General features: G+C 32.3%; 10 protein-coding genes and 2 long non-coding RNA genes across 21 annotated transcripts; 9 read left to right on the top strand and 3 right to left on the bottom strand.

Moving 5' to 3' along the window:
- The first annotated feature begins 43,751 nt into the window (after positions 1-43,751).
- Positions 43,752-83,602, top strand: LOC126882883 (uncharacterized). 3 transcript variants are annotated; one of them, XM_050647946.1, is made up of 7 exons: positions 43,753-43,857; positions 58,009-58,089; positions 61,034-61,165; positions 64,885-65,022; positions 71,256-71,372; positions 80,283-80,336; positions 83,308-83,602. In XM_050647946.1, the coding sequence occupies exons 1-7, from the start codon at positions 43,821-43,823 to the stop codon at positions 83,445-83,447; spliced, it is 699 nt and encodes a 232-aa protein (XP_050503903.1). In that variant the 5' UTR covers positions 43,753-43,820; the 3' UTR covers positions 83,448-83,602. The 3 variants fall into 3 exon arrangements, with proteins under 3 accessions (XP_050503904.1, XP_050503905.1, XP_050503903.1); XM_050647947.1 differs by lacking the exon at positions 80,283-80,336 and having other exon boundaries at positions 43,752-43,857; XM_050647948.1 differs by lacking the exons at positions 80,283-80,336; positions 83,308-83,602 and adding an exon at positions 76,932-77,118 and having other exon boundaries at positions 43,752-43,857.
- An 8,104-nt stretch (positions 83,603-91,706) lies between these two features.
- LOC126882884 (uncharacterized) lies at positions 91,707-96,888 on the bottom strand. The gene is made up of 3 exons (XR_007697418.1): positions 96,668-96,888; positions 96,248-96,395; positions 91,707-92,362 (listed from the first exon to the last, which is right to left on the bottom strand). It is a non-coding gene; the product is annotated as an uncharacterized LOC126882884 (long non-coding RNA).
- Positions 92,505-120,193, top strand: LOC126882880 (uncharacterized). 4 transcript variants are annotated; one of them, XM_050647940.1, is made up of 7 exons: positions 92,505-92,610; positions 96,850-96,912; positions 113,101-113,250; positions 113,522-113,668; positions 115,506-115,613; positions 119,518-119,571; positions 119,668-120,193. In XM_050647940.1, the coding sequence occupies exons 1-7, from the start codon at positions 92,580-92,582 to the stop codon at positions 120,150-120,152; spliced, it is 1,038 nt and encodes a 345-aa protein (XP_050503897.1). In that variant the 5' UTR covers positions 92,505-92,579; the 3' UTR covers positions 120,153-120,193. The 4 variants fall into 4 exon arrangements, with proteins under 4 accessions (XP_050503897.1, XP_050503896.1, XP_050503898.1 ...); XM_050647939.1 differs by lacking the exon at positions 92,505-92,610 and adding an exon at positions 94,354-94,418; XM_050647941.1 differs by lacking the exons at positions 92,505-92,610; positions 115,506-115,613 and adding an exon at positions 94,354-94,418.
- Positions 120,194-138,953: 18,760 nt separating this feature from the next.
- On the top strand, positions 138,954-154,352 carry LOC126882881 (uncharacterized). The gene is made up of 7 exons (XM_050647943.1): positions 138,954-139,083; positions 139,312-139,395; positions 143,464-143,601; positions 147,806-147,949; positions 151,695-151,802; positions 152,501-152,554; positions 153,639-154,352. The coding sequence occupies exons 1-7, from the start codon at positions 139,053-139,055 to the stop codon at positions 153,809-153,811; spliced, it is 732 nt and encodes a 243-aa protein (XP_050503900.1). The 5' UTR covers positions 138,954-139,052; the 3' UTR covers positions 153,812-154,352.
- Positions 154,353-160,899: 6,547 nt separating this feature from the next.
- On the top strand, positions 160,900-201,185 carry LOC126882882 (uncharacterized). Of its 2 annotated transcripts, XM_050647944.1 has the most exons (7): positions 160,901-161,041; positions 169,501-169,569; positions 186,052-186,201; positions 192,041-192,184; positions 193,268-193,375; positions 197,677-197,730; positions 200,945-201,185. In XM_050647944.1, exons 1-7 carry the CDS (start codon positions 160,996-160,998, stop codon positions 201,088-201,090), a joined length of 717 nt encoding a protein of 238 aa, XP_050503901.1. In that variant the 5' UTR covers positions 160,901-160,995; the 3' UTR covers positions 201,091-201,185. The 2 variants fall into 2 exon arrangements, with proteins under 2 accessions (XP_050503902.1, XP_050503901.1); XM_050647945.1 differs by lacking the exon at positions 197,677-197,730 and having other exon boundaries at positions 160,900-161,041.
- Positions 201,186-229,978: 28,793 nt separating this feature from the next.
- LOC126882879 (uncharacterized) lies at positions 229,979-303,014 on the top strand. Of its 2 annotated transcripts, XM_050647937.1 has the most exons (20): positions 229,979-230,159; positions 241,506-241,628; positions 242,199-242,219; positions 243,832-243,957; positions 247,626-247,766; positions 249,490-249,597; positions 250,682-250,729; positions 252,714-252,851; positions 257,515-257,610; positions 258,696-258,749; positions 263,709-263,729; positions 264,883-265,011; positions 268,128-268,259; positions 269,606-269,713; positions 271,516-271,563; positions 275,131-275,271; positions 288,771-288,842; positions 291,593-291,646; positions 299,936-299,989; positions 302,666-303,014. In XM_050647937.1, the coding sequence occupies exons 1-20, from the start codon at positions 230,120-230,122 to the stop codon at positions 302,953-302,955; spliced, it is 1,944 nt and encodes a 647-aa protein (XP_050503894.1). In that variant the 5' UTR covers positions 229,979-230,119; the 3' UTR covers positions 302,956-303,014. The 2 variants fall into 2 exon arrangements, with proteins under 2 accessions (XP_050503894.1, XP_050503895.1); XM_050647938.1 differs by lacking the exon at positions 299,936-299,989.
- Positions 303,015-330,437: 27,423 nt separating this feature from the next.
- Positions 330,438-554,458, top strand: LOC126882886 (uncharacterized). Of its 3 annotated transcripts, none has more exons than XR_007697420.1 (9): positions 330,438-330,556; positions 332,444-332,548; positions 340,880-340,900; positions 347,344-347,463; positions 350,601-350,741; positions 356,851-356,946; positions 357,001-357,054; positions 359,016-359,251; positions 554,402-554,458. XR_007697420.1 is itself a non-coding variant. In XM_050647950.1 (8 exons), the coding sequence occupies exons 1-8, from the start codon at positions 330,520-330,522 to the stop codon at positions 359,168-359,170; spliced, it is 729 nt and encodes a 242-aa protein (XP_050503907.1). In that variant the 5' UTR covers positions 330,438-330,519; the 3' UTR covers positions 359,171-359,884. The 3 variants fall into 3 exon arrangements, 1 of the variants encoding a protein (XP_050503907.1); XR_007697419.1 differs by lacking the exon at positions 554,402-554,458 and adding an exon at positions 359,289-359,884; XM_050647950.1 differs by lacking the exon at positions 554,402-554,458 and having other exon boundaries at positions 359,016-359,884.
- On the top strand, positions 398,580-855,817 carry LOC126882885 (gastrin/cholecystokinin type B receptor). The gene is made up of 7 exons (XM_050647949.1): positions 398,580-399,052; positions 529,546-529,725; positions 590,271-590,371; positions 667,753-667,911; positions 684,630-684,956; positions 844,580-844,780; positions 855,691-855,817. The coding sequence occupies exons 1-6, from the start codon at positions 398,657-398,659 to the stop codon at positions 844,758-844,760; spliced, it is 1,344 nt and encodes a 447-aa protein (XP_050503906.1). The 5' UTR covers positions 398,580-398,656; the 3' UTR covers positions 844,761-844,780; positions 855,691-855,817.
- A 10,254-nt stretch (positions 855,818-866,071) lies between these two features.
- LOC126882887 (uncharacterized) lies at positions 866,072-868,279 on the bottom strand. Its single transcript, XM_050647952.1, has 2 exons — positions 867,675-868,279; positions 866,072-866,641 (listed from the first exon to the last, which is right to left on the bottom strand). Exons 1-2 carry the CDS (start codon positions 868,005-868,007, stop codon positions 866,180-866,182), a joined length of 795 nt encoding a protein of 264 aa, XP_050503909.1. The 5' UTR covers positions 868,008-868,279; the 3' UTR covers positions 866,072-866,179.
- Positions 868,280-872,475: 4,196 nt separating this feature from the next.
- LOC126882888 (meiosis-specific nuclear structural protein 1-like) lies at positions 872,476-898,905 on the top strand. Its single transcript, XM_050647953.1, has 8 exons — positions 872,476-872,730; positions 878,605-878,876; positions 880,425-880,548; positions 882,137-882,531; positions 884,484-884,562; positions 890,153-890,356; positions 893,337-893,521; positions 898,605-898,905. The coding sequence occupies exons 1-8, from the start codon at positions 872,596-872,598 to the stop codon at positions 898,789-898,791; spliced, it is 1,581 nt and encodes a 526-aa protein (XP_050503910.1). The 5' UTR covers positions 872,476-872,595; the 3' UTR covers positions 898,792-898,905.
- Positions 898,906-1,018,207: 119,302 nt separating this feature from the next.
- LOC126882890 (uncharacterized) lies at positions 1,018,208-1,019,581 on the top strand. Its single transcript, XR_007697421.1, has 3 exons — positions 1,018,208-1,018,434; positions 1,018,653-1,018,761; positions 1,019,416-1,019,581. It is a non-coding gene; the product is annotated as an uncharacterized LOC126882890 (long non-coding RNA).
- Positions 1,019,582-1,065,415: 45,834 nt separating this feature from the next.
- Positions 1,065,416-1,066,865, bottom strand: LOC126882889 (uncharacterized). The gene is made up of 2 exons (XM_050647954.1): positions 1,066,621-1,066,865; positions 1,065,416-1,066,272 (listed from the first exon to the last, which is right to left on the bottom strand). The coding sequence occupies exon 2, from the start codon at positions 1,066,264-1,066,266 to the stop codon at positions 1,065,451-1,065,453; it is 816 nt and encodes a 271-aa protein (XP_050503911.1). The 5' UTR covers positions 1,066,267-1,066,272; positions 1,066,621-1,066,865; the 3' UTR covers positions 1,065,416-1,065,450.
- Positions 1,066,866-1,153,433: the final 86,568 nt, after the last annotated feature.

Consider the following 1,153,433-nt stretch of genomic DNA (forward strand, 5'->3'; position numbering starts at 1 on the left):
TAAGCTGGAGCTTAAGATCTGTTGGTGCAACCAGGCATTAATGGCTATAATAATTATTCAAATAAACAGCAATGTAATTTTCAATTTACTTTCATTATTCTTATTTTACACAGCAAAATATTCGTTGTCGAGATAATCCAAGAGGGTCGTATATTCGTGGAATAGGGTAATATACCCTGTTTGGGACAGTACCAGTGGCGACGCGTGACTTTTTCTAAAGTGTTACCAAAACTAGATGCAAAAAATCTTATTTAAAAAAAATGAAGATATGGCTAAATGTATATATAGCTTCAATAATATTATTTTGTATATCGCTTGAAACTCTCGAAAAAACAGTTGATGTTTATAGATGTTGTCAAAATTTTTGATCTTTTTTGGCAATTAATGTTAACAATTCCCTGTAATTGCCTGGATTGTCAGAGTCGTCGTCCTCAAAATGACCACGAAACGCTAATTCTTGTTTGGCCAAAAAACATACGGTATATATTATAAGTGTGCTAAGGATATACCTATCTATTTTTTTAACAAACTCATTATGTTTAGCAATATTTGCTTTAAAAGCTTGGTTAAGAGAACTTTCGATTCTTGTTTTGCCAAACTGAATCAAATTGGGTATACATCTTACATGTAGCCAACGGAGAAATTTCATGTCTCCTTTTTAAACTATTTAACTATTTAAATCGTGAACCTGGTCCACCCATTTTTCTGTAGACACCAGAAGACATGGCCAACAATAGTCTATTTTTCTTGCAACCACATAACCAAGGATTTTCACTGTACCAACTGCAGTAGAACATCAATAATACGAATTAATTGGGACCGGACCCATCCGGATTATCAAATTATCCGGATTATCGAAATTACCTCAAAAAAGGCCAGTATACACATTAAAGTACAACAAACGTATTAAAATTTTACGTTTTCTCTCGTACAGTAAAGTGTCTAGAGGTGAAATTTATCAAAACATATTTTTATGTTTAAACACTGTATTGTATTTACTTTATAATAGAACCATGTGTACAATAAAAATATCAGACTCTATTTGGGCTTTTAAAAAAATGTGTAAAATATTTTTGAACTGCGGTAGAGGTTCGTTTTTCGGAGCGAAGTTCTTCATTTATTTTAAAATAATCAGATATTTTTGCTAGATACAAATCCGGATTATTGACGGTCCGGATTTTTGACGTCCGTATTATCGACGTTCTACTGTAAATTTAAAATATCGAACTACTTTTTTTGATTCCTTTTTTAAATTGTTTAAAATAGGTCTTTCATTTTCAATAATCTCATTTTTTTTCTTCAAAATTATACAAGGAGAATTACTTTTCAAGTAGTTGATCGATTACGCAGCGACACTCATCCACGGTTAACTGCACGCACACTTTTTATAGGTACTGTAACCAAATTTAAATCTGGTAACAGGGCTACTGATATACACAGCTCGTTCACGCCGTCGCTCCTTCAAAATTTTCAGACACTAGCCGGTCCCGAGCGACAGCGAGGATATAACCATTGTAACCACAAATGAGACTGGTAACAGAGTATAATAAAGTGCAACTGAGTCACATAAACTCGCCAATATTTTCGTGTGTCTGCGAGTAGTTGGCTATTTACTGAATTAGGTACTATTAACCAGCGGCGGCTCGTGGGTCAATCTTCAGGGGGGTCATTTTGGTTTGAAAACTTCAAACTGTTGATTTTTTAAAGTATTTAAAAGATCTTTTAGCATTTATATTTTAGATAAAAAATACAGACTTAGATAAAACTCAATACTATTTACCCTAGTTTTCCGAAAATTAAATTTGTCTTTTTTTAGAGTAAATCTTTTAAAAAATATAGGAAAAATGGTATGAACAGGTTATTGACTGATATATAGATAGGAATATTTATAGTATAATAAATTGTAAATTTATTAAAACGAAACTTACTTTAAATATTTTTATATTTTAAGTCAATTCTTCTATCCTTTAGTTCTGCAAAATAGTCTATGACCTTCTCATTGAAATTTGGAATGCTCTTGACAAGCGTTTTCTCGATGCTCAGCATAGACAAGGCACTAAGTCTAGGTTGTCCCATCGTATTACGCAGGAATGTTTTTACTCTTTTTAAAGTAGAAAAACATCTCTCACTTTCCACGGTTGTCATAGGGAGTGTGCACAAAATATTTAATAACTTCACTGCTTCAGAAAATGTTTCAGACAAATTCATGTTAATAAAAAGCTGAAGTATGGCTACTGCACCAGCACTATTGCGAAAATCCTCACGACAATATAAGACTTCAAGTTCCGATTTTAGTTTGGAAATATTCACTGTGGGATAATTAGCCGTCACCATTTTTAAAATATTTTGCGGAAAGTTGGTAGTGTATGCTTCAAATTTCTCTATGTAGAATAACTGTGAAATCATGAGATGATCATTGAAACTAAACCTGTGATTTATTTCAGATATAATAATATCACAAATTTCAAGTGCAGTTCGTCGCTTTGGATCCTCTGCAGTAGTTTTTCTTTTTTTTGCTGTTGATGTGCTTGGTACTTCTGATTCCAAAATAGTATTTCTAATTATTTGGATATTGTTGTTAAAAGACAGGATACAATTTTTGACAGATATAACATCAATGTCTCGCATTTGCAATTGTTTAAACAATATATCAACATGGGGCATTATTTTATGGAAAAAATTTAACCAAAATAAAAAATGCTCATCTTCCAAATGTCTTTTTAAACCAGTTGCTTGATTTATATTGTTACCATCTTGCTCCTCATCAATAATTTCCTCTAAGCAAGATTTTAAATCATCTTTATAAGTGTATACAATTTCAACACATTTTGTATTGAAAGCCCATCGAGTAGGCGCAGCTTTAGGTAGCCTTACTTTAACCACTCTATCCAGAACCATCGTACGTTTTGGAGATCGGCCGAAAAAGGACGAAAATCCGTGTAAATTTGCAAAAAATATTTTTATCGGTTTGTGTTGACTCGCCGCTTTTTGGAGGATAAGATTAAATTGATGGGCATAGCAGTGAATGAAGTGTGCATTTGGGTATATTTCTTTAATTTTTGTTTGTACTCCTCCCAGTTTACCGCTCATGACTGATGCACCATCGTAACTTTGGGCAATCAATTTTTCAGGTGCTTCATTAATTTTTAATAATTGAAGTTCTTCCAATATTACATTAGTTAAATGTTGTGCTGTAGTACCTAGGGGGTTAACAAATTTCCAAAATCTTTCATGTACAATACCAGTTAATACATATCGCAATATGATAATCATCTGCGTTTTATTGGAGCTGTCTGTGGTCTCATCTACTTGAATGGCCACAAAATTTGTCTGGCCAATCTCCTTCATGATATGAGTATGCACAATGGCTAACATTGATTCTAAAATATCGTTCTGAATTGTTTTCGATGTTCCTTTAAATACTGTACTTTTTTCAATGTGTTCTTTAAACATTAAATCCAGTTCAGAAACAAAATCGATAAGGCCCAGAAAAATTCCACGATTATTGGAGCTGTCACTTTCGTCATGACCGCGCAATGCAATTTCGAAAACTCCACAAAATTTTACACAGTCGATTAGTTTGTTTAAAATATACCTATTTTTAGATACCAATTCATTAAAGTCATGCACAGATTTACGATATACACTATCAAGTTGCTGTCTTATGTTAACACGTCCTAAACTTGCGTAACTCATTGATGAATTTATATGAGTAGTTGAAGAGGCATGTTTTGTAATTTTCACTTTTAAATGCTTAATGTCAGTTACTCCATTTTTCGCCCATACAGCGTCATTCGAAAACAGTAAACACGGATAGCAAAAAAATGCATTTCTCACACTGCAGCCACAAATCCAATCACACAAATTGTACATTGATTCTTTAAAATATCTTTGAATGTCCTTACCCCTATCCTTTGTTGTTTGTTTTAAATTCATGTTTGGTTTTGGTCGACCACTTTCTTTTTTCTCAAGCCGCCGTTCATAATTTAGTGTTCCAGCAGATTTTAAGGCAATTATTTCGTCAACAACACTCATCTTGTTTTTGTTACAATCACAAAAAAATCCAACAAAACAAAATAAATTACGCAAATACGCCGCGATCGATATAGACCTGCCGTGAAGTGCGGTCAGCAGACGGTAACTAACTAAACGTGAGGCCGTCGACTCTACTAGAGGTATACGACGGAAAGGTCACTCCCACTCTCGCCCACGAAATTGCTATCTGCCGTCTCTTTTCTATTTTACATGCATTTGTCCATAAGCCATAAGAACTGTATATAGACAATTTAAAATACGGCCCAGCCACGGGCTTGTGTATAGCGCGAGGCGCGACGTTATTATATCTATTATATTTGTTTTGCCAATGCAGACTGCTGAGAGAGAATTTTATATTTCAGAGTGAAGTTTTAGATAAAAGATATTTTTAATAAAATTGGTATTTTTATGAGATTATTTTAGGGGGGTCATTGACCAATTGACCCTAAGGAGGAGCCGCGCTTGCTATTAACACATAATATAATAATATATTTCTATTGGTAACTGGAATTATTCATCGTCATAAAATATTTATTTACAAGATTTTTAAATGTTACCAGCGGTAACAGTGAACAGTACAGACCGGCCAGTACACACTTGTCATATAAAAAAATTGCAAAATAAGTTAGAAATTTCGGTTTTTTATTAATGTTAATAACTTTTTTACAAATCAACTTAGCACCTTCAGATTTGGATATATATTGAATCTTGTGGTGCTTAAAATATACTCAAAGTTTCAGAGTAATCAATGAAATAGTTTAAAGTTATTTTATTTATTTATCCCAAATTATTTTTTTTTCAACAATGTAACTCAGAAAACAGTAGAGTTGCGTACCGTAATTCCACAGGTAGATTATGAAAGAAGAGGGTATTTTCTATTATAATTGTAAAAACAAATAAAGGAAAACGATTTTAAATATTGCAAGACGATTTCACAAAAACAAGTTGATTTTTTGCTTATAAACACTTAGAATAACTTTTTAATCATTGCCTGCAGAAAAATTATTTTTTCATAATTGGAAAGCTTGCATTTTTTCATATTATTACTACAATATCCTTCAAAGGATAGAGATGGAAATATCATCACCAACAGAGATGAATTACTAAGAGTAGTAAAAGACTTCTATAATACTATACAGAACTATGCAACAGCCAACAAAACCATGATAAGCCACTAAAAGATTTAGGAAAAAGATTAGCCAAAGAAATATCGGAATTGCTGCCTGATATATCAATAGATGAAATAAACGCATTGAGGAAAATGAAAAGAAATAATACTCAAGGAGAAGACAATATTGTTATAGAAGCCGCAAAGATTGGAGGAGACAGACTTTCAAAGAACATAAAGGAACTGTTCAACTTATGTCTGCACCAAAGTGAAACACGTACAAGATGGCTCTCATTACACAAAAAGGACGATCCAACAGACGTCGAGAATTACCGGCTCAAAAGCCTATTAGACCACCTCTACAAGTTATTCACAAGAATAATAACAAATAGACTAGAAGCAAAATTAGATTTTTCTCAACTCAGAGAACAGACAGGTTTTAGGAAAAAATTTGGTACTAACCACCACCTTTACTGCATAAAAGGGATTATAGAAAAATCCATCGAATACAACCAATCACTGGTCCTAGCTTTCGTAAACTCTCGGAAAGCATTTGATACGATAGAAATTAACAGCATAATGAGGGCGTTGGAGGAAAGTCGTAAATATTATTGGTACTCCAAATTAGTCGCAAACGTAAACAATAATGCAACCAAGACCGTCCAACTACACAAAGATACCAAATCTATAAAAATCAAGAGAAGAATTAGACAGGGAGACACGTTATCTCCCAAACTCTTTACGGCAGTACTTGAACATGCTTTCAAACAATTGGATTGAGACGCCAAAGGAATAAAACTCGACGGCGAAAGGCTCTCCCACCTAGGTTTCGCAGACGACACAGTTCTTATAACAGACACCTTAAATGAGATTTGAACTATGCTTACTGAGTTAGATGCCGCCTGTAAAGTTGGTTTAAACATAAATTTTGGAAAGACATAATACATGATAAACCTGGTACCAAGCGAAAATCTAAAAGTCGACCTCAACGAAACACCATTGGTCCGTAAATATAATTACTTATGGCATGACATGCAAATTGCCAGGGACAATCAAACTGCCGATCTACAAAGAAGTATCGCCTTGGCATGGGCCGTACATGGCTCTATTAGACATCTTCAAGAGCAACATGTCAAATTATCTGAAAAAGAAGAAATTCGGCCAATGTGTGCTTCCAGTTATGACTTATGGCGCCGGAACATTATTGTTAACCCAGGCCACAGTAACCAAACTTAAAGTGGCCCAAAGAAGAATTAACTGTACAGGCGGGTTGACATTACTAGTGAATAACGAACGTTATTCACTATTGTTAGATATTTTATTATCTATTTTCAAACTCGAGAAGTACATGTGTATATATACAATGCATAGATACAAATGTACTGCTCAATGTTGTTCTGAAGCTATTTTCTTGTGGCATTTTTATAATCAAGTATATTCAAATGGGAAATAAGCCACAATTTTACCTAAAAATGATTTTATTAACGTTTCGACGCCCAAGTCGGGTGTCGTTGTCAAAATACAAAATAATATTAAATAAACAAAAATGTTGTTGCTTAGTAAAAAATTCTTCTAATAATTTATTTAATCTGCCTCATTTATATCGGCAATTCAGACACGTATTATACATTTTAAAGTAGACGACTTTAAAAATGATATTGCCAATATTGATGAGTTGCGTTCCTGGGACGACTTTACTAAAAGATAGTTCATTCGATTACATGAAATCAATCCCAACTCAAGAAGAGCCGCCACAAAAAATCATAGCATGTGGTCTGTCTTTAAAAAGACAACCAAATGCAACGGTGGTACTGAAATTCTCGCGTTAGAGATTCCATAGTAAATCACGAGGGAAAACCAGGAAAAATCTCGTGATACTATCCCGACATCGCAAGTATTTGGGTTTACATTTAGTTTACTCTCAAAACTAATACCAAATTCTGACTTGATATTTTAAATTTTAAATAATACTAAAATACTAAATATGTACTAACTCGATATGTTACTGATTTACTAATTGTGGTATTTTCTTTCTATTGACTTCCTTCTTTAGTATGGGTAACCACATCCTACTGCATTCTACCGAGGAATTTGCGACACAATTGGTTTCATTTAGCATAATTAGAGCCGCTTCTTTGATTTTTCTCTTTTTACTATCTGCTTCTTTTAGGACTATACTTGAATCTCTCCACTGAACTCTATGTTCATTATCCCATGCGTGTTGACATATTTGAGATCTATCAAATTCTCTATTTTTTATATAAGACTGATGTTCATTTACTCTAACGTCTAATGGTCTTGACGTTTCACCTATATAAAATTGTTCGCATTCACAAGGTATTTTATAAATACAATTCTTTGTTCTTTCTTGTTCACTGTTAGGTTTAGTTTTAGATAGAATAGATCTCAATGTGTTTGTTGTTTTGAATGTTGTTGATATGTTGAATTTATTCCCTATTGTTTTAAGTTTCTCGGATAGTCCTTTTACATATGGTATTGATATTTTCCTCGTATTATTTCTTGTGAATGTTGTAGGATCCCGTTCTAAGTTGTTCTGTTCCATTCGATCCAATCTTGACAATTCCTTATTTATAAACGATATGGGATAATCATTTTTTAATAAAACAGATGTTAACAATTGTTTTTCTTCTAAAAATGAATTTTCGTTAGAACAAGTAATTTTGGCTCTATCATATAAGGATTTAATGATTCCCTTTTTAACTAATTTAATAATTTTAAACTTTTTTTAATTAATAAAGTACAATATGAGGACAAAATTAGAGATCTAATTACAAATGGACCTTATACCAAATTAACGAAGGATCCAACGAAGACACTGGAAAACAAAATCTATAGAACTTTATTCAAATTTAAAAATGACGTAACGTACTATCAAAGAAAATTAATTAATGACACCTCATTACAGTAAGACACCACATTTTTATGGAGTACCGAAAATTCACAAAGCAAATATTCCACTTAGACCTATTTGTAGTACCATCAATTCTCCTTGTAGTGAACTATCAAAATTTTTATTAAATATTATAAAACCATTTGCAAATAATAATGACACATTTATAAAAAAATACACAACATTTTTAAAACAAATTATCAAATATAGAATTTAATCCAAATAATATTTTAGTAAGTTTTGACATAAACAGTTTATTTACAAATGTACCATTAGATAAAACTTTAAACATAATCAAAACGAAATTAGAAAATGATAATACATTAACAACTAGGACAAGACTAAATGTATCAGCTATAATGGAGTTATTGACATTATTTACTAATAATACCTATTTTCAACTAAATAATGAATTCTATAAACAAAATTTTGGTCTCGCAATGGGCTCTTCTTTATCTCCATTATTGGCTAATATATTTATGGAGGATTTCGAAACTAATATCATTTCTAAACAAAATTTAAAACCCACAGTATGGTGGAGATATGTAGATGATGTGTTTTCCATATGGCCTCATAGATCGGAATTGTTGGATACGTTCCTGAATATTATAAACGATCAAGAAGAGACAATAAAGTTTACAATGGAAAAGGAATACAATAACACCCTACCTTTCCTCGATGTTTTGGTCTCAAAGAAGTATACTGGATATGAGACTCAAGTGTATAGAAAACCAACACACACCAACAGATATCTCAATTACAAATCAAATCATAACATCAACGTTAAAAAGGGAATCATTAAATCCTTATATGATAGAGCCAAAATTACTTGTTCTAACGAAAATTCATTTTTAGAAGAAAAACAATTGTTAACATCTGTTTTATTAAAAAATGATTATCCCATATCGTTTATAAATAAGGAATTATCAAGATTGGATCGAATGGAACAGAACAACTTAGAACGGGATCCTACAACATTCACAAGAAATAATACGAGGAAAATATCAATACCATATATAAAAGGGCTATCTGAGAAACTTAAAACAATAGGAAATAAATTCAACATATCAACAACATTCAAAACAACAAACACATTGAGATCTATTCTATCTAAAACTAAACCTAACAGTGAACAAGAAAGGACAAAGAATTGTATTTATAAAATACCTTGTGAATGCGAACAATTTTATATAGGTGAAACGTCAAGACCATTAGACGTTAGAGTAAATGAACATCAGTCTTATATAAAAAATAGAGAATTTGATAGATCTCAAATATGTCAACACGCATGGGATAATGAACATAGAGTTCAGTGGAGAGATTCAAGTATAGTCCTAAAAGAAGCAGATAGTAAAAAGAGAAAAATCAAAGAAGCGGCTCTAATTATGCTAAATGAAACCAATTGTGTCGCAAATTCCTCGGTAGAATGCAGTAGGATGTGGTTACCCATACTAAAGGAGAAAGTCAATAGAAAGAAGATACCACAATTAGTAAATCAGTAACATATCGAGTTAGTACATATTTAGTATTTTAGTATTATTTAAAATTTAAAATATCAAGTCAGAATTTGGTATTAGTTTTGAGAGTAAACTAAATGTAAACCCAAATACTTGCGATGTCGGGATAGTATCACGAGATTTTTCCTGGTTTTCCTTCGTGATTTACTATGGAATCTCTAACGCGAGAATTTCAGTACCACCGTTGCATTTGGTTGTCTTTTTAAAGACAGATCACATGCTATGATTTTTTGTGGCGGCTATTCTTGAGTTGGGATTGATTTCATGTAATCGAATGAACTATCTTTTAGTAAAGTCGTCCCAGGAACGCAACTCATCAATATTGGCAATATCATTTTTAAAGTCGTCTACTTTAAAATGTATAATACGTGTCTGAATTGCCGATATAAATGAGGCAGATTAAATAAATTATTAGAAGAATTTTTTACTAAGCAACAACATTTTTGTTTATTTAATATTATTTTGTATTTTGACAACGACACCCGACTTGGGCGTCGAAACGTTAATAAAATCATTTTTAGGTAAAATTGTGGCTTATTTCCCATTTGAGTGTACTGCTCAAGTTTGAAAATAGATAATAAAATATCTAACAATAGCACGGGCAAAATACGTAAGCGTGAGCCACGTTCGTTATTCACTAGTAATGTCAACCCGCCTTACTACTTGGACTGACTCTCAGAGACAGGGTTAGAAACTTGGAAATCAGAAGGACAGGCGTCACATATGTCATAGAGCAACCCAGGCAACCAAACGACTTTTTATAAAGTAGATAACACGTCATAAAAATGACCAATTGCCGTGTTTCTATGACGTAGTACTGACGTTGAAAATCACGTGTATTTCTCTCATCGATTTAACGTCATAATTGTGACGATTTTAAAACGTCATCGTAACCACGTTTTTTTCATGTCGAGAGTGTGACGATTTTCAAACGTCAAAAATATGACGACTTGTATATGTCGGTAAAATTACGTCTTTAATACTTTTAAAAAGTGACCACGTTCAGATGTTTCTAAATATTAAAAAAATAGGAAACATGAAGCCTACGTCCCATGTGTCAAAGATAGAACTACCACTTGTTTAAGATCGCTTGTGCATTAGAAGCAATCTAACATTGATACTGCATGATTTTACCAGCCCTCACATTATAGAATTTTTTTAGAAGTTTACTGTGCCAAAACTGAAACAACATATTATAACCTAATAAATAATTTATTAACAAATTATCCAGCATACTGTTGAAGCAATCTTAGGCCCGGTCTTTTCACCTCCGGATAACTATAGTTATCGGGAAGTTTATCTGGCAGAATTGCATGTAATCTGTCAGATAAACTTCCCGATAGCTACCTAGTTATTCGGAGGTGAAAAGACCGGGCCTTAGAAGGCTAAAAATTAATTTAATTAAACTCGATAACACATAATTAGTTCATTAACAGAAAATAATTATCAAAACCAAATAAACATAACCTCAAATAGTTGTCAAGAAGAATTACTGCACTAACGTACTGAGCAAAAACTAATAAAAATCTGTTAATTAACACGTTTCTTCAACTAAAGATCTAAATCAAAAGTCTTATTTTATCACACAAGACACAAACCACGTAAACAATAAATGAGTTTCTTATGAACATTTAACCAAAGAATAACGTTAGAAACGAAATTGACTGCGTTCACCAGATGCAAACACATTCACAAATGTTTGCGCTTTGATTCTAAACTTGTTGACAGCGAACTGAACGGTTGGTTGTTTAGGTTAAAATTTGACATTTTGCTTGCTTGGTTTGAACGTAACCTAAAATAAATTTTCTCAATAAATACGTTTTTGAATTTATTTTTTTTATTAAAGGAAAAAGAAAATTTATTTAATAGATAATAACGTAGCAGAATGTCTTCAGTAGCCTTTATTTTATATATAAAACCCTTATCAATATATTTTACAATATATACAATTTAAATTCCCGCCATATTTCAACAGGTTTGCAAAGTTCAACTTAAATATCTTATGTTTGCAAAAATGGCGACCGCTTTCCAAACATGTTTGACGTTAGCAAGTCGTTCAGAACCATAAAGCGCAAACTGATTGCCAACGTTTGCATCTGGTGAACGCGCCCATTGTTTAAAGTCAATACAAACAAACTTTAAGCTCCTCCCAATTTTGTGACGTCAGACTTAGGCTGTCTGAAATGAAAACGTTTTTTAAACTTATTTTAACGTCATTAATCTTACGTATTTAAAATCACCTACAAAAGACGTCTATATGACGTAATGTTTAAACACGTGTATATATTCGACCAAAAATGACGTTTCCTCGACGTTATATGACGTCACTTGGTTGTTTGGGAAGTAGCATGGCTCAAGTGGAATTGGGGGGGCCATGTACTCAGAATGAAGGACGGGAGGTGGACCCAAAAAATTAGTGTGGAGACCACGAGCAGACAGAAGAAGTAGAGGTAGACCACCTACATGATGCATGATGGGCACACAACCTCAAAAGGGTTGCAGGGCAGTCGTTGCAGGAACCCCAATATATTTTACCGACAGAATTGAGAGAAATTAGGGGAGGCCTATGTTCAACTTTGGATGCTAATGATGATAGTTTATAAATGCTATTGAGGTTTTATATCATGTTAAAATATTAAATTTAGAAGAAAAACGGTAGGTATACTGTCAAGTAAAGCCGGCGTGAATGTGAATAAAATGTCCAGTTGATGAGATGGAGATTTCGATGAAGTGGCTGTATACGATTTGGGTGTTTATGAACTGTCTCTCGATAAATTGGGATTCCATGAGATGCACTACAACCCTTCATTCACTTTTAATGTATGGTTTTAACAGTAGATGTCACGAATAAGCTGGTAAAGAAAACTTCACTGAAAATATTTAACATGTTCAGAGATTGGCCATTAGTGTTTCCTGATTCCACTAGATGTCAGACGAATCAAAATTTTAAACTTTATTCTATGAAAGTCCGTGTTTCTTGCATTTCATGACGCCTACATATAGGCAACACCACATATAGTGTATACATTATGAGAAATTTGGGGGTAGGAGAGTTTGAAATGTTATCAATAAATATTGATCTAAAGTGGCCATTTAGAAAATAATTAAATATATTTCTTCTTCTGTTTATTACAGTTATTATTCCCAAATTTTAAGTACAGATAGGTTCATATTGGTTGTTTAAATGCATTCAAAAGGTAGTCTTACATGTAATCGTCTCATTTAACCCGTTTAGAAGTAGATATGTAGTACAGTTTTGAAAAATTTACATTGTTGAATATTGTATGTTTATAATTATTAAACATAACAATGTGAATTTTTTATAATTATTGTACTACAATTAAATAGTTTTTACATCATATATTTTGGTGGCTTAGCGTGTTATAATCCTGTAAGTATAGGTACTTACAGGATTCTACAGGTACTATTCTTACAGGTATACTAAAATAACTTTGTATTTATTTTTCAACCTTACTCAACATGTCAATTTAACTTCTGTATTCATTTCAATGGCTAGGTACACTTATTTCAGGTTTCAGCCCCAATGATGATCTTTTAAGATCGAAAACTTTTTGTGATTGTGATGACAATGTAGCCCTTTAAGTGACTTTTAATAAATATATACTTTCAGATCAGAATATACAGAGAGAGTCTGTAAAGTGGAATAAATTCAATATCTCAAATACTAATTGTTTTTTTGGAAAATGCTCAGACCCGTCGATTAGTATTTCAAATTGTCCTTTTTGACATTCAATAAAAATGTATACAGGGTGTCCCAATTTAGAGATATGACGTCATCGTCGATTTTCTTAAATGGCAACACTGTCATTTTGATAGCTAATTTGATAGGGTTTGTAAAGTTATACATAACTGCAAAATATCAAATTTTTATTCTCTACCATTTACAAGATAATAGAAAATAACAAAGTTATATCTGTAATTTGGAATATATTCAATAATTAAAATACTAACTGTTTTTTTGAAAAATGCTCAGACCCGTCGATTAGTATATCAAATTGTCATTTTTGACATATAATAATAATGTATACAGGGTGTCCCAATTTAGAGATATGACGTCATCGTTGATTTTCTTAAATGGCAACACTATCATTTTGATAGCTATTTTGATAGCGTGTGTAAAGTTATACACATCTGAAAAATTTCAAAATTTTATTCCCTACCATTTACAAGATAATAAAAAATAACAAAGTTATGAAGAACAAGAAGTAATCAAATAATAATTGAATTTATTTATTTCAATTAAGCAAATGCTCATAACGTTGCCCATTGACAATTTGACAATAATTGAGGGCAACATTATGAGTTTTTGCTTAATTTATTGAAATAATTAAATTCAATTATTGGTTGATTACTTCTTTTTCATAACTTTGTTATTTTTTATTATCATCTAAATGGTAGAGAATACAAATTTGAAATTTTGCAGTTGTGTATAACTTTACACACCCTATCAAAATAGGTATCAAAATGACAGTGTTGCCCTTTAAGAAAATCAACGATGACGTCATATCTCTAAATTGGGACACCCTGTATACATTATTATTATATGTCAAAAAGGACAATTTGATATACTAATCGACCGGTCTGAGCATTTTTCAAAAAAACAGTTAGTATTTTAATTATTGAATATATTCCAAATTACAGATATAACTTTGTTATTTTCTATTATCTTGTAAATGGTAGAGAATAAAAATTTGATATTTTGCAGTTATGTATAACTTTACAAACCCTATCAAATTAGCTATCAAAATGACAGTGTTGCCATTTAAGAAAATCGACGATGACGTCGTATCTCTAAATTGGGACACCCTGTATACATTATTATTGAATGTCAAAAAGGACAATTTGAAATACTAATCGACGGGTCTGAGCATTTTCCAAAAAAACAATTAGTATTTGAGATATTGAATTTATTCCACTTTACAGACTCTCTCTGTATAAAAATTCAGCGGAATTTTATCAAATTAAAAAAATGCATTTTAAGCTTACCTAAAAAATACACCTGTTTTGTAAAATCCTTAAATATGCGTATAATTTTTTTGAAATTTTTAAAATTCCATTAAAAAATGTCTAAATTCTTTAAAAACAAGTTTTTTGGATTTTTCAAGATAGTGCATCTTGCGGAAAAATCTGTAAAACATTAGGAATATAGTTTTTAATAAAATACACAAAATACAAAAAAAGTGGACCTGCAGCCGTCTAAAAAAGGTACGCATTAAAAAAAAAGAAAAATGAATTTTGAGGTTATGTACACTCACCCTACAGATCTATAAAATAAACATGTTTTGTAAAAGCCTCAACTATGCCTGTGAATTTTTTGAAATTTTTGAAATTAATTGCATAAGCAAGCATAGTGATTTAACCCAGCCTGAGAGACTTGCTCACCCCTAGAGAATGACATTCGGGTGATACAATTCATTGGGGCGAGGAGGATTAACTCCCGTAAGCAGGAATCACTCCACCTTGCTTCAATGCTCCAGACCATCCACTTACCCCCCGATAGCACTCTGATGCGCTATAGGGGCTCTCAATCAGCAAAGTGCTTATCATATGGGAGTCTTGGGTACACAGACTCCCATATGAAATCCTACCCCGATCAATGCAGGCCAGCGTGAGGCGCTCTATTCCCGCTATCTCTAGTGACTTATCTTCGATCTGTTTTGCTTGCTCGGGCGCCGAGTCCCCGCTCTGGGCTATGTCCAGTTCGGTGACTCGGCGCTCGAGGATGTGGGCCCCTCATGCCCGTTTTTTGGGTTTTGTTACTAATATTTTTTTGTTTCTTTCGCCTATTGTTAATATTTTATTGATTTGTTTAGTGGCTGAAGCCGTAAATTAATTGCATCCCACCTAAAAAGAAATAAAAACGAAAAGTGACGTATTAGGTGGTGGGGGAGGGGGTAGGGGAGGAGGGAAGAGGGCTGAACCTTATTTTTTTATCACATTAAAAATAAAAAAATGAATTCTCATAATAAGGGCATTTTGCCTATCTTAGCGGAGGGAAAGCTTGTCATACTGTTACGTACTTTTTGTATGGACTGTTCTTCTATTAAAAAGTCATGCTACGAGACTTGAAATATATGAAGAAGGGTTGTTGATGATATCAATATTGAATCAAGAAATAATTTCACATTTCCCTTATTCAAATGGACAAATACACAATAATTCAGTCAATTTGTACTCTACGAGCCCCTAGAAAGTTCGTGAGGGAACATTGAGTAAATCGCGAAAAAAGCGAAAAATTTCTACTAAGCGATCGCTTTTTTGCTTAAATTTCGAAAACTTTTAACTTTTAGTAAATGGTCTGTTAACAGAAATTAAAGTACTTAAAATTCTCTACAAATATCACCATTTGTTTTTTTAGACAAACCTTTCGGTCTACAGTACAAGTTAAAAATTGCCAATTTTTAACGGTCTCTGTAAAACCCACATTTCAAAACTTTATTTTTTATTAGAATGTTGTCATTTGATTTTCTCCTAGTTTTCTGCACCAATAATTAAAAAAAAGCTCGAAATTGTACCGGGTGTCCCAATAAGATGGCTCTCGGCCATATCTCAGGAACCATTTATAGTACAGCTTTGGGAAAAAATTTTTATAACTAAAGTTGCCTCGAGAAAAGCCTGGAAATTATTTTCATATTTGTAAGTCCACCGCTAGAGGGCGTAATTGAATATAAAAAATTTTAAAATTAAAATTTTACAAAATTTACATAATGAAAGGGCACTGAAAATCCGATCATCGTATTCTTCGCAAAATTGTGCGAATATTTAATTTCACAAGTGTAACTCTACCTTTGCAAATAAGAGGTGGGGGTGAGTGGGAACCTTGTTATGAAAAATGGCTGTAAGTCCGATTCTGCTTAATTGATTTTTGCAAACTTGGTCTCGTTAAAAACAGATCTTTTTCATTAATGTAAGAGTTATAATTACGAAACAGCCTAGTAAGTAATATGCCAGCTATGGGGCGCTATTTTATGTTTTTTAGAAATCTAGTTTTCTCTGGAAAATATTAAATACAAGTATGCACTTTTAACCCTCTATTACAAAATTAGACCAAATTATCAAGAAAATATCGAAAACCGCATGTCGATACCTTTTTTCTGTCTCGAGATATCTTAAGAAACGTATAAATTGTAAACAAACTGATAATGTCACCGGTAAACGAAGTTAAGGAAATCAAAGTGAAAACAAGTAGTTTGTTCTGGAATCAAATTAGAACGGGGCACTTGCGGAGTGCCGACAGAAGTGAATATTTCTCATAGATTCAATTATATTCGGTTCGATTCAATTCAATTCCATTTAATTGGATTTAATTTTATTTATTATAATTATGCTTATAATTTAATATATTTAAAATATATCCAATTTAATACATAATATAAATGGTTTGTCAAACGTAGGAAAGAGTTTGAAAATCTTACAATTGCCGAAATTTTTAAACTTTTTGCTACGTTTGACAAACTGTACTAGTGATTTTACCCATTAATTTTAGAATTAACAAACTTTCGAAAGAAGTTTTACTTCAAATTTGATAGTGAATTTTATTATTATTATATAAAATAAATAGGATATTTAAAAATACAATTTGAGGATAAGTAGATTGAAAGGAATAATGTAATCAACAAATTTAAAAAGGTCACTTTTGTATAGCGGCCTTTCCCTTTAATGAGAGTATCTAATAATAAATTAACTCTTCCATGCATTATTTACGATTAAAATTTACACCAAGTATTTACTATACTTCATCAGTAATTAAATTTTTAAATTAAAAAATATCTGTTACATTATTAAGAAAAATAATAATTTAAATCTTTATGTATCTTTATATCTTATTAATCCTAATTTTAACGGGTAAAATCACTAGTATGTAATATTATGTATTAAATTAGGTATATATTATATATTTATATTAAATTATAGACATAATATATATTAAATAAAATTAAATCTAATCGAATGGAATCTAATTGAATCAAACGAATATAATCGAATCTATAATAAGTATTCACTTCTGTCGGCGTTCCGCAAGTGTCACGCTTTAATTTTTTTCCACAGCACACTACTTGTTTCCAATTTGGTTTCCGTAACTTCGTTTACAGGAGACATCATCAGTTGTGTTTAAAAATTAACACGTTTCTTAAGATATCTCGAGATATAAAAAAGGTATCGACATGAGGTTTTCGATATTCTGTTGATAATTTGGTCTAATTTTGTAATACAGGGTTAAAAGTACATACTTGTATTTAATATTTTCCAAAGAAAACTAGAATTCTGAAAAACATAAAATAGCGCCCCCTAGCTGGCATATTACTTATTAGGCTGTTTCATAATTATAACTCTTACATTAACGAAAAAGATCTGTTTTCAACGAGACCAAGTTTGCAAAAATCGATTAAGCAGAACCGGACTTACAACCATTTTTCATAACAAGGTTCCCACTCACCCCCACCTCTTATTTGCAAAGGTAGAGTTACACTTGTGAAATCAAATATTCGCAGAATATTGCGAAGAATACGATGATCGAATCTATCTTCCGGGGACGTTATCACACAGTCCGCATGATGTGCAAATTGGGGAACAATGGAGGCCCGCCCTTCCTGCAATCACAATTGCGTTGGCAGCCCTTTTTACATTTACATGAACTATAACCCGTAGTAGTGAGTTTGGTGCAGGGTCCAAAGAGGTTGGCACTGGCACGAGACCACTAGTAGTTTTGTTCCAACTCCACTCACTTGGATCTTTTTGTTGCTCGTTAGGTGTGGCTTGATATAAAGGTAACCATTGTCGCACCTGATAGTAAACTCTAAGTGAATGTTCTCGTAGGGTAGATTCGGTAGGGGGTAGGGGGTAATGAATAAATTTTGGTCTTATTTTCTCTTTTTTTCTTCCATATAGAGCCATGAGAAACATGTTTCTTGCTGTGGCAATCTCATCCTGATGTGCATTAGGGTCTTTAAAAGCCTCTTTTAAATAGTCATATTTGTAGAGAATTTTAAGTACTTTAATTTCTATTGAGAGACCATTTACTAAAAGTTAATATTTTTCGAGATTTAAGCAAAAAAGCGGAAAAAAGCAGAAATTTTTCGCTTTTTTCGCGATTTACTCAATGTTCCGTGACGAAATTTTGTCTGCAAACCTTATATTCGGATTCAGTAGACCAAAATACATATATTATAATGACAGAAATCAGAACTACCCCAAAACTTTCCTAGTCAAAACACAATTTGATTGAATTACAAAGAAATAATATTGAAGTGAGCTGAAAGCTGCTTGTGTAGACTCAGGGACGTCATTTGATAGGGTTAGGGGGGGGGGGAATTTCCCCCCCCCTGACCCTGAAAATGACTGAAATTTACAAAAAATAGATCAATTCTGTATTATATTTGCATATAAATATATTGTATATTATAATGCTTGCCCCCTATCAAAATTTCAAATGACGCTCTTGAGTAGACTGTACGAATAAAATAATTACGAAGAGTGGATTTTAAGCTTAAAATTTTATTAATACCAGACTCTCTTTTAAAAATAAATTCATTTCATTAATAACATTACTTACATGGTTTTTGTTCACATTTTCCTATTATACTTTGGAAAATACCGTGAAGAATTCGTTGCCCTTTGGTTTTATACAAAACTAGTTAGAGCTTAACTTGATGTCTATCAAATCCCTTTCGTTACTTTGCTTATCTACATTCTAATCTGTTTAATCAAAAAAGATTAAAGTGTCATTACGGCTAACTCCATTAGATTACTTAAATCGCGTCTTTCCGTAGTCTTCGTTACTTTACACCAAAGGAATCCAAAGTAATGAGCCGGGTTCATAGATTATGTTAAATGATTAAAGTTTCGTAACTATCTAAAAGGGGATCTAGTAGATATTGCTAGTTATTAAAAAAATCAGTGTTTATTAGTGCTATTGTTTGACAATTTTTAGCCTTTTTTCTATTCGAATTGTCGAACAAAGGCCTCTCCCATTTCTTGCCATTCATCCCTGTTGTGTGTGAGGCGTTCCACCAGTGGCGTACTGATAGATAAGCGGGCCCTGGTTCCAGTTGGGACTCGGGCCCGCTCGCCCAATAAAAACACACATTGTATATCAAACGTTTTTAATAAACACTAAATATACAAATCATCATATATCATAATCATCATTGTAAATTATCATATATATTGTTATGATCTGCTTCTTATTAATTTTATATTAATTATTATTTATTTGATTAATTATTTAATTGTCGGAAATCATACATAAAAAAAGAATAAAAATCTCAGGGTGCCTTTTTATAATATTAAAAAAATGTCTAAATTATCTTACGTTATACTTATCTTCTCTCGTGGTTTCAGTATCTCTTAGTTGATCCTAATCGGGATAAAATAGGAAAAAGAAATAAAGCAAAAATACAAAATAAACATACAGAATTGTCTTTTATTTACCAAAATCAATACTCTAAAAATCTATCAAATCTAAAACCTGTAGACACAGATGTCCGAATGAAATTTTTACCACTTAAATTTATTCTAGTTAAAAAAAAACAATTTATCGGTTTGTTACCTTGGTACAACAAAATAAACAAAACCAAATTATGTATTCGCAAGATTAGCTATACTTCCTATTTACTTTTTGAAATATTGGAATTTTAATTCCTACGCTTTTTACTCAAAATTTTAGTTTCCGAACATAAAAATATCTTTCACATAAGTTGACTGACCTTTTGCTTCACTCACTCTGATGTCTTCTCGTGACCCAAAACAGCTCTCCCTCGTTGACTATGTTAAAGGCTACTCATCAAAGCCCTCTCCGTTCTCCAGCTTCAAAACTATCAGCATACCAGCACCCATTCTCCAACAAGCCAGGCCTCTTTTGACCAGTACTCGATTCAAACAGAACTCCAAAAATTCTCTGCTCTCCTTCTCACAATAATACAGAATCAAAGAGGTATTTCGTCTCAATTTGATCTGTCTCTCGTTCCACTTTTCAGCACTATTCTCCACTATCAAACAACCACTGGTACTTGCTAACTATCTATCCACGAAAACGTCGAACTGCTACTCAGCGATGCCAATAACATACTGCCTTCTTTTTCAAATTCACTCAACATTCCAACCACTTTTCCCCTTCCAAATTGCCAAGAATCAGAAACGTTTCTCTTTTCCATTCGACAAACAAACAGTCATTCTTTCAAAATTATTCCGACCATCTTAATTACTTTCGGGGAACTCTACAACATTTACTCGGGGTGAAACAAAGATATTAAAATTCCAAACTTTCTTTTAAACCATTTTTCTAGAAAATGATAATTACCTCTACCTGTAGATTCTATAGTTCCCATAATAAACAATCTTTTTCCATTTTAAAACTAAATACATCGTCCATTTCACTTTAATTATTCACAAAAGTCTTTAATGGTTCATCGGAAAGCTCATCAAAATAGAAATCCACTTACATCCAAACTAAATTCTAATAAATATTTACAGATCAATATACAGGGTGTATCAAATTTATGTGCCCGCGTTATTTAAAAAAAAATTAATTTAATTTTTATTTTGCCTTTTGATTGATAAATTGAAAACACAATAATATAAATATTATATATTTATAAAAACTCAAGCTAATTTATAGTCCATTTACTGACGGCTTTTGCTGTATATTTTAAAGAACCGTATGGATTGACATGAAATTTGGCATACACATAGCTACATGCAGAGCCTATTTTACTTCAAATTAGGCCAGAGGCACTACACAATTTTCGGGCCCCTAAATATGATTTACTAACAATAATAATAATAACTTTTTTTAAATGAATTAAGTATTTAATAGAAATATAGTTGGACCAGAAATTTAAATAAATAAAATTTATATTTAAAAAAAAATTATACATTGTTTGTGTTGCATTTAAGATGCAAATACAGTGTGTCGCATTTAAGATGAAGACAGCTCTATATTTCGGCTATCAAAATAAATACAGATTTGAAGTTTTGCACAGTCATACAGGTTGAAGGTTAACATTTTTTAAGATATCCAACTGAAATTTTAATTTTAATCGCAGCCTACTGCGAATCCACAAATAGGATAAATTTTCTATATTTTGCTTGGCGTTAGAGATATCGGAAAAAGATATTTGAAAAGGTACTTCCAAATCTTATTCTAAGCCCACATACCAAATTTCATGACAAAATTCAAACTTTTAGTTTTTTCAGTGTGTACTTATAGTCAGGACCCTAAAATTCAGCTCAGATGTCCCGAGATGCATCTCGGGCCAGTCAGTTTTAAGTTTTAGGGCCCACACTACAAATAATAAAAAATCTAAAAGTGCGAATTTTGTACTATTAGATTGAGAACTTAGTCTTTTGCTACCAGTTGTCGCTAGGGCATTCCTGCCATTTCGTTCGTTGCAATGCGTGACTGCACGTCAGGTTTGTCCTAGTTAGGACAGCATATGTGCCTCATGATGAGAGACTAATATTCATGAAATAAGAGCGTGCATCGGATCAATCAATCAGACAAATAGGTTAAACTTACAAAGAAGATCTTTATAATCTTTGATGAGAGTTTTATATACGAAAATACAGACAAAACTTAAATAATTAGAAGAATTACAAATTACGTAAATGCTCATAACAATTTTTTAACTCATAAAGCATCAAACAATGTCTGTATCATTAATTACACCTTTCTGAAACTTAGGAAAACATTTATTAACGTTCTAGCTTCCCGCCTAACTAAGTTTGAGTATTTACGATCACTCATTTACTTCAACTGCAGGTATCATTAAGCGTTAATAGCAGTTAGACCTAATTTAACTAAAATTTGCTTGTTTTCTATTCAAAATGCAATGAAAATTTGTTTATGCAAAGTGTATATGTTAGGGGCAATAACATAAATACGGCCAATAACGTTAATAACCGGCCAATATCAACAATGGCTTCTTGAATTAGTCATTGTCGACAATGACCGGATATTAACGTTATTGTCCATAGAAACTGGATATTGATGATAAGTTTAAATTCTTGATAAAATTTCCATCATTGTCCGGTCAATGTCGACAATGTCCGTTGTTAATCGGTCAATGTTGAAATTTAGACTAAAAGATAGGTTATGTTTATTATTTGCTTCATTTCTGTGTTCGTGCTGATATTACTCGTAGTAAATTTATGTAAAAAGTGATACAAAATGCCATGGTTCACTATCTTGTCAAAATAAAAATGATTTACCTTCAAAAGCTATCTTGTATAAAAAAATAATTGGACATCATACCTAATTTTATTTATTTATCAACATTGGCCATTTTCTTTTTTCCACTGTCGTTATTGACCGGTAGTGATGTTGATTATAGTTACTTTCGAGTTTTCGTTACTATGATTACTTTGATTACTTTGATTACTTTGATTACTTTTGTTATTTTTGTATTTGAGTACCGGTAATCATATCGAGAATCGCATTTCTCAGTATTTCGTATAAGTATAAGATCCGATATAACGACCTTCACCGACCAATGGATAGAAATTAAATGATAGGTAAATTGTTCTGTCATCAATTAAGTGCCAAAAATAAACCCTCGAAACTCTAGATGACGTAACTCAGCAGTAACCCTGGGCACCTAGGTGCTTCGGGGGTCGGTTCTGATTGCAAATTCGTGTTCAGTGACCCCAAATAAGCCGAAATAAGAAAATATGGCCCTTAATATACTGATTTTAGCATTTTTATGCATTTTTCGATGCGTTTTATACACTTTAAAATGTAATAATGCATTTCCACCTATTTTTTTATTGTAGACTTTTTTCCAGACGTCATCCTAATCCTAAATACAATGCAAGGGGTTTTAAGTCTCTATGTAACCTACTATATTTAAAAATAGATTTATTCCTGTGTTTTTAGTGTTAAATGCCCTGGTAGTCCTGTCGCCAGGGGGGGTACAACGGCATCCTGTATTCAGATGGACTTACCCAAGTTTTTTTTATATATTTTGACCCGTAGAATACGAATTTTTTGGGTAACAGTTGATCCGGATGTCGATAAGATTGTTATAAACCAAGAAGTTGAGGAATCACATAACAGCGATTTCTTGCAAAAGAAAACATTTTTTTGTATTTTTTGGGCCTTTCTAACCAAAAAATGTTCCTACAAATTTTTTCGTAGGATGCATAGTTTTCGAGATAAACGCGGTTGAACTTTCAAAAAATCGAAAAATTGCAATTTTTGAACCCGAATAACTTTTGATTAAAAAATAAAATAGCAATTCTGCTTACCGCATTTGCAAGTTCAAGTCAAATTATATCGGTTTTAATTATTTGTATTGCTAAAAATTTATTATTTTATTGTTAAAACAAAGCTATAAATACCTAGTGCTTGAGTGTTGTTTTCAATGATTTCTCATTTAAAATCGAATGAGTAGGTAGAGGAGGTAAAATTGCAAGCGGCGCTATTTCTACGTAGCATGCATTAAAACGCATGTATTAGGCACGGGAAACACTATGTGTTTATAGCTTTTTTTAACAATCAAAAAATAAATTTTTAGCAATGCAAATACTCAAAACAGATAAAATTTTACTTAAACTTTTAAAGGCGGTAAGCAGAATTGCTATTTTATTTTTTAATCAAAAGTTATTCGGGTTCAAAAATTGCAATTTTTCGATTTTTTGAAAGTTCAACCGCGTTTATCTCGAAAACTATGCATCCCAAGAAAAAATTTGTAGGAACATTTTTTGGTTAGAATGGCCCAAAAAATACAAAAAAATGTTTTGTTTTGCGAGAAATCGCTGTTATGTGATTCCTCAACTTCTTGGTTTATAACAATCTTATCGACATCCGGATCAACTGTTACCCAAAAAATTCGTGTTCTACAGGCCAAAATACATAAAAAAAACTTGGGTAAGTCCATCTGAATACAGGAGGCCGTTGTATCCCCCTTGGCGACAAGACTATGGCCTAGTAAAAGCAATGCAATACCTACATGTAAAATTAAAGTTAATGATCATAGTCTAGAAATATTATCAGTTCTACTTATTTTCCGGTCAATCTAAGCTATTTTTTTCTAGGCCTGATAAGAATAGTTTTTTTTATTATAGGTTATTCACTACATGCAATCAATAAATAAAAAAATTATAAGCATGTTAGTTGGTTTGTTCAAAGGGGTGTAAGTATAAATTTGGATTTGTTATCCAGTGATAACAAAGAATCCACAAGCTTCTTAAATTATTGAACTGTGCCCTGAAAGGGTAAGTAGTTCACTGCACTGCACTGCACGACACTTCACTTCACTGCTGCTTAGAACCTATGTGGTAGCTCCAGTGGTTTGTGCCTCCTCAGTCTCCGAGTCTGCTCACTATTATCCAGCAGGTTTAGCGCAAGATTATTAGAGTGGTTTTCTAATTTTACCAAATAGCGGCTGCTGTACTCACTCACTGTCTCCTTTACTGTGGCTACTTGAAGATCGTCTCTGATTTCTCTGTTAGGTATAAACCAAGGTGCATTCGTTATGGTCCGTAGTACCTTCGACTGAAAGCGTTCCAATATCTCTATGTTTGAGTTTGCAGCCGTACCCCATAGTTGTACACAAAGTGTACACAAGTGATAAGAATAGTGTGTATTTATTATTAAGATCTAATGTGTGGCATTTTTATTTTCAAAAGAACTAACATCTGTGAAATTGTGTGAATTATCTACCTCGACAAATCGTATAGACATCTGTTTCTGGGTGCATGCTTTGTTAAATAATATACCTCCCTCTGTTTCAGCTACTTTTCAGCGCCCTGTAATCCTGTAAAACTCTTCATAGCCTTCGCCCTTCATAGATCAAATTTTAGTTAACTGTACTGATACCGAACACTCTTGGAATACCGGTCCGACTCTGATATCAACTCGCTCTGATACGATTGGTACGAAGTAACGAAGTAATCAGAGTAATCAAAGTAATCAAAGTAACGATTTACCTCTCTGTATAGTAATCGTTACTTTCGGTATGCGTAAGTAACGAGTACTTTGTAACGAATAGTTACTGTTTCAACATCACTATTGACCGGTTATTGATGAAAACTCTAATTTTAGGTTATTTTTTTTACAACATTGGCCAACAGCTAATATTATTGTCGTTAATGGCCGGGCATTGTCGTTAATAACCAGGGGAAATGGACATTCACGACAATGCCCGGTCTTTAACGTCAACGGCCAATTTACATCATTGTCCGCAACATATACATACTTGGATTATTACGATCGAATTTCAGAAAGTCATAACGGCTAAAAAGACGATATTTATACTTAAAAGAGTAACTTCTTCTTCTTCTCTCAGTACCCTGTCCAATTATCGGACGTTGGCGATCATATTAGCAATAATAACTTGTTTAAGGCAGCTCTAAACAGATTAGCGGTGGTCTCTTGATAACGCTCCCGGAGATTTCGGAGACAGAATGCTCTTCTTCGGCCTGGGACCTTTCTTCCGGCGATCTTCCCTGTATTATGAGGTGTAGAAGGTTATGCCTCTCTGGATGTCTCATTACATGGCCCAAAATATTGTAACTTTCAAATTTTTATTGTTTTTGTTATTTTTGTGCTCTTATTCATTCGATTTAAAACAGTTTCCTTTCTTATTCGATCAACCCAACTGATCCGTAAGACCCGTCGATAGATCCACATCTCAAAGGCCTCCAATTTTTTCATTAGTGTCTCTGTAAGGGTCCAGCTATCCATGCCATACAGCAATATGGAGAATTAGGCTATTGATTAGGTACTATGGAAAGGAACTACAACGTTAACGGAGTTTTATTATTTCATATGGTCAATGAATCTCTATGTATGAAAAAACCGCGGAGTTCTACCATTTAAAAGGGTGCGTATTTGAGAAATGGGTGAATTAGTCCCTGGGCACAGGTTACATTAGGGTGAGTTCTATGTACTTTTGGTACCAACACGTCTGCATAAAAATTGTTCCTGGTTAAATTTCCTATCTAAATATAACTTTTTAAAGTGAAATATACTTTTTTTTACAAAAATATATTCAAAAGAAAAAGCACAAAGAAACCCAAAAGAAAGAAATTTTGTTTTTTGTCCCATAACTTTTGTCCACGGGGATATAGTTATAGATATTACTTCAGAGAAAAAAACTTACATATGTTCTCTTTAAAATGATGTTTGGCAGAGGTCATTAGGATTTACAGTTTTCGAAATATGATTTTTCAAAGTTCGCCACTCACAGTAATTTTGGGCAATTTTCCTTGTTATTTCGCAAATATTTTTCTATAACTTTTTTCTACGTAACTTTAGGCTTATGCCATGGTACATGTAAGAGGACTAGAAAATGTTCTACTGTACATATAATGTTGTACGACTTCTTTTAAATAGGTTATCTTTTTCAAGACTATACTTTTAACTAGTTTTTATATTTTTTACGATTATTTTTTAAATTTCCCATTATAACTTTTTTTTCTACATTTAGGTATATATTATATAATAAAAAAGAAAGCATATTCTGTTTACTTTAAAATGGTGTATTATAAAAAATTCTAGGATTATTTTTGAATAAGATATGCTTTTTCAAAATGTAATAATAAGTACTTGCAACGATTTTTGATTTTAGGATTATTTTTTAAATTCCTCATTATAATTTTTTTATGTGATTGTGTGTTATGATTGAATCTTATTTTTTATAGGTAATACTTTGGATCCACTTGACTCGGCCGAGCAAACTTCAAAATATGGATTAATTACAATATTTACTGTTAAAGATCCTGCACCACAAGCTTTGCTTGAAAAAAATAGCATGTAAATGTACCAAAGGATGTACAAAAAACTGCGGTTGTAGTTTTGTGGGTACTCTAAGATAACTGAGGTGTCAGAGGAAGATATTGAAGCTAATGCTAACGAAGAGATGGATTTTGATTTTGAAAATTTTTTAAATGTCAAAGTTTATATAATTTTAACTAAAGTGATGTTTTCTAAGACTAATGTTTATGTAATTTTTGTAAAAGAAATAATTTTAAATAATACAGGTAAAAAAAATCAAAGAATCACTCGGTTTCCATTACATATTTAAATATAGATTAAGCCCTCTTTATTGAGCAATATATAGTATATTCATGTACAAGAAAAAAAAGTTATAATGAGAAACTTCAAAAACAATCGTAAAAAATGTAAAACATAGTATTTTTTATATTAGGTATTATATAATATATAATATAATATTATATAATACATTATATAATAATATTATTTTATTTTTATATTATATTATAAAAAATCGTTAAAAGTATAAAAACTTGAAAAACCATAATCTTAAAAAAAGTCGCACAACGTTATACAGTAGACCATTTTAAAGGTAATTGATTTCTATTCCTATTACGTGTACCATTGCATATAATAGTATAAGAGCTGTGAGACATTTTTGAGTAGGTATTTTAGGCAACCTGAAAATTTTTCAGTTGACTTTTCCATGATATCCTCATACAAAAATGCCGGTCTGGCTGGAGGGTAGCGGTTATTTTCCCCAAAAATCCCCCCAAAGTTAAAAAAAAAGGTTAAAAATTGTTATTACAAAAAATATCATTGACGTGACTTTGAAGTAAATTTAAATATTCAAATATAAAAAAATAAACAGGCCAGGCGATTTGAGGGCGATTTTAACTCTGCAAGATACTTGCATGGGCGTCCCAGCATTATTTTCAAGGGATGCATCTGAACTTCAGAAGATTTCATCTGAATCTATACATACTATTAACGAGTATAAAATATACAACTATATATGCATAGCTATGTACATTCCTTCCGGACAGGGAGGTGCAATTGTTATTTTAACAGGGTATTTTTTAATATTAAAAATAAAAATTCTTAAAAACAGGTTTTTTTTTGGTGAAATTTTCCAACTGCCATGTGATCAAACAAATTACGCGTGCATTATAAATGAAAAGCGCTATAGGTAAGCACCAGTGTGAGAAAGAGCGTATACCGATAGCTGTTTGCGTCCTCTGTTGTAACTGAGCGAGTCCGTTCGCTCGAGAAAAATCACGTGACCTGGCGATACCCATGTTGTTGTAAGTAACTTTTTTTAATTAAAGGAAAATAATACGGACTATACAATAGATTTTGCAAATACTATAAAAAAAGACAAATTTATTATTATAAATATATAGGTAGAAAAGTATAAAACTATAAACTAAATTAATTCTGTGTCCGAATTTTGTACTTCTTCTTCAAACTCCTCATCTGAGCTTAAATATTCATTCACTTTTTCTTCGTCAGACTCCCCTCGAGACTCAGATTCCTCTTCTACCTGATCTGTAAATAGTTGTAATATGTATTTAGAGTTAAATAAAAATTAATTAGTGATTAATTAATTGAGTTGCTACGTATTCTTACTTATAATATAACCATTACTTAATACTTTTCCTTATATAACCAATCACATCAGGTTTTTTATTTCTTAGTATATGACCAAAATAGCGCATTTTTTTCCTTCATAGTGTTGAGTATTTCTTTTTCCTTTATCATCTTTCTTAATGTTTTCATGTTTGCTACATGTTGTGTCCATGATATTTTTTTACATTATTCGATAACACCACATCTCAACAATGGCAAGTCTTTCTTCAGATGCGCCCGTGATTGTGCAGGCTTCGACTGACGAGTCTGAGGAAGAAGAAGAGAATGAATATTTAAGCTCAGATGAGGAGTTTGAAGAAGAAGTACAAGATTCGGACACCGAATTTATTTAGCTTATGGTTTTATACTTTTTTACCTATATATTTATATTAATAAATTTGTCTTTTTCTATCATATTTGCAAAATCTATTGTATAGTACGTATTATTTTCTTTTAATTAAGAAAAAGTTACTTAAAAAACTGTAATATATAATAATTACTCTAACGTTTCGAGGCACAACAACATGGGTATCGCCAGGTCACGTGATTTTTCTCGAGCAAACGGACTCGCTCCGCTAGAACAGAGGACGCAAACAGCTATCGGTATACGCCCTCTCTCACAGTGCTGCTTACCTATAGCGCTTTTCATTTATATGCACGCGTAATTTGTTTGATGACAAGGCAGTTGGAAAATTTCACCAAAAAAACCTGTCTTTTTAGAATATTTATTTTTAATATTAAAAATTACCCTGTCAAAATAACAATTGCACCTCCCTCTCCGGAAGAAACATACATAGCTGTGTATGTATAGTTGTATATTTTATACTCGTTAATAGTATGTACAGATTCAGATGAAATCTTCTGAAGTTCAGATGCATCCCCTGAAAATAATCCTGGGACGCCCATGCAAGTATCTTGCAGAGTTAAAATCGCCCTCAAATCGCCTGGCTTGTTTATTTTCTTTATATTTGAATATTTAAATTTAGTTTAAAGTCACGTCACTGATATTTTTTGTAATAACAATTTTTACCCTTTTTTTTAACTTTGGGGGGATTTTTGGGGAAAATAACCGCTACCCTTCAGCCAGACCGGCATTTTTGTATTAGGCTATCATGGAAGAGTCCCCTGAAAAATTTTCAGGTTGCCTAAAATACCTACTCAAAAATGTCGCACAGCTCTTGGACCATAACTAAAGTTACGAAGAAAAAAGTTACAGAACAATATTTGCGAAATAACAAGGAAAATAGACCAAAATTGCTGTGAGTGGCGAAATTTAAAAAATCATATTTCGCAAACTATAAATCCAAATTACCTTTACTAAACAACATTTTAAAGAGAAAATATGTAAGTTTTTTTTTCTGTAAAGCAATGTTTATGCCTATATCCTCGTGGACAAAAGTTATGGGATAAAAAACAAAATTCTTTTGGGCTTCTTTGTGCTTTTTCTTTTGAATATATTTTGGTAAAAAAAGTATCATTGACTTTAAAAAGAGATATTTTGATACGAAATTTAACCAGGAACAATTTTTATGTAGATACGTTTGTACCAAAAGTGCATAGAACTCACCCTAATGTAAGCTGTGCCCAGGGACTAATTCACCCATTTCTCAAAAACGCACCCCTGTAAATGGTAGCACTCCGCGGTTTTTTTAATATATAGATGTCCATTGACCATATGAAATAATAAAGCCCCGTTAACGTTGTAGTTCCTTTTAGGTATCTTATTTTGAATACAATCAATAGCCTAAATATGTAGCAGCGTATTATGTAGTATGATTTTAAGGTTTAACGTGATATCTCTATCAATAAGAATTTTTTTTTAGTTTATAGAAGGCGGGTCTGGCTTTTTAAAAGCGTATTCTTATTTCTCTATTTATATCCCAGTTAGGGGCAAACCAGACGGGCCACTCTGCAGCGCTACTCTGTGGATCCACAGAGTGGCTGAAAACAGGCGATTTTCTAGCGCCGGCGACTACGCTGCGAAGTGGATGGTTTGGAAGGGTGCTGCGTTAAATGTAATGGGTGAGGAAAAACAGTAAGTTTAATCAAATGATTAAAAATTTGCCGGCTAATATTTTTTTTAAAAAGTGTGTTCGTCAAAATCAGTGTTTGTAATCTCCATAGTTTTAAATATTTTATAAAATTTCTACGCTTTTGAAAAAATATCAATAAACTCCATAAATAGAATTAAGAAGAACCAGACAAAACAGCTATATCACAGAAAGAACCACATAAAAAATCAACCAGTATATACATCTGCTATCCTACAGGCGTAAAATAGTTTGATACAACCTGGCAACTGAGGGAAAGTGAAAAACATGTTAGCTTGCAACTCCTTTTTAACTGATATCTTATTGTTTTGTTTTCAACAACAAACAATAAAACCTTTTTTGACCTAGGATAGGACCCCACTATTTAACATAAATAAACAAACAATATTGTAAGTACTTGTTTTGTTCAGTTCAAATGCATCCAGTGTATAATAAAATCTAAATATAAATAGAGAGAACATTGCTTATGGGATTTATTCTTTTCGGTAGAGCTACCTTCTGTAAAATTAGAAACAAATAATTCAAAGATGACGTCCCACTCTTTTGCTTTTAATGGCCTATAAATATGCCCTCGGGCTCTTGTATCACATATATCCGGTCTGTTTTGCATTTCAATCAAAAACCGTTCCAAATCGAAATTCCTTTTAGTTGCTCACCCTATAAATTCTCGTAAACATCTGCGGCATCTACAAAAGTGGTCCGTCTGAATGGCGTTTGCCACTAGTGTCGCTCGTCTGGGGTGTGATGTCCACTTCACATAAGAACCCACGGTAAATCATCGGAAGCTGCTTTGTGGATCCACAGAGTAGCGCTGCAGAGTGGCCCGTCTGGTTGGGGCTTTATCGTTAACGTTGGCGCCCAAATAGGTAGTATGTATTGTGGACTCTTTCTAACGTTATTCCATACGTCACGAAGAGTGACTTCAGTTGGTAATAATCCGATCATATACAAGAAAGTTACTGAGGCCTTGCTGCTCAGAATCAGGTGCTTTATTAGGGGGTTTCGGGATTTTTATCCAAAATCGCCCATTCATGAAAAAATTAATTTATTACAATTTTACGTGCCCTCTGTATAATGGAAAAATGTATACCCATTTCCTTTTTCTTTTTATTTAATTTCCACTTTATCGTGGAAAACTCTAAATTAAGTTGGGCGTTTGTTTACTTATACTCAGTTTCACACAGTATACTTGCCATTGTACTTAACGATACTTAAAATATCTTTGTTTTTGAAGGTTTTTGAAGTTTGAAGACACTTATTTACCTTTCAGAGCAAACACCGTCATAGCACTAAATGGTGAGAATAATCACGTTTATTGCATTTTGAACATTCAGCCAAACAAACAAACTGGCCTTGAAATCTAGCTAAAAATAGAAACCTCCCTTTTACAGGTAGCTGTTTCCGTCATGAAATTTTCTATAGGAAATTAGCCAAGAAAAAGCTTCAATTCAGTATTTTCTCCTATAGCCCAGTAGTAAATGAACGTGAAATTCGGCGATACCGTGTAATTTTCAGGGGCAACTCCGAATTGCATGAAAATTTGGATTTAGGTTCTACTTACCCTCCACTTCAAAGTTGAAATTGTGCCGTTGGTTGCTTTTACTTGGTGGGTGACAGTCACCCCTTCTCGGGGGTGAAAAAACATACCTTCAAGATAAGACCGGAAATGGATAAATTGACTGATTTTAAGCAACTTTTGTTCTATAGAGTTTTTTACGTAAGTCAATACTTTTCGAGTTATTTACCATTGAAAATGTTGATTTTTCGACAAAAAAACTACGTTTTCAGACGGTTTTTCGCAAATAACTGAAAAAGTAAATATTTTATCGAAAAAAATATCCTTAGCAAAAGTATAGTATATAAAAAACCCAAAAAAAAAATGGTGTATCAGTAAGGTCTACCTATCAATCAAGTATAAACAAAGTTGTAGCTCATGAAAAAGACGTTCTTAAGGATCCCCCAAACCAACGCGAAACTTTCGCAACCGCAACCTACGCGGAATCGCGGCGAATCGATAGGCACGGCGGATTATGAACGTGTTCAGACCACTTTGCGCGGAATCCGCAACGGTCGCGGCAGAACAGCGTTCCTTTCATGAAACGCTGCATGCACGGTTTTTTCCGCTACCGTTGTAGTTTCGCGTGTTTTAAAATGGTTGTTACAGTAAAACTCATTGAAATTGTTAAACAATATCCTATAATATATGATTTAACGGACGAAGATTATAAAAATATAAGAAAAAAGGATAAAGTCTGGAATAGTATAGGGTCAGAATTAGGAGAAAATGATAAGTTTTCATTATATATTATATTATTATTAATTTGCGTGCATAGAGATTGCGCCCACTTAAAAATTTGGTCATTTTTGATGTCTTGTATTTCCTAAACCTGTTGGCCGATTTAAAAATATAATTTGTTCACATTTGTATGGCGAATAGTCGCGTCGGCTTTCGCGTCAATATGGGGAACCCATGTTCGCTACCGCTCCGCCTGCGAATGTTCCGCTACGGAAAATTCGCGTCGCAAAACTTTCGCGTCGGTTTGGGGGATCCTTTATTCGTCTAATTCCAAATAAAATATTTCAAGGTGAAATCACCGAAAAATTAAGCACTTTTCGGGAAAAACCCATTTAAACTTTTTTAAACTGTTATAAGCGAGTTACGCTCAAAATGAAGTTGGCCCTCTTTTTTTTTGTAAAAAATCATGAAAATCTCGCCGTGTTTAGCTCCCCAAATAAAATTAATCGCTACCGCTTTACAAACAATTTACTTACCTATCTATTTTTTATATGATCTGTCAGTCTCACCGGTTTAAAGTGTTTATTTTTGAAAGGGTTATAATTGAGAAAGCTTGAATGGGTCACTAATCACGAGTGTATGCAAATTTTGAACAGCCATATCTTAATCAATTTTTGTCTTACGGAGAAATACTATGAAAGTAGCATATTTATAATAGCAAAACCTACATTTTTTTACTCTTTAAGATTTTTCTTAGCACTAATACTTTTTAAGTTATTTTGAAAAAATGAAATTTTTCAAAAATTTTTAGAATTTTTTTTTTAATATAAAACCAAATGTTTTCAAAAATAAGCACTTCAAACCAATCAAACTTACAGATAATATAAACAATACACATGCAGTTAAAATAGATGGTAAAGCCAGACGATTAATTTCATTTAGGGTGTTAAATAGGGGGAGGTTTTCACGATTTTTTTTTAAAAAAAGGGGCCAACTTTTTTTTCCAGTGTAATTCGTTTATTTTTGATGCTGTAAACTTTTGTAAAAAACAAATAATAAGGTTTTCCCGAAAAACTCTTCTTTCTTCGGTGATTTCGCATTGAATTATTCGGTTTGGAATTAGACGAATAAGAACGTATTTTTCATGAGCTACAACTTTGCTTCTACTCAATTTGTAGACTTTACTGGTACACCATTTTTTTCGTTTTTTTATAGGCTACACTTTTGCTAAAAACATTTTTTTCGATAAAATATTTACTTTTTGAGTTATTTGGGAAAAACGGTCTGAAAACGTAGTTTTTTTGTTGAAAAATCATCATTTTAAATCGCGAATAACTCGAAAAATATTGACTTACGTAAAGAAACTTTATAAAACAAAAGGTACGTAAATAAGCCAATTTATCCATTTCCGGCCTTATTTTAAACACGCGTTTTTCACCCCCCGAGAAGGGGTAAATGTCACTCCCCAAGTAAAAGCAACCAACGGCACAAATTCAACTTTGAAGTGGAGGGTAAGTAGGACGTAATTCCAAATTTTCATGCAATTCGGAGTTTCCCCTGGAAATTACACTCCAAAACGGTAATTTATTGAGCTACTAGCATCTTTACGACATTTCCGCCAAATATAAGTATTGTTGTATAATAATATAGATCTTGGACTCAACAGATAATTACCGATGATATTATGGAAAAATGATTTACAACGTATGCTGTACCAATTTAATATGTATAACCGGTATAAAATTTAACACGTTAATTTCCCCAAAAAAGACTAAATGCAGGGTTATAACAGCAAATCTAAAGAGAAAAACTCACGGAATGTGGCGCTACATTCTGAGCGAAATAGAAAAATGTAACAGAAAAAGATAAAAACTGAAGACGGGTTTCAATTCAACGTGAAATAGATTAAACGCAACGTGAAATACAGAAATTTCTCTAAAAATTTTGTGATTTACGATCCTTGAACAAATACAAATCCATTATTTATGGTTATTTATGGTAAGCGTGGAGTGGCTTGCCTTGTTCCATCGGTTGGCGGTACAATGACACACTTCAAAGACCCTTCAACTGGGCAATCGAGGGTACCATCTTATCACAAAGTAAATATTTACTAATTTTACAGTACTGTGGGGTTGAACTGTGCTCTCTGTCGTTTTCAATATTATATATACAGGGTGTCCCGAAAGGATTGGTCATAAATTATACCACATATTCTGGGGTTAAAAATAGTTCGATTGAACCTAACTTACCATAGTACAGATGTGCTCATAAAAAAAGTTACAGCCCTTTGCCGTTACAAAATGAAAATCGATTTTTTTCAATATATCGAAAACTATTAGAGATAATTTATTGAAAATGAACATGTGTCATCCTTATGACAGGAACATCTTAAAACAAAATTATAGTAAAATTAGTCCACCACATAATAATTTTATGGGGGTTTTGTTCCCTTAAACCCCCCCAAACTTTTGTGTACCCTCCAATTAATTTATTATTGTGGCACCATTAGGTGAACACAACGTTTTTAAACCTTTTTTGCCTCTTAGTATTTTTTTGATAAGCCAGTTTTTATCGAGTTGCGGCTTCTTTTTTAATATATTTACATAAAAATTTTATGAGGATTTTGTTCCTTTAAACCTCCAAATGTTTGTGTACGTTCCAATTAAGCTATTATTGTGGTACCATTAGTTAAATACAGTGTTTTTAAATCTTTTTTGCCTCTTAGTCTTTTTTTGATAAGTCACCTTTTATCGAGATGCGGCTTGTTTTTCAAAATATACCTAAAAATGTAAATTAAAAATAAATTTTCAGATTATTAACAGGTCTATAATAATCATACTTAACCATATACAAATATGTGGTGGGTTCGACAAATATTTAAAATATCTCGATAAACACTGGCTTATCGAAAAAGTACTAAGAGACAAAAAAGTTTTAAAAACATTGTGTTTAAATAATGGTGCCACAATAATAATTTAATTGGAACGTACACAGAAGTTTGGGGGGGTTGGAGGGAACAAAACCCCCATAAAATTTTTATGGGGTGCACAAATTTCACTTTAATTTTTTTTTAATATTTTGCTGCTATAACAATGCCACATGTCCATTTTCAATAAAAAATCTCTAAGAGTTTTCGATTTATGAAAAAAAATCGATTTTCATTTTGTAACTTCAAAGGGCTGTAACTTTTTTTGTGTGCACTATTGTTTATAAGTAAGTGAGGTTCAATCAGTCTATTTTTACCTCAGAATCTGTGATATAATTTATGACCAATCTTTTCAGGACACCCTGTATTATTATTTCCCTTTGCCGACGTTTAAATGTGCAACCTCTTGAAGCTCGCATCCACATGCGTTCAACCTCGTCGTGGGTTTTGACTTTTATAAGGTGTAAATTAGAGCTGGAAGGTCAGATAATAGAACAAGTCATGGAGTTTAAATATCTAGGCATCACACTATCACATATCACACTAGAAAAGCCCCTAAAACACCCCGATTAATAAATATTGACTGATTTTGAATGATTATAACATAAAACTCCAGGCGACGACTTTCACCCTGGGCATCATTTACCTCAGAGACCATCGCCGTCATGAAATTCGTGCTCAGCGACTCCCAAAACCCCCTGAGTAATGGTTATTAACTGATTTTAACATAAAACTCCAGGCGACGAGTTCCACCCTGGGAACCAGGTACCTTGGAGTCCATCACCTAGATGGAATTCGTATTCAACGACTTCCAGAACCCTCGAGTATAAAAATTGAACTAATTTCGAACTTCGTTGCTTCGCCTATAAACCTATCTTTTTATTTACTTGCCGAATGTAGATTTATAATCGATGTCAAATCCAATAAACTTGAATTTAAAAACGTGAGCTTTTATCTTTATCTGTTTATATGTACTTAAGGTGATACAGTAGCGATCAACAGGTAGCCAAAACGCGTTCCAATATTGCGGCTGCAATTTTGAATATTTTTTCGAAATATTTGGCACACGTATTCGTAATATAATAAGGAATGGCGGTACAGAGCCCAATTTGAAAAATATATTAATATGTGGAAATTACTCTGTAATTAAATACAATATTAAAAAAATGAGCCTGTACCGCCATTAAGAAGAACACAAAAATACACTTTCTTCAAATAAACTTTTTTATCCGATTTTGTGTCATTTTGGAACTACTAATGAAATAAAAAATTTTAGTAGTTCCAAAATGACACAAAATCTAGGTATCGGATAAAAAAGTTTATTTGAAGAAAGTGTATTTTTTTGTTCTTCTTAATGGCGGTACAGGCTCGTTTTTTTAATATTGTATTTAATTACAGAGTAATTTCCACATAATCATATATTTTTCAAATTGGGCTCTGTACCGCCATTCTTTATTATATTACGAATACGTGTGCCAAATATCTCGAAAAAATATTCAAAATTACAGCCGCAATCTTGGAACGCGTTTTGGCTACCTGTTGATCGCTACTGTTTCCTCTTAAACATTTTATACACTGGACATTTATAATGGGATTTAATGTCCTTACTGTCCTTTACCAAGTCTTTGGGCAGTTCGATCGAAACATCAAACGCATACGCAATAATTAGAAACTGGCATTTATTTACACTTTCTACCAATGTTCCGAGAGGGTTCTCGATAAATATTTAAAAGGATGTAGATCTGTATCGAACGAAGCGTTATCACAGATCGCATGGCCATAATAATAAACTTCGATGAAATAAGGGTGTAAGTTAGTTCAGTGTCCGTGAAATTGAGGAGATCGCATTTATAGGAGGCTTTTTTGGTGAAAGCTGGTGAGCTGATTGTAGCTATATTTAAAGGGATAACAAAGTTTTATGGTCAGACACAAATAGAGATACCTATAAAAAGGCTATAATATACTTGAATAAGGGACTTGCATAGTTAAACAAATAAAATATTCGCAGTTCGCAACAGACTGTGAAATATCCTAGCATTTATAAAATACTGAAATTAGAACCCAAATATAGCCTCAGGAAAGACGGAAAAACAATTAACCAAATAAATCATGTAGTAAGAGAGAAAACGGACATGAATTTTATATCAAAAATAAAAAGAATGAGAGGAGCAGAATGCAATTCAGACCACTACTTAGTAAGACTGATATGCGTGGGAAACTGGGGTGCGACAGGGAAGGGAAAAAGGAAAAGAACGGAAGGTAAGAGAAAATACAATTCGACCCTATTGAAAAGTGAAGAAGTAAAAAATAAATATAAAGAGAAAATAGAAATAGAACTGGCAACAGGCGCATAAGGCATGGAAATCGAAGAAAAATGGGAGAAAGTAAAAACATCAATAAGAAAGCCAAATGAGGCGGTTCTAAACAGTACAGTGAGAAAAGGAAAAGTAAATGATTGGTATGATGAAGAATATGAAAAAACAGGTGAAGCAGTGAGGAGAGCTATACAAATAATGCTATTAAAAGAAAATGAGAATAACAGAAATGTGTATAGGGACGCAAGGAGGTAAATAAAAAGACAATGTAGGAGAAAGAAGAGAATATCCAAAGAAGATAAGCTAAAGGAAATTGAAGAACAATTTCAAACTAAAGAAATAAGGTCATTTTACCAAGAGGTAAAAAGGAGGTTACAAGGAGGGTATTTTATCGAGAGGAGGTTAAAAGAATGGACAAAGGATACCAGAGCCGAAGCATCTTTATTAAGAATGAGGAAGGTTTACTGATTGTGAAGTGAAACAGCACAGGTGCTAGAAGAAAGATGGAACAATTATTTCGAACAGCTATTAAATAATGTTGAAGAATACTAGATACAGGACATGGAAGAAAACGATACAATAGTGGAGACGCCAACAAAACAAGAGGTTATGATTATAATCAGCCAAGTTAAAAACAACAAAAGCCCATGAGCGACAGAAATAACATCTGAAATGTTAAAGCCAGGAGGAGAACAACTGTACGAGCAACTATCTGGGCTGGTGAAAAAGATACGTGAAAAGGCCAAATAACTGGATGCTGGCTAGAATTTGCCCCATACATAAAAAAAAGAAGATAAACAAACATGTAAAAGTTATAGGGAAATAGTACTGCTAGAGACAGGGTATAAGATGCACAATGCATACTTAGAAGACTGAACTAATACATGGAGGATACTGTGGGAGAGTACCAGTCCGTCTTTCGATTAAACCAGACCAGCTAAAAGACCAGATTTTCACGCTAAAAGAATTACAAATTGCTATGAGTACAAAACGACCTTTTATGCGCTGTTCGTAGATTTGAAGCTGGCATATGATCATATAAATAGAAAAGAAATGTACCGTGTTCTGAAAAAATTAAAAAATCCCAAAAAATTTATTAGTTTGATTAAAATGACGTTAGCGAAAACAAAAAGTGAAGTAGTATGGAAAGACATCTCAGAGGACTTCGAAATCAAACAAGGACTTGTTCTTGAAGTAATAATGAGGAATTGCAGCATAAAAATGGAAAGAACCATATTAAAAACTGAACATTAATGTATAGCAAAAATGAATAACCATTTTCAATTTCGTTGCAATACGAAACTACAGGATTGCAACCAACGAAATGGCAGGGATGCCCTAGCGGCAACTGCTAGCAAAAGAATAAGTTTTCAATCTAATAGCACATAAAACAACACAAAAAAATGTTACTCTACATCCTATATATATATATATATATATATATATATATATATATATATATATATATATATATATATATATATATATATATATATATATATATATATATATATATATATATATATATATATATATATCAATCGGTTTTAAAACGTCTTGCGACGTTGTCCGATGCCTAATTTCCATGACACTCTATCATCCCATTGGCCCTCTCTAAGATCTCTTGCGCTCATCGCCTTCGTTATTCCCTCTCTCCAAGATTTCTTGGGTCTTCTTCTCTTTCTGCGGTTTGGTGGTACCCATTGCATAATTATTTTAGGGAGTCTTGAGTTATCCATCCTCTGGACGTGTCCGTACCATATCATCTGTTTTCTTTCTATGTCTGTTGTTAGAGAGCCGTCAACCCCCATTCGCTGTCTTATCTCATCATTACGTATTCTCTCTCTGCGTGACACTCCTACTGATCTTCTAAAAGCGTCCATTTCTACTGCCTCCAGTTTTCTTCTGTTGTTTTCGGTTATCCGCCAAGTTTCTGCACCGTACAATAGACTGCTTTTAATAAGAGATTCGTAGATATTGTGTTTTCTTCTTTTTCCTATTTCATGACTCCATAGTACGCTGTTTAGACAACCTATTGTTTTTCTGGATTGTGTTATTCTTCTCTTTATTTCTTCATCATCTTTCCCCGTTGTGTCAAAAACGATTCCTAGATATGTGTAATGGTCGCAGGGCATGATGATTTCATTATTTTCTAATGTGATGTTCGATAGTTCGGTACCTATTGGCAGGTATTTTTTTTCTGTATTAATTTCTAATCCCACTTTCTATATTCTTCTTGTAATTTCCTTGCCATGTACTCTACATCCTACCAGATTTAAAACAATGGGAAGATTCTCTGGTAACACCTTCGAGGCTTCTACAATTTGCAAGCCATAACGGAGGCTGAGACTAAGGAAGATGAGGGAATTTTACAATTTATAATTCACGTCCCATCTGCTCAGCGCTTTAAAGTTCCAACGAGAATGGTTCCCTTCGTACTCCAATCAGAGTAAACATGTAAATCAAAAATGAATAACCATTAATGTATAGTTTTCGCGAATGATCTAACAATATTAGTAAAATCAAAGACAGAATTGAAAAGATTTGTGAAAAAGATAGAAAAAGAAGCAAATAGGTTTGGCTTAAAGATAAATGAAAAGAAAACGAAATACAGGATATTGGGGGATATACAGCAAGACAATGAAGAGTTTATAAAAATATAAGGGGATCAAGATTATATATACAGTTTTGACAGAGTAGAAGAGTTTACCTTGGGGCGAAAGTAAGGAAAATGGACATGAAGATAAAGAAATAGAATCCAGAGTTACAAAAGGCAACCAGAAATACGGAATGCTGAGATCCCTAATGGAGCCTCAGTATGTTTTAAGAAAAACAATAGAAAGAATTTACAAGACAGTGATTAGAGCTACGGTTGTATATGGAGCTGAATTATGGGTTTTGAGAAAGGCAGATGAAGAAAGATTAGAAAGATGGGAGAGGAAAGTTCTCCGATTAATTTAATAAATACACAAAAATGTGATGGATGTGAAGGACAAACAAAGAGTTGGAAGAGCTTTATACGGAACGAAAAATCACCACAATAATAAAAGCGCATAGAATAACATGGCTGGGACATGTGCAAAGATTGGAAAACCATAGGATGGCCAGGATGATATTGAACAGGAAACCAGTCGGGAAAAAAAGGAAAGGAAGACCTCGTAAAAGATGGTTTGACAGCGTCCAAGCAGATTTACGTGAATTAAAAATAGATAACTGGAGAAACAAGGTATTAGACAGAAGAGAATGGAGGAGGAGTGGTAAGAAGAGCGCAAGAGAAATTGTAACACAAGAATGTTGAAAGTAACCATGAACTGTAAAATGATAGCTGTATATATTTATTTATACAGGGTGTCCAGAAACTCTACCGACAAACGAAGACAGGAGATATTTTAGATAATTTTAAGATAATTTAACCCAATTCACCTAGTCCGAAAATGCTTCCTAAGGAAGCTAGAGCTCCTTGAAGATGGCGTCATGTAATTAGTTTTTCTTAAATAACTCCAGAACGCTTCTATTTAGAAAAACGAAAATTGGTATGCTTATTTACTTTCCAGAACTGAATCCATTCCATCTATTGTGAATTTCTAGTACCGGTCATAGGCGTCCGTTTTGGGTAGGGCAACGGTTATTTTATCGCATAACTTTTTTGTCTTTAACTTTTAAGCATTTTTGTCACTGGATTATTAAATTATGAGGTATTCTAGTACTAAAAGGTACTCTTGCTTTAAGTCGGTAGGACACACCGTTTTCTAGAAAAATGGATTTGAAAGTTTTTCGTTTTGGGAATTTGAAAGAAATGGAAAACATTTTCAAAAAAGAACGATGTATTTTACTAACTTAAAGCAAGAGTAACTTTTAGTACTCGAATACCTCATAATTTAATAATCTAGTGTCAAAAATGCTTAAAAATTAAGGACAAAAAAGTTACGCTATAAAATAACTGTTGACCTACCCAAAACGGACGCCTATGACCGGTACTAGAAATTCGCAATTAATGAAATCGATTTATCTCTGGAATATTAATAAATGTACCAGTTTTCGTCTTTCTAAAAAGGTTTTTTTGGAAATTTTTTTTTGAAATTTAAAGAACGAAAAATTTTCAAATCGATTTTTCTAGAAAACGGTGTGTCCTACCGACTTAAAACAAGAGTACCTTTTAGCACTAGAATACATCACAATTTAATAATGCAGTGTCAAAAATGCTTAAAAATTTAGTACAAAAAAGTTATGCGATAAAATAACCGTTGCCCTGCCCAAAACGGCCGCCTATGATCGGTACTAAAAATTCGCAAAGGATGGAATAGATTTATCTCTGGAAGATAAATACGCGTACCAATTTTTGTTTTTCTAAATAGAAGCGTTCTGGAGGTATTTAAGAAAAACTCATTACAAGACGCCATCTTCAAAGAGCTCTAGCTCCCTTAGGAAGCATTTTCGGACTGTGAATAGGGTTAAATTGTCTTAGAATTATTTGAAGAATCTTCTGTCTTCGTTTGTCGGTAGAGTTTCTGGACACCCTGTATAATATATTTTTAATAGACAAATATTGTATATTGTATGTATAGTAAAAAAAATGTAATTGAGTATTTGACGCCCAGGGCCTACATGCCCTGTTGAGCAAAATAAATAAATAATAGCAACTGGTTTTCTTAACATTCTGTTTTTCTGGTTCATCCGCTTATGTTGGATAATAAAAAAATTTTGGTACTTTAACAACCATCCATGTTTTTCAAATAAAATAAAATTTATCATTTCATAATAAAAAATTAACAAATATTAAGCAAACTTGAGGCTATATTCGGGTTTTAATTTCAGTATTTTATAAATGCTAGAATATTCCACAGTTTCTTGCGAACTTTGATAAAAACATGATTTCCATATGTGATTCCAATTTGTCCTTGAGTAGGCTTGTAAATAACTTCATCGTAATATTTAAGAGAGTTATTCCACTGTAGTTCTATTCCTCTGTAGTTAGTAGAAATTCTAACACTTGCATGCCAGTCCTTTGGTAGTTGTGCCAATAATTTTGTTAAACAAATTATGTGAGGCATTTAAGGGTTTCTGGCCCCCATATTTCAACTGTTCGTTCGATATTTTTTATCAGTTCCTGGAGATGGTCTATTCATATTTTTTAATATTTTAAATGGTATTTACAATAAGTGATTTTTCAGACTGTATTATTTAACTATTATTTACTGCCGTCCAATGAACAACATTCTCTGTTAGTCATTTACCATAAATGTGATATTACTCACTTAACAATTAGGAATAATTTTCCATTTTTTAAAATGTATTATTATCATGCTATAAATGTTAAAAAGTTTTTTCGTTTAGTGTTGACTATCTCTAATTACAATGAAGTGGGAAACTTTTTTGGCTGTAGTTATACTTGGTAAGAAATAAAAAGTAATTCGTATTAAACGTCGCTTATGCATGTAACAGGATCATTTAATACGTAATTCATTAATAAAATATATATTTTATTATTGATAGATTTTCTTGATTGATACTTTGATCATTGAAGATTTATTCTAATAATCCCAGTGAAGTAGTTTCTCGAAACAGTGAATGTGAGTCCAAATCAGTCCCCCCCCCCCTCTCTCTCTCTCTCTCTCTCTTTCTTCAATCTTGACCTCCTAGAGGGAGTGTAGTGGTCGACGTCTTCTTCTTCTTAAAGTTCCATCTCCTAGCGGAGGTTGGATATCATAATGGCTATGGTCACTTTGTTGGCTGCTGCTCTGAACAGTTGTAATGAACTACAGTTAAACCATTCTCTAAGGTTCCTTAGCCAGGAGATGCGTCTTCTTCCTATGCTTCTTTTTCCTTGGATCCTTCCTTGCATAATAACTCTCAGCAGCTCATATTTCTCTCCGCTAGTAATGTGACCCAAATATTCTAGTTTTCTTGTTTTTATACTGTTCATAATTTCTAACTCCTTATTTAAACGTCGATGCACTTCAACATTGGTAATCCTTTGAACCCACTGAATTTTCAACATTCTTCTGTAACACCACATTTCGAACGCTACTATTTTTCTTATATGTTGCCTTTTCAATGTCCAAGCTTCCATTCCGTATAGTAAAATAGAAAATATGTAGCATCTTAGAGCCCTCAATCTGAGAGGCAACTGAAGATCTTTGTTTGTAAGCAGTGTCTTCATTTTTATAAATGCTTGCCTTGCAGTTTCAATTCGGACTTTAATTTCTTTGCTTTGGTCATTTTTGTCATCAACCCAGGTTCCCAGATATTTGTATGTCTTTACTTTTTCTATTTGGGTTTGCTCTAGTATTAACCTTTCATTTCCATGTTGTGTTTTTGAGACAATCATAAATTTAGTTTTTTTCTTGTTTATTTTGAGTCCATATCGAATGCAATAATCGTTAATTCTATTTAACAATTCTCGTCGACGTGATGCCGTGTAATATCCGTCTCCAAAGATCTCTGTCTCTGGTCATTTCTTGTAACTCATGCTCAGGTCTTTTGCACATTCCTGTCATTTGATCGATCCATCTTGTTGGGGATCTTCCTCGTGATCTTTGGCCTTCCACATTTCCTTGCATAATGAGTCTTTCCATGTGTTCTGTGTTTGCTCTCATAACATGTCCAAAGTATTTTAATTGCTGGAAATGAACTTAACTGGAGAGACGTTGGCTAACTTTTAGCTCTATCAAAATTGAATTATTTGTCCCACGGTGGGTCCAAGGAATTCGTAGCATTCGTCTCCAACAGAACATTTCACTGGCGTCTACCGTTCTTCTTTCCGATGGTCTCAGGGTCCAAGATTCGCATCCGTAGGTCAGCATTGGGAATATTAAGCAGTTGATCAATCTCATCTTTATCGCTCTTGAAATTTGACAGTCCTTCCATATTGTGGTCATTTTTGCTGTGGCTACTTTTGCTAGATCACATCTACGTTTTATTTCTTCCTTTAGTGACCCTGTGTTTGTGATCGATGATCCCAAACAAAAGTATGAGTTTACAACCTCAAACCGGTCAATTGTGGTTATATGTGGATGTTTGTTGTATAGTCTATCCACTATCATGATGTTTGTCTTTGATATTAGCCCAGTAAATGAACGGAAAATACGGCGATACCGTGTAATTTTCAGGGGCAACTCCGAATTGCATGAAAATTTGGATTTAGGTTCTACATACCCTCCACTTCAAAGTTGAAATTGTGCCGTTGGTTGCTTTTACTTGGGGGGTGACAGTCACCCCTTCTCGGGGGTGAAAAAATATACGTTCAAGATAGGACCGGAAATGGATAAATTGACTGATTTTAAGCAACTTTTGTTCTATAGGGATTTTTAAGTAAGTTAATACTTTTCGAGTTATTTGCGATTGAAAATGTTTATTTTTCGAAAAAAAAAAAAAACTACGTTTTCAGACGGTTTTTCGCAAATAACTCAAAAAGTAAATATTTGATCGAAATAAATATCCTTAGCAAAAGTGTAGCTTACAAAAAACTGAAAAAAATGGTGTATCAGTAAAGTCTATGAATCGAGTAAAAACAAAGTTGTAGCTCATGAAAAATACGTTCTTATTCGTCTAATTCCAAATCGAATATTTCAAGGTGAAATTACCAAAAAATTAAGCACTTTCTGGGAAAAACCTATTCAAACTTTTTTAAAGTGTTTATAAAAGGCTGTATTTTAATGGTTCATAAAAGTTTCTCGCATTAAGAATAAGCGAGTTACGCTCAAAATAAAGTTGGCCCTCTTTTTTTTGGTAAAAAAATCATGAAAATCTCCCCGTGTTTAGCTCCCCAAATGAAATTAATCGCTACGGCTTTACAAACAATTTACTTACTTATCTATTTTTATATGATCTGTTATTCTCACCGGTTTAAAGTGCTTATTTTTGAAAGGGTTATAGTTGAAAAAGCTTGAACGGGTCAATAATCACGAGTTTATGCAAATTTTGAACAGCCATAGCTTAACAAATTTTTGTCTTATGGAAAAACAAAATGAAACTAGCATATTTATAATAGCAAAACCTACATTTTTTACTCTTTAAGATTTTTCTTGGCACTAATACTTTTTAAGTTATTTTGAAAAAATGAAATTTTTGAAAAATTTTTAGAACATTTTTTTTACTATAAAATCAATTTTTTTCAAAAATAAGCACTTCAAACCAATCAAACTTACAGATCATATAAACAATACACATACAGTTAAAATAAATGGTAAAGCGGTAACGATTAATTTTATTTAGGTTGCTAAATAGAGGGAGGTTTTTACGATTTTTTTAACAAAAAAAGGGGCCAACTTTTTTCAGTGTAACTCGTTTATTTTTGTTGTTAGAAACTTTTGTAAAAAAACCAACATAAACCTTTTTTATATAGGTACTTTAACAATATTAATAAGCTTTTCCCGAAAAGTGCTTAATTTTTCGTTGATTTCGTGTTGAATTATTAGATTTGGAATTAGACGAATAACAACGTATTTTTAATGAGCTACAACTTTGCTTTTACTCCTTTTATAGATTTTACTGATAGACCATTTTTTTCGTTTTTTTTTTATAAGCTACACTTGTGCTAGCAATATTTTTTTCGATAAAATATTTACTGTTTGAATTATTTGCGAAAAAACGTCTGAAAACGTAGTTTTTTTTGTCGAAAAATCAACATTTTCAATCGCGAATAACTCGAAAAGTATTGACTAACATAAAAAACTTTATAGATCGAAAGTTGCTTATAATCAGTCAGTTTATCCATTTCTTATCTTGAACGTATGTTTTTTCACCCCCGAGAAGGGGTGACTGTCACCCCCCAAGTGAAAGCAACCAACGCCACAAATTCAACTAGAACCTAAATCCAAATTTTCATGCAATTCGGAGTTGCCCCTCAAAATTACACTCCAAAACGGTCATTTATTGGGCTATATGTTTAATTGCAGACCAAATATTTGACTTGCGTTTCGACCAGTTGTATAAGATCAATCAGCCCTGCTTGACTATTTGCAAGAAGGGCTGTGTCATCTGCTAAACTTAGGTTGTTTATATTATGACTATTTTTTGAGATTGCCTTTTCCCATCCTTCAAGTGCTGTTCTCATAATATGCTCCCCGTATATATTGAACAATAATTGTGGAGATAGTATAAATCCTTGTCTGAGACCCCGTTCTGGATGAAATTCGTTTGAACTTGTGTTGCGGTACGCAAAAAGCGAAATAAAGTGATTACGGTTTAAATGGTACGCTTACTTCTTTTAGTATTCGCCATAAGTGTCTCTACTTCACCCTGTCGAACGCTTTACGATAATCTATAGATAAGACTTGGTCGTCCGCAAAATGTAGAGTATACAATGTTGTATCGTCGTCAAGTTGGATACCCATCCCTGAACAAGATATTATCCAGTGTTTTAGTGCTTCCTAGAGGCAGCATCCTTATCGTAATCCTTTTGTTACTGGGAATTCTTCTGATAAGCTGTTGTACTTGAACTTGGTATTTAAGAATCATTAACCGATTATTAATTTCATTATTGCTTAGCGTATGGCCACTTGAAATTAAATTATTAGTCTTAGTCCTGTCGCCAGGGGGGGTACAACGGCCTCCTGTATTCAGATGGACTTACCCAAGTTTTTAATATGTATTTTGGCCCGTAGAACACGAATTTTTTGGGTAACAGTTGATCCGGATGTCGATAAGATTGTTATAAACAAAGAAGTTGAGGAATTACATAACAGCGATTTCTCGCAAAACAAAACATGTTTTTGTATTTTCTGGGCCATTCTAACCAAAAAATGTTCCTACAAGTTTTTTCGTAGGATGCATAGTTTTCGAGATAAACGCGGTTGAACTTTCAAATAATCGAAAAATTGCAATTTTTGAACCCGAATAACTTTTGATTAAAAAATAAAATAGCAATTCTGCTTACCGCATTTGAAAGTTCAAGTCAAATTCTATCGGTTTCGAATATATACATTGCTAAAAATTTATGTGTTTATTGCTAAAAAAAAGCTATAAACACATAGTGTTTCCCGTGCCTAATACATGCGTTTACAAGCATGCTACGTAGAAATAGCCTCGCTTGCACTTGTACCTACTCTACCTACTCGTTGGATTTTAAATGAGAAATCATTGAAAACATCACTCCAGCACTAGGTGTTTATACTTTTGTTTAACAATAAAATAATAACTTTTTAGCAATGCAAATAACTAAAACCGATATACTTTGACTTGAACTTTCAAATGCGGTAAGCAGAATTGCTATTTTATTTTTTAATCAAAAGTTATTCGGGTAAAAAAATTGCAATTTTTCGATTTTTTGAAAGTTCCACCGCGTTTATCTCGAAAACTATGCATCCTACGAAAAAATTTGTTGGAACACTTTTTGGTTAGAATGGTCCAAAAAATACAAAAACATGTTTTGTTTTGCGAGAAATCGCTGTTATGTAATTCCTCAACTTCTTTGTTTATAACAAACTTATCGACATCTGGATCAACTGTTACCCAAAAAATTCGTGTTCTATGGGTCGGGTCAAAATACATAAAAAAACTTGGGTAAGTCCATCTGAATACAGGAGGCCGTTGTACCCCCCCTGGCGACAGGACTATCTCTTTCAATACCAAATAAAGTATACTTAATATTTTATATTTGTGTTGATTCATTTACACCTTATACCTTTAAAAGGTGTTCATAAATGCGGCAAAACTTATTTTTCCACATAGATACGTTATCTAATAATGATGGAAACGCAACGTTGATCATAACCTTGAAATTATCAAACTAATTTTAGGACTGCCATTGGAGAATATACCGTATGGTAGCAATGGTAAACACAAAGCTTATTTTGCTTGATTGGAATTACAAAATCAAATGAGAAAAACAAGAGTTCTTAATTATATCCAACGTATAAAACGCGTCAAAAATGGAAATGAAAAATTGTGTGTTTATCATTTCTGATATTGAAAACACAGTTGCATTATAACATCCCGGAAGGTCAAATAATATTTTTCCAATCTGTAGATCCATTCTTGCATAGATGTTTCATACGTGGGAAGTTTTTATGCTCAATCATCTATAATCTATAGTAGCCTAATAAAATAAAAAAAAGTCAAAATGTAAATTCGTACAGGTTAAAACAAATTTTATATCAAAGTTTAGGTGGGTACAAAAGATATTTTCAAGAAAGTATCCAAATCATACAAGGGGATCATTGTTTAAATAATTAAAACAAGGTTGTAACGGTCACGTTACAAAATTAGCTCTTTAATTATTATTATAATTATTTTCCCTCGGTCTCTCATTTAAATTCTCTAATTTCTCGTAAAGGACTTCTGACGTGACGTCACACTTCGGTGATGGAACGTACTATGTACGCCACCTATCGAGCAATAGGATTTCGTGTTCTGAGGCCGTCCTTGTGACAGTCGGAAAGAAACTCAGCTGGGCTTTTCACTTTAAGTTGGGAATTGTTCAGAGTGGCATGGGACTAAATTTAGATCAAGTACCGGTTAATACCTAGTTAAAAAAAAGGGAAAATGTGAATTCCATTCCAACCCATTGAGGATTATTTGGGAGAAATAATTATTCTTCCAATGGGGTTTTCTATACAACATCATCGAGTCTCATGCCACTCCCTTGAAAACTTAGACCTCCCAGTACCATCGGAGAGGTAGGACAATTTCCAACCATAAGTCATTGGGAGTATGTCTATCTGGGAGCAAGCTATGGGAGCGTTCCAGCTCAATTTTCGTCTTGGCACCTGGGCCTACAGGAATCATGGGGTCGCACCATCCTGGTGCATCATTTTCTAGGATGCAACCGCAACCTCGTTTGGGAACATTTAGTGAGGTGTTTTAGTAACTATTGGTTTTTTTTTATATTTCAGACTATCTGTTAAATACACTATGTTTTTTTCCAGATTTAGGTTACCTCTGGTTTTTTTTTTGACATATTTGTATATTAGATTATTTGGTTCCCAAACTTTGTATCTATGGTAACTTCTTGTGCACAGGAATAAGCCTAGAGAAAATTAGGTTTTTAATACTTTATTATTGCTTTGATATTGGTTTATGTAATTCGGGTAAATTTATTTTTTTAATATTACTAGCTTGTTTCCCAAATATTTTACTGTTATTCGCTTTATTCCATTTGTTCGGTTAATTTAGGTCATCGTCGGTATTTATCTCAACTTCATTTCTACTTTAGTCAATTGTATATTTAATTTTATTTATTCATTATTGTACTTTCCCTTAGTGAGGCTTGGGCCTATTTATTTGTATTATTTTCATCTTTGTCGGTTTCAATTCAGTTGTACGTAGCAGGCGTACTATAACCATTTGGTAGAAGACTTATGTAATTTTGTACCCTATATATATGTAAGAGGTATTTAAGTTTGTAACAGATAACATTATTGTTGTTACCTTTAAAATATATATAGCTTTTTGTATAACTTATGTCATTTTAGAGTCACATGATATACACTTTGTGTAACTCAGAGATTGTCAAAAATCTAGTAGTTATTTTTAATAAATATTTATTTATTTTGTATATCAATTATTTTGTTATTCCTTTATGTTCATTATTACAGGTTTAATATATTTAATATTTGACAACAGTGTAAGATACCTGGGAAAATGATCGAAGATCATTTTCATGGCGCCCATGATTTGTTAGATTTATTTATCTTGTTGGTCTTTAGAATTTATTCATCTTGATTCCTTTTCAGTACCTTATTCTTATTTTATTATTTCACCTTTTAGTCATCATTACTATCTACTTAGAGCTACCGTTCTTCGACAGGCATGCAAACGAGCCGTATCCATCCTTGAGTGTCAAGTGGTTTTCTTGCATCTCTTGCTAGCCAACTCTATTCAGTTTGCCTCTGTCTCTTCCCACTTCTACTTATACCCCTTTTTATTCCCCTTTCTTCAGTACTACTGCAAAGTAGTATTTTTTCCTATTGCGGCTTCTCAACGTAGAAGCCACTTCACCCTTTTCTTTACACAGTCCCACTCTCTCTTCATTTTTATTACCTAGTCTTTTCATTTTTTTTTCCTTACTTCTGTTGGAGTATATCTTTCTTTTTACTTTCACTCCAACAGAAGTTTTCTCATATTTGTTACAGGGTCATTTTTGCAAAAAAAAAATACTTTTTTAACTGCTGAGGTAATTCACTTATTAATGAAGGTCAATGGGATTCTTTTCTGCAAAGTTGAAGGATAAATATTTCACATAAGACTTACTATATTAAATTTGACCCCCTATTTATTTAAATAATTGTATATAAAACTTTCAAAACAAATTTGCAAAAAAATATTTTTAGCGTTTTAGATAAGCACTATAAAATACCTTGTTTTACAGATTAAGTGGCACTATGTTACCAGTATTAAGTAAAAAAAAATTGGTCGGAAAATATTTAATATTTTTTGAGATATTGAATTTGTTTATTAAATGTTACTATATTTTCAATTGCAAAAACGCGGTTGTTGCCAAAGAAATATTCCCTGCTTAAGATCCCATTATTTTTATTTTTATGTATATTTTGGATAAATGTATTGATAAATTTAAATTTCAGTTAAACTCCCCCCTAAAATGGCATTTGAAAATTATTCAAATTTGTTTATAATTTGTTTTTTTAATAACGTCGCGGGGATTAAGTATTTTGAAATTCCGTTTCGATAATTGGGTTCCTGGGAATTTTTTACTAACTAACAAAATTTTTTTGTCGTTTTTTCTTCCTCTTTTTTTTTTCTTGTAGTTATATTATTACGGGCCCTTTAAGGGCTAAATTTTATTAAGAATATCGAATCTCTAAGTTGTAGATTGTAGAGCTAAAAATATTAAGATTTAACTAAAATATCTTAAATAAAATGTGGCTACTTACTGAGTTACAGGGTGTTTTATTTAAAAATTTAAAAATTATTGTTGCCAAGTACTTTAAAACTATTTGACGTATCCTTATCATACTTGGCAGAAAGTGTGGCTATTATACACCCTACTAAATTGTGATTAATAAACGTTTCTAGCTAGTTCCAGAGGCGTACGACAGGGGATAGTGAATGATTGACCCTTCCCAAATTCTACGCCACTGAGTGAATTACTATTTTAGCGAAATTTTTCGATTCTCCAATACTTTGTATGTAAGTAGCTTTATTAATATCGATAAAGTCATCAGTTTGAGAGATATTGGAAGTTTAAAATGAATGGATGAATGAATCAAAATAACTATGCCGTTTCATTTTTAACATCCAATATCTCGAAAACTAATGACTTAAGCGTTACCAGTAAAGAGTATATTATTTACTTAGAAAGTATTGGAGAATCGAAAAATTTCGCTAAAATAGTAATTACCTCAGTGGCGTAAAATTTGGGAAGGGTTAACCATTAACTATCCCATGTCGTACGCCTCTGGTAGTAGCTAGAAACTTTTATTTGTCACAGTTTAGTAGACTGTATAGTACCCACACTTTCTGCCAAGTATGATAAGGATACGTCAAATAGTTTGAAAGTACTTGGTAAAAATAATTTTTAAATTTTTAAATAAAACTTCCTGTAACTCAGTAAGTAGTCACATTTTATTTAAGTGATTTTAGACCAATCTTAATATTTTTAGGTATAGAATCTACAACTTAGAGATTCGACATTTTTAATGAAACTTAACTCTAAAAGGGCCCATAGTAAAATAATTCCAAGAAAAAAAAGAAGAGGAAAAAAAGACAAAAATATTTGTTAATTAGTGAAAAATTACTAGAAACCCAATTATCGAAACGGCATTTCAAAATATTTGACACCCGTGACGTTATTAAAAAAACAAATTATAAACAAATTTGAATAATTTTCAAATGCCATTTTAGGGGGAAGTTTAATTAAAATTTGAATTTATCAATACATTTATCGAAAATATACATAAGATTAAAAATAATAAGATTTAATACAGGTAAATATTTCTTTGGCAACAACCGCGTTTTTGCGATTGAAAATAGAGTATCATTTGATAAACAAATTCCATATCTTAAAAAATATTAAATATTTTTGGACCAATTTTTTTTTAGTAATACTGATAACATAGCACAACTTCTCCTGTAAAATCAGATATTTTATAGTGCTTATTTAAAACGCTAAAAATATTTTTTTGCAAATTTGTTTTTAAAGTTTTATGTATAATTATTTAAATAAATAGGGGGTCAAATTTAATTTGGTAAGTCTTATGTGACAGATTTAGCCTTCAGATTTGCAGAAAATAGTACTATAGACCTTCATTAGTAATTGAATGACCTCAGCAGTTGAAAAAGTAATTTTTTTGCAAAAATGACCCATTTTTAATTATTTAAACAATGATCCCCTTGTATGATTTGGATACTTTTTTGAAAATATCTTTTGAACCCACCTAAACTTTGATATAAAATGTGTTTCAACCTGTACGAATTTACATTTTGATTTACATGTAGTGTAATTTTATTTTACTGGACTATAGGTATATATTAGTTCATTTTACGTGACTTTTCGTTCATTTGGATACAAATATTATCCAGCATCCAGGATTTTTTACGTCAAATAATGTTTTTCTAAATTTTTCTGTAATAAAATTATAGATCAGCAGCATATTGATGTTTTACTGATACCTACTCTTAAACAAAATTTATAGCTCAAGCATATTAGGTACTCAAAGAACGGTTAACGTAGATCTTTATTTGTCTCCCTAAAAGAAAAACGCAAGAGAATGCGGCGACTACCGCACCATTAGCTTGATGTCCCATGTGCTAAAGTTGCTACTGAAAGTCATCCATAACCGAATATAATCATAAACTGGATTTATACCTTAATTCTACGCAGTTTGGGTTTCGCAAAGGCCTAGGAACACGCGAAGCTCTTTTTTCACTTAATATACTATTACAAAGATGCCTGGATGGCAATAAAGATATATATGCGTGTTTTATTGACTATAATAAAGCATTCGGCAAAGTACGACATGAATAATTATTCATTATCACGTAGCGCTACAACCCTGGGTGGGTCCTGGCTGACTGTACAACTTTCTTCCAATTTGTTCGGTCTTCCATCAACCTTGGTTCAAATGGGATTGGGAAAAAGTCCAAGTGGTCTTTTGCCTGTAGGAATCTCCTCCCATACCAGTTTTACAAGTCTTTCGTTATTAAGTCTGTGCACATCGCCTGCCCATCTTAGTCGCTGTTATTTAATTTCTTGGACAATATCGGTGTCATTGTAAAGTGCTTTTAATTCGATGTTGGCTCTGATCCTTTACTGGTTTGTGTTAATGTCGTGGTGAGGTCCGAAAATTTTTCTAAGTATTTTTCGTTCAAAACGTTTGAGCTTTTCTTCGTTTGATTTGGTCATGGTCCAAGTTTCGCATCCATATGTTAGTACTGGTCTGACGATGGATTTATAAATTTTGATCTTGGAAATTCTTGTAAGATTTTTTGATTTTATAAGCTTATCCAGTGCGAATTAGTCCGTTCTTTAACGGTAAAATATTGCAAAACCTCTAAATTTTAAAGAACCGCTTGGATTGACATGAAATTTGGCATACACATAGCTAACAAGTCAAAGAAAAAAAGTGATATTGTGCCGATATGTGCTTTTGCCCTGGGGGTGGTTTTCACCCCCTCTTGGGGGGTGAAAAAATATTCATCCAAAAAAAGTCAGGAAATGGATAAACTGGCTAATTTTAAGTAACGTTTGTTCGATAGAGTTTTTTCACTAAGTCAATACTTTTCGAGTTATTTGGCAGTGAATATGTTCATTTTTTCAACAAAATAACCACGCTTTTAGACGGTTTTTCGCAAATAACTCAAATAGTAAGTATTTTGTCGAAAAAATATTCTCGGCAAAAATATAGCCTGTAAAAAATTTAAAAAACGGTGTATATATCACGTCTCTACACCTAGTAGAAGCAGAGTTATAGCTAATGAAAAATAGGTTCATATTCGTCAAATTCCAATTGGAATACTTTAACGTGAAATAACCAAAAATGAAGCACATATCGGGGAAAACTCATTACAACTTATTTAAAGTGTTTAAAAATAGCCTCCTTTCTGTTTTATAAAAAAAATTTCCAGCATCAAAATTAAAAAAGTTACGCTCAAAATAAAGTTAGTTCCTTTTGGTTTTGGTAAAAAAATCGAGAAAAGCACCCCCTAATTAGTATTACTATGAACTTAATCGTTACGACTTCACAAGTTTCTTGACTCATGTATATATTGTTAATATGATCTGTAAGTTTCATCGGTTCAAAGTCCTTATTATTGAAAGGGCTGTAGTTAATAGGGGTTGAACGAGTCACTGATCACGAATGTATGCAAATTTAGAAACACCAAATCTTAATCAATTTTTGTCTAACAGAAAAACAAAAAATACATGATATTCAGAAAAGCAAATCTGACTTTCTTGTTTTTCAAGATTTTTGGTATCTCTAACAATTTTTAAGTTATTTTGAAAAAAGCATATTTTTCAAAATTTAAATTTTTTAAAATTTTACTTTGAAACCAAATTTTTTCAAAAATAAGCACTTTTAATCGATGAAACTTACAGATCATATAAACACAACATAAGTAAAATAATTTGTGGAGCGGTAACGATTAATTTATTTTAAATTACTAATTAGGGGGTGGTCTTCCCGATTTTTTTTTGCAACAACAAAAGGGACCAACTTTATTTTGAGCGTAACTTGCTTAAACTTAGTGCCAGAAACTTTTTGTAAAAGCATAAATAAAGCTTGTTTTAAACACTTTAAAAAAGTTATAATAGGTTTTCCCCAAAAAGTGCTTAAATTTTTGGATATTTCACGTCGAAATATTCTATTTGAAATTTGGTGAATATGAATCTATTTTTCATTGGCTATAACTCTGGTTCTGCGAGATCCAGAGACCTAACGCGTACACCATTTTTTTACTTTTTTATAGGCTATATTTTTACTAAGAACATTTTTTTCGACAAAATACTTACTTTTTGAGTTATTTGCGAAAAACCGTCTAAAAATGTGGTTATTTTGTTGAAAAATGAACATATTCACTTTCAAATAACTCGAAAAGTGTTGACTTGGCGAAAAATCTCTATAGAACAAAAGTTACTTAAAATTAGTCAGTTTACCCATTTCCGGACTTATTTTGGACATATATTTTTTCACCCCCAAGAGGGGGTGAAAGTCACCCCCAGGGCAAAAGCACACATCGGCACAATATCACTTTTTTTCTTTGACATGTAAGCTATACGTATGCCAAATTTCATGTCAATCCAAGCGGTTCTTTAAAATTTAGAGCAAAAACCGTGAAAGAATGGACTATATGACGTGTTTAGGAGTGAAATTCCTCTATAATTCGCGCATTTTGTTTTGTCCCCTTTTTTGTAGATGGGCACTATGATGTTTTCCTTCCATCTTGCTGGTATCCTTTCTTCTAACCATATTTGTGTTATTAAGTGGTGAATTTGGCGATGTAGTGCGTCTCCACCATATTTCAGAAGTTCTGCTGGTATCTCGTCCGTACCCGGCGGTTTGTGAATTTTCAGCTTATTTAACGCCTTTTGGGTTTCTTCAAAATAGGGATTTTCGACGGGCATGTCCGCTGTGATATAGATCTCGTCTTTGTGCTGTTCTTCCTGTATGATGTTTAGAAATTTATGAAAAAATCGAAAACTCAAAGAAATAAAGAGAATCTCTTCATAAACGGAACCAATGTCGAACGAGTAGACCAATATTCATATCTTGGAACAATGATTAACTTTACAGGTGATTACTTCACGGAAATCAAAATCAGAAAGGCTAAAGCAAATTTGAACAAAATGAGAAAATAATTGATGGATTCGACCGTTACTTGATGGAAGTTCATTTTATCTAACAATAAAACACTGAAAACGTTTGTTTTCTATACTTCCACAAAATTTATTACTACTATGTGACTACAGCTGTTTCGGCAGAGTGCCTTTCTCAAGTGATTTAGTTTACTATGTGTTTGCCTTTTTAAAGTCTTTAACTGAAGAGGTTGAGGAGTGGCAAACTATTTGTCTCGAGTTGGTCATTCGGAATTATATCTTTGCTTTTCAGTTTTTTGTTAGATAAAATGAGCAAAGTGCTCTGCACAAGAGGTTTGAAGTTGGAGCTAAGAGTTACTTTGGCTAGTTGCTACGTTTTTTCGACTCTGTTTTATGAAATGAAAGGTTGGACCTTGAATGCGGAATCAATGAAAAAACTAGAATTGTTCAAACCATGGGTATACTTACTGAAGAATTCTGAAGATATAAATAAAGAGATGGAAATTTTAAATACCATCAAAACAAGAAAATTAGAATATCTCGGACATATTACACGTGGAGAGAGATACAACTTGCTCCAGTGTTGATTATGCAAAGAAAAATTTAAGGAAAAAGAAGCATATGAGACGCAGAATATCGTTGCTGTGCAACCTGAGCTCGTCGAATAGTTTAGAATACATTTAACATATTATATAAACAAAATGCTACTTAATAATTTACAATTATTTCAGTAAATAGGATTTTTTTCAATTTTGCTAGTTTACCAGAACTAACTTATAATTTACTTTAATTTATAAATTTTTTTAATTTACCAACCTTTTTTTTTAGTTAGTAGCCTTAATTCTTGTAAGGCGCACAATAACACCGAAGCAGCTGTTTACCAAACTGGTCCATTGGGGATAATCAAAGGTAAGAGAAAGAAAGAGGGAAAGAGAGAGAGAGAGAGAGAGAGAGAGAGAGAGAGAGAGAGAGAGAGACTGACAGACATCCAGATTAGGAGGCGAGTCGTATCTCACCTAGCAGCCTTAAATGGTCCCTTCATAAAGAATTGTTAAGGAAAAAACTTTCTTCAGCTTACTATGCCGTTTAGAAAGAGATCAGTTTAGCATTTTTCAAAATAACATACATTTTGGGGTCTGATGCAGCAAAAAAATTACAAAAAAGGCAATAAGGTATCTGTTTGGCCTAAGAATAACAACACATTGCAGAAGCTACTTCAAAGATCACGAAGTTCTAACACTTCCTTCTTTATATATTTTATAAACTGTGTGCATCCAAACTATCGCATATAACATATAACAGAATGGGGAACAAAGAAATCCAAATATTATGTTATGCAGACGACGTCGCATTAATCGCCGAGACAGAAGACGATCTCCAAAGATTAACACACATCTTCAATATAACAGCCAAGAAATACAATAATATCAGCAGAAAAAAACAAATGTATGACAACATCTTAATACCCACTACGATGTAAAACCGAAATTAATGGGAAAATAATAAAGCAGGAAGCAAGGTATAGGATATTTGGGAATAGATATAACTAGTTACGGAGATGTTGAAGAAGAAGTAAAACAAAGCTAAAAAGCAAGTAAAGCGGCGGGATCTCTTAATGTCATAATCTGGAAGAACAAACACCTAAGACACGACACAAAAGCAAGAATCTATAAAGCAGCAATTAGACCTATATTGACATACACGGCAGAGACAAGACCTGACACATCTAAAACGAGACGATTACTAGAAACAACAGAGATGAAAATATTTCGACGAATATGGATGGGTGGCAAAACGGAAAGAGGAGTGGAACGAACACACTAGTGGAATGGCAGGGCTTAGGATCGTACGAATAGCACGAGATAAGTCACCAAATGGACGAAGAAGTATTGGCAGACCAAGAAAACGATGGTGCGATAATTTAAACAATTTAGTAGTCTAATATTGATTAAAGACTAGAGATTAAACAACATTGGTGAAAATATACAGCCCTGTCGAACTCCACGCTTGATTTTTACTTCCCAACTGATTCCCAACCCTAACACATGCAGCCTGGCCTCAATACTTTGGAATAATTCTAATGTCTCTACCGTCCAGAACGGAAATCTTGAGAATACAGTAGAACCTCGATTATCCGTTCTTGAGAATACAGTAAAACCTCGATTATCCGTCAGGGCACCGGACCAAGGGTATGACGGATAATCGAAAAGACGGTTAACAGAACATTAAAAAAAATTAAAAATTCATAGTACAACTCTCAAATTTCATTTGTATGGTTTGTTTGACAATATAAGAGGGATTCGTACAATCGAATCAATTTAAAATATTCTGAAATTTGTGTTTGTTTTACTGTTGCTTCATATTTTGCGACGGCTGAATTTCTTAATCGGCATAAGATCATGCAATCTACTTTATTGGCCTCTTCTTGTTGAGAATACCACTCGATGAATTATTGCATATGCGATGCTGCTTCTCTATCTTTGTCAGTTTGATGCTGCTTTCTCTATCTTCAAATCTTTGTCAGTTACAATAGGTCATCAACATAGCTACAGTCAACTTCCACGTCTGTGTCAGCTTCTGAATCTGTTTGGTCCGCCTTTGTTGCCATTTCAACGATTTCTTTATCTGTCAGCAATGGATAGCCGTTTCTGTCCTCATCACAAATCAAATTATTTGTTTTTTATTTTTTTACATTAACATTTTTGCTTATGTAGTCAATAAAACTTCTGTATGTACCCTGGCGGTTAACCCGGCACCTGCCACGTGGCTTTGCAAGGCGCCAACTGCCACGTGGGGTGCTCACAGCACCCATTAAAAATTTTCTGTGATCTACTTGTTTAAAAAACAAAATAATGTGTTGAGTAACACAAGAATATAAATAAACATGTTTTATTAACTTATTAGCCACTAATATGTTATAAAAGTTAAAAATAAAATGAAAAAGGTATTATATGCAAATTAGCAAGTACCAACCCATAATAAATGAAGTCAAGTAAAATATCTAAAAAAATTAAGATTTAGTGAGTATAGAGTCTATATTAATAATTTAAATCAATTATTTCAATAAAAAATGTAAATTTGACCTGTTTATCAATAATACAAAAAAAATTTAAAACTTAAAGTGCCAGATGATGACACTCCAATTCGACTTTAGAGCTGTAAGTTCAGAATGACACTAAATAACCACTTCAAACACTAACACATATATGCTATATAATATTATAGAAAGCTACTATGACGCACAGCTCGGTTACCAAACTTGAAATACCAAATATTTGATAAAAATGTGTTATGGGGTGCTGGTAGCACCCCACGTGGCAGGTGCCGGGTTAACAGAGGTGACGGTTAATGGAGAGACGGAAACCGAGGTTCCACTCTATGTAGCATTTTTTCATGGCGACCTTTATCAAAAGACTTTTCAAAATCAATCGCGCACATGTCTATAACCACAGTGTGTGGCGTAGGCGCAAAGTTTCGCACCAATGTGTTTTAAATGCATAATTTTTTTTCAATTCCAGAGAAAACTATTAAGTAGATTGGAAAAATTTAAACGCAGAATAAAAGATTACATTATTACCGAGAGCCGAAAGTCCCTTAGAATAACCAAAAAGTTTAAATTCAAAATCATATAAAATTTTTTCTTTTTTTCAAACCTGTAACTTATTAAAATAAAAATTTCAGAAGTTTTTAGGGATTTTCGGCCCTCGATAATAATCCAATCTTTCATTCTGCGTTTAAATTTTTCAAACATACTTATACATTTTCTCAGGATTCGAAAAAAATGAATGCATTTAAAACACATTGGCGCGAAATTTTGCTCATACACTCTTAATAACAAACTCCTTATTTACAGGTATTATCAATGGGTTTCATCAGGTGCAATCTTCATTAATGAAAGATATTGTACAGTTTGTAGAACGTATTGTAGACAAGTTTGATAATACATTTAATTTGACAAATATAAGATTATTTCCCTCTACAGAACGTAAGTAATACTTTTATTTCCCAAATTTATAATTTTAGAATTGATTTACCTTCTACCCTCTAAAATAGGAAACGTCAGAGTTGAAAATGTTGTTGGTGAGGTGATGCGATTTGTTGCGACGCTGGTATATTAGCTCAGGAGAACCCAATGAGCGAGAAGATACTATTTTGTTAAGAAGAAAAGTTCATTCTAAAACAGCCCTGATTGAGATCGTTCCATAATTGTGCTGGTGACCCACATTGCAGTAGAACCATTAATCCAAGAAGAGAAAGAGGACTTTCTGGTTATAAATCAGGCATTTAAAACTACCCGTTTTAGTTGTTGCACTAGCCATAAATTGCTTGCAAATTTGTGAATGCTTTGTGAAACTATTGGAAGAAGAAAAGTTGTAACACGTCTGAACTTAGCAACGTGATAAGGTGATCTCTAAGGTGACCTTTGATATAGTGTAAGTAAGAAATACAATAGCATGGTCAGATTTATAGGTTCTGGTAGTTCTGCATTAAGATATAGTGCAGCGGCTGGTCTTTCTGTATTTCTGTTAAGTATCCCATTGGCCATTCACTTTTATTCCAAAGTATTTGAATGTTTTCACTTGTTCGAGTGGAGCATTATCTACTTGCAGTTCTACTCTTAAACGGGCGCCCTTTCTTATTGCCATGCATTTAGTTTTTCAGCATTTATCTTAAAGCCATATGTTTTTCCTGCGGTATTTATTTTACTTGGAACCAACTGCATATCATTTACTTACTTGCACTCTAGAAATAAACTGCTCTCCAACTAAACGATTCGCACTTCACATAGAACGAATTCAAAGTCCGTAAGCATACAAGGTTAAACGTACCGCTCTTAAAGTGTTTCTATTACATTTGTTACTTACACTGTACCTAGATTACAGGTCGAGATAATTTTAAGACCATAAGAACATCGAACAATCTACCTAATGAGCCATATGTTGAAACTGTTTCTTAGAGTCATCCATGGAGGAATTTATAAGTAGTGCGAGGAACAAAAAATATCGGACAGACAGTTCGGGTTCATTAATGCAGTGAGTACCAGAGAGGCACTTTTCGGATTACAAGTGCTGATTCAAAGATGCAGAGACGTTAACTTCGACCTATATTCGTGCTTTATCGACTATAAAAAGGCGTTTGACGGAATTTATCACCAAAAGATGATTAACATTTTTAAAAGAAGCAGACTTGGATGACAAAGACCTCAGAAAAATTTCAGAACTCTTCGCATATATGAAAATTAACGGAGAAGAAACAGATCACATAAAAATACTACGTTGAGTTAGACAGGGATGTATACTATCTCCGTTGATATTTAATATGTACTCAGAGAGAATTTTTATGAGGCTCTATATGGGGTAGACGAAGGCATCCTTCTAAATGGAGAAAAAGTAAACAATATTAGAGATGTCGACGACACCATGGTGATAGCAGATAGTTTAGAGGGACTTCAGAAGCTAATGGACAGAATCAATGAGTACAGTCAACAGTACGAACTCAAAATTAATACCCAAAAAACGAAACAAATGATTATCAGCAAGGAGAATACTTATAAACGGGGCTCATCTATACATTATTGGGACGCAGATAGAGCGCGTAAAACAGTATTGCTACCTGGGAACTATGATAAATGACCAGTGGAGCAATGTACAGGAAATAAAGTGCCGCATAGGAAAGGCAAGAACGATATTCAACAAAATGAGCCAAATGAGCATCTTTAAAAGCCACAACATATCCCTAGATAAAAAATGAGACATTTGAGATGTTATGTTTTGTCTATATTATTGCATGGAACAGAGGCATGGACGCTTACAGACACCACTATTAAAAAACTTAAAGCATTTGAGATGTGGCTGTATAGAAGAATGCTAAGAATATCATGGACAGCAAGGAAGAATGAAGAAGGAACCGGAGATTGTGTTTACCATCAAACGCATAGAATTGCAGTATCTGGGATACTTTATGAGAAATTGAAGCACGACAAATTAAATAAATATAAAAATATACTTAGACAATAATGTTAGATCATAGGCTTGGCAAAATTCGTGCTACATAACTTTTTGTAATACCCCGGTAGCTACAGTCTCAGAGAATTGGGGCGTTGTTTTTGAAATAGTACTTGTTATAAAGAAAAGAAATTAATAATAATTGGGCGCCATCAACAAATCAAAATCTATTACCATATGCCTATACAAAAATTACAAAACAAAATACTCAAAATGGTATTCCTTTGAATAGAAAACGGTACTTACCATTGACGTCTGAGGTAGTCTGTATGTTCTATTACAATAAGGATCAGAGATAGATTGTGCAAAAATAATAAAAAGACATATAAGTTTGAAACATAATCATAGTTTATTTATATAGAAAAATTGTTAAAAAAAAATAAAACTGAACTGGTAAGAAGGAAATAAACATATTAAATTTTTCGCGTTTTCAAAAGTTCGAAAAAAGAATCAAACAGTTTGTTACATATACCTGATGACCTGCGGTGGGTGTACTGTGGGCTGCTGGACTGGTATAGCTCGCTGGAGTTCTGGTAAGGTGGTACGGCGAACTTCACTTACACTTTACAATTTCGGATCTAAAGTACTATTACACAACTTGTTCTTTTTTTTTATACGAAAGACGAAGTTCCATAGTCTTACGCATACTAAAAGGCATACTAAACGCCACTACTATGAACACTATTCCATTTATTTTAACGGAACAACACAAAAAAATATACCGGTATGGTACCTATGACAAACACATCGCACTTACGACTTACACTACAGAATCTCTCAAGATTCCATCTGACCCTGTCTTTGGCACAGACAACAAAAATTGGACTTCTTCACTGCATGTCCGCTGAAACTTAATTGACCTCCTGTCCTAATTCCGGACAAGAATTTCTTCTCTCTAGCAACAGAATTCACCTCCTATTCTGGCAACCATTGAATACTTTGTCCAATAATAATGACCCAAACACTTTTCGGCCAATAAGATAGCGAGAAAATGATAATCAGAACATCACAGATGCTATGACTCTTCTTCTTAACCAATAGAAAACCGCTACTTTTGCTGTAAGCAAATCTTCGGTTCCCATCGAAACTGCTGACTCTATTTTTAACAGTCACTTTTGAGAACTCAAGCACTCGAAAGTTTTATCAATATTACGGACATTATCTGTCGACATACCAGCTCTATTATATAAGCATTTCCCAGACTTCTTGACGCAAAAGGTTATTAAATTCCTTTGATAGTAAACCGAAACACAACACAACGCATTATTTCTGAGTATTTGGACGGCAAATGAAAAACATCATATCGTCACATACCGTGGCATATATTAAAAAGTTTTCGCTGTATAATGCTTACATCCAATTTACTCGTCACCACAGGGACGGACTGGTTCATTTATAAGGCGATGAATTTGAGACTGTTTCAAAATCAGCACCGTTATTTCCTGCTGCAGTCTATATTGCAAGGTACAGTCAAAGGTAAGCGAGGACCCGGTAGAAGGAGAATATCATGGCTGCGGAATTTGAGAACATGGTTTAAAAAAACCACAACAGAACTGTTTCGAGCCGCAGCGAGCAAGGTTATGATTTCCAATATGATTTCCAACGTCCACAACCGATAGAAACCAAAAGAAGAAGAAGACGTAATTTGCTAGCACTTATTTTACTCAGAGTATTTTAACATAAACTCTTTCCTTTACAGAGCTTCGAATAATTGGTAATACTTTAATAACACTAGAAGAAAATTATATCGTTTTCATGAACAATAGTATTAACGTTATAATAAAGAAGCTTCCAGAATTTCCTCCAGTATCTAAGTTTCCCGAATTTCCAAATGTTGGTAAGTAAAAAATTATTAACAATTATTAAATTGAAAATGGTTATTCATTTTTAAAAAATTATTCTTAAAAAAGTAAAATATGATTTTTGCTTGTTCTCGGTTCAGAGGGATGCACAAGGGGCTGGTTTTCGTTACAGATGTGTGCACGCTAGCTCTGCTGAGGAAGCCTGTAAGGTAGAAACAGCTGTGCAGGGATTGTGCATCCCTCTGCATCGAAAACAAGCAAAAACCATCTTTTACTTTTCTATCTCTACTCAGATTTGAGTATAACGAAGTTTCTTTCTGTCCGTTTCCTAGACGAATGAAATCGAAATGTGACTGCATATTTGTTTTCTATATTCGTCGTCTGCTGTCTTATAAATTGTAAAAGTCGCAGATTAAGGATGTACCAGAATAGTCCATTCTTTCACGGTTTTTGCCCTAAATTTTAAAGAACCGCTTGGATTGACATGAAATTTGGCATACATATAGCTTACATGTCAAAGAAAAAAAGTGATATTGTGCCGATGTGTGCTTTTGCCCTGGGGGTGACTTTCACCCCCTCTTGGGGGTGAAAAAATATATGTCCAAAATAAGTCAGGAAATGGGTAAACTGACTAATTTTAAGTAACTTTTGTTCTATAGAGCTTTTTCGCTAAGTCAACACTTTTCGAGTTATTTTCGAGTGAATATGTTCATTTTTAAACAAAATAACCACATTTTTAGACGGTTTTTCGCAAATAACTCAAAAAGTAAGTATTTTGTCGAAAAAAACGTTCTTAGCAAAAATATAGCCTATAAAAAAGTAAAAAAAGAATGGTGTACACGTTAGGTCTCTGGATCTCGTAGAACCAGAGTTATAGCCAATGAAAAATAGATTCATATTCACCAAATTTCAAATAGAATATTTCGACGTGAAATATCCAAAAAATTAAGCACTTTTTGGGAAAGACCCATTATAACTTTTTTAAAGTATTTAAAAAAGCTTTATTTTTGTTTTTACAAAAAGTTTCTAGCATTAAATTTAAGCAAGTTACGCTCAAAATAAAGTTGGTTCCTTTTTGTTTTTGCAAAAAAAAATCGGAAAGACCACCCCCTAATTAGCAACTTAAATGAAATTAATCGTTACTGCTCCACAAATTATTTTACTTATGTTGTGTTTATATTATCTGTAAGTTTCATCGATTTAAAGTGCTTATTTTTGAAAAAATTTGGTTTCAAAATAAAATTTTTAAAAATTAAAATTTTGAAAAATATGCTTTTTTTCAAAATAACTTAAAAATTGTTAGAGATACCAAAAATCTCGAAAAACAAAAAAAGTCAGATTTGCTTTTCTGAATATCATGTATTTTTTTGCTTTTCTGTTAGACAAAAATTTATTGAGATTTGGTGTTTCTAAATTTGCATACATTCGTGATCAGTGACTCGTTCAACCCCTTTTAACTACAGCCCTTTCAATAATAAGGACTTTGAACCGATGAAACTTACAGATCATATAAACAATATATACACGAGTCAAGAAACTTGTGAAGTCGTAACGATTAAGTTCATTTAAGATACTAATTAGGGGGTGATTTTCTCGATTTTTTTACCAAAACCAAAAGGGACTAACTTTATTTTGAGCGTAACTTGTTTAATTTTGATGCTAGAATTTCTTTTTAAAACAAAATGAAGCTTTTTTTTAAACACTTTAAATAAGTTGTAATGAGTTTTCCCCGAAATGTGCTTCATTTTTAGTTATTTCACGTTAAAGTATTCCATTTGGAATTTGACGAATATGAACCTATTTTTCATTAGCTATAACTCTGCTTCTACTAGGTGTGGAGACGTGACATATACACCATTTTTTTAAAATTTTTACAGGCTATATTTTTGCTAAGAATTTTTTTTCGACAAAATACTTACTATTTGAGTTATTTGCGAAAATCCGTCTGAAAGCGTGGTTGTTTTGTTGAAAAAATGAACATATTCACTGCCAAATAACTCGAAAAGTATTGACTTAGTGAAAAAACTGTATAGAACGAAAGTTACTTAAAATTAGCCAGTTTATCCATTTCCTGACCTTCTTTGGACGAATATTTTTTCACCCCCAAGAGGGGGTGAAAACCACCCCCAGGGCAAAAGCACGTATCGGCACAATATCACTTTTTTTCTTTGACATGTTAGCTATGTGTATGCCATATTTCATGTCAATCCAAGCGGTTCTTTAAAATTTAGAGGTTTTGCAATATTTTACCGTTAAAGAACGGACTAGAAAGAACTTCCAACAAGAAAAGTTTCAGATTTAAATAACTATTTATCATTTTAATTTTTATTATAATGGTAAGTTCTGAGACTTTTTAGTTGATGTAAAAAATTATTTAAAAAAAAATAATTAAATTCGTTTGTGAAAGGTATACACATTTATAAAAATCCCTAAAAAGGGTTACATCACAGACTAGAACGTTTTCGGAATACTAATTCCATCATCAGTGTTTCATCATCATCATCATGATCATCATCATCATCATCAATCAGCCCTTTGCAGCCACTACTGGATATAGGCCACCCCTATTTCTGTCCACTGTCTTCTCTCCTGGGCGCTTAGAATCCAGTGTTTAATTACAGGTTAATGTACAAGGTTATTCACTATATTTTGACACCCCTGTAAACTGCTTTATTTACAGAATTAGAAAAAAATGTAAAATACAAAAGTTATTCGATTTTTAAATTATGATTTTTTGACATATATATCTTACTAGTGACGTCATCCATTTGGGCGTGATGACGTAATCGACTATTTTTTAAAAATGGGAATAGGGGTCGGGTGCTAGCTCATTTGAAAAGTTATTCAATTCCCTATTCAGTATTAATATAAACATTAACATGATTAATTATACAGGGTGTCCAAAAACATTTTTTTTAATTAAATTAATTGACACAAAAAGAAGAATGTGTAATGTGTAGTTCTTCTAAGAACGACAGACTCAGTAAAACACAAGTTAAAAATAAATTAAATATATTAAAGGTAATTATATACAGTTCAAAACAAATAAAATAAAATATAATTCCATCTTCTGCAAAGGAAAAACAATATTAAATTTTATTACAGTCATCCGATCATAATAGCAACATTAACATAATACGATAAACCATATATACAATAACAATGTCGCTACGTTAAATCAACATAGCCCTATATTCCGATCCGGAGATCATTCCTCGCTACTACCGCCTACTGCGATAACGATCGTGGCAAGGCCCCACGTCACTACGGTGGCGTCTACCTAGGCATAGTTCCACCTCACAAACGGTGCATCTTTGCCAAGCCAGCTAAAGCTCGTTCAATACGCGAGCAGCAGCTGTTGAGTCATGGTTAGTTCAATACGCTACCCACGACTCTTCTTCTCATTCTCCTGGTTCGCCTTAAATATGCTCTCGCTGCCACTACTCCTTCGATTTCCCCCAGCGGTACTATGAAGAAGGAATGCGCAAACACTGACACTCCTTCGGTCGTCTATGGTATCGCAGCTCATCGCCTGCCGAGGTATCATATCGTTACAAATGTATGTAATTTATTTAATTCAAAATACATTCTACTGCTGTCAGAAAACAGAAATAAATGTTTATTGAATAAATAAACATTACTTTTCACTTAAATTCAATGTTCAAAGTGCAACCCATCTGCCTCTTGGTAGTTTGAACATTGAATTTTAGCAAAAATCAATGTTTATTTGTGCAATAAACTCTCATTTCTGTTTTCTAACAGCAGTAAAATGTATTTTAAATTAAATAAATTACATACATTCTTCCTTTTGTGTCAATTAATTTAATTCAAAAAAAATTTTTGGACACCCTGTATAAATAATTATCTTAATATCTTATCTTTGTCCAATAAGAGCCGAAAATCGCGATTCAGAGGACTGGACTGCGCTCCGTATTCTAATTGAAAAGTAAGATTGTTTTGCCTTCGCATTGCAACTGAATAAAAATGGTATACATTTTTATTTTATAGTCGTATTACTCCGTAGAGTAACCCGGTGCATTTTCCGTTGGAACTTTACCGAGTTGCAGACGGGGGATGTGAATTGCATAGTGTAGAATTCCTTCCCTTTGTCTTCACTGCAGCATCCATTTGGCTTGCAAATTGTAGAAGCCTTGGAGGTGTCACCAGGGAAATGTACCAATAAGTTTTCAATTTAAAAATCTTTTAGTAATATTTTTTAATATTTTCAATGTTATTAATTTTGCTATTAGGATTGAAAACTAACTTCATCTTTTAATTATCGTAATGTTTATATTACTGAATAGAGAATTGAATTACCTTTCAAATGAGCTAGCACACGACCCCTATTATCATTTAAAAAAAATAGTCGATTACGTCATCACGCCCAGATGGATGACGTCACTAGTATGATATATATGTCAAAAAATCATATTTTAAAAATCAAATAACTTTTATATTTCACATTTTTTCTAATTCTGTAAATAAAGCAGTTTACAGGGGGGTCAAAATATAGTGAATAACCCTGTACATTCCTGACCCACCGAAATATTTAGGTGAAATCCCTATAAATGTTATAAAGTTTTAAAATTTGTTACATTATGTGATTAAACAGATGTGATGTTAAAAATAGTCCTAAAGTTAACCTGAGGCATCACAGAACTCTCCCCACGCGTGTTGCAATGTCCAGAGGGTAGAACCTCACAAAACGGGCTCTAAATGGGAACTGAATTGCCACGTCTTCAGTACATTTGGCAATAGTATGTATCTTGATTTAGTTCAGGGGTATCTATGGTGTAAAAAATTATTTGTCCTTTTATTCAACCGCATTTGATATGATATAATACAATAAAAATAACCCAAGATTGGCCAGAATCAATGTGCATTGTACATTCCTCTACCAAAAAAGCAAAAAACCCACAGCACTGCAACGAATTCCGCCTAACAAGCCTTAAGAGTCATGCAATGTAAGTATGTAGGTACTGTTATAAGTCGTAAAAAACCAAGTCTATAAAAAACAAGAGGGAATAATAATTGTGAACGGTGAACTGATCAATAATTTGCGATATGCAGACGACATAGTAATTCTAGCTTCTACTCAAGAAAATCTGCAAACATTACTTGATAGTGTCGTTGAGAGTTGTAAAGAAGCAGGTCTGGATCTGAACATACGGAATACCAAAATACTCGTAATAAGTAAACAATAGAATAGAAAACCGTCTAATTTAAATAAAACCAAGATTACCTTGGACATAAATTAAATTGTAACGCAGAGACTCACGGCGAAACTAGATCTAGAATAGAGCAGGCCAGACCGGCTTTTAGAAGGATGTTCAAGGTATTATGTAACAGATACCTAAAATTGGCATTGAGGATCCGCCTACTTCGCTGCTACGTGTTCTCGGCCTTACTCTATGGTGTCGAGTCCTGGACTGTTAATAAAATCGATCTAAATCGCCTTTAGGCTTTCTAAATATGGTGCTATAAAATAATTTTAAAGTTTCTTGGGTGGAGAAGATTCGCAAATCCATAATGCTAGAACGTCTCAGCAAGACTACTGAGATTATAAAACTCATCAATAAGAGAAAGCTGGAGTATTTCGGACATGTAATGAGCGGTCACAAATATAGGTGACTACAAAATATTATGCAAGGGAAGATAGCAGGCAAACTCAATCCAAGACGAAGAAGAACCTCATGGTTGAACAACTTGCAAGACTGGTATGGGGTTGATACAAGCATACTATTTAAGGTGGCAGTGAATAAAACTAAAATAGCTATGATGGTAACCAACGTTCTGAAAGGACATGGTACATGAAGAAGAAGAAGAGTCCAATTAGTGAGGTTTACTTCTAGGTCCAGCAACCCACACCATTGGGAGTTCTACGTTGCCGTGATGTAAAGTCAAGGAAAAGTTCAAATATCACATAATATTTATTAAATACAAAATTGTAACTTTATAATAACTTTATACCATTTAAAGGCTTAAGACCCAGATATTTTAGTGGCTCAAGCATGTGATCTCGTACACAGCAATGACGATAGAATTGTCGTTCCGAATACGATCTGTGATTTTTACTAAAATTTTTGTGATTTATGGTATATAGCCGACTACAGTAAATTTTGAAAAAAAAAATTGTTAAATCTCTTAATTGTTGCTCAATACAAATGGTCTAAGTAGTGCTAAGTCGTTCACTCTAGTTTTAAGCGTTATAAACTTTACTGTTTTAATATTGATACAGTTTTAATTAAATTTTATTAAATTGTTTCAGAACAGATTTTCAATTTGATTGTCACGCTGGTGTCCCTATATTTTGATTTTCTTCAAACCTTAATTGAGAATATAATTATAAAGTTGCCAGCATTACCACCTTTTCCTAATATAGAAGGTTAGTATTATCTATTAGATTTATTTACTTTTAGACAGTGACTGCCGGTGATAATTTTGTTCAGGGGGCGCTGATTCGAGAATGCAAATAAATAAATAAGTACTTACTAAATCTCTACACGATAGATTAATATTACATTATTTTTGTACAGATATTATTTAAATAATATATTTTTTGGTAAAATCGGACATGGTTGAATACTCGATTATATAAATTTTATCGAAATAAAAGGCAGATATCTAGTACTGAATTTATTAAATGTTGCCCAAGTATATTTTCGCTCCTAGAGCATCTTCAGGGGTAATTCGTCAAATCAGGAAGGTATCCTTCGTACCTTGAATGTCGTAACATTTGTTTAAATTAAGTAATGACAGAAATTATCATATTGTGACATAAATATAACACACACTGGACAAAGGACAAACATATTCAAATTAAATGTCGGTACAACGTTAGGTACATAACTATTAGGCACCGCCATCTTCGATATTTACCAGGTATAGTACAGGTATTTAATTTTTTAATCTGTTTGTCCTTTGTCCAGTATGTGTTATACCATCATCATCTTAGTGCTACAGCCCTTAGAGGGCCTCGACCTTCTCAAGCTTTCTACGTCATTCTGTTCTGTCCCTTGCTTGCATTTTCCAGTTGCCGACTCCGAACTTCTCGGCATCTTGGGTTACTTCGTCCATCCACCTCAGTTTTGGTCTACCCCGTCTTCTCATTCCCACTGATTGCGCTGTTAGAATTATAGTGATAATATATTTTCCATCAAACGTATGCTTGTAGATATTCTGCAGTTCAAAGTTATATCTACGTCTCCATATTCCGTTCTCACAGACTGCTCCGAATATCTTACGTAGCACCTTTCTTTCATTAATCGATAGAGCGGATTCATCTGTTTTAGTTAGCGTCCATGCCTCTGATCCATATGTGAGCACGGGGACTATCAATGTTCTATACGGCCCTATGCGAGTTTTTTGAGACAGACGTTTGTTAGATAAGTACTTCGATAGACCATGATAACACCTGTTTGCAATTATTATTCGTCTTTTTATTTCCACTGATGTGATATTATTGGGGTTAACCGATGTCCCTAGATATAAATGAACTCTTTGACCGCCTCGAAGTTTTGGTCATTGATGATTAGATCTGCGTCAACATTTCCAGCTCTTGTGTTGGTGTTAGTCGCCATGAATTTGGTTTTATTTCGATTTATATGTAACCCCATTCGTTGTACTGCTGCTATTAGCTCGGTTAGGATTTCCGCAGTTCTCGCTCTGATTATTGTTATAATATCCACGTCGTCTGCATATGCTAGAATTTGGACTGATCTATTGAATATTGTTCCCCTGCTATCTAAATTAGCGTCTCGTGCGACTTTTTCTAATGCTACATTAAAAAGTTGACACGTCAGCGCTTCTCCCTTCTTTAACCCGCTATGTATTTCAAATGGGGTTGACAAATCGTTTTGAATTTTTATTGCTGATATCATCTTCGCCATTGTCACTTTTATCATACGTATCAGTTTTTTTGAAATTCCTAACTCATTCATAGCGTTGTAGAGACTTGGTCTTAAGACACCGTCATATGCAGCTTTAAAATCGACAAAAATATGGTACATATATATGTTAAACTCTTGCGCTTTTCCCAACATCTGACGTAGTGTAAAGATCTGGTTAATGGTTGAACGTCCACGCCTAAATCCTGCCTTATATTCTCCTAGAAACGTTTCGGTATAAATCTATCGTGCAAAATGTTTGACGTTTGAAAGTGTATGTTATAAGTTAATCTCTGAAATTACTTAATTTAAACAAATGTTACGGCATTCAAGGATACCTTCCTAATTTGACGAAACACTCCTCATGATGCTCTAGGAGCGTAAGTATACTTGGGCAAGATTTAATAAAGTAGGTGCTCGATATCTGCCTTTTATTTCCATAGAATTAATATCTTTTTATTTAGTTTTTATTTTAAACATGTTTAAATCAAAAAGGAATCACTAAATAATAAATTTTGTGTTCTTTGTACTTATTTAACTAAGTTTTCGCATTTGATTGCATGATTTTTTTTTTATTTTCAACACAGTTGCAATTTTTTTTCGTCTTATAAATTTTCTTATGCCGCAAAATTCGAAAAAATATTTTTAAAACACGGCTAATCAGGTGGATGGTTCGATAGACACAAAGTAGTAACTCGTTCGGTAGGTTCAGTCTTCTTCTTTCTTAGTTTGGTGACTATCCGTTTCGAATAATGGCAATCATTCTGGCTATAATTATTTTATTAACTGATGCTTTAAATAGATTAGTTGTTGTTGTGGAGAATCATTTCCTCAACTTTATTAACCATGATATTCTTCTTCTCCCAATTCCTCGCTTTTTGAATACTTTGCCTTGATAGATTATTTTCAGTAATCCGTATTTAATGCTGTTTCTCATTATGCGTCGGAGATATCCTACGTTTCTCCTTTTAACTGTATATACATCCCTTCTCCTTCTTTCCTCATTCTTCGTAGTACGGTCCATGACATCCTTAGAATTCGCCTTTATAGTCATATCTCGAAGGCTTCAAGTTTTTTCTCCATCGCTTCAGTAGGTGTCCAGGATTCAACTTCGTAGTATAATATTGAGAAGCTATAACATCGTAGGAGACTTATTTTTATCTCCAGATCGAGGTTGTGGCTTTTTAGTCCAGAGAAATAAGATTTTTCTCGTGACACATCCCCCTCCAGGACGAAACCAAATTTTTTGAGTAGTATGGACATCTACAGCGTGTCTACTTAAGTTGGAAGCATATGGGAAACTTTTTTGTTATTCATTTTACGAAAAAAAGTTATTCTTTATAAAAAGTTCTGCACGCTCTTAAACCTAAGATTTAATCACCAGATATCAAATTTTGTCAATATTATACGAGGTATGTCAAAAAATATAAACTTCGTTTAAGAGTAAAGTACCTTTATTTCTCTCAATATCGAAAATTCTTATTATGAAAAGTTGTTTGGAAATAAAAACTAAGATCAAATATGCAATTACATGCTTCTAATTGGAAAAAAATATTTTCCAAATTTTTCTCAAATTTATTGATACTAACTTCGTTTTTATTTATTACACATACGATAACTCTTTTATTATTACTTTTACGAAAAAAAGGTATTCTTTATAAAAAGCTCTATATGTCCTAAGACCGAAGATGCAACCATCAGATATCACATTTTATTAATTTTATACGAGGTATGTCAAAAAATATGAATTTCACTCAAGAATAAAGTACCTTTATTTTTCACAATATTGGAAAGCGTTATTAAAAAAGTTGTTTAGAATTAAAAACTATGTTTCAATATGCAATTACATCCTTCTAATTGAAATATTGTGAAATATAAAGGTACTATAATCTTGAGAGAATTTCATATTTTTTGACACACCTCGTATAAAATTAATAAAAGTTGATATATCATGGTTGTGTCTTAGGTTTTAGATCATGCAAAGCTTTTTATGAAGAATAACTTTTTTTCGTAAAATGAATAATAAACGAGTTATCATATTTGTAATATTTAAAAACGATGTTGGGTATCCATAAGTTCGAGAAAAATTTTTTATTTCAATTAGATGCATGTAATTGCATATTTGATCTTAGTTTTTAATTCCAAACAACTTTCTATCATAAGAATTTTCGATATTGAGAGAAATAAAGGTACTTTACCCTTGACCGAAATTAATATTTTTTGACATACCTCGTATAATATTGAGAAAACTTGATATCTTATGATTGAATCTTAGGTTTTGGGACATGCAGAACTTTTTATAAAGAATAACTTTTTTTCGTAAAATTAATAATAAAAAAGTTTCCCATATGTTTCCAACTTAAGTAGACACGCTGTATATTATTAACCTATATGTTTCCTGCAGCCGATTTTGATGATATACATAGTTATAAACAAATAAAGATCAAAAAACGCTAAATTTTCGCTTTTTTCGTCTATTACCAAAAAGTTAAGCACTTTAAACAAATTTGAGTGTAAGAAACTCATAAATCGTATAAAAAACTTCAATATGGCGTTCGCTGAATATGTCCATCCTTATTGGTTGCTTAGAAAATTGCAAAATAAATCATAAATTTTGAGTTTTTAAAAATATTCATAACTTATTTAAAAATTAACTTAGAACCTTCTTATTACACGGAATGCTGATACTTCTTGTACTTAAATTATATTTTAAATTTCAAAGCAATTGGTCAAATAGTTATTTAATTTGTTTATCCCAAATTCATTTTTTTTTTGCAACACTACAAGTCAGAAAATTATGAGGCTACAATCATACTTAGGACAGTTTTGTGAAAGAAGAACATTTATACTATTACCATTATTGAAAATAAATGACAAAAAATAATTTCAAACAGTGTAAAATTATTTTGAAAAAACATGTCGAATTTTTGCTTACTTATAATCAATGAGAATAACTTTTCAACCGTTACCTGTTGAAAAATTATTTTTTCATATTTAGAAAGACTGAATTTTTATACACATTTAGAAAGAAAAACAATTGTCCTAGGACAATTAGGGACAAAATTAGCCCCCCCATTTATTTAATTCACATGTTTTTGCAAAATAATTTTGCAATATTTTTAATTATTTTTTGTAATTTTTTTTAATTATATTAATACTGTAAATTTCCTTCTTCCATAAACTATCCAAAGTATTACTGTAGCTTCATCATTTTCTGACTTACAGTGTTGCAAAAAAATTAAATTTGGGATAAACAAATTAAATAACTTTTAAACTATTTGACCAATTTCTTCGAAATTTAGGGTATGAATTAAGCACCATAAGTCTCAGAATTCCGTGTAATAAGAAGGTTCTAAGTTAATTTTTACATAAGTTATAAATATTTATAAAAACTCAAAATGTATGATTTATTTTACAATTTTCTAAGCAACCAATAAGGATAAATATATTAAGCAAACGTCATATTGAAGTTTTTTTATACCGTTTATGAGTTTCTTACTCTCAAATTTGTTTAAAATGCCTATTTTCTTAGTAATAGACGAAAAACGCGAAAATTTACCGTTTTTTGATCTTCATTTGTTTATAACTATGTATATCATCAAAATCGGCTGCAGGAAATATATAGGTTATTATTATAGATGTCCATATTACTCAAAAAATTTGGTTTCGGCCTGGAGGGGGTTGTGTCACCAACAGGCTATTTTTTTTCCTTATTTCTCTGAACTATTTAAAGAGTTTGGCCATGTTGTTGAATGCACTCCTACCCTCTATTCTACATTCTACTTCTTGTGAGTGACACCATTGTTCGTTTACTATTGTTCCAAGATAGTTATACTGTTTTACTCGGTCCACTGGCATATTCTTGATAAGCAGTTGGACGTCCCTAATTTTTAGTAGGTTTAGTAGGTGTAACTTGTTAAAATGTAGTAAATGTTTAGTAATAATAATTAAATTAATTTTAATTATATTATTTAAAAAATCGGGCATATATGGATATCTTAAAATATTACTAATTTTTACAAGATATATTTTAACTAAATATATATTTTTAATTGTAGCTATTGTGCAATTTAAAACCATTTACGACATTTCTGCAGTTCATCTTCTGTAGGATGGTTATTCCAATATGATATATCGATGTCTGCTCCTTTGATGATCTTTTGAATCTAGTACGATATGAGCCGCTAAACTTGTTATTATTATTGTATTATTTATTATTAACAATAAACTGTTACTTAAATTGTTCTTCAGAAATTTTAAAACTTTTCCCAGCAACGCTACTATCTATTATAGCCCAAATAATATTAAAAATCAAATTGAATTTTATTATACAGGGTGTCCCGCAAAGATTGGTCATAAATTATACCATATATTCTGGAGTCAAAAATAGTTCGATTGAACCTAACTAACCTTAGTACAAATGTGCTCATAAAAAAGTTATAGCCCTTTGAAGTTACAAAATGAAAATCGATTTTTTTCAATATATCGAAAACCATTAAATATTTTTTATTGAACATGAACATGTATTATTCTTATGGCAGGATCATCTTAAAACAAAATTATAGTGAGACTTGTCCACCCCATAAAAATTTTATGGGGGTTTTGATACCTTAAACGCCCCCAAACTTTTGTGTACGTTCTAACTAATTCATTATTGTGGTACCATTAGTTAAACACAACGTTTTTAAAACACTTTTGTCGCTTAGTATTTTTTCGATAAGCGAGTTTTTATCGAGATGCGGCTTCTTTTTTAATATATTTACATAAAATTTTTATGGGAGTTTTGTTCCTTTAAATCCCCCAAATGTTTGTGTACGTTCCAATTAAACTATTATTGTGGTACCATTAGTTAAACACAGTGTTTTTAAAACTTTTTTGCCTCTTAGTCTTTTTTGATAAGTCACCTTTTATCGAGATGTGGCTTCTTTTTCAAAATATACCTAAAAATGTAAATTATAAATACATTTTCAGATTATTAACAGGTCTCTATAATCGTACTTAACCATATACAATATACAAATATGTGGTGGATTCGATAAATACTCCAAATATCTCGATAAACACTGGCTTATCGAAAAAGCCCAAGGAGGCAAAAATGTTTTAAAAACAGTGTGTTTAACTAATGGTGCCACAATAATAATTAAATTGGAACGTACACAAAACTTTGGGGGGTTTAAGGGAACAAAATCCCCATAAAATTTTTATGGGACACACAAATTTTACTTTAATTTTTATTTAAGATGCTGCTGCCATAAGAATGCCACATGTCCATTGTCAATGAAAAATCTCTAAGGATTTTCGATATATGAAAAAAAAAATTGATTTTCATTTTGTAACTTCAAAGGGCTGTAACTTTTTTTGTGTGCACTATTGTATATAGGTAAGTGAGGTTCAATCAACCTATTTTTGACCCCAGAATCTGTGGTATAATTTATGACCAATCTTTTCAGGACACCCTGTATATTGAATAATAAATCCACAGCCAATCAGGTACATATTAATACATACATATATCGTTTAAAAGTTATGATAACTTCGGGTAGTAATTTTCAGTTGAAGACAAGATTCTGCCAAAAATTATTGGCAGCCTAACGTGGTCCAAAGCGTACGCATAATACTGTTAAAGTAGAGTTCACATGTTTCTGGAAGCAATTCATTGTCATTGACTTCAAGTCGCATTATTTTCACATATTTATAATGCAGATTAAACAATTAATCCAACCACTGTTTAGTTTTGTGGCTATTTAGCAAGGACTCTGAGTTTACTGAGGATGCACTGATAAGTCCGAAAACGTTTTAAACAATTAATGTAATCTATTTGGATTTTTTCGAATTTTTAATTCCTAATTCAATTTTATACCAGTTACACAAAGCAGTTTTTACTTCACGTTAAGAGTTAGAAAACTGTATTATTTCGAATCAAAATGTCGATTTTTAGCTGCTATTTTCTACTCGCGTCTCACAATTTTTTCAAAATTTTAGGATCAACAAACTTTCAAAGAATTAAAAATTAAATTATTAAAATAATAAACGTCCGTCCTGCATGTAAACCAAGTAAATATAAAGTAACATAAAGCTTTAAATTATTTTTCTTCAAGTAGAAAATATTTGGAGTAAGGATATTTGAATCGTCAACGTAAAACACGTACTAAAATAGATGGAAGAGTCAATTCACCACCTTTAAAGGGGAGTCCGTTATAAAAACGTAAAACATTTCATTTATATTTTTTTTATTTGAAACTTGGAAATTTACACTCTACTCTCTACAAAGGAGCATTAAGTAAAACCGATAAGTTCACCTTATTCACCACTGTCTTCACTAACACAAGTGCCACTCACACAAGTCTTCTGGCCACTGTCTCTTGAGTCTCCGAAATGGTAATGGACGATTGGTAAGCGTGAAAATCAGCTCGTTGTTGTGATTGATACTTCTTTTTCTATGTTTGGTCGCCTGCAGTCCTATTACGTCTTTTACGAATGGTATTTTTAAGTCCTCATGTAATGTTTGGTTTGAAATATACCAGGGTGCATTTGCAATGATTCTTAAAGTTTTTGATTGGTATGTCTGCAGAATTTTGGTGTTTGATGGTTTCGTACATCCCCATATTTCAAACGTTCAAAATTTATAACTATAAAAACAATATATTTCTACTAACCTACTTAACGTTAGTTGTTAAGGGGAACGGAACAAAATGCAAAATTTTGACGCATGTCAAAATTTTCAATATGTTTTAAATGTATCCATTTTTTTAATCCTGAAAAAACTAATAAATATTTTTGAAAAATTTAAACGCAGAATGAAAGATTACATTATTACCGAGGGCCGAAATTCCCTGAAAACTTCTATAAATTTTATTTTAATAAGTTACAGGAGGAAAATAAAAGAGAAAATTTAGTGTGATTTTTAGTTGCAAATATTTCATTCAAAAGTAGTCTTTCATTCTGCGTTTAAATTTTTCAAAAATACTTATTGGTTTTCTCAGGATTCGAAAAAAATGAATACATTTAAAACACATTGAAAATTTTGACATGCGTCAAAATTTTGCATTTTGCTCCGTTCCCCTTAATAAATTCCTTTCAAGCTATACTCAGATATTAAATCTAAACATTATCAGATATCTAAACATCTTATTTATTCTAAATAATAATTAAATTTAAATGATACACCTTTATATTTTATTAATAATTTAATATAATTCAATAAATTATTATCCCCATCTTAGTGGGATTACGAGAGCCTACCTTTGGATTCAAGGGTTGTGAGTTCGAATCTCAGCTGGATGGTAAATTTTTCATTTTGTTAAATATGTATTAATAAATAAAAATAGTTTCTATCCTTTTGGGATCGGTACTCACCGGAAGGATTACATCATAACTGACACAAAATTGAGGTACCTTTTCTGTTTTAGATATCATAAAATATATGATTGACGCCATCTGTGAATGTTTTGGAAAAATACCAGGTAAGAATACTAATATTTCTTTGTTCAAGGAAAGAAGAAGAAAAGATTAAGACTTAATTTCACTTTGTGTTAAAGCTGTGTTTTGCAGCTTCTCAGATATTCTCAGATGTTTAAAATTAAGCCATGATTTTTTAAAGAGATTTTTATTTAACAGTTTAACTGTCAGCTGCAGAAACTTTGTCATATTTCGGTATTTCCAAAACACTTTACTTGTGCTGCTGTTGGATAGGTCGAATACCTTAACAACAGGGCAGACGGACCAGTCCTGAAAAGAAGAGGGTTGGAAAGCGAAGCCAGCAACCTGTCTTGCTAAAAGAGAAAACACTCTTTTCACAACAGCTCTAAAGAGTTCTTTTGAGCTGCAACCAAATGATTCTCTTAGATTCTCCAACCAATATATCCGAGTCAAAATAGGTAGCAACTAAAATAGGAACAGAGTGGTGAATTAGTCGACAAGGGAATCTATAATTGAATTCACGACTTGTCGTTCACCGTGATGATAATCTTTAGCGAACTAATTCTTTTTATACCCACAAAAGTGAATAAAAATAAACTAAAAGTTGTGTTTATAAATTTTTAATTTTAATATATATGTTAGATGAAAGATCTCCCTTAATAAAAAAATACTTACCCTTTAATGAATAATAGAGATTATTTCATACATAGAGATTCTGACCAATAGAAACCTACAAGAATAAAAATTAGAGCTATTATTTTTTATTATTTCATTCATAGGAGATTCTGACCAATAGAAAGCTACAGAAATAAAAATTAAACTGATTATTTTTTGACGATTTTAACTTCCAATCGTATAGTAAGATATTTGATCACGTGTTTAATTCGGTCCAATCAGATTAAAATTATACTGAGAATTATCTACTGTAGAAAATTACCGATAGAATTTTTTTTAAGTAGATTGTTTCTGTTTAATGGCAACCAGTTTCCTAGTTTTGACAACTGTCACATTTAAGAAAATATCCATAATATACGTATTAAAAAATAATCTTACGAATCTCACACGCCAGTAAGAATAAATAAGAAAATAATGCTTAATTTTTACTCAAATTTGTTGTCATTGGGCAATAGCCACTCAAGCACTGCGGGCTCTCGTGTCTATTGCAAGACAACAAATTTTCGAAAAACTGTCGCATTATTTTCAATTTATTCTCACTCTCTTGTGATATTATACCCGATAATTTTTGATAATATCCCGTCGTCAAGTATCGTCAGATGCCCTACGTTGCTACGAAAAAATACATTCAGTGACATTAATGACAATTAATGTTTTAAAAATTATAAAAGTGATGAATTTCAACCATCAAATATTTATAACAACTGTGTTTTTAATTGTATGTACTAATTTATACTACTTACATAAATAAATTACAATAAAATTTTGATTTTGAACAGTTTTATTCATGAAATAATCGCAACAAATTGCACTCGATCTCTAAAATTAATATAGAACTTTTGCCCTCGTGACACTTTGACATGATTTCACTCGCCTTCGGCTCGTGAATTTAAAACTGTCAAAGTGTCACTCGGGAAAAATTCAATAATTTTAGAGCTCTTGTGCAATTACTACTGATTATTTCATTCATAGAGATTCTGACCAATAGAAAGCTACAGAAATCTAAATTAAATCGATAATTTTTCATAATATCCCGTCGTCAATTATATTACGTCAGATGCCCTTCGTTGCTACGAAAAAATAGATTCAGTGACATTAATCACAATTAATGTTTTAAAAATTATAAAAGTGATGACTTTCAACCGTGAAATATTTATAACAACTGTGTGTTTAATTGTACTAACTTGTACTTACATAAATAAATTACAATAAAATTTTGGTTTTGAACAGTTTTATTCATGAAATAATCGCAACAAATTGCACTCGATCTCTAAAATTAATATAGAATTTTTGCCCTCGTGACACTTTGAAATAATTTCACTCGCCTTCAGCTCGTGAAATTAAAACTGTCAAAGTGACACTCGGGAAAAATTCAATAATTTTAGAGCTCTTGTGCAATTATTACTGATTATTTCATTCATAGGAGATTCTGACCAATAGAAAGCTACAGACATGCAAATTAACGTGATAATTTTTGATAATCTCCCGTCGTTAAGCATATTACGTCAGATGCCCTTCGTTGCTACGAAAAAATACATTCAGTGACATTAATAACAAATGTTTTAAAAATTATAAAAGTGATGACTTTCAACCGTCAAATACATATTTATAACAACTTTGTGTTTAATTTCACTAATTGGTACTTACATATATAAATTACAATAAAATTTTGGTTTTGAACAGTTCTATTCATGAAATAATCGAAACAAATTGCACTCGAACTCTAAAATCAATATAGAATTTTTGCCCTCGTGACACTTTGACATAAATTCACTCGCCTTCGGCTCGTGAAATTAAAACTGCCAAAGTGACACTCGGGAAAAATTCAATAATTTTAGAGCTCTTGTGCAATTACTACTGATAATTTCCCTTCGCCAAGTAGTTTACGTCAGATGCACTTCGTTGCTACGCAAAAATACATTCAGTGACATTAATGACAATTAATGTTTTACAACTTGTCACAGAGAACAACAAGAAATAAGTTTAGAAAATAGTCAGGCGAAGATATCAATAAAATATAATTTAAAATTATTTAAAAATACTGTTTTATTCATGAAATAATCGTACCGAATTACCCTCGAACTCGAATTTTGGATTTGTTTTGCCCTCGTGACACTTTGACATAATTTCACTCCCTCCGGGTCGTGCAATTAAAACTGCCAAAGTGTCACTCGGGATACAAATCGATAATTTTAAAGCTCTTGTGTAATTACTACTGATTATTTTTAAAAATAATAATAAATTATTAGATTATTTATAAGTACTATTATATTATATTGCATATTTTAGTATCTACTTAACACATTCGCTGCGCATGAGTTATATTAAATGTTTTTTCAGATGCAATCTCCAAGACGGTTGTCCAAATAGCTGGCCAATATAAAGACGTTATTAGCAACGTTATTACTGATATTATTAAAGGAGTTATCAGCGGTAGCATTAAAATTAGTCCAAATATTAAAATACCTTTCTTTGGATAAACAGTATTGGTCAATTTATATGTACCTAAGCTTTAATATTAATCAATTAAAGATATATGGAACCTGAAAATTTTTATATTTACTTCTATTCATGTATGTTTTAAAATTAGTGGCATGTTAAGAATGGTTATTATATTAAATGATAATGGTAGAAATTAATGGAGTTTTATTTGATGGTTTGCTGTAATTTATAGAACAAGTGCACTTTATTCGGAATTGGCGAGTCTAAAACCAACTGGGTATTCAGAAAATTATCAGAATTAAAAATATTATCAGAATTATTTCCCATTTAGAAGAGTTTATTACAAAGATGCCACGAGGAAATAGCTTCAGAACAACATTACAATCTATGTTTTTTATGTACAGAATTGCACCAACAGATCTTAAGCTTAAGTCGAGAATATCATAAGAATTAATATAATGTAATTATAATATATTACAATAAGAATATCATAATATAATAATAGATATAACTGATAATAAGGTAAGAATCTAAAATTATGGTGCAACGTAAGTGATACTCAAGGAGGCCCTATCTATAAGTAGAGCTTAGCTAAGCTGGTGCTTAAGATCTGTTGGTGCAACCAGGCATAAAAGACCCTCCGTCATCCACTTGTTTTTAAATGTTGTACTCCTCGTTTTAAATGTTGTTTTTAGATAATTTCACATAAGACGTGACGGCCGCCCTACTCCAGTCCTCACCGAGTCGTTTACCCTATAAAACTAAATATAATTTCGTAGAATAACGGCCGGTTTCACAAAGTAAAGTTAACTTGTGGTTAAGAGATAACCAGAGGTTCCCTCATTATAAAATATTGGGGTAACATTTGGTTATCTCTTAACTTTACTTTGTGAAACCGGCCGTAAAAGGTATAGTTATATTATACGGAGCGAAATCAAATTATAACGTTTTGGTTACTTTATCTTAGAAGAAAGAGAAATAAGAAGAACCCAATTTATTGGGTCCATTCTATGAACGCAAAAAGATACGATTTGTATATTTTCATATTCACACATATTGATGAAACACCCTCTACACTCAACGTTAACTGCAACTATGTAAAATAAAGTTTATTATAATATAATTAGCAGTTTTATATTACTATTGTTATCAGTAACATATAATTAATTTTGATGTACTTACCAAATGTGTTTTTTTCTTTATCACCTAATTCATCAAATTCACTGTTAAGTGCACTGCATACACCATTCTAAGCATTTCTCAAGTTTCTATCTTTATACATTTCTATTGTTTTGTCCCAAAGAACAGGTCTCGCTTCAATTAATGTTATTAATATTTCACTAGCAATCTGAGACATCATAATATCAAATATATGCACCTACTTCTTCTTCTTCTTCTTCTTCTTGCAGTATCGTCTCCTATTTGAGGTTGGCTACTATCACAGAAATCTTAACTTTGTTGGCTGCAGCTCTAAACAACTGTATTGAACTGCACCCGTACCACTCCCTTAAATTTCACAACCAGGAAATCCTCCTACGTCCCACATTTCCCTTTCCCGAGATCTTTCCTTGAATTGTGGGTCTTTTCTCCTCTCATTATGTGGCCTAGATACTCCAGTTTTTTCGTTCGTATGGTTTTTATGACTTCGCATTCCTTCCCCATCTTCAGAAAAACATCTTGATTTGTTATTCTTTCTGTCCATGGTTCTGTCCACCACATCTCGAATGCCTCAATGTTTTTGATGTTTATCTTTTTCAATGTCCAAGCTTCCATGCGGTACAGCAGAACGGAGAAAACATAGCACCTTAACATTCTCGTTCTTAAGTTTATATTTATGTCCCGGCTGCATAGGAACTTTTTCATTTTGACAAACGATTGTCTCGCTATCTCAATTCGCCTCTTGATTTCTCTTGTCTGGTCATTAGTATCAGTGAAACAAACCCCTAAATATTTGTAGGACGTAACTCTACAAACCCCTAAATATTTATAGGACGCACCTACTTCAAACATCCACAAAGTGTAAATGAAAATAATGTACCAAACAACCAAAGAAACTACCTTCGTGCGACAGAACGATAGTATCATATGAAAGGATGCATTAAGCCCCCTAGGCCCTATGCTACTGGGTGCGTAAAGACGGCACGGCTGCCGTCTGTTTTTGTAGCAAGGGACGACATAAACACGGCGACTTCATCGAACGTTCCAACCACCGTCTAGTGAGAAAGGCTCCATATGATTACATGCGCCACCATTGGAATGTCGTCGTGCGTTCTAATCCTCGTACGTTTAAATTCTTTTAATGTGAAACAGCGCGAATTCATCAGAACTACCGGTATTCTTTTCCTGTATCTGCTCTTCCTTAATAAAATAATGAAGTTTATAACAGCAAATCTAATAATATGTAAATTGGAGCTGGAGAATCAGATAATAGATCAAGTGATGGAGTTTAAATATCTAGGCAACACACTATCTTGCTGCGGAAAGCTCGGAACAGAAGTGGAAGATCAAGTGACTAGAGCAAATAGAGCCGCAGTTTGCCTGAATGAGACAATATTGAAAAATAAAAATATCAGAAAAGAAATGAAAGGCAGATTTTACACAACAGACATTAGACCAATAATGACATACGTGGCAGAAATACGATCTGACACAGAGAGGACAAAAATATTCCTTGAAACAGCAGAGGTGAAAACCTTTCGACAAACTGATGGCCAAAAATTATGGGACAGAGCTAGAAGTAAAGATATACGACGGAAATGCAAGATGGAGGACATTAATAACTGGCTATGAAGCAGAAGAGTAGAATGGAATGACCACATAAAACGAATGACAACAAATAGAGTAGTAAGGACGTCGAAAGACGGTTCTTCAACAGGAAGACGATCGGTGGGGAAACTATGAAAATTATGGAACGATATTTTACTGGAGACACATTGAAAAAAACAGACAGAGTCATGTCTATACAAAGAAGAAGACTGATATGAATTATAACTGCAGAGCTAAGTAATAAGCTGACGAAAAGTTAATTTTTTGCAAAAATTTTTACAAATACCAGTTGTGTCTCTTTCCATGGATTGTGCCTTCATGTTATATTGTTATTCCATCTTTTACGTGGTCCGCCCACACTTCTTTTTAGATAATTGCGATTTGTCTCGTGCTATGTTGGCTTCTAGGAGAAACTAGAGTGTGGGGAAGTGAATAAAGGAGGATCATGATGATCGCCGTGAGTGTATTGGGATGTTAAATTCTACCATCGCTTTATGTAGCGTGTTTATGTTAACACTGTCATAAGCACATCCAAAATCCACAAAAAATGGTGAGTATGAATTTCGCACTCATATGTTTTTTGAAAGTTTTTCTTAGAAGGAATATTTGATGGGTAGTAGACTTTTCTTTTCGAGAGCCACACTGGTATTTGCCTATTATGCATTCACACACCCAACGAAAAAGGTACGTAATATCAATAAAAATGTTAATTCAGACAACAAACGCAATACTTAAAATTTGTCCAATTCTTGGTTTTATTGGAACAACAAAGCGATGTTCATCAATTCATTATTTTCGTTAGTTGAGCCAATGTATTACGTTTATTGAATGGATGAACATTCATACTCATTGAAACAAAAACGTCGTTAATTGACCGACAAAGACTATTCGTTGTGTCAATAACAGTGTTATTTCTCCTAACGTATTTCGTTTATTTCTACAATTATTTCCGTTTATTCTTACAATTAATTCCGTTCATTCCCACAATAAATACGGTTATTCTTACAAGCAATTCTATTCATTCTTACAATCAGTTTCGTTCATTCCTAGTATGAACGTATTTTATATTAATAATTACTGAATGCATTAGCCCAATGTATGATATTGATTAAAAATAATTTTTTAAATCCCCCTTTTTTGTCCTAAACCTAATGGACTTACACCGTGTGATTTCTCATATGATTTCACTTATACAGTGCGCTGGAATAAGTGTTACATTCCCCCCACCCTTATTAACTTATTTATTTTTAGCACATAAGCAAAATGCTCGGACATATCGATTTTTTAAAATAATCAAAGTATAATCAAGTATATTCAATTGGGAAATAAGCTACAATTTTACCTAAAAATGATTTTATTAACGTTTCGACTTGATATTTTTATTAAAAAAAATATCAAGTCAGAATTCGGTATTAGTTTTGAGAGTAAACTAAATGTAAACCCAAATACTTACGATGTCGGGATAGTATCACGAGGTTTTTCCTGGTTTTCCCTCGTGATTTACTATGGAATCTCTAACGCGAGAATTTCAGTGCCACCGTTGCATTTGGTTGTCTTTTTAAAGACAGATCACATGCTATGATTTTTTGTGGCGGATATTCTTGAGTTGGGATTGATTTCATGTAATCGAATGAACTATCTTTTAGTAAAGTCGTCCCAGGAACGCAACTCAGCAATATTGGCAATATTATTTTAAAGTCGTCTACTTTAAAATGTATAATACGTGTCTGAATTGCCGATATAAATGAGTCAGATTAAATAAATTATTAGAAGAATTTTTTACTAAGCAACAACATTTTTGTTTATTTAGTATTATTTTGTATTTTGACAATGACACCCGACTTGGGCGTCGAAACGTTAATAAAATCATTTTTAGGTAAAATTGTGGCTTATTTCCCAATTGAATATACTTGATTATAAAAATGCCACAAGAAAATAGCTTCAGAACAAAATCAAAGTATATTATATGTAACATCAATATTTCGGACTTTACACAATCCCTTTTCAAGTGACAGGCATAACTTTGATTTTTTTAAATGGGAAAGTACATCATGTGACAGCTCATTTAAAAGCATTTGAAATAGTGATTCCAAAAATGTATAACACTTTAATCCTTTTTGAGAGGGCAGGTGCAAAATTTCGATCGAATTCTTTTTAAACGCATTCATTTTTTTTGAATCCTGAGAAAACTAATAAGTATTTTTGAAAAATTTAAACGCAGAATAAAAGATTACATTATTACCGAGGGCCGAAAGTCCCTTATAATAAACAAAAAGTTTCTTTGGAATGGTATGTTTGAAATTAAACATCATACTAAATTTTCTCTTTTTCACCCCTGTGACGTATTAAAATAATCATTATAAAAGTTCTCAGGGACTTCAGATCCTCGATTATACTGTAATATTTTATACTGCGTTTAAATTTTCAAACATACTAATTAGTTTCCTCAGGATTCGAAAAAAATAAATACATTTAAAAAGAATTCGACAGAAATTTCACGATAATAGACACACGAAAACTTCTTTCTACTACGGACTACACTTGGAAACGAAATGAAATTATAATTCGGCACTTCGGCAGAGGTAACAGCATGGTTCAACAAAGAATTCTTTTTTAAACAATGGTAACACAAAGAAGCTAGGGGTATCACGATAAGGAAAAGCCGTTACATTTCAAATGGTCAGGCAAAACATTTTTTGTCTCAACAACTACGTTTATTGTCGCCATGAACGCATTGACTGTGGTTACTTAACGCAGTACTAGATTGATTAATGCATTCGTTGTTACAACAATCAGTTTACATCTATACAATAATCTTATATTACTCTATATAAACAACATTTGTACATTGTTTTAATGAAATCTGTACGTTGTCACGATAAGCCAAGGTAACTGCGTAAGGTAATCTACGAAATCAAGAAAGTGAGTTGCTGCCAGAATTAGCATTATTTATTAAATATACGAAACTAAGTTATTGGCTGAATAAATTAAGTGTTATTGATTAATATACTATAGTTATTTTCACAATTATTATTCAATCATTGTGACAATAGCCAAATACATTCGTCAATGTCCAAAAGTTCGTTGAAACAACAAATTAAATTGTTGTTACAACGAAATACTATTCAATAATCACTGTTAATCAATATTACGAACTAAATTTTTTTGAGTGCAATATCCCGACAGTCGATTGTAAAGGATGTAGACCAGTATTTTGTAGGTCACATTTAGCAGGGTAATACCTCTGTAGTTATCACAAACTGTTTGGTCTCGTTTCTTGTAAATAGGTACCTACGTTCCAGTCTTCTGGTAGTTTCCCTGCTTCCAAATCAATTCTACTATCTACTCTGGACTAATTAGCAAAATTCATGGAAAAGTTATTTACCAGCAATTTTATTGCTGGAATCGAATTATAAGATCCTATATGTTAATAATATAGGTATGCAAAGTCCGCAGATAGTGTGCTACTTTTTTTATAAACAAAATGGCGCCGACAAATCGTATTTTTTTCAATTTTTGCTCTATAACTCCGAAGATTTTAACTTTACAACAAAAACACCCAAATAAAAATTAACCGCAATTAAATTCTGCATAGAGATATGTTTTTTACGATTTACTCCGACGAAAATTTTCCTCGGAAAATGCGGGTTTTCCTAACAAAAACTATAATTTTCAAATAAAGTTTTAGGTAAGTAATTATTAATCAATAATTAAATATCTTAGTGACATCAAAGCTTTCTTGGTATAGATTGTAATTCCAGAAGCCGGTGAAAATTAAACGAATATTTTAGCAACAATTCAATTGTTAATTAACAATTTACGATCGCAATAATAACCAAAATAATCATGATACATTGATCAAACTTATAAAGATTATAAAGATGAGATGCTTGTTTAATATTTTATTGACAAAATATAAATTTTTCTTTTTTTTTACATAATCTTTAAATTTTGAAAAAAAATAGTTATAATACGTTGGTCTAATTAGTAAAGTATAAAGAAAGGTTATTTACCAGCAATTTTATTGCTTTAATCGAATTATAAGATCTTATATATTATTAATATAGGTATGCAAAGTCCACAGAGAGTGTGCTACTTTTTTTATAAACAAAATGGCGCCGACAAGTCGTATTTTTTTCAATTATTGCTCTATAACTCCGAAGATTTTAACTTTACACCAAAAATACTCAAATAAAAATTCACCCCAATTTAATTCTACATAGAGGCATGTTTTTCCCGATTTGCTCCGACGAAAATTTTCCTCGGAAAATGTGGGTTTTCCCAACAAAATCTCGAATTTTCAAATAAATTTTTTGGGCCAGTAATTATTTATCAATAATTATGTAGCTTGGTGAAATAAAAGCTTTCTTGGTATAGATTATAAATTCAGAAGCCGGTTAAAATGAAACGAATATTTTAGTAACAATTCAATTGTTAATTAGCAATTTACAGTCGCAATAACAACCAAAATAATCATGAGACATTGATCAAACTTAGAAAGATTATAAAGGTGTGATGCCTATTTAATATTTTGTCGACAAAATATAAATTTTTAATTTTTTTGCATAATTTTTAAATGTTTAAAAAAATTGTTATAAACAAATTAACATTTCTTAGAAATTGTTTATTATATTCTAATTTTAAAAAATACTTAAAATGCGTATTTCATAGGTCTTGAAAATGAATGCTTTAAAAAAATTTCCAACCATTTGCAAAAAAGTTAGGAAACAGAAAATAAATATACGATATCTTCATTGTTTATAATTTGTTTTAATTGTTTCAAAGCTTAAAAGTGAGTCTATGGTACAATCTAACTACTCACAAAGAATGTCAAAAATTAGTGCAATGGTTATATTTTAATCAAAGATTAAAAATACTTTTTTTTTGTAATTTTTAGCGCGAAAGTAGGCTTGATACAGAGCCGGAGATAAAATGTTCACTCGAAGCGACTGACACGCTTAAACTCGCGCGAGTTGTGTATGTGGGCGGGTAACTACGGTACTGTATTATTCTACTTTCGCGCGTGTAAATTACAAAAAAATATATTTATAATCTTTATTTAAAATATAACCATTAATCTGATAATCGATATTGTTTTATAAATAATTAGCTTGTACTTTAAACTCACCTCTAGGCTTTGAAAGAATTAAAAAAAATTATTAACACCGTAGTAATAGTATGTTTACTTTGCTGTTTCATAACTTTTTTGCAAATGGTTGCAAAAAAGTTTAAAGCACTCATTTTAAAGATATTTGAAATGCGCATTTTAGCTATTTTTTAAAATTATAATATAATAAAAACTTTCTGAAAAACGTTAATTTGTTTATAACTATTTTTTTTAAACATTTAAAGATCATGCAAAAAAATTAAAAAATTATATTTTGTCGACAAAATGTTAAATAGGCATCTCATCTTTATAAGATTTCAAAGTTTGATCAGTGCATCATAATTATTTTGGTTATTATTGCGACCGTAAATTATTAATTAACAATTGAATTGTTGCTAAAATATTCGTTTAATTTTCACCAGCTTCTGGAACTATAATCTAAACCAAGAAGGCTTTTAAGTCACCAAATTATTTAATTATTGGTAAATAATTACTTATCTAAAACTTTATTTGAAAATTAAAGATTTTGTTGGGAAAACCCGCATTTTCCGAGGAAAATTTTCGTCAGAGCAGATCGGGAAAAACACGTCTCTATGTAGAATTTAATCACGGTGAATTTTTATTTGAGTGTTTTTGTTGTAAAGTTAAAATCTTCGGAGTTATAGAGCAATAATTGAAAAAAACACGATTTTCGGGCGCCATTTTGTTTATAAAAAAAGTAGCACACTATCTGAGGACTTTGCATACCTATAATATTAATATATAGGATCTTATAATTCGATTCCAGCAATAAAATTGCTGGTAAATAACTTTTCCCAAAAATGGCCTATTCTCCGATAATCAGCCCAGACTAATCCTACTTATACTACAGGTCAGATTTGTGCCGCTATGTTTTAAAAGTTCAGAAGGTATGCCATTTGATCCAGGAGCTTTGTTATCTTTAAATTTTTGTATTTCTTTGATGACTTCTTCCTCTGTTGGTAGGTTATCTTTCTCTCTTTCGTAGTCCATGCTTTCGAGCTGTATTTCAGCTTCTTGCAAAGTAGCATTGTCGTAGTAGTATATAAAAATCAATACGACCTAAAATGTGTCATTAACAAATATTCCGATTTTAATATATTATTTTTGATAAGAAAATTTCAACTTGAACTATATGATTAGAAAGTAATATTTTTACATAAACTCTAATTTATATGAAAAATTAGAATATGACTAAGCAGATAGTGACATATTTTACCATATCAGTGTATAAAACGAAGGTAGTAAATACAAAATACGACGCACTAGATATTGCCAAATGTTGCGCAAAATAATTTTAATATCTTTAGGTAAGTTTTTGTAAACTATTATAAAAACTTCTAAAAATCTTTCTCCGATTTTATAATCTATACATTTTAATAATCTAATTATAATCTCTACTTAGATTATAATCAGCTACCTGGATTTCTTTAAATATGCCTCAAACAAAATCTTAGAAACTGCTTAGGCTCTTAATAAATGGATTATTTAAGAGGAGCGTGTCGAATATTTAAACTTGATCACATTCCAAATGAAGAAATTAAAATAAGAACACAAAGGATTTACAATACCGTAGATACACTGAAAGATACACAGAAATTGCAATATCTCGGACATGTGATAAATTGCGAAAGATATAACATCCTGAGACTCATAACAGAATCACATAAGTCAGCCAGAGATACGGACTTTCACTAAACACTAAGAAAACAAAATGAATGATGATCTCTAAGAAGGAACAACAATTTGGACGATTCAGTGTGAACGGTCAACAAATAGAAAGAGTAAAAACATACACCTACCTTAATAAAAACGTTAATGAAAACTGGGACCATTCCATAGAAATTAAATGTAGGATAGAGAAAGCAAGATCTGCATTTCAAAAAATGGCTAAGTTATTCAAATGCCATAATTTATCATTGCCCATAAAAGTCAGGTTACTGCGATGTTATATCCTTCCTATACTGTTGTACGGAGTTGAGTCGTGGACTCTCACAGACGCCACCTGCAAGAAAATTGAGGCTTTTGAGATGTGGCTTTATCGTCGAATCCTGAAGGTATCTTACACCGACCACGTTACTAATGAGGGCGTTTTGCTGAGAATGCAAAAAGAAAAAGAGCTGTTAAAATCAGCCAAAATCGAATACCTCGGTCACATTATGAGAAACAGTGAAAGATATGCACTGCTGCAACTAATCTTGCAAGGAAAATTGGAGGGAAAACGAGGACCAGGAAGGCGAAGGATTTCCTGGCTGAAGAATCTACGCACATGGTTCAAACACAACAACAAGTCTTTTTAGAGCAGCAGTGTGCAAAGTACAGATTGCCATGATGGTCGCCAGCATCCGAAACGGATAGACTCTACAAGAAAAAGAAGAAGAAGAAGAAGAGACTCATAATTTAAGGAAAAATAGAGAGTAGGAGAGGCGTAGGAAGGAGACGCGTTTCCTGGTTGAAGAACCCAAGAGAATGGTTTGGTTGCAGCTCAAGGCAATTGGTTAGAGCAGCTGCCTTCAAGGTCAAAATAGCCATGATGATTGTTTACCTTCGTCGCAGAGATCGCACTCAAACAAGAAGAAGATACATTAGAATCCAACCAACTTTTATGATACGGGCATGTAATGCGAATGAAAGACGCCAAACAGACCATAAACTATATTCCATGAAATATAAGAAGGAGAGAAGGACCAGCATTAGGATGAAGAGAAAGAATGAGGACAATAATAAGAGATAGAGCCATAAATATGGAGGAATGGACCAACTGAAAAAGAACCATAATAAATTAAGCAATATCTACAGTTATCTTCTGTCTTATGAAAGCTAACATTAAATAAATAAATAAATATTAAATTTACAAAATCCAAAAATTTTAATTTTCAAATTTGATGTCAATTTACTTTGTTACTTAACTAAATGAAAATTGGTTTTCTGTATCGAACGAATATCTTTCTGACATGAAATGAATTTCAAAATAAATTATTAAACCATGTGTTTACTCAACCTTAACAAAATTAAAACATATTTGTTTTTAAACTAAAACCATTATATTATTTAATATTTTGTGTTAGAGTACTTTTCATGAGCATTTGTCAGTGCGTCACAAATGATAGAAAAAAAGGTAAGTCCGTGATAATACACATTTATAACATTTATTCTAACATGACATTTTAGTTAAATCTGACAGTTGTCACATTTTATTTGCAATTTGGCATAAAAACAAATCAATTGTGTTTATTGCATTTATAAATTGGTATTTTCTTTGATTTGTATCGTCTTATAAATTGTACATAATATGTATTGTTGTGATCTGCTTCTTATTAATTTTATATTAATTATTATTTATTTGATTAATTATTTAATTGTCGCAAATCATACATAAAAATGAATAAAAAATCTCAGGGTGCCTTTTTATGATATTAAAAAATGTCGAAACTATCCTACGTTATACTTATCTTCTCTCGTGGTTTCAGTATCTCTTAGTTGATCCTAATCGGGATAAAATAGGAAAAAGAAATAAAGCAAAATATAAAATAAACATACAGAATTGTCTTTTATTTATCAAAACCAATACTCTAAAAATCTATCAAATCTAAAACCTGTGGACACAGATGTCCGAATGAAATTTTTACCACTTAAATTTATTATAGTTAAAAAAAAACAATTTATCGGTTTGTTCCCGATGACTTTGGTAAAACAAACTAAACAAAACAAATTTATGTATTCGCAAGATTAGCTATACTTCCTATTTACTATTAGAAATGTTGGAATTTTAATTCATATGCTTTTTACTCAAAATTTTAGTTTCCGAACATAAAAATATCTTTCACATAAGTTGACTGACCTTTTTCTTCACTCACTCTGATGTCTTCTCGTGACCCAAAACAGCTCTCCCTCGTTGACTATGTTAAAGGCTACTCATCAAAGCCCTCTCCGTTCTCCAGCTTCAAAACTATCAGCATACCAGCACCAATTCTCCAACGAGCCAAAGCCTCTTTTGACCAGTACTCGATTCACACAAACTCCAAAAATTCTCTGCTCTCCTTCTCACAATAATACAGAACCAAAGAGGTATTTCGTCTCAATTTGATCTGTCTCTCGTTCCACCTTTCAGCACTATTCTCCACTATCAAACAACCACTGGTACTTGCTAACTACTTATCCACGAAAACGTCGAACTGCTCCTCAGCGATGCCAAAAACATAATAACTTCTTTTTCAAACTCACTCAACATTCAAACCACTTTTCCCCTTCCAACTTGCCAAGAATCAGAAACATTTCTCTTTTCCATTCGACAAACAAACAGTCATTTTCAAAATTATTCCGACCATCCTAATCACTTTCGGGGAACCCTACAATATTTACTCGAGTTTAAACAAAGATATTAAAATTCCAAACTTTCTTTTAAACCATTTTTCTAGAAAATGATAATTAACTCTACCTGTGGATTCTATAGTTCCCGTAATAAACAATCTTTTTCCATTTTAAATCTAAATACATTGTCCTTTTCACTTTAATTATTCACAAAAGTCTTTAATGGTTCATCGGAAAGCTCATTAAAAAAGAAATCCACGTACATCCAAACTAAATTCTAATAAATATTTACAGATCAATATACAGGGTGTATTAAATTTATGTGCCCTCGTTATTTAAAAAAATTTTAATTTAATTTTCATTTTGCCTTTGATTGATAAATTGAAAACACAATAGTATATTCGTAGATATTATATATTATAATTCGTAAATTTTTTTTCGATTATAGCGCCAGGGATAACACCATCTATCGACAACTAGAACAAATGATATAGATAAAATAAATGTCTGTAATCACAGAAGTGCCTTTTCTTCTGTCACATACAATTTAATGCTTTAGAAAGAAATCGAAAAAATGTGACGCACTGAAAAATGTTCATAAAAAAAACTCTAGTGTTAATAATTTGATGGGCTAACCTCCTGTTGTAAGTTTGTATTATTCTGTTTAAACAATGTCCTGTCATTTTAATTTCATTGTATTTACTGAAAAAAATTATTGAAGCACATCCTGATGAAGCAAATAAATTTTCCAAAAGCTTGATAGTAAGAGTTTCTCTTCCCTGCCCTAAAAATCAATGAGTACAACCTCAATATAAAACAAATTAATTTATAAATTAGTTAAATTTCAAATATATTCAGCAAGTGAATGAAAAGGTTTAATTGGTCATTTTAGTTGGTTAATTTAGTTGGTTAAAAAAAAAGAAGACACCTACATTGATTTAATGAATACGTTTGGCTAGTATAAATTTATAAATTTCAAAAACTTCATCTCAGCTCACTACAAATAAATGAAAAAGTTTATAAGAAAATATCTACAATAGTGTAATTTATACTTACAAAAAAAATTATAGTTTTTTTTCGGAAGATATAAAAACTGCAAAGTTACACAATATATAGAGTAAATATATTAACGATAATTAAATAACAACCACCGAACACTCACGTTCATTAATTTGACATCGTACTATCAAATTCAGTGAAACCATCCTTTATGTTGTTATTTGATAATATCTTTTTAGCTATAGCTGGATGTATGGCAGATAATCCAACAGTAGATACGGACATTATCGGAACTATAAGTAGTAAGTTGTTACAGTTATTTATATTTATTACCTATAATTAGAGACAGTAATATGAGTAATATGTTCAAAATTCAACTTTTTTGCGTATCTGATATTACTCTGGGCTAATTAGCAAAATACAGGGAAAAGTTATTTACCAGCAATTTTATTAGTGAAATCGAATCTTATGATTGTATATATTAATAATATAGGTATGCAAAGTCCGCAGATAGTGTGCTACTTTTTTATAAACAAAATGGCGCCCAAAAATCGTGTTTTTTTAAATTTTGCTCTATAACTCCAACGAATTTAGTTTTACACTAAAAACACCTAAGTAAAAATTTACCGTAATTAAATTCTGCAGAGAGACGTGTTTTAGGTCTGGATCCCGCGTATGAAAAAAAAGTTGATTAATAGCAAGCTGAAAATTTGTTAATAGCTTAAGGGTGTCTAGTCGGATAAACTTTGATATATGGGAACACTGGAACAAGGGCAGTTTTAATTGTTGAACAGGTTAAAAATTTGGAACGGTCACACCACGAAAACGGCACATTTATTTTGTCCGACAGAACAGACTTAAACTCTCCGAACAGAGATTAAACTCTCATGCAAAAATCAGACTGCTATTTATCACCAAATGGGCGTTTTAATGAGTGGAACATGTAGAATATGTCAAATGACAGGAATTATGACAGGTGATAAATAGCAGTCTGATTTTTACATGAGAGTTTAATCTCTGTTCGGAGAGTTTAAGTCTGTTCTGTCGGACAAAATAAATGTGCCGTTTTCGTGGTCTGTCCGTTCCAAATGTTTGACCTGTTCCACAATTAAAACTGCCCCTGTTCCAGTGTTCCCATATATCAAAGTTTATCCGACTAGACACCCTTAAGCTATTAACAAATTTTCAGCTTGCTATTAATCAACTTTTTTTTCATACGCGGGATCCAAACCTATTTTTCCCTATTTACTTTGACGAAAATTTTCCCCGGAAAATGCGGGTTTTTCCAACAAAATCTTTAATTTTCAACTAAAGTTTTAGATAAGTAATTGTTTATCACTATCACTAAAACTTGGTAATATAGAAGCTCTTTTCGTGTAGATTATAATTCCAGAAGCCCATGGAAATTGAATGAACAGTTTAGCAACAATTGAAAGTTAATTAAAAATTTACGGTCGCTATAATAACCACAATAATTAAGATACATAAGCATAACTATGATTTTTTATAAAAAGACACTGTACCTATCTAATGGACTTTACAGAATTGAAATTGGATTATAAGTGGTCTCAGCAATATTTTAAAATTATAAACAATTTTTTGGCTCATAAACAAATACAATATCTCGGTAAATATTAAACTAAATTAAATTATGAAAACGGTGTTAGAAAAATACCGGTAAAATGTTTCTTTTAAAAGAAAAAACGTTTATTTGTGATGAGTGGTTCCTGAGATACAACCGGACAAAGTTGACCGGCATTTACAGAAAAGATATAAACAATAGGACCATAATTTTTGAACGATCACCTTTTTGTTTTTGTCTTCTTTGTCCACACCAATTTTAATTTCTTTAAAGTACTCATAACATATATTAATTTAAAAAAAACTATCGATATTACGAGTGCAAATTGTCAAAAATAGCAAAATTCCAATCAAAAATTAGGTTGGAGAAAATGTAATCTCAAAGTTAAAAATCGGTATGCGTTAAAAAAATGCAGTTTCTCGGCTTCTCATTGAGGAATTTTCTTCATCTTAAGTAACTCTAGTAGAGCCATCTAACTAACGCATTATTAAATGTCAAACTTGCTTTTGTTTTGTTATAGATTAATTTATTTATAAGAGAAGGAAACTACATATTTTTTCCAGTTGTAGACTTTTTTTAGATAAACTTACAACAAGTGTACGTTTTAACGTTAAAAATACAAATATTCTCATTTGAAAGCTGTATAATTATTTAAACAATCCAAATTTAAACAAATTAAAATTTTTTGTTATAATAAATAAATTAATTTATTATAACAAAACAAAAGAAAGTTTGACATTTAATAATAATGCGTTAGTTAGATGGCTCTACTCGAGTTACTTGGGAACAAAAAAAGAATGAAGAAAATTGCTCAATGGGAAGCCGAGAAATAGCATTTTTTTAACGTATACCGATTTTGAACTTTGAGATTACATTTTCGCCAACCTAATTTTTGATTGGAATTTTGCTATTTTTGGCAATTTTCACTCGTAATATCGATAGTTTTTATTGTAATAATAATCTTATGAGTATTTTAAATATATGAAAATTAGTGTGGAGAAAGAGGACAAAAATAAAAAGGTGATGGTACGAAAATTATGATCCTATTGTTTATATCTTTGCCGTAAATGGCGGTCAAATTTGACCGGTTGTATCTCAGGAACCACTCATCATAATTAAACGTTTTTTCTTTTAAAACAAACGTCTTGCCGCTTTTTTTCCAATACCGTTATCACAATTTAATTTAATTTAATATTTCCCGAGATATTCTATTTGTTTTTAAGCCAAAAAATTGGTTATAATTTTACAATATTCCTGAGGCCGCTTAAATAGTCTAATTTTAATTCTGTAAGTACATTAGATAGGTACACTATTTTTATACAAAAATCATAGTTATTTTTATGTGTAATAATTATTGTGGTTATCATAGCCACCGTCAATTTTTAATTTTCAATGATTGCTCAACCATTCATTCAATTCTCATCAGCTTCTGGAATTATAATCTATACGAAAAGATCTTTTATATTACCAAGTTATTTAATTATTTATAAACAATTACTTATCTAAAATTTTAGTTGAAAATTAAAGATTTTGTTGAAAAAACCCGCATTTTCCGGGGAAAATGTTCGTCAAAGTAAATCGGTAAAAACACGTTTCTATGCAGAATTTAATTACGGTGAATTTTTATTGGGGTGTTTTTAGTGTAAAGCTAAAATCTTTGGTAGCACACTATTATTTACTCGTGTACTAGTCGGTTACTAACTTGATACTAACTTACTACAAATACGCAAGATTTGAAAAATTCTAACCAAGAGCGTTCGGATAGGCTGGCTTGCGATTCAATACTTACTAGGTAAATTATAAATGACATCCCTAGCCAAGTCCAAGGGGTTAAGGGGGGACAATTTCAAAATTTCTATAAGGTAGGTAAAAAACACATTTTAAATGTTTTCTACCAGGAGTTAACTGCTTACAAGTTTTCGGTGGGCAAGAACATCTTTTGAATACATTCTGCCAGCGATTTCGTTGGAATTTGCTGGAGAAAGTTAATCCGTAGGTTTTATAAAAGAACGATTTGCTATCATAGCGTAGCAACACTTAAATAAATCTCATACAGAAATTTATCCAACCGTTGCTCTGAAGCAACGAAGCAACGAAGCAATAGAACTGCATTTAAACCAGTCGCCTAAATTCTTCAACCATGACAGTCTCATCCTTCCTATACTCAATCCTCCTCTTATCTTTCCCTGTATTATCAGTTTTAGCATTTCATATCGCCAACCCCTCATTATCTCACCCAGATATTGTAACTTTCTTATTTTTATCAAATCCTTACCCCATTTCTCGCAATACTTCCGTGTAAGTTTTCTTTTGTGTCCACGCTATTCTAAGCATCCTCCTGTATTATCGCATTTAAAAGGACTCTAACTTATTTATGTATTCTTGCTTCAATGTCTAGCTTTCAAGTCCATATTTCAGTATCGAAAACACGTAGCATCTCAAAGCTCTTACTCTTAGTTCTAATCTAAGGTCTTTGTTGCAGATAATTGTTTTCAATTAAGTAAAAGACAGACGTACTCTCACTCATTTATGGTAGCTTCCGACGACCGGTTTTGCTCTCTAAAGTATGCAGAGCATCTTCAGGTCAACGGTTACAAGTCACTAAATGCTAGAGTTAAACCAGAGTTAGAACAATGTCTGGTTGTAAAAGATGCTAAAGATCCATAAGATCAAGCCAATATTGAACAACATACATAAAACTAGTTAAGGTAGAAGACAAATACATATGCATGTAAAACCGGGGGCTGTAACAAACGTCCCGAAGCTCACAAACACATACAGATGTATGCCGTCTATAATCATGCAATGATAACGTGTCGTACTTACATTCGGTTAAAAGGAGCTACTACCTCAGTGTTAATTAACATGATATTTCTCCTTAAGTTATGTTAACGGGATGTGGTGGAATAGACGGAGAATGTTGCAAAGGTAAACAAGTTTATGGAGTTCGGGAATTCTTGAGGGAGAATTGTTTTCATTTTTACAAACGGATTCCATGCTGTTTCTATCCTGACCCGTATTTATGCTGTTTGATTATTATTGTCCGAAATCCAGGTTCCTAGGTATTTGATTCTATTAACCCTTTCTATCGGTACTTTTTTCAAATGTATGTTTGTTTGTTTATTTGTTTTCTTTGCTATTATCATGTATTTGATTTTATTATATTCATTTTTAGTCCATATACTTCACAGAAACTGTTTTGTTTAGTAGTTATTGGAGGAAACTCATCATATAGGAAACTGGCTATAGTAAACTCAATATACACCGAATAGGCATTGCAATTGATTGAACTGGTTGTTTACTATGCGAATTATGTGTCCACGTTTATCTATGCATAAAATAGCTAAAGGCCAAAAATACACCGGACGCTACTTCCGAACGACCTCACGAATTTAATTCAAAAGCCAGTTAATGATTAAACTATATTGAAGCGAACTGGTAACTAGAAATCCGGAGTTCTATTACAAGAGTGAAACTAACTTCAAACAATAAATTTGCTGTTGCGGCTCATAGCCCAGTCGTCAGAGACTAAAATGACATTGAACCTGATGAAAATAGGTGGTTACTGTTACCCCTAGACTTCCCCTAAAACGACCCCTCGTAAGGTGGGGAAAACGGAAAATATCGAATGTTGAATGGGTTGCAAATGTGAATTCTTGGTAAATGAATAAAAAAGAGTGTGTGTACTTTGTACGCACGTAAGATTTTTTACTTCTATTTTTATGATTTCAACGAAACAAGTATATTTTAAACATTTTGATTGTATTTTTATTTAAATATTAAACTAATTTTATTACTAAAATAATACCAAAAATTAAAAATATCGTCAATACGTCATTGCTTATGAACTGGAGTGTTCCCGCAATTGCTTTTCTCGTGAGGAATCGTATAAACTCTAAAAATCGTCGTTTTTCGACAAAAAATTTATACTATAACTTTTTCATAAGCTATAAGCCTTTCGAGTTTCTGCTGTATTTTCGTCAAATTTTAAAATCATTAAAATTGGCAAATTCTCGAAAAATAATATCAATTCGTCATTTTCTGACGAACTGGAGCGTCCCAGCAATTGCTTTTCCCTTGAGTAATCGTAGAAAATCTAAAACGTGTCAGATTTTCTACACAATTTTAATAAAAGTATAACTTCTAACGTGCGTACAAAGTACACATATATTCTTTTTTTTTCCATTTTAGGAAGTCCAAAAATATAAATAAAAACTATTTAAAAAATCAGTACAACTTTAAACTCACTTTTGTCTCTGTTCTCTCAACTTTTAAAACACAACTTAACAACCATAACCATAATAATAAAAATGACGACACATTCTTTAACCACAGCCGCCATGTTGGATAATTTTTGACATGTCATTGGAATACCCAATCAGAGCAAACATATTACGTATCTGAATAGAGATTTTCGAATGGGACAAAAACTCATCTACCCCATTTCGTATATAGGTACTTTAATAGGACGTATAAAAAATCATTCCCTGAATATTCATCCCTTAGTTACAACCCATTATATATGATAAAACATTAATAACTGCATCCGAAGAAGAAATTCCAGCCTGCTGCAGCTAGTGGAAGCCGAAAGCAATAGATGTGGTCTCAAGATCAATAAACAAAAAACAAAAAATACGATTCAGACAACATTCAGACAACAGGAGCCTTAGACCAGTTTGAAGTGGTTAACGGGTTCAATTATCTAGGATCCTACATCAGTAATACAGGATCTTGTGAAACAGAAATACGTAGGAGAATAGGCATGGCCAAAAACGCTATGAGTCGATTATCGAAAATCTGGATAGATCGCTCCTTGTCGAAGAACACCAAAATAAGATTAGTACGTGCCTTAATTTTTCCCATATTTAATTACGGATCCGAAACATGGACAATGAAATCGGACGGCAGAAAAAGGATTGACGCCTTTGAAATGTGATGCTGGAGAAGAATGCTTCGGATCTCATGGACGGAACAAAGAACAAATCACTCAATCCTCCAAGAGCTTAATATTCAGACTCGACTTTCCTCTATTTGCCTCTCCACCGTCTTAAAATTTTTCGGCCATATTGCAAGAAGAAGTTATGATAATCTTGAGAGACTTATAATTTCAAGAAACGTTGAAGGGCGCAGGAGTAGAGGTCGCTCACCCACTCGATGGATGGATCAAGTACAGAAAGCCAGTGGAAAAACATTCTCTGAATCCATGAGAGAAGCTCAGGACATAAGCCGATGGAAAGAGATAGTTGCTCGTATTATAGGGAATCACGACACTCAGCAATGAGGAAACGACTGAGGAGGAGGAGGAGTTACAACCCCTAACTTATTTTTTTTAAATGATGAAAGGGTTGCCAATACAAGTCCATTATACAATTGGATATAGTAATTGAGTCAATACTCGCAATCTTTAGTTTGTATTTTTTATTAGTTGTTATATAATCATGGGGCAATCGGTTTCGAGTCTTACAATATATGACTCATCATCAGGCCCAGTACAAAAAAGTCTTCTCAATACAAACTACAAGCTAAAAAACGCAAAACGAGAGACATGTACACACATATATATATATATATATATATATATATATATATATATATATATATATATATATATATATATATATATATATATATATATATATATATATAAAACATGAAAAACAACTTTGTCTTGGTCTTAATCACATACAATAAAGCCAAGCAACTGTATTGAACTCAACAGTCTATATCATGTAAAAATGAGACATTATATCATTGGGAGCGACCAATCTGATGAAATATACAGGACAAAACATGTTTCGAAAGAATAAAATATGAATTTTTAGTAGGTGTATTAACTGTTAAAATTATAATTCCAAAAATTACAGTAATCTAAAAAAGTATTTTTTATAATACCACGGTTGTTTAGAATGGTATATATAATAATCAACTTATAAAATATGAATTTTAAGTATATCAACTTTTAATTATTTATTAAAAAAATTAAAAAAAGATAAGCAACAGCCATGTTCGAACTAGGTATGAAAAAAACTCTCGATCTGCAGTCTAATGCCACTGACCCACCATAAATTTGTACATATCGATTTATTAACGTACTTTAAAATATAATTGCATTAGTCACATTTTTAAAATAGTTTGAAATAAAAAAAATCGATTTATCCATACAGGGTGATTTATTAGTGAGGTAAAGCTCTGTAGATCCGTTATAGTAATAGATAGGAATAAAAGTTAATAACAAAAATTTTAGCCAACTTTGATTACAGATTGATAATCAGTAATCGTAAATTGTCAGTTTTAGATAATTTAGTCATGGCTTGCCTAATAGTTGGATAGATTTAGACCCGTAATTAATAATTTGCTCTGAAAAATGAAAATATCTCGAAAACTAATAAATTTAGACATAGGGAATGTTGTATAAAAATTAAAGTACGGTAATAGTACTTTTCGATAGTGATATAAAATACAGGGTGTTTCATTTAAAATTACTGAGAAAATAATGTACTTGAGTTTTCACTCACCCTGTATTCAATATAAAGAAAATTAGCAATATCGATCATTTACGAAAATTTTGTCAATAAACAAAAATCTGGCATCAATAAACGATTGCTGTTGTTCTTATTTTTATTTATACAGGGAGTTAAACTTGTTACGATTTTCATATAAAATTGGTTATACCTTTGTAAATACCCTGTATAATATACTAAACCTTTATATTTTTGCAATGGAGAAGTTAAGATGATTTCGAATTAGAATAAAATACAGGGTGTTCCATTAAAAGAAAACATAACTTTGATCTGCCACTATGTTATCAAACACCCTGTATCATTCTAACTAATTTTCTAATGTTAAGTTCAAAGTTAGCTACAATTTTTGTTATCAACTTTTATCGCTATCCATTACTATAATAACGGATCTACGGAGCTTTACGCTCCGTAGACCGTTTAAGCTTTATCAATGTCTTAAGTAGGTTATAGATAAATTATTTTATGATTTAAAAATGGACTAATTTATTTATTATATTGTTAATACATAAAAAACTAAAAGACTAAGTTTCCACTCTAATGGCATATAACATATCCCACCAGAACGAAAACAATGGGAACCTTCTCTGGTTACACCTCCGAGGCTTCTACAATTTGCAAGCCATACGGATGCTGAGACTAAGGAAGATGAGGGAATTCTACAATTTACAATTCACGTCACATCTGCTCAGCGCGGTAAAGTTCCCACGAGACTGGTTCCCTTCACACTCCACACAGAGTAAATGTAAATCAAAAATGAATAACCATTTTCAATTTCGTTGCAAAACGAAAATACAGCCGAACCATATTCCAGTCCAATCAGAGAGTGCCGCAAGCACCTCTACCGGTTTCGAAACTTATTAGTCTCTCATCAGGAGGCACATATGCTGCTCTCCCTGATCCAACCAAAACAAACCCCAGCGTGCAGTCCCGAATTGCAACGAACGAAATGGCATAGATACCCTAACGGCAACTGCTAGCAAAAGACTAAGTTTTCACTCTAATGGCATATAACATATCCCACCAGAATGAAAACAATGGGAACCTTCTCTGGTTACACCTCCGAGGCTTCTACAATTTGCAAGCCATACGGATGCTGAGACTAAGGAAGATGAGGGAATTCTACAATTTACAATTCACGTCACATCTGCTCAGCGCGGTAAAGTTCCAACGAGACTGGTTCCCTTCACACTCCACACAGAGTAAATGTAAATAAAAAATGAATAACCATTTTCACCGGTAGAGGTGCTTGCGGCACTCTCTGATTGGACTGGATTATGGTTCGGCTGTATTTTCGTTTTGCAACGAAATTGAAAATGGTTATTCATTTTTGACATAAAAAACTGTTTAAATCGAAAATGAACAATTATTAAAAACACAATTTTTATAACTAATATGAGATTTTCCAATGTCGTTCGTAACGTCTAATCAGTGAAAATAGGTTTTACCAGGGTACCTTAAGTTTTATCAGGGAAGAGACTGTTTTATCAAGAAAGAGGCTGTTTTATCAGTATTACACTCAATGATTGGCTAGAACGACGCGTGGTGATTGGCTGAAAAAGCAAAAACGTCAGAATTTGACAAGTGAAAAAAATAATCTGTATAAATTAAGGAAATATTTAATTTCGTGTGATTGAAATGATGTACGGAATTCAACTGATTTATTCTATTACAATGAGAATACGTACTTTTGGGCTCTATTACTCAACGATGGGATGTGTTAGACATAAACAAATATTAGAGTAGCATGTTTTGGGGTATTGTTTACAATATTCAAATAACAATTCTTTAGTTTTGAATATTATTTTTGTCCACCTAGCTAGGCTCATTGACACACTGTGTGACTGGACTAATCACAGTAAATTTAAATTGAATTAAATCAAACATTATTATTTTTATATGCAGTGCTGTTTGCTTTTAATGTACTTGTTTAAACACTGATACAGATTCCGTTTCCCTTGGCAAGTACACATCGCTTTAATTCTACGATATTAAATTACTGTGATGTAGGACTTACAATTATTTCAACAAGCGCTTTACGAGAAAAGGCTCTTAAACAAAGTGCTGCACTTAAACTATATCCTGGAAAACTTTTGTAAGCATTGGATATTTATATTACCTTAATCTTATTCTTGTACATTCTCCTTTCATTGGTTGTTAACAAATTTTTAACCTCGTCAGCCAATACACATTCATGATTTACTAATTCAAGATTACGGTTCTTCAGGAGATGATTCTGCATGATAAATAATGGCAGTTGGCTACATAAATGTATGTCAGCAAATACTTAGTTCTCGAGATATTTCTTCTTCTTCTTCTTGTGTCGTCTTCTAACTAAGGTTGGCGATCACTTTTTTAAACGCTTCCCTATCTTTGACAACGTGAAATATCTGTTCAACACTGAGGTGACACTGCTCAATCTCAGATATTCCTCAGACAAGATTTCTTCTTTCTTCCCAAACCTTCTCTTCCTTCCACGCTTCCTTGCATGATGATGACCTGTTACCCCAGGCTGTGGGTGAAAAAACGTGATATAATTCAGGAATTTTTAAAACCTATCAGGTGTTGTAAAGGACGATGCCGGGAATAACTTATACTAAAATGAAACCAAAAATTTTGTGCGGTTTTTATTTATGACGATTTTCATTTGTTAAATTTACAATTTTTAAAGATTTTTAATCTTGCAGCCTAGGATATTCATTTTAGAGAAAAAGTTTTAAATAGAAAATTGTAGTAAATTAAAAAACCTACAATCTGAACTATTTCAAGTTTAATTTCGTTAATACGTTATTGCAAAACAGCCTGCGAAAGGTCCAAAATGGCCGTTTTTTGCAATTGCCTTATTTATAATAAAAATATTTTTTATATATTTTTTAAGGCTTTAAAATGAAGTTCTTTTAATACTAAACATAAAAAAAATTGTAGTGCCCGATTTGTGAACTTGTCGCTTAGATATTATAATTTGTTTATCCCAAGAGGTCAAATGTCCAAGGCTATAACTTTTTGGAAAAAAATCGTACAGAGTTAATCCAAGATCCACTCTCCTTCTAAAGACTTATATTTTCATATCCCACCAGAATGAAAAGGTTACCCCACTTATATTTTCATATTATGATGTAAATAAATGCGTATAACATTTTTCAACCTCTTATTTCGGGTTTGAAAATAAGGGGGCAAATTTCGTTATAAACATTTAGAACTGAAGCCGCCCCTGTACATCCTATGAGTTTTTAACTTGCAGATTATTGTTGCTGAAGACAAAATAAAGATTCAAAACTAAATAAAAATTTTCTACGACCAACTGAAGTCGAGATATTTGTTTTTGTTTTCTTAAATCGTAGTGACTTTATTTATAACAATTAAGAAACTATTTCACAGTCATTGACTAAAGAAAGACTTATGTTATCTTAAAATAAAAATTATTTTAACCGAAAATTACACTGAATTATTAAAAATGATTTTTAAAATGTAATGGAGATTTATTTTTCGTTACGACTATGATTTATTGTGTCGGTTGCCCTTAGCAACGGCTAGCAACTTATAATACATTGAATCACGGTTTTCGCTTTAAATTTTAAAGCACTGCATAAATTGACATGAAATTAGGCAAACACATTTATGTTAAAGAATAAAAATGATATTGGACCTCTGTGTGCTTTTGTCCTGGGAGTGAGTTTCAACCCTTATGAGGGGTGAAAAAATATATGTTCAAAATAAGTTCGGAAATGGATAAAACATCTAATTATAAGCACTTTTCGTTCTATAGCATTTTTTCACCAAGTTAATACCTTTCGAGTTATTTTCGAGTAAACAGCTTAATTTTTCAACAACAAAAAAACACGTTTTTAGGCGGTTTTTGACAAATAACTCAAAAAATAAGTGTTTTATTGAAAAAATGGGTTTTAACAAAAATATAGAAAATTAAAAATTGAAAAAAATGATGTGTGCATGAAATCTCTAGACCCAGTATTAGTGCATATCCGTCAAATTTCAACGTGAATTATTTCAACGTGGAATACTCAAAAAATCATGCACATTTTGGAGAAAAATCATTTTTTAAGGTATTTAAAAAAATATGTATATCTGTTTTTAAAAAATGTTTATAGCATCAAAAGTAAGCAAGTTACTCTGAAAATAAATTTGATCTTTTTTTTGGTAAAAAAACTCGAAAGTCAACCCCCAATTAGCATCTTAAATCACATTAATCATTACCGCTTCACAAGTTACTTTGCTCATGTATTATTTATACGATCAGTAAGTATCCTCGGTTCAAAGGGCTTATTTAAAAAAAATTGGTTTTAAAGTAAATCTGTTTTAATTTTTAATAAAAAAAAATGTTTTTTTCTAAATAACTTAAAATTTATTAATGTGACCAAAAATCATAAAGAGTAAAAAAAAATAGTTTTTGCTGTTACGAATATTTTGGATTTTTTGCTTTTTTTGGAAGGCAAAAATTTGTTAAGATATGGCTGTTCTAAATTTGCATACACTCGTGATTATTGACTAGTTCAAGTCTTTTTAACTACTGCCCCTTCAAAAATAAGCACTTTGAACCGATGAAACTTACAGACATAAACGACACATACACGAGTACCACAACATTAAAGTAAAATTGATTAATTTCATTTTTTATGCTAATTAGGGGGTGACTTTCCCGAGTTTTTTGACCAAAAAAAAAAGAGATCAACTTTATTTTCAGCGTGACTTGCTTACTTTTGATGCTATAAACTTTTTTTAAAACAGATATACATATTTTTTTAAACATTTTAAAAAAGTTATAATGATTTTTCTCCAAAAAGTGCATGATTTTTCGGTTATTTCACGTTGAAATAATTCACTTTGAAATTTGACGGATATGAACCTCTTTTTCATTAGCTAGAACTTTGTTTTTATGGGGTCTAGAAATTTCACGCGTACACCGTTTTTTTCAAACGCGTACACCGTTTTTTTCAATTTTTAATTTGCTATATTTTTGTTAAAACTCTTTTTTTCAATAAAATACTTACTTTTTGAGTTATTTGTCAAAAACCGCCTAAAAACGTCTTTTTTTTTTGAAAAATGAAGGTATTTACTCGAAAATAACTCGAAAGGTGTTAAAAAATTGGTGAAAAAATGCTATAGAACAAAAGGTGCTTAGAATTAGACGTTTTATCTATTTCCGAACTTATTTTGAACATATATTTTTTTACCCTTTATAAGGGGTGAAACTCACCCCTAGGACAAAAGCACACAGAGACCCAATATAATTTTTATTCTATATCATATTATCTATGTGTTTGCCAAATTCCATGTCAATCCAAGAGGTGCTTTAAAATTTAAAGCGAAAACCGTGATTCAATGTATTAGAAGTTGCTAGCCGTTGCTAAGGGCAACCGACACTATAAATTACAGTCGAAACGAAAAATAAATCTCCACTACACTTTAAAAATCATTTTTAATAATTAAATGTAACTATCGGTCAAAATAATTTTTCGTACTTCCGGGCCTAAAGTGACAACTTCACTCCCTTGTGACAGGTACTAAAGTGTCACATTTAATCCCTCCGGGATTAAATATTGACGAAACTCCCGGAAGGATTAAATCACAAACAAACGAATTTAAGGGATATTTTATTGAAAAATATAATTAATTAGAATGGTAATTGACGTTAATATTCAAATTAATATTGTGACAGTTCGTCATATTGACCAGTCTTTCCTGGGTTAATGCAGCAGGTAACTGACGAGTAACAGATAGGTCCTTTTCATATTGAACTGGTGTTTGTTTCGAAGATCCTGCGGAAACAGGAAGCGAGAATGAGGACTGTGGCATAACTATAGTGGACGAATCGGCGACTTGACCAAATATTTTATCTGAAATTTTTTGTTTATTTTTAATAGACGATTCAATATATCCCTCGGCCACGTTGGAGGATTTCCATCCTCCATGTCTCTTCAGCACGTCTATTGTTGCTCCCGAATCAGCTAACAAAGACGCAGATGTGCGTCTAAAACAATGTCCCGTATAAGACGTCGCATTTTCTAATTTCAAGAAAGCTGCTATTTGCCGTGGAATTGTACCAAACATGTTTTTTCCTACTACTCGCGTAGTACATTCTTTGTTGATGTATTGAACAAAAAATTTTGAATGAGTTGTCCCTGTCTTTCGCAATGCCACATATTTCCGAAATATCGCCACAAAACTGATGGCACTGTTTTCTGAATTTTTGATCACAAAATTTCGGTCAATTTTATTTTTGGTGTTTCTAATCGCAATTAGGAAGGAATCGCCCAAATCTCTCACATCGTCGATTTCTAAATCAACCAACTCTTTTCCACGACAAGCTCCCGCAACGCCCAAAATAAGTGCAACCTACAAAAAAATTGATTTCTTAAAATTTCTGAATATAAACAAATTTCCAAATTTACCTTAAGCATTAAATATTTATCATCCGGAGCCTCCCGTAAGAACTGATCTACCTGCTCAGACGTGAGAATTCTTGACTTCTTTGGCTTAAATCCCTCATTTCTTCTCTTCAAAAAAGCTAATAATTTTGGAAATTTACTTATATCAATATCTTCTCTAATGTTAATAACCGATTTCAGCATTGAGTAATGTGCCCAGAGAGTTGAGGCACAAACCGCTTTTGATTTATCATCGAAGTAGACTAACAGCGCATTTTCAGTAGGTTGTCTCACATTTTTTAAGCGGCACCACTTTTTAAAAGCATCGTACTGCTGCTCGTATAGTTTTCTAGATTTCGGTGGTAACAATTCTTCACCTACTTCGGCTGCTCTTTTATCAATATCAGATACACCTTCTTCACTCATGATACCAATAATTATCAATAACAATGTTTCTTTACAATGACACTAGTAATGACAATGTTTCTAAATTATAACTGTCACAACGCAATGTTACTATGGTAACTTATTTTAAAGACAGTTTATTAAATGAGTTGAAGAGAGAAAAAACTGATTGAAATTATTGAAATAATTAATAAAATCATACCGGAAGTACGAAAAGTATCGTATATACCTTGCGACTGAAGTACATTTAATCCTTCAGGTAAATTATGGCCCTCCCTGCGGTCGGGCCATAAACTTTACCTTCAGGATTAAATGTACTACTTCAGTCCCGCGGTATATAATGTACTATTTATTATAAGATAATATCAGTCTTTATTTAGTCAATGACTGTGAAATAATTTTTTAATTGTTATAAATAAAGTCACTACGATTTAAGAAAACAAAAACAATTATCTCGGCTTCAGTTGGCCGTAGAATATTTTTATTTGGTTTTGAATCTTTATTTTGGCTTCAGCAACAATAATCTGCAAGTTAGAAACTCATAGGATGTACAGGAGCGGCTTCAGTTCTAAATGTTTATAACGAAATTTGCCCCCTTATTTTCACACCCGAAATAAGAGGTTGAAAAATGTTATACGCATTTATTTACATCAGAATATGAAAATATGAGTCTTTAGAAGGAGAGTGGATCTTGGATTAACTCCTAGCTTGGATTTTACAATAAATAAGGCAATTGCAAAAAAACGGCCATTTTGGACTTTTCGCAGGCTATTTTGCAATAACGTATTAACGAAATTAAACTTGCAATAGCTCAAATTGTTGGTTTTTTAATTTACTACAATTTTCTATTTAAAACTTTTTCTCTAAAATGAATATCCCAAGCTGCAAACTTAAAATTTTTAAAAATTGCAAATTTAACAAATGAAAATCGTCATAAATCGTTTAAACAATCTGTTGAATAACCGATGGAAGACCACATCCGAAACTCTAAAAAAATATACAGGGTGCTATTAAAAAAATTAAACTTAGGAGTTGTAACTAAGCCATAAATATTTAGGGGATGATTTTTTCTACGATATATTAAAGTGTATTACAAATGGAGTAGACCAGTTTTTGTCCTATTCGAAAATCTTGTATTCGTTTGTCCTATTCGTTTAAGAGATATAGTCTGGATAAATTAGTCTGTATATTTTTGATTTTTATACCAGAGATACAGGGTGTATTTTTACCTCCCCAGAATCCTTGAGGTAAACCTCTTTTAGGTGTGGGATTTGTCAAATATTGACATAATCACCAAGGGTACAGATCGATATGTTTTAAAATTTGCCATTAAGGTGTTTGTTTTTGGCTGTTAAACAATGCACCTGGCTTGCGTGTTTGTGAGTTTGTTTTCAGCTGTTCATTCTTGGCCGTATGCTGTTTGCAGCTGTCCACTGTGGATCAGTCGCTGCACGTGTTCTAATTTTGGTCCACCCCGGGTATTTTATTTCCCCGGCATCGCCCATATCTAGGAGACTATAATCTCACATAAAAAATTTTATTCATCAGATATAAATTATGACAGAACTGACAACCCAAAAGAGACTAACTTCTATTTTTTAGGAAATCTTTATCAAGCTCTAAATAATGTAGAAAGGTTTGCCGTGAATAACGCAAGAGTACTGCAGGATACAGCATCACCAGTGGTGAATATTTTTCCCCATCTACTACCATCTGTATTATCTAGCTCACCGGATATACGTCCAGCACCAGGTACAATTTACAAGGGCATGTAAAAATGTGTGTTATGTATTTTTACCACAAAAGCGATATTACGTAGGTCAAAATTTTTGACGTAAGAGAACTGTCAAAACATTAGAATGTGACTTTTCATTCTTGCCATGATTATAATAAACATGGCAATAATGAAAAGTCACATTTTAATGTTTTGACAGTTCTCTTACGTCAAAAATTTTGACCTACGTAATATCGCTTTTGTAGCAAAAATACTATACATAGTTAATATAAATTTTTTTCTTTACAGGCTTTGACGAAATTACAGCAAGCATTTTTCGATATTTTAAAGCCATTTTTACTTATCAAATGGAGCTAATACAAATGGCGCAAAGTATCAGTGAGCGCGTTCTATCCTTTCAAATTTTTCCTTCTATACCTGAAAATTTTGAATTAGGTATGTGCAATATTATAGAATGCATAATAATATATTATAATAATATTTTATTACCTGACTTTTTTATTACCTAAGAATTAATATACAGTGCGCTGGAATAAGTGTTACCTCCCCTTAATAACTTATTTATTTCTAGCACATAAGCAAAACGCTCGGACAGGTCGATTTTTAAAATAATCAAAGTATATTATAATATCAATCTTGGGGTGAAAGTTCCTTAGAATAAACAAAAATTTCTTTTGAATGCTATATTTGAAATTAAAAGTCCGACTAAATTTTTTTTCCCCTGTTACTTATTAAAATAATCATTATAAAATTTCTCAGGGACTTCTGACCCTCGATAATACTGTAATATTTCATTCTGCGTTTAAATTTTTCCAAAATACTTATTAGTTTTCTCAGGATTCAAAAAAAAATTAATACATTTCAAATAAATTCTACCGAAATTTTGCGCCTACGGTCTCAAAAAGGATTAAAGTATTATACATTTTTGTAATCAGTCTTTCAAAAGCTTTTAAATGAGTTGTCACATGATGTACTTTCCTATTTAAAAAAGGATGTGTACAAAGAAATAAATATACTTAACAGGTTATTTGTATTTTATTTAAATATTAAACTAACTTTCTTACCTACCACTTTTAAACATTTTTTATTAAAACGATACCAAAAATTAAAAAAGAAATATGAATCGTCCGGGATTTGATCCCGGGACCTCTTGATCTCCGGTCACACGCTCTACCAATGAGCTATACAATGAGCTTTTGCTTTGACAGGTTACAAGATTTCTCATACATACTGACAAATTTAATAGACCTAGTGAAGTATACAAAATACTTTAAATGTACTTACTATTATTATAAAATATCTTATTCCCGAGGAAGACAAATCCAAAGACAAAAAATTATAATAAATAATACATTTACTAAATACACTAATATATCCTTTTAATGACTTATTTGCGCTGACAGCGCTGATACATACATATCTTGAAAGAGTAGCAATGAACTACTTACTGTCTGTGTGCGCATGCGCCCGGTATTATAAAATTTTACTCTCGATAGTAAAGAAGTATAACTTCAACAATCAAAGTTATCACTGTCACCTGAAGGGAGACCGCGGAAAGTTCGAAACATTGATGCTTTAATATACTATGATTATTTTAAAAATCGACCTGCCCGAGCGTTTTGTTTATGTACTAAAAATAAATAAGTTAGTAAGGGTGAGTAACACTTATTCCGGCGCACTGTATAAAACAACACAAGTAGAAGAATATACCTGAGTTATGAAAACAGTAGACTCTACTTCTTCTTCTTTAAGCGCCATCTCCGCGACGAACTTTGGCAATCATCATGGCTATTTTAAGGCTGTTTCGAGGTTGCTGCTCTGAACAGCTGCCTTGAGCTACAACCAAACCATTCTCTCAGGTTCTTCAATCAAGAAACGCGTCTCTTTCCTACGCTTCTCCTACCCTCTATTTTTCTTTAAATTATGAGTCTAAAGATGTTATACACTATTTAGTATTCCAGTCACGATATCTTTCTTACTGTCAATAAATATTGTTAAACTAAATATAATAACAAATTGTTATTACATATATATTATCTATCTCATCTTTACTTTTTGAATTTTTTTCTTTATACTCTTTTACCGTTCAATTAGAAAATTCATACCTACACATCAAAATTCAAACGCTTGGTACCAAATAACTGGGGGGGGGGGGATTTTATACTGTATTAATTGCTTTATAGTTAGTAATAACTTGTAATTTTTTATATCTATTTGGATCCAGATGACGTACGTAATTTTTTTGTAATTTTCTGTATTTATATTGTTCCAGATGATGTACGTGACTCAATTTCTAAATGGATAACAAAAAACCGGTTCTTATTAGAAGATCTATTAAAAGATATTTTAGATTATATGCCAGCATTTCCTCAACTTCCAGGTATGATACCTAGTATTATAAGGTATTCATGTTTATTATCCCAGAGAATGGTAGTTTTCATCAGTATTGCATACCCCCCCCCCTACATGCGACACAATAAATCGAAATTTTCGGTTTTGTCAACCTGACTAAATTGAAAAATGGCCCAAATGCCTTCTTAAAGTTTTGGAAAAGACCAGCCAATCGATATGTCAACCATCCATTTTACTCCAAAGGTGTGGGTGTTACGGTCCTCGTTTGTCGAAAAACCCCTCTTTGGTTTTCCGAAAATTATTCAAAATTTCCACCTACCAATTGCGCCAATAACTTAATTTTTGTAGGAGGACTCCAGACACGTCTAACAGTGTATAACTTAAAAATGATAAAATTCGAATTTTTAAGTTATAAGCCTTATAAGTATGATCAAATCCATTTCAGATGGGAAAAGGATTCAAAGATTCAAAAATTTATTGACTACGTTTATAAAAAAAATTGAATTGTAGCAAGTCAATTTGATATATATAAAATTTATAAGATAATTTGTATATACAAATACAGTCGAACCCGCTTATTGGAATAGCCTTCGTGCCAATCAGAAGTATTCCTATAACCGGGATATTCTAATAACTGATCATTAGTCCATAGTAGAAACGTTTCGGGACCTCAAATGTATATTCCTTAAACCGGGGTATTCCTTTAAGAGGTATTCTAATAAGCGGGTTTGACTGTAACATATATTATAGAAATATAAATACATTCACTCACATTCACAAAACGAGACATCGGAAAACATAGTGAGTAATATTCATGTTCATCATAATGCTTTAAAATGATCAAAATATTCACTAACAGAGTAAAAAGCAAATCTCAGAAGATATTTTTTCAGAATGACTTTAAATTTATTGATTGTAAGGTTTTTAAAATCCGTAGGTAGGACATTATGTATGGCTTTTTCAAGCTCACTAAATCCTATAATATCTTCAGATATCATATTTGACCTTTGGTACATCCCATGTCAAACCCATGTTTAGTAATCAAAAACGGTTAATCCATTTAGTTATCGAGCTCCAAAGTATACTCCATTTAACCGTTATCACTAAAATGGTCTATAAGATTATAGTAGTTGCGACGCTAAACTTGATCAGGCAATCCGAGTTTATTTTCCAGCCATCCCCATTTTTTCCAATCTATTCCGAATGAATAGAAAAAAATCTAGTGTACATTCGATGGACAAAAAGAATTAAATTTAAAAAATAAATATTGAGATAGCTGGGATATGAACTTTATCACAAGTTCAGTATCATAACCCATAGCCCATTTGGGCGATAATGCGCAAAGGTATTTATAACGTTTAACGTGTAATCGAGAAACATTACATTCAAGTTCATAATATAACGTGGCGCAAAAATGTATTTTCATTTTAATGAAAAATAAAAAATCCTAGTTTTATTTTGAAATATGTTTCCCTAGTATTTGCCAAATTTGAAGTAAAACAAGAAGCCTCAAACTGCAAACTTTTATCAAACTCTTTTGTGGCGCGCTTATTATTATTTATTGGCGCTTATTATTTATAATTAATGGCGCTGTATTAATTATTATTTACTTGATCAATTATTTAATTAACGCAAATCATACATAAAAATTAAGAAAGAATCTCAGGGTGCATTTTTATAATATAAAAAATGTCTAAATTATCTTATGTTATACTTATCATCTTCTCTCGTGGTTTCAGTATCTCTTAGTTGATCCTTATCGGGATAAAATAGGAAAAGGAAATAAATAGAAAAATCATAAATAAAAACATACAATTACCTTTATTATCAAAAGCAATGCTCTGTAAATTTACCAATTAAATTCTGTGGGCATAACTGTCCAAAAGAAACTTTTACCATATAAATTATTCTAATTCAAGCAAATATTTATCGCTTTGTTCTTGATATCATTAATAAAACAAGCTAAACAAACAAATTTGGTATTCGAAAATTACTTATACTTCCTATTAAATTTTTGAAATGTTGGAATCTTAAATGCATATGCTTTTACGTAAAAAATTTAACTTCTGATTATAAAAAAAAATCTATCACATAGGTTATTGACTGATCTTTTTGATTCACACACAATTATGTCTCCTCTTGACCCAAACAGCTCCTCCTTGTTGATTATGTTAGGCTACCAATCAAAGCCCTCTCCGTTCTCAGCAAACAATCCAGCAGGATACTAGCAACTATTTCTCCCAAACACAAGCCAGGCATCTTTTTTGCCAGTACTCGTTCAATAAACTCCAAAACTCTCTCCTCTCTTTCTCTCTACAATAATCTCCTGAGACCCAAGTATCTATTTTACTTGGTGTCACAAATAATTTTTATAATGAAAATTCTTGTAACTTACTCTCTTGGACTGTACATAATCAAAGAGGTATTTCTTCTCGATTTGATTTGTCTCTCGTACCACTTTTCGGCTACTCCCACTATCAAAACAAAACACTAGTACTTGCTGCTGAACTACTCACGAAAACTTTTGACTGCCCCTTTCGGATGCCGGTAACATAATAAATTTCTCTTTCCAAAACTATCTCAACATTCAAACAAACTTTCCCCATTCCAAATTGCCAAGCCAATCAGAAACATTTCTCTCTCCACCTCCCTCTGTTTCAATCGAAAAACCCAGTCATTCTTTCAAACAATATTTCTACTCAAAACTAATGACTTTTCGGAAATTGTCTAAATATTCCTGTCATTAAACAAACATATTTAAAATACCAATTCTCTTTACCTCTATTTTTCTAAAAACTAATAATTACATCTACCTGTGGTTTTACATTTCCCGTAAACAATCTTTTTAAAATTATAATCCTAAATAACTTTCACTTCACTTTTATTTACAAATGTATTTTATTTTTCAGGGAAAAACTAATTAAGGAGAAACCACCTTGCGTGAAAGCTACTTCTAATAAATATTTACAGATCAATATACAGGGTGTATCAAATTTATGTGCCCGCGTTTAAAAAAAAATTAACTATCAATCTTTGATTGATAGATTGATACACAATAGTATATTTACATTTAACTATATATAAAATAATAATATAACTATACATAATATATTATAACATATTTAACACAATATAACTTCAAAAATTAACAGAATATTAGTTATACATTCCCATTAACATAAATAAAATGAGCTAATACCACTGTCACTAAAATAAATGATAAACGTCAAAATTTTTAGTAAACAAGATATTAAAAGTAAAAAATATACTGACATTGTTTTCTTTTGTAGCTGGAATATTGCGTGTGACACTTATTTTTACGGAGTTTAGGTGTTTTTATTCTTGGTTTAGTTTAAATGATGAAAAAAATATACAGGGTGAGATTTTAGTGCGACATTGGTCGATAATTCCATTACGGTAGAAAATATTCAGAATAAAAATAATTGTCTCCCGTTTTATAACGCTCACGTAACTTTGGGAGTATAGCAGGCTAGTCTGCTATATCTAGGGCCTACGGTATACAAGGAAGGTAACAGGGGCAGTGCTACGCTTCAACCGCCTATTATTACATCTGGTTTTACCCAGGGTACCCATTTTATTCAGGCCGAGTCGACCTGGGGCCTATAAACATTTTAAAAAGGTCTAGTTGTTCTTGCCGGCGTAGGATTTGAACTCCGGACCACCGGCACGCGAGCCAAGCACACTACCGCTTAGCTACGCCGGCCCTAATATTCAGAAAAAATTAATTTACAAAAAATTAGCAATCATATTCTCTAGGTTTGGGTAATTTACCGAATCCTACAGAGTGATTAATAACTAGGTGGTAAAGCAAACGTATAATATTCCAAATGGGACATCCTGTATATTTTCTCATATTTAGATTCTAATATTTAGATTAGACTTTGAGTTACTAAAATTTCTTTTTGTTTTAGATTTTATTGTCCCCATGGGGATAACCGTCAATGATTATATCAATAATTTACCAGGTACTTATTTTCCATTTATTTTTTTGTGTGCCAAAAAGTTGTTCATTAAAAACAATGAATATATATTTTCTAACCATCATAATTTATGATTTTTAGAATCAACCCGTGCTACTTTTGGCAATATCTTGGACTTTACTGTACCCCTTCTATCAATGGATACTTCTGATACTTTGGAAACATTACTTAAAGCATTACCGTTACAAATAAAAGCTGATATATCTGCTTCAACATCACCAAATATATCAGATTCAATATTACCCAATGTAGCAACTTCAACATCATCGGATATAGCAGTTTCAACATTACCCAACGTAGCTGTCACGACATCGCCCAATATAGCTGTTTCAACATTGACCAATTTAACTTCTTCAACTACGCAGAGTATAGCTGTTACAACACCACCTAATATAGATCTTCTATCATCTCTTACGACAGGCTTTCCAATGTCATCTTCGACAGCCAATCCAACATCGGCCACGACAGCGGTTCCAATATCGTCCAAAAAACGCTTTCCCAAATTCCCAAATATATTTAATTTAACATCACTCTTTTCTGTGCCTAAATTTAATTTTACTTTTTGATTGTGTTGTAAATAAAATATCAATAAAAACATTGCAAAAAATTTAAACATAACAGTTATTATTTATTGAGTGAGAAGTTTTGTACAGATTTGCCATTGCTGAATTTCCATTAATTTTCACTTATTTCTACAAAGAGGGCAATCAGTCCAACCCTCTTTTGTTTTCCTGGTTGCCTACTGTCGCGAAGTATTAAAGAGGTTCACTTTAAATTGGCGCAAAAAGTGAAGCCTTTGTGTTTTTTGAAATAAGCAAGAAGTTAGTTGCTCGAAAACGGCTAGCGAGTGTGCCGCAAAGATCTTATACACATAGATTTGGCCAGCTCCGGAAAATAGCGTAATGTGGAGCAGTTCGGGTCGGTGGTCTATCTATCTCTCTCTACCGGCGTTTAGCTTTCTCTCTCTAGCATATGATGGCTGCCTCCTCTGTGTCACTGTGGTTCCATTACTCCCACCTCTTAGTAGATACGCTCACACTCGTACGACAGACAAAGAGAACTAGACCACCGTACTTGATATTGACGTTACACCCCGATGCATTGAGTAGCATATCCCTAACCAAATCTATCCTTTTACAAGTCTCTGTTGTGTGGCGTTTAAAAATCTATCTTTTGAGGTTTTCTTGTTTATTGTCGACTTTACGTAATTGATGTTGATAAATGAAATCGAGGGCCCTCGGAAGTCTGGATGAAAGTACGACTATTAAACGGTAAGTGGACCTTTTTGTGAATCGATTATCTCCATTATTTTGTTCATCTCGCAAATTTAAATTTCTTAAAAATCCGGGTTGATTAAAGCTCTATGTAGAGATATTTCCTCCCGAAACGTACATACATCATTTTTGCATTTTTGTGTGCTTACCTAGACTAGTGACTTTTCTATTAATTTTGGATTTGCATCTCACCAAATCTATTAACTGCCCAGCTACAAGTACTCAATAATTAAGAATAGGAACTTTCTTCCTTTGTTTCTGAAGTTCTGAAAATATTATCTATGAATTGGATAAGTTTAGGCCAATATTTAGAATATTTTCTGTCATTCTGTTGCCAAAAAATTAAATTCAAAAAGTTATTCCTTCTGGGTCTACCACTTCTACTGTCACTAAATATACTTCTCTAAGAAATTAACGCACCATCTTAAAAATGAGTCATTTTTGCTGCCTCGAATTTCCTAAACGATTTAAGTGATTTTTTGTTGTTATAGCCTCATTTTTAAACGCTTTTATTTAGTTCAATAGTTTGCGTCAAATATTTAGACGTTAATTTGAGTGCCTTTTCTCCAATGCAAATGAATGAAAATTTGCAGATATATGCATTCGCGGGAACAGTACACGAATAATCAATAAAATTTTTTTTTTATGTTTAAGAATTGTTTAAATAAAAAAAAACGATTTTAATGGAAAATGCTTAAATTCTCTTGTTTTTTACAATGTAAAAACTTGAAACTTCTACGGATTGTAGCTAATGATATGAACTATACATAATTTCACTTTTTACGTTAATTGTTTACGTTATGCTTCATAAATAAACAACAAAGTTTCAAATTTTTTGCCGATTCCGACTACTTTTCATATTAGTACATTATAATGGGATTTATCTCATTATTAAGATTTTCTAAAAATCCTTAAATTAACTAAAGTATTCGTTAGATAAAATGCAGCAATTTCAAGCTGAAATTTTCTTTATGTTTATAGGAGATTTTCATGATATTTCAGGAGATTTTCATTATTAGGAGATTTCCATGATATTTTTTCTAACAAAATATGGTCTATTTTTATTAACACTTTTCTGTCGATATTTTTTTTTTCATAATTGAATGCTGAATTTTTTTTTATACCGACTTTTTTATTCAAATTTTTTTAATATCGGTCGAATTTTAGTATAAGTATTTTATAATAAAGTACAATTAAAGACAATTTAGACAATAAAAACCAACTCTTGTCAAGGAAAAGGTACAAAATGAAAATTAGGAGATATTAGCATACCCATTTCGTGTTTTGAAACTAACTGGATCTCATCTAGACTGAGTATATCAGATCAGACAGGAATTTAGGGATGCAAGATGTAGAAGACTTTTCAAGCGCACAACTATCCATTTTGTCTTTTTGGAACTAACCTTCTCACGACTAAGGACGTGCAAAAGGACCGGAAGCAAATTCAAGGGTATAAAGTTGCGAAAAACTACCCATCGAGTGGGTAAGGGTTATAAAATGAAGAATTTATGAAGTAAACGATAGATATAAATGAAGAATTATGAAAATAATACAAATATAGGAAGGAAGATATATATGAAATATAAAGTAAATTATAAATGATATAATGAAGAACTATGAAGAAGAAGAAGATTTATGTTTAATAGTACACTATGAAGAAAGTACTAAGGATAAAGAAAATGAAGAAATATGTAATTATTGTAAAGTACCAGACAAGAAGAAGAAAAAGAAGAAGAAAAAAAGAGATAATTTCTAATAGAAAATATGCAAAATTTGAGAACATCAAAAGATTTGTCTTAATGGTCTAGTAAAGAAGTAGAATTAACAAGTAAGTTCAAATGTAGGAGTTGTAATTTTTTTTAAACCTCTGAAATCAAGTAAAGTATAAAATACAATTTCTGAGTATAGATTTTCGCAAGTCATAAGAAAAGAATTAACTAAGAATAGACGATGTTTGATAATTAGTAAAATAAATTGTATATATATGTAAATTTTGTTTATATACTTTTTTTGTAAAAATTTGCATAAATCTATACATATAACGTAATCAGTTGATGATGATAGTAAGAAAATTTTCTTCTGTTCGGGGAGGAAAAAGGAAGCACGGTACATGGCTCAGAAAATTTTCTTTTCTAAGGGGGATGATATAATGGGATTTATCTCATTATTAAAATTTTCTAAAAATCCTTAAATTAACTAAAGTATTCGTTAGATATTTATTTATAAAACAATAAACATCACTTACATCACGCATATTTGTTATAATAATTGCAAAGTAGAACACCTTAGCTAAAGTCCACGTTTTGCTTAGATCAACAAGGTCGATTATTCATTTTGACACACTAACGAGAATATATACAAACATATTTACAAAACGAAGTATTTGATAAATATGGGAACATGATCATGATCAGATTTGAGTCATTAGTGGGTCAGTCGAATTAGTTAGTTAGGTTTGGGAGGTTGCTGCCGTTAGAGCAGAATAATGTTCTATCCTATCAACTGAATACATTTATATGGTATTAATTTAACCAAATAAAGGAGTTATGAGAATATAGTGTATTCCTGATAGTCAACCCCACCACCAGAGCAGTTTAAATCACCAGTTACCACCATAACATCATATGTTTTATACATATTTTAAGAAACATGACGATATATTTTAATGTTTGAAAAGTGTAAGACTAAAAGGTAAAAATAAAAAAATATGAAAAAAATTGTTAAGAAACGCTTTTCTTTAGTTACGAGTGACTAAAATTAAAAATATTATAAAAAAAATCAACTAAAAAGCAAAAAATAAATAAAATTGAAAAAATCTAACACATTTGTTAAAGAAAAGCGTGGGACGAAGACCGTTTTTAACAATGTAGCTGTAACCGTATTGTTGCTAGACAGGTATATTGTCATTGTATACCGGGTGTACCAATCCAACTGTGTTTTTTTCTCAAAGTTCACTACACCCTGTGGAATATTCTAGCATTTATAAAATACTGAAATTAAAACCCAACAATATGTTTTCTTAATATTCTGTTTTTTGATTAATTCGCTTAAGATGGATAATAAAAAAGTTAGGTACTTTAACAACTAGTATTGTTTTTCATCAATACAGGGTGCCTTTAAATAAGTATGGCAAACTTTAAGATGTAATTTTGTATGAAAAAATAATGACAGTTTGTTTTATAAACGTTTGTCCGTAAATGCTTCATTTCCGAATGCCGAGATAGGAGGTGTTGACATTTTTCTTCCAAACTGACATATTATTGATTGCTCCAAAATTTGGTTAATATATGCAAATGAAATTTGGTGGGTTTTAAGAGATAGTTATTGTGCATTTTTTGACATAAAATTAAGAATTTTATGTTTACCATTGGCCAACATATGTGTCATATTACCCGTATGTGCGCCAATGGTGAATATTAAATTTCTAACTGTATATCAGAAAATACACAATAACTACCTCTTAAAACCCCTCAAATTTCATTTGCATGTCTTAACCGGTTTTAGAGCAATAAATAAATCGTCAGTTTGTAAGAAAAATTTCAACACCTCGGAAACGAAGCATTTGCGTACATTTATCAAGCAAACTGTCATTATTTTTTCATGGAGTTTTTTTCCTCTTAAAGTTTGCCATACTAATTTAAGACTACGCTGTATTGACGAAAAACAAGGATAGTTGTTACAAGTACCTAACTTTTTTATCATCTAACAATGTTAAGAAAACCTGAGGCTATAGGTAGGTTTTAATTTCAGTATTTTATAAATGGTGAAATATTCTAAAGCGTGTGGTGAACTTTGAGAAAAAACACAGTTTGATTGGCACGCCCGGTATACAATGACAATTTACATATCTAGCAACAATATTATTACAGCGATATTGTTAAAGAATAAAGCTATAACAGATTTAAAAAAATAACTTAAATCGGACAACAGGTTTAGAAAATTCGATACATCAAAAATGACCCAATTTAATGGTAGTGCGTTAATTTATTGGAGAAGTGTGTAATAACTCAGGCGGCCATGCAGTTGCTACAACAAATACCGGTTATTGAGGTGAAGTTAGGTAATTCCATCGTTTTGTAATACCGACGTTACCGATTGGCGACATTAGATTATAAATTACTGAAATATCTCAGGTAAAAGCCGATTTATTTGTATCAATCAGTAAACATAAAGTAGCTGTCGGGAGCCAAAGTTCCCCACAGTCGTGAAAGGGATAATGGATCATCACATATATTTTATTATGGGGGATTCACCTCACCCACCCGCCATTTATACAAATTGCAAAACTTAGAAATTTCTAGAGGTCCTGCAACGGATTTTTGTGGCGTGTGTTTATAGTACAGTATTTCACGGTTTTTGTTCCAAATTTTAAAGAAATGATTGGTTTGACATGAAATTTGGCATACGCGTAGCTAACATGCCAAAAAAGTGATATTGTGCCGATGTGTGCTTTTGCCCTATAACCACGTAACAACTAACAACGACCACTGGACTTGCGCGATCTCCTCACCACCGCGGCCACAAAATCCCTCGTCAACAAGCCTGCTTCTAAAATATGGGAGAGTGGAGCAACTTTCTTTTGATACTTAGAATCCCTTACTTTATATTCCTTAAATTTTTGCATTTTAGAAAATTATAGACCAAAATCTAGTGATGAAGCTAATTTGTTTGTAAAAAATGAAGTACTTATTATTATTTTTACATTTAATAACTGAATTTTTAGAACTACATAAACGATATTATGATTCAAGTTTTCAAAAACCAAAGCCAGAAAACAAACCAAAATAACTCTACTCTTATAAAATATTAATAAAATTAATTAAAAGTCAGTCACTGGCAGAGAAGTTCCAAAAAAATTCTAAAGTGTTTCGATGAAAAAACAATTCCCGATCTCTACGCCAGTCAATGGGAGCAAAAATAGGATATTACCTCTGAATCAAAGTCTACCATATGGCGTTGTGTACTTTTATCTCGGTGGTGGTCCCCACCCCTTCTCGTTGTAGAAAATTTTTTGGTTAAAATAACCACGGAAGTGGCTAGAGAACTTAATTGTAAGCAAAAACTGTTCTATAATTTCTTCATGAAAACTCAGTATTTTTTGAGTTATTCGTTGAATTGAATTGAATTGAAAATTGGCCATTTTCATTGAAACATAACACCTTTTCGAACAGTTTTTTGCAAGTACCTGAAAACTATGCATCTAACTAAAAAAACTATATAAAATATTTTTATAGCTTATAAAAATCCAAAGAGACTAGTTCCTTCATAAATCTTCTAGTTATAATATAAAAAGAGGTATGGTAGGTGAAAATATTTTGTTTTTTTGATGCATGCTCAAATCGTTGCTTTCAACTTGAAACAACAGACAAACGGTCGATTTTGGGTGTATAATGGTACCAACACCTTTTGTATTGCTTAAAGAGATCTTTAAAATGGGCAATATTAAAGGTATATAATAAGGTATATAAGTTGAATTCACCGATTTCAGCATGCACCAAAAAAACAAACTCTTCTCACCTACCATATCTCTTTTTGTAATATAACTAAAAGATATATGAAGTAACGAATCTCTTTGTTTTTCTATGAGCTACAAAAATGTTGTGTATAGTTTTTTTCGTTAGATGCATAGATTTTAAGATAGTCGCAAAAAACCGCCCGAAAAGGTGTCATTTTTCAAAGAAAATGGCCAATTTTCAACAACGAATAACTCAAAAATTATCGAGTTTTCAAAAAAAAATTATTGAACAGTTTTGGCTTAAAATTAGGTTCTCTATCCACTTCCGTGGTTATTTTGACCAAAAAAATTTATATTCCGAGAAGGGGTGGGAATCACCCCTAAGATAAAAGCGCACATCGACATAGGTTAGAATTTGTTTCTTGAGCTATTCTCTACTCATTGTGAAAATAAGTAAATCGATGTCGTAGGATGGAATTTGGAGCCAAATAACCTCATTGACTGCCCTACTCGTTATTATGGTAGAAATGCTTTTTAGCACATACACTAAACAATTGTCTTTTACAATTTGTAAATTCGAAATTGTAAAGTATTATTTTGGCTTTTCAAATTTAAAAAATCAACTTAAATGCAAGTACAAACACTTACTAAAATTAAAACTGCAAGCACAGCGGTGCAGTTTCTGACTGTAGAGACGATGAGAACAAATATTCATTACAGTTCTTGCTAATTAAAACCTGCACTTATTAGATCGTACGTCGATACGTAAATAATACAAAATTATAGAAATAGACGAAATTGAAAATTTCAAAATTTGGTAAAAAGTATCATTTAATACTTTTTGGAACAGGACAATGATTGAATGAAATAATTTCGAAAATGTTTTAAAAAGTTTAAAAAAAGACTTGAAAGTTGAAATTTTTGATCGAATGTTTTTGATATCCTTTTAAAACGTTTGGTGGATGATTTTTTTGGGCAGTAATAAATTATAACAAAGAGTTACGTGTCGGTTTTTCGTTGTGTTGGAACAAAATCATTTTTAATTTTAAGTTATAACATTTTATTTATATGTAATAAAAAATAAATACTTTTAAAAATGTTAATAATATTAAATAATAATATTTAATATTGTAAATAATACTTTTAATATTAATAAATTTTCATTCCTTTATAAGAGTTTAAATTATAAATGTAACAATTTAATATATTAAAAATAAAAAAAAAGAATGTGTGTGTACTTTGTACGCACGTAAGAAGTTATACTTCTATTATATGATTTCAACGAAATTAATATACTTAAACAGTTTATTTATATTTTATTTGAATATTAAACTAATTTTAATACTTACTACTTCTCAAAATTTTTTATTAAAACAGTGCCAAAAATTAAAATAATAAAAGAATAAAACACACACAAACAAACACATTGAAAAATGCCACAAATGATTTCTGAACAATGTAGGAACATTTTTTAACTAAATACGTATTTTCTGAAAACAAAATTACATAATAAATTTACAATCATAAAATGTATAAAAAAATTAAAAGTTTTCATTGGGGTTCGAACCCGCTTATCAGCGCAGTTAGTATTGAAATTCATTCACCTTAAACTTTTACCCACGGACACCATGTGTCATCATGTGCGAAGATCAACAAACTAAACGGATTAAACTTTTGACGGTTCTGAATTTAACCAAATTATTTTGATTTTGAATTGAAATTATTTAGAATTGAAAGAAATATTAGAATACAACAAAACATAGAGTAAGAAAACAATATATTAGGTGAATATTGATAGAAATTTTGATGACTTTTTAAATTTTCCAAATATGTAGGTCCTACCTATAAAATTTTTTATTAGGATACTGAAACATTTATAATTATTACGTACTTGTCGCTTTTAAAAACTATTTAAAAAGTCACTACAATATTATAAACTTGCATTTTTCTCTGCCATCACAACAATAAAAACTAATATACACAACATTAATTTGTTTATCCAAAATCTCCATAATGAACAGATGATTGACAGATGATTTTAACACCCAATCAGATCCCGTATAACGTTTATACCATACTGTCTGTGTGCAGAATTATTTTTACTCTCAATCGCGCCTAAAGAAGTATAACTTCAAAAATTTAAAAAAAAAATTTAAGAAACGTTTTTTTTTAGTTACGAGTGACTAAAACTAAAAATATTATAAAAAAAATCAACTAAAAAGCAAAAAATAAAAGAAAAACTGAAAAATCTAACACATCCGTCAAAGAAATGCGTGCCGCGTGTTTATCGAATAAACGGTTTTCGCCCCACGCTCTTCTTTAACGAATGTGTTAGAATTTTTCATTTTTTTTTTGATTTTTGGTTGATTTTTTTATAATATTTTTAATTTTAGTCACTCGTATCTAAAGAAAAGCGTTTATTAAAAATTTTTGAAGTTATACTTCTTTACGGGCGTAATGACGGTGAAATTTTATATGGGAAAACCTAGCGACCGGGCGCATGCGCATTATAACTTTGTTCTGATTGGATGTTCAAATGACATGACAAAAATTATCCAATATGGCAGCTGTGGCACAGCTGTGGGACTGCGTTTGGTTATAATGTATGCTTGTTGCGTTTTAAAATTTGTAGGAAGAGAAACAACAAACAAAAAGTTAGTTAATGGTTATACTGCCTTTTTAAATAGTTTTCATATTATATTTTTGGACTTATTTACATAGAAGAGATGATTGTTTCATGCCAATGTGAAAGCTCATCAAACTGTGCCTAGTATGAGTGCCGCAGATCTCGCTTATTCAAAGCTAAAGAATCTTTCACTGGTAAGTGTTTTATAAATAGTTGATCAAATTTTGTTATGATATTTGAACATAGCCACTTTGCACGACGCAAGTGATTGCGAAATTTATTAGTCGTTATACGGGCTCCGATACCTATCTTGAACCTACCAAAATACATAAGTAGTATGTAATACTTTTATTTACATAATTTATATTTATATTTACATAATAATATATTGCCTTCTTACTCTATGTTTTGTTGTATTTTTTCAATTCTAAATCATTTCAATTCAAAATCAAAATAATTTAATTTACATAAGTTAAAAATGTCAAAAGGTTAATCTGTTTAGTTAGACGATCTTCGCACATAATGACAAGCTGTCTCTGTGGCGCAGTTTTAATGCGAGAGAATCCCAATACAACGCAAATACCAGCCGCGTGGTAAGTTGGTTCGAATCCCAATACAAACTTTTATTTTTTTATTTTTTTTTATACATTTTATGATTGTAAGTATATTTATTATATAATTTTATTTTCAGAAAATACGTATTTAGTTAAAAATTTTTCCGACAATTAATGTTCAGAAATCATTTGTGGCATTTTTAGTGTGTTTGTGTGTGTTTTATTTTTTTATTATTTTAATTTTTGGCACTGTTTTAATAAAAATGTTTGAGAAGTAGTAAGTATAAATTAATTTAATATTTAAATAAAATATAAATAAAAAGTATATTAATTTCGTTTATAATCATATAATCATATAATAGAAGTATAACTTCTTACGTGCGTACAAAGTACACACACATTCTTTTTTTTTTCATATTTTTTTATTTTTTACTTTTTAGTCTTGCACTTTTCAAACATTAAAATATATCATCATGTTTATTAAAATATGTATAAAACATATGATGTACTAATATGAAAAGTAGTCGGAATCCGCAAAAAATTTGAAACTTTATTGTTTATTAATGAAGCATAACGTAAACAATTAGCGTAAAAAGTGAAATTATGTATTAGTCCTGTCGCCAGGGGGGGTACAACGGCCTCGTTAATTCAGATGGACTTACCCAAGTTTTTTTTATGTATTTTGACCCGTAGAACACGAATTTTTTGGGTAACAGTTGATCCGGATGTCGATAAGATTGTTATAGACCAAGAACTTGAGGAATCAAATAACAGCGATTTTTGGCAAAACAAAACAATATTTTGTATTTTTTGGGTCATTTTAAGCAAAAAATATTTCTACAAGTTTTTTAGTAGGATGCACAGTTTTCGAGATAAACGCGGTTGAACTTTCAAAAAATCGAAAAACTGCAATTTTTAAACCCGAATAACTTTTGATTAAAAAATAAAATAGCAATTCTGCTTAGCGCCTTTGAAAGTTCAAGTCAAATTATGTCGGTTTTGATTATTTGCATTGCTAAAAATTTATTGTGTTATTGTTAAACAAAGCTACAAACAACTAGTGCGTGAGTGATGTTTCTATGATTTCTCATTTAAAATCGAACGAGTAGGTAGAATAGGTACTAGTGCAATCAAGACTATTTCTACGTTACATGCGTTAAAACACATGTAAAAGCACGGGAAACCCTACGTGTTTATAGCTTTGTTAAACAATAAAAAAATAAATCTTTACCAATGGAAATAATCAAAACCGATATAATTTGACTTAAACTTTTAAATGCGGTAAGCAGACTTGCTATTTTATTTTTTAATCAAAAGTTATTCGGGTTCAAAAATTGCAATTTTTCGATTTTTTTAAAGTTCAACCGCGTTTATCTCGAAAACTGTGCATCCTACGAAAAAACTTGTAGAAATATTTTTTACTTAAAATGGCCCAAAAAATACAAAATAGTGTTTTGTTTTGCCAAAAATCGCTGTTATTTGATTCCTCAAGTTCTTGGTCTATAACAATCTTATCGACATCCGGATCAACTGTTACCCAAAAAATTCGTGTTCTACGGGTCAAAATACATAAAAAAAACTTGAGTAAGTCCATCTGAATTAACGAGGCCGTTGTACCCCCCCTGGCGACAGGACTATATTGTTCATATCATTAGCTATACAATCCGTAAAAGTTTCAAGTTTTCACATCGTAAAAAACAAGAGAATTTAAGCGTTTTCCATTAAAATCGTTTTTTTTATTTAAACAATTAATAAACATGTAAAAAAAAATTTATTGACTACTCGTGTATTGTTCCTGCGAATGCATATGTCTGCAACTTTTCATTCATTTGCATTGGAGAAAAGGTAGTCAAATTAACGTCTAAAGATTTGACGCAAACTATTGAACTAAATAAAAGCGTTTAGTAAAGATTTTATTGTGAAAAACAGTTTGCAAACCAATCGCATCAAAATTTCATTTGATTTGGATGCAAAATTAAATTGCTCCGTTCGTATTTCTTTCCCACTCTCCCCCAATCCTAATAATAGTTTACGCTGTCGTGTTATTGGCTATAGTTTGACTTAGTTCAAGTTTATGTTGTCGTCCTCTACACGAGTATTTTGAAGTGACAAATAAACGTGACCATTTGTCCCATTTAAACGCTTCTTCTATTACCGTCTATATTCTTTGAGAATACGATAATAGATTACTCCAATAGAATACTATAATGCACGTAGTCCCAGATGCTGAAAATAGAAAGAAATTTTGCGAGTGGTATACTGCTTGCGCAGAAGACGACACACAATTTTATAAACAAATTCTTTGGAGTGATAAGTATTGACTGAGCAGATCAAACCCCTCATTGCATATGAGACAAATCTTTCCTGTAGTAACATTGTTCTTTTTTCTTTAGATGTTCTTTAGATGTTCTACATCTAGTGATGTAGTGAACATCTAAAGAATTACCAGAATATCAGGCTATCAACAATAAAGTTAAAAAGAGCATAAGGTCAGACTTGCGGGCTTATAAAACAAAACAAATATTGCAAACCATCGAAGACAATAGCAACATGAGAGTATTGAAATCAAATTTAACCAAAGGAAAATCGAAGATAACTAAAATCAAAAACCAACAAGGGAATACGGTGACAGAAAAAACTCAAATACTGAAGGAAATACAAACGTTCTACGAGAATCTTTATACATCCACTATACAGAACCCCGGAACAGACCATAGAACAATTCTAAACGTCGGCTCGGAAACTCTCCCTAAAATAACTTCTTCGGAAATTAGACATGCCTTACAGCAAATGAAGAATAAAAAAGCTCCTGGCGAGGATCATATAACGTCTGAAATGTTAAAAATGGGTGGCAACACCGTTGTAGAGGTTGCGGAAGTCTTGCTGAATAGGTGTCTGATAGAGAAAAGAATACCCAATCTGTGGGAAAATGCCGAAATAATACTTTTACACAAGAAAGGAGACAATACTAATATTGAAAACTACAGGCCTATAAGTTTGTTGTCACATTTATACAAATTGCTAACAAGAATAATAACCAACCGCATAACACAAAAACTTGATTTATATCAACCGGTTGAACAGGCGGGATTTCGAAAAGGGTTTGGTACTAACGATCACTTACAAACCGTCAGAACACTGGTAGAAAAAACCACAGAATATAATGTATATGGCATTTATTGACTTTCACAAGGCTTTCGATAGTATTGAAACCTGGTCCTTTTTGTCAGCCCTCAGGGATGCTCGAATAGACTCACGGTACACTACACTCATTAAAAACATTTATGAACAGGCCACATTTCACATCAAAATCAATGAAGACCAAAAAACCGAAAAAATACGCCTTGGTAAAGGTATTAGACAAGGTGATACTATTTCACCGAAACTGTTTACCTTAGCATTGGAAAATGTATTCAAACAGCTCGACTGGGAGGAAAAAGGTCTAAACATTGATGGTGTACATTTGAGTCATTTGAGGTTTGCGGAAGACATAGTATTATTCAGTACAGATATCAAGGAACTGGAGCAAATAATGAAGGAACTAAACCAGCAGTCAAATAAAATAGGTCTCAAAATGAATCTTCAGAAAACAAAAATAATGAGTAATGTACAAACTAATCTTGTTATTGACAACGTCAGTCTTGAAAATGTAGACCACTATATATATCTTGGACATACCATTAAAATCGGCAAAGAAAACCAAATAGCCGAAATAAAAAGACGCATACAATTGTCTTGGGTAGCTTTCGGCAAGTTAAGCTTTATCTTGAAGAATAGAGATATACCAATGTGTCTAAAACGAAGAGTTTATGACAAATGTATCTTGCCTGTAACTACATATGGACTGGAGACCATGGCCTTTACAATGAAAACCTTAGAGCAGCTCAGTACAACTCAAAGAGCGATGGAGAGGGCCATGCTAGGGATTAGTTTGAGAGACAAAATTCGAAATATCGATATTCGTGAAAGAACAAAGATTACTGATGTCGCAGAACGTATAACAAGGCTCAAGTGGCAATGGATCGGACATGTTGCTCGAGATAATCCCGAAAAATGGACACAGAGACTAACAAACTGGAGACCAAGAGAGAACAGGCGATTAGTAGGCAGACCGCAGAAGAGGTGGGCAGATGATATCAAACAAGTCGCGGGCAAGCAGTGGATGAGAATTGCCAAGAGTAGAAATCGATGGAAGCAACGAAGAGTGGAGTGGACGAACACAGGCTGAAGAAGAAGAAGAAGAAGAAGAAGAAGTAACATTGTGGGCTAAAATTCACACCGGTGGTCTAGTTGATCTGTATTTTTTTGAGGGCAGCGTCAATGCAGAAAACTATCTTGAACTGCTTATTTATTTAAAGGGTACTTTTGAAATAACCCAGAGTTTGCCGGTACTCGCCATTTTAAAACAAGACGGCGCTCCGCCGCACTTCGGACTTGCAGTTCTCGAATACCTGAATGCCGAGCTTAGTATATGTGTTATAGTCAAAGCCCGAATTTCAGGCACTCCTAGGTTTGACTAGGCAATCCTCAGGTCTGACTGACGGTCTTAGTCAAAGCCCGAAATAAATTGTAGTTTCGGCCTTTGACTAGTCAAACCTAGGAGAGACTAAGTTGGTAAGGCAAAGGTCGAAATTTAATTTTATGAAATCGGGGTTTGACTAATCAAACCCCTATCAGCTATTAAAAAATGTCGTAATTTGTTAGATTAGTTTTAATAACAAGTCATTTTTTAATTTTAATGTAACTATTTACAATAACTCTTCTTTTTTAATGAAAGAATGAGTTTATTTGAGCTGTTAACAGTGTCAAGTAGGACTTTTTGTGTTGTATGTTCCCTACTCTGAATCTGTCAAAATGAACCTCGGTTGAGCGAATTTACTTTATTTATATTTTTAACTAGTTAAGTCGGTTCGCTAATCCCAGACACAACTGTCTAGTAATTGTAGTAATTATCTTTTGGCGAAGACAGTTACATTTAAGTGAAAAAAAATTCCTTCAATTTCGATCGGAAAACTGTAACAATACCTATCCCAAGCTTTGATAGAGCAAAAGGAGAGGCTAGAAATATTTTGGGTATCATACAAGATAAAACAATTGACGGTTTCTATAGAGTTAGTACAAAGTACGGAGCAATAAATACACTTTTTTCAAGAAATCAAATAAGAGAATTCTTAATTTCGAAGATGTTCCAGACGTTAAGCTGTCTCTAAGAGAAAATAGTACAACAGATTCTAAATTTGGAGGACAAGGCCTTATAAAATGCTACTGCAATAAGAAATGCTTTTCAAAATTATGTAAGTGTAAAATAAGGTCTAACGTATTGTGCAACTCTAATGTCTGGTTACACCAACATATCTTTAGCTTAAGACGTGCCTTAAGCTCAGCTTATGAACCATACGCGTTGCACCATTATGTCTTAGATCAACTTTCAGCTTACTACAATGGATTGCCACGTCGATTGCTTAGATAAGAATAAAAAATTATGGTGTAATGTAAGTGAGACTTAAAGCGGCCCTATCTATAAGCTGAGCTGGGCTAAGCTGGAGCTTAAGATTTGTTGGTGCAACCAACGGGCATAAATGCCGTGATGCCTCAACATGTGAGAATAAACACAATTTTTTTTATTTTAATTACGACAATATAAAATTAAAAAATGACGTTTTATTAAACCTAATCTAACAAATTAAGACATTTTAATAGCTGATCGGGGTTTGAATAGTCAAACGCCGATTTCATAAAATTAAATTTCGACCTTTGCCTGACCAACTTTGTCTCTCCTACACCGAGAGAACAATTTATTTTCTCCTAAAACACCGATTTCTTTGAGCAATATTTCTTAAAAGTTAACATATCCTATTAAATTAAACATACCGGTTCACATATAACGAAACGAGTTTTTTAAACACAACTCAATAATTTCTTACAGATAATTTCTTCAAGACTAAGAAATGCATTAATGGTTACATTTAATTTTCTTATCCTAAAGTTTTTATTTCTTAAATTGAGAACTACAAATATTTTGCAGTATAAGAAATATAATGTTAAGTTAATCCATATTTATATTTGTGAACAAGAAATTTTTTGCAATCAAATAAATATTTTAAACCACAAGAAATAATTCTTCAGAAATACCCTCTGTAGTAACTGTGGTTATAAAATAAAAACTTTGTCATTAATGCCGAAATGTTACTTGCAAAGAGATTTTCTTTGACAAAAGAATTGCGCAGATTAACTATTTATGATTTAGTCGTCAGTGTTTGTCAAGATGGCGTGATATTTTCATGTTCATATAGATGGATTTTGGAGTTATTGGTGTTCTTTAAAAATTTACGGATATTTTGAAGGTACGTACTTATATAGGTATTAAATAAAAGTAAATTGAGTAATTTAAGATCTAATAATAATATTGTTGATTATCCGAATGGTTAAAAAAAAACATAATAGTATCTTTATATGCTTTTTAGGTATAATGATGGACGACTCTGAAATAAAGGAGCTTATTATTCTAACTGGGAAATATGCCACAATTTAAAGCTGGGACAGAATGATATAATATATAGCTTCAGAACAATATTAAGAAAGGAGTTATTAACCAACTGCGAGGCCTTCCAGAAATGGTAGAACTTCATACATGTAAGTACCTTTTTAAAAATATGTATATGTACTTATGTATCAACTATAATAGGTTTCTTGAATGTATCGTCTTCTATAAGAATATACAATACAACGCTATATCAAACATGGCGGGTGCAACGCTGAGGATGTTTTCTGTTAATTTATTTGAGATAAAGAAATCAGTTAGTCTAAAAGAAATATATGTTTATGGTTAAGAAATGTTATTGCCGAAAACCGTGAATTAGTTAATATGTATTAAATGACTTAGATGTAAACTAATAATACTTTCCCGTAATAAAATTTCTTAATGATTAGGTATGCTGTCTGCTTCAATGTTTTACATTGGTTGTATTTTCCCTCTTGTTTTAGCTAAACAATATTTATTGTGTGACTTAATACAGATAAATAATTAATATTTCATTAACAAAAAGAAAAAAATAAACAAATATGTGTAGGTTAAATAATGCCATGTTTGAACAAAATATGATTGATTATTATTAGTATTAATAGTTCTTATGTGGGGCCGTGTATTTCTTTTTTTTTGTATTTCCCAAATTTGTCAAAATAAATATCTATATCTTTAAAAAAAAAATTATTAAATAAGTTTACTCTTTCTACATAACGATTTTGTTTTAGTGAATTGCTGATATACAAAGTGCTATTAACAAAAGAAGGAAAATTTGAGGAAGTTGGATTTGCCTCTCCATCCTTTTATTGTTGTGTAGAAACCAGTGGTTTAAGAGTGGAGAAAATATTTGTATGTAATAATAATGTTTTATATCTTGTTTTATTAATAAATAATGATTTTACCTTAACACAATGATTTATTTCGCCGTATGTATATCACTTTATTTTCAAGAAATATTAACTTAACTCTAAATATACGTTTATCTCTGCGAAATATATTTATTAACATAAAATACATTAATTATTAATAGTAAAATAATAATATTCCTTACTAAGAAATATTATTGCTCAGAAAGAATAGTTTTGTAATGTGTAGAAAATATATTTTTATGACTAATAAAATTAATTAACATCAAGTGTAATTTCTTTCTGATAAATGGGTTTGAAGTTTGCCAGAAAGTGATAGTTCAATCATGTTTAAAATATATTTCTTTGGCTATAGTAGAATTTATTTGAAATATTTTAGAAAATTATATCTTACATACAAAGATATATTTCTTAGGCAATATGCCAAGTCGATCTTTCTTAAATATTAATAAAGTTTCTTTATGTCAAGAATTTTTTTCTCTCGGTGTAGGTTTGACTAGTCAAAGGCCAAAACTGTAATTTATTTCGGGCTTTGACTAGGACCGTCAGTCAGGCCTGAGGATTGCCTAGACCAGTGGTCGGAAAAGTGCAGCTCCAGAGTCGCACGTGGCTCTTTGGCTCCTTCAGTGCGGCTGTGGCACAAATATCCACGGAAAGCGCAACCATATTTTCATTTAAAAAAACTGGGTAGAAAAAAATTATATCTCATTCTGATAAATTAGCTTTAATCAAACTTTAGGATTTGTCAAAAATTCTCTTAATGCGTCGACACCTGAGTTGAAATCTTCTCCTTTTGAAATTGGTATTGGTAACTTCGAAATACAATTACTGGATTTAAAAAACAAGAAGGTATGGCATTCTAAATTCGAACGCTTTGTGTTGAATCGGAACTATGGAGAAGAAAAATTAGTTCACCACACAAGTGGACTTGTTTGAATGACCTTGAGAAGGAAGACATGATCATTTTTACGCTTGTAATAGTACTTGTGATTCGTATGATCAGCTGGAAAAGCTCACGCTTGCTGTTCTGTCCCTTTTCGGTTCTACATATCAAAACCGTGTTGTAGGAAATAAAATCCCTACAAAACGAAAGAAAATAGAAGTTTCTACGAATATTAGAGGCGAAGATATCGCCAAAAAACGAAAAAACACGTTTTAATTTTTTGGGGGGCTATGGGTGAGGCAAAAATTTGTTTGGTCGAGTACTTTTTGAGGTAGAACAATATGGTATTTTTATTTTAAGAATATCGCTGGGGACATTTTTCACTATCTTAACCGGCTAGAGGCTAGACCCTTTAGTTTTATTTAGTGTTATGTACTACATTTTAGTGTAATAAAGTCTACTGAACAAGCAGATTTGGCTCCTATTTTTTTAAACTCTTTGTAATGTTCATATTTGGCTCTTTGGCTAATTAGTTTGCCGACCATTGGCCTAGTCAAACCTATGAGTGCCTGAAATTCGGGCTTTGACTATAACATATGGATGGGAAGAAGAGGAAGAATTGAGTGGCCAGCACGGTCACCCGACCTAACGCCATGCGATTTTGCTTTGTGGAAATACTCAAAAACAAAGTTTTGGCCACCCCATTACGTGGTATTGAACATTTGAAAAAAGTATTCAAGAGGAATTCGACGCAATCCGCAACAACCCAAAATTTTTTGATGAAACCTGAAAAAGCGTGAGTAGGTGGTATCAGAGCTGCATTGAGAAAGGTAGTCTGCAGTTTTAACACAAACAGTAACTTTAAAACCCTAATTCCTTTTGTATATAAATAAGTAAAGAAATAAAGTAGTTTTCTGTATAGTTTTTTTTTGTTTGGTATGCAAATTGGTTAACTTAATTATGCTCACCCTGTATTAAAAAAAAAACGTTTTGTCTAATAACCGGAAATCATCAAAAATATTCCTGACGTACTTATTTCTCATTAAAACAGTTACTGTGGCACCACCTAACAAGACTATTTATACCAAAAAAATTTAAATTTTATTATCGCATGCATATTTTATAATTTTTTACCATACATAGAAAAAATAATTTCAAATATAAAGCAACAACATGCTTATAATACAATGATAAAAAACATGGTATTTAAATATTTTTAAGTAAAAATCATACATTTTTTTAATAGGTACTTAGTGTAAGTCGTACGCATACCTCACGATAGAAAATGCTCAAGAAAATTTTAGTTTTGTGTTTGGGTAAGCTTTATTTAATATCTATTGGATAAACTATTTTTTTGTAATTGGGATACTTGGGACATGCATATGTATAGTCCACCTTATGAGGCCGCTCCCTTCTAAAAAAAATTCTGATTCGGTTTCTTTACGGATTCCTGTTCAAAAATGTAGCAATGTTTTTATGTATATAGGTTTTTTATTTATAATTTGACAAAATTTTATCAACTATTATTCTAATTTATTTTCTAGTTTGCAATGCCTGTATGGCATACACAGCAACTATATCTCAAGCAGCTGTTAGCAATAATAACAACAATATAGGAACTATATCTGGTATGTAAGATTTGAAGTTATAGTTAATATAAAGTAATTGTAATTATTATAAACAGTTCTTGTTCACATAAATTTAGTTGGGTTACCTAAGGCTGGTAACCATATTGTGTACTTGCATTGCTTATGTCTACACCTGCACTCAGTAGAGATCATAGACGTATTAAGGATATACAAGGCATACTGAGCAAATAAGCGTAACGCGCTGGAAGTCGATCGGTGGTCTCTCTATCCCTTTTTACAAAGCAATCCCGCATATGTGACAGACAAAGATGGCTATACCACTCAAAGTTGGATAGTGGCGTTATACATCGATACACAGAGCGGCCCATACCTTACTTCATCCGTTCGTTATTATATCTATGGTAGAGATACACGCGGCATAATATTAAGTCTGTCTTTATTTTTATGTTTATTCAACTAGAATATTTTAGAGTACTTTGTAATTCTTCTAAGAAGAAAACACTTCGTCTATTAAAAAGCTGCAAATACCTCGTGGAAACAACCTTACTAACTCTTTACAGATCTTTATTACGAAATAAATTAGTTAAATTTTCGGTTCTTAGTAAATTTTGCAAAATATTTAGATGACGTATACTGAATATGTGGGACGGTACGTGTCCAAATTCATAATTTTGGAAAATGGACTAAAAGTCGACAATCTGAATCTCTGTAGCTCAGAAACAATAATCACAATAAACTCAGAAACAATAAACAGTCAATTATTGACTGCTGGCTCCTGGAGCATTGAGAAATTTTGATCAGCATAACCCAAGCAACCTCTCTGCAAAAGTTTCAGCCTATTTAACTGGAACCACTTTTACATAAGTAAATTAGAAGTACCTACACCAAAAAAAGTGCCGGGGTCCTTTGTCAAAATCTTTAATATCAATCTTACTGTACTGTTAAATAAATATTTGAATATAGTAAACTAATATAATCCCTGTACACAAATTTTGATTTTTCAGGGAGTTTATTTTTTGTTTGTTTGCTAGCATCTATTTGTTTACATGAAATCCTCCTCCTTCTCTATCTTTTCTCCTTCGTAAGGATGTGGTAGCGCCATGACCCACATTTATCATATATTCTTTTATGAATGATCTACACTCTGGACCAAAATTAACCGGCCACCTTAAAAATGAGTTATTTTTGATGTCTTATATCTCCTAAACCTTGATTTAAGTGATTTTTTTAATATGTTATAGCCTTATTTCTTGACAATATAGTTATAATAATATTGTTGCTAAACAGGTAAATTTTCATTGTATACCGGGTGTACGAATCAAATTGTGTATTTTTCTTTAAGTTTGCATCACCCTGTGGAAAATTTTAGCAATTTAGAATACTGAAATTAAAACTTAACTATAGCCTCATGCTTTCTCAACATTTTGTTGTTTGATTGATTCGCTTATGTTGGATAATGAAAAAGTTAGGTGCTTTAACAACTAGACATGTTTTTTATCAATACAGGGTCTTTTTAAAAAATTTTGGCAAAGTTTAACCTTTAACTACCCGCGCATCAAGTTATAACATAACTACACGCATGGAGTACTTTATACGCCACAAGAAAATACACTTAAAAACAGCGGATTTTTTTATTTTTTTTTTTGAAAAAATACAATTAGTTGTTTGTTATAAACCTTATTCGACATCAGTGAATACTTGGAGTTCCTTCTCAGTAAGCCAATTGAAATATATAACTGGAATCATGGAATAACTGGATTGCATGATAAATAAAATTACTAATAAAAAATTTTTTGAAATGTGATTTTTTACAGGAGAAAAAGTATTGTTTATAAAGAAAAATATATTTTGTGCCATAATGACTAAAAAACAATTGAAATATGTATTTATATTATATTATATGTATTTATATTATATATATTACTACTTATATTAATATAATCGTGGCGTATATTGTCCACCACCGGAAACAACAAATAATAACCTGGAAATTACAATATTCCCAGAAGGCCGATTAAAACGAAACTAAAACCAAATTGTAAAGCACATTCCAGTGATAGGTTAAAGGGATGAACAAGGTCAAAAATTAAATTTTTAAATATATTTGCAGTAGAATATATTTAAAAATATATTCAGTACAAAATACGCCAGCGCGTGTAGTTAAAGGTTAAGGGTTAATTCTGCATGAAAAAATAATGGCAGTTTTCTTTATAAAAACATGTCCGCAAATGCGTCGTTTCCGGGATATGGGGTGTTGAAATTTTTCTGACAAACTGACGATTTATTTATTACTTTAAAACCGGTTGAGACATGCACATAAAATTTGGTGGGTTTTAATACGTAGTGATTACACATTTTTTTGGCATACAATTAAGCAATTAATATTCACCATTAGCGCACATACGAGTAAATTGATGGCTCATATTACCCGTATGCGCGCCAATGGTGAATATTAAATTCTTATTCGTATGTCAAAAAATATGCAATAACTACGTCGTAAAACCCACCAAATTGCATTTGCACGTCTCAACCGGTTTTAAAGCAATAAATAAATCGTCAGTTTGTCAGAAACATTTCAACACCCGCTATCTCGGAAACGAATCATTTGCGGACATAAGTTTATAAAGCAAACTGTCATTATTTTTCATGCAGAATTACTCCTTAAACTTTGCCAAAATTTTTTAAAAACACTGGTATTGATAAAAAGTGTGTCTAGTTGTTAAAGCACCTAACTTTTTTATTATCCAACAAAAGCGAATCAATCAAACAACAAAATATTTAGAAAGCATGAGGCTATAGTCATGTTTTAATTTGAGTATTCTTCAAATGCTAGAATATTCCACAGGGTGATGCAAACTTTAAGAAAAAAACACGGTTTGATTCACACACCCGGTATACAATAAACATTTATCTCTTTAACAACAATATTATTATAACCAGATTTTCAAGGAACAAGGCTATAACATACTAAAAAATCACTTAAATCGGACAACAGGTTTAGGAGATATAAGACATCAAAAATGACCCATTTTTAAGGTGGCCGGTTAATTTTGGTCCAGAGTGTATGTCAACGCTTTAGTGATATGATTGATTAAGCTTATAAGTCGGTAGTCATCACAGAGCTGGGCATTTGGTTTCAAAGTAATCAGTCATGTCCTTTATTTGGTCCGACCATCGAGCTGGAGATCTTCCTCTGGATCTTTTGCCCTCTACCTTGCCTTAACTATCATTGGTTCTGTGTCTTCTCTTTTTCTAGTTATATGTCCAAAATATCTCAGTATATTTTAGTTGATAGTTATGGTGAGTCTAGTTTTTATGCTATGTTCTGCTAGTATTGAATTATCTGTGCGATGTGCGGTCCATGGTATGCGCAACATTCTACGGTAGACCCACATTTTAAATGTCATTATACTCTTAGAATCTGCTTTTTTGATGGTCCAAGTCTCTGAAGGGTAGGTGGCAATAGGGAATATTACTGCTCGAACAAGGAGTAATTTTACGTTTTTTGTAATGTCACTGTTCTTCTATCTTTTTGTGAGTAATTAATTTGTCTGCCATTTCGTAATACTGCCATGTTTCTTATTTCCATTTGGTTGTTTCTGATTCTATCGATGATCATTACTTTGGTTTTCCTTATATTTATTTTCAAACCATATTCCGTACTCACACTGTCTAGCCAAATTTCTTCCAGTTCTGCTGGTGAAGACGCCATGATATGACGCCTTCTGGTGAAGACGCGTGTATGAAGTATATAAATTCAATTTAGCTTATGTAATAATCATATTATAACAATGTTTTATAGTGTTTTATTGGTAGTAAATAGGCATTATTATTCTATTATTTGTCGCCTGTTTTACAGACACCCTTGTATTAGAATAGATAGAATAGAATATCATCAATAATATGTAAATGGTAGAGAATTTTGTGCTTTCATGCCATATGAATGATATAATGAACAATCTTAATAATTACAGTCGAGACAAAAACAAATTTGTAAAAAAATATGAAAATTTTCAAATGGATGTTTGAAATTTACAATTTACTGATCTAAATATTTATTGTACCTAGCACCTTCACCATTTTTAATAATTTTGAATTGTGTTTCAGCCATTTTGAAGGAAATACTTAAAATTACTGGCATAGTGACTGCAAATAATGCGTCCATTTTACAGAATGCAACAGTACACGTTGCCACGATATTTAGTAACGTACTTCCACCGTTACCGCCCGGTTTGCCACCATTAAGTAAGTAACCTTTCCTTATCAATCTAAAAGAAAAACTTCGTTTTTTAAATAAGAGGAGTAATTGAAATTTATCATGGCATAACGCTTGTGTGTAATTGGTCCAACCGCAGGCAAGTTTACTCCACTAAATTCTGAAATTTTAACACTATTGAAATTTATGAAATTTTGACACTATTGGCATTTAAAATTTCAAGGTTGATAAGTTATATCGACGATTTTTTGTGTTTTCTACGTTCTTTCTTTCATTTTTAGATTTTTAGCCTGCATTTATAAAATAAAAAAGCATTTATTTTTAGAACTCTTTAGCGACGTATTAGTAAAATATAATTTTTATGGATTACCGTCGAAGGCCGACATTACCAACCAAAATAGAAGATAAATCTGGTGATTTTTCTAGTGATATTTTTGGGTGTGAATCTGTCTTTTTAGTTTACTCCTCCTGGTTTAAAAAATGAGGTTATGGTTGTGCAATGCATGAACATTAAGCCCGCGATTACGCCACCAGAGTACAGTGATTTGAATCGTAATATGATTAATCGGTATTTTTATGTTTTTGCTGTATGGAAAATAAAAAAAGCTTTTTAGAGAGCTTTTAACAAACACAAAAAAGATACAATGCATTGTAATAAAAAAGGCCAACAGCGCCAAGAAAGCATAACAATACATGAAGAACAAGATAAAAAAGTTGAAAAATATCTGGGTACAATAATTAATGAAAATAATGAATGCACAGAACAGATTAAAGCAGGAATAGCACAGGCAAGAATTGCTTTGAATAAACTGAAAAAAGTATTCTGTGGCAGGGATATTACAGTTTGTTTAAAGATAAGACTTCTGAGCTGCTACGTGCTCTCCGTATTATTCTATAGATTAGAGGCTTGAAAATTAAAGAAAGATGTTTCGGATAGATTAGAAGCCATTAGATTTATGTGCCTACTTCTTCTTCTTCAAATGCAAATCCACTAATGGATGTTGGCGATCACATTTTCCAATAACTCTCTGTTTCTTGCAATGTGGATCAGTGATTGTATGTCGGTAATCCCTGTCCATTGCCTTATGTTTCGGAGCCAGGACATTTTCTTGCGTCCTATTCCTCTCTTGCCTTCAATTTTACCCTGGATTATAAGTTGAAGGAACTGGTATTTTTCGTTTCGCATGATGTGACCCAAATACGCCGTTTTTCTTTTCTTGATGTTTTCGAAAAGCTGACGTTCTTGGTTGATTCTTTTAAGGACATCCACATTTGTGACTTTCGCCGTCCATGGTATCTTTAGGATACGGCGATAAAGCCACATTTCGAAGGCTTCTAATCTGTTTATATCCCTCGTTTTGAGTGTCCAGCCCTCTATGCCATATAGCAGCACCGACCACACGTAGCATTTAGTAAACCTTAGTCTCAGTGTAAGGTCGAACTCTGAGCAGCTCAGTACCTTCCTGAATTTTACGAAAGCTTGTCGAGCTTGCTCAATGCGACATTTTACTTCCCTGTCCGATGCCCAGTCTTCAAAAAGCCACGTTCCTAGGTATTTGAATTTGCTCACTCTCTCAATGGACTTAAGTATTCAGTGTTATGGTGGAGTTTTCAAATGTATCCAAGTTTCTGGAGATGATCATGAATTTGGTCTTTTTGGTATTAATCTCTAATCCCATTCGCTTACTGTATTCTCCAATTATAGTGACAAGTTGTTGAAGATCTGCTATGTTGTCGCAAATTAAGACAGCATCATCAGCATATCGTATGTTGTTGATTAATACTCCATTCACTTTGATTCCCATCTCTGCATCTTCCAAAGACTCTTGAAATATGGCTTCCGAATAAATGTTAAATAAAAGAGGGGAAGCACACATCCCTGCCGAACACCCCTTCTTATATGTATGGATTTGGATATAGAATTGTCTATTTTTAATTGTGCTGCCTGATACCAGTAAAAGTTTTCAATGCATCTTATGTCTTTTTGGTCTATATCAAGCTTCTTGAGGATCTGCATTAACTTGTGATGTTGGACACGATCAAACGATTTCTCGTAGTCTAGAAAGCACAGGAATACGTCCTTCCTCTGATCGTAACAATTTTGGACCAACACCTGTGTTGCTACTATTGCTTCTCTTGTTCCCAAACCTTGCCTAAACCCAAACTGAGAATCACTGATGTCCCATTCACATTTTTTGTATAAATTTTTTGTATGGGCCTACAGAAGGACATTAAGAATAAGTGGTCGGGTATGGTCACGAATGTTGAGGTGTTGAGAAGAATGGGAAAAAAATTAAGGGAGGTTTTAAATACAATTAAAGTTAGGAAACTGCAATATCTGGTTCATGTCACGAGGGGCTAGTATTATAACTTGTTGCAGTTAATAATACAAGGAAGAATATAGGGTAGAGAAGCCGTGGAAGAAGACGCATCTCCTGGTTAAACAATTTAAGAGCTTGGTTTAACTGCACTTTTGCTGATATCTTTAGAGCAGCGGTATCGAAAGTGCGAATAGCCATGATGGTTGCCGACCTTACTAGAGGAGATGGCACATAAAGAAGAAGAAGATGATGTCTGAAGATCCAGTAGATGCAGAGTCGTAGCTCATGAAAAGTAGGTTCTTATTTTCGTTAAATTCCAAATCGAATATTTCAACTTGAATCAACCAAAAAATGAAGCAGTTTTCGGGAGAACTAATCAAAACTTATTTAAAGTCTTATTATCACCCCCTAATTAGCATATTCTTCTTAACGTGCCCTATCAAGTCCCCTTGACGTTGGCGATTAACATGGCGAAACTGTCTCTGTATCGAGCTATTCTAAATAGTTGTTCTGCTTTCTTTATACCTGTCCACTCCCTGATATTCTTCAACCAAGAGGCCTGTTTTCTACCAATTCCTCTGCGTCATTCGATTTTACCTATCATAATAAGTTAAAGAATATTATACCAGTCTCCCCTTACTACGTGTCCAAAATAGGCCATCTTTCTTCATTTGATATTATCAAGCAGCTCGCGAGTAGCATTTGCTCTCTTAAGGACTGTCATATTTGTCATTTTAATGTACGTCTGTGCAGCCACATTTCAAAGGCCTCCAAACGATTAATGGTGGATATTTTTAATGTCCATGCTTCGACACCGTATAAGAGGACTAAGCAAATGTAACATTTAATCCTACGCTTTCGAAGTTGAAGTTGCAAATTATCATTACAGAAGAATGACCTCATTTTTAAAAATGTCGGGGTGGCTATCTCTATCCCTAATTAGCATCTCTCTCTCTCTCTCTCACTCTCTCTCTCTCTCTCTCTCTCTCTCTCTCTCTCTTGTCGTTTCCCCATTACTGAGGATCGTGATTTTTTCCAATATTCCTAACAATGTTTCTCCATTGGTCTCTATATTCAGCTGCTCTAAGAGCTTCGCAGAATGAGTTTCCAGCTGAATGCTTTATTTGGTCAGACCATCTAGTTGGTGATCGTCCTCTTGATCTTCTCTCCGGAACGTTTTCAGAAACAATTAATGTCTCTAAACTGTCGTTACCTCTGCGAACCACGTGACCAAAGAATTGAAGAATTCGTTGCAGACATATTGTAGACAGCCTTTTTGTTAATATTGGGTTGGTTTAGAATGGAAACGTTTGTCCTATGAGCTGTCCAAGGTATGCGCAGCATTCTTCTCCAGCACCACATCTCAAAGGCATCAATTTTTTTGCGCTCGCATGCGTGAAGAATCCAAGTTTCTGCTCCGTATAGAAATATTGAGAATACAAGGGCATTCACCAGCCTCATCTTGATATTTTGGGAGATAGATCTGTCTTTACAAACTTTAGTTAGGCGACTCATCGCATTTTTTGCCATACCAATACGTTTTTGAACTTCTGCTTTACAGTAACCAACGTTAGTTATACTAGACCCGAGATAGACAAAGGTGTTTACCATCTGGTATTCTTGTAACATGTTACTCAGTTGAATAGTGTCGAATCTGTCGACCACCATTATTTTTGTCTTAGCTTTATTGATTTTCTTTATTGATATCTATGCTAATTAGCACACAAAATAAAATTAATCGTTACCTGTTGACAATTTATTTTACTTATGTATTGTTTATATGATCTGTGAGTTTCGCTGGTTTAAAACGGTTATTTTAACATTTTGGAATAATTTTTAATCCTTTTCACGATCATACTCCGGAAGTTTTTAATTAATTATTTTAGTAGTTTTAATTATTTTTTTCTTTTAGACCTAGATGAAGTTATTCTCTCAGTTTTTAAATGGTTCCAGGATATTTTAATATGGTACGCCACTGTAATAAAGAAATTAGAAGACTCTTTGAAACTTCCATCGTTACAGAGCTTGCCAAATGTTCCTGGTAATTTCACAATTGGTATGTTTTAAACGGTTTTATTTATTTGTGAAACCACATTAACTTATTTTTGTGTTTTGTCTTATTGCATTAAAAATTAAACATTTCTTTGAAATGATAATTTTTTATGTCTCAGCTTGAATTTTTTAGAAAAGGCAATTTTATTTTTTTGATTCTTTGGGGCCTAAGTAAGAGCCTAAGCCTAACTTTGTAGAGTCGCCAGCCTTATTCCCCGGACGTTATCTTAATAAAAGGGAGGCAAAGGTTTTCGAAACGTATTTCATAAAGTAGCAAACCAACAAACATTTTTATGCTATAAATATTTTCAAAGCATCACCTAAAATTATGCTCATTTTCATAGTTAGAGAATAGAATAGAAATATGCTTTATTGTCACTGAAAATTTTTACAATTTTATGTACAAAGCTTACATACAGTCAAAAGAAAAATAATATCAACAACAATAAAAAATAACAACTACAATTTACTAATTTACTAAAATTAGATAAATCGTCAGTATACAGTATATAAGATATAAAACCAAAGACAAAACAATTAGGGGCAAAATTTATATAAATTGCAAATTGAACATACTTACAACAAATCAAATACAACATTAGGAATTGACAGGTTAAGCTACTGCGTATGAAACCCAATTTTCGTAGTTATTCATGAAGAAATTCTTCTATTGAATAATAAGGTCTTTTAGATAGATAAGCTTTTGTCATTTTACGAAATTTTGGGAAAGATGTTGCAGATTTAATTTGTAACGGGAGATGGTTGTATAGTTTTTTTGTGGAATATAATATAGATTTCTTTACTAACTCAGTGGACGGGATCGGTAAATAAATATCAAACGATTGCATTTTTGGTGGAGTAAAGATGATTGGGCCTTGCTGGAAAGGCACGAAGGTGTTTACGGATTAAACAAACCGTTTCTAGAATATAAAAAGATGGATAAATTAAAGATGGTTAAAATTCCGTGATTTCTGAAGTAACTTCTGCAATGTGTAGATCTTCTGAGGCCAAACAGATATCTTATTGCTATTTTTGCAATTTAAAAATAACATCAAATTGAGCAGCTGTACTAGAACCCCAAAAAGGAAGACCATATCGAAGATCAGACTTGAACAACGAAAAATATGTTATTTTAGAAAATGCTAAATTGAGTTCCCTTAAGACAGATCTTATTGCATAGCAAGCTGAGGCGAGTTTCTTACTTAACGAATCGATATGAAGGGACCATTTGAGGTTGCTGTCTAAAAAAAAATACCAAGAAATTTTACAAAATCAACGGTACTGATCTGGCTGTTATTAAGAGGCAAAGGTTGAAGAGCTCCTTTGTAGGATAATGCTACTGTTTTATTTACATTAAAAGAGAGTAAATTAGAGTCAGACCAGGTCTTTATCGTCAGTAGATCCGAAGTAACAGTTTCATGAAGAGATGCAATAGTTGAGTTGCTCTAAGTAATTAAAGAAAAAAAAAATCAGTAAAAAGAAAAATTTTCCCATCGATTTAGTGATGTCATTTATAAAGATAAGGAACAGAAGAGGACCCAATACTGAACCTTGCGGTACTCCGCAGTATCATTTGCTCTAACTAGTTGTTTCCTATTATTCAAGTAGGATTAGAACCAATTAAAAGACATACCTATAATTCCATAAAAATTTAGTTTTTTAATCAAGATGTGGTAATTTACTCAAACGCTTTGGCATAGTCACAGAAAACAGTGGCAGTAAAAAGATTATTGTTTAGTGCTTGATAAACCTTATGTAGTACAGAAAACATGGCATCAGTGGTACATTTATTAGTTAAAAAGCCGAACTGATTTTGAGATAAAATGTTGTTATCAACGATAAAGGACATAAGTCGAGTTTTAATGAGTCTCTCAATAATTTTGGAGAGTACCGGTAGTAAGGCAATAGGTATATAGTGGCAGGCATTAGATTTTTCACCACCCTTATGAAGAGGAATAATAATGGCTGGAAATTTACCTTTTTCGAAGGAATCATTAATTATTGGGATGAGGATTTCCAACAAATTTTCTGTGAGATTAGAGAAAATTTTTATAGATAGTCAATCAGTACTACAGGATGATTGGCTTTTGATACTATTGATTGTTTGGATCAGTTCAGAGTTATCGACTGGTTTTAAAAAGAATGAATTCGAGACTTTTCTTGAATTAGGAAGATAGGAAATGGGATCTTGTTACGGCAAAATAGTTGATGTTATATTTTTACTTACATTAACGAAGTAATCGTTTAGACTTTCAGGATTTGGAAGGGAAAATGATTGAGCTGTGTGAGTTTTATTTCGAAGATCGTTTACTATAGACCAGGTTTCTTAGGCAACACTTTTAGAGGTTCCCAGGCGATTTTGATAATAGGCTTTTTCAGCTGATTTGATAAGTTTAAGATATATTGATTCTGCTAATTTTTTTTAATTATTTTAGATTTTCCTTTCATATTTACATAGTTGGGCAAAGGTTTACTCAAACTTCCTTTTTGTACTTATATAGGGTGAAAGTAAAGAAATGTGTTTCTTATGTTAAGTTTGAAACACCCTGTATAGAGGACAAGGTACAAGTGGACTCTATACATCGAAATCGTATTATAGTCTTATTTTTGTGAACATTTTATTTTTTGAATGTCCCTGATATCTTTAGAAACAAAGAAAATGGACGGTTTTATTCCTTAATATGTGTTTTAACTGAAACAAAAGTTTGAGACACCCTGTAAGGAGGAAGAGGGTAACAAAGCGAAATTAGGTTGTAGTCTCATATTTTGTGAATATTTAATTTTTTTAGTTTCTCTGATATCTTTAATTACAAAGAAAGTAGACGGTTTTACTCTTTAATATGTGATTTAATTGACGACATGAGGAGACCATATCTTATCATACACTAAGATGAAATTATTTCCTATATATACTGTGAAAGGAACAAAGTGTTCAAAGAAAGAAAAGCTGTGCAATTTACTTCTCGCTCTTTAAAGAGCCTCCACGTAGACAGCAAATCCGTACTTACCCTCAAGGAAATTCCACCCCAAAGCATCACAAAGCCTCCATTAAACAATCTCGTCTCTCTTATGTTGCGCTGTGCATACCGCTCACTGCGGTAGACAAATAACTCTTAAGGTGTAGACCAGAATTGTTAATGTTATTTGCCTTTCTGTTTTAAAAGTTTGTTAACTGTTATTTCTGATTGATAATTTAGTTTTGTTTCAGTTAAAACACCTCATATTAAATAATATAACCGTATATTTTTTTTGTTTCTAAAGATATCAAGGACATTCAAAAAATAAGATGTTCGCAAAACATAAGACTATAATACGATTTTGTTGTATATCCACACTTATACCTTGTCCTCCCTACAGGGTGTCTCAAACTTAACATCAGACAAACATATATTTTATTCCACCCGATACAAGTTAAAAAAAGGAGTTTGAATAAACCTTTGCCCAACTAGGTGAATACTAAAGAAACATCTAAAATAATAAAAAATAGCATAATCCGTTAATTTTTTCACGAAAAAATCAACTATGAAAATGAGCATAATTTTAGGTGGTGCATAACTTTTGAAATTAACTTATCTACAACTTTTTTTGATTTACTGTTTTATTTGAGAATAAAGCCACAATTTAGGTTTGAAATTAAATTTATTTGACTTACACTTCGAAAATCGTTATCAAAAATAGAAATTTATTTTTTTTATACCTTTTATCGTAAGATGGAAGCACTTAACAATGCATATTTGTAATATTTTTAGATGAAACAGGAAAATCTATAACAGACTGGGCAACTGTTAATCAAAAAAGTATACAGGCGGCAATTGATGAAGCGCTTAAAGGAGTAGAACCTTTTCCTCCTTATCCAGGTATTAAATAATTTTACTTAATAGTTCATTATATAGATTACTTTAGTTTAACTTAGTTACATTTTAATTGCCATATTTATATTTCGTGGTCTCTCAGAAGGCAGTTGACAGGTTCTAATTAAAGGACGTTATCTACTTATGGAAAGTAAGAGAGATATACCTTGGATAATTAAAATGGTTGAAAATATCCACCAGAATATCAAAATCAAAGTAAAAGTAGAAGAAACACTAACTGACCCCATTTGAAGCCTGTACTGGGATAATACAGGGGACTTACTAAGTCCTGTATTATTTAAACTAATCATATATGAAACAGGATAACAAATGGGAGAAATAAATTTAAAATAATCTGCAATGCAGACTATGCAATACTAATTTCTCAAAGGGAAAATGATTTCGACACCTCATTTGTCATTATATCTGGTCTGGAGGAGTTGTGTGATCTGTCAGACGGACAGACAGACATATACAATTTAAGGTTCTCGCATTTTTGTAAAATTGGTTTAAACAACACAGGTTTATACACTACCTTGTTAATTTTTTGTTAGTTTCATATTATACCAGTTTTTCATATATATCTCCTAGTCCAAAAATTGCCAAGAGTTTTTTTTGCGATTAATAAATATATTTTTCGTGTATATTCACGCTGTTCATTAATTTTCTCGTTAAATATTGTTGTATTAATAAATATTTTTTAGATATATTTCCAAAAATTGCCAAGCAATACGTAGATTACCTTCAAGTCATCCCAGGTAAGTGTCAATTTAATAATTACGTTGTATATTCCATAGAACAAGTGTTCTACTATATTGAAACGGTGCCACAAAAACAACCATTCCACCTCATCAAGAAACCAATAATTCTTATTTTCATTGTAAAATATTTTCGTCCCACCTTGTAGGCATGAGTTGATCGATCGCTTCCAATATTAAACGTATGTTGAAAGCAGGAATATCGCGCTCGTGGGAAAGGTTTTAGCAGTTTGCGTTGAAAGGAAAGTTTGGAGTCGATGTTTATATATAATTTGAGTATTGAGTCTGCCGATAAAGAATTCGATAGTATTTTCGGTGACGGAAAATCAAGTGCTTATCTCTATAATGTAATCGTAAGAGATAAGTTTCACATATTTATTTTTGTGGTATATCGTCTCTGATTCGTTGAGAAAATTATGGTTGCTTTTTCGAGGCGTGATTAGAGATATACTTTAATTTTTTTAAAAATGATGAAAAGGTTGACAATGCGAGTCCATTATACTATTGGATATAGAAATTGAGTCAATACTCACAATCTTAAAGTTTGTATTTTAATAGTTGTTACACAATCATGGGGCAACCGGTTTCCAGGCTTACAATTTCTGCCTCATCATCAGGCCAATACATAAAGTCTTCACAATTACAAACTACAAGATATCAGTGATAAAACTGTCCTACAGCTAAAGATATTCATATAAGTCACCAGCACCATCAAACAGCAGACTAGTTTAGTAGCTCTTAATATGTGGTTTATTGGTTATATTGTGAAATATAGACTTGTTTTTATTTGTATGTTCTCAAATGATGTTTGTTTTTTATCCTTACAGTCGATTTTGTCCTGATTTTTTGTACAGTTGTTTTTAATGTTTATAATAGTGTAAAAACATTTAAAAAGGGGGACAACACTCATATAAATCACGTGCACAAATTTTAAAAAAGGTTTTTGGTTGCCAGAAAGACCTTATATTTTTTATTCCATGTTGGAGATTGATCTGTGGAGTTGATAATTATTATAGTAATCATTTATTTTTCTCTATTTTTACCAAACACAATAAAATTTTCTGATATGTTTCTTGACTTTTAGATTCAATAAGAGAAGTCATCAAGAATACAGTAAAATCAATTGGGGAAGAAATCAACAAAATGGTTCAAGATATGATTAAAGACGCCGTTAAAGCAGCTATCCCACAAGCGCTGAACATTCCTAAAATACAACTATTTCCAAACAATACGTTACCAAAACTATTTGGTTTTTAGAAAAGATATAAACACAAATCAGACTTTTGTAAATAATAATTCTAATTATTGTTTAACCTAATTTGTATTTTGTTTCTAATATGGTTCTTTTCATGAGCATTTTTCAGTGCGTCACAGTTTTTCGATTTCTCTCTAACGCATTAAATTGTTTGTGACAGAAAAAAACGCACGTCTCTGATTACATTTCGTCGGTGACATTTATAACATTTAATCTAGTTGTCAATAGATGGCGCTAGTAAAAAAAATTAATCTGTACAATTTATAAGACTATGCAAATCAAAAATATACCATTTTATAAATGCAATAAACAAAATTGATTTGTTTTTATACCAAATTGCAAATAAAATGTGACAACTGTCAGATTGAATGAAAATGTCATGTTAGAATAAATGTCATAAATGTGTATTTATCACGGACTAACCTTTTTTTCTATCATTTGTGACGCACTGAAAAATGCTCATGACAAGAACCATAGGTACTGTTCACATAATTTAAATGTATAAAATAATAAGTATATAAATAAAATTTGTTTTATTTCCTATTTTGTATAATCTTATTCATTTCGGTTTTTTATGCAGTGATGAGCGCGCTAATAACCGGCAAAATAGCGCAAAAGATGGAAAATATAATACATTGTGAACAAAAAGAGATGACACTAGCGGAGATGGAAATTATCGTTATAAACGTATAAATTAAGATTACATTATATAGTTTGCCACCTTTACATGTATCAGATGAGTCTGACAATTGTCACTGTGACAGTGGAATTTTATAAAGTACTTCTGTCACAGACATCTAAAGGTAGGAAACTATGTAATGTAATGTTAATTTAATACGTTTATAACGATAATTTCCACATCCACTAGTTTCATCTCTTTTTGTTTCGCAATGTATTATGTTTCGCAAAAAGGCGTGACGCGAGTGGTAACTTTGATGTATACCGTATCTATACACTTACTTTAACTTTCTTAGTAAAGTACAGATCCCGAATTTACTATTGTTTGACTGATTTCAGGGTGATTTCAAATATAGATCACGAATTTTATGTAATTAACTGAGTTTGGGGAGGTTTCACACCTAGAGGGGTGATTTATTCAGTTTAAAAAAAATAAAGTGCGACACATGTTTTATGGTAAAACTACATTGAGGAGACTACAGATCAAATATTAGCAGTCTCTAACATAATCAGGGGCGCTAAAATAATCTTAAAAATACAATAGTGAAATTGAGCATTAAAAAACAACTTAAGAGACTAAGAATTTTATTTTATCAAAGATGATCTATACATACAAAATAAAAGCGGCATTTACAAAAAGACCATTGCAATGAATGCTATTTAATCAAAAGTATAAAAAATACAAAAAATGTAATTAATATTTAAACACAAATAACACACATAAAGGTTTTAGAGACAATAATGTCACTATATTGTCAATATTTTGACAGAAAAGAGATATGTAAGGTAGAATCTAGATTTAGACTAAAATCATTATTGACATTTAAGTTTGTATCAGTTTCAAGAAGGAACGAACAGATCTCTGTTAATTGATTAATATCTCTGATCTACTAAAACAGTTCAATCTAGTCGATGTGTCAACAGCGAGAACAGAGTTTGATCTTGTTAAAAAAACACTGGCCTGTTAGTTGTCAGTTGAAGTTTATTTACGTGCCGCCACAAATTGAGGTATTTTAAGCTAGCGGGGCCACATGAGCGGAATTCAGTTTTACCTGCGCCATATTTTTTACCAATTTTTCAATAATTTATTACCACCTCAATAATTTTTGATCACATTTCAGGGGTGATGTTCCACTAGCTTAATTTTACAAGCAAACACATTTCACATGAGCAGAGTCCAATTTAACCTAAGCCATAATTTTTCACCCTAAAATTAATAAAAATAAATTCACATGATCGTTTATACACAAGCGAGACACCCTCAAAAAGTGCTTAGTTTTCGAGATACTGACCACGGAGGGGTGAATGGCTAATTTTATTCATACTTTATATTTTTGAGGGTGCTGAAAACGAAAATGAAGTTTATTTTGAATTTTATGTGGGGGAACATTGTCAAAATCGCAATTTTAACCTAAAAATAAAAAAAAAATTAAATCACTTTTTTTGCGTTTACCTCGCTACAACTCTGTTCCATTTTAATATTTTTTACGGTATATAACACTAACATTTCTGAAAACAAGCTTCAAGCTTATATTCTTATCCTAATAAGGGTTATGAATTTTTCAAAGGAAAAGGTGCGGATTTGTGCATTGCAAAGTTTAATCGCAAAAGTTGTGAGACGAAGTTTAAAATTTAGCTTCCTAATCACGTTTATGTTAAAGTAGAGAGCACAAAGAAGTTCTCTGGTAAGTTTTAGATCAAAATGTTTTATAGAAAAAAAAATAGTGCAACTTTTAATGTCGACGTTAGAAATCCCCAATATAACGCTTATTTTTCGAGATACTGACCATGGGTGGTGAATGGCTAATTTTGGTCTTAGACTATGTTTTTGACCGTGACAAAAACGAAAATGAAATTTATTTTAAATTTTAGGTGGGGGAATAATGTCAAAATTGCAATTGTACCCTAAAAATAAAAAAAAAATGAAATCACGTTTTTTTGCATTTAGCTCGTTACAACTCTGATCCATATTAATACTGTTTTCTAAACTTTGTACACTATATATTGCTCACATTTCTGAAGACAACCGTTTCTGCTTTAAACCTTTAGTCTCATTCTAGTAAAAGTTAGGAATATTTTAAAGTACAAGGTGTAGATTCGTGAATTGCAAAGTTTAATTGCAGAATTTGACTGACAAAATTTGAAATATAGATTTTAAATCAAATTCAAAAATAAAACATGAGTACAAAGAAGTTTTCTGGAAAGTTTTTGATCAAAATGTTTTATAGAAAACAAATATTGCAGCGTTTAACATTTACGTTATAAATCCCCAATATAATGCAAATTTTTCGAGATACTGATCATTGGTGGTAAATGGCTAATTTTGGTCTTACTTTATGTTTTTGATGGTGCTGAAAACGAAAATCAATTTTATTTTGAATTTTAGGTGGGAGAACATTGTCATAATCGCAATTTTGCTCAAAAAATAAAAAAAAGTTAAACCACGTTTTTCTTAAAATTAAAAGTTGCACCATATTTTTCTATAACACATCTAGACCTAAAACTCCCCATAAAACTTCTTTGAACTCTATGGTTTAACATGAATGAAATCAAATTTTTTTTTATTTTTTCAATTTTTGCCATTTAACTCTGCAATTCACGAATCTGCACCTTTTATTTTTTTAAATTCATAACTTTTATAAAAAAAAGACTGAAAGACTACAGTTACTTTTATAGTCTTTAAAAAGGTGAGAAATATATGCTCTAAAAATTTTAGAAAAAAATATTAAAATGGAACAGAATTGTAGTGAGTTAAACTTAAAAATTCGTGACTTCACTTTTTTTTCATTTTTAGGTTCAAATTGCGATTTTGACAATGTTTACTCACATAAAATTCAAAATAAACCACTTTTTAAACGCTTTTATTTAGTTCAATAGTTTGCGTCAAATTTTTAGACGTTAATTTGAGTGCCTTTACTCCAATGCAAATGAATGAAAATTTGCAGACATATGCATTCGCGGGTACAAAACACGAATAATCAATAAAAAAAAATTTTTATGTTTATTAATTGTTTAAATAAAAAAATACGATTTTAATGGAAAATGCTTAAATTCTCTTGTTTTTTACAATATAAAAACTTGAAACTTTTACGTGTTGTAGCTAATGATGTGAACTATACATAATTTCACTTTTTACGTTAATTGTTTACGTTATGCTTCATAAATAAAAAATAAAGTTTCAAATTTTTTGCCGATTCCGACTTCTTTTCATGTTAGTACATCATATGTTTTATACATATTTTAAGAAACATGACGATATATTTTAATGTTTGAAAAGTGTAAGACTAATAACTAAAAAATAAAAAATATGAAAAAAATTTTTAAGAAACGCTTTTCTTTAGTTACGAGTGACTAAAATTAAAAATATTATAAAAAAACAACTAAAAAGCAAAAAATAAAAATAATTGAAAAAGCCTTACACATTCGTTAAAGAAAAGCGTGGGGCGAAAACCGTTTATATGATGAAGACGCGCCACGCTTTTCTTTGACGAATGTGTTAGACTTTTTCAATTTTTTTTTATTTTTTGCTTTTTATTTGTTTTTTTTTATAATATTTTTAATTTTAGTCACTCGTAACTAAAGAAAAGCGTTTCTTAAAAATTTTTTTTTCATATTTTTTTATTCAGCACTATTATCAGCACCATCGAAAACATAAAATAAGACCAAAATTAGCCATTCACCTCCCATGGTCAGTATCTCGAAAAATAAGTGTTATTTTGGGAATGAATAACGTCTATATTAAAAGTTACGCCATTTTTTTCTAATAAAATTTTGTAACTAAAACTTTCCAGAAAACTTCTTTGTACTCTATTTTTTAATATAAATGTGAATAATAAGATAAATTTTTAATTTTTCCTCTCAACTTTTGCGATGAAACTTTGCAATTCACGAACCTGCACCTTGTACCTTAAAAAATTTATAAATTTTACTAGAATAAGACTAGAATCTTAAAACAGATACCGTTGTCTTCAAAAAAGTGAGGAACATATAGTGTACAAACCTTACAAAAAAATATTAAAATTGACCCGAGTTGTAGCGAGTTAAACGCAAAAAATCGTGATTTCACTTTGTTCTATTTTTATGCTATAGTTGCGATTTTGACAATATTCCCTCACCTAAAATTTAAAATAAATTTCATTTTCGTTTTCAGCGCCGTCAGAAACATAATTTAAGACCAAAATTAGCCATTAACCATCCATAGTCAGTATCTCGAAAAATAAGCGTTATATTGGGATTTCTAATGCCGATAATAAAATTTGCACTATTTTTTGTTCTATAAATCATTTTGATCTAAAACTTTGCAAAAAACTTCTTTGTACTCTATACTTTAACATACAAGTACCTAATTAAAAAGCTAAATTTCAAACTTCGTCGCTCAACTTTTGCGATTAAACTTTGCAATTCAGAAATCTGCACCTTTAACTTTAAAAAATTCATAACTTTTACTAAAATAAGACTGAAAGCTTGAAGTAAGTACCATTTTCTTAAAAAAGGTGAGAAATATATACTGTAAAAATTTTAGAAAAAAATATTAAAAGGGAACAGAGTTGTAGTGATGTAAACGCAAGAAAACGTGATTTCTTTTTTTTTATTTTTAGGTTAAAATTGGGATTTTGACAATGTTCCCCCACATAAAATTCAAAATAAACCTCGTTTTCATATTCAGCACTTTCAAAAATATGAAGTATGAATAAAATTGGTCATTCACTTCTCCGTGATCAGTACTGGTCATTTTAGGGGTGTCTCCCGCTCTCCTATTAATTTCAACTGAATTTGTACAGTTGCTCATCCTGTATATACTAGTGATGTAACGAATGTCATTTTTTGAACATTTGCGAATACGAATGCGAATGCGAATATCTGTAACCGACATTCGCGAATGCGGATACGAATGCGAATATTCAGTTTTTTTTAATTTGTTTCTATTTTTGTAGTGTTTCCTAAATTTATAATGAAAAGTTAATTGATATTTAGTGTAAATCAATCTGAATCTTAAGCTTTATTACATAATACCAAATAATAAAAAAAAAGTGAAGGCTGATAATGTGATTATACAAGGTTAAGTTCTATCTATCTATTGCTCTTCATTTGTCCAAAGTTGAACGTAGGCCTCCCCCTTATTTTTCCACTCTTCTGGGTTCAGTGCTAATGCTGTTGAGGTCCCTGTATATATTTTTAGGTCATTCGACCATCTCGTCTGTGGTCTGCCCCTTCCTCTTTGGTAGTCCCAAGGTCTCCAGTGAGTTATCGCTTCATTCCATCTTCCGTTTCTTTGTCTGCTGTTGTGTCCTGCATATTTCCATTTAAGAGTAGCTGCATGTTTGAGGTTAAGTTACCTTTTCTTAATACAAAAAGATGAGAAGTGAATAGCTTTTGATTTTATTAACCTTATATTATCTTAAAATTTTTTTTTCTGGGTTTCAAAAATCGCAAAACGTTCGCACAAATTTCGCGAATGCGGATGCGAATGCGAATATGCAAAAGCATGCGAATATTCGCGAATACGAATGCGAATACGAATATTCGTTACATCACTAGTATATACGAGCAAAACCTAATAGACCTGAATTCCGCGTACCAAAAAAAAAGTTGATCAATAGCAAGCTGAAAATTTGTTAGTAGCTTAGCTGTGTCTAGTCGGACAAACATTGATGTACGGAAACACTGGAACAGGAGAAGTTTTAATTGTGGAACAGGTTAAAAATTTGGAACGTCAGACTTCGAAAACGTTCTATGTATTTTGTCGGACAGAACTTCAAATGGATTTGTTACCATTTCGTTAAACTCTCATGTAAAAACCAGACTGGTATTTATCACTAACTGGGCATTTTAATGAGTGGAACACGAAGAACATATCAAATGACAGGAATCATGTTGGTTAGTAATAGCAGACTGATTTTTGCATGAGAGTTTAATACAATGGTAACAAATCAATTGGATGTTCTGTCCGACAAAATACATGGGACGTTTTCGTAATCAGACGTTCCAAATTTTTAAACTGTTCCACAATTAAGACTTCCCCTGTTCCAGTGTTCCCGTACATCAAAGTTTGTCCGACTAGACACCGTTAATCTATTAACAAATTTTCAGCTTGCTATTAATCAATTTTTTTGGTACGCAGGATCCAGGTCTATAGCGGCAAACGTGATAACAACATTTGACAATATTATTTGACAAAACTTTTTACAGGGGAGAAAAAGACTATAGGTTTTTTTACTGCAGCAAATATTCTGCTAGTTTCAATTTTTTTAGTTTAACTTCTCTACATAGATAACTGTTAATAACTAATTACAATTAAAAAATTTATATATAAACAATATTGTGCAGATAATTTTAAGAATATTTAAAATTATTTTAAATATTTTAATGTTATACGTATTATTGAATAACAATTGCTTTGTAGTGTGGTTATCTTATGCAAAAATAGTCATTTTTTTAGTCTAACTGGGTCGGAAGCATTTGAGAAGGCATTCATTATTTTTCATTGTCAGTTTAAGTTTAGTTAAAAATGAAAAATATTAAGATATATACGGCTGTTTTTGTACTCTCTCTAGGTAAGTAACGTATTTTTTATTATAAATTAATTATCCAGCAAAAAATAGAGATTAGGATAGAGTAAATGGGGTTCACTAGAGAATGCCCCAATAAAGGACTCGATATAAATACAACAAAGACAAAGTTACTTGTCGGCCCTATGCAACTAATTCTTAGTAATGAACCAATAACAAAAGTTAACCATTTTAAATACTTAGAATGTTGAATAAACGAGACACTAAATCCTGATGAAGAAATTCACACTCGTATACAGGGTGTCCAGGAAAATAGTGCGTTCCTTAAAGGTATAGGTAGAAGGCACCATGTAGAACAAAAAACTCTTATAACATTTTTTTCTAAATTCAACCGTTTGACCAAAAAACTATAAAACATTTTGGAACGCCAATTCAAATCTGGCAACTCTGTGAAGTACAAGAATCTAAACGTAAATAGTCCCATGTTTAGTAAACAGATAATTTGGAAGAATCCTGTTTAGTGTCAACGCCGAAAATGTTTTTGAATCGTGTGTTCATGAGTAATATTATGATATTATGTTGTTTATTTATGGCAGATCAATAAATGGAGAGGCATAATATCTACTAAAATTTTTTCAAAATGTTTTGCTGGAATTTTTCGTCGTATGAGTGTGAGTGCATGTTCCTCTATGAATTCATGTGTTCGCAAAAGTGGTGGTTCAGTTAAAATACGTGTTTTCATCTTAAAATATGTAAGTATAATTCGTTTAAAATTATGCCATATTTCAACTACATTTTAAAAAAAATTATAGTAAACAAAAATAGTAAGTATTAGGTTGGAATATTTTAAATACTGTAAGACACAAACGAGTTCTTATTCACCAGTACGTAACATGTTGCCAGATTATTTCATTTTCTGAAGATTAACATTCAGGTATATGGAAACCAATGGAATCTTTTTTTTGGAAACGGTTAACTTTAGAAAAAAATGGTATAGGACTTTTTTGTTCTAAATTGTGTATTCTATCCATACCTTAAAGGAACGCACTATTTTCCGGGACACCCTGTATAAATTGCAAGACGAGCATTTATGAAACATATATATATTCTGAGCAATTCTCAGCTGAACTTACAACTGAAAATCAAGTTCCTAAAATGTTAGGTTTATCCTGTATTACTATGTGGATGTGAAACCTGGATCATAAAGGTTAATATGATTAACAAATTAGAAGCCTTCGATATGTGGTCATATCGTAGAATGCTCAGAATATCAACGCATTTCAAATAGAGAAGTCTTTAAACAGAGTAGGTCAAGGTGAACGTGACTTGATGAACATGATAAAATAGAGAAAACTTAAATATCTGGGGCATATAATGAGATTCAGCAGATACTGGATATTGCAGTTGATACTTAAAGGAAAGGAAAGAAGACATACGTGAATGCAAGGACTGCAAGGTAATAGTTAGTGAGACAGTAAAGTAAGCCAACAATATACGCTGCTTGTTCTGGACATCGAAGTAAAAAGTGAAGTTAAATCAAAATATCGGAGAGGACCACAAAAATCAAGTGGTGGATGCTAAAAGGTGAAAAAAAAGGTCTATTCAGGGAAATAATAGTAAACAAACTATGTTGGAATATGAAAGAAAACCCTAATAAAATTTGGAGAAAGATGGCCAGTAGTATTAGAGAGATTGCTATTGAAATACTTAGGAAAACGTCAGGAAAAAAGTTTGAGGATAAAGAGACTTGGTGTTGTCAAACGAAGTACAAGGAAAAATAAAAGAGAAGGGAAAATTATATAAAAAGTGACTAGAAACCAGATATGACACAGATCTTCAAAACTATGTAAATGTATATGGTCGCGAAAAAGGAAGCGAAAGTAGCAGTAGCAAAAATCAAAGCAGAAGCGTATTCAAACCTATACGATCAACTTGATACCAGGGAAGGCGAAACGAAGATTTATAAATAGCCAAACAGAGAGCAAAGAAAGCAAAAGATTTTAATCAGATTAGATGTATCCGAGATGAAAATAATAAAATACTAGTTCACGAAAAGTATATCAAAAAGTGGTGGAGAAAGTACTTTGATAGCTTATTAAATAAAGAATTTGACAGACAGCCTGTGCAGTCAACGGAGACAGCAGCAGCAATGGTTACCAAAATAACAAACGAGGAAGTGGCTCAAGCGCTTCAAAAAATAAAGAAAGGAAAATCGGTAGGATCAGATGATATCCCTGGGGAAGTATGGAGAGCATTGGGAGAGACAGAAACAAGGTGACTAGCAGGTTTATTTAATAGAATTATGGAAGTTGGACAAATGCCAGACGAATGGAGAAGCAGTATACTACTACCTGTCTACAAAAACAAGACCTGTCTACAAAAACTGCTTAGCCACACCATGAAAATAAGGAAAAGAGTAATTCATAGACGGATACGTGAAGAGACCGAAATATCCGAGAATACATTTGGCTTTATGCAGGGCAGATCAACAACAGATGCAATGTTCATTATAAGGCAGTTGATGGAAAAATACAGGAGTAAAGAAACAAACGCTCATATGGTATTCATTGATCTTGAGAAAGCATATGATAGAGTTCCTCGAGATATTCTGTGATGGGCACTCAATTATTAAGGCTGTCAAGTCTACGTTGAGTTATTAAATAAAAGATTTCCAAAGAACACCAACAACAATAATAATAAAAATGAATTCCAAAAAACCGAATCAATTTATCCATCTACATCGCAGCAATATATTGGCCCTAGACCTACGTCAAGCCCGAACCAACCAAAAACTGGATTAACATATGCACAAGCTACATCAAAAAATATAGCTACAAATGATATCTATTCATATCTAAATCAACAAAACATGTACCTGCAACAACAAAATTTATTTCTCCAACAAACTTTGGAAAAACAGCAAAAAACCATAAATGAATTTACACAAGAAATCAGAGAACTAAGAGAAGAACTCAAACATGCACTCTCTCTGAAAACAAATGGGTGAATTACTTAAGGTAGGACTCTGGAATGCAAATGGACTAGCAAATCATAAAAACGAATTGTAATATTTCCTGTTAGAAAACAATATTGACATAATGCTAATATCAGAGACACATTTAACAAGCAACCACAACCTTAAATTTTATGGATATATAATTTATAATGCACCACACCCTGATGCTGAAAGGCATGCTAGAGCAGGTGCAGCCGTTATTATTCGAAAATGGATTAAACACTATCACCTTGGTAACATAAAAGAGCCACACCTTCAGGCAGCAAGTATTATCATAGAAGATTGGCTTGGACAAGTAGCAATATCTGCAGCATATCTTCCACCAAACTATCCACCGAATAGAGAATCATTTACTAATTATTTTAATTCACTAGGTAATAGATTTCTTGCCGGTGCTGACTATAATGCAAAACATGTGAGTTGGGGCTCTCGACTTTCTCCACCAGGTAGAGGTAGAATCCTCTTTCAAGTGATGCAGGAACTACATCTCAAACACTTATCTAGTTACACACCTACTTACTGGCCTACTGACCCTAGTAGACTTCCGGACTGTCTTGACTTCTTTGTAAGCAAAGGTTTTGGAGAAGGCTATCTAAATATTGTACCAAATTATGAAATTGCTTCAGACCATACCCCTGTAATAGCGACGCTAAATTCAAGATTTGTTGAGAAGGAACGTCCAGCAAAACTGCACAATCATAAAACTGACTGGAATGAGTTTAGGGAAGAAATACATCAAAAAATAAACCTTAATATTTCTCTCAAAACAAAAGATGAACTTGAATTGGCAGTATATGAATTTACTACACTTCTCCAAGAAGCTGCTTGGAATGCCACTCCAAAATGTAAAGATACACAGAATAAAAGAAACAATCCTATTAATATAAGAAATCAAATTAAAGAGAAGAGGAGACTAAGAAAGATATGGCAAAACACAAGGCAGCATCAAGACAAAATGAACTACAATAGAGCCGCAAGACAGCTGAAAAATACAATACTACAGCACAAAAACTCCTACATCGAAAATTATCTTCAAAATTTAACACCAACAGCAGATACCGATTATTCACTTTGGAAGGCAACCAGGAAATTAAAACAACCCAGTAAACACATACCAGCATTAAGAAATCCAGATGGCTCATGGTCGAGAACAGATCAAGAAAAAGCAGAGGCATTTGGAAAATATCTTGAAGAAGTTTTTCAACCTCTGCCCTCTGTCAGTGCTGAAGAAGATGAGGCTATCTATGAAAGTCTAGCAACAATCCAACAGCCAAGTGAGCAAATGAAACCAGTAACAAAAAGAGATGTAAAAAATACTATTCAATATAGATTAAAAACCAAAAAAGCTCCTGGCTATGACCTTATAACAGGAACTATCTTAAAAGAGTTACCAGATAAAGGTGTAATTATGATAACACAACTATTCAACGCCGCAATAAGGCTGAAAATTGTACCAACGCAATGGAAAATTGCTGATATAATAATGATCCATAAACATGGTAAACCACCTCACGAACATACCTCTTATCGTCCTATTAGTCTCTTACCGGTACTAGCTAAACTATTTGAGAAGCTATTAGCGACCAGGCTAATGAAGATAATAACTGATAATAATCTTTTTCCGGATCACCAGTTTGGCTTCAGAGAGAAGCATTCAACAACAGAACAAGTTCATAGAGTCGTTGATATAGTAAATACAACTTTTGAAGAAAAAAAGTACTGTTCTGCACTTTTTCTTGACGTCAGTCAGGCTTTTGATAAAGTCTGGCATGAAGGGTTGCTCTTCAAAATAAAAATGAACGTTCCTGATTCAATGTTTACTATACTAAAATCATATTTAGAAGAAAGGTACTACCGTGTCAAGCATGAAGCAGATACATCGAAAATCTACCCTATACGATCTGGAGTCCCTCAAGGTAGTGTTCTGGGTCCTATATTTGACATGGAGAATACATATATGGAAAAAGCGCCAACAGTTAAATTTAAAATTTCGTAAACATTATTGGATACTGGGCAGAACATCGAAGTTGTCTATACGTAACAAACTGTTGGTATACAATACAATACTCAAACCGGTCTGGACCTATGGGATCCAGCTATGGGGTACAGCAGCAAAATCCAACATATCCATAATGGAAAGATTGCAATCCAATGTGTTACGCTCTATAACAGACGCCCCATGGTTCGTGTCAAACAAAGACATTTATTGTGATCTAGAAGTACCTACGATCAGTGAAGTGATAGTTCAGTGCAGTGTTCGGTACATAAAACGCCTAGAAAGCCATCCAAATGCCCTGGCAATAAACTTGCTTGATAATAGTCAACAAACTCACAGACTAAAACGTAAAAATCCACTGGACCTTATTTATAAATAAGTTTTATACCTCACCGTAATTGTGTTTATATTTTAGATATATGTATTGTTTGTAAATGTAAAATGTATGTTTGTATGTAGCATATTATCGGAATGTCATGTTTGTTCCATACTAGAGGTCCAGTCATTGGACTGACCTCTCTAACGTCAATTCTTTTTTATTTCAAACCCCAAAGACGCTTATTGTTAGAATTTTTATAACTAACAGATTGCTGAATAAACGTTTCAAAAAAAAAAAAAATAGCCAAACAGAGAGCAAAGAAAGCAAAAGATTTTAATCAGATTAGATGTATCCGAGATGAAAATAATAAAATACTAGTTCACGAAAAGTATATCAAAAAGTGGTGGAGAAAGTACTTTGATAGCTTATTAAATAAATAATTTGACAGACAGCCTGTGCAGTCAACGGAGACAGCAGCAGCAATGGTTACCAAAATAACAAACGAGGAAGTGGCTCAAGCGCTTCAAAAAATAAAGAAAGGAAAATCGGTAGGACCAGATGATATCCCTGGGGAAGTATGGAGAGCATTGGGAGAGACAGAAACAAGGTGACTAGCAGGTTTATTTAATAGAATTATGGAAGTTGGACAAATGCCAGACGAATGGGGAAGCAGTATACTACTACCTGTCTACAAAAACAAGACCTGTCTACAAAAAGTGCTTAGCCACACCATGAAAATAAGGAAAAGAGTAATTCATAGACGGATACGTGAAGAGACCGAAATATCCGAGAATACATTTGGCTTTATGCAGGGCAGATCAACAACAGATGCAATGTTCATTATAAGGCAGTTGATGGAAAAATACAGGAGTAAAGAAACAAACGCTCATATGGTATTCATTGATCTTGAGAAAGCATATGATAGAGTTCCTCGAGATATTCTGTGATGGGCACACAATAAGAAAGGAGTCCATGGTGAACATGTAAAGATTGTGAGGGATATGTATGAGGGAGTAACGACTAGTGTTAAGACAGTTACGGGAGAGACTGATAAATTTCATGTGAAAGTTGGATTGCACCAAGGTTCGGTGCTTAGTCCGAATTTATTCTCATTAGTTTTGGACCAGATAACAGCCAAATTACAGGGTAATATTACATGGTATTAAATATATGCTGATAATGTCGTGTTAGTAGGAAATAGTGAAAGAGACTTAGAAAAAAAACTGGAACAGTGGAGATGGAGACAAGCTCTCGAGGAAAAAGGTTTAAGACTTAGTAGGACAAAGACAGAGTATTTGGAATGCTCATTTAAAGATGACGTTACTACAAATAAAATGGTAGTTTTGGATGGTGAACTGATTGTAAAAAGCAATATTTTTAAGTACCTGGGATCGGTATTACAGAGTATTGGAGAAATAGATGGAGATGCATGCAGTAGAATTAGGGCTGGATGGATGAAGTGGAAGGAAGGGAGTGGTGTGCTGTGTGACAGGAAAATTCCAATGAAGTTGAAGGGAACATTCTATAAAACAGCCATAAGGCCGGCTATGGTGTACGGAACTGAATGTTGGGCAGTGAAGAAGAAAGAGGAACAACGAATGCATGTGGCGGAAATGAGAATGTTTAGATGGATGAGTGGAGTGACAAAAAACGATAAAATTAAAAATGAGTATATTAGGGGAAGCCTAGGTGTGGCGCCAATTGATGCCAAAATGAGAGAGAATAGGTTGAGATGGTTTGGTCATGTTCAACGTCGAGACGTTAATCACCCAATACGAAGAATTACTGAAGTGCAGATTCCTGGAAGGAGTAGGAGAGGAAGACCAAAGAAGGGAGACGATTAGGCAGGACATGTTGGTAAAGGGGATTACTATTTATATGACCCAAGATAGAATTGTGTGGAGAAATGCAATTAGGGAAGCCGACCCCGCATAGGGATAAGGCAAAGAGAATGATGATGATGCAGTTGATGCTTAACGGAAAGATCGAAGGAAAAAGAGGAATTGGTCGGAAGAAATATTCATGGCTCCGAAACCTTCGTCAATGGACTGGCTTATCAGCAGATCAACTATTACATGCCGTACAAGATCGAGAACAATATCGGCAAATTGTCATAGAAGCTAACAACGCCTAAAATTTGGGCACGTTACTCAAAGTAGAAGAAGACAAGGCGTTAAAGAAAGTTTGCGAGCTACAGAAATATATAACGTTCTTAATAACCACTGCAGAGTGATGGACAATATGGAATAATAATAATATTAAAACAAAGAATATTTTAAAGATGACTCATAACGCTTTAAGAAAGCATTAAAAGTTGGTGAACATCGGTAGAGATATATAAAGTTGAACAAAGGAATAAAAGCATGGGAAATCTAATGGTTTTACTGCTTTCTTCTTCTTAAGGTGACGTCTACCTTCGAAACTTGGCGATTACTATGCTTAATTGAACTTTGTTCACTGCTGGCCTAATTCACTGCTGCCCTAAAAGGCTGGTTAGACAAGCAATTAGTCCACTCTCTGAGATTGCCAGCCATAATATTCATCGCCTTCTAACGTTCAGCTTTTCTAAAATCTTTCACTGCATGATGGTCTACAGAAGCTGGTATTTAGGTTTTTTGATCACGTAGCCAAGGTATTTTAGCTTTCGTATCTTTCTTTTATTATTCAGTTCTGTTTCTTTTGAAAATATTTGGAGGACTTTTTTATTCGTGACTTTGTTTACCTAAAATATTCTCAGATATATTCTCAGATTCTTTAAATCCACATATCAAATACTTTGACTTTCCTCATTATCGCTTTAACCAGAGTGGCTGGTTCTATACCGGATTGGAGGATACTAAATATATAACATCTAAGCATGTGCATTTTTATATCGACACTCAAACTTCTTCTTCTTTAAGTGCCATCTCCGCGATGAAGGTTGGCACACATCATGACTATTTTGACTTTCGGGCCAACCTAATGGTTGATCAAATACCAGTTACATAAATTTCGTTACACCGGTAATGTGGTAAGTTTAAAATCACATTGGCAACTCCTTTTGAAAATGTCAAGAATTTGGAGGGCCTTTCAAACTTTCAAAGTGCCCTACTGAAAAATTAGGTTAGATGCACATATCAATTATTGTCAAAACACTACAGATTTATAAATATTTAACTGAGAGTGTGTTTTAGCTTTCAATGGATTGATGGCCCAATCAGAAGAAATTTTTGGACAATTTGAGTTTATTGAATATATCAATAGTGAGTATAATAATAGTATATTTCATAACTGAGACAAATATACATTGTATAGACACAATTAATTGTATTTAACAAAAATTGCATTTTACATTTGTTTTCACGTTTTGATGTCTGATCTATTTATAACAGCTTTTATGCTGCAAAAATATGGTGCAAAAATATGGTATCCAAAAGAATTTAAAATAATTTAAAAAGTTAATTATTAGCAAGCTGAAAATTTGTTAATGGCTTAACGGTGTCTAGTCGGAAAAACTTTGATGTATGGGAACACTGGAACAGGGGAATTTTTAATCGCGGAAGTTGATTTTAATTGTGGAACGTGTCATCCTGACAAATATATGATTGTGAAACTAGCAGGTTGTTTTTAAGTTTATCCAATAGCAAACTTTATATAATATAAGAAAAAATGTTTGTTCGACAAATATGTTGGGCATTTTAATGCCCAACACATTTAAAGTCCGACACGTAGAACATTTCAACTGACAGGAATTATATTGGCGGTAAATAGCAGTCTGATTTTTGCATGAGAGTTTAATGAAATGGTAACAAATAATTAGAAGTTCTGTCCGACAAAATACATGGAAAGTTTTCGTAGTCTGACGTTCGAAACCTGTAACTTGTTCTACAATTAAAACTTCCCCTGTTCCAGTGTTTCCATACATCAAAGTTTGTCCGACTAGACACCGTTAAGCTGTTAACAAATTTTCAGCTTGCTATTTATCAACTTTTTTTGGTACGCGGGATCCAGACCTACTATTTAAATTTGTAATAAATGGAAAAGGCGCTCATAAATATTTTATTAAATTTTAAATCCAATCAAGTTGCATTGCACCGTTAATTTTATATAGTAGCGTTATTAAATTTATGACGTTTTATTGATATAAAAGGTTTTACAACACAGAAAGGTTTTGCCACCGATAAAAAAGTTTCGAGGACTATTTTTGTAATACGGCAAATTGGATCTCTATTCGAATGACCTATTTCCGCAGTTCTGACGATTCAAAAGCGTAGCTACCTACCTACTGCTTCTTGATAAAAGTAAAGAAGACCTTGAGACGAATAAATATTTTTAATTTGTAGTCAATTTAAAACAGCGAATTTGAGTAAAAGATTCAAGCATTTAATATCCTGTTCTTAATAAAAATTAAAATAGAATCTGTAGGTACATTTTACCTTATAATATATAAATAAGGAAACAAAATAAGTGAAGGAAAGAAACTAATTTTAGATTATTTTGCTTAAAGTAGTTCTAGATATTTGAAATAAATTTAGTGTATAAAAATTATATATTATGTTACAATATCCAGGACGATATTCTTAAAAAATAGTTTAAAATTCATGCAAACTATTATAGACCAGGAAGGATCTGTTTTTAGGTGGATGTGAGAGGTGGCATTCGGATTTTTGCGGGTAAAGTTAGGTGATAACTTCGTTAATAATAATTGATTTATGCTCCTTCTCAAATATGCCCGGGACATTAATAAAAAAAAAAATAAAATATTTAAAAATTTCAAAAAATTTCGTTTTTTTTTTATTTTTTTTTTGCTTATAACTTTAAAACGATTTATTTTGGAACAAAGTCGTATAGGAATAAAACAAAAATAATTAAATTTTCTATCAGATACGATTGGTTAAAAATGTCTTAATTTAACACCCTTGGTGCGAAATAGCAATAAATATAAAATAAGTGGGCAAAACAAGCCTGTCTTTATTCAATGTTTTTCCATCACTTAGGTAACACTTGGAACCTTCCTAATTCGCTTATTATTCGTAAGAAAATTTTTGTAATATGCTAAAGCCGTCCACTAAATTTCATTAAAATTGACTTACTTGATTTTGCATAATAATTTTGCAATCTAAACTTTTTTTTAAAAATTAAAATCTTTTAAAATCTTGCACAACAAAAACTAGAACATACAAAGACTTGTCAATTTGTGTGCGCATAAAGAAACACTCCACCTACCTAATGGACTTTACAGAATTGAAATCGGATTATTTAAGGAGCCTCAGCAATGTTTTAAAATTATAAACAATTTTTTGGCTTATAAACAAATTAGTGCTGTGTCCAGGAGGGGGTGCTACGGGCTCCTTTATTTAGATGGACTTACCCAAGCTTTTTTATGTATTTTGATCCGTAGAACACGAATTTTTTGGGTAACAGTTGATCCGGATGTCGATAAGATTGTTATAAACAAAGAAATTGAGGTATAACATAACATCGACTTTTCGCAAAATTAAACATTTTTTTTGTATTTCTTGGGTAATTCTAAGCAAAAAATGTTCTTAGAAGTTTTTTCTTAGGATGCATAGTTTTCGAGATAAACGCGGTGGAACATTCAAAAAATCGAAAAATTGCAATTTTTGAACGAGAATAACTTTTGATTAAACAATAAAATAGCAATTCTGCTGACAGCATTTGAAAGTTTAAGTCAAATTATACTGGTTCTAATTATTTGCATTGCTAAAAATTAATTTTTTTATTATTAAACAAAGCTATTTATTCTAGACGCCAAATAAAGGTCACCGTGTCCTTTTCAATTCTGATGGACAAACTCAACCGTTTCTTATGGATTTTTGGCTGCTGATTACGAATTTCGAGGGTGGATTTCGGTCTGAGTGGTAAAAAAATTGTTATAAACAATTTAATTGTTTATAAATTGTTTATAAGACTCTGGCTCATAAACTAAACGAGATAAAAAAGATTGTTTAAAATAAAATTTATTCGTTAATGAAAAACAAAGAAAAAACGTTTACTAAACTTAAATCCAACAATTAGAACTCAAGATATTGTAAAATTAGTGCACAATGCAAATTGAAAATTGCAAAATAAATATGTTTCGAATCTTTATCGATCGTAACTCGGCTTCTACGCATGAAAATGAGCCTTAGAAGGTCTCATTTTAAAGTTTAATGAATATGCTTCCAAACAAAGTTTGTTAAATTACCTTGTCTTCATTTGTTTTAAAGTTATATCCGTTTGAAGTTAAAATTTTCTTAAAAAAATTGTACATTAATTTGTTTATAAGGGTTTCAAGCAAATTTGAGCTATAAACATTTATACTTTATGTTGTATTACCTACCTTAAACAAGATTATAAAAAAAGAAGAAGAGTTTCTTTTGACTATTGACTTTTATAAGATGTTATTACGTTTGAATGACAGATAAGTTTGTAACAATACATTTGTATTTTAATTAAAATAAAACTATTAAAATTAGTCTTAACTTCTATAAAGAGTTAATCCAGAGAACGAATAAAACATGGTGGCAGCTGATTTGTAAAAATACGGATGAGAAAACTCGAAAAATTTAGAGGTTGGTTAGTACAAAAATACAAAGTACGAAAACAGCACAGTTAAGCATCAATTGGGAAAAAAATGCCTGATAACGCTCCAGTTCAAGAATCACCGTCGAGAAACCTCACTTTATCACCTCCCGAATCATTTAATTTCCATCCAAGTGATTGGGCACAATGGAAAAACCGTTTTGAACGATTTAGACGAGGGTGTGGCCTTGATAAAGCATCTGATGGAAAACAAATTGATGTGTTAATTTATAATATGGGGGTAAGAGCTGAAGAAATATTCTCATCATTTTCACCAGTTCCAACTACATATGATGAGACATTAAAACAATTTGAAGATTATTTTATAGCCCGTAGAAATAATTATCTATGAAAGGGCCAAATTCCTAAATCATAAGCAAGGGAGTGATACTGCAGAGAAATTTATTACTGACTTACATAGTCTATCAAAAACATGTGATTGGGGGACTTTAAACAATGATATGATTTTATTAGTGTTGATTATCGGAATGAGAGATACAAGCATAAGTGACAAACTGCAACTTGATGCTGCACTTACTCTCGAAAAAGCTGTAACCTGTCTAAGACAACATGAAGAGCTGATCCGTCAAAAACAAAACCTAAATGAACCAAATGTTTCTGCTATAAGAAAACAATCAACTTACAAAAAATCACAGAAGCCCCAAAATTGCCAACAGTCAAGTAAAGGTGAGAAAACGAAAAAATGCCCTAGATGTGGATATGATTGGCATGATAAATTAGCAAACTGTCCTGCAAAAAATGCTAAATGTGTTACATGCAAAAATGAAGGACACTACAGCAAGATGTGTTATAAAAATAAAAAGTCCAAAAACAAAAATGTACATGCCATTCAGCAAGATTCAGAGCCTGATAGTGACGAAAACTCTTATGTACATGAAACTAAAGCGAGTGATGACAGGAATGTGTGGACACAAAAACTACAAGTAAGCTGCAAAGAGATAATGCTTGAACCTATCACATTCAAACTGGATACTGCTGCTGATGTAACAATGGTACCTGTCCAAGTGCTGAGTAATGTAATAAATGAACTACCTCTATATGAATCTTCGAATAAAGTATTTAGTGCAAAAAAGCAAGAAAGATTCAAAATACTAGGTACAGTAAAATTAAAACTAAAATATAAAAATAGGGAAATTACAGAAAATGTATTTACCTCTGAAGAGATTGATGTCCCATTGTTGAGTAGGAAAGCATGCCAAGGCTTATATTTAGTAAAAAGAATTTATTCTATAAGCACTGAGACAAATTGGGTCGCAGAATACTCCTCATTATTCCAAGGACTAGGCAATATGGAGGGGGAATACAAAATTGAAATAAAGGAAAATGCTGAACCATATGCTATTTCTGTACCAAGAACTGTTCCAGTTCCATTGAGAGACCAAGTAAAGGAAGCTTTGGAAGAAATGCAGAGAAATGGTGTCATTGTTTCTGTAGATCATGCGACCGAATGGTGTGCCCCAATGGTAGTAAACATAAAGAAAGGAGGAAAAGGGGTCCGTATCTGTGTCGATCTGTCAAGATTAAATAAAAGTGTCAAACGTCAGTTTCACCCAATTCCCGTAGTAGAGCTACAACTTGCAGAGATTAGAGGGGCTAAATACTTTAGCAAACTTGATGCAAATCATGGATTCTGGCAACTTAATTTAGCCCAAGAATCAAGAGACTACACAACCTTTTAACCCCATTTGGAAGATTTAAATTCCAGAAATTACCTTTCGGCATTACATCGGCACCAGAGGAATTCCAGAAAAGAATGTCACGAGTCCTTGAAGGAGCAAAAAATACTCTAGTCCATATGGATGATGTGCTGGTTTGGGGAAACACAAAAGAGGAACACGATGACCGCCTAAGAAAAGTGCTCGAGAGAATCAAAAAAGCACGTATAACCTTGAATAAGGGCAAAACTGAATTCTGTAAGCAGAAAATCGATTTCTTGGGATTTGTGTTGTCGAAGGATGGGGTAGCACCAGATCCAGGCAAGGTGAAAGCAATTGTAGACATGGAAGCACCAAAAAATGTCAAGGAAGTTCAACGCCTTATGGGTACTGTAACATTTCTAGCGAAATTTATCCCTAATAGGAGTGAGATTATGCAACCAATTACAAGTTTAGTTAGTCCAAGCAATGCATTTCTATGGGGCCCATCACAAAAAGAGGCGTTCCAGAAAATAAAAGAATTGCTTATATCAGCAACTTGTTTAACAATGTATGATGCAAATAAACCTACAATCCTATCCAGTGACGCTTCTACCAAAGGACTGGGAGCTGTATTACTTCAAGTTGAAGGTGGTCATAAGAAACCTGTAGCATACATCTCGAGGACTTTGACTCCAGCTGAACAAAATTATGCAAACATAGAAAGAGAAGCACTAGCTCTGATCTGGGCAAGCGATCGACTAAAGAGTTTTCTGATAGGAAAACAATATACCATAGAGACCGATCACAAGCCACTTATACAAATATTTAAAACTAAGCATCTCGATGATCTGTCCCCAAGACTTCAAAGGTTAAGAATGCGCATGATGCGTTATGACTACAATATTGTATATACCCCAGGGAAAAATTTATATATTGCTGATACTTTATCTCGTAAACCCATACCTTCAGAAGATGACAAAGAATTAGAAGAAATCGATGCCTTCATTCATGGAGTCACTCTTGCAGGTATTCACACATCTGACGAGAATGTAACACGAGTTGCTAACTCACAAAGCAATGATCAAACCTGTAATCCACTGAAGAACTACATAATGGGAGACTGGCCTCACAAGTCTGCATTATCAGGTGATGTTAAACCATACTACCCAGTACGTCATGAACTATCAGTTGTGGATGGTAGCCTTCTTAGAGGAAACCGTATGATCATTCCATGTGAGCTCAGGGCAATGATGTTGGAAAAATTGCACGCTGGCCATTTTGGAATAACTAAAACTCGTCGTCGTGCTCTGGGAACGATGTGGTGGCCAGGAATTTCTCAAGAGATAGAAGCTACAAAGTAAGATCTTGTCCTATCTGTATTCAAAACTCGACAAACCGTCATGAACCTTTATTGCCAGCTAAATTTCCAGATTATCCATGGCAAGTGATATCAATGGACCTTTTTAAAACTGAAGGAAAATGGTATATCGTCGTAACTGATAACTATTCCAGATTTTTTGAAGTACTTCCTGTTCAGAACATGAGATCACAGGAAGTAATAAACATCTGCAAAACAATATTTGCAAGATATGGTATACCACAGTTGGTTTGTTCCGACACTGGAACACGATTTCATGCTGTTGAAACATCAGAGTTCCAACAGTTCGCAAGAGAATGGGGATTCTCTACATCGAGAAGTAGCCCACAATTCCACCAAGCGAATGGCGCAGCAGAAGCTGCTGAAAAAGTCGAAAAAAACTTTAATAAAGAAGAATAAGAACAACATAGAGATGGCACTTTTGTCCTATCGAAACACACCACTAGAGAACGGATTCAGTCCATCCGAAATGATGTTTGGAAGAAAATTGAGAGATAATCTACCATCAATCGCATTAGCTGAATTTAAATCATCAAAGAAGCTAGTAAGCGCGGAGAGGAAGTACCGCTCGAAATATAAAAAATTATATGATGGAAAACATGGACCGAAGAATTTGAGTCGACTTCAAATTGGTGATTTTGTATGGATCACAGACCTGAAACGGCATGGTGAAATCATTAACGAAGTTAATCCAAGATCATACATAGTTAAGACCGCCATAAGCACCATAAGGAGAAACCGTTTTCATCTGATCCCTGCTCCATATCTAAGCAGTATCCCCGATGGAGTATTGAAACAACTGCCAGGGATTCAACAAACAAATTCGACTCCAGAAACTACACCGACTACTCAACAACTAACATCCCAAAGACCAACAAACATTGAGAAACGTAGTCAGGAAGTGGAAAGTTACCCAACTCAACCCAAAACGCCTGTACGACTTCCAACGCCAACGAAAACTGATGGACCATTTAATATTGAGCACAGTAAGAATACAACGCGCTCTGGGAGAGCGGTTATCAGACCTTTACGCTATCGTGAAGATTAGTCAGTAGTTATGTTGAAGATGTATCATCTTGAGGGGGGATGTTGTATTACCTACCTTAAACAAGATTATAAAAAAAGAAGAAGAGTTCCTTTTGACTATTGACTTTTATAAGATGTTATTACGTTTGAATGACAGATAAGTTTGTAACAATACATTTGTATTTTAATTAAAATAAAACTATTAAAATTAGTCTTAACTTCTATAAAGAGTTAATCCAGAGAACGAATAAAACACTTTAATTAACAATAATGATAGAAGAACTCAAAAGGAACATTTTGAGCTTAATAAAATGTTCGTATGTTTATTTTTGGCCAAGATATCAATATTTTAGTAGCGAGCTCTGAGGCGCGAGATTGGCTCACCGCGTAAAGGTTAACGCGCTAACTTCTCGATGCAAATTATAATTTATATTATATATGTGTTATCTTCATTTTTCATTTTTGAAGATCCTAATAAAATTTTATCATATAATTCTTATAATTCAATCATCATACTGTACCTCGTATCACCTTTCATTCTATTTAATTTTATTGTCTTTTATTTTTTGTACTAAATGAGAAAAAAAAGCATTAAAACTAATATTTCAGAAATATAACTAGAAAGTAAGTTTTTTTTTTTTTTTTTTTTTTTATTTTGGCTTAGACTTACCGTCATACTGCCAGACACATAAGGAATACAAGTTATCAAGTTATACAAAACAGGTTTAAAACAAAGATAACAAATAAAAGGTATTAAGTAACACTAAGCTTAACAGCTAAAACAACTAACTACCAAAGGTATTAATTAAAAATGTTTAAGGGAATTATAATGATAATTTGCTGTCTTTTAAAAAGTTAATTAAAGAGTTGTATACATCTACAGAACCAAGTGATAATAAATACAGTATATTCCAAGGAGTTGCTACTTTACATTTTAATAAATCATTTATTAATTTAGATGAGTAAATTGTATTTTTAGAACAACCAAAAAATATATGATCTAAATCACTTTCCTCTTCACAATGCTCACATTTATCATTATCCAAAACCTGTATTTTAAATAAATGCTTTGGATAACATGCGTGCCCGAATCGTACTCTAATAATAGAAGTTATGTACTTTCTAGAAGCTCTACAAGACTTGTACCAAGGAAATTTGGGAATATCGGGCTGAATTAACGAGTATCTATTTTGATTCACAAAAGAGTATTCCTTCCACTGGTAGCTCCACTCCCGATGCAGTGTTGACTTGAAAGAGATTATACTATCAGTCAGTGTTATTTTATGTAGAATACTGGTATCGGATGAAACGCTTTCTTTGGCTAATAAGTCGACATACTCATTATGTTCAAATCCTGCGTGTGCTTTAATCCAGATAAAATGTACATTGATTCCTTTGGTTAAAAGATTTTGTTTAATATGTTTAATTTTATAAATGTATGGGCAGTCTTGGATGTTTGGGGGTCCATATTTACCAAGAGATTTCAATACTGCTAAGGAGTCAGACAAAATTATAATATGGGCGAAATCAAATTCAGCTACATATAGTAAAGCTTCATATATTGCAATAGCCTCTGCTGTATAAATCGAAGTCTCCGGTTTCAGTTTGAATTTCTTTTCTATATGTCCCGATGGTATAAAAAAGGCGCATCCAGTTCCATCTGCAGATTTAGACGCATCTGTATATAGAGCTATTGACTCATTGTAACTGTTCGTTATGGATAAAAGAATATTTTTATTTAAATATATGTTTTCACTATAATTTGGTACAATAATATCTGTAGGAGAAAAGAAAGAAGAGTACGCGTAATTTTTGAATAAGTCGTTTGTTTTATCTATATTTTTTAAGAGTACTATATTTTGATTATAAGCTTCACACAGTAAGGGAGATTTCTTTTTTTGCCAATATTTATTGGTTAGATCATGGCAACTTAAAGTCACTATTTTTTGGTATAGAAGAGGGTTAATTAAGTATACTTTCATTAAATATTTTTTGGACAAAAAACTTCGTCTTAGATTTAAAGGAGGTTCCAAGGCTTCCAAATATAAAGCTTGTACTGGAGTGGATCTCATAGCTCCTAGACATATTCGTAAGGCTGAATTCTGTAAAACGTTGATTTTGTTTAGTAGTGCATTACTTGCTGATCCATACAAAACACTGCCGTAATCGAAAATAGATCGTATGTAAGCTTTATAAAATAATAAACTTACTTCAACATCCGATCCCCACCAAGTTCTATTAATTGATTTAAGAAAGTTTATTCCCTTACTACACCTGTTTAACATGTTGTCAATATGTAACTTCCAGGTCAATTTTTGGTCGAGTATCATTCCAAGATATTTAATTTTATTTTTAAAAGAAAATTTATGCCCACCTAAGGTGATTGTGCTAATATTAGGAAAGTTATGTCTGGTAAATAAACAAACTTGTGACTTACTGCATGATAATTCAAAGCCATTTTCAACAAACCATTTTTTATGGAGACCATAGACACTATTCAAGTTTTCAATGGATTGCTGATATTTCTTGTGTTCTGTGTACAAACAGAAATCGTCAGCATATTGTACAACATTAAATGCAATATTGTTAATAGTGATGTTGTGTAGATCTGCTGTGTAAATGTTAAATAAAATAGGGCTCAAAACGGAGCCCTGAGGTAATCCTTTATTATTAAGTCTAGGGCCTATAAGAGTATGATTATTTTTTAAATAAATTATTCTATTTTTATACAGGTTTACAATGTTAGAAGCAAACTGTGATGGAATATTAAAAAATGTAATCATTTTTTCTTGGAGAATTGAAAGAGAGACAGAGTCATAAGCACCTTCGATGTCTAAAAATAAAGCGGGCACATAACTGTTCCTGGAAAAACTGTTCTGAATGTCTACAACAAGAGTTGTTAAGGAATCTAAAGTTCCATAACCTTTTTTAAAACCATGTTGGTTAGCGGGTAAAGGATTTTGATCCCTTAGCCACCAATCCAACCTAATCTTAACCATCCGTTCGAGAGTCTTCAATATACATGATAATAATGATATCGGTCGGTAAGCTTCAGCTAATTTAGGGTCTTTCCCCGGTTTGGGAATAGGAACGGCTATAATACGCTTAAAATCTATTATGCTGTTGCCTTCAATAATTATCTGGTCAAATATATTTAAAAGTAATTGTTTTGCGTTATCTGGTAAATGTTGTATCATAGGATATTTGATTGCATCGTATCCTGGTGAGGTACTAACGCGATTATCAAGGGCAAATTCTAATTCAGCTCTCGAAAAAGGTGTAAGGAGAAAATGATTCTGATCAGATGGAAGCGTTTTAGAATTAATAACATCTAACTGGTTATTTACGTAAGGTGGAGCTATTTTATCGAAAAAATCGTCTACCCATGAATTACTTAGAGGTAATGAAAAATTAACTTTTTTCCTATTCATTTTTCTTGCTTGATTCCAAATAAGACTAGATGGAGTTTGTTTATTTAATTTTGAACACCATTCAACCCAACTTTGTCTGGCCTTTAATTTCAGGAATTTTTTGACACGAGCATTTACTTCTTTGCATTTACAAAAATTTTCAGGAGAAGAATTGTTTTTATAGTTTATTAATGCCTTCTTTCTTTCTGCAACGGATTGATCACATTCCGAATCCCACCACGGAGGGGGAGTCCGTTTGCATTTAAATGGTTTATATTCAGAAATAGATTGTTTAGAAGCTTCATTAATACAGTCAATAAGGAAATTATATTTTTCTTGGGTATTTAAGGATGTGTGAGATTTTTCGTTTAATAAGGTATCAACAAGCTGAGAGTATAATGACCAATTTGCTTTTTTAATGTTCCACTTAGTACTGGGATAAATGGTATTAGCATTAGTTCCCAAGACATCGATCACAACCTTTATAACGAAATGATTTGATCCCAAGGTATCAAGATCTACAGACCACGAAGTTTTATCAAAAAGGGATGGTGAGCAAAACGTGACATCAATCATGGAATCTGAGTTTCCTGGACTCGTTTGGCAAGTTGGTTGTCCATTATTCATTACTACATAATCTAAATTCTGAATTGTCTCCACAATTTGATGGCCTATATTATCATTTTTATATGAGCCCCACAAAGAATTATGTGCATTCATATCTCCTCCAATGATACAAGGGTGTTTTAGTTGAGAAAATAACTTATCCCAATCTTCGGTTTTGGTTTTAGTTTTTGGGCACCTATATACAGAGAGTAAACTTAAATAACTTTGTTTATAGTTGATTTTAATACCACAAGCAAGCAAGTCTTGAATATAATTTTTTTTAATTGTTATGCGCTCAAAAGGAATACCAGTTTTAATTAAAATAGCAACTCCAGAATAGCCGTCATCGCGATCTTCGCGTATCACATTATAACCTCTATAAATATATACAACATCCCGTTTAAACCAAGTTTCACTTATTAAAGCTATGTCAATATCTTCGGTTATTAAAAAGTTAATAAGGCTGTTTTTGTTAGCAACAGCTGATCGAGCATTCCATTGTATTATTTTGAGTTTAGATTTGTTTGTCATTAGATGAGTTATTTTTTAAAATATTATCTAGAACATTATTAATACCTTTGGCTAACAAATTCATGTCAAGTGATTTTGCCTCTTCTAAACAATTAATATTTTGAATAAAACTTGAGAAAAGAAGTACTAAGGAATCTACTAACTTATTTTTATCATTGTCTGTATTAGAAAAACTTTCCTTGTTTAAGGGAGGTAAAGGTTGAGACGGTCCAAATCTGAAAGGGATGAGATATGGTGTAGGATCTTCGGAAGTTGGAGATGATACTTTTCTTTTTTTATTTGCACTATACTCAGTGCTTGATGTACTACAGCTTGGTTGGCTAAAACTTTTGGGTTTCTGTAGATGAGGCCTCAATGGCTTGAAATAAGGAGATGTACTAACTTCAGAGGAGTTAGTTAATTTTGGAAATTCTTTGTCTGAATTTGACAATATTTCAAATCTGTTATTAGAAATAAGACCAGAAAATGATGAGTCACTCAAATTTTTTGCCTCCAAATATGAGATTTTATGTTCAATCATGATATTTTTTATTTTTTTTTGATGTTCGAAAAAAGGACAGTTTTTAGAGATCGATATATGCTTATCAGTTTTACAGTGTATGCAATACTTTTTTGTTTCATCACATGTATGTATGTCATTTTTAATTTGTCCACATTGTATACAGTATTCCTGTGTACCTTTACACTGTCTAGAAATATGTCCATATTTGAGGCATTTATAACATTGCGTCACTTTACCCAACAATTTTTCCACTTGGAAAAATACATAATTTATCACAACATAGTTTGGCAAACAATTGCCTTCAAAAGTAATTATAACATTACGTCTAGGGACGTATTCTGTATTTCCATCCTTTTCTACTTTCCTGTGCATTCTTTTAATATCAATAATTGGTGAACTAGAGCTCATATATTTTTTCAAATAGTCAATATTATATTTGGTATCAACATCGCGTATCAGTCCTTTGATTTCCAAGAGGTGATTTGGAATGTACGCTTTTAAATGATCGTCCTTTAAGTGACTATTATTGACTAAATTGTTTGCATCCAAAATAGATTTGAGGATTACTTTAACACGGTTTCTTCCTATACTTTTAATTTGCTTAATATTATTAATCTTTAATTTTTGATGTAAAATATCTGCAACAACCATTGGATGCAAACGGGAAATATTCTGATCATTGGTCTTCTCAACATAAACACAACAATTTTGAAAGTCGTAACTATTACAATTAATATTAAAAAGTTTTACCTCCCTTGTAGCAGAAGAATTTGTGGTGATAGTTCCTGTTTCCATGTCTTGATTACTATCACTAATAACTTCAGCAGTATTTAGTTCGCACACTGGCGTCTTTTTTATATTCTCCCCCATCTGGGGAGAATATTTTCACTTTTGTATCACTATTCTACAATATGTAAATGTTTTTACCCACGATGAAATTTAAATGTTTTAATTGCCACAAAAACTGCGAGCTGAATGTCAATATTTAGGTACGTTTAACCATGGCCAAATTTGAAACTGTTCACACAAAAGTTAAACACCGTGAAAAGAAGCCTAGGCTGTTTAACCCATAGGACTGAAACTTCTTATCAATGATAATTAAAACCACTATAAAATTAATTTAAGTTAAACTACTAAAAAATTAATTTTTTCTGGGGAAGAAAAGATAATACCCAGAAGAATGTAGAAAGTAAGTTGATGTTATTTATTAATACTATTTTTACAAACATTATCTTTCATGCATCTGCATCGAAATATACAGAGAATCTCAGCTTTTTTACATCTGCATAAGTTCTTAGAGCAATTTTACAGTTACATGGTGGAACTAAGTCTGTTCTTGTAGGCAGTAAAACTAAAACTTTCTGGGGCTTCAGTGTCTAATTATCTATATGATATCCATATAAAGTGGATCTAGTTCTTTTGCAACATCATCAAGGCACGTCAATTGTGTGTATGCCGCCACAACATAAATGCTCGTTTTATATGCAATGATGATGCTGTAAAAGAACTGGGATCAATTTTTATAATATGGATATCACATATTGGCTCATTTGCATGTGTAGAAGCCGAGTTACAATCGATAAAGCGTCGAAAAATACTTACATACTTAACTGTGAGCCGATTTTGCGCCTCATAGCGCGCCATTAAAATATCGATATCTTGACCAAAAATAAACTTACTAACATTTTAAAAAGCTCAAAATGTTCCTTTCGAGTTCTTCTATCATAATTGTCAATTAAAATATAAATGTTTACAGCTCAAATTTAGTTGAAAGCCTTATAAACAAATTATTGTACAATTTTTTTAAGAAAATTATAACTTCAAACATGTATAACTTTAAAACAAATGAAGATACAGTAACTTAACAAACTTTGTTTAAAAGCCTATTATTAAATCTTTAAAATGAGACCTTCTAAGACTTATTTTCATGCGTAAAAGCTGAGTTACGATCGATAAAGCTTCGAAAAACACTTATTTTGCAATGTGCAATTTGCATTGTGCACTAATTTTACAATATCTTGAGTTCTAACTGTTGGATTTAAGTTTATTAAACGTATTTTTCTTCGTTTTTTATTAACGAACAAATTTTATTTGAGACATTCTGTTTTATCTCTTTTAGTTTCTGAGCCAGAGACTTATAAACAATTTATAAACAATTAAATTGTTTATAACAATGCTTTGACCACTAGGATCGAAATTCACCCTCGAAATTCGTAATCAGCAGCCAAAAATCCATAAGAAACCGTTGAGTTTGTCCATCAGAATTGAAAAGGACACTGTGACCCCTCTGGCGCCTAGACTAATTTGTCTGTAAGCCAAAAAATTATTTATAATTTTAAAACATTGCTAAGGCCCCTGAAATAATCCGATTTTAATTATATAAAGTGTATTAGATAGGTAGAGCACCTCTTTATATGTAAAAAAATTACCCAACCTCTAAATGGTCTACTTTTTGTTCAGAAAGATTTTAAAAAATTTGAACTTTTTTAAAAACATTTATATTGCAAATTTATTATGCAAAATCTATTAGGTCGATTTTAATGAAATTTGGTAGGCATTTAAGTAAGTTATGAGAATTTTCTAAGCGAATTGCTAAGGTTATAAATGCCACCAAAGTGGTTAAGAAACATTAAATAACAACAGGCGTATTTTGCCCCCTTATTTTGTATTTATTGCTATATTACAGAAAAGGTAACACCTTAAGACATTTTTGACCAGTCGTATATCATACAAAATTTAATTATCTATATTTTATTTCTGTAAGACTTTGTTCCAAAATGAACCGTTTTAAAGTTATAAGCAAAGAAAGCAGAACAAAATCGGTTTTTCGAAATTTTTAAATATTTTAATTTTTTATTAATGTTCCGGGCATATTTGAGAAGGAGCATAAGTCAATTATTATTACTGAAGGTGTCATCTAACTTTACCTGCAAAAATCCGAATGCCAACCTTCACATCCAAAAATACACGTTTTTTACAGATTAGTCCTAATCTATTATTGCCTTAATTACGTACAATACGTGTTTGTTAATATTTTACACACCAACACTCTTAACTATTAGGTATTATGATATTATTTATTAAATTAAAGGACGTTGTCCATTTGGTATACTCAAGAGAGGTACCCCTAGGAATAATTAAAACGATCGAAAACATCTACCAGAACAACACAATAAAAGTAAAAGTAGAAGGTAAACTAACTGACCCAATTGAAGCTGGCAATGCTAATCTTTCAAAGTGAAAATGATCTACAAAGTATGCTGCATCAATTTAACATAACCGCCAGAAAATTTAACATGTTGAAAACACAAAATACATGGTTATAACAGCAAATCCAAAGATGTAAATTGGAGCTAGAGGGTCAGATAATAGAACAAGTGATGGAGTTTAAGTATCTAGGCATCACACTATCTAGCTACGGAAGGCTCGAAACAGAAGTGGAAGATCAAGTGAATAGAGCAAACAGAGCCGCAGGTTGCCTGAATGACACAATATGGGGAAATAAAAATATCGGAAAAGAAATGAAAGGCAAAATTTAAAAATCAGTCATCAGATCAATAATGACATACGCGGCAGAAACACGACTCGACACAGAGAGGACAAATATATTGCTCGAAACAGCGGAGATGACAACTCTTCGAAAAATAGATGGTAATACCCTATTGGGCAGAGGTAGAAGTACAGATAAATGACTGATATGCAAGGTGGATAGCATCAATAACTGGGTAAGAAACAGAAGAATAAAATGTAATGACCACATTAGTCGAATGACAACAAATAATAAGGACAGCGAGAGACGGTTCCCCAATAGGTGTTTTTCTGATTACTTGTTCCCACAATGCAAGGTTAGTTCCATCTGGTGGTTTTCAAAAATGTCTTCAGGCCCCATGTCTCTATAAAAAAAGACTATTATTATTATTTGTCCCCAGAGTGTAACCTCAAATTTCAAAATCATTATTTTTAGCATGAAAAATATGCATATTCTCTGTGGAATTCGACATATCTGCAAATCTACAGATATATTTTTAATTAAAATAATTTGATTCAAGGTTTATTCGATAACGCTCTTGATGTGATTCATCAGCTTCTGCAGGAAAACAACGCACAGTTGCGTAATGGCGTCAATAATTTTGTTAACTTTCTCAAGAGTGTACTACCCCCATTACCGTCGCCTCTTCCCAGCTTACCATCGCTTCCAGGTAATTATTTTTTTTTATTTAAATTTAGGAATAAGAAATCAACAAACGACTAGGTGTACAGAATCACAAATATTATCGAAAGCTCGCTAGTGTTCATCTGTTATTTTTGGATCACACTGAAGAAGAAAAGAAAGCTTAATAGATAAATTAAAAATTTGTCTCCTCAAAAAGTACATACAGCTTTTATAATATTATATAAATAAACGGGTTTTTAGAATTTAGCAGGATGACTGTCAGAAAAGACAGAAAAGAAATTCGAGCAGGTGTTCCGAAAGGTAGGGTGTTGGGTCCGTTCCTATACCTACTGTAGGTACACATGTGTTATACCTCTACTGGGAGGATAACACAGTTGCCACCTTTGCGGATGGTGCGGCTAGCCGAGCAGTAGACACGACTAGTAGACTCGACCAACCAGGTCCAAATAGCAGTTAACCAAATCCATAATTGGACACCATAGTGGATAACCATGCTGAATATGTTTATGTGTAATTTATCATCAAACAAATTTAATATATACTAGTTATAATCAACAATATCCAAATACCATATTATGCAGATACTGCTAAGTATTTAGGTATAACATTACATAACAAACTATGCTGGAACGCTCACATTAAAGAAAAAAGGGAGAACTAAATATAAGGTATAGGAATAATGTATTGGCTAGTTGAAGAAAACTCCACTAGAGTCATAATAAGTTACTACTATACAAAGAACTATTGAGACATGTTCAATCATTGTACTGATGATTACTGGAAAAAATCCTATTTTGAAAAAATAATATTTGTTATTAGATGCAGAATTAAAATTTATTATGGTTAATTTTCTTAAATGTGACTGTTGTCAAAACTAGAAAATTCGTTGTAAATAAACAGAAACAATCTGCCTAAAACGATTCCAACTATAATATCCTAGGTAGAAAATTATCGGTATAATCATAATCTAATTGGACAGAATTAAACACGAGATGAAATATCTTACTACACGATTGAAAATGAACATGATTAAAAAACAAGTAATTGGACTTCGTAAGTACTATGTATTAACCCAATGTAGGGGAGTGCATTTAGATTTTCACTTCGGAAAAAATCAAACAAGATAAAACTTTTTGTAATTTCATTAAAAAATGTTTAATAAACAACATATCAAAAAGTTCTACTCGAGAAGTGGGTGCTTCATTTTTTATTAAACAAATGAACAGCGAAGTTAGATGTTTTTTTAAATAACTCCGAAAATATAATTTTTAGAAAAAAACTGACTTGACCATTGAGAAATTCAGAAAATTTTACAAAAAAAAAACTTATATAAAGATTTTTCTAAAATTAAATCTCTAGCTCCTGTAATTTTTTATTTATAACGCTAAAGTCACCCTTCTCACACACATTGGCGCACTGTAAACTAGCGTTGGAAGAAGTGCACGGTTGAGTTTTTTTAAATGTAATTCTTTAACTAATGAATCAAAAGAAATTTTACAAATTGCACATGAAAGAAGATGAAATAAGCTATCTTATGGTTGTAATAGAAAGAAATAAAATGTATGGACATAAGTACGGTGTGGGCGGAAAATGAGCCTTACATGAATTTTGTTTAAAAATGATTTAAAAATTTGTAACTAATAAAATTTTACTTATAAAACTCTCAAATTTGCACAACGTAACTCTCAATCATCTTACTAAACGATGTTTTATTCAAAAAAAATCTCAAAAATTTAATTCAAATAATACGATGTCTCAAAAAATGTAATTTTTGAAAACTTCGTAGTTTTACAGAATTCCCACCACTTTAAGACGATATTACTCAAGTTTGAATAAATCTAATACAATTTTTTTGCTATTTTTTTAAAGCTTGGGATGCAATCTTTAAAAAACACTGAATTATTTTAGTTTAAAAATGAAATAAACAATTTATTTTTGAGAAAACTAAGAAAGATAACAAAAATGTAATACAAAAACAGAAAATTACCAGCTGAAAAAATGTATATACAGAGTGATCAAAACTTTTTTCTGTAAAATTTACCTAAAATACATTTAATAATAAGCTTCAACAATAATAAATGTTCAACAAAAAATTTTTTTTAGCTCTTATACAGTATGCTGCGTAACTTGGAACCTATTGATAACTTTTTTAATATCAGTTTTACGAAAAAAAGTTATTCTTTATAAAATACTCTTCATTGTATATAACATAAGATGCAACCATCAAATATCAAATTTTGTTAATTTTGTACGAGGTATGTCAAAAAATATGAATTTCACTCAAGAGTAAAGTACCTTTATATTTCACAATATCGAAAAATTTTATAAAGAAAAGTTGTTTGGAATTAAAAACTATGTTCCAATATGTAATTATATCCTTCTAATCGAAAATTTGTTTTTTTTTAATACTCTTTTTAATACATTTTAATTTTTAATATTATTTTGAAAATTATTTGCTTTATCTTTTTTTAAGAATGAAATTCCATATTTGTTTGATTGGATTCTACTTGTTTTTCATTTAAATATCCGCCATTTTGGATCCGCCATGTTGAAATTTAAATTTTTAATCTTTAATTCAGATTCAACAACCTGTTAAAAATAGAGACAATAAATGTTTTAGAAAAATGTTCTTTTTTATGTTCTTTTATGAAAAGCCGCATTTTGGATCCGCCATTTTATAGTTTATAATGTTAACATTTAAGTTAGGTTTATCAAAGCACTCAAAAATAAATATATGTAGAAATAAATACATCTTGTAAAGAAATTATGATTTTACAACTATTTTTTAAGTTATCCGCCATTTTGGATCTGCCATTTTATAATTTAAATTATCAAAATTTTATTCAGGTTCAGCAACCTCTCAAAAATATCCACATATAATATGCAAACAAACACATTTTATAAAAAAAATTCGGATTTTACAACTACTTTTTAAGGATTTTTAGGAAAAAATCCGCCATTTTGAATCCGCCATTTTGAATTTGCAAATTGTAATGTCAGATTCGGTTTCAGCATAATCAAAACTAAAATAAAAACATTTTTTATCAAAATAAAATGTTGAATTCACCCATATTCTTAACATTATTTATACAAAGCAATTGTTATTGTTTAAACAATTAATAAACAATTAGCGGCAAAATTTGTGAGTAGAACTTTTTACTTTAACATATTTATAAAATAACAAAAAAAGTTTTAGAAAAATATAACCTTGTTTGATTTTTTCCGAAACATTGTATCTTTTCGTTCTAATTGCACTCCCCTAATGTAATCGAAAGTAGAACAGTAGAACAGGAAGTCAATATGTGTTTGAACTCTTCGTGTAACTTTGCGTCGATTGATATACGATTTTACTAATTTTGTTTAAACATTGCTTATACAGAAATGACTTCAAAACTTAATTTTTCAATACGCTTCGATTGATGTGTTACATGTATTATTTCTGCGACTATAATGGCACTTTTGGTTAGAACTTTTTAACCGGAAAAAATTTTTACATTTGTTCTCATCTTGTACAAGGCACGTCGAATGATATATCGTTTATACTATTTCGTTGACTTTAAAACAGTACTTACGGTTGCAATTCTAAAACCGGAAGTCGGATGTCAAATTTCTTCCTTCGGTTATAAGCTTTCATTCGACACCTCATTTGTCGTGCTATCTGTATTAATAATGGATCAGTTGTATTCGCGAACGGAAAGACAGACGGACAGGCAGTCATGAAACCGGAAGTATATATCACTTGCGCGTCGAATAATATATCACTTGTACTATTCCGGTGACTTTAAAACAGTACTTCTGGACGCCTTCTAAAACCAGAAGTCATACGTAAAATTTCTCACATTTAGTACCATCATTGGATTATAGCCTTTCATTCGACACCTGAATTGTCATTCTACCTTTTATATTGACAGAATACTTATATTCGCGGTCGAAAGGACAGACAGCCTAGGTCAAATTCCTTTATTATCATCCTTGGATTATAAGCTTTCATTTGACACCTCATTTGTCATTCTACCTGGTATAATGACTGAGGAGTTCTATTCACGTTCAGACGGACAGACGGACAGACGGACAGACGAACAGACAGCCTAGGTCAAATTTATCACCTATAGCACCATCCTTGGATTATAAGCTTTCATTTGACACCTCATTTGTCATTCTACCTGGTACAATGACGGAGGAGTTATATTCGCGGACGGACGGACAGACGGACAGACAGCCTAGGTCAAATTTCTCACCTTTGGAACCATCCTTGGATTATAAGTTTTCATTTGACACCTCTTTTGTGATTCTATCTGGTATATTGACTCAGGAGTTATATTCGCGTTCAGATGGACAGACGGACAGACAGCTTAGGTCAAATTTATCACCTATAGTACCATCCTTGGATTATAAGCTTTCATTTGACACCTCATTTGTCATTCTACCTGGTACAATGACGGAGGAGTTATATTCGCGGACGGACGGACAGACGGACAGACAGCCTTGGTCAAATTTCTCACCTTTGGAACCATCCTTGGATTATAAGCTTTCATTTGACACCTCTTTTGTTTTTCTATCTGGTATATTGACTCAGAAGTTATATTCGCGTTCAGACGGACAGACGGACAGACAGCCTGGGTCAAATTTATCACCTTTAGTACCATCCTTGGATTATATGCTTTCATTTGACACCACATTTGTCATTTTACCTGGTATATTGACAGAGGAGTTATATTCGCGGACGGACGAACAGACGGACAGACAGCCTAGGTCAAATTTCTCACCTTTGGTACCATACTTGGATGGAGCTTTCATTTGACACCTCTTTTGTGATTCTACCTGGTATATTGACTCAGGAGTTATATTCGCGTTCAGACGGACAGACGGACAGACAGACATATAATTTATCACCTTTAGTACCATCCTTGGATTATATGCTTTCATTTGACATCTTATTTGTCATATTACCTGGTATATTGACGAAAGAGTTATATTCGCGGACGGACGGATAGACGGACAGACAGCCTAGGTAAAATTTCTCACCTTTCGTACCATCCTTGGACTATAAGATTTCATTTGACACCTAATTTGTTATTCTACCTGTTATAATGACGGAGGAGTTATATTCGCAGTCGGACGGACAGACGGACAGTCAGCCTAGGTCAAATTTTCCACCTTTAGTACCATCCTTGGATTATAAGCTTTCATTTGACACCTCATTTTTCATTATACCTGGTACAATGACAGAGGAGTTATATTCGCGGACGGACGGACAGACGAACAGACATCCTAGGTCAAATTTCTCACCTTTGATACCATCCTTGGATTATAAGCTTTCATTTGACACCTCTTTTGTGATTCTACCTGGTATATTGACTCAGGAGTTATATTCGCGTTCAGACGGACAGACGGACAGACAGACATATAATTTATCACCTTTAGTACCATCCTTGGATTATATGCTTTCATTTGACACCTCATTTGTCATTTTACCTGGTATATTGACAGAGGAGTGAGTTATATTCGCGGACGGACGGACAGACAGCCTAGGCCAAATTTCTCACCTTTCGTACCATCCTTGAATTATAATCATTCATTTGAAACCTCAATTGTCATTCTACCTGGTATAATGACGGAAGAGTTGTGTTTACAGACAGACGGACGTGCATAATTCAAAGTTTTCCACATATTTGCAAATTGGGTGAAAACAATATTCAACATTATTATTTTGAAAATCTAAATTTTGGGGGTGTCTTCCTAAATTTTTAAACTTTGGCGAATGCGCCGGGTAAAAGAGAACCACACAGACACAATCAAAATATATGATTTAATTTTTTTATGACCTGCTTTTTTGGTTACACCCTATATACTTTTATTTTCAGATCAAATGGAAATTAGTGATGCTTTGTATAAATATGTAAGAGAAATTTTAGAATACTTCTCTAAAGTAATACCGATAGCTCAAAAGGTTCTAAAGGATCTTCCACCAATGTCGCTTCCTGACCTACCCAGTACACTTGATCTAGGTGAGTTTGAGCAAACATAGACAGTTTTACCGTGTTTCATATGGTAAGTATTGACCGGTTGTAGATTATAGAATAGAATAGAATAGAATACTTTATTTGTCCTGCAAGATCATTTACATGTTATAGGATACGTCAGTTTAAAATACAAATATATGCATATATAAAATATCACTTAAAAATTATTATAAGATAAAATACAAACAGTACATAGAATTAATTATTTACATCACCCATATATTAGTTTACACTATAGAAACAATTTTGCAATAGGTACGATTTTAGTTTGCCTCGAAATTTATTTGGGTTTATTTCTAATACCATTGGGAAGATGATTGAAAAGTCTTATACCCATATAATACTGGGATTTTTCGTATCGTCCAGTATTATGTTTTGGTAGCCTTATAAAGTCATTTTGTCTAGTGGGGTACTGATGATAATAAGAGTTTGAATGAAACATAGTTATATTAGATTTTACATACAGTATACATTTAAAAATATAAATAGAAGGTACTGTTAAAATGTTATATTTTTTAAAATATTGTCGACATGAAAACCTGTATGGCAAATTGAAAATTAATCTAGCTATCCTTTTCTGAGAGACAAATACTCTTGTAGCACTCACAGCACTACCCCAAAGATTTATTAGTCAGATAGTCCAATATTAGACTTAACTTCACTAAATTCATTATAATACTGTTTACTTCCTAATGCCTGGTTGAAACAACGGATCTTAAGCTTAAGATGTGTTTAAGCTTAGCGTACGAAACATACACCATTGAGCCTTAGAACTTTAATTGCTTAGAATCCACGTTTCAATCGTGAATTATGGTCAGAATCGAGAATTATGGTGCAAGGTAACTGAGACTTAAGGCGACTTTATCTATAAGCTGAGCTGTGCTAAACTGAAGCTTAAGATTTGTTGGTGCAACCAAGCATCATCAATCTCCTTACTCCATATATCTCAATTATACAATTCATTAGAACAATATTAGAACACTAATAATTGAAGGTTGGTGACTAGATGCTTATAAATATCATTGATTATGTTTGGAGTATAATACCAATTAGAGCGTTTATTTTTAGAGGCAATAAATATTGTTATAAGTCCTTGGCTGAGAGAGCATCAGGGTATAATTGTTATTGCAATTCTCAAGATTTATTCTCAAGTACCACCGCCACCAAAGATGCCTGGTAAGTGTTCGTATAATTATTTAAATAAAATAGTAATTGTGAGTCCAAAATGTATAAAAACACATAAAAATTTCCCCCAACGCACTAATGCGTAAGCAGAGAAAAAAATTTTAATAAATTTATAAAAAAAACTAAGTTTTCAATCGAATAGCACATAAAACAATATCCAAAAATGTTACCCTACATCCTACCAGATTGAAAACAATGGGAACCTTCTCTGGTAACACCTCCGAGGCTTCTACAATTTGCAAGCCATAACAGATGCTGAGACTAAGGAAGATGAGGAAATTTTATAATTTATAATTCACGTCCCATCTGCTCAGCGCGGCAAAGTTCTAACGAGAATGGTTCTTCCTTAGTCTCAGCATCCGTTATGGCTTGCAAATTGTAGAAGCCTCGGAGGTGTTACCAGATAAGGTTTCCATTGTTTTGAATCTGGTAGGATGTAGAGTAATATTTTTGGATGCTGTTTTATGTGCTATTAGATTGAAAAATTAGTTTTTTGCTAGCAGTTGCCGCTAGGGCATCCCTGCCATTTCGTTCGTTGCAATCCGTGACTGCACGCCGGGGTTTGTGCTCGTTGGGTCAGAGAGAGCAGCACATGTGCCTCCTGATGAGAGACTAATAAGTTTCGAAACCGGTAGAGGTACTTGCTGCACTCTCTGATTGAACTGGAATAATGATGCGGCTGTAGTTTCGTGTTGCAACGAAGTTGAAAGTGGTTACTCGTTTTTGATTTAAATAGATTTATATTTGCTGTATAATTCATCAGGAGAAAAAAATAATACTTAAACATAGTGTTACGTGCTGTTATGTGCCTAAACAGAGCAAAATGTGTGTTATTTCCAAAAATAAAATTTTCAATTATTTCCTTTTGTAAAGCGACTGCTTCAGAGAAATTAAAATCCTGATTGAGATTGTGTGCATGACCTGCTAATGCAAAAGTTTTTGATGTTTTTGTATTTATGTCATTTCTGTGTGATATAATCCTTCTTCTTCTTAAAGTGCCTTCTCCCAATCGTAGGGTGGATATCATCATCACTATCTTTACTCTATCTACCGGTGCTCTGAACAGTTCTATAGAACTGCATTTAAACCAGTCCTTGAAATTATTTAACCATGACATTTTCCTTCTTCCTATACTCCTTCCTCTTCTTATCTTTTCCTGTATTATCAGCCTTAGCAGTTCATATCGCTATCCACTCATTACGTGCCTCAGATATTGTAACTTTCTTATTTTTATTCTGTTTATCATTTCGAATTTTTTGCTTATTTTTCACAGTGTTAATTTTCTTTTGTATTCATGCTATTGTAAGCATAGCAATCTCCTGTAACACCAAATTTCAAAGGACTGTGGCTTATTGATGTATTCTTGTATCAATGTCTAGCTTTCAAGTCCACATTGCAGTATCGAAAACAAGTAGCATCTCAGAGCTCTAACTCTCAGTTTTAAGTTATAGTCTTTGTTCCAGAGAATTGTTTTCATTTTTACAAACGCATTTCTTGCTATTTCTATCCTGACCCTTATTTTTGTTCTTTGGCCATTATTGTCTGAAATCCAGGATCCTAGGTATTTGTATTTATCAACCCTTTCTATGGGTTTTAACTATTTATAATGGGAAATAAGTCACAATATTATTAAAAAATGATTTTTATTAACGTTTCGACGCCCAAATCGGGTGCCGTTGTCAGAATACAAAATACTATTAACATAAACAAAAATGTTGTTGCTTAGTAAAAAAATTCTTCTAATAATTTATTTAATTTGACTCATTTATATCGACAATTCAGATACATAATATGATACATTTTAAAGTAGACGACTTTAAAATGATATTGCCAATATTTATGAGTTGCGTTCCTGGGACGACTTTACTGAAAGATAGTTCATTCGATTACATGAAATCAACCCCAACTCAAGAATATCCGTCACAAAAAAAATCATAGCATGTGATCTGTCTTTAAAAAGACAACCACATGCAACGGTGACATTAAAATTCTCGCGTTAGAGATCTCGTAGTAAATCACGAGGGAAAATCAGGAAAAACCTCGTGATACTATCCCGACATCGTAAGTATTTGGTCTTACATTTAATTTACTCTCAAAATTAATACCAAATTCTGACTTTCCTATAATTTTGTTTAAATTATAAATAATATCAATAATACATGGATATATAAGTAATACTAAAATATAAAATATGTACTAACTTGACTATTGACTTACTAATTGTGATATTTTCTTTCTATTGACTTCCTCTTGCAGTATGGGTATCCACATCCTACTGCATTCCACCGAGGAATGTGCGACACCATTGGTTTCGTTTAGCATAATTAGAGCCGCTTCTTTGATTTTTTTTTCTATCTGTTTCTTTCAGGACTATACTTGAATCTCTCCACTGAACTCTATGTTCATTGTCCCATGCGTGTTGACATATTTGAGATCTATCAAATTCTCTATTTTTAATATAAGATTGATGTTCACTTATTCTAACGTTTAATGGTCTTGATGTTTCACCTATATAAAACTGTTCGCATTCACAATGTATTTTATAAATACAATTCTTTGTCCTTTCTTGTTCATTGTTAGGTTTAGTTTTAGATAGAATAGATCTCAATGTGTTGGTTGTTTTGAATGTTGTTGAATTTTTTTTTATTTTTCTATTTCTTTTTAATTTTTCCCTCGTGATTTACTATGAGATCTCTAACGCGAGAATTTTAATGTCACCGTTGCATGTGGTTGTCTTTTTAAAGACAGATCACATGCTATGATTTTTTTTGTGACGGATATTCTTGAGTTGGGGTTGATTTCATGTAATCGAATGAACTATCTTTCAGTAAAGTTGTCCTAGGAACGCAACTCATAAATATTGGCAATATCATTTTAAAGTCTTCTACTTTAAAATGTATCATATTATGTATCTGAATTGCCGATATAAATGAGTCAAATTAAATAAATTATTAGAAGAATTTTTTTACTAAGCAACAACATTTTTGTTTATGTTAATAGTATTTTGTATTTTGACAACGGCACCCGATTTGGGCGTCGAAACGTTAATAAAAATCATTTTTTAATAATATTGTGGCTTATTTCCCATTATAAATAGTTAAAATTGTAAAAATGCCACAAGAAAAGAGCTTCAGAACTTTCTATGGGTACATATCCAAAATGTATGTTTGTTTTGAATATTGATTGTATATTTTGTTTTTTTTTTGTTATTATCATATATTTGGTTTTTTTATATTCATTTTTAGTTTATATTGTTTAGAGAAATTGTTTGTTTTGTTTAGTAGTAATTGGAGTAGTTCAGCAGAGCTTGCCATGATCACGGTGTCATCTGCATATCTTATGTTAATAGACCTTCCCTTAATTATTATTCCTTCACTTCATGAAATAATAATACTTCTTCAAAAATGACTTCACTATAATATACATTAAATAGTAATTGAGACAAAATATATCCCTGCCTAACTCCTCTCTTATTTCAATTTCTGAAGTGGGTTCGTTATCGATTTGGTTATAGAGTTAATAAAAAATTTATGCAAAAAATTTATTTCGCGGTCGTAACTGTCATTCAAAATTTCCGGTCGCCTTAAGCGTTGTTCCTGAGAATATGAATATTTATATTAAAAATTATTTTAGCTGCATTTCTTGTTTGAAATATTTTTGTTCTACGGATTACAGATTCATGGTAAATCGATGTTTTCCGTCCCCCCTTTTAGGGGAACCCTGTGGGTAGGAATGACAGGAATTTTTGCATATTTTTTGGTGTTATTCAGTGGTATTATTGTCTCTGACGACTGGAGTACCAGTATTTGGATGGCGGAAAAAAATTAATTACAATTGAAAAGAATAAAACCGTTTAAGGAATTAGGCGCAAAATATTGGTCCAATGTTATTTAAATGCATTTTTTTCGAATCCTGAGAGAACTAATTAGTATTTTTGAAAATATTTACACGCAGAGGTTATATTATTACCATGGGCCGAAAGTGCCTGAAAAAGATGAAAAAGTTTATTTTAATATGTTACAGGGGTGAAAAAAAAAAGAAAATTTAGTTTGTTTTTTAATATCAAATATTTCATTCAAAAGAAACTTTTTGTTTATTCTAAGGGACTTTCGGCCCTCGTTAATAATGTAATCTTTCATTCTGCATTTAAATTTTACAAAAATATTTATTATTTTTGTCAGGATTCGAAAAAAATGAATGCGTTTAAAAAGCATTGGAGCGGAAATTTTGCACCTACCCCCTTAATAAAAAAATAAGGGAAATAATAAACTAAAATTGATGTATATTTTCAGAGCTAATTGTGAACGTTGCGAATGACTACATCGACTTATTCAGCAACTTAGGAGGTACGTAAATAATCGTTATATACAGAGTGAAACAAATGAATGGAAAAAATTCGATAATAAATAAATAGGGAAGTGTTCAAAAAATTCTCGGATACGTCGATTGGTTTTTATAGTTGCGCATTTTTTGCAATAAACACTTTTCATACGAGGTGTGTCATATAACAGTAACTAATACTAACTTTATTATTTCGAATAAAACACCCTGTAAATTATTTAATGCTTGTATTCCTCAGAACGTTCTCGACATATCTCATATAGAATGTTCTATACCTTTTACTGTTTGGGGAAATTATAAGTGGTATAATACTGATTATATTATTATAAGTAAAGTAACATTAAAAAGTAAAAAAAAGGAAAAACTCTACCCATTTAATCACTTACACGTACCTCTCATGTGCGTAGATAGGAAAACTGATTTTTTTACTGTATGACATTTCTTAATTTAATCAAATTAGTTTGATTTTTGTGAAATTAAAATATTAAAATACAACAAAACATAGAGTAAGAAAACAATATATTAATTTATGTAAATCAAAGCATTACCTACTGAATAGGTACATAAACGTTTTTCAAATAGGTAAGTACCTATGTAATTTTTTATTACAATACTGAAACATTTACAATAATTACGTACCTGTTGCTTTTAAAAATTATTTAAAAAGTCACTACAATTATAAACTTGCTTTTTCTCTGTCCTCACAACAATAAAAACAAAAACTAATATACACAATATTTGTTTACCCATAACCGACATATTGAACAATTGTTGACAGGTCATTGTACTTATTTTGAACAAGACATTGTAATTACCCAATCAGAGCACGTATAACGTTTCAGCTGCGCCGAGTACCAAGACTTTGGATGAATTCGCGCACATATACATTTACTCCCAACGCGCCTAAATAATTATAACTTCAAAAACATACAAACAAGCATACATTTGGGAAATGTACCGATAGAAAGAGTTGATAAGAAAAAATACCTGGGATTTCAGACAATAATGATCAAACAACAGAAATAAGGTCCAGGATAGAAATAGCAAGAAATGCGTTTGTAAAAATGAAGACAATTATCTAAAACAAAGACCTTAGATTAGAACTAAGAGTAAGATCTTTGACCTTTGAGGTGCTAGGTGTTCTCGATACTGCAATTTCGATTTGAAAACTGGACATTGAAGCAAGAACATATAAATAAGCTACAGTCATTTGAAATGTGGTGTTACAGAAAGATGCTTAGAATAGTATGGACATGGAAGAAAACGAACACGGAAGTATTGCGAGAAATGGACAAAGAATACGAAATAATAAACACAATAAAAATAAGAAACTTGCAATATTGAGGGGACAGCGATATGAAATGCTAAGACTGATAATATAACAGAAGATAAGAGACAGAAGGAGTATAGGAAGAAGGAAAGTGTCATGGTTGAAGAATTTAAGGAACTGGTTTAAATGCAGTTCTATAGATCTCTTGAGAGTAGCGGTAGATAGAGTAAAGATAGTGATGATGATATCCAACTTCCGATTGGGAGACGGCACTTAAAAAAGAAGACATATTTTCTTTGTACTCAGTATAGTAGCTTCGTTGCCAGCTAATTTTCATTTAGACAGGTTCTCTCCTGGCCAGCAATCTTATAGTTGGTAGTTCTTTGTTCACCTTAAGCCGTAATCACCTTAAAGCTTAAACAATCTATCTAAAATATTATTAGCAACAATGTAATATAATAACAATTTGATGACATTTATGGGGTTTTCACCCGAATATTTCGTGGATTCCACCATATAGTTCATCATATAAGTTTATAGTTCATTATACTATATTCATCTTTTCATTTCCCTATACAAAAACTACTGCAAAAGTAGTATTTGTTACATCGTCTTCCCAACGTGGGGACATTTTTCTTATATTAGCTATTCTATTTCTACTTATGTTGGAGTTTTTTTTGAGCCAACTTTCCCATTTCATCTCTTTATTATACAAAAACTTAAGCAAACTGAGTTTTTGTTACATTGGCGCCCAACGTGGATAATTTTGTTACATTAGCTACATATATACAGAGTGAGTTTTATGTATGAAAACACTCAATTATCTCGAAAACGGCTTGCATGATTTTTATAGATTTTGGTAGGTAGGGGTTTTCTAATGCGTTCGATATTATACTGCTAATTACATTGTTGTCAGATCTTCTGTTTTTCTGAAAATCTAATTACCTTTCTTATTTCAAAAATAATAATAATAAATGATGGTTTTGCTTGTTTTCGATTCAGAGGGTTGCACACCCGCTAGACAGGCTGTTTCTACCATTTCAGGCGTCTTCAGTAGCGTTTGTTAGCGTGCACACCTCTGAATCGAAAAATAGCTCTACCATCATTTTAAAGGGAATCTGAAAAATAATTAAAATTTCCCATTAGACGCGATACAGCGACATCTTATAACAAATTGAAGAGTCTCAGACGCAGAATCCACCAATTTAATAAAAATTAAAATGGTAAATAGTAATTTAAACCTGAGACTTTTCGTGTAGAAAGTTCTTACTGGTACATCCTTAACCTGCGACTTTTTCAATTAATAAAACAGCAGACGACGAATATAGAAAACGAAAGGGAAACGATCACATTCCGCCTTCATTCGTCTAGGAAAAAAGACAGCAGAGGAACTTTCAGTACTCAAACCGAGTAAAGGAAATAAAAATAATAAATGATGGTTTTGCTTGTTTTCGATTCAGGGGGTTGCACCTGTCTAGCGGGTGATGACGGTCGCTAATTTAATCATTTTTCCCCATCCTAAAAGTGCACAACTTCCCTCATGAAGCTTTCACTACAAATATATATTTCGTCGAAGCGATGACGGTCCCCAATTCAATACTTTTTCCCCATCCAAAAAGTGCAGAACGTCCCTCAAGAAGTTTTCACTTCAAATATTTTTTTCGTCGAAGCGATGGTGGTCGCGATGACGGTCGCTAATTTAATACTTTTCCCATCAAAAAAGTGCACAAGGTCCCTAAAGAAGTTTTCACTTCAAATATTTATTTCGTCGAAGAGATGATGGTCGCTAATTTATTACTTTTTCCCATCCAAAAAGTGCACAACGTCCCTCAAGAAGTTTTCATTTCAAAAAAATACGGTATTTCTTTTAATTTTAAAGTCAATGTTTTAATGTGATGTTTGTGTTTTGTTTATTTTTGACGATTTTAAATACTATTTATTTATTTTAGATGTATCTCAAACTATGGTTGGTATATTAGCGCAAATATTGGTTCCAGCAATTCCACCTGATGTTCAATTCCTGGTAAATGCTGCCGTTTCGAGCCTTCTACCTGAACTAAGTATAGGTTTACCACCAGCAGTAATTTTAAGCTAGACTACAAAATTTGTAATTTATAATTTGTAATAATTTGTAATAACGCCGTTCGTAACTATTTTTGTTATTTAAGAAAAATACATATTTGTGGATAAGGAAGTGTACTTTTTAACCTAATCTTATGAAGAGAGCTAAGTTTAAATCTTAAAATTCGCCTCATGAGATGTTACGTGCTGTCAGTTCTTTTCTATGGAATGGAAGCTTGGACACTGAAAAAGATCGATACAAGGAAAATAGAAGCATTCGAGATGTGGATGTACCGCAGGATACTGAGAATATCGTGGACAGAGAGAGTGACAAACATGGAAGTGTTGCGAAGGATGCAGAAAGAAAAAGAACTTGCGCTTACTATTAAAAAGCGCAAACTGCAATACTTGGGACATATAATGAGGGGACAAAAGTACCAGCTACTACAATTAATTATTCAGGGAAAAATAATAGGTAAAAGATCCATTGGCAGAAGAAAACATTCATGGTTGAAGAATTTAAGAGATTGGTACAAGTGCAGCAGCTGCCAATTATTTAGATCTACGGTATCAAAAATACGCATAGCCTTGATGATAGCCAAACTTCGGAACGAGGACGGCACCTGAAGAAGAAGAAGATGAATTGTACATATTATTATGGACTGTAAACAAAAAAATAGTGAATAATAATTATAAATTGCTAAATATACAGGGTGTAACGAAAATACAGGTCATAAATTAAATCACATATCCTGAGACCAAAATAGTTCGAATGAACCTAACTTACCTTAGTACAAATATGCACATAAAAAAGTTACAGCCTTTTGAAGTTATAAAATAAAAATCGATTTTTTTGAATATATCGAAAACTATTAGAGAAAGAATTATAGTGAAATTTATGCACCCTATAAGATATAGGGGTTTTGTTCCCTTAAACCCCCCCAAAATTTTGTGTACATTCCAATTAAATTATTATTGCGGTACCATTAGTTAAATTCACTATTTTTAAAACTTTTTTGCCTCTTAGTATTTTTTCCATAAGGCAGTTTTTATCGAGTTGCGGCTTCTTTTTTAACATGTTAACATAAAAATTTTATGGGGGTTTTGTTCCTTTAAACCTCCCAAATGTTTGTGTACGTTCCAATTAAACTATTACTGCGGTACCATTAGTTAAACACACTGTTTTTAAAACTTTTTTGCCTCTTTGTATTTTTTCGATAAGGCACCTTTTATCGAGATGTGGTGTCTTTTTTATATGGTTCAAAATATACCTAAAAATGTAAATCGTAAATAAATTTTCATATTATTCCCAAGTCTCCATAATCGTACTTAGCAATATACAAATATGTGGTGGATTTGACAAATATTCAAAATAGCTAGATAAAAGCTGATTTTTCGAAAAAGTACTAAGAGGTAAAAAAGTTTTTAAAACATTGTGTTTAATTAATGGTACTACAATAATAATTAAATTGGAACATACACAAAAGTTTGGGGGGTCTAAAGGAAAAAAAACCCCATAAAATTTTTATGGGGTGTCCAAATTTTAGTATATTTTTTTTAAGATACTACTACCATAAGAATACCATATGCCTATTTTCAATAAAAGATCTCTAAGAGTTTTCGATATATTGGAAAAAATCGGTCCCAGAATATGTGATTAAATTTATGACCTGTATTTTTGTTACACCCTGTATTTACAATATGTCTTTTATTTGATCACTTATTTTTCCTCTTTATTATTAAGACTAGAAGCACCACAGCGGTCATTTTGACTGCTTTTTATTTTTGACCCTCGGTATTATTTATTCATAGTTATTTTAAAAAGTGGATAATTAAGGAATTTATTTTCCTAGATCTATTTGAGGATCATAATTCCTCTTTTACACGTATTTAGTGTAATTATTAACTCAATTCATAATTTATTTGCTCTGCTCCAAAATACAAATTAAATTAAAGAAATTAACAAAGCCAACTAAGCTCAGTAAGATATATCTCGATCCCCTTTGAAACCCCCAAATAAGTGAACGCATTTCACAGCAGATAAATAGTAAAATGCACAGAGTAGCGAATATAACAAATGAAAACAGAACCATCAACGAATGTTGGTACGATATACAAAAGTCGATTTTAGAGGACACAAGTAAGCCTTTAAAAACACCTAAAATATTGGCAAAAATATGAGTGGATATGACACAAGAAATTCTAGACCTGATGGAAGATCGACGAAAATACAAAAATAAAAATATTATCAAATACCGTGAAACCGACAAACTCATAAGAAGAAAAATTAAACAAACCCAAGAATCCTGGCTCGAGAAATCATGTAAAGAAATACAAGACCTCAAAAAAACATAGAGTTTCAACCTCCACAAGAAACTGAAATACCTCCGGATGTAGAAAACATAAAAATGATCACGCACTTAAAAACGCAGACGGAAAAATCTATGATCACGAACAACAGTGCAAAGAATGGGAAAGATACATCAGTGACCTTTTTGACGATGTTTCTCGAGAAAATGCTTCACATACTACCTGTGGCAACCAGTTAGACAGAGGTCCCAGTATACTGAAATTGGAAGTCAGGAAAGCAGTACAGCTCGTCAAAAACAATAAAGCACCCGGACCCGATCAAATCCCTGCTGAGCTACTTAAACTTTTGGATGAAGAAAACATTACCTACTTAACCACTTTCTTTAATAAAATTTACAACGAAGGAAAAATACCAGATGATTGGTTGGAGTCATTGTTTACAACATTACCAAAGTAAAGCAAGCCTACCAAATGCAGCGATTTAAGAATAATCAGTTTGATGAGTCACGAACTTAAGATAATTTTACGAATTATACGAAATCGAGTATTCCTTCTGTGTGAAAGTAGAATGGGTAATAAAATAAGCAATTTGGATTTAGAGATGGTCTAGGAACTAGAGGCACTATTTTGTATACGCGTTCTCTTACAAAAAAGTTATAAGTTCCTAAAGAACTTTTATATTTGTTGTTTCATCGACTTCGAGAAGGCATTCGACCGAGTACAACACGATACACTTTCGATTGCCTGCGGGCAGCAGGGCTTGACCAATATGATATAAGACTGCTTAAATACTTATATTACAATCAAATAGCCTCTGTTAAAGTTGGAGATAGTACTGGAAAACTACCCATCAAACGTAGAGTACGACGGAGTTTTGTTTTGCCATTGAGTCTTTTTAATCTGTACTCTGAAGAAACCTTTAAGTAGGCTTTGGACGACAGACAAGAGGAAGTAACGCTCTTTTCACACACAAAGAATTTGAAACGTGTGACGGTTAGAACGCATGACGACATTCCAATAGTGGCTCGAGCAATCCTATGTTACCTTTCTCATTATACGGAGGTTGAACGTTCGGTGTAATGTGAAAGTTACCATGGGATTGCTTGGGCCACCATCGGAATGTCATTGTGCGTTCTAACGATAGCAAGTTCAAATTATTAGTGTATGAAAGGAGCGTACGACTGGGCGGGGAAGTAATCAACAATATCAGATACGCTGACGACATATCCATTCTTGCAGAAAATTCACAAGATCTCCAAACATTAGTAAATCTAGTCAGTCAAGCAAGTCATCGGAGAGGCTTAAATATCAATATTTCAAAGACAAAGTGAATGGCAGTAGGAATGATTATTGAGGATTAAGGTGTCCTTTCTCTTGATGGAGAGGAGATAGAACGGTTAAATCATTTAAAATGCCTTGGCATCTGGTTAAATGTAAATTGTGACTCTAATGAAGATAATAACCAGGATTTTAATATCACGTAAGGCTTTCATGACCTGGAAACCAGTTTTATGTAAGCGAATCTTGTCGATGAATATTATGAATAAGGTCGTGAAATGTTATGTGTGGTCTATCTTATTGTATGGTTGTGAGACATGGACGTTAACAACCAAGATGCTAAATAAAGTAGAAGCATTCGAATTGTGGTGCTATTGACGAATTCTAAAGATATATCGTGGGTTTCGCACATTTCCAATGAAGATCTTCTCCAAATAATGAATTCAGAACTTCTGCTCATAAACATCAAAAAGAATAGAAAAACAAAATACTTTGGCTATATAATCAGAACACCTAAATATCATATACTTTCTTCTTATAATACAAGAAAAAGTGGAGGAAAAGAGATGGATTGTTCAAAAGAAACTTTTATGGTTGCGTAATATTAGACAATGGTGGGGCTCCTCAGTAGAAAAATTTTTTCGCGCAGCAGCCGATAGAGAAATTTTTCAGAAACTGGTATACATGATAATGGCCAATGTCTGAATACGAACACAGCACCTAAAGAAAAAAAGGAGTGGAATTACTTTTTTAATGCTAATGCCTACCTCGAAAAAAATGCGGCTCTTATTACGAAAGAGAAGTACCAGGTCTGAACGATTATCAACAGATCAATTTGCACTTGAGTTGGAAGTATGGAACCCATTTATAAAGAATTGCATATTTTATGCTATACACCTGTCTAAAATAAATTTTCTAAAATAAATTCGTCCCAGGAACGCAACTCATCAATATTGGCAATATCATTTTAAAGTCGTCTACTTTAAAATGTATAATACGTGTCTGAATTGCCGATATAAATGAGTCAGATTAAATAAATTATTAGAAGAATTTTTTACTAAGCAACACCATTTTTGTTTATTTAGTATTATTTTGTATTTTGACAACGACACCCGACTTGGGCGTCGAAACGTTAATAAAATCATTTTTAGGTAAAATTGTGGCTTATTTCCCATTTGAATATACTTGATTAAAATAAATTTATCGACGAACAACTTTTTCCCACGAAGACGCCACTTCACCCAGTACATGGCGTATAAATTCGATAAGTTTGGAATTAAATTCTGGCTTACAGCTGATGTCCAGTCCAAATATTTATTGAACGGATTTCCGTACCTGGGGAACGATGAGCAATGACCAGACTATCAACTTCTAGGGGAACATGTAGTTACCCGTCTAATGGTACCATTTATGAATAAAAGAAGAAATGTCACGACGCATTGAAAATATTACGAAACAAGGCTACCAGCAGTGTTGGAACAATAAACCGAGCAAGAAATGATATTCCGCCATCAATACAAAACGAGATGATAAATTTGTAAAAAACAAAAATTTTCTTACACGAAGACTTGACGCTAACGGTGTACCAGGGAAAACGATCAAAAATGTTCTAGTGCTGAGTTCTCTATACTTAAATAATATTGAAATAGGCACAGGTAAAACGGAAAACCCTGAAACCAGTACCTACTAAAACCACACAAAATACGGATTAGACGTTGTGGATCAGATGACCATACAGTGTTCAACCAAATCAGCTTTAAGAAGATGGCCGTTGCAGGTTTTTTTTAATTTCTTAGATATGGTAGGAATAACTGCTTGAATCATATTATATCAGGAAGTTAACTTCAGTCAAATATCTAGGCAAACTTTCCTAATTCATAATAAAAAATAATTGGCCATTAGGGGAGTGCAATTAGAACGAAAAGATACAATGTTTCGGAAAAAATCAAACAAGGTTATATTTTTCTAAAACTTTTTTTGTTAGTTTACAAATATGTTAAAGTAAAAAGTTCTACTCACAAATTTCGCCGCTAATTTTTTAAACAATAACAATTGTTTTGTATAAATAATGTTAAGAATATGGGTGAATTCAACATTTTATTTTAATAAAAAATGTTTCTATTTTAGTTTTGATTATGCTGAACCCGAATCTGACATTACAATTTGCCAATTCAAAATGACGGATTCAAAATGGCGGATTTTTTTCTAAAAATCCTTAAAAAGTAGTTGTAAAATCCGAATTTTTTTTATAAAACGTGTTTGTTTACATATATGTGGACATTTTTGAGAGGTTGCTGAATCTGAACCCAATTTTGATAATTTAAATTATAAAATGGCAGATCCAAAATGGCGGATAGCTTAAAAAATAGTTGTAAAATCATAATTTCTTTACAAAATATATTTATTTCTGCATATATTTATTTTTGAGAGCTTTGATAAACCTAAGTTAAATGTTAACATTATAAACTATAAAATGGCGGATCCAAAATGCGGATTTTCTAAAAAGAACATAAAAAGAACATTTTTCTAAAACATTGATTGTCTTTATTTAACAGATTGTTGAATCTGAATTAAAGATTAAAAATTTAAATTTCAAAATGGCGGATATTTAAATGAAAAACAAGAAGAATCCAATCAAACAAATATGGAATTTCATTCTTAAAAAAAAGATGAAACAAATAATTTTCACAATAATATTAAAAATTAAAATGTATTAGAAAGAATATTTAAAAAAAAAACAAATTTTCGATTAGAAGGATATAGTTACATTGGAACATAATTTTTAATTCCAAACAACTTTTCTTTATAAACATTTTCGATATTGTGAAATATAAAGGGTGATTTACTCTTGAGTGAAATTCATATTTTTTGACATACCTCGTACAAAATTAACAAAATTTGATATTTGATGGTTGCATCTTATGTTATATACGATGCACAGTATTTTACATAGAATAACTTTTTTTCGTAAAACCGATATTAAAAAAGTTATCAATAGGTTCCAAGTTATGCAGATATACTGTATAAGAGCTAAAAAAAATTTTTTTGTTGAACATTTATTATTGTTGAAGCTTATTATTAAATGTATTTTGGGTAAGTTTTACAGAAAAAAGTTTTGATCACTCTGTATATACATTTTTTCAGCTGGTAATTTTCGGTTTTTGCATTACATTTTTGTTATCTTTCTTAGTTTTCTCAAAAAGAAATTATTTATTTCATTTTTAAACTAAAATAATTCAGTGTTTTTTAAAGACTATATCCCAAGCTTTAAAAAAATAGCAAAAAAATTGTATTAGATTTATTCAAACTTGAGTAATAGCGTCTTAAAATGGTGGGAATTCTGTAAAACTACGACGTTTTCAAAAATTACATTTTTTGAGACATCGTAGTATTTGAATTAAATTTTTGAGATTTTTTTGAATAAAACGTCATTTAGTTAGATGATTGAGAGGTAAGTTGTGCAAATTTGAGAGTTTTATAAATAAAAGTGTATTAGTTACACATTTTTAAATCATTTTTAAACAAAATTCATGTACGGCTCATTTTCCGCCCACACCGTACTTATGTCCATACATTTTATTTATTTTTATTACAACCATAAGATAGCTTATTTCATCTTCTTTCATGTTCAATTTGTAAAATTTCTTTTGATTCATTAGTTAAATAATTACATTAAAAAAACTCAACCGTGCACTTCTTCCAACGCTAGTTTACAGTGCGCCAATGTGTGTGAGAAGGGTGACTTTAGCGTTATAAATAAAAAATTACAGAAGCTAGAGATTTAAATTTAGAAAAATCTTTATATTATAAGGTTTTCTTTGTAAAATTTTCTAAATTTTTCAATGGTCAAGTCAATTTTTTTCTAAAAATTATATTTTCGGAGTTATTTAAAAAAACATCTAATTTCGCTGTTCATTTTTTTAATAAAAAATGAAGCACCCACTTCTCGAGTAGAACTTTTTGATATGTTGTTTATTAAACATTTCTTAATGAAATTACAAAAAGTTTTATCTTGTTTGATTTTTTCCGAAGTGAAAATCTAAATGTACTCCCCTACATAATATATAGGAAAACAAAATCCACGAGGAAAATAAACTTCCTGTAGCTGGCTGTATACCATAAATCACAAAAATACTATGTTTTTTGTAAAAGGTATATTTTAAAATACCTTAAATAAGGGTCACATTAAGACAAAACGTTTTCGGATTAAGACATTCATCATCAGTGTTCTAAAAGCCAAAAATTCCATGTGTGAGCCACCAAAATGTGTATGGTAAGGACCCTTTAAATGTAAATGATTATGTTGTGTTACATATTTATATAAAATTCAAATATTGTTATAGATATGCCTGGATGTTACCCAGGGCAACACAGGACTCTTTCCACGTGGTTGTATATATTTTTTTTCATAAAACCTCACATATTGGATTTCAATGGCCAACTGAATTTGGCTCAGGCATGCAATTTTTGGCTTTTAGAACACTGATTATGGATTTCTTAATCCAAAAACGTTTTGGCTCATTGTGACCCTTATTTAGGGTATTTTTAAAATATACCTTTTACAAAAAACATACTATTTTTTTAATTTAATTTTTTTTTAATATAGGTAAACCACAAATAGGAACCAAAAATAAAACATGTGAAATTTGTCACATAATATGTAAGTATACTGTACTGTATGTAAAAAGTTTGTGTGTGGGTCTTGTAATTTGTATAAATTGTGCTTAAATAATTAAATAATATATTTGTATTAACTAAATATGTCTTTTATTAGTAGGTATTAACTTAATATAGGTTTTTTTCAAGTAAAAAAAAAAATACAAATACGACTGGCGGTAGAAAATTCTAATACCCGTCATTTTGACCGCCCTAGGTCAAAGTGCTTCTAAGTAAGCTTCAAAAATGCTGGTGCTTCTACTGTTAAACCAATCTTTACCATTAAAAATGGAAAATATATGGAATATACATATAGATATATGGATTACTAAAACGGAAAATATGTGTCGAAGTAGTTCGAAATGGTATACATTTTTATTTTTTATGGAAAATATATGTATTCTAGAGATATATGGATTTATGAAATCCATATATTTCCCACTTTTGCAGTAGAACTTTTTGATATGTTTTTATTATACAGTTCTTAATGAAATTATAAAAATTTCTACACTCACCGGCACAAAATTTTGCCCCCCAAAATTTTTGATTAATTTGACAATTTATAGGTTTATTATTTGTACTCCGACTTTCAAGATTCTTGCATCAGTTTGTAGGTACATGTTTTCATGTCGTTTGTTATTATTATTCCGGTAACAAAAATTTTTTTGGTTAGATGGCATTATAGGGGATAAATGGAAGCGTTGCATTTTCTCCTAATTTTAAAAAATTCTGTGGAAAAATTGGAGGGCTGATTTTGTTTCATACTCCGTTCGTATTATCTTGAAATATTTTATTTATTGAAATATTCAAATATCTATTTTCTTTTAAAAGCTGTAAATAAGAACACTGCTTTGAAGGTTTACCTTATTTAAAATATCAAGCGCACTAAAATTAACAACATAAAACAAAATTAACAACAAAACAAAACAATTCAATAGCAGGTATGTCTATCTCTCGCAGCAACGACTGCTTGCAATCTGTTTGGCATCAAATAAAGATGTGTTATCCTTGCCTGGAGAATAGACCGATATTCCTCTACCAGAGCCATAAGTGTACCAAATTTTCTGGAGCCTAGGAGACAAAAAATAGCTATTTTTAGTTCATCCCATAAATTCTCAATACGATTGAGATCTGGGCTGAATGCGGGCCATTCTAATCTTATCAATCCAACCTCTTTTTAAGATATTTATGTTTATGTATCAATCAGTGTTTTTATTTACACAAAATTGTACAGCTCTTACAAGAAAATAGATATTCTGTTAATTCAAATATCAAAGTCTTAGGAATATCTCCAGGATAACATAAAAGGAGTATGAAACAAAATCAGTCCTCCAATTTTCCCACAGAATTTTTTAAAGTTAGGAGAAAATACAATCTTTCATTTACCCCCGTATAATGCCATCTAAGCGAAAACATTGTGTAACCGAAATAATAAAAAACCACAATAAAACATGTACCTATAAACTAATGCAAGAATCTGGAAAATCTGAGTACAAATAATAAAGTTTTAAATTGTCTAACTTAATTAAAAATTTTGGGTGGCGGAATTTTGTGCCGGTGTGTGTATCTTGTTTGATTTTTTCCGTAAGTAAAAACTCCATTGTGACTCCACTATAAATTATATTTTATTTTGAATAAAAGGCAATTACATCAATACGCCGTCCCATAATTTGTTTCGTAATTCATCGCTACTGTCGTTATATTGAATTCTCAGAATTCGATATTCCTTTGTCTCAGAAGAAAATTTTACAGTAATAAACAACTTTGTTTTTGAGTAAATGAAAAATAAAATTAACATTTAAAATAACCTGCATTATCTATCTATGTAATTTTGTTTTAAGGTTTTTTTTTTTTTTGTAAGCATTTATTAGCAATCATAATTACATATTATATAAGCTAATTTGATAACAAGTACAATAACATAAATCAATGTATTATTGTACACTAAAATGGCGTTATGAGGTACATCACCCAGCGGTTTCACCTCAGTTTCAGCGAAGATCTATGGGCCATAATCTTCGCAATCTTCTGTTGTTTAGTGGCTGCAGTAATGGTAATATTAATTGGTTGGGGTGGTCTTCCAATTTCTCGTGATGTCTGTTGGCTCTTTCTTGAATTACTGTGCTGACTAACGGGATGTTTAGGTCTGTATGAAGGGTTTGGTTGGAAATGTACCACGGGGCATTTGCGATGGTGCGTAGAATTTTTGATTGAGTTCTTTGGATAATTTTTGTGTTTGATTTGCTGGCACAACTCCATAGTTCTATACCGTACGTCCATATAGGTTTGATGACTGTTTTATAAATCAGCAGTTTGTTCTCAATTGAGAGTCGAGATTTTCTACCTATAAGCCAATTTATTTCTTTCACTCTCAACTCAATTTGTTTCTTCTTCTTTAAAATGTGTTGTTTCCAGTTTAATTTAGAACCAAGATGAAGCCCCAGGTATTTGACGATGTTCTGTTGTGGTATGTTGACTTGATTAAGGCTAATATTTGGGCATTGGTCTTTCCTTAGTGTGAAAGTTATATGTGTTGACTTAGTTTCGTTAGCTTTTATCTTCCATTTCTTTAACCACTGTCCAATTTGGTCTAGGTGTTCTTGAAGTTTTAATACTGCAGCTCTTGGATCCTCTTCAGTTGCAAATATTGCTGTGTCATCAGCGAAAGTTCCAATGGTGGTTTGTGGAGAGGTTGGTAAATCGGATGTGTACAGTACATAAAGAAGTGGACCCAATATACTACCTTGTGGGACTCCTGATTGAATTTTGTTACGGTTTGATAGTTCATCCTCCACTTTAGTTTCAAATTCTCTGTGATTTAGATATGATTTTAATAAGTCAAAGTATTTGTTGGGTAGGGATTTTTTGATTTTATAAAGTAATCCTGGGTGCCATACCTTATCAAATGCTTGGCTAATGTCCAGAAAGGCTGCTGTGCAATACTGTTTATTGTCCAAAGCTCTATTAATTACATTTGATATGCGATGGCATTGTTGCACTGTAGAATGACCTTGCCGGAATCCAAATTGGTGTTCTGGGATCCAGTTTTGGAATTCTAGGTCGCTCATAATTCTTTTAAGTAACAGCTTTTCAAGAAGTTTTGACATTATTGGCAGTAGACTTATTGGGCGGTATGATGAAACATCCGTTAAAGCTTTACCAGGTTTCGGTATCATAATTACTTGGGCAATTTTTAGTGATATAGGCCAATACTTAAGTCTTAAGATTGCATTTAATATGTACAATAACTTCATGATACCTTTTTTAGGAAGTTGTTTTAGCATTGTTGCTGTTATGAGATCAGTGCCTGGTGCCTTCTTTTCATTCAAATGATTAATTTCATCTTTGATCTCCTTCGGTGTAATTAAAGTTAGTCGCTCTCGTTGATTAATTGGTAAGGCTAGTTCCTGCTCTACTTCTTGTACTTGGTCATTGTCGTGTGGCTTGAAGACTTCAGTTAGATGTTCAGCAAATAAATCAGCTTTTTCTTTGTTGCTTTTTGCCCATGGTCCTGGTGGTAATGTGTTTTTCCGAATTGGAGGTGAAGTATTTATTGGTTTATTTTTGTTTTTGATTGGTTTCCAGATAGAGTTATCTTGACGCGAAAGGTTTGATACATAGTTTTCAAATGAGTTGTTTCTCATCTGTTCTAGAGCTGTTTTTAAGTTTCTTGTTTTGTTATTATAAACTGTCCTGTCGTCTGGTCTGTGAGTTCTTTGCCAAATTGATCTGGCTTTTCGTTTTTCTGCTACTAGTCTTTTTATTTCAAGAGGAATGTTGGTTGAAAATTTTTTTTGTCCAGGTTGAGGGGTAGACTGTTTGGCAGCATTTTGAAGTAAGTTGATTAGATTATTAGTTTCTGTTTCTATTTGTTCGGGAGTTTGCAATCTCACTAGTAGATTTACTTCCTGTTCTATGATTAGCCGGTATGTGTCCCAGTTTGTTTTGAAGTTATGCAGTCGAGGTGTTGGTTTTTTGATTATCACCGTTGTGCTAATTGTGACAATTATGGGACTATGATCTGATGATAAATCAAAACTTGGTACTACATCTGTATATGATTGAGATATTCCGTTTGTAATAAAGAAATCCAATAGGTCTGGTATTTTATTTGGATCGGTTGGCCAATATGTCGGTGATCCCGTCGATAGGAATGAGTAGCTTTTATCCTGGATAACTTTTGCTAGCTCTCTGCCTTTGGTGGTTGTTAGGCGTGAACCCCATAGCGTATGTTTACAGTTGTAATCTCCACCTGCTATAAATTTTGGCCCTAGAGTTTCGAAAAAGGGTAGAAGATCTTCTTTTGTAAGTCTATGCCTGGGCGGACAATAAATTGCTGTGACAGTTATATCATATGGAAGAGTTTGTATTTTTATCGATGTTGCTTGAATGTGATTTGTTTCGTATTTTAGCATTTCATAATGTTTTATAGTTTCTCTTATCAATATGGCTGAACCTCCGTGGGCTGTACCATCTGGGTGATTTGTGTAATATAATTTATACTTAGGTATCTTGAAGTAGGTTCTGTCTGTAAAATGGGTTTCACTTACTAGTAGTATGTCAATGAAATTTTGTTCCAGAAATAGTTTTATATCTTCTTTATGATTAGGAAGGCCATTGGCATTCCATTGGGCAATTCTTATGAACTTTGACATTGTTAGTTTACTTTATTTACTAGCATGGAAATCATGTTGAGCACCATACTGTTTTGTTGCATTAGCTGGTTAAATAAATTTTTAAACTCTTCTAGAAATTTGGTAAGTATACTCGCTGTATCTTCGTTATTGTTCTGATTATTTGCTGCAGCTTGAGCGTAACTTTCATACTGATTCTGAATGCTGGGTTGTGTATATATTCTGGGTTGTGTATGTATTTGATTTATTGCTGGATTTAATACGTTTCCTCTGTTATGATACCTGTTATTAATATTATAAATTTTTTGGTAATGTTCACATCCTTTATAATTTGCGGGGTGATCCCCACCACATAATGCACATTTTGCTGGAGTTTCTCTAGTCTTCTTACAAGTTGTGGTATTGTGGGCTCCTCCGCATTTGACGCATACAAATGGTTTATTGCAATATGACTTGGAGTGACCGTACGATTGGCATCTCATGCATTGTATTATGCGATTTTTGGTTGTTCGGGGAGGTTCAATTTCAATAACTCTATTCTGTAGCCCCCTTAAGTTATAAATATCTTTGTTATTTGCTGCCGGTTCGAGATCCACGAAGAACAAATTAAGTGGCTCTTTAGTAATTCTGTGTTGTGCATTTATTATATTTCGAACTTTATGACCCAGTTTTAGGAGTTCGTTTTTTATATCCTCGGTGTTTGTAGAGTGGTGAAGGTATTTTATTACAACTCTATAGGCTCGATCCTGTTTTAACTGATATGTATGGTGATAAATGTTATGTTCATTAAAATATCTAACCATTTTTCTATATGTATCTGGCGTGCCACAACATAATTTTACGACATTGTTAGTTAAACTTTTTGTATGATATTCTTCCCTTTCTGCTACATCCTTAATTTTTTGTACCATTTTTTGATAGTCTTGTACACCGTGTATGAAAATTGGTGGAGGGTTTGCTGTGTTGTTCTCCTTGGGAGGGATTACTTCATTTTCTAGCGCTTCAAATCTATTTTCTGTTACAATAATATTTGTACTGTTTGCATTGTCTGTTGTTTTTCTGATTTTTCTTCTTTTTGAGCTTCTAATTTCTTGCCAATCGTTGCTGCTAGCTGGTTCGTTGTTTTCTTCCTCTTCTTCACTGGTGGATGGCAATCGTTGTAATTGATAATTTGAAGCAGAACTATGATATGTGATCGGCACTAATGGAATTTGTGTCTGTGGTAGTGGAGGGTACAAGTTAGGTGGCATTGGTTTAGTTGGTGCTGGTTGCGACATCGATATTAGATATGGCGTGGTTTGTACATTCATTGCTAGTTGCCCTTGTGTGTTGACTTGTTGATACATTTGTGGGTTGGTTATTGAATTATTACTAAACTCTGTATTTATCCCGGATGGAAACATATTTTGAAAAATATATTTATCATCATTTGCGTACCTGTGTATTAGTTTTCCTGGACTGGGCTTGTCACAGTCCCGAACAGGGTGTTTTTTGCTGTACTAAATTACTTCGATATGTCGATACAAGAATGGACTGAACAAATTTTATCTACGTTAAATAATCTGTGGTTAAATCACAAAATTCGAAGAGAAACTTTGAATTATGTATTTAAACTTTGACAGTTATTTTGACAATTTGTTTTAAGGTGAAAAACAACATAAATCAAACCAAATTAGACAACAATAAACAAGAAATAATATTGATATAATTTGCATCCTACATCCTCCTCACCATTTATTAATGTGAAAATTTAAGTGAATCTTAGGAGACTATGATAGTTTGACATTTTCGATGTTTGAAGTAGAAGGTACGAGTACTGTGTCGTCCATCTATCGCAAATTATTGATGACTTCACCATTCACAATAATTACTTCTTTGCCGAAAACGTATTTCTGAAAATTCGGACGGGGTCGAGTTCGCTCCCAATGGTAAGAATTTTACCTGAACTAAAAAAGGTAGAGTCCGAATTGGCTCCCATAGACAAAATTTATTTTACCAAAACATGTCGAAAATATCACCCAGCGTTGTCACTTCTTTCAAATTTTCTCTTTTTGTTAGAAACAGGTACCTTCCTAGAAATACCTTTCCCGCATTCATGCGGGAGCCAATTCGTACCCTTCTAAAATATACCTGAACGAAGCGGAGCGAACTCGACTTCACCCGAAAATTCTTTTGGAGTAAACGTTGAACAGCCAGGGCGACAAGAGGCATCCCTGCCGTACTCCTCTTTTAATATTAAGAGCATGTGATTAATTTATTAGTACAATAAAATGTTTTAATCAACGGTAAAATGCCAGATGTTAAAATAGAAACATGAATTATTTTCAATTTTCGTTTTTCTTTTCTAATAAATACTCAACAGTTGTTTTATCTTGGAGTCTACGAAAAAAAAAATATCTATATATTTATCATGATTTTTGAATTTCCTATATGTATAAAATATTAGCTAAAAATTCAAATTTAACAGATTATGGCGTATATGTATTAAAATAAATGTTAATAAAGACTATGGAATTTTTGTTAACGTAAATCTAAGCTTACTTAAGTTAAAAATAAACATTTATTTCGAGGTAAAATCACTAAATTATGAGAGTCAATTAAGAATATTTTTTTAAATAACCTAACGTGAAATAAAAACTCCCTGGTTTAGTTGGTATAAAATATTTTAATAAAGAATTAAAATCTTTAAAAAATCCAAAAGGATTAGATTCAAAACGTTTTCGGACTTATCAGTCCTTCATCAGTGAACTCCCTCATCATTCTCTTTGCCTGATCCCTATGCGGGGTCGGCTTCCCTAATTATATTTCTCCACACAATTCTATCCTGGGTCATATCAATATTAATCCCCTTTACCAACATGTCCTGCCTAATCGTCTCCCCCCACGTCTTCTTTGGCCTTCCTCTCCTACTCTTTCCAGGAATCTGCACTTCAGCTACTCTTCGTATTGGATGATTAACGTCTTGACGTTGAACATGACCAAACCATCTCAACCTATGCTCTCTCATTTTGGCATTAATTGGTGCCACACCTAGACTTCCCCTAATATACTCATTTTTAATTTTATCCTTTCTTGTCACTCCACTCATCCATCTAAGCATTCTCATCTCCGCCACATGCATTCGTTGTTCCTCTTTCTTTTTCACTGCCCAACGTTCAGTTCCGTACATCATAGTCGGTCTTACGGCTGTTTTATAGAATTTTCCTTTCAGCTTCATTGGAACTTTTCTGTCACACAACACACCACTCGCTTCCTTCCACTTCATCCATCCAGCCCTAATTCTACTGCATGCATCTCCATCTATTTCTTCATTACTCTGTAATACCGATCCCAGGTACTTAAAGCTATTGCTTTTTACAATCAGTTCACCATCCAAAGATACCTTTTTATTATTGTAGTAACTCCATCTTTAAATGAACATTCCAAATACTCTGTCTTTGTCCTACTAAGTTTTAAACCTTTTTCCTCCAGAGCTCCTGTCCACTGTTTCAGTTTTTGTCCTAAGTCTCTTTCACTATTTCCTACTAACACGACATCATCAGCATACATTAAGCACCATGGAATGTTACCATGTAGTTTCGCTGTTATCTGGTCCAAAACTAATGAGAATAAATACGGACTAAGCACCGAGCCTTAGTGCAATACTATTTTCACATGAAATTTATCAGTCTCTCCCACACCTGTCCTAACACTAGTAGTTACTTCCTCATACATATCCCTCACAATCTTTACATATTAAACCAGGGACTCCTTTCTTATTGAGTGCCCACCACAGAATCTCTCGAGGAACTCTATCATATGCTTTCTCAAGATCAATGAATACCATATGAGCGTTTGTTCCTTTACTCCTGTATTTTTCCATCAACTGTTTTATAATGAAAATTGCGTCTGTTGTTGATCTGCCCTGCATAAAGCCAAATTGATTCATGGATATGTCGGTCTCTTCACGTATCCGTCTATAAATTACTCTCTCCCATATTTTCATGGTGTGGCTAAGCAGTTTTATAGCCCTGTAGTTTGTACACTGCTGTATATCTCCCTTGTTTTTGTAGACAGGTACTAGTATACTGCTTCTCCATTCGTCTGGCATTTGTCCAACTTCCATAATTCTATTAAATAAACCTGCTAGCCACCTTGTTGCTGTCTCTCCCAATGCTTTCCATACTTCTCCAGGAATATCATCTGGTCCTACCGCTTTTCTTTTCTTTATTTTTTGAAGCGCTTGAGCCACTTCCTCGTTTGTTATTTTGGTGACCATTGCTGCTACTGTCTCCGTTGACTCCACAGGATTTCTGTCAAATTCTTCATTTAATAAGCTGTAAAAGTACTTTTTCTATCTCTTTTTGACATCCTTTTCGTGAACTAGTATTTTATTATTTTCATCTCGGATACATCTAATCTGATTAAAATCTTTTGCTTTCTTTGCTCTCTGTTTGGCGATTTTATATATCTTCGTTTCGTCTTCCCTGGTTCCAAGTTGATCGTATAGGTTTGAATACGATTCTGCTTTAGCTTTTGCTACTACTACTTTCGCTTCCTATTTCGCGACCATATAGTTTTGAAGATCTATGTTGGATCTGGTTTCTTGCCAATTTTTATATAATTTTCCCTTCTCTTTTATTTTTCCATGAACTTCGTTTGACCACCACCAAGTCTCTTTATCCTCAAACTTTTTTCCTGACGTTTTCCCCAGTATTTCATAGCAGTCTCTCTAATACTACTGGCCATTTTTCTCCAAATTGTAGTAGGGCTTCCTTTCATGTTCCAACATATTTTCTCTACTATTCTTGCTCAGGATAAACCTTCTTTCTCATCTTTTAGCATCCACCACCTGATTTTTTGTGGTCCTCTCCGATATTTTGGTTTAGTTTCACTTTTTACTTCGATGTCCAGAACAAGCAGCTTATGTTGTTGGCTTACTGTCTCACTAACTATTACCTTGCAGTCCTTGCATTCACGTATGTCTTCTTTCCTTATCATGAAATAGTCTATTTGGGATTGATGTTGTCCACCTTTGTACGTAATAAGTTGAGTTTCTTTCTTTTTAAAAAATGTGTTAACAATCGCTACATCTAGTGCTGTTGCTAATTCAATCATATCATCTCCAGCTTCATTTGTAGCTCCAAAGCCTATTCCCCCGTGTGTTGCTTCGTATCCTGCCTTGGCTTGGCCCACATGTGTATTGAAATCACCTCCTATTATAACTTTCTCCTTTGACGGAATATCACTCAGGACGTCTCCTAATTGGTCATAGAAAGCTCTTCTTTCATTCTCACCCAGACCCGTTTGAGGAGCATACACACACACACAACATTCAATACCTCTTTATCAATTACAAATTTCACTGACATCATTCTATTACTCGTTCTTACAACTTCTACTACGTTATATTTCATTTCATTATCAGCAATTATACCAACTCCATTTCTAGTGATACTATTCCCTGCATACCACAATTTGTATCCTTCACCTAGTTCTTTTGCCCTTTGTCCTTTCTACCTAGTTTCTTGAATGCAAGCAATTTGAACTCTCCTTCGTTTGAGCGCATCCACTAACTCCAGACTCTTACCTGTAAGACTACCAAGATTCCACGACCCTATCTTGATTTTTCTAACCTGCAATGGTGTCCCCCCTGAGATAGTCCTCACCCGGAAATCCGAACGGAGGCTGATTTTACTTCCGGCACATTTTACCTCAGGAGATGCCATCATTTCAGTATAAGTTTTTTTTTTATATCATTTGAGAAGGTCTTTTCATTATTATGTCCTGAAAAGATTTTGTTTGGATATTTGATGCCTGAATGCCTTTTCTATCAGCACCATACCCTACCCTGCACGTTTAGCCAATACACCACCAATGCAGCAAGAGTGCAGTATTCCCCCACACCCGCCTGCATTTTCTGTATAGGCCAGGATGCCTACTGTAAGGACTGCCCTATAAGCCAATGTATTGTTGCCCGTATCCCGCCGCTAGGAGGCACGTACTTTATTCGGGACACCATCAGTGAACTCCCTGCCCTTGCAAAATAGCCACAATGCCAAACACTGGTTAGGTTAAATGTTCTAACTACATACCTACTAAATATAATAAAATAGTTTGGCTTAAAGTCGATACCAATGGATTGCTTCTAGCAACATGATGCTCTACGTTTACATACTTTTTATTGTTACGTCTGTATTGAACCACGTTGTGTCTGTCAATGACGTGGTTCAATGCAGACATAATAATAAAAAATATGTAAACGTAGAGCATCATGTTGCTATAAGCAATCCATTTGCATCGACTTTAAGCCAAACTGTAATAGGTTTTATTTATTTATGTTTTTTTTGGCAGTCAGTATTACCACCTATAGTCCTCTGCAATCTTCAATTTGCGTGGGCACGTTCCTAATCGAATTATCAACATTTTGTTGTGGTAGGTTGCTCCATTCTTTAAGAGCAGCTTGTACTAGCCGTGCGGTGTTTTGTGGATTATCCCGGTGAGCTCTAATTGTTCGTTTAAGCATATTCCACAAAATACTCTAGAGGGTTAAGGTAGGGTGAGCAAGCAGGCCACTCCAAACAAGAAATATCTTCTGCTTCAATGAAGTCTGTAGTTAATCTAATGGTATGTGAAGGTGCATTGTCATGCATGAAAATTAAATTTTCTTCTGTTGCACCTCTACAGATTGTAACTACAGTTTATCAACATACCTGCAAGCTGTTAAAGTTGATTATATGAAAGTTAAAGGAATTTTTTTACGGATCACAATGCCTCTCCAGAACATTACACTTCCCCCTTTATATATGTGAACAGATCTGACAGTTTTCGTTGTTGCTTGTCTTCCTTGACGCCAAAGTAGACGAATTCATCTGTTATCTGATTTTACACAAATCCTGGATTTTTCTGAAAATAGCACATTTTGTCAATTCCCAATGTTCCAGTTTTGGTGGTGAAGACACCAATTTAGGCGATTAATCTTGTGCTGTCTGGATAACTCGGGAACCCATAACTGTCTCCTGTTGTATACTTCTTGGCACGAACTCTTCTTCTTACCGTTTCAACTGAAACAGTTACACCTGTAGCTTCCAAAAGCTACATTTGGAGCTGCAGGTGAGAAATGGTTGGGTGTATTCCAGCTGATTGGACAATTAATTGATCGTGGCGAACAGTTATTACTTTCTGGCAACTTTCCCTTGCTTTATTTTTGAGCTTTCCTAGTCCTGTTACCTAGCATAAGTTTTGGACAGAACGCCCTGTGTTACGCCAAGCTCTACAGCTATGTCCCTCTGAGAACATTACTTGCTCCACAAGACCAATAATCTTTCCCCGTTGTAAGTTCTATAACCCCATATGACGCATATTTTCGTTTTTGGACGCAAAAGTTAGTTTATTTATTTTCGTTAAATTTGCAACTCAAGCAAATACTCTATACCGTACCGATTTCTGTATTTTCAATACAAACCTTTATTCTTCGTAACAATAACAAGTTTTTTCAAAAGAAATAAATATTGAAAAATGAATAACCATTTTCAATTTCGTTGCAAAACGAAAATACAGCCGAACCATATTCTAGTCCAATCAGAGAGTGCTGCAAGCACCTCTACCGGTTTCGAAACTTATTAGTCTCTCATCAGGAGGCACATATGCTGCTCTCCCTGATCCAACCAAAACAAACCCCAGCGTGCAGTCCCGGATTGCAACGAACGAAATGGCATAGATGCCCTAGCGGCAACTGCTACCAAAAAGACTAAGTTTTCACTCTAATGGCATATAAAACAACATAATGCTATTCTACATCCCACCAGAATGAAAACAATGGGAACCTTCTCTGGTTACACCTCCGAGGCTTCTACAATTTGCAAGCCATACGGATGCTGAGACTAAGGAAGATGAGGGAATTCTACAATTTACAATTCACGTCCCATCTGCTCAGCGCGGTAAAGTTCCAACGAGAATGGTTCCCTTCATACTCCACACAGAGTAAATGTAAATCAAAAATGAATAACCATTTTCAATTTCGTTGCAAAACGAAAATACAGCCGAACCATATTCTAGTCCAATCAGAGAGTGCTGCAAGCACCTCTACCGGTTTCGAAACTTATTAGTCTCTCATCAGGAGGCACATATGCTGCTCTCCCTGATCCAACCAAAACAAACCCCAGCGTGCAGTCCCGGATTGCAACGAACGAAATGGCATAGATGCCCTAGCGGCAACTGCTACCAAAAAGACTAAGTTTTCACTCTAATGGCATATAAAACAACATAATGCTATTCTACATCCCACCAGAATGAAAACAATGGGAACCTTCTCTGGTTACACCTCCGAGGCTTCTACAATTTGCAAGCCATACGGATGCTGAGACTAAGGAAGATGAGGGAATTCTACAATTTACAATTCACGTCCCATCTGCTCAGCGCGGTAAAGTTCCAACGAGAATGGTTCCCTTCATACTCCACACAGAGTAAATGTAAATCAAAAATGAATAACCATTTTCAATTTCGTTGCAAAACGAAAATACAGCCGAACCATATTCTAGTCCAATCAGAGAGTGCTGCAAGCACCTCTACCGGTTTCGAAACTTATTAGTCTCTCATCAGGAGGCACATATGCTGCTCTCCCTGATCCAACCAAAACAAACCCCAGCGTGCAGTCCCGGATTGCAACGAACATAAATAAATAAATAAATATTGCTTTAAAATACATGGTGATTCGATACGGGTGAGTCATGAGGAACTGTAGACATTACTACCTCGTATGCAGTCCTCTATGGGGAATAACAAATGACCATTAAAAAGCATCTGCTTTCTTTAATTAATACTATACGGGGTGAGTTGTTAATTTTTACAGAAATTCGTATTCGTCATAATTTTTGAACAGTAATATCGATAACACACAATTACTTAATTTTTTATATAAAAATCAAATTTGACTATGAATAAAAAGATTGGTGAAAAGAACCATATACACTCACCGGCAAAGAAAACGAGCACCCCAAAAAATGGGTCATTTTTAATGTCTTGTATTTCCTAAACCTGATGTCCGATTTAAGTAATTTTTTAATATGTTATAGCCTTATTCTTTATCAATATCGCTGTAATAATATTATTGCTAGACAGGTACATTGTCATTGTATACAGGGTGTACGAATCAAACTGTGTTTTTTTCTCAAACTTTGGAACACCCTGTGGAATGTTATAGCTTTTATAAAATACTAAAATTAAAACCCAACTATAGCCACAGATTTTCTTAACATTTTGTTTTTTTATTCATTCGCTTATGTTGGATAATAAAAAAGTTAGGCACTTTAACAACTACCCCTGTTTTTCGTCAATACAGGGTGTTTTTCAATAAGTACGGCAAGCTTTAAGGGGTAATTCTGCATGATAAAATAATGACAGTTTGCTTTATAAACTTATGCCCGCAAATACTTCGTTTCTGAGATAGGGGGTGTTGAAATTGTTCTTACAAACTGACGATTTATTTATTGCTCTAAAACGGTTTGTGATATGCAAATGAAATTTGGTAGATTTTAAGAGCTAGTTATTGCGCATTTTTTGGCATACAATTGAGAATTTTATATTCACCATTGGCGTGCATACGGGATATATCTAAAATATTTATACCCGTATGCACGCCAATGGTGAATATAAAATTCTCAATTGTATGCCAAAAAATGCGCAATAACTACCTTTTAAAATATAACTAAATTTCATTTGCATATAATAAACCGTTTTAGAGAAATAAATAAATCGTCAGTTTGTAAGAACAATTTCAACACCCCCTATCTCGGAAACGAAGCATTTGCGGACATACGTTTATAAAGCAAACTGTCATTATTTTATCATGCAGAATTACCCCTTAAAGTTTGCCGTACTTATTTAAAAACACCCTGTATTAACGAAAAACAGGGGTAGTTGTTAAAGTGCTTAACTTTTTTATTATCCAACATAAGCGAATGAATAAAAAACAGAACGTTAAGAAAATCCGTGGCTATAGTTGGGTTTTAATTTTAGTATTTTATAAAAGCTAGAACATTCCACAGGGTGTTCCAAATTTTGAGAAAAAACACAGTTTGATTCGTGCACCCTGTATACAATGACAGTGTACCTGTCTAGCAACAATATTATTACATCGATATTGATAAAGAATAAGGCTATAACACATTAAAAAAGTTACTTAAATCGGACATCAGGTTTAGGAAATACAAGACATTAAAAATGACCTATTTTTTGGGGTGCCCGTTTTCTCTGCCGGTGAGTGTATTTAAAAAAATTAACTTATTTTACAAATATTAATTTTTTTTTGAACAAATATTTAATTTCTTCTAAGTAACCGCCCAGTCAACTGATTTATTCAAACTAGAAAAAAATTATTTCAAACTAGAAAAAAATCAACTGTATATGGTTTTTGAAAACTCTAATAAGAATTTTACAAATTAGAAAAATAGGTAACTAAAATGGCATATTTATTTTTCCCCACACGATTACTTAATTTTTTTATAAAAAAATCAAATTTGACTATGAATTAAAAGTTTGGTGAAGTGAACCATAGATTTAAAAAAAATAAACTTTTATTACAAAAATTAATCTTTTAAATTATTGATTCTTGTAACATTATTAGAAATGATCCCTTAACTCTCAGGAGGTCTACTAGACAGTTGATGGTCCGATAAAGACGGATTTTATTTCAAAAATCTGCTATAAATCTAAAAAAAATGATTTATTTGTTTCTTAAGTTCTTTTCTGTGAACCTTTTTGTCAAATACCATCAGCTTATTTATTTCCCGCTGATGTAGAGTAGTTTACATCTTAGATCTAAAGTTTTTCATGCATGCATTATTCCGATAATAACATATGGGGCACAAACATGGACAATCGCAAAAAAGAATATGAACATAATTATTCAGAGTCACTCAACACGCGATGGAAAAAACAATGCTTGTCATATCACTTAAGGACAGAAAAACAAACATATGGATGAGACAGAAAACTAAAGTCACCGATGTGGTACAAAAATCAGTAAAATTGAAACAGGAATACGCTGGACATGTAGCTATTCTGCATTCCATTATTACCTTTCAGTACAGACGCTTATGAAGAACAGGGTTGCCAAGAGATATTAATATTTATATTAAATAAATTGTAAAGTATTTTTATACCTCACTTGGTCTATTAAATTTGTCAGTATATATGAGAAATCTTGTAAGCTGTCAAAGCAAATGGAGTTTAGCTCAGTGGTAGCGCGTTCGACCGGAGATCGAGAGGTCCCTGGTTCGAATCCGTGTGTTATCTAACTTTTTTTTATTTTTAATATTGTTTCAATAAAAATTTTTGGAAAGTAGTAAGTAAAAATTAATTTAATCTTTAAATACAAATAACTTGTTGAAAGTATAATTTATTTCATTGAAATCATATAATAGAAGTATAATTTCTTACGTGCTTAAAAAGTACATTTTTAAGGCACTCATGTGAATTGCAGAATTCGCTTCGCTCATTTTGCAAACTTTCACATGCGTGCCTTAAAATTGTACTTTTAACACTTATATAATAAATTGCTATTAAATATAATATTAATCACAGGTTAGTTATAATTAATATTCAAATGATATATTTTTAATACCGTATAAATATCTTTCATAGTACCTATCTCTGAATTATTTAAAAATAATAAAACCCACATATTTTCAAATCAAGATGTGTTGGACTTCTGGAATATTCTATTTAGACGGACTTTAAGTTCGTTTGCTTACAACCGGCAACACTGAGTTGCAAGGTTCCATAAGTTTTATATTGGGATATGCTGGCTACATCGCCAGCAAAGTAACTGTGGAACGCAGAATAGGAGCGATCTAAACAAATGGCACAGAACAATTTTAACCTGGAGACCATACCAACACAAAAGACCCAGAGGCAGATCTCCTATGAGATGGACAGATGATCTGAAACGAACTGCCGGGAAACAGTGGCTACAAGTAGCGTACAACAAAAACATTGGAAAGGAAGACTTGAAGAGGCTTATGTTCAGATGTGGACGTGAATGGCTAGACGAAGAAGAAGAAGAAGAAGATGTAGAGTCCATGTTTCACTTTCACATGTAACAACTAGGCGAATAAGTGGCATGTACAGCCTAAATTTAGATTGTCTTTTTAGCAGCTTCGATAGTATAATGATTCTTCCCCACAGCTCTCGTTGCTCTTTGTCTACGTGGTTGTCATCGGTGATTACCGCCCCCAGATATTCAAGCTCTTTTGCTACTTCGAAGTTGTGGTTATTAACACGTTCAGTGCTACCCTTATATTAGTAACATTGCTGCCGGACTGATACATATTTTTGAAATTTTTGACTCCCCATTATTGTAAATATGTGTGTTATTATAAGAGTTAAAAACAAGACAAAATAAGTACACACATTACCACAAGTACTATCACTCCTACGATACACACACTACAAGTGCTAGCATATAACTAAATATTATATTCGATAAGGTATATGACGCACCGGTGCGTCATCCGTCCCTGTTCAAGAACTAGTTTGATGCACCGGTGCGTCATCAGCACTGAACGTGTTAATAGTTATATTCTTCCTAACTCTTGGCATATCAGTCATCCAGATAGTAATTCAAATTAGTGATGTAACCAATATTCGTATTCGCATTCGCGCATATTCGCATATTTTTGCATATTCGCATTCGCATCCGCATTCGCGAAGTTTGTGCGAATGTTCTACAAATATGAATATCAGAAAAAAATTATTTGAAAATAATATTAGGTTAATAAAATCAAATTCACTTCTCAGCTTTTTTTTATAAAAAATGGTAACTTAACCTCGAATAATCACATTATCAGCCTTCACTTTATTTTATTATTTGGTATTATGTAATAAAGCTTAAGATTCAGTTTGATTTACACTAAATATAAATTATATTTTCATTAAAAATTTAGGAAACATTACAAAAATAGAAACAAATTAAAAAAATTGGACATTCGCATTCGCATTCGCGAATGTCGGTAGCAGATATTCGCATGCGCATTCGTATTCGCGAATGTTCAAAAAATGACATTCGGTACATCACTAATTGAAATTCATACGCTTATACAAAAAAATTAGACACAAATTTGTAGCTAAAAATGGATTAGGACTCATACCTTAACTGAGGCGCTTTTAAAATTCATAAATATTTGTATACTTTAATTTCCAGATATGCAAAATTATTACAAATTTTCTGCTTTTCGTTTGAAATTTTAAAACTTTACATAAATTATGAAAATCAACCTAGGTCAAAGCCAAGTACACAACTAAATTTATTTGCAATATTTTATATCTAAATATAAGTTTCTGTTCAATCTATTTTATATCTTACATGCCTTAAGAATGCCCAGGTTCTTTCAAAGGTCGTATTGCTCTTTTAACGCTGTATTTCCTTCTTCTTTACCTGCCATCTCCGAGACGAAGGTTGGCAATCATCATTGATATTCTAACTTTTGGCACTACATCCCGAAAGAGTTCAGTTGAGCTGCATCAAAACCATTCTCTGACGTTTCCCAACCAGGACATTTTCTTCCACCTATACTGCGCCTTCCTTGAATCTTTCCCTGCATTATTAACTTTAGGTATTCGTATCTGTCACCATGTGATATATGACCCAGATATTACAGTTTTCTTATTTTGATCGAATCCAGTTTCTCCCTGATGTTCTCTTTTCTTCTTAGTACTTCTTTATTAGTTCTTCTCTCTGTCCAGAAGATTCTCAGCATTCTTCTATACGTCCACATTTGAAATGCTTCCACTCAATTGAGACATTGTTTCTTAAATGTCCGTGTCCCCACACCATACAAAAGAATAGCAAGCTGCCTCTCTAACTGTTTCTATTTTTGGTTAGACGTGGTGCATTAAACAAAGTTTATATTTAACACAAAGTTTCAGTTTCATAAAAAGATAAATATAGTCCGTCCGCTATAACTTTTCCCATGCGGTACGATTCATTTTCAATCAAATTAAGTCAAAACATAAATTGAAACAAACGACAAAAATACATTTTGTATACTATATACTACACACATCGTCGTACGTTTCACTTTCTGTTTTGACTTAATTTGATTGAAAATTTTTTGCTCAATTAGAAATCCAATGAAATCAATTAATTTGTGGTCATCTGATTGAATACAACCAATAAAACCAACATTATACTGAAAACAGATCCCATGGGCTGTTTTCACTCAATCATGTAGCTATGGATACCCACGGTTCTTAGACATTACTACGGTTGCCTAAATCGACTAACCAATGAACATTAAGGGTGAGATTACGTCACGAGAGTTTACTATCATTTGAATCGTAATATGATTTTTTTCGAATCCTGAGAAAACCAAGTATTTTAGAAAAATTTAAACGCAGGATGCAAGATTACATTATTACCGAGGGCGGAAAGCCCCTTAGAATAAACAAGCAGATTCTATTGAATGAAATATTTGAAATTAAATATCACACTTCTCTTTTATTTTCAGCCCTGTAACTTATTAAAATAAACATTATAGAAGTTTTCAGGGACTTTCAGCCCTCGGTAATAATGTAGTCTTTCATTCTGAGTTTAAATTTTTCAAAAATATTTATTAGTTTTCTCAATATTCGATAAAAATGAATACAATTAAAACACATTGAGAATTTTGACATGCGTCAAAGTTTTGCATTCTCAAATGTAAAATTCTGAACTGTTGAATTCCAGCTTCCCTAATAATTATTTTACATCAAAAGACATCTATTTGAAGAGGATTGAAATCTGTATTGGAAATAACTGTTAAAATTGGTCTACGTAATTAAACATATTCCAAAATTCTGTAAAAATGTAATACATTTTAGTTTTCAGCCCAAACTTAGGCCACACACAATGCAATAATGTTCACATTTTTGAACTGTCAATATTTTTATTTTATCATCTATTGTTTAAAAACAATACAGTTGATAAGATACCCTCAGTTGCGGAGAAAGGATTAATAATAAAGATTTTTTTATTCAGTCAATGGTGTGAGCACTGTCAGTTAAATAGTAACGTGTGGCCTTACTTTTACACGCATACCTATTGTGGCAAATGTATCATATTTTTCAAAATTTTGGAATGCATTTAAATCGTAGAACAATTTTAACTTTTGATTTTAATACAGATTTTAATTCTCTACAAGTATTCTCTCATGACTTTTGATGTAGAATAATTAGGGAAGCAGGAATTCAACAATTCAGAACTTTACATTGAGTTTCCTATGGCCCTTTTTACGATTCGCCACCCGGTATAAGATAAAATGTGTACTATGTGTCTTATTATTTCATAATAACACAAATAATACACATATATACACAATAACACACATTCAATGATCGAAAATAATTTAAAAATATGGGAATGTAAACTCTTGTGACGTAAAGTCAAAAATATAAGTCTCCCCACCACCGTCGGACAAGACTACCGTAATAAAGTCTAATAACCGTGATGGATACCTACATTTCGTTTCATTTCGATTTTGACATTTCAAATATTCAATATTTCAAAATGTCACGATTTGGTTGTAATACTGATGAGAATATTAATGAAATTATCGAATCAAATATACCAAAGAATACTGTTTACATTAAAAAATTTTCTATCCGAATAACCCTCGAACATTGATAAATGCTCAAAAATTTTTCAACAACTTTCTCAAGCTTGTTGCTTACATGCAACAGACCTCCGCCTACGGCGTCGGTCTGTTTCCAAGCAACAAGCTTTCGAAATCTGTTATAAAATTTTTTCGAACAATTATCAATGTCCTTGGGTTATTACTACTGAAAATGAATCGTACCGCATGGGAAAAGTTATAGCGGACGGACTATATAAAAGATGTGCTGTACCAAAGTCAAAACTTTTTTAAATATTAACAATAATATTGTGTGTTCCATAGTTAACCAGTTTGATTCTAGACTCATCTTCAAATATTAGCTAGTCATGCATGAGCTGTTCGTTAATAAATTTGTTTTTTATATTTTTAAATTATTTAACATACTATTAAAGCAAATACATGATAAAAGAGGCTCCTAATCATGTTTTGTAGAAAGAATACTCAGTACTTTTGTCCATGATAACTGTATAACGTTATGAAGCTTGTTTTAGGAAAACTAATATAGTTAATATAGCGTATATAATCCATTTTTTAAATCTGAATATTGAAAAAGTTAATGATGAAGTCCGCTGCTTTTCTTTTGGTACTTGTGATTGGTAAGTTTTTGATTATATAAATTAATAAATTGTATAACATTATAGTCTAAGAGCTAGTGAACCTTTCGACTAACGGTCGTCCTGTAAGGCTAGAAATTTTTCTAGTGATAATTCATAGCACACCAAGGCTAAAAACCATGACCCGGCAGGCCTCAGCGGTGCACGTGTATCTACTAGGTGAATCGAAAAGTGCAAATTTAGGGGGTAAAATAAACTTTCTCCTGTAAGGTTAAAATTTAAGTATGTGTTTAAGTAAGTCATTTAAAAGAAATGTGTACAATGACAGGCGATTCTGAAGAGCATAAGACCTTGCCAGACGAGGGGAAAGATTAGGGGTTTTTCCTAAATTTATTTTTTTTTGCATCGAACAAATTTTTTTAAGTTTTTTTAATCATTCCAAACAGAAAAGGTCTTTAGTGATTTTTCTCTTAAGTTAATAGTTTTTGTTATATAAGCGATTGAAAAAATTTTGAAAATTGCGAAATCGACCATTTTTAACCATAAATTGGATCTTTGTCTAAAAATTTCAAAGTTGCCAAGGTAGGTAGATATTCTTTAAACGTTGACTGATGAAATCCCAAAGAGTTTTTGCAATACAATATCGGAAACCCCTTTGTTTTTTAATTGCTAATCAAGCGGACGCGACATTGAGTTGGCATAAATTCATTATCTCGAGAATGGGCAAATTTCAAGAGCAATCCTCAGACAGGTCGATTTTTATTTTTAAATTAGGACTTTTTGGCATATATATAATACTAGTGACGTCATCCATCTGAGCGTGATGACGTAATCGATGATTTTTTTAAATGAGAGTAGGGGTTGTGTGATAGCTCATTTGAAAGGTTATTTATTTCTCTATTCACTAATATAAACACAATTATTTATACAGGGTGTGCACAAAATTTTTTTTATTAAATTAACTTTGATTATATTTGACAAATAGGAGAAACATTTTTTTTGCACACCCTGTATAAATAATTATGTTAATGTGTATATTACTGAATAGAGAATTAAATAACTTTTTAAATGAGCTATCACACAACCCCTACTCTTATTTTAAAAAAAGCATCGATTACGTCATCACGCCCAGATGGATGACGTCACTAGTATTATATATATACCAAAAAGTCCTAATTCAAAAATAAAAATCGACCTGTCTGAGGATTTCTCTTTAAATTTGCCCATTCTCGAGATAATGAATTTATGCAAGCTCAAACGTCCTCACTTATACTACAGTGTAGCGCCCGCTTGATTAGCAATTAAAAAACAAAGGGGTTTTCGATATTTGATTGCAAAAAACTCTTCGGGATTTCATCAATCAATGTTTAAGGAATATCTACGTACCTTACCAATATTGAAATTTTTAGATAAATGTCCGATTTAGGGTAAAAATGGCCGATTTCGCAATTTTCAAAATTTTCAATCGCTTATATAACAAAAACTATTAACTTAAGAGAAAAATCACTAAGGACCTTTTCTGTTTGGAATGATTCAAAAAACCTAAAAAAAATTTGTTCGATGCAAAAAGAATAATTTTAGGAAAAACCCCTAATCTTTCCCCTCGCCTGGCAAGGTCTTATGCTCTTCAGAATCGCCTGTCATTGTACACATTTCTTCTAAATGACTTACTCAAACACATACTTAAATTTAAACCTTTCAGGAGAAAGTTTATTTTACCCCCTAAATTTGCGCTTTTCGATTCACCTGGTAGATACACGTGCACCACTGATGCCTGCCAGGTCATGGTTTTTAGCCTTGGTGTGCTATGAATTATCACTAGACAAATTTCTAGCCTTACAGGACGACCGTTAGTCGGAGGGTTCACTAGCTCTTAGACTATTAGTTCAATTTTTGTTTTCTCCATATTTGTCTGGACTTGATAATTCTTAAAAAAGCGTTTTTAAAACAACCTTAAATACTATAGACGGTAACTTATAGGTATTTAAAACATATACTCCTTTTTTCGATTTTTTGTCTAAACTATTGTGGTCGTACTATGTATTATTCTAGCGTGATTCACATAGCATTTTTAGACCTTAGGAAGGCATATGACACCATGGAAATAACTGTACAAATCAATAACGAAAATAGGAATACCAGCTAACTTAACACAAGCAATAAAGAACAAACGTATACAGTGGAAATGCAGTAAATATAAAAATCGGAAACAAGGTAGTTGCTTATTTCAAAACAACAAAAGGATTACTACAGGGATGCCCAACGTCACCAACACTTTTTAAAATATTTTTAGAATACGCACTAACAACTTGAAAGAATCAAAATGTAGGGGTATGAAAATACCGAAAAGGGACAATTATCTCTACACATTGTGTTTCGCAGATGACCAGGTGGTGATGGCTCTAGATTAGAAAGATATCAGCTACATCGTAAGAAAACTAAAAGAGGAATACGGAAAGGTGGACATAGAAATTAGTATATGAAGAAAATATAGAATACTTGGTAATATCGGAAGAAGACATCAAAAATTTGGAAATAGAAGAACAAGTAGAAATAAAAGGAACAAAGAATTTTAAATATTTGGGTTTTATAATGTCGAAAAACGGAACAACAGAAGAATAGATAAAAAACAGATTGGGACAAACAAGATTTTGCATCAGACACCTTCTTAGTATAATCTAGAACAAAAACATCAAGGAGAAAACAAACAAAAATGATATACCAAACAATAGACCGAACTATCATGTCGTATGCCGCAGAAACATGGGGCATAAACAAAAAAAACCCAAAGGAGTATTCTGACTACCGAAAGGGAATACAGGAGAAGATGCTGTGGTCCGACCAGAAGAGAGGGAATACGAAGAGCAGAAAACACATGGATTAATAAGGTTGTAGAATTGAGCCAAAGAGGAAGAACAAGAAGAGGACGACCGAGAAGATCTTGTAAAAATGAAGTCGACGAAGCCAAGGAAAGTATTGGAAGATGAAGACTGGAAATATCGAAAAAAATGGAAGTCTTGGCTGACGGTACGGCAACGGCAAGTTTATTATACGGAGATCGAAAGAAAGGCTCATTAATTTTGACGGAAATATTATCATGGACATACAGAGTAAAATAAGAAGCAATTTTCATTATAAGGCAGTTGATAGAAAAATACAGAAGTATAGAAACAAACGCTCATAGTATTCATTGAACTTGAGAAAGCATATATGATAGAGTTCCTCGAGTGATTCTGTGGTGGGCACTCAATATGAAAGGAGTCCCTGGTGAATATGTAAAGCTTGTGAGGGATATGTATGAGGGAGTAACGACTAGTGTTAGGACAGGTGTGGGAGAGACTGATAAATTTCATGTGAAATAGGATTGCACCAAGGCTCTGTGCTTAGTCCGTATTTATTCTTATTAGTTTTGAACCAGATAACAGCGGAACTACAGGGTAACATTCCATGGTGCTTAATGTATGCGCATGGTGTCGTGTTAGTAGGAAATAGTGAAAGAGGCTTAGAAAAAAAACTGGAACAGTGGAGAGAACCTCGGAAGGAACAAGGTTTAAAACTTAGTAGGACAAAAACAGAGTATTTGCAATGTTCATTTAAAGATGGAGTTACTACAAATAAAATGGTATCTTTGCAGGGTGAACTGATTGTAAAAAGCGATAGTTTTAAGTACCTGGGATCGGTAGGTTTTAGATGGATGAAGTAGAAGGAAGCAAGTGGTGTGCTGTGTGACAGGAAAATTCCAATGAAGTTGAAGGGAAAATTCTATAAAACAGCCATAAGACCGGCTGTGATGTACGGAACTGAATGTTGGGCAGTGAAAAAGAAAGAGGAACAACGAATGTATGTGGCGGAAATGAGAATGCTTAGATGGATGAGTGGAGTGACAAGAAAAGATAAAATTAAAAATGAGTATATTAGGGGAAGTCTAGGTGTGGCACCAATTGATGCCAAAATGAGAGAGCATAGATTAAGATAGTTTGGTCATGTTCAACGTCGAGACGCTAATCACCCAATACAAAGAATTGCTAAAGTGCAGATTTCTGGAAGGAGTAGGAGAGGAAGACCAAAGAAGACGTGGTAGAGACGATTAGGTAGGACATGTTCGTAAAGGGGATTAATATTGATATCACCCAAGATAGAATTGTATGGAGAAATGCAATTAGGAAAGCCGACCCGGCATAGGGATAAGGCAAAGAGAATGATGATACAGAGTAAAAATAAGAGCTTGTGAAGAATATCTAAAGAAACAAAGAGATAACACCTTTGAGCTAGAAGATGAGGTAAATAATGGACCAAGAATATTATAGCACAAATACTATGGTGTTACCTGCATATTATTATCTGATGTTGTTTAGCCAGTATTCGTTTAGAAGAATGCCTTTTCGGTTTCGTACAAGGCTTCTATAGATCTGGACCTCGGAGGTAAACTACACTTATGTCATTTCGAGCAACTGTGTTTAGCGTGTGTTTGCAACAAAGTTTAGAGCACTTAGGATGTTAATAAAAATCTGATGTATCCCATAATTAATTGAAAGACAATGTGACTGTATTTTAATGATTATATATAACCAATTTGTATAATCCAACCAATAAAATAAGTGGATTAAACAAACTTATTCAAAAAAACACCATGTCGACATAGTGTAGTTTACCTACGAGGTCCAGAGATATTCTTTCCGAGTAGAGATTGAAGATTAGTGGAGACAAAATACAGCCTTGCCTCACTGAACACATGATTTCCACATATTCAGTATTATGAGATTTGTGGTCTGATTTAAGTAAATCTTTTTATTTATTTTGAGATCTTGGTAGCTAATTTCTTTTAGTATTTGCATTACCTTGGTGTGCTGTACTCTATTAAATGCTTTCTCGTAATCAACCAAATATGCGTATGCCTAAAGTTTATTCTGCAATAACACAACTAAAGGATAGCAAGATCAGCAGCCCCCGATAATATACTAGCAGTACTACTAAAAGTAATGGACAACGAATCAATAGCAAACTTCATAGAGAGAATGAACAACATGTACAAATCTGGATTAGTACCAAAAGAATGGATTAATAACGACGTATACGCATATTTGGTTGATAACGAGAAATCATTTGATCGAGTACAGCACACCAGGATGATGCAAATACTAAAAAAAGCATAAATGAACTACCGGTATCTCAAAATAAATAAAAAGATTTACTAATATCAGACCACAAGTCTTATAGTTGAATATGAACATACCGAATATGTGAAAATCATTCGTGGAGTGAGGCAAGGCTGTATTCTGTCTCCTCTAATCTTCAATCCCTTCTCTGAAAGAATATTTCGTAGGTGTATTGAGAAAATTGACTAACTCACAACAGTAAAGTTTTAAGAAAAACGCATTTAAACATTATTATACCATATGTATTACCTCTAAAAAATCGGGTACACTGGCTGTTCAAGTTTTGGTACCTGGATATGATTTTTAATGATGTTAAAAACATCATTTTGTTTATGAAAACTTAGAAAAAAGTGGAGTTAGTTGATTTTATTTGTCATTGAATGTGCCGATTTAAGTACGGTTGATGACGAATTTGGGATATAGGGTTTTTCCTGTTAACATATTGATGTTTGTGGATTTAATGGTAGGAAAATGTCAAAATTGAAAAAATGGAGTTAGTGGATCTTCCCAGTACGCCCACGATTTATAGAAGTCTTGCACGAAACCGAAATGGCGTTCTTCTAAACGAATACCGGCTAAACAACATCGGATAATAATATTCAGGTGACACCATAATATTTGCAAATAACGTAAAAGACCTACAAGTTCTTAGAAACAAAAAATTACGTATTCCAGTCGACAATATGGACTTAAAAAACAATATCGACGTACAAAACAAAGTTCATGATAATTAGAAAAACAAGATAACACAATTAACTCTACGTCAACCAAACTCCAGTATAAGGTATGACGCACTGTAACTATCTCGACACTAGAATAAATAGTTGAAAGTCTAATAAATTTTGTACACACTTGAATGAGCCAAGGAAGTTAAAAAAATTGTATGTCAATGTGTAAAAAAGTTTTATTTCCTTAGATAAGCGCTTTCGACAAAACTAAGCGGAGCCAATGCTATAAACAAACAGAAATATTATAAGAAAAATACGTCTAAATAAATACAAGAAGTTTTTTAACTTTATCATCATCATTAGTGACGTTATAGTCCTTTATGAGCCAAAGCCTTCTTCAGGACAATCCTCCATTCGCCCTTGTATCTGACAACTCTTCTCCGTAAGGGGTTGCACGAAAGAGAACTTGACCATACATGACTATATAAAATATATTGTAATGCCGTTAGATATCTAAAGACACATATCCATTACATTGGTGCTCCGTGCGCCGTAGCTGCTCCACATAGTGGATACGTGGGTGCTCCCGCTCGATGTTCACCCTCGGCGATCAAATCGGTGGCGGTTTATATGTAGAGGAGCGCATGCCGTACCCATTGGAGCAGTTATACTGGGCGCATCTGTAAAAATATTAGTACATTTGGACGTTGAGAGGTGACTCAAATTTTTTGCAGAAATTGCTTGAAAATAACACATATAATAATATTTGAGTTATCCTCCCCCTCAAAATGGTCCGGAACATTGTTTAAATATTCAAAATATCAAAAAATGAAGGACAAATTCGATTTTTTTCTTCGTTTTTTGATTATAACTTTAAAAGTATTCATTTACGAGAAAAGTTGTACCAACATAAAAGTTGCGTAATTAAATTTCCTACAATATATAATTGGTTAAAAATTTAAAAAATAGTCACCCTTGTTGCAAAATAGCAATAATTGGGAAAAAAACATAAAAAACAAGTATTCGAATTTTACGTCTTTCAACCATTTTGCTACACTTAGGACCTTCAAATTTCGGCCGGAAAAACTTTATGATACACTACAATAATACTGTAAATTTCATTAAGATCGGTTCAATAGATTTTGCAAAATAAATTTTGCAATCCAGCTTTCGCAAAAAAATTCCTTTTTTCAAAATGTTACAGGACTGAAAATAAAGCAGATAGCAAGTTGAACTTTTTTTTACATATAGAAGTGTACTGCACCTTTCATTTGCAATTTACAAAGATAAAATCGATTAATTACCACGGCGTCGGTAATTTTTTTAAATAAACATTAATTATTGGTGCTACGCGCAGGACAGCGGATAGTTACAGCGATGGATACATTTTAATTTTTATTACATTTCGATATAAATAAATAAATGTGTTTATTTCAAAATAAAAACACATACTCTATCCTTTGAAATAACACTTTTTTTAGCAAAAACTTTCTTTGTTCATATATTTTAACTTAGAGAATTAAAGTGTATTATTTTTAAACATATGAAATTGTTTAAACAATATTTCACAAACAATAATAAAATTAGTTTGATTTTTGTGGAATTAAAATTTTAAAATACAACAAAATATAGAGTAAGAAAATAATATATTAGATAAAGATTGGAATAAATTTTGGTGGAAATCAACTTGTGTCAATCGAATACCGCTGTCCTGCGCGTAGCACCAAAAATTAATGTTTATTTAAAAAAATTCCTGACGCCGTGGTTATCAATCGATTTTAATTTTGCAAATTGCAAGTGGAAGGTACAGTACCCTTCTATAAGCAAAAAAAAAATTCAACTTGCTATCTGCTTTATTTTCAGTCCTGCAACGTTACAAAAAAATGAATTTTTTTTGCGAATGCTGGATTCCAAAAATTTATTTTGCCAAATCTATTTAACCGATCTTAACGAAATATACAGTGTTGTTTTAGTATATCAAAAAGTTTTTCTGGGTAAAATATAAAGGCCCAAAGTCTAGCATAAATGGTTGAAAAACGTAAAATGCGAGTACTTGTTTTTGTATGGTTTTATTCGCAATTATTGCTATTTTTCAACAAGGGTGACTACTTTTTAAATTTTTTAACTAATTCTGTATGGTAGGAAATTTAATTACGTAACTTTTATGTTAATACAACTTTTCTCAAAAATGAATAATTTTAAAGTTATAATCAGAAAACCATTAAAAAAATCGGATTTTTCCTTAATATTTTGACATTTTGAATATTTAAACAATGTTCCGGACCATTTTGAGTGGGAGGATAACTTAAATATTATTATTTGAGTTATTTTCAAGCAATTTATGCAAAAAAATTTGAGTCACCTCTCAACGTCCATCTCAAAACAGATGCGCCCTGGACTACTTAGCAAGTAGCACCAAGTAATGGATATGTACCTTAATATTAAGATGCTTACAAATACGACCGTAAGTAGTGGTACTTCTTTTTATATTATCTCTCTCTCTCTCTCTCTTGTCGTTTTCCCATTACTGAGGGACGTGATTTTTTCCAATATTCCTAACAATGTTTCTCCATTGGTCTCTATCTTCAGCTGCTCTAAGAGCTTCGCAGAATGAGTTTCCAGCTGAATACTTTATTTGGTCAGACCATCTAGTTGGTGATTGTCCTCTTGATCTTCTCCCCGAAACGTTTCCAGAAACAATTAATCTCTCCAAACTGTCGTCCCCTCTGCTAACCACGTGACCAAAGGATTGCAGAATTCGTTGCAGACATATTGTGGACAGCCTTTTTTTAATATTGAGTTGGTTTAGAATGAAAACGTTTGTCCTATGAGCTATCCAAGGTATGCGTAGCATTCTTCTCCAGCACCACATCTCAAAGGCATCAATTTTTTGGCGCTCGCATGCGCGAAGAATCCAAGTCTCTGCTCCGTATAGAAATATTGAGAATACAAGGACATTCACCAGTCTCATCTTGATATTTTGTGAGATAGATCTGTCTGTCCAAACTTTAGTTAGGCGACTCATCGCATTTTTTGCCATCACAATACGTCTCCGAACTTCTGCTTCATAGTTACCATCGTTGGTTATACTAGACCCGAGATAGACAAAGGTGTTTACTAACTGGTATTCCTGTAACATTTTATATTGGCGTAAGTTAAAAACTTATTGTATTTATGTAGACATCTTTTTCTGATGAGATTCCTGTTTGTCTGTAGCATTAGCTCCGATGATGATAATTTTGTCGAAAGCGTTTAGCTAAAGCAATAAATACGTTTTACACGCTTTGATATACAATTTTTTCCACTTCAACAATATATATCTATATCTATAAGCGAGGTTTCTACAGCCTCTGCCGCTTCTCGCATTTCGTCCGCCATCTTTTCCTGTCCATCCATTCGTCTTCTTTGATGGCTCTATCTCTCATGATGTGCCGTACATTTTCTTCCCATGTAAATGAAGGCCTTCCCCTTCTTCTTCTTTGTTGTGGTATGTAATTTAAAGCTTTCTTTGGCCATATATCTTCATTCATTCGTTTCACGTGACCATACCACACTAGTTGCCTCGTTTCAATTCTATATCTACACTGGAATATACAATATTAATTTGTCCTTCTTCTAATATCTTCATTCCTGATGTGACCTTTTTTGGATATGATATACCATACGCTCTCCTTAGATAATCCATTTCTACTACATCTATTATTTTTCTATCTTTTTTCGTGATCTGCTAAACTTCTGCCCCATAAATCATAATAGGCTCTACCAAGGTACGATACATTGGCAATTTTGGTTTTTGCCTTATATCTTTAGACCGTAGTAGAGAGTTTAGAATGATTTACCGCTTTTTTGCCCTGCTGCGTTCTGTTTTCGATGTCTCTTTTAGTAGTGCCTTCTCTAGATATTATAGATCCGAGATATTTATATTCTTTGCATGTTTTTGTGGTTCTAATTTCTAAATCTGGATCTCCTTCATCATCCGATTTAAGATACATATTTTCCTCATCATTCGCTACGACTACCTGATCATCTGCGAAAAACAAAGTTGTTAGACATTTACCACCGCCTAAGTCTATTCCCATTCCGGATACTTGTTTCCTCCACTGCTCTAGCGATGATTGAATATATATTTTAAATAAAATCTGAGACAGACAACATCCTTGTTTAAGCCCCTTTGGTATTGGAAATGATTCAGATATAAAGTTTGCTTCTTTAACGATACTTCTTGCATTTTTGTATATATTTGCGATAGCATCCACATACTCTCTACTAAGACCTACTTTCGTCAATGTTTGAGACAGTTTCAAAGGTACCATATCGTATGCCTTCTTTAAATCCACAAACAATAGGTGGGTAGATAGATTCCTACCCTTCCGTTTTTCTATTACCTTCTGCAGAACGCATAAATTATCACTTAAACAATATAACGTCAAAATATTGGCTGACGTCAATAAAGATGTTCCCTGAAACGGAAGGTTCACTAGTCGCCATTTAGGATCAGGTTATACCAACAAGAAATTACCTTAAATATAAATATCATAAAAGACCCTTAGGAGCAACACCACAAATGCTGATATGGTGTCAAGCCCAAGAAACTTATCAACATCTTAACCGGGCTACCAGTCATTTAAAACCACTGATTATAGGGAACGGCATGGCTCAGTAGGAAAAATCCTTCATCAAGAGAATGCCGTCAAACTGGGACTTCTCCAAACAAAGCATCTCTCACACTATCAATACGTTCCTGAAAGTATGCTTGAGAATGAAAACTACAAGCTGTACTGGGAACGCAGTGTGCTCACAGACCAAATAGTAGCGCATACTAGACTAGATCTCATATTAGTTAATAGATTAAAAAGACAAACAACACTTATTGTTGTGGCGATACCTAACAACAGTAACGTGCGTGCTAAATATTACGAAAAGATCGCCAAATACAGAGATCTGGAAATTCAAATACAGAGACAATGGAGAATGAAAAGTACCCAGACAAAACCTATTACCTATTTACTACTGGAGTCATTCCGAAGAACCTCCTAGAAAATATAAAAAAGCTGGGTCTGAATCAACATCTCTATAAGATCATGCAGAAGACTGCACTACTTTTGACGGCCAGATGTCTACGAAAACTTTTGGGAGATACTCCTGCATACCAAGTCATCTAGGGCTCGATAACATGGAAAGAATCTACCAGAGCTCAATCCTTTTGATATCGCAGGTATATGAGATTAGTGAACTTTCCCCTCAGAGGGAGTGTGACCCGTATGACCAAATCAGGATCAAATAATATTCCTTATCTAAAGTTACTGTGTCACCAAATGGACGAAGGAGTATTGGCAGACCAAGAAAAAGATGGTGTGATAACCTAAACAATTTAGGAGGCTAATATTGAAGAAGGAACAGGCTTTAATGCATACATAGAAGAAGGAAGAAGAAGAAGAAGATCTAAAGTTATTATGTATTTGTGTGTATTTTATGCCTTTATTCTGAAAGTATTACTTATTTTAAATTATTTTAAAAGGATTACTGGGTATGTTTTTAAAGCTTAATCCTTTTTAAATTTTTAGTGTGTACTGGTTGTAATTGTGAAATATCATCATCCGCGTCAGGAAATGTGTCTGTATCAGCATCAGCATCAGCATCAGCATCAGCATCAGTTGACATATCGGCCGTATTAAAGGCATTTCTTGGTAAGTTTTATAAAACATAAAAGCTTATTTTTAAAATGTGTGTTTCCTATAAAAAAAAAGTGTATTAACAGTTACACAGATAATGTTTTTAATTTTTTATACAAAAATTGTACATTTCCCAAGTTTGTCATTAAGGATTTTGAGACATTCAAAGCAAACAATTTTTAATTAAAACGAAGCGGCAACTGTTGCCATCTAACATTCCTCATGTAGAGACAAATCCACCTGTTTAGCAACCCACGTAATGGGAAAATCATGCAGTGCTTAAGGGCCATATTTTTAAAAATTTCATCCATTGTTTTGAATTTTAAATAAAAATGTTAATGTAACTTTGTATACCATTTAAAGAGTTTATACACTGGTTTTTTTGTGGTGGCTCAGCATGTGATCATCGAGTGCTAGCACTGATGATGATATTTTATATATCGAAAACGTTTCGAGATTGATGTAGCCCTTTAAGGGATTTTAATACATTGTATATCGTTGTATACCTTTTATTAAAGGATTTTTCAATAAAAATTATTTAGTACCTAACATAAATATAATCTAATATTACTTTTATGATTTTAGGTTTTCAATCATCTATTGTGGGTAAGTATTGAATATATTTTGAATTTTTAACGGATATATTATATCCGTTAAAAATTTATGAAAATTTACAAATGACTAAATAGCCTGGTCAATTAGATATGCCAAGGCCAAAAAGAAAGAAAATGGTAGATATTTTGACATTTAAAATCATACTGATAGTAGGTGAGGAAACTATGCTAAATTTACAGTTATATACTCGATCGTTATGGGAACCTATTGGGTTGTGAAGATTAGGTCCTAAAACAAAAAAAAATAAGTAAAATTTTCCATTAAATTAGGGACTTCCCATTTTTTGATTTAATTTTCCATTTCCAACAATGGTTTATTCCGATTAAAGCGCCATCTATCGATAATTCGAAAAATGTCTCGAATAAAAGTTACTTATTTTTACGTAAGAAATCCAAATCTGCAATAAAAAATGTGGGCACCTATTTAAGATTTTAAAGTAACCCTCCGCTCTATTTTTTCGGACCCCCCTTAACGAACTCCTCCCCCCGAACGAAAAGAGGTACATTTACAGGGTATAAGGTTTCTCCCCATGTGACTATGATAGTTGAGTATTTTGATGTAGTGTTTCACTCTAGTTTATTGTGTTACTGGGTGTCATTACTGCCCATAACAATAGTATGTAATATCACTAGAGAGATTGTTGTTATGGTAGGGGAGCCCAAGCTGGGATTTTTGCAGTTACCCGAGCGCGTCAGAATATTACATGGGGAGAAACTTTGTACCTTGAAAATGTACCTCTACCATATATTGGCTCTTAATGCAGGGGAGTTCGTTAAGGGGGGCCGAAAAAAAATCGATCCTTAGAAAAACTCGAAATCGTCAGATTAAGATAAGGTAATTTAAGTACATGCAAAACAGTGTATATTTCAAAAATCTGATGATTTGAGCGGGGCGTAAGGAAACGGGTGAGTCCCAAAGTTTCATAAGAAAAAAGCGAATATTTCGCGAAATGAATGACAGATCGAAAAAATAAAAAATACGTACTCAATATTTTTCAAAAAACTATCGAATAATACCAAACACGACTTACCAAGGAGAGGGTGGGGTAAATTTATTATTTTAAATACGAATCCTGCGATATTTCGCGAAATGAACATCAGATCAAAAAACTGAAAAATACACTTATTACACTGAAAAATCTATACAATGGCACCAAACACGACCCCCACGGAGGTGGGGTGGGGGGTTACTTTAAAATCTTAATTGGGAGCCCCCATTTTTTTATTGTAGATTTGGATTCCTTACGTAAAAATAATAAACTTTTATTCGAAAAGTTTTTTCGAATTATGAATAGATGGCGCTATAATCGGAAAAGACCATTATTGGAAATGGAAAATTAAATTAAAAAATGGAAAGTCCCCACTAAAATGGAAAACCTTATTTAACTTTTTTGGTTTTAGAACCTACTCTTCACAACCCAATAGGTCCCCAAAGCGCTCGAGTGACTGCACATTTAGCATACTTTGCTCCCAATACCATTATGAATGTTTTTATCAAAATATATGTATATGTATTAAAATTGCTTGAAATTGTTTGCTTAGTATTTTTCTCTATAGAGGTATAACTCCTCAAAAAATAATTATAAACACTTTTCGTATTTCAGATTCTTTTAAAGGAGTAGTTAGTATATGTTTTGATTTTTGGAAGTCCTGGTTCCAAAATGTTGATTTTTGTATTGGAAGTTTACTGAATATTGACTTATTTAAACCTGTGTTTTCAATACTAGCAGGTAAGTGTATTAAGTTGCCTAATAATACTGTTTATTACAATGAACCTTAAAGCTAAAATCAATATCAATAAAAGAATTAATAATAAAAATAAACACACCAGGCTTCCGGGTTGAACCGCGTCGTTGGTTGCTAGGCCGAGCTTTCGACGTCCTCTCGGACGTCATGTTTAGGAGTTCCGGGGTCTCAGTCTGCTCAGGCTCCAGACACTACACTTACTACTCACTACTTCCAGAACATACTGCACCCTCTGTACTAGATGGTGCAGAGCTATTTCTGTTGATACACCTGGCCTATATGCATATTGCTCTTGTTCTATTGGTCTTTTAACCAATATTCCATCCCTAATATGTCTATCTACCAATTTTTCCAATGTCTTTAGTACAAAGGATATCAGACTTATTGGTCTAAGGGACTTTGCAATCTTACGTCTACCCTTACCAGAGTTTGGTATGAATGGACTACTTACTTACTACACTACATACGTGAATTAAAAATTATAGTTTTTTTCGATCGGATACAGCATATATGTATGTGATCTTTTTTATTTTCCTTGATAAATTTTTATTAGGTCACTAGTGATTTCACCCATCGCCATGTGACGGGGAATACAATCAATTCCCTTCTACAGTCGCTGCACTCAATTTTTTGTGACTTTCTCCTATTTTATCCTACCTCCTTCCATTTTTTCTGACACCCTTCATGTTTTTTGATTCCCTCCATTTTTCTGACACCCTCCAATTTTATCTGTTAGCTACCCGCCATTTTTTTCTGACACGTATTTTTTACATTTATTTTATTTTATAACTCGAGAAAGACTGGATTGATTTGACTACTTTTGATTTTGCAATATTTGTAGAAGTATAAAAAAGAAGATCTTTCCAATATGCCATCAGACATCAAATTTAGTATTTCTATAGGAAGTGTGTGAAAAATGTGCTCCTTGCTCAATAATATCTTTATTTTGACAATATCGAAAATTAATATGTATACAGAAATTATTTTTATAATTAAAAATATTTTTGAAACATTGTTTACTTACAATAATAATAGTATATTGTACAAGTGAGAAAAAATACATATTTCTCACGAGCGCAGAATTTGTTGGCACGAGCCGAGGCGCGAGGCGAGTGCCGCAAATCAAGCGAGGGAGAAATATGTCATTTTCTCAAGTGTTGTACACTGTACTTTTTCTATGGATGCGGTTTTGTCAAAAGTTCAAACTTCAAAATTAAATAATTTAGGTAGTTTTAGGTATATTATATGCATAAATTGAAATAAAATACATACACAATGTAGGTATTTAATATTCTTAAAATTTATATACGTTATTTATTTAAAATTACAACTAATACTTATTTTTGAATAGTTTTGAAGGTAATTTCCTGATAAGATTTGCTTTAACAGATTTTGTTTGGCAATATTAATTGTAAGATGAAGTAGTTTTTAATCCTAATAGCAATATTAATAATATTTAAAAATATTAAAATATCACTAAAAGATTTTTAAATTAAAAACTTTTTGGTCCATTTTCTTGGTAACACCTCCAAGACTTCAAAAATTTGCAAGCCAGATGGATGGTGAAGCGAAGAAGACAATCGGGTCGTGAATTGTAAATTTTTTGAATTACCTCTTGTCTTCTTCGCTTCAGCATCCATCTGGCTTGCAAATTTTAGAAGCCTTGGAGGTGTTACCAAGAAAATTGATCAATAAGTTTTCAATTTAAAAATACTTTAGTAATATTTTAATATTTTTAAATATTATTAATATTGCTATTAGGATTGAAAACTACTTCATCTTTCAATTGCCAGATGTTGCTAGTCACCTAGTCCGTTCACGTTAGTTGCGGTGTGGCGGATAAACTCTCAGTGTTAGTCAATTGAAGTATGGAGTAGCAGGCCTACGTTCTCTCTGATGAGACTCCAACAAGGGTCGAAAATCGTCGATTCAGAGGGCTGGACTGCGCTCCGTATTCTAATTGAAAAATAAGATTGTTTTGCCTTCGCATTGCAACTGAATAAACATGGAATTTTTATTTTATTTTATTTTTAATATTAATTGTGTTTGTATTGTGCATATTACCATGGAAAAACGGCGATCATATGTACGGAAAACCGTAGGAGAACCGTGAGAAAAAATATTTCTCACTGCAATGGCCGACTTTTCTCACTGCGTGGGAAATTGTTCGTTTTGAATGTGTGTAAGTAGTGAGCGAGAAGTAACACATTGTATTGCATCCATAGAAAAAAATATTTTTCAAGATTTTCTCTGTTATAAAGTTTAAAATTCAAGTTTGTGCATTAATGCAATACATTTTACTAATTATACATTTAGTGAAACAATTCTAAATACAATGTTTAGATCAAATAAACTGGGGATAGGGCAAAAGAACTTCGGATAGTAAAAAAGTAAATAGACCCGAAGTTAGCCGCAGTTAGTGACGTAAATCTAAAGAAAAATACTATAGGCACAGAATAAATAACCACACAGAAGCGAAACTCCTGCCAAAAACGGAAACATAATCTTCATGCTCATGTGTCAACGTAACTGGTGCAACCTCACTTTTGCGACTGACGTGACAGTTGTTTATAGTTAAATTTTATATTTCATATTTAATTAATAACTACTTGTCAAAAATATTACCTAATGTGAAATGGTCTATTCCTTAGAACATCAAGTTCTATTCTGTAACTGGTGCACAAGGTCTTATATTTCGGTCCCAACAAAATCAATGGAAACGACAGTCAGATTAGCTTCTGTGTGGTTATTTATTCTGTGCTATAGGTAACTGTGTATATGATAATAACATTGTTGTTTTTAGTATTTTATTTACAATTTCATCACATTTTCTCACATTTTAAGCCTTCCTTGGACTTATACAAATGTTTTAAAATCGAAATTAGCTAATTCGATTTAGTCATTCTGAAGCTGTTATTTAACAAATTCTCAGTATTAAAAATCCCATCACAACCTTTTCCAACTTTTGTTGTTATTTAATATCAAAGATGATGATTTATTATTTTTTCTGCAGCCGTCCCGAAAATAAAACTTTCGGGATGATTTATTAAAACGAAAGTACCATTTTACACAACTCGTACCGAAAGTAGCTACTTTCGGGACTAATTTTTTCAATTTCGGGACTCTTTTCTTACTTTCGGGACGATTTTGGGTAGCTAGTTAAGGGATTTGACAATAAAATCAACTTTGTATTTTATTATGACAGATTCACAGATTGAAAATGGCCACAACCAAATTAATATCTCAAAAAATAGTAAAAGTATTGACACGTCTAACACTAATTGCAATACTGCCACTTCTGTTAATATTCCTAACAACATCAATGTAAATAATTGTTATAATTGTGTTATTAATATTTATAAGTAGATTTTTCTAATGTTGAATTCACGAGAGTAGCTTTAAATTGTTTAATAAAAGTTCATAAGTAAAGTTTATCTATATATTCTTTTTAAGATACAAAACGGCTGCAGAAAAAATATTGTACGTAACACGATTCAAAAGTGATTTTACGAGACTCGCAGGATTCCAGGACTCGCCTACTGCTCGGCCTGGAAATATCCTACTCGTCTCGTAAAATATCACTTTGGGAACTTGTTACGTAAATTACTATTTTGTTGTAATGCTTTAGAGATTATTTATTTTTTGGGCCTAGATTTTAGGGAACTAATCGGAAGTATATCCATTACCATAACAGAGATCGCGAATTTCTTTTTAAATGCTTTTGACGAACTGAAACATGCTATCACACAAGTAATAATTCCTTCATATCCAATGACAGAACTTAAAAATATAGGTAAGTTTAGTTTAAGTTTATATTACGGATTAATATAAATATATATGTTACACTTGAAGTCTCCGCGGGAGCTATATAATCTGTGGTTTTCCGGGTTTGATTCCGCGTTGAATAAATTTGGTTTTTAGGAAAACCATTATTTTGATTGCCATTGTCAAGTTAGGTAATTCCTCTTCTAGCTGCTGCAGTTTACTTCAAGTACTATTGTTCTTTTTTTTACTTATTGACCAATCCCGAAAAACTACTCCATTATCCCCTAGCACAAAACTCACCTCCGAAAAATTATGAAATTAGAAAATTCAACAACAGGGAATTAATTATTAATTTATTGCTAATTTACTATGGAAAGAAAATATTTATTGCTCTAGCCGTTTCCGAGAAACAGTGGGTGCTGCTAACTTTAAGGTAAAGCTAGCAGCACCCATGTTATATTTATATTGGCAAGGAAAAGGGGTACAAGGCCCATCTTGGCGGCATATTTTAATCCTAATTAATTTCTGTTGATTGGTACATTGACCAATCCTGAAAAGCTACGTCCATCATCCCCTAGCACAAAACTCCTCCCCGCAAAAATTCATATTTTCAATGTTCTTAGAGCCTTATCCTTCGGTTAATGAAGTCGAATGCCTGTTTAAAATCGATAAAAACATAGGTTATCCTAAGTTTTGTACGTAGCTATTATTTTTTTATTCATTTTAACATATACCTACTAGACCTAAGCTAAAAATTTGTTAATAGATTAACGGTGTCTAGTCGGGCAAACTTTGATAAAGGGGAACACTGGAACAGGGGAAGTTTTAATTGTGGAACACGTTAAAAATTTGAACCGTCATACTACGAAAACGTCCCATGTGTTTTGTCGGACAGAACTTCCAATTGATTTGTTACCCTTTCATTAAACTCTCATGCAAAAATCAGACTGCTATTCATCACCAGGAGCGGTCCTAGGGATTTTTCCCCCTGCGCAAGATCGTTAACCGCCGCCCCCTTCCTTGCTTGGTAGACTCTTGGTACACAAAACTTAGGTGTCATCTATAATTTGCCGCCCCTAAAAATTTTGCCGCAGCCGCTCAGTTAGCGCACCCCTGGGGCCGGGCCTGTTCATCACCAACATAATTCCTGTCATTTGAAATGTTTACGTGTCGGAATTATTAATATTATGCCCAATATATTTATCGGACAAAATTTTTTTTATATATTATATAAAATTTGCTATGGAATAAACTTAAAAAAACTTGCTAGTTTTTATAATCATAAACTTGTCAGGATGACACGTTCCACAATTAAAATTACGTTCCACAATTAAAACTTTCCTGTTAAAGTGTTCCCGTACATCAAAGTTTGTCCGACTAGACATCGTTAAGCTATTAACAAATTTTCAGCTTGCTATTAATCACCTTTTTTGGCACGCGTGATCCAGGTCTATACGTATTTGATCAGTAATTGTGCTACCTGCGCTAAGCCCTCCCTTATATCCTTCGATCACTCCGTTATTCTACTTCATTACTCTTTTCCTAATAATTTTTGCAAGTATTTTGTAGACTACTTCTAATAGTGCTGGACCTCTATAGTTGTCATACTCCGTCTTTATCTATTTACAGACATATTGGTATCACAAGGCCAATTTCAGAAAAAAAAAACTAATATTTTTTTTATTTTACAATATAAAAATAGGATGAAAAATAATGCTTACATTATTAACTTAGCTAAATTTATTTTTTAGGAGACTTGTACTTTGTTATTGTAGAAATATTTAAGGCGTTCATAACTACTTCAATTTCTATATGGGAAACATTTTGGGAAAAACTTCCACCTCCACCTAATGTTCCAGGTATATAAATTTTATTTTTTTTAAGTTTAGTATATTAATAAGTGGATATTGAGGTCTTTAAAACACGGGCGATTTTTCGGCGCAGTCGGAGTGCTCGAAATAGAGCAACTGTTCTAAAGATCAATAATTATCCAAGAATATTTTACGCTATTATTTTTTTATTGTTACACTTTGAAGTCATGTATTATTACTACAAACAATTGAAATAAGAACTAACAATGTAAAATGGTTGAATTTGTGATGTACATCAGTATACCTTTCGTTGTTATGGAAATGTGAAAAAAAAATTAATTTGCAATCTGTCACCTAAGATTAATTGTTATTACTGGTTGTATACTGCTTAAGAATGAGTTCTAACATTGATTACTTAAATAGTAAAGCAGAATCGCGGTTAATACCGCAAAAATTGGAAGACTTATAAAAAAGAAGTTCATTAAATAGGTGGAAGAGCAAAAGGTAACAAATAGAGATGAACGAGTTGTGCTTGCTGACCTTCAGCAAATGTCGGAACATTACAAGCCGTCGATTATGTGGGCTTTTAATTCAAAATTGCAAAGACTGTTAAGGATAAACCAAGGCGTCGATTTAAATTCATTTTTGTAAACTGTACTTTTCAAATTGATTTAAAAGATTAAGATTTTCAAATATTTGAATGAGGCTTTTGAAACATTGTTTTTTTTTATTTTTTTTTGGCCTTCGGGTTTAAGTGTCCATTCAGCCAGTAGCAAACGTGTAACCAATTCCAACTAAGTTAACTACACTATTATTCTGGAAATTAAAAGAAGATGGGGATAGGAACTAGGATTACTTTTCGCACCTAGGGGTTGAAACATTGTTAGTAATATTTTATTCATATTTTATTTATTTGACGTTACAAGGTAAGTACTCATGTCAGGTCAGATCAATATTTAAAACAAATTATGTTGCCATGGTAACTTTAAAAAGTACTTTATTATTTATTTAAAATCATATCCCTTCTACCATACAATAGTGTAGGGTTAAAAACGTACTTTAAATAAGCAAAATGAGGTACCAATAACAAATGTATTATGAGGTATATATTTATAATTTTTACTTTTTACAGAAATAATTGTGAACTACTACAAAGCCCTATTCCAAATTTTCTTCAAAGGTAAGTACACAATACAAAATATAAGATTAAGCATTACTGTCATTAACTAACTACATGGATATTGCTGTATCTAATGTAATTTTGTATGCATATGTACATATTATACCGGGTGGTGAATTGGAAAACGGGCCATAGGAAACTCAATGTAAAATTCTAAATTGTTGAATTCCTGCTTCCCTAATTATTTTACATCAAAAGTCATGAGAAACTATTTGTAGAGGATGAAAATCTGTATTAAAAACAAGAGTTAAAATTGTTCTACGATTTAAACAGAGTCCAAAATTTTGAAAAATAGAATATATTTGCCATACCTAAGTAAGTGCGTAAAAGTAAGGCCACACGTTACTATTTCTGACAGTACGCAAACTATTGACTGAATAAAACATCTTTATTATTACTACTTTCTCCTCAACTGAGGACATTTTTTCGACTTTATTGTTTTTTAAACAATAAAAACGATAAAATAAAAATACTAACAGTTCAAAATATTGGTAACATAATAATTTCATTGTGACCGAAGGCAACCTTATACACATTCTTGCACTGTGTGTGACCTAAATTTGGCAAACACTTTGAAAAAATTTATTATATTTTACAAAATTTTGGAATGTGTTTAATTCGTAGAGCAATTTTAACAATTGTTTTCAATAAAGATTTAAATCCTCTACAAATAGTTTCTTATGTCTTTTGATGTAGAATAATTAGGGAAGCAGGAATTTAGCAGTTTAGAATTTTACATTGAATTTCCTATTGCCCGTTTTCTAATTCACCACCCTGTATCAGTCTTTTTTTAAGCTAAGCTTCTATACTAGCGTTGTATTACTTTTTCTCTATGCTCTGGGAGCGTTAACTTTGATTATAGGTTACGTGATACACTCTGTCGACGCGGGGGACGATCTTATGTGTATGCTTTATATGTGATTTACAAAACTGCAAAAACTACTGCCTTATCGGCATATCTAATGTTGTTTAGACGCACCCCATTGATTAGTACGCCTTCCTGTAGTTCTTCCTGCGCTTGCTCGAAGATATGTTCAGAGCATATATTAAATAACACTGGGAATATAATGTATCCTTGTCTCACTCCTCTATAGATGGAGACTGCCTCCGTTAATTAATCCACCTTAATGTTGGCAGTTTGGTTGTGATATAAATTATACATATATGATGTTCAACTCTCTACCATCTAATCCTGTTTCTTTCAAGATGGTTATGAGTCTATCATGTTTTACTCTATCAAATGCCTTTTTTTAGTCGATAAAACAAATATATATGTCACAGTTGACATCCCTGCATCTTTGCATAAGCACTTGGAAATCGAATAGAGCCTCTCTGGCTAAGGCGTCGCGAAATACAAACTGTGTTCATGATATTTTGTTCTTCGCATTTTTTATAAATATATAGTCTGCTGTGTATAATTTTTAAAAAGTTTTAAGTAAGTAGCTGACTAGACTAAATGTTCTGTAGACCTCGCATGTTTTTCCAAATATTTTTTTTGGTATAATTACGAAGGTCGACTTTAACCAGCTTTGGGGTATTTTTCCAGTTACATATAATATTTTGCTAAATACACGTGTTATCCATTTTATTCCTTGTTCATCCATAAGTTTTAAGAATTATGCACGAAACTTGTCAGGCCTTACAGCTTTACCATCTTTATTTTTTTTAATAGTTGACGTGACTTCTTTAATGGTAATTGGGGGCCCTGTTTGGCATTCAGGTCTTTAATGGTATTCTGCCTTTCACCTGAAAAAGTGACTTCCACATATTTCTTCCAAGCGTCTAGTTTTTCAAACAAACTTCTTTACATAGAACCACTTACTACATATTAAGGCTGCCCTTACATTATATTATGTTATTTCATTGTTGCATTTCACTTTCATTAGCTTTCTTGTCTTTTGGGTTGTTTATATTATTTTTATTTTTTTAACATTGTTTATATGATTTTAACTAATTCTTTGGGATTTTTTAATTAATTTTTTAGCATCTAGCGACAACTTTATAAACTTTTTATCGACTGTAACCGACGCTTATTCTTTAGTAATACATTTTATAAGCAGGATTGATGATATTCTGGTACAACTATTAAGTAAACTTCCGTTTCCGATCTTGTCAAATATAAGTAAGTAATATAATATTCTAACTAACATAAAAACCACTGATTGTAAACCTGTTATTAGATATCTATCTTTAGAGCCCAATGTGCCACATTATTGCGAAACGAATGAAGGTAATACTCGAAAGCAATAATGCACATTTTTTGGTCAATTGAAATGCTACATTTTTTAGGTCATAACATGCATTTTCAGAGGACGCAATAATATTTTCTAATAGGTTTGTGGGGGTAAGGGGGGAGATGAAGTTGAAGTTTTGTCACTCGGCCGATATTATTGTTTTTTTTTGGGTTCTACACCGTTCCAAACTTGACCGAATTCTTGAATACATACTCGTAAGAATACTTTAAAAACGCACCATTAGGCTGAGTTTTATATTAAAGATATATTTTTTTATGCATAGGTATACATCATTTGTCATTTTTGTAACATTCCTATGTAATTATTAACTTACTATAAATCCTTGGTCTTTTTATTTATTTAGCGTATGGACTTTTACAGTACGATAAATACACAAATATAATATTATTTAAACACTAAAATATAATGAATGAACCTAAATATTAATGTCCAATTAACATAGCCATTCAATTGCTTCTGGGGAAAATTCCACAAAGTCCTGGAGGTTTCCACGGTAGGCACGATTTAGACAGTCTAAAACACAATCGCTTATGTTCTGTCTAGTTGATCCGCAAACGCATTGTGGATTTCCGCACGATCCCATTTGAACAGAGAATCAGCACATTTACCATGTCCGGTACGTATGCGATTAAGCCTCCCCCAGATGGACCGGAGCAGACCCGATCCGATGAAACCCTGAGTTGGGGTGGATATCTGAATATAGTCTGCTGCTGTTGATGGCATCCATTTTGTTGACCATTGCCTATATATATATATATCATAGGAATCACCAATTTTTCGGGCAGATCTGATTGGACGATTTCTAGATCTCAGTCGTTGGTGCTCTTGTGAGATGTCTGGTATGTCTTGATGGTTTGGTAAGTACGTTGGCTACAATTTTCTGGTACTCTATTACTAATGCTGCTGTAAGACGTATATCTGGCAGAGCAATATTGCTCAAAGTAGGCAGTCATCTCACTGGGGTTGATTTTATTGTTCCAGTGATTATTCTCACGGTTTGATTAAGTTGGACTTCGATTTTGTTTGTATGTGCACTATTTAGCAATATGCTGCCACTGAAAAAAACAAAGCTAGAGCGGAGGTCCAGTTATTCCAAGTTCTTCCAGCAAGTTTTGTTATTATATTGTTTCTTGTTTTCAGTTTACTGGCTGCGTTTGTAAGATGACTTTTGAAGGTGTGTTCTATCAAGTGTGATGTCTAGATTTTTGGGGTTGTTGTTAAGTGTAATAGCTTTATCATTTAGAGTTACATTGAGAGTTCCGCTCGCAAGTTGATTCGACAAGTGAAAGAGACAGGTTTCAGTTTTGCTTTTGTTAGAACGTAAGCTCCAGTTCTTAAACTAGTTACCTATTATATGTAGTTAGGTCCACGTTTAGAGCTAGTTCTCCAACTTCTTTATTATTATCTTGAAAGCCAATGGCCAAATCGTCAGCTTTTCGATTTTGTTTCAGGTATATCTGCCGCATAAAGGTTAAATAACAAAGGAGCACTGAGCCTTGAGCTAAGCCGTTGTTTAGTTTGCTGGCCACGAAGCCAGCTTCGATAAATGTAGTTAAGGATAGCACTTGGTCACGACAGCTTCTTCCTCTTCTAAATCCAGCTTGCTTAATTGGTACAGCGTCCTCAGTGGTGTTACATATTCGGTTATATAAGAGACATCCTACTAATTTATAACAGCAACTGAGTAAGGAAATAGGCCGGTAATTTTCAGGCAGCTTGTTGTCTTTGTCAGGCTTCTGGATTGTATCCTTGTCCTGACCACCTCTGAGGTAGAGTCTGGAGGTGCGTTTTTTTACGCCATATCACCATTAATTCTAATCCACGGACAATTTCCAGGCGAGATAATATTGACTATAAATTGTATATTTAATAAGTTGTTTGGCTTTCGGTTTTTCATTTCCTTTGATGGTCCAGGCCGCGGTTCAGAGTCTAATTTAGTATCGAAAGTGAATATTGGCGGAAGAACGGGAGTTAAAATTTGGGGTCGTTGTGGATAATAGAGCTTCGAATTAATTTTCTTCGATTAATTTTAATATTTTCATGATGTTACTACAGGTTTCCCAACAACAATTTAGGCATACTGCAGAGCATTTGGAGTAAACATATATATTTACACAGTTTTGCTTGCATCTACAGAAAATTAATTTCAGTAATTCAATCTTAATGGTTGCAGTATTTGCGAGCAACGACTGAACAGACTGTGGAAATGGGCTGCATCTAGAGTGTTAGAAGAAGATGTCTGTATATCACGCTCTCCAGAGAATCATCTTTAGTTCTACCATATAAAGAGACGAAAAACATTCGCCAACGATAGTGCGAAAGGATGGCTTGACTTTCGCACCAAGAAAATAATGCTGTTACGCTAGCTAACTCAGGTTATTTCTGTAAAATTTTGATGAATTTATGTTTGCCGATCTTGTAAGATACTGACTTTGTGTCGCATCCTTCAAAAACTTGCCGTGAGCAAGACCAGAATGTCAATGTCCTCGGCTAGAATCATAGGATTGGGATGCAAGATGCGCAGAACGTATGATAACTGTTGCTGCATCTGATTCAGTTTGGTCAACACCAAAAACCAAATTTTGATAGAGCAGTTTGGAGAAGATCTGTTAAGTTTGTTTTGTTCTTTTCATTACCTACCAAGAAATTTATTTCGGGATAATGTTGGTACGGTGCCCTTATTACGATTTATCTCTATCGATTGCTGCTTTTTCGTCAGATGCACATGAAGTGAAGTAAAATTAGTGGTGGGGGAAAGGATCGATAATTAATTAATAATAACATAAATGTTAGGAGGATGCTTGATTTAACATGATATTATGATTAAGATTAGAACCAAGCCTAATGGTTCGTTTTTATCGTATCCTTACGGTACACTAATAGCAAAATTATAACGCCCCAAAAAACATCGTTAAAAAGTAGGTATTTAGTTATTTTTGTTTATAACTGTTTTATTTGACATTTTTTGATATAAAGTAATAGAAATTAAATTGTAGACAATTTAATTTTCTAAATATTGTTACACAAAACTGTGTGTAGTTTGTAGTTTACGAGATATAGCGCTAAGCCCATTTGCATCCCTTGTTCCGACATGGCGGCTGGGGGACAAGGTTGATAACCCTATAAACTTCAACTTAAACTTATACTAACCCCCCTACATATAAAAAAAGATAAAATTACAATCCTGAATATCACTTTTCAATGGAATATTTGTGTTATTTTCTATTATTATGGCTTATTAGATTATAATCCATCTTGGACGCTTTAGGCCAGTATTTTTATGTAGTTTTCGAATCCGTAAAATTGTCTGTTGTAAGCAGATTTTTTAATTGTTACGAATAATAAATGTAATAAACACTTATACAGGGTCCCCAGAAACTCTACCGATAAACGGGAGATTCCTCAGATAATTTCACCTAGTACGAAAATGCTTCCTAGGAGAGCTAGAGGTATTTGAAGATGGCGTCTTGTAATTAGTTTTTCTTATATACCTCCAGAACGCTTCTATTTATAAAAACGAAAATTGGTACGCGTATTTTTTATCTTCCAGAGGTAAGTCAATTAGGTTAGTTCCTACATCCATTGCTAATTTCTAGTACCCGTCCGCGACCGTTTTGGGTAGCGCAACGGAATTTTATTGCATAACTTTTTGTTTTTAATTTTTAAGCATTTTTGACTTTGGATTATTAAATTGAGAAGTATTCTAGTACTAAAAGGTACTTATGCTTTAAGTCGATAGAATACACAGTTTTCTAGAAAACTCGATTAGAAAATTTTTCGTTTTTGAATTTCAAAAAAAGTTAAAAAAAACTATTTAGAAAAACGAATACCGGTACATTTATTTATATTCCAGAGATGAATCGATTTCATTAATTGTGAATTTCTAGTACTGGTATATGCGTCCTTTTTGGCTAGGTTAACGGTTATATTTTATCGCCTAACTTTTTTGCCTTTAATTTATAAGAATTTTGACACTAGATTATTAAATTATGAGGTATTCAAGACTCTTGTTTATGTTGGTAAAATACACCGACTTTTTTTTGAAATATTTTTTTCAATTTTTTTTTAAATTCAAAAAATGAAAAATTTTCAAACCGATTTTTCTAGTAAACAGTGTGTCCTACCAATTTAACGCAAAAGTAGCTTTTAGTACTAAGATATCTCACAATTTAATAATCCAGAGTCAAACATGCTTAAAAGTTAAAGACAAAAAAGTTATGCGATAAGATAACCGTTGCCCTACCCAAAACGGACGCATATGACCGCTACTAGAAATTCGTACAATCTTCGTTTTTCTAACTAAAAGAGTTCTAGAGGTATTTAAGAAAAATTAATTACAAGACGCCATCTTCAAAGAGCTCTAGCTCCTTTAGGAAGAATTTTCGAACAAGATGAACTGAGTTAAATTGTCTTAAAATTATCTAAGGAATCTCATGTCTTCGTTTGTCGGTACAGTTTTTGGACACCCTGTATAATAATAAATTTAGCATACGTAATTAAGTATTTTTAACAACTCAATTATTTTTTTAGGGAACGCAATTCAGTTCGTTTTTGGGATCTTAGAGCAAATTAAATACTGGTACATAAATATTGTTGACAAGATTTTTTGGAAACTTCCTGTACCAGGTAAAGTATTTCATTTATTATAGAAGAGTACGTAAGTATAATACAAAGCTGCTGTTAAGTTTTAGTGAATTTATTTTGCCTATCATAGTAACATTTTGATGGCCAAGTTCTGATTGCTCTGAATCATGACGTCTCGAGTTACATGATGCGGAAGCTAACAGAATAATATAACAAATGAGGTCTCCCCCTAAATATTAAGAAAACAGAAGAAACAAGCATATGTGTATTGGAGCGACAAAGCAGTCCATTACATTAGACGATGGGGTAGAAATTAAACACTGTACCTGGGCATGAAGATAACTCAAGATGGAACAATCGATGCTGCTATAAAAGGCAGAAACCTACAGGGTAGAAAAGCCATATAATACCATACATAAAAGTGCAGTCACATATGGCAGTGAAGTTTGGCCGAAGAAACAAAGAACAGAGAAAATGTTATTAGAAACAGAAATGGACTTTTAAAGAGGAGCAGCAGGCAAATCAAGAAGAGATCGGATATAAGAGAATACGGGGTCACGAATACTCCTGAAAAATGTCCAAATGGTCTCATGATAATACCTTGCTGAATTATTGGGCCGATTTGACGTCGAATTGCAGGAAAATTGACCCCCATTTGCGAAGAAAAATGTGCTCTTCTACCATGACAACGTACCGGTGCATACCTCCGAAATTGATCGAATTGGGCTACAGAGTGCTGCCCCATCCACCGTAGTCTCCAAATTTGATACTGTGCTACTTCTTTTTATTGCCAAACTTGAAAAAGGCTGTCGTCGAGCAGAAATTTAAGTCCAATGAGGAGGTCATCACAACTATCGGAAGCCTACTTTCCACATCTCGACAAAACGTATTTTTCAGACTGCTTAAAGAAGTTGAAGCATCGCTGAGTTAAGTGTATCGAGCTAAAATGAAACTGAGTTGTGAAATAAATTACCCTTTTTTCAAAATTTTCGTTTCTGATTTGTAAACTAGGTACTTCTATAATAGTAGACATTATGAAAGTAAATTTTACATTGACAATTTCGTAAAATTTTTATAATCAAAAAAGGTAAATTATATTGAATTAAAATGATTTTTTTACATTCCAGCTGCATTAGCAGACCTAGCTGAATATTATCTCAAAGTGATGTTGGACTTTAGAAGTAAGTATAATATTCCTATATATTCTATAATACTATATTATAATAGACCTGGGTGTCGAAAAGTCGTAGGAACGCGCGAAACTCCTTTCTCACTTAACATCCTAAAACAATGGTGCCTATAGTCCGTTCCACCTTGACTTTACAGTATAGGTAATCATAGACAATCAAAAAATGCCTGGTTGCACCAACAGATCTTAAGCTCCAGCTTAGCTAAGCTCTACTTATAGATAGGGCCTCCTTGAGTATCACTTACGTTGCACCATAATTTTAGATTCTTACCTTATTATCAATTATATATATTATTATATTATGGTATTCTTATTGTAATATATTATAATTATATTATACTAATTCTTATGATATTCTCGACTTAAGCTTAAGATCTGTTGGTGCAACCGGGCATGTCCTTTGAGAATTTTTAGCACGATGATGCCGATTGTATCAAAAATAATTTGTAATCGAACATTAGAGAGATTAAATTGAAACTATTTTAGAAAGGCAATCTACAATTTTAGGATTCATATGCACCACTCTGTAACGGAGATTGAATGAAATATTGCGTTTAAAACTAGTGGTTTATATTTATCATTCGCCATTTTCTTCTTTTTCTTCATGTGCCTTGCCATAGCAATTTTAATTTTGTTTGCGGCGTTTCTGAATAACTCGATCGATGTTAGTCCAAACCATTTTCCTAACCATTCCACTAACATTCACTATCATTCACCATCGTATTTGAATGTTATCTACTTGCAGTTGTGCTCTTAAAAGTACACCCTTTCTTATTGCCATACATTTAGTTTTTCTAGCATTCATGCATCAACTGCACATAATATGTTCGTTATCTGTGGATATCGCCATGTAAATAATCCAGTCATGTATCGTTATACGATTGACGATACAATACTGGAGAGAAGCGACACTATTAAAGATTTAGGAATTTATTTTGATTCCCAGCTTACTTTTAACGAACACATCAATGTAATTGTCAATGCTGCATATTAGTCCTGTCGCCAGGGGGGGTACAACGGCCTCCTTAATTCAGGTGGACTTACCCAAGTTTTTTTTATATACTTTGACCCGTAAAATACGAATTTTTTGGGTAACAGTTGATCCGGATGTCGATAAGATTGTTATAGACAAAGAACTTGAGGAATTACATAACAGCGATTTCTCGCAAAACAAAACATCTTTTTGTATTTTTTGGGCCATTTTAAGCAAAAAATATTTCTACAAGTTTTTTCGTAGAATGCATAGTTTTCGAGATAACCGCGGTTGAACTTTCAAAAAATCGAAAAATTGCAATTTATGAACCCGAATAACTTTTGATTAAAAAATAAAGTAGCAATTCTGCTTACCGCATTTGAAAGTTTAAGTCAAATTATATCGGTTTTGATTATTTGCATTGCTAAAAATTAATTTTTTTATTGTTAAACTAATCTATAAACACATAGTGTTTCCCGTGCCTAATACATACGTTTTAACGCATGCTACGTAGAAATTGCCTCGCTTGCACTTGTATCTACTCTACCTACTCGTTCGATTTTAAATGAGAAATCATAGAAAACATCACTCACATACTAGGTGTTTATAGCTTTGTTTAACAATAAAATAATAAATTTTTAGCAATGCAAATAATCAAAACCGATATAATTTGACTTAGACTTTCAAATGCGGTAAGCAGAATAGCTACTTTATTTTTTAATCAAAAGTTATTAGGGTTCAAAAATTACAATTTTTCGATTTTTTGGAAGTTCAACCGCGGTTATCTCGAAAACTATGCATTCTACAAAAAAACTTGTAGGAATATTTTTTGCTTAAAATGACCCAAAAAATACAAAAAGATGTTTTGTTTTGCGAGAAATCGCTGTTATGTAATTCCTCAAGTTCTTTGTCTATAACAATCTTACCGACATCCGGATCAACTGTTACCCAAAAAATTCGTATTCTGCGGGTCAAAATATATAAAAAAACTTGGGTAACTCCATCTGAATTAAGGAGGCCGTTGTACCCCCCCTGGCGACAGGACTACATCGTACGTATGGATTTGTTATTCGTAATTGCAAAAATTTTCATAACCCATTTGTACTAACTTCGTTGTACTATAGTTTGATAAGACCGAAACTAGAATATGGATCAATTATTTGGAACCCAATATACATTCAATATGCATCCACTATTGAGAAAGTCCAAAAGAAATTTTTAAAACATTTAAGCTTCAAACTGACAGGAGTTTATCCTCCTAGAGGTTGTAATTACTTGGACTTACTCAATCAGTTTGACTTTGTCTCGTTAGAAAAGCGTAGAAATCAAGCTTCTGTCATATTTCTTCATAAATTGTTAAACAATAAGGTAGATTGTGCTAAGTTGCTTTCACAAGTTAATATATGGGTTCCTAGATTAGCATCTAGACAACAAAATAATATCTTTTTATGTAACAGAGCGCAAACTAATATTTTGTACAAATCACCATTAAATCTAATGTGCCGTAATGCTAATAAATTAGTAGGTATTTGTGATATATTCACGTGCAGCGAATGTGAACTTAAAAATAAATCACGGGCCCATATTTTGGATGTGTGAAAGTAAGTTATAAACCTATGTATTTCATTTTTTTCTGTTTCCTTCTTTATTTTAGTATTCTTTTGTTTTTCTTTACATTAGTATCTTTATTCGTATGTGCTGTTATAAAAATCATTGTAAAATTTGCTCTGTAAATGGGTAACTGTTGGGCAATAAACGCCATTATTATTATGTATCTCGTCGGCGACACGAATGTTATTTATCGGGTACCCGTTGACCATTATGGTCTAAGAGCTAGCAACGTTTTCGAGCAACTATTTTAAGACGGCTGATTCTTTAATATAATATTCCCTATGCATCCTAGAACACCTTACCGGCCATCTGGCTACTGAGACCGGTTGCGTTCATTACTGCGCAGCGCACCTGTGCAGGTAAATATATCGAATTTAAAATTCTTTTAAGACGAAAAATTTTTTTGCTATTACTTTTTAAACATTATTAGAAATATAAATTATAACTGCCAGGCATTTCTGTGGTTGCTAGATATGCGCCAGACGCTATTTTTTATAAATAATAATTGAAAAATTTAAATTATTTTAGTATGTCTGAAATTTTAATATTATGTTATTTACACATAAATAAATGCAAAATTAATTTGCCAGACATTAACTCGGTTGCAGTAATCAGCCAGATGGATTTAAAATCATTTAAAATGATATATATTTTCATCAAATTGTACGCTGGCTGTGTTAAGAAATAAGACAAACAAAAGATTCAGGTAAATATATTTGAAATTAGTTTAAGACAAAAAATTTTTTTGTCATTACTTCTCAAACATTATTAGAAACATGAATTATAATTGCCAGACATTTCTGTGGTTGCTAAATGCGCGCCAGACGCTATTTATTATAAATAATAATAGAAAAATGTAAATCATTTTAGTATGTCTGTAATTTTAATATTATATTATTAACACATAAATAAATGCAAAATTAATTTGCCAGACATTAACTCGGTTGCAGTAATCAGCCAGATGGATTTAAAATCATTTAAAATGATATATATTTTCATCAAAACGTACGCTGGATGTGTTAAGAAATAAGACAAACAAAAGATTCAGGTAAATATATTTGAAATTAGTTTAAGACAAAAAATTTTTTTGTCATTACTTCTCAAACATTATTAGAAACATGAATTATAATTGTTAGACATTTCTGTGGTTGCTAAATGGTAACTGTACATTATTATATTTTAAATTGTATTTCATACGCGCACTCAAAACTTCTTTACACTTTAACAGTTTTTCATCCACAAAAGTTATTATATTCTCGTTTTTTTCCTTGCAAAACACACATTGTATTTTATTTGCCATTATATTGTATCACAATTACTTTTCACTAAATAGAAACTCGACAAGAATCGTTAACAAACTGTGAATTTATTGCGACTGTGACTGACCATCTTAATAACATGTGCGGACAACATTCACCCCCGAAATTGTCGTATCTTTTGTTTGTCTAGTTTCTTAACCCAAGAAGCGATCGTTTTGCTGAAAATACACATTATTTTTATGATTTTAAATCCATCTGGCTGATGAATGCAACCGAATTAATGCCTGGCAAATTAATTTTGCATTTATTTATGTGTAAATAATATCATATTAAAATTTCAGACATACTAAAATGACTTAAATTTTTCAATTATTATTTATAAAAAATAGCGTCTGGCGCATATTTAGCAACCACAGAAATGCCTGGCAATTATAATTCATATTTCTAATAATGTTTAAAAAGTAATGGCAAAAAATTTTTCGTCTTAAAATAATTTTAAATTCGATATATTTACCTATACAGGTGCGCTGCGCAGTAATGAACGCAACCTGTCTCAGTAGCCAGATGGGCGGTAAGGTGTTCAAGGAAGCATAGGGAATAATATATTAAAAAACCAAGTGTCTTAAAATCACTGTTTTCCCGACGTTGCTAGCTCTTGGTCCATTATACCATAGTCAGTGCCTTCAAGTGCCTCTGCGAAATCACTCTCCACATAGAGATTGAACAGCACAGGAAACAAAATACTCCCTTGTCGCGCCCTTCTTACAATTTCTAATTCCTCTGTGTTAGTTGATTTGTTCAGCCTCACTCGTAGTTTTCGATTCCAATGGAGACTCTGAATAACTAGTATAATATCTTTCTCATCAATATTAGCATTGTGTAGTTATATATATTGCAAGGAGGTAGTATTTGCAGATGGCATCGGCAGGCCAGACTGTAGCTGGTGTTTTGTTAATGTTACCAACCGTGATGCTGAAGACCGTTCAAATCTTCTGCCATAAAGAACTTTGCTGTCAAACATTTCTAAATAGGGTATCACTAAATAGATTAACAAAGAATAAGTAATGAAAAATATTAATAAAATACTAATGCTATTTTATGATTTTAGGTCTTCTGGTATCAGTTGTCGGTAAGTAATAGTGCGAATTAATTTTCGTTAACATTTTTTACTCTCATAAAAATAATTTTTCCACCTTCCTCTACCGAAAGTATACTTTTCCGGACCTGATTGTAGGGAGCAAAGTTGTACTTTTCCTCCCGAGGGAGGAAAAGTAAAAGTGACGTCATGGTATGTCATTGATGAAATAACTTATTGACGCCCTATACAATATTCAATTATTATCTATTACTTAAGCTTTAATATCTATTGCTTAACCTTTAACTACCCGCGCATCAAGTTATAACATAACTACACGCGTGGCGTACTTTGTACGCCACAAGAAAATACACTTAAAAACAGCGGATTTGTTTAATTTTTTTTTGAAAAAATACACTTAGTTGTTTGTTATAAACCTTATTCGGCATCAGTGAATACTTGGAGTTCATTTTCAGTAAGCCAATTGGGATTTATTACTGGAATCATGGAATAACTGGATTCCATGATAAATAAAATTACTAATAAAAAAATTTTTTAAATGTGATTTTTTACAGGAGAAAAAGTATTGTTTACAAAGAAAAATATATTTTTTGCGATAATGACTAAAAAACAATTAAAATATGTACTTATATTACGATTTATAGTAATATAATCCTGGGTATATTGTCCACCACCGGAAACAACAAATAATAAAATGCAAATTACGATCTTCCCAGAACGCCGATTATAACGAAACTAAAACCAAATTGTAAAGCACATTCCAGTAATAGGTTAGAAAAATAAGCAAGGTCAAAATATAAATTTTTATATATATTTCCAGTAGAATTCTTATATCTGGCGTACAAAGTACGCCAGCGCGTGTAGTTAAAGCTTAAGAAGCTATATTTTGCAGAAGGGAGAAAAACGGTAAATTGTTATTTTGATTTAACAATGTTTACATTAATAATTAGACTTATATTTGACAGTTGACAGTTCCACTATACCTACTTGTTGATTTTAGTCATAAATAAATTATTTAAAAATGAAAAAATGACTTGGTATTTGAGGAAGGTGGAAAAATCATATGTATAACATGGGAGTAAACTGTCTTTTCCTCCCTTGAATGTTTACGGCAGTAAACTTTATTCTCGGGAGGAAAAGTAGCACTTTCCTCCCTTGTTATACGCATCGATATTTTCTGTTTCAGATTTCATCGACGGATTATTTGATACTTATTTTGCTTCTTTGAAATCATTATTCCTAAGTTTGAAATATGCGATTAAGAGTTTGCTGGAGTATGGTTTTCTGTCAAATCCTATATATACAATAATAATAGGTAAGTGTATTATGGCAGTTTTATTTAGGTATGTATTAGGGTACGAACATGCCGAAAATAGCTTCTTTTCAGTGTTCTTTGTCGTTTCCATATAACCAAAATTTGTCGCAACCCGATTACAAACAAGAACTGAATAAATACACCAGCCGTATCTTTGGCGAATTTTACGTGATTTAAAAACCACCAATAAACATTAATTTACCACTTGATCAGCAGCTCGATAGCGATGTAAAACAAACTATTTTGTTTTGGCATCGACATCGCTGTAAGTCGCGATGGTAGGTCACCAGGGTGAACGGATGACACATCCTTGGTATGTGAGATCTCATAAGAAAATGAAGGTTTGTTTTGAAATCGATGTAGCGACCGCGATCGCGACCTACACCGCGCACAGCCATGTACCTCCTTCGGCATGTTCGTACCCTTAGTATCTAGTACGTGGTAACGTTCTATTTAAGGAAAGCGTTTTATATTGTTCTGTACCTAAATGAAATTTCTATTCTTCTTTTTCTAATTTCATGTTTGTTATCGGTCGTTGGATATCATGTTGGCTATCATATTCGCTATCGTGACTTTATTGACAGCAGCTCTGCATGGCGATGTAGTCAATTCTCCATACCATTGCCTTATATTTTGCAGCCATGATATTCTTCTTCTACCTGGATCACGTTTACCTTGGATCTTTCCCTGAAGGATCAAATATAATAGATTTGCGTCTCTTTGTTATATTGACCAGTTGTGATTTTTGGTTCAGCCGACTAAGGGTCTCCTTATTTCTTACTCTGTCGACCCATCTTGTTTTTAGTAGTCATCTGTGTACCCACATCTCAAAGGCTGTCGCGTTTAAGCATAGCTTCAGTTAGAGTCTACGCTTCTACTCCATACAGTAGGACGGGAAAGATATAGCAGTATGCCATTCGAACTCGAAGGTCAATATTAAGATCGTGGCTGCAAATTACATTTCTCATTTTTACAAATGCAGTTCGGGCTTATATTAAATTTACAATCAAGATGCAGTAGAAATAAACAAACCAAGACACGTTAAATGCTACTAGGAGCACTCCCGAATCATAATTTACAATGTATATACATTGTAAATCCCAGATTATGATTTCTAAAGTTAATACATTGTAAATTATGATTCGGGAGTGCTCCTAGTAGCATTTCACGTGTCTTGGTTTGTTTATTTCTACTGCATCTTGATTGCGAATTTGGTATAGTCCATTCGGCTTTTAATTTGCTTGATGATCGATGTCTGCTTGTGGTACCTCTTTCCAAGTAACTTGAACTTCAAGGAGTAACTGTGCCAGAATCTGTGGAAGAGGGTACAAAGTGGACAGTCTCGTTCCCATCATATTCCAAACATGTTCGATAGGATTTAAATCGGGTGAACGGGGTGCTCACGGCAAAACATTACCTCCAGTTTCTTGGAGAAATTCAAGTAGCTGTTATTCTGCTTGGAATAAATATAAGTGGTGATCGTCTACCATAGGCAATAGCTATCCAAACCATTACTCCAACTGTCCAGTATACGTGCAGCTCAACAGCAAACAACAATCATTCGACATTAAGGAGTAGGCAGATTGAGACCTCAGTGCCCTTTGTTGGTTCTTGTATTCCTAGAGAACAAGATACTAGTACTGGCAGATTGAGGCTCCGGACTCGAACGGAACCATCATCATCATCATCATGCAACCTCTTCTGTCCACTGCTGGACATAGGTCTCTCCTATTCTTGGCCACTCTTCACGATTCTGTGCTTCTTGTTGCCATTTCTTGGATATTCGGTTAATGTCGTCCATCCAGAGTGTTGGTGGTCGTCCTCTGCTGCGTTTGTCTTCTCTTGGGAGCCAGTCAATTAGTTTTCTGGTCCATCTTGAGTCATTTAGTCTCGCTACGTGACCTGCCCAATTCCACTTCAGCTTGGCTATACGTTCAACGACATCAGTGGTACCTGTTCTTTTCCTTAAGTCTTGGTTCCCTATTTTGTCTTTTTTTGTCACGCTGAGAATCGATTTTTCCATGCACCTTTGTGCCACTCGCATTTTTAGTACTGTTGTTTTTGTGAGCGTGAAAGTTTCTGATCCGTATGTCATAATAGGAAGAACGCATTGGTCAAATGTCTTCCGTTTCATAGCTGTCGGGATGTTGCTCTTAAAGATGTCTCTTAGTGAACCATACGCCGCCCAAGCAAGTGTTATTCGTCATTGAAATTGGCAAGTCTGATTGTCCTTGCCTATTCTGATTTCATGACCGAGATATATGTACTTTTTTGTCAATTCTACCACTTGATTTTGGATGGTTAGGTGTTCGCTGGGAACTAAATTTGTCATAAATTTGGTCTAACTGATGTTCACTTTTAGACCTATTGTTGAAGATACGTTTTCTAATTCTAGTAGCAGTTGTTGTGCTTCACCCAGATCTTCGGTAATAAGTACTATATCGTGGGCAAAACGCAGATGATTGAGCATTTCTCCATCTATTTTTATTCCTCTATTTTCCCACTTTAGCATTTTAAAGGCATATTCGAGGACAGCTATAAATAATTTAGGTGAGAGAGTGTCTCCCTGTCTCACACCTTGCTTAATATGAATTTCTCTGGTAGTATCATGTAGTTTTACACGCATTATGGCGTTTTGGTATAATGTTTGCACTAACTTTGTAAACCGGTAATATATTCTACTATTGTTCAGAACAGTTATAATGCTGTCTAAGTACACAGTGTCGAAGGCTTTGTGAAAGTCTACAAAGATAAGTACCAGTGGTCTGTTAAATTCTATCGACTTTTCTATTAAGGTTTTTACTGTTTGTAGGTGATCGTTTGTTCCGAATTTTGAGCGGAATCCAGCTTGTTCTCGGGGTTGTAATTATTCGGGTAAACATTTTATAGATGTGGTTCAATAAGCTGATTGGTCTATAGTTTTCTAGGAGCGCCTTGTCTCCCTTCTTGTGTAGTAAAAACGGAACCATATCCTCTTGATAATGGCTCCAAAAAGGGTGCCGAAACGTCGATTTTTAAATTCTTAAAGCGGTTCTTTTATAATCCATACTATCATAAATATATTGTATAAAAAGTAAAATAAAAACAATTTTAATATTTATTTTATTAATTTGCAGATTTCATTGAAGATGTCTCAACTAGTATATATCAGATCGACGTAACGTTTTCAGATGTATTTGAACATTGGGAATACATTATCTTACACTTGACAATTCCTTCATTCGAACTAACACCCATTCGAACTATAGGTAACTAAATTAACCATAATTAACTTAATCAACTATAATTAATTAAATTAACTAGATAATTAAAGTAACTTTATTTTAGTTTAGTTTTGGTTTAAATGACGTTTTATATTACCTTTTTATATATTGTTGACTTTCTACAAACAATATTTTTGTTCTAACTTTGATATACTTGTAAAGTAGATAAATATAGACAAATAAATCTATCTGTCTATTTACCTACAGGGAAAAATGACGCTTTGAGTGACAATGCGTCGGTTCCAGGCACAGATCTTACACCATGTGGTAGGTACTATTCGCTCTCTGCATGACTGACGCGACACCTAGCGTCGTCACCTGACATTTTTAGCAACCGCAATTTGAAGTTACGCATATGATGAATACATACTTATCATGAAGTTGCAAATTATTAATAACGATAATTTCTTAATAAGCTGTTTAACGATAATTTCTTAATTTATGTATAAAATGAATGCAGTATATTATACTAAAAAGTCATCAGGATGCGCAGAAATATTTGGTTTTTATGTTTTTTTGGACGCACAGCTACGGTCATTTACATTTTTATTACAACCAATAATTTTTTAAATTTTTACCTCATTTAAACGCACATTTTACGTCAAAGTGACGTTACCAGTGGCGGTCCCAGAATAGGTTGGTTAAAATCAAAAAATCAAAATGAAGTAAATTCTAATTTATAAAATATAGCAACATATAAATTATTAAAAAAAATTTTATTAATAAAAGTTGCTTTTTTTCTATTTCTTCTTGTTTTATTTTACTGATCACTGTTGTCACTGTATCCATTAAGTAAACTAGTTTTCTGTTAAATTCTTCATTTAATAAACTTTGAAAGTACTTTTTTCATCTCTTTTTGACACCTTTTTCGTAGTAAGTATTTTATCTGTTTATCTCGGATGCATTAAATCCGAATAAAGTCTTTTGCTTTCTTTGCTCCATGTTTTGCTATTTTACATATAACATTATATTTTTGTTTTGCCTTCCCTGGTATCAAGTTAATTGTACCTATAGATTTTTATACGCTTCTGCTTTAGCTTTTGTTACTGTTACTTTCTCTTGTTTTTGTTGCCCATATAGTTTTAAACATCTGTATCTGACCTATATTCTTGTCAGCGTTTATTCAATTTTCTCTTCTCTTTTATTTTTTTATTAGAAAATTAATATCTTATTTTTATGGGGAGCTGTTGCTTGATATTATAATTTTGAAAGTTCTCTATGTGTTCTACAGTTTTATACAATCTATATAAGTTTTTGCTTTTATTTTAATTTATCAAAATACAACAGAAAATCATTGATACATTACTAATATGGCTAAATTAATTTTTCAGGAGACTTATGGTACGGAATTGTACAAACATTTATCAGGATAAGCGCTGCCCTTACTAATATAAGTGTAGAGTTTTGGGAGTCATTTCCAACAGCACCGAAGATTATAGGTATTTTAATTTCAGTAGTTTTAATATACACTCATTGAAAAAAATATCTAATATTTTGATACAAAACTTCTGTAGACGAAGTTTCGTCAATCTCGCTGCCATAAGGTAAACGGTATGGTAGTTTTAACCTCATATAGAGCGGTACTTCTGGTGGTGACGGCATAGTGCTATGGAACGGTGGCAGAATATATTTGCAGAAAAATTAGTTGAAAATCAGGTTCGAAGACTACCATCAAAAATGGTAGAAATAAACAAAATATTTGTTCAACAAAAATTTAGAAATTTTTTAAAAAAATTTATTAAACACCAATAAGATGCTTAAAAACCTTACAATCTGATAAAATAAAGTGATCAATGAGCAACTTGTTTCTAACCTAAATTACTACTAAAAACTTAAGACTAAGGACAAACTCAATAGTACCCCTTAAATTCTCTTAATATATTGCACAAATGTTAACTTGTACCATCACTTGCACCGTGCACTATTTTTCACTTAACTAACTCGAAGGGTTTCGACCGTTATTCGACCGTTACTTGATGGAAGTTCATTTTATCTAACAATAAAACACTGAAAACGTTTGTTTTTTATACTTCCACGAAATTTATTTCAACTATGTGACTACAGCTGTTTCGGCAGAGTGCCTTTCTCAAGTGATTTAAATTACTATGGGTTTGCCTTTTAAAAGTCTTTAACTGAAGAGGTTGAGGAGTGGGGAGCTGTTTGTCTCGAGTTGGTCATTTAGAATTATATCTGTATTTTTCAATTTATTAATTTCGATAGATTCTAATAAAGAGAGCTTAAGGCCTTTATTCTGAATATGCAGAACTTGAAACTGTCCATTAAAAGAATGATTATGATCTAGAAGGTGAAGTGCGTATGTAGAAGTGTCTGTTTTTGTATTGTTGAAAGCCCTCTTGTGTTCTGCTATCCGTTTGTCAAAGGTTCTGCCAGTTTGACCGATGTAAGTTTTCGGACAGTCACCACAAGTTAGTTTGTAAACACCACTCTGTAGTTGTTTTCTCTTATTAGCAAATATATTAAGAACAATAAGAGCCGAAAGAGAAAACAACTACAGAGTGGTGTTTACAAACTAACTTGTGGTGACTGTCCGAAAACTCACATCGGTCAAACTGGCAGAACCTTTGACAAACGGATAGCAGAACACAAAAGGGCTTTCAACAATATAAAAACAGACACTTTTACATACGCACTTTACCTTCTTGTAGATCATAATCATTCTTTTAATGAACAGTTTCAAATTCTACATATTCAGAATAAAGGCCTTCAGCTCTCTTTATTAGAATCTATGGAAATTAATAAATTGAAAAATACAGATATAATTCTGAATGACCAACTCGAGACAAACAGCTCCCCACTCCTCAACCTCTTCAGTTAAAGGCTTTAAAATGGCAAACCCATAGTAATTTAAATCACTTGAGAAAGGCACTCTGCCGAAACAGCTGTAGTCACATAGTTGTAATAAATTTCGTGGAAGTATAGAAAACAAACGTTTTCAGTGTTTTATTGTTAGTTAAAAGATTATATTGGTCACCATATAGCCGTATCAGATTTAAATCTGATCAAGCATTTATATGACGCTTTAAAACAACGCAAAATCGAAAAAGAAATTCTATTACTATGACACTGGAAGGAGTAGAGATTGCATCACGAAAAAATATCTTCACATGAAAATTTCAAAATATTCGTATTTTTCCATGGGTGTAATAATGTGCATTAGTATTTAATTACTACGTTGTTATTAATTTTACAATTTTCATTAATCTAGAGTAATCTTTTACAGAAATATTTATTAACTACTACCAGAGCATATTCGCAATTTTCAATAAGAGTAAGTACACATTATTAAAAAAGTTTTCTATTCTATTTACTAAACTAGCGGTTATAACCGGCCAAAAAACCGGTTATTCCAAAAACCGCTGCTCGGTTTTTTAATCAATAGCCAATACCGAATTGGTTATAATTATAATGCTATATTTACAATTGCATTTTAGTTTGCGACAATCCATTCGAATCGATATCAATATTATCGATATCGACACTATCGAAATAATCGACACTTCTTACTTACTCCGTGGCGTTACAATCCTTCATGAGTTTTAGTCGACTCGACAACATGTCTCCACTGTTTTCTGTCTTGAGCAACCTCCATTCAATTTTCCACGCCCATTGCGCTTAGGTCTCCTGCTATATTATCCCGCCACCGGAGTCGAGGGCGTCCGCGTGGTCTTCTTCCAGTTGGGACTTCCTCCCATTCCAGCCTTACTGTTCTTTGGTCAGACTGTTTTCTGACATGTCCTGCCCATTGGAGTCTTTTAGACTTGATTTATTTTATGGTGTTGTCATCTGGGTAAAGTTCTTAGAGTTCTTTGTTAGCTCTTATCCTATATTGTCCTACTGCTTCATCAAGCACATGCCTAAAGATATTCCTTAGGATTTTTCTTTCGCAAAAACGCAGTCTCTCTTCGTTTGCCTTTATTATCGTCCACTTTTCGTTTTTATACTTCATAACGGGTCGTATTAGTGTTTTATAAATACTTTGTATCTTTGTATGTCTTGTTAGTTGTTTCGATTTTATAGGCTTTTGAAGGGCATAAACACATTCGTTGCCGGCTTGTATACTATTGTTTATTTCTTGTTATCCGTTACTGTCTTCAGTTATCGTTTTTCTAAGATAATTATATATATAATGGATTTCTACGGCTGTCGCCGCATCTCCATACCCAGCTTCCAACTTTTTCTATCGTAACACATATCTTCATCTAATTGCCTCGAATCCATTGCCTCCTGAATATTGTCTCTCCAGCTTCTCCGTGGTCGTCCTCTTTTTCTTCTCTCCGGTGGGACCCACTCTAAGATTTTTCTCGGCCAGTAAGTCTCATTCATTCTTTTAACGTGACCTAACCATGTCAGATGTCTCCTTTCAATATCGTCTATTATAGTTTTTTCCACCTTCATACGTTCTCTAATTGTTTCATTTCTTACATGTTCTAATCTTGAGACCTGACAACTTCTCCTCAACAAGTCCATTTCTGTACTAAGTAGCTTCTTTTTATTTCTTGCACTTATGTCCCAAACTTCTTCACCGTAGATTGTAGCGCTCTTCATTATTCTTTCATATATTTTTCTCTTTGTTTCCTTCCTGATATCTTTGTCCCATAAAATTGAATTGAGGGATCTAGTGATGCTTCTACCTTTATTGATTCTGTGTTGTATTTCGTCTTCACTATTTCCTCGTTTATTAAATATAGCTCCCAAATATTTGCATTGTTTCACACCAACAATATGTCTTTGTTCAAATGTTAGGTTTGCAATGTCTTCGTTTCCCACTATGAAGTATTCTGACTTGTCCATATTTATTACTAATCCTGCCTGTTGGTAATGTTCATTTAGCTTCCGTATCATATAGCTTAAGTCATCTTGATCTTGGACTATAACAACTTGGTCGTCCGCAAGTATAATGTAAATAGGGAATCGTCTCCCACTTTCAGTCCCATCGGTTTTACTGCTTTTGTCCACCTCTGTAAGGATTGGTCAAGATATATTTTAAAGAGAGTGGGAGATAAACAACATCCTTGTCGGAGGCCTTTTGAAGTATTAAATGACTCAGTGAAATTTTTGCCGTTTTTGATTCTGGTGTTAGTGGTCTCATATAACATTTTAGTTGCTTGTATGAGTTTTCCATCGATACCGATGTCTTTCATTGACTTCCATAGTTCTATTATGGGGACACTATCGTAGGCTTTTTTAGGTCGATAAGAGAGATGTGGGTGTTCTGATTTCTCTGTATTCTTTTTTCTAGTGCTATTTTTAAAGTGAAGACATTGTCTACCGTTGAACGTCCCGCACGAAAACCAGCTGGTTTTTCAGCTTGCTTTCCTTAAATTTCTCGTTCTATTTCATTTCTTAATACTCTGGAGTACAATCTTTCAATGGTGCTGATGACTGTGATTCCCCTATAGTTTTTGGGGTTATTTTTAGGTCCCTTCTTATGTATGGGAGTAATATGTGATGTTAGCCATTCATCTGGTACTTTTTCTCCATTTAGACATCTTTCGAAAATTTTTTAAGCATATCCCATGGTTTGGGTGGTCCATATTTTATTAACTCAGGATTAATTCCTCCAGCCACGGATGCTTTCCGGGATTTCACAGTTTTAATACCTTCTTCCACTTTGCTTTTATCTAGTTCTATTTCGTGTTCTCTCTGTATATCATTCTCTTTTTCTTGTATCCTTGTTATGTATTGTGGTCGTTTTTCTACTAATAATTCCTTAAAATGTTGTTCCCACTCTGCATCAGATATACTTTTAATTGTGTGTCCACCTTTTTGTAATGTTCTAACATTCTTTATCATCTTCCATGCTTCTGAACTCCTAGTTCCTCCTAATTGTTGATTTATGTATTCACATTTTTTTATCCAGGTTGCGTTTTTTCTTTTAATCACTTCTCTTTTTACTTCTCTATTTAGGTCCCTGTATTGTTGTTGAATCTTAATGTTTTCCTGATTTTGTAGACGTTGTAGGTGAAGTTGTTTTTTCTTCTCTATTTTCTTCTCGATATCTTTGTCCCACCATTCTGGTTTCTTTCCGTTTTCTAAGTTTCCTAGTGCTTTTTGTGCTGCTTGTTTTATACATGTTTTTATGTGATTATAATCTTCATCGGTTGTTCTTTGTTCTTGATTTAGTTTGTGTTCAAGTCTGTTACGGTACAGATATTGTGAACTTTCATGTTGTAAGCTGTCAAGATTATATTTTTCTATTTCTGGATCATATGAATTCCTTTTGTGTTATTTTTTTTCGGAGTTATTTTGCTTCGGTATAAACGGAACATGGATTTTACCGATTACTAAGCAGTGGTGTGATCTGCAATCAGCCCCTCTGAAAGCTCTAACATCCTGGATGCTAAATTTTGCATTTTGTCTCGAGATTAGATAGTAAATGATTGACTTAAGTCTACGTGTATGTTGGTACCAAGTAAATTTATGGATATCCTTATGTTCAAAGAACGTGTTGTATATTTTAAGTTCATAATAAGAAAATTAAATTCTCCAAAGCGCTAAAAGCTAAACTCATCGATGCATGACGTTCTGACAGATTCTGTCGATATATAAACGGCGTAAGAGTGTATTGTGTTGTCAATTCGGTTCCGGTTTCGGTCAGACTAAAAGTTCAATTGCGTGCGTGCGACATAAAGAGTTTTTTGTAATAATGAAGCTTATTCTCCACATACCATTGTCGCATATGGGTCACAATATTATTCTCAATATCTTTCTTTCGAAAGTATTGATAAAGTTTATTGTATTTTCTGTCACAATCCCTTTTCTACGCCGTATGTTTCTACTGATCGTATAAGAGTTTTATACTTCGTTCTCTTACTTAACAGCTTTTATGTTTTAGCATCTCTGAAAATAGTTATAAACTTTCTTACAAGCGTAGACGATGGTAGATATTTAGTATCAAGATTTATAAGCCAGATTGCAGGATTCCTTGAAAATCTTCCAATACCAAAGCTGCCGTTTTTGCCCTATTATAGTTTAGGTAAGTAAGATTCTAGTTTGACTTAGCTGCAAAAAACAATTTACTACAAACACTTTAGGTGTTATACTAGTTTTTAATGTACTGAAATTAAAAAGCTTGAAGAAACATAATATAGTGGAGTCACTGAAGGTGGATATGAGCTATTACCTACGATTTCGTTTAACCTTCATTGATTTGCATGAAAAATGGTGAGTGGTTAGAGGATATCTCAAAAAACAAAGGTGACGTGGTGCCAAATTGCGCTTTTACCCTGGGGGTGGATGCCACCCCTTCTCGGGGTGGAAATTATTTTATTCAAAATAACCCCATAATTAGATAGAAAGACAAATTCTAAGCAAAATTTGTTTTATAAAGTTATTAAAATAAATCAAAACTTTTTGAGTTATTAAAGATCAAAAATTTTAATTTTTCATAAGAAAAATGCATGTTTTTAACCGATCTTTCATAGATAACTCAAAAACTATAAGTTTTTTCAAAAAATTGATATAACCAAAAATTGAAGCTAATAAATAACTAAATAAACTTATTACTAAAAAAACCTTTTATTATTAACTAAAAGTGAGTTAGAGGTAATTGAATGCATATTTTTCTTGGCGAGTACCCAAATCTAAGTATTCAAGCTTAAATTACGGGAAAATGATGCATTTTCTAACATAAACTTATTAACTATTTGTGAAAGTACTTAGAAATATCTATCAAATGAGATACCGAACAAGTTAATAGCATTAAAATGTATGCTCCAAAAATTTTTCAAACTTTATCTTTTAAATTTTTTTCCAAAAGATGTTATCGTTTTTTTAATAACTCCGTTAATTTTTAAGGTATTAGATTCATCTAAAAACAGTTTAAAAGGTAATTTCTTTTAAACGGTATTAAAAGGCTATTAAAACGCGTTGAATTCGTTCTTTTAAACCCCTTACTTTTATAAAAATTAAAGATTAAATGGCCACGGTTACATGGTTCCCGCAACAAAATTTAAGCTTTAAACGTTTCTATTTCTGTTATTTTTCACCCTACAGAAATGGTAAAAAGGTATAATTGATATAGAAAAAACTAAAATTTAGTTATTTACCATTTTTTACGTATATTGAGTATTTTTATAGGTATTATCAAAAGAAAATTAAAAGGACATTAATTTTAAAATTCTGTTTCTGTTAAATTATATCTTTTTTTTTTCAAAAATACGCATTCTAAACCGGTGAAAATTGTTAAAATCATTACTTATGCTAATATAAAGAAATTTTGTATAAATTTTGATTACTATAAATTTTAATTTTTGTTGAAATGGCGTATGTTTTATTTTTCAGCTTTTCCTAAAAAATTCGAAAGGGTTCTCTTTGTTTCATCATAACTTGCTTAATTTTGATGCTATTAACTTCTTTTGGAGCTTGTTTGTTAGGTATTCTAAAGTACTTTGATAAGTGTTTAGCAGGTATATTTTATAAAATGTATCGTTTTCCCGTTATTTAAGCTTGACTGCTTAGATGTGAGTACTAATCGAAAAAAATATACATTCAATTACCCATAACTCACTTTGAATTAACATTAGTTTAGTACTTTGAGTGAATAGTGTATTTTGTTTTCTATTGTCTTCAATTTTGGTAAGAATAACTTTTTTGTAAAAGCTAATAATTTTTGAGTTATACGTGAAAGACAGCTTTAAAACATGCATTTTTTTAGGAAAAAATAAAATTTTTGATCTTTAATAACTAAAAAAGTATTGATTTATGTTAATAATTTAAAATAACAAATTTTGCTTAGAATTTGCCCCTCTATCGATTTATGATATTATTTTTAATAAAATAATTTTAACCCCAGAAAAGGGGTGGCATCCACTCCCAGAGTAAAAGCGCAAGTTGGCATCATGTCATCTTTTTTCCTTGAGGTATCCTCTAACTACTCACAAATTTTCATGAAAATCGATGACTTCAGTAACTGCACTAATAAGTTACTCGAGAACTATAACGTTACTCTGCTACGTTCTGTTTTATTATTTTTTAACGTTGCGAACCAAAAAAAAAACAAAGTTTTTATGATGAAGACATCACTTATACTCAATAAAATATGCAGTCGATTTAAGACGCAAAGGGACAACTACAGGGCTGCTCGACATCTTCTCCATCCACCCAATCCAATGGCACTACAGCCCAAGACAGGCCTTGGCCTCCTTCAGCAAGCTTCTCCAATCATTTCTATTTACTGCTTTTTTCCATGAAATCATTTTTAGGAGGCTTTTGGCGCCCTCATCTACTTCGTAAACTCAAGAAAATAACGAGAATCTCTTCATAAACCCATATACCTATTTTGGAACAATGATTAACACCACAGGTGATTAAGGGGGAAAGGCAGCTTTGTATTAATTTGATTCAGAGTTGGATCACCATCTACAGATAGTTATTTCTGCCTCTTATGCTTCATCAGTGTAGCTATGCAGTCCCAACTCTGAGACAAAAATCAACAATCCTACCTGTTTAAGGGAAATCACCGCCATGCAGTAATTCCACCTTCGAGACGCAAAACAGCATCCCTAATAAAACTAGGAAGACGACGAAAAGGCCCAGATGCAAAGTTTACTGTAATAATAAAACGTAATAATAGTATATTAAGTATGGAGAACGGTAAGGGTTTTATACCGATCGAAGACAATTGTTTGGAGGAGGAGCGGAGCGACGACTCCAATTATTGTCTGAGATCGGTTACCCTTAACGTTCGACATGCTTATAACGTTTTTTGCACGATTGATACCATTATAAATTATAAAATTAAACATTTTCGTCATATTGACTAGTTTCATTCATTTTATCAAGATAGATACTTTGGTTGTTTGGTAGTAACTAAGGTGCATAACAACAATGGAGAATTGAGTTTTTATTTAGTTGTCAATAATTTTAAGTACTATTTTGATTATTATAAATTAAAATATGAGCGAAAGTGAATTTGAAGAAATTGAACGGGCTTGGGAAGAAGGGTGTTCCGCAATTATTCCCGAAAAATCCAAAATCCGTTATCAAAATACCTACCAAAGTTTTCAAAAATGGTGCGAAGGCAGGAATTTAAGAATCGAAGAAAAGACTTTATTGGCATATTTCGTTCAAAGACATATGCAGTTGAAAGCTCCTGGAAGCCTCTGGGCAGAATATTCAATGATTAAATCCACCGTTTTTCTTTATGATGGCATTGATATTTCCAAGTTTTCAACTTTGATCGCGTATTTGAAGAGAAAAAATATTGGCTATAGGCCTAAGAAAGCGAGCATTTTTACACGGGAGCAATTTGAAAAATTTCTGATAGAAGCACCGGATGAAGAATTTCTAGTTCACAACGTAATATAAGCTAGTTTAGGTAAAAGAAATACTCTAATGAAGATTTTTTCATAATTTGTATTTCGCAGTGATATTGGGAATATCTGGTGCCTGTAGAAGAGAATAATTATATAATATTACTATGAATGACATCCAACAAACCGATGGTTTAATGATTGTAAAAGTACCCAATACAAAAACGAACATCCAGCTTACTTTTACAGTCGTTAATAAACCAGACGATAAAATTCCATATTTAGAAATTCTGCAAAAGTATATAAAACTTCGTCCATTACAAGTAAAATCAAATCATTTGTTCTTAAGATACGCCAAAGGAAAATGTTGGGCTCAAGTAATAGGGAAAGGGAAAATCGGGGGCTGGCCTTCTCAAATTGCCAAATTCTTAAATTTGCCTAATCCCGAGAACTATACTGGCCATTCGTTAAGGAGGACATCAGCAACGCTTTTGGCTAATAAAGGTGTTGATGTCCTCGGATTAAAGCGTCATGGAGGTTGGCGTTCATCGACAGTGGCAGAAAGCTATGTAGAAGATTCTCCTCAAAATAAAATAGATTTTGCCGAAAAAATATTGTGCAATACTAGTAATACTACTAATGTCTGCGATTCTGCATGAGTTTCTGTTAGAAGTGAAACCACAGCCCAAACAAGTGGGATTTCATTAAATAATTTAACAAATTGTACCATAAGTTTCAATGTTAATAAATAATTCGTTAGTTTTCTTTATTCTTCCAAAAAATAAATTAAAATTAAGAGATTTTTTAACTCGACGGTAAGTGAATTACTTACCGTCGAGTTGGAGTACTTACCGTCGAGTTGGATTACTTACCATCGAGTTGCTAGTAAGTGGCACCTACTGACGTAAAATCTGTCACGGTAAACAGTCAAAAATGATCAATCGTGCAAAAACAATATTGTTTATTGTTTTATTTCAATTATTTTAATTGTTTTATTACAGTAAACTTTGCATCTGGGTCTTTTCGTCGTCTTCCTAGTTTTACTAGAGATGTCGCTGTTTTGCGTCTCAAAGGTGGCATGGCAGTGATTTCCCTTAAAAAGGTAGGATTGTTGATTTTTGTTTCAGAGTTGGGACTGCATAGCTACACTGATGAAGCATAAGATGCAGAAATAGCTATCTGTAGATGGTGGTCCAACTCTGAATCAAATTAAAACAAAACTGCCTTTCCCCCTTGTTCTTCTTTACTCAAATTTTTGAGTACTCGAAACTGTCTTTCGGCACTTTTTCCTAGACGAAAAGGGAGTAGATACGTGACCATTGTCCTTTCTGCTTTCTTCTATATTCGTCGTCTCCGTGCTTATAAAGCCGGAGATTCAGGATGTAACCAGAAAGCAGTTTCTTTTAACGAAAAGTCTTGGATTTAGAATATTGTTTATTGTTTTATTTTAATTATTTTAACTGTTTTATTACTGTAAACTTTGCAACTGGGTCTTTTCGTCGTTTTCCTAGTTCCACAGGAGATTATTTCCATCAAATCAAAAGCAGAATAGAAAAAGCTAGAGAAAATTTTAACAAAATGAGAAAAGTGCTTTGCACAAGAGATTTGAAGTTGGAGTTAAGAGTTAGGTTAGCTAGGTGCTACATTTTCTCGTCTTTGTTTATGGAATGGAAGCTTGGACCTTGCATGTGGCATCAATCAAAAAACTAGAATCAATCGACCAAATGAGAGTGTACAATAGGGTGGAGCGAAAAAAATCAACTTTTAAAATTTAAAATGCCTGTATGCGGAAAAGTGGTCTGCATATTTGTTGTAATACCCTGCAAAATTTCAAATCGATCGGACTTCGTTTAGCGGTGCCCCCACTACTTCGAAATTTGAGGCTATTGGCCTCCCACTAAAGTAATGCGCCGATGCGCCCGCCTTCGTTAATACTTACTTGGTTAATTTTGGTAGTAGTTCGATTCGAGAGCAAACTGCGTTTCTTGTATTAGTATCAATTTAGATGCAATACAGTGAACCGTTGTTTTATTCTGTGTTGTTAAACTGTGTCCGTGAGATCCGTAAAAAAAGAAAACATGCCTAAAACACGAACAGACGTCGCTTGTTGTGTTTTTGGAGCACCAAGGAAGTTTAAAGACAATATGTTACCGACCTGTGCTGATGTTATCAGAAACTTTTTGTGTATTCGCCAGTTTATGAAAGAAGCTGCAGCAAATAATGCTGAACCAACTGTTAGTGACATTAATGAAATTCTTCTTGTTGAATTAAAATTGCTGTGGGTTAAAGCATCCATTCCGATAATATCCGATCAACAAATTAAATCTAAATTAAAGGAATTACATCAAAAATACAGAAATATTAAAAAACCTATGAAAAGTAGAAACTCAGCCAATATGCAAAGAAAGGTTAAAGATTTTAGAGATTTATTGGAAAAGAAATTGTTTGATATTGCATCATGCAAATGTTCTGACTATTTATTATGCAAATGCAAAAATAAAATACCGGCTCGAGAGCATGACTTCATTAAAGATCAGAGGCATGATAGAAAAATGGTAATTGGTTCGGTGGATAAAGTAATTACCAAAAAACTAGAACGCTCTATTTACCGGAAAATTGTGGAAACACAATCTCCAATAGCTACATCTTCTTCATCAAGATCCGAAACACATCTTCCAGTAGAACAAATTATAAGTGAGTCTTCAGATGAAAGTGCCACAAGTGTCTACGAGAAAAATACAAAAACCGGAACAAAAGACGATTTACCGAATACAAAAAAAACAAAACAAATGCGAATTAGTTTGCCAAACTTAGCTCAAGCATGCGATCGTACAGGAGTATCTGATAGAGTAGCATCCATAATAACAAACTCGGTGTTGCAAGATCTAAGTTTCATCTCGGTAGAAAGTCATGACAAAATCATAGATCGGAGTAAAATTAGGCGGGAGAGAAAAAAAAGGCGCAACCAGATTAAAATTGATGATACAAAAATTTTTAAATTTCTTCATGGAATCTATTTTGATGGTAGAAAAGATAGAACTCTACAAAATGAAATGAAGGATAATAAATACTACAAAACTACCATATCTGAAGAACATATTGTCTTAGTCTCTGAGCCCAAGTCAAAATATATAGGACATATTAGTGTATCGTCGGGTAGTGCAGAAGAAATCAGCAAGACAATGTTGGACTTTCTAAATAAAAATGTAGACCTTGATAATTTGGTAGCTGTTGGATGCGACGGAACTGCTGTCAATACAGGTATTCACAATGGTGTTATCCGTAAAGTAGAACTTGCAATTGGTCGATCAATGCAATGGTTTATTTGCATATTACATACCAATGAACTACCTCTGCGCCATCTAATAAAGCACTTGGATGGAGAAACTACCGGACCACGTGAGTTTTCAGGACAAATTGGAAAAGGACTACAAAACTGCGAGCATCTTCCTGTAGTTAAATTTGAGCAAATTCGATCAGTTTTACCCAAATATGATGCAAAGGAAATCGAGAAGCTTAGCACGGATCAGAAATATTTATTTGAAATTAGTAATTCAGTATCTAACGGTAAAATCTCGAGTGACTTAGCAAGAAGACAACCGGGAAAAATTTCACATGCTAGATGGCTAACAACTGCAAGCAGAATTCTTCGTCTTTACGTAGCAACAGATCCTCCTTCGGAAAACCTAAAATCTTTGGTATGCTATATACAAAACGTATATGCCCCACTGTGGTTCGAGATTAAAGCAAGACCATTTTGTTTTGATGGACCAGTACATTTATTTAATTTAGTAAAAAGGACGAGGTATTTGTCACCTGAACTGCAAAAAATAGTGGACAGGATAATACAAATTAATGGTTATTTTGCACATCCTGAAAATGTGTTGATAGCAATGCTTTGTGATGAACGGCAGCATATCAGAGAGTTAGGTTTGCGGCGAATCTTAAAATCCAGAAACTCCCATGAAATAAGAAAATTTAAAGTCCCAGAAATTAACTTTAACGCAAATGACTACATTGAAATGATTGACTGGCAACAATTAGTGATAAGCGAACCTCCAATGACAAAAAAAATTTCAACAGAAGATCTAAAACAGATGATTAAAGATGTTCCTGAAGAAATGGAGATACTACGTTTTCCCTGTCACTCCCAAGCTATAGAACGCTGCGTTAAGTTGGTAACAGAGGCATCCTTAAAAGTATGTGGGCCTGAAGCAAGAGATGGCTTCATAAGGTCCCAAATAGTTTCCCGACAAGCATTACCTAAATTTAACACAAAAGTTGAGTTTTTAGCTAATCTCAAGCATTAAATCATAAACGTTTTAAAGGTGGGTGGGTGGGTGGAACTCGAATTGCAGCCACCTCCTCGTGGTGAGTTCTGGGTTGTTTTCACGGAAAACAAGCGAAGAGCTGCAAAAAAAATCACTTTATTTTAATTTTTAGGTGGCTCGGGGCACCGGAAAAAATTATCGCATCAAATTCATTTTTTGCAAGCTACTTACACTACACGTGAGACCACTTTTCCACATACAGGCGAAAAAATTTGAGAAAAAAAAATTTTTGTTTTATTTTCACGTTATCTTAATTTTTAGGTGGCTTGGGGCACCGGAAAAAATTATCCCATCAAATTCATTTTTTGCAAGCTACTTACACTACACGTGAGACCACTTTTCCGCATACAGGCGAAAAAATTTGAGAAAAAAAAAAATTTTGTTTTATTTTCACTCCACCCTAGTGTACAAAATAATTCTAAAAATATCGTAGACAAAACACGTCACAAAAAAAGAGGTTCTGAGAAAATGAATAAAGAAATGGAAGCCTTAAATACCATCAAAACAAAAAAATTGGAATATCTCGGACATATTACACGTGCAGAGAGATACAACTTGCTTCAATTGAGTATGCAGGGAAAGTTTCAAGGAAAACTAAGCATAGGGAGACGCAAAATGTCGTGGCTGCTCAACCTGAGAGGATGGTATGGATGTACGTCAAATGAACTTTTCGAAGCAGCGGTCTCTAAAGTCCGAATAGCTATGATAATTGCCGACTTCCGTCGCGTAGATGGCACTTGAAGTAGATCTATTTCGTCTTGCCATCTCCTTTTTGGTCTTCCAAATTCGCTGTATTTTTTGGGACCAGCAAGGAATTATTTTCATGGACTATTTGATAGATTATGGAGAAATAATTAACAGCGACCACTGAATTGGTTTATTAAAGAGTTTGAAGACCGAAATTACAAACAAACGGACTCATTTGTTGAAGCTAAAATTTTTGTGACACCAAAACAATGAGTTTTTGACGAATCGATAAAACATAAAACTATTGCAAAAATGCACAAATTGGTCTTTGAATTGCTTCCGCACCCACCATATTATAGTCCAGAGAAATAAGATTTTTCTCGTGACACATACCCCTCCAGGCCGAAACCAAATTTTTTGAGTAGTTTGGACATCTATATTAATAACTTATATGTTTCCTGCAACTGATTTTGATGATTTACATAGTTATAAACAAATGAAAATCAAAAAACGCTGGACGGAAGGGCCGCCCGAGAACTTTATCGTGCCGATCTATTATCGTTATGGTACTAGATATTGGCATTCTATAAAAATAACAAAGTTACTCGTTATTTTGATATTTTAGAAACACCTACTGTACTTAAAAGTATTTTATGGTTCTACGCATCATTAATTCCTGCATTTGAGAAAATGTTCGATGCCATATTTCGGGGACACACTATAGATGTGTAGATTATTGCATAAATCAATAGAATATTATAGTCATACTTTCATTTCAAATTGGTTCATTTTTCTGAGAAATTAATAGTTTACAATATTTGCATTTCATTCTATTTCGATTACGCCAGTCAATGCGCGAGATTAAGAACAAGATATTATCTCCAAATTCTATCCTACTGCATGGATTTTAATGAAATTTTGGGAGTAGCCCAATCTCCTAATTCAAAGTCTATCCTATATACTATGGCGCTTTTATCATGGGGGAAGTTCCCACCACTTCTCAGGGGTGAAATATTTTTATTTTCGAATTACATGGAGAAAAAGGAAGATTTTTAAGAAAATTTAAAAATTCATTCTATAATTTGATCACATTTAAAAAAAAACCATTCATTTTAAACCCGTTTAAATTTTTGAAAGTAGAAATAACACTATATTAAAAGGTATTGAGAAGAAAAACAATGCATTTAAATTATGGTGGATGGGGAGTTAAATGTATATACTTTTCATTTTTCCTTAAAGTACATTAGTCATTATATTTTTTGCACCATATCTCGCTTAGTTTGTAAGTAACCGACATTTAACGGTGCTCGTTTTAAAGGCCTTTTCAAACACTACAAAAGGTGTTGGTAGCATTATACACCTAAAACCTACCGTTCCTCTGTTATTTCAAGTTGAATACACCAATTTGAGCATGCACCAAAAAACAAACTATTTTCACCTACCATATCTCTTTTTGTATTATAAATAGAACATTTACGAAGGAACGAATCTCTTTATTATTTATAATCTAAAAAATGTTTTATATAGAGTTTTTAGTTCGATGCATAGTTTTTAAGGTATTCACAAAAAATCCGTCCGAAAAGGTGTCATTTTTCAATGAAAATGGCCAATTTTCAACTACGCATAACTCAAAAAGTATTGAGTTCTCAAAAAAAAGTATAGACCAGTTTTTGCTTAGAAATAGGTTCTTCAGCCACTTCCGTGCTTATTTTGACCAACAAATTTTCCACCCCCTTGAAGAAGTGGAAACCGCCCCAAGATAAAAGCGCCATAGTATATAGGGTAGATTTTGTTTCTTGAGCTATTCCCTACTTACTGTGAAAATATCAAGTACATCAATGTAGTAGGATGGAATTCGGAGCCAAATACCCTCATTGACTGCTCTACAATAATGCTCTGCTATGAACGCGTGAGAGAGGACACACATAAGATTATAGCAAAATTTCTATTTACCGTAACTTTTCGAGTTTTTGAGCTACAGCAATAAATTTTATGTCATTGGAAAGGTAATTTTGCATTCTTTCAAAATGTGTTAAAATATACAGGGCGTATCAAAAAAATTAAGATTTTTTATTCATTTCCGGTTCAACCGGAAGCCATGTTTTTGATAAAATTTATTGTGATAATAGATAATAAAATACCATATATGTCTGCAAAATTTCAAATTTTAGTTTCTATTAAGAAGGAAGTTACGGGCACTCGAATATTTTTTTATAAAAAATTCATAACTCCCCTCCTATGGGGGGTTAAGATATATGACTAATGTCATTCAATTTACTGATAGGATATCAAAAATATATCAAAAAATAAAAAAATTCCTTGGAGCCATTTTTGAGAAAATCTAGTTCAAATTTATGTCAAAATTTGACCCCTTAAATATAGGCAACCCGTAACTTTTTCTGAAAAACGATAACATCTTTCTTGTAGCCCCATCTTTAGGCTATATAACGACTTTTTCAAATTAAACTTATCTTCAAAAACTTTTTAGATAGATAGGGAAATGTGTCGGGGGGGCGGTCGGCCATGTTGGCCGCCATTTTGAATTTGGAAATGTCAAATTCCGTTCTTTTATTTACCTATCGATGAGCTTACTTTGAGTTGAATTTCATTTATTTCTGTCAAAATTTGCAAAAATGGGCCCTAAATAACCCCCCTATTTCGGCCCCCCTTTGAGAGATTTTTTTTAAAAGCTTAGTTTCTCGACAAAATTCTCTTAAACTTACTCATACCGAATTTCATCAAAATCGGTCCAGTAGTTTTTGCTGGGCGGTGGCGACATACGTACGTACATACGTACGTACGTACGTACGTACGTACGTACATACTTCCGACATGTTTTTTTTATTTGCTTTTTAGACTCAGGGGGACTCAAAACGTCGAAAAAAAGTGAAATCTGAAAAAAAATTTTTTGCACGATCCTATAACTTTATCTATTATACTCATACTACGTATATAGTACGATAAAGTAAAACGGTAAATTTTCGCTCTTTTCGTCTGTTACTAAAAAATTAGAAGCATTCTAAACAAATTTGGGAATAAGAAACTCATAAATCATATAAAAAAACTTCAATATGGCGTTCACTGAATATCTCTATCCATATTTGTTGCTTAAAAAATTGCAAAATAAGTCATAAATTTTGAGATTTTATAAATGCTCATAACTTATGTAAAAATTAAGTTAGAACTTTCTTATTACACGGAATGCTGAGATTTTTTGTGCTTAAATTATATTTTAAACTTTAAAGCAATTAGTCAAATGGTTTAAAAGTTATTTAATTTGTTTTTTCCAAATTCATTTTTTTTGCAACACTGTAATTCAGAAAATTAGTAGGTTACAGTAATAATTCGGACATTTTATGAAAGAAGAACATTCATATTAACTTAATTAAAAAAAACGACAAAAAGTAATTTTAAACAGTGTAAAATTGTCGATTTTTGCTTACTTATAAACAATTAAAATAACTTTTTAACCGTTACCCGTAGAAAAATTATTTTTTCATATTTAGAAAGACTGAATTTTTATACACATTTAGAAAGAAAAACAATTGTCCTAGGATAATTAGGGACGAATTTAGCCACCCATTTTTTTAGTTCACATGTTCTTGCAAAATAATTTTGCAATATTTAAAATTATTTTTTGTATTTTTTTAAATTAAATTAATAGTGTAAATCTTCTTCTTTCATCAACTATCCAAAGTATTACTGTAACTTCATCATTTTCTGACTTAAAATGTTGCAAAAAATTAATTTGGTATAAACAAATTAAATAACTATTAAACTATCTGACCAATTGCTTTGACATTTAGGGTTGATTTAAGAACCAGAAGTCTCAGCAATACGTGTAATAAGAAGGTTCTAAGTTAATTTTTACACAAGTTATGAATATTTATAAAAACTCAAAATTTATGATTTATTTTGCAATTTTGTAAGCAACCAATAAGGATAGACATATTAAGCGAACGCTATATTGAAGTGTTTATACGATTTATGAGTTTCTTGCTCTCAAATTTGTTTAAAATGCTTCATTTTTGTTAATAGACGAAAAAAGCGAAAATTTACCGTTTTTTGATCTTCATTTGTTTATAACTACGTATATCATCAAAATCGGTTGCAGGAAACATATAGGTTATTATTATAGATAAATCTAAACGGGAACTGGTGTATGTTTTCAAAAGACTGATAGTGTGTAAATAAATTTATTAAATCAGCTAAGTACTTTCAGCATATTATGCCATCATCAGAGCTATCGTCTTATAGGTGTAAAAACCTCAAAAGAAGAGAAAACTTCGAACAAACACATTCTTTAGTTTAAAATAAACCCAGGGATATAACCACTGGTTAGGGTAAAAACCCTTAAATGTTTAAAAAATCACATTTAATGTGTTTTTTATAAAATGGCTACCATTCTTACAAACAGCTGTTACTGACAATAAGTCAGTAACAGCTGTAATAAGTCAGTAAATTGTCAGTAACAGCTGTTTGTAAGAATGGTAGCCATTTTATAAAAAACACATTAAATGTGATTTTTTAAACATTTAAGGGTTTTTACCCTAACCAGTGGTTATATCCCTGGGTTTATTTTAAACTAAAGAATGTGTTTGTTCGAAGTTTTCTCTTCTTTTGAGGTTTTTACACCTATAAGACGATAGCTCTGATGATGGCATAATATGCTGAAAGTACTTAGCTGATTTAATAAATTTATTTACACACTATCAGTCTTTTGAAAACATACACCAGTTCCCGTTTAGATTTATATAGAAGTGTGTACAAGTCAAACAGTCTTTTTCTATTATTATAGATGTCCATACTACTCAAAAAATTTGGTTTCGGCCTAGAGGGCGTTGTGTCACCAACAGGATATATTTTTCCTTATTTCTCTGAACTATTAGTCAAGATTTGACCCACGGCGATTACCACCTTTTTTGATCTACAAAATGCTCCGTGGCAGATATATCGCTTTGATGAGGACGTAACCACCAAAACTGAAATTTATTTTGAAGGCAAAGATAAATTGTTTTACAAAGGCTGCATAGAAAAATGAGAACAGCGTTGTAATGATTGTATCGCCTATAAAGGAGATCATTTTGATGACTAAGGAATAATTTTAGCAACAGAATATTATTGTACTAGTCCCTACGATATTTAGTGATTTCTTTATTAACAACGATGCGTAATTAAATTTCTCATGAATCTAATTTTTTTAGATGATGTATTTAACTGGATTATTGAACTTGTTGAACTTGCTGAAAAAAACTTCTGGTCGTTGCCCATTCCTGGTAATGTATCTCAATTTATTTATAACTATATTTTATGTATATAATAATATATTCACTTATTAATTATATAGTATTTTTACTACAAAAACGTTATTACGTAGGTCAAAATTTTTGACGTAAGAGAACTGTCAAAACATTAGAATGTGACTTTTCATCATGGCCACGTTAATGTCATTACTTTCAGAGATATTTTTATTTGTTTTTGTTTACTATACAAATAATATCTCTAGTTCTTTATTCTAATTAATGATGTCAATCGGATTTCATCAATTGCGGAAATATATTATTCATATCCCAAAATATTTGTTAATGTTAACGAAAATACATAATGATATTCCATAACATCAACTCTAGAATTGAATTTCTCTAGCACAGGTAAAATACGACACCAACACGGAACTGCCCGATCTTGTATAAGCGTCCACATGGTATTTTAATAAGAAAAACGTAATCGCGATTGCATTGAGAATTTTATAATTATATTAATTAAATAACCAAAAACATTTATTGTTATCAATAATATAAATTTTCTAAACCAATTATTTAAGTTCAATATCCAACATAGCAATAATGAAAAGTCACATTCTAATGTTTTGACAGTTCTCTTACGTCAAAAATTTTGACCTACGTAATAACGTTTTTGTAGTAAAAATACTATACCTAATTATTTCCCTCAAAAGTATGACTCCATTTAAACAAAAGCCATTTCCAAATCAGTGTACAGTAAATAATTTTTAAGATATATTTTTTTTAGTTATTATAGATATATTTATAAATAGTTATTTCTAAATATATCAAAAACTATCTCTATTAGAGATTTTTTTATTTAAAATGGACATACAGTCGCAAAAATGAAAGAATACCCACATACAAACATATAAAATACGCTGTATTTTCCTGTCACCGTGTCACAAAGAAAATTGTTCAGTGCAAGTAAATGTAACAATAATTATTACATGTACTTGCGCTGGCCAATTTTTTGTGTGACACGGTAGCAGGAAAATACAGCGTGTTTATATGTTCGTTCATGGGTATTCCCTCATTTTTCCTACTGTATGTGACATTCTTATGGCAGGAACGTTTAAAAAAATAACATATTTAAAATACATATATCTTATTCTTCTTCTTCTTTTTGTGTAGACATGACACAGTCTGTTTTTCAATTTGCCTCCAGTAAGTCGTCATTCCATCGTTTTCATGGTCTTCCCACTGATCGTCTTCCTATTGGGAAACCGTCTCTCGCTGTCCTGACTATCTTATTTGTTGTCATTCGGCTTATGTGGCCATTCCATTCCACTCTTCTGTTTCTTACCCAGTTATTAATGTTGTCTACCTTGCATCTCCGTCGTATATCTGCATTTCTAGCTCTATCCCATAGTGTCTTACCATCGATTTTTCAAGTGTTTTCATCTCTACTGTTTCTAGCACTCTTTTTGTCCTCGCTGTATCAGGTCGTGTTTCTGCCGCGTATGTCATTATTGGTTTGATGACTGTTTTGTAAATTCTGCCTTTCACTTCTTTTCCGATATTTTTATTTCTCCATGTTGTTTCATTCGGGCAATCTGCGACTCTGTTTGGTTTATTCACCTGATCTTCCACTTAAAATACATACATAAAATATATAAAAATTAAGGCTATGGGTACATAATTCGCAAATATTTTACGTGTATCCCTACTTTTTCTGTCTTTACACGGCAAATTACGTGTAGTAAAATTCACACTGGTATTGATATGTAAAGATTACTAGAATGTCATTCTACTTGAAAATGTCATCATTAATTTAAAGAGATGGGTTTTGAATGTTCTTGGATAACTGTTATTTTTATAATTGGAAATTATTAATTCAGTTAATAAATGTGATAATTTTTTCACTAACTATGTATTCAGTGATTGTATTAATTTATTTGTACAACAAAGACTAATACTCAATCGAGAAAAAAAGAAAAAAGTGTTAAAGTGATTTTTTAATAATATATTGTTATGGAACGCTTACAATTTTGAACATCTTTAACAACAAAATACTTGGATGACAGAATATATTATCCTGATGTATTCTCTGCTTGGACCTTCCACAAATAATAAACAATAAATAACTTTTTATTAAGTTCACGTCTTAAATCAATTATTTATCAAGTACACTATATTTTAATAATATTTAATCAATAACTCAACATATTCCCGATGCAATGTCAAATATTTAAAATTGTCACTGATTGTCAGTGTCTGACTGACAATAATATATGCTGACAATATTATATTCGGCTGAGTGCGTTGTAAGACAAAGATAGATTTGGAAAATATTACCACGGCATTGTGTTTATTTTTTTCGAATCCTGAAAAAACCAATAAATATTTTTGAAAAATTTAAACGCAGAATGAAAGACTAAATTATTACCGAGGGCCGAAAGTCCCTTAGAATAAATAAAAAGTTTATTTTGAATAATATATTTGAAATTAAAAATCACACTAAATTTTCTCTTAGTTTTTCACCCCTGTAACTTATTAAAATAAACATTATAGAAGTTCTCAGGGACTTTCGGCCCTCGCTAATAACGTGATCTTTCATTCTGCGTTTAAACTTTTCAAAAATACTTATTAGTTTTCTCAGGATTCGAAAAAAATGAATCCCCATTTGAAAAGCATTGCAGTCGAAAATACGTACCGATCCTCTTAACTTTCACACTGTTCACTAAGCTATGTTTAATTCTCTCATTAAATAATATTGTAATATAATATAAAGTATGTTTTAGATATATTTTTGAAAATTGCTACCAAATGCATAGAATTTATTGGGAATGTACACGGTAAGTTTCAATGTAATAATTACCTTGTTTTGAAGAAAATGGGTATACTATGTAAAATATAGACTTATAACTAAAGTAATAATAATCGACCTGTTTCTTTGTGAACTTATAACAGTTCAAGAATAATAGTTATACCAGTAATCTACGTAACATATTACTACATACTGCAATATTGACATAAATATATCTGAAACCATTTACATATAGGGTATTTGGTATTGAACGTGCCATAGATCCTTAGATTTCTAAGCTTAAAATAGGTCGATTTAAGCTAATTTACCTTAGTACGAAAGTTTATAATAACCGAAATACAGGATGTCAAAGTTAAACTTTTATTTTATTTACTAAAAGGGAAGTTCCCTAGGTTGGCTGTATACCATATAGTTAAAAAACTGTAACATGAAGTAAAACACTTCTATATAATTGGTATATTTATTGAAATTTAAAAAATCCCAATGTATTGAGTAAAATATGTCAAATTCAGAACGTTTTCAGACCTATCGGTCCATCATCAGTGAATCTACAATAAAATGAGTAATCCCACTATTATAATTGAAAGATGGTTGAAATTTTGAAAGCTAGAAAAGTGTGGTTAGATTACTTACGTGCATACTTGCTAAATAGCCCCAGAACCAAACAATGGTTGAATTTTTAATTCGACTTACATTATTTAAAAATAATATTAAACAGGCTAAACGCCGATGTTACAGGATATAACCTAAGGGAACATGGTGAAACCCTACCAAAAACTCAATCAACCATCTTAGGCCAAAGTTGACTATAAAGTGTCAAAATTGTGTAAGGAACTGTTTGAAGTGACATTGACAGTAGAGAAAAAGGTAGAGTCGATTTTCAATGTTTATTAACCAAAAGGTCATGACACAAAACAAATGATAAAGATTTTAATATCTGAAAATGTCTAACATTTTTAAATCTATTGGTTTTTGAAAAGAAAATTGTGATATACAAAATTAATTTAGAATATAAGAATATTTATGTTGACTGTATACTATAACATTAGATTGATCAAATTGATAGAAAGAAAGTAAGAGCTGCTGTCAATAATGATAAAAAATAAAGACAGATGATGGTGAGAGAAGAGAAAGAATGAGTATTAGTTGGAATGTTATTGTACAAAATGAATAAATAGGTAGGCAAGTTATTCAAGTCTATATTGTATTGGTGGTTGTATATGTAAAAGGAAAATATTGATATTTAAAAATAATGGAAATTTTTTTTCTAAATAATGAATTTGAGTTAGGATACAGTCAATATACTTAATAGTGTGCAATATGTAAATGTAGAGGATGGTAATTATTATGAGATGTTTTATTTCATTTTAAAAATTTTTGAGAGAATTCTTGAGAATCTACTACTTATTTTATTTATTTTTGGCCTATATTTCCTCACAGGCATGGGTTAACATCACGGAATTTGGTAAGTGGTAATTTTTTGGGACGATAAACCAAATTTTCCACCAAAAATTATATATTGCCTAAAGGGCGCCACATACGTTTTTCAGCGCTCATTTAATACGTTTTTGCAAATAAAATAAATATGCAAAAATAAATAAAATAAAAGTTTAAATTTGACACCACATATTTCGGTTATTATCAACTTTCGTACTAGGGTAAGTTAGCTTAAATCGACCCATTTTAACCTCAGAAATCTACAATTAAGCTATGGCCCATTCTTTACCAAACAACCTGCATACGTATTTATGTACCTACATACCTACATATAAAGTGATGAGTGCGCTAATAACCGGCAAAATAACGCAAAAGATGAAAAACATAACACATTGTGAAGTAAAAAGAGATGAAACTAGTAGTGGTGGAAATTATCGATGTAAACGTATAAATTAACATAACATTATATAGTTTTCCACCTTCAGACGTATCGGAGGAGTATGACAACTATCACTGTGACAGGAGAATTTTATAAAATGCTACTCTCACAGACATGTAAAACACATTGTGAAGTAAAAAGAGATGAAACTAGTAGTGGTGGAAATTATCGATGTAAACGTATAAATTAACATAACATTATATAGTTTTCCACCTTCAGACGTATCGGAGGAGTATGACAACTATCACTCTGGCAGGAGAATGTTATAAAATGCTACTGTCACAGACATATAAAGATGGTAAACTATGTAATGTCATGTTAATTATTACGTTTATATCGATAATTTCCACCTCCACTAGTTTCATCTTTTTTTATTTTACAATGTATTATGTTTTCCATCTTTTACGTTATTTTGCCGGTTATAAGCAGGCTCACCACTGTTTTGTTAAATTGCAGGTAGAGTTTGACAGACTATTTAAAAGAGTCATTAATATTCAGCAGATCGGGGAGCTATTGTCAGAGTTGTGATATTCTATAAACAAGGGATAAACCTGTTTTATGAAATGATCCCTTGTTTACTTAATTTTACAATTCGGACAATAGGATCCTGCTCAGCTTAATAATAATGACTCTCTTATACAGTGATGAGCGCGCTAATAACTGGTAAAATAGCTCAAAAGAAGGAAAACATAATATTTTGCGAAACAAAAAGAGATAAAAGTAGTGGAGGTGGAAATTATCAGTAGTAATTGAACAAGAGCTCTAAAATTACCGAATTTTTCCTGAGTGACACTTTGACAGTTTTAATTTCACGAGTCGAAGGCGAGTGAAATTATATCAAAGTGTCACGAGGGCAAAAATTTGATAATAATTTTAGAGATCGATTATAATTTGTTGCGATTATTTCATGAATAAAACTGTTCAAAACCAAAATTTTATTGTAATTTATTTATGTAAGTACAAATTAGTACAATTAAAAAAACAGTTGTTATAAAAATATTTGACGGTTGAAAGTCATCACTTTTATAATTTTTAAAACATTATTTGTCATTAATGTCACGGAATGTATTTTTTAGTAGCAACGAAGGGCATCTCACGTAATATACTTGACGACGGGATATTATCAAAAATTATCGGGTATAATAGCACAAGAGAGTGAGGATAAATTGAAAATAAGGCGACAGTTTTTCGAAAATTTGTTGTCTGGCAATGGACACGAGAGCCCGCAGGGCTCGAGTGGCTATTGCCCAATAACAACAAATTTGAGTAAAAATGAAGCATTATTTTCTTATTTATTCTTACTGTCGTGTGATATTCGTAAGATTATTTTTTAATGCGTATATTATGGATATTTTCTTAAATGCGACAGTTGTCAAAACTAGGAAACTGGTTGCCATTAAACAGAAACAATCTACTTAAAAAATTCTATCGGTAATTTCCTACAGTAGATAATTCTCAGTATAATGTTAATCTGATTGGACAGAATTAAACACGTGATCAAATATCTTACTATAAGATTGGAAGTTAAAATCATCAAAAAATAATCAGTTTAATTTTTATTTCTGTAACTTTCTATTGGTCAGAATCTCCTTTGAATGAAATAATCGTTAGAAACTGATAAATAATTAACATTACATTATATAGTTTCCCACTCTTAGACGTCTGTGACAGGAGTATTTTATAAAATTCTACTGTAACAGTGATATTTGCATACTCCTCTGATACGTCTAAAGATGGGAAACTATGTAATGAAATGTTAATTTATACGTTTATAACGATAATTTCCACCACCACTAGCTTCATCTCTCTTTGTTTCGCAATGTATTATGTTTTCTTTTGAGCTATTTTTCCGGTTATTAGCGCGCTCATCACTGTATACCTTGTTAGACTCTACTATTATTACACCTAATCGGTATACTTATGCCGCCACCAATGATCGGTTATTGGAATATCCCGGTTAAAGGGATATTTTTACTTAACAGGAAGACTATTCCAATAAGCGGGTTCGAGTGTACCCTGTATAAAAAGTTTTTGCCGAAAAAAGACTAACAAAATATACGAATTGTAAGCGAGGACGTGTTCAACCATTTGTTCAAAATTCTCCCATGCATTGGTTTGTAATCGAATTAGTTCTAGTTGATTGATACACGCAGTAAAAATTGTAAGTCCACACTGCATTGGCACGTACATACAAATAGGCCACGTGCTAATGGGATAATGAAATCAATTAAAATGGTATAAATATATGACTCTACTTCTACCAGAAAAGCAGAGCTGCATTTCTGTTATTTATTTCTTTAAAGTGTCCATTTTTAAAATATACAGTATGCGGCCAAATAAATAGTTCTGAAATGAATACTAAAATGTTTATTATTATTTATATATTTTATATACATATGATGTAGCCTTGCCAACATTATTCATAACGACGTTATGAACCTCGTATTCATTATTCATAACGTCGCGCAGTATTCGAAGAGACTTTCTGTCTCCTGCTGAAACCATTGTTGATTTCAAGCTTGGACCATTTACGAAACCTTTTCCGTATGGCCGAAGATAATACTCCACGATAAAATTTTTTTCTGCAAAACTGATAACTACCCTGAAGCGCCTAACAGTAACATGACATTTAGATACGTTATAACGACATTCGGAATCCACTCAGTACGTTTCGGTCATTTTCGGCGTATCATAAATATAAATTTGAGGCAAACGCATTTCAGTACTGTTTATTTTGCCGCATACCGTACTTTGGACAAAATGTATACCTATAGACCAGGGCGCATCTGTAAAAATATTAGTACATTTGGACGTTGAGAGGTGACTCAAATTTTTTTGCAGAAATTGCTTGAAAGTAGCTCACATAATAATATTTGAGTTATCCTCCCTCTCAAAAATATCCGGAACATTGTTTAAATAATCAAAATGTCAAAAAATTAAGGAAAAATTCGATTTTTTTCTTGGTTTTTTGATTATAACTTTAAAAGTATTCATTTCCCAGAAAAGTTGTACTAACATAAAAGTTGCGTAATTAAATTTCCTACAATATAGAATTGGTTAAAAATATAAAAAATAGTCACCCTTGTTGCAAAATAGCAATTATTGTGAAAAAAACATACAAAAACAAGTATTCGTATTTTACGTTTTTCAACCATTTATGCTACACTTAGGACCTTCATATTTCACCCTGAAAAACTTTATGATACAATAAAACAATACTGTAAATTTCATTAAGATCGGTTCAATAAATTTTGCAAAATAAATTTTGCAATCCAGCTTTCGTAAAAAAAATTCATTTTTTCAAAATGTTACAGGACTGAAAATAAAGCAGATAGCAAGTTGAAATTTTTTTTGCGTATAGAAGTGTACTGTACCTTTCATTTGCAATTTTACAAAATTAAAATCGGTAATAAGTAAACATTAATTATTGGTGTTGTTCTGAAGCTATTTCCTTGTGGCATTTTTATGATTAATTATTTATATGGGAAATAAGCCACAATTAAAATGAAAAAAATAATTTTAATAATATTTTAATGATAATACATTGGCAACTAGGACAAGACTAAATGTATCAGCTATAATGGAGTTATTGACATTATGTACCCATAATACCTATTTTCAACTAAACAATGAATTCTATAAACAAAATTTTGGTCTAGCAATGGGCTCTTCTTTATCTCCATTATTGGCTAATATATTTATGGAGGATTTCGAAACTAATATTATTTCTAAACAAAATTTAAAACCCACAGTATGGTGGAGATATGTAGATGATGTGTTTTCAATATGGCCTCATAGATCAGAATTGTTGGATACGTTCCTGAATATTATAAACGATCAAGAAGAGACAATAAAATTTACAATGGAAAAGGAATACAATAACAGCCTACCTTTCCTCGATGTTTTGATCTCAAAGAAGGATATTAGATATGAGACTCAAGTGTATAGAAAACCAACACACACCAACAGATATCTCAATTACAAGTCAAATCACAACATCAACGTTAAAAAGGGAATCATTAAATCCTTATATGATAGAGCCAAAATTACTTGTTCTAACGAAAATTCCTTTTTAGCAGAAAAACAATTGTTAACATCTGTTTTATTAAAAAATGATTATCCTTTATCGTTTATAAATAAGGAATTGTCAAGATTGGATCGAATGGAACAGAACAGCTTAGAACGGGATCCTACAACATTCACCAGAAATAATACGAGGAAAATATCAATACCATATATAAAAGGACTATCCGAGAAACTTAAAACAATAGGAAATAAATTCAACATTTCAACAACATTCAAAACAACAAACACATTGAGATCTATTCTATCTAAAACTAAACCTAACAATGATCAAGCAAGAACAAAGAATTGCATTTATAAAATACCTTGTGAATGCGAACAATTTTATTTAGGTGAGACATCAAGACCATTAGACGTTAGAATAAGTGAACATCAATCTTATATTAAAAATAGAGAATTTGAGAGATCTCAAATATGTCAACACGCATGGGATAATGAACATAGAGTTCAGTGGAGAGATTCAAGTATAGTCATGAAAGAATCAGATAGTAAAAAGAGAAAAATCAAAGAAGCGGCTCTAATTATGCTAAATGAAACCAATTGTGTCGCAAATTCCTCGGTAGAATGCAGTAGGATGTGGTTACCCATACTGAAAGAGGAAGTCAATAAAAAGAAAATACCAAGATTAGTAAGTCAATAATATCGAGCTAGTACATATTTTATATTTTAGTATTACTTATATATCTAGTATTATTAATATTATTTATAATTTAAACATGTTACAAGTCAGAATTTGGTATTATTTTTTGAGAGTAAATTAATGTAAGACCAAATACTTACGATGTCGGGATAGTATCACAGGGTTTTTCCTGGTTTTCCCTTGTGATTTACTATGAAATCTCTAACTCGAGAATTTTACTGTCGTTGCATTTGGTTGTCTTTTTAAAGACATATCACATGCTATAATTTTTTATGACGGATATTCTTGAGTTGGGGTTAATTTCATGTAATCGAATGAACTATCTTTCAGTAAGTCGTCCCAGGAACGCAACTCATAAATATTGGCAATATCATTTTAAAGTCTTCTACTTTAAAATGTATAATATATGTCTGAATTGCCAATATAAATGAGTGAGATTAAATAAATTATTAGAAGAATTTTTTTGCTTAGCAACAACACTTTTGTTTATTTTAGTAATATTTTGTATTTTGACAACGGCACCCGATTTGGGCGTCGAAACGTTAATAAAATTATTTTTTTCATTTTAATTGTGGCTTATTTCCCATATAAATAATTAATCATTAATTATTGGTGCTACGCGCAGGACAGCGGATAGTTTGCTCTGATTGGGCATTCCAATGACCTTTGATAATTATTGATACATTTTAATTTTTATTACATTTCGATATAAATAAATAAATTTGTTTATTGCAAAATAAAAACACGTACTCTATCCTTTGATATAACAATTTTATTAGCAAAAACTTTCTTTGTTCATATATTTTAACTTAAATAATAAAAGTTTATTATTTTTAAACATATGCAATTGTTTAAACAATATTTCACAAACAATAATAAAATTAGTTTGATTTTTGTGGAATTAAAATATTAAAATACAACAAAATATAGACTAAGAAAATAATATATGAGATAAAGATTGGAAGACATTTTGGTGGAAATCAACTTGTGTGAATCGAACACCGCTGTCCTGCGCGTAGCACCAAAAATTATTGTTTATTTCAAAAATTTTCTGACACCGTGATAATTAATCGATTTTAATTTTGAAAATTGCAAATGAAAGGTACAGTACACTTCTATAAGCAAAAATTTTTTTAACTTGCTATCTGCTTTATTTTAAGTCCTGTAACATTTTGAAAAAATTAATTTTTTTTGCGAAAGCTGGATTGCAAAATTTATTTTGCAAAATCTGTTAAACCGATCTTAAAGAAATTTACAGTATTGTTTTACTGTATTATAAAGTTTTTCTGGGTGAAATATGAAGCTCCTACGTGTATCATAAATGGTTGAAAAACGTAAAATGCGAATACTTGTTTTTGTATGGTTTTTTCGCAATTATTGCTATTTTGCAACTAGGGTGACTATTTTTTAAATTTTTAACCAATTTTATATTGTAGAAAATTTAAATACGCAACTTTTATGTCAGTACAACTTTTCTCGGAAATGAACACTTTTAAAGTTATAATCAAAAAACGAAGAAAAAAATCGAATTTTTCCTTCAATTTTTGACATTTTGATTATTTAAACAATGTTCCGGACCTTTTTGAGAGGGAGGATAACTCAAATATTATTATTTGAGTTATTTTCAAGCAATTTCTGCAAAAAAATTTGAGTCACCTCTCAACGTCCATCTCAAAACAGATCCGCCCTGGACTACTAATAGCATGTTTATGTTTTAGCTTCATTCCAGTTCCTAGCTGAATTTTCTTTTGAGGGATTTTTGAATATTAAAAGTAATTAAAATATTTTTTATTTTTAAAAATTCGGCCGCGCAAATATTATTATAGATCTATTTATCATTCGAAATAACAAAGCTCTTTGGTAATTTTTCTCTAATTTGATCGTTGATCTAGAACCAAATTTAATATGTATAAGTACACAGGAAGTCGAAAACACTTGAAAATCTGCAAATAAAGAAGGAATACATAACGAATTAAAGAAATATTGTAGAGCAGCAATAACTGAACATTAAATAAGAAAGATATAAAACACAATAAAATACCAGAAGAATGGAGAACCAGCGAACTAATTTTACTATTCAAAAAAGGAGATAAAAACCAGCCAGAAAACTACAGAGGTATCAACTTGTTAATTACGGACCTAAAACTCACAACTAAAATTTTACAAGAAGTAATCAAAAGATAAGTTTAGTAGATGATCGAAAGGGTTTTCGTACTGGAAGATCGTGTACAATATTCGTCATAATATTTGTCATAAAACAAATTACTAAGAAATTCCTAGCGTATAATAAATTAGCATTTTTATGTCTGATTGAATTGAAAAAAGCATTTGATAGAGTAGGACTCGAAGATGTAATTCATCTTTTATATAATAAAGAAATTTCCCTAGATAGCATAAAAACTATTGAAAACATCTACCAAACCAACAAAAATTAAAGTTATAATAGAAGGACAACTCATAATAGAACCTATAGACAGAGGCAGCGGAATAAAATACATAGGAAGATAGATAGATCCCATGCACAAGAAGTGCATTCATTAATATAAAACAATTCTTGTTGACATGGAGACATGGATTATTAAACATAATTTTTTGTAAATGACTTAAGGTACTAAAATACATGCACAAATATCTTTAAATTGAGAGATACGCAGGTAAGCCTTGTTTTGATTAGAGTTAGCGGTCGAGTACACTAGCATGCTTTTTAGCCAAATTAGTCTACTTGCTAGAGTACCCGTTTTAACTCTAGGTACTCTACTCTACGATAATCTAGTACTTTGTTCGACCAATTACGTTTTCATTAATAGAACTGCAGGGATTGTTAGTACTTGCCCAGATTATTAGACCGCTAATTCTACTAATAAAAACAAGGCTTTATTGACTAAAAATGTAGCATCAGCTCAGGGCCGTAAGTACGATATTGGTGGGCCCCGGGGCAAACGTGATCTGGGTGCCCCCTACTGGGGGTCTTGGTGGTTTACCCCCCATCAGAAGGAGGGTAAAACCCCAATCTCTTATCTGAAATCATCTGGAAAATGTTTTACGAATTTAATTGCTTTGTTTTGAAGGTCTTGTTCGTTTGCATTCAATATAACATCAGGTTGAACGATTAGGTACGTATCTAACACTGCTTTCATTCCTTGAAATCGAGTGACTGGCTGATAACATAATGTGTCGATCATTGAGTAAAACACGGTTACTCTAAACCATGACTTGGGATCTTGCAGTGTTTCATCTTCGCACAGTTCATCGAAATGTTTTTTCGTCTTCTGCATTCTTTTTGGAGCGAACCCTACTGGCATTCCCCAACGTTGACACATATTTGAAGCCTCTTTAAAGACGGTTTTAAATTGTCCTCTCATGACAGTTAGTTTTAACAGGCTCTCTTCAAGTAAACTGTAAGCTGTTAAAATGTTCAAAAATTCTTCTTACAGTGTTTTCAAGACTATGTTGAGGATTTCAAGGATTTAATTTTGCACAACTAGTAACAAAATAAATTTGAATGATTCTAGTTTCTTTTTCAGTTGTGCTGCTTCGTCTATTTTATTTCTTTTGTTACTTGTCATAACTAGACTTAGAATGCACTTCAAAACATCGCGAAGTCCGTGTTTCAATGCATTAACTGCGTCAAATTTTCCAGCCCAGCGTGTTGGATTGAAAGGTTTTAGAGTCACTTTCGAGGAACATCTTTCAGTTCAGTGCCTCCCAGCGAACGATGCGGTTTGTTGGGAGTTGGAAAATATGAAGATATGAAGGTTTATTGAGGGAAAATGCAGGAAGAGATAAAGCAGATTGCTGAAAAGATACAAAAATTGAAAAGGTGGAAGAAAAATTCAAGAATGCGTTAAAATTCGATATGGAAAAAGTGGAAGAAAAATTGAAGTAGATAGGAAAATGTTAAAAAGGAGGACACCGTCTCGCGTCGGGAAGTAATTGTACACAGCTCTAATGAGCGCAGAATCCAATTTGGCGGGGATATTAGAAAACGACATCCCGTACCTTTCATTAAAATCTTAAAAAACAAATTCTAACATATGCAGAACTTGGAAGCCTGCAAATAAATTATAAGAATCCATCTAAAAGCCAGAGCTGCTTTGTGGTTTGAAAGCAAAGAAAATTAGGTGACTTCATGGAGAGATTTTGAGACACAATTTTTTATAATGGTGCAGGTGAAACAGGTTAAAATCGATCATTGAAGTTGTTAAAATTATTATGCCTGTACTTATATTATTACAATCGGACAACTCGAAGTAGAACTTGACTGAAAGTACGTTAAAAAGTTTATTTGACCTTATTACAATCTATGCACGGCCACCCCATTGGTGGAACCTGCGGGGGCCCTCTTGACCGGGGGCCGGGGGCCAATAGTAGTTACGGCCCTGCATTAGCTGCGTTGTTTAGTAATTATTTATACGATTGGTTCTTAATATTATGTTCTTTTTTTACAGACAGCATTTTAGATGCACTGCCAGGTCTTTTGGGTGGAGATGCTTTCTATTTATCAAACGATATCGGTAAACTGATCTCGTCTATAACATCTAAATTGTTTCCAAACTTGGGTATACCGGTAATTAGCATAGGTACAACAGACAGTTATCCGGCAACCACTGCTACTGTGCCACCAACAAGCTGGGTACCCTGGACTAAACCAACACCTGTCACTTATCCCACGCGAAGTATTTGGCCTATTTTCCCTAATTTTACAATGCCAACCTTCCCTAAGCCATGGTATCAGTAAAAGAAAATTAAATACAGTAATATAAAATAATATAAGGGTAAATAAATTATTACAATTAACTTTTGTGTTTTATAAATTATTTACATGTATCCAAAATACGGAATCATTCGAATTGCGGGTGTGTAGAGGAATTCTGAAAATATGCTATACAGAACACATCACAAACAAAGAGGTTCTAAGAAAGATAAATAAAGAAACGGATGTCTTAAATAAAATCAAAACCAGAAAATTGGAATATATCGTACAAATTACACGTGGAGAGAGATGCAACTTTCTTCAACTAATTATGCAAGGAAAGATCCAAGGAAAAATAATCATAGTGAGATGTAGAATATCATGGCTGCGCAACCTCAGAGAATGGTACGGATGTAAATAAAATGAACTTTTCAGAGCAGCCGGCTCTAAAGACCGAATAGCTATAATGATTGCCGACCTCCATCGTGGAGATTACACTTGAAGAAGATACAAAACATTCAAACATACGAACAAGCATACTTTTGAGAAATGTACTGATAGAAATTGGGCCAGGATAGAATTACCAAGAAATGTGTTTGTAACAATGAAAACAATTCACTGCAATAATAGTCTGGGCTGATTATCGGAGAATAGGCCATTTTTGGGAAAAGTTATTTACCAGCAATTTTATTGCTGGAATCGAATCTTATTATTTTATATATTAATAATATAGGTATGCAAAGTCCGCAGATAGTGTGCTACTTTTTTATAAACAAAATGGCGCCCGAAAATCGTGTTTTTTTCAATTTTTGCTCTATAACTCCAAAGATTTTAACTTTACACCAAAAACACTCAAATAAAAATTCACCGCAATTAAATTCTGGATAGAGACGTGTTTTTTTCGATTTACTTCGACGAAAACTTTCCCCGGAAAAAGCGGGTTTTTCCAACAAAATCTTTAATTTTCAACTAAACTTTTAGATAAGTAATTGTTAATAAATAATTAAATAACTTGGTAATATAAAAGCCCTTTTCGTATAGATTATAATTCCAGAAGCCGATGGAAACTGAATGAACAGTTTAGCAACAATTGAATTGTTAATTAAAAATTTACGGTCTCTATAATAACGACAATAATTATGACGCATAAGAATAACTATAATTTTTTTATAAAAAGACACTATACCTATCTAATGTACTTTACAGAATTGAAATTGGACTATTTAAGCCGCCTCAGAAATATTTTAAAATTATAAACAATTTTTTGGCTTATAAACAAATAGAATATCTCGAGAAATATTAAACTAAATTAAATTGTGAAAACGGTATTCGAAAAAAAGCGGCAGGATGCTTCTTTTAAAAGAAAAAACGTTTAATTATGATGAGTATATCCTGAGATATAACCGGTCAAAGTTGACCGGAATTTACGGCAAAGATATAAACAATAGGATCATATTATTTAAATCATAACCTTTTTATTTTTGACCTATTTCTCCAAACCAATTTTCATATCCTTAAAATACTCATAACATATATTATTATAATAAAAACTATCGATAATACGTGTGAAAATTGCCAAAAATAGCAAAATTCCAATCAAAAATTTGGTTGGAGAAAATGTAACCCTCAAAGTTCAAAATCGGTATACGTTAAAAAAATGGATTTTCTCGGCTTCCCATAAAGCAATTTCCTTTATTCTTTTTTTGTTCCCAAGTAACTCGAGGAGAGCCATCGAACTAGTGCATTATTAAATGTCAAACTTGTTTTTGTTTTGTTATAAAAATTAATTTATTTATTATAACACAATATTTTAATTTGTTTAAATAAAAATTGTTTAAATAATTATACAGCTTTTAAATGAGAATATTTATGTTTTTAACTTTAAAAGGTACACTTGTAGTAAGTTTATCTAAAAAAAAGCTTACAACTGGAAAAAAATATGTAGTTTTCTGTTCTTATAAATTAATTAATCTATTATAACAAAACAAAAGCAAGTTTGACATTTAATAATACGTTAGTTCGATGGCTCTACTCGAGTTATTAGGGAACAAAAAAAGAATGAAGGAAATTGCTCCATGGGAAGCCGAGAAAATGCATTTTTTTAACGTATACCGATTTTGAACTGTGAGGGTTACATTTTCTCCAACCCAGTTTTTGATTGGAATTTTGCTATTTTTGGCAATTTTCACACGTATTAGCGATAGTTTTTATTATAATAATATATGTTATAAGTATTTTAAAAATATGAAAGTTGGTGTGGAGAAAGAGGACAAAAATAAAAAGGTGATGGTTCGAAAATTATGATCCTATTGTTTATATATTTGCCGTAAATTCCAGTCAACTTTGACCGGTTGTATCTGAGGAACCACTCGTCATAATTAACCTTTAACTACCCGCGCATCAAATTATAACATAACTACACGCGTGGCGTACTTTACACGCCACAGGAAAATACACGTAAAAACAGCGGATTTGTTTATTTTTTTTTGAAATAATACACTTAATTGTTTGTTATAAACCTTATTCGGCATCAGTGAATACTTGGAGTTCCTTCTCAGTAAGCCAATTGTGATTTATAACTGGAATCATGGAATAACTGGATTCCATAATAAATAAAATCTTTAATAAAAAATTTTTTGAAATGTGATTTTTTACAGGAGAAAAAGTATTGTTTATAAAGAAAAATATATTTTGTACCATAATTACTAAAAAACAATTGAAATATATACTTACATTACTACTTATATTAATATATTCGTGGCGTATATTGTCCACCACCGGAAACAACAAATAATAAAATGTAAATTACGATCTTCTCAGAACGCCGATTATAACGAAACTAAAACCAAATTGTAAAACACATTCCAGTGATAGGTTAGAGAGATAAACAAGGTCAAAAATTAAATTTTTAAATATATTTGCAGTAGAATTCTTATATCTGGCGTACAAAATACGCCAGCGCGTGTAGTTAAAGGTTAAACGTTTTTTCTTTTAAAAGAAGCGTTCTGCCACTGGTTTTCGAATATGGTTTTCACAATTAAATTTAATATTTCCCGAGATATTCTATTTGTTTATATGCCAAAAATTGTTTATAATTTTAAAATATTCCTGAGGCCGCTTAAATAGTTCAATTCAATTCTGTAAAGTACATTAGATAGGTATAGTGTCTTTTTATGAAAAAATCATAGTTATTCTTATGCATCATAATTGTTGTCGTTATTATAGTGACCGTAAATTTTTAATTAACAATTCAATTGTTGCTAAACTGTTCATTCGATTTCCATCAGATTCTGGAATTATAATCTATACGAAAAGGGCTTTTATATTACCAAGTTATTTAATTATTGATTAACAATTACTTATCTAAAAGTTTAGTTGAAAATTAAAGATTTTGTTGGAAAAACCAGCTTTTTCCGGGGAAAGTTTTCGTCGAAGTAAATCGGAAAAAACACATCTCTATGCAGAATTTAATTGCGGTGAATTTTTATTTGAGTATTTTTGGTGTAAAGTTAAAATCTTTGGAGTTATAGAGCAAAAATTGAAAAAAAAACACACGATTTTCGGGCGCCATTTTGTTTATAAAAAAAGTAGCACACTATCTGCGGATTTTGCATACCTATATTATTAATACATACAATAATAAGATTCGATTCCAGCAATAAAATTGCTGGTAAATAACTTTTCCTTGTATGTTGCTAATTAGCCCAGAGTATAAAGACCTTGTGTTAGAACTGAGAGTAAGAGCTTTGAGATGCCACGTGTTCTCGATACTGCAATATGGACTTCAAAGCTACACATGAAAGCAAAAACACATAAATAAGCGAGAGTCATTTGAAATGTGGTTAGAGCTTCACGATATTCGATAAAAATATCAATATTGTATTGATATCGTAATACATACCTTAGCAATATTAATGTCGATATGATACTCATCTGAAATCAATACAATACTCTTGTATTGTCGATACGCTTGCCTCGATATTATTGAAAATATCGATATCGAGAAAAAAAAATAAAACGCCACAGTTGTTTGATTATATTTTGTGGAATAGGTATTTATATCATAATTATTTACATGAAAGTATTAAGTGATCTGACTTATGATTTAGTATTCTTTCACGGTTTTTGCTCTAAATTTTAAAGAATCGCTTGGATTGACATAAAATTTGGCGTACGTATAGCTTACATGTCAAAGAAAAAAAGTGATGTTGTGCCGATGTGTGCTTTTGCCCTGGGGGTGACTTTCACCCCCTCTTGGGGGTGAAAAAATATATGTCCACAATAAGTCCGGAAATGAGCGCCAAATGTCGTCTGCCAAAATGTTTAATGTGTTTTAAATGTATTCATTTTTTTTTCGAATCCTGAGAAAACTAATAAATATTTTTGAAAAATTTAAACGCAGAATGAAAAACTGCATTATTACCGAGGTCCGAAAGTTCTTTAAAATAACTACAAATTTCTTTTAAAAGAGATATTTGAAACTAAAGTCACACTAAATTTTCTCTTTTCTTCATTCCTGTAACTTATTAAAATAAACACTATAGACGTTTTTAGGGACTTTCGGCCCTCAGTAATAACGTAATCTTTCATTCTGCGTTTAAATTTTTCAAAAATACTTATTAGTTTTCCCACTAGAAGACATTTTTCTTCAATAGAAGACATTTAAAACACATTGAAAATTTTGACAGGCGACATTTTGCTCTTATACCCTTAATATCGGAAAACTAAAACAGATTTTAAAAAATGCACATTGGAATGATATTTATATGAAAAAAATAAATTCTTAAATTGTATATGATACATTTAAAAATAAGTTAAATAATTACATACCAACCTCTAGGAAAATACAACGCCTAAATAAAAAAATATCAAAAATAAAACCTTGGATAACGGTGGGGCTGACATCTTTAATCAAACGACGAGATTTTCTTAAAAAGAAATTAATAAAGCAATTTTCGCTAATACTTAATGTTGTTAATAAAAACTATAGAAATAAGATTAATAGTTTGATTAAAATAACCAAACACGACGTTTATCAAAATAAAATTCACGAAGCTGGTGCAAAACAAAAAAATGTGGAATAAACATTTAAAAATATTGAACACATATCAATGATCAGAGTAAATTTTAAACAAAAATTTTTGACTGAATCATTTACAACTAAGTTAAGACTATATGAAGCGCAGCGAACATGAGGAGCGTTTTGATATCTTTCGAAATTTTGGCTTGAACGCTATTATAAACGCCACTCATGTTTGCTGGGCCATTACGTCCCTGACCCCGAAATTTGTCTATGCATATAATAAATGGCGCCCGAAAATCGTGTATTTTTTAAAATTTTTGCTTTATAACTCCAAAGACTTTAACTTTAAACCAAAAACACTCAAATAAAAATTCACTGTAATTAAATTCTGCATAGAGACGTGTTTTTCCCGATTTACTTCGACGAAAATTTTCTCCGGAAAATGCGAGTTTTTCCAACAATTAAATTTAGTTATTTCGGCCAAAATTTTATTGCTAAGTGTACACGAAGTTTGGTCAGTTATCGAAACAAATTCTAATAAAAAAATATGAAAAAACATTTTTTAAGAAACGCTCTTCTTCAGTTACGAGCGAATAAAATTAAAAATATTAAAAAAAATCAACTAAAAAGCAAAATATAAAAAAGGAAGTTGAAAAAACCTAACATATTCGTCAAAGAAAAGCGTGGCGCGACTTCATCGAATAAACGGTTTTCGCCCCACGCTTTTCTTTAACCAATGTGTTAGATTTTTTCAATTTCTTTTTCTATTTTTTGCTTTTTAGCTGATTTTTTTATAATATTTTTAATTTTAGTCACTCGTAACTGAAGAAAAGCGTTTCTTAAAATTTTTTTTTATATTTTTTATTTTTTACTTTTTAGTCTTACACTTTTCAAACATTAAAATATATCGTCATGTTTCTTAAAATATGTATAAAACATATGATGCACTAACATGAAAATTAGTCGGAATCGGCAAAAAATTTGAAACTGTATTGTTGATTTATGAAGCATAACGTAAACAATTAACGTAAAAAGTTAAATTATGTATAGTTCATATCATTAGCTACAACACGTAAAAGTTTCAAGTTTTTACATTGTAAAAAACAAGAGAATTTAAATATTTTCCTTTAAAATCGTTTTTTTTTTATTTAAACAATTAATAAACATAAAAAAAATGTTTTATTGATTATTCGTGTATTGTTCCCGCGAATGCAAATGTCTGCAAATTTTCATTCATTTGCATTGGAGAAAAGGCACTCAAATTAACGTCTCAAAATTTGACGCAAATTATTGAACTAAATAAAAGCGTTTAAAAAAAATGATTCGTTAATTACAACATCCAAGACATTTTCTTCGGCATAAACAATTTCTACATATCGAAAAACTAACTAAGTTGGTCTGTTTTTGAAATGTTTTGAGTTGTATCTATAATATTATCGAAAAAATGGATATGCACTAATATTATGAAGTAATTCACTTTTAACTGAGTTTCCAAGCAAATATATCATTTTGAATTTTCGAGTTACGGTAAGTGACCGATTTTTTTTCGATTTCTATTTCTTCCTCGAAGCAAAAATCAGTGCGTTAAAGAGGGCCCCTGCGGGGTCCGGCCCTTGTTCCGTGGAACCCGCTGAACCGTGTTCTGGACGTCACTGAGACTGATCTCAAACTTATATCTTCTAACAAAAAGCAACAGTGCGATCCGAAAATGGGCTGTCTGAGATCTTCACAGTCGGAAAATGAGTTAGACAGGGTTGCATACTGTCACCAGCAGTATTCAACATATACTCTGAAAACATCTTTAGAGAGACCTTGGACGAATCAAAAGATGGTATTGCAGTAAATGGCCAACTTATAAACAAGATTAGATATGCAAGCGATACAGTACTGCTGGAAGATAGTGCGCAGTAACCTTATCCATCAAAGGATGATGGATAATGTTGTAGAAACAAGTAACAAATACGGTCTAAAACTAAATTATTGTAATAAAACAAAAATAATGATCATTAGTAGCAACACCAATATAAACGCCCAAATTACAATAAGCGATACACCGTAAGATAGAGTGCAGAAAATATGCCATTTTGGCTGCAATATTAAGGATAGTTGGGTTGACAACTATGAAATAAAAACTCGTATTTAAAAAGCCAGCAGGTCTTCTAACAGTCTTAGGAAGATTGTCTGCAACTTATCTTTAAGTATGAATATACGAATAAGAATTCTTTAGGTGTTTCTTCTTTAGTGTCCTCTTCTACGGAGTAGAAAGCTGGAATCTTACAGATTGCCATAAAACGATTAGAGGCATTTGAAATGTGCCACCACACAACTAACATAAATATTCTTAAGAAGTTAAGAAAATACAAAGAAATTATAAACACCGTAAAGAATAGAAAATTAGCTTATTTCGGCCGCGTTATGTGTAATAATAAATATTGACTGCTACAGTTCATTCTACAAGGCAAGATTGGGGGCAAAAGAGGCCCTGGACGTAGACGTATAAATCCTGGCTGGCCAATCTTAGAAAGTGAACTGGTTTAACGTCAACTGATCTATTTCGAGCTGCTGTGAATATAATAAATAGATGTCAATTGGATCGCCAACATCTCTAGAAGATAGACACTTTTAAAAGAAATACATAATTTAAATGAATCTACTGGACTACAATACGTTAGTGTATTGAACTGTCCTATAGATGAGCTTAGGTAAGAGATGGTGGCTTCGGGATCGGTCTGACTCCATAGATCACAGATCCCTACCGAACGTGTTGATATACTTTAAATATTGGAATAGAGAATGTTCTTCCTCTTCTTCCTTCTTGTATGTAGGTTTTAAAGCCTGTTTCTTATTAAATATTAGCCTCCTAAATTGTCTAAGTTTTCGCACCATTTTTTCATGGTCTGCCAATACTTCTTCGACCATTTGGTGACTTATCTCGTGCTATTCGTACTATCCTATCCTCTGCCATTCTACTAATGTGTTCGTTTCACTCCTGTGTCCGTTTTGTCACCCATCCATTTATGTCTTTTACATTGCATGATCTTCTTATGTTTTCGCTTCCCTCCGTATCCAACAGATTTTCCCTGATATTCCTCGGAGTATTTTCATCTCTGTTGTTTCTAGTAGTTGTCTAATTTTAGATGTGTCAGGTCTTGTCTCCGCCATGTACGTCAATATAGGTCTAATTGCTGCTTTATAGATTGAAACGAGTATAAGCGATGAACTACCCCAGCTAATTGAAATAACATTCGAAAATATTACCTCAATCAACCAAGATAGCCATCGTTACACCCTTAGCTTAGCTCAGTCACTCACACCGAGAGAACAATTTCTTTTCTCCTAAAACACCGATTTCTTTGAGCAATATTTCTTAAAAGTTAACATATCCTATTAACCTAAACATACCGGTTCACATATAAAGAAACGAGTTTTTTAAACACAACTCAATAATTTCCTACAGATAATTTCTTCAATACTAAGAAATGCATTAATGGTTACATTTAATTTTCTTATCCTAAAGTTTTTATTTCTTAAATTGAAAACTACAAATATTTTGCAGTATAAGAAATATAATGTTAAGTTAATCCATATTTATATTTGTGAACAAGAAATTTTCTTGCAATCAAATAAATATTTTAAACCACAAGAAATAATTCTTCAGAAATACCCTCTGTAGTAGCTGTGGTTATAAAATAAAAACTTTGTCGTTAATGCCGAAATGTTACTTGCAAAGAGATTTTCTTCCACAAAAGAATTGCGCAGATTAACTTTTTATGATTTAGTCGTCAGTGTTTGTCAAGATGGCGTGATATGTTCATGTTCATATAGATGGATTTTTGATTTATTGGTGTTCCTTAAAAATTAACGGATATTTTGAAGGTACGTACATATATATAGGTATTAAATAAAAGTAAATTGAGTAATTTAAGATGTAATAATAATATTGTTGCGTATCCGAATGGTTAAAAAAGAAACATAATAGTATCTTTATATGCTTTTTAGGTGTAATGATGGACGACTCTGAAATAAAGGAGCTTATTATTCTAACTGGGAAATATGCCACAATTTAAAGCTGGGACAGAATGATATTAATATATAGCTTCAGAACAATATTAAGAAAGGAGTTATTAACCAACTGCGGGGCCTTCCAGAAATGGTAGAACTTTATACATGTACCTATACTTATGTATCAACTATAATAGGTTTATTGAATGTATCGTCTTCTATAAAAATATACAATACAACGCTATATCAAACATGGCGGGTGCAAAGCTGAGGATGTTTTCTGTTAATTTATTTGAGATAAAGAAATCAGTTAGTCTAAAAGAAATATATGTTTATGGTTAAGAAATGTTATTGCCGAAAACCGTGAATTAGTTAATATATATTAAATGACTTAGATGTAAACTAATAATACTTTCCCGTAATAAAATTTCTTAATGATTAGGTATGCTGTCTCTTTTAGATTATAAAAATTAAGAAAACTACATATTATTATGTCTGCTTCAATGTTTTCATTGTTTGTATTTTCCCTCTTGTTTTAGCTAAACAATGTTTATTGTGTGACTTAATATTATACAGATAAATAATTAATATTACATTAACAAAAAGAAAAAAATAAACAAAGATGTGTAGGTTAAATAATGCCATGTTTGAACTAAATATGATTGATTATTATTAGTATTAATAGTTCTTATGTGGGGCCGTGTATTTGTTTTTTTTTGTATTTCCTAAATTTGTCAAAATAAATATCTATATCTTTATAAAAATTTTTTTATTAAAGTAAGTTTACTCTTTCTACATAACGATTTTGTTTTAGTGCATTGCTGATATACAAAGTGCTGTTAACAAAAGAAGGAAAATTTGAGGAAGTTGGATTTGCCTCTCCATCCTTTTATTGTTGTGTAGAAGCCAGTGGTTTAAGAGTGGAGAAAATATTTGTACGTAATAATAACGTTTTGTATATTGTGTTATTAATAAATAATGATTTTACCTTAACACAATGATTTATTTCGCCGTATGTAATATCACTTTATTTTCAAGAAATATTAACTTAACTCTAAATATACGTTTATCTCTGCGAAATATATTTCTTAACATTAAATACATTAATTATTAATAGTAAAATAATAATATTCCTTACTAAGAAATATTATTGCTCAGAAAGAATAGTTTTGTAATGTGTAGAAAATATATTTTTATGACTAATAAAATTAATTAACATCAAGTGTAATTTCTTTCTGATAAATGGGTTTGAAGTTTGCCAGAAAGTGATAGTTAAATCATGTTTAAGATATATTTCTTTGGCTATAGTAGAATTTATTTGAAATATTTTAGAAAATTATATCTTACATACAAAGATATATTTCTTAGGCAATATGCCAAGTCGATCTTTCTTAAATATTAATAAAGTTTCTTTATGTCAAGAATTTTTTTCTCTCGGTGCAGGTGTGTGTTCGTCTTGTCCTAATCTTAGATATGAACTATGAAAATTGGAATGGAAGTAAACAAAACGTGCATATATGTAAATTAAATAACATAATATATTCAAAACTAAAATATCATAACACATGGTCTGACATTGAAAGATAGGATAGATAAAAAAACATTAGAAAAACTGTAAGATGTAGAAACGTAATTAATATGATAAGAACTCACCCCAAGAGAAATGATATGGAAATAGATAGGGCCTTATGGGCTCATCTCTTTAAATATATTTGTTTTTCCCTTCCATTTGGATTTTGTGTCAGCGGGTAGGGATGACGGATGAAGTGACACTGTCATTGAAAACGACATTTGAAACGACGACCAAGTACTATGAAGTAGCAGGTATGTTCAGTATTGAAGCACAGATATTTAGAGAGTATATACAGGGTGCGTTCAGTATGATGATTTAAATGAAAAGAGATATATTAAATAGAAGATAATAAAAGAGGGTATTAAAAAAGGATAATCAAAGAGAATAATCAAAGAGGATAATAAAAGAGGGCGCCAACCGATTTTTAAAGGGGAAATGAGTAAACCAAATAGAAGAAGATAATTATTAATGAAATATTAAAGGAAATAAGGTAAAATAATTATTTAAAAATAAAATATCAAAGATGTGACGTTTGTAACGTTACACACTCCTCTCACCCATCAGAAAAATTTTGAACACACGTGAGAAATTTTTCTCAAAGAAAACAGGAATGTTACACACTCCCTCCAGTCGTCAGAAAAATTTCGACCACAGGTGAGCAATTTTTCTCAAAGAAAATATGAAGACAAAGTTCTAACCAGAAATAAATATATGCAGTAGTAATCGTTCAGAACAAATCAAAAACCTTCCACCAAAATAATTTTCAGATGTTACTCTGGGGAAAATAAAAATATTACCCAATGAATTGTAGTATTGATCACACTATAAAATATTTATTTATTATAAATAAATGACTTCAGAGGATATCTACCTCTGGAAAAAAATAAATGTACTTTAAAAAAGTATGAAATTAATTCAAAATGATAAAGACATGTAGTATAAAGTGTAAGTAATAATCAAATTTAACTAAGAATCCAAAAGTAAGTAAGTAACCATAGTCAAATAATGTAAGACATATTAAAAATGAATTGCATTGCAAATATTCTGGTATTTATATAATATAGAAGGCATATAACCAAAAAGTAAATATAATGGATATCACATCCTTAATAAAATAAATAGCTAATGGAGCTACTAACAACTGAATCTCGAACAAAATAACAAATACTCAGATAACGAGTACCTAAAGTAAGGTAATAAAAATAATAATCAATATGACAAGGTAAGTAAAAGCATATAAGTAGATAAAGATAATTATTAATGAAATATTAAAGGAAATAAGGTAAAATAATTATTTAAAAATAAAATATCAAAGATGTGACGTTTGTAACGTTACAAGATTCTTGATTTCGTATCTTGTCTTAGGTGTTTGTTCTTCCAGACTGTGTCATTAAGAGATCCCGTCGCTTTATTTGCTTTTAAGCTTTGTTGTTGTACTTCCTCTTCAACATCTCCGTAACTGGTTATATCTATTTCCAGGTATCTAAACCTTGCTTTTTCCCACCAATTTCGATTTTACATCGTAGTGAGTATTTAGTTGTCATACATTTGGTTTTTTTCTGCTGAGATTATCATATTGTATTTCTTGGCTGTTGTATTGAAGATGTGTGTTAATCTTTGGAGATCGTCGTCTGTCTCGCCGATTAATGCGGCGTCGTCTGCATAACATAATATTTGGAATTCTTTGTTCCCCATTCTGTAACCATGACCTTTACGTACTGCTTCTATTATTTTGTCCATTATTATATTAAAGAGCAGTGTGCTTAACGAGTCACCTTTTCTGACTCCGCTCTGTAATGGTATAAACTGTGTTAGTTTTCCATTTATCTTTACCTGTATTCGATTATTAAAGTAGATGTTTTCGATGGTGTGTATAATACCTATTGATTGGTATGTTTCCTCTATACGGTAAATGTAAGACGTCTTGTACTTGGATGCTATCGAAAGCCTTTGTCAGGTCTATGAAACATAGATATGCTCGTTTATTGTACTCAATGGCCTTTTCTGTGATTTGTCTCAGTAAAAATACGGCGTCTACGCAGGATCTTCCGGATCTGAATCCTTGTTGTAAAATGCTAAAAAATTCGTACAAGATGACACGTAAAATTTTTTATTACACCTAGAAAATTACCAAAACAATATTTGCAATTTAAATTGAATATGTCTTATTCTTTATCAGTTTCAATAGAGTACAAAGTATTTTATGAATATTCAATATACTCACTTTTACATTAGAAAGTTTATTACCTGTTTTTTTGATAACTTTTTAATATTTCTAAAAAAACGAAACCTAATTATTATCATACAAAAATTTTGCAGTTTGTGACTCGTGTCTCGTTAATTTATCTTGGCAATCTCTGCAAAGACATGCAGTGATTATCGGACAGAAAGTCTGATGAGTCACGTTTTGAAGATCGTCCTACAAGTATAAATAATTTATATATAAATTATTATACACGATAATGGCTGCGTTCACCAGAAATAATCGGTTTAAGTTTCAACTGAACAACTGTGTTTCAGCGCTTTAAAACTACGTTCAGTCTGGTGAATGGTATTTTTTCCGTTTGACACTTTCATAGTTGGTTTTGTTTTGTGTTCTCGCATGTTTTATGAATTATGAGCTTAACCTAAAACGAGATTCGTTGTTTTTCTTTATTTTTATATCGTGCTAGCGTTCAAGGATAACTTGGATGTGTCTACAAATTTAATTCAAAAATGGATAATATAATACTACATTTATTGTTGTTTGACAATGACATGAACAAGAAATAATTTTTAGTGCTGCTGCATGGCTGTGCTGGACTTGGCAGAACCATTGGATGATGGTGAAGTATTCCCACCATAAATAAATAATAATTGTCACGAGACATATGAATTAAGTTGAAAATTCCACACCTGTAATTTTGAACCAATCAAAATACGTTATTTTGACAGATCACCATGGCAACGGAGGTATTTTATCGGAAATTTTTTGCTCGTGGGGTACCCAACAGCGAATTATAGTGGAAATTTTTTGACGTTTACAATAACAGAACATTTTTGACAGACTGGTTTTTATTTGTTTACATAATTTAGTTTTGATTCATTTTCTATCACTTGTAGTTACTCAAAACTTATGTAAAATTGAAGAATATACTATTTTCTATCTTGAAATGGTATTCCCATGCAACTACAATGAGTAGAAATTACGAATTTGAAAGCCTAAATAATTGCTGACAAAGCTATGGCGCGCTATTAATCTGTTCATGCAGCTTTGGATTTTCAAATGCAAAGGTGTGGAATTTTCTTACCGAATACCACGCGAAGTCAAATTAATATCCGGAAATTTTTTTTTGATCATGAATATTTTTAGAAAATATTCATGATCTCAAAAAATTTCCGCAAATAATTTGACCTCTAGTGGTATTACTAGTGAAAATATTGTTCCTCAATACACAGATTTACAATTTCGTGAGCGTATATAATTATGTATCTCCTAAGTTTCAATTACTTTATAATTAAAACCATTGTAAAAGTAAATATTTTCAAATCAGCGCGCCATTACAATATATTTCTTAAACACGTTCAAAATTGAAGCGATGCAAATACTACGTTCAATAAAATGGCGACCGCTTCGTCAACACGTTGAAGTTTAGCCTAAATTGACATGACGTTCACCTGAAAAATCTTAAACAGTTTCAAAGCGCGCTGACATAGCGCACTGGTCTGGTGAACGCACCCAATAAGGCGTTGGTGTTCCATACTCCGTGTAGCTGCTCTACATGTACATAGTAGATACGTCGGCGCTCACTTTTATTAGCCATTCCAATCGGTGGCGGTTTATACGTAGAGGAGCACATGCCGTATCTATTGGATCAGTTGCACGGAGCAGGGAGTACCAACTTAATGGATACATTCCATTAGAGGAGAGAATTAGCAATACTTAATTCGGATTTAGAAGTGGATTGGGTACAAGATAAGTCTTTTTCAGTATCCAAGTACTAATATAGAGATGCAGAAGACTGAAAATATAATACGTTGTGAAATAAAAATAGATAAAACTAGCGGAGGTGTGAAATTAATAATATCTTCTTCTTATTTTTCTTCTTCTTTCTCGAAACTCCTTATACCCCTTATATCCTCTATGCATATCTTCCATTTCTTGCGGTCCTTTGCTAACTCTTTCATTTGTTGAAGTGCTTTTCCTTTTTCCTGTCCAATTTCTATAATTTGATCGATCCATCTCTTCCTTGGCCTCCCTTTCCTTCTTTTACCATATCTTTTTGATTCCATCACCTGCTTTGGTAGTCTTCCTTGGTCCATTCTGTTAATGTGTCCATACCATTTTAATTTTATTTTTTGGATCTTGGTTATTATCGATTCCTGTTTCAGTCTTTGTCTAATATCTTCATTTCTTATTCTGTACAATTTCGTTTTTCCTGATATTTTTCTCAGCTGCTTCATCTCCGCTGCGTTTATTGTACTGTCTATTTTAGTATAGCTTCAGTTTTATTTCTTTATCCATTTCTTCCTTTCCAAATATTGTTTTATTTAGTGCATAGTAGATCTTATTTGCTTTTTTCGCCCTGTATGAGATTTCTTGATCTAGCTTTCCATCCTCTGATATTATCACTCCCAGGTATTCAAACGTCGAGACTGTTTCTATTATTTCGTTTTTGCACCTAAATATCGTTTGGTTTATTTCTTCCCTTTTCTTTTGGGCCACTATCATGGTCTTCGTTTTCTTTACATTTACCTCCATTTTCAAATTTTTTATTTCTTCCAACCAGATATCGATTAACTTTTGCATTTTCTCTTTATTGTCTCCTATTATTACTAGGTCATCTGCATATAGTAGTCCATCCATTCTCACTGGTACCAAATTCCTGTACCCTATTGTTGACTGTAATTGCCTTGACTTTATTTTAGCGCTCTTCATTACTCTATCCATTACTAATATAAACAAAACTGGGCTGAGAGTGTCCCCTTGTTTTATTCCTCTCCTTAGGTTTATTATTGGCGATCTGTTTCCCTTTATTTTGTACTTTAGCAAGTACGTTTCTATAATGTACTTTTTACCACGCTTACTATCTTCTGCAGGATTTGCAGGTCTTCCATTACTGACCATATTACTTCTTTATTTCTAGAATCAAAAGCAGCTTTTATATCTATAAAGGTAATATATAAGTCTTCTCCTATTTCGTTTATCCTTTCAATTATATTTCTTAGTATATATATATTATCTGTTATTCCTCTTTCCTTCCTAAAAGCAGCTTGTTCTTCTTCTAATTTTCCCTTCAGTTCTTTCCTAAGCTTCCTTTATATTATTCCGGTGTAGACTTTATATGCCACTGATGATAAGCATATAGCTCTATAGCTATCACATTCCGCTCATCTCCTTCCTTCAATATCTTTGATATGAATTTCGTCTACTCGATTGTCCCTATCCTCTTCTCTTTCCTGCTGTCCTCTCTCTCCATTTTGTTGGTTGCATGCCTCGAATTTTTCTTTGTAGTGCTTATTCCATGTGGTTAGTATGTCCTGTATGTTTGTTTTCAATTCATTTCGTTCATTTCCAATTCCTCTTATTTGTTTCCTTTTTGTTCCTTTTATGCTTCTTATTTTATTCCAAAACTGCTTATTGTTATTCCCAAAACCAAAATTATTAATATAAACCTCTAAATATACATTATATTGATAGTTTTCCTCCTTTAGACGTATCGGAGGAGTTTGGCAACTACCCCTGTGACAGGAGAATTTTATAAATCTCTGGTTTTGAGTTTGACTTAGATACTCTCAACTTACTTACTTACTATGTGGCGTTGCAACCCTTCGTGGGTTTTAGCCGACTCAACAAAATGCCTTCACTTTTCTCTGTCTTGTTGTGCAACTTCTAATTCTAATATATCACAAAAGAAGAACAGGAATAAATCTAAATGGACAGCATTCGTTTTATATATTAATTATATATTCTTCAGCGTAACTTTCCAAAAAAAAAGTAGTCCAATCTAACACCAATATTCCTTTAAGGAATAAGTTGGTATTAGTTTTTTTATATTATGCCTGTACAATCTAAAATAAATAGTTATGTAAATTAACTACAATATGTTTTAAACATTTAGAATATTTAAGCCAATCACGGTTTTTGAAATTAAAAAAACAACTAAGGAACTTTGGTTTTGAATGAAACATTATTTTTTTATAATTTCATTGTTTTTAAACATATTTTAGAGGTCGTTGAAGTCGCTTTAAGTAATTCAGGTATTTTGAATTAAATAGTTTAAAGTCTTAAGCATTGATAGATCTTCCAAATTCAAAGAAATAGCTTCAGAATAATATCATGTTGCATGTATCTCCATCTGCAGTTGAGTTTCCAGTTACGTTTTTCATGTAGGTCATGGCATATACATAAGATGAATAACATAATTATCTCGTGTATAACTGTCTTATATTATAGGTACCTATATTGACTCTCTTACTTAAATTAACTTATCTTATTAAATCCCGTTAATAAAAATGATACTAAATGGTAACACGGTACTAAATAAAAAATTGAAATTTTTTATAAGTATATTTTATATATATTTCTGTTTTTGATGTCTTTCTTCATGACTTTCAGTGTTAGTGTTTTTATACTTAAATGTTTGTGCTTATCACTCTAAAACATATTATGTACGTATTTATGTAAACTAACATGATAATAAAAATCTTATGCGTACATTTTCGATAATGATACAGTGCGGCCACAGGTGGTTTTTGCATCTTTAATCTTCTACTTAATTGGGAATTTGTAAAATAGAGGGAAAGTCGGCTAATGCTGTTCGTCGGGTAATTGTGCGCATCAGTGTTTATAATCTCTTATTTAATAAAATTGCAAAAACTATATTGTCAAGCCATATACTAGCAACTCCCAGATCTATCCCACACAAACCAACGCCGGGAGATAATTTACCGGTTGGCAGTTATCGTTTACTTGTTTTCGCGTGTTTGTGTGTCTGAGAAAATAAGAGATAAGTTTTTTTGGCAGAAATATAGTTTAAAAAGTACATAATATACACGTTATTTATTTGCCATTTTAGATACTGGTATAGTTTTGCCCGATTCTTTATTTGTTTTTATCCAATTTCGTGTTATGTAGTGAAGTGTAAGATCGTCTAATGGTTCACGTTGAGCATAATTAACCGAGAACGTATGTAAATGCATTTTTTACGTTTACATTTAAACATAGCACGTTCTTGATGTAGAAATTATTTCACAGCAGAGAGAATACCTCAATGGATGGAATGCATAAAACGTAGTACCTGCTAATGCTTCAAGTATGTATTACATTTTTGAAGATTTTACTACACTTACAAAGCATTACTACGCTTACAAATACTTTATAGGTGTAGTAAAATCTTCAAAATTTTAGTACATATTTGAACCATTAGCATGTACTACGTTTTATGCATTCCACCCATTATGATTTAGCCGAGATAGTAGTTAATAAACCATAGGTGCATTCTGCTACAATGCAAAAAACAAAATCCCTCTTTCAGGCATCCGGCATCTAGACTTTCCAAAAAGATATATTCACGAATGATGACTTTTTAGGCGCAACTTATCATTTACCTGCTGTAGTCGATAATGAACCGCTTCCATTTACCTCGTCCAGTAACAACCAAACTCAAGTCTCTAATACAAGAAATAATTATGCTGCAGGTCCAAGTAAATCCAGGATTTTGGGAAATCTAAGTCTTGGCGAAAAAACAAAACCCTCAGATGTTAACAGAGACCTAAAAGGGAAAAACTTTGAAGGAAATTTTGAGAAGTTTGAAAAGGGAATTGAAAAAAGAAAAGAAAGGTAATATCGTTTAAACAAGCGGCAAAATGGACAAAGGGGTGAAGAAAAAACTATGAAATTGAAAATGGTACAAAAAGGAAGAATTGTGAAAATCCGAAGTTATTTTTTCAGAAAGTGAACTTTGCGATAATGATGAGTTGGACGATCTCGTGTCAGGGTAGAATGACTTCTGTGTATTATTTGGTGATGGTAGCAAAAAAGACGAAATGTGGTACAAGCTTTCGAGATGTTGTCAATGAGGTCATACCGTGTGGATATATTTGTGACCTCTGCGATGCTTAGATTTTTTTTAATCTATCTTCCTTACCTGTTAGGTATATTTTTGTTTGTCACTTTAATATTTATGTTCAATAAACTACATTTTCGAAGGTCATTTTTAAGTTCTAATATTGCCCACAGTTATCCGTATTTGTGCGCAATAGTACAGATTCCGTGCTATTGTGCACAGATTAAACATTATTAAAACAAAACAACAGGAACCTCTAATGGTAACGTTAATAATAAAATAGCTGAAGGCAAGAAGATCAAGTACCAAAAATATTAACAAGGAAAAAGGGCATTGCCAACCAAGGATCAGAACTACTACCGGAAATCACAATAGACGAAATAAAACTAGCCCTAAGAAAAGCTAAGATTAACAAATCTAAAGGCTAAGATTGTGTAGTCACTAATGCAATCAAAATCGGAGGCACTTGTCTTCTTAAGAAAATAAAAAAACCTTTTTAACATGTGCCTTTTGGATAGTAATATACCCGTCAAATGGCACAATGCTGAAGTAATTCTATTGTACAAAAAAAGAAGATCCCCATGAATTAGAAACCTAAAAACCTATAAGCCTTCTTAGCCACTTATACGGACTCCTTGCAGGAATTGTAAAGAATCGTCTCGATAAAAAACTTGATTTCTACCTGCCAATGGAGCAAGCGGGATTTCGTACCGGATTTGGAACAAATGATCACCTACAGAGCATTAAAACGGTAAAAGAAAAGTGTATCGAATACAAGCGACCACTCGTTTTGGCTTTTTTAGATTTCTATAAAGCCTGTGACATGGTAGAATTTGACAAAATTCTGGAAGCACTAAAAGCATGCCGCATTCACTACCGATACACAAGGTTAATTTACAATACATACAAGGACGCAACTATGTCGGTGAAACTACATAAAAGCACGGACCGTAGAATATTAACAAATTTGAAATTCGCTGACGACATAGTTTTATTCCCTGACAACCTCACGGAGATATGTACAATGCTAACTGAACTTCAGTTAGTGTGTGCCAGTGAAGGTATTAAAATAAACATCTCCAAAACAAAACTGATGACAAACCTAGTACCTAGCGGATATATCAATATTGGAGACAACGAAGTAGAGCTAGTGGAAAAATACATATATCTTGGACACGAAATAAAGATCACAAGAGACAACCAAACATGCGAACTACGAAGAAGAATAAACCTAGCATGGGCAGCCTATGGAAAACTCAAAGACATCTATAAAAGCGATATACCAATTTCTTTAAAACGTAAAACATTTGACCAATGTGTGTTGCCTGTGATGACTTATGGTGCCGAAACTTTGACACTGACAGCTACAACTTCTAAAATGCTGCAAATAGCTCAGATGAAAATGGAAAGGTCAATGCTGAGTATATCGCTTCATGACTGAGTTAGAAATGAAGACTTAAGATGAAGAACATGAGTTACCGATGTAATTTCCCGAATTGCCACCCTGAAATGGAAATGGGCCGTACACGTCGCCCAAATCAGTGATGGGAGGTGGGCGAAGAGATTACTTAAGAGGAGGCCTAGATTAGACAAAGAAGTAGAGGAAGACCACCTACTCGTTGGACTGAGGATCTTAAGAAAACGTCAAGAAATTGGTTGCAAAGTGCTCAAAATAGAGTTTTTGCCCTAGGTATATAAACTCCTTGACTTTCTGTATTGTAATTGTTGCTATTTGCATGGTTTCGTTTTTTGCGTTTCTCATATATTTATTTTCTGCTTAGTTCATTTTTAGACCAATCTGGTTTGCCTTGTCCAATTTTGTCATCTTTTCGTTAAGATCTTTTTATATTGTCTGATATCACCGCTATGTCATCCGAACATCTCAGGTTATTCAGCAGTTGCAATGGTCATGTTGATTCCTTTGTTGTGCCATTCAAGTTTTTTGAATATATCTTCTAGTGCTTGTGTAAATAATTTGGGGGATATTGTGTCCCTTGCCTAATTTGTCTATTTATTCTAGAGAATATGGTGTCCCCTTGCCTTATTTTGTATTCTATTTTTCCTAGAGATGATCTTAAACACTTCATATTTCCGTTTCTTTCAATTACTTTGTCTATTGTGAGTTCTTGATATTTGCGTCTATCTTTTCTTATTATTTTGCTAATTGTTTTGTTTACTGCCAAAAATTCTATGGATTTTCGCTTTCCTTCTTTTAAGATAATCCTTCTCTCCATGAGGTACGCTGTCTCAGTCGATGAGGATGTATTTCTTTTTTGGTTTGTCGTTGTTACTTGTTTAGCTGATTCAATCAAAGTTTTTGTTAGTTGTTCTGCAATCTTCTCTGTATTTTTGTTGTTCATGTTTATATTTTCCATTTTTTCTTTTATTCTTTTCTCGTATTTATGCTTGTTTCGTTTTAGAAAGTGTTTCTACATAAAGAAATAAAGCGGAGAATGCAAGTAGAAAGTAGCATTTCCCATCCACCAGTGGTGAAAAGAGTGTGGCAGCGGACACTCGTCGTAAGGAAGAAATGAAGATGGCCAAAGACGACTTAAAATACTGAAATGCAAAAAAGCAAAGGCATTAGGTCAAAAGGACTCGATTGACAAAAATAGCTGACGCAAATGCAGCGAGAAACAATTTAAGCAGTAAATGACTCGCTGCGCCTTCTTCTTCTTCCTGATGTGCCTATCCGTGACGAATATGGCGATTATCATGGCAATCTTTATTTTATCTGATTTATGATATATTTTAGTATTAAAAGTTACTCTTGCTTTAAGTAGGTAAAATACACCGTCTTTTTGAAATTTTTTTTTTCAATTTTTTTTCAAATTCAGGAATTGAAAAATTTTCAAATCGATTTTTCTGGAAAACAGTGTTTCCTACCGACTTAAAGTAAGAGTACCTTTTAGTACTAGAATACCTCACAATTTAATAATCCAGTATCAAAAATGCTTAAAAGATAAAGATAAAATAGTTATGCGATAAAATAACCGTTGGCCCACCCAAAAAGGACGCCTATGGCTGTTACTAAAAATTCACAATGGATGATATCGATTTATCTCTGGAAGATAAATATGTGTACCAAATTTTCGTTTTTCTAACTAGAAGCGTTCTGGAGGTATTTAAGAAAAACTAATTACAAGACGTCATCTTTAAAGAGCTCTAGCTCCCTAGGAAGCATTTTCGGACTAGGTGAAATTGTCTTAAAAACATCTGAGGAATCTCCTGTCTTCGTTTGTCTGTACAGTTCCTGGACACTCTGTATACAGTGAGGACGTTTGAGTTTTGAGAAAAGAAGAATGTATGTAATTCATTTATTTCAAAATGTATTTTAGTGCTGGAAAAGAGAAAGAAATGTTTATTTGAAAAATAAACATTGTTTTTCGCTTAAATTCAATGTTAAAACTGCCAACCATAGGCGCCCATACACACGGGCAGGGGGGGGGGCCGTGGCCCCCCCTAGCTTTTCGGGAAAGAAAAAAATTAAATTTATATTACATAAACGTATTTTTGTCAAAACAATATTGGATAATTTTGAGAGATAAATTGGAAACAACATATTTATTAATAAAAAAAATTCACATATTGGGTAGTTATTAATAGTTTAACAGAAAATCTTTGTGTCTGCGACAGTGGTCTGTACGGAATGTGCATAATATACATTTCCCACAATCACGGTATGCTACTAACGAAAACATTGAAAGAGATTAGAGGCGTGGGAAACATATATACACTGTAATTGACACCCAAAATTACAAATTAAATGAATCATTTATAATACTGCAAAAAAACCATATCAGCAAGAAATCCGATCTCTGATCGATAATCACTAATGAGCCATTTGTCTTTAACAACTGGTATAAAATAGTAATTATATTTTATATTTTGAAAAAATTCATACTGAAAAATAATTTTTAAAATTTATTGAGCATAGTCAAATTTTAGTTTGCAAAAGTATTTTTTTAGTACATAAGTAGATTATTTTTAAAGTGTTCATTATGATGAACAGAACAATTTTATTTAAATTAAAAACAGGCGATCTTTCATGATGAATGAGTGTTATATACAGGGTGTCCCAAAAGTAGCGGAAAGGCCGAATAATTCGCGAAATGAACATCGGATCGAAAAACTGAAAAATACATGTTCAATAATTTTCAAAAATCTATGCGATGACACTAAACAAGTCCACCACTTCAACCCCTGGGTGTGGAGCGGGGGGTAAATTTTAAAATCTTAAATGGAACCCCTAATTTTTGTTGCAGATTTGGATTTTCCTTGTAAAAATAAGCAAATTTTATTCGAGCCATTTTGCGAATTGTGGATAGATAGCGCTATAATCGGAAAAAACGGTATATCGTGATACCACAGCAAAATTATAGAAACGGTCTAATATCTCGAGAAATATACTTCCAAATAAAAACTAAAAACACGTGTTTAATATTTTTCAAAAATCTATAGAATGACACCAAACAGGATTTTTCATTCCACACTCCGGAGGTGGGGTGAAAGTTAACTTTAAAATCTTAAATAGGAACCCCCGTTTTTTCTTGCAGATTGAGTTTCCTCCTAAAAAAATAAGTAACATTTATTCGAACTTTTTTAGAATTGTTGACTTGACGGATGGCGCTATATTCGTAAAATGCGATTTATTTGCGCCATCTATCAACAATTCTAAAAATGTTTGGAATATGTGTGCCTTATTTTTCACAAGGATTCTATATCTGCAAAAATAAAGGGGGCTCCTTTTTAAGATTTTAAAGTAAAAACTTGGTTCGACACATACTCATGGTTAGTCTGCTCGCCAAAGTTGAAGGGAAGGCTTTGCAAGCATTGTATTCTTTTCAAATGGGTTTTAAAGAGAGGCCCAACTTTTGTGGTACCCATGACATTTCCATTTAAAAACTTGGTCTAGTGTTTAAATGTATGAATAATTCCTCACAACAGGGTTCAAACTAGGTTTTTTAGGTGGTTTAAACTACAGTAGACTCCCTCTATAACGAGAACTGAAATGGTGAATTAATTATCTCGTTATAAGCGGATCTCGTTATATCAAACAATAATAATAATGAAATTTTTTGATGCCTCTTACGTAGTTGATTATGTGTCGAGGGTCAACCTGAACAGTGAACAATGAGACTTCGCCGCCATAGATTGTAAATTTCCTATAGTATTCAGTATCGGTCGATAAACAGGCAGATGTTTATTACAGGTGGCCGAGTTTATTATAGCACTGGCCTCGATAATAAGACAGACGTTGGGCATTTCTATGTACAGGTAGTTGGGGCATTTATTTATTTATGACCATTACAACGCTAAAAATAGGTAAAGACAAGTATTCTTCGATTTAAATTTTCCTCGTTATAACCAAATATGCCTCGTTATAGAGCGTTATAGTTCAATAGGGATTTCATGGGACACCTAATGTACCTCGTTATAAGCAAAACCTCGTTATAGCCGTGTTCGTTATAGAGAGAGTCTACTGTATATATTGTCATCCGAAATATACAAAATGTAATGTGCAACATCTTCACGTTTGGCCCCCCCCTAAAAATTTTTATATGGGCGCCCTTGCTGCCAACCACCTGTCTCTTTAGTAGTTTGAACATTAAATTTGAGCGAAAAGCAATGTTTATTTGTGAAATAAACATTATTATCTGTTTTCTGACAACAGCAAAATATATTTTGAATTAAATGAATTGATTACATTCTTCTTTTTGTGTAAATTATTTTAATAAAAAATTTTTTGTACGCTATGTATAAATCATTATATTAATGTTTATATTACTAAATACTGTCCCTGTTTCACATTGGCATAGAACCTATAATGCCCTAGGCGTTATATAACAACTATATCTAGGCTAAAATTTGGACATGCTTGCTTTCCTGCTCATCTTGCAAGAATTCATGTGGTTGAGAGTAAAAACTGTGTGGAATGTGGAGTAGAAGGTGACCTAGATCATGTAATTTTTGGTTGTGCCAAAAATAATCTGGAATCCACCTTATTATATAATAATATAGTTCACATTACCGGTAAATCTCCGTTTAACGTTTTATCTGCTCTAGCGACTCAAAATAGGTTAATTTACGACTGCATAATCGATTTTTTGGCCAAATGTAATATTTTTCTTTAGTTAAAAAAAAATAATAATAATTTGTTTTTACTGTTTACCTTTGTTTTCTCTCCTTTAGATGTTTAATCCTATTTACCGTGGCCTAGTTTTCCTGTGTATGTTTTATATTATAATGTCCTGATGGGCCCCTGGACGTGAAGCGTGTGACCCATGTTAATGTGTATGTATATATATATAAATTTTCTCTTCTTTTCACTAATTGTTGTATTGATTTCCAACTTTAAATTTATCTATTCTAGTCTATATTTAATTGCAAATAATTCATAAACTTTTTACTGCTCCTAATGAGATTAAAAAAACATGTAACTGGCTGTATGGCAAACTGCCAAAGCCATAAAAAAAAATATATTACTAAATAGAGAATTAAATAACCCTTCAAATGAGCTATCACACGAACCCTACTCTTATTTAAAAAAAGTCATCGATTACGTCATCACGCCCAGATGGATAGAATAGAATAGAATAGAAATATGCTTTATTGTCATGAAAAATTGTACAATTTTATCGACCAAGCTTATAAAAAGTCAAGAAAACAAAACAATAACAATCCAATTTACTAAAATTACATAAAGAAGTCAATATATTTACAATAATAACAATAATAATGAAGTTAAACAGAAGTAATCAATTGCAAAATTTAAGTCAATTGCAAATGCATAGTCTACCTAGTAATTAATAAGTTTAAAAGTTAAGCTGCTGCATATGACACCCAAATATAGACAAAAAAATGATAATAAAAATACTACTTGTGCAAAGGGTACTGTAATTTCTTAGTTATTGATTAAGAAAATCTTCTACTGAATAATATGGTCTTTCAGATAGGTAGGCTTTTGTCAGTTTACAAAATTTTGGGAAAGATGCTGCAGATTTAAGTTGTAGAGGGAGATGGTTGTAAAGTTTTTTTGCGGAATATAATACAGATTTCTTTACTAACTCAGAGGACGGGGTCGGCATATAGACGTCAAACGTAGAATTTCTCGTGAAGTCGTCATGATTAGGTCTTGGTGGAAAGACATGTAGATGTTTACGAATTAAGCAAACAGTTTCTAAAATATACAAAGATGGAAGGGTTAAAATTCTGTGATCTTTGAAGTAACTTCTGCAATGTGTTGTTCTTCTGAGGCCAAACAGATATCTAATTGCTCTTTTTTGTAATTTGAAAATAACATCGAATTGGGCAGCTGTACCAGAACCCAAAAAAGGAAGACCATAACGAAGATGTGACTCGAACAAAGAAAAATATGTTATTTTGGAAGATGCTAAATTGAGTTCATTCGAAACAGATCTTATAGCATAGCAATCTGAGGATAGTTTCTTCCTTAACAAATCAATATGGTGGGACCATTTAAGGTTGCTGTCTAAAAAAATACCAAGAAATTTTACAAAATCGTCGGTACTGATCTGGCTGTTATTAAGAGGTAAGGGTTGAAGGACTCCTTTATAAGACAATGCTGCTGTTTTATCTACGTTAAACGAGAGTAAATTAGAGTCAGACCAGGTTTTTATTGTAAGTAGATCAGAAGTTATAGTAGCATGAAGAGTTGCAATATTTGAGTTGCTCCAAGTGATACTGGTATCATCAGCAAAAAGAAAGACTTTTCCATCGATTCTTAAACTAGTTATGTCATTAATAAAGATAAGGAAAAGTAGAGGACCCAATACTGAAACTTGAGGTACCCCACATACAATGTTTTTGAGACTAGAGTCTGTATCATTTGCTGTAACCAGTTGTTTCCTATCATCCAAGTAAGATTGGAACCAATCTAAAGAAATACCTCGAATTCCGTAGAAATTTAGTTTTCTTATCAAAATGTTATGATTTACACAATCAAAAGCTTTGGCGTAGTCACAAAAAACGGTGGCAGTGTGAAGATTATTGTTCAGTGCTTGATAAACCTCATGTAGTACAGAAAAGATGGCATCAGTGGTGCATTTATTATTTAAAAAGCCGAACTGATTTTGTGATAAAATGTTGTTTTTAACTAGAAAGGACATAAGTCGGGCTTTTATGAGTCTCTCAATAATTTTGGAGAGTACCGGTAGTAGTGCAATAGGTCTATAATTGCAGTTATTAGATATTTCACCACCCTTATGAAGAGGAATAATGATGGCTGTCTTCAGGCATTCTGGAAATTTACCTTTCTCAAAGGAATCATTAATTAGTGAGATGAGGGCTTCTAACACAGTCTAACACAGGATGACGTCACTAGTATGATATATATGCCAAAAAGTCGTAATTTAAAAATAAAAATCGACCTTTCTTAGGATTTTTCTGCATATTCGCCCATTCTCGAGATAATGAATTTATTCCAACTCAATTGTTGCTCATTTACGACTAGATTGCAACTATAACAAACATTTTATAGAAATTGTAAGCATTATTTAAAGCAGAATAACCTGTGTAACTAATATTTAGATCGAACAAAACTTTATATTTGGCAAGATCAATCCAGCTACCCATCATACAATGAGGAAACTAATAAACATATTAGAAAGGGAATATTAGATATTAAACACATTATGTAAGTAAAGTAGACTCGTAAAGTCGACACATTTAACCATATTTTTAAATAATTTAACTATTACATCACTAACTTACTAATAATCGAAAAATAAAGTCTCTAATTATTACTGTACAGCTTATCTTCTACATAAAAATAAGAAATTATCGAACTAACTAAACCAAAGCTAACATTACCAATTCACGTCACCACGTCACAAACACATAACTATTAATTTTTATTCAAAATAGATAAAAGACAGTATAAATATTAAAAAACTCTTTGACTCAGTCGCATAAAATCAGATTTGAGTAAAACGACACCAACTATGAAGTTAACAGTGAGCTTATTTGTGCTGTTTGCAGGTAAGAAAAATTTTAAAAATACAGGTGAAAAGTGCTTTTCGAACAATGAAGTATAGAATTTTGTGAAATATGTGCGTTTGGTCCTGGATTTAACAGTCTATATAGGCGAGCGGCAGCAACCCCTAAAATGACGATATACCCACCACGAAAATCAACTTTAATGTGAATGACCAATGTTGGTCATTCTTCATGTTTCGAGGTCGCTGAATCCGAATATGAAGTTTATTTTTATCTGAAATTGGTAGAACATGTTGAAAATTCAAATTGTATGCTAAAGTGCGAAAAATCAATTAAGATGATTTTTCAATGTAAACTCGGTATATTTACTCCTAGAGTGTAAAGCGTCATGGGGACCTATTGGGTTGTGAAGATTGTGTCCTAAAACCAAAAAAAGTTAAGTTAAACTTTCCATTTTAGTGGGAATTTTCTATTTTTTAATTTAATTTTCCATTTCCAAAAATCGTTTTTTTTTCGATTTTCTCGAAAATTGTCTCGAATAAAAGGCACTTAAAATGGAGGTTCCTGTTTAAGATTTTAAAGTAACTCCCCACTCCACTTCCCTCGACCTCGGGGTCGTGTTTGGTGTCATTCGGTAGCTTTTTCAGTTTTTCGTTCATTTCTCGAAATATCGCGGGGTCCCTATTTAAAATTTTAGAGTTACCCCCTACCCCCCTCCATGAGTGGTCGTGTTTGGTATCATTCGGGAGATATTTGTTAAGAATTGAATACGCATTTTTCCGTTTTTCCATTTGATGTTAATTTCGCGAAATATTCGCTTGTTTTTGGGAAAATTTTGATTCGTCCATTTCCTTACTCCCCGCTTGAATCCCCAGATATTTAAAATATACACTGCCCTTCTTGTTCTTAACTTATCTTGTCTTAATCTAATAGGCCTAAATCCCGCGTACCAAAAAAAATGATTACTAGCAAGCTGAAAATTTTGTAATAGCTTAACGGTGTCTAGTCGGACAAACTTTGCTAAACAGTCAGACTATAAAACGTCCCATGTATATTGTCGGACAGAACTTTCAATCGATTTGCTACCCTTTGATTAAACTCTCATGCAGACTGATATTTACTACCAACATATTTCCTGTTATATTACATGTTTTACGTGTCTGACTTATTAAAATGCCCAACATATTTATCGGACAAACATTTTCTCATATAATATTATATATAAAGTTTTCTATTGAATAAACTTAATAAAATAACCTGCTACTTTTCAAAATCATAAACTTGTCAGGATGACACGTTACATAATTAAAATCACGTTCCACAATTAAAACGTCCCCTGTTCAAGTGTTCCCATACATCAAAATTTGTCCGACTGGACACAGTTAAGCTATTAAAAAAATTTCAGCTTGATATTATGTAATCAACTTTTTTTAAGGCCTATGTCGTTTTCGAGTTTCTCTAAGGATATAAATATATCATTTGGACTGCCCCCAACGTACGCCCCTGTATGATGAGTCAATATATGGTAGGGGTACATTTACAGGAAACCAGTTTTCCTTCCATGTGATTTCCTAAGCGCTCGAGTAACTGCAAAAATCCCCCTTGGGCTACCCCACCATGACTTTTTTTGCTAAATAAAGATGTGTGTCTGACAGACACTTCTTCTTAAGGTACCTTATCCATTACTGATAGTTGGCTACAACTACAGTAACTTGCTCTCTATCTTGAGCTGTTCTTAGTATCGAATATGTGTCCATGTCTGTCCAATCTCTGACGTTCTTCAACCAGGAGCAATTTCTTCTTCCCTCTTCTTTCTTCCACTAGATACTACCCGAGTGATTGCATAAGTCTGAGTCACCTGAGTAACCAAGGGATAATAATTTAAGGTAGGAATTTTACAGATATAAAATACGCTTTGTCTGATTTCAGTGTTTAGTGGTTGTTATTCTCAGTTTCCACAATTGGGAACAACGGAGACTTCAATAGGATACGGAACAGGATATAATGGGGACACAATTATAGAGTCTGTTTTTAGTAAGTAAAAATTTATTAATATAAGACGATTTTGTTTAAAATTTGGATTTACGTTTCTACTTATCCTCCTGAGGGAGGGTGATACCCCCCCTTAAACACATGTTCAAAATAAGTCCGAAAATGGACAAATTGACTAATTCTTAGCAACTATTGTTCTAAAACAAGAAATAAAGAAGACGTGATTAACTACAGACCTGTCTCTTTGTTGTCTGTTTTTTCCAAAATATTTGAAAAAATTTAAAAAAATAGATTAGTAAGTTTTTTGGATAGGTTTAGTACAGTATTGGATTGTCAATACGGTTTTAGAGAAAGAAAATCGACACAAGATGCTATTTGTAAACTAACATCACAAATATCAGAAGCTTTTGAGTCTAATCAACGTAGTTTATGCATATTCGTCGATCTCTCTAAGGCGTTTGACACGATATCTCACGAGATCTTGTTGAAAAAACTTGTGAAGTATGGTCTAAGAGGACGGGTTTTGACATTACTAAAAGTTACTTAACTGACAGAAAACAATTTGTAGAAATTGATGGTGTCAAAAGTGATCCTGAAGTAATTATTAATTATGGCGTACCGCAAGGGACCGTATTAGGCCCTCTACTTTTTACACTATAATATGTTAATTACATGCTCAAACTAAAAACTGTTGGAAACATACTTAGTTTTGCTGATGACAGTGCAATTTTTTATAAGGCCGATAATTGGAAAAGCCTTAAAATTATAGCAGAACAAAACTTCAAGATTATAAAAACATGGTTGCAAATAAACAAACCCAAATTAAATTATGAAAAAACTAAATATACAGTGCGTCCATAAATTAACGCATAAATTCGTTATTTCGTAAACCGGCGACTTTAAGGAAAAATCCCGAAACAGGTCGATTTTTATTTTTAAATTACGATTTTTTGAAATATATATCATACTAGTGACGTCATCCGTCTGGGCGTGATGACGTAATCGATGACTTTTTTAAACGAGAATAGGGGTCATGTGATAGCTCATTTGAAAGGGTATTAAATTCTCTATTAACTAATGTAAATATTGACATAATTATTTTTAGAGGGTGTTTAAAAAAACATTTCTTAATTAAAATAATTGAGACAAAAAGAAGAATGTATGTAATTTATTTAATTCAAAATGCGTTTTACTACTGTCAGGAAACACAAAAAAAATTATTTGACAAATAAACATTGATTTTAGCTTAAACGAAATATTCAAACTGGCAAGAGGCAGGTGGGTGGAAGCTTTAACATTGAATTTAAGCGAAAAACCATATTTATTTGTTCCTGTTTTCTAACAACATTAAAACATATTTTGAATTAGATAAATTACATACATTCTTCTTTTTGTCTCAATTATTTTAATCAATAAAATGTTTTTTTGAACACCTTGTATAAATAATTATGTTAATGTTTATATTATGGAATAGAGAATTTAATACCCTTTCAAATGAGCTGTCACATGACCCCTATTCTCATTTAAAAAAATTATCGATTACGTCATCACGCCCGGATGGATGACGTCACTAGTATGATAGATATGCCAAAAAATCGGAAATTAAAAATACAAATCGACCTGTGTCGGGATTTTTCCTTGAAGTCACCGGTTTACGAAATAATAAATTTATGCGTTACTTTATGGACGCACTGTATATCTTTTGCAATATTTAAAAATTCTGTGCCAACTTTTAGTTCATTAAAAATAAATAAAAAACAACAAATATTTAAAGCAGAGTACATAAAATAGTTTGGAGTTATAATTGACAGGCACCTTAAATGAGATTTACAAATAAAAATATTATAAGAAAAATACGAGGTTGCTACCAAAACTCCGCTATTTAAAATTGTTTTTATATAGAGTTTTGGAAGTTGAACACCTTAAAATGCTTTACCTGTCTCTAGTACAATCTCATCTTGTATATGGGATTTTAGGATGGGGTGGAGTAGCTGATTGCCATCTGGTGACCCTTCAAAAACTCAGAAATGGTTTCTTAAACTAATATATGCAAAACAAAAAACATATCCCTCAGACCAACTTTTTCATGAAACTCAGGTTCTTGATGTTCGGCAATTGTACTGTTTAGAGCTACTTAAAAATATTCATAAAGATAAAATTCCTCTTAAAGTAAATGTGTCAAATTATGAAACAAGAAGAAAATTGAATGTCGAATGTCTTCACACCTTAAAAACAATCACGCAACGGTCAATTATTACATATTTTGCTCCAAGAATATACCATTAATTGCCGATAAATTTTAAAAATGTCAAAAAATTTTATTTGTATAAAAAATTAGTTACTGCTTGGGTAAAAGAAAAAAGGGAGTTGTGTAACAATTTAATAAATTTTAATTATAATGGATAAAAAAACAGAAATTAGATTAAAAACTGTAAAAATAAAATATTGATTTGTAAAAAAAACGATAAACATAAACCTGTCAATATTAGACAGGTCAATAAGCATGTTTATGCTTTTAAGACTTTTTTTACGTTTATTTTATTGTAAGTAAACTGAAATTGTAAATTATTGTAATAACTATATAGTCCTGTCGCCAGAGGGGGTACAACGGCCTCCTTTATTCAGATGGACTTACCCAAGTTTTTTTCATGTATTTTGACCCGTAGAATACGAATTTTTTGGGTAACAGTTGATCCGGATGTCGATAAGATTGTTATTGACCAAGAACTTGAGGAATTACATAACAGAGATTTCTCGCAAAACAAAACATTTTTTTTGTATTTTTTGGGTCATTCTAAGTAAAAAATGTTCTAACAAGTTTTCCCGTAGGATGCTCAGTTTTAGAGATAAACGCGGTTGAACTTTCAAAAAATCGAAAAACTGCAATTTTTAAACCCGAATAACTTTTGATTCAAAAATAAAATAGCAATTCTGCTTAGCGCCTTTGAAAGCTCAAGTCAAATTATATCGGTTTTGATTATTTGCATTGCTAAAAATTTATTGTGTTATTGTTAAACAAAGGTACAAACACCTAGTGCGTGAGTGATGTTTTCTATGATTTCTCATTTAAAATCGAACGAGTAGGTAGAATAGGTACTAGTGTAATCGAGGCTATTTCTACGTAGCATGCGTTAAAACGCATGTAAAGGCACGGGAAACACTATGTGTTTACATCTTTGTTAAACAATAAAAAAATAATTTTTTAGCAATGCAAATAATTAAAACCGATATAGTTTGACTTAAACTGTCAAATGCGGTAAGCAGACTGGCTATTTTATTTTTTGAATCAAAAGTTATTCGGGTTCAAAAATTGCAATTTTTCGATTTTTTGAAAGTTCAACCGCGGTTATCTCGAAAACTAGCCATCCTACGAAAAAAATTGTAGAAACATGTTTTGCTTAGAATGGCCCAAAAAATACCAAAAAATGTTTTGTTTTGCGAGAGATCGCGGTTATGTAATTCCTCAAGTTCTTGGTCAATAACAATCTTATCGACATCCGGATCAACTGTTACCCAAAAAATTCGTGTTCTACGGGTCAAAATACATGAAAAAACTTGGGTAAGGCCATCTGAATAAAGGAGGCCGTTGTACCCCCCCCTGGCGACAGGACTAATATATTGATTTGAATAAACGTATATGTATAAACGTACATGAACGAACGTATATCCAGATTTAGCCATACGGCTCACACTCTCCCTCTAAGGGGAAAGTTGTCTCATCCCAGATACCTACGGTATCAAAATGATTGAGCTCTGGTGGGACTCTTTCCGTGTTATCGAGCCCTAGGTGACTTGGTATGCAGGGGTAGGTATCTCCCAAAAATGTTCGTACACATCTGGCCGTTGCAAGTAGTACAGCTTTCTGCATGGTCTTGTAAAGATGTTCATTCAGACCCAACTTTTTTATGCTTTCGAGGAGGGTCTTCGGAATGACTCCAGTAGTAGACGTATATTATTATTATATTATTATTATACGCAGTTCTTTTAAGCAGTGCGTTCTACCAGTCCTCACATACGGAGTACAAACCTTAACTCTCATAAAAACATCAATTCACAAAATGGGAGGGACGCAAAGAAAGATGGAGGGATCAATGCTTGGAATAAGCTTAAAAAATAGAGTACGACAAGAGGAAGTTCGTAGGCGAACCGGAGTCGACGATATTATCGAACTCATTCCAAGGCAAAAATGGAGATGGTCGGGACATGTTGCCAGAATGAAAGACGACAGATGGACAAAAAAATTGCTTGAGTGGAGACCATAGGCAGGCAAGCGAAGCAGACGAAGTTGTAACCAATTGGATAGCAAAGGCGCAGAACAAAATAAGATGGAAATATCTGGAGGAGGCTTATGCTCGACACTGGACAAATAAAGGCTGATTGATGATGATGATGATTGCTCTATAACGTTTTTCAACTAAGACAATACTTTTCGAGTTATTTGCGAATAAAAATGTTTATGTTTCGACAAAAATAAAATATGTTTTCAGGCGTGTTTTTCGCAAATAACTCAAAAAGTATTTTATCGAAAAAAATTCAGTAGCCGTTTACCAAAAGCAGATATGTCCATTTTTGGTACTTTGTAGAAGAGCAAATTCAAATTTCCACGATGGCCATAAAATTACACTTTTTTTTTAAATATGTCAACTCAAATAAATATCTGTATAAACATTAAACTCAAAACCAAACATACACTCTGGACCAAAATTAACCCGCCACTTTATTGAAATTTGACGAATAAGAAGGTATCCTTCATGAGCTATAACTTTGATTCTGCTGGGTCTATACACTTTATGAATACACCCTTTTTTCGTATTTTTTTATAAGCTACATTTTTGCTAAACATATGAGTGGCCGTTTGCCAAAAGCTGATAAATATGTCCACTTTCGATATTTTTCAGAAGAGCAAATTCAAATGTCCACGATGTCCATAAAATCACAGTTTTAGAAATATTACACTCTGGACCAAAATTAACCGGCCACCTTAAAAATGGGTTATTTTTGCTGTCTTATATCTCCTAAGTCTGTTGTCCGATTTAAGTGATTTTTTTTAATATGTTATAGCCCTATTCCTTGACAATATCGTTATAATCAAATTGTTGCTAAACACGTAAATTTTCATTGTATACCGGGTGTACGAATCAAACTGTGTTTATTTCTTAAAGTTTGCATCACTCTGTGGAATATTCTAGAACCTGTAGATTACTGAAATTAAAACCTAACTATAGCCTCATGCTTTCTCAATATTTTGTTGTTTGATTGATTCGCTTATGTTGGATAATAAAAAATTTAGGTGCTTTAACAACTAGACATGCTTTCTATCAATACAGGGTGTTTTTAAAAAATTTTGGCAAAGTTTAAGGGGTAATTCTGCATGAAAAAATAATGACAGTTTGCTTTATAAACTTATGTCCGCAAATGCTTCGTTTCCGAGATAGGGGGTGTTGAAACTTTTCTGACAAACTGATGATTTATTTATTACTTTAAAACCGGTTGAGACATGCACATGAAATTTAGTGAGTTTTAATACGTAGTTATTACACATTTTTTGGCATACAATTAAGCATTTCATATTCACCATTGACGCGCATACGGGTAATATGATGACTCATATTACCCGTATGCGCGCCAATGGTGAATATTAAATTATTAATTGTATGTCAAAAAATATGCAATAACTACATCTTAAAACCCACCAAATTGCATTTGCATATCTCAACCGGTTTTAAAGCAATAAATAAATAGTCAGTTTGTCAGAAAAATTACAATACCCCTTATTTTGGATACTAAACATTTGCGGACCTAAGTTTATAAAGCAAACTGTCATTATTTTTCATGCAAAATTACCCCTTAAACTTTGCCAATTTTTTTTTAAAACACCCTGTATTGATAAACAGCATGTCTAATTTTTAAAGCACCTAACTTTTTTATTATCTAACATAAGCGAATTAATCAAACAACAAAATGTTGAGAAAACATGAGGCTATAGTTAGGTTTTAATTTCAGTAGTCTACAAATGCTAGAATATTCCACAGGGTGATGCAAACTTTAAGACCATTTTAAGATGCAAACTTTTAAACCACAGTTTGATTCGTACACCCGGTATACAATACAATGAAAATTTACGTGTTTAGTAACAATTTTATTATAGCGATATTGTCAAGGAATAAAGCTATAACATACTAAAGAAATCACTTAAATTGGACAACAGGTTTAGGAGATATAAGACATCAAATATAACCCATTTTTAAGGTGGCCGGTTAATTTTGGTCCAGAGTGTAATATTTCTAAAACTGTGATTTTATGGACATCGTGGACATTTGAATTTGCTCTTCTGAAACATATCGAAAGTGGACATATTTATCAGCTTCTGGCAAACGGCAACTCATATGTTTAGCAAAAACGTAGCTTATAAAAAATACGAAAAAAGGGTGTATTCATAAAGTGTATAGACCCAGCAGAAGTTATAGCTCATGAAGGATACCTTACTATTCGTCAAATTTCAAATCTAATATATCAACGTGAAATAACCAAAAAATTAAGCCATTTTTGGAAAAACTCATTAAAACGTGTTTAACCTTTCGATGACCAACCTTTTTTGTTACACGGATGACCAACAGGGGTAAAAAATGACCCCATGTCAAAAATAACAATTGACAAAAAGCTGAAGTTGTTTTAAGAAATGTAATAATGTATTCGTAATTTTAGTGTTACTATTGTATCAATAAGTTATAAATAAACATTAGTAAAACATAATTTTAATGACAACTGAACAAAAACAGGAATCATCATTCTGATCGTTCAACTTAGAACTAAATAAGTTTTAAAATATACACAAATTACTTCGCCACAGGTTTAACAAACAATTTTTTCTCAATATTGAAATGTTTCTTACATAAAATTCCACATAATAGACGGTATTTACTTAATATAAAATTGGAATAAGGAAGGCCAAGGCAGTTTGTCTTTGACCCCAAATTCAGAAAATATTTTTTTTCGTAAAATATAGAGAATTTTTTTTATTACAAAATATGAGGGTATCTAGAATGATATTAAAGTCAAATAAAAAATAATAAGTTTAAAATTGAAAATATTTCTGAATTTATTAAATAAAAACATGTATTGGGGGTCCAAATTTACCCCCTTAGTCATCCGAAGGTTAAAAAAAGATTTATTTTCATTGTTAAAAGTTTTGATCATCAAAACTAATCGCGTCACGCTCAAAGTAAAGTTGGTTCCTTTTTTTTTTTCTAAAAATAATCGTGAATATGTCCCCCTATTTAGCACTCAAATGAAATTAATCGTTACCGCTTCACAAGTTACTTTATATATTTTTTATATGATACTTAAGTTTCACCGGCTCAAAGCCCACTTATTTTTGAAAGGGTTGTAGTTCAACCGGCTTGAACGAGTCACTAATCATGAGTGTATGCAAACTTCAAACAGCCATATCTTAACCAATTTTTACCTTAGATAAAAACGAAATAAAGCCAAAATATTTACAAGATTAAAACCTACGTTCTTACTTCTTGACATTTTTCGAATCACTAATACTTTTTAAGTTATTTTGAAAAAAGGCATTTTTTGTAATAAAAAAAATACTGTAAAATCAAATTTCTTCACAAATAAGCACTTAAAACCTGTCAAACTTACAGGTGATATAAACAATACATATATAAAGTAAATGGTAAAGCGGTATCGATTAATTTCATTTAGGTGCTAACTAGGGGGCCATTTCCACGATTATTTTTTACAAACAAAAAGAAGCCATGTTTATTTTGGGAGTAACTCGCTTAGTTTGGATGCTAGAAACTTTTGTAAAAAATAAAAGTTAAGTCTCCGAAAAGTGCTTCATTTTTTGGTTACTTCACGTTGAATTATTCGATTTGTAATTTGACGACTAACTACCACTTTACTTTTACTGGGTCTATACATTTTATGAATACAAATTTTTTCGTTTTTTTATAAGCTACATTTCTGCTAACAATATTCTTTTCGATACAGTATTTACTTTTTGAATTATTTGCGAAAACCGCCTCAAAAACGTGTTTTTTCCTGCTGAAGATTAAACATTTTCACTCGCAAGTAACTCGAAAAGCATTGACTCAGAAAAAAACAAAAGTTGCTTTAGTCAATTTATCCAGCTCCAGACTTATTTTAAACGTATATTTTTTAACCCCCGAGAAGGAGTGTCTTTCACCGCTTAAGTAAAATCAACCAACTGCACAGGTTCAACTTTGAAGTGAAGATTAAGTAGAATCTAAATCAAAATTTTCGAGCAAATCCGCCGTGACACTGAAAACTACAGTCCAAAACGGTCATTTACTGGTCTAAACACATAATAGTGCTTTTTGATTAAATTTTTTCTTGTTTTAGGTTTGGCGGATTCCATTTTGGGTAAGTAAACGAGTGTGATTAAGAGGCAATTCTAGTACTACCAATAGTATCATCAAGGGAGGATCCAGGACAGATTTTCGGGAGGGGCCATAAACTTTTTTTGGGGAGGAGTACCGGAGGTACAGGGGGTAATTTTTAAAAATTAGGGTTACAATGGTGAATTTTAACGCACTTTTCACACACTTTTACCGTGTGTGAGAAGTACCTTAAAATTCACCATTCCTGCCATAATACCGATTCTTACACATTTGTTGGGATCCAGTGCAGTTATTTCAAGTTTAATACTATTTTTCCCAATGCTTCTTCTGTCTGGCCTTGTTCTTTCCCTCTTTCCTGATTTTCACTAATTATTTTTAGGTTCTCATAATTGTTATTGTGTATGCATCTCAAATTTAGAGAAAGCTCTTCCACGTGGGATACGTCGGTCGTTTCGTCAAATATTATTTGTTCAATTATTTCTTCACCACAACATGTTATTAATTGATTTTGACTGCTGCTACTAATGTATGTTGCTCAGGAAGATGCTGTGGATATGTGTTATTTAAGAGTCTTATCTCCTAATGCGATTTTAAACCTTAACAATTTTTCTCATTGCTAGGTCCAGCATCTTCTTCCAGAGGCAGAAAGCCATCATCACGATGGCCTCTTAGAAGAATATTTTGTCGACTTAAGAACACTATAGACCCTACTATTGGTCGTAGTTTTTCTCTATTTTTTTGTATCTGTTTAGACCTCTGAGGGTCTATGACTGACTTTTGAGGGTTGCGATAACTTTGTAGAAAATCCAGCTCAACCTTAACGCACTCCTTGTGGTATGATGCTTTTTCATGGGTTTATATGGCTCTTAGTGATAAATAAAAAAAAAATTCCCTATAAATTACCCTGTAATTCTATGTAAAGACCTTTTTGTAGTATAAAAATTTTAATTGGTTCGCCAATCATTTCAGTCTTTGCTTATGAGTTTGGCGAAATATGTTAAACGTTTCGTGACAAGGCTTTGGGATGTCATCCCGTTATTTTGACCATATTTTTCCATTAGAAAAATAAAACGCAATACTCGTAAAACAATTCCTTTTGACTATGCGAAAATACCAACCAACTCCTTTGTTCTAAGTGCAAGTGACCCAAGTAACGCTTCATTTCTTTTTTATTCTTTGTGTGTATAGAATATGGAAATTAATACGATTTTGATGCCTGTCAAGGTCGTTCTAACAATTGGCACTTCGTAAAATTATCAACATTTTGATTTATAAAAAAACCCAAGTCATTCTTGAAGTTTCCGTTACTTCCTTTTTTCAATTCTAGTCCAGGAAACATATTTATCCCCTGTTTTGTAAATATATATGTGTTTGAAATTAAAAACATTTGAACTACAAATATTCAAATATATATATTTATTTTTAATTCTCGGAGTGCCCCCTCCCTGGATCCGCCCTTAAGTATCATTAGTTACAGCAGGTGTAATTTCTCAAGTTGATTTTATATATTCACTTTATTTGAGGCGCTCAGAGTAACAGTGGCCAAACTCACAAGTCTTTCCCGGAAGATGAGGTCCAGCATTCTCGCCATCCTTTTGGTGGTCCACCCTGTGGTCTTTTACCTACTGGATTATTCGTTTCTGTGCTTTTGACGAGTCTGCTGTCCTCCATTCTCTTTATATGTTTGCTCCAATATCTTCGTCCCTGTCTGACCAACCTTCCTGTCCTGTATTCTACAGTTTTGTCTAATGTCTTCACTTCTTATTCTGGCACGTGGAGTTTTGCCTTGTATACTTCTTAGTGTTCTCATTTCAACTGTTCTCATCATTTGTAACGTTTTATTTGTGTCTGGTCCTATTGTTGTTTTATATATTTTGACTTTGCTTTCAGTATTTAGATATTTCTTCTTCCATACGATTTATTTCAGGCATGCCGAGATTCCAGCTGCTTTCATTGTTCTCTCACCTCTTTTTCCTATTTGTTCTTCTCTCTTATTCTTCTTCTTGATGTGCCTATCCGTGACGAATGTTGGCGATCATCATGGCAATCTTCACCTTATCTGCAGCAACGCGGAAAAGCTGCACAGATGTTGTGTTGAACCAGGTTCTGAGGTTTTTTAACCAGCATGTTCTTCTTCTTCCTGGACCTCGCTTTCAAAATATTTTTCCTTGCAGGATGGCTTGTAGGAGGGCATATCTGGATTCATTTCGCATAATATGTCCAAAGTATTCCAATTTTCGAGATTTCATGGTGGTTAGTATTTCTCGGTTCTTCCCCATTCTTCTAAGAACCACCTCATTTGTGACCCTATCAGTCCATGGGATTTTAAGAATTCTCCGATATAGCCACATCTCAAATGCTTCCAACTTTCGGCACATATCCTCGTTCAAGGTCCATGATTTAACACCATAAAAAAGGACAGAGAAGACGTAACATCTCAGCATTCTTACTTTTATACCAAGAGAAAGGTTGTGGCTCTTGAAAAACGCCCCCATACGGTTGAAGATTGATCTAGCTTTTCCGATGTGCGCTCTTATTTCTTGGTTATTGGTCCATTCTTCATTTATTATGGTGCCGAGGTAGTTGTAGTGCCTCACTCTTTCTACAGGGGTTTGGTTGATATAGAGTTGACCTTCTGTTATCTTTTTCTTGCTGACGATCATAAGCTTTGTTTTCTTTACGTTTTTATTGAGTCCATATTGCTGACTGTAATACGTGATTTTGTCCATGAGTACTTGTAGGTCTTTTAGGTTGTCCGCAAATACTATGGTGTCATCTGCATACCTGATATTATTTAGCCGGTACTCGTTTAGTAGAATACCTTTTTCAGTTTCGTGCAAAGCTTCGATAAATTTCTTTCAGAGTAAAGATTGACAATTAGGGGGGACAAAATGCAGCCTTGCCTCACTCCACGCATGATTTTGACATATTCTGTGAGTTCACCGTCAACTCTGAGGTTTGCAGTCTGATTCCAGTAAAGGTTTCTAATTATTTTCAGATCTTGTTTGTTAATTCCTGCTTCTTTTAGTATTTGCATCATCTTGGCGTGTTGTACTCGATCAAACGCCTTCTCATAATCAACCAGACATGCGTATACGTCGCAGTTTACGTCTCTGCATCTCTGGAATAAGACTTGTATTGAAAACAAAGCCTCTCTCATACCAACAGCATTTATGAACCCGAACTGGTTGGACGAAATTTGACTTTCACATAGCTTGTAAATTCTCGTATGGATTACCTTTAGGAACAATTTTAGGAGATGGCTCATCAGGCTTATCGTACGGTATTCTTCGCACATTTTGGCTCCTGTTTTTTGGAAGTGCAATAAACTCAGAATTCAGCCATTCTGTTGGTATTTGTCCAGAGTTGTATATGTTGTTGAATATCTTTGTGATTATTGCTATTGATTCGTTGTCCATCAGTTTGAGTAGTTCTGCTTGTATATTATCGGGACCTGCTGCTTTGCCATCCTTTAGCTGTGTTATGGCAGAATAAACTTCCTGCTGTAATATTCTTGGTCCATCATTTACCTCTTCTTCTAGCTCAAAGGTATTATCTCTTTGGTCTTCAAACAGTTTTTCTAGATATTCTTTCCACGTTCTAATTTTACTCTGTTTATCTAAGATGATGTTTCCGTCAGAATCAGTTAGATTTCCTCCCTGTCTCCGTCTTAGTCCACTTGTGAGTTCTTTAACTTTCCTATGTACATTATGACTATTGTACTTTGATTGTAGAATCTCAATTTCTTGGCATCTCTCCATTGTTTCTTTTTCTTTCGCTTCTCTAATTTTCCTTCTTATTGATATATCGATTGTTTTATATGTGTCGGGGTCATTTTTGGCATTTCTTCTTTCGTCCATTAGTTTCAGGATCTCATCTGTCATCCATGATTTCTTCTTGGTTAATTTATCTGCCTTTAAGTGTCTATGCTTAACATTTTGAACTATTTCGGTAATCTGTTTGATCATTTGTTCTTCGTTCGATGCGTCTCTAATTGCAGTCACTTACTCGTTTAACGTGGCTTGGACCCTCATTCTCGTGTCAAGGTTTTTTAGCATACGTAGGTCGTATGCTTGTGATTTCTTCTTCTGCACTATTTTGAGTTTGACGCGAAATACTCCCACCAGTGGAACGTGGTCCGTCTCTAAGTCTGCTCCAGGATAAATCTTGACAGATGTAAAGCTGTTTCGGAATCTTTTGTTTACTAAAATGTAATCTATTTGATTTCTAATAATTCTCCCGGGTTTGTTTTGAGGGGATTTCTATGTGTACAGCTTTCGAGGTGGTAATTGGAAAAATGTGTTAGTGACAACGAGTTCTGAGTCTTCTGCGAATTTTTCTAGGAGGTCTCCTCTGTCGTTTCTGACTCCAAGTCCATGTGCGCCGATGTACTGCGTCTTATCTCCAGCTCCAATCTTGGCATTAAAGTCTCCCATAATTATAAGAACTTCCTGTCGTGGAATTTTCTGTATAATAACGTGGAATTTTCTCTCTTATACCCCGCTAATTTTGTTAAAATTCGCTCTAGCCTTTTCTATTCTAATTTTAATCTCCTGGAAGTAATCATTTGTGGAGTTGATCATTGTTCCAAGATGTGCATATTGGTCTACTCGTTCGGCATTGGTTCCGTTTATGAGGAGATTCTCGTTATTTCTTTGAATGTTAGAGTAATAGACAAGGCGAAAACGGCGGGTTCTTTGGAGAAAATATTCCCAAGAGATTTTTTTGCATAATCACATTCGTGAGACATTCCAGAATAAGATTCAAGAAGTCGCCCACGCGAAAAGTGGTCCAAATTTTTTTTAACATTTTTTTAATCAAATTGCAAAAATTAATATTTTTGTCCAGAACAAATTTTTTTTAGGGTTTTAGACCATTCTGGATAAATAAGGTCTCTCATCATTTTTCTCTAAAGTTAATCTTTTTCGTGGTAAAAGCATTTTAAAATTAAAAAAACGAAAAATGGCGATTTTCAAGACTTAATAACTCGGTTAGAAGTTATTACTATGATAGTCAGAAGGTAACTATATCAAAGTTTAAAGCCCCCCTACAAGATCCTAAAGAAATTTTTGTTACTATTTGATTACTAAACTGTTATTTTTAACTCGGTAATGGTGGCTAGGTCGATTGTTACGCGAGTGGTCGCGCGTGAGATTTCCTCTCACATATCCAACTTTTGCCTTTCTTTACAAAATTTTACAAAAAGATGAGGTTTCATCAACGATAAAGCAATTTGTTTTAAAAAGGCACGACGTTTTTCTGTTTTATTATTATTACCTTTATATAAAATGTGACTATTGATGCCGCCAATATTTAACATTGAAAAATATATGGTAAGTGACCATCTACAACGAACGTGTGAAACAGAATATAGGATTTTCATATCATCGACCACATAAAAGGATATTATTTTAGGTTTTAAGGGGAGAAATAAAATTAATTTTTATACACAGTTGGTGACGCCGGTGGTAGCTTGATGAGAGAATCTCTCACATCAAGCGCACTGACTCAACAATATGGTGATAATAAGTAAACTGAGTCACTATCTGAGCGGACGAGTCTATTAGATACTCGAAGGAGGATAGTTAGGAGACTAGAAGGAACTACAGCGCATATAATTTTCGAGAAAAAAAGTTGTGCGCAATTTTCTGAAACCGTGAGAGAAAATCTCATAATATAGCGACCACTGGCGGGTTAAGTAAAAATAATGAGCGCCAGCACGTATTAGGCGGCCGTCCATGATGAGTGCGAAAGAGATGCCATTCAGGCAGTCCAATGGTGCATCTCACTCGCACTCACATTTACAGACGCGTCAATACGATCTTACCACTCATTATGAATAATTAAAAATAAGAGCTTAGTAATTAATTAATGACACAAATTTCTTCAGGATCATGAAGGGGGGGGGGCTTTAAATTTGATTTAGTCACTTTCTGACTTTCATAATAATCATTTTTAACCGAGTTATTAAGTCTTAAAAATGGCCATTTTCGAGTTTTTCAAATTTTAAATTGCTTATAACTCGAACACGATCAACTTTGGAGAAAAATTATAAGAGACCTTTTCTGTCCGGAATGGTCCGAAAAATTAAAAAAAAAAATTACTCCGGGCCGAAAATATTGATTTTTGTAATTTGATTAAAAAAAAATTGTTAAAAAAAATTGGACCACTTTTCACGTGGGCGACTTCTTGAACCTTATTCTGGAGTGTCTTAAGAATGTGATTGTGCAAAAAAATCTCATGGGAATATTTTTTCCAACGAACCCGCCGTTTTGCCTTGTCTATAAGTAAAGTAAGTGAAATAAATAGCGCCTGTTAATTTATTATAAAACTACCATTGACATCTACTGTTTTTCCTTGCTAAATAAAATTCAAGTCTTAGTTATTAATTATATTTTCTTAACTTAAGTGCTTTTATTATGTAGATGCCATTTTTGCAACTTTTTTTTAAATTGTTCTTTTTAGGTTTTGATCAGGCAGTGGTGGAGGCACTAAGTAATAACTTCAATAAGCTCGTAGTAGAGTTCGAGGCGGCCATAGCAAATACCCTACCCTTGGTTAAGGAATTTTTCCCGGATCCCTCAGGTAAGACCTATTAGGGAAGTCAATATACACTGTGGGCCGAAGTAAAGGAGTACACTCTTTTGTTGAAAATAACTTTTTATTTTTTTTGGTGATTTAAGTTATCTTTGCAGCGCTAATAGTCTAACATGTCCTCAACATGACTACAAATTTGGAAGCAAAAATAACGTACAGTGTCGGACTTATAAAAAAATTTATGTAACGGTGCATTTGAGCTCGTTGCAAATAAAAACTGTCTTAGCTAAACTTGAACTAATATGCTCTTTTGGTAGGTTAACTATTAGGCTATTGATTATGTTCAAAATAAGAGAGCTAAAAGGAACTACAACATTAACGGGATTTTATTGTCTCATATGGTCAATGGACCTCTAAATTTTAAAAAACCGCGGAGTGCTACCATTTAAATGGGTACGTTTTTGAGAAAGGAGTAAATTAGTCCCTAGACACATGGTAAATTAGGGTGAGTTCTATGCACTTTTGGTACAAGCACGTCTACAGGAAAATTGTTCCAGGTTAAATTTACTATCGATATCTCTAATTTTAAAGTCAAAAATATTTTTTTTTTACAAAAATATCATCATCATCGGTGACCGCTGAGAGCCCATGGAGGGCCATGGTCGCCCGTTGGGGTTTCTAGGCTTTAAAGTTTTACATGGTGTGGAGGCTAGCTACAGGCAAAGTATATTCAAAAGAAAAGCAAGAAAAAAACACAAAAGAAATCAATTTTGTTTATTGCCCCATAACTTTTTTCCATAAGGGTATAGGTGTAGGCATTACTTCAGCTAAAAATAACCTACATTCTTAGTCTATAAAATAAAGTTTGGTAAAAGCCTGTAGGATTTATAATTTCCGCAATTGGATTTTTCAAATTTTGCCGCTCACAGGATTTTTGGGCCATTTTCCCCATTATTTCGCAAATATTGTTCTGTAACTTTTTTCTACGCACTTCTAGGTATATACAATGGTACATTTAGTAGAAAGAGAAATCAATTAATAGGTGCTGCCAGATTTGTTCTTACCCCGTCATCAACAATAATCAGACGAGATTTTCCCAACATGGATACTGCAACAAAGACCATTACACCTTTTGAGAAATGACTTTTTTCAATTAAAAAATGATCTAGAGGAATTTCTCTCTTAAATTGTATGTACGTCAGAATCCACCCTATTATTTTTGGGTATTTTTAGAAGACCGTAAATAAAACATTTTTTCATCTGAAAATCATATTTTTCTAATGTCTTCACGAGAGCGGAATCTTCTGTCGCAAATTACATCTTTCCAGTGGTTTTTTTGTTACATTGGCAGTTAGTTTTTGACAGTAAACTTTTTTAAATACTTTAAAATGGCAATCTTCTTTAATGATTATTCGAACTAATGTGCGGGAAATCCTAGTTTCTTTTGCGATCTTCCTTATTCCAACAAATTGTTCAGGTTGCAAATTTCCTAACACAACCCTTACTCTAGCAATATTTTCTTCAGTTCTTGAGCTTTGCTTCCTTTCTCTTTCACTTTTATGTTCAATCGAGCCATGGGTTTCCCTTAGATGCCTTACGAAGTTTTATTGTTCCGATATGCCAATTTTCTTCAGGAAATGCATTTATAATTTCTTTTGCATCATAATTATATTTTCACGGTAATATTTAATTAATACTATTTATGTCCTTTTCGCTAAAAAGTGGCATTATGAACTCGCTAATTTACTTATTTAACTATAAATGTCAAATAAATTTCATGGCAACCTTAGCAGTCATGGCTGAGTAAAATTAACATATTTGAGCGTTTGAGAAATTCTCAAGACATTTAAGAGAAATTACTGCTAATATGAGACAAAAACGATGAAAAAGATGTAATTTAGAGTTAAGAGGGTTTCGTTTGGTGAACATAAATATATTAGAAAAGTATTCGAATAATATTTCCTAATTTAAATAAAAAATTATATTTTACAAATTCGGGATTTTTTTATATGTAATGGCGAAAGCGTGTTCTGAACATTATTTAAATAAAAAATGATATTTTGTGAATCCGGTAATATTGAAAAATGTCATTTTGGCTAAAGTGTTCTATTGTAGGTAACCTACCAAAAGAGCATATCAGTTCAATTTTAGCTAAGACAGTTTTCGTTTGCAACGAGCTCAAATGCACCCGACCCTGTACGTTATTTTCTTCTTTCAAATTTCTAGTCATGTTGAGGACATGTTAGGCTATTAGCCCTGCAAAAAGAAATTTAATCTTCCAAAAAACTAAAAAGTTATTTTCAACTAAAAAAATGTACTCCTTTATTTCGGCCCACTGCGTAGAACCAAAATTTGCATTATTTCGGAAAAATTCAAACAAGCTTATATTTTTCTGAAACTTTTTTTGTTAGTTTATATACATATTAAGGTAAAAAGTTCTACACAGATTTATCCGCTAATTGTTTATTAATTTTTTAAACAATAACAATAGTAGTTTTGTATAAATAATTTGAAAAATTACGTTGAATTCATCATTTTACTTTGATAAAATATGTTTCTATTTTGTTTTTGATTATGCTGATTCCGAATCTGACATTACAGTTTGAAAATTAAAAAAAAAATTCATTAGAGCCCTTGCGCAGTATGTCTCCGTAACTAGGAACCATAGGGGAATCTTTTTTATTATCAATTTTACGAAAAAATTATTCTTTATAAAATGCTCTGCGTGGTAAAATTTAAAACTCAACCATCAGATATCAAATTTTGTCAATGTTATACGAGGTATGTCAAAAAGATTAATTTCGTTCAAGAGTAAAGTACCATTATATTTCAGAATAACAAAAATTCTTATTATGAAAGTCGTTTGGAATGAAAAATTATGTTTTAATACCTATGCAATTATATACTTCTTATTGAAAAAAAAATAATTGCAAATTGTTGCTCAAATTACGGATATCCAACATCATTTTACTCCAATTGTGATAACTATTTTATATATAGATTTTATTTTAACTATAGGTCTAACTATAGATTGTATTTTACTAGATTATTTAAAATTTATTCAGTCAATTAAGTACAAAATGTTCTATCTTGTTTGATTTTTTTCCGTAAGCCAAAACTATATTGACTTCCCCTATATACAATTTTTTAGTCGGCAGGTAACTATAATAATATTTTATTTACAGCTTATGATGTGATTGTTTACAAATTAAGCAATTATACCGATCAAGTTACTGCATATTTTAACCAAAATACAGAAAACCTGAAGGCAGCCTTGGATAGCATTCCTAAGCCAGATCTACCTATAACTTCGCAGGCTTCAATCGGTAGGTTACCTACATTAAAATGCTTAAATTAAATTAATATTTTTACGCTTGTTTAATTAAAACCAATCTTTGGTAAGGATAGCATTGGAAACAATGGGGAACTTACATAAAATATTAATTTCGAAAAAAAGCTATAAATTACAACAGACATAATTTGAAAAATATATCAATAAAAAAAAGCTTTTATTGTCTTGCCATGACCAGCCATGCCAAATTGCTCAGGTCAAATTGGACGCCATCTCCCGGACTATAATTTATTATGAGATTTTGAGGAGTGAAATTTTGGAAATCTTATTTTTAAACGAAACGGAACTTAACATTATTACGTAATAAAACGAAAATTTGCAAGTTCCCTGTTTAGTGCAGTCACTGAAGGTGGATATAAGCTATTACCTCCGATTTGAACCTCCATCGATTTGCTGGAAAATTGGTAAGTGGTTAGAGGATATCTCAAGGAACAAAGGTGACATGGTGCCGACTTGCGCTTTTACCCTGGGGGTGGGTGCCACCCCTTCTCGAGGGTGAAAATTACTTAATTAAAACTAATCCCATAATTGGATAGAGGGACAAATTCTAAGCAAAATTTGTTATATATTGTTATTATAATAAATCAAAACTTTTTGAGTTATTAAAGATCAAAGATTTTAATTTTTTGTGAGAAAAATGTATGTTTTTAACCGATTTTTCATAAATAACTCAAAAACTATGTTTCTACAAAAAAGTTATTATTACCAAAATTGAAGCTAATAAAATATGAAATAAATCCCTTACTAAAAAACCTTTTAATATTAACTGAAAATGAGTTATAGGTAATTGAATGTATATTTTTTTCGGCGAGTACCCAAATCTACGTATTTAAGCTTAAATAACGGGAAAATGATACATTTTATAACATAAACTTATAACACATTTGTCAAAGTACTTAAAAATATCTATCAAATGAGTCCTTGAACAAGTTGATAGCATTAAAATTTATCCTCCAATAATTTTTCAAATTTTATCTTTTAAAATTTTTTCCAAAAAATGTTATTGTTTTTTTTTTAAATAACTCCGTTAATGTTTAGGATATCAAGTTCACCTAAAAACCATTTGAAACATAATTTCAAAGGAAATTAAACGATGTTAAATTTAATCTTTTAAACCCCTTACTTATTTAAAAATAAAAGATTAAATTTAATGACCCCGGTTACATGGTTCTCGCAGCAAAATTTAAGCTTTAAACGTTTCTGTCTCGGTTATTTTTTACCCTACAGAAATAATAAAAAGGTTAACTATTTGATACAGAAAAAACAAAAATTTGGTTAAATATCATTTTTTACAAATATTAAGTATTTTTGGAGTTATTATCAAAAGAAAATGAAAACTGCGATCATTTTAAAAATTCAGATTTTTTTAAATTATACCTTTTTTACCAAAAATTTTTAATGTAAACCGGTCAAAATTTTTGAAATCATTACAGGCTATTAAAAAGAAATTATTGTAAGTGGAATTTATTGTAGTGGAATAATTTTTGTGGAAATGGCGTATGTTTTATTTTTCACTTTTTCTTAAAAATTCGAAAGGGTTCTCTTATTTTCATCATAACTTGCTTAATTTTAATGCTATTAACTTCTCCTGAAGCTTAATTGATAGGTAATCCGAAGTACTCTGACAAGTGCTTAACAGGTTAATTTTATAAAATTCATCGTTTTCCCGTTATTTAAGCTTAAATACTTAGATTTGAGTACTCATCGAAAAAAATTTACATTCAATTACCCATGACTCACTTTAACTTAACATAAGTTTAGTTCTTTAAGTGAGGAGTGTGTTCAATTTTTTATTATCTTTAATTTTGGTAATAATAACTTTTTGGTAAAATCTTATAGTTTTTGAGTTATACGCGAAAAACAACTTTAAAGCGTGAATTTTTTTACGAAAAAATAAAATTGTTGATCCTCAATAACTCAAAAAACATTGATTTATATTAATAACTTAATATAACAAATTTTGCTTGGAATTTGTCCTTAAATTGATTTATGGTATTATTTTTAATAAAATAATTTTCACCCCAAGGTAAAAGTGCAAGTTTGCATCATGTCACCTTTGTTGCTTGAGGTATCCTCTAACTACTCACCAATTTTCATGAAAATCGATGGAGGTTCAACGAAATCGGAGGTGAAAACCTTCAGTGACTCCACTAGTTGTAACCACTAAATAGGGAACTTGCATAAATTTTTAAATTAAAAAAAAATGTTATAAATCACAACACAACATAATTTAAAACATGTATCAAATATTAAAAAGTTTTGTTTGTCTTTCGTTTGGCCCCTAAAGACGATTAAAAATTCAAATTAAAACAGGTGGTCCAAAACGCTTCGTGACGTCACTTGGTTTTACATTTACATTTTTCCAATAAAGTAAACAGAATTTTAAATTAGACGTTATAAACGTCAGTAGAAAATACATTTATGTGACGTTACAAGTGTTTTTGATCGTTTGAACTATTCATAGAAAAATTCGTACTTTTACAAAATGGTTTTATTTTCAATAGTAAACCTTCGTTCCTTTCCTTCAAAAACAGTATAAAAGTACAATTTTAACAAACTGGTATATATTATTACAATGACATACGATAAATGTCATTAGAATATAAATATTTTTGACTTATTCCACGACGATGAGCTTGCCAAATACCCAAGTAGGTGGAGGCCAATAAACTAAAGAAGGAGAAGAAGAATATACCTAAATATAAGGTTGTGTCTAAGTATACGTTACCGTGTACGCAAATAAAAAAGTTAGAGTGTCAGTGATTTCTTATTTTTTATTTGTTTAGTGTTTGTTTTTAAATTAACTACGGAGTGTGGACAAGTATTTAGTTCTTTTAATGAGTTTAAGAACATTTTAAAACAGTACGAAAAAGATAAGAGACTATAAATTAATATATATTTTTTTTAGTTATAAATGAAATAGTATGTATTACCGTAAAAGATTAAAATAAAAAGAAGACCTAAAGCTTTCACAATAATAATTAACTTGTTCTGAAGCTATTATCCTTGTGGCATTTTTGTAATCAACTATTCTAAATGGGAACTAAGCCACAATTTAACCAAAAAATGATTTTATTAACGTTTCGACGTCTAAATTGGACGTCGTTGTCAAAATACAAAATATTATTAAATTAAACAAAAATGGTGTTGCTTAGTAAAAAATGTTTCTAATAATTTATTTAATTTGACTAATTTTTGTATTTTGACAATGACATCCGATTTGGACGTCGAAACGTTAATAAAATCATTTTTTTACTTAAATTGTGACTTATTTCCCATTTAGAATAGTTGATTATAATAATTAACTTACGTATAAAAATTATTTTAGCAATATTTTGTACGTGTCATATCAACTAAATAAATTTATTTTGCTAACCTAAATATATACTTTTATATATACATTATTATATATACAATATTTTGTATATAGAACTAACTTGCTTATACAAGTTCTATATACAATATTTTGTATATAGAACTAACTTGCTTATTGATCATAGTAATGATCAGATAGCAATAATCATAAGATTCCTGTTGGGGTTTTATTAAATAAAAAAAAATATGTATATACATTGATTTATTACAATTAAGTTTGAAACATCTAAATAGTTCTGCTTCCCTTCCCTTAACAAGTATTTTTCTATCAAACAAACACTAAACATATCAAAATAGCATAGACCAAAATATACAGTCACTGCGCACGTTAAATAATGAAGTGACTGGTTTGATCAAGTTTAATTCGCGTGTACCTAACTTTTTTATTTGCGTACACGTTAGAGTGTACCTAGACACAGCGAAATATAACCATAATAATAACTAATGTAAAATTATGTGACGTCACGGGTCGTTTGAACTATTTTATACCGCAGAAGACTTTAAATATGTATTTCTAAGTTATTACGAGTTTTTGAAGCGTGAAATTTTGGAAATCTCATTTTTAAACAAAACTGAACATTATTATGTAACAAAAAAAATGTGGAAGTCCCCACAATTTTAATACCGATCAGTTCCTATCATTTTCATTTGACTGCCATTTTAATAGTGCAGTCAATGAAAGTCAAAATAGGATATTACTTCTGATTTCTATCCTAAAGCATCGATGTTGATGAAATTTTGGAAAAACAATTTAAGCATGCTTACCTCCAAATTCATAGTATAACACTATGCTGATATATTTTTGGTATTTTAAGGGGTGAAAACTACCACACTTCATAAAAAGTTTCCTTTCACATAAAATATTTAGCTTTTTATTGCAAACAGAAGATTTCTGATAAAACGAATCTCTTTGTTTTTTATGAGATACAAAAATATTTCTTACACTTTTTTAAGTCACAGTTTTTATGCTATTCACAAAAACTGTTCGAAAATGTGTCAATTTTCAAAGAAAATGGCAAGTTTTTAATTACGAATAATCCATTCCTTTTTTCTATTTAGTCTCCATTGGTTTATACATTCTACGTTATATTTTCTTCTTTTCACTCCTCTTTCGATCTCTCAGCGTATTTTCTGTAATTTTTCTAATTCTTCTCAGGACTCTCATCCTTGTCGTTTTCAGTATTCTTTGTGTTGTGGCTGTATCGGGTCTTGTTTTCTGATTTATATGGTATTATCAGTCTTACACTGGTTTTACCAATTCTTGACTTCATCTTAGTGTTAATATGTTATGCCATATAGTGTTATTAAGGCATCCTTCCAGACTATTTCCTTTTTGTACTTGCTGCCACCCACCTGGCTCTTGGCAGTATGAACATTTAATTTAAACGAAAATCAATGTTTATTTTCAAATAAAGTTTTTTTTCTATTTTCTGACAGCAGTGAAATGTAATTTGAATAAACTAAATTACATATATTCTTCTTTGTGTGTCAATTAATTAAATTAAAATAATTTTTAGACACTCAAGGAATACTTTAGACATTGGAATAAGTGTTGCCCCCCCTGTTAACTTATTTATTTTAAGAATATAAGCAAAACGCTCGGACAGGTCGATTTTTAAACTAATCATAGTATATCATAGCATCAACGTTTCGAACTTTACGCGATCCCTCTTCAGGTGACAGGCATAAGTTTGATTTTTTTAATGGTAAAGTACATCATGTGACACCTCATTTAACAGCTTTTAAAATACTGATTTTAAAAATGTGTAATACTTTAATCCTTTTTGAGATCGCATGCCCAAAATTTCGGTCGAACTCTTTTTAAACGCATTTATTTTTTTTCGAATTCTCAGAAAACTAATACTTAAGTATTTTTGAAAAATTTAAACGCAGAATGAAAGATTAGATTATTACCGAGGGCTGACAGTCCTTTAGAATAAAAAAAAAGTTTCTTTTGAATGATATATTTGAAATTAAAATCACACTAAATTTTCTCTTCTTTTCACCACTGTGACTTATTAAAATAAACATTACAGGAGTTCTCAGGGACTTTGGACCATTGAGAATACTGTAATATTTCATTATGCGTTTAAATTTTTCAAAAATATTTATTAGTTTTTTCAGGATTCGAAAAAAATGATTGCATTTAGAAAGAATTCGACCGAAATTTTGCGCCTACGCTCTCAAACAAGATTAAAGTATTATACATTTTTGAACTCAGTATTTTAAGAGCTTTTAAATGAGGTATCACATGATGTACTTTCCTATTTAAAAAAATCAAAGTTATGGCTGTCACCTGAAGATGGATCGCGTAAAGTTCGAAACGTTGATGCTATAATATACTATGGTTAGGTTAAAAATCAAACTGTCCGAGCGTTTTGCTTATATTCTTAAAATAAACAAGTTAACAGGGGGGGCAACACTTATTCCACCGCACAGTATATAAAGAATTGAATAAACTTTCAAATGAGCTAGCATACGAGACCTATTCTTATTTAAAAAATTATCGATTACGTCATCACGCCCAGACAGATGACGTTACTAGTATGATATATATGCCAAAATCTCATAATTTAAAAATAAGACTCGACCTGTTTCGGGATTTTTTTAAAGCCACCGGCTTACAAAATGTCGAGTTTATTCCGTACATTTGCACCATACTGTGTATGTTTGTCCATTTGGCTGTATAAAGTTATTTTTTATTTCAGGGGCCCTAATTCCAAGTTTTGTAGAAGTATTTAACTATTTAAGCCAGGTGATAATTCAAGTTGTTCAAAAAGCTCCACCTGTTCCTAACTTTTTTTGTAAGTATTTTTTAACACTTTTAAATTCAGTTTTACTAATTATTTTGTTTTTAGCTGTTCTATTAAGTGTGTTCTTCGATTTTGTTAAATCTTTAACAAATTTCCCCAGTAAGTAAAAATTATCTTTTATTTTTATACCAAACTGAAAAAATAAAATAAATATTGTTCTGAGATATTTCTTTGATGGCATTTATGTAATTTGTTGTTATAATTTGGAAATAAGCCACAATTTTTAAGTTAAAAAATGATTTTATATCCGAATAATCCGAAAAATTATAATTTTTCCGAATATTCTTTTGTTCAGAATTTTTTCGTATATTTTCATGGCAGTGCTTAACAGTGTTATTCCTCTGTAATTGTTGCAATCTGTTCTATCGCCCTTTTATAAGTCGGCACTATCTGTGCCTTCAGCCAATCCATCGGTATCTGTCCTTCTTTCCAAACTTCATTAAATATTTTTAATAATATGTAGCTCTGTTGCATTTTGTCCAATTTTTTTATCATTTCACTGGTTATTCTGTCATAACATGATGCTTTTCCGTTTTTCATTTCTGCAATAGCTTCTTGCAGTTCATTTATGGTTATAGGGTCTACATTGTTTACTTCTATTCTTTGGTTCGCCACATTGTTTTCTTCTTGATAGCAGTGAGTTTGTAGTATATCTTGGAAATATTCTCTCCATCTGTTCATTATTTCATTTTCTTCTGTAAGAATTTCGCCAGTTGTATTCATTATGTTTTCTATTTCTTGAATTTTTTTTTCTCACTGATTTTAATACTACATAAAAAAGTTTTTGATTCTCTTTACTATTTGTTTCCATATTTTCTCCAAATTCTGTCCATTTGTCCTTCTTTACCTTTTTTGTAACCAGTTCTTTTACTAGTCTCCTTTGTTTTTTATATTCTTCATAGTTTTCTGGTGTTTCGTTTTGTAAGTATATTTTCCAAGCATTTTTCTTTCTTTTAACTTGTTGTTTTATTTCTTTATTCCACCATGCAGTTTGCTTTCTTTTATTGCTCTTTTTACTTGTTCCACATACTTCTCTCGCTGTATTTAGTATTATCTCTTTGAAGTAGTTATATAATTGTTCAACGTTTTGACCTTCTCTATTTTCTTTAGTATTTTCTGGTTTTTGATTTATGATCATCTGGTACTTCTCAGTATTCTCTGTATTTCTCAACTTATATGACCTGATAGTTTCATATTCTTGCTTCTTTTCTTGCATTTTGTGAGTGTTATTATTATCCGACATATTTTCTTTTATTTTTATTATTACTAAATAATGGTCACTTCCTATTTGGACCCCTTCTAACTTTTGCGTTTATTACATTTTTTTTGTTATGTTTTTCTACCAACATGTAATCAATTATCGATTTTTCATCTCTACTTTTAACTTCTCTTGTATTGTGTATGTTTTTGTGTTCAAAAAATGTACTAGTTATTACTACATTGTGTATCATACAGAAATCCATCATTCTTACACTATTATTGTTTCGTGCTCTTTCTCCATATTTTCCTAATACCTCTTTATATTCCTGGTTATTTGCTCCTACTCTGCTATTAAAGTCTCCTGCTAAATATAAATAATTTTGGATCAAACGTTAGTGTGTATATTTTATACCAAAATAACAAAATGAAATAACAAGACTAAGTTTTCACTCTAATTGCATATAAAACAACATAATGCTATTCTACATCCCACCAGAATAAAAACAATGGGAACCTTCTCTGGTTATAGCATTTCTCAGAATAGCATTATGTTGTTTTATATGCCATTAGAGTGAAAACTTAGTCTTTTTGCTAGCAGTTGCCGCTAGGGAATCTATCCCATTTCGTTTGTTGCAATCCGGGACTGCACGCTGGGGTTTGTTTTGGTTGGATCAGAGAGAGCAGCATATGTGCCTCCTGATGAGAGACTAATAAGTTTCGAAACCGGTAGGGGTGCTTGCAGCACTCTCTGATTGAACTAGAATATGATTCGGCTGTGTTTTCGTTTTGCAACGAAATTGAAAATGGTTATTCATTTTTAAAATAAAATAAATTTGTGCTGATTAAACTTTATTTTTTAGAACTTCTTGCCAGTGACGTGTTCTCCGGTGCTGGTGCATTTGGCGATCTCCTAGAGATTATAGGAAAGAAAATCATCCCAAGTATAGTACCTGGCTTCAATATATCAGCCATAGTTTCCGGTATTCCCGATATAGTACCCAGCTGGAAACTTTAAGCTTACAAAGCTTTATAGGCCTGGATCCCGCGTACCAAAAAAGTTTATTAATTGCGGAAAATAATAGCTTAACGGTGTCTGGTCTGACAAACTTTGAAGCATGGGAACACTGGAACAGGAGAAGTTTTAATTGTGGAACAGATTAAAAATTTGGAACGTCAGACTACGAAAACGTCCCATTTGTTTTTTCGGACAGAACTTCCAATTGATTTGTTACCATTTCATTAAACTATCATGCAAAAGTCAGACGGGTGTTTATCACTAACTGGGAAGAACATGTCAAATGACAGGAATCATGTTGGTTAGTAACAGCAGTCTCATTTTTGCATGAGAGTTTAATGAAAGGGTAACAAATCAATTGGATGTTCTGTCCGACAAAGTACATTTGACGTTCTCGTAATCTGACGTTCCAAATTTTTAACCTGTTCCACAATTTAAACTTCCCCTGTTCCAGTGTTCCCGTACATCAAAGTTTGTATGACTAGATACCATTAAGCTATTAACAAATTTTCAGCTTGCTGTTAATCGACTTTTTTTAGGTATGCGGGATCCAGGCCAATTATTTATTTAAATAAATATTCTATATAACCCTAATTACTCTTAAATAATTATCTACTTTTGTTAAAAATATATGTAGTACTTCGTAAGGCCCTAACTATGTTCAAATATGTCAGTAGAAATATGCTTAATTAAAGAAATTCCTATGTTTCAAAATGTATATCCTTTAACAAGTATTTTATAAGGATATTTAGAATTTTTAGGAAATTGCTCATTTATTTTAGAAAGGAACTACAACGTTAACGGAGTGTTATTCTTTCATATGGTCAATGAACCTCGAAATATGAAAAAACGGCCGAGTGCTACCATTTAAAAAGGTGCGTTTTTGAGAAAGGGGTGAATTAGTCCCTATGCACAGGGTTAATTTTTCTATGCACTTTTGGTACAAACACGTCCACAGAAAAATTGTTCCAGATTAAATTTACTATCAAAATATCACCTTTTAAAGTCAAAAATATTTTTTTACAAAAATATATTAAAAAAAAACAAAAAAAACATAACAAAGCAATTTTGTTTTGTGCCCCATAACTTCTTTCCTTTAGGATATAGGTATAGGCGTTGCTTCACAGAAAAAGTCTTACCTCCTTAGTCTTTAAAATGACATTTGGTAGAAGTCTCTAGAATTTTTATCTTCCGAAATATGATTTTTCAAAATTCGCCACTCACAGCGAGTTTGGGTCATTTTCCTTGTAATTTCGCAAACATTGTTCTGTATCTTTTTTCTACGCAGCTTTAGGTATACACAATGGTACATTTAGTGGGAAGACAAGTCAATTACCTTTAAAATGGTCTATTGTATAAGGCTGTACGACTATTTTTAGCAAGTTATGGTTTTTCAAATTTTATACTTTTTATGATTTTGATCTATTTTACGATTATTATTAAATTTCTCATTATAACTTTTTTCTTGTATATTTAGGTGTACACATTGTGCAATAAAAAAGAAAGCTTATTTTCTTTATTTTAAAATGGTGTATTTTAATAAATTCTAAGATTATTTTTAAACAAGATATGCTTTTTAAAAGTGTAACATATACCCATGCAATATGTCCCACTAAGTTGGAATCATATGGGAAACTTTTTTATTATTAACTTTATGAAAAAAGTTATTGCTTATTAAATGCTCTCCATATGCTAGAACCTAAGATGCAATCATCAAATATAAATTTTTATCAATAAAATACGAGGTATGTTAAAAAATATGAATTTCGCTCAAGAGTAAAGTACCTTTATATTTCACAATATCGAAGTGTTATTAAGAAAAGTTATTTGGAATTAAAATTATGTTATAATATGCAATTATATTCTTCTAATTAAAAAAAAATTAAAAATTTCAAATTTGTTTTTAAATTACGGATAGCCTTTGATATCCTATGGATACCTTGTTTAAAAATATTCCTAGAATTTTTTACAATGCAACATTTTAAAGTAAAGGAAATAAGCTTTCTTTTTCATTGGACAATGTGTATACCTAAATGTACAAGACAAAGTTATAACGATAAATTTAAAAAATAATCGCAAAAAAATATCAAAAATCATTAAAAGTACTAAATATTTAAAATCCCGTAACTTGCTTAAAATAGTCGTACAACCTTATACAATAGGCCATTTTAAAGGTAATTAACTTATCTTCTAACTAAATGTACCATTGCGTATACATAGAAATGCGTAGAAAAAGTTAGTTACAATGTTTGCGAAATAATGGGGAAAATGGCCCGAAAATGCTGTGAGCAGCGAACTTTAAAAAAATCATATTTTGGAAAATGTATACCCTAGAGACTTATGTCAAACACTATTTTAAAGAGGAAGGAAGGAAGATTGTTTCTGTTCCGCAATGTCTATACCTATATACCCGTGGAAATAAATTATGGGGCAAAAAACAAAATTGATTTCTTTCGTGTTTTTTTTTATATATATTAAAAAATATTTTTGACTTTAAAACGAGATATTTTGATAGAAAATTTAACCTGAAACAATTTTTTGGTAGACGTGTTTGTACCAAAAGTAGATAGAGCTCACTTTAACGTTTTTTTGTTATTTTAAGGAAAAAAATGTTCTTACAAGTTTTCTCGTAGGATGTATAGTTTTCGAGATAAACGCGGTTAAACTTAAAACAAAAACAAAAAATTGCAATTTTTGATCCCGAATAACTTTTATTAAAAATAAAATAGCAATTAGGCTTGAAGCATTTGAAAGTTTAAGTCAAATTATACCGAATTTGATTATTTTCATTGCTAAAAATTTATTTTTTTAGTGTTAAACAAAGTTATAAACACATAGTGCTTGAGTGATGTATTCAATGCATCTCTCATTTAAAATAGAATGATTAGGTATAAGTGCAAGCGCCTGAGAATAGGCAATTTCTACGTAACCTGCGTTAAAACGCATGTATTGGGCACTCGTCAAAACGCTCAAACACTCTTTGTTTGTAGCTTTTTTTAACAATAAAAAAATTAATTTTCAGCAATGCAAATAATCAAAACCGGTATAATTTGCCTTGAACTTTCTAATGCGGTAAATTGTAATTTTTCGATTTTTGTAAAGTTCAACCGCATATATCTCGAAAACTATGCATCCTACGAAAAAACTTGTAGGAACATTTTTTACTTAGAATGATCCAAAAAATACACAAAAATGTTTTGTTTTGCGAAAAGTTGCTGTTATGTAATTCTGCAAGTTCTTTGTTTATAACAATCTTATCGACATCCGGATCACCAGTTACCCAAAAAATTCGTGTTCTGCGGGTCAAAATATATAAAATAAACTTGAGTAAGTCCATCTAAATAAAGGAGGCCGTTGTACCCCCCTGGCGACAGCACTAGTTGCTAAGTGGCTTAAAATATTTTAATGCATTAAACCTACAAATACGGGCAAGAGATGCCCATATCCTCGAGCGTAGAGTCACATAATTGGACGTAGTCCCAACATGGACTCAAGGCCCGAGCAAACAATGTAATACAGATCGATGATAAGTCGCTACAGATAGAGTATAGAATAGAATAGAAACATGCTTTATTGTCATGGAAAATTGTACAATTTTCTAAACAAAGCTTACAAATATTCATTAGAAGCAAAAGAATAACAAATGAAGCTAAGACAAAAAATCCCCACAAAAAATTCCCACAAATAATCCCCGAACAAACAATCCCCGGATAAAAAATTACCACAAAAAATCCCGGACAAGTAATCCTCTTAAATTTTTTTGGACAAAATATCCCCAAAAAATATTTGCTGCCGAATAGTTCTACAAAAGTTTTACCGTGAATGCAATCGACTCATATTTTCCAGCCTCAGTGCATGAGAGTTATAATAGCAATCGCCATGAAACCGTTTTCGGCACGAAAATAATGATTAGCAACTAATATTAAGCATTAATTGTAATTTCGATTACCAAATTTCGAATTCCAATTCCATGCCGAAAACTTCAAATTGTACATGACAAAAGAGTGTCAGTTTTTTGAAAAATCTTGGAAGATATGGGGATGGAGCTAAGTCTGTGTTAAGCAAAAAGCAAGAGCAATTGCCAAACTCGATGAAGTTTGGTCACTATGGTAAGTTACCGCAGATTTGATCGTGAGCCATATGTGCATATGGAAAATCAAAAGAAGATGGGATAATTTTCACTCTATAGCACGGTTGGGCGGTTCAAGAGGACAGAAGATCTTCACAGATCAACAGGATAAGATGTTAGTAGAGAGAGAGACATACTTTATTGATACAATGTACCAAAAGGCCATCGACCGAAGTCTTTCAGCCAATGTTAGTAGATTATTTAAGAGAATCTTCTTTTGCCGCAGCTCAAAAAGCTAGCGAAGAGACAGCGTTTCCGGGCAGTATTTGCACTGCACGTAGAAGAGTTAAAGCAAGTGGACTGGTTAAACTGTGCAACTGCAAGGAACTTTTTTTGACCGAGTATCACAAGAAGAGGATAGTTGCATTTTCTAATGAATTTATAAACTGTGAAGAGAACTTTTGGTCTAGGGTTTCATTTTCTGATGAAAAAGTATTTCAGTCATGTAGCAATGGTCGAGTACGGGTTTACAGACCGATAGGTAGACCATAGGTATGATAAACGATGTACGCACCAATTAAGAAATAGTGGAGGATTCTCGGTCAACGTATGGGGATGGATAAGAACTGAAGGCCCGGGAGTTAGTTATCATATAGAAGAAAAATTAACAGGATTACATTACAAACATATTCTTGAGAACACAATGTTGCCATCGGTGATCCAGAGATTTCCTAACAACGACTTCATCTTCCAACATGACCATTGCCTGGTGCATACGAGTAGAATTGTTCTAGAATGGCTGGAAGAAACTCATGTTAATGTTCTTCCGTGGCCTTCCCGGAGTGCAGAATTTAACCCCGTCGAAAATGTGTGGGCAGAGTTAACGAAGAAACTAGATGAAAGAAACCTTAGACCACGGAATAGAATTAAATTATGAGAAGCAATTGAACAGCAGGCATGGGAAGAGCTTGTTGACTATAACATGAGGGAATTGGTGCTATCTATGAAAAGAAGACTGCAAAGTTGTATTGACAATGGGGCTTCTACCAAATATTAATTATTGTTTACTATTTATCATTGTTTATCATTATATAATATAAAATAGATTTAAAATAAAATGGATATTTTATAACCAGACTTCCTTTATTTCGATATTAAGACCAAAATCCATTTTATTTAAAAAAAACTTCTTTCTATACTTTCCATTTGGTTAAATTTTGTAAAATTTATTGTTTTCACCAATTTTGAAAAAATGTAAAAATGTCGAATTATCCACGTCCGTCTGTCCGTGAACTCAAAACTCCTCTATCATGATACCAGGTAGAATGACAAATGAGGTGTCGAATGAAAGCTTATATCCAAGGATGGTACTTAAAGTAATAAATTTGAACTAGGCTGTCTGAGAGTCTGTCCGTCCGACCGCGAATGTATTTCCTCCGCCATTATACCAGGTAGAATGACAAACGAGGCGTCAAATGAAAGCTTGTAATCCAAGGATGGTACAAAAGGTGAGACATTTGACATAGACTGTCTGTCAGTCTGTCCGTGCAACCCCGAATATAACTCCTCCGTCACTATACCAGGTAAAATGACAAATGAGGTGTCAAATAAAAGGTTATAATCCAGGGATGGTACTAAAGGTAAGAAATTTGACCTAGGCTGTCTGTCCGCCTATCCGTTCGACCGCGAATATAACTCCACCGTCACTATACCAGGTAGAATGACAAATGAGGTGCTTATAGTCCAAGGATGGTATTAAAGGTGACTTTAACCTAGGACTTCTGGTTTTAGAGTTGCAACCGTAAGTAATGTCTTCTTCTTTTTCAGGTGCCATCTCTGCTAAGGAGGTTGGCAATCATCATGGCTATTTTAATTTTTGAGGCAGTAGCTCTAAATAGTTGTTTTGAGCTGCATCCAAAACATTCTCTCAGGTTCTTCAACCATGAAATTCGTCTTCTTCCGATGCTTCTTCTGCCATCTATCTTTTCTTGCCTTATGAGTCGCAGGATGCCATACTTCTCGCCCTGCATCACATGTCAGAGATACTTTAACTTTCTTTCTTTAATTGTAAGTTTAACTTCCTTCTCTTTACCTATTCTTCTCAGTACTTCATTGTTCGTAATTGTATCTACCCAGGAAACCCTCATAATTCTTCTATAGGTCCACATTTCAAAGGCGTTATGTCGTCTCATTGGCTCTACATTTAACGTCCATGATTCCACTCCATAGTATAGTACACTATATAGGTAACATTTTCTTAGGCGTACTTTAAGAGCTAATGTTAAATCTTTGCTACATAGGACTTTTTTCATTTTCATAAAATTAGAACGTGCTTTTTAGATTCTGACTTTGATTTCTGCAGTGTGGTCATTATTTTCTGTTATAAGTGTTCCTAGGTAAGCGTACTTTTTTACTCTTTCGATCTGCTGGCCCTTACTATCAAGATTTCGTTAGTATTATGGTTGTTTTTACTAATTTTCATAAACTTCGTCTTTTTGATATTGAGAGAGTCCGTACTCCCTACTACACCTTACTATTTTACGTACTAAAGTACTGTTTTAAAGTCACTTAAAATATGATATGAATGTAAATAAAGATGACTCAAAATTAGTAAAATCATATATTAATCGACGCAAAGTTACACGAAGAGTTCAAATATCGACTACAAGTTCTACTTTCGATTACTTTGAGTGAAAACCTAGGACTTACGAAGTCCAATTACTTGTTTATATTATTTTGATTTTTTTATTCTAATCAACCTATTCTAGGCACACCACTGGTAACGTCACTTTGACGTAAAAGGTGCGTTTCAACGAGGTAATAATTTAAAAACTCGACTCCTAGATACGTAAGCATGTAAACTATTCAGTGATCGTAACTGTACCTAATCGTTTTTTCACAGATCTACCCTGGTCTAAAAATATTTAAAAAATACGGTTTAAATTAAGCTAAACAATATATGTATTTAAAATTATGCTGATTTTTCAAATGTAATGATGGAAAAACCGAATATGTGGTTCATATGTATGCAAATTAATCTCAAGGTCTGTTTTTGTAAATATATTTGGCAAACAGTACCGATTACCCAAAAACGTTGTGTTTTTTTTAATTTTAATTTTCACGGAATGAACAAGCATTTACATAATTCAAATATGAGTTTTTTTAACATAAGTTATAAATTTTTTTTTGGCGTTTTCCTACTTAGGTGGGATTAAACATTTTTACCTATTTGTCCCATATTTTTAAATATTGTATTCATTGTTAGGTCTGAATCCCGCGTATGAAAAAAAAGTTGATTAATAGCAAGCTGAAAATTTGTTAATAGCTTAAGGGTGTCTAGTCGGATAAACTTTGATATATTGGAACACTGGAACAGGGGCAGTTTTAATTGTGGAACAGGTTAAAAATTTGGAACGGTCAGACCACGAAAACGGCACATTTATTTTGTCGGGCAGAATAGACTTAAACTCTACGAACAGAGATTAAACTCTCATGCAAAAATCAGACTGCTATTTATCACTTGTCATAATTCCTGTCATTTGACATATTCTACATTTTCCACTCATTAAAACGCCCATTTGGTGATAAATAGCAGTCTGACTTTTGAATGAGAGTTTAATCTCTGTTCGGAGAGTTTAAGTCTGTTCTGTCGGACAAAATACATGTGCCGTTTTCGTGGTCTGACCGTTCCAAATTTTTAACCTGTTCCACAATTAAAACTTCCCCTGTTCCAGTGTTCCCATATATCAAAGTTTGTCCGACTAGACACCCTTAAGCTATTAACAAATTTTCAGCTTGCTATTAATCAACTTTATTTTCATACGCGGGATCCAGACTGTAACTGAAATTGATTAAAATATTTTTCCCTGAAATTGGGCTATCCTAACATTTCTGCTGCAACTCTAGAATGTTATGTACACATATAGACTAAGAGCCGCTATAGGTGAAATTTCTTAATGATTTTAGGCACGATGGGACCCTATAACTTAAATAGTAGAACCTAAAAGAAAACGTTTGAACACTGTGCCGTCACTTTCAGTGGCACATGCGTCGACAGTGGCGCATCAATCTTTCCACCTATGGACGGGATACATAAATTAAAAAATACCCTCCCTCATTACCAGAATTCAATTATTTTCATTTTTTTAAGTTTTATGTGATTAAGACATAAGATTCATCGTAATTTTAACCCACCACCCCCTTCTCCCTGCCCCCACCATCAAAAACTTTATTTTTCGATTTTATTTTTTTTTTGGTGGGATGCAATCAATTTTTAATTTATGAAAATTCCGAGCGGAAGAGATCCTACCTAAACGTCGGGTTTTCGAGGACGGTTGTAGAGCAGACATCAAGGGGTGAAAAATCTGAGAAAATATAGTCAATTATGGTAGATGAAGTTTTTGTAATCCTTGTAGGAGAATTAACGTGCATTGAGAGACCATACGATTCAAATATGTTGACCAAGGACATTTAAGTAGCACAAGCAGCATCATAATTAATGTTGAAGTCCCCGCATAGATTTTTTCTGCTTTTATGAGGCAAGTCATCTAACAAATTTAGCAGGATCTGAAAAAATAGTTCTACAGGAGAGTCAGGTGATCTATACTTAGATGCAAATAATGTAAAGATTAAGATTTTTATTATAAACTAAGGAAAACTCAAAGAAGGCTTCATTCAACAGAAACTCATATTTTGTTATCAGAGAAAAATCATTATTTCTAGAAAGAATTAGGGTGCCTCCATAATGCCTCCATAGTGAATTTATGTTTTTAATATTGAAATAAATTTTACTAACTTAATGTTTATAATATATTCAAAGCCCTATAGAAAGAGGAAAGTTATAATCTCAAACCATATTATTTTAAAACTCGACTTTTTATTTTCATTTCATTAAGTCTTTATTCAAAATGATTGGGAAAACTGTAAGTACGATTGATGGCCTCAACTAAAGTCAACAAACAAGGAAAAGGCGGCCGTCCTAACGTTCTTTTTGTGGTTACCATCGTTAATTTCCCCGTCCTTTTCTGTTTATAAAAGGATCTCTCAATGATAATTTTTAGATTGGTTTATAGCGGCTTTTCTGCCAGTTATATTATATTATTTTTTATTCAAACAATGTTGTAAGAGATGTCTTTAAAAATGTAATGCAGCAGGGTAAAATCTCTAAAATTGTAAATAGTGCAGAGAATGAAGGTGAAAATCAATAGACTAAGAGGCGGGATACTAAGAGTCTAATAGTAGAACCTAAAAGAAAACGTATGTGCACTATGTCGTCCATTTTCAGAGGCACATACGTCGACGTATCTAAAAAATCAGGAAAAAATGTGAGTGACACAATGGAAAATAGTGGCACTGAACATGAAAGGCAATAGCAAACGGGGCAAAGACTCACGAAGAGTTGTAACGCTATTGATGATGATGATGACATACGTCGACAGTGGCACATCAAAGTTTCCACTTATGGACGGGATAAATAAATTAAAGAGTATCCCCAGTTAAAACAGGAAAAATGCTCCCACTCCCACAATTTAGTTTTTTACATTCTATGTGATTAAAGAGTAAGTTTTACGCATTTTATCGTGATCATTTTTGACAATTTTCATTTTAAAGAAAATATAAGATTCGCTTTATCAATAAAACCAAAAGGTACTCGCCAGAGTCGTAAAAAGCAGACTGGAAAGACACTTAAACAAGCAGGTTGGTGAATACCAGGGAGGATTCAAAAAGGGCAGATCCACCATAGATCAAATATTCGTGTTGAAAATGATTCAGATCAGTACATACGAGCAACAGTTAAAGTTAAACGTCCTTTATAGATTTCAAACAAGCTTACGATTCTGTGATAAGAAGGCGCAGGGAAGTAAAATGTCGCATTGAGCAAGCTCGACAAGCTTTCGTAAAATTCAGGAAGGTACTGACCTGCTCAGAGTTCGACCTTACACTGAGACTAAGGTTTACTAAATGCTACGTGTGGTCGGTGCTGCTATATGGCATAGAGGGCTGGACACTCAAAACGAGGGATATAAACAGATTAGAAGCCTTCGAAATGTGGCTTTATCGCCGTATCCTAAAGATACCATGGACAGAGAAAGTCACAAATGTGGATGTCCTTAAAAGAAACAACCAAGAATGTCAGCTTTTCGAAAACATCAAGAAAAGAAAAACGGCGTATTTGGGTCACATCATGCGAAACGAAAAATACAAGTTCCTTCAACTTATAATCCAGGGTAAAATTGAAGGCAGGAGAGGAATAGGACGCAAGAAAATGTCCTGGCTCCGAAACATAAGGCAATGGACAGGGATTAACGACATACAATCTCTGATACACATTGCAAGAAACAGAGAGTTAATGGAAAATGTGATCGCCAACATCCATTAGTGGATTTGCATTTGAAGAAGAAGAAGATAAGAAGGCGTTTGTACCAGGCCCTAAGAAAACCGGAAAAGATGATCAGACTGCTAAAAATGACCTTAGTGAAGACCGACAACAGAGTAAGGATAGAAAGAAGCCTATCAGGAAAATTTGAAGTTAAAAAGGGATTAAGACAGGGAGATCCGCTCTCCACAGTACTTTTCAATTTCTTGTTGGAGGCAATATTGAGAGACAGTGGAATACGAACGAAAGGTATGATCTTTGACAACAGAAACCAGGTTCTGGCCTTTGCGGACGATGTAGTACTAATGGCAAGAACGGAAAGGGAACTGCTGAGGATTTTCAAACTCTTTGAAGTAAAGGCTAAGCAGTATGGACTGACTGAGAATCAATGAGCAAAAAACAAAGTACAGTAGAGCGTCGATAATCCGAACCCTGGTAATCCAAACGTTGGCTAATGCGAAAGCAAAAAAATATAAAATTAAAAAATATGATCGCTGACTGAATTTTTGGATTTAATATGACAATATGGGCAAAATGTGACCGCGGATTTTTGTTTTGTTTATGAAGAAATACATACAATATATTTGTTTATTATAAAGGTGTTTTATTCCTTGTACTAAAACTTATATAAATACGTACATACATATGTACTATGTTTATGAACTTTGTATGTATTTTGAACATATGTTCGATAATCCGAACAATTTGATAATTAGAACTACCCCTGTACCAATTAGTTCGGATTATCGACGTTCTACTGTATATGGAAATGGGACAGACCTCAGATGAAGATACACAGCTGAAAACTATCACAAACAACGAGAATAAAGAGTACTGCTTCAAAAAGGTGACGGAGTTTGAGTATCTAGGAGTAAAGCTAACAAGTAAAGAGGGAGAAAGCCAGGAAATTGAAAAAAGAATCTCGAGAGGAAGAAAGACAGTCGGAACCCTACACAAACTACTAAGAGCCAAAAACATCTCCAGAGAGGCAAAATTAAGACTCTATCGAACAGTGATCCAGCCCACAGCCCTTTACGGGAGCGAAGCATGGGACATGAACAAGAATCAAGAAAATATGCTGAAAATCTGGGAGCGGAGTGTCCTAAGGAAGATACTCGTGGGAGTAAAAAACGGTGAAGACGTTTGGAGGAGAGAGCTCCTCCAAACTGGAGTAATTGTGGGAGAGAGATTCATCAGAGAGCTGTACCGGAAACCAAAAATAAGCCAGATGGTCAGAACAAAGAAACACAGGTAAGTTGGTTAGGTCATCTTGCGAGAATGGCTGACGGAAGGTTGGCAAAGGACTCGCTGCTGAGAGGGGAAGGAAAGAGGAGAAGAGGACGACCCAGGAAAAAGTTGTTAGAAGCATGTAAGGAGGATCTGCAAACAATCGGTATATCACATTGGAGAACTGCGGCCATAGACAGGAGAAAATGGAGAAAAACCGTGGAGAAATTCCAAGCCATGGGTCTTTAAGGCCTGTTGAGCTATATTATATATTATATCATCAATAAAACCATGTTTTCAAGCTGCATGCAAAAAATATATCACTTTCCATCAATATTGGTTTGTTTTATTGATTTTATACTCTGGTATAAAATTATGTTGCTTTTTCCACTCCACTTCTCCACTCCTTCTTTATAGTGTTAAGTATTTCTTGTCCTCTTTTTACCTTTACTAATATTTCCGTGTTTGTTACGTCTTGTGTCCATGATATTTTCCACATTCTTCGGTAACGTCACATTTTAAAGTTGGCAAGTTCTTTTTCAGTTGCGAAGCTTCAACTCCATATAAAAGGGCAGGGCATGCGTCATCTCAATACTCTAGTTCTAGTTTCTATCCCGAGTTTTCCATTGCATAATACTGTTTTCATCTAATTGAAAGCACTTCTGGCAATCTTAATGCGTCGTTTTATTTCGAGGCTGCAATTCCATTGTTCATTTAACTCACATCCAAGATATCTATTAGGTACTTTCTCTAAATATCTATAAGGTACTAGGTTAGGTAGTAGTCCAGGGCGCATCTGTTTTGAGATGGACGTTGAGAGGTGACTCAAATTTTTTGCAGAATATGCTTGAAAATAAATCAAATAATAATATTTGAGTTATCCCCCCTCTCAAAAAGGTCCGGAACATTGTTTAAATAATCAAAATGTCAAAAATTGAAGGAAAAATTCGATTTTTTTCTTGGTTTTTTGATTATAACTTTAAAAGTATTCATTTCCGAGAAAAGTAGTACTAACATAAAAGTTGCGTAATTAAATTTCCTACAATATAGAATTGGTTAAAAATTTAAAAAATAGTCACCCTAGTTGCAAAATAGCAATATTTGCGAAAAAACCATACAAAAACGAGTATTCGCAATTTACGTTTTTCAACCATTTATGCTACACATAGGACCTTCATATTTCACCCAGAAAAACTTTATGATACAGTAAAACAATACTGTAAATTTCTTTAAGATCGGTTTCATAGATTTTGCAAAATAAATTTTGCAATCCAGCTTTCGCAAAAAAAATTCATTTTTTCAAAATGTTACAGGACTGAAAATAAAGCAGATAACAAGTTGATTTTTTTTTGCTTATAGAAGTTTACTGTACCTTTCATTTGCAATTTTCAAAATTAAAATCGATTAATTATCACGGCGTTAGAAAATTTTTGAAATAAAAAATAATTTTTGGTGCTACGCGCAGGACAGCGGTGTTCGATTCACACAACTTGATTTAAACCAAAATTTCTTCCAATCTTTATATAATATATTATTTTCTTACTCTATATTTTGTTGTATTTTAATATTTTAATTCAACAAAAATCAAACTAATTTTATTATTGTTTGTGAAATATTGTTTAAACAATTGCATATGTTTAAAAATAACAAACTTTTATTATTTAAGTTAAAATATATGAACAAAGAAAGTTTTTGCTAATAAAAGTGTTATTTCAAAGGATAGAGTAGGTGTTTTTATTTTGCAATAAACAAATTTATTTATTTATGTCGAAATGTAATAAAAATTTAAATGTATCAATCATTATCAAAGGTCATTGGAATGCCCAATCAGAGCAAACTATCCGCTGTCCTGCGCGTAGCACCAATAATTAATGTTTATTTACAAATTCCTGACGCCGTGGTGTTAATCGATTTTAATTTTTCAAAATTGAAAATGAAAGGTACAGTACACTTCTATATGCAAAAAAATTTTTAACTGCTTTATTTTCAATCCTGTAACATTTTGAAAAAATAAATTTTTTTTACGAAAGCCGGATTGCAGAATTTATTCTGCAAAATCTATTGAACTGATCTTAATGAAATTTACAGTATTGTTTTACTGTATCATAAATTTTTTCAGGATGAAATATGAAGGTCCTAAGTGTAGCATAAATGGTTGAAAAACGTAAAATACGAATACTTGTTTTTGTACGTTTTTTTCACAATTATTGCTATTTTGCAACAAGGGTGACTATTTTTTAAATTTTTCACCAACTCTATGTTGTACAAAATTTAATTACGCAACTTTTATCTTAGTACAACTTTTCTCGGAAATGAATACTTTTAAAGTTATAATCAAAAAACCAAGAAAAAAATCGAATTTTTCCTTAATTTTTTGACATTTTGATTATTTAAACAATGTTCCGGACCTTTTTGAGAGGGAGGATAACTCAAATATTATTATTTGATTTATTTTCAAGCAATTTCTGCAAAACAATTTGAGTCACCTCTCAACGTCCAAATGCACTAATATTTTTACCGATGGGCCCTGGTCTATATTTTGTCTTACTTTACTTTTTCGTGTCTGGATCCAGTTGTCTGGACCCAGTTATCTAGACTACAGTTTTTCTGCACAGTATCGAGCTACGTCTACACCCTTTGTATTTGCGAGCCATAAATCATCGAGGGTGCATTGTGATAAGCAAAGTCTGCATACTCTCAGGTGCTCCACGTCTGTATTTCCCCACATTCACAAAGTGCGCCGTTATCTGTATTGATGCTTCATTTAATAAGGTTATGTTTTACAGGGGCAACACCTGTGTGTATGCGGTTGAGTGTTCACCAGGTTCTCCAGTCCAGGTTCATTCCATTAGGTCGTTCTGGATATACAGTATCTCCCTGTAAGTTGTATCCATATGGAAAACTTTTTTATTATTAATTTTACGAAATAAAGTTATTCTTCTTAAAAAGCTCTGCATGGTCCCAAACCTAAGATTTAACCATCAAATATCAAGTTTTTTGAATATTATACGAGGTATGTCAAAAAGTTTGAATTTCACTCAAGAGTAAAATAGCTTTATTTTTCACAATATTGAAAATTGCTATTATGAAAAGTTGTTTGTAATTAAAAACTATATTCTATTATGCAATTACATCCTTCTAATTGAAAAAGTTTTTTTTTGAAAAATTATGGATAACTAACATTATTTTCAGTTATTTCAGTTCAGATAACTCTTTTATTAATAATTTTACGAAAAAAAGTGATTCTTAATAAAAAGTTCTGCATGATCTAAAACCTAAAATACAACCATCTTATGTCAAATTTTATCAATTTTATACGATGCATGTCAAAAAATATGAATTTCTTTCAAGAGTAAAATACATTTATTTTTCACAATATCGGAAATTGTTATGAAAAGTTATTTAGAATTAAAAACTATGTTTCAGTATGTAATAACATCCTTCTAATTGAAATATTCTTAACTATAAAGGTACTTTACTTTTGATCTACATTTATCTTTTTTGACATACCTCGTATAAAATTGATAAAATTTGATATAAAATGGTTGTATTCTAGGTTTTACAACATCCAGAACTTTTTATTAAGAATCACTTTTTTTCGTAAAATTAATAATAAAAAAATATTAAAATTGAAATAACTGAAAATAATGTTAGTTTTCCATAATATTTCAAAAAAAACTTTGCAATTAGAAAGATGTAATTGCATACTAGAATATAGTTTTTAGTTCCAAACAACTTTTCATAATAGCAATTTTTAATATTGTGAAAAATAAAGCTACTTTACTCTTGAGTGAAATTCAAACTTTTTGACATACTTCGTATAATATTCAAAAAATTTGATATTAATGGTTAAATCTTAGGTTTTGGACCATGCAGAGCTTTTTATGGAAAATAACTTTTTTTCGTAAAATTAATAATAAAAAAGTTTTCCCTATGGATACAACTTACAGGGACATACTGTATAAGGAACAGTTCGGGTGGTTCGACGCTGACATTTCTCATAAACCATTTCCTTGATTTAAGTCGGCTGGTTCCTGGCGGTTCGTCAAATCCGTAAAATTGGTGCCTTTCATCGAAAGTTTGCCTGAACTTCTCCACATATTCTGGTGATGCGAATTCAGTTGCCCGGTACAGTAGGCATAGAGAGGTAGGATCCGAACAAACTTTCTCTAAAGCTTTTCCTTTAACGTAGATTGTTTCGTCTTCAATTTTGTTCTTACTCACAATCATGAATTTTGTTTTTGAAGTTATACTTCTTTACGCGTGATATGAGGGTGAATTTTTATATGTTAAAACCTACGATACCGGCGCATGCGCATTATAACTTTGTTCTGATTGGATGTTCAAATGACATGTCAAAAATCATCCAATATGGCAACTGTAGCGCAGCTGTGGTTTGGACGGTTGACGGTTTGGTTATGCATGGTTGTTGCGTTTTAAAATTTGTGGGAAGAGAAACAACAAAGGTTAGTTAATAGTTATACTGCCTTTTTAAATAGTTTTCATATTATATTTTTGAAGTTATACTTCAAAATGTTTTAATTTATGTATGTATCAGTCCAGAAAAGGTGTGGAAAGAATATATTAGTGTTTTTAAATATATTTTTCTAAAAACGTGTTAAAAATGCAATTTTTAGGACTCCATAGTAGCGTTAAAAATGCTACTTTAAAGCACTAGTGCTTTAAAAATTTTAAGGCACTGCTGCAGTTAAAAGTGAATTGTCAAATTGTGAAACGTCAAAATATTTATATTTCATTGATTAACATTAATATTAATACAACTTGCGCAATTTGATAAAGGTGGTTTAAAAGGTTTTTTATTATAATTTTGTGTCTTTGGATTTGTCTTCCTTGGGTGTAAAATAATAAAACATCTATTTTTATATTTCACTTGTCACCGTGATGTATAATTATGTATATCTGAAAGGTAACTAGCATTCGGCTTGATGGCCTTGTTGGTAGAGCATTGGACCAGAGATAAAAAAATCGCGAGATTGCGGGTTCAAATCCCGGACGATTCATATTTTTTTCTTTTTTTTTTTAATATTTGGCATTGTTAAATTTTGGTTCATTTTTGGTAATTATTGTTAATTTTTTGTATTGTAACTGTTAAGTAGGTATATTTATTTCGTTGAAATTATATTATAATAGAAGTATAACTTTTTACGTGCGTACAAAGTACACACACATTCTTTTTTTTGAAGTTATACTTCTTTAGTACGCGATTGGGAGTGAATTTTTATTATTCTGCGCGCATGCGCACACAAAAAGTATGGAGTTCGTTGCTAAATCTTTTAAGTTATGTACGTATCAATCCAAAAACGTTGTGGAAAGAATATATTACTGTTTTTAGTAAATATATTTATTATAATTTTTATGTCTTTGGATTTGTCTTCCTCGGGAATAAGATAGTAAGTAATATTTAAAGTATTTTTATACTTCACTTGATCTATTTGTCTGGAAATATGTAATCCGTAAAGACACAGGTAGTATAGCTCAATGGTAGAGCGTTCGACTGGAGATCGAGAAGTCCCCAGTTCGAATCCGTGTGTTTTCTAATTTTTTTTATTTTTGGTATTATTTTAATAAACATTTTTGGAAAGTAATTAGTAAGTAAAACTTGGTTTAATCTTTAAATAAAATACAAATAACATATTGAAAATATATTTATTTCGTTGAAATCATATAATAGAAGTGTACCTTCTGACATTTGCCCTTCCAAACCCTGAAAATCTAAACGAATACTTCATTAACGTGAGTAAAAATATAATATCAACTATTCAATCTCAACAAGATCCCACTTCCTATCTCCCTAATTCAGAAATTTTCTCGAATTCATTCTTTATAAGACCAATCTATAAATCTGAATTGATCCAAACGATCAATAGTATCAAAAGCAAATCATCTTGTAGTACTGATGGACTATCCATAAAAATCTTCTCAAATCTCACAGATAATGTGTTAGAACTCCTCGTGTCACTAATTAATGATTCCTTTGAAAACGGTAAATTTCCAGAGTGCCTAAAGACAACCATTATTATTCCTCTTCATAAAGGTGGCCAAAAATCTAATGCCTGCAACTATAGACCTATTGCCCTACTACCGGTACTCTCCAAAATTATTGAGAGGCTCATAAAAACCCGACTTATGTCCTTTCTCGTTGATAACAATATTTTAACACAAAATCAGTTCGGCTTCTTAACTAATAAATGTACAACTGATGCCATGTTTTCTGTACTTCACGAGGTTTACCAAGCACTAAACAATAATCTTTATACTGCCACTGTTTTCTGTGACTATTCCAAAACTTTTGACATTTTGATTAAAAAACTTAATTTCTATGGAATTCGAGGTATTTCTTTGAATTGGTTCAAATCTTACTTAGATAATAGGAAACAACTGGTTAGAGCAAATGATACTGACTCTAGTCTCAAAAACATTGTATGTGGAGTACTACAAGGTTCAGTATTGTGTCCTCTACTTTTCCTTATCTTTATAAATGACACCACTACTAATTTAAAAATCTATGGAAAAAATTTTCTTTTTGCTGATGATACCAGTATCACTTGGAGCAACTCAACTATTGCAACTCTTCATGCAACTATAACTTCTGATCTTCTTACGATAAAAACCTGGTCTGACTCTAATTTAGTCTCCTTTAACGTGGATAAAACGGTAGCATTATCATATAAAGGTGCTCTTCAACCCCTGCTTGTGAATAGCAGCCAGATCTCTACCGTTGATTCTGTAAAATTTCTTGGTATTCTTTTAGACAGCAACCTCAAATGGTCCCTTCATATTGATTGGTTAAGTAAGAAACTCGCCTCAGCCTGCTATGCCTAAAGATCTGTTTCGAAGGAACTCAATTTATTATCTTCTAAAATAACATATTTTTCTTTATTCGAGTCTCATCTTCGATACGGTCTTCCTTTTTGGGGGTCTAGTACAGCTGCCCAATTTTATGTTATTTTCAAATTACAAAAAAGAGCAATAAGATATCTGTTGGGCCTCAGAAGAACAACCCATTGCAGAGGTTACTTTAAAGATCACGAAATTTTAACACTTCCATCTTTGTATATTTTAGAAACTGTTTGCTTAATTCGTAAACACATGCATGTCTTTCCAGCAAGGCCTCATGATGAATACTCCACCAGAAATTCAACTTTTGATGTCTATTTACCGATCCCGTCTTTTGAGTTAATAAAGAAATCTATACTATATTCCGCAAAAAAACTATACAACCATCTCCCTTTACAACTCAAATCTGCAACATCCTTTCTCAAGTTCCGTAAAATGACAAAAGCTCATTTATGTAAAAGACCATATTATTTAGTAGAAGAGTTTCTTAATGACTTACTAAGAAATCACAGTAATGTACAAGTAACTAAAGTGTACATATTTATCTATATTTGGGTGTCACATGCAGCAGCTTAAATTTATTAGTTCCTTTGTTTGTGTTTGATTATATTATGTGGTATGTTCAATTTTGCAATTTATAGTAATTTTGCAATATATTGGTTTTTGTTTTTTTACTTCACTTTTTTAACTTGTTTATATTTTTTTTTATTGACGATTTATCTAATTTTATAAAATTGTATTTGTTATTGTTATGTATATCTTTCTCGTGACTCTATGTTAAGCTTTGTCCATAAAATTGTATAATTTTCAGTGACAATAAAGCATATTTCTATTCTATTCTATTCTTACGTGCGTACAGATTACACACACAATTTTTTTTTCAGAGCCATTCCATGCTTCTCACAGTACTGCGTAGTGCGATCAACCAAAATTTGCCGCCTTTCTCTGCTGTCAGCAGGGAGTATTGTATCGTCTGCATATCTGATATTTTTCACTAGTGTTTTGTTAATTGATATGCCCTCATTGATGTCTTCTAGTGCCACTCTAAACATTTCTTCTGCGCACATATTAAAAAGTAGAGGAGATAGTAGACATCCTTGTCGTATTCCTCTCCTTATTGGAATCTCTTTAGATTTTTGTTTGTCTACCCGAATTATGACTTTCTGATATCGGTATAAAGTTGTAATGATTTTCTCATCTTGATCATCTATTTCTGTGTTCCTTAATATGTTTGCAAGCCTTCTGTGGTGTATTTTACCGAAGGATTTCTGAGCCAAAAAACCAAAGTTTTTTCTAAAGGCCGGTTGGTTTCCTGTTATGCCGTCGACTAATTTTTGAAGACAAATCCATGGATCATTCTCAAGAAAACTTTAAAAATATGGTTCATCAAACTGATCGTCCTATATTCTTCACATACTTGATTGTGTTGGGTTCTTTCGTTATTGGGATGAACTTAGATATTAGCCATTCTTTCGCAATTTCTCCGGTATAGTAAACTTCGTTAAATAAAATTCTCCACATATTACATCTACCTCTATTTATAGAATCATGTTACACAATTTTCATATCAGTAGTATTATAGTTAAAACATCTGCATAGCAAAGTGTTGTGAATACTTATTTTTCCTTATGTGCTCATTGAAATGCCCAGGGTTGCCAGCAAACACACATTAAAAGTTCACAACTTGAAGTTTAAAACGGAAAAAGCTTCTCTCTCTGTATTCGTTGCTGCATGTGGGGAATTTAAAATACACGGATTACATAAATCAACATCCGTTAAAAATAAAAACGAACAATCGAAAAGCTTTTATGCTTTTAAATTTTTTGCATTTGGTCATTATTTAATGTGTTTAATTAATTAATATAAATAATAAAGTAGTAATATAAAGATTCCAGAAAATTAAAGGTATTTAAATAATTACTTTTTTAATGTGTCTAATCTTCGGTATCAGAGGAGGATGATCTTCAGTAATAGAAACACCAATAGCACTTAGATATTTTATTGATAGCGGTAGAGACCAGGGTAGTTACCCCGAGAGAACGTTGAGTACTAATATGTGGCTTGTACGCTCCTTAGTTGAAGACTCTATGATGCTACATATTGAATGTATGAAGAAATGAATTTAAAGGCACATCTGACCTGGTTGAGTTGATTCTTGAGAATGAAGTTAAAATGTATTCTCTTGTTGGTAACATAAATTCGGTCATAGCCCACACGACAAAAGAAAAAGGTTTTTACTTTTTCAGCTAAGTTAATGTCCATTGCCAAAATATTGTTTATAAATTGCTACAATTAAACAAATTAAATAACCCGCTCATGTTTGAATATTGGTTGATGTGATATACGGGTTGATAAAATTATACTGTTCAATAATGGATATTAATTCTGAATATTTGGTATTGGACAAATGCTTGGACTTAGTTGGTCTGGCCACGGACGACATTAGATTGCTGAAAAATCTTTATTACAATCAGACAGCTTGTATTAAGTGGGACTAAGAAGTTTCAGCTAAAGTTTCTATTAAGCGTGGTGTCAGAAATGGGCTATGTTATATCCCTGACATTGTTCAATGCCTGCACCGAACCAAGTTTTGAAGAAGCGTTAAATAATCGTCGCTAAGGTGTTAAAATGGGTGGTGAAATCATTAATAACATCAGATACGCAGATGACACCGCCATAACGGCAGAGAGTCTGGAAGACCTTCAAACCCTGTTGAACGCCGTAAACAACGAACGTATTGCAAACGGCTTAACGATCAACGCAAAGAAAACAAGAATAGAATAGAATAGAATAGAAATATGCTTTATTGTCACTGAAAATTATACAATTTTATGGACAAAACTTAACATAGAGTCACAAAAAAATATATATAACAATAACAAATACAATTTTCTGAAATTAGATAAATCGTCAATAAAAAAAATATAAACAAGTTAAAAAAGTGAAGCAAAAACCAAACCAATATATGGCAAAATTACTATAAATTGTAAAATTGAACATACAACATATAATAAAACACAAACAAAGGAACTAATAAGTTTAAGCTACTGTATGTGACACCCAAATATAGATAAATATACTTTAGTTACTTGTACATTACTGTAATTTCTTAGGTAGTCATTAAGAAACTCTCTACTGAATAATAAATGGTCTTTTAAATAAATGAGCTTTTGTCATTTTACGGAACTTGTGGAAATATGTTGCAGATTTAAGTTGTAAAGGGAGATTATTGTATAGTTTTTTTTGCGGAATATATTATAGATTTCTTTACTAACTCAGAAGACAGGATCGGTAAATAGACATCAAAAGTTGAATTTCTGGTGTAGTCATGATGAGGCCTTGCTGGAAAGACATGCCAGTGTTTACGAATTAAGCAAACAGTTTCTAAAATAAACAAAGACGGAAGGGTTAAAATTTCGTGATCTTTAAAGTAGCTTCTGCAATGGGTTGTTCTTCTAAGGTCAAACAGATATATTATTGCTCTTTTTTGTAATTTGAAAATACCATCAAATTGGGCAGCTGTACTAGACCCCCAAAAAGGAATACCATATCGAAGATGAGACTCGAACAAAGAAAAATGTGTTATCTTAGAAGATGCTAAATTGAGTTCCTTCGAAACAGATCTTATGGCATAGCAGGCTGAGGCGAGTTTTTTACTTAACAAATCGATGTGAATACACCATTTGAGGTTGCTGTCTAAAAGAATACCAAGAAATTTTACAGAATCAACGGTAAACATCTGGCTGTTATTCACGAGCAGGGGTTGAACAGCACCTTTTTATGAAAATGCTACCGTTTTATCTATGCTAAGGAGAATAAATTAGAGGTTTTTATCGTAAGAAGATCAGCAATTATAGTTGCATGACGAGTTGCAATAGTTGAGTTGCTCCAAGTTATACTGGCATCATCAGCAAAAAGAAAATATGTTCCATTGATTTTTAAATTAGTGATGTCATTTATGAAGATAAGGAAAAGTAGAGGACCCAATACTGAACCTTGTGGTACTCCACATACAATGTTTTTGAGACTAGAGTCAGTATCATTTACCCTAACCAGTTGTTATCTATTATTTAAGTAAGATTTGAACCAATTCAAAGAGAAAGGACATAAGTCGGGTTTTTATGAGCCTCTCAATAATTTTGGAGACTAACGGTTGTAGGGCAATAGGTCTATAGTTGCAGGCATTAGATTTTTCGCCACCGAAACACGGCACAAAAGAAGAGAAGAATTGGATGGAGATCTCATTATCATCATTAGTCGTTATGAGTTCACTGCTGAACATAGTCCTCGTGTAAATATTTCCGTTACATCCGATCTTAAGCACTCGAAATTTAGTTGTGCTGGATATACTTGATATCCGACCACCTTGGTGGAGGAAGTTTCTATTCTAAAATTTTCTTGGTCCATCTACAACATGGTCTGGTCCTGCCCAGTTCCATTTTAGCGTTGTAATTCTTTTGACTGTTATGGTGGTAACTGGAGAGTGAACTATCCTGGTGATGGGATTATATACATATAAATGGGTGATACATATAAATGTATTCAGTTGATAGGTGATTACATAATTCTGCTCTAACGGCAGCAAACTCCCGAACCTAACTAACTAACTTTACTGACCCACTAATGAATCAAATCTGATCGTGTTCCCATGTTTGTATATATTCTCGTTACTGTGTCAAACGAATAATCAACCTTGTTGATCTAAGCAAAACGTGGACTTTAGCTAACGTGTTCCACTTATGCAATGATAACAAATATGCGTGATGTTTATTGTTTTATAAATAAATATCTAACGAATACTTTAGTTTTAAGGATTTTTAGAAGAGCTTAATAATGAGATAAATCCCATTATATTGTGTCCATAACACCAGTTTTTCTCCTGAATATTTTATTTGAAACTCTGTCTCTGTTGGATACATTTAACATTGACCTCTCCAGTACCACTTGTATTTTACTGATAACTTTTCTGGTAAGGGTCAATTTATGGGGTTGCTACTCCCCAGGTGGCAAAAATACAATTGGAAAAATTCCCTTCATCACTGCAAAATCTGGGTTTAAGCAATCTTAACAAGTATACAAGTAATTGTGTGCGCCGAATATTAGCAACTCTTTTGCAGACCCTGGAGTCAGTATAAAAACGTCAGAGTCAGAGGCGTGGTGTATGGAAGAGTACATCAGAAGCTGGTGGATATATATAGAGAATAGTATATCTGTAAAAGATGAGTTTTCAGTAATGCTGGCAGGCATACCTTCTGGATTTGGCTTTTCCTTTCTTCTTCTTCTTCTTTCTCTTAATCCTTAGTGCTCTTCAAGGCGTCGGATGTCGGGTTCCGCCTCTTATCCATTTCTTCCATGCACTTCTATTGGTGCCCATGTGCCTCCTTTCCGCTATATCCTGGATCTGATCCATCCATGTCTTCCTTGGCCTTCCCTTTGTTCTTTTATTTCCCATTTTGGCCTCATGTAACTGTTAGTCTCTTGTGCTCCATTCATTGTATGTGACAAAACCAGCTCAATTGTTTGTTTTCGATCTTTCTCATTATCGGTTCTTGTTCCATCCCTCTTCTTATATCTTCATTTCTGAATTTTTCAAACCTCGTAACTCCAGCTATTCTTCTCATGTATTTCATCTCGGTCGCGTTTATCATTGATTCATGTTTCTTTTGCAACAAACCATGTTTTCGCCCCATATGTGATTATCGAATTTACTATGAGTTTAGTTTTGTTGTCTATTTCTGACTTTCCAAAAATTGTATTATTTAAAGAGTAATATACGTTCGTAGCCTTCTTCAGTTTATTACTTATTGACATGTCCGTTTTCCCATTACCTGTTTTATATTTCCCAAACATTCAAAACTAGAGACATTTTCTATTACTTTTTCCCTTTTATTCTCTGGCTTTTCGTTACATAAACTTAATACGCAAACAATGAAAAATAAATCAATATTTGCTGATGGAAATCTATTACTGGATCTCTCCAAAATTGACAGTTGTATGTTAATTTCACTAAATAATGGTGTTTAGTTATAATAATTTAATTCCATACCTTGTAACTTTAATACCTAATAAAAGTTATTTATCCAGATTTAGCCATACGGTTCACACTCCGTTTAAGGGAACAATTGACTCATCCGAGATACTTACGGTATCAAAAGAATTGAGCTCTGGTGGGACTCTTTCCGTGTTATCGAACCCTAGGTGACTTGGTATGCAGGTGTATCTCCCAAAAATTTTCGTACACATCTGGCCATTGCGAGTAGTACAGCTTTCTGCATGGTCTTGTAAAGATGTTCAGTTAGACCCAGCTTTTTTTGCTTTCGAGGAAATTCTTCGAAATAACTCCAGTAGTAAACATACTAGGTATCGTCTCGGTACTTTGCATTCTCCATTGTCTTCGTATTTGAATTTCCAGATCTCTGTACTTGGCGATCTTTTCAGTAAATTTACTACGTAGGTTATTGTTGTTAGGTATCCCCATATCAATTAGTGTTGTTTGTCTTGTTAATTTATTAACTAGTACGAGATCTGGTCTATTATGTGCCACTGTTTGGTCTGTGAGCATAGTGCGGTCCCAGTATAGCTTGTAGTTGCCATCCTTAAGCATACTCTCAGGGACGTATTGATAATATGGGAGATGGTCCGTTTGGAGAAGTCCCAGCTTGATAGCTATCTCTTGATGAAGGATTTTTCCTACTGCGTCATGCCGGTCCTTGTATTCAGTTGCAGCAAATGCCTGGCAGCGCCTTTAATATGTTGGATGGTTTCTTGGACTCGACATCCATATCGGCATATGTCGTTTTGAACCGGAGGGTCTTTGACGATATATTTCAGGTAATTTCTGGTTGGTATAACCTGATCCTAAATGGGAACATTCCGTTTCAGGGAACATCTTTCCTGATGTCAACCAATAGTTAGACGCTGTATTGTCAACATAGTCTTGGCCGACCCCATTGGGATGTCGCCTGTGCAGAGGTTTATCCATACAGGTGCGCATTTTTTCATCTTTAGTGAGGTGGTTTATGCGCATTTCTGGTTCCCTCAGTTTAATTGGTGTTGTGTCATCTACTGCGCATATAGCGCGATGTAGAGTTGATGTCTCAGCTTGCATCTGAAAATAAATTCTTAAATTAGCCATTTGTTTATCTATATGCTCACCTTTATCCATAAGTCCTCTTCCTCCTAGATTCCGTGGTAATGTCGTTCTTTCTACTGCACTTTTAGGATGGTGTTTTTGTGCCTTTGTGAGGTGTGTTCTTACTTTTCGCTGATGATTCTTTATGTCCGTTTTTGTCCACTTAACAATGCCAAACGAATAGCTCAGCGCGGAACATGCGTAGGTGTTTAGTGCCTTAAACAGATTTCTACTGTTAAGGTGTGAACGAAGCAGCTGTTTTACCCTTCGTATAAACTCCACAGTGATCTCAGTTTTCGTTTGCTTATGGTCAATTTGTCTGCGCTTACTTTACTTCAAGATATTTATACATATCGTTTTCACCCATGGCCTCGATGTTCTGACCATTTTGCATATCGAATCATCCGGGCTGTACTTTTCCTCTGACTATATTTAAAACACGGCACTTGTCTAGTCCGAAGTGCATACTAATATCATTTGAAAAGGATTCTACAGTCCTTAGTATCTCATCTAGTTGGTTTCGAGTGGAAGCCATTAATTTCAAATCATCCATATACAACAGATGATTAAGCTTCGCCACCACATTGTTATTTTTGATGCTAAAACATCAAGTGGAGTTTAATAGCTAAGATAATGGGTTAAAAGCTAGACAGAACCACAGTGAACTTAACGAATCTCCTTGGAACAGGCCCCGGCTGATTGCGATATTTTCAGCCTCGATGTTATTTTCACCAGGTATTTGAAGGTGAAGTCTAGTCTTCCACTCTGTCATTTAATGCTTTAAAAAGGTCACTATATTATCATCGACTTTATACACTCTTAATATATCTATAAGCCATTTATGCGGCACTGAATCAAAGGCCTTCTTGTAATCAATGAAGGCAGTAAATAGGTTCCTCTTTTTGGAATATGCCTGATTAGAAATGATCAAGTCGATGATAAGTTGATATTTGCAACCCATGGAACCCTTAGCGCATTCTTTCTGTTGAGGCTCTATGATATTGTTCAGAGTTGGGAGGTATTTGGCTGGATCTTGGGTGTTATTTTAATCCTTCGGTATTAAATAAGTGGTTCCCTGAGTTAGAAATGATGGTATTTCCTGCGGATTAGAAATAATATTATTAATTAGTGTTGATAAGCAGTCAAAAGCAGTTAAAGATGTTAAAAGTTATATTATTATGTTTTTTTGTAAGTATTTGTGTCTTTGCGGCCCATACATTATCTTATTGTTGTAGTAATATTGTAGTAAGTTGGTAACTAAGCAAGAAAAACACAGTAATGAACTAGCGTGCCATCAAATATCGAAAAATGTATTATCCAGGAAAAACAAAATTTAGTGAATATTTCTAAAAGCCCAAAAAAATTAGGAGCATTGGATCCTAAAGCGATTGCCACTCTTTAATTGTATATAATATGTATTTTCCATTAACTTGTCATTTTTCATCGGCTTAACACAATTTAGCGTTGATATATGATCGAGTTTGATTATATTCCGTTTTCATCCTGGCGTAGAACACATGAAGATTAATTAAACTTTTAGAATTGATATCAAACGTATGTGGTCATTAATTGTAAGAACAAATAAAGTAAATTGAAAAATATTTTGAAATGGTCTGGCGGTAACATAAATATATTTTTAATAAATGGTGAATGCGACCCTTACTTCGTGGGAGTCCGTTTTATTTCACCCGAGAACTCTCGTTTTGCCGCCAATGTCGAATTTCTTCTCCTTTCCGCAATTGCCCCGCAAATACCGTACATAAATGACTTGTTTCTCCTATAAGTCCTTTTCTCGCAAGTTGAAGTGTTAATCTATGTGCATCTGAAGCATCGAGTGGCGACTGGTAGTGACTCCAATAATTATTATTATTATTGGTCATTTCGACCGAAAAAGGGACATTCTAATAGTCCAAGAGGCAGCGCTGAAAAATTTCTCTGAACTTACTAAAGCTAGTTATTTCACAGTTGATTACTGTGATTGTGTAGAGAAACATACTGCGGTCGGTTAAGCGAAACGTAGAACAGGTGGTACTGACAGCTTTTCAAAGATGCTTACCTGAGGAGGTAATTAAATCCATTTACTAAGGCTGAAAATAAGTACACACATTCTAAATTGAAGATAAATAAAAGTTATTATAGTCGGTCAGCTGTATGACGGGACAGAACCGGTCGGTCGGCCCCAATGAACGTACAGGGTTATTCACTATATTTTGACCCCCCTCTAAATTGCTTTATTTACAGAATTAGAAAAAATGTAAAATACAAAACTTATTCAATTTTTAAATTGATTTTTTGACATATATATATCGTACTAGTGACGTCATCCATCTGGGCGTGATGACGTAATCGACTATTTTTTAAATGAGAATCGGGTCGTGTGCTAGCTCATTTGAAAGGTTATCCAATTCCCTATTCAGTAATATAAACATTAACATGATTGTTTATACAGGGTGTGCAAAAAATTTCTTTAACTAAATTAATTGTTTAATTAATAATTCAAAAAAAAATTTTTGGGGACCCTGTATAAATAACGATCTTAATACCTCCTGATGAGAGACTAATAAGTTTCGAAACCGGTAGAGGTGCTTGCTGCACTCTCTGATTGGACTAGAATATGGTTCGGCTGTACTTTCGTTTTGCAACGAAATTGAAAATAGTTATTCATTTTTAATGATCTTAATGTTTATATTACTGTATAGAGAATTGAAAAACCTTTCAAATGAACTAGCACACGACTCCTATTCTCATTTAAAAAAATAGTCGATTACGTCATCACCTCCAGATAGATGACGTCACTAGTACGATATATACGTAAAAAGATCATAATTAAAAAATCGAATAACTTTGGTGTTTTACATTTTTTTCTAATGGTAATAAAGCAGTTTACAAGGGGGTCAAAATATAGTGAATAACCCTGTACATTCATTGGGGCCTACCGACCAGCTCTGTCCTGTCATACAGCTGACCGACTATAATAACTTTTATTTATTTTTCATTTAGTATGTGTGTATTGATTTTCAGCCTTAGTAAATGGATTTAATTACCTCCGCAGGTAAGCAACTGTGACAAGCTGTCAGTACCACCTGTTTCTACGTTTAGCTTGACCGACCGCAGTAGGTTTCTCTATAGAATCACGGTAATCAACTGTGAAAAAACTAGCTTGAGTAAATTCAGAGAGATTTTTCGGCGCTGCCTCTCTATCTATAACGCATGTAAAAAATTGTTAAAGGTTGATAAAGGTATTTTGGCAACAATTAATGAAATTATTGTTAGTAAATAATAATTACAAATTTTTATTTTAATTACAATGAAAAGCTACTCATTTGGTATTATAACGGATGGAATTGTGATAAAAAATGGATATAGAAAGTATTCAGAGAAAAGCAAGAACAATGCTCACAAAGGCACAAAAAATCATCCACGCAGTGCAGTAGAGAGAACAGCTCATGGACATAGGTGAGCAATTGAATAAACGAGTCGCTAATTTAAGACGTTATTTTCAGACGCAGGCTGAGATATCTACTTTACATCGTGCAATCTGAGGGAACAAGAACTACACACAAGTCACCTATCTCAGCAAAACAAATTCGCACCAGGATGGGCAAACCTCTGTATGGGTGGCATCTGCAAGAGATCAACCAAGAAAATGTCGACAATACAGCGTCGAACTATTGGATGGCACCAGGAAAAATGTTTCCAGAGACAAAGGGTTTCCTACTTGCCGTTCAGGATAAGGTTATTCTAACTAGAAATTACCTGAAGTATACTGTTGAAGACCTTCGGGTCCAAAACGACCTGCCGATATGGATGTCAAGCCCAAGAAACCATCCAACATATTACCGGGGCCTGCCAGCCGTTTGTCAGAATTAATAGACCGGATCTCGGACTAGTTAATAATCATACTAGGCAAACAACACTAATGCCTGGTTGTGATACCAAAAAATCTTAAGCTCCAACTTAGCCCAGCTCAGATTATTGATAGAGTTTCGTAAGCTGACGTTAAGATACGTCCTATTAAGATCTGTTGATGCAACCAGGCATAATAGATGTGGCCATTTACATTATAATAATTGTGGCCAATATAATAATCTGTGTCTTAATTACTACGAACAGATCGCCAAATATAGAGATTACGACATACAAATAAGGAGACCATAGAGAATGGAAAGTACCCAGATGATACCTATTATTATTTCTACGACTGGAGCCATTCCGAAGGACCTCCTAGAAAAGATAAAAAGCTGGGTATCAGTAAGACCATGCAGAAAGTTGTGCTACTCTTGGCGTTCAGATGGGAGTGAAAATCATCATCATCATCATTGGCTCGACAGCCCTTTCTGGGTCTTGGCCTGTTCCAGGATTCTTCTCCACTCTGATCTGTTTCGTGCTTTTTTTCTCCAGTTTTTTATTTTTAAGGTTTTTATATCATTTTCTATTTGTTCTAAATATCTCAGCTTCGGTCTTCCTCTTGTTCTTTTTCCTACCGGCATCTGTTTGAATATTTTGTTTGGTATTTCGCCTTCTTCCATTCTTTCTACATGTCCCATCCAACGCAGCCGTCCTATTTTAATGAATGTTATGATATCTGGATCCTGGTATATTTCGTATAGTTCAAAGTTGTACCTTCTTCGCCAAATTCCATTTTCTTTTGTGCCCTTATATATGTGTCGCAAGATTTTTCTTTCAAAGGTGGCTAGCAATGTTTCCTCTCTTTTAGTGAGTGTCCAGGTTTCTGAGCCGTATGTGAGTACCGGTCTTATTAGGGTTTTGTATATTTGGCATTTTGTTTTCCTTGCGAGGTTGTCTGATCTTAGTTGCCGAATTAAGCCATGATAACTTTTATTGGCAATAAATATTCGCCTCTTCACTTCCTCTGCTACGTTATTATCAGATGTGACTAGGGATCCCAAGTATGTAAAGTTTTTTACCCCCTCAATGTTGTATTCTCCTATTGTTATATTTTGTGGCTGCCTTATTTCTGTGTTTTTACTTACCTGCATATATTTTGTTTTGTTCTGGTTGATTTTCAGGCCACTATTTTGTGCAGCTCGTTCTATTTGGAGTGAAAATAATATTTCAGAATAATGGATCCAACGAAGAAGGAGTTGCATGCTTTTAAAAACTTTACGAGGAATTGTTATCAAACGCAGAGGAAGTTGGAGACGATTGAGACTCGGAAGAAGAAAGCGACTGGAAAGATTTCTGGAAGTAAGCAATTTCAATAAAGAATCTGAATAGTCTGACTATGATGAAGATGATAAATATTGCTAACCGAGTGCCTTGAACATTATTTGGTCAAGTGTGGAATATTATGGTGTTAAAATCTAACCAGACGTAGGCCTCTAAAAACAAATAATGCCAACAATATACGATTTTACTAAGGTCCTGCAAACACTTCAAAGTTCACGGCAAGTTCACTAGCAAGCAAGCAAGCAATTTGATTCAACCCGACCTGTGGGAGATGTCCACCCTATCGAAAAAGTACATTCGGGTGTAACAATTCATTGGGGCGAGGTGTTTTGACCCGAGTACAAACAGGGATCACCCCACCTCGCTCCAATGACCCAGGCCATCCCTTCCCCCCCCCCCCCATAGCACGCTGATGCCCGATGAGGGCACAACTATCGAAGCCAAATGCTCTTCACAACGGAATCCTGGGTAATAAGATTCCATGTGGTACCCTAATCGAATGCAAAAAAAAATTAGGCCCAGCGTGAAGCGCTCTATGCCTTGCAAGTTCACTAGCTTCGTTGAAGATAATTTTTCCCGATGACGTTGTAGAGGAAGTATATAGTAAATCCACAAGAAAAAAATCTTTTCTGTAGCTGTCATTTACAGTGAGCACGTAAAGGTTGGAATAAATTCATTTTCTTGAGAATGGACGATTTTGGAAAAAAATCCCAAAACATGTCAATTTTAAGTTTTCAATTGCGACTTTTTGGCATATGTATCATACTAGTGACGTCACCCATCTGGGCGTGATGACGTCATCTTAAAAATTTTTAAATGAGAATAGGGGTCGTGTGATAGCTCATTTGAAAGGCAATTTAATTCTCTATTCAGTAATATGCACAGTGACATATTTATTTATATAGAGTGTCCAAAAAAAATTTTTTTTGAATTAAATTTATTGACATAAAAAGAAGAATGTGTGTAATTTATTTAACTCACAATACATTTTACTGCTATCAGAAAACAGGAAATAATGTTTATTTGACAAATAAATATTGTTTTTCGCTTAAATTCAATATCAAAGCCGCCACCCACCTTCCTCTAGACAGTTTGAACATTTAGTTTAAGCGAAAAGCAATGAACATTTTTCAAATAAACGTGTTTTCTGTTTTCTGAGAGCAGTAAAATGTATTTTGGATTAAATAAATTACATGCATTCTTCTTTTTATGTCAATAAATTAAATTTAAAAAATGTTTTCTTGGACACCCTGTATAAATAATTATGTAAATGTTTATATTACTGAAGAGAGAATTAAATTACCTTTCAAATGAGCTGTCACACGACCCCTATTCCTATTTAAAAAATCATCGATGACGTCATCACGCCCAGATGGATGACGTAACTAGTATGATCTGTATGCCAAAAAGTCGTAATTTAAAAATAAAAATTGATCTGTTTCGGGATTTTTTTCCAAAATTGTTCATTCTCGAGAAAATGAATTTATTCCAACCTTTACGTGCTCACTGTATATCATATATCACAAAAAAATAATTAAAACCGTTTATAAAAGTTATATAATTTATCAAAATTCTGAATGATGATCTGAATACAGATCATTATCAGTGCTAAACCTAAAATAAGTATAACCTATGAATTTATTGCAACAATTTTTTAAAATGTTGACTAAGGTTGAAAAAAGTTTAGGCTATACAGAATGTTCCCTTGCTAAGCCACCAAAATTGAAAATATATGGGTAAAGACGCTAAAAAAGGATACAGTCATGGATACGTTGACAAAAATTGTTTTAAATAACATGGATGTTACAAATAATACATGATTAAGCACCGGGCACCATAATATATAATTAGGCACCGGTTCAAATGGTGCACGGTGCTTAATCATGTATTATTTATAACATCCTTGTTATTTAAAAAAAAATTTGTCAATGTATCAATGACTGAATCATTTTAAAGCCTCTTTACCAATATATTTTCAATTTTGACGGCTTGTGAACATGTGAATATCCTGTAAGTATAACCTAAATTTGTATCAATCTTAGTCAACATTTTAAAAAATTTTGCATTAAATTCATAAGTTATACTTATTTTAGGTTCAGCACTGAGGTTTAGGTTTAGATCTAAAACGTTTTGCATTTGTGATGTAGCCCTTTTAAGGGAATTTTGATAAATTACATACCTTTTACAAGGGATTTTACCTAATTTTATAGTCTTATAAACTAATATAAAATCTAGTGAGACAAATCTGAAAAAGCGCAAAAGCTCGACAAAGAAAGGAATTAAATCTAAACCATTGGCGTACTCAATCAACTAAATAAGCAGGTTAATAAATAGTTGAAAAAAATAATTCGCCGTAAAACGAAATTAAGAGACGTATTATATTTAAGTTCGTTCAGAGAGAGCCATAAACACCCTTACTAATTTCGTTATCATTACAGATCATCAGAGAATTCATATATGGTTATCTCTGAACAAACTGAAACACACCAAGCCTCTTAGTACCGAGTCACGACAAAATAACTCGATATGGATGCCGTAGCGTCATCTGCCTAAAACAATTAGAAGTTTTATTTCTCGGGAAATAATTTAAAGTTTATAAGTATTTATAGATATATTATAAAACAAGATATTAGACCGAATCTTAAAATTTAAAGGCTGGTGTACAGGAAATTGCAGGTGCTTTAAAACGATATATTATTTGTTCCATATTGTCATTAAAAATGTTGGGATAATTGTTATCCTGGCTTAGCGATGAAAGTAAAATAATAGAAAATACTTATCTGAAAAATATGTCCCCTTTAATAAAAAATTGACCTGCCGCTGTGTTTTTAAAAAATGCTGTTGCAGTTCGTGATAATGCCTCTGGTAGAATAATAAAATATTTGAAAAAATAAACAGGTTTAACAAAAATTGTGTTTTTAATTTTAAAATACTCACCTGAGATACTGCAGGATCAATTTACCCACTACACGTTACACTTTAATAAATTAGAAGAGGACATAAGCGCCACACAGTTTGGATTCAGAAGTGGACTAGGAACACGGGAATCTTTGTTTGGTCTGAGTGTGTTAATGCAAAGATGTTTGGATGTAAACCAAGACCTCTACGTAGGTTTCATAGATTTTGAGAAGGCCTTCGATAAAGTCAGACACCAAAAGCTGTATGAAATCCTAAGGAGCAAAAACATTGACAGTCGCGACATTAACATCATATCCAGGTTGTACTGGGGACAAACAGCAAAAATCAAGGTTGATAATGAGTTAACCGAAGAAATTGAGATTCGTCGAGGTGTGCGTCAGGGTTGTGTGCTTTCTCCACTACTATTCAATATATATAGCGAAACAATATGTCAGGAAGCGCTCCTAGAGCAAAACATTGGTATGAACATTAACGAAGAGTTAATTAACAATATACGATACGCTGATGACACGCTAATAGTAACAGATAACCTAGCAAATTTACAGTATTTGATGGAAAACATAAACACTCATACCAATAAGTATGGTTTAAAACTGAACATCAAAAAGACCAAATTCATGATTGTAACAAAGAAGCTATACACCAATGTGAATTTAACCATAAATAATCAGCAAGTTGAAAGAGTTACGTCCTACAAATATTTAGGGGTTTGCTTCACTGATACTAATGACCAGACAAGAGAAATCAAGAGGCGAATTGAGATAGCGAGACAATCGTTTGTCAAAATGAAAAAGTTCCTATGCAGCCGGGACATAAATATATACCTAAGAACGAGAATGTTAAGATGCTATGTTTTCTCCGTTCTGCTGTACGACATGGAAGTTTGGACACTTAAAAAGATAAACATCAAAAACATTGAGGCATTCGAGACGTAGTGTTACAGGAGAATGTGGAAAATACCATGGACAGAAAGAGTAACAAATCAAGATGTTTTCCTGAAGATGGGGAAGGAATGCGAAGTCATAAAAACCATACAAGCGAAAAAACTGGAGTATCTAGGCCACATAATGAGAGGAGAAAAGTACTTTCTGCTAAGACTCATAATCCAAGGAAAAATCTCGGGAAAGAGAAATGTGGGACGTAGGAGGATTTCCTGGTTGCGAAATTTAAGGGAGTGGTATGGGTGCAGTTCAATACAGTTGTTCAGAGCTGCAGTCAACAAAGCTAAGATTGCTGTGATGGTAGACAACCTCCGATAGGAGACGGTACTGCAAGAAGAAGACATTACACTAAAATCAAATTGTAAAAGCAACTGTACTATGCCAATGGCCTTAGATGTCGAGGCATTTAAGCAAAATAATAAAAATAAATTATTAAATGGGGGGCTTAAACTCAAAACGAGCTAACCCCACGATCATCAAAAATTGAGTTCTCCATAGTTAAAATTATTTTACAGTCTGTTCTATTGGTAAAACGTTTTATTTGCAAAACAATTAAAATCATCAGAAACTTAGTTGTTGGAAAATATTAGCATAAAAACAAAAAAAAACTTAATCAGAAGCAATAGCAGTTTTTGTTTTTTCTCCAAAATTGATTGCATCTTTGGAATGAACGCGTGTTACTTTTAAGCCCCTCAAATGAAATAGAAAATGTAATTTAATATAAAAACAATTTAATCTCCCCGTACTTTACAGTCTTATAAACCAAGATGCTGTCTCAAGCTACTTTGTGCTCTCAGCTGTGCACAGAAATTTTGTAACAATTTATTAGCTAATAAGGATTCAGGTGTCTTGCAAGTTAATTACTACGTGATTAAAATTTAATCGATGGTTAAGTTAGGTGGAAGATTTCTTAGTATACAGGGTGTCCCAGACTAATTTAGCCACGCTGTATCTCTTAAACGAATAGAGATTTTCGAATGGGACAAAAAGTGATATATTGTACTGTAACACACTTTAATATGGCATTCAAAAAAGTCATCCCCTAAATATTCATCCCTTAGTTACAACCCCTAACTTTAATTTTTTTAATAGCACCCTGTATATTTTTTTATAGTTTTGGATGTGGTCTTCTATCGTCTATTCAACACATTTTTTGAAAATAAAATCGGTTCGTAAATAACCAAGAAAATATCAGTTTAGTTTTTTTAATTATGTGTCCCAGACTAATTTATCCAGGCTATATTTCTTAAACGAATAGAGATTTTCGAATGGGACAAAAACTGATCTATCTCATTTCTAATACACTTTAATATGGCGTAGAAAAAAAATTATCCCCTATATATTCATTCCTTAGTTACAACCCCTAACTTTATTTTTTTAAATAGCACCCTGTAAGTTAGGGATGAATATTTAGGGGATGAATTTTTTCTACGACATATGAATGTGTATTACAAATGGAATAGATCAGTTTTTGTCCCATTTGAAAATCTCTATTCGTTTAAGAAATATAGCCTGGATAAATTAGTCTGGGACACACAATTAACAAAAATAAACTGATAGTGTCTTGGTTATTTACGAAATGATTTTATTTTCAAAAAATGTGTTGAATAGACGATAAAAGACCACATCCAAAACTATAAAAAAATATACAGGGTGCTATTAAAAAAATTAAAGTTAGGGGTTGTAACTAAGGTATGAATATTCAGGGGATGATTTTTTTGTACGCCATATTAAAGTGTATTACAAGTACAATATATCACTTTTTGTCTCATTCGAAAATTTCTTTTCGTTTAAGAGATATAGCGTGGCTAAATTAGTCTGGGACACCCTGTATACGAGCAAGTATACTAAGTATAATTTGTACTAGATAATGTTATTAAACGTAAAATCGTCTACACATTCACTGAAACCCTGACAACCTGACCTTCTGTGTAAACGAGTGCAACGTTTTAAAATATATAGTAGCCCAGGAAGAATCTGTTTTTAGGTGGATGTGAGAGGTTGCATTCGATTTTTTGCGGATAAAGTTAGGTGATAAATTCGTTAATAATAATTGACTTATGCTCCTTCTCAAATATGTCCGGAACATTAATAAAAAAATAAAAAAATTATAAACTTCAAAAAATTGCGTTATTTTTCTAATTTCTTTGCTTATAACTTTAAAACGATTCATTTTGGAACAAAGTCGTATAGAAATAAAACAAAGATAATTAAATTTTATATCAGATACGATTGGTCAAAAATGTGTTAATTTATCACCTTTGCTGCAAAATAGCAATAAATATAAAATTAGGGGGCAAAACAAGCCTGTCTTTATTCAATGTTTTCCATCACTTAGGTTACACTTGAAACCTTCCTAATTCGTTCAGAAAATTTATGTAATATGCTAAAACCGTCCACCAAATTTCATTAAAATTGATTTACTAGATTTTGCATAATAATTTTGCAATCGAAACTTTTTTAAAAAATTAAAATTTTTAAAATCTTGCACAACAAAAACTAGAACATACAAAGATTTGTCAATTTTTTTAAATATAAAGAAGCACTCCACCTATCTAATGCACTTTACAGAATTGAAATGGGATTTTTTAAGCCGCCTCAGCAATGTTTTAAAATTATAAACAATTTTTTGGCTTATAAAAAAATTGGTGCTGTGTCCAGGAGGGGGTGCTACGGGCTCCTTTATTTAGATGGACTTACCCAAGTTTTCTATGTATTTTGATCCGTAAAACACGAATTTCTTGGGGAACAGTTGATCCGGAAATCGATAGGATTGTTATAAACAAAGAACTTGAGAAATTACATAACATCAATTTTTCGCAAAATAAAACATTTTTTTGCATTTCTTGGGTAATTCTAAGCAAAAAATGTTCTTACAAGTTTTTTTCGTAGAATGCATAGTCTTCGAGATAAACGCGGTGGAACATTCAAAAAATCGATAAATTGTAATTTTTGAACGAGAATAACTTTTGACTAAAAAAAATAGCAATTCTGCTGACAGCATTTGAAAGTTTAAGTCAAATTATACCGGTTTTAAATATTTGCATTGCTAAAAATTAGTTTTTCTATTATTAAACAAAGCTATTTTTTATAAGTCAAAAAATTGTTTATAAGTTTAAAACATTGCTGAGGCCCCTTAAATAATGCGATTTTAATTCTGTAAAGTGTATTAGATAGGTAAAGTACCTCTTTATATGTAAAAAAATAGCCAACTTCTAAATGGTCTACTTTTTGATCAGAAAGATTTTAAAAGATTTGAACTTTTTTAAAAACATTTAAATTGCAAATTTATTATGCAAAATCTATTAAGTCGATCTTAATGAAATTTGGTAAACCATTTTAAGTAGGTTATAAGAATTTTGTAAGCGAATTACTAACGTTCTAAGTGCCACCAAAGTGGTTAAGAAACATTGAATAACAACAGGCGTATTTGGCCCCCTTGTTTTGTATTTATTGCTATATTGCAGAAAAGGTAATACCTTAGACATTTTTGACCAGTCGTATATCATACAAAATTCAATTATCTTTATTTTATTTCTGTACGACTTTGTTCCAAAACGAACCGTTTTAAAGTTATAAGCAAAGAAAACAGAAAAAATCGATGTTTTTCGAAATTTTTAAATATTTTAATTTTATTATTAATGTTCCGGGCATATTTGAGAAGAAACATAAGTCAATTATTATTACTGAAGGTGTCACCTAACTTTATCTGCAAAAATCCGAATGCCACCTCTCACATCCAAAAATACACCTTTTTTTACAGATTAGTCCTGGTCTATATGCCTTAATACCTTTTTTCCGCAAATCGCCAGGAAATTTTGACATTCCTGTCAAAATTTCTTGAAGAAAAAGTCAGGACTTCCTTACTGTAAGGAAATGATATTTCCGTACAGTTGTTAGTGTTCTACATAAATGATAGAAAATTATTAATAATCCATAAAACGTCTGTATGCATTTTCGTACTTTTCTCTTGATTTCTTTGGCAATAATTCTAATGAAGCAGTATTCACTGCCTCAACCAGCTCTGAAGGAGTCCCAGGAATGGAAATTTCATCATCACTTATCATTTTACTTTCGAGAACACCAGAAATTAAATTTATAAGCGTCAAGTTTGACAATTCAACCTCAATACGTTTCCATAGTAACCCAAGTAATTTTATTAGGAATTTCAAAGCACCATTTATTTGGGAATAAAATTATCTCGTTTTTTTTAAATCAATCAATATCTGTCGAATTTTAAACGATTTGCGGAAAAATAGTATGTTTACCTCGTAGGAAAAGCCACATTCCTGGACTCTGTGTTGCTAAGTCTCGGCTTGCGCCTCGACTTAGCAATCTTCACAGTCGTCCAGGAATGTTAAGCTTTTCCTACCCGGTAAACAATGTACAATTGTTTCCTATCTCTTACGACAAACGAGTACCAAATTGGACTTAATATATATCTCTCAAACCACGTTTTAACATGACCTTCATGTAATCAAGTTATATCTTATGAAACGATTCTAGAAGGAAAATATAAGAAAAAAGAACACAGAATGAAAATGTTCCTAAATAAGTCACAAACAAATGGAAATATCTGCCCCGTAATACCAATAGTAAAGCGCAACTTTCCTTCCTGACAACACGGTAACGGACAGAAGCTTCGGAGTTTATAAATCTGAGACTTCTAGTAGAGTCACGCCAGTCTCTCTCCGCAACTCCGAGAAACATCACCTGTTGCCACAACTCCGTTACAACTTCGCGCGTTATTGTGTTTGTAGCGCGAAAATATAAAATGGGTGAGATGGATCGCGAAAATTACTCCTCAAACCCTCTGGATCATATGCCTGCATACGTCTGGGAAGCTATTCATCCTCTCCTATTAGGCGTAAACGATACAGAACTAGATTTACGGAGACCCCACATAAAGGCGGTTGTTATTAACACTTATCCGTACGTTATTTTTATTTACGGACTCTTGATAAGTGTCGGCGTGTCGGGGAATCTTTTTATGTTCGCTTATATCATCAACAAAAAACTGTACAAGGACGAGACATACAGCTTTCTTCTTAATAATGCCCTTAGTGACACAGTTAAGTGTGTTGTTGTGTTGCCCCTCTCTTTGTATGTGCTTCTTGTAAAAAATTGGGTCTTGGGGGAATTGCTATGCTCCTTCATGCCTATGATACAAGTAAGTTCCATTAATATTTCGATATTTTTTAGAAAGTAAAAAATGTCTTTTTTTAATATGTATATAGCGTTACTGATTTGGAATAAAATAGATAAATCTGCAAGAAGTTGACTTAGTACAGTAATCTTGGTAAATAATAATTGTCAAAATAATAACTGATAGACCAGGAAAATAATAACTTTACACGAGGGTAGCTGTAACAATAATTATATCTAGAAATCATATTAGGTTATAGTCCTAGATCCCGCGTACCAAAAGAATGTTGATCATTAATAGGCTGAACATTTGTTAATAGCTTTATGGTGTCTAGTCAGATAAACTTTGATGTACGGGAACACTGGAATAGGGGAAGTTTTAATTGTGGAACGTGATTTTAATTGCGGAATATGTCATCCTGACAAGTTTAAAATTGTGAAAATTAGCATGTTTTTTTAAGTTTATTCAATTTAAAACTTTACATATATGAAATAATTTTGGTCCGATAAATATATTGGGCGTTTTCATAAGCACGACACGTAGAATATTTCAAATGAAAGGAATTATGTTGCTGATAAATAGCAGTCTGATTATTCCATGAGAGTTTAATGAAAGGGTAACAAATCAATTGGAAGTTCTGTCCGACAAAATACATGGGACGATTTCGTAGTCTGACGTTCGAAACCTGTAACCTGTTTCACAATTGAAATTTCTCCTGTTCCAGCGTTCCCCTACCTCAAAGTTTGACCGATTAGACACCGTTAATCTATTAACAAATTTTCAGCTTGCTATTAATTAACTTTTTTTTGGTACGCGAGATCCAGGCCTATTACTATATGAATAGAATAGCTAGAGTTATAAGTGCATTAACCCTTAATTACTGGCGTGAATATCTCAGTAGGTCGACTCTGATATGAAGGTTTTAGAAGAAGAAATGTAGTTTATAATTTGATAACCATTAATTATACAGACAGCTAATATATTTAATGTGCTCCTTTGTCTATTTAGGCCAGGGTAATAAGACAAAAATATACCTTGTTCGTGACACTTTAGCAGTCAGGGTACTGAAGCGTTTTTTCGACAGGTAATACCTATAAGAACAAATTGTAACTGTGTTGGTCTGTGCCCATTGAATTGGCAAGTACCTAGCATCTTCGAGCAGGGAACCATGGCACCCTTTTAGCATGTGTTCCACTTTATCCATTAACATCGACTTGTAGTCATAACATTTTAACATATTACATTATGTAAACCATATATGATGATGTTAACACTATTTACAGTGTGCTAGTTTCAAAATACTCGGCAGGATGCACTGAAGATGTTCTGTTTAGAACGAAAAGGTTCTGCAATCGATGACATTTTATAGTTTTAAATAAACGATTTTATACCAGAATACATCTCGAAGTTTTTACTTCTGTATTGGTTTTTTAAACTATGGTATACAGCCAACTATTGGGGTTTTTCCCATTGATTTTTTTTTTAAATTGTAACTATTTCCTGCGTAGGATCTGGCGGCCATTTTTATTTATAAACAATTAACTGTCAAAAAATGGCATTTTTGCCTTTTTTTCAAATCAACGGAAAACAGTGAAACTTGTGATTTTTTTAGTACAAATATCTTCGATATTATGGAAAAATCTTTTAAATGACGTATTACAAAGTTTGATATACTCACTTATTGTTAATATAATTGCGAAAAAAGGTCGGAATTGCAAAAAAAAATATTTTCTCAATAACTGTTGTAAAAATTAGTGTACAGCTTTAAAATTTTTGTTAAATAAGGGTTTTTTGGTGCTTAATATATGATAAAAATTTCAAAGCGATTCATTAAATTGTTTAAATTTTATTCAAATTGTTTATCCCAGAGAGCATTTTTTTTTCAATAACATAAGTCAGAAAAAAATGACCTTAGAACCATTCCACAGGTGTCAAATGGAAGAGCAGGAGCTACGTTTTCAAGATTGTTTAAAAAATTAAATGAAAAATGCATTTATTAGTAATAAATAATTATGCAAAAGTATCGTCAATTTTTCTTTATAAACTTTTTGAATAACTTTTTCCAAAAAAAAAAATAACTTTTTTACCCTGTTTTAAGTGCACAACTACCAGGTACTGTTATCTATATCATAATTGATAAAAAATTGTAATAAATATATAAGTTCGAATATAACAAAATAAAAAGTTTATTAGGAAAGATTTACGATACTTTTGCATAATTATTTTTTACTAATAAATGCATTTTTTATTCGCTTTTTTACACCAAGTTGAAAATATAGCTCATGCTCTTTCATTTTAACACCTGTGCAATGGTTCTAGCGTCATTTTGTTGTGACTTATGTTATTGCAAAAAAATGCTCTCTGGGATAAACAATTTGAATAAAATTTAAACAATTCAATGAATCGCTTTGAAATTTTTATCACATATTAAGAACCAAAGAACCCTTATTTGACAAAAATTTCAAAGCTTTACACTAATTTTTACAACAGTTATTGCGAAAATGTTTTTTTTTGCAATTCCGACCTTTTTTTGCAATTATATTAACAATTAATGAGTATATCAAATGTTTTTTACTAAAAATGTACTAAAAATGTTTTTGTACTAAAATTTTTTATTTCATTAGTAGTTCCAAAATGACAAAATCTAGGCATCGGATAAAAAATTTTATTTGAAGAAAGTGTATTTTTTTTCTTCTTAGTGGCGGTACAGGCTCGTTTTTTAATATTGTACTTAATTACAGAGTAATTTCCACATATTAATATATTTTTCAAATTGGGCTCTGTACCGCCATTCTTTAATATATTACGAATACGTGTGCCAAATACCTCGAAAAAATATTCAAAATTACAGCCGCAATCTTGGAACGCGTTTTCGCTACCTGTTGATCGCTACTGTTTCACCTTAAACGTAAAACTACTAAAACTACTAGTGCAAAACACAATACTACATACTATACTAGAAATGCAGGTATTAAATTTTTTTTAAGAATATGTCAATGTTTGTTTGTTTTATATTTTTTAGCTTTGACTTAAGAACCTCAAATTTACATTTAGGTAAAATTTGGGACACTTCCTTTATTGCTATTTCTTCTATGTTAGTCCGGACGGCAGCAAACCATTTACTTCGTCGTCTCCCTCTTGTTTTTTCCTTATTCTTCTATTTGCAGAACTCTTAGGGCGTTTATTTCACATTAGAGAGATATCGAAACCCTATTTAACATCGTCCTTTAATAAAAGATCCTTTATTTTGACATATACGAAAGCGCAGTATCATGTCCTTTATTTTTGTCCTGTAATAAAATACAGGCCGCCTGTATTTAAGGAACAATAAAGGACAAAACTCTTTTAATAAAGGATCCTTTATTTTGACGTAACGTGTCAAAAATGTGACAAATTTGTCAAATTATGTGAAGAAACAAGAGAAGGAAGGCATCTAACTTCACTTATATTTATATTTTTATCACATCTTTGGAAATTTTTGATCTAAGTTTTAAGTTTTATTTATTAAAAAGAACTCCTAAATAAAGGGATAAAAGGTTATTCTCAATTCTCAGATATAGGTTGTTAATGTTTTGATCCAAATCAATATAAAAAAGAATATTTAAGAACATTGAGCTATTACAAAAATTTGTAAACAGGAATTTAAATATAATATTTGTAAATAATTTTATAGTGTTTAATAATTACAATAATCAGACATATAATTTCTTTATAAGTCATTTAAACTACAGACATTTTTGTATAGAAATAAACATTTTTATTACAGATATACCTATAAGATGTACCTACCTAGTTTCAATTAATTTGAATGCACAAGTATCATACTTGCGACATTGTGGAAAAGTTTAGGATTTGTTAAAATTCTACATTCGAACTTAGAGTTTAATTCAACAGATATATAACATAAATGGTATTAAAATATAAACGGGCTCATACAATAAAACAAAGGTTTAAGTGGTTTAAGTATTTATTTTTGAAATTTTAATCCTTTATTATTAGAATAACGTTTCGAACCAAAAGTATTACACTCTCATTTTTGTGCCATCAACTTTTGTTTATTTAAATATACTGTCAAAATAATTCATCCACCATAAAGCTAATTCCTCTATTTATTTTGTCCTTTAAAACACTAACTTTACTTTATCGTGTCCGGGCATGTCATTCATAGCCCAGTTTTAGGCTATGTCGGTTCCATCTTTGCTGCCGAGCCACAAATCTTCGAGGGTACAAGGATAGTTTCTGCATGTAAGAAGATGTTCCATATTCTGTATTTCTCCACAGTCATCATCTTGGTCTATTTTCCCCCATTTTAGAATGTTTGATTTTATTGGAGCGACCCATGTTCTTATCCTATTTATACTTTTCCGTGTTTTAAAGTCTAGGTCTAGAGATTGGCCGGTCCATTGAACCCAGGGAAGAGGAAAATACTCATCATGCACTGTTCCAAGGAAGCTTTTCCTGGATTTTAGTCGCTTTTGTGGCTTTTGAGCTTTGTATAGGGCATTCCACTCATCCACAATCTGTTTAATTTTCTATATGTGCTCTGAAACGCATCTGTGTATCAACGGTTCTACAAAACCCGTTAAAACAATTTGTTTGTTCATACATTTTTGCTAGATGTGGAAGTCTTTTTAACGGAAAGTGATATAATATTTTAAAGGATACGTAAAATCAAACACCAATATGCATTTATAAATTTATTAAATAACTACCAATAATTTGCACTAGATTTGCTCCTGGTTGAAAATGTACTGCCACAGATTGTTCGATTAAATCGCAGCACCTTCATATTTGTTAGTACATATTTCAATGTGTTCTCTATTAACAACTGCAACATTATGTAAAACTGAACAAGCTCGTCATATTATTCTTTGAATTAAAGGTAACTTGCATCTTATTTCACATATTAATATTGGAAATATTCTCTTCAAAATACCAAATGTTCTTTCAATAACAATTCTTAAAGCAATGTGTGATTGATTATACAGCACTTCAAGTGCTGTCTGAAGATTTTGCAATTGTGTCATTTGGTGGTTGTGCACTGGATATACCATAACAGATACATTGTCCATAAATTCTCCATTTCATATACCCATAATATGCAAAGGTATTTAACAACTCCTAACATAGTACATATTTCTAATTTCACTTCCATGTTGTACAATAAGTATTATGGGTTATGTTGTTCTTTAAATGACAAAATAATGAAATTCAACGTTTTACTCTTTTCAATGATCTTATTTTAATTTTTATCTATAAGAGGTAACCAGAAGTAACAAATAAAATTTTATAGGTTATTTTTATATTTACAAAAATATTTAATGTCATATGATATGTCAAAATAAAAGATTCCTTAAAACTGCGTTTCGATAACTCTCATTACACATGTCCTGTATTTGTCCTTTATTAAAAGATCCTGTAAACTTTGAGTTTCGATATCTCTCTATTATTTGTTAAATATCTCATAACCATCTAACTTTCTATGCGATGAATCTCAATTAGTAGTTAGCAATGGTTTGTTTGCTCTTCTGGCTATTCTTCGTTATCTTCCTTTGTCCCAACAAAAACTTTTATTAAGATTCTCCTCCACCAGGTGTCTAACTTTTTGTCTTCTTTCTTAAACATTTTTCAAGTTTCACATGCAAATAGCACTGATGTTTGATCCACATCATTTCTTCTTTACACTTTCACTTTTTTCTTCTTATTTCCATATTCTTAGTTTTGTCTTGATTTATTGTCAGGTCATATTTTCTAGCTTATTCTTCGAAGTTTTGCTCTTGAACGTGTCAAAAATATCAAGTCTTCTGCGAAACTTAACCACTCTGTCTTGTTTATTTACGTTAAATTGATTTGTAAGACTCTCTTCTATCATGACTTTATTGACTAATATAAATCAGTTAGCGTTTAGGTAATCTTATCAGTTTCTCTGATATTCCTAGTAATATTATTGCATTGTACAGTCCGTTTCTTAAGATGAAGTCGTCTTGTAATAACATAGTATAAAACTTTAATAGGTTGTAGAGTTGATTGATCTTACACGACTGTTCGAAAAGGAAAGTGAAATAGTTGGTGTGCAATTAAACATATCGAAGGCAAAGCTCATGATAGTGGATAGACTACATAACACTCATGGACACATAACCACAATTTGTCGATTTGAGGTTGTCAGCTCATACTTATATCTGGGATCGATTATCACAAACACATGTGCACTACAGGAAGAAATAAAAGTGTAGATGTGATCTAGCAAAAGATGACAGAGCAGAAATTTCTATAGCATGGAAGGACTGTCAAATTCCAAGAGCGTTAAAGATGAGGTTGATCCATTGCGGAATATTCCCAATACTGACCTACGGATGTGAATCTTCGACCTTGAGACAATCGAAAAAAAGAAAGATAGACGCCAATGAAATGTTCTGTTAAAAACAAATACCTAATTCATTTTTAAGAGAGCTATAGGTTAGTCAACGACTCTCCAGTAAAGTTTATCTTCAACAACTAAGGTACTTTGGACATGTTATGATAACAAACACAGAAAACATTGAATGACTCATTATAGTTCGTCCGCTATAACTTTTCTCATGCGGTGCGATTCATTTTCAATCAAATTAAGTCAAAAGAGAAAGTGAAACGTACGCCGATGTGTGTAGTATATAGTATACAGTATACAAAATGTATATATGTTACAGTTCAAGTTGATTATCCAGTTGGAGTTGACTCCAACTAGTTAAAGTCAACTCTAACGGCTGGTTTCAGTAAAAGTTGATTATAAATATAAGATGAAGATTTATATTCAACATTTACTAGTAAAAGTAGACTCCAACTAGGAAAAGTATACTCTTCCCAATGCCATTTAGTAAAAGTTGATTCTGATTCACACAAACAGCCGATTCTAGAAATTAAATGTTACTGAATATGTTCAAATTAGTCTAGGCTGTATCGTCGCCCCTGTTAGGTAAATTACTTGGATTCGAAGTTTTTGCACAAACTTACTCAAAAAGAGGCCCTTATAATAAATCTACTGGGTGCCAGACAGTACCTTGATCGATAAATTGTTTAAACAATTTTTTTAGACAAATTCACAAAAATAATTTTTTCACTTCGAACAATTTTTTTTTAGATCATTTGGGTTATTCTGAACAAAAAAAGGTATTTTGTGATTTTTCTCTAAAATTGATTGTTTTCGAGTTATACGCGATTTAAAATTTGAAAAATGCGAAAATAGCTATTTTCAAGGCTTAATAACTCGGTTAAAATCCATTACATATTATGAAAGTCAGAAAGTGACCAAATCAAAGTTTATAGCTCCCTCTATAAGATCCAGCAGAAATTTGTCACTATTTTATTACTAAGCTTTATCTTTAATTATTAACAATGAGCGCTAAGTGCGTATTAGGCGGCCGTCAATGGTGAGTGCTAAAGAGATGGTACCGCGTGAGACCCTGTGTATTTGTTATAAGGATTGTTATACGGAGCAGATTTTTGTTTTTTTTTTTAATTCAGTTAGTACTAAGGAATGTATCACCTCAATTTTAAATTAGAACTCACATTAAACTTTTTAATATCTGCATTTTTCATTATACCCATTAAAACTAAATATTAATCTCTTTGTTAAAAAATTTTTTCGGTTGACAGATGGAAAATCCATTTAACTTCCTTTGACATCTTGTCATTCATTTCTGGCACCAAACTGTCTAATCAGTTGGTTCGTAACCTCTCACCTGAACACAGGTACTTACCTTGTGCAATTTTCGAGCAAGGATGAAATACATTCACAGGTGATCTTTAAATCTTAAGACATCGACTTAATGTCGACTACTTTTCATTATAGAATGTAACAATAATGTATTTTTGAGGTTTTTATACCTATTGAGGTGGCTAGTTTCAATTACTTGTACACTGGACGTAAGTAACCACATTTTCTTAAAAAAATTTTCAACTCAAAATTTCACCCTTTTGCTTTTTAATCTTAGTGGTTTACTTATTTCCAGGTTTACACTGATGATGGTCAGTTTAATCGAAAACGTTTTGTACTTCCACTCCTTCGTGGATAAATTTTAAGGATTTTTTAATAAATTCATATATGCCTACATACAACAGAAGTGTTTACTTCATTCCACGTTGTTATACGGATGTATTTCTTTGAGTAAGTTTGTGCAAAAAATCGAATCTGAATAATTTACCTAACGGAGGCGACGTTACAGACTATACTAATAAGTAGTTGAAACGGTCAAAACAAAGAAACGCACACTCATCAAAAATGCACTTGAGATTCTCGGATAATCAACATTTATTGAATCGATCCAGGAAGAGTCAACTCCAACTAGTAAAAGTTGATTTAAATTTTTAAAATCAACTTTTACTGCTCGTTTCAGTTGGAGTTGACTCCAACTAGTTGGAGTCAACTCTAACAGAGAATCAACTTGAACTGTAACATATACACATCAACGTTCGTTTCAATTTATGTTTTGACTTAATTTGATTGAAAATGAATCGTACCGCATGGGAAAAGTTATAGCGGACGGACTATACAGGGTGAGGCAGATAAAGGGCCTATTAGAAATATCTCGAGAATTATAGCTAAAAGCATCTTGAAAATTGAAATACAGGGGTTTTGAGTTATGAACTATTTAATGGAAATATTTTCTTCTCTTTGCTACTTCCGGTTATACTGGAAGTTGATTGTAACTTCGTTTTTTAAATGGGACACCCTGTATATTTTTAGATTTTTTGATTCTCCTCGATTTCTTCTTTCTTAAAATATAAGGTTTTGCAATATTATACAGGGTAGGTTAAAAGATAATTACGTTTTCTTATTAATTTCGTAGCAATATTAACACCCTGTAGGATTATAGTAGATTGGTATAATAAACTCTATTAATATTCAAATGATTTTTAATATAGTCTACTATTGTTAAGAGTTATTGGTATAGTTAAACTTTTCATTTTAGTATACAGGGTTGGTCGAAACCCGGAATGAGTATTTTCTGAGTTTTCTTAAATGGAACACCCTGTATTTTAGTATTGTAATGAAATGTTATTTTATGGTACTTTTTAATTTCTTAAGCATTCCCTATACCTAACTTCTTTAATTTGTGAGTTATTGGTGATTAAAGCCAAACATTAATTGCAACACAAAATAGGTTAAATTGTATTAGGTTGGCCGTGAAAATATTTAGTCACAAATAATTTTTTGGAAATAAATACATATTAATCTATACTGATACTTAAAATTGCCAATAGTGGTTGAGGTATCAAAATACCATCGAAGTTAAGATTGTTGGTGCGATTAACAATTAAGCACAAACTAAAGCAGTTAGGTATAGGGAATGCTTAAGAAGTAAAAAGTACCATGAAATATCATTTCATTACAATACTAAAATATAGGGTGTTTCATTTAAGAAAACTCAGAAAATACTCATTCCGAGTTTCGACCCACCCTGTATACTAAAATTAAAAATTTAGCTACACTAATAATTGTTAACAATAGTAGACTATATTTAAAATCATTTGAACATAGATAGAGTTTATTATGTCAAACTACTACAATCCTACAGGGTGGGAATACTGCTACGAAATTAGTAAGAAAACGTAATTATCTTTTAACCTACCCTGTATATTATTACAAAACCTTATATTTTAAGAAAGAAGAAATCGAGGAGAATCCAAAAATGTAAAAATATACAGGGTGTCCTATTTAAAAAAACGAAGTTATAAGCAACTTCCGGTATAACCGGAAGTACCAAATAGATGAAAATATTTTCATTAAATACATCAGTCTTCAAAACCCCCTTATTAGTGGAGTCAATGAAGGTGGATATGAGTTATTACCTCAGATTTCGTTGAACCTCCATCGATTTTTATAAAAATTGGTGAGTGATTAAAGGATACCTCAAGGAACAAAGGTGACATAGTGCCAACTTGCGCTTTTTGCATTTTAGGAGTGAAATACACCCCTTTTTTAAAAATTATTTTTTAGATTCCTGAAAGTGGAGTCACTTTAAGTTTTCACTTCCTATTTTGTTAAATCTTCATTGATTTTCATGAAAATCGGTAAATAGTTAGAGGATATCTCAAGTAATAAAAGACATATAGCATCAATTTGCACTTTTGCATTTTAGGGATGTAATACACCCCTACTTTTTAAATTGTAAAAAATGCAGATTTTCGCATTATGGCGCAAGTAATCTCGTTTAATTAAGAAAAATAAATATTTTTTTATATATATGTGCATGAATTACATTTTTTTTTAATTTTTCAAACCTTATAGCAACCAAAAATCCGAAAATTAACAAGTCGAAAATCACGAAAACCTTATTCTTCTATATTTCTGAAAGTGTAGTCACTGAATGTTTTCACCCACGATTTCTTTGAACCTTCATCGATTATCATGAAATTTGTTGATTAGTAGTTAGAGGATACTTCAAAAAACAAAAGTGATATGGCACCAAGTTGCGCTTTCTGCATTTTAGGGGTGAAATCCACCTTTTTTTTTAATGATAAAAATGCAGATTTCAGCATTCTGGCTCAAGCAATCTTGTTTAATTAAGTAAAATAAATATTTTTTTACATTTATGTGCATGATTTATAATTTTTATTAATTTTTTAAACCTTATAGCAACCAAAAATCAGAAAATCAACAAATCGACAATCACAAAAAAAATTAATCTTTTATATTTCCAAAAAATGGCAGTCACTGAAGGTTTTCACCCCTGATTTCGTTGAACCTCCATCAATTTTCATGAAAATTGGTAAGTAGTTAGAGGATACCTCAAGAAACAAAAATTATGTGGTACCAACTTGCGCTTTTATCCTGGGGGTGGATGTTACCCCTTCTCATTGGTGAACACTATTTTATTAAAAATAACCCCATAATTAGATAGAGGAGTACATTCTAAGCAAACTTTCTTTTATCAAGTTTATAAATTTTTTATTTAAATAATATTTCATAATTTAATAAAATATTATTGGTACAGTAAAACCTGACAATAACGGCCACTAAAAATAGAAAACAATTGGCCGTTATAGAAATATGGCCGCTAATGCTAGGTTTCCTTTTCCACAAATACATAAAATATAATTGAAAATTTATTTATTTTAGTAATTAAAGCAAATCTAATTAAATATAATTCTACAAACAAACGGAACATACTAAAACTAAATTCAATTTACTACAATATAAAACAATATCTATACGAAAAACAACTACAAGAAAAACAGAATTTTTGTTTGTTTTACATTTTTTTAGATAAACGAAACATACTAAAACTAATTTAATATAGGTAATACATAATATAAAACAACATACTATAGCTACTACGAAAAATACGCTTATCACTAAAGTATCGTCGTGCTTCCATGCTATATTCAACAAAACCAACTTGGTAGGGCCTTTAATTAGATATCGCAAATCACTTTGGCTGATTTTGTCTGCATATATATTATGTTTGAGGAATCCCTTTTTTTTTGTGAGACTGGATATAGGACATTTCTCAAGTATGAATTCACATTCATGGTATATCGTTGCTATACAGGTATAATAATCTGTGCAATGTTATGGTACAGGCTACGTTAAATATGAAGTAAATGTGGAAGATATACACTGGTTATTCATTTCAATTTAATTTGATTGTTTTTTAATCGTTTACAATATTTAAAATAATTAATAATTAAATAAAGTTAGTGACTTCAAAAATAAATTCAGTTCTCACTGGCAGGGTGGGAAATAATAAAGTGCCATACAATAGCATTTCATTATAATGCTCATTACAGGCATTACAGGCTGCTCCGTTTGAGAAAACTCATACTCTCAAACTTTGAGAAAACACTCATTCAGTTTCGACCAACCCTGTATTAGCTAAAATTAAACGTTTTGCTAGATTAATAATTTTTAACAATAATAGATTATATTAAAAATCACTTGAACATAAATTGATTTTCTGATGTCAAATCACTACAATTATACAAGGGGTGAATATTGCTATGAAATTTGAAAATAAAAACGTAATTATCTTTTAAACTACTTCGTATAACATCACAAAACCTGATATTTTAAGAAATAAAACATAGAGGAGAATCCAAAAATGTAAAAATATACAGGGTGTTCCATTAAACAAAAGATAATTTTGTTTCACCCTGTCAATATGGGTGGCCCTGTATATTTGGAAATGTATTTAAATTCTGATATTATCTATGCCCCAATCTCACCTAAATAAACTTTTTTCGTATCTCCTACAACAAACGACTAATTGGACTTCCCACAACCTGTATACATACAAAATCTCCGCTATAAAATTTTTTCAAAGAAAATGTTATTGTTTTCTTTTAAATAACTCCGTTAAATTTTGAAATATGAGATTTATCCAAAAACCATTACAAAGCTAAGTAAAAGTTCTATAACACAGTATTAAACATAATTTTCTAAATCTTATTTTTTTTTAAATACAAGGTGAAAGGGCCCCGGTTACATGGTTCTCGCAGTAAAATTTATGTTTTAAATGTTTTTATCTCGGTTATTTTTTGTCGTAAAAAAAATATTAAAAAAAGAAAAAGCTTAAATAAAGTTAAAACTAAAATTTTGTTCTCTACCATTTTTTAAGTATATCGTGAATTTTTGGAGTTATTATCAAAAGAAAATGAAATTCACGAAAATTTGAAAAATTCTAATTTTTTTTAATCGTATTTTTTTTTCAAAAATATTCGTTCTAAACCGGTCAAAATGGTTGAAGTTATTACTCATGTTAAAATAAATAAAGTTTTAAATGGGTTACTATAAATTTTAATTTTTGTGGAAATGACCTATGTTTCATTTTTCATTCTTCCCTAAAAAATCTGAAAGGGTCCTCTTATTTCCATCATAACTTGCTTAATTTTGATGCTATCGACTACTTATGTAGCTTTTTGATAGTTACCTTTAAGTAGTTTATTAAAATGTTTAATATCATATCTATATTTAACAAAGTGCATCGTTTTCCTGTTATTTAAGCTTGAATACTAAGATTTGAGTACTCGCGGAAAAAAATATACATTCAATTGCATATAACTCACTTTGTATATGTAATAAAGGATTTTTCGAATAAGGAGCTTATTTATTTTTATATTATCTTCGATTTTGGTAATAACAACTTTTTTGAAGAAACTTATGGTTTTTGAGTTATTTATGAAAAATTGCTTTAGAACATGGATTTTTTTCAGGAAAAATCAAAACTTTTGATCTTTAATAACTCAAAAACTATTGATTTATTGAAATAACTTTATATAACAAATTTTACTTATAATTTGTCCCTCTATCGATTAGTGGTATTATTTTTAATAAAATAATTTCCACCCCCGAGAAGGGGTGGCATCCCCCCCCCCCAGGGTAAAAGCGCAAGTTGGCACCATGTCACCTTTGTTTCTTGAGGTATCCTCTACATACGTACCAATTTTCATGAAAATCGATGGAGGTTCAACGAAATCGGAGGTGAAAACCTTCATTGACTCCACTATATTCCAATTTTCATAATTCAATTGTCTTTAGTTCTCGAGATATTTCTAATAGGCCCTTTATCTACCTCACCCTATATACAAGAAAGCATGTAAGGCCCAAGATCAAAATGAAGATGCCCAACAAGATGGATCGATCAAATTACAGGAATATGCAAAAGAACTACAGTCCCTGGCCATATTATTATGATCACTTATGAATTTTTATAATAATCAACTATTCTACTAGATGATTTTTAAATTTAATTTTGTTATGTAATGTTAATATTATACATTAACTATATTATATTTAATAATGAACACCAATAAAACATTTAAAAATATTACATGTGTATATACCTTTTAATAATTTGTTGAACTTCTGACCTTAATCTGATGGAAAATATTTGGGAGCTTTTAAACCGAGAAATTTCCGATGAAAAGGTCACTAACGAAATTGTTTTGAAATATTGAAATTGTTTTGATTAAAAGACTAATATATATCATTGAAACCACAATGACAAATTTTATTGAAGCAAAAAAATTTTAACTGCATTCAAAGTATAGCAAGACGGATACAAGCGCTAATCAAAATTAAAGGTGGCTCAACAAAATATTGGAAAAATAAAAATATGTGATATTTTTAAAAGTTTTATTGGTGTTTATTATTAAATATGATACATTTAATAATAAACAGCAATAAACCATTTGAAAATATCACATATTTGTATTTTTTAATATTTTGCTGAACTAAAATTAGAGGGGGCTCAGCAAAATATTAAAAAAATACAAATATCTGATATTTTCAAATGGTTTATTGCTGTTTATTATTAAATGTATTATATTTAATAATAAACATCAATAAAACTTTTAAAAATATCACATATTTTAATGTTTCCAATATTTTGTTGAGCCACCTCTAACTTTGATTACCACTCGTACCCGTCTTGGCATATTTTGAATGCAGGTAATTTTTTTTGCTTCAATGTGTTATTGTGGTTTCAACGATATATTAGTTCTTTAATCAAAACAATTTCGCTAGTAACCTTTTCATCGGAAATTTCTCATTTTAAAAGCTCCCAAATATTCTCCATCTGATTAAGGTCAGAAGTTCAACAAAATAATAAAAAAATATAAATATAATATTTTCAAATATTTTATTGCTGTTTATTATTAAATATATGATAGTTAATGCATAACATTAACATTGCATAATAAAATTAAAGTAAAAAATCATATTTTAAACAAAACGTACCTAGTGGAATAGATGATTTTTGTAAAAATTCATAAGTGGTCATAATAATATGGCAAGGGACTGTATGCATGAGCTAAAAGAAATGACCAGAGACAGAGATCTTTGGAGACGGAAAACACACGACATCACGTCGACATTACATTCCCTTTAGGCGGTCAGAATTGAGGAAAGGGACTTCCGTGGTTATTGTGACCTAAAAATTTTCTTTCCCCGAGGCTACGCTCAAGATAAAAGCGCCATAGGGTATAGGGAATACTTTGTTTTTTGAAGTTATACTTCTTTAGGCACGAGGGTAAAATTTTAGATTCCCTGGCGCATGCGCACACCGACAGTATGGTATAAACCTTATACGGGATCTGATTGGGTGTTAAAATCATCTGTCAATAATTGTTCAATATGGAGATTTTGGATAAACAAATTAATGTTGTGTATATTAGTTTTTATTGTTGTGATGACAGAGAAAAAAGCAAGTTTATAATATTGTAGTGACTTTTTAAATGGTTTAAAAGCGACAGGTACGTAATAATTGTAAATGTTTCAGTATCCTAATAAAAAATTTCATAGGTACCTACCTATTTGGAAAATTTAAAAAGAACCTACCAAAATAGTATGTAATGCTTTGATTTACATAATTTGATTACCATCAAAATTTCTATCAATATTCACCTAATATATTGTTTTCTTACTCTATGTTTTGTTATATTTTAATATTTCTTTCAATTCTAAATAATTTCAATTAAAAATCAAAATAATTTGGTTAAATTCAGAACCGTCAAAAGTTTAATCCATTTAGTAAGTTGATCTTCGCACGATGACACATGGTCTCCGTGGGTAAAAGTTTAAGGTGAATGAATTTCTATACTAACTGCGCTGGTAAGCGGGTTCGAACCCCAATTGAAACTTTTATTTTTTTAAAGTTATACTTCTTTACGATCGGGGGTGAAATTTTATAATTCCCTGGCGCATTCGCAGACACACAGGGTCAGGGACAGGGACAGACGCGTTGCTAATCTTCCAAATTATGTATGTATTAGCGCAAATAACTCATTAAAAGAATATATTAGTGTTATTAATCTTCTTCTTCTTCTTCCTTCTTTTATGTAGGCTTTAAAGCCTGTTTCTTCTTCAATATTAGCCTCCTAAATTGTTTAAGTTATCGCACCATCTTTTTCTTGGTCTGCCAATACTTCTTCGTCCATTTGGTGACTTATCTCGTGCTATTCGTAATATCCTATCCTCTGCCATTCTACTAATGTGTTCGTTCCACTCCTGTTTCCGTTTTGTGACCCATCCAATTATGTCTTCTACATTGCATGATCTTCTTATGTTTTCGTTTCTCTCCCTATCCAACAGACTTTTCCCTGATATTCGTCGGAGTATTTTCATATCTGTTGTTTCTAATAGTCATCTCGTTTGAGATGTGTCAGGTCTTGTCTCCGCCGTGTATGTCAGTATATGTCTAATTGCTGCTTTATAGATTCTTAGTAAATGTTCTTAGTATAGTGTTCTTAGTAAATGTATTATTTATTATAATTTTTGTGTCTTTAGATTTGTCTTCCTCGGGCGTAAGATAATAAAATATCTATTTTTATACTTCACTTTGATCTATTTGTCACCGTGATGTGTAGTTATATCCGACAAGTCAATAGCATGGGGCTTCATAGCTCGGTATAGCATTGGACCAGAGATCGAGTGATCGCGGGTTCGAATCCCGGATGATTCATATTCATATTCATTTTTTTTTGGTATTTTTAAGTTTTGGTTAATTTTTGGTATTGTAACTGTTAAGTATATTTATTTCGTTGAAATTATAAAATATAATAGAAGTATAACTTCTTACGTGCGTACAAAGTACACACACATTTTTTTTTGAGCAATTCCCTACTTACACTAAAAATAGGTAAATTGATGCAGTAGGATGGAATTCAAAACCAAGTACCGTCACTGACTGCACTAATAATGGTAATGAAATATATTCTTTATAGTTTTTAACAAATATTACAAAAAATATTGGAAAATTTGTCTGTACGAAGCAATTTCAAAAATCTAAGTGATGATAATATAATAATAATATCAGACTCTGATTGCACAAAAGACTTTTCCACTGCAGTAGGTATCGGTCGTCAGAGTAGGTATTTTACATATTTTAGCATAATCCGATAATTTTTTAGCTTTGAATAGCTGTTTATAACTTCATTATACGACAAATATTCATGAAATCAGAATTTCCGCGTCTTTGGAAATTTTTAATAAACCATCCTCCACACAAAGAAGAAGATTTCCATTGACACCCTGAGATCTAGATAGTCGTGGTGTCACGATAAAGTATCAAAAGAAATGATTTTTTTCTAAACTTTCATCTTACGACTGTAAATAAAAATCCTACAGAAGCAAACTGAAACAAAATCTTTTTTTAATTACAATAACGATTCTGATGACTTCTCAATGTGACCTTTAAGTAAGTGTTTATTAAAACGATTTTATTAAAAATCTTCCTGATAATTTCGTGTCTTTTTAAAAGGCAATTTTGCCAAAAAAATATACAAACGAGTCCTCAAAAGAAGCCCACTTAAATACAGACGAGAAATAAAAACCAATTTTCTCTGTCAATACAAATACAATGGGGATTCTTATATTACAAATTTATTCATTACTTTAGTAAACAACTTTTTAACTGTTAAAATAGTAGACAAATAAAGGAATCTCTGAATTGAAGTGATTGAAGTGAACACAAAAAATTTGAGAATGAATTGAACTTTCCTTAATAGTCCAGGGGCCAGGGGTGTTTAGTGGTCGATGAAAGTTTACGGAGTTTCAGAATATATTCTTATACAAGGTGTTTGGTATAGAACGGGCCATAGCTCAACCTTAGATTCCTGAGCTTAAAATAGGTCGATTTAAGCTAACTTACCTTAGTACGAAAGTTGATAATAACCGAAATACAGGGTGTCAAATTTAAAATTTTATTTTATTTATTCTTGAATATTTCCTAACAGGTACGGGATAATAAAAAGAAATTTGGTAAGCATGGGTTTTTTGGGGCAAGAAATCTAAATTCGCCACTAAAAATGATGTATTATCCAGAGGGCGCCACATACGCCTTTCACCGCTCATTTAATAGATTCAACTTTTTTATTACTCACTGTATATACTTTTGAATCAAAACTTTTATTCTCTTAATATTTTTATTTTAAAAAGGTATACTAGATTCTGTTATGTATGGTTCTCATGTACGCATATACTTGTCAAAGTTGCACTTGGTAAATGGAACCACAAGTGACAGCTGTGCCATGACAACCAGACATTGACAACATACATAGGCTATGGACCCCATGTGGACAGAAATAATAATGTTAAGTTGTTATTGTGGAGACCTGTAAGAAGGAGTGGAAACGCAATGCATCGTTTGTGGGCTAACTTTTCAACCTCTAATTCAGCTTTCAGTAGTGGCCGCTAGAGGCGCAAGTGGTCGAATAGATGCTACAAATACATTAGCTCTTATGGACTTATTTAATATTTAACTCATTTTATTAATGTTTTTAGCGTATTTAGACATTAATTTATTAGTTGATTAGTGCTGAATATGTTTTATGCCAAAAATAAATTATTTTAACTTTATAACATATCGACGTATGGTAAAAAGTATATTCTTTCTATATCATTGTAGATGGAGGTGTGACATCAAATTTAAATTTGTCATTACTTTAATGTGGGACAGCTGATTTTGAAGCGGAAATATTCTGTCATATTATTATCTAACTGCCACATTTATATACCAATCGTATTTAAACTGAAAATTAATTGATATCAAAAAGTTTGTTAGTTGAAAAAATTGAACTTAACGGTACTTAATTGTTTTTAAAAAGTTAAAAAGTTTAAAAAGTTATTTAAATTATTTGAAGTTTGTTGATCAAAATTGTTTTGAATTATTCCTTTTATCAAAATTTAAAATGCTTCTTCTTTTGTACATTATTTCATTTATATTCTGAAAGCTTATATACAAATGTTTAAATTTAGTTAATAAAAATATATGTAAATTAACTACAGACGACAGTCTGACTTTTATAAAATTAGTGTTAATTTTTTGAAATATTTTGTCTCAAAAAAATCCATTGTTTCGACAGAAAAACTTTCAAGATCCTCTTACTATTACCATTATAATTTTCAGGTTAAAATAAAAACCAATAAAAGGTAAAACACAAATTTTATTTACACCGAAGGAAATAACATACAAGCTAATATAATCCGTGAACGTTATAAATAACCTAAAGACAAATCTTTATAAAAAGTCTTGTATTAACTAACTTAGTTAAGTTCCCTTTTGAATTTTTTATCGGAACGATAACTCGATATAAATCCCGGTACGAAGCAAGTTCTTTTAGTTTAAGCTTTCTTGGCACTCATATTTAAATATTATTAACCACGAAAACCAGTAATCTTATTTTAACTACGAATAATTATTTATTTTCGAAATTTTCACATTCACTCTAATGCAAAACTAGCATCTATCTCTACGCCACCGCCGCCGTAGCGAGAAACCAAGCAAACAGGCAAAATCGTGTATACTCCGTCCGCTATAACTTTTCCCATGCGGTACGATTCATTTTCAATCAAATTAAGTCAAAACATAAATTGAAACGAACGTCGATGTGTATATATATTTTGTATACTGTATACTATATACTACACACATCGGCGTACGTTTCACTTTCTGTTTTGACTTAATTTGATTGAAAATGAATCGCACCGCATGGGAAAAGTTATAGCGGACGATCTTTATTTTTTGATCATATAATTTTGGCATATTATAATTTTTTGGCATATATCTCATAGTAGTGACGTCATCCATCCGGGCCTGATAACGGAATCGATGATTTTTTTAAATAAGAATAGGGCTCGTGTGATAGCTCATTTAAAAGGTCATTCAATTCTCTGTTCACTACTATATACATTAACATAATTATTTATATAGGGTGCCCAAATTTTTTTAATTAAATTATTTGAGACAAAAAGAAGAATGTATATAATTTATTTAATTCGAAATACATTTTACTGTTGTCCAAAACCAGGAAAAAATGTTTATTTAATAAATAAATATTATTTCTAGCTTAAATTCAATATTAAAGCTGCCACTGACCTGCCTCTTAGCAGTTTGAACATTTAATTTAAGCGAAAAGCGATGTTTATTTTCCAAATTAACATTTTTTTCTGTTTTCTGACAGCAGTAAAATGTATTTCGAATTAAATAAATTATATACGTTCTTCTTTTTGTCTCAATTAATTTAATTAAAAAAAAATTGGCACCCTGTATAAATAATTATATTAATATTTATATTAGTGAATATAGAATTGAATAAATCTCGAAATTCGACTAAGTTTATCCAAATGCTATGTCTGGTCGACTCTTCTCTATGCAGTTGAGACATGGACCCTTAAAACATCAACCATAAATAAGTTAGAGGCCTTTGAAATGTGGATCTATCGGAGAATTCCTAAAATTTCGTGGACATCGCATACCTCAAACGAAGAAGTGCTGCATAGAATAGGCAAGGCAAGAGAACTTTTCAATGCAGTGAAAGTCAGAAAAACATCATACCTGGGCCACATACTGAGAAATAATAAGTACCAATATGCTCAACTTATAGTGAAAGGAAAGATCGAGGGAAGGAGAGGACTAGGAAGGAAAAGACTATCGTGGCTCAGAAATATCCGACAATGGACAGGGCTAAATTTTGAACAGCTAATAAGAACAGCTGAAGGCAGAGAAGAGTTTGCAATTGTAGTAGCCAACCTCCATTGAGGAGACGGCACTTTAGGAAGGAGAAGAGGATTGAATAACCTTCCAAATGAACTATCACACGACCCCTTTTCTTATATAAAAAAGTCATCGATTGCGTCATCACGCCCAGATGGATGACGTCACTAGTATGATATATGTCCCAAAAAATTATAATATAAAAATAAAAATCGACCTGATTCGTAATTTATTTCCAGAGTCGCCCATTCTCGAGAAAATTAATCTATTCCAACTCAAACGTCCGCACTGTAGGTACCAATACCTTTAGAGGCTTATATCTTTAAACAATGATTTTTTTGAGCTACGCGTCCATTGAGTCTTTTGTTCTACACATCAAGGACTATCAGAACCCAAAGTTTCAGAGCATTTGACAGAGAGCCATTTCCCATAAGGTTTTTGCGGGGACTTTGCGATGCAATGACATAAATATGAGAACTGGCACAATTATTATGGTTTCAAGTTGATTTTTCGGGTGTAACTACAATGATATTATGCAAAAAATTATGTTGTATCGCAGATTTAAAATGCGTTTATCTCGAAAACAGTTGAGTTTAGGGAGATGAATGTAGCATATCTTTTTTAAGTAAAAATATTAAGAGAATAAAATTTTTGATTCAAAAAGTATGTAGAGTGGGGGATAAGAAAAATTGAAAGCGTTAAATAAGCGCTGAAAGAGGTATGTGGCGCCATCTAGGTAGCACATCATTTTTGGTGACGATTTTAGATTTTTCATCTCAAGAAACTCTCGCTTACCAAATTTCATGTTGTTATCCCATGCCTATCAGGAAATATTTAAGAATAAATAAAATAAAAGTTTTATTTTGACACCCTGTATTTCGGTTATTATCAACTTTCGTACTAAGGTAAGTTAGCTTAAATCGACATATTTTAAGCTCAGGAATCTGAGGTTAAGCTATGGCCCATTCTTTAGCAAACACCCTGTATATTCTTGACCCACTGAAATCGAATTTTAAACCTGCTCTTGCGACAGAAATTATAGGAATTTGTTATAAACAATTATATTGTTTAAATTATTCAACATAATCATTCAATCCGGATCTATGCACTGTTGGATATAGGTCACCCTCAGTCTTTTCCATATATTCCTCTTTTGTACTGTTTGCATCCAATTTTTGTAAATTCGTTTTATATCATAAGGCATAAAACCAATCTCCAGTGTATTTGTGTCCATCTGTTATCCTACATTATAGCTATGTGCCCCACCCAGTTCCACTTAGGAATAAATATTTCTATGACATCTATCAGTCCTGTTCTCCGTCTTATTTCCTTGTTCGTAATCCGATCCCTACGACAAATGATTAACATCGAGCGTTCCATAGCTCTTTGTGTAACACAAATTTTATTTCTTATTTTCTTGGTTACTGTTAAAGTTTCCGCACCATATTTAAGAACTGGCAATACGCACTGATTAAATACTCTTGTTTTGGAACACATAGGCAGTTCTAACTTAAGGACATAACTCATCTTGCAGAATGCCACCCAAGTGAGTCCAATAAGGCGGCTTAGTTCGCACGTTTGATTAACCGTTCCTATACGTATGTCATGCCCTAAGTACTTATAAGAGGCGGTCTCTTCAATAGGCATGCCATCTATTAAAATCTTTTCGCTTAACACAAGATTTGTCATGATTTGTGTTTTTGTATATTTGATTTTTAATCCAACTTGGAGGAAGGCTAAGTATAGATTTTCCAGGTGCGAGACTGCACCATCGATGCTTTTAGTAAAAAGAACAATATCGTCAGCAAACCTCAAATCTCTAAGCATTTCTTCGTTGGCATTAATTCCTTTTTCACTTAGATTTGCGTTTTTAAACATATGTCTAATAATGTTAAAACAATTTTAGTAAAAATATATCTCCCTGTAGCAGTCCCCGTTTTATTTTAAATGCGTTGGTCTTTTTATCTGCCAGTTTCACGTTTGCTGTCGCATTTTGATAGATATGTTTGATCATGTTTATATAGCGATGATCTATACGGCACTCTGTTAAGGCTTTTAACATTTTTTAATGACTTATTTTGTCAAAAGCTTTCATAATCAACAAATATCAAGAATAATGCTTTGTTATATTCAATACTCTTTTCTATTGTGTTCTTTATTACTTGTAAAATGATCATTCGTGCCATATCCTGCTCTAAAACCTGCTTGCTCTCTTATATGATAGAAATCCAACTTAACTTTAACTTTTGTAAATAGCTTATAATATACTTTTTATAACAAGCTAATCAGGCGGTAGTTTCTAAGGTCGCTGATATCGCCCTTCTTACGAAGTAAGATGATTTTCCCGTGATTCCACAACATCGGTGTTATCCCTTCGCACAGACATTTGTTGAAAAATTTAGCAAGTGCCGGTAAACTTTTATTTCCTCCTAGTTTTAAGCTTTTTGTCATTATTTTGTCTTCACCTAGGGATTTATTGTTCTTCATCTTTTGAAGCGTGTTTTTAATAATCAAATAGCAGAGTAAAGGTATTTGTATTAGCTGATATAAACAGAAAACAATATCCTAAATGAAACTAAGTTAGCCAACTACAGTAACTAGTAAGTTAGAAAACTATCGGTTAGTCAACTTAACTCAAAATTTCCATTTTTTGAGTTGACACACTCTTCTTCCCAAGGTGCGTTATGTTCGACATTAATATTGATCTTTGATTCTCTATTTTTAACTAACAACAACTTTAAATAATGCCTCAGAATATTCCACTAGAATAACAAAATAATGTACTAATAATAGTCTCCCGTTTTATACTGCTGACGCGGCTTTGCGATTATAGCAGGGTAGTATGCTATCTGCTATATCTGGGGCCTACGGTATACAAGGAAGGTAGCAGGGCCAGTGCAACCTGCAACCGCCTATTACTACCCCTTGTTTTACCCAAGGTACTCATTTTATTCAGACTTAGTCGACCTGGGGCAAAATGTCTAGCTGTTCTCGGTGGCGCGCGGAGCGGCGCTGGAATTTTAACCACGACCTACCTGCATGGAGGTCAGATATTCTACCAAATGGGCTACTTTGGCCCTCTACTAATTATTATTAATCTACTAATCTACTAACTTACTACTCTAAAAAATAATCATTTATGCATTTACGATTTAAAATGATAAAAGCACTTTACGTGGAAGCAGAAATATAATATTCTTGTTTAGTGATAAGTTCGAGATATTATGTATACTGAAATGAAATTCCAACGCTCAATAAATATAGATAAATAATGTATTTAGTAGACGAGGAAATACAATATTGCTCGATAGAAATATTTCCCGGAATGATTACTCTAAATCAATAATGTCACTTTTCGGCTTTGTGTTTACTTAAAAGTTTTCCGACAAGTAAATATTAAAGAAGAGTAAATCGAAAATCGTTAAAAGCATTAAGATAATATTTTGGTTGGGTCATAATTGATTATGTTTAATTTTCTTAAATATGACAGTTGTCAAATTAAAAAATTCGTTGTAAATGTAGAGAAACAATCAACCTAAAAATATTCCAAGTTTAATAATTTAGGTAGAAAATTATCAGTAGTAATTGCACAAGAGCTCTAAAATTATTGAATTTTTCCCGAGTGTCACTTTGGCAGTTTTAATTATGTCAAATTGTCACGAGCGCAAAAATTCTATATTAATTTTAGAGTTTGAGTGCAATTTGTTGCGATTATTTCATGAATAAAACTGTTCAAAACCAAAATTTTATTGTAATTTATATATGTAAGTAGCAATTAGTGAAATTAAACACACAGTTGTTATAAATATGTATTTGACGGTTGAAAATCATCACTTTTATAATTTTTAAAACATTTGTCATTAATGTCACTGAATGTATTTTTTCGTAGCAACGAAGGGCATCTGACGTAATATGCTTAACGACGGGAGACTATCAAAAATTATCACCTTAATTTGCATGTCTGTAGCTTTCTATTGGTCAGAATCTCCTATGAATGAAATAGTTGGTACAATAATAATCTGATTGGACAGAATTAAACACATGATGAAAAATCTTACTACACGATTGTAAAATCATTAAAAAATATTCAACATTATGTTCAAACTTTGGTTGAAACGCATGCCTGAATTTTTAAAACTTTGGCTAATCCGTCGGGCCAATTCGAACCTTATAATATGCAGACTATAAAGCTGAGAAATGCTATGGAATCGTAGCCCAATCAAAGAACAATCTGAACCCAAAAAGAAATAAAGGAAGAATGAAAATTTGGGAATAGGTAGTTGAAACTGTCTATTATTATATAAGAAAAAGTTTACAATTCTACATCCCCTCCATTTTACAAAAATGGAGGGGAAACCTCCCTCTCGAATGTAAAATATATACATTCAAAATAAGTCCTGAATTGGATAAAATGACTAATTCTAAACAACTTTTCTTCTATAGAGTTTTTTCCTTAAGTCAATATTTTTCGAGTTATTTGCAAGTGAATATGTTCATTTTTAACAGAAAAAAAACATGTTTTTAGACGGTTTTTCTGAGATAACTCAAAAAGTGAGTATTTCAGCGAAAAAATATTCTTAGCAAAAATATAGCTTATAAAAAACTGAAAAAATGGTGTATGCTTGAGGTATGTAGACCCAGTGGAAGCAGAGTTGTAGCTAATGGAAAGTAGGTTCTTCTTCATCAAATTCCAAATCGAATATTTCACTGTGAAGTAACCCAAAAACCAAGCACTTTTCAGGGAAAATTCATTTCAACTTTTTTAAAGTGTTTAAAAAAAGGTTTATTTTAATTTTTTTTTAAACTTGTAACATTAAAGGAAGTGAGTTGCACTCAAAATATTGTTGTTCCCTTTTATTTTTTTGGTAAAAAAATCGCGAAAATCACTCCCTAATTAGCATCACAAATACATTTTAGCGTTACCACTTCACAAGTTACTTTACTTAGGTATTATTTATATGATCTGTAAGTTTCATCGGGTCAAAGTGCTTATTTTTGAAAAAGCTGTAATTAAAATGGCTTGAACTAGCAACTTATCACGAGTTTAGGCAAAATTTGAACAGCCATAGCATAACCAATTTTTGTCTAACAAGAAAACAAAGCAGCAAAAATATTCAGAAAAGCAAAACGTACATTTTATTACTCCCTAAGATTTTTGGTATTACTAATAATTTTTAAGTTAATTCCATGAACAATTCCATTTTTTTTTTCAAATTAAAAAAAAATATTTAATTTTAAACCCATTTTTTTAAAGTGAGTACTTTGAACCAATGAAACTTATAGATAATATAAACAATAGATAAGTAAAGTATGTAACTTGTAAAGCGTTAACGATTAATTTTATTTGGAAAGCTAATTAGGGAGTGATTTTCGCGATTTTCGTACCAAAAAATAAAAGAGACCAACAATATTTTGAGCGTAACTCACTTAATTTTATTGTTAGAAGTTTTTTTAAAAAACAAAAATAAACCTTTTTTTAAACACTTTAAAAAAATGGTAACGAATTTTCCCCGAAAATTGCTCTGTTTTTGATTATTTTACATTGAAATATTCGATTTGGAATTTGACGAAGAAGAACCTACTTTTCATTAGCTACGACTCTGCTTCTACTGGGTCTGCAGACCTCACGCGTACACCATTTTTTTTATTTTTATAAGCTATATTTTCACTAAGAACATTTTTGGCTAGAGTACTTACTTTTTGAGTTATCTGCAAGAAACCGTCCAAAAACATGTTTTTTTTTTGTTAAAAATGAACACATTTACTCGCAAATAACTCGAAAAGTATTGACTTAGTGAAGAAACTCTATAGAACAAAAGTTGCTTAGAATTAGCCATTTTATCCAGTTCCGGACTTATTTTGAACCTATACAGGGTGTCCCGGAAAATAGTGCGTTCCTTAAAGGTATAGGTAGAAGGCACCATGTAGAACAAAAAACTCTTATAACATTTTTTTCTAAATGCAACCATTTGACCAAAAAATTAAAATGTATTTTGGTATCCAAATTTAAATCTGACAACTATGTGCGGTACGCAAATTTAAGCATAGACAGTCCCATGTAAATAGATAGAAGATGATAGTAAACAGATAGTTTTAAAGAATCCTGTTTAGTGTCAATGCCGAAAATGTTTTCGAATAGTGAGTGCTTAGTAAAAAATTTTTCTAATAATTTAATTTAATCTGACTCATTTATATATATTAGACATTTTAAAGTAGAACACTTACTAATCTTGGTATTTTCTTTCTATTGACTTCCTCTTTTATTAGGAATTAGCGACACAATTGGTTTCATTTAGCATAATTAGAGCCACTTCTTTGATTTTTCTCTTTTTACTATCTATTTATTTCAGGACTATACTTGAATCAGTCAAATTTTCAATTTCAAGCTGAGCAACAATTCTTTCTACTGCTGCGTTTCGTGCGTCATCCTTTTTTACCTTACGTCAGAATCATTCCAGAGTACTTACAGGATCGCTTTCGTACAATTCTACAAATCAAACATATAACGGTCTCCCGTTCATTCAGACGCTCATTTTTAAGGGTAAAAGCACGTGTTTAATCAAATACAAACTCTCTACGACTGTCTTTAGAGCGTGAAATATTTAACATGTTTAATATCTATAGTGGCGTGGCGTAGACCATTCATGAGATAATCGTGCTGCACGAAAATCTGTTTACATTAATCGTGTAGCCAGGGCAAACTATATAAGCGTGAGCCACGTTCGTTATTCACTAGTAATGTCAACCCGCCTTTCGCTGGTTTTTTAGTGTGAACCACATTCGTTATTCACTAGTAAAATCGTCCTCGCGCATTCGCCAAAGTTTTAAACATTTCAGGAAGGGACTCTCCCAATGTTTAGGCCAGTGTTGCCAATCTGCGGATAATTATCCGATTTGCGTACCTTTTTGAGAGTTGTCGTATCTTCTTCGTATCTTTAAATAATTCGGATATTTGCGGATATTTTTCAGTGTATTTACCATCGACTAAAACTTTCTCATCCATATATTCCCAACACCAACAACACATTAATTTTGTTTGGTTCCACCCAAATTTTTATAAATAGCCTATACGCTCTGAGCTTCGATGGTGTCAGCGGAATAGTAATACAACTTTTACCGGTAATTTTTAAATTTATTATTTAATTGTTATCGCTTAATATTTACAACGCAAAAAGTAATTAAATTGTAATCGATTTTTTAAGATTTTGCTAATCATTTTGACGTTCTATTGATGAAATATTAATTTCTTACTTCGGATACTTTCACAATTATCGTGTAGATGGCGCTAAGATTAATGGATTAATTTATAATTACCTATTACGGAACATTAAAAAAAATTTAAATTCAGTATTTAAAACGTAGGTATATTTAAGGTAAAAATATATACCACAGCTTTGACCAACTAATGTTTTTTATAATAACTGTTTTTATTTTTAATTTTAAATTAATCACTTTGACATTTATGTCAAATTTCCGGTAAAGGTTTACAGACTTGTCACTACTGGAGCTCGCGAATTATTAAATATCCCCTCTACGTACGAGCTGACAGCGTATACTGGATGAATGTTAGTGACATCCGATACTTTTCATCTTTTGACAAAAGGGACATGTGCTGATTCTTTTGTTTAGAATTTAAATGCACAAGTGCATCCACTTAAGGCATACTAATCCAATTCAAATTTCAAAAACCGTTTGCCGTCCGATGTTATTTATGAGTTTTTAGTGTTTAGTCTTTAAACTTATGAAAGCTAATTCACGCACGATTTAGTTTTATTTTCATTTTATGTAGTGCAGTGCAGTGCTTAAGTAAACGTCTCGTCTGTTGAAATAAGTTTTGGTTTGTGAAAATACTTTTTTATAATGGATAAATGGTTAATAAAAAACGTTAAGGTGGGTAATGTACTATGCAGAAAAGAACTTTCCGGCACAGAAACGTCACTTTTCTGCACACTACTGTCAGTTATTCTGTGAGAAAATATTAAGTTTGTTAACATAAAATTGTGCAGAAAAATGCATTTGGAATAGTGGTTGTAGAAAAATCTACTTATTTGAAACTAGTAATATCTAGATATCTACTAATGAACTCAAAAATCCTTCAAATTTTTTGCCTATAAAAATTATTTAGTCGGGCATTAACGTTGAATGCACCACGGGTTTTATGGATAAAAACTTTGATACCTTAATTACTACAAGACTGTCAAATATATTTCTATTGTTTTAGTTGTAATAAATCTTTGTTGTTAAAAGAGCGTAGGCGCAAAATTTCGGACCAATAATCTTTAAACGTAATAATTTTTTTCGAATCCTGAGAAAACTAATAAATATTTTTTAAAAATTTGAACGCTGAATGAAAGATTACATTATTACCGAGGGCTGAAAGTCCCTTAGAATTAACAAAATGTTTCTTTTGAATGAGATATTTGAAATTAAAAATCACACTCAATATTCTCTTTTCCTTTTACCCCTGGAACATATTAGAATAAAAATTATAGAAGTCTTTAGGGACTTTCGGCCCTCGGTAATAATGTAATCTTTCATTCTGCTTTTAAATTTTTAAATAATACTTATTAGCTTTCTCAGGACTCGAAAAAAATAATGCATTTTAAAAGCATTGCCCAGAAATTTTGCGCATATGCAATTAATGTAGCTGTAGTTTATTTTGTATTGATTTATTTATTATTTATTTTTCCAGTGCCTAGTTTTAGGTAGTTATTACGTTTTAATAAAATAATATTTAAAAGTGTTTTTTTACTTAAATAATTATAATAAATTAATATAACGATCCAAATAATGAAATATTTAGATTTATTTATTTATTTGAATTTAACACTTACGATAATACAAAATACGAATAATATAATAATAGTAAGTATATAGTATTTACATACATGAATTAGGTAATAATCAGCTAGGATACGAGATTTTCATCTATAAACGAAAATTTTTAAACTGTGAAATAGAGAATCCAGTAGATTAAAGGGCCGGTTGTTCGAACGCTAATCAGAAATGGAATCAACTGATCATTATCAAATATTTAATTACTGTCAATGTCAACTTTGATTGGGTTGCTGAAAACATAATTGGTTACAATTATGAGATTAATTGATTAATGAATCAATTATGTTAATAATTGTTACGTTAATTGATAATTAATAATTAATTAATCAATCAATTATGTTAATTATCATAATGATAATTGATTGCAATCAACTAATTAGCGTACGAACAACGGATTTTGTTATTTGATGGTTGTTAAGGGGACTAAAAGAATAACATTGGCTACATTGATTTTAATAACAGAAAAAATTTTAACCTAGCGTACCTTTTCGTGACAAATCGGATATTTTTCTAGCGATCATCGGATAATCTAGAGAAATGATATTGGCAACCCTGGTTTAGGCTCTCATTACGTGGCCGAGTGCAACATTTAAGCTCATTCGACTGCTGTGTATAAAATTAAAATTGACACGGCGCAATCGCCAAAATTTTAAAAATTCAAGAAACGCTCCTACCAAAATTTAAGCTATCAAAATATATTTGAAATAGTAAATACAAAATACAATACAAAATAAATTGAAAACTTTTTAATGATTTTAATTTTCAACAGCGCCAATAGCGTAGTAAGATTTTTCATCACGTATTTAATTCTATCCAATCAGATTATTATTATACCGATAATTTTCTACCTAGAATATTAGAGTGGGAATAGTTTAAGGTAGATTGTTTCTGTTGCTAAACTGTGGTATTCACTTTGACAAGATGAGAATGTATGTCACATTAATTGCGATAAATGTCACTGAATAATTTTATACAAATAATCAATTTTAATAATTATTGTAAGTATTAAAAAATAATTTGTCGAATATCACAAGATAGTAAGATTAAATGAGAAAATAATGCTCCAATTTTGTTTTCAAATTTGTTTCCATTAAGCAATAGCCACTTGAGCCCTCCAGGCTCGAGTGTCTATGGCCAGGCAAGAGTTTTCGAAAAAGTGTCGCAATATTGTCAATATATTTTCACTATCTTGTGATATTAATGTTAAAATTTGTACATAGTTTTAGAAGTCAATTTTTTTTAATATTCAAATAAAAAAAGACGTAGTAACGCTCAAGCTCATGTAACGTAATGACAGTTTGTTTCGACCGTAGTATTTGTCACATGTCACTAGACACGGGTAAAGTAATGGGTGTTATTATTTATTCAAATATAATGAATAATGAGTATGTTTGAAACGGTCGTAGAAAAAGTGTTCTATAGCCTAATATTTATTGTTGAAAAGAAAAACCAAGTAGAAATTGTTTTAAAATAACATCAACTTTACCGCGTTATTGACTGAGCTAACAATAATTAATACAGCCAACGAAATATTTATTACGTTCTAACATTTTGTTACATGCAAGTCTCGCGTGAAACGAACTAAACTATGCAATTTACAGTTTCAAACTTGTTTTAAATAAAAAGCACAATATCCGGTACAAAAGGGCCTGTAGTTATTATAGTAGCATCAAGTTATCCGGAGAGTGTAGATGTAAAGTTATACGCGGTATAACTGTGAAGATTAAGATGTTATCCCATTTTTGAGAATCATGAAAATAATGAAGATATCCTAAAGACAATAAATGATATTAGTCAAAAATGTATAAAAAGGGGTTAACCACAAAACCAAAGTATAAGAGAAAAAAAAACAATTTTATTATGCAAAACGAAATTTACTACAAGGATGATAAAAGCAAAAGAGGAAAGACAGTAAAGAGTACATACATTAAACTTGTTTAAAAATACAATGTTTAAAAATTTTTATATTGCACAAAATGGTATTGAAAATATAAAGGTAATAGGTAAAAACTGTGAAGTTTGTTTAAAAAGTAATACTGGATTAAACAAGAAATATGGTTTAATGTCACAACTATTAGGTCCTGCTGAAAAACCGTTTTAAATAATGACTCTGGATACAATTGGTGATGTTGGTGGCCGTAAATGGACAAAGAAATACCTTTATTAGTAAATCACTTTATAAAATTTCATTGAACCTCTGTTCAAAAGATCAAACTGCTCAAGGACTTATAAAGCATATAGAAAAAGTTTCTGCAGAAAATGAAATAGAGACAATGCTTACAGATAAATACTCAGCTAAAAATTGGAATAATGTTAAAAATTATCTTGAACAAGGGGACATTCAACTGATTTTCACAGCAATAGATGCACCCTTTTCAAATGGTTTAATCGAAAGGTTAAACCAGACAAAATACGATGTAAATTAAGTGAAGAAAAAAAATGGCATGGTCTAAAATAACACAAGTATGTAAAGATAAATATAACAAGGCAAACCAAACAGTTACATATTTCAACAAAATACCTTTTAACTGGTGAATCTACTGACTTGTTACCACCTGAGTTAAAAGATAAAAATTAAATAATCAAAAATTTAGAACAAGATCGAAAAATAGCAGCACAAAGATTAACAAGATAACATCAGTAGGAACAAATCTGTATTTGATAAGAAGAGAATATAATATAAATTCAAAGAAGGAGATCTAATTTATTTAACCAATGGTAATAAACTAACAGAAAAAAATTGATGATGTCTGAATTGGTCCGTTTGAAATAATGAAAAAAGCGTCTGATTCAGTTTATAAAATAAACGCAGGACATGTAAAAAGATCGATTGGTTTGTACCATATCACAAAGCTCATACCTGTGTCTAGTGATATCCCTTATAAACGCATAATTTGTACTAAATAAAGAAAATTATATCTTGTGGAGGGAAGACGTAAGCTTTGTGAATGTTCGGTATTACATTACGGAACGCAGCCAGCAGCTTGTTGTACGCACAGAAGGCTTGTTCAGTGACTTTGGTATTTGTCACTTTGTGTTACTTTTTTTTTTTAATTTAGCTATTGTCAGGTAGATAAATGTTATACGGAACCTACTAGGTCTGGATTCCGCGTACCAAAAAAAAGTTGATTAATAGCAAGCTGAAAATTTGTTAATAGCTTAACGATGTCTAGTGGGACAAACCTTGATTTACGGGAACACTGGAACAGGTCAATTTTTAATTGTAGAACAGTTAAAAAATTTGGAACGCCAGACTACGAAACCGTCCCATGTATTTTGTCGGACAGAACATCCAATTGATTTGTTACCCTTTCATTAAACTCTCATGCAAAAATCAGGCTGCTATTACTAACCAACATGATTCCTGTCCTTTGACATGTTCTTCGTGTTCCACTCATTAAAATGCCCAGTTGGTGATATACACCCGTCTGATTTTTGCACGATAGTTTAACGAAATGGTAACAAATCAATTGGAAGTTCTGTCCGACAAAATACGTGGAACGTTTTTGTAGTCTGACGTCCCAAATTTTTAACCTGTTCCACAATTAAAATTTCCCCTGTTCCAGTGTTTCCATACATCAAAATTTTTCCGACTAGACACCGTTAAGCTATTGTCAAATTTTCAGCTTACTATTAATCAACTTTTTTTTGGTACGCGGGATCCAGGTATAAACGGCATTTATTGGAGACCAAAGCCTTAAAGTTCAGCGGCCTTAATATTACGATTTAAAAAAATGTTTCTTGTTTTGAAATAATCAATAGTAAAACATTTTAAAAGATTTAAATGGTTCTTTCATTTTTTTTAAATAAATCCAGGATTTTTTCGTTTACCTACTCAAACAAAAAATAGAAACGGCCTGATGGAGAAAAGTTTTTAAATAATCGGTAGATAAATTATTTTTAACGGTATTTTCGATTTAAGGGGATCGGTACAAAATTTCGGTTTCAATACTATTTAAATAAGATTCATCTTTTTCGAATCATGAGAAAACTAATAAGTATTTTTCAAAAATTTAACGCATAATGAAACATTACGTTATTACCGAGGAACGAAAGTCCCTGAAAACTTCCGTGATGTTTATTTTAATAAGTTACAGGGGTGAAAAACTAAGAGAAAATGTAGTGTGATTTTTATTTTAAATATCTCATTCAAAAGAAACTTTCTATTTATTCTAAGGGATTTTCGGCCCTCGATAATAATTTAATCTTTCATTCTGAGTTAAAATTTTTTAAAAATATTTATCAGTTTTTTCATAATTCGAAAAAAATGGACACCATGTCCCTGGTGATATTTTTCAAGACGCACTAAGTCGAATAGAATATGGTGACAAGATAGTGACAATTTTAAATATTTTATTTTTTTATTTATTTAGCTAATGCCTCGACAACTAATGGCCATTGGCATGGTAGGTACGGTAATTTTGAACAGTTAGGTACCTAGTGTCATGTGTAGTGTGTGTGTTGAGTAAGGGTCTTGTTACTTTGCAAAGTCGACGTCATTGTCTTTGCAAAGAGACGCTAATTGTATCCGAACGTCTGCGGTCCCTCCGGTGAGTACCGATCCCACAAGGACAGAAACCATATTCATTTATTAATTTATAATAAATGAAAAATTTCTGACCCTGGCGAGATTCGAACCCACAACCTTTCGGATTTTTTCGATCCTTTTAAATATTTGACATGGCATCGGGAATATTTTGAGTAGTTAATTAAATGATATTGATAGTATATTTCATAAATAATTGATTTAAGACATGAACGTGATAAAAAGTTTTATATTGTTTATTATTTGTGGAAGAGCCAAGCAGAGAATACACCAAGATATATTCTGTGATCCAACTATTTTATTGTTAAAGATGTTCAAAATTGTAAGCGTTCCATAGTAACAATATATATTATTAAAAAATCACTTTATCACTTTTCCTCTTTTCTCGATTGAGTATTAGTTTTTGTTGTACAATATATAAATTCTTTCAATCACTGAATACATAGTTAGTGAAAAAATTATCATATTAATTAACTGAATTAATAATCTAAGCAATTATAATACAACTAACAGTTATCCAAGAACATTCAAAAGCCATTTCTTTAAAGTCAATGGTGACATTGTCAAGTAATGTTTATATATCCACACCAGTGAGAATTTTACTACACGTAATTTGCCGTGTAAAGACAGAAAAAGTAGGGATAGCTGTAAAATATTTGCGCCTTCACTTATAATTCGAATACAAACCATTCGGTGACCATTAAAAAGCTACATTAAATAATGTTTTTGACGTGAACGCGTGTTTTAATTAAACTAATTAAGTTTGTGTAACACGCATATTTTCCGTAATGGAAATAAAGTGGAGATATTTACGGTTGCGTCAGTCATATTTAATTAAATTATACTTTATTAAATTGCATAAACATTGAATTACAAAATTGAATGCACAAACATATTTTTGTAAAATAGAGTATAATAAACATATTTTGTTAAAATTATTCACTCAAAACAAGATGAGACCAAAAATAATATAATCAGTGTAATCAAACTTCAGTTAAAACCTAAATATTGTTTTGTATAAAAACCATATATTAAAAAATAACCTTTAAAATTGTATTAAATAATTACCTTTAAAAGCTTGTATAAGAATTGTTTAATTTTTAGTTTCCTTTACTGGCCTAATTTCCAATCTTGGGCTTGTGATTAGTTTCCACCATAGCTAAATTATTTACAGCATCAAAATAAATTAAAAGCAAAGTCCTTCAAGACGCATAAACTTTTCTTTTGAGGTCAATTGTTGTTATCTTTAAATTTAACCTTTTGTTAATTTAAACGAACTTTCTATAGAATTCTTCATCGTTTTTTTTACTATTGTATAATACATTCTGTTAATTAAGAAGCTGCTATTACTAAGTTTTAATTGGTCTCTTTAACATGAAAAGAGCCGAAAGCCCTTTAATTTGGAAGGAAAGAAATACACTTTTTGTGACGATTTATATTCCACGAGAGTAGACCCTCTAATGATATAGCTTATGTAAATAGAATATTAATCCAAGTGGATTTAGACCTTCTTTGTTGATTTTAAATTAAGTTAAAATCAATAAAGATAATTCTGTGCTAAGGAAACATGTAGTGTTGAATAATATACAGGGTGTATCAATAGCCTTGTGAGGAAATGAAAAAGAAGAAGAGAAAAATATAAAAATAGAGGTAAATATAGAACTAGCACGAGCATTTCAATACTTAGGATTAGAATTTAAAGACAACGGAGTATAGAAAACAGAAATTAATAACAAAATTCAAAAAACTATGAACTTATACTATGGAGCAAAATAATCATTAATAAAAAAGAAATAATAAGAAAAACAAAACTTAATATGTTTAAGTCAAATTTTACAGGAGACGACTTTTTCTTCTACCGACTTTTTGGTTAACATAATTAAAATTTTGAAACTATGATAAATTAGTACATAAAAAAATATAAATTTAAGAAAAAAAAACTGTAATATAACTTTCTTTCCTTATTTATAGACCTAAATTTTAGTTGAAGCTTTTAGCTTAAGATAAACATACGATAGTTTAAAGGTATCAATCTATAAAATGAATTTTCATAAATAACGTAAGTATCTTAACAGAAAAAATACTGAATACATAAATTTTCTTTAAAAATGATTTAAAAATGTGTAACTAATAAAATTTAATTATATAGCTCTCAAAAATGCACAACTTGCCTTTGAAACACCTTACTAAATGATGTTGTATTTAAAAAAATTCTCAAAAATTTAATTCAAATGGTACGACGTCCCAAAATTGTAATTTTTGAAAACTTCGTAATTTTACAGAATTACTACAATTTTAAGAGGGTATTACCCAAGTTTGAACAGATATTACAATTTTATAGGTGTTTTTTAAAGCTTAAGATGTAATATCTAAAATGCACTAAACTATTTTGCTTTAGACATGAAATAAACAACTTCTTTTTGAGAAAATTAAGAAAGATAAAAAAAATGTAATAAAATAACCCAAAATATCAGTTAAAAAAATATTTGTACAAAGTTATCAAAACTTTTTTCTCTGTACAACTTACCTAAAATACATTTAATAACAAGCTTAAAAAAATTATAAATGCAATTTTTTTGAGCTCTTATACAGTATGTCTGCGTAACTTGGAACCTATTGATAACTTTTTATTATAAGTTAAAAAAAACTATCAGCTATTAAATTTTATTAATTTCATACGAGGTATGTCAAAAAATATGAATCTTGTTTAAGAGTAAAATAGCTTTATATTTCACAATATCGACAATTGTTAATAAAAAAAGTTGTTTGGAATTAAAAACTATGTTTCAATATTCATTCTATATTGACTCTCCTACATTTGTTTTAGGTTTCAGTGAACTTACTACAAGTTGATATATTTTTGCAGCAAATATAATATTTATGATATTTGCACAAGAACTAAAAAACATAGGTTATGTCATTACCAAATTAGTAAATTAGACTTCAAATTCTTTTAAAAACAATAAACCATAAAAACAAGTATTAAAAACCTACCGCATCTATTGATTAAGAGGATTTATCAAAACTACCACTATTTTCGTTTTATATTGTTCTATCGAGAATTTGCACATTCTAACACATGTAAGATAACACTGAGTCACCCTAACGGTCATTTTGGTCTTGTCGTAAGAGGCAAAATATGCAAACGTAACCGACAAGATTTATGGCGTTTACTATCATCTGTCGGTACTACCGTGCTCTTTACGATACCAAAGGCACAAAATGAGGTTGAAATGCGGTGGTTACGATAAAAATTAAATTCAATTTTAGACACTAAGGATGTTATCATGGGAAAAATAATTTTGAATCAGCTGTAAACTGTCGTAAGGAACCATTTAAAATAAAAATCTTATTTTCGGAAAATTGATGCTTACGAGGTTTTGTCAAAAACCCGTCGATATATAGCCCGGTATAGTATTTTTACTACAAAAACGTTATTACGTAGGTCAAAATTTTTGACGTAAGAGAACTGTCAAAACATTAGAATGTGACTTTTCATTATTGCTATGTTTATTATAAACACGGCAATATGAAAAGTCACATTCTAATGTTTTGACACTTCTCTTACGTCAAAAATTTTGACCTACGTAATAACGTTTTTGTAGTAAAAATACTATATCAAACTTTTGTTGTGAGTCTGGGTTCTGCCAGAACAACAAAAGAATAAAGTACAGGCAGTAGAACTGAAATACCTTAGACTAGTTCTAGGAGTTAAAAAAAGTGATAAACTACAAAATACTCAAATAAGAGAAGATCTGGAAATAGAATCAACCTTAAAATTTACAGAAAGGAGGTAACTCAGTTGGTGGGATCATCTTCAGAGAATGGATCATATAAAGCAGCGAAAGAAATTTAGCAGGCAACATGCAAGAACGAAAGAAGAAAGGTAGACCACGACCAACATGGGACAGAACTCTAGAAAAAAATATTCGAAAAAAAGGGAACAACATGGATAGAAAGCAATTGAATGGACAGAAATCAACTATAAAACACCATGAGGAAGTCGGAAATAACTCAGAGGTTCATTGAAGCCGCAAAAATATCTAAAATAAAAACAGTGTAACATACTTATTGCAGGCTTCCTGCAATCAGATTAGATGTATCCGAGATGAAAATAATAAAATACTAATTCCCGAAAAGGATGTAAAAAAAAGAGATGGAGAAAGTATTTTGACAGTTTATTAAATGAAGAATTTGACAGACAGCCTGTCGAGTTAACGGAGACAGTAACAGCAATGGTTACCAGAATAACAAACGAGGAAGTGGCTCAAGCGCTTCAAAAAATAAAGAAAGGAAAAGCAGTAGGATCAGATGATATTCCTGGGGAAGTATGGAGAGCATTGGGAGAAACAGGAATAAGTTGGCTAGCAGGTCTATTTAACAGAATTATGGAAGTTGGACAAATGCCAGACGAATGGAGAAGCAGTATATTAGTACCTGTTTACAAAAACAAGGGAGACATACAACAATGCACAAACTACAGGGCTATAAAACTACTTAGCCACACCATGAAAATATGGGAGAGAGTAATTGATAGACGGATACGTGAAGAGACCGACATATCCATGAATCAATTTGGCTTTATGCAGGGCAGATCAACAACAGATGCAATTTTCATTGTAAGGCAGCTGATGGAAAAATACAGGAATAAAGAGACCAACGCTCATATGGTATTCATTGATCTTGAGAAAGCATATGATAGAGTTCCTCGAGAGATTCTGTGGTGGGCTCTCAACAAGAAAGGAGTCCCTGGAGAATATGTAAAGATTGTGAGAGATATGTATGAGGGAGTAACGACTAGTGTTAGGACAGGTGTGGGAGAGCCGGATAAGTTTCAGGTGAAAGTAGGATTGCTCCAAGGCTTGGTGCTTAGTCCTTATTTATTCTCATTAGTTTTGGACCAGATAACATCGAAACTACAGGGTAGTATTCCATGGTGCCTAATGTATGCTGATGATGTAGTGTTAATAGGAAATAGTGAAAGAGACTTAGAACAAAAACTGGAACAGTGGAGACAAGCTCTGGAGGAAAAAGGTTTAAAACTTAGTAGGACAAACACAGAGTATTTGGAATGTTTATTTAAAGATGGAGTTACTACAAATAAAATGGTATCTTTGGATGGTGAAATGATTGTGAAAAGCAATAGTTTTAAGTACCTAGGATCGGTATTACAGAGTAATGGAGAAATAGATGGAGATGCATGCAGTAGAATTTGGGCTGGATGGATGAAGTGGAAGGAAGCGAGTGGTGTGTTGTGTGACAGAAAAATTCCAATGAAGTTGAAGGGAAAATTCTATAAAACAGCCATAAGACCGGCTATGATGCACGGAACTGAATGTTGGGCAGTGAAAAAGAAAGAGGAACAACGAATGCATGTGGCGGAAATGAGAATGCTTAGATGGATGAGTGGAGTGACAAAGAAGGATAAAATTAGAAATGAGTATATTAGGGGAAGTCTAGGTGTGGCACCAATTGATGCCAAAATGAGAGAGCAGAGCGCACCATCAATGCAAGGCTATCACAACTCAAAAATTACCATTTTTTGTTTTCTATGAATCTGTCATGGTAATGGGTAGTCTAACACAATGAAAGAGTATTATAACTCCAAATTTAATATAAGACATTATTAAACAATATTAATGTTAAGTTATAATACTCTTGCATTATGTTAGACTACCCATTACTATTACAGATTCCTAAAAAACAAAAAATGGTAATTTTTGGGTTGTGATAGTCTTGCATTAATGGTACGATAGGTTAAGATGGTTTGGTCATGTTGGTCAATACGAAGAATAGCTGAAGTGCAGATTCCTGGAATGAGTAGGAGAGGAAGACCAAAGAAGACGTGGGGGGAGACGATTAGGCAGGACATGTTGGTAAAGGGGATTAATATTGATATGACCCAAGATAGAATTATATGGAGAAATGCAATTAGGGAAGCCGACCCCGCATAGGGATAAGGCAAAGAGAGTGATGATGATACTTATTGCAGGCTTGCTCTACATCTCCGACACTGTTCAAGATATTCCTGGAACAAATATTAAAACCATGGAAAAGGAAATGTGAAGGGATGGCAATACCGATCCGGGACAACTTATTTTACACATTAAGTTTTGCAGATGACCAAGTTGTAACGGCTAAAGATGAAGAAGAACTGTCGTATATGCTCCGAAAATTAGAAGAGGAATACACAAAAAATGGACTGGAAATAAACCTAGCAAAGACCGAATACTTAACAAAAGAACAAGAAACTTGGAAATGGACGATGATAGGGGAATTGACGGTACTGAAAAATTCAAATACTTGGGATTCATACTCTCAAAGAATGGAACCACCGAGCAAGAGATAACCAGCAGATTAGCACAAACAAGAACATGTATTAAACAAATAAACGGGGTACTGTGCGATAAAAATATTACCAGAAATACAAAGAAGAGAATATACCGGGTGTTTCATTGGGAAATGGAAATACTTTAATGGTAAATAGAGGTCACCGAGGCGGTTCTAGTTATACTAGATTTTTTGCCCTAACGACTTTTGTAACCGAGTAACAGGATGTTTGATCGATTTTGCTCATTTCTTTTCTAAGCCATAAAATTAGAACCACCCTGTATATTTTTTTGCTATTTGGTACACATCTGTCTCATTCAAAACCCAAACAACCGACATAATAATCACTGGAAAAAGCCAGGTTCGGATTAACAAAAAATTTCAAAGTAATTTTGACCTTAAAACAACACCCTGTATATTGAAATTTTGAAAATATGTTTGCATATTTGAAGAGAGCACAAAAAACTAAGTTTATCGGTTCGCTTCAATTTTTTGGCGAGACAATTTTTTTACTTTAATTTTAAAATTATATTGAATTTTTTAAGAACTCTGACATTAAAAATCAGGTATTATTAGTTTTTAATTATAAATTATTAAAGTTAATGAATAAATACTCATTTTAAAAATAATCAATAATTATTTACCAATTGGAACTACCCAATTACTAATGACAAGAAAAATCCAGGTTCGGATTAACAAAAAAATAAAAAATTAATTGTGACGTTGAACCAACAAACTGTATATTGAAATTTTGAAAATTTGTCTGCGTATTTTAAAAGTGCATAAAAACTGTGATTCAAGGTTCATTTATATTTTTTGCGCAGATGATTTAATTACATAAATTTTGAAATTATATTGAAATTTTAAAAAACTTTGAGTTTAAAAACCAGGATATTATTATCTTTTAATAATTTAATGTTAATGAACCAATACTTATTTTAAAAATACTTAATATGGTTTATTCCACGAATATACGACTGTTTTGGATTATCGCGACAACGAATATTTTAGTGTGCAACATAAGAAGTACTAGTACGAAAGTATTTTGCTCTAATAATTACTCCAATGAGCAACAATATAATTTGAAATTTACTTTCGTTCTTCATATTTTGCACAGTAAAATATTCGTTGTCGCGATAATCCAAGAGGGTCGTATATTCGTGGAATGGGGTGTACTTATTTACTATGCTGGCTTCATTGATTCTCTGGATTTGTAGCTGTATGCACATCAATATAAATTTTGAATTGCGAGAATTAGGATATTTTAATGATTTAGTAAAGAATTAAAAAGAAACAGATATATCTAAAAAAAAATTAGTTTAAACAATTCAGCAATTGAACATAAATTAAAAATATTTGAACTATAACAGTTGCTCAAAATGTCCGCCATTTTGTTCGATACATTTCCTTGCTAATTACATTGGGATTGTTCTTAATTTTTCTGGCAGCTTTTTGTCACCTTGACAGAATTAATCAATATGATTTCAAAATTGCCGTAATTAAACTGCCTTAAATAGGCAGGTTGTTGATATTTCTTTCAGAGTTGTGACTGTATAGATTCACTGAGGATGCATGAGGATGCTGAAATATTATATTTTTATTTCAATTATTCTAATTGTTTAAAAAGTAGTAAATTTTGTATCTAGGGCTTTTCGTTGTTTTTTCGTAATACGAGAGATGTCGCTAGATTGCGTCTCAAAAGGTGGAACCATTGTATCGCGATGGTTTCCCTTAAATAGACAGATTGTTGATATTTCTTTCAGAGTTGTGACTGCATAGCTTCACTGAGGATGCATGAGGATGCTGAAATAGCTATATGGAGATGGCGGTCCAACTCTGAATCAAATATAAACAAAAACTACCGTTATATCTTTTGCCGTAATTAAATCATCTGCGCAAAAATTTGACATGCGCCTTTTAACGCAGTTTTTTATGCTCTTTTAAAATACGCAAACAAATTTTCAAAATTTCAATATTCAGGATCGTTTCAATATACAGGGGTTGTTTCAAGGTCACAATTACTTTATATTTTTTTGTTAATTCGGACCTGGACTTTTCTTGTGATTAATAATAATATTTATTCATCAACTTTAATAATTCATAACTAAAAGTTAATAATAATAATAATAATAATAAAAGTTAATGCCCTTAGTAAGTAATAACCCTTCACCACTGAAGAAGTCTCAACTATCATCAAAGAGCTTCATAACTGGAAATCTCCTGGACCAGACGGAGTTCAAAACTTTTGGCTCAAGAAGTTTTGGAGTACTCATGAGTGCTTATCAACACTAATTAATCATGTTATTCCTAATCCGCAGGATATACCATCATTCCTAACTCAGGGAACCACTTATTTAATACCGAAGGATCAAAATAACACCCAAGATCCAGCAAAATACCGCCCAATTACTTGTCTTCCAACTTTGTATAAATTGGTCACATCCTGTGTAGCCCGGCGTATCTACCAACACTGTGCTCTGAACAATATCATAGAGCCTAAACAGAAAGGATGCGCTAAGGGTTCCATGGGTTGCAAAGAACAACTTATCATCGACTCAGTCATTTCTAATCAAGCATATTCCAAAAAGAGGAATCTATTTACTGCTTTTATTGATTACAAGAAGGCCTTTAATTCAGTCAATAATGGCTTATAGATATACTGAGAATATATAAAGTCGATGATAATATAGTGACCTTTTTACAACATATAATGACAGAGTGGAAAACTAGAATTCATCTTCAAATACCTGGTGAAAGTAACATCGAAACTGAAAATATCGTAATCAGCCGGGGCCTGTTTCAAGGAGATTCGTTGAGTCCTCTGTGGTTCTGTCTAGCTATGAACCCACTATCTCAGCTATTGAACTCCACATATGCAGGTTTTAGCATCAAAATAACAACAATGTGGTGGCGAAGCTTAATCATTTATTGTACATGGATGATTTGAAATTAATGGCTTCCACTCGAAACCAACTCGACGAGATGCTAAAAACTGTAGAAACTTTTTCTAATGATATTAGTATTCACTTCGGACTAGATAAGTGCCGTATTTTAAATATAGTCAGAGGAAAAGTACAGCCCGGAGGATTCGATATGCAAAATGGCCAGAACATCGACGCCATGGGTGAATACGATATGTATAAATATCTTGGAGTAAAGCAAGCGCGGAAAATTGACCATAAACAAATGAAAACAGAGATAACTACTGAGTTTATACGAAGGGTAAAACAGCAGCTTCGCTCACACCTTAACAGTAGAAATTTGTTTAAGGCACTAAACACCTACGCATGTTCCGCGCTTAGCTACTCATTTGGTATTGTTAAGTGGACAAAAACAGATATAGAAGCTCTTCAGCGAAAAGTACGAACACACCTCACAAAGGCACAAAAACACCATCCGAAAAGTGCAGTAGAAAGAACAACATTACCACGGAATCTAGGAGGAAGAGGACTTATGGATATAGGTGAGCAATTAGATAAACAAATTGCTAATTTAAGAACTTATTTTCAGATGCAGGCTGAGACATCTACTCTACATCGCGCTATCTGCGCAGTAGATGACACAACACCGATCAAACTGAGGGAACCAGAAATACGCATAAACCACCTTACTAAGGACGAAAAAGTGCGCGCCTGGATGGGTAAACCTCTGCACGGGCGACATCCCAATGAGGTCAGCCAAGATTATGTCGACAATATAGCGTCGAACTACTGGTTGACATCAGGAAAGATGTTCCCTGAGACGGAGGGTTCATTACTGGCCATTCAGGATCAGGTTATACCAACAAGAAATTACCTGAAATATATCATCAAAGACCCTCAGGTTCAAAACGACAGATGCCGATATGGATGTCAAGCCCAAGAAACCATCCAACATCTTACAGGGGGCTGCCAGGCATTTGCTGCAACTGAATACAAGGAACGGCATGACGCAGTGGGAAAAATCCTTCATCAAGAGATAGCTATCAAGCTGGGACTTCTCCGAACAGACCATCTCCCGTATTATCAATACGTCCCTGAGAGTATGCTTGAGGATGGCAACTACAAGCTATACTGGGACCGCACTGTGCTCACAGACCAAACAGTGGCACATAATAGACCAGATCTCGTACTAGTTAATAAATTAACAAGACAAACAACACTAATTGATGTGGCGATACCTAACAACAATAATCTACGTAGTAAATTTACTGAAAAGATCGCCAAGTACAGAGATCTAGAAATTCAAATACGAAGGCAATGGAGAATGGAAAGTACCCAGACGATACCGATTATTATGTCTACTACTGGAGTCATTTCGAAGACCCTCCTCGAAAGCATAAAAAAGCTGGGTCTGAATGAACATCTTTATAAGACCATGCAGAAAGCTGTACTGCTCGCGACGGCCAGATGCGTACGAAAATTTCTGGGAGATACACCTGCATTCCAAGTCACCTAGGGCTCGATAACACGGAAAGAGTCCCACCAGAGCTCAATCCTTTTGATACCGTAGGTATCTGGGATGAGTCAATTTTCCCCTTAGAGGGAGTGTGAGCCGTATGGCTAAATCTGAGAAAGTTAATGTCAGAGTTATTAAAAAATTCAATATAATTTCAAAATTAAAGTCATAAAATTTTCTGGCCGAAAAATTGAAGCAAACCGTTAAACGTAGTTTTTGTGCTCTTTTGATATATGCAAACAGATTTTCAAAATTTGAATATAAAGGATGTTGTTTTAAGGTCACAATTACTTTATAATTTTTGTTAATCCGGACCTGGATTTTTTTTTGGTTAGTATGTCGGTTGTTTTGGGTTTTTGAGTGAGACATATGTGTATACCAATTATCAAAAAAATATACAGGGTGGTTCTAAAGTTATGGCTTAGAAAAGAAATGGGCAAAATCGATAAAACACCCTGTAACTCGGTTATAAAAGTCGGTAGGGCAAAAAATGTAGTATATCTAGAACTGGGTCGGTGACCTCTATTCACCATTAACGTATTTCCGTTTCCCAATGAAACACCCTGTATAACACTTTAGTACGTAGTTTAATGAATTATGGAGTATAGAATTTTGTAATAAACAAACGAAATAGGTCCAAAATTACAGCAACTGAAATGGAGTTCAAGAGAAGAAGCTTCAGAGTGGCAAGAATAGATCGGACTGAAGACGAGAGCTGAAAGAAGGAAGGCTGCGATAGCTGTAAAAATCCTTATATAGATAGATAGGACATGAATAGAAGCAAGGACTCTGGCCACAATCTTAGATTGTATTTCCCACTTCCTCTACTTAACCATTGAAAACAAAATATTTGAAAATTTTCCTTAAATTACGGACCCAACATCATTTCCTTTATAACTGTTTTAATATTAATTTTACAAAGAAAAATTATTCTGTATAAAAAGCTCTACGTGGTCTAAAATCACTTAATAAGATACAATCACACATTATACACATTATCAAATTTTATCAATTTTATTCGAGGTATGTCAAAAAATATGAAGTTTGCTCAAGAATAAAGTGCTTTTATAGTCACAATATTTAAATAAGAAACATATAATCGCACATTAAAACCTAACTTTTAATTCTAAACAACTTTTCATAATAGCAGTTTTTCATAAAATGAATTTAAGTACGTAAATAAACAGTCCTCGTTATAATAATGCTCACATTTTTAGCTTTATTCAGTATTTTAGGTATTGATTGCACAACTCGCGCTCCGTATATACATTTAATTTATTGTAGAAACGAAATAAGGCTCATACACTTTAATTGTGTTTTACCAATCTGCCTAGAACTTATCTGTATCAACGCAGTTGAATAGAGATGGAATGTTAAGTGAAGCACAAATTAATAAGATTAGGTTACCCAAATCCCAAATCCCAAATCTCTCTCAAAATTAGAACGCACTGTTTGATCAGTGAGTTAAGTACTCAGATTGCGTATTGATTATTCAAAATAAAAACCAATATTGTCCTTCTATGGAAAATAAACTTACGTGCATAGAAATCGGCCCACTTAAAAATTTGGTCATTTTTGATGAAACTTATTTCCTAAACCTGTCAACCGATTTAAGTGATTTTATGAACATGTTATAGCCTAATTCTTTAACAATACCACTGTAATAATATTGTTGCTAAACAGGTAAATTTTCATTGTATACCGGGTGTAACAATCAAACTGTGATTCTTTCTCAAAGTTTGCATCACCCTGTGGAATATTCTAGCATATATAAAATAGTGAAATTAAAAACCAACTAATAGCCTCAGGTTTTCTTAACATTCTGTTTTTTTATTCATTTGTTTATGTTATATAATAAAAAAGTTAAGTACTTTAACATCTAGACATGCTCTTCATCAATACACGGTGTTTCTAAATAAGTGCGACAAACTTTAAGGGGTAATTCTGCATGAAAAATAATGACAGTTGGCTTGAAAGACGTTTGTCCGCAAACGTTTCATTTCCGAGATACGGATTGTTGAATTTTTTCTTACAAACTGACGATTTATTTATTGCTTTAAAACCAGTTGAAATATACTAATGTAATTTAGTAGGTTTAAGATATAGTTTTTGTGGATTTTTTGACATAAAATTAAGAATTTAATATTCACCATTGGTGCGAATACGGGTAATATGACCGATCATATTACCCGTATGTACGCCAATGGTGAATATTAAATTCTTAATTTTATGTCAAAAAATCCGCAATAACTATATCTTAAAACCTACCAAATTTCATTTGCATATCTCTACTGGTTTTAAAGCAATAAATAAATCGTCAGTTTGTATGAAAAAATTCAACATCCCGTATCTCTAAAACGAAACATTTGCGTACATACGTTTATAAAGCAACTGTCATTATTTTTCATGCAGAATTACCCCTTAAAGTTTGTCGCATTTATTTAGAAGCACCGTGTATTAATGAAGAACATGTCTAGTTGTTAAAGTACGTCACTTTTTTATTATATAACATAAACAAATGAATAAAAAAACAGAATGTTAAGAAAACCTGAGGCTATATTTGGGTTTTAATTTCAGTATTTTTTAAATGCTATAATAATCCACAAGATGAGGCGAACTTTGAGAAAAAAACACAGTTTGATTGGTACACCCGGTATATAATGAAAATTTACATGTTTAGCAACAATATTATTACAGTGGTGTTGCTAAAGAATCAGGATATAACATGTTCAAAAGTGACTTAAATCGGCCAACAGGTTTAGAAAATATAAGACATCAAAAATGACCAAATTTTTAAGTGGGCCGATTACAGCCGACACAGTGATAAATATTTGCAGCGACTAGAAAACCACCCAAATGTGTTAGCGCTAAATTTATTAGACAATAGTCAACAAATAAGACGCCTTAAGCAAAAATTTCCATTAGATTTACCATTCTTAACTTAAGAAACACTAATTGTAAACGTAATTGTAATACTCATGTAGAGTAAATATTTATTGAAATATTTCTCTTCAGGCCATTGTAAATTTCAACAAATGTGTTTATGGTCTGTTTTTTTTTAGAATGATTGCACAGTAAACAAACAAAAAAAAATTACCAAATTTTTAAGTGGGCCGATTTCTATGCACGTAAATTTATTTCAAAGAACTCATTTAACAGTTTTTGAGTTAAACATTTTTTTGAAAAAAATAAAAGTGAAATCCACGTTTCGTGTTCAAATATAATTTTTTTAATCCCTCCAGACAAGTTCTATTGGGTTAAAATCTGGATAATATGGTGGGGTCCTTAAAACGTCATGTTTGTTATTTTTAAGAATATAATCAACCAGTGTTAGATAAATGGTTCAAAAACTCTCCTTTTACTAGGTCTAGGGATCTCATTAATACACCATTTTTTGTCACTTTTTATGGACTATTATTTTTTTAAGAATGTTTTTTTCCAAAAACTACTTACTTTTTGAGTTACTTGCAAAAGCCCGTCTAAACACATATTTTTTCGAAAATCGGTCAGAAGTTTAGAAATTTTTGACAACATTTTTATAAGAAATGTTCGTTATTTCCTTATACTTAGCCGTTGCCTGGAAACGAAAAATAATTGTACGGAATAGTATATTGTACAAGTGAGAAAAAAGACATATTTCTCACGAGCACAGAAGTTTGTTGGCACGAGGCGAGGGCCGCAAATAAAGCGAGGGGAAATATATCATTTTCTCATGTGTTGTACACTGTACGTTTTCTATGGATTCGGTTTTGTCAAGAGTTCAAATTTCAAAATTAAATAATTTAGGTGCTTTAGGTATATTATATGCATAAATTGAAATAAAATACATATACTTACATGTAGGTATTTAATATTCTTAAGATTTATATACCTTATTTTTTTAAATTCTAATTAACAGTTATTTTTGAACAATTTTAAAAGTAATTCCTGGTAAGTTTTGCTTTAACACATTTATTTGATAACAATAATTGTGTTTGTATTGTGCATGTTACCATGGAAACGTCGATCATAGTATGGAAGACCGTAGGAGAACCCGTGAAAAAAAAATAATATTTTTCCATGAATGCTATACAATATGCAACTTCTCTCACTACTTACATACATTAAAAACGAACAATTCCTCACGCAGTGAGAAAAGTCGGCCATTGCAGTGATAAATATTTTTTTTCACTGGTTCTCCTATTGTTTTCCATACATAATCGCCGTTTTCATGGTAACATGTACAATACAAACACAATTAATGTTGTCAAACAAAATGTGTTGAATCAAAACATACCAGGAATTACCCTTCAAAACTGTCAAAAATAACTGTTAATTAGATTAGGTAAATAAATAAGGTATACAAATTTTAAGAATATTAAATACCTACATGCAAGTATGTATATGTATTTTATTTCAATTTATGCATATAATATACCTAAAGCACCTAAATTATTTAATTTTGAAGTTTCAACTCTTGACAAAACCTCATCCATAGAAAAAGTACAGTGTACAACACATGAGAAAATTACATATTTATCCCTCGCTTGATTTGCGGCACTCGCTTCGTGCCTCGGCTCGTACCAACCATGAAACGGATGTATGAATAGTTATATTTTTGTCTCTGGATTTTGTTGGCAATAAAAATAAAGAAGCATTATTCACTACTTCCATCAGTTCTGGAGTGGTAGCAGATGCCGAACACTCATTATCACTCATGACTGAATTACATAATTTTGCTTTTTACAATGATTAAATTTACAGCACCCCCTCCGTGGCTCAGTGGGTTCGAATCTCATCAGGGTCAGAAATTTTTCATTTATTATAAATTAATAAATGAATATAGTTTCTGTCCTTGTGGGATCGGTACTCACCGGAGGGACCGCAGACGTTCGGATACAATTACCGTCTCTTTGCAAAGACAATGACGTCGACTTTGCAAAGTAACAAGACACTTACTCAACACACACTACACATGACACTAGGTACCTAACTGTTCAAAATTACCGTAGCTACCATGCCAATGGCCATTAGTTGTCGAGGCATTAGCTAAATAAATAAAAAAAAATTTATAGCACGAGAAAACATCAAAAATACTGCCAAAACTAAGCACATGCCTCAAATTTGACAATTCAATATTTTTGTTTTTATAGTTATATATAAAACCTGTATTTGGTGGCATCACGCATAGCTGAGTAAAAATAATAATCATTATGTCTATTTGAAAATTTTTACATATTTATTTTAATATAATTTAAATGTTCGATTTTCGAAAAATTAGTGTGTATACCTTGTAGGAAAAGCCACATTCCCGGAATCTGTATTGCCTTGTCTCGCTTGCGCCTCAACGGTAATCTTTACATTGTCCGGGAATGTTAGGCTTTTCCTACTAGGTACACAGTGTACTATTTTTTATTGAAAAAAGAACATATTTACTCCATAATAATTTGAAAAGTATTAAGTTAGTGAAAAAATGCTATAGAACAAAAGTTTCTTAGAATGAGTCAGTTCTCCCATTTCCGGACTTATTTTGAAGGTATATAAATGTTCGCCCCCCGAGAAGGAGTGAAATCACTATCACTTTTCTTTTTTGACATGTTACCTATGTATATACCAAATTCCATGTCAATCTAAGCGGTTCTTTAAAATTTATAGGCTTTGTAATATTTTACCGTAAGCAACATACCCATTTGATTTTAGCTTTATTTATAATACCGATTTACGCCGCACATTGTCACTAATAACACATGCTAGTATAATCTTGTTACACATCATCAAAAACAGATTAAAAACCTATCTACATTACCAAATACCTCAGGAACAAGCGGGGTTTGTAAAGGGTAAAGGTACAAGGGAACAAATACTGAACCTGAGACAACTCATTGAAAAGTCTAGATTATTTCAAGTACCTACGATTATATGCTTCGTTGACTACCAAAAGGCATTTGCTTGTGTAAGCTGGATAAATCTGTGGTCAATTTTAATAGAAATGGGCGCACCAATGCACCTGGTGACATTATTAAAAATTTGTACCACTCCAATATAGCGACAGTACGACTAGATCAGAAGTTATCAAACCAATTCAAGACCGAAAGAGGTGTTAGACAAGGATGCGTGTTGTCACCTGACTTATATAACATTTATGGTGAACATGTCATGAGGATGGTTTTGGAAGGTGGAGTAACAGTAGCTAGTAGGAAAATCTCCAATTTAAGATTTGCTGATGACACTACACTTATAGCAGCAAATGAGCAGGAAATGATCGATTTCCTGCGAAGAGTTGAGTACGAAAGCAATAAAGTTGGTCTAAAAATCAATAAAGCTAAGACAAAAATAAAGGTGGTCGACAGAGTCGATACTATTCAACTGACTAACAGGTTACAAGAATACCAGATAGTAAACACCTTTGTCTATCTCGGGTCTAGCATAACTAAACATGGTAACTGTGAAGCAGAAGTTCGGAGACGTATTGTTATGGCAAAAAAAATGTGATGAGTTGCCTAAATAAAGTTTGGAAAGACAGATCTATCTCTCAAAATATCAAGATGAGACTGGTGGATGCTCTTGTATTCTTAAAATTTCTATACGAGGTAGAGACTTGGACTATTCGCGGATGCGAGCGCCAAAAAATTGATTCCTTTGAGATGTGGTGCTGGAGAAGAATACTGTGCATACCTTGGACAGCTCGTAGGACAAACGATTTCATTCTAAACCAACTCAATATTAAAAAAAGGCTATCCACAATATGTCTGCAACCAATACTGCAATTCTTTGGTCACGTGGTTCGCAGAGGTGACGACAGTTTGGAGAGTTTAATTGTTTCTGGAAACTAGATGGTCCAACCAAATAAAGAATTCAGCTGGAAACTCATTCTGTGAAGCTCTTAGAGCAGCTGAAGATAGAGACCAATGGAGAAACATTGTTAGGAATATTGGAAGAAATCACGATCCTCAGTAATGGGGAAACGACAAGAGAGAGAGAGAGAGAAAGAGAGAGAGAAAGAGAGAGAGAAAGAGAGAGAGAGAGAGATGTCGTTATCAGAGAGTGCGCAAACTCAGAGTTTGCGCACTGATATAAAATTATTGTAATTTCGGGGTGAATATATTCATGTAAATTTTATTGCATTTGAGTGACATTATATTTTCCTTAAGAATGAATTTATACTTCTTCAAAAACTTTTGACAAACTTTCTGTCTATTTATATCCTTAAGGTAAAAGAAATAAATAAATTGAAAATCATTAAACGTAAATGGCTTTTAAAATTAGCTTCGTTTTTCCAATATGTTATTCTGGCATTTCTCCTCGTCGTTCTGCAAAACTTACAACAGATAACGACCCAATTCAATTTTACTTTTGTAGCACAATACGACAGCATTAATGGCTCTTTTATTACCAGAACACGTACTTAACTCGTCAAAGAAAACAACAGCTACGTTACTAGCGTGATACATTTTTATAAGATGATGTTTACTATCTAAATATTGGTGTTGTAATGTCTACTACTACTACTATCGGTTTACAGCGTTCTCCGACGCCTTCCGACTCCTAACCGCCATTCTTCTCTGTTTAACCATAGACCTGGAGGGATTTCTCTTTCCTCTAGTTCTTTTTCAATTCCCTCCCTCCAGCTTCTTCTCGGCCTTCCTCTTTTTCTTCTCCCTTGTGGTGTCCATGCCAAAATCTGTTTAGGGATCCTGTCATCTGGCATTCTCTGTACATGGCCGTACCATACCAATTGTTTTGTTTTTATGTCATCAAGTATTGTATGTGTTACTCCCATCATTTCTCGTATTCTCTCGTTCGGTATCCGATCTCTTCTTGATTTGCCTGCTGCTCTTCTCCAGAAGTCCATTTCTGTTACTAGTAACCTTTTCTGCGCTCTTTGTTTCAGTGGCCAAACTTCACTGCCATATGTGATTATACTTTTAAGTATGCTATTGTATATGAGCTGTTTGTTCGCTTTAGATATTGTCTGGTCCCACAGAATGCCGTTCATCATGGATATGGCTTTTCTACCCTGCATGTTTCTGTCTTTTATAGCAGCATCGAGTGTTCCATCTTGAGTTATCTTCATGCCCAGGTACTTGTATTCATCGCAGTGTTTAATTTCTACCCCATCGTCTAATGTAATGGACTGTTTTGTTCCTCCAATACACATGGCTTCAGTTTTCTTAATGTTGACTTCGAGACCCCATTTGTTATATTCTTCTATTAGCTTCCGCGTCATGTAACTTAAGTCGTCATGATCTTGAGCAATCAGAATTTGGTCATCAGCGAAACATAGAGTGTATAGTGTTGTGTCGTCATTGAGAGGGATTCCCATGCCATTACATTTTCTTTTCCACAGCTTGAGTGCTTGTTCCAGATAAATTTTAAAAAGGGTAGGCGAAATACAACAACCCTGTTTCAATCCTTTCGTGATCTTAAATCCCTCAGACATCCTTGATCCAGTTTTAATTTTTGCAGTAGTTCCATTATACAGACTTTGGACTGCTTTGATAAGACCATGTTTAATGTTGGTTTGATAAAGGGTTGACCATAGTTTGCTGAGGGGCACACTGTCATATGCTTTTTGTAAGTCTACGTATACCAGGTGAACTTCTTTATTGACGGCTGTTTTTTTCTCAATAACTTGCGTAATAGAGTACAGGTGGTCTACTGTGGACCGCCCAGCTCTAAAGCCAGCTTGCTCCTCTGATTCGTAATCTCTATAGTCATTTTCTATTTTATTCTTAATAAGTTTCCCATACATCCTACTTATTGTGCTGTTTACCGCAATTCCTCTGTAATTTTCACATTGATCCTTGCTGCCCTTTTTGTGGATTGTTGACATGATAGATAATTTCCATTCTTTTGGTAATTCGGCACCATTTAAGCAATCTTGGAAAAGTTTTCAAAAAGTTTAAGCAAAATTGGTGTTGTAATGTCAACATGTAATAATATGTAACAATTTTTTATAGTCTCAAAGTCCTATTCATAATGAAATTATTATTATACTACAGTGAAATATTTCTATTCGGGACTTAAATAATCCATCTATCTGACAACTTTTTTCTTTTTCTTTTTACGCTGTATATCCGTTCCGCATATTGGCGATCAGCATGGCGATCCTAACTTTGCTTGCTGCTATTCTGAATAGTCCGGTTGTCGATGTATTAAACCACTTTCTCAGGTTTTGAAGCCAACACTCAACGAAAAAGGAACGTAATATCAATAAAAATGTTAATTCAGACAACAAACGCAATACTTAAAATTTGTCCAATTCTTGGTTTTATTGGGACAACAAAACGATGTTCATCAATTCATTATTTTCGTTCGTTGAGCCAATGCATTACGTTTATTGAATTGATGAACATTCATTATGTATACCATAATATCACTTTATTGGTATTACGAACTCTGTTCACGGAGTCAACGAACACTATTTATTGAAACAACAACGTCATTAATTGACTGACGAAGACTATTCGTTGTGTCAATAACAGTGTTATTTCTCCTAACGTATTTCGTTTATTTCTACAATTATTTCCGTTTATTGTTACAATTAATTCCGTTCATTCCTACTATGAACGTATTTTATATTAATAATTACTGAATGCAATAGCCCAATGTATGATATTAACTGATTAATAATAATTTTTTAAATCCCCCTTTTTTGTCCTTAACCTAAAGGACTTTACACTGTGTGATTTTTCATATGATTTCACTTATACAGTGTACTGGAATAAGTGTTACACTCCCCCACCCCCTTATTAACTTATTTATTTTTAGCACATAAGCAAAACGCTCGGACAGGTCGATTTTTAAAATAATCAAAGTATATTATAACATCAATATTTCGAACTTTACACGATCCCTCTTCAGGTGCCAGGCGCGGCGTGACTTTGATTTTTTTAATGGGAAAGTACGTATTGTGACAGCTTATTTAAAAGCGTTTGAAATAGTGATTCCAAAAATGTATAACACTTTAATCCTTTTTGAGAGCGTCGGTGCAAAATTTCGATCGAATTCTTTTTAAGCGCATTCATTTTTTTTTGGAATTCTGAGAAAACTAATAAGTATTTTTGAAAAATTTAAACGCAGAATAAAATATTACATTATTACCGAGGGCAGAAAGTCTCTTAGAATAAACAAAAATATTCTGTTGAATGGTATGCCTATTTGAAATTTAAAATCATACTAAATTTTCTCTTTTTCACCCCTGTGACTTATTAAAATAATCATTATAGAGTTTCTCAGGGACTTCAGACCCTCGATAATACTGTAACATTTTATTTTGCATTTAAATTTTCAAAAATAATAATTAGTTTTCTCAGGATTCGAAAAAAATGAATACATTTAAAAAGAATTCGACCGATATTTCACGATAATAGACGCACACAAACTTCCTTCTACTACGGACTACACTTGAAAACGAAATGCAATTATTATTCGGCACTTCGGTAACACAGAGAAGCTAGGGGTATCACGATAATGAAAAGCCGTTAACTTTCAAATGGTCAAGCAAAACATTTATTGTCTCAACAACTACGATTATTGTCACAATGACCGCATTGATTGTGGGAATTAAATGCAGTAGTAGATTGATTAATGCATTCGTTGTCACAACAATCAATTTACATTTATTCAATAATCATATATTACTCTATATTAACAACATTTGTACATTGTTTTATTGAAATCTGTACGTTGTCACGATAAACCAAGGTAATTGCTTGTCATCTACGAAATCAAGAACGTGAGTTGCTGCCAGAATTAACAGTATTTATTAAATATACGAAACTAAGTTATTGGCTGAATAAATTGAGTGTTATTGATTAATGTACTCTAGTTATTCTCACAATTATTATTCAATCATTGTGACAATAACCAAATACATTTGTCAATGTCTAAAAGTTTGTTGAAACAACAAATTAAATTGTTGTGACAACGAAATACTATTCAGTAATCACTGTTAATCAATATTACGAACTAAATTTTTTTGAGTGAAGATATACTTGTTCTCCCTGGTCCTCTTTTTCCAAATACCTTGTCCTGGAGATTGAGTTGCAACAAGCCATATCTCTACTAATCGCTAATGTCACGCTTAAGCTTAAACGTATTAGAAAACCCCAAAGAACTCAAAAACTAGATGTTAGAAAACTGAAAGAAGTTGATATAAAAACAAACTTCAACAAAAATATACGAAAACTTTGATACATTAGATACTATCAGATAAAAATGGAAATACTATTATAACGCCTGACGAAAAGCTAAAACGGTGGAAAGAATATATGGAAGAGCTCTTCGACGACGAAAGAGGAAACCTACAACACATATGTTTCGAGGACAGGGAAACTAGTATAAAAATTACGAAGGAAGAAATATTGCACGCACTAAAGAACACCAGAATCGAAAAAAGCCCGGGGCCAGACCAACTGTCTATTGATATCTTAAAAATAATAGAAAATGAGTACATACATGGATGTCCTCTTAAAGCTCTTTAATGAAATTTATCAGTCGTGCGAATGGTGGACCTCACCATTTATTTGTCTCCTAAGAAAGAAAAATGCTAGAGAATGCACCGGCCACTGCACCATAAGTCTGATGTCTCACACATTTAAAATGTTTTTAAAGATCATTCATATACACGTTTTATTCGTTACATTCGTTTTATTTACCAAACACTTGATATGGATATTGAAGAAATCCAATTTGGATTCCGTAGAGGCGTAGGTACACGTAAAGGTCTCTTTGCATTCAACGTACTAATCTCGAGATATGTGAACCAGGATATGTTCGTCTGTTTCATAGATTACAACAATGCTTTCGATAAAGTCCACCACAAAGTGCTAATAGACGTCCTCAGAGCAAAAAATTCCATTACAATGACCTTCGAATTATAACAAATTTATATTATAAACATACGCGTTAACAAACACACGTCAGAAGAGTTCGAAATTAAAAAAGGGAGTGCGAGAGGGGTGTGTATTATCACCACTACTATTCAATGCATACTCTGAAGATTTTATGAAAAGAGCTCTTGAGGGAGAAACAGTAGAAATAATGGTAAATGGAACGCCAATTAATAACATTAGATACGGCCGATACTACCACAATAGCGGACAACCTCCAACACCTTCAAAAGCTAATGAACAAGATAGTGGAGTATGGAGAAGAATACGGATTATCAATAAACATCAAGAAAAATAAATTTATGTCGATATTAAAAACAGTTTAAGGGTAAAAAACTGGCAAAAAAAGTAAAGTGACGATTAAAGGTAAAAATTTAGAACAAGTTGAAAACTACAACTATCTGGCACAATAATTACTCCAAAGAAACCAAAGTTCGAATAGAGAAAGCAAGAACAAATTTCAATAAAATGAGAAAGGTATCTACTTTGTGCAAAAGAACTGAAATAAGACTTGAGAGTTAGGCTGGCAAGGTGTTATATTTTCTCGACTCTGCTTTACGGGATAGAAGCATGGACACTTAACGCGTCGACTATTAAACAGTTGGAAGCATTCGAACTGTGGATGTATAGACGAATTCTGAAGATATCATGGACCGAGCATGTAACAAACAACGAAGTCATGAGAAGAGTCAACAAAACAATGGAAATATTTGAATCCATTAACACACGAAACTGCAATATTTGGGGCATCTTATACGTAATGAGAGATACAATATACTTCAAATAATTATTCAAGGAAAAATTCAGGTCAAGAGAAGTGTAGGAAGAAGAAGAATCTAATTGTTGCGTAACTCGAGGAAATGGTATGAATGTAAATCAACCGAACTATTCAGAGCAGCAGCATCTAAGATCAGAATAACCATGATGATTACCAACCTCCGCCGCGGAGATGGCACGTAAAGAAAAAGAAGAAGATCTACTCATTCCTCAGAGCATTGTCAAGATATCCTAATTTGCACTCTTTGATGGTGTTAATAATCTCGTATTCCTTGCCTATTCTACGAATGACTTCAACATTAGTTACACGATCCACACAAGAAATTCATAAAATGCGTCTGTAACACCACATCTCGAATGCCTCGAGTTTTCTTAAGCTCCGGAGGCTTAGGAAAGTGTCCAGGCCTCTACTTCGTATAATAAAGTATAAAATATATAGCATCTGAAACTTCTGAAAAGATACTTCATCATTATGAACGCTGCAAAGATATATGCATGGGATCAATGCCTATAGACCAGGTATCTAGGTCATGAGCTTCGCATAGAAAAAGATAACCAAACCGTTGAGGTTCTCCGTCGTATAAGACTGACTTGGGCAGCTTTCGGCAAGCTGAACCATATTTTCAAATCATCTGACATACCAATATGCCTTAAAAGAAAAACCTTTAATCATAGACCAAGAGGTAGCGCTGAAAAATCTCTTTGAATTTACTAAAGCTAGATTTTCACAGTTGATTACTGTGAGTGTGTAGAGAAACATACTGCGGTCGGTCAAGCGAAACGTAGAACAGGGGTTACTGAGAGGGTATCAAAGTTGCTTTCCTACGAAGGTAATTATTTCCATTTACTAAGGCTAAAAATCAGTACACACATTCTAAATTAAATATAAATAAAAGTTATTATAGTCGTTCAGCTGTATGACGGGACAGAGCCGGTCGGTCGGCCCCCATAGTCGATTGAGGAAATAAAGCATTTTGGCTCGCAATTTTTTCGTCCAGCATGTGATTCTAAGAAAAAATGTTTTTAACATTTTCTTCGTGAAACTAATATTTTTTGAGTTATTCGCGCTTGAAAATAACAGTTTTTCGACGAAAAAATAGACTTTTTAGAGGGTTTTTTGAGAATACCTCGAAAAATATGCATTTAATAAAAAAAACTGTAGATATGGAAATTGCATCTTTTAGTAACACAAACCAAATTATTTTCCTATAATATCTTTAAGACCAATACAAAATGAGATACGACATGTTAAAAGTTAGCTTTTTTCGTCAAATGCAAAATTTGAAATATTCAAAGCCAAATAATGGGAAAATTTTGCATTTTTCGAGGAAAACTTAAATAATATTTTTTGAAGCATACAATTGGACCTTTTAAAAAAAAAATAATAAAAAGTTTTTAGCATGAAAATTAAGCGATTTATAAAAAAATGTCGGTACCTGCTTTTCTATACGAAAAAATCAGTGAAAACAACCCCCTTACTACCTTCCTAATTCAAAATTGGTCTTCACCTTTCTGTAGTTCTTTTTATATTTATATTATCAATACATTTAAGGAGTTTGACCTATTTAAAATGCCTAATTTTGGAAAAATTGGAGTTTAAATAAGAATTGATTTTTGCAATTTGGTATTTTTCATCTTTTACTTCAAAATATCTCCGAAAATACTGAAGACACGAAAAAAATTATAAACTACTAGATAGTAGCTTTTTTAATGACTAAAATAACCCTGTACACAGATTTTTATTACAGTGAATAGTTAGCCGGATATAACTGTTTAAAACCTCTATTTACCAGCAAACACCCCATTATTCGAACCCTTTGAACCCGCCCCAATTTAAATCTAAGGAATCTTAAGGAATTTAATTTACACAGTCTTATAGCTCGTTAAAAATCTTACAAAATTATTTTTGAGGGGTCTCATTACTGAGATGGTATCAAAGTTGCTTTCCCACGAAAATAATTAAATCCATTTACTAAGGCTGAAAATCAGTAAGCAGTGAGATATATTTTTCCAAAATTAGGCATTTTAAATAGGTCAAACTCCTTGAGTGTATTGATAATATAAATATAAAAGGAACTACAGAAAGGTGAAGACCAATTTTGAATTAGGAAGGTAATTAGGGGGTTGTTTTCACTGAATTTTTCGTAGAGAAAAGCAGGTACCGATATTTTTTTGATTAAACTCGCCTAATTTTTATGCTAGAAACTTTTAATTATTTTTTTTGAAAGGTCTAATTGTATACTTGAAAAAAGATTATTTAATATTTTCTCGAAAAATGCAAATGTTTCCCATTATTTGGCTTTGAATATGAATATTTCAAATTATGCATTTGACGAAAAAAGCTAACTTTTATCATGCCGTATCTCGGTTTGTATTGGTCTTAAAGATCTTATTGGAAAATAATTGGGCTTGTGTTACTAAAAGATACAATTTTGGTATCTACAGCTTTTTTGATTAAATGCATATTTTTCGAGGTATTCTCAAAAAACCCTCTAAAAAAGTCGATTTTTTGGTCGAAAAACTGTTATTTTCGTGTAATATCTCGAAAAATATTAGTTTTACGAAGAAAATGTAACAAACATTTTTTTCTTAGAATCACCTTTTCCATCGAATTACATGGGTAAAATGTAATAAAAAATTCCCACCCCCTAGATGGGGTGGCAACCACCCCCAAGGTTTTAGCGTATGATAGCGGCATGATATAAAAAATGATCCTTGGACTATTCCCTACCTTCTGAGAAAATTTCAAGTAAATCCATGCTGGACGAAAAATTTGCGATCCAAAATACTTCATTTCCTCAATCGACTATTGGGACCGACCGAACGGCTCTGTCCCGTCATACAGCTGACCGACTATAATAACTTTTATTTATATTTAATTTAGAATGTGTGTACTGATTTTCAGCCTTAGTAAATAAAAATAATTACAAAAAGACTAAGTTTTCACTCTAATGGCATATAAAACAACACATTGTTATTCTACATCCCACCAGAATGAAAACATTGAAAATGGTTATTCATTTTTGGAAATAATTACCTTCGTAGGAAAGCAACTTTGATACCCTCTCAGTAACCCCTGTTCTACGTTTCGCTTGACCGACCGCAGTATGATTGGACACGTTGGAATGATGATCTAAAACGTTGTCATAGGAATTGGATGCAAGAGACACAAGATCGAAAATAGATGCAAATTATGAGGGAGATATATGTCCAACAGTGGATAAGTGAAGATTAAATGATGATGATGATGCCTTAATGTCCATTGTTAACAACATTTTATAAAATGTGGTGAGCAACTTGGATAGTCCATAGCGGCCAGCTGTAGCTTTTGAACTAGGTAGAGAGCTGCGGAAGAGTTTGCTATGGAACTCTAAGGACTTCATTGCCTTCTTTATGTATGAATAGAAAAAAAAAGTTGTGACTGGCTAATTAACACCCAAGTCTATGCCATAAAAGCAAAAAAAAAACATTTTATCAAACAGCAGTTAGTTAGATAGTTAGTTAGTTTTAGGTCTAGTATGATAAGATTGATCCAAAAGATGGCATAACCCAGACATCCAAAGTGAAAGTTATCCTCCTACACCAAATTGTTCTATATGGTCCACATAATGTTCAGAAAAAAGTCACCATTTTGAGCGTCGGGTTTGGGAAGGAGAGGGAGGAGAAACCGGTAAATTCGTAGTCTTTTATGTTTTTCGTTAATATTTATAAAACTGTGTGGTTAAGCATTAAATATCCCTCTATAGAAAAATGTTCTACCTTAAATTTGAAATAAAAAAGGTCCTATGCATAATCCTTTTAAAATGAACGGTTCCAAAGTTACGGAGGTAGTATAGTATAATTGTTCCAAAAAAGGGCTAACCCAGACATCCTAAATAAAAGCTCTCCTCCTACACCAAATTGTTCTATATGGTCCACATATGGTTCAGTAAAAAGTTACACCATTTTGAGCGTCCGGTTTGGGTGGGAGATGGGGGAGAAATCGGTAAATTAATAGTTTTCTTTTACGTTTTTCGTCAATATTAATTTCTAAACTATACTTTAGCGGAGTGAGAACTGAAAGTCCGTGGTGTACAGACGTGTTTACAATTGCTCTCTAAAATATATAGTTTCGTGCCATTGATTGTTTTTAATTAATCAAACAGTAAGTCTTTTTTGGATCTACTACATACATTAGTTTAATTAACAACTTCAAAAAAACATAATCCTGCACCTCATTAGAAGAATGTCTTCAAAATCTCTGTGCTTATATTGCAATAATTTGTTAATGGAGATCGATAGCCAGGTCTCTTGTCTAAGTTGCAACAAATTATGCCATAAAAGATGTGCTCGATCAGAATTAAATGGTTGCAATGAAACATCCGTATCATTTGAGAACTGGCATTGTAATACCTGTAGAGCCTCTCCGAATAACATTACTCTTCAGAATGAGCCATCTATGTCTTCAGCCTCGCTACTCAGCAACCATCAGTTTGATTTACTTATGGACAAATTATCCATTCTCACAAATTCTGTGACAGAATTAAATAACAAGTTTTCTACACAATCACAAATGCTTGAAAACTGCATGAAGGATGTATCCGCTCTTCGTGATGAAAATAATCTTCTTCGTGAAAAAGTTAGTTCCTTGGAAAAACTAGTGAACTCTACAACTCCGTCACAAGATGATATATATTACGAAACTACTCAGCGTTTGAAGCGGGAAAAGAACGTCCTACTCCTAGGAATTCCTGAAAGATCACCCGAAGATGACGCTCGCATAATTAAAGAAGTAATTACGCACTTATCTCCGAATTCTGCGAATTGTATCCAGTCCGGCTATCGTCTTGGAAAAAATACTAATAATAACAAACCTCGTCTTTATCGTGTTATTTTTGGGACTCCTAAGGCTGCATTGGACGTTTTGAGAAACAAGAAGAATATTTCTCGTAATTTATATCCTTCAGTTAAGATAATCTCTGATATGACACCTAAACAGCGTCAACATCTAAATGATTTACGTGCAGAACTAGAGTTACGATTAAAAACTGAAACAAATCTCACTATTAAATATGTTTATGGAGTTCCGCAAATCGTGCAAATACTATCCAACAAAAGAGTTCGCGAGGAAGAGTCTTCACCTAATCGAGAGTCTGGCCTAAAAGTTGTAAAACCTGCCTCCTCGAAATCTGAATAGCAATCAGTACACATTGTTTTTTGGAACTCACAAGGAATTAATAGTGTTAATGACTTTTTAAGTGATTTCAATGATATACCCATTCTTTGTTTATCGGAAACATGGGTTATTACCGAAAATATAAAATTTTCAAATTATTTATCTACTTACTCATGTGCCAGTTCAGTTGCCATAAAAGAAAAATCCTTGGGTAGGGCTAGCGGTGGTCTATCAATTTTTTGTAATCCCAACCTTTCTTCTGTTTGTATTGATAAATCACCTTGGTGGATCTTTTGTTTAATATCTAGCAATAATTATAAATTTGTAGTCTGTAACGTTTATTTTAAACCTAGTCTAAGTATTGAATATTTATTGTCACTATTTCAGGAGGTGTTATCTAATATTTTAGAGAAATTTAATGATACACCTATAATTATTGGAGGAGACTTTAACTCCCGTGTTTCAGACAATGACGTATCCCCTCCTGAAATATTTGAAAACACAAATTTTTTTGACGAGAGACAAAGTTTAGATACTGTAATTAATGCAAAAGGTAGATGCCTTCTTGATTTCATGAATTTTAACGGGTTCTGTCTGTTAAATGGTAGGTGTATTTCTGATCGGCCTGCAAAATTTACTTTTGTCGGCCCTATGGGCAAGAGTACAATAGATTTAGTCTGGGTAAATAACTCACATTTGCACTTTGTTAATGATGTTTACGTAAATACAACGTGTACTTTATCAGACCACTTTCCTGTTTCATGCTTTATAACTCAAACGTATCTTTCACCTATGAAAGAAACTATAATAAAAAATAAAACTATTTTTAAGTTAAATGAATCTTTAGTTTTGTCTTATAAACTAAACATGCAAAATTCGGCGGGGGTGCACATAATTCATGATGTCGAAATGGCAAACAAAAACCTGTTGGATAATATTTATAAAACAGCTGATAATCTTGGGCTGTCAAAAAGTATAATCGCTCCTAACAGACCTAATAAACACAAACCGTGGTATGATTGTCAATGTAGAGATCTAAAGAAATCAGTTAAAAGTAAACTCAAAATTTGTCAACAAAACAATTTCTCAAATCAAACTAAAAACGAATACTTAATTATTAAAGCAGAGTATAAAAAATTATTAAAAGTAAAAAAAACTGAATTTCAACAAAATATTATTGGTAATATTTCCAACTCTACTGATTCAAAAACTTTTTGGTTTCATATTAAAAGAGCTCGAAATATTTCAAATAGTTACATATCTTTACCTGCTGCAACATGGGAAACATTCTACTCTGAAATTATGGGAGCCGGGATAGTGGACACAACCCTCTATTTCGATGCGAGGAATCCGTATTTTGATAATCCTATTACCACCAATGAAATTTACTTAGCTTTAAATTCCTGTCAAAACAACAAAGCTCCAGGATCTGATAATATTCCCTATGAGTTTTACAAATACTTACCAAATAACTGGATCTTATACCTTAACTCATTTTTCAATACTATCTTCAACACTTCCACTTTTCCTAATAGTTGGTCGAAAATTACTCTAAAAATGCTCCACAAAAAAGGTCCCTCTAACGATCCTTCCAATTACAGGGGAATTGCTTTAGTAAACTGCATTACTAAAGTATTCATGCAAATTATTTTGAACCGTTTAGTCAATTGGGTAGAATCGTTTAATATACTTCCCGAATCCCAATCTGGTTTTCGTAAAGAACGTGGTTGTTACGATAATGTCTATACTCTTACATCCATCATTCAATTTCGTCTCCGATTTAAAAAGCGCAAGCTATTTGTATTGTTTGTTGACTTTAAGCGGGCTTTTGATTGCATTAACCACGCGTTGCTCTGGTCTAAACTTTTTGCTTTAGGTATTAGCTCTAAAATTGTACTTCTACTTAAATCTTTCTATTCTAATGCTACCTTTAGGGTTAATGCTGACGAGCAATATACTAAATCGTTTAACATTTGTGAGGGCGTGTTACAGGGAGAAGTCCTCAGTCCCTTGTTATTTGCGTTATTTCTTGCAGACATCGAAGATTTTTTTAAAAGCCGCGGAGCAGAAGGCATCAATGTTAATAACGTAAATGAAATTCTTATGCTTTTATACGCTGACGATTTGGTAATATTAGGTCACTCGGAGATCGATATATCAAAAAAATTAAAAATGTTGGAGGATTACTGCAAACAAAACAAACTTACTGTCAATACTGCTAAAACTAAAATTATGTGTTTCTCTAGGGGTCCTTATAACTTAAAAAATAATATTAAATTCACTTTCAATCAATATCCCATTCTATTAACTAACACCTATAATTACCTTGGAGTGACTTTTGCCTCTTCGTCTCTATTCCGTGAAATGGCAGATGTGAGTAATGCGAAAGCTAAACAAGCAACTGGAGCACTTATACCTGTTCTAGCTAAACTTAAAATTGACTGCATGCAAACGAGGCTACAACTTTTTGATGCATTAGTAACAAGTACAATCTCCAATTGTATTTCTGTATGGGCACTCCGTTATGTAGATGTTCTCGAACAAGTTCAAGTACAATTCCTAAAACGAATTCTTATGCTTCCCATATCCACACCCGGTTACATAGTCAGAGTAGAATGCGGCAGAGTCAAACTCTTGTATAATATATTCAAGTGGACACTAAACTGGTTAAAGAAAATTTATATGATGGACGATTCCCGTTACCCCAAAATGTGCTTTTTTCGTCAACTACAACTGATGGAGACCGATAGCAGGTATAACTGGGCAGCGCAGGTAAAATCACTTTTTACTTTTATTGATGCTGAACCTATTTGGAATAATCTCTCCCTTCATTCCCTACAACTGAATAGAAAAGCCTTGTTAATCAAATTTAAAAATAAGCTCTCAGAATTAGATATTTCTCTTTGTCAGCAATCCAATTTTCTCCCCTTATATAAACACCTAGCTCTTTCCGAATTAAGTCAAAAATACTTATGCCTAAAAATGCCCATCCAGATTACAAGAACTATTGCACAGCTTCGATTATGTAATTCATTCTGCTTAACGTTCACTTATAAGGATTCTACATATAAAATTAATCCTAATGAAATCTGTACTATTTGTAACAATAAGGAGTTAGAAACAATTGAACATATACTTTTTGATTGTCCAATATATTCTTGTATGAAACAATCATCCATTAATTATATAGCCGATATTGATACTGTAACTCATACCTTAAATAACATTACAGTATATTCAGCTAAAATAATAGCTAGCTATATCTGGAATGTTCTAAAACTTAGGTCTTTCATCATAAATGAATAGTTAAATACGTAAATTATACTTTGTATCTTTAATTAATTCTTATATAACTCGTTGTTTTTTTTTTTTTTTTTTTTATTTATTTCTTTCTTTTGTTTATCCCTAAAATAAACATATTGTGTGTTTCTTGGGATGAAAAAAAGGAACGAAATATTTGTTCTCACCCTTTCCATAAAATTGTAAAATTTTAAAAGGAAATAAATGTATCTATCTATCTATCTATCTATCTATCTAAACTATACTTTAGCGTAAACAATGTTCTATACAAGAATGTTCTACATAAAATTTATAACAAAAAAGTCCTATACAAAATTGTTATAAAATCAACGGTTCCAGAATTACGGAGGGTGAAAATTGGAGGTTTTCGATACTTTTTATATTTTTTGGGCAATTGTTGATAATTTTGGGTGGTGAGGTTGACGTTTCTTCAAGGGCTTATCACTAACATACCATCGGCCACTGAAATAGCAAATTTGATTTATAAAACACAATCCTGTTAAAGAAAATCCGTAGGGAATTGCCCAAAAAATATAAAAAGTATCGAAAACATCCACTTTTTACCCTCCGTAACTCTGGAACTGTTGAATTTATAACAATTATGTTTAAGGCCTTTTTTGTTTTAAATTTTATGTTGAACATTGTTTACGCTAAAGCATAGTTTTAGAAATATTGACGAAAAACATAAAAAACTACTAATTTACCGATTTCTCCCCCCATCTCCCCCCCCCCCAAACCGGACAATCAAAATGGTGTAACTTTTTACTGAACAATATGTGGACCATACAGAACAATTTGGTGTTGGAGGAAAACTTTTACTTTGGATTTTTAGGTTAGGCCTTTTTTTGGACCAATTATATTATACTACCTCAGTAACTTTGAAACCGTTTATATTAGAAGGATTATGCATAGGTCCTTTTTTATTACAAATTTAATGTAGAACATTTTTGTACGGAAGGTTGTTTATGCTAAATCGTTTTAAAAATATTTACAAAAAAATTTTATTGACTATTCGTGTATTGTTCCCGCGAATGCATATGTCTGCAAATTTTCATTCATTTGCATTGGAGAAAAGGCAGTCAAATTAACGTCTAAAGATTTGACGAAAACTATTGAACTAAATATAAAAAAGTACGAATTTACCGATTTCTCCTCCCTCTCCTTCCCAAACCCGACGCTCAAAATGGTGTGACTTTTTTTTGAACAATATGTGGACCATATAGAACAATTTGGTGTTGGAGAATAACTTTCACTTTGGATGTCTGGGTTTGGGTCTAGTTATACCATACTAGTGAGCGAAATTTAGCGAAAATAGCAAAGAAAGTGTGTTGATATTTTAACAATATTGACGAGGTAATACTGAAGTAGAGAGTATACCTATTAGCCATAATTTCTCCGTAATTTTCCATAAGTTGATTTCGTTGTTTCCTTGCGTAACATCTGGAACCATCTCATTACGGTCACTAAAAGCTCTGACAATAATTTCATATAGCATTTATAATTATCATTAGAGTTTATATTGTGGAAATATCATAATGAGTGTTACGATTATAACTATTTTAAAAGTTATAGCTACAATTTTGAACACGCCATATTACACAAAAACTCTATTCGGATTAACAAATTTTGAAATTTATTTTTGAACTATTAAAATTATTTACTATTACCGTTGTATTAATCTAAACTTTTTGATGAACTTTTCAGTTTCTGATTATTAGTTTGAAACTACAATAATATGTGTGTGCTTGGCAAATAGGTTATGATTAAAACAACTATTTTATTACTGAAGTTTAAAATACGCTCTAATATTATATTAGGTATATAAGTACAGATTATCGCATATAACATTTATAGGGCTTTTATGGTAAAAGCTTTGATATTGATCATAAAATAAAGTAATGTAATCAAAACGTCTTTTGTTGCATGTGTGTTAAGCATTCTGAGTTTAATAGATTTTATACGTTTAATCTTACTGCATATCGAGGGAGTTTATATTGGGGTATTAAAACATATATGTATAATACAATAGAATAGCTCGGAGATAGTGGAATCCATCAAAATAAGAAAACCACAATTATTCCATGTGGTGAGACCGCTCCCGTCTGAAAAACATTTGTAATTCGGATTCTCTGCGGATTAATATTCAAAAATGTTCCCTTTAAACAAATCTGAAGGGTGCCGGACGGAATTTTTGGGCAGAAATTGTTTAAACAATTTTTTTTAAACAAATACATAAGATCACCTTTTATTGCTCCAAAAATATATTTCTAGGTTTTTTGAGTCATTCTAAACAAGAAAGGTTTCTTGCGATTTTTCCCAAAAATTGACAGTTTTCGAGTTATAGGCGAGTTAATATCTAAAAAATGCGAAAATACGCATTTTCGAGGCTTAAAAACTCATATTCAAATTAGTATTTTTAAGAGTGCCAATAACTTGGATTAAAGTTTTAGCATTCCTTTTCAAGATTCTGAAGAGTGATCGGGTCTAACTTCAATTTAGGCCGTAGTTTTTTAATTGTTAATTATGCATGTACATCCGATTTTTTGGCCGTTGCGGCGCGCTCTATTTGAAAAATCTCCTATTTTGCTCCGAAAAATGTTTTTTCTAGATTTTTTGGGACATTCTAAATAAAATAAGTTTCTTGACATTTTTCTCAAAAGTGACTAGTTTTAAAGTTATAAGTGTTTTAAAATGCCAAAATGTGTTTTTTTGTCAATTTTCGGATTTTAAATCGCTTATAACTTTAAAACTATTAACTTTTGAGAAAAATGTCAAGAAACTTATTTTATTTAGAATGCCCCAAATAATCTAGAAAAAATATTTTTCGGAGGAAAATAGGAGATTTGTGAAAATAGTGCGCGCCGCACCGGCAAAAAAACGGATGGAGACGCATAATTAACAATTAAAAAACTACGGTCTAAATTGAAGTTAGACCCGATCACTCTTAGGAATCTTGAATAGGAATGTTTAAACTAATCCAAATTATTATTGGCACCCTTAAAAATACTAATAGGCTATTGATTATGTACTATAGAAAGGAACTAAAGGAACTAAAACGTTAACATGGTTTTATGATTTCATATGGTCAATGAATCTCCATATATGAAAAAACCGCGAAGTGCTACCATTTAAAGGGGTGCGTTTTTGAGAAATGGGTGAATTAGTCCCTGGGCACAGGTTACAGTAGGGTGAGTTATATGCACTTTTGGTACAAACACGTCTACATAAAAATTGTTCCTGGTTAAATTTTCTATCTAAATATAACTTTTTAAGTCAAAGATACTTTTTTTTACAGAAATATATTCAAAAGAAAAAGCACAAAGAAACCCAAAAGAAAGAAATTTTGTTTTTTGTCCCATAACTTTTGTCCACGGGGATATAGGTATAGATACTGCTGTACAGAAACAAAACCTACATATTTTCTCTTTAAAATGATGTTTGGTACAGGTCATTAGGATTTACAGTTTTCGAAATATGATTTTTCAAATTTCGCCACTCACAACAATTTTGGACAATTTTCCTTGTTATTTCGCAAATATTGTTCTGTAACTTTTTTCTACGTAACTTTAGGCATACGCAATGGTACAGGTAAGAGGAATAGAAATCAATTGCCTTTAAAATGTTCTACTGTATAATGTTGTACAACTTCTTTTAAAGAGGTTATCTTTTTCAAGACTTTATACTTTTAACGAGTTTTTATGTTTTTTACGATTATTTTTTAAATTTCCCATTATAACTTTTTTTTCTACATTTAGGTATATATTATATAATAAAAAAGAAAGCTAATTCTGTTTACTTTAAAATGGTGTAGGTATTATAAAAAATTCTAGGATTATTTTTGAATAAGATATATGCTTTTTCAAAATGTAATAAGTACCTGCAACGATTTTTGATTTTAAGATTATTTTTTAAATTCCTCATTGTAACTATTTTTATAGGTAATACTTTGGATCCACTTGACTCGGCCGGGCAAACTTCAAAATATGGATTAATTCCAATATTTACTGTCAAAGCTACTGCACCACAAGCTTTGCTTGAAAAAATAGCATGTAGATGTACCAAAGGATGTACAAAAAACTGCGGTTGTATGAAGATAGGAATTAGTTGTTCAATATTCTGCAAAGGGTGCATGTGCATGGGTACTAATTGTGGGAACTCTAAGCTCTAAGATAACTGAGTTGTTAGAGGAAGATATTGAAGCTAATGCTAATGATGAGATGGACTTTGATTTTGAAAATATTTTAAATGTCAACGTTTAAATAATTTTAACGAAAGTGATGTTTTCTAAGACTAATGTTTATGTAATTTTTGTAAAAGAAATAATTTTAAATAATACAGGTAAAAAAATATCAAAGAATCACTCGGTTTCCATTATTTAAATATACATGATACACCATTTTAAAGAACAGAAAGTAAGCCCTCTTTATTGAGCAATATATAGTATATTCATGTACAAGAAAAAAAAGTTAAAATGAGAAATTTCAGAAATAATCGTAAAAAATGTAAAAAATCATATTTTTTTATATTAGGTATTATAGAATATATAATATATAATGTATAATATATAATATATAATAAAATATTTTATTATATATACTATTATATAATATATTACATATTATATAATAGAATATACATATAATATATAATATATAATATATAATATATAATATATAATATATAATATATAATATATTATATAATAATATTATTTTATTTTTATATTATATTATAAAAAATCGTTAAAAGTATAGAACCTTGAAAAACCATAATCCCTTAAAAAAAAGTCGTACAACGTTATATAGTACACCATTTTAAAGGTACTTCCTATTACGTGTACCATTGCATATACCTAAAGTTACGTTAGAAAAAAGTTAGAGAACAATATTTGCGAAATAACAAGGAAAATTGCCCAAAATTGTTGTGAGTGGCGAATTCTGAAAACTCATATTTCGAAAACTATAATATACCCTAATTACCTCTACTAAACATCATTTTAAAGAAGAAATATGTAGGTTTTTTTTTCTGTAAAGCAATGTCTATACCTATATTCTCGTGGACAAAATGTATGGGGCAATATACAAAATTTCTTTCTTTTGGGTTTTTTTGTGCTTTTTCTTTTGAATATATTTTTGTAAAAAAAAGTAGCATTATTTAGATAGGAAATTTAACCAGGAACAATTTTTATGTAGTTATGTTGGTACCAAAAGTGCATAGAACTCACCCTAATGTAACCGGTGCCCAGGGACTAATTCACCCATTTCTCAAAAATGCACCCCTTTAAATGGTAGCACTCCGCGGTTTTTTCATATGTAGATGTCCACTGACCATATGAAATAATAAAACCCCGTTAACGTTGTAGTTCCTTTTAGCTATCTTATTTTGAATATAATCAATAGCCTATAATTTAAATATCTTTTTTTTAAAGTTTAAGCTTCAAAAATGCGTATTTTCGCATTTTTTAGATTTTAAATCGCCTATAACTCGAAAACTGTCAATTTTTGAGAAAAATCACAAGATACCTTTCTTGTTTAGAATGACCCAAAAAACCTAAAAATATATTTCTTGGGGGAAATAAAAGGTGATCTTATGTATTCGTTTAAAAAAATTATTTAAACAATTTCTGCCCAAAAATTCCGTCCGGCACCCTTCAGATTTGTTTAAAGGGGACATTTTTGAATATGAATCCGCAGAGAAACCGAATAAGAAATGTTTTTTAGAGGGGAGCGGTCTCACCACATGGACTAAATATTTGAGTCATAGGTGGGTGGTCCGATAAGTACTTAGCCTCTCCGTCCGATGGCTCTACTGTCACAAGAGAAATCTACTATCGTGTAATACATTCTTGTAGATGGCAGACATCAAAATATCAGCCAAATTGGACTCGTAGTTTTGTTTTGACCACTTGTGTAAGTGGGTGTATTTGCACATTTAAGAAAAATTGAAAAAAGAGCAATATCAACCCTAATAACACCAAACATTGAATGTATGTTCCTAAAATGTACACACAGGACATTGAAAACATTCCTGAAATGTCCTCAAAAGCACAAGAAAGTCCTCTGAGTGTCCCAGTAAAGTCCTCTGTCAGCATTTTAAACATTCCCTGAATGGTTTATTGGAACATTCCATGAATGTCTAAGAATGTTCTTTGGACATTCACAGTATATTCTTTAGACATTCCCTGGATATAGTAGCTGATGTGACACAATACCGCCGATTTGTTTTTTCATGAGTTTTGTAAGAGAGACTAAAAACTTTTTTTACAGTCACCTCCTGTTTTCACATGATATTTTTTGACAGGTTTTGTAGTAAATTCAACTATCTGTTTACTAAAAAACATGTCAAAAGTTACATGTGAAAACAGGAGATGACCCTAAAAATGGTTTTTCGTCTCCTACAAAATTTATGAAAAAGCAGAAAGCACTAGAATGTCTCCTAAATGTCCCAGGAAAGTCCTCTGTCAGCATTTTAAACATTTCTTGAATGTTTTGTTGGAACATTCCATGAATGTCTACGAATGTTCTTTGGACATTCACAGTATATTTTTTATACATTCCCTGGATATAGTCGCTGATGTGACATAATACCTCCGATTTGATTTTTCATGAGTTTTGTAACAGAGACTAAAAACTTTTTTTAGTCACCTCCTATTTTCATATGATATTTTTTGACATGTTTTGTAGTAAATTCAACTATCTATTTACTACAAAATATGTCAAAATTTACATGTGAAAACAGGAGATGACCCTAAAAATGGTTTTTCGTCTCCTACAAAATTCATGAAAAAAGCAGATAGGAGGTATTGTCACATCACCGACGATATACCAGAAGTATATGTGGCCATACATCCTTGATAAATATAAACATTTTTATTGCACAAAATCTTGTCACATATTTTGTTCCACAATTATCACTACGATGATGATTCATTGTATTGAATTCTATATTACAATTAAAATCTGGTCATAAATGACCAATGAGCAATTTTAATTTAACCTAAATTACTACTCTTCCTTAAAATGAAGAGCTTACCCCATAGCGTCTCTTATCTAATCTAACAAGATCTACTCTGGACTAATTAGCAAAATTCATGGAAAAGTTTTTTACCAGCAATTTTATTGCTGGAATCGAATTAAAAGATCCTATATATTAATAATATAGGTATGCAAAGTCCACAGATAGTGTGCTACTTTTTTATAAACAAAATGGCGCCGACAAATCTTATTTTTTTCAATTATTGCTCTATAACTCCGAAGATTTTAACTTTACAACAAAAACACGCAAATAAAAATTCACCGCAATTAAATTCTGAATAGAGATATGTTTTCCCGATTTGCTCCGACGAAAATTTTCCTCGGAAAATGCGGGTTTTCCCAACAAAAACTCTAATTTTCAAATAAAGTTTTAGGTAAGGAATTATTAATCAACAATTAAATAACTTAGTGACATCAAAGCTTTCTTGGTATAGATTGTAATTCCAGAAGCTGGTGAAAATTAAACGAATATTTTAGCAACAATTCAATTGATAGTTAACAATTTACGATCGCAATAATAACCAAAATAATCATGATACATTTATCAAACTTATAAAGATTATAAAGATGAGATACTTATTTAATATTTTATCGACAAAATATAAATTTTTCGTTTTTTTTTTGCATAATCTTTAAATTTTGAAAAAAAAAAATAGGTAAAATACAAAGAAAGGTTATTTACCAGCAATTTTATTGCCGGAAACGAATACTATGATCCTATATATTAATAATATAGGTATGCAAAGTCCGCAGATAGTGTGCTACTTTTTTTATTAACAAAATGGCGCCCCCAAATCGTGTCTTTTTTCAAAAACACTCAAATAAAAATTCACCTCAATTTAATTCTACATAGAGACATGATTTTCCCGATTTGCTCCGACGAAAATTTTCCTCGGAAAATGTGGGTTTTCCTAACATAATCTCGAATTCTCAAAGAAAGTTTTTGGGCAAGTAATTATTTATCAATAATTAAATAACTTGGTGAAATAAAATCTTTCTTGGTATAGATTATAACTGCAGAAGCCGGTGAAAATTAAATGAATATTTTAGCAACAATTCAATTGTTAATTAACAATTTACAGTCGCAATAACAACCAAAATAATCATGACACATTGATAAAACTTAGAAAGATTATAATGATATGATGCCTATTTAATATTTTGTCGACAAAATATAAATTTTTCATTTTTTTGCATAATCTTTAAATGTTTAAATAAAATAGTTATAAACAAATTAACATTTCTCAGAAATTGTTTACTATATTCTAATTTTAAAAGATACTTAAAATGCGCATTTCAAAGGTCTTGGAAATGAATGACTTAAAAAAATTTTCCAACCATTTGCAAAAAAGTTATGAAACAGCAAAGTAAATATATGATTGCTCCGTTGTTTATAATTTGTTTTAATTGTTTCAAAGCCTAAAGTGAGTCTGTGGTACAATCTAATTACTTACAAAAAACAACAAATATTAGTTCAAGGGTTATATTTTAATCAAAGATTAAATATACTTTTTTTGTAATTTTTGAGCGCGAAAGTAGGCTTGATACAGAGCCGGAGCTAAAATGTTCACTCGAAGCGACTGACACGCAACATACATAATACTATAATTTTATTTATTAAAGGTGTACGTCGCGCGGTGGTCGTCGCTTCGAGTGAAGATTTTAGCTACAGTACTGTATTAGTCTACTTCCGCGCGTGTAAATTACAAAAAAATATAATTTTAATCTTTATTTAAAATATAACCATTAAACTAATAATCGATATTTTTTGTAAATAATTAGCTTGTACTTTAAACTCACTTTTACGCTTTGAAAGAATTAAAAAAAAATATAAACATCGTAGTAATCGTATGTTTACTTTGCTGCTTCATAATTTTTTGCAAATGGTTGCAAAAAAGATTTAAAGCATTCGTTTTCAAGATATTTGAAATACACATTTTAACTATTTTTTAAAATTAGAATATAATAAAAACTTTCTGAGAAACGTTAATTTGTTTATAATTTTTTTTAACATTTAAAGATTATGCAAAAAAATAAAAAATTGGCATCTCATCTTTATAAGATTTCAAAGTTTGATCAGTGTATCATAATTATTTTGGTTATTATTGCGACCGTAAATTATTAATTAACAATTGAATTGTTGCTAAAATATTCGTTCAATTTTCACCAGCTTCTGGAACTATAATTTAAACCAAGAAGGCTTTTAAGTCACCAAATTATTTAATTATTGGTAGATAATTACTTATCTAAAACTTTATTTGAAAATTAAAGATTCTGTTGGGAAAACCCGCATTTTCCGAGGAAAATTTTCGTCGGATCAGATCGGGAAAAACACATCTCTATGCAGAGTTTAATTGCGGTGAATTTTTATTTGGGTGTTTTTGTTGTAAAGTTAAAATCTTCGGAGTTATAGAGCAATAATTGAAAAAAAACACTATTTTTGGGTGCCATTTTGTTTATAAAAAAAAGTAGCACACTATCTGCGGACTTTGCATACCTATATTATTAATATATATATAATCATTAGCTTCGATTCCAGCACTAAAATTGCTGGTAAATATCTTTTCCCAAAAATGGCCTATTCTCCGATAATCAGCCCAGACTAATCCTGCACTATGGCACACAAGCACTATGCTCTGTTTTTCACTATCGCCTATCACTCAAACTAATTCAAAAGGCTTTGTCCTCTTCAATCTTCTAGTTTGCCCAGTAATATCAAGGAGCTGGATTTCCTCAATATTCTCGTACTTATGAAGTTGTTGCTCGTGACTTCCTGTCATTTTCTTGATGATTATATCCAGGTTTCATTCCATATTTGTTTATAAATTAATAACTTATTATGCATCGACAATGTGGAGTTTCTTAAAACTAGCCAATACACTTTTTATATCTTTCTTTTGCCTTTCATAGCCATAAGCCTATACGTTTCCTTCCTGGTTTATTTGTAGACCACTTTCAGCTGATTCTAACAAAATTAAAATAAGTGGTAATTTTTCTATTCTTTACAAGTTAATAATATGCATAAATAATTCGTTTCATAAAGAATAAAGAAAATTGAAAATGGATTTTATAATACTTACAAAATTGTTTAAACAAAAGAGTTCCAGCCATGGCAAAACTAACAGACAGAACAGCAAAAAAAGCCACTAACTTCCATTTTCTAAATTTTTAGGTTATAATCATGAAATGTGATGACCACGCCACGCCACTACACCCTACCACCCTTACATGGATACACGCGCGGCAAATTTGAAAATGAACGCAAATTGAGTAGTAAATGGATTCTCTTAAAATATAGGACATTGGTAGTATGTTCATAGAATGTCTTGTGATAACATTCGACCAATAATTTAATCAGATGTTCACCGAATTCAAACATTAATAGAACTTTTATAGTACAGTCCTGGAATGTTTTTTTTTTTGTTAGGGAATCGGTGATTCGACTCTTGTTTTTAGAAGGGAAATCCTGCAGTAAAATCAAAATCCTGTTAACGATGACTCTTTTCTTTCGATGGTAACTGTCAAAAATTTGGTAAAAAAGTTTCTGCGTGGTGGCATGTGTTTTGAAGTCATTCCCAGGTGCCTCGAAAACAGCTACCACTGAGGATAACGTGGAAGAAATTAATTATCTCATATTAGTAGACCGCTCACTGAAGGTGTGTGAGATGTCTGAGACAGTAGACATCTCAAAAGGTCTGGTTGGTCATATCCTGCATGAAATTTTGGGCAAAGAAAAGCTGTTGGCGCGATGCCTGCCACATTATCTAGCTCTGAACAATAAACTAAACCATGAAACAACTTCAGAGTAGTCTCTGATGCATTTTAAGCGTAATCCAATTGAGTTTCACCCCTCGAAACTGCTCTAAGGAGGGCGAAGACTGTTAAATCGGCCGGAAAGCTGATGCTCACCATTTTCTAAGATTCACTCCCACTCCTAAAATTAATAATGCGGGGAAATATTCAACGAAGGCGCAGTATAACTGATACAGCTCTACTGAATTTTTCCGGGCTGTACTGTCAAAGGTTAGAATAGCAATTATGATTGCCAATTTTCTTCACGAAGTTGTCACGTAAAGAAGAAGAATACAAGAGGAGACAAACGCTGTAGAGGATGATCATCAACACGCTGGATGAACAATATTAAACGAATTTCCAAGAAATTGCAACAAGCATAATTTTGGCAAAATTGGCAAACAACAAAAAAAATACAGATTAAAATCACTAGCCAGTTGTGTTTGAGTTTAGCGAACCGACTTTACCAAGTTAAAAATATGAGGTCCATTTCCCCGAAATAAGTTTACATAAGCAACTCAAATTACACGGTCCAAATTTTCCCTGGCTCCTTTCTGTCTCTAGGACCTCTATCTTGTATGTTGGCCGCATTAAATTCGCTTCATACCCATTCCATCAGTATCGACAGTTTGTTGTATATTTCCTATTTAAAAATAACGGGTTGGGGGAGTGGACGGGAGGGGGTTGACAAATGACAGATATATGTATCGTAAAAATGTGTTCTCCTTAGAACAAAAATCGACCTGTTTCGTCATTTCCTTAAAATCCAATACCTACTGCCAAATATCGAGATGGACTGTTTTCTTTGGACCACCCCGTATATGTATAATGTATATAGGGTGAGGCAGATAAAGGGCCTATTAGAAATATCTCGAGAACTAAAGGCAACAGAAACATGAAAATTGGAATGAAGGGGTTTTGAAGTCAGATCTATTTAATGAAAATATTTTCATCTATTTGGTACTTCCGGTTATACCGGAAGTTGCTTATAACTTTGTTTTTTTAAATGGGACACCCTGTATATTTTTACATTTTTGGATTCTCCTTGATTTCTTCTTTCTTAAAATGTGAGGTTTTCTAATGTTATACAGGGTAGTTTAAAAGATAATTACGTTTTTTATTCATTGCCTAGCAATTTTCACACCCTGTAGAATTGTAGTAGTTTGAGATCAAAATCTCTATTTATGTTCAAAGGATTTTTAATATAGTCTGCTATTGTTAAAAATTACTAGTATAGCTCAATTTTTAATTTTAGTATATAGGGTGGGTCGAAACTCGGAATGAGCATTTTCTGAGTTGTCTTAAATGGAACACCCTATATTTTAGTATTGTAATGAAATGATATTTTATGGTACTTTCTTACTTCTTAAGTATTCCCTGTACCTAATTGCTTTAATTTGTGCTTAATTGTTAATCGCACCAACAATCTTAACTACGTAGGTATTTTGATAGCTCAACCATTATTGGCAATTTTAAGTATTAATCTAGATTAATATGCATTTATTTTCGAAAATTTATTAGTGATTGAATATTTTCACGGCCAACCTAATTAAATTTCATGTATTTTGTGTTGCAATTAATGTTTGGTTTTAATCACCAATAACTCACAAACTAAAGCAGTTAGGTAGGGAATGCTTAAGAAATAAAAAAGTACCATAAAATAACATTTCATTACAATACTAAAATACAGGGTGTTTTATTTAAGAAAACTCAGAAAATACTAATTCCGAGTTTCGACCAACCCTGTATACTAAAATGAAAAATTTAACTATACCAATAATTTTTAACAATAGTAGACTATATTGAAAATCATTTAAACATAAATAAAGTTTATTATTTCAAACTATTACAATTCTACCAGGTGTGAATATTGCTATGAAATTAATAAGAAAACGTAATTATCTTTTAAACCACCCTGTATAATATTATAAAACGTCATATTTTAAGAAAAAAGAAATAAAGAAGAATCCAAAAAAGTAAAAATATACAGGGTGTCCCATTTAAAAAAACGAAGTTACAATCAACTTCCGGTATAACCGGAAGTAGCATAGAATCCAAAATATTTTCATTAAATAGTTCACACCTCAAAACCCCTGTATTACAATTTTCATGATTCTCTTACCTTTAGTTTTAGAGATATTTCTAATAGGCCCTTTATCTGCCTCACCCTGTATATAATTTTATATCAATGAATTGAAAAAAAAAGTGTGTCAAATATTGAATTCATAGCTGACCCCTTTAGAATAAAAATCGACCCGTTTTAATATTTGCACAAAATCCAATGAATGTCGCGAAATATCAGGGTGGCCATTCCTGAATGGTCGATCCTCTATGTTTATCTTTAAACAGCTGTGCTAGATCACTATTGACCTTATTAAACAATCAATTATACAAACATAGAGACATTAATTGGCATACAAACATCATTGCATAAGTAAATTTAACTCTAAATAATGCCTCTTGTGTGCCTATATTATTTTTAATTTCAAATTGAGGATCATTAATACAGTATGCGGCAAAATAAACAGTACTGAAATCAATGTTGGAATTATTATGATGATTTATACAATAAGCATCAAAATTAACGCACCACCTTAAAAATGGGACATATTTGTCTCGTATTTCTTAAACGTGTTGTCGGATTTGAGTTATTTTTTTAGTACATTATATGTAACTTTATTATTCAAGAATATCGATGTAATAATATTATTGCTAAAGAGGTAAGTGTCATTGTATACCGGGTGTAACAATGATAGTGTGTTTTTTTCTCAAAGTTTGGAACACGCTCTGGAATATTCTAGAGTATATAAAATATTGAAATTAAAACTCGACTATAGCTTTAGGCTTTCTTAACATTTTTCTTTTTGGTTTATTCGCTTTTGTTTGATAATAAAAAAGTTAGGTACTTTAACAACTAGCAATGTTTTTATTCATCAATACAGGATGTTTCTAAATAAGTGCGACAAACTTCTGCATGAAAAAATTCTGTACGAAAAATGGTAATTCTGCATGAAAATATAATAACAGTTTGCTTTATAAATATAATATGTCCGCAAATTCTTTGTTTCCGTAATACGGGGTGTTGAATTTTTTCTGACAAACTGACGATTTATTTATTGCTCTAAAACTGGTTGAGATATGCAAATGAAATTTGGTAGGTTTTAAGAGGTAGTTATTGCGCATTTTTTGACATATAATTGAGAATTTTATTTTTACCATTGGCGTGTATGCGGGTATAAACATTTTAGATAGATCCCGCATACATTATGTTATTTAACCGGTACCCCTTTAGTAGAATACCTTTTTTAGTTTCGTGGAAAGCTTCGATAAATATTCTTTCAGAGTAGAGATTGAAAATTGGAGGGGACAAAATGCAGCCTTACCTTACTCCACGCATTTATGTGTTCACCGTAAACTCTGAGGTTTGCAGTCTGATTCCAGTAAAGGTCTCTAATTATTTCCAAATCTTGGTTGTTAATTCCTGCTTCTTTAAGTATTCACACAACATTCACATACGTTATAATGACATTCGGAATCCACTCAATATGTTTTAGCGCATGACACATACAAATTTGAGGCATACTAATTTCATTACTATTTATTTTGCCGCATACTGTATATTATGAATAAAATATTAATAACAACAAATATCAAGAAAAATAAATTTGTGAAATTATCAAAAATCCAAGCTAATCAAAAATGCCTGCGATTACTCCAAACAAATCAGAGTTCGAATACAAGACAAACGAAAAGACTTCAATAAAATTAGAAAGGTACTTTGTACAAGAGAACTGAAATTAGACTTAATGCAATGCTAAAAAGGTACATACTATATTTTCTCGACGTTTTTCTAAGGAATGGAAGCGTGAATTATTGATCAAGAATAGTTTAACAAGAGTGACAGGAGTGTATGCGACATCTCAAATCATAGTAGAAATTATTCTTGATCAATAAATTAATTTTGGATTAAAAAATTACCACTAATTAAACTGTTCTTAGATTTGCCTTAGGCCTGGCGCATATTGAACTCAACCGAGGCCCAACACATACCGGCGCCACGGGCGACCCGTGCATTTATTTTTTTAGGGCAGCGCATATTAAACCCAGCCGTGGGATGCCACCGTGGCCCGGTGTCGGAAAGTTGGTCGAGAACACTTCGTCGACAGGAAATTAGTCGACAACATTTGGTCGACAAACAGTTTAGAGGTAATTGATTATGTATTTTAGAAAGAAACTACAACGTTAACAGGGTTTTATTGCTTCATATAGTCAATGGACCTCTATATTTGAAAAAACCCAGGAGTGCTACCATTTAAATGGGTGCGTTTTTGAGAAAGGGGTGAGTTAGTCCCTAGGCACAGGGCGAATTAGGGTCTGTTCTATGCACATTTTGTGCAAACACGTCTAAAGAAAATTGTTCCAGGTTAAATTTACTATCAAAATATCACATTTTATAGTCAAAAACGCGTTTTTTTTTACAAAAATATATCCAAAAGAAAAGCAAGAAAAAAACATGAAAGATAGCGATTTGGTTTTTTGCCCATAACTTTTTCCTCGGGGATATAGGTATAGGCATTGCTTCACAGAAAAAAACTTTTTTCCTTTCTGTTTAAAATGGCGTTTAGTAGAAGTGACTCTTATTTACAGTTTTTAAAATATGATTTTTCAAATTTCGCCACTCACAGTGATTTTGGGATATCTTCCTTGTTACTTCGCAAACATTGTTCTGTAACTTTTTTCTACGCATTTATAGGTATACGCAATGGTACATTTAGTAAAAAGAAAAGTCAATTACCTTTAAGATGTTCTATTGCAGAAGGCCGTATGGCTATATTTAAGCAAGATATGGTTGTTCAAAATTTTATACTTTTAATGATTTTTTATATATTTTACGATTATTTGAAATTTCTCATTATAACTATTTTTATTGTATATTTGGGTATAAACATTATTTAATAAAAAGGAAAGCTTATTTTCTTTACTTTAAAATCGTGTGCTGTAAAAAATTCTAGGACTACCTTTAAACAAGATATGCTTTTTCAATGTGTGACATATACACATGCAATAGTTTGACCCATATAAAAACTTTTTTAGTATTAATTTTATGAAAAAAAGTTATTCTTTATTAAATGCTCTGTCTGATCTGGAACTTAAATTGCAATCATCAGATATAAAATTTTATTAATAGTGTACGAGGTATGTTAAAAAATATGAATTTGCTCAGGAGTAAAATACCTTTATTTTTCACAATATCGAAAAATGTTATTAAGAAAAATTATTTGGAATTAAAAATTATTTTATAATATGCATTTATATTCTTCTAATTGAAAAAAAATAAATAAAAATTTTTAAAATTTTTTCAAATTACAGATACTCTTGGATATCCTACGGATATCTTGTTAAAAATAGTCCTAGATTATTTTGGGATAAACTATTTTAAAGTAAAGAAAATATGCTGTTTTCTATTATACAATGTATATCCCCAAATGTACAAGAAAAAAAGTCATAATAAGAAATTTAAAAAATAATAATAAAAAATATCAAAAACCATTAAAAGTATAAAACCTCGAAAAAGCAGAACTTGTTTCAAAATAGTCAAGCAACCTTATACAATAGACCATTTTAAAGGTAATTGAAGTATCCTCTTCTTAATAAATGTAACATTGCATATACCTAGAAATGCCTAAAAAAAAGTTACAGAAAAATGTTTGCGAGATAATGGGGAAAATGACCCAAAAATGCTGCGAGCGGCGAATTTTGAAACATCCTATTTCGGAAAATATTAATCCTAGAGACTTTTACTTACCGTCATTTTAAAGAGAAAGAATGTATGTTATTTTTTGCTGAAGCAATGTCTATACCTATATCCTCGTGGAAAAAATTATGGGACAAAAAACAAAATTGCTTTCTTCCGTGTTGTTTTTTTTGCTTTTCTTTTGAATATATTTTTTTAAATAAAAATATTTTTTACTTTAAAATATATTTCGATAGTAAATTTAACCTGGAAGAATTTTCCAGTAGACGTCTTTGTACCAAAAGTGCATAGCAGTCGCCCTTCTTCACCTTGTGCCTAGGGACTAATTCACCCATTTCTCAAAAACGCACCCATTTAAATGGTAGCACTCCGTGGTTTTTTCAAATCTAGAGGTCCATTGACTATATGAGAAAATAAAATCCCGTTAAAGTTGTAGTTCCTTGTAGCTCTCTTATTTTGAACATAGTCAATAGCCTAGTTGGTCGAATGCACAATTCATCGAATGTACAATTCGTCGACGAACATTTGATCGAATGGATTTTTTGTCGACAAAGATCCAAAGGGAATAATACATGGCGGAAACACGCCAATGTATAAAGTTAGTTTCTTTGTACCATATAAAAAAAAATGTTTTATAGATTGCCAGTCCTAAGCATTGGATAAAGTGTGAAGGGAAGTTTATTCTCACGATTTTTTTACTTTTTTATTGATATTGACTGATTATTGCAGTCGAAAACATTGTACGGAAATATCTCGATTCCCTAACAATTTATTTACCTCAGCATCTCGCATATTTGGTCTTGTCCGCAAGTGCCCCCAAATTTGACTTGTCCGGAAATGCTCCGTTCGCAAGTGCGCCGACACCAAACAGAAGAACGGCACAACATCACTAATTAAAATATCGGTTTATATTTGCTGTCTACTCTCCCACCGCACTCAATTTTTTCATTAAATTTAAAAATAATTAAGATTTAGAAAAAAATATCATAACCCTAAAAAAAGTAAATTCAAATATGTATAATACAATATTCCAGTTAACAAAATAAAAGCCAATAATCCGTAGTTTGTCACCATTAATCGTTTTATCCTAAAGATAAATAACAATTTGTCGACAAAAAATCCATTCGATCAAATGTTCGTCGACGAATTGTACATTCGATGAATTGTGCATTCGACCAAGTGTTTGTTTAGAGAAACTTTTGTAAAAGTAAACAACTGGGAGTAGTTGGAGTGGGACACGCGTGCCACCACCCACGAAATCTGTACGCTGATGAATGATGACAAATCTTCCCATGTGAATCCAGCGAGTGCATGAGCTGGTCATAAAGTGGAAAGTGAGTTCAATTTGTGGTACCTCGCTTCTAACCTTCTTTTTCTTCTTCATACGTTATAAATGGGCTCACTAGGGTGGTCACTAGTCTCAATAGGTTTTACTTCGGTTTTTAGCCTCAATTGACGTTGTCTGAACATATTTTCCTCGGTCGTCCCAATGATCTTCTTCCATTTGGCGATTTGTCTCTTGCTCTTCGTACTACTTATTCTATTTTCTGTCATTCTTTCTATGTGTTGATTCCATTCTTTTAGTCCACATGTTTATTTCCTCTATGCCATATCTCGCTCGCACTACCTCACTTCTTACTTTGTCTTTTAGAGTTTGGTGTGATTGTTCGTAAGACTTTTATTTCTGCTTTTTCCAGCAGTCTTTGTGTTTTCGCTGTATCTGCTCGTGTTTTCGCTGTGTACGTCATTATCGGTTTTATTGTTAATTTATATAAATATCCTGGTTTTCGTCTCCTTTTTGAGGTATTTGTTTCTGATTGTGTTGTTGAGGCATCCTGCTGCCCTGTGTTCACTTGTTTTTGTACTGCTTTTTCCATTTTTTTCCACAGCTTGATAGTTTGATTCCCAGGTATTCTGTTTCCATCATTTGTTCTATTATTTTGTTATTTAGGACCAGTTTACATCGTCTCGGTACCGCTGATATCACTATCGATTTAGTTTTCTCTGTTGAGATCACCATGTTGTATATGAGCGCCGTGTCTTCGAATTCTTTAATTAATCTCTGTAGGTCATCTTCATTTTTTTGTCTTTTAGTATGGCATCGTGTTCTTTTTTAACTTTCTTCATGATTTTATCCATTATCAGAGTAAATATTAATGGTCTCAGCGAATATTCTTGTCTAATGCCAGTTTCATACTTAATAGGTTGCGATAGTTTTTCTTTACATCTTACCATAGCTATGTTATCTTTATATATTCTCAATGGTTTTTACTTTAGTGATATTCCCTTTTCATATAATAAATGTAGCGCGTCCCGAATTCTCACTCTATAAAACCCTTTCTTCAAATCCATCAGGCACATATGCTGGTTTGTTGTATTCTAGCGGCTTTTCTTTTATTTGTCTTATTATAAAAACTGGATCCGTGCATGATCTTGCTATCCGAAATCCTTGCTGTAGAGTTATTCGTTTGTTTATTTTTGTCGCTATTATTCTTGTTGTCAATTTTAATGTTGCATTTAAAGGATTTATTGCTCGATGATTATTGGAGTCTTTCTTATCTCCTTTCTTGAAGGATATCAGCATGACCGCTCTCCTCTACCTATTCATCTGGTATTCTGTTCGTCGTGATTAATTTATAAATAAGAAGTTGCAGTTGTTGTACAAGGTAATCACCTCCGTATTTGAAGAGTACATTTGGTATTTGATCTTTTCCTGGTGACTCTCTATTTTTTAATTTGTTTATTCCTTGTTTCACATCTTTTTGGGAGATTTCTGTCTTTCCATTAGTTATTATATTTGGCGTCTCTGGTAAAGATCCTTCGTTTTCTTTTTTTTTGTAACATTTACGTATCCTCTTTTATGTGTTCTATTTTAACTAGTTCTCTTATTTCGTTTCTAGTCTTGTTTCTCAAACTGTCCACGCAGTTCCCCGGCATTTGTTGGTCCACGGCTGGGTTCAATATGGCCTTATTGTCTTCAGTTAGTTTTTACTTTATGCGAAATTAAAAAAATGCCATATTAACTTCATACGCATAATTAGTACTGAAGTCAACTAAAGGTGGCAAATTATTGATAGTGGTAATGTAATATAAATTTATAGATTTTTTGAAGTTTTACTTCTTTAGGCGCGATTGAGAGTAAAATTTCATAATTCTGCGCGCATGCGCACACAAACAGTATGGCGTCTATTTGGTAAAATCTTTCAAGTTATGTATAAATATATCAGTGCAAGAAAAGGTGTGAAAAGAATATATTAGTGTTTTTAGTAAATATATTTATTATAATTTTTGTGTCTTTGGATTTGTCTTCCTCAGGAGTAAGATGAGTATTATTAAAACATTTTATTGTATATTTATTCACCTTGTCTGTTTGTTACCGTGAATTGTCATTAGGTACGTTCGAACCAATACAGACACAGTCCTCGTAGCGTATTTGGTATAGCATTTAGTCAAGGCATTGAAGGATTGAAGTGTCGATTTTTAGAATGTTTTTTATAAATGAACCTATTTACAAATGTTTTTTCTAAAATTTAGGAATATATTAATTTTATAATACATGTAAGTTTGTAGTAATTTTCTTTACAATTTTCACTTACCTATTTGTTTTTGTTTATACCTAATATCGCCCGTGTCTAGCAAGTGTCTGCGTAGGCTAGCGGTATGTGTATCTAGTTACGGACGTGTTAGTACTTGGTTCGATTCCCCATAAGGAAAATTTTTTGTTTATTATTAATGGTTATTCACATCTTAGACTATTATATGGACTTGTTAAATACAAGTCCATATAGTTATATAATATATAATATAATTAATGATTAGAAATATATAATAATTGCCTATTTCAAAATGCACTTTTGAAATGCATTTTTCTTATGCACAAATGCAATTTCAGATTTCTTATTCATTACATTACTTCACAAAATTTCCTGACATTCCCACGAATCCAACGCACCAAACTGCATTAAAATCCATCTTACTGCGCCAAAAATCGAGAGTAAGGCCTTTTTTGTGCTTCAATGCCTCGACTAATTCGGCCAGAGATCGAAAGGTCTTGAGTTCGAATACAGTGCAATCCTATACTTTTTTTTTTATTTTTTTGAAAGCGGTAAGCACAAAATTAGTTTGGTGTTTAAAAAGATTGAAACAAACTGTTTAAAGTATATTTATTTTTAAGAAATCATATAATAGAAGTATAACTTCTTAGGTGCGGTCAAAGTACACACACATTCTTTTTTATATTTCTGCTAGTTTCTATTGCACAACGTATTATTTTTTCCATTTTTGCGTTATGTTGCTGGTTATTAGCGCTCTCATTACTGTATACATTTCAATAAAAATGATAGATTTTGCTATATGCGTTTTAATTGTGTGTAAAGGATATTTTTTAATTAAAAACTAAATATGTAACCGGCTTATTTTTAAACCCGCTTATTTTATTGAAACATTTTAACAATAGAAATTTTAAAATTATAACAATGGAAAAGCCAAAGTTAATGTAAATCTCTTTTTTTGAAATAAAGTTAAACTGGAAATCGCTAAATAAATAACTAGCTTCGTATTGATCGCTTTAGCAATAATTTATGGGTTGGTGGCCCGATATTTATTGGTCTACAGTAACATATTTCAAGGACAGGATAATCCAGAGAAATCATGAATATTTTAATATTTAAATCAAATTAGCTTATTTTTTGTTATCGCTTTTATTGCTTTTAATACGTTTTCTGCGAAATTACTACTGCATCTGATACTATATATAGATTTGCATATAACAAAGTAAAACAATAAATATTTTCATTTATGTAGAAATAATCAAAGAGTTTAGTACTAGATCAATACGTTATACAAACAAATATCTATTAAAAAAACAGTTACTACTGCACACAAGATAAGGAAAAATACTGTAATACGCTCTATTTAAAACAAGTAAAATTAAACGGAGAATAGCATATACACATTTAATTCTAAATCATTCATATCTACAAATTTAAATATGACGCCAACACGAGACCAAACAAGAAAAAACCTTGATATAAGCTTGAGCATAATTTAGAGCGTAATTTATATACAAAGCAACAAAATCTTTGAACAATAAAAAACAAATAAATGGTTTTTCTCATGAGGATCTTTCAGTGCGTCACAGTTTTTCGATTTCTTTCTAACGCATTAAATTGTATGTGACAGAAAACAACGCACGTCGGTGATTACATTTCGTCGGTGACATTTATAACATTTATTCTAGTTGTCAATAGATGGCGCCATAATCGAAAATAAAATAATTTGCGAATTATATAATATATCTACGAATATAATCTGAAAAATTTATAAGACTATACAAATCAAAGAAAATACCATTTTATAAATGCAATAAACACAATTGATCTGTTTTTTGCCAAATTGCAAATAAAATGTAACAACTTTCAGATTTAACTAAAATGTCATATCACTAAAATGTATATTATCACGGACTTTTTTTTCTATCATTTGTGACGCACTGAAAAATGTTCATGAAAAGAAGCATATTAGCAAATATGAACAATACGAAAGATGATCAGTGGGAAGAATACGAAAAGAATGGAATGACAATTCACTGTGAAAACAGACAGATTTATGTCTACACAAAAGTCTTTTTAAGCAAAAAATAATTATTTTCCAACTTCAGTCAATCAAAAATTATATGTATATTATTTGCAGGCACGTTTAAAATCAGTTCAAATGATAATAAATTAAGGAAAACCGAAAAATACAAAATAGAGTGTTTAAATGAATAATTGGTTACACCTGACAAGATCACTTTTGTCTATTATAAATATAGTCCTGTCGCCAGGGGGGTACAACGGCCTCCTTAATTCAGATGGACTTACCCAAGTTTTTTTATATATTTTGAACCGTAGAATACGAATTTTTGGGTAACAGTTGATCCGGATGTCGATAAGTTTGTTATAGACAAAGAACTTGAGGAATTCCATAACAGCGATTTCTCGCAAAGCAAAACATATTTTTGTATTTTTTGGGTCATTTTAAGCAAAAAATATTCCTACAAGTTTTTCTGTAGAATGCATAGTTTTCGAGATAACCGCGGTTGAACTTTCAAAAAATCGAAAAATGGCAATTTTTGAACCCGAATAACTTTTGATTAAAAAATAAAGTAGCAATTCTGCTTACCGCATTTGAAAGTATAAGGCAAATTATATCGAATTTGATTATTTGCATTGCTAAAAATTAATTTTTTTACTGCTGAACAAAGCTATAAACACATAGTGTTTCCCGTGCCTAATACATGCGTTTTAACGCATGCTACGTAGACATTGCCTCGCTTGCACTTGTAGCTACTCTACCTACTTGTTAGATTTCAAATGAGAAATCATTGAAAACATCACTCACGCACTAGGTGTTTATAGCTTTGTTTACCAATAAAATAATAAATTTTTAGCCATGCAAATAATCAAAACCGATATAATTTGACTTAAACTTTCAAATGCGGTAAGCAGAATTGCTACTTTATTTTTTAATCAAAAGTTACTCGGGTTCAAAAATTGCAATTTTTCGATTTTTTGAAAGTTCAACCGCGGTTATCTCGAAAACTATGCATCCTACGAAAAAACTTGTCAGAGCATTTTTTGCCTACAATGACCCAAAAAAATACAAAAAATGTTTTGTTTTGCGAGAAATCACTGTTATGTAATTCCTCAAGTTCTTTGTCTGTAACAATCTTATCGACATCCGGATCAACTGCTACCCAAAATATTCGTATTCTACGGGTCAAAATAAATAAAAAAAACTTGGGTAACTCCATCTGAATTAAGGAGGCCGTTGTACCCCCCCCCTGGCGACAGGAAATAATACTTCCAATATTTAAACTATTACACACATAATATATGTATTTTGTTGAAGATATGGGTTATACTGAAACCAGAGAAATTCTCTGAAAACAGATTCATAATATAGGATTTCGTTGGAGAAAAAAACAGAAATATTGTATAGAATGAACGATAATGAATACCGTCATTATCCTAATGGCCTGTTAAAAATGAGGGCAACGTAATAAATATAATCCCCCTTACAAATCTTCTATTATTGAGAATTTGCGAGTTATTAAGACTTATTTAAGTCCTAATTAAATAATTCTGGTTATTTTGTAATGATTTTAACTTCCAATCGTGTAGTAAGATTTTTCACCACGTGTTTAATTCTGTCCAATCAGATTATTATTATAGTGGTAATTTTCTACTGTACATTATTACAGTGGGAGTAACTTTTAGGTAGATCTTTTCTGTTTAATTTCCTAGTTTCCTAGTTGACAACTGTCACATTTAAGAGAACGAACCATAATAAACTTTTAGTTCTGCATGTAATGTCAAATTGTCACGATAGCCCGATCAAAGAACAATCTGACCCCAAAAAAATAATGGAAAGATGAAAATTTGGAAATAGGTAGTTGAAATTGTCTATTATTATATAAGAAAAAGTTTACAATTCTACATCCCCTCCATTTTACAAAAATGGAGGGAAATACCCCCTCTCGAAGATGAAAAAATACATTCAAAATAAAATCGGAATTGGATAAAATGACTAATTCTAAACAACTTTTCTTCCTTAGAGTGTTTTCACTAAGTCAATATTTTTCGAGTTACTTGCGAGTGAATATGTTCATGTTTAACAAAATAAAACATGTTTTTAACGGCTTTTTGGGGATAACTCAAAAAGTAAGTATTTTATCGAAAAAAATATTCTTAGCAAAAATATAGCCCATCAAAAATTGAAAAAATGGTGTATACATGAGGTCTATAGACCCAGTAGAAGCAGAGTTGCAGCTAATAAAATGTAGGTTCTTCTTCGTCAAATTACAAATCGAATATTTTAATCTGAAATAACCCAAAAACGAAGCACTTTTGGGGAAAAATTAATTTTAACTTTTTAAAGTGTTTAAAAAAAGGTTTATTTTTGATTTTTTTTTAACTTTTAATATTAAAAGTGAGTGAATTATGCTCCAAATATTGTTGGTCCCTTTTATTTTTTGGTAAAAAAATCGCGAAAATCCCCCATAATTAGCATCACATATACATTTTAACATTACCACTTCACAAGTTACTTTGTGTATGTATTATTTATGATCTGTAAGTTTCATCGGTTCAAAGTGCTTCGTTTTGAAAAAGCTGTAGTTAAAATGGCTTGAACAAGTAGCTAATCACGAGTTTAGGCAAATTTTGAACAGCCATAGCATAACCATTTTTTGTCTAAAAAGAAAACAAAAAATCAAAAATATTCAGAAAAGCAAAACGTACATTTTATTACTCTTTGAGATTTTTGGTATTGCTAATTGTTTTTAAGTTAATTCCATAAATACTTACGACTTTTTTCAAAATTAAAAAAATGTTTTATTTTAAACCCATTTTTTTTTCAAAACTGAGCACTTTGAACCAATGAAACTTATAGATAAAATAAACAATATATAAGTAAAGTAACTTGTGAGGCGGTAACGATTAATTTTATTTGAGAAGCTAATTAAGAGGCGATTTTCACCATTTTTTTACCAAAAAATAAAGGGACCAATAATATTTTGAGCGTAACTCACTTACTTTTAATGTTAGAAGTTTTTTTTTAAACAAAAATAAACCTTTTTTAAACACTAAAAAAGTTGTAATGAATTTTCCCCGAAAAGTGCTCCGTTTTTTGGTTATTTCACATTGAAATACGATTTGGAATTTGACGAAGAAGAACCTACATTTCATTAGCTGCAACTCTGCTTCTACTGGGTTTGCACACCTCACGCATACACCATTTTTTTCAATTTTTTATAAGCTATATTTTAACTAGAAATATTTTTTTCGCTAAAATATTTACTTTTTGAGTTATCTCCGAGAAACCGTCCAAAAATATTTTTTTTTTTTGTTAAAAATGAACACATTTACTCGCAAATAACTCGAAAATATTGACTTGGTAAAAAAACTGTATAGAACAAAAGTTATTTAGAATTAGTCATTTTATCCAATTCCGGAATAATTTTGGACGTATATTTTTTTACCCCCGAGAAAAAAATTTTCACCCCGTATTTTCCAAGTTTAGGAAAATGGAGGGGATGTAGAATTGTAAACTTTTTCTTATATAGGGTGTCCCAAAAGTAGTGGAACGATCGAATATTTCGCGAACTAAACATCGAATCGAAAAAATGAAATTCAATCATTTTTAAAAATCTATCCAATGACACTAAACACCAACCCCCACTACACCCTCTGGAGGTGGGGTGGGGGTAACTTTAAAATCTCAAATGGAAACCCCTAGTTTTTCTTGCAGATTTGGATTCGTTACGTAAAAGTAAGCAACTTTTATTCAAGCCATTTTTTCGAACTGTGGATAGATGGCGCTATAATTGGAAAAAACGATTTATCCTGATACCATAGGTAAATTTATAGAAACGGTCCAATATCTCGAGAAATACTTTTCCAAATGAGAAACTAAAAAAGAGGTTTTTAATATTTTTCGAAAACCTATCGATAAACACCAAACATGACCCTCCAACCCACCCCCTGGAGGTGGGGTGGGGGGGTAAGTAAATTTAAAATCTTAAATAGCAACCCCCACTTTTTATTGCAGATTCGATTTCTTCATGCAAAATTAAGCAACATTTATTCGAAACATTTTTTAAAATTGCTGATAGATGGCGCTAATAAATCGTATTTTTCCAATTAAAGCGCCATCTATCAACAATTCTAAAAAATGTTTCGAATAAATGTTGCTTAATTTTTCATGACAAATCCGAGTATGTAATAAAAAGTGGGGGTTGCTATTTAAGATTTTAACGTTACCCCCCACCCCACCTCCAGGGGGTGGGTTGGAGGGTCATGTTTAGTGCTATTCGATAGGTTTTCGAAAAGTATTAAAAACCTTTTTCTGGTTTCTCATTTGGAAGTGTATTTCTCGAGATATTAGACCGTTTCTATAATTTACCTATGGTATCAGGATAAATCGATTTTCCCAATTATAGCGCCATCTATCCACAGTTCGAAAAAATGTCTTGAATAAAAGTTGCTTACTTTTACGTAACGAATCCAAATCTGCAAGAAAAACTAGTGGTTTCCATTTGAGATTTTAAAGTTACTCTCCACCCCACCTCCAGGGGGTGTAGTTGGGGTTGGTGTTTGGTGTCATTGGATAGATTTTTGAAAATTATTGAACACATATTTTTCACTTTTTCGATCCGGTGTTTAGTTCGCGAAATATTCGACCGTTCCACTACCTTTGGGACACCTTGTATAATAATAGACAATTTCAACTACCTATTCCCAAATTTTCATCCTTCCTTTATTTTTTTTGGAGGTTTTCGTAAAATTTTGCGTTCCCTGATCGGGCTACGAGGACAACACGGATCGGCAATTTTAAGCGCTCGAGTTTACTTCGGTAAGATTATTTCAGAAATAAAACTGTATTTATAACTAGTTTTAACTAACATTTTATTGATTCTCATTCGTCTGAATATTTGCTAAACTGTGCTGTTCACTTTGACAAGTTGAAAAATGTGTGTCACATTCATTGGGATAAATGTCACTTAAAGGTTTTATACAAAGACTTGAATTCTGTACGTAAGAATTAAAAAATAACCTGTCGATTATCACACGATAGTAAGAATAAATAAGGAAATAATGCTCCAATTTTGTTCTTCACTTTCGTCGGACGGCATGGGTACAATTGTAACTTTTGAGTTTTCAAATTATCATAACTTTTTTTGTTAGCGAGAGAAAGACTTGAAATTTTGTGATATCTCTACATTTATCCAGTAGATTATGTCAGCCAAATATAACAAAAAAAAATTTTATCCAGTTCCCAGCAGGGAGCTTAAATTCTTCCTACCCCCATAAACGACGGCATAGGTACATTTGTACCTTAAATATATTTTTTAAATGAATGTTATAAAATATCAATACATTCTGTATTTAAATGATAGTTTATTTGAACTCAAATACAAAAATGAATATTGTGTGGATTTTCGCAACACATACATGTCGTTCTAGACAAATAATGCTTGTCGCACATAGGTAGAAAACATACTACACAACTTTTCTCGGTAGTTTTTTCCGTTCTTTTTGACAAACATGGAAACTTCCGGTTACTGGAGTAGATCCAGGAATGCTGTGAGATACTTGAGGAAGAGTATCTACAACAAGACAAAGATCTTTAGAAAGATCCTTCAAAAACTTCTTGCGTTGGTCCGTTGTTTTTTGTAGTGGATTGTGCTCTCGATCTCGATATAATATAGGATGCTAAGCCAGTGACGTCAATCATATTATAAAAAAAGACCAAGAGCCAAAGCAATGTTAGACGTTTGACCGTATAGTCACCCAGCATTTTATCCATGTTATCAACATCCCTGTTTGTTTTACTGTAATACTCAATCATTTCCGGCTACTTGTCCCGTTATATGCATGGACGAGAGTAACACTACTGCTTTGTTTTTCTTTATCAAATAAGAGCATTCACGATTGTATGCAAGATTTGTAGAAAACATAGCTATTTTCTTGCTTGCTTGCATATTGATGAGTAGAAATTTCTTATTTTTTCTAATTGAGCCCACTAACCTTATGTGACATGAATTCTAGACTTTAGCTAGTTCAGAACTGGTAAAAAGTTATTAGACGTGACAAGATCCAAAACTGTTCGTTCGCCAACATTAACTTGTCGGGAACCATATTATGCTGTTTTCCAAATATAAAGGTGAATTTGTATGGGCTTTTATGCATTACAAACCCATGTTCAGTGGGTGTGGAAGATATAATTGTGTAAATTGTGTGCGGCCTCTAAACGGAAACAGTTGTTGTTCATCTACGGTTATACATTGGCATGGTGTGTAGCCTTGGTGCACATTTTTATTCAGCATTGTGCAGGTATCTCGTATGAGTGCAGCCTTATCGGCTTTTTTGCGTTATTGACGGGTATTTTCGTTGTCAAATCTTGTTAATCTTAGCATGGTCTTGAAACGATCACGAGACATTGCTGCACGTATTAGTGGCAGGTACTCCATATTCCACATATCTCACAAGTTTTCTTTGTTGATTCTATATATGCCTCTTTTGTCCGCATTTCGGTAAACTAAATTTAGGATCATTATTTCCATGATAATTTTTAGGTATACACGTATTGACAAACACCGAATAACTAAATGTGGACGTAATCTATTGTCTCAAATTGAAATACAATACAATGCTACTCTCCCTAGAATTTGTTTACGACCACTATTTCCAAGTTTATTGTTGCAGTAATTTCAATAATTTATGATAGATAACAGGGGGTCACTTAAAAGCGGCTTCTAATCTTTGTTTGTCAATCTGTACAAGAACAAATTACCGAATATTATTATTTATTTATTGCAATATTAAACAATTTTTAACCAATTATGCTAGTAATTAATAATATTATCTTAAACCTAACAAATATTTCCCTTTAGATTAAGGAATTGTTAAGAAAATAAATAACAGGTACAATTGTACCTACGCCGTCTATTACCGGTGTAAAATTATACCACCCGGCAAAGGTTAAACTTACTTCCATTCGGCAATAGTCAAAAGGCGGATACAGTTTTAAATTTGTGGTTCTCTGTTGTATAGCTGTATTATGATTTTGTAAATAAATATCAAATTAATATTTATTAAATATTTCATACGCTTTATTTCTTCAATTTTGTATTTTTATGTAGCTTACTTTTTTTATAAAAATGGTAATGATTTTCTAACCCTTATTTTTTATGTAAATCGGGATATCTCGTATAAAATTCGTATAGACTTTTGACTTTAAAATTTTTTAAAATTTCAGGGCCCTTTTAAAAGTGCAAAGCGTCTTAAGCCCCCGCTGTGTTTATTGCTTAGTTTACCGCTTATGCCACGATTATGCGTAAGTCTAGGAACTATACTTCTGAACCTGGTATATTTAGAATTAGTCCTGTACTGTATTGTAACAAAAGCTACCATAATCCCCAAACTCAACTAAACGAACTTTTCAACTTACGAAAATCCTAAACTATCAATTAACCCAAGTAAACAACTAATCCTCATATTGGAACCTTGTCTTTGTTTATTTAGGTATAATTTTGGAAATGGTTGGTACAGCTGCAGTGGGACTCAATTGAAAAGGATACTACAAACAATAAATTCTAAAAGAAACTACGTTTTTTTTAACGAAAAATAGAGAGTTTTACTTACAATTTTTAGAAGAAACTTACGTTTTTTTAAGAAGACAAAATTTGAAAATAAAATTTTTATAGGTATGTATTTGTTAAGCATATATTATATGTTACTGTCTTCATACAGGATGAAGGTAGGGAACATCTTGAGTCGGAAATGATACTTAATAGACTAAGGATATGAAATCATGGGTTCAGGATAGATTTATGGACAGTCTGGTGAGAAAACTCTCAGAAAAGGAGTTTTATGAACCTTCTCAATGGATTCTAAATCACTATAAGGGTACCGAAAACTCCAAATGTCACCCTTTTTTATGAGGAATGTTTCCAATCCAAAGAAGGGAAGAGACACACTGGAGGAAAATCCAGTAGCAACTCGTTTCAGTTAAACAGGGGAAAGTTCCCTACATATGGATGTTCGGGAAAAGTAACAATCTACTTCAGGTGAAAACGGTCCACTTGTTAGTACTACTGTTCAAGAGTTTGTTGGACCCACAAAAGAAGAAGAAGATTTAAGATGTTAAGATTTTTTCAAGTCGTCTGTTTCTGAAATAATGAATTTGTTCCATACTTTTGCATTACACTGTATATTGCCTGGTATCCAAGTTTATTGCTAGCGCCAATAGAAGTCATGGATCTTGTGACACAATAGATCAATTTAGCAATTTCCATTATATTATGTTGGAAAAACACGGGTTGTTTTTATTCTCGAATATTTCTATAGTATAAAAAGCAATTGCCTTAATGCATCGAGCTGACAGTTTAATTTTGTCTGAGAAATTTAAAAATTGTCAGCACACGAAGAAAAGCGTGACTATACTAGATCGCATTATTTCTAAAGTGCTTGAATTATATAAGGGAGTTAAAAGGGTTAAAATATATAAACTTTTATACAGGGTGAGTCACGAGGAACAAAATATATTCCTATCTCGTATCGAGGCCCCTATGAGGAATAGCAAATGGGCTTTTGGTGTTTGTTTTGATGTGTTTTCAAGAGCTATAGGATTAAATTATTTCAAATTTATTTTCGCATTTATTTTGGAATGGGTTCATTCAAGATAAAAGAGCTAGAAAAAATTGCTATTTACTAACATAGGAATACAAACTTTAATCGTACATATTTCACTTAATTTTTATCCTACAAAAAGATAAAAAAATTTAACAAAAATTTTTAGAAAAACACTTTTGGATTTATTTAAACAAATAGTAATTTTTCGTAAAAATACAACGATCCTTCTCTCACTTCAAACTCATTTTTTTTAAACTAATATAAGAATTTTAGAATAGTCAAACTTCTAAAGCGTACTATAATATATAATACTGTATATTATATATTATAATATATAATATATAATTTATATTTAATACTGTATTTATATATATATTTATATATATATATATATAAATATATATATAAATAATATATTTTTAATATATATTGAGTATATATATTAATACTGTATCTTTTATTGAGTTGTAGTGTTAAATAGGCAACTCTGTTCGATATTCCTTTAATAGATGTAATTTTATCGCTATGCTTTCTATGTATAAAAAACCCAATGCCCCCCTCTGATGTTTCTTCATTACCCATACTGTAGAAATAGCTTCAGAACAACTATAAGTGTACTTACTAATAAAGTGAAATATAAAGGAATAATAACTATTTTTAATTAGGGCGGTAATTAAGCATGATTCTCCCGTTTTATTTGTCACGCTGAAAAAAATACGGACCAAACTTATTTTTTCACAACTCTTTTTGGAGTTTTGGTGGTAGAGACTTTTATAAAGAAAAATACATCGGTTTCTACCTAAACTGCGCGTCATAGAAAACGTGCACCCTAAAAAATGGGTAATTTTTGAGGTTGCGTCTCTCCTAAACCTGTTGTCCGATTTAAGTGATTTTTTGAATATCTTAGCCTTATTCTTTGCCAATATCACAGTAATAATATTTTTGCTAAACAGGTAAATTTTCATTGTATACCAGGTGTACGATTCAAACTGGGTTTTTTTCTCAAAGTTCGCAACACCCTGTGGAATATCTTAGCATATATAAAATACTGAAATTAAAACCCAACTATAGCCTTAGGTTTTCTCAACATTCCTTTTTTTTATTCATTCGCTTATGTTAGATAATACAAGAGTTAGGTACTTTAACAATTAGCCATGTTCTTTTTCAGTACAGGGTGTTTCTAAACAAGTGCTGCATTAAAAAATAATGACAGTTTGCTTTATAATCGTATGTCCGCAAATGCTTCGTTTGCGAGATACGGGATGTTGAATTTTTTCTTACAAACTGACGATTTATTTACTGCTTTAAAACCGGTTGAGATATGCAAATGAAATTTGGTGGGTTTTAAGACGTAGTTATTGCACATTTTTTGACATGCAATTAAGAATTTTATATTCACCATTGGCGTGCATACGGGTAATATGGTCGGTCATATTATCCGTATGCACGCCAATAGTGAATATAAAATTCTTGATTGCAAGTCAAAAAATTTGCAATAACTATCTCTTAAAACCCACCAAATTTTATTTGCATATCTCAACCGGTTTTAGGGCAATAAAATAAATCGTCAGTTTTAAAAAAAAAATTCAACATCCCGTATCTCGTAAACGAAGCATTTGCGGACATAAGTTTATAAAGCAAACGGTCATTATTTTTCATGCATAATTGCCCCTTAAAGTTTGTCGCACTTATTTACAAACAACCTATACTGATGAAGAACATGACTAGTTGTTAAAGTACATAACTTTTGTATTATCCAACATAAGAGAATAAATCAGAAAACAGAATGTTCAGAAAATCTGAGGCTATAGTCTAGATTTAATTTCAGTATTTTATAAAGGCTAGAATATTCCACAGGGTGTTGCGAACTTTGAAAAAAAAAACACAGTTTGATTCGTACACCCGGTATACAATAAAAATTTACCTGTTTAGCAAAAATATTATTACAGGGATATTGACAAAGAATAAGGCTATAACATATTCAAAAAATCACTTAAATCGGATAACAGGTTAAGGAGATACGCGACATCAAAAATTACCCATTTTTTAGGGTGCCCGTTTTCTATGACGCGCAGTGTATTTTACGTTGAATCGATCTATTTTGACGTTTGACGAAAAGGGACAAACTTTGAATAATTAGCTATTTCTCCACTGGAAAGGACCAGTGAGGTCAAGTATCTAGGGCTAAACATAGATTCCAAACTAAATGGACCATGATAGGGTGACGTCAAAACGTCAAAAAGGTTTCCAAGCAAAACAAACATGTGTCACTGTCAATTACACATGGTTTGTGTAGTAATTTATCATTTGTAACTTTATTTTGTTTTAAAAATCATAACACACATCCTTCTTAGTCATATCATATTGCTTTTAATTTTATAAGATGTCCCTACAAAAAATCAAGGATTTACACACTACATAATGCTACCTAGTACTTACTGCGTGTCTTTAGAATCTCCACCAGTTCTATTTTGAAATTTGGTGGGAAGATTTTCTGTATCTCCTTTATAAAAGTAGCACGAACATAACTGTTCTGTTCTGTTCTTCAGATTCCATAAAAATATGTTGTCATTATACCGTCAATATAGAATTTTAGATATTTTAGTACTTACAATATCAAATGATAATCATTGTTTTTGAACATCAGTGTCTTTCGGAAACTTAAAAAACTGACAAGTTCTCCTCTATGAGCAGTGGTTACAATCGGGTACCCAACACATTACTATTTTGTAAAAATTAAATAACGTACAAGCAATATATTCCATTTTTCATAAAAAACGAAAATTAAAACTTTGCGACAAAAACCACGTGTGCGTGACAGATGTTTGTTTTGTTTGGAAACCTTTTTCAGAGTAGCCAACATTGATTTGACGTCACGACTATCACGGTCCATTGGAGCACTCATATTAACAATATAACCAACAAGGCTAAGCGACACTTCTATACATATTTTTTGAGTAATTCGCAAAAAACACGTTTCAAAAAGTGATTTTTTTTGCTAAAAAATGGAAATTTCTACTTGCGAATAAGTCGAAAAATATTAGCTTTTAGAAAAAAATGTATAGAATAAAAGTTGCTTAGAATTAGTCAGTATATTCATTCACGATGTTATTTTTAATAAAACAATTTGGCATTTAGGGTGGCATTATCTCCAGTATGTAAAATTGTAAGTATGACAGTCTCACAGTATGACAGTCATCCAGTGTGACAGTTATGCAGTTTGACACATGACACAGTAATTATTACTTAATGTCTAATTTTGGTGGAAATCTGTTAGTGCAGTCACAGAAGGTTTTCACCTCCGATTTCGTTGAACCTCCATAGATTTTCATGAAAATTGGTGAGTAATTAGAGGATACCTTAAGGAACAAAGGTGACATGATGCCAACTTGCGCTTTTACTCTGGGGGTGAATGCCACCCCTTCTCGGGGGTGAAAATTATTTTATTAAAAATAATACTATAAGTCGATAGAGGGACAAATTATAAGCAAAATTTGTTATATAAAGTTATTAAAATAAATCAACACCTTTTGAGTTATTAAAGACCAAAGATTTTATTTTTTCGTACAAAAATGCATGTTTTAAATCGGTTTTTCACGTATAAATCAAAAACTATAAGCTTTTACAAAAAAGTTGTTATTACTGAAATTGAAGATAATAAAAAAATGAATACCTTTGTCACATAAGGAACTAAACTAATGTTAGTTTAAAGTGAGTCATTGGCAATTGAATGTGTATTTTTTTCGACGAGTACTTAAATCTAAGTATTCAAGCTTAAATAACGGGAAAACGATGCAACGTATAAAATATTCCTGTTAAACATTTGTCAAAGTACTTTTGAATACCTATCAAATGAGCTTCAGAACAAGGTAATAGCGTCAAAATTAAGTAAGTTATAATGAAAATAAAAGAACCGTTTCGAATTTTTTAGGAAAAAGTGAAAAATGAAACATACGCCATTTCCACAAAAATTAAAATTTATAGTAATCCTTACAAGAACTTCTTTATATTAGTATAAGTAATGTTTTCGATAATTTTGACCGGTTTTCAATGCATATTTTTGAAAAACAGATATAATTTTAAAAAATCATAATTTTTAAAATTATTGTAATTCTCATATTTTGTGGATAATACTTCAAAAATACTCAATATACGTAAAAAATTATATATAACCAAATTTTAGTTTTTTCTGTGTCAAATATTTTTCCTGTTTTACTATTTCTATAGGGTAAAAAATTACCGAGATAGAAACGTTTAAATCTTAAATTTTGCTGTGGGAACCATGCAACCGGAGCCATTTAACCTTTTATTATTAAAAAAGTAATGGGTTTAAAAGATCAGTTTCAACGTGCTTAAATAGCACTTGGAACTAACTTTCAAAGAGATTTTAGATAAACCTGATATCGTAAACACGAACGGAGTTATTAAAAAAAAACAGTACCATTTTTTGAAAAAATTTTTAAAAGCTAAATTTTGAAAAAATTTTGTAGCATAAATTTTAAAGCTATCAACATGTTCGGGGGCTCATTTGATAGATATTTTTAAGTACTTTGACAAATGTTTAATAAGTTTATGTTATAAAATGCATCAATGTTCCGTTATTTCAGCTTGAATACTTAGAGTTTTTTACTCGCCGAAAAAAATATATATTCAATTACCTATAACTCACTTTTAGTTAACATTAAAAGGTTGTTCTAGTAAGATGTTTATTTTATTTTTTACTAGCTTCAATTTTGATAATTATAACTTTTTTGTAAAAACTTACACTTTTTCAGTTATTGATGAAAAATTGGTTAAAAACATGCATTTTTCTCAAGAAAAATTAAAATCTTTGATCTTTAATAACTTAAAAAGTTTTGATTTATTTTAATAACTTTGGGTTATTGGGGTTATTTTATAATATTTTATAATAATGGGGTTATTTTTAATAAAATAATTTTTAACCCCCGAGAAGGGGTGACATCCACCCCCAGGGTAAAAGCGCAAGTTGGTACCTTGTCACCTTTGTTTCTTGAGATATCCTCTAACCACTCACCAATTTTCATGCAAATCGATGGAAGTTCAACGAAATCGGAGGTAATAGCTCATATCCACCTTCGGTGACTCCACTATGTGCAGATTCAGAAAATTATGCAGGAAAATGGTCATTGACTGGACTATCAATGAGTATGCTCTAATTGTTTTAATTTCCCTTTAGTATTTCCTACTAGCAACAGATTATTAGCATACAGTAAGCACCAGGGAATGTTACGAATGTAGTTTTCCCGTTTTCTGGTACAATGCTAATGAGAATTAATTAGCGGTTCGAACTAGAAGTCCGTGAAATTTGTATTGTATGAATAAGTGGTAAATATTTTGTATTTATGTATGCTCATCGGTGTACATCAGATTGAAAAAACAGATCATCATGCTCATCAATTAAGATAATTTTAATGCACCCGTGGCTCCAATAAAGTATATGAAGCGGTGAGTAAAATACTATGAACTAGAAAGAGACTGGAGATGTTATTGAAATTATAGAGAGCAGTAGACATAGCAATTATTGTTGATACAATCCGTCGATAGAGGGAAAATTTGCTTATCAGATACAAAACTAGTGTAAACATGCTCAAATAGATTATTTTATAATCGAAAAACAAAATATATGTATGTAAATAAAGTGTAAGTTATGAATATCAACATGATACTAGAAAAAATCATTAGGAATAGCAACTTAAATAGAAATGGGCACATATTGTACCAGAGTCATCAATTAGTGTGATATGCAGATGATGTGGCAATTGTAGCGACGAGTGAAAAGATAATGAAAGAGATAACAGAAAGATTAGTAAATGAAGCGTAAAAGCTGAGTCTACAAATAAATCAAAAGAAAAGCAAGGTTATGAAAGTAGGAAGAGAAAGGAGGGATGGGACAAAGTTCAAGGTAAGCACACAATATTAGGAGAGTTTGAGTTTGAGGAAATAGGCGAATTTGTATATCTAGGATAAAGGATAACAAACAAGTGTAAAGAAATGAAAGAAATTAATGCCAGATTGAGTAAAGCCAATCGATCTGCGGGAGCTATGAATTATTTACTAAGATCAAAGCAGCTGTCATGGAATACTAAATTCAGGATTTAAAAGACTATAATAAGACCAATAGCGATATATGAATATGAGACATGGATACTGAACCAAACAACAAAAGAAACATTAAAGATGGGAAAGGAAAATACTCATAAGAATATTAGGAGGGAAGAGAACAGAAGAAGGATATATAGAAGGACGAATGAGAAAATTTATAATATTTACAAAGAACCACAAATAGAGAGCGTAATAAAATCAAGAAGGTTGCAGTGGCTCGGCCATATAGAAAGAATGAACGATGACCGATTGGTGAAGAAAATAGCATGAAGAGTACCAGATTATAAAAGGAAGAGGGGAAACCAAGAAAACGATGGAGAGAGGCGGTAGTAGAAGACCTAAAAGAAAAGGGAATAACAGACTGGAAGAAGTTGACAAGTAACAACAAAGCTCTGGGCCTAAAAGGCCTGTAAAAAAGCTAAATATGTAAGTATTTGAATATTAGCTGGTTAATTAATTTAAATCGTGAGCAGCGGAATAAAGTATAAAATGGTAAACATGAACGTATGTTACGACCCTGGATTATACAATGTATGACGTATGACGCAGGATACAGAGACTATATATACGAGTGTTTTTAATTTTCAGAGCTTTTTTAGTTTGTACTTTGTTACTGTATTTTCGAAATCCGTTCTCAAAAATAAATTTTATTACGAAAGGCAATTTTTTTAAAAACCCGTTTTCGGCCCTGACTTTCGTAATTCGTACAGTTTGGCATATTCATAAATTAATTTCTGAAGAAAGAAAACATTTTTTTTTAATATGGTTATTGGCAGGATAGCATAGAAGCTCATTGGTATTTCGGAATTCGGCGTAGTGCGCGTCGATCTAGATCACGAGTATGTCTTATCTTAACTTTATGTCTAGCACCGCGTGATCTGCCGTTGTGTGGGATCTGGCTTCAGGATCCATTCCAATTCACTGTTTTTCGACCTACTAAGCATGTCCGTTTACCCAGTCCCTCACCTAGCTATCCTATTAGCATAATCTGGACGTTTAAACATGTTATCGATGAACTTACAAAGCATCCCTTGTAACGGCATGTAAGTAGATCAAAATTATAAGGGTTTTTTAAAAAAAATTTTAAAATGTAACTTAATTTAACAAATAGTCATAAACCACATACATCTATGTGCGTATGCGTGCTTATGAGTACCTGTTTCTCATATGTGTACATACGTATGTATCAGTTTGTTGTTCTGAACAGTTAAATACCTTTCAAAATCTTTGGCTTTCTATTTGCATTTTGACACAACCAGACATTGTTGTAACTCTGGCTTTCTTTAATTGTAGCATTTAATCACTTGTAACGCCGACCTGAAGATGATCTGTATATTGTAGAGATCGAAACCGGTCGTCGAACTAAATTAAATGATTGTGAGTAAGTCTGTGTTTCTTTACTTTACATAAAATAAAAACAAAAATAGACATGTTTCGGGATTTCTCTCCAAACTCGCTTATTCTCGAAAAGAATAAATATATTTTATTCCATAATTTTGCCCCTCACTATATATTTCACGTATTTTTAGAGAAATCTGTTGAACGTTTTATTCTCTCGCTCTGACAATCACAAAGCGTTATTGGGTGCTAACGTAATAAAAGTGTCGTATCGCTTTTATTATACCTTTCAAACTGCCGAACTGATGTTTTAGGTTGAGCTCAACTCACTCAAATTACGACGTGGCTAAAAGCACTGTCGAATTTTGCACTCAAAAAGAAACAAAATGTGCACTTTAATATGTACATATATATATATATATATATATATATATATATATATATATATATATATATATATATATATATATATATATATATATATATATATATATATATATATATATATATATACATCGGGCATGAGAATACCGATCTCAAAGTGTCAAAAAATTACATTCCTGATGTTAATGTTTGATACTGGGTGAATAGAAAATTGTGTTGAAAAGAGTGCCAAAATTTATTTGTTGTTAAATTTTAATATCTAGATAACTTTTAACTTTTTTAAGGAAAACTTTTATTTACACCTTTATTCCATCAGCTAAAATTTTGCTTTATATTTTGCCTCTTCTTCTTCTTCCTTTTTGTATGTAGGCTTTAAAGCCTGTTTCTTCTTCAATACTAGCCTCCTAAATTGTTTAAATTATTGCACCATCTTTTTCTTGGTCTGCCAATACTTCTTCGTCCATTTGATTACTTATATCGTGCCATTCGTACTATTCTATCCTCTACCATTCTACTAATGTGTTCGTTCCACTCCTGTTTCCGTTTTGTCACCCATCTATTTGTCTTCTACATTGCACGATCTTCTTATGTTTTCGCTTCTCTCCCTATCCAACAGACTTTTCCCTAATACTGGTCGAAGTATTTTCATCTCTGTTGTTTCTAGTAGTCGTCTCGTTTTAAATGTGTCAGGTCTTGTCTCCTCCATGTATGTCAATATAGGTATATTTGCTGCTTTATAGATTCTTGCTTTTGTGTCTTGTCTTAGGTGTTTGTTTTTCCAGAATGTGTCATTAAGAGATCCCGCTGCTTTACTTGCTTTTAAGCTTTGCTGTCGTACTTCCTCTTCAACATCTCCGTAACTGTTGATATCTATTCCCAGATATCTAAGCCTTACTTGCTGCTTTATTATTTTCCCATTAATTTCGATTTTACATCGTAGTGGGTATTTAGATGTTGTCATACATTTGGTTTTTTCTACTATTATTATATTGTATTTCTTGGATGTTGTATTGAAGACGTGTGTTAATCTTTGGAGATCGTCTTCTATCTCGTCTTTATTTTTTGCTAATTATATAATTGTGCTGACTTCTCTGATGTCGAGCCATTGACGTAAGTGTCGCAGTCAAGAGAAATTCTTTCTTCTGAGACCTCGACTCCTTCAATCTTTCCTTCAGTAGCCAACTGCCAAAACTATACTTATACTTTTTAAAGGTATTGCCAAACTAAGCTACCTACTTTTCTTTGCTAAATTGTTGTCAATGGTTGTTTATCTTTACGCATTCTTTCCTAACATTTATTTAATACTCTCTCGATCCCTGGTATTTTCATCTACCTGCTCAAACATATCTCAAAATAATTCAGACGTGACATCTGTTTACTACTTCGAAATTCGCCATTTGGCGTATGTGCGGTAGATTTGTCTTGTCTTGTTTTCTACATAACATGCTTCTTTTATTCTTGACATGCATCAGTCATCTTTTGAAGTATCTTGATGCAATAGTTTTTTCAAGTCTCTGCCATGCTCTCTATATCCGTTTTTATTTATCTATTATGGACTTGAATGGCTTGAAAGAAGCGTTGCCCAAAATCGGTCTTGGTCTTGCAGTCTTGGTCTTGTTCTTGCGTTTTTGCAAGACCAAGACCAAGACCAAGACCGCCTAATTTGAGAAAGACCAAGACCAAGACTTACTGTGCAAGATTTGAGCAAGAACAGACTAAACCTGCAAGACTCTTGCGTCTTTCTATTAGAACTGAGGGTCGTTTTAGAGAGTATATTAGTTCGGGTATATTCTTAGATACTCTATGAGAAGCAAAAAAATTTTTAAGAAAAATTTGAAAAATTTGACTTAAGCGCATTACGAACAATACCACAAATATACATAGCAAATCAAAATATCTATTAAAATAACACTTGACACATTTGATACTACTCAGAGATCATCATTACAATGCAAAAATAAAATATTTTTACAATCTTTCTCAGAAGACGACATCTTGAACACATTGAATACATTCCTTACATAAAGAACTAAACTAATGTTAGTTCAAAGTGAGTTATTGGCAATTGAATGTGTATTTTTCGACGTGTATTTGTGTATTTTTTTATTTCAGATCTAAGTATTCAAGCTTAAATGACGGGAAAACGATGCAATGTATAAAATATTCCTGCTAAACATTTGTCAAAGTACTTCGAAATACCTATCAAATGAGCTTTAGGACAAGGTAATAGAGTCAAAATTAAGCAAGTTATAATGAAAATAAAAGAACTGTTTCGAATTTTTTATGAAAAAGTGAAAAATAAAACATACGCCACTTCCACAAAAATTAAAGTTTATAGTTATCCTTACAAGAACTTCTTTATATTAGCATAAGTAATTTGTACTGGTTTAGAATGCATATTTTTGAAAAAAAGGTAGAATTTAAAAAAATCATAATTTTTAAAATTATTGTAACTCTCATATTCTTTTGATAATAACTCCAAAAATACTCAATATACGTAAAACATTATTTATAACCAAATTTTAGTTTTTTTGTGCCAAATATTTTACCTGTTATACTATTTCTACAGGGTAAAAAATAACCGAGATAGAAACGTTTAAATCTTAAATTTTACACTGGGAACCTAGCAACCGGGGTCATTTAACCTTTTATTTTTAAAAAAGTAAGGTGTTTAAAAGATCAGATTCAACGTGTTTAAATAGCACTTGGAATTAACTTTTAAACAGTTTTTAGATAAACCTGATATCCTAAACACGAATGGAGTTATTAAAAAAAACAATAATCTTTTTTGGAAAAATTTTTAAAAGATGAATTTTGAAAAAATGTTGGAGCATAAATTTTGACGCTATCAACATGTTCGGGGCTCATTTAATAGATATTTTTAAGTACTTTGACAAATGTTTAATAAGTTCATGTTATAAAATGCGTCAGTTTCCCGTTATTTCAGCTTGAATGCTTAGAGTTTTTGACTCGTCGAAAAAAATATACATTCAATTACCGATAACTCACTTTTAGATAACATTAATAGGTTTTTCTAGTAAGGAGTTTATTTCGTTTTTTATTAGCTTCAATTTTGATAATAATAACTTTTTTGTAAAAACTTACACTTTTTGAGTTATTGATGAAAAATTGGATACAAGCATGCATTTTTCTCAAGAAAAATTAAAATTTTTGATCTTTAATAACTCAAAAAGTTTTGATTTATTTTAATAACTTTATATAACAAATTTTGCTTGAAATTTGTCCCTCTGTCGAATTATGGGGTTATTTTTAATAAAATAATTTTCACCCACGAGAAGGGGTGGCATCCACCCCCAGGGTAAAAGCGCAAGTTGACACCATGTCACCTTTGTTCCTTGAGATATCCTTTAACCACTCACCAATTTTCATGCAAATCGATGGAGGTTCAACGAAATCGGAGGTAATAGCTCATATCCACCTTCAGTGACTCCACTATACAGGAATATTTTTTGCTCTGAATTTTCCAGTTCAGTCTCAATCTTGACACAAATTTTGCAATTTTGTATGTAGGTAAATAAATATAAATAGAAGGGTAACCAGAATTTAAATAATATTGTAATTTCTGTAAGTAGGCAATTTTAAGGGCGTAGGCGCAAAATTTGTATTTTTGAGAAATTTAAACATAGAATGAAAGATTACATTATTAGGTACTAAGGGCCGAGAGTCCCTTAGAGTTACCCAAAAGTTTCTTTTAAATGAGAAATTTAAAATTAAAAATCACACTAAATTTTACCTTTTTTTTGACGTTATACTTCTTTACAGGTGTAATGACGGTGAATTTTTATATGGTAAAACCTAGCGACCGGGCGCATGCGCATTATAACTTTGTTCTGATTGGATGTTCAAATGACATGACAAAAATTATCCAATATGGCAGCTGTGGCACAGCTGTGGGACTGTGGTTTGGTTATAATGTATGGTTGTTGCGTTTTAAAATTTGTAGGAAGAGAAACAACAAGCAAAATTTAGTTAATGGTTATACTGCTTTTTTAAATAGTTTTCATATTATATTTTTGGACTTATTTACATAGAAGAGATGATTGTTGCATGCCAATGTGAAAGCCCATCAAACTGTGACTAGTATGAGTGCCGCAGATCTCGCTTATTCAAAGCTAAAGAATCTTACACTGGTAAGTGTTTTATAAATAGTTGATCAAATTTTGTTATGATATTTGAACGTAGCCACTTTGCACGATGCAAGTGATTGCGAAATTTATTAGTCGTTATACGGGCTCCGATACCTACCTATTTGAACCTACCAAAATACATAAGTAGTATGTAATACTTTTATTTACATAATTTGATTACCATCAAGATGTCTATCAATATTCACCTAATATATTGTTTTCTTACTCTATGTTTTGTTGTATTTTTTCAATTCTATATCATTTCAATTCAAAATCAAAATAATTTGATTTACATAAGTTAAAAATGTCAAAAGTTTAATCCGTTTAGTTAGTCGATCTTCGCACATAATGACAAAAGCCGCGTGGTATGTTGGTTCGAATCCCAATAGAAACTTTAATTTTTTTTATTTTTTTTTTATACATTTTATTATTGTAAGTATATTTATTATATAATTTTATTTTCAGAAAATACGTATATGTTCAGAAATCATTTGTGGCATTTTTAGTGTGTTTGTGTGTGTTTTATTCTTTTATTATTTTAATTTTTGGCACTGTTTTAATAAAAATGTTTGAGAAGTAGTAAGTATAAATTAGTTTAATATTTAAATAAAATATAAATAAAAAGTATATTAATTTCGTTTATAATCATATAATCATATAATAGAAGTATAACTTCTTACGTGCGTACAAAGTACACACACATTCTTGTTTACCCCTGTAACTTATTAGAATAAACATTAGAATAGAAGTTTTCAGGGACTTTCGGCCATCGGTAATAATGCAATTTTTTATCCTGCGTTTAAATTTTTCAAAAATACTTATTCGTTTTCTCAGGTTCCAAAAAAAGATACATTTAAAACACATTGGCTCGAGATTTTGCGCCTACGCCCTTAAAATTTTAATTTCTACTTTATTACTTAAAGTTTTCAATATTCGACTTTAACGAACAATGTAGAAGTTTTTTAGGTTCCAAGTATACTCAGTTCTCTAAGGAAAATATTTATATTTCTTTTTCGCGATGTGAAATGCGAAGCTGCTTCACAACAAAGCTTTTTACGATTAATTTATTTTATTGTTTCCACTGCCAGGGTATTGTTTTTCCAAACAATTTTTTTTAATTCTTTAGCGGCTTTAATAAAATAATGGTATGATATTTTAAATTTTATTTGTTTGTTATTTTATAAAAAAAATTAGAAACCAGTTGGTAAAGATGCCATGTAAAATTGTATTAATAATTGGCATCTCTCATTCCTCATAAAGCAGACTAAAGGAAATCTAAGATTGCATTCCAACACCAGTAAATTCGTCTAGGTAAAATTCCAACGAATATTGATTACTTGTACTTAGATATTAGTAAAATTAATGAAAATGAAAGACAGTTAATATTTCTTTCCGTTTCAGATGCAACCCCAATCCTCTTCCGTAAGTTTCACCCTATTGGGATATTCAGAGAAGTCTGTGGTCTACTTACTAAACAAACTTACTTAGCACAGTTATTATATACATATAGGGTGTCCCAAAAATAGCGGAACGGTCGAATATTTCGCGAAATGAACATCGGATCGAAAAACTGAAAAATACATATTCAATATTTTTCAAAAATCTATCGAATGACACTATACACAATCCCCCACTCCGCCCCTTACAGGTGGGGTGGGGGTAAATTTAAAATCTTAAATGGAAACTCCCATTTTTTATTGCAGATTTGGATTTCTTATGTAAAAGTAAGCAACTTTTATTGGAGACATTTTTTCGAATTGTGGATAGATGGCTATAATCGGTGAAAACGATTTATCGTGATACCATAGGTAAATTATAGAAACGGTCTAATATCCCGATAAATACACTTTCAAGTAAAAAACCAAAGAACACGTGTTTAATATTTTTCAAAAACCTATCGAAAAACACCAAACACGACCCCCCACTCCACAACTTGGAGACGGGGGTGGGGGTAACTTTAAAATCTTAAATAGAAACCCCCATCTTTTATTGCAATTTTGGATTCCTCATGAAAAAATAAGTAACATTTATTCAAAACATTTTTTAGAATTGTTGATAGATGGCGCTAATATATCGCATTTTTCCGATTATGGCGCCATCTATCAACAATTCTAAAAAATGTTTCGAATAAATGTTACTTATTTTTTTTTGAAATTCAAATCTGTAATAAAAATTTTGGGTTCCGATTTAAGATTTTAAAGTTACCCTGATCCCCACCTCCAGGGTGTGGAGTAGTGGGCCGTGTTTGAGTTCGTTCGATAGGTTTTTGAAATAGATTAAAAATTTATGGTCTTGATTTTTTATTTGGAAGTGTATTTCTCGAGATATTAGACCATTTCTGTAATTTACCTATGGTATGACGATACATTTTTTTATCGATTATAGCGCCGTCTGTCTATAACTCGAAAAAATATCACGAATAAAAGTGGCTTACTTTTACATAAGGAATCCAAATCTGCAATAAAAAATGGGGGTTTCCATTTAGAATTTTAAAGTTACCCCCCCACCCACCTCCAGGGGGTGGAGTAGGGGTCATGTTTAGTGTCATTCGATAGATTTTTGAAAAATTATTGAATACGTATTTGTCAGTTTTTCGATCTGATGCTTATTTCGCGGAATATTCGACCGTTCCGCTACTTCTGGGACACCTTGTATAATAATTTGCTACTGGACGCTGAATCGATTTCTCACTGTTTTAAATAGATACCGCTACAGTGTCCAGCAGCAAATTATTTCACATAATTTTGCTTAGGCTACGGCCAGATAAGCGATAATTTACGGCGCTGTAGAGCAGTGAGCGCAGCAAAATGAAGCGGCAGTAGCTGAAGTAAAAAGTATGGCCAGACGGGGATGTAAATTACGACGTGTCGCGAGATGTAAATACAGCGTTTTGGTCGTTGTTGTGGCTAGATGAGCTACAAATTTGAACCCAGGTCCTTTCGTTTTCGGCACGACGCCGAAGGTGGGCCCGTTTGATGTTGCTGTGCGATATTTTACAGCCTAATCTAGCCATCCACCACACTCATCGTGGGACCCTCTTTGCGATTTATTTTACTGCTTTTACGGTGCCGTAAATTATCGCTTGTATGGACGTAGCCTTAGTAAGATCGTTGGTTATCGTTTTTATTCAGAGCAGACAACAGGCCTCTCTGAAGATCGCAATAGGGCGAAACTTTCGAAAAGGATGGCGGTTGCCTGTGAAACGGAATAAAATATTAATAGTCGAGGAAATGAAGCATTTTGGCTCGCAATTTTTTCGTCCAGCATGGATTTACTTGAAATTTTCACAAAAAGTAAGGAATAGTCCAAGGATCATTTTCTATATCATGCCGCTGTACGCTAAAACCTTGGGGGTGGTTGCCACCCCATCTCGGGGGCGGGAATTTTTTATTACATTTTAACTATGTAAATCGATGTAAAAAGTGATTATAAGAAAAAAATGTTTTTCACATTTTCTTCGTAAAACTAATATTTTTCGAGTTATTCGCGCTTGAAAGTAACAGTTTTTCGATGAAAAGATCGACTTTTTAGAGGGTTTTTTGAGAATACCTCGAAAAATATGCGTTAAATCAAAAAAACTGTAGATATCAAAATTGTATCTTTTAGTAACACAAACCAAATTATTTTTCTGTAATATCGCTAAGACCAATACAAACTTTTTTACAATACAATACAAAAACTTAAATAAAATTGTTTTAAGTATACAGTTAGGTCTTTAAAAAAAAAAATAAAATGTTTCTAGTCTGTAAAGTAAGCGACTTATGATCAAAAAAAGTCGGTACCTGCTTTTCTCTATAAGAAAATCAGTGAAAACAACCCCCTAACTACCCTCCTGATTAAAAATTGGTCTTCACCTTTCTTTAATTCCTTTTATATTTGTATTATCAATACACCCAAGAAGTTTGACCTATTTAAAAGGCCTAATTTTAGAAAAATTGGAGTTTAAAGGAAAATGAATTTTTTGGAATTTCTCATTTTTTACTTTTTACTTCAAAATATCTTCGAAAATACTGGAGATACGAAAAAAAGGATAGATTACCAAATTGTAGCTTCTTTAATAAATAAAATTCCTTTGTGCATATATTTTCATTACAGTGAACAGTTAGCGAGATATAGCTGTTTAAAACCTCTATTTACGAGCAAACACCCCCTTATTCGAGCGCTATAAACCCACCCTAATTAAAAACTGAGGGATCTTACGGAATTTAGTTTACACATTCTTATTACTCTTCAAAAATCCTACAAAGTTATTTTTGAAAAATCTTTTCACCCCCAAAAATAAAGAAGCTATGTTTATAAAACGAATTTTTTTTTTTCGAAAAATTGGGATAGTCCCTTTGGATAATTTTCAATGTATGTACAGGGTGTCCCGAAAAGATTGATCATAAATTATACCACACATTCTGGGGTCAAAAATAGTTCGATTGAACCTAACTTACCTTAGTACAAATGTGCTCATAAAAAAAGTTACAGCCTTTTGAAGTTACAAAATGAAATTCGATTTTTTTCAATATATCGAAAACTATTAGAGATTTTTTATTGAAAATGGATATGTATCATTCATATGCTACGAACATCTTAAAACAAAATTATAGTGAAGTTTGTCCACCCCATAAAATTTTTATGGGGGTTTTGTTCCCTTAAACCCCCCCAAACTTTTTTGTACGTTCCAATTAATTCATTATTGTGGTACCATTAGTTAAACACAACATTTTTAAAACTTTTTTGCCTCTTAGTATTTTTCGATAAGCCAGTTTTTATCGAGATGCGGCTTCTTTTTTAATATATTTACATAAAAATTTTATGGGGGTTTTGTTCATTTAAACCCCCCAAATGTTTGTGTACGTTCCAATTAAACTATTACTGTGGTACCATTAGTTAAACACAGTGTTTTTAAAACTTTTTTGCCTCTTGGTCTTTTTTTGACAAGTGACCTTTTATCGAGATGTGGCTTCTTTTTCAAAATATACCTAAAAATGTAATTTATAAATAAATTTTCAGATTATTAACAGGGCTCTATAATCGTACTAAGCCATATAAAAATATGTGATGGATTCGACAAATATTCAAAATATGTCGATAAACAATGGCTTATCGAAAAAGTACTAAGAGGCAAAAAAGTTTTAAAAACATTGTGTTTAACTAATGGTGCCACAATAATAATTTAATTGTAACGTACACAAAAGTTTGGGATGGTTTAAAGGAACAAAACCCCCATAAAATTTTTATGGGGTGCACAAATTTCACGTTAACTTTTTTTTAAGATGTTGCTACCATAACAATTACACATGTCAATTTTCAATAAAAAATCTCTAAGAGTTTTCGATATATGAAAAAAAATCGATTTTTATTTTGTAGCTTCAAAGGGCTGTGACTTTTTTTATGAGCACATTTGTACTAAGGTAAGTTAGGTTCAATCGAACTATTTTTGACCCCAGAATGTCTGGTATAATTTATGACCAATCTTTTCGGGACACCCTGTATAATACCACAGAGAACCGGTTCGTATACTGGAAGATGACTAATAGGCTATTGATTATATTCAAAATAAGATAGCTAAAAGGAACTACAACGTTAACGGGGTTTTATTATTTCATATCGTCAATGGACATCTATATATGGAAAAACCGCGGAGTGCTACCATTTACAGGGGTGCGTTTTTGAGAAATGGGTGAATTAGTCCCTGGGCACAGGTTACATTCTAAGTTCTATGCACTTTTGGTACAAACACGTCTACATAAAAATTGTTTCTGGTTAAATTTCCTATCTAAATATCTCTTTTTAGAGTTAAAGATACTTTTTTTTACAAAAATATATTCAAAATAAAAAGCACAAAGAAACCCAAAAGAAAGAAATTTTGTTTTTTGTCCCATAACTTCTGTCCACGGGGATATAGGTATAGACATTGCTTCACAGAAAAAAAGCTTACATCTTTCCTCTTTAAAATGCTGTGTGGTAGAGGTCATTAGGATTTACAGTTTTAGAAATATGATTTTTCAAAATTTGCCACTCACAGCAATTTTGGGTAATTTTCCTTGTTATTTCGCAAATATTGTTCTGTAACTTTTTTCTACGTAACTTTAGGTGTATGCAATGGTACATGTAATAGGAAGAGAAATCAATTGCCTTTAAAATGGTCTACTGCTTAACGTTGTGCGACATTTTTAAGAGGTTATGGTTGCAAGATTTTATACTTTTAACGATTTTTTATATTTATTACGATTATTTTTTAAATTTCTCATTATAACTTTTTTTCTTCTACATTTATGTATATATTATATTTTATTACAAAAAAGAAATCTTAATTTGTTTACTTTAAAATGGTGTATTATAAAAAATTGTAAGATTATTTTTAAATAAGATAGGCTTTTTCAAAATGTAATAAGTAGCTGCAACGATTTTTGATTTTAGGATTATTTGTTAAATTTCTCATTATAACTTTTTTTTCTTGTACATGAATATACTATATATTGCTCAATAAAGAGAGCTTACTTTCTGTTCTTTAAAATGGTGTCTCATCTATATTTAAATAATGGAAACCGAGTGATTCTTTGATATTTTTTAACCTGTATTATTTAAAATTATTTCTTTTACAAAAATTACATAAACATTAGTCTTAGAAAACATCACTTTAGTTATAATTACTTAAAACTTAATTAAAAATTATTTAAACGTTGACATTTAAAATTTTTTCAAAATCATAGTCCATCTCTTCGTTAGCATTAGCTTCAATATCCTCTGACACCTCAGTTACCTTAGAGTTCCCACAATTAATACCCATGCACCCTTTGCAGAATATTGAACAACTAATCCCTATCTTCCTACAACCGCAGTTTTTTGTACATCCTTTGGTACATTTACATGCTATTTTTTCAAGCAAAACTTGTGGTGCAGGAGCTTTGACAGAAAATATTGGAATTACCTAATCTATATTTTGAAGTTTGGCAGCCCCAGTCAAGTGGATCCAAAGTAATACCTTTAAAAAATAAAATTCATTCATAACACACAATCACATAAAAAAGTTATAATAAGAAATTTAAAAAATAATCCTCAAATCAAAAATCGTTTCAAGTACTTACTATATTTTGAAAAAGCATATCTTATAAAACGCATTTTATCCAAAAATAATCCTAGAATTTTTTATAATACACCGTTTGAAAGGAAACAAAATAAGCTTTCTTTTTTATTATATAATATATACCTAAATGAAGAAGAAAAAAAGTTATATTGAGAAATTAAAAAATAACCGTAAGAAATATGAAAAATCGTTAAAGGTATAAAATCTTGAAAAACCATAACCTCTTAAAAAAGCCACACGTTATGCAGTAGACCATTTTAAAGGTAATTTATTTCTCTTCCTATTACATGTACCATTGCATATACCTAAAGTTACGTAGAAAAAAGTTACAAAACAATATTTGCGAAATAACCAGGAAAATTGCCTAAAATTTCTGTGAGTGGCAAAATTTTAAAAATCATATTTCGAAAACTGTAAATCGTAACGACCTCTACCAAGCAGCATTTTAAAGAGAAAAGATGTAAGTTTGTTTTCTGTGAAGCAATATCTATACCTATATCCCCGTGGACAGAAGTTAAGGGACAAAAAACAAAATTTCTTTCTTTTGGGTTTTCTTTGTGCTTTTTCTTTTGAATATATTTTTGTAAAAAAAAGTATCTTTGACTTAAAAAAGTGATATTTAGATAGGAAATTTAACCAGGAACAATTTTTATGTAGACGTGTTTGTACCAAAAGTGCATAGAACTCACCCTAATGTAACCTGTACCCAGGAACTAATTCACCCATTTCTCAAAAACGCACCCCTGTAAATGGTAGCACTCCGCGGTTTTTTCATATATAGAGATCCATTGACCATATCAAATAATAAAACCCCGTTAACGTTGTAGTTCCTTTCTACAATACATAATCAATAGCCTATAAAAAACTATTTGTATTTGTATTTGTACATATTTTTTAAATTCGTATTTTTGTGTAAATAAATGTTTTTGTAATTCTTTAATTCTACTTTTTTTTCCGTATAGACCTATTAAAATATCTACTTATAAAAACTGTAAGTTATTAAGGGTGGTTTTTAAGGGTTGAAATATTATGATATTTTATCCTAAAGTATAAAACAATCATTATTTAACCAATCAAAACCAAATTTTACCCATATTAAAGTATACAATGTTTTTATAAAAATAATCAGCGCCCTTAAGCATGATATAGAATATGAAGTACAGGGTGAGATGATCCTAATCCCAAATTTTTGTGTAAATCGATGCAAGCCGAAATTATTCTTTTAAGATAAGTAAATTTTTTATATATAGCTCCAACAAGGGTGATTTTAAGGGTTGAAATATTATGATAGTATATCTTAAAGCATAAAACATTCATTATGTAACTAATAAGAACCAAATGTTGACAATATTAAAGTTTAAAATGTTATTTTATAATTTTTTACAACTAGGGGTAGTTTTCACCCTTACAAAACCAAAAGCGTACAACGGCTCAATATAGAAAATGAACTAGTGGGTGTAATGAGCCTAATCCCAAATTTTTGTACAAATCGATGGTGGACGAAAAAATTGCGAGGTTTTGCCATTTTTTCAGCTTCATTTCCTCGACTATAAGTGTCTTTCATTATTTTTCAGTCTTACGCCTATCTGAGTACAAGGAATCAAGATACGTTGGAATTTTACCTAGACGAATTGACTGGTCTTCTTCTTGATGTGTCTATCCGTGACGAATGTCGCGATCATCATGGCAATCTTCACTTTAACTGCAGCAACCCGGGAAAGCTGCACAGATGTTGTGTTGAACCAGGTTCTGAGGTTCTTTAACCAGGATGTTCTTCTTCTTCCTGGACCTCGCTTTCCAAATATTTTTCCTTACAGGATGGCTTGTAGGAGGGCATATCTGGATCCATTTCGCATAATGTGTTCAAAGTATTCCAACTTTCGAGATTTGATGGTGGTTAGTACTTCTCGATTCTTCCCCATTCTTTTAAGAACCTCCTCATTTGTGACCCGATCAGTCCATGGGATTTTAAGAATTCTCCGATAGAGCAACATCTCAAATGCTTCCAATTTTCGGCACATATCCTTGTTCAAAGTACATGGTTCAACACCATAAAAAAGAACAGAGAAGACGTAACATCTCAGCATTCTTACTTTTATACCAAGAGAAAAGTTGTGACTTTTGAAAAACGCCCCCATACGGTTGAAGATTGATCTAGCTTTTCCGATGCGCGCTCTTATTTTTTGGTTATTGCTCCATTCTTCATTTATTATGGTGCCGAGGTAGTTGTAGTGCCTCACTCTTTCTACAGGGGTTTGGTTGATATAGAGTTGATCTTCTGTTATCTTTTTCTTGCTGACGATCATAAGCTTTGTTTTCTTTACGTTTATATTGAGTCCATTGATTCGTGGTCCATCAGTTTGAGTAGTTCTGCTTGTATATTATCGGAACCTGCTGCTTTGCCATCCTTTAGCTGTATTAGGGCAGAATAAACTTCCTGCTGTAATATTTTTGGTCCATCATTTACCTCTTCTTCTAGCAAAAGAAGACTGGTGTTTCTTCTAGCAAAAGGACACCAAATTGACTGGTGGTGTAATGCAATCTTAGATTCCCCTAGTCTGCCATATTCATCGTTCGTTTGCCTTGCAAATTTTAGAAGGCACGAATTCAGGTAGTCACCAGAAACTGGTCTCCAAGAGTAAAAGTTTTAGATTTTCGGATCTAACACTTCTCATTGTTTTAAATAGATGTCGCTAGAACGTCCAGTAGCAAGTTATTTCGTATAATTTTGCTTGGTCAGACGGTAGGTCTAAGTTACGATTCAGAGCAGACCACAGGCCTCTATAATGATCCCAAAAGGGTAAAACATACCTAAGAGGCTGCTGGTTGCCTCTGAAATGGAATGAAATATTAATTGTCTTTTATTTTCATTTTCCATTTCTGTATAAAGGTAGGGTATTTTTTATTAAAGCGCTATTTGTCCTGCATTTTAGACAATTTTTGAAGTTATACTTCTTTAGGAACGAGGGTGAAATTTTACATTCCATGGCGCATGCTCACTAGGGTGGGTCGAAAAAAATCGATATTTTTTTTTCGGATCGTAATACCGCGGAAAAGTTGCTAAATGGTATGACTAAATAGGGGAAAAAATATTAAAATTATCGGATGTTATCTTCCGTTCGCGCATGAGCTCTAAAGTTTGATTAAATTTTGAAAAAATTAAAGTTTTTTGGAAATTTTTAATAATTTTTTTTATTACGATATTTAATATGTAATAGGGAAAAATGTCATCTACGACACACTAATGAATTAATATAAAAATACTGGTAATGAGTTTTAACATCTTCCGTTCGCGCATGGGCTGTAAAAATAGCAAAAAAGTGTTGAAAACCTCAAAAATGTGGACTTAGGAAAAATAAATATATACAAGCTTCAACATATTATTGATGTATTATCCAATAAATACAAAGTACATATTTCACTTACGAATAGATTACATGTCTGGTAGTTTGAACTGTCTTTTGTTATCAAAGGCTGGCATCGTGGACCTTGACTTAAGTGTCGTTCTTATGTACCCGTCTCGAGCTGCAGATCCGCAAACCTTAGCAGAAGCCTCGCTCACCAACTTGACGCTTCTCTCCACTGCTTGAGTATGGACTGGCATCTTCTGTGATAGGATTTCCCACTTCGTTACTTCTTCTGTTTTGATGTAGGTTTTCAGTTCATCATCAGTGACATCTTTCAATAGAGGCGGCGAAGAAAATTCACAGTTTGTCCAATAATTTAATTCCGTGTAGTCTGTTGCGGAAAAGTTTAGCTTAGGTGCCACGTACGTTCGAATTGTTTTCCTCTTTTGGTCTCTTTCTCTTGCCTTAATGATGCGGCGGAGGCCCAGTTCTCTTATATGTTTTCTGGGATCTTGAGTCATAGTAATCATAACATGTTCTGGATGCGCAAAGAACCCATTTCTCTCTATAACTGGGTCAATTACAGCTTTGAGTTCATCTTTAAGATATCTTGAGGTTTCAATACATTGGTGCACGAGCTTAGGGCCATCAGTAAAAAGTTTGGTCTTCTTAATACAAAACCACATTTGGACCGGTCGACTTACCATCTAAATACTGAAATAAATGGCGGAAGGGTAGTTCATTAAAATGAAGAAGACAAACTGCCCATTGCAGAGGCTTACCTAAGTGTGTTTCAATACGGCGTATTATACCGTTTTTCAATCCGGTGTTAACATTGGTGCCATCACAGCCAATAACGACTAATTCGTCCAAAGAAATGTCATTGCTTGTCAAATAGGATATAATAGAGGTCGCAATATCCTCTGAACTTCCTGAATTCGGGGTCACGTGACCCAGAAATATATTACCAGGTTCTTGTATAAGCACGTAATGTTCCTCCTTTACCACTCTTTTAAATCGTTTTGAATGTGCCTCTTGTACCACAATAGTGTCGTCTTTACGGCCATCAAAATATAGCCCAATTAGCTTATTTTCTGTTATAGAACTGGACAAATCAGCCCTAACATTGTGTTTTTCTCTTCTTATTTTACACTTGTCAACTACTTGTGAATTGTCGCTATTAGTTACCACGCCAACGTCCTGCAAAACACTTGAGGCTATTGCTGCTGTAGCACGATCGGAAACACCGTAACGATCACTAGTTAATGCAGTAGATTTAAGGTTAATCCTCATTTGCCAACCGGATTTCTTTTTTGGAGATTCAGGTATGAATTCTTGGTCACTGTCACTGCAATCGTCACTGGAGGTCAAGGATTCATCACGTTGTTCAGTTTCGGAAACTTGGACATCTACTTTTGGTTTTGGACAGCTGGAACGAGATTTCCTCTGTAAAGATTTGGCACGTTTCTTTGTTTCATTTAAGTCCACACCTCCAATTTTGCCAATGCCGTGAGTGCGTAGTGAATAGATAAATTTCAGCTCAAGTAAAGGTATTTTTTTAAGCTTTTCACAAGTACAAGTTATTGAGCAGATACACTGGCATTGATCCGATGTTTTATGACAGGTACATTCAAGGGCAATGGGGCATTTGCATGCCGCAATGTCAAAAAGCAAACAGCATTTTTTCTTAAAATCATCAAGGTTTCTCTTAAAGACTTCCTTGTTTTTGTCTCGAGTATGAGATTTTCTTAAACTATAATACTTGTCATGCAGTGCAGTCAACAGTTGTACTACTCTCTTATCACTTACGGTGGGAATTGATGTTCTATTGTACAAACACACTATTTTGCCAGCTACTGTATTGGCTACTTGTCCAAAACTAACTCTTTTGTTGTTTACTTTAACTGCTAAATTATACCTCTCATTCGATATACATCGAAGAACGTCCTCTCCTATAGGGAGCTTGTTAGGCGGCAAGTCTCTTGGTGTACCGAAAAACGGACACTGGAATTCTTGTCTAGTGATCACTGTCTTTGATAATGCCATCTTTCATTGCACAATTGTTCAAAAAACTACACCAAAATATGAAATTTGGAACACACACTACGCAACACATCCACCGCACTCAAGAGACAACAGCAGACTGGCACACAAAATTGCGCGGCGGACCAGTGTAATGGCTGCCTGCAGCGGAGAGGGGGTATCACGTGACGCGGCGTGGGTCGTTGACCCGCTAGTGGCGCTGACAGTAAGTTTTGTATCGCTGTGCGCGATCGAAAAACCAAGCCTAATTACGTCTGAATTTTTTTCTTTAACTATCAGAACATGTATAATCAGATATTAGGTATTACATTATTGATATCTGTAACTATACATGAAAAGAAAATAGGACAAAAATCCGATTTTCTTGTATTTTGGCTATATTTGGATGTCCATGCGCGAACGGAAGATGTTGAAGTGCAATACCGGTATTTTTATATTACTTTATTAGTGTGTCGTATATGAAATTTTTCACTATTACATATTAAATATCGTAAAAAAAAATTATTACAAATTTTCAAAAAAAAATTATTTTTTTCAAAACTTTAGAGCTTATGCGCGAACGGAAGATAACATCCGATAATTTTAATATTTTTTCCCCTTTTTAGTCATACCATTTAGCAACTTTTCCGCGGTATTACGATCCGAAAAAAAAATATCGATTTTTTTCGACCCACCCTAATGCTCACACCGACAATGTGTTATTAGTCGCTACATCTTTTAAGTTATGAGTTATGTAGCGCAAGTAAGGTGTGCGTAAAAAGAATATATTATTAGTGTTTTTAGTAAATATATTTATTATAATTTTTATGTCTGTGGATTTGTCTTCCTCCTTATAAGTATTCTTGAAAATGTTTATTTTCAATTAATGTATCTGTCACCGTGATTGTAATTATTTCCGAGAAGTGATCGACTACAAAAGTGGTGGTAGCTGATCGGTAGAGCATTCGCCTAGGGATCGGGAGGTCCCCTGTTCGAATCCTGACAAAGTCATATCCTTTTTTTTTTAATTTTTGGTATTCTTTTTGTTCTTTCTAAAATTAGTTTAATATTTAAATACAATACAAAAAACTGTTTAAAGTAGATAGGTATCTTGATTTCGTTGAAATCATAATATGAAGTTAGATTATATTATAATAGAAGTATAACTTCTTACGTGAGTACACACATTATTTTTTTATGTAATATTTGTAATACTGTTTTAATTTCTAGTTTCAGTGAGACAAACTATTTCTACTTTTTTATTTAAAAATAAGATAGTTTGCTAGTTAAAATCTTTATTTTTAACAACTTTCAACATGAAAGTCAAACGTATTTTTTTTTTAAATCTCTCGTTTGTTCTAAATAAGCTTTTTTAAAACAGTTGCCACAAAAAAGCAGTTTTAAAAAAATATCCAAAAAGTGTAATTACTATTATTTTAATACTCGAGTGAGCAAAAAATTAAAATATTTTCTACTGATATAGTGTAATTATAATTTAAAAAAAGTTGGACAAAGGAACTAATTAAAATGAAATTTTCTAGGAGAAATTTATTTATTAAATAAAGTTAAGCAGAACAATGTATATCAGCAAAAATATAGCACATTTGAATTCAGTGTATAATTACTTATTTTAATTACACATTATTTTACTACAGTGAGTAAAATTTTAATTTCGAAATTAATTATTTCTTACTAGGATAAAAATTCACATTCAATAAATGGTTAAATGCGACATTATTTGTATATTTGTATAATTACAAATACTAAATTTTATAAAATAAAATCCAATAAAATAAAATGGAATAAAAAATTTACCTTATGGATTTAATTGAAAAATGTAAGCCTAATATTTTGCTTATAATAATAGTCTCCCTTTATTTATACCGCCATCAAAAACCATCAGCAAAAATGTCTAGAAGCATCAAAAACATAAAGTAAGACCAACATTACCCATTCACCACACCGTGATCAGTATCTCGAGAAATAAGCGTTTTTTTTGGAAGAGCTCCACTCGTCTATAAAGTCACATAACTTTTTCTTATTGTATATCTTTATTTTAATTATAAACTAAAAATTTTGTCACTCAACTATAGTTAAGTAAACATGAAACTAACGAAATCTGACGACAAAATGTTTAAAAATTAACAACCCCTCTTTTGATCTGTTTAAACGTTTTGGACCAATCTTGTTTGTCATGTAAATACTCAAAGGATGATACAGTAAAATTTACAAAAGCAAATATTTAAAGCGACCAAAGATACAGGGAGGTAAATATGAAAAATCATCAAAATTGACTTTTCGCATTTTTGCATAAAATTTGATTTATGAACATGTTCCACTAATTCTAGATAAAAATAAACTTCATATTCGGATTCACCGACCTCGAAAATTTAAAGAATAAACAAAATTTGCCATTCACCTATCATGGTCGCTTTTTCGATTTTTACGCCTCAAATTAGGGGTGTGCCACTCGCCTGGGTAGGTTTATGAAATACGGAGAACTCATGTTTGTTTTCAAGTCTGAAAATTTTTAAGTCTAGCGAATATATTTTATTATATTATATTATTCTCTACAGGGTGATTGATAAGTAGGGTAAAGCTCAATAGCTCCGCTATAGTAAAACAATAAAAGTTAATAACAAAAATGTTAGCCACCTTTGAGCTTCACATTACAAAATTAGTTAGAATGTTACAGGGTGTTCGATAACACAATGGCAGACCAAACTTTTGTTTTTTTAAATGGAACACCCTATATTTTATTTTAAATTCGAAATCCTGTTAACTTGTCCATCACAAAAAGATAAAGGTTTGTTATATTATACAGGGTATGTACAAAGTTATAACCAATTTTATATGAAAATGGTAACAAGTTCAACTCCCTGTATAAATAAAAATAAGCAAAACAACAATGGTTTATTAATGCCATATTTTTTAACGTATTGTCAAAATTTTCAAGAATGGTCGATATTGCTAATTTTCTTTATATCAAATACAGGGTGAGTCAAAACGCAAGTACATTATTTTCTCAGTAATTTTAAATAGAACACCCTGTATTTTATATCACTATTGAAAAGTACCATTACCGTATTTTAATTTTTAGATAACATTCCCTATGTCTAAATTTATTACTTTTCGAGATATTTTCATTTTTCAATGGACCAGTAGCGTGGCCACACAAATCACCAGAATTTAATAAACTGGACTGATTTTTTTGGGGTTACGTTAATAATGAAGTTTATAAAATACCTCCAACAACAAGGGATGAGATGAAAAATAGAATACAAAGTGTATTTCGATGTGTTAATTTACAAATGCTCCGTAGAGTAAGTAGCTCATTCAATGATCGTTTTTAGGCATACATAAATGTGTTAGGAGATAATTTTGAACACCTTATGTGATTAAATATTAAAAATATTTTATTAAAAGTAGCTTCTAATTTTTTCAAACATGTTTTTTGCAAAATGTGTTACTGATAAATTATGTTTCGTTCTTTGTTTGTTACATTGTTACATTTACATACAAAAGTAGTGTTTAATTGTCTTCACAAAATATTGTATTTTGTGTTTGTGTGTTTCTTTGTAAAATTTATTACTAATTTTCTTTGTTTATTTGTTGCAATTACATAAAAAGATAGTTTTTAATTGTTTCAAAAATGTTGCATGTAGTGATTGTGTTTTTGTTTGTAAAATGTATTACTAATAAATTATTTTTATTTCTTTATTTGCTACAGTTTTACACTGATTACCGGATTGATAATCGGTAATCTTTAATTGTTAATTCAGTCATGGCTTACTTAAAATTTAGATAAAATTAAACACCTAAAATAATTTGCTCTGAAAAATGAAAATATCTCGAAAACTAATAAATTTGGGCATGGGGAATGTTATATAAAAATTAAAGTACGTTAATGTTACTTTTCAATAATGATATAAAATGCAGGGTGTTCTATTTAACATTACTGAGAAAATAATGTACTTGAGTTTTGACTCACCCTGTATTTGATATAAAGAAAATTAGCGATATCAATAATTCTTAAAAATTTTGACAATAAATAAAAAATATGGCATTATTAAACCAAAGGTGGCTAAAATTTTTGTTATTAACTTCTATCTACTATCTACTACTATAGCGGAGGTATTAAGCTTTACCCTACTAATCAATCACCCTGTATTACTGAAAAATCAAAATTATTCCACTGCTGTATATATTTTATATTTTAGCTCTATTTTAACAATACTGATTTATATTTTCCGCATTCAATAAATCAAGTAAAAGGTTTTAATTAATTATTTTCATAAAATTAAGCAGAGAATTTGTAAATAATAAATAGCCGAGACTAAGTTCCTTCCTTTATTAGAATCATAAAATTCACCTGACACAAATGCCAACACCTTAACATATACAGTTGATAAAATTACATGAATAACATAACTACATGCAGATAGTACTATTTCGTTTTCATTTGTTTTAAGCTCATCATCAAAATGATATGCATCGCTATTCGATTGATTGCGTTTAGTGAATGAACCTTGTTCACGATGTAATAATATGTGGTGGTTTCTATGACATCTCTTGCAAGTTCCGCGCTGAGACATTTTACCATGGTCACCCTTTCTTAAACAATTTATAGAAAGTTTTAACATTCTTAAACATTCTGTCGCGATCAAGCACGGATAAATTTTAAAATTGTTCGCAATTTTGCACATAATGATCACCTCCGCATATGATGCATAACCGGCTATTACTCGTATTATCAATTGTAAGAAATCCCCTAGAAACCTTTCGTTTCTGCTACACAATTACTGAAATAACGAAGTTCTTACATTGCTGTATATACTTTATATCTTAGCTCTACTTTACAAATATGTACCTACTGATTTATATTTTCCGCATTTAATAAATTATGTGAAAGATTTTAATTAATTGTTTTCTGAAAATTAAGCAGAGAATTTGTAAATAATATATTGCCAAGACTTGAAGTTCCTTCCTTTATTAGAATCATAAAATTCACCTGACACCAAAAGGGATAATAAATATAAGACTGAATAGGATATCAATACGCGGACTGGCAAACTTCGTTCAAAGAACTCGAATTTCAATTTAAACTTTTCAATTGAGGTCTCTTTCTTCTCTAATAAAATTTCATTTTAAGTACAAAAGCTAATAACTGAAACGTTTAAAGCTTTGAAAAGTAACTTTATTTCGTAGATAATGAGAAAGTTTACTGCGACAATTGCTAAAATAAACGTCAAGAGATACAAAAGTGTGAGTTTGAAAAAACTATATTTTAAAAGAATTTTTAGGTAGGCGTTAAGTAACTAAGGAGCAAAATCGAAAGTTTTCGAAGTAGGAAAAATTGGCAGTTGATTAAGTCGTCAAGAATTACTTTTGCAAAGACAGAAATAAAGCAATTTCAGTATCTGGGTCCCTACATAACTCTTAACCACTGAAATCCGGTATGTCATATTTTGTCAAAAATACATTTTGTTGTAAAACGTGTTTTATCCAAGAAGATCCACATTTTGATGAAGGGAACAATATAATGCCCCCTTTCCATCTCTTTCCTACAGTACATAACGAAATTTTAGTTATTGATGAATTTTCTTCCATTGACACTGATACACCTAGAGAGTGCATGAACATCAGTATTGCAGACATTGTTATGACAGAATTGTACAGAACTCTAATCAGGCCCGTCCTCACTCACGCGTGAGAAACGTGGACGATAACAAAAAGTGGTGAAGAAGGCAAGAAGGGTTAGGCTGTTTTGAACGTAAAATTCTCAGATATATCTATAAAGGCGTGCAGAAAATTGGATTATAGCGTAGACGCTATAATTTTGAGTTTTTATCTCCTCTATAGCGAGCCTAATATTGGTAGATATATCAATATAAACAGACTGTGGTGGCTAGGCCACTATTAAGGCTTCGAAACACGTTTATAGCCAAAGACTGGATAGAGTGAGGAGAAGGTTCAGGCCCAGAGAACTGTTTAAGGACCAGGAGCAGGCCGACTTAAGTATTAAGAGTACGATATTTGAAAACCAAGGCAAAGGATAGGAAGAAATGGAAGCTGGAAATAGGTTGTAGAGCCAATGATAAGTGGTGTGAACTAATGTGAATCTCCAAAAAGTGCTCAAATATTTTAGGGACGTAGATATTTTATTTGAGGGACGTAGATTTATTGAAAAGAGTTATTTTTCCTGCAAAAATAATAGTGACATTTTTATGGATTTATCTCGAATTTTGCTTACTTGTGCAGCTCAGGTTCATAAATCGAAGCTAAACAAGCTGAAAATACGAGCATTATCATAACGACAGCTTTGTTTATTTACGTATTTTAATTCATAATATGGAAAATTGCTAGTATGAAAAGTAGTTTAGAATTAATAATTATGTTTTAATGTGCAATTATATCATTCTAATTTAAATGTTATGAACTATAAAGGTAGTTTACTGTTGATCGAAATTCATATTTTTTATATACCTCGTATAAAATTAATAAAATTTTATATATGATTTTTGCATCATAAATCTTAGAACATGAAGAGCTTTTTATGAAGAATTACTTTTCTTCGTCAAATTAAAAATAAAAAAGTTATAAATGAAAATGTTGTTGGTATCCATAATTTGAGTAAAATCTTCAAATATTTTTTTCCATTAGAAGGATGTAATTGCACATATCAGACCATAATTTTTTATACCAAACAATATTATTTCATATACTGTCGGTTCGCTAAACTCAGACACAACTGGCTAGTGATTTTAGTCAATAATTTTGCCAATTGGGCAAAAAAATTATTACTAATTAGTTAATAATTACTAAATAAGTAGTAATTTTGCTAATTGTGGCAAAATTCGCAAAAAACAAAAAAATTATCTACTAAAATCACTAGCCAGTTGTGTCGAGTTTAGCGAACCGACTATATTTTAATTTCATAGCAAATGGAAAAGTCCATTTATCATAAAGGGGAGGCCGTATACTCGTATAAACCTTTTTAAAGCTGTTAATAAGTTATTGCTTTTAAAATATACTCAAATTGTGTTTTTGAACATCTTATTTATTTTATATAATAATTAAATTCACTATCAAATGTCATTGATGTTTTATTAATACTTAATTTAAAATTTAGTTTGACACGAAATGTCAAATTCAAATGTAAATAACCTATGCTTTGCTTAACAAATCGAAATTAAAAAACTAGACTACTTAATAGCAACGATTTCAGCTGGACGTGTAGTGTGTCGGCAGAAAATAAAACGATTTTGACGTCACATTTTAAAATTTGAGGTCAATTATCTCGAAGACGGTTAGAAATATCGAAATGCCGTTTTCAGATTTGGATTCAAAAGAAAAAACTACATAAGAATCCATCGATAAATCTGATCTGAGTGTTGCAGGAGCGGCAACGCAATAACACACACACTTTTGCGAATTTATAAACGAAATGTTTTCGTTTAAATGTAAAACCACCAAAAATTGATACATACTTAAAAAAAGCCCCATCTGTTTTTCATAGTATAGTATGTAATTGTAGGTTTTGTATCCGTATTAGTATATTAAAGAAATTTTAGTAGTTTCCCGTCCATGTGTAGAATTATATTTGCTTTAATTAATAAAATAAAAAAAGTTCCAAATAACTTATATGTATTTATGGACTGCAAAACTTGACAATAACGTCCACCATTATATAACGGCCAATAGATCGTTCATTCACAGGTTTTAGTCCAGAAAGCCACTGCGCATTCGCTAGGAAAAATATTCTAATTTGGATTCTTTGCACAATCTTACTCAAGAAGAACAAATTTGCATGTTGTCAGGACCAAAAGTTGGTCAAAAATTTTTTAAATGTTTTTTTTTTTGTTTTTTTCCTAAAAATATTTTTTTTGCATGGAACAATTTTTTTTTAGGTTTTTTGGATAATTTCAAACAGAAAAGGTCTTTAGTGACTTTTCTCTAAAGTTAATAGTTTTTGACATATAAGCGATTAAAAATTGAAAAATTGCAAAATCGGCCATCCTTAACCCTCAAAAACTATGTAAAAAACTGAAAATTTGAATGTTGCCAAGGTAGGTAGATACTCTTTAAACATTGATTGACGAAATACCGAGTTTTTGCAATACAATATTCAAAACTACTTTGTTTTTTAATTGCTAATCAAGCGTGCGCGACACTATTTTCCACCGACAGTATGGTGCAAATTAATGAAAGGAATAAATTCGTTATTTCGTAAACCGGCGACTTTAAGGAAAAATCCCAAAACAGGTCTGTTTTTATTTTTAAGTTATGATATTGTGGCATATATAGTATACTAGTGACGTCATCCATCTGGGCGTGATGGCGTAATCGATGATTTTTTTAAATGAGAATAGGGGTCGTGTGCTAGCTCATTTGAAAGGTTCTTCAATTCTCTATTCAGTAATATAAATATGTACATAATTATTTATACAGGGTGTCCAAAAATTTTTATTAAATTAAATCATTTGGCAAATTGACAAAAAAATTTAATTATCGGACACCCTGAATAAATAAGTATGTACATGTTTATATTACTGAATAGAGAATTGAAGAACCTTTCAAATGAGCCAGCACACGACCCGTATTCTCATTTAAAAAAAATCATCGATTACGTCATCACGCCCAGATGGATGACGTCACTAGTATACTATATATGCCACAATATCATAACTTAAAAATAAAACCCTTTTGGGATTTTTCCGTTTTGGGATTTTTCCTTAGAGTCGCCGGTTTACGAAATAACGAATTTATTCCTTTCATTTGCACCATACTGTCGGCGGAAAATAGTGTAGCGCACGCTTGATTAGCAATTATAAAACAAAGGAGTTTTGAATATTGTATTGCAAAAAACTCGGGATTTCATCAATCGATGTTTAAAGAATATCTACTTACCTTGGCAACATTCAAATTTTCAGTTTTTTACATAGTTTTTGAGGGTTAAAAATGGCCGATTTTGCAATTTTTCAATTTTTAATCGCTTGTATGTCAAAAACTATTAACTTAAGAGAAAAGTCACTAAAGAACTTTTCTGTTTGGAAAGATCCAAAAAACCTAAAAAAATTTTGTTCCATGCAAAAAAAAATAATTTTAGGAAAAAAACAAAAAAAAACGTTTAAAAAATTTTTTACCAACTTTTGGTCCTGGCAACATGCAAATTTGTTAAAAGGGGTCCTTGTTGAGTAAGATTGTGCAAAAAATCCGAATAAGAATATGTTTCCTAGCGGATGCGCAGTGGCTTTCTGGACTATTTGACTGTAATAGGGCTTTTCATTCACAGTCATTTGTTTCGAGCTTCCGTCAAATATCGTATAATCCGTGTATATTAATATTCTACACAGACTATACAACATATGACAGAAGCTCGAAACAAATGACAATCGATGAAAAGCCCTATAGTTATCAAGTTTTAATTAGACATAACTTTCCCCATAAAATATAATGTTATGTGTTTTAACTTCACCCGTGAGAGCAAAATCGCCCGTGAAATATAAAAATTATTTTATAAAGCAAACTAAAAACTTTTTTAATTTAATTTATGGATACCAATAACCCGAAGAATTTTTTATTTCAGGATATTCCGCAGCACACCTCAACTCTAACGTTTATATTGCTGGCATGGGACAGATTTAGGTACATTAAAAAACCTCTTAGACCTCGTTTGCCTGCGTTTGTCTGCAATGTAGGAACATGGCTTACATCTGGCTGCTTGGTTTTACCTTATCCTATGTATATCATGTACATCGATTTAGGGGTGAGTACTGAAAATATATTATTTAAATTTTCCCCCTATTTTCTAAATTTGTGTCAAATATTGCTTTAAGAAATTTGTATAAAATTTTTGCGTAATAATATTTTTTACTTTAAGAACTGCAGACCTATTAGTTTGCTCTTATACAGGGTGTTTCATTTGGAAACGGAAATATTTTAATGGTGAATAGAGGTCACAGAGCCGGTTCTAGATATAGTACATTTTTTGCCCTACCGACTTTTATAACCGAGTTAAAAACCGAGGTAATTAAGTATTGATTATTTTTAAAATGAGTATTTATCCATTAACTTTAATAATTTATAACTAAAAGTTAATAATATCTGCTTTTTAATGTCAAAGATCTTAAAAAATTCAATGTCATTTCAAAATGAAAGTCATAAAATTGTCTGGCCGAAAAATTGAAGCGAACCATTAGACTTACTTTTTTGTGCTCTTTTCAAATATGCAAACAAATTTTCAAAATTTCAATATACAGGGTGTTGTTTTAAGGTCACAATTACTTTATAATTTTTTGTTAATCCGGACCTGGATTTTTCTTATGGTTAGTATGTCGGTCGTTTGGGTTTTGAATGAGACATATGTGTACCAAATATCAAAAAAATATACAGGGTGGTTCTAAAGTTATGGCTTAGGAAAAAATGGGCAAAATCGATAAAACACCCTGTAACTCGGTTATAAAAGTCGTTAGGGCAAAAAATGTACTACGTCTAGAACCGGCTCGGTGACCTCTATTCACCATTAAAGTATTTCCGTTTCCCAATGAAACACCCTGTATAACTTTGAATAAAAGTATCTACGAAACTGGTACAAATTGTGTTCGACATCATGAAAATATCAAAAAGATCCAAATGGAACGTAGACAGACAGGATGATACTATCTCCCCGAAATTTTGTACAGCTCTACTAAAATATCTGTTCAAGCGAATAGAACTAGAGGACAACGTATAAATTAGAATAAATTGAGAGGATCTGAACCACATAAAAGTCTATGTCATTCGCCGATGATAGAGCCACAAAAATGGTGGAAAAGCTTTGTGAGTGTTGTGCCATAACTTTTGTGAGTTCAAATCGCAAAGTGTGTGTGATAAGCATTTATAGGCCTGCAGGAGGTAACGTTGATCAATTTTTTATTAAATTACAACATATTTTGGAATTTTGTAGCAATTCTTATCAAGACCTTTTCGTATGCGGAGATTTAAATGTTGATTATTTGTCAAATTCTGTGCAGAAACAAATCTTACATGATGTTATAGTTAGTTATAACTTGAAAATTACTTCTGTGGACCCTACGAGGATTTTCACAAATAAATTAGGACATACATCATCCACTAAAATTGACTACATGTTAACAAATGTTAATATTGATTTTTATAAATCTAATGTATACGAGGGTCATTTCAGCGATCATAAAATTTTTACACTTAAAATTGAATCCAATAATGTAAATTTTCATAAAACAGAAAGAAGGATACATTGTTATCGCGATTTATCAGATCATTGCTTATTTCAGTTTCAAAATGCATTGTCTTTACTTAATTTTGATGAAGTGTATAGTCAAAATGACATTAATTTGGCCATGAACGAGTTTGTAGATATAATTTCTTTTAACATGAATGTTTATTGTCCTGTAAAAACACAGAGAAGTAGTACTAAAAACCGTAAAAATAAATGGGTAACCGCAGAAGTAAAGAAGGCCGGTCGTCATATAAAAAATGTATATTGGTTATCTAAAAAACTTCAAAATAATAATTCTCAAAAGGCATATAAAGAAGCCAAAAGAAATTATAATAAACTTATTAAAAATGCAAAAAAGCAATTTAATGAACAGCTTATCATACAATCAGATAACACATCTAAAACAACATGGAATTTGGTAAATAAAGCAACAGGTAGAAAACAAAAAAAATGTAATATAACTCTCAGCTCTGAGGGTGGCGATATTACATCTTCTGGGGATATCGCTAATGTTTTTGCTGAATATTTTGCAACTGTAACTGAAAATAATCTTGAATCATATTTTGTCTTGTCTAGATCTACAAAATGTACTTGTTCTAAAATTTCGGACAAAACTTTTTTCTTTACACCCGTTACATATCAAGACGTTGAAGACGCAATTATAAATCTTAAAAACAAGTCCAGTACTGGTTTGGACAACATATCCACAAAAGTCGTAAAATCGGGAATATTTTCTCTATCTGCTCCTTTGAGCTACTTAATTAATTTATCGGTTGCTAATGGCAAATTTCCTGACGCACTTAAAAGCGCAAGAGTTATTCCTATACACAAAAAAAATGATCCAGGATTGATTTCGAATTATAGACCGGTAGCAGTGCTGAGCGTTTTATCAAAAATTTTTGAAAAGGTTGTATATAGTAAAATGGTTTGTTTTCTCGACAAATTCGATATTATATCCCCGCATCAACATGGGTTTAGGTCAAAGAAGTCAACGTTGACTGCTGCATGTCATTTTTTAAATTATATATATACAAATCTTGACAGGAGAAGGCATGTGGCAGGTCTATTTTTTGATTTGTCCCGTGCCTTTGATTGTCTGGATTTTAACTTTATTAAAAATAAATTTTACAACCTAGGTTTCAGAGGAGATTTCTTGGACTGGATAGTAGACTATTTGAGCAATAGAAAAATGTTAGTTTCATATCAGAATTCTGCTTCGACAGTCTTCAATATTGATAAAGCAGTCCCTCAAATATCTGTTTTAGGACCGCTTATATTTATTCTTTTATGAATGATCTTCCTGATTACATTAAATCTCGAGTTATTACTATTTACGCAGATGATACTGCACTAGCGATCTCTGCGCCTAGTAAAGAGGAACTTATATTATTATCCAACGGTGTTTTTGGGTCATTTGTAGATTGGTCCAAAGCAAATGGATTAATAGTAAACGTTGATAAAACTCAATTTTTATATTTTCATTCCCAAAATGTTCTTAGCAATGTATACTCATTATCATTAAAATTTGACAATATACTTATTTCGTCAGTTACAACAACAACATTTTTAGGTTTAAATATAGATTGCCGTTTGAGATGGACTGAACAAGTCAATACAATAAATACAAAATTAAATAAATCGTTTTATGCTATTTCTAGAATAAAAGATACTATGCCGATATCAGCACTGATCAATATCTATTACGGCCTTGTTTACAGTCATATGAGTTACAACATACTACTATGGGGAAATTCTATTGACAGCCCTAAAACTTTTGTAACTCAGAAAAAAATTATTCGAAAAATATTCGGGCTAAAATTTCGGGAAACTTGTAAACCAACGTTTATAAAATACAAAATCATGTCATTCTATAGTCTGTACATTTACCACACTCTTCTGTTTGTCAAAGAAAATTTCAATCAATTTGAAACTAATGCTCATCGACATGATTACCATACAAGAAATTGTAATAAGCTCCGAATACCCCAGTTTAAAACATCAAGATTAGAAAATAGTTTTAAATTTATGGGAATGAAATTGTACAATAAACTTCCCGATGAAATGCAGGAGATTGCTAGTTTTAACAGTTACAAAAATAAAATCAAAAATTTATTATTAGCCAAATGCTACTATTCCGTCAAAGAATTCCTTGACGATAGCCTATAAACTATTTTACACTATTTTATTTTTTATGTATAAATTGTTTTGTATATACAAAGTCTAAAATGTCTAAAACTGTTAGTCTAAATATGTTATTTTATAATATGTGTTAGGTGTTAGGTACCTATAAAAAATTGTGTAGCTAAACAATGTTAGCTTGTAACAGTTATATTACTGTATATGACCTGTCCTATACATTTGTAAAAATGTCTTAAAAGGATGAATAAATATTTCTATTTCTTTCTATTTCTATTTCTATAAATTATAAAAAATTATTAATTTGAGATTTTAAAATTAACTCCTTAAAGACAAAAATGTATAAACATTTTCAATTTCTTTGCAAACTGAAAATGCAGCAGCATTATACTCTAGTTAAATCGGAGAGTGCAGGAAGAGTCTCTACCGGTTTCGGGGCTTTTTTGCCCCTCTTCAGTAGTGTCATATCCTCTTCTCTCCAATTCAGCCAAGTACCTTGATCTGTGCCTTACCAGATTGCAAAGAAAGAAATGTCACAGATATCGTAGCGACATCTGCTAAGAAATAAACTAAGTTCTCAATCCAGTACCACAGAAAGCGACAATAAATATCGTTCCCATACCACCATATTGACAACAGATGGAAACTCTCTGGTTACTACCTCCGCGACTTTCGATTTTTTTTTAGATTGTCATCAGTATGTTTGCTTTCCGGCGTAAGATATTATAGTTCTTCTGTACTTTATGATTTCTCTTTATTTCAATAGATGTCGCTATTGTGTTCATAAACAACTAATTTCATATTATACTTCTTACTATACAGCTGGATATAGTTTGATTCATAGCGCACCACACTGACGACTCATAGAGGAAAAAACGTATGTAAACTGATGGTGGTGAGCTCTGAAACAAATTATATTTTAAGCTGGCTCTTATAATAATAAAATATTTTCCCATGCGGTTCCAAATTTTACAGACACACTGTACAATAATAATTCAAAACTCTCATATTTGCAGACTTAAATAGGATAAATTGTATTTTCAATTAAATGCAGTTAAATATCTGTAAAACTATCTGCAAATTTCCGTTAAAACCACATACAATTACTAAGATTGCAGTTTATTGGATGCTCGACAATCAATTCCAACTCCCAATACAAAACAAACTTATTATGGGCAAGCAATTACTCAGGCCCGTCTGGATTCACTGGCATGTACAAAGTAAAGCAATCAATAAAACATCAATGGGTTTATACTCAAGAGAACAGGAACATTATTAACTCCATACCGCAAAAACATTTCAGATTCACTTTGAAAATATTACAAATATTGCTGAGAAAAACCGCCTATGCTTCTCATCTCAATTTATATCGCGCATAAATCGTTATCTCGTTTTGTGAATATGCAATTAGGAGCTATCAATTATTTAACTGTTTATAACAACTTATATAAACTAATTACTGAGTTATATGAAGATGAAGGAGAAGAACATAAAACACTGATTGCTATAAAGATCAAAGATATATAAGTGCAAAAAACCAAATTCCTCTGCCGAGCAAAGAACCAATTTTTAAATATTTAAAATAGAGATTAAATAAGGAGTAATGACATGAAAATTCCAATAAAGTTGAAGGGAAAGTTCTATAAAACAGCCATAAGACCGGTTGTGATGTACGGAACTGAATGTTGGACAGTGAAAAAGAAAGAAGAACAACGAATGCATGTGGCGAAAATGAGAATGCTTAGATGGATGAGTGGAGTGACAAAACAGGATAATATTAAAAATGAGTATATTAGGGGAAGTCTAGGTCTGGCACCAATTGATGCCAAAATGAGAGAGCATAGGTTGAGATGGTTTGGTCATGTTCAACGTCGAGACGCTAATTACCCAATACGAAGAATTGCGGAAGTGCAGATTCCTGGAAGGAGTAGGAGAGGAAGACCAAAGAAGACATGGGGGGAGACGATTAGGCAGGACATGTTGGTAAAGGGGATTAATATTGATATGGCTCAAGATAGAATTGTATGGAGAAATGCAATTAGGGAAGCCGACCCCACATAGGGATAAGGCAAAGAGAATGATGATGATGATGAATAAATGAGGAGTAATCGTCCAGGAGTATCGGTTTGGCGTTTATTCTTACAATGATGGCTTTTGTTTTTATCCCTATTTGTTCGAATTTCATTATCTTAATTTAATCCCCCAATTCTCAACCCTATCTGCAGTTGAGTCATTCTTAATCTTAAAATTTTTCTGTACAATAAAAGGATTTTTAAATATTAAGTATGCAGTTTATTCTTACAGCGATGGCTTTTATTTTCATCCCTATTGGTCCGAATTTCATTATCTTAATTTAATCCCCCCATTTTTAACCTTATTTACAGTTGCGTCATTATTCATCTGAAACAAGGTATAAAATGGTGCGTATTTCAATAACGGCGCAACTACCCTGTAATGGTTCAGCACATAGTTTGGCCCCAATAAAATAAGTGCTGAAATACTAAAGTTTTTGGGAGAAAATGTAATTAAATCATTGTGTGGTATCTTTAATAGAATTTATGACAATGTTATATTACCAACTGATGGGTTATTAAAGTGACATTCATCACAATACCAAAGAAACATCGTGCAAAGACAAGCAGTGATTATCGTACCTGGTGTATGTAGACTTACAAAATACATATGACAGAGTGCCCCTCGGCAAACTATGGTCAACCCTACAGCAAACTAAGGTCAATCCTACAGCACACCAACAATAAACATGGTCTTATGTCCTAAGTCCAAAGTCTATATAATGGAAAGACTGCAAAAATTAAAACTGGATCGAAGATGCCTGAGGAATTTAAGGTCATAAAAGGACTGTAGTAGGTTTCTGTATTTCGCCTACCCTTTTCAAAATTTATCTGGAACAAGCACCCAAGCTGTAAAGAAAATGTAATAGCATGGGAATCCCTCTAAATGACGAGACAACACTATACACTTTATGTTTCGCTAATGACCAAATTCTGATTGCTCAGGATCATGACGACTTGAGTTACATGATGCGGAAGCTAATAGAAGAATATATCAAATGGGGTCTCGAAGTCAACATCAAGAAAACTGAAGGCATGTGTATTGGAAGGTCAAAGCAGTTCATTAAATTAGACGATGCGGTAGAAATTAAACACTGTGGTGAATACAAGTACCTGGGCATGAAGATAACTCAAGATGGAACACTGGATGCTGCTATAAAAGACAGAAACATACAGGTGAGAAAAGCCATATTCATTATGAGCGGCATTCTGTGGGACCAAACAATATGTTAAGAGAACAAACTGCTCATATACAATATCATACTTAAAAATGTAATCACATATAGCAGTGTAATTTGTCCACTGAAACAAAGAGTACAGAAAATGTTACTAGTAACAGAAATGGACTTTTGAAGAAGAGCACCAGTCAAATCAAAAAGATCCACGAGGAAAATAAACTTCCTGTAGCTGGACGTATACCATAAATCACAAAATACTAGATTTGTTGTAAAAGGTATATTTTAAAATACCCTAAATAAGGGTCGCAGACAAAACGTTTTCGGATTAAGAAATCCATCATCAATGTTCTAAAAGCCCTATCATCATTTACATTTAATATAAATACGTAGCATAACATCTTTTACGTTTAAAGGGTTTTTACCCAACACATTTTGGTGGCTCAGGCATGCTATTTTTTGTAAGTATGGCCTCCAGTTTTTTAAAACCTCTGTCAGTTTTTTAACTGTTTCTCAATTAATTAGGTTATACTTAATTTTAAGGCTTTTAGAACACTGATGATAGATTTCTTAATCCGAAAACGTTTTGTCTTGTGATCCTTATTTAGGGTATTTTAAAATATACATTTTACAACAAAATAGTATTTTTTAAATCAAAAATAGATCGGATATTAAATGAGAGAATTCGAGAAAAGATATAAGTCACAGATACAATAATTCATGACATAAAAACAAAACAACTAATATGGTACAGCCATTTACAGAGAATGCCAGATGACAGAATCTCTAAACAGATTTTGGTGTGGACACAACAAAGGAGAAGGAAAAGAGATAGGCCTAAAAGAAGCTGAAGGGAGGGAATTGAAAAAGAACTAGAGAAAAGAGAAATTCCTCCAGGTCTATGGTTAAACAGAGAAGAATGGCGATTAGGAGCCGGAAAGCGTTGAAGAACACTGTAAACCGACAATAATAGTAGCAAAAAAAGTTAAACAGAATTACGGTAGAAAAGTCGAAGATGCCACACTGGACAGAGTAGAGAAACTCGTGTCTCTATCCAGCAATATCAGTGAGAACTAGGATCCAACCACAGAAATTTAAAGCCAAATAGAACAAGCCCTACCTACCATTCTTAAAATAAGAAACGTACTGTGCAGCCACGACCTTAGTATTGACCTTAGAGTTTGAATTACATATTACTATATTTTTCAAGTCCTGTTGCATGGAGTCGAAACGTGGACTATAAGTGACATTATGCTTAAACGCTTGGAAGTCTTTCATCATCCAGCCTCAAAAGTCCACTGCTGAACATAGGCCTCCTCCCCTCGTTTCCAACCCCATCTATCCTGCGCCGCCCTCATCCAGTTTTTATTTACCTTTCTTAAGTCGTCAGTCCATCTTGTAGGCGGTCGACCGACGCTGCTCTTGTCTTCTCTTGGCCTCCATTCCAATAACCTCTTCGTCCATCTCCCATCTGTCATTCTGGCTACGTGTCCTGCCCATCTCCACTTCAACCTGGCTATCCTCTCGATGACGTCAGTCACCTTTGTTCTTCTCCTGATTTCTTCGTTTCTGATTTTGTCTGATTTGGAAGTCTTTGAGATACAGGTATACAGACGACTACTAAAATTAAGCTGGTTCGATAGAATTAGAAATGAGGAGGTCTTCAGGCGGCTGAACCAAACAACACAACTTGTTAATATAATAAAGGAACGCAAGCTGAAATGATTCGTGTATCCACCACCACAGAAATAACCCAGTACCTTCTGCTCTCTCACATATACTGGCAAGATAACAACAAAAATAGCCAGATACATAAAAAAGAAAGGAATAACACCAGCTTTCAGAACTAACAACAACTTAAGCAAATATATTAAGAACAATAAAAGCCGAAAGAGAAAGCAACTACAGAGTGGTGTCTACAAACTAACTTGTGGTGACTGTCAAAAACTTACATCGGTCAAACTGGCAGAACTTTTGACAAACGGATAGCAGAACACAAAAGGGCATTCAACAATAGAAAAACAGACACTTTTACATACGCACTTCACCTTGTAGATCATAATCATTCTTTCAATGAAGAGTTTCGAATTCTGCATATTCAAAATAAAGGCCTTAAGCTATCTTTTTTAGAATCTATGGAAATTAATAAACTGAAAAATACAGATATAATTCTGAATGACCAACTCGAGACAAACAGCTCCCCACTCCTCAACATCTTCAGTTAAAGACTTTAAAAATGCAAACCCATAGTAATCTAAATCACTTGAGAAAGGCACTCTGTCGAAACAGCTGTAGTCACTTAGTTATAATAAATTTTGTGGAAGTATAGAAAACAAACGTTTTCAGTGTTTTATTGTTAGATAAAATGATTCGGTTACATTATGAGACACTCTAAAAAATATAATCTTTTACAGCTGATCATGCAGGGAAAGGACCGACGTAGTTGTGTTTCATTTGTGGCAATTTCGGCAATTTCACGAAAAGGATGTCAAAGAGAGATGGAGAAAGTATTTTGACAGTTTATTAAATAAAGAATTTGACAGACAACCTGTGGAGTTAACAGAGACAATAACAGCAATGGTTACCAGAATAACAAACGAGGAAGTGGCTCAAGCGCTTCAAAAAATAAAGAAAGGAAAAGCAGTCGGACCACATGATATTCGTGGGAAAGTATGGAGAGCATTGGGAGAGACAGGAATAAGTTGGCTAGCAGGTCTATTTAATAGAATTATGGACCAATGCCAGACGAATGTAGAAGCAGTATATTAGTACCTGTCTACAAAATAAGGGAGACATGCAACAATGTACAAACTACAGGGCTATAAAACTATTTAGCCACAGCATGAAAATATGGGAGAGATTAATTAATCGACGGATACGTGAAGAAACCGAAATATCCGCTAATCAATTTGGCTTTATGCGGGGCAGATCATTATTAACAAATCAAATGGGCAGATCACAATTAAAAAGGTTGAAAAATATAAATATTTGGGTACAATAATTAATGAAACTAATGAGTACACAGAAGAGATTAAAGCAAGAATAGGACAGGCAAGAAATGCTTTCAACAAACCGAAAAAAGTACTCTGTAGCAGGGACATTACAATTACTTTAAAGATAAGACTTCTGAGATGCTACGTGTTCTCCGTATTATTCTATGGGTTGGAGGCTTGGACATTAAAGAAGGATGTTTCGGACAGATTAGAAGCCTTCGAGTTATGGGCCTACAGAAGAATATTAAGAATAAGTTGGGTGGATAGAGTCACGAATATCGAGGTGTTGAGAAGAATGGGAAAAGGTAAAGAGGTTTTAAATACAATTAAAGTCAGAAAACTGCAATATCTGGGACATGTTATGAGGGGCGAGCGTTATAACTTGTTACAATTAATAATACAAGGAAGAATACAGGGTAGAAGAAGTCGCGGAAGAAGACGCATTTCCTGGTTAAACAATTTGAGAGCTTGGTTTAATTGCACTTCTGCTGATATCTTTAGAGCAGCGGTATCGAAAGTGCGAATTGCTGTGATGGTTGCCAACCTTCTTAGAGGAGATGGCACATGAAGAAGAAGAAGGGCAGATCACCAACAGATGCAATTTTCATTGTAAGGCAACTGATGAACAATACAAGAATAAAGAGAGTAACGCTCATAATATGGTATACATTGATCTTGAGAAAGAATATGATAGAGTTCCTCGAGAGATTCTGTGGTGGGCACTCAACAGAAAGGAGTCCCTGGAGAATATGTTAAGATTGTGAGAAATATGTATGAGGGAGTAACAACTAGTGTTAGAACAGGTGTAGGAGAGACTAATAAATTTCAGGTGAAAGTAGGATTGCACCAAGGCTCGGTACTTAGTCTTTATTTATTCTCATTATTTTTGGGCCACGTAACAGCGAAACACAGGGTAGCATTCCATGGTGCCTAATGTATGCTGATGATGGAGCGTTAATAGGAAATAGTGAAAGAGACTTAGAACAAAAACTGGAACAGTGGAGACAAGCTCTGGAGGAAAAAGGTTTAAAACTTAGTAGGACAAATACAGAGTATTTGGAATGTTCATTTAAAGATTAAGTTACTACAAATAAAATGGTATCTTTGGATGGTGAAATGATTGTGAAAAGCAATAGTTTTATGTACCTAGGATCGTTATTACAGAGTAATGGAGAAATAGATGGAAAAGCATGCAGTAGATTTAGGGCTGGATGGATGAAGTTGAAAGAAGCGAGTGGTGCGTTGTGTGACAAAAAAATTCCAATGAAGCTGAAGGGAAAATTCTATAAAACAGCCATAAGATCGGCCATGATGTACGGAACTGAATTTTGGGCAGTGAAAAAGAAAGAGGAACAACGAATTCATGTGGCGGACATGAAAGTGCTTAGATGGATGAGTGGGGTGACAAAGAAAGCTAAAATTAGAAATTATTACATTAGAGGAAGTCTAGGTGTGGCACCAATTGATGCCAAAATGAGAGAGTATAGGTTAAGATGGTTTGGTCATGTTCAACGTCGAGACGTTAATCACCCAATACGAAGAATAGCTGAAGTGCAGATTCCTGGAAGGAGTAGGAGAGGAAGACCAAAGAAGACCTGAGGGACGCGATAAGGCAGGACATGTTGGTAGAGGGGATTAACATTGATATGACCCAAGATAGAATTGTGTGGAAAAATGCAATTAGGGAAGCCGACCCCGCATAGGGATAAGGCAAAGAGAATGATGATGATCTGATGTTTCTGGTTCTAGCGTCATTTGTTCTTGCTATGTATAGAGCCTTTTTAGTTTCTTTGATGTTAAAGTTCCTTACATATCTTGACTAATTTCAATTGCTATTATTCATATTTATTCCTTATTCATATAGCTAAAATCATCATCCTGTCCATAACACATTCATGACACTAGTAAAAGCCAAAATAAAATTCATAAATCCATAGTGTATCTTTTCTTTTTATTTGAAATTATACATTAGGACTGACAAAATATTGGGACTTAAGTCATTTAATTTTTGAGCCTATCCTACATCAGTTTAAATTATTTATTCGGTAACTCTATACAATAATTTGTAAATGTGCCTCCTGTAAGGGATTAATTACCCCTACTTAACCTGGTTTTGTTGTAAATTAAGCCTAAGTAAATTTTAATGAAACAAAAATCAACAGTTTCAATGTTATTACGTTAATCTCACCCCTGTTGTTTTTAAGCTTCAAAATTTTAGAAACAAAATACGAAACAAGACAAACGGCGTAATTTAGAATAAATCAGAGGCAGAATTTATGTTAACCTGCCTAATTCCAAATTCGAGAAAATAAATTAAAAGATATCAAAATACATTTGATAGCATTGTTAGATCTTTATCCGAGAGAGGCCCAAAAAGCTTTATTATAAAAGTTAACATTTTAATTTAAATTAAAATAACACGTCAATTCATCAGATCATAAAAATGTGGTTTTGTCTTCTTTTCTTCTTCTTATTTTTGTATAGACATGCCTCTGTCTGTTTTTTCAATGTGCCTCCAGTAAGTTGTCGTTCCATCCTTTTCGTGGTCTTCCCACTGATCGTCTTCCTATTGGGGAACCGTCTCTCGCTGTCCTTACTGCTCTATTTGTTGTCATTCGGCTCATGTGGTCATTCCAATCCACTCTTCTATTTCTTACCCAGTTATTAATGTTGTCCACCTTGAATCTCCGTCGTATATCTGTATTTCTAACTCTGTCCCATAGAGTCTTACCATAGATTTTTCGAAGGGTTTAATGCCTGGTTGCACCAACAGATCTTAAGCTCCAGCTTAGCTAAGATCTACTTACAGATAGGGCCTCCTTGAGTATCACTTACGTTGCACCATAATTTTAGATTCTTACCTTATTATCAATTATATCTATTATTATATTTTGGTATTTTTATTGTAATATATTATAATTATATTATATTAATTCTTATGATATTCTCGACTTAAGCTTAAAATCTGTTGGTGCAACCGGGCATTAATCTCCTCTTTTTCGAGCAAACTTTTTTGAAGTTATACTTCTTTACGCGCGATATGAGGGTGAATTTTAATGAGATTAAAACCTTTGATCCCGGCGCAGTCGCATTACAACTTTGTTCTGATTGAATGTTCAAATGACATGAAAAAAATTATCCAATATGGCAGCTGTGGCACAGCTGTGGGACTGTGGTTTGGTTATGTATGGTTGTTGCGTTTTAAAATTTGTAGGAAGAGAAACAACAAACAAACAGTTAGTTAATTATTATACTGCCTTTTAAATAGTTTTCATATTATATTTTTGAACTTATTAACATAAAAGAGATAATTGTTGCATGCCAATGTGAAAGCCCATCAAACTTTGACTAGTATGAGTGCCGCAAAATTACTGATAAAAAACCTATTAGCTCGAAGGCGTAGAGAACTGTGAATAACAACAATCAACCGGGACGATCTACGATCTCGCTTATTCAAAGCTAAAGAATCTTACACTGGTAAGTGTTTTAAAAATAGTTGATCAAATTTTGTTATGATATTTGAACATAGCCAATTTGCACGATGCAAGTGATTGCGAAATTTATTAGTCGTTATACGGACTCTGATTGGGTGTTGAAATGATCTGTCAATAATAAATAATTGTTCAATATGAAGGTAAACAAATGTATAATATATTAGTTTTATTGTTGTGAGGACAGAAACAAAAAAGTTTATAATTGTAGTGATTTTTAAATAGTCTTTTAAACAACAGGTACGTAATAATTGTAAATGTATCATAGGTACCTACCTATTTGAGCCTACCAAAATACATAGTATGTAATACTTTTATTTACATAATTTGATTACCATCAAAATTTCTATCAATATTCACCTAATATATTGTTTTCTTACTCTATGTTTTGTTGTATTTTTTCAACTCTAAATCATTTCAATTCAAAATCAAAATAATTTGATTTACATAATTCAAAAATGTCAAAAGTTTAATCCGTTTAATTAGTCGATCTTCGCACATAATGACACACTGTCTCCGTAGCGAAGCGTTTAATGCGAGTGAACCCCAATACAACGCCAATACCAGCCGAGCTGGTAACTTGGTTCGAATCCCAATAGAAACTTTTATTTTTTTTAATTTTTTTATACATTTTATGATTGTAAGTATATTTATTATATAATTTTATTTTCAGAAAATACGTATTTAGTTAAAAAATTTTCCGAAAATTAATGTTCAGAAATCATTTGTGGCATTTTTAATGTGTTTGTGTGTGTTTTATTCTTTTATTATTTTAATTTTTGGCACTGTTTTAATAAAAATGTTTGAGAAGTAGTAAGTATAAATTAGTTTAATATTTAAATAAAATATAAATAAAAAGTATATTAATTTCGTTTATAATCATATAATCATATAATAGAAGTATAAATTCTTACGTGCGTACAAAGTACACACACATTCTTTTTTCCTGTCTGTGTCAGGTCGTGTTTCTGCCGAGTGTCATTATTGTTCTGATGACTCTTTTGTAAATTCTGCCTTTCATTTCTTCTGCGATATTTTTATTTCTCCATATTGTGTCATTCAAGCAACCTGCGGCTCTGTTTGCTACATTCCCTTGATCTTCCACTTCTATTTTGAGATTTCCTTAGCTAGATAGTGTGATGCGTAGATATTTAAACTCCATTCCTAGTTCTATTAGCTGACCCTTCAGCACCAATTTACATCTTATTGGACTTGCTGTTAAAACCATGCATTTTGTCTCTTTTAGGGAAATTAACATGTTACATTTTCTGGCAGTTATATTAAATTGGTCTAGCATACGTTGTGAATCATCTTCACTTGGAGATATTAATATTGCTTCGTCTGCATAGCAGATTATTTTAAGTTGTTTTTCTCCCATTTGGTATCCTTTTTTAGTTCTTAGGTGTTATCCTAGTTATATTCCTGAAAGCAAATTTGTTACTCTCACTGATTTAATGAGCGCATTTCTTTGAGTAAAACAGCCATATACAACTCACGCTATATTTCTCAACACGAAATATTCTTATCTACAAGCTCAACAATAAGATATTTCCTTCATCTTAGTGCCTTCCCATATGGTAACAAGTGGCAATAAGGAAAGAATTCCCTGGCAAAAAATGCATTAGAAGACCAAAATATTGTTATGTATTTGTACTACAAAATCGATATTACGTACGTCAAAATTTTTGACGTAAGAGAACTGTCAAAGCATTAGAATGTGACTTTTCGTTACTGCCATGTTTATTATAAACATGGCAATAATGAAAAGTCACATTCTAATGTTTTGACAGTTCTCTTACGTCAAAAATTTTGACCTACGTAATATCGCTTTTGTAGTAAAAATACTATATCATAAATCAAACACTGTAATGGGTAGTTCTTTCGGTCCACAGACTCAGTCAAACGCAGGTTTAATTAAAATAAAAATATATTCTTTTATCCCAGTATAAAAATCAAGTATTACGAAGAGTGGGCAGAAAAAGAGATTTGATGTATACCATTAAAAGGAGAAAGTTAGAATATCTCGGACACATAATGAGAAACGGCACTAAATACAGATTACTGAAGGTAATTCTTCAAGGTAAAGTATTCGGAAAGCGAGGAATTGGGAGAAGAAGAATATCATGGTTAAATAACTTGAGGAAATGGTTCTCCACAACAATAACTAATCTATTTAAAGCATCAGTTAATAAAATAATTATAGCCAGAATGATCGCCAATATTCGAAACGAATAGCCACTAAAAGAAGATAAAAATGAAAATAGCAAAATAAAAATAATATTCTAATCTTCGTTCTGTTTCGAAGGAAGCCCCCTTGGCGGTTATGTTTAAAAGAAAAACAAACTTGTATCTACTAATTACAAAACACTTTAGCAATGTACAAGAGGCATCCATTCAGTACATGATTGCCAGTGATTCCTCGATTCGAAATCAAGTTATTATATCTAGAGACTGGAAAATATGCACTAAAAAATGTCTAAAATATGCATGCAATATGCATTTTAAAACAAGCTGAATATGCACAATTAACATGCAAATATGCATTTATATATGCACTTATTTTTATATGAATAATTTTATGGTTTACGTTAAATACATAAATAAATAAAAAATAATAAAAATAAATAAATAGGTTTGAATTTAAACCAAATTGTATTATTATTTCTTAATATATTTTTTTAACTTCAGGTTTTGTGACAAATAAAACGGCAAAATATTTTATTTTGACCACAAGATAAATAAGAGTACAATAAAATAAATGTACATATTTTTATTGTTACAATATTGATTCATATTTTCTAAACTAATATTATAAAAAGAGTACAATAAAACAAATTTACATATTTTTATTGTTACAATAAATAATCATATATTGATTCATATTTTCTAAACTAATATTATGTCTTCTATCTGTTAATATTTGTTTATAGGCAGAAAAAGATCTCTCAACGTCACAAGATGTAATTGGGGCATATTTAAACTTTGCTATTAGAGACGGATCCATATTAATATTTTCATCGAAGTTTCCAAAATTGATTATATTATTTATTGAACGCAATAAAGTGAAACCCTCATTTTTGTTTAAAACGTCATCAAGTTTATCTTTAATTTTTACTCCAATTTCCCCATTCAGATTTGTTATTTTCTGTTTAACCGAATCAACAATAGACATACTATTGTGAAGACATAAATTTTGAGCCTCTAATTTTGTAATTGAACTTTCAATGATATCGAAATTCGATTTTATATACAACAATTGATTTTTAATAGACTTTTCTTTAAAAATATTTTGACAGTTATCAATAGCGGTACAAGTCGGATCAAAACTTGAAATAACGCTTTTGATGTCGTCGTAGTGTTCAGATAAAAATATAGCACTTTTAAGCCAAGTTCCCCATCTGGTTAATACTGGTTCTGGTGGTAAAGGAATATCGGGAAGCATCTCCCTATATACCTGTACACGTAGTGGTGCTTTCAGAAATACTTTTTTTACATTATTTATTAAGGTGTTTACATTGGGAAATTCAATTCTAACTTTCTCTGCAACTCTGTTTAGGCCGTGCGCCAAACATGTACAGTGAATTAAATTAGGGAAAAAGATTTTAAGATTGGATGCAGCTTTCATCATATATGAGGCGGCATCACTAAGCATTAATAATATTTTTTCAAATGGTACTTGATCAGGTAAAAAAAAATTTGTTAGGGATTCGTTAACAAATCTAGCTATTGTAGCATAGTTTGTTTTTTCCAAACATTTTACACTAATTAAGTATGAGTTTTTAAAATCGCCAGAGTCGTTAAGAACTCCAACAATTAGATTCGCAATTTGTCGACCCTTTGTATCCGTTGTTTCGTCGACGGAAATCCAAAGATAATCGGCTTTTAACTGATTTTTAATACTCGTCATCACATCTTTGTAACATGCACTGACATATTTTTTCCGAAGAGTTGAAGAACTTGGTATTTGAGCTGGTTTATCTTTAATCTTGCAATAAGTTTTTAAAAAGTTTTGACACGATTTATGTTCTAACTTGTGCAGAGGGATATTGCAGTTCAAAAAAAAATGGCATAAATCCTTTGCAAAGGTTTCTTGCCCAACTGACGTATTCTGAATCTGCAAACTGTTCTGTAGAATCTGCTGGCGAGGTTTATTATCATTTTTTGATAGCTTAGTTTGGTGAAGTGAAGTTTTTATGTGTTGAACTACTTGGAATTTCTTTTGACATGGAATCTGGAATATAATGATAATGATGTTTTAGATGTTTTCGTAAATAGATACCTACATTAAAATGATCAAACTTTTTAAACCTCCCCCAATTTTTTTTTATTTCTCAAAGTGAAATTGAAATCGTCAAACAATAAAGTACAGTCAGTGTACCGTAGTATACAGGGTGGGCCACTCTCAACACCTCGCTCTGTATAAGCCAAACCGTTGCGAACTTTAAAAAACAGTTTTTGAAGAAATGGGACGGTTTGTCATTTTAGAATAGACAGACACATAGATGTGCAAAGAAGTTTGATAAGTTTAAAAATCTATTGAAGTGGAGAACTTACCTTTTTATCACAAATGGTGCAAAACATACTTTCACTGTCGATAACTTTTAGATGATTGTTACTTCCAATCCAACTTCTGAGAAGACTTGATTTTTCCCTTGCTACTTTAGGCATTTTCACAATAATAATAAAATGATTTTTTTACACAGTATAGTCAATAACTTGCAATCACAAAAGTTGAATAATCGGCGATTGATTTAAGACTAACCATTCATAAAATAAAATAATCTATCCTACCCTTAAAACAGTGTTGCCAACTCGACCAATATAGTATTTGCCAAACCTCACAAGAATGATGGAATGATCAGTTCAACAGTAGGTATTCCATTATCAACTAATAAAAAATCCCTATAGCAAGCATAACCCAGTACAGATAAATTATTTGTTTTAAAAAATGCTGAAACATGATCCTGTAGTTAATAGTAATCTCATGGTCCACAGACATAAGTACTAATATAAACATTATTGAAGGCGAAGGGATTTGCTGATGTAGGTGTGTATGTGTGAATGGTTAAACATTTTTTGTTAGGAATCAGATTTGACTCACTGATATCAGTTTCAAGTTCCTGTGAGAGAGTTCCTAAGTTGTTTTAGTAATTGTAAGGCCAACATAAAAATTTGTTCTGAATTAGAAGATTTTCGATTTTTACTAAATAATTTTTATATTATTTAATATGCTAGAAAATATGCTATATGCTAAACAAGAAATAAATAAGCTAAACAACACAAAAATATGCCAAATCTAGCATAAAATAAGCTAAATTGGCAACGCTGCCTTAAAATTTCGTTTTGGTTGGTTTTCCCAGAATAATTCATAGTTGGCCGACACCAGCAGAAAATACAGGTAATATTTGTAATGTTATTCAAAATATAATCGGTATTTACTTAGGTAATTTGTAAATTCTGAGAAGTCTATAAATCTTAAATATCCGGATAATGATACCTGCAGCTATAAATAACGCCCATTATGTTTATGGGTACAACAACAAAGGAGCTTAACAGCAAAATATTTACTTTCACATTTTATTTTAATGGATGTTGATGTTACTAATATATACCTTATTTTTAAATGGGGTAGAGTAAATTCCCATCAAAATATGCATTTATATGCTCTTAAATCTCCAAATATGCAAGGCATATGCATTTATGAAAAACATGAGAAATATGCAGCATATATATGCATATGCATTTTGCATATAATCCAGTCTTTAATTATATCTACACACATACATACAAGCCCCCAAACTAGAGGTGGGAGTAAACGCTCAGTGCGTGATTACAAAAAATGTCGCGAGCAATTCTTCAACTCAGAATGGCTCCGCGGCTGACTTCGATCCAATTCATCATCAGCGTCATTAGTTTTCTGGTTTATTTTATGAGCCAGAGCCTTTTAAACAATTAAATTTTATATAACAATTTTTTTACCATCCGGAATGAAATCCACCTTTGAAATTCGGAACAGCCAAAAAACATAAGAAGTACTTGGATTTGCCCATCAGAATTGAAAAGGCCATGGTGATCTAGCTGGCGCCTAGACTAAAAGAAAACCAGAGGAAAACGATTTTTCTTCTCGAATATTATCCGCTATCCCGTTGATAAAATAATACTCCATTCATTATAATCATCAAGGGGTACCACAAGGTTCAGTATTGGGTCCTCTACTTTTCCTCATCTTTATTAATGACATCACTAGCTTAAAAATCGAGGAAAAAGTTTTTCTTTTTTCTGATTATACCAGTATCAGTTGGAGCAACTCAAATATCGCAACTCTTCATGCTACTATAACTTATGATCTACTCACAATAAAATCCTGGTCCGATTCAAATTTACTCTCTTTTATCGTAGATAAAGGAGCTCTTCAACCCTTACCCCTTCATAACAGCCAGATCAGTATCGTTGATTCTGTAAAGCTTCTTGGTATTTTTTTAGATAGCAACCTTAAATGGTCCCTTAATATTGATGTGTTAAGCAAGAAACTATCCTCAGCTTGCTTTGCAATAAGATCTGTTTCGAAGGAAATGAATTTAGCCTCTTCCAAAATAACATATTTTTCTTTGTTCTAGTGCCATCTTCGATATGGTCTCCCTTTTTGGGGTTCTGGTACGGCTGCTCAATCCGGTGTTATTTTTAAATTACAAAAAGAGCAATAAGATATATGTTTGGCTATAGAAGAACAACATATTGCAGTAGCTACTTCAAAGATCACAGGATTCTAACACTACCTTCTTTATATATTTTAGAAACTGTTTGCTTAATTCGTTAACATCTACATGTCTTTCCAGCAAGACCTAGACATGACTATTCCACCAGAAATTCTACCTTTGACATCTATTTACCGATCCCGTCCAGTGAGTTAGTAAAGAAATCTATATTATATTCTGCAAAAAAACTTTACAACCATCTCCCTCTACGACTTAACATCTTTCCCCAAGTTCCGTAAAATGACTAAAGCCTATTTATCTGAAAGACCATATTATTCAATAGCAGAGTTTCTTAACCAATAACTAAGAAAGTACAGTATGTATTCTTATTTTTATAAGTAGAATCTAAATCTATATTTGAGTGTCATATGCAGTAGCTTAACTTAACTTATTAAATTTCTTAAGGTAGATTATGCAATTTGCAAATTTTTTTTAAATTTTGCAATAGATTGTTACTGTTTTTTGTTTCACTTCATTATATTTTATTTATATCATTTTAGTAAATTGTATTTGTTATTTGTTATTGTTCTTATTTATGATTCTTATAAGCTTTGTCTATAAAATTGTTAAACTTTTCATGATAATTAAGCATATTCCTATTTTATTCTATTCTAATTTCATAATATACCAAACGAACTAGCTTGAGTTGAAATGGTAAAATAATTTGTTCGTAATTCAAACAAATGTCAGCCTTGACATCTTGAAGTGGAGAATCCACTTATGAGAACATTCCAATTGGATTACGGTAAAATTGCTCTTTAAACGTGTTATCTGTATGGATGTTAAGGTCTCTTCGTGAAAATAAAAGAAAAATAAATTTCCACCTGTTTTTTTTCTGGGATTTTGTTCATCTGGTGTTTAATTAGATAAAAGTATAAAACAAAATAAACAAAGATAAAAAGTTCTCTAAGCTTATAGGTATTTCAAACGACTGACCCGATTACAATGAAATTTTGTAAAAGTATTGTTTGGTCTAACTTAAAAGCATAGGCGCAAAATTTAGGCTCCAATTCTTTTTAAATGCATTCATTTTTTTTCGAATCCTGAGAAAACTAATAAATATTTTTAAAAAAATTTAAATTCTGAATGAAAAACTACATTATTACCGAGGGCCGAAAGTCTCTAAGAATAAACAAAATGTTTCTTTTGAGTGAGATATTTGAAATTAAAAATCACACTAAATTTTCCCTTTTTTTACCCTTGTAACTTAATAAAATATATATTATAGAATTTTTTTGGGGACTTTCGACTCTCGGTAATAACGTAATCTTTCATTCTGCGTTTAAATTTCTCAAAAACACTTATTAGTTTTCTCCGGATTTGAAAAATATTAATGCATATAAATGGCATTGTTGCCGAACGTTCACACAAAGTCGATTAACAAGATAGGTTTTCGAATAAAAAAAAAATGTTACCATTGTTACAATACTTAATTTTACTGCATATTTAAGTTTATTTTAAAACTTGTTTTCATTTCAAAGCATTAACAAATAGTTTTAGTTTCTATTCATATTTTTTAATGCGTTAAAATTGGGAAAATTATTGAGAAATTCGAACGAAACTTTTACTTTCTGAAAACCATTGAACTACCGGAGCTAAGATGGCCGAGGGGGATCTATCAAGTTGCATCTCATTACCCGCCTGTCCAGTAGGTATGGTAAAATTCCAACAAAGATTAGTTTCCAATACTCATAATAGGAGTAGAACTAATAAAAATAATAAATAATCATTTCGTTGTCAACCGAACGAGCGCCGTCTTACTTTAGTTAGTTCAGAGAGCGCAAAAAGCACTCTAACTAGTTTCTACCCTTATTAGGGTTTCTTCAGAGAGCGTATATTTGATTCTCATTGAACAACTAAAATTGATGCCGTCAGCCTCGATCCACAAACGAAAGATCATGATGACGTGGATGCCGTGGCGGCATCTGCTAAATACGAACGGGGCAACGAGGAAACCCTAATAAGTGCAGAAACTAGTTCGAGTACTTTTGACACTTTCTGAACTAACTAAAGTAAGAGCGCTCTTGTTTCGGTTCACAACGAAATGATTATTTATTATAGAGAAATTACTTATTTATATTTTAGATAAAATAATATTCAAATAATTTAATTAATAATATTTTTAAATTAAACATATTATGTGCGTGTAATCTATTAATAAGTAATTCACTTAAATGGAAGTGTTTTAAAGCAATCAATTAACGCTCACTGATCAAAAATGGACAATTTAAACTAATTATGTAATTGAAAGATCAATAACACATGAATAGTGCACTCTAGAATGGTATGTAGCTGAATTTTAATTACGTAATTGGCAACCAATTATTGCTCTCTATCCTGTTTGTATCGATTAACTCTCACTTGAGTTTGATATTTCGTCGACAACACTATACAAACAATATTGAAAATCCTTTTGGCAATGGTATCTGTATTTACTGAATTGGCATCTACCAACTACCATGCTTGTATATGGTTTCAGCAAAAAAGGATGTAAAAATACAAGTATATATCAATAGAAACAAAGAATCTTATATAAAAAAGAAGGAAGCTGAACGAAGAAGGCAAAAGGAAACCTATAGAATATGTAGAAATCAATAAAATAAATAAAAATAAATAAGCAAAATAGAAGAAGTAATACAGAACAACAAGAATATGAAACGCTTAAGACCGAAACTAGGCAGATTTGAATTAAACAAAGTAAAAGGCTCAAACCGAGTAGAGACAAACATTAAAGACGACATCACAAATATAATCCACCATTCCACAAATTATATAAAACACAAAAGGAACCACCAGAAGAAATTAAAACAAACTTAAGACTAAAATAAAAAATGTCAAATCAGAGCTACATCCAGAAATAAGCAAATCAGAAATAAAGAAGGCATTGAAAAAAATGAAAACAACGAATCGTCTGGAAAAGACGGAATAACTGCAGAGATGCTGAAATATGATGAAAAGGTGGTAATTAATACTCTCAATTCCCTATTTAACAAAGTACTAAAAGAAAAAAGAATCCCAAACAACTTGAATGAATCCTTAACCATTATGCTACAAAATAGCTACACATTACCGTAATCCGTAACCATTATCCTACACAAGAAAGGGGACAAAGCAGAATATAAAAAAACTACCATCCTATAAGACTCCTCAATGTAATGTATAAACTCCTAACAAAAATATTAACTAATAAATTGACGACAAAGTTTGACGGATACCAGTAGAAAGAAAAAGCTGGTTTTAGAAAGAGATTGAGCACAAGTGACCATTTATTAAGTATGAAAATCCTTATAGAACGAGCAAATGAATACCACATTCCTCTACATATAGCGTTCATAGTCCTCGAAAGGGTTCAGACAGTGTCAAACATTGGGCGGGCAGTAAAAAGTTCTTTGATTTACAGCAGAATTGACCACAGATACAGACCTAATAGCTATTATATCTTCTTCTTTAAGTTCCATCTTCTATCGAAGGTTGGAAATCATCATGGCAATGCGGACCCTGTTGACTGCCGCTCTAAATATCTCTGCACTACTGCATTCGAACCATTCCCGTAAGTTATTAGCCAGGATGTTCTTCGTCTTCCCACATTTCGCTTTCCTCGGATTTTGCCTTGCATAATAAGTTGTAATAATGAGTATTTTTGCCCTCTCATCACATGTCCCAAGTACTCAAGTTTTCGTCTTTTGATAGTTAGTATTATTTCCGGTTGATTTCCTATCCTTCTAGTTACTTCCACGTTCGACATTCTATATATACGTTATATAATATTATATAAAGAGCCTGATTGAAATGTTTCGGTGATATTGTGTCACCCTGTCTCACGCCTCTATTTATTTGTATGGTTTCTGTTCCTTAGAGGCGTGAGCAAGGCCGCCGCTAAAGTGTTGGCCGCCCGTGTGCAACTTAATATTTGCCGGCCCCCCTTCTAACACTTGAGACGTTTCAACATAGCGACGGTTAAACTGCAAAACTTAATTAGTCGATTTTTGGTTCGTTATGACTTTTATACTTTGTTGGTTTATAATTTTACATATCTTTTAAACTACGAAAGCTTGTAAGTCAATATAAAAATTTAGCTAATAAATACCATTAAATTTTAATATTGACTTACAAGCTTTGGCAGTTAAAAAGAAATACAAAATTATAAACCAACAAAGTATAAAAGTCATGCAAATCAAAAATCGACTTACGAGGTTTTGCAGTTTAACCGTCCGTCGATAGGTATTTTACTAGTATTTAAAGAAATGTGTAGGATACCGTAACGCGTATATAAATAATAATTGCTCTGATCACGACGTTACTTTTAGACCTGGATCACGCATACCAAAAAAAGTTATTATTTTTATGTCAATAATAATATACAGAAATTCAATCTTGCACTAATACCTACATGTGTAAGTTTTGTTTACAAGACTACTTACAACATTCGGCATGCTTAATTGTTTAATATATTTAAATATGTAAGCCTAGATGTAAGCCTATATAAGCGTACAAAAAAAAGTTGATTAATAGCTGAAAATTTGTTAATAGCTTAACGGTGTCTAGTCGGACAAATTTTGATGTATGGGGACACTGGAACAGGGGAAGTTTTAATTGTGGAACAGGTTAAAAATTTGGAACGTCAGACTACGAAAACGTTTCAATATGATATAACTTCCAATTGATTTGTTACAATTGCATTAAACTCTCAGAGAACGCAAAAATCAGACTGGTGTTTATCACCAACCGGGCATTTTAATGACTGGAACACGAAGAATATGTTAAATGACAGGAATCATGTTGGTTAGTAATATCAGTCTGATTTTTGCATGAGAGTTTAATGAAAGGGTAACAAATCAATTGGATGTTCTGTCCGACAAAATACATAGGACGTTTTCGTAATCTGACATTCCAAATTTTTAAACTGTTCCAGAGTTAAAACTTCCCCTGTTCCAGTGTTCCCGTACATCAAAGTTTGCCCGACTAGACACCGTTAAGCCATTAACAAATTGTCAGCTTGCTATTAATCAAATTTTTTCGTACGGGGGATCCAGGACTATTTGAAATACGGTAGTGTGCAAAAGAAAAGGCCTATACTACTATATGTATATTATTTACAAACAAAATCGTTTATCCAAAGCGTGTATAAAATCATTAACTTCTCAACTTAGACTGAACTACTATAACCCATCTATAACCATACATAAGCATAAAGAAACAATATTTTAACAGAGCAACCATCGAGTAATAAAAATGATTTTTTTAAACCATCGAGTAATAAAAAAGACTTTTTTAATACTCAACGAGAGCAACTTAACAAGCACTTATCCAAATTCTCGGAAAGTATCCTATTGTCGTATCGTACTCTCTTAATAAATCATAAAGGTTCAGAATTTGAAAAAATCGCATATGAACCACATATGTAGATAAAAATATCAACGTCCGAAAGCCGCCAGCCACTTTGAATTAAAAAGCATTCCCGGCAGGGGTGTAGTCGCAAATTAAGCAGTAGGTGCCGGAACGCTATGACTTTGTGATATTAAGCACTTGTCGGTACAGCGGTCAGTTTTCCACGGGGTTTGAGGAACCCAAAAAAGCAGTACCGGAATGGCGTTCCGGTGCGTTCTGGCTCCACTACACCACTGATTCCCGAGACTACTTTATGACAACAGCTGCAAAAGGGCATTTTATATAATAAATAACATTTTCTGGCATTTTTGTTCAGATTGTTTGGAATATTAGAGTTTATAGAAATATCTGAATCATTACTATATATTTAATTTTTTGAATTTATTTTCGTTTTAAAAAAAGTATTATCATCAGTGGCCTGCTTTTGGCTGCCCCTATAATCGGCCGCCCGTGTGCGATGCACACTTCGCACACATGGTAGCGGCGGCCCTGGACGTGAGACACGGTGACACAATATCACCGAAACTTTTTAATCAGGCTCTTCAAGATAGTTTTAAAAGATTAGAATGGGAAGAAAAAGGTTTAAAAATCAGTATAAAAATCAGTGAACCATCTAAGGTACGCTGATGACATCGTGGTGATAACCGATAAAAAATAAGAATTGTTTGAAATTAGGAAAGAACTGGACATAGAAGCTGAAAAGATAGGCCTTAATATGAAATACAGCCAGACCAAAATTGTAACAAATACAGATGAGGACATCACAATGAGGATCGGACAAGAGATCTTTGGCTACCATTTTAGCTATGGTGACTTTATTGACAGCAGAATATTGATTTAGTCGATATTTTCCATTACATTTTTCAGCCATAATGTCCTTCTTCTACCAGGAACACGTTTACCTTGGAACTTTCTCTAAATGATCAAATGTAACATCATATTTTTCAGTGTGTCTCGTAATGTGACCGAAGTAAACTTTTACCTTTGAAACTTTTCTAGTTGAAATATTATAAATTTATATCCAATATGCAAGAAAACCGTTGTTTAAAATCTTGTCAAACCCATTTACTTCATAGTTCTTAAGATTGAGTTAGTAAATTGAGTTGGAAAGTTCTAACAAAAGGCAAGCTGGAAACTATTTGTCGCTTAATGATAAGTATTTAACTAATCTTGGAGTAATGCGCAAGAATGTTAGTAATTTGCATATGTATACTTGGCATGAGGTTAATATTATGTACCTTAGTTAAGTTATCCAAAAACTTATAAATGAAAATTCTATGATTTAAAAAATATAACATGTCATGATCATGTTTACAGAATACAGATAATGTACGATGGAAGAATAACTGAAATATTTTATAGTGTAGGAAACAGAGGTTCAACCTCGCAAAATGGACACAAGTCTGGTTTCATTTTTTTTTTCTGGTATATCAAGGGATGCTTATTATGAGACTAACTTTTTCTTAAAAAATTTCGCCGCGAAACCCCCCTTTTCGTCCTTTTAAAGGGGGTAAGTTGTGGTTTTTGCGAAACGTAGCCCTTCCTGTACGTTTTGCAAAAAATTTACTTAAAAGTAAAATGAAGAGGACTATATACTATTTATTTCTTGATAGCATTTGTCTATCACCTACTGTTTAGCGGGGGCGGCGCCCCAAATATGACAAATTTTAAAAAAAGATGTTTAAAAAAAATTGTTTCCCTAACTGTAATGAAAATTAAGAAGAAACCCTGCGGCAATTAATCACAAATAAGTGGCTGATTTTTTGGTATAGGTTTCATTTAAGGAAAATTGCAAATTTTTTAATTACAGGGTGTTACATTTTAAAAAACCCTTTTTTATACCATCTGAACCGCCTATGCTAGAGTAAAAAAACTTTCAGCGATTATCCATATACTAGTGTTATTTACAAATTTGTATAATGCAACCCCATATTTTCCCCGGAACTACCCCAAAAAAGAGGAGAATTAATAAAGAAAATAATCAAAAATTGATTTTGGGCCACCACTGGTAATGAGAAAATCGTCAAAACATGCTCTCCAAGGGACAGGGGTAGTTTCTGCAGTTTATTTTCAAGGATAGGGGTAGTTTCCGCTAGGGATGGCGGTTTTTGACAAAACACCGGTTTTCCGTTATACGGTTTTTTTGCTTACGGTATAACCTGGCGGTTATAACCGGCCAAAAAAAACCGGTTATTCCAAAAACCGGTTTTCTTTAATTTTTGCTTTTAGTCGACTACTGGCTCGGTTGTACGCTGTTCTGTCAACAGGGGCTTGCGTGCGTTGTAATCTAGCTCTTGATTTTTGTTTACGAGCTATAAGTTCCTTCACTTCTTTAGGTACAGAAATGTCTTTCTTTTGGATGGTGGGACGAGGAGTGGCTTGTTGTACTCATTCTATTAGGAAGTCATTAAAAGTTGTAATCGCCCCTTCGACTTCATTGGGTTCCTTTAGTCTGATGTCGAGTTTTATTTCTTGTTCAATTCTGGTACGATATTCTTCCCATTTGGTTTTCTTATTATGTAGTCTTGTGGGAGTTTTTCTATGTAACGCTGCCGTTCCTATTGAAGCTATTTTCGGAGAGTGGTCAGAAGAAAGATCATAGTTTGGTATTACGTCTAAGTAAGGAGCTGGTAACCCATTTGTCACAAAAAAGTCAAGCAAGTCAGGAGTTTTAGCAGGATCAGTTGGCCAGTAAGTTGGAGTTCCTGTTGACAGGTATGCGTAATGTTTCCTTGGATCACTGATGCCAATTCTCTACCTTTGTTTGTTATAAGCCTAGACCCCCATAAAGTGTGTTTGCTATTTTAATCACCGCCCGCAATAAATTTGGATCCTAGTGTATCGAAAAAATCACTGAAATATTCCTTTTTAATGTTGTGTCGTGGTGGACAATAGACGGCGTCAACTTTTAGATTACATGAGTCCATGCAGACGTTGACAGTTGTGGCTTGTAGAAAATTTTCAGCATATTTTTTCATTTCATGGTGCTTTATTGTGTTTTTTATGAGGATATTTATTTAAATATTATATAGCGTAAGACTAATATACACATATTGCAATAATATATAATTTAACCCAACCATTTCAACTTATAAAAAATTTCCCAGAATTTTTCAAATGGGATTTAAAAAAAATTTCAACATAAATATTTTACTTAAAAATAAATTGGATAATGCAATTTATCTTTTATTTTTACTACTATCAAAAAAAATTTTATCATGTATTTCTTTTAACATGTTTTTATATTTGTATAATAGGTACATTTTAACTCATTTAATACTTCCTGTATGGGTGTATCGTTTTGAAAACGTAGGAAAATCCTTGGAGATTCGTATTCGTAATCGGTAATTTGATATTCATAATCAGAACATTATTTTTGGTAATCAGAAAAAGTCATTCACCCACTTTCAATGTCAAGAGTCAAGTGCGAAAAATAGATGTTTGCGTCTACTTCAACCAGATCACTTCTTATGTAAATATTATGATTACAAATACCTTTTCAACGAAATATTATAATAAAACTTAATTGTTTCTGGCTGATGTGGGTTTGCACTTTCAGTTTGCTTCTGTATTTATAAAACAAAATTTGAATTATGGTTTTGTTTGGAATAATTACTTGAGAATAATAATTATGATTGGGATAAAAAATAATACCTAACCTAATCCTAATCACCGTAAAAACCTAATAACCGGTATTTACTTTAAAAAGAAAAAACCTGTTATAACCGGGACAAAAAACAACCGGTAAAACCGGTTATTGCGAAGTAAAAAAACCGGTTTTAGGTTAAAACCACTAGGTTTTTCCCATCCCTAGTTTCCGCAGGGATGTTGCAATAATCATATATATTTATGAAAAACCCTATTGATGGAGCAACGTCCATATGTGTCAAAAAGCAAAAAAAAAAATTTTTTCATCCCCCTCTTTATTTATTTTTTTTTTTTGGCTACAGGGGTTGCATCAAGAAATCGATTTTGCTGTCCATGCATGGATAATAATAACGTGCACAAAATGATATACGAAGCATTTTAATAAAGGGCATGGTGTGTGAAGGATTCCAAGAAAATCACTTTGTTTATTAATTCTCCTTTTTTTTTTGGTTGGTTCCGGAAAAAAATGGGTGTGCATTATAGAAATTTATAAATAACACCAATACATGAATAATCGCTGAAAGTTTTTTTACTCTAGCAGAAGCGGTTCAGATCGTATAAAAAGGGGTTTTTTAAATGAAACACCCTGTAATTAAAAAACGGGCAATTGCCCTTAAATGAAGCCTGTACCAAAAAATCAGCCACTTCTATGTGAATAATCTCCCCAGGGTTTCTTCTTAATTTTCATTGCAGTTAGGGAAAAATATACTTTTTTTAAATATCTTTTTTAAAAACTTTTCAAACACATTAAAACTTTTTTCATGGCGTGGTGGGTATAGCACCCAAACATTTTGGCCTAGGGAGGGATAGCTGACTGAATCTGACGCTGTCAGTCCATAGACATTTAGTTCATAGTTTCTTCAGAATTTAAAAAAACATGTCAATTTGTATTGAAAAGGGGGTGAATTTTCATGCAAAATTCGTCCCCCTTTCCCTACACGGCATCAACCCCCAGTTTTTTTAAATATTAAGTGTAGTCGAGTGGTACATCATTTGAAAGGTATTTTTTTTTCTCTAGAGGACCCTCTATTTTTTTTTAATTTGCGGAATAACTTTAAAGATAATTTTGGATTTAACTAATTTATAATAAATTTGTTAAGTCCAAAATTATCTTCAAACTTATTACGTAAATAAAAAATAGAGCGTCGCGTCATTTAGAGAAAAAAATAGCTTTTCAAATGATGAGCCACTCGACAACAGTTGCTATTTAAAAAAAGTGGGGGTCGATGCGGGACAGTAGGGGTTACCTTTAAGGGCATGAATTTTGCATGAACATTCGTACCCCTCCGATTAAAAACTCTGTATACAGTCCAACAGACTGTATACAGAGTGTCATGTTGAGCGAAGTGACTACACCATCTCGTTGCATTGGAATAACAAAGTTTTATCTGCCTCAGGTGTCATTTTTAGTTATCACTGTTTAAAGTTTCTATGATATGTATTTATTTTGCTATAACCGCCACCTGTATGTGTTAAAAATTTAAATTAAAAAAAAATTAATATATTTTTATTAACCGTAAAAGGTTATTCAATAGTTCTGATTTGAGAAATGATTTAAACTTATTTAATAAAGGTTTATCTTCCACATATACACTTGTATAACATTTATTATACAGGGTGTCCCGAAAAGATTGGTCATAAATTATAACACAGATTCTGGGGTCAAAAATAGGTTGATTGAACCTCACTTACCTATATACAATAGTGCACACAAAAAAAGTTACAGCCCTTTGAAGTTACAAAATGAAAATCAATTTTTTTTCATATATCAAAAACTCTTAGAGATTTTTTATTGAAAATAGACATGTGACATTTTTATGGCAGCAACATCTTAAAAAAAAATTAAAGTGAAATTTGTGCACCCCAAAAAAATTTTATGGGGGTTTTGTTCTTTAAACCCCCCAAACTTTTGCGTAGGTTGCAATTAAATTAATATTGTGGCACCATTAGTTAAACACAATGTTTTTAAAACTTTTTTGCCTCTTAGTACTTTTTCGATAATCCAGTGTTTATCGACATATTTTGAATATTTGTCGAATCCACCACATATTTTTATATGGCTTAGTACGATTATAGAGCCCTGTTAATAATCTGAAAATTTATTTATAATTTACATTTTTAGGTATATTTTGAAAAAGAAGCCACATCTCGATAAAAGGTGACTTGTCAAAAAAAGACTAAGAGGCAAAAAAGTCTTAAAAACACTGTGTTTAACTAATGGTATCACAATAATAGTTTAATTGGAAGATACACAAACATTTGGGGGGTTTAAAGGAATAAAACCCCCATAAATTTTTTATGTAAATATATTAACAAAGAAGCCGCAGCTCGATAAAAACTGGCTTATCTAAAAAATACTAGGAGACAAAAAAGTTTTGAAAGCGTTGTGTTTAACTAATGGTACTACAATTATAAATTAATTGCAACGTACACAAAAGTTTGGGAGGGTTTAAGGGAACAAAACCCCCATAAAATTTTTATGGGGTGGACAAAATTCACTGTAGTTTTGTTTTAAGATGTTCCTGCCATAAGAATGTTACATGTTCATTTTCAATAAAAAATCTCTAATAGTTCCCGATATATTGAAAAAAATCGATTTTCATTTTGTAACTTCAAAGGGCTGTAACTTTTTTTATGAGCACATTTGTACTAAAGTAAGTTAGGTTCAATCGAACTATTTTTGACCCCAGAATGTGTGGTATAATTTATGACCAATCTTTTCGGAACACCCTGTATAATAAAATAACTTCAAGTTATTTGATAAAGTCTTATTGTTAACTTATAAACACTTTTAGTTCTTGCAGATAGAACCTTGTAACTTATGTATTTCAGCCACCTATTAATAGATGTCGGTGCTAGTATCATACTAAGGTAAAGAACATAAAATTAAACCAAGTTACATAAAAATCTCAGTTTAGACAAAAATTGCAGATAGAACGTTGTTATTCTGACTCAACGATCTTTCCTTTTTGGCTCACTGCTGTTTCACACTGCATAGTAAAGCTGCGACACTAGTCCTCCCCTTTCGTGCCTATACCACCCTTAGAATATAAAATAAACCAGGAAGGACTACAATGCGAAATGACTTCGAGCCAGGAAGGAGGTTGCAAATGGCGATCAGCTGTCAGATTTGCTTTTTATCTCCAGTGACGTACCTTTGAAAGAGGGAAGAAAAGAAATTCTTAACGATTTTATTACATCTTTGATGTTAAACAAACAGCTATAGATCAAGAGAAAATACGTATTAATATAATATTTTGTTGAAAAGTCCGTTAAATGACATTTTATTATACTAATAACTTTAGTTAGTTGATTGCATATATAGGAGCTTTACCAGATGGTACGCCTATGCACACAGCTGATCCAATACACAAACACCTTCTACCTCGTTGACAAAAACTTATGAGTCATCCACAGACGTTCAAGATGGCCGATTCTGCTAGAAATTTAAGGTGTTGTTGATATATGACAGACTCCTTCCTGTTTATTTTATAGTCTAAGATACCACCACTTAATTTCATGTCAGTTTCTCGATACAATGTCCTAGAAAGAGATACCTCAAAAAACCAGTCCAACATCAGTCCAAGAGACCTTGTAGTCCGGAAGCGCGGAGGGTAAGCTCAGTCTATGTTAATATATACGTCTATGTAGCAACTTGTAAAGCGATAACGATTAATTTCATTAGGGATGCTAATTAGGAGGTGATTTTCACGATTTCTTTACAAAAAAAAAGAAATCAACTTTATTTTGAACGTAACTTGCTTACTTTTCATGCTAGAAACTTTTTTAAAAAAAGAATGTGTGTGTACTTTGTACTCACGTAAGAAGTTATACTTCTATTATATAATTTCAACGAAATAAATATACTTAACCGTTACAATACCAAAAATTAACCAAAACTTAACAATACCAAAAATTAAAAAAAAATGAATATAAATCGTCCGGGATTTGAACCCGCGATCTCTCGATCTCTGGTCCAATGCTATACCGAGCTGTCAAACCCCGTGCTATTGACGTGTCGGATATAATTACACATCACGGTGGCAAATAGATCAAAGTGAAGTATAAAAATAGATATTTTATTATCTTACGCCCGAGGAAGACAAATCCAGAGACACAAAAATTATAATAAAATAATACATTCACTAAAAACACTAATTATTTTTTTAATGACTTATTTGCGCTGATACATACATAATTTGAAAGATTAGCAACGAACTACATACTGTCTGTCTGCGCATGCGCTAGGGAATTATAAAATTTCACCCTCGATCGTAAAGAAGTATAATTTCAAAAACAAAAATAAACCTTTTTTTAATCACTTTAAAAAAGTTTTTCCTAAAAAGTGCTTAATTTTTTGGTTATTTCACGTTGCAATATTCGATTTGGGATTTGACGAATATTTTTCATTTTCAATGAACCTATTTTTCATTAGCTACAACTCTGCTTGTACTGGGTCCAGAGACCTCTTATACTACCACTCTGTCAACCATTTTTATTGTAAATGTTAAAATTACACAAGAATATAAAAAAATAATAAAACATTAATAAACCGCCGTTTTTTCTTAAAAAATAATTTACTGTAGTGTCTAAAAATGTAGCACGTGGTTATGAAAGTACTAAATCCTATCTTTGGATTAAAAATTTTATTACTAAACACATAAATAGTAAACAGCAGGATGTCGTATGCTTTATTAAGTAAACTACACAGAAAAAATCCGTTTAAAGCAACGGATTCTGAGCACGAACAAAATGCTTATTTAGGTAGCAGTATAAATCAAATTTTCCGTCATTTGGTTTTCCGAGTAAACGACGAATTGGAGAATTTTTCATAGCCAATGTAAGAACTTCTGACGGTTTTATGAGTCAACTAGAAATTTACGTGCCGCATAGGTATGTACACAGGCAAATCTATTTTCACATCTGTGTCAGTGGAAAAAGGATCTGTATAAATCAAGGCGGAGTTTCAAAGCTTGTACAGTAACATAATAGAGGTTTTTCTATATGTATCAGGACAGGTAGTTTCAAGCAGTGTTTTTTTAAAGATATTTTTGCTAATCAAAAAAGGGTTGTTTGTTTCATATACAGGTTAATATCAAAACAATAATTCGAGTATAGGGTTATTTTGCACTTTAGTCAACATGTGTACACAGCGAGACAGTCACCAGAAACCGTATTGCTCGTTTAACTAACACTTTGTCTCCTGGTCTATATTTAGCCTTTGGCATCATATTTTGTCTTCCTAATGTATGTTGATCCTGTTAGCAAAGCAACAATATTTTACCCTCTAATTTTCAAAATTGTATTCTTAATAATGTTTATGAGTATTTTTTGAAACTCCAGTTGTGTCGTGGTGATACGTTGTGTATTGTAGTTGCTCTGCTTGCAGCAAACTGCTTGTTTGCTTAAATACTGTTAGTTGACATAGACTCTGTGCCTTGGTCTATTACTATTCATCTGTGTCCCCGTACCTCAGAATGAAATTTTCTACCAATGATTTGGCTATAGTTTCGGCTTGTTTGTTTGGTATTATGTATTCTTCTATGTATTTGCTTAATTCGCATTGTAATGTCAATATCTATCTGTTCCTATTTGTATCCATCTCAAATGAGCCTAACAGGTCTATAAATATCGTGGCAAATGGGTTGGTAGCTGTCGATAAGACAGTCATGGGTTCTTTGGACACTGGTTGATGATGCATTTGGCAGTCATTGCATATCTTCACATATTCCTCTATATCTCTCCGTAATCCGTACCAGAAATAGTGTTTTGTTATGTTTTTGTAAATTTTATTATTTATTTCTACACGTCCTGTCTGTAGCAAATGGAAATCGTTCTTCTTATTTTGGTGCCTATTCATTTCGAATATTGGCGATCATTCTGGCTATAATTATTTTATTAACTGATGCTTTAAACAGATTAGTTGTTGTTGTGGAGAACCATTTCCTCAGGTTCTTTAACCATGATATTCTTCTATTATCCGTTATAATGCTAACATAGCAATCTGTTATGTTTTGTTTGTCACGTACTACATGTATTTATACTTTGTTCTTTAAACATTTTAAGATCCTTTTGTATTTCATTAAGAGTTGGCCGATTCTTATCATTTTTCATAATTATTAATTCTTTTATATTTTTCTGCGGACACATTTGTACACTAGGGACGCGACGTCCACAGTGCAGACGCTGATCGAGGTTCTTAATATTTCGAGTCTCTCAATGAAGCTTCCAATGCTGAAGTTGATCAAGATTCTCCAATTAAATATATAATATCATCGTCTTCATTATATTATATATTATGTAGTATATTTTACTACATTGTCTTCTTTATGTACATAACAGATACTAAGCTCATTGCTTCGTATTCATTACTGTCTACTAGTATTCTATAGCATTTTTCGGGAATTTCAACAGGTCGACAACGTCAGGTTGATTAGTTCGTTCGCCCTTCAAATTCTGCATCCCTTTCTATGTTTTAGCTTGTACTGTTGTTGACGCCAATATGCTTGTTTCTGTGTCTTTGTTTAGTCGTTTTAGTTCCTCTGATGTGATTTCAATCCGTGATGAAACATGTGCCATAACGTTTTCAGCTCCTTTCACGTATCTGATTAGTACTTCATATTTTCTCGTTATAGGTCGCTAAAAGCATACTCTGGTATATTATTTAAATATATTTGGCAACCCGTCGGTGCGTTTGATTCAATTCGGTCTTCTTACAAAGCCTCTTTGATAACGGGTAAACCTAGAAACACGTCTCAGAGGATGGTAAAAGACTCGTATTGAATCAAAACGAATCCCTCTATTTTTATTTATTTTTATTTTTAATAAATAAATTATTTTTTTAGTAGGGAATGTCTCCATTTAGGGATATTTTAAAATAAATAAAACGGGATAATTCCCGAAAGTTGGCTGTATGTATACCATCTAGTTAAATAACTTAACGTGAAATAAAAACTCCCTGGTGTAATTGGTATATTTTAATGAAGAATTAAAATTTTTAAAAATCCAAAAGGATTACATTCAAAACGTTTTAGGACTTATCAGTCCATCATCAGTGAACCTAAAAGCAAGTACTAAAAGCAAGTAATCCCACTTAATAAAGTTGAAAAAGGGGTGAAATTTTGACTGTTAAAAATTGAAAAGTGTGGTTAAGATTACTTAGTCCCTGTCCTTGTAAAATAGCCAAAATGCCAAACACTGGTTAAGTTAGTTAGAACATTTAACCTAACCAGTGTTTGGCATTGTGGCTATTTTACAAGGACAGGAAGTAAGTAATCTTAACCAAGCTTTTCAATTTTTAACAGTCAAAATTTCACTCCTCTTTCAATTTTATTAAGTGGGATTACTTACTTTTAGGTTCACTGATGATGGACTGATAAGTCCGAAAACGTTTTAAATGTAATCCTTTTGGATTTTTAAAAAATAATTATTTAAATAATTCTTCATTAAAATATTTTATACCAACTACACCAGGGAGTTTTTACTCTTTATGTTACAAGATGTAGAATTGCTAGATGAGATATTCGAATTTTGTATAATATGTATTTAAACTAAAATTGAGATGCAAACATTTTAAGAATTCTGGGCAGGGCATACCTATTTACTACTTTCTTTATTAGAAAAAGCCGCACGGTTGGAACACGCGTCCGAACGCAAAGCTTTTCTTTACTTCCAAATTTAACATAATTTATGTGCAAATGGCCAAAGGAAACGTTTAAAAGGAAAACGAAAATAGAAGCAAGCGATATAAAAAGGGCTCTAAAAATGTATTAACCTTTTTTAATTAAAGTTTGAAATATTTTTGTATAATCAATTACATACCGTGATACTTTATAATTATAATATAACCAGAGTCAGAAAATATTTTAGAATTAGAGAATCTTGGCAGAAGTTTTAATAATAGTCCAGGGAAATAAAGATATAATTCCACCTTAATTCCATCCAGAATGTAAGGTGCTTGCATATAATCACAATGTCATCAGCGAATTTGAGGTGATTTAATTGTTGCCATTACTTTTGATGCCTTATGCTGACCAATTTTTAGTTTTGACGACGTCTCCTAGGACTAAAATAAACAGCTTTGGTAATTTTACATCGCCATTTCTAACAACTAGTCTCTTAATGGGGATGGGATTTTTATTTTTGTCTAAATGTATTATTATATGTAGTTGCATTTTCATCCTCCTCCTCCTCAGTCGTTTCCTCATTGCTGAGTGTCGTGATTCCCTATAATACGAGCAACTATCTCTTTCCATCGGCTTATGTCCTGAGCTTCTCTCATGGATTCAGATAACGTTTTTCCAATGGCTTTCTGTATTTGATCCGTCCATCGAGTAGGTGAGCGACCTCTACTTATGTGCCCTTCAAAGATTCCCGAAATTATAAGTCTCTCAAGACTATCATCACTAATTTTTTCTTGCAATATGGCCGAAAAATTTTAAGACAGTGGAGAGGAAAATAGAGGAAAGTCGAGTCTGAATATTAAGCTCTTAGGGGATTGAGTGATTTGTCCTCTGTTCCGTCCATGAGATCCGAAGCATTCTTCTCCAGCACCACATTTCAAAGGCGTCAATCCTTTTTCTGTCGTCCGATTTCATTGTCCATGTTTCGGATCCGTAATTAAATATGGAAAAAATTAAGGCACGTACTAATCTCATTTTGGTGTTCTCCGACAAGGAGCGATCTTTCCAGATTTTCGATAATCGACTCATAGCGTTTTTGGCCATGCCTATTCTCCTACGTATTTCTGTTTCACAAGATCCTGTATTACCTATGTAGGATCCTAGATAATTGAACTCGTTAACCACTTCAAACTGGTCTAAGGCTCCTGTTGTCTGAAGTGAATTTGAATAATCTACTATCATAATTTTTGTTTTTTGTTTATTGATCTTGAGACCACATCTATTGCTTTCGGCTTCCACTAGTTGCAACAGGCTGGACATTTCTTCTTCTGATGCAGTTATTAATGTTGTATCATCTGCATATCTGAGATTTGAGATCTTCTTTCCTGCGATAGAAATACCGCCATTCCATTTGTCGAGTGCTTTTCTCATTATATATTCCCCATAGAAATTAAAAAGACTTGGAGATAGAAAACATCCTTGTCGGACTCCTCTACCTATTTTAAAAGGATCGGATTTATGGTTTTCAAACCTTATTCTAGTTTCACTGTTCTCATATAGGCTTTTCACCAGAGCTGATAGATGATCAGGAACCCCATCTCATATAGAACTTTCCACGAAACTGTCCAGTTTACACAGTCAAATACCTTCTAATAATCCAGAAAGAAGATGATCATCGGGATTTTAAATTCTTGTGCCTTTACCCCTCACGAAGCCTGCCTGTTCTTGTGGTATTTGTCTATCCAGGTATGTCTGCATGCGACACTTGATGATTCTCAACAGAATTTTACTTGGGTGTGAAATTAGTGAAATGGTTCGGTAGTTACTACATTTTGTGGTTACGCCTTTCTTATGAATGGGAGTAAATAGTGCGGTACACCAATCACTGGGCCATTTGCCGATTCTCCATACAAGATTTCACAGTCTCCACATTAACTGGAGACCATGTTCACCCATGTTCTGTAAAAGTTCTGCCGTTATGTTATCGCAACCAGGTGATTTATTCCTTTTAAGGTGTTTTATGGCTTTATCGACTTCAGACCTAAGAATATCTGGTTCTAGGGTTGTTGTTGAGACTTGCAGTGCTGTTATATGATTAGTGTTAGAGGTTTCAGCTGTATAGAGTTCTGTGCAGTATTTCTTCCAAGTTTCCAGAACCGCATCCATATCGCTTACCATATTACCTGTCTCATCCTCTACAGCGTAATTTCTGGGTTTGAATTCCCGAGAAAGTAACTTTACTTCCTCAAAGAGATCTCTTGTTTCATTTCGATGTAAGTGGATTTCTACTTCCTGGCAAATGTTAGACACATATTTGTCTTTATCTTTCCGGCAATTTCTTTGGATTTCTCTTGATAAGCTTCGATAGTCGTTTAAATCAAAACTGCCAACTTAAAGTTGCCTTCTTTGTTCTATAATTTTCTATGTTTGGTCACTGATCCATGGTTTACGACTGTTGTTTTTTATGGGTTGGCGTCTTTGCTTAACTGTATCTAATATATCTCTATTAAAACCTCCCCAGAAAGTCTCGATATCATCTATGGGGGTAGTACTCAGTTAACACTGGGTTTATTCTTTCTTTGAAAGTTAAAAGCTTAGACTCTGTAAACCTGGGAGTTCTAGGAGTGGGCTTGTGTTTGTTTCTAAAACGTATTCGGAATAGAGCTACAAGGAGTTGGTGGTCGCTTCCACAATCTGCACCTGGATAAGTTTTTCCGTTAGTAACTGAGGACTTCCACCTTGAATTGATCATTATCAAATCTACATGATTTCTTGTTCTGTCGCCCGGGGATTTCCAAGTGTAGAGTCTTCGTGGGTGGTGTTGGAAGTAGGTATTCATTACAAACAATTTTCTTTGGCCACATAACTCTATTAACCTATCGCCTCGTTCATTTCGTTTCCCAAGACCACAAGGACCCAAGGTGAATCTCATATGATGATCAAGCTGAGTTCTACCAATTTTGGCATTAAAGTCGCCTATTATCATTACAATGTCTTTGTTTGATATTTTGTCGAGTGTTGTCTCCAAAGTTGTGTAAAAATTTTCCAGTTATGTCGTCTGCTGTTGATGTAGGGGCATATACTTGTATAATGTGTAAGACACAAGTTGAGCCTAGAATCCTATGGTGAATGATTCTATCATTAATTGTATCGTATCAACAAACAGAGTTTTGGAGTTTTGAGGAAACTATTATTGCGACACCATTACCCGAGAAATATACGGTGTTTCCGGAAATGCTACGAAACTGTCCTGTTCCCTTCCAGTGGGTTTTACTTATACCAAGAATCGAAATGCCATGATCTTTCATTTCTTTCTCGACTATATGTACCTAGTTTTCCAGGATGCTGTACTATACCTTGTATGTTCCAGGTTCCTATTTTGTGGGTCTTTCGGAAAAACATCTTGTTATAATTGGATGTTCTAGTTGCATATTTCGCACTTGGGACCTGGTCCCCTATCGCATTGTGCCCGGTAGCACATTTCACATCTCCCACCCCGGACGTGAGATAACGCCGATTGTCAATCGGATCGCCTGACTGCACAGATCTATTCCGTCTATCACTCATATACACAGGGAATTATAGGAAGGAATAGTGCAGTGGTTTCCTCGCCTTCTGCACCGCAGTATCAACTCAACAGCCGGTTAAATCATTATTTGATTGCCGCCTGTGAATATGTGATGTCAAAGCTGAGAGAAGGTTATTTTCCTTCAGCCTTGAATCACTAATGACATGGCTGCTGCCCTATGCCATATCCTCAGTTGATCCGCGGGTGCTTATTTGGTAAGAACTTATTCACACCTGCCCTATATATCTATAGGAACGTTCCCTATCAGCCATTGGGACAAGTCGTGTCGAGGTTGAGGACTCCCCCGCCCATTTGTCTTCCGTAAAGTACAGAAGAGCCCCTACTCAATTCAGAACTCCCCCTCACGCAAAGCTAAAACAGACGCATCTGCATGTATCTCGAATATATTCTACAATTATTAATATCTTGTTCTGTGGTTCATATTTCGAAACTGTCAAATGTCTTTTCATAGTATACGAAGGCAAGGAATACGGGTAGTTGGTGTTAATTTACCTTCTTTATCAATGTTCTCACTCTCAGCACATCGTCTGATGTACTTAGCGAAAGCCAGCTGTTCAACCGGTTCATATGAAGGGTCCAGGGGAAAAACATGATAAGCGTATTTTGCTAATTTTACAGGAGAGCAAAAATACGTTTCAAAACCTAGTACAGTGGAACCCCGATAAGTCGGCCCCCGATAACCCGGAAGTCCGGCTAACCCGGACCGATTTTCATCAGATAAACCTTTTGATTTTCAATATTTTGTATTTTTCAATTTAATTGTGGCTTATTTCCAATCAAAATAGTTAATTATCAGACAAACCTTTCAACAATAAAAATGTATGTAATATAATATTTGAGAGATAATGTGTACCTATGTGTGTAATTTGAACTACAATATGTATACGATATTAAAAATGACTCATAGCACACGCCGCAGAAACAACAGCCACCTGTCTGTAGTATCTATTCCTTTTTATTTCAAACTGTCAGCATTGTTTAGGAAAGACTATTTAAAAAATTCTTTTATAAACAATGGTCTTTAGTATTGTGTGTCTTGTATTGTTCGCTTCCATTTGCTTACGTTTGGGTTTGGTGTTTTTTTAGTAATTTTAATGAGTAGGTACTGTGCATATTTATAAATATATTTCATGTTATTTCAATTCCAACGGAGTTTATCTGTAAGTATACCGTATTTTATTAATTTTTACCATATTCTCCGGCTATCTCGGATTTTCGATAACCCGGATCGGTCGCGGTCCCGATTAATCCGAGTTATCGAGGTTCCACTGTAATACGAAACCTGCTATACTAATATGTAATAAATATGGTTTTTAGGTTTATTAATGATAACAGGATATGAAATATATAGGTACTTACTAAACTTTGGAAACCAAAAATATTTATAATGAAAATTATTGATATAAATGATGATCATGTAAATGATATTCATTAGTCCGTTCTTTAACGGTAAAATATTGCAAAACCTCTAAATTTTAAAGAACCGCTTGGATTGACATGAAATTTGGCATACACATAGCTAACAAGTCAAAGAAAAAAAGTGATAGTGTGCCGATATGTGCTTTTGCCCTGGGGTGGTTTTCACCCCCTCTTGGGGGTGAAAAAATATTCGTCCAAAGAAAGTCAGGAAATGGATATACTGGCTAATTTTAAGTAACTTTTGTTTTATAGAGTTTTTTCCCTAAGTCAATACTTTTCGAGTTATTTGGCAGTGAATATGTTCATTTTTTCAACAAAATAACCACGCTTTTAGATGGTTTTTCGCAAATAACTCAAATAGTAAGTATTTTGTCAAAAAAACATTCGTCTCTACATCTAGCAGAAGCAGAGTTATAGCTAATGAAAGATAGCTTCATATTCGTCAAACTCCAAATGGAATAATTTAACGTGAAATAACCAAAAATGAAGCATATTTCGGCGAAAACTCATTAAAACTTATTTAAAGTGTTTAAGAAAAGCTTCATTTTTGTTTTATAAAAAAAATTCTAGCATCAAAATTAAACAAGTTACGCTCAAAATAAAGTTAGTCCCTTTTGGTTTTGGTAAAAAAATCGAGAAAATTACCCCCTAATTAGTATCTTAAATGAACTTAATCGTTACGACTTCACAAGTTTCTTGACTCGTGTATATATTGTTTATATGATCTGTAAGTTTCATCGGTTCAAAGTCCTTATTATTGAAAGGGCTGTAGTTAACAGGGGTTGAACGAGTCACTGATCACGAATGTGTGTAAATTTGGAAACACCAAATCCTAATCAATTTTTGTCTAACAGAAAAACAAAAAAATACATGATATTCAGAAAAGCAAATCTGACTTTTTTTGTTCTTCGAGATTTTTGGTATCTCTAACAATTTTTAAGTTTTAAAAAAAAACATATTTTTCAAAATTTAAATTTTTAAAAATTTTACTTTGAAACCAAATTTTTTCAAAAATAAGCACTTTAAATCGATGAAACTTACAGATCAGATAAACACAACATAAGTAAAATAATTTGTGGAGCGCTAACGATTAATTTCATTTAAGTTGCTAATTAGGGGGTGGTCTTTCCGATTTTTTTTTTCAAAAACAAAAGGGACCCAGTTTATTTTGAGCGTAAATTGCTTAAATTTAATGCTAGAAACTTTTTGTAAAAACAGAAATAAAGCTTTTTTTAGACACTTTAAAAAGTTATAATAGGTTTTCCCCAAAAAGTGCTTAGTTTTTTGGATATTTCACGTCGAAATATTCTATTTGAAATTTGGTGAATATGAATCTATTTTTTTTTTTTTGCTATAACTGTGGTTCTATGAAATCTAGAGACCTAACGCGTACACCATTTTTTTTACTTTTTTATAGGCTATATTTTTGCTAAGAAGGTTTTTTTCGACAAAATACTTACTTTTTGAGTTATTTGCGAAAAACCATCTAAAAATGTGGTTATTTTGTTGAAAAATGAACATATTCACTCGCAAATAACTCGAAAAGTGTTGACTTGGCGAAAAAGCTCTATAGAACAAAAGTTACTTAAAATTAGTCAGTTTACCCATTTCCGGACTTATTTTGGACATATATTTTTTCACCCCCAAGAGGGGGTGAAAATCACCCCCAGGGCAAAAGCACCCATCGGCACAATATCACGTTTTTTCTTTGACATGTAAGCTATACGTATGCCAAATTTCATGTCAATCCAAGCGGTTCTTTAAAATTTAGAGCAAAAACCGTGAAAGAATGGACTAAGTACATGTATTTATTTAAATAACAAACTAAGAACATTATTTTTAAAATATACTCGAAAATAGAATAATTACTTGTGGGGAGTTGTGAAGAATAATCTGAAGATGAAGATATGGATAAAACATGAAAGTTAACGTTAGAGCGAGAAGTTGAAACGCGAATAATGGCAGGAAACGTATCATTCTTTACAATGCAACATCTAATGAGGTCAAAACTTCTTTCACGAGGTACAAAGATCCAGATATATAAGGTATGGAAGCGAAACATGGACGCTAACAAAAAGAGAAGTAAATAAATTGCTGGTATTGGAACGTAAAATCCTTCGAATGATATATGGCCCTTGCAGAGGCAGCGTGACAAACGAATTGAAGCGCAGATATAATAACGAGTTAGAGTATCTATTCGGAAAGGAAAATCTAGTCAGATATACTTCATCTAATTTACTTACCGTTGCACGTCATTCGCGTCATAGCCCGTGACGTCACATGATACCAACAAGAAATATTTAGGCGGTAGGTGTGTTCTTTTTATAATCACTTTGCCGAGTACAATGGCATTACAGCCACTAGACATATTTTATTATATACGCGTAGAAATAATATTTCAATATTTCTATTATTGTTAGCTTAAAGAAATACACAATAATATGTTTCATTTAATTTGTACAAATGGATTATAAAGCGTTTTTATGAAACACATTTGTTCGGAATACACTGTAACTATAATTGAACGGAGGTGATATTTTGGCATAAATAGGGCTTTTCATTCACACTCATTTATTTCGAGCTTCTGTCATGTGTCACATAATATTAATATGTCTACGTCATACGTTATTGGTATATAACAATGATACAAAACCAAGAGGTATGCCGTAGATATCTTATTATTATGTGACACATGACAGAAGCTCGAAACAAATGACAATCGATGAAAAGCCCTATTGGTAATATTTATTTGACAGTTGCGGTGATGACAATTCATATTTGTTTATATTCTTTACTACAAGTATTTGTTTCATTATATTTACTGTTTTTATTATGTACTTTAACGTAAGAATATAACTTAATTATTGTTTTCTATTTTTAAAGTTGTTATTTATTTACATTGAATATTAATTGGTTTTGCTGTAAAATCCACTTTCGCAAAAATTGTGTGATGTATTTGATTAAATGAATTCAAGAATTTTTTGTAATTGGGCAACAATATCAACTTAGATCTCTAACGTAGATAATGACGTGCAACGGTAAGTAAATTAGATGAACTGTATATAAAGGCCAATAGACTCAGATGGGCAGGGCATGTGATACGCAGTAACGACAATCACCTTATAAACAATGTGTTCTAGGAAATGCCAGATGGAAGAAGGTCTATAGGATGGCCTAGAAAAAGGTGGAAATATCCAGTCAAAGAAGATCTGGAGAAAATAGGAGTGAGACAATGTGAATTAGTGGCACAGGATCGAGAAACATGGAAGGCAATAGTAAACTCGGCAAAGACTTTCGAAGAGTTGTAACGCCATTGATGATGATAATGCTAACGTTGACGCAATCAAATGGACTTGTCAAGGTAGTTCCCTGGACAGATGGTGAATATCAAGTTCTTCCTCTGTATGCATATTTTAATAGGCAATATCGTGGTATTTAACAACTTATTTTCCAGCAGAGTTTATACATTTTGTAGTGACCAGTTAGAGGTGTTATAATTTTGTAAAACCTAAAAATTAATAAATTGGCGCTTATCATGTTTTTCCCCTGGACCCTTCATATGGTGATTATTCAGTTGGTAAGTTAACCGATTGTTAATAACTCTCATAAACAGTTTGTATACCTGACTGAGCTAAAAAACTAATTATTTTACGTATCTACTGTAAATTACGTGTCTTTTTATTTTTCTTATACATAGAACTGTCGTAATATCTAAAAATGCTGTAACAATTATAGCTAATTAGTGCATCCGATATGTGAAACAATTGTGCATTTAATGATAGAAGTATATAATTTGGACCACATATACTACACATACAAAGGTTCAAATTTAGATATGCGGCCATCTCAGATTTTACCTTTTACAAAAATGGCGGGCGTTCAAAATGACGACGATACATATGTGACTAATAGCACGATAACTTTTAAACGAAAAGTCCGACTTCAACCGAATTTAGTATATGGGCTCTTTTTTGAGGTATGAGATCGAGGTCTTAAACCGGAAGAATCTGTTTACCAAAAGTTGTGTTTTTCCTGGTTTTTATGTAAAAATATGTTATTTTTCTCATCAATTCTTTGACCCTGTATGTATTAATTTTTTAAAAAGTTAATACCGCCATTGAAAAGAGCGTAAAAATATTTTTAGGAAATATTTTGAACTTTTAAGTTATGTTAATTACCATTTAATAAATGCATAACGTATCTTCATATGTACCGGGTGTCCCAATAAGAATGGCTCTCGGCCATATCTCAGGAACCGTTTATAGTAGAACTTTGAAATAAAAAATTTTATAACAAAAGTTGCCTCAGGAAAAGCCTGGAAATTATTTTCATAATTGTGGGACCACCGCTAGAGGGCGTAATTGAATATCAAAAATTAAAAAATCTAAATTTTACAAAATTTTCCTAATCAAGGGGCACTGGAAATCCGATCGTCGTATTCTTCATAAAATTCTACGCATATTTGATTTGACAAGTTTAGGTCTACCTTTGGAAATAAGAGGTGGGGGTGAGTGGGAGCCATGTTATGAAAAACTGGCTGTGAGTCCGGTTCTGCTTAATCAAATTTTGCAAACTTGGTCTTGTTGATGACAGATCTTTTTCGTCAATGTAAAAGTTATGATTTTGAACCAACTTACTGAGTAATATGCCAGCTAGGAGGCGTTATTTAATTTTTTTCAGAAATCTAATGTTCCTTGGAAAATATTAAATACAAACATGCATTTTTAATACCATATTACAAAATTAGATAAAATTAGCAACAGAAGAGCGAAAACCGCATGTTAATACCTTTTTTATCTCTCGAGATATCTTACAAAACGTGTAAATTTAAAAACATAACTGTTACTGTCACCGGTAAACGAAATAATTTATTAAAAGTAGTGTGCTATGGAAACAACAAAGAAACATTTTCCAGCTGTCAACGTATATTAGGTCTTTTCAACGCTTCTCATTTGTTTCGAGCCTCGTTCATATCTCGTATATTAATATTATACACGGATTATACGGCATATGACAGAGGCTCGAAACAAATGAGAAGCGTTGAAAAGCCCTATTCCAAAGAAATAAAAACAACTATTTAGTGATGACATAAACGTTCAAATTTTTGCCCATCATTTTCGTTGCAAACATTTACTCTTTCAAGAGTAGATTGAACAGCAGTCTCAAGTTCTGCTCTCGATATGCTTTGAATGGCGTTTAGTATTCTCTGGATAATGTATTCTAGAGTAGCGTATAATGGGCAACAATTTGAATATTTAGGTCGTCACTAAGTAGTTCTTTTTGTTCTGTGTTATATTTAATTTTAATAGTATTGTTTTTCTTTATATTGTTGTTTTAATTAATTATATTTTTATACGTTGACATCTGGAAAATGTTATTTTGTTTTTTTCCACAGCACACTACTTTTCATTAACTTAGTTTACCGGTGATAGTAACAGTTATGTATAAAATTTACACATTTCTCGAGATATCTTGAGATAGACAAAAGGTATCGACATGCGGTTTTCGCTATTCTATTGCTAATTTAATTTAATTTTATAAAGTATGATTAAAAATGCATACTTGTATTTAATATTTTCCAAAGAAAACTAGATTTCTGAAAAAAATTAAATAACGCCTCCCAGCTGGCTTATTACTTATTAGGATGGTTCAAAATTATCACGTTTACATTAAAGAAAAAGATCTGTCTTCAACAAGACCCAGTTTTCAAAATTTGATTTATCAGAACCGGACTTACAGCCATTTTTTCATAACAAGGTTCCCACTCACCCCCACCTCTTATTTGCAAAGGTAGATTAAACTTGTTAAATCAAATATGCGCAGAATTTGATGAAAAATACAATAATCGGATTTCCAGTGCCCCTTCATTAGGAAAATTTTGTAAAATTTAGATTTTTTTATTTTTGATATTCAATTACGCCCTCTAGCGGTGGACCCACAATTATGAAAATAATTTCCAGGCTCTTCCTGAGGCAACTTTTGTTATAAAATTTTTTATTTCAAAGCTCTACTATAAACCGTTCCTGAGATATGGCCGAGAGCCATTCTTATTGGGACACCCGGTACATATATGCGGCAGATTCGTGCAAATATTATCAGAATGATTGAGCATTTAATGATAGAAGATTATAATTTGGACCACATATACTACACATGTAAAGGTTCAAATTTAGATATGAGGCCATCTCAGTTTTTGTTCCTTTTACAAAAATGGCGGGCATTCACAATGGCGGCTATACATATGTGACTAATAGCACGATAACTTTTGAAGGAGACGTCAGATTTCAACTAAATTTAGTATATAGGTTCTTTTTTTGATGAGTAAGATCAAGGTCTTGAACCGGAAGAATTGGTTTACCAGAAGTTGTGTTTTTACTGTTTTTTTATGTAAAAATATATTGTTAATTTTTAAATTTTTTCACCCTCTATATATAAATTTTTTAAAAAGATAATACCGCCATTATAAAGTGTGTAAAAATATTTTTTAGGAAATATTTTGAACTTTTAGTTTTGTTAATTACCATTTAATAAATGCATAACGTATATTCACATGTACCTATGAGTTGCAGGTTCAATTTTAATGCCCGCCATTTTTGTAAAAGACAAAAACTGAGATGGCCTCATATCTAAATTTGAATCTTTGTATGTGTAGTATGTGTGGTCTAAATGATTATACTTCTACCATTAAATGCACAATAATTCTTATATTATTATTTGCACGCATCTGCCGCACATAGGTACCTACATGTGAAGATAGGTTTTGCATTTATTACATGGTAATTAATATAACTAAAGAGATCAAAATATTTCCAAAAATATATATTTACGCTTTTTTCAACGCCGGTATTAGCCATTTGAAAAATTAATATATACAGGGTTAAAGAATTGAAAAAATAAACAACATTTTTTTACAAAAAAATCAGGAAAAACACAACTTTTGGTGAACCGATTCTTCGGGTTCAAGAGCTCGACCTTATACATAAAAAAAGAACCTATATACCAAATTTGGTTGAAATCGAATTTTCGTTCAAAAGTTATCGTGCTATTAGTCACATATGTATAGCCGCCAATTTGAATGCCTGCCTTTTTTATAAAGGGCAAAATCTGAGATGGTCTCATATCTAAATTTGAACCTTTGTATGTGTAGTATTATGTGGTTCAAATTAAATGCTTCTACCATTAAATGCACAATAATTCTTATATTTGCACGAATCTGCCGCACAATGGTAGCTACATGTGAAGATAAGTTATGCATTGGTAATTAACACAACCAAAAAGTTCAAAATGTTTCCTAAAAAATATTATTACGCTCTTTTTAATGCCGGTATTATCTTTTTAAAAAATTAATATATACAGGGTGAAAGAATTGAAAAAACAACATATTTTTACATAAAAAATCAGGAAAAACATAACTTCTGGTAAACCGATTCTTCCGGTTCAGGAGCTCGATCTTATACATTAAAAAAATAACCCATATACCAAATTTGGTTGAAGGGGGCTTTTTCGTTTAAAAATCATCGTGCTATTACTCACATATCGCACCTTGAAAACCATATGGCAATATCTGCAATTTTTTCATGAAATGACCTTTGAATGTAGTCTAATAAGAAAAAAAATCTATTTTTTAATGCTATATAGCAGCGTCTGCAAAAAATTTTAAGTTCGGCACCAGAAAGATACATCCCTATGGCTTTTGTCAAAAATAGGTTCTTCTTTTTATACCATCAGGCATTATCTGCAGTAGTTGATGCTCTACGGTTCTAAAATTGGAAAAAAAAACCCAGATCTATATGGCAATATTTGCAAAATGTGACCCACGCTCGTAAAATGAAAGCAAGATCTACTAAGGAAACATCCTTTGAATGCAACAAAACAGAGTGCTGCATAGAGATTTGATTGCAACACTGGAAATAAGCGACAAGACTATAACAAATTGATATACAACGTCGTACTGCAGATCCCAAAAGAAAAGCGAATTATAACCGACAGACATTATATAAGCGACAGATTATAATATGCAAGACTTTGATTAAGTGTTAACACTAAAAATTTGTAATAAATAAGTACAATCAATAAAAAAACTGTTATTTTATATGAATTTTTACTGTATCATGTGCGAAAATTGATATATTTTTTAATACCATATGGCCGTATGTGCTAAAACACCTATTTCCTGGGGGAAATTTTACGTACTTCTTAATTCATATGAAAATATGTAAAATTAAAGACAATTGTGCCAAATACCAGGTTTGCAGCTTAATTTTTGGAATTACAGTAAATAAAATTAACTTTAAAAAAACTTAAAATGCTCATAACTCAATATTATGATTTTTGCAGTTACTGCCCTATGGTTTTCAAGGTGCGATATGTATCGTCGCCATTTTGAATGCCCACCCTTTTTGTAAAAGGTAAAATCTGAGATGGCCTCATATCTAATTATAAACCTTTATATGTGTAGTATATTTAGTTCAAATTAAATGCACAATTCTTATAATATTTGCACGAATTTGCCGCAATATAATATAATTTTTTTAAGATAAGCTAATTTTAAAACTAAATTTAAATAAAGCTATTTCAAGTATTAAACTAATTTCGAATCTTGGGAATGTTCCTTTAGAAACATATTAAGAACTTCAAACTCAATCATTTTGCCGTGATTAATATCCTTCAATGGGAGTTATCTTCGATATTGATTTTCGTATTACTAACTACTAACATATTCTATCCCATATCTTATCTCTATATTACGAATACTCAGAGGACACGAAATAGACAAGTTTAATATAACAGGACGAAATAAATGTAGGTCATTCCATTATAACAGGTCAGACATTTTACATGAACTCGCAAAATTTAGAAATGAGTGCTTATTCAGTATTTATTTTCTCTACATTATTTCAATTTATCTGTTTCTTTTGCGCATAAGGGTCAACTTCAATAAAAGTATTTCCTAACATGTCACTTTATAAATATGTCCCACCTAACGCAGCGTGCTCTTTGTACTTTAACTTTCTGTATTACGCTTGGTTCATTTTAAAGTTCCATTTCATCCTTATTAATCGTTCTCCTTTTCCATACGCCGTCATCGTCCTGTGATTTTTCATAATTCTTCCGTAATACAAATTGAAGAGTCTCAAATGCAGAATTCACCATTAAAATGGTAAATAGTTATTTAAATCTGAGACTCTTCGTGTTGAAAGTTCTTTCTGGTACATCCTTAATCTGCGACTTTTTCAATTAATAAGACCGCACACGACGAATACAGAAAACAAAAAGGACTCCTTGCAATCACATTCCGTTTTCATTCGTCTAGAACAAGGGCAGAAGAGGAACTTTCTAGTATTCAAATCTGAGTAAAGATAGAAAAGTAAATTGTAGATGGTTTTGCTTGTTTTCGATCCAGAGGGTTGCATAATCGCTGGACAGCTGTTTCCTCCATTTCAGGCTTCCTCAACAGCGCTAGCATGCACTCCTCTAATATACTCTTCCGTAATATTTTGCTTTTTCATAGTTCCCATTTCTGAGAATTTGTCGGACTTAACACCCAAGTTTCGCTGCCATACATAATCGAAGGTTGCACTGCACAACCGTTTTGTATATCCTGATTTTTGTATTTTTGGATATTAACTTATACTGCAATTACAATAAAGATGCACTCGAAATAAACAAACCAAGACACGTTAAATGCTACTAGGAGCACTCACAAATCATAATTTACAATGTGTATACATTGTAAATCCCAAATCATGATTTACGGTAAATTGATTAATATCAAGCTGAAAATTTGTTAATAGCTTAACGGTGTCTAGTCGGACAAACTTTGATGTGTGGGAACATTGGAACAGGGGAAGTTTTAATTGTGGAACCTGTCATCCTGACAAGTTCATGATTGTGAAAACTAGCAGGTTATTTTTAATTTATTCAATAGCAACCTTTATACAGGGTGTCCCGAAAAGAATGGTCATAAATTATACCACACATTTTGGGGTCAGAAATAGTTCGATTGAACCTAACTTACCTTAGTACAAATGTGCTCACAAAAAAAGTTACAGCCCTTTGAAGTTACAAAATGAAAATCGATTTTTTTCAATATATCGAAAACTATTAGAGATTTTTTATTGAAAATGGACATGTATAATTCTTATGTCAGGAGCATCTTAAAACAAAATTATAGTGAAATTTGTCCACCCCATGAAAAATTTATGGGGATTTGGTTCCCTTAAACCCCCCCAAACTTTTGTGTACGTTATAATTAATTCATTATTGTGGTACCATTAGTTAAACACAACGTTTTTAAAACTTTTTTGCCTCTTAGCATTTTTTCGATAAGCCAGTTTTTATTGAGATGCGGCTTCTTTTTCAATACAGGGTGTTTCATTAATAATTGTCCATATAGTAACTGGAGAAACCTTAGCACAAAATACGAAGATTTAACCTAAAACACTTAAATAAAATGTTGTTTCTTACTGAGTTACAGGGTGTTTTATCTAAAAATTTAAAAACTATTTTTGCTCAGAATTTTAAAACTATTCAACGTATCCTTTTCATACTTGGCAAAAAGTGCCACTACTAGACACCCTACTAAATTGTGATAAACAAGCGTTTCTAGCTACTACCAGAGGCGTACGACAGGGGATGGTGAATGGTTGGCCCTTCTCAAATTCTACGCCACTGGAGGAATTACTATTTTAGTGCCATTTTTAGATTCTACAATACTTTCTACGTAAATAATATACTCTTCATTGGTAACGATAAATGCATTAGTTTTCGAGATATTTGAAGTTAAATATGAAACGGCACAGTTATTTTGATTAATTAAATAATACGACTCATATGATTAAAATTTAAAAATTATTTGTACCCAGTACTTTAAAGCTATTTGGCGTATCCTTATAATACTTGGCAGACAGTGTAGGTACTTTACACCCTACTAAATTAAAATAAATAAACGTTTCTAGGTACTACCAGAGGCGTACGACAGGGGATAGTGACTGGTTGACCCTTCCCAAATGCTACGCCACTGACGAAATTGCTATTTTAGTGTAATTTTTTGATTTTTCAATACTTTTTATTTAAATAATATACTCTTCATTCGTAACGATAAAATGATTAGTTTTCGAGATACTTGAAATTAAATATGAAGCGACACAATACACTGATCAAAATAACCGTGTCGTTTCATTTTTAACTTCAAATATCTCGAAAACTAATAACTTTATCGTTACGAATGAAGAGTATATTATTTTCATAGAAAGTATTGGAGAATCCAAAAATTGAACTAAAATAGCAATTTCGCCAGTGGCGTAGAATTTGGAAAGGGTCAACCATTCACTTTCCCCCGTCGTACGCCTCTGGTAATAGCCATAAACGTTTGTTTAACATAATTTAGTAGGTTGTATAGTATCTATACTTTCTGCCAAGTATGAAAAAGATACGTCAAATAATTTTAAAATGCTGAGCAAAAATAATTTTTAAATTTTTAGATAAAACACCCTGTAACTCAGTAAGGAACCACATTTTATTTAAGTGTTTTAGGTTAAATCTTCGTATTTTGTGCTAAGGTTTCTCCAGTTACTATATGGAGAATTATTAATGAAACACCCTGTATATTTACGTAAAAATTTTATGGGGGTTTTGTTCCTTTAAACCCCCCTAATGTTTGTGTACGTTCCAATTAAACTATTATTATGGTACCATTAGTTAAACACAGTGTTTTTAAAACTTTTGTCTCCTAGTCTTTTGTTCATAAGTCACCTTTTATCGAGATGTAGCTTCTTTTTCAAAATATACCTAAAAATGTAAATTATAAATAAATTTTCAGATTAACAGGTCTCTATAACCGTACTTAACCATATACAAATATGTGGTGGATTCGACAAATATTCAAAGTATCTCGATAAATACTGGCTTATCGAAAAAGTACTAAGAGGCAAAAAAGTTTTAAAAATAATGTGTTTAACTCATAGTGCCACAATAATAATTTAATTGGAACGTACACAAAAGTTTGGGGGGTTTAAGGGAACAAAACCCCCATAAAATTTGTATGGGGTGCACAAATTTTACTTAATTTTTTTTTTTAAATATTGCTATCGTAAAATTGCCACATGTCAATTTTCAATAAAAAATCTCTGAGAGTTTTCGATATATGAAAAAAAATCTATTTTCATTTTGTAACTTCAAAGGGCTGTAACTTTTTTTGTGTGCACTATTGTATATAGGTAAGTGAGGTTCAATCAACTTATTTTTGACCCCAAAATCTGTGGTATAATTTATGACCAATCTTTTCGGGACACCCTGTATAATACATATTATATATAAAAAAATGTTTGTCCGAAAAACATGTTGGCCATTGTAATGTCCGACACAAAGAACATGTCAAATGACAGAAACTATTTTGTAGGTAAAGAGCAGTTTGATTTTTGCATGAGAGTTCAATGAAAGGGTAACAAAATCAATTGGAAGTTCTGTCCGACAAAATACATGGGACGTATTCGTAGTCTGACGTTTGAAACCTGTAACCTCTTCCACAATTAAAACTTCCCCTGTTCCAGTATTCCAGTACATCAAAGTTTGTCCGAGTAGACACCGTTAATATGCCTGGATCCCGCGTACTTTCTATTGAATAAACTTAAAAACAACCTGCTAGTTTTCACAATAATAAACTTGCCAGAATGACACGTTCCGCAATTAAAATCACGTTCCACAATTATTAAAACTTTCCCTGTTCCAGTGTTCCCATACATGAAAGTTTGTCCGACTAGACACCGCTTTTCTATTTCAAAGCTATTTACAAATTTTCAGCTTACTATTAATCAACTTTTTTTGGTACGCGGGATTCAAGCCTATAAGCTATTAAAAAATGTTCAGCTTGCTATTAATAAACTTTTTTTTGGAAATTGGAACGAGATTTCGAAAATTAAAAGGAAAATCTTAAAAAACGCAGCTAAATGGTTGCAGTTAAGGTTAAAATATCCATTAGATATAGTTAATTGATGGAGGAAGGACTCTGAAGAAGAAGAGGACAACCACTGGCGTTCTTTTACTCCATTTAATCAAAAACATTGCGCGTTAAAATTCTCTTTGTCGCAAGAAATATTTAATGCAATATTACCTCAGCCTTTGAAATTACTTTGTTTGTTTTTGAACTAGAAGCTTCCAAAATTGATTTACACGCGCGAAAAGCTGTGTTGATCTTAACAGTAGAAAGCAAGTTCCTTTTCTATGATAATTTTCGTTATGCCGCGTCCTCACTGGTAAAAATCGTCGCAAATATTTGCGTGGTCGAGGTAAATTATGCTAATGTGGACGTGTTCGTCGCATAAATCGGACGCAAGAATTTTCGTCGCACACAACGAACACGCTCCATCGGTTGTCGGTTTTCAAGCGAAGATCAAATTAATTATTTGAGCACCGAACCATTGCGACGAACCATCATAGCCCGATCAAAGAACAATCTGACCCAAAAAAATAAAGAAAGGATGAAAATTTGGGAATAGGTAGTTGAAGTTGTCTATTATTATATAAGAAAAAGTTTACAATTCTACATCCCCTCCATTTTACAAAAATGGAGGGGAATACCCCTTCTCGGGGGTGAAAAATATACATTCAAAGTAAGTCCGGAATTGGATAAAATGACTAATCCTAAGCAACTTTTCTTCCATAGAGTTTTTTCCCTAAGTCAATACTTTTTAAGTTATTTGCGAGTGAATATGTTCATTTTTAATAAAAAAATACATAATTTTGGACGGTTTTTGGCAAATAACTCAAAAAGTAAGCATCTTATCGAGAAAAAATATTCTGGGCAAAAATATATCTTATAAAAAGGTTAAACAAATGATGTATGCATGAAGTCCATAGACCAAGTAGAAGCAAAGTTGTAGCTAATGAAAAGTAGGTTCTTCTTCGTCGAATTCCAAATCGAATATTTCAACGTGAAATAACCAAAAACCGAAGCACTTTTCGGGGACAACTCATTACAACATTTGTAAAGTGTTTAAAAAAGGTTTATTTTTGTTAAAAAAAACTTCTAACATTAAAAGTAAGTGAGTTACGTATTTCTTTGTAACATCGTATACAATTTACTATTTAATAAATAAAAATGAAATCTATTGTCGTTTCGACTTCCACTTGGGAAGTCTTTATCTACATAAAGGTTGGTGTTAGGTTCTTATCCTCAGCTCCAGAGAAAGGTCTGGATTAGAAACATTTTTTCATTTTTATGAATGCTTTTGCAATTTCAATGCTTACCCTGATTTCTCTACATTGGTCATTGTTTTCATTTACTCATTTTCCAAGATATTTATAGTTATTCACTCTTTCTACTTGTTTTTCCTCGATATCTAGCCTTCCCACTGTATGTTGCTTAGAAATAATCATCAACTTAATTTTCTTAACGTTCATTTGGGGTTCATATTTTATGCTGATTTGATGTAATCTATTTACCAAGCATTGCAGTGCTTCAAGACTGTTTGCAAAAATAGCAGTGTCGTCTGCGAATCTTATGTTGTTCAACATATTTCCGTTTATTAGTATATCCAGTTCTTCTTCTGATATTGATTCCTGAAAAATAGCTTCGCTGTAAAGGCTGCATAAGGACGGGGACAACACGCAATCTTCCCTAACACTTCTTTTGATTTGTTAACTTTCTATTTCGATATTGTCAATTTCAATTAACTACTATAAGTTGCTCGTTTTAAGATCGCTTGCAATTATTATGTATTGACGTCGACGTAGACCATTTTGAACATTGATTTTAAACTCCATTATTATCTTGTTTTTTCTTTAACAATGTTTTTCTCTCTTACGACAAATGATTAATTGGATTTCTTCGCACTAAAGCCTCAGTCTGTATATTATTTTTATTATTAATAATAACAATAATAAAATCTTTCAATATGTTTCAATAAAGCAAAAATGCTGTACACCTACCTACAGTCGGAAAAATGAAAGAATACCCATGTACGGTCACATCAATCACTTATTTTGTATTTGCTGTCTTTTTCTATAAATAACAAACGTTTGTTATAGAAAAAGACAGCAAATACAAAATAAGTAATTGATGTGATCGCTCATGAGTATTCTTCCATTTTTCCAACTGTGTATAAATATATACACCGGTTTTTTTATAGGAACCCTAAAATACTTATATAATTCCTTTTTCCGAAATATATAAGCTTCTTATTAAAGTGGAATTCATTTTTAAGCTGAAAAGCCGGATATGATACTTTTGTTACATGCCGAATTGGAAAAAACAATAGCTTATGTGTATAACTTGATCATTTCGAGCTACTCCAAGTAATAAATATCAAAGAGAGTAATAAAATGGTTTATTTCTAGACTAATTTCCTTTTTTTATTTATAGCGTAATAAAATAATAGTAAATTGGCTACGGATTGACTATTACGACATAGATTAGTAAAGACGTTATACCAAAAAGAATAACAAAAATATGAAAAAAATTATAGCTAGTAAAGTAAATATTTCAAAATTTCGGGTAATATATAACTTGTCGTTCTCAAGTTATAAAATTACCAAAGTCTTGAAAATCGGTACGTAGTCTTGGACCAAGGAAAAGTCGAGTAAATTAAGGATCAAAATGATTTTTCCGTTTTTGAAGTAAATAGGGCTTTTCATTCACAGTCATTTGTTTCGAGCTTCTGTCATGTTGTATAATCTGTGTAAATTAATAGTATACACGGATTATACGAAATTTCACAGAAGCTCGAAACAAATGATAAACTACATAAATTCTTCTTTTTTTTTGTCAAATACTTTAAATTCAAAAAAATTTGGCACCCTGTATAAATAGTTATGTAAATGTTTATATTACTAAATAGAGAATATTACTAAATAGAAAAAAATCATTATTAAATCATTATCATAAAAATCATGATTACATCATCTGTCCCAGATGGATGACGTCACTAGTATGACATATATGACAAAATATCATAATTTAAAAATAAAAATCGAACTGTTTCGGGATTTTTCCTTAAAGTCGCCGGTTTGCGAAAAAACGAATGTATTCCTTTCATTTGCACCATACTGTATAGTATAGGTTGAAAAACGTTACTTAAACTTATATAGCAGGTACTTTAACAACTTTTATAAGTACGTTTTATTAAAATAATTGTACAATTGGATAAAGGTGTATTATAAAATAGGACATTCTGTATAGCATATGTTTAAAACTCACTCAAAGTCATTACTCGATGTAGTATCGGTTCTTGGATTCAATAACCGCGAGTAACATTGGATTGTCATGTTTGTTATTATTTAAAGGTGTATATAAACATTAACTCGGGCGAGAAAGAGATTATGATTATTGTTGTATTTAGCACGTAGACAGGGTTATGATAGATCGCGTCTTTATTGTAAATAACTTTTGGTTGAATCACCGAGAGTTCGATTTAAATATAATGTTATCGAATAAAGTGAGTTTTAATTAATTGGCACCAGAAGGCATTAACATCACACATATTTATGACAAAGGAATATTACTGAAACAAGTTATTAGTCCATTCATTAACGGTAAAATATTGCAAAACCTTTAAATTTTAAAGAACCGATTGGATTGACATGAAATTTGGCATACACACAGCTAACAAGTCAAAGAAAAAAAATGATATTGTGCCGATATGTGCTTTTGCCCTGGGGGTGGTTTTCACCCCCCTCTTGGGGGTTAAAAAATATTCGTCCAAACAAAGTCAGGAAATGAGTAAACTGGCTAATTTAAAGTAACTTTTGTTCTATAGAGTTTTTTCACTAGGTCAATACTTTTCGAGTTATTTGGCAGTGAATATGTTCATTTTTTCAACAAAATAACCACGCTTTTAGACGGTTTTTCGCAAATAACTCAAATTGTAAGTATTTTGTCGAAAAAGCATTCTTAGCAAAAATATAGCCTATAAAAGATTTAAAAAAATAGTGAATATATCACGTTTTTTTATTTAGTAGAAGCACAGTTACAGCTAATGAAATATAGGTTCATATTCGTCAAATTCCAAGTGGAATATTTTAACGTGAAATAACCAAAAATGAAGCACATTTCGGGGAAAACTCATTTAAACTTATTTAAAGTGTTTAAAAAAAGCTTCATTTATGTTTTATAAAAAAAATTCTAGCATCAAAATTAAACAAGTTACGCTCAAAATAAAGTTAGTCCCTTTTGGTTTTGGTAAAAAAATCGAGAAAATCACCCCCTTATGAGTATCTTAAATGAACTTAATCGTAACGACTTCACAAGTTTCTTGACTCGTGAATATATTGTTTATATGATCTGTAAGTTTCATCGGTTCAAAGTCCTTATTATTGAAACGGCTGTAGTTAAAAGGGGTTGAACGAGTCACTGATCACGAATGTATGCAAATTTAGAAACACCAAATCTTGATCAATTTTTGTCTAACAGAAAAACAAAAAGATACATGATATTTAGAAAAGCAAATCTGACTTTTTTTGTATTGCGAGACTTTTGGTATCTCTAACAATTTTTAAGTTATTTTGAAAAAAAGCATATTTTTCAAAATTTAAATTTTTAAAAATTTTACTTTGAAACCAAATTTTTTCAAAAATAAACACTTTGAATCGATGAAACTTACAGATCATATAAACACAATATAAGTAAAATAATTTATGGAGCGGCAACGATTAATTTCATTTAAGTTGCTAATTAGGGGGTGGTCTTCCCGATTTTTTTTTGCAAAAACAAAAGGGACCAACTTTATTTTGATCGTAACTTGCTTAAATTTAATGCTAGAAACTTTTCGTAAAAACAAAAATAAAGCTTTTTTAAATACTTTAAAAAAATTAAAATGGGTTTTCCCCAAAAAGTGCTTAATTTTTTGGATATTTCACGTCGAAATATTCTATTTGAAATTTGGCGAATATGAATCTATATTTCATTGGCTATAACTCTGGTTCTACGAGATCCAGAGATCTAACGCGTACACCATTTTTTTTACTTTTTTATAGGCTATATTTTTGCTAAGAACGGTTTTTTCGACAAAATACTTACTTTTTGAGTTATTTGCGAAAAACCGTCTAAAAATGTGGTTATTTTGTTGAAAAATGAACATATTCACTCGCAAATACCTCGAAAAGTGTTGACTTGGCGAAAAAGCTCTATAGAACAAAAGTTACTTAAAATTAGTCAGTTTACCATTTCCGGAGTTGTTTTGGACATATATTTTTTCACCCCCGAGAGGGGGTGAAAGTCACCCCCAGGGCAAAAGCACACGTCGGCACAATATCACTTTTTTTCGTTGACATCTAAGCTATGCGTATGCCAAATTTCATGTCAATCCATGCGGTTCTTTAAGATTTAGAGCAAAAACCGTGAAAGAATGGACTATATGTTATATTCAAATAATAATAATTATTATATTTGTATTTATATCAACAAAGCATTAAAGCAACTTAAAATTGTTGCCACAAAGTGTCCGGATAGCTCAGGCGGTAGCATGTCTGACTTCCACGCAGGTAGACAGGGGTTCGAAACCCAGCGCAGGCGAGAACCTCTAGATATTTTTAAATGTCTATAGGCCCAGGTTGACTCAGCCTGAATATAAATGAGTATCTTGGGTAAAACCAGGGGTAATAATAGGCGGTTAAAGCGTAGCACTGGCCCTATTACCTTTCGTGTACACCGTAGGCCCTAGATATAGCAGACTACTCAGCTATAGTCCCAAAGCCGCGTCAGCGGTATAAAACGGGAGACTATTTTATTAAAATTGTTGTGATCGAGAATTAATATAAAACAATATTGAATATAATATTTTTGTTGCAGCAAGTTTATCCAAAACTCGATCTTCTACAGGGAGTCGGATTATGTACCGTCAATCTATTGGATGATATAAAGGAATACACTAGAGGAATCTTCATAATAATGTAAGTTTTTATAAACAAATTATAGTACCTACCTATTTTATTCAACGAGCCTTTAATGATTGCTACTACTCGGGTAACGAGCCGTAGGCGAGTGTCGTAATTCATCCGAATGGGTAATAGTCATTACATGCGAGTAGAATACTATACTTTATCTACGACTTTTTTTATTTTAATTAGTAAAAAATATAATTATCCACTACTCGAGATTTAAATTATTATAATACATTAAAAAATACCTAAATTCTGTTTACCCCTAATACGTGGCTGAATAATTCCTTGTCTACTATTACCAAATTCTTATGTGTTATAAAAATACAACAAGAAATAGCCAATCCAAGTTCTGTTCGTTTCCGAAAAATTACAAGCATAAATCGACGCTGTCACGCCAAAACGGCATAAACGACATTAACCTGATTTTTCAGGAAACACAAAAAACTGATTATTTTTATTTTTACCAATTCTGCTTATCTGCAAACTGACTCAAAAAAATTGGTGATTTTTTTTTCAAATTTTAACATTTTGTAAACATTAATGTGGCTGAAAATACTATGTGAAATAAATTAAAAACTAGAAAATGGCGCTTGTGTCCAATCAATATATAACATTGGTGAATATGCCAAACTTACCTCTGGCGTTTGCGTCGATCGCATTGTTGTAAGGTTAACCGAAATGGCGCTTAAAAAGGATATATGCCATTAATGAAAAAAAAAACGAAAATTAAAAATTGTCGTTTATGCCAACAAGAAAAATTATGAAATTACGAAGATTTTTGATTGGTTTTATTTTTTATTAATCAAAAATACATTCTAAGTTAAAAACAAAACTCTAAATTCTTTAAACATGTTTTTGGTGCTAGGATGAAATACTTAAAAGTAAATAATACTTAAATAGAAGAGCTATACAAAAATTGGTATAAAAATAAAACTCAAAAAACACTTTCAAAGAACAACAACTTAAAACCTAAGAAAACACAAAAATCAGAGGTACATAAAAACAGTTATTTTTTAATTTCTAAAACAAATAAGAAAATAATTATTCACAAAAATAACATAAGATTTACTTCTTTTATATAGTTCAAAATAAAAGTTAGTAAAAAAAACAGAAAAATATTTAACAACTTTTAACTTTTAAACAATTTAAAAAAAAATTCACTCCGTTTCATCTTCTACATCTGTTTCATCCAGTTGATCTGGAACTATGTTGTTCATTTTTAGAGATAAATATTCTGCATGATACTCTGGTTTAATAATTAATTCTGTTGCTAAGTTGAAACATGATGTGAGATCGTGACTAAATATTTATTCTTCTGCTGCAACGTCTGGTGGTTCCTCAAAGATGATAATGTTATTGCTAAAAGCTTCTGCAATGTTGGCATTATAAATGTCATAAACCTCTAAGGGGAATATAGGGGAATTATTGCCAGTCTGTATATCATTTTGTGCTACTTCGGTATATGACTTATTTTCATTTAGTAAGACCATTATTTTTTACTTCTGCTAAAATACTATGGCATAAACGCCAAAAATCGATCGCCATTTTTAGCTATATAAAATTGATTTGAACTATATGCTGTAGTACAAAAATAATTGTTCATCACACTAGTACAAAGTTATAATAAAACATTTTAAAATAAACTTTTTATTTGCGCAATTTTTAAAAAAGAAACCTGCATAAGAATACCATTGAGGAATGGCGCTTGTGTCAACCACGATGTAAATATTTGGTTTTGACATAAACGCCTCATAGTTTTTAAAGAAATTCAGGGTGTTTACGCTTCAAAAATCAATACAAATTGAAAATATTGCAGAGGTAAGTAATATCATGTTACTTATCCATAAAAATTGTAAAAATACATACCTTTACTATTATTACTGGACCGAACTGTACACAATGATAATCTTATGGGCACTGGCGGTTGTGTCAATCATTGTTCACGTCGACCTTCACGTGCGTGACTAGACTGGCGTTTATAAAAACTTTAAACCAATATTACACCTATTTCACTTTGTTTTCGGTTATGCCGCGGTGACTGTCTGGTGCGGAAATTAAAATCCTATTTTTTCGTGCATCTACCTCAAAACTGGTCATTTTGGCGTTTATGCCGTTTTGCCTTGGCAGCGTCGAAATTTATACCTACTGTCAATGAATCTAATAAATAGCATGCCCCGCGCACTCTATTTTAGAGTGTTCGGTTTTAAATTGTAATTCGGTAAATTTCAGTTTTAAATTGTCAAACGTAATCAAAAATTTTTGGGTGGCGGAATTTTGTGCCGGTGAGTGTATACCAATTATGTAGTAAATTTTACTACTAACATATCGAATACTAATTTCCACAAATCCGTAGAATTCAGCATGTTAATACAAATACTTGTGCCAACTAAACACCACATGCCACAGTAATACAAAACTAATATTTCTATAATAATATATGCTACAATAATAATGCATACTAAATAAATAGTTCCCAGGGACGTTATGAATATCCTATCATCCGTTTGTTTGTTATTTTAAATATTATTAGAGTTAGAGTATAAACAAAACTAAGTGTGTTAAGTGTGCGCTTGCAAATAATATAATACTCACATAATATACATACTCCGTCCCAAACTCTTTTTTCGTGCGTCATTAATTTTGACGTCATATAGGATTTTAAGAATATCGCAAATCATTACATAACATTTCAGTTAAATCTGACACTGACAGTTGTCAGAATATTTATATCATGCCCTGCCCGCACCGTGACCCGTCAAAATAGCCCGGTCAAAACAGCCCCGTCAAAAAAGCCCCGTCAAAATAGCCCACAACCAAAATAGCCCCGACAAAATAGATCGCACACAAAATAGCCCCGGTCAAAACAGCCCCGGCTAAAACATCCTCTTATAAACAATTACGTAATTATTTATACAAGGTGTCCAAAAACTTTTTTTTAATTTAAATGATTTGACAAAAAGGAAGAATGTATTTAACTTATTTAATTTAAAATGCATTTTACTGTTGCCCGAAAACAGAAAGAAATGTTTATATCATAAATAAACATTGATTTTCGCTTAACTTAAATGTTCAAACATACAAGAGGCAGGGAAGACAGGACTCGAGTTCTCTGAAAAGACCATTTTTATTTAATGTGGTTAAGATAAACATCTGAATTGAGGATAATTACCATTTCCGAAAAAATGAATTTTTAAGGAATGATTTCATGATGAATTCTAAAGGGAGCTTTTTTGTCGGGGCTATTTTGTCGGGGCTATTTTGTCGGCGGGCTATTATTCCGCGGCTATTTTGTCTGCAGGCTATTTTGTCGGAGCTATTTTGTGTGCGGGATATTATGTCGGGGCTATTTTGTCGGAGCTTTTTTGACGGGGCTATTTTGACCGGGTGCCCCCGCGCACTCTAGTAAAAAAAAGAATGTGTGTGTACTTTGTACGCACGTAAGAAGTTATACTTCTATTATATTTTATAATTTCAACGAAATAAATATACTTAACAGTTACAATACCAAAAATTAACAATAATTACCAAAAATTAACCAAAACTTAACAATACCAAAAAAATGAATATGAATATGAATCATCCGGGATTCGAACCCGCGATCTCTCGATCTCTGGTCCAATGCTATACCAACCGAGCTATGAAGCCCCGTGCTATTGACGTGTCGGATATAATTACACATCACGGTGACAAATAGATCAAAGTGAAGTATAAAAATAGATATTTTATTATCTTACGCCCGAGGAAGACAAATCTAAAGACACAAAAATTATAATAAATAATACATTTACTAAGAACACTATACTAAGAACATTTACTCAGAATCTATAAAGCAGTAATTAGACCTATATTGGCATACACAGCAGAGACAAGATCTGGCACATCTAAAACGAGACAACCACTAGAAACAACAGAGATGAATATACTCCGACGAATATCAGGGAAAAGTCTGTTGGATAGGGAGAGAAACGAAAACGAAATAAGAAGATCATGCAATGTAGAAGACATAAATGGATGGGTGACAAAACGGAAACAGGAGTGGAACGATCACATTAGTAGAGTGGCAGAGGATAGGATATTACGAATAGCACGAGATAAGTCACCAAATGGACGAAGAAGTATTGGCAGACCAAGAAAAAGATGGTGCGATAACTTAAACAATTTAGGAGCCTAATATTGAAGAAGAAACAGGCTTTAAAGCCTACATAAAAGAAGGAAGAAGAAGAAGGAGATTAATAATACTAATATATTCTTTTAATTACTTATTTGCGCTGATACACACATAATTTGAAAGATTAGCAACGCGTCTGTTCCTGTGCCTGACCCTGTGTGTCTGCGCATACGCCAGGGAATTATAAAATTTTACCCCCGATCGTAAAGAAGTATAACTTCAAAAAATAAAAAAAATTAAAGTTTCCATTGGAGTTCGAACCCGCTGATCAGCGCAGTTAATATTGAAATTCATGCACCTTAAACGTTTACCCACGGAGACCATGTGTCATCATGTGCGAAGATCAACTAACTAAACGGATTAAACTTTTGACGGTTCTGAATTTAACCAAATTATTTTGATTTTGAATTGAAATTATTTAGAATTGAAAGAAATATTAGAATACAACAAAACATAGTGGTAGGGGAGCCCAAGCGGGGATTTTTGCAGTTAGTCGAGCGCGTCAGATTATCATATGGGGAGAAACGTGGTACCCTGCAGATGTACCTCTGCCATATATTGGCTCTTAACACAGGGGAGTTCGTTTAGGGGGGCCCGAAAAAAAAATCTATCCTTAAAAATACTCGAAATTGTCAGATTAAGATAAGGTAAGTTAAGTACATGCAAAACAGTGTATATTTAAAAAATCTGACGATTTGAGCGGGGCGTAAGGGAATTGGTGAGTCACAAAATTTCACAAGGAAAAGGCGAATATTTCGAGAAATGAACGTCAGATCGAAAAACTAAAAACTACACGTTCAATATTTTTCAAAAATCTATCGATAGATACCAAACACGACCCTCGCAGAGAGGGGTGGGGGTAAATTTTAAATTTTAAATACAAATCCCGCGATATTTAGCAAAATAAACATCAGATCGAAAAACTGCAAAATACACTTATTTAATATTTTTGAAAAATATATCGAATGGTATCAAACGCGACCCCCCACGGAGGTGGGGTTGGGGGTTACTTTAAAATCTTAAATGGGAGCCCCCATTTTTTATTGCAGATTTGAATTCTCTGCATAAAAATAAGGAACTTTTATTCGGAACATTTTTTCTAATTATGGATAGATGGCGCTATATTCGGAAAAAACGATTAATGGAAATGGAAAATTAAATTAAAAAATGGCAAGCGCCCGCTAAAATGGAAAATTTTACTTAACTTTTTTTGGTTTTAGGACCTAATAATCACCACCCAATAGGTTCCCAAAGCGCTCGAGTGACTGCACATTTAGCATACTTTGCTCCCCTACCATATAGTAAGAAAACAATATATTAGGTGAATATTGATAGAAATTTTGATGGTAATCAAATTATGTAAATCAATGCATTACATACTATTTTAGTAGGTTCTTTTTAAATTTTCCAAATAGGTCCTACTTATGAAATTTTTTATTATAATACTGAAATATTTACAATTATTACGTACACTAAAATTGTAGTGACTAAAAGTCACTACAACATTATAAACTTGCATTTTTCTCTGCCATCACAACAATAAAAACTAATATACACAACATTAATTTGTTTATCCAAAATCTCCATATTGAACAATTATTGACAGATGATTTTAACACCCAATCAGATCCCATATAACGTTTATACCATACTATATGTGTGCGCATGCGCGCAGAATTATGAAATTTTACTCTCAATCGCGCCTAAAAAAGTATAACTTTAAAAATGTAATAGTATTTAGTTTACTTCCAATTAATCAGAGGGTGTGCGAGGCGCTGATTTCGGCATCGTGATTGGTGGAACATACTTTTTCCAAATCCTGCGCTGTCTGTGTTCAGTCATGATGGTCGATATTATTTTGTGTTTGTTTGTGTCACCATAAAAAGAATAATATTATTCAGTCGTGTTTTTTGATAGTTTTGTTATTTTTGCAGAACCGGTGTAGTTTATGACTTTCGGCCACTCATACGCCAGCTATAGAACTGGGTAGGTACAAAACGGCATATTTTTTGTAGGTATATATCTTAGCTTCAAGGAGAGACAGGAAAACCGCAAATACACCAAATCAATAGCGTTGAGTTACGCTTGCAAATGGTTTCTAAGCGGTCAGGACCAGACATACACACGGCTCAGTATAGCCCAAAAACTGAAAAACTAAACTTTGAAAATTTTGGTTTTTCGACAATTACTCAAAATTTCAACCTACGAATTGCTCCAATAACAGAGCGTTTGTAGCAGAACTCTAGGCGCGTCTAACGGTGTATACCTCATATCTGGGAAAATTTGAATTTTTAAGTAATAGGTTTTATAAGTGTGATGAAATCTATTTTCTATGGGAAAAACTGGTTTTCAAGCTCAATAATTCGTGAAATACCTTCAGCTATCATACTTGACCTTGGATGCATCAGATATTGCAGATATACGCACGTATTTGTCAATACGTTTTAAACTCATGTTTAGTGATCAAAATCGGTTAAGCCGTTTCAAAATTATCGAGCTCCAAAAGTATAATCCATTTGATCATTATCGTCGAAACGGTTTATGTAGTTGTGGTGATTACGACGCTTAATTTTGATCGGGCAACCCGAGTTTATTTACAGGCCATCCCTTTAAATTTTTCAATATATATTTCGAATAGAAAGAACAATCTAGTGTACATTCAATGGACACCAGATAATTTGGAAGATAATGCGAAAAAGGCGGCCATTTAAAACGCTTAACGTGTAATCAAGAAACATTAAATTTAACTTTATTTTAATTTATAAATAACTTTGAAAAACCCATGTTACAAGAATAAAAAACCGCTAAACGCCGTAAAAATAAGTGCCAGATAAAATATTCCAGCTACAAAAGAGCTGATATGAATATACCGTGACGCGAAAATGAATTTTCATTTTGATTGAAAATAAAATTCTAGTTTTATTTTAAACGATTTTTCCATAATATTTGCTAAACCAGCTTCTAAATGCAAACTTTATCAAAATTACTCTTATGTGGCGCGTTTTACTTCAAATTTACCAAGTATAGTCCTGTCGCCAGGGGGGGTACAACGGCCTCCTTAATTCAGATGGACTTACCCAAGTTTTTTTTATATATTTTGACCCGCAGAATACGAATTTTTTGGGTAACAGTTGATCCGGATGTCGATAAGATTGTTATAGACAAAGAACTTGAGGAATTATATAACAGCGATTTCTCGCAAAACAAAACATCTTTTTGTATTTTTTGGGTCATTTTAAGCAAAAAATATTCCTACAAGTTTTTTCGTAGAATGCATAGTTTTCGAGATAACCGCGGTTGAACTTTCAAAAAATCGAAAAATTGTACTTTTTCAACCCCAATAACTTTTGATTAAAAAATAAAGTAGCAATTCTGCTTACCGCATTTGAAAGTTTAAGTCAAATTATATCGGTTTTGGTTATTTGCATTGCTAGAAATTTATTATTTTATTGTATAAACACCTAGTATGTGAGTGATGTTTTCAATGATTTCTCATTTAAAATCTAACGAGTAGGTAGAGTAGCTACGAGTGCAAGCGAGGCAATTTCTACGTCGCATGCGTTAAAACGCATGTATTAGGCACGGGAAAGACTATGTATTTATAGATTAGTTTAACAATAAAAAAATTAATTTTTAGCAATGGAAATAATCAAAACCGATATAATTTGACTTAAACTTTCAAATGCGGTAAGCAGAATTGCTACTTTATTTTTTAATCAAAAGTTATTCGGGTTCAAAAATTGCAATTTTTCGATTTTTTGAAAGTTCAACCGCGGTTATCTCGAAAACTATGCATTCTACGAAAAAACTTGTAGGAATATTTTTTGCTTAAAATGACCCAAAAAATACAAAAATATGTTTTGTTTTGCGAGAAATCGCTGTTATGTAATTCCTCAAGTTCTTTGTCTATAACAATCTTATCGACATCCGGATCAACTGTTACCCAAAAAATTCGTGTTCTACGGGTCAAAATACATAAAAAACTTGGATAAGTCCATCTGAATTAAGGAGGCCGTTGTACCCCCCCTGGCGACAGGACTAGTAGTATGGAAACAGTATATTTCAAAATAAAACTATAATTTTATTTTCCATCAAAATGAAAATACATTTTCGCGCCATGTAATATTCATATCAGCTCTTTTATAGCTCAAAATATTGAAGGCACCACTCATTTTTACAGCGTTTAGCGCTTTTTATTCTTGTCTCTTATAAACGTTTTAGAACCTTTACATTTCAGTATAAAATTTTTTCAGTTTTTTTTCTTCCTTGACTGGGGTACAAGGAAAAAATCAATGTAAAAGACTGGATAATTTCGACGAACTAAATCGCTAATTTATGGCTTTATAAATATCGGACAGTTAAATGCGTTAAGCAAGCAATCCAGGATAAAGTATTATAAATCAATTCCGTTTAGATAAGATTTCTATTTCAACAATAGTACGATTAATCAAATTGAATAATGGTTGTTCAGCAGGAATAACATGTGCGGCAGATGAGTGTGCAGAAGTAAAAATATAGTAAGCGACGGATTGCAGATCAGTCAGTTAATTAATAGACTCCATCTAAATATGACGGATCTAATTACTGCACAAAGGCTATTGAATACTAGATATTACTATATAAGTGCAAATTTAGAAACATAATGCGTGGTAAATAAAAAAATCAGGAATATTTTATTTTTAAATATGAACTAAATATGCAAAACTAAGTCATCTGCCATCACTATGCTTTTTTTTTCAAATTGCATGCCTTTTTTAAAATTAGGCTTCTTTACTTTTTTTATAATATACAGGGAGATTGATTAGTGGAGTAAAGCTTAATAGATCCGCTATAGTAATAGATAGCAATAAACGTTAATACCAAAAATTTTAGCCAACTTTGAGCTTCACATAACAAAATTAGTTAGAATGTTACAGAGTGTTCGATAACACAGTGGCAGACCAAACTTATGTTTTGTTAAATGGAACACCCTATATTTTATTTTAAATTCGAAATCCTGTTAACTTCTCCATCACAAAAATATAAAGGTTTGTTATGTTAAATAGGGTATTTACAAAGTTATAACCAATTTTATATGAAAATCGTAACAAGTTCAACTCCCTGTATAAATAAAAATAAGCAAAACAGCAATGGTTTATTAATGCCATATTTTTAACGTATTGTTAAAATCTTCAAGAATGGTCGATGTTGCTAATTTTCTTTATATCAAATACAGGGTGAGTCAAAACGCAAGTACATTATTTTCTCAGTAATTTTAAATGGAACACCCTATATTTTATATTACTATTGAAAAGTACCATTACCGTACTTTAATTTTTAGATAACATTCCCTATGTCTAAATTTATTAGTTTTCGAGATATTTTCATTTTTCAATGGACCAGTAGCGTGGCCACCCAAATCACCAGAATTTAATAAACTGTACTGATTTTTTTGGGGTTACGTTAATAATGAAGTTTATAAAATACCTCCAACAACAAGGGATGAGATAAAAAATAGAATACAAAGTGTATTTCGATGTGTTAATTTACAAATGCTTCGTGGAATAAGTAGCTCATAAAATGTGTTAGGAGATAATTTTAAACACCCTATGTAATTAAATATTAAAAATATTTTATTAAAAGTAGCTTCTAATTTTTTCAAACATTTTTTTTTGCAAAATGTATTACTGATAAATTATGTTTCGTTCTTTATTTATTACATTGTTACATTTACATAAAAAAGTAGTGTTTAATTGTCTTCACAAAATGTTGTATTTTGTGTTTGTGTGTTTTTTTGTAAAATTTACTACTAATTTTCTTTGTTTATTTGTTGCATTTATATAAAGATAGTTTTTAACTGTTTCAAAAATGTTGCATGTTTTCTCTTTTTGTTTGTAAAATGTATTACTAATAAATTTTTTATTTCTTTATTTGCTACAGTGTTACATTGATTACCGGATTGATAATCGGTAATCGTCAATTGTCAATTCAGTCATGGCTTACTTAAAATTTAGATAAATTTAAACACCTAAAATAATTTGCTCTGAAAAATGAAAATATCTCGAAAACTAATAAATTTGGGCTTAGGGAATTTTATCTAAAAATTAAAGTGCGGTAATGTTACTTTTCAATAATGATATAAAATACAGGGTGTTCCATTTAACACTACTGAGAAAATAATGTTCTTGCGTTTTGACTCACCCTGTATTTGATATAAAGAAAATTAGCAATGTCAATAATTCTTGAAAATTTTGACAATAAATAAAAAAAGATGGCCTTAATAAACCACTGCTGTTGTGCTTATTTTTATTTATACAAGGAGTTGAACTTGTTGCGATTCTCAAACAAAATTGGTTATAACTTGTATAGGGTGTTACATTAAAAAAAACATAAGTTTGGTCTTCCACTGTGTTATCGAACACCCTGTAACATTCAACCTAATTTTGTAACGTGAAGTTCAAAGGTGGCTAAAATTTTTGTTATTAACTTTTATTGCTATCTATTACTACAGCGGAGCTATTAAGCTTTACCCCACTAATCAATCACCCTGTAGGTACATATTAGATTTTTATTATTTTTGCATTTGGCATAATTTTGATATGATTATATTCTTCAAAACATAGTCTATAGACACATATATGTCAAAAAATGTTAAGTATATCAACATTTTTCCTAATCTTGATTTGTCCGTATTTTCGCTCATAACTATGCACCTATATTAGACAGATTGTTTAGACGTTCATTGTTGTTCTTCATATACGAATTGGAGTGAAATTTTTGTGTTACATTTTGTAAATTAAATAAAAATGCCAAAGCCAAACCAACCGTAACTGTATCGATAATGTAAAATAAATAGTTATTATTAGAAAATGGTAAATTATTTTGTAGAGCACGTGTAAAGACAATAAGAGTGCGAACATGCCGAAGATACATGGATGATCGCGGTGTAGGTCGCGATCGCGGTCGAGGTTTACATCGATGACGGGCAGAACATACCGAAGATACCTTGTTGTCAATGTTCTTTGCGGTTTCCATATAACCAAAACTTCTCGCAACCTGATTACAACAAGAAATGAATAAATAGACCAGCTGTATCTCCGGCGAATATCACGTGGTTTAAAGACCACCAATAAACTTTAATTTACCATGTGATTAGCAGCTTGATGGCGATGTAAAATAAACTATTTTGTTTTGGCATCGACATCGCTGTAAACCGCGATGATAGGTCGCAAGGGGGAAAAGGTGACACATCCTTAGTATGCGCGATCTCGTAAGGAAGTTATAGACTAAGAGCCGCTATAGGTGAAATTTCTTAATCATTTTAGGCACGATGGGACCCTACAACTTAAATAGTAGAACCTAAAAGAAAAGGTTTGAACACTGTGCCGTCACTTTTCACTGGCACATGCGTCGACAGTGGCGCATCAAACTTTCCACTTATGGACGGGATACATAAATTAAAAAATACCTTCCCTCACTACCAGAATTCAATTTTTTTCATTTATTTAAGTTCTATATGATTAAGACATAAGATTCATCGTAATTTTAACCCACCACCCCTTCCCCCTGCCCCCACCATCAAAAACTTTATTTTTCGATTTTATTTTTTTTTGGTGGGATGCAATCAATTTTAAAATTTCAAAAAATTCACACGCATAGTTAAGGCTTTTATAAAACACGTCTATTTTTTGCAACACGTAGGTTGAGTTTACATAACCTAAAAAAATTTAAAAAAAATTTTTTTTGGAAAAAAATATATAACTTTTTTTTGGGGATAGCTGTAGATCTAATTTTTTATTAATCTTGTGTATTTTATCAAACACTATATTTTTAATTTTTTTCAGATTTTTCTGTAACTCTGGTCACCTTCAAAAATTCAAAAAACTGTTTTTTTAGGGGGTTTTGGGGGTTTGAACGTGTTTCTCTCATTTTGAAATATTCTAAAGGACTTAGTTACTTCAAGTTACATATAACCAGCGTTGCCAATCGGCGGATAATTATCCGATTTGCGTACCTTTTCGAGAGTTGTCGTATCTTCTGCGTACCTTTAAATAAATCGGATATTTGCGTATATTTTTCAGTGTATCTACCATCTACCAAATCTTTCTCATCCATATATTGCCAACACCAACAACACATTATTTTTCTTTGGTTCCACCCAAATTTTAATACTGGATGAATATTAGTGACATCCGACATCCGATACTTTTCATCTTTTGACAAAAGGGATATGTGCCAATTCTTTGGTTTAGAATTTAAATGCACAAGTGCCTCCACTTAAGGCATACTAATCCAATCCAAATTTCAGAAACCGTCTGCCCTCCGATGTTATTTATGAGTTTTTAGTTTTTAGTCTTTAAACTTATGAAAGCTTATTCACGCACGATTTAGTTTTATTTTCATTTTATGTAGTGCAGTGCTTAAGTAAACGTCTGTTTGAAATAATCTTTAAACGTATTTTTTTTTCTAATCCTGAGAAAACTAATAAATATTTTTGAAAAATTTGAACGGAGAATGAAAGATTACATTATTACCGAGGGCCGAAAGTCCCTTAGAATAAAAAAAAATGTTTCTTTTAAATGAGGTATTTGAAATTAAAAATCACACTCAATATTCTCTTTTTCTTTCACCCCTGTAACTTATTATAATAAAAATTATCTTCAGGGATTTTCAGCCCTCGGTAATAATGTAATATTTCATTCTGCGTTTAAATTTTTAAATAGTACTTATTAGCTTTCTCAGAACTCGAAAAAATAATGCATTTTAAAAGCATTGACCTTTTTAGCTTTTTTGTATTGATTTATTTATTATTTATTTTTCTAGTACATAGTTTTGGGTAGTTATTAGGTTTTAATAACATAATATTTAAAAGTGTTTTTTTTTTACTTAAATAATTATAATAAATATAACGATCCAAATAATGAAATATTTAGATTTATTTATTTATTTAGAATTTAACACTTACGATAATACAAAATACGAATAATATAATAATAGTAAGTAAATAGTATTTACATACATGAATTAGGTAATCAGCTAGGATACGAGATTTTCATCTATAAACGAAATTTTTTAAACTGTGAAACAGAGAATCCAGCAGATTAAAGGGCCGGTTGTTCGAACGCTAATCAGAAATGGAATCAACTAATCATTATCAAATATTTAATTACTGTCAATGTCAACTTTGATTGAGTTGCTGAAAACATAATTGATTACAATTATGAGATTAATTGATTAATTAATCAATTATGTTAATAATCGTTACGTTAATTGATAATTAATAATTAATTAATCAATTAGTTATGTTAATTATCATAATGATAATTGATTACAATCAACTGATTGGCGTACGAACAACGGATTTTGTTATTTGATGGTTGTTAAGGGGAGTAAAAGAATATCATTGGCAACATTGATTTTAATAACAGAATAATTTTCGACCTAGCGTACCTTTTCGTGACAAATCGGATATTTTTCGAGCGATCATCGGATAATCTAGAGAAATGCGAGTGGCAACACTGCATATAACCTATAAAATCGAAATTGATTTGATATATTATGAAGTCTATAAAATAGGGAAAATCCCCCAAAACCCCCCAAAAAGCAGTTTTTCGGATTCTTGAAGGTGGCGAGCCTTACGGAAAAATCTGAAAAAAACTAGAAATATAGTGTTTGATAAAACACACAAGATCAAGAAAAATTAGATCTGCAGCTATCCCCAAAAAAAAGTTATATACTTTTTTCCAAAAAACAAAATTTAAAAATTTTTTGAGGTTATGTAAACTCAACCTACAGGTCTATAAAAAATAGACGTATTTTACAAAAGCCTTAACTATGCGTGTGAATTTTTTGAAATTTTAAAATTGATGATTAATTATTTATATGGGAAATAAGCCACAATTAAAATGAAAAAAATAATTTTATTAACGTTTCGACGCCCAAATCGGGTGCCGTTGTCAAATACAAAATACTACTGTATTTTGTATTTGTATTACTATCAGTAGTATTTTGTATTTGACAACGGCACCCGATTTGGGCGTCGAAACGTTAATAAAATTATTTTTTTCATTTTAATTGTGGCTTATTTCCCATATAAATAATTAATCATAAAAATGCCACAAGGAAATAGCTTCAGAACAACTTTAAAATTGATTGAATCCCACCAAAAAAAAATAATATCGCTAAATGAATTTTTGATGGTGGGGACAGGGGGAAGGGGGTAGTGGGTTAAAATTACCTTGAATCTTATGTGTTCATCACATAGAACTTAAAAAAATAAAAAAAATTGAATTCTGTTAGTAAGTTATGTTAACTTTTAATTTATTTATCCCGTCCATAAGTGGAAAGTTTGATGCGCCACTATCGACGCATGCGCCACTGAAAAGTGACGGCACAGTGTTCAAACCTTTTCTTTTAGGTTCTACTATTTAAGTTATAGGATCCCATCGTGCCTAAAATGATTAAGAAATTTCACCTATAGCGGCTCTTAGTCTATTAAGGTTTGTTTTGACATCGATGTAACGACCGCGATCGCAACCTACACCGCGCACATCCATGTATCTTCGGCATGTTCGCACCCTAAGTTTTATTTTCTAAATTATCCATATGCAGTGTGTTTGCTTATTAATGTGAAAAAAATTAGTTGAGTTTCCTGCTCAAAAACCAATTCTATAAATTTATAAGGTATTGCTAGCAAATCGATAAAAGATTGTTAGGATATTTTTTTAAATAAAACAAAATTACAAAATAATATGGCTTTTATTAAAAGCAATTTTTGGTTTGTGAGTTAAACTGTGATGGTACACGATAACTCTCAAGGAACTTTCCAAATTTCTTTGTTATAAAAATAAGGTAATAATATATTATTATAATTGCAATTTGTATAACTTCTTACGACAATAGCAAAGTTGAAAGTATTGAATCTATTAAAAGAAAGCAATGAAAGCATACGTCATTCTTACTACACTTTGTTTGTAGTACCTTACCTAATATGGTAATACAGTGATGAGCGCGCTAATAACCGACAAAATAACACAAAAGATATTATGGAAAACATATTAAGTTGTGAGATAAAAAGAAATGAAACTAGTGGAGTTGGGAGATTTGCATTATATTTATTGTTTCCCACCTTTAGACGTATCAGAGGAGTATGTATGTCAAATAAAACTGTCACTGTCACAGTGGCAGTTGCCAAACTCGTCCGATACGTCTAAAGGTGGGAAACAATAAGTATAATGTAAATATTATAGGTTATTATCGCTAAATCTCCCACCTCCACTAGTTTCATTTCTTTTTATCTCACAAGTTAATGTGTTTTCCAGCTTTTGCGTTATTCTGTCGGTTAGAAGCGTACTCATCACTGTATATATTTGCACTGTTTTTAACTACATATAATAATAAAAATATTAAATATAAAAAAGGAAACAAAAATATATTAGAAAATTATAGACCAATTACCGTACCAACTGTCTTGTGTAAGGTCATTGAAAAATGCATTCATAAAAGGATGTTGTCATTTCTTAGTAAATATAACATAATAAGTTCATATCAATATGGGTTTCTTCCGGGTAAATCAACTGAGAGTGCATCAACAACATTTTTTAAATTCATTTATAATTCATTAGATCAGAAGAAGTTTGTTGGAGCCCTCTTTTTTGATTTAACTAAAGCTTTTGACTCTATAAATTTAAATGTAGCAATTTGTAAACTAAACGGCCTTGGATTTCGAGGTAATTTTTTAAAGTGGTTACAATCATATCTAGAATGTCGACAGATGTATGTCAAAATCGGACATTATCAATCAGATTTGTATGACGTTGATCTTGGCGTTCCACAAGGATCAATACTGGGTCCTTTGTTATTTCTTTGTTATATCAATAATATGCCCAAATATATGAGTACGGAAAATATTTTTTTATATGCTGATGACACGACTTTAGCGACATCTGCAGAAAATGCTGAGGAATTGAGGTTAAAACTCAATACCTTAGCCCATGAGTTTACGTCTTGGTGCGAAAAAAACTCCTTAATAGTAAATTCGAGTAAAACAGTATGTATGCAATTTTATGTGAAAACTCCAATTAAGGAAAATTTCTCTATCAAAGTCGACAACGATTTTATCACTTTATCTGATACTACAAAGTTTTTAGGACTACATCTTAACAGTAATATGAGCTGGGAGGCACATATTAATCATGTATGTTGGAAAATTAATTCTGGATACTATGCTCTTTTGCAACTTAAATACTTATTCACAACGGAACAGATACTTAATGTTTATTACGCTATCATCTATTCACATTTGTCATACAATATTGTTCTATGGGGCAGTGCAACAAATGTCTCAAAAGTTTTTATAGCCCAAAAACGCATAATCCGCTTGATTTTTAATTTACCATATGGACATACGTGTAGAGACCATTTTAGAAAATACCAAATACTTACTGTTCCCTCAATTTTTATGTACAGAAGTATTCTGTACACAAAAGCTAATATTAATTCATTGACATCAAATTCAGATGTACACAATTATCGTACTAGACAAAAAGATTTCTTTAGGGCTCCTAAACATTACACTTCCATGTTTGAAAAAAGCCCTGAATATAGCGGCATAAGGTTTTTTAATCAGCTCCCATCCAAAATAAAAAGTGAGGCAGATGATGTTGGAATATTTAAGAATAAATTGAAGACTTATCTCATTGAGTCATGTTTTTATAGTGTCTCGGAATTTATGTCTTAGTATGTTGTTTCTATGTTTATGTGTATGTTTATATTGTATAGGTAGTCTTTAACTTTTCTATTTTTTAAATGTCTATATTCTTTACTTTGACATGTCCTATATTATGTAAATAATCTGTAAGGATGAATAAAGTATTATTATTATTATTACTATTATAATAGATATAAATAGGAAGGTCGTATACCTGTAAATTCTCACTCTTTTAGTCAGGGGATCTGGTTACAACGCGGTCAATGAATGACATATCTCAAGTCGTACTTTAATTTACTTTTACATTCAATTTTTAAAATAAAGAAATGGAAAATGTTTAAGTTTGTTTGTTCGGGGTAGTGCCTTTGTTGTAACCCCCAACGTCACAAATCAACAAAATCTCATTAGTTAAATCATCCAAAAAATAGCAGTTTTGAAAACAAAGACACGTGGAAGATATAAACATGGACACGATAGTAGTGGCAAAAAATAAGAAGTATGCACCTATGAGAGCGTTCAAGTATAACGTAACGCGATTTTTGACCCCCCTAACCTGCGTTACGTAATACTTGAACGGTCCCTAACCAGTGTGGACGTTGAAAGAAGCTTTTCGAATTATAAAAATGTTTTTAATGACAATCGCCAAAATTTTACGATGGATCATTTAAGGAGATAGGCGAAAAATTTGGGCTGCAATTATATTTAAATACATTCATTTTGAGGCGATAAACTACCCCAGATAATTGAAATAATATTCGAGAATAATATTTCAATCACCTATGATAGCTATCGTCTACCCTAGACTAGCTCAATCTCCCAAGTTGTGAGTCCACCTTGTCCTAATCAAAAACATGAATAATAAAAATGCAGAATGGAGCAAATAAAACAATAATATTAAACCAATCATGTTTATTTTTCATAAAGACATAATAATTAATGTATTAAAGAATAATATGCAAGACCTTGCCGAAACTTTACAGATCAGAGATTATACTTATCGATGGCACTTGGTATCTGTCTGCGGGTTCTTGGTGTCTTGCTGTTGTTTCTGCCTTGGCTCTGGCGACGTGGATGTTCTGGCCACCAGGCCTACAGGTGTCGGTTGGTTGTTTGGTGTCTTTTTACTTCAGCATCGCCGGCGATATTGGGGGCTCCAGTTTCAGGGAGTCTTCCACGAGGTGAAGGGTTGTTCTGTGCTTTTGTTATTTGTCCAGAAAACTAGAATACATACAAGTATATTAGACACCAAGAATAAATGAATGATATCCTTGCCATTCCAAGAAATAATCCAGAAATGTGGCAGAAAGGCAAGGTTAGACAAAATTAAGAGTAATAATTAGTATTAGTAGTTAAATAGTTTTAGATTACTACATACATAATGTGAAAATAATAGATATAATGTGAAATTTATGAAATAATCACCTGTGAAACTAGAAAGTAAGGTTAGATAGGAACATAAAAAGACTACGGATATAGGCTTAGAAAAATGTGTACAGTTATGTTTAACACTTACCCCAAATAAGAACGTATGTTTGAAAATGTGGCTATGAGGCCAGACATTGCCTTAAGTAGATTTTAAAATAAACAGAAAAAATATTTTTCATTTTGACAAAGAGGAAGGGTTTCACTTGACATTGACAGACTACGAGAGTGGGGACTTAAAATTTGAAACGAGAAACGACAGTGCGAAGTCACTGTCATGAACCACAGAACGATTAAATAAGAATGTTCTATGCTGATAGCACAAAAATGTTGAGATATGCCTATAAATAAAAAAAGAAGGCGCCAAACAATTTTTAACGGGAAAAAAGGTAAAACAAATAGAAGAAGATTATTAATAATGAATTAATAAAGAAAATAGAATAAAAATAATTATTTAAAAATGAAATAGCAAAGATGTGACGTTTGGAACGTTACAATTTTATTTTGAATTCTGAGAAAACCATTAAATATTTTTGAAAAATCTACACTTAAAATGAAAGATTACATCATTATTGAGGACAGAAAATCCCCGAAAACTTCTATAACGTTTATTTTAATAAGTTAAATGGGTGCAAAAAAAGAGAAACTTTAGTGTGATTTTTAATTTCAAATATCTCATTCAAAAGTTTTTTTTTATATATTCTAAGGGACTTTCGGCCATCGGTGATAATGTAGTCTCTTATTCTGTGTTTAAAATTTTCAAAATATTTATTAGATTTTTCAGGATTCGAAAAAAATGAACACTATGTTCGTGGTGATATTTTCCAAATCGAACATTCCATATATTTGTCATACAACGCAGTCAGTCAAGTAGAGTGTGGTGGCAAGACAGCGACAAACAACGCTACTAAATATTTGAAACGGCTTCAGGAATATTTTAAGTTGTTTATTAAATAATATTAATAGTGTATTTTATAAATAATTGATTTAAGACGTAAAATTAATAAAAAGTTATTTATTGTTTATTATTTATAGAAGATCCAAGCAGAGAATACACCAGGATATATCCTGTGATCCAAGTACTTGGTTGTTAGAGATGTTCAAAATTCATCTAAGCATTACATAGTAACAACATATTATTAAAAAAATCACTTTTTCACTTTTTCGCTTTTCTCGTTTATTAGTTTTTATTGTATAGTATATAAATTATTGTAATCACTGAATACATAGTTGGTGACAAAATAATAATATGAGTTAACTGGATTAACAATTTAAGCCATAATACAAGTAACGGTTATCCAAAAACATTCAAAAGCTATCTCTAAGTTAATGATGAACATGCGTCATTGACAAATAATATATACATCCCCATACCAGTGAGAATTTTACTACCCGTAATTTGCCCTGTAAAGAAAGAAAAATGTGAAATACTATAGAAAATCAAATATATTTTTTTCTTAGAGACTCCAATTTATATAACTTAAAAATCAAAAATGAATAACCATTTTCAATTTAGTATTTTTTATATAACTTAATTTATTTACGTTCACTTAAAAACTCGCAAGAATCTCCAATAAACCGAGAGTGCACTCAAAAAAGAAATTGTAGTAAACACTTGATATATTAGGTAATTTCTTGTTGGCCTTTTCAACGCCTCTATAAAATCTCATGAATTTAACATCTTACACGATACACGACACACGTCTACAAAATTGGGTTGCGGCAATATTCTTTAAAGCTTGCTGAATAAAAAGTAGAGAGTGGAGTTAAAATAAGAAAGATAAAAGGCTTCTGCCTGTTGCCTTGAGCTATACGAGTATAAGGAAATGTATACGTAAATTAGACACGGTTATGACTCCAGTTTCTCTTGGTAAAGGTATTGTTTTTGTTCCATTTAAACATCTACTTTATCATTCCGTCTTCTTCCATATTTTACAGACTATGCGATGCACTAGGGTAACCGCTTATTAACTTTGATGATGTTGGGAGCATAAGCAAAAGATCGGTTTTTAAAATAATACAGTTTAGGAGCAATTTTGGTACGGGACAAATACAAACTTAATTTAAATATGGTTGATGCTTTGATATTTTTTAACAGCTCTAGTTTTTATAATTTTCAAGGTAGCTTTTAGGCCAGGAACCCAAGCTTTTCACCTCGCAAATTGTTACAGAATGGCAGTGGCGTGCTGGCCATATAAATGAATCGGTGCAATCACCGAGAGGCCGCGGCCTCTTGAGGCCGGTCAAATAAGTTTTTATTATAAATAATGAATAAAAATTCTGATGATAGAAGGTAACGTGGGGATGGGAGGCCGCTTTCCTATAAAATCACCGGGCCGCTTGAAAAGGTCCAGCACGCCACTGCAGAATGGATCGATTTGCTTGAAAATTTGAGAATAAGTAGTGTATAGTCCAAGGACCAAAATCTATATGATTTCGAAAGGCGCTTTTACCATGGGAGTGATTGCCACCCCATCCCGTGGGTGGAAATTTTTTATTATATTTTGACCGCAAAAGGTGATAAAAACATTTATTCTAAGCAAAAAATGTTCTATACATTTTTTTGATAAAATTAATAGTTTTCGATTTATTTGCTATCGAAAGTGTTAGTTTTGTATCAAAAAAATCAAAGTTTTTCGATATACTCATTTACGATACACTAAATTTTTGCCTTGGAAAAATTTTTTTCAAACCAAGTTCTTTGGAATTAAATAACCTATAATTTTATATTGAAACATTTTTTCGTATGTCTGATTATAATCTTTCTATTCTGAAGGAAATGGCATTTTTTACCAAACTACAAAAATTAGTTTTTGCACGATTGATCATTTTTGACTGTTTACCGTGACAGATTTTACGTCAGTAGGTGACATTTACTAGCAACTCGACGGTAAGTAATCCAACTCGACGGTAAGTACTCCAACTCGACGGTAAGTAATTCACTTACCGTCGAGTTAAAAAATCTCTTAATTTTAATTTATTTTTTGAAAGAATAAAGAAAACTAACGAATTATTTATTAATATTGAAACTTATGGTACAATTTGTTAAATTATTTAATGAAATCCCACTTGTTTGTGCTGTGGTTTCACTTCTAACAGAAACTTCTGCAGAATCGCATACATTAGTAGTATTACTAGTATTGCACAATATTTTTTCGGAAAAATCTATTTTGTTTTGAAGATAATCTTCTACATAGCTTTCTGCCACTGTCGATGAACGCCAACCTCCATGACGCTTTAATCCGAGGACATCAACATTCCCAAGCCCGTTCAATTTCTTCAAATTCACTTTCGCTCATATTTTAATTTATAATAATCAAAATTGTACTTAAAATTATTGACAACTAAATAAAAACTCAATTCTCCATTGTTGTTATGCACCCTAGTTACTACCTAACAACCAAAGTATCTATCTTGATAAAATGAATGAAACTAGTCAATATGACGAAAATGTTTAATTTTATAATTTATAATGGTATCAATCGTTCAAAAAACGTTATAAGCATGTCGAACGTTAAGGGTAACCGACCTCAGACAATAATTGGAGTCGTCGCCCCGCTCCTCCTCCAAACAATTGTCTTCGATCGGTATAAAACCCTTACCGTTCTCCATACTTAATATACTATATCCGCTTTTAGCTCCAGTTTTTTAAAAACTAATCATTCAAACCAGTCAAACTTCTAGAATATATTAATAATACATAAATAAATACGAATAGATAAAGTCAATGACTAAAAACACCGATAACTTACATTATTATGCTTCCAGTAGGATTTCCCCTTTTTTTTGTCAAAAAATATATTGATTTTTTAACCGTAATTTTTTTTTAGTTTTTATCTTAGAAAGTTTGTTTAAAAATAATTTTGTAGTCATTTATAAGATCTATAAGCCTATTAATATTAGTACTTTTTAAAATCCTCAGTCGCAGAAAGAGGTGGCTTTGAAAGGATTGGTAAAGGTGGTTTTTGCATGTTATTACAAGTTGTAGTTATCAATAGCTCACTCAATTTTTGCCATAGAAAAAATCTTTGCAACCCAGGTCCTTGGCAATTAAATAAGCTGCAATTTCATAATAAGCTGCAATTTCATATTAAAAAAATGTTTTGGTATCTCTGATGCTAATGTTGCTATTCTGAAGAACAGGCCATTTTTTTCCAAACTACAAAAATTCGTAATTCGCTTTTAATTCCATTTTTTTTAAATTAATCATGTTAAGCCGGTCAAACTTCTAGAACCTATTAACAATGCATAAATAAAAATGACCAGATAAGGTTAATGACTAATTTTAATTAGGGTGTTAAATAGGGGGTTGCTTGCGATCACCTTTTCGCTGAAAAAAATTGGAACTGACAATATTTTCATTATAAGTCACTTAATTTTTGAGTTAGAGACTTTTTTTATTTCTGGAGATAGATATTTTTCAATACTTTAAATTAGTTTAAATAAGTTATCCTCGAAAAATGCATAGTTTTCCCGTCTTTTGTCTTTGAAACTACAATATTTAGCATTTGACGAAGACGAGCCAAATATAATAAATTATAGCTCGATTACTATTGGTCTTAAAGAAAATTTAAAAAAAAGTTTTTTTTATTTTTTTAGAAGGTACATTTTTGTTAAGTAAAGTTGTTTTAATAAAACGAAATCTTTTGGAGTTGTTAGCAAAAAACTTATTAAAACATTGATTTTTTCGATATAAAACTAACACATTCGATAGCGAATAAATCGAAAACTATCAATTTTAGCAAAAAACATGTATAGAACGTTTTTGCTTAGAGTGAACGTTTTTACAAACTTTTGCGATTAAAATATAATAAAAAAATTCCACCGCCGAGATGGAGTGACAACCACCCCATGGTAAAAGCGCCTTTCGGCATGATAAAATTGCGAGGTTTTGTCCTATTTTAAGCTTCATTACTTGGACTATTTATAAACAAGCTAATCTTGGAATTGAATAAAATAAACAATATTTTTTTAATTATATAGATACAACGTTATTACTAATAATTTTTTTTTTAAATATAAGTACAAATTAGCTTGTTTCTTATTCAGTCCTGTTATGTAACTTTTAACAAATCGAATAGAAATGACCAAGTCGAATCGTAGTTACTCGAAATCGGAATGATGGATAAATATATCGCGTCGTTTACGTGTTTGGATTGGCATTCCGTAACTCACATCGTAATTATTGTAAATCGAAATCGCCAACTTCTATTTGACGCGCTCAGGAGGAGGTGGCAACACCGTACTACAAAGTAAAATATATGTTCTGTGCGAAGAATTCATCAAAACAAGAAGACATTTTGGATTTGTTTTGGATAGTTTTAGTTAAGATTGACAAATTCAACACAATAACAAAAAATGGCAAGTGGAACACCAATTGGGAACACGAACACCAAAGAAAAAACCATCTGCTGAGCATTCAAATTACATAGTAGACTTTATCTCTGAACATAAAATATTACGTATCTCTAGGTACGTTCAAATATATACATTCCATCAGTAAATTAATTAGAGTAGCAATTCTTTACCTAGGAAAACCTAGAAGACCTACAAGTTCTCATGGACAAAATCACGTATTACAGTCAACACTTTGGACTCAATATAAACGTAAATAAAACAAAGCTTATGATCGTCAGCAAGAAAAAGATAACAGAAGGTCAACTCTACATCAACCAAGCCCCTGTGGAAAGAGTGAGGCACTACAACTACCTCGGCACCATAATAAATGAAGAATAGACCTTCTTCTTCTTTAGGTGCCGTGTCTGTATTCAGACGTTGGCCGTCATCATGTTTACAATTTCTTGAAATCTCTCTCTATCGGCTGCTGCGCGAAATAATTCTTCTACTGTGCAGCCACACCATTGTCTAATATTACGCAGCCATGACAGTTTCTTTCGACCAATCCATCTCTTTCCCTCCACTTTTCCTTGTATTATAAGGCGAAGCAGATGGTATTTAGGTCCTCTAATTATATGGCCGAAGTATTCTGTTTTTCTCCTCTTTATGATGCTTATGAGCAGACGTTCCGAATTCATCATTTGAAGAACACCTTCATTGGAAGTGTGCGAAACCCACGATACCTTTAGGATTGGTCGATAGCACCACAATTCGAATGCTTCTATTTTGTTTAGCATTGTGGTTTTTAACGTCCATGTCTCACAACCATACAATAGGATAGACCACACATAACATTTCAGCACCTTCTTTCGAATATTCATCGACAGGTTCCTATTACATAAAACTGGTTTCCAGGTCATAAAAGCCTTCCGTGATATTTCGATCCTAGTTATTATCTCTTCATCAGAGTCACAATTTACATTTAACCAGCTGCCAAGGTACTTGAAATAATTTACCCGTTCTAACTCCTCTCCATCAAGAGAAAGCTGACCTTGATCTATATTAATCTTTCCAACTGCCATCCACTTTGTTTTTGAAATGTTGATTTTAAGGCCTTTCCGATAGCTTGCTTCACTGACTAGATTTAGTAGTGTCTGAAGATCTTGTAAATTTTCAGCAAGAATGGCTGTATCGTCAGCGTATCTAATATTGTTGATTACTTCTCCGCCTAGCCTTACTCCCTCTTGTCTGTCATCCAAAGCCTCCCTAAAGATTTCTTCAGAGTACAGATTAAAAAGAGGGGGTGATAAAACACAACCTTGTCGTACTCCACGTTTTATCGGCAGTTTTTCAGTACGACTGTCTCCATTTTGGATAGAGGCTACTTGATTGTAATATAAGTATTTCAGCAGTCTTATATCGTAGTGGTCAAGTCCTGCTACCTGCAGGCAATCGAAAAGTGTATCATGTTGTACTTGGTCGAATGCCTTCTCGTGGTCGATGAAACAAACATAAACGTTCTTTCGGAATTCACAACTTTTTTGTAATAGAACGCGCATACAAAATAGTGCTTCTCTAGTTCCTAGACCATTTCTAAATCCAAATTGCTTATTACCCATTCTAGTTTCGCACAGAAGGAATACTCGGTTTTGTATAATACGTAAAAGTATCTTAAGTGTGTGACTCATCAAACTGATTAGTCTAAAATCGCTGCATTTGGTGGGCCTGCTTTTCTTTGGTAATGTTATAAACAGTGACTCCAACCAATCATCTGGTATTTTTCCTTCGTTGTAAATTTTGTTAAAGAAAGTAGTCAAGTAGGTAATGTTTTCCTCGTCCAAAAGTTTAAGTAGCTCAACAGGGATTTGATCTGGTCCAGGTGCTTTATTGTTTTTGGCTTGTTGTATTGCTTTTATGACTTCTGACTTCAGTATACTGGGACCTCTGTCTAATTGGTTGTCACAGGTAGTATTTGGAGCATTTTCTCGAGAAGCATCGTCAAAAAGGTCACTGATGTGTCTCTCCCATTCTTTGCATTGTTGTTTGTGATCACAAATTTTTCCGTGTGCGGTTTTAAGTACGTGAGCATTTTTCTGTTTTCTAATTCCGGAGGTATATTTAAGTTTCTTGTGGAGGTTGAAACTGTCATGCTTTTTTTGGAGGTCTTCTATCTCTTTACATGAATTCTCGAGCCAGGATTCTTTGGCCTGTTTAATTTTTCTTTTTATGAGTTTGTTAATTTCAAGGTATTTGATAATATTTATATTTTTGTATTTTCGTCGAACTTCCATCAAGTCTAGAATTTCTTGGTTCATCCATTCATTTTTTGCCAACATTGTAGGTGTTTTTAAAGATTCCCTTGCGTCCTCTAAAATCGAGTTTTGAATATCGTACCAACATTCGTTAATAGTTCTGTTTTCGTTTGGTATATTTGATATTCTGTGCATTTTACTATTTATCTGCTGTGCTATGTGTTCGCGCGTTTGGGTGTTTTTAAGGGGGTCGAGATATATCTTACTAGGCTTAGTTGGCTTTGTTAGTTTCTTTAATTTAATTTGTATTTTGGAGCAGAGTAAATTATTATTTGAGTTTATGTCGGTGCCGGGGTAAGTTCTTACATCTTTAATATTGTTCCGAAATCGATGGTTTATTAGGATGTAGTCTATTTGATTCCGTACTATTTTACCTTGATGTCCATCTTGAGGGGATTTCCACGTGTAGAGACGCCTTTCTGGAAGTTGAAACCAGGTATTTGTAATGACGAAGTCATTTTCTTGGCAGAATTCTATTAGACGCCCACCTCTTTGAAGAACCGAGAGGTACTAACCACCATCAAATCTCGAAAGGTGGAATACTTTGGACACATTATGCGACATGAATCCAGATATGCCCTACAAGCCATCCTGCAAGGGAAAATGAAATCCTGGAAAGCGAAGTGCAGGAAGAAGAAGAATATCCTGGTTAAAGAACCTCAGAACCTGGTTCAACACAACATTTGTGCAGCTTTTCCGGGTTGCTGGAGATAAAGTGAAGATTGCCATGATGATCGCCAACATTCGTCACGGATAGACACATCAAGAAGAAGCAATTCTTAAAATGCTTAAATTATTTCTATTAACCTTGATGCTGTATAATTATTGGCATATAAAATTAAATATACAATTATCTAAATAAATAACAACACAGAGTAAAGCTCTGATAGCTTAAGCTATCTTTATTAGAATCTATGGAAATTAATAAATTAAAAAATACAGATATAATTCTAAATGACCAACTCGAGACAAACAGCTCCCCACTCCTCAACCTTTTCAGTTAAAGACTTTAAAAAGGCAAGCCCAATCTAAATCACTTGAGAAAGGCACTCTACCGAAACAGCTATAATAAATTTTGTGGAAGTATAGAAAACTAACGCTTTCATTGTTTTATTGTTAGACTATACATTATTATTAAAATATGAATTACTTTATTACCAATAACTTCAAAACTAATTATTCTATGGTCAAAAATTGAACATATTTAATCTCGTTATAAAAAGTTATATCTCGGCTATATGAAGCCAAAAACATCAGAATCGGTTAAGAAACATTATAGTCCTGTCGCCAGGGGGGGTACAACGGCCTCGTTAATTCAGATGGACTTACCCAAGTTTTTTTTATGTATTTTGACCCGTAGAACACGAATTTTTTGGGTAACAGTTGATCCGGATGTCGATAAGATTGTTATAGACCAAGAACTTGAGGAATCAAATAACAGCGATTTTTGGCAAAACAAAACAATATTTTGTATTTTTTGGGTCATTTTAAGCAAAAAATATTTCTACAAGTTTTTTAGTAGGATGCACAGTTTTCGAGATAAACGCGGTTGAACTTTCAAAAAATCGAAAAACTGCAATTTTTAAACCCGAATAACTTTTGATTAAAAAATAAAATAGCAATTCTGCTTAGCGCCTTTGAAAGTTCAAGTCAAATTATGTCGGTTTTGATTATTTGCATTGCTAAAAACTTATTGTGTTATTGTTAAACAAAGCTACAAACCACTAGTGCGTGAGTGATGTTTCTATGATTTCTCATTTAAAATCGAACGAGTAGGTAGAATAGGTACTAGTGCAATCAAGACTATTTCTACGTTACATGCGTTAAAACGCATGTAAAAGCACGGGAAACCCTACGTGTTTATAGCTTTGTTAAACAATAAAAAAATAAATTTTTACCAATGCAAATAATCAAAACCGATATAATTTGACTTAAACTTTCAAATGCGGTAAGCAGACTTGCTATTTTATTTTTTAATCAAAAGTTATTCGGGTTCAAAAATTGCAATTTTTCGATTTTTTTAAAGTTCAACCGCGTTTATCTCGAAAACTGTGCATCCTACGAAAAAACTTGTAGAAATATTTTTTACTTAAAATGGCCCAAAAAATACAAAATATTGTTTTGTTTTGCCAAAAATCGCTGTTATTTGATTCCTCAAGTTCTTGGTCTATAACAATCTTATCGACATCCGGATCAACTGTTACCCAAAAAATTCGTGTTCTACGGGTCAAAATACATAAAAAAAACTTGAGTAAGTCCATCTGAATTAACGAGGCCGTTGTACCCCCCCTGGCGACAGGACTATTATTTTCATATTTAAATATAAAAACAGTAAAAAATAAGCTTCTGGAAAATGATGACAAAATAATAAAATAGAATAACATTTTTTTAGGTAAAATATGAAGCACATATTTTAGATTTTTTCTTTCTTTTATATCTGCACATACCATTATGTTTTCCTCTCGAATTTAAAAGGAAGCGAACAGCCAGCTGCACAAACCCTTTCGGTGACGGTTGACCTGGATCCTCTGAAATTACAAGTTCTTGAATGCAAGTTACCCCTAAATCATTTTGTGTCGAAGTAGATATTTCCTTGCCGCGAATTCCGTGATTTATGAAATGCTTTCGACCCAATACCTGCATAAAATTTATGAACTAGCGCTGTCGATACAGTTCTACTGTTGCTCTTTGTTGTCTAAACTTTGGATGCTAATACGATACGGCGAAAAGTCAAGTTTGAGTTTCAAAGAAAAAAGCTGAAATATAATAACTTAAAACTGTATGTTTTATTCATGAATTCTTGATAAAATCTCATTATTTATTATCGCATATCTTTTATACGTTTAACCCTTAACTACAGAGATCCGGTATTTTTTCTTCTTCTTCTTCTAAAGGTGCCTATCTTCTGGAGATGTTGGCGACCACATTGACCCATCTTATTCTATTTACGGCAGCTCGAAATAGATCAGTTGACGTTAGACCAGTCCACTTTCTAAGATTGGCTAGCCAGGATATACGTCTACGTCCAGGGCCTCTCCTAACCTCAATCTTGCCTTGTAGAATCAACTGTAGCAGTCGGTATTTTTCATTACGCATAAGGTGGCCGAAGTAAGCCAATTTTCTGTTCTTTACGGTGTTAACCACTTCTTAGTCTTTGCCGGTGGGCATTCCCAAAACGCGGATTTCGTGGTAACCTCGCCACTTACAAATTCATGTGTCTCTGTACCTCTCGGGCAGTTTGTATAGACTGTATTTTTCTCTGTTTGTGTAGACTATTTGTATTTCTCTCCCTCCAAATTAAGACTCGGATACTCGGAACCAACGAACTGTCAATACCACTAGGTGGCGTATATTACAGACCAACTAGTGATACCACAACATAATAATTAGGTGTGGCATCGTTGCAAGAAATTTTAAATGTAAAAGAAGATAATAATTAGAAATAGTTAATTACGCGAAAATTCGAGAAATTAATTAAGAGATCAAGAGAAAATAATTATAAAAATAATTCAAAAATTCAAAAATAATTTCGTAACGTGTGAACCGTTACAAAGTCAGTTCTTCATCTTCACTAACTGCGGCTTTTGAATCCTGCAATGTCTTGTTTATGACTTTGATATATTTTTTTGGTATACCTAGATTAGGTACTCCAGTAATTTCCTCCATTCTTGTTTATTCTTCGCTATTTCTTTCTAATTGCTTACTTGCTTGGTTTATTATATTCATGACTTTCATATAGTACTTCCCTTAAAGTAAAGATGTGGTATATAATTCTGACATTTCGGATGATCTTCTTTTTAATAAAGACGACATAGTACTTTTTGCTTCCATTCCAGTGATAGTTCTTCATTTTCTTCCTTTAATGGATGCATGTACGTTAATGATGCTTATCTTTCCATACCAATTGGTTGAAAATGTACAACCGCTTTGTTAATATTGTTTAAATTCTTATCTATCAAACAACGCGTAGGAATGGCTAAGCGGTTCAATATCTCAACCTTAGAGCCTTCGCCAAAACTAGTAGGTATGACAGAATTATTAATCTAGTAAATCTTGTTAAAATGGTCAAAACAGTTCAATCCTACTTACAGTATGACGTTATTTTTTTAATTCACTAACTATTACCTGTATGTACTAGCTTTTAAACACTTCTTTTTGTACTCTGTTAAATTTTCCAACTTGTAATCCCCCATTTATTTGAAGTTTATTACGAAAATGAATTGTACCTACTGCTGCCACTTGCGGGACCGTCTTGCTTTAATCATATTGGGACCATGCAAGTTCGGCAAAGCGACCTCTATTTCTACGCTCTGTACTTTTATTCGCACTTTTAATTACATTGGCCAATTATATTAGTCCTGGTTACTGGATAATTGTCAAGGCCATAGTCCAAAAAAATAATAAGAAGAAAAAATAAGATGCAGGTTATGCTATGCAAACGTAAACAATTGTATGTAGTAAATAAAATTAGTTATTAAAATGCAGTACTGCAAGCAAAATACAATTAAATAAATTTACCTTTATATAATAATTGCATATCATATCAATATTGTGGAGCAATATATAATTTTTCTGCTTCAATGACAGAAGGTATGAAATATACGTCAATTTGACAATTTCAATTGACAATATGAATTATTTAAGATAGTTGAAATATTCTCCGCGACTCGCGCACGGTCGTTTCTCGTTTCCCTTCCAAGTACTTGCACACCGCGAATAACGATTAAATAGTATATTATATTAGCGTGGACTATACTTACTTCATGTCTTGTAATTCATGTCAGAATACTAATAAAAATTATTCTAAGAAATGGGATATTCGAAGCAATTTTAAAACACCTACATCTGTGCCTAAATGTCTCACCTGCGGCTACTACCATGTAAGATTATATTGAAGGAGAAACAACGTGAAGAAAATAAATTTCATTTAAAATTTCATAAAAGCATTGTTATTCTGCAGGCAAATGCGGCTTTAATGGCAGAGGCTATTAAGAATAGGATAATAAAAAATTATGGGGTCTGCACTAAATTTTAATCATTTGTCTAGATACTATAAAACTTTTTCTATTTGAACTTTTATTATAAACTTTCGCTAAAATGTTTTTACAGCAGATTATACATAGTCCAGGGATATAAAAATAAAATAGTTTTAATAATTCTTAGCAAAGTGACAACAGTGTTGTATAGAAGACAAATCAAATACTGTTGCGACATATGTCGCGGTTTTAATGTTATAATTGTTAAATATCTCTGGTTGATAAAATTGATAAAAATCTGGTACTTTTATTATATAATACAGTAGACTCTCTTTATAACGAACACGGGTATTACGAGGTTTCGCTTATAACGAAGTACACTAGATGACCCATGAAATTCCTATTGAACTATAACACCTCTGTAACGAGGAATATTTGGTTATCATCATCATCATCAACAGCTATTCCATCCATAGTCGGATGTAGGCCTCCCTTAGGTGTGCCCATTCATATCTGTTTGTTGTTTTTTGCATCCATTCGTGGCCAGCCGTTCGCTTGATGTCATCAGACCATCTTGTTTGAGGTCTGCCTCTACTTCTATTACTTGCCCTTGGTCGCCATTTAAGAATTCTCTTCGGCCAACGGTTGTCTTCCATTCTTCCTATGTGTCCTGTCAGTTCCATTTTAACATGGCTAACTTTTGGATCACATCTATTAGGTACTTTTGATCGCCTTCTTATCTCTTCATTGGACTTGCGATCACTGAGCTTAATGTTGAGCATTCTCCGTTTCATAGCTCTCTGAGTCACTTGAAGTTTGTGGACTATGCTGTTATTAAAAACCCAAGTTTCGGTTCCGTATGTCAAAACTGGCAACATGTACTGATCGAACGTTTTTTCTTTAAAGTGTTTGGCAAGTTTGATTTAAATACTGTTTGTAATCGGCCAAATGCAACGCTAAGGAATATCTTCTATTTAAATCAGCCTTTAGATAAAGCTTTGACAGTTCTATTTTTTTCCCAAGTATATACAGGGTGTAACAAAAATACAGGTCATAAATTAAATCACATATTCTGGGACCAAAAATAGTTCGAATTAACCTAACTTACTTTAGTACAGATATGCACATAAAAAAAGTTACAGCCCTTTGAACTTACAAAATGAAAATCGATTTTTTCGAATATATCGAAAATTATTGGAGATTTTTTATTGAAAATGGACATGTGGCATTCTTATGGCAGGAACATCTTGAAGAAAAATTATGGTGAAATTTGTGCACCTCATAAAAATTTTATGGGTATTTTGTTCCCTTAAACACCCCAAACTTCTCAATTGTACGTCTCAATTAAATTATTGTTGTGGTACCATTAGGTAAATTCAATATTATTAAAACTTTTTTGCCTCTTAGTATTTTTGAAGTTATACTTCTTCAGGTGCGATTGGGAGTGAATTTTTATTATTCTGCGCGCATGCGCACACAGACAGTATGGCGTTAATTGCTAAATCTTTCAAGTTATGTATAGATATATCAATGCAAAAAAAAGGTGTAAAAAGAATATATTAGTGTTTTTAGCAAATATATTTACATAATAATTTTTGTGTTTTTGTTTGTCTTCCTCGGGAGTAAGATAAGTATTATTAAAACATTTATATTTTTATTATACTTCACTTCGTCTGTTTGTTACCGCAAAGTGAACAGTCTAGTGAACTAGTGAACATAACTAGTGAACCCTCCGACTAACGGTCGTCCTGTAAGGCTAGAAATTTTTCTAGTGATAATTCATAGCACACCAAGGCTAAAAACCATGACCTGGCAGGCCTCAGTGGTGCACGTGTATCTACCAGGTGAATCGAAAAGTGCAAAAGGGGGTAAAATAAACTTTCTCCTGTAAGGTTTAAATTTAAGTATGTGTTTGAGTAAGTCATTCAGAAGAAATGTGTACAATGACAGGCGATTCTGAGGAGCATAAGACCTTGCCAGGCGAGGGGAAAGATTATGGGTTTTTCATAAAATTATTCTTTTTGCATCGAACAATTTTTTTTAGGTTTTTTTAATCATTTCAAATAGAAAACGTCTTCATTACGACAAATAGAAAACGACATTTATCTAAAAATTTCAATGTTGCCAAGATACGTAGATATTCTTTAAACATTGATTGATGAAATCCCGAAGAGTTTTTTGCAATACAATTTCGAAAACCCCTTTGTTTTTTTAATTGCTAATCAATCAGGTGCGACACTGTAGTATAAGTGAGGACGTTTGAGTTTGCATAAATTCATTATCTCAAGAATGGGCAAATTTCAAGAGAAATCCTCAGGCAGGTCGATTTTTATTTTTAAATTAGGACTTTTTGGCATATATATATAATACTAGTGACGTCATCCATCTGAGCGTGATGACGTAATCGATGATTTTTTTAAATGAGAGTAGGGGTTGTGTGATAGCTCACACATATAAATGTCGAAAAGATACGAAGCCATCTTAGATCTTGCCTCTTACAAAAATGGCGGGCATTCAAGATGGCGACGATACATATGTGACTAATAGCACGATAACTTTTAAACGAAAAATCAGACGTCAACCAAATTTTGTATATGGGTTCTTTTTTTATGTATAAGATCGAGCCCCTGAACCGGAAGAATCGGTTTACCAAAAGTTGTGTTTTTCCTGATTTTTTATGTAAAAATATATTGTTTTTTTTTTTAATTTTTCACCCTGTATATATAAAATTTTCAAAAAGGTAATACCGGCATGGAAAAGAGCGTAAAAATATTTTTTAGGAAATATTTTGAACTTTTTAGTTTTGTTAATTACCATGGAATAAATGCATAACTTATCTTTACATGTACCTATGTGCGACAGAGTCGTGCAAATACACTCACCGGCACAAAAAATGGGCACTTCAAAAAAATGGGTCGTTTTAATGTCTTGTATTTCCTAAACCAGATGTCCGATTTAAGTAATTTTTTTACTACGTGATAGCCTTATCCTTTATCAATATCACTGTAGTAATATTGTTGCTAGACAGGCACATTGTCATTGTATACAGGGTGTACGAATCAAACTGTGTTTTTTTCTCAAACTTTGGAACACTCTGTGGAACGTTCTAGCTTTTATAAAATACTGAAACTAAAACTCAACTATAGCCTCAGCTTTTCTTAACATTCTTTTTTTTTGATTCATTGGCTTATATTGGATAATAAAAACGTTAGGCACTTTAAGAACTACCCCTGTTTTTCGTCAATACAGGGTGCTTTTAAATAAGTACGGCAAACTTTAAGGGGTAAATCTGCATGATAAAATAATGACAGTTTGCTTTATAAACGTATGCCCGCAAATGCTTCGTTTCCGAGATAGGGGGTGTTGAAATTGTTCTTACAAACTGACGATTTATTTATTGCTCTAAATCGGTTTGTGATATGCAAATAAAATTTGGTAAATTTTCAGAGGAAGTTATTGCGCATTTTTTGGCATACAATTAAGAATTTTATATTCACCATTGGCGTGCGTACGGGTTATATCTAAAATGTTTATCCAAACAAAGTTTCAACCAAATTTGGGTGTGGGTTTGTGTTTTTCCTGATTTTTTTGTAAAAATATGCTGTTTATTTTTTCAATTCTTTTACCCTGTATACAGGGTGTAAAAAAATACAGGTCATAAATTAAATCACATATTCTGGGACCAAAAATATTTCGATTGAACCTAACTTACCTTAGTACAAATGTGCACGTAAAAAAAGTTACAGTCCTTTGAAGTTACAAAATGAAAATCGTTTTTTTCCAATATATCGAAAACTATTAGAGATTTTTTATTGAAAATATACATGTGGCATTTTTATATTAGTAGTATCTTAAGAAAGAATTATAGTGAAATTTGGACACCCCATAAAAATTTTATGGGTGTTTTGTTCTTTTATACCCCCCAAACTTTTGTGTACGTTTCAATTTAATTATTATTGTAGTACCATTAGCTAAACACAATATTTTAAAAACTTTTTTGCCTGTTAGTACTTTTTCCAAAAGTCAGTTTTTATCGAGATATTTTGAATATTTGTCAAATCCACCACATATTTGTATATGGCCAAGTACGATTATGGAGACTTGGTAATAATATGAACATTTATTTCTGATTTACATTTTTGGGTATATTTTGAACCATATTAAAAAAGAAGTAATATCTCGATAAAAAGTGCCTTCTCGAAAAAATACAAAGAGGCATAAGAGTTTTAAAAGCACTGTGTTTAACTAATGGTACCGCAGTAATATTTTAATTGGAACATACACAAACATTTAAAGGAACAAAACCCCCATAAAATTTTTATGTAAACATATTAAAAAAGAAGCCGCAACTCGATAAAAATTGCCTTATCGAAAAAATACTAAGAGGTATTTACGTAATGGTACCACAATAATAATTTAATTGGAACGTACACAAAACTTTGGGGGGGGGGGGTTTAAGGGAACAAAACCCCATAACATTTTTATGGGGTGCACAAATTTCACTATAATTCTTTTTTAAGATGTTCCTGCTATAAGAATGCCACATGTCCAATTTCAATAAAAAATCTCTAATAGTTTTCGATATATTCGAAAAAATCGATTTTTATTTTGTAACTTCAAAGGGCTGTAACTTTTTTTATGTGCATATTTGTACTAAGGTAAATTAGGTTCATTCGAACTATTTTTGGTATCAGAATATGTGATTTAATTTATGACCTGTATTTTCGTTACACCCTGTATATTAACTTATCAAAAAAGCAAGACCGGCGTTAAAAAGAGCGTAAAAATATTTTTTAGGAAATGTTTTGAACTCTTTAGTTGTATTAATTACCATTTAATAAAAATGCATAACGTATCTTCACATATAAGAATTATTGTGCATTTAATGGTAGAAGCATATAATTTGGACCACACATAATACAGGTATAAAGATTCAAATTTAAATATAAGTCCATCTCAGATTTTGTCTTTTACAAAAATGGCGGGCATTCAAAATGAATCTGTCGCCCATAGGTACATGTGAACATACGTTATGCATTTATTAAATGGTAATTAACATAATTAAAAAGTACAAAATATTTCCTAAAAAAATTTTTTACACTCTTTGCAATGGCGGTATTACATTTTTGAAAAATTTATATATAATTACAGGGTGAAAGATTTGAAAAAGAAACAACATATTTTTACAAAAAAAAAAAACAGTAAAAACACAATTTCTGGTAAACTGATTCTTCCGATTCAAGACCTCGATTTTACTTATCAAAAAAAGAACTTATATACCAAATTTGGTTGAAATCTGACGTCTCGTTCAAAAGTTATGGTGCTATTAGTCACATATGTATAGTCGCCATTTTGAATGCCCGCCATTTTTGTAAAAGAAACAAAAACTGAGATGGCCTCATATCTAGATTTGAACCTTTATATGTGTAGTATATGTGGTTCAAATTTTATGCTTATACCATTAAATGAACAGTAATTCTTATAATATTGGCACGAATCTGCCGCATATAGGTACATGTGAAGATACTGTTCTGAAGCTATTTCCTTGTGGCGTTTTTATAATTAACTATTTTCTATGGGAAATAAGCCACAATTTTACTAAAAAAATGAATTTATTAACGTTTCGAAGCCCAAATCGGGTTTCGTTGTCAAAATACAAAATACTTCTAAAATAAACAAAAATGTTGTTGCTAAGCAAAAAAAATTCTTCTAATAATTTATTTAATCTGACTCATTTATATTGGCAATTCAGACGTATATTATACATTTTAAAGTAGAAGACTTTGTGAGTGCCAATATTTATGAGTTGCGTTCCTGGGACGACTTTACTAAAAGATAGTTCATTCGATTACATGAAATCAATCCCAACTTAAGAATATCCGTCGCAAAAAATATCCGTTTTTTGCGACGGATATTCTTGAGTTGGGATTGATTTCACGTAATCGAATGAACTATCTTTTAGTAAAGTCGTCCCAGGAACGCAACTTATAAATATTGGCGATATCATTTTAAAGTCTTCTACTTTAAAATGTATAATATACGTCTGAATTGCCAATATAAATGAGTCAGATTAAATAAATTATTAGAAGAATTTTTTTTTATTTTGTTTATTTTAGAAGTATTTTATATTTTGACAACGAAACCCGATTTGGGCTTCGAAACGTTAATAAATTCATTTTTTTTAGTAAAATTGTGGCTTATTTCCCATAGAAAATAGTTAATTATGTGAAGATACGTTATGCATTTATTAAATGGTAATTATCAGAACTAAAATGTTCAAAATATTTCCTAAAAAATATTTTTAAGCTCTTTTCAATGGCGGTATTAACTTTTTGAAAAATAATACATACAGGGTGAAAGAATTGAAAAAAAAAACAACATATTTTTACATTAAAACCAGGAAAACACAACTTCTGGTAAACCAATTCTTCCGATTTAAGACCTCGATCTTTTGCATCAAAAAAGGAACCTATATACCAAATTTGAATGAAATCTGACGTCTCGTTCAAAAGTTATTGTGCTATTAGTCACATATGTATAGTCGCCATTTTGAATGCCCGCCATTTTTCTAAAAGGCAAAATCTGAGATGGACTCGTATCTAAATTTGAACCTTTATATGTGGAGTATATGTGGTCCAAATTATATACTTCTATCATTAAATGCACAATTGTTTCACATATCGGCTGCACTATTAAGAAAAAAAAATTTAAATGGTATAGTAGCATATAATAAAGTATAACTTTAATACAAATAAGTAATTTAACAAAATTTATTTGAAAATCTATGAATTAAGCCTTAAAGTTAGACGTTGTAAAGCTTATTTGCATGCGTACGCGTAGAAGCCGAGTTACGATCGAAAAAGCTTCGAAAAATACGTATTTTGCAATGTGCCATTTGCATTAGGCACTAATTTTACAATATCTTAAGTTCTAGTTAGTGTATTTAAGTTTAGTGAATGACATTTTCTTTGTTTTTGAAGTTATAGTTCTTTACGCGCGATATGAGGGTGAATTTTTATATGTTAAAACCTACGATCCCGGCGCATGCGCATTATAACTTTGTTCTGATTGGATGTTCAAATGACATGTCAAAAATTATCCAATATGGCAGCTGTAGCGCAGCTGTGGTTTGGACGGGTGACGGTTTGGTTATGTATGGTTGTTGCGTTTAAAAATTTGTGGGAAGAGAAACAACAAAGGTTAGTTAATAGTTATACTGCCTTTTTAAATAGTTTTCGTATTATATTTTTGAAGTTATACTTCAAAATGTGTTAATTTATGTATGTATCAGTCCACAAAAGGTGTGGAAAGAATATATTAGTGTTTTTAAATATATTTTTCTACAAACGTGTTAAAAATGCAATTTTTAGGTCTCCATAGGAGCGTTAAAAATGCTACTTTAAGGCACTAGTGCTTTAAAATTTTTAAGGCACTGCAGTTAAAAGTGAATTGTCTAATTATTGTGAAACGTAAAAATATATATATTTCATTTATTAACATTAATATTAATAATACAACTTGCGCAATTTGAAAAAGGTGGTTTAAAAGGTTTTTTATTATAATTTTGTGTCTTTGGATTTGTCTTCCTTGGGCGTAAAATAATAAAACATCTATTTTTATATTTTACTTGTCACCGTAATGTATAATTATGTATATATGAAAGGTAAATAGCATGCTGCTTGATGGCCTTGTTGGTAGACCATTGGACCAGAGATCAAAAAATCGCGAGATTGCGGGTTCAAATCCCGGACGATTCATATTTTTTTCTTTTTTTTTAATATTTGGCATTGTTAAGTTTTGGTTCATTTTTGGTAATTATTGTTAATTTTTTGTATTGTAACTGTTAAGTAGGTATATTTGTTTCGTTGAAATTATATTATAATAGAAGTATAACTTCTTACGTGCGTACAAAGTACACACACATTCTTTTTTAGAAGGAACACATTTTATTTGAAAAATATTTTTTATCTTTATTAGTTCTATACCAAAAAATAGTGACTTTGAGTTGCCATGATCTAACCAATAAATATTGGCAAAAAAAGAAATCTCCCTTACTGTGTGAAGCTTATAATCAAAATATAGTACTCTTAAAAAATATAGATAAAACGAACGACTTATTCAAAAACTACGCGTACTCTTCTTTCTTTTCTGCTACAGATATTATTGTACCAAATTATAGTGAAAACATATTTAAATAAAAATATTCTTTTATCCATAACGAACAATTACAATGAGTCAATAGCTCTATATACAGATGCGTCTAAATCTGCAGATGGAACTGGATGCGCCTTTTTTATACCATCGGGACATATAGAAAAGAAATTCAAACTGAAACCGGAGACTTCAATTTATACAGCAGAGGCTATTGCAATATATGAAGCTTTACTATATGTAGCTGAATTTGATTTCGCCCATATTATAATTTTGTCTGACTCCTTAGCAGTATTGAAATCTCTTGGTAAATATGGACCCCCAAACATCCAAGACTGCCCATACATTTATAAAATTAAACAGATTAAACAAAATCTTTTAACCAAAGGAATTAATGTACATTTTATCTGGATTAAAGCACACGCAGGATTTGAACATAATGAGTATGTCGACTTATTAGCCAAAGAAGGCGTTTCATCCGATACCAGTATTCTACATAAAATAACACTGACTGATAGTATAATCTCTTTTAAGTCAACACTGCATCGGGAGTGGAGCTACCAGTGGAAGGAATACTCTTTTGTGAATCAAAATAGATACTCGTTAATTCAGCGCGATATTCCCAAATTTCCTTGGTACAAGTCTTGTAGAGCTTCTAGAAAGTATATAACTTCTATTATTAGAGTACGATTCGGGCACGCATGTTATCCAAAGCATTTATTTAAAATACAGGTTTTGGATAATGATAAATGTGAGCATTGTGAAGAGGAAAGTGATTTAGATCATATATTTTTTGGTTGTTCTAAAAATACAATTTACTCATCTAAATTAATAAATGATTTATTAAAATGTAAAGTAGCAACTCCTTGGAATATACTATATTTATTATCACTTGGTTCTGTAGATGTATACAACTCTTTAATTAACTTTTTAAAAGACAGCAAATTATCATTATAATTCCCTTAAACATTTTTAATTAATACCTTTGGTAGTTAGTTGTTTTAGCTGTTAAGCTTAGTGTTACTTAATACCTTTTAGTTGTTATCTTTGTTTTAAACCTGTTTTGTATAACTTGATAACTTGTATTCCTTATGTGTCTGGCAGTATGACGGTAAGTCTAAGCCAAAAAAAAAATCTTTTTTAGTTTACAATCTAGAGCCTTATAAACAATTAAATTATTTATAACAATTTTTTGACCACTCGGATAGAACTACCCCCTAAATTCGTAATCAACAACCAAAAATACATAAAAAAAATTGGGTAGACCCATTAGATTTGAAAAGGCCACGGTGAACTCTATCTGACCCCTAGACTATTTTGGCTGCACCCCAAGGACGAAACCAGAGAGGGGGCCATGGGGGCCATGGCCCCCTCCGAGAATTTAAAAAAATATAAATTTAAATATTTGCAGTTCAAATGTTTTTAGTTTCAAACACATATACATATATGTATGTACAAAACAAGGGATAAATATGTCTTCTGGACTAGAATTGAACAAAAGCAGTAACGGAGGCTTCAAGAATGACATAGGATGTTTTGTAAATTAGAATGTTGATAATTTTACAAAGTGCCAATTGTTAGAACGACCTTGACAGCCATCAAAATTATATCAATTTCCTTATTCTGTACACACAAAGAATAAAAAGAAGAAGAATAAGAAAGAAGAATGAAAAATGTGGTCACAATAAAGGGATGACAGCCCAAAACCTTGCCACGAAACCTTAAACATCTTTCCCCAAACTCATGGGGACAGACGGATCCATACACCCATGAAAAAACAATCTTATCACAAGGAGTGCGTTCAGGTTGGGATGGATTTTATACAAAGTTATCGCAACCCGCAAAAGTCAGTCATTAAAAAAAATAGAGAAAGACTACGACCAATATTAGAGTCTATAGTGTTCTTAGGTCGACAAAATATTCCTCTAAGGGGCCATCGTGATGATGGCCTTCTGCTTCTGGACGAAGATGCTGGATCTACCATGAGAGAAATTTCAGGGAATTGTTTAGGATTAAAATCGCATCAGGAGATGAGACTCTTAAACAACACCTATCCACAGCATCTTCCCGAGCAACATGCACGTATTGTGGTGAAGAAATAATTGAGCAAATAATAAATTAGGTTCAAAGTTCAAATTATTACTCTGTCATATTAGACGAAACGACCGACGTATCCCACGTGGAACAGCTTTATCTAAATTTGAGATACATACACAATAACAACATTCGTGAAGATTTAATCAAGGTCATTGACGCTTATGAGAACATAAAAATACTTGGGAAAAATCAAGAAAGAGGGGAAAAACAAAGCCTAACAGGAGAAGTTTTGGGAAAAATAGTATTAAACTTGTTGAAAGAACTGCACTTGTATCCGAAGAAATGTGTAGGAATCGGTACTGACTTTAATATTACTTTAAAAAGGATAAGTTTTGATGGTCTTTATGCCACTCAAAAGTGTGTGAAAATGCGTAAAAACTCACCACTTTAGCCATAATTTTTAAAAAGTTCCCCCAGTCCCCCGTTACTCCCCCAAAAAAGCCCAAGACCAAAAATCAGCCCTGGATCCGCCCTTGCTGCACCCCCTCCAACAACTTTCATAAACAAGTAGCAATAAAGCAATTCTTGTAACACACATTATAACATTTTCTTTGTTTTGTTTTAAACTTAAATTGTTTTATTTGAACATACTTTTCTACTTGAAAACAGAAATGATACATTGTTATTTTTGCAGTCGGTCTACTCTTTCATGTGATTCCAAAGAAATCAAACAGCATAAAAGTTCCGGAGAACTCGTTCTACAGTATTAACATTATTGTACAGAAATAACTCACTTGATATTCGCTTACTTTGTAGTTAAACTTGGAAACAAAGGATCGATTGTCTGACAAATTAGATTAATTCCTCTTTGTTCCATATCTCGATTCAATTTGGTCCTCGAATTGCTGCTGCATGACTGAAGTCATTCGTAAGAATTGTATAATTATATAAGAGGTTTTGATATCCATTGAATATTAAGTATATTTAAAGATATTCCAATTTAAAAAACTCTAACATGAAGTGAAAACAAAAACCACTATGTAATAGGTATATATACTAAAAAATTTAAAAATCCCAATGGATTGAATAAAATATGTACAATTCAGAACGTTTTCGGACCTATCAGTCCATCGTCAGTGAATATAAAATAGAATAAGTAATCCCACCATTAAAATTAAAAAGATGGTTGAAATTTTGAAAGTTAAAAAATTGTGGTTATTATTACTTACTCGAATACTTGCTAAATAGCCCCAGAACCAAACAATGGTGGTAAATATAATTCAATCTACATTAATTTGAAGTAAAATTGAAAAGGATAAAAGCCGATGTTGAAAGATAAAACCTCCGGGAACATGGTGAAACCCTATCACGAAACTCAATCAACCATCTTAGGCCAACGTTGACTACCAAGTGTCAAAGGTTTGTAAGGAACTTTGTTCACAAAGGAACAAATTTTATTTTATTTACAAATATTCAGTGTTCTTTATAATTTCCTATTTTTTGTATAACCTAACCTTTCTAAACCACGTTTTTTTTACAATTTTTGCTGGTATATGTATATAGAATATTTTATTTAGTTTAATTAATTTGTTTAATAATAATTATATTCATATAATCCTTGCCATCTACTATTTATTTTTAAAACCTGTTTTTCTAATCTCATGGCAAGACCATTTTTTAAATTTATGCTGAGTTTGTCTTCCTTCTTGTGGATTGCACATATTATAATTGCTTCTTATTTATTACATACGTCTGTTACTGTTGATCAAATACCTCTATCAATATATGTCCTCAAACTTTTAGAATTTCAAATGTGGTATGTTGTCAATACATATAGGGCGTTATTATTGATCAGTGCTTGGAATAAGATGGGTAAATGTGAAACATCAATCTATAGAAGAAGAAGTTTCTGAATATTACGCTTCTGTTACATCGGTTTCCTTTCCTTATAGTTTAGTTCCTTTTAGTATCAGGTTTTGTTTTTTCTCCTGGATTTATTATTTATCATACAACGTTTTTGTTTTTTACTTGTCTTTATAACCCATATTGTAAACATCTTACACAGAGTAACTTTCTATACAAAAATACATTACAATAAAGAATCTCATAATGGAAAAGATCAACGTAAATTACTTTATGTTAATTGGCCAAAATTCGAATTATTATACTCTGATGCCTTTTAAGATGTAAATATAAAGCAAAACAGAGCGATGAATTAGTTGACAAGGGGATCTATAATTGCATCCACCAACTGTCGTTCACCGTGATAAAAATCTTTAGCTTCTTTTTATATCCCTTTATGCCTCTTATGACTAACTATTCATAGATGGTGCTAGTTGCACCTTTTGTAATTATTTTAATAATCATTACACCGAAGATATGGAAACATGGTTACAACATAGGAAATCAACAAAATCTACATCATCAACTACACAGTGGAGACCCAACAAGAGAAGAAGTGTCAAATGCCATCCTAAAACTCAGAGACAATAAAGCCCCAGGAATCGACGAAATCTGTTCGGAAATGTTTAAAAAATGTGGTGATTAATTTTTTGCAACAATCCATAAACTGATAGTTCTTATATGGCAGAATGAATTGGTACCAGAAGAGTGGCTAAAGGGAGTAATATGTCCGATGCAGAAATAAGGTGATCAACTGGATTGTAAGAACTGTAGAGGCATTACTTTGTTAGCATCTGAATATAAAATCTTCGGCAATGTATTGTTTGAAAGACTTAAACCTTTTACAAAGGATATTGTAGGTCAATACCAATGCGGATTTACTGCTGGAAAGTCAAATATACATCAAATTTAAGCACATAGGCAGATTTTAGAAAAGTCACTAGAAAATAACATAGATACCCACCATCCCTTCGTCGACTTCAAAGCAGCCTATGACAGTGTTAAAACAAGCGCATTATATATTGCAATGATAAACTTTGGGATCCCACCTATGTTAGTTAAGTTGACCCAACTAACAATGCAAAACGTAAGCTCGTGCGTTAGAATTCAAGGAGAAAACTCTACGTTCTTTGACGTTAATAATGGTCTAAGACAGGGAGACGCGCTGGTGTGTCTCCTCTTTAATATTGCCTTGGAAAAGGCAGTCAGTAAATAAATATTAGAAGGAATGGAACTATTTTTAATAGATCGACGCAAATTCTCGTATTCGCTGACGATATAGTTATAGTGGGCAGAAGTTTGAGAGACATGGTGCAGTGTGTTACAAGGCTTGCGGACGCGGCAAGTGAATTAGGACTTGTGGTAAACAAGGGAAAAACCAAATATATGTTGGTTTTTAAAAACTCCCGAAATATCCAACAGAGAATTCAAATTAACAATCACACTTTTGAGCAAGTCAAGGAATTCATATATCTTGGATCGCTAGTCTAGTAAACTCAATAAACACGACAAGCGATGAAATAAAAAGACGCATAGCAATAGCAAACAGAACTGTTCACGGTCTCCATAAACATTTAAAAAATAAAAATATAAAACGTGCAGTAAAGCTCAATATATACAAGACCTTAATAAGACCGGTTTTGATATATGGGGCTAAAACGTGGACCCTATCTCAAAGTGATGAAAGACTTCTTGGTATTTTTGAGAGAAAAATTCTTAGAAAGATTTTTGGGGCAGTAAATGAACATGAAGATAACAAAGATAATTAAATTTTCTATCAGATGCGATTGGTTAAAAATGTCTTAATTTATCACCCTTGCTTCAAAATAACAATAAATATAAAATAAGGGGACAAAACAAGCCTGTGCTTATTCAATGATTTTCCATCAATTAGGTTACATTTGGAACCTTCCTAATTCGCTTATAAAATTTTTGTAATTTGCTAAAACCGTACATTAAATTTCATTAAAATTGACTTACTAGATTTTGCATAATAATTTTGCAATCTAAACTTTTTTTTAAATTAAATTTTTTTAAAATATTGCACAAAAAAAACTAGAACATACAAAGATTTGTCAATTTTTTTACATATAAATAAGTACTCCACCTATCTAATACACTTTACAGAATTCAAATCGGATTATTTAAGCAGCCTCAGCAATGTTTTAAATTTATAAACAATTTTTTGGCTTATAAACAAATTAGTGCTGTGACCAGGAGGGGGCGCTACGGGCTCCTTTATTTAGATGGACTTACTCAAGTTGTTTTTGTGTATTTTGACCCGTAGAATACAAATTTTTTGGGTAACAGTTGATCCGGATGTCGATAAGATTGTTATAAACAAAGAACTTGAGGAATTACATAAAATCGATTTTTCGCAAAATAAAACATTTTTTTGTATTTCTTGTGTAATTCTAAGCAAAAAATGTTCTTACACGTTTTTTCGTAGGATGCATAGTTTTCGAGATAAACGCGGTGGAACTTTCAAAAAATTGAGAAATTGCAATTTTTGAACGCGAATAACCTTTGATTAAAAAATAAAATTGCAATTCTGCTGACAGCATTTGAAAGTTTAAGTCAAATTATACCGGCTTTAATTATTTGCATTGCTAAAACTTAATTTTTTATTATTAAACAAAGCTATTTGTTTATAAGCCAAAAAATTTTATATAAATTTAAAACATTGCTGGGGCCCCTTAAATAATCCGATTCCAATTCTGTAAAGTGTATTAGATAGGTAGAGCACCTCTTTATATGTAAAAAAATTAGCCAACTTCTAAATGGTCTACTTTTTTTCAGAAAGATTTTAAAAAATTTGAACTTTTTTAAAAACATTTAGATTGCAAATTTATTAGGTCGATTTTAATGAAATTTGGTACACGATTTAAGTATGTTACAAAGAATTTCCTAAGTGAATTACTAAGGTCCTAAGTGCCACCAAAGTGGTTAAAAAATATTGAATAACAACAGACTAATTTTGCCCCCTTATTTTGTATTTATTGCTATATTGCAGAAAAGGTAATAGGTTAAGACATTTTTACCAGTCGTGTATTGTTCAAAATTCAATTATCTTTATTTTACTTTTCTACGACTTTGTTCCAAATCGAATCGTTTTAAAGTTATAAGCAAAGAAAGCAGAAAAAAATCGATGTTTTTCGAAATTTTTAAATATTTTAATTTTTTTATTAATCTTCCGGGCATATTTGAGAAGGAGCATAAGTCCATTATTATTACTGAAGGTGTCACCTAACTTTATCTGCAAAAATCCGAATGCCACCTCTCACATCCAAAAATAGACGTTTTTTCGCAGATCTTTACTGGTCTATTATACTTTTAGTTATATCCCTGTAATTTGTATCCATATGGAAAACTTTTTATTATTAATTTTACGAAAAAAGTTATTCTTTATAAAAGTTCTGCATGGTCCAAAACCCAAGATTCAACAATCAGGTATCAAATTGTATGAATGTTATACGAGGTATGTCAAAAAGTTGGAATTTCACTCAAGAGTAAAGTAGCTTTATTTTGTAGCTAAAAACTACATTCTAATATGCAATTACATCATTCTAATTGAATTTTTTTTTAATTATGTGTAACTAACATTATTTTCAGTTATTTGAATTTTAATAACTCTTTTATTGTTAATTTTACGAAAAAAAGTGATTCTTAATAAAAAGTTTTGGATGGTCTAAAACCTAAAATACAACCATCTTATATGAAATTTTATCAATTTTATACGAAGTATGTCAAAAAAGATAAAGGATCAAAAGTAAAGTATCTTTATAGATCAGAATATTTCAATTAGAAGGATGTAATTACATACTGAAACACAGTTTTTAATTCTAAATAACTTTTCATAATAACAATTTCCGGTATTGGGAAAAATAAACGTATTTTACTCTTGAGCGAAATTCATATTTTTTGACATACCTCGTATAAAATTGATAAAATTTGACAAAAGATGGTTATATTTTAGGTTTTAGATGATACAGAATTTTTATTAAGATTCACTTTTTTTAGTTAAATTAATAATAAAAGATTTATCTGAATTGAAATAACTGAAAATAATGAAGTTATCCATAATTATTAAAAAAAAAATTTTTTATGTAATTGCATACTAGAATATAATTTTGAATTCCAAACAACTTTTCATAATAGTAGTTCAATATTGTGAAAAATAAAGCTACTTTACTCTTGAGTGAAATTCAAACTTTTTGGCATACCTTGTATAATAATCAAAAAATTTAGTATTTGATGGTTCAATCTTATGTTTTGGACCATGCAGAGATTTTTATGAAAAATAACTTTTTTTCGTAAAATTAATAATAAAAAAGATTTCCATATGGATACAACTTACAGGAACTATCCACGAGGAAAACTTTTTCCTGTAGTTGGCTGTATACCATTACAAAAACATAAAATCCTTTATAAAAGGTATATTTTCTTTTATAATATACCTTTTATAAAGGATTTTATGATACTGTATATATTTTATAAAATAAAAAAGTGTCAAGCATCACTTTATAATGAACTACGAGTTTTGCATTCTCAGAAATATTTTAAGTTATTATTGTGTACCATTTTCACATAACTTTATATCTATGAGAGCAGAATAAAATCTTCTTCAAAAATATCCCCGATGGATTTTTTATTGGGTCTGAAAAAATGATTATAGACTCGAGATATTTTCGCTCGGATATCGATGATAAAACGTATCACTTTTTGGTCGTCCTTCACTTCTTATCTTATTTTCAATATCCTTTTGAAAGATACAATCTTACAGGTTACCTTAAAGCACGGTGCGAAATAGAATAGAATCATATAAAAGAGTAATAGCTTTATTTACAATATTTTTATCTCTTTGAGAATAAGAATTCAATATGCCGACTGTTTAACAACTGCAGGGGGAGTAAAAGTGATAATATAGTACCGTGAGAGCCATTCTGTACAAGATGTTTATTTATTTATTATAGCTTTTGAAAATAGGCTAATACAAAAAATATAGTCAATTGTTCAAAAGCCCGTTAGTGATAAACTAGTTTAACTAACTTTTTATGTTAACAGACAGAAAACGATTTCAATATTGAATAACCGAAATATTTGAAATTTAGCAATAAATAAAATCTACGTCAAAACTGAGATTTATTTGAAATGTCACTTGTAAGTGTTTAAATTGAAGGGCTTGGGGGAAAAGGTAACAAACCACATAAATCTAAAAAATTAGATTTCCTCTAAAAGATACCTGAAAGTGTGCAACAAAACTGCTGATCAATTATTTCAGCTATTGATAAAGAAACGGCGCCTCTATACGCGAATTTCTTTCTTAACAATCAATTGCCAAAATTCAGAACTTTTTGGTTAGAAAAGAAACATGCCACAGGCGATTTTCAAGATGGATGACTATAAATTACGCCGAGCTAAAAGAAAAGTTGATTTTAAGAGTAGTAGTGGAAGTGAATTCTCTGATTTTGATTCAGATGACGATCTGAATGATAAAGATTACAGTGTTACTGAAAGTGACTGTTCAACAGAAGGAGTTACACATATATTGGTAAGTTTATTTCTATGCGGCTTATTCCCTTTTTTAGCAAAAGATTTTGTTATTTTTAAGCTTAATATAAAATTTCATATTTTACCTATGTATCGAAATATGTATTGTTGCCTTTACGTACAATACGTCTACATAACGCAGTAATGTTATGTAACTACGATGTGTACTGCGTTATATCTCCGGCTGCAGTATTTTTGTTCATATGCCTAGCAGAATTTCTACGAAAAATGTGTGTGGCTTATTATTACCTTATTGTCAAAAATTATACATCTTTTTTTTTCAGGACGAAAATGAGTCCAACGATCCCTCGGATCAGAAACAAGATATTTCTAGAGGTTATCTAAGTTTTCCAGAAAATTCAACGCCCTCACGCTGGAGAAAAGTTCATTCTAAGAAAAAGGACCGGGAGAAAACAGGAAGAAATCTGGGCCATGGGTACAAAATATACCAAGGGACTGAAATGGAACCGAAAGCTATTGGAGAACCATGTAAATGCAAACACAAATGTAGAACAAGCCTGATGGGGAAAGCAGAAGAAATTTTTCATGCATTTTGGAATCTGGGGACTCGACAGCAACAAAATAACTACTTATTTGGTAGAATAAAATGCATTCCCAAAAAAAGAAGCTACCCAAAAAAATCAAACGCCAAACATCTTGTAGAAGTGTATCATTTAAATATTATATAAACATTAACGCCACCGACAAAGAAGTATGCAAATCTGAATTTTTGGCAATTCATGGTCTCCAGCAGTCAAAAAAGCGGATATATAATATCTGTTGCCAAATAAAGGAAGGAAAGTCTACTCCAAAACCTGATAAGCGAGGAAACATACGAACAGAAAAAACAAAATATCTGAAGGGAGAATTCTGTCTATCCATCGACATATTCAAGCAATACCCAAATATTCCAGCCATTACAGCAGGCAAGATAACCCCAACCGCACTAACATCAATCACGATTTGTCCATATCATCTTTATATACAGATTATTATATACCTTGGTGCAATGCCAAACATATTGTCCCAGTGAAAGAAAATTGTTACAGAAGAGTTTTTTGCTCGCAATATAATATTGGATTTAAACTGCCAAAAACGGATACATGCCAAACATCCGATTCATACAATGTCTCGCTCGAATCAAATAACGAAAATGCTGAAGAATGTCAACAAATTAAGTTAAAGTTAGAGTTGCATCAAAGAAGGGCTGAGGCGATGCAACAGGACTTGATAAAAGAGTCTGCACTTGCCAAATTAACAGATGAAAAGGAAGTAATTTCATTTTATAAGAAAAGCCAAAAAACCAATCCATTTGAAGTTATCAAGATGCAACAAAAAGATTTTATTTCCTTTGACGAGCTGCAAAGGCAAACTAACAAAAAACAGACGACAGACGAAAAAGAACCTTTACGTTTTAGTCAAGTTAGATGTTTTAGATTTCAGGCGGATAAACCCAACACAATGCTTGTGAAACACTTTTTAAATGAAGAGTTTAAATCGGTCAATATTGGTAAGCGAGGAGTAAAAGATGGAAATCGAATAAATCTAAGAGATCTTCCTCCAAAATATACCATATCTGTACCTCTTAACGAAAATAAGCTAAAAAATTTAAGGGAACTCATGCCTTATATTCCTTTAGTTTATCACGACTTTTACGTTGAGCTGGGCGTTCGACAACAGTCAACAGACCTCGCAGAAGATCCGGAAACGGAGAATTTTGACTTGGACGAGTAAAATAGAAACATCGTCTTAGATAAGGAAATCTTACAACAATGTTTTTGTAAAAAAGGAGTAAGCCACGTTGCTCAAGAAAAATATTTTTCTCTTTTAGTTAAGAGTTCCGTTTGTTTTTTTTTTAGTTTGTAAATTGCTTATATTTAGAATAAAGCTTCATTTAAAAAAATATTGTTGTGTTATAATAAAAACTCTGATTTAAGGATTTGATTGAAAATTTCAAACTAGGTTTTCTCCATTTTCTATTTTTGTGGCTTGTTACCTTTTTCCCCCAAGCCCTTCAATTGTGAAAATTATTGTAAAAATGGATAAAAATCATTCAAAAAGTCATGATAATTCTCCTAGGAAACGAAGTCCCGCCATAGGAAATGTTTCGCAATCCTTTCTTGAATTTTATGAGAAATTTTCGTAGGTTCGATAAACAACATTTAAATTGGACACAGATGAGGGAAAAGACTATATTTGATTCCTTTTTGTAAATTTTAAAATCAATTATTAGTGTTGTTTAATATAATCAAAATCTAACCCTCAGGTACAAGTTGTACGTACAACTTCTGTGAGAAACTGAGTTTATTTATATTATGTACAATTATTTGCTACAAATAAACTGCATTATTATAATTAAATAAGCCACTTAAATACTAAAATTTTTACAAATATAATTAATAATTAGTATGTATTTTCCTAACCAAAACCACGATTTTATAGAACAAAAGAAAATTACTTGAGATCACAGCAACTAATCTCACAATGCAAGTTGCTGTTATAACTATTCAGGTTTATAATGGTAGGGAAGCCCAAGCGGGAATTTTGTGCATTACTCGAGCGCGTCAGAAGATCACATGTGGAAATACCTTGTCTAGTGTGGAGAAAAAAAGCCTAGTGTCCATTCAACGGACACAAAGAAAATTATTAATATTATACATTTTATTAATAGAGAACTTTGAAAAACTCCTGAACCAAAAATTTTAAAAATGCGCAATATTTCAGCTACAGCTGAAGGAGCTGATATGAATATTACGTGTATTTTTTTTTCCTTTCTTATTGGCTTTGGATTACTTGATCCATTCAGCCACGATAGATAATAAATTACTGTTTGCTACAATATTTCAAATATAATACATTGCATTACAGGTACATGTGCGCACATATAATACTTATGCACGCACATACATACATACATATGTAGAAGTGGAAACATTTAATTGACCAGTAGGTATACTCCTCATTCATGGCCCTAACCAACTTAAATTAATTTACAAATAATTAAATCGACAAAAAAAACTACATGCTAATACTAAATACTAAATACTAAATGCTAATAAATATATGTTTTTTTTTACACAGCGATAAGGCTTCAACCCGGATCAACCTCGCGGAGGTTTACACCCTCTTTGTGTTTTTAATTTTTTTTCTCTTTTTTATTTTTTTATAATTTATTATACTTTTTTTTTAATAAGATTTAATTTTTTTTTATACATTTTTTTTTGTATACATATTTTTTTGTATAATTTTTTTTTTTTTGTTTTTTAATTTTTTCAATATAAACTTTTATACAATTCTATTCTTATTACCTCCCTGCAAAATCTACTTAATGAACTTTCACAGGGAGACAATATTACATAATAAGGATAAACATAAAAAACAATAATTATTGCTAAACACATTCAACCGGACTCATTCAGTGCAAGTTAAATTTTCCTCTTAGTCCTTTTTAAAAACTCCCAGATGATTTGTTTAATTTTAGAATTTCTACGAGACAAATATAAAAGAGAAGCATTATTTTGTGGGAAAGGTATTTCTTCTTGAACCAGATTGTGCATCAAAAACTTAATTGCAACATCATTATGTTTGCATCCAAACAACCAATGATTAATATCGTCAACATATCCATTGCAATCGCAAAGATCTGATTCGGATAGGTTAAATCTATAGAGGTATGACTTGACAGTGGCATGATTAAAGAGACATCTAATAAACATCAAATATTACGTGTATAAAAAATGTTTTTACATTTCGGTGTAAAAAAAATTGTAGTTTTATTTTGAATGTTTTTTTCATAATATTTTTCCTAAATTTGAAGTAATAGGTACGCGCTACAAAAAAATGCAAATTTTATCAAATGGAAAAATATTTCAAAATAAAAGGATACTTTTATTTTCTCCAAATACATTTTTGCGCCAATATGGGAGTCAATGTAGATCGAAAACTTGTTTCGGAAAAAATAAAAAACTTAAAACCTTTTTGAAGATATTTTTCTTTAGCGGCGAATCGATTGAGGGTAAAATTTGATTGATCCGCGCGCATGCGCACACCGACAGTATGGTATTAATTGTTATACGGGCTCTGATTGGGTGTTGAAATTTTGAAATGATCTGTCAATAATTGTTCAATATGGAGGTTATCGGTAAACAAAAATATTGTATATTAGTTTTTATTGATGTGTGAACAGAAATAAAATCAAATTTATAATTATAGTGTCTTTTTAAATAGTTTTGAAAAACCGCAGGTACGTAATTCTAAATGTTTCAGTTGGAAATACCTAATAGTTTCAATACCTATCTATTTGGAAAATGTAAACAAAATACCTAATGTAGTTACCTATTAGTAGGCAATGCTTTAATGTACATAATCTGATTACGAACAAACTTTCTACAAATCTTCATCTCATATATCGTTTTCTTACTCTCTATATTTTGTTGTATTTTATTTCGACAAAAATCAAACTAATAATTTTATTAAATTCATATAAATTTATGGTGTAAACGTTTAGTTTGTGTATATTCCCACATGACGTATACGAGAGTTTGGTGCAGTTTGAAATGGCGTCAACTTTCGTACGGCGCGGTAGACGTGAAGTGGGTTCAAGCCCCAAGCAAGTTATTTTTTTTTATTTTTTTTATAGATTTTATGATTGTAAGTATATTATTATATAATTTTTGAAGATATTCTTCTTTTTTGAAAGTGGTAGATAAGAAAGTTAGTTTGATTTTTAAATAAAATAAGTACAAATAACCTTTTAAATATATTTACTTCGTTTAAATTACCTATTATATAATAGAAGAATATCTTCTTACGTGCGTACAAAGTACACACACATTCTTTTTTATTAGTTTATTATTAAAGTAAAAAGTTCTACTCGCAAATTTAGCCGCTAATAGTTTATTAATTGTTTAAGCAAAAAAATGTTTTGTATTCATCATTTTACTTTGATCAAAAATGTTTCTATTTTCATTTTGATTATGCTAAATCCGAATGTTACATTACAATTTGAAAATTCAAGAAAAAATTTCGTTGAGTACTTAATACAGCATGTCTGCGTAACTTGGAAGCATATGGGAAACTTTTTTATTATCAATTTTACGAAAAAAAATTATTCTCTATAAAATGTTCTGCATGGTCTAAAATCTAAGATACAACCATCAGATATCAAATTCTATCAACTGTATACGAGGTCTGTTAAAAAAATCGCTCAAGATCAAAGTACCTTTATATTTCATAATATCAAAAATTGTTATTACGAAAAGTTGTTTGGAATTAAGAACTATCGTTTAACGTGCAATTTCATCCTGCTAATTATTTTTTTGTGTTACAATAATTATAATGACAACTATTTTATTATTAATTTTACGAATAAACGTTATCCTTTACACAACTTTGCATGGTCTAAAAACCAAGATAAAACTATAATACGTATATCACATTTTATCAATTTTATACGAGATATGTCAAAAATATGAATTTAAACTTATCTTAATCCTAGTAATAATTTAAACATTTAAAGTGAAATCCTGTTAAACTGGTAGTAATTCTGTAAATTACGAAGTTTTCAAAAATTACATGTTTTGAAACGTCGTATAATTTGAATATGATTTTTGATATTATTTTTGAATGAAACATCGTTTAGTACGATGTTTGAAATTACTTTTTATAAGTTTCAGATTGTTATAGGTGAATTGTGTTACATAGTAACACATTTTTAACACTTTGGCTGCTGACTTTTTTCGAGAGGTGTTACACAGGAGCGGTAATAACTTTTTTCTACAATGTCATTGTAACTTTTTGATATGTTGTTTATTATACATTTCTTAATAAAATTATAAAAAATTCTATTTTATTTGATTTTTTCCGTAAATAATTTGGTCATAATTGTTTAAAAGGAAATGACTTCAAAACCGGAATTGAAGATTCAAGATAAACTTTTCATTATGCTTCGATTGATATGTCACATGTACTATTTCTGCGGCTATAACATGGCACTTCCGGTAAGAACATTTTAACCGGAAATGATATAAAGACCAAAACTGTACACTTGTTCTCACCTTGCTAAGACACGTCGAGTAATATATCGCTTATACCATTTCGATGACTTTAAAACGGTATTTCCGGTTCTTAATTCTAAAACCAGAAGTCCGCAGCCAAATTTTTAATCTTTAATACTATCCATGGGTTATAAGCTTTCATTAGACACCTCATTTTTTTTCTATCTGTATTAATACCGGAGGAGTTATATTCGCGGACAGACGGACAGACGGACAAACAGCCATGAAACCGGAAGTATATATTTGTTCTCGTCGTGCTAAGGCGCGTCGAATAATATATCACTTGTACTATTCCGGTGACTTTAAAATACTACTTCCGGTTGTATTTCGGAAAACGGAAGTCCTTGGTCAAATTTCTCACCTTTAGTACCATCCTTGGATTATAAGCTTTCATTCGACACCTCATTTGTCATTCTACCTGATATAATAACTGAGCAGTTGTGTTCACGGTCAGACAGACAGACGGACGGGAATAATTCAAAGTTTTCACATTTTTTAAAATTGGGTGAAACCAAAACTCCATTGACTCCACTACAAGTAATATTCATATCGATCTTTTGTAGCTGGAATATTGTGTGCGGCACTCATTTATACCGGGTTTATAGTCCAGGAACTGAAGCTTTTCACAATTTTTACAGAATGGATCGATTTGCATGAAAATTTGAGAATAAGTAGTGTATAGTCCAAGGATCAAAATCTATATGATGTCAAAAGGCGCTTTTACAATGGGGGTGGTTGCAACACCATCTCGTGGGTGGAAATATTTTAATGTACGTATAATATATGTGTTATTATTTTGACCGCAAAAATTGATATAAATATTCATTCTAAGCAAAATATATTCTATTAATTTTTTTGGTAAAATTAATAGTTTTCGATTTATTCGCTATCGAAGGTGTTAGTTTTATATCTAAGAAATCAATGATTTTCGGTATACATAGGTACTCATGTACAATTCACTCAATTTGTGCCGCAGAAAAAATTTTTTCAAACCAAGTTCTTGGAAATTAAATAATCTACAATTTCATATTGAATCATGTTTTCGTATCTCTGATGCTAATCTTTCTATTCTGAAGAAAATGGCATTTTTTTACCAAACTACAAAAATTGGTTATTTGCTTTTAACTCTTAACTTTTAACTTTTAACTTTTAACTTAGTTTTTTTTAACTAATCATTATAAGCCAGTAAAACGTCTAGAATCTATTAATAATACATAGATAAAGAAGAATGAATAAGGCCAATATGACTAAAAACACCGTCAACGTATATTATTATGCTTCCAATTGGATTTCTCTTTTTTTTTCAAAATAATATATTGATTTTTTAACCGTAGTGATAATAAAGTGATTTTTTATCTTAGAAAGTTTAATGATAAAGACTTTTATATGTTTTTATGAGGTCTATAAGGCTATTAATATTAAATCTTTTTAAAATCCTCATTCTCAAAAAGAGGTGACTTTGAAAGGGTTGTAAAGGTGGTTTTTGCATGTTATTACAAGTTTTAATTGTCAATAGCTCACTTAATTTTTGACGTAGGAAAAATATTTGCAAACCATATTCTAGGAATTAAATAAGCTACAATTTCATATTTAAACATTTTTTCGTATCTCTGATGCTAATCTTTCTATTCCGAAGAAAAGGACATTTTTTACCAAACTACAAAAAATAATTATTCGCTTTTAACTCCATTTTATTAAAAACTAATAATTTTAAGCCGGTCAAACTTCTAGAACTCATTAATAATACATAAGTAAAGAAGGCCAAATAGGGTCAATGACTAATGTTAATTAGGCTGGTGATAAGGGGGTTGTTTCCGATAAATTTTTTGCTGAAAAAAATAGGAACTGACATTCTTTTCATTATAAGTTACTTAATTTTTGAGCAAGAGACTTTTTTATTTCTAGAGATAGATATTTTTAAATACTTTAAATTAGTTTCAACGAGTTATCCTCGAAAAATGTATAGTTTTCCCGTCGTTTGACTTGGAATCTACAATATTTAGCATTTGACGAAGAAGAGCTAACATATAAAAAAGTATAGCTCGATTACTATTTGTTTAAAAAAAAAATAAAAAAATTAGATTTGTTTAATATTTCAAAAGGTACATTTTTGTGAGGCAAATTTGTTTTGATAAAACGAAAACTTTTTGAGTTATTAGCAGAAAACTGATTAAAGACATTGATTTTTTTCGATATAAAACTAACACTTTCGATAGCGAATAAATGGAAAAGTATTGATTTTATCAAAAAAATGTATAGAACGTTTTTTGCTTAGAATAAATGTTTTTACCAACTTTTGTGGTCTAAATATAGTAAAAAATTTCCACCTCCGAGATGGGGTGGCAACCACCACCATGGAAAAAGCGCTTTTCGGCATGATATAGATTTTGATCCTTGGACTATCCACTACTCATTCTCAAATTTTCAAGCAAATCGATCCATTCTGTAAAAATTGCGAGGTGAAAAGCTTCGGTTCCTGGACTATAACTCTTATTTGAAGTATTATTTTGTCTCCCTATTTTTGTCATCATCTGAAAATCAAGCTGTCCTAAGATGCATCCATTATTGTCTATTTCGTACCTTTAATTTCCTTAGCGGGATTACTGAGACATAAACAACCGTGATATATTTGAGTTTCAGATCATGTTCTTCGCAAAGTGGCTCCGTCGTAGTCAATTAAGGGCCTTAGTTTACACAAGCCTGTTTGGCGAAGAACACATTCTCGTCTAAGATATACATCATTAATTCTTGGTGGTATCTGCAAGGGAATTAACTTGCTATCTGCTTTTCCCTTACCGTGTTTTGACACGATGTCGTTGGATGTATAATTTTTCTTTATTTGATTATTTTTTAATAATCCTAATTCCCAATCGTGCAGTAAGATTTTTCATTACGTGTTTAATTCTGTCCAATCAGATTATTATTATACTGGAAATAATCTATTTATCTCAAATTTCTCAAATCTCCCAAACAATGTGTTGGGAGTCCTCATCTCTCTAATAAATGATTCTTTTGAGAAAGGTAAATTTCCAGAGTGCCTAAAGACGGCCATCATTATTCCTCTTCATAAGGGTGGTGAATTGCCTGCAATTATATACCTATTGCATTACTACCGGTACTCTCCAAAATTATGGAAAGTCTCCTAAAAGCCCGACTTATGTCCTTTCTCGTTGATAACAAGATTTTATCACAAAATCAGTTTGGATTTTTAAATAATAAATGTACCACCGATGCCATGTTTTCTGTACTACATGAGGTTTATCAAGCATTAAACAATAATCTCCACACTGCCACTGTTTTTTGTGATTATGCCAAAGCTTTTGATTGTGTAAATCACGATATTTTGATAAAAAAAACTAGATTTCTATGGAATTCGAGGTATTTCTTTGAACTGGTTTCAATCTTACTTGGAAAATAGGAAACAACTGGTTAGAGCAAATGATACAGACTCTAGTCTCAAAAATGTTGTATGTGGGGTACCGCAAGGTTCAGTATTGGGTCCTCTACTTTTCCTTATCTTTATTAATGACATCACTAGTTTAAAAATCGATGGAAAAGTTTTTCTTGTTGTTGACGATACCAGTATCACTTGGATCAACTCAAATATCGCAACTATTCATGCTACTATAACTTCTGATCTACTCACAATAAAATCCTGGTCAGATTCTAATTTACTCTCTTTTAACGTAGATAAATCAGTAGCATTACCCTATAAAGGAACTCTTCAACCCTTACCTCTTCATAACAGCCAGATCAGTATCGTTGATTCTGTAAAGTTTCTTGGTATTTTTTTAAATAGCAACCTTAAATGGTCCCTTCATATCGATGTGTTAAGCAAGAAACTATCCTCAGCTTGCTTTGCAATAAGATCTGTCTCTAAGAAAATGGATTTAGCCTCTTCCAAAATAACATACTTTTCATTGTTCAAGTCCCATCTTCGATATGGTCTGCCTTTTTGGGGTTTTGGTACAGCTGCCTAATCCGATGTTATTTTTAAATTGCAAAAAAGAGCAATCAGATATCTGTTTGGCCTCAGAAGAACAACACATTGCAGAAGCTACTTCAAAGATCACAGAATTCTAACATTACCTTCTTTATATATTTTAGAAACTGTTTGCTTAATTCGTAAACATCTACATGTCTTTCCAGCAAGACCTAGACATGACTATTCCACCAGAAATTCTACCTTTGACATCTATTTACCGATCCCGTCCAGTGAGTTAGTAAAAAAATCTATATTATATTCTGCAAAAAAACTATACAACCATCTCCCTCTACAACTTAAATCTGCAACATCTTTCCCCAAGTTCCGTAAAATGACTAAAGCCTATTTATCTGAAAGACCATATTATTCAATAGCAGAGTTTCTTAACCAATAACTAAGAAATTACAGTATTGTTATGTATAAGTAGAATCTTAATCTATATTTGAGTGTCATATGCAGCAGCATAACTTATTAAATTACTTATTAAATTTCTTAAGGTTGATTACGCAATTTGCAATTTTTTTTAATTTTGCAATAGATTGTTACTGATTTTTATTTGACTTTATTATATTTTATTAGGAGGACACAAATCGCCAAATTAAACACTCGAGTTTACTTCGGTAAGATTATTTTATGAATAAAACTGTATTTTTAAATAATTTTAAATAATATTTTATTAATATCTTCGTCCAAATATTTGCTAAACTGTGCTGTTCACTTTCACAAGTGGAAAAATGTGTGTCACATTAATTGGAATTAATGTCACTGAATGTTTTTATACAAAGACTTGAATTTTATATGTAAGTATCAAAAAATAACCTTAAGAGTATCACACGACAGTAAGAATAAATAAGAAAATAATGCTCCACTTTTTCTCAAACTTGTTGTCGTTGGTGAATAGCCACTCGAGCCTAAAAAGTTTTCGAAAAATTGTCGCAATATTGTCAATTAATTCTCACTCTCTTGTAATATTAACGTTGATTATTTCATTCATAGAGATTTTGACCAATAGAAACCTCTTCTTCTTCTTCTTCTTCTTCTTCTTCTTCTTCTTTTTGTATAAACCTGACTCTGTCTGTTTTTTCAATGTGCCTCTAGTAAGTTGTCGTTCCAACGCTTTCATGGTCTTCCCACTGATCGTCTTCCTATTGGGAACCGTCTCTCCTGTCCTGACTACCCTCTTTGTTGTCATTCGGCTTATGTGGTCATTCCATTCTATTCTTCTGTTTCTTACCCAGTTGTTGATATTATCCAACCTTGCATCTCTGTCGTATATCTGTACTTCTAGCTCTGTTCCATAAAGTCTTACCATCGATTTTTCGAAGGGTTTTCATCTCCGCTATTTCGAGCAATCTTTCTGTCCTCTGTATCGGGTCGTGTTTCTGCCGCGTATGTCATTATTGGTCTGATGAATAGAAACCTATAAGAATAAAAATTACAGCGGGAATTTTTTTCAATAATTTCGCGTCGTCAATTATTGCGTCAAATGCTCTATTTTGCCTATTTTGTTTCTGTTTAATTATGAGTTTCCTAGTTTTGACAACTGTCACATTTAAGAAAATGGACCATAACAAACTTTTAGTTCTGTATCTATCGTCAAATTGCCACGAGGAAAATACAAATCGGCAATTTTAAGCACTCGAGTGCAATTCGTTAAGATTACTTCGTGAATAAAACAATAATCTCTCGAATATCACATGATAGTAAGAATAAATAAGAAAATAATGTTCCAATTTTTTTCTCAAACTTATTTCCATTCGGCAACAAGTTTTCAAAAAATTGTCACATTATTTTTAATTTATTCTCACACTCTCCTATGTTGATAATTTTGTAGGTTGTGTCAAAAGATATTTTTTCTACGACCGTTTAATAATATGCTCATTATTCACTAATTTTGATTAGATAATAACACCCAATACTTTACCCGTGAGTAATAATTCATTACTAACGGGTCATTACAGTCATTACTCACGGGCTGAAGTTAGCTTCAAGTGGTGCATGCCACTTATATTAGTCGTTTATAAACTGCAAATGCAAATAAAATTACTTAAACTTGTTTATTTATTACAATAAACATTGTACTTTATATCAATAATTAACTTCGAAAAATTTTTTAAAGGATTTTTCACTATAACAATGGGTGAGTTCATTTTTTATGTTTAAATATCATCATTTGAATATTGAAGTTTATTAAAATGTAAACATAAACAATGGGTACTAGTTCCGTAAACTGTTGCTATAAAGAGTTTATACTGTTTACGGATATAAAATTTATATCAACGAATTTTGTTTTACTTGCTAATGATTGTACAATAAATTTTTATCTTGGAAAAACCTTCCTTTTCATGTAATTGCCATTTAAAATATGTCTTATTTTTAAAAGTCACCGTCATTATCGTCCATTATATACCATGAAACAACAAGAAATGATACTAAAGACAACTGTTTCATAAGCTCAAAAAGTAATTCTAACGGGCGGTGTTGCCATAATTATATAAAATATTTTTTCTAAAATAAAATCTTTCGATTTTTAAATATGTTAGTAGTTGAGAATTATATTTTTCTACTATTTAAAATAAAAAAATGTCGTAGAAAAAGTATAGTATTCTACTCGCATGTAATTACTTCATCAGAGTGAGTAATAGCCATCATTACATGCTCCTTGAATAATATACTATAATGATAGGTTTAAACATTATTACTACGTAAAATTTTATAAAATAATGTTGCATCAGCAAACATAGCCAAAAAAGCACTTGAAAAATCGAAAAATTATTGCCCGCTATATTTCAACTGAAATGTCTGGAGGAAGTTAATAGAAAAGGCGTACTATTTCGTGGGTATCGAAATTTTTAATGCCTCATGGTTGTTTGGAAAAATATGTAATATTTGTTTACATATTTTGCTTTATGTTTTGTAAACATTTTGTCTATGGATTGTCCCTGATATCTTTAGAAAAAAAGAAGACGGACGGTTTTGTAATTTCACATAATTTTTTAACCAAAACAAAAGTTTGAGATACTCTGTAGGGAGGAAAAGGTACAAAGGTGGGCATACATAGATAATATGCTGTAATCTCATATTTTGTGAACATTTTATTTTTTTTTATTTTTTGATATCTTTAATAACAAATAAGCAAGACGGTTTTACTTTTTAATATGTGGTTTAGCTGACAACATGTGATGCGTGAGGAGGCCATGTCTTATCATACCACTAAGATGAAATTATTTCTTAAATAGTTGGAAAGAAAATGTGTTCAAATGCAAAAAATCTGTTTAATGTACGCTAGAATCTTTCGCTACTTAAAGAGCCTCCACCTAGATACCAAATCCGTACTTACTCTCAAGGAAATTCCACCAAAAAACATCACAGAGCCTCCATTAAACAATCTCATCTCTCTTATGTTACGCTGTGCACACCGCTTACCTGGTCGACAAATAACACTTTTAGGTGTCGATAAGAACTCTTTACGTTGTGCGCCTTTTTGTTTAGTGTTGTTAACTGTTATTTTTGTTGTTGTTATTTTTTATTGTTGATTTAGTCTTGTTTCAGTTACAACACATGTTAAAGAGTAAAATCACATATTTTCTTCGTTTCTAGAAATATCATGGTCATTCAAAAACAGAATGTTCACAAAACATAAGACTAAAATACGATTCCGATGTTTACTCGCATTTGCATCTCGTCCTCCCTAAAGGGTGTCTCAAACTTAACAAAAGAAAAACATTTCTTTTCTTGCAGCCGGTTCCACAACTTTGTAAATACTAAATAAAAATTTAAAATAATAAAAAAAATTAACGGCATCCGTTAATCTGTTCATGAAAAAAATCAACTATGAAAATTAGCATAATTTTGTATATCCCTAACTTACGCCTCGCAGTTTATATCACGGATCTCTATTATTTATCTGTTAATTCCGAAATAATATCTAGTAAATATTGTCGAACGGTTTTATTAGTTTTTCAATAAGCAATCAATTAATTTTACAATTATGTGCATATTAAACTTTTATTAATAACAATTCGTTTGGTAATTCAAACCAAATTATTTTTCCCACTCAGTTTATATACTGGAAATATGTTGCCAGGGTTGTTCACGTTAACGCTTGTGGAAACAAACTATGGTGGTTTATTACGGTGATATTTCATTCAACATCGACAAAATTCAATATAAATTCTCACACCACCGCCAGCTGGCAGCCTGCTGTACCAAACTAATTCGACCTAAATTTCTAAATAGTGCGAACATCATTAATTTCACACTTTTTTCTAAAAATTAGTAAATTAAACAGCAGTGTTTTTTTTGCAATTAGCGAATTAAAGTCATCATTAACAATGAGGCACTTTTAGATACTTCTGTGTGAGGTATGTAGTACATGTATGGGTGTAACAAAAATACAGGTCATAAATTTAATCGCATATTCTGGGGCCAAAAATAGTTCGACTGAACCTAACTTACCTTAGTACAAATGTGCACGGAAAAAAAGTTACAGCCCTTTGAAGTTACAAAATGAAAATCGAATTTTTCCAATATATAGAAAACTATTAGAGATTTTTTATTGAAAATGTACATGTGGTATTCTTATGGCAGTAGTATTTTACGAAAAAATTATAATGAAATTTGAACACCCCATAAAAATTTTATGGGGGTTTGGGTCCTTTAAACCTCCCCAAACTTTTGTCTACGTTCCAATTTAAATATTATTGTAGTGCCATTAGTTAAACACAAGTTTTTAAAAACTTTTTTGTCTCTTTGTACTTTTTCCAAAAGTCAGTTTTTATCGAGATAGTTCAATATTTGTCAAATCCACCACATATTTGTCTATGGTAAAGTACGATTATGGAGACTTGGTAATAATATGAAAATTTATTTATGATTTACATTTTTAAGTATATTTTGAACCATATTAAAAAACAAGCCACATCTCGATAAAAGATGCTTTATCAAAAAAATACAAAGAGGCAAAAAAGTTTTAAAACCACTGTGTTTAACTAATGGTACCGCAGTAATAGTTTAATTGGAATGTACACAAACATTTCGGGGGTTTAAAGGAACAAAACCCTCATAACATTTTTATGTAAACATATTAAAAAAGAAGCCGCAACTCCATAAAAACTGCCTTATCGAAAAAATACTAGGAGGCAAAAAAGTTTTAAAATTATTGAATTTAACTAATGGCACCACAAGAATAATATATTTGGAATGTACACAAAAGTTTGGGGGGGTTTAAGGGAACAAAACCCCCATAAAATTTTTATGGGGAGCACAAATTTCACTATAATTTTTCTTTAAGATGTTATTTCCATGAGAATGCCACCTGTCCATTTTCAACAAAAAATCTCTAATAGTTTTCGATATATTCAAAAAAATCAATTTTCATTTTGTAACTTCAAAGGGCTGTAACTTTTTTTGTGTGCATATTTGTACTAAGGTAAGTTAGGTTCATTCGAACTATTTTTGGTCCCAGAATATGTGGTTTACTTTATGACCTGCATTTTTGTTACACCCTGTAGTATAGGTACATTTTATTTGATACATGCTTCCGAGCATGTATCAAATAAAATAAAATCAAAATGTAATTCCGCACAGGTTGGAACAAATATGCTACTTTTCATGAGCATTTTTCAGTGCGTCACAAATGATAGAAAAAAAGTAAGTCCATTATAATATACATTTTAGTGACATGACATTTTAGTTAAATCTGACAGTTGTCACATTTTATTTGCAATAAGGCATAAAAACAAATCAATTTAGTTTATTGCATTTATAAAATGGTATTTTCTTTGATTTGTATAGTCTTATAAATTGTACAGATTTTATTCGTAGATATATTATATAATTAGTAAATAATATTTTTTCGATCATAGCGCCATCTATTGACAACTAGAATAAATGTTATAAATGTCACGACGTGCGTTTTTTTCTGTCACATGCAGTTTAATGCGTTAGAAAGAAATCGAAAAACTGTGACGCACTGAAAAATCCTCATGAGAAAAAGCATATATCAAATTTTAAAAGCAAAAAACATTCTTTTCAAGAAATCATATGATTTATGTAAGACGATCATTTTTTAAATAATGAAAAATGGGCCATTTTTGCACACAATTTACTTCTTTAACCGCTTAGGTAATTCATGTTTTTATGGACTTATTTTTATTACGATATTTTCTACAAAGTTGAAGGGAAAAGCTTTTATTTAAGACTAGCTAAATTAAATTTGACCCTTTATTTATTTAAAATTTACTTTTAATATAATTTATTTTATAATCATAAATAAAACTTGAAAAACAACTTTGTTAAAAATTATTATTTGCATTATAAATAAGCACTACATCACATTTTATTTTGCAGGAAAATTTACGGTATATTACCAACATAAACATATTCAATAGTCTATGACATATTAACTGTGTTTATTCAATGCTACTATTTCTTTAATTTCAAAAACGCTGTTGTTGCCGATAGAATATACACTTTTTTATAATTTCATTTTTTCTTGTTTTTATGTATAATTTCGACAAATGCATTGAGCTTCAAATTTGTTTATAACTTGTTTGTTGAATAACGTCGCGAGGATTAAAATATTGCACTGCCTTTTCCATATTCGTGTTCCTGACAAATTTTCATACATTAAAAAAATTTAGATTACAAATAAGTTTTTCTTGTACCATTTTTTGAAGAGAGAGGACAAGATGCCAATATAAAGAGCATCAAAAAAGTCCAAGAAAATACTGTTAAATGATTTGTTGTTTTATATGCTGGACATACCAATGGATTTGTTTAAGATGCGAGACTATTATTTTTAACCAAATTGAAGAGTGAAGACTATTATCATTTGGTGGATAAAGAGTCTTTTAAAAATGGTTCTGCGATAAGCTCATACCAATTCTGGAAGAACCAACTTTAGTCATTATGTATTATGTCTGATACCATAATTCCCTGGTAGAAAAGTTGCCTCAATCTTCTTCGACAAAATCAAACTTAAAGAATACTTAAAGAAACAAGTAAAAAAATATTCCTGCAAAACATAGGTAAAGGAAAATCGGGTGTTTATCCACGAACCTGTTGTTATTCCTGTTGAGAGTCAAACCTCTGTGAAATTGGATGTACTCATAGGATTTTGACTGTAGGTTGCTGGTTCTGTTCGTCTCTTGTAAGGATGAAATTATACACTATACTTTTCTTTACCAATTTATTAACTATGGGCCATTCCACGAACATACGCCTGTTTAGGATTACTTCGACAACGAATATTTTACTGTGCAACATAAGAAGTACGAAAGTAAATGGCGCTAATAATTATTCCAATAAACAACAATGTAATTTGCAATTTACTTTCGTACTTCTTATTTTGCTCAGTAAAATATTCGTTGTCGAAGTAATCCAAAACAGGCGTATGTTCGTGGAATAGGGTATATAAATTATAATAACACGTACATTTGGTTACAGTTACTTTGCTCTTGTATACTACAGAACTTGAGAGACAGAGAGAGAACTAAAACTTTGTGTGTAGGAAAAAAAAAGACTGAGAGCGGCGTGCTTCGTTGAGTTACTTTTTAAGACTGTTAAGGTAAGGAACCAGAAGTTATTTGAATGTCAAGGAAGTTCGGCCACTGACAATATAAAGTATTAAATCACTTCTGTCAATTTAAAGCCGTGGCGTAATCTAATCTTCTTCTTCTTCTTTTTCTTCTTCTTCTTCTTCTTCTTCTTCTTCGTCTAGCATTCACGTCCACATCTGGACATAAGCCCCTTCAAGTCTTCTTTTCCATTGTTTTTTATTGTACGCTACATGTAGCCAGTTTTTCTCGGCAGTCCGTTTCAGATCATCTGTCCATCTGATAGAAGGTCTGCCTCTGGGTATTTTGTGTTGGTCTGATCTCCAGGTTAGAATTGTTCTGTGCCATTGGTTTAGATTGTTCCTAGCTACAGGTCCAGCGTATTCCCATTTCAATTTTAATGATTTTTGTACCACATCGGTGACTTTGGTTTTCTGTCTTATCCATGTGTTTGTTTTCCTCTCCTTAAGTGAAAAAAAAAGTGATATGCCAAGCATTTCTCTTTCCATCGCATGTGCGATGGAAAGTTTTAGTTCTCTAAAGACTCTATGTCTCTCATTTCCAAAGTTTTAGTTCTCTCTCTCTCTCTCTCTCTCTTTCTCTCTCTCTCTCTCAAGTTCTGTAGTATACAAGAGCAAAGTAACTGTAACAAAGTGTACAGTGTTGTTATAATTTATAGTTAATAAATTGGTAAAGAAAAGTATAGTGTATAATTTCATCCTTACAAGAGAAGAACAGAACCAGCAACCTACAGACAAAATCCTATGAGTACATCCGATTTCACAGAGGTTTGACTCTCAACAGGAAATTCTTGAATAAACACCCGATTTTCCTTTCCAATCCAATCTAATAAAAGCCTAATGCGACAAGTTCCGAAGCCTGTCCAGGACATTTGTCGATATGTAAATATTAAATGACGTTTAACTCTCCAGCAGTAATGTACGGTCCACAGTTCCGACTATAAAATGAATTAGCTCTTACTGCGCCGAATTTTAACAACGCGCTTCGTGCATGTAACTACATGTACCAAATAAAGTTCTTCGCTGTCTCGTGAAGTCTCAGTCTTATACAAACCAGTGTTTTTATTTTCTTAGTGTTAGTAACCAAGTATTGTTGTCTCTAAGACCCTACGATCAGCAACCTCCGAAATTTACTGAGATCAAGGTGGACCAAGTCAATCAAGTATGTTTGCATTTAGGGAAAACTGTACATTAGCATCACACGTTTCTAAAATCGTTTCTTCTAGTATCTTCCATGCATGACAATGACGAGATCGATGAAACTATACAAAAACCTGATGATTATTGACTATAACAAAACGAAGGTAGGAGTTGACGTGGTAGATCAGTTATCATCAAAACAGAATGCAGTTCGCAATACTAGAAGATGGCCGGGCCTTTATTAATTATACTTATTTTAAAAATGTTGGTTTGTAAGAATATATTACAGCGATATGTCTCTATCGGTCCAACAGACCGTGGTCACCAGTAATGTGTAAATTTCTTATGTCACCGCTAGAGGGTTAATAAACATAATTTTATTTTTTTATATATTTTTATAACATCTGAAGAATATCTGAACCAATATAGGTCATTTTGATTATGAAACATTTGTAGAAATCCAAGGAAGGATTAAAAGGTGAGAAAATATGACGAAATTAATTGGAAAGAAAATACTAAAAACAACAATGTTATTTTCATATACACATAATAAACTCCTTTAGATTGAAGTCACTAAAAATTGCAGCTATAAAGCATAGAGTAATGTAGCCATGATGGTCGCAAACATACGGTAATGAACCGGCACTCACAAAAAAGAAAAAAAAATATTTATTATAGTCATCTTCCATCTTATTTCTTTAATGTCAAGCAAAAATAACTTGGTTGGTTTCCACTAGTTCTTATTAGTTAGTTCAATTTATTCTATGATTTATACAATAGTGTTTTTTCCAAAGGACTTTTATTAATCTAACTTAAGAAGAAAATCAATAAGTATATAACGCTTATATTATATACAGGGTGTACCAAAAATACAGGTCATAAGTTAAATCACATATTCTGGGACCAAAAATAGTTCGAATAAACCTAACTTACCTTAGTACAAATATGCACATAAAAAAAGTTACAGCCCTTTGAAGTTACAAAATGAAAATCGAATTATTTCGAATATATCGAAAACTATTAGAGATTTTGTGTTAAAAATGGACATGTTGCATTCTTATGGCAGGAGCATCCTAAAGAAAAATTATAGTGAAATTTGTGCACCACATAAAAATTTTATGGGGGTTTTGTTCCCTTAAACCCCCCCAAACTTTTGTGTACGTCTCAATTAAATTATTATTGTGGTACCATTAGTTAAATTCAATATTCTTAAAACTTTTTTGCCTGTTAGTATTTTTTATGGGGGTTTTGTTCTTTTAAACCCCCCAAATGTTTGTGTACGCTCCAATTAAAATATTACTGCGGTACCATTAGTTAAACACAGTGTTTTTAAAACTTTTTTGCCTTTTTGTATTATAATATGGTTCAAAATATACCTAAAAATGTAAGTCATACATAAATTTTCAGATTAGGTACTACCAAGACTCCATAATCGTACTTAACCTAATACAAATATGTGGTGGATTTGACAAATTTTCAAAATATCTCGATAAAAACTGACTTTTAGAAAAAGTACTAAGAGCCAAAATAGTTTTAAAAACATTGTGTTTATCTAATGGTACTACAATAATAATTTAATTGGAACGTACACAAAAGTTTGGAGGGGTTTAAAGGAACAAAACCCCCATAAAATTTTTATGGGGTGTCCAAATTTCACTATAATTTTTTCTTAAGATGCTACTGCCATAAGAATGCCACATGTCCATTTTCAATACAAAATCTGTAATAGTTTTCGATATATTGGAAAAAATTGATTTTCATTTTGTAACTTCAAGGGGCTATACCTTTTTTTATGTGCACATTTTTACTAGAGTAAGTTAGTTTCAATAGAACTATTTTTGATCTCAGAATATGTGATTAAATTTATGACCTGTATTTTTGTTACACCCTGTATATTTGATGCTAATTAGCATAACTCGATGCAAGTGGAAAATTTGTTAGGCTCTATCCGAAACCAAGTTGAATCGAAAATAATTTAGCTTTATACACAACTTCATAAACAACTTTAGCTGTCACAGTCGCAGCATTCAAATTTTGCATAATTAACGAAAACCAAATTCATATTTAACTTTATTAATATCTAAAATTCTAGTTAATATTGCCGAGTAGTTGATTTGTATATAACAAGTCAACAGTAACATATCACAGATATGTAACTAATAATATGTGACCCGTAATATTCCTAATAATCAATAAATATTTTAATATTAGACTGAAAATGGAACAACATACAGAAACCGGCTAAATTATGGAAAAAATCATAAAAATCATTATTGTGCAAACAATTTCATCATCAGCCCATATTCGTCCACTGCTGAACATAGGCCTCCTCGAAAAACTTCCATTCAGATCTATCTTGTGTTGCTGCAATCCAGTTGGTACTACAAATCCTCTTTATGTCGTCAGTCCATTTTGTGGGTGTTCTTCCCGGGTTTCGTCTATCCGCTCTCGGTCTCCACTCTAAGATTTTTTTTTTTTGGTCCGCCTATCATCTTTCATTCTAGCGACGTGTCCTGCCAACTTCCATTTAATTTTGGCTATGTGTTTTATAATGTCTTCTACACCACTTCTTCTACCAATTTCTTCGTTTCTTACCCTATCTCTTAACGTTATGCCCAACAATGATCTTCCCATTCTACGTTGCGTTATGCGTTACTTGTAGTTTTCGTGCTGATGCCCTTGTTAGAGTAAGTGTCTCTGCGCCATATGTAAGAACAGGCAGGACACATTGATTAAAGGCTCTTCTTTTTAAGCTGATAGGTATGTCAACTTTAAAATTATCACGCAGTCTTCCATATGCTGCCCATTCCAAAGTTATTCTTCTTATCAGCTCAGCAGTAGTTTGATTGCCTTTGCTAATTTTTACCGTATGTCCATGTCCAAGGTATATGTAGCTGTCAACAACTTCAATTTCGACGTCTTCTAGCTTTAAAGGATGGCTCGGAAATAAAATTCGTCATCATTTTTGTCTGTTTGTAATTAATATTTAGACTTACTTTACGTGCTGCATCGCTGAGTACATTTAACATACCATTGGCAGTTTTTAGGTCATCTGAATAGAACAATATCAGCGAATCGTAGATGACTAAGCATCTCGCCATCGATAATTATTCCTTTATTTTCCCATTCCAGTGATTTCAAAGCATGTTCAAGTACAGTAATGAATAACTTCGGCGACATAGTATCTCCACTCCATGCCGATTACCTCTGCTGATATGTATCTTATTGGTAGTACCGTGCAGATTTATAGTTGTTGTAGCCTTTCTGTAAATATTTTCTATTATATTGGTGTACCTATGATCAATTCGACACTTTCCAATGCCTTTAGAAGCGCGGGTAGTTCGATAGTATCAAACGCTTTATGGAAGTCTATAAACGTTAGAACTAGAGGTCTACTGTATTCAATTGATTTGTCAATCAAGCCTTTATGTACTGTAGGTGGTCTGGTCATTTTTACCGTAGTTGGGGCGAAAACCAACCTGTTCTCTTGGCTGGTACAGCTCAAATTTTGCTTCCAATCGATTGGTTATAATTGTCGTGTACAGTTTGTATAAATGGTTGAGTAGAGAAATTGGCCTGTAATTTTGCAATGTAATGTTTACAAAAATTATAAAATTTTAATTTTAACAATTTTTGTAACAAAATCACAATGGAATAGAAAAACAGTAATTTACTTCCTTTTCTGTATGTGCTAGATACACACAGTTTATGGAACCAAACTTTACAGAAAACCAACTCACACCAATAAATATTTAAATTACCACTCTTCTCTTCTTCTTCGCGCGACTAGGATTATTCCCGTTTGTTTGCCTCTTATTCTGTTTCAGTTTCAGCCCTCCAACAGGTCTTCTGCTATACGGCTTGTTGTTTTTACAGATGTTCGCTAATCTATCTGGTTCCATTCGATTTACATGTTCGTTCCAGTTTTTCTTTCTTGTTTTTATCCACTTGTTAATATTTTGAATTTTGAAACGTTCTCGTATACTTCTGTTGCTTTGTCTGTCTCTTAATGATATGCCCGCTATTGATCTTAATACTTTCATTTCGATATTGTTGATTTGTTGTTTCGTCTTTCTTGTATCGGTCCTTGTCTCCGTTGCATATGTTAGGATAGGTCTTACTGTTGTCTTGTATACTTTTATTTTGCTTTCCGTGGTCAGATATTTGTTTCTCCATATGGTTTCTCGGAGGCAACCACTTACTCTTGTCGCTTTTATTGCTTGTGTTGTGGTCTCTGTTCTTATATTCCTGTCACCACTTCAATTACAATACAAACATCAAGAAAAGTATTATCAAATTCCTATATGATAGGGCCCGAAGCACGTTTTTCATTGAAAATATATTTTAGAAAGACAAAAACTACAACAGGAGTAGTACTAAAGTACCAAATAATAGTAGTAGAATAGGAATTTCATAAGAATAAAGACAACAAAATAACACAAGCAGTCCAGAGACACTCACGACAAGGGATTCAAAGGTAAAAAACAATAATATGTGAAGGCATTATCAGCAAAATTGGAAAGGATAGGAAACAAGTACAACGTCACAATAACGTTCAAAACAACAAATACTTTGAGATCTATCTTGACCAAAACCAAACCCAACAACACACAATAAAGATCCAAAAGCTTCATCTACTTCATACCGTAGGAATGCAATAATTTCTACATGGGAGAAACTATAAAACCAATAAGTGTTACTTAGTGAACAAGCATGAGACTACTTAGATTACTTAGGGTAAACGAGCATGATAAATACATCAAAAACAGAGACTTCGAGAAATCCCAGATATATACAAACATGCATGGCACAAAGGGCACAGACTAGATCACAAAGGATACATACATCAATAATCATGAAAGAAACGGACAGGAAATAGAGAAAAGTCAAAGAAGCAGTCTTCATCCTACTCAATGAAGATAAATGTGTAGCAAACCCAACAGCAGAATGCAACAGTCTTTGATTGCCAATACTAAAAGAAGACGTCAAAAATAAGAACATACCAACAATAGCAGAGTAAAGGTTGTGGATGAACAAATATCAATAATCTCATACACGTAGGGAAGACCGGGGCTAGTTGTCACAGGGGTAAGTTGTCAAAATGCCGATTATTACCTTATTTGGGAAGTTAACACGCTGTGCCATCTACACTCGAAAGGTCTTATTCATCACCAATTCCACACAAAATATTTCAGAGATCGGCCAGTAATTATTTCTCTTATTTGTGTAAATGTGTTTTGGCGCTTCTCATGTAAAATTTTTAATATTCAATCATCTCGTTCTGTGAGTGAATTTGTGAAACCAAGGCAAGAAAAATATAATTTAAAGGGTACTGTCAATCTTGTAGACTACAGTGTAGGCATATTTTAATATATTTATTGATTTGAATACTTTTGATTTGACATTCAGTTACGGAAGCGTATGTGGAGCTAGTTGTCACAAATTATTACGGGGCAAGTTGTCACTGTGATAACTTGCCCCGCAGCATTTAAATCTGTTGAAATTATTTTAGAACGTATTAAAATCAAGTTAGATTGGTGCATGGGTGGTATATTTATAGGGCAAATCATTTGTGGATTTGTCAAAAGTAAACGTATTTGTGAAAAAGCGATTTAATGCCTACAGAATTAAAATGATTGTTATAGTGTTGCCGTTCTGAGACTATAATCCGTGTTACAAATAACATATTTACTGCATTTCAAAAAATAGCAAAATTATTCAAATGTCATGATTTGTCGATGCCTACAAAAGTCAGATTACTACGATGTTCTTTCTTTCCTATACTGTTGTACGGAGTTGAGTCGTGGACTCTCACATACGCCAGTTGCAAGAAAATTGAGGCTTTTGAAATGTGACTTTATCGTCGAATCCTGAAGATATCTTATACCGACCACATTACTAATCAGGGTGTTTTGCTGAGCAAAAAGAAAAAGAGCTGTTAATCAAAATAAAAACAGCTAAATTCGAATACCTCGGTCACATCATGAGAAACAGTGAAAAATATGGACTGCTGCAACTAATCTTACAGGAAAAAGTAGAAGGAAATCCAAGACCAGGAATGCGAAGGATTTCCTGGCTGAAAAATCTACGTACGGGGTTCAACACAGCAACTACAAATATTTTTAGAGCAGCAGTGTGCAAAGTACAGATACTAAAATTAGATGAAGACGAAGATACAAGCGAAAGACCCATCGAGTTACTCCACCTTTGGATGTTTTCTTGAGAGCAGCAGAAGCTGTAAGAAATGAGGAACATATAGTATCTATTAGGAAAGCTACACGAGATTTTGTTATACATTATCGGAGTTTAGCAAGATTTCTCAAAAGAATGCCAGAGACCAACAGAACTGTCCAAATGGGATGCAAAAAATCTCGACTCTTGTTCTGTGAGAGGGAAGAAATCGAACTAGAAAAATATTTGAAAAAAGCTTCTGATATGTACTTTGGTTTAACACATATTGACGTAAGAAATTATACTTACTTCTTAAGTTTATAGTGCTTCTATTAAAAGTTAGATCCAATGTACAGCATGCAAACAATGGACAGATACAGACTGCACTAGTGGAAACCAATTTTATGTGTGCTACAATTGTGACTCTGGGGACGATATGTAGGTCTTTCTAAGTTTGTGAGTTCTTCTTTGAATAAAAACGTTTTATTTCTTGTTTACTTTATTTTTGTAATACTGTGACAATTTGCCCGAATTACTGTAACAACATGCCTCATCTAGGGGAATGTTGTCACACAAATCCTGTCGAATGTTAAACCAGCATAAAACTATTATTTGTTTGAAACAAAGTCTTGTGCAGACAGATTTTTGAGAAGGTTGTTCTAGGTTCTATAAAATAGAGGTGACAAACTCCTCCTCGTGAACAGCCTCCACCTGCTCTCTCCTTGATGGTTGGTTTTTCCAGAGTTAATATTGCTATCCAATTTTCCACGGATGCCCTTATCTATCTGCATATTACCGCAGGTGTGCCTAGTCTATTCATTGCCTTTGTCAAAGAGTTGTTCATTGTTCATGTCGAAATGAAATAAAGTTTTATGGCTGCTTTAAGTTAAATTCCTTCAATGATTTAAAGAGTTTTTAGTATTAAAGTCTTTGTTGTATATTAAGATGTTACATTGTTTGCATTTTAAAAACATCAATACGGTCGTTATTTTTGGCTTATTTTAAGCTTTCAAGGATGCTTTATAAATGTTGATCCCCTTCGGTAGATGTTGTTTATTGTAGAATAGGGAATTGTATTTACCTCTAATTGATACAAAAAAGTAGTTTACATTTCTCTTTTCCATTGCTTTCCTTTCAAAGAGGTATTTTTGTTGCCATTATTAAGTTATTCCCTCTTGTTATACGAGGTAGCTCTTTACTTGTTTAAACTTCTTCTTCTTCTTCGTGCGACTAAGATTCTCCTGTTTTTTGCCTCTTATTCTGTTTCAGTTGTTGTTGACTATACATTGTCTTTCCACCTTTTCGGCGGCCTTCCAACAAGTATGCTATACGCCCTGTTGTTTTTACAGATGTTCGCTAATCTATCCGGTCCCATTCGGTTTACATGTTTGTTTCAGTGTTTTTTCTTATTTTTATCCACCTGTTAATATTTTGAATTTTGGATTGTTTCCGTATACTTCTATTGCTTTGTCTGTATCTTAATAATATGTCCGCTATTGATCTTAATACTTTCATTTCGATATTGTTGATTTGTTGTTTCATCTTTCTTGTATCGGTTCTTGTCTCCGCTGCATATGTTAGAATTGATCTTACAGTTATCTTGTATACTTTCATTTTGCTTTCGGTGGTTAGATATTTGATTCTCCATATGGTTTGTCGGAGGCAACCACTTACTCTTGCTGCTTTTGATGCTTGCCTTGTGGTCTCTGTTCTTATATTCATGTGTGGAGCTGCCTTTGTAGGCCATCCTCGTTATCAGCAATTAGTTCTGCATCATTGGCATAGTATATTGTGATTTTATGCGCTTACTTCGTGAATTATTTGATTCATCACCACATTGAACAACAATGGGCTGAGCGAGTCTCCTTGGCGGATTCCTCCTTTTAGTTCTATGCATTCTGTTTCTCCTTTTGACATTGTTAATTTCATTAATCATGTTTATACGGATAAGTAAAAGTAAACACTTTTTTATTGGAAACAAATCTTGTAATTAGGGTTTTGATAACCCAATATTATTATGCAGAATGATGATGTGAATCATCGTGTTAATGTCTGTCAGTATAGGTTGGATTTTGGTATACACTATTTCCACTATTTCTTATAACCGTCTTCTTTCTTTTTAATTATAACATCTTAAAATGGTTAGTTTTTGTTCTAGAATTACACGAATAAGGAAGAAAATGCGTCGTCAACTAAATCTAGATAAAACTGAAGGTGATAACTCCGAAGATACAGATGTTTCCCAAGAATACCTCAATTAAAAAAAAATCAATAAATGTGCTACGCCTGTGACGCCAATATAACTGTAGGTCACATTGTTATAGACTGTCCATTATATCATCTGCAAAGACAAGCTGGACTGGACTACCATGTGATATAAAGTGTGCGTTAAACAGTGCGGATTGTGATAAAATCATTAGGTTTTTAAAGGAAACTAAATTATATAACCAAATATGAGTACTACGTTTCAGAACAACCATAAATTAAAATCAACTTTGTAAAAACTCTGTAAAAAAAAAACTTTGGAAAATAGTTTATATTTTGTATCAAATTAATACCATTGTACCACCGCTAATAACCTTTTATGGTTAATGCGGGTTATTTCTAATAAAAAAAAATGTGGTATGTAATATACAACAACTATCTTTTTTTCACAAATAAACTGACTAACCTTTTTATCTTCTTTACTTCTTCTCATTGATTGTGTTGTCCTCGGTTCTCCCACACATGCTATGGTCTGTCTCTTCCAAACTGTTTCACAAACAAAAAACAGCACTCGCTCGAAATCTCTTCTCCATTTAGTCTCCGACTCGATACAAACAATATCAATCTTTATAATTCCAAGATTTTTCCTCTCAGCTCGATATCTTGTGCAAAATTGATACAAACCGGCTACTCGTTCCAGACAGAAACCTGGAATCTCTTCGGACACGAGGAGATTGTACTTCTCGACTCGATCACGATTTCGTCTCAACAGGAATCTGCTTACACTGCCACCAAATTCACCACTTTACACAAATTAATATTTTTCGAACTGGATAGTTCCCTTCCGATCTTAATTACACAGTAAATATTTTTCCTTCATCAATCTGAGACTCAACCACTCTGTTCTCCCTCCATCCATCGCTTCGCCAATCACAAGCATTCTCTCTACACATTACATCCCTACTTTCATTTCTTAAAAACAAATAGTCTTGTATACAAATTTTCTGTCTTGTCAAATTTCCAAGAGATATTAAAATTAAAATGTTTTCTTATGTCCTAGAAAAAACCCTATATTCTAAAACTAAATAAAATTGTTTATCGTCGATTTCTTTCTAGGAAATCATATGGAAACGTTCAAAACATTGTCTATTCCAAAGCGGCACATTAACTTTCTAAACCCGACCGTAATTTAGTTCATTTTTTGAATTGCATAAATCCGTACGTAGAATCTTTATCACTAACGTTTTTCTCTTTCCACGAAAACACTGCTTACGGCTAAATCATATTATTTACAAACTTTGGCTATATACAGGGAGATGAAAATTACACTACTTTTATTCCAGGTCTATGTACCCCAGTGAAGCTTCATCATTGCAATAATCAGTGGCGGATCAAGAAATTTTTGTTAGGACGGATCATGGATGTTGAGGGTGATTAAATTATTTTTCTTTGATGCAAGGTCACTTAGTCTTACCACCTCTAGGATATGTGGGTTTTCAATTATTTTTTGGATATGCCTAATTTTTTTGTTTGATAGCTCTCGGTTTTTCTGGTTTTTAGGATTTTTGAATTGATATTTATTTTCGTTTGGGGTTCATGACCCCGTGACCCCCACCCCTCTGGATTCGCCACTGATAATAATAAAAGTCTTTAAACTGCTGACATTTTAGCCTTTATGTTAATCTAACCGTTCGATTTGAATTTGTTTTAGGTACGCTGCCCCTCTAACAGCCATTCTATGCTTTTTCATCCGAGTGTCAAGAGAACTGTCCAGACAAAATCCTACGGCGGCAATAAAATTCGAAGCGAGAGCCAAAGAAACAAAGGCTCGGATCCAGGACGGGCTGCCGACTGCATCGACTGAAGTGCAGTGAGTAATAAATTTTGTTAATATAGTTACGAGTATACGTGCCAGCTAGCTATTAACCGGAACTGAACTTATGTTGCGTATAAAAGATTATTTTAAACTTTACGTAACAGTCTGGCGAATAGTTATATCTACAGTAAAACTTATGTTAATGGACACCTCTTCACAACGACTCCGGACAAAATTTGCCTTTAGTTTTTTTAAGAAATTATTGTAATTTTGCCTGCCAACGACGAATAGTCAGGTAAAGGCGATTTAAAGATTAAGTCATCACTTCTAGTCCAATCAGAGGGTGCAGCAAGCACCTCTACCGGTTTCGAAACTTATTAGTCTCTCATCAGGAGGCCGCATATGATGCGGCTGTATTTTCGTTTTGCCACGAAATTGAAAATGGTTATTCATTTTTTATTTACATGTACATTTACAAATTGTAAAATTCCCTCATCTTCCTTAGTCTCAGCATCCGTTATGGCTTGCAAATTGTAGAAGCCTCGGAGGTGTAACCAGAGAAGGTTCCCATTGTTTTCAGTCTGGTGGGATGTAGAATAACATTATATTGTTTTATATGCCATTGGATTGAAAACTTAGTCTTTTACTAGCAGTTGCCTCTAGGGCATCTATGCCATTTCGTTCGTTAAATCCGTGACTGCACGCCGGGGTTTGTTTTGATTGGATCATAGAGAGCAGCATATGTGCCTCCTGATAAGAGACTAATAAGTTTCGAAACCGGTAGAGGTGCTTGCTGCACTCTCTAATTGGACTAGAATATGATGCGGCTGTATTTTCGTTTTACAACGAAATTGAAAATGGTTATTCATTTTTAAAAGAAAAAACTTTAGAGGGGGCGAAAGAACTCAATTTGTATTTTAAAGCTTACAATGGTTGACAAGTTTTGCATAAGACATAACATTCAATTTAGAGCAGTTTCTGGAGAAGCTGCAAATGTTAACCCAGAGTGACCGTAATTTTGTATGCAAATTTAAATGAGAAAAAATAAATGACTTTGATAATTGGTAAAAGTAAAAATACTCCTTTACTTGGGTGATCTCTTCCACCATAGATCCCATTTCTTCTTTGCTTTTCTGTATCTCTTTTTTCGTGTCCTTTATATCCTCTAGGATTTCCTTACTATCATTTTTAATGTCTTGTTTTGTTTCTGCCATATCCTCTTTAAGAGTTTTATTAAATTCAAGCAACATTTCCTTTATTCCTTCCATATTAATTATTTCGGTTTGGTTAGGCGTTCTTTCTCCTTGGGGTGATCTAGCAATTATTTTACTTTTTTGAAATACGTGTTGTTCCCCCGGAGATGTATTGTCGCCGGTTCTTTCCCTCTTGCTTCCCCTTGGTGTATGGGGTTGGATATTATTCATGTGTCAGAAGTCTCAGCTCATTTATTTGTATGTAAACCGGACCTGCGTTTTGTTTATTGGGAGAAATTATTATCAGCTGTCAGTTGTCATTAACTGTTATCGCAAGCCATAAGGTCAACCCGTCAGATGCAATTCTTTTGCACAATCATTTTAATAAAAACAAAAAAATTTACTTACTATTAGTGATTTTTACATCTACACTCACCTTTGCCCTCACTTTTTATAGCACTACTAATATAGCTATTATTATTTATAGTCACAAAAATTCCGCTAATTGTCACTGTATACTATATACTTTATACTATTTCAAAGGGTTTTCATTTCTCCTGTTTATAGCAATCGTTTTGTCCTGTGCGTGTTAGGTCATATTTCTGCAAAGTATTTCATTATTCGTCTGATGACTGTTTTATAAATTCTGCCCTTCATTTCTTTTCTTATATTTTTACTTCCCCATATTGTTTCATTAGTAGTCGTCCAAACTTGATCGAGGACGGTTGTAGATAAAACAATTACTGTTATCAATTTACAATTTAAAGCTAATTATACCTTAATAGACTTGAAATATTAAAAATAAATCTGGTGTAGTGATACAAAACAGATTTTATATATTTAAATCAACCAAATTAATTATTTCAAAACAAATTAAATAATAAAAATAAAGTATATTTTATATAATTAATAATTTCGCTCCAAGCCAGCCAAACCAGCCAATGCAGTTATATCAACCTCAATACCAGTATTCCGTCCAAAGTACATTACCACAATATCAACCCCCAACCACATCCAAAGCAAATGATGAAGAATGGCAAATAGTTCCAAATAAAAAACGTGGGAGAACCAGTCCAGAACAACATTCCAAACTTAAACAAACCAAAATAGATAACTACTTGCTCAACACACCAACAGCAAATAAATTTAATGTATTAATTAATGAAGAGACACAAGAAGCAGATGCTGAAGAGGAAAAAAAACAGGAAGAGAAGCCCCCACCAATATTTATTGCCGGTGTTAAAAACATCCAACCATTAAACGAACTACTAAACACTATAGCCAAAGATAAACATTTAATCAGTGTTGAATGAAGAACAAGTCAAGGTACAGGCCCAAACAATTGAAATATACGACAGTATAATAAAAGCACTTGATGAGAAAAAAACCGAATATCATACATATCGTAAGAAGCAAGATAAACCCTTTAGAGTAGTGATTCGCCATCTTCATCCTACAGTGAATATACAAGAAATCAAAAAAGAAATAGAGAGCCAAGGACATATAGTTCTACAAATAACGAATATACTACAAAGAATTACAAAAAAACCCCTACCACTATTTTTTGTGGACTTAAAAATACAAGAAAATAATAAAGAAATTTATAAGATGGAATATTTACTCAACGCAAAAATTGATGTCGAAGCCCCAAGGCTAAAAAGAGAATTAGTACAATGTACTAGATGTCAAATATATGGTCACACAAAAAATTTCTGCTATCATCAATACAGGTGTGCAAAATGTGCTCTAAATCACAAAACAGCTGATTGCCCTAACAAAATTAGATCTGATCTAGTAAAATGTGTACTTTGCGGTAATAACCACCCAGCGAATTACAGAGGATGCAGTGTACATAAACAACTGCAAGAAGCAAGATTTCCAACCTTAAGAAAGAAAGAGTCACCGAATCAACTACAAAACCAACAGCTACCAGTGGCTACAACAAATATAAGTACAACACAAAAACCTACATATGCTCAAATGGTAAATACCAACCAACAAGATATTACAATGGTCACTCAGGCAAATGACATGCAGGAGTTAAAGAATATGATGAAAGGGCTTATGGAACAAATGAGCACCATGCTAAACTTATTAACAACACTTGTCTCAAATGGCTAATACACTAAAATTTGCCATATGGAATGCTAATGGCTTGACACAACACAAACATGAGTTGCATGCATTTATAGTTAATCACCAATTAGACATAATACTGATTTCAGAAACACACTTCACGAAAAAAAGTTTCATAAAATTTCACAACTATAAAATATGTCACACAACACATCCAGATGGAACTGCACATGGTGGGACAGAAATCATTATAAGAAACAACATCAAACATTACCAGACAACTCACTATCAAAAAGCACATATTCAGGCCACAAATGTAGTTGTAGAAGACTGGACAGGACCTATAACTTTTTCAGCTATATATTGTCCACCAAAACATTCAATTAAACAACCAGAATTTAAAACCTTTTTTGATACACTTGGACCTAGGTTTATTTGTGGCGGAGACTACAATTCAAAACATCTAATGTGGGGATCTAGACTTATTAATACCAAAGGCCGTGAACTACAAAAAGAAATACTAATAGATAATCTGAACATAGTAACCACAAGGGAGCCAACATACTGGCCTACAGACTCTGCGAAAATTCCAGATCTCCTCGATTTTGCTATAGTGAGAGGAATAAATGAAAAATACTTTAAACCAAAGTCTTGTTACGATTTAACCTCTGACCATTCACCTGTTATCATAACTGTAAGCAAAAACATAACAAAAATAGAAAGGAGCTGTACATTACACAACAAAACAAATTGGAGTTATTTTAGATATCAAGTAAATAATCAAATCAATTTAGACATCCCACTAAAGACCGATAAACAAATCGAACAAGCAGTAGAACATTTTAACACAGTTTTACAGGAAGCAGCATGGAACTCAACACCATTACCTACAAATCGACATATGAACAAACACTGTTCCAATACAATACATGAAAAAATAATTGAGAAAAGAAGACTCAGAAAACAATGGCAATTATCAAGATCATCTCAAAGTAAAACAAACCTCAATAAAGCACAAAAAGACCTAAAAAAATTGATAAGAGCAGAAAAAAATGCAAGCTTTCAGGAATACCTACAAAAACTAGATGCAATTCAAGCCACTGACTACTCGTTATGGAAGGCTACAAGGACTCTACGAAGGCAGAAATATACAGTCCCACCACTAAGAACGCAAACAGGACAATGGGCGAGAAGTCCTCGAGAAAAGGCCGAAACATTTGCGACACACCTTAAAAAAAGTCTTTACACCAGATGAGGGAACTTACTCACTACAAACTGAAGAAGAAATTATTTCGATACTCACAAAACCGTATCAACTAGAACTCCCTGAAAAAAGATTCACAAAAAATGAGGTAAAAAATATTATACAACACAACATCGATCCAAAAAAGGCTCCAGGATACGACCTGATTACAGGAAAAATTCTTCAGCAACTCCCAGAGAAAGGCTTCCAATTTCTGACACAGTTATTTAACTCTATAATGAGACTAGGTCATTTCCCATCACAATGGAAACTAGCACAAATAACAATGATACTAAAGCCAGGAAAAGAACCAGAAAGTGTACAGTCCTACCGTCCTATTAGTCTTCTTCCAGTGGTATCCAAAGTTTTTGAAAAGCTGACACTTACTAAGCTAATGCCTATACTAGAAAACAAAAAACTAATACCACAACACCAATTTGGGTTTATAAAACAACATTCAACAATACAACAGGTACATAGAATTGTAGAGAGAATCAACGAGGACTTTGAAAATAATAGGTACTGCTCGGCGGTATTTCTGGACGTAAGTCAGGCATTTGATAAAGTCTGGCATAAAGGCCTATTATGTAAACTAAAACAGAATTTACCTACAAATTACTATATACTCTTAAAGTCATATATCACCAACAGAAACTTCCAGGTAAAGTATGAGAATGAATACACAAACATACAACAAATTCTCGCTGGGGTGCCCCAAGGAAGTGTACTAGGACCTATATTATACCTTATATTCACTGCTGACTTACCGACAGTTACACATATCACTACAGCCACATTTGCGGATGATACGGCAATACTATCATCAAACAAAAATCCCAAAATAGCCTCAGAAATCTTACAAAATAATCTAAATAAAATTCAACAATGGATGACAAAATGGAGAGACAAAATTAATGAAAACAAATCGCTACACCTAACATTTACCACGCGTAGAGAAACATGTCCGGCTGTATACTTAAACGGTAAAGGAATCCCACAAGGGGATGAAGTCAAATATCTAGGTATGTACTTGGACAGAAGATTAAACTGGAGGAAGCATATATTTACTAAGCGAAAACAACTGGGTCATAAGTTAAGAACCATATATTGGCTGTTGGGCAAAAAAACAAAACTATCAACTGAAAATAAAATATTAATCTACAAATCCATCCTAAAACCAGTGTGGACTTATGGGATAGAATTATGGGGAACCGCTGCACATTCCAACATTGAAATCATACAAATATTTCAGTCCAAAATATTGAGGTTAATACTAGGAGTTCCATGGTTCATAACCAATGAAGCCATCCATCGGGACGCCGGACTACCATACGTCAAAGATGACATCAAAAAGTGCGCGAAAAAACATACAGAGAAACTTAAAGTGCATCCAAACGTGTTAGCAAAAAATTTAGTGAATAAACCGCGTACTGTTCGTAGGTTAAAACGAAAAGTTCCGTTAGAGTTAAGTGAACAATAGGTACTAAATTAATGTGTATGTATAAGTTTATGTCAGAAATAGTCAGTGTTGTAGGTTAAGTTTTAAAAAAGGGGTGCATCACTGGATGCCTCCCTACATGTCATTGCCTCCTCTAGCACAGCAAGAAGTCAAAAATGGTTCTTTATCCCACGATGATGCCAATTCCACTGAAGCCAAAGACTCCAGGTAAATTATCTGTGGCGGCTGGTCATAGGAGGCAAGGGAGGCTTAGCCTCCCCATATTTCATCACAAAATTCGCACTTTTAGTTTTTTCATTATTTGTAGTCAGGATCCTAAAACTGGAGCGGAGGCTGCTGGCCGGAAAATCTCACTTGCTAATGCTCCGCGCAGCCCAGCAGCGTTTACGGAGACCCGGTCTCCCTAGAGCTGCATTAGTGCCGGCGCAAATTGATCCTAAGCGAACACAACCTGGCACCGGCGGGGTGCGTAGAGAGTTCTGCGCATCCTATATCAGTGAATACAGTGCCAGGTCTACACATGCGAACGTTTGTCATCGAAACACAGTTTTCTGGTGTCATGGGACGCGTGACTCAATTCTCAGATGTGGTTTTGGTTTCGAGATGGACGTAGAGAAGCTAATAGAACTCGTTCGGAATTACCAGTCTGATTTTTGCATGAGAGTTTAATGAAAGGGTAACAAATCAATTGGAAGTTCTGTCCGACAAAATACATGGGACGTTTTCGTAGTATGACGTTCCAAATTTTTAACCTGTTCCACAATTAAAACTTCCCCTGTTTCAGTGTTCCCGTACATCAAAGTTTGTCTGACGAGACACCGTTAAGCTATTAACAAATTTTCAGCTTGCTATTAATCAACTTTTTGTTGGTACACTGGATCCAGGCCTAGAAATACAATGTCACAAATGATGGCGTAATCCCTTTTCTGTAGGTATAAAAATTTTGTAAATATCATTCATTTCTTAAATCTACACAACATTATCATTAAAAATGATTCATTACTAAAAACAGTTAAGCACATTTGTGAATATCGCATATCCTCAAATAAAATGTGTCATCATACCGGGCTTGTTCATGCTTAAAAACAAAATATGTAGACGAGATATAAATATATGTAATAGGTAAGCAGTTTTTGCAACGACAATCAAATCAAAATCAGTGTTGTTTATAATAATAGTATCGGCATCGGCTGATAAAATAATTAGTTTTTAGCAAAGTTCGCACCTTTCGGAACACTGACGTACATAAAAGCAAATTTGTTAATTGTTGAGAAAACGTAGGCATTTAAAGTTTTACAAGGTACAAATGAGATGCAAATTACAAGAGGAAGTAGAAATCTATTGTCCACAGTCCTAGTTATTAGGATTTTAGGATTAGAATTTTTCTTAAACATCATCTCAAAGCTTCCTTTTCTTTATTCATTCTTCTCAAGACCTCGACGTTTGTGACTCTCTCCGTCCATGATATTCTCAAGATTCTGCGATACATCCACAGTTCAAATGCCTCTAATTTTTAGGTATCAATCTTTTTCAGCGTCCTTGACTCCATTCCGTAGAACAGCACAAAAAGTACGTAACATCTCATCAGGCGAAGTTTCATTTCAAGGCTCAAATCTTCCACAGAACACTCTCTTCATTTTAGTGAACATGGATCTGGCTTTTTCTATTCTTATTTTGATTTCTGCTGAGCTATCGTTGTCTTCATTTATAAAAGTGCCTAAATATTTGTATTTGCTAACTTGATCGATAATTTCATTGTGTAAATATAAATTTTGGACATTTCGTGTTGATTTCGATATTACCATAAATTTAGTTTTCTTTATGTTCAAAGATAGTCCATATTCTTCGCTGCAGTCGCTGCTATCTTATTCATCAATGTCTGTAGCTCTTCAAGTGTTTCTATCAAAACGGTGTCGTCGGCAAATCTCGGATTGTTTAATCTAACACCATTTATTTTAATACCTATGGATTGCTCAGAGAGTGTTCTATTCATTACGTCTTCGAAATAGAGATTAAACAGGGTTGGTGACAGTATACACCCTTGTCTCACACCTCGCTTTATTTCAATATCTTCAGTGGTATTATTCTCTACTCTCACTACTGCTTTCTGATTATAGTACATATTTGCTATTAGTCGGATACCTCGTTTATCTAAATTCTTTTCTGCCAGGAGTCTGATTAGATGATCATGCCGCACTTTATCAAAGGCCTTGTTATAATCTATGAAACACATCAGATACAGATACATCAGTATTTTGTAATCAGTATTTTGTACTCAGTATCTACCACTGAGACCCGGTATCAAAAGTAACCGTTACACGTCCGCACTGATTTTGCCCGTCCCTCTATTCGTTGCAGAGACAGCCAACGGTTGGGTTTTGTTGTGAACAATATGCGGTGCGCTAGAAAAATAACTACACAGGTCACCCGTCCCGCCGGTGCCAGGCTGTGCTAGCTTAGGTTCAATTTGCGCCGGCACTTATAGTCTAACGCACACGCTGCCCGGAGATTGGGTAAGGGCGGCCAGCAGCCTCCTCTGCAATTTTAGGATGCTGACTACAAATAATGAAAAAACTAAAAGTGCGAATTTTGTGATGAATTTTGGTATGTGGGTTTAGAATAATATTTGAAACAACTTGTTGAAATAACTTTTTCCTATATCTGTGATGCAAAGCAAAATATCGGTAATTTACCGTGTTTTTGGATTCGCAGTAGGCCGCTTTTAGAATTAAAAAAAAGAATGTGTGTACTTTGTACGCACGTAAGAAGTTATACTTCTATTATATGATTTCGACGAAATAAATATACTTTCAACAAGTTATTTATATTTAAAGATTAAACTAATTTTTACTTACTACTTTCCAAAAATGTTTACTAAAACAATACTAAAAATAAAAAAAAAGTTAGATAACACACGGAATTGAACCAGGGACCTCTCGATCTCCGGTCGAACGCGCTACCACCGAGCTAAACCCCCTTTGCTTTGACAGCTTACAAGATTTCTCATATATACTGACAAATTTAAAGTAAGTATACTTACTATTATTATAAAATATTTTTTATAAAACAATCAGAAGAAGTTAATTTTCTAGGTCTAACTTTTACCAGAACCTTAAATTGGAACTCACATATAAACAAACTACAACATTCCTGTCAATCTAGGTTAAATATACTCAAAATTCTGTCTAATAAAGTTTGGGGCGCAGATACTAAAATATTAATAAACTTATATAAATCACTCATAAGAAGTAAACTAGATTACGGCTGCATATGTTATAACGCCGCAAGCAAAACTACTCTAAAAAAACTCAATAGCATTCAATCTACAGCTTTGAGACTGGCACTAGGTGCATTTAGAACTAGTCCCACTAATAGCCTACAAGTTCTAGCTAAGGAGCCTCCTCTGACCATAAGACGACAACAATTATCACTAAACTACATTGCCAAAATTTCAATCCAAAAACAACATCCTCTTTTCTCTCAAATTTTCCAACCTGGCATCCTCTCTTTTAAAAAATCAACAAACTGTATACCTCTAATAGAAAGAATAAAAGCCACAAATTTCAACATGGATCAACTTAATTTATTGTTATATACAAATGCAGTCTCTCCTCCATGGACAACCCACCCTTTGACCATTGACCTAACACTAAGAAAGTACCCCAAATCAAATACAAACTTCTCAATAATTAAAAATGTTTTTGCAGAAATCATATCCTATTACCCCAATCACTTACACATATTTACAGACGCCTCTAAAACCCCTGATGGACATGCTGCTGCGTACTATTCTGATGAAAACTCCAACAGCACTCAGTTACCTACAACGTGTAGTATACTCACAGGCGAGACCACAGCTATATTGAATGCCTTAACTTTTCTCAAATCGAGTAACACGATGAAGTGCGTCATCATTACAGATTCACTTAATGCATTATTGAAATTGAAGCAAATTTATACAACAAATCCCATTACACAAGCAGTAAAAAATGAATTAGAAATATTACATTCGATGGGAAAAGACATAGCCTTCATTTGGGTGCCATCGCACACTGGAATCTCGGGAAATGAAAAAGCAGATCAACTAGCAACTACAAGCCGAATCAACTTAGAAGATACTACAAAAATTACAACGTATCCTTACAGTGATATGAAATATCTAATTAAAATTCACTGCAACAACACTTGGCAAAATTACTGGGAAAATTCTGAAAACAAATTAATCCCAATATGCCCACAGGTGAACAACAGCTGTATGAATTAACCCCACCAGTAGACGAGAACAAGTGATCATCAACCGTTTAAGAATTGGTCATACAGCTGTAACACACAAATTTCTTATCAGTAAAGATCCACCGCCTATTTGCAACAACTGCTCCACTTCATTAACAGTGAAACACTTCCTACTTGACTGCCCTTGTTTCCAAAATGAAAGAAGAATACATGGAATTCCAGACAACCTCAAATCCATCCTGACGGACAAAAATTTAAATGTATTGAATTATTTAAAGGACATAAAATTTTATTATAGTATTTAATGTAATTCATATGAAAAATATTGTGTTTGTAATCCCACTAATAACCCTGCGTGGTTGATGTGGTATAAGTGTTTTAAATAAAAAAAAAAAAAAAAAATATTTTAGTCCCGAGGAAGACAAATCAAAAGACACAAAAATTATAATAAATAATACATTTATTAAAAACACTAATACATTCTTTTAATGACTTATTTGCGCTAATACAGGTATAGTTTGAAAGATTAGCAACGAACTACATACTGTCTGTCTGCGCATGCGCCAGGCAAGTATAAAATTTAACCCTCGATCGTAAAGAAGTATAACTTCAAAAATTCAGTTGAGTATCTTAAAAAATGTGAACCTTCAACCTGTATGGACTGCAAAAGTTCAAATCTGTATTTATTTTGATATGCATATCTACTTATAGAGATATAATTGTTAACAAATAAACGATACAAACTTTGGTATTACACTTTTACAATTTGACTAACTATTTTTAAAATGTTATGATATTATGAAATTATGAATTATGATGATATTATAAAATGTGAATAAAAAATGGTCAAAAAATGGGGCCTTAAATTAGATTTTTTTGGCGGAATTTTTTTTGCTAGTGCAAATTTGTCTAGATATTTTACAGTTAGGTATAGCCTCCCTAATGCTAAAAATTGCGAGCCGCCACTGTAAATTATAAATTCGTATCTTTTAACTGTTCCATTAACGTCTACTAGGAATAATATAAAAGTGTTATTTTTAAATTAGTTTAAATAAAGAAGGGCGTTTTGGATTAATTTATGTGTGGACATCTATTGACCCTCCTTTGTCCTCGCTGTTTCTACTAAAAGGTTGATCCTGCAAGGGTTAACCTTCGGATGACCAAGGGGGGTAAATTTGGACCCTAGCGTATGTTTTTCTTTAATAAATTCAAAAGTTTTTTCAATTTTTAATTCAGTATTTTTTTATTTGACTTTAAGATCATTCTAGATATCCTCATATTCTGAAATAAAAAAAATTCTCTATATTTTACAAATAAAAAATATATTCTGAAGTTGATGTTTAGTAAAATACCGTCTATTATGTGGAATTCCAAGTAGTTTTTCACTGCGCGTTATCAAAATCTATTTATAGATTGTGGTGCCTGTTATGTAAGAATTATGACATTCCTGTCTGCTACAGTAAGTCATTATTATTATTTCTTGGCGTATATTATTATAGTTTCTTAGTATTTTGTGTACATATAAGATATGGCCCGCAAATATCTTACTGAGGCTGAGTTACAGGAAATTGTTACTGCTAGCGATTTTTATGATGATATAGAAGATGAAATAATATCAGAAAACGAGGATGTATTATTAGATGAAGATTTAAATGCTGAAAACATTCATTACAGGTCATATTTGACCTGGGGTCATTTTTACCCCCGTTGGTCATCCGTGTAACAAAAAAAGGTTGGTCATCGGAAGGTTAAACAACGTGTCTTCTCTCTACATCTTTCTTGTTCTATTATCTGACCCTCCAGCTTAAATTTACATCGTAGTAGATTTGCTGTTATAATCATATAACCACGAATATTCTTATTGTTAATAAAATAAGATAACTAATTAAACTAAACATTAATTGTCTTGAATATTTTCCTTTTAATTACAATTTATTCCTAAAATTCCGATAAAAGTAACGTGGTGTTAAGATTGTTTAAGGTGGATAAAGTTAGTAATTGGAACTTCATTACTTTCGTTTCATATACAAACAGATCATTGCTCTATTACTGTCGTTTTTTCTTTAAATTGGCGTAATTTTTACAACTTGTAAAAAGTGGATTCTCTGTATAATCTCAAAGCTGCAACTTATACTTAGCTTTCTCGTTTTTTTTGATAAATATCTGCCAAGAGGCATGAGGAGAATATTGAAAAAACTTTTTTAATTTTCAGTGAATCGTCCATGATCCTGAATGTTAGATTAAATGTCTATTTAGAACATCATAATGACGAAAGTTTTAATGAAAAATATTAGCCAGTATAGATAACCGTTAACAAGTTTTAACATTGTTATTAAATGTTTATTAAAATTAAAGTATGCGCTTTGCGAGCTAATAAAAAATACTTTTTTGTACTGCATACTTTTCAAATAACTATAAAAAGTTATTTCGAACAACAAAAAACCTCATTATTAAGATACCTATACAAGACAAGATATACAATTTTATAATATTTATAGTCACTCGAGCCTGAGTCGAGCCTTCCGAGCTCTCGTATCTATTGCCAGGCAACAAGTTTTCAAAAAATTGTCGCATTATTCTCAATTTATTCTCACTCTCTCACGTATAATATCGAATAAAAAATATCCATCACATCTTACCAATCGTTATATTAAATGACATTCGATAATGACTTTAAAATTGCCACTAGCAAAATCGATAAACCCAATTTAGCGGCGGAAATTAAAAATAAAGAAATGGTCGCTTAAATCATCAATAAAATTGTAAAAGTCTTTTAAAAAGTAAAAAGTCTTCTAACTCTTTTGTTTCATGACTTTTGCATGCTAGCGGCGCATCCATCGATTTGTTAAAAAAAATATTAAGAACATTATTTAAAAAGACAGGATATGTCCCCAAAATGTAAATTTTTTACATTATTAATTGGTCAGTGACAGTTAATTTTTTTAATAATTACACAGGCCAACGATGAAAAAACTTTTTTGATAAGATTACCTCTATCTTATGTATTTTAGTGTGCTGAGTCCGAAAAGCATATTAAAAATGCTGTATCACCCCCCCCCTCCATTCTTTCACAATTTAACATTTAAAGTTGCATAATAATTACCTTTAAAACCAAGATGGCTATAGGGAAAAAAAGCTTGTATTGCATTCAAAAAAAGTTGTAACCAAGTTTTTAGGTAATGTGAAAGACCCTAACTACGACCTTATATTAGCTAATTTATTAGATAAGTTTTTTAAGATATTTGATAAGATTTAAGATTTGAGATGTCAATGAGCCCCAAAATCCACCTTTTTCATAACCATCTTGACTTTTCCCTGAAAATCTGGGTGATGTCAGCGAAGAACAAGGCAAACGATTCCACTAGGGTATCAAGGTGATGGAGAAACGATACCAGTGACGTTGAAACACTAAGGTGATAGGTGATTACTGTTGGTCACTTCATCAGGAACGATAGAGTGCCTCGCATGGGAGAAAAAGCTATTTCAGAAGTTTTACATCAAAAAGAGAAAGAAAATACAAAAGCATTGACACCTGAAATGATTGCACAGACCTATAATATTACAAAATAAGAATTAAATGAAAGGTTTTATTCTAATAATGTATCATGTTAATGTATTTCGGTATTTTGTCTTTTTCAAATTATTATAATGTAGATATAATAAACCAGAGTCATATTGTGAAAAAACTATGGGTGATACGTAAAATCTAATTTCAGATTGTTTTTTAGCGCCAAAAAATACATGGTATTCACATAAATTTGTAAGAAAAGTTTTTGTAAGAAAAGTGACGCTGAAAATTACACGGTATCGCCGTACTTTACGTTAATTTACTGGGCCGTATATAAAATTATAAACTTTTATGCACTGACATTCATATAATATACAGTTTCTCTCTTTAAACTGGTATTTATATTTGATGCTTTAAATTTAGTTTAGCTTTTAAAATGTCTCTGGTTTTCCAACGAGTCCTCTGCCGCTAAATATTTGTTAAAAATGTATGTGAACGTTACTGAGTTGGCACTGAAGTGGTATGTTTGCCACAAAATTCGTAGAAATGTACGGTTATCACGTTCACATTTTATACACGATCAGGAAATTTCAATTAGAGCATTTAATGCACCTATATATAAACGTAGTTCACTAAACCATTAACTAAAAATCAGTCCACTGCAAAAATATAAAACATCGAGCGACGCGAAATAATTAATATGAGTTGGTAGTATTCTAACAAATTAATTACAGTATCCGCTGGGAGTGTTAACAATGACTGCGTTCACCAGATGCAAACGCATTCACAACTGTTTGCGCTTTGATTCTTAGGGTACGAACATGCCGAAGGTACATGGATGAGCGCGGTGTAGGTCGCGATCACGGTCGAGGTTTACATCGATGAGGGGCAGAACATTCCGAAGATACTTTCCGTATCCTGTTTTGGCATCGACATCGCTGTAAATTGCGATGTAAGGTCGCGAGGGTGAACGGGTGACACATCCTTGGTATGTGCGATCTCATAAAAAAATGAAGGTTTGCTTAGACGTCCATGTATCTTCGGCATGTTCGTACCCTTAAACTTGTTGACAGCGAGCTGAACGGTTGGTTGTTTAGGTTAAAATTTGACATTTTGCTTGTTTGATTTGAACGTAACCTAAAATAAATTTACTCAACAAATAAGTTTTTGAAATTATTTTTTTATTAAAAGAAAAAGAAAATGGGTTTAATAGATAATAACGTAGCTGAATGTCCTCAGTACCCGTTATTTTATATACAAAATTATTATAAATATATTCTATAAAATATACAATTTAAATTGTATTGTTTGCAAAGTTCAGCATAAATATTTTATGATTGCAAAAATGGCGATCGCTTTCCAAACATGTTTGCTGTCAAGCGCAAACTGATTGCCAACGTTTGCATCGGGTGAACGCGACCAATGTTAAATAACAATGTTCTGTGCGTGACCATGGTGCGGTACCCTAAAACGATGCCAGCGTGAATAGCGACGAAATATGGCAATCGTGCCTATTCTGTAACTCAATTCGATGATAGAAGTAAGGAAAATCGAATAGAAGTGGCCAACTCGAATAGAAATAGTCAAAATCGGTATTCCATAACTCCGTAATGACTTCGACAACATTTACACTGTCGAAATTAGATTTCGATATCGAAATTGTGTTTGACGCAAGCTCATTGTATTTTGTTTTGACGTTTATAATTTAAATCTATTAAAAATTATTTATTACTACTTATTTATAATTATTTATAGCATTTTTAACTTTTGTCTTTGCTTAATTTTTTAGTCTGTGGTGTTATTTACTTAGGGAATTGTATATTTAATTTAGTCATGTTGTACGAGTATGCATTAAACTTAACCTCATTTTATTTGGCATCTAAATGCTGAATGTTTGCCAATCACAGTGTTGCCATACTTTATTTGTTTATTTCTTGTACAATTTAAATCAATGGCATAATATACAAGAAGAGATTGTACAAGAACGTTTAGAATATAAAGATAGACTTATAGCGTTGATTGATAAATATATTATACCAGTTTACTTGTATTTTAATCAATCAACGCTTATAGAAAAGAAAATAATTATAGAAAAGACGCCATTTTTGGGAAAAGTTGTTTATCAGTTATTTTAGCTGGAATCAAATCGTAAGATTGTATATTATTAGTAATATTTTCATCATGCATCTTATCTTCATTGATCTTTTTTATTTATCAGATTATCTTCTTTTTTATAACAATTTTAATTAAATTTGATTTAAAACCATTTATCATCGTTTGAGCTTTTTGTATCCAATATTTACACTAATATTTTATTGTTTACTTTTCAAAACTTTTCTTTTCTGTTATTTGAAAACTATTTTTTAAATGCAACTATATTATGTAGTGTGATAGTATGAAAAATTGAAGATATGGCAACGGTGTCGTATTTCAAATTTAGAACCAGTAACAAACAGGCCACAGAACACTAATTTCGCTTGACAATGCGGGGTTGCCACCACCTCCTAAACGCGTCAAATAGAAATTGCCGATTTCGATTTACCCTGATAACAATGTGAGTTACAGAATGCCAATCCAAACACGAAAATGACGCGATAGATATCAAACGTTCCGATTTTGAGTAATTACGATTCGACTTGGTCATTTCTATTCGATTTGTTAAAAGTTACAGAATAGGGCTGAACAATGGAGGTATCTTTGTAATGTGATTGTCATGTGTTTGTATATTAAATTTGCTCAAAAATGGTAAATAAATGTTGCGTAATTATTTAGTTTAATTTAATTGAACACTATAGATATCTGGGTACTAGCTGGCGTTCTGTATTGTGCAGTAAAGTCTGTCATTGACCACACATCTAAGAGTATTAAAGTGCTACGTCTGGTCCGTTTTGTTGTATGGATGTGAAACTTGGACAACAAAAATGAAAAATCTTAAAAAATCAGATAATATTAACATATTTTTAGATTTTCTATAGGAACCAAATTATAGAGGGTGGCATGTTTTCAAATTGACACACTGTATATTTTTTTAATAATACTAAATTAAAATATTTGTTTTAGGAGTATCAGAACGGACTACGATCGATCAAGTCAATACAGTCGGGGCAGTTTTCGAGACTTCGATACCGCAAGAACACTTTACGAATTTAGAGAACCAGACCTCAACGTTATCAAAGAGCGTAGGACGCTGAGGTTTCTTGTTGCTATTATAGTGCTCTACGGCATCTGTCTTTTCCCTCTGATGGTTTTGAAAGTGGCCAGACTGTCAATTAAGGAGACCTATGCTAATATTGCCGTCTTCGATGTACTGTACTTAATTGTCGTCTGGATAGCCTTTTTACCAACATGCACTACCCCTTTGCTATTTATTCTATGGAAGTTAACCAGGTGAGAGGGTTACTAATTTAAATCTCTGAAATAATAACAGTTAGATACAAATTCGATAAAATTGCACTTAAACAAATGTTTTGTTTCAACTTTGTTTAAAAAAATAAAAAAAAAATTATAACAAATAAATTAATTTATTATAACAAAACAAAAGTAACTTTGATATTTAATAATACGTTAGATAGGTAGCTCTACTCGAGTTACTTGGGAACAAAAAAAAATAAAGAAAATTGCTCCATGGGAAGCCCAGAGGATGCATTTTTTTAACACATGCCGATTTTAAACTTTGAGAATCCAATTTCTCCAACCTAATTTTTGAGTGGAATTTTGTTATTTTTGGTATTTTTCGCTCGTAATACCGATAGTTTTTATTATCATAATATATCGACGCTGCCAAGCCAAAACGGCATAAACGCCAAAATGGCCACTTTTTAGTTAGCTGCACCAAAAAATAGGAATTTAATTTCCGCACCAGACAGTAAACGCGGTATAACCCAAGACAAAGTGAAATATGGATAATATTGGTTTAAAATTTTTATAAACGCCAGTCTAGTCACGCACGTGAACACCGACGTGAACACCGATTGACATAATCGCCAGTGCCCGTAAGATTATCATTGTGTACAGTTCGGTCCAGTAATAATAGTAAAGGTATGTATTTTTGCAATCTTTATGGATAAGTAACATGGTATTACTTACCTCTGCAATATTTTCAATTTGTATTGATTTTTGAAGCGTAAATACACTGAAATTCTCTAAAAACTATGAGGCGTTTATGCCAAAACCAAATATTTACATCGTGGTTGACACAAGCGCCATTCCTCAATGGTATTCTTATGGAGGTTTCTTATTTAAAAATTGCGCAAATAAAAAGTTTATTTTAAAATTTTCTATTGTAACTTTGTACTAGTGTGATGAACAATTCATTTTGTATTACAGCATATAGTTCAAATCAATTTTATATAGCTAAAAATGACGATCGATTTTTGGCGCTTATGCCATTTTTTTTTGTTGCAGATGAATAGCAGAAGTAAAAAAATAATGGCCTTACTAAATGACAATAAAACATATACCGAAGCAGTAAAAATGATAATATACAGACTGACAATAATTCCCCTATATTCCCCTTACAGGTTTATGATATTTATAATGCCAACATTGCAGAAGCTTTTAGCAATGACATTATCATCTTTGAGGAACCACCAGACGTTGCAGTAGAAGAAGAAATATTTAGTCACGATCTCATATCATGTTTCAACTTAGCAGCAGATAATGGTTTGGGAAAATACAAGCAATCAAATCAATAATGATGTTGAACCAAATATTGACAGTGATTATGAATTAGAATCCGCTATTACTAGATATCCGCTCCTATTTGCGAATTATTTACTTTTAAGTATTTCATCCTAGCATTAAAAATATGTTTAAAGAATTTAGGGTATTGTTTTTAACTTAGAATGTATTTTTGGTATAAAAAAATAAAGCCTATCAAAAATCTTCGTAATTTCATAATTTTTCTTGTTGGCATAAACGACAATTTTTAATTTTCGTTTTTTTTTTCATTAATGGCATATATCCTTTTTAAGCGCCATATTGGCTAACCTTACAACGATGCGATCGGCACAAACGCCAGAGGTAAGTTTGGCATATTCACCAATGTTATATCCTGATTGGACGTAAGCGCCATTTTCTAGTTTTTAATTTATTTCAGACAGTATTATCAGCTACATTCATGTTCCCAAAATATTAAAATTTGAAAAAAAAATCATCAATTTTTTTGAATCACTATGCAGATAAGCAGAATTATTGGTAAAAATAAAAATAATCAGTTTTTTGTGTTTCCTGAAAAATCAAGTTAATGTCGTTTATGCCGTTTTGGCTTGACAGCGTCATGTTATGAGTCTTTTAATGATTTGAAAATTTTTGTGGAGAAAGAGAACCGAAAAGAGAACCGAAATAAAAAGGTACCATCCTCTTGTTTATATCTTCGCCGTACATGACAGTCAACTTTGACTGGTTGTATCTCAGGAACCACTCATTAACCACACAATTAAACGTTTTTTCTTTAAAAAAAGCGTCCTGTCGCGTTCTTTCCAATACCGTTTTCATATTTTAATTTAATCTAATATTTGCCGAGATATTCTATTTGCTTATAAGCCAGAAAATTGTTTATAATCTTAAAATATTCGTGAGGCCGCTTAAATAGTTCAATTTTAATTCCGTAAAGTGCATTAGATAGATATAGTGCATTTTTATACAAAAATAATAGATATTCTTATGTATCATAATTATTATGGTTATTATAGCGACCGTAAATTGTTAATTAACAATATAATTGTTGCTAAATTGTTCATTCAATTTCCATCGGCTTCTGGAAGTATAATCTATTCCAAAAAGGCTTTTATGTAACCAAGTTATTTAATTATTGATAAATAATTACTTACATAAAATTTTAGTTGAAAATTAAAGATTTTGTTGGAAAAACCCGAATTTCCGAGGAAAGTTTTCGCCGAAGTAAATAGGAAAAAACATGTCTCTATGCAGAATTTAACTACGGAATTTAATTTTTATTTGGGTGTTTTTGGTGTAAAGTTAAAATCTTTGGAGTTATAGAGCAATAATTGAAAAAATCACGATTTGGGGGCGCAATTTTGTCTATAAAAAAGTAGCACACTATCTGCGGACTTGGCATGCCAATATTATTAATACACTCGGGTGCAAAAAAATCGATTCACTGAAAATTTGGTCATTTTTGATTTCTCGAATTTCCTAAACCTGTTGTCCGATTTAAGTGATTTTTTTACCATGTTATAGCCTTATTCATTAACAATATCGCTGTGATAATATTGTTGCTAGACAGGTAAACTGTGATTGTATACCGGGTGTACGAATCAAACTGTGTTTTTTTCTCAAATCTCGCATCACCCTGTGGACTATTCTAGCATTTATAAAATACTGAAATTAAAAACCAACTATAGCCCATGTTTTCTTAACGTTCTGTTTTTAAATTCATTCACTTATGTTGGATAATAAAATAGTTAGATAATTTAACAACTGGCCATGTTCGTCATCAGTACAGGGTGTTTCTAAATAAGAGCGACAAACTTTAATGGGTAATTTTACACGAGAAAATAATGACAGTTTGCTTTATAATCATATGTCCGCAAAAGCTTCGTTTCCGAGATATGGGATATTCAATTTTTTTTACAAACTCACGATTTATTTATTGCTTTAAAAGCAGCTGAGATATGCAAATCAAATTTAGTGCGTTTTAAGACGTAGCTATTGCACATTTTTTGACATACAATTAAGAATTTAATATTCACCATTGGCGCGCAAACGGGTATTATGACCGATCGTATTACCTGCATGCACGCCAATGGTGAATATAAAATTCTTAATTGTATGTCAAAAAATGTGCAATAACTACGTCTTAAATTTCACCAAATTTGATTTGCATATCTTAACTGGTTTTAAAGCAGTAAATAAATAGTTAATTAAAAAAAATTTGAACATCCCGTATCTCGGAAAGGAAGCGTTTGAGGACATATGATTATGAAGTAAACTGTCATTATTTTCTTATGTAAAATTACCCCTTAAAGTTTTTCGTACTTTTTTAAGAACACCCTGAACTGATAACGAACATGGCAGATGTTAAAGTGCCTAACTTTTTTATTATCCAACATAAGCGAATGAATCTAAAAACAAAATGATAAGAAAATGTAAGACTATAGTCGGGTTTTAATTTCAGTATTTTATAAATGTTAGAATAGTCCACAGGGTGATCCGAACTTTGAGAAAAACACAGTTTGATTCGTATGCCCAGTATACAATGAGAGTTTACCTGTCTAGCAACAATATTATTACAGCGATATTGCTCATGAATAAGGTTATAACATGGTAAAAAAATCACTTAAATCGGACAACAGGTTTAGGAAATTCGAGATATCTAAAATGACCAAATTTTCCGTGAATCGATTTTTTTGCACCTGAGTGTATATATAATCATAAGATTCGATTCCAGCAATAAAATTGCTGGTAAATAACTTTTTCCACCTACCTCTACCGAAAGTATACTTTTCCGGACCTGATTGTAGGGAGCAAAGTTGTATTTTTCCTCCCTAGGGAGGAAAATATTTTTCCTCCCTAGGGAGGAAAAGTAAAAGTGACGTCATGGTATTTCATTCATGAAATATAACTTATTGACGCCCTGTATAATATCTATTTTATATTACGTAAGTATCTATACATTTTAACATTTATTTATAAAACATTTTTGTTTTAAAGTATTTTACAGAATGGTAAAAAACAGTAAATTGCTATTTTGATTTAACAATGTTTACATTAATAATTTGACTTATATTTCGCCTGGTGAGATAAGAACAATAATGACAAAACTTCAAAATGAACATTTAGAGATAACCGTATTTGAAGTTTTGATGAAACTGCTAAACAGTATAACTGACTTATAGGTAATCATTTTGCAAAATTTTTCTAATAATGTGCTTTCTAGATATGTAAATCAATTAGTAGAAGTAATTTTATTTGAAGAAAAGATTAATATTGTATTTATTTTTGATTTTTTTTCTGCGTTACGCCATTATTGCATTATCGAAGATGTTTAATTTGATGTTTCGCCACTATATTTTAATACTACTATACTACAACAGTTTAGTTTTTCGAGGAAAACGAAAAGCCCTAGATACAAAGTTTGCTACTTTTTAAACAATTAGAATAATTGAAATAAAAATATAATAAACAATATTTTAAATCCAAGACTTTTCGTTAATAAACTGCTTTCTGGCTGCATCCCATATCTCCGGATTTTACAATATATAATCACATAGAGACGACGAAATAGGAGAAAGCAAATAGAGGACACTTAGGCCACGCATTTACCTTCTCTTCGTCTAGGAAAAGGACCGAAAGACAGTTTCTAAATACTCACAAATTGAGTAAAAATGAAAAAGATAAAAAAGGGTTCAAGGCAGGTTTTGTTTATATTCGATTCAGAGTCGGACTACCATCTCCATATAGTAACTATTTCAGCATCCTTATGCATCCTTATTTCAGCATCCTTATGCATCCCTCAGCATCCTTATGTGACTGCATAATCTTCACTGATGATGCATAAGGATGCTGAAATAGTTACTATATGGAGATGGTAGTCCAACTCTGAATCGAATATAAACAAAACCTGCCTTGAACCCTTTTTTATCTTTTTCATTTTTACTCAATTTGTGAGTATTTAGAAACTGTCTTTCGGTCCTTTTCCTAGACGAAGAGAAGGTAAATGCGTGGCCTAAGTGTCCTCTATTTGCTTTCTCCTATTTCGTCGTCTCTATGTGATTATATATTGTAAAATCCGGAGATATGGGATGCAGCCAGAAAGCAGTTTATTAACGAAAAGTCTTGGATTTAAAATATTGTTTATTATATTTTTATTTCAATTATTCTAATTGTTTAAAAAGTAGCAAACTTTGTATCTAGGGCTTTTCGTTTTCCTCGTAATACGAGAGATGTCGCTGTATTGCGTCTCAAAAGGCGGGTTCATCGCATCGCGATGGTTTGCTTTAAAAGGGGCAGAATGTTTGTATTCCCTTCAGAGTTGTGACTGCATAATCTTCACTGATGATGCATAAGGATGCTGAAATAGTTACTATATGGAGATGGTAGTCCGACTCTGAATCGAATATAAACAAAACCTGCCTTGAACCCTTTTTTATCTTTATAAGTTTAGTTTTTGTTTTAAATAATTAAAAAATTTACTTTTGAAAATAAATTAAACGCATCAAATAAAATATTTTATTGTACACACCAGTTATGCGCAAAATGAAACTAAGTACAATAGAAAAATAACAAAATAAGATCTTAAGTAATAATTATGAAAACGATAAACATGATAAAAGATAAAAAGTAAGCAAAAGAACTATGAATAGTAAAATTAAATTCATAATTTCACTCACGTATATTTCGTATTTCAAACTACTAAAGAAATTATTGTGGGTAGAAGGAATTGATTTATTTTTAAGACTTCTTTTTAGAAATGAATATTGGTTCTCGATAGTGTGGAATTAAACAATACTGATCCAAAGTGGTTAGACGCTTTCTTGATTTGCTATTTCTAAGTACCTAAGAACGATTGAAACTGAGTTTCTCTGTAAGAAGTTTTATAAAAAAAACACAAAGGCAAAAACGACCACACAGACAAAAGTGCTCATTCGCCACTATTGCACATTGTACTACTATCTTTAATAAAATATCTAATATTTCAAATACATGCAGGCACGGCGTAATTACAGATTCGCCAGTATTGATATAAAGTTTGGTGTGCTTTCGTCGTTAATGCATCAAAATATTTGACAAATTCACAATGCCATAAAGACTTGTAGGCGCCCTCTAGTAATAAGGAAATTAAATAATTGTTAGCCGATATTGCACATAAAAGAGGGCATATTTAGATGTCTAATGATGAACTTAACTCAAAAACGTTAATTTTCGAGTTTCGCCACTATTGTTCTCACTAGGCGATTTGACAGTTGACAGTTATATTGTACCTACTTGTTAGAGTTAGTTCTAATAAATTTTGTTGGTTAGTTACATAAAATAAATTAAGTAAAAATGAAAAAGGTACTTGTTATTTGAGGAAGGTGGAAAAACTATATGTATAACATGGGAGTAAAGTGCCTTTTCCTCCCTTGAATGATTACTGCCCTCCGCTACGCGTCGGGCAGTAAACTTCATTCTCGGGAGGAAAAGTAGCACTTTCCTCCCTTGTTATACAAATAGCTATTCCTTGTATTTTGCTAATTAGACGAGAGTAATATATTATATTCTTTGTTATTCTTCTGTGTCCAGGTTATTCTAATATTATTCTCCTGTAACACCACATTTCAAAGGACTGTAGCTTATTTATGTGTTGTTGCTTCAATGTTCAGCTTTGAAGACCTGTTGCACTATCGAAAACACGTAGTATTTCAGAGCTCTTACCTTACTCTCAATTCTAATCTTAGGTCTTTGTTGCAGAGAATTGCATTTTTACAAACACATTTCTTAATATTTCTATCCTGGCCCTTATTTTTGTGATTTGGTCATTACAGTATATGACACAAAGCTTAATTGATTTTATGCTGATACCCCAGGCTGTGGGTGAAAAAACGTGATATAGTTCAGGAATTTTTGAAACCTATCAGGTGTTGTAAAGAACGATGCCAAGAATAACTTCTACTAAAATGTGACCAAAAATATTGTCAGCTTTTTTTATTGCGATTTTCATTTGTTAAATTTGCAATTTTTAAAGATTTTTAATTTTGCAACTTAGGATATTGATTCTAAAGAAAAACTTTTTAATAGAAAGTTGTAGTAAATTAAAAAACCTACAGTTTGAGGTATGGTAAGTTTAATTTCGGTTATTGGTTATTGCAAAACAGCCTGCGAAAGTCCAAAATGGTCGTTTTTTACAATTGCGGTATTTATTGTACAAATATTTTTTTAATTTTTTTAAAGCTTTAAAGTGAAGATCTTTCAATTTCAAACATAAAAAAAATTGTAAGGCCGGATTAACGAATTTGTTGCTTAGATATTATAAATTGTTTATCCCAAGAGGTCAAATGTCGAAGGCTATAACTTTTTGAAAAATAAATCGTAGAGAGTTGGTGAAACATCCAATTTCCTTCTAAAGAGTTATATTTTCATATTCTGATGTAAATAAATGCGTAAAACATTTTTAAACCTCTAATTTTTGGATTTGAAAATAAGGGGGCAAATTTCGTTATAAACGTTTAGAGCTGACGCGGCCCTGTACATCCTATGAGTTTTTAACTTTCAGATTATTCTTGCTGAAGACGAAACGAAGATTTATAAAAAAATTAAAAATTTCTACGACCAACTGAAGCAGAGCTAAATGTTGGGTTTGAAAATAAGGGGGCAAATTTCGTTATAATAATTTAGAGCCGAAGCGGCCATGTACATCCTATGAGTTTCTAACTTACAGATTATTGTTGCTGAAGACGAAACGAAGATTTATAAAAAAATAAAAATTTTCTACAACCACCTGAAGCCGAGATAATTGTTTCTTTTTTCTTAAATCGTAGTGCCTTTATTTATAATAATTAAGAAATTATTTTACAGTCATTGACTAAAGAAAGACTTATATTATCTTAAAATAAAAATTATTATAAAATATAGTTACATTTAATTATTAAAAATTATTTTTAAATCGGTGCTTTTGCGAGCGGCCGAATTTTGCAAATCGCCCGGCTCGCTTCAAATCCGCGCGCTCGGAAAATTTTTACGTAACTTTATTAAATTTTGACCGAAAACAATTTAATAATATTACCATTATAATATACAGTCTATTTACCACTGTATTTGTTTTTTTTTATAAACATTTATATGTGAAATATCATTTCTGAAGAAATAATATTACAAAAATGATACATATATAATGAAATATATAACTATATTTTTAATTTTTTCATTGTTATATAAATATAATAATAATAATGTTACTTCTTATTATACAATATAAAACTTTTTCTTCTTGTAGTGACTATCCGTTTTGGATGTTGGCGACCATCATGGCAATTTGGCAAATCCCATTTGGAAACTGAGAACCAGGAAGGCGAAGGATTACCTTGCTAGAAAATTTACGTACGTCGTTCAACACAACAACTACAGATCTTTTTAGAGCAGCAGTACCGATTTAGTGTGCAAGTACATATTGCCATGATGGTCGCCAACATCCAAAACAAATAGTCACTACAAGAAGAAAAAGTTTTATATTGTATAATAAGAAGTAACATTATTATTATTATATTTATATAACAATGAAAAAATTAAAAATATAGTTATATATTTCATATTATATATGTATTATTTTTGTAATATTATTTCTTCAGAAATGAGATTTCACATATAAAAGTTTATCAACAAAAACAAATACAGTGGTAAATAGACTGTATATTATAATGGTAATATTATTGAATTGTTTTCGGTCAAAATTTAATACAAGTTACGTAAAAATTTTCCGAGCGCGTGGATTTGAAGCGAACCGAGCGATTTGCAAAATTCGGCCGTTCGCAAAAGCACCGATTTTAAAAATAATTTTTAATAATTAAATGTAGCTATATTTTATAATAATTTTTATTTTAAGATAACATAAGTCTGTCTTTAGTCAATGACTGTAAAATAATTTCTTAATTGTTATAAATAAAGGCACTACGATTTAAGAAAAAAGAAACAATTATCTCGGCTTCAGTTGGTTGTAGCAATTTTTTATTTTTTTTATAAATCTTCGTTTCGTCTTCAGCAACAATAATCTGTAAGTTAAAAACTCATAGGATGTACAGGGCCGCTTCAGCTCTAAATGTTTATAACGAAATTTTCCCCCCTTATTTTCAAACCCAAAAATTAGAGGTTTAAAAATGTTTTACGCATTTATTTACATCAGAATATGAAAATTAACTCTTTAGAAGGAGATTGGATGTTTCACCAACTCTCTACGATTTTTTTTCAAAAAGTTATAGCCTTCGACATTTGATCTCTTGGAATAAACAATTTATATTATCTAAGCAACAAATTCCTTAATCCGGCCTTACAATTTTTGTTATGTTTGGAATTGAAAGGTCTTCATTTTAAAGCTTAAAGAAATTTAAAAAAATTATTTGTACAATAAATACCGCAATTGTAAAAAACGGCCATTTTGGACCTTTCGCAGGCTGTTTTGCAATAACCAATAAACGAAATTAAACTTACCATAGCTCAGATTGTAGGTTTTTTACTTTACTACAACTTTCTATTAAAAAGTTTTGCTCTGGAATCAATATCCTAAGCTGCAAAATTAAAAATCTTTAAAAATTGCAAATTTAACAAATGAAAATCGCAATAAAAAAAAGCTCACAATATTTTTGGTCTTATTTTAGTATAAGTTATTCCTGGCATCGTCCTTTACAACACCTGATAGGTTTCAAAAATTCCTGAATTATATCCTGAAATCGACCTATTTTTCACCCACTGCCTGGAGTAGATGCCAGGTTGATGTTTTTCCCGTCTAAAATAGTACAGTTTTCTCAAGTTTGCCAATTAAATTTGATAAATGTCGTGATATTTTGATACTTCGTTAACTTAACGTTAATTGCATAAATTCGTAGTTTATCGATTCTCAAGTTTTGTTTCATAACTTCATCTAGTTATGCTCCTTTGTGATATTAACAATTCAATTATATTATAATGACTAGACTTAGTGGCGGTAACCGTCTCCTCCTTAACATTCCTTCCACATACATTCCAAGTACCTGTTCTTTCATCGTTCCCATTCCTACTGGAATAGTTCGACCGAGTCGCTGGTTTTACGAATGTTCTTAATGTTCTAAGAATCGACAATACCTAGTAGTTGGTGTTGGAATTTCAATTTCCAATATAGATTTTTGAAGCGAATACATATTGCTAGATAAAACCTTTGTTCGAATTCGTAGAATCGATATTTAAATTCGCATATTCTTGAATATTTACCTTTCAAAGCAGTATGGGATTTGAAGTACAAATTGATCTTAAATATATTTGAATAGACGAGTAAACAACTCAATACCAAGAATACTATTTATATGTGTTGAAATATCAACATACCTACTTCTGTTTTCGTTCTACCAAAGGAAACTATTATAATAAAACATAATTAGTTAAAGCCCTTTATTGATTCGTAAAATAAAAAATCCAATTTTAAGTACCATATTCAACGTTAAAACCATGAACAATTATTTCTTTTCGGTAGTAAAAAATGAGTTCACATCCACACATGTCCCGCTTGGTAAATTGAAATTAGGTCACGCTCGCCCCTTCCGTAAATTGTAATAAAAGAGGGAATTAAGGCACTCTCGTCTCAATCGCCAAGCAGAAAGCACACACAATTCACATTAATTTTTTCACTCTTCAAACGCATTTTTGTATTAGAAAGACTGTCTCTATTTTCAAGTTCAATATATTTAAGTTAATAAGTTGTACAGTGAATTAGTGTAATATTAAACATCTCGATTTATAAGTGAAAAATAAAAAAATATGAAAAAACATTTTTAAGAAACACTTTTCTTTAGTTACGAGTGACTAAAATTAACAAGCTGAAAATTCGAGCATTATTATAACGAAAACTTTGTTTATTAACATATTTTAATTCATAATATGGAAAATTGCTATTATGAAAAGTAGTTTAGAATTAATAATTATGTTTTAATGTGCAATTATATCATTCTAATTTAAATGTTACGAATTATAAAGGTAGTTTACTTTTGATCGAAATTCATATTTTTTATATACCTCGTATAAAATTAATAAAATTTTACATATGATGGTTGCATCGTAAATCTTAGAACATGAAGAGGTTTTTATGAAGAATAACTTTTCTTCGTCAAATTAAACATAAAAGAGTTATAAATGAAAATGTTGTTGGTATCCATAATTTGAGAAAAATCTTCAAATATTTTTTTCCATTAGAAGGATGTAATTGCGCATATCAAACCATATTTTTTTATACCAAACAATATTATTTCATGTACTGTCGGTTCGCTAAACTCAGACATAACTGATGAGTGATTTTAGTCAATAATTTTGCCAATTTTCCAAAAAAAAAAAATTACTAATTAGTTAATAATTACTAAATAATTAGTAATTTTGTCATTTATGGCAAAATTCGTAAAAACAAAAAAATACCTACTAAAATTACTAGCCAGTTGTGTCGAGTTTAGCGAACCGACTATATTTTAATTTCATAGCAAATGGAACAGTCCATTTATCATAAAGGGGAGGCCGTATACCCGTATAAACCTTTTTAAAGCTGTTAATAAATAATTATTGCTTTTAAAATATACTCAAATTGTATTTTTGAACATCTTATTTACTTTATATAATAATTAAATTCACTATCAAATGTCATTGATGTTTTATCAATACTTAATTTAAAATTTAGTTTGACATTCACGAAGGGTCAAACTCAAATGTAAATAACCTATGCTTTGCTTAACAAATTGAGATTAAAAAACTAGCCTACTTAATAGTAACGATTTCAGCTGGACGTGTAACGTGTCGGCAGAAAATAAAACGATTGTGACGTCACATTTTAGGCTTTGAAGTCGATTATCTCGAAGACAGTTAGAATTATCGAAATGCCGTTTTCAGATTTGGATTCAGAAGAAAAAACTACATAAGGATCCATTAATAAATCTGATCTGAGTATTGCAGGAGCGGCAACGCAATAACACACACACTTTTGCGAATTTATAAACGAAATGTTTTCGTTGAAAATATTATAAAAAAAAGAATGTGTGTGTAATTTGTACGCACGTAAGAAGTTATACTTATATTATTATGATTTCAACGAAATTAATATACTTAACAGGTTATTAAATTTATATTTTATTTAAATATTAAACTAACTTTCTTTACCTTTAAAAAATTTTTATTAAAACGATACCAAAAATATAAAAAAAAAATATGAATCGTCCGGGATTTGAACCCGGGACCTCTTGATCTCCGGTCACACGCTCTACCACTGAGTTATATCCCTTTTGCTTTGACAGGTTACAAGATTTCTCATACATACTGACAAATTTAATAGACCAAAAATGAAGTATACAAAAATACTTTAAATATGCTTACTATTATTATAAAATATCTTATTCCCAAGGAAGACAAATCCAAAGACACAAAAATTATAATAAATAATACAGTTACTAAGAACACTAATATATCCTTTTATATGATCTAATATGACTTATTTGATACATACAGTAGGAAAAATGAAAGAATACCCATGAACGAACATATAAAACACGCTGTATTTTCCTTTCACCGTGTCACACAAAAAATTGGCCAGCGCAAGTACATGTAATAATTATTGTTACATGTACTTGCACTGGACAATTTTCTTTGTGACACGGTGATAGGAAAATACAGCGTGTTTTATATGTTCGTTCATGGGTACTCTTTCATTTTTCCGACTGTACATATCTTGAAATATTAGCAACGAAATACATACTGTCTGTGTGCGCATGCGCCCGGCATTATAAAATTTCATTCTCGATCGTAAAGAAGTATAACTTCAAGAATCAACTAAAAAGCAAAAAAAAATCAAATTCGAAGGATTATTCCAAAAATACTGTTCGACAGATTAAATATATAAAAATCTCGCACATTCGTTAAAAAATTGAAAAAATCAAACACATTCGTTAAAGAAAAGCGTGGGGCGCGAAAAGTAAAAAAGTATCTATCCTCAAACCATTTATTAGATAAAGACGCGCCCCACGCATTTGTTTAACGAATGTGTGAGATTTTTGTATATATTTAATTTGTCCAACAGTTTTTTTCGAATAATCCTTCGAGTTTGAATTTTTTTTTTGCTTTTTAGTTGATTTTTTTATAATATTTTTAATTTTAGTCACTTGTAACTAAAGAAAAGCTTTTCTTAAAAAAATTTTTTTCATATTTTTTTATTTTTTTCCTTTTTAGTCTTACACTTTTCAAACGTTAAAGTATGTTTAAAAAAAGGATGTATATGATAGACACATTTTTTGCATTTTTAACATTTGATACATACATTGTACATTTTCTGTAATTTCTTCATTCTGTAACATTCACAGCACATAGGTGACAGAAATACACTTGTTTATAAATGACCGTTTAATATGTTTACGGGTTCGTAACAAACTTTAAATTAATAGGCCAAAACAAATCCTAATGTTAATTGTAACACGAAACGTCTCTACCGGTGATTTTTCTAAGATTACGTTAAAACACGAATTTTTTGAATTTGAGTTTTGGTTGAAGTTTTGTTTGTTTCGTATCATATTGAAATTTGAGACGAATAATTGCCGGTGTTTATATAAACAAAGATATGAGCGTTCAAGATCGTCGCCGCTTAGGATGTTTATAAACATGATGTACAAACATGAAAAGTAGTCGGAATCGGCAAAAAATTTAAAACTTTATTGTTTATTTATGAAGTATAACGTAAAAAAATTAGGATAAAAAGTAAAATTATGTGTAGTTCATATAATTAGCTACAATCTGTAAAAGTTTAAAGTTTCTACATTGTAAAAAGCAAAAGAATTTAAGCATTTTCCATTAAAATTGTTATTTTTTATTTAAACATGTAATAAACATCAAAAAAATTTATTGACTATTCGTGTATTGTTCCCGCGAAGAAAAGGCAGTCAAATTAACGTCTAAAGATTTGACACAGACGATTGAACTAAAGAAAAGCGTTTAATAATAAAAATTAGTTTGCATCTGGTGCTTTATTGGATATTGGTAGCAGTTTCCCAGTAGAAGAAAATTTACTTCAACCCATTATTATGTGTGGAGATTACTACAAGATCCGCAATACGCAAAGACACTCTCTCTGGATCAGGTTGTATTAATAGGTCTGGATCCCGCGTGTGAAAAAAAAGTTGATTAATAGCAAGCTGAAAATTTGTTAATAGCTTAAGGGGGTCTAGTCGGATAAACTTTGATATATGGGAACACTGGAACAGGGGCAGTTTTAATTGTGGAACAGGTTAAAAAATCGGAACGGTCACACCACGAAAACGGCACATTTATTTTGTCCGACAGAACAGACTTAAACTCTCCGAACGGAGATTAATCTCTCATGCAAAAATCAGACAGCTATTTATCACCTGTCATAATACCTGACATATTCTACATGTTCCACTCATTAAAACGCCCATACGGTGATAAATAGCAGTCTGATTTTTGCATGAGAGTTTAAGCTCTGTTCGAAGAGTTTAAGTCTGTTCTGTCGGACAAAATACATGTGGCGTTTTCGTGGGCTAACCGTTCCAAATTTTTAACCTGTTCCACAATTAAAACTTCCCCTGTTTCAGTGTTCCCATATATCAAAGTTTGTCCGACTAGACACCCTTAAGCTATTAACAAATTTTCAGCTTGCTATTAATCAACTTTTTTTTCATACGCGGGATCCAGACCTATAATCAAGCGAAGATTTTTCATGAACACTTAAAAATAAAAAACCTTTCAATTTCAAAATTTTTACTAGACATGCACTATTTTGTTATATTGACTTCCAAAAGGCATTTGTTCGTGTTAAGCAATCTATATTGATCTAAGTTCTAAGAGACTTTGGCTTGGATGGCAGAGACGTTCGTGTAATTGCAAATTTATATTGGAATCAAACATCAGTTATAGTAGACGGTTAGAAATCACAGGCTTTTAACCTTCGAGTGGTAACGTACGGTCCCTGCCACCGACGTAATGGATTTTTCGCGGTAAAGCTCAAATGCGCACATTTTTTTGTCCGCACGGCCAGGTAGCTTTCAAATTCTCATCACACTATTTAGTCTTGAAAAATCTGTGGCCAAGTGTGGATAGTTCATATGTTATTTGACCTGACGCGACGGTGTGAGAGACCGATGTTACCATTTATGTTATACTTAACGGTAAGTTTTTGTCGTTTTTGGTCCATAGTCAGTTTAAATAATAGATATTAATTTTAGGAGTTGTATGTGAATATTGATCATGAAAGAGAACAAATCAGGTTGCAACAACTTTTTGACGAAATTGTTGCTAATTCCGAACCAGAACCGTACAGTGCGGTGCAGTGGAGTGTATAAAAAAATGAGGAAACAAACGGAAAATAATTTCAGTTTGTGTTGGACATTTGTTGAATAATTTTATTTTTTTGTGACATTTCAACCCTTGTCGATATGTTTGTTGATATTTTGTATTCAAAAACTTGACATGTTTTTATAAATTGTTTGTCAATTATGTTAGTATCTAAAAGAAGCCAATTTTTTTAATGTGTATTTTTTTCCCGAATATAAATAAATATTGATCATTTTTTACTATGTTGTTATTTAAATATAGTTATATTAAACCATTAGTCACATCAAAATATTAACAGGAAATCACAACCTAAGATATTCATTATTAAAAAAGTCGGTGTCGTAGACCGACGTTACCAACTATGTTACAAGAATTCACGTTACCGGTGGAAGGTTAATATTAAAAGAGAAGTACAGCTGGGATGCATCTTATCGGTCTTTCCTAGAGTACAGGAGAGAACTCTAGGAAGATAAGAAAGTATTTCTATATTTTATGTTATAAAGAGAGTAACAAAGAATTTCAACTTACCGCATAGCATAAATAGAGTTTCACGATACGATACAATACCGATACTTTTTAAACGCTTTTTTAAACGCTTGTATTTAGTTCAATAGTTTGCGTCAAATTTTTAGACGTTAATTTGACTGCCTTTTCCCCAATGCAAATGAATGAAAATTTGGAGACATATGCATTCGTGGGAACAATACACGAATAGTCAATAAAAAAAAATATGTTTATTAATTGTTTAAATAATAAAAAACGATTTTAATGGAAAATGCTTAAATTCGCTTGTTTTTTTACAATGTAAAAACTTGAAACTTTTACAGATTGTAGTTAATTATATGAGCTATACATACTTTCACTTTTTACGTTAATTGTTTAGGTTATGCTTCATAAATAAACAATAAAGTTTCAAATTTTTTGCCCATTCCGACTACTTTTCATGTTAGTACATCATGTTTTATAATATGTTAATAAACATGATGATATATTTTAATGTTTGAAAACTGTAAGACTAAAAAGTAAAAAATAAAAAAATATGAAAAAAAATTTTTAAGAAACGCTTTTCTTTAGTTACGAGTGACTAAAATTAAAAATATTATAAAAAAAATCAACTAAAAAGCAAAAAATAAAAAAAATTGAAAAAATCTAACACATTCGTTAAAGAAAAGCGTGGGGCGAAAACCATTTAATTCGATGAACACGCGCCACGCTTTTCTTTGGCGAATGTGTTAGATTTTTTCAATTTTTTTTTATTTTTTGCTTTTTAGTTGATTTTTTTTATATTTTTAATTTTAGTCACTCGTAACTAAAGAAAAGCGTTTCTTAAAAAATTTTTTCATATTTTTTTATTAAGTATTGAGTATTGTATTGGTTATGCCAATGAAGTATCGTATCGAGTATCGATATCGGCAATACTTTCTTATAAAAATATCGTATTGATATTGATTTCAATACGAAATCGATACAATACTCGATAAAATATCGACATAAAAAGGGTTTTTAAAAATAATAATATTTTGCCAATCTTTTGCCAAATAAGGCTCGGCATAGTGTATGATTCGTTCAGTTGCTCCCGATACGCTATGCTACATAGACGTGTTGGGGTACAGTAGTACTTGGCTTGGTCAACTTTAATAGTATATTTTCCGGAAGTTATCAAGGGTATTTTGAAGGAAAGTGGACCTAATGAAATTCAAGAAGAAACTCATGCAAATTCAGCCAGATGCAGTTTGTGAGTGCGATCCCGAGACCATGAGAGCTCAACGAGGTGCAATGTGTGAAAAAAATGAATCTGTGCAGAACATGAAATTAAATTTTGTCCAGGATGTTCTGAGAAACAATAATATTCACAAAGTTATTACAATTCTTATACTTTTATATTTTTGACATATTTTTTAATGGGGTGGTAGTATAGCCCAGGGTAGTGTAAGTGTAATTTTAAATATGGATAGGGTTTAATGGTTAAAAACTACTTTTGAGAAGATAGTAAAATCCCCGGAGATTCGGAATAAATCGCAATTAAGTATTTGTTGAAACTTATTTTGGGTCATCATCACTCACTTCCATAATATTGCCACAAATTCCACATGACATAAAATATAAACAGTGTAATCATTACAGTCATTTACTCACTCTCAAGAGTTTCAAGTTCATGCTCTCCAGTGTAAAATATTATAACAGCTGATGCTTAGGTTGCAGATCACTTTTACTTTTATGTAAATAATTATGATCTAAAAACATATTCCACAAAATTTAATCAAACAACTTTGTTGCGTTTTATTTTTTTCTCGATATCAATATTTTTAATAATATCGAGACAAGCGTATCGACAATACAAGAGTATTGTATTGATTTCAGATAATGAGTATCGTATCGACATTAATATTGCTAAGGTATGTATTGTATCGGTATCGTATTTATTTTCGATATGATATCAATAGAATATCGATATTTTTATCTAATATCGTGAAGCTCTACGCATAAATGTGAGTTCTTCGATCACATAACTATAAATTCACGTCAGTAGACATCACGACAGTAAATTATAAAATGAACTCAAATCGGGGGCTTGCCTCTATTTATTATATATTGCCAAACTAATTAATATTCAAAGAGTACGGAACATTCCAAAGGTGTGCTTAAGAAAATTAGTACAACTGACTTTTTATTGGTCCAATGATTTCATGCACAACATAACTACACTCAAACATTTTTAATTACATATACTCCTCGTAGGGGAAGATTTTAAAATGCGTAGTCTAGGCAATAGAACTTTCTGGGTATTAGAATGAAAAGTGGCTGTCGGGCATAATTATTATACAAATTTCCAACTAAACTAAACGCACGCCAGTTAACAATATTATAACGACTCAAGAAATGATGCGACTGAGTTGGTCTAGCCAAAATGAATTTAAATTCAAGAAAAATAAAACGCTACAATATGTGTATCTTCTTCTTGATGTGCCTATCAGTGACGAATGTTGGCGATCATCATGGCAATCTTCACCTTATCTGTAGCAACGCGGAAAAGCTGCACAGATGTTTTATTAAGCCAAGTTCTAAGGTTATTTAACCAGGTTGTTCTTTTTCTTCCTGGACCTCACTTTCCAAATATTTTTCCTTGTCTGATGGCTTGTAGGAGGACATATCTGGATTTATTTCGCATAATGTGTCCAATGTATTCTAACTTTTGAGATTTGATGGTGGCTAGTACCTCTCGGTTATTCTTCATTCTTCTCCTCATTTTTCCTCATTTGTGAACCGGTCAGTTTACGGGATTTTAAGAATTTTCTAGGTCATAAATACGCATTACTTCAAAATATAATGCAAGGAAAAATAGAAGGAAAACGGAATCCAGGCCGTAGAAGAATGCCGTGGATGCGGAATTTGAGAGAGTGGTTTGGCTGCACCACTAATGAACTTTTTAGGTCAGCTGTAAACAAAGTCAGGGTATCCTTGATGATTTCCAATCTCCGATAGGAGTGGCACAAGAAGAAGAAGAAGAAGAATTTTCTGTACATATCTTCGTTTAAGGTCCACGCGATTCAAAACCATAAAAAAGGACAGAGTAGACGTGCATCTCAGCATGCTTACTTTTATATCAAGAAAAAAGTTGTGGCTTTTTAAAAAGGCCTCCATACGGTTGAGGGTGGATGTAGCTTTTCCGATGCGCTCTCTTATCTCTTGGTTGTTGGTTCATTCTTCATGTATTATGGTGCCGAGGTAATTGTAGTGAGTCACTCTTTCTGCGGGGGTTTGTTTGATGTAACTTGACATTATTTTATCTTTTTCTTGCTAATAATCATAAGGTTTGTCTTCTTTGCGTTTATATGCGTTTATATTGTCTTCTTTAAGTCCATATTGTTGATTATAATACGTGATTTTTTTCATAAGAACTTGTAGGTCTTCTATGTAGGTTGACCGCAAATACTATAGTGTCATCTATATACCTGATGTTATTTAACCGGTACCCGTTTAGTAGAATACCTTTTTTAGTTTCGTGCAAAGTTTCAAAAATGCAGCCTTGCCTCACTTCACACATTAGTTTCACATATTCGGTGTGTTCACCTTTCAACTGCAAATTCTGATTCCACTAAAGGTTACTAATTATTTTCAGATCTTGGTTGTTAATTCCTGCTTCTTTTAGTACTTGCATCATCTTGGCTTGCTGTACTCAACCAAACGCTTTCTCGTAATCAGCCAGATATGCGTAGCTATACGTCGCAATTTTTTTTTTTATTAACCCCACATTTATTACAATCTATCTATACAATCTAAACCTAAATGTTTAGGTAGATAACAGACAATAAGTAATAGGACTGACAATAATTAGGAATGACATGTAGGGAGGCATCCAGTGATGCACCCCTTTTTTAAAACTTAGCCTACAACACTGACTATTTCTGACATAAACTTATACACATTAATTTAGTACCTATTGTTCACTTAACTCTAACGGAACTTTTCGTTTTAACCTACGAACAGTACGCGGTTTATTCACTAAATTTTTTGCTAATAGGTTTGGATGCACTTTAAGTTTTTCTGTATGTTTTTTCGCGCACTTTTTGATGTCATCTTTGACGTATGGTAGTCCGGCGTCCCGATGGATGGCTTCATTGGTTATGAACCATGGAACTCCTAGTATTGATCTCAATATTTTGGACTGAAATCTTTGTATGATTTCAATGTTGGAATGTACGGCGGTTCCCCATAATTCTATCCCATAAGTCCACACTGGTTTTAGGATGGATTTGTAGATTAATATTTTATTTTCAGTTGATAGTTTTGATTTTTTGCCCCACAGCCAATCTATGGTTCTTAACTTATGACCCAGTTGTTTTCGCTTAGTAAATATATGCTTCCTCCAGTTTAATCTTCTGTCCAAGTACATACCTAGATATTTGACTTCATCCCCTTGTGGGATTCCTTTACCGTTTAAGTATACAGCCGGACATGTTTCCCTACGCGTGGTAAATGTTAGGTGTAGCGATTTGTTTTCATTAATTTTGACTCTCCATTTTGTCATCCATTGTTGAATTTTATTTAGATTTAGATTATTTTGTAAGATTTCTGAGGCTATTTTGGGATTTTTGTTCGATGATAGTATTGCCGTATCATCCGCAAATGTGGCTGTAGTGATATGTGTATCTGTCGGTAAGTCAGCAGTGAATATAAGGTATAATATAGGTCCTAGTACACTTCCTTGGGGCACCCCAGCGAGAATTTGTTGTATGTTTGTGTATTCATTCTCATACTTTACCTGGAAGTTTCTGTTGGTGATATTTATGACTTTAAGACTATATAGTAATTTGTAGGTAAATTCTGTTTTAGTTTGCATAATAGGCCTTTATGCCAGACTTTATCAAATGCCTGACTTACGTCCAGAAATACCGCCGAGCAGTACCTATTATTTTCAAAGTCCTCGTTGATTCTCTCTACAATTCTATGTACCTGTTGTATTGTTGAATGTTGTTTTATAAACCCAAATTGGTGTGGTGGTATTAGTTTTTTGTTTTCTAGTATAGGCATTAGCTTAGTAAGTGTCAGCTTTTCAAAAACTTTGGATACCATGGGAAGAAGACTAATAGGACGGTAGGACTGTACATTTTCTGGTTCTTTTCCTGGCTTTAGTATCATTGTTATTTGTGCTAGTTTCCACTGTGATGGGAAATGACCTAGTCTCATTATAGAGTTAAATAACTGTGTCAGAAATTGGAAGCCGTTATCTGGGAGTTGCTGAAGAGTTTTTCCTGTAATCAGGTCGTATCCTGGAGCCTTTTTTGGATCGATGTTGTGTTGTATAATATTTTTTACCTCATTTTTTGTGAATATTTTTTCAGGAAGTTCTAGTTGATAAGGTTTTGTGAGTATCGAAATAATTTCTTCTTCAGTTTGTAGTGAGTAACTTCCCTCATTTGGTGTAAAGACTTTTTTAAGGTGTGTCGCAAATGTTTCGGCCTTTTCTAGAGGACTTCTCGCCCATTGTCCTGTTTGTGTTCTTAGTGGTGGGACTGTATAGTTCTGCCTTCGTAGAGTCCTTGTAGCCTTCCATAACGAGTAGTCAGTAGCTTGAGTTGCATCTAGTTTTTGTAGGTATTCCTGAAAGCTTGCATTTTTTTCTGCTATTATCGATTTTTTTAGGTCTTTTTGTGCTTTATTGAGGTTTGTTTTACTTTGAGGTGATCTTGATAATTGCCATTGTTTTCTGAGTCTTCTTTTTTCAATTATTTTTTCATGTATTGTATTGGAACAGTGTTTGTTCTTATGTCGATTTGTAGGTAATGGTGTTGAGTTCCATGCTGCTTCCTGTAAAACTGTGTTAAAATGTTCTACTGCTTGTTCGATTTGTTTATCGGTCTTTAGTGGGATGTCTAAATTGATTTGATTATTTACTTGATATCTAAAATAACTCCAATTTGTTTTGTTGTTGTGTAATATACAGGTCCTTTCTATTTTTGTTATGTTTTTGCTTACAGTTATGATAACAGGTGAATGGTCAGAGGATAAATCGTAACAAGACTTTGGTTTAAAGTATTTTCCATTTATTCCTCTCACTATAGCAAAATCGAGGAGATCTGGAATTTTCGCAGGGTCTGTAGGCCAGTATGTTGGCCCCCTTGTGGTTACTAGGTTCAGATTATCTATTAGTATTTCTTTTTGTAGTTCACGGCCTTTGGTATTAATAAGTCTAGATCCCCACATTAGATGTTTTGAATTGTAGTCTCCGCCACAAATAAACCTAGGTCCAAGTGTATCAAAAAAGGTTTTAAATTCTGGTTGTTTAATTGAATGTTTTGGTGGACAATATATAGCTGAAAAAGTTATAGGTCCTCTCCAGTCTTCTACAACTACATTTGTGGCCTGAATATGTGCTTTTTGATAGTGAGTTGTCTGGTAATGTTTGATGTTGTTTCTTATAATGATTGCTGTCCCACCATGTGCAGTTCCATCTGGATGTGTTGTGTGATATATTTTATAGTTGTGAAATTTTATGAAACTTTTTTTCGTGAAGTGTGTTTCTGAAATCAGTATTATGTCTAATTGGTGATTAACTATAAATGCATACGTCGCAATTGACGTCTCTGCATCTCTGGAGTAAGACTTGTATTGAAAACAAAGCCTTTCTCGTACCAACAGCATTTATGAACCCAAACTGGTTGGAGGAAATTTGACTTTGACATAGCTAGTAATTTCTTGTATGTAATATCTTTAGGAACAATTTTAGGAGATGACTCATCAGGCTTATCGTAGGGAAGTCTTCGTATTTTTTGGCTTCTGGTTTTTTTGGAAGTGCAGTAAACTCAGACTTCAGCCATTCTGTTGGTATTTATCCAGAGTTTTGTATGTTGTTGAGTATCTTGGTGATTATTGCTATTGATTCACTTTCCATTTTTTTGAGTAGTTCTGGTTGAATCTTATCGGGACCTGCTGCTTTGCCATCCTCTAGCTTTGTTATTGCAGAATAAACTTTCTGCTGTAATATTCGTGGTCCATGAATGTGTATACATGTAAATCTAAAATATTAGACGCTCTATTTCACATACCTATAAAGAACACTAATCAAAACCCGGAATACTTATACCTTTTATTTTTCAAATATTTGTTTAAACTCGCTGGAATTTATGTCAGGGGAAAATACTTTTATAATTACTATTTTGTTTACTAAAGACCGCGAAAAAATAAAGCTGATCATCCCTTAAACCTTCCCTCTTAATTGGTGTTTACGTTTTAGATAAACTGTTTTCATTTTTCGGTCAATAAATTTAATCGCCAGAATAATGGGAAGTTTATTGCTTTTCTTTAGTGCATACTTAGCCTTTCGTATTAGGCACGTATAGAGTGACTTCGGTGTGTCATTTGCTTTTAGGTATTTGGGTAGTAAAGTTTATTATAGAGCTGAAGTCCACCGAATATACACTCACCGGCACGAAAAACAGGCACCTCTTGAATTTTTGGTAGAATTGTCGAAATACACTTTATTTTCTATTGATTGTTCTAAAGCTATTTCTCTGTAGCATTTATGTAATTTACTATTCTGATCGAAAAATTAACTACAATTTAACTTGAAAAATAATTGTTTTAACGTTTCGACTTCCTGTTCGGTCGTCGTTATCAAAATACAAAATATTAATAAATTAAGCAAACATGTTGTTGCTTAGTAAAAAAATTCTTCGAATAATTTAATTTAATCTGACTTATTCATATCGGCAATTCAGACATACATTATACATTCAATTTTAAAGTAGAAGACTTTAAAATGATATTGCCAATGTTTATAAGTTGCGTTCCTGGGACGACTTTATTGAAAGATAGTTCATTCAAAATCATCTTTAACTCAAGAATATCCGTCATAAAAGATATAGCATATGATCTGTCTTTAAAAAGTCAACCACATGCAATGGTGACAGTAAAATTGCCGTGTTGGTGATTTCATGGTAAATCACGAGGAAAAACCATGAAAAAACCTCATGGTACTATCCCGCCATTGTAATTATTTGGTCTTACATTCAGTTTTCTCTCAAAACTAACATCAAATTCTGATTTTATATGTACATTATTTTAAATTATAAATAATTTAATAATACATAGATATACAGGGTGAGGCAGATAAAGGGGATATTAAAACAATTTCTCGAGAACTAAAGGTAAGAAAATCATGAAAATTGAAATATAGGGGTTTTGAGGTGTGAACTATTTAATGAAAATATCTTGGTCTCTTTGCTACTTCCGGTTATACCGGAAGTTAATTGTAACTTCGTTTTTTTTTAATGGGACACCCTGTATATTTTTACATTTTTGGATTATCCTCGATTTATTTTTTCTTAAAATATAAGGTTTTGTAATATTATACAAGGTAAGTTAAAAGATAGTTACGTTTTCGTATTAATTTCGTAGCAATATTCGCACCCTGTAAGATTGTAGTAGTTTGACATAATAAACTCTAGTTATGTTCAAATGATTTTTAATATAGTCTACTATTGTTAGGAATTATTGGTATAGTTAAATTTTTCATTTTAGTATACAGGGTTGTTCGAAACTCGGAATTAGTATTTTCTGAGTTTTATTAATTGTAACACCCTGTATTTTAGTATTGTAATGAAATGTTATTTTATGGTACTTTTTAATTTCTTAAGCGTTCCCTATACCTAACTGCTTTAATTTGTGAGTTATTGGTGATTCAAGCCAAACATTAATTGCAACACAATATATGTGAAATTGTATTAGGTTGGCCGTGAAAATATTCAATCACAAATAATTTTTTGGAATTAATCTAGACTGATACTTAAAATTGCCAATAATGGTTGAGATATCAAAATACCAACGAAGTTAAGACTGTTGGTACGATTAACAATTAAGCACCAATTAAAGCAGTTAATTATAGGGAATACTTAAGAAGTAAAAAAGTACCATGAAATATCATTTCAGTACAATACTAAAATATAGGGTGTTCCATTTAAGAAAACTCAGAAAATACTCATTCCGAGTTTCGACCCACCCTGTAAACTAAAGTTAAAAATTTAGCTATACTAATAATTGTTAACAATAGTAGTAAAAATAATTTGAACATAAATAGAGTTTATTATGTCAAACTACTACATTCCTACAGGATGTGAATATTGCTACGGAATTAATAAAAAAAACGTAATTATTTTTAAACCTACCCTGTATAATGTTACAAAACCTTATATTTTAAGAAAGAAGAAATCGAGGAGAATCCAAAAATGTAAAAATATACAGTGTGTCCCATTTAGAAAAAACGAAGTTATAAGATACTTCCGGTATAACCGGAAGTAGCAAATCGATGAAAATATTTTCATAAAAGAGAGAGAATATTTTCTTCAAAACCCCTTTATTCCAATTTTCATAATTCAGTTGCCTTTAGTTCTCGAGATATTTCTAATAGGCCCTTTATCTGCCTCACCCTATACATAATATATGTATAGATAATATAAAATATGAATTATGTACTATTCTCGATATGTTGTTGAATTACTAATCGTGGTAGTTTGATTATAAGAATAGGGGTAATCTATTTTGAATACCTATAAGACTTATGTTCACTTATTCTAACGTTTAATGCGAACAATTTTATTTAGGTGAAACATCCAAACCATTTTTATTTATCTATGTTTATACCTTCTTCTTCTTCAAGTTCAATCTCCGCGACGGAGATCAGCAATCATCATAGCTCTTCGGACTTCAGAGACAGCTGCTCTAAAAAAATTATTTTCTGTACATCTGCAACAGTCTCTCAGGTTGTTTATACCAGTACTCGCATAATCATAATCCTTTTTTATGTTTAAGATGTTTTGGATTTCCTTTCCTCAGGTAGCTCTACCTCTTCGGCTGTATTAGTTGTAGCTCTGAAAAACAGAGTCTTCTGACACTATTGCCACAAATGGTCCTGTAGAGATTGTTTCCCAAATTAATTTGCTCCTTGTCTTAACTTGGCTGCACCTTGCTGATGACGATCAGGATCAAATAGTAATAAATACGTTCCCTTCTTTTTTTATCTACACTAAACAGCAAAATTAACGTATCACCTTAAAAATGAGACATTTTTGATGTCTCGAATTTCCTAAATCGGTTGTCCCCCGATTTTAGTGATTTTTTTAGTATGTTATAGCATGTTATAGCCTTATTCTTTAAAAATATCGATGTAGTAATATTGTTGCTGAACAGCTAAATGTCATTGTATACCGAGTGTAACAATTATGCTGTGTTTTTTCCTCAAAGTTCGGAACACTCTCTATTCTAGCTTAAAAGAAATATTGAAATTAGATCTAAATTGTAGCTAGGCTTTTTTTACATGTTGTTTTTTGATTATCTAATTCACTTATGTTAAAGGATGTTAAAGCATAATAAAAAGTTAGGTACGTTAACAACTAGTCACGTTTTTATCAATCAATCCTCATTTTCTGCTTAGTTTAATAAAGGAGCCTAAAGTAGGCTATGAGAAATTAACAATTTGATAGATGCCAAATTGTTAACAGTCAAAAAGTGTCTGATTTTTGTGAAAATTAGTTGATTTATTATTTAAAGTTTCAATTAAGTCCTTAACTTTTTTCTTGTTTGGTGGAAATGGAACGTGGTACAACGAATTTGACCCATGATGTGTGGGTTCAAGCAGTGACCCTACACAGCGAAGGACTTAGTTACCATGCTATGGATTGGAGGTTTTTTGCATTATAAAAGTACAAATCTCTTCTGACCATCACGGTTCCTTATAGAACGTTCCATTTCCACCAAAAAAGAAAAAAAATTACGGACTTAATTGAAACTTTAAATAATAAATCAACTAATTTTTACAACAAACCAGACACTTTTTTACTATTAACAATTTGGCATCTATCAAATTGTTAATTTCTCATAGCCTACTTTAGGCTTTTTATTAAAATAAGTAGAAAATGAGGATTTATTGATAAAAACGTGACTAGTTATTAACGTACCTAACTTTTTTATTATCCAACATAAGTCAATTAATCAAAAAACAAAATGTTAAGAAAGCCTAAAGCTACACTGTAGTTTTAACTTTAATATTTTTTATATGCTAGAATATTTCACACGGTGTTTTGAACTTTAAGGAAAAAACACAGCATGATTGTTACACCCGGTATACAATGAAATTTAGATGTCCAGTTACACTATTACTACATAGATATTCTTAAATAATAAGGCTATAACACACTAAAAAATCCACGAGGAAAAAGTTTTCCTGTAGTTGGTTGTATACCATATTATAAATCACATATTTCAGAAACCCTACAAGTACGCCGAACATAATTTTTCGTGGTGGACAAAAAACTGATTTTCAATCAACTACTGTTATTTCTTACAATTATAATGAGATGTTTGTGTACATATGAGTGTTTAACAATGATTTTCTTCATTTTGAATATGAATTTTTTCCTTTTTTGGCAATTTTACAAAGAGATTTTGTCGCTGTACTTACGGGGTTTCTGAATTACAGGCTAAAATAAAAAGAAAAAGAAAATAATCGTTTTCGTTTTGATTCAATTCGAGTCTCTTGCCATCCTCTGACACGGTGTTTCTGGATCTTTATCCTTTATCAAAGAGGCTATTGCAAGTAGACTTTGGGTCTACTTGCAATAGCCTCTTTGATAAAGGATAAAGATCCAGAAACACCGTGTCAGAGGATGGCAAGAGACTCGAATTGAATCAAAACGAAAACGATTATTTTCTTTTTCTTTTTCATGCTTTACTCGGTTTAGAGTACAAAATGACCAAGTGTTCTTAAAGTATTCTGAGACGCATTGTTGGAGAAGCTCCTCCTAGCGGCGCCGCTTGATACTATAGTATCTCGGTTAACAGAATCCTGACTCGTGGTCGAAATTTATTTTATTTATTTTAAAATAAAAAGTATTACTTGCAAAAAAACAAGACGTTTATTGAGTTACATACGTTAAATATGTCGTAAATACAAAATTAGTCAAGAACGCACTGTGGGTCATCTTTGTCTAGTAGTGGCCATCCAAAAATCTCCTCGTAGAAGCTCTGAACATTAATGTCATCTGTTAAGTAGGATTTTAACTTCTGTAAATCTCTTATTTTTTTTCACATTAATTACTATAAATCCATCTGGATATGCTGCCGTCTTTAGGAGAATAGATTTTGAGTTGGTCTTACTTAACTGATATTCAAACTGTACAGCTGAGTCAATAAAATCACGTGCTACAATATAACCAGGTTTTCTTGAATAATGCGTAAAGTGCATGAAGGATGCAATAGCAAAAGTTTTTTTCATTTCTCTAGTAACCCCATGACCATACGAGTCAACTGACAGACAGTTTTGCTTATAGTACTTGGGCCAACATGACTTATAGTCTATTATCGTATCAGAATGCACTTCATTAATAGAAAATTTTTGTCATCGACTGGCATTCGCTATTAACTCCACGTAGTCTACTTTGACTACAGCAAAATATCTATCACCTGAAAGAAAACTCTGACCTCAAATGGGGAGCTACTGATTAATTGTCTCAAAACGTCCTGTAGATACCATGGTGGCATATAGTCGAACCATTGTATGGATTTTATTCTGTCCTGCATATCCGTCCGAAAGTATGTGCAGGTGTCGTATGGTTTCAGGCAGAACAAAATCTATATTCTGCATTATGAACGAACATACATAATTACAACATTTTTTTGCAACGCCTTCATGATTTACGTAAAACATTGCAGTGTTCGTGTGGAGATCATAAATTTCAAATACATTAATAGTCAGTTGATTGAGATTAAATACCTCTTGAACTGGAATATTGGGAAGCAATAAATTTTGGAAAACACTAATAAGAAATTTAGTATTTTCCAAGGGGCCTGCCACTGCGCACAATTCACGTTTTACACCATGTAGTACACAAACCCCTCAAATGCGGTACTTACGGGATTTCTGCATTAAACGGTTAGATACAGTATTGTCTAAATACACTAAATCAGCGTTTCCCAAATGGTGGGTCGCGACCCGGTACCGGGTCGCCTCACCTCGCCGTTTCACATGAACATCTTCTTTTACACTGCGAAGTGCGTTGGCTATCCAAATGGAATGCTTTAAAAAAACTTTAATTGAATCGAAGGAAGAAATTTCAATATTCTTAGAACAACATACACCAACGGCTAGGGATGCAATATTTAAATTTAAAGACAGTTTTCGTGGTGTCAATTGGTTAATCAATGTAGCCTATCTTTGTGATATTTTTGACTTCTTGAACAATTTAAATATGACATTACAAGGTAGCAATGTAGTACCAGAGAAGGTGGAAACTGCAACAAAAACTTAATTTGTGGACACGTCGCGCGGAAGCAGGAAATTACAAATCTAACAGAACTACAAAAAGAGTATAATGTGAATTATTGCCGGATGAGATTTCAGCCGCTTTCAAGGAATACCTGCTAGGACTGGGGCAAATCTGAAGCAATATTTTCCCCCCATCCACAGCAACAAAGCATGGATAGGGAATCCATTTACAATGGACGTAGAATCCGAGACAAGACTTACGGATATAGATATTGAGTCAGTATAACTGAACTATCGTGTGACAGGGCACTCAAAGACATACTTGACAAAATACCACTGATAGATTTTTGGCTGTCTTGCCACCAGGAGTACCAAGTTTTAGCAGAAAAAGCGATAGTTTCTAATGCCTTTTGTTACGACCTATAAGTGTTAGGCAGGTTTTTCAACAAAGATGACATTAAAATGGTTGAAACGGTTGGAAAGTTTACATACCTGGGAGTAGAAATATATGCCGACGGATCAGAAGATGGAAAAATACGGAAGAGAATAATGCAGGCAAACAGAGCTTATTTTGCCCTCTTCCATATATTACGGTCTAAAAGTGTCCACCGAAATAAAAAGATGAGAATTTATAAAACTTTAATTCGACCAATAACATGATATGGCAGTGAAGCCTGGGTCCTGAAAGAAACATCCAAAAACAAACTCGACACATTCAAAAGGAAAGTACTGAGGAGAATACTAGGACCTGTGAGGGAAAACGGAATTTTCAGAAGTCGATACAACAACGAACATTATCAACTTTATAAGGAAGCACCCCTGTCAGACTTCATTAGAATACAAAGATTGCAATGGGCCGGACATGTATAAGAATGGGAGAGGATAGGACCAAAAAGAGCACTGAATGCTAGAATGCAGGGAAAGAGACCGGTTGGAAAGCCAAGAAAGCGCTGGGAAGGTGGGAATACACAGTAAACAACGACGCACAAGCCCTTTTAGGAGTCCGTATGTGGAGAAGGGTGGAGGCAAAAAATAAAGGAGGCCAAGGCTCAATTTGGGCTGTAGTGCCGTAGAAGAAGAAGAAGAAGGGTTTCAACACAGGCTTTCCTCAAAAATAAGTATAGGAATCTTTAGGAAGTCGAACCGGAGCTGAGAATAAAATTATCATTTTTTTCTCCAAAAGTGAAGTTTTTAACCAAAAACGATATTTCTCATTAATAAAGTATTTGATTTTTATTTTTTTATTACATTTTTGTTTGAGCTAAACTGGCCAGTTAGTTGTGAAAAACCAGTGCCAATAAAACACAAAACACACACATTGCTCGAGCTAATGATTCTTTATTAACATATAACTGTAATAAATATTTAAATATGTTTTCTTGTACACATACACCAGGGTATGCAAAAAAATTAGTGGGTCACGGAGGATAAACACAAAAATAACCGGGCCCGGGAAAAATAAGTTTGGGAAATGCTGCACTAAATAGTCAAACGACGGCGCGGTTTCTGAATTACCGGTTTCATACCCGCCATAACCTAAATTTCCGTTAAAATGTTACTTACGGGGCTTCTGAAATATGTGATTCATATATGTATTACATCATCTAGTCAACATGGGAACAAGTCAATTTTGGGCTCAAATGGTACCTGGATATTTTGTACATGGGATATTTTGTACATCCATGTTTAAGTTCACATATTTTACCTATGTTTCCATGACGGATCAATTTTAAAGGGTTTTTACCCATATATTTTTGTATTTTGGTGGTTAGCATGTTAGAATCACGTAAGCACTTATGATGATCGGTCATCCGATTGAAAACTAGTTCCATGATGTAGCCCGTTTTAGTAAATTTACCAAATATACCTTTTATCCGCTGTGAGCTCGTACGTAGAGGGGATATTTACAAATTCTCGAGCGCCAGTAGTGGCAAGTCTGTAAACGTTTACCGGAAATTTGACATAAATGTCAAAGTGATTAATGTAAAATAAAATTAAAAACATTAATTATAAAAAATATTAGTTGGTCAAAGCTGTGGTATATATTTTTACCTTAAATTCAGTATTTAAAACGTAAGTATATTTAGCTTAAAAACTTAAATTCAGTATTTAAAACGTAAGTATATTTAAGTTTTTTTAATGTTCCGTAATATGTAATTATAATTTAATCTAAAAATCTTAGCGCCATCTACACGATAATTGTGAAAGTATCCGAAGTAAGAAATTCATATTTTATCAATAGAACGTCAAAATGATTAGCAAAATCTTAAAAAAATCGATTACAATTTAATTAATTTTTTGCGTTGTAAATGTTAAGCGATAACAATTAAATAATAAATTTAAAAATTACCGGTGAAAGATAATTCCAGTAATCCGCTAGGAGCGCCACCAGCGAAGCTCAGAGCCTATAAAGGATTTTAGTCGTTATACTAAAAAATCACTTAAATCGGACAACAGGTTTAGGAAATTCGAGACATTAAAAATGTCCCATTTTTAGGGTGGTGCGTTAATTTTACTGCTCAGTGTATTTTCCTTTGTATTCACAATGCGAGTCATTCCATGCATAATCGGAGCATTTCAGCAAATTCAGAATAATGAGGGTTAATAAATTGAATATTAAATATTTCAAATACTTCAAAAACAAAATTTTAAAAATTTTCGGAACGATATCGTGAATTAGACAATTTTATAAAAACAAGAACTCAACGACTCCAGACAAAGTTTTTAATGAAATGTCAGAAATAATTTAAAAGTTGAGAGCATCTTCGTGTTTAAGATGATAGCATTTCTTTAAAATTTTATTTTATGTCTAAAATAATATAAAAACGTTGTACTCCGGATATACTTGACAGCGACATAAATTTTATATTACATAATATAATATACGGTTTGTTTCATGAGAGTCTTGTATAAGTTTCTTTAAATAATTTAACTGGAAGTTCCTTGGTTAACTATACGAATATACAGTGTGTCAATTTTAAAACTTACAATGGCTATATCTCACGAACAAAAGCTGAAAACGAAAAATGCTTGAAACCGTTTCTAGGATAGTAAGGGGGAACTAAAATGACATGAAAGAGAACTCACCCCCATCAACCCCCTAGGCCCCACCCACCACAACCAAAAAAGTTTAAATTGCAAACCCCTACTTGTGATACATCATTGAAAAGGCTATAAAAAATGCTATCCAATGGTATAAATAATAATTATACAGGGTTAAGCAATAATTGTGAAACTTTGGCTTAAATGAAAAATTTAATGAGGTTTTGTTGAACTACAAATTTGATAAAAATGTCAATTAAGTAAATGTTCAAAGTGGGTTCCGTTGTTTTGTAAACAATAATACAGTCTATTTGCAAATTCTGCACGAAATTTGACAAATGTTTTTCTAGTAATAGGGCGACATGCTTGAGTAATTATTTCTCGCAATTTCCCAAGTGACGCAAGTTAAGTTTTATAAACAACTGATTTAAGGCAAAAATGGCAAATTAAGTTTTAATTAACAAAAAAAGTACGAGCGGACACTTACCATTTAAAATAATAGTCCGGGAGATAGCATTACAAATACAAAAGTCATAGTAAGCCAGCTGATATTAACACCCTGTATAATTATTATGTATACCATTGGATAGTACTTTTTATAGTAGGATAGTATATTACTTTTTTCTATGGGGTTACCCTAAATCAGTTGTTTATAAAACTCAACTTGCTTCACTTGGGGAATTGCGAGAAAGAATTACTCAAGTATGTCGCCCTATTACTAGAACATTTGCTAAATTTCGTGCAGAATTTGAAAATAGGCTGTATTATTGTTTACCAAACAACGGAATTTACATTAAGTATTTACTTAATTGACATTTTTAATAAATTTGTAATTCAACAAAACCTCATTTAAGCCAAAGTTTCACAATGATTGCTTCACCCTGTATAATTATTATTTATACCATTGAATAGCATTTTTTATAGCCTTTTCAATGATGTATCACAAGTAGGGGTTTGCAATTTAAACTTTTTTGGTTGTGATGGGTGGGGCCTAGGGGGTTGATGGGAGTGAGTTCTCTTTGATGACATTTTAGTTCCCCCCTACTATCCTAGAAACGGTTTCAAGCATTTTTCGATATCAGCTTTTGTTCATGAGATATAGCCATTGTAAGTTTTAAAATTGACACACTGTATGACCTAAATCGCTTAGATTAAAAATGTGCCTCACCAATTTTATACCGTGTTATGAATTATTTACTAGTATTTACTATTATTTGCACACCTAGCCGCCTCAATGAACATGGTCGATGCCAACACATGCTTTATGCAGAAATATATCCATAAGGGAACCTGAATAATCGACCCCGTAGTGGTCGACGCACGACCTTTCAGCGACATTATAGACCAGGAGTGGCCAAACTGTGACTCGCGAGCCACATGTGGCTCTTTGAAGGATTATTTGTGGCTCCCAATAAATGTACCTGACTTACTTTTAATTTTTGTATTTCAAAATGTCTTAAATTACTGACAACAAAAAATAACAAAGACAAATTGGAACATCAGGACTCAGACAAAGAGACCCCTTATCACCTATTCAATTTGGCCTTAGAATGTGTAACAAGTAAAATATCATCTGAGAATACAGGGGGGTTTGAGAATCGAGGATCAAAACTATGGTTGGCTTTTGGTGATGATCTAGGTGCAGTCATTCATTCTACAAAAGACGTGAGAGAGATGTTTCCACAACTCGAGGAAGAAACAGGTAGTCTGGGCCTTCGAACAAATGAAGAGAAAACGAAATACATGCTAGTAACCAAACATACAAGACCAAGAGTTAACAGAGCATAAATATTAATGACCACAACTTTGAAGTAGTAAAGAAATTTAAATATCTGTGGTAATCACAGATGACAAATGACAACCACAGGTCTCAGCATGGATAGCTGCTTGGAATAGAGCATTATACAAATTTTACAATAAATATCACAAAACAACAGGGAAATTATAACTTCCTGTGGAACTGTCATTCCTGTCATGTCACCATTCAGAATTTCCGTTATCAAAATCACTTGCTTCCATACAGCCATGATGTGAACTTGTCAGATTGAGCTCATTGGTACCTCGGGCGTATAACATTGGATATTTTATACATCCATGTTATAAATCACATCTTCTTCATATGTTCCTCTGACGGATTAATTATAAAGGGTTTATACCCAAATATTTTTACTTTGGTGGTTAGCATGTAGATTCTAAGTGAGTATAACCTATAACTTTTTATAACCTTAGTCAACATTTTAAATACTTTGCATCGTTTTATCTGGTTGTACACATTTTAGGATTACACTGATGATGATCGGTCAACCGATCGAAAACTAGTCATGTCCTTGATGTCGCCCTGTATAGGGATTTTAACAAATATACCTTTTATAAAGGATTTTATGTTTTTGTAATGGTATACAGCCAACTACAGGAAATTTTTCCTCGTGGATTTGTAAAAAAGATGAACCTATATTATAAGACCTTAATCAGAACTGTTGTTACATATGGGATAGAAACAACGACGATTAACAAGAAAGATAGCCTTCTGAAATTTGAAAGAAAAATAATGGGAACAATACTGGGCCACAATGAAATAAGAGAGGGAGTAATAAGAATGAAAACAAATGCCGAAATTGAAGAAGAATTAACGAAAGAAAATATAGTCAGACACATAAAATCTCTTCGCTTAGAATGGATAGGACTTATACAAAGCCCACAATCAGATATGTTGAGAAGAATAACTAACTGGACATCACTATGGCCCAGGTGTAAACCAAGGCCTAGAAGTAGATGGCTGGATGATGTAGAAGAAGACATAAGAGCAATGAATATGAAAGACTGGAAAGTTCAGTGCAAGGACAGGAAGAAATGGAAAAGAGTCACGAGAACAGCGAAGACACACATAAATGACACTATAAATGATAGAGAAGTAATCCACCTCACCCAAAAATAGGATTTTAAACGCCATGGCGTTAGCTATAATCCCTAGGGATTGTAATGCTTAATGAATTAATGAGTATACAACTAACTACAAGAATTTCCCTAAATTTTATCAAATAATTTTCAACGAAAATTTTGTTTTCGTTTACAAATTCGCAAAGTCTGTTCGTTCGTGCGTCGCCGCTCCTGCAATACTTAGAGACGATCTACCGATGTATGTGTATGTAGTTTTGTCTCCTGAGTCTATATCTGAAAACGGCATTTCTGTACCTCAAACCATCTTCGAGATAACCGACCTCAAAATCAATTTGCATCTCGGGACAGCAATTTAGGGTCTATTAACAATTTTAGATAGCGAGAGAATCCTACAATAGAGACACTGCTAGAAATGCATTAAACCAAATATACGTAAAAATGAAAATAAAAATTTCATATGATTTCAAACTATAGCGCGTAACTTCGATTGACATCGGCTATAAACGCTTGTGATTAGGATCATAAATTGCTGTTCCTAGATTAAAGTATTTGTTTTGTCTGACACATAAACGTCATAGCCCGATCAAAGAACAATCTGACCTCAAAAAAAATAAAGGAAGGATGAAAATTTGGGAACAGGTAGTTGAAATTGTCTATTATTTTATAAAAAAAAGTTTACAATTCTACACCCCCTCCATTTTACAGAAATAGGGAAATAAGGGTTGGTTTTTCATTAAAAGTGCTGTATTTCGGAAAATACGGCAATAATAACAAAAAATTTTATTTAAAAATCATCAAGGTACTTTTGTCCTACCATTTTGACTAAAAACTTTGTTTGCATCTTGATTCGTTTTAACCTATAGCTCTTTTTAAAGTACTTAACAGGGGCGCTTATTTGAATTGCGCGCGCAGCAAAAATGTCACATTTTAAAATTAACTAACTTTTAAATCGATCATTTGGGGCATTTATCAAACATTAAAATGTACGAAAAAAACATAATACCTTTAGAGAAATATCAATTTTAACGTGAATATATTTTCATTGTGAATTACAAATTATTTAATTTAGAAAAATATGTTTTAAAATATACTAATACAAGTTTTGAGAGCAACACATATTTTTTGTCACAAAAATTTACATAATCATTTAAATTAAAATTCCTTTTAGATTTACGCTTTAAGATGGCTAGTTAACATTTAGATTTAAAATTGCACAACGTTACTTTAAAGGATAAAAATTTGTATGGCGATAAAAAGTGGATATTTTTTTGATTGTTATTTTAAGTCAATTTTCAAGATTTTGATCAATAATATCTTTGTTGAAAATTCATAAAAAACTTTAAAAATATGCTTGTAGGTACTTGAAAATGTACTCTTTCGAAAGCGGCATCTATTTTTCTTATGCATAGAATACTTTTTAAATAAGGCTCCCTTATTATAAACAACTACAAAAAAATGTCATGTTTTAATAAAATCGATGCCATTCTTTTCTGAAAGCCTTTTTTTTAAATGAAAATATGGGAACATGTTAAAAAGGCTTGAATAACATATTACATATATATACAACAGGCCTATTGCAAAGGTAAAAATATATGGGGCACGTAAACACAGGTGAAAAAGTTGCTTAAAAGAGAAAACGGCGCGCTTCCTAAACACAGTAGACGAACATAACCTAAAAAATTGGAGCAATGTTCACGCTGCAATGTTTTGTTATCGTTTTCGGCTGTCAAAAGTTTTTGAATTTATAACTTATTATCAGTAGTAATAACCCAAGGACATTGATAATTGTTCGAAAAAATTTTATAACAGATTTCGAAAGCTTGTTGCTTGGAAACAGACCGACGCCGTAGGCGGAGGTCTGTTGCCTGTAAGCAACAAGCTTGAGAAAGTTGTTAAACAATTTTTGAGCATTTATCAATGTTCGAGGGTTATTCGGATAAAAAATTTTTTGCTGGTTATGAAAAAAAAATACAGAGCAGAAACAATTTATTTAAATGTGCAATTAACAATTCTTCCACCGTCCGATTTCCATCTAATTCATATTTTCTATCATTGCAAAAGTCGATAAACGCTTTCCATACAAATTTTTTACTGTAAACAGTATTCTTTGGTATATTTGATTCGATAATTTCATTAATATTCTCATCAGTATTACAACCAAATCGTGACATTTTGAAATATTGAATATTTGAAATGTCAAAATCGAAATGAAACGAAATGTAGGTATCCATAGCTACATGATTGAGTGAAAACAGCCCATGGGATCTGTTTTCAGTATAATGTTGGTTTTATTGGTTGTATTCAATCAGATGACCACAAATTAATTGATTTCATTGGATTTCTAATTGAGCAAAAAATTTTCAGATTAATTGATACAAAACTAACCGAATAAGACCGTTTTAAAAATTTTTGGTTTTAAACCCTTATTAAAAATAGGCTATATCTCATAAAATAATCGAGATCTAAAAAAAAATTTTAAGACCAATCTTTAAGGTTAAATCACTTTGATGACTATTTTATTTTTCACAGTTACATTTTTTTTATTATTTCATTATTTTTAAAATACAGCACTTTTAATGAAAAACCAACCCTTATTTCCCTATTTTTGTAAAATGGAGACGGTTTAGAATTGTAAACTTTTTCTTATATAATAATAGACAATTTCAACTACCTATTCCCAAATTTTCATCCTTCCTTTAATTTTTTTGAGGTTTTTGTAAAGTTTTGTGTTCCTTGATCGGGCTATCAAGTTGAAATGTCAAATAAATAAATTTTATTTATTAATGTTATGTAAGTAATGTTAAAATGGCAGCTTACTATTTTTTTTATTTGAGCTGCCTGTCCAATATGTATTATATTATTTTATTTATGTTATTATATATTTCTACTTAAGTTGGACACATATATTTATTATGGGAACTTTTTTATCTTTAATTTTATGAAAAAAATTATTCTTCATAAACAGTTCTGCATGATCTAACATCTAAGATTCAACCATTAAATATCAAATTTTATCATATGTATATTATAAATATGAGGTATGTCAAAAAATATGAATCTCGCTTAAGAATAAAGTACCTTTATTTCTCACAATATTGAAAATTGTTATTATGAAAAGTGGTTTGGAATTAAAATTATGTTGTAATATATATGCAATTAAATACTAATGAAAAAATATTTAAAAAATATTTGACAATTTGTCGCAAATTGCGGATACTTTGACTCATTTTTATTTATAACTCTTTTATTATTAATTTGACGAAGAAAAGCTATTCTTCATAAAAAGCGCCTCGTGGTCTAAAATCTGAGATACAACTATCATATATCAATTTTTATCAATTTTAGACGAGGTAGGTATGTCAAAAATATGAATTTCGCTCAAGAGTAAAGTAACTTTACGGCTTACATTATTGCAGTTAGAAGGATATAATTGCACAATAAACATATTTTTTAATTCTAAACAACTTTTCATAATAACAATTTTGCGTATAATAAATTAAAATACGTAAATAAACAAAGTTTTCGTTATGGTAATGCTCGCATTTTCAGCTTGTTATTTGCTGATTTTCATAGAACACGGTTATAACAAATTTTACACCCGAGTTTTTATACAGTTCTCGTTCTGAGTTTTAATTGTAAACAATAAAATACCATTACGGTGAGTTTAAACTAAAATTAATCTTGCGTAACAAGAAACTGCAATGGTTTTGGAAACTACATTTTTTATTTCAAAACCCGTTAATTTGCAACTGTCACAGTGTAATTCAAATCAACTTACAACTCCGTCGGAGCGAACTTTTGTTTTTGCTCTGACCGAGTTACGAAAACTATAAATGACAAAAATATTTACAAAAAGTACAAACAAAAGAGATGTAATAGGCCTTTTATATAAAATAAAACATTTAAAAATTAAAAAAAACGTATAAATACATCGTATTACTACCATTTTGTCATTTTATCCAGCAGCGGTTTCTTCATAAGTGCACAGGTGCACGTGCACTCCCCCAATTATTTTCATATATATACTAAAGATACTAAGGATATACACAGTTTTCACTGTATTCCTTGACTCAACCGTTCTCTCCAGCTCTTTCTGTTTTGCTAGTCCCCTTCCTGTAGATTTCTTCTCTCTGTTGCTTCGTCCACTTCATCTTTGAAGGATCTTCGGGATCTGCCTCTCTTCCTTCTTCCGATCGGGTTCCACTTGTTATTCTATTTATGTCCGTACCAGGTTTATGTCTTCTGCTCGATGTAGTCTCTTAATCTCTATCTAAATTATTTTATCTCTTCTTGTTACTCTGCAGCTTCTCCTTTGGAATTCCATCGCTGTTTCTCTTATTTTGTTTTTGGTTTTCTTATTTATTGTCCAATTTTTACACCCATAAATGAGGATACTTCTTGCTATGGTATTATATATTCTTCTTCTTCTTCTTCTTCTTCTTCTTCTTCTTCTTCTTCTTGTAATAGGGCTATGTCCTGTTTCTTCTGTTACAGTCTTTGCTGCGATCCGGAGCTCCAACTCTCGTACCATCGTTTTTTGGGTCTTCCTATGGGTCGCTTGGTGTTGGGCTTCTGTGTTTTCACCCAATGCGCCATATATGCGCCAATATGTATTCTTCTTTTTGTTTTTATGCTGATGTTCTTATCCCACAGTACCGGGTTCAATTTTCATATGCAGTCCTTTGTTTGTCCTAGTCTATTTTCTATATCTTCTTTCGTTGTTCCTTTATTTGATATTATGAAACCTAAATACTTGTCTAACAATAAAACACTGAAAACGTTTGTTTTCTATACATTCACAAAATTTAATATAACTATGCGACTACAGCTGTTTCGGCAGAGTGCCTGTATCAAGTGATTTAGTTTACTATGTGTTTGCCTTTTTAAAGTCTTTAACTGAAGATGTTGAGTAGTGGGGAGCTGTTTGTCTCTAGTTGGTCATTCAATTATATCTGTATTTTTCAATTTATTAATTTCCATAGATTCTAATAAAGATATCTTAAGGCCTTTATTTTGAATATGCAGAATTTGAAACTGTTCATTAAAAGAATGATTATGATCTAGAAGGTGAAGTGCGTATGTAGAAGGGTCTGTTTTTCTATTGTTGAAAGCCATTTTGTGTTCTGCTATGCGTTTGTCAAAGGTTCTGCCAGTTTGACCGATGTAAGTTTTTGGACAGTCACCACAAGTTAGTTTGTAGACACCGCTCTGTAGTTGTTTTCTCTTTCGGCTCTTATGGTTCTTAATATATTTGCTTAAGTTGTTGTTAGTTCTAAAAGCTGGTGTTATTCCTTTCTTTTTTATGTATCTGGCTATTTTTGTTGTTATCTTGCCAGTATCTGACAAAAATAGCCAGATACATAAAAAAGAAAGGAATAGCACCAGCTTTCAGAACTAACAAGAACTTAAGCAAATATATTAAGAACAATAAGAGCCGAAAGTGAAAACAACAACAGAGTGGTGTCTACAAACTAACTTGTGGTGACTGTCCGAAAACTTACATCGGTCAAACTGGCAGAACCTTTGACAAACTGATAGCAGAACACAAAAGGGCTTTCAATAATAGAAAAACAGACACTTCTACATACGCACTTCACCTTCTAGATCATAATCATTCTTTAATGAGGAGTTTCAAATTCTGCATATTCAAAATAAAGGCTTCAAGCTATCTTTATTAGAATCTATGTAAATTAATAAATTGGAAAATACAGATATAATTCTGAATGACCAACTCGATACAAACAGCTCCCCACTCCTCAAACTCTTCACCCCCCATAGGGGGTGAAAAAATATATGTCCAAAATAAGTCCGGAAATGGGTAAAGTGACTAATTCTAAGCAACTTTTATTCTATAGAGTTTTTTCACCAAGTCAATACTTTCGAGTTATTTGCCAGTGAATATGTTCATTATCCAACAAAATAACCACGTTTTTAGATGGTTTTTCGCAAATAACTCAAAAAGTAAGTATTTGATAGAAAAAAACATGCTTAGTAAAAATATAGCCTGTAAAAAACTAAAAAAAAAATAGTGTATATGTTAGGGCTCTATACCTAACAGAAGCAGAGTTATAGCTAATGAAAAATAGGTTCATATTCGTCAAATTCCAAATCGAATATTTTATCGTGAAATATCCAAAAAATGAAGCACTTTTTGGGGAAAACTCATTACAACTTTTATAAAGTGTTTAAAAAAATCTTTATTTTTATTTTATAAAAAAATTTCTAGCATCAAAAGTAAACAAGTTACGTCCAAAATAAAGTTGGTTTTTTTTGGAAAAAAAATCGGGAAGTTCACCCCCTAATTAGCAACTTAAAAGAAATTAATCGTTACCGCTTCACAACTTACTTTACTTACGTTGTATTTATATGATCTGTAAGTTTCATTAATTCAAAGTGCTTATTTTTGAAAAAATTTGGTTTTAAAGTATAATTTAAAAAATTTTAATTTTAAAGAACATGATTTGTTTCATAATAACTTAAAAATTGTCAGAGACACCAAAAATCTTAAGGAACAAAAAAAAGTCGGATATGCTTTTCTAAATATTTTGTATTTTTTGTTTTCCTGTAAGACAAAAACTGGTTAAGATTTGGTGTTTCTAAATTTGCATACACTCGTAATTAGTGACTCGTTCAAATCCTCTTAACTGCAGCCCTTTCAAAAATGACAAATGTGAACCGATGAGACCTACAGATCATATAAACAATACATATACGAGTAAAAAAACTTGTGAAGTGGTAACGATTAAGTTCATTAGATATGCTAATTAGGGGGTGATTTTCCCGATTTTTTTATCAAAACAAAAGGCACCAAATTTATTTTGAGCGTAACTTGTTTACTTTTGTTTCTAGAAATTTTTTTATAAAGCAGAAATAAAGCTTTTTTTAAACACTTTAAATAAGTTGAAATGAGTTTTCCCAAAAAAGTGCTTCATTTTTTGATTATTTCTCATTGAAACAGTCGATTTCGAATTTGACGAATATGAACCTTTCTTTCATTATCTATAAATCTGCTTCTGCTAGGTATAGAGCCCTAACATATACACCATTTTTTCAATTTTTTACAGGCTATATTTTTGCTGAGAACGTTTTTTTTTCAGAAAATACTTACTTTTTGAGCTATTTGCGATAAACCGTCTAAAAAAGTGGTTATTTTGTTGAAAAATGAACATATTCACTCGCAAATAACTCTAAAAGTATTGCCTTGGCGAAAAAACTCTATGGAACAAAAGTTGCTTAAAATTAGTCATTTTATCCATTTCCGGACTCATTTTGGACATGTATTTTTTCACCCCCAACAGGGGGTGAAACTCACCCCTAGAGTAGAAGCACACATCGGCATAAAATCACTTTTTTTCTCTGTCGTGTTAGCTATGCCAAATTCCATGTCAATCCAAGCGATTCTTTAAAATTTGGAGGTTTTGCAATATTTTACCGTTAAAGAACGTACTAATACAAACTTTGAACAAAAAAGGTTCTAAGCATAATTGTTCTAAAATCAACGGTTCCCGAGTTACGGATGGTATAAATTGGAGGTTTTCCATATTTTTAATATTTTTTTGGGCAAATTATAAAATTATTACTAAGGAAACTAATTTGTTTAACAGGATTTTATTTTCTAAATATAATTTGCTATTTCAATGGCCGGTGGTATGTAACCGATAAGCCCTTAAAGGAACGTCAACTTGTTACAACCTGCGTACATATGTATACCCTCCTCTAATGTCTACATGTACACCCTCCGTAACTTTGGATCCGTTCGTTTTAGAAGGATTATGCATAGGACCTTTTTCATCATTCATTCAAGTTTAATGTAGAACATTTTTGTTTAGAACATTGTTCACGTTAAACCGCTTAGGTTTAGGAATATTGACGAAAAACGTGTAAAACTACCAATTTACCGAATTCTCCCCTCCTCCTCCCTCCAAATTCGACTCTCAAAATGGTGTAACTTTTTACTGAACAACATGTGGACCATATAGAACAATTTGGTGTTGGAGGAAAACTTTTATTTTTGATGACGTGGTTAGGCCTTCTTTTGGAGCAATTATACTATAGTACCTCCGTAACTTTGGAACCGTTCGTTTTAGAAGGATTATGCATCGGACCTTTTTTGTTTAAAATAAAATATAGAACCTCTTTGTATAGAACATTGTTCACTGATTTCTCCCTCCACCCTCCCCCCCCCCAACGCTCAAAATGATGTTACTTTTTACTGAATAATATGTGGCCCATATAAAACAATTTGGTGTTGGAGGATAACTTTTCCTTTGGATGTCTGGGTTTGTGTCTAGTTATACCATATTAATAATAAAAATTTAGTAACGATAAAAATATTACGTTACTTCGTGAAACTAATAATATATGGCAATACACGTTCAGCTAAACACCGAGTAAGGACCACATAAAAAGAGACAATACCAGCTTTTAAAATTAGGTCAGTAAAATAGACTGCAAAAAGTATAAACCCACGCACGAGCTGAAAAAGTAAAAACAAAATCCCTTATATGATGAGTTCGTTGCTTGTGTGTAACGTTGATATTGGGCGAATCGGGTTTGTCAGGATTTTTAATTTAAATAATCCTATTTTTTGTGTTGCCTTTGAGATTTCTATTTCAACTGTAGTTCAAAAGTTAATAAAAACCATATAAAGTAATTTAACCCCAGTCTTTTTCCTAAAAGTTGTCTGTTATAGACCAATCGTATTGCAGCCAGATGACTTATTGCACATCTTTCATTCCTTTATGATAGCTATTAGGTCTGGATCCCGCGTATGAAAAAAAAGTTGATTAATAGCAAGCTGAAAATTTGTTAATAGCTTAACGGTGTCTAGTCGGACAAACTTTCATGTACGGGAACATTGGAACAAAATAAGTTTTATTTGTGGAACAGGTTAAAAATTTGGAACGGTCAGACCACGAAAACGGCACATGTATTTTGTCCGACAGAACAGACTTAAACTCTCTGAACAGAGATTAAACTCTCATGCAAAAATTAGACTGCTATTTATCACCAAATGGGCGTTTTAATGAGTGGAACATGTAGAATATGTCAAATGACAGGAATGATGAGAGGTGATAAATAGCAGTCTGATTTTTGCATGAGAGTTTAATCTCTATTCGGAGAGTTTAAGTCTGTTCTGTCGGACAAAATAAATGTGCCGTTTTCGTGGTCTGACCGTTCCAAATTTTTAACCTGTTCCACAATTAAAACTGCCCCTGTTACAGTGTTTCCATATATCGAAGTTTATCCGACTAGACACTCTTAAGCTATTAACAAACTTTCAGCTTGCTATTAATCAACTTTTTTTTCATACGCGGGATCCAGACCTATATTTAAGTATTCTGGAATCATGTGTACTAGCTTATACAGCATCAGGTATCATGCAAAATATTTCAATATTCGAATAACTGGAATTTTTAATTCATGTTCTAAAATTAAAATTCATCAATTAGCTTTCTAAGGTAGAGTGTTGTTGGTTGAATATATAGCTGTACGCTATGAGCTCGTAGGTAGAGGGGATAATTAAAAATTCGCGAGTGCCAGTAGTGAAAGTCTGTAAGATTTTACTGGAAATTTGACATAAATGTCAAAGTGATTAATTTAAAACATTGAAATTAAAAACAGTAATAGGAAATAATATTAGTTGGTCAAAGCTGTGGTGTATATTTTTACCTTAAATTTACTTACGTTTTAAGTACTGAATTTAAGTTTTTTTTAATATTTCGTAATATGAATGTAATTATAAATTAATCTAAGCGCCATCTACACGATAATTGTGAAAGTATCCGAAGTAAGAAATTAATATTTCATTAATACAACGTTAAAATGATTAGCAAAATCTTTAAAAAATCGATTACAATTTGATTACTTTTTTACGTTGTAAATATTAAGCGATACCAATTAAATAATAAATTTAAAAATTACCGGTGAAAGTTGCATTAGTAATCCGCTATGAGCGACACCAGCGAAGCTCAGAGTGTATACGCTGTGAGCTCGTACGTAGAGGGGATATTTAAAAATTCGCGAGCGCCAGTAGTGACCAGTCTGTAAACGTTTACTGGAAATTTGACATAAATGTCAAAGTGATTAATTTGAAATTAAAAATAAAAACATTAATTATAAAAAATATTAGTTGGTCAACTGTGGTATATATTTTTACCTTAAATATACTTACGTTTTAAATACTGAATTTAAGTTTTTTTAATGTTCCATAATATGTAATTATAAATTAATCTATTAATCTTAGCGCCATCTACACGATAATTGTGAAAGTATCCGAAGTAAGAAATTAATATTTCATCAATAGAACGTCAAAATGATTAGCAAAGTCTTAAAAAAATCGATTACAATTTAATAACTTTTTTGCGTTGTAAATATTAAGCGATAACAATTAAATAATAAATTTAAAAATTACCGGTGAAAGTTGCATTACTAATCCGCTAGGAGCGACACCAGCGAAGCTCAGAGCGTATAAAGTTACTATATAGTAACTGCCACTCTACTACATACATAGGAACATTGAGCTATTACAGTCCTCGACCCTTTACCTGTTGCAACGTTTATTTTTATGTCTAGTGACGTTTAGAACGTCAGAAAATGTATAAAAACTGAATATTAACATAGAAAGTTGACAAATAATAGATCAGCTGTATTTAATATTAAGTTATAGTTGTCATTTTGTTAAAGTTGTAAAAGTTTTAAAGTACTGTAATATTCTCTGGGTGGAGGAAATAGAAAATTTGAAAATGGAGGTAAATGTAAAGAAAACGAAGACCATGATAGTAACCCAAAATAAAAGGGAAGAAATAAACCAAACGATATTTAGGTGCAAAAACGAAATAATAGAAACAGTCTCGACGTTTGAATACCTTGGAGTAATAATATCAGAGGATGGAAAGATAGATCAAGAAATGTCATACAGAGCGAAAAAAGCAAATAAGATCTACTATGCACTAAATAAAACAATATTTGGAAAGGAAGAAATAGATAAAGAAATAAAACTGAAGGTATACAACACAATCTCTGCACCAACTTTAATATATGCAAGTGAGACATGGGTAAACAATGCAAAAATAGACAGTACAATAAACGCAGCGGAGATGAAGCAGCTAAGAAAAATAGCAGGAAAAACGAAATTTGACAGAATAAGAAATGAAGATATTAGACAAAGACTGAAACAGGAATCGATAATAACCAAGATACAAAAAAGAAAATTAAAATTGTATGGACACATTAACAGAATGGACCAGGGAAGACTACCAAAGCAGGTGATGGAAACAAAAATATATGGTAAAAGAAGAAAAGGGAGACCAAGGAAGATATGGATCGATCAGATTATAGAAATTGGACAAGAAAAAGGGAAAACACATCAACAAATAACAGAGTTATCAAAGGACCGCAAGAAATGGAAGATATGGAGAGAGGATGAATAAAACCTCCGACGCCCCTGAGGGGCATAAGGAGTTTCTAGAAAGAAGAAGAGAAGTAATATTCTTTGTGTTTCAATAAAGTTATTTTAAAGCAGAGTAACAATACTATTAATTAATGTATTTTTTGTATGGAAAAACAATTATTTTGAATAGTTTCTTGACAGTAACATGACAGGGATGAAAGTCACATCTGAGAACGGACCGGATTAGCTCATAAGCATAGCAATTAGGTACCTACCCATGTATCTAGTAGCGTGTCGCTTACGTATATTCGGTTTTTATCATAAATGAAGTACTACAAAAGTATACACTTACATATATACAGAGAGAGTCTGTAATTTGGAATAAATTCAATATCTTAAATACTACTTGTTTTTTTGAAATATTCTCAGACCCGTTGATTAATATTTAAAATTATCCTTTTTGACATACAATAATAATGTATACAGGGTGTCCCAATTTAGAGATATGATGTCATCGTTGATTTTCTTAAATGGCAACACTGTCATTTTGATAGCTATTTTGATAATGTGTGTAAAGTTATACACAACTGCAAAATATCAAAGTTTTATTCTCTACCATTTAAAAGATAATAGAAAATAACAAAGTTATGTCTGTAATTTGAAATAAATTCCATAATTAAAATACTAACTGTTTTTTTGAATAATGCTCTGAGCCGTCGATCAGTATTTCAAATTGTCATTTTTGACATACAATAATAATGTATACAGGGTGTCCCAATTTAGAGATATGACGTCATCGTTGATTTTCTTAAATGGCAACACTGTCATTTTGATAGCTATTTTGATAGGCTGTGTAAAGTTATACACAACTGCAAAATTTCAAATTTTTATTCCTTACCATTTACAAGATAATAAAAAATAACAAAGTTATCAAAAACAAGTAATCAAATAATAATTGAATTTAATTATTTCAATTAAGCAAATACTTATAATGTTGCCCTCAATTATTGTCAAGTTGTCAATGGGCAACGTTATGAGTAGGGAGCGGATTTTATGCTAAATGCATATTGCATGCATATTTCGCATATTTGAGAACTTTACTAAATTTTGCATATTTTTAAAAAACATGCATATTTTGTGCATATTTAAAACCGTTTAAAAGTCGTAAAAAATCTAAAAAAAATTTAAATTTTTTAATTCGACACAAAATATTTCCCCGCACAGGCTGTTCTATCAATTCGAGAAGTACCTGAAGAGTGACGGCTCATTCACTGCCTTTTCATTTTTTCTTAGAAAATACCCGATCTTTACACAAATTACTTATAGTGCTTATAGTACGCCATTATAAAATGATTGTAGGATGTTAAAATGATGAAGGATGGTTTACCGGGAAATCCGTAATTTTATTTACTTTTATTATATTTAGTACAATTTGTATCCCAATTTAGTAGGTACCTATAGTTCTGGTGATTCTTTTAAATCCCCTGTTGTTAAGAGAATTTATACATTTAACCATAGTTTTACGATTTTCTAACGGAAATTGAAATATTCATGCTTTAGATCAGATCCTGTCTTTAAACGGCTTTAAAACTTTGGAAGACATATGCGAAATTTTTAATGGAAATTTTGAAATTTATTTTATGCAGAATTTTCGGTTTTAACAAGTTATTTTAAATACGCCCCAATTACTTCTGTTGATGTTGAAAGGAGTTTTTCAAGTTATAAAAATATTTTATCTGATCAAAGAAAATGTTTCCTCGTAAAAAATTTGGAAAAACACATTGTAGTGAATTATAATCGAAGATATGTAGTCATATTGTTATTTTATTTTAAACAGGTAACTATTGGTATCAGTTTTTGTAAAAAATGTGAATAAATTGCATATATAAAAATAATGATTTCATTTGAAAGATAAATAAGATTGCCGCGCCCTGCCGACTTCTAAAAGAACCCCCTAGAATAGAATAGAAAAGAAAATTTGTGGTTTCTCGAAATGCGCATTTTTTGAATTTTTGTGCATATCTTGCGCATATTTCGTAATTTTTTACTGCATATATATGCGCATATTTCATCAAAATTGATCGCATATAAATCCGCTCCCTAGTTATGAGCATTTGCTTATTTGAAATAATTAAATTAAATTATTATTTGATTACTTGTTTTTCATAACTTGGTTATTTTCTATTATCTTGTAAATGGTAGAGAATAAAAATTTGATATTTTGCAGTTGTGTATAACTTTACACACTTTATCAAAATAGCTATCAAAATGACAGTGTTGCCATTTAAGAAAATCAACGATGACGTCATATCTCTAAATTGAGACACCCTGTATACATTATTATTGTATATGAAAAATGACAATTTGAAATACTAATCGACGGGTCTGAGCATTTTTCAAAAAAAACAATTAGTATTATAATTATTGAATTTATTCCAAATTACAGACATAACTTTGTTATTTTCTATTATCTTGTAAATGGTAGAGAATAAAAATTTGATATTTTGCAGTTGTGTATAACTTTACACACCCTATCAAAATAGCTATCAAAATGACAGTGTTGCCTTTTAAGAAAATCAACGATGACGTGATATCTCTAAATTGGGACAACCTGTATACATTATTATTCTATGTCAAAAAGGACAATTTGAAATACTAATCGACGGGTCTGAGCATTTTTCAAAAAAACAATTAGTATTATAATTATTGAATTTATTCCAAATTACAGACATAACTTTGTTATTTTCTATTATCTTGTAAATGGTAGAGAATAAAAATTTGATATTTTGCAGTTGTGTATAACTTTACACACCCTATTAAAATAGCTATCAAAATGACAGTGTTGCCTTTTAAGAAAATCAACGATGACGTGATATCTCTAAATTGGGACAACCTGTATACATTATTATTTTATGTCAAAAAGGACAATTTGAAATACTAATCGACGGGTCTGAGCATTTTTCAAAAAAACAATTAGTATTATAATTATTGAATTTATTCCAAATTACAGACATAACTTTGTTATTTTCTATTATCTTGTAAATGGTAGAGAATAAAAATTTGATATTTTGCAGTTGTGTATAACTTTACACACCCTATTAAAATAGCTATCAAAATGACAGTGTTGCCTTTTAAGAAAATCAACGATGACGTGATATCTCTAAATTGGGACAACCTGTATACATTATTATTCTATGTCAAAAAGGACAATTTGAAATACTAATCGACGGGTCTGAGCATTTTTCAAAAAAACAATTAGTATTATAATTATTGAATTTATTCCAAATTACAGACATAACTTTGTTATTTTCTATTATCTTGTAAATGGTAGAGAATAAAATTTTGATATTTTGCAGTTGTGTATAACTTTACACACCCTATTAAAATAGCTATCAAATGACAGTGTTGCCTTTTAAGAAAATCAACGATGACGTGATATCTCTAAATTGGGACAACCTGTATACATTATTATTCTATGTCAAAAAGGACAATTTGAAATACTAATCGACGGGTCTGAGCATTTTTCAAGAAAACAATTAGTATTATAATTATTGAATTTATTCCAAATTACAGACATAACTTTGTTATTTTCTATTATCTTGTAAATGGTAGAGAATAAAAATTTGATATTTTGCAGTTGTGTATAACTTTACACACCCTATCAAAATAGCTATCAAAATGACAGTGTTGCCTTTTAAGAAAATCAACGATGACGTAATATCTCTAAATTGGGACAACCTGTATACATTATTATTCTATGTCAAAAAAGACAATTTGAAATACTAATCGACGGGTCTGAGCATTTTTCAAAAAAACAATTAGTATTATAATTATTGAATTTATTCCAAATTACAGACATAACTTTGTTATTTTCTATTATCTTGTAAATGGTAGAGAATAAAAATTTGATATTTTGCAGTTGTGTATAACTTTACACACCCTATCAAAGTAGCTATCAAAATGACAGTGTTGCCATTTAAGAAAATCAACGATGACGTCATATCTCTAAATTGGGACACCCTGTATACATTATTATTGTATATGAAAAATGACAATTTGAAATACTAATCGACATGTCTGAGCATTTTTCAAAAAAACAATTAGTATTTGAGATATTGAATTTATTCCAAATTACAGACTCTCTCTGTATAATATCCAGTTTCCTTAAACGTGTTAACTAGCCTTTAAAGTTGATATCCCGAAATTTCCTGACGCGTCACAAAAAGGAAGATTATATAAAAGTCTAGTCGAGCAATGCGGATGATATATGAGCTAAGCGCCATTGTTCGCCCGAAATATAACTTCACAGAAGCTTACGCGGGTTACCAAGTGACTGTATTTTACTGATAAGTTTAAGGATATGTTTATCTTATACTATAACGTTTCGGCCTTTTTGACTTTTTGAAATAGAGCCGTAAAAAATAAAAGTCATCATAATTTTACTAAAATTACTTCGTCGTATTGTTAGAAAAAGGATGTAAAACGAATATTTTAATATACATATAGTCCAGTCGGATTAGATGAAATAAGGCCTAACCTTTCATGGCGAGTTACTCGAAATATTATTATTCTAAAGTCAAAGTTTTCAACCTAATAGAAATATTAAAAATATTGAAAAATATTCCTAAAAGATATTTAATTGAAAACTTATTGGTCCATTTTCCTGGTAACACCTCCATGGCTTCTAAAAATTGCAAGCCAGATGGATGCTGAAGCGAAGAAGACAAGAGGGAATTCAAAAACTTACAATTATCTTTTATGAATATTTTTAATATTTTTCAATATTTTTAATATTTCTATTAGGTTGAAAACTTTGACTTTCAGTTGCCAGATGTCGCCAGACACCTACTCCATAAACGACAGTTGCAATGCGGGGATAAGCTCTCAGAGTTTCGTCACTTGGGGCATATAGCAGCAAATCTACGCCTCTCTGATGATGACTTCACTTAGAGTCGAAAATCGTCGATTTACAGTGCCGGTTCGCGCTCTCTGTTCTAAGTGAAAAATAAGACAGATTTGCCTTCGCATTGCAACTGAATAAAAATGGTATACATTTTTTTATATTTTATATTATTATTCTAATCTTTAGTGTGGGATCAATATTAGTGTAAATATAAAATCGCGAATGAATTCCACTGCGTTAGCCGCCATCTTGAATTTAAAGGATAACTATTATTACTCAAATGCGATTTCCTATAATTTGTTTTCTGTTGCAAATTTTTTAGTGCGCTCAATATTTTCCGAGCGAAACATTTGCAAAAAATAAATTGTAGGAAATCGTATTTGCACCAATTTCAGTCCTTACCATTTCTGTCTAAAAGTTGAAAATTCACCCAACGAAAACACAAAATACTGAAATAAACGTCAAATAGATTATGAGATAAATAGAATATGTGAAGTCATTACTCAAAAAAAAATAATAAGCTTAAAAAAATTACTTATCCACCACCAAAAATAAAAACCCATTAAATAATCTTATTACTTATTAAATCTTATTACTTAGTCCTTGATTAAGACAAAATAAAATATGATTCTAAACGTAAGTTGTATAATAAAATCATGTACATACAGGGTGGGGCATTAGTGTGACAAAGTTTAATTACTCGTTTGTCGAAAGAGATACGAAAAAAAGTTATTTAAGTAAAAGTTGGAGCACACATAATACCATATTTTAAAAATATTTTCAAATATACAGGGGCGTCCGTATTGACAGGGTGACACAAATTTATGTTTTTTTAAATGGAACATCCTGTATATTTTTACATTTTTGAATTCTCCTCGATGTTTCCTTTCTTAAAATATATGGTTTTGTAATATTATACGAGGTAGTTTAAAAGTTAATTACATTTTTTTGTTAATTTAGTAGCAAAATCTACACCCTGTAGAAGTGTAGTGACTTGACATCAAATTTTCTATTTACATTCAAACGATTTTTAGTATAGTCTACTACTGTTAATAATTAATAATATAGCGAAATGTTTAATTTTAGTATACAGGGTGGGTCGAAACTTGGAATGAGTATTTTCTGAGTTTTCTTAAATAGAACACCCTGTATTTTAGTATTGTAATGAAATTATATTTTAGGTACTTTTTTATTTCTTAAGCATTCCCTATACCTAAGTGCTTTAATTTGTAAGTTATTCGTCATTTTTTAAGAAAACATTAATTGCAACACAAATTACGTAAAATTTAATTAAGTAGCCGTGAAAATATCCAATCAAAAGTAATTTTTCGAAAAAAAATACATAATAATCTAGCTTGATCCTTAATTTATTAATATTGGTTGAGATATCCAAATACATTCGTAGTTAAGGTTGTTGGTGCTTAAAATATGAATCAAACATACAAAATTCTGCCTAGTTGGCTATGTCACAAAATTTGCTTAAACATTTGACATTATACTATTTATATAGTTCCAGTTAATTTGATACCATTACTAATATTAATTTTTCTAATGAGGAACGGATTAAAATGTCTTTGTGCTAGGAGAGTATAACAAAAATGAGCTACTTGCAATAAAAATTTATCATCAGCAATTCCCTGATAGACGACAACCAAAAAGAGAAAATTTTGAAAGTATACTAAAACGGTTTCAACAGACTAGATACTTAGATTGTAAGAACGATTGTACTAATATGCAGATCCTCAGTGACACTAAGGATTACATTTAATTGCTGTTTTCTTCACTTACAATAGTTTTTATTCGAGCAGATTTATCATAATCTAAGTGATCAGTCCGTTGAAACCGTTCTAATATATTTTTAAACGTTTCTCTTCTTAGTTGTCGTCTATCAGGGAATTTCTGATGAAAAATTCTAATTACTAGTAGCATATTTTTGTTATATTCCACTAGCACCAAAATCGTATTACTCAGTTTCTCATAAGAAAAATACATATTAGTAACGGTAACAAAGCAACTGGATCTATAAAAATAGTATAATGTCAAATTTTTAAGGAAATTTAGTGTCATAGCCGACTAGGTAAAATATTGTATGTTTTTATTAATATTTTGCGCACCAACAACCTTAACTACGAATTTATTTGGATATTTCATCCAATAGTAATAAACTAAGGATCAGACTAGATTATGATGTATTTTCTTTTCACCTAATAAAATTTCACGTAATTTTTCTTACAATGAATATTTGGCTTAAAGAATCACGAATAACTTACAAATTAAAGCACTTAGGTATAGGAAATGCTTAAGAAATAAAAAAGTACCATAAAATAATCATTTTATTACAGTACTTAAATACAGGGTGTTCCATTTAAGAAAACTCAGAAAATACTCATTCCGGTTTTCGACCCACCCTGTATACTAAAATTACACATTTCGCTATACTGTTAATGTTTAACAAAATTCGACTATATTAAAAATCGTTTGAACATAAAATAAAAATTTGATGCCAAATCACTAAAATTCTACAGGGTGTAGGTTTTGCTACGAAATTAACAAAGAAACGTAATTAACTTTTAAACTACCTCGTATAATATTACAAAACCATATATTTTAAGAAATGAAACATCGAGGAGAATCCAAAAATGTAAAAATTTATAGGGAGTTCTATTAAAAAAAAAACATAAGTTTGTGTCACCCTGTCAATACGGACGACCCTGTATATTTGAAAATATTTTTAAATTATGGTACTATGTGTGCCCAAACTTTTACCTAAATAACTTTTTTTCTTATCTCTTACGACAAACGAGTAATTGGACTTTGTCACACTAATGCCCCACCCTGTATGTGACATTATTAATATAATTTTAGTATGTGGACTGTATGAGGTTTGCTGGTTTAAGTGGAAAATTTATATAGGGACTATGATAAACAGACAATATTATTATAAGTTCATAAAAAGCCTTATAAAAATCCTATTTAGTCATTGATTACTGATCGCGTTTTGATTCTCGCGAACACAATACATATATTATGCCATTGGTTCACGAGTTTTAGTTGTTCTTAATACATGAGAGATTTATTTGCACTTTTTGTTGCCTGTACTGGTCATCACAAAATTTTGAACCCAAAAGATAGTTTCGAGTACTTACAGATTGATGTGTCATCAACGCGCGGTGAGTCACAATCGAATTAGGTATTTACCCTAGAAGAGAGTGGCTTCTCTCGAAATGCCCACTGTCCAAGCATAATCGTCTGTATTGGGTAGGGATGAAAGGTACTAATTATTTTTTGTATGTGAAAAATTGAACACAGGTACCTCTTTATGATTTATTAAACATAACCCGTTACACTTTTAATTCAATTATAATAATATATACTTAAGTTCAAATACAAAAAAGACATAAAATGAATCATTTTATTTAATTCAAATACAAAAAACGTATCTTCTTAATAAATACTACGTCATTAAATCGTATATTTAAATTTTTCAAACTCACTGTACCGTAGTTAAAACATAAAAATCATATCGCTCCTATTATAGAAGAACGTCATAACTCAAAAATCAACATTGTGTCAATATCGTGCTTTAAAGATTATTGGATTTTTTTAGTTAATTATATTAATTTAAATTTGCAAACAAATTAAATGCTTTTATTATGGTTTGATGACACAAAGTATGATAATTAACATTCGGATGACCAAGGGGGTAAATTTTGACCCCAATGCAGGTTTTTATTTAATAAATTCAGAAATATTTTCAATTTTAAACTAATTATTTTTTATTTGACTTTAATATCATTCTAGATACCCTCATATTTTGTAATAAAAAAAATTCCCTATATTTTACGAAAAAATTTTTTTTTCTGAATTAGGGGTCAAAGACGAACTCCCTTGGCCTTTTTATATTAAGTAAATACCGTCTATTATGTGGAATTGTATATAAGAAACATTCCAATATTGAAAAAAAATTGTTTGTTAAACCTGTGGCGACGTAAATTAGTATATTTTAAAATTTCTTTATTTCTAAGTTGAGAATGATCCCTGTTTTTGTTCAGTTGTAATTAAAAATATGTTTTACTAATGTTTATGTACCATTTATTGATACAATAGTAATATTAAAATTACGAATATATTATTTATTGCTTAAAAAACTTCATTTTTTGTCAATTGTCATTTTTGACTGGGGTCATTTTTGACCTCCGTTGGTCATCCGTGTAACAAAAAAAGTTGGTCATCAGAAGGTTAACTGGTAGTAGAGACTTTCTCTTGGATTGACAACCTTTTGAATGATAACTACTTTTGTATTTCTTCTTTAAATAAATATAGCATTTTTTTATTATTGTGTTGAACTTTTTCTGTTGATAATGTTGTTATGTAAATGTTGTGATGATCTTGCACATAAAAATAGGTTACATTATCAACAATTTTTATACCTTATCTATAAAATAAAAATTTTGGAGTTTTGCCGTGCTTCTATAAATGGAGCGATATGTCATGAATCAGCAGGTAAACGCTTGGAATGACGCGAAATAAGGATGTTTTAACCCGTAGGTATGTATCTTCTTATCGGCAAAAAGGACGTGAATGCAGAGAGCGATACGAAATAACCACGAAGGCCCAGGGATTGAAACGGATGTCGAAAGCTCGAAAGAAAGCTGTAAAGAAAGATTATGTCTTTCTTTTATATCATATTTAAATTAATTACAAAAGAATAATATTAAACTTATCACAAACTGGGGTTTTTCTAACTAATCAAACTGTACTTACACAGGTGATAAGGTTGGGAGGAATGAGAGGCCAGTTGAAACGATAGGAACAATTATTGAAACAATAATTATTGATTCGACTACTTTTATATAAAGGGGGGCGATACGGGACTTAAAGCGAAATGGTCTACGGAGCAACTAGATGTTGATTGGAAGAGTAAGTAATAAATTGTTAGTTTGCGAAAGGCACTCTTGTTTAGGATGTAGAACAAAGGTCGTGGATCGGATTCTTTTTTAATAGGATGGAAACTAGCTACTGAAATTTAAACGATGCTTACGGAGATGTCCTTGACTATTGAAAAGCAGAAATATTTAAAATATTAAAATACATAATCTAAAATATTTAAAATTTGGACGCCGCAAGAAAATCTTCTGTTTCTTGGATCCACTCAATCAGAAGGTTGGATCAACAAGGACTAATAGCTAAAAAGCTCTTCTTTGCTTAATATATATAAATATTATAAATTTTGAAAATTATCTTTATCTGTAACACATCAAACAGATATACCCTGGGACGAGATTACCAAGATGGACGCCGCGCAAGGTCCGGGAGAACAAAAGGAAGAAACTGTTCTTGAACTTTAAATTTCTGGATGCAAAAGGGCTAATTTATGTACCATCAAGTTATCATGAACCATCTACTTGACAATTGATCTGCTTGCTACGTAGCGAGGGTACGAGGGTTTATAGACCTCGCATCGGAGAAATGGACCAAAACCTCTCCTGCACAGCGCATGATCGGAACATTACACACGTTAAATAAACTGACACACTTAACTGGCCATTATATTCTTCAAATATTCATTGAAAATTTATTGTGCTGGTACTTGTAAGCAGTTCGCCACGCCCCTAGCTCAGAGGTTCAAACATGAATTTCTATCTACAGATATTAAAATACTGACTTCCCGCTGAGTTTCTTCGGCTCTTCTCCTCTATGATGCATTCTGCCTGTCTCGTCCGGCCAATAACATCTCTCTATTTCTTGTATTGCCTTATTAGGCTTGGCATGGCTCGCAGTATGATAAGTTATTATCAGCTGAAATATTATTCTGTTATCATCACATTTTCTTGTCTTATATTGCTCTCTTTTTCTTGATTTTAATGTTTTTAATTTTACTCACATTTTTAGTACTACAAATTAAAATTCGTTGGATTTTTACCTAGATAAGACATCGTTACAGACAGTCTGAAACTGGAGGGGACTGGGAACATTATGTATGATAATCTCTCCCTTCGGCCTGCAAATACATGAAACTTAAGATACTCTGGATGATGCACTCTTCCTTAAGTATGCAAGTGGATGGAACTTTAAGGCCGCACCTACATTGGATCCGTTTTTCTCCGATCAGATCAGATTCGACGTCAGCCGACGTCGGAATAAAAAATAAACCCATAGTATTAAATGGGGGTGCCTATATTGGATCCGTTTTTCTCCGATCAGATCAGATCCGACGTCGGCCGACGTCGGAATAAAAAAATAAACCCATAGTATTAAATGAGGGTGCCTACATTGGATCCGTTTTTCTCCGATCAGATCAGATCCGATATCGGCCGACGTCAGGAGTAGCTTCTCCTATTCTCATCGAGAAGTGGTTTCATTCCGATTTTTGCATATAAGTAATTGAGTTTTTTGTTTTAACTATTTCATGAAATAAATCAACAATAGCACAGAATAGTAAACAATTGTTTCCTATTCTGTGCCTCTAGGTAAATAGTTTTATTGGGATGGTCAATTTCACTTTGGTTATAAAATTCTAACGGGTACTATGTGTCTTTGAAATTGCCGAAAATAATCTTAAAAAAAACCTTACAAAGAATACCCAAGGTTCATAGATAGGGGATGCAATAATCTATTAATCTTGAAGAGAATCGAAGTTTATTACTGCTCAATTTGTGATAAAACTGGAAGTACATATAATAATTATACTACCTATTATTTGTTACTATATCTTTTTATATGAGAATATTTTTTAATACGTGCCAACACAAGGCTAGTATGTAATAAATCAATGTATTTTTTCTTTTCTCATGAATTATTTTATATTCTTGTGATGAAAAAATAGGAAATAGGATCTTAAATTTATCATGATAGTTACGTAGATTTTTGTTTATATTAAATTCTCCTGAAGTCTTTATTAAATTTATGCATCCATCTACGGTTTTTCTACGTCTTTTAAGAACGTTGTTTTCCAACAACAGCCAACTTTCCAACACATCTTCATCGGAACGTATTGTCGGTGGTGGGTGGTCGGAAGTTAACGGATCCAATGTAGGTGCCGCCTATCGGATCGGATCGGATCGGATCTGATCTGATCGGAGAAAAACGGATCCAATGTAGGTGCGCACTAACTCGGGATGCTGTTCAGCTCCTGCAGGCTTTAAATGGATCTAACAGTCATCTTTGAAGATGCTACTTAACGCTTAACCTCTGACATGTGGTATGTCATAGGTACTTGGCCGAAAATATATTTTGTTGTAAAACGTGTTTAATAAAAGGTTTCTAGAACACCATCCCTGTATCTTCAAGTGGCTGTACCTGCTTCCAACTGCTGCAGTTTTAGTGCGGTTTAGTCTTTGAGCTACGTTGACGTAAAATTTTCCTGCGGTATCACGTACCGCATGTCAATGTTTACGTTTCTATAGTTAAAAGCAGTCAAGTCTATTCTTTTGCTATTAATATGGCAGCAAGTTCATCCAGTTGTTCTATCGTGAAGTGGAAAACACCATTTTTTCTGTTTCTGAGTTACCAATACTTAAATTTTTTGTAATTCAGTGTATAAAGGATTTTGTAAGAACCTCCACCATTTTTTAATATTATGCAATTATGCATGCGTTCATAATTTTCTTGAAAAAATTAAGTATATTTTATTTGGAGCAGTAATTTATTCTACATCAGTGACGAATCAATCTGTAGTTCATGTAAAAAACAAATACGTTGATATAAGATAAATTGATAATGAAAACAAAAGAGAATAGGCAACGGTATGACACACCGCATGTCAGAGTCTTCGTCCCGAAATATCCCTGCTAGTAGTTGAGAGTTAATAAAAATCCAGGAGGAAAATAAACTTCCTGTAGCTGGCTGTATACCATAAATCACAAAAATACCAAGTTTCTTGTAAAAGGTATATATTAAAATACCCTAAATAAGGGTCACAATACAAAACGTTTTCGGATTAAGGAATCCATCATCAGTGTTTAAAAGCCAAAATTTGCATGCCTGAGCCACCAAAATGTATCGGGTAAAAATCCTTTAAATGTAAATAATAAGGATGTTTTACATATTTATATAAAATTCATTGGATGGTATAGATAAACCTGGATGTTACCCAGGGCAACACAGGACTCTCCCCACGTGGTTGGAACTTTTTTTGGAGAAAACCTCACATATTGGATTTCAATGGCCAACTCTGAGTTGGCTCAGGATTATTTAGGATTAATTAGGATTTTGTTTGTGTTTTATTATATTATGTTGTATGTTCAATTTTGCAATTTATAGTAATTTTGCAATATATTGGTTTTTGTTTTTTTACTTCACTTTTTTAACTTGTTTATATTTTTTTATTGACGATTTATCTAATTTTATAAAATTGTATTTGTTATTGTTATGTATATCTTTTTCGTGAATCTATCCATAATCCATAAAATTGTATAATTTTCAGTGACAATAAAGCATATTTCTATTCTATTCTATTCTAACTCATGTAGTCTTTATACGAACACCGGCAAAATTAGCCGAACACCTTAAAAATGGGACATGTTTGATGACTCCAATTTCCTAAACCTGTTGTCCGATTTGAGTGATTCTTCTAGTATGTTATAGCCTTATTATTTAAGAATATCGGTGTATCATACTGTGTTTTTTTCTTAAATTTCGGAACACCCTGTGGAATATTCTAGCATACATAAAATATTGAAGTTATAACTGAATTGTAGCCTTAGGCTTTCTTAATATTTTCTTTTTTGGCTCATTTGCTTATGTTGGAAAACAAAAAAGTTATGGGCTTTAACAACTAGCCATGTTTTTCATCAATAAATCCTCATAGTAGGGAAGAAAAGTATGCTAAATTTGCAGTTACTCGAGCGTTATGGGGACCTATTGGATTGTGAAGCGTGGGTACTAAAACTAAAAAAAGTTAAGTTAAGTTTTCCATAAAGTGTGGGACTCTCCATTTTTTAATTTAATTTTCCATTTCCACCAATCGTTTTTTCCGATTATAGCGCCATATATCCATAATTAGAAAAAATATTGCGAATAAAAGTTGCCTATTTTTACGTCGAGAATCCAAGTCTGCAATAAAAATTGGGGACTCCTATTTAAGATTTTAAAGTAACCCCCCACCCACCTCCGTGAGGGGTCGTGTTTGGTGCCATTAGATAGATTTTTGAAAAATATTGAATACGTGTATTTTGCAGTTTTACGATCTGATGTCCATTTCGCGAAATATCGTATTTAAAATTTTTAATTTACTCCCACTCCTCTCCGTGGGGTGACGTGTTTAGTATTATTCGATAGATTTTTAAAAATTATTGAACACGTATTTTTTAGTTTTTCGATCTGACGTTTATTTCGCGAATATTCGCTTTTTTTTGTGAAACTTTGTGACTCACCCATTTTCTTATGCCCCGCTCAAATCGTCAGATTTTTGAAATATACACTATTTTGAATGTACTTACCTTATCTTAATCTGAAGATTTCGAGTTTTTCTAAGAATAAATTTTTTTTTCGGTCCCCCTTAATGAATTCCCCGGTATTAAGAACCAAATTAATGGTATAGGTACATTTACAAGGATACAAGGGTACAAGGATTCTCCCCATGTGATAATCTGAAGCGCTCGAGTAACTGCAAAAATCCCCGCTTGGGCTCCCCTACCATCATTATCTGCTTAGTTTAATAAACAAGACTAAAGTAATTCAATAGATGTATTAAATAAATAAATTACTAAGCGATGTAAGCGATGTCACAATGACGACCTCCCATGGATTTCAGCTGAACTAGCTTCGAGAGGGGTTTGATGTCAAAGGCTGAGCGCACATGCATTTGAATCAAGTATGTAATATTCAGTATTTATTTTTGCATGTTATGTTATTTTACAAATTTTATATACAACATCGACGAAAAATGAACATCAGATAGGAAAACTGCAAAATACACGTATTCAATATTTTTGAAAAATCTATCGAATGGCACCAAACACGACTCCCCAGGGGGGTGGAGGTGGGGAATTTAATTTAAAATCTTAAATGGGAGCCCCCAATTTTTATTGCAGATTTGGATTTTTTACGTAAAAATAAGCAACTTTTATTCGACACATTTTTTCGAATTATGGATAGATAGCGCTATAATCGGTAAAAAACGATTGTTTTAAATGGAAAATTAAATTAAAAAATGAAAAGTCCCCCACTATATGGAAAACTTAACTTAACCTTTTTCTGGTTTTAGCACATACTCTTCACAATTCAATAGGTCCCCATAACGCTCGAGTAACTGCAAACTTAGCATACTTTCCTCCCCTACTATGAGGATTTATTGATGAAAAACATGGATAGATGTTAACGCACATAACTTTTTTATTATCCCAACATAATTAAATGAATCGAAAAGGAAAATGTTAAGAAAGCCTAACTCTACAATCGGGTTTTAATTTTAATATTTTACATATGCTAAAATATTCCACAGGGTGTTCCAAACCGAAGCCAAAAGACTTACTATGGCACTGATATGAGCACCTTCAGAGAATTCCTGAAAATAGATGGCTAAAAAAAATAGAAAAACGAGGCTTACTAGAAGAAAACGAGGTAGAACAACGCAATCCTGGAAAGAAAATGTCGAAGATGCAATGAGTGCCAGAGATCTAAAAATTGAAGATTGCTTCGACAGAAAATCTGGAAATTAGGTTGTAATAAAAGGCGTCAGCTGTAGAAGACTCGCTTATTATATTATAATATTATAAAATAACATTAATGAGATTAACAGTAATTGGAGAATTTTGAGATGAAATCATCAGCCCTTCGTGGTTGCTACTACAAACTGCATCTAGCAAAGTTTTGGTTCAAAAGTTATTGATTTACGCTATCGGTTTAAATCAGTATAAAATAAATTCGATGGTTGAAAGCTGGTAATGGACCTTAGAATTAGCGTGAGGTGCCAACCTTCATACTATAATAAAACTCTGAGAGGTGTCCACTGTGTCCCGACGAATAAATGGGAGGTTCTAGGAATAGGACTCAGCTCTGCCAGCAAATCCTACTCTAGCGTCCTCGAAGAAATATGTCGTGTAAGCACCGGGTGTATGGTATATACTGGGTGTGCCTTATGCAACAAATAAAAATGCTGATGCTTTAAGTATGAGGGTTGCATCAACGTGCCAGCAACTCATCATTCGGAAAACGGTTTAAATATGCCAAAGATTTGAATAACTTTTGTAAACGGATACTGAAAATGGCTTGTACCCCAGGCTGTGGGTGAAAAATAGGTCGATTTCAGGATATAATTCAGGAATTTTTGAAACCTATCAGGTGTTGTAAAGGACGATGCCAGGAATAACTTCTACTAAAATGTAACCAAAAATATTGTGCGCTTTTTTTTCTATTGCGATTTTCATTTGTTAAATTTGCAATTTTTAATGATTTTAAATTTTGCAGCTTAGGATATTGATTTTAGAGAAAAACTTTTTAAAAGAAAGTTGTAGCAAATTAAAAAACTTACAATTTGAGGTATAGTAAGTTTAATTTCGTTAATTGGTTATTGCAAAACAGCCTGCGAAAGGTCCAAAATGGCCGTTTTTTACAATTGCATTGTTTATTGTACGAATAATTTTTTTTATTTTTTAAAGCTTTAAAATAAATATCTTTCAATTCCAAACATAAAAAAAATTGTAAAGCCAGATTAACGAATTTGTTGCTTAGATATTATATATTGTTTATCCCAAGAGGTCAAATGTCGAAGGCTATAACTTTTTGAAAAAAAATCGTAGAGAGTTGGCGAAACATCTAATCTTCTTCTAAAGAGTTATATTTCATATTCTGATGTAAATAAATGCGTAAAACATTTTTAAACCTCTAATTTTCGGGTTTGAAAATAAGGGGGCAAATTTCGTTATAAACATTTAGAGCTGAAGCGGCCCTGTACATCCTATTAGTTTTTAACTTACAGATTATTGTTGCTGAAGATGAAACGAAGATTTATAAAAAAATAAAAAATTTCTACGACAAACTGAAGCCGAGATAATTTTTGGGTTTGAAAATAAGGGGGCAAATTTCGTTAAAAACATTTAGAGCTGAAGCGGCCCTGTACATCCTATGAGTTTATAACTTACAGTATTGTTGCTGAAGACAAAACGAAGATTTATAAAATAATAAAAATTTTCTACAACCAACTGAAGCCGAGATAATTGTTATTTTTTTCTTAAGTCGTAGTGCCTTTATTTATAACAATTAAGAAATTATTTTAGGGTCATTGACTAAAGAAAGACTTATATTATCCTAAAATAAAAATTATTATAAAATATAGTTACATTTAATTATTAAAAATTATTTTTAAAATCGGTGCTTTTGCGAACGGCCGAATTTTGCAAATCGCCCGGCTCGCTTCAAATCCGCGCCGTCGGAAAATTTTTACGTAACTTGTATTAAATTTTGACAGAAAACAATTTAATAATATTACCATTATAATATACAGTCTATTTACCACTGTATTTGTTTTTCTTGATAAACATTTATATGTGAAAATAGCATTTCTGAAGAAATAATATTACAAAAATGATACATATATATGAAATATATACTTAACTATATTTTTAATTTTTTCATTGTTATATAAATATAATAATAATAATGTTACTTCTTACTATATAATATACAATATAAAACATTTTCTTCTTGTAGTGACTATTCTTTTTGGATTTCACATACAGAAGTTTATCAACAAAAACAAATACAGTGGTGAATAGACTTTATATTATAATGGTAATATTATTAAATTGTTTTCTGTCAAAATTTAATACAAGCTACGTAAAAATTTTCCGAGCGCGCGGATTTGAAGCGAGCCAGGCGATTTGCAAAATTCGGCCGCTTGCAAAAGCACCGATTTAAAAAATAATTTTTAATAATTAAATGTAATTATATTTTATAATAATTTCTATTTTAGGATAATATAAGTCTTTCTTTAGTCAATGAATGTAAAATAATTTCTTAATTGTTATAAATAAAGGCACTACGATTTAAGCAAAAAAAAACAATTATTTCGGCTTCAGTTAATTGTAGAAAATATTTATTTTTTTATAAATCTTCGTTTCGTCTTCAGCAACAATAATCTGTAAGTTAGAAACTCATAGGATGTACAGGGCCGCTTCAGCTCTAAATGTTTTTAACGAAATTTGCCCCCTTATTTTCAAACCCAAAAATTATCTCAGCTTCAGTTGGTCGTAGAAATTTTTTATTTTTTATAAATCTTCGTTTCATCTTCAGCAACAATAATCTGTAAGTTAAAAACTCATAGGATGTACAGGGCCGCTTCAGCTCTAAATGTTTTTAATGAAATTTGCCCCCTTATTTTCAAACCCAAAAATTAGAGGTTTAAAAATATTTTGCGCATTTATTTACATCAGAATATGAAAATATAACTCTTTAGAAGGAGATTGGATGTTTCACCAACTCCCTAAGATTTTTTTTCAAAAAGTTATAGCCTTCGACATTTGACCTCTTGGGATAAACAATTTATAATATCCAAGCAACAAATCCGTTAATCTGGCTTTACAATTTTTTTTATGTTTGGAATTGAAAGATCTTCATTTTAAAGCTTTAAAAAATAAAAAAAAAATATTCGTACAATAAATAATGTAATTGTAAAAAACGGCCATTTTGGACCTTTCGCAGGCTGTTCTGCAATAACAAATTAACAAAATTAAACTTACCATACCTCAAATTGTAGGTTCTTTAATTTACTATAACTTTCTTTTAAAAAGTTTTTCTCTAAAATCAATATCCTAAGCTGCAAAATTAAAAATCATTAAAAATTGCAAATTTAACAAATGAAAATCGCAATAGAAAAAAAAGCTCACAATATTTTTGGTCACATTTTAGTAGAAGTTATTCCTGGCATCGTCCTTTACAACACCTGATAGGTTTCAAAAAATCCTGAATTATATCACGTTTTTTCACCCACAGCCTGGGGTATTCATGGAACATACAAGGTATCAGAAAGAAACCCAAGGAAATTTTATCGGAAGTTGAAAAAAGAGATGAAGAATCGACATCTTTTACTGACAGACAGGAAGAAAAAAAATGTAAAGATAACAAAAAAAAGTCTGTAAATATATGCAAATGTACAGCAAAAGAGCAATAGTACCAAAGAGCAATAGAGCCAAACGGGATGTAGCTGTACTCATTCAGAATAAGTTAGTAAAATACGTAAAAAACAAGTTGACAAACAAATTGTCATGGAAGATCTGACGAAAAATGCCGAAAAATGGGAGATTTAAATGTCAGAGTGGGAAGAAGGGGCAACAGTCAGATTGTTGGAAAGTATGGAGAGTCTATTTGAACGAAAACGGTGCGCGACTGGATATATATTATAATTTGGTTGTATAACTTGAAATTTAATTTAATATTTTATTTTACAAGCAAAGCGTGTCAATTTTATAAAAATATTATGATTTAGGTCAACTTTTATCAGTGCAGTGATTGGTGTAGGGAAAATAAAGAGTTTTATTATAATGCGAAAATCGGATTTTGCGTATGTGTATATTAATGTTACGGATGTGCATTAGCGTTTGCTGAATAATAATAATGAAAATACATTAGTATATAAATAATTAACGAGTTCACGTTTATCTAAAAACTTCCGAAAAGTCCATCATCCAGGCTCGTAAAAATAATATACTACATAGTTGAATATTCAGTATCTAATGTTTTATATAATTTAGTACAACACACATTGTTAGCTACACAAATATGCCATGATACTATTTCAATGAATTGAAATATTTCTATATGTCTATTATATAGAGTTGTCCACTTAAAATAGCTCACATAATATTCATTGGATTTTGTGAAAATGCTAAAACATGTCGATTTTTACCTCAAAATTTCAAAGGGAACATCTGGTAATGGTATAGATATTGGTCAGTTGTCAACCTACTTTTTTACAATAAGTGCCACAAACCTTTAATTTCAAAATGAAAATTAAAGACAACTTATATTTCATTTTGTTTCAAAGCAGACCATCATCTGCTCTGAATTAAAAAGAAAACAAATTGTCTCACTAAACAATAATTTTCTTTTACACGCTGTAGCGGCATTTTTCTTTTTTTTTTTTTTTTTGTTACCTAACACCTAAAATTTTTTAGAATCTGTTTTAAAATGAAAAGTGAAACAATAAGTAAAAAATGAAAACAATAGGTAAAATTATTTATCTTTACAATGACAGAGAGATGTAAGGTCCAGTGACCAAAGCATCACGACACACACACATTAGATTGTTTACCGATGAGGTGTGCACATACACTGATACGCGAGCACGAAAACTAAAACTGGCACAGAACACAATGGCTGGGTGCTGTTGAAGGCATAGCTTCCTCTGCTGCAGGCTCTGTCAGGATCGGTTAGGTATGTCCTAGGGATCATATCGCTTCAATCTCTTCGCTTGTTGGTTGTTGCGAAAATTATTTGCCAGGGTGTCAGGATGTACCCGCAACCTATTTTGATATTATTCAGAAGATTTTTGAAGTTATACTTCTTTACGGGCGTAATGACGGTGAATTTTTATATGGTAAAACCTAGCGACCGGGCGCATGCGCATTATAACTTTGTTCTGATTGGATGTTCAAATGACATGACAAAAATTATCCAATATGGCAGCTGTGGTACAGCTGTGGGACTGTGGTTTGGTTATAATGTATGGTTGTTGCGGTTTAAAATTTGTAGGAAGAGAAACAACAAACAAAAAGTTAATTAATGGTTATACTGCCTTTTTAAGTAGTTTTCATATTATATTTTTGGACTTATTTACATAGAAGAGATGATTGTTGCATGCCAATGTGAAAGCCCATCAAACTGTGACTAGTATGAGTGCCGCAGATCTCGCTAATTCAAAGCTAAAGAATCTTATACTGGTAAGTGTTTTATAAATAGTTGATCAAATTTTGTTATGATATTTGAACATAGCCACTTTGCACGATGCAAGTGATTGCGAAATTTATTAGTCGTTATACGGGCTCCGATACCTACCTATTTGAACCTAATTATTTGAAATGTAATACTTTTATTTACATAATTTGATTACCATCAAAATTTCTATCAATATTCACCTAATATATTGTTTTCTTACTCTATGTTTTGTTGTATTTTTTAAATTCTAAATCATTTCAATTCAAAATCAAAATAATTTGATTTACATAAGTTAAAAATGTCAAAAGTTTAATCCGTTTAGTTAGTCGATCTTCGCACATAATGACAAACTGTGTCTGTGGCGAAGCTTTTAATGCAAGTGAACCCCAATACAACGCAAATACCAGCCGCGTGGTAAGTTAGTTCGAATCCCAATAGAAACTTTTATTTTTTTATTTTTTTTATACATTTTATGATTATAAGTATATTTATTATATAATTTTATTTTCAGAAAATACGTATTTAGTTAAAAAATTTTCCGACAATTAATGTTCAGAAATCATTTGTGGCATTTTTAATGTGTTTGTGTGTGTTTTATCCTTTTATTATTTTAATTTTTTGCACTGTTTTAATAAAAATGTTTGAGAAGTATTAGGTATAAATTAGTTTAATATTTAAATAAAATATAAATAAAAAGTATATTAATTTCGTTTATAATCATATAATCATATAATAGAAGTATAACTTCTTACGTGCGTACAAAGTACACACACATTCTTGTTTGTACTCTTCAGAGTACCTGAAGATCTCTATGTATTGCGTTATTCTGGATATACCAAAGGACATTAGCGATTGTTCTTAGAGTTTTGGATTGAAATCTTTGTATTTTCATAATATTAGATTTGCTAGCTGATCCCCAGAGCTGCGAACCATATGTCCAAATGGGTTTTATTATTGTTTTGTATATCAGCAGCTTGTTATCGATCGATAGGTGAGAGTCTTTCCCAACATCCAGTAAAGTTTTCTGTATAAAAATCCCAGTTGAAGTCTTTTCGTCCATATATGTTTGGTCCAAGTTAGTCGTTTTTCAAGGTGAATACCTAGATATTTTACGTCATCCTTTTGAGGTAAAGGATGTCCATCGAGGTTAACTTGTGGACATGTACCTCTTCTTAGAGTGAATGTAATGTGTGTGGATTTTAAGGGGTTTACTCTAATTCTCCAGAGTTTAAGCCATTCATTTGTTTTGTTCAGATGTAGTTGCAGTTTCTCTGATGCTATTATTGGATTACCATGATAGGCCAGGAGAGCAGTATCATCTGCGAATGTTGCAAGTGTTAGGTCGTTGCTTGTTGGCAAGTCAGTCGTATATATCAGGTATAGGATCCGTCGAAGCACACTACCCTGAGGTACACCAGATAGGATGGGTAAAGTTTTGTATAGGCTTCACTATATTTTACCAGATATCTCCTTTCTGTAAGTTATGATTGAAGCAGTTTGAAGTAAGGGTAAGGTAGGCTTTTCTTTAATTTGTACAGAAGTCCTGTGTGCCACACCTTGTCAAAAGCTTGAGAGGATTCTAAAAAGGCTGCAGTGCATTTGCTTGTTTTCGAGACTAGTTCTTATTGTCGTGTACAGTCTGGGAACTTGTTCTATTACGAAATACAAATTTATGGTCAGGTATGGGACTCTTTTCTTCTAATATTGGTTTGATTTTTCTTAACAAAAGTTTTTCAAACACCTTAGAGATGACTGGGAGTAGACTTATCGGTCGGTATGAGTTGACATCTTTTGAATCTTTTCCAGGTTTTTGAATGAGTATAATTTGTGCCACATTCCATTGCAACGGGAAGTAGTGCAGACTTAACATAGCATTAGAGATCATAGTGATTATTCTGTAACAATCATCGGTTAGTTCCTGAAGAACCTTACCCGTTATGAGGTCGAATCCCGGCGCCTTATTAGGTTTTATCTCATTACTTATTATCTGTTTTACCTCTTTAATATTAAACTTGGAGATTGGCGGTTCCATTTGATACGGAGCCTCAAGAAAAAAATGAAATGGTTCTTCATGTTCTAATGGTACTACTCTAGTAAAAGGACTAAATACTGTCGAAAGATGCGAATCTCTCGGATTTCTCTGTGTCTGTTGTTGCTCATTGACCTTTGGCATTTTTTAAAGAAGGTATGGCATCTTTTGGTCCTTTTAATTTCCTCGTCGCCTTCCATAGCGAATAGTTAGTGTCTTTGAATGGAGTCAGGTTTTCTAAGTAAGTTTGGTTCCCACTGTTTTTTCTTCTTTTTGTAGATTTTTCAGTCTTCTGGTAATTCGGTTTAGATTTCCTTTGTCAATAGGTGCGTGTGTGTTTTGCCATTTTCTCCTTGAAACTTGTTTTGCCAAGTTTTCTTTTCTCTTCAATCATGCTTTTTGCACTCAGAGAACAATTTATGCTTTTCTTCCATAATGTTTGTTCAGGTGTAGCACTCCATCCCGCCTTTTGTATGGAGGTAGTGAGTTGCTGTACTGCATTTTCAATTTGTATTTCTGTTTTAAGTGGCAAATTCGTTGATATTTGTTCTGTTAATACACTTCGGAATATGTTCCAATTTGTTTGGTTATTGGTTAGTACTGGAGGCTTATTTCTGAGTATGACTTTGGAGTCTAGGTCAATTAGAATGGGAGAATCGTCTGACGAGAGGTCCCAACATGATTGTATTGCTAAGTAGTTAAGAGAAATACCTATAATCACACAGAAGTCTAAGAGATCTGGTGTTTTATGTGGATCTGTAGGCCAATAAGTTGGTTCCCCTGTAGACATGTGTTGTAGATTGTTTCCTATTATCGACTTCAGCAGTTGTCTACCCCTTGTTGTGATTACTCTAGATCCCCAGTGATGATGTTTACAGTTAAAGTCTCCTCTTGCTATGAATTTGTGTCCAAGTGGACTAAAGTGGGTATTATAGTTATTCTCGTTTATAGATTGGCCAGGAGGACAGTTGACAGCAGATAAGGTAAGGTTGCCTAACCAGTCATCAATGACAATGCTAGTTGACTGCAGGTACTTTTCACTGAACTTATTTAACTCATAGTGTTTTATATTAGCCGTGTGATAGAAATTTTAGATCCGAAAAACCAAAGTTTTCTACTGTTGAAACCAAGTTCTGGTGACAATCCAAATTCGTGCCTTCTAAAATTTCCAAGGCAAACGAACGTTAAATGAAGGAAGACTAGGGGACTAGGGATGCAATCTAATATTGCATTCCACAATCCCTATATATATAGGATATATATATAGGGATATATATATCCCTATATATATATCCACCCGAAATGGTGGATGTGTGAATTGTTCGTAAGGGGATTTTTCCACATTCTCTATTTCATCTGTTTTATATATATATATATATATATATATATATATATATATATATATATATATATCTAGGTAAAATTCCATCGAATATTGGTTCGTTGTAATCAGATAGGAATAAAATTTATATAAAATGAAAGACAGTTAATATTTCATTTTGCTACAGTTTATGATGGTCGCAGCAAGGGTAGCTGCTGGGAGTAGAGCTTTATTATATTCCCTATGACCAATATTAAGATTTAAGATGCTAAAATGGAAATCTAAATTAAGACTGTACATATTAATTATTCAGTACATATGGAAGTGAAACATGGACTCTACATCAGCGGAAAATAAAATAAAATAAGCTACTGGTGTTTACAGGGACGATTCTCAGAATAATATTTGGGCCTCAAAGAGATAAATGAACAGGAGAGTGGAGAAGGCACCGCAATACTAAATTGTTGACTCTCTATGATACTGAAAACACCGTTAGACATATAAAACTAACCGAATAAGATGAGCAGGTCATGTGAAAAGATCAGAGGAAAACAGAGTGTCGAACACAGTGTTTTTTGTGAGACCAGACAGTAGAAGATCAGTAGGCCGTCCCAGAAAAAGATGAAAGAACATTATTGAAGTTTATTTATCTAGGATTCGGCTACAACACTGAGAAATGGAAGCGCAAGAATAGGAAGTAGAAAATGAGGAGCTATAATAGATACGGCGAAGACCACCCCAAATTGTGAAGCCAACAAGAAGAAGAAGTTTGTTTAATTCTCTTTAAATGAAAGTTTTTCGTATGCATTGCCTGTCTATAACAAAGCTTAAAACCCTCTATCAAAGCATTCCATAGGACAATTGAAGACCCTGATGCAAGAAGGGGATAAGTAACAATATGTAAATTTTACAGGAGAAGCAAAAAATTTTTATTTTTAAATTTAAACTTTATGTTGTTATGAAGTAGGCCGAACTAATACAACAGGTATATATGATTTTGCCGCCATTCTACAGCCAAACAACAATGCTATTAACCCGCCACCTGCCACGTGGGGTGCTACCAGCACCCCATAACACATTTTCATCAAATATTTGGTATTTCAAGTTTTTTAACCATGCTGTGCGTCATAGTAGCTTTCTAGAATATTATATAGCATAGATCTGTTTGCGTTTGAAGTGGTTATTTAGTGTCATTCTGAACTTGTAGCTCTGAAGTCGAATTGGGGTGTCATTATCTGGTATAGTTTAAGTTTTAAATTTTTTTTGTGTTTTTGAAAAACATTTTAGATTTACATTTTTTATTGTAATAACTGATATAAATTATTAATAATATAGTCTCTATACTCAATAAATCTTAATTTTTGAAGATATTCTTCTTTAGCGACGAATCGATTGAGGGTAAAATTGTACATCAACCACGCGCCTGCGCACACTGACAGTATGTAGTTCATTGCTAATCTTTCAATATAGGTATGTATGACAATGTATGTATCTGTAACCGTGCAAATAAGTCATTAAAAGAATATATTAGTGGTTTTAGGAAATGTATTATTTATTATAATTCTTGTGTTTTTGGATTTGTGTTTCCCTGTAGTAAAATAATAAAATATGTAAGCATAACATGTTTACAGTTTGTCGCCGTGTTGTGTAATTATATCCGAAACTTACGTGTCAATTCCAGTGGCTCGATGGCGTAGTTGGCAGAGCGGTGGGACAGAGAACGGAAGCACACGGAAGGTCGCGGGTTCTAATCCTAGACGATTCATACTTTTTTTTATTTTTCGTTATTTTAATAAAAAAATTTTTGGAAGTGGTAGATAAGAAAGTTAGTTTAATTTTTAAATAAAATACAAATAATCTGTTAAGTATATTTACTTCGTTTAAATTACCTATATAATAGAAGAATATCTTCTTACGTGCGTACAAAGTACACACACATTCTTTTTTTTTTAGATATTTTACTTCACGTCATTTATTATGGGTTGGTACTTGCTAATTTGCTTATAACACCTTTTTAATTAAATTTTTAACTATTATAATATATTAGTAGCTAATAAGTTAATAAAACATGTTTTTTTTATATTCTTATAAATTCTTATATTTTATATTTTTGTAGGGGTGCTGTGAGCACCCCACGTGGCAGTTGACGTCTTGCAAAGCCACGTGGCAGGTGCCGGGTTAAGGAAAAAAAATGTTGGTGCAATAATAGGATAAGTTTAAGCCTTTTTTGTACTGTAGTTTACAGCAGGTGCAAAAAGGGGATAAGTTACATTAAAACCCATTTTCAGACGAAATACTTTATTATTAAAACCTCCATATTTTACTAAACCGTACTTCTCGTACTAGCACTATGTACTATGTTAACTCTCCAACAGTTTCTCGGTGACTACATGACTTAGATCGCGTTCGTGGCTCGTGCAGATACCGGTACCTTTCCCAATCGCAGCAAGCCACAGGTGCAATAGTGGGACAGAATAACACACATATAAAAATTAACTTAAAATTTGGTGCAAGAATGGGATAAGTTACACATTTCTTATACTGTTCTTGCACCAGACCATACCAGGGGATAAGTAGCTTTCTCTTATAATTTCAGTATCTATTACCCATACATATCCTATACTTGCGCCAGGCAAAAACAGTTACTTCTTCAACCTAAATAAGCACCTATCTCGTTTTTGCAGAATTTGGTACTTATCCCCTTCTTGCACCAGGGTCTTCAATTGTCGATATAAGTTTCAATAAAAAAAAGAATTTGCACGTAAGAAGTTATACTTCTATTATAGATTCCAACGAAATTAATATGTACTTTAAACAGTTTATTTAGGTATATTTTATTTAAATATTAAACTAATTTTAATACTTACCACCTTCCAAAAAATTTTATCAAAACAATACCAAAAATTAAAAAACAAAAGAATAAAACACACACAAACACATTGAAAAATGCCACAAAAAATGATTTGTGAACAATAATTGTTGGCAAAAATTTTAACTAAATACTCATTTTCTGAAAAAAAAATTATATAACAAATATACTTACAATCATAAAATGTATAAAAAAAAATAAAAAAATAAAAACTTGCATTGGGATTCGAATCCGCGTTTATTCGGGTGCTTAGGATTTGAAGTCGAAGCCTCTACTCATTTTGCCATCTACACGTACCTCTCATGTGCAAAGATAGGCCAACTGAACGTTTTACTGTTTGACACTCCTGAATTTAATCAAATTAGTTTGATTTTTGTGGAATTAAAATACAACAAAACATAGAGTAAGAAAACAATATACTAGATGAAGATTGGTAGAAATTATGTTGGTAATTAATTTATGTAAATCAAAGCATTACCTACTAGATAGGTATTACATACATTTTCCAAATGTGTAATTTTTTATTTCAATACTGAAACATTTACAATAATTACGTACCTGTTGCTTTTAAAAACTATTTAAAAAGTCACTACAAATATAAACTTGCTTTTTTCTCTATCCTCACAACAATAAAAACTAATATACACAACATTTTTTGTTTACCCATAACCGACATATTGAACAATTGTTGACAGGTTATTGTAATTACCCAATCAGAGCCCGTATAACGTTTGAGCTGCGCTCAGGATCAAGACTTTTGATGAATTCGCGCACATATAAATTTATTCCAAACGCGCCTAAAGAAGTATAACTTCAATAAAGTATGTTTCGACAATTTTATCAAAAATTCAAGGTTTTTACTTAAATTCTGCCTGTTTTTTGTTGTGCCAGTGAGTGTATATTTGCACCTATAGGTCTGGATTCCGCGTATGAAAAAAAAGTTGATTAATAGCAATCATCATCATCTCATTGTTTGATTTGCTTGTCTAGAAAAATGCTTTAGAAGAAATGCGAACAATGTGTGTCCCTGTTTAGGATTTTGTCCTCTTCAGGGTTTGTGGTGAATGTTTAGTGTTGGCAGCAAAAGCAAACAGTCCGAAAAACACACTGGGGCAAGCGCCGTGTCCTGGTGTTCTTGGATCCTTGGTTTGCCGGACGGTGGTGTCCAGAAGGCTAAGAAGACAACAGAGAAGAAAGTTTGATGGATTGTTGTTGGTTCCATAGACATTTACGTGTACTGTCCGTGCTTTGCTCTCGACCAGTCTCCCTAGAAACCATTGTACAACGACAGGCGAACCTGCGTCCCTCGTCGGCGGTCAGGAGGTGGCTTTGAGCGCAGCGTGGACAGTGAGCGTTCGAGTGGAGAAAATAGTTGCGGCTATTTTCTTGGGACGAACAGGTATAATTGTGCAATGAAGTTGGGAAACCGCAAAAAACCAACTTCTCCCTGTTCGGGGATTATTGCTGAAAATTTGTTAATAGCTTAAGGGTGTCTAGTCGGACAAACTTTGATATATGGGAACACTGGAACAGGGGAAGTTTTAATTGTGGAACAGGTTAAAAATTTGGAACGGTCAGACCACGAAAACGGCACATGTATTTTGTCCGACAGAACAGACTTAAACTCTCCGAACAGAGATTAAACTCTCATGCAAAAATCAGACTGGTATTTATCACCAAATGGGCGTTTTAATGAGTATGTAGAATATGTCAAATGACAGGAATTATGACGGGTGATAAATAGCAGTCTGATTTTTGTATGAGAGTTTAATCTCTGTTCGGAGAGTTTAAGTCTGTTCTGTCGGAAAAAATAAATGTGCCGTTTTCGTGGTCTGACCGCTCCAAATTTTTAACCTGTTCCACAATTAAAACTGCCCCTGTTCCAGTGTTCTCATATATCAAAGTTTATCCGACTAGACACCCTTAAGCTATTAACAAATTTTCAGCTTGCTATTAATTAGTCCTGTCGCCAGTAGGGGTACAACGGCCTCCTTAATTCAGATGGACTTACCCAAGTTTTCTTTATGTATTTTCACCCGTAGAACACGAATTTTTTGGGTAACAGTCGATCCGGATGTCGATAAGTTTGTTATAAACAAAGAACTTGAGGAATCACATAACAGCGATTTTTCGCAAAACAAAACATGTTTTTGTATTCCTTGGGTCATTCTAAGCAAAAAATTATTTTACAAGTTTTTTGGTAGGATGCACAGTTTTCGGCATAAACGGGGTTGAACTTTCAAAAAATCGAAAAATTGCAATTTTTGAACCCGAATAACTTTTGATTGAAAAATAAAATAGCAATTCTGCTTACCGCATTTGAAAGTTCAAGTAAAATTCTATCGGTTTTGATTATTTTCATTGCTAGAAATTAATTTTTTTATTGTTAAACAAAGCTATCAACACATAGTGATTGAATGATGTTTTCAATGCATTTCTAATTTGAAATCGAACGAGTAGGCGCGCATACAGAATTTCTACATACATTACGTCCATTAAAACGCATGCATTGGGCCCGGGAAACACTATGTGTTTATACCTTTATTTAACAAATAAAAACTTATTTTTTAGCAATGCAAATAATCAAAACTGATAGAATTTGACTTGAACTTTCAAATTCAGTAATCAGAATTGCTATTTTATTTTTTAATCAAAAGTTATTCCGGTTCAAAAATTACACTTTTTCGATTTTTTTAAAGTTTAACCGAGTTTATCTCGAAAACTACGCGTCCTACGAAAAAACTTGTAAAACCATTTTTTGCTGAGAATCACCCAAAAAATACAAAAAAATATTTTGTTTTGCGAAAAATCGCTGCTATGTAATTCCTCAAGTTCTTTGTTTATAACAATCTTATCGACATCCGGATCAACTGTTACCCAAAAAATTCGTGTTCTACGGGTCAAAATACATAAAAAAAACTTGGGTAAGTCCATCTGAATTAAGGAGGCCGTTGTACCCCCCCTGGCGACAGGACTAAATCAACTTTTTTTTCATACGCGGGATCCAGACCTACTAGTTCCACAATGTGAGTATTGCCGCTGTAGCCATAAGCGAACTGAGAGAAATTAATCATTAGGATTCGATTTGAATATTTCCGAGATTTTAAGTTATTTGAATGCAAATGTATTTAATCAGTGATACGAGCTTTTCAGTTAAATGGAAACTGTCTATATTCAGCGGTGTAGCTAGGGTGGGACGAAGGGGCGGTCCGCCCCTTGTGTCACCCTTTCGGGGATTATGGTAGATTGTCAGCAAGAAACAATAAACTGGTGAAACCAGCCGTTGGTATGTACTTTTTATAAATTAAATATAATTTATAATGGCTTAATAATGTAACGAAAACAATACGTACAAACAATTAGGAATGCACGTCATAGATTGAATGACATCATTACCCACCGGTACAAACTTAACGGCAAACAAAATCAACAAATTTTTCCTCATATAATAGTTTTTATCGCCAACCGTCACTACAGTCATTCATTATTGTACTCATTTGACGCCATTTGCGGCAGTAAAGTAACACTTTATTGTACTGAAAGAAGAATTTTACTTTACCTGCGCGATTAATCAACTGAGATTGAATGTAAATGGTCGATGGCAGTAATCGAGTATTTATTTGAGTGAACTTATAATTTATTTACTTTAATTATTAAAAATATTATACAAAATTTTTATTATTATTACAGACTTAGTAATTAGGTACTTATTCAATATTGATTACTTGAACAACTATCGATTAAACATCGAAATCGGCCATCATGCAAAAGCATTTTGTCATCGTCATTGTCATTACTGTCATACGAAATTTTTATTTCGTCTAAAATTAATAAAATTCTTAAATCTTTTAAGTTTTGTATTAATGCAAATATATTATGAAATGGTGTTTTTGTTAATTCGAATATATTATAGGACGGTGACAAATATTAATGATAATTTGTTAGCAAATATATTTATTTGGATTTTCTACTATTCATCAAAAAAGCAATGTTTTATGTTTTATGTTTTCAATCTGGTAGGATGTAGAGTAATATTTTTAATGTTATTTTATGTGCTATTAGATTGAAAATGAGTCTTTTTTTTTAATAAATATTTATTTATAATACACCTAAACTTTCTTTTTAATTTTTTTCAATACGAATATACAGTTTCTTCTATTAAAAAAATACATTCTTTTTATTTATAAAAGAAAAGCTTGGTTTTTTTCTTTCTTTTCATCGGTTATCCCTTCATAAACAGATGATTTGTAACAGTTAAACGAATAATAGCTGTATTGGATGTTACATTAAAGACTGGAGATCTGATATGTCTGTGATTTTCCTTTTATGTACAAAATCGATAAGATCGTTTAGTAACAGAAAAGTACGATTCTTTTTTTGCAAATGGATGTTAAGTGAGGGTATGAGCATATCTTTTAGTCTTAGACAATTATGCCACAATTCTTTTTACACAAAAGAATTGATATTAAGTCGTAAAATCAATTATGGGTAGTCATTGTTTCTTTTCCTATATACATATAAAACATTTTTTTTGCATTCTCTGAAACTATTTTTGTATCATCATTCATACAATTATAATTACTTAAAGAAATTTGAAACGTCAAATAAACTAAGTTTCACAGTAAAATTGTGGCTTATTCCCAACTAAAACAATAAATTAAATAAATATAATTAAATTTAAAAAAGGGAAGGGCGTCTATGCTTGCTTTGCAGGCGGGCACCTTATACCCTAGCGCCGGGACTGTCTCGGCAAAGCTTAATATTCCTGTTCTATCTATCTATCTTCGAGCCTTAATCTATCCATATTTTGACGTAGGCCTCCCCTTCTTTTTTCCTCTGGTTTCTATCCAGCACTGTGGTCATGCATCTGGATCCGGCATGCTTTTTGAAGTCGTCGCTCCATCTCATCTAAGGCCATCCTCTTCCTCTCTTATGTTCCCGTGGTCGCCAGTAGATTATTTGCTTGTTCCATCTCTCATCTGCTTGTCGAATGGTGTTACCTGCAAATTTCCATTTGAGTTTTGCCGCCTGTTCCTTAAGGTCTTTCACTTTGGTTACTCCTCTGAACCAGCCGTTTCGCTAGCGATCTTTAGGTTTTATATACAGCATCTCTCTTTCCATCGATCATTGCGCTTTTTCCATTTTATCAATATTCTCCTTTGTAATTGTCCAAACTTGGGAGCCATATGTGAAAACAGGAAGTATACAATGGTTAAAAATACAATAAGATATTGTGGGTATTTTTTGTTTTTCAAAATATAGCTTAATGCCCCTTTGGGGAAAAGTGATCCATTCCTTAATGAGAGCCACTCGAAGCTCTTAACATGTTGTTGGAGCAGGTACTGGACTTTCAGTAGGCCAATTCTTTTTTGTATACCATCATCTTCAAGATACTGTGTTACAAAATTTTATTTCGTCCATCTTTACCATAAATTTATATTCTACAATCATCCGTAAACAATACTCTTTTCCAATCGTTTTTTTTTTTTTTGTCTAATGGACGTGTTCACAGGCAAATTCAAGTCAATACGTGAGGTCTAGGGATGGGAAAAACCTACCGGTTTTAACCTAAAACCGGTTTTTTACTTCAAAATAAGCGGTTTTTTCCGATTGTTTTTTTGCCCCGGTTATAACAAGTTTTTTCTTTTTAAAGTAAAAACCGATAATTAGGTTTTTACGGTGATTAGGATTAGGTTAGGTATTATTTTGGATCCCAATCATAATTATTATTCTCAAGTAATTATTCCAAACAAAACCAAAATTCTACCAAATTGGCAAAATTACTTACTAAAATTACTAGCCAGTTGTGTTTAAGTTTAGCGAACCGACTATACATTGTAGCTTATCAACACTAGAATATTGTTACGATTTCGAACTTAGTGTAAAAATGTATAAGGATTTACATAAAATTGGCTACAAAATTAAGTAGGTTTTGAAAAACCTGAATTTTATTTCGATTTATGTGGTTTTAGAACAAGCAAACCTTTTTATAGGCTATTGATTAGATATGTATTATAGAAAGAAACTACACCGTTAACGAAGTTTTATTGTTTAATATAGTCAATGGACCTCTAAATATGAAACCGCGGAGTGCTACCATTTAAAGGGGTGCGTTCCTGAGAAAGGGGTGAATTAGTCCCTGGGCACAGTGCGAATTAGGGTGAGTTCTTTGCACTTTTGGTACAAACACGTCTACATGAAAATTGTTCCAGGTTAAATTTACTATTAAAATATCACATTTCAAAGTGAAAAATATTTTTTTTTGCAAAAATAGATTCAAAAGAAAAGCAAGAAAACAACACGAAAGATAGCAATTTTGTTTTTTGCCCCATAACTTTTTCCCATAGGGATATAGGTATAGCCATTGCTTGACAGAAAAAAAAATATCCATCCTTTCTCTTTAAAATGGTGTTCGGTAGAAGTCTCTATAGTTTATGGTTTCCAAAACAGCGATTTTGACCCATTTTCCTTGTTACTTTTGCAAACATTGTTGTGTAACTTATTTCTACGAAGCTTTAGGTATATGCAATGATTTTTGTAAGAAGAAAAGTGAATTAGCTTTAAAATGGTCTATTGTAGAAGGCTGTATGACTATATTTAAGCAAGATATGGTTTTTGAAAATTGTATACTTTTAATGATTTTTGATTTATTTTTCGACTATTTTTAAATTTCTCATTATAACTTTTTTTATTGTACAGTGCTAGTCAAAAGTCCCTACCCCCCCCCCCCTCGTATCTTTTGAACGGTTATACCTATCATAGTGAAATTTGAAGATAGGAAATAAACGGACGTATGCTTCTTAACTAGTCATGACAGGTGACGTAATAGTGACAGATGACTTTACAGCGCCACTGTGACAGATAATTTTAAATGGGACCTTATGGCAAGTGACACCTCGTTTGAAAGGTATTGAAAATACCTATTCAGTCATACTAATATTGTTTAAGTTTAAGCTAATTTTGACGAATTAATGAAATAAATATAAAATTGTAGTTTCATTTAATTAATTCAAAATTCAAAATTCCGCCTATGATTACTTGTCAAAAAGGTTGACGTTGACGTAAAAACTACTAGAGAATCGAAAAACGTCAACTTTTTTGACAAAAAAACCATAGGCGTACATTTGAATTTTTATTAATTAAATGCGAAGCTACAATATTATATTTATTTAATTTATTCACCAAAATCAAAATCAACTAAAACACAAAAAAATTAGTATGGCTGAGTAGGTATTTTGAATACCTTTCAAACGAGGTATCACTTGCCATAAGGTCCCATTTAAAATTATCGGTCACAGTGGCTCTGTAACGTCATCTGTCACTATTACGTCACCTGTCATAACTAGTTAAGAAGCATACGTCAGTTAATTTCCTCCATCCAAATTTCACTATTATGGGTAAAACCGTTCAAAAGATAAGAGGGGGGGTACGGACTTTTGACTAGCACTGTATATTTAGGTGTATAGATTGTACAACACAAGAAAGCATATTTTCTTTACTTTAAAATGGTGTATTGTAAAAAATTTTAGGACTATTTTTAAACAAGATACGCGTTCTCAAAATGTGACAAATACACATACCACAGGTCCCACTAAGATGGAACCATATGGAAACTTTTTTATTATTAACTTTATGAAAAAAAATATTCTTTATAAAATGCTCTTCATAATTTAAAACCTGAAATGCAATCATCATATATAACATTTTATCAATAATGTACGAGGTATGTTAAAAAATATGAATTTCGCTCAAGAGTGAAGTACCTTTATATTTCACAATATAGAAAAGTGTTATTAAAAAAGTTATTTGGAATTAAACATTATGTTATAATTTGCAACTATATTCTTCTAATTGAAAAAAAAAATAAAAAATAAAAAAGTTACGTATACCCTTGGATATCCTACGGATATCTTGTTTAAAAATAGTCCTAAAATTTTTTGCTATACACCATTTTAAAGTAAAGAAAACAATCTTTTTTTATTGTGCAATGTATATACCTAAATGTACAAGAAAAAAAGTCATAATAAGAAATTTATACAATAATCATAAAAAATATCAAAAATCATTAAAAGAATAAAACCTTGAAAAAGCATAACTTGCTTAAAAATAGTCGCACAACCTTAAACAATAGACCATTTTAAAGGTAATTGACTTCTATTTTTACTAAATATACCATTACGACATATACTTACCTAGAAATGCGTAGAAAAAAGTTACAGAACAATGTTTGCGAAATAATGGGGAAAATCGCTCCAAAACTGCTGTGAGCGACGAAATTTGAAAAATCCTCTTTCGAAAAATATTAATGAATATATTTTTGTAAAAAAAAATATTTTTGACAATAAAATGTGATATTTCGATAGTAAATTTAACCTGGAACAATTTTCCTGTAGACGTGTTTGTACCAACAGTGCATAGAACACACCCTAATTCACCCTGAGCCTAGGGACTAATTCGCCCCTTTCTCAAAAACGCACCTATTTAAATGGTAGCACTCCGCGGTTTTTTTAAATATAGAGCTTCGTTGACCATATGAGACAATAAAATCTCATTAACGTTGTAGTTCCTTTTAGCTCTCTTATGTTGAACATAATCAATAGCCTATTATCAACAATGAAATTTTTCGCTAAAGTTAGAAATAAAAAAGTTATTCCTCTTAAACATCCGTGGACACCCTGTATAATCCAAGGTTTAAAATAACATTCCAAAATCTATTGGCATGTCACCAATTTACATGCTTTTATAAGTAATGTAAAGTATTTTGTCACTCACCGCAACTTTTGCTGAGGTGGTTTTGGGTATAGTAGGAAAATTCAATTCTCAGAGAAATTTAGCATCTGTTTAAACAGCTATCTGCACGATGAATGGAGAGAATATCTACACAGTGGATAATTGCCTTAAATTGGCCTGGTTCTCTAGTGTCGTAACAGGCCTTTGATGACAAGGTGAATTTTAATGTAAAATTACTGTTATGTAGGGAATTCCTTAGACAGGGGAACAGCTATTTCATTGCCTTAAATCTGTGACTTGTTTTCAACTAACTTTTGGCATCTGAATCCAAAAATAATCGCAGATTTTGTCTATCACGTTAACTTTTTAAGGAGGGGGTATGGTTTGAAATATTTAAATTTTTTTATTATTTCAAATAAAAGTGCATACTTTCAAGAATACTCTCTGAAAATTTCAAAATAATCGGAGTAAAATTACCAGAGATACAGGGTGTTGAATATCCCTACCTTCGACTCGCTTTGCCGCGGCTTCGCGCCAGCACGCCGGAGCGTAGTGAGAAACGTTAAACAACTGTTCGCCTTCTCTTTTGTAGATTACTCCTCAATTTAAAAAACATATTCCAATGTTCATCACTTTACGATTTGGCAGACAAATAAGAAGATGAAGATGCAGTTGTCAAAACTTTAAACGCATTTTTCTCAAAACTGCTTTTTCAAATGCGGTGGACATTGTAACTGAAAAACTACTCGGCCGATCTACCTGATATTTTGCACATATTTTCTTTAGACAGTTCGTGAGGTAACAACGTTGAGATATTTTTCGTTTTGTGCTTATTTTTTGTTCAACAATATTAAATCTGTTGGTTTTCACGAAATTTTTATCAAAAATTTCGTATTTTTGACTTTTGAGTGATACCAAAAATTCAAAAATCATTAAAAATAAAAAAAACTCGACGTTGTTACCTCGTGAAACTCATAAGCTAATAAAATCTTTTTGAATTTTTTGTTTCGTATAATCCAGTGATGAGTTCTGATGTCCACCGCAAAATCCATTTTTTTTAGCTGCCTGTCAAAATTTGTCGCCAATGGCGTATTTTTCAATATTTTGGATTTAATTTTTTCTTAAATATTCTTTGAATTGTACTTAATGTGTTTATTTAATTTAAAAATAAAATAATTCTACCATAGTTTCGAAAAAAATTCACAAAAATGTGGTTGATATGTTGATTTCAAACCATACCCCCTCCTTAAGATAAAGGATTCTCCCAAAAAACATACCTACTTTGACCTTTAATGGAAACAAATGTAAAAACCTACCAAATATACTATTTATAAAAAAATTGTGTTCATATGCTTCTTTTCATGAGCATTTTTCAGTGCGGCACAAATGATAGAAAAAAAAGATAAGTCCGTGATAATATACATTTTAGTGAGATGCCATTTTAGTTAAATCTGACAGTTGTCACATTTTATTTGCAATTTGGCATAATAACAAATCAATTGTGTTTATTCCATTTATAAAATGGTATTTTCTTTGATTTGTATAGTCTTATAAATTGTACAGATTATATTCGTAGATATATTATATAATTCGTAAATAACTTTTTTTTTCGATTATAGCGCCATATACTGACAACTAGAATAAAAATGTTATAAATGTCACCGATGAAATGTAATCACCGACGTGCGTTTTTTTCTGTCACATACAATTTAATGCGTTAGAATGAAATCGAAAAACTGTGACGCACTGAAAGATGCTCATGAGAAAAAGCATACAAAATAATGTATGTATTGTTTATCTAATAGTGCAGTCAGTGAGGGTATTTGGCTCCGAATTCCATCCTACTGCATGGATTTTAATGAAATTTTCGGAATAGCCTCTACTTATCTCCTAATTCAAAGTCTACCCTATGCCGATGTGCGCTTTTATCTTAAGGTGGCTCTCACTCCTTCACGAGGGTGGAAACTTTTTGGTCAAAATAACCACGGAAGTGGCTAGAGAACCTAATTCTAAGCATAAACTGTTCTATAATTTTTTTTTTGAAAACTCAATACTTTTTGAGTTATTCGTGGTTGATTTGCCATTTTCATTGAAAAATGTCACCTTTTCGAACGGTTTTTGAATACCCTAAAAATTATGCATCTAACGAAAAAACTATATTATAAAACATTTTTTTGTAGCTTATAAAAAATCAAACAGATTCGTTTCTTTATAAATCTTCTAGTTATAATACAAAAAGGTATGGTACCTAGATAAAAAGAGATTTTTTTGATGCATTCTCAAATCGGTGTGTTCAACTTAAAATAACAGAAATGGTTGATTTTAGGGATATAATGCCACAAATACCTTTTGCAGTGGTTGAAAAGACCTTTAAAATGAACACTATTAAATGTCGGTTACATTCAAAGTAAGCGAAATACGGTGAAAAACGGGTTGTGGACGTTTCCCCAACTGTCATCAATACGACTAACTTCACGCGTAACTTTGATACGAGAATTATAAAAACAAGAATGTGTGTGTACTTTGTACGCACGTAAGAAGTTATACTTCTACTACATATTATGTGATTTTTAAGACAATACCAAAAATTTTAAAAAATAAAACAATAAAACGCACACAAACACATTGAAAAATGCCACAAAGAAAAAATGATATCTGAACGATAATAATTGTTGGCAAAAATTTTAAATACGCATTTTCTGAAAAAAAAAATTATATAACAAATATACTTACAATCATAACATGCATAAAAAAATAAAAAAGTAAAACTTGCATCGGGAATTGAACCCTTGAATTTCGTGCCGCTTTGACTCGTAATCGAAGCGTAGACTCACTCGTCCAATCCCACATTATTTATCATGTGGAAAAATACGGTAACTGAACGTTTTACTGTTTGACAGTTGTTTTGAAAATTAAATTATGTAGTTTAAATTTTGTGGAAGAAAATATAAAAATATAACAAAACAGTAAGAAAATAATATATTAGATGAAGATTGGTAGAACTTTTGTTGGTAATCAAATTAAGTATGTAAATCAAAGCATTACATACCTACTAGATAAATAAATCTACGCCAAAAAATCATAATTTAAAAATAAAAATCGAACCTAATTTGGGATTTCTCTCTAAAATCCGCATTCTTGAGAAAATAAATGTATGTATTTCAACCTAATCCAAATGTATAATTACAATATGATTATAATAAACCCGACAATTGAAATCGATTATAGATTACGTCATCATGAAGCAGAAATCATCAATTGTGACGAAAGATGTACGAGTCTATAGAGGTGCAGAATGTGGAACTGACCACTTTTTACTCAGAGCAGATCTATACTTTCCATATATCTTGAACAACAAAATTGAAGAGACCCAGGAAGAGATTACAGAAGAACACCCGCCTCAGTACAAATACAACATCGACGCACTGAAAGATAATTCAATCTCCTTTCTTTTTAAATTAAGACTGAGCCAAAAGATAACCAATACACAGTTTAATACAAGAACAGCAGATGAAAAATATGATCGGCTAAAAAAGTGCTTACATGAAGCTGCATTCGAAGCGTTAGGGGAAAAATCCTCAAATAACACTAATCACCCTTGGTTTACAGATTCTTTAAAAGAAAAGACGAGGGAAAAAAAAGAAGCATATCAAAAATGGCTCAGTACCAATTGCTCAGAAGACCGAAAAACCTACGCAAGAATAAGAATGGAAACAAAAAAAGAAGTGATTAAAACCAAAGAAAATATGTGGCTGAAGAAATGTGAAGAAATAGACACTCTTATGGGAGGAACAAAAAGCAGAGAAGCTTGGAGAACAATATCAAATACAAGACAAAACGTACAAGAAAGATGCCAGATATCCCTTATAAGTGTAAACGAGTGGGAAATATACTTTAGAAACCTATTGCAAGAGAATAGACAGGAATATGTAAGGCAAACCATCATCGCCCCAAACAACCTGGAACAACTAGAAGATATAACTATTCGAGAACTAGAACAAACGTTAAGAGAAATGAAAAACAATAAAGCTCCTGGTCCCGGAGGTATTCCAATTGAACTCATTAAGCACAGCACGACACAGGCAAAAGAAATTTTAGTTGAAATATTCAACGGATGCCTTTCAGGCAATAGTGGCGTGCCCTCTGAGTGGAAAAACTCCATAACTACCCCTATATACAAAAAGGGTGGTAGAAAAAATTGTAATAATTACAGAGGCATTAGTGTGACCAGCTCAGTTGGAAGACTGTACGGACGAATAATAAAGAAACGGATAGAAAAGGAGTGGCAAGATTCCGAAGAACAAAGTGGATTTAGGGCAGGTAGATCATGCACAGATAACATTTTCTGCATAAGGCAATTACTAGAAAAACGTTCTGCTAGAAATCTAGAAACTCACATGGTATTTGTAGACTTAAAAAAAGCATACGATACCGTTCCCAGAGAAAAAATGTTTGAGGTATTACAACAAACCACTTTAAATAGAAAATACATCCAAACAATAAAAGATCTCTATGCTAATGCAACAACAGCAATTAAAATTGGAACGAAACTTTCAAATACCTTTGAAACTTCGAAAGGCCTTTTGCAGGGATGCTGTCTGTCGCCCACTTTATTTAAAATTTACCTTACACATGTGTTAAAATATTGGACTAGGAAATGCCAAACAATGGGGATACCAGTAGGAGATTCTTATTTGTATACGTTGCTGTTTGCTGACGACCAAGTTGTGATTGCTGCTGATAAAGATGACGCCAGTTACATGATTAGAAAATTGAAAGAGGAGTACCAAAAATGGGGTTTGGAAATGAGCATGGAGAAAACTGAATACCTTGTAGTCGGAGGTGATACTGAAGACTTAGAATTAGAAGGGGAATACATAAAAGGATGTGATGAATTTAAATATCTAGGTTCAATTTTTGACAAAAACTCCACATGCGATCAAGATATAGAATATCGAATAAGCCAAGGAAGAAAAGCTATAAAACAGCTAAATGGCATTTGGTGGAGTACAGGACTGCAGAATCAGACAAAGAAAAAAATCTACCAATCTATCGTGGAAGGAATTGTCCTGTACAACTCGGAAGTGTGGGAAGTAAAAGACCGACAAAATAAAAGACTTCAAGCTTTAGAAATGGACGCGCTTAGAAGAAGCTGCAGAATATCTAAACTGCAGCATATCCCAAACGAAGAAATAAAAGAAAGAATGGAAGTAGAAAAGGATATTATAGACAGAATAGAACAAAAAAGATTAATATGGTACGGGCATGTCCAGAGAATGGGACCAACAAGATGGCCCAAGAAAATGATCCAGTATGTACCACCCGAGAGAAGAAAAAGAGGCAGACCGAAGAGAACATGGATACAAGATGTAGAGAAAGCAATGAACAGTAGACAACTCAACGAGGAAGATATTCGTGACCGAAAAGCATGGCGAATAGGATGCGGGAAACGGCGAATGCTGTAGAACACCCGATATATATATATATATTATAATAAAAACTACTTACCAAATTAGAATGAGTTTTCCTTGTTCAAAATAGTCCAAAAGTCCAAAAATATAGATATATGAAAACTGTTTAAAATGGCAGTATAACTATTAACTAAGTTTTGTTTGTTGTTTCTTTTCACACAAATTTTAAAACGCAACAACCATAAATAATCTAACTACAGCTGTGCCACAGCCGCCATATTGAATAATTTTTGACATGTCATTTGAACATCCAATCAGAACAAAGTTATAATGCGCATGCGCCCGGTCGCTAGGTTTTCCCATATAAAAATTTACCCTCTATCGCCGGTAAAGAAGTATAACTTCAAAAAATATGCATTGAAATCCAGATCCCGTAATTCGTTAAAGCGTGATAAAGTGAGTACAAAGACATACACATATTTCTTTCTTTGTAATTACAGCTTCAATTTACCGTACACTTCTCGTACACTCTGCCGATAAGGTAGAGTCGTGTTGAGGAAAAGTCGCGCGCAAGGTGCAAAAAAATAGACGGCCGGAGTGTGACGTCACGGCCAACTGCGGCTATATTCAGTGGTATGATGATCACTTTCCACTTTCCAAATAAAGATTGTAAACACGTTGAAAAGGAAGGTTTTACCGAATCTCAAGACTTTTTAATTAGTATAAAATCTAAAAAAAAATAAAATAAAATATAAAATCTAAAATTTCTAAAAATCAAATAAATTCTAATCTTACTTCACCCATACATACATTTTATTGCTATTTATATAAAACATCATGCTTTATTATTTACACAACCCTGTAAAATTATTGTTGTAGTAACTTTAACAATACTTACATATTGCAAAAAACGGAAAGATTCTCTGTAAAAACTGAAAAATAATAAAAAAAGAATGTGTGTGTACTTTGTACGCACGTAAGAAGTTATACTTCTATTATAATATAATTTCAACGAAATAAATATACCTACTTAACAGTTACAATACAAAAAATTAACAATAATTACCAAAAATGAACCAAAACTTAACAATGCCAAATATTAAAAAAAAAGAAAAAAAATATGAATCGTCCGGGATTTGAACCGGCAATCTCGCGATTTTTTGATCTCTGGTTCAATGCTCTACCAACAAGGCCATCAAGCCGCATGCTACTTACCATTCAGATATACATAATTATACATCACGGTGACAAGTGAAATATAAAAATAGATGTTTTATTATTTTACGCCCAAGGAAGACAAATCAAAAGACACAAAATTATAATAAAAAACCTTTTAAACCACCTTTTTCAAATTGCGCAAGTAGTATTATTAATATTAATGTTAATAAATGAAATATAAATATTTTGACGTTTCACAATTTGACAATTCACTTTTAACTGCGTGCCTTAAAAATTTTAAAGCACTAGTGCCTTAAAGTAGCATTTTTAACGCTCCTATGGAGTCCTAAAAATTGCATTTTTAACACGTTTGTAGAAAAATATATTTAAAAATACTAATATATTCTTTCCACGCCTTTTCTGGACTGATACATACATAAATTAAAACATTTTGAAGTATAACTTCAAAAATATAATATGGAAACTATTTAAAAATGCAGTATAACTATTAACTAACCTTTGTTGTTTCTCTTCCCACAAATTTTAAAACGCAACAACCATACATAACCAAACCGTCAACCGTCCAAACCACAGCTGCGCTACAGCTGCCATATTGGATAATTTTTGACATGTCATTTGAACATCCAATCAGAACAAAGCGCATGCGCCGGGATCGTAGGTTTTAACATATAAAAATTCACCCTCATATCGCGCGTAAAGAAGTATAACTTCAAAAATACAAATTTGCCACACTAAACAACGTTTGTTTGGAAATGTTTGGAAAAATCTGGTATGACATATGTCAATAAAAATTGACACCATTGATGACTAATTTAAGGAAATTTTAAGATGAGAAGTACCTATATTTTAAGGAAAATTTAGGTGTGAAAGTAATTATACCCTGTATTTATACCTTATTGTTTTAATATACAGCTACATGGTTTTTTCCCATATTTAAAAGTGTTGTCCCTAACAATGTTGTTCCTTTACTCGTAAACTAAAAAACCTAACCATAAAAACAACTTTATGGAAAATTCCACCTATTTTTTCTGTACGCGTATGTGTGTTTGTGGTCTTGTATATTTATTACAGCTCAGGACTGATTGATTTAGCCTCTTAAGGTTTCCTTTAGATTCGTTTTGAATACAGAGCAATTTTCTATTTTATGGGGATCAATAGATATTCATTTTGATGCTTATTGTATACGGTAACAAAAAAAGACCTTTTTTTGTGGAAGTATTGTATGTTTCGATTTTATGGTTTCAAATAATAAAATCGAGTAATAAAATTTTATATACCTCATGGAAATTTAATATTTTTCTAATTTCGTTCCTACACTTCAAAATTAAACATGTTTTTTTCTATGAATACCAATTCCAGTAGAACCCCGATTATTCGTGGTTCATGGAAACGGACAATTATTGAAAAGCACGGATAATTCGGACATTTATTTCTTACATACAGTGAGTACGTAAAGGTTGGAATAAATTCATTTTCGTAAATGGGTGATATTGGAAAGAAATCTTGAAACAGGTCGATTTTTATTTTTAAATTTTGACTTTTTGGTATATATGTCATACTAGTGACGTCATCCAACTGAGCGCAATGACGTAATCGATAATTTGTTTAAATGAGAATGAGGATCGTGTGATAGCTCATTTGAAAGGTTATGCAATTCTGTATTTAGTAATATAAACATTAACATAATTGTTTATACAGGGTGCCCAAAAGAAATTTTTTTTGTATTAAATTAAGTGAGACCAAAAGAAGAATGTATGTAATTTATTTAATTCAAAATACATTTTACTGCTGTGAGAAAACAGCAAGAAATGCTTATTTGACAAATAAATATTATTTTTCGCTTAAATTCAATGTTAAAGCTGCCACCCACCCGCCTCTTGGTAGTTTAAACATTGAATTTAGGCGAAAAGCATTTTTTTTTAATAAACATTTTTTTCTATTTTCTGATATCAGTAAAATGTATTTTGGATTAAATAAATTACATACATTCTTCTTTTTGGGTCAATTAATTTAACTAAAAAAAATTTTCGACGTCCTGCATAAATAATTATGTTAATTATGTTAATGTTTATATAACTGAATATACAGGGTGTAACAAAAATACAGGTCATAAATTTAATCACATATACTGGGACCAAAAATAATTCGATTGAACCTAACTTACCTTAGTACAAATATGCACATAAAAAAAGTTACAGCCCTTTTTGTATACATTAGGAAAATTAGCAAAAAAAATGAAACAAATGTTTAGAAAGAAATGCATGCATATTAGGTATAATACTAATAATAAAGCATGTACCACTTTACACTAAAAGATACATGCCATTCCTTAAATTCACTGTTTGGCACGTTTACTTTTTTTACTATTTTGCAATCCGCCTGTTTCGCAATAAATATGTTAAAAGCAAAAATCGGAGAATTCATTCCAGAGTGTTATTTTGATAAAATAATTTGCATCTAAAATTTCTATTTTGTATTCCCAACAATACCGTGATTATATATTATGTTCTTTGTGTTCAATTGTGAATGCAGGAAACAGTTGGATATTAATATTCCTGCAACTGTAGTAGTATAATCTCGCCACTTTCAGAGCACTGTTTGATTAGTTCGAAATTTATATCTTTGATTTTAGTCGAAATCCACGAACCGATTGCGATGTACAGCAAGTGGGTTGATTAATCGTTTTAATTTGTAAACTTTGAAAAAAAACACAGTTTATGCAATAAATTGTCGCAATAACTATGCCCACTAATATTAGCAGATAAACCAGATTCTGCTATTAGACTATTTGTAAATAAAAACAATATAAGAGCATAATATTTAATAATTAAATACAGTGTAGCAAGTTAAGGTACTAGTACAATTTAGAAGATCAAAAATAGGCATTTTTTCAAGATTTTTTTTTCTCAGAACCTTTATTAAAAATGAACATAAAACTTTTTGCATATTAATATTTAACTCTTAGAGAATACCAAAAATATATATTTTTTTATTTATGGACGTACACTTAAGTCCTGCCAACTTAATCAATTAAACATAATTATTTGAAAATGATCGAAAAAAAATGTTGGCATGACGTCTCCTAATGTTTTACTGCACCCTTTTAAAATTCTGTGGAAAATTTTCACCCTGGTTCCGTGATTTTCTGAGTCATAAAATAAATTTTATTATAAAATAAATAATTTAAGTAGACATTATTTAAAATGTCAGGATGTTTAGTTATACCTTTTTTCCTATATATAGTTAAAAAATGTGTAAGAAAATTCGTGGAAAGTTACACGACTTTCTGAGTCATGCCATTTTGCACATATCTCAAGAATGTTAATATAAATCTCTTTACAAAGAGACAGGATGGTTGTGTAGTTATTTCGTATATAAAAATAAAATTTTAAGTCTGTAAAATTATTGCTGGTTTTTATACAAACATATTCATATCACCACAATTTTTTGAGTCATGGCATGTCAAGTATCACACTATGGATAATCACAAAGATATTCAATACATAAAAATTAATTTTTATATCGGTATAATAATCGTACGGTATTAAATATTATTTTCCTGAGTAATGTCTCGGATTTTTACACACGTTTAAAATTTAATAATAAACTTTAAGATCTTTATTTTAAGCGGTTAGATCATATTTGTATCTAAGTAAACGTAATAAAAGTAGTATGAAGAAAATCAATAATTTTACAATTAATTGGTTATAATAGGGATTGTACCTATTATACATACAGGGTGTCTAGAAACTCTTCTAACAAACGAAGCCCGGAGATTCTTCAGATAATTTTAAGAAAATTTAACTCAATTCACCTAGTCCGAAAATGCTTCCTAAGGAAGCTAAAGCTCTTTCAAGAAGGCGTATTGTAATTAGTTTCTTTTTAATTATTCACTTCTATTTAGAAAAACGAAAATTGATACACCTATTTATCTTTCAGAGATAAATCGATTACATCAATTGTCAATTTTTAGTACCGGTCATAGGCGTCCGTTTAGGGTAGGAAAACGGATATTTTATCGCATAACTTTTCTGTGTTTAACTCTTAAGCATTTTTGACACTAGATTATTAAACTAAGGGGTATTCTTGTACTAAAATGTACTCTTGCTTTAAGTCGGTAGGATACGCCCGGTTCTAGAAAAATCGATTTGAAAAATTTTGCGATTTTTGAATTTGAAAAAAAAATTTTTATAAAAACCATTTAGAAAAACGAAAACTGGTACGTTTATTTATCTTCCAGAGATTAATCGATTTTTTCAATTGTGAATTTCTAGTATCGGTCATAGGCGTCCGTCTTGGGTAGATCAACGAAATCTCATAACTTGCTTTAATTGTTAAGCATTTTTGACAGTAGAGTATTAAATTATGAGGTATTCTAGTACTAACAGTTACTGTTGTTTGCTTTAAGTTGCTTTAAGTCGATAAATACACCGTTTTTTTTTTATTTTTTTATTCAAATTTTTCTTAAATTCAAAATACGAAAAATTTTAAAATTGGTTTTTATAGAAAACGGTGCATCCTACCGACTTAAATCAAGAGTACCCTTTAGTACTAGAATACCTCACAATTTAATAATATAGTGTCAAAAATGCTTAAAAGTTAAACACAAAAAAGTAATGCGATAATAATAATAATAATATCGTATGGCATTTTTGCCGGGGAGATCCTTTCGGATAGTTCCAGCGCCAATTACATCTTTAACCCTGTTTCAAGTAACTAGTGCCGATGTGTACTAGCCCAGGGGGACCGACGGCTTAACGTACTCTCCGAGGCACGGTGAGACGGCTCGTGTCATTATTGGAAATGAAAATGGTTTGTCTTTGGCAGGGATCGAACCCACGTCTACTGGCGTATGAGGCCAGCGTTTATGCCGTTACCCACGGCCGCTCACGGTAAATGCGATAAAATAACCGTTGTCCTACCCAAAACGGACTCCTATGACCGGTACTAGAGATTCGCAATTGATAGAATCGATTTATCTCTGGAAGATAAAAAGGCGAACCAGTTTTTGTGCATCGAAATGAAAGTATTCTGGAGATATAAAAAAACTAATTACAAGGCGCCATCTTCAAAATGCTCTAGCTCCCTTAGGAAACATTTTTGGATTAGGTGAATTGTGTTAAATTCCCTTAAAATGATCTTAGCAATCTTAAAATTATATACAGGGTGTTTCATTTAAAAAAAACATAAGTTTGTGTCGCCCTGTCAATACGGGTAGCCCTGTATATTAGAAAATATTTTTAAATTATGATCCTATCTTTGCCCCACGTTTTACCTAAATAGCTTTTTTTCGAATCTTTTAGGACAAACGAGTAATTGGACTTTGTCATACTAATGCCCCACCTTGTATACGAACTAACTATAAAACCATCCTGCCTCTTTGTAAACAGACTTATATTAAGATTCTTGAAACATATGCAAAATGGCGTGACTCAGAACATGGTGGAATTTTTCACGAATTTTCTTACAAATCTAGGACTCCTGCCGTCTTACTAGAACCGTTTAACCTTCCTGCCGAGTACCGAAAAAGTATTGATTGCATTTGAGTATTAAAACATTTTAAAGGCAGGACTCAGAAAATCACGGAATCAGGGTGAAAATTTTCCGCAGAATTTTCCAAGCGACAAGTATACTTAAACATTAGGAGACGTCATGCCAATATTTTCTTTGATCATTTTGAAATAAATATGTTTAATTTATTTAGTTGGCAGGACCCAGAAAACCATGAAAATTTCATTATTTTCCTTACATGTTTGTATACATATATACTCCGTTGGCACGTTTGCACCCCCCCCCCCTTCTGCCCAAAAAATTTTCTTCATAAAATTGATAGTATCCTGTCATTCTACGGATATGGCAGGACTCAGAAATTCATCGCAAAACCCTATTTTTATTTTTTGGGAAAATCTAGTTTTAACAGAAAAATGTCACAGGAAATTTGTGGATGTTTCCACATATTGTAAGTACCTCGTCTACCCTTCCAGTATTGCAAAAGGCAGGACTGAGAATATCGTGGCTGAACTTCTGTATAATATCTCCCGGTCTAGATACTGTAATGATCTACTTTTTATTACTTTTATATCAATTAGTCTTTATTTGATTACTCTAATTAATTATTTAATCAATTATCCAATTGTCACAAATCATATAAAAAAAATTAAAAAAAATTTCAGGGTCCCTTTTTATAATACAAAAATAATATCTAAATTATGTTATGTTATAGTTATCTTCTCTCGTGGTTTCAGTATCTCTTAGTTGGTTCTAATCGGGAAAAAATATTAGGAAAAGGAATTAAGAAGAAATATAAAATAAGCATACAGGATTTTCTTTTATTATCAAAATCAATACTCTAAAAATTGATCAAATTAAAACCTGTGGACACAGCTGTCCGAATGAAATTTTTACCACTTAAATTTATTCTAGTTCAAATAACAATTTATCGGTTTGTTCCCGATGACTTTGATAAAACAAGCTAAACAAACAAATTTAGGTATTCGCAAAATTACTTGTACTTCCTATTTAAGTTTTGAAATATTAGAATCTTAATTCATATGCTTTTACTCAAAATTTTAGTTTCCGAACATAAAAATATCTTTCACATAAATTGACTGACCTTTTGCTTCACTCACTCTGACGTCTTCTCTTGACCCAAAACAGCTCTCCCTTATTGACTATGTTAGGCTACCCATCAAAGCCCTCTCCGTTCAAAAGTTTCAATCTAGCAGCACACCAGCACCAATTCTCCAACAAAAACAACGAGCCCGGCCTCTTTTAACCAGCACTCGATTCAAACAGCTCAAAAAATTCTCCCCTCTCCTTGTCACAATAATACAGAATCAAAGAGGTATTTCGTCTCAATTTGATCTGTCTCTCGTTCCACTTTTCAGCTCTATCCTCCACTATCAAACAACCACTGGTACTTGCTTTCTAACTATCCACGAAATCGTTTACTGCTCTTCAGCGATGCCAAATACATAATAATCTTTTTTTTTCTTAAACTGTCTCAACTTTCAAGCTTCTCTTTCCCCATTCCAAAGTGCCTAGCCAATTAGAAACATTTATCTCCCCACCTTCCTCTCTTTTCATTCGAAAACAAATAGTCATTCTTTCAAAAATATTCCTACCATCATAATAATTACTTTCGGGGAATTCTACAACATTTACTCGGGGTTAAACAAAAAGAGATTAAAATTCCAAACTTTCTTTTATACTATTTTTCTAGAAACTAATAATTACCTCTACCTGTAGATTCTACCTTTCCCGTAATAAACAATCTTTTTACATTATAATCCTAAATAAATCTTCCTTTCACTTTAATTATTCACAAAAGTCTTTAAGTCTTCATCGAAAAACTCATTAAAGGAGAAACCCACTTACATGCTCGCTAACTTCTAATAAATATTTACAAATTAATATACAGGGTGGATCAAATTTATGTGCCCGTGTTATATAAAAAATAAATTTTTTATTCTATCTTTGATTGATAATTTGAAACACAATAATAAATATATACTAAATGGCTTGTAAATAAAAAATTAATTGGCAGATTGAATTGATACTTCACACACGTTCATATAAAGAGTTTACTAACGTAAAAAAATAAAATTAGGCAAGTAGCAACGCCCTCTCTTATCGAACCGCAAAACTTATTAAACAGTATATAAATCACTTTAAGTTACTAAATAAATTTAAAACTTGGCGCAATAAAAATTAGCGTACTAACATTACTTTTAGAAGTTAAGGTAAAAAGTAAAAGATAAACGATATTTGCTTTTAAAGTTTTTTTGAAACTTCCTGGCGGAACTTACATTCATTACAAGAGTCCATTACAAGAGTATAATTGATGTTGTCTCAACTTGAAAAGTTCCAGGTAAATATCTTACTGAGAAGAACTATTTGTTAAGATGCTTCCCTGCTGTTTTTGTTTTTGCTTTTGTTTTTGTGCTGACAGGGGTCTTTACTTAATTTAAATTTAAGGATATAAATTCTTCAATGTCAAGAGATGGTCTGGAAGCTGCAAACTAAATTCAGATATTGACGACAGTAAATCTTTTAGGATACTTCTACAGGGCATTTCAGACAATATGAAGGAATTAATTTAGATGACCCGTTTGATATTAGTTTAGTGATTTAATTTTCGAAGAGTGGAGCAGTAACCAATCTTAAAAAAGCCTAATGCGACCAGTCACGCAGTCTGACAGGGAGATTTGTCAATATGTAAACATTAAATGACGTTTAATAAGCATTAACCGTTAATTAATAAATGACGTTCGTCTTCCCTCCGAGGTAGCATTTGCCAAACATAAAAATTTTTTAAGGCACTCGGGGGAGTGCCGACAGAAGTAAAAACTTCTTGCGAATCAAGCGCCTTCGGGTACACACTCTATCCCCCCTCCAACCTTTATAACTTCGGTCGAACTTATACGCAATTCAAAGTATAGTATATAAATTACTAATATCTCGCTGTACGGATGACGGTCGCTAGTTCAATGCTTTTTCCCCATCCAAAAAGAAGTGCTATGCCTATAATATTATATACGCGTTGCGTGCATCTTATTCTATTTATATATACATACAAATAATATATATATACGTACAGATTTTATTTCGGAGAAGCGATGACAGTCGCTAATTTAATACTTTTTCTCGTTCCAAAAAATTCACAACGTCCCTAAAGAAGATCAATCTTTCAGGCCAGGATATTTTTCGTCTTCAAACATCCAATAAATACCTATGCCAGTCACAATATGGTTTCAGAAAGGTACTGGGCCAAGAGGTGTAATCTTTGTTTGCTGAGAGATATTTGTGCATGTGTTGAGAGGGGAAAAATATGAGCTACTTCAAATCATATTGGAAGGTAAAGTACAGGGCTAAAGATCAGTAGAAAGACGTCAGTATTCGTTGCTGAAAGACCTGAGAACGTAATAAGAACGACGTAATAAGAAGAAGAAGAGAGATATTTGAAAGTGAAAAAAATATCTACACCTGCTATGTCGATTATTAGAGAGATTTTGCTCTAATCAAAGTCGGGTGGATATGAACTGATGTGCTATACCATACCAATAAGCCTATGAACACTAAAATATTATATACAGAATAAGCCAAATAAAAACGGAACATATGCAGTTAATACAGCGTATCGGAACTACGTTTGAAATAGTCGACCAATATAAAAGTTTGACACACATAAATCATAGCAACTCAACTACCTGTCTTCTTTTAGGCTAAGGCTACGGCCAGACCAGCGACAATTTACGGCGCCATAAAAGCAGTAAAATGAAGCACGAACATTGGTCCCGCGGTGAGTGTAGTGGATGGCCAGACTGAGTTGTAAAATATCGCGAAGCAATATCGAACGGGTCCACCTTCAGCGTCGTGTCGCAAACAAATGGACCTAGGTCCAAATTTGTAGCTCATGTAGCCACAACCACGACCAAAACACTGTATTTATATCTCGCGATACGCCGTAATTTACATCCCCGTCTTGCCATGTTTTTTACTGCAGTTACTGCCACTTCATTTTACTGCTGTTACAGCGCCGTAAGAGCAGTAAAATGAAGCGGCCGTAAAAATCATGACCAGATGGAGATGTAAATTACGGCGTGCCGCGAGATGTAAATACAGTGTTTCGGTCGTTGTTGTGGTTAGATGAGCTACAAATTTGGACCCAGATCCTTCTTACCAGGACCCATTTTCGCGATTCATTTTACTGCTCTTATGGCGCCGTAAATTGTCGCTTGTCTGGTCGTAGCATTAGCCTAAAAGAAGACAGGTAGTTGAGCTGCTATGATTTATGTTTGTCAAACTTTTATATTGGTAGACTATTTCAAACATAGTTCCGATACACTGTATTAACTGCGTATGTTCCGTTTTTATTTGGCTTATTCTGTATAGTGCTGGCTTTTACTCTGTATGGCTGCGAAAGAATTTAATTTAAATAAGGTGGCATGAAATGTTGCTGTACTGAAAAATGTTGCTAGTAAGTTGGAACAGCTACAAATTGAGGAAAACCTCATTTTCAATGTATAAACATTTTCAATTTCTTTGCAACACGAAAATGCCGCAGCTGCATAATACTCTGGTTAAATCGGAGAGTGCAGGAAGAGTCTATACCAGTTTCGGAGCTCTTTTCCCTCTCATCAGTAGTCCCATATATCCTTTTCTCTCCGATTTATCCAGGTATCACACTTTGGGTCTTTCCGAATTGCAAAGAAAGAAATGTCGCGGATGAACTACAGCCATCTATCAAAAAAAAAGTAAGTTATCAATCGAAGTAGCACAGAAAACGACAATAAATATCGTTCCCGTACCACCAGATTGACAACAGGTGGAATACTTTCTTTGGTTACACCTCCTGAGATTTTCAAAATTTATAAATCAAAAATTTTGAAAATCTCAGAAGGTGTAACCAAAGAAAGTATTCCACCTGTTGTCAATCTGGTGGTACGGGAACGATATTTATTGTCATTTTCTGTGCTATTTCGATTGATAACTTACTCTGTTTTTCGGTAGATGGCTCTAGTTCATCCGTGACATTTCCTTCTTTGCAATTCGGAAGAGCCCAAAGTATGATACGTGGAGAAATCGGAGAGAAGAAGATATGCGACTACTGATGAGGGAGAAAAGACCTCCGAAACCGGTATAGACTCTTCCTGTACTCTCCTATTTAACCAGAGTATTATGCAGCTGCTGCATTTTCGTGTTGCAAAGAAATTGAAAATGTTTATACATTTTTAGTTCATTTAATCTTTTGTAGGAGTATTAAGGAATCTTTCTTGTTGGAACTTTTACCACGCTGAGCAGATGAGTTGTGAATTATTTAAAATTCTCTCATCTTAATTTCTTCGGCATCCTGTTTGATTTATAAATGTTGAAAATCTCAGGAGGTGTAACCAAAGAAAGTATTCCACCTGTTGTCAATCTGGTGGTACGGGAACGATATTTATTGTCGTTTTCTGTGCTACTTCGATGGATAACTTACTTTGTTAGAAGAAGTTAATTCTTACTATAGGTTTGTAATGATATGATGCTGCAGCCCGCGTTCGGCAGATCAACCGCAGAGGATCGAACGAGTTTCCATGCCGGCGCAACCCCACTACATGCCATCTTTTCGTTGGATGGTTGCAGAGCATGTATTTAAGACGAAAAAGGAGAATCATAAAATTAGTTCAAAATATTTAAGATTTAACCCAAATCACTTAAATAAAATGTGGCTCGTTATTGAGTTACAGAGTGTTTTATTTAAACATTTAATAACTATTTTCACCCATTCCTTTAAAACTATTTCGCTTATCCTTATCATACTTGGCAGAAAATATAGGTACTGGACACCATACGAAATTATGATAAACAAACGTTTCTGCCTACTACCAGAGGCGTACGGCAGGGGATAGTGAATGGTTGACCCTTCCCAAATTCTACTCCACTGGCGGAATTGCTATTTTAGTGCAATATTTAGATTCTCCATTACTTTCTATGTAAATAATATACTCTTCATTAGTAGCGATAAAGCCATTAGTTTTCGAGTTATTTGAAGTTGAAAATGAAACGGCATAGCTATTTTGGTTTAATGTGTTGAGCCCGTTCATTTTTAACTTAAAATATCTCGAAAAATAAGGATGGTATGGTTACGAATGAAGAGTATATTATTTACATAGAAAGTATTGGAGAATCTAAAAATTATGCTAAAATAGCAATTCCAGCAGTGGTGTAGATTTTGGGAACGGTCAACCGTTCATTTTCCTCTGTCGTACGCCTCTGGTAGTAGCGAGAAACGTTTATTTAACATAATTTAGCAGGTACACAGTGCCTACACTTATTGGCAAGTATTATAATGATATGTCAAATACTTTTAAAGTACTGGGTACAAATAGGTAATTTTTAAATTGTTAAATCAAATATTCTGCAACTCAATAAGGAGCCACATTTTATTTAAGTAATTTGGGTGAAACATTAACTATTTGTAGGTAGTGTACACAACGCAACATTATGTTAAATAAACGTTTCTGACTACTACCAGAGGAGTACGACAGGGAACATTGAATGGTTGACCCTTCCCACATTCTACGCCACTGGCGTAATTACTATTTTAGCGCAATTTTTCGATTCTCCAATACTTCCTATGTAAATGATGTACTCTTTATTCGTAACGATAAAGTCATTACTTTTCGAGATATTTGAAGTTAAAAGTGAATGGGCACAATGCATAGCACAAAATTGCTGTGCCGTTTCATTTTCAACTTCAAATATCTCGAAAAATAATGACTTTATCGTTACTAATGAAGAGTACATTATTTACACAGAAAGTGTTGAAGAATCCAAATATTGCGCAAAAATAGCAATTCCGCCAGTGGCGTAGAATTTGGGAAGGGTCATCCGTCCATTATCCCCTGTCGTACGCCTCCGGTAGTATGTAGAAACGTTTGTTTATCAATCACAATTTCGTAGGGTGTACAGTACCTACACTTTATGCCAAGTATGATAAGGATACGTGAAATAGTTTTAACGTACTGGATAAAAATAATTAATAAATTTTTAAATAAAACACCCTGTAACTCAGTAACCAGCCATATTTTATTTAAGTGATTTGGGTTAAATCTTAATATTTTGAGGTCTAGAATCTACAACTCTGAGATTGGACATTCTTAATGAATCACCCTGTATAAATATCCTGAATATATTTATTTTATTTTTAACCTGTGTTTTACTGAGTCTGCTGTCCTGAAAGAGCTACCCATTACAGGTTTGTTCCAACTCGTCAGATTATCGTTCTCGGAATGTTTACGCGTATGCGCAGAAACGAATAATGCGTAACTACGCATAAGCGCAACCATTCCGAGAACGATAATCTGACTGGTTGGAACAAATCTTATCTAATGGTAGGGGAGCCCAAGCGGGGATTTTTGCAGTTACTCGATCGCGTCAGATTATTACATGGGGAGAAACCTTCTACCCTGAAAATGTACCTCTACCATATATTGGCTCTTAATGCAGGGAAGTTCGTTAAGGGTGGGGGCGAAAAAAAAATATCCTTAGAAAAACTCGAATTCGTCAGATTAAGATAAGGTAAGTTAAGTAAATGCAAAACAGTGTATATTTAAAAATCTGATGATTTAAGCGGGGCGTAAGGAAATGGGTGAGTCCCAAAGTTTCACAAGAAAAATGCGAATATTTTGCGAAATGAATGACAGATCGAAAAACTAAAAAATACGTACTTAATATTTTTCAAAAATCTATCGAATGATAGCAAACACGAATTCCCACGGAGAGGGGTGGGGGGTAAATTTAATATTTTAAATACGAGTCCCGCGATATTTCGCGAAATGAACATCAGATCGAAAAACTTGAAAAATACACTTATTTAGTATTTCTGAAATATCTATCGAATGGCACCAAACACGACCCCCCACGGAGGTGGGGTGGGGGTTACTTTAAAATCTTAAATGGGTACCCCCATTTTTTATTGTAGATTTGGATTCCTTACGTAAAAATAAGTAACTTTTATTCGAGACATTTTTTCGAGTTATGGATAGATGGCGCTATAATCTAAAAACGATTGTTGGAAATGGAAAATTAAATTAAAAATCGACAAGTCCCCACTAAAATGGAAAACTTTACTTAACTTTTTTTGGTTTTAGGACCTACTCTTCACAACCCAATAGGTCCCCAACGCGCTCGAGTGACTGCACATTTAGCATACTTTGCTCCCCTACCATAACATCTCACTTGACAAAACAATGTACGTTGGGTGCTTGTTCAGAAATTCACGGCTTCTTAAGAAGAAATATTATGATATTTATAATGATTAGGGAGCGGATTTATATGCGATCAATTTTGAGGAAATATGCGCATATATATGCAGTAAAAAATTACGAAATATGCGCAAGATATGCACAAAAATTCAAAAAATGCGCATTTCGAGAAACCACAAATTTTCTGTTCTATTCTATTCTAGGGGGTTCTTTTATAGGGGGTGGGGGAGGCGGCAATCTTATTTATTTTATCTTTCAAATAAAACCATTATTTTTTATATATGCAGTTTATTCACATTTTTTACAAAAACTGATACCAATAGTTACCTATTTAAAATAAAGCAATAAAATCGGTGATTATAATTCACTACAATGTGTTTTTCCAATTTTTTTACGAGGAAACATTTTCTTTGATCAGATAAAATATTCTTATAACTTGAAAAACTCCTTTCAAAATCAACAGAAGTAATTGGGGCGTATTTAAAATAACTTGTTAAAGCCGAAAATTCTGCACCAAAATCAATTCTAAAATTTCCATTAAAAATTTCGCATATGTCCTTCAACGTTTTAAAGCCATGATTGTTTTCTAGAACCAATTCTAATTTCTTTTTAAGTGAATTACCGATTTCACCGGGAACTGTCGAAATGTTTGCTTTAAAATTTCTAACTATTTCGACGGACTCTGTTAAAGACATTTTCCGCTTTTCTAAATTATTTATGGTTTTTACTATAAAATTATAATGCGTTTGATAAAAGTTAGCTGATTTGCCAATGAAGTTGTTTTAACAATATGTTGTGCCTTTATAATAGCAGCACTGTCTTCGGCGCTAAATTCTAAAAGAAATTACTTAATTGCGACAAAATGTTCAGCATAAAAAATTGCAGCTTCCAACCAAGTTCCCCACCTAGTCAGTACTGGTTCGGGAGGTAAAGGTACATTAGGTAATTTGTTCCTGTACAACTGGACCCGTAAAGGACTTTTGACGAATACTTTTTTTACGCTACTTAGTACATTTACATCATGGAATTCACCCCTAATATGTTCCGTTAATAACTTCCGTTAGAAAATCGTAAAACTATGGTTAAAGTTGTAAATTCTCTTAACAGTAGGGGATTTAAAAGAATCACCAGAATTATAGGTACCTACTAAATATAATAAAAGTAAATAAAATTCGGATTTCCCGGTAAACCATCCTTCATCATTTTAACATCCTACAATAATTTTATAACGGCGTACTATAAGCACTATACATACTTTGTGTAAAGATCGGGTATTTTCTAAGAAAAAATAAAAAGGCTGTGAATGAGCCGTCTCTCTTCAGGTAGTTATCGAATTAATAGAACAGCCTGCGCGGGGAAATATTTTGTGTCGAATTAAAAAATTAAAAATTTTAACGGACATAAAATAATGTTTTTAAATAGGCACAAAATATGCATGTTTTTTTTAAATATGCAAAATTTAGCAAAGTTCTCAAATATGCGAAATATGCATGCAATATGCATTTAGCATAAAATCCGCTCCCTAATAATGATAATAAATAGAGGATGAAATAAAAAAAAAACAAATTTATTTTTTAATATCTCCAAATGAAAACAACTTAGCTGTTTCATATTTGTTGTATTATTAAACGAACAAAATTATCTAATAACATGGTATGCTCACAAACAATAAATATATGGAAAAAAAATTAAATTACATTAATTACAGTAGCCACACTCTTTCTCTGTTAGCTTACTTCCACAACAACCCATGATTCTTTTAGAAAGTTTTAATAAAATAATAAAAAATTGCCAACGATTTGGTCACTGATTGTACTAAGAAAGATAACTCATGATAAATATATGAAGTTATTAACTTAATAAACGTTTAAGAGCCCAAACCTTTTATATGGTTGGACATAAAAATATAGGGTTAATATCAAATTTGACGTTGAAGTATTTTAAAACGTAAAAGAAACATTTATCTTCACATTTATTAAACTTATCACCCAAATTGATCATTGTTAAGTTCTAATACGCGAAACTATATGTTTCTTGGACCAGAAAAAATCCATGTAATTACACTTAGGACGGTCATATTTTTTTTTTTTTTTGTTTTGTTTTCTGGCCTTGGTTTAGAAGCTTTAACCACGTAATTACATATACATATATATGTACATATTAGTATTTATTCATACAAAATTGTACAATATATACTTATCAATAAAGAATAATAAAAAATAAAGCTTACAAATAAAAATATCTGCTTACAATGTTAATAAATAAAATTATGTTAATTATTTTCACTACGCCTACGTTAAGAACTAAACTCGATTTAACACCTCGGAGGTTTAGATCCTCTTAGTGATTTTTTTTATTTATTATTTTTTATTTATTTTTTTAATTGTTTTTTTAATACTGTTTTTTTATTTTTTTATATACAGGGTGAAGTATTAGTGGGAGATAGTAAAATTACTCGTTTGTCGTAAGAGATACGTCGTTTGTCGTTTGTCGTAAAATTTGGGACACAGATAGAACCATAATTTAAAAATATTTTAAAATATACAGGGCCATTCGTGTTGAGAGGCTGGCACAAGCTTATTTTTTTTAATGGACCGCCCTGTATGTTTTTATATTTTTGAATTTTTCTCGATGTCTTCTTTTACAAAATATAGGGTTTTGTAATATGATACGAGGTAGTTTGAAAGATAATTACGTTTTTTTTTTGTTAATTTCGTAGCAATATTCAGACCCTGTAGAATTGTAGTGATTTGACATCAAAATTTTTATTTACGTTCAAACGATTTTTAATATAGTTAATATTGTTAAACGTTAATAGTATAGCGAAATGTTAAATTTTAGAATACAGGGTTGGTCGAAATTTGGAATGAGTAAGTATTGTAATGAAATGATATTTTATGGTAATTTTTTATTTTTTAAACATTCCCCACACTCACGTGCTTTAATTTTTGAGTTATTCATGATTCTTTAAGCCAAACATTAATTCCAACAAAAATTACGTGAAAATTTATTAGGTTGCCGTGAAAATATTCAATCAAAAAAAATGTGTGTGTACTTTGTACGCACGTAAGAAGTTATACTTCTATTATAATATAATTTGAACGCAATAAATATACCTAAATATAAAATAAACAATAATTACCAAAAATAAACCAAAACTTAGCAATGCCAAATATTAAAAAAAAAGAAAAAAATATGAATCGTCCGGGATTTGAACCCGCAATCTTGCGATTTTTGATCTCTGGTCCAATGCTCTACCAACAAAGCCATCAAGCCGCATGCTACTTGCCTTTCAGATATACATAATTATACATCACGGTGACAAGTGAAATATAAAAATAGATGTTTTATTATTTTACGCCCAAGGAAGACAAATCCAAAGACACAAAATTATAATAAAAAACCTTTTAAACCACCTTTTTCAAATTGCGAAAGTTGTATTATTAATATTAATGTTAATAAATGAAATATAAATATTTTGACGTTTCACAATTTGACAATTCACTTTTAACTGCAGTGCCTTAAAAATTTTAAAGCACTAGTGCCTTAAAGTAGCATTTTAACGCTCCTATGGAGTTCTAAAAATTGCATTTTTAACACGTTTGTAGAAAAATATATTTAAAAACACTAATATATTCTTTCCACACCTTTTCTGGACTGATACATACATAAATTAAAACATTTTGAAGTATAACTTCAAAAATATAATATGAAAACTATTTAAAAAGGCAGTATAACTATTAACTAACCTTTGTTGTTTCTCTTCCCACAAATTTTAAAACGCAACAACCATACATAACCAAACCGTCAACCGTCCAAACCACAGCTGCGCTACAGCTGCCATATTGGATAATTTTTGACATGTCATTTGAACATCCAATTAGAACAAAGTTATAATGCGCATGCGCCCGGATCGTAGGTTTTAACGTATAAAAATTCACCCTCATATCGCGCGTAAAGAAGTATAACTTCAATAATGTTTAGAAAAATCAACAAATTAACACAAAATAACACACACAAACAGTCAGAATTTGATACCATTAGGACACTAACATAAATTTCAAATAATTTCTAAACCACATATTGCTATGGTCCAAAACATCCAGACCAATTTTTTTGTTCGAACAGGAATATAACATACATAAAATGAGGTTATAAAATCTTTCCTAGGATTTTTCAGAAATTTCCTTTTTATTAATTTGAGAACGATTTCCGGACTGGAAATCTAAACGTCAAACAGTAGTTAACTAAAAATGTAATTTTTATTACACCAACAATAGTGGCTCAATCTCATATAAACATACTTACTACTAAAGTGAACATGCCACAAGAAAACAGTTTCAGAAGCTTGTTATATTTTTTTGTTTCTTTATAGATTTGAAGGAAATATAATACAGACATCTATACAAGAGGTATTAGGCCTGGATCCCGCGTACCAAAAAAAAGTTTATTAATAACAAGCTGAAAATTTTTTAATAACTTAATGGTGTCTAGTCGGACAAACTGTATGGGAACAATGGAACAGAGGAAGTTTTAATTGTGGAACAGGTTAAAAATTTGGAACGTCAGACTACGAAAACCTTCTATGTATTTTGTCGGACAAAACTTCCAGTTGATTTGTTACCATTTCATTAAACTCTAATGCAAAAATCAGACTGCTATTTACCACCAATATAATTCCTGTCATTTGACATGTTCTACGTGTCGGACTTATTAAAATGCCCAACATATTTGTCGGACAAACATTTTTTCATATAGTAGGTGGGGGCAAAAGTACGCACGGGGCAAAGGTACGCACTTACATTTTTCAGTAACTTCTTATATGTTGGCGACAACATCTTGTGGCATATGTTTGTACTACTCAGTAGCATTGGATGAGAAACTTTGGCGCAATCAGGGCGAACACAACAACAAAAATGAGATAAAAATTACTTTTGTATCTTTTGATCTAATTTTTCTTAAAAATTGATTGATTCTAATTCTTAATCTTTCAAACTCAGATTATTATTGGTTAGGCATGTTGAAAGTTTATTGTTAGAAGTCTTCTTCTACATGACAATTTGAAGTTCATAATATGTACATAGTTTCATATTGAGGTTAGATATATTATTGGTTGCCGGCTTGCTATTAATCAACTTTTTTTGGTACGCGCGACCCGGGACTATGTGAGATACAATACAAACTGGAAACTCATTATAATTAAATAGAAGATGGAAAAATAAAAGCTTTTGTAAATATTTTCAAAATTAAATACCAGTTCTTAATTAACAAAAGTTATGTTCTAAATAGGTCACCTGCTGATATTTCTATTAAAAGACTGAATGAAAATATTGAATTTAATTATAACCTTTATAAGGATGTGTTTTCGATTCAAACGTATTCAAATATTGTTTCTTGACAGAATAATAACCATCGTGTTATTTTATCTTGTAAATTTATTTATTTTTAGTATAATATGTAGGTTTAATTGGTGCTATAAATTATTGTAATACTAAAAGATTGTCTCTTTGAGAAAATATAAAGCAATATATTGCTTTTCTATTTTTAATATTTAGCATATGACTGTGTTTAATGATGTAGTATTATATATCTCTTTCTGACATATATAATATCATCTTATTTTAGTTTGTAATAAACTATATTTTTACGTAATGGTCGAGTTTAATTCTATATACAATATATTTTTATATTTTTAAATCCTTCTCTGTATTTCACCAACGGAATAACTGTACAAAAAACCGGCACCCCATAAAATGGGTCATATTTAATGTCTTTTATTTCCTAAACCTGATGTCCGATTTAAGTAATTTTTTTAATATGTTATAGCCTTATCCTTTAGCAATATCGCTGTAATAATATTGTTGCCAGACAAGTACATTGTCATTGTATACAGGGTGTACGAATCAAACTGTGTTTTTTTCTCAAATTTTGGAACACCCTGTGGAATGTTCTAGCTTTTACAAAATACTGAAATTATAACCCAACTATAGCCTCAGGTTTTCTTAACATTCTCTTTTTTGATTCATTCGCTTATGCTGGATAATAAAAAATTGGGCACTTTAACAACTACCCGTGTTTTTCGTCAATACAGGGTGTTTTTAAATAAGTATGGCAAACTTTAAGGGGTAATTCTGCATGATAAAATAATGACAGTTTGCTTTATAAACTTATGCTCGCAAATGCTTCGTTTCCGAGATAGGGGGTGTTGAAATTGTTCTTACAAACTGACGATTTATTTATTGCTCTAAAACGGTTTGTGATATACACATGAAATTTGGTAGATTTTAAGAGTTAGTTATTGCGCGTTTTTTGGCATACAATTAATAATTTTATATTCACGATTGGCGTGCATACGGGTATAAAAATTTTAGATACATTTTAGATATATTAGAATAGATTTTGCATAATAAATTTGCAATGTAAATGTTTTTAAAAAAGTTCAAATTTTTTAAAATCTTTCTGAACTAAAAGTAAACAATTTAGAAGTTGGCTAATTTTTTTGCGTATAAAGAAGTGCTCTACCTATCTGATACACTTTACAGAACTAAAATCGGATTATTTAAGGGGCCTCAGCAATGTTTTAAAATTATAAACAAATTTTTGGCTTATAAAGAAATAGTTTTGTTTAATAATAAAAAATTTAATTTTTAGCAATGCAAATAATTAAAACCGGTATAATTTGACTTAAACTTTCAAATGCTATCAGCAGAATTGCTATTTTATTTTTTAATCAAATGTTGCACTGCGTTTATCTCGAAAACTATGCATCCTACGAAAAAACTTGTAAGAACATTTTTTGCTTAGAATTACCCAAGAAATACTAAAAAATGTTTTATTTTGCGAAAAATCGATTGTAATTCCTCAAGTTCTTTGTTTATAACAATCTTATCGACATCCGGATCAACTGTTACCCAAAAAATTCGTGTTCTACGGCTCAAAATACATAAAAAAACTTGGGTAAGTCCATCTAAACAAAGGAGCCCGTAGCGCCCCCTCCTGGACACAGCACTAATTTGTTTATAAGCCAAAAAATTGTTATAACTTTTAAACATTGCTGAGGCTGCTTAAATAATCCAATTTCAATTCTGTAAATTGCATTAGAGAAGTGAAGTGCTTCTTTATAAAATATGTACAAAAATTGACAAATCTTTGTATGTTTTAGTTTTTGTTGTGCAAGATTTTTAAAAATTTTAATTTTTTAAAAAAAGTTTAGGTTGCAAAATTATTATGCAACATCTAGTAAGTCAAATTTACTGAAATTTGGTGGACGGTTTTAGCACATTACAAATATTTTCTAAGCGAATTAGGAAGGTTCCAAGTGTAACTTAAGTGATGGAAAAACATTGAATAAGGACAGGCTTGTTTTGGCCCCTTATTATACAGGGTGTAACAAAAATACAGGTCATAAATTAAATCACATATTCTGGGACCAAAAATAGTTCGAATGAACCTAACTTACCTTAGTACAAATATGCACACAAAAAAAGTTATAGCCCTTTGAAGTTACAAAATGAAAATCGATTTTTTTCAATATATCGAAAACTATTAGATATTTTTTATTGAAAATAGACATGTGGTATTCTTATGGCAGGAGCATCTTAAAGAAAAACTATAGTGAAATTTGTGCTCCCCATAAAAATTTTATGGGGGTTTTGTTCCCTTAAACCCCCCTAGACTTTTCTGTACGTTCCAATTAAATTATTATTGTGGTACCATTAGTTCAATATTTTTAAAACTTTTTTGGCTTTTAGTATTTTTTCGATAAGGCAGTTTTTATCGAGTTGCGGCTTCTTGTTTAATATGTTTACATAAAAATTTTATGGGGGTTTTGTTGCTTTAAACCCCCCAAATGTTTGTGTACGCTCCAATTAAACTATTACTGCGATACCATTAGTTAAACAAAATGTTTTTAAAACTTTTTTGCCTCTTTGTATTTTTTCGAGAAGGCAACTTTTATCGAGATATGACTTCATTTTTAATACGGTTCAAAATATACCTAAAAATGTAAATCATACATAAATTTTCATATTATTACAAGGCTTCATAATCGTACTTAACCATATACAAATATGTGGTGGATTTGAAAAGTATTCAAAATATCTCGATAAAAACTGACTTTTCGAAAAAGTACTAAGATCCAAAAAAGTTTTAAAAATATTTTGTTTAAGTAATGGTACTACAATAATAATTTAATTGGAACGTACACAAAAGTTTGAGGGGGCTTAAAAGAACTAAACCCCCATAAAATTTTTATAGGGTGTCCAAATTTCACTATAATTTTTTCTTAAGATGCTACTGTCATAAGAATGCCATATGTCCATTTTCAATAAAAACCTTTAATAGTTTTCGATATATTGGAAACAATCGATTTTCATTTTGTAACTTCAAAGGGTTGTAACTTTTTTTATATACACATTTGTACTAAGGTAAGTTAGGTTTAATCAAACTATTTTTAGTCCCAGAATATGTGATTAAATTTATGACCTGTATTTTCGTTACACCCTGTATATTTATTGCTATTTTATTAAACTAAATTAAGACATTTTTAACCAATCGTATCGGATAGAAAATTTAATTATCTTTATTTTATTTCTATACGACTTTGTTCCAAAATGAATCGGTTTAAATTTATAAGCAAAAAAAAAAAGAAAAAATCGAAATTTTTTAAAATTTTTTAATATTTTATTTTTTTTATTAATGTTCCAGGCATATTTGAGAAGGAGCATAAGTAAATTATTATTAACGAATTTATCACCTAACTTTATCAGCAAAAATCCGAATGCCACCTCTCACATCCATCTAAAAACAGATCCTTCCTGGTCTAAATTTGTAGGTTAAAATTATTACTTGTAACATTTACGTAAAAAATAAATGGGTACTGGAAGTAATCAAATTAAGAGAGCAACAGTTAGTTGTTCTAACAATTATGCTTAAAAATTAAAACTAAAATGACATACACTAATATTAAAAGTTAAATAATTCATATAAACTTCAAAATTCAAATTGAAATAAATTCAAATAAACTAATAAACAACAAAGGCGCGAATGTTACTGTCACCTAAAATGATGGACGTCAAAATTATAGTAAACAAAGTATCAAAGACATGCCGTATTGTTTATCCTCGTTTAACTTATTGTGGTTTCTATGGACAAGCGGCTTAAGTTTGCGATACTAGTTTCTGTGAGTAAAAAGAGACTTAGTGTAAAAAGTAATTCGTGCATTCACAAATTTCATGCATGTGCAAAGATAGAGTGGCAGAACTATATTTATATGTTGAATGGGTTGCATGTGAGAGTTCATTTTAAATGAATGAAGTAAAAGACAGATGTACTCTCAATCATTTAGTGTAACTTCCGACGACCGGTTTCGCTCTCTAAAGTATGCAGAGCATCTTCAGGTCAACGGTTACAAGTCACTAAATGCTACAAATAAAAAACCAGAGTTAGAACAATGTCTGGTTGTAAAAGATGCTAAAGATCCATAAGATCAAGCCAATGTTGAACAACATACATAAAAGTCGTGAAAATAGCAGACAAATACATATGCATGTAAGAACGGGAGCGGTAACAAACGTCCCCAAGTTTACAAACACATGCAGATGTATGCCGTCTATAATCATGCAATTATAACGTGTCGTACTTACATTCGGATACAAGGAGCTACAACCTCAGTATTCATTAACATGATGTTTTAGCTTAAGTTATGCTAACGGGATATGGTGGAATAGACGGAGAATGTTACAAATGTAAACAAGTTTATGGGATTTGGGAATTCTTGAGGGTAAAGAGATAGTGTTGAAAGACAACCAACAAATCGGTGCCTTTATTATGTTTGTGAAGAAAACTACAGTGAATGTCATACATACAATTTTTTATAAAATGTGATGGTTTTAAAGATTTTTATTTCTATTTATTAAAAGATTTTGTTTTTATTTATATTTATTAAAAAACATATCTTACACTAACACATACACTAATAAATAGAAGTCTTTTAATAAATAGAAATAAAAATCTTTAAAACCATCACATTTTATAAAAAATTGTATGTATGACATTCACTGTAGTTTACTTCACAAACATAATACAGGCACAGATTTGTTGGTTGTCTTTCAACAACTATCTCTTCACCCTCAAGAATTCCCAAATCCCATAAACTTGTTTACCTTTGCAACATTCTCCGTCTATTCCACCATATCCCGTTAGCATAACTTAAGCAAAAACATCATGTTAATGAATACTGAGGTTGTAGCTCCTTGTATCCGAATGTAAGTAAGACACGTTATAATTGCATGATTATAGACTGCATATACCTGCATGTGTTTGTAAACTTGGGGACGTTTGTTACCGCCCTCGTTTTTACATGCGTATGTATTTGTCTGCTATTTTCACTACTTTTATATATGTTGTTCAACATTGGCTTGATCTTAGGGATCTTTAGCATCTTTTACAACCAAACATTGTTCTAACTCTGGTTTTTTATTTGTAGCATTTAGTGACTTGTAACCGTTGACCTGATGATGCTCTGCATACTTTAGAGAGCGAAACCGGTCGTCGGAAGTTACAATAAATGATTGAGGGTACGTCTGTCTTTAAGTGTCTTTTACTTCATTCATTTAACTATATTTATCTATGTAGACATTACACTACCTAAAATATTCCTGATTTTATATTTTTTCGTCATAAATACATAAATCACAAAATATGGCTCACAGCTCCGCAAAAAATAGGCAGTCAAGCTTTATCCCGCTTAATATTAGAGTGAGTGTGAGTATGTTCTCCAAAAAATTGACAGCTTGCCAATAAAATCAGGATTTTTCCATTTATAAAGTTTTGACACTGAGAGATATATAATTCCGCCAATCTTCTTCCAACTTGTAATCCACTTTATATTTTAACCAAAACTTTAGCTGTAGGAAAGCTGAAGAGAAATGTACAGTATAATCGATCAAATCGCATCGTAGAATTTGAAAAATGAGTTTCGTTCAGTCGGTGGTAAGAAGTTATTTATATTCAGGGATCGTATAAAAAATAGACTCCATATTTTCAAATTATTCTTTTAATTTTGTTTGTGTTGCTAATATTTATGAATGATAGAATGTCAATATTTTAGGGGAGTGCATATAGATTTTCACTTCGGAAAAAATCAAATAAGATAGAACTTTTTGTAATTTCATTAAGAAATGTTTAGTAAACAACACATCAAAAAGTTCTACTCGAGAAGTGGGTGCTTCATTTTTTATTAAACAAATAAACTACGAAGTTTAATGTTTTTTAAATAACTCCGAAAATATAAATTTTAGAACAAAACTGACTTGACCATTGAAAAATTCAGAAAATTTTACAAAAAAAAACCTTATATAAAGATTTTTCTAAAATTAAATCTGTATCTTCTATAATTTTTTATTTATAACGCTAAAGTCATCCTTCTCACAAACATTGACGCACCGTAAACTAGCGTACGGCGAAGTGCATGGTTAAGTTATTTTAATGTAATTCTGTAACTAATGGATCAAATGAAATGTTACAAATTGAACCTGAAAGAAGAATAACTAAGCTATCTTATGGTTATAATATAAAGAAGTAAAATATATGGGCATAAGTACGGTGGCGGCGGAAACTGAGCCTTACATGAATTTTCTTTAAAAATGATTTAAAAATTTGTAACTAATAAAATTTTTCTTATTAAACCCTCAATTTTGCACAACTTACCTTTCAAGCATCGTACTAAATGATTTTTCATTCGAAAAAAATCTCAAAAATTTAATTCAAATTATATGACGTCTTAAAATTTTTTTTTGAAATCTTCGTAGTTTTATAGAATTACCACCACTTTAAGACGGTATTACTCAAGTTTGAACCAATCTATTACAGTTTTATAAGTGCTTTTTTAAAGTTTGGGATGTAGTCTTTAAAATTCACTAAACTATTTTACTTCAGAAATGAAATAGACTATTTCTTTTTGAGAAAATTAAGAAAGATAACAAAAATATAATACAACAACCGAAAAATACCAGCTAAAAAAATGTTTATATAAAGTGATCAAAACTTTTTTTGTAAAACTTACTTAAATACATTTAATACTAACCTTCAACAATAATAAATGTTGAGCAAAAAAAAATTTTTTTAGCTCTTATACAGTATGTCTGCGTAACTAGGAACCTATTGATAACTTTTTTATTATCAGTTTTACGAAAAAACGTTATTCTTTATAAAATACTCTGCATCGTATATATCTAAGATGCAATCATCAAATATCAAATTTAATGAATTTTATAAGAGGTATGTCAAAAAATATGAATTTCACTCTAGAGTAAAGTAAAAATTTGTTTTAGTGTTCAATTACATCCTTCTAATGAAAATATTGTGAATAATAAAGGCACTTAACTCTTAAGAAAAATTAATATTTTTTACATACCTCGTATAAAATTAAAAAATTGTAATATCTGATGGTTGTATCTTAGATTTTTGACCAGGTAGAGCATTTTATGAAGAATTACTTTTTTTCGTAAAAGTGATAATAAAATAGTTATCATAATTGAAATAAAAATGATGATGAGTATCCGTAATTTGAGAAAAGATTGAAAAAAATTTTCGATTAGAATAATATAAATGTATATTTAAACATAGTTTTTAATTTTAAACAACGTTTCATAATAGCATTTTTTGATATTCTGAAATATAATGGTACTTTACTCTTTTGAACGAAATTCATATTTTTGACATAACTCGTATAAAATTCATAAAATTTGATATCTGATTGTTGAGTTTTAGATTTTTGACTATCCAGATCATTTTATGAAGAATAACTTTTTTTCGTAAAATTGATAATAAAAAAGTTTTCGATGTGGTTCCTAGCTACGCAGACATACTGTATAAGAGCTTCTGTATAAGAATTTTCAAATTGCAATGCCATATTCGGATTCAGTATAATCCAAAACAAAATAGAACCATATTTGGTCAAAGTAAAATGATTAATTTAACGATATTTTTAAAATTAATAATACAAAAAATTTTTTATTGTTTAAACAATTAATAAACAATTGTCCTTCACATTACATTTCCAACATTTGTACTAATTGTAGTGGCATTTTCTGGCCGCTGATCACAGTTTAAAGAAGAAGAATAAGAAAAAAGAAGATATTAGGCTTCTTGACACGTGACATGGGCACATCACTGTTTTTTTTCTGTGCGCGGCTGATCACACGCGTGTTCGAAATAATTTTATAAAAATTGTTAAAAAGCGTTTAAAATGCCAAAAAGGTCATCAAAGAGTGATTGTTTATCCCGAAAGCGGCGGAAATATGAAGAGTTGCAACAGAAATTGGTAAAGTTGAGAGAGAAAATGGATGAAAAGGTATTTATATGATATTTTTTTTTATTTTCTTATGGTAGTTAAATTAAATTTAGCGTGAATAAATAGAGCTATATTTATTAATTATTTACAAAGTGACAATTTTAATCAACTTCAAACATGGAGACTTTTATTTTGTTGTTATCAATATATTTTTCTGTTGCCATAGTACCTGTTTTTTCGCCATCTTCCTGTTCGAATAAAAAACAGGCACTATGTTGCCGGACTGCATTGGTTTTCCTATTAATGTTTATTTCGTAGAAAATGGGTTAACATAAATGACATGCAAAAACGTCACATTTTGCAAAGAAAAATTATATTGTTTGTCTCAATAAGGGTGCCTTGAGGTAGTCCAAAGTAATACAGACTAAATAATTAAGGATATAACAATAAATCAGAGGGTACTTTTAAGTTGCCCAGAAAATCTTTATGATTATGTGACCTGCTTCTATTTCTCAGAGGCACTTTATATTAGCCCAGAAGTATAGAATGGAATATATTTTTATTTAACTAATTTTACATATTTTACTTCGAATTTACATCACAAGAATAGCAAGTTACTTACACAAAATTTGTGTTTGGCTTGTCTTCAAACAATAATACTAGGGGAGCGGGTATGTTTTAATAGCCCAGAAAATCTTTATGATTTATTTGAGATGCTCCTATTTCTTAGGCTCTATTTTATAGTAGCCCAGAAATTTAAAATGCAATACATAATATTTATTTAAATATTTTTTTTGTACATTTTACCTTGATTTCACTTTTCAAGCGTAGCAAGTTTACTTACACTAAATTTTTGTTTGGTTTTGTCAAAATATTAAAAATAATATTACAGAAACCATTGTGGAGGTGCATAGCCCGTCAGTTTCACTAAATAATACAGACAATGAGATCCAATGCAATTTGAGCATAATTGAAGATTTTGGGGCAAGTGAAGATCTACAACCAGCAGTACTTATTGAGGAGTCGCAACAACAAACAGAAGATTTTTTCATTGGAGAGGTACCTACACAGAAAGAATCTATTTATCTAAATATGATTAACTTAATTGGGGAAGACCCATTAAAAACTAACCTTAATGCTTCTGAAATGTTGCCAGATGTAGCAAAAAGGCTAAACTATTCTCTTTCCACAGGCTTAGACAAAAGTATTGTGGGTAAACTTACAGAAAAATTCTTACCTGCTACAAACTGCGAAAGACTTTGCCCACCTCAGTTGAATTCTGAGGTTTTATCTGCCATAAAAGATAAAAATAAAATTAGGGAAGATAAAACTTGCAAACTATGCAAACAATTTTAGCTGCAAGTATTATGTCCCTTTATAAAGAGGTCGAATTAGGATTAAACGAAAAAAAAAAAAAAAAAAAAAAAAAAAAAAAAAAGGAATATCGAAACAATTGCCAATTCCATAAACTTCAATATAGAAGTGTTTTATAAGATGTCCTTGCACAGAAGATTTTTGCTCAGTTCTTCATTAAATTTAAAATTTAAAAAATTATTAGACGAGCAACCTATAGATAAATATTTATTTGGGGAGAATTTGATTGAAATATTGAAAGAAAGCAAAGATACAAGATCGGCAGCTTTTCAAGTCAGCTCTATAATGAAGCCACAAAAAGCCACTTTTTATCCAAAGACCACGCCACAACGCCAAGCTGTTTTTACCACTCAGCATACAACAAGAGTTCTTCCAGAATCTAACAACTTCAATCAGCAGAGTTTAAACTTCAATCCAGCCTCAAACAGACCAAGATTTCGACAAAGCCAGTACCCAAATCATCCTCAACCAACATCGAGATACAAACAGTCGAGCAGACAACAGCACCAAAACCCAACCAGAACAAGGAGGTCATACTAAAGTTAAATAAAAAATCAGCAGGAAATGTGGCTAATTATTTTAAAAACCGGGAAAAGATTACTTCAGACATCAAAGTTTTAAGTTGGGTCCAAGGTTTTAATATTTTATTTAAAACAACACCGTCTCAAGAGAGAGCACCAAAAGTTTTTCATAGACCAAAATGAGTCGTATGATTTAGCTATAAAGCAATTACTTGATAAGGGAGCTATTTCTCCTTCTTCACATACAAGAGAGCAATTCTTTTCTTCATATTTTCTAGTGCCCAAAAAGGACGAAAGTCATAAATTTGTTTTAAATTTAAAACAGTTAAATTGCTTTATAAAAGCCCCACATTTTAAGTTGGAAGACTATAGGTCAGTTCTCAAGCTCATTTTCAAGGGTTGTTTTATGGCAAAAGTAGATTTACAAGATGCCTATTTTTCTATTCCTCTTCATGAAAATTTAAAAAAATATATTTAAAATTTGAGTACAAAAATATTCTATATCATTTCAACTGCTTACCATTTGGTTTGAATATCTCGCCTTTTATATTTACGAAAACCTTAAAACCAGCCTTAAACAATCTAAAAACAAGAGGCTTTACTTCTGTCATTTTTTTAGATGACACTTTACTGATTTCAAAATCATATTTGAAATTTAAAGAAAATATTGTTGAAACTTGTTCTATGTTTTTCCGCCTGGGATTTACTATAAATAAAGAAAAAGTATACTTTCACCCACACAAATTATAACTTTTCTTGGTTTTACGTTTGATTCTAATAAAATGATATATTTTTCTCCTGCTGACAAAAAAGAAAAAATAATTAATAGTATTCAGACCATCAAAAATAAAAGTACATGTATGATAAGATCATTTGCAGCTTTAATAGGTCAGTTGGTAGCAGTTTGTCCTTCAGTTAAATATGGAACATTATACTTAAAAAATTTAGAAAAAGAAAAGTGGCTTGCTCTTTCTAAAACTAATAGTTTTAACACAAAAATGACCATACCTAAATACTTGTAAAACGATTTCAATTGGTGGTTAGGTACATAACATACCAATTAGTAAAAAAAAATATAAAAGAATCTATTGGTGTACTTGAAATATTTTGTGATGCATCTATTTTAGCATGGGGAGCATGCGGTAATAATAATAAAACTCATGGTCTTTGGAGTTATGAACAGCGAGAACTACACTACATATAAATGTTCTTGAGTTATTGACAGCATATAATGACATGAAACCCTTTTCCAAGGAATATAGGAATTGTAATATTTTGCTAAGAATAGATAACACAACAGCTGTATCTTTTATTAACAAGATGGGGAGTGTGTAATACTCTAATCTTAACAACATTTGCAGAGAAATTTGGCAATACTGTGAAAATAGAAATTTAAAATACTTGCATCTTATATCAGTACAAAAGAAAATATTATTGCTGATTCAGAGTCAAGATCTTTGAATATAGGAACAGAGTATTCTTTAAGTGATAATTGTGTTAATATAATTTTTAAGCAGCTTCATATTCCAGAAATCGATTTGTTTGCCACATATCTTAACAAAAAATGTGCAAGGTATGTATCTTGAAAACCTGACCCCGAATCGGAGAAAGTTGATGCCTTCACTATAGATTGGCATGGATTAAAATTTTATGCTTTTCCACTCCACCTTTTGCTATTATTCCAAGAGTTTTAGAAAAAATCATGTGACAAAGCAGTAGGAATTGTGGTAGTAGCAGAATGGGCAAATCAGATTTGGTAACCAACCTTTAATAAACTGATATCAGGCAAAAAGATAATTTTAGGACCTGATAAAAATTTAATTTTGAACCTTTTTAGGCTTTCATATCCGAGACACCAACATCTTACTCTGACTATCGCATGTTTGTCAGGCAAGATTTTTTAAGAAAAGGTATTCCTGAGCATTCCATCGCAATTGTGATTGCATCTATTACAACAAAAACACTAAATTTACATGATACAGTTTTCAAGAGATGGTGGAGGTATGGTATAGAAAAAATATGGACCCTTTTTCTTATGAATTATCAAATATTATTAATTTTATTAAATATATCGTAGATCAGGATTATACATATAGCTCTATAAACATTCATAGAGCTGCATTGGCATTGATAATAGATATACCAGAAAGTCATAAAAACATGTTTAAAAAATTTTACAAAGGTATATATAATCTCAAACCTTCATTGCCCAAATATCAATTTACTTGGGACCCTCAACCAGTATTATTTTATTTAGGAACATTATTTCCTCCCACAGGTCTTTCTTTGAAAGAACTTACTTGCAAACTTGTAATGTTGATTGCTCTGACTACAGCTCACAGGTTGCAATCCCTATCTCTAATAAAAATTCAAAATATTTTCATGGATCAAGATAAAATTGCGATTTTGATACCAGATAGGATAAAGACTTCTTCGAAAAATAAAAATCAACCTATTTTAAGATTTCCCTATTTTAAAGAAAAACCACAGTTGTGTGTAGCATCGACTTTATGTCACTATTTAGAGATTTCTAAAAATATTCATCTTCAATCAGAGGACAAGTTGTTTATAACAATAAAAAAACCATATAAAGCAGCATCTACGCAGACTTTGAGTAGATGGCTAAAAGATGTTTTAAAATTATGTAACATAGACACCAATATTTTTAAAGGGTATAGTGTTAGACAAGCATCTACGTCAGCAGGAGCTAGGGCTAGATTAAATAAGTATAGAAACTATTAGAGAGACGGCGGGATGGACAGAAAATTCTCAAGTATTTAATATTTTTTATAATAAACCTCTAGCAAAAGATTACGGACTCTTTGCAAAAACTATATTGTCTGTTTAGTCCATATATGCTTCTGCGTTTGTTTATTGTTTGTTATACATTTGTAATTATATGTTTATATTATTATTATTACATAAGAACAGTAATTTTCTTATTATTTAAAAACATTACTCTTAATTGTTCTAATATATTCTCTTTTTTTTGTAAAGTTCCTAATAAAAAAAAATGTAAGTATCGATTTTTGGATTGCAATGTAGTTTTGTTTAATTATCGCACAATATTGCTTAATCTTTCAACAGCCTACAATTAGTACAAATGTTCGAAATGTAATGTGAAGGACAATTAATTGATTGGTTGACTTACCTGTTAAGGAAGGACAATCATAATTGTCCTATCTTACATTTCGAACATTTGTACGCTCCCTCCCTTTGATTCTTTCGAACCCACCCGTTTTTGTGCGATCAAAAAAAAAAACAGTGATGTGCCCATGTCACGTGTCAAGAAGCCTAATATCTTCTTTTTTCTTATTCTTCTTCTTTAAACTGTGATCAGCGGCCAGAAAATGCCACTACAATTAGTACAAATGTTCGAAATGTAAGATAGGACAATTATGATTGTCCTTCCTTAACAGGTAAGTCAACCAATCAATTAATTAGCGGCCAAATCCGCGAGTAGAACATATATATAAACTAACAAAAAAAGTTTTAGAAAAATATAAGCTTGTTTGAATTTTTCCGAAACAATGCATGTTTTCGTTCTAATTGCACTCCGTATACAAAAATAGCACTAGTTCAATAGTACATCCGTATTTCAAATTATTCTTTTAATTTTGTTTGTGTTGCTAATATTTATGAATGATAGAATGCCAATACTTGTCATGCTAGAAATAAATGTTTGTACAGTGTGTCTCAGTAAGCTGAAATTAGTTTGGTGAAAGTTTAAATACAATTTTATTATACAGGGTGATTGATTAGTGGGGTAAAGCTCTATAGATCCGCTATAGTATTAGATAGCAATAAAAGTTAATAACAAAAATTGTAGACAACTTTGAGATTCATATTACAAAATTAGTTAGAATGTTACAGGGTGTTCGATAACCTAGTGACAGACCAAACTTTTGTTTTTTTTTTTAATGGAACACCCTGTATTTTATTTTATACTCGAAATCTCCTTAATTGCCCCATCACAAAAATATAAAGGTTTGTTATGTTATACAGGGTAAGTACCAAGTTATAACCAATTTTATATGAAAATCGTAACTAGTTCAACATCCTATATAACTAAAAATAAGCACAACAGAAATGCTTTATTGGTGTCATATTTTTTTATTGATTGTCAAAATTTTCAAAAATGATTGATGCTGCTAATTTTCACTGCTTCGCAGGGTGAGTCAGAACGCAAGTACATCATTTTCTCAGTAATTTTAAATGGAATACCCTATATTTTATATCACGATTGAAAAGTAAAATTATCGTAGTTTAAATTTACAGAATATTCTCCATGTCTAAATTTATTAGTTTTCGAGATATATTCATTTTTTAGAGCAAATTATTAATTAGGTGTCTAAATTTTTCCAAATTTGAAGTAAGCCATGACTGAACCGTTTTTATGAAAGCTTCATCTCCAAATAGTACATTATCCAAGAAATCTATCTGTTGGTTGATTTTATCTAAAGCCCATTCACAAAATAATATTTTCTTTTCAAAATCTTCCTGAATTAATTCTTGGTGCATTTGAATGCGGTAAGGGTGCATTCTGTTTTTTGCAAGAATTCTTTGCACAGAGTAGTAAGTTTGTTCCTTTTCTTTGGAAATATTTCGAATACTTGTATGTGGATCTTCAATAACTGCCACCAGCACATCTATTTCGTTTTCCTCTGTTACAGTACTTTTTGTTCGTTCGTGTTTTTCATACCTAACTGAACCATTGCGGTTAAACCGATCCTTCAATCTTTCAAAAATTGCTTTTGTAGGTTGTCGTCTTCCAGAGAACCGCTCATGATAAATTCTTACTGATAATAATCTGCATGGTCTTATATAGGTGTTCATTTAGACCCAGCTTTTTTATGCTTTCGATGAGGGTCTTCGGAATGACTCCAGTAGTAGACATAATAATCGATATCGTCTAGGTACTTTGCATTCTCCATTGCCTTCGGATTTGAATTTCCAGATCTCTGTACTTGGCGATCTTTTCAGTAAATTTACTACGTAGATTATTGTTGTTAGGTATCGCCACATCAATCAGTGTTGTTTGTATTGTTAATTTATTAACTAGTACGAGATCTGGTCTATAATTGCCACTGTTTGGTCTGTGAGCACAGTGCGGTCCAGTATAGCTTGTAGTTGCCATCCTCAAGCAAACTCTCGGGGACGTATTGATAATACGGAATATGGTCCGTTTGGAGAAGTCCCAGCTGGATATCTATCTCTTGATGAAGGATTTTTCCCACTGCGTCATGCCGTTCCTTGTATTCAGTTGCAGCAAATGCCTGGCAGCCCCCTGTAAGATGTTGGATGGTTTCTTGGGCTTGACATCCATATCGGAATCTGTCGTTTTGAAATTGAGGGTCTTTCTAACGAGCCTGGAGTTATTTTGACTAAAAAAAATTCTACCTTTGAGAAGGAATGGGAACCACCCCTAAGATAAAGGTATACTTGGTGTTAGGGTAGACTTTTTGAGCTCTTCCCTACTTACTGCGAAAATATAAAGTAAATTGATGCATTAGGACGTAATGCAGAGCCAAATACCCCCATTGACTACACTATGTGTACGTGCTTTATAGTTTAAATTCCAAAACTGTTTTTGCCAATCTATTCAGGTGAATTTTCATTACTTTTTCAAATACAGAAATGATAAACAACTGCAGCCGATGGAAAATGAGAAATGTCCATGAAAAATTTTTAGCCATAAACAAGAAACACTGATGAACGTTTTAATTAAAGGTGTGCCAATAACAGCAGATATTTTCGGATGCTGTGCGTGTAAATATTTATGCATCAATATGACATTAAAAAATATCTCCACGTCCTTGATATCTCTTCCTGTCTTTTATTAGTAGGGAAGTCAATATAGATTTTGACTTCGGAAAAAATCAAACAAGATAGAACTTTTTGTAATTTTATTAAGAAATGTTTAATATACAACATATCAAAAAGTTCTACTCCAAAAGTGGGTGCTTTATTTTTTATTAAACAAATGAACTGCGAAATTAGTTGTTATTTTAAATAGCTCCGAAAATATAAACCTACAAAAAAACTGACTTGACCATTGAAAAATTCAGAAAATATTACAAAAAACGCTGGACGGAAGGGCCGCCCGAGAACTTTATCGTACCGATCTATTATCGTTATGGTACTAGATACTGGCATTCTATAAAAATAACAAAGTTACTCGTTATTTTGATATTTTAGAAACACTTTCTGTACTTGAAAGTATTTTATGGTTCCACGCATCATTAATTCCTGCATTTGAGAAAATGTTCGATGCCATATTTCGGGGATACACTATAGATGTATAGATTATTGCATCAATAGAATATTATAGTCATACTTTCATTTCAAATTAGTTCATTTTTCTGAGAAATTAATAGTTTACAATATTTGCATTTCATTATATTTCGATTACGCCAGTCAATGCGCGAGATTAAGAACAAGATGTTATCTCCGAATTCTATCCTACTGCATGGATTTTAATGAAATTTTGGGTGTAGCCTAATCTCCTAATTCAAAGTCTATCCTATATACTATGGCGCTTTTATCATGGGGGAGGTTCCCACCACTTCACAGGGGTGAAATATTTTTGTTTTCGAATTACATGGAGAAAAAGGAAGATTTTTAAGAAAATTTAAAAATTCAGTATATAATTTGATCACATATTTTACAAAAACCATTCATTTTAAACCCGTTCAACTTTTTGAAAGTAGAAATAACACTATATTAAAAGGTATTACAAAAGAAAAACAATGCATTTAAATTATGGTGGATGGGGAGTTAAATGTTTTCCTTAAGGGGGATTTTTCCTTAAAGTACATTAGTCATATATTTTTTTGCACCATATCTCGCTTAGGTTGTATGTAACCGACATTTAACGGTGCTCGTTTTAAAGGCCCTTTCAAACACTACAAAAGGTGTTGGTAGCATTACACACCTAAAACCTACCATTCCTCTGTTATTTTAAGTTGAATACACCAATTTGAGCATGCACCAAAAAACAAACTATTTTCACCTACCATATTATCTCTTTTTGTATTATAAATAGAACATTTACGAGGGAACGAATCTCTTTATTATTTATAATCTAAAAAATGTTTTATATAGTGTTTTTAGTTCGACGCATAGTTTTTAAGGTATTCACAAAAAATCCGTCCGAAAAGGTGTCATTTTTCAATGAAAATGGCCAATTTTCAACTACGCATAACTCAAAAAGTATTGAGTTCTCAAAAAAAAGTATAAACCAGTTTTTGCTTATAAATAGGTTCTTTAGCCACCTCCGTGCTTATTTTGAACAAAAAATTTTCCACCCCCTTGAAGAATTGGCAACCGCCCCAAGAAAGAAGCTCCATAGTATATAGGGTAGATTTTGTTTCTTGATCTATTCTCTACTTACTGTGAAAATGTCAAGTACATCAATGTAGTAGGATTGAATTCGGAGTCATATACCCTCATTGACTTCCCTACAATAATGCTCTGCTATGATCGCGTGAGAGAGGACACACATAAGATTATAGCAAAATTTCTATTTACCGTTACTTTTCGAGTTTTTCAACTACATCAATAAATTTTATGCCATTGGAAAGGTAATTTTGCATTCTTTAAAAATATGTAAAAACATACAGGACGTATTTAAAAAAAATAAGATTTCTTATTCATTTCCGGTTCAAACAGAAGCTATATTTTTGGTTAAATCTATTGTGATAATAGATAATAAAGTACCATATACGTTTGCAAAATTTCAAATTTTAGTTTCTATTAAGAAGGAAGTTACGGGCACTCGAATATTTTTTTATAAAAAATTCATAACTCCCCTCCTATGGGTAGTTAAGAAATCTGACTAATGTCATTTAATTTATTTATAGGACATTAAAAATATGTAAAAAAATAAAAAAATTCCTTTGAGCCATTTTTGAGAAAATCTAGTTCAAATTTATGTCAAATTTTGACCCCTTAAATATAGGCAGCCCGTAACTTTTTCTGAAAAACGATAATATCCTTCTTATAGCCCCATCTTTAGGCTATATAACGCCTTTTTCAAATTAAACTTATCTTAAACAAGTTTTTAGATAGGTAGGGAAATGTATCGGGTGGGCGGTCGGCCATGTTGGCCGCCATTTTGAATTTGAAAATGTCAAATTCCGTATTTTTATTTACCTATCGATGAGCTTACTTTGAGTTGAATTTCATTTATTTCTCGACAAAATTCTCTTAAACTTACTCATACCGAATTTCATCAAAATCGGTCCGGTAGTTTTTGCTGGGCGGTGGCGACATACGTACGTACGTACATACTTTCGATATGTTTTTTTTATTTGCTATTTAGACTCAGGGGGACTCAGGAAACGTCAAAAAAAAGTGAAATCTGAAAAAAAAAATTTTGCACGATCCTATAACTTTATCTATTATACTATATAGTGCGATAAAGTAAAACAACCTTATATAAATATTTTTCTAATTTTAAATCCATAGTGTATAATTTTCTATTTATAACGCTAAAGTCACCCTTCTCACAAACATTGGCGCACTGTGAACTAACGTTCGTCGAAGTGCACGATTGAGTTATTTCAATATAATTCTTTAACTAATGAATCAAATAAAATTTTACAAATTGAACATGAAAGAAGAACAACTAAGCTGTCTTACAGTTATAATAAAAAGAAATAAAATGTATGGGCATAAGTACGGTGTGGTCGGAAAATGAGACTTACATGAATTTTGTTTACAAATTATTTAAAAATATGTAACTAATACAGTTATACCTATAAAACTCACTCTTACATTTGAAATCGTAAATTTTATTAAACTCTCATGCAAAAATCAGGCTGGATTTTATCATCAACTGGGCATTTTAATGAATGGAACACGAAGAACCTGTCAAATGACAAGAATCATGTCGGTTAGTAATAGCAGTCTGATATTTGCATGAGAGTTTAATGAAAGGGTAACAAATCAATTGGAAGTTGTGCCCGACAAAATACATCTGACGTTTTCGTAGTCTGACGTTCCAAATTTTTAACCTATTCCACAATTTTTGTTGTGTATTTGGGTTTATATGACTGCGAACTCTAAACCCATTCGCCAACCTGTTCCACAATTAAAACTTCCCCTGTTCCAGTGTTCCCATACATCAAAGTTTGTCCGACTAAACACCGTTAAGCTATTAACAAATTTTCAGCTTGCTATTAATCAACTTTTTTTGGTACGCGGGATCCAGACCTAATATGATGAATGAGCAACTTTTTTTCTAACCTAAATTACAAAAAACTTAAGACTAAGGACAAACTCACTAGTATCTCTTAGGCACTGTTAGTTTATTGCACAAATATTAACCCGTATGGTTACTCGCACTATACTCTCCTTTTCACTAACTACCTCGAAGAGTTTCTTCCCTTTGAGTGTTCTAGCCAGATCCGTGTTGTCGAGGAGCTGGATGGCCTCAACATTAACATGTTGAAGAAGTTGTTGTTCGTAACTCTTGACAAATTTTTGCTCATACGTCCTTAATAAATGATTATATTATTATATTCAAGATTATTTTACTGGACTATATGTTCAAATTGATTTTAAATTAACCCTTTTGTGATATCACTTTGACGTTAAAATAAATCAAAATTGGAGTCCAAACAAAATTTCTTAATTAAAGAATCTCGGATCACATATCCCAAATATTTAAACAAAAATACGACCTCAATTAATGACAGATCGAAGAGTTTAATCAACGCAATCTTTTCATGCTGAATAGTAAGTAATTTTACTTCTGTTTACCGTTCTCATCCTTTGGTTCTGTAAACCAAAGCAGATTAATTGATCGATTGCACTAAATGAATTTCAACCTAATTCGTTTTTATCACGTTCTTTTTACGACCTTATAATTAAGAGGACGGAAATGTCATTCCCATTTGAAAAGAAGTTATAATGAGATATACAGGGTGTACAACAAAGGCATGTACTGTTATATTCCTATTTGACATGAGAAATAAAAGACTATATTTATATTTAAAATTCAAATTAAAATAAAACTTTTCATATTTCTCAACCACGAGCATATAAATTTTGAACACCCTGTATAAGACAAATTTTGTAAAAATAGTTATAGCTAGTTTTTAAGAAAGTGTTCTTTGAACTGTTTATCAAAACCACAGACAATAAATTTTATTAAACAAAAGAATAGGTCATTAAGTTTTTCAAGATATGCGGGTAGGTAATTCATTTGCCGCACCGTACGTAATAGATAGTTAAAATATACCTGGGTATTAAGATTTTTAAACATAGATAAAAATATGATTAGTGTAGAAAATAGAATTAAAATAGTTGGAATATTATTTTTTCTTGGAAATCCATAAAGACATGTTTAGAAAAAGGAAAGAGTTTTTTTGGTAAATACGTCATGATTGAAAGTTGTTTTTGATTGGTTGGAAGATTAATTCTGGAGGGGAACGATTTGGAAAGATGAGAATGAATGAGGAGAGAAAGTCGAGAGTGTTTTGTTGGATCGAAAAGAGAAGTCCAGTTTTGAGTGGAGTGTACAAAAAAGTAAAACGCCGGTTTGGTTTTTGGAAAGGTGACAAGCATCATATCGTGGAATGAGTAATAGGCCAAATCGAGAGATGATATAACTACTTGAGTCTTAAGTATCCAGTGTTTGTTTAAGTGTTTCAAAAATTTGGAACACTACATCAGGAGAAAGCCGGAACGAGTACTGTACGAGGCATAGTGAGGAAAGGGAGAACGAGTTTGCAGAGGAACAGGGACATTATTGGAAAACGTGGACGAGTTTCTTTGGATCGCAACACCAGCAAAGAAGGAAACGTGTTTTTTGTGAAGACATTGTCGAATCATCAGCAAAGGTCAGTTTTATTTTTTGTTGAGACATGAATGTATGGTTTTACGTATTAAATACTACAGTGCATATTGAACTACACATTTCATTATTATAAAATCATCAAACCTCAATCAGTTTTGTTACTTATAAATCATTATATTTGATTTTTCTTCTATACAATAATATTGATAAAATAAAATATTTTTTACATCAAAAAAAATTGGAACAAGTAGAACATCCTGTATAGCAGAAGTAGAGAGATTCATAGCTAATTATTTAAAAAATCAATTTGGAGACAAAAAGAAATAAGATTCCTATTTTCATAATTGTTAGATAAAATAAAGATAGAAGAATAAATAAAATTTGAAATATTAAACATTTATTTCCGTTATATAAAATAAACGACTTTTATAATTTCTAATTGAAATTCATATGTGTATTATTTTATTCTCTTTTATCTATCCCTATTAGGAAGCCACTGAGAAATATTTTGAAGCCAAGTAAGTATTGATAGCATAATTCAGCCCTGAGATTTACAATTTATTTATGTTTGATTTGTTTGAGTAATGAGATAATTAATTGATTAATTAATCAAAGTAGATCACAATAGTACATATATGAAAGTGTTAATATAATTTCATCTTTGTGGACTATATGTGTAGGTTGCTGGTTCAAGTGGAATTTTAGAGAGGTGCTATGGTACTACAGACAATACAATACGTTCACAAAAAATCTTACACAAGGTCCTTTGTGACTGTTCACTGTTCACGTTTTGATCAAACACATATGCCGTTTTCATACGCGGTTTCACAACTATTCCGTACACGAGTTGTAATTGTTCTTAATGGTTTAACGGTCTGTTTATATCAAATTATGGTCTTAGATTACACAGAGAATAAAAGCGTTTGTCAAACGGCAAAGAAAGGTCCAAGTGAGTTCACCCTTTGACGAGTTTGAACCCAAAAGAAGGGTTCAAGTACTTTGATTGATGTGTCCTCAGCGGCGAGTGACAATCAATTGAAGAGTTCACGTACCAGAAGAGCAAGTGAACTCTCTCGCAATGCCCAAACATTATTGTTTGTAAATTGGTAGGGAGTGGAGTGACGTCCATAGTAGGATATTGGTAAGGGGTGAATTAAGCAATAATTTATAATTGGGGGTGAGAATTATTGAAATGTTACAGCAGAAAATAAAATTTTATTTTTTGGATGTGAAAAATTGAACACAGGGTACATTTTGAAAAAAAGTTATAATGAGATATATGGGGTACTAATCCCTCTAACTCAGGAGTACTATTTTATTTTTAAGAAATAACATTTTTGAAACGAGGTTTTTATAGTGACATATTAATTTTTCTCTATAACAGTGAAATGAAAAATCGTCACGATATGTGAAATATATGGAAGAGTCAATTAAGTAACTAGGGAGTCCGTTATGGTATGAGAGCCCAAGCGGGGATTTTTGCAGTTACTCGAGCGCGTCAGATTATCACATGGGGAGAAACCTTGTACCCTGTAAATGTACCTCTACCATATATTGGCTCTTTATACAGGGGACTTCGTCAAGGGGGGTCAGAAAAAAAATCTATCCTTATGTTTAGACTTGGGCTGGAGCTGGACTGTATATAGGTGGTTCTCTTTTTTTGAATTTCCAGCGGTTTGAAATAATATTATAAGTACTGATTTAAATGTATTAAGAACATGTATTAGGGAAAAATTTATAAAACCAGTATATGAAACAAAATTTATCTTACATTAAAACAATAAAATAGCTATGGCAACACCTTCAATTTTTCTTCCATTTTTCTTTCAAATTCTTCAAGGTGGGTGTAATGTATTGGCCATGTAATTATAAACCCCACTGGCGACGCTCATGTATTGCTAATTATCGCATTATATTTTAGTCAGTTACAGGTAAAAGAATTAACCAGTTGTATTGGATATGTAGTCCAATAAAGATTTGTTTTGGGTTCATCCAAGTGTCTTTGTGCAGAACATTTCATGGCGACGAGGATGGGATGTGTTTATAAAAAGACTAGAACAATATTTCATCGCTAGAGAAATTATAGATGTTAATATTAAAAGAGCTATTTTGTTATACAGCCTTTCAGAAGAAGCTTATATCTTGTTATCCGACTTGTCCGTGCCTAAAAAACCTGAAGAATGTGAATTTAATGTCATTGTAAAAAGCCTAGATAGCTACTATAACAAAACTTGTTTAGTGTGGGTAGAAAGGGCAAAGTTTTATGGTGCTTCGAAAACAAAAAGTGAAAGTGTACAAAATTGGAGTGTACGTTTAAAAAAACTAGCCGGTACTTGTGAATTTGGAAATAATTTGGAAACGAAATTAACAGATATGTTTATTTCAAAATATAATGAGGGAAAAGTAAAGAATACGCTATTTGCACTGAAGTCAGATATCACATTTAATAAATTTCAGTTAAAATTTAATATTAAACCAGATGCCAGACCTAAATTTTTTAAACCCAGAGTGGTTCCTTTTTCTTTAAGAAACAAGGTAGAGATGGAATTAGATAAAATGGTTCAGGAGGGCATTATATCTCCAGTTGAATTTTCGGAATGGGGAACACCCATAGTACCGATTTTAAAAAATGATGGAGGTGTTAGGATTTGTGGTGATTTCAAAATAACTATCAATCCTTTTATCGAAGCGGATAAATATCCGTTACCACGGATCGATGATTTATTTGCTAATTTACAGGGTGGTCAAGAGTTTTCTAAAATTGACCTGAGTCAAGCTTATCAGCAAGTTGTGATTCATCCAGATTTTCGGAAATATACGGTTATTAGTACTCATAAGGGATTATTTGCATTTAATCGTCTACCGTACGGAGTTGTATCAGGTCCATCCCAGTTCCAACGTATTATGGAACAAATATTTCTCAATATGCCAAGTATATCTATTTTTTTAGATGATATTCTAATTACAGGAAGGAATAGGGAAGAACACACTAAGAATTTGTGTAAAGTTTTAGCGATTTTACAAGAATGTGGTCTTACAGTAAAAAAAGAAAAATGTACGTTTTTCGCGGAATCAGTATCTTATCTTGGATTTATAATTGATAAAAGGGGCTTGCATAAAAGTCAAGATAAAATTCGGGCTATTGAGGATATCCCAGAACCTACGAATGTGACACAACTAAAATCGTTTTTGGGAAGTATAAATTATTATAATCGATTCATTCCAAATCTCCCAAACATTGTTCATTGTTTATATAAGCTTTTAAAACAAAATGTAGTTTGGCACTGGGATGAGACACTTTCCTAAAGGAAAACTATACACCTTATAAAAACTCGAAATTGTCAGATTAAGATAAGGTAAGTTAAGTTGCAAAACAGTGAATATTTTAAAAATCTGATAATTTGAGTACGGCGTAAGCAAATGGACGAGTCACAAAACTTCACAAAAAAAAGCAAATATTTCGCGAAATGAACGTCAGATCAAAAAGCTAAAAAATATGTCTCGTTCAATATTTTTCAAAAAACTATCGAATGATACCAAACACGACCCCCACGGAGAGGGGTGGGGGTAAATTTAAAATTTTTAATACGAACCCCGCGATATTTCGCGAAATGAATATCAGATGGAAAAACTGAAAAATACATTTATTCAATATTTTTGAAAGATCTATCGAATGACACCAAACACGACCACCCACTGAGTTGGTGTGCCCAATTTTTTATTTGAGATTTGGATTCTTTGAGTAAAAATAAGTAACTTTTATTTGAGACAATTTTTCGAAATATGGACAGATAATCCTATATAATTTAAAGTCCTATAATCGGAAAAAACGATTGTTGGAAATGGAAAATTAAATTAAAAATGGAAAGTCCCCACTTAATTGGAAATCTTTACTTAACTTTTTTTGGTTTTAGGACCTAATCTTCAAACCCCAGTAGGTCCCCATAACGCTCGAGTAACTGCAAATTTAGCATACATTCCTCCGCTACTATTAAACAAAGTAAACATTTCATTTAAGGGATCATATACGTTTCTCTGCTTCAAAAAATCGATTTTCTTATTTTAAAAGGTACATCGCTTTGAAACATTTTAAGACCAGAACGAGTTCGATATTCGAATTATTGAGGAAGTTTCTTTAAAAAAAAAAACTCTTGCAAAACTTTAAACGCGTTTTTCTCGAAATAGCATTTTTCATAACGGTGAGTATAACTGCTTAGCCGTTCGTGCTAGAGCTTTCTTGATTAAGCTTAACCATTTTCGAATAGCAATAAAAAAATATACAATCTTTTTGGTGAAAATTACGACTTTGTTTTAAATTTCGACAATTTCCGTAATTTTTTTTCTTAAATTCCTCTCGTCACACGATAACTATGACTCTAAAAAATGATAAAAAATAAACAGATTTTGTTTCAGATAAATATTACGAGCTGAATCATGCCCACCGTTTGACCTGAAAAAACACGTTCTACGTCACTGGACGTAGCCGCCATGTTTTTAATTAGTTTTTAACTTTTAACATATATGTTTTATGCTTCTTAAGAGTCCAAAAAAAATGAAATCAATTAGCCCAATAGTTTTCGTACAATTTATCATTACATTTAGACTACTTTTTGAGCTCGAGAAACGTATATGACCCCTTAATTATAAAACATACTATATGTTTCTATGGTCTGTTTTTTAATCCAAGGGGACTAATTCAAATTTACCCCGCCGTAATGCTTGTTTATAATTGGTTTAACCTCAGGCAAGTTTACGCTACTGCTATAAAATATTGATACTATTTACATTTATGAAATTTTGACGCTACTGGCATTTCATAGGTTAATTAAGTTATACAGGATGTTTCATTGGGAAAATAACATACGTTAACTGCAAAAAGAGGACACTTGGGCGGTCTCAAAAATACCATACTTAATGGGTCTTACTCCATTAATAACAGAGATACTGGGTGTTTTATCTATTTTGCAATTTTCTTATTTGGTTCATAACTTTTTAATCACCCCGTATATTTATTTTATATTTGGCACGCAAATATCGTTTAAGGTGTACAAGAAATTAGTTTATTTACAAATGTAAAAAATCCAGGCCCGGATTAAAAAATATTAGAAAAATGTTCCGATCCAAAAAAAACACCCTGTACATTAAATTTTTTTAAAACGGATTTTTTAGTTGAAAGGAGGATGAAAAACTAAATTTAGTGGTGTACTTTGAATTTTCGGCAAAATGATTTTTCTGGTCAAATTTTGAATTTGAATTCTGAAATTATGTGAATTGCGAGAGCTCTAAGTAAAAAAAAATTAAATACAACTTACAACTTGTTAACCGCACTGTGTATTTATTTTATATTTAACACGCGAATATTCTTTTAGGTGTCCAATCAATTATTTTATTTACAATTATAAAAAATCCAGGTCTGGATTAAAAAATATTGTAAAAATATTCCGACCCCAAAAAACCCCTGTATATTAATTTTTTTTTAAATGGATTTTTTAGTTGAAAAGAGAATGAAAAACTAAATTTAGTGGTATACGTTGAATTTTCGGCAAAATGATTTTTCTGGTCAAATTTTGAATTTGAATTTTGAAATTATGTATGTGAATTGCGAGAGCTCTAAGTAGAAAAAAAATTAAATATAACTTACAACGTGTTAACCACACTGTATATTTATTTTATATTTAACGCGCGAATATTATTTTAGGTGTCCAATCAATTATTTTATTTACAATTATAAAAAAATCCAGGTCTGGATTAAAAATTATTTTAAAAATGTTCCGACCCAAAAAAGCACCCTGTATATTAAATTTTTTTAAAATGGATTTTGCATTTGAAAATAGGATGAGAAACTAAATTTAGTGGTATACTTTGAATTTTCGGCAAAATGATTTTTCTGATAAAATTTTGAATTTGAATTCTGAAATTATGTCAATTGCGAGAGCTCTAAGTAGAAAAAATTAAAATGCGACTTAATTTTAATTAATACCATTATTTAATCTAAATTGGTAAAATGTTTCAGTGTTTTTATTATCTGTGACAAATAGTTTATGGCGAATATTCATCTTTAAATAATGAATAAATAATAAAGAGTCAATAAAGAATACATCACTTTAATCAACAAAGTATCTAAAAATTATAACAAAACAGAGAAAATGTGCAGCATAACTATTCAAAACTAAAGTACTTATTCAAAATTACCACCATCAAAAATTATTGTTATGTGTCAAAATGTTAATATTTTACCAATTTAGATTAAATAATGGTATTAATTAAAATTAAATCATATTTTAATTTTTTTTACTTTGAGCTTCGCAATTCACATAATTTCAGAATTCAAATTCAAAATTTTACCAGAAAAATTATTTTGCCGAAAATTCAAAGCATACCATTAAATTTAGTTTTTCAGCCTCTTTTCAAATGCAAAATCCATTTTAAAAAAATTTAATATACAGGGTGTTTTTTTGGGTCGGAACATTTATACAATATTTTTTAATCCGGACCTGGATTTTTTTTATTTATAAATAAATTAATTGATTGGACACCTAAAAGAATATTCGCGTGTTAAATATAAAATGAATATACAGAGCGGTTGACAAGTTGTAAGCTGTATTTCAATTTTTTTCTACTTAGAGCTCTCGAAATTCACATAATTTCAGAATTTAAATTCAAAATTTGACCAGAAAAATCATTTTGCCAAAAATTCAAAGTATACCACTAAATTTAGTTTTTCATCCTCTTTTCAACTGAAAAATCCATTTTAAAAAAATTTAATGTAATTTAATGTTGTTTTTGGGTTGGAATATTTTTCCAATTTTTTTTAATCCGGACCTGGATTTTTTACAATTGTGAATAATATAATTTATTGTACACCTTAAACGATATTTGCGTGCCAAATATAAAATAAATATACAGTGTGGTTAAAAAGTTATGAACCAATTAAGAAAATGGCAAAATAGATAAAACACTCAGTAGCTTTGTTATTAATGGAGTAAGACCCATTAAGTATGGTATTTTTGAGGCCGCCTAAGTGTCCTCTTTCTGTAGTTAACGTATGTTACTTTCCCAATGAAACATCCTGTATATGCGATTTTTGGTGTTTTCTGCGTTATTCCTTTAATTTTTAGATTTTTAGTCTACTTTTATATAAAAACAGTGACTGATATTCATCAAAATAATCAATGTGTCTACAACAGGTCGCTGTCTTTATTATGATATTTTTGCATTGAATTATAACAGCGTGTCTACGAGGTCGACAATTTTTGTCGTTTTAAAGTTTCAAAAAGGTTCAAACATTATAAAAATGAGGTACGACTTTTCACAATGTGAAACAAAAACTTAAAACAAGTTAATTGGTTGCCTGTAGTACTGACTGTATTAAGCATTATATGTAAATCTTTGATGTTATTGGCCAGTAAAAAAGTATTTTCTGCATATTGTAAATTACTTATTGGTACGTCATTAATATTGATGCCTTCCTTCATTATACTCTTTTAGTGTTTCTAGAAATATTTGTTCAGTGTATAGGTTCAAAAGCAGTGGCGAAAGAATACAGCCCTGTCTAACCCCTTTAGTTATGTTTGAACTCACTATATGTCCATAATTTATGTGGACTCTTATTCCAATACAGATTTTTAATAATCTGGATGCCCTTAGTGTCAAGTCTTGAAAGAAGTAATAATTATATGAGTTTGTTATGTTTGATAATGTTGAACGCTATGTAATAGTCGATAAAACAAGCATAAATATATTTTTGTTAATCTTTTTGTTAATCCAGGCATTTTTGAACCCAGACTTGCATTGCAGACAGGGGCTTTCGCGTTCCAACATCCCATCAAAAGCCTAACTCTGTTTTACTTATGCTTTGTTTCAATTTTGTTCGTATTCTGGAATGCATAATGCGCAAGAAAACGTTAAGGGTGTGGCTCATTAAAATTTTAAGGTGGTATTTACCACATATCTTAGAATTAAATTTCTTGGGAAAAGTCACAAATGTAGACTTCAACAAGTCCAATGGAATTTGAACGGTATCATATAACTTATTAAGTGGTTCAAACATTACATTAAGGTTGTTTTCTTTAAGAGCTTTTAAAAATTCTTTTAAAGGCCATTTGCTTTCTTTTAATATACCTACTCTGCATGATAACTTGTAAAATGTGCTATTTATTGGCACATATAATATATATGTGGTAAGTGGGATTATATATAATCCTACTCTCTAGGGTTGGGAACACTGGATAGTTCGTTGATCCGTCTCTTCGAAAAAAAACATACGTACGTCCAATGAATATATACAAAATACCCGCTATAAAAATAATCTTGCCGAAGATAAAAGAGGAAAAACTCAGTCACCATTCATATAATGATAGCTAATCCAGATAGAAATATAAAACTCTCTGGGGCATTCGGGTTTTAGAAATCGCAAACGCAATATTGACCCTCAAACATAATTAAAAACGTTTGAAGAGTCAGCGGGAAAAACGATGAATGTCGCAAATTTCATAAATTGCTCCAGAGCATTTTTTACATTTTAAACTTACACCTACTAGTTAGAAAATGTTCAAAAAATATAAAAATTATATTGGAGCAAGCCGGATTCAAAATAAACACATCTATTAATTTTGATATAAAAAGCACTATTAGTTTTTTAATAAAAAATAAAAGAATGAAAAGTTAGTTTTTAAGGGGAAAAACGATGAAGCTCCACAGATTCAGTCGACAGAGGGAGTGTTTTAGACGATATTTTTTCAACTTTTATAAAATTAAAGGCCTTTATATTTTAATAAAATTAAGAATACATAGATTGTAACACTAATTTGATAATTTTATTTGTTTGTTTTCTTTTCTGCCTTTTTCTTATTTTCTTTGGTTAACTTTGGCGTCTCTTTGGCTACTTTTGTGTTATTTTGAAGTCTTTTACCCGATTTCTTGTTTGCTACTTTTTTGATGAATCTAATAATAAACCACACTAATAAAAATCAAAGGTTGACTGTCAGGATGACCAATATAATGCCGGCAATTACCGGGATTATTGGAACTTCATCGTTCTTCGCGCCTACGCTAGGAACCTCATCATAATTTCCCCACAGCGAGTTTATTTTTCAGTGGATATCTCAGGAGTCTAAGCGTTTTTCCAAATGCAAAGGATATCAATGAATCTGGCTCACAAAAACCTATATTTCTATTGCAAAAACTCATTTTCGCGCAAAAATGGAGTTTCATCGTTTTTTCCCACCGACTCTTCGTTTTTAATAGCGGCAGGTAAATTTGATATCAAATTTTTCGTTAAATACTTTACACATCCGGTCAATGTTCTTCTTCTTCTTGTAGTGCCTATCCGTTCCGGATGTTGGCGACCATCATGTCAATCTGCACTTTGCACACTGCTGCTCTGAAAATATTTGTAGTGGTTGTGTTGAACCACGTTCGTAGATTTCTCAGCGAGGAAATCCTTCGTCTTCCTAGTCCTCGCTTTCCCTCCACTTTTCCCTGCAAAACCAGCTGCAGCAGTCCATATCTTTCACTGTTCCTCATGATGTGACCGAGGTATTCGATTTTGGCTGTTTTTATTTTGATTAACAGCTCTTTTTCTTTTTTCATTCTCAGCAAAACACCCTCATTAGTAATGTGGTTGGTATAAGATATCTTCAGGATTCGACGATAAAGCCACATCTCAAAAGCCTCAATTTTCTTGCAGGTGGCGTCTGTGAGAGTCCACGACTCAATTCCGTACAACAGTATAGGAAATATATAACATCGTAGTAATCTGACTTTTATGGGTATCGACAAATCATGACATTTGAACAACTTTGCCATTTTTTGAAATGCAGATCTTGTTTTCTCTATCCTACATTTGATTTCTATAGAATGGTCCCAATTTTCATTGACGTTCGTACCAAGGTAGGTGTATGTTTTTACTCTTTCTATTTGTTGACCATTCACACTGATTCGTCCAAATTGCTGTTCATTCTTAGAGATCATCATACATTTGGTTTTCTTAGTGTTTAGTGAAAGTCCGTTAAATATAATGCCTTTTATCTACCCACGGTTTTACTCACGTATCGAGTACTAGGAAGCAGATTTGTTGATCTTTACCTCGGTGAATTGATATGTTGTGGAGTGCAACTATGTAGACTCCCCATGTCTCTACATTCATCACCCTTTTCCTTGCAATTGTTAGAAGGATGGGGAATAGGTATAAGAGAGAATCTGCTTTCGAACCAAGAAATCCAAGGATTTAATTATTTTTAAACATTTATTTGTTTAAAGATGGAGTCTTTTGGGTTTCGACAGTTTGTTAAAAGAGGTCGCTATAGCGTCTAAATGTTAATTATATTTTGTAATTGACATGAATGGCAAAGATATTTATTTTTAGATTCAGAGCATCATTGCATATGCTTTCCTGACGAGAACAAAAGAGTTCGAAATGGTCCATAGAAAGATGGTAATGATCTCTGAATCGAAATTAAATATAATGCCTTTTATCTAAGTTTTTTATTTCAATCTTTCAATTCATTATTTTTTAGAAGCCATTTAGTATTGATGTGTCACAGTATTTTTTACAATGGAAATAATCAAGTATCGTGCAGTGATTGAATTTTTATTTTTGGAAGGATTAAAGGCAAAGGAAATTTATGAACGAATGTTAAAAATATATAAGGACTCTTCGCTTTCAAATATTACTGTAGAAAGCGAGTTGTTCAATTTAAACGTGGTCGTTCAAGCCTTGAAGGCGATCCACGTCAAAGACGTCCAAAAACAAAAAGACCACCAGACATCGTATAAAAAACACAGGATATGATATTGGAAACTCGTCGAGTAACTGAAAATGATGTAGTAGAATGCTTAGTCATCTCATTCGGCAGCGTAAGCAATATTTTGACCGAAGTATTGCGTTTCAAGAACCTGTGGTCACAATGGGTGACGCATTTGCTGACAACGGACTAAAAACACATTCGACTGTGACTTTCTCAGCAATATTTAGGGCGTTTTCGAAAGAATGAAGTAGATTTTGTGCGACGGTTCATCACAATGGATGAAACTTAGTCTATCACCATGATCCTGAATCAAAACAAAAGGTTAAAAAGTGGTAGAATCTGGTTTTTCTGCTCCAAAACGAGTTTGCGTCCAGAAATCGACCAAGAAGATCTTAGCATCAGTTTTTGGGATGTGTGAGGAATTTTTTTGTGGATTACTTGTAAGCTGATAAAACAAGAAATTCTGGATATTATTGTAACCATTTAGACCAGCTGAAGGAAAAAAATCGTGAAAAAAGAACCGGTCCGCAAAAGAAAAAAATCCTTTTTCATTAGGATAATGCACCGTGTTATATGAGTATTTTACCAATGGCTAAAATCCATGAATTAAAGTTCGAATTGTGAGAGCATCCATACTATTAATCAGATTTGGTTCCTAGCGACTTCCATTTGTTAATACCTAAAATAATTTATGGGTGGAAAGCGTTTTTCATCAAAGAATGAGTATATAACAGCTGTGGAAGCCTGTTTTGCAGCCCTTCCGGATTCTCTCTTCAGGGATGGAATTAATAAATTGAAATCTTGGAACAAGTGTATTGATGTTCAGAGAGGCTATACTGAATAATAAAGTGTATTTCAAGTCATAAAATTGTGTTTTTCTTATCGAACCGCAAATTTTATTGAACAACCTAGTATTTCTCCACTCCACAAGACTTGCACTACACATCCTCAAGTGATTCCAGCAAAAATAGACTCCTATGTAAAATGGCCCATTCACCAAACAGATTCCACCTGAACTATTAAGCTTATTCTCATATTCCACTAATAAATAAATCAAGAGTCGATTTTTTTTTATTTGTCATATTATACATATTTGTAACCAAAGGATACTTACCGAATATCTGCGGAAATATAAATAAGTTCATTAAAGATTAATTAACCTTTTTGCACGATTGATCATTTTTGTCTGTTTACCGTGACAGATTTTACGTCAGTAGGTGACATTTACTAGCAACTCGACGGTAAGTAATTAAACTCGACGGTAAGTACTCCAACTCGACGGTAAGTAATTCACTTGCCGTCGAGTTAAAAATCTCTTAATTTTAATTTATTTTTTGAAAGAATAAAGAAAATTAACGAATTATTTATTAATATTGAAACTCAATTTGTTAAATTATTTAATGAAATCCCACTTGTTTGGGCTGTGGTTTCACTTCTAACAGAAACTCCTGCAGAATCGCATACATTAGTAGTATCCAATATTTTTTTCTCTTCAAATACGCGATCAAAGTTGAAAACTTGGAAATATCAATGCCATCATAAAGAAAAACGGTGGATTTAATCATTGAATATTCTGCCCACAGGCTTCCAGGAGCTTTCAACTGCATATGTCTTTTCAACTGCATATGTCTATTCTTAAATTCTTGCCTTCGCACCATTTTTTAAAACTTTGGTAGGTATTTTGATAACGGATTTTGGATTTTTCGGGAATAATTGCGGAACACCCTTCTTCCCAAGCCCGTTCAATTTCTTAAAATTCACTTTCGCTCATATTTTAATTTATAATAATCAAAATTGTACTTAAAATTATTGACAACTAAATAAAAACTCAATACTCCATTGTTGTTATGCACCCTAGTTACTACCTAACACCCAAAGTATCTATCTTGATAAAATGAATGAAACTAGTCAATATGACGAAAATGTTTAATTTTATAATTTATAATGGTATCAATCGTGCAAAAAACGTTATAAGCATGTCGAACGTTAAGGGTAACCGATCTCAGACAATAATTGGAGTCGTCGCTCCGCTCCTCCTCCAAACAATTGTCTTCGATCAGTATAAAACCCTTACCGTTCTCCATACTTAAAATACTATTTTGGTTGCGGAAAATTCAATTTGATATTATACATAACGAGAAGCTAATTGGAAGCTCAAACATTTCTCATTTCGATGAGCCCAGCCATAATCCCAGCCAAATACGGTAGCGTTGCAATTGGACACAGGATGACATGAAATTTAAAACCTTTTTACTTGATTTTTACTTTATTTTTACGATAGTTTCGTAGAATTTATTCAATGTAGAAAAATACGAAAAATAAGAAGTACTAAGTATCGGGGATATTAAGTATTTTTGATTGGTTACTACAAGTTCTACTGGGTTTTATAAAGAAATAGATGTCTCCTGACCCCCCGCATGATTTTTAAAATTGAAAGAAGAGCAAGCCAGAAGAGAAACAAGAAAATGAGTAACGAAGGCAGGAAGAGAAAAAGAAAGTGCAAATAGCAGGGAGGTAAAGAAGAAACGTAGACAAGAAGAGGAAGAGAAAAAGGAGGGGCGTAGAAAAATAGAGGTAGAAATCATAAATAGTTTATGTCAAATTCACGAACACTCTTAGTTAGAGGGAAGTAAAATTAATAGTGGAATAGACAAATTAGAAAAACAACAGAACGTGGACGTTTTCAAAAACAAACATGGACAAAATCATGAAAACGCAAAGAGCATAGGAAAGACAAAAGTTTCACATAAGATAAGTGGATAAAAAGAGTATCAAGTGGATAAGAGAGGAACCAGAAGTGAGGGATGTTAGACAAATTGTTGCAAAAATGAAATGGAAATTTGCCGGACACAATATAAGGCAAAAAGAAGACCGATGGTACAAAATTCTTATAAATTGGAGGCTGTGGGAATATAGATGTGGCAGAGGAAGGTCTCAAATGAGATTACAGAGGATAGAAGCACGTGGGTTCTAGGTGAATGACTGTAGCGACAGACAGAGAAGAATGTAAAAGAATTGGGGAGGCCTATGTCCAAAGATGGACCGAAGAAGGCTAATTAGATAGATAGACATTTTAAATTCGAGACATCTAGCGTACTAGTCTAGTTCAACATAAACGATAAAAACTAAACGTTTATAAACATAAATAATGATATTAAATTTAACATTACAATTACATTCTTTACTTATTTTTGATGTTTCGATTTTCACTTCCAAAATTGTTTTTAAAAAACAATATTTTTTAAAGAAACTATATTTGTCTTAATGGATGTTGATAATATTTTATATGAAATTAAAAATTCCCCTTATATAAACCACGCTTGTTTACGTTATCTTCAAAATAATAAATGTTCCATAACTGCAGATGTCTTTTTACTTTCTGTATTATTGTTCTATTAAATATTTTCTGCTCTTCCCAAACATAAATACTCACAGCATCAAACTCAAACAAACATAAGGGTAAGCAGCTATCTATAATATGTTCTTTCGGCCAAAGAAAACATCGATCCACTTTATTTTAAAAATCATCTGAAAGACATTTTAGAGTGACAAAATATCAAAAGGAAAAATTGGACACAATTTTTAAACGGAGTATAGAATAGATATTGACGACCCTCTCAAAACAGTTATCCGCGCAATAAATTCTACAGGATTCTCCAAGGCCTTGATAGTGTAAATAGAAAGGTCATCATTTTTAAGGATAAAATTTTAAATTATCCCCATTTACGTTGATTCTTTTATAAAGAAGTTGATTGGTTTAAGGGAGCGATTTAACCTTAAAAACGATTAGAATAATAATTAAAAAAATAACGATAAAATAAAGATTCCATTTTTATTCAGTTGCAATGCGAAGGCAAAAGAATCTTATTTTTCAATTAGAATACGGAACGCAGTCCAGCACTCTGAATCGACGATTTTCGACTCTTATTGGAGTCATCATCGGAGAGGCGTAGGCCTGCTGCTTCATACTCGAAGTGACCAATCATGAAAGCTTATTAGCCCAATAAATGACCGTTTTGGAGTGTAATTTCCAGGGGCAACTCCGAATTGCATGAAAATTTGGATTTAGGTTCTACTTACCCTCCACTTCAAAGTTGAATGTGTGCCGTAGGTTGCTTTTACTTGGGGGATGACATTTACCCCTTCTCCGGGGGTGAAAAACGTGTGTTTAAAATAAGGTCGGAAATGGATAAATTGACTTATTTTAAGCACCTTTTGTTCTATAAAGTTTTTTAAGTAAGTCAATACTTTTCGAGTTATTCGCGATTTAAAATGTTGATTTTTCGACAAAAAAACTACGTTTTCAGACCTATCTTCCCAAATAACTCAAAAAGTAAATATTTTATCGAAAAAAATATTTTTAGCAAAAGTGTAGCCTCTAAAAAAACGAAAAAAAATGGTGTACCAGTAAAGTCTACAAATTGAGTAGAAGCATAGTTGTAGCTCATGAAAAATACGTTCAAATTCGTCCAATTCCAAATCGAATAATTCAACGCGAAATCACCGAAGAAATAAGGGTTTTTCGGGAAAACCTTATTAACATTTTTAAAGTATCGAAAAAAAGCTTATTATTTGTTTTTACAAAAGTTAACAGCATCAAAAATAAACGAGTTACACTGAAAAAAAAAGTTGGCTCCTTTTTTTTGGTAAAAAAAATCGTGAAAACCTCCCTCTATTTAGCACCCTAAATGAAATTAATCGTTTGGCTTTACCATCTATTTTAATTTTATGTGTATTGTTTATATGATCTGTAAGTTTCATTGGTTTGAATTGCTTATTTTTGAAAACATTTGGTTTTATAGTAAAAAAAAATTTTCTAAAAATTTTTGAAAAATTTCATTTCTTCAAAATAACTTAAAAAGTATTAGTGATAAGAAAAATCTTAAAGAGTAAAAAAATGTAGGTTTTGCTTTTATAAATATGCTAGTTTCATTTTGTTTTTCCGTAAGACAAAAATTGGTTAAGATATGGCTTTTCAAAATTTGCATACACTCGTGATTAGTGGCCCATTCAAGCTTTTTCAATTATAACCCTTTCAAAAATAAACACTTTAAACCGGTGAGACTGACAGATCATATAAAAAATAGATAGGTAAGTAAATCGTTTGTAAAGCGGTAGCGATTAATTTTATTTGGGGAGCTAAACACGGCGAGATTTTCATGATTTTTCACAAAAAAAAAGAGGGCCAACTTTTTTTGAGCGTAACTCGCTTATTTTTAATGCTAAAACTTTTATTAACAATTAAAACAAGGCTTTTTATAAACACTTTAAAAAATATTAAATGGGTTTTTCCCGAAAAGTGCTTAATTTTTCGGTGATTTCACCTTGAAATATTCGATTTGGAATTAGACCAATAAAAACGTATATTTCATGAGCTACAACTTTGTTTTTATTTGATTGATAGACTTTACTGATACACCATTTTTTGGGTTTTTTATAAGCTACACTTTTGGTGAGGATATTTTTTTCGATAAAATATTTACTTTTTGAGTTATTTGCGAGAAACCGTCTGAAAACGTAGTTTTTTGTCGAAAAATCAACATTTTCAATGGCAAATAACTCGAAAAGTATTGACTTACGTAAAAAACTCTATAGAACAAAAGTTGCTTAAAATCAGTCAATTTATCCATTTCCGGTCTTATCTTTAACGTATGTTTTTTCACCCCCGACTGTCACCCCCCAAGTAGAAGCAACCAACGGCACAAATTCAACTTTGAAGTGGAGGGTAAGTTGAACCTAAATCCAAATTTTCATGCAATTCGGAGTTGCCCCTGAAAATTACACGGTATCGCCGAATTTCCCGTTCATTTACTGGGCTATATCCCCACATTGCAACTGACGGGTATGGATTAAGTGAGTAGCGTCATCTGGCAATTGAAAGGTAAAGTTTTTAATCTAGGGCAGTCAATGAGGGTATGTGACTCCGAATTCCATCCTACTATATCGATTTACGTGATATTTTCAAAGTAAGTAGGGAATAGCTCAAGAAACAACGTCTACCCTATGCCGATGTGTGCTTTTGTCTTGGGGGCGGTTCCCACCCCTTCTCGGGGATGGAAAATTATTTGCTTAAATAACTACGGAAGTTGCTAAAGAACCTAATACTAAGCAAAAACTGTTTTATAATTTTTTTTTTCGAAAACTCAATACTTTTTGAGTTATTCCTGGTTGAAAATTGTCCATTTTCATTGAAACATAACACCTTTTCAAACAGTTTTTTGCGAATACCTTAAAAACTATGCATCTAACTAAAAAAACTATATAAAACATTTTTGTAGCTTATAAAATAACAAAGAGATTCTTTCCTTTGTGAATCTTCTAGTTATAACACAAAAAGAGATATGGTAAGTGAAAAAACTTGTTTTCTTGGTGGATGCTCAAATCAGTGTATTTAACTTGAAATAACAGAGAAACGCTCGATTTTAGGTGTATAATGCTACCAATAACTTTTGTTGTGCTTGAAAAGACCTATAAATTAAGCAATATTAAATGTCGATTACATTCAAACTATGCGAGATAAACTGTAAAAAATTTGATGACTAACGTATTTTAAGAAAAGAATGAGAAATATATTTAACCCCTCATGCACAACAATTTAAATGCATCGTTTTCCTTCTACAATACGTTTTACTATAGTATTCTTTTTATGTTCAAAAAGTTGGGCGTGTTTAAAATGAATGGTTTTTGAAAAAAATAAGATCAAATTATTGAGCGCATTTTAAAATGTTCTAAAATCTTCCTATTTCTCCATGTAACTCGAAAATGATAAGAGATGCCAAAAAAAAGATGCCATACAAAAATGTAGGTTTCTTGTAGATAAACATTTTGATTTTATTTTTTATAACAGTATCTCTTATCATTTTCAAGTTACATGGAGAAAAAGGAAGATTTTTAAGAATCCTTTATTCAGGCACGTAATGAAGTTTTGAATGAACAGCATCTTTATACAAAAAGGTAATGAAGTTTTGAATCTCAATACCACGACCAATCAAAACCAATAGAACCACAAATCTCAATAATGACCGTTTTATTGATACTAACTTGGATGTTACTGACGTTACGGACCCCTGGCCTGTTATTTACCTACTACTCCCTGATTTCATCTATTGAGTGCTTTTATAAATTAATTACGAGGTCAAGCTCCACTCTTCAAGCATTATTAAACAAATAATAGTAACAGTTTAAATCAACAGCATGTCGTGGCAAGCAAATCGATGTAGGTTACACTTGCAATAATAATATTGAGAAAATTGAGGTTCTTTCACGAGGCAATACAATCCATTGTTTAACTGATGAGATTAAACCGTTTACATAATAAGGATAGACAAGGCATACTGAGCGAAATAGCCTATCGCGCGGGCAGTCGATCGGTGGTCTATCTATCTCTTTTTTAACCAAGCGATTCCGCGCATATGACAGACAAAAATGGCTAGACCATGACCAATGACGTCCTTGATATCGGAGTTACATCTCGATGAACAGAGCGGCCAATATCTTACGGTATGTAAGGTATGGGTAAGGTATGTTTACCCTTATATTGTAAAACGGGTGTTACTATAGCATGCGGTCTACCATCACATATTCCAAGAATTATTATAATTGTAGTTTTATCAATAATCATTTGCTATATCTCTACTTACTATTTTAGTTGAGAATAAGTCAATTTTGTGGCTTACTCCCAATTAAAATAAGAAATTGACTTAGCGGAAAAACTCTATAAGACAAAATTTGGTTAGAATTAGACAGTTTATCATTTCCTGACTTATTTTTAACGTATGTTTTTTACCCCCTAGAAGCGGTCTCTTTCACCCCTTGATTAAAAGCAACCAACGGCACAACTCCAAAAGTGAAATGGAGGGTAAGAGGAACATGTTTATATCCAAATTTTCATGCAATTCGGTGTTGACCCTGAAAATTACACGATATAACCGTATTTCAGGTTAATTTAGGTACTGCCCTATAATATGTGGTAGGAGAATTGGATGTTGTTATCAAAATTGAAATCTGAATTTATTATTCCACCTCCAACTCTTATTACGACTATATTGCCCGTGAAGCGATTCATAGACAATAATTTACTCTTACTAGATATTGGTTTATTTTGCTTGAAATCTGCATATTCGTGCGGAAATTCAGAAATTTGTATTATTTTGACTAAGTTATTCATAGCATAGTGTAGCTCTAGAGATGTTGTGTTGCCTATTTGTTTTGTTTGTTTTGATATTTTGGAATTTATTATAGAAAAAAGAAATGTATTATTTAAAAATAAAACACTCAAAACTTTTATTTTCAATATTTCCACAAAATTTATCAAAAAATTAATGTGACTACAGGTGTTTCCGCAGATTGCCTTTCTCAAGTGATGCATATACACTTTAAAGTCTCTAACTGAATAGGTTGAGGAGTGGGGAGATGTTTGTCTCAAGTTCTCAAGTTGGTCATTCAAAATTATATCTGTATTGTTTAATTTATTTATTTTCATGGATTCTAAGAAAGATAGGTTAAGGCCTTTATTTTGAATATGGAGAATTTGATACTGTTCATTCGAAGAATGATTGTGATCTAGAAGGTAGTGATGTTGATTATAGTTACTTTCGAGTATTCGTTACAATTCGTTACATCACTTTGATTACTTTTGTTACTGTTGTATTTGAGTACCGGTAATCATATCGAGAATCGCATTTCTCAGTATTTCGTATAAGTATAAGATCCCATATAACGACCTTCACCGATCTATTTAATGGATAGAAATTAAATGATATGTAATTGTTCTGTAATTGCTGCTCCACAATATCAGTAATCTCGAGTAATCTGTTTGCATCAATTAAGTGCCAAAAACAAACTCTAGATGACGTACCTTAGCAGTAACCCTGTGCACCCAGGTGCTTCGGAGGCCGGTTCTGATTGCAAATTCGTGTTCAGTGATTCCAAATACACCGAAATAAGAAAATCTGGCCCTTAATATACTGATTTTAACATGTTTATGCATTTTTCGATACGTTTTATACACTTTAAAATGTAATAATGCATTTCCACCTATTTGTTTATTGTAGACTTTTTCCAGACGTCATCCTAATCCTAAATACAATACAAAAAGTTGCAAGTCTCTATGTACCTACTATATTTAAAAATATATTTATTCCTGTGTTTTTAGTGTTAAATGCCCGAGTCTAATAAGAACAATGCCATACCTACATGCAAAATTAAAGTTGATGATCATAGCCTAGAAATATTATCATTTCAACATATTTTCCGGTCAATCTAAGCTATTTTTTTCTAGGCCTGATAAGAATAGTGTGTATTTATTATTAACATCTAATGTGTTGCATTTTTATTTTCAAAAGAACTAACATCTGTGAAATTGTATGAATTATCTACCTCGACAAATCGTATAGACATCTGTTTCTGGGTGCATGCTTTGTTAAATGATATACCTCCCTCTGTTTCAGCTACTTCTCAGCGCCCTTCATAGATAAAATTTTAGTTAACTGTACTGTGTAACGGGTAGTTCTTTTAGGACGACAGACTCAGTAAAACATAAGTTAAAAATAAAGCAAATATATTAAAGATAATTATATACAGTTTAAAACAAATAAGGCAAAGGGAAAACAATATTAAACTTTATTATAGCCATCCGATCATAGTAGCGACATTGAAATAATACGATAAACAATATATACAATAATAATCTCGCTACGTTAAAACAACGTACCCTGGAGACGGCATTTCACTTCAATGCAGTCACTCGTTCCTCGCTACTACCGCCTACTGCGATAACGATTGTGGCAAGACTCCACGTTACTACGGTGGCGTCTACCTAGGCATAGTTCCACCTCACAAACGGCGCATCTTTGCCAAGCCAGCTGAAGCTCGTTCAATACGCGAGGCATCAGCTGTTGAGCCATAGTAAGTTCAATACACGAACCATGACTGATTTTCTCATTCTCCTAGCTCTCCTTAAATATGCTCTCGATGCCCTCTCCTTCGGTTTCCCCCAGCGGTGCCGTGAAGAAGGAATGCGCAAACACGGACACTCCATCAGTCCCCTCCGGTAACAGCAGCTCATCGCCCGCCGAGGCATCACATCGTTACAACTGATACCGCCGAACACTCGTGGAATACCGGTCCGACTCCGATATCAACCGAGTAGATACAATACTCAAAATCAAAATAGGTACTCGCTCTGATACGATTGCTACGAAGTAACGAAGTAATCAGAGTAATCAAAGTAACGATTTACCTCTCTGTATAGTAATCGTTACTTTCGGTATTCGTAAGTAACGAGTACTTTGTAACGAATAGTTACTTTTTCAACATCACTACTAGAAGGTGAAGGGCGTACGTAGATTCTGTTTTTCTATTATTGAATCTAGAACCTTCTAACGTAAGATTACCTACTTAATTCTTGTTTTACCTATGTTGTTAATTTTTTAATTTACTTACATTGAATATTAATTTGTTTTGTTGTATGCACACTTCTGCAAGAAATTATTCTATGATATATTTGATTTAAAATGAATTCAGAAATTTTTGGTGATTTGGCAACAATGTCAACTTAAAACTGTGACGTAGAAAATGACGTACAGCTTAATTTATACTGTACCAATTGTACATATTTTTATTGGAGGCGATCAAGAACGGTTTTCATAATGACAGAAATTTAAATTTCTGTGAATAAACCATCTCTTTTCAATTCTACGGGTATTTTGCAGCGTTATCGTGTTTTATTTTTTATGTATTTCTTTTTTTGGATGTTATAATAGGTGCATTATTTTTAATGTTTCTACGTCTGTTGATAATCTCTACCCCTCTTATCATAAAATATATGTATATATGTTTTTCGTTCATCGTTTATTTCTTCTAATGTTGTCAATTCAGGACCCAATCATCCATGCTTGTTAGTGTACAACGATGTCTATTATTTTTATTTCCAGTTATTTCCTTTCTTTTCCAGTGACATCTACACCCTTATTATTAGAGTTCTGATTTAGAGCATAAAGAAACACAAAAAAAGTACGCATAAGCACTTTGATCCGGTGAAATTTACAGATCGCATAAACAATACATAAATAAAGTAAATTGTAAAGTAAGGATTAAATTGATTTGGGATGCTAATTAGGGGCTGTTTTTCACGATTTTTTTACCAAAAAAGGGACCAACTTTATTTTGAGCCTAACTTGCTTAGTTTGAATGCTAGAAACTTTTATAAAAAAAACAAAAAATAAAGCTTTTTTTAATGAAATAAAAATGTATACCATTCTTATTCCAAATGTATACCATTATATTCAACTTTACCTTTTTACCTTTTGTTAATTATTTAAAAAGGTTCTGATGGGTTTTTCCTGAAAAGTGGTTATTTCACGTTGAAATATTTAATTTGAAATTTGACTAATAAGAACCTACTTTTCATGAGGTACATAATACATCTCTGCTTCTGCTGGGTTTATAGATTTCATTTCATTCACCGTTTTATTCGTTTTTTTATAAGCTATTTTTTGCTTATTTTTTTGATAAAATTCTTGAATCGGTCATTTTAAAAACAACATATATCCACATTTTGTCAAAAATAACTTAATAACATTTTGATAGAGTTGGCCTTACTATTTTGTAAAAAAAAGTCACACCAATCCGAGCCCCATAGGCGTTGCATATATTATACAGAGTGGGCCAAATAAAAGGAGCCACCCCGATATTTGGCAGTATTTATTGGATTTTAAGAAAATAAAAAAACAGGTCAATTTTTGATCTAAGGGGGACACATTTTTACGGTACAAACATCTGTCATTTGTCAACTCCCTCCCTTCCACTTCCCCCACCCCTTATTTTTAAATAGGGAATAGGGGGCGTGTGCTAGCTCATTTGAAAGGTTATTCAATTCTATATTCAGTAATATCAACATTGACATAAAAATTTATACAGGGTGTCCAACAAAAATTATTTTAAATTAAATTAATTGACACAAAAAGAAGAATGTATGTAATTTATTTAACTCAGAATACATTCTACTGCTGATAAAAAACAGAAAACAATGTTTATTTGATAAATAAATACTGTTTGTTACTTAAATTCAATATTCAACCTACCAAGAGGCAGATGGGTGGAAGCTTGAACATTAAAATTAAGCAAAAAGCAGTGTCTATTTATCAAAAAACATTTTTTTTCTGCTTTCTGTCAGCAGTAGAATGTGTTCTGAGTTAAATAAATTACATACATTCTTCTTTTTGTGTCAATTAATTTAATTCAAAATAATTTTTCTTGGACACCCTGTATACATTTTTAACTCGATGTTGATATTACTGAATAGAGAATTGAATAACCTTTCAAATGAGCTAGCACACGACCCCTATTCCCTATTTAAAAATAAGGGGTGGGGGAAGTGGAAGGGAGGGAGTTGACAAATGACAGATGTTTGTATCGTAAAAATGTGTCCCCCTTAGATCAAAAATTGACCTGTTTTTTTATTTTCTTAAAATCTAATAAATACTGCCAAATATCGGGGTGGCTCCTTTTATTTGGCCCACTCTGTATAAGTAAATACCAAGCCACAATAATTGCCCCCTCAATACATTGCATTTAAAATGTTTTTTCTCAAAAGTAACGTCAGTGGATATATTATATTATGTTGTTTCTAAAATGAGCGTTCACTTACTTGTTAAGTTATTTGCGAAAAACCGTCTAAATACGTGGTTTTTTGTAGAAAGAAATCAGGACAGATTTACACAATTTATTCCCGGTTGCACCAACAGATCTTAAGCTTAAGTCGAGAATATCGTAAGAATTAATATAATATAATTATTAGTATATTATTCAACGAGCATGTAATGATGGCTATTACTCACGATGATGAAGTTTGCGACGCGAGCCGTAGGCGAGTGTCGTAATTCATCAGAGTGAGTAATAGCCATTACATGCAAGTAGAATACTATACTTTTTCTACGACCTTCTTTATTTTAATTAGTAAAAAAATATAATTATGTATCAACTACTCAAGATTAAAATTATAATTTACAAAAATAAATTTTATTTACCAATAGTACACGGCTGAATACCTAATTGGTTGCTTACTATTAATTAGCAATGCTGTCATTATATGTACCTATTGTAAAAGACACAGCGAGAAATAAATAGTCAATTCAAGTTATATTAATTTCCGAAAAATTATGAGTATAAATTTGTACCTCCTGTCACTGTAATAAACAGGAAATATGGCTATTGCCGGTGGACTTATTTAAAAAGTTATAATGCACATTTATATTTAACTATATATAATATAAGAATATTACTATATATAATATGTTATACTTAAAATATATCACAAGATAACTTTATAAAATAAACACAATATAAGTTTCAAATTCCAATAAACACAGCAAATACGCTAACGTCATTATCATTGAAAATGGTAAACGTTAAAATTCATAATAGTAAACAAAGTATAAAAGTAAAAATATACGGACACATTGTTACAGTTAAAAATCCTTTAAAAAATTGTCGAAGTTAATTATTGATATAAATAATTACAATAATTATTTTGTTAAATAAACAAGTAATTTTATTCTAAGTACTTTTATTTGCAGTTTATATAAGACTAATATTAAAAGTGATATTCGCCATTTGAACCTAACTTCAGCCCGTGAGTAATGACCCGTGAGTAACTTCATCTCGTGAGTAATGAACTATTACTCACGGGTAAAGTAATGGGTGTTATTATGTATTCAAAAATAGCGAATAATGAGCACATTACTAAACGGTCGTAGAAAAAATATATTACAATAAGAATACCATAATATAATAATAGATATAATTGATAATAAGGTAAGAATCTAAAATTATGGTGCAACGTAAGTAATACTCAAGGAGGCCCTATCTATAAGTAGAAATTAGCTAAGCTGGAGCTTAAGATCTGTTGGTGCAACCAGGCATTAATGACCTTAATTTCAAATTTGAATTTCTACTAGACGTTGAAAATTGATTAAACAAGAATAATGTTGATATTGACATTAAAAAAATATAAAAATTTTGGTGAATTTTATAATACAGATTTCAATGGAATAGAACTCTTTATCGAAATATTTATACCGCTTCCTCACGTTTTTTTCCTTTTTTTTTGCAGAAGGATTTCTTTTCTGATATTGAAAATCCATTACCTTCACAAATTTTTAGTATATTGTTTCTTTGTTTATATTCTGCAACCAAAATATATATTTTTATGTGATTTCATCTTATTTTATTTGGTCGATATTGAAACAGTTACAAATCTCAATCTAAAATTTATTTTAGAAAAATAATCGAAGCAGTTTTACCCCAAAACGATTTTTATACGATACGATTATATTATTGTTTTTTGTTCACTACAGCGAAATTGGGCATCTCCATTGTTTTTTTTTATTCAACAAACTATGTGAAAAGAGTTTATAAACCCGCTTGTATTTTTTTAACGCTTTATCTAAATATGATGTTTGTAGCCAAAAGGAAATCCATTAGTTTTGGGGGAATTTGTCATAAATCTCAATAGGCCTGGATCCCGCGTACCAAAATAAAGCTGATTAATAGCAATCTGAAAATTTGCTAATAGCTTAACGGTGTCTAGTCGACAAACTTTGATGTATTGGAACACTGGAACAGGGGAAGTTTTAATTGTGGAACAGTTTAAAAATTTGGAAGGTCAGACTACGAAAACGTCCTATGAATTTTGTCGGGCAGAAATTCCAATTGATTTGTTACCGTTTCATTAAACTCTCATGCAAATATCAGACTGCTATTTATTACCAATATAATTCCTGTCATTTGACATGTTCTTCGTGTTGGACTTATAGGCCAATCAAGTTAGGTTTTTCCTAGACATAACGGAAAAGACGAGGTTTGACAGTTGAAATGTGTAGTATGAGATATTACAAAAAGGCTATTATCTTGGGATTCATCAATTTTTTAGTGGGACATTTTTTAAATAAACAATCAAAACGTCAAACTTAGTTTTTTGCTCATAACTTAAAAACTTGTTTATTTAGAAATTTGACGTCCACAGGTAACTTTTTGAGAAAAAAAGATACATCGAATGAGATACCCCAAATTAAAATCGGTTAATAAACAAAAAAGTTATTGCAAAACGGACGACAAAATCACTGTTTTTGAATATAGTTAATAATAATTTTATTGTTTGTTAAAATACGTTTTAATATACCCAAAATTGAGGGCACTATGGCGTTTGAATGGTGTGCAAAAATGGTCCAGATCTGTTAAATAGTTTTTGCAAAATTTAATTTGTTTATAAATTTTTTTGGAAAACGAGCTAAGTTCTGAGGCTGGTCCAGTTAATATGGCTGAATGTATCTCAATAATCAGGGACTCATTTCCTTCGTTAAGATGTAGACTAACAGCTTATGAAAAAAAAAAGTAAAAAAAAATTACATGTACGTACACAAAATTATTTGTTAGTTTAAAATGTAATAAATAGCAGTTTTTAAGCTTATAAACAATTACAATAATTTCGTAGAAATTAGATCAAATTAAATGGCAATAAAAAATACGGAAAGCTGGTTAAAATACACAACTTTCAAAAAAAATGTTTAGGTCCTACGACCCTTGGGGTCTGCGATAGCCCCTTTTTTTTAAAATCACTGTTACGTTAATTAACAACACTAAGAGCTGAAATTAACCAATCTTTTATAAGAAAAGTAAAAGTTTTCAGTAAGAAAAAATGTTAAAAATTGTTTAAATAGGAGTGTTATAAACACAGAGTATTTTGCGTTCCGACTAAAGTAAAAAATAGCGGGCGTAGTCGACTGACTGAATAGTGGGCGCGTTTGGCGACCGGCATGCGGCAGCAACTATTAAAATTACGTTATCCCGACCACAAAAATCCACTTTAAGGTGAATGACAAATTTTCATCATTCCTTATGTTTTCGAGGTCTCTGAATCCGAATATCGAGTTAATTTTTTTCTAGAATTAGTGGAACATGTTCAAAAATTAAATTTTATGCAAAAATGCGAAAAATCAATTTTGATGATTTTTCAATTTTAACTCACTGTATTTTTGGTCGCTGTAAATATTTCCTTTTGAAAATTTTACTGTGTTATCTTTGAAGCATTTAGATAACAATGAGATTTGTCCAAAATGACTCAACACGTTAAAAGAGAAGTTGTTAATTTTTAAACATTTTGTCGTCAGATTTCGTTAGTTTCATGTTTACTTAAAAAAGTTGAGTGACAAACTTTTTAGTTTATAATTGTAATTAACACAGAAATAAAATATAATTTATTAAGAAGTTTTCCAAAAAAAATTTAATTTAAAATATGCAATAGGAAAACTGTTATGTGACTTTATAGACGAGCGGCACACCCCAAAAAAAAGCTTATTTCTCGAGATACTGATACTAATTTTGGTCATACTTTATATTTTTGATGGTGCTCAAAACTAAAATTAGGGTTGTTTTGAATTTTACGTGGGGGAACATTATCAAAATCGCAACTTTACCCTAAAAATAAAAAAAATCACGTTTTTTGAGTTTAATTTGCTACAACTCTGTTCCATTTTAATATTTTTTTCTGATATTTTTATAGTATATATTTCTCACCTTTCTGAAGACAATGGGACCTGCTTCAATATTTCTGTCTTGCCATAAAGAAAGTTATAAATTGTTTGAAGTAAAAGATGCAGATTCTTGAATTGCAAAGTTTAATCGCAAAAGTTGAGTAACAAAATTTGAAATTTAGCTGTTTAATTAATTTTAAGTTAAAATCTAGAGTACAGAGAACAAAATGTTTTATAGAAAAAAAGTGGTGTAACTTTTAATTTTAAGAAAAACGTGATTTCATTTTTTTTTTATTTTTAGGGTAAAATTGCGATTTTGACAATGTTTCCCCATCTAAAATTCAAAATAAAACTCATTTTCGTTTTCAGCACCATAAAAAGTATGAAGTAAGACCAAAATTAGCCATTCACCACACCGTGGTTGATATCTCGAGAAATGAGCGTTTTTTTTTGGGGGAGTACCACGTACCACTAGTCTATAAGGTCGCGTAACTTTTTTTCTGTTGCATATTTTGACTTTGTGGCCTTTTTATTGTTATTTTTTAAATTCAATTATTTCAAATATAATTTTACTAAATAAATGTGCAACATAGTAATATTCATAAAATTCAAGTTTCTACCAAAATATGTAAATATAATATTAAGCTTCAAATCCGGTATATTGTCAATGTTAAAAATGGGCTGCAACGGTCTAGCGCTAGCGAATGCTAGTCCGCGAATTTATTCTCATTCGGCTGCGCCCATAATTTTTTTTTTACTTTAGTCGGAACGCAAAATACTCTTTCTTTATAACAATACTGTTTAAACAATTTTTAACATTTTTTCTTGCAAAAAACTTTGTTAAAAACTTTGACTTTTCTTATAAAAGATTGGTTAATTTCAGATCTTAGTGTTGTTAATTAACGTAACATTGATTTTTTCAAAAAAAAATGCTATCTCAGACCCCAAGGGTCGTAGGACCTAAAACTTTTTTTTAGAAGTTGTGTATTTTAACCAGCTTTCAGTATTTTTTATTGCCATTTAATTTGATCTAATTTCTACGAAATCATTGTAATTGTTTATAAGCTTAAAAACTGCTATTAATTAACAAATAATTTTGTGTACGTATATGTAATTTTTTTTACTTTTTTTTTCATAGGGTATTAGTATATATCTTAACGAAGGAAATGAGTCCCTGATTATTGAGATACATTCAGCCATATTAACTGGACCAGCCTCAGAACTTAGCTCGTTTTCCAAAAAAATTTATAAACAAATTAAATTTTGCAAAAACTTTTTAACAGATCTGGACCATTTTTTGCACACCATTCAAACACCATAAAGCCCTCAAGTTTAGGTATATTTAAACATATTTTAATAAACAATAAAATTGTTATTAACAATATTCAAAAACAGTGATTTTGTCGTCCGTTTTGCAATAACTTTTTTGTTTATTAACCGATTTTAATTTGATGTATCTCATTCGATGTATCTTTTTTTTCTCAAAAAGTTACCTGTGGACGTCAAATTTCTAAATAAACAAGTTTTTAAGTTATGAGCAAAAAGTAAGTTTGACGTTTTGATTGTTTATTTAAAAAATGTTCCACTAAAAAATTGATGAATCCCAAGATGGTAGCCTTTTTGTAATATCTCATACTACACATTTCAACTGTCAAACCTCGTCTTTTCAATTATGTCGAAAAACGGCTTTTATTTTTTACTAACTTGATTGGTCTATTATTAAAATGCCCAGTTGGTTTAAAAAGGATATTTTGTACGGTTTTGTCTCGATATATAAAGATACTTTGTGATGGGTAGTTCTTCTAAGACGACAGACTCAGTAAAACGCAGGTTAAAACAAAACAAATATATTCATTCTAATTATTTACAAAATACATAAAAATAATATATCTCATTCTATTCGTCGCAGCGAAGTCCTCCTCCGGATAGACGTCTGGAAAGGAAGAGCAAAATTAACAATGTCATTCAAATATATACATTTATCGGGGGCTCGCTCACTACGCGTGCCTCCGTTTATTTAAGAGCCGCAAATTACTTCACTTCGAGTTGGCCTGCCTAAGCTTGCGAATCACGTCAGTACAGTGCACCTCGCTACTCAGGTCGGCCTGCCTAGCTCACCTCGCTTGGCTGGTTGTGGAGCCGAGATCTGTCGTTTCAGGACTGACGGATCTCTCAGTCAGGACATGTTATGATAACCGCGTTTAGGCTTTTTCGCCTCTTCACGGAACGGGGATATTCTTTTTTGGGTTTAGGTATATCATAGGAATCGTTTCACTCTGACATCCAAAGGGCAGGCCCAGCCGTGCAGAGCTCCGCCCCCACCAACAAGCTCCTCCTTCTCGTCTTGCTGCTGTTTGTTCGGTTGTTGTTTCTTTTCTTTTCGTTCTCCGGAAGGTACCAAGCCCGAAACGAAACCCCAAGTTCGGTGTGGACAAACGGCTCTTTTCAGAATTTTTGGCTTTTTGTTTTTTTTTTGGTAACGCGTGGAGGTTAGCTGTGGCTAGATCCTCTCCTAGGTATAGGTATCATTGTGCAATGAAGGTAGGAAACCACAGAAAACTACCTTCCCCCTATCCTGTATTGTGTGATTCGACTCTGAAGGAGTGTACGTGAACGCTCATTTCTTCTTAGTATGTATGTACTTATGATGTTGTTGTGTGTTGGTAAAATGTTGATTTTTGGTTTTTATTTTTATTTGGTTATTGTTATGTATTAGTGGTGCGTTCTAGGAGTGAGTATTGTGGTATATGTATGCTTGTGTGTGTTCTGTGTGTAAATGAATGCTTTTTTTTGTATTATTGTGAGTTTTTTTTACTTTTTTTGTATTTTTTTTTAATAATAATGGTGTTAGGTGTAATGTGTTAATGTAATTTAGTTGTGTAGTGATGTGAATGATTGGGTTATTGTGTTGTTGTTTGCTGTGGTGATTACTGTATGTCCGTAGATTTGATTTGTTATTGTGTTTATGTAATGTGCTGTTTCGTTTCGTTTATCTGGGAATATGTTGAGGAGGATCATAGGTGTAAAGTATATTGCTTGTTTTATATCGTTGGTAAAGTTTTGTTTTGCTGTGTTATTGCTTTGTAGTGGTTCTGCGTTGTGTATGTTATTTGGCGGAACTTTTCTGTTTGGGCATTTTGGTGAGAAAGCTGGGTGCTTTCCCCCGCAGTTAGGGCATTTGGGGTTATCTGTCGTAGGGCATGCAGTCGATCGGTGCTGTTGTCCGCACTAGGGACAGATAATGGCTGGTTGGCGGCACTCTGTGCGGAGGTGATCGTTTCTGCAGCATCTTGTGCAGTATTTTAGGAAGCTAGGAACAGTGTTGCTTGCTCTTGGAAGCTCGCAACGTAGCCGTTCCCCATCCATTCTAATACCACACCTAATACGGATCTCTGCTTGTGGCCTCCTTAAATATCCCTCTGCCGATGTTGTTTCGGAGAGGTGGAACTGAGTGGGACCATCTGCGCGATTTGAGAGAATCGCACGGTTCCAAGTATCGATGCGTGTTCGGCTTATCAGCGTATCATTACAACTTACAGGTTTTCCTTACTTCTTTATAATCTTTTAATTCTTCTTTTTAGTTCATCAATAGACCGGATTAGAGGATATCTTAGACTCAGTAGTAGAAAGAAGAGGCATTCTAATGAAACAGTGACCACGGTAGCGGGAACTCCAGCTTTCCAGCCAAGAAAGAAAAGTCATGTTTCAGAAGACAATATCTCTGATTCAAATAGTTGCCAACAAGATTTGCCATCTACCTGATGACATGAACAATGTAAAAGGTTAGTATAAAAGTAAAGGAAGTTGCTTGTGAATGATATTATAGTATGTTTTTGGTTTGCTCTTGCTAATATTTTGGTTTATATAATTTTTTTTTAATGTGCTTCTAAAGTTATATTTTTAATGATATATGATATCTATTCTTTTAAGATGTTAGACCTTGGGCCAACACTTAAACGGATTATTACCTCATGTCGAGTCGGACAACTTTTCTATTTCGGAAAATTTTCTGAAGGAGGCGTTTCATAAATATAGAGGTTTCTAAACTTTTGCGGATCCGACCACAGGAGTACCGTTAAAAATTTGTCGGGCAATTTTACAGTTAAATTATACGTATGTTTATCAAAAAATCCTTGTAAGCGTCTTATAGAGTCATAAAATGTATACCCTCACAGCAGACATATGCAGGATTGCTGATAAAAATATTTAAAATTAACTGGTAATATTGTCCGACAAATTTTTACGGGTACTCCAGTTGTCGAACGCAAACAGTTTTCGAACAGTCATTAGAGAGATAATACATTTTGTAAAAGCTAAAAACATAAATATTCCAGAGAACGGCAGTTCTCGCCAGTGGCGCACAACCCCCGTACATGCGACACTATATATACACCTAACTAAAACCCGACTAAATTCAAAATGGAGCCAAATTCCATCTTAAAGTATAGGAAAAGACTCGCCCATCTATATGTCAACCATCCATTTTGGTTCAATGGTGTGGATTTTACGGCCCTTCCCATTTAGGGTCTGTTTTTCGTTCTGGTCCCCGAAACTCCCAGAAATTTCGAAAATATAAGTCTGACCCTTGCGGCTTCTGATAGTACTGATCATTACATTTTCAACGTATGTTTAATTTTGAAGATCGGTTATACCATACAAAAGTTACCAAGCTAAAAAATTTTATTCAATTTCTATTTAAAAAGGGAAAATGTTTGTATGTATGTATGTGTGTGGAAAAGTTACACCGATCTGAATTTTTTTAGTTATAAGTTACAAGAGTTGAGTTACAAGAGGGGTAATTACACATTTACGCCGAATCAAAATTCGGTCCGCACAATGATATGAAATGATTGAAATTTCGAGACGAATCTATTCATGTAAATTTCATTGCATTTGAGGAACATTATATTTTCTATAAGATGTATGCGGTGTATTTTTATAGTTTGTTATATAAATTAAATTTTAAATTTGCATTGTTAGTTTTTGCTCTTTTCTCCAATAAAAAAGCACAAACAATTTTGTTTAGGACTTTTAAATTCCCTTTTTCTCTAATTAATTTAATTAAAGAATTCTACAATTCTTTTGCAAATTCTTTTGTCAATTTGCTCATTAAAGATTCATAGTTCATTTCATTTTATATTTAATTTAAATTTTAGTGTGTGGTTTATTCTTTTATTGGAGTCTCAAAGTAAACTTACTTCAAATGTTGACACATTTTTCACATTTTTATGTATATACGTTAGTAGTAAAAATATGCAAAAACCGTATATTTATAAGTTTATAAGAAAATAAAACAACGAAAACTTTTGTCTTCAATACTAATAAACTTTCAATTAAAATTTATTAAAAATTAATGTCTATAACCTAAACCTAATCTGTTTGAAAACTCTCCAGAGACACATTAGAAATTTGGTATTTACTACATACATGTTCTTTCTTTTCACGCATTTTATTTATATAATATCTCGAATTTCTCACTTACAACCCTCAGAAAGATCTTTAGTCTTAGGGTATGGTCTAGGTTTATGTTCTGCGACATCTACTTAACTATTTTTTGTACTTTTTCTGTTTTTCAAAACTGACTTGAGTTTTGTCTCACTAATACACAATGCATCACACACAGATTTATGTACGGATTGAACTGGTCGCAAATGGTCTCCATTGGCTTTCATCATTATTATCATCATCATCGCCCAGCTCTTTGCGTCCACTGCTGGACATAGGTCTCCCTTATTTTTGTCTATTATGCTCTATTTTCGGCACTTTGCATCCAATTTCTTGAAATTTTTTTGAGATCGTCAGTCCAACTAGCAGGAGATCTTCCTTCACTTCTTTTGTAGTCTTGTCCGGCCCAGCTGCATTTCAGTGTGGCAATTCGGAAAATTACATCGGTAACTCCTGTTCTTCGTCTTAAGTCTTCATTTCTTACTTGGTCACGAAGCGATACACTCGGCATTGACCTTTCCATTTTCCTATATTTGCTCTATGCAGCGTTTTAGAAGTTGTAGTTGTCAATGTCAAAGCTTCGGCACCATAGGTCATCACAGGCAACACACATTGGTCACATGTAAGTATTACGTATTAAAGAAATTGGTATATTGCTTTTACAGATGTCTTTAAGTTTTCCATAGGCTGCCCATGCTAGGTTTATTCTTTTTCGTAATTCGCATGTTTGGTTGTCTCTTGTGATCTTTATATCGTGTCTAAGGTGATATCAATATTGATGTTTCCGATAGGTACTAGGTTTGTCATGAATTTTGTTTTGGAGATGTTTATTTTAAGACCTACAGTGGCACACACTAACTGAAGTTCGTGTGGCATTGTACATAATATTTATCTTCTTAAGGTTGTCAGAGAACAAAACTATGTCGTCTGCGAATTTTAAACTTGTTAATCTTCTACCGTCAAGGTTCAGGCCTCGCTCTTCGCAGTTAAATATTACCTGATTTATTTTACATCCTATTTTTGTTGGGAATATGCCATCAGTTTACTTTAAAGTAAGTCTATTCGCTATGAAAAACAAAGTAGCTGACCTCTGGTGGAATAAATTTAAACTACTATAAGTATTATAAACAAACTAGAAAATTGTTGATTTGAATGGAATTTGGTCACTATTAACAATTTTTTAGTAAATTTCAGCATTATGGGTACATTAAAATATTTTAAATCAAATCGGTGTTGTTCTATTCCTCAATTGAATGTTTGTTTATACCATTTATATCGGCCATTTTCTTGCATTCGACCTGCCCTCTATATTCCGTTTCAATCGCGAATTTTTAACGTTTCGATTTCTCCTTCGGAAATTGTTCCCAAAATAGGAATCACTATATGATTTTTTACAACATCGTGAACTAGGAAAAGTAGAGTGTTTTAGGAAAAGTATGTTAAAATATAATATAAGAAACAAGGATAAAAAACTTTACTAAAAATACTTTAAAATCAGTTAAAAATGACAATATCATTAGATGTATGTATAAACTTGTTATATCTTGTTTAGATTATTGTATTTTTCAAAACTGAATATCCATTTTCAATTTCGTTGCAACACGAAACTACAGCTGCATCATTATTCCAGTTCAATCAGAGAGTGCATCAAGCACCTCTACCGGTTTCGAAACTTATTAGTCTCTCATCAGGAGGAACATATGCTGCTCTCTCTGACTCAACTAGGACAAATCCCGGCGTGCAGTCACGGATTGCAACGAACCAAATGGCAGGTAGGCCCTAGCGGCAACTGCTATCAAAAAACTAAGTTTTCAATCTAATAGCACATAAAACAACATCCAACAATGTTATTTTACATCCTACCAGACTGAAAACAATGGGAACCTTCTCTGGTAACACCTCCGAGGATTCTACAATTTGCAAGCCATAACGGATGCTGAGACTAAGGAAGATGAGGGAATTTTACAATTTATAATTTACGTCCCATCTGCTCCGCGCGGTAAAGTTCCGACAAGATTTTTTTTATTGTATATTTGTATAATTCATTAATGTATTTTTGTATTTTGACAACGGCATCCGATTTGGACGTTGAAACGTTAATATTATCATTTTTTTAATAAAATTGTGGCTTATTTCCCATTAAAAATAGTTAAAATAATATTTACCTCGCCTACCTACACATTCCTGGCAAATAACTGTTTAACCTAGATAAGTGGTAAAACGTTTCCAGTATGTTTATTTAATGACTTATTTCATTTCGTGTTAAGTTGACTTTGAGGCCTATCTATGTAACTAAATACGTAAATTTGTCTCATCACTTTGAAACCGATAAGTTTCTTTCATGACATTTGAAATAGAGGCAAGTTATTTCCCAAAACGTTTCCCAAACTTTATTTAGAATGTGATGAGGGTAGTGGTCCTCGTTTTGTTTGAAAACTCTGTGTAGTTCATGTTAGTGTTACAGAACCCTACTTCTATCTAAAAATGATAAGAATAGTATTTCAGTCCATGATAAATGATCATTTATTTCACTAGGCTTGTTCAATTGAAACGCATCTCTGGTCCAGAACAAATTTATAGGCAAGCATATTTACAAATAATTATTATTATAATAAAGGCACATATTCTATCGTTTCACCAACCGATGTATACCGTAATAGTGATTAAAGAATTCTGGTGGCTGTGGCTCGAAGAAATCTTTAAAGGCATTTTGTATTTCTTTTAAATTTCGTCGTTCTTTCTTTTCATAGAAGATTACCTTCTAACGCCATTTTCAGTAGCCTACATATTAGTACATTTTTTGACGGTTTTTTCTGTTAATTTTAAAGAACCGCTTGGATTAACATGAACATTGGTATACTCATAGCTAACATGTCAAGAAAAAAGTAACCCCTGGGAGTGAGTTTCACCCCTTCTCGGGGATGAAAAAGTATACGTCCAAAATAAGTCCTCCGGAAATGGATAAATTCGCTAATTTTAAGCAACTTTTGTTCAATAGAGTTTTTTCACCAAGTCATTAATTTTCAAGTTATTTGCGTGTGAATTTTTCAACAAAAAAAAACACGTTTTTAGACGATTTTCGCAAATAATTCAAAAAGTCAGTATTTATCAAAAAAAAACATTAATAAAACAAATATAGCCTGTAAAAAAGTGAAAAAAATGGTGTATGCGTGAAATCTCTAGACCTAGTAGAAGTAGAGTTATAGCTAAAGAAAAATAGGTTCATATTCGCGAAATTCCAAATAGAATATTTCAACGTTAAATACAAAAAATGAAGCTCATTTTGGAGTAAACTCATTACAACTTTTTTAAAGTGTTTAAAAAAACTTTATTTCTGTTTTTATAAAAAAAAAGATTCTAGCATCAAATGTAAGAGCAAGTTACGCTCAAAATACAGTTGGTTCCTTTTGTTTTGGCAAAAAAAATCGCAAATCGTCCCTAATTAGCAACTTAAATGAAATTAATCGTTATCGCTTCACAAGTTGCTTTACACTAATGTTGTATTTATATGATTTGTAAATTTCATGGATTCAACGTGCTTATTTTTGGAAAAATTTGGTTTTAAAACAAAATTTTTAAAATTTTTAATGTAAAAACATAACTCAAAAAACGTTACATCTGACTTACTATTATGGTATTATTATTCTTTTTAAGCTTTATTTGGTGGGAAAAGTATGGTAAATCAGGTATGAATCTTAAGGCAACCAGTAAAGCATTTGTATGTGTATAGTAAGTTTACTGACCCACACTCCTCCAAGCGAAAACTATAGTAAGTTGAGTTACTGTAGTCTTCATTGCAAGAAACAGCAAAAGGTATTCCAAGTTTGAGTTAAACTTTTTGACTTACTATAGTTTTCTCTAGTTAGACTCTAATTTTAGTTATTCCGATTAACTATATAAATGTTTTTTATTACAATTTTTTAAATAGTATTGTTTTGCTTCATTCAATCTGTTACTAGTAAGTCTAGTCTAGAATAAGTATTTTTTCGGTAACTGTTTCGACGAAAACTATTAGTACGTCTACAAAATTTAGCGAAAAATCTGTTTTTTGTTATGTGTGATCTGTGAAATCCCTTAAAACCTTTTATATATAATATAACAGAAATTTAAATTTGTAAGACGTATTTCTTCCAAAGATAACGTCATTTACGGTTACTAAGTCTAGAGTAAGTATTATTTTTTCCTTAATTGCTTCGACGAAAACTATAGTAAGTCTACAAGATTTAGCAAAAAAAATGTGTTTTTTGTTATGTTTGATTTGTGAAATACCTTAAAACCCTTTAAATATATTATATCAGAAATTTCAGTGTGTAAGGAGTATTTGTTCCAAAGATAGCGTCATTTCTTACAACGAACTTTTTGTGAAAAATTTTCAAATGCAAATATCTCAATTAAACCAAAATTGAGTTACAATAGTCTTCGTTGCATGGGTCGTAAACAGTAAAAAAGTCGGTTTTTTTAAGGTAAATTTTCAAACGCCATTATCTCAGTTCAACCAAAATTGAGTTACAATAGTCTTCGTTGCATGGGTCGTAAACAGTAAAAAAGTCGGTTTTTAGACAAAGATTGGTTAAGATTTGGTATTTCTAAATTTGCTTAGACTTGTGATTAGTGACTCGCTCAGGTCCTTTCAACTACAGCCTTTTCAAAAATAAGGACTTTGAACCGATGAAACTTATAGATCATATAAACAATACATACTTATACCAGTAAAGTATCGTGTGAAGTGGCAACGATTCAGTTCATTTGAGATGTTAATTTGGAGATTTTGCCGATTTTTTAACCAAAAAAAGGGACCAACTTTATTTTCTTCAACTTCCAAAAGCAGAAGAGTAGAATGGAACGACCACATAAGCCGAATGACAGCAAATAGAGTAGTAAGGACGATCAGTGGGAAGACCACGAAAAAGATGGAATGACAACTTACTGGAGGGACATTTTTTTTATAAAACAAAAATAAAGCTTCTTTTAAACACTTTTAAAAAATTGTAATGAGCTTTAAACATTAGTCTTTATTACCGATACTATAACTACTGTACTTAAAACTACTTTTCTGCTTTTCACAATTATTTCACCATCCTAAATACCATTTTATATGTAGTAGCTCTATTTATAAATGAACATTCCAAATACTATGTTTTTGTTTTACTAAGTTTTAAGAACTTAAAACAAGTTACTTAAGAACTTGTCTCCACTGCTCCAGTTTTTGTCCTATTTAGGTTGCCTTCACTATTTCCCACTAACAGTACATTATTAGCACACATGACATCTGACATGTTTTACGTGTCGGACTTAAAATGTCCAACATATCTATCGGACAAACATGTTTTCATATATTGTAGAAAGTTTGCTATTGAATAAACTTAAAAACAACCTGGTAGTTTTCACAATCATAAACTTGTCAGGATGACAATTTCCACAATTAAAATCACGTTCCACAATTAAAACTTCCCCTGTTCCAGTGTTCCCATACATCAAAGTTTGTTTGACTAGATACCATTAAGCTATTTTACAGGAGCGTCATTTAAAATTTTGCTAGGGGGGGCAAACATTATATATACAATACATTATATATGCAAACATAATACAAAACTGATCTATTTTTTGTAAATTTCAGTAATTTTCAGGGTGGGGGGGCATTTGCCCCCCCCCCCCCCGACCCTATCAAATGACGCCCCTGAGCTATTATCAAATTTTCAACTTGCTATTAATAGACCTTTGGTACGCGGGATCCAGGCCTACTACGGATTACTCATATATTTTGGAATCTTACTTTTCGCTGTAGCAATTTTCTTTTTAAATTCCAGTGAATAGAAAAGGGCTGCTATTATGTTCAGGGTTTTCTGTATAAAGTGTGGAATATTTATGGTTTAGTCTCTAGAAAAAAAATTACTACTCATACTACACAAGGTTAGAAGTTTGAGAAATGAATATACGAGATATATAATTTATCTTCTTACGTACAAGTTGGCATATTATCGTCAATCTCACCTATTGTTTGGCTAAGCAAGGTCTCTGACATAATATTGAAATATTAGAGGATAAAAGAAAGTCAGCCAAAAATCCTTTTACAGAACTAAGGCGACAAATGAAAGGAGATAACAGTCCTAGGTAAATTTTTCTCCTCTATTTTCTCTCTCCTATTTTTAACCAAAGAAGTTCTAAATAAAATAAATAAGACTATCACAAAGGCAATAAGAAAAGACTAAACAAGCAATAGAGCAAAATAAAAACATGATAATTTTGAAAATGAGCGTACAAAAAGGAAAAATAGACATTAACAACTAAAAAATAGAACTGGAGAAGATACTACGAACAGAGATGAAATATTAACAATAGTCGAAGAGTTATACTGCCTTTACAAGGCAGATATTTTAAATATATACAACACCAATATTTCAACAGACTGAAACAACGCTATTATGATTCTGTTACATAAAGGAGGAGACTAAGCAAATTTAGAGAATTACATACGGATAATCCTCCTCAGAAAATTAGAGACCAAAAGAACAGGCAGGATTCCGAAAAAGTTACGGAACTAATGGCCATCTACGAAGTATAAAAACCCTAATAAAAAAAGTAGTGGAATATACTACACCTCTAGTTTTAATATGGGAAATGCATTGGACAGAAGGAAATGGAGGGAGGTGGTGAAGGAGTGTATAAAAAGACTGAAGTGTAATTAAATAAAATTTATAAGTTTTATAAGGTATGTAAGTTATAGTCTGTTCGCTAAACTCAGACGTAACTGGCTAGATATTTTAGTCCGTAATTTTGCCAAGTTTAGTAAAATTGACAAAAAATAGTTACTAAATAGTTAATAATCACTAAATAGTTAGTAATTTTGCCAATTTTTGCAAAATTGGCAAAAAACAAAAAAATTACCGACTAAAATATCTAGCCAGTTGCGTCTGAGTTTAGCGAACCGACTATATATTAAGTTATTTATTATATTATTTATGTAATCAGAAATGGAAACATTTTAGCCCTAGGCCTACAAGACCTGTTGCGCTTAATACATAAATAAACTAGTTTTAATATTTATCGATTTTCACAAAGCGTTTGACACAGTTAAGCCGAGCAAAAAAGAAGAAGAAGAAAAATGGATTCACTATATTATTTGAATAGTCCCTTTTGTCCATGTTTTGTCTTTAGAATTTGGAGTTATCAGATCATCTAAGAGAAATCTCCGATATATACTTACGTATCTTTGTTAAAAATACCTGTACACATCAAATTTAGAATTTGCGCCTTAAGAAGCTACATTAGCCCGTCATCAAGACGGAAAACTAATATACGTGCGTGCGTGCGTCCAAGAATGGCGGTGCAGAGCGCAATTTGAGAAATATATTAGTTTGTGGAAATTACTCTATAATTAAATAAAATATTACAAAATCGAGTCTGTACCGCCATTAAAAAGAACAAAAAAATACACTTTCTTAAAATAAACTTTTTTATCCCATGCCTAGATTTTGTGTCACATTGGAACTACTATAATCGATTATCTATAACAAAAAATCGAACTTAACTGACTGATTTGGCATCTTTTAGCGCGCCTATAAGTATTATTACGCAGTGGCTGCCCGTGAGTTTAATGCTTGTTAATTTTTTTGTTTGTATTTCTTATTATCTTCATAAATTATATAAAATCTGGCAACCTTGTGCGTAGTACAATCCCTGCCACTTACAGGGGAGATTATTCGACAGGAGAATGTTGTGCCGAAATCAGTACTGGCACGTCTGAAAAGAGAAAGATTTCACGAGCATTATATGTAAGTGACAGAGAAAGAGCTATATTGGACTATTAGTATACCTTCAAATGAGAATCTTTGTGCCGGGAACGAGGGTATCTATTTATTTTGAGTTTCTTTACATGCTGGCTTGTCGCTTTTAATATGTCTATTTTCTGTTAAAAAGTTTTTGTATTTATAATTATTAAACTTTTAGTGCAACATGATTGTGGGTGTATTATAAATAATATTTTGATTATTTCTTAGGTTTTATTTATTAATAATTGACAATGAATCAGATTAGCATCTTAAAAAACTGTTTTGGTGGTTTTTCGTTAGAAAAAAACTACAAATTTTATAAGGTTTTGTGGAGCTTTCGAGTTAGCTTTAAGAGGTCACGACGAAAAAGAAAATTCAGAAAATAGAGGCATATTTAAGAAGCTGGTCAATTTTAGCGCCGAATTAGACAACGACTTAAAGGTTCATATTCAAAGTTCCAGATCTTTCAAGGTCTACCTTCTCCGGACATTAAGTTGCTTCTAATTTATTTATGTCGGAGAAGTTTTCTGCTTATAAGCATCAGTTCCCCGAATTATTGCTTAATGAAAAATGGAGACCGTTTTAATTTTTAAGCAAAACTCGGTTTAAAACTCAATTAGAAGTACTGTATTTACGAGATGAATTAGGTACTACCTCTGGGGCTGTTCTGCTATCGGTTTTATTAAACGAGGAAGGTTTAAAAAGCACATTTACAGAAACTATTAAACTTTTAAATATTTTGAATTTGAATTAAATACAATGAAAGAAGAACGACTTAGTGCTTTAGGTATGCTATCTGCAGAAAAGCATTTTGTAAATTGTATTGATAATTTTAATAAAAAAGCCATTGAAAATTTTGCAACCAAAAAAAGAATCGTAATCGGGTTTCATATATCGTAAACTTTAAAAGGGATATTACACAAATTTGTGCATGTGTGTGAGTAATGAAATAGTAATATTTTCAGAATTTTGTAAATAGAGACTAGATCATAATAACAAACTTCAAGTACTATCAGCAGTAAGTACTGGTGGTATGTTGAGGGTTTTTTATTATTATTTAATTTACGGAACTGTTTTGATAAATTTTGGACAATTTCTTGGCATCTCAGATAAATATAGGTACAATAAGATACACATAAGGTAAAAGTATCTGCGCCTATTTTTTAATTTTTGTTTTAAGTAGGTACATGAACATATACCTTTTTTGGCAATATCCTAAATCCGTCACAAAAAATTTTGGCGGCTGCCCGAATTCTGGCACTATGTACCTTCATAAAGTGGTACGAGGAGCCACTGTTATTACGTACTGCCGATGGAGTGTTGCCAAAGGTTTGCAGAACTTTTTAAAAACGGTGCGGCTACTATCTTTCGAATTAATATTGATGACACGCTACACGCTGATGTAGCCTCTTAATATGTTTACATGTCCTTTAACAAGTTTATAATGAGGTTAATAATACATTATTTATTTATTTCAGGTATTCATCGTTGAATTTAAACAATAGAGAGCAGCTAATATAACGTCAGGATTAATAAGGAGATCATTTTTTGTAGTAATTTTAAACTAAGGATATAAAAGAAAACAAAGTTTGTAATATTTTCTAGCAACATTGACAAGTTTTTGAAAAGTTTTGAAAGTGTTTTAGAAATCAATTTTGACTTTAATATAATTATGGATTATTTCAATTTGTTTACTGGTACATCTACTTTATGTAAATTGTAATGATCTGTTATTAACATGGTAATTCTCATCCAGCAACAACAAACTTAGAGGAATCATAATCATAGTACTAATTTCTGTTTTACCAAACTCTCAACAACGTACAGGGTGGCCTGGCGAAACAAAACATTAGCACGAGTTACTAAGTTTGAAAAGCCCAGGTCAATTTAAGCGATAAAGGGGGACATTTTTTTATAGAATCATCAAGAACAAACTGGAAATGGAAACAAGAGGAAAAATTAGTGAAGACCAAAGTGGATTTACTGTAAGATGTTCACGCATTGACAATCTATTTGAAATTCAGCAGCTTACGGAGAAAAGAACCAGCCAGAATGAAGAAACCCACATAGCCTTCGTAGATTTGGAGAAAGCATACGACTCTGTACCAAGAATTATACTATGGGAGGCCATATTAGGAAGAAATACAAATCCATCAATCGTTAATGTAATTAAGTTGCTGTATGACGAAAATATAGGATACATAAAGGTGATCAATAATCTGCCAGATGTAATTCACATTACTAAAGGGTTAAAGTAAGGATGCAGTTTCTTCCCACTACTGTTTAATTCATACCTTCATATAATTGTTCTAAAGGAATGGAAGACACACTGTGGAAGTATGGGCATTTGCATTTTGGAAACCACTGCCTCTTTAATATTCATTTCGCCGATGATCAGCCTATACTCACTCAAGACTCATTATACTTGGAATTTATGTTAACTTGTCTATATGCAACATAAAATAAATGGGCTTTAAACGTTGATGTCCCAAAAGCAGAATATTTGGTCGGGAACTTCGATGCTAACTTTGAAATCTTGATAAAAGACAATATTACCGTAAAGCAGGTGGGTGAGTTTAAATACATGGGAGCTGTAGTAACTACGGAAGGTATGGAAGAACACAAATTTGAAAAAGAATAGAGTAAAGCAGACAAGTAATAGGATAGTGAGATAGAAATATCACGATATAAACAAAAATTCGAATAGGAAAGGCTTTAGTGAAGTCAGTTCTGATGTATGGGAGAGAGATATGGACGTTAACAGCAGAGTGCAGAAGACGAATCAACGTAGTAGAAATGGACTAGTTACGCCGAAGTGCTGGAGTTTCGAAACAGGAGAGAGTGCGTAACGAGGAAATCCGAATAAGACGAATTCACGTTCAAGACACTGCAATGAACAGATTAGACTGCAATGATCGGCAAACTTTTTAGCCAAAGAGCCAAATATGAACATTACAACAATTTAAAAAAAAATTGGGAGCCAAATCTGCTTCTTCAGCAAACTCTTATTACACTAAATAAAACTAAAGGGTCTAATCCTAATCGATTAATATAGTAAAAAATGCTTCCAGAGATATTCCAAAAATATAAAAACCACATAATCTACATCAAAAAGTATTCGACCAAAAACATTTTTAAGCCACTAGCCCCATCCATAAACCCCCAAAAACTTAAAACGTGTTTTTTCGTTTTTTTTTTGACAATATCTTCGTTCCTAGTCATCGTATAGAAACTTCTATTTTCTTTCGTTTTGTAAGGATTTATTTCCTATAACACTGTATTTTTTACAAACATTTTTGGCGCAAAATCCATTTTTTAATGTTGGTATATAACCGAAAAGGGAAAGAACAGCAAATGTGAGCTTTTCAGCTGATCATAAGAGTCAGGAATACTATTCCAAGCGTTGAAAATGATCATGTCGCCCTTCTTCAGATCATTCAAAGCACACCACTTTTGTTGTGGACATTTTTTTCCTCTCCAATATTTCCAATTCAACACAAAGACGTTCGAATTTAGAGCGCCCTACCTCCTTGTTCTTAAATCCAGAAATTGTATTTCAAACTATTAATGCCAATTTCAAAAGTAGTCCAGGAACCGAAGCTTTTCACCTCGCAATTTTTACAGAATGGATCGATTTGCTTAAAAATTTAAGAATAAGTAGTGGATAGTCCAAGGATCAAAATCTATATGATTCCGAAAGGCGATTTTACCATAGGGGTGCTTGCCACCCCATCTCGGGGGTGGAAATTTTTTATTATATTTTGACCTCAAAAGTTGGCAAAAACATTCATTCTAAGCAAAAAATGTTCTATACATTCTTTTGATAAAATGAATACTTTTCGTTTATTCGCTATCGAAAGTGTTAGTTTTATATCAAAAAAATCAATGTTTTTCGATATATACTCATTTACCATTCACTCAATTTTTGCCGTAGAAAAAAATTTTTGAAACCAAGTTCTTTAGAATTAACCTACAGTTTCATATTAACACATTTTTTCGTATATCTGATGCTAATCTTTCTATTCTGAAGAAAATGGCATTTTTTATCAAACTACAAAAAGTCGTTATTCGCATTTAACTCCAATAGGGAACTTGCATAAATTTTTAAATTCGAAAAAAATGTTATAAATCACAACAGAACATAATTTAAAACATGTATCAAAGATAAAAAAAGTTTTGTTTGTCTTTCGTTTGGCCCCTAAAGACGATTAAAAATTCAAATTAAAACAGGTGGTCCAAAACACATAGTGACGTCATATAGTTGTGCATGTACATTCTGCACCAACAAAGTAAACAAAATTGTATATAATTTTAAATTAGACACTATAAACGTCAGTAGAAAATACAGTTAGTAACGTCACAAGCGTTTTTGATCGTTTGAACTATTTTACATTGGCTAAGGGTTCTTCTAAACCAAGGCCAGAAAACAGAAAAAAATATATAGATTTTAAATTATCTTCTAAGTTATTATGAGGTTTTACCGCGTGAAAGTTTGGAAATATTATTTTTAAAGGAAACTGAATAATATTACGTAATAAAAAAATGTGTAAGTTCCCTCATAGGTTTGGCATTCGTTTTGACACTGACACTAAGTTTTATAAATATATTTGATAATTTCTATTTCTGATATATTTGAGTGTTTTTTAAAATGATATATTTTTTAAAATGACCGAAGAGGGTTTTTGTAAAGGGCAGTCTGATAACTTACCTATAGTTGATATGTGTATGGTGGCTACATATTTTCAAAAGAGTGAAAATTTTTCCGTCGGAGAAGTTCGGGGAGTTAAAGCAGATAAGTAAGTACATATATTATGTATATTATACTCCCATTATACCTACTAATTTTATACTGTGATTTTATTCTGATTATTATTCTCATAAGTATTTAACGATAAAACTTAGTAGGTACACACTTCCTATTAAGTATAGTGATCAAAAAATGTCATTACAATATAAATATTTTCCCATATTTCGCGACGATACTGTGGCCAAATACCCAAGTAGGTGGAGGCCAATAAACTAAAGAAGAAGAAGAAGAATATACTTACATATAACCCTCCCACATCACTGATATAACCATATAAAAAACTAATGTAAAACTATGTGACGTCACGGGACGTCTGAACTACTTTAAAATAAAGAAGACTTTAAATTTGTATTTCTAAGTTATTATGAGTTTTTGAAGCGGGAAATTTTGGAAATCTCATTTTTATACAAAACTGAACATTGTTATGTAATAAAAAAAAATGTGCAAGTTCCCCATTGTTTTAAAAACTAATCATTCTAAGCCAGTCAGGCTTCTAAAATATATTAATAATACATAAATAAAGAATAATGAATAAAGCCAATGACTAAAAACACCGATAACTTACATTATTATGCTTCCAATTATATTTCTCCTCTTTTTTTTTTTCAAAAAAATATATTGATTTTTAACCGTTACCTTTTTAATTTTTATCTTAGAAAGTTTGTTGAAAAAGAATTTTGTACGTTTTGACAAGGTATATAAGACTATTAATATTAAATCCTTTTAAAATTCTCAGTCGCAAAAAGTGGTGACTTTGAAAGGATTGGTAAAGGTGGTTTTTGCATGTTATTACCAGTTTTAATTGTCAATAGCTCACTCAATTTTTACACTAGAAAAAATATTTGCAAAACAAGTTCTTGGAAATTTAATGAGCTACAATTTCATATTTAAACATTTTTTCTTATCCCTGATGCTAATCTTTCTATTCTGAAGAAAAGGGATTTTTTTACCAAACTCCAAAAATTCGTTATTCGCTTTTAACTCGATTGTTTTAAAAACTAATTATTTTAAGCTGGTTAAACTTCTAGAACCTATTAATAATACATAAATAAAAAAGACCAAATAAGGTCAGTGACTAATCTTAATTAGGGTGGTGATTAGTAGTTTGCGTCCGATCACTTTTTCGCTGAAAAAAATAGGGACTGACATTCTTTTTATTATAAGTCACTTAATTTTTGAGCTAAAGACTTGTTTCTTATTTCTAGAGATAGATATTTTTAAATACTTCAAATTAGTTTAAACATTTTATCCTCGAAAAATCCATAGTTTTCCCGTCTTTTGACTTTGATACTACAATATTTAGCATTTTGCAAAGAAGAGCTAACATATAATAAAGTATAGCTCGATTACTATTGGTCTTAAAGAAAATTTAAAAAAACTCTTTTGTTGATTTATTCACAAGGTACATTTTTGTTAAGCAAAGTTGTTCTGATAAATCGAAAACTTTTTGAGTTATTTGCAGAAAACTGATTAAAAACATTGATTTTTTTCGATATAAAACTAACACTTTCGATAGCGAATAAATAGTAAACTATTAATTTTATCAAAAAAATGTATAGAACATTTTTTGCTTAGAATGAATGTTTGTACCAACTTTTGCGGTCAAAATATAATACAAAATTTCCACCCCCCACATGGGGTGGCAATCGCCCCCATGGTAAAAGCGCCTTTCGGCATCATATAGATTTTGATCTTTGGACTATCCACTACTTATTCTCAAATTTTCAAGCAAATCTATCCATTCTGTAAAAATTGCGAGGTTTTGTCCTATTTTAAGCTTCATTACTTGGACTAAAGGAGAAAATTTCAACTCGGTTATCGTAGCATCAAGAGTGTATAATGTATAATCGCTCTGAGGCTCAGTGGAGAACGTTGTTCAGGTGGAAACACCAATAGCGATAAAGGAATTTATTTATAGAACCGACACTAGGGTAATTTTACCCCGGGAGAACTTTTGAACACTGACTTGTTACTGGTACGCGTTTAGTTGAAGACTGATGAAGACTCTATGATGCTACATATTGACTGAAGTTGAAGGCACATCTTGCCTGGTTGAAGTGATTCTTGAGAATTGATTCTAAATGTGTATTCTTTCTCAGCGGTGGCACTTAGTATTGGTGTCAAGCCACGCGCTGAGTATATTTACAAATATTGAGAACAAAGAAATATATTTGATCATCAAATTAAATAATGCAATTGCCCGAATTATTGTTTACAATTTACAATTCGTGAACTAAATTAGGAACCCGTACATGTATTATACCATAACAAATCGGCTCATGTGATATACGGGGTGATAAAAATATACTGTTCAATATCGGATATGAATAATGAATGTTTGATATTGGACATGCTGCGGACGGCCAAGTAAGTACTGCCCGACGAAATATTATGCATTATACCATAACAAATTGGCTCATGTGATATACGGGGTGATAAAAATATACTGTTCAATACGGATATGAATAATGAATGTTTGATATTGGACAAAGAGGATTTTTGATAAATGCTAAAGTTTGTAAGTTTGATAGAAGCTAATTTATTAGAATAAGATATAGATAATGTTTTTCCTACCAGGTTTTTTAAATGAACATATTATTGCGCTTTCCGTGGATATTTGTGCCAGAGCCGCACCTAAGGAGCCAAAGAGCCACCTGCGGCTCCGAACCCGCACTTTGCCGACCACTGGATTAGAGCAAAAGTACTTGAAGTGGTTTGGTCACGTGCTTGGAATGGATGAACAGCGTTGGCCTAAAACGTGGAAAGTGGAAAAAGAAAACCCCAGGTAAGAGAAAGAGGGAAATACCAAGGCTATCCTGGACTGAAAGTATAAGAATAGTCATGGAATCACGAGATTTGGAGGAAGAAGACGTCCAGAATAGGAAATATGCTGAGACAATAAGAAATAAAAGGCAAGGAACTGAAGGGCCTTTAGTTAATGAACGTAGGGAAGTTGCAGTATTAGGACATGCTCACCTAGATTCCATATTAAGTACAAGGTAGGTAAGTAGTAGCTGTATTTTTGGAACCAACCGAACTAACGTCCAAACCAGAAGAGTTTGAAGAATTAAAAATTCCATCCATTGCCGTTATTATCTCATTAAAATTCCAGGATTTTTCACGAAATGCATACAGAGCAACCGCAAAAATTAATTGCATGGGCTGGTATTTTTTTTGTAATGGTCCAGTAGGACCACTTTTTTACCTGGCAATTTGACTGACGAAATGTATTGCAATTAGTGGAGGACGTGATTAATCCTGCTTTGACTGATATTATTGAAAACGACCAACAAAATGATGCAGATCATTTAACTTTTCAATAGGACGGTACGTCTGCATCTTTACTTGTTCGTCAATATTTAATTTTCCACGGCTTTGGATTGGGAGGAGAAGTAGTATGGAATAGCCTTCTTGGTTAGCAGATATTTTTTCCCTGAGTTTTTGCAAGGACAATTTTTTTCAAACCAAAACCAAGAAAAATGTAAACACTAATGTTTAGAGAATTGCAAGGGCTTTCAAACGACATATTATTTGACCCACAGTATCTTTAAAAAATGTTTAGGTGATTATTTTCCAGGTTTATGGGTAAATGTAAAATAATACAAAATACAAGAAAAATCAAACTAATCAAAAATTGATCTGTTATTGGGTTTTTCAAAAATGTTGTCGTAGTTCCTCAAAATTCATCTGTTTCGTGCGGTCACCCCATATATTTATATTGTGCCATAGGTCATTTATTACAGATAGCCTATAAATAGATTCTCGCCGCTGATAATAGGCATTCCAATGAATATAAGGCATTCCAATTTTTTGACATAAATAAAGTAGCATTCTCAATTAATTTGTGAATAAAACATTGAAAGATATTAAAGATGATTCTTTTCTACATTCATCAGAAAATGATGATAATGGTGATGACGATGATGATGATGATGATGATGATGATGATGATGATGATGATGATGATAATGATGATGATGATGATGATGATGATGATGATGATGATGATGATGATGATGATGGTGATGATGACGATCACTACTAAGGATAACCCTGGTCATTACCACTCCAGCATCCGGAATGTACAAGCACCACAAGAAAGAAGAGAAAAACTACTCAAGGTGATAATTTAGGATAGAAAACTGATTGGAAATTTATTATTCAGTATGTAAGGAAAAAGATAACAGGTAGACAAAAAAGATTTCAAAATGGAAATCAACTACTGGAAAAAGGAACAAACGAGACCAATGTCTCCATGAACCAATGATTTACAAAGGAAAGATAACGTAAAACTGGATTGTAACCAAACAAAATAGAAATTTAGAATCCTAAGTGTAGATCTAGATTCGACAACAGACACAAATAAGTACCTAGATGATGACCATGGTTATGTGAGGATTTTTGAGTTTTTAATAGTTTATTATAATTTTATATTTCTTGTACAAAACTTATACTTAAATTCAATAGCCACTATATTAGTAGAATTTACCAGCGCTGGGACCTCATCTTATACAGACAATTAATTGAAAAAAGATTGTGCTGTTGAGTGTTGCAAATAGCAAAATATAAAGTAAAGTGCCAATAAAATAAATTCGAAATTTCTTCTTAATTTTGGAAAATCTTGTTTAATTTAATGTGAATTATCACAAAACCAATGAGTTTTTAGTTTAGATCGCAAGACTGACGTGACAGAAAGAAATGAAATTTTCTAGACTTAATAATGTATAATTTAAAAATACAAGAAGAATAGTTACATAAACGGATAACGGTTTTAAAGATCTTTTTACATATTGTATAGATTTACTTTTGAGATACATAAATGTTTTAAACCAATAATTACTGTTTCTGTCTGAAAATATATATTTGTTATTGTTCTCAATGTAGAATTGTATTTAATGTATATTAAATAAAGAGTTCTTAAATGTTATAAGATATTTTTTAATAAAAAAAATCCACGAGAAGATTTCCTGTAGTATACCGGGTGGTGAATAGTACAACGGGCCATAGAAAACTCATTGTAAAATTCTAAACTGTTGAATTCCTGCTTTCCTAATTATTTTACATCAAAAGTCATGAGAGAATATTTGTACAGAATTGAAATCTGTATTAAAATCAAAAGTTAAAATTGATCTGCAATTTAGCATTCCAAAATTTTGAAAAATATGATACATTTGCCACAATAGGTATGTGTGTAAAAGTTAGGCCACACGTTACTATTTAACTGACAGTGCTCACACCACTGACTGAATAAAAAATCTTTATTATTAATACTTTCTCCGCAACTGAGGGTATCTTATCAACTGCATTGTTTTTAAACAATAAATGATAAAATAAAAATATTGACAGTTCAAAAATGTTAAAATAACAACTTCATTGTGACACATTATTGTACTGTGTGTGGCCTAATTTTGGGCTGAAAACTGAAAAATGTATTACATTTTTACAAAATTTTGGAATATGTTTAATTCGTAGAACAATTTTAACAGTTGTTTTCAATACAGATTTCAATCCTCTACAAATAGTTTCTAATGTCTTTTGATGTAAAATAATTAGGGTAGCAGGAATTCAACAGTTTAGAATTTTACAGTGAGTTTCCTATGGCCCGTTTTCCAATTCACCACCCGGTATATAGTATACTATATATCCTGTAGTAAATATTTTTAATGCCTAAAGTGTGAGTATACATTTAATGTACCTTTTCACCAGTAGAATCGAAGAGTAGTAGTTGTGAGAACGGACGAGGGTCTAGATTGGTTGTTGGGAAGTATCAATCATACCCTCCTCAACGAGAGGAGGTTTTAATGTATAAAAATTCAACACAATCCCCCGGCACGGGTTAGATGATGTCTATTGAAGTTTTTCTTTTTCACCATGAATAAATTACATATTTATGCGTAAAGTATGAAAACATAAAGATATCTGTGAGACCCAGTATGATTATACTGTTATGAATTACAGAAGTTAGGAAGAATATTTTTATTTTGTAGCTATGAATCCATCTGTTGATTGGGGCCCACATACATTAGTATTAGACGGTGCTTCCGTGGGCAACTTTATACACCGCTCGTCAGCTTGCATGTGGCAGGGATAAGAAGTTATATCTTCAATTGAAACTCTTCGAAGAATTGGTGAATAAGATAGTTTTGTAACATTCCAGTCTATTATTTCAGTGTTGTCCTGTGCTTGAAAATTTAAAGTAGAAGGGATGAAATTTCTAATACTTTTGCCCTTGGCTTTAGTATGGCCGGCTTTTAACACTCTCCTTGGCCCTAGCTCTCTAATATATTTTCTTTCTCCCTACTACTTGAAATTTCGAAGCACAGGACTAAACTAAAATAATAGACTGGAATGTTGCAAAACTATTTTCTCCACCACTTCCTCGAAAGTTTCAAATGAAGATATAACTCCATGTGTAAAGGCGCATCCACATTATGCCATACCTTGCCGATCGGTATTGCCGATCGGCAAAACCGATTGGTGTCCACACAATATTTGTAGTGTGTACGTAGCAGTTGTACAGTGTTGCGTGTCAATAATGAGTTCAGAAGAGGATGATATGATTCTTGCGGCTGCAGCTGTTGTAATAATTGCCTCTACTTCATATAAACGTCCCAAGAGGTTTTGGGTTCGCCCAAGCCTCAGAACTCGTAATAGGTACAGTGCCACGGATCTTATGAAAGATTTGATTTCTGACGACGCAGATGAATTAAATTTGGAATATAGATGTGACGCAGGATTCAGAAATTTTTTTCGAATGACCAAAACAGATTTCCAAACATTATTAGATTTGATTGGACCTGTTATTTCAAGAAAAGATACGTCATTTAGAGCAGCAATTCCTGCCTCTGAACGACTTGCAGTTACGCTACGTTTTTTTGCCAGTGGAGATTCCTACCATTCTCTCATGTATACCTTCAAAATATCTAAGCAAACTATTTCAAAATGTGTTGCAGAGGTATGCAAAGCGCTCATAGATGCTCTTCAAGATTACGTAAAGGTAAGAAAAAATAACTATTCATGGTAGTTTGTTATATATTTAAAAATATAAGAAATTACAACGTCAATAAGAGAGTGTGAATGTCCTCATCTTGATTAATAGTAGAAGTTGATGTCGAACTCCGACCACTTAATGTATTGGGGTAATGTCCTGGAGATGGTATTTAATTATGGGCAACATTGAATGATTGCAGTGGATATGCTTGTGGAGTAGATGGATGAGAATGATTTATGAAATGAGGATTATCGTATTTGCCCATTTCTGCTTCAAATAGAACAGTATTAATTATATTCTGAACGGAAAATCTAGCAAATGGCGACACAATTTTTCGAAGCTTCATTGCAACTTGTTCACCAAACAATGAAAATTCATCCTTTTCAGCCCTTTTAGCAGTAATAGATCGCATAAGATTCACTGCCTCGTTTACAATTGGTAAATTAGTAGCCATACTTTTTCGACCACGGGACTTCACAATGTTAATTGAGTTTGATTTAGATTGAGATTGAGCTGTTGTTCCAACCTCATTTTCGGAACCATCAATGCTCTGTTCCAATACTTGTAGCGACTCTTCTCCATCGTCTGTTTCTACTTCTTGTGAATCTTCTTCCTTTCGTTTTCGTTTACCCTGAAACAAAATATTAATTTCTAAATTAATCCACTTTTTTGCTTTGCAATTTATAGTTCGTTCGTCTGTTTATGGTATGTAACTTTTATTTTCAGATGACTACAACTAACGAAAGTTGGTACTTTATAGCCAAGCAGTTCAACGACAAATGGAATTTTCCAAATTGTGTCGGAGCTATGGACGGCAAACATATATCAATACAAGCTCCTATAAATTCAGGAACCGATTTTTTCAACTACAAGAGCTTCTTTAGCATTGTCTTGTTCGCTGTTGTAGACGCAAATTATAATTTTATATATGCAAACGTGGGATGTCAGGGACGAATATCGGACGGGGGCGTATTCAACGATTCATATTTCAAAGAGTGCCTTGAAGAAAATACCCTAAACCTTCCACCTGCTTGTTCATTACTAGGACGAAGCACTGATGTTCCATTTGTTTTTGTGGCGGATGACGCATTCCCACTATCAACAAACATAATGAAGCCATTCGCAGGACATCAGGAAAAAGGTTCAAAAAATAGAATATTCAACTATCGATTGAGCCGCGCAAGAAGAGTGTCAGAAAATGCTTTTGGCATTTTAAGTGCTGTTTTCCGAGTGCTTCGAAGGCCCATGTTGTTATTGTTGGAACCAGAAACTGCAACGAACGTAGTTTTGGCCTTAATTCACCTACACAATTTCTTGCGAAAAAACACTTCAAGAAATCTTTACACTCCACCTGGAATGATTGATGTAGAATGTTCGGATACTGGAGCAATTAATCCTGGGCTTTGGAAACGAAATGCTTCCTCTAATGAATTGCTCAGTTTTGGCAGAACGGCAAGAAGGAGTGGAGCTGCGGCACAAAATGTGAGAAACGAATTGGCCGAATTCTTCATTTCTCAAGAAGGAGCATTGCCTTTTCAATATGATAAATGAAATACGATATACCAATATGATTATATCAATATTTTCAAATTTATGTATAAATATGAACTCAATTATTAAGAATGAATAAAGTATCTACTACAGTGTAAATATGATATACATACCTCTGAATCTTGCGTTACAATAGGTTTATTCTTATCCTTCAGAAATTCCATTAACTTATACGCAAACCATTTACTTTTGTAAGTTTCTACGGTTCCATTACCACTTTTTTCTGAATCTTTCTCTTTTTTTACTTCCCGTGCAAAGTGACTTAAGAGATATCTAATCTTTTTTTCGATTTCCTCTTTCTCCACTCCAAAAGATACGCTTATTTCCAACAATGCATCGCGACGTTTGTTCCGGTCTTTATAATCTGCCAATCGGCTGTTCCACAGAACGGGGCGCTCATGATACATTTCAAGTAGGTTTTGTGTATTTTCTTCATTCCACTCCATTTCCCGAATAACAATAAAGCACACAATTATTGTGAATCGACAGGCCACGAGATGTCTTCGTGATCAATTGCACTGATCCCTCACTGAATGCCGACGAGGATTGCCTACAAAACGTACACACTACACTGATCGGTACGGTTCTCTTTCATCGAGACCGCCATCAATCGGGTTTGGAATCGGTTCGGCTTTCGGCCCCGAACCCAAGCCGCAATTGCGTCCGTACTACATGCGGCTTTGCCGATCGGCAATACCGATCGGCAAGGCATGGCATAATGTGGATGCGCCTTTAAGTTGGCCACGGAAGCATCGTCTAATGCTAATGTATGTGGACCTCAATCAAAAGATGGATGCATCAGGACAACATTTAAATCAAGGTCCATGCTGCCAGATTTTACCAAGAAATCACAATGCGAAGTTGGTGTTTGAGACCTGGATACAAACAGATGAAAAAGAAATGTACATTATGTAAATAATGTAAAAAACACACACTCATTGGTTGGTTGGAGAGAAGGGTGCGTGTGGAGCTAGAAGTGCAACCACCCCCTCGTTTTGAGATCTGGGTTGTTTAAATATTGTCATACAATATCTAAACAAGCGAAGAGCTTCACAATGTAACAAAAAAATGAGATAACTAAATGTTTTTTAATTTTTCAAAATCATCAAAAATTTAAAATTTTTATAGATTTTGATTGACCTTGCGGGATCGGAAAATGTCCCTTAAATGCGTAAAACAATTTTTTTAGTACTCAACTATGCAAAGTGTAAATAAATTTTACTATAGCGATAAATAAAACGTACCCGAAGGACAAATAAAAATTTTTGAAAAAAAGGTAAAATTTTATTTTTTTTTTTCATAATCTTTAGGTCCGTTGCGGGATCGGAAAATAAAGTCCGATTTGAATAATTATTTTTTTGTTTTTCTTGTAATTACCAATCGCAACTTTTCCGCACTATAGCGATACGGAATTATCAACTTGACTTTTTTCGCACCACCCTATTGTACAACACTCTATAGTCTCAGCCGGCGGTTCTCAACCTTTTTTACTCAGCGACGCACTAACGTACTCCTTACAGATTCGCGACACCCTTATATGTACAAATGTTTGCTAGTGGTAGGTAAGTACAGATGAATATATTAAGCATATTATTTTTTATTTCGTAAGAACATAACAAGCAAAAAACAAAACAGAAAGAATACATAAAATTAGTGTTAAATTTGACCCTGATGACTTTTGCAAAGTATATCTATCCGAGGACGAATTGTAGACGGACACACTCTCAGCTCGCTGTCCACATCAAGGAGTCGAGACCGGTAGCTAGATTTTATATTTTTCATCGCAGAAAATGCAGATTCACATAAGTACGAGGTCGAAAACGGCAGTAAAAGGGATACTGCTTTCTTTGCTAATTCTGGGTAAGTATTCATTCTTAACTGAAATCCAAAAACCATCCGGAGCTAATTCTCTAAATTTTGATTTTAGGTTAATTCTGCCTTGCTTAAGTTGTTCTCGTCAAGTGCAATCAACCATTCACAGTTAGCACTCAAGACAGAGGGAAAGTATTTAGTTATCCCTTCTTGCAACTTACATAAGTGCTCTTTCATGCTCTCCTTTAGTAGTCTGTTCTTCAGATTTCAGATTAATTAAAGTTATAGAGGTTTCGGGAAAAGCAGTCAAATCGTTTTTTTCTATAACCGAGTTCCAGAATGTAAGTTTTTTGGAGAACGCACTTATTTTATCAGTTGATGATGTTATGGTTTCCTTTCGTCCTTGCATAGTTGCATTCAAAGAATTTAGCTTATTAAAAATGTCTGAAAGTTAAGCCAACTTAGCACACCAAAGAGGGTTTTTAAGATTTTTACAAAAATCACTGGCCATCTTCTGTTTTAAAAAATTCGAGTAGTTCGTTTTTAAGCTCTAAAACTCTGTTCAGTATTTTTCCTTTCGAAAGCCAACGAATTTTACTATGAAATAACAAGACTTTATGATCTGCGCCCATGTCTTTACAAAGTTTCTCAAACACCCTTGATTTCATCGGACGAGTTTTGATATAGTTGATCATAGAAACAACAGTATGAATAACTTCACCCAGTTGGCTTCCATCCGTAGTTTTTACTACCAGAGCTTCTCGATGTAAAAAGCAATGATTAATTATTATCAACTGGTTTTTCTTTAGTGCGAAACTTAAAAATCCTTTGACATTTCCCGTCATTGCAACAGCACCAGCACCATCTGTACATATCGCAATACAATCCGTCCACTTAAGTCCGTGATCCTGAAAGAAGGTGTCAACAGTAGAAAATATATCAGCTCCAGTGGTTGTTGTTTCCAATTCACGACAGAATAGGAACTGTTCAATAATTTCCGGTCCGTACACAAATCTTACAAAAGATATCAATTGGGCCTTTCCCGAAATGTCCGTGCTTTCGTCCAGTTGTAGAGCAAATTGTGTATTTGCCCATACCTCCCTAACATTACTTTGAATATCGATTAACAGGTTGAATTTTAAAAACAGTTAGAGAGGAAACAATTACGGATTGGCACTTTATTGATTGGTATAACGTGGTATATACCTAATAGTTAAAAAAAATGGTTGAATGCATGATTGGTGTATTATAACAAGTAAAAAAGTATAAATAAAAATATCGTATTCGTAAATCTCGCGACACACCTGATAGGTTCTTCTGGCACACCAGTGTGTCGCGACACGGTGGTTGAGAACCGCTGGCTAGCGATTAACGAAGCGATGGTCGAAGTTATGGTAGAAGCGATTGTCGAAGCGATGGTCGAAGCTATGGTTGAAGCGATGGTCGAAGCAATGAGCGAAGCGATTGTCGAAGCGATGGTCGAAGCTATGGTCGAAGCGACGGTCAAAGCTATGTTCGAAGCGAAGGTCGAAGCTATTGTCGAAGCGATGGTCGAAGCGATGGCCGAAGCTATGGTCGAAGCGAGGGTCGAAGCTACATATTTATTTTCCTGTTGCATGTGTAAGAATTTTTAGCTATTTTTTTGGTTGCAATAAATAATTGTTCATTTAATGGCGCCATTAAATGTTTTGCACACGTGCTGGCATGGCACTGGGTCGAAGCGGTAGTCGAAGCGGTGGTCGAAGCGATGGTCAAAGCTATAGTCAAAGCTTTGGTGGAAGCGAGGGTCGAAGCGATGGTCGAAGCGATTGTCAAAGCGATGGTCGAAGCTATGGTCGAAGCAATGGTCGAATCGATGGTCAAAGCGATGTTCGAAGCTAGGTAGAAGCGATGGTCGAAGCTATGGTCAAAGCGATGGTCGAAGCTATGGATGAAGCTATGGTCGAAGCCAGTGTCGAAGCTACGGTCGAAGCGAAAGTCGAAGCGATGGTCGAAGCCATAATCTAAGCGATGGTCAAAGCGACGTTCGAAGCTATGGTAGAAACGATGGTCGAAGCTATGGTCGAAGCGGTGGTTGAAACTATGGTCGGAGCTATGGTCGAAGCGAGGGTCGAAGCTATGGTCGAAGCCATGGTCAAAGCTATGGTCGAAGCGATGGTCAAAGCTATGGTCGAAGCGATGGTCAAAGCTATGGTCGAAGCAATGGTCGAAGCTATAGTCGAAGCGATGGTCAAAGCTATGGTCGAAGCATTGGTCGAAGCAATGGAGTAATCACATAAATGTAAATACCTTAATAGCTTAATGGGTCTCCAGTTGGTCGTTTCACCCTAATCATTTTGCGTTTGGAACTCCATCAATAATAAATACGTACCTGTTGTATTGATTTGCTTAGGTCAGTTCTCATATAGTCATCTTTATTGATATCCATTGTAGGGCAATTTAAAGGTTAACGTCCAAAGAACGGCCAAGCTATAATAAATAGCTTTCCGTAGTTATCGTCGGCGAGAACTCAGGATCAAAATTGCTCTGGACTGACAAAATTGCTCACGCTCACGAATTGATGGGATAGTTGTTCGACTTTTCTTAAATGTTCCATGTCACCCTTGGCAAATGCTTGAGGCACCCCAGGGTGCCGCGTCACCCACTTTGAGAACCTCTGCTCTATATGGGTCAACGGGCAATGTGAATACTGATTTATGCAACTTACATTGCATTAATAGAAAAATGTTTATTTCTCAAACCTTCTAACAGAAATTTTTTATCAAAATGGATATGTACAGTGTTTGCCATTCAAAATTGTTCTGGCGGCATCCAAAACATTCAATTGAACACTTGTTGCAATAGAGAATAGAGCTGCTCAAAATGATCGTGTCCTATAAAATTATTTTTAAATGTTTAAAAGGCTCTCTTATGCGCATTCAAAGCAAGATTACTGTCTTCAATGTCTCATGTGTGTAGAAATGAGTAAATCGAAAATAAGTTTTATCCTTAAAACGCCATTTGAACTACAGATGGCTCAATACCTACACATGTACGCGTCAACTGACATTTTTTTACAAAAAGAGGAAATGACTGACGGTCATTCAATTGACAGTGACACATTGTTGATTTGTTTTTGTTGATTTTGTTCTATGGTTTCTGTTTCTGTTTAAATTTATTTGTTTTACAATATCTTCAATAATGTATTAATTTTACCAAGGAATTTATTATTATATTAAAAATATGGGTGACGATATTAGATTATGCCTAATGGATAATGTTAATGTAATTGGTCCCCAAAATAGAGTACAAGAGGGATATTTACCTCTGGAGGAAAACCAAAATAAACAGACTCCAGTTCAGTATTATAAAATTGAGGTAAGCGAAGAATTATTTAGCTTTTTTAACGATATCTGTGTCACTATTTACTTGGTTTTAGACCTAAATTACCAATATTACTTTATTCATATACTGACAACCAAACTATAAGACATACTTTGGTGAACATCATGGTGACAAAACTCTTACATGCTTTTAACGCGGCATCCGAGAGGTGAATTGTTTTGCCACTAACAGACGGGTGGGGTGTGACAAACCCCCAGCAACTGAAAGAGTTAAAGAATCTCAAAAAATATCTTTATTTTGAGTTGTCTGTGATATCTGGAAGGTCAACATCTTGAAGCTGATCAGGATAATCACTATTATTTACCCTAACATTGTCTATTTCTTCACTTACTTCTGCATCACTATTGTCAATACATTCGTCACTGTCTGCTTCATCACATAAGGCCTGAAGGCGTGCTTGTTCTCATTCACAATTCATTTTAGCTCAAACTGATAAAAAAATATGTTAAAATATGTAATAAGTACTATTCACTTACCTATACTTACTTATTTATAGGAGTAAAAAAAATAAAAACAATTCTGCAGAAAGTACAAAATCCTACTTGTAGAGTGTGACCACTTTCAATCCAAATATACTTGCTAATCCTAACCAGACAACTAAAAACTATGTGTCATCACATAGACGAATATATAATAGAAAGCTATCTAGCCGCTGTGGCCACTACATGCAAAATTTCCTTATGTTTTAGGCACTTCAATATTGTTGGGATGTACTACACCCCACCTGTTGGATGCCAGGTTAAAGTTATAACTTCAAATATATTTTATATTCAATGGCTATTCACAGGTACACAAACCTGACACCCAAGTTCACAGTTTTGAGCTAGCACAATGATAGTATCTGCCCAAAGAGAAAAGAGTTTTCTGTTAATTGGTGCACTCTCTTTATTTCTATGTAAATAGTGTATAAAGTATCACTGGAGTGTATTTTAATTCAGCAACTAACCCGTACAGTAACAATATTCAACCAGATGCAAAAATGTTTAAACCCTTTGCAGTTGTCAGCATGATATACATGACACCATTACCTACTATACCCTATTCCACGAACATACGCCTGTTTTGGATTACTTCGACAACGAATATTTTACTGTGCAAAATAAGAAGAAGAAAAGTAAATTGCAAATTACATTGTTGTTTATTGGAATAATTATTAGCGCCATTTACTTTCGTACTTCTTATGTTGCACAGTAAAATATTCGTTGTCGAAGTAATCCAAAACAGGCATATGTTCGTGGAATGGCCCATACTCAAAGATTTATAAACAATTAGGCTCACAGGTTGCTTGCCATGTCAGACATGAAAATCGTAAAACATGGATTTAGTCAATAAAGGCTTATAATCCATTAACCATTCAGTAGATAAAAATTTTAACGGGATATTTGAATTGGTCAATAGATTTCGGTTACGAATTACACATTTAGGATTTTCTACAAATTCAGGTAAAATATGTTAATACCTAGTTTCAAATTCATTTATGTTTGACCTTGCACATGCTACAGAGGTTTCCATTTCAAATCAAAGACAACTGTTTATGTGGAGTTTTGTTGATTTCATAAAGAATATAATACACTACTCTATAATAAAGTTCAACCAAAATTTAATTTAAGCTTGCATTTAAAATATGCTGATCAAATTTGAATAATAAAGAATACATTGTATAAAAACATTAATGATATTTGAACCAAATGAGAGTTTAACCAACACATCATTCCATTTTAAATTCAAATGTAGCTTGTTTAACGTGTTTTGTTTAATTCTGCCAAATGCGGATGCTTTAGAATAAATAGAAAAAAAGTTGGAGCTATTTTACATAATGTTGTTGGAAATATTAGATTGAATAAATGTCTACGACAACCTGAATGGACTTTCATCTGTCAAACAGTGACACGCAGTTCAGTAGGCATGTAATACATGCCAACTATTTGAACATCATTTTACTTGTCATCACTTTTGACTACAAAGGGTTAAGCCTGTTTTATAAGATATGATTTAGAGCAATAACAACGTACAGACATTCCAATCGAAAAAACTTTAAAATGCAGTCCTCTCTCTCTATAACGATATGCAAGGGACCAGGAATTTTTATCGTTATAAGGAGAGATCGTTATACAGAGAGAGAGACAAAATTCGTTATTGTAATAAATATCATATAATAATTTAAACTTAGGTTAACTTTTAATAATATGTAAAGTACTTCAAGCGAGAGTACTTTACACTTCTTCGAAAACATGTTGACTGTTCACACACTGAGATATGTACAACCAAAACTGGAAGTGAGAAGTCATCAAAAGATGACAATATCTGTGTGGAAACAACAGAGGCACACTGCCAAACGATAAAAGCGTGTTACTCAACTTTCTGCACACTGGAGTGAAATTTGAACCACCAAATATTTGCTGAACATTGTACAGTGGTCCACAAGATGAATCACTTACTAATCTGTTTTTATCAAGTTACACCTACACAAGATGTTTATTACTGATTCCCTTTGTTTCCATCAAGTGTTATCTTTAATTGGTAAAATTCCCAGGGTGCAAAATGCGAATTATTATCAGTTATTTCTTGAAATGTGAGGTCATGGACTATTGAAAGCTGAAAAGTGATCGTTATAAAGAGAGAACAATATCGGTATAGAGAAATAATTAATACATTGTCCTTATGACGAACCAAACAACGTTTAGTATTTTCATCGTTATAGAGGAATTATCATTATATAGTGGAATCGTTATAAAGAGAGACTACTGTATACCTAATGCATTATGTTTTGGCTCAAATTTAACTTTCCATGACAACCTCTGGATTCTGCTTATTTTGTGTCAAATATATGGATATTAAATAATGTTGTACTTAAATAATTATTGAGAATCTATACTCTTGAAGACAGTTGTTTGTTCCTGTCTCTTTCCTTCTGTGCTTCTCCTTTTATGTACCTATCTTGAGTAACTGTGTAGTTCTTCTAGTATATAATAAAGAGGTTTGTGCAGTAAACTGCTTATTTAGAAAATATTTGTTCATGGAGACTAGGTTGTTCCAATGTTTGTGACTTCTTAGTTGTTAGCCTGATACAGGTATGGTGATGTCATGAAGCTAGTAGCTGATTTTTCCAATGTTCCTCAATTTCTCTCTATCTTCTAACATTCTAGTACATTCTGACAATGGAGCACCAATAGTAGCAACAATATGGTCTGTGTATCATGTGGAAGAACTACCATGACTTCTTTCGGCTTCTGCTTTTAACTGGATGGTAAGTTTTTCAATTTTCTTCTCAGCACATATCCAAAATAGCCTATTATTTGGTTTGATATTTGTGCTTTTAGGGCCAGATTCCAAAATAGCCTATTAGTCCTTTTATATATTCCAAAATAACCTATTAATCCTTTTTTCAAGAGGGGTACAACGGCCTCCTTAATTCAGATGGACTTACCCAAGTTTTTTATATATATTTTGACCCGCAGAATACGAATTTTTTGGGTAACAGTTGATCCGGATGTCGATAAGATTGTTATAGACAAAGAACTTGAGGAATTACATAACAGTGATTTCTCGAAAAACAAAACATCTTTTTGTATTTTTTGGGTCATTCTCTGACAAGTTTTTTCGTAGGATGCATAGTTTTTGAGATAACCGCGGTTGAACTTTCAAAAAATCGAAAAATTGCAATTTTTGAACCCGAATAACTTTTGATTAAAAAATAAAGTAGCAATTCTGCTTTCCGCATTTGAAAGTATAAGTCAAATTATATCGGTTTTGATTATTTGCATTGCTAAAAATTTATTATTTTATTGTTAAACAAAGATATAAACAGCTAGTGCGTGAGTGATGTTTTCAATGATTTCTCATTTAAATTCGAACGAGTAGGTAGAGTAGCTACAAGTGCAAGCGAGGCAATTTCTACGTAGCATGCGTTAAAACGCATGTATTAGATACGGGAAACACTATGTGTTTATAGCTTTGTTTGACAATAAAAAAATTAATTTTTAGCAATGCAAATAATCAAAACCGATATAATTTGACTTAAAGTTTCAAATGCGGTAAGCAGAATTGCTACTTTATTTTTTAATCAAAAGATATTCGGGTTCAAAAATTGCAATTTTTCGATTTTTTGAAAGTTCAACCGCGGTTATCCCGAAAACTATGCATTCTACGAAAAAACTTGTAGGAATATTTTTTGCTTAAAATGACCCAAAAAATACAAAAAGATATTTTGTTTTGCGAGAAATCGCTGTTATGTAATTCCTCAAGTTCTTTGTCTATAACAATCTTATTTACATCCGGATCAACTGTTACCCAAAAAATTCGTATTCTACGGGTCAAAATATATAAAAAAAAAACTTGGGTAAGTCCATCTGAATTAAGGAAGCCGTTGTACCCCCCTGGCGACAGGACTATATTATTTGTTGTAATATTTGTGTTCTTACGGCCAGTTTCACCAACAACAAATAAATCAGTGAAAATAGTTATTCGTCGAATAAAATTTATTAGTCGATTATATTTTTATAGTGTTTCAATACAACTTTGATAATTTAAAGTTAAATTGACGAATTTTCTTTGGTATAGATATTTAAACCGAGATTAACTTGTCAATTTATTGGAAGAGTAAATATTTATTTGATAAATAAATAAGTCTTATTTGATGTTGGTGAAACATAGATGTGTCAGTTTTATTGTTTGAATAACTTTATTCATAGAGTAAACTACTGTTCGTCGTTGGTGAAACCGGCTATTAGTGTTATCTTCATATTAAGCTGGTTCAGTATATATTCATTTGTTCTTTGGGCCACCCATGGTATTCTCAGCATTCGTCTTCTGCAGTAGGTACATCTCAAGTATGTACAGTTACGATCACTGAATAGTTTACACCCTAATTTTTATATTGTAATACTGTAAAATTGCAGTGTCGTACGGATCTGATAAATGTCAAAAAAAAAAAAATCAAAAAGTCAATACTTGTCAAAAATTTCGCGTGTTGAAAAATAAAATAAAACAATATCAAACTCCTCCAAAAATCTTCTTTGTATGCTTTCCATTTTGTTAATTTTTTTATTTAGCTTAATGCCTCGACAACTAATGGACCTTGGCATTTTTGTTAAATGTTATAAAATATATTTATATTATTTTGATTTTTTAATTTTAATCAACCTATTCTAGGTAAACCACTGGTAACGTCACTTTGACGTAAAAGGTGCGTTTAAACGAGGTAAAATAAAAAAAATCGGCTCCTAGATACGTAAGCCTGTAAACTATTCAATGATCGTAACTGTACATCTATAATCTTTTTATCTTTCTCCTTCTGATATTCTAAGGGTCCAGTATTCTGATGCATAAGTGAAAATTGGCAAAAAGAGATGTCTTTCCAGTCTCTTTTTTGTATGGATAGTTATTTCATGGCTTTTCCATATTTTTATTAATTTTGCCATAGAGCTTTTTGGAATTGCTGTCCGACACTTTATTTCATCAGTACAACCCCCTTGTTAGTTATTAAAGAGCCCAGGTATACAAATTTATCTATAAAGCTGATAAAATTTAATGGAGCTATTACAATCTTTTCCTAGATAAGTCTTACTATCCTTCTCCACCAACGGGTATTTACCAGGATAAAATCTATTTGATTTCTGTATTTATTTCCTGGTGATATGCAAGTGTACAATTGTCTTGGAGAATGTTGAAAGTCTGCATTAGTAATAGACAGATTGTTGTCTGTATAGAAGTGTAACAAGCATTCTCAAGGTATATCTGGTCTGTTCAAGGTATATCTATTATTGTGTTATTTCACCTTTAAGTACTTTTCTTACATGTTCTCAAAACTTTGTATCATACAAAACATTTTAAAGTAAATTCTTTAAGCCCAAATTAGAAACTGTGGAAAAGAAAGATGAATCTGGACCCAATCTAGAGGATCATAAATCCAGTACTCTAAGGCACATTGAGCAGAAGAATGCCTATAGGAATTTTGACAGATTTATGAACCTGCACAGAAAAGAACAGGAGGAACAGCTTCAAGCTCAAAGTGCAATGCAAGAGAATGCTTTCAGAGAGAAAAAAGCATATCAGGAAAATGTATTGGCGAGAGAACTTGATGTAATAAAAAGAAAGGAATTTACTGAAGCAAAAATGAGGTAATGTACAGACCTTGATTTCTTTTTATTTACAGTCTAGGTTTTGGAAATCAAAGATCTTTCTCTTAGAATTTACTTATATCTATAATTTATTTACTGTTAAATACTGCTTTGTTATTAATTTTTTACATAATATTAAGAGCACACAGTAGCGATCAACAAGTAACAACAAACGCGGTCCAAGATTGCGAAAGTTCTGCGAACTTTCAAAAGTGAGGCAACAGTGCGTCGGTAATTCGACACTGACAGGCTGACAAAAACAAGGCTTATACTATCAAAAACAATAATTTTTATACACAAAGGCGCGAAATGTTGCCAAGTTAGTGACGCGACGTTCGATTTCTTGTTATAAAAAAATCGATTTTTAGTAGTTCCAATGTGACACAAAATCTAGGCACGGGATAAAAAAGTTTATTTGAAGAAAGTGTATTTTTTTTGTCTCTCTTAATGGCGGTACAGGCTCCTTTTTTCAATATTTTATTTAGTTATAGAGTAATTTCCACATACTAACATATTTCTGAAATTGGGCTCTGTATCGCCATTCTTTATTATATTACGAATATGTGTGCCAAATATCTCGACAAAATATTCAAAATTAGAGCCGCAATCTTGGAACGCGTTTGTTGCTACCTGTTGATCGCTACTGTTTGCTCTTAAGAATAATATGTAAAAATTTGAAGATATTCTGAGAAAGAAAGTCGATTCAAGGCAAGGGTAGTAGATCAAATTATGCTAAAATGAGAGAGCATAGGTTAAGATGGTTTGGTCATATTCGAAGTCAAGTCAATAATTACCCAATACGAAAAATTTACTAATCTGAAGGTTCTGCAGGAAGACCAAATAAGATCTGGGGAGATGCTTAGTCAAGACACATCAGTAAAAGGAGATTGACATTCGAGATTGGAAGGGGATGGAGAAAGAGTTGAGAACCGATACTAAAGATATATTGAGGGTGGATAATTGGAGGAGAGTAGCCAGGTATCATCATCCTGTTTGCCTTATCCCTATGCGGGGTCGGCTTCCCTAATTACATTTCTCCACACAATTTTATGTCGGGTCATATCAATATTCATCCCCTTTACCAACATGCCTAATCGTCTCTTTCCAGGTCTTCTCTGGTCTTCCTCTCCTACTCCTTCCAGGAATCTGCACTTCAGTAATTCTTCGTATTGGGTGATTAACGTCTCGTCATTGAACATGACCAAACCATCTTAACCTATGCTTCCTTATTTTGGCATCAATTGGTGCCACACCTAGACTTCCCCTAATATACTCATTTTTAATTTTATCCTTTTTTGTCATTCCACTCATCCATCTAAGCATTCTCATTTAAACCACATGCATTCGTTGTTCCTCTTTCTTTTTCCCATAAAGATACTTGGATACTATGGCGAAATATGATTGTGATATTTCTCCATTAAACGAAAAAGTAATATTAGTAGTTTTGTTAGGTATCTCGCTAATTTTGTAATATATGACCATAAGCTCTTTCTGAATGTGGATATCTTACTATTTGTAATCAGGGAGAACTCATTTACTTCTTTGTAGGCAGTTACTGAGAGAAAATTCAAGTGAATTGCGAGAACTTGAAAGAAAATTGAAAGCTGCATATATTAATAAAGAACTGGCTGCTCAGATTTCCCAAAAACAGGCAGAAAGAATAAATGAAAAGGTACGTAGAGTTGTTCCAGCGGATCTATGCACAAACATGCAATTATTCACGATTTACTTTTTATACTAGGTCTCTAGGTAGTCTTGCCTGAACAGGTTTCGCAATGATTGTTATTATACTAAATTCGCTAATCTGCGATACAACTCCCTAGTGATTTTAGTAATTTTTTTTTGAGAAGGTACTTAGGTTACTAGACGTGACTGTAAATTACTACACAACCAAACATACCTGCTCATAGCCAATTATATTAATATTAAACAGACATAAATAACATAAACCGGTGCCACCCAAAATCCCGACAGCCAAAATCCCGACAGCCAAAATCCCGACGGCCAAAACACCGACAGGCCAGAATCCCGACATGCAACAATCCTCGCATAAGTAAAAATTCCGACCACTACATTTTGTTTAGTAACAAAAATTAAAAAACAGATGGCCATAAACAAAAAACAAGAACTAAATGTAATTATATGTTAAAAAGAAACTTATCACAATTGTCGGGATTCTGGCCTGTCGGGATTTTGGCTGTCGGGATTTTGGCTGTCGGGATTTTGGGGTAGACCCAAAATAAACATAATGTATTGATAACAAATGAGCAATTTATTTATTGTATAAAATAAAAATAGTTTCCAGAATAAATTCCACCAAATTTTATGAGTTTTGTATACACTCCCACTATTTCCAATAATTCTTCTTTTTTTTAATGAAAGATTAAGTTGATTTGAGCAGTTAATAATGTGAGGTATGAATTTTTGTGTTGTATGTTTCCTACTCTGAATCTGTCAAAATGAATCTCGGCTAAGCGAATTTAGTTTATGTCGTTTATTACTATTAAAAATAGAATAGGACTGATAATAGATCCTTGTGGGATTCCGTTTTCTTGTTCTGTTAGATAGGATATACATGGCACCATTCGCTTGGACTTGAAATGTTCTTCGAATTAAAAAATTGGTTATGTAGCCCAAAATATGTCCTTGATATCCCAACTTTTTTAGAATGTTTCCAGTTTCCATACTGTATCAAATGCTTTAGTTAGGTCAAAGTAAATTGCCATGTACCAATTTTTGATTATTTTTAAATTACTGCTATGTCCTGTTTTTAAACCAGGAAGGAACCATAAAATAAATTTACCGTGTAGTAATGCTTGTATGTAGTTGGTCCAACCTCAGGCAATCTGTTATGAAATTTTGACACTATTGACATTTATGAAATTTTGACACTATTTGCATTTCATAGGTTATTTAAGTTGTATACGTGATGTTTTCTATTTTCTGCGTTATTCCTTTAATGTTTAGACTTTTAGTCTACTTTTATATAAAAAATAGTTATTTTTAGAATTCTTTAGCGATATATTATATTATTAGTATAATATAACATGTACGGATTACCGTCGAAGGCCGACAAGAAAAACCAAAAAAGAAGATGTATGTGGTGATTTTTCTGGTGACTTTCTTGGGTGTGAATCTGTATTTTTAGTTTACTCCTCCTGGTTTAAAAACAAAGCATACCATGAACTGCACCATTTGAAAATATCGTATTTTTTACTCATATTAATGCTACTTTTTAAATTTTTGTCTGTTTTCCCTAGATTCGTGAAACGGAAGCCCATAAAGTAATGAGACAAGCTTGGATAGACCAAAAGGAGTATCAAAAACAACTACTTCAAGATGATATGGTCAAAAAATCACAGTACAAGCAGGAGCTTCAAGAGCAGCTCATAATGAGGGAGAAAATGAAGCGTCACTTATATGAAGAATATCTGAGAGAAAAGAAACTAATCGATGACATAGTTCAGAGGATACATGATGAAGACGAACGGGAAGCTTATGAAAAGTTCTGTAGAATGAAGAAGACGAGATCGGAGATGATGGCATTTAAACATGCTCAAGATGTTTGGAAGAAGAAGAGAATGGAGGAAATAGAGGAAGAAAATCGAAAGATCGAGGAATATCTTACGACGAAAACAGCTGTCGTGCAAGCAAGGTAATTTTTAGTTTCATGGGACAAAATAAGTATTTTAATAATAATTCCATTCGAAGTTATATTTCCATAGAAATAAAACCTCTAGTGGGATCAAGTTTCTGGTTACGTCTATTCGTGGTTTCTATTATTTGCAAACCAAACGAATGATGAATTAAAGAAGACACGGGCAGGTCTAAAAGTTGCACCGCTCTACCTGTCTATTCAGCATGGCCAAATTCCAACGAAAACTTGGTTTCGATACTCAGTTAGGAGTAATACTAATATAAAATAATTCTAATAATGTAAAACGAAATTAAGAGGCATTTTATATTTCAGTTTGTTCAGAGAGGACTCAACTTAATTTCATTTTACAGCGAATTATTTTATTTTAATAATATTTGGTACTCTAGTCTTCCTGTGTGTTGATCTATTTTGGTTAATTTTATTGGCTACATCTAAATCACAGAATGTTTTCGATCTACATAGATAATCGTCAGTGCTGTTTCTTAAAATAAGTATAACCTAAAAATGTATACCATTTTTATTCAGTTGCAATGGGAAGGCAAAACTGTCTTATTTTTCACTTAGTAGAGAGAGCGCAAACCAGCACTGTATATCGACGATTTTCGACTAATTGGAGTCATCATCAGAGAGGTATAGGTTTATTGTTCTCTGTCCCAAGTGATGAAACTCCGAGAGTTTATCTTCGCATTGCAACTGACGTTATGGAGTAGGTGCCTAGCGACATCTGCTAAATAAAAGTCAAAGTTTTCAACTTAATAAAAATATTTTAAAATATTCAAAATATTTTTAAAAGATATTTAATTGAAAGCTTATTTGACCAATTTCCTCGTAACACCTCCATGGCTTCTAAAAATTGCAAGCCAGATGGATGCTGAAGCGAAGAAGACAAGAGGGAATTGTAAGTTTTAGAATTCCCTCTTGTCTTCTTCGCTTTAGCATCCATCTGGCTTGCAATTTTTAGAAGCCATGGAGGTGTTACCAGGAAATTGGTCAAATAAGCTTTCAATTAAATATCTTTTAAAAATATTTTGAATATTTTTAAATATTTTTATTAGGTTAAAAACTTTGACTTCAAGTATAACCATTTAGTGACTACTAACATTAAAATTGTACCGGTTATACGCCGTTATTGGTTCACAACGCGGCTCGACCCGAATTTTAGTGGTTTAGAGAGAATAAAGTATGTACTCTCTGATGAGGCCCTAAGAAGGGTTGAAGCTAGTTACGAGTGCTTTTGGTGCTCTCTGAGCTAACTAAAATAAGACGGCTCTCGTTTCGCTTCACAACGAAATGATTATTTATTATTTTTATTAGTTCTACTCCCAATCTGAGTATTGGGAACTAATCTTTGTTGGAATTTTACCGTCCTGGACAGGCGTGTAGTGAAATGCAACCTGATAGATCTCCCTTGCCCTTCTCAGCTCCGGCTGTTGGCTTACAAATTTTTAGAAGCCACAAATGGTGCAAAGGGTGCATGGTGCATGGTTGTGGGTCACGTGCTAAGATCGAGTGACGAAAGACTTCTGAACGCCACATTCTGGGAAAGGCCCGATGGCAGAAGGTCAGTTGGTCGCCCAAGAAAGAGATGGAAGGACGCAGTAGCCAGTGATCTACGCAAAATGGAAGTACAGCAATGGGAAATAGCTGCTCAGGACCGACAACAATGAAGGGAAATAGTAAACGCGGCCAAGACTCACATAGAGAGCCAAATGATGATGATGATGACAAATGGTGCAACCTGAACATTAGTTCTAATAAAGTTTTATTTTTGATTTTGTCAATATTAAAAGTAAAACTTTCATTCGTAAAAAAGACTATTGATATTCACTAAACTGTACAAGCTTATATTTTTCTCCATACTATGTGGAGTATACGTATATGTGTTGTTTTTTATATTTTAAACATTTAATTGTGTATATACTGAATATGTTGTATTCTTACATTTTTAGGCAAGTACAACAAGCCAAAAAAGAAGCAGAAAGAGAAAAGGTTATTGAAGATATAGCAAGGGCAATGTGTGAGCAAATGGTAAGTTATTTATTTAGTACATATATATGTATATTTACATCATATACACGGGTAGGCATAAGTCAGGCAACAAATTTGCATTAAGAGAAAAAATTAACGATTTTTAATGGGAAATAAGCCACAATTTTACTTAAAAAATGATTTTATTAACAATCCACAAGGAAAAATTTTCCTGTAGTTGGCTGTATACCATATAATACAAAAAAAGAATGTGTGTGTACTTTGTACGCACGTAAGAAGATATTCTTCTATTATATAATAGGTAATTTAAACGAAGTAAATATACTTAAAAGGTTATTTGTACTTATTTTATTTAAAAATCAAACTAACTTTCTTATCTTCCACTTTCAAAAAAGAAGAATATCTTCAAAAATTATATAATAATATACTTACAATCATAAAATCTATAAAAAAAATAAAAAAATAATAACTTGCTCGGGGCTTGAACCCACTTCACGTCTACCGCGCCGTACGAAAGTTGACGCCATTTCAAACTGCACCAAACTCTCGTATACGTCATGTGGGAATATACACAAACTAAACGTTTACACCATAAATTTATATGAATTTAATAAAATTATTAGTTTGATTTTTGTCGAAATAAAATACAACAAAATATAGAGTAAGAAAACGATATATGAGATGAAGATTTGTAGAAAGTTTGTTCGTAATCAGATTATGTAAATTAAAGCATTGCCTACTAATAGGTAACTACATTATTTTGTTTACATTTTCCAAATACATAGGTATTGAAACTATTAGGTATTTCCAACTGAAACATTTAGAATTACGTACCTGCGGCTTTTCAAAACTATTTAAAAAGTCACTATAATTATAAATTTGATTTTATTTCTGTCCACACATCAATAAAAACTAATATTATACAATATTTTTGTTTACCGATAACCTCCATATTGAACAATTATTGACAGATCATTTCAAAATTTCAGTACCCAATCAGAGCCCGTATAACAACTAATACCATACTGTCGGTGTGCGCATGCGCGCGGATCAATCAAATTTTACCTTCAATCGATTCGCCGCTAAAGAAGAATATCTTCAAAAAAATCCTTTATGTTGTTCTGAAGCTATTTTCTTGTGGCATTTTTGCAATTAACTAGTTTTGATGGGAAATAAGCCACAATTTTACTGAAAAAATGATTTTATTAACGTTTCAACGCCCAAATCGGGTGTTGTTGTCAAAATACAAAAAATTTTAATGAATTAAATAAAAATTTAAAATGTATAATATATGTCTGAATTGCCGATATAAACGAGTCAGATTAAATAAATTATTAGAAGAATTTTTTTACTAAGCAAAAACATTTTTGTTTAATTCATTAATATTTTTTGTATTTTGACAACGACACCCGATTTGGGCGTCGAAACGTTAATAAAATCATTTTTTTAGTAAAATTGTAGCTTATTTCCCATCAAAACTAGTTAATTGTAAAATCCTTTATAAAAGGTATATATTTAAAATCCCTAAAAAGGGCTACATCACAGAACTAGTTTTCGATTGGTTGACCAATCATCATCAGTGCTTACGCAATCTAACATGCTAACCACCAAGATATATTAATACAAAAATATGTGGGTAAAAACCCTTTAAAAGTAATCCGTCAAGGAAACATCGATTAAAAATACGAACTTAAGAATGGATGTTTAAAATATTCCATTAATACGCCCTAGGTAACATCTGAGCTATGATTTGACTTGTTCACATGATGACAGTATGGCAGCAAGATGACAGCTCAGATGTTACCTAGGGCGTATTAAATGGAATATTTTAAACATCCATGCTTAAATTAACATTTTTAATCGATGTTTCCTTGACGGATTACTTTTAAAGGGTTTTTACCCATATATTTTTGTATTAATATATCTTGGTGGTTAGCATGTTAGATCACGTAAGCACTGATGATGATTGGTCAACCAATCGAAAACTAGTTCTGTGATGTAGCCCTTTTTAGGGATTTTAAATATATACCTATTATAAAGGATTTTATTGTTTTTTATTAATTTTTCGACGTCCAAATCGGATGCCGTTGTTAAAATACAAAAAATATTAATCTAATTAAATGATTATGTTTAAAAACATAATAATTTTTACATGATTAAAATATTAATTAAAAAATATTCACAACAGCATCCGATTTGGACGTCGAAACGTTAATAAAGTCATTTTTTAGTAAAATTATTGATTATTTCCCATTAAAAATCATTAATTACAAAAATTCCACAAGAAAATAGCTTCAGAATAACATTAAGAGAAAAAATTCAGTGTCAAAATGAAATTGTTCAAAGAAATTACAAAAGTGATTCGAAAAAGGGTTACTGTAAGTGTTCAAATTGATACACATCTTGATCAGTGCATTTATTGCAACGTTTCGCAACGGAGAGGCAGGTCCGGCGAAGCACTTCAAGCTGTCGGCGAAGATTTTCAAATTTTTCTTCAATTGCAGTTCGGAGGTCGGGAAGGGTGCGTGGTTCTCTTGCAAAAACGCGGTTCTAGAGAAGACCCCACAGGAAGAAATCGCAGGGTGTTAGGTCACATGACCGTGCGGACCACTCAACGAATCCTCGTCTACCTACTCATTCTCCAAAATTAACATTAAGGTACTCTGTCTGCCTTGAAAACTTTCATTTTTGTATTCCATGATATTTCTTTCCTGGATATGAAAAAATACCTCCCGAAAGGGGGACAGAAATTAATTAGGACAAAAAACTCAAGAGATTATAGACGATATTTATGAACAGAAATATGAACTTAAATAAACACAAGGTGCAGAAAAAAACATTGCCATTTCCAGTAGACTGAGACAGACATGACAGACAAAAGGGAAGGAAAGTCAAGAGTTGCCAATTGTCAAATGAAGTGTGGCACATAAGCATAGAAAATTAATATATGATTGTGATTATTTTGTTGGTGTCTTTGAACACGGACATACGGAATAGATAAGGATAGAATATTTTGCTGATAAAAGAGAGAGGACGCCAATTATTTTTTGAAGGAAAAATAGTGAAACAAAACAGAAAGTTAAGAAATTAATAAAATTAATAGGAGTTGGGATAAAATAATTATTTAAATAATAACTTACAAGATCTTGACTGATCTTGATGACTATTTTAACATTGTGTGTAAGCAGTTTTGGGGTACTCTTGAGGTGTAGCACATTAAAGGATTAGAAAGAAGAAGAGCTCGACACGTTGGGTGCCATTTATATATAGCACTATGTATGCCCCAAACACGCTGGGCGATATTTATATGTAGCACGCCTATGGATAACAAAGGCCAAAAAAAATAGTATGTAACATGACAAATTTAAAAAAATATAAAAATATACTTGGTGCTACTTAACTTTTTTGATGTACCTCGGTAGCTCTAAGTCTTCAGAGATCTAAGGGTGTGGATTCTTAATAGATATTAAATAAAATTGAAACTCAATTGCTCGGGGGCTCCATAATTAAAAGCAGAAAATATAATACATGCTTACTTATAAAAAAAATATAAAACTTAGAGTGCCGGTTACTTGATATATTTGTACTTACCGTAGGCTACTTTCATGCGTGATTACTTTATAAGGAGGATAGAGATTGGTAAAGAAAATCTATTAATTAAACACAATTCTTACGAAACAAATCAAAATTTAGCTATTTTAAATTTTAAATAAAAATTTTAAAAAAAGTTGTTAAAAAAAGTCTTTAATCATTTTACTAATGGGCGAGAAAACGTAAGAGTTCAACAATTAAAAATAGCGCAAGTAGCTTGTTGTGTTCTTTATCCGTGGGTGATCCATAGTCCATCCATGCGGCAGTTAGGGTGTTAAACATTGTCCTGATGTTACAGCCCATTTGTTGTCACGACACATAACGACACTCATTTTGACAGATAAAGTACAGCTATTAATTATATTAGAGATGAATTTCCATTGTTCGTTTATTGTATGCAACACTTGGATACTATTATTATTGATTAAACTGATAAAAAGAAACGAAGAACTTTTCGACAAAATAAAACCAATGGATCAGTTTAATCCATCACTAAAAACAAAAAATACGGTCGAGAATCTACACTCTACGACCACAGTAGCCACTTAAGCCTACTTCGGCTCTGGAACAAAAACTGAACTGAACTAAATACAAACAACTATCTCCATTGAACTATTATCAACAATTTTCTCCATCAGCAAGGCAAAGAGCCTGCTGACGGAAAGGCACCAGCTTCTTACTCTAGACTACCAGAACTGATCTCTCTTCTAGACTACTCCGAACTGATCTCGAATCTCTCCAGAACTCTCTCACAACCCCAAAACTCATTCCATCTCCCCATCATTATATCCTACTCAACCATGTCCGGTTTTACCAATCAAAAAATTAGTCAATTTCCACTATTCATTTCAAAACGAATAGAAAAGATTTAAGCAAATTTCAACCACGCCTTCAAAGGCAATAACTCTTTCTCTCGCAAATAGGATTAAACCAAACGAAATTCTGATAGCTATATCTCAGCTCAATATTCTCCCAGGCTTTTTCGCAACGTTCGCAATATTGCACGTGTAAACTTGTTGTATTACATAAACACACTCAGAGCCCTTATATCTGCAAAGGAATTCACAGTATAAACAAATCAGCTTCAAAATAACATATTCGAGTCTCCCAGTCACCAAAAATACATTAGTAAAAGATTAAAAAGGGTTCAAGGCAGGTTTTGTTTATATTCGATTCAGAGTTGGACTACCATCTCCATATAGCAACTATTTCAGCATCCTTATGCATCATCAGTGAAGATTATGCAGTCACAACTCTGAAGGGAATATAAACATTCTGCCTCTTTTAAGGCAAAACATCGCGATGCAATGAACCCACCTTTTGCGACGCAAATCAGCGACATCTCTCGTATTACGAGGAAAACAACGAAAAGCCCCAGATACAAAGTTTACTACTTTTTAAACAATTAGAATAATTGAAATAAAAATATAATAAACAATATTTTAAATCTAAGACTTTTCGTTAATAAACTGCTTTCTGGCTGCATCCCATATCTCCGGATTTTACAATATATAATCACGTAGAGACGACGAAAATAGGAGAAAGCAAATAGAGGACACTTAGGCCACGCATTTACCTTCTCTTCGTCTAGGAAAAGGACCGAAAGACAGTTTCTAAATACTCAAAAACTGAGTAAAATGAAAAAGATTAAAAAGGGTTCAAGGCAGGTTTTGTTTATATTCGATTCAGAGTTGGACTCTAGTAAACATTGGACGTTAGTAAAAGATTTACGAGTCCCGATTCTTTTGGCGGTATGAAACATATCGAGGTCCCTCAGATAAAAGAGATATGAATATCCATAAGAACACAAGATCAATCCAACATTGTGAGAAACGAATTACGTAATACACTGAAACACAAACATGATTTTAAGTATACAGGGTGAAGCAAAAACAATGATGACTTTCGGACCGTTACAGAGGTAGACATTATGTGAGACACCAATGGGTTTGGTGTTACTAGATTGGTTGGGTGATCGGATGGGTGACTGCCCCCTAGTTTTAAAAATCTTAACGTAATTTTTATTTGGTTTTTTTAGGAAAAACAACGAGAACGCGAAGAAATCATCGCCGATCTACACGAAGAAGAACAAAAAGAAATCGTCGAAAAACGTCACAGAGCAGACATCGAGAAACAACTTAGGATAAGGTTGGAGACTCAGCAATGCCTAGCACAACAAATGCAGGAAAGAGAGGAAAGGTATAGACAACAGGTCGAAGAAGATCGAAAATATAAAGAAGAAGTAAGTAAACGTATTTTTAGAAATATTGGAACAAGCTATATACTATTTATTAAGGGTTGTTTCTTATTTCCTAGTGTGTGATAGGGTAGGGTATGATATTGTTCTTCCGCTCTAACTTTTCCCATGAGTCACGATTCATTTTCAAACAAATTAAGTCAAAACATAAAGTGGAATGAACGTCGATGTGTATATACATTTTGTATACTGTATACTATACAGAGTGTTCCAACGAAAATTTGACCCCCACTCCAGTAACTCAGAAACCAAGAGTTTTTTCAGAATAAAAAAAAACATGTCAATTTGTATTGAGGAAGGGACGAATTTTTCCCTGCCCCACATCAGCACCCCATTTTTTTTTAAATAGCAAGTGTAGTCGAGTGGCACATCGTTTGAAAGGTATTTGTTTTCTCTACAGGACCCTCTAATTTTTTTTTAATTTGCGGAATAACCTTAAAGATAATTTTGGATTTAACTAATTTATAATAAATTTGTTAAGTCCAAAATTATCTTCAAACTTATTACGTAAATAAAAAAATAGAGCGTCGTTTAGAGAAAAAAATTACCTTTCAAATTATGTGCCACTCGACCACACTTACTATTTAAAAAAAAAGTGGGGGTCGATGCAGGGCAGTAGGGGGTTACATTTGAGGGCCTCAATTTTGCATGAAAATTCATCCCCCTTCCATTAAAAATTGACGTGTTTTTTTAAATTTTGAAGAAGCTCTTGGTTTCTGAGGGGATTAAATTTTCGTTGGAACAGACTGTATACTATTCACATCGGCGTACGTTTCACTTTATGTTTTGGTATATTTTGTTTGAAAATGAATCGCGACACATGGGCAAAGTTAAAATGGAACAACTATAGTTGGTATTTTACACATTTTGAACATTATTAATATGATCTAGATTTAGCCATACGGCTCTCACTCCCTCTAAGGGAAAAATTCTCTCATTCCAAATACCTACGGTATCAAAAAGGATTGAGCTTTGGTGGGACTCTTTCCGTGTTATTGAGCCCTAGATGGCCTGATATACTGGAGTATCTCCCAAAAATTTTTCGCTCGCATCTGGCGTCGAGAGTAGTACAGCTTTCTGCATGGTCTTGTAGTGACGTTAATTGAGACCTAGCTTTTTTATGTTTTCTAGAAGGTTCTTCGGAATGACTCCAGTAGTAGAAACAATAATACAAGGTATCTTCTGAGTACTTTCCATTCTCCATTGTCCCCTTATTTGTATTTTGAGATCTCTATATTCGGCGATATTTTCAATTTTCATTGTATTTAACACGCAGATTATTACTGTTTGGTTATCACCACATATATTAGTGTTGTTTGCCTAGTAAGTTTATTTATTAACTACATAGTATGAGATGCAGTCTATTGTGTGCTACTGGTTGGTCTGTGAGCACAGTGCGGTTCCACAAACCATGTGTAACTTATATACAAACTATCTATAAATCTATCCAACCAGTATAGCTTGTAGTTGTCGTTTTCAAGCATTCTTTCAGGGACGTATGTATAATAAGGAAGGTGATCGGTTTGTAGTAGTCCCAGGTTGCTGGCTAATTCCTGGCAGCCCCCGGTTATATGTGCCATGGATTCTTGGGCTTGACATCATTATTGGCATTTGTCGTTTTGTACTTGAGGGTCTTTGACAATATACTTCAGGTAATTTCTAGTTGGAATAACCTGATCCTGAATGGCAAGTAGGAAACCCTCTGTCTCGGGAAAAATCTTTCTTTTGGTCAATCAACAGTTCGACGCTCTATTGTCGACATATTCTTGGTTAATCTCATTGAGATACCGCCCATGCAGAGGTTTACCCATCCAGGTGCGAATTTTTTCTTGCGTAGGTTTATGCGCATTTCTTGTTCCCTCAGTTTAAGCGGTGTGGAGTGTGGAGTCATCTACTGCGCAGATTGCAACGTAGATGTATTAGCCTGCATCTGAAAATAAGTTCTTAAATTAGCAACTTGCTTATCTAATTGCTGTCCTCTTTCCCCTAGATAACGCAGTAATGTTCTCTCTACTGCATTGGGTGGATTATTATTATCATTATATTGTAGGATTGATATAATTAGTTATTTACAATAAATTATATATACAGTGCATTTATGGAATACTGTCGAACCCGCTTATGAGAATACCTTCTTCTTCTTCTTCTTTTTGTATAGACATGACTCTGTTTTTTCAATGTGCCTCTAGTAAGTTGTCGTTCCATCGTTTTCCTGGTTTTCCAACTGATCGTCTTCCTATTCGGAAACCATCTCTCGCTGTCCTTACTACTCTATTTGTTGTCATTCGGCTTATGTGGTCATTCCATTCTATTCTTCTGTTTCTTACCCAGTTATTAATGTTGTCCACCTTGCATCTCCGTCGTATATCTGTACTTCTAGCTCTGTCCTATAAAGTCTTACCATCGATTTTTCGAAGGGTTTTATCTCCGCTGTTTCTAGCAATCTTTTGTGCTCTCTGTGTCGGGTCGCCTTTCATTTCTCCCTTTCTTATCCCATTGCTAGCTTCAATTGGGTAAGTTAGTTCATCTTCTACTTTTACTTTTATTGTGTTGTTCTGATAGATGTTTTCAATCGTTTTATTTATTCCTAGAGGTACCTCTCTTGAGTATAACAAATGGATGACGTCCTTTAATTTGACCCTGTCAAATGCTTTCTTAAGGTCCACGAAACATAAATATGCCGGTTTGTTGTATTCTAACGATTTTTCTTGAATTTGCCTCATATTAGAATACCGGTTATAGCAATATCCCGATTATAGAAATAGTTTTGGATGGCACGAAGGCTATTCCAATAAGCGGGTTCGACTGTATAATTATTTTTGACTGTATTTTATAAAATTTAAATAACGCTACGACACTCAATTTTACAATTTAAAAGTACAATTATACAGGTTTAACAATTACACAATTTAAAAGAACATTTTGGCTAAGAATATTTAGCTAATGTATTAATTTTTGTTTTTAGTTAGTAGCCAAACTGGCAGAAGACAGCAGACTTGAGCAACTATCAATGCAAAAGAGAAGAATGAAGATGTTACAACTACGAAAAGACGTAGAGGAGATGCTGAAAGAAAGGAGACAGAAGCAAGCAGAAGAATTCCAAATGTTAATAGAAGTAGAGAGAGATTCACAAAGGAAAGCGGAAGCTAGGTATGTTATGGTCCAATTAAAACATCATAAGCCACTCGCACAAATTTGACGGCAAACAAATTTAACAAATGTTTCCTCCTATAATAGTTTTTTACGCCACCGAGACATATCTCGGTGGCGTACTATTTTTTTGTTTAAAAAAATTCAGACCATTACCCGTACGCGCGCCAATGGTGAATATAAAATTATTCTGTCACATTTAAAGGAGGTAATTTTGAACATGTGTTGTAGCTTTGCACCTAGTTAAAATATTTTTAGTAATATTTTCTGTTATTGTTCTAGTTTGGTATTATTATATTGGAGAGTTCTTGATAATGTATTAGGAAATGAAAAATATGCGCGAAGATGTTGCATTAAAACGGTGCACAATATGAAAAAAAAAGAAAAATTTATCATAAATGAAACGTGGAATACAAAAACAATTTTTAGTTTGAAATATCTCAATAGCGTAAAATTTTTTTCTTTAAAAAATTCAGACCATTACCCTTAGGCGCGCCAATTATGAATATAAAATTGTTATTTGTATGTCAGAAAATGCGCAATAACTAGCTCTTACAACCCACCAAATTTAATTTTCATGGCTCAACCGGTCTTAGAGCAATAAACAAATTGGCAGTGTGAAATAAAAATTTCAACACCCCGTATCTCGGAAACGAAACATTTGCGTACATACGTTTATAGAGCAAACTGTCATTATTTTGTCATGTAGAATTACCCCTGAAAGTATTTCATACTTATTTACTAACACCCTGTATATTTATTTCGCCAGATTAGTCGCTAAATATCTCCGCACCCAAGTACCTATAATCCATTACCATCATCATCATCATCTTGGTGCTACAGCCCTTAGAGGGCCTCGACCTTCTCAAGCTTTCTACGCCATTCTGTTCTGTCCCTTGCTTGCATTTTCCAGTTGCCGACTCCGATCTTCTCGGCATCCTGTGTTACCCCGTCCATCCACCCCAATTTTGGTCTACCCCGTCTTCTCATTCCCACGGGTTGCGCTGTTAGAATCTTTTTTATCATGTTCGATTCAGGGGCCCGGGCTACATGTCCTGCCCACTGCAGGCGGTTTCGCTTTATTATAGTGATAATATCTTTTCCACCAAACGTATGCTTGTAGATATTCTGCAGTTCAAAGTTATATCTACGCCTCCATATTCCGTTCTCACAGACCGCTCCGAATATCTTACGTAGCACCTTTCTTTCAAAAATCGACAGAGCGGATTCATCTGTTTTAGTTAGCGTCCATGCCTCTGATCCATATGTGAGAACGGGGACTATCAATGTTTTATACGGCCCTATGCGAGTTTTTTGAGACAGACTTTTGTTAGCTAAGTACTTTGATAGACTATCATAACACCTGTTTGCAATTATTATTCATCTTTTTATTTCCTCTGATGTGTTATTATTGGGGTTAACCGATGTCCCTAGATATATGAACTCTTTGACCGCTTCGAAGTTTTGGTCATTGATGATTAGATCTGCGTCAATATTTCCAGCTCTTGTGTTTGTGTTAGTCGCCATGAATTTTGTTTTATTTCGATTTATATGTAACCCCACTAGCTGACCCGGCAGACTTCGTACTGCCTCAATAGATAAAAACAAACTTTTGCAAACAATAAATCTAAAATAAACAAAAGAAATTAGTAATTAATAAACAAAAAATGCTCGATGTGAATGAGTTTTTATTATTTTTAATGAATTACACATGATGTTTGAAGTAATAAAGCTTAGTTAGAAATAACAAAATAAAGTTTGCAGTGCAACAGTTGCAATCTTAGATTTGTTTATCGTATAATGAATATAACAGCTTTATTTTATATACATTCAAAACAACCCTGTATTTATAATTGTGTACGGGGCTGTCCAACGATATAGGTGTTAATTAATCAAAATAAAATAAAATTAAAATTAAATATCATTAAATAAAATGAAACAAAATTTCTAAAAATTGTATAAAAGTTAATAAAAATAAATAGAACTGAATAAACTCAAATAAAAATAATAAATAAATTTAAAAAAACAATAAAATTAAAAAAAATAGAATCTAATAAAAATAATTAAAATTTAATAAAATGAAATAAAATAAAATAAACGAAAATAAATAAAATACTTAAATTAAATAAAATTAAATAAAATGAAACAAAATTAATTAAAATTAAATAAAATTTTATAATTTGCTGCTCGTTCTTTTCGTGTGCTCAGAACTTTTCTCCTGCTTGCCGTTCGTCAGAAAAGTTCGACAGAGATATTTTTTGAAAGTTTAGAAAAATTAAGAAATTCATATTTTGCCCAATTTAAGTCCAAAAGTTAAACAGTTGCACTTTTCTTCGATGAAATTTGTTGCTCGTTCTTCTTCTGTCCTCAGAATATTTATACGGCTTAAGAGATTGTATTTTGGACACCGATTGAGCTAGAGAAAAAATTTTAACACGGTTCTGTGCGGAATTTATCAAGGAATCCAACTACTTAATTTCGTATTTTTCACGTCATTATTGTGAGACTTACGGCGTCATGGGTAATCCCCTTATGACGTACGGGTATGAAATATAGATAACAACCTACTCCCAGTCCGGTCGAATATACCTGCCAAATTTCATAAAAATCGGTAAAGTCGTTTCGGAGGAGTATGGCAACAAACACTGTAAAAACAGCATTTTACACATATAGGTGTAAAAATTTTGGTGGCTACTAAAATGACTATATAAAACCGTATAAACCTTCCCTGAACTTCTACAAATAATTCAACATCAAAATTAGCCAAATCGGTCCAGCCATTCTCGAGTTTTAGCGAGACACACGAACAGCAATTGATTTTTATATATAAGATGCAGACATTTAGATGGCTATTAAAAAATAACGGTTGAAGATAGAAAAGTGAAAATTTACGGTTGTATTTACCTTTTCCTTCCACATCACACAAAATTAAGAAAAAACAGTTTGACCAAAAAAATAAAAAAATATATTAGGGGGGCAGCCCCCTTTATGACGTACGGATATGAAAAATATATAGCAACCTATTCTCAGTCCGGTCGAATATACGTGGTAAATTTCATAAAAATCTATTCAGTGGTTCTCGAGTTATGTGGTGGTAACTGACACGATGTTCTTTTGTTTATATAGATGTAAAATATTTAAATGGCTATTAAAAAATAACGGTCAGAGATAAAAAAGTGAAAATTTAGAGTTGTATGTATCTTCACGTTCTACATCACACAAAAATTAAAAGAAGAGTTTGTCCGAAAAAATTAAAAAAAATATCAGGGGGGCAACCCCCCTTATGACGTACGGGTATGAAATATAGATAACAACCTACTCCCAGTCCGGTCGAAGATACCTGCCAAATTTCATAAAAATCGGTAAAGTCGTTTCGGAGGAGTATGGCAACAAACACTGTAAAAACAGCATTTTATACACATATGTGTAAAAATTTTGGTGGCTACTAAAATGACTACATAAAACCGTATAAACCTTCCCTGAACTTCTACAAATAATTCAACATCAAAATTAGCCAAATCGGTCCAGCCATTCTCGAGTTTTAGCGAGACACACGAACAGCAATTGATTTTTATATATAAGATTTGTTCTGCTGCTGCTACTAGCTCGGTTAGGATTTCTGCAGTTCTCGCTCTGGTTCTTGTTATAATGTCCACGTCGTCTGCATATGCTAGAATTTGGACAGATCTATTGAATATTGTTCCCCTGCTATCTATATTAGCGTCTCGTACGACTTTTTCTAATGCTACATTAAAAAGTTGACACGCCAGCGCATCTCCCTGCCTTAACCCCCTATGTATTTCAAATGGGGTTGACGAGTCGTTTTGAATTTTTACTGCTGATATCATCTTCGCCATTGTCACTTTTATCATTCATATGAGTTTTTTTGGAATTCCTAACTTATTCATAGCGTTGTAGAGACTTGGTCTTAATACACTGTCATAAGCAGCTTTAAAATCGACAAAAATATGGTAAATATCTATGTTAAACTCTTGCGCTTTTCCCAGGATCTGTCGTAGTGTAAAGATCTGGTTAATGGTTGAACGTCCACGCCTGAATCCTGCCTGATATTCTCCTAGAAACGTTTCGGTATAGGGCTTCAATCTCTCGTGCAAAATGTTTGACAATATCTTGTATGCTGTATTTAGGAGAGTTATTCCGCGGTAATTATTGCATTCCAGTTGGTTTCCCTTTTTGTGTAACGGGCATATTAAGCCTAAGCTCCATTCTTCAGGCATTTGCTCCTCAGACCAAATTTTACAAACAATTTCTCGCATCATCTTGGTGAGCTGCTCTCCACCGTGCTTAAATAACTCTTCTGGGATGCCATCGCTGCCTGGGGATTTGTGGATTCTTAGTTTTTCTATAGATATTTTCACTTCTTCTACCGAGGGGGGTTCCACGAGTTCCTCATTTCGGTATTCCAGCTCTATATTGTTAGTAGGTTCCCCTTCCAGTAACTCTTGAAAGTGCTCTACCCATCGTAACAGGATATCCTCTTTGTTGGTAAGTAAGTTACCTTCCTTATCATTACAATAGTTGATTCTCGGTTTGAATAATCCATTACCGGTTCGATTAAATATTCATCCACTACTAATTTACATCTAATTGGATTCTTGGTTGTTACCATCGATTGGGTTTTTTCTGTGGATAGTGTCAGGTTATATTTTTCGGTGGTTATTTTAAATTTTTGTAGTAGGCGTTGTAATTCATCTTCGTTTTCAGCTATTAAGATTGCACCATCTGCTTAGCAAAGTATTCTCATGGTTCGGTTACCGAACTTGTATCCCTGATTTATTTTGTTAGCACTACCTATAACTTCATCCACTATTAAATTAAATAGACATGGACTGGGGCTGTCCACTTGTCTAATGCCGACATTGATTTGGATTTCTTCCGTGAGCCCGTGTGTGGTTTATATTCGTATTTTGTAGGATCTATTGAGCTCTTTCATTATGTTCCTAGATTCCTGACTTATGTTTTTCTTTCAAAATAGAAGAGGTTATATTGATATTCCTTATACCGTTATTTTTAATCATTAATATCAAGAAAAAATTGTTAAAATAATTTTTTATTCTTACAGGAGGAGAGTCATCGAAGAAGAACGAATAAGAATGTTACAGGAACACGTTAAGAATCTTGTTGGATATTTACCTAAAGGGTTACTGAAAGTAGAAGACCTGCCGTATCTAAGTACTGATGTGGTTGATCATGTATTTAGGGGAGATCCGTCAAGTAGTAATGCAGCTTTGTCTCGCCCAAACTATTAAATGACATATGCTACTACATTAAAAAAAAAGGCTTTAATGACTGTTTTGTAATATTTTTTCTTTGGTTTATTTTACAAATTGAACTGAATAATAAAATTGTACTTTTGTACAGTATTATTGTGTTAAAATGTAATTCAGGTTTTTTATTATTATTATTACTGTTTTTGTATCCTCTACTTCAAGAAAAAGAATTGTATTGTGTCCTCTACTTTTCCTCATCTTAATTAATGACATCACTAATTTAAAAATCGATGGAAAAATATTTCTTTTTGCTGATGATACCAGTGTCACTTGAAGCAACTCAAATATTGCAACTCTTGATGCGATTATAGCTTCTGATCTGCTTACAATAAAAACCTGGTCCGACTCTAATTTAGTCTCTTTTAACGTATATAAAACAGTATTATCCATTTATCCATCTTTTAACGTATATAAAACAGTATTATCCATTGTCTTATAAAGGAGCTCTTCAACCCTTACCTCTTAATAACAACCAGATCACTACCGGTTTCATAAAGTTGTTCTGAAGCTATTTTCTTGTGGCATTTTTATAATCAATGGGAATATAATCAATACTTTTAATGGGAAATAAGCCACAATTTTATCCTCTGAGCTTTTTAAGTTGGAAAAAATAAAGCATAACAGAGTGGCGAAATACTCGACAAGGGAAATCTAAAATGCATTTCACGTCCTGTCATTCACCGTGATAATAATTTTAGCGAATTATTTCCCTTTATATCCACAAAAGTGAATAAAGTATAAACTAAAAGAAAAGAAAGGATGCTTTAGATTTGATTACAGTACACCACCTCTACTATGTGCTTATACGTATTTCGGAATAGCCGTTTCCTCATCGGAGCACCTGGGTAGAGGCACTGAACTGAAATCAAATCCTTTCCGGGTAATTATCAAAATAATTACCAAAGATGCTACTAGCACCATCTACGAATCGAAAGTTGAGTCAGGAAATAAAATTCGAAATTATTTATCCTCAAGTTGGAAAAATAAAGCATAACAGAGTGGCGAAATAATCGACAAATGAAATCTAAAATTACATTACAGGTCCTGTCATTCACCGTGATAATAATTTTAGCGAATTATTTTCCTTTATATCCACAAAAGTGAATAAATTATAAACTAAAAGAAAAGAAAGTTTCCTTTTTTACTCCAATCTCCGATAGGAGTGGCACAAGAAGAAGAAGAAGAATCGCACACGCATTATGTTCGATTGGACTGTTAGTTTACCTGTATCTTCAATATTAGCTAACTGGAAATCATCGGTTGAACTCTTGAGTTTCATATCACCAGGGTGCTTTGCTCCATCATCAGCGCCATCAGAATGATCTGCTATTGTCGCTTCTAAATCTTCTTCTGATTTCGGATAAAGTACCAGGAGGTAAAGATGTTTTTAATCCTACTTTAGCCTTATGTATTTAATACATTAAATAGTGTATTACACAGTGGCCGCTTTCGATTACAGATTGACTAACACTGTGGTATGCGCTATGCGCCGTATTTAGCTCTGGTATGTCACAGTGACTAATAAACCTCCCTACACTCCGCAAGCTTCTACGCACTTAACGGTATTGCAATTTATCACATTTACCGATCTAATCCGGGATTTATTAATAATTACCGGTCGATGTGATTAATTCTGGCATATTTATTACTTTTACCTAGCTATTCGGTTTGTATTAATAGTAACCGGTAATTATTAATAATTTCCAATTAATCATACTAACCGTGTGTAACATATACACGGTGTGTGAAAATTTGTACACCAATAAACAAAAATCCAAAAACTGTTTGATTTTCTTTAATGTATTATCAGAAATGTGTCAGAAATTTTTAAATGGCAGGAAGGTTCAAACTAAAACCGTTTTTCATCATTCCTGTCAGGTAGTCCTGTCGTCAGAGGGGGTACAACGGCCTCCTTAATTCAGATGGACTTACCAAAGTTTTTTTTATGTATTTTGACCCGTAGAACACGAATTTTTTGGGTAACAGTCGATCCGGATGTCGATAAGATTGTTATAAACAAAGAACTTGAGGAATCACATAACAGCGATTTTTCGCAAAACAAAACATTTTTTGGGACATTCTAAGCAAAAAATGATTTTACAAGTTTTGTCGTAGGATGCATAGTTTTCGACATAAACGCGGTTGAACTTTCAAAAAATCGAAAAATTGCAATTTTTAAACCCGAATAACTATTGATTAAAAAATAAAATAGCAATTCTGCTTACTGTATTTGAAAGTTCAGGTCAAATTCTATCGGTTTTGATTATTTGCATTGCTAAAAATTAAGTTTTTATTTGTTAAACAAAGCCATAAACAGATAGTGTTTCCCGTGCCCAATGCATGCGTACATGTACTTAATCTACGTAGAAATTGTATGTATGCGCGCCTACTCGTTCGATTTCAAATGAGAAATGCATTGAAAATATCATTCAATCACTATGTGTTTATAGCTTTGTTTAACAATAAAAAAATTAATTTTTACCAATGAAAGTAATCAAAACCGATAGAATTTGACTTGAACTTTCAAATGCGGTAAGCAGAATTGCTATTTTATTTTTCAATCAAAAGTTATTCAATTGTTCAAAAATTGCAATTTTTCGATTTTTTGAAAGTTTAACAGCATTTATGTCAAAAACTATGCATCCTACGAAAAAACTTGTAAAATAATTTTTTGCTTAGAATGGCCCAAAAAATACAAAAACATGTTTTGTTTTGCGAAAAATCGCTATTATGTGATTCCTTAAGTTCTTTGTTTATAACAATCTTATCGACATCCGGAGCGACTGTTACCCAAAAAATTCGTGTTCTACGGGTCAAAATACATAAAAAAAACTTGGGTAAGTCCATCTGAATTAATGAGGCCGTTGTACCCCCACTGACGACAGAACTAAGGTCGATCATTCAAATATAGAATTCCACATCTTAATCTAGACAGTTCCACATTCTTAATTTAAATATTTAAAAACAATTTTCCATTTTTAACTATTTATAATGGGAAATAAGCCACAATATTATTAAAAAATTATTTTTATTAACGTTTCGACGCCCAAATCGGGTACCGTTGAACAAGAAAGGACAAAGAATTGTATTTATAAAATACCTTGTGAATGCGAACAGTTTTATATAGGTGAAACATCAAGACCATTAAACGTTAGAATAAGTGAACATCAATCTAATATTAAAAATAGAGAATTTGATAGATCTCAAATATGTCAACACTCATGGGATAATGAACATAGAGTTCAGTGGAGAGATTCAAGTATAGTCCTGAAAGAAACAGATAAGTAAAAAGAGAAAAATCAAAGAAGCGGCTCTAATTATGCTAAACGAAACCAATTGTGTCGCAAATTCCTTGGTGGAATGCAGTAGGATGTGGATACCCATACTAAAAGAGGAAGTCAATAGAAAGAAAATACCACAATAATTACTAAGTCAATAGTCGAGATAGTACATATTTTATATTTTAGTATTACTTATATATCCATGTATTATTGATATTATCTATAATTTAAACAAAATTATAGTAAAGTCAGAATTTGATATTAATTTTGAGAGTAAATTAAATGTAAGACCAAATACTTACGATGTCGGGATAGTATCACGAGGTTTCTCCTGGTTTTCCCTCATGATTTACTATGAGATCTCTAACGCGAGAATTTTAATGTCACCGTTGTATGTGGTTGTCTTTTTAAAGACAGATCACATGCTATGATTTTTTTTGTGGCGGATATTCTTGAGTTGGGATTGATTTCATGTAATCGAATGAACTATCTTTCAGTAAAGTCGTCCCAGGAACGCAACTCATAAATATTGGCAATATCATTTTATAGTCTTCTACTTTAAAATGTATCATATGTATCTGAATTGCCGATATAAATGAGTCAAATTAAATAAATTATTAGAAGAATTTTTTTACTAAGCAACAACATTTTTGTTTATGTTAGTAGTATTTTGCATTTTGACAACGGCACCCGATTTGGGCGTCGAAACGTTAATAAAAAAAATAATTTTTTAATAATATGGTGGCTTATTTCCCATTATAAATAATTAAAATTGTAAAAATGCCACAAGAAAATAGCTTCAGAACAACATTAAATTTTCCATTTCTAATAGAATGGAAAATTCCTCTTTTTTCTGTGGACAAACATTTGATCCAAGCGCCCTATTCTCAGCTTGACAGTATATATCTTCTTTCTCTTTATCTGTCGTACTCTCAATCATAGCAGACCAACTTTCTCTTCATTCCCATTTACGTCTAGCCTGAATACCATGCTTTCCCCCAAGCTCATCCAAGTAAAAACACTACAAGAATAACAAAAGTAGCTATCAAAACGGGCCCTAGAAAATGCAGTCCATTCAACACGGCAAAGTGACTGCTACAGAGCTGGTTCACGTCCCCTGTTCAAAATATTCTTGGAAAGAACCTCAAAACCATGTAAAAGAAAGTGAGAAGGAATGGGTAGGTATACCAGTAAGAAACAAATACCTATATACCCAAGTTTTGCTGACAACCAAATAGTGATCGCACAAGACAAAAATGACCTCAGTTTTATGCTGAGAAATATACAGGAATAGGAATATATGAAGAAATGGGATGGAAATAAACCTAAAGAAAACTGAATATCGGAGAATACAGAAATACAACAGCTGGAAATAAACGGAGGTAAATAAATCAAAAGAACAGGAAAGTACAAGTATGTATTTACGTTTCATAATGTCAAACAAAGGAACAAATGAAGACGATATAATAAAATAGACTAATACCAACAAGAGACAGCAAACGAAAATTGAACAAGGTACTATGTGATAAGAACATCAGTATAAAAACAAAAAGAAGAGTATATAACACCACGACAAGAACTATCCTCACTTATGGGTGTGAAAATTGAATAATAACTAAGAGAACCAACAAAATAAGAGCAGCAAGGATGGAATTCCCAAGAAGAAGCTGCAGTCTATCAAGAAGACATACAATAAATAACAGGGGTTAAGAAAAGAATACGATACGATGTTGTTGGTACGATATTCAAAACTCGATTTTAGAGGACGTAAGGGAACCTTTAAAAACACCTACAATGTTGGCAAAAAATGACTGGATGTACCAAGAAATTCTAGACCTGATGGAAGTTCGACGAAAATACAAAAATAGAAATATTATCAAATACCGTGAAATCAACAAACTCATAAAAAGAAAAATTAAACAGGCCAAAGAATCCTGGCTCGAGAATGCATGTAAAGAAATAGAAGACCTCCAAAAAAAGCATGACAGTTTCAACCTCCACAAGAAACTTAAATATATATCTCCGGAATTAGAAAACATAAAAATGCTCACGTACTTAAAACCGCAGACGGAAAAATTTGTGATCACGAACAACAGTGCAAAGAATGGGAGAGACACATCGGTGACCTTTTTGACGATGCTTCTCGAGAAAATACTCCAAATACTACCTGTGGCAACCAATTAGACAGAGGTCCCAGTATACAGGAGTCATAAAAGCAATACAACAAGCCAAACACAATAAAGCACCTGGACCAGATCAAATCTCTGTTGAGCTACTTAAACTTTTAGATGAGGAAAACATTAACTATTTGACTACTTTCTTTAACAAAATTTACAACGAAGGAAAAATACCCGAGGATTGGTTGGAGTCACTGTTTATAACATTACCAAAGAAAAGCAGGCCCACCAAATGCAGCGATTTTAGACTAATCATGAGTCACACACTTAAGATACTTTTACGTATTATACAAAACCGAGTAGGTATTCCTTCTGTGCGAAACTAGAATAGATTTAGAAATGGTCTAGGAACTAGAGAAGCACTATTTTGTATGGTACACGACAATTAGACCGAAAGCAGTAGACCGAACTCATTAGACCGAAAAGCACTTTACCGAAACCTCACTAGACCGAATAGCATTAGACCGAGATGGTAAATAAATTTAAAAAGTTTGCAGTCAATTATGCTAAGATTTATTGTATTTTTTTGTATGATTTTATATATTATAGACTGTGTAAATTGTTACTCTGTACAGTTTGATATGAAATAATTTTCATCCGTTAAACAAATTAGTGACGGAAAAAATAAATTAAGGGTAGAGTGACGTTAACACCATTTTAACTGTTTATAATAACCATCCAAATAACATTTAGTTGTAATTACATTAGTCTTATCTCTTTTACTGCGACAAGTAAAAAGAACTGTTTTTCTGTCTTCTGCTGTTCGGTCTAGTGAGTTTTCGGTAAAGTGCTTTTCGGTCTAATGAGTTCGGTCTAATGATTTCATGTTTTTGTTCTACATTCTGTTAATCCAATGCCTTTGGTGTGCTCTTCTGACATGTCCGTACCAGGTTGTTTGTAGTCTATTATATCTGAGTTCATTCCCATCCTTTTCTTTTTCTTCTTCTTTAGGTGCCGTGTCTGTATTCAGACGTTGGCCGTCATCATGTTTACAATTTCCTGAAATCTCTCTCTATCGGCTGCTGCGCGAAATAATTCTTCTACTGTGCAGCTACACCATTGTCTAATATTACGCAGCCATGAAAGTTTCTTTCGACCAATCCATCTCTTTCCCTCCACTTTTCCTTGTATTATAAGGCGAAGCAGATGGTATTTAGGTCCTCTAATTATATGGCCGAAGTATTCTGTTTTTCTTCTCTTTATGATGCATATGAGCAGACGTTCTGAATTCAGCATTTGAAGAACATCTTCATTGGAAGTGGGCGAAACCCACGATATCTTTAGAATTCGTCGATAGCACCACAATTCGAATGCTTCTATTTTGTTTAGCATTGTGGTTTTTAACGTCCATGTCTCACAACCATACAATAGGACAGATCACACATAACATTTCAGCACCTTCTTTCGAATATTTATCGACAGGTTTCTGTTACATAAAACTGGTTTCCAGGTCATAAAAGCCTTCCGTGATATTTCGATCCTAGTTATTACCTCTTCATCAGAGTCACAATTTACATTTAACCAGCTGCCAAGGTACTTGAAATGATTTACCCGTTCTAACTCCTCTCCATAAAGAGAAAGCTGACCTTGATCTATATTAATCTTTCCAACTGCCATTCACTTTGTCTTTGAAATGTTGATTTTAAGGCCTCTCCGATAACTTGCTTCACTGACTAGATTTAGTAGTGTCTGAAAATCTTGTAAATTTTCAGCAAGAATGGCTGTATCGTCAGCGTATCTAATATTGTTGATTACTTCTCCGCCTAGCCTTACTCCCTCTTGTCTGTCATCCAAAGCCTCCCTAAAGATTTCTTCAGAGTACAGATTAAAAAGGGTGGGTGATAAAACACAACCTTGTCGTACTCCACGTTTTATCGGCAGTTTTTCAGTACGACTGTCTCCAATTTGGATAGAGGCTACTTGATTGTAATATAAGTATTTCAGCAGTCATATCGTATTGGTAAAAGTCCTGCTGCCTGCAGGCAATCGAAAAGTGTATCATGTTGTACTCGGTCGAATACCTTCTCGAAGTCGATGAAACAAACATAAACGTTCTTTCGGAATTCACAACTTTTTTGTAATAGAACGTGCATATAAAATGGTTTACTGTAAAGAGACCGAAATCATTAGACCGAAAGCAGTAGACCGAACTCATTAGACCGAAAAGCACTTTACCGAAACCTCACTAGACCGAACAGCAGAAGACCGAAAAGCAGTTCTTTTTACTTGTCGCAGTAAAAGAGATAAGTAATTAAATGTTATTTGGATGGTTATTATAAACAGTTAAAATGGTGTTAACGTTTAGCTCCAGCGCCAGAAAACAAACCTCATACACACATAGCAAGAAAGAAGAGAGGCAGACCCCGAAGATCGTTCAGAAATAAATGGATGAAGTAATTGAAACAAGAAATCTGCAAGAAGGGGACTGGCAAAACAGAAAGAACAGGAGAGAAACATTGAGTGAAGAAATACAGTGAAAACTGTGGAAATACTTGGTACCTATAAGTCATAAGTAGGTACATATATCGAAATATAAGATTAGATATAGATAGAAGAAGACTTTTATAATAGGAGTAGGAAATTAAAGCTAAAACAGCGAGTAGACGATTTAACCAAACACAAGGATTCCATTTATAAACAAAAATTCTGTATGATGAACTCAAGAACAAAAACGATATACTGGTTGCCGACTTCTAAAATCAAGACGAAAACAATTTTCAGTTTTAATAATTATTATAATTATATATTTCTATTTAGGTACCTCTATTATATTTTTAATTATGTACGTAGCAAAATAAAGAAACAAAATTACTTTGTTATCATTTTGAGAATTTGTATACCCACAAAAAGTGGCGCCATCTATTGCATGTATTATGATACAACGCAATCGCTTAAATGGACGTAAATAATAAAAAAATGCATGTGCAAAAAATCATAAAAATACAAGTAAACCCTGGAAAAACAATCGAAAATCAATGACAATCGTTAACCCGAAATGCACTTCGTGTACCTGGAGACTGCGCAAATTCGGTACAGGTTTCTTTCGTGATGTTCGCCGACATTAAGGACAACGAATATAGATCAACTATTTTCGTTGTTATGTAATTTTATTTTAAATTTAAAAAATAACCGGTTTTTTTTAAGTTAAACTTGTACTAAACCTAGTGTAAAGACAATAATGTGCGGGTGTTTCTTAATTATGCTAAATAAGATAATTAATGAGTTAATTTGGTTGTTATATTATGTGTCGAAAAGTGATAAGTGTTAGTGAAATGGCGTTAATAGAAGCTTTTCATAGTCGACTACTCTCTGCTTTTCTAAACGGTAAATATGATTGAAATATTTCATTTTAGAGAACATTTTAATATTAAATATATAATTCTGGTAATTAACTCCATATTAATACTAATTATTGTTGAAAATATCGATAAATGCATAGATTTGGTTTTGCAAAATAATCTTTTTGAGTTTTATCATTCAATATTCGCTTGTCAACTGCTGGACATAGATCTTCTTCATCATTTTCCATCTATTTTGATCTTGTGCCTCTTGCATCCAATTCCTATGACAACGTTGTAGATCATCAGTCCAACGTGTTGGTGGACGACCTCTGCTTCGGTAGGCATCGCATCTCTTGGTCTTCATTCCAGTATCCGCTTTGTCCGTCTCCTATATCTGTCATACAATAGATAACAATTTAGTGCAAAAATCGCGATTTTTTCGATTTTTTGCAACCCATTCAAAAGCTAAATAGTTGACATAAAATTACAAAATTTAGTTTTTTAGAACATTAAAAAACCTTCAAAATGCCGATTTCTGAAAGTTAAAAAGTTTATTTGTTGCTACGCAAACTGCAAAATAACTGAAAATCGTTATTTGTTAATAACTTTTACTAAAATTACCTTAGAACTTTAGCGTTTCACCCAAAGTTGGGTATTGGGGTATTTAACAAACCCTCAAAATTTGAGACCGATCCATTACTTAGTTTAAGAGTTATTCTAATTGTTTATCCCAGAGACCTTTATTTTGCAATAACACAAGACAGCAAATAATGAAGATAGGGCAATTCTGTGTATGCCAAATGAAAATAGAAAACTGATACTATCAAAATGTACTAAAAAATGATAAAAAATTATCTAATACAGTCAAAAATCCTAATGCCAAATTTGTGAAATTTTGTAGTTTATAAACATTTAGAATAACTTTAGAAATATTGTCCGTAGCAAATATTCTTTTACATATTAGAAAAGCTGGTATTTTACAGGAATTTTTAAAAATGAAGTTCAATTGGTGACTAGTCGTGGTAAGTGAAGGGGGAGCTGGGAGCCGACAAATGCACGAGTTCAAAAACTAAAAAAGGCAACTTAAAACTACTATCATTTTCTATATCTCGGGATCTACTGAATATATTTTTATCGTTCTTTTTTTAATTTGCATGTAATTTTTCTGTACATTACAAATATGCAATTTGTCTAGACATTTATTAATTAATAAACAGTCTAATTTGTTTAAACAATTTTTGAAAAAATAATTTTTTCCCAAAAATCCATGATTTTAATCATACTATCGTTAATAATCATAGAAAAAGTTAAGGTATACTTTAATAAATAAATTATCTTCAATAAATAATTATGTAATAAAAATCATTTATTTATTAAAGTGTACTTTAACTTTTTCTATGATCATTAATGATACTATGATTAAAAAAATAGATGTTGTTCTGAAGCTATTTTCTTGTGGCATTTTTATAATCAAGTATATTCAAATGGGAAATAAGCCACAATTTTACCTAAAAATGATTTTATTAACGTTTCGACGCCCAAGTCGGGTGTCGTTGTCAAAATACAAAATAATGTATTTATAAATTATTTTGTATTTTGACAACGACACCCGACTTGGGCGTCGAAACGTTAATAAAATCATTTTTAGGTAAAATTGTGGCTTATTTCCCATTTGAATATACTTGATTAAAAAAATAGATGTTGTTCTGAAGCTATTTCCTTGTGGCATTTTTATAATTACGTATTTTTTATGGGAAATAAGCCACAATTTTACTAAAAAATGAATTTATTAACGTTTCGAAGCCCAAATCGGGTTTCGTTGAATAATCGAAACGTTAATAAATTCATTTTTTAGTAAAATTGTGGCTTATTTCCCATAAAAAATACGTAAAAAATAGATTTTTTAAAAAAATATTTTTTCAAGAATTGTTTAAACAACTTAGACTGTTTATTAATTAATAAATTTATAAACAAATTGCATATTTGTAATGTACGTAGAAATTACATACAAATTAAAAAAAGAAAGCAAAATCCATTGAGATGATCCGGAGATACAGAAAATTGTATTCGTTTGAAATTGCTTTTTCGGTATTTTAACTCGGTGGATTTGTAGGCTCCCCCTAGTAATCGTTTGAACTACATTTTTGAAAAATCGTAGAGGGTGCTGTGAAGGTACAATGTTTGTGCAAATTTTTTAAGAAAAAATACAAATCCCATTCTTTAAAATGGCATTAATGAGATTTCTTAATTATTATAAACAAATTAGCTGTGAATTAAAAAACCATATGGCTAACATTGTCCCATTGTCCCAAATGAACCCAGGCCAATTTTTTTATTTGAAAATGCGTGTTAAAATACTATCTTTTCGAATATATAAAAAGATTGTTGCTACGGACAACATTTTTAAAGTGATTCTAAATGTTTATAAACTACAAAATTTAAAAAAAATTGGCATTTGGATTTGTGACTATATTAATTATTTTTTTAACGCTCTTTAATACATTTTGGTACTATCACTCTTCTACTTTCATTTGGCATAGTCAGAATTGCCCTATCTTCATTATTTTCTGTCTTATCTTATTGCAAAATAAAGATCTCTGGGATAAACAAATAGAATAACTCTTAAACTAATTAATGTATCAGTATCAAATTTTGAACTTTTGTTAAGTACGCCAATACCCAACTTTGGGTGAAACACGAAAGTTCTAAGGTAGTATTAGTAAAAGTTATTCATAAATAACAATTTTCATTTATTTTGCAGTTTGCGTAGCAACAAATTATCTTTTTAACTTTCAAAAATCGGCATTTTGAAGGTTTTTTAATGTTCTAAAAAATTAAATTTTGTAATTTTATGTCAATTATTTAGCTTTTGAATGGGGTGCAAATAAACGAAAAAATCGCGATTTTTGCACTAAATTGTTAATAATTAAAAAACGGACGCGAACTCTAGACAGGAAAGAGGTAGGTTTTCTTTCTATAGGTCTACAATATTTAAAAAGTAGTCAACTACCTGGATCTTTGAGTATCTCGAGAAAATTTTTATTACTCTGGACTATGATCTTTGTCCTAGCTGGCGGTTTGGTACCTATCTTGTCTCGTGGTGAAACCATAGACATATTATCGATAGCAACGATAGACTAGGCTAGGGATATACCACTCAATGCTTCGGGGTGTAACGCCAATATCAAATACGGTGGTCTAGCTATCTTTGTCTGTCGTGCGAGTGTGAGCGTATCTACCAAAAGGTGGGAGTAATGAAACGACACGGACACATATGCTAGAGAGAGAAAGCTAAGCACCGGTAGAGAGAGATATATAGACCACCGACCCGAATTTTTCCTCGTTACGCTATTTTTCGGACCTTGCTTTCGAACATAGCACGTTCCATCGCGCTTTGAGACACGCGAATATTTACACTGTTCTCCTTGTCATGGTTAATCTTTCCACTCTGTAAGTCAACACTGGCAAAACACACTGATTAAAGATTTTTTTCTTTTAAGACAGATTGGTATGTCGGACGATTTGAAAATATGGTTCAGCTTGCCGAAGGCTGCCCAAGTCAGTTTTATAAGACGCAGAAGCTCAACGGCTTGGTTTTCTTTTCCTATGCGAATCTCATTTCTATTTATAGGCCATTATCTATGGATAGTGGCCTAGATTCCTATTTCTATCTATAGGCCACTGTCTATATAGGGTGAGGCAGATAAAGGGCCTATTAGAAATATCTCGAGATCTAAAGTAAAGAAAATTATGAAAATTGGAATATAGGGGTTTTGAGGTGTGAACTATTTAATGAAAATATTTTGGTCTCTTTGCTACTTCCGGTTATACCGGAAGTTGATTGTAACTTTGTTTTTTAAATGGGACACCCTATATATTTTTACGTTTTTGGATTCTTCTCGATTTCTTATTTCTTAAAATATAAGGTTTTGTAATATTGTACAGGGTAGATTAAAAGATAATTACGTTTTTTTTATTAATTTCGTAGCAAAATTCACACCCTGTAGATTGTAGTAGTTTTACATCAAAATCCCTTTATATGTTCAAATGATTTTTAATATGGTCTACTATTGTTACCAATTATTAGTATAGCTAAATTTTGAATTTTAATATACAGGGTGGGTCGAAACTCGGAATGTGTATTTTCTAATGTGTGAGTTTTCTTAAATGGAACACCCTGTATTTTAATATTGTAATGAAATGATATTTTATGGTACTTTTTTATTTCTTAAGCATTCCCTATACCTAACTGCTTTAATTTGTGCTTAATTGTAATTCGCACCAACAATCTTAACTACGTAGGCATTTTGATAGCTAAACCATTATTGGTAATTTTAAGGACCAGTCTGGATTATTATGTATTTATTTCTGAAAAATTATTTGGGATTGAGTATTTTCACGGCCAACCTAATAAAATTTTACGTATTTTTTGTTGCAATTAATGTTTAGCTTGAATCACCAATAACTCACAAATTAAAGCAGTTAGGTATAGGGAATGTTTAAGAAATTAAAAAGTATCCTAAAATAACATTTCATTACAATACTAAAATACAGGGTGTTCCATTTAAGAAAACTCAGAAAATACTCATTCTGAGTTTCGACCAACCCTGTATACAAAATAGGAAAAATTTAACTATACCAATAATTCTTAACATAGTAGACTATATTAAAAATCATTTGAACATAAACAGAGTTTATTATGTCAAACTACTACAATTCTACAGGGTGTGAATTTTGCTACGAAATTAATAAAAAAAACGTAATTATCTTTTACTCTACCCTGTATAATATTACAAAACCTTATATTTTAAGAAATAAGAAATCGAGAAGAATCCAAAAACGTAAAAATATATAGGGTGTCCCATTTAAAAAAACGAAGTTACAATCAACTTCCGGTATAACCGGAAGTAGCAAAGAGACCAAAATATTTTCATTAAATAGTTCACCCTTAAAACCCCTGTATTCCAATTTTCATAATTTTCTTATCTTGAGTTCTCGAGATATTTCTAATAGGCCCTTTATCTGCCTCACCCTGTATGGATCTTGTTCCTACGCATATATTATCTTCGCTGATTAAATTGTCATCATCTGGGTTTTAGATATATTTCTTTTCAATCCCCCATTTAATCTAAGCGAAAAGGCATGTTTATTTATTAAATAAATTTTTTTATACACGGTGTTTGGTAAAGAATGGGCCATAGCTTAACCTTAGGTTTCTGAGCTTAAAATAGGTCGATTTAAGCTAACTTACCTTAGTACGGAAGTTGATAATAACCGAAATACAGGGTGTCAAAGTTAAACTTTTATTTTATTTATTTTTGAATATTTGGTAAGTGGTGCTGGTATTGTACAATCTACGAATAGTAGGGGAGAAAAGTATGCTAAATTTGCAGTCACTCGAGCGCTATAGGGACCTATTGGGTTGTGATTATTAGGTCCTAAAACCAAAAAAAGTTAAGTACAATTTTCCATTTTTTAATTTAATTTTCCATTTCCAACAATCGTTTTTTCCGATTATAGCGCCATCTAGGTATCCATAATTTGAAAAAATGTTTCGAATAAAAGTTGCTTATTTTTACGTAAGGAATCCAAATCTGCAATAAAAATTTGGGCTCCCATTTAAGATTTTAAAGTAACCCCCACCCCACCTCCGTGGGGGGTCGTGTTTGGTACTATTCGATAGATTTTTCAAAAATATTGAATAAGTGTATTTTGCAGTTTTTCGATCTGATTTTTATTTTGCAAATTATAGCGGGATTTGTATTTAAAATTTTAAATTTACCCCCCACCCCTCTCCGTGGTGGGTCATGTTTGGCATCATTCGATAGATTTTTCAGAAATATTGACCACGTAATTTTTAGTCTTTCGATCTGACGTTCATTTCGCGAAATATATGCTTTTTTTTTGTAAAACTTTTTGACTCGCCTATTTCTTTACGCCCAGCTCAAATCGTCAGATTTTTTAAATATACCTACCCTCTTTTGCATGTACTTACGTTATCTTAATCTGACAATTTCGAGTATTTTTTAAGGATAGATTTTTTTTCGGGCCCCCCTTAACGAACTCCCCTGTATTAAGAGAAAATATATGGTAGATGTACATCTGCAGGGTACCAGGATTCTCCCCATATGATAATCTGACGCGCTCGAGTAACTACAAAAATCCCCGCTCGGGCTCCCCTACCATAAATTATGTTAAACAAACATTTCTGGCTACTACCAGAGGCGTACGACGGGGGAACGTGAATGGTTGACTTCCCAAATTCTACGCCCCTGGCGGAATTACTATTTTAGTGCAATATTTTGATTCTCCAATAATTTCTATTAGTGGAGTCAATGAAGGTGGATATGAGTTATAGATTTCGTTGAACCTCCATCGATTTTCATAAAAATTGGTGAGTGGTTAAAGGATACCTCAAGGAACAAAGGTGACATAGTGCCAACTTGCGCTTTTTGCATTTTAGGGGTGAAATACACCCCTTTTTTAAAAATTATTTTTTAGATTTCTGAAAGTGCAGTCACTGTAAGTTTTCACTTCCTATTTCGTTGAACCTTCATCGATTTTCATGAAAATCGGTAAGTAGTTAGAGGATACCTCAAGCAATAAAAGTTATATAGCATCAACTTGCGCTTTTACATTTTAGGGGTGCAATATACCCCTACTTTTTAAATTGTAAAAAATGCAGATTTCCGCATTATGGCGCAAGTAATCTTTAATTAAGAAAAATAAATATTTGTTTTATATTTATGTGCATGAATTACATTTTTTTTAAATTTTTCAAACCTTATAGTAATCAAAAATCCGAAAATTAACAAGTCGAAAATCGCGAAAACCTTATTCTTCTATATTTCTGAAAGTGTAGTCACTGAATGTTTTCACCCACGATTTCTTTGAACCTTCATCGATTTTCATGAAAATTGTTGATTAGTTAGAGCATACCTCAAAAAACAAAAGTGATATGGCACCAAGTTGCGCTTTCTGCATTTTAGGGGTGAAATCCACCTTTTTTTTAACATCACAAAACCTGATATTTTAAGAAATAAAACATAGAGGAGAATCTAAAAATGTAAAAATATACAGAGTGTTCCATTAAACAAAAGATAATTTTGTTTCACCCTGTCAATATGGATGGCCCTGTATATTGGGAAATGTATTTAAATTCTGAGATTATCTATGCCCCAATCTCACCTAAATAAACTTTTTTCGTATCTCCTACAACAAACGACTAATTGGACTTCCCACAACCTGTATACATACAAAATCTCCGCTATAAAATTTTTTCAAAGAAAATGTTATTGGTTTTTTTAAAATAACTCAGTTAATTTATGAAATATGAGATTTATCCAAAAACCATTACGGAGCTAAGTAAAAGGTCTATAACACTGTATTAAACATAATTTTCTAAATCCTTTATTTTTTTTAAATACAAGGTGAAAGGGCCCCGGTTACATGGTTCTCGCAGTAAAATTTAGGTTTTAAATGTTTCTATCTCGGTTATTTTTTGTCGTAAAAAAATATTAAAAAAATAAAAAGCTTAAATAAAGTTAAAACTAAAATTTTGTTCTCCACCATTTTTTAAGTATATCGAGTATTTTTGGAGTTATTATCAAAAGAAAATGAAATTCACGAAAATTTGAAAAATTCAAATTTTTTTCAATCGTATTTTTTTTTTTTCAAAAATATGCATTCTAAACCGGTCAAAATTGTTGAAGTTATTACTCATGTTAAAATAAATAAAGTTTTAAATGGGTTACTATAAATTTTAATTTTTGTGGAAATGACCTATGTTTCATTTTTCATTCTTCCCTAAAAAATCTGAAAGGGTCCTCTTATTTTCATCATAACTTGCTTAATTTTGATGCTATCGACTTCTTATATAGCTTTTTGATAGTTACCTTTAAGTACTTTATTAAAATGTTTAGTATCTATATTTAACAAAGTGCATCGTTTTCCTGTTATTTAAGCTTGAATACTAAGATTTGAGTACTCGCGGAAAAAAATATACATTCAATTGCACATAACTCACTGTGTATATGTAATAAAGGATTTTTCGAATAAGGAGCTTATTTATTTTTATATTTTCTTCGATTTTGGTAATAACAACTTTTTTAAAGAAACTTATGGTTTTTGAGTTATTTATGAAAAACTGCTTTAAAACATGGATTTTTTTCAGGAAAAATCAAAACTTTTGATCTTTAATAACTCAAAAACTATTGATTTATTGGAATAAATTAACTCTATCGATTAGTGGTATTATTTTTAATAAAATAATTTCCACCCCCGAGAAGGGGTGGCATCCCCCCCCAGGGTAAAAGCGCAAGTTGGCACCATGTCACCTTTGATTCTTGAGGTATCCTCTACATACTTACCAATTTTCATGAAAATCGATGGAGGTTCAACGAAATCGGAGGTGAAAACCTTCATTGACTCCACTATATGTAAAAAACATACTTTTCATTCGTAACGATAAAGCCATTAGTTTTTGAGATATTTGAAGCTAAAAACGAAGGAGCATAATACATTAATCAAAATAAGTGTGCCTTTTCATTTTTAACATCAAATATCTCGAAAACTAATGACTTTATCGTTACGAATGAAGAGTATATTTATAATATTTGCATAGAACGTATTGGAGAATCTAAAAATTATGCTAAAATAGCAGTTTCATTAGTGGTGTAGAATTTGGGAAGGGTCAACCATTCCATTGGAGATCTTTAGTTCTACTGACTACGGCACTAGAGGGTTAATCAGCGACCGTAGTAAAACCGTATTTCCCTTTGGTATCTTCTTCTTCTCCGTCTTGCCATTCACGTCCACATTTGAATATAAGCCTCTTCAAGTCTTCCTTTCCATTGTTTTTTATTGTATGCCACTTGTAGCCAATTTTTCCTGGCAGTTCGTTTCAGATCATCTATCTGTCCATCTCATATAGGAGGTCTGCCTCTGGGTCTTTTGTGTTCGTATGGTCTCCAGGTTAGAATTTTTCTGTCATTTGTCATTTTTTTAGATCGCTCCTAGCTACATGTCCAGCGTATTCCCATTTCAATTTTAATGATTTTTTTACCACATCCGTGACTTTGGTTTTCTGTCTTTATCCATGTAATTGTTTTCCTGTCCTTAAGTAATATGCTTAGCATTTATTTATTTATTTATATTCTTTTTTGTGATTGTCCATGTTTGTGCCCCATTTGTTAATATCGGAATATTGCATGCATCAAAAACTTTAGATCTAAGATGTAGTTGAATTTGTTGATTTCTGAGTATATAGTTCAGTTTGTCGAATGCTGCTCATGATAACTTTCTTCTTCTTTTTATTTCTTCCGTTTGATTTTCCCTATTTAGTATTATTTTTTGTCCTAAGTATATCTATACAGGGTGAGGCAGATAAAAGTCCTATTAGAAATATCTCGAGAACTAAAGGAAACAGAATCATGAAAATTGGAATGAAAGGGTTTTGAAGAGTGATCTCTTTAATGAAAATATTTTCATCGATTTGCTACTTCCGGTTATACCGGAAGTGGCTTATAACTTCGTTTTTTTAAATGGAACATCCTGTATATTTTTACATTTTTGGATTCTCCTGGATGTCTTCTTTCTTAAAATATGAGGTTTTGTAATGTTATACAGGATAGTTTAAAAGATAATTACGTTTTTTCTCTTAATTTCCTAGCAACATTCACACCCTGTATAATTGTAGTAGTTTGACATCAAAAACTCTATTTGTGTTCAAATGATTTTTAATATAGTCTACTATTGTTAAAAATTATTAGTATAGCTAAATGTTGAATTGTACTATACAGGGTTGGTCGAAACTCGGAAAGAGTATTTTCTGAGTTTTCTTAAATGGAACACCCTATATTTTATTATTGTAATGAAATAATATTTTATGCTACTTTTTTATTTCTTAAGCATTCCCTATACCTAACTGCTTTAATTTGTGAGTTATTGGTGATTCAAGTCAAACATTAATTTCAACAAAAAATACGTGAAATTTTATTAGGTTGGCCGTGAAAATATTCAATCACAAATAATTTTTCGGAAATAAATACATATTAATCTAGACTGATCTTTAGAATTGCCAATAATGGTTGAGCTATCAAAATACCTACGTAGTTAACATTCTTGGCGCGATTAACAATTAAGCACAAATTAAAGCATTTAGGTATAGGGAATGCTTAAGAAATAAAAAAGTACCATAAAATGTCTTTTCATTGGAGTACTAAAATACAGGGTGTTCCATTTAAGAAAATTCAGAAAATCCTCATTCCGATTTTCGACCAACCCTGTATACTACAATTCAACATTTAGCTATACTAATAATTTTTAATAATAGTAGACTATATTAAAAAGCATTTTAACATAAATAGAGTTTTTGATATCCAACTACTACAATTCTACAGGATGTGAAAGTTGCTACGAAATTAATAAAAAAAAAGGTAATTAGCTTTTAAACTACCATGTATAACATTACAAAACTGCATATTTTAAGAAAGAAGACATCGAGTAGAATCTAAAAATGTAAAAATATACAGGGTGTCCCATTTAAAAAAACGAAGTTTTAAGCAATTTCCGGTATAACCGGAAGTGGCAAATTGATGAAAATATTTTTATTAAATAGATCACCCTTCAAAACCCCTTCATTCCAATTTTCATGATTCTGTTGCCTTTAGTTCTCTAAATATTTCTAATAGGCCAGTTATCTGCCTCACCCTATATATTCTTCAACTTTTTCTATATCTTTGTCGTTTATTATTGTTACGGTTTCTTCGGAGTGCATGACTTTTGTTTTGTTTAAATTCATTTTCAGTCCTATTTTAGAAGATTCGGTATGTAGTTCTAAAAGCATGGGTTGTAGTTCTTGTAGGTCAGTAGCTATCAGGATTATGTCATCCGCAAATCGTATATTACTGAGATAGTGGCCATTGATGTTTTGATGTTTATTCCCTTATATTTCCAATTTTCCCTTTGGTAGATATATTTTTCATAAATTTATTTACATTTCCGAATCTTTGAACAATTTTTAATTTTTAATTTTTTACCTATGTACAGGGTTATTCACTATATTTTGACCCCCCTGTAAACGGAATTATTTACAGAATTGAAAAAAATGTAAAATACAAAAGTTATTCGATTTTTGAATTATGATTTTTTGACATATGTATATGTATATATTATATTAGTGACGTCATCCATCTGGGCGTGATGACGTAATCAAGTATTTTTTTAAATGAGAATAGGGGTCGTGTGCTAGCTCATTTGAAAGATTATTCAATTCTCTATTTAGTAATATAAACAATAAGTCAATTATTTATACAGGGTGTTAGAAAAACTTTTTTTAAATTAAATTAATTGACACAAAAGAATAATGTATGTAATGTATTTAATTTAAAATACATTCTACTGCTGTCAGAAAATAAATGTTTATTGTACAAATAAACATTACTTTTGACTTAAATTCAATGTTCAAGCTGCCACCCATCTGCCTCGGCAGTTTGAACATTGACTTTAAGCCAAAACCAATGTTTATTTGTGCAATAAACTTTTATTTCTGTTTTCTAACAGCATTATAATATATTTTGAATTAAATAAATTACATACATTCTTCTTTTTGTATCAATTAATTTAATTCAAAATTTTTTTTCTTAATACCCTGTATAAATAATTATCTTAATGTTTATATTACTGAATAGAGAATTCAATAACCTTTCGAATGAGGTATCACATGACCCCTATTCTCATTTAAAAAAATAATCGATTACGTCATCACGCCCAGATGGATGACGTCACTAGTATGATATATATGTCAAAAAATCATAATTTAAAAGTAGAATAACTTTTATATTTTACATTTTTTTCTCTAATTCTGTAAACAAAGCAGTTTACAGGGGGGTCAAAATATAGTGAATATATTGTAGATATTATGATGGTAACTTTTGTAATTTTTTTAAATTTAACTAGTGCAAAATATCTGTATGTATGTACTAACAAATTTTCTCTTTGTTACAGCATCCAGTGCCGTATCGTTAATGTCGGTCGTTATTATCGGTAAAGGTAGGAGTATAGTTATTTCTGGTGGAGATATGAGATACATAAAAGTTTAAATAATTTACAATGAAATACAAAATTACTGATATAATAATTTAAAATCTAATATGGGTCAAAGAAAACGTCAAATTGAAAGGCAGTTTATTTAGAAGTTCTCCTAAAAATTATTAATTTTTAAGGTTTTTTCTTAACTTTTTGAGTATTACGAGTAGTATAAAGAAGTACTAACCAGTGATCTGTAAGAAAGTGTGAAATTTTGCGCCTAGAAGTTAAATTTCAGAAAACAAATAATATGGAAGGTATATCACCCGAACCTCTAGATAAAGGTAAATTTTATGTAGAAATGGAAGGAGATGGGATGATGGAATATGAGGAATTAAATAAAAATAACAATAGAGTAAATAATAAGGTAACAAACAAACAAAACCAAACAAGTAGCACTATTGAGGTAAGTAACAAATTTAGTTCCAATAACGATGAAACTTTGACAAATTTAAATCAAACAGATAAGTCAGGTAAGCAAAATTTAAATAAAGTAATAAATAATTTAAGATTAAAACATAGATATCAATTTGGAGATAATGCACCTTATATAGTACACATAGAAAATAAAAACGGTAACATTGGTCGATTACACAGGATCGGCACGGCCCGTTTGATTTTAAGTGCAGTACCTGAAATTGAAAATAATATCACACAAATTACAGTAGTTGGTAGAAATAAAATCAAGGTAGAACTAAATAATTTTGCTAGTGCTAATAAATTAATTGATTCTCAAATTCTAAAAAGCAAAGAGTACGAGGCATATATTCCAACGTTTTTTACTCGAAAGAAAGGTGTTATAAAATTGGTAGATAAAGAGATAGAAGATAATGATTTATTATCATTAATTAAACCTAGATTTGGAATTAAATTCGAAGTATTACATGTAAAAAGAATTATGCGGAAGGTGATTCAAGATAATGGTAATACTAATTATGTAAAAACAGGAACCGTAATTGTCACTTTTAAAGGTCAGTCTATACCAAAAAATGTAATAATAGAAAAAATGATATACGAGGTGGAAAATTATACACCCAGAATAATCCAATGTTTAAAGTGTTTGAGATTTGGGCATATAAGTGCCCAATGTAGAGGAAAAGATAGGTGTGAAAGATGTGGCGAAGAACACAACGAATCTAATTGTTCCAATGCGAATAATTTACTTTGTGTATTGTGCAAAGGAAAACACAGCGCTACTGACAAGGGAGCAGATTGTACAGAAAGACAAAAACAGGAATATATTAAAAAAATTATGAATAATGAAAGTATAACATATTATGAAGCTAATAATAAATATAAAAAATGTTATTCAACAGTAAGTAAAGACCAAGAAAATACTTCAAATAAATATACAATATCTAAACGAAAAAGATCAAGTAGTATTGATTCTAGTAGTGTAGATAAAGAATCAATGGAAGCACGCAGAAAAATTTTGCAAACACCAAGAATACAAAGTCAGCCTTGTTATAATTTTAATAATCCCATTTATTCTAACACAACACAAACACAAAACGATAATCAAAATAATATAGGAGAAATAATAGTAAACTTTATTTCAGCAACATTAAATCAAATTAATCCCAATTTAGATCAAAAAACGTTGGAATTATTAAAAAACAATATTTCACAATTATTATTACCTCGTGATGGCTAACGTTTCATTTCTTTAATGGAATGCGAGATCAATTAAAACAAATAAGGGTTATTTAGAAAAATTCTTGTATGACAATAAAATATATATATATAGGATTAATATCAGAAACTAGGTTAAAAAAAAGTAATTTTATTAACTTTACGGGTTATAATGTCTTTAGGAATGATAGAGATGATGGATATGGTGGAGGAGCCATCCTTTTGAAAAAATTAATAAAATTTTACAACAGTCCTACTTTTCACCATATTAATGACATAATGTGCAATAGCATATCAATTAAAATTCAATCCGGCAAAAAGTTAAACATTTATTCAATATACGTAAAACCCAATCTTAAAATCACGGAAATAAATGGAAAAGTTTTTTAATAGTCTAGAGAAGCCTTTTATAATTGGTGGTGATTTTAATAGCCACAATTATGTTTGGGGTTGTAGTACTGTAGACACTATAGGAAAAAATCTGTTAGAAGCTATTGAGGACTGTAATCTTGTAATTTTAAATAATGGTAAAGAAACTTTGATGCGTAGACCGAATAGCAATAATAAATCTGCAATAGATCTTACAATATTCTCAGCAAATATTAGTCATTTTTTCGACTGGGATGTTGTGGACGAGACATTAGGATCAAATCATTTTGCTATTGTTATTAAGTCAAATATTAATGTTAATAAAGCGGAATGTGTAAATACAAAATTCCAATGGAACAAAAATAAAGCGGATGGGTCTCTTTTCTCTTCTATCACTGATAATTTCATGGAAATAGATAATAAATTTAAGTTACCAACAATTTTTAAATAAATTAAACGAATATTGTAAGATATGTATACCGGAGAAGAGAACAGGGACTAATCCACGATTTAGAAAACTTGGTGGAATGACAATTGTAAAAAGGTAATAGAAGAACAAAAACTAGCTTTACGCAAGTTTAAACTACAGTCTAATATACAAAATTATATAAATTATAATAAATGTGTAGCGAAAACCAAAAAAGTTGTATTAGAGAGTAAGAGTAATGCATGGAGAAATTTTTGTAAAACTTTAAACAAAAATACACCAATTAAAGATATGTGAAATCAAGCCAAACGATTACAAAACATTTTTAAACCACAAGTAAATCCAGTGACTGAAGGAGAATGGGTTGAGGAGTTTTTAAGAAAATTATGTCCAGATAATATATTTTCAAAAATTAATGTAATGAAAAGAAAAAACTCTAAGCATCCACTTTCAATTCCATTTAGTTTCTGTGAATTAGAAATAAGCCTTAAGAATAAGAAAAATACTTCTCCAGGTATAGATAATGTACATTATATTATGTTGGCCAATTTACATCAAAAAGGGAAAGAAACACTATCAAATTTTTTTAATCAAATATGGCTATCAGAAGATATTCCAGATAACTGGAGAGAGTACCGGGTGATTCCTATTCTCAAAACAAATCGGAATCCTGATTCAGCAGAATCTTATAAAGGTATTTCATTGAGCTCCTGCATAACAAAAACACTGGAAAGAATGATAGAACTTAGGCTCGAAAGTTGGCTAGAAAAAAACAATAAATTATCACAAACACAATTTGGATTTCGAAAAAATCATTCTACTGTGGAAGCAGTGAGTCATTTGGTAACAGATATAAATTTAGCGTTTACGAAAAATTCTTCAGTAATCGCTCTTTTATTAGATGTTGAAGCAGCATACGACAACGTTAATTTAAATATACTATATAACAAAATGATACAAATAGGTCTACCAGAATGTTTCTGTCAAAAAATAATAAAATTGTATGACTGTAGAAAAATTTATATATCGGTAAATAATAAAACATTTGGTCCAAGACTAGCGATGGGTGGTTTACCTCAAGGAGGAATATTAAGCCCTTTGTTATATTTAATTTACACTTCTGATATAGCAAAAAATTTAAAGTCAACAAAAATTTTACAATTAGCAGATGCTATAGTTATTTATCAAGAAAACTTTAAAATAGAAAATTCAGTCAAATCCATTAAAGAAGGAGACAAACATATTAAAATATGGAGTGAATTACATGGACTAAATATATCTGATTCCAAAACCAAATTATGTATTTTTACAAGAAAACGAAAAGAAATACCTAATCACATCTTAATAAACAATATCTCCTATCCAGTACAAAGTTATGTTAAATATTTGGGTATTACTCTGGATAGACAGCTTCTCTGGAAAGAACATATAGACCATATAGTTAAAAAACAGAGAGAGGAATAAACCTTCTTCGATTCGTATCACACTTATGTTGGGGAGCAGATCCAAATATTTCTTTGTTGTTTTTTTACAAATAATATAAGAGTTATATTCGACTACGGATCAATATTATATAGTGACGCATCACAGTGTCATTTAAATAAAATAGACATCATTAATAAATCCCTTAGATTGTGTATATGAGCCCTAAGAAGTACACCGATAAATAATCTACAAGTTGAATGCTGTGAAATGCCTATGGATATAAGACGAAAAAAACTTGGCATCAGCCTTTTAGTTAGATTGTATGAAAAAAAGGCAAATTTAATTACCAAAATACATCAACTGTTTTTAGCAGACTTGACAGAAAAATATTGGATGAAAAAGAAAACTTTAAATATAGTATTTTTACTACAAAAGCGATATTACGTAGGTCAAAATTTTTTACTATAAACATAGCAATAATGAAAAGTCACATTCTAATGTTTTGACAGTTCTCTTACGTCAAAAATTTTGACCTACTTTTGTAGGTCCTTCACATATTACGTAGGTCAAAATTTTTTACTATAAACGTAGCAATAATGAAAAGTCACATTCTAATGTTTTGACAGTTCTCTTACGTCAAAAATTTTGACCTACTTTTGTACCTTCACTTTTGTAGTAAAAATACTATATAGTAGATTTATATTCAAAAATGACAATATATAATAAACAACTTTATAAATATGACATAAACCCAAATTATAATATTGACTTTAATACTATGGAACAAGTTCAGGTATACTTTTTAAGGGACTATAGCAATTTACCTCTATCTTTAAGAAAATTAGTGTTTATCTCCGACAGTTCACAAATGTTCAAAGACTGTTGTATGGTATATACAGATGCATCAAAAAATATTGAAGGTGTGGGGTGTGCCTATTGGGATAGCAGTAATAAAATTAGCAAAATGTTCAAACTAAATTCTATTATGAGTATATACACAGCTAAGTTAATAGCGATAATGGAAGCACTAAAATATTTATCTAATATAAATCATTCAAAGTTTATAATTTATAGTGACAGTAAAAGTTCTCTAAGTAAAATTAGTGCTATAAATGTATAAATGCTAAATCAAAAGTGAACTACATTGAATTATATATAATAAATAAAATTAAAGAACTTCAGCAACAAGGAAAGTCTGTTAAGTTAGCATGGGTTAAAAGCCACTGTGGAATAACTGGAAATGAAATGGTAGATGAATTGGCAAAAAACGCGGTGACAAAAGGAGTATTAACACATTATCTTTGTACGTCTGGAGATATTGAATTAGATTTATTCAAGGAGCTTAAGAAAGAATGGAAAGAAAGGTATATTGATGAGAACATAAATACAGGAAATCACTACAGATCAATCAGAAACTATATCACAGATAAACTTTGGCTTTCTAAAATGGAGTCGACAAAGGATATGACAAGAACCATATGCAGAATGAGATTTAACCACTGTCTTACACCATCATATATATTTAAACTTAATATAGCTGATAGCCCTCAATGTATTTGTGGTCAGTTTGGTAACCTACAACACAAAATTTTGACCTGTTCTCTTATTTCTAATAAAGTTAATATGTTTTTAAATTTACTGTATTATTTGACTGATGTCCACCATCCCATTAATTTAAATTATTTATTGACATTAGAAAATAATAAGTTGGTATATCTGTTATAGTCAAAGCCCGAATTTCAGGCACCCCTAGGTTTGACTAGGCAATCCTCAGGTCTGACTGACGATCTTAGTCAAAGCCCGAAATAAAGTTACAGTTTCGGCCTTTGACTAGTCAAACCTAGGAGAGACTAAGTTAGTCAGGCAAAGGTCGAAATTTAATTTTATGAAATCGGGGTTTGACTAGTCAAACCCCGATCAGCTAGTAAAATGTCGTAATTTGTTAGATTAGGTTTAATAAAACGTCATTTTTTAATTTTAACGTTTATTATTTTTATATTGTCGTAATTAAAATAAAAAAAATTAGTGTTTATTCTCACATGTTGAGGCATTATGGCATTTAGAGTTGCACAATACGTTAGACCTTTTACACTTTTGAAGAGCATTTTGTATTGCAGTAGCATTTTATAAAGCGTTGTCCTCCAAATTTAGAATCTTTTGTACTCATTTCTCTTAGAGACAACTTAACATCTGGAACATCTTCGAAATTAAGAAAATTCTCTTTGCATTCTCTTATTTAATTTCTTGAAAAAACTTTGTTTATTGTTCCGTATTTCGTACCAACTCTATATAAACCGTCAATTGTTTTATCTTGTGTGATACTCAAAATATTTCGAGCATCTCTTTTGGCTCGATCAAAGTTGGGGGTAGGTATTGTTACAGTTATTCCGATCGAAATTGGAGGATATTTTTTTTTTCACTTTTTGTGAAATTGTTTCATAGTATTAGCCTAGGCATGAAGACCTTCAATCGCCTTTCCTATATTTATTTTAATATTTTCTGTCTGTGTAAAAATACTTATCCCCAGTTTTGATATAGCCAAAGGAGATGCTACGAAGATGTTGGTACGAAATACGGAACAATAAACATTCTTTTTTCAAGAAATCAAATAAGTAAATGCAAAGAGAATTTTCTTAATTTCGAAGATGTTCCAGACGTTAAGATGTCTCTAAGAGAAATTAGTACAAAAGATTCTAAATTTGGAGAACAAGGCTTTATATAATGCTACTGCAATAAGAAATGCTCTTAAATAAGGAATTGCGTGTAATTGTAAAAAAGGTATTGTGCAACTCTAAATGCCATAATGAATCAACATGTGAGAATAAAGACAATTTATTTTATTTTAATTACGAAAATATAAAAATAATAAACATTAAAATTAAAAAATTACGTTTTATTAAAATTAATCTAACAAATTACGACATTTTAATAGCTGATCGGGATTTGACCAGTCAAACCCCGATTTCATAAAATTAAATTTCGACCTTTGCCTGACCAACTTAGTCTCTCCTAGGTTTGACTAGTCAAAGGCCGAAACTGTAATTTATTTCGGGCTTTGACTAAGACCGTCAGTCAGACCTGAGGATTGCCTAGTCAAACCTAGGAGTGCCTGAAATTCGGGCTTTGGCTATAACATATCGACTATTGTATAAACATATTTTAGATATTAAAGTTAAGTTGTAATTGTAAAATATAGTTTAAGTATTTCTTGTAAATTGTTATATATTAAAAGAAAAAAGAAAAGAAAAAAAATATAAAAAAAAATATATAAAAAAAATATAAAAAAAAATAATAGAAAAAAATATAATAAAAAAAATATATAATAAAAAAATGAATGACGAACTTGGACAGTTCATAGTAAAAAGCTTTCGAATGAAGTAGAGGGCAAAAGAAGAAAAGAAGAATTTTTGCTGTGGAACTCTGAGAACATCATTTAGAAAAAATAAATAAAAAAAAATATAATATAAAAAATTATTTAAAAAAAATACAAAAATAATTATTTATTAGAAGAATTGTTTATTAGAGATTAATATTAGTATTAGTTTTAGGATAAGATACGAAAAAAATGACTAATAAAATAAAAAATAGTAAAATTGGCGAATAGGGGAGTGCAATTAGAACGAAAAGATACAATGTTTCGGAAAAAATCAAACAAGGTTATATTTTTCTAAAACTTTTTTTGTTAGTTTATAAATATGTTAAAGTAAAAAGTTCTACTCACAAATTTCGCCGCTAATTGTTTATTAATTGTTTAAACAATAACAATTGTTTTGTATAAATAATGTTAAGAATTTGGGTGAATTCAACATTTTATTTTGATAAAAAATGTTTTTATTTTAGTTTTGATTATGCTGAACCCGAATCTGACATTACAATTTGCAAATTCAAAATGGCCGATTCAAAATGGCGGATTTTTTCCTAAAAATCCTTAAAAAGTAGTTGTAAAATCCGAATTTTTTTATAAAACGTGTTTGTTTGCATATATGTGGATATTTTTGAGAGGTTGCTGAACCTGAATCAAAGTTTGATAATTTAAATTATAAATGGCAGATCCAAAATGGCGAATAACTTAAAAAATAGTTGTAAAATCATAATTTCTTTACAAAATATATTTATTTCTACATATATTTATTTTTGAGTGCTTTGATAAACCTAACTTAAATGTTAACATTATAAACTATAAAATGGCGGATCCAAAATGCGGATTTTCTAAAAAGAACATAAAAAAGAACATTTTTCTAAAACACTTATTGTCTTTATTTTTAACAGGTTGTTGAATTTGAATTAAAGATTAAAAATTTAAATTTCAAAATGCCGGATCGAAAATGGCGGATATTTAAATGAAAAACAAGTAGAATCCAATCAAACAAATATGGAATTTCATTCTTAAAAAAAAAAGATAAACAAAAATTTTCACAATAAAATTAAAATGTATTAGAAAGAATATTAAAAAAAACAAATTTTCGATTAGAAGGATATAATTACATATTGGAACATAGTTTTTAATTTCAAACAACTTTTCTTTATAAAAATTTTCGATATTGTGAAATATAAAGGTACTTTACTCTTGAGTAAAATTCATATTTTTTGACATACCTCGTACAAAATTAACAAAATTTGATATTAGATGGTTGTATCTTATGTTATATACGATGCAGAGTATTTTATAAAGAATAACTTTTTTTCGTAAAACTGATATTAAAAAAGTTACCAATAGGTTCCAAGTTACGCAGACATACTGTATAAGAGCTAAAAAAAATTTTTTTGTTGAACATTTATTATTGCTAAAGCTTATTGTTAAATGTAGTTTGGGTAAGTTTTACAGAAAAAAGTTTTTATCACTCTGTATATACATTTTTTCAGCTGGTAATTTTCGGTTTTTGTATTACATTTTTGTTATCTTTCTTAGTTTTCTCAAGAATAAATTGTTTATTTCATTTTTAAACTAAAATAATTCAGTGTTTTTTAAAGATTACATCCCAGGATTTAAAAAAATAGCAAAAAAATTGTATTAGATTTATTCAAACTTGAGTAATACCGTCTTAGAATGGTGGGAATTCTGTAAAACTACGAAGTTTTCAAAAATTACATTTTTTGAGACATCGTATTATTTTAATTAAATTTTTGCGATTTTTTTTTGAATAAAACATCGTTTAGTGAGATGATTGAGAGTTAAGTTGTGCAAATTTGAGAGTTTTATAAGTAAAATTGTATTAGTTACACACTTTTAAATCATTTTTAAACAAAATTCATGTAAGGCTCACTTTCCGCCCACACCGTACTTATGTCCATACATTTTATTTCTTTTTATTACAACCATAAGATAGCTTATTTCATCTTATTTCATGTCCAATTTGTAAAATTTCTTTTGATCCATTAGTTAAAAAATTACACTAAAAAAACTCAACCGTGCACTTCTTCCAACGCTAGTTTACAGTGCGCCAATGTGTGTGAGAAGAGTGACTTTAGCGTTATAAATAAAAAATTACAGAAGCTAGAGATTTAATTTTAGAAAAATCTTTATATAAGGTTTTTTTTGTAAAATTTTCTGAGTTTTTCAATGGTCAAGTCAGTTTTTTTCTAAAAATTATATTTTCGGAGTTATTTAAAAAAACATCTAACTTCGCTGTTCATTTGTTTAATAAAAAATGAAGCACCCACTTCTCGAGTAGAACTTTTTGATATGTTGTTTATTAAACATTTCTTAATGAAATTACAAAAAGTTTTATCTTGTTTGATTTTTTCCGAAGTGAAAATCTAAATGCACTCCCCTAGAATGGATTTAGTGTCCGCAGTCATATAAACCCAAATAAACAACAACAACAAAATCTAATATTGAAATATTAATTAAAGATAGTTGAAATATTTATTAAAGGTAGGGACTCCACAGGGTAAGAGTGAGAGCGAGATTTTGATAACTGTGAGATATAAGAGTGGATCATTGACAGTTTCTAAGTGGTCAATAAGCGTAACTAATCTTTGAGTCTTTCGAGACCGGGGTAAGTTGTTCAAGGCTGATCCGGGTGCTGCCAGAAAGTTGTCTAAAAGAGGGATGTTGATATGAAGATAGAAGTGGGACAAAACAAGATCAACGAAGAGGAGCAAGATGGAATTGGTAAAGTGTAAGAAACTTACATTAACAGCTGCGCAAGTGCTTTAAATTGAAGAGGAATCATCAAAATCTCTTCTTTAGACTTCTTGATGGCCAACTAATAGAAACTGTTTGGTGATGGTGTGCATTTATGTCAGAATGAGTTGGTCGCCGCCGGGATCAGAAGATGTCCGGAGCGATTCACGCGAACTAGAATGAAAAAGATGCAGAGAAGCGGCAGTTTACCAGTAATGTATGCTGATTCTTTCGAGTACAGATTAGCAGAATAGGAGGAATAGTTCTACGTAGATTTTTTAAAGGTAAGTTTTAATAAGAGTCTTTTTTATTGCTGATAAAGTAGATATTTTCGTTACTACATTTAAGGGGAGGGGGTATAGTTAATTCTTCATTTTTTTGCATAATTTTAAAACGTTTTCCCTTGACAGTGGTGGGGTTAAGTTAAATGCGTAAAAGGCTATCTTAAGGAACAACACTTGAAGATTATTCAGTTTGAAGTGTTGGCGTCATTTTTAAGTAGACGATCCAAAAAAAAAGATGATTTGCGGTTTACACTATATCTTCGGACAGAATCATCTGAATCATACAAACCAAAAATATTATTGTAGTTTAAGAATTTCTTGAGGTAGTGACGTCGAGTTTTTATGATTATATTGATTTTTAAATTCATGGTATAACTTTAAATTAAAAAAATCGAAAAAAAAAGTCAGAAAGTGTGTTCGGTAAAAAGAAAAATTGTAATATAGAAAAATTGTTAAAATAAGCAAAAACTTGACGTCGCTACCTAGTAAAATATCTAAAAAAAAAGTGTGCAAAATTTCAGAAAGATCGGTGTATTACTTTTTGAGTTATAATGTAGGACCTCCTCAAAAAAAAATATGTTTTTCAGAAAACGCGTTTAAAAAAAATGTAGTTTTGTCAATAATACTAAGAAAATTTTTGTATATTATATCCATATCTCCGTCAATTTTGCTCGAATTAACTTGAAATTTTAATGGTATACTCTTGAAAATATTTACAATCGACTAAGCCAATAAAAAAAGAATGTGTGGTGTGTACTTTGTACGCACGTAGGAAGTTATACTTCTATTATATAATTTCAACGAAATACATATACTTATATAAATATACAATACAAAAAATTAACAATAATTACCAAAAATTAACCAAAACTTAACAATGCCAAAAATAAAAAAAAAATATGAATCGTCCGGGATTTGAACCCGCGATCTCTCGATCTCTGGTCCAATGCTCTACCAACCTGGCTATCAAGGCGCCTGTTATTGACGTTTCGGATATACATAATTACACATCACGGCGACAAGTGAAATATAAAAATAGATATTTTATTATTTTACGCCCAAGGAAGACAAATCCAAAGCCACAAAAATTATAATAAATAATACATTTACTAAAAAACACTAATATATTATTTTAATGGCTTATATTATGTTATAATGTAGAGGAGATGTCTGCTTTTAAAATTGTTTAAATCACTCAAAAACTTGTCATTTCTATACAAATTTGCCAACATTCTTCATTATTTATTTTTTAATTGTTATATCCACTTGAAAAAGCATAAGGTAACTATTTTTGAAACACTTACTAGCAATAAAATATACTCGACTCTTTGATTCTTTAGTTTTTGTATGAGATCGTCCCGCTTGATTGATGTTATCCATATATCTCTACGCCTTCGAGATAATCGGTTTTATCAGTAATTTTCTGATTGAAAACGGCAGTCACAGAATAAAACTCCACTTCTTTGTTTGATGGGCTTCCAGACCTGGCATCTTTTCTATGTTAATAAGTCCAAAAATTTATACGAAAACTATTTAAAAAGGCAGTATAACTATTAACTAACTTTTGTCTGTTGTATCTCTTCTCACAAATTTTACAACAGAACACAACAGCCATAACCACAAAAATAGACCACATTAAACCACAGAGCAGCTGTGCTACATCCGCCATATTGGATAATTTTTGACATGTCATTTGAACACCCAATCAGAGCAAAGGTATAACGCGCGTGCGTCCGGCACTAAGGATTTTGATGTAAAATTCACTCCCATGGCGCCTAAAGAAGTGTAACTTCAAAATCGAAAAAAAGAATCAAAAATACTATACCCCCTCCTTAAAATTATTGACATGTAGTTAAAAGTAGGTATATACATAGATAAGTTCTTTACTTTTGTGTGGCCTGTGTTCTTTAATTTTCTGCTCTGTTTTATTAATTCTAATGTTTCATCGGATATCCAGAAGCGTTTGTTGGTTGTTTGCTTTGACTGTGTTGTTTTCATTGCCTGTATATGGGCAGTTTGTATTTGTGACCACAAATTTTGCACTGTGGAGGTGTAGGTACATGTTTTCAAGTATGGACGATATGTTTTGTTCGATATTATTTTTCAGAGCTGTGGTTTTACTTATTTTGGGGAGTTTTTAGTAGTTATTATCCATACTCTCCTTAGTTTGGTTTTATATTGTATCATCAACAATCTGTAATTTGTGGTCATTGTCACTAATACAAACAAACTGCACCTGGTAAAGTTTTGGTTGACTTGATTGAAGCGGTAAAATATTAAAATCTACTAGAATGTTGTTGATTTTACAAACATATATTATTGCAACAATCTGCAAAGGATTATCTGTCTACCAACGAATATAAACGCTAAGAGACTTAGCTTTACTCTTTATACTTAAGAAGTTTTCTCTAAGGTGGCCAGATTTTTAGATGGACAAAGCGGAACAACCCTGAACTTGGGAGGGGGGTATCAATATCAACAAAAATTCTCATACAGAAAAATAATAACGTAATATATTTTTTAATTGTAACATAAGTACCTACATGTGGGACAGATTGTGAAACATCGGGACTGTCCCGCCAAAAGCGGGATGAGCATAATAAGTTCCTATATCTACATTTTTTTTTTGCAATAAATTGTCTTACAGTGATTAGGTCTTGCCTTATTTTGTTATTTGTTTATTTCATCGCAAAGTTATAAAAAACGGATAATAAAAATTTTGATCCTATTCTGACCATGGCGCTATCTGACAGAAGAGTGCCAGATTAATTAATACTCACGAGAAAAGTTTTCTCCCAGCGGCCAGTTGGTGAGTTCGATGGAGTGGCTGTTTACGATTTGGGTTTATATGAAATGTCTTTCGATGAGTTGCGCCGCACCAGGGGTTCGAGTTATAGATACCTTCTTGTTACGATGGGTAATGCCCTCTCTTGAGATTTCAAAATATAGTTCAAGGTTTCTAGATTACCAACATAATGCAGCAGTCCCGTCTGTTAGCTAACGTCATCAGACGGAGAGTGCTCAAACTAAATCGTTATTCAAACGGGTTGTTATTGTTCGGCTTTGGCGCGATTTTAGCTCTCAGCGTTGCCAAGCGTACAGTTTCTTAGTAACGTTCCAAACATCTTTTGAAAGAATTTTCGGTAAACATACAGTCCCTGGCCATATTATTATGACCACCTATGAATTTTTACAAAAATCAACTATTCCACTAGGTAAGTTTTGTTTAAAATATTATTTTTAAATTTAGTTTTGTTTTGCAATGTTAATGTTATGCATTAACTATAATATATTTAGGTCCGGTCTTTTCACCTCCGAATAAAAGTTATTCGGAGGTTTATTTGACAGATTTACATGTAATCTGCCTTAATAATAAGCAACAATAAAATATTTGAAAATATTACATATTTATATTTTTTCAATATTTTGTTGAACTTCTGACCTTAATCAGAAGGAAAATATTTGGGAGCTTTTAAAACGAGAAATTTCCTATGAAAAGGTCACTAGCGAAATTGTTTTGATTAAAGAACTAATATACCATTGAAACCACAATGACAGGTTAAAGCAAAAAAAAAATTAACTGCATTCAAAGTATGCCAAGACGGGTACTAGCGGTAATCAAAGTTAGGGGGGGCTCAGCAAAATATTTAAAAAATGCAAATATGTGATATTTTTAAATGGTTTATTGCTGTTTATTATTAAATGTATTATATTTGATAATAAACGCCAACAAAACATTTAAAAATATCACATATTTTTATTTTTTAAATATTTTGTTGAGCCCCCTTTAACTTTGATTAGTGCTTGTATCCGTCTTGACATACTCTGAAAATAGCTAAATTTTTTTTTGCTTTAATTTGTCATTGTTGTTTCAATGATATATTAGCTCTTTAATCAAAACAATTTCGTTAGTGAGCTTTTCATCGGAAAATACTCGTTGTAAAAGCTCCCAAATATTTTCCATCTCATTAAGGTCAGAAGTTCAACAAAATATTAAAAAGTATACAAATATGTAATATTTTCAAATGGTTTATTGGTGTTTATTATTAAATATAATACAGGGTGTCCAGAAACTCTACCGACAAACGAAGACAGAAGATTCTTCAGATAATTTAAGACAATTTAACCCAATTCGCTTAGTCCGAAAATGCTTCCTAAAGGAGCTAGAGCTCTTTGAAGATGGCGTCTTGTAATAAGTTTTTCTGAAATACCTCCAGAACGCCTCTATTTAGAAAAACAAAAATTGGTACGCGTATTTATCTTCTAGAGATAACTCTATTACATTGATTGCGAATTTCTAGTACCGATCATAGGCGTCCGTTTTGGGTAGGGCAACGGTTATTTTATCGCCCAACTTTTTTGTCTTTACTTTTTAAGCATTTTTGACTCTGAATTATTAAATTGTAAGGTATTCTAGTACTAAAAGGTACTCTTGCTTTAAGTCGGTAGGGTACACCGTTTTCTAGAAAAATCGATTTGAAAATTTTTCGTTTTTTGAATTTAAAAAAAATTTTCAAAAAAAAAACTATTTAGAAAGACGAAAACTGGTACATTTATTTATATTCCAGAGATAGGTCATAATTTCTAGTACCGGTCATAGGCGTCCGTTTTGGGTAGGTCAACAGTTATTTTATTGCATACCTTTTTTGTCTTTAATTTTTAAGCATTTTTGGCACTAGAATATTCAATTATAAGGTATTCGAGTACTAAAAGTTACTCTTGCTTCAAGTTGGTAAAATACATCGTTTCTTTTTGAAAAAATTTTTCAATTTTTTTTTCAAATTTCCAGAACGAAAAACTTTCAAATCGATTTTTATAGAAAACGGTGCGTCCTACCGACTTAAAACAAGAGTACCTTTTAGTACTAGCATACCTCACGATTTAATAATCCAGTATCAAAAATGCTCAAAAGTTAAAGACAAAAAAGTTATGCGATAAAATAACCGTTGCCCTACCCAAAACGGACGGCTATGACCGGTACTAGAAATTCGCAATGGATGAAATCGATTCATTTCTGGAAAGTAAATATGCATACCAATTTTCGTTTTTCTAAATAGAAGCGTTCTGGAGGTATTTAAGAAAAACTAATTACATGACGCCATCTTCAAAGAGCTCTAGCTCCCTTAGGAAGCATTTTCGGACTAGGTGAATTGGGTTAAATTGTCTTTAAATTTTCTGAGGAATCTCCTGTCTTCGTTTGTCGGTAGAGTTTCTGGACACCCTGTATAGTTAATGTATAACATTAACATTACATCACAAAATTTAATTTAAAAATCATATTTTAAACAAAACGTACCTAGTTTAATAGTTGATTTTTGTAAAAATTCATAGGTGGTCATAATAATATGGCCAGGGACTGTACAACGTATGGCATTAGTATGACAAAGTCCAATTATTATTCTTTTGTCGTAAGAGATACGAAAAAAAGAATGTGTGTGTACTTTGTATGCACGTAAGAAGTTATACTTCTATTATATGATTATATGATTATAAACGAAATTAATATACTTTTTATTTATATTTTATTTAAATATTAAATTAATTTATACTTACTACTTCTCAAACATTTTTATTAAAACAGTGCCAAAAATTAAAATAATAAAAAAATAAAACACACACAAACACATTAAAAATGCCACAAATGATTTCTGAACATTAATTGTCGGAAATTTTTTTAACTAAATACGTATTTTCTGAAAATAAAATTATATAATAAATATACTTACAATCATAAAATGTATAAAAAAAATAAAAAAATAAAAGTTTCTATTGGGATTCGAACCAACTTACCACGCGGCTGGTATTTGCGTTGTATTGGGATTCACTCGCATTAAAACTTCGCCACAGAGACAGCTTGTCATTATGTGCGAAGATCGTCTAACTAAACAGATTAACCTTTTGACATTTTTAACTTTGTAAATCAAATTATTTTGATTTTGAATTGAAATGATTTAGAATTGAAAAAATACAACAAAGCATAGAGTAAGAAGACAATATATTAGGTGAATATTGATAGAAATTTTGATGGTAATCAAATTATGTAAATAAAAGTATTACATACTAATTATGTATTTTGGTAGGTTCAAGGTAGGTATCGTAGCCCGTATAACGACTAATAAATTTCGCAATCACTTGCGTCGTGCAAAGTGGCTATGTTCAAATATCATAACAAAATTTGATCAACTATTTATAAAACACTTACTAGTGAAAGATTCTTTAGCTTTGAATAAGCGAGATCTGCGGCACTCATACTAGGCACAGTTTGATGAGCTTTCACATTGGCATGCAACAATCATCTCTTCTATGTAAATAAGTCCAAAAATATAATATGAAAACTATTTAAAAAGGCAGTATAACCATTAACTAACTTTTTGTTTGTTGTTTCTCTTCCTACAAATTTTAAAACGCAACAAGCATACATTATAACCAAACCGCACAGTCCCACAGCTGTGCCACAGCTGCCATATTGGATAATTTTTATCATGCCATTTGAACATCCAATCAGAACAAAGTTATAATGCGCATGCGCCCGGTCGCTAGGTTTTCCCATATAAAATTTCACCGCCATTACGCCCGTAAAGAAGTATAACTTCAAAAAGTTATTTAGGTAAAAGTTGTGGCACAGACAGGACCATGATTTTTAAAAATATTTTCAAATATACAGGGCCACCCGTATTGACAGGGTAATACAAACTTATGTTTTTTTAAAAGTATATTTTTATACTTTATATTTTATATATATTTTAAACACCCTGTATATTTTTACATTTTTGGATTCTCCTTGATGTTTTCTTTCTTAAAATACAGGGTTTTGTAATATTATACGAGGTAGTTTAAAAGATAATTACGTTTTTTTTTGTTAATTTCGTAGCAATATTCACACCCTGTGGATTTTTAGTGATTAATGCCATTCCATAGCATAATGGAATCGCCACGTTCGGTACCAAAGCAAACATTTTGTTAAGATTTAATTTAAGTTCCCCAGACCTTTTGTATACTTGATCACGTCCATCTGCTTCCATCTGGATCATCAGATCTGTTATTGCTTAAGCATTATCTAAAAATTGCTTACATATCTATGGAGTCAAATGCCTTTTCTTAATCTACCAGTAGTCCAGGCGGGATCTGTTTTGAATTGGACAATTGTTTTCTGGACTCACTTCGGGATGTACCTAACTTGTATCGATAATCACGATATACCCTAGTCGCAAACCTAGTGCTTAATTTTTATTTATTAAGTAATTGGACTTCATACGTCCTAGGTTTTCACACAAAGTGATCGAAAGTAGAACTGAAAGTCGATATTTGAACTCTTCGTGTAACTTTGCGTCGACTGATAGATATACTATTTCACTAATTTTGAGTCATTTTTACTATGGTCCGTTCATATATTCTTGAGAGCACAAAATTTGCCTCAAAGTCATAAAACGGTCGTAAAAGTAGTAAAATCATAGGCGGAGGTTCCGGAAGTGTTTATTCATTATAATTAATGGAGATTTACATTTACACTCAAAAAAAATTAGTTCGTCATTTTGATTAACAGTGATTACTGAATAGTATTTCGTTGTCACAACAATTTAATTTGTTGTTTCAACGAACTTTTAGACATTGACGAATGTATTTGGTTATTGTCACAATGATTGAATAATAATTGTGAGAATAACTAGAGTACATTAATCAATAACACTCAATTTATTCAGCCAATAACTTAGTTTCGTATATTTAATAAATACTGTTAATTCTGGCAGCAACTCACGTTCTTGATTTCGTAGATGACAAGCAATTACCTTGGTTTATCGTGACAACGTACAGATTTCATTAAAACAATGTACAAATGTTGTTAATATAGAGTAATATATGATTATTGAATAGATGTAAATTGATTGTTGTGACAACGAATGCATTAATCAATCTACTACTGCATTTAATACCCCCAATCAATGCGTTCATTGTGACAAGAATCGTAGTTGTTGAGACAATAAATGTTTTGCTTGACCATTTGAAAGTTAACGGCTTTTCCTTATCGTGATACCCCTAGCTCCTCTGTGTTACCGAAGTGCCGAATAATAATTGCATTTCGTTTTCAAGTGTAGTCCGTAGTAGAAGGAAGTTTTTGTGTGTCTATTATCGTGAAATTTCGGTCGAATTCTTTTTAAATCTATTCATTTTTTTTCGAATCCTGAGAAAACTAATTATTATTTTTGAAAATTTTAATGCAAAATAAAATATTACAGTATTATCGAGGGTCTGAAGTCCCTGAGAACCTCTATAATGATTATTTTAATAAGTCACAGGGGCGAAAAAGAGAAAATTTAGTATGATTTTTAATTTCAAATTCAACAGAAACTTTTTGTTTATTTTAAGGGACTTTCTGCCCTCGGTAATAATGTAATATTTTATTCTGCGTTTAAATTTTTCAAAAATACTTATTAGTTTTCTCAGAATTCCAAAAAAAAAAATGAATGCGTTTAAAAAGAATTCGATCGAAATTTTAAACCTGCGCTCTCAAAAAGGATTAAAGTATTATACATTTTTGGAATCACTATTTCAAACGCTTTTAAATAAGCTGTCACATGACGTACTTTCCCTTAAAAAAAATCAAAGTTATGCCGCGCCTGTCACCTGAAAAGGGATCGTGTAAAGTTCAAAACATTGATGTTATAATATACTTTGATTATTTTAAAAATCGACCTGTCCGACCGTTTTGCTTATGTTCTAAAAATAAATAAGTTAATAAGGGGGTGGGGGGAGTGTAACACTTATTCCAGTACACTGTATAAGTGAAATCATATAAAAATTCACACAGTCCTTTAGGTTAAGGACAAAAAAGGGGGATTTAAAAAATTATTATTGATCAATTAATTCCATACATTGGGCTATTACATTCAGTAATTATTAATATAAAATACGTTCATAGTAGGAATGAACGAAACTGATTGTAAGAATGAATAGAATTGCTTGTAAGAAAAACCGTATTTATTGTGGGAATGAACGGAATTAATTGTAACAATAAACGGAAATAATTGTATAAATAAACGAAATACGTTAGGAGAAATAACACTGTTATTGACACAACAAATAGTCTTCGTCGGTCAATTAACGACGTTGTTGTTTCAATAAATAGTATTCGTTGACTCAGTGAACAGAGTTCGTAATATCAATAAATAGTGTTCGTTGACTCAGTGAACACAGTTCGTAATACCAATAAAGTGATATTATGGTATACATAATGAATGTTCATCCATTCAATAAACGTAATACATTGGCTCAACGAACGAAAATAATGAATTGATGAACATCGTTTTGTTGTCCCAATAAAACCAAGAATTGGACAAATTTTAAGTATTGCGTTTGTTGTCTGAATTAACATTTTTATTGATATTACGTACCTTTTTCGTTGAGTGTATCTTCTCGTCTCGAATATTTGTTTTTCGAATTTTGTGCAGTGCGGGAGTAGATTTTTTTTCCATATTCCTACGAACATATCCGCACATCATCATCAACATCATCAATTTTTACACCGGTACTGTTGCGTACAGTCAGTAAGTCTGTATATTCACCAAGAGAGAAGACTATTATCCTGAACGTTCACCAAGCTCTAGTTTCTCACAATCCCAGAAACGTTGCTCGGAACATAATCGAGAGTTGTGCCAACATGACGGGCGTAGGGGAGTCAACAATGTAGTTACAGGTTCCTATCACAAAGAAAAAGCAAGGTATAGCTAACCCAAATACAAACGAACAATTAAAGAGGAGAAAAGCCTATTAAAATTCATGAATTTGTCAAAAAGGGTATTCGAAGGAAAATTCACGGATTTTTTTTTCAAAAAAGAAATACTTACCCAACTTAAACAAAATTAACAAAACTTAAACAAGATGTTATAGACGACCCGGATTTTCCTCATATCGGACGAACCAAATTGTGGCAAGTTTTAAAAGAATTAAATTTCTGGTGGGAGAAATCAGACCAAAAATCACTTTTGATCGACCTGGAAGAGATAATATGTTGGACAAGAAATTATCTAAGATTCATACGAAAATTCCGGGATAAAGGAAGGCCAATCTACTATTAAGGAAGGAAGAAACGTGGGTAAACTCAGGTCATAGTCTAACAAAAATGTGGTCAGATAAAAATATATCAAGCTCCAGGCAAGCCTTTATGGAAGGTTGGTCTACTGGTATTTCCCCGCCTTCTGGTAAGGATAATAGATTAATAGTTTCTCACATTAGCAGTGAAGAAGGATTTGTTAAGCATGGTTTGTTGGAATTTCAATCCAAAAGCACAAAAGACTATCGCGAGGAAATGACAACTGATGTTTTCGAAGATCTTATTTTTTAACAATATCGCTGTAATCATATTGTTGCTAGACAGATAAATTGTCATTGTATAAAGGGTGTACTAATCAACCTGTGTTTTTTTCTCAAAGTTCACCACACCCTGTGGAATATTCTAGCATTCATAAAATACTGACATTAAAACCCAACTATAGCCTCAGGTTTTCTTAACATTCTGTTTTGTATTCATTCGCTTATCTTGGATAATAAAAAAGTTAGGTACTTTAACAACTAGCCATGTTCTTCATCAATACAGGGTGTGTCTAAATAAGTGCGACAAACTTTAAGGGGTAATTCTGAATGAAAAAATAATGACCGCTTGCTTTATAAACATATATCCGCAAATGCTTCGTTCCTGAGATACGGGATGTTGAATTTTGTCTTACAAACTGACGATTTATTATTATTGCTCTAAAACCTGGTTGAAAACCTGAAACAGTCAGAAAACTGAAAAATTGCTGGTTGAGATGTACAAATGAGATTTGGTAAGTTTTAAGAGGTAGTTATCGCGCATATTTTGATATACCATTAAGAATTTTATATTCACCATTGGCGTACATAGATACGGGTCATATTACCCTTATACAAATTATAAATAATATAGGGTGAAATTTTGAAATTTGGTATAATTTTAGTACAGTCCTGGTCAAAAAAATCCGTACACCTTAAAAATGGGTCTTTTTGATGTCCCGAATTTCCTAAACCTGTTAAGCGATTTAAGTAATTTTTTTAATATATTATAGCCTTATTCTTTAACAATATCGCTGTAATAATATTGTTGCTAGACAGGTAAATTCTCATTGTACACCGGGTGTCCCAATCATGTTTTTTTCCTAAAGTTCGCCACACCCTGTGGCTTCTAGCATTTACACAATACTGAAATAATTAAAACCCAACTATAGCCTCAGCCTTCTTAACATTCTGTTTTTTGATTCATTCGCTTATATTGAATAACAAAAAATAGGTACTTTAACAACGTTTTTCATCAATACAGGGTGTTTTTAAATAAGTATGACAAACTTTAAGGTGTAATTCTGCATAAAAAATAATGACAGTAATTTTTCTTACAAACTGACGATTTATGTATTGCTCTAAAACCGGTTGAGATATGCAAATAAAATTTTGTAGATTTTCAGAGGTAGTTATTTCGCATTTTTTGACATACAATTAAGAATTTTATATTTATCATTGGCGCGCATACGGGTAATATGACCCGTAGGGGTAATGGTCAGAATTCTTTTAAAGAAAAAATTAGTACGCCACTGAGATATTTCAAATTAAAAATCATTTTTGAATTCCACGTTTAGTCTACAACAAAAAATCCTGTTTGCTTTTTTTCACGTGAAGCGCCGTTTTTTATGCAAAAAAATAAAACATCTCAACGCTGCCAAAGTATTTGAGGTTGTAGCCATTATGCATAGGAACTTATTTCTTATTTCAAATACTTTGTAAACGTTAAGATATTTTATTCTTAATTGTATGCCAAAAATGCGCAATAACTACCTCTTAAAACCCACCAAGTTCCATTTACATATCTCAACCAATTTTAGAGCAATATATAAATAATGAGTTTGTAAGAAAAATTTCAACACCCCGTATCTCGGAAACGAAGCATTTGCGAACATACGTTTATAAAGCCAACTGTCATATTTTTATGAATAATTACCCCTTAAAGTTTGTCATACTTATTTAAAAACACCCGGTATTCATGAAAAACATGGCTAGTTGTTAAAGTACCTAACTTTTTTATTATCCAACATAAGCGAATGAATCAAACAACATAATGTTAAGAAAACCTGAGGCTATAGTTGGGTTTTAATTTCAGTATTTTATAAATGCTAAAATATTCCACAGGGTGTGGCGAACTTTGAGGAAAAAAAACACAGTTTGGTTGGTACACCCGGTATACAATGACAATTCACCTGTCTAACAACAATATGATTACAGCAATATTGTTAAAGAATAAGAGTATTAATATATTAAAAAATCACTTAAATCGCACAACAGGTTTAGGAAATTCGAAACATCAAAAATGACCTATTTTTAAGGTGTCCGGATTTTTTTGACCAGGAGTGTGTAATTTTAGTCAAGGAATTAAATACAAAACAAAACAAGAATGTGTGTGTACTTTGTACGCACGTAAGAAGTTATACTTCTACTACATATTATGTGATTTTTAAGACTATACCAAAAATTTAAAAAAATAAAAGAATGAAACGCACACAAACACATTGAAAAATGCCACAAAGAAAAAATGATTTCTGGACGATAATAATTGTTGGCAAAAATTTTAAATACGCATTTGCTGAAAAAAAAATTATATAACAAATATACTGATGTGATCTTGATTATTGATATGAGATAATATTTTTGATGTCATTTAATTTAATCAATGCATTAATAATAATCTAATTAATTTACCAGATCACATATCAATATGTTTTCAATCTCAGGGCTTTTTATAAAATTAATTACTTACATACGTGGCTTCTAAGTATTTCTCAATGGTTCCTAATCGGGATAGGAAAGAAAAGAGTAAAATAATAACACATATGGGTTACAATTGTAATCAAAATATTGTTTATTTTATTTAAATGGCAATCACTGCTTAATATTTGCTATATCTTATTATTCTTAAACATAACATTTACACATGGGAATCTTATTTCCTTTTGGTTTCCAATTGAAAGTTTTTATTAACATTTAACTATTATGATTTATTAGCAACAATTCTATTTAAGTTTGATGAAGCTTTTCTGATATTATTGATTATGTTTCTTCAATTTTAAATGTGGTATTTAATACGAAAAACCCATACATTCATGTCCAAACAAATGAGACTGACCTTTTTCTGGTGAACTGAGAATGTCTTCACACAAAACCCGTTTCCTGCTATCCTTGGCTGCAATCAAAACCTCGTCCTGGCTTCCAGTAATGTTCTCCTCTGAAACTAGCTCGTATAGCTCTCGTTTCCTGCTTCTGTCGTGATGCTGTGTTCTACCTTTTTCGAAACTGCAATCAGCTACCGGGAACTCTTGGCTCAAGGAGGTTCTTTTACTCTCAACCTGGCCTACCTCTCGTTCCACGATAGATACTCCACACTCACGGAACTACACCGGCTTTCTCACTCTCCGTACACTACCGTCTACTACTGGACTTCACTTCTCGACAGCTCAAAACATTCTGATCTCTATTTGTCATTCATTCCGCTACTTTCTAAATATCCCTTCCAGATTCACAAATCAAACTTCCACCACCAACTCTCATTCGCAGTATTCCTCAAAACCAATTTTTAATCTTTCTAAATATGCTTAATGGATTTCAAAAGAAAAATAGTTAATTCCCATTCTAAAATTACTTTCTACTAATTACAAAATTTAATGATCTATTATCTACTTCCACTAAGTCTTATTTAGCATCGGCTAATGATCGAACCTTCCGCGAACAACGATAATGACCTATTATCGATTTCACTTGAGTTTTATTTAGCATAGGCTAATGATCGAACCTTCCGCGAACAACGATAATGGTACGCCATTCACTTTGTTTATTCTAAGCGCATTTTCCCGAGTTTCGTTTAATCACTTCTTAAAATTAAATATAACAATTTGTTGTATACAGGTTGTTCTAAATTTATATGCCCGTGGTTGAGAAAATTGAAAATATTTTATATTAAATTGAATTTTGTTTATAATTATTAAAATTTAATTTTCATATCAAATAGAAATATAACAAATCCCCGCCTTGTATTCGATAAAATTTATCTGCATTTTTAAATAAATTTTCTCGAGGCAAAACCAACTCCCTGTATATTTCCTTACTTTAATCTACGTCTTATACCCCTTCTTCTTGTATTACTCTAATTAGTCCCACCTGTAGAGTAATTGTTTCCTTATTTTCAGTGTCCTCATCCTGTGTTAGAGTGTCGGCTATTATGTTGTCTTTCCCTTTTTCCCATATCAATCTTCTGTCTTTTTCCTCAGATTTTTCACATACTTTTACCGTGCATTCTGCATCCTCGTTTTCATATGCCTCCTCTTCAAATGCCACTGTTTCGATTATATCTTTTTCGCTTTCATTTGTTAGCTTTATTTCTTCTTCTCCTGAGCTCATCTCTTCTTTTGAGGAATCCCAGTTTTCTTTTGCTTTTGATACTCTCAATTTTTCTTCTTCTGGGCTCAACTCTTCTTTTGAGGAGCCACAGGTTTCATTTTCTTTTGTCTTTTTCTGACTTTTTCTCCCTTTTCTTCTTTGTCCTTGCTTCGTTGCCAAATTCATTTCCACTGTTTGTTCTTTACCTGATTCGTCCGTATTTTGTTTCTCCTCTTCCTTGTCCTGTTCTTCTTCTTTTTCTTCTGTTAGATTCATCGTGTTATATTTAAAATCTATCACTACATGTTTTTCTGCCAATTCGTCAACTCCTACTATCATGTCATGTGACATGTTTGGCATTATTACACATTGTAGTGCATACATCTTCTTACCCAGTCGTACCATTACTCGTATGCCTTCATTTATAGTTGCCAATGTCCGTTTGTTTGCGCCCACTAAATTTACCCTAGGTATTTTGTAAATTAAATTTGTTAAGTTAACTTCTTCTATTAGTTTTCTGTTGACCAATGTTATTTCAGATCCAGTGTCTATCATAATTTTAATTGGTTTCTCGTTGATAAATCCATCCACAAATTTTAAATTAACTCCATTTTTCTTTTCGTTGTTTCTTGCCAATTTAATAAACTCCTTGGGGTTACAAAAGATTCCTGTTTGATTTTTGGTTTTTAGTGAGCGCCGTCGTGAAAAAACGCCGGTTGCTCATCGTAGTTTATATTTTCGTCATAATGTCTCTCTCCGTCATATTCATCTGTCTGGGTATTATTTACTTCTCTTCTATTTTCTCTTGGTCTGTCGGATCTGTTTCGGTTTTCTCGATATCCCTGTTCATTTTGTCTACCATTCTTTCTGTTTTCTTGATTTGCGAGTGTGGTGTTTCTATTCTGGTATTCTCGATTTCTGTCCTCATTCCATTGCCTATTTCTTTGTTCATAATTTCCTCTTCCGTTGTCTCTATTTTCGTTTTCCCTTCTGGGATTAAAATCTCGTCTTGTATAGTCCCTCCTATTTTGGTTTCTATCTCTGTAATCCTGTGTTTCTCGGGGCCTGTAATCTTCTCGCGACCTTCTTGATTTTCTTTCTCTTAAACGTGATTCTCTTATTTGTAGGAATTGGCATAAACTATCTATGTCTTTGTAGTTTTGCAATGTGATATGGTCTTCCAGCGTTTCTTCGAAATGTCTTGCAATCAGTTCGACTAATTGTTCCGATGAGTAATTATATTGTAAATGTTTTGCGTTATAGTAAATTTGTAATGCATATGTCCTTTCTGATATACCCATCCTATCATTGTATTTCCCATTTTGCAATTCCTTGTTAATTTCCAATTGTTGGACTTTTCCCCAGAAATAATTCAAAAATTTTTGTTCAAATTGTTGCCAACTGTCAAATTCTTCTTCTTTGCAATCGAACCATAGGCTTGCTTCATATTTTAGATGGTTTCTGATAGTTTCTTTTGCTGTTTCGAAATTTCCGATGTGCTGTATTTTCTTTTTCAGGCTATTTATGAACGGCACTGGGTGTAATCTTCTTACATCCCCGCCAAACCTTATCTTCACGTCATCTGTGCTATGTATAACCATTTCTCTTCTTTCTCCTACATTTTGTTGAATATTGATTTCCGCAATCTTTCTTTCCATTTCTTCTCTGATTGCTTGAATAGCGTTTTCAAACTTGTTTTCCAAATTTTCCATTTCTTTTTTCTGGCAATTCGTTATCTCCTTTATTTTATTTTGAATTTTCATTTCTTGTTCTTTCATCTCGTTTTTCATTGTTGTTAAACATCCTTTTACTTCCTTTTCTATGCGTTCCTCCATTTTCTTGTTGTTCTCTTCTATTGCTTGTTTCATTTTTTGTTGTGTTTCATCCATTTTTTTATCCAATTTTTGTTGTGTTTCATCCATTTTTTGTTGTGTTTCATCCATTTTCTGTTGTGTTTCATCCATTTTTTGATCCAATTTTTGTTGTGTTTCATCCATTTTTCGTTGTGTTTCCTCCATTTTTGATCAATTTTTTGTTGTGATTCATCCATTTTCTTTGATGTTTCTTCCTGATTTTTATCCATTGTCCTTTTTGCTTCATCCATTGCTTGTTTTGTTTCTCTTTGATTGTCATCCAGTTTTTGTGACTGGAGTTGCATCAGTTGTAATAGTTTATCTATTCCTGATAATTCTTGCTGTTCTGATGCCATGATTGTCGTGTCTAAAATATCTTCTTGGTCTGAATGTTCTTTTTGTTTTTTGTTGTCTTTGCTTTGGCTTCTTGTCACAGACATTTGTTTTCAAGAAGTACTGTCCCCGCCAAATATGAAATTTTTCTAGTATGTTACCAAGACGACTTTTTCTCACCCAAATATTATAAATTGTCAATAAATATATCAAATGTAAATATCGTAAAAATAAAATATTAAATCAGTTATGTAAAATTTGTACCTAAAGAGATCTAAAATTTTATGTTATCAAATGTAAGTATCTCACTTTTTACCACAGGCATATAAATTTTCAAATACCGGCTTTACTCTTTCTATCCTTCAAATTTGCCACTAGAAATACTTTACAATTCCCCACGTTGGGCGCCAGTTGATGTGATCTTGATTATTGATATGAGATAATATTTTTTATGTCATTTAATTTAATCAATGCATTAATAATAATCTAATTAATTTACCAGATCACATATCAATATGTTTTCAATCTCAGGGCTTTTTATAAAATTAATTACTTACATACGTGGCTTATAAGTATTTCTCAATGGTTCCTAATCGGGATAGGAAAGAAAAGAGTAAAATAATAACACATATGGGTTACAATTGTAATCAAAATATTGTTTATTTTATTTAAATGGCAATCACTGCTTAATATTTGCTATATCTTATTATTCTTAAACACAACATTTACACATGGGAATCTTATTTCCTTTTGGTTTCCAATTGAAAGTTTTTATTAACATTTAACTATTATGATTTATTAGCAACAATTCTATTTAAATATAGTAATGAAACACAGACTTACTCACAATCATTTAATTATACTTTGACGACCGGTTTCGATCTCTACAATATACAGATCATCTTCAGGTCGGCGTTACAAGTAGTTAAATGCTACAATAAGAGAAAACTTGTGTTAGACCAGTGTCTGATTGAAGAGATGTTAATAGAAAGCCAAATTTAAAAAATTTTTTTATAAAATTTTTTGAAATAAAGGTTTGCAACTGTTGACATTTCAGAATATTGGTATATACAAAGTCAAACCTATGAGTAAAAATGCTCATAGGCATGTATGTGCAAATGGGTGCATACAGTTTGAATTTGTTGAAATTAAAATTTTTTAACCATTAAAAAACAAAATAAACATAAACTGACTTAAATATGCTTCCAAATTCAAAGTAGTAATAATAAAAGAGATAGTAATATTCTTCTAATCTACTTACATGCCGTTACAAGGATTGCGTTGCAACTTAGTTGTTGTCATATTAGTACGTCCAAATTATGCTAATTGGTTTGTTGGGATAGTGATAGGGTAAACAGACATGTTACGTAGGTTAAAACACAGTAAGATTTCGAATTTGGAATGGATCCTGAAGGAAGATGCGTATGTGAAACGGGTGATGTTTTGTTCGAATGGAGAAAGACAATGCTCCAGGAGTTGCGTATTAATTGTAGCAAAGTATGAAATGTTATTCTAGGCTCTTGTACAAATAGGCCTAGAATAACATTTCATACTTTGCTACAATTAATACGCAACTCCTGGAGCATTGTCTTTCTCCATTCGAACAAAACATCACCCGTTTCACATACGCATCTTCCTTCAGGATCCATTCCAAATTCGAAATCTTACTGTGTTTTAACCTACGTAACATGTCTGTTTACCCTATCACTATCCCAACAAACCAATTAGCATAATTTGGACGTACTAATATGACAACAACTAAGTTGCAACGCAATCCTTGTAACGGCATGTAAGTAGATTAGAACAATATTACTATCTCTTTTATTATTACTACTTTGAATTTGGAAGCATATTTAAGTCAGTTTATGTTTATTTTGTTTTTTAATGGTTAAAAAATTTTAATTTCAACAAATTCAAACTGTATGCACCCATTTGCACATACATGCCTATGAGCATTTTTACTCATAGGTTTGACTTTGTATATACCAATATTCTGAAATGTCAACAGTTGCAAACCTTTATTTCAAAAAATTTTATAAAAAAATTTTTTAAATTTGGCTTTCTATTAACATCTCTTCAATCAGACACTGGTCTAACACAAGTTTTCTCTTATTGTAGCATTTAACTACTTGTAACGCCGACCTGAAGATGATCTGTATATTGTAGACATCGAAACCGGTCGTCAAAGTATAATTAAATGATTGTGAGTAAGTCTGTGTTTCATTACTATATTTAATATGGACTCACATATGCAACCCATTCAATATTTAAATTCTATTTAAGTTTGATGAAGCTTTTCTGATATTATTGATTATGTTTCTTCAATTTTAAATGTGGTATTTAATACGAAAAACCCATACATTCATGTCCAAACAAATGAGACTGACCTTTTTCTGGTGAACTGAGAATGTCTTCACACAAAACCCGTTTCCTGCTATCCTTGGCTGCAATCAAAACCTCGTCCTGGCTTCCAGTAATGTTCTCCTTTGAAACTAGCTCGTATAGCTCTCGTTTCCTGCTTCTGTCGTGATGCTGTGTTCTACCTTTTTCGAAACTGCAATCAGCTACCGGGAACTCTTGGCTCAAGGAGGTTTTTTTACTCTCAACCTGGCCTACCTCTCGTTCCACGATAGATACTCCACACTCACGGTACTACACCGGCTTTCTCACTCTCCGTACACTACCGTCTACTACTAGACTTCACTTCTCGACAGCTCAAAACATTCTGATCTCTATTTGTCATTCATTCCCCTACTTTCTAAATATCCCTTCCAGATTCACAAATCAAACTTCCACCACAGTAAAGGGGCAGCAACAGTTCTAGCGCAATTTGACGCTTTTTTACATGTAAATCTCCATAAGAAATTTTAAGGTCCATTCTGGTCATTTTTGACGCTTTTTGTGGTGGAGGCGCGACTGCTCGTCAGATCGTGACGTGTGAGGTATCACCGGAAAGGGGAGGGGGTGACGAATACGTTAACACAAAAAAAAAAAACAAAGATGGCGGCATAGCCAAAACGGCACTATATCGTATCTTCGTTTCTACTAGCTCGATCATCGTGTATGAGGTCTTGTTGGAAAGTGGAAGGTTCAAGGAATATGTTAACATGAAAAACAAACGCAAAGACATTGCCAAAACGGCACTATATCGTATCTTCGTGTCTATTAGTTCAATTTTTGTGAATAAGGTCTTGTTGGAAAAAGAGGGGATATTGAATATGTTAACATAAAAACAAAGATGTCAGCAATGACAAAACAGCACTATATCTTCGTTGCTATTGATTTTAACGCAACAGACGTTGAAGGAAAGGAGAAACATGACAACATTGCCAAAACGGTGATATATTTGTTGCTATTGGAGATATTTTGACCTGTCAACTTAATGGGGATTCCACGTCTATTACAGTTCTTCGCCTAATCATGCCACCTGTCGGCTGCAACATGTAACTAATTGACATTGCCAAAACGGCATTACAACATATCTTCTTTGCTAATGATCCGATTTTGACGTATGGGATATCAAATGAAAGCGGTGGCGACACAGATGGCAACTGTCAATTCTTCTTCTGTCAACGTTCAACATTAATTGCCAATTCTTCTTCTTCTTTTCCGTATAGTGCCTAACAGAACGTGACAGTGCCTAACAGAACGTGACGTGCATAACGTCACGTGAATCACGCGACGTAAATAACGTGACCTGATGGTTTCTAATGGCCTCTAATGGCCTCTGCTACACTCTATTCCCTAATGGTATAGACTATTTATCTTTAAACCATCCTAACAGTGTACCTCTTTAACGTGATATTTTACCGTGAATGACGTAACGTGAATGACGTGACGTGAATAAGACATTGCCAAAACGGCACTATATCGTATCTTCGTTTCTACTAGCTCGATCATCGTGTATGAGGTCTTGTTGGAAAGTGGAAGGTTCAAGGAATATGTTAACATGAAAAACAAACGCAAAGACATTGCCAAAACGGCACTATATCGTATCTTCGTGTCTATTAGTTCAATTTTTGTGAATAAGGTCTTGTTGGAAAAAGAGGGGATATTGAATATGTTAACATAAAAACAAAGATGTCAGCAATGACAAAACAGCACTATATCTTCGTTGCTATTGATTTTAACGCAACAGACGTTGAAGGAAAGGAGAAACATGGCAACATTGCCAAAACGGTGATATATTTGTTGCTATTGGAGATATTTTGACCTGTCAACTTAATGGGGATTCCACGTCTATTACAGTTCTTCGCCTAATCATGCCACCTGTCGGCTGCAACATGTAACTATACCCAAGCCCTCTAGAAGAACGTATACCATTCTTACAGTATGACCAAACCATCAAACATCCTATCACAGTTCTTCATCTTATCATGCCACCTGTCGGCTGCAACATGTAACTATGCCCAAGCCATCTAGAACAACGTATACCATACTTACAGTATGACCAACAAACATCCTCGATCTCCCTCCAATCATACATTCCTACAATGAACATATACCATTCATACGCTGTGGCCAAACCAGCAAACATCTCATGTACAAGTCTTTTCTACGGAAAGTTGGGTAGTATCATGAAAATCACCAAACAAAAAAAAATGGTATTGCGATTCGCATACTGTATTTTATCTACGGCAAGGAGGGTAATATTATGTAGGTTGGTATTTTACTTTTATAGTTAAATAATCGTCTATTCAATATATAGGAGACTACATTTGCCATCTAGTTTTTATGTTTATTATTAACTCTAATCCTTCCGTAAACGGAACATAATAATGTATACAACGTTTATATGATATATAAACCTTCGGTGTAGAATACTATGACGTTCCCCCACTCATGGAAAATTCACAGATACGCGATAGAATACTATGACGTTCCCCCACTCCTTCAAAATTCACAGATACATGATAGAATGAATAAAGCAAAAATCAGTATCATTCAATCAATCGATGAAGCAAGATGGAAAAAATTGAGTTGTTCAGAGGTCCGAACGCAGTCAGAAAAATTAAGCAGTTAAATGTAGATGATATACTTATTGATCAATGGATGACAAACACAAAAGTTACCTGCTACATCTTTTATGTCAGCGGAGTACCAGCATCATTTGTACTCTTATCGAAACGTGACTTTGATCCACTTGGACAACATGATGTACCAAGAGTATTAGAATACGTATACACTTTACCTAATCATCGGAGAAGAGGATATGCATGCAAACTTATACATCACATAAAGAAAAATAATGAATTCACTGCGTTCTGCTCCAACGAAGAATCTGAACGGCTTTTTTTAAAAAGCAAATGTATTAATCACGGCTTAATGAATTATAATGTAATGTTTAGATATCCATAATAAATTTATATAAAATATATCTTGTCTTATTTCTTACACGTTTAATGTACTTGTAAATAATAGATGGTGTAGCTTACAATGACAATACATAAAGATGCATGAAACTGCCATGGTTATTAATCCTATTTTGATATCGCCCAATAGAAATATGGGGTATAATAAAATGAATGAAGAGATAAAGAAATGATAAAAATAAAACTTTTTTCATTTATCCACTCACTTATGCGGTTAAAAAAACCTTAAAAAGGAAAAGGTATCTGCTGTTGCCATGCAACGCAGCAGTAGCACACACATTAAAAAACACATCCATCCTTGTTTGCATACAACAATACACTGATCCATAATATAAGAATCAATTTATAAATAATCACATAAAGCATATGATAGAATGCCAAAGAGGCCTTATACATAACATGGTGTTAAAACAGACATCTTAACGTAATTTGTCATTCAAAATCCTGTAATTTGAGGTGTCATACGATGAGATTCGACATATCAGGCAAATAATAAACGATAATATGTCAAAAGGGCGTTATACATGACATGGCGTTAAAACAGACACCGCAACGTAATTCGTCATTCAAAATCCTTTAATTTGATGGGTCACACATTGATTTCTGATTATCCGTTCCGAAGATACATGGTACATTGCCATAACGGCCTAAGGGATAACTTGGTTGAGCTGTAAATGCTTATTTATTGTTATTGACGTTAAAACAAAGCCATTAGCATAGAAAAATCTCTTATCGCAGTTCGATCTCTAGCAAATCCTAATTCGCTCAATTTTGCACCAAGTGCCCCGTGCAATATATCATTAGAAAGGTCTTTTCATGTATATTAAGAAAATCACTGACCAAGTGTGTTACGGTCATTATTTATGGCTGAAAACGACAAAAAACTACAAATTCTCAATGTACTATATTGACACAAAATGTACTTATATGGTACAAAAAAAAGGCCTTATACAGAACATTGTGTTAAAACAGACATCACAACGTAATTCGTCATTCAAAATCCTTTAATTTGATGGGTCATACATTGATTTCTGATTATCCGTTCCAAAGATACAAATATTTGTACAAAATTATGAAAAATCGAATAATTTGAAATATTTACAAAAATATTTTAAGTTGTTTGTTAACATGCCGGGTGTGTATGGTTGATAAGAAAAGAGTGCAGACGTTATTTTTGTTAATATTAACCTCCAAAGATATGACAAGCCACAATGCTAAAAGTCCGGATGTAGTCGGATGAGAACATGTAACCGCAGTTGTTATTTGTGTAAATGTTATCACATATTTTTAAAACTATAAGGTCTTGTTTTGCAAAACACATTCAAACATTTGATCACGTTCATGCTGTGTGAATTTCGCCTATAAATACTGAAACAGACGAGCATATACCGTAGTCGACATCTGACAGTTTCTACAGTATAGTTGCAGTGTTCAGTGGAAAATATTCAATTAAGGTAAGCGATTTTGTTGTTTATTTTACATATGGTTTTTATGAATTTATTGGTTTGCTATTTTTGTTAAATAATTTGGATGTACATGTGTTTCCTTTCATCTATGGGTAATACTGGTTTTAATTCTCTCTTCCCAACTTGTTTGCAGGTCTTCTAGGTATTTATGATTCTTGTATCTATATATACTTCTCTTAAAATAAAATGTTTGTATTATAGGTGATTTTATTCTTATATTCAATGTGATTTATTATAAGTAATTTTATTACTTGTTTTTATCATATCGTAGGATGTATCTGTCGCTAATATTTTTAACTGATTTTACGTTTTATCCCTAAAATAATAATAGCTGTTTATGACTCATTTCTACTGTACTTTTTTCATCTTTTAATATTTCCTTGTTATATAAATAAATGAGGTAGGTTTTTACATTAAGATAATCATATTTTACTATTTAGTTCTAATACTTTCATGGTCTAGAATCCGCATATGGCCCAGAATCGGTATGCCAATACGTGACCACTTTCATGCACCAGAATCGCCATGTGGCGCAGAATCGGTATGCCGATACGTGGTCACTTTCATGCACCAGATTCCAGCTCATCATGAGCCAGAAGCGGTAGGCGGATTCCAGCTCATCATGAGCCAGAATCGGTATGCCGATACGGGGGCCACCAAAATAGCCATGTGGTCCCGAATCGGTGGTATGCCGACTCCCGGGCACTCAAGAATAGTAACTTTTTATGATACATTTAGCGCGGTACTCCGTCTTCTTTTAGCACATATTTCTTGTTATCTGCATTAGGATAATAGTATTTTACCGTTTAGTTCTTATTTTCTAATTTGATTTATAAATTTGTTTTATTTCATGTTTTTCAGGCATGTATGATGCAACACCCGTCCGTATATTTCTGAACAATTTTATGATTTATTTCAGTATCTTTTTATGCCGCATTCTACCGTACTTTTGTTTTTCAACAATATACAATGAAGCGTAGCTGTCATTTATATTTTATATACGACCAAGCGTAGCTGGTATTTATTTTTAACAGTGTGATAATAATCGTGTTGCATTTTCTATTTTATGTACGACTCAACTTATTTTTATTTTTAAAAATATATTGACACTCTTTGTAATGCATTGGGTTAGTAAATAAGAGACAATATGAGTCATTTTATTATTTTATTTAAATTTTTTTATGCTAGTACATTATTACAGTTTTTAATTAAAAACTAAATGCCCTAGTCGATTTATTTTAACATTTTTATCCAGAGGTCCAACGACATAATGGTTAAACGATGATGTCTCGTAATCTATGCTTGTGCGCTGTTTAAATTGTCGGTCAGAGCGTTCAACACTCTTACGATGTTTTTTCTCAGTTTTCCGAACATTTTCACAGGGGCTTCGACGCATGTTTGAGTTATTTTTAAACAAAGGTTTTATGATCTTATTAAATTTATCCGGGAATGCTTGATGTCTCAAATATCCTCGGGAATCTCTATGAACACCTGTGACTTCTAATATTTTTTTTATAGTTTAGGCTATCATTTGGTGTAAAGTCTTGAGGATACATATAAAATTATAACAGTATATAGCCCACAAGTAGCCTTGTACTTGCTATCGTTAATCAGTATATTCTTAGGAGCAAATTTGATTTCCATATCACCCATTAGCCATTTATCAGTTTTCCAAACATAGTGTGGACCATAAGCTCTATCAAGGTCTGGTGAATGATGCCAATATTTTTGAAGGTGTTCATCTTCTTCTTCATCTGTGCTTTCTTCATCCTTCTGGCGCATATTTCTCAAACGATTGTTTTGGTGTCCGCTGGTCTCTTCATGCTTCTCTGTCTGATGTGAAGTTTTCAGATAATTGTTTAGTTCTCCAAGAGGTTCAGTACTAGGTGTTAAAACTGTTTTGAGTTGTTGTTCACGTTGCGTTATTATTTTGAGTGAATTATACTTTTTCTAATAACTTAGCAAGCTGCTTGACACGATGTTCACCGTTAATTTTCTTGTATCTGAATGCCGTTTCTCTAGTTAACACCTTTATCTATATCCGCTGACTTGCATCTGACATATAGCTAACATGCATCTGGCATACATCTGACTTGCATCTGACTAACATCTGACTTGCATCTGACTTGGCGCTAACCGTTAAATTATCGCTGTATAACCTCAGACATAACGCTGAATCATAGTTTACTTCATGCAGTAATCACGTGACACAGAACGTCACAGTAACTAACAGAACGTGACAGTAACTAACAGAGCGTTACGTGAATGACGTAAATCACGTGACAGTACTCAACAGAACGTGACAGAACGTGACAGAACGTGACAGAACGTGACGTAAAATAACGTGACAGAACGTGTCAGCACCTAACTCTCTCTATCTCTCTCTCTCTCTCTCTTTCTCTGCTATCACACTTTCTTTGCGCTCAACAACCTTTTTGCTACAAGCATCAATGACGTACTTCCTATTAACAAGTGATATATTGTTTGTAACAATATAACCTAATTCTTTAATTATTTGTTTTATAGCTAAGTAGGTCATTGTCAATAACTGAGTTGTATATAAAAAACAATTACTTCAAAAATTTATTTATTTTTTCCTAAGTATCTTTGCTACAGTAATAAAAATATTTTTTCGTATTTCCAGCAGACCTGCAGGAGCCTCTTTAAAATAGGCAGTCGTCGATTTGCTTTTCTGAAAATCATAATAAATATTCTACATTTTTATGTCTTCGCCGCTTTTACACATAACATTCCTTTTTTCATCGTAAATTCTATTTGATGAGGTAGATGATGTTTTGTAATTGCATCTGTTGGGTCGTATACTAGTTCGTATGTTCATTCCAGAAATGAGGCGTAATTACAATTCCATTTGAGTAGAACTTTGCACCTACTACCACCTCTGTCTTATCCCATACTGGCTGGCAACTTCATGAAATATTAAACTAGCCGGTAAACACACGCCTGCGTAGCTGGCTCGAATAAATTCTTGCTCGTTACATGTCTTAATCAAGTTTAACTGAATGTGCTGTTTCATACTGGAGCAACTGCTGTGCCTGCTTTGACGGTTATTCGAAGAATGAAAACTTATTGTGTTATCGAGTGTGTTAGTGATGAAAGTGGCGGGAGTTTTCTCGCCGAAATGTTATGCAAATCTAACTGAACAGTTTTCAATGTCGTGTTTATTCATCATATCTCGATATATGTATATCGGTTCTCTTCATACATTTTCCACATCTTTCGCTAAGTAGCTGACATCTATCATAATTATGTTGCCCATTTTTCAAATATTTTCGTAACTAGACCAGGAAGAAGAATTATATGAAACCCACTTTCAATTCCTAACCATGAATCCTTCTTGTGATAGAATGATGAAGAATTAACTATGAATGAGTCGACTTATAATTTTATGTGCCTGCTCCAATCTAATCATCACAAAGTATCTTTTACTTTCTGGTAATATTTGTTCTAAGTTGGCCGTACTGCTTCTTTTTATGTTGGTAGTACTGATACTTCCTTGAAAAATTAACCAAGTTTAATAAATGTCTTAAATGCAGCATTTTTACATTGATTCTTATGCTCAGAAGGCCCCTGAAATGTGTGAATTTGTGCTTGTTCTTCCATAAGAATCAATGTAAAAATGCTGCATTTAAGACATTTATTAAACTTGGTTAATTTTTCAAGGAAGTATCAGTACTACCAACATAAAAAGAAGCAGTACGGCCAACTTAGAACAAATATTACCAGAAAGTAAAAGATACTTTGTGATGATTAGATTGGAGCAGGCACATAAAATTATAAGTCGACTCATTCATAGTTAATTCTTCATCATTCTATCACAAGAAGGATTCATGGTTAGGAATTGAAAGTGGGTTTCATATAATTCTTCTTCCTGGTCTAGTTACGAAAATATTTGAAAAATGGGCAACATAATTATGATAGATGTCAGCTACTTAGCGAAAGATGTGGAAAATGTATGAAGAGAACCGATATACATATATCGAGATATGATGAATAAACACGACATTGAAAACTGTTCAGTTAGATTTGCATAACATTTCGGCGAGAAAACTCCCGCCACTTTCATCACTAACACACTCGATAACACAATAAGTTTTCATTCTTCGAATAACCGTCAAAGCAGGCACAGCAGTTGCTCCAGTATGAAACAGCACATTCAGTTAAACTTGATTAAGACATGTAACGAGCAAGAATTTATTCGAGCCAGCTACGCAGGCGTGTGTTTACCGGCTAGTTTAATATTTCATGAAGTTGCCAGCCAGTATGGGATAAGACAGAGGTGGTAGTAGGTGCAAAGTTCTACTCAAATGGAATTGTAATTACGCCTCATTTCTGGAATGAACATACGAACTAGTATACGACCCAACAGATGCAATTACAAAACATCATCTACCTCATCAAATAGAATTTACGATGAAAAAAGGAATGTTATGTGTAAAAGCGGCGAAGACATAAAAATGTAGAATATTTATTATGATTTTCAGAAAAGCAAATCGACGACTGCCTATTTTAAAGAGGCTCCTGCAGGTCTGCTGGAAATACGAAAAAATATTTTTATTACTGTAGCAAAGATACTTAGGAAAAAATAAATAAATTTTTGAAGTAATTGTTTTTTATATACAACTCAGTTATTGACAATGACCTACTTAGCTATAAAACAAATAATTAAAGAATTAGGTTATATTGTTACAAACAATATATCACTTGTTAATAGGAAGTACGTCATTGATGCTTGTAGCAAAAAGGTTGTTGAGCGCAAAGAAAGTGTGATAGCAGAGAAAGAGAGAGAGAGAGAGATAGAGAGAGTTAGGTGCTGACACGTTCTGTCACGTTATTTTACGTCACGTTCTGTCACGTTCTGTCACGTTCTGTCACGTTCTGTTGAGTACTGTCACGTGATTTACGTCATTCACGTAACGCTCTGTTAGTTACTGTCACGTTCTGTTAGTTACTGTGACGTTCTGTGTCACGTGATTACTGCATGAAGTAAACTATGATTCAGCGTTATGTCTGAGGTTATACAGCGATAATTTAACGGTTAGCGCCAAGTCAGATGCAAGTCAGATGTTAGTCAGATGCAAGTCAGATGTATGCCAGATGCATGTTAGCTATATGTCAGATGCAAGTCAGCGGATATAGATAAAGGTGTTAACTAGAGAAACGGCATTCAGATACAAGAAAATTAACGGTGAACATCGTGTCAAGCAGCTTGCTAAGTTATTAGAAAAAGTATAATTCACTCAAAATAATAACGCAACGTGAACAACAACTCAAAACAGTTTTAACACCTAGTACTGAACCTCTTGGAGAACTAAACAATTATCTGAAAACTTCACATCAGACAGAGAAGCATGAAGAGACCAGCGGACACCAAAACAATCGTTTGAGAAATATGCGCCAGAAGGATGAAGAAAGCACAGATGAAGAAGAAGATGAACACCTTCAAAAATATTGGCATCATTCACCAGACCTTGATAGAGCTTATGGTCCACACTATGTTTGGAAAACTGATAAATGGCTAATGGGTGATATGGAAATCAAATTTGCTCCTAAGAATATACTGATTAACGATAGCAAGTACAAGGCTACTTGTGGGCTATATACTGTTATAATTTTATATGTATCCTCAAGACTTTACACCAAATGATAGCCTAAACTATAAAAAAAATATTAGAAGTCACAGGTGTTCATAGAGATTCCCGAGGATATTTGAGACATCAAGCATTCCCGGATAAATTTAATAAGATCATAAAACCTTTGTTTAAAAATAACTCAAACATGCGTCGAAGCCCCTGTGAAAATGTTCGGAAAACTGAGAAAAAACATCGTAAGAGTGTTGAACGCTCTGACCGACAATTTAAACAGCGCACAAGCATAGATTACGAGACATCATCGTTTAACCATTATGTCGTTGGACCTCTGGATAAAAATGTTAAAATAAATCGACTAGGGCATTTAGTTTTTAATTAAAAACTGTAATAATGTACTAGCATAAAAAAATTTAAATAAAATAATAAAATGACTCATATTGTCTCTTATTTACTAACCCAATGCATTACAAAGAGTGTCAATATATTTTTAAAAATAAAAATAAGTTGAGTCGTACATAAAATAGAAAATGCAACACGATTATTATCACACTGTTAAAAATAAATACCAGCTACGCTTGGTCGTATATAAAATATAAATGACAGCTACGCTTCATTGTATATTGTTGAAAAACAAAAGTACGGTAGAATGCGGCATAAAAAGATACTGAAATAAATCATAAAATTGTTCAGAAATATACGGACGGGTGTTGCATCATACATGCCTGAAAAACATGAAATAAAACAAATTTATAAATCAAATTAGAAAATAAGAACTAAACGGTAAAATACTATTATCCTAATGCAGATAACAAGAAATATGTGCTAAAAGAAGACGGAGTACCGCGCTAAATGTATCATAAAAAGTTACTATTCTTGAGTGCCCGGGAGTCGGCATACCACCGATTCGGGACCACATGGCTATTTTGGTGGCCCCCGTATCGGCATACCGATTCTGGCTCATGATGAGCTGGAATCCGCCTACCGCTTCTGGCTCATGATGAGCTGGAATCTGGTGCATGAAAGTGACCACGTATCGGCATACCGATTCTGCGCCACATGGCGATTCTGGTGCATGAAAGTGGTCACGTATTGGCATACCGATTCTGGGCCATATGCGGATTCTAGACCATGAAAGTATTAGAACTAAATAGTAAAATATGATTATCTTAATGTAAAAACCTACCTCATTTATTTATATAACAAGGAAATATTAAAAGATGAAAAAAGTACAGTAGAAATGAGTCATAAACAGCTATTATTATTTTAGGGATAAAACGTAAAATCAGTTAAAAATATTAGCGACAGATACATCCTACGATATGATAAAAACAAGTAATAAAATTACTTATAATAAATCACATTGAATATAAGAATAAAATCACCTATAATACAAACATTTTATTTTAAGAGAAGTATATATAGATACAAGAATCATAAATACCTAGAAGACCTGCAAACAAGTTGGGAAGAGAGAATTAAAACCAGTATTACCCATAGATGAAAGGAAACACATGTACATCCAAATTATTTAACAAAAATAGCAAACCAATAAATTCATAAAAACCATATGTAAAATAAACAACAAAATCGCTTACCTTAATTGAATATTTTCCACTGAACACTGCAACTATACTGTAGAAACTGTCAGATGTCGACTACGGTATATGCTCGTCTGTTTCAGTATTTATAGGCGAAATTCACACAGCATGAACGTGATCAAATGTTTGAATGTGTTTTGCAAAACAAGACCTTATAGTTTTAAAAATATGTGATAACATTTACACAAATAACAACTGCGGTTACATGTTCTCATCCGACTACATCCGGACTTTTAGCATTGTGGCTTGTCATATCTTTGGAGGTTAATATTAACAAAAATAACGTCTGCACTCTTTTCTTATCAACCATACACACCCGGCATGTTAACAAACAACTTAAAATATTTTTGTAAATATTTCAAATTATTCGATTTTTCATAATTTTGTACAAATATTTGTATCTTTGGAACGGATAATCAGAAATCAATGTATGACCCATCAAATTAAAGGATTTTGAATGACGAATTACGTTGTGATGTCTGTTTTAACACAATGTTCTGTATAAGGCCTTTTTTTTGTACCATATAAGTACATTTTGTGTCAATATAGTACATTGAGAATTTGTAGTTTTTTGTCGTTTTCAGCCATAAATAATGACCGTAACACACTTGGTCAGTGATTTTCTTAATATACATGAAAAGACCTTTCTAATGATATATTGCACGGGGCACTTGGTGCAAAATTGAGCGAATTAGGATTTGCTAGAGATCGAACTGCGATAAGAGATTTTTCTATGCTAATGGCTTTGTTTTAACGTCAATAACAATAAATAAGCATTTACAGCTCAACCAAGTTATCCCTTAGGCCGTTATGGCAATGTACCATGTATCTTCGGAACGGATAATCAGAAATCAATGTGTGACCCATCAAATTAAAGGATTTTGAATGACGAATTACGTTGCGGTGTCTGTTTTAACGCCATGTCATGTATAACGCCCTTTTGACATATTATCGTTTATTATTTGCCTGATATGTCGAATCTCATCGTATGACACCTCAAATTACAGGATTTTGAATGACAAATTACGTTAAGATGTCTGTTTTAACACCATGTTATGTATAAGGCCTCTTTGGCATTCTATCATATGCTTTATGTGATTATTTATAAATTGATTCTTATATTATGGATCAGTGTATTGTTGTATGCAAACAAGGATGGATGTGTTTTTTAATGTGTGTGCTACTGCTGCGTTGCATGGCAACAGCAGATACCTTTTCCTTTTTAAGGTTTTTTTAACCGCATAAGTGAGTGGATAAATGAAAAAAGTTTTATTTTTATCATTTCTTTATCTCTTCATTCATTTTATTATACCCCATATTTCTATTGGGCGATATCAAAATAGGATTAATAACCATGGCAGTTTCATGCATCTTTATGTATTGTCATTGTAAGCTACACCATCTATTATTTACAAGTACATTAAACGTGTAAGAAATAAGACAAGATATATTTTATATAAATTTATTATGGATATCTAAACATTACATTATAATTCATTAAGCCGTGATTAATACATTTGCTTTTTAAAAAAAGCCGTTCAGATTCTTCGTTGGAGCAGAACGCAGTGAATTCATTATTTTTCTTTATGTGATGTATAAGTTTGCATGCATATCCTCTTCTCCGATGATTAGGTAAAGTGTATACGTATTCTAATACTCTTGGTACATCATGTTGTCCAAGTGGATCAAAGTCACGTTTCGATAAGAGTACAAATGATGCTGGTACTCCGCTGACATAAAAGATGTAGCAGGTAACTTTTGTGTTTGTCATCCATTGATCAATAAGTATATCATCTACATTTAACTGCTTAATTTTTCTGACTGCGTTCGGACCTCTGAACAACTCAATTTTTTCCATCTTGCTTCATCGATTGATTGAATGATACTGATTTTTGCTTTATTCATTCTATCATGTATCTGTGAATTTTGAAGGAGTGGGGGAACGTCATAGTATTCTATCGCGTATCTGTGAATTTTCCATGAGTGGGGGAACGTCATAGTATTCTACACCGAAGGTTTATATATCATATAAACGTTGTATACATTATTATGTTCCGTTTACGGAAGGATTAGAGTTAATAATAAACATAAAAACTAGATGGCAAATGTAGTCTCCTATATATTGAATAGACGATTATTTAACTATAAAAGTAAAATACCAACCTACATAATATTACCCTCCTTGCCGTAGATAAAATACAGTATGCGAATCGCAATACCATTTTTTTTTGTTTGGTGATTTTCATGATACTACCCAACTTTCCGTAGAAAAGACTTGTACATGAGATGTTTGCTGGTTTGGCCACAGCGTATGAATGGTATATGTTCATTGTAGGAATGTATGATTGGAGGGAGATCGAGGATGTTTGTTGGTCATACTGTAAGTATGGTATACGTTGTTCTAGATGGCTTGGGCATAGTTACATGTTGCAGCCGACAGGTGGCATGATAAGATGAAGAACTGTGATAGGATGTTTGATGGTTTGGTCATACTGTAAGAATGGTATACGTTCTTCTAGAGGGCTTGGGTATAGTTACATGTTGCAGCCGACAGGTGGCATGATTAGGCGAAGAACTGTAATAGACGTGGAATCCCCATTAAGTTGACAGGTCAAAATATCTCCAATAGCAACAAATATATCACCGTTTTGGCAATGTTGCCATGTTTCTCCTTTCCTTCAACGTCTGTTGCGTTAAAATCAATAGCAACGAAGATATAGTGCTGTTTTGTCATTGCTGACATCTTTGTTTTTATGTTAACATATTCAATATCCCCTCTTTTTCCAACAAGACCTTATTCACAAAAATTGAACTAATAGACACGAAGATACGATATAGTGCCGTTTTGGCAATGTCTTTGCGTTTGTTTTTCATGTTAACATATTCCTTGAACCTTCCACTTTCCAACAAGACCTCATACACGATGATCGAGCTAGTAGAAACGAAGATACGATATAGTGCCGTTTTGGCAATGTCTTATTCACGTCACGTCATTCACGTTACGTCATTCACGGTAAAATATCACGTTAAAGAGGTACACTGTTAGGATGGTTTAAAGATAAATAGTCTATACCATTAGGGAATAGAGTGTAGCAGAGGCCATTAGAGGCCATTAGAAACCATCAGGTCACGTTATTTACGTCGCGTGATTCACGTGACGTTATGCACGTCACGTTCTGTTAGGCACTGTCACGTTCTGTTAGGCACTATACGGAAAAGAAGAAGAAGAATTGGCAATTAATGTTGAACGTTGACAGAAGAAGAATTGACAGTTGCCATCTGTGTCGCCACCGCTTTCATTTGATATCCCATACGTCAAAATCGGATCATTAGCAAAGAAGATATGTTGTAATGCCGTTTTGGCAATGTCAATTAGTTACATGTTGCAGCCGACAGGTGGCATGATTAGGCGAAGAACTGTAATAGACGTGGAATCCCCATTAAGTTGACAGGTCAAAATATCTCCAATAGCAACAAATATATCACCGTTTTGGCAATGTTGTCATGTTTCTCCTTTCCTTCAACGTCTGTTGCGTTAAAATCAATAGCAACGAAGATATAGTGCTGTTTTGTCATTGCTGACATCTTTGTTTTTATGTTAACATATTCAATATCCCCTCTTTTTCCAACAAGACCTTATTCACAAAAATTGAACTAATAGACACGAAGATACGATATAGTGCCGTTTTGGCAATGTCTTTGCGTTTGTTTTTCATGTTAACATATTCCTTGAACCTTCCACTTTCCAACAAGACCTCATACACGATGATCGAGCTAGTAGAAACGAAGATACGATATAGTGCCGTTTTGGCTATGCCGCCATCTTTGTTTTTTTTTTTTGTGTTAACGTATTCGTCACCCCCTCCCCTTTCCGGTGATACCTCACACGTCACGATCTGACGAGCAGTCGCGCCTCCACCACAAAAAGCGTCAAAAATGACCAGAATGGACCTTAAAATTTCTTATGGAGATTTACATGTAAAAAAGCGTCAAATTGCGCTAGAACTGTTGCTGCCCCTTTACTCACCACCAACTCTCATTCGCAGTATTCCTCAAAACCAATTTTTAATCTTTCTAAATATGCTTAATGGATTTCAAAAGAAAAATAGTTAATTCCCATTCTAAAATTACTTTCTACTAATTACAAAATTTAATGATCTATTATCTACTTCCACTAAGTCTTATTTAGCATCGGCTAATGATCGAACCTTCCGCGAACAACGATAATGGTACGCCATTCACTTTGTTTATTCTAAGCGCATTTTCCCGAGTTTCGTTTAATCACTTCTTAAAATTAAATATAACAATTTGTTGTATACAGGTTGTTCTAAATTTATATGCCCGTGGTTGAGAAAATTGAAAATATTTTATATTAAATTGAATTTTGTTTATAATTATTAAAATTTAATTTTCATATCAAATAGAAATATAACAATACTTACAATCATAATATGCATAAAAAAATAAAAAAATAAAACTTGCATCGGGAATTGAACCCTTGAATTTCGTGCCGCTTTGACTCGTAATCGAAGCGTAGACTCACTCGTCCAATCGCACATTATTTATCATGTGGAAAAATAAGGTAACTGAACGTTTTACTGTTTGACAATTGTTTTGAAAATTATGTAGTTTAAATTTTGTGGAAGAAAATATAAAAATATAACAAAACAGTAAGAAAACAATATATTAGATGAAGATTGGTAGAACTTTTGTTGGTAATCAAATTAAGTATGTAAATCAAAGCATTACATACCTACTAGATAAATAAATCTACGCCAAAAAATCATAATTTAAAAATCAAAATCGAACCTAATTTGGGATTTCTCTTTAAAATCTGCATTCCTGAGAAAATAAATGTATGTATTTCAACCTAATCCAAATGTATAATTACAATATGATTATAATAAAAACTAGCCTACTTACCAAATTAGAATGAGTTTTCCTTGTCCAAAATAGTCCAAAAATATAGGTATATGAAAACTATTTAAAAAGGCAGTATAACTATTAACTAACTTTTGTTTGTTGTTTCTTTTCACACAAATTTTAAAACGCAACAACCATAAATAATCTAACTACAGCTGTGCCACAGCCGCCATATTGAATAATTTTTGACATGTCATTTGAACATCCAATCAGAACAAAGTTATAATGCGCATGCGCCCGGTCGCTAGGTTTTCCCATATAAAAATTTACCCTCTATCGCCGGTAAAGAAGTATAACTTCAATAATGTTGCTACTTAGTGTAGAAAATTGATGTCGTTATTTTGCTAATTAAAAAATGCCATTATATAAAGTGTGATAAAATATTAATGTAAAATTTTTAAGTGTTTTATATCATATACATAATTTCATATTTCACCTTGTATTATTCATAATCGACCCTACATACCTACGACACATTTTTGAGATGTTGTGGTTGGGTAGCTTCTAAAAACATAAAAATATAGGTAGATACAGGATTTTCCATCAAAACTAAAGGTAGGTAAGTAATAGTACCTACTATGCAGTACTTGCGTGAACTTGCGTAAATTAAAATTTATATTAAAAAAGCGTATATTTGAATTTAACAGGACGTATCCTAGCATTTTTTTATAATTTTCTAAAAAAAGGACACAGACAATTTTATTCTATAAGTCGTTCCCACATTTTGTAATTTCAAAATTTTACCCTGTAATATTCATAATAAACCCCACTTAATAGTTCGTTATGATCAGGTTGTTAAGAAGCTTTTAAAAATTTAAAAATATACAGGGGGTTCCATTAAAAATATAAAGCTTATAGACTATGCTATACAGATATTTTCATTTATTTGTTACTTCCGGTTACACAGTAAGTTGCCTATAACTTATTTTTTTTAATGAGACATTTCTACAGTTTTGGATTCTCCTCGATGTCTTCTTTCTTAAAATACGATGTTTTGTAATGTTATGTGGGGTAGTTTGAAAGATAATTACGTTTCTTCTATTAATTTAACAGCAACATTCACACTCACACCCTCTAGAATTGTACTGATTTGACTCAAAAGCTCTATTTATGTTCAAATGATTTTTAATATAGTCTATTAGGCCTGGATCCCGCGTATGAAAAAAAAGTTGATTAATAGCAAGCTGAAAATTTGTTAATAGCTTAAGGGTGTCTAGTCGGACAAACTTTGATATATGGGAACACTGGAACAGGGGAAGTTTTAATTGTGGAACAGGTTAAAAATTTGAAACGGTCATACCACGAAAACGGCACATGCATTCTGTCCGACAGAACAGACTTAAACTCTCCGAACAGAGATTAAACTCTCATGCAAAAATCAGACTGCTATTTATCACCAAATGGGCGTTTTAATGTGGAACCAAAGTGGAACATGTAGAAGATGTCAAATGACAGGAATTATGACAGGTGATAAATAGCAGTCTGATTTTTTCATGAGAGTTTAATCTCTGTTCGGAGAGTTTAAGTCTGTTCTGTCGGACAAAATAAATGTGCCGTTTTCGTGGTCTGGCCGTTCCAAATTTTTAACCTGTTCCACAATTAAAACTACCCCTTTTCCAGTGTTCCCATATATCAAAGTTTATCCGACTAGACACCCTTAAGCTATTAACAAATTTTCAGCTTGCTATTAATCAACTTTTTTTTCATACGCGGGATCCAGACCTATATTGTTTCTACAAATATTTAATATAGCGAAATGTTTAATTTTAGTATAAAGGGTTGTTCTAAACTCGGAATGTGTATTTTCTGAGTTTTCTTAAATGGAACTGTATTTTAGTAGGTATTGTAGTGAAATGATATTTTATGATACTTTTCTTATTTATTACTACTAAATTCTTATTGCTATTAGTAGCAGATTTTTGTTATACTCTCCTAGTACAAAAACCATATTATTCAGTTCCTCATTGAAAAATCCATATTAGTAGATATTGGTAGCAAAGCAATAGGAACTATAAAAATAGTACCTATAATGTCAAATATTCAAGCAAACTAGTGTCAAAGTCACAGCCAACTCGTAGAATATTGTACTTACCTATGTTTTTATTAATATTTGACGCACCAACAATCTTAACTACCTTGGTATTTTGATATCTCATCCAATAATAATAAATTAAGAATAGTCTAGATTAATAGGTACCGATGTATTTATTTTCGAAACCTTTTCGATTGAATATTTTCACGGCCAACCTAATAAAATTTCACGTAATTTTTGTTTCAATATTTGGCTTAAATAATCACGAATAACTTACAACCCTGTATACTGAAATTAAACATTTTGCTATATTAATAATTTTTAACAGTAGTATCTAGATTATATTAAAAATGATTTTAACATAAATAGAGTTTTTGATGTCAAATCATTACAATTAGGTATACAGGGTGTGAATGTTGCTACGAAATTAATAAATACGTAGATAATTATCTTTTAATTTACCCCGTATCCTAACCTGATATTTTAGGAAAGAAGACATCGAGGAGAATCCAAAAGTGTAAAAATATTTAGGGCAGAGTATGTCTCATTTAATAAAAACTAAGTTATAGATAAGTATCTAACTTCTGGTATCTATAACGGGAAGTAGCATAATAATAATATAATAATAATAATATCGTATGGCATTTTTGCCGGGGAGATCCTTTCGGACAGTTCCGGCGTCATTTACATCTTTAACCCTGTTTCAAGTAACTAGTGCCGATGTACACTAGCCCAGGGGGACCGACGGCTTAACGTGCACTCCAAGGCACGGTGAGACGGCTCGTGTCATTATTGAAAATGAAAATGGTTTGTCTTTGGCAGGGCTCGAACCCACGTGCACTGGCGTATGAGGCCAGCGGTATTGCCGTTACTCCACGGCCGCTCAAACGGGAAGTAGCAAATAAGTATCTACTTAGATAGATGAAAATATGTATTTTCAATTTTCATTAAACAGCTCACTCTTCAAAACCTTTTCATTCCAATTTTCATGATTCAGTTACCTTTAGTTACCTATCTATCGATTTATAATTGGCCTTTTATCTGCCTCCCCTTTATAGCAATTGATGGCAATAAACATTAAAAGTGAGGTGTTTTAAAATAGGTAGATATTTTTTTAAAGTCGTGTCTTTCTGAAATAATGAATTTATTCCATAGATACATTTGAACCATACTGTAGATATAATAAAATAAACGAGTGTTTCCATCCCAATACAAAATATTTAAAAAATAATTTTTTGGGTGATAATTCGGGCTGGCAACGCTGTCGTCACATGGCCGCTTCCATCATCATAGCCATAAGGCCGCTTTTCAACTGTTCATCCACTTTCCAAAATGTCCGTCGCGATCAGCTGATGATACGCGCTGTCAAAACTTCACCTTTATTGCGTCGTCACGGGAATCACCTGTTCATTATTGGCAACACGGTAGACGGAAGGAATAAAGGTGATTACAGGTAGAGGTAGGTGTTCACTACTGTCACAGGTGCACCAATGAAAATACCCGTGCACGGCGACCAATGGCGATGTACAGACGTTTGCCGCCGGCTAGATTTGTAAGATTTGTTGTTGAGTCTCGGTTAGTAACACGGGGGTGTATAACGTCGCGATCTAGCCGCGTTTTCCGAAAAATTTTCAACGCGATATCAAACTTTATTTCGTTTCATTCAAAAGGAACGTATTTCTGTGCTATGTACCTGACCTAGGACTGTGTAAGTGACGTTGTCATTGACTGGGACTTAATGGGAGACTATTTCGAGCAACGTGCGGCTCGTTATGGCACCAGAGGGGATCAAGGGACGGAGAAAACAAGCAAAACCACAAAGAAAAGGTAAATAAATAAAATTAACTTATTATACTTCAAAAAATCGCGTGACAGCCGATTTTTCTGTTACTTTTTACGTTTAGCAAAAATTTGGAATATTTTTTATTATTTTTATTTCTTTGATTATTGTATTATTTTCATACAAAGTTTCAAAACAATCTGTTTATTTCGATCGCCATCTTTAAAATTGGAGGGGGATGATAGTAAATTGCGTTGACAGGTAGTTAAGATTTAGAGCTTTACGCATACTCAGTGGCGTATCTATTTTTTGAAAATATTTATTAATATAGGGCCATCAAAGAGAAATGATAATTAAGTAGATAAGTTAATTTTTTAAGTAGATTGTGAATTTGTAGAGGTTTGTAGGGGTTTTTTCTTTGGGGGTTGAAACGTGTTTCTCCCATTTTTGAATATCCTAAGGATTCAGTTATTTCAAGTTACTTAACCTATATAAGTATAACCTATAAAAAAACTTTGACTTGATCTATTTTGAAATGCATAAATTCAGGAAAATCCTCCCAAACCCCCTAAAAACCAGTTTTTCGGATTTTTGAAGGTGGAGCACCTTACGGAAACATTTGAAAAAAAATATAGAAATATAGTTTTTGATAAAATAACAAAAGAAAGAAGTAGAAGAAGTATGTAAGTTTTTAAAAAATAACAAAGCACCAGGACCAGGGAACATACCAGCTGAACTAATAAAATATGGCACAACAAAATTATATGAAAACCTGGCTAAACTCTTTCAAAGATGCATCAACGGAGCGGAAATCCCAGAAGAATGGAAGACATCATGGATATCCACCATACATAAAAAAGGCAGACGGGATCAATGTGACAACTACAGAGGCATCGCTGTAACGAACTCGATCAGCCGAATATACGGAAAAATGATTAAAAATAAAATCGAAAACGAATATAAAGATATAGAAGCTGAAGAACAGGCAGGATTCAGGGCAGGGAGATCAACGGTTGACCATCTGTTTTGTATTACACAGATTATTGAGAAGAAACTGGCCGTCAACCAGGAGGTGCATCTGTTATATGTGGACTTAAGAAAAGCGTATGATAGCATTCCACAAAACAAACTATGGGAAGCATTAGAGAAAACCAATATAAGCGCAAATTTAATAACAGCGACGAAACAATTGTATACCAAAACTGCATCAAGGGTGAAAGTTGGAAGCAGGCTAACGAGAGGATTCCAAATTAGCAAAGGCCTAAAACAAGGGTGCTGCCTTTCACCGACATTATTTAAGATCTACCTCGAACAAACTCTAAAACTTTGGAAACGCAAATGCAAAAACATGGGATTACCGATCAGCAACAATACAATATACACTTTGTCATTTGCAGACGACCAACTTGTACTAGCGCAAGACTACGATGATATAGAATATATGACAAGGAAATTAATAGAGGAGTACAAAAAAGGTGGTTTGGAAATAAACATAAAGAAGACCGAATATATGTGTATCGGTGGGACACAGCAGGACCTTACACTGGGGAATGGCGAAATTATTAAACATTGCGACGCATATAAATACCTTGGTATGACCATCACACAAGAAGGAAGCGTAGACCGGACGATAGAAGAAAGAAACAACCAGGGAAGAAAAGCAATTACCCTTCTCAATAGCATCCTCTGGGACCAGTCAATATCAAACAACAACAAACATAGAATATACAATACAATTGTTAAGAGTATAATCACTTACAGCAGTGAAGTATGGCAAATAAAAGAAAGATACAAGAGAAAACTTGAAGCAACAGAAATGGATTTCTGGAGGCGCTCAGCAGGAAAATCAAGATTAGAAAGGGTAACCAACAACAGAATTAGGGAAATAATGAATGTGAAACACACAATAGTAGATGACATTAGTACCAAACAGCTTAGATGGTATGGACACGTACAAAGAATGTCCGAAGAACGACTCCCGAAACAAATCCTAACGTGGACCCCTCATGGTAGACGAAAAAGAGGAAGACCCCGCCTGAGTTGGAGAGAAGGCATAAATCGAGAAATGAGAGAAAGAGAATTGGATGAAGACCTTTGGATGGACCGAAGTGAATGGCGACTAGGCATCGGAAGACGTAGGAGAACGTTTTAAAACCGATATATATATATATACAAAAAAAAGTTATATATCTACCTATAGAATATATAGATACAAATCCTCAAAATGCATTTTGAGGTTATGTACAATCAACCTACGGGTCTATAAAAATAGACATGCTTTGTATAAGAGCCTCAAGAGCGTGTGAATTTTTTTAAATTAGGTAATACATTCCACCAAAAACTAAATAAAAATGAAAAACTGAGGTTTTTGGTGGAGGCGAGGGGGAAAGGAGGGTGGAGGGTTAAAATTTGTTTCTTATTTTTTAATTACACAGAACGTGAAAAAATGAAATAAAAAAATAATTCTGCGAGTAAGGGCATTTTGCCTATATTAACAGGGGTACCCTTTGGAAAGGAACAGTAGAGCGAAGGTTGAGGAGATAGACATCGATAGAAGAAGAACAGATTGGGTTGATGCCAGAAAGTAGGATAACGGATACCTCGTTTACTTTGAGATAATGAATAGAGACATAGGTACTACACTGCCGTGCTAAGCCCAAAGGCGGTAACTGATTTTTTATCGAAAATGAGATTATTGCATTTCTAGGTAGGTTTCATTATATTATAATGCTTCTACAACTCTAAAGACTTTGTAAATATATTCTAGATACCCATTATAATACTTCTGCAACTCCAAGAACTTTGTAAATATATTCTAAATACCCTGTTCTACCCTAGAAATACAACAATCTCATTTTCGATAAAAAATCAGTTACCGCCTTTGGGCTTAGCACGGCAGTACAGCGAGAAGAAAAGAGAACTACATTTGGTATTTATAGATCTTGATAAAGCCTACGACACAGTTCCTAGACAAGAGCTATGACGATGAACAGGGGTGTATAACGTCCCGATCTAGCCGCGTTTTCCGGAAAATTCTTGACACGAGATGTAACTTCATTTTGTTTCATTCAAAAGGAACGTATTTCTGTGCTATGTACCTGACCTAGGACTGTGTAAGTGACGTTGTCATTGACTGGGACTTAATGGGAGACTATTTCGAGAAAAACCACAAATAAAAGGTAAATAAATAAAATCAACTCATTATACTTCAAAAAATCGCGTGACAGCCGATTTTTCTCTTGCTTTTTACGTTTAACAATAATTTGGAATATTTTTTATTATTTGTATTTCTTTGATTATTGTATTATTCTCATAAAAAGTTTCAAAACAATCTGTTTATTTCGATCGCCATCTTTAAAATTGGAGGGGGATGATAGTAAATTGCGTTGACAGATATTTAAGATTTAGAGCTTTACGCATACTCATTGGCGTAACTATTATTTTTCAAAATATTTATTAATATAGGGCCATCACAGAAAAATGATAATTAAGTAAATAAGTTAATTTTTTAAGTAGATTGTGAATTTGTAGAGGTTTGCAGGGGTTTTTTCTTTGGGGGTTGAAACGTGTTTCTCCCATTTTTGAATATCCTAAGGATTCAGTTATTTCAAATTACTTACCTATATAATATAACCTATAAAAAAAAGAATGTGTGTGTACTTTGTACGCACGTAAGAAGTTATACTTCTACTACATATTATGTGATTTTTAAGACAATACCAAAAGTTAAAAAAAAATAAAAGAATAAAACGCACACAAACACATTGAAAAATGCCACAAAGAAAAAATGATTTCTGAACGATAATAATTATATAACAAATATACTTACAATCATAAAATGCATAAAAAAATAAAAACTTGGATCGGAAATCGAACCCGTGAATTTCGGGGCGCTTTGATTCGTAATCGAAGCCTAGACTCACTCGTCCAATTCCACATTATTTGTCATGTGGAAAAATAGGGTAACTGAACGTTTTACTTTTTGAACGTTGTTTTAAATATAATTAAATTATGTAGTTTAAATTTTGTGGAAGAAAATATTAAAATATAACAAAACAGTAAGAAAACAATATATTAGATGAAAATTGGTAGAACTTTTGTTGGTAATCAAATTAAGTATGTAAATCAAAGCATTACATACCTACTAGATAAATAAATCTACGCCAAAAAATCATAATTTAAAAATAAAAATCGGACCTAATTTGGGATTTCGCTCTAAAATCCCCATTCTTGAGAAAATAAATGTATGTATTCCAACCTAATCCAAATGTATAATTACAATATGATTATAATAAAAACTACTTACCAAATTAGAATGAGTTTTCCTTGTCTAAAATAGTCCAAAAGTCCAAAAATATAGGTATATGAAAACTATTTAAAAAGGCAGTATAACTATTAACTAACTTTGTTTCTTTTCCCACAAATTTCAAAACGCAACAACCATAAATAATCAAACTACGTACAGCTGTGCCACAGCCGCCATATTGAATAATTTTTGACATGTCATTTGAACATCCAATCAGAACAAAGTTATAATGCGCATGCGCCGGGATCATAGGTTTTAACATATAAAAATTCACCCTCATATCGCCGGTAAAGAAGTATAACTTCAAAAACTTTGACTTGATCTATTGTGAAATGTATAAATTCAGGAAAATCCTCCCAAGCCCCCTAAAAACCAGTTTTTCGGATTTTTGAAGGTGGAGCACCTTACGGAAAAATTTGAAAAAAAATAAAAATATAGTTATTGATAAATTACACAATATAGGTAAAAAAATAGACTTGCAGACATCTTAAAAAAGGTTATATACCTAACAGATACGCTTTTTTCCAAAAAAATAATAGATTAATAAAAATGCATTTTGAGGTTATGTACAATCAACCTACGGGTCAATAAAAATAGACATGCTTTGTATAAGAGCCTCAAGAGCGTGTGAATTTTATTAAATTATTACATTCCACCAAAAACAAAATAAAAATGAAAAACTGAGGTTTTTGGTGGCGGCGAGGGGGAAAGGAGGGTGAAGGGTTAAAATTTGTTTCTTATTTTTTAATTACATAGAACGTGAAAAAATTAAATAAAAAAATAATTCTGCCCCTAAGGGTATTTTGCCTGTAATAACATGGGTACTCTTTGGAAAGGAACAGTAGAGCGAAGGTTAAGGAGAGAGACGTGGATAGAAGAAGAGATTGGGTTTATGCCAGGAAGGACGACAATGGATACCTCGTTTACTTTGAGATAATGAACAGAGACATACTACGGCGAGAAGAAAAGAGAACTACATTTTTGATATTTATAGATCTTGAGAAAGCCTACGACACACTTACTAGACAAGAGCTATGGCGATGTTTGACAGACGTTTGCCGCCGGCTAGATTTGTAAGATTTGTTGTTGAGTCTCGGTTAGTAACACAAGGATGTACAACGTCGCGATCTAGCTGTGTTTTCCTGAAAATTCTTGACACTATATCAAACTTTATTTTGTTTCATTCAAAAGGAACGGTTTTCTGTGCTATGTATCTGACCTAGGACTGTCTAAGTGACGTTGGCATTGACTAGGAATTAATGGGAGACAACATGACCAAAACATATATTATGCAGCGTTGGGACAGAAAGGGTTAACGTAGGTAAATACAATCGTGGGATACCACACTTTTTACGTCATGGGTGACATTTCTTGTATTGCACCAAAACATGCAATAGCTCCTAACCAATCCATTCCTCGGCTAAAAACTAAACCCGTCAGAGGAGAGAGAGCTGTTCAACTAATACATTTTGAAAGGGCAAAACCTCAAGGTTTATCAGAAATCAAGATCCGAAGGGAATGTTTACACGAACTGAAACTGTGACTCCATCTGTGCCTGATCTTCTGTGGCTCTAAGGGAAAAGCAGAGACATTCTCGGTATTTTAGGATGGAATGAATTCATGGAAGCTGTGAGAAGAGACATACCATATTCATATTATGAACTAACATTTATTATTTGTACAGAAAACTAGGAGAAATTTATCAAATGACAGCATTCTAATAAAAACTAAAGTTTTGGAATGTAAAAAGTGGGTTTGCCGAGACCGCTAAAAATTGACAATTTTCAACTTGCACTTTAGACCAAACGGTTCATCTGAAAAAAAAAGTAAATAGTGGTATTTTAGTCTGGGCTGATTATAATTATCGGAGAATAGGCCATTTTTGGGAAAAGTTATTTACCAGCAATTTTATTGCTGGAATCGAATTATAAGATCCTATATATTAATAATATAGGTATGCAAAGTCCTCAGATAGTGTGCTACTTTTTTTATAAACAAAATGGCGCCCGAAAATCGTGTTTTTTTCAATTATTGCTCTATAACTCCGAAGATTTTAATTTTACAACAAAAACACCCAAATAAAAATTCACCGTGATTAAATTCTGCATAGAGACGTGTTTTTCCCGATCTGCTCCCATGAAAATTTTCCTCGGAAAATGCGGTTTTCTTAACAAAATATTTAATTTTCAAATAAAGTTTTAGATAAGTAATTATTTACCAATAATTACATAATTTGGTGACTTAAAAGCCTTCTTGGTTTAGATCATAGTTCCAGAAGCTGATGAAAATTAAACGAATATTTTAGCAACAATTCAATTGTTAATTAATAATTTACGGTCGCAATAATAACCAAAATAATTATGATACACCGATCAAACTTTGAAATCTTATAAAGATGAGATGCCTATATGATGTCGACAAAATATAAATTTTTTATTTTTTTTGCATAATCTTTAAATGTTTAAAAAAATAGTTATAAACAAATTAACGTTTCTCAGAAAGTTTTTATTATATTATAATTTTAAAAAATAGCTAAAATGCGCATTTCAAATATCATGAAAATGAATGCTTTAAAACTTTTTTGTAATCATTTGCAAAAAAGTTATGAAACAGCAAAATAAACATACGATTACTACGGTGTTTATAATTTTTTTTAATTCTTTCAAAGCGTAGAAGTGAGCTTAAAGTACAAGCTAATTATTTACAAATTAATATCGATCAGTTTAATGCTTATATTTTAATTCAAGATTATAAATACATTTTTTTGCAATTTACACGCGCGAAAGTAGAATAATACAGTACTGTAGCTAAAATTTTCACTCGGAGCGACGACCGGCCGCGCGAGACGTACACTTTTATAAATAATGTATGCTGCGTGTCAGTCGCTTCGAGTGAACATTTTAGCTCCGACTCTGTATCAGGCCTACTTTTGCGCTAAAAATTACAAAAAAAAGTATTTTTAATCTTTGATTAAAATATAACCATTGCACTAATTTTTGACATACTTTGTGAGTAAATAGATTGTACCATAGACTCACTTTTAAGCTTTGAAACAATTAAAACAAATTATAAATAACGGAGAAATCGTATATTTACTTTGCTGTTTCATAACTTTTTTGCAAATGGTTGGAAATTTTTTTTAAAGCATTCATTTTCAAGAAATATGAAATACGTATTTTAAGTATTTTATAAAATTAGAATATAATAAACAATTTCTGAGAAATGTTAATTTTTTTATAACAATTCTTTTAAACATTTAAAGATGCAAAAAAAATGAAAAATTTATATTTTGTCGACAAAATATTAAATAGGCATCACACCTTTATAATCTTTCTAAGTTTGATCAATGTCTCATGATTATTTTGGTTGTTATTGCGACTGTAAATTGTTAATTAACAATTGAATTGTTGCTAAAATATTAGTTTCATTTTCACCGGCTTCTGAATTTATAATCTCTACCAAGAAAACTTTTATTTCACCAAGCTATATAATTATTAATAAATAATTACTGGCCCAAAAAATTTATTTGAAAATTCGAGATTTTGTTGGGAAAAGCTACATTTTCCGAGGAAAATTTTCGTCGGAGCAAATCGGAAAAAACATGCTTCTATGTAGAATTAAATTGGGGTGAATTTTTATTTGAGTGTTTTTGGTGTAAAGTTAAAATCTTCGGAGTTATAGAGCAATAATTGAAAAAAATACGATTTATCGGCGCCATTTTGTTTATAAAAAAAGTAGCACACTATCTGCGGACTTTGCATACCTATATTAATAATACATAGGATCTTATAATTCGATTCCAGCAATAAAATTGCTGGTAAATAACCTTTCTTTGTACTTTACTAATTAGACCAGCGTATTATAACTATTTTTTTTAAATTTAAAGATTATGCAAAAAAAAGAATAATTTATATTTTGTCGATAAAATATTAAATAAGCATCTCATCTTTATAATCTTTATAAGTTTGATTAACGTATCATGATTATTTTGGTTATTATTGCGATCGTAAATTGTTAATTAACAATTGAATTGTTGCTAAAATATTCGTTTAATTTTCACCGGCTTCTTAGGTCTGGATCCCGCGTATGAAAAAAAAGTTGATTAATAGCAAGCTGAAAATTTGTTAATAGCTTAAGGGTGTCTAGTCGAATAAACTTTAATATATGGGAACACTGAAACAGGGGTAGTTTTAATTGTGGAACAGGTAAAAAATTTGGAACGGTCACAGCACGAAAACGGCACATTTATTTTGTCCGACAGAACAGACTTAAACTCTCCGAACAGAGATTAAACTCTCATGAAAAAATCAGACTGCTATTTATTACCTGTCATAATTCCTGTCATTTGACATATTCTACATGTTCCACTCATTAAAACGCCCATTTGGTGATAAATAGCAGCCTGATTTTTGCATGAGAGTTTAATCTCTGTTCGAAGAGTTTAAGTCTGTTCTGTCGGACAAAATAAATGTGCCGTTTTCGTGCTGTGACCGTTCCAAATTTTTAACCTGTTCCACAATTAAAACTACCCCTGTTCCAGTGTTCACACATATCAAAGTTTATTCGACTAGACACCCTTAAGCTATTAACAAATTTTCAGCTTGCTATTAATCAACTTTTTTTTCATAGGCGGGATCCAGACCTATATCTGAAATTACAATCTATACCAAGAAAGCTTTGATGTCACTAAGTTATTTAATTATTGATTGATAATTAATTACCTAAAACTTTATTTAAAAATTAGAGTTTTTGTTAGGAAAACCCGCATTTTCCAAAGAAAATTTTCGTCGGAGCAAATAGTGAAAAACATATCTCTATGCAAAATTTAATTGCGGTGAATTTTTATTTGAGTGTTTTTGTTGTAAAGTTAAAATCTTCGGAGTTATAGAGCAATAATTGAAAAAAATACGATTTGTCGGCGCCATTTTGTTTATAAAAAAAGTAGCACACTATCTGCGGACTTTGCATACCTTTATTATTAATAAATAGGATCTTGTAATTCGATTCCAGCAATAAAATTGCTGGTAAATAACTTTTCCATGAATTTTGCTAATTAGCCCAGAGTATTTGTAGATAATTTTAAGTAGGACTTTAATTTCTGTTAATAGACCATTTACTAAAAGTTAATAGTTTTCGTGATTTGAGCAAAAAAGCGGAAAAAAGCTGAAATTTTTCGATTTTCTCGCGATTTTTTCATTGTTTTGGCAAGAAATTTTGTCAGCAAACCTCGTATTCGAATTCAGCAGCCCAAAATCCATATATAATGAAAGAAATCAGAACTATTCCAAAACTTTCCCACTAGGGAGCTCGTAGAGTTCAAATTGACTGAATCACGAGCAGTTTATAAAATATCATGAATAGGAGATAAAATATCGTTTGAAGTCCTTCAGTGATTGGCAGGTTATCAAACAACCGGCATCGCAATCGCATTTATTATAATCAGAAGTGTACCTATATGAGATCGCTCTTACCCAATACAATCTACATTACAATTAAGTTAATTACGAGCGGTATTTCCGTTATCACTGCTTACTGGGAACTTGAGTATAATGCTGTGATTTATGGATGTCAAGAAACTGTTGCCGCCACAAATAAGATAAAACTGCCGGTAATAAAAAGTAGGAAAGGAGCAAAATGTCGAAGTCCAAGAACCTGTCTCCTGATTGAAGCAATGTTATAAACTGCGGTAGATAAGAGAACGGCCCTTGAAGTCGAGAGGTTATCTCTCTATTTTATTGTATGGACGTGTTTGTATATGTGCCTGCGTGTGTTTATTTCTAGAAAATGTCAAGATTTATTTGCATATTCTTTTAATTTATTACATTTTACTTTTAACATAACTATGTTGTTATTTTATTATTTATTTATTGCCTTATCGACGTACGCGGTAACCCCCCCCCCCATTTATTAAAAATATAAAAGATTACAGAACTACAAAAGTAAAATCAATGACAAATGTACCTAATTATAGGTAGGGATGACAACGAAGTATCGATATATTGAATATATTGTTATATTTCTATTTGATATGAAAATTAAAATTTGATAATTATAAACAAAATTCAATTTAATATAAAATATTTTCAATTTTCTCAACCACGGGCATATAAATTTAGAACAACCTGTATACAACAAATTGTTATGTTTAATTTGTTTAATTTTAAGAAGTGATTAGAAGGAGCTTACGAAACTCGGGACAATGCGCCGAGAATAAACAAAGAATGGCGCGTACCATTATCGTTATTCGCGGAAGGTTCGATCATTAGCCTATGCTAAATAAGACTCAGTTGAAATCGATAATAGGTCATTATCGTTGTTCGCGGAAGGTTCGATCATTAGCCTATGCTAAATAAGACTCAGTTGAAGTAGATAATAGGTCATTAAATTTTGTAAATAGTAGAAAGTAATTTTAGAATGGGAATTAACTATTTTTTTTTGAAATCCATTAAGCATATTTAGAAAGATTAAAAATTGGTTTTGAGGAATACTGCGAATGAGAGTTGGTGGTGGAAGGTTGATTTGTGAATCTGGAAGGGATATTTAGAAAGTAGGGGAATGAATGACAAATAGAGAGCAGAATGTTTTGAGCTGTCGAGAAGTGAAGTCCAGTAGTAGACGGTAGTGTACGGAGAGTGAGAAAGCCGGTGTAGTTCCGTGAATGTGGAGATCTATCGTGGAACGAGAGGTAGGCCAGGTTGAGAGTAAAGAACCTCCTTGAGCCAAGAGTGTCCCGGTAGCTGATTGCAGTTTCGAAAAAGGTAGAACACAGCATCACGACAGAAGCAGGAACGAGAGCCATACGAGCTAATCTTCAAAGGAGAACATTACTGAAAGCCAGGACGAGGTTTTGATCGCAGCCAAGGATAGCAGGAAACGGGTCTTGTGTGAAGACATTCTCAGTTTACCAGAAAAAGGTCAGTCTCATTTGTTTGGACATGAATGTATGGGTTTTTCGTATTAAATACCACATTAAAAATTGAAGAACATAATCAATAATATCAGAAAAGCTTCATCAAACTTAAATAGAATTGTTGCTAATAAATCCTAATAGTTAAATGTTAATAAAAACTTTCAATTGGAAACCAAAAGGAAATAAGATTCCCATTTGTAAATGTTATGTTTAAGAATAATAAGATCTAGCAAATATTAAGCAGTGATTGCCATTTAAATAAAATAAACAATATTTGATTATAATTGTAACCCATATGTGTGTATTATTTTACTCTTTTCTTTCCTATCCCGATTAGGAACCATTGAGAAATACTTAGAAGCCACAAAAGTAAGTAATTAATTTTATAATTCGCCCTGAGATTGAAAACATATTGATATGTGATCTGGTTAATTAATTAGATTATTATTAATGCATTGATTAAATTAAATGACATATAAGAATATTATCTCATATCAATAATCAAGATCACATCAACTGTCGTCCAACGTGGAAAGCATTGAAAAGTATTTCTAGTGGCAAATTTGAAGGATAGAAAGAGTAAAGCCGGTATTTGAAAATTTATATGCCTGTGGTAAAAAGTGAGATACTTACATTTGATAACATAAAATTTTAGATCTCTTTAGGTACAAATTTTACATAACTGATTTAATATTTTATTTTTACGATATTTACATTTGATATATTTATTGACAATTTATAATATTTGGGTGAGAAAAAGTCGTCTTGGTAACATACTAGTAAAATTTCATATTTGGCGGGGACAGTACTTCTTGAAAACAAATGTCTGTGACAAGAAGCCAAAGCAAGGACAACAAAAAACAAAAAGAACAGTCAGACCAAGAAGATATTTTAGACACGACAATCATGGCATCAGAACAGCAAGAATTATCAGGAATAGATAAACTATTACAACTTATGCAACTCCAGTCACAAAAAATGGATGAAGCAAAACGAACAATGGATAAAAATCAGGAAGAAACATCAAAGAAAATGGATGAATCACAAAAAAAATGGATGAATCACAACAAAAAATGGATCAAAAAATGGATGAAACACAACAGAAAATGGATGAAACACAACAAAAAATGGATGAAACACAACAAAAATTGGATCAAAAAATGGATGAAACACAACAAAAAATGAAACAAGCAATAGAAGAGAACAACAAGAAAATGGAGGAACGCATAGGAAAGTATGAAAAGGAAGTAAAAGGATGTTTGACAACAATGAAAAACGAGATGAAAGAACAAGAAATGAAAATTCAAAATAAAATAAAGGAGATAACGAATTGCCAGAAAAAAGAAATGGAAAGTTTGGAAAACAAGTTGCAAAACGCTATTCAAGCAGACATAGAAGAAGTGGAAAGAAAGATTGCGGAAATCAATACGCAACAGAATGTCGGAGAAAGAAGAGAAATGGTTATACATAGCACAGATGACGTGAAGATAAGGTTTGGCGGGGATGTAAGAAGATTACACCCAGTGCCGTTCATAAATAGCCTGAAAAAGAAAATACAGCACATCGGAAATTTCGAAACAGCAAAAGAAACTATCAGAAACCATCTCAAATATGAAGCAAGCCTATGGTTGGATAGCAAAGAAGAAGAATTCGGCAATTGGCAACAATTTGAACAAAAATTTTTGAATTATTTCTGGGGAAAGGTCCAACAATTGGAAATTAACAAGGAATTGCAAAATGGGAAATACAATGATAGGATGGGTGTATCAGAAAGGACATATGCTTTGCAAATTTACAATAATGCAAAACATTTACAATATAATTACTCATCGGAACAATTAGTCGAACTGATTGCAAGACATTTCGAGGAAACGCTGGAAGACCATATCACATTGCAAAATTACAAAGACATAGATAGTTTATGCCAATTCCTACAAATAAGAGAATCACGTCTAAGAGAAAGAAAATCAAGAAGGTCGCGAGAAGATTACAGGCCCCGAGAAACACAAGATTACAGAGATAGAAATCAAAATAGGAGGGACTATACAAGACGAGATTTTAATCCCAGAAGGGAAAACGAAAATAGAGACACCGGAAGAGGAAATTATGAACAAAGAAATAGGCAATGGAATGAGGACAGAAATCGAGAATACCAGAATAGAAACACCACACGCTCAAATCAAGAAAACAGAAATAATGGTAGACAAAATGAACAGGGATATCGAGAAAACCGAAACAGATCCGACAGACCAAGAGAAAATAGAAGAGAAGTAAATAATACCCAGACAGATGAATATGACGGAGAGAGACATTATGACGAAAATATAAACAACGATGAGCAACCGGCGTCTTTTCACGACGGCGCTCACTAAAAACCAAAAATCAAACAGGAATCTTTTGTCACCCCAAGGAGTTTATTAAATTGGCAGGAAACAACGAAAAGAAAAATGGAGTTAATTTAAAATTTGTGGATGGATTTATCAACGAGAAACCAATTAAAATTATGATAGACACTGGATCTGAAATAACATTGGTCAACAGAAAACTAATAGAAGAAGTTAACTTAACAAATTTAATTTACAAAATACCTAGGGTAAATTTAGTGGGCGCAAACAAACGGACATTGGCAACTATAAATGAAGGCATACGAGTAATGGTACGACTGGGTAAGAATATGTATGCACTACAATGTGTAATAATGCCAAACATGTCACATGACATGATAGTAAGAGTTGACGAATTGGCAGAAAAACATGTAGTGATAGATTTTAAAAATAATACGATGAAACTAACAGAAGAAAAAGAAAAAGAACAGGACAAGGAACATGAGAAACAAAATACGGACGAATCAGGTAAAGAACAAACAGTGGAAATGAATTTGGCAGCGAAGCAAGGACAAAGAAAAAAAAGGAGAAAAGGTCAGAAAAAGATAAAAGAAAATGAAACCTGTGGCTCCTCAAAAGAAGAGTTGAGCCCAGAAGAAGAAAATTTGAGAGTATCAGAAACAAAGGAAACCTGGGATTCCTCAAAAGAAGAGACGAGCTCAGGAGAAGAAGAAATAAAGCTAAAAAATGAAAGTGAAAAGAATATGATTGAAACAGTGGTATTTGAAGAGGAGGTATATGCAAACGAGGATGCAGAATGCACGGTAAACATGTGTGAAGAATCTGAGAAAGAAGACAGAAAATTAATATGTGGAGAAGGGAAAGAAAAAGAATTGCGGTTGATGTTAAGAAACTACGAAAATTTGATCAATGAGGAAAACAGAGTGGCTAAAAAGTACGAACATTCATTTGAGGTGAAAAACTTGGGAAATTTTCGATCAAAGACTTACCCGATTCCATACAAGTATCGACAAGAGGTGAAAGAAGAAATAAATAAAATGTTGGAAGATCAAATCATCGAAAGATGTGATTCACCGTATGTTAACCCGATTGTGATAGTAAAGAAAAGCAATGGAGAATTGAGATTATGTTTAGATGCCAGGAATATCAACCAGCACACTGTATCACAATATGAATCACCTCTAAACATCGAGGCCATTTTTGGAAGAATCACCGGGTCACACATATTTTCGAAAATTGACTTAAAACACAGTTTTTGGTTGATACCGTTAGCTGAAAAGTGTAGAAACTACACCGCTTTTTCTATTGATGGTATTGTCTACCGGTTTAAGGTAGTGCCATTTGGATTGCAGAGTGCTTGTGCTGCACTCGTCCGAGCTCTACATGCCATTTTGAATCGCCATGAAGATTTCATAGTTCATTATATCGATGATTTATTAATTTTTTCACAAGATAATCAGAGTCATCTGGAACACATAGAAATAATTCTGGAAGAATTGGACACAGCGGGATTGAAATTAAACATTGAAAAATGTCAATTTTTTCAAAAAGAAGTCATTTATTTGGGTTTTCAATTGGACACCAAAACAGTAAGATTAGCCGAAGACAGAGTCAAGCTCATAGATGAATACCCAAGACCAACGAATTTGAAAACATTGAGAGGTTTTCTTGGCACGATTAATTATTTTAAAAAGCTGATTCCCGATTTGAGCCAAAAGGAAATCCCTCTGATAAAATTGCTTAAAAAAGGAATAAAATGGAATTGGAAAGAAGAACAGGAGGAAGCTTTCGAAACATTAAAACGAGAATTCGCAAAAGGAACGAAAATATACCACCCCATTTACAATTTACCTTTTATACTCCGAACTGATGCGTCCATACAAAAATTTGCAGGAGTTCTGTCTCAAATACAAAACGACCAAGAAGTGCCGATATGTTTTATATCTCGAGTGACTAAAACACATGAGAGAAAATATAGTGTTACAGAATTGGAGTTTGCCAGTGTACTATATTGCGTAAACAAATTGAGGTTTTACTTATTGGGAGCAAAATTCACAATCGAAACAGACCATGCAGCTTTAGTACATATCATGAAGAATAGATTAGTAAATAATAGAATACATAGAGGCATTCTATTATTACAGGAGTATGATTTTGAGTTCCGATATATAAAAGGAAAAGATAACATAATAGCCGACGCTCTAACACGGGATGAGGACACCGGAAAAAAGGAAACAATTACTCTACAGGTGGGACTAAATAGATTAATACAAGAAGAAGGGATATATTCGTTAAATGAGATAAGGACAAACCAAGAAGACCTAGAGGAAAGAGAGAAAAGAAGAGCGGAAGTAGAAAATAACATATATTTTAAGAGAATAGACGAAAAGGAACTATATTTAGTGACACAGACATTGGCCGAAAAGATAATAAAGAAATTACATGAGGACAATGGGCATATCGGTAGCAGAAAAGTTTGGCTCGTTTTAGGGAAAATTACATCAGCCGACAGGATTACCGCATTGCAAAGGAAATTACCCAGAAGTGCGATGTATGTCAAAAATATAAGAGTCGGAATTTCAAAAACGAAAATGTTGCCAAAAATATTGAAGCCCGAAACAAACTAGACATTGTAGCAATAGATATGTTAAGCGATCTAATTATGACCACTAAAAGGAACAAACATATTCTGGTAATGGTGGATGTGTTTTCAAAATACGTAAAAGTATATAGTTGCCGCACCACAAAGGGGGAAGAAATATTAAGAAAAATCGACAATTTTATAGCCATAGTAGGAACACCAAAAAAGATTCTACTGGACAATGCAACGTATTTCCGAAATGATCGTTTCAAGGGACAACTTCGAGAACGAGGAATAGAGACAAAATTTGTCAGCATCAGGCATCCACAGAGTAATCCTTCGGAACGATTAATACAGGAAGTGACGAAATTTCTTCGCATTGCTACAGATGGTCAACATCGCCACTGGGACAGGAAAATGGCGGAAATAGAAAGGTATCTAAATACAATTCCGAGCACAGTAACAAAAGAGACCCCAGAATACATCATGAAGGGTGTACTGCCGATAAGGCCATAGGAAGACCAAGAGCCAAAAGAATATCAACAGGTGATTGAAACCGTACAGAGAAGATTACGGCGAAGCAACGAAAAATATATCCAAAGACAGGAACACAATAGAAAAAGAAGACCAGTGACTTTCCAAAAGGGTGAAAAAGTACTCGTGAGGGCATTACGAGTATCAAATCTTCCTGGGGGCATTTGCGCAAAGTTGATGCCTGTTTTCGAAGGCCCGTACATCGTAAATAATGAAAATGGGATAAATAGTTATGACTTGAGGCACAGGAACTCGGAAAAGATCCGAGGAATTTATAATATTCACGATGTATACAAATATCACGAATAAAAGACAGAATTACATGAAGTAGATAGTAAGTTAGGATATAAGACGTAGATTAAAGTAAGGAAATATACAGGGAGTTGGTTTTGCCTCGAGAAAATTTATTTAAAAATGCAGATAAATTTTATCGAATACAAGGCGGGGATTTGTTATATTTCTATTTGATATGAAAATTAAAATTTGATAATTATAAACAAAATTCAATTTAATATAAAATATTTTCAATTTTCTCAACCACGGGCATATAAATTTAGAACAACCTGTATACAACAAATTGTTATGTTTAATTTTAAGAAGTGATTAGAAGGAGCTTACGAAACTCGGGACAATGCGCCGAGAATAAACAAAGTGAATGGCGCGTACCATTATCGTTATTCGCGGAAGGTTCGATCATTAGCCTATGCTAAATAAGACTCAGTTGAAATCGATAATAGGTCATTATCGTTGTTCGCGGAAGGTTCGATCATTAGCCTATGCTAAATAAGACTCAGTTGAAGTAGATAATAGGTCATTAAATTTTGTAAATAGTAGAAAGTAATTTTAGAATGGGAATTAACTATTTTTTTTTTGAAATCCATTAAGCATATTTAGAAAGATTAAAAATTGGTTTTGAGGAATACTGCGAATGAGAGTTGGTGGTGGAAGGTTGATTTGTGAATCTGGAAGGGATATTTAGAAAGTAGGGGAATGAATGACAAATAGAGAGCAGAATGTTTTGAGCTGTCGAGAAGTGAAGTCCAGTAGTAGACGGTAGTGTACGGAGAGTGAGAAAGCCGGTGTAGTTCCGTGAGTGTGGAGTATCTATCGTGGAACGAGAGGTAGGCCAGGTTGAGAGTAAAGGAACCTCCTTGAGCCAAGAGTGTCCCGGTAGCTGATTGCAGTTTCGAAAAAGGTAGAACACAGCATCACGACAGAAGCAGGAACGAGAGCCATACGAGCTAATCTTCAAAGGAGAACATTACTGAAAGCCAGGACGAGGTTTTGATCGCAGCCAAGGATAGCAGGAAACGGGTCTTGTGTGAAGACATTCTCAGTTTACCAGAAAAAGGTCAGTCTCATTTGTTTGGACATGAATGTATGGGTTTTTCGTATTAAATACCACATTAAAAATTGAAGAACATAATCAATAATATCAGAAAAGCTTCATCAAACTTAAATAGAATTGTTGCTAATAAATCCTAATAGTTAAATGTTAATAAAAACTTTCAATTGGAAACCAAAAGGAAATAAGATTCCCATTTGTAAATGTTATGTTTAAGAATAATAAGATCTAGCAAATATTAAGCAGTGATTGCCATTTAAATAAAATAAACAATATTTGATTATAATTGTAACCCATATGTGTGTATTATTTTACTCTTTTCTTTCCTATCCCGATTAGGAACCATTGAGAAATACTTAGAAGCCACAAAAGTAAGTAATTAATTTTATAATTCGCCCTGAGATTGAAAACATATTGATATGTGATCTGGTTAATTAATTAGATTATTATTAATGCATTGATTAAATTAAATGACATATAAGAATATTATCTCATATCAATAATCAAGATCACATCAATATCGATATATTTTAAAATTTTGTCGATATTTTTATATCGATATTCAACTGTCAATAGGGATGTAGGTATGTATATCGAAACACATATCGATATTTGAAATTCAATGTATCGGCCACACAGGATTAATATACCATATTGGCACGGTATAAATTTATAATAAAATCTTAAAATATAAATTATTAATAGACCAGGGCGGATCTGTGAAAAAACGTCTATTTTTGGATGTGAGAGGTGGCATTCGGATTTTCCATTTTTTTTTTAGTAATAAGCATGGCAGGTTTAATAAGCTTAATTTGTGTCAAATACCAATTAGACACCATGGTAATTTTTCAGAAACTCTTTTTAAAGAAATATTTAAAGAAGCTATAAGGTTTGGGAGGGTAAGAATAAATTTTCTTAATGGAAGTGGGACAAATGTCACATGAATTGAGAAGCAGTATACAGGGTGATTGATTAGTGGGGTATAAAGCTCAATAGATTCGCTATAGTAATAGATAGCAATAAAAGGTAATAACAAAAATTGTAGCCAACTTTGAGCTTCACATTACAAAATTAGTTAAAATGTTACAGGGTGTTCGATAACACAGTGACAGACCAAACTTATGTTTTTTTAAGTAGAACAACCTATATTTTATTTTATATTTGAAATTCTGTTAACTTCTCCATCACAAAAATATAAAGGTTTGTTATGTTATACGGGGTATTTACAGAGTTATAACCAATTTTATATGAAAATCGTAGCAAGTTCAACTCCCTGTATAAATAAGAATACGCACAACAGCAATGATTTATTGATGACACATTTTTTTATGTATTGTCAAAATTTTCAGAAATGATTGATATTCCTAATTTTCTTCATATCAAATACAGGGTGAGTCAAAACGCAAGTACATTATTTTCTCAGTAATTTTAAATGGATTACCCTGTATTTTATATCACTATTGAAAAGTACCATTACCGTACTTTGACTTTTAGATAATATTCCCTATGTCTAAATTTATTAGTTTTCGAGATATTTTCATTTTTCAATGGACCAGTAGCGTGGCCACCCAGATCACCAGAATTTAATAAGCTGGACTGATTTTTTTGGGGTTTCGTTAATAATGAAGTTTATAAAATACCTCCAACAACAACGGATGAGATGAAGAATAGAATACAAAGTGTATTTCGATGTGTTAATTTACAAATGCTTCGTAGTGTAAGTATCTCGTTCAATGATAGTTTTTAGGCGTGCATAAATGTGTTAGGAGGTAATTTTGAACACCCTATTTAATTAAATATTAAAATATTTTATTAAAAGTAGCTTTAAATTTTTTCAAACATTTTTTTTTGCAAAATGTATTACTGGTAAATTATTTTTCGTTCTTTATTTGTTAGATTGTTACATTTACATACAAAAGTAGTGTTTAATTGTCTTCACAAAATGTCGTATTTTGTCTTTGTGTGTTTTTTGTAAAATTTATTTATAATAAATTATTTCTCTTTCTATATTTGTTACATTTACATACAAAAGTAGTTTTTAATTGTTTCAAAATTGTTGCATGTTGTGGTTGTGATTTTTTTATAAAATGTATTACTAATAAATTATTTTTCTTTCTTTATTGGCTACATTGTTACATTGATTACTGGATTGATAATCAGTAGTCGTGAATTGTCAATTCTGTCATTGCTTACTTAAAATTTGGAAATATTTAGACACCTAATATAATTTGCTCTAAAAAATGAAAATATCTCGAAAACTAATAAATTTGGACATAGGAAATGTTATATAAAAATTAAAGTACGGTACTGGTGATTTCCAATAGTTATATAAAATACAGGGTGTTCCATTTAAAATTACTGAGCAAATAATGTACTTGCGTTTGACTCACCCTGTAGTTGATATAAAGAAAATTAGCAATGTCAATAATTTTTGAAAATTTTGACAATAATTGAAAAAGTATGGCATTAATAAACCGCTGCTGTTGTGCTAATTTTTATTTATACAGGGAGTTGAACTTGTTACGATTTTCATATAAAATTGGTTTTAACTTTGTAAATACCCTGTATAACATAACAAACCTTCATATTTTTGTGACGGAGAAGTTAACAGGATTTCGAATATGAAATAAAATATAGGTAGGGTGTTCTATTTAAAAAATATAAGTTTGGTCTGCCACTGTGTTGTCGAACACCCTATATAATTCTAACTAATTTTGTAATGTGAAGCTCAAAGTTGGCTACAATTTTTGTTATTAACTTTTATTGATATCTATTACTATAGCGGATCTATTGAGCTTTACCCCACTATGTACCGACGTAGAGGTATTGCGCTGAATGGGAATGGGAAAACAAAAAGAAATCTTTTTCACAATAATTAAGAAACGGAAACTTGAATACCTCGGCCATATTATGGGACATGATAAATATCGTATATTGCAACTGATAATACACAGTAAAATAGAGAGCAAACGGGGACCCGGAAGAAGAACACACTCATGGCTTCAAAACTTACGGTTTGAACTAACATCGATGTAGTTATTCAGAAATGCCGCAAGCAAAATTAAAATTGCTATGATAATAGCCAACGCCCGCAACGGACAAGGCATTATGAAGAAGATTATTCTTGGTGTATGGTAGATTAAAAAAATTACACAGTAATAATAGTGATGAATAAATTATTATATTATATCGTTAATTAAAAGAAATCTTCGTGAATGGGTATTATGTACCTACATATAAAAATACCAATTAGAGAACAAAAGTAATAAAGTTTTGAAACATTTAGGTATTATACTCTAGGTATTATATTTGTAATCCTAATCTAAATCTCTCTTTAAGGGCATTCGTAAAGTATTATTCTTCGAAGCGGTAAATTAAAAAGTAATCATCCGTTTCTAATTCAACGGAGTCTTTGACGTGATAGTAGTCGCCTATAATTCATAATTTCCACTTGAGAGATCTATACCACCAGGTCCAACAAGACAGTATGAATTTAATGGGGAAGTATAAATGGAAACTAATCACCTGTGTCGACAAAAAATCATCATTTAGGTCTTTTATTAATATGAAAACCTAGAAAAACCGCTTACGGCAAGAATCATAAATATCTAATAATTCTTATAATCTTAAAAATGCTTCTATAATTGACACTAATACTTTGCTAATAGCTATTCTGGTTTAGGAAAAACCAGGCAAACTATATCTTCTTCTTAAAGTGCCCTCTTAGACTAGGGTGCATCTGTAAAAATATTAGTACATTTGGATGTTGAGAGGTGACTCATTTTTTTTGCATAAATTGTTTGAAAATAACTCATATAATAATATTTGAGTTATCCTCCCTGAAAATAACTCATATAATAATATTTGAGTTATCCTCCCACTCAAAAAGGTCCGGAACATTGTTTAAATAATCAAAATGAATAGTCAAAAAATGAAGGAAAAATTCGATTTTTTTCTTTGTTTTTTTGATTATAACTTTAAAAGTATTCACTTCAGAGAAAAGTTGCACTGACATGAAAGTTGCGTAATTAAATTTCCTATAATATAGGATTAGTTAATATTTTAAGAATTGTCACCCTTGTTGCAAAATAGCAATACCTGCGGAAAAAACATAAAAAAATAAGTATTCGCATTTTACGTTTTTCAGTCATTTATGCTACACTTAGGACCTTCATATTTTACCCAGAAAAATTTTATGATATAGTAAAACAAAACTGTAAATTTCATTAAGTTCGTTTTAATATTTTTTGCAAAATAAATTTTGCAATCCAGCTTTCGCAAAAAAAAACTCATTTTTTCAAAATGTTCCATGACTGAAAATAAAACAGATAGCAGATTGAATTTTTTTTACATAGAAGAATACTGTACATTTCATTTTCAGTTTGCAAAATTAACATTGGTTAACTACCACGGCGTCAGGAATTTGTTTAAATAAACATTAATTGTTGGTGCTACGCTCAGGACAGCGGATACATTTGCTCTGATTGGGTATTCCAATGACCTTTGATAATGATTGATACATTTTAATTTTTAGTACATTTCGATATAAATAAATAAATTTGTTTATTGCAAAATAAAAACACATTTTAACTTATAAAAGTTTATTATTTTTAAACATATGCAATTGTTTAAACAATATTTCACAAACAATAATCAAATTAGTTTGATTTTTGTGGAATTAAAATATTAAAATATAACAAAATATAGAGTAAGAAAATAATATATTAGATAAAGATTGAAAGACATTTTGGTGGAAATCAACTTGTGTGAATCAAACACCGCTGTCCTGCGCGTATCACCAAAAATTAATGTTTATTTAAAAAAATTCCTGACGCCGTGATAGTTAACCGATTTTAATTTTGCAAATTGCAAATGAAAGGGACAGTATTCTTCTATATATAAAAAAATTTCAACTTGCTATCTGCTTTATTTTCAGTCCTGCAACATTTTGAAGAAATTGATTTTTTTTTGCGAAAGCTGGATTGCAAAATCTATTAAACCGATTTTAATGAAATTTACAGTATTATTTTACTATATCATAAAGTTTTTCTGGTTAAAATATGAAGATCCTAAGTGTAGCATAAATGATTAAAAAACGTAAAATGCGAATACTTGTTTTTTATCTTTTTTTCGCAGTTATTGCTATTTTGCAACAAGGGTGACAATTCTTAAAATTTTAACTAATCCTATATTATAGGAAATTTAATTACGCAACTTTCATGTCAGTGCAACTTTTCTCGGAAATACTTTTAAAGTTATAATCAAAAAACGAAGAAATAAATCGAATTTTTCCTTCATTTTTTGACATTTTGATTATTTAAACAATGTTCCGGACCTTTTTGAATGGGAGGATAACTCAATTATTATTATATAAGTTAATTCCAAGACGACCTACAGTATATGGCAAGAAAACTGAAGGAGGAATATGAACAGTGGGGCTTGGAAATTAATGTGGAAAAACTAAATACCTACCCATAGTTGAGTTATCCAATATCGAACTAGAGGATAATGAACAAATCACATCCTGTATTGAATACACGTACCTGGGAGTAATCTTCGATAGAACGGGAAAAGACGATGAGGAAATAAAGAAAAGGGTAACACAAGCTAGAAGAACAATTGGATCCCTAAATGGAATACTTTGGAGCTCCGAAATAGGAATACAGCGAAAATACAACATCTATGAAACACTTATTAAAAGCAGCCTACTTTACGGAGCAGAAACTTCGAGAATAACCGAGAACAACAGGAAAAAATTAGAAGCTGTAGAAATGGATGTGTTTAGAAGATCGCTAGGTATATCCCGTAGGGAAAGAATTCGAAATGAGGAAGTAAGACGACGAATTGGAATAGATGGTTACTTAACAACAGACATTGAGAGAAAACAGTTGATTTGGTATGGTCATGTTCAAAGAATGGAAGACACAAGATTGCCCAAAAAGATCTTGGAGTGGGTACCACCAAACCGCAAAAAACGAGGAAGACCCAAAAAGACATGGAAAGAAGGGGTAACCAAAGCAATGAGTACAAGGGATCTTAGAGATGGCCAATGGGATGATAGAAGGACGTGGAAGTTAGGCATCGGACAACGTCGAAAGACGTTCTAAAACCGATACATACATACATAATTCCAAGCAATTTCTGCAAAAAATATGAGTCACCTCACAACCTCCATCTCAAAACAGATGCGCCCTGGACTATCTCCTCAATGGAGATTGGTTACTACAATTACAAACTTCTTTTCCTTCTACTTGTCCTGGCAAAATTAGTTGCAGCAGTTTACATCTTTTTCTGTTCCTCATGATGTGACCAAGGTATTCGATTTTCATGGTTTTTATTGTGGTTAACAGCTCTTTTCCTTTTGGAATTCTCAGTAAAACACCCTGATTAGTAACGTGGTCAATACAATAACTGTTACAATGCTATGTTCTTTTCAATGGATGGAGGTTTTTAGTGAGCATCTGGACTATCTGGATGGTTTCTTTTAAAGATTTTCCTCCACACGATACCCATAGCACATTTCGTAAGTGGAAATATTATGTATGTTATGATTGTATCTAATTGTAACTTAATTTTGTACTCATAGTAAGTTCCTGGTGCATTTAAAAAAATAAACAATACAAGATTATTTGTAAAAGGTATATTTAAAAGACCCCAATAAGGGTTACATCACAAAACAAAACGTTTTCGGATTAATAGGTAATCCATCATCACTGTTAAGCCCTAAAATAGTAAGTATAACTTAATTAATAATAAACAATGTTATAAAAGTTGACTAAGGTTAAGAATTGACAGAGGCTATACTTACAATAGCATGCATGCGTGAGCCACCAAAAAGTTATGGGTAAGAACCCTTTAAAAGTTTCAAGATCTTAAATGATACTACATATTTTTAATAAAACAGAAGGATGTTGCAAATATTCCTGGATATAACTCAGGGCAACACAGGACTCTAACCCACGTGGATGTGATATGCAAGAAATGAAGCCCACATATTGAAAATGAAATGTCAACTGAACTGAAAGGTGAAAGAACTTTAGAAGTATGCCAGTGACAGATTGTCAATGCGACGCCGGCGTTATGAACTATTTTGTTACTTCAGCCAACGACTTTTCCGCTTCTCTTTAATTATTTCTAAGTCCTAGTCTAATCCTAATTGTGTTAATCGCTATATTTCTTTTAATCGAGATTTTTAACCCCTACACCGACAACTTTTTTCATAACACATATAATCTATATCCTCTCATCTTATGTGTTTCATCATACTTGCACTATCATCTACCTTTTTTATTTCTATACAAATTTTCTATAAGCAACATCCTACTTCACTCTCAATACATTTTATTCACATTTTATCGTTCCTCATTCTTATTATTTCACTTCTACAGCAATTTAGACATACTTCTACATTATCTGTTTTATTTTCTACACTATTGATTATCTCCACATCCTTCCACCCTGATCCTCCACCCTTCTTCCTTATTCATCCATTCATTTTCGGGCGGTTTGGGGTTGAGTCTCTTGGGTTATCAGTCTTATCAAATGTTTTTAGTCTTATTTCCATTCGCAAATAACAACAAAATTTCTTCAGCCAAACGAAGTATACCATCACTTTCCAATTTTGTCAAGTTTATCTGTACTCAACAAATTAGATCAAATTGTCAGTCATCAAAACACTCACACATTAATCAATAACTTAGAATTGTACATTTAGGTACATACTAAACAAATTCTGATATCCTAGACGTATTTCTTAAAAGGCCTTTTTAATAATTCTAGGTCTATTACCACTTCTGTAAGATCCTAATGTATTGCTGATTGCATAACTCCTAGTACCTATTTATCATTTGTCATGTTCATATATTTAATCATCACATAATATTTCACAATTTTACATTTATATTCGAATGTTTCTAACACCAATATATGGATATTTGATAATGTTTTATTTTCAACATCAACATAAACTTTAAATTCGTTGGCTGAAGTAACACAATAGTTCATAACGTCGCATTGACAATCTGCCACTGGCATATTTCAAAGTTCTTTCACCTTTCAGTTCAGTTAACACTCAATTTTTAATATATGAGGTTCATTCCTTGCATATCACATCCACGTGAGTTAGAGTCCTGTCTTGCCCTGGGTTATATCCAGGAAGATTTGCAACATCCTTCTGTTTCATTAAAAATATGTAGTATCATTTAAGATCTTGAAACTTTTAAAGGGTTCTTACCCATAACTTTTTGGTGGCGCACGCATGCATGCTATTGTAAGTATATGGTCTCTGTCAATTCTTAACCTTAGTCAACTTTTATAACATTATCTATTATTATTAATTAGGTTATACTTACTATTTTAGGGCTTAACACTGATGATGGATTACCTATTAACCCGAAAACGTTTTGTTTTGTGATGTAACCCTTATTGGGGTCTTTTAAGTAAGTATACCTTTTACAAAGGGTCTTGTATTTTTTGTGATTTATGATATACAGCCAGCTACAGGAATTTTATTTTCCTCGTGGATTTTTAAAAAATAAACAGTCAACGAAATATCGAATTTTCCGAAATAAATGTAGTTTAAATTAGAGCCACTGACCGTTCTCCAGATATTTTAATAGTTCCTATCGGTTTACATCGTTCTCCAACGCTTTACGACTCCTAACCGCCATTCATCCCTGTTTAATCATAGACCTGGAGGGATTTCTCTTTTTTCTAGTTCTTTTTCAATTTCCTCTCTCGATCTTCCTCTTTTCTTTCTTCCTTGAGGTGTTTTTATATCATCAATAATAATTATTGTATGCGTGACTCCCATCATCTCTCGTATTCTCTCATTTGGTATCCGATCTCTTCTTGATTTGCCTGCTGTTCTTCTCCAGAAGTCCATTTTTGTTCCTATTAACATTTTCTCTTTTTTTTTTGTTTCATTTGCCAAACTTCACTGCCGTTTGTTCGCTTTAGATATTGTTTAGATACTGTATGTATCTATCTTTTATAGTAGCATCGAGTGTTCCATCTTGAGTTATCTTCATGCCTATGTACTTGTATTCATCACACTGTTGAATTTCTACCCCATCGCATTATTGAATTTCTACCGTCCAATCTAATGGAATGCTTTGTCCCTCCAATACACATGGCTTTAGTTTTTTTAATCTTGACTTCAAGACCCTATTTGTTATAATCTTCTATTAGCTTCCGCATCATGTAACTCAAGTCGTGATGATACTGACCAATCAGAATTTGGTCATCATCAAAACATAAAGGGTATAGTGTTTTTTCGTCATTGAGAGGGATTCCCATAGCATTACATTTTCTTTATGTACATTACCACAACTCTAGCATACTTTCTCTACATTACCACAGCTTTATTGCTTGTTCCAGATAAATTTTGATAAGGTTAGGTGAAATACAGCAACCCTTTTTCAGTCCTTTCGTGATCTTTAATCCCTCAGACATCCTTGATCTTCTTCTTCTTCTTCAGTGTCTTATACGGTCCGGATGTTGGCGATCATCAAGGCTATCATTGTTTTGTTGACTGCTCTGCAAAACAGCTCCACGGAGGTTATCCCAAACCATTGTCGGAGGTTTTTCAACCACGAGATACGACAGCGTCCCGGTCCTCTCCTGCCAAATATTTTGCCCTGCATTACGAGTTGAAGAACTCGATATTTTTCTTCGTTCCGCATCACGTGGCCAAGGTACTCAAGCTTACGTTGTTTTACTAAATTAAGCACTTCTATTTCTTTTGTCATGCGCTGTAGGACCTCAATGTTGGTGACATGGTCCACACAAGATATTTTTAGTATCCTCCTGTAGATCCAGATCTCGAAGGCTTCAATCCGCTTTTCAGTGACTTGCGTCAGTGTCCAGGCTTCAACTTCATAGAGTAGCACTGAAAGAACGTAGCACCTCACTATCCGCATCTTGGTTCCCAAACTGAGATCACTGCAGCACAGCAAGGATCTCAGTTTGATAAACGTAGACCGTGCCATTTCAATTCTGGATCTAATCTCTTGAGCGTGGTCCCATTGTGAGTTGAGGGCAGTTCCGAGGTAAGTGAATCTGTCGACTCTCTGGATCTCTTCGCTATCTGCCATTAGTGCCCCGGGATCTAAATTTACACGGCTGACAACCATGAATTTAGTTTTCTTAATATTAAGGTTCAGTCCGTATGTTACGCTCACAGTTCTCACACGGTCTAGTAAGGCCTGTAGATCATTTAGGCTGGTTGCTAGTATTACAGTGTCATCGGCGTAGCGGATATTATTGATGTATTCACCGTTCACTCGGATTCCCATCTCTAGGTTTGTGAGGGCTTCAGTAAAAATTTCCTCAGAGTATATATTAAAAAGAGTCGGCGAGAGCACACAGCCCTGCCTTACTCCTCGCATGATCTTCACTTGGTCGGTCAACTGGTCTTCGACCTTGACTTGAGCACGCTGGTTCCAGTATAAATTCATGATGATCCGAATGTCCTTCTCATCTAATCCTACTCTTTGTAGGGCGGTGACCATCTTCTGGTGCTGGCAACGGTCAAATGCCTTGGCGTAGTCAATAAAACAAGCATAGACATCACAACTAACATCGCGGCATCTCTGAAGTAGAACTTGTAAGGTGAAAAGTGCTTCACGTGTACCCATGGAATCGCGGAATCCAAATTGCATTTCACCGACATTTTCCTCGCATTTCTTGTAAATTCTGGCATGTATGATTTTAAGAAAAATCTTAAGTGCATGACTCATAAGGCTGATAGTCCGGAAATCTTCGCACGTTTTCGCAGATCGTGTTTTTGGTATTGTTAGACATCCTTGATCCTGTTTTATTTTTTTTTAGACTTTGAACTTCTTTGACAAGTCCATGTTTAAAGTTGACTTGCTGTAGGGTTGACCATATTTTGCTGAGGAGCAAACTGTCATATGCTTTTTTAAGTCTACGTATACCAGGTGAACTTCATTACTAATGGCTGTTTTTTTCTGAATAACTTGCGTACTAGAGTACAAGTGGTCCACTGTGGACCGTCCAGCTCTATAAAGCCAGCTTGCTCCTCTGCCTCATAATCTCTATAACCATTTTCTATTTTGTTCTTAATACATACTTCCACTTTTGTTCTTAATATAGTTAATACATCCACTCATTGTGCTTTTTACCCCAATTCTATTTGATATAAGAGGTATCTTTAATTTATAATAAATATTAATGAAAAATCTTGACTTTTATAAACACTTATTGATCTATTTAAACACCATAAAACAAAGTAAGTAAAGTAGATGTAACATCCAGATAAAGTGGATACCGTCTTTAAATTTACAAAGCCTATAAGGAATAACAAGGTACTTGATTGGTGATCACAATCTACCCCTGTAGTATTTTGAATTAAACTCTTTCGATCTTTCTTCTTATCAGGATATCGTGGCAGGGGAAAGTCATGACTCAAGTAACAAGTGAGAATCGTTATGGATTTTCGATTAACAGAAATATTCACGGAATAAAGACTGGCGAACTTGAGGAATAATATGCGTAAGGACAAAAAAACGTTTTTCGGGCTTACCGAAAAGTCTCAAGAATAAGGAAGACTTTTGTGGATCTTATTTGAACATTAAGACGTTGACGATTATGCATTTTAAATGCATTAATTTTTTCGAATCCTGAGAAAACTAATAACTATTTTTGAAGAACTTAAATGTAGAATAGAAAGATTATGTTATTACCGAGGACCGAAAGTCCCTGAAAACTTCTATAATGTCTATTTTAATAAGTTACAGGGGAGAAAAAAAGAGAAAATTTAGTGTGATTTTTAATTTCAAATATCTCATTCAAAATAAACTTTTTATTTATTCTAAAGGAATTTTTGGCCCTCGGTAATAATGTAGTCTTTCATTCTGCGTTTAAATTTTTCAAAATTATTAATTAGTTTTTTTTACGTGGAACAGTGTTCCCGTATATAAAAGTTTGTCCGACTAGACACCGATAAGCTATTAACAAATTTTCAACTTGCTATTAATAAACTTTCTTTTGGTACGCGGGATCCAGGTCTAACATTTTGATTTCTAGATTGAAACGTTTAAAGTGAGTGTCGTCAAGTTTTACTTTTCATAAGAAGAGGTTTTCGCCAACTCAATATCGTAAGTCTATTTTTTATTTCTTTTTTAAGATTTTGTTTGAAATTTTGGTGGACAAACGTTTTGGTTTTATATGATTTTAGAAAATTACGGAACGTATCCCTACTTTTTCAATGCAAGTAAAGTTTTTTTTAATGCGATTTTTTTATATGCGCTGTTCTGTAGAACGTATCCACCGCATAAAACGAGAACTTACTGTATTGTATACATTGTTCTGCAAATTGTCAACGACAAAGTAATTACTCAAGATCTGACCTGCTTCTGGTAACAGACGAAACGATTAATAATAAGCCACAGATTTCGACACTTCTCTGGAATATTTAAACTTATAGCTATGTTGGATTTAAATTATTTTGATATGTGTCGTTGGCTCTGGATCTTGATAAATGCAGTCTGCTGAAAGCGATATCTCAAATAGGGCTAAAATTAGTCAGATAAATCTATTTTTCGTCTATTTTGTTTACAGGATGATCGAATTATTGTAGAGTGATTTACAACTACTGAAAGTTACCTAAATTTTCGTGTTATTACAAGTGAAAATAAATTATTTTTGATGTAGCAATAAATATGTGTAAAAAGCGTTTCTATATTAAATTCGGAAATGCATCGCAGCCTAGTTTTTATACAAAAGATCTTCTGAAGATGATCTTCTTCATGTGCCTCATCCTTTAACCCATTCACGCCCAAATTAATTTTTTTTTTAATTTTTGGGTAATCCTTATATATCCTAAAGATGTTGGTTAAGACTGACTAAAAATAATTTTTTTTTGTAAAGTTTATGTACAGGAGTTAAAAAAATGCTGATACCATGTGGTATCAATGGGCGTTTAGGTTTATTTTATTGCAAAAATTAAAACTAAAATTATGTGTTGGTAAATAAAAATTACAACATGTTCTATTATTCATTTTGTATGAAATGCTGCAAAACAATTAAACATAATCCCACGTTACAATTTTGGCACATTGTTCGGCCAAGATTTACAATCTGTAACTGCACATTGTCTTCTTCGGCAAGAAAATCTTATATGAAATGATCTATAGCATCAAACAGTACATCTGGAAAAATATTCTTGTTAAGAGCAGGTCTTCTAGCCCTTTTTGGAGCGCCACCATACTTGTTCAAATAAACTTGTACAATTTCCCTTCTAAAATCTAGATTTGATGTATTACGATTTTTTTTCTGTATAAATACCATGCATTCTGTATAGCTACGTCTATAAGCCATCTATAATTCGGTAAGAACCTACTCCTTGGTCCATAAGATCAGTTCCCCCATCTTATTATTATAGGCTTCAATTCATTGAGGAAGAGGCAGCAATATGTTTCTTTTTTCTTTCTGAGAATATCTCCGAACCTGTCGTAATGGTTGGACACCAGCCTTTGTAGAACACATTGTCACTACTGAGTTGGCCAATTGACCGTCCCACAAACTTGTAGAATAACTATTATTTTTGTCAATCACTTGTTCATACTTTTCTCGATCCTTTTTTTTAAACAAATTTTTGCTAGTCAAAGTACATGATCGGGATGTACGATTTTCTCGTGTTGTGCCTACCGCTCCATATCCTAGATTACGAAGGAAGGAAAACAAGTTTAGGCCGGTAAATGAGTTATTTGTATGTAAGAAATGGTAAATTCGGTTCTTTTAGTTCTTGTAACATAAGAATCAATGGTGTTGACGCTTTGGCAAATAATTTCTCCTAAACGCCCACGGATACCATATGGTATCATGCTAATTTAGGGCTTCATATCAAAAGCAAATTAAAATTGATTCAAAATATTTATGCTCAAAACAAATATTTGATCTATTTACATTAGGGTTTATATAAAACTTTTACTAAAATATGCAATACTACTGCGAAAATATACGTGCACCCGTCGAACATCCATAATTTCGACTGAAAATAAAAACTGCTCAGGAAAAAAAATTGCACACCAATAAAACATACAGCAATCGGCTTACAAATGAGATAGAATGAAAGTCTGTCATGTCTGCTAACCTTGAAACTGAAAGTATTCGAATTCTTACTAAAACAATTCCAGTAGAGCCTTAATAATAATATTGAGAGGGATTTTGATACCATATGGTATCCGTGGGAGCAAAAGTGAAAGCAACATTGAAGTTACACAGCCATTCCAAAACAAGGTGTTAAGGAACATCGTTAATGCACTCTGGTATTGTCGAAACGTGATATCCATCGAGACCTTCAAATGGACACTGTTAATCAAACAACTTATAAAATTGCCAGTGGTCACAAACTAAACATTAGAGCCTTAATAATGCTAGTGAGTAGAACCTTAGATTTAGACTTAAACTTTAATTCAATAAGGTTAGAACAACATTACTCATTGATCAAATTGTTAACACCGTTGTTCAGTTAAAGTACGATATTAACAATTAACGAATGTTCTGAAATCAATGAAGAGAGACTACAATGACAGGATCATATCGAATTTGTACCATAAGCAACGAGCAAAAGTACGTGTTAACGAACAGTTCTCAGAGGAAATAGAAATTATACGTGGGGTAAGACAGGGATCCGTATTGTCGCCAATTATATTTAATCACCTTCTTGAAAGAGATCCTAAAAATGGGCTCCTAAAACATGTGAAACAGCTAGAATGAAGGTAAATGATATTCCCATTAACAACATTGTATGCGAATGACACTGTCATCATAGATGTTCCTCCCTTGAATGACTACATTCCCGCTACGCGTAGGACAGTAAACTTAATTCTCGGGAGGAAAAGTAGCACTTTGCTCCCTTGTTATACAAATAGCTATTATTTTTAAATCAGGTTTGTCTATACACATACCTATCGTAACTCAAAACTAGTGTACTTTTCGACAATCAGTCTTTCCCCCAACCAAATCGGTAAATGTCGTTTAATCACTATAATTACACGTGAATTATTATCAACGTGGTTTGTCAGTTATTTTGAAATATAACAGTAAATCTAACGTTATCTTCATTGCGTTCGCCCTGAACAAATTTATTGTTGTTGTGAAATTCGATAAATGGTTCAGGGTTAGTTGCAAAGGTATATCAATTATTCATGCAATCGGCAATCGACGATTCCGATGTCATAGAGGAGACGGTTTCTATTATTTTTATGTGATGCCCACTATTTATAGCTTGATCAATATCCTGTATTCATGTGCACACTAAAAAGCAGTTTATACGATTATTTTTTAATGATTTCTGAAATGAAATCGAAATGAAAGTACGATAATTTCCAGTCGTGTAATAAGATTTTTCATCACGTGTTTAATTCTGTGGGACCGTGCAAGTTCGGAAAAACGACACATGGTTTCATAGCTCGGCAACTTTTTTCGCACTTTTAATTATATTGCCCAATTATATTGGTCCTGGTTGCTAGATAAATGTCAAGGCCATAGCCCAAACAAATTATAAGAAGAAAAATTAAGACTGAGGTTATGTTATTAAAATGTAAACAATTGTATGTAGCAAATAAAATTAATTATTAAAATGCAGTACTGCAAGCAAAAGTAGAATTGTTAAAACTCTCGAATATGAAATCAGTGACACACAATTTGGCTTTAGAAATGGTATGATCACGCGAGATGCTTTGTTCGGCTTGAATGTGCTGGCCCAGAGATGCATGGACATGAATCAGGATATGTACTTATGTTTTGTAGACTTTGAAAAGGCATTTGATAAAGTTCAACATAAAAAGCTTGTAGATATATTAAAAAGCAAAAATATTGACAGTCGTGACATGAAAATTATATCTAATATATATTGGAATCAAACTGCCAAGGTAAGAGTTGACAACCAGGACACCCAAGATATCAAAATACAGAGAGGAGTCCGTCAGGGTTGCGTGCTGTCTCCACTACTTTTCAATGTCTACAGTGAAGCGGAATTTCAAGAAGCGCTCTCAAATTCAATAGGAGGTATATCTATCAATGGAGAAGTTTTGAACAACTTACGTTTTGCAGACGATACAGTAATAATAACAGACAACAACAATGATTTACAGAACGTTATGCAACGCCTTAATGAACGCTGTCATGAGTACGGACTGAAGATGAATTTAAAGAAAACTAAATGCATGATCATAACTAAATCAGCACAAGTAAACATCCAATTAACTATTGAAGATACTGTGATTGAGAGTGTGGATAACTACAAATACTTAGGAACATGGATAACATTAAATGTAGACCAAACCAAAGAAATTAAGACACGTATTGAAACAGCACGTGCATCATTCATTAAACTTAAAAAGTTTCTTTGTTGACGGGATATAAGGTTAGAACTACGTCTAAGGATGCTTCGATGTTACGTGTTCTCTACTCTTCTTTACGGCTTGGAAGCGTGGACGTTGAAGCAAGTCCAGTTGAATAAGTTGGCCGCCTTTGAATTTTGGTGTTAAAGAAGAATCCTACGAATATCATGGATTCAAAGAATGTCGAACGTGGAAGTAACTAGAAGGATAGGAAATCAACCGGAAATAATACTAACTATCAAAAGACGAAAACTTGAGTACTTGGGACATGTGATGAGAGGGAAAATACTCATTATTACAACTTGTTATGCAAGGCAAAATCCGAGGAAAGCGAAATGTGGGAAGACGAAGAACATCCTGGCTTAAAAACTTACGGGAATGGTTCGAATGCAGTAGTGCAGAGCTATTTAGAGCGGCAGTCAACAGGGTCCGCATTGCTATGATGATTTCCAACCTTCGATAGAAGATGGAACTTAAAGAAGAAGAAGCAAAATACAATTAATAAATTTACTTTTATACAGGGTGTCCCGAAAAGATTGGTCATAAATTATACCACACATTCTGCGGTCAAAAATAGTTCGATTGAACCTAACTTACCTTAGTACAAATGTGCTCATAAAAAAAGTTACAGCCCTTTGAAGTTACAAAATGAAAATCGATTTTTTTCAATATATCGAAAACTATTAGAGATTTTTTATTGAAAATTGACATGTATCATTCTTATGGCAGTAACATCTTAAAACAAAATTATAGTGAAGTTTGTCCACCCCATAAAAATTTTATGAGGGTTTTGTTCCCTTAAACCCCCCATACTTTTGTATACGTTCCAATTAATTCATTATTGTGGTATCATTAGTTAAACACAACGTTTTTAACACTTTTTTTACTCTTAGTATTTTTTCAATAAGCCAGTTTTTATCGAGATGCGGCTTCTTTTTTAATATATTTACATAAAAATTTTATGGGGGTTTTGTTCCTTTAAACCCCCCAAATGTTTGTGTACGTTCCAATTACACTATTATTGTGGTACCATTAGTTAAACACAGTGTTTTTAAAACTTTTTTGCCTCTTAGTCTTTTTTTGACAAATCACCTTTTATCGAGATATGGCTTCTTTTTCAAAATATACCTAAAAATGTAAATTATAAATACATTTTCAGGTTATTAACAGGTCTCTATCATCGTACTTAACCATATACAAATATGTGGTGGATTCGAAAAATATTCAAAATAGGTCGATAAACACTGGCTTATCAAAAAAGTACTAAGGGGCAAAAAAGTTTTAAAAACATTTTGTTTAACTAATGGTGTCACAATAATAATTTAATTGGAACGTACACAAAAGTTTGGGGGGGTTTAAAGGAACAAAACCCCCTTAAAATTTTTATGGGGTGCACAAATTTCACTTTAATTTTTTTTTAAGATGTTGCTGCCATAATAATGCCACATGTCCATTTTCAATGAAAAATCTCGAAGGGTTTTCGATATATGAAAAAAAATCGATTTTCATTTTGTAACTTCAAAGGGCTGTAACTTTTTTTGTGTGCACTATTGTATATAGGTAAGTGAGGTTCAATCAACATATTTTTGACCCCAGAATCTGTGGTATAATTTATGACCATTCTTTTCGGGACACCCTGTATAATAATTACATATAATATCAATATTGTGGAGTAACATATAATTTTTCTTCTTCAGTGACAGTAGGTATGAAATATACGTCAATTTGACAATTTCAATTGACAATAGGAATTATTTAAGAAGGTTGCAATATTTCTCCGCTATTCGCGCACGATCGTTTCTCGTATCCCCTCCAAGTACTTGCACACCGCGAATGCTGGGAATAATCTACTTACATTATTATACTGATTATTTTTTAATGACTTTAACTTCCAATCGTATAGTAAGATTTTTGATCAATTGTTTAATTCTGTCCAATCAGATTATTATTATACTGGGAATAATCTACTATAGATTATTCCCAGTATAATAATAATTTGATTGGACAGAGTTTTGAGCACTGTCACATTTGACTTGCTTACTATGTGTTCACTTTGACAAGTTGAAAAATGGGTGTCACATTAATTGAGATCAATGTCACTGACTGTGAAAAAATAGTCTTACGAATATCACACGACAGTAAGAATAAATAAGACAATAATGCTTCATTTTCTCTCAAATTTGTTGTCATTGGGCAATAGCCACTCTAGCCTTGCGGGCTCTCGTGTCTATTGCCAGACAACAAATTTTCGAAAAACTGTCGGATTATTGTCAATTTATTCTTACTCTCTTGTGATATTATACCTGAGAATAAATTTGAGTACATATTATTTTGTTTCTGTTTGATGGCATCGAGTTTTCTAGTTTTGGCAACTGTCATATAAGAAAATGAACCAAAATAAACTTTCAGTTCTGCATCTAATGTCAAATTGTCAAGAGTGAAATACAAATCTGTAATTTTAAGGGCTTTAGTGTAATTCGGTAAGTTATATGAATAACACTGTATTTTTAAATTATTTTAACTAATATTTTATTGAGTGAAATCAGTGTCGACGATATTTTATTGATGTCTTCGTCTGAATATTTGCTAAACCTGCTCATGCTGTTTACTTTGACAAGTTGTAAAATATTAATTGTATTAATGTCACTGAATGTTTCTTTACAAAGAATTGAATTTCGTATGTGAGTATTAAAAAATCATCTTTCGAATATCACACGATAGTAAGAATAAATAAGAAAATAATGCTCCAGTTTGTTTCTCAAACTTGTTGCGATTCGGCGATAGTCACTATTTTGGAGCCATGCGGGCTCTTGTGTCTATTGCCAGGAAACAATTTTTCGAAAAATTGTCGCATTATTTTCAATTTATTTTCACTCTCTTGTGATGTTGAGCATCTTATTTATTATTGATATTTATGAATAAATTTCTTGTAATGGTTGTGAAATTATTTTCTTGTTACACCTTTTGCATTAAATATGTTATGTTAAGGAATAAACCAAAGTTAATTGTAATTAAAATTACTACATAGTTTTGTTTTCATTGATTAGCATGCCCCTTTTCTGCTTCCTTTTCGAACCTGATGAAAGTCTCCTTCATCCTTAATTTGTTGTTTCCTATTAGATCGATATCGTCTTACAATGTCAACAATAAGTTTGGTTCTCCTCGATTAAATACTTTAGTCATGTTTTTGATTTTTGTACTCCTGATTAAGAGTTGTGGTGAAAGTGCATCCCCCTGTTTCAGTGCATTGTTTATTTCAAATGCCTCCGAGTATTGTTGTCCAACTTTCACCTTACATCCTAACTGTTCCATATATGCATCCGTATCAAATTGACTAGTTTTTTTTTGGAAAACCAAATCGCTATTTACAGTCTAACTCTGCATATTCTATTCAGGGGTCACCAATTGGCGGACCGCGGTCCGCATTCGGACCGTGGGCTAGTTTTGTGCGGATCGCCATTACATTCAGAATATAGTGTTTGGCAATTTTGAAAATGTTTGGCCCTGAAATTGTGTACTATGTTTGGCTCAACTTATGTGTGCGAACCCGCTTTATCAAGAATTATCTTGTCAAAAATTCTAAAAACATATTTTAAATGGCAAAAAGATGATGTTTTGAATTTATGAAACAATTTCTGTCCAAAAATTTCACCCGGCACACTTCTGATTTGTTTATAGAGGATATTTTTTAACAAGAATCCGCAAAGAAACCGAACCAGAACGACCGAACAGAGGCAGCATTAAATCCGGACCCGGAAAGTGTCATAAGGTTTCGAAACAGACCCTAGGGAAACTAAATGGTGACCTCTGCTCTATGTAATGCATATTTAAAATCTATGAACATCTGATGAAGCTCACGATCAAACTGTCAGCATTTTACGGCAAGTCACAAATTGTATAAGTTATTAACAATGCTCCTATCCCGTTTTTATAGCCCTCTTAAAATTAATTATCATATTTTTTTACTTTAGTGTATCCCGGTGCCAAAATTCTTTTCGCGTTAATGTAGTTAGTCGTCAAGATACAATGTTGGCAACTATGTGACGTGTATTCAGGTACCAGGTGTAGCCATCCATATATCTCAGGAAACGTAACTCAACAAATTGAGTTTTATTTATAGAAATTCAGTGCTGCTTTTAATGATGGATGCTGCGATTATACTTTTACTTACCTTTATGTGTAACCATGGGCGTACTCACACTTTCACGTACAGTGTAGATAATAATTGATAATAAATAATTTACACAATGTGTGACATAAATAGACATAAATGTACTTATATAGACAATAAAATATTGATAAGAAATATGGTTTTATGGCTAATTAGCTAATCCCATCACAAGGTAGTCAATCCCTATTTACCATATGGCGATCCTGTGGTAGGTACTAACTGGACTTCTGAGACAGAAATAATGGAGACCAGAAACTGGAAATGGAGGCGAAGGTTTGGGGTAAAATATCCATCTCCATATAAAATTATATGTATATGGTAGCGGCTATATTGAATAAGACGTAATCTAAAAAACAGGTTATAAAATCTTCCCAGAATTTTTAGAATCATCTTTTTTGAGAACGATTTTCGGAATGAAAATCGAAACGTTAAACATGTTAAGGCCATCGGTACATAATTCGCAAATATTTTACTGATATCCCTATTTTTACCGTTTTTACACGGCAAATTACGTGTAGTAAAATTCACACTGGTATGGATATGTAAACATTATTATAATGTCATTCTACTTGAAAATGCCATCATTAACTTAAAGAGATGGCTTTTGAATGTTCTTGGATAACTGTTATTTGTATAATTGCAAATTAATAATTCAGTTAATAAATGTGATTATTTCATTCATAGGAGATTCTGACCAATAGAAAGCTACAGAAATAAAAATTAAACTGATAATTTTTGATAATATCCCGTCGTCAAGTATATTACGTCAGATGCCCTTCGTTGCTTTGAAAAAATACATTCAGTGACATTAATGACAATTAATGTTTTAAAAATTATAAAAGTGATGACTTTCAACCGTCAAATATTTATAACAACTGTGTGTTAATTGTACTAATTTGTACCTTACTCGATCTCTAAAATTATTATCGAATTTTTGCCCTCGTGACACTTTGACATAATTTCACACCCCTTCGGGCCGTGAAATTAAAACTGTCAAAGTGTCACTCGGGAAAAATTCGATAATTTTAGAGCTCTTGTGCAATTACTACTGATAATTTTTTCAGTAACTATGTCGATGGTTAAGAGCGCAGATATAGTATGTCCACTTTTTGCTGATTTTAAGATAACATCATAAGAATATTCAGTAGGGTCATATGAATGTTCTGCATAATTATTGTAAGTCCAGAATGATTGTAAATGGGTTAAACCGCCTTGCCAAAATGTAGTATTTCCCATTTGTACTAAAAACCGACTTGCAAAGATATTTTATGTCCGTTTGGAAGTGCACAATTATAGTATGTTTTGGGACATACAATATTAGTGCTCACGCGATCAAACTTATCATGGCTGTAAATATTGTTTGTCCGGACATGCAGTAACATGCGGTAACAACCCTTATGTTGTATGTCCATACAAATTTTCAAAAAAAGTATTTTTTAACCCAATAATACATAATATTTTAAAAAATATCTACATTAAGCTAATAATGATACCCGAACTTATTACCCAAACATTATGATATATCGGTATATCAGCAGTATCAAACAAAAAGTAACACGAAAACTTCAAAACGTTCTCCTCAACAATAAAGATATTTGGACATACTATATCTGCGCTCTTAACCATCGATGTATTCAGTGATTGCAATAATTTATATGTACAACAAAAACTAATACTCAATCGAGAAAAGAGAAAAAGTGTTAAAGTGATTTCTTAATAATGTATTGTTACTATGGAACGCTTACAATTTTGAACATCTTTAACAACAAAAAACAAAATACTTGGATCACAGAATATATTATCCTGATGTATTCTCTGCTTGGATCTTCCACAAATATTACACAATAAATAACTTCTTATTAAGTTCACGTCTTAAATCAATTATTTATCAAATACACTATATATCAATATTATTTAAGCAACAACTCAAAATATTCCCGATGCCATGCCATGTCAAATATTTAAAATTGAAACTGATTGTCAATGTCTGACTGACAATATTCTATTCGACTGAGTGCGTTGTGAGACGAAGATAGATTTGGAAAATATTACCACGGACATTATGTTCATTTTTTTCAAATCCTGAGAAAACCAATAAATATTTTTAAAAAATTTAAACGCAGAATGAAAGACTAAATTATTACCGAGGACCGAAAGTCCCTTAGAATAAATAAAAAGTTTATTTTGAATGAGATATTTGAAATTAAATATCACACTAAATTTTCTCTTAGTTTTTCACCCCTGTAACTTATTAAAATAAACAATGTAGAAGTTCTCAGGGACTTTTGGCCCTCGCTAATAACGTAATATTTCATTCTGCGTTTAAATTTTTCAAAAATATTTATATTTCTCAGGATTCGAAAAAATGAATCCCCATTTGAATAGCATTGCAGCCGAAAATACGTACCCATCCTCTTAATAGGCCAGGAACCGAAGCTTTTCACCTCGCAATTTTTACAGAATGTATAGATTGGCTTGAAAATTTGAAATAAGTAGTAGATAGACCAAGGATCAAAATCTATATGATGCGGAAAGGCGCTTTTACCATGGGAGTGGTTGTCACCCCATCTCGGGGGTGGAAATTTTTTATTATAGTTTGACCACAAAAGTTGATAAAAACATTCATTCTAACAAAAAATGTTCTATAAATTTTTTTGATAAAATTAACAGTGTTCGATTTATTTGCCATCGAAAATGTTAGTTTTATATCGAAAAAATCAATGTTTTGATCGGTATACTCATTTACGATTCACTCAATTTTTGCCGTAGAAAAAATTTTTTCAAACCAAGTTCTTGAGAATTGAATAACCTACAATTTTATATTCAAACATTTTTTCGTATCTCTGATGCTAATTTTTATATTCTGAAGAAATTGGCATTTTTACCAAGCTACAAAAATTCGTTATTCGCTTTTAACTCCTGTTTTTAAAAACTAATCATTCTAAGCCAGTCAAACATCTAGAATCTATTAATAATACATAAATAAATAAGAACGAATAAGGGCAATGACTAAAAACACCGCTAACTTACATTATTATGCTTCCAATTGGATTTCTCCTTTTTATTTCAAAAAATATATTGAATTTTTAGCACTAACATTTTTAATTTTGATCCTAGAAGTTTGGTAAAAAAGAATTTTGTAGGTTTTTATAAGGTCTATAAGGCTATTAATATTAATTCTTGTTAAAATCCTCAGTCTCAAAAAGAGGTGAATTTGAAAGGGTTGGTAAAGGTGGTTTTTGCATGTTATTACAAGTTTTAATTGTCGATAGCTCACTCAATTTTTGCCATAGAAAAAATTTTTGCAAACCAGGTTTTTGGAAATTAAATCGGCTACAATTTTATATTGAAACATGTTTTCGTATCTCTGATGCTAATCTTGCTATTCTGAATAAAAAGCAATTTTTTCCAAACTACAAAAATTCGTTATTTGCTTTTAACTCCATTTTTTTTAAAAACTATTCATTCTAAGCCGGTCACACTTTTAGAACCTATTATTAATACATAAATAAAAAAAGACCAAATAAGGTCAATGACTAATTTTAATTAGGGTGGTGATTAGGGGGTTGCTTCCAATCACTTTTCGCTGAAAAAAATAGGGACTGACATTCTTTTCATTATAAGTTACTTAATTTTTGAGCTACTAGAGACTTTTTTATTTCTGGAGATAGATCTTTTCAATACTTTAAATTAGTTTCAACAAGTTGTCCTCGAAAAATGCATAGTTTTCTCGTCTTTTGACTTTGAAACTACAATATTTAGCATTTCACGAAGAAGAGCCAACATATAATAAAGGATAGCTCGATTACTATTGGTCTTAAAAAAAACCTAAAACACGTTTTTGTTTATTTTTTCAAAAGGTACATTTTTGTTAAGTAAAGTTGTTTTGATAAAACGAAAACTTTTGGAGTTATTAGCCGAAAACTTATTAAAAACATTGATTTTTTCGAAATAAAACCAACACTTTCGATAGCGAATACAGTAGAGCGTCGATAATCCGATCCCTGGTAATCCGAACGTTCGCTAATCCGAACGCAAAAATTTTTTATAAAATTAAAAAATATGATCGCGGACCGAATTTTTGGATTTAATATGACAATATGGGCAAAATATGACCGCGGATTTTTGTTTTGTTTATGCAGAAATACATAGAATATATTTGTTTATTATGCAGGTGTTTTATTCCTTGTAACTAAAACGTATGTACATATGTACTATGTTTATGAGCTTTGTATGTATTTTGAACATATGTTCGATAATCCGAACAATTTGATAATCCGAACTACCCCTGTACCAATTAGTTCGGATTATCGACGCTCTACTGTAAATCGAAAACTATCAATTTTATTAAAAAAATGTATAGAACGTTTTTTGTTAAGAATGAACGTTTTTACCAACTTTTGTGATTAAAATATAATAAAAAATTTCCACCCCCCCCCCCAGATGGGGTGGCAACCACCCCCATAGTAAAAGCGCCTTTCGGCATCATATAGATTTTGATTCTTGGACTATCCACTACTTATTCTCAAATTTTCAAGCAAATCGATCCATTCTGTAAAAATTGCGAGGTTTTGTCCTATTTTAAGTTTCATTACTTGGACTATAATTAGAAATGTAATTTTCATTACACCAATAATTGCGGCTCAATCTCACATACACATAATATTTAAACGAAATAAATAAATAAATAGTAAGTAGAAAATATTTTTAAGATAAAGTGCTCGGACTAAAATGATATATATTAAGTCTTCCATTTTCCCCTTTTGTCCCAATATTTTCAGGTAACTTGTTCGGGGACCACTCATGTATTATGCATTAGATGTTTTCCTTATTTACGTTATAACAGTAAACGGCTACCTACATAATTCTTAACGAGTTTGTGAATTCCACTAAAAAGTTTGTACCTCGTAAAACAAGATAAAATTTTACGAAGTCGCTGTTTACATTTTTCCCTTTTCACAAAAATTATTCTGAAATCTTTTCTAACAGAAGAAATATGTATTCAAATTTGTAGCAGTGCTAAGAAATTAGACATTTAGTTTATATTAAAAAATTTGCTTGTGTATTTGTTTTTATTTGTTTTTAACTTTATTATTCTTTTTCTTTTGTTTCGAATCTCTTGTATAGACCTCTTAAAACATGTGACAATGAAGACTAAATAGATTCTTCATTGATTCGCATTACAGATTTGTTTGAGTAAAAATAAGCAATACTACGAGTACTACTTCTACTCTGGGCTAATTAGCAAAATACAAGGAAAAGTTATTTACCAGCAATTTTAGTGCTGGAATCGAATCTTATGATTCTATATTCTAATAATATAGGTATGCGAAGTCCGCAGATAGTGTGCTACTTTTTTATAAACAAAATGGCGCCCGAAAATCGTGTTTTTTTTTCTTTCAATTTTTGCTCCATAACTCCAAAGATTTTAACTTTACACCAAAAACACCCAAATAAAAATTCACCGTAATTAAATTTTGCATAGAGACGTGTTTTTCCCGATTTATTTAGATAAAAACTTTCCCCGGAAAATGCTGGTTTTTCCAACAAAATCTTTAATTCTCAACTAAAATTTTAGATAAGTAATTGTTTATCAATAATTAAATAACTTGGTATTGTAAAAGTTCTTTCCATATAGATTATAATTCCAGAAGCCGATGGAAATTGTATGAACAGTTTAGTAACAATTCCATTGTTAATTAAAAATTTATTTAATTAAAAATTTACAGTCGCTATGATAACCACAATAATTATAATACATAAGAATCACTATGATTTTTGTATAAAAAGACACTGTACCTATCTAATGTATTCTACAGAATTGAAATTAGACTATTTAAGCAGCCTCAGGAATATTTTAAAATTATAAACCAATTTTTGGCTTATAAACAAATAGAATATCTCGGGAAATATTAAATTAAATTAAATCATGGAAACGGTACTGGTAAAAAAGCGGCAGGACGCTTCTATTTAATTCTGATCATCGGTTCCTGAGATACAATCGGTCAAAGTTGACCGACATTTACGGCAAAGATATAAACAATAGGATCCAGGCGCGGAATCAAGGGGGGGTCAATGGGGTCAATTGCCCCCTCCTTGAGACTTCGCCTGGTGTCGCCTTTTTTTAAGAAAGAGATAATTACGATTGAAAATAAATAGTGAGTATTGTGTCCTGTTGATAATTGAATAACGGAATGAAACATAAAACAGAATTCCTTCTCCAAAGTAAGTGTTCTCGGTCTTACTGTATGATGTCGAGTCTTGGACTGTGAATAAAATCGATCTACTTATCTAAATCGCATTGAGGCTTTCGAAATATGGTTCTATAAAAGAATTTTAAAAGTATCTTGGGCGAAGAAGATTCGAAACTCCACAATACTAGAACGTCTCAGCAAGACTACTGAGATTATAGAAGGCATCAAGAATAGAGAAGTGGAGTATATTGGACATGTAATGAGAATTTTCAAATATAGGTTGCTACAAAATATTATGCAAGTGATAATAGAAGGCAAACACAGTCCAGGACGAAAAAGCACTTCGTGGTTGATTTAGAGTGGCAGTAAATAAAATTAAGATAGCTATGATAGTAACCAACGTTCTGAAAGAACATGGTACATGAAGAAAAATAAAGTAACAGAACATACCGAAAAAGAATCCTGCGTACGCGAGTGACGAGAAAATTTTTATTTCATTGCCCCCTCCTTGCAAGGTTGCTGGATCCGCCGTTGATAGGATCATAATTTTCAAACCGTCACCTTTTCATTTTTGTCTTCTTTCTCCACACGAATTTTCATATCTTTAAAATACTGATAACATATATTATTATAATAAAATTTATCGATATTACGAGTGAAAATTGCCAAAAATAGCAAAATTCCAATCAAAAATTAGGTTGACGAAAATGTAATCTGAAAGTTCAAAATCGGTATACGTTAAAAACATGCATTTTCTCGGCTTTCCATGGAGCAATTTTCTTCATTCTTTTTTTGTTCCCAAGTTACTCAAGTAGAGCCATATAACTAACGCATTATTAAATGTCAAACTTGCCTCTTTTTTGTTATAATAAATTAATTAATTTATAAGAAAAGAAAACTACATATTTTTTCCAGTTGTATACTTTTTTTAGATAAATTTACTAGAAGTTTACCTTTTAACGTTAAAAACACAAATATTCTCATTTGAAAGCTGTATAATTATTTAAACAATCTTTATTTAAACAAATTAAAATTTTTTGTTATAATAAATAAATTATTTTATAATAACAAAACAAAAGCAACTTTTACATTTAATAATGCGTTAGTTAGATGGCCCTACTCGAGTTACTTGGGAACAAAAAAGAATGAAGAGAATTGCTCCATGGGAAGCCGAGAAAATGAATTTTTTAAACGTATACCGATTTTGAACTGTGAGATTGATTACATTTTCTCCAACCTAATTTTTGATTGTAATTTTGCTATTTTTGGCAATTTTCACGCGTAATATCGATAGTTTTTATTATAATAATATATGTTATCAGTATTTTAAAGATATGAAAATTGGTGTGGAGAAAGAGGGCAAAAATAAAAAGGTGACGGTTTAAAAATTATGACCCTATTGTTTATATATTTGCTGTAAATGCCGGTCAACTTTGACCGGTTGTATGTTAGGAACCACTCATCAGAATTAAACGTTTTTCTTAAAGAAGCATCCTGCCGCTTTTTTACCAATATCGTTTTTATGATTTAATTTAATTTAATGTTTCCCGAAATACTTTATTTGTTAATAAGCCAAAAAATTGTTTTTATTTTTAAAATATTCCTGAGGCCGCTTAAACAGTCCAATTTCAATTCTGTAAAGTACATTACATAGGGACATTTTCTTTTTATTCAAAAATCATAGTGATTCTTATGTATCATAATTATTGAGGTTATTATAGCGACCGTAAATTTTTAATTAACAATTCATTTGTTGCTAAACTGTTCATTTAATTTCCAACGGCTTCTGGAATTATAATCTATACGGAAAGAACTTTTATATCACCAAGTTATTTAATTATTGTTAAGCAATTACTTATCTAAAATTTTAGTTGAAAATTAAAGATTTTGTTGGAAAAACCCGCATTTTCCGGGGAAATTTTTCATCGAAGTAAATCAGGAAAACACGTCTCTATGCAAAATTTAATTACGGTGAATTTTTATTTGGGTGTTTTTGGTGTAAAGTTAAAATCTTTGATTTGAGTTATAGAGCAAAAATTGAAAAAAATACGATTTTCAGGCGCCATTTTGTTTATAAAAAAGTAGCACACTATCTGCGGACTTTGCATACCTATATTATTAATATACATATATAGAATCATAAGATTCGATTCCAGCAATAAAATTGCTGGTAAATAACTTTTTCCAAAAATGGCCTATTCTCCGATAATCTGCCCAGACTATTCCATTTCAAGCTCAATATAGCAATAACTTCAATACCTACCATTAGTACCATTTCTTACAAAAATATTATATTCATTTTATTAGTTTTGTCTTCATTTCTATGCGATGTGCTTCCTTAAATACATTTCCCCACAAGGTTATATTTGGATCATAACATTATTAATGCCATTCATAGAGATTGCAAGTCTGACTGTCTTCCACTAGGTTCTCGTAAGTAGCCCTCTCCTACGTCTATCAGGACTTGACAATCACCAATTCTTCGTATTAAAAAAATTTAAAAGAAGTTAAAACTTCTAGTATTTTCTTCTTTGTGTGCCGTGCTTGTTTTCAAGCATTGGCTCGTCGTATTAACAAGCTGATGGAACGTTTCTCGGTCAGCAGCTATATGAAACAATTCCTCGACCGTTCGACCTGTCCATTGTCTAATGTTACGCAGCCGGGACAATTGTTTTCTTCCAACCCAGCGTTTTCCTTCAATTTTGCCCTGAGTGATCAACCGGAATAAGCGATATTTAGGTTCTCTCATTATATGACCGAAGTATTGAACCTTTCCCATTTTTATGCTTTTGATCAATTCTCGCTCTTTGTGCATGGCCTCCAGCACACGTTAGTTGAATATGTGTGCTGTTCATGGGATTCTGAGCATGCGACTGTAACACCACAACTCGAACGCTTTTAATTTGTTGAGATTCTTCACTTTTGTTGTCAAAGTTTCACATCCATAGAACAAAACGGACCAGATGTAGCACTTCAATACTCTTAGACGTGTGGTCAATGAAAGACTTCTACTGCACAATATAGAACGCCAGCTAATAAAACTTTTTCGTGCAAGTTCTATTCTGTTCGAATTTTCTCATTACTTTCAACCCTTTCCAGGATTTTGTTATCTAATTTTAGTATACTGAGCCTTCGATATTAATTTTTCCGACCACCATCCATTTTGTTTTCTTTGCGTTGATTGTTAAGCCCTTTGCAATACGTTCGTTGTTTATAACGTTCAACGGGGTTTGAAGGTCTTCCAGACTCTCTGTCATTATGACGGTGTCATCTGCTGTCTACGTCTGCGTATCTGATGTTATTAATAATTTCACCACCGATTTTAACACCTTGGAGACGATTATTTAACGCTTCATCAAAAATTGGTTCGGTGTAGGCATTGAACAATATCGGTGACATAACACATCCCTGTCTGACTCCACGCTTAATAGAAACTTTAGCTGGTTCTTGGTTCTTGGTTTAACTTAAAGGCGGAGATACATATGCGCTCTGCTCGGTGTGCGAGCCGCTCGCGCGCAGCGTATTCGTCAGATTAGTACGTGTTTTCAAGTGACGCACAAACGGCACGCACACGGCGCACCACGATCTAAATTCTGTCGGTTTTTCAACAAACGCTTTGATGGTTCGCAATACGTATTTGGACGGGTTTGCGAGTGGTTTGTTGGTTTTGGCGCGCATGAGTTGAATATTTGTTAGTAATGGAATGGTCGGAACTGTCGGAAGGAAATTGATGTTTACCGTGGAAAATCATTATTGTGGGATCCTCAATAAAGAACCATTTAATTTAAAGAAACAACTTAAATCCGATCTGAACGGAAATAGAAGCTGAAATAAAAAAATGTACATGCGGACCTTTTTAAAAAATGTTAGTTCATTGTTGTACTAAAAATAACATGTATTAAAAATAAGATTTATTATTTTATTTGGGCATAAGCCACAATTCGAGTTTGAAATCAAGTTTACTTGACCTTTCGACTTTCACTTCGGAAATAGTTATCAATATCAAAAAAACATTCATAAGCAGATATATATTATGTGTCACCGGAAAGCGAAATAGGTAACGCACGACTTGGAGAACCTATAGTTTTCTAACTTCGTGTCTGGTGAAGCAACGCAGTTGAAACAAGCGGATATATTATAATTGTGTCACCGGAAAGCGAAAAAGGTAACGCACAAGTTGGAAGACCCAATAGTTTTCTAACTTCGCTTCTGGTAAAGCAACAGAGTTGGAACAAGCAGATATATTATAATTGGGTCACCGGAAAGCCAAAAAGGTAACGCACAAGTTGGAAGACCCAATAGTTTTCTAACTTCGCTTCTGGTGAAGCAACGGAGTTGGAACAAGCAGATATATTATAATTGGGTCACCGGAAAGCCAAAAAGGTAACGCACAACTTCGAAGACCCAGTAGTTTTCTAACTTCGCTTCTGGTGAAGCAACGGAGTTGGAACAAGAAGATATATTATAATTGGGTCACCGGAAAGCCAAAAAAGTAACGCACAACTTGTAAGACCCAATAGTTTTCTAACTTCGCTTCTGGTGAAGCAACGGAGTTGGAACAAGCAGATATATTATAATTGGGTCACCGGAAAGCCAAAAAGGTAACGCACAAGTTGGAAGACCCAATAGTTTTCTAACTTCGCTTCTGGTGAAGCAACGGAGTTGGAACAAGCAGATATATTATAATTGGGTCACCGGAAAGCCAAAAAGGTAACGCACAACTTCGAAGACCCAGTAGTTTTCTAACTTCGCTTCTGGTGAAGCAACGGAGTTGGAACAAGAAGATATATTATAATTGGGTCACCGGAAAGCCAAAAAAGTAACGCACAACTTGGAAGACCCAATAGTTTTCTAACTTCGCTTCTGGTGAAGCAACGGAGTTGGAACAAGCAGATATATGATAATTATGTCACCGGAAAACGAAAAAGGTAACGCACAACTTGGAAGAGCCTATAGTTTCCTAACTTCGCTTCTGGTGAAGCAACGGAGTTGGAACAAGTAGATATATTATAATTGTGTCGTCGGAAAGCGAAAAAGGTAACGCACAACTTGGAAGAGCTTATAGTTTCCTAACTTCGCTTTTGGTGAAGCAACTGAGTTGGAACAAGCAGATATATTATAATTGGGTCACCGGAAAGCCAAAATGCTAACGCACAACTTGGAAGACCCAATAGTTTTCTAACTTCGCTTCTGGTGAAGCAACGGAGTTGGAACAAGCAGATATATTATAACTGGGTCACCGGAAAGCCAAAAAGGTAACGCACAACTTGGAAGACCCAATAGTTTTCTAACTTCGCTTCTGGTGAAGCAACGTAGTTGGAACAAGCATATATATTATAATTGGGTCACCGGAAAGCCAAAAAGGTAACGCACAAGTTGGAAGACCCAATAGTTTTCTAACTTCGCTTCTGGTGAAGCAACGGAGTTGGAACAAGCAGATATATTATAATTGGGTCACCGGAAAGCCAAAAAGGTAACGCACAACTTCGAAGACCCAGTAGTTTTCTAACTTCGCTTCTGGTGAAGCAACGGAGTTGGAACAAGAAGATATATTATAATTGGGTCACCGGAAAGCCAAAAAAGTAACGCACAACTTGGAAGACCCAATAGTTTTCTAACTTCGCTTCTGGTGAAGCAACGGAGTTGGAACAAGCAGATATATGATAATTATGTCACCGGAAAACGAAAAAGGTAACGCACAACTTGGAAGAGCCTATAGTTTCCTAACTTCGCTTCTGGTGAAGCAACGGAGTTGGAACAAGTAGATATATTATAATTGTGTCGTCGGAAAGCGAAAAAGGTAACGCACAACTTGGAAGAGCTTATAGTTTCCTAACTTCGCTTTTGGTGAAGCAACTGAGTTGGAACAAGCAGATATATTATAATTGGGTCACCGGAAAGCCAAAATGCTAACGCACAACTTGGAAGACCCAATAGTTTTCTAACTTCGCTTCTGGTGAAGCAACGGAGTTGGAACAAGCAGATATATTATAACTGGGTCACCGGAAAGCCAAAAAGGTAACGCACAACTTGGAAGACCCAATAGTTTTCTAACTTCGCTTCTGGTGAAGCAACGTAGTTGGAACAAGCATATATATTATAATTGGGTCACCGGAAAACGAAAAAGGTAACGCACAACGTGGAAAAGCCTATAGTTTCCTAACTTCGCTTCTGGTGAAGCAACGGAGTTGGAACAAGTAGATATGTTATAATTGTGTCGTCGGAAACCGAAAAAGGTAACGCACATCTTGGAAGAGCCTATAGTTTCCTAACTTCGCTTCTGGTGAAGCAACTGAGTTGGAACAAGCAGATATATTATAATTGGGTCACCGGAAAGCGAAAAAGTTAACATAGGGCTTGGAAGAAGCTATAGTTCTCTAATTTCGTTTCTAGTGAAGCTACGCAGTTGAAACAAGCAGATACATTACAATTGTGTCACCGGAAAACGAAAAAGCTATCGCATGACTTGGAAGTACCTATAGTTTTCTAATTTTGTTTCTGGTTGTAGGAACAAGCAGATATATTATGGTAGGGGAGCAAAGTATGCTAAATGTGCAGTCACTCGAGCGCTTTGGCGACCTATTGGGTTGTGATTATTAGGCCCTAAAACCAAAAAAGTTAAGTAACATTTTCCATTTTAGTGGGGACCCATTTTTTAATTTAATTTTCCATTTCCAACAATCTTTTTTCCGACTATAGCGCCATCTATCCATAATTAAAAAAATTGTTTCGAATAAAAGTTGTTTATTTTTATACAAACAATCCAAATCTGCAATAAGAAACGGGGTCTACCATTTAAGATTTTAAAGTAACCCCCCACCTCACCTCCGTGGGGGGTCGTGTTTGGAACCATTCGATAGATTTTTCAAAAACATTGATAAAGTGTATTTTGCAGTTTTTCGATATGATGTTTATTTTGTGACAGATCGCGGGATTTGTATTTAAAATTTTAAATTTACCCCCCACCCCTCTCCGTGGGGGGTCAAGTTTGGTATTTTTCGATAGATTTTTAAAAAATATTGAACACGTAGTTTTTAGTTTTTCAATCTGACGTTCATTTCGCGAAATATTCGCTTTTTTTGTGAAACTTTTTGACACCCATTTCCGTACGCCCCGCCAAATCGTCATATTTTTGAAATATAGACTCTTTTGCATGTACTTAACTTACCTTATCTTAATCTGACAATTTCGAATATTTTAAGGATATATTTTTTTCGGGCCCCCCTGAACGAACTCCCCTGTGTTAAGAGCCAATATATGGTGGAGGTACATCTGCAGGGTACCACGTTTCTCCCCATATGATAATCTGACGCGCTCGAGTAACTGCAAAAATCCCCGCTTGGGCTCCCCTACCATTATATTTGTGTTGCCAGGAAGCGAAAAAGGTAGTTCCCGAAATGTTCCCAAACTGTGGCTTATTCCACATAAAATAGTAAATTGCATAAGATGACACAAGAAAATAGTTTCAGAACAATACCAAAATAAGATGTAGTGTAGTAGAAGTACAGGACAGAGACATGATTATCTACAATTACTAAACGTTCGTAAGTTTCCTCTGGATCGTCAAAATGAAAAATTTTAACGAACAATAACCGCGCCACGAACGCGCGGCGCACACACGGCGAGGAGTTCGCGGCGCGGATATGTATTTCCGCCTTAATGCAAGCGGTCTGATTGTAATAAAGATTTTTGAGCAATCTAACGTCGTACGTGGCCATACAACTAAGTCCAAGCATTGAAATAGTAATAGTCCAAGAGGCAGTGCTGAAAAATTTCTCTGAATTTACTAAAGCTAGTTATTTCACAGTTGATTACTGTGATTGTGTAGAGAAACATACTGCGGTCGGTTAAGCGAAACGTAGAACAGGTGGTACTGACAGCTTTTCAAAGATGCTTACCTGAGGAGGTAATTAAATCTATTTACTAAGGCTGAAAATCAGTACACATTCGAAATTGAATATTAATAAAAGTTATTATAGTCGGTCAGTGGTACGACGGGACAGAGCCGGTCGGTCGGCCCCAATGAATGTACAGGGTTATTCACTATATTTTGACCCCCCTCTAAACTGCCTTATTTACAGAATTAGAAAAGGCTACCTCATTTGAAAGGCTATTCAATTTCCTATTCAGTAATATAAACATTAACATGATTGTTTATACAGGGTGTCCAAAATTTTTTTTAATTAAATTAATTGTTTAATTATTAATTCAAAAAAATTTTTTGGACACCCTGTATAAATCTGTGGTGTTATGGCAGAAGTTGATATGTCCAAAAAATCGTGTTTTTGGTTTTCAGTTGATATAGTATGTACTCTAAAAAGGATGTTTAACAAGGTGGCATAAGAAGGTATGTGCCTACGTGAAAAATTAAGGTGTTATAATATGCAGTGGCATAAGCTGATGTGTCAAAATTAAGAAAAGTTTAAGTAGCCAGAACATGATATGTTACATATCAAGTGATGGTAAAATGAATAATTTGTAAATATTGATACTAATTAGTTATATCTTTTATACTATTTACTTACTAAGTACCAATACAAAACATATTTTTTTCTTAAGTTTGCAAATAATTTTGTAATTGTTATCAATCTCCTTATTTTGATATGTCCTACCAAAATTAAAAAAAAAGATGGCAAAAGTTGATATGTTTTTCCCCTCCGATTTTCCCCCTCCTATGTGATAAATTGTATTTGAAAGTAAAAGATTTACATAATGCTGTCCATATATTTTTGTCTAATACCATTTGGTTCACATATTCAAGTGCAACGATTTAATACTAACAGGACAAGTTGTTTTTTCAAATTAAAAAAAAAATGGCAAACGTTGATATGTTTTTCCCTCTCTGATTTTACCCTTCCTATGTAATAAATTTTTTTTGAAAGTATAAACTTTACATAATGCTGTCCATATATTTTTGTCTAATACCATTTAGTTCACATATTCGAGTGCAACGATTTAATATTAACAGGACAAGTTGTTTTTATCATTTGCCAACAAATAGCAATATGGACATATCAACTTTTGCCATAACGCTACAGAAATAATGATCTTAATGTTTATATTACTGCATAGAGAACTTAATAACCTTTCAAATGAGCTAGCACACGACCCCTATTCTCATTTAAAAAAAAATAGTCGATTACGTCATTACGTCCAGATGGATGACGTTATTAGTCGATATATATGTAAAAAATCATAATTAAAAAATCTAATAACTTTTGTATTTTACATTTTTTTCAAATTCTGTAAATAAAGCAGTTTACAAGGGGGTCAAAATGTAGTGAATAACCCTGTACATACATTCATTGGGGCCGACCGGCCGGCTCTGTCCCGTCATATAGCTGACCGACTATAATAATTTTTATTTATATTCAATTTAGAATGTGTGTACTGATTTTCAGCCTTAGTAAATGGATTTAATTACCTCCGCAGGTAAGCAACTTTGACAAACTCTCAGTACCACCTGTTCTACGTTTCGCTTGACCGACCGCAGTATGTTTCTTTACACAATCACGGTAATGAACTGTGAAAAAACTAGCTTTAGTAAATTCAGGGAGATTTTTCGGCGCTTCCTCTCCGTCTATAATGTATGTTAAACATTTAGCTTCATAAAATATTTTTTAAAAATTATATCTCGCACCATTTCAAACAAAGCAATTTCGAATTATTTTGCCCGGACCGATACCATAACTCAGCAACTGACTAGTATCGAAACGAAACTTCAGTCAGAACATAATAGCGATAATAAAGATGAACCTAAAACAAAAAAGAAAGCCGGTGTTGCAAAGGTAATTATGTTAGGCCCTCGTCGGCCGACACGGCGGCGGAGCGAAGGTGTAAAGTGCGGACTGGAGGAAAGTTCTTTGAGGTCGAAGAGATGAGTCCAGGGCCTTCCGGAGACTTAATTAAAGTGTAGTTGCTATAGTTACTAATAGCCGCTAGGAGATGACCTGCACTCTTGTGCATGGGCACTTCACACACCTTCTAGTTACGTGGTCAGAGGGTTAATAGAAGGTTTTAATAGTTTCCAGACCCTCGACTTTCCGAAGGTTTGCTCTCTGCGGTTTGATTTTCTATAGGTATTGACGGCACAGATTTGTTTTATTGAAACTTTCAGTGGACTACAAGTCGTATAGAGTATAGAGGGTAGGGTTTTAATAATAATTCTTTTAGTTACTTAAAAGAAAAAAATATTTACAACTATTACAACCATTAATCACAAATAAATTTTAATGAAAAAATCCCTTATAAAGGAATATTTATTAAAAAAATCCTTAAAGCGCCCTATCTATCACAGAACGTTTTCGCTCTTAAGTAGAGCATCATCAGTGCTGTTAGAGGCATCACATCCTGTGCCACCAAAAATACAAACTACACTGGGGTGGAAAATTGATCGGACACCTTAAAAATGGGTAATTTTTGATGTCTCGGATTTCCTAAACCTGTTGTCCCGCTTTAAGTGATCTTTTAATATACTATAGCCTTATTCTTTAGCAATATCGCTGTAATAGTATTGTTGCTAAACAGTTAAATTTCATTGTATACCGTGTGTACCAATCAAACTGTGTCTTTTTCTCAAAGTTCTCATTACCCTGTGGAAGATTCTAGCATTTATAAAATACTGAAATTAAAATCCAACAATAGCCTCATGTTTGCTCAACATTTTGGTTTTGATTCATTCGCTTACATTAGACAATAAAAAAATTAGGTACCTTAAGAGGAAACAGTAGCGATCAACAGGTAGCGAAAACGCGTTCCAAGATTGCGGCTGTAATTTTGAATATTTTTTCGAGATATTTGGCACGCCTATTCGTAATATAATAAAGAATGGCGGTACAGAGCCCAATTAGAAAAATATATTAATATGTGGAAATTACTCTGTAATTAAATACAATATTAAAAAAACGAGCCTGTACTGCCATTAAGAAGAACAAAAAAATACACTTTCTTAAAATAAACTTTTTTATACGATGCCTAGATTTTGTGTCATTTTGGAACTACTAAAATTTTGTATTTCATTAGTAGTTCCAAAATGGCACAAAATCTAGGCATCGGATAAAAAAGTTTATTTGAAGAAAGTGTATTTTTTGTTCTTCTTAATGGCGGTACAGGCTCTTTTTTTAATATTGTATTTAATTATAGAGTAATTTTCACATATTAATATATTTTTCAAATTGGGCTCTGTACCGCTATTCTTTATTATATTACGAATACGTGTGCCAAATATCTCGAAAAAATATTCAAAATTACAGCCGCAATCTTGGAACGCGTTTTGGCTACCTGTTGATCGCTACTGTATCACCTTAACAACTAACCATGATTTTCATCAATACAGGGTGTTTTTAAATGAGTATGGCAAACTTTAAGGGGTAATTCTGCATGAAAAATAATGTCAGTTTGCTTTATAAACGGTATGTCCGCAAATGCTTCGTTTCCGAGATAGGGGGTGTTGAAATTTTTCTTACAAACTGACGATTTATTTATTGCTTTAAAACCGGTCGAGATACACAAATGAAATTTGGTGAGTTTTAAGACGTAGTTATTGCACATTTCTTGAAATACAACTAAGAATTTAAAATACACCATGGGCGCGCATATGGGGAATATGACGGCTTATATTACCCGCATGCGCGCCAATGGTTAATATTAAATTCTTACTTGTATGTCAAAAAATGTACAATAACTACGTCTTGAAACCCACCAAATTTCATTTGCATATCTTTACCGGTTTTAAAGCAATAAATAAATCGTCAATTTGTAAGAAACATTTTAACACCCTCTATCTCAGAAAGAAGCTTTTGCGGACATAGGTTTATAAAGCAAACTGTCATTATTTTTCATGTAGAATTACCCCTTATCCATACTTTTCCATACCTATTTAAAAACACCATGTATTGATAAAAAACATGGCCAATTCTTAAAGTACCTAACTTTTTTTACGGTCAAACATAAGCGAATGAATCAAACAACCGAATGTTAAAAAAACATGAGGCTATGGTTGGACTTTAATTTGAGTATTTTATACATGCTAGAACAGGCGTTCCCAACCTTGTAGCAACTGCGTACCACCTGAAATATTTTGAAGATTTTGGCGTACCACCAAACACCGAGGGGGGGCATGGAATGGAAGGAACACCCCTTTCGATCCTATTTTTTTTAGAAACATATTTTACTATCAGAAATATGTCCATTGGCTTGTTTTATTTTAATTAAATACATACCTAATATAACTTTATATTTAATTATTCATTCACTTTTCCAAGCTTTTATCAAAACAACAATAAATATAAGTATTTGTCAATTGCGCTTTTTAATTTTTATTTAATGATATTATACAAATTTACATTTATTAATAAAATTTTAACAATAAAGAAAAATATAACAATAATTATGCACATTACAGTTTATTATTCATAGCTATACAAAATCATATTGCAATGTTATACAATTGGTACAAACTATCAGCCAAAAAAAATACAAATCAACAAAACTCAACATTAATCATTGTGTATCGAGAATGCGAAGCTTGTTGCAGTTTGTTTATGATTAAAGTGTCAATTGCAGGAGTAATTGTACGTAACTTTATTCTTTAGTCATCTTCTTGCATAGAGACAAGTGGCATTAAAAACAGCATACATAGCTTGCCAGAAGAGCATTAGATACTCGAATTTACACCCGATCCAGAAGTCAATTAAGGATTTCTCTTTAAACCTGTCTTTCATAGAGCTAACTGTCTTCTGTTAGATGGATAAATGTTTCCTGTAATTCCAACTCATTTGGTGAAATTCCTGCAAAAGGATTTCTGATCCAGTCAAATTTGGAATAATCTTCAGAGAAATATTTATTGAAACATTCTTGAAGGGATTCCAAGTCAAAAATTATATCAGCAACCACATCTGATATTGTAGATACCTATTTCGTTTACTTCAAAAAATGATGACATCGTAGGAAATGTATAGACATTCTTTCCCTGTATTTGAAAACGTGAAGACAATATTCCCTGTATTTGAGAAACGCAGACGGAGACCCAGCGTAACCGCTTGTTTCACCCACACGACGCGTACCACCTGAAATCTTCCCGCGTACCACCAGTGGTACGCGTATCACCGGTTGCGAACCCCTGTGCTAGAATATTCCACAGGGTGATGCGAAATTTGGGAAAAAAACACAGTTTGATTCGTACATCCGGTATACAATGAAAATTTACCTGTTTAGCAACAATTTTATTACAGCGGTACTGTTAAAGAATAAGGCTATAACATATTAAAAAATCAAGTAAAATTTAATAAAAAATTTTGGCTTGGTAAAAGGTATATTAGTTTAAAAAGCCCCTATAGGGCTACGAACATAGAAACAAAACGTTTTCGCTCTGTAACAAGAGCATCATCAGTATCATCTAAAATAAGTATAACCATATTAATTAAGCAAAATGTTAAAGTTAAAATGATGACCAAGGTAAAAGCAAAGTTTGGTTATACTTACAAGAACATGGTGAGCCAACCAAAAAATACAAAGGTCAAAGCCTTTCAAAAACAGACGAAAAGTCTTATATAGTTGCTAACATGGCAAAATCAAAAGGATCGATAAAATTCCTATGGCTACGGCCTTAGGGCAACATATGACTCCCACACGTGGTAAGTGGGTCAAAAGGTAACTTTAGGTCATTATGTTACAACAGGTGACAGGCAACTAAGAGATGAGACTTCAAACACTTACTTTTAGGTAACACTGATGATGCTCTTGTTACAGAGCGAAAACGGTTTGCTTCTATGTTTGTAGCCCTGCAGGGGCTTTTTAAACTATTATACCTTTTACCAAGCCAAAATTTTTTAATAAATTTTACTTGTAATTAATGGTATACAGCCAGCTACAGGAAATTTTTCCTAGTGGATTATTAAAAAATCACTTAAATCGGACAACAGGTTTAGGAAATTCGAGACATCAAAAATGACCCATTTTGAAGGTGTCCGGTTAATTTTGCACCCCAGTGTATTAGTTGCTACTCACCGTCCTTAATGTGAAGACATACTATTCTCAATTAAGCAACCCGCTTGCCTTGTGGAGGTCATGTAATGCTAAAAGGCCATATCCTTAAGGATTTTATCCATCTATTGGATTTCTTAATAATAATGTCCTTGTAAACGCATTTTGTTAACATTTAAAGGGTTTTTACCTGTGTATTTTTGGTGGCTCAGCATGTGATGTCTGCAACAGCACTGATGATGGTCTAGTTAGACCGAAAACGTTCTGTGATAGATATGGCCAATTAAGGGGTTTTTAAATAAATATACCTTTTATAAAGGGTTTTTCCCAGCACCCCATTCACTCTATATGTCCACAAACATTGTCACCAACTAACATCTTAGCTTATCTCTGACAGGTTTGAATGCGGGAACTGGCTTACACATTTAGCTACAAAGAAATAATTTAACAATAATTTTAATTACCTCTTAATTCACCTCATGCCCTACTACTACTGTTTTGTCAGTCTTTGATCAGTTATTCATAGATTTTTTGAATGTGCAGTTCACTGTGTAGTAACTGTACATATCACATAGTCATAGTCTTACCAAGTTGTCATCTGTCAGCCATCACTCGATCATTTCCGTTAATTAAGAACTACTTCATTCTACTTCCATCTTGTAACAATGTAGAATCTTACCGATTCCCGGCACTCAAATTTATCTGTTTGTCCTTTGTTTTAGAGTATCCATAGTTATATGTTAATTTAAGTTGCCATCAATCTAATTTCATAATAAATGACATTCGAGGATACCTTCATGTTATTGACGAAGTAAGTCTAAAACGTTATTGAACTTTTTATCACATCATCTTTGATTTTTTGTCGAAGTTTCTAACGTTTTCTTGCTTTACAATGACGTTTTTTCTTTACTTATTTCAGATGCCCCTGAAGATGCTCTAGGAAGCGAAAGTATACTTCGGCAAGATTAAATTAAATTCAGTGCTCGATATCTGCCTTTCACTTTGTAAAATTCATATATTCGAGCATTCAACCGTTTCCTATTTAAAAACATATTTATGTCAAATAATTTTATTAATTCTTTTTTAATTTAAACAATAAGGTAAGAATACACCTAATACTCCAGGCTGTGGGCGAAAAAACGTGATATAATTCAGGAATTTTTGAAACCTATCAGGTGTTGTAAAGGACGATGCCAGGAATAACTTTAACTATTTAGAATGGGAAATAAGCCACAATATTATTAAAAAATGATTTTTATTAACGTTTCGTTATATCACATGCTATGATTTTTTTTGTGACGGATATTCTTGAGTTGGGGTTGATTTCATGTAATCGAATGAACTATCTTTCAGTAAAGTCGTCCCAGGAACGCAACTCATAAATATTGGCAATATCATTTTAAAGTCATCTACTTTAAAATGTATCATATGTATCTGAATTGCCGATATAAATGAGTCAAATTAAATAAATTATTAGAAGAATTTTTTTTACTAAGCAACAACATTTTTGTTTATATTAATAGTATTTCGTATTTTGACAACGGCACCCGATTTGGGCGTCGAAACGTTAATAAAAATCATTTTTTAATAATATTGTGGCTTATTTCCCATTCTAAATAGTTAAAATTGTAAAAATGCCACAAGAAAATAGCTTCAGAACAACATCAGGAATAACTTCTACTAAAATGTAACCAAAAATATTGTGCGCTTTTTTTTAATTGCGATTTTCATTTGTTAAATTTGCAATTTTGTTGTAGTAAATTAAAAAACCTACAAATTGAGGTACGGTAAGTTTAATTTGGTTAATTGGTTATTGCAAAACAGCCTGCGAAAGGTCCAAAATGACCGTTTTTTACAATTGCATTATTTATTGTACAAACAATTTTTTTTTTATTTTTTAAAGCTTTAAATGAAGATCTTTCCATTCCAAACATAAAAAAAATTTTAAAGCCAGATTAACGAATTTGTTGCTTAGATATTATAAATTATTTATCCCAGGAGGTCAAATGTCGAAGGCTATAACTTTTTGAAAAAAAATCGTAGAAAGTTAGTGAAACATCCAATCTCCTTTGAAAGAGTTATATTTTCATATTCTGATGCAAATAAATGCGTAAAACAATTGTAAACCTCTAATTTTTGGATTTGAAAATAAGGGGGCAAATTTCGTTATAAACATTTAGAGCTGAAGCGGCCCTGTACATCCTATGAGTTTTTAACTTACATATTATTGTTGCTGAAGATCAAGCGAAGATTTATAAAAAAATAAAAAATTTCTACGACCAACTGAAGCCGAGATAATTTTTGGGTTTGAAAATAAGGGGGCAAATTTCGTTATAAACATTTAGAGCTGAGGCGGCCCTGTATATCCTATGAGTTTCTAACTTACATATTATTGTTGCTAAAGACGAAACGAAGATTTATAAAAAAATTAAAATTTTCTACAACCAACTGAAGCCGAGATAATTGTTTTTTTTTTCTTAAATCATAGTGCCTTTATTTATAATAATTAAGAATTTATTTTACAGTCATTGACTAAAGAAAGACTTATGTTATCTTAAAATAAAAATTATTATAAAATAGAATTACATTTAATTATTAAAAATTATTTTTTAAATCGGTGCTTTTGCAAGCGGCCGAATTTTGCAAATCGCCCGGCTCGCTTCAAATCCGAGCGCTCGGAAAATTTTTACGTAACTTGTATTAAATTTTGACAAAAAACAATTTAATAATATTACCATTATGATATACAGTCTATTTACCACTGTATTTGTTTTTCTTGATAAACTTTTATATGTGAAATCCAAAAAGAATAGTCACTACAAGAAGAAAAAGTTTTATATTGTATATTATAGTAAGAAGTAACATTAGTATTATTATATTTATATAACAATGAAAAAATTAAAATATAGTTATAATATATTTCATATATTTTTGTAATATTATTTCTTCAGAAATGAAATTTCACATATAAAAGTTTATCAAGAAAAACAAATACAGTGGTAAATAGACTGTATATTATAATGGTAGTATTATTAAATTGTTTTCTCTCCAAATTTAATACAAGCTACGTAAAAATTTTCCGACCGCGCGGATTTGAAGCGAGCCGGGCGATTTGCAAAATTCGGCAGCTCGCAAATGCACCGATTTTAAAAATAATTTTTAATAATTAAATGTAATTATATTGTAGCGTGATTAGTGTAATTACTTCTAATTACAATAAAACTAGCGGTTCGTAATTTATATACGACTTTATTTATATAAGTTACAGACGAATTTATCTTATACACTAAACTTATTCACAAAATATGCCCGTATTTATACCCAGTTGTTATTCTGGAACAATCGACTCCCATCTCGAGCTATCGGCTTGTTCCGCCTACGTGACGTACCTTCCAGAATTCTCCGGCGAGGCCTAGCACATCCGATTACGTCATTCTCGAGGTGTTTACTGTTATACGGGGATCGGCCAAGATTTCTCTTCCGCTACACTGCTCCCCTCTTAAGATCTGAGCGTCTCGATCAGCAACTCTAAATGAAGGCCCAGGATGGCGGAATCTACACGACTCTCCAGCTCTGCATACACCCTTCAAGAAGAAATAACAGTCTACTGTCTTTGAAGGGTACGACATCTTCGGGTTCATGCAACACACAGTGATTTGTACACCAGTTCCTCTGAAGACCACTTCAAGCATGCTTCTCACAATCTTCCAATCCAGATTTTCTACTGCATGGCCTATTTTTGGTAAAGCCAAATTTTTGATGTCATAATTACACACGATTTTCTTCAAATTAGTTAGAGCACGCCATATGTTCTCGTAGCTTGGCGTGTCCGTATAAGACTTTCTGGTCACCATATACAGCAAAGATCGAGGACCATCTTCCAATCGCAGTACTCCTCCAATTTTAGGCTGCTGATTTCTTAACTCGTCCAGGCGGCCGAACTTTCTATTGAATACGGACGATATTCCTTTAGTCATCTCGAGGTCTTGGGCAACACAGTGGGCCAGAGAGACGTTTTCTGGAACACCAAACAGATCTTGCTGAACTTCTGTGGTCACGCCGAATCTAGCACTCTTTCTCGCTGCGTAATTTGACATAAATTGATTAAAACTTGGCTGTGCGACATCTTTCATCTCCTGTTGGAGGACTCGTGCTTCTTCTGTTTCATTTGAGCCAGCATATGGTGCAAGACGATTTATGTGAATAACTTTTGGTTTACCGTTTGGCAACTTCTTAATTCTATATATTACGTCATTTATTTTCTTCTTAACTTCATATGGACCTTCCCATTGTCTTTGCAGTTTAGGACATAAGCCTCGACGACGTTGCGGATTATAAAGCCAGACAAGATCACCTACTTCGAAGCTTTCATTCTTGCATCGAGAATCATATTGATCTTTCATTCTGTCACTGGCTATCTGGATGTGTTGTCGGGCAAGTTCATGAATGTTGTTCATTCGTAATTTCAGGCGGTCAACGTAGTCTTCGCCTGCAACATGTTCCTCGGAAGGTCCGCAGCCAAACTCTAGGTCGCAGGGCAACCGAACTTCACGACCCAACATCAGGCAGGTTGGTGTTTGACCTGTAGTTTCATTTACGGCCGAGCGGTAGGCCATCAGGAATAAATGAATGTGTTGGTCCCAATCTCGCTGATGTTCAGATACAACTTTGGACAAGTGTTTACCCATCGTTCGGTTCATCCTCTCGACCATCCCATCTGATTGAGGATGCAGGGGTGTTGTTCTGGTCTTATTGGCACCAATCAATTTACAAACGTTTTGGAAAAGAGCTGACTCAAAGTTTCGCCCTTGGTCGGAGTGGATCTCCAAGGGAACACCAAATCGGCTAAAGAATTCTTTAACAAGTACCTCTGCAACGGTAGCAGCTTCTTGATTTGGTAATGCATAGGTCTCAGTCCATTTTGTAAAATAATCCATGGCTACCAGGATGTATTTATTTCCAGCATCGGTTTCTGGAAATGGACCTGCAATGTCGATAGCTACTCTTTCCATAGGACTTCCAACATTGTACTGTCTCATGGGTGCTCTCTTTTTACCAACCGGACCATTACCGGATGCACACAGTTCACATTTTCGGCACCATCTTCTTACATCATCTTTACAGTTCACCCAATAGAACCGTTCTCGAACCTTTTGCAGAGTCTTCGTAATACCAAAGTGTCCACCTGATGTACCGTCATGCAACTGACGCAATACTTCTGACACTTTACTTTTAGGTACAATTAACTGAAGCTTAGATTCTGTACCATCATCGTTCTCAAAGGTTCTGTACAGAAGATCATCTTTTAGTACCAGGCAATTCCATTGGCTCCAGTAGGCCTTGACTTCTGGACTACATGCACTAATGTTCTGCCAACTAGGTCTCTCACCTTGCCGCATCCAATCCAATACTCTTTTTATACATGGATCATCTTCTTGGGCGTCTTGTAACTGTTGGGGCTGCCATTGCTCATTAATTACGGTGGTTCGTCTCACGGGGCAAAATCGTTCCTCTAATTTGGCACAGTGATTACAATTCGCACTGCATGGTCGTCTCGAAAGGGCATCAGCATTTGAGTGAACTCTTCCGGCCCTATGTTCTATCTCGTAATCATATTCTTGTAATCGTTCTAACCATCTTGCCATCTGGCCCTCTGGATTACGGAATTGTATGAGCCATTTTAGAGCAGCGTGATCGGTGCGAAGAAGGAACTTTCTGCCATACAAGTATTTATGGAAATGTTCGCAAGCCTTCACTACACCCAGCAGTTCTCTTCTGGTAACGCAATAGTTTCTTTCCGGTTTCGACAGGACTTTGCTGAAATAAGCGATGACTTTTTCCTGTCCGTCCTGGATTTGGGAGAGAACAGCTCCTATAGCACTGTTGCTAGCATCGGTATCCAAAACAAATTTTCCTGCCTGTCCCGGGTAGCTTAATATCGGTGCACTGATCAGAGCCATTTGTAGTTGTTCGAAAGCTTTTTGGCACTCTTCACTCCATGTATATTCTTTGCCCTCCTCCGTCAACTTTGTTAGGGGCTTGGAGATATTGGCAAATCCTTTGACAAATCGTCGGTAATATGTACATAGGCCAAGGAAACTTCTAATTTCATGTTTATCTTTTGGTACTGGCCAATCTTTAATTGCATCAATCTTTTCAGGATCAGCTGTTACACCATTACTCGATACAATATGTCCTAAGTACTTAACTTCTCGTCGAAACATGTGACATTTCTTCGGACTTAACTTCAAGTTCGCTGCCCTCAATCGTTGAAAGACGTCTATTAGATTCTTGGCATGTTCATCAAAGGACCTTCCAACCACAATTACATCATCCAAGTAAACCAGGCATGTTTTCCATGTTAGACCTCTTAAAACGGCCTCCATTAATCTTTCAAATGTGGCAGGGGCATTACATAAACCAAACGGCATAGCCGTGAACTGCCAAAGCACTGATCCTATCGAAAATGCGGTTTTCTCCCGATCGGCTGGCTCCATGTCTACTTGCCAATATCCACTTTTTAAATCGAGTGTGGAAAACCAACGAGAACCGGAGAGAGTATCCAATGTATCGTCTATTCTGGGCAAAGGATAACTATCTTTTTTTGTTACCGCATTGAGCTGGCGGTAGTCGATACAAAAACGCGTTGAACCATCTTTCTTCTTTACCAGAACTACTGGTGATGTCCATGGACTGTTCGATGGTTCAATTACTCCTTGTTTGTCCATATCCTTGATAATCTCTTCGGCCTCATCTCTTTTCGCAAATGGAAGTCGTCTAGGCCGTTGTCTGATTGGCTGAGCGTCTCCGGTATTTATTTTATGCGTTACTATGCTTGTTTTGCCCTTATCCTTCTTATCAATAGCAAAAACATCTTGATACTCTATCAGCATAGACCTTACTTTTTCCGTTCGTTCATAGTCAAGGTCTTGGCATCTTTCAATGATCATCTCGACAAGGTCTTTTGGATACTTTGACTTTGATGATTTCTCATTGGTATTCATAGAGCAAATTGAAGCCACGGGAACACACTGTCCGATCAAAGCTCCTCTACTTAACTTAATAGCAGTTTCCCTTAAATTCATAACTCTTACAGGGATGACATCTCGAACTTTTACCAAAGTTTTCGCCGTTAGGAACTCGACATTTTCTACATCTTCGACCATCCTTAAACTTCCCTCTCGGCAGTGTCCATCAAGCATGGTCATCAGAATTTTCTCACTATTACCGGGTATGGTTACGTCGCATGTAGTTAGTAAGCGGATGACATCTTCTTTGTCGTCGTGAAAGGGCAACTCTTCACCGTTGATCCTGAGAACTCCATTTTGAACATCCAATATTGCCCCCACTTTTCGTAGTACGTCCATCCCCAATATGAACTCGTCGGAGATCTCGGCAATTAATACTTGATGTTCAACTGTGGTCTGGCCAATGGATACTGACATATTAGCCTCGCCATATGTATTAATTAGCTCACCAGTTGCTGTTCTAAGCTTTACTGTTGCAGGTGATAATTTATTATGGTCTCGTACTACATCTGGACGTGCGATAGTTCTCGTTGCACCTGTATCCACCAAAAATGATCTACATCTATTATTGATACGACCTTCGATGTATAAGTTGTGGATTCCACCGGAGGACGTAAGGTTGACAGTTACTATGGGGGCTCTAGTTCTCGAGGTCGGCAGTTGCCCCTTGGTGTCGACCCGCTCTAGTTTTCCGACGGCTGTACGATCTTCTTACAATTACGACGAATGTGGCCTACGTCTCCACAATTCCAACATCTAGGCTCGCGTCTCTTTGGCATCTGATTACTTAATACTCTCCGTATCATTTCCTCCAGACGTTCATCGTTGTGTTCGTCACTTTCTTCAATGGTTCTTATACTCTATGGCCTCGTGAAGTTTGACTAGCCGTTTCGTGTTCCAATGCAATAGCAAGTGCTTCATCTAAAACTTTCGGCCTTGCTAGTCGTAAAGCTTTCTGTAGTTCATTATCTTTCAGCCCATTGACGAAAGTATCTACTGCAATTTCTTCTAAAACGCTGTCTGGCACTTCTGGATAAGCCAACCGCACCACACGAGCCACATCTGCTTCAAATTCTTGCAGATTCTCACTTGCTCGTTGACTTCTACTTCGCAGTTGTGCTTTGTATACTTGTTGTAGATGGGTATCTCCATAGTGTTTTTCTAGACGAGTGAACAAGGTCTGGTAACAATTTTCTTGACCCTTAGGAATTGATCTTAATATATCTGCAGCATCACCTCGCAAAGCAGCAGTCAAGGAAACAGCCTTTTCCTGTTCGGTCCAATGATTGGCGGTCGCAATAGCTTCAAATTGTCTAAGATATATGGACCAAGAGGACTTTCCATCGAATGGTGGTAATTTGAATCTCATATTATGCGACGTTTCATCTCTCGGTAGTTCATCTTTCACTACCGGATCTAACGCTGCTGCATTAACTGATGGTTGTACTTTTGTATCGGTTATCATGCTCTCTAGTTGTTTGATCTTTTCTTCTACGGTCTCTACACTTTTCTGCATCTTATCGAATGTTCTAGAAACTTCTTCACATTCTGTCTACAAACGTCTTTAATTACTTGAGAAACACTTTCAAATTTCTCGTCGCTTTTTCTACTAACTTCTTCAAGTTTCTCGTTGTTCTTTATAGAAGTTTCATCGATCTTTTGAGAAATACTTTCAAATTTCGATAAGATCGCTTGTTCTGCTGATTGGAAGTGGAACGTCTTTGGGTCATCTCCATTCTCCTTGAGGACTTCCTCGAGTCGTGCTTGTAGGACTATCTTGAGCCCACTGCTGTCCACGTCCCGTTCCTCTAGCTGTTCACGGAGCTGTTTTACTGTAAGTTCTTGTAGCAACATCTTTGGTCGGCACACACGTACTTTCCAAAAGTCTTTTAAAAGTCTTTCCGAATACCGAACAATCAACGCACTTTAACTATTCCCGACGAATAGAGTCCAAAAGTCTTTTAAAGTCTTTCCGAATACCGAACAATTAACGCACTCCGGTTATTCCCGACGAATAAAGTTCAAAAGTCTTTTAAAGTCTCTCTGTAATTCACTTATTTATATCGCACTAACTTTACCGAACACCGACACCAACTGTAGCGTGATTAGTGTAATTACTTCTAATTACAATAAAACTAGCGGTTCGTAATTTATATACGACTTTATTTATATAAGTTACAGACGAATTTATCTTATACACTAAACTTATTCACAAAATATGCCCGTATTTATACCCAGTTGTTATTCTGGAACAATCGACTCCCATCTCGAGCTATCGGCTTGTTCCGCCTACGTGACGTACCTTCCAGAATTCTCCGGCGAGGCCTAGCACATCCGATTACGTCATTCTCGAGGTGTTTACTGTTATACGGGGATCGGCCAAGATTTCTCTTCCGCTACAATATTTTATAATAATTTTTATTTTAAGATAATATAAGTCTTTCTTTAGTCAATGACTGTAAAATAATTTCTTAATTGTTATAAATAAAGGCACTACGACTTAAGAAAAAAAAAACAATTATCTCGGCTTCAGTTGGTTGTAGAAATTTTTTATTTTTTTATAAATCTTTGTTTCATCTTTAGCAACAATAATCTGTAAGTTAAAAACTCATAGGATGTACAGGGCCGCTTCAGCTCTAAATGTTTATAACGAAATTTGCCCCCTTATTTTCAAACACAAAAATTAGAGGTTTAAAAATGTTTTACGCATTTATTTACATCAGAATATGAAAATATAACTCTTTAGAAGGAGATTAGATGTTTCACCAACTCTCGATTTTTTTTCAAAAAGTTATAGCCTTCGACATTTGACCTCTTGGGATAAACAATTTATAATATCTAAGCAACAAATTCGTTAATCTGGCTTTACAATTTTTTTTATGTTTGGAATTGAAAGATCTTTATTTTAAAGCTTTAAAAAATAAAAAAAAATATTTGTACAATAAATAATGCAATGGTAAAAAACGGTCATTTTGGACCTTTCGCAGGCAGTTTTGCAATAACCAATTAACCAAATTAAACTTACCGTACCTCAAATTGTAGGTTTTTTAATTTACTACAATTTTCTATTAAAAAGTTTTTCTCTAAAATCAATATCCTAAGCTGCAAAATTAAACATCAATAAAAATTGCAAATTTAACAAATGAAAATCGCAATTAAAAAAAAAGCGCACAATATTTTTGGTTACATTTTAGTATAAGTTATTCCTGGCATCGTCCTTTACAACACCTGATAGGTTTCAAAAATTCCTGAATTATATCCTGAAATCGACCTATTTTTCACCCACAGCCTGGGGTATAATGTCCAAGATTAATCAGCATTAAAAAAAAAAGATTTCCTAAAAATTGTTTGGAATCTAGATGTTACCTGATGCATCCTAGCTTTTTTTTGACATGAAATGTCTACTTTTTTGTTGTGGCTACACAGCGCAGAGCTGACTCTACTTTTTACTAAGTTCTCACGTCCTTGTTGTGGCTTCAATGCATACTTAACACTAAAAACTAAGGGTCGATTTCTCATACCTGCATTAATCTATGGTTCAGTTGACCTACGTTCACCGGTGAACTTCGGTTTTGTTTGGAATGCATTTCTCATTGCACGTTTATGTCAGTGCACGTTCTACAGCTTTCGAGAACTGCAAATAGATGGCAAAAGGTAAAAAACTGTCGCCATTTTGAACTACCTTTTTTTATGCTGTTTTTGAATAAAGTTAAATTTAAGTATTTATAGTCAAATAGTAATTTTAATAATTATAAATAAATGTAATAAAAACAAAAATAATGTTATCGTTTATCGTTAGGCTTAACATAATAAAATAGGTTATATTTATATTATGAGAGCGTTTCGTGTCAATACAACGCATGCCTAATCCATGAAATCATTTGAACTGGGTTCTGAAATCTTTGAACGGCCGAATTCCAGCGTTCAAGCATCGTTCAAGTTTAAACTGCCATCGGTTGAACGTAAATTGAGAAAGACGATTTTGACTTTAAACTGACGTTCACTAAAAGCTCAGGTTAAACTGGAGTTGAACTCGACATGAGAAATTGGCCCTAAGCCTTACACAACTTCTCACATTACACAAGCACGAACTGTTTAGTCCTCATGAGCCTTTGCAACTGGGGTTGGTTGAGAAGAAGCTGAAGTACTTCATGGTTGGGATGCTTTAAGGAGCCTCTCTTCATGTCTCCTGGCGACTTTCTTAATTTCATTTGGAATAGATTTAACTTTGAGGTCTCTACAGTGCACAGATTCTAAAGGTGCCGGTGGGGGATGGCGTCTATGCGAAGTATTATAGTCGGTGTATGAGAGAGAAAGTACTCGAAATAACAAATTTAATATTAGGTATATATTATTTCATTATTTCGAATACTTTCTCTCTCATACACCGATTATAATAGGTACCTACTACGCATAAACGCCATCCCCCACCGGCACCTTTAGAATCTGTGCACTGTACGTAAATCTTCATTCCATGCATACATTATGGCTTTTGAGCATCCATGTGTGGCACAAGTTTCAATTACTATTTTACTATTTTTTAAATGCTAATTTTAATTTAAATTTTTAATAACTTTTTCAAAATGAAATAATATGGGAAATTTAACATTCACATCTCTTTCTATACGAAACCAGATGTTGATGGCCTGTTCAGTTATTTATGGGAAACAAAATTCCCCATTAAATAGTTATCTTACCAGACCTTATGTCAATAAATGACTTTTTAAATGCTTTCCAAGACGTTTCTTAAAACTACAGAAATGTTTTCACCTTTTAAAACACCAGATATAGGGCCAGCCTCTTAATGTCAATAAATTAGTCTTCAACGTATAACCACAGACATGTGCTTTAGTTCAGCCACAGTAGTCTGACACAAACCCTCGTCCCGCAAAGAATAACAAACCCTCTTACGAGATATAAGCAAGCCTTTTTAACCAAAAATATATAAATATATTATTGTTCGTTGTTTTACACTTATTGTAATTTCATTTATTCGTCTCCGTAAACCATCAACGGAATACATGTTTCGCCCAATTGTTTAATGTCTTCAAGAACCTAGTTACTTTAATAAATAATATATTTATAACATATAAAAAACTATTTAAGTTTGAGAACTACTTTGAAGTGTATAAAATGGGGAAAACCCCAAAACAAAAAAGAACAGTTTTTCGGGTCTTTGAAGGTCGAAGGTGCATTCTTACAAAAAATATTAAAAAATTGTAAATATAGTTTTTGATAAAATACACAAAATAAAAAAACAATTAGACCTGCAGCCATCTCAAAAAAAAATTACACGCTTTTTTCGAATAAAAATGCATTTTAAGGTTATGTACACTCAGCCAAAAATAAAAACGAAATACATTTTTGATAGTAGGGGGTGTTATTAAAATAATGAACATAATACAATTCTCGGAGTGAATTGCCTATCTTAAAGGAGGGGTAGGTACCCTTTTTGAGTTTTGTTCCATCAGCCAACTTTACAAAAAACCTATGCCAAATTTTGACATCAATTTATTAAATTTTCAATATTTTAGTGCATAACCGTAGTCAACATATAATCTGTTTTGGAACTACTAATTTCTAAAATTGAAATGACATCACTAAGCTCAAACATTGTAGTTTTATGTCGCACCGGAAACTGAAAATAGTGCAACATGCACCTGTCTCTATATTTTCAATTTCATAAAACCTTCACTCCAGCAATTAAGTATTAAATATGTGTTCAGAACGTGGAATACATAACATGATTAGAAAGTCATCATAAATTTTAATGAAACCATCATTACTTCGGCGATGATATAATACGCTGCACTAAATGTATTGATGTAGGTATTTAAAGATTAAATGGCTTTGATCTAAATACTTAGAGGAATTATAAACTATTTACTCGATAAACTGCAAACCACTTACGAATGCCATCCACAAGAAAAAGTAAGTTGGGTAAATTGAAAATGTACTAAATTCAACGTTTCAGTTTAGTGTTATGTTTATAATGGGATTGAGCCACAATTATTGTTGCTGTAATGAAAATTACATTTCTTAAATACTACCATTTGGCGTTTCGATTTTCACTCTGGAAATCTATCTATGGACTGCCCTTCATTTATCCAAAGTTGAACGTGGGCCTACCCCTTATCCTTTCACTCTTTTCTGTTCAGTGTTGATCCTATCCTTTTTAGATCATCCGACCGTTTCATCTGTGGTCTGCCACTTCCTCTCTTATGTTCCCAAAATCTCCATTGTGTTTGTGTGCAAATTTCCATTTGAGAGTAGCTGCATGTTTGCTTACGTATTTCTTTTCTGATTTTTGGTTTTATTTCTGATCCATGTATTTTTCTTTTTATCACTTAGCTTAATACCCAGCATCTACCTTTCCATTGCCCTTTGCGTCTTGGCCATTTTTTCCATGTTTTCCTTTGTGAAGGTCCATGTCTGTGCTCCATATGTAAGTACTGGTGGAACCCATTGATCAGATCATATACTTTTGTGAGGAGGTATTGGGCATATTTCTGGTTTTTCAGGATATAACTCATAGGCCGAACCTATGTTGCAATACTGAAACTTTCGGTACAGTTTATTCACTGTTGTAATTCGGTTTGGGTGCCTCAAAATGCCAAAGCGACAAATACCGATATGTAGAAAAACTCAGTAGGAAAGATCCTTCATTAAGAGATAGCTGTCAAAGTGGGACTTGTGCAAACTAACTATCTCCTATATTATCAATACGTGTCTAAGGGTATGCTTAAGAATGACAATTACAAGTTAAACTGGGACTGCAAACCAAACAGTGGCACATAATAGACCAGATCTCATATTAATTCAGGAGACAAACAACACAATTGATGTGGAGATACCTATTAACAATAGTCTGCGTGTCAAATATACCGAAAATATTGTTAAGTAGGAAGACTTGGAAGTACCCAGACAATACCTATTATTCTCTCTACTACTGGAGTCATTCCGAAGAACCTTCTTCTTCTTAACGTGCCCTATCAAGTCCCCTTGACGTTGGCGATTAACATGGCGAAACTGTCTCTGTCTCGAGCTATTCTAAATAGGTGTTTCTGAATGTGTATGTCTGTGTATTCTAAATAGTTGCTTTCTTTATTCCTGTCCACTCCCGGATATTCTTCAACCAAGAGGCCTGCTTTCTACCAATTCCTCTGCGTCCTTCGATTTTACCCATCATAATAAGTTGAAGAATATTATACCGGTCTCCCCTTACTACGTGTCCAAAATAGGCCATCTTTCTATATTTGATGTTATCAAGCAGCTCGCGGTAGCATTTGCTCTCTTAAGGACTGCCTTCTAGAAAACATAAAATAAATGGGTCTGAATGAACATCTCTATGTAGACCAACGTCCAAATATACACGTAAATTTTTGGGAGATACCCAAGCATCAGACTTCAATCCTTTTGATACCGTAAGTATCTGGGATGAGTGAATTTTTCCCTTAGAGGAAGTAAAAGCCATATGGCTAAATCTGAAATAATAATGTCTTTTCCGCGCTTATCTACTCATTTGGAGTTATAAAGTGGTATAAAGTGGTCAAAAACGGATATAGAAAGTCTTCTTCTTCTTCTTCCTTCTTGTATGTAGGCTTTAAAGCCTGTTTCTTCTTCAATATTATCCTCCTAAATTGTTTAGGTTATCGCACCACCTTTTTCTTGGTCTGCCAATACTTCTTCGTCCATTTGGTGACTTATCTCGTGCTATTCGTACTATCCTATCCTCTGCCATTCTACTAATGTGTTCGTTCCACTCCTGTTTCCGTTTTGTCACCCATCCATTTATGTCTTCTATATTGCATGATCTTCTTATGTTTTCACTACTCTCCCTATCCAACAGACTTTTCCCTGATATTCGTCGGAGTATTTTCATCTCTGTTGTTTCTAGTAGTCGTCTCGTTTTAGATGTGTCAGGCCTTGTCTCCGCCGTGTATGTTAATATAGGTCTAATTGCTGCTTTATAGATTCTTGCTTTTGTGTCTTGTCTTAAGTGTTTGTTCTTCCAGATTGTGTCATTGAGAGATCCCGCCGCTTTACTTGCTTTTAAGCTTTGTTGTCGTACTTCCTCTTCAACATCTCCGTAACTGGTTATATCTATTCCCAGATATCTAAACCTTGCTTCCTGCTTTATTATTTTCCCATCAATTTCGATTTTACATCGTAGTGGGTATTTAGATGTTGTCATACATTTGGTTTTTTCTGCTGATATTATCATACTGTATTTCTTGGCTGTTGTATTAAAGATGTGTGTTAATCTTTGGAGATCGTCTTCTGTCTCGGCGATTAATGCGGCGTCGTCTGCATAACACAATACTTTGATTTCTTTATTCCCCATTCTGTAACCATGATCTTGACGTACTGCTTCTATTATTTCGTCCATTATTATATTAAAGAGCAGTGGGCTTAACGAGTCACCTTGTCTGACTCCACTTTGTACTGGTATAAACTGCGTTAGTTTTCCATTTATCTTTGCCTGTATTCGATTATGAGAGTAGATGTTTTCGATGGTTTGTATAATATTGATTGGTATGTTTCTTCTATACAGTAAATGTAAGACGTCTTCGACTTGGATGCGATCGAAAGCCTTTGTCAGGTCTATAAAACATAGATATGCTGGTTTATTGTACTCAATGGCCTTTTCTGTGATTTGTCTCAGTACAAATACGGCGTCTACGCAGGATCTTCCGGATCTGAATCCTTGTTGTTCATCTGATAAAGTTGTTAGTTTATTGATTTTGTTGGTTAGGACTTTTGTGGTTAGCTTAAGTGCGGTGTTTAGTAGATTTATACCTCTATAATTGTTGGGGTCTTCTTTGTCTTCTTTTTTGAACATTGGTATCATTATGCTGTTTCTCCATGCGTCTGGTATCTTGCAGTGCAATATTAGTTTTATAGAAAGTCGTCAGCACAAAACAATAACACTTCTCACAAAGGCACAAAAATATCATCCACTCAGTTCAGTAGAGAGAACAACATTACCGCGGTAAGAGAAAGATGACTTTCTCTTAGATACCACGATAGAAAGATGAAAGCAGGTTGCTAATTTAAGACCTATTGTCAGACGTAGGCTGAACATCTGCTTTAAATCCCTTCATTTGCACAGCAGATGAAACAGCGAGGTTTAAACTGATGGAACAAGCAATGAGCATAAACCTCTTTTCTAAGCAAGAAAAAAAAATGCGAACTTGGATGAGTAAACCTCTGTATGAGCGACATCTCAATGAGATCGGCCAAGAATACGTCGGTAATGTAGCTATAGCGGCTATGTAGCGTCGAACTATTGGTTGACATCAGGAAGTATGTTTGCCGAAACACAGGGTTTTCTACTGAACATGTAGTCAAACACCATGCTTAAAGTCCAAAATGACAAATGCCGATATGGATGTCAAGCAAAAAGAAACTATCCAATATCTTATCACGGGCTCCCAGGCGTTAGTCGATACTAATTATAAAGACTGCCATGACTCAGTAGGAAAGATAATTCACCAGGAATTAGCCACTAAACTGGGACTTACAAACTTACAAACCGACCATCTCCCTTGTTATCAATAGGTCCCTGATAGAGTGCTTGAAAACGAGAACTACAAGCTAAACTGGGACCGCACTATGCTCAGATCCTTGGTCTAGAGGGAGCGTGAACCGTATGGCTAAATCTGGATAATAATAATAATATTTTTGGGATGTCTAGCCCCCCTATTATGAATTTCTAGATCCGCGCCTGACTACATGCACAGGTAGACCGCATACTATAGTAGCACCGAATACGTAAAGTCTCTCACAAGAAACCAATAACTTAATTCTTATTACGCAACAATCAAATGGCTAATTAATTACTTGTGTTAAAGCTATATCCCTACTGATCTATTTCCTACAAAATGTAGTTGAAATCGTCTTCATTATCCTTAAGCATCTTCCCGAAACGAAATCTTTACCTAACGGCAGTCGAACTGCAATTATCACCAGCAAAGATTTTAGTATGCAAATTGGTATCAGTGGTTGCCATGGCGATGGTCGAAGGGTTTGGGCAGGTGAGGAAGCGACTGCAATTATTCCATTGTCTTCCTGGTCGACTCTCATATTATGTGTGATATTTTATTCTGTTCGTTCAGGTAGAATCTGGGATCGTGGTGCGAGTGAATAAATTAAATGCGTTATAGGGAAACTCGGCTTTTAAAAGGGATGCTGACGTAGTGAAAGGGACCTCGGGAATCCTTTTGGTTTATCGACTAACACTGTTATGTTAATTAAAAATTGATACTGACGTTATGTCGTTATCAATTTTTAATTAATTTAATTATGCATGAAAACAGCATGAAACTTGTGCATAGCATGTTGAATATCCCCTACCTGAGAGACGTTCAAGAACTGTTCGCATTCTCTTTTGTAGATTACTCCGTGATTGAAAGACATATTCCGGTGAGCATCACTTTATGATTTGACACACAAAACACTTCTCAAAACAAAAATTCTCAAAACTGCTTCTTCAAAGGCTGCAAACTTCAAACACCTAAAATTTTGCATAGATTTTTTTTAAACATTTCGTGTTAATACGATTTTCACCCTTTTGTTACAAAGAATTTTTTTCCGAGTGATCCGAGTTAAGACTTTTAAGATCTTTTTTTGACTTCCGAATGATATTAAGAACTCAAAAATCATTAAAAATAAGAAACTCGACAGCGTTACCTCCAGAAACTCATTCATAAGCTAATAAAATGAATTTTTTGAATTCTTTGTTTCACATAATCCAGTGACCAGTTCTGATGCCCACCGCAAAATCCATTTTTTTTTGGGGTGTCTGTAAAAATTTTCCACCGTTTTGGCTAGTTTTTCAATATTTTTCAATATATTACAATAATAAGACCATAATATAATAAAAAATATAATTGATAATAAGGTAAGAATCTAAAATTATGGTGCAACTTAAGTGATAGCCAAGGAGGCCATATCTATAAGTAGAGCTTAGCTAAGCTGGAGCTTAAGATCTGTTGGTTTGGTGCAACCAGGCATAAATCCTTTAGGACTTTTAGGACTTAGGACTAACACATTTAAATCTATAAGAAACCTTATCTTATTTTTTATATTTTGTGAATTTTTTTGAGAGTTTTGAAAAAACACGGTTTTTTGAGTGTGAATTTTTTGAAATCTTTGGGGATTTAAAGATACTTAGCCCGATTTTTGAATATCCTAAAGGACCCAGTTATTTCCAATTATATAAAGTTGTAGAATGGTTTTTTGGACAAATTCAGAAAATAAATTTATATCTGGACCACGAGATCGTAGATTTTCTTCACCCTGTATATGACCAAAAATTGTATAGAGTCTAATTTAGTTAATAAACAGTGCTTTTTCGGGGAAGGTGAAATCGTAAATGTGGTTTTCGTTAATGGGTTTTTTGAAAGGGTTTACAGACAATGGTTCGAAAATATTGGAAAGTGCATGGTATTTCGTTTTGTGAATATCAATAGGATTTTTGTAAATAATTCGTAGAAGGTTTAAAACGATAAACAAATTTTATTGAGTTTAGAATGTGAGGCCTTTTGTTTAGTTTTTTGAAAAAACGATAGTAATTTGATGTCTCTTAGAATTTTAACAAAATGGAAAGTTGGATACAAATTAAGTTGGTTTTCTTAGGAAAGGAAAGTACGGATGTGTGGGTAGAGAGGTTGTTTTTGATAGGTAGAGAAAGATCGATGGAAGGGATGAGAATCCCGGTCGGAATTTGAGAGAGAAAAGATGGGCAGTGTGTGATGAATATCGGGAGAGAGCAGTCCAGTTTTTTGAAAAGTGAGAAGTCAGTGTAAAGTGGTGAAATCGGCCTTTGCGAGCAGAATCAAGTTGAAACAAAATTGTTGACCGGTTGAGAAGTAAAATTTTCCTGTGTCCGAGGAAGATTCCTTTGTTCTGTCTAGAACGAGTAGCTGGTTGGTATCTATTTGCACAAGATACCGAGCAAGGAGAAAACTGAGTGGAGAATTCAAGCGAGTCCTGGTTTTGTTTGTTTTTTGAAGCAGTCGACGAGAGGGACCTTTTCGCAACATCAAAAGAGTACGTGTGGGAGAATCAAGGACAACGCAATCTGGGAAAAGAAGGAGAGAAGAAACAAAAAGGTTAGTCAAATCATTTGCCGAAACGGAGAGAGCTTGTTTATATCCACACCATATATGCTCATTTGTTTTTGTATTGAACAGTTTTATAACTCAGTTAGTCATTCCAACTTTAAGTAATCAATTAAAAAGGAGAAAAGTAAATTTTATTAAATTTAGTATGAATAAAAAATAATTTATGTCAATAATTTTTTTTGTTAAAACAAGAAGACATCAGAATTAAAGCTTGATTTATTAAGTAAGAAATTGTTGCAACAAATTTAGATTTTAGTATTTTTTCAAATCTTATTTATACAGCATATTGGATAAATAAATAATAGGTTACATTTATATGATATTGAATGTGTTTAATTTCCCTGTTTTATCCTGGAAGGAGTAAGCAACTAGAGATACTGGAAGCCACAAATCAAAGGTATTGCATCGAATACACAATTTTCCCTGAGAATAAAGTTTATTAGAAAATTTAACTTGAATTTGGTTTTGTTTTTACATAGGCAGAAATTAAAATAATTGAGTAATTAATTAAATTAAGAATTTGCTAATCAATCTAATAAAAGAGATAAAGTAGAGCATAACAATAAATATCCTATAAAAATCCTTGATTTTGATCTATTTTGAAATCATAATATGGAAAAAATCTCCAATGTCCCTAAAAACCAGTTTTCAAGATTTTTGAAGGTGGAGCACGTTGCTGAAAAATCTGAAAAAACCGGAAATATATTTTTTGATAAAATACATAAAATACAAAAAAATTAGACCAGCAGTCATCTCCAAAAAAGTTATATGCTTTTTTCAAAAAAAATTATATTTTTAGGTTATGTACACTCAACCTTCTTCTTTACGTGCTATCTCCACGACGGAGGTTGGCAATCACCATGGCTATTCTGATCTTAGATGCTTCTGCTCTGAATAGTTCGGTTAATGTGTATCCATACCATTCCCTCAAGTTAGGCAACCATGAGATTCTTCTCCTTCCTACATTCTCTTGCCCTGGATTTTCCTTTGTATAATCAATTGAAGTATGTTGTATCTGTCATTACGCATTACATGCCCCAGGTATTGCAGCTTTCGTGTCTTGATGGTTTCCAATATTTCCATTCTTTTTTTTGACTTCGTTGTTTGTTACATGCTTGGTCCATGATATCTTTAGGATTCTTCTATAAGTACACACACCCACAGTTCAAATGCTTTCAACTTTTTAGTAGTCGACGCTTTAAGTGTTCATCCCGTACAGCAGAGTCGAGAAAATATAACACCTTGCTAGCCTATCTTTTAAGTCTAATTTCAGTTCTCTTGCACAAAGTACCTTCGTTTTGTTTGTTCGTGCTTTCTCTATTCGAACTTTGATTTCTTTGGAGCAATCGTTTGTGTGAATAATTATTGTGCCAAGATAGTTGTAGTTTTCAACTTGTTCTAAAGTTTTACCGTTAATTGTCAGGATTTCGTCATTATTTTGGGTTTTTGATATCCTCATAAATTTAGTTTTTTGATGTTTATTGATAATCCATATTCTTCTCCATACTCAACTATATCTTATTCATTAGCTTTTGGAGGTCTTGGAGGTTGTCCGCTATTATGATAGTATCGTCCGCATATCTAATGTTGTTAATTGGCGTTCCATTGACCTTTATTCCTGCTGTTTTTTCCTCAACTTTTCATAGTTTCTTCAGAGTATGCATTGAATAGTAGTGGTGACAATACACACCCCTGTCGCACTCCTCTTTTAATTCCGAATTCTTCTGAGGTGTGTTCGTTAATGCGCATGTGGGCCTGTCGTTTATAATATAGATCTGTTATAATTCGAAGGTTATTGTATTATAATTGTTTTGCTTTGAGGACGTCCAAGCTCTTTGTGGCGGACTTTATCGAAAGCCTTGTTGTAATCTATGAAACAGACGTACATATCTTGGTTCACATCTAAGCATCTCTGGATTAGTACGTTGAATGTAAAGAGAGCTTCACGGGTACCTATGCTTCAAAGAGACAAATAAATAAAGAGGTCAACCATTCATTGGGTATGTCACCCGACTGATAAATTTTGTGAAATAGTACGTTCTTTAAAGGTAAAATATTGCAAAACCCCTAAATTTTAAAGAACCTCTTGGATTCACATGAAATTTGGCACATTACACATAGCTAACAAGTCAAAGAAAAAAAGTGATATTGTGCCGATGTGTGCTTTTGCCCTAGGGGTGAGTTTCACCCCCTTTTGGGGGTGAAAAATATATGTTCGAAATAAGTCCGGAAATGGATAAAACGACTAATTCCAAGCAACTTTTGTTCTATAAAGTTTTTTCACCAAGTTAATAGTTTTCGAGTTATTTGCGAGTGAATATGTTAATTTTTCTACAAAATAACCATGTTTGTAGACGGTTTTTCGCAAATAACTCAAAAAGTAAGTATTTGGTCGAAAAAAAATTCTTATCAAAAATATAGCACGTAAAAAAGTGAAAAACATGGTGTATACTTTAGGTCACTATACCTAGCAGAAGCAGAGTTATAGCTAATGAAAAATAGGTTCATATTCGTCAAATTCCAAATCGAATATTTTAGCGTGCCATAACCAAAAAACGAAGTACTTTTTTCGGGAAAACTCATTTTAACTTTTTTAAAGTATTAAAAAAATACTTATTTTTATTTAAAAAAAAAATTTTTAGCATCAAAAGTAAACAAGTTACGCTCAAATGAAGTTAGCCCTTTTTTTTGGTAAGAAATCGGGAAAATCACCCCCTAATTAGCATTTCAAATGAACTTAATTGTTACCACTTCACAAGTTTTTTTACCCGCGTGAGTATTGGTCATATGATCTGTAAGTTTCATCGTTTCAAAGTCCATATTTTTAAAAAAGCTGTAGTTAAAAGGGCTTGAACGAGTCACTTATCATGAGTGTATGCAAAGTTAGAAACACCGAATCTTAACCAATTTTTGTCCTACAGAAAAACAAAAAAATACAAAGTATTCAGAAAAGTAAAGCCGACTTTTTTTATTAAGATTTTTGGTATCTCTAACAATTTTTAAGTAATTTTGAAAAAAAGCATTTTTTTCAAAATTAAAATTTTTAAAAATTTTATTTTAAAACCAAATTGTTTAAAAAATAAGCACTTTGAATCGATGAAATTTACAGATATTATATAGGGGAGTGCAATTAGAACGAAAACATGCATTATTTCGGAAAAATTCAAACAAGCTTATATTTTTCTAAAACTTTTTTTGTTAGTTTATATACATGTTAAAGTAAAAAGCTCTACTCGCGGATTTGGCCGCTAATTGCTTATTAATTGTTTAAAAAATAACAATTGTTTTGTATTAATAATTTTAAAAATATAGTTAAATTCATCATTTTACTTTGACCAAATATGTTTCTATTTTGTTTTTGATTATACTGAATCTGAATATAGCATTACAATTTGAAAATTCTTATACAGAAGCTCTTATACAGTATGTCTGAGTAGCTAGGAATGGAAAACGTTTTTATTATCAATTTTACGGAAAAAATTTATTCTTCATAAAATGCTCTGGATAGTCAAAAATCTAAAACTCAAACATCAGATATCAAATTTTATCAATTTTATACGAGTTATGTCAAAAATATGAATTTCGTTAAAGAGTAAAGTACCTTTATATTTCAGAATATCAAAAAATGCTATTATAAAAAGTTGTTTGAAATTAAAAACTATGTTTAAGTATACAATTACATTATTCTAATCGAAATGTTTTTTCAATTTTTTCTCAAATTACGGATACTCATCATCATTTTATTACAATTATGATAACTATTTTATTATCACTTTTACTAAAAAAATTTTTTCTTCATAAAATGCTCTCCCTGGTCTAAAATATAAGGTACAATCATCAGATATTAAACTTTTTTAATTTTATACGAGGTATGTAAAAAATATGAATTTTTCTTAAGAGTTAAGTGCCTTTATTATTTACAATATTTTAATTAGAAGGATGTAATTGAACACTAAAACAAATTTTTTAATTCCAAACAAATTTTTTTAATAACAATTTTTGATATTGTGAAATTTAACGATACTTTACTCTTGAGTGAAATTCATATTTTTTGACATACCTCGTATAAAATTCATTAAATTTGACATTTGATGATAGCATCTTAGATTATATACGATGCAGTTTTTTATAAAGAATAACTTTTTTTCGTAAAACTGATAATAGAAAAGTTATCAATAGGTTCCAAGTTACGCAGACATACTGTATAAGAGCTAAAAAAATTTTTTTTGCTGAACATTTATTATTAAATGTATTTTAGGTAAGTTTTACAGAAAAATAAGTTTTGATCACTTTATATAAACATTTTTTTAGCAGGCAATTTTCGGTTTATGTATGTACATTCTTGTTATCTTTCTTAATTTTCTCAAAAAGAAATAGTTCTCATTTCTAAAGTAAAATAATTCAGTGCGTTTTAAAGATAACATCCTAAGCTTTAAAAAGCACTTATAAAACTGCCATAGATCTGTTCAATCTTAAGTAATATCGTCTTAAAGTGGTGCTAATTGTATAAAACTACGAAGATTTCAAAAATTACATTTTTTAAGACGTCATATCATTTGAATTAAATTTTTTAAGACGTCATATCATTTGAATTAAATTTTTCAGATTTTTTTTGAACAAAACTTCATTTAGTACGATGCTTGAAGGGTAAGTTGTGCAAAATGGAGGGTGTTATAAGAAAAATTGTATTAGTTACACATTTTTAAATCATTTTTAACAAAATTCATGTAAGGCTCACTTTCCGCCCCCGCCGTAGTTATGCCCATACATTTTATTTTTTTTTATTATAACCATAAGATAGCTTAATTATTCTTCTTTTAGGTTCAATTTGTAAAATTTCATTTGAGCCATTAGTTAAAGAATTACATTAAAATAACTCAACCGTGCACTTCCCCGTACGCTAGTTTACAGTGCGCCAATGTTTGTGAGAAGGGTGACTTTAGCGTTATAAATAAAAAATTATAGAAGATACAGCTTTAATTTTAGAAAATTCTTTATATAAGGTTTTTTTTTGTAAAATTTTCTGAATTTTTCAATGGTCAAGTCAGTTTTGTTCTAAAATTTATATTTTCGGAGTTATTTAAAAAAACAATAAACTTCGTAGTTCATTTGTTTAATAAAAAATGAAGCACCCACTTCTCGAGTAGAACTTTTTGATATGTTGTTTATTAAACATTTCTTAATAAAATTACAAAAAGTTCTATCTTGTTTGATTTTTTCCGAAGTGAAAATCTATATGCACTCCCCTAATAATCACAACATAAATAATTTGTAAAGCGGTAACGATTAATTTTATTTAAGTTGCTAATTGGGGGGTGATCTTCCTGATTCATTTTTGCCAAAACAAAAGGGACCAACTTTATTTTGAGCGTAACTTGCTAACCTACATTTGATGCTAGAATTTTTTTTATAAAAACAGAAATAAATATTTTTTTAAATACTTTAAAAAAGTTGTAATGTGTTTTCCCCAAGAATGCTTCATTATTTGGATATTTCACATTGAATTATTCTTTTTGGAATTTTTTGAATATGAACCTATTTTTCATTAGCTATTACTCTGTTTTTGCTATGTATAGAGACCTAATTTATACACCGTTTTTTTTTACTTTTTTATAGGCTATAGTTTTGATAAGAATATTTTTTCGACAAAATACTTACGTTTTGAGTTATTTGAACATATTCACTTGCAAATAACTCGAAAAGTATTGATTTGAAACTCTATAGAACAAAAGTTGCTTAAAATTAGTCAGTTCATCCATTTCGGGACTTGTCTTGGACATATATTTTTTCACCTCCTATAGGGGATGAAATTCACCCCCATGGCAAAAGCACACATCGGCACAATATCACTTTTTTTCTTTGACATGTTAGCTATCCGTGTGCCAAATTTCATGTCAATCCAAGCGGTCCTTTAAAATTTACAGCAAAAACCGTGAAAGAATGTACTAAAAGAGCTTTAAGAGGACATCCATATATTCATTTTCTATTATACACTCAACCTACGAGTCCATAACATTTAAAAAATCGTAGATTACATAATTACGCGCTTTAAGTTTTTGCCGTGCAAAAATTGACGTGTTTTAACTTTTTAAAGTTGTCTGTTGCTGAATTCCATACTTTTATATTATACTGTATAAAAATCTAAATGATACTCCTCATATCACCAATGCCCTAACGTGTTTACAAATGCAATAATGAAAATAATTGTTCGTTTTACTCTATTCTGTACCTGTAATTGTTTAATTGTAATCAGCTTATTAAGGATAATCGATAAATCTAAACCAGTTAACAAAGAAAGTCGGCATCAGTGCACAAAAGATGGGTGAAATTTTTAAAGCTGACAACGCACAAAAGAGCAAAAAGTAATTTACCGTGATAAACTCAACTATCCTTTAGTAGCATCCCTTCTGAAATTAAGGTGTACACAACACACCGTCGGTCGACCTCGTCCTTCCAGACCTGAAATCCCCTAAAATCGGACAGGATAAAGGATGGAAGTGGTTCGATGGACTTGATAGGATTTGATATAAAAGAGAGAGCTCTTTACAATTTGATGAAGGCGGTTAACTCGAAACCATTGCCTTCGCAGAGTGATTTTAAACGACTGTGGCTGTGAGGGATATGCCGAGGTAGAATAATATCTACGTGAGAAGGTTTAGATTCGATAACATTAAAATTACAAATTCAGATTCAGTGTGGAAATGTTGTTTTTGACTTTTGGATTTGAGAAAAATAAATTCATTTATGTAGGGAGAATTTGCTACCCTTAAGCTTTAAGCTTGTAACGTTTTATGCGTTTTTTGTTATTTCCTAAAAATTTTAAGACACACTCTTCTTCTTCTTTCTGTATAGACATGACTCTGTCTGTTTTTTCAATGTGCCTCTAGTAAGTTGTCGTTCCATCGTTTTCGTGGTCTTCCCACTGATCGTCTTCCTATTGGGGAACCGTCTCCCGCTGTCCTGACTATCTTATTTGTTGTCATTCGGCTTATGTGGCCATTCCATTCTACTCTTCTGTTTCTTACCCAGCTATTATTGTTGTCCACCTTGCATCTCCGTCGTATATCTGTACTTTTAGCTCTGTCTTACCATAGAGTCATAGAGTCTTACCATCGGTTTTTCGAAGGGTTTTCATCTCCGCTGTTTCGAGCAATATTTTTGTCCTTTTGTCATGTTTGTACATCATATGTTTTATACATATTTTAATAAACATGACGATATATTTTAATGTTTGAAAAGTGTAAGACTAAAGAGTAAAAAATAAAAAAATATGAAAAAAATATTTTTAAGAAACGCTTTTCTTTAGTTACGAGTGGCTAAAATTAACATATAAAAAAATCAACTAAAAAAGCAAAAAAAAATTTAAAAAATCTAACACATTCATTAAAGAAGAGCGTGGTGCGACAACCGTTTATTCGATGAAGACGCGCCACGCTTTTCTTTGACGAATGTGTTAGATTTTTTCACTTTTTTTTTATTTTTTGTTTTTTAGTTGATTTTTTTATGTTTAATTTTAGTCACTCGTAACTAAAGAAAAGCGTTTCTTAAAAATATTTTTTTCATATTTTTTTATCATTAATTATTCGAATGATATAATAGCATATCAAGAATTCAGAAAAACAAAATAAAACAACAGCGATAAATCAAAAACACCTGAACTTTTTCTGTCTCTGGCCAAAGCTGAAAAACAACACAAAACGGTTCCCCATCCCTTACTGTTTACAGCCTTGTTATTTGCCAAACAAAACACCGACTGAATTCGACCTGAATAAAAATGCAATAAAAATTCTGTTTGCTTTTTTCGAATTAGTTTTCAATGTGAGTTTCGGCATTTATTTATTGCCTTATGTCGGCTTTGTTGATTCTCTGCACACAAATCGGATTTGTTTTTACCTCAATATGCAAACGTTTTAATTATAATGAATTAAAAAAGCAATATACACAAATATACCCAGGCGTTAATATTAGCAGGAGAACAACTAGGTTTTACATCGAGAAAATCATGCACCGACGCTATATTTATAATGAGACAAGTTCAAGAAAAATCATTGGAATCTAACAAACCGCCATATTTATGTTTTCGTGGACCTTAAGAAGGCATTTCATCATCATCGTCTTTGGCTATTACAACTTTTCGTGAGTCTTTACCACGTTTACTATTGTCTTCCATTAGTTCCGATCCTATGGTATAGTCCGATCATTGATAATTCTAGCCATTTTTCAAAATTTGAATTTTTTCGGGAGCCGCAATTAAACTATTATTTAAAAACTGTAAAAAAGGTATTAAATTTTAGAAGTTATACTTCTTTAGGCGCGATTAAAAGTGAATTTTTATTATTCTGCGCGCATGCGCGCACAGGTGTGAAAAGAATATATTAGTGTTTTTAGTAAATATATTTATTATAAAAGATAAAGGCAGTTTTTGTTTATATTCGATTCAGAGTTGGACCACCATCTCCATATAGCTATTTCAGCATCCTCATGCCTCCTCAGTGAAGCCATGCAGTCACAACTCTATATATTGTTATATTTCTATTTGATATGAAAATTAAATTTTGATAATTATAAACAGAATTCAATTTAATATAAAATATTTTCAATTTTCTCAACCACGGGCATATAAATTTAGAACAACCTGTATACAACAAATTGTTATATTTAATTTTAAGAAGTGATTAGAAAAAGCTTACGGAACTCGGGACAATGCGCTTAGAAAAAACAAAGTGAAATCGATAATAGGTCATTATCGTTGTTCGCGGAAGGTTCGATCATTAGCCGATGCTAAATAAGACTTAGTGGAAATAGAGAATAGGTCATTAAATTTTGTAAATAGTAGAAAGTAATTTTAGAATGGGAATTAACTATTTTCTTTGAAGTCCATTAAGCATATTTAGAAAGATTAAAAATTGGTTTTGAGGAAGACTGCGAATGAGAGTTGGTGGTGGAAGGTTGATTTGTGAATCTGGAAGGGATATTTAGAAAGTAGGGGAATGAATGACAAATAGAGAGCAGAATGTTTTGAGCTGTCGAGAAGAGAAGTCCAGTGGTAGACGGTAGTGTACGGAGAGTGAGAAAGCCGGTGTAGTTCCGTGAGTGTGGAGTATCTATCGTGGAACGAGAGGTAGGCCAGGTTGAGAGTAAAAGAACCTCCTTGAGCCAAGAGTGTCCCGGTAGCTGATTGCAGTTTCGAAAAAGGTAGAATACAGCATCACGACAGAAGCAGGTACGAGAGCTATACGAGCTAGTTTTCAAAGGAGAACATTACTGAAAGCCAGGACGAGGTTTTGATCGCAGCCAAGGATAGCAGGAAACGGGTCTTGTGTGAAAACATTCTCAGTTCACCAGAAAAAGGTCAGTCTCATTTGTTTGGACATGAATGTATGGGTTTTTCGTATTAAATACCACATTATAAATTGAAGAACATAATAAATAATATCAGAAAAGCTTCATCAAACTTAAATAGAATTGTTGCTAATAAATCCTAATAGTTAAATGTTAATAAAAACTTTCAATTGGAAACCAAAAGGAAATAAGATTCCCATTTGTAAATGTTATGTTTAAGAAAAATAAGATCTAGCAAATATTAAGCAGTGATTGCCATTTAAATAAAATAAACAATATTTTGATTATAATTGTAACCCATATGTGTGTATTATTTTACTCTTTTCTTTCCTATCCCGATTAGGAACCATTGAGAAATACTTAGAAGCCACGAGAGTAAGTAATTAATTTTATAATTCGCCCTGAGATTGAAAATATATTGATATGTGATCTGGTAAATTAATTAGATTATGATTAATGCATTGATTAAATTAAATGACATATAAGAATATTATCTCATATCAATAATAAAGATCACATCAATATTTATTATAATTTTTGTGTTTTTGGATTTGTCTTCCTCGGGAGTAAGATAAGTATTATCATTGTTTATATAGGGATAGTTGGTCAGCCCAATAGGAAAATTTGTTTGATTCAAATTGAGACAGTCAGCAGATGTCCCCACAATTTCTGTCAGGGTCGCAACGTCAAAATGCATAGACACCAAGTTGGATACGATCCTATTAATAACACCCCAACTCGCATACATATTAAGGATAATAAATATATATGGAAGAATATATTTAGAAATTGAATTAATGATGTCATGCTACTATACATTATATATATAATAGCATGACATCATTAATTCAATTTCGAAATATATTCTTCCATATATATTTATTTTTTATTTTATTTTTTATATATTTTATATTTTATTTATTATACTTTACTTCGTCTGTTTGTTACCGTGAACTGTCATTATGTCCGAGACTATGTAAATAAAGAGATCGTAGTGTTATTGGTATAGCATTCGGCTAGAGATCGAGAGGTCTTGGGTTCAAATCCGGACCATTCCTATTCTTTTTTTTTTTATTTTTTGAAAGTGGTAAGCATTAAAATTAGTTTAGTATTTAAATAAAATAAAAAAACTGTTTAGAGTATATTTATTTCGTTGAAATCATTTAATAGAAGTATAACTTCTTACGTGCGTACAAAGTACACACACATTCTTTTTTTTTCTCAGTGTTTTAATTTTACGAATTTTAAAGTGAAATAAAACGGATCACATCGTTGTTTCAAATATGCAAATAATTCTACAGCAGCCTTTACTAATTCAGGATACTTCGATTTTTCATTATCCTTTCATCTTTTTTCGGATGGCCTACTGATCTTCTACGGTCTATCAAAAAACACTGTCTTTAACGCTCTGTATTCCTCTGCTCTTACCACATGACCTGCCCATCTTATCTTAGCTTTTATGCCTGATGATGTTTTGAGTACCATACACATTCAGTTGCGGCGCCTTTTCCACTCTCCTGTGAATTCATCTCTTTGATGGCCAAATATAATATTGAGAACTTTTTTAAAATACCAGCAGTTTATTTTATAAATAAATTTTATTTCCCGCTGATGTAGAGATCATGTTTCACTTCCATTTTATGTAACAATTGGGCGAATAATTGGCATGCACAGTATTAATTTAGATTAGCATCTTAGATCTTAATAATTATGATAGGGAGTATAATGGTCTATTCCACGCAACTATCCATGCTGAGACCTCTTTTTATATGTGGTTGTCATCTGTGATTATCTCCCCTAGATATTTAAACTCTTTTACTACTTCGAAGTTGTGGTCATTAATAGTTATGGTGTGCCTAACTCTTGGTCTTGGATTTTTGCTTACCATATATTTCGTCTTCTCTTCATTTCTTCGAAGGCCCAGACTACATACATGCTTCTTCCTTGAGTTGTGAAAACACCTCTCTCACGTCTTTTGTAGAATGAGCAACTGAACCTATATCATCAGCAAAAGCCATCAATAGTTTGTTTTGATCCTCGATTCAGAAATCCCCTGTCAGCTCAGATCATATTTTACTTATTATATATTCTAAGGCCGAATTGAATAGCTACGGTGCTAAGGGGTCTCCTTGTCTAAGTCCTGATGTTACACTTAGTTTTTTATATTTGTTGTCAGTAATTTAAGACATTTTGAAACACAAATATTAAAAGTAAACAGGTACATTTATTGTGAGCCACAAATAATCTTTCAAAGAGCCACATGTGGCTCGCGAGCCACAGTTTTTGTTGATAAATTTCAATATTAAAGTAGTTGCATATTTCATAATAATGAATTAAAACAACATGGTTGAAATTGAAATGAGGTTGGTAAAAGGCCGTTACACTTATAGGTCTGGATCCCGCGTATGAAAAAAAAGTTGATTAATAGCAAGCTGAAAATTTGTTAATAGCTTAAGGGTGTCTAGTAGGACAAACTTTCATATATGGGAACACTGGAACAGGGGAAGTTTTAATTGTGGAACAGGTTAAAAATTTGGAACGGTCAGACCACGAAAACGGCACATGTATTTTGTCCGACAGAACAGACTTAAACTCTCCGAACAGAGATTAAACTCTCATGCAAAAATCAGACTGCTATTTATCACCAAATGGGCGTTTTAATGAGTGAAACATGTAGAATATGTCATATGACAGGAATTATGACAGGTGATAAATAGCAGTCTGATTTTTGCATGAGAGTTTAATCTCTGTTCGAAGAGTTTCAGTCTATTCTGTCGGACAAAATAAATGTGCCGTTTTCGTGTTCTGACCGTTCCAAATTTTCAACCTGCTCCACAATTAAAACTGCCCCTGTTCCAGTGTTCCCATATATCAAAGTTTATCCTACTAGACACCCTTAAGCTATTAACAAATTTTCAGCTTGCTATTAATCAACTTTTTTTTCATACGCGGGATCCAGACCTATTATGAAAATAGAAGTAAAAACAAAAAAACAAATAATACATTACATTTCTTTACATTTAGTTTTATAATAGGGACCATTATTTAAGATTTACCAAGATTTATTTTGTCAGCCAGAGATTTACCAGCTTTAAAATAACAAAATTAAATAACAATAGAAATAGCTAGCAAGTGTTTTGTTAATTTTTCAGTGAAAGACCACAAATACATCATCCGTTATTAAGCTTGTACATAAAACTTTCATATGTCGCGATATCTTGCAAGGTAGAGGCGCAATAAATTTTTCAGCAAGCAGCCAGGAATTTATTTAGTAAAAATACTTTCTCGCATGAACTATAAATAAAATATGTTGAGCTATAACGACCGATCCACAATTATTTTCATCAAAGCTATTCGAGCAAAAAATTAGATACGTATGTCTTGTTTTAATCTGAATTTGTATCATTGGTTTATAAACTAATTTTGATTCTTCTTTCTGTGGTGCTTTCTCATTTAGTGGAGCTTAGCGACTACAGTGGCAATTCTGCCTCTGTCCAATGCGGCTCTCAACAAAGATGTTGAATCAAGACCAGTCTAGGTCCCTGATGTTTCTAAGCCATGAAATCTGGCGCCTACCGAGACCCCGTTTTCCTCCAATCTTATCCTGGATGATCAGTTGCGCCAGGTGGTACTTCTCGTTTCTCATTATGTGTCCCAGGTAGCTAACTTATCTGACTTTGATGATTTTTAGCAGATCTCTATCTGTACTTATTCTCCTCAGAACATTTTCGTTGGTGGTGTGGGTGGTCCAAGGTATTTTTAAGATTCTTCTATACAGCCGGAGTTAAAAGGCTTCTAACTCATTCATCAGTGTTGCGTTGAGTGTCCAGGCCTCCGTTTCATACAAAAGTATTGACCACACATAGCAACGCGGTAAACGACAATTTTGTTTAACATTGTAAAACATAAAAAATCAGCCAAAACCTTTAACACAAAACTTTTAAAAATTAACAAAGTTATAAGTAACAATAATAAATAAAATCAAAGAAAATGCTGCATGTGTCCACCACCAACATCTCTACATAAAGTAACTATTCGTCTTATTGAGCCTATAACATTTTTAGGACCTAGGGAGGATTATTTATTTCTTCAATATGATTATCTATTCTTTTGTATAACATGTTCGAAATCCCCTACAGGAGTTTCAAGAATCGAATTTTTTAAATGTGGCCACAGAAAGAAATCGCAGGGGGTTAAATCACAGGATCGAGGGGGCAATATAATAGGCGTTTTTAAACTTATGACCCTATTGTAGTGATGTTGAAAAAGTAACTATTCGTTACAAAGTACTCGGTACTTACGAATACTGAAAGTAACGATTACTATGCAGAGAGGCAAATCGTTACTTTGATTACTCTGATTACTTCGTTACTTTGTACCAATCGTATCAGAGCGAGTAACTACTATTGTATCTACTTTGATTACTCTGATTACTTCATTACTTCGTACCAATCGTATTAGAGCGAGTAACGACTATTGTATCTACTTTGATTACCTACTCTGATTCCTTCGTTACTTCGTACCAATCGTATTAGAGCGAGTAACAACTATATATCTACTTTGATTATTCTGATTACTTCGTTATTTCGTACCAATCGTATCAAAGCGAGTAACGACTACGACTATTGTAGTTGTTATATCGGAATACCTATACAAAATACCTACCTACTGAGAAATACGATTCCCGATATGATTACCGGTACTCAAATACAAAAGTAACAAAAGTAATCATAGTAATCAAAGTAACGAATACTGTAAAAAATGATTACTTTATACAAAATACCTACCTATTGAGAAATACGATTCTCGATATGATTACCGGTACTCAAATACAAAAGTAACAAAACTAATCATAGTAATCAAAGTAACGAATACTGTACATGATTACTTTATACAAAAGTAACGATTTGTAACGAATACTCGAAAGTAACTATAATCAACATCACTACCCTATTGTCGAAAAAGTCTATAATAAAATTCAAATTTTGCAGCGTTGTATGAATTCGAGCCCCGTCTTGCTGAAAATATCTTTCTATTAATTCATCATCCATCAATTGATTTATAAATAGAGTTAAAATTTTTGACGGTATCTTTCAGCATTTAGAATCTTTTCGAAAAATGTGTGTCCAACAACACGTCGCTTGTTTATAGAAGCCTAAACTTCAAGTTTCTATGGATATAAAGGAGTTTCAATAAAATAATGCGGGTTATCTGTACTCCACATTGTCCACATCTCACATTCTGAGAATTTGTGTACCCACAAAGATGAAACATGATAATAACTTAGAAAGCAAACATACAAACAAGCATACATTTGGGAAATGTACCGATAGAAAGGGATAAAAAATATGAATACCTAGGAACCTGGATTTCAGAGAAGAAATATCAAACAACAGAAATAAGGTCCAGGATAGAAATAGCTGGAAACTGTCCAGAAACTGGAACGAACATGTAAACCGAATGGAACCAGATAGATTAGCGAACATCTGTAAAAACAACAAGCTGTATAGCAGAAGACGCGTTGGAAGGCCGCCGAAAAGGTGGAAAGACAATGTATAGTCAACAACAACTGAAACAGAATAAGAGGCAGACAAACAGGAGTAATCCTAGTCGCGCGAAGAAGAAGAAGAAGATAGAAATAGCAAGAAATGTGTTTGAAAAAATGAAAACATTCTCTGCAACAAAGACCTTAGATTAGAACTGAGGGTAAGAGCTTTGAGATGCTACGTGTTCTCGATACTGCAAAGCTGGACATTGAAGAAAGAACACATAAATAAGCTTCAGTCGTTTGAAATGTGGTGTTACCGACGGATGCTTAGAATGACATGGATACAGAAGAAAACGAACACGGAAGTATTGCGGAAAATGGGCAAAGAATGCGAAATTTTAAACACAATAAAAATAAGAAAGTTACAATATCTGGGGCACATAATGAGTGAACAGCGATATGAAATGCTAAGACTGATAATACAGGGAAAGATAAGAGGCGGAAGATGTATAGGAAGAAGGAGAATGTCATGGTTGAAAAATTTAAGGGACTGGTTTAAATGCAGTTCTATAGAACTCTTTAGACCAGCGCGAGCGGTAGATAGAGTTAAGATAGTGATGATGATATCCAACCTCCGATTAGGAGACGGCACTTGAAGAAGAAGAAGAAAGATTTTACCTAATACATCATCATTATCATTGCATTTGTTTATAAACCAATTAGCTAGCCTTTGGGATAGTCGCTTACGGTGATTTCATGGAAGACTTGTAAACGAGACGGATGAAAATGTAAATCTTGCTGAATACGCTGACAAGTTCCATATGGAAGATCTACCTGTTTATTTAAATACCGAATTGATGTATGTGGTTAACTTACAATAACTGTTCTAACAAGTTCGATGTTTTCTTCAGTTCGCACTTTAGGCCTGCCTACCCCTGGATTGTGAGTTACGCTTTCCGTTTCTCTATACATATTTACAACGCGACGAATAGTTCTGTAAAAGACGTTATAATGAACTGCAACATTGGGAATTTCTTCAACAAAATGTTCAAAAGCATCACTTTCGGGAGATCTGTGCAGCATATCACTAGGTATTAAAATTTAATAAAAGAGTTTGTATTTCAAAAGTAAAGATGGTTCAGATTTGATTACAGGACAGGGTCTCTACTATGTGCGTACACGTATTTAAAATTATAATTATAATTAGAAATATGCTTTATTGTCATGAAAAATTTAACAATTTTATAGACAAAGCTTACAAGAAACATAAATAAGAACAATAACAAACACAATTTACTAAAATTATATAAATCGTCAATATAAATAAAACATAATAAAGTGAAATAAAAATCAGTAACAATCTATTGCAAAATTAAAAAAAAAATGCAAATTGCGTAATCTACCTTAAGAAATTTAATAAGTTAATAAGTTAAGCTACTGCATATGATACTCAAATATATACATATCGATGCTTAAGATGTGATACCGCGTATCTGCAAAAACCCCTTTTTACAGGAGACGCAAAAAACGTTCTGTTGTGTGAGAATTAAATATTTTAATACTATTTTATATATTTTTCATCATCATATATCATTTCTTTTAATATTTTGTATATCATTTCTTTTAATATAATCTCATTAACAAAAAGCTGCAGATACGTAGAATCACTATTGTTTAATTGTTGGTTAGAGGAGGATTACATGTAATCACTACCAAATGTAAATATTGCAATTTGTTATTTGTGTGGGAGAAAGAAATTTATTGACTTAAAATATTTATTTAAAAAATGCAGAAAACACAAAAATCAATAAAACAACAAATACGTTGTTAATTCTTCTTTTTACTCTCGTGAGGCAAGGTGTCGTAGAAACCATGGCAGTCTTTAGGAATTACACTTTTAAGTTGCTGTAATTGATTATATTTTGTGTTGGTTATTTTGATAGGAGCGTTACGTAATGGTTTAAACTGGCCTAGTTGTGAAACATTGGTTTTTCCACTTCTAGGTTTTCTTGTAGGTAGATCTATAAACTCACCACAATAATCTAATTTTACTTGGATGATTCCATCAGGCGTATACTTGATGACTTTAATATCAGTTACGGTTTGATCGTTCACTTTTCGACCTGGTCTAATGGAAGGGTATACTAAAGTTTCGGAAAAATTTTTGATAAAGTCATAAGTGACCTCTTTTGTCTGGTATGGTGTTTGTTTCCTCGACTCCTTTGTGAGTCTGATATAATCACTTGGAAGATAAATAGACTTATATTTTACTGTCTTTTCTATTTGAGCGTGAACGGAATCGGCCTCCATTTGTGTGTGGTCACGCTCAAGATACTTTTGGTAGATAATAACATTGTTTTCGACACTAAAAGATAGAAGCGCATTTGACAATGTAGCATTCCTATTCTGATAGGTGCAACCATCGCTCCAAATAAAAATAGGAATATTTACAGGACAAAGGTCTAACAAGTAATCAGTGATACAAGTTGCAAAGGTATTGGCGGATAGGTCAGCTTCTGTTTCTGTAAACCAGTAGCATCTTACATGATGAGTATTAACATTAAATATGGTAAAGTTGTGACAGCAAAGTTTTGTTTTATAGTATAAAGCCGATGCATTTAACATGGGACATACTTTTACTGCCTGAAGATCTTGTGTTAGGACAATGCATTGTTTTACATGCCCTGTCTGTTTGTCGTTCTCCTTTTCTTGCCTTGCTTTTTCTTTGTTGTTAATGTGCTTCTTATAGACATTCTCATCTAGATTATTTGTTTCATAACTGCAGTATGTATCACAACGATCTTTTTTTGGTATGTGGAAGGAAATATGTTTTTCTTTTACCATTAAATCAAAAGTGTATCTTGAAACTGGTTTCAATTCCTTATTTTGTTCACGGCACATTCTGGAATATTCCTGGTATACTTTGCTCATATTGTCTCCAAAAATAGGCTCAATATATAATTTACTTGTAGATTTGCGACAATAGTGAGCAGGGAGTTTCGGAAGTGAATCTAAAAAATTACGCAATACATCTTTGGCGCTGTTACTGGACTTATTGCATTGAGTTTCTTTTTGGATCTCTGCTATTTTTCTCTTCTTTCTTCTTCTCTCATTATTTACCTCTGTTGCTGCTATCATTCCATGCTTTGTTTCTGATGTCAAACAGTTAAATACATAATGTTCTGTAAGAGCAAACGTTGACAAAAATAACTTTTTGCAAACAGTCAAAATTTTGCCATCTAATGTTTTAAGTGTGTAGGTTAATGTATTTTTCCTCCTTGATTCTTCAGTCTCTTTCTTTGTATTTCTGTTTTTTCTTTTTTGCAAACCAGAGAAGCGATATAGATTTTTTTCTGGTCCCATGTGAGATTGTTCCAAAAGTTGTTGAAAAGTTCTTTTCGGTCCACTTCATTTAAATCTTGACACTGCCTTACTGTGGATTTTTTACATACGGAGGATAAGCAGACTGGTCCCATTTGTTTTTCATTTCTAGGTGTTCCTCTTTTCGCTGTCTTTCCAACCCTTTTCCAGCCAATATATTTTTTCCGTGTTGTCTTAGTCTTTTATTTTTAATATCGTGCCATTCGTTGATATCTGCTATTCTTTTTCGAGCTTTTTTATTTTCGTTGTTACCGTCATTATCGGCTCTTGCTACTGGTTCTTCCCCTTCTTGTTGTTTGCCTTCTTCCGAACTAGTTGAGTAATCTGACTTATTTTCGTTTTCTGGCAACCACGATTCATCAATCTGATCAGCAATTACAGACGATGAGCTCGACATCACTTCATTTAAAATACCTTCGTGGTTTAGTGCAACGTCATTTCTTAATTCTTCTAGATGTGTTTTGTCCCTGGAGAGCTCATTTGTCGAAATTTCATTGGAAACCGTTTCTAATATTGCGTCACAATCTAAACGTTCATTGTCAATATTCCTTAGCCAGTTACTCACTTTTTCAAAATCAGATTCCTTTGGCAATCCATCAGTTACATTGTTTATGTCTGTCGAAAACGTTTCGTTTGTTACTGCAGACTCCCCCAATAAAAGCAGATTGGCTGCGGCAACCTCTTGTTCCAAAGATAATAATGTAGGGCCCAGCTCATCCGCATCGGTATTTTCCAATACTGTGGCTTCTTCATTGTTTGTTTTTATGGCACACTTAATGGTGTCCTTGATATTATTGTTTAAAACGTGAACTATTACGTCATTTCTTGCATTTGTTACCATTTGACGACCTCTAGAGGTACTCATTTTAATCTGGAACAAAACAGTAATCTAAAATATTTAATCGAATTATAATGAAATAAATTTAAAATAAACAGAAGTCTTTGGACAATAATTTACTATTTATAAAAAATATTATACTCGTATACTGCTTTAGTGATTTCAGGTATCTGAAGGTATACCTATTTATCAAAAAAGTGGTTACTGTGATATCGCGTATCTGTTTTCCTGTTCTAACGCCGAAGTTTATTGATTTATGATGCAAATAACAAAGGTTTTTAAATAATACCACAATTCGACAACATCTGTCTGCAACTTTGAACATATTTTATGATGCTTTTTGTTTCTTTATAAATAAATTATGGTTTTATAAGTACATACCTTTATCAACACAATGTTACCACAGCACGTTACTATGTCAACTAATTCAGATACGCGCTGTCACATTAAAAGATATTCAGCTTACCTATACCAGATGTCACTACTAATCACGTTACTCATTCAAACTGTATACGTCAAATTAGCGCTTTCACCACAATATGACAGAGTATTTTTTACATGCAATAAGCAATAAAACTCATTTTGTCAAAAATTGCAGATACGCGGTATCACATCTTAAGCATCGATATTAAGATTCTGCTTATACATAAGAATACTGTAATTTCTTAGTTATTGGTTAAGAAACTCTGCTATTGAATACTGAACTGTCTTTCAGATAAATAGGCTTTTGTCATGTTACGGAACTTGGGGAAAGATGTTGCAGATTTAAGTTGTAGAGGGAGATGGTTGTATAGTTTTTTTGCTGAATATAATATAGATTTATTTACTAACTCACTGGATGGGATCGGTAAATAGATGTCAAAGGTAGAATTTCTGGTGGAATAGTCATGTCTAGGTCTTGCTGGAAAGACATGTAGATGTTTACGAATTAAGCAAACAGTTTCTAAAATATATAAAGAAGGTAGTGTTAGAATCCTGTGATCTTTGAAGATCTAATCTAAGTAAAAAATTAAGATATTTTTGGCCCCGCATTGCAACTGAATAAAAATTGTATACATTTTTATTTTATAGTAGTATTACTCCGTGGAGTAACCAGGTGCATTTTCCGTTGGAACTTTACCAAGCTGCAGACGGGGGTTGTGAATTGCATAGTGTAGAATTCCTTCCCTTTTGTCTTTACTGCAGCATCCATTTGGCTTGCAAATTGTAGAAGGCTTGGAGGTGTCACCAGGGAAATGTACCAATAAGTTTTCAATTTTAAAAATCTTTTAGTAATATTTTTAATATTTTTCAATATTATTAATGTTGCTATTAGGATTGAAAAACTTTATCTTTCAATTGCCAGATGACGCTAGTCACCTAATCCATTCACCTCAGTTGCAGTGTGGGACTAATATATGTCGAAAAATTTGCTGGATTAGAGAAAAGCAACCTATGCATTCTCCGAAGAGCCTCTAACAAGAGGTGAAATCGTCGATAAGAGTGCTGGTTGCGCTCTCTAATCTAAGTAAAAATTAAGACATTTTTGGCCTCGCATTGCAACTGAATAAAAATGGTATACATTTATATTTTAAAAAAATTAGTATTTATTCCCACATCTTGAGGCATTATGGCATTTAGAGTTGCAGAATACGTTAGACCTTTTACACTTACGTAATCTGAAAGAGCATTTCTTATTGCAGTAGCATTTCATAAATCCTTGTCCTCCAAATTTAGAATCTTTTGTACTAATTTCTCTTAGAGACAGAGACAGCTTAACGTCTGGAACATCTTCGAAATTAGGAAATTTCTCTTTGCATTCTCTTATTTGATTTCTTGAAAAAAGTGTGTTTATTGTTCCGTATTTCGTACCGACTCTATATAAACCGTCAATTGTTTTATCTTGTATGCTACCCAAAATATTTCGAGCATCCTCTTTGGCTCTATCAAAGCTGGGGATAGGTATTGTTATAGTTTTTCCGATCGAAATTGGAGGACATTTTTTTTCACTTAATTGTTTCATAGCATAAGCCTGGGCATGAAGACCTTAAATCGCATTTCTTTATTTATTTTAATCTTTTCTGTCTGTGCACAACGCATGCTCGAACTCGTGCCAAGGAGATGCTCGAAATATTTTGGGTATCATACAAGATAGAACAATAATTATTGACAGTTTATATAGAGTTGGTATGAAATACGGAACAATAAACACACTTTCTTCAAGAAATCAAATAAGAGAATGCAAAAAGAATTTTCCTAATTTCGAAGATGTTCCAGACGTTAAGCTGTCTCTAAGAGAAATTAGTATAAAAGATTCTAAATTTAGAGGACAAGGAGTTATAAAATCCCACTGCAATAAGAAGTGCTCTTCAAAACCAAAGTGTAAAAGGTCTAACGTATTGTGCAACTCTAAATGCCATAATGCCTCAACATGCGAGAAAAAACACTAATTTTTTTACACAATAGATTACATTTATATGATATTGAGTGTTTTCAATTTCCCTGTTTTCACCCTGGAAGAAGTAAGCAATCTGAAATATTAGAAGCCACAGATCACAGGTAGGTATTGTATCCAATACAAAATTAGCCCTGAGAATAAAATTGATTGGAAAATTTAATTTGAATTTAGTTTTTGTTTTACATAGGCAGTAAATAAAATAATTGAATAATTAATTAAAGTAAGAATTTGCTAATCAATCTAATTGTGTAAATACGTAGGATGTAAAAGACGTGAGTAGCGATAAATACGTTTATTGATATAGACGAACACAAGGATATATTTCAATCCCGGGAGAACCGCCGAACACTGTAACTGATAAATGATACGCGATTAGCTGAAGACTGAATGAGAACTCTCTTTCTAGGCCCAAGAGCCTAGTTTTATAGAAGCTTAAATTGGGTCATAGGTGACGCTAGTCCCCCGTGATTTGTATATCTAATTAAGGTAAATAATTCTACTTTTGTCAGCAGTTTCGTGACATTTCCAAATTATATTGTTGATAATTGACCAATTTGTATCTAAACTAATTAATCTACGTGCGTGAATATAAAATAAATAAATTCGTGCGGTCTACTGGGTGATAAAATAATTCTGTTCAATATCGAATATGAATTCTGAATATTTATTATTGGACACTAATTAAATAGATATAATAGAGCATAACAGTATATATTCAAATTTCAAATAGAAGAAGATGGTAACAAAAATCCAGCTGTTAATCTCTGTTGACACTTCAAAAAACCAGTTTTATTTTTGTATTTTGATCTCATTGCTTGACTGCCACTGTATATCGTTAAAGGTGCGCACACATTTTCTTTTTTTTTTGCTTATTTGACAGAAACATCTCACGACAATGGGCAAAAGGGAAGCCCGTACAGTATTTCACCTGTGATAAATGTTCTGTGACGGAATCTGTTTTGTTATGACTGTTCGAGATTTACGATCTTTATATAAATAAACTGGAGATTCACAAGAAAAAACTCGCGTTGACAGGTTTATTTTAATCGAGGTGTTGATTGTTTAACCTCCCGTGGATTTAAAGTAAACTGGAGGTGAAAAGTAAAAAACAGATGGCGGCGTTTTGGTTCTCGTTACCTTTATAACTGATGTGTAAATTGAGATTGTAAAAATAACTCGACATTTTACGGTCTCCGAAATTATACGTAGTTAACTAACAAAACGTTCGATATGGTATTTAATTATAGTCCCCAGTACACTTACATAAAGTCTTAAAAATGGTTTTAACCGCTTTGTTTGAGCGAGTTTACCACTTTCTGAAATTTTTCATAGCGCAGGTTGGACGCTTTTCCGCACGCACAACACGTAAACCTCTAGCTCTAGTGCGGTTATGTTTTGTTATTGCGAAACTATAATTTTTAATTTTAACCCTTTCAGCCCTGAATTCTTTTTTTCAAAGGTAAATTTTTTCTGTTGATATTTTCTTTAATTGGACACCTAATTAATACTGAAAAAAATTTTTATAAAATTTTTGCCCCCCCTCCCACTTTTTATTTTACATATTGGTGGCAAATGCCACCAAGAGGTTCTTACGGCAGAACTAAATAAGAGTATATATAATATTTTATTACACAAAAACATATGTTTAAAAATGTATTATGTTTTATTGGCGTCCTGTATGATAATTTTTGACACAATTTCTGTCTTTTATATTATTTCTCATTCACCACAAAATTTGGCCATTCTGATTCACCACAAAGTCCTTTAAGCCACAAGAATTTGGCTTGCCTCTAATATACTGTTTTAGAGAAAATTGTCCCTTGAATGGTATAATTGTTTCACCTATGCAGTTATTTTCTTCAAGCACTAATTCTTCGCAACGTTTTTCAAAGCTGTTAATTATTGTTCTTACTTTCCAAAGCTTATCGTTGGTATTCTTGTCGTTGTTGACATGTGTGATGTGTAAATGATTACGTAATTGGTTTAGCATAGTCTAAACCAATTTAATCTAGTCGAAAGTAATTGATTACAGATTGGTTGCTGATTTAAACGTAAGTTTAGAAGACACTATTAAGAGTTGTAAGACTTTTAAGTATTTAGGGTAAATAATAAACCGAGATGGCACTTGTATGAAAGATATAGAAATGAAAATAGTACGGGGAAAACAAGCCACGAAAGCACTCCATGGAGTGATATGGAAGAACAGTCTAACTAAAGAAAACAAAAAAGGATTTTTCAGGGCATAGTGCTGAATATTATCCTAAAAGAGCGGAAGCAGTATGCGGGCAGGCTACACATATACTTCGGGTAGGCGACAAAAAATATCCTACAATTTGTAATACATTTTGAGCCGTCTTGTAATATTAAATGTAATCTATGAGCGCAACAATGTGTAAAAATTGCTTTTGGAGCATCTACTTTAATTTTTGATTGTAATCCGTTTAAAGAGCCAGCCATTACACTTGCATCATCGTAAAATTGAGCAATTAATTTATTTTTGTAATCATATTGCTCAAGCACGTTTGAAATTAAACTATATAGAGCGTCTGCAGATCTATTCTCGCTAACATCAAAAAACCCTAAAAATCTTTCTGTTACCTGACCAACTTTGTTAACAAAACGGATTGTTAAAGTACACTGTGATTTTTCGGCTATATCAGTAGTATCGTCCGCTAGTATAGAAAAAAATTAACTTTCATTAATTTCTGTTGAAATTTCATTTTTTACGTAATCGGCAAGACAATCTATTAAATCATTTTGTATTGTTTTTGACAAACCCGTGAACACCCCTTCTATTTTTTAACATGATCCTGGATTTCCTGATCGCGTTTAACTACTAAATTAAAAATTTCTTTAAAATTACCCATGTTTGAAGAATTATGGCTCTCATCACGACCGCGAAATGCAAGATCTTGTTTTGCTAACAGAATTGTAACATCAATTTCTTCAACTTCTTCAATCTTTTCAACTTCTTCATTATATATCTTATTAGATAGAGAAATATGTCCAGCTAAAGCACTGTCAATAGTTTGTTTATTTTTTTCTAACCGTTTGAAACCTAAGCAATTGTTTAAATGTTCTTTCGAAGATTCACGTTTTTTTACACTAGCTGATAAATTTTTCAAGTCTGAATATCCCTGACTCACCCAAATATTTTGCTTCAAATTTGAGAGCAACAGACAAGGCCAACAGAAAATTGAACTTTTAAAATAACTTCCGCTTAGCCATTTATGATTTTCATACCATATTGTTTTAAACGATCTCGAAAATGGTCGATTGTCTTTTGTCTTATCTGTGGATAAAATTGTTAAATTTTGTAAAGGCCGGCCCATTGAAATAATTTCTGATCTTTCTTGTTTTTGGCGCCTTGAAAAAGGCGTCTCGATCAAACTGCATTTATTACATCGTTTAAAATATTCATATTCGATGACTAAAGTTTTTCCACCAATAAAATTAATACACCTACGTTTCAACAACGTCAAATATTACTTAATTTATTTATGTATCAAATAATAATTTACTCTTCGAATAAATTGATAAGTTAACAATAAACCTCGCTTTAAATTTTTAATTATCTATATAATCTAATTTCACAATTCGTCAGTTTAACTTTAAATTATCCAAATTGTATTGAAACACAATAAAAATATAATGGACGACTGACAAATAACTATTCACAGATTTATTTGTCGTTAGTGAATTATCACTAAATTAATATTAAATTAAAATGCCCTTCAATAAACCGATCTCAAATTTACCTGTTTATTATTCAGTCTTCATAAACAAATTTAAATTGTCCTACCTAGTTTTATTTAATACTTAACCTACTAATAACAGCCAAAATCAAAAAACAATTATTTAAAACAGTTTCACAAGACACAAGAGAAGAAACTGATAAAATTTTGTAGGTCCGGCTATAAGACTCTGTGCCTATCCGCCCTTTCAAAATCGTAGAATACGGTCGCTACCAGCAGACCTGCTTAGTTCGCGTAAACAGAGAGAGATCGCACGTCAATTCGGTGTTGGCGTCGTTCTATTTCAGGCTACGTTTCCAAGTGCCTGACCAAGGAAGAATATAGAATCCTATTCAGTACTACTGATACTACAAGGAGCGTACAATAATTATAACTACGGAGAAAATTTTTTGGATATTTTTAAAAATAATTTGGATAATTTTTGCCGTTTTATTGTAGGTATTGTGTCAAAATTTATAAATTACAATTTTGAAATAAGTAATTTATATTAATAATTTATATTATTGTACTACATTTGAAGAGGGTAGGCGGCACCTACCTTGCCTACCCCGAAGGGCCGCCCCTGAGCGGTAGAATGGCCAGTGACAACAATAATACGAAATAAAATACGAACAGTTGAATTGGACTTTATGAGAAGGTGTCTACAAATTATCAGTTAGGATAGAATAAGAACAAAGGAAATATGAAACAGAAAATGCCGGAGTACAGGTGGCCGAAAAGATTACTGGACTGGCACCCGCGGGGAGGAACACGGAGAGAAAAACCTGCTGTGAGATGGAAAACTCACATAGGAAATGCTATGATAGTTAGAGATCTCAGAGATGGCGACTGATAGAATAGAGTGCTATGGAAGACGAAAACGGCAAACTCATAATGGGAAAAAGCCAAAAAGAAGAAAGTAATTCAGCGAACTAGTATGGCTTAATATAAATAATAAAATAAATGAAATACTTTGTTCTTGAAAAAATAATCATTTTTATTAAAATTATAATTATTCGTAACAAACAAACAATAATATTGAGTTATACTCGCGGTCGGACGGACAGACAGCCTAGGTCAAATTTCTCATCTTTAGTACCATCCTTGGATTATAAGCTTTCATTTGACACCTCATTTTGTCATTCTACCTGTAGCCCAGTCGGGATAGCATTTGACCTTGCATTAGGAGCTGCCCCAAATTTTATTTTTCTAATCTTTAGGGAGGATCAATATTAGTATAAATTTAAAATCTCGACTGAATTCCGCCGTTGCGTTAGCCGCCATCTTGATTTTAAACGAGAACGGTTTTTGCTCAATATCTCCGCCATTTTCAATTTTTTGACAAAAAGTGTAGAAACTGAAATTGTTGAAAATGCGATTTTCTATAGTTTCATTTATTATAATTTTTTTCGTGCGGTCGATATTTTCCGAGTTATGAGGGGAGAATAGTGACAGTTGTAGCATAATTATTTAATTATTGAATTATCTCGTTTATTATTAGTTTTACAACAAATATGTATCTATACAAAAATGAAGACAATTAAATTCTGTACAATTTTGATGCCATACATTTTTTTGATAAAATCAATATTTAAGGTAGTACGTATGTGGTAAAGGTGCGAGCGTAAGACCTGATTAATTTTGTAGCAATTGTTTTTGATCAATATCTCCGCCATTTTCAACTTTTCGACAAAAAGTGTAAGAACTGAAATTGTTGCATTTACGATTTACTACAATTTTTCGAGAGAACCAGTGGCGGGTCTACAAGGGGGGAAATGGAAAAATTCCCCCCAACAGGGTCCAAAATTAAAAAAAAATTGTTGAAACAGCACGATATATTAGCTGACATAAAACTTAAAATATCGACAGACAAATTCAACCAATCAAACCCGCTAGTTAATAAAATTAAGTGAACTTAATACATATAATGTCCTTTTATGCCTTTTATACACTTAGTTTAGTTGATGTTTCATTGGAAGTTTCAAAAATTGTATAAAATGTAATTCTCTTTATTTTTGTTTATGTACAATTATGTAAAGTTAATAATAAATGAGACAATTCAATAATTATGCTTCCCCTCCGCTTCCCCCCGCTATTATTTTCCCCCTTAACTCGGAGAATATTGATCGAATAAAAAATTGTGCCAAAGAAATTGTAGGAAATTGCATTTCCAACAATTTTCTTTCCCACCATTTATGTTGAAAAGTTGAAAATGGCGGAGATATTAAGCAACAACAGTTCTCATTTAAAATCAATATGGCGGCTAATGCAACCACGGAATTCAGTCGAGATTTTAAATTTATACTAATATTGACCCTCCCTAAAGATTAGAAAAATAAAATTTGGGGCAGCTCCTAATGCAAGGTTAGGCCTGTTATTCGTCTAACCCGACTGGACTACTGGTATAATGACGGAGGAGTTGAGTTCACGGACAGACAGAGAGACGGACGGACAGAGAGACGGACGGACAGACGGACAGACGGACGTGGATAATTCAACGTTTTCACATTTTTTAAAAATTGGCGAAAACAATATTAATTCGGACTCGATTTTATTCGTAAGTGTATCTTTTCTTTTAATTTTTGGAGATAACCTCATCCTTTTATTTATTATTTTTATATTATTTAATTATACCAGAACATATTGACTTATAGCATGTATCAATATCCTCATTCGATGTATCATATGATACAATATATCGATGTATAATGTTTTTTGCCATCCCTGTTGGGACGTGATTTGGGAAGTTTCCGCATGTAAAAGTCCTTACATGTTCGCTAAATTACTTTCGACTCGGCTAAATTGGTTTTAGTCCAGAAAGCCACTGCGCATCCGCTAGGAAAAATATTCTGATTCGTATTTTTGGCACAATCTTACTCAAAAAGGACTCTTTTTAACAAATTTGCATGTTGCCAGGACCAAAAGGTGGACAAAAATTTTTTAAACGTTTTTTTTTCCTAAAATTATTTTTTTAGGTTTTTTGGATCATTCCAAAGAGAAAAGGTCTTTAGTGACTTTTCTCTAAAAATGATAGTTTTTGACATATAAGCGATTAAAAATTGAAAAATTGCGAAATCGGCCATTTTTAACCCTCAAAAATTATGTGAAAAACTGAAAATTTGAATGTTGCCAAGGTAGGTAGATATTCTTTAAACATCGATTGATGAAATTTTGAAGAGTTTTTTGCAATACAATATTCAAAACTCCTTTGTTTTTTAATTGCTAATCAAGCGTGCGCGACACTATTTTCCACCGACAGTATGGTGCAAATGAAAGGAATAAATTCGTTATTTAGTAAACCGGCGACTTTAAGGAAAAATCCCGAAACAGGTCGATTTTTATTTTTAGATTATGATATTGTGGCATATATGGTATACTAGTGACGTCGTCCATCTGGACGTGATGACGTAATCGATGATTTTTTTTAAATGAGAATAGGGGTCGTGTTCTAGCTCATTTGAAAGGTTCTTCAATCCTCTATTCAGTAATATAAACATTTACATAATTATTTATACAGGGTGTCCAAAAAAATTTTATTAAATTAAATTATTTGACAAAAAAAGAAGTAGAAGGACACCTTATATAAATAATTGTGATAATTATGTAAATGTTTACATTACTGAATAGAGAATTGAAGAACCTTTCAAATGAGCTACAACACGACCCCTATTCTCATTTAAAAAAATCATCGATTACGTCATCACGCCCAGGCCGATGACGTCACTAGTATACCATATATGCCACAATATCATAACTTAAAAATAAAAATTGACCTGTTTCGGGATTTTTCCTTAAAGTCGCCGGTTTACGAAATAACGAATTTATTCCTTTCATTTGCACCATACTGTCGGTGGAAAATAGTGTCGCGCACGCTTGATTAGCAATTAAAAAACAAAGGAGTTTTGAATATTGTATTGCAAAAAACTCTTCGATATTTCATCAATCGATGTTTAAAGAATATCTACCTACCTTGGCAACATTCAAATTTTCAGTTTTTCACATAATTTTTGAGGGTTAAAAATGGCCCATTTCGCAATTTTTCAATTTTTAATCGCTTATATGTCAAAAACTATAATTTTTAGAGAAAAGTTACTAAAGACCTTTTCTGTTTGGAATGATCCAAAAATCCTAAAAAAACTTTTTTCCATGCAAAAAAAATAATTTTAAGAAAAAAACAAAAAAAAACGTTTAAAAATTTTTTGACCACCTTTTGGTCCTGGCAACATGTAAGTTTGTTAAAAGGAGTCCTTTTTGAGTAAGATTGTGCAAAAAATCCGAATCAGAATATTTTTCCCAGCGGATGCGCGGTGGCTTTCTGGACTATTTAGACTAGGCCGTATTAGTTTATCCTTAAGTATGAGTCTTTATTATATCAGGATAAACTAGTAACTAGTTTGGCCTGAAGTGTGTGTATTTATATCAGGATAAACTAGTTTGGCCTAGTATGGTATTCATTGATTTTGAGAAAGCATATGATAGAGTTCCTCGAGAGATTCTGTGGTGGGCACTCAATAAGAAAGGAGTCCCTGGTGAATATGTAAAGATTGTGAGGGATATGTATGAGGGAGTAACGACTAGTGTTAGGACAGGTGTGGGAGAGACTGATAAATTTCATGTGAAAATAGGATTACACCAAGGCTCTGTGCTTAGTATGTATTTATGCTCATTATTTTTGGACCAGATAACAGCGAAACTACAGGGTAACATTCCATGGTGCTCGATGTATGCTGATGATGGCGTGTTAGTAGGAAATAGTGAAAGAGACTTGGAACAAAAACTGGAACAGTGGAGACAAGCTCTGGAGAAAAAAGGTTTAAAACTTAGTAGGACAAAAACAGAGTATTTGGAATGTTCATTTAACTACAAATATTTACTACAAATAAAATGGTAACTTTGGATGGTGAAATTATTGTGAAAAGCAATAGTTTTAAGTACCTAGGATCGGTATTACAGAGTAATGGAGAAATAGATGGAGATGCATGCAGTAGAATTAGGGCTGGATGGATGAAGTGGAAAGAAGCGAGTGGTGTGTTGTGTGACAGAAAAATTCCAATGAAGCTGAAGGGAAAATTCTATAAAACAGCCATAAGACCGGCTATGATGTACAGAACTTAATGTTGGGCAGTGAAAAAGAAAGAGGAACAACGAACGCATGTGGCGGAAATGAGAATGCTTAGATGGATGAGTGGAGTGACAAAGAAGGATAAAATTAGAAATCAGTGTATTAGGGGAAGTCTAGGTGTGGCACCAATTGATGCCAAAATGAGAGAGCATAGGTTAAGATGGTTTGGTCATGTTCAACGTCGAGACGTTAATCACCCAATACGAAGAATAGCTGAAGTGCAGATTGCTGGAAGGAGTAGGAGAGGAAGACCAAAGAAGACCTGGGGGGAGACGATAAGGCAGGACATGTTGGTAAAGGGGATTAACATTGATATGACCCAAGATAGAATTGTGTGGAGAAATGCAATTAGGGAAGCCGACCCCGCATAGGGATAAGGCAGAGAAAATGATGATGATGAAACTAATTTGGCCTAGGACAAACTAGTTTGGCCTAGGCCAAACTAGTTTGTCCCGAAATCGGGTTTGGCCGGTAACATATACAACAAAATGTCATTATTTTTTCATGTAGAATTACCCCTTAAAGGTTGTCATACTTATTTAGAAACACCCTGTATAAACGCCCCCCTATCCTAATAAATACCCTATTTCCTGTATCGATATTTTTTTAATTGTAACGTAAATCCGAGAGACAAATTAGATTAACTGCCACCGACCAATCCTATACACGAAAATAGTAATTTTAAAAGCGCAGTAAACTTTTAAGTCGGTAGTAAAATTAAGAAATTCGATTAACCGCCCCTCCTTACCTGTTTCCCATTAAGGACCGACTCTCTCTCCTAATCTTTCTAAACGGCCCTATGATGCCTTAATCTAATAAAGGTCATTATTAAAATAGCGAACTCTGGATAAATTCGATGGTTATTGTTACGGCGTACATAATTACTCTGGAAAATTAAGGAAAATTGATAATAAGCGCAGACTGGAATGGAGTAGAGGTGAAACATAATAGCGAAGATAAAGGTGAAAGGGAAAAATTGTGCTTCCTGGAAAGTATGGATACGGAGTAGAAGATGAAACCCAATCTAATTAAAAGGATATTAAAACCCTTTTAAGTTATTAAACTCGAAAAAAGTGGATATCGCCAAGGACAAAAGGGGTATATTGTCGTAATGATGTTAAGTGTTGGATTAAAGATGGGAGATAACAAGTTTTATTTGAGTTTTTAAGGCTTATATCGATATTTAAATTACGATATAGCTCACAATAATATGTAATTATTGATAAAAGAGCAAAAAGTAAGAGTCTAATAACTTTCGTACGAGTTATGTTTAATATTTTTTTCCATTTATTAGTTATACAAATAGGTAGAAGATTACTTAGTATACAAAAATGGTAGAAAATTAGTTCAAAATCCGATTCGAAGATGGCCAACAAAAATGGCAGAAGATGTTCAAGAAAAATAAGAAGATGAATAATAGATTAGGATGGTGATCTTACTACCATTTAGAGCGTAATAAGTAAAGTTCGGATTATAAGCATTTTGCTTTTTTTTGCTTATAATTAGGATTTTTAGTAAAAATGCTTATTTTAAAGATATGTTGCATATTTTTGTTTATTTTACTTCTTATGATAAACTATAGTGAAATTTCATGTTACTTCCTATCTTAAGCAAAATTCTATGAAGTATACAGAGCTATAAAACTCTAATAATTCAATAAACCATAAGAATTTTAATCCCTTAGGCTTAGGAGGTAAACGGGAAAACCCATCGTTATACCTGTCCATGTAATAAACTAATATTTGTCTGCAGACAGCTTAAATTTATTATATTGTTGTAAAATAGTATCGGTACATTTGTCTAAATTTAAATACTCACCAATCACATCTGCAGATGTTGAAAGAACTTTTTCTACGTATAAATATATGTATACAGATAGAAGACATAGCTTTTTACAAGAAAATTTTGAAAAACATATTATTGTTAATTGTTTTTATGCTAATGGCCATGAATAAAAAATATATTATGTTAATTATTTTTCGATTTTTTTATTATACTTATTCTAGCTTAACACTTTTGTAATTTTTTATTTATTGTTAATAATACGATAATTAAAAATAAATGTAATTTAATGTGAATGTCCTTTATTCATATTTATATCATTATATCCATGTTTACTTACACGTTTTTTTCTTGAACCTTGCTTATTTCATAAAAACTTTGCTTATTTTGCGACATTTTATGCTTATTTTGCGACTTTTTTGCTTATATACTATTGTGTATCATTTTATCAATCAAAGATAGAATAAAACTTTAGTTTTTTAATATAACGCGTGCACATAAATTTGATACACCCTGTATATTGATTTGTAACTATTTATTAGAAGTTAGCTTTTACGCAGTGGGTTTATCCTTAATGAGTTTTTCCCTGAAGAATTAAAGACATTTGTAAATAAGGTGAAGTGAAAAGACAATTTATTTCGGATTATAATTTTAAAAAGATTGTTTTGTTACGGGAAAGGCAAAATCCACAGGTAATTGTAATTATTAGTTTTTAGAAAAATAAGGTAAAAAAATTTGGAATTTTAAGTCCTTTTGTTTAAGCCCAAGAATATTGGTAGAATTCCCGAAAAGTAATTATGATGAGCAGAAGTATTTGTTGAAATAAGGCGTGGGTTTTTTCGAATGAAAAAAGGGGAATGTGGAGAGAGAAATGTTTCTGATTGGCTTGGCAATTTTGGAATGGGGAGAGAGAAGTTTGAATGTTCAAACAGTTTGGAAAAGGAGATTATTATGTGACCGGCATCCGAGAAGAGCAGTTAAAAGTTTTCGTGAGTAGTTCAGAAGCAAGTACTAGTGGTTGTTTGATAGTGGAGAGTAGCTGAAAAGTGGTACGAGAGACAAATCAAATTGAGAAGAAATAACTCTTTGATTCTGTAAAGTCCAAGAGAGTAAGTTACAAGAACTATAGTTATTAAAATTATTTCTGACACCAAGTAAAAAAGATACTTGGGTCTCAGGAGATTATTATTGTGAGAACGAGAGGAGGGAGTTTTGGAGTTTATTGAACGAGTACTGGTCAAAAGAGGCTTGGCTCGTGTTTTGGAGAAATAGTTGCTGGTATGCTGCTGGATTGATGCTGAGAACGGAGAGGGCTTTGATTGGTAGCCTAACATAATCAACAAGGAAGAGCTGTTTGGGTGAAGAGGAGACATCATTGTGTGTGAATCAAAAAGGTCAGTCAATAACTTATGTGATAAATTTTCTTTATAATCAGAACTTAATTTTTTTGCGTAAAAGCATATGACTTAAGATTCCAACATTTCAAAAATTTAATAGGAAGTATAAGTAGTTTTGCGAATACCTAAATTTGTTTTGTTTAGCTTGTTTTATTAATGGTATCAAGAACAAAGCGATAAATATTTGTTTGAATTAGATTAATTTATATGGTAAAAGTTTCATTTGGACAGTTATGCCCACAGGATTTAATTGATAAATTTTCAGAGCATTGCTTTTGACAATAAAGGTATTTGTATGTGCTTATTTATGGTATTTCTATTCATTTCCTTTTCCTATTTTATTCCGATAAGGATCAACTAAGAAATACTGAAGCCACGAGAAAGGATAAGTATAACCAAAGATAATTTAGTTATTTTTTTTTATGACAAAAAGGCACCCTGAGATTTTTCTTAAATTTTTTATGTATGATTTGCGACAATTGAATAATTAATTAATATAAAAGTAAGAGAAAGCAGATCATAACAATACATAAGTGCTTATTTTGACCTTTCTGTCATGCTTATAATCCGGACTTTAGTAATAAGCAATGTAATAAATTACAATTCGAAGGACCACCCACAAACGTGGGAACAAAAAAGTACAACATTAACAAATATGTAATTTAATGACTAATTTTGTTACTGTTAGGTACTAAATCAAGATCTGGTCAAAGTTCTTTCGTTAAAGTTATTATATTTTAACCGCCGATTCACTGTTCAATTCACACTATTCCGAGAAACACAAACACAGTAGCACTTTACAGTTTAAAGATCACTAACTCGGACATGAAATAAGAATGTTTTCTTTAGTATGAATAAACGTAATTAATAATAAGCGTTTGCGAAACATGCAGCTTTATAACTATAAACGAGACACGCAATAACTATATAAAATAAGCGAGGGTAGTAACTATAAACTAATCAATGCGACGTCCTGACTAGACGAATTCTAACTTAATACTAACTAACACCAATACGCGAGAGTTTTGGTAACTCTAAACTAATAAAGAATCGTCCACCTACGCTGAATTGCAAGTTTGTACTAACTGCTTAAAATTATAATTGCAATGCATACCAGGGGTTCGCGGGGGACAACTTAGAAATTTCTATTAGTTAGGTAAAAACACCTTTTGAATGTTTTCTTCCCGGGAGTTCCTGGGTACAAGTTTTCGATGGGTAACATTATCTTTTGAAGGTAACAATTATTTTGCTACCAGAGACGTAACATAAATTTGTCCACTGGATAAATTCGATGGTGTACATAATTACGGCGTACATAATTACTCTGGAAAATTAAGAAAAATTGATAATAAGCGCAGACTGGAATGAAGCAGAGGTGAAACATAATAGCGAAGATAAAGGTGAAAAGGAAAAATTGTGCTTCCTGGAAAGTAAGGATACGGAGTAGAAGATAAAACCCAATCTAATTAAAAGGATATTAAAACTCGGTTATTGGCATTTTTGCCTAAATTTTGGGATTTACTATTTTAGTTGGGACTAAATAGGCTATTGATTATGTACTATAGAAAGGAACTACAACGTTAACGGGGTTTGATTATTTCATATGGTCAATGAATCTCTCTATATGAAAAAACCGCGGAGTGCTACCATTTAAATGGGTGCGTTTTTGAGAAATGGGTGAATTAGTCCCTGGGCACAGGTTACATTAGGGTGAGTTCTATGCACTTTTGGTACAAACACGTCTACATAAAAATTGTTCCTGGTTGAATTTCCTATCTAAATATAACTTTTTAAAGTCAAAGATACTTTTTTTTACAAAAATATATTCAAAAGAAAAAGCACAAAGACCCCAAAAAAAAAGAAATTTTGTTTTTTGTCCCATAACTTTTGTCCCCGGGGATATAGGTATAGACATTGCTTCACAGAAAAAAAAACTTACATATTTTCTCTTGTTGGTAGATGTTTGGTAGAGGTCATTAGGATTTACAGTTTTCGAAATATGATTTTTCAAAGTTCGCCACTCACAGCAATTTTGGGCAATTTTCCTTGTTATTTCGCAAATATTGTTCTGTAACTTTTTTCTACGTAACTTTAGGTATATGCAATGGTACATGTAAGAGGAATAGAAATCAGTTACCTGTAAAATGGTCTACTGTATAATGTTGTACGACTTCTTTTAAAGAGGTTATCTTTTTCAAGACTTTTAACGAGTTTTTATATTTTTACGATTATTTTTAAATTTCCCATTATAACTTTTTTTTCTATATGGTATATATTATATAATAAAAAAGAAAGCTTATTCTGTTTACTTTAAAATGGTGTATTATAAAAAATTCTAGGGTTATTTTTGAATAATTTATGCTTTTTCAAATTGTAATAAGTACTTGCAACGATTTTTGATTTTAGGATTATTTTTTAAATTCCCCATTATAACTTTTTTATGTGATTGTGTGTTATGATTGAATCTTATTTTTTATAGGTAATACTTTTGATCCACTTGACTCGGCCGGGCAAACTTGAAAATATGGATTAATTCCAATATTTACTGTCAAAGCTCCTGCACCACAAGCTTTGCTTGAAAAAATAGCATGTAAATGTACCAAAGGATGTACAAAAAACTGCGGTTGTAGGAAGATAGGAATTAGTTGTTCAATATTCTGCAAAGGGTCATGTGCATGGGTACTAATTTTGGGAACTCTAAGATAACTGAGGTATTGAAGCTAATGCTAAGGAAGAGATGGACTTTGATTTTAAAATTTTTTTAAATGTCAACGTTTAAATAATGTTAACTAAAGTGATGTTTTTTAAGACTAATGTTTTTGTAATTTTTGTAAAAGAAATATTTTAAATAATACTGGTAAAAAAATATCAAACAATCACTCGGTTTCCATTATGTATTTAAATATAGATGATATACCATTTTAAAGAACAGAAAGTAAGCCCTCTTTGTTGCGCAATATATAGATAGTATATTCATGTACAAGAAAAAAAGTTATAATGAGAAATTTCAAAAATAATCGTAAAAAATGTAAAAAATAATATTTTTTTTATATTAGGTATTATATAATATATAATATATTATATAATAATTTTGTTTTATTTTTATATTATATTATAGAAAAATCGTTAAAAGTATAAAACCTTGAAAAACCACAATCTCTTTAAAAAAAGTCGTACAATGTTATACAGTAGACCATTTTAAAGGTAATTGATTTCTATTCCTATTACGTGTACCATTGCATATACCTAAAGTTACGTAGAAAAAAGTTACAGAACAATATTTGCGAAATAACAAGGAAAATTGCCCAAAATTGCTGTGAGTGGCGAACTTTGAAAAATCATATTTCGAAAACTGTAAATTCTAATGACCTCTACCAAACATCATTTTAAAGAGAAAATATGTAAGTTTTTTTTCTGTGAAACAATGTCTATACCTATATCCCCGTGGACAAAAGTTATGGGACAAAAAACAAAATTTCTTTCTTTTGGGTTTCTTTGTGCTTTTTCTTTTGAATATATTTTTGTAAAAAAAAGTATCTTTGACTTTAAAAAGTTATATTTAGATAGGAAATTTAACCAGGAACAATTTTTATGTAGATGTATTTGTATCAAAAGTGCATAGAACTCACCCTAATGTAACCTGTGCCCAGGGACTAATTCACCCATTTCTCAAAAACGCACCCCTTTAAATGGTAGCACTCCGCGGTTTTTTCATATATAGATGTCCATTGACCATATCAAATAATAAAACCCCGTTAACGTTGTAGTTCCTTTTAGCTATCTTATTTTGAATATAATCAATAGCCTAAAAACATTCATAATTTAAACAAATTTTGTTGTTGTTGTATGGTAAAAGATTCTTCTAATAATTTATCCTTTCTCTGACTGATTCATATTGAAAAGTCAGGTATATATTATACGTTTTAAAGTAGGACTTTAAACTGATATTGCCAATATTTGTGAACCGTCGCAGCTTTACTACTTGTAAGAGTGAGACAGAACGAACAACAAAAAAAAGATGGTGTCGCTACTTCATTTTACATATTACTCAGGTTTCAATTTACAGGTTAAGATTTACTATAATTTTTTTAAATGATTTCCGGAATATACATCGAAACGTTAAACAGAAATAATTATAAAATGTAATTATTATTATTAATTATGATTGAATCCCATATAAATACAATATCTAACTTGGAGCTACAACAAGAAAACATTTTCATAATCAGTATTGTTTCAAAAAAGCGAAATGGCATGACCTCGTTTAAAAATCTAAAAATCAGTAAGTAAAGTAGGTGTAGTCGGTGAATCTCTTCTTCCACTCTTTTGAAACGACCCGTCAGCTCATTGCACCTTAATGTCGGAAATGGACTCCATCCACGTCGCTTTTCCAACTACCACCGCTTTCCATAGGCGTGCCTTTGTTAATTATACGGGGCTTGTTCAATTGAAACTCATCTTTGACCCAGAAAAAATTTATTAGTAAATATACATTATGTATCTACAAAATAATTACCACTCAAATGAAGGCACATAAATATCCCATTGTTATCTAACCGTTGAATATTAACCGTTGTATACCCTGCTTATATAGATAGATTATAGAATAGATTTAGGTCAAAAGACAACAGAGAAGATTAGGGTCCAAAACGGAGTCAGACAAGGGGATGCCCTGTCAACTGAGTTATTCATTACAGCTCTAGATTTTGCAATAAAAGAAGCAACAAATAACGGAATAATTATTAAAAATGCAGTACAAATAGTAGGTTATGCAGATGATATCGTTATAATAGCCCGGGACAAAAGATGATTAATTAAGGCATTCTCTGAAATAGAAAAAGGTGCAAAAAGAAGAAGACTAGACATAAATATGGAAAAAACAAAGTACATGAACGCAAGCAGATTCAAGAAAACAAGACTAACACAAATGATAATAGATAATTACAAATTTGAGGAAGTAGATACATTCAAATACTTGGGAACGATGATTAGTAGAGATAATGAAAGAATAGACCTGAAACAGAAACTACAAGCAGGAAATAGAGCTTACCACAAAAATAAAAAAATAATAAAAGATACAAAATTAAGCAGAAATACAAAGATGCAAATATATAAGGCTACCATAAGGCCAGTGGTAATGTATGCCATAGAAACCAACACCCTAACGTTAAAAGAAGAAGGACAGCTGAAAGTATTTAAAAGAAAAATAATGCGCAACATTCTGGGACCAAAAGTAATAAATGAAAACGAAAGAAGACCCTGGATGAACCACGAAATAGAACAATGGATAAAAGGAGAAAACATAGTGAAAGAAGCAAAAGCACGAAGAATAAGGTGGTATGGACATATAAGTGGAAAAAGTGAAGATGATCCCATTAAAGTTATTACCAACTGGATACCCCCTGACACAAGAGCACGAGGCAGACCAAAAGCAAGATGGAAACAGCAAGTCGAAACGACTTAAGAGTTATGAGAATTCGAAACTGAAAAAAAAAGACTGAGAACCGAAATAAGTGGAGAAAAGTAGTGACTGAAACGAAGACACATCAGAAGCTTTGAGGAGACAGATTAGAAGAAAAGTGGACTGATCCCCCATGTCTTAACGGATCATTAAATTGAAAAACAGCTATAACTTCCACGGGAGTTATCCACCCTGCTTAACAAATGCTTGGCTATTGGTCAAAGAATTCTTTTACGGAATTTTGTACACTTTTGCGTCTTTTTCGGTGGCCCGAAAATTACGGTACACAAGGAAGGTAACAGGGCCAGTGCTACGCTTCAACCGCCTATTGTTACTCCTGGTTTTACCCAAGATCTGGGGCCTATAGCGATTTTTAAAAATGTCTAGCTGTTCTAGCCGGCGCTGGTATTCGAACCCCAGCCTACCTGCATGGAAGTCAGACATCCTACTGCCTGAACCACTCCGGCCCGATCCGGTTCGTCCGAAAAAAATCATAAGGGGATAAATCAGTACTATACGGTGGATGCTTTAATATCCTTCATCTCTTTCGATCTAGATTTTCTTTGACTACTTTGGAAATATGAGGTCGAACATTGTCGTATAGAAGAATGACATTAGTGATTAGCTTATCTGGATGTTTTCATTTTATTGCTTGACGGCAGGATAATATAAGCATAATAATAACACCTAGATTAATCACCAGCAATTATTATTGACGAAATAAAGTCATGACAATTTTGTCAGTATTCAGTAAGATGTTGTTTTTTGATCCTCTGATAAAAGGCGAGGAAACCATTGTGCAGAAACTTTGCACAAGATTGTTAACAGCAAATGCCATTCTTAAGTCACATTACTTAAAATCACAGTCAAAGGCAAATGAAAGGAACTGATCAGTACGCCGTTTACAAACATAACTAACATTGCAGAACGTCAGTTAAATAATTACAATTACTTCCAGTTAACCGGACAAAAGATGCGTTTTAATACATAATTATATGAATAATTACACTTTTATGAAAAAGAACTTTTTATAATACATACCACGTTTTTATTATTTATAGGTCATAATGTAAGAAGTATAATCAAAACAATTATTTTTCAAATCAAAATGTCAATTTTAACAACAAAAAGAATTTCCGTTACCGAGAATCGAACCCGAGCCTCCTGAGTGAAAACCAGGTATCCTAGCCACTAGACAATATTAGATGTTAGATGTGGAGATAAATTACATGCCTAATCCAACAGTATTAAAATAACTATAATTTTTTAGAATAATAAAACTCAATGTACCCATGTAAAAGTTGTTGAATATTGCATTGTCATCGAGTTATGAGCTATTCTGAAAATTTCAAATGTCTAGCTAGTCGGGAAGTATGTTTAAAATCGATTACAAGATTTTTCCCGGACAAAGTGACATAGATACAAAGAACAAGTGAAATATATAAAAACATTTTAAAATACTGCAAAGTATAATCTGTTTTGTATGCGAGGGCTAGATGAGAGAAATAGGGAGTGTAAAATAAGCTTAGTTGAGAGGACGGCTTAACCAGCACCGTGAAGGTGTCGGATGAGCTCATGCTCCGTTGTAAAAAATATTGCACTAACTGACTAATAGGCTTACCAGAGGTAATAGAAGAGAAGTTGGAGAGGGAAAAAGAAAAATGCAGCGAGAATATTTTAGTTTTCGAACAGAATAGTAGTGCGATACAGAGCATATGAAGGAGTAGAGGGGGTATCGTGAAGAACCGCCATAAGTTTTTCTCAATCGGTGGAGACATTTTGGAGGGTAGAAATCCTCCACCATCATCTAGCTGGTATTTTGAAAATTACGCATCTCCACTTTAAAAAATAATAATTTCTAAGAATATGTATATAGTTTTTACAAAAACTTTTGTGGGCCACAATTTTGAAATACAAAACTGGAGACCGTGGACAGGAAGAAGACGAAGAGGAAAACCACAGATGCGATGGAAGGACGATATTGTAAAATATGCGGGAACTCACTGGAAAAGCGTAGTCAAGGACAGGCAGATATGGAAAGTTTTGGGGAAGGCCTATGTTTAAAGTTGGATAGAAATGTGCTAAAGAAGAAGAAGAAAGAAGATACAAAAACTTACATTGTTTAATTTAAAAAGGATACATTAGATGCAGCTATATGTTTTCCTTCGTTAACTCCTTTTTAGCAACGTCTATGGAACTCTCCACTCAATAACTTCTTTAAAATGTAAATTACCAACTCTTGCCACTTCCTTTTCTGGGTCTCCACACCGCCCAAGAAGCGTATTTCTCCACTTTTTCCTTAATTTTCAATGGTTATTCAGTGACACTTTTATCTGTGAAAGAAAAAATCATGTTAAGAGTGCACTCGAAATATTTAAGTACGCTGCAGTATTAGTATATTATAGATTGTAGGTTAATATGAAGTTAAATAAGTAAGGTGACTGAATAAGTGAGGATGAGAGGAATATTTTTAAAGAGCTTAAAAGCTATAAAGAGTTAAAAAATGATATTTTTTTTTATTTGTGACTTTAGCACTTAGCTATTTAGCCAGATACAACTTGATAATAATTAATACTAATACAAAAAAAACTATTAAACCTAATACAAATTATTAAAAAGAAAAACATATTATTCTAATTTACTTAATACTAAATAAAAAAGTGTCTATCTATACCTACTATTGCAAACAGATCAAAATAGTCAAAAGAAAAAAAAACCTCTTAAAAATTACTAAAAGACATTACTATAAATAGGGAAAAGGAGGGAAAATAAACAATTGGGTAAAAAAAGGTTAACGAGATTGGCTAAAATTGATTACAGACATACATTTGTACTATGTATAAATTTGATTAGACAATCATATACTCTTTTGTCATTAGTAGCCAATAGGTTATTTATTTGGTACGGAGGAAATATTTGCAGCGTTTGCAAGCTGCTTAAAAGAGTTCCTGTATGCTGAATATATTTGGAACAGTTAAAAAAGATATGATTAAGATCTCCTTGTTCTTGACATGTTTCACATAAGTCTGAATTGTAAATTTTGATTTTAGCAAGATGAGTAGGATAACAAGCATGACCAAATCTCAATCTTATTAAGGTTGTTATATATTTACGGATGTTACTAAATTTCTTAAACCATCTCGAATTTGGAATTTGTGGTTGTATATAAATATATTGTGTTGTTGAGTGGTTACAAAAAGTTTGCCAATAAGTTTTCCAACGATCTATTTGATTTCTTTTAAAGATACAAAAAGTGTCAGGAATACAAATTCTCTCCTCTGGTACAATTTCAGCTGAAGAGGTTATTGCAGCTTTAGCTAAAGAATCAACATGCTCATTATATTTTATACCAACATGAGCTTTTACCCAAATAAAATTAGTAGTTTTATTTTTATTTTTAAGCTTGACAAGCATGTTCTTAATTTGGTAAATGAAAGGATTAGAATTATAATTGGGTAATTTTGAATTTTTGAGAGATAATAAAACTGACAATGAAAAAAAATGATAATATTCTATCTATATTTCGAATAAGTCAAAAATGACTTATTTGAAATGTCACATATAAGTATTTAAATTGTAAAAATTATTGTAAAAATGGATAAAAACATTCAAAAGGTAATGATAATTCTCTTAGAAAACGAAGACCCGCCAGAAGAGTCCCATAGGAAATGTTTTGCCATACTTTCCTGAATTTTATGAGATATTTTCGTAGGTCCGATAAACAACATCTAAAAGTAACTAAATTAGTAAAAAGAGGAGCCCAAATTTGGAGACCAATGAACGAAAAAGACTTTATTTATTTGATTCCTTTTTGTAAATTTTAAAATTAATTAGTGTTTATTACAATCAAAATTCAACTCTCACGCATAAGTTGTACCTACAACTTCAGTGAGAAACTGAGTTTATTTTGTTATGTACAATTTATTTGCTACGAATAAACTCCATATTTATTATTATTATTATTTATTATATTTATTATTATCTGTTTCATATATTTTGTAATACCTATAATAATTTTGTGGAAGAATTGTGTCCTTCAATGGTTTCCGAATCATTATTCATCTTCTCCTAATAAGATAAATCTTAAATATAGTAGGTACTCATTCTTTTTTATTTTTATCTGCATTTTCCTTTTATTTTCTGTACGAACTTTGGTTTTTTATTGGATTTTTCTGACCTTTTTTCTGGACATATTCCTTATGCTTCCTTAGCTACAATATCAATAGCGTTTTTAATAGGACCCCAGTCTTGTACAGTGTCCATATCTTTAGTGTTATTGAATATTTACTTTTTTCTTCATTCGATTTTTTCTGGTACAGGATTTTTTCAACTTATTCTATAAATATTGTGTTTAGATAATATTTGTCGTTATATTATATGTTTTCTTTCTTTTTACTTACAAAGAAAAAAAGTTATGAAAAAGTACCATAAATACTAAAATCAGAAATTGAGGGACGAAAAAAAAATCTAAAATTCAGAAATGTAGAAGGGGAAGATTGAATAACATATTTGAGGGAAACTCAAAGAAATGGGAGACGTAGATATTGGAGAAGCATCGCATCCAAGGTTTTTGTCCTTCCTCTTTTTCCAGTCCACGGTCTCCAGTTTTGTATTTCAGCATTCCATCTTTTAGCTTCCTGTCTCGCATTATGACCTGCAAATCTCCACTTTAACCCTGTTATATGTTCCGTTACATTTTTTACTTTTGTTTTCTAACACAACAACCTCAATATTTAAGTTATTTATATTTATATTTTTATTCTGTCATTTGTATTTATCATGATTTTTCTTTTACTCATGTTCATTTTTGATACTGTCTTCTCTGATGCTTGTGCTAGTTGAATCAGCGTTGTGGCTAGTAGGCCAGGGCAATAAGACAAAAATATACCCTGTTCGTGACACTTCAGCAGCCAGGGTACTGAAGCGTTTTTTCGACAGGTAATACCTATAGGAACAAACTATAACTATTTCCTGCGTAGGATCTGGCGGTCATTTTTATTTATAAACAATTAACTGTCAAAAAATGATTTATTAAACTTATGATTTTTTTAGTACAAATATCTTCGAGATTATGGAAAAAGCTTTAAAATGACGTATTACAAAGTTTGATATACTTATTTATTGTTAATATAATTGCGAAAAAAGGTCGGAATGTAAAGGTCGGTCTGTTGTAAAAATGAGTGTACAGCTTTGAAATTTTTGTCAAATAAGGGTTCTTTGGTGCTTAATATGTGATAACAATTTCAAAGCGATTCATTCAATTGTTTAAATTTTATTCAAATTGCTTTTCCCAGAGAGCATTTTTTTGCAATAACATAAGTCAGAAAAAAATGACCTTAGAACCATTCCACAGGTGTCAAATGAAAGAGCATGAGCTACATTTTCAACATGGTTTAAAAAAGTGAATAAAAAATGCATTTATTAGTAATAAATAATTATGCAAAAGTATCGTCAATTTTTCTTTATAAACTTTTTGAATAACTTTTTCCAAAAAAAATAACTTTTTTACCCTGTTTTAAGTGCACAACTACCAAGTAATGTTATCTATATCATAATTGATAAAAATTGTAATAAATTTGTATAATTTCTTATAACAAAAAGTTTATAAGGAAAGATTTACGATACTTTTGCATAATTATTTATTACTAATAAATGCATTTTTTATTCACTTTTTTTAAACCAAGTTGAAAATATACCTCATGCTCTTTCATTTGACACCTGTGGAATGGTTTTAACGTCATTTTCTTCTGACTTATGTTATTGCAAAAAAAGTGCTCTCTGGGATAAACAATTTGAATAAAATTTAAACAATTAAATGAATCGCTTTGAAATTTTTATCACATATTAAGCACCAAAGAACCTTTATTTGACAAAAATTTCAAAGCTGTACACTCATTTTTACAACAGTTATTGCAAAAATAATTTTTTTTGCAATTCCAACCTTTTTTCTCAATTATATTAACAATAAATGAGTATATCAAACTTTTGTAATACATCATTTTAAAGCTTTTCCATAATCTCGAAGATATTTGTACTAAAAAAACCATAAGTTTCCCTGTTTTCCATTGATTTGAAAAAAAGTGAAAAGTGCCATTTTTGACACTTAATTGTTTATAAATAAAAATGGCCGCCAGAGTATCTTTCGGTTGAGTATCTTTCCGTTTATGTTGATACCCATGTCTTCCCATTCCAGTTCTTTAAAGACGTCTTCCAGAGCTAAGGTGAAGAGTTTTAGGGTTATTACATACATATTAATATCCGCAAATTTGGTAGGTGCATCTCGTATATTACGATGCATTATCTAGGGTTCAATGTTAATTTTAGTTTAATCACGTGGGAAACGTTCTCGACAAAATGAAATTCACGTATATCCCGGTTTACCTTGCGCCTTCAGTTGAAAACAAAAAGCCGGCCATTATGGCTTTCCGTTGCAAACCCGTCGAACAAAAAACATAATTCTGATAATAAATTAAATCGGAGGTGTTCCGGCTTGGCGGTGTTCGGTGTGTCGGATGCGAGTTTTTACGCGCCGAAATACTCCGGGAATTAGTGATATCGTACATTTGTAACACCTGCAATTTGCCAGTCGGAAAGTAATTAGTGTTTTTGCTTATCTCACGTTTTGGGGTGAATCCAGCGGCGGGACTTGACCATTTGTTTACTCTGAATTGTAGGTACTACGCAACACTCATACTAAATATTAATTAGAAAACGACCTTTTTGATTGATTGCTTTATACTTTTTATTATACAGGGTGAGGCATTAGTGCGAGGAAGTCCAATTACTCGTCGTAAGAAATACGACTACACTGCAGAAATCAAAGTCAGAATCGAAAAAGCACGTTCTAATTTTATGAAAATGAAAAAGGTCCTATGTAGCAAAGATTTAACATTAGCTCTTAAAGTACGCCTAACAAAATGTTACGTATACAGTGTACTATGTTGTCCTGAAGCTATTTCTTTGTGGCATTTTTATGATTAACTATTTAGATAGGGGAGTGCAATTAGAACGAAAACATGCATTGTTTCGGAAAAATTCAAACAAGCTTATATTTTTCTAAAACTTTTTTGTTAGTTTATATACATGCTAAATTAAAAAGTTCTACTCGCAGATTTGGCCGCTAATTGTTTATTAATTGTTTAAACAATAACAATTGTTTTGTATAAATAATTTTAAAAATATCGTTGAATTCATCATTTTACTTTGATCAAATATGTTTCTATTTTGTTTTTGATTATACTGAATCCGAATATGGCATTACAATTTAAAAAATTCTTATACAGAAGCCCTTATACAATATGTCTGCGTAGCATGCAAAACTTTGTTATTATCAATTTTACGAAAAAAACTAATTCTTCATAAAATGCTCTGGATAGTCAAAAATTTAAAACTCAACCGTCATATATCAAATTTTATACGAGTTATGTCAAAAATATAAATTTCGTACCTTCATATTCCAGAATATCAAAAAATGCTATTATGAAAAGCTAATTATGTTTTAATATACAATTACATCATTCTAATCGAAAAATTTTTTTTTCAATTTTTTCTCAAATTACGGATGCCCATCATCATTTTATTGCAATTATGATAACTAGTTTATTATCAATTTTACGAAAAAAAGTTATTCTTCATAAAATACTCTACCTGATCTAAAATCTAAGATATAAATGACAGATATCAAACTTTTTCAATTTTATACCAGGTGTGTACAAAATACGAATTTTACTTAAGAGTTAAGTGCCTTTCTTATTCACAATATTTTAATTAGAAGGATGTAATTGAACACTGAAACATATTTTTTAATTCCAAACAACTTTTCTTAATAACAATTTTCGATATTGTGAAATATAAATGTACTTTACTCCTTAGTGAAATTCATATTTTTGACATACCTCGTATAAAATTAATAAAATTTGACATTTGATGGTTGCATCTTAGATTATATACGATGATATATTGTTTTGTTGAACATTTATTATTGTTGAAGCTTATTAAATGTATTTTAGGTAAGTTTTATAGAAAAAAGTTTTGATCACTTTGTATAAACATTTTTTTAACTGGTAATTTTCGGTTTTTGTATTACATTTTTGTTATCTTTCTTTATTTTCTCAAAAATAAATAATTTATTTCATTTCTAAAGTAAAATAATTTAGTACATTTTAAAGATTACATCCTAAGCTTTAAAAAAGCACCTATAAAACTGTAATAAATCTGTTCAAACTTGAGTAATACCGTCTTAAAGTGGTGGTAATTCTCTAAAACTACGAGACGTCGCGTATCATTTGAATTAAATTTTTGAGATTTTTTTTGAAACATCGTTTAGTAAGATGTCTGAACGGTAAGCTGTGCAAAATTGAAAGTTTTATAAGAAACATTGTATTAGTTACACATTTTTTAAATCATTTTTAAACCAAATTCATGTAAGTCTCGTTTTCCGCCCACACCATACTTATGCCCATACATTTTATTTCTTTTTATTACAACCATAAGATAGCTAGATTATTCTTCTTTCATGATCAATTTATAAAATTTCATTTGATCCATTAGTTAAAGAATTACATTAAAATAACTCAACCGTGCACTTCGCCGTACGCTAGTTTACAGTGCGTCAATGTTTGTGAGAAGAGTGACTTTAGCGTTATAAACTAAACATTTTAAAAAAATCTTTATAGAGGGTTTTCTTTGTAAAAATTTTTGAATTTTTCAACGGTTAAGTAAGTTTTTTTCTACGATTTATATTTTCGGAGTTATTTAAAAAAACATCTAATTTCGCAGTTAATTTGTTTAATAAAAAATGAAGGACCCACTTCTCGAGTAGAACTTTTTGATATGTTGTTTATTAAACATTTCTTAATGAAGATACAAGAAGTTCTATCTTGTTTGATTTTCTTCGAAGTGAAAATCTATATGCACTTCCCTAAGATGGGAAATAAGCCACAATTAAATTGAAAAAATAATTTTATTAATGTTTCGAAGCCCAAATCGGGTTTCGTTGTCAAAATACAAAATACAGTGTACTATACTATAGAGTGGAATCATGTACGTTAAATGTAGAGACAATGAGACGACTTAACGCCTTTGAAATGTGGACCTATAGAAGAATTATGAGGGTTTCCTGGGTAGATAGAGTTACGAACAACGAAGTACTAAGGAGAATAGGTAAAGAGAAGGAAGTTGAACTTACAATTAAAGAAAGAAAACTACAGTATCTCGGACATGTGATTCGGGGTGAGAAGTATGGCATCCTGCGACTCATAATGCAAGGAAAGATAGATGACAGAAGAAGCATCGGAAGAAGACAAATTTCATGGCTGAAAAACCTGAGAGAATGGTTTGGATGCAGCTCAGAACAACTATTTAGAGCTACTGCCTCAAAAATTAAAATAGTTATGATGATTGCCAACCTCCTTAGCAGAGATGGCACCTGAAGAAGAAGAAGAGATACGAAAAAAGTTATTTAGGTAAAAGTTGGGGCACAGATAGAGATTGCAACTGCTGGATCCAGCATCCGGCAATCCAGCTGGATCCAGCACTTTTTTTACATGCTGGATCCAGCAGCATGGATCCGCAAACCTATCAAATTCGAAATAAGTTACTTAATGTCTTCATTAGCCTCTTTATTCAAAGCCACGAGTCGCCAATTTGCCATTCTATCGTGCTAACAGTAGTTCAGTATGCTAAAAAGTTTCTACAACCTAAAAGTTTGCATCGATAAAGCGTTGATAGACAGTGACTCTGCTGATAAAGTGACTCTCTGCTGGCGAGTGGTTAATAATCAATAAGCTCTTTGCAGAAGAGAGTCCACTTTGATAACGGCCGACACAAATGAAATTTGTCTTAGACAAACTATATAGCCAGGACTCTAGCCTTACTGCCGATCTATAAGAAGCACTACGCAACAGAATTGCGGAACGGCGCCTCTCTGAAATTACAGGTACATTAGTGTATGTACTTACAAATTAAAAAAAAGTATGACGAAGGACCAAACAATCCTGGTTATTTCCCCATGCCGAAAAATAATTCAATGCAACTTCTTCTTCATGTACAATGTCCTTTCAGAACGTTGGTTGCCATCATAGCTATCCTAATTTTGTTCACTGCCAGCCTAAATAGCATGCTTGTATTAACACCATACCAATCTCGCAAGTTCTTCAACCATGAGGTTCTTCTTCGTCCTGTACTGCGTTTGCCTGCTATTTTTCCTTGCATGATATTTTGTAACAACCTATATTTGGGACCTCTCATTACATGTCCGAAATACTCCAGCTTTCTCTACTTGATGCTTTTTATGATCTCAGTAGTCTTGGAACCCAGGAAACTTTTAAAATTATTCTATAGCACCACATTTCGAAAACGACAAGGCGATTTAGATCGATTTTATTCACAGTCCAGGACTCGACACCGTAAAGTAAGACCAAGAACACGTAGCAGCGAAGTAGGCGGATCCTCAATGCCAATTTTAGGTCTCTGTTACATAACACCTTGGACATCCTTCTAAAAGCGGCTCTACCTGCTCTATCCTAGATCTAATTTCGCCGTGACTTTCTGCGTTACAATTTAATTGCTGTCCAAGGTAAACGATTTTATCAACTTGCTCAAGTTTGGTATTGGCAATACAACAAGAGATGAAAAATGTGTTGATTCGTATAAATAAACAAGTAGGTAACTGTGGAACCAGTGCAAGAGGACATTTCTGTCACCCGTATTGACAGGGACATTTGTGACACAAATTTAGGTTTTTTAATGGAACACCCTGTATATTTTTAGAATTTTGGATTCTCCTCGATGTCTTCTTTCGTAAAATATAAGTTTTTTAATATTATACGAGACAGTTTAAAAGGTAATTACGTTTTTTTATTAAGTTTTCATTTAACATCAAGTATTCTATTTATGTTCAAACGATTTTTAATACAGTCTACTATTGTTAAAAATTATTAACATAGCTAAATGTTTAATTTTAGTATACAGGGTTGGTCGAAACCCGGAATGAGTATTTTCTAAGTTTTATTAAATGGAACACCCTGTATTTTAGTATTGTAATGAAATTATATTTTATGTTACTTCTTTATTCCTTGAATGGTCCATATACCTGACTGCTTTAATTTGTGATTTTTTAAGCCAAACTATCATGGCAACAAAAATTACGTGAAATTTTATTAGCTTGGCCGTGAAAATATTCAATCAAAAATAATTTTTCGAAAATAAATACATATTGATCTATAGTGATCCTACGTAGTTAAGATTGTTGGTGCGTAAAATATTAAGAAAAACATACAATATTTTACCTAGTCTAGTTAGCTATGACTTTGTCACTACACTTGCTGAAAAATTTGACATTATACTATTTTTATAATTCCAGTTGCCTTGTTACTATTACTAATATGATTTCTCTGAGAAGGAACTGATTGATATGATTTTTGTTTTAGGAGAGCATAAGGAAGCTCGCATACCAAAAGCGATATCCGATCGATATATGTAACACGCAACATCCCATATAGTCCAGACTATATCGTCGCCCCCGTTAGGTAAATTATTTCGATCCGTCTTTTTTTGCACAAACGTTTTTACTTAAATAAAAGTCCTTATAACAAATACACGGTGCCGGGAGGTGCCGCGGTCGGATAATTGTTTAAACAATTTTTTTAAACAAATTTAAAAATAAATTTTTTCACTTCGTACCAATTTTTTTAGATTCTTTGGGACATTATGAGCAAAAAAATCTTTTATGATTTTTCTCTAGAATTAATTGTTGTCGAGTTATACGCGACTTAAAATTTGAAAAACGCGAAAATAGTTATTTTCAAGGCTTTAACTCTGTTAAAAATTATTATTATGAAAGTCAGAAAGTGACTAAATCAAAGTTTAAAGCCCCCTTACATGATCCTGAAGAAATTTGTGACATTAATGTATTAAAAAGCTGTTATTTTTAATTATTAACAATGAGCGCTAACAGCGTATTGAGGCGGCCATCAATGTGGGTGCGAGTAAGATTCACCATTGGACTGCCGGAATGGTGCATCTTTTTCGCACTCACATTGACAGCCGCCTAAATACGCTTTCAGTGCTCATTGTTAATAATTAAAAATAACAACTTGGTAATAAATTAATGACAAAAATTTTTTCAGGATCATATAGGGGGACTTTAAACTTTTATTTTTTCACTTTCTAACTTTCATAATAATAATTTTTTCCGAAAATCGGTCAGAAATTTAGATATTTTTGAAAGAAACGTTCGATATTTCCTTATACTTAGTCATTGCCTGGAAATGAAAAATAACTGTAACGAAATGTTATTTTCCACCCACCTCTACCGAAAGTATACTTTTCCGGACCTGATTGTAGGGAGCAAAGTTGTACTTTTCCTCCCTAGGGAGGAAAAGTAAAAGTGACGTCATAGTATTTCATTCATGAAATATAACTTATTGACGCCCTGTGCAATATCTTTTTTATTACTTAAGTATCTATACATTTTAACGTTTATTTATAAATCACCCAGTATTTTGCAGAATGGTAAAAAACAGTAAATTGTTATTTTGATTTAACAATGTTTACATTAATAATTTGACTTATATTTGACAGTTGACAGTTATATTGTACCTACTTGTTAGTTTTAGTTTTAATAAATTTTGTTGGTTAGTTACATAAATAAATTAAGTAAAAATGAAAAAATGACTTGTTATTTGAGGAAGGTGGAAAAACCATATGTATAACATGGGAGTAAAGTGCCTTTTCCTCCCTTGAATGATTACTGCCCTCCGCTACGCGTCGGGCAGTAAACTTCATTCTCGGGAGGAAAAGTAGCACTTTCCTCTCTTGTTATACAAATAGCTATTCCTTACTATACATAAGAAATAGTATATTGTACAACAGGGAGAAATATGTCATTTTCTCATGTGTTGTATACTGTACTTTTTCTATGGATGCGGTTGTGTCATGACGTCATGATTTTAAACTTCAAAATTGAATAATTTAGGTGCTTTTACGTATATTATATACATAAATTGAAATAAAATACATATACATGTAGTTATTTAATATTCTTAAAATTTATAGACTTACCTTATTTATTTCAAATTCTAATTAACAGTTATCTTCGAACAGTTTTGAAAGGTAATTCCTGGTAAGTTTTGCTCCAACACATTTTATTTGACAATATTAAATTGTGCTTGTATTGTGCATGTTACCATGGAAACGGCGATCATATATCGTCGCCTTAGTACTATAACTTAATAACTCCAAAATTGATGTTCTTGAGATAACTAGTTCACAAGATGTATTTTATTTGCCTCCATATTGTGTAAAAACTTGATAGCTCGCTCCAAACGGGTTAAGTATTTATTTATGATTGACGAAAATTGATAAAACTCAAATGCCCCTAACATTCAGTGCTAAAAGTTGACAAAGATAAGTTATCAAGCTATTATTTAATCGAAATAATCGTGAATACGACATACACTGAATGCTATAACTAGATAACTCGAGTTATCTAGTTGTAGCACATGTTTTTCTGAAACCATTGAGCTTACCACATAATTGCTATCAGTTTATTCGGTTCATTTTAATGCAAGAATTCGAGAATTGTTAGCACATCTGGTAACCCCCATGGCAGGGGGCTAATTTTCAACAAAATAATGTATAAAATATTAGTTGTGTTAAAAAGTTCACTTATATGCAACTTGACACAACATGCGACATTACCAAATGTTAACATTATGGTAGTGCTAAAAGTTGATAACTTTAATTTTTCATGGTTTTTTCCATATTGGAAAACAAATTTGCACCGTATTCCTAAATAGATCAGTTGCCAAAAAGTTAAGGAACAGTATTTGAGAGCCGCAGAGTGAATTCCGTATTTACCAACAACATGGTAGCAGCACAAATATCTTTAAAATCTTTAAACTCGTTTATCTCAAAACTACTAATTTCGTGTTATCAAGTTATAGTATTAAGACGACGATATGGAAAAACGTACGAGAACCCGTGAGAAAAAATATTTCCCACTGCAATGGCCGACTTTTCTCACTGCATGAGAAATTGTTCGTTTTGAATGTATGTAAGTAGTGAGAGAAGTTGCACATTGTATAACATCCATAGAAAATTATTTTTTCCATAGAGCAGATTCAGAACAAATTTATTATAAGTACTGTCAAAAATAAGCAAATACGTCAAATTTGACAATTCAATATTTTTGTTTCTATAGTTACAAAACATGTACTTGGTGGCATCACGAATATTTGAGTCAGAATATGTCTATTTGAAAATTTTAACATATTTATTTTAATATACATAATTTAAATGTTAGATTTTCGAAAAAATAGTATGTATACCTTGCAGGAAAAGCAACATTCCCGGACTCTGTATTCCCTTGTCTCGGCTTGCGCCTCGACAGCAATCTTTACATCGTCCGGGAATGTTAAGCTTTTCCTACTAGGTACACAATGTACTATTAACCGAGTTATTAAGCCTTAAAAATGGCCATTTTCTCTCGTTTTTTAACTTTTAAATCGCGTATAACTCGACAACAATCAATTTTAGAGAAAAATACAACCAACCTTTTTTGCTTATAATGACCCAAAGAGTCTAAAAAAAATTATACCTACGAAGTGAAAAAATTGATTTTTTGAATTTGTTTAAAAAAATTATTTAAACAATTTTCCGACCGCGCCACTTCCCGCCACCCTGTGGATTTGTTATGAGGACCTGTTTTTGAGTAGGTTTGTACAAAAAAACGAATCGGAATAATTTACGTCACGGGGACGATGACAAAGTCTGGTCTAATATGTTTCAACGGTTAACAGGCATCCCTTGAACGCACTTAAACTAAAATTCCTAGAATTCCGATGCAACGGCGATCGGATTCTCAAGAAAAGGGCAGTAAGAGCCAAACCACACGGACCACGCTGCAGCGCTACTCTGTGGATCCACAGAGTGGCTGACGATGATTTACCGTGGGCTCTTATGTAGAGTGGCCGGCTCACCCCACACGAGCGAGTGTAGTCGGCCACAGTCGCTCGCATAAGAACCCACGGTAAACTACTTTTGTGGATCCACAGCGTAGCGCTGCAGCGTGGTCCATGTGGTTTGAGGGTAAAGAGTGCCCAGATGTGCAAATGTGTGTGTTTGGAATTAGGGCGTAGAATATAATTAGGGATAATAGGATAAATTTATTTAAGTTTTGAGATAATAATACGTTTATTTAATTCAATTTTTTACAATGATTTGTTTACTTACAAAATAAACGTAAAAAAGTCAAAAAAGGATAAACGTGCTTGTTGACTTATCTATTTAATGTTTACAGATTAATACCTATTTACAGTTTTTTGACAAATCATTTTTTTAGAGATTCTAACTATGTTGGACCGCAGACGTTCGGATACAATTAGCGTCTCTTTGCAAAGACAATGACGTCGATTTTGCAAAGTAACAAGACACTTACTCAACACACACACTACACATTACATCTGAGTTAGTGATAAGTTATCCAATTACGTGGCTAAAGGTTCTAGTTCTAAATCAAGGCCAGAATCAGAGAAAAAAAACATGTTATTTTCTAGTATAATTTAAATTTATTAAATTGTTACACAGATCCCATTTTTCTTTAGTCCAAGTAGTAAATAATTTTATATGTTCATAATAAGATAATCTAAATCTTTCTACTTAACGGTGCAAGGTGTTTAAAAAATACATTTCATGTATCTATATCATATACAAATCGTCTCCACTCTTGTTTATTCTTAGCCCTTCGCTTCGCTTCAGTCCAAGTTGTGTTCTTCTCTTACAATGCTGTTTCTTATTCTATCGCGTCTTGTAATTCCTTTTACTTTTCTTGGGTACTTCGTGTCCATTGAGTTTATTCTACTTTTCGATGATTGTGTTAGCACCCAGCTGTCATTATCATAGGTAAGGATTGGCCTGAAGATCGTTTTATATACCTCTATCATTGTCCTCATCTTGCCTCATCCTTGCCTCATCCTGCTGCTTACTCCTTTTTTCCAATGAATGCTCTGTTTAAGCTGTAGTAGATTCTGAACGGCATGGTTATTCTGATCTTCCTCCATTTTATATTTTCACACCCAGGTATTTATATGTTGTTACTTGTTCTAATTTCTGGTTATTTATCTCTATATTTACTTGTTTATCCTCATTTCCCATGACCATTATCTTTGTTTTCTCCATGTCTATGTTCATATTTCTTTCTTTAATAATATAAAAAAAAAACATTTTTTATATAAATAAAAATTTGTGATATTTTTAAAGTTAATGCTGACAGTAAAATATTGCAAAACCTATAAATTTGTAAAGAACCCTTTAAAATAACATGAAAATCTGGCATAGACATATGTAAGTAGGTAGCATGTGGGGCGAGTTTCAAAAAATTATACGTTCAAAATAAGGCCGGAAATGGATAAACTACGTAATTTTAAGCAATTTTTGTTCTATAGCATTTTTTCACTAAGTTAAAACTTTTCGAGTTTTTGAGAGTAAATATGTTCATTAAAAAAAAACACATTTTTATACGGTTTCTTGCAAATAACTCAAAAAGTAAGCAATTTTATCAAAAAAAAAACACTCCTAGCAAAAATGTTCATGCCTGTTCATGTAAAACAATTGCTGGACTACGAATAATGTTAAATGCATTCAGTGGGTGCGTCATCGACGCATTTTTCTTTCTTTTCTCTGGCATCTTCTTAAAAATTGCCAAGCTACAATAACATCTTTTTCGCTTGAAGACATTTTTCAAATACTGATTGATATTCGAAAGTTCCAAAATTGGCACGCTCCTGTATTCTACATAATGATAAAATGTGTTATGGGACGTTATCTCTGTTGAGTATAAACAGATGTACGCTATTATGAACTGTGCAACATTTTACGTATGAATTTTATTGCATGTGTTGCATTTGGTCTGAGAGCTTCCTAACAAAAATGTGCTACTAGCAATATTTATCATCAGCAATTCTGTGATAGACGACACCCAAGAAGAGAATCTTTTTTATACTAGAACAGTTTCGACGGACTAGACACTTAGATTACGAGAAAGGTCGTACTAATATGCAGATCCTCAATAACACTAAAGATTACATTTAATTATTTTATTCATTTACAATAGTTTTTGTTCGATCAGATTTCTGATGATTTATTGTTAGTGTCCAGTCCGTTGAAACCGTTCTAGTAAACTTTCAAAAGTTTCTCTTTGCTGATGAAAATTCTTATTACTAGTAGCACTCATTAGAAAAATTCTTATTAGTAATGGTAACAAATCAATGGGAACTATCAAGATAGTATGATGTCAAATGTTTAAGCTTCAGTGTTAAAGTCATAGCCAACTAGATAAAATATTGTATGTTTTTATTAATATTTTACTCACCAACAGTTATAACCACGTAGATATTTTGATATCTCAACTACATAGTATTAATAAATTAAGGGTTAGTCTATATTAATATAACATTATGTTTTAATGAATAATTTCATAGCGAACCTAATAAAATTTCACGTAATTTTTGTTGCAATTATTGTTTGTCTTAAAAAGTCACGAATAACTCACAAATTAAAGCAGTTAGGTATAGGGACTGCTTAAGAAATAAAAAAGTACTATAAAATATCATTTCACCACAATACTAAAATACAGGTTGTTCAATTTAAGAAAACGTGAATGTTGCTACAAAATTAATAATAAACGTAATATTTTAAAATACCGCGTGTAACATGACAAAACTTCATATTTGAAGAAAGAAGACATAGAGGAAAATCCAAAAATGTGAAAATATTCAGGGTGTCCCATTAAAAATAAAACGAAGTTATAAGCAATTTCCGGTATAACCGAAAGTGGAAAATACATGAAAATATTTTCATTAAATAGTTTATTTTTCAAAACCCCTTAATTCCAATATTCATGATTCAGTTACCTTTAGTTCTCGAGATATTTCTAATTGGCTGTTCATCTGCGTTACCTTTTTTTTTTATTTTTTTTTGCTTGGACCATTATAGTCATTCAGCCAGTCTCAATGAAAAGTAAGTATGTTAAAGAAATTGTCAATTACTGAAACATGGTTATTATAAATATATATAACAATTGGTTACTTCTTATTCTACCTACGCATTACAGCTAATGTACATACTATGTTAATAAATACTATACCTATATTATACTTAAGGGATATCAAGAACACATAGTGTATACATTTTACAAAATAAAAATATTAATGTTAATATTTAAAATATTTGCGTTCATTTTTGTATTTTTTTTTGTTTTGTTTTTTTTTGTTTTTTTTTGCCACTACGATAAGATGTAAACCGGGTTCAGCACCTCAGAGGTTTAAATCCTCTTGGTGATTTTTTTTTCTTTAAATTTTTTTTTATTTTTTTAATTTTTTTTTTGTATTTTTTAGATATTAGATTATTTTTTAGATTGTAGATTTTTTAAATTTAATCTTTTTTTTTGTTTAATTTTTTTATTTTTTTAAATTTATTTTTAATATTTTTTTTAAACATATTTTACAAATATAACTAATTACAATAATATTTCACTATCCGACAAAAAATATACCAAACAGTCAAAAATTTTCTTTTTATTCAATGACAGACTTTATATTTACAGGGAGTGGGATGGTCTGGTCTATAATTCTTTTAATTAGGTGATTGGTTAGGTGTTCATGCTTCTTGCATTCAAAAAATATGTAGTTCAAGTCACTTTTAACCTCACATTCTTGATAAATATTTGAATCTAATATGCGTTACCTTGTATATGGATAATGGTTATGGTTTTATAATTTTTATCCTTGAATAGGGATTTCAATGCTAGGGAATTTTAATATTGGAGTAATATTTTACGTATATCTGTATTTTCCCCAACAATTTTGTAGTTGGACGGATCCTTTATCAGTTTCCAAGGGAGACTCTGTGGTAAATACATAGCGAACGAATTCACATCAGTTCTAGTGCGATGAGGGGTGAAAATTTATTCTTGATTTATTACCAACAGGTTAGCCGGTATGTGGCCAGTTGACTCCCTGCGTAACGGTAGCAAAAACTCATAAAGTGCGCAAATTTAGTTACATCAGTTTTCCGATAGGTAATGTGAATATCCAAATCGTGAAAATAATACCGAATAATTTAAATAGGCATGAAAATTGTAAATACCAAGTGTCCAATTATGTCTATTAATTTATGCAGTATTATGTTTACATGGGCTTAAGCCTATATTAACCTGTCCATACATGCTATTACATTATAATATGGGGTTATGGAAAAAATACTGAAAGAAAAACTGGAAAAATCTATCTAAATTAAAATCAGAGGTGATCACATAGGACTTTATTGGAGGAAGGTCCTGCACGGGCCACATATAAAGGGTGATTCATTAAGAATGCCCAATCTCTTAGATGTAGATTCTGGGCCTCAAAATATTAAGATTTCAAATGACTTAAATAAAATGTGAGTCCTTACTGAGTTACAGGGTGTAATCACAGTGTATTCAAAATGTGTTCAATGGGATTTAAATCTGGACTCATCGCTGGGCACTCCATAACCTGAAAACTGTGGGCAGTCAAATAATTTTGCACTAACCTAGCCAAGTGAGGTCACGCATTATCTTGCTAAAGGATAAATTCTGGAGCCATATTTTTTCTTTAAAAATTTAAAAACTATTTGTTCCCAGTACTTTAAAACTATTTGACGTATCCTTGTGATATTTTGCAGAAAGTGTAAGTACTGTACACCCTACTATTAGGGGTGTACGACAGGGGACCCTTACCAAGTTCTACGCCGGCGTCGGTGACAGAATTGTCATTTTAGTGTAATTTTTAGATTATCACTTTCTCTTTATTCGTAACGATAAAGTCATTAGTTTTCAAGATATTTGAAGTAGTGGAGTCACTGAAGGTGGATATGAGCTATTACCTCCGATTTCGTTGAACCTCCATCGATTTGCTTGAAAATTGGTGAGTGGTTAGAGGATATCTCAAGGAACAAAGGTGACATGGTGCCAACTTGCGCTTTTACGCTGGGGGTGGATGGCCCCCCTTCTTGGGGGTGAAAATTATTTTATTAAAATTAACCCCATAATTCGATAGAGGGGCAAATTTCAAGCAAAATTTGTTATATAAAGTTATTAAAATAAATCTCAACTTTTTGGGTTATTAAAGATCAAAGATTTTAATTTTTCTTGAGAAAAATGCATGTTTTTAACCAATTTTTCATCAATAACTCAAAAGGTGTAAGTTTTTACAAAAAAGTTATTATTATCACAATTAAAGCTAATAAGAAACGAAATAAACCCCTTACTAGAAAAACCTTTTAATGTTAACTAAAAGTGAGTTATAGGTAATTGAATGTATAGTTTTTTCGGCGAGTAAAAAACTCTAAGTATTCAACCTGAAATAACGGGAAATTGATGCATTTTATAACATAAACTTATTAAACATTTGTCAAAGTTGTTAAAAATTTCTATCAAATGAGCCCCCGAAAATGTTAATAGCGTTAAAATTTATGCTACAAAATTTTTTCAAAATTTATCTTTTAAAATTTTTTCCAAAATATTTTATTGTTTTTTTTTAATAACTCCGTTTGTGTTTACGATATCAGGTTCACCTAAAAAATGTTTGAAAGATAATTCCAAGTGCTAATTAAGCTCGTTGAATCTAATCTTTTAAACCCTTTACTTTTTAAAAATAAAAGGTTAAATGACCCCGATTGCATGGTTCCCACAGCAAGATTTAAGTTTTAAACGTTTCTATCTCGGTTATTTTTTACCCTATAGAAATAGTAAAACAGGTAAAATATTTGGCACAGAAATAAATAAAATTTGGTTATATATAATTTTTTACGTATATTGAGTATTTTTGGAGTTATTATAAAAATAATATGAGAATTACAATAATTTTAAAAATCATGATTTTTTAAATTATATCTTTTTTTCAAAAATATGCATTCTAAACTGGTCAAAATTATCGAAAACATTAATTATGCTAATGTAAAGAAGTTATTGCAAGGATTACAATAAATTTTAATTTTTGTGGAAATGGCGTATGTTTTATTTTTCACTTTTTCCTAAAAAAATCGAAACGGTTCTTTTATTTTCATTATAACTTGCTTAACTTTGACGCTATTACCTTGTTCTGAAGCTCATTTGATAGGTATTCCAAATTACGTTGACAAATGTTTAGCAGGAATATTTTATACATTGCATCGTTTTCCCGTTATTTAAGCTTGAATACATAGATTTGAGTACTCGTCGAAAAAAATACACATTCAATTGTCAATAACTCACTTTGAACTAACATTAGTTTAGTTTTTTATATGACGAATATATTCAATTTTTTATTATCTTCAATTTCAGTAATAATAACTTTTTTGTAACAGCTTATAGTTTTTGATTTATACGTGAAAAACCGACTTAAACATGCATTTTTTTACGAAAAAATAAAATCTTTGGTCTTTAATAACTCAAAAAGTGTTGATTTATTTTATCAACTTTATATAACAAATTTTGCTTATAATTTGTCCCTCTATCGACTTATGGTATTATTTTTAATAAAATAATTTTCACCCCCGAGAAGGGGTGGCATCCACCCCCAGGGTAAAAGCGCAACTTTGCATCATGTCACCATTGTTCCTTGAGGTATCCTCTAATTACTCACCAATTTTCATGAAAATCTATGGAGGTTCAACGAAATCGGAGGTGAAAACCTTCAGTGACTGCACTAAAGTTAAATACAAATTAAGCGGCACAATACATTAATCACAATAATTGTGCCGTTACATGTTTAACTTCAAATATCTCGAAAACTAATTACTTTATCGGTACGAGATATTATTTACATATAAAGTATTGGAGAATCTAAAAATTGTGCTAAAATAGCAATTCCGCCAGTGGCGTAGAGTTTGGGAAGGGTCAACCATTCACATTCCCCTGTCGTACGCTTCTGGTAGTAGCCAGAAATGTTTATTTATGATAATTTAGTAGAATGTATAGTACCGACACTTTATGCCAAGTATAACAAGGATCTCTTAAATAGTTTTAACGTACTGGGTACAAACAGTTTTTAAATTTTTAAATAAAACACCCTGTAACTTAGTAAGGAGTAACATTTTATTTAAGCGATCTGGGTTAAATCTTAATATTTTGAGGTCTAGAATCTACAACTTAGAGATTGGACATTCCTAATGAATCACTCTGTATATATTCTAACAATTAACTGTGAAAAGAATGGCAAACAATCAACCGGTACATATGGCATTTATCGATTTAAAAAAAGGCCTGTGATGGAGTTCCCTGAAAACAACTATGGAAAAAGTTGAAGAAAATCGGAAAGGATATGTGTCAAGGTATGGGAATACCAATCCGATATGACTTCTTGTGCACACCAAGTTTTGCAGATGATCAAGTGGTAATAGCTCAAGATGAAGATTTATCTTATATGCTTCGAAGACTAGAAGAGGAATGCATACAAAATGGACTGGAAATAACCTACACAAGACCGAATACTTATTAACAGAACCAATGAGAAACTTGGAAATTGACGAAGATGACTTAACTCTGACAGTATTTCTTTTAGCACATTCTTACATTTTTTCAATAATTATTAAAAAAACTAAACACGGTAATCAATCTTAAATATTTATTACATATCTTTATAATTATTCAGTTTTACATATTCATTATCATTACATATCTTTATAATAAGGTTTCCTATGAAAACTAATAGAATAGTTTAATATCCAACGTCTAACCCTTCTTTTTTTGGCTTGCAATCTACTTGAAAAATATTTTAAATCAAAAACATGTTCAAATGAACTGCTATACGGAAATATAACTCAAAGAATAAAGACCAGAAAGTCCATCAAAAGATAAAATTGATTTATAACCTCTATTAATGTCTATAATCCCAAAATCAACACTGTGTTTAACAAGTCCGCAAAACGACCGACAGCCAGAGAAATAAAATTCAAAAGGAAGTTGGGAAATTGGCGAACGAGATGATAAATGTTACAGGTTTACAGAATAATCCAATAACAACTGAACCTCACATATGCAGATATTGATTTATTATGTGAACTTCTGCTGACGACTTGCCTGTTAGTCTTGCAGGGTATAATCGTCTTGTTTTACTTTTTGAATTTGCAGTGACACATGTTGATTGTTGTTTTATGTTGTCTCAATAATTTTTAGATTTATAATAGCGACAAATATTAAAAAAAGAGAAAAAAGTTTATACATATGTGATTTGTATATAAATTTCAATTGCTATATTACATATGAGCTAATTTCGTTATATATGTAACAATACAAAGATAATAATGGTATTTATAAGTATATTAAAGGTTATTACGATACATTTGAGAGACTGAGCTAGACGAAGATTTGTAGACTATAGCAGTGGTTCTCAGTTTTTTTGACTCAAGGAAACAAATCTCAGCCCTTAAAACCGTTCGTTTACCCTTAATAATTTTTTTTATTTCTACATTTCCACTTTGTTCTACATATGTAGAACAAAATTTGATAGGTGTTCAAGTTTTTAAACTAATTAGTTTTTTTATCCGTATCCGTAGTATATCCGTACATATGTATTATGTATAAGAAATATAGGTTCGGATTATCCGTGCCACGTCCGGTCCCGAGGAGCACGGATAATCGGGGTTCTACTGTATTGCGGACTTATAACCTTTATACAATAAGCGCTTCAAATGTCGGCTACATATGTACAAAGCCTTAGTTTGAGTATATGCGTTTGGTAGAACTGGCCCTACACATTGGTGCCCAACGTGGAACACAAGGAGTAATGCTTGCACTACCAGAAATATTGGAGTGCTACTGAAGAGTAATAATCCAGCTAATCGGAGCCTGTCGTAAATTCGGCATAGATCAATTGCTTGCTTCTGTGTTGAGGTTGAAGTTAAATAATGTTGGCTCCAGATGAAGTGTGCAGGCCTGCAGATATTGATCTTCTTCTGACGACTTGCCTGTTAGTCTTACAGGGTATAATCTTCGTGTTTTACTTTTAAAATTTGAAATAACACATGTTTGTTATTTTAAAATATATTTAGAGGAATTTATAGAAATATATAGATTCCTAAATGTTTTTTAATTTTTGTAATATTTACAAGATGTTCTTAATTAAGACCAATAGGTAAGTTTTTTAAATGAAAATTGAAAATTTGACCTGTATAGGGAGATACATTGCTCACCCTTTTACATAAATCAAATTAAAACAAGGTAATCGTCATTTATTCGAATTTTCTTGCTAGGTCCACTATTTTGAATCTCTTTAAGCGTCGTACATCATTATGAAATTATGATCGTCAGTGAGGTTGCTTACTAACTCGTTGAGATTATAGCCTCTTGGAATATTTTTTGCAATATTCTGTTTTTACTGTATTTATTGATGGCACATTGAGGTCTTGCTCTGTCACATAATTTGGCACATACCCAGGGGCATTCAGCATTAACATAAGGACTCTGTTCTGGAATCGCGCAGTATTTATAGGTTTTCTTGACTGTTTGTTTCCCACAGTTGGATACGACAGGTTCACACTAATTTTCACAGCTCTCAAATTGTTTTACCAGCAGATACGTCTTCATCCAGGACTCCTTCTACCCTGTATTCTTCCTTGTATTGTGTGTGCATTGTATGCAGAATATATTTGAATTATTCCTCTTGGTGTAAAAACATACACTATAGTAATTGATACGCGATTTTTATATTAAAATAAAAAATAATAATTATCTCTGACATGCATTTATTGCATTTGTCCTACACGCCCTCATATCCTACAGACTAGACAAGAGTCTCTCAAAAGCAGAAATGTTGACATGCAAGTCTTACACTTTAGACGACACACAATAATAATAGAAGTAATTAGATCATTCATTAATGTCAGGTAACACTTACATAGTATACTTGTTTAACCGAAAGCAAAATTATGACAGGCATTAATATCTGACATATCTTGTAAGTTTCTGCGGCTATTTTCATAACAGAAAATATTACGTTCGCCCATTTTACTAATTGCTACATGATGTTGACCTATAATTAACTGAAAGGTATATCTGACAATTAACTTTAAATGCTTATTTTAAAATGTAAGTCAAATGTGTGCCAATGTACATTAAAATACTGTCAGGTAGAACGTTTAACATCGGTGTCATCATGTTTGTGTAGTGATTTCAATATATTTTCTTATTATAACAACACCAGTTATGATATATTTCCCGTTAAAATGATATTTTAATAATATAATCTAGTAAATCAAATATATACAACTTGTATTATTATAATTAGATGCCAAACGTCACTCGAAATTTTCTCGAGGTCTGCAAAATAGGCCTCCGTGGCAGCGGTGATCTCCTCATTCGACTCAAATCTCTGCATGGAGAGTGACTTTTTCAAGTTTGGAAACAAAGAGAAGTCGCACGGAACCAAATATGAAGAATACCGTGGCTGGGGCAGCAGTTCATAGCCCACATCGTCGAAATTAATTAATTAACTCTACCAATTAATTCGACCAAATTAAGTCAAACATTCCTTCAAAGAGAAACCAAAGAGAAAATCCACAAGAGCAAACTGGATTTACCAAAGGTATAGGTATGTACTCGATAACACCTGTTGAATATTAGACGGATAATCGAAAAATTAGCTTAGCTCAGTCACTCAGGTGTGTGTTCGTCTTGGCATAATCTTAGAAATGAACTATGAAAATTCGGAATGAAGCAAACAAAACAATATTTTTAACTAATCATGTTCATAAAAATACAGTGTGTCCACGGTTGGGGTGCCCGAGAGGAAAAACTTTTTTATTTTCAATTTTAGCGAAAAATGTCATTCTTGGTAAAAAGTTTTGCTTGTTCTAAAACCCCATAAAACGAAATAAAATTCCAGTTTTTCAAATCCTGCTTAATTTTGTAGCCAATTTTATGTAAATCTCTGTAAATTTTTGCACTAAGTTCGAAATAGTAACAATAATCTAGTGTTGCCAAGCCACAATATAGCTTAGTAACTGTCAATTCCGATAAATAATTTGCGAATTGACATTTTTTTCGACAATGTTAAGCGTTCAATTAAGAATTTATCTTGTGATACATTTCATTACATATTAAAATTATTAGATTAATAATTATTATTTAATTATTAAATAATTGAATGTTTCAAGGAGAACGACAAAGTCTGGCTTCATAATCCAAAGAAGCGAAAATGTTGTTCTTAGTATGATATAATTGATCCAAATAATGGCATAACCCAGACATCCAAAGTGAAAGTTATCCTCCAACACCAAATTGTTCTATATTGTCCACATAATGTTCAGAAAAAATACACGCCATTTTGAGCGTCGGGTTTGGGGGGGAGAGGGGGGAGAAATCGGTAAATTCGTAGTTCTTTAGGGTTTTCGTCAATATTTCTAAAACTATGCGGTTTAGCATGAACAACCTTCTATACAAAAATATTCTTCATTAAATTTGCAATAAAAAAGGTCCTATGCATAATCCTTCTAAAATGAACGGTTCCAAAGTTACGGAGGTAGTAAAATATAATTGGTCCAAAAAAGGCCTAACCCAGACATCTAAAGTAAAAGTTTCCTCCAACACCAAATTGTTCTATATGGTCCACATAATATTTAGAAAAAAGTCACACCATTTTGAGCGTCGGGTTTGGGGGGGAGATGGGGGAGAAGTCGGTAAATTAGTAGTTTTTTAAGTTTTTCGTCAATATTTCTAAAACTATGTTTTAGCGTAAACGATGGTCTATACAAAAATGTTCTACATCAAATTTAAAACAAAAAAGGTCCTATACATAATTGTTATAAAATCAACGGTTCCAGAGTTACGGAGGGTGAAAAGTGGAGGTTTTCGACACTTTTTATATTATCTGGGCAATTGATGATGATCCTGGTGGTGCGGTTGACGTTTCTTCAGGAGCTTATCACTAACATATCATCAGCCATTGAAATAGCAAATTTTATTTACAAAACACAATCCTGTTAAAGAAAATTTCTATAAATTGCCCAAAGGATATAAAAAGTATCTAAGACCTCCACGTTTTACCCTCCCTAACTCTGGAACCGTTGATTTTATAACAATTATGTATAGGACCTTTTTTGTTTTAAATTTCACGTAGAACATTTTTGTATAGAACATTGTTTTTGCTAAAGCTCAAAGCCGGACGCTCAAAATGGTGTAACTTTTTACTGAACAATATGTGGACCATATAGAACAATTTGGTGTTGAACGAAAACTTTTACTTTGGATGTCTGGGTTAGGCCTTTTTTTGGACCAATTATACTATACTACCTATGTAACTTTTGAACCGTTCATTTTAGAAGGATTATGAATAGAACCTTTTTTATTTCAAATTTAGTGTAGAACATTTTTGTATAGAAGGTTATTCATGCTAAATCGAATAGTTTTAGAAATATTGACGAAAAACTTAAAAAACTACGAATTTACCGATTTCTCCCCCCTCTGCCCCCCAAACCCGATGCTCAAAATGGTGTGATTTTGTTCTGAACATTATGTGGACCATATAGAACAATTTGGTGTTGGATGATAATTTTCACTTTGGATGTCTGGGTTTGGGTCTAGTTATACCATACTATCTCCTAAGTTTTTATTGTTACAATTTCGAACTTAGTGCAAAAATTTATAGGGATTTACGTAAAACTGGCTACAAAATTAAGCATGAATTGAAAAACTTGAATTTTATTTCGTTTTATGGGGTTTTAGAACAAGCAAAACTTTTGATCAAGAATGACATTTTTCGCTAAAATTGAAAATAAAAAAGTTTTTCCTCTTGGGCATCCCATGCGTGGACACACTGTATAATAAAAATGTGACTTATTAAGTGCATTAACAAATATATTCAAATTCTTGCCGAAACCTAACAATTTCTGGATTATACTTATGCATGGCTTGTGGTGTTGGTTTCCTGGTAACTTCTTGATGTCGAATGGTACTGCTATTTCTGCAACTGGCACTATGGTTCTAAATGCTGTATTCCACCAGGCCTACGGATGTTGGTCGTTGCGGTCTTGGTGATGTGGTTGCAGTTCAGATGACATGGTCCTCGTTGTTGTATCGCCGTCGATTTGAGGATGCTTGAAGCTCCCGGAGGGATAAAAGTGGTTTTATTCCCAAAAACCCAAGAGAAAGATCGTCTAGAAATGAAATTTATAGAGTTTCGTAAAGCGTTCGACAGGGTCAAGTGGAGACACTTATGGCGAATACTGAAAGAAGTACAACACCTTATTTCGCTTATCACGGAACTATACGAACACACTACTGGATCAGTTAAAATGCTTGACACATTTACAAACGAATTTCATCCAGAACGGGGTGTCAGACAAGGATGTATACTATCTCCACAATTATTCAGTATATATGAATAAGAGCAGTTGAAGGATGGGAAAAGGGCGTCTCAATAAATGGTCATAAAAATAAACTAACTACGTTTTGCAGATGACACAGCTCTTTTTGCAAATAGTCAAACAGAACTGATTGATCTTATACGACTGGTCAAAAACGAATGTCAAATATTTGGTCTGCAATTAAACATATGAAAGACAAAGCTCATGATAGTGGATAGACTACATAAAAATCATTCACACATAACCATAATTAACATAATTAACCGGTTTGAGGTTGTGAGCTCATATTTTTAACTGGGATCATTGATCTCAAACACAGCAAACACAAAAGTTGCAACAGCAAAAATGACCACAATATGGAAGGACTGTCGAATTTCAAGAGAGCTAAAGATGAGGTTGATCAACCTGCTTAATATTCCTAATACTGACCTACGGATGTGAATCTTGGACGCTGAGACAAATCGGAAAGAAGAAGGATAGACGCCACTGAAATGTTCTGTTGGACACGAATGTTACGAATTCCTTGGGCCGCCCATAGGACAAATAATTCAATTTAAAAAGAGCTAAAAGTTAGCCAAGAACTCATTTCTCTGTGTTCTGGGCTTGATGGATTAAGTCATTCCCTGTTGTGTGGGTCCAATCTCTGATGTTTCGGAGCCAGGATTTCTTCTTTCTTCCTATACAGTTCTTCTTTCTTCCTAATTCAGTTTATTGACGTCATACTGTTTTAATGTCCAGGTCTCGCAGCCATATAGTAATAGAGACCACACATAACACTTTAGTGTTCTCAATCTTATTGTGACTGATAGTTTGGGGTTACAGAGCATTTTACGCATGTTCATGAAGCCAGATCTTGCTATTTCAATGCGTCTTCTAATTTCTTTTGAGTGGTCTAGCTGACTGTTTAGCTCTCTGCCTAGGTATATGAAGCTCTTGGAACTCTGAAGGGTGATACCATTGATTTGTATGTTGGGTGTAATTTGTTCAAATTAGTCAATCTCCAACAATTAAAATACTTAGGACATGTTATGAGAGCAAACACAGAACACATGGAAAGACTCATTATGCAAGGAAATGTGGAAGGCCAAAGATCACGAGGAAGATCCCCAACAAGATGGATCGATCAAATTACAGGAATATGCAAAAGACCTATGCATGAGTTAAAAGAAATGACCAGAGACAGAGATCTTTGGAGAAGGACAATAGACGACATCACGTCGACCACTACATTCCCTTTGAGGGTAAGGATAGAATGGAGAGAAGTCAACAGCACCCCTTTTCGGCTTCCAAATTCCTTCAAACATACAAAGTCTCCTTCCACTATTTCTTGTCACTCAATCATTTTTCCGTCATTCACATTCTAACCAAAAATACCCGAATTCTCAAAATTTATTTTCAAGTTTTCAAGTAATTTGCTTAGCTGAAACTTTTCATGTATTGAACACGACTTTCTTTTTAGGTGCTTTTTGTTTATAATGCAATATTAATTACAAAAAAAAAAACTAATTTCTAGTTTTTTACTAATTTCTGCATATTAATGGTCAAGATTGGCCATTAGCATATGTTGCATCACAATTAAAAACTGTAACAAGAGATTATAAAAATTTTATAGATATTTTATAAATTTTATATTTAATATACGGGGGTCCCATTTAGAAAACGTATTTTTAGCACCATTTTGTCACTGGGAATCCTACAGAGGCAAATATCTTTTGAATAATATAACCCTTTGAATTTAGGTGTTTGCACATTATAATATCAGCAAATTATCATTTTTGATTGTATTCTAAGCTTTCCTATCTGAACAGAGCGTTCTGTAATTACGAAAATTACGAAAATATCCCCCAGCGTAAACAATTCCTTACATTAAATTGCAAATGTGAAATTTACCTCCAAAAGCTACATTCCCAACCAAAGACAAAACCGCCTATTATATTTATGTTTAATTAACCTTCAAGATGGCGCACTTTACGAAGTACATACTTTAACTGCGGATGAGAACTAGGTAAGTACATAATAGATTATAACAGTGTAAGTTAGTCGTCTGCCTTTGAGCCCTGCGTTAAAGGGATGATAGGGCAGGACTGGATTTAAGAGATTAAAATACAACTAAGTTTGGCTTAAGATATTTTTTTTTCTGCAAAGGAAGCTACTTCTAGGGGACTTTAGGATAGAAGGGAAGTACTTGTATAGAAGAAAAATCCGACATTTTAAGAAAGATATCCTGGAAAAATATGGTGGACAATAGAAGCATGTACAATGTACATATCGTCGGTGATGTGACAATACCTTCTACTTGCTGTAACATTACTTCTGTAGAAGAGACGAAAAACTTTTTTAGGGCACCTCCTATTTTCATATGATATTTTTCGACTTGATTTCTAGTAAATTCATAATGAATTTACTACAAAACAAGTCAAAAAATATCATGAAAATAGGAGGCGACCCTAATAAAGGTTTTCAGGTAAATTCATAATGAATTTACTACAAAACAAATCAAATAATATAATATGAAAACCGTAGGTGGCCCTAAAATAGGTTTTTCGTCTCGCCTACAAAACTCATAGTACAGCAGATATGAGGAATTGTCACATCACCGATGATATGTAAAATTATTAATATCATTTCAGAATTGTGTGGACTGTATTAGGCTGTGGTTAAAGGGAGATTAGAAAGGGATTGTGACATACAATCTCTTTACAATATCTAATTAAGTTTATAAAAAATTATGTCCAAGTCAGTTTAACTCACGTATCGATCAACTTCACATACACCGGTTTCACAAGCAGTTGCTTATCGTACGAGGTCTTAATCGTATTTAGCGGATTAGCAGTTTGAATATAACAGATTAGCGTTTTACACTATTGCACAGAGATAAAAAGCATTTATTCAGCGATAGTCGAACCCAGAGAGACCGGTACTCTACCACGTGTTGATTGCCTTCAACCGAAGAAGGCAGAGGGGAGAACTTTGGCCAGCGGCGGTCGACGATCAAGAGAGATATATTTGCACGTGTGTTGTTTTTGCTCCATCATAGTGAAGAGATAGAATCGCGATATTTTTTACCACGCGGTAACTACTGGTTGTTACTGAGAGAGATGTGTTGCCTTCGGCGGCCAACAATCAAAACAGAGAAAATGTTCGTTTTTAGTTCTCATCAAATGTCTGTACTTAAGTAGGGATGGGGTGGAGTCAGTAGTAGAATATTAGTAAGGGTTGAATTATCAAAAAGTTTAAAATTTAGGTGAAAAATTTTGAAATGATACAAAGAAAAATATAAGATTATTTTTCGGACGTGAAAATTGAACACATGGGGACGAAGAAGTTGTTAAACGACAACACCAAGAAAAAAATTTAAAAAAAGGATATGTAGGATAAGGAGTGACGATATTAAACAAACTGCATGTCAAATGTTTAAAACACAAAAGGGGGACAGGGATACGCGTGCAGAAAAGTGGAAAAGGCTTGTAAAAATGATAACAAGTGTATCTCTTATTTCTACATAAATAGATTCCTCATATCTTCTCTTTTATTTCGTACTCCGAGACCATATTTCCCTATGATATCTTCCCGTTCTTCTTCGCCAATCTCCGCATTCAAATCTCACATGATAATATTTACACTTTATCTTTTTCTAAATCATTATAGAATGTTTTAATATCTTCCTCTTCATAGTCTTGTGTGCACATGCTTATTATTATATAATATGTAATATATTCCCATTTATTGTTGTTGTTTGTATTTTTAACATTAGTATCTTATCTGAGAATACCGACGTTTTTTACAGCTTTATCTGTTTCCTTCGTCACAATTATTATTGCTACGCCGTTTTGGTACTTTCCAATGTCTACTTCTGAATAGTATATAATGTGATTGTCTATAGTCACTTTTCCAGACCCTTGCATCTCATTTAACTTATTCCAAGGATACTTATATTTAGGCGCTTCATTTATTTTATGATGTTGTGAACCAATCCTGGTTTGTACATGTTTCTTTCATTCGATGTACATATTTTTCTTTCTTCAGACAATGTATCCATGAATCCATGCTTCTAGCTGATCGGGAGATTCTTAACACACTGCTACATTTAAGAAGAGCCCATACTCAGGGCCGTTGTACTTATCAGCCAATTCCATGATTGTGTCTTGGGCTATACATATATAGATAGATGCAAATAGGAGTCATAAAGCAAATATGCCAAATATTAAGGCAACTGAATAGTATCAATATTTTGAAAAAGGAAAATACATAGTATTTGCGGACAATCTAGAAGACCTACAAGTCCTTATAAGGAAAATCACGTACTACAGTTAAAAATATGGACTCAATATAAACGTAATAAAGATACAGCTTACGATAATTAGGAAGAATAAGATAGAAGGTTAACTCTACATTAACCAAACCTCTGTAGAAAGAGTGGCGTACTACAACTACTTCGGCACCATAATAAATGAAGAGTGGGCAAACAGCCAAGAGATATGAGCGCGTATCGGAAAAGCTAGATTCACCTTCAACCGGATGGAGACCTTCTGCAAGAGCCACAACCTTTTTCTTGGCATAAAGGTAAGAATGTTGCGATTCTCTGTCCTTTTTTATGCTGTTGAATCGTGGACCTTGAACGAAGTAATGTGCAGAAATTTGGAAGCATTTGAGATGTGGCTATATCGTAGAATCCATAAAAATTGCGTAGACTCACGGGGTCACAAATGAGAAGGTCATCAGAAGAATGAAGAAGGGTACTGACCATCATCAAATCTCTAAAGCTAGAATACCTCGGACACATTATGCGAAATAAATCCAGATATGCCCTCCTACAAGCCATCCAGCAAGGAAATACGAGTATATTTGGAAAGGCAGGTCCAGAAAGAAGAACATCCTCGCTAAAGAACCTTAGAACCTGCTTCAACACAATATCCTTACAGCTTTTTCGCGCTGCTGCCGATAAGATAAAGATTGCCATGATGATCGCCAATATTCGTCACGGATAGGCACATCATGAAGAAGAAGAAAATACTATAAAAAAGATACATATAAAGAAACAGAAGCGGGACCAGAAGACTACAATACTTGTTTATATACAGGGTGTCCAGAAACTCTACCGACAAACGAAGACAGGAGATTCCTCAGATAATTTTAAGACAATTTTACCCAATTCACCTAGTCCGAAAATGCTTCCTGAGGGAGCTAGAGCTCTTTGAAGAAGGCGTCTTGTAATTAGTTTTTCTCAAATAATTCCAGAACGCTTTTAGTTAGAAAAACAAAAATTGGTATACATATTTATCTTCTAGATATAGATCGATTCCATATATTGTGAATTTCTAGTACCAGTCACAGGCGTCCGATTTGGGTAGAGCAACGGTCATTTTATCGCATAACTTTTTCGTCTTTAACTTTTATGCATCTTTGATACTGGATTAATAACTTGTGAGGTATTAAACCATGCCGGTTTTAAAAAATTCCCTCACTATACTCGCCCTTCTCTATATAATAGACTACCGCTAAGTTTAAAAAATCAAAATAACTTAAGAAAATTCCAAAAAGAGCTGAAAGAGTTTTTGTTGAATAATGCATTTTACTTCTTGGAGGAATTCATCCAAGAGACAGCTGGGTAGTCGCGGATATGAGAGTATTGTATTATTTATGTTTTTTTTATGTATTTTAAGTGTGCAAGTGATTTGTGTAATTTTTATACTTTATTATGTAATATTTATTATGTAATTCTATATTGACTTACCTTCATACATGTATGACACAAAAGGTGAATAAATTATTTATTATTTATTATTTATTTATTCTAGTAGTAAAAGTTACTCTTGTTTTAAGTCGATAGGACACACCGTTTTCTAGAAAAATATATTTGAAAATTTTTTGTTTCCTGATTTTGAAAAAAATTTAAAAAAGAATTTAAAAACGGTGTTTTTTATCAACTTAAAGCAAGAGTAACTTTTAGTACTAGAATACCTTATAATTTAATAATCTAGTAAGTATCAAAAATCCTTAAAAATTAAAGGCAAAAAAGTTATGCGATAAAATAACCGTTGACCTACCCAAAACGGACGCACATGACCGGTACTAGAAATTCGCAATTAATGAAATCGATTCATCTCTGGAATATAAATAAACGTATCAGTTTTCGTTTTTCTAAATAGTTTTTTTTTATTTTTTTTTTATATGCAAGAAACGAAAAATTTTCAAATCGATTTTTCTAGATAACGGTGTAACCTATCGACTTAGAGTAAGAGTACCTTTTAGTACTATAATACATTATGTTTTAATAATCTAGACTCAAAAAAGCTTAAAAATTAAAAACAAAAACGTTATGCGATAATATAACTGTTGCCCTACACAAAACGAACGCCTATGACCGTTACTAGAAAGTTGCAATAGATAGAATCGATTTATCTCTGGAAGATAAATATGTGTACCAATTTTTGTTTTTCTAAATAGAAGCGTTCTGGAGATATTTAAGAAAAACGTATTACCAGACGCCATCTTCAAATAGCTCTAGCTCCTTTAGGAAGCATTTTTGGACTAGATGAATTGGGTTAAATTGTCTTGAAATTATCTAAGGAATCTCCTGTCTTCGTTTGTAGGTAGAGTTTCTGGACACCCTGTATATCCAAGTTGTTAATTCGATTTGGGCCATAATTTTGGGACAACTCTAATTACGAATTAATACGGATTCGGCCCTGAGTAGGAAAAGGAAAGAGGTTAATTGAAAGCCATCCACCTCTATTATACGTTCCACCTGAAATTACTAGAAATTCGCAATTAATGAAATCGATTCATCTCTGGAATATAAATAAACGTACCAGTTTTCGTTTTTCTAAATAGTTTTTTTTTATTTTTTTTTTATATGCAAAAAACGAAAAATTTTCAAATCGATTTTTCTAGATAACGGTGTAACCTATCGACTTAGAGTAAGAGTACCTTTTAGTACTATAATACATTATGTTTTAATAATCTAGACTCAAAAAAGCTTAAAAATTAAAAACAAAAACGTTATGCGATAATATAACTGTTGCCCTACACAAAACGAACGCCTATGACCGTTACTAGAAAGTTGCAATAGATAGAATCGATTTATCTCTGGAAGATAAATATGTGTACCAATTTTTGTTTTTCTAAATAGAAGCGTTCTGGAGATATTTAAGAAAAACGTATTACCTGACACCATCTTCAAATAGCTCTAGCTCCTTTAGGAAGCATTTTTGGACTAGATGAATTGGGTTAAATTGTCTTGAAATTATCTAAGGAATCTCCTGTCTTCGTTTGTAGGTAGAGTTTCTGGACACCCTGTCTATCCAAGTTGTTAATTCAGTTTGGGCCATAATTTTGGGACAACTCTAATTACGAATTAATACGGATTCGGCCCTGAGTAGGAGAAGGAAAGAGGTTAATTGAAAGCCATCCACCTCTATTATACGTTCCACCTGAAACTACATAAAGCGATGCGGTGGAAAGTTATCCAGCGAAAGGAGAAGAGAGCATTAACTAACGTTGGTGTGGATTATCTTAATGTGGAATCCGATTCGAAAATCGCGTCTCGAGTATTGTCGACTGAAAATTGCTAGATACTGGGATCGGGGATATGTCACAAGGGTAATTACACAACTTAGGGGACTTCTACTACGTTATTATGACTGATGGAATCGTTACGATATATTTTAATGTGCTTTATACCAACATTTTGACTTAGACAGTTCGCGAACTTGTGCGTAGGTTTCTGTAATGCTAGTTGGGAATAATCAGTAAGAAGAGATAACGTAATTTATACATCTCGATTCGATTGTGTTTTAATATTCCCCCAATATTTGAAAATATGTAACTATGAAAGATTTTTTATGTTTTTTGATTATAATAAACTTGTGATTAATATTTGAGGGTATTACCAGATGATGTTTTTAAAAAAACGAACAGGATGAAAAGTCCGTAAGCTGACACATATATGGCACTAGTGGTATGAAATCCATATGATTTTTCGTCAGCACTAACCTTTAAAAGATCCGTGTAGAAATTTGACAGCTGTCAAACTATTAGTCAAACTATGAGATATAGCATTTTGAGTGAAGCAACAGTCCGCTGGCAAGGTTATGGCATCAGTATTTTGGGATGCGCAATAATGCGCATGGTATTAATATTCATCGACTATCTTGAAAAGGGAAAAACCATAACGTTGTGGCCACAGGGGCGATTTTTTACGGCGCAATAATTTACGGCGTCCATTGTTTTGACTACCCCCTCCACCAATTTTAGATGAAATCATTTCATCTAAAATTGGTGGAGGAGATAGTCAAACCAATGTGCCCGTGTGACAAAAGGCTTAACAGCGACTATTAGTTTGCGTTATTGGATCGTTTGAAGGACGAAATCGCGAAAAAACGGGTTCATTTGAAAGAAAAATAAAGTGCTATTTCGTCAATACGACGCTCCGTGTCACAAATCAATGAAAATGATGTAAAAATTTCATGAATTGGGATTCGAATTGCTTCCGCAGCCATCGAATTTACCAGATATGGCTCCCAGCGACTACCACCTGCCGGCTGACCTCAAGAGAATGTCTCTCGAAAAAATAAGATTCAGCGCAATTTAAACTCACCACTTCTTCTTCCTCTCCCACCAACAAAAACTTCATTTTTCGTTTTTATTTTTTTTATTTGTGATCAATTTTAAAAACTTCAAAAATTTCAAAAAAATTCATAGGCATAGCTGAGGTTTACTTCCGTCTGCACCTCCGCCATTTCGGTAGTGTCTCAGCAGCTTTTTCATCTTTTTTTCTTCCACTTTTCTGAATATTATAGCTTTTTTATCGCTACCACAATTTATGATTTTAATATTTGTGGTTGTTGTAATGTATGCCTCTTTAGAAGTGTGGGACATAACAATATAAGATGAAGTTACTTACGATAGATTTTATGTAGCTTTATATGTATAACAACTTAACATTATTATTTCTAATCAATGGGAAAGTCCCCGTAGCTGGCTGTATACCATAGTTAAAAAACCATACTGAAGTAAAAACTTCTTTTGTATATTGGTATAAAAAGTTTTATTAAAAAACATAAAAGTCCTCCAAAAGGATTTGCAAAACGTTTTCAATCTGAATCAGATCATCCTCAGTGCCTAGAACGAAGTATTTCCACGTTAAAATGAATGCAAAAGGTTTAAAATTGTGACTAGGTTAAAGAAAAATGTGGTAATACTTACGTTCTGCTTCACAAAAGAAACTAGCAACTTATTTAAAAAGGTTACATCGATATAAATGGTTTACATAACAATTAAGTGATATTTGTAGCGACTCCAAGTCGATGTTACAAGATGAAATATGCTAGGAGTGCTCAAAGGGCAACATGGTTCCCTGCTCGTTAAGAACTCGTGGTTCTTGCCAGTTCAATGGACACAGACCAACTAAAGTGAAGGAGATGACAATCCAATTATCAGACCGAAGTGACATGACAAGACAGGTAGTCAATTTTCCATTACCATTCCTCTCTCATACATTTCCCAATCCACTTAGTTACATGGCCATACCTCTTGTTTCTGATGTTTCCGGTTCCCCATGCATTTCTTGATCTGGTTGTTCTTCTTCTTTTTTCAATTTGGCAACACTACTCTCTACTTTTTTCTCTCAACAATACATCAACCTGCTTTTCATTACTGACTATAAAATTTCAAATTCTCAGTTAACCCATCCAATGAATTATTCCATCAAGATCTTTGCCTCATATTGACAATAACCCCAACTATCAGCCTGTATTATATAAATATCATTCCAAGATAGACTCACACCCTAACTAATTCCTATGGTTGCCTCTTATGTTATAACTCATTAACTTCATCCATTCAATTTAATAATAACAATTGTTTGACACATAATTCATTTTGCATTTCTGATATTATCATTCAGGTTATTCCATCTTTGACTGGATTCTTTTAAATCATAATTATAAAATTTAAAAATGTTTTATAAAAAAAAAAAAAAAAAAATTCTGACAATATCTTTTAGGTAATTATCATTAAATAACTAATATTTTTTCAGTAATTTTAATTAAACAATTTTAATTTCAACCTAGAATATCAGGCAACCAACATCACTCGTTCTCAACTTGATTTTGCTAAACAATCTTCTCGCCTATGTGGGAAGCTTCACAATGATATACATTACTTTCATATCAGTCTGTTTGCTCCATTATCTTTTCTAGTTTTTAGTTCTCTAATTCATACAACCAATTAAATTATAATATTTTCAATTTGTCAATAAACATTACAAACATATACATAGGCAACCAAATCACCTAGCTATTTTTACAAAATTAAATACACCTTATATTGGTACCTATCATATAGGTGGCGTACATAGAACTAATTTTCCTTTTCTTTCAAACTAAATAAAACTGTTTGCCTTTTTTCTCAAATTTAATCACCGATGACGTCACTGACTTGCATTTTATCTACCTAACACTAACATTAGTTCTTTCTGTAACAGAGAGTAGAGAGTTTCCTTATATACTTTTACAATAAAATCTAATTATTTTAATTTAAATTTCAATTTTATACAGTTACTAATATATAATCCAAAAATTTTTTAAACAACAATAATAATTTGAAATTCATAACCAAAAATTGACTACCTGTCTTGTCATGTCACTTCGGTCTGATAATTGGATTGTCATCTTCTTCACTTTAGTTGGTCTGTGTCCATTGAACTGGCAAGAACCACGAGTTCTTAACGAGCAGGGAACCATGTTGCCCTTTGAGCACTCCTAGCACATTTCATCTTGTAACATCGACTTGGAGTCGCTACAAATATCACTTAATTGTTATGTAAACCATTTATATCGATGTAACCTTTTTAAATAAGTTGCTAGTTTCTTTTGTGAAGCAGAACGTAAGTATTGCCACATTTTTCTTTAACCTAGTCACAATTTTAAACCTTTTGCATTCATTTTAACGTGGAAATACTTCGTTCTAGGCACTGAGGATGATCTGATTCAGATTGAAAACGTTTTGCAAATCCTTTTGGAGGACTTTTATGTTTTTTAATAAAACTTTTTATACCAATATACAAAAGAAGTTTTTACTTCAGTATGATTATTATTTCTGTCCACATCGGTCCATAACCTATGTATGTTGTCAATGTCTGGTTGTCATGTCACAGCTGTCACTTGTGGTTCCGTTTACCAAATGCAACGTTGCCAAGTATATGCGTACATGAGACCCACACATAACAGTTGTTATCATAAATTCTAGGTCATAAATTATTGTCTGAGTCGTTGTTAAAGAACAGTAGTTCGCAATATTGATTCCACACCGCTGCGATATAGTCTGGGTTTGTTATGATCTTTATCATCATCAATCATCCACTCGCGTCCACTGCTGGATATAGACCTCTCTCAGTTCTTTGCAGTGTTCTCTACACTTGGCCGCTTGTAGCCAGTTTCCCGCTACTATTTTTATATCGTCGGGTCATCTAGTCGATGGTCGTCCTCCACTTCTTTTACAGTTTCTTTTTTTTGGACTCAGGTGGAACGCTCTTAGCAGACTAGGGAAGAAGACCCTAGTACTGTTGGACTCGGACAGGAGAGGAGAACACGCTACGGCGCACCAACCACAGTATGGCCTCTTCCGACCCGGAATATCCCTGGACGTGCTCCTTACTCAATACTTTTTGAGTTATTCGTGGTTGAAAATTGGGCAATTTCATTGAAAAATGACACCTTTTCGGACGGATTTTTGTGAATACCTTAAAAACTATGCATCTAACAAAAAAACTATATGAAATATTTCTGTAGGTTATAAAAAACAAAGAGATTCGTTCCTTCATAAATCTTCTAGTTAAAATAGAAAGAGGGATATGGTAGGTAAGAAGAGTTTGTTTTTTTGCTGCATGCACAAATCGGTGTGTTCAACTTTAAATAACAGAGAAACGGTCGATTTTAGGTGTATAATGATACTTAAAACTCTTATAGCTCTTGAAAAGATCTTTAAAATGAGCATTACTAAATGTCGACTACATTCAAACTAAGAGAGATATTCTGCAAAAAAGTTGATGACTAATGTATTTTAAGAAGAAATGTATATTTAACCCCTCATCCACCAGAATTTAAATGCATCGTTTTCCTTCTACAATACTTTTTATTATAGTATTATTTAGGTATATGTTCAAAAAGTTGGACTGGTTTAAAATGAATGGTTTTTGAAAAAAATTAGATCCAATTATAGAGCGCATTTTTAAATTTTCTTAAAAATCTTCTTTTTCTCCTTGTAACTTGAAAATGATAAGAGATACGAAAACAAGATATCAAACAAAAATGTAGGATTTTTTCAGATAAAAATTTTCTTTTTATTTTTCATTACTGTATCTCTTATCATTTTCAAGTTACATGGAGAAAAAGGAAGATTTTTAAGAAAATTTAAAAATGCTCTCTATAATTTGATCTTTTTTTTTCAAAAACCATTCATTTTAAACCCGTCCAACTTTCTGAACATAGAAATAACACTATAGTGACAGGTATTGTAGAAGGAAAATGATGCATTTACATTTTGGTGGATGGGGGTTAAAATTACTTCTCATTTTTTCTTAAAACACATTATTATTCAATTTTGTTTGCAGCATATCTCGCTTAATTTTAATGTAATGGGCCTTTAATATAGCTCATTTTAAAGGTCTTTTCAAGCAATACAAAAGTTATTGGTAGAATTATACACTTAAAGTCGACCGTTTCTCTGTTATTTCAAGTTGAATACACTAATTTGAGAATGTACCAAAAAACAAACTATTTTCACCTACCATATCTCTTTTGTATTATAACTAGAAGAGTTATGGATGCAAGTATTTCTTTGTTTTTTTATAACTTACAAAAATGTTGAATATAGTTTTTTTAGTTAGATGCATAGTTTTTAAGGTATTCGCAAAAAACCGTTCGAAAATGATATTTCAATGAAAATGGTCAATTTTCAACCAAGAATAACTCAAAAAGTATCGAATTTTCAAAAAAAATTATAAAACAGTTTTTACTTAGAATTAGGTTCTCTAGCGAATTCCGTGATAATTTTAACCAAAAAATTTTCCACCACTCAGAAGGGGAGGGAACCACCCCCAAGATAAAAGCACACATCGGCATAGGGTAGACTTTGAATTAGCAGATAAGTAGAGCCTAGGCCCAAAATTTCATTAAAATCCATGCAGTAGCATAGAATTCGGAGGTAATATCCTATTCTTGCTCCCATTGACTGGCGTAATATTGTGTTTGTGTAACTTAATTTTTATACTTTTTAATGTTTACAAATTTTAAATAAAATTTTTTTAAACGAAATCTACCTGTAAGTTATATTAATACCTATACAACTCATTTTATTCATACTTCAATCATTAACTCCATGTGGTTCGGGCAAAAAGTTGAGCAATAACGAAATCAACGGTCAGCTTTATTTCAGGTAGTTCAACAACCTTTTTGTATATGGCTATCAGAAGATATTTATAAATCCTTTCTAGAGGTAGTTGTTCGAATTAAAAGTACAGTAGACCGTTTGTACGTGTTTATATTACATCAAACGAGATATCCACTTCATTTTAAATGAATTCAACCTTGCCATTAATCAGAATGTTTAAAGGTATGTTTGTCTGCCGACAGGATAGAACGTAGGTAGAAGTATAAATATGTATTCAGTATTGGTGGTGATATGTGTAATTGTAAATTAAAGTAACTGCAATCTTTTATATAAAATAATAAAAAATATAACATGATAATAATCATCTTTATAGAGCTATGCTAGAATCCCTACACAAAGAATTAAACAGGATAAATGGAATTTATTATTATATATACTAAGGCTTTCCACAGTTTTCACTGTATTCCTTAACTCAACCGCTCTCTCCAGCTCTTTCTGTCTTGCCAGTCCCCTTTCTGTAGATTTCTTCTCTCCATTGCTTCCTCCACTTCTTTTCTGAAAGATCTTCGGGGTCTACCTCTCTTCCTTTTTCCTATTGAATTTATTATTCTAAATGGGAAATAAGCCACAATTTAACTTAGAAAATTATTTTATTGACAAAAATAAAATAAAAATTCCATGTTTATTCAGTTGCAATGCGAAGGCAAAACAATCTTATTTTTCACTTAGAATACGGAGCGCAGTCCAGCACTCTGAATCGACGATTTTCGACTCTTGTTGGAGTCTCATCGGAGGGAACGTAGGCCTGCTACTCTATACTCCAATTGACTAACACCGAGAGTATATCCCGCATACCGCAACTGACGTGAACGGATTAGGTGACTAGCGTCATCTAGAAATTGAAAGGTAAAGGTGAAGTTTTTAAATCCTAATAGCAATTATTAATGATATTAAAAAATATTAAAAATATTACTAAAATATTTTTAGATTGAAAACTTATTGGTCCATTTCCCTGGTGACCCCTCCATGGCTTCTAAAAATTGCAAGCCAGATGGATGCTGAAGCGAAGAGGACAAGAGGGAATTCAAAAAACTTACAATTCACGACCCCGTCTGTTCAGCTGGTAAATTCCAACGGAAAATGGACCTAGTTACTCAAAGGAGTAAAGACCAATATAAAAATAAAATAAAAATTTCAATTTTTATTTAGTTGCAATGCGAAGGCAAAACAATCCAATCTTTCACTTAGAATACGGAGCGCAGTCCAGCACTTTGAATCGACGATTTTCGACTCTTATCTAATACTGTGTCTAACTGTGAATGAAAAGCCCTATTGGTAGTGATAAAAATAATACCTATCTAAAACATTTATACATTTTTAAACGTCATTTTTTTGTATTTAGATTTAGTGCAATTCCGTTATCTGTTATGGCAACAACGAAGTGATTTACGAACTATTGTATCCAATCTGAACACAGGTTTACATTGGGAAAAAAAAGTGTACCAGTTTTTTATGGCGGGAAATGTACTAGTATAAGCGAATTCAAAAATATTTTAAATTAAGTGTAAGTAGGGAGGCAATGCAGAATAGAGATTAAAACAAAAGAATGCCGTTGACACATCGCGTCTTTTAGCCTTAACATAATATTTTTCCATTGGCCATTGTAATTGACCTATTCGAATATAGTATGAGTTCTGCATTAGATTAAAGTGATCTACACCACTGTTCGAATTGTTTCTGGAATCGATTTATAGACTACCTACTATGTACAGGAGTATCCCAATGCCCATTCAGGAATTTATGGGAAACTATAGATTTGAGTGTATAAAAGAGACGGGCATTTTTATTAGTGCTATTAGAGGTGAATTTGATAAACTGCTAAAGACTACTTTCCAAGGTTTATTACCGACGCCACCGTGACGCCCGGCGCCGCGCGGTTTCAAATAATTGCGATTTCGAGAGATGAATGTTTATTCTGTGTATTTGGTTACTTCTATTAGTCATTGGCTTCTCTTAATTACGTTATTACGAGATACACGTCGTCTATAAATAAGTGACAAATACATCGACTTCAAATTTATTCTATTATTCTGGGACCACAGTAACGTCTAATGCCGTCAATTAACGCATTATTTGCATTACAGAGATGGCAAATAATGCGTTAATCAACGGCATTAGACGTTACTGTGGCATTAGAGATTAGTAAAGAGCGGAATATAATATGCAGAGTGCATATATCGAGACCTGATATGAGTTACATTGTAACTCCACTTATAGTAGGGGATAGAGTTGCACAAGTTTGACTTGAATGTTTGAATTTGACTTGAGTTTGACTTAATTTCAAGTCAAACTCAAGTCAATCCTTCTGACAAGTAATTCAAATCAAGTCAAACTGGTCAATCGTACAGGTTTGAAAATTCAAACTGTTTGTCAAACTAGTTTGAAAGAGTTTGAAACATAATTTATTTCGTAGATATACTTTTTTAACAATCCACTAGGAAAATAAAATTCCTGTAGCTGGCTGTATACCATAAATCACAAAAATACAGGATCCTTCGTAAAAGGTATATATTTAAAAGACCCTAATAAGGGTTGCTAAATAAGGAAAACCAAACAGCGGAGGTAAAAAGAAGGGTCAGATTAGCCTGGGCAGGATTTGGAAAATTAAAATGGGTCCTAAAGAATAAAAAAATACAACAATACTTAAAAACAAGAGTGTTTGACCAGTGCATACTCCCAATTCTCACATACGCATGCCAAACATGGACCTTGACCAAGGCAAACATGGATAAAATAATAAAGACACAAAGAGCCATGGAGAGAGCAATGTTAGGAGTAAAATTGACAGACAAAAAGCAAAACAACTGGGTCAGAAATAGAACAAAAGTCAAAGACGCAGGTCAACATATAACCAGGCTAAAATGGAGCTTCGCAGATCATAACGCTAGACAAACGGACAATAGGTGGAATAGCACGATACAACAATGGAGACCATGGACAGGAAACGACAGAGCAAGAGGACGACCCCAGATGAGATGGGGAGACGACATTAAAAAGATAGGAGGAACGCACTGGAAACAGAAAGCACTAAACAGAAGCGAATGGAGGAAACTGGGGGAAGCCTATGTTCAGAATTGGACGAATTAAAGGGCAAAAAGAAGAATAAGGGTTGCATCACAAAACAAAACATTTTCGGATTAACAAGTAATCCATCATCAGTATTAAGCCAATAACATGCATGCGTGAGCCACCAAAAAGTTATGGGTAAAAACCCTTTAAAAGGTATAAGATCTTATATTATACTACATATTATGTTTAAAATAGTTAGATGTTGCAAATATTCCTGGATATTACCCAGGGCAACACAGGACTCTAACCCACGTGGATGTGATATGAAAGGGATGAACCTCACATATTGAAAATTGAGTGTCAACTATATCTTTTAAAGGGTTTTTACCCATAACTTTTTGGTGGCTCACGCATGCATGTTATTGGCTTAACACTGATGATGGATTACTTGTTAATCCGAAAACGTTTTGTTTTGTGATGTAACCATTATTAGGGTCTTTGAAATATACCTTTTACAAAGGATCCTGTATTTTATTTATTTTTTTATTTTTTTATATACTTTTTTATTGAGATAGACATGTCAGTTGCCAATTAAGATAAGAAATTTAATAATACATTGAGTGCCATATAAATCATCCTTTAGTTCCAATAATTTTAGTATTTGTTTCCCTCTACTCATTTTTAAAAATCATGTAAAATAGTAAAATTTACTGACACTTTCACAGTAAACTATTTTTTAGCACGCACAACAAAATTAAATAAAAAAAATACTAAATGAACAGTTATAATTTTCTGCTTTTATAACCGAGAACAATAAACATCGGCACCGTCTTCAACGACAGAACGAAAGTCATAAAAAAAGGTTCAGGAAAGTTAAAAAGGAAGAAAACAAAGAACCTCAAAAATCTGTTTCCGTACCAACCCCTTTTTAAGGATGTTAATTCCTTGAAATTTTATGGTCAATTTTGGATTATCTACATTTTTTCAATACAAATGCACCAGAATCACAACATTTGGTGTGCACTAAAAGTATAAGTCAAAGCTGCGAAGTGAAAGCAGAAGGTACTAACAGTAGAAGTTGACCTGTACCTTACAAAGCAGACTTTTGAAATTAAAAGTTGTACTGTTGGAATAAAATCAATATTTATACATGAAAAACAGACTATTGATTTATACTCTTAGTACAGAAATGATTAATAAACATTCAAAATTCAAAATATAGAAGAATCCCGAAAGGTCCATTTTATGACTTATACTATACTATATTCTTAGTACATAGCACGTTAGACATAATAAAAAATTGTATAAAGATTATTATTGTATTTTTCAATTTAATTACATATACAGGGTGGTTCATCTTATTCGCCTCGGTCTCTGTACGGAAACCACTTAATATTTTTAAAAAATTTCTTCACAGTAATATACAGGGTCTTTAATACTATAATCTAAAAATAATGTGAATTATACAGGGTGTTCCAAAAAAGAGTGGTATATCAAAGTTATATTTTTTTTCTTATGGAATGCCCTATATCTGATGACATTATTGAATTGACCTTAAAAAATATGCTATACTTTCATAAGGGTTCCCTATACCTAAATACAGGGTGTTTTGATTTATTTCGATTTTTATAAAAATGCAAGGTTTTAGAAAAAAATAAATATCTACGAATCTAAGAAGCAGTAACAAATTCTTTCTTGGATCTTAATAATAGACTATTTAGCATACTTAAACAGATGCTTATTGCAACAAAATTTCTTACAGGGTGGTCAAAATATGAGATTGTGCTATTAACAAATTCAAGCTGTAATAACTTACTTATTTTAAATGGAACACCCTGTATCTTACTAGTCTATCGCGTAGAAAATTTACTTAGCTTTCAATTTGTATTAGGGTTTCCTATACCTATCTTTTTACAGGGTGGTCAAAATATTAGATTGTTCTATTAACAAATTCAAGCTGTAATAGCTTACTTATTTTAAATGGAACACCCTGTACCTTACTAGTCTATCGCGTAGAAAATTTACTTAGCTTTCAATTCTTATTAGGGTTTCCTATACCTATCTAGCTTCATTTTTTAAATATTTAAAGATTTCCTAATTTGTAAGCTTTAAAAATTAGAATTAAGTACCTACGTCGTGGTTATGTACAACACATCACCAACACCGGCAATATACTTAAATATCTTAGTCAAGATAGTTTCATTAATAAAATTCACATTTTTATCATTTAATCACACAGAGTGTTCTTATTTTAAATGACATACTCGATATTCTATTCTTTATAATGGAAGATATTTAAAATCTCTTCAATTCCATGTTAACATTCTCAATACACATGTTATTCTGTAAATATAAATTCCCATGTTATTCTGTAAATACCCATTTTTACATATTTTTGTACAATAGGCTCGTTTTCGTCAAAGTAGCCATTGCATTTAATTGTTTGTAATTGCGATTTAAAGATTCAAACAAAAAGTGGCATTAACAAATTCAAGCTGTAATAGCTTACTTATTTTAAATGGAACACCCTGTACCTTACTAGTCTATCGCGTAGAAAATTTACTTAGCTTTCAATTCTTATTAGGGTTTCCTATACCTATCTAGCTTCATTTTTTAAATATTTAAAGATTTCCTAATTTGTAAGCTTTAAAAATTAGAATTAAGTACCTACGTCGTGGTTATGTACAACACATCACCAACACCGGCAATATACTTAAATATCTTAGTCAAGATAGTTTCATTAATAAAATTCACATTTTTATCATTTAATCACACAGAGTGTTCTTATTTTAAATGACATACTCGATATTCTATTCTTTATAATGGAAGATATTTAAAATCTCTTCAATTCCATGTTAACATTCTCAATACACATGTTATTCTGTAAATATAAATTCCCATGTTATTCTGTAAATACCCATTTTTACATATTTTTGTACAATAGGCTCGTTTTCGTCAAAGTAGCCATTGCATTTAATTGTTTGTAATTGCGATTTAAAGATTCAAACAAAAAGTGGCGTTCTTAAATTTACTTAATAACCGTTGGTTTAAGATATGGAAAATACTTATACGGAATGAAATATAATTTAAATATCATCCAGAATGCGGCATCTAATATAGGATATGCAGTTTAAAATAAACATATTATTCAATTTCACATGTAGGCCAAAATCAACTAAAATAATACAACACTCTGTGTGACTACATAATAACAATGAAAATTTTATTATTAATGACAGTATCTTGTCTAAGTATATTGCCGGTGTTGGTGATGTGTTGTACATAAACACGACATAGGTACTTATGTAATTCTAATTTTTAAAGCTCACAAATTAGGAAATCTTTAAATATTTAAAAAATGAAGGGAGATAGGTATAGGAAACCCTAATAAGAATTGAAAGCTAAGTAAATTTTCTACTCGATAGACTAATAAGCTACAGGGTGTTCCATTTAAAATAAGTAAGTTCTTACAGCTTGAATTTGTTAATAGAACAATCTAATATGTTGATCACCCTGTAAAAAGATAGGTATAGGAAACCATAATACAAATTGAAAGCTAAGTAAATTTTCTACGCGATAGACTAGTAAGATACAGGGTGTTCCATTTTCCATTTAAAATAAGTAAGTTATTACAGCTTGAATTTGTTAATGGAACAATCTCATATTTTGACCACCCTGTAAGAAATTTTGTTTCAATAAGCATCTGTTTAAGTATGCTAAATAGTCTATTATTAAGATCCAAGAAAGAATTTGTTACTGCTTCTTAGATTCGTAGATATTTATTTTTTTCTAAAACCTTACATTTTTATAAAAATCGAAATAAATCAAAACACCCTATATTTAGGTATAGGGAACTCTTATGAAAGTATAGCTTATTTTTTTAAGGTCAATTCAATAATGTCATCAGATATAGGGCATTCCATAAGAAAAAATATAACTTTGATATACCACTCTTTTTTGGAACACCCTGTATAATTCACATTATTTTTAGGTTGTAGTATTAAAGGCCCTGTATATTTCTGTGAAGACATTTTTTTAAAATATCAAGTGGTTTTCCGTACAGAGACCGAGGCGAATAAGATGAACCACCCTGTATATAAACACAACATTTTCACTTTTAAAAAATTACATCATTTTTTGACGGAAACTTCAAAATTAATGTGTACATTAATGGGGACAAAACTGTTATTCTGGCCAAACGCTTAGTTTAGCATAAACAGACCAAAGTCGGCGCTTAGTCTACAATTGCGAAACTGTTATGAATGGCAGTTATGGATATATGGCAGTTATGAATGGCAGTTAAGAATGGCAGTTATGAATATAGTCTTGTTATGCAAAACTAAAAACCCTTAATAGACAGAATGTCGCTTGGTTTATTTTTGTTTTTCTTAGTAACCGTTAACGTGACAATAACAGGGATTTTTCCAAGATAGTTTTAGCTATGTGTCACCAGAATCCGCTGTTATCTCGATTTTAAAGAAAATGCGCTTGGTCGAGTTATGCATAACGCTGTCCTTTAGAATTAGTTCACTGTTTGTGATTTTATAACGCTGTTCTGTATTTTTACATAATAGAAGTATGTATGCACTTTGCAATTTTCATTGTTTTGAAATTACCTGCCGCAACATCAAATAAATCAGTATATTTATTTTTCTTAATTAATACTGCTTCGACTACAGATTGTTTCTCTTAATTTTTGCAGTGGGTATACCTTCAATATCAGACTCAATTTGTTCTGGTACTTTATCTGAACCGAAAAATATCCACATTCAGATATTATCTCCCAAAGCCACACACTTCAAAACGAACGTAATAAACAAGCCAAACATGGACGTCTAAATATGAACTACAAACTAATTTGCGGAGTAGCAGAATACAGATTCAGACCTATCCAAATAAGTCACAACAAAATCCGTACGCTCTCAATTAGAATTGGAAATAAACACATTGCCAATATGACATTCAAACTTCAAACTGTTTGAAGAAGTTTGATTTCAAATCAAACCTAAAGATATCGAAATCAAGTCAAGTCAAACTTTTTTACAAAAAAAGTTTGATTTTCAAGTCAAGTCAAGTTTGTTGAATAAAATCAAACTAGTTTGACTTGATGCATCTCTAGTAGGGGAGGAGAGTATGCTAAATTTGCTGTCACTCGAGCGTTATGGTGACCTATTGAGTTGTGAATATTAGGCCCTAAAACCAAACACAGTTAGGTTTTCCATGAAGTGGGGGTCTTTCCATTTTTTAATTTAATTTTTCATTTCCAACAATCGTTTTTTCCAAATATAGCGCCTTCTATCCATAATTCGAAAAAATGTTTCGAATAAAAGTTGCTTATTTTTACGTAAAGAATCCAAATCTGGAGGTGGGGTATCGTATTCGGTGCCATTCGATAGATTTTTCAAAAATATTAAATACGTGTATTTTGCAGTTTTTCGATCTGATGTTCATTCGCGAAATATGGCGGGGTTCGTATTTAAAATTTAAAATTTCCCCCTACCCCTCTCCGTAGGGAGTCGTGTTTGGTATCATTAGATAGATTTTTGAAAAATATTGAATACCGATTTTTTAGTTTTTCGATCTGACGTTAATATTCGCGAAATATTCGGTTTTTTGTGAAACTTTGTGACTCACCCATTTCCTTACGCCCCACCCAAATCGTCAAATTTTTGAAACACTCTCTTTTGCATGTACTTAACTTTCCTTATCTTAATCTGACGGCTTTGAGGTTTTCTAAGGATGGATTTTTTTTCGGACCACTCTTCACGAACTCACCTGTATTAAGAGCCAATATATGGTAGAGGTAAATTAACAGGGTGCAAGGTTTCTCTCATGCGATAATCTGATGCGCTCGAGTAACTGCAAAAAACCCCGCTTGAGCTCCCCTACCTTTACAATATTTTTCAACTATGGCTTATTAAATGACATCTATAAAGGATAACCGTAATTTTGGTCTAAAATCTTGTATCCTACCTTAATGTAAATATAAAGGTACCTATTTAACAAAATTACCTCATTTTAAAAGCAAATTTTGAATCACTTGGTAGAAAAAAAAATTGTAACCAATGTTACAATATTGAAAATTTTTATTATTGATAAATATTTTTTATTAAAACATTGTAACATCTACATCATTAACATTATAAGGCAATTGGTGAAAAAATACAGGAATAAAGAAACAAACGCTCATAAGGTATTCTTTGATCTTGAGAAAGGATATGATAGAGTTCTTCGAGAGATTCTGTGGTAGGCACTCAATAAGAAAGGAGTTCCTGGTGAATATGTAAAGATTGTGAGAGATATTATGTATGAGGGAGTAACGACTAGAGTTAGGACAGATGTAGGAGAGACTGATAAATTTCATGTGAAAGTGGGATTGAATCAAGATTCGATGCTTATACATATCTCATTTATTCACATTAGTTTTGGAAATGATAACAGCGAACCTACCGGGTAACATTCCATGATGCTTAATAATTGCTGATGGTGTAGTGTTGGTAGGAAATAGTGAAAGAGACTTAGAACAAAAACTGGAACAGTAGAGACAAGCTCTGGAGAAAAAGGGTTTAAAACTTAATAGGACAAAAACAGAGTATTTGGAATGTTCATTTAAAGATGGTGTTACTACACATAAAATGGTATCTTTGGATGGTGAAATGATTGTGAAAAGCAATAGTTTTAAGTTAAGTACCTAGTATTGGTACTACAGAGTAATGGAGAAATAGATGAAGATGCATGCAGTAGAATTAGGGCTGGATTGATGAAGTGGAAGGAAGCGAGTGGTGTATTGTGTCAAAAAAATTCCAATGAAGCTGAAGGGAAAATTGTATAAAACAGCCATAAGACCGGTTATGATGTACGGAACTGAATGTTGGGCAGTGAAAAAGAAAGAGAAACAACGAATGCATGTAGCGGAAATGAGAATGCTTAGATTGATGAGTGGAGTGACAAAAAAGGATACAATTAAAAAGGAGTAGATACATTAGGGGAAGTCTAAGTGTGGCACCAATTTATGCCAAAATGAGAGAGCATAGGTTAAGATGGTTTGGTCATGTTTAACGTTGAGACGTTAATCACCCAATACAAAGAATTGCTGAAGTGCAGATTTCTGGAAGGAGTAGGAAAGGAAGACCAAAGAAGACCTGGGAGAAGACTATTAGGCAGGATGTGTTGGTAAAGGGGATTAATATTGATATGACCCAGGGAAGCCGAAGCCGAATAGGGATAAGGCAAAAGGATAAAGCACCATCAATGCAAGACTATCACAACTCAAAAATTACCATTTTTTGTTTTTTATGAATCTGTAATGGTAATGGGTAGTCTAACATAATGAAAGAGTATTATAACTCAAAATTTAATATAAAACATTATTAAACAATATTAATGTTAAGTTATAATACTCTTGCATTATGTTAGACTACCCATTACCATTACATATTCATAAAAAACAAAAAATGGTAATTTTTGGGTTGTGATAGTCTTGCATTGATGGTATATATATTATTTACGACCTAACTAACTTCTTTATATGCCGTGCTCGATTATCGAGCGTTGGCTATCAAATTGGCTATAGTAATTTTGTTGACGGTAGCTCGGAAAAGGCATGCAGAGGGTCTGTTAAACCATTCTCTTTGATTTTTAAGCCATGACGTTCTTCTTCGACCTGGCCCTCTTCTTATCTACCTTGCCTGGTATTATTTAATGGAGTATATTATAATATATATCTGGGTGTCGCGTAACATGGCCAAAATATTCAAATTTTCGATTTTTAACTGTTGTGACGACTTCCGTGACTTTTCCCATGCGGTGCAAAATAACTTCTACTGATAAAATTAAGGTACCTGATGTTCGCAGTGGATTTCCACGTGCCTTGTGGGGTGTCATAGGATGTCAAAGGCCATATACTTATGGATTTTTATCCATCACTTTAATTTTTCAACAATAATGTCATTGTAATATATTTTGTTAACATTTAAAGAGATTTTCTCATGTATTTTTGGTGGCTCAGCATAATGTGATTTGCCTGTAACAGCACTAATGATGATCCACTTAGATCGAAATGCTTCTGTGATAGATGTAGTCCTTTAAGGTTTGTTTTAAATAAATATACGTTTTATAAAGGATTTTTCACTGAAATTTTTTTTCATTTCTAACACTCTTCCAATTATCGAAAAATCTCGAGAATTTAACCGTAGACAGGATATTTGTGCTTTATTGACTACTCCAAGGCCCTCGACAACGTGAAATCGGATAAATTGTGGCATATAGAGAAATAAGTATGCAATTATTCAATTTACTATTGTAGTTGGGAATAAGCCACAATTTTACTATAAAATTAAGTTTATTTGACTTTTCGACTTTTACTTATTCCCAACTAAAATGGTAAACTGTGTAATGGTAAACTAAATTTTTATCTGAGTTTATCAATATATAGATATATACAGTTTAGCCTTTCCATTCAGCTCACACCTTTAGAATGCTGATGGCAATGTCTCATTTGAAAGATAACACATCTATCAACCGGAATGACATTCAAGGGGTTGGCGGGTTTCCACAGGAAGTAGTTACACCGCTTTCTGGATGCGTTTCCTTTTGACAGGTTTCCTCTTTACCTTCGAACTTCAGCAGAGTTGCGTTGATTGCTTCTTTGAACATTGGCGTTCCTTTAAAGACTCACGTGGTTTCTAAAATAATTTTCTATTAATATAGATAATATTTAGTACAAAATATGTATAATAATCTTTAAATAAAACTATAACAAAATTATGATAATAAAATAGTAATGCGCGACTATACAAAAAACCTCACTACAACAATTTCTTTATTGATTTTATTTATAAATGTTTTTGAATTGTCATTATTTCTAAATTTTGGCTATCATTATAAGAATTTTTAACTATCTACTGTACTATAAACACTATAAAGAAACTATGACAACATTTTTGAAAAAGCCCAAAAGACGACAGGTCAATTTTTGATTAAAGGTGATATTCCGGTATTTTCAGTTTTCAATATTTGTAATAAAAAAAGTGTGTGTACTTTGTACCCACATAAGAAGTTATACTTGTACTTCTATGATTATGCTTTCAACGAAATAAATATAAGACTAAGTTTTCAATCTAATAGCACATAAACCAACACCAAAAATGTTGTTCCACATCCTACCAGACTGAAAACAATGAGAACCTTCTCTGATAACACCTCCGAGGTTTCTACAATTTAACTAAGGACTAAGGAAGATCAGGGAATTTTACAATTTATAATTCACGTCCCATCTGCTCAGCGCGGTAAAGGTCCAACGAGAATGCTTTCCTTTGTACTCCAATCAGAGTAAACATGTAAATCAAAAATGAATAACCATTTTCAATTTCGTTGCAACACGAAACTGCAGCTGCATCATTATTCCATTTCAATCAGAGAGTGCAGCAAGCACCAAAAAGGCAGATTAACAGTACTAAACTCATATAATACAGCAGAAAATCGAAAGGCCCATGAAAAAATGATAGCATAATTTTTTTGTCGTAATGCGTCGTTTTTTTAGAGTTTATACGATTCCTCACGAGAAAATCAGTTGTGGGGATGCTCCAGTTCATAAAAAATGACTTATTAACGTTATTTTTAATTTTTGGTATTATTTGACGTATTAAAATTAGTTTAATATCTAAATAAAAATACAATTAAAATTTTTAAAATATATTTGTTTCGTTGAAATCATCAAAATATAAGTATAACTTATTTCGTGCGTACAAAATACACACACTTCTTTTTTTGCTTGTGTATCTCGCCACTTAACAGATTAAATTTTTAACGCAGGTAATAAAAGAGATGTTTGTTCTGGAACAAGTGATCACAAGCATTTTTTACCCAGTCAGCGGGTGATTATCCCCTCTAATTAACCTACCGTAATAGAGTCACAGTTCGTGTCTGCAAATTTTACAACAGGATTATCATTACTGCAAATTAGCACGTACAAGAATGTTAATTTCTGAGGTAAAGGAGAAGGATTAGGGGTTCTTATTTTACTCATCTAGCTACAGTAATGACATGTCTCCATATATTATAAGCAGATGTCGTTAAAGTTTAATTTTTTCACCGATATAATCTGTTTATGCAGTGGCAACTGAGTTATAAACTAATATTTACACTAATGTTTGATTGTTATGGTTTAAGTTTATCAATGTTTGATTGTTATGGGTTAAAGTTATAGGAAGAGACCCAGAAATTTTGTTAACGATAAAACGAAGAAAACTCGAGTATTTGGGTCACCTGATGAGAGGTTATAAATACGCATTACTTCAAAATATAATGCAAGGAAAAATAGAAGGAAAACGGAATCCAGGCCGTAGAAGAATGTCATGGTTCGGAATTTGAGAGAGTGGTTTGGCTGCACCACTAAAGAACTTTTTAGGTCAGCTGTAAACAAGGTCAGGGTAGCCTTGATGATTTCCAATCTCCGATAGGAGTGGCACAGAAGAAGAAGAATAAGAAGAAGAAGAAAGTTATCATCATCATCATCATTAGCTCATAGTCGTCCACTGCTGAACACAAGCCTCCTCGAAAAACTTCCATTCAAATCTATCCTGCGCTGCTGCAATTCAGTTGGTACAGATCCTCTTTATGTCGTCAGTCCATCTTGTGGATGGTCTTTGCGAGTAGCGTCTATCCGCTCTCGGTCTCCACTCCAAGATTTTTTTGGTCCACTTATCATCTTTCATTCTAGCAACGTGTCCTGGTCACCTCCATTATATTTTATCTATGTGTTTTATAATGTTTTCTACACGATTTCTTTTACGAAACTGCTAATTTAAAGTATTTCAAACATTTATTTACGAGAATGTTAAGTTCATGAAATAAAAGTTAAATTTTATATACGAAACTATTTCATTTTAATGGTATGATAAGACATGGTATCCTCACATATCCCATGTCGTCAGTTAAAAGACTTATTAAAGAGAAAAACCGTCTAGTTTCTTTGTTGTTAAAGATATCAGAGAAATAAAAAAAGTAAAATGTTCACAAAATATGAGACTACATAATTTCTATGTACATCCTTTGTACCTTTGCACCTTTGTACCTACATACATATCTTTGTACCTTTTTCTCCCCACAAGGTGTCTCAAACTTTTGTTTCGGTTAAAACACATATTAAACTATAAAACGGTATATTTATGTGTTTCTAAAGATATCAGGGACATTCAATAACAAAATGTTCACAAAACATGAAACTACAATACGATTCTGATGTGTACTCACATTTGTACCTCATCCTCCCTACAGGGTGTCTCAAACTTAGCGTAGAACAACAATTCTTTTCTTCCACCCAGTATAAGTACAAAAAAGAAGTTTGAGTAATCATTTGTCCAACTGTGTATATACTAAAAAAATCTAAAATAACAAAAAAAATTAGCGGAATGCTAAATATGTGTTATGAAAAAATTGAGCATGATTTTCTATATCCCTAATTTATGCCTCGCCTTGACCCGTCAAAATAGCCTCGACAAAATAGCCCGCAACCAAAATAGCCCCGACAAAATAGATCGCACACAAAATAGCCCCGGTCAAAACAGCCCCGGCTAAAATAGCCCCGCCTAAAACAGCCTCTTATAAACAATTACATAATTATTTATACAAGGTGTCCAAAAACTTTTTTTTAATTTAAATTATTTGACAACAAGTAAGAATTTATTTAATTTATTTAATTTAAAATGCATTTTACTGTTGCCCGAAAACAGAAAAAAATGTTTATATTATAAATTAACATTGATTTTCGCTTAACTTAAGTGTTCAAACTTCCAAGAGGCAGGAAAGACAGGACTCGAGTTCTCTGAAAAGAGAATTTTTAGTTAATGTGGTTAAGATAACCATCTGAATAGAGTATAATTACCATTTCTGAAAAAATGTATTTTTAAGGAATTATTTGATGATGAATTCTGAAGGGAGCTTTTTTTTCGGGGCTATTTTGTCGGGGCTATTTTGTCGGGGCTATTTTGTCGGAGCTATTTTGTCGGCGGGCTATTATTCCGCGGCTATTTTGTCTGCAGGCTATTTTGTCGGAGCTATTTTGTGTGCGGGATATTATGTCGGGGCTATTTTGTCGGAGCTTTTTTGACGGGGCTATTTTGACGGGGTACCATGCCTCGCAGTATACAGGGTGTTTGGTAAAGAATGGGCCATAGCTTAGCGTTAGATTCCTGAGTTTAAAATAGGTCGATTTAAGCTAACTTACCTTAGTACGAAAGTTTATAATAACCGAAATACAGGGTGTCAAAGTTAAACTTTTATTTTATTTATTTTTGAATATTTCCTGGCAAGCATGGAATAACAACACGAAATTCGGTGGGGGGGGGGGGGGAGTTTTTTGGGACAAGAAATCTAAATTCGCCACCAAAAAGATGTATTACCCAGAGGGCGCCACATACGTCTTTCAGTCTCTACATACCCACTCTACATACTTTTTAAATCAAAACTTTTGTTTTCTTAATATTTTTACTTAAAAAGAGATACCACATTCATCTCGCTAAACTCAACTGTTTTAGAGATAAACGCATTTTAAATCTGCGATGCAAGATAATTTTTGCATAAGATCATTGTAGTTACACCCGAAAAATAAACTTGAAACTCTGGGTAACATATCATTTATGTTAGCTAATTTAGATTTCTCGTCCCAAAAACCCCCGCTTACCAAAGGGTACCCCCCGTTAAGATAGGCAAAATGCCCTCACTCCCAGAATTCAATTTTATTAATTTTTTTACGTTCTATGCAACTAAAAAATGAGATAAAGCGAATTTTTAGCTCGCCACCCCTTACCCCTCCCCCCACAGCCAAAAACGTAGATTTTTAGATTTAATTTTTTTTAGTTGGGTTGCAATTAATTTAAAAATTTCAAAAAATTCACACGTGTAGCTGAGGCTTTTACAAAACATGTCCATTTTTTATGGACTCACAGGTCGAGTGTACATAACCTCAAACATTTTTTTAACTTTTTAAAACCTATAACTTTTTTTTGGAGGGGGCTGCAGGTCCAATTTTTTTTGCATTTTGTCTATTTTAGCAAAAGATATCTCTCTGATTTTTTTCAGATTTTTCCGTCAGGTGCGCCATCTTGAAAAATCAAGAAAACTGTTTTTTTAGGGGGTTTTTGGGGATTTTCTCCATTTTATAGACTGCAACATAGATCAACTCAAGGTTTTGTTAATAGATTATGTATAATTTAAAATAACTGAGTAGATTAGGATATTCAAAAATTGGGCGAAACACTTTTAAACCCCCCAAAAACCATGTTTTTTTTTAACTTAAGGATTTTTGCGGGTCTAATTATATTTTTTGAGATCGATACAGCCTGAATATTTTTTTTTAATTTTTTTACTTTATATGTGATTAAAAAATAAGACTAATTGCATTTTTAGCCCACCACCCCCTCCCCCTGCCCCCACAAAAAGGCCAATTTTTCTTTTTTTTTTGTTTAGTTAATTTGCAATAATTTAAAAATTTTATGAGGCTTCTACAAAACATATCTATTTTTTATAGACCCGTAGGTCGAGTGTACAATACATATAACCTCACAATTTCTTTTTTATTTTTTTAAAACGTATTTTTGACTTCCAATCGATATTTTTTAAAACGTACATCTCTCTCGCGGACGGTCGGTTCAATACGTGCTTAGCACTCATTTTTAATCATTAAAAATAATAGTAATAAAATAATGACAAAAATTTCTTCAGGCTCTTGCAGGGGGGGGGGGCTTTAAACTTTGAGTTGGTCACTTTATGACTTTCATAATAATAATTTTTAATCGAGTTATTAAGCCTTGAAAATGGCCATTTTCGCGTTTTTCAAATTTTAAATTGCATGTAACTCGACAACAGTCAATTTTGTAGAAAAATCACAAGAGACCATTTTTGCTCAGGTTGATCCAGAGAATCTACAACAAATTTGTCCTAAGTGAAAAAATTGATTTTTTGAATTCGTTTAAAAAATTGTTTAACAATTTTCCGACCGCTGTACTGCCTGGCACCATGCGGATTTGTTATAAGGACCTGTTTTTGAATAAGTTTGTGCAAAAAATGGGGTTAATGGGGTAAATGGGGTTAATGGGGACAAGCATACAGCATGGACTATTTGCATTATGAGCCAAACGAAGATGGTTTGGAAAACATTAAACGATAGATACTGTTGTAGATGCGTGGTTGCGCAAACGGCAACAAAACCATAGGCTTAGGCTGTTGTTCGCATGTAGCTGCCATAATATAATATTTATCGCATGGAAGATATTTTACAAAAATCATCAAGCCAGCAGAATATCTTACAAAACTCTTTGACAATACAGATTTTATACCTGTAATAGACGAAGACAGCGATGAAGACTTTAGAACTGTAAAGTGTAATACCAACGAATATACTCTCCGAATACTCTACGAGTATATACGGAGCTATACATTCTTTGGTAATACTTTTATTATTCTTTTTATGGTGTTTTACGTGGCAGTAAATGTGAATCAAAATGACATTATAATAGGCAGAGCAGAGATATAGGTTATGTAGATGGTACAAGCACATGTTTGAATAATTAGAATATGTATAATGGAAGGTAATATTAGGGTAGCTACTAAATACAAACTAACAAACAACAAAATGTTTTGATTGACAAAACGACAAGAAGTAGGATATATTAAAATATTGTATTTTTCTTAAATTGATTATTCTGTTTTATTTTTGTTTTTTGTATCCTACCCAAAAGATATCACAATGACATCTTTACTTTATATAAAAATATTACAAAAATTTGAAATTATTTTGTTAAATGTAGTTTACTTGAGGACAAACTGATCAACAGGTATACTGAGAAAAAAAAATTAAAACGAAAAAATTATGATTTATTGGACAGGTTGAGAGGGAGGAGGGCTAAATTGGACAAAGGCATATTTTTAAAAAAAAATCAAACGTAAAAAAAATAAAAAATATTCAGGTTGTATTGATCTCAAAAAATATTAGGCCTGGATCCCGCGTTAACGGTGTCTAGTCGGACAAACTTTGATGTAGGTAAGGAAACAGGGGAAATTTTAATTGTGAAACGTAATTTTAATTGTGGAACGTGCCATCCTAACAAGTTTATGATTGTGAAAACTAGCAGGTTGTTTTTAAGTTTATTCAATAGCAAATTATATAAAATATCCCTAAAAACACAGTTATTTCAAATTATACCTACATTACCTATAAAAAAACCTTGAATTAATCTATTTTGAAGTCTATAACATGGAGAAAATCCCTAAAAACCACCGAACAAACCAGTTTTGCCGATTTTTGAAGATGGCGCACCTTACGGAAAAATCTGAAAAAGTCAGAAATATAGTTTTTGATAAAATACACAAAACACAAAAAAAATAGACATAAATCCATCACAAAAAAATATAAGTATTAAAAAAAAAGAGGTTATAATATGTACTTACACTCAACCTTCGGGTCCATAAAAATAGATGTTTTGTAAAAGCCTCAGCTGTGCGTGTGAATTTTTTGTAATTTATAATTTAATAATTATTAACTATTCTAAATGGGAAATAAGCCACAATTTAACTAAAAAATGACCATTTAGAATAGTTAACTACAAAAATACCACAAAGAAATAGCTTCTGAATAACATTCATAATTTAATTGCAAACCAACTTAAAAAAAATCGTAAAAATTGATATTTTTGGCTGTGGGGGAGGGGGAACAGGGGAAGTGGGCTAAAATTGCAGTGAGTCCTAATTTTTTAAAATCATATAGAACGTAAAAAAATAAAAAAAATATTCAGGCTGTATCGACCACAAAAAATATAATTAGATCCGCAAAAATCCTTACAAAACTTTAAAAAAACATGGTTTTTGGGGGGTTTAAAAGTGTTACGCCCAATTTTTGAATATCCTAATATACTCAGTTATTTTAAATTATACATAATCTATAAACAAAACCTTGAGTTGATCTATGTTGTAGTCTATAAAATGGAGAAAATCATCAAAAACCCCCTAAAAAAACAGTTTTCTTAATTTTTCAAAATGGCGCACCTGACGGAAAAATCTGAAAAAAATCAGAGAGATAGCTTTTGATAAAATACACCAAATGCAAAAAAATGGACCTGCAGCCCCCTCCAAAAAAAAGTTATAGGTTTTAAAAAAGTTAAAAAAAAATTTGAGGTTATGTACACTCGACCTATGGATCCATAAAAAATGGACATGTTTTATAAAAGCGTCAGCTACACTTGGGAATTTTTTGAAATTTTTAAATCAATTGGAACCCAACTAAAAAAAATTAAATCTAAAAATCTACGTTTTTGGCTGTGGGGGGAGGGGTAAGGGGGGTGGCGAGCTAAAAATCCGCGTTATCTCATTTTTTAGTTGCATAGAACGTAAAAAAATTAATAAAATTGAATTCTGGGAGTGAGTGCATTTTGCCTATCTTAACGGGGGGTACCCTTTCGTGTTGTTATCCTATGCCTGCCAGGAAATATTCAAAAATAAATAATAAAATAAAAGTTTAACTTTACACCCTGTATTTCGGTTATTATCAACTTTCGTACTAAGGTAAGTTAGCTTAAATCGACCTATTTTAAGTTTAGGAATCTAAGGTTAAGCTATGGCCAATTCTTTACCAAACACCCTGTATGTTATAGAAATGATAAAATTGTTTACTAAATAAAATCATCTAATATAGCTAATTGACTACCTTCCTTCGAATATAACGGTAAAATAAAAATTTAATTTGATCAATTGGTTTGTTTACCGCGCCATTTAATAGCTTCTAATATTTGTCAAACTTCACTCGTAAATATGCGAAGACTTCGATATTTGGAGTTTATCTAATAGTTCATTAGTTTCAACCTCCCGGTCTACAAAATTTCATTTCGTTCTCTACACTCAGAGAAAATTTTTACTAATCAAGTTACTGGTCAATCGTTATTGAAGTTATACTTCTTTAGGCGAGTTGGGAGTAAATTTATATGTGCGCGAATTCATCAAAAGCCTTGGTCCCGGGCGCAGCTGAAACGTTATACGTCCTCTGTTTGGGTATTTAAAATGACATGTCAACAATTATTGTTCAATATGTCGGTTATGGGTAAACAAATGTTGCGTATATTAGTTTTTACTGTTGTGAGGACAGGGAAAAAAGCAAGTTTATAATTGTAGTGACTTTTTAAATAGTTTTTAAAAGCAACAAGTACGTAATTATTGTAAATGTTTCAGTATTATAATAAAAAAATTACATAGGTAGATACAGTTATACTGTTACACTGTTACTGTAGATACTGTTTCTTCTGTTACAGTCTCTGCTGCGATCCGGAGCTCCAGCTCTCGTTCCATCGTTTTTGGGTCTTCCTATGGGTCGCTTGGTGTTGGGCTTCTGCGTCTTTGCCCCTTTCACCATACGTTCAGGGTTCATCCAATCTACGTGGTCTCATCACATGCGTCGTCGTGCTCTTGCCCATCTTAATACGTCTTGAACGCCTAGCTCTCTCAATGTGTCTTCGTTTCGTATTCTATCTCTGAGTGTGATACCTCTTATGGATCTTAGGGTTTTCATCTCTGTTGTTCTCATTATTTGTTTGATCTTTGTTGTCTCGGCCCTTGTCTCAGCTGCGAATGTCAGTTCGGATCTAACACATGTCTTATAAATGCGGACTTTGCTTTCGTTGCTCATATATTTATTCTACCAGATTATATCCCTCAGGAAACCAGATATTCTCGCTGCTTTCGTTGCCTGCTATTTTGTTTCTTATCACAGATGTCTGTCGCTACATATTTCCACACCCAAGTATCCACAATCCGTTACCTGTTCGATTATATGGTCGTTCACTACTAATTTACATCTAACTGGGTTCTTGGACATTACCATCGATTGGGTTTTCTCTGTGGATATACTTTTCGGCGGATATTTAAATTTATTGTAGTAGGCGTTGTAAGTAATCTTCGTTTTCGGCCATTAAGATTGCGTCACCTGTCATTCTATGATACGTATTTTTCTTTTATTGGCTCGTCAGATAGAACTTACCGATATGGACATTTCAACCAAAAATTGGGGTACTGGAGGGAGTATCACTTTTCTTTGTGTACGTCGTCAAGTAAACAGTGTATTGAAAATTGGATAATAGCTTATAAAGTAATTGAAGCTACAAGCAAGCGAACAGTAAAGTTTGTTTTACGTTGTGGCTTCGATATTAAAAATTTCGCGAATGGTAAATTTATACACTTTTTACATTGTTATTTGCTTCAAACTGGGTCAGTTAAAAATTGAAATTCTGATTTATTAAGACTAAAAATCAAATCGTATATTAAACGTATAAATTAGTTCTAATTCCAATTTCAACAAAGAAACGATTTCTTTTGTGTGACTTTATGTTACATTTTTTACATATAAATCTCCTCTATATTTTCTCATTCGTAACGAGGTGGTAGTGTCATGTAATTTATTTTTCCACCTACCTCTACCGAAAGTATACTTTTCCGGACCTGATTGTAGGGAGCAAAGTTGTACTTTTCCTCCCTAGGGAGGAAAATATTTTTCCTCCCTAGGGAGGAAAAGTAAAAGTGACGTCATGGTATTTCATTCATGAAATATAACTTATTGACGCCCTGTATAATATCTATTTTCTATTACGAAGTATCTATACATTTTAACGTTTATTTATAAAACATCCTGTATTTTGCAGAATGGTAAAAAAGAGTAAATTGTTATTTTGATTTAACAATGTTTACATTAATAATTTGACTTATATTTGACAGTTGACAGTTATATTGTACCTACTTGTTGTTTTAGTTCTAATAAATTTTGTTGGTTAGTTACATAAATAAATTAAGTAAAAATGAAAAAATTACTTGTTATTTGAGGAAGGTGGAAAACCCATATGTATAACATGGGAGTAAAGTGCCTTTTCCTCCCTTGAATGATTACTGCCCTCCGCTACGCGTCGGGCAGTAAACTTCATTCTCGGGAGGAAAAGTTACACTTTCCTCCCTTGTTATACAAATAGCTATTACTATTTCTGTCCAATTCACCGGCCAACAAAAAAATTTTTATAAAACTTTTCTTACAAATTTATGTGAATCCTATGTGTTTTTTGAAGCTAAAAAAGAATCTGAAATTAGATTTTACGTATCACCCATAGTTCTCCAACAATATGACACTGGTTTATTATACATTATAATAATTTGAAAAAGACAAAATACCGAAATACATTAAAATGATAAATTATTAAAATAAAACCGTTTATCTAATTTTCATTTTGTAATATTATAGGTCTGTGCAATCATTTCAGTTGTCAATGCTTTTGTATTTTCTTTCTCTTTTTTATGTAGAACTTCTGAAGTAGCTTTTTCTCCTATGCGAGGCACTCTGTTGTTCCTGGTCAACTGATCAACAGTAATCACCTATCACATTGTTGATCCAACGTCCCTGGTATCGCTTCTCCATCACCTTGATATCCCAGTGGAATCGTTTGCCTTGTTCTTCACTGACATCACCCAGATTTTCAGGTAAAAAGTCAAGATGGTTATGTGGATTTTAAGGCTCATTTGATATCCCAAATCTTAAATATTATCTAATATCTTAAAAAACTTATCTAATAAATTAGCTAATATAAGGTCGTAGTTAGGGTCTTCCACATTACCTAAAAACTTGGTTACAACTTTTTTCAATGCAGTGAAAGTATTGTGGGCGATACAGCATTTTAATATGCTTTTCGGACTCAGCACACTAAAATACATACATAAGATAAGGGTAATCTTGTCAAAAAAGGTTTTCATCGTTGGCTTGTGTTATCTCTCTCTTGTGCGTATTGTTTTGCTTTGGCGAATGAGTAACCAGTCATGTCTTCTTTTGGTCCGATCATCGTACTGTAGTTCTTCCTCTGGATCTTTCGGCCCCTACGCCTACGTTGCCTTCAACTATAATTCATTCCTTGTCTTCTCATCTTCTAGGTATATGTATAGCCAATTAGAAGTTTGCTCACATGAGATATCAATGCTACTGTATGGTAATTGCTGCAATAGACACTTTTCCACCCCCCCCCCCCGCCCCCGCTTGCCGCTTGCTGCTTGCATTAAAATTTGTTCTCTAGATATTTTCAAAAGCGCAGGCAAAAGACATTGTATATAATACTCGTATGTGCATATAATATTTAACTTCTTTAAAATTAAAAAATTGAAATAATATTGAATGTAATAGTAGGCAGCTACCTTGTTAATGTAAATCTTTTGTTACAGGTACGCCTATGGATTTTTTTGGAATACATAATAATTATTTGTGGTAAGTTTTATAACTTTGTATCGTAAAAAACTACTTTATTTACTATAATTTTTTTTTTCTTGTAATAACTCTGAGTCGTCCCATTCTGTTAGTTTTATTTTTACCTTTTCTTGGGTATTCTGCTTGCAGTTATTCAACGTTTTCCATGTCTTCCTTGCTTTTGAGCTTCTCAAATCAATGTATACACCTACCTACCTTTACATTATTTTTGACAAAATTGTTTTTTCTCCTCTTTATTTCTTTTTTTATTTCATAAATTTGTCTTCTGTCTTCTTGATCTGAGTGGTCAGCAACTTTTAGTAAGCTTTCTCTTTTTCTTTTATTTGGTTTTTTTCGTTGTTCACCAATATTGTTTAATGTTTTTATAATTTATGTTTTATTTTCCCTTCCAATAACTTCTTCTGCTGCTAAGTGTATTTGGTTTGCCTATTTCTTATGCATATTCTTGACCTCACCAAATGGTTGTCTGGTCCACAGGTGGCTCCTCTTTATACACTCGTTTCTTCGATCTTGACCATTCTCTTGAATGACAATTACATAGCCTATTACTGATTTTTGATTGAGAATTGGTTTTGTACATATGTATATTTATGTTTATCTTTATGACTAAAGAAACCATTACATTATATTCTTAACAAATACTAGCCACAGAGGTCAGTTCAGTTCAGTTACATTCTGATTTAAGTCATTGGGTGGAATGCATAAAACGTAATACCTGCTAATGCTTCAAGTATGTACTACATTTTTGAAGATTTTACTACACTCTCAAAGCATTATTACACTTACAAATGCTTTGTAAGTGTTTTACTACACTTACAAAGCATTTAATGCTTTTTAAGTGTAGTAAAATCTTCAAAAATGGAGTACATACTTGAAGCATTAGCAGGTACTACGTTTTATGCATTCCACCTGTAGTCGAGGAAATGAAGCATTTTGGCTCGCAATTTTTTCGTCCAGCATGGATTTACTTGAAATTTTCACAGAAGGTAGGGAATAGTCCAAGAATCATTTTCTATATCATGCCGCTGTACGCTAAAACCTTGGGGGTGGTTGCCACCCCATCTCGGGGTTTTAACTATGTAAATCGATGTAAAAAGTATTTCTACTATTATTTCTATCAGTATTTCTAGTATGTTTTTTACATTTTCTTCGTAAAACTAATATTTTTTGAGTTATTCGCGCTTGAAAGTAACAGTTTTTCGATAAAAAAATCGACTTTTTAGAGGGTTTTTTGAGAATGCCTCGAAAAATATGCATTTAATCAAAAAAACTGTAAATATCAAAATTGTATCTTTTAGTAACACAAACGAAATTATTTTTCTGTAATATCGCTAAGACCAATAAAAACCGAGATACGGCATGTTAAAAGTTAGCTTTTTTGTCAAATTCATAATTTGAAATATTCAAAGTAAAATAACGGAAAAACTTTGCATGTTTAGAGGAAAACTTAAATAATTTTTTTTCAAGTATACAGTTAAGCATTTCAAAAAAAAATAATAAAAAGTTTCTACTCTGAAAACTAAGCGACTTATGATCAAAAAAAGGTCGGTACCTGCTTTTCTCTATGAAAAAATCAGTGCAAACAACCCCCTAAATACCCTCCTGATTAAAAATTCGTCTTCACCTTTCTGTAATTCCTTTTATGTTTGTATTATAAATACACCCAAGAAGTTTGACCTATTTAAAAGGCCAAATTTTAGAAAAATTGGAGTTTAAAAAATAATTAATTTTTTGGAATTTCCCACTTTTCACCTTTTACTTCAAAATATCTCCGAAAATACTGGAGATACGAAAAAAATGATAGACTACTAAATTGTAGCTTCTTTAATAACTAAAATTCCCTTGTGCATAGATTTTTCATTACAGTGAACAGTTAGCGAGATATAGCTGTTTAAAACCTCTATTTACGAGCAAACACCCCCTTATTCGAGCCCTTTAAACCCACCACAATTAAAAACTGAGGGATCCAATTTTACAAAATTGGCAAAATTACTTACTAAAATGACTAGCCAGTTGTGTCTGCGTTTAGCGAACCGACCTTAGTTTTCTAATCCCTTGATCAGTTGCTCTTAGTCATTCTCACTACGTGTTAGTAGAACCGTGTCATCTGCGTATCGTAACAGGAACAACGATAATTTTGTTTTCAAATTGATTATTATTTAT

Source organism: Diabrotica virgifera, chromosome 4, assembly GCF_917563875.1.
Source record: "Diabrotica virgifera virgifera chromosome 4, PGI_DIABVI_V3a".
In the NCBI taxonomy this organism is placed as follows: Eukaryota; Metazoa; Arthropoda; class Insecta; order Coleoptera; family Chrysomelidae; genus Diabrotica; species Diabrotica virgifera.

What these genes read in the sequence shown, in the direction of transcription:
- LOC126882883 (XM_050647946.1), top strand. Translation starts at nt 43,821, where the DNA reads ATGAAGTGGGAAACTTTTTTGGCTGTAGTTATACTTG. An exon ending in TCCATTGGGGATAATCAAAG is followed by an intron (nt 58,090 to 61,033) that starts GTAAGAGAAAGA and finishes CCTTATTTACAG; the next exon opens with GTATTATCAATGGGTTTCAT. An exon ending in ATTATTTCCCTCTACAGAAC is followed by an intron (nt 61,166 to 64,884) that starts GTAAGTAATACT and finishes TTTCCTTTACAG; the next exon opens with AGCTTCGAATAATTGGTAAT.
- LOC126882880 (XM_050647939.1), top strand. Translation starts at nt 94,379, where the DNA reads ATGAGCATTTGTCAGTGCGTCACAAATGATAGAAAAAAAG. An exon ending in ACCTGAAAATTTTGAATTAG is followed by an intron (nt 113,669 to 115,505) that starts GTATGTGCAATA and finishes ATATTGTTCCAG; the next exon opens with ATGATGTACGTGACTCAATT. An exon ending in TTATATCAATAATTTACCAG is followed by an intron (nt 119,572 to 119,667) that starts GTACTTATTTTC and finishes TATGATTTTTAG; the next exon opens with AATCAACCCGTGCTACTTTT.
- LOC126882881 (XM_050647943.1), top strand. Translation starts at nt 139,053, where the DNA reads ATGCTCAAGAAAATTTTAGTTTTGTGTTTGG. An exon ending in CAATATAGGAACTATATCTG is followed by an intron (nt 139,396 to 143,463) that starts GTATGTAAGATT and finishes ATTGTGTTTCAG; the next exon opens with CCATTTTGAAGGAAATACTT. An exon ending in TCCTGGTAATTTCACAATTG is followed by an intron (nt 147,950 to 151,694) that starts GTATGTTTTAAA and finishes TAATATTTTTAG; the next exon opens with ATGAAACAGGAAAATCTATA.
- LOC126882882 (XM_050647944.1), top strand. Translation starts at nt 160,996, where the DNA reads ATGAAAAATATTAAGATATATACGGCTGTTTTTGTACTCTCTCTAG. An exon ending in ACCCAGTACACTTGATCTAG is followed by an intron (nt 192,185 to 193,267) that starts GTGAGTTTGAGC and finishes GTTTATTTTTAG; the next exon opens with AGGCAATAAATATTGTTATA. An exon ending in ACCGCCACCAAAGATGCCTG is followed by an intron (nt 193,376 to 197,676) that starts GTAAGTGTTCGT and finishes GTATATTTTCAG; the next exon opens with AGCTAATTGTGAACGTTGCG.
- LOC126882879 (XM_050647937.1), top strand. Translation starts at nt 230,120, where the DNA reads ATGATGAAGTCCGCTGCTTTTCTTTTGGTACTTGTGATTG. An exon ending in TGTGTTTTCAATACTAGCAG is followed by an intron (nt 243,958 to 247,625) that starts GTAAGTGTATTA and finishes TTTTGGGCCTAG; the next exon opens with ATTTTAGGGAACTAATCGGA. An exon ending in ATTTATTGGGAATGTACACG is followed by an intron (nt 291,647 to 299,935) that starts GTAAGTTTCAAT and finishes TTTATGTTTTAG; the next exon opens with CTTCATTCCAGTTCCTAGCT.
- LOC126882886 (XM_050647950.1), top strand. Translation starts at nt 330,520, where the DNA reads ATGAAGTTAACAGTGAGCTTATTTGTGCTGTTTGCAG. An exon ending in CTTATTTGTGCTGTTTGCAG is followed by an intron (nt 330,557 to 332,443) that starts GTAAGAAAAATT and finishes GTCTGATTTCAG; the next exon opens with TGTTTAGTGGTTGTTATTCT. An exon ending in ATCTTTAACAAATTTCCCCA is followed by an intron (nt 357,055 to 359,015) that starts GTAAGTAAAAAT and finishes TTTATTTTTTAG; the next exon opens with AACTTCTTGCCAGTGACGTG.
- LOC126882885 (XM_050647949.1), top strand. Translation starts at nt 398,657, where the DNA reads ATGGGTGAGATGGATCGCGAAAATTACTCCTCAAACCCTCTGGATCAT. An exon ending in CCTTCATGCCTATGATACAA is followed by an intron (nt 399,053 to 529,545) that starts GTAAGTTCCATT and finishes TTTTTATTTCAG; the next exon opens with GATATTCCGCAGCACACCTC. An exon ending in AGAGGAATCTTCATAATAAT is followed by an intron (nt 590,372 to 667,752) that starts GTAAGTTTTTAT and finishes AATTTGTTTTAG; the next exon opens with GTACGCTGCCCCTCTAACAG.
- LOC126882887 (XM_050647952.1), bottom strand. Translation starts at nt 868,007, where the DNA reads ATGGAGTGGAATGAAGAAAATACACAAAACCTACTTGAAATGTATCAT. An exon ending in TTGTAACGCAAGATTCAGAG is followed by an intron (nt 866,642 to 867,674) that starts GTATGTATATCA and finishes ATTTTGTTTCAG; the next exon opens with GGTAAACGAAAACGAAAGGA.
- LOC126882888 (XM_050647953.1), top strand. Translation starts at nt 872,596, where the DNA reads ATGGGTGACGATATTAGATTATGCCTAATGGATAATGTTAATGTAATT. An exon ending in TTCAGTATTATAAAATTGAG is followed by an intron (nt 872,731 to 878,604) that starts GTAAGCGAAGAA and finishes AAATTCTTTAAG; the next exon opens with CCCAAATTAGAAACTGTGGA. An exon ending in GGGCAATGTGTGAGCAAATG is followed by an intron (nt 884,563 to 890,152) that starts GTAAGTTATTTA and finishes TGGTTTTTTTAG; the next exon opens with GAAAAACAACGAGAACGCGA.
- LOC126882889 (XM_050647954.1), bottom strand. Translation starts at nt 1,066,266, where the DNA reads ATGAGTACCTCTAGAGGTCGTCAAATGGTAACAAATGCAAGAAATGAC.